The 1153433-nt window shown below is 46.1% G+C and overlaps 4 protein-coding genes across 7 annotated transcripts in view; 2 read left to right on the top strand and 2 right to left on the bottom strand.

The window, feature by feature from the left end:
* The window catches only part of VWA5B2 (von Willebrand factor A domain containing 5B2), a 967193-nt gene extending 929545 nt beyond the window's left edge, over nt 1-37648 (top strand). For all 4 annotated transcript variants that reach the window (XM_069618816.1, XM_069618815.1, XM_069618818.1 and 1 more), the window contains 4 exons: nt 25032-25847; nt 36636-36753; nt 36847-36957; nt 37438-37648. In XM_069618816.1, the coding sequence (XP_069474917.1) occupies nt 25032-25799 (768 nt within the window). In that variant the 3' untranslated portion in view covers nt 25800-25847; nt 36636-36753; nt 36847-36957; nt 37438-37648. The remainder of the gene's footprint in view (nt 1-25031; nt 25848-36635; nt 36754-36846; nt 36958-37437) is intronic.
* Nucleotides 37649-102187: 64539 nt separating this feature from the next.
* ALG3 (ALG3 alpha-1,3- mannosyltransferase) lies at nt 102188-251495 on the bottom strand. Its single transcript, XM_069618814.1, has 9 exons — nt 251174-251495; nt 246901-247000; nt 232995-233142; nt 225135-225295; nt 201209-201329; nt 200175-200380; nt 183409-183485; nt 106404-106548; nt 102188-102964 (listed from the first exon to the last, which is right to left on the bottom strand). Exons 1-9 carry the CDS (start codon nt 251367-251369, stop codon nt 102775-102777), a joined length of 1344 nt encoding a protein of 447 aa, XP_069474915.1. The 5' UTR covers nt 251370-251495; the 3' UTR covers nt 102188-102774.
* A 116941-nt stretch (nt 251496-368436) lies between these two features.
* EEF1AKMT4 (EEF1A lysine methyltransferase 4) lies at nt 368437-927606 on the top strand. The gene is made up of 3 exons (XM_069618812.1): nt 368437-368693; nt 592411-592694; nt 926531-927606. Exons 1-3 carry the CDS (start codon nt 368441-368443, stop codon nt 926816-926818), a joined length of 825 nt encoding a protein of 274 aa, XP_069474913.1. The 5' UTR covers nt 368437-368440; the 3' UTR covers nt 926819-927606.
* Nucleotides 641336-641871, bottom strand: LOC138491934 (large ribosomal subunit protein uL13-like). Its single transcript, XM_069618813.1, has one exon. It carries the CDS (start codon nt 641800-641802, stop codon nt 641374-641376), a length of 429 nt encoding a protein of 142 aa, XP_069474914.1. The 5' UTR covers nt 641803-641871; the 3' UTR covers nt 641336-641373.
* Nucleotides 927607-1153433: the final 225827 nt, after the last annotated feature.

The following is a 1153433-nucleotide window of genomic DNA, read 5'->3' as shown; positions in this document are numbered from 1 at the left end:
AACACTATAGGGGGCACAAGTTAATTGGGATTGGGTATCGTCGACTAACTATAGGTGTTGCTGCAGCATGGTTGGTCTTGGCAAGACGACGTCACTGGTCAGCCTCGTGGGTTGGGTTGGGCCTGGCAGGCCGGCTTGAGGTCATCCGTGCGGTGTTGGTGCGCTGGGGCAGCCTGTGACAATGATGAATACCTTTCCTGTCTTAGTTGCCCTAGGCCATGCACACTGCAGTTATTCAGAAAATGACATTTACGTTCACTAATAAATTGTTCCGTAGCTTATCTTATAAAATAAACGCAACACATGAGGAATGCACCTCGTGAGAGGTCTGGTGGTTGTTGGTTGGGGTGAGATTTACCTGAGTCTTATTGACCGGTATTTTAGGTCACGGGACGGGGCTCTGGGACCTGGGCCGAGTGATACATGTCTGTCTGCTGCGTTAGAAGTTATTATATAGATGGGTCTCTGTGTCTTGTCCCAATGATGGGGGTCGTCCTTACACGGGGTCAGGATTCTTGGGGGGGTTCGTGGGGATTTATGAGAGGGTGCTGGTAGATCAGTGGGTTCATCCGTGGGTTTATTACCGTGCTGTAAATAACACAGGTGGCGGGCTGTGGCCTTGGTTGCGGCGCCGGGGCCTCTGACTCTCTGAAGTAACGCCAGCTTGGTTGGGGGAGGTGAGGGAGCGCAGCACAAGTCTTAGCTTTTTTATCTGGCAGGCTTGGTGGGGTGGGAGAGGGAATGACCTTGCATATACTCACAAAGGTATTTTCCTCGTGCGTTGCTGATCAGTGAATGCAGAAGTTTTATACTGTTCTGCCTCATTTTAACGTTATTCAGACACACATATATATATATATATATTTCATTTTCGTTACACATTTCTTTAATACAGTCGGTTCCAGTACCTTTTCATTACCTAACATTATGTTCACTACATTGTGTGCGTATTGTATGTACATTAGACGTTATACGAGGGATATCTAGGTTATGGCCTACAGAGATTGATGCTCGCCGCTTTGGGTGATTCAAAACATATATGAGTTCAAGTTTCTACATACTATTGAAAAACACTTTTACAAATAGAGGTTACACGTTTGGTCAACATCTTTCTCCGTGGTTATAGCAGCATTAGTCCAGACCTGGAGGGATATCATATAACGTTACATTTTTATGGTTCGTTCATATTTTAAACAGAGGTAGTTCATTAACACCAATACTTGAACTATTTTCTACCTTCTTCAGATAGTGATGCTTCAGCTTTTTTCCCCGTTGCCCCGGCCTTGCGGTCTGGGTCATACGGGGTGCAATATCACATTGTTACTAATATAATGTTGCCGTGTTGGCATCTCGGGTTTAGCTCATCTCCGACTTTCTCATGGGAACGCGCTCGCAGCGGATCTGCCAGTGCTGCTGAGGCGACAGAGATGCATGAAAGGCCCTCCAAAGGTGGGGGCCTCGTTACAGTGTGCTAAACTCACGCCGTGTTTGCTAGACAAGATGGCATCTAGGCCTGACTCGATTTTTGGTAAATGCAAAGACGAGGTGCGTGTGGGCAATGTCGTCGGCGGGCGAATCCTCCTCCACCTGGGCCCGGGTGGCATGAGGGGGCGTCCACCGAGTCATGGTCCTCACCTGGGGAGAAAGCTGTAGGTGAGGAGGGCCTCGCGGCCAGTCCTCCCCTACATTTCCCCCCTTTCGTTACTTAAAGTAACGAATTTCTTTAGCTCTTCCAATCTCCTACATTCTTGTTCCTCTAACACTGCACCATCCCATGCAGGGGTTCCTTTTATAGGCATCCATGCTCTGCACACCCCCCTTAAACTCTCACCTCTCCTACCATACTCATCTGGTGTACATGTTAAATATATACAGTCGCCAGTTTCTTCCAGATCTACCCAGACCTCCTCATACCATTCCAGTTCTACGTCTCGTGGTTCTTTGATAGTGGTGTGCCATAGTTTATCTACTATGTACTTATCACGGCACATAGGCACTAACTGGTACTTGGGGGTGTTGTCTGCTCCTGTCTGCACATGTACTTCTTGTGTTGTTTTAATTGTACCACCAGAGTTGCCCATTGTCACCATCATCATTGCACCGTTAGGAACTGCATTAGCACAACATCGGAGGCCCACCTGGCACAGGCAAAATATCACAAGGATGATCACCACTATTGGTATCAGGAACTTTATTGTCACTCCAAGCCATGAGGGAACCCACGAGAAGATATTGTCGAACCACGAGCTATCTTCAGCTCCACCTTCCATTTTCATCTTCTCGCCCAAGTTATGTACTGCTTCAATAACGTGGGACAGGGACCCATTTTCTGCGTCTTCAGAAGGTACGAACGTGCAGCACGCACTTCCTATTTTTCGGCAAACACCTCCATCGATAGCTGTTAACAGGTCTAGAACATACCTGTTCTGCATGGTCATTAGTCGCAGAGCTCGTAGTTCCACCTTTATTATGTTGAACCCTTCTTCAGTGTCATTGGCCAACTGGATCAGTTCCCACCGTGTGATCTGGAGCCATTTTGCATTTGCTCTTGCTTGGACACTGGACACTAGTGAAGCAAAGAATGTTTCCACGGAGCTGAACAGGCGATACTTGTCTGGGATCTGTGCCAATAAATCAGATGATGCTTGTGATATGTAGTTCGAGGCTCGCTTGTTTCTTGAGAGCTCTTCTTCCTTCCCCCCGGAGGACAGGACATAAAGGTGCGCTTGTGTAGTTGGAGAAGCTGCATTCTGGTTCAAGCCTCCTTTCATCATGTTACTTCTGTCAATATGGCTTTCTGGAATCACCATTAGTGTCGAGTGCAAGGTGGCCATTGAGCAGCTACCACTCCATGATTGGGGAAGGTGCAGGTACGCCTGGTTTCCGCATACCCAGTAGGTGTCCATTAATGCTGCTGTCCCTTTTTTCATATCCGGGATGGTGAGAGTTTTGTTACAGTTCGTGTTCGTTCCCATTGCCATTTTTCCTTCTCCCTTGAAACATAGTTCGTTTTGTATTTCACTTTGTAGCTTGAAGGGTTTCTCCATCGCTGTTACCCATGTTAGTTTAGGGATGTGTTCTTTCCATATTGGCAAGCACGTTCTTTCCATCCACCGCAACTTGTCCGGTTGGACACCTTTCAGCGCTTCTGCCTTGCACAGCACTTCTTCGTCTTTCCATTTGTTTTCGGAAAACAGTGTCCCTTGTATTGCAAAGAAAGGTTCTTTAAGACAGATCACTCCAGACGCCTGCGAATAGCACGTTTTGTTGTTCTGTAGCATTCTGAAAGAGACATCGTGTGCTTGGAAAGTGTTCTTTATTCTACACAGCGTGAGATGAAGGAGACATTGGGCATCCACAATGGGCAATTCTCGTGGCAACAATACTTTAGGTGTGCCTGATGCATGGGGGATAAGTGAGCAGACATAACAGCTCTCATTGGTTGTTTGTTTGGCTGTTGTGCTCATATCTGCATACCATTTATTTGCTTGGTGAGGGTGTCGTGGGTCTTCCATTTTGTCTAACCCTAGCCCATAATACTCATCATACCCTTTTCCACCAGTCTCTCTTCTCCGCCTACTTTTCTCCCTTCTTCTGTACCTTCTCGTTATAGGAGGTGAAGAACCAGGCCCCCCTTCCTCCCTCCCACCCCCCTTTTCTAATTCTTCATATAGGGACGTGTGTTCTGTCATCATAATCACTTTTCCATCCTCATTAATAAACAAGAGATCGTTGTTTGAAATTGGGGCGGGAGGGATCGTGTGGTTGTTGTATGTTCCAGGTTGGGACATTGTGTCATTATCTACATTTTTGGTTCTCCATTGTGAGAGGACAGCAGTGGGTGGTGTAGTATAGTATCCCCACACAAAGTGTGATCCATCCCAGATCAAGAAATCACCTTCTTTGATACCTACAGTCGGAATTGTTTTCGTTCCAGGAGCAAGGGTGGTGTTGTTCCCCCCTCCCCCCTCGTTCATCTCGGTAGAGATGAACGCTATAATCCAGTGTAACACCAGACAAAACATTGAGATGAAGAACACGATAGCACACATTGATAAACCACATTCAAATGAATATGTTAATCTAGCCACTAACATTTCTCTAAATCTAACATATCTATTAGTTGCAGGCTGCCCATTCGATGCCATGATAAATCCTGTTTGAGACACAAAAGTTCATTAAATACAAACATGTAAGCATTTCCACATTGTAACGTTTCGGTGATAAAATATAGGGTTGGGTGAGGAAGGGGGTTTGTTGACAGACAAGGTAGCTTTCAGTCAATATTATTCGTAACTTACTATATATATATATAAATAATAAAAAAAACATGACATTTTTAAAAACAACAATAATAAAAAACATCTTAAATAGTACAGGAAGGAAAAAAAGAACCCCACGCAAAACTTTCAAAAATTGTAAAAAGAAAATTTACATATACATGTGTACATGTTTTAGTCCAGGACATTTGTTGCGCGCTAATTGTGTTCACTGTTCATCTCATGAAGCACACAAAATTCAAATCATTCATTCCGCACAACTTCATCGTCCGCTGTTGCCTGTGCCTCATCCTGCACCTCACTCTCCGCAGCGCTGTAAGCTTTACGTACATCTGTCAAATGCACCCAATATCGCAGGCCCTTAACCTTTACTGCTGTAGGCGTGCAAAACACTACCTCATAGGGGCCATGGAAGCGTGGTGCGTTCCACCTCCGCACAAAACTTCTAACATATATAAGGTCCCCAGGCATTAGCTGTAGTGGTTTTTCAGGCAAACCGTTTTGTTCAGTCGCGTTCCCCTCCTCTCTTGTCGAGGGGGGGGCTAGTTGCTTTGAAATTACGCGCGCTGCCCGTGTCAATTTTCGCAGGTATTCTGTGAACTCCTCCCCCAATATGGCTGCGCTTCTGTGTGCATCAGAACGCTCACGGAGAGGCGAATGCGCTGTGTGCATTCTTCTTCCCGTGACGATCTCGTGCGGGGACAAATGGTGATCCTTACTTGGCTGGTTTCGTAGCTCAAACAAGGCCAAAGGCAGGCAGTACATCCAAGTCTTTTTAAGGGAAAAACAAAGTTTTGATAATCTGCTTTTTAACAGGCCGTTTATCTTTTCTACGACGCCATTACTTTGAGGATGATAAATCGAACATAATTTGTGCTTTATTCCCAATAATGTAGTCACTTCTTTAAAGAGTTCATTAACAAAATGCGTCCCGTTATCTGAGCGAATAACGTCGCAAATTCCCCAGCGCGGAAACACTTCCCGCACTAGGAACTTCGCGGCGCCCTTCGCGTCAGGGCGGGCACAAGGGCCTGCCTCCACCCACCTCGAAAATGGACATACAACCACAATCATGTATCGAGCCCCGTTACACCTTTCTCCCATGTCTACATAATCAATGTGGAGCTCTCTGAATGGGCCACTTGGTTTTGGTATCGTACCCCTTAGTGTACGCAATGTCATACCTGAGTTGTAAATTTGACATGTCGTGCATTCTAGAGCTAACCTTGTGACGTGTTCCTGGAGGCAAGGTGTAAACCAATCTTCTTGTATCTCTGCCATTATGTGTTTCTTTGTGTTGTGTGCAGGAAAGTGTAGTTGTTGAAATGCTATTTCTAACAGAGTGATTGGCATTACCACTTTTCCTGAACTCTCTTGTCGCCACAATAAATCAGTCGGTGATTTGCTGCATCCTCTCTTAGTCCACAGCAATTTTTCCTCTGCACTAGCTCCCTCTTGCAGCTCTATTATCTCCTGTGTGGACATCATGTTGTATCCTGTGGGGACTTCTTGGCTTGCTGTGTGGTGCAACATGTACTCTCCTATTTCACCTTTTTGTAGATATGAAGCTGCTTTGGCAGCGGCGTCTGCTGCCGCGTTCCCCAAAGATACAAAATCTGTATTGGTGGTATGAGCTTGACATTTTACGATGGCCACTGCCGTGGGGTCTTGCAGGGCCTCAATCAGTTCTTTCAATAATTCTGCATGCTGGACTGGCGTTCCGTCTGCTCGTCGGAACCCTCTCCGCCCCCACCGGGCCAACCCGCCGTGAACTGTTGTTGTCATGTATGCTGAGTCTGTATATATTGTCACTGCGCACCCCTTGGCGGCATGCAATGCTTCTATTAGCGCTATTAGTTCTGCTGCTTGCGCTGAATAGTGTGATGGGAGGCGGTGTTGTACTAGTATCTCATATTCATCTTCCTCTAATCGTACCACTGCCATACCCACATGCTTTTCTCCTGTCTCCATGTCTATTGATGCTGACCCGTCCACAAAATACACCTCACCCTCGGTCAGGGCATTTTCAAAAATCACTTGATCCTTACTTTCGTCACCTGTGTACGTGGCGCAGTTGTGGTTTTGCATGTCCTCTATGGTGCATGCCTCTGCGATGAATGTGGCTGGGTTCACTGTTTTACATCTTACTATATGGATGTTAGCGCTGGACAGTATTATCTCATATGCTGTGGCGCGTTGTGTTGTCAATGTGCTCTTTGTTCGCTCTAATATTGCAAAAAGTGAGTGTTCCACGAACAGTGTCACCGGGCAGCCCATTACTATCGTGGCACTTTTTTCAATTGCGAACGCGGCTGCAGCTAGGGATTGCTCGCACGCGAAATGACCTTGCATTACTGCGTCTAGGGTGCCGCTGTAGTAAGCTAGTGGTTTGTGCCCTAAGGATGTTTTCTGTGTCAGTACTGCTGTCATCAATGTTCCTTTGCAGTGTGAAAATAAGAAGAACTCGCGCCCATAATCTGGGTTTGCTAGTACTGGAGCGCTTGATATCAGCTCTTTTAGTGAGTTAAATGCTGTGTTCGTCACCTCTGTCCATTCTATGTGTTTGTGTTCTTGTTGTGCTTCTTTCAGTGCCTGTAGCAGGGGCCTTGTGTACGCCGCATAGTCCAATATCCATGCTCGGCAATAGTTACACATACCCAGAAATTTCTGCATCTCTTTTACTGTTTTGGGCTCCCCAATTGTTCTAATCGCCTGTGCCCTGTCTGGTATAATTCGCTTGCCATCCTTTGATATCAACTGACCCAAGTATAGGACCTCCGTCAGACAGTATTGTAACTTCCCCTTGTCCACCTTGTACCCCTTATTTGCCAATAATGTCAACAGTGTTATCGAGTCCTGTCTGCATTCTTCCTCAGCCTGTGCACAAACCAATAAATCATCAACGTACTGAATCACTGTGCTTTCTACAGACAAATTCCCCAGATCTTCATGTAGTACCCTGTTAAATATGCTTGGGCTCTCGCAATATCCTTGTGGTAGTCTGCAGTGTTCGAACCTCCTTCCTCCCAATGTAAATGCTGTCAAGTACCTGCTCTCTTCTGCCAAGGGAATCGAAAAGAATGCATTTTTTAAGTCAATTACTGTGAAGTGTGATGCTATTTTTGGAATGTTGCACAGTATTGTCGCCGGGTTCGGGACTAAAGGGAACTCCTTCATTACCACATCGTTCAATGGGCGTAAATCTTGTATCATCCTCCATGAACCCCCCTTCGCTTTTTTGATTGGGTAAATGCATGTGTTGCATGGGGAGTTTGAGGGCACTATTATACCCTGTGCTAGCAGTGCTTCTATTGTCTCTCTGATCCCTTCTTCTGCTTCTCGCGACAGTGGATATTGTTTCACCCGGGGTAGTATTGCTCCTTGTTTTACTTTTATCACCACAGGCTGAACTTCATGTAGCAACCCTACATCGTGGGGGCCATTAGTCCATAAGTTAGCGGGTACTGAACTCATGTCTTCATCAAAAAATGTATGCGGTGCTCCTACTACCGCCATTAGTTCAACTTTAGTTTGTCTGGCTGTAACTACGATGTCGCAGGGCATTGCCAGTTCCATCACTACTTCACCATCTCCCTCAGTGTCAGAAAATAGCTCCTCGTCCGAGAGCTCTCTCAGGGGGATATTTGCATTTGTACACAATACTGTCCGCCACTCACACCCTTCCATGTCAATACCAATCACGCATATTCTGTTTGCTGATACATGTATTGCATGCAAATCCAATGATAGTACTTCCCCAAGAGCAGTGTCAGGGCTTGCTATGGGACGAAAAAGGAATTCTGCTGGTATTCTCCACTCCACCCTTTTTAGTTCTGGTACTATGAGAGCCAATGTTCTCATGCCTTCAACAAACATCTCCTCATTTCTTGGTACCCCTCTGATCTCTTTTATTGTTGTGTGGCCGTGTATTACTGCTAATATACGGAGGGGGCATATGCCTGGCGTTGAACATACGATGCCGCTCCCTGTGAATGATATGGTCATGTTTAGTTTGCTCAAGAGATCTCTCCCCAGTAAGTTGATGGGAGAGTTTTCATAGTACAGTAAGGGTGCTTTCACTGTTTTACCCCCCACTGTCACATCCAATACCTCTGTGTAAGGAACTTCAATTACAGCCCCAGAGAACCCCTGCGTCTCTAACGTTCTATTAGATAACGGGAACCGGCCCTCTCTAATGCATGATTTCTCCGCTCCCGAATCCACCATGAATATGAATTGCTTGTCTCCTATCTGCGCTCCTATCAATGGTTCCTCTGATGCATTGTGGGTCGTAGACAGTACTGGACACGCAAGTGCTCTCTGTGGGCTGTCCTATGCGGGGTGTCTCATTGCCCCCCCTTGATCGAAAATATTCCCCGAAACTACTGACACTCCACTGTAAGGTGCGGGGGCTGGTGCCCCATTAGCTCCTGTGGCGAAAGTATTACCAGGCGTGTAGTGCACATTGTCATTATTCTGTGGGCTGGTTTGTGTTCGGTATTGATGTCCGTGTAGTTGTGCGTTACTCCTTTGTACTACATTGTCTGGTTGCTGGTATTGTCCCATGGGGAGGCCGTAGGGGCTTCCTGGATGGGGGTGTCCGTACTGTTCTATCTCTTGGAAACCGTTGTTTTGTCTGCTCCTACATTCCCTTGAGTAATGCCCCCATCTCCCACAATTCCAACAGCTCCCCTGTGGACCTCTGGGACCCTGCCACCCATTTCCTCCCATTCCTCCATACCCTTGTCCTCCTCTTCGCCCCCTGTACCCACCTCTTCCTCCTCTTGGGGCCCACTCTTGCCACGTTGGACCTCCGTTCTGCTCCTGCTCTGTCCACTGTCGTTGCCCTTGTCCTGCCCAATTCGCTGCTATTCTTCCTTGTATTGCTATTTGCCCCTCCTCTCCTTCCTCTCCCTCCCGTATGAGTGGGAGTCCCGCTACCGCTGCTGCGACCTTCACCAATTTTGATTGCACCAACTTCGCCTCGTCCGCCAACCTTTTCTGTGCTACTTCCCTCTCTCTTTCTTTGATCCGTTTACAATGGTGTACTATTATGCTTTGGATCTCCGGCCAGCCTTTTGCCTCAACACCTGCTATTTTATCTAGTGCCTTTTGCACTTCCTTTGGGAGCCCTCTTTTAATGATGAAGTAAAATAGAGACGTGGATTGGTGCCAGGGCGTACCCGTTTCCGCTCTCCACATCTCCTGCACCCGGAGAATGTAATCCATAGCGTCCTCCCCATCATTCATGGTACATTGCATTACTGACTGCAGATCAGGGGTATCTGGGAAAGTTTCCCGCAGTGCGTCCCACACCCTTGCTCGCACGGTGTTAAAAGAAGCCCCATCATGGCGATCACACTCCAAAGTTACAGCTGGAAAACCCGCTTTAGCCCACACTCTGTCTGCCTGATCCCCTACTGAGGACACTAGTAGGCTTTTCACATCGCCTACTGCCAGCGGTATACCCGCGGTATGTTTTTCAAATGCATATATCCACTTGCTTGCCCCTCCTGACAGCTGTGGTAGTAATTTCATTAAGTTAGCCTTGTCCATCTGAGCCCACGGTATATAGTTCGGCCTCCCACCTCCCCTGTGGAGTAATGGTAGTTGTAATTTCCCTTTTGCCGTTGCAGCTTCCTTTTCCTTAGTCACTGCTGACTCTAATGACGCCATCTTCCCCACCCTATTTCTTAGTCGTCCTATCCATTCATCCTCTATAGTCCCCAGTGAACATGCCCCATCTAGCTCCTCGCCTTCTCCTCCTACTGCCATGCTCAATCTATCACTCTCATCCCCCCCTCCTCTGACATCACATAACAAATCCTCTCTGATCCCTCTCTCTCTCGAGACATCACCAATGCTTCCTTCTGCTGTCCCTACTTCTATTATCCTGGTCGGTTCTTCCTCAATTCTGAACAGTATTTCCCCCTTTTTCCATCCTTCCTCAATTTGTCTACTTTCGCTCGACGCTCTAGACGTGCGTCCAGATTGTGTGGGGGCGCACGCTGTGCGTTCACATATGTCTTTTATTCTTGAGAGCTCATCTCGTGCCACTGTAAGCCTCGACTCTAAGTCACTCGTTAACTTCTCTATGTCCACTCTCTGTGTGCCTCCCTGGGTGTGCTCTCTAGTGTTTTCGTATGGTGGGGGTGCAGTTGGTCTTTGTGGCGTGCTGGTTGAAGGGGGAGGCACATAAATCGGGTCGCTATATCCTGTTGCAGGGGCTGGTTTAGGTAATATTGGGTACAACATAACCACTTCCGCAGGCTGTTCTGTACTTAACTGTTCCTTTTCCTCTCGCGGGATCATTAGTGGATTGTCTGTGGTGGAGGGTAAATCAATATTTGGAGCTGGAGCTTTGGGTGGGGGTACTTCCTCAAACAATCTCCAAAGATCTAATATCTCCTTCCTGTTCTGCCATTTTTTTCCCTTATACTTAAGGCGAATACATGTACATACCATATCAAGAACGCTTTTGTCAAAAGACCCTCCTTCTGGCCAAATCTGGGGCAACCCCTCCCCTTTCAATTCTGTTAACCATTGATCATGATATTTATTTATGCGTTCAGCATATCCCGGCAAGCTCTTACAAATGTGTGACAAGGGAGTTTCAGCCCCCATCCTCTAAATCGTCAGCGCTACCGCGTTCGCCTTCGTAACTTTTAAATAGGTGTAAATATGCGTACGTATACCTTTATGGCACAGACAAGAGCGGACCTCTCAAAATTGTCACCCACTGTAATTCAGTGCACAAATCTCTTCTCACTCACCATATCTCATCTCTTTCTCATTCTCAGGCACACTTATGTGATCTCACTGGCAATCGATCTAGTACTGGTTATGTCCACACTCTTTGGCACCACCTCACGGCCACCTGTTCGTCTCTAACACTCGTACGGTGCGCGCACCCTTCACAATACTTCCCACTCACACTTTTGTCTTTTTCCTCCCTTTCCTCCCTAGCCAGCTGTCCCTGTTTCCCTACTAAGGTTACTGTGTTCACGTCTGTACGTGCCACTACTGAGTCCCCACTTTTTAAGATGTTCTAACTACTTCATACCCTTCTCATTTTCACCCCCTACCCCGTGGAAATGGAAAAAAAGAAATAGAGAGAGAGAGAGCACAATCACTAAAAAATATTCCCGGTGTCTCCTTTTGCTAGACACCAATAACTTATTTCTCACTTCTTCATATATTCCCAGTACTAATTTAGATAGTACTATGCGGCGCCGCCTTCCACCCCCTCTCGGAGCTAGGTTTCCGTCACTTCTACCACGTCACTTATTTCTTACTCCTAATGGCCATATGCAAAAGAAAGAATAAAGAAAATTTCAAGACCCGTCTGTAGTAGACCCCCGATATTCTTCTCCTCTACCTGTCCCCGTTCTGTTATTCCCAATTCCCTTTCTTTTCCCCTTGACGATCACTCGCACTCGGTACTCACGTGCCCGTCTTGAACCGATACTCTCCGAAACTGGGTCCGTCCAGGCGGCGTCACCGGTAACTCAACGGTCAGCCCCTGGCTCCGGCGAGCGGCACTCAAAGGGGATTTTTTTCCAATCGGGATCCCGTACCCTTTCTCATTGAGTGCGCACTTCTTATTGTGCCGGTCGCCGTTGGCGGGCGGCCTCCCGGAGACGGCTCACCGTGCGTATCCCTTCTCGACCGGAGATTCTCGTGCCACAAGGGGGTCGTTTAAGAAGGAGTTAGGAAAAATAGTTTGGAGATATCACGCTATCGGGGTCACCACTGAAGGGAAGCGCCCCCAATTCAGCACGATCCTCCCCGCAATGAGAGACAATAAGGGACTCTCCCGTAGTGGGAATAAGACCAAGACAGAGTGCGGGTGAGCGTAAGTGGGAGTTTATCCAAGGATAAGGCATGCAAAGAACTCTGCAACCTACGAGAGCGCTCTGCCTGACAATAGCAAAGACAGGCGTATTTCTAATACAGAAAACGTCATCAACACCTAAACACTATAGGGGGCACAAGTTAATTGGGATTGGGTATCGTCGACTAACTATAGGTGTTGCTGCAGCATGGTTGGTCTTGGCAAGACGACGTCACTGGTCAGCCTCGTGGGTTGGGTTGGGCCTGGCAGGCCGGCTTGAGGTCATCCGTGCGGTGTTGGTGCGCTGGGGCAGCCTGTGACAATGATGAATACCTTTCCTGTCTTAGTTGCCCTAGGCCATGCACACTGCAGTTATTCAGAAAATGACATTTACGTTCACTAATAAATTGTTCCGTAGCTTATCTTATAAAATAAACGCAACACATGAGGAATGCACCTCGTGAGAGGTCTGGTGGTTGTTGGTTGGGGTGAGATTTACCTGAGTCTTATTGACCGGTATTTTAGGTCACGGGACGGGGCTCTGGGACCTGGGCCGAGTGATACATGTCTGTCTGCTGCGTTAGAAGTTATTATATAGATGGGTCTCTGTGTCTTGTCCCAATGATGGGGGTCGTCCTTACACGGGGTCAGGATTCTTGGGGGGGTTCGTGGGGATTTATGAGAGGGTGCTGGTAGATCAGTGGGTTCATCCGTGGGTTTATTACCGTGCTGTAAATAACACAGGTGGCGGGCTGTGGCCTTGGTTGCGGCGCCGGGGCCTCTGACTCTCTGAAGTAACGCCAGCTTGGTTGGGGGAGGTGAGGGAGCGCAGCACAAGTCTTAGCTTTTTTATCTGGCAGGCTTGGTGGGGTGGGAGAGGGAATGACCTTGCATATACTCACAAAGGTATTTTCCTCGTGCGTTGCTGATCAGTGAATGCAGAAGTTTTATACTGTTCTGCCTCATTTTAACGTTATTCAGACACACATATATATATATATATATTTCATTTTCGTTACACATTTCTTTAATACAGTCGGTTCCAGTACCTTTTCATTACCTAACATTATGTTCACTACATTGTGTGCGTATTGTATGTACATTAGACGTTATACGAGGGATATCTAGGTTATGGCCTACAGAGATTGATGCTCGCCGCTTTGGGTGATTCAAAACATATATGAGTTCAAGTTTCTACATACTATTGAAAAACACTTTTACAAATAGAGGTTACACGTTTGGTCAACATCTTTCTCCGTGGTTATAGCAGCATTAGTCCAGACCTGGAGGGATATCATATAACGTTACATTTTTATGGTTCGTTCATATTTTAAACAGAGGTAGTTCATTAACACCAATACTTGAACTATTTTCTACCTTCTTCAGATAGTGATGCTTCAGCTTTTTTCCCCGTTGCCCCGGCCTTGCGGTCTGGGTCATACGGGGTGCAATATCACATTGTTACTAATATAATGTTGCCGTGTTGGCATCTCGGGTTTAGCTCATCTCCGACTTTCTCATGGGAACGCGCTCGCAGCGGATCTGCCAGTGCTGCTGAGGCGACAGAGATGCATGAAAGGCCCTCCAAAGGTGGGGGCCTCGTTACAGTGTGCTAAACTCACGCCGTGTTTGCTAGACAAGATGGCATCTAGGCCTGACTCGATTTTTGGTAAATGCAAAGACGAGGTGCGTGTGGGCAATGTCGTCGGCGGGCGAATCCTCCTCCACCTGGGCCCGGGTGGCATGAGGGGGCGTCCACCGAGTCATGGTCCTCACCTGGGGAGAAAGCTGTAGGTGAGGAGGGCCTCGCGGCCAGTCCTCCCCTACACCTCTCCACATCCCCACCCTTCCTCTCCACCCCAAAAACATATGAAACCCTTTCCCCACCCCCCTCCCTCTTCCCCCTCTTACCTGCTGGACCGTAGCATTGTGCTCCAGTACTGGCGCTCCTCCCACGGCCGCCACCATGGAAATGGAAAATGGACTAAGTCCCTTGTCCTATGGCGGTGGCCATCTTGTTTTATGGGAGATTAGGCTCGTGCAATACACGCGCAGCCCATCTCTCATCAAAAAAAGTAACTATTTGCACCCCAGTTGAACCCTGGGGTGCAAATGGCTATCACCCCCTTGTCGGGGGCGGACATAGCCAGTAACTCCTTGCAGCCCTTGCAGAGACCCTCGCTTCACTTGGGCCTGCCTATGCTAAGGCTGGCGGGCCCTTACCGGCCATGTCCACCCCCTGACTCAAGGCTGATTGCCCTAATAATGTTAATGAAGAAACCCTCAGATGACATTAAGGCTCAACAGTATAGCTTAACTGATAATGTTGAGAAGGAGAGTTATGTTAACTAAAAAGCCGGGACTGTCTGAAAGTGTCACACATTATATGAGACCACATGGCAGCTATTAATGGCGTGCATGTACAAAATCAGAAAGCTGTGCAGAACTCAGAATAAGATTTTTAGGGCCGAAAAAGAAACGGAGCAAGCAGGTCGGATCAGACAGGATACAAAGTTATAGGGTTTCCTACAATGCATGAAACACAAAAAAGACGCTTGCAGCATTTTAGGGAATGGTCACAAACCAACACAGGAACGGGCAACACTAGACAATGTTAGAGGTTCAGATTGAGGGACCCCCCTAGAAAGTGAAGCTGCTGAAGGCATGTGTGATATTGCAGATCTGACACAGATCCTTCCTAGGGAAGAACAGTCTGGGACCTTTCTGCTTGGTCACCTAACTTGTGCTCTTGAGTAGCACCAGACAATGCCCAATACTTGAGAATAAAGATGTCACCCGACAAAATAGCAGGCGACAAAACAAGTGCTGGCTGGAATCCCACCCTCGGAGAAGCATCAGCCGTAATGAAGGCGCAAAGAGCAGACGGACGCAGGCACCCCAGAAAAACTAAAAAGTAGGAATCAAGAAAAAAAGAGGGAGTCAAGAGAGATAAATACCAGGTGTGAGGGGTCACTAATCAGGGCTTACTTAGCAAGGGACGGTAGAAATCATCATGTTTCTCTCCCAACATTCTGCCTCAGTGCTCAGTAGTTCCCTTATGCAGCATTCCTCCAGGACAATTCTCATTGCAAGGTTCTGAGCACCTTCCCCCAACTGTCCCTTTGTTGCCAACTTATGTTTAACTTGTTTATGAGAGTTTGTCATTTTACAATGGCATTATAGTCCATTTGGAGCGGGCTTTAACAGGTGTTATCATACCTTACACTTGGTATGCGGTTGCGGTTTCGGCTTCTCCTCGGGCCCATAACTCAGGTATCAGCTGATAACATATATTACAGCAGCCCGTGCGTCTTTGGCATAGGGAAAAGGGAGGAGCATACCATCACAGATGTACAGATTCAGTCAAGGTAAGTTTGAAAAAATTCAAAATACAATTAATAAACACTAATAACAATGCAAATATACAAAGGACTGCCACAAACAATTGCCCACAAGTGTACGGTCACCTTTTTGTGTTTATCCATTCAAAGATTAGCCAGGGTGGGTATAATTTAAAAGCGAGGATCCCAAAAGTTGTGTTTCCCCTTCGAGCTCACATAATGGATATTGTTCGCACCTACCAAGCCCTGGATGAATATATGACAAATTTGGACAACAAATTCCTGCGTGCACTCTATCGAGGGCATTATTGACTAGTGACCATATCAACAGTTCAGTGGGCATTGTCCAAAGACTTTGATTAGGTAATAGTTTACATATGAAAACGTTTCCTCTGTGTGGTCAAGGTTCAGAAATAGTTTGGCCACCCAATACACATGCCACATTTGGTGAATTTTGAAGCATGTTGCTCTGTACAACAATGCGCAAGTATTTTGTGCTTCGTGATCCCCCAAAAAAAAATATTTGTAGGGCAGATACCTCAAAATTGTTTGGATTTTCAGCATACACCTACCATTTGCCTACAATTGGTGCCCCCCACAAAATATTTTAAAAGTGGATTAGCCAAACTCGAGTTATTTTGTACCTTTTCAGAGAGATGTCTATATTGTGCCCTTATTCAGCTAATTCCTAATGCCTGTAAAGGTGGTGGTGCAAAAGAGCTGTTGGAATCTGCATGGCAGTACGTGTGGTATTGAAGCCGAGTTCTTCAGTGATGAAATCATCTTCGGAGATCCCTGATCCTGTGAAAGCGGACCATGTATCAGATGCTGGGAAATTGCGGAATAAAAGTAAAATCAAATCTTATTTTAAGTAAGTGTCCGACAGCACGGATGATCTGATGCAAGCAAATAAGAACCTCGTCGCAGAATTTTCAGTGGTTGAGCCACATGAACATTCTACTGATTTGGGTGGCAAAACAGTGTCTCTGTGACTGTTGATAATGATAACTCCTTGCTCAACCTTTCTTATTCGCTGCAACAAGAGGCACAGCAAATTAATGCAAGGAATGTTGTATCGGCCGTAAAGATAGAAGATCAAACCATGATTGATAACAGACGCCTGATAACTCAGCCTGTTAGGCTATCTAGTTAATTGCACCTGAGAGGGTATAGTCAAAAGAGGATCATTCCATTGAGAACTGTTCGGTGGGAGGTACAGGGGAAGTGGTGGCGCAAGATGAAGCAGTTAGCTTTGCACTCAAAATCTTATTGAAGCTCTCCCACTATATCCACAGTAAGTACAAAAGCACTCAGATATGTTGGTAGCACTGGAGAATAAATTAGATGGTCATTCTAGCTCAGTGATCTCGCACGTGACAGAATGTGGCAGCCCAGAAGAAATACCGGTAGTACAGAGGAGAGACGGTGAATTGGACAGGTCATCTAGTACTGAAGTGGTCCTTGAGTGTGCTCAGGCTGAAGATCCAAGTGTGATAGCAAATGGTGGAACTAGTGAACCAAGTGGACCCAGTGTATGATGCTGTCACATCTAGACAGGTATGGCGGGTTTGGAACCGCTGGCGTTTTGGTCTGCCATAACGTTCCCATCACGTACTTCATTCTTACCTGCACCGCTCTAGTTGTTGCACGCGCACGTAACCGGAAGTATATATTTCACCACTTCCGGGTTGCAAGCGCGTTGTAACGTTTCCGAATTTTCCTGCTGTGTTGCTGTCGCTCTGGTTTGCTTCTGTGTTCTGCTCCCTCGTCTTCCTTGGCTCATCTCCTCCCATTCATGCCTTCCCATCCGCCATGTACCAGGAACCGGTCTGCTCAATGGATTGCCTTTGTCTAACCCCTTGCATCTACGCATCCGCTGTGTACCAGAACTCTGCCTGTTTGACGGACTGCCTCTGCCTTGCCCTTGGTGCTTACCTGTCCGCTAAACACCTTCATTGCTTGTGGAGCCATCTTTAGCGCCACCCATTCAGCGGCGCCCCCATTTCCTGGAACCTCCATCCACTACAAGCGCCAGCCACTCCAGTCGGAACCTCATTTCCTTGGATTGGGTTTCTTCAGGGTTTGTTGTTCCTCCGGCTTTTTCCCCGTTCTTGGTGTCTCCGGAAGGGTTCCCCCCATTGCACCCTTTATTGGTGGCACGGTGGCATCCTTCCGGGGACGTCCATTTCTTCACAGAAAAAAAAAGGAGAGACCTTCAGACTCCAAGAAAGGGAAATCCAAGAAGAAGGTGAGGAGTCGGGGGAGGGGGGTGAACCGGAATTGTCCAGTGAAGAAGAAGAGATTACAGACTACCGTGATAGATACTATACTTTCTAGGAAAGAATGATGAAGGAAGCAGAGACCAATGAATAAGAACTGTGGTAGAAGTGGGTTGGCGTCCCAGACAAGAAAGTCTACTACGGAGTCCCTTAAACTTGTTAGTCCTTCTAGGAAAACCAGGAGAAGAGGGCCAATAAGCGTGAGGGTAATTTAACAAGTTGGCTGCTAAAAGCTGGTAAGGGAAAAGAAAGAGTGAAAGAAAAAAACAAAAGCCAACGGTTGGTTTCCGAACCCTCTGAACAGCCAGGTACCCTGGAAGGAGAATAGGAATTGGACAGTGAGGTTACGATAGATGCACCTTTGTTGGACAACACGGAATAGGTTGATGATCCCTTATCTGAAAACATAGGAGAAAAACCTTGTCTGCAGATTTAGGTGCCAAACCTTCAAGATCATTTACTATCTCCAGTATATTTGATGAAGGAAAAGCAACTATTAACACAGAGAAAGGTACTCCCATTAATTGGATACTTACCTGCTTTTAGAGTAATTCGGACTATTAACTTTGAGTATGTTGAACAGTTAGAAGATTAATTTCCTCCTATGATAAAAGTTAATTGCTTCTCTTCAGAGTTAGTGGCACTTGTGAGAGCTAATGGTGATTTGTTGATGAAATGGGGGTTTGACCTCGATCTGAAGCCTAAGAAAGGAAGAGTGGAAGCTGGAGTATCTATGAAGACAGCACTGTCCTCAGCAGCGAATGTGCAAAATGTTAACTCAATCCAAATGAATGGTGAAATTGGAGCTGCCCCCATCGGAATGAACTTGGTCACTCGTGCGTATTTGGAATGGTTATAGTTCCTACCGAGTATCAGTCCTTATCTCTCAAAGTGATGTCTTGGAACACTCGTGGTCACTCACACCTGTTTTCCCTTGACACTAGCTCATGTGGGCTACTGAGTAGTGCAGATATCATATTGCAAGAAAAGCTGATTGAAGAGGTTTTGTTCAATGGTTATAAGTCGTATGAGAAAAAAGAAAAGAAGGGAAAAATGGGGAGACCATACAGTAGCCTATTAATCTTGTGCTCTAATCGACTTAGATCCTTCAAAGTGTGTGGTGGTCCTATTACAAACGACAGTGTCCTAGAGTGTGTGTTGATGTGGAAGGTGGGAAGAACATGCTGGTGTTCAAAGTATAAGAGCCTGCTGGGGCCTGGTCACAGAGTCTATACTGATTTATTATCATGATGTTTTGGTAACCATGCAGGCTAAAGTGACTGAATGGTGGCTATTAGTTGGATGGCACTAAAACTAGAAATGTTTGAATTGTGAAATGTCAGTGATGTGGCAGAGTTGACTTCTGAGGTGAAAGATAAGGACAATAAGACCAAGAGGCTGGTGGATTGAGTTCTTTCATGATATAGATTTGAGATGTGTGAATGGTCTGATCACTGGGGACATACCATATTCCCTCTATTATTTAATATATTTATTGAACCATTGGCAGCAAACATTAGAATGTAAGACAATATTCAAGGTAGTCAATGTGGAATTATGTATCTAAGTTACTACTGTATGCAGACAATATGCTTTTGTTTCTTTCAAACCCAGAAGACTCGTTTTGTAATGGAGTTATTTCATCGATTTGGGAAAATATCTAATTTTAAGGTGAACAGGACTAAGACAGAGATTTTTCCAATTACTCCAAAGTGTTACAAAAGTTGTATTCCAGATAATGAATTCCGCTGCGCTAAGGATGAGTCTGTACACTTGGTAATCGCTGTTTCTCGGGATACTGTGCATATGCCAGAATGTGCATATGCCAGAATGTAATATCCGCATTAGACACAAAAGCATGATTTCAAACTGTAAAAGATGGTCCAAGATCAGCCTCATGGTTCGGGGGAAAAATGGCACAATTATGATGGTCATGCTTCCTAAACTCCTGTAAACTCTTGTACCTGTTTAGTATGCTGCCTTTGCCTCTTTCGCAGACCCTGCTGAAGGAAAGTGGTTATAGGTTTCTTATGTGGGAGAGGAGTATGCCAGCAAATTCCTATGTTTATCCTTTTGAGGTCAACAGAGGAAGGAGAGTTTGGTTTCCCGGATATAAGAAAATATCACACTGAGTTTAGTTTAATATGCATACACCATTTGGTCAATGACACATCAGAGAATGCTCTTGGGTGAGTTAGTAGAGAGCAAGACTCTGTATCACCTATACCGTTGGATTGCCTCCTCACGATGAATTGCCAACTTCGGACAAATAAAGTGTCTCCTATAGTACCTTAGAAATTGAAAGTTTGACTCACCCCTATTTTTTGCCCTAGGCCCATCATTATTTTTTTTGTTTCTTTTTCCCTTTTTTGTTATTGTGGTGTCTGTCCTGTTTTCCTTGTGTGTCATGTACCATATGATTGTTTATTTTGATTATAGAGTAGAATACACGGGGAAAGGATACTGTAATTGTTTCTGAAAATGTTAGGGTATCTTGTAATATTTATTCATTTTTGCTTTTATTGATAATTACCCCAGACCACTTTATATACCCATATTAATGCTTATTGTATTACATACTGGTATTAATATTGCACAGTATGTATGTTTATCTGAAAAAATGAAAAGAATAAAAACATTTAAAAATGCGAAAATGTTGTTAAGGCATGATTTAAGGGTGATATGCACTAGCTTGTTAGATGAATATGAGAAGGTATTAACATCCGTAGGAGGAAAAACCATTATAGAAATTGTGTAAGGCTCTATAAGACCTCTTGTAGTAACAAAACTTGGCAACAGATGTATGGAATATTGAATCTCAGGAATTCCAGAAAATGATGGGCCCTGTTTCGTAATCATAAGCAGGAGGGGCTGATTCCTTATATAATACTATAAATAAGGAGACCTTGATCAGTTGTTTGTCAAGTAAATTTAGGGTGGACAGTGACGGCTCTCTAGGCAGAGATACAATAAGTGTAGAATACAACTATTATGAAAATACGAGATGAAAATCAATGTTAATAAATCAAAAGTCCTACAGCTGTCCTTGGCACGACTCTCGAATCTTAAGAACCAGAACTGGTGGATCAACAATGTGAAACTAAAGTAGTCAACTCAATGACCTACTTAGGAGTATTGATTCATAAGAACTGCGATGATAAGGCGCACCACCAATCTCTCCACCTAAAAACAAAGAAACTAGCAGCTCAAGGAGTGCACATCCACCAAAAATATGGAAGATTCTCTTTCATTCCCTTTGTATCATTCTATCGGCAAAAAGTCGCAGCCATACTAACCTATGGATCGGAAGGAATGCTATGCCTACCATGGGAAATCTGGGCATCTCTAGAGGGGCTCTTCTGGCATTAGTGCTTAAATCTACCCAACGCCCTCAGGATGAAAGTCATTCGGCAAGAGCTTAGACTGCAATCATTAGAGAGCATGGTACAATGGAAATCAATAGCTTTATACAGAAAAACTAAGATAGCGGAAGTTAATTCACTGCTTGAAATCTTCATGGACCAAGCTAAAGAACATGATGTGATACTTCATAATTGACGCTCTAAATTGTCCAATATAATGTATGAGCGCAAGCTATTTGAAGAACAACTACTGGCTAACCCTATGAAAATCAAAAGAAAGATAATTGAACAGGACTGGATGGAAACAGTGCAAGCGAGAAACCAAGATCAGCACAGATCTTCGAAAGAAAAAGAAAAAAGGTTTAAATAACCTGCCTATATATCCTTCGCCGATTTATCGAGACCTGTTACTATGAGTAAGACTAAATATTTTAAATACTAAAGAAATAGCTTTGGAGAGGAAATTGATAAAGAGGGAAGAAGGAGCCTGCCGATTTTGTGGGACAGAAGACACAATTGAAACGCTGTCTCATTGGGTAATAGCTTGTCCTAAATTGACCAACCTACGTACTTTATACTTGAAGAAAACCCAATTGATGTCTTACCCTGAACTTGATCAGAACTGCTGGGAATGGATAACTATGGGTGAAAGAACCAGCATATGCTTAAAAGTGCTGAAATGTATCGAAGCAATACTAATAGAGGCTAAAAAGTTAACCAACCCGGTATCGGAGTGAAGTAAAGCGTATGACTGTGTCTTCAAAAATCTGCCTTCCCATTCTCAAATGATTGGTAAACCTTCTCGAAGTTAGGAGGATGATCGATTTTAATGATTGATGCACCTTCTCGAAGTTAAGAGGATGATAGATTTTAATGTGTTTTTTTTAGGAACGGAACCGTTGATTAGGAAAATTAAAGTAAATGGTTAAATTTGTAATGCTAATGTATAGCTTGCTTATTTCTTTTCTTTTGAAAACCAATAAACATTTAAATAGAAATAAGTATAGAATACAACTATTATGATACAGTCAAAACTATTTATGACGTGAAACAATCCTGTGCCCCCGGTCCATACAGGGTTTCCAATGCTTTCCTAAAAGCGAATCCTTTTGTCTGTGCGACTATTATTTGCATATTATTTGATAAAGCGACAATGTGGTGGTACTAGATAATGCATATATAGGTATCTGTAGATGGGCCTGTACTGTATTGGAGTATGCTAGAGTGAGTGCATTGACAGCAAACATCGGCAAGACCAAATGTATGTATTTTGGTAAGGTACAGAAAGAACATTAATGTATTGGTATCATGGATGGAAATATTGGAAGAGTAGAAAGCTATATGCATCTTGGATACGAACTAGCAGAAAAATTGGGAGAGGGCCTTAATACTATGGTATTGATAAAGTATTTTGTACATAATACAACTGGATATAGTCTCAGTGGGTTAGTGCAGATCTATTGGCAGAAGTTAGTTGCTGGAATAGTGTCTGCACTGGAGGCATAATTCTCTGAGGTAGATCACTTGGTATACTGGAAGGGAATAGCTGGAGAAAAATCTTAGGGTTATCACGAACGACTCCACTTCAAACCATAAGAGCCGAGTTGGGCTCGACTTCTATTGCAACATTTATTAAAATTAATAGAGATGGTCTATTCATTAAAATCATAACTTCAGAAGAGAACCCTCTTTTAGAAATACTGAAAAAAGCTCTTATAAAAGAGTCAACTGGAGCACTGAATGAATTTATAAAACGTAATGAGTGCTTCTTTGGAGATATCGCTTGGACTCCAGTATGGGAGGAGGGGAAAGGTGGTGTGATAAGATCGTCAAAAAAAAGTGCTTAGAGGTGGGATTGGTCTACAAATCATGATCACATTGTAAAGATGAAATCTGAGCGGTTTCATTAAAATGCCATTTCTGTACAAAAAACCTCAGAGATATATAATCCAGTTCCCGACTCCGAAACATAGGCGAATATTCATGCTTATCAGTTTGAATAAGTTAAATGTGTTTGCGGTACAAGGGGCTTAGACGGAGTACCGAGGGAAAAGCGCACTTGCGTGTGTGGTATTCCTGGTGTGGTTGAGATGTCAAGGCATGTTTTGACCGCATGTCCTATGTTTCTCAATATTTGGCAGCGGTTCTACAGGGCACATGTGGAGGATATTCCAGAGATTTCAGGGAAATTATTTTGGTATCACTGTAATTCAGGTTATAGTCTATCTATGACATTGGCTGTTATAAGAGCATGGATTGAGGTAGATAACATATTAAATAAGGAAGTCAATGAAATGATGGGGGCACTGAGCACTCTACTATGACCAATTTTAGAAATTGTTCTTTTATTGATATTTGTGATTAGTATAGGATACTTGGAATTGACCTAGATGAACTCATTGCCTCCATAGAATGATTTTAAGTGTATGTTGTGACATTTTAATGTGGATGTAAATGTTTAATGCCGATTGTACAGTAATTTTATTTTTGCGAGATGATAGAAGGTTCGATGTGTATATGTATGATTGTTTAATTTAAGTGTGTGAAGTTTAACTATATCACACTAATACAATTAGAAAATACATATTTTGACCTGAACAGGTTTAGTGTTTAAAAAATACCTTTTGAGAACTATAAGAGTCAGCTAAAAATAGCCCTTTGCATCTCATGCTTCTCAGCTGATTACATAGACCATCACAACCATTTGTGGCAGAGCAGATTAAAGAGAAGGAGAGTAAACAGAATCCTAAACAGTAGATCCAGAACGAGTAACAATGTTTGAAGATATGAAAGTCATCTAAAAATCGACCATTCTGTGGTATTATTCTCAGCTCATTCCAGCTCATCTTTTTTTATTATTACGGCTCATTGTTTATTTCAAACCTTTGCCACTTCGTTTACAACTCTGGAACATCATAACAATATATTTTAAAACATAGAAAACAAAATATGCAATCAAGAGAAATGCAACTGAAATAAAACGAAATAAAATCAAACTCTGATATTATTCTGTGGACTAAAAATGTAGCTTAAATACTATCTTTTGGAATTACCAGTATGTAAAGGTAACAGGAAGCAAAACAAAACTATATAGCTCTTGAAGCCATCCGTCTATGGAGTGGTTTTGATGTACGTTTCGTGATAAAAAGGTCTTCTGCCACTCATTGGTAACCTGTGTTGATCTTGTCTCATCTGAAACCATTACTTTTGTATGCATCTTACTTGGATGTATATAGTTTTGCTCTCCATGTATCTGTTGTAAATATCTCTTGCAGCATTTTTGTTAGTGCAAAGATCATTTTGTCAGGTTGTCCCTCGCCGAGCTTATGCCACCCGGTGTCGACATCCATCAGGACATAGTCTCTCATGAAGGTTCCCAAGTACTTCGTTCTCAGTGACTCCCAGCTCATTGGTCTCAGCCCACTGCTAGCAGAGAGATCAAAGGCGAGGAGAGAAACACATTATGTTTGAGCATATGAAAGTCAGCAAAAAAATCGATAATTCTGCGACATGGCTCTCAGCCCACTGCTAGCGGTCACTAACACACAACTTCACAGAACGTCCTTTAAATATTAAGTAACCTCCACAAATGCTACACTTAAAGTGTGTCTTGTTTTGTGATGTAGGTGAGTTATGGTAACATGTATGGGGGTGTTGCCTTTGTAGTAGGGAAGTAGTTGATTTGGTCTGGATGTTTGTACCTTAACATTGGCACTGCCAAAATGCGTAGACTTTACCTTTTTAGAAGTAACTTCCTTAACTCTCTATTTGGAAATGGTGTTTCTGCTGTTTGCATGCATGACTGGGGATTAGGCTTGCTTTGAGGAAAACAAGGAACATTTTGAGTGTTTTGACTGATGTTTAGCCAGCATAGACTCCTTTTGTGGCTTCCCACTTCACCAATATGTACCTTTATTCTCTTTCTCCCACCCTAGGTCCGGCTCCAGTTGGCCCATGGAGCATTTCATCTGAATGACACCTTCTCACATGTGGTTCAGATTCCACTGGACCGCCTGTGCAGAGCGTCGCCATACGCATCCCACAGAGCCAGCCTGAGTCCTGTCTCCAGCGTCTCCCCAAGGGCACTGACCGCCAGAGCCAGCCAAGATGGCACCGCCTCAAGTAGCAGTGCTAGTAGCAGCCGCCGGGCCATTAGCCCACTGCCGGAGCATAAAGATGTCACCTCCAGGTCAGGAGAAGATGTGGGACGAGTGGACCGCCATCGGCCCCGGCTGAGCCACGACTGGGCCTCAGAGCAGCACCCAATCCTGAGCAGGGATATCCCGCCTGGCACTTTCTACCAGTCCTTTAACTCCTGTCCAGAGGTCCTGAGCTCCATGTGGCAGCAGGCAGACAGCGGGCGTGGCTCGGAGACGGATGCCTGTGAGCACTCTCCCGCCACCTCGGAGGCCAGTGTCAGCTTCCCCGAACCAGAAGGCTTTGCAGGTGAGGCTGAGCTGGAGAGTAGCAGCTGGGCCACAGCTGTGGCACTAGCCTGGCTGGAGCACCAGTGTGCTGAGTTCTTCACCGAGTGGGAGCTTGTGGCTGCCAAGGCGGACACGTGGCTACGAGATCAACAATTGCCCGAGGGCATAGACCTCAGCTGCCTTAAGGGGGCTGCGCGCCACCTCTTCCTTCTACTGCGTCACTGGGATGAGAACATCAAGCTGAACATTTTATGCTACAGCCCCAGCAACATGTGAGAGAAGAGACAAGCCATCTGTAGCGGTCTCAACAAGGCCTGCCTTAATGTAAGGATTGCCTTAGCGTTTGGTCAGGTTCTCTGTCTTGGGAGGTAGATGATCTCCACCTCAAGATAGGATAAGCTAAGTACATTCATGGGCCGGCGCTCAAGGACCTTAGCCAGTACAGTGCAATGGATCTGACTGATGCAATAAGTGAGTGGGAAGTGACGTACTATCATGTAAAGCTACCAAAGAAAGTTGAATTCTACACCAAGGGATATTGGCCAATCATAGGGCAGGATACAGCATGTACACTCAGCACTAACCTTTGATTGGCCAACCCCTGACCCATTCATGGATCTCTATGTTGATAATCACCTGTGCAGTATCTGAAGTCTCAAGGTAAGAACGCAGGTATACACCCCAAACAAACATGCATTAGCAAAGCTAAAGAACCACTAAGTACATGTGTATGCATGAGGCTCAATGATACAGAGCTGTTAGTGCATGTCACGTGTGGCAGGTTCTTGCACTACCTTTTCAGGCGAGTTGGCCCTGAATGATGTGAGCCCCTCTCCCCCTTGCTACCCCGCTCTGGGAGTGGTGATTCCACAGCGAGTGGAGCGGCCTGAATTCTCCCGCGCTGCTTGGCGAGCATGAGAGTGAGTGAGTGCGACTCACTTGCTCTGCCAGATCAGAAACCCTCCCAACCTGATGGCTTGCAATGAAACATGAGCGGCAACAAACACCTATCCACAGGTAAGGTAGAGGTCAGGCACCGGATGAAAGTGAAGGACACGTATTTAATCCGACATTCTGTGTTTGTAGAGGAGGCACCCCCCCACACCTCCCCCATGACAGTTCCTGCAAATGGCCACCATTGACTCACAGCAGAGAAAGCAAAGGCCCAGGCCACGATGGGGCACATCCATGATGGAGTCTCACTCACAGCTAAGCTGATTGAAGACTGTGATATGTCCTGAGGAAGCCAATGGCAGTGCGGGGCACGTCTGTTTGCCTTTTGATTCCTGGTGGCCAATAATGTTGCTGATAGATTGGGAGCACCCCTAAAAAGGCAGCACCAGGCGTGACAGAAGGACGCGGTTTGCCATATGAACCCAGACCTGCTAAACCATTTGGGATTTAGGATGGTGGCCTGGAGCAGTGTCCTAAAAACAGCCAGCCAGAAAGAAAAACCCATTAATATTGTGCTGCCAATCCTCGTCATGGCACAGAGTAAATTCTGCTTCATTTTCCAAGCAACATCCATTCCCGGTCTTGAAATTCACAAATAACCAGTTGTAAGTTACGTTAAGATGAACCACTACTGGTCCTACCAACCGCAAAAAATGTCTACAATGGGTCTTATTCTAAAACTGTTCTGTTTCCAAGAGTAGTCAGATATTTTTAGAGGGTGGTCCCATTGAAGACACCAGAGATAAACACTTGATTGAAGGATGACAAAGGCTTGCTGGGAGAATGACCTGGCTGAAGTCTTTGGTCCGGTGGGAGGGAAAAAAATGAGTTCACCGATTGGGACACTTTCTGGCTAGGAAGTATAGAGCAGGCGTCTCAGGAAGTTCAAAATAATCCAGAACTGAAGAGTTTTCACCGTTTTCACCCTCACCAGAACTGAACAGTTTTCACCCTCACTGCGCAGAAATATCTCTGAGAGGGATTGGGGCAGGATGGAAGCAGCTCAGATACACAGCACCCCCAGAGCGGGGGCCAGAGCCCTGTCTGTGTGCTACCCAGATCTCGCTCGCGAATTGTGCAGGGTGAGAAGCCGGGAACCCAGAGGATTTGCCTTTGGATTGGATTACACACACCCCCTTTGAGGGTCAGAAGCTACTGCGTGACATCTGTTTCCGGAGCTAATCCAACAGCATGTCACTGTGGAGGCTTGGCCCAGGGAATTTCCACAGTGGGCGGGACAGTGAATGGCAAATCACACACGACCACCCAAACAGCCTGTGCTTGTTGGCAGGAAAGACATGGCTGGCAGCCACCAGACAGGTATACAAGCAGGTGGCGCTGAAAGACAGAAGCAGAGAAAAAAAAAAACAGACCCATCTGGGTTACTACTAATTCCAGGTAGCAATGGAAACCTGTACAAGCCGACAACATGGCCCTCTTGTAAACCCTGCGTCCCCTCCCTTTTATTGCCACCAGGTAGAAGGCAGTCTTGCCAACATATGGATCACGGGGCCCTACATCCGATGGAAGCTGGCAGAGAGGGAGGCGCCACTCGGGACATGTTGAGCGACTCAATGCCATCCTGCATTTAAAAGTGGTTCACTGGCCCTGATGACTTGGCAAGCTCCGATTGGATGGGCGGCGGGTCCCGTGTCCAATAATTGTTTCCACCAGGATAGACAAGGTCCACTCCAGAGCCGCTGGGACCTCCATGGGAATGCAGCCCTCTCCAAAAGCCCCTTTGCACGAAGGTTTGCTGCTGTTCATTTGATGTTCTCATCCATGAAGGGTTTTTATGGCCCATATTGTGGATGGCATCTCACTAGGGTCTCGCTGTTCTTGCTAATACAGGAGTCTCCGAGGCGAGGCCCGGACCACCCTCTCAGTGCCTTTCATGACCCGAGGTGTTGCACTATATGTAAATGTTCTGTACATAGTTCTGCACTGCAACAGACTGCCATGACATGTATGAATGGGATTTATAAAGAGCCAGTCTAGCTGGGAAGCGACTGGGCGCTTACATGACTAATAAACGTACACACTCAATATATGGTGGTTTGAGTCCTGACTGCATAACATGTGCAATACAAGTGGTATTCTAGCTGTTCCTATCCTATTTGCCATCACCCACAAGTTATGGGTGGGGGCACCCTCTAATAAGAATTCAGTCACATTGCGGACCGGGGTAAGCTGGGGTCAAGGAGTATGGAAAAGGACCCAAGAACCCCTACGCATGTGCGACTCCCATTTGCTATTAAACAGGTGAAACACGCATTGGCAAAGCCAATAGGATTGGCTGTGTTGGTGGTGTCAAAGGTGTTGGCTAACATTTGGTGCGGCTTTTCGTGAAGAATTGGAAAGGGGACTGGCATAGTGTACATGAGTTTGCCTTCAGTGGGGCGCTGGCCGCACTACCTCCATTTCCAACAGCACCCACATTAATGTGGTGGTAATTCAATTGACCCAATTCAATTGAAGCTCAATTATATTTATTTTATAGTTAAGTAAGAGGTTCTTGGTGTGGTAGCCGAAGCATACATTTAAAAGAAAAGCGATCCAATATGTCAGCATTCTATATCGACCATATGTGGTGAAGGAGTTTTTGAACTGCCATTATTATTATGTGGCCCAGTCCTGCTAAATGTTGCTGTGAAGCGGTTCCTTCGTAGTTCTCGCCGGAGGGCAAATGTTGGCAAGGAGAAAGAAAAGGGCATTGCGTAGCTAATGCCCAAGGCTAGTGGTGCATTTATGAAACTGGTGTGAGCATTAGTAAAAGTAGGGGTGTATCGATGACCGCAGAGGTGAGGCAGAAAGTGGCAATACTGCCTTGAGAATATTGGCCAAAGAGGAACAAGTTGGTGACATTGCATACTTGTGAGGGAAGCTTGGCACTGGAAGCAGGGGGAAGTTGTACTGGCTGTGTTCTATGGTGGGGGAAATACCCCCTGCAAAGAGTGTTTTTTCTAGTTAAATGGAGTAGAAGCAATTCATGCAGAGAGCGAATTAGTGAAACACTGACTACAGATTAAGGAAGGGTCGTCATCAAGTGTAGAAGCATGTTGAAACGGGACTAAATGGGGCCATCATTGATCAGCTTGAAATGTCTAGGCTAGTGATTTGGCACAGCACAAAAGCACATTAACATAATATACATAAGAAAGTCATGGTATAGTGTTTAAGGTGTTATGGAATGAAAGAATAGAGTTGAAATCTCTAGAAAGACGGACAGTTTTTTCTCAAGAGTTTAGCACTCCCAAGAATTCAGTCCAGTCTAAGGGAAATGGGTCAAGAAGGAATTGGAAAAGGGCTAAATAGATATGAAAAACAGGTGAGATCCCTCTGCGAAGAAAAACAATGCCAAATAACCTGTTCTATGAGATTGTACCCACTAATGCGCGTTCGCAGTCACGTTTAACTCACTCCGCCGTAACCGAGGGAAAATATCCATCGGTATATCACTCTGGCACAAGCCACAAGGACAGTCCGGCACCAAAATGCAAAGTAATTCTATGGAAAAGAGCAGACACAGACAGCAACACAAGTCGCTTCCTTGCTGAGTATAATCATCGAGGTGTGGCAGCGATGAACATACTCTCTTACTCTCCTGGCACACAGAGCAAGGGGTCCTCCTCTGGATTACCCATGTAACTCAGGATACAACTCAAGTGGATGAACATTTGCTCCACTTTTGAGAATGAGCAAGGCCATATAACCTGAACTCCACCACCACGTCTCCTTTCCTCCATACCAGAAGGATTCCCAGTCACAGGGACTGGACCAGAGCCTTTTATTTCACAGCAAAATCACCAGTTGTTTTTGTACATGGTCTGACCGTGGTGCCTGTGCTCATGACTGCATTTCCTAGCATGTTGTGCCTGCTGGATTCGCCCGCCTCTTCCTTCCACACTGAGGGATTGAATGCCTTGCCCGTGAATACTGATTTTTTCAGTCTTTCACTGACTTTTTCTTGATAATTTTCTACCCAAGCTTGGTGTCTAGTTATGGAGGCTTCAGCCTACATTCATGATATGATATGATATGATATGGCATTTATAACGCGCCTTTACACAAGTGTTTCAAGGAGCGACGAGGCAAGGAAGGGGAAACAGGGAAGACAGAGACAACGATCCTACTAGGCCAGGTGACATTGAGATGTGCAAGTGCAGCAGGGGAGGAGAGGAGGGGAAAAGTGCAGGGAGAAAGGGGAGGGGGCAGTGCAGTACACAGGATAGCATAAAAATAAATAAAGACAATCAATAAAAGTGTGGCCAGCTGGTGGCAAGTGCAAGGGTAAGTGCAGACATCAGGTGTCAAGTGCTAGTAGGAGCTGTAGGGATACAGAAACAGTCCCCAAGTGCAAGGGTTGCCAGGGAGGCAGTGCACGTGTGCAACTGGCAGGGAAGGGACCTGGGCCTAAGGTCAGAGGGTAGCCAAGTAACCAGTGCAGTTTAAGATTCAGCAAGGAGATCAGCAGGGGAAAGGAGGAGAGGAAGCAGAAGCAAAGAGGAAGCTCTTGAGGTGCTTCCGGAACCGGAGATGGTTCCCCTCAAGTTTCAGAGAGGCAGGGAGGCTGTTCCAGAGGGAGGCCCCAGCAGAAGAAAGAGATCTACCACCAACTCTCTGCTTGGAGAAGCGACTGATCCTGAGGGAGTTGGAGGCAGATGAGCGAAGAGCTTGAAAAGGAATATATTTAGGGAGAAAGAGTTGAAGGTATTGAGGTCCCAAGCCCCAGAAGGCCTTGTGGACAATGCAGAGGGTTTTGAACTTAATCCTTGCCGCCACTGGGAGGCAGTGCAGAGATTTCAGTCCTGGAGAGATACGATCCCTGAGCTTGAGGCCAAGGACAAGTCTCGCAGTCTTGTTTTGGATGAGTTGCAGAGGGAGGAGAGTAGAGGCAGGCAGATTTAGAAAGAGGCTGTTGCAGTAGTCCAGCATAGAAAGAACCAGAGCTCTGGAGACAGTGAGCTTCTGGGGGAAGGAGAGGAAAGGAAGAATACCTCTAAGGAGGTGCAGCTGGTAGTGTGACTTCCAGGAGAGAAGAGAAATGTGTGGAGTCGAAGATGACGCTGAGGTTTTTAGCCTCACAGGTAGGGGCAGGAAGAGGGCCAAGAGTGGCCAGCCAGAGAGTGACAGGAAAGGAGGGAGCAGGTGTGCTGATGAGGAGAATCTCGGTTTTACTGGCATTAAAGCAGAGATCATTGGTGGCACACCACTTCTGGATGGCAGACATAAAGTCGGAGATGAGAGAAAAAGAAGAGGTAGTGGAAGGGAGCCTGAAAATGAGTTGGGTGTCATCCGCATAGCACTGAAGGTTGGGGCAGAGAGCAGCAATGCGGTGGGCAAGAAGTGCCAGGTATTGCTTAAACAGCCAGGGAGAGAGGTTAGACCCCTGGGGAACACCACATGTAGAGATAAAGCTGTAGGAGAGGAAGGACCCAAGTTGAACCTGGGAGGGTCGATCGGAGAGGAAGGAGGTCAGCCAAGCCAGGGCTTGATCAGTGATACCCAGGTCATCACGGAGACGGATGAGCAGGATGGCATGGTTGACCGTGTCAAAGGCAAGCGAGAGATCAAGTAAGATGAGGACACAGGGGGTGTTGGAATTGAGGTTGGAGATTAGGTCTTCACGGATGTTCAGGAGAGCAGTTTCCATGCTTCTGGCAGCTCTGAAGCCAGACTAATTGTCATGGAGACAGCCAACAGATTCAGTGTGAAGATTAAGCTGGGAGATGGCCAGCTTTTCCAGGAGTTAGCCCAGGAAAGGAGGGATGGAGATTGAACGATAGTTCGCGGGGCAGGAAGGGTCGGCAGAGGGTTTCTTAAGAAGAGGGTGCACAAGGGAGTGCTTCAGGGGGGAGGGGAAGACTCCAGTGGCAAAGGAGTGGTTGCAAAAATCAGCCAGAGCAGGAGCCAGGGTGTCAATGTGGTCCTTGATGGTTTTGTAAGAACAGGGGTGAACCTGTTTTGACGACACTTTCATAGATCAGACTTGTCTAGAAACCTCATCTGAGGAGAACAGGAGAAAGGCAGAGAAGGAGGGGGGAGAGGTGGCTGAAGAAGGGCCAGAGGTAGAGCAGGGGGTAGAGGGAGAAGGGGGACAGAGAGAGAGAGAGGATAGGATGTCCTGAGTTTTAGAGATGAAATGAGCAGTAGTAAGGGTCGTGCAGAGGGCCTGGGAGGCGACAGGAGAGGTAGAGACTGCAGCAGGATTGGCCAGCTCTTTGCAGATTTTAAAGAGTTAAGCAGAGTTGTTAGATGCCGCAGAGACGTGGGCTTGTATGTGGGCTCTCTTCTTGGTTCGGACAAAGAGCAGGAATTGCCTTTGGAGCAGGCGGCAGGCCAGTTTGTCAGAGGATGTAACGGAAGCACGCCATTTCCTCTCAGCCACCCTGTACTTGCATTTAAGGGTGACGCGGTCTGAGTCGTATCAAGAGTTGCACTTGGAATTGTGTTGCAAGCGGATCCTCATGATAGGGGCAACAACATCAAGAGTATCATATATAGCAGTGTGGAGCATGGAAAGGGCTGTGTCAGGATGTGAGTCAGTCAAGGGGGGATGAGGGGGTGAGAAAGTGGTGGCAAAAGCCTCAACTGACACACGCTTCATGGGTGAGATAACCGAGAAGGTAGGTGGCAGTATTGGAGTTGGCTTGGCCTGAGGGGAAGAGAGGGGAGGAAAGGAGAAAGTGATCACTCCAGGAGAGAGGAGTGGTGAGAGGGTCCGAAAGGGTACGGTCTGAAGAGATCAGAACATCTGAGTGTGCCCTACAGAGTGAGTCGCGCCAGAGGGGAGAATGGAGAGAGAGAGAGTTGCAGAGGTCACGAAAGAGTCCAGTGGAAGGACAGGAAGCATCCAGGTGGATGTTGAAGTCTCCAAGAAGGAGGAGTTGAGTGGTTGAGAGGAGGATGGAAGAGGAGAATTCCGTCCACTCAGAGAGGAAAGAGGAGATCTGACCAGGTGGCCGATAGATGTTAGCCACAGTAAGGGAATGCCCAGGAGATAGGGAGAGCCTGCAGACAAGTCATTTGAAAGAGGAGTAGGCCTGAGTAGGAATGACAGAGGCAGGAATCCACTCAAGGAAGATCAGGGCTACACCCCTTCCGGAACGGTTGGATCTGGGCGTGGAGAGGATCTTGTCGCCATCAGGGACAAGAGTGTCAAAGCTCGTGACAGAGCTGGCCGTGAACCATGTCTCTGTGAGACCAAAGACATCAAGGTCAAGTTCCTCAAGGAGGCGGCAGATGTCAGAGGAGTGTTTGACAGCTGAGCAAGGGTTTAGAGTGGCAATATGGAGAAGGTTGCCGTCCTTGAGAGACTTCCGGGGAGGGGTACAAATCAGAGGTACGCCATGTGGAGGTGTAGAAGCAGCCCGAGGGGAGGGGCAGAAGAGGAAGGAGGAGAGGGCAAGGTAGCCAAGGAGGAGACAGCAAGAGCAAGGGGAGGCGAGGAAGACATGGAGGGGAGAGAGGGGTCAGCAGGAGAAGAAAGGAAATTGATGAAGCGTCTATCAAAGAGGAGAAGGTTGGCTTGAGGGCCTTGGACCAAGACGGTACCATTCGGTACCATTCAAGTAAACATTGATGATGACCTTAGAGGAGTGGAAGGAGGCCAGGAGGGCCTCCCACCGGGTGCCACCATTAATGGGAGAGGAAGAGAAGGGAGAGAGCACAGAGACCATATGTAGAGTCCATAGGTATGGCGAGAGAACGACAAAGAGGATGTTGGTGAGTTTGCCTGGAGGAAGCACTGGTATATGTGCCAGCGGTAGGGAGGCCTAGGTTGGAGACCAGAATGTTCTTTTAAACCTCTTCCTACCAGATTTAGTGAGGAGGGCAGGATAGTTGATAGAGAAGCAGTTAGAAAATATAGGAGAGACAGCGAGCACCATAGAGTAGGTAGAGAGAGGAGAGAAGAGGAGGGGGGTGGGAAGGGGTAGGGGAGAACACCCGGGAAAGACACAGTGCAGGGTGCAAGCAGATGAGACAGAGAGAGATGAGACAAGTTGACAATTGGACAAGACAAAGGCACTTAGATAGTGGTAGAAAGGTTTGCTATATGGGTGCCTTGCTAGGAGGCAAAGCAATTTTAAAAACAGGAGAAAAACACACCTACATTTGAGAGTCCTGAATAGTGGGGTAAAGGCCTAGGTTTCACAATGCAATTTTAAATACTTCCACAGTGCAATTCTAAAACAGGTGAAAAACACATCTACATTTTAGAGTCTGCTATATCGACAGGTTTGCAGGGTAGAGTGAGGTTCAATACCTAACCCGGGTCACTCCTACCTTCCTTGGTCGCTGCTGATTGACGGCAGGCCACTGACTTCACCTGCTGACACCTGAAGACACTAGCTGGAGCCGCCTCTGTTGAAGCCGCTCTTTGCCTTTGGGATGCCAGGCAGAGGGCTGCCCTGGGAGGTCAGTTAAGAGCAATTAACCCACCAATCACGGGAGAAGGAAGGGCTGGGAGGCGGGAGGAGGGTGGGGGATGGAAGGAGAGAGTACGGAAGGGAAAAGCAGCAATGCTGCACACAGGGCCAGGGCGGCTCAGATATAAAATGTGGCACCAGAATCAAGAGGACCAGAAGGGTCAGTGAGACATCAAGCACTCACCTGGGCAGGCAGGAGAAAGAGCTACATACACAACGCAACCCGGCGACTAGGCCAGGAAACACACACTACGAACACCAATCACGGGAGGAGGGAGGTCTGGGAGGCGGAAGGAGGGAGGGGAATGGAAGGAGAGAGTATGGAAGGGAAAAGCAGCAATGTTGCACACAGAGCCTGGGGGGATCAGATAGAAAATCTTCCACCAGAATTAAGAGGACCAGGAGGGTTAGTGAGACATCAAGCACTCACCTGGGCAGGCGGGAGAAAAAAAAGAGACGCATATCACGCAAAGCTTTTTTCCTCGGGCAGGTCCTCCGAGATGCTGTTCATGGCTGCACATCCTCACAAGGTAGGTCTCAAGAGTTTAGGTCCAGAACGCACCTGAGACCCCTACTCTCCCTGTGATATGATCTCAACGAGGGCGCTCCGGTAGCATTTACTTCACCTAGGGAACATTTTCAAGGGTCCTTCCCTGTAATTTTCAAAGAACTTTGTGGCCAGAAAAATAAAAAATGTCTTCTCAGCACCCAGCGCCACTGCTGATTTGGAGTGTTCACCAGCCCTAGGAAGAACCATAGAGGTTCTCAGGTGACTAACCAGTTTACACCAGAGGCAACACATAGAGGCCCCTTATGACGACAAAAACAAGAGCCAGTGGGAAGGTCTTTTAGGGGCCTGGTCCCAGACAAACAACTATGTTGGCCCATTCCTGCATTAGTGTACACAGGTCATTCCTGAGGGCTCAGCTGTTGTTGTTGTTGTTGTTATTAGGGTATTTATTGAGTGCAGAACAAGCTTCTGAAAGCATCTGAGCACTTTACAATCATAGGGGGAAGAACACAGTGAGGAAGTAGAGAAAAAGGGTGCAGGGAGCTAACAGTGTGAGGGTGAGGATGGGCAATAGGCAGCAAGGGGTCTACAAGAAACCAGGGGATGAGGCAGTGGGGAGGAGATCACTGAGTCTCAGGTAGGGTAGGGAGTGGAAGGTGTGCCCAGGAAGGCACCAGATCCCCCACAAGGGGCCATGCACAAAACAGCGGCTCGTGGTAAGGCAACTGTTTCATTGCTGTGGCTCACACTGAATCACACACACAGGCCACTTGAAAGCAGAAATACTCCCCACATGTGGCAGGAGAATGTATCGCTTGGCCCTGCCCTGCCTCAGATTTCCTTCTCTCTCAGGCAGAACCTCATGACTCTACATGATTTGTTTTGGACTATTAAGAGTAAACTGCATGTACCATTTGTGTTATCTATCATGACTGTAACGATTATTGTACTATTCACAAATTTCTGTTCCATGACTGTAACGATTATTGTACTATTCACAAATTTCTGTTCCATTAGAACCAAAATTATAAAATGCGTTGCGATGGTGAACACCAGAATTCTTATGTTTCATTATGGAACATATTAACTCTACTTTTCTTATTTATCCTGATCTCTGGTCAGTCCCTATGAGTACGCTTGCACTATGCGCCATTGCATGATGGCCTCCATATTCCTCACTCACCGGCTTCTATGCCCTTTTCTATGTTTATTATTTAGTTTCCTTTCTACGTCTGACGGCGTGTCCCCAGCACAGCTCGTTACCTAGGTTACGACCGCGCGGAGCCACTGCCTGCCGGTTTCAGTTTCCACTAACAGTGTTCCCCGCACTGTACAGGTAAGCTACCGCTACTTGGGTCCCTTTGCCCGGTTGGGAGACCCCAGGTTTATTTTTCTCCAGTATAACAGAAATGTATATGTCCCCACTTAGGTGCCAGCAGTACGTGTCTCTTTGCAGATGCCCTGCATCGTATAATTGTTTCGAATACTTGTTGACCACACGGATGCCCCTGTTGCCTTGGCTACTCGTCCCGCAACTCGAGTGAGTGCATTCTTTAAAACCAATTCCGGTTTATTTTAAGTATTATTTATTTTATTCAGTAGCGCTCTTTTGGAGTTATTCTTTCTCCGTCCACAGGAGGGGTATGGTTTTTTCTTAAACACGCTCCCCATATTGACTCAGCTTTTTCACTATTCAAGGGTGGTCCTTGCTATTTAGAACCCACTACCGCTTTTGGCTTATCTCGATCTGTCTGACTCTTCATCACGCCATTTTCTAGATCCCACCATGTAGGTGGATCTCACACAATACATCTCCTTTGTTATGTGTTTAGCTATTAGTATAGAGTGTTTCTCTTTGATCTGTTAGTTCACTCTTTTCACCATACTAGATCTCCAGTATTCTGCTCTTCACCATCTCGCTAGCATCCCGAGTTATGTACAGCTTGTCAGTCAGTCCTTGACTGTTATGGAAATAAAATAAAAGATTTTACTTTTTGTCTCCTTGAAATGTTGTCAACAGTTCAATTGGGCCCTTATGAAGAAGAGGTTACCCTCGAAACGCGTCGGCCACTCCACAATTGGACAGCATCACCTCTCCATCATTTATTGCTTCTTCGCAATTTGTTTTAATATGTTAAACGTCACGAATTACTTTGTACAACAGAATGTGCCTTTTGGCAAATTTTGTTTTCCTCTTTGCCAAATAAATTGTTATATGCTCAACTAACAAACTGCTGTTATATATCTATATCCATATATTTGAAGGCCCTATGTGGCATCAGTAAACAGTGTGCAGGGGACGGGAGGGCCCCACTTTTTGGGTCCTCTTCTATTTTCTCTTTTCTGATTTAGGCTTTGTGCCAAGGCCTTTTTTCCTCCCCCGCACCTTTAAATTCTTAAACCAGCTCTTCTGTACATATAATGATGATTTGAATTTCTATATCAATTGTTACCAGGTGTGCACCACTGTCAGCATTTTTGTTAGAACCAAATTTGAGCCTCTCTCAATTCGCTGAAGTGGCATGGAACTCATGTTCCTCCACGGTAGAACTGGCCACTATGAGGGTGGCTTCTGCTGGTCCCCACACATCTCTCCCACCTTCATGGATACAGACCTGTAGCAGTGACCATCTCCTCATCAAGTGTTCTTGCACCATAGTAACAGGTCCTCCCCTGCAATGATAGGTTGTTTAATAGACCCAATAAGGAACGTGACGGCTTCCGCTGGTACTCTGCTTCAGTTGGCAGGGCGAGAGGCTCCTACTGCAGTTCACCTCAGAGTGATTAAGACCTTCTGGCACTTTCTCTACCAACCTTACCACCCCAACAGGTGGTCCCTGAACCACTTCCTCTACAAAGGCCTCCACGGCCTGCTCCTCTCTCCCGCAATCCCCCGATTGTCACTAAAACGTGGGTGACCTTCCTAAGGGTGACGACCAAGGTCAGGAAGAATCAGATGAATGGGACCGCACACCAGTGTGCAGTTGTCATGACCGAACGGAGGGAATTTTGGGGTAATTGTGCATTCTGCTTCCAGAAGGCCATTATGAAGGGTGTATTTTGGCTTTGCTCCTCTCATCGGAAAAACTCACGAGGATGGGGGTTCACATGCAGAAGGATGTGTTCAAAGAGGTACAGAAAAGTTGGTAAAAAGTTCTAATCTACAACTTTTATCAACATGAATATTGACATAAGGTAAGACCCATCACCTCTGAAAAGTGATGCTTAACCACACAATCACAGGGCCGGTGATCATTTGTTGAGGCAGATGTGTTGCAAAATAATGCTTTGATCTCCTCGGTCACATCTTTCTGAACAGCAACAATAAGGACAAACTGCTTTGTCACCTGAGCTGGAAGGTATACAAAAATTCAAACCTCCTTTTAGGCAAAGCTTTTATACTGCCACCATATTGGTCTCGGAGTACCTGGCTTGTCTGGGGGTTGGCATATTGTGCCCCCACTTACCCAGAGCTTAGTCTCTGGAAGAAAAGGAGTCGGGAGAAGATACGTGGATGGAGAAGCAGATGAAATGCCACAGACTTTAATATCCCCCTAATACCAGGATATCAGGAGGCGGGGATGGTAAGCCAGGGTTGCAGGTATCAAGCCGGAATTACCGATAGGATACCAGCAACTCTGTAATGAGGGCCATAGTGTTTGGCTCCATGATGGACTTGGGGTATTGTGGTAGGTCAGAAGAAGGAGAATACCAGTTTTTGGCATTCTTGCAAATGTTCTATTGAAATAATAAATAAATGGCCTCACTGTCCCTAATCTGTGTATTTCCCTGCCTAACAAAACTAATTAGGGTGTTTGTCGTCTGTTGTGAAGTCCAAAGCAAACAGTCTGTCCTCTGTCTAAAACTAAGCTGCACTGTCCCAACCACTAAGACAAAACAACTAAAGCCCAGGAGAATGAATCCCTTCTTCTTAGTATATGATTCTTAGATAGTGTTTGGCTATCTCTTGCATTACCTTGGTCAGTTCCTTTAGGGGACTTTTCCACGTCTCCTTTCTCTTGACTTTGCAAACTTCTCCTCCTCTGCGTTCTTGGCATTTGAATTTCTCTCTTTGAATTTATCTTATTATGTTTTTCTCAAGTGTCTCTGAAAGTCACTCTTTCTTTGTTATCTCTGGGGAAATGGAATCCCTCTTTAAGTTGTTCCTGTTCTCCGTATACCTATGGTTCTTTGGCTCCTCATCAGGAAGATATCCAATATCAGGATTCTTCTTTTCTGGTTTACGGATTTTCTCTTTGGGGCAAGTATAATAGACCCAATAGATATTCTTGTTCTCTTGGCAACTTCATCTATTAATAAGACGAATAAGATGAGTCCTGCAATGATTCTTAATCTACTGGGTCTCTTTCTTGTATCACTGGGACGAGTAGAATGAGTCCTGTGATGAGTCTCACTCTCTCCATTCTTTATTGTATCACAGGCTTCACTCTCTCGTTTTTTACTCGTATTACTGGGACGAGTAGGATAAGTCCTGTGATCGGCTTCACTCACTCGGTTCTTGCTCGTATTACTGTAAAGAGTAGGATTCTGGTACTCGTTATACCCGTGTTCCCTCCCAGGTCTCTGACCGCCCCCATTACCTTTTTTCAGACTGGTTGGTGTCATAGTGCCTGCATGCAGGATAGGGACTGTTTCTTTAGGACTGCTTTTTCTCTCCTTTGGGCTCTCCCTGGTTCTTGTCCACAGGGCGATCATTACAGTGGTCTCAGATTTGCCAGACCTCACACTCCACCTTTCACTGGTCACGCCACCACTCACGACTGGCTCTCTCACTTGGGATTTTCTTCCCCAGCTTTTCTCTGCCTTCAGCTTTCTTGGTGCTTCTCTCACACGCTAGCTGGTTGCTAGAGGATCTCCCAGTCTCGGTCAGCTTCCACAATACTGCTGATCCCAGGTTTCAGTTCTCTCCGACAGTGCTCCTTCTTCCCTTTGTATGATACATTGCTGGGCCCTCCCCAGCAGAGGATTATAGTCCTTTTTCTATTCCAGTTGAGCACTTTCCATTACTCACTAATTTCTTCTAGTCACAGTATTGCTGGTTTCTACCCACCGACTGATCATATTACTCGCTCACTCTTCTTCTTCACAGCAGTTTTAGCAGATAATTCTTCCGGTGGGATCTTGGATCTTATGGCATAATAACAAACAGTGGATTGGTCTGCTGGGTCTCTCTGAAGCCTTGATGTTACTGTTGGTCCAAGAGAGAGGGCTTTATGGAGTTCCTCTGTGGAATGGGAGTACTTGTCCCCAAGAAGGGAGTCTGTCGCTGTGAGGTCTCGCTTGCTGTGAGGTCCCACTTGCCGCCACCCCTAGGGGGAATATTGAGTAGTGGGCTCACCTTCCAAGCCTCACAAAGAAAGGCTCCCCTCTGGGAAAAGTGACTGACTCCTGCGATTCGTCACAGCATGCACCAGCTGCCCTATACACGGTGATGGATTTTTTATTAGGACTTAACTTTAGCATTTTCCATAGGGTAAACTCTGGAAATGGAAAACTAGAGGTGAAATGGATGTGGGCCAGTCTATAATAGACTCTGAAAAAGGTGAACCTAGATGGAGAACATAAGTGTAGGAAGGGCTGCTATGGATCTGTTGACATACACTTTTGAGGATTCCTGGGAAGTTGTGGAGACTGCCCATCTCTTATGTGGATGTTGGGTGCCTAATTACGTTAACAGGTGGTAGTAGTGTGAGATCCAGACCGCTGTGGGAAAACTGCTCAATTTGCTCGACAACCTGCTCTTTGTTCAGAAATAAACAGTTATGAAGGATGGTCCTGCGGTGCTGGCAGCATCTGCATGCTCAGCTCCCCTCGAGCAGTTGCCGGAATTATTTACAAAGCCATAGTAGAAAGGAGCAGGACCTGATCCAAGACAGAGGGTCTCATTACGATCTTGGCCGAAAAACTCCCTACCGGCACCCGCGAATGGGCCATTACAGGCCCATTACAAGTTGAATGGGCCGGTAATTGCCCATTCGCAGGTGCCGGTATGGCCGGGCTCCTGATCCCCATTCTGCTCGATAGGGCAGAATGGGGGTGGGGAGCATGCTTGCACCGGCACCGTTTATAACGGTGCTGGTGCAATCACGAGTTCTACTCGCGGGTGGCGGTAGGGTAACAACAGCGACAATAGCACTACCGGCACCGTTGTTGCCTTACCGCCACATTCATAATGAGGCCCAGAAACATGGAAAGGTTAATCTGTAACCTCACAAAGTCTCCACAATCCTAATGGCTGTCAGGTAAGGTATAATTCCACTAGTGTGGGCCAAAGTGTGGCAAGTAGAGTGAGGAAAGTCCCTGCAGAGGGATTAACCAACCCCAATTCCCACATCAAAACTATAAGCCATTACCAGGGGCGGGCACCCACCAGCCAATCTCCATAACCATTGCATAGGGAGACCCACCCGAGTTCCCTTATGCCAGAAAGGTGCTGGAAGGCGGGGTCAATGCCCTTTAAAGGCATGGGTCTGTGACAGAAGGCTGTCTCGAGAAGGTGCTCTTTTGGCAGTGGCTTGTAAAGAGTGCAGGAGGTGGAGCAGGATGCCAAAGGAGAGACACGGAAAGGGTAGGAGTAAGGTGGAGATGGGAGGCGAGAGACATGGAGCCCTGGGGAGAGAATGGCTGGGGGGCGGTGGGGGTGGCGAGTGAAAGACCCAGGAAGCTTGGGAGAGGAAGACCCAAGAGATTGTGGAGAGAGACCTAGGAAGAGGTTGGGGAGAGAGAATGACCCAGGAGACTGGGGAGATCGATACACCATGGAGGCTGGAGAAAAAGAGAAATCTGGGAGTCCTTAAGGAGGAGGTGATGAAAGCCATTAAGGATAGGCTGTAAAAGCCAGCCCCTGATATAGAGGTGGCTAAAGAAAGGGTGGTTAAGAGGGAAGAGACATTAAAGAGACATGTAATCAGTGTGGAGAGGTTAAGCAGAGAATCACCAGGTATAGGAGAGAGGGGCAGGAGGATAATAGAAGAGCAAGAGGTATAAAAAGGATACTGATAGAAGACACAAGTGGAAGCGTGGGATGGTTGGAGGAATGAGCCTGAGACAAAGCATCAACGAGGTACAGGGGAAGCATGGGGATAAATATTGGGCAAAGGAGGGAAAAAGAGAAGGTATCTGTAAGAAACAGAGGGTGTTTCACAACCTAGTCCCCGGGGAACCCGTACTTAGGTGGCCAGGGAAAGGCCATCCATTTTGGATGCCGACCCTGGAGATGGACAAGTGAGGGAGGATCACCTGTGCAGGGGGTCCTCAGGCGTTGGGGATAAACACCTGATGGCGAGACATGGTATCCCCCTATTTCCGCAACCCATCTAACCCCTATCCCTGCTAACTTTATGGGGAACTACAGCTCCCATAATTCCTCCCCATGTTACATTGACAACACTGCTAAGCTGAGGAAGATGAGGAATGAGGTCAGGCAAATTACCTCCACTGACCTACAGTGGGGCTGTCCCTGTAATGAGGCCAGGCAGAGTCAGGCACATAATCCTAACTGTATAACACCTGCCACTTGTTAACACTCCCGTTGAGATGAATAAAAGGTGGCACACACAGGCACACAGTGAGCGAGGCTGGGTACGAGATGGAACAGCTCTTTCGGAGATGAAGAGAACCAGGCGATCGAAGTCCAAAGGCCAAGGGGATTATCTGCAGTTACAAAGATCAAGAGAAAGCCAGGCGAGAATGCCTCACTTTTGGGAACCTGTAAATGTTCCAAGACTGAAACTGAGGGAGCAGAAGAAAGACACCTTCAAGGTACTTGAAAGCAGCCTGGAACCCTCCCGGGTGAACGACAGATTTGGGGTGGAGAAGAGGAGGCATTGAAGACGGCTTTGAACGCTGCATGAAGAGCGTTGAGGAAAGAAGACTGATTAACACAACCAGTGAGTTATCAAAGGCAACAAAAGTCATATTTGTGTTAAAAGCAAAAGTAACTAACTCCAGAGGTTGCGTGTACGCTTATAAAATGCGTAATGATAAAGGACAATTGCTGAATTGTAAAAGGGATGGATACAAAGTAATATAGTGGTCCTGCGAAGTGAAATCGCACATTTGAAAGTCTCTGTGAAATGTTCTGAGCTGATTGTGAATCAAAGGCAAGAAAGCAATCACAATCTCGAAAGAAAGTTGAATGAATGAAAAGCAAGCAAAGTATGTGAACTCTGTCTATGCCAAGAGGGCAAAATATAGGAACTATGAAAGAGGCCTAGAAGGCAAACCAAAGGCAATAAGAAACTACAACTACCAACAGGCATTGGTGTTGTATGAGGAGGAAGATTGTGGATTGTAGTATTATGAAAGAAAAGTCGAAGTGGTCATGTAGAGGTCTATGTAAAAGCCTTGTAGGTTCGAAAGTCTTCAAAAGTGAAAAGATACCCGAGTCATAACTTGGGGAAGAGAACCCCCACGAGGCAAAAGAGGCTCGAGCCCGGGAGAGGGAAGCCTGTACAGTAAAGGTCAAAAGTGGAACTGTATATTCATGACGAGGCGGACAAAGCCTTCAGAAGTGATTGAACTACCAGAAGCTTGAAGCCCAAGCCTGAACTGTTAAACTATTAAACTGCACCAGTAAGCCAAAGTGTGCAAGACTGAAAGAACTGTGCCATCCACCTTTACTTTTTTCAGAAACTCTCTAGACCCTGTGGTGCTGAATGTGGGGAAGGGAGTTGTAATTTAAAACCATGCTGACATTTCTTTTGAGACACTATTTTCTTTTGCATTTCCTTAACACATTTGTCATTTTTAGAAGGAGGGCAAAGTTAGGTTTTCTTAGTATAGGCTTTTTATGTTGACTAGGCTGATTGGGACTGTTGGTTATTTATTTAATGGTCGAGATTACTCCCATTTTAGAGTTAGGGCAATTTAGGAACTCTACCAACCCAACCAAATTGCCCAATAAAGATTTTTGAAATTTGTATACATTGTGTCTGTTTCTACTATTGATACCATGCCTTCCTTAGAGAATCCCAGGTATGAGCATGTAACAGGACAACAAGGAGGAGAGATTAGTTTGGAAGGCCATAGAACCAGGACCTCGAACGATTTAAGTGAGGAGAGGGCTAGAAAGAGCCCTGTAAAAACATTAAGATGGCCTTCTGTCTACCCATTGCGCCAGGCCTTAGTTTAAGGCCAGCTCCTGCATGACACCAACTATACCCTGGTAGGATGAACATTACCAAGGAGATAACCAGAGATTGAGACTTTGTTATGGTCTTAAACAACAAAATTGCGAGAGCAACTTTCCATGGAAATTCTATATGCTTATGCTGGGACACTGAGCACCAACCCCGCATTTGATTTTCTTTGTAAAAGGTGCGGTATCCTCCAGGACCAGGCATTAATGAGAACTGAAAGAACTTTTACTTCAGACTTTTTGAACCTTCCAGAGAGAGCCTTGTCCATACTTATTATTATTATTATTTATATGGTGCCACATGCCCGTGGGCATCAGAGCACACAACGAACAGTAAAATGACAGACAATACAAGAAAGGCATTAACCTGGTTTGAGGTTTAACAGGTAGGTTTTCACCGCTCTCTTGAATTCCGTCAGGTATTGAGAGGCTCTCAGCGCTACAGGAAGCGCATTCCATTCTTTAGGTGCCTGCAAATCGAAACTGGTTCCTCCATATTTGGCCAGCCTGAACTGCAATTGCTTGAATGTATGGCTGTCGTTAGAGCGCAAATGCCAGGTTGGGTGATTTACGGTCAGGCAGTCCTAGAGATATTTTGGGCCAGTGGAGGTCCAGTATTTGTAGGAGAGTGCTAAAAGCATGGCATAGATTCTGTGCCTGACAGAAAGCCAGTGTAAGGCCCTTCTTGAGTTTCTTATATGGTCACGTTTAGGTAAACCATAAACTGCTCATACAGCGCTGTTCTGAGTGGTTTGAAGGGAGTGGAGATTACCCTGGGACGTCCCAAATAGAAAGCTATTGCAGTAGTTGAGTCTGGAATTTACTACAGGCGTGGCTAAGAGTGATCTGTTGCTGATGGATGTACAGCCTGATTTGACTTAGAGCTTAAGAGCTTAATGACGTAGCCACAGAATGATCGTGTATGCGCCACCTGGGACACAGTTGCTGCCCATCTGCCCTCCAATGGGGCACTCCAGAGCCCCTTATGGGGCACAACATGGAGCCAGGTGGGTTTTGTCCTGGCGCGCCAGGCTCATGAAGAAGACCAGATCATTGGGAACGCTTCAGGCCCACTTCGCACGTGAATCTAGTATTAGGTGTGACAGGGCGTGCCAAGCCAGGCTGCTCCAGGAAGTGGCTAAACAGTCCAGGGCTATATAAGACCCGCCCTCAAACTGATCCATGCATCACGTTACTTTGCATCTTCATGCAACGTGACGCTCACCGCCGCTAGGACCAGCTTATTTACCTTCTGAAAGCCAGCGTTCACCATCTCACCGCATCTGCATACTCACCTTCTGGAAGCCAGCGATCACCATCTCATCGCATCTGCATTCTCACCTTCTGGAAGCCAGCGTCACCATCTCATTGCATCTGCATACCCACCTTCTGGAAGCCAGCGTTCACCATCTGATCGCATCAGCATACTCACCTCCTGCAAGCCAGTGTTCATCATCGCATTGTATTAACATACTCACCTTCAGGAAACCAGCGACCCTGATTCCGGCACTGTGCTCATCATCCAACGCTGTGTTAGGCAGAATCATATGCAGTACCCTTTGGGAACACCACACACAATTAAGACTACAAGTGCAAGTACAAATTCACCTTTGGTACAAGCTTGTACTACACAGTAAAGTGGTAGCGATGGCTGAGCAGCCAGACTTATCTCAAGAGTAAAGTGAGCAGTATCAGAAGTTACACAAAGGACAGCAATTGCTATGGTTCAAACAAACACTGACTCAAGGTTTCTGTTACGCTCACCTGATATCCACAGGGACACCACCCAGCTGCGGGGACTCTGGTGCCCTTCTCAGCCGCTCCCTGGTATAATCAGCGGGGAAGTTCTGCCTGGAAAACAGGTGGGCAATGTTCAAGACTGGGCAACTGGGGTAAGAGCCTCCCAACACCCTGTATGCCCGCAGCCCCTCCCCGGACCTTTCCTCATCTTGTTATGGATTTTGGCATGCTCTCCGTCCTGCCTTCTAGGCAGGGGCTCGTTGTCCTTTGTGGGCGAATGCAATCTAGTTACTTCACTGATGCTGCCCTTTAGAGTTTTTCAGGTCAGTCTTATTACTGTATACTGTAAGCCTTTCTTGGATTCAATAATGTCTTTTCTCTCTCCTCAGGTGTGTGGAAGTTTGCCGTGGAACCTTGGCTGAATTTGGACTCACCGAGGGTGATGGTGTTTCAAGAGCGCTTTGATGCGGTAAGTAGGCACTATGCGCAGCGCTATGACGCCTTGCCTTTGCAAACCTGTTGTCTTTTGTTCCCGTAGGTTGCGGTGCTCACCCGGAGCAAGAAGCCTCAAGGTGGTGCTGGTCGATGGGCGACTTGAGAGGTAAGCTGCCGGCACAATTGTAAATGTCTAATGTCTTGTTTCTCTCGTTTTGCAGATCCGACGGTCCGGGAGGCTCGCTGTTCCTTGGATGCTGTTTGCAGGAGCAGAGGGCAGCTAGCGGTGGAATCACAGGTAAGCTGCTGCTAATAACGAAGTTCCTTTTGTTTTTCAGGTGTTGTTCTTCCGAGGTTCGCAGATGCTGCTGAACACGATGAGCGTCACGTTGCAGGATTGCAAAATAACGCAAAGCGTGTTCTCCAAGTCGGGTGTGGTTTAAATAGAATCAAGAAAGTAGTCCAGGTGAAATAGTCCCTAGGCTACCACACCCAAAACACTATACCGCATAGCTTGGTTGCAAGGAGCCAAGCTATGTGGATGCCTCCATGTTGACTGGCATTGAAATAAAGTAGTTCCCAAGCACAAGTCTTCATGAAGTATGAGCCTGGCCCCAAGAGGGCCTAGGTAAAGGATGCCTAAGCTTGTTGGGGGCCCGAGCCGAGACCCCTCCTGGCCCATGGGCCTGCCGGGGGGGGGGTTCAGGAAGTGGGTCGTGACAGTTTATGAGTAAAAGAATATACATTTATGTACACCATCAATTATAAAACAATTCACTAATATGAAGCAGCAGAAAATCACAATCTTAATATACTACACAACACCCAATGAATTCTGGACAAGTTAAGCTCAAAATTAAGTGTGAGCAAAATGGCACTCCAGCAATTTAAAAAAGGGAGGGAAACACAAGGTTATTCAAAATCAAGCAGCACCAACAAGTAAGTAGGCAGGGAAATCTAGAAAAGGCTTATTGGCACTAGGATTCAAATCAATAGGCCTGGGCCAATGTTAATGTTTCAGAGTCCTTGCAGAGGATCACACAGTTCAGAGTAGTTCGCGGTTAAGTTTTTGCCAAGAGTTCGAAACGAAGTTGGTTGGCAGAAAAGTTATTTAAAAGAGTAGAGAAGGACAAGCCCTCAGATTAGCAAAAGATTTGAAACACTTTCATCGCGGTCGGACGGAACGAACAACCGGATTTGAACAGTACCTTAGTAGAAGAAGAATGCTGTAGCTGAGGCAGAAGTTCCTGGCAGGTGCTGCAGGCTCACGGTTCCTGGAGCGACTGTCGGACTGACAAGAAGGTGGAAGACTGGAGGGTCCTGCACTGCCCATCACAAAGCAGGGTGACTGTCCTGGCAGGACAGTCATCCAGCCAATCAAACAAAAGTGTGACTTGGGTCTCCAAGGAGACCCTGTGCAGGGGGCCAAAAACCCCTCCCTCACATCCTGTCCACCCAGACTCTCAGGCGCCTCAGGAGGGCTTCTGTGCAGAAGCCTGACAAAGGATGGCGAACAAAGGAACCAAACCTGGTTGGCGCGCAGAGTAAAACACGAGAAAGACCTTTACAAAAAGAAATGGCGAATAAACACGACCGGAACCAAATAAAATTAAAAGGGGTCCAGCGGGTTAAAGTTTGCGGCTACTAACGTAGCCTAAAACAGTACCAAGGCTATTTTCATAGTCCTCGGTAGGGAAAAAAATGGTAGATACCACTGCCACCAGCCAAATCTTAGTGAAAGGGGAACGAAATAATGTTCCATGAGAAACAGTCAAAAAGGGATAACTATTTACCCTTTCCAGTACTCTATGGAAGATAGTTTGTACTGGGTCTGTGAATTTAAAAAAGACTAATAAAGTCAATGGAACCTTTACATGTTCTGGGAGACAGTAGTCAGTCCCAGAAAATGGAGTTTAAAGTGGGAAGCCTGAAAGAGACAACCCTGTGTCACTGCACTAAAGGTGCTGTGTGACACACAGTAAAAAGATGATGCCTATGGAGTAGGTGAGACTCCACAGTCTATGAACACAAAAATGTAAAACACACAGCAAAACACATGTAAGAGAGGGGAAAAAAGGCTCACACTCTTACCAGGTGAAAAGAATAAATCCTAGAAATCCAGCAAAGCTGCTGAGGCACTCAGCAGATAAGGGAAATTAGCCATTCTGGAGAATTCTCCCTAACACGCCGCGCCCATTGTCCACGGAGTCAGGCCCTGTAAAGAAGCAGAAAGACAAGGTTAGACAATTGAAACTCAGCAGATGGGGGTTGCGCAGCATTGGGACTACACGCTCATCCTCAGAAGTCACTCACCTGTTGCTGGGCCATCATGAACTCGTTCCCTGTTCGCTCCAGCTGCCATCTTTATCTTCACAGCTGCCGGGTTGCAAAATCACCTACACGGGGAAAGAGCAAAAGAGAGACATTAAGGAAAGAATGAACAACATTGCCAGAACAGATGAAACAAACACTGTAAAGCAGGTTGAAACCAGAACTGACTATTCTAACAAAAACACTCACCTGGAGAGAAGTGGATTAGTCGCAGCTGGACTGGACAGCCACACAGAGGGACCAGTGAAGGAACTCGGTCCTAGTTCAGCAAGTGCCCCTGTCAGAAGTAGCAGGACGGAGAGCTCATCATTCAAGATAAACAGGTGAGCCTTCTATGGGCAGCGCAACCTACGGGAACTACACCCTGGGTGGAAGGGGTCTGGAAGGGAACTCGGGTCACAGGCTGGCATACTTACGCCTCCTTTACATTTACATAGGAGCAATCTTGAACAGCACTACTGCAGTAACTGTACAAGCGCAGAGGGAAAAGCCAGATGAGGGCAAACTAATCCCTGGGAGGGCTGCAACCGTGCACCAACACCCCCGCAGAGACCAGGTGAGCATAACAGAATGTGAAGCGTCTTCGAATCTCTGCCTGGGCGTAATGCAAACTTCAGAGACTGACCAGTTGGCCCAATTACTGGGTGAATTACGGGCTAAGGTTCATGCTTCAAGACAGGAAACCAATGCCCTAAGAAGGGATCTCATAGTGAATTGTGAACAAACTGATGAACTAGCAAGACACATGCTTCAAGCACAAGCTGGCCAAACCCCACTACTAGGATTAACACCTTCTGCTACACCTGCACAGTCAACGCCAGTACAGGTGGTTCTTCCAGGGGCGGTTCCCCTGGCCCTGCCCGAACGTTTCACAGGCGACCCAAATAATTATGCCCTTTTTATGAACCAATGCCGCCTACATTTTCTGTGCAGACCTGGGCATTCCCCAACGAGCAATCTAGAGTGGCATTTGTGCTTTCATATTTGGGAGGTAGTGCGGCGGATTGGTCAATACCTTTGGTCAACCGAGATGATCTTTACTTCAGTATTTTGGGGGTTTTCAGCACGAAATGGAGAAACTGTTTGCAAGACACACCCAAGGACAAGCTTTGGACAATTAACTGTTGTCACTCAGGCAAGGTAACCAAGACTTATTAACCTACATTTCCACCTTCAATTGCCTTATAGCCCAGAAAAATTGGCCAGAGGAAAAGAGGACTGTGCTCTTTTATCGAGGGTTACGAGAAGAACTAAAGGACGTTTTTGCCCAAGTAGTAAATCACCCGGATGGTTGTGCAGAGTACATTGACCTGACAGTGCAGCTCGCTCACAGATTACAGAACCGGAAAATGGGCCGAGCAAAATCAGAAGGGCGGTTGGTCTACGTACGATCCCATGAAAATCCAACCAGGCCACACGATCAGTCTGAACCTATGCAAATTGGGGGTTTGCGGAGTCCACTCACCAAGGCAGAAAGGGAGAAAAGGAGACAGCAACAACTTTGTTTATACTGTGGTAAAGCAGGCCGTTTTCTCAGAGAATGCCTGGTGAAATCATCCAGGAAAACAGTAGGAGCAACCAACAAAGGAGAAGAAGAAGAACAACGGGACTCTGGAAACTCCAATACCCGGCAAGCGTAGGGGTCCACTTGTCGAGCGATAAAAAGGAACCAACACAGACCTCACACCTAGTCATCCCTGTGCTCTTGGTAAACCACAAACAACCATCAAAAATACATGCCTTGGAGGCATATATTGACAGTGGAGCTGTGGGAAATTACACTGACCAAGATCTAGCTACCTGGATTGTACTTCCTGTCGGAAGAAGCAAATCTCGGATAACGTTACAGCAGTTGATGGATCTCAGCTATTATCCGGCCCAGTGACGCACTGCACTGAGTTGGTTATGCTTCTGTGTCAGGACGGTCACCAAGAAGCATCACCTTCGATCTCATCGGCGCTCCTCAGTTCCAGATGATATTGAGAATGCCTTGGCTGGAGACACACAACCCTAAGATTGACTGGCGTAAAAGAGTTCTGGCCTTTCCAAAAGACTGTGCCGACACTGTTACAACAAAGGATTCCCATTGAAAGATTTCACCGACCCAGGAGCAGGGTAAACAACTGTACTGGGCCTCACAAGTTCGTTACCACCCGAATATCTGGATTACCAAGATGTTTTTCAAAAGGAGCAAGCAAATGTCCTACCACTGCACAGGCCGCATGACTGTCAAATCGATCTCGTACCTGGGGCCCAAGTTCCATGTAGCCGGATATACGCCTTAACGGAACAGGAAAACCAGCATTTAAGAACATACTTAGACCACTATCTGGAAAACAGCTTCATCTGCCCCTCCAAGTCCCCTTCTTCATCGCCCCTCTTTTTTGTGTCCAAAAAGGAGGGAGACTTAAGAACTTGCATTGACTAGAGGGCGCTTAACCAGATCACGGTAAAAAAACGGTATCCATTGCATCCCGAGCTACTGGATCAAGTCAAACACATCCAGATTTACACAAAACTAGACTTGCAAGGGGCCTATCATCTGGTAAGAGTCAAAAAAGGGGACGAGTGGAGGACTGCCTTTCGTACAAAATATGGTCTTTCTGAATACCAGGTCATGCCCTTTGGGCTATTTAATGCGCTGGCTGGCGGTATTCCAATTCTTCATGAACGGCGTACTTTGCGAACTATTGGACGTCTGTGCACTTGTCTACATTGATGACATTCTCATCTACTCAACCAACAAGGAAGACCACGTCGGTCATGTTCAGGCAGTTTTAAAGAGGCTTCGACAACACCAGTTATATGCCAAACTGGAGAAGTGCTTCTTTCATGTGACAGAGGTAGAATTCCTAGGCTTTGTTCTCACACCACGGGGCGTACGCATGGACATGCACAAAGTAGATGCCATTCTCCATTGGCCTTCACCGACATCCACAAATGGAGTACAGAGTGTGCTCGGATTCGCCAACTTTTATCGTCGTTTTATTCCCAGATTCTCTCAGATTGTCCATCCAATTACCTCCTTGCTACGGAAGAATAAATATTTTCATTGGTCTGCAGAGGCAGAAGAAGCCTTCCTGAATCTAAAGCAAGCTTTTACCACCGCACCAGTTTTATGACATTCTCAACCAGAACTACCATACGTGGTTGAAACCGATGCATCCAACATAGCAATGGGAGCAGTCCTGTCACAACGAGACCCGAAACAGGACAGCTGCACCCTTTGGCATTCTGGTGTCGTAAGTTCTCCGTCCCCGAAGTAAACTATGCCATTACTGATAAAGAATTACTAGCTATCAAGGCAGCCTTCAAGGCATGGAGGCATTATCTTCTCGGAGCTAGGCATACAATTACCGTCATCACAGATCATCGCAACTTACAATACTTAAAAACCGCCAAAGGCCAATCCTCACACCAACTCCGCTGGGCCCTCTTCTTCGCAGAATACAATTTTGTAATTACCTACAGACCCGGAAGTTCGCAATGGCAAAGCAGACGCCCTGTCAGGTATGAACGAGAAAGAGGAGGCCTTCATTACACCAGACCCCGTGGCCATCATCCCGGAAGGACAGATCCTAAACACGATTGCAGCAACTACCTCTTTAGACGACTTAAAATCTAACCTACAACATTCTATGAATCACACAGCACAACAAGACTGGTTATCGAAGGGAGATCATCATACCATCGTGAACAATTTGCCATACTTTCAAGGACGGCTGTACGTTCCAGATAAAAATCTACAGAACCAAATCATAGCCAACTATCACGATTCTTTAGTAGAAGGACACCCAGGAATAACAAAAACCCTAGCTAAAATAAGAAATAATTACTGGTGGCCGACTTGGCGAAAGGACATTGCCCAATTCATCGCAACCTGTGGTGTCTGCGCACAATGCAAATCTCAAAAACAGAGTCCTGCAGGTCTACAGCGACCTTCATCAGTACCCCCAGCGCCATGGCATACGCTGTCAATTGATTCTTATTACAGATTTTCCCCCCTGTAACGGATACAACACCATTTTGGTCATCGTAGATCTGTTCTCTAAAATGGCCCATTTTATTCCCCTGAAAGGTCTACCTACTGCATCCACTCTGGCTACCGTATTTCTGGAACAGATTGTTCGGCTTCATGGATTTCCATCAGTGTTAATATCTGATCGAGTGACTCAGTTTGTCTCCACCCTTTGGAGAAAATGCTGCAAAATTGCCAAAATCGACCTTCGACTATCCACCAGTCATCATCCCCAAACCGATGGCCAGACCAAACGGACCCACCAGACTCTGGAGCAATACATAAGATGTATGCTACAACAATCCGAGGATGCCTGGAAAGACATACTTTGCATAGCAGAATATGCATACAACAACTCCATCCACACCAGTACAGGGCAAACTCCATTTTATATTGTGTACGTCCGACATGCACGAACATCCATCTTTGATCCACCTGAATCGTTGGAAATGCCAGCTATAACGACTTTACATAAAACCATCACCCAGGTTCTTAAGGAAGCAGCAGAACATCTGGCCAGAGCCAAAGAAAAACAAAAGTAGTCAGATCGTCACAGAAAGGAACTCCAAACTATCAAGTCGGAGACAAGGTCTGGTTGGCATCTAAAAACATTCCTTTGAAAGGGCCACAAGCCTTCCGGCCTCGATACTTGGGACCCTACACTATCAGAGCTGTGATTAATCCCGCTGCCATGAAGTTAGAGTTGCCACCTCACATGCGGATCCATCCTGTATTTCACATCTCCCTTATAAAACCCATGAAACCGGGTACATGGATTGATACTCCACCGGACCCTGAAATAATAGAGGGGGAACCAGAATTTGAAGTCAAAAACATCATGGACTCCAAGATAGTTCGGTCCAAATTGTACTATCTTACAGACTGGAAAGGCTATGGACCTCAAGGCTGAACTTGGGAACGTAGGGAGCATATCCACGCTCCACGACTGATCAGGCTGTTCCATCGGGACCATCCAACCAAACCGGGACCAGAGGAAGGGCCATCCTTGAGAGGGGCCTTGAGAGGGAGTGCTGTCATGACCACTCAGGCAGGGACACAGTTGTTGTCCATCCGCCCTCGTATGGGGCACTCCAGAGCCCCTTTTGGGGTACAACATGGAGCCATGTGGGTTTTGTCCTGGCGCCTCTGGGGCGCCAGGCTCATGAAGAAGACCAGATCATTGGGGACGTTCCAGGCCCACTTCGCATGTGCATCTAGTATTAGGTGTGGCAGAGCGTGCCCAACCAGGCTGCTTGAGGGCGTGGCTAAACAGCCCAGGGCTATATAAGCCCCGCCCTCACACTGATCCATGCTTCGCGTTACTTTACATCTTCATGCAACATGGCGCTCACCGCCGCTTGGACCGGCTTACTTACGTTCCGGAAGCCAGCGTTCACCATCTCATCGCATCAGCATACTCCCCTCCTGAAAGCCAGCGTTCATCATCGCATCGTATTAACATACTCACCTTCCGGAAACCAGCGACTCTGATTCCGGCACCGCGCTCATCATCCAACGCCGCGCCCATCGTCGGGCCCTGTAAAGAAGCAGAAAGACAAGGTTAGACAATTGAAACTCAGCGGCTGGGGGCCGCGCCGCATTGGGACCACGCGCGCATCCTCAGAAGTCACTCACCTGTTGCCGGGCCATCGTGAACTCGTTCCCTGTACGCTCCGGCTGCCATCTACATTTTTGCAGCTGCCGGGTTGCGACATCACATACACGGGGAAAGAGCAAAAGAGAGACATCAAGGAAAGAATGAACAACTTTGCCGGAACAGACGAAACAAACACTGTAAAGCAGGTTGAAAGCAAAACTGACTATACAAACAAAAAACCCTCACCTGGAGAGAAGTGGATTAGTCTCAGCTGGACTGGACAGCCACACAGAGGGACCAGTGAAGGAACTCGGTCCTAGTTAAGAAAGCGCCCCTGCCGGAAGTAGCAGGACGGAGAGCTCATCATTCAAGATAAACAGGTGAGCCTTCTATGGGTAGCGCAACCTACGGGAAATACACCCTGGGTGGAAGGGATCTAGAAGGGAACTCGGGTCACAGACTGGCATACTTACGCCTCCTTTACATTTACATAGGAGCAATCTTGAGCAGCACTACCGCAGTAACTGTACAAGTGCAGAGGGAGAAGCCAGATGAGGGCAAACTAATCCCTGGGAGGGCTTCAACCGTGTCCCAATGCCCCCGCAGAGACCAAGTGATCGTAACACTGGGCCTTCATAGTCAATTCTGCATCCAGGTGGACACCCGGGGTCTTGACACATCTAGTCACAATGATCTTGTTGCCTACAATGTTGAAGCTTTCATAATCGGAGTCCAGTTTCTTGAGCCGTGGCCCGATAGCCACAATGAGAAGCTCTGTTTTCTCATTATTGAGTGCAATGGCGTTTGAGGCCATCCATTACTGGATGGCAGCATACACTCCATTAAAGATCTCAGAGTCTGGAGTATAATCACTGGACAGCTCTAGGACCATCTGGTGTCATCAGCGTAGTTGGTATAACGGACACCAAAGCAGTCCAGGAGGTTGTGTAGAGACCGGATATAGATATTAAATAGGGATGGCGATATGCATGATCCCTGCAGCACTCTTGCATTAATGGTGGTAGGAGAAGAATGGGCATTCTCAAATGCCACACTCGAAATTCGAGGGCCCAGGAAAGAAGCAAACCAATCTGAGGCTTGTTCGGAACAGAGAGCCAGACCTTTCAATCTGTTGACAAGTATGGAATAGTCGACAAGATTGAATGCTGCTGAAAGTTCTAAAAACATTAGCAGAGTGGGTTGCCCTTTTTCCACTGTAACTATAAGGTTGGATTTGAGGTCCAGGAGGGCAGTTTCCGTCCCACATCTTGCTCTAAACCCCGATTGATGGGTGCCTAAGATGTTAATGTTCTCTATATATCTATAAAGTCCTGAAGTTGTAAATAAACCACCCTGTCCAGGATTTTGAGCAAGAATGGGACAGTTATGGCGTGATAGCTTTTGGCCATAGGGGGATCAAGGGTGCTCTGTTTCAATGGAGGTATAACCCAGGCCCCCTTAAGTGATAGTGGCACGATGCCTTCACTCAATGACAGATTGACCATTATAGTGATCCATGGGATCAACATATCTAGGGACCCTTTGAGGATGTTAGCAGAGCAGATGTCTCCCTTACAAGATGTAGGTTTCAAATCAGCAACTATGTTGGATATTTCTGAAGAGGGATGGGGAAGTTCAGCCCCTCCTATAAAATACATGATGCGGAAGAAAGCCAGGAGATACTGAGAATGCCCATACTATCTTGGACCAATTCCTAGTGCTCCACTGATTGATAAGTATGTCAAGAGATACCCCCTCAGTCAGCCCTACAGGCCAGGTGCGGTACAAGTCTACCCCAGAGTGGACGAGGAGCCCCAGGCTGCAACTAACGAGACTTCAATTGATTAAAGCACTGAGAAGCCATGTTGCTGACGTCGATGGAGACACCACGACTTAGCCACGTTAGACATGAGGCACACGTACCATCCGCACATCGGGAAGTGAACACACACTCGAATACATGAAGAACACATGCGTACAGTTCTATAGTTAGAGGACATATACATACTGTCATTGCTTTAATATTTTGTCATTAGCTAAACTCAGCAACGCAGAAACCACAAGAAGCAAGACAGTAAGCTTGCAGATGTTTATACACAAATAAACTTATGGAACTGCAGGAGCACCTAAGGGAGCTGACAGAGCCAAAGGTGACTAACACACAGGGAAACTAGGATAGCATGGACACTGTAGGAACCGCATAATGGTTTAGGAAAATTACAGCAGGCCACATGCCTCTCAGCAAGAGCAGAGCTGAGTTGAATTCAGGCTGGACAAGAGCAAACGTGTGGGACAGGAACCGCTGCCAAGGCCACCAGATACTGGTAACATTCCATTCCCTGAACAACAGTCACACCATCTGCAGTAAATACAAATAATTCTTCATAATTCAGAGCTGCACAGCTCCAAATCATGGTCTCCGAACACGTGACTCGGCCAATCCAGACTATGGACAGCAACCAGCGCTGGGAAAGGAAGCAGATCTCACGCCGCCAGACAGAAGCTTGCAACAAAGATGTTACAATGTGAGACAAGTGTTGCACGAGATGAACGAGCACTCTCATAGTTTAAGGTGGTACACACAAGTTACAATGCAGACACATAGTCATTCTTATTACCTTGAGAAGGTACACCAAGTGCTGAGAACCTTTGCGGATCCCAGGCCTTGGGAGGTCAGCACTAGCCAATCACAGTTCAGGCTCCTAGGGGTGGGTAGCAATGGGCAAGAACCAATGGTAAGACCCTCACACTGCAACTTTGTTATGGAGACTTGGGGATGGACCAGACCAGACGGTATTACCCAAATTGTTCGAACACAATTGTTCGAATTACCGAATTGACCGAAAGTCGAGGGTCCGAATTGACCTTTGCACAATTGACCGCACATATATATATATATATATATATATATATATATATATACATAAATATTAATATATATATATTGGTTTGGTAATATATATATATATGTATATATATATATTTATATATATAATGGGGGGTTGCGGGGGGTTTCCCCCCGCATATATGTAACAATTGACCTTCACAATTCGGTCAATTGTGCAAAGGTCAATTGTAATTCGAACAATTGTAGTTCGAACAATTTGTATACATCCAACCGGACACCTGACATGCGAGAGCCAGTAGATTAACATGTATAGTGTCCACTATACAAAAAAACCTATCGGACTACTGGGTTGGGATCCATGAGTCCGATAGGTTTTTTGGAGAGGGCCCAGGTTGTGACATCACTATGACGCAATTTTACGTCAAAACTGGCCTACATGCCAGGGGATATTGAGATGTCCATGGATTTCTTCTGTCCCTGTACTGATCTCTGTTGGTTTTTGCTGTAATAAACTGCAGTTTGATCTTGCTGTTTGACTGAGTCCTACGTTCCTTTTGGGGGAAGGTGTTGGGTGTTCAAAGAGTCTGCAACCTCCTAGTGGTTCTTTGGCATACCTGGGAGTTTATCCTAACAAGTTGGTAGCACAGAGGATGGTTGGCTGTGCCAGCCCGGCACCCGGTCGACTCCTTCGCCGCCAAACCTGAGAGGCTGCGGAACCCTCGCATATTTCGAGAAGACGGGAAAACATGGCCCATTTACAGGTCATCAGGAGCCCCTTGTGAATAATCCTGCCCGAGGTCAGAAAGTTGTCCAGGCAGACCAGGACGGGGAGGCGAGCGCCTTGATGGGGGAGCCGGCAGCCGAGCAGCGCTAACACAACACAGAACATAAGTATTGACCCAGTCTGACGGCAACTGTGGGTGTGAGGGAGGGTACTGAGTATTGTGGAGTATTGTCTATTATTGTTATAGTGAGTAGGAACAGGAGCGGAGGTAGAAGTTCTTTTTCCATGTTTAGGGCACATTCGGTCTTCGAGGTAAAAGGTTCTGGTGAATAACCTAGACTATTGACTCAAGGGCTTGGATGACAAAAGTTATGTAAATAAGATATTCCTGTGGGTTGGGTTTTATAGCTCGGGTCATAGATGATGGTATTCCTGTGAGGCTTAGCAAGAGAGCTAGCCTAGATTGGGGAAGGTGAGCTGGCTGGTTAAGTCTCCTGGAGTGAGGTGTTTCACACGTTAGGAGAAGCAACCGGTGCAGTTCGATCACAAGAGAATATTGGTATACTCTGCCTGGAGTGCAGGAAGACAGCTATTACAGTGTGCATGCAATATTTGATTTACCTACATTATTTTGGTAGCTTGGTGACATCACCCTTAGGGTTGCATATAGGACACCGCGAGCAGTGGCGTAACACAAAATGTGGGGGCCCCCCTGCGAGACCTCCCAATGGGGGCCCCCTAAACTCCGCCCCAACATAGGTATGCCCCGCCCACCAGTTTAGACCATGCCCACCACGATATGCTCCGCCCATACACATTTGCTCCACTCGTATATTTACGAGCCATTCGTCCCACTCATACCTTGACGAGCATCTGCACTCAAGTACAATGTTCTCACCCTTATTTCTCCCTGCACTTCTCCCTCTCCCCGTTTTTCTCCTTCTCACTCTCTCTCTTCTCTTTCCCTCCCTCGCTCTCTCTCCCCCACCCACTCTCTCTCGGTTTCCCTTTCTCTCTCGCTGTCTTTCTATCAGGCCAAGAGGTGCCTTTCCGGTGCACCTCGTCAGCCGGTTCTAAACTGCACACCCAGACTAGATGTTCTAGTAGTCAACCCCACCAGAGGAATCAGGCCGGTAAATAAATGAAGAAACACGTCACATGCGCAAAACTAGCAGTCCCATGATTACATGATTGTCTTTTGAACTTTAGCGCGTGCCTGCTCTTCTCTGCGCTTGGCTTTGTCGGTATACCTACCCTCTGCTACACGTAGCTCTGCTTCATCAACTTCTACCGTCCACACACCCCACCCTACCATATACGTCATATAAGGTAAAAAACAAAGAACATCTTGTTTTCTAGCAACGAACCCATTCACATGTGTATCAAGTCAAGTCCTAAAAATTAAAGTGGGGGACTCATCAACAAATGCAATAGGAGGTGATGTCACCAGAAATTAGCATATCAAGGTGAAATATGCACATTTCATTAAATTGGCTTTGCATAACCACCCAAATTAAACAGGACAAATGGCATTTGTCTTTCATAAAATCAACAAACACACAAAAGTTATGAGGGGATATTTTCTTCGAATAGTGTTTTTGAAAATTTTAAAAGGTGTGAATGTTTTAAACTTCAAGAACCAATAAAAATGTTTTCCCTGGGACTTGCAGTACCGAAATGAAACATTTCATCTTTATTTCTTTGCCATTTTTCATCAAGTTATATAGTGCAGTGGTGAAGTGTCTGGCCTACAAACCTGACAACTGTGGTGTGATCACTAAGGTCGGATTTAATTCATGAATTCAAAGAGGACATTCAATAGCTGGGGGGGACTGAGTACACCACCTGAATAAAGTGGGTGGACTCCGTCCCCCATAGTGGTTTTTAAAACTTTAAATGGTGTGCATGTTTTAAACTTCAAGAACCAATACAAATGTTTTCCCTAGGACTTGCAGAACCGAAATAAAACATTTCACCTTTAGTTGTTTGTCATTTTTCATCAAGTTATAAAGTGCAGTGGTGAAGTGTCTGGCCTACAAACATAATTAACAAAACTGATTAAGTGCGTGCAGCATGTCCTTTGCAATGATTTGCAAAACGTTTTTTTGGGGGGTGACGTTTCCCCCTGTAAAACGTTTTTGTGAATCAGGGCAGGGCAGCAGGCCCATAATATTTTACACTCTCAACCAATAAAAAGCACCATTTCCAACAGGCTTACGTTACACATGTATAGTAGACATGGTTGTCCCTTAACTCAATGTACAGTCATAATTTACTACCACACGTAGGAGTAGCTTTTGCATGGCACCTGTAACAGGCTAATTTCAAATGACGCTCTCAATAGCACGACGCAGACTGCCTTTGTGACCACGTTTGTCTTCACCGCCTGCTCAACCGCATATGAGGTATTTTCTGGGTGATGTGGAAAAATGCATGCGACTATGTGCTATTTGTAGCTCACTGTCCCTTTTTAACTGCCTCGGTCAGAAAATACTCCTCGGTCACTGCGTGCAATCAGTAACAACGGCCTTCATGTGGGAATATGGCGCCAATATTGCGCCCATCCTTACAGGGATTCCTGATGGATTATCAAAGGCAGTGAGAATTCCGTAGGCATTCAAGCCTCTCCACATTCACCAAAATAGATGGGATATACATGCTGTTGCTTGAGGAAACCCAAAGAGCGTATTTCCCACTCTTATCCCATCAGAGAAAGCTTAAACAAAATGGCTCTGATCATCGAAAATGCACCGAAAATGTGTACCCGCGTTTTTTTACTGATCCCTGCAATTTTAAAGCACTATTGAGAATGTTAATTTAAAATGAGGCTATACATCCTTACCTTTGCCAACCATAGCCATGAAGTCCGTGAATATTGTTGCGGGTCTCCTATTTGACAACCACACGTCATTCGCTATATAATCACGTAAACATAGGCGGATGCATGGTAATGGTGATTTTAAAAAAAGGATAATCTCGGATCGAATTTAGATAATGCGTGAGGAATAATGAACAGTGTTAATGCATCTCCTTCGAATAGGTGTTGCCAAGGTACTTTTCTCCGCAGGGCCTGCACTTTCTTTTTTATTTTTGATGGTTTTCTGGTTTCATATTCTAATGGCATTTAGTTACGGGAGGTAATATTTCTCAAGCAGCTATTGATAATTGCACACATTCAGAAGCGCACAGACCGAATAATGTACAGCATTAAAGGCGTAAGATCAGTTGAGTTTTCAAACGGATGAATTAACATGAGCTGCTCTGGCGTGCTCTGCTAACCGTGGAGCGTTATTTAAAATCACGCAAGATTAAAAGGACGACCCCGTGAAATTCCACATTAGGCCTATGGATTTGGAACAACATCGAAGGAAATGTAAAATAAACCCCATTTCAGACAGGTCATAGGCCTCAGCAAAACACTGCATGTCGGAATGTGCTGTTGTGACTTGTGCTGTGGCAGAGAAACGTGGACGTGCTTGCGAGCACCCCTCCCTATCCTAGCCCGGCCAATAGAGTCACGCATGCACCATCATAGTAAGGCTGCCCCTGCTGCTAAGTTAAAATAAAAAAATAACTTACCTTAGTTGACGACGAGTCGACGTTAGTGAAGTCCCAAGTTCCGACCTTTCAAACTGAAGCCTCAGTAGATCCTGCCTGCCGAATTACAATGGATTACCACCCGGGCCGGCAACACACACTATAATCCAGTGTCTCACTACAATCATGCGTAGTGTGTCAGAGTGCGGGCCGTGTGACTCGCTCTCGGCTCGTGCGGAGGCAGGGCTAGCTTGCCAGCTGCGCATGCGCTTTGCAGCATGATGCAGCCCACACGCAGGCTCAGCTCAGCAAATCTGCAAGGCAAGTTCGTGTGCCTGCCTGAGCCTGCCGAGCGACAGTAACTGTGAGTGTGACCACTGCATCCCAGGCGCCGGGTCCACTGCAGACAGTGCAGACAGTCAGTGCAGCACCCCAACGGCACCATAGACCCAGAGACAGAGGGCCAGACCGTAGTCTCTCTGGGTTATATGGTGCCACTGAGGGCTGCTCTGACTGAAAGAACACAGTGATATTGCTCTGCTGGGACTGGGAGAGGCGGCCCCTTTCAGTGACGATGGCGTGGGGGGCCCCTGTTACGCCACTGACCGCGAGTTTGAGACAGTGAGGAGCTAGCATTGGCAACTTTGGATTGGCAGACGAGGTGAACGGGTGGCGGTGCACGCAAGGCGCATGCGCAGGATTGTGGTGGAGGGGCGGTGCACGGAGAACACCTGCTAAATTGTAGATCCAGAGAGGCTTGTAGAAACTGGAAGGTATTATTATTGCATTGTGACTTTTATCACTAAACAGCGGACTATCGACACCCTCGAAATGAGCTCAGGTAAAAGGTATTGATATGTATCAAGGTAACAGGGGGGGGACTAATCCCCTTCAGCATTTGTGTAAGGCACTTCCACCTTATAAGGAAAAGATATGCAAATATAGCATAGAATGGTCCAAAAGTATAGAAGATATATGAACCAAACCATGGCCACCTTGTGGAAGTTTCTACAAAGACGTGCAGCAATTGCTATTGATACACATACAGGGTGTTTATGAGGGGAAGAAATTGACCAAACGCATGGCCATATTCGAGTTGTGGCGCATGTTTCAGGAGGGAGAGGGGGATGCCGCGAGGTGTCTGTGGATGCTAAGCCATCAGGAAGTGAAGGACCAAGGGACCCATCCCTCTGAAACTCCCCTCCGAGTGTAGTATCCGATGATAGAGAGGATGAACAGGGGATGTACCAATGAGGGAACTAAGGGCGGCAGATGGGTATTCAAATCCGACATACAAGCCACCACCATATACTAAGGAAGATAAGCCAAAAGGCGCAGGGCAGCCAGCTAGTGATGCAGGGGCGAGCAGTGAGGCGCAGCAGCGCGCAAAGGAGGAGTTCGAGGGCATAAGTGCAATCAAATGGATAGCAGCACAGGTACTTTTGAAACTTCAAGGGAAGACAAATAGAGAGGCAGAAGGGCGACCAAGGTGATAGAAGGCCTGAAAAGGGACAGCGACATGACAGATTGGGCAGAACTAATGGAAGAGGAGGACAGAAGGGAGAAGGGCAGGGAGATGAGATTAGAACGCGAGGACAGAGAGAGAAGAAGAGTGAAGAAATTGGAGCGGGAAGACTGGGAACAAAGAAGGGAGGAAGAGAGGGAACACTTGGAAAGGGAGCAGGAAGAAAGAATAGAGAGGGATCTCAAGGAAAGGAAGAGAGTGGAAAGGGAGATCAGGGAGAAAAGGGAGAGAGAATTGGAGAAGGTAGAGAGACGGAGAAAGATAGCAGAGCAAGAAAAACATAAGTTAGCAGAGAGGGAATGGAGGAAGTTACAGTTGGACAGACTGGCAAGGAACAAGCGCGCAGGGAGGAGTACGAGCAGTGAGCAATAAGGGCAGTGAGGATGCAGGCAGTGCTGGATAGGGAAAAGAATAGGTGCGAGGAGGACAAACGAGCTGATAGCGCAAACTCACAAGGCAGGAGCGCGACAGAGGGAGGAGGAGCAGGCCTAAGGGCCTGGGCAGGAGGTAGCAAATATGATTCAGTAGACATCGACCTTAGCATGAAACCTAACACAGGTTTGACATCGAGGAGACTACGTTTCCCCAATGATTTTTGTAGCATCATGGACATGTGATCCGAAAATGATGACAAATACAGCGGGGACAGGGGGGAACAGAGACCGCCACAGTCCATGGGTACAGACAAGTGGTAGTCATGGCTATTTAGGACCTACAGTCATGGAGAAGGAGGGGCCAATTCAGAAGAGCAGGCGCGACAGACGCACAACCTTTGCACCATGCATAACACATATGTTAATAGACTAAGGGATCTCCCAGGACGAAGGAGGGGGAGACAGCCATAGCTTGCTCGGGAGGACGATTGTCTAGAGCTTATGACGATAACAGGAGGGTACCTATATTAGAACCAGTAGATGCATGCACAGACAAGAGAGGGCCTCAACAAATCAGACTAACCAGAAGGACACCTGAGGAGGCGACGGCATATTCACAGATGCCTTTATTAGAGAGAGAAGGGGTGAGACCTTAGTATGTGCCATGGAAGTACACAGGCAAGGAGAATGTGAAGTGTAGGTTACCATCATTGAGTGTGGGAGCGGGGAAATGGATTTATGAGATGGAGAAGATGATAGCTGGCCACAAGCTAGCCATGGGTGACGTAAAAGGACTGTTAGTATTGATATTAGGAGACGCAGCCGATGACGTATGAAAAAGGGTGGGGTTCCCAGGGAGACGACACAGAACACAGCACATGACGGGGCACCATTTGCAAACTGCAGGGCAGCAATATGGCAAATAGTACAAACACAATACCCAGACACATCAGACATTGGGGCGGTTACATCACGTAAGTTGAGGGAAGATGAAGATCCTGTGCAATATATTCAGGAGATTCAAAAGCTTTGGCGCATCAAAACTTGAGAACCTTAGGACAAAACAGTAGCAATATTTTATCATATATTAGTGCAGGGACTACCAGAGCCAGCTCAGAAGAGTTTGAAGAAACTAATAGGAATGGAAGCGAAAGGATGGTCAGAGATACAGCTCACGATGGTGCATCGTTGTAGACTATGGCAAGAGAAGGTTAAGCAAAAAGCGGAACACAGGAAGGAAGTTGAAGCAAAACTAGTACAGAGGAAGCTATCCAAGTATGCAATGGAAGGGGCGGTTATAATCAGCCCCATCACACAGACACTGCCGCAGCACCAGTAGCCACAACAGTTCGCACCACCCATGGGGGGAGGATACTTGGGGTGGGGAAATCCACAACAGGGGTTTCGAGGAAGGGGAGGCCTATAAAGGGGGTGTGGCTTTGGGCCACAGATGCATCACAACCAAGGGGGGTTTTCAGGAGGGTTTTGGGGCTTTGGACAGCAGATGCAGCAGAATCTAGGAGATTTTTCAGGGGGATTTCAGGGACAGGGGAGGGAGCCACCACAGGGCTGGACTTATGGGCAGTTGGGGCACATCTCAACAGTGTGTCGATTTAGAGGGGTGCAACAGAATTGGAGAGAGCAGGGCCAGCAGCCGTATCAAGGGGGGGCAGGAAGATTATTATGCACAAGGCCAACAGCCACAAGGGCAGACACAGGGCACAAATCAACAGATGCCACAAGCACAAATATAGGCACCACCAGCACAGATGCAGGTACCACCGATGGCAGCACCATTACCACATTATTTACAAGCCCCACAGATTAGAGGGAGCACACAACAATTAGCACAGATGACACACGAGCACATGTAGACAAAGTAGCAACAGTTCCTGTTTGACAGCTGGGAGGAGTTACCATGGTGGGGAACAACCCCTTTACAGTAAACGGGTTATCCATGTACCCCCCAACAGGACAGCCCACAGACGAACTTGATGTGTCCCATCCTGTCGATCACACCCAACCCTGCGGAGGAACCTCGCATAGGGGTGTCAATATGTGAGAAAACTTTTTACTATCTTGTTGACACTGGGACGACTAGGACATGCATTAGGGAAGGAACATTTAAGTTGTCAGGCGATGCCATGAACACCCAAAGATTCTCTGGGGCTCAAGATGTTGTTCCTTTTACTGATAACATCTCCCTATCCATAGGATATCACGATTTAACATCTCCCTATTCATAGGATATCACGACTTAACATCTCCCTATTCATAGGATATCACAACTTATCCTTACCTTTGCTCTACTCTAGACAAGCACCTGTAAACATATTGGGATGCAACATCATGAGCAGACTAAACATGACCATCTCACTCACCAACAAGGGCATAGTATGTTCTACACCAGGCATACACTTGTTGAATCTAAGGCAGATTGTCCAAGCATATTGTGGGAGCACGTTACAGAGGGGGGGTGCCATCGGACCCAGAGATGTTCCAGCATGGGACAGACGTGGCAATTGCATGGATGCCAGGCATCGCAGGGAAGGTATGGAGGATGCCAAGCGAGTACCTATTCAGACCAGAGACACCACTGGATGAAAAAGAAGGAACAATAGTGCCTATAGACATCGATGCAGTTATGGCAAGGGAGGACTGGATTGCAATGCATGCAAAAGATGATCAAGTGAGAGCGTGTAGAGAAATAATTGCAGTGGCAGAGGGGTGCAGGCTAACAACAGTGACAGACGAGGAGCTCTTGGGGGAAGAAAGAGTGGAGACAGAGGTGATGTTGGCGATGAGTGTGAAGTTTTGTTTACAAATTACATACAGAGAGGTTGCGTAGAAAATGGCAATGGTGCTGGAAGCACCACCCACATTCTGGGATGAGGACTTGGCCAAGGTACCCGACAGTTTATGGACCACAAGCCATTATGATGTAGGGTGCATAAAAAGCATAGGGGGATTAAAGATGAAATTGAAACCTGGAGCAATTCTTCCACGAGTGAAACAATACCCCCTGACCAGAGAAGCAGATGAGGGCATTTATGAAACAATCAACGCCCTCATTGAGAGAGGCATTTTGGTACCATTAGAGTCTCCATGCAACAATGCAGTGTACCCTGTGCGCAAGGCAAACAGGGGGTCATGGCATTTTGTCCAGGATTGATGCCCGCTTAACCACATTGTAGAAGCAGAGTATCCAGTAGCAGCAAACCCAGCAACAATTCTGTGTGGCATTCCAGCGGAAGCCACCTGCTTCACAGTGATTGATCTGAAAAATGCCTTCTTCTCAGTACCACTACACCCAGACTCACAAGATTTGACCAGCTTTATGAACCACAACCAGAAATACACTAGGCTGCCACAAGGATACTGCAAGTCACTATCCATCTTTAACAGAGTGATCCAGATGGATTTAAGTAACATTGAGACAGAGATTACGGTCTTGCAGTACGTAGATGACATTCTGATTTGTAGCAAGACTGAAGAAGAGTACAGAAAGGACTCAGTACACATGTTGACAGTATGTGCAAGGTGGAAAAGGCTAAACTCCACTACTGTCAAAGGGAAGTGCTGTACATTGGACAACTGATATCGAAGGACGGCAGGTGTATCGCCCCAAAGAGAGCACAGACAATACACAATACACCACAACCTACAACAGTGAGATGCAGAAATTCCTGGGGTTGTGCAACTATTGCAGAGCATCGGTTTTTCATTACAGCACATAGACCAGGCCACTCTTAACTGCACTAAAAGAAGCCCAGAGAGGAACAAAAGCACTCACCTGGACAAAGGAGACGACTGAGCCATTTGAGGAGCTGAAGGAAGCAATATGTACGGCTCCAGTATTAGGGACCCCAGACTATAAACAAGAGTTTTTATTGTTCTCGCACACTGATGGTGTAATGATAAAGGCAGTCTGACACAGAAGACAAACATGGGACATAAGCTGATTGCTTATTACAGTGGACAGCTTCACCCAGTGATGAAGGGACACTGTCGGGGGGAAATTCTGCCGGGGTCGGCTGGGCCGTCCGCGGACCTCCGGGCAGGGAGGCCCCAACTCCTCCCGCGTATCACAAAAATGAGTATGAGGCACACGCAAGAAGCAAGGTGGTTCTGCTGTTTATTATACAAACGGCAGGGATGGGTCAAGGATCGTACGCGTCCGTCCTGACACACACACAATCGTGGGGCTCGCAGGCCCTTTTTACCTTGGTATGACGCGCTACTTGCGTCACCTCGAAAAGTTAGCAAAAAACCTATCTCCACTCTGGATTGGTTACTTGAGTGGTAGGGTTAGTATAGCATACATATAGAGAAGGGTATTAGTGGCTGAGGGTCAGTCAGGTGGTATACCTGGGTTGTCCCTGCAATTAGATACATGAGAATTGTTACATGAAGACCCCTGAGGATTGGTCAATGTTAATGGCGTCAGTGATAAGAGCCCCATGTTCTGATTGGTGTGCTCGCGAGCCTCCCAGCCTGGGACCATCGCCGTTCCCAGCTCGCGGTGTACCTGTCATTTGCAACAATGTTTCACTATGGGTACGTGTAGACAATGCGAGGATTTATTCATAGGCTGGAAGGCCGACTACTCCCACTGTCGCAGATGTCCATTGAGTCTTTTATTTGTATCTGCCTGTGTCTTGTAACGAGGGATCCAGGCGCCTCCGTTCTCCTAGCCTTGGCATCCTTTCAGGTTTGGCTTGGTCACGTGAGGCGGGACCGTGTTTGAGGCCGAATTCTGCACAATTAATATTGTTTTTCCCACTGTGTGCCTTGTTTAATTTGCAGGTGCGACCTTGACGTTGGTGTGCGACGTGCAAGATTGCAACATTGTGGCTTGGCTGTCTGCTTTTCGCCAAGCTCATTCTGCAGGATCAGCAACCGGACTCTTGTTCCTTTTAAGGTTCATGGAAGCTCTTGCTTGCGGCCTACTTGAATCAGGTGCATAAATGGAGCCGTTGAGTGCACAGGCGCTTTAGGTTATAGGGTTTATGTGAAGCGTAAGCAAGCCATTTAGATAAGTTCATCGTGCGTCTTGCGTTTCTGCATCTTAAAAGCCTATGTGAAAAATAATAAAGATGCACGTCCGTGGATGTGTTCGTCACCTACGTCATAGCGTTGAGTATATTCTTCGTGTAGGTTGGTGTAGGAGTGTCCAGTGTGCATGGTCGTACAGGTGTGGCCGTTGGCTAGGTCGTCATGGCATCTCTAACGATGTGTTGGTTTAGTCGAGTTGATCCATGTTGCAGGTGTCGGCCTGGGTAGGGCGAGCTGCTGGGCAGGTAGGGCAGGTAGGTGGGCACATCCGTAGGTTCCTGTACCAGGGTATTTGGTCGTCTGGTAGATGGGCAAACTCATCTCGTGGCGGGTGCCTAGGCCGTGATCCTCTAGGCCAAGCGCGAGAGGGGATTGGTGGGAGCCTGTTGTTCCATTCTCCCACTTCAGTCCCCCCTCTGGTCGACTTGTCGACCACAAACATATCCTTTTCTTTATCTCCTCTCACTCTCCATATTTTAGTTATTCCTCCCAAATGTCCATAATGGTTAACATGGTCCTCAAATGACCAATACATGTATTCACAGGTTCCTCCAGGAGTGCAGTATACCCATTTCCCTATGTAGCTCCTTGGGTTTCTTGGGTTTTCGAGCTTCACAGATGGTGGGTCCAGGTGGTTGGTGGTGATCTGATTGCGCAACTTCTCTCTCTCTTGTATTATCATGCCTGTGTGTTGGCCGTCATCTGCTGGCATCAAGGGGTGCATACCGGCCATTTCAATCATTTCGTCTGTGGTGCGTGCCTTCCGGGCTTTCCAAAATCTTATTATGATCAGTGTAGCTCCAGCCAAAATAGTACATCCAACTATAACCTTCAGTCCATCTGACAGCCATGATGGCATCCATGACCATAATATTGAAAACCAGCTTCCATCCTTTGTTACACCTTTACTTTCATCCATCATTTTAGAGTGCATCTGGGCCAATTGTGAGACTGCTTCTGTCAGTGTACCGTTGTCAGCATCATTGGCAGGGCTGAATGTACAGCATGATTGTCCTATCTTTGCGCAAACTCCTCCTTCCATTGCTGTGAGGAGGTCCAGTACATATCTGTTCTGAAGTGCCACCATCCTCACTGCGCGCAGTTCCTCTTTTATTGCGTTGAATCCATTCACTGTAGAATTGATGGTCATCATTAGTTCCCATCTAGTTATCTGGAGCCATTTTGCATTTGCGTAAGCCTGTAATCCCGGATGTATTATTGAGGAGAAGAACATTGCTGCTCTGCTAAATAGTCTGTGTCCTGGCGGAATTGAGGTGAGTGCTGTTTCTGATCTACCCCATAGGTAATTTCCTGTCAGAGGTTCTCCTTGTCTTTTCTTTCTATTCAGGACAGTATTATTGCTGTTGGTTTTGTTCTCTGGCCCCTTCTGAGGTTGTACATATCTCTTCTTCCTCTCGTTCCCTTCATCCATTTTGGGGAAGTTGGCCATATTCACGTGTTTCTGGGGTACCACTAGTGATGGTACATTAACGTGCACTATTGTGCATATACCATTCCACAAGGGGGGCAGCGTGTGGTATGCCTTTTCTCCGCAGGCCCAGTAATGGTCCATTATCACTGCTGTTCCTGCTCCCCCCTCAGGTAGCTCCATCACGCTTGCACAGTTGATGTTATATCCTACGTCCACCTCTCCTTTATGTTGGTAGCATACCTTAGGCGCAGTTAGCGGCAGTATTATTATTGGGTCTTCATCCTTCTCTATCCACGTGAGCATGGGTACGTACTTGATCCAAGTCGTCCAACATCCGTGGTTGTGTCCATCGATAGTTGAAACAGTTTCTTTTGTTATCATGTTGCTGCCAACCACTCCTATCTCCCATTTGTTGTCCAAGTACACCTTCCCTGTTATCGTCACCAGTGGCCTCTCCCAACATCCTGTTTTACCAGGAACTTCAGTGGCATACCAATCACATGGTACGTACTGTAGTGTTACCTTCTTTGTTTCTCCTTTTTCAGGACCACTTGTCATGTATCTGAAGGCTTCAGTATGTAAACTTTTCTTGTGGTAACTTAAATAAGTCTTGAGGAAGTTGTTTTCATATGGATATGTGTCTCGTGTTTTCCATACCAATTGCACCACTGTCCCTTGAAATCTTCCTTTCGTTTGGAACAGTGCTAGGTATATTATGCATCGTGCTGTCTTTTCATCTATTTCTGTAGCAACGAATGTTCGAGAAGCGCTCATGGCATATGGAATTAATGAGCAAACGTAGCAGCTGTCTTCTGTTGTCTGCTTACCTATGTGGGTCATGTGTTGATACCACATGTTGTTTGAGATGTGTGCTGAATCTTGTATGTAGTTGTCAATACCTTTATTATCTGAGTATGTGCTGCGTTTAACTCTATTTTCTTTGTGTGGGATTATACTAATACCACCTGACGTAACACCTGTTGCAGCTGGGGGTGGGGTATATTAGGTTTGGGTACAGCAACAATATTCATAGCATAGCTGTACTGCCATACAGAGGCAGCCAAGAACCCGGTGATCATCAAAATCCCTATCAATTTTATTACAAAGGCTAATTTCACCGGCATTTTGCTCTTACCTTGCTGCAGTCCGGCAGCTTATTCTTGCGATGTTAAAGTTGCCCGCCTGAAAATTCTCAATATGCTTGTTATTAAAGTTAGTGGTTGTTTTTTAAGCCCTCCCTATCAGAAAGCCATTCAGTGCCCAGGCGAAGAGCTGTTCCCACGCCACTCTAAGTGATCTATCTCTTAGGGCAGGCAAGTATGGGTGGAGGTGGGGCATTGAATATTCTATGGCCAAGAGGAATGCTGTGTAGTAGACACGTACCCTCCTTTTGTTCAGGTACGTTGGCCTTCTTACTTCATATACAAATTGGTGTGACAATTCTTCTGGGTAGTTATCATCTGAGGGTACCATCTACTCCTAGGCAGTGAATTTGTTAGTTAGCTACTTTCTTAACAGTACAATAATACGCAGTACCTGCATGTGCGAGAGAAAAGAAAAAGAGAACATTCAAGTGTTTACGTGTGTATATGTGCAAAACAATGTCCTTCAGTTCGGTCGTTACTGCAGTGGGTAGGGGGTCAATGGGCAGAGGGTTTGGGGCTTAGCTGGCGGAAGTCTCTTTACTCTTTGATCGTGTGACCATGGGGTGGGTGGGTCCAATAGTTGTCTCTGGGGGATCTGGGGGTGGGGGTTGACAGGGTATGGGGACACTTAAGCCGTCAGCAATGGCAGAAGTCTTCCTCCGTTGGTGACGCTGTTGTTGTTCTTCCGATGGCCCTGTCGGTGGCGCTGGGGCGGGTCTGGAGTTTGTAGACCTTTACGTCATGTAGGTGATTCCAGGCACGTTTGTCCTGTAGCTTTACTGCTCTCGTTGATATCTCCTCTACCAGATGGGGGCCAGTGAAACGTGGGCTGTTCCACTTCCTGTTGAAATTGCGGAGTAGCACGTGGTCACCTTTAACAATTTTACACAGTCTTTTCTTTTCCAATTCTTTATCCGCGTCTTCTTGTTGATCACTGTTAGACCCGCCCCGTGTGCGCTCGAGCTGTTGAGACACAAACACTACACTAGTAATCAAAGAAGACACATATTGGTACATTTCATCACCAAAAACAGTGGCAGTACTATCGTGGTCTGTGAATGCTCTTGATGTTGGTGTCAGAGGAAGGCGCATTTGACGTCCGGTAACCACCTCGTGAGGGGTGAGGTGGTGGTCGGAACCTGGTCTATTCCTTAGCTCAAATAGGGCTAGCGGAAGGCAATACAACCAACTCTTTTTTGTTGTTTGCTGTATTTTTGCAATTGCCTCTTTTAGTAGGCCGTTCAGGCGTTCGCATATACCGTTGGCCTGTGGGTGGTATGCACATGCAAATTTATGCTTGATGCTCAATAAGGACGTGATGTGCTGGAACATTTCGTTTGCGAAATGTGGGCCATTATCTGACCGCAGTACCTCGCACACCCCCCACTTGGGGAAGACCTCCCTCACTAGGAATTTAGCTGCTCTGAATGCATCTGGGTGTGAACATGGCCCTGCTTCAATCCACCTCGAAAATGGGCATACTACTACAATCATATACCTGTTTCCTTGACATACGTTGATCATATCAACATAGTCAATATGGAGATGTCGGAAGGGTTCCTCTGGCCGGGGTATAGTACCTTTTATCACCTTCAGAGTGTGACCGGCCGTAAACTGTTGACATGTGAGACAGTTACTTATAAAATTTGACACATGAGAATTTAACTCGGGGCAAAACCAGTCTTCCCTAATTCGTGCTGCAATTACTTCCTTGCCTGTATGGGCTGGGTGGTGTAGTTGGCTCAGGGCGGTATTCAATAGTGCCAGTGGTATTACAATTTTTCCAGTGTTACCCTGGCGCCATAGTGCGTCAGTTGGTGACATTGTGCATCCTCTTTTTACCCATATTTCTTTTTCTGCCATTGGTGCAGCCGCTTGTAGCTCCATTATCTGTGTGGCTGGGAGATGGGTGTACCCTTCTCTTATCAACATCTCCTTAGCCATTCCCCTCCCTCTCCCTCTGTCTGACTCTGGGGGGTTCCATATCTCACCAAAGTATGCAGCATACTTCGCATGTGCGTCTGCCGCTGCATTCCCTCTTGAGACATGATCTTCTCCATTGGTGTGTGCGGTACACTTGACCAAGGCTAATTCCTGGGGGTTGTTTATTACTTCAATTAGTTCCGCCAATAAAAGAGCATGTTGCACTGGAGTGCCGTCAGCTCTTCTAAACCCTCTTCTTCTCCATTTTGACAGCCCTGAGTGGACAGTGGACGTAACATATGCGCTGTCAGAATATATAGTCACTCGTTTATTAAAGCTTTCCTTCAACGCCAAGATCAGAGCAATTAGCTCTGCCGCTTGAGCAGAGTAATGCTGTGGTAATTGCACACATTTCATTGCCACACACACCGGTACCTCCATCATTTTCACCACCGCTGCCCCAGCCCTCCTTATCCCATCTTTTTGGTCAATTGTTGATGACCCATCAATGAACAGGAGCTCACCTCCCTCTAGTGCGTTTTCTTCAACTTTTCTAGCACATGAGTACATTTCAGTGGTTTGCGTACAATCGTGTGCATAATCTCCTTCCTCAATTACTTCTGCTAAAAACTTTGCAGGGTTGACCGTGCTACATCTAACAATTGATAGTTCAGCTCTAGATAAGATGATCTCATAACCTGATGCCCTCTGCGTGGTTAGGGTGGACTTGGGTTTATTCAATATTGCAAATAGTGCATGTTCCACAAATAGTGTGGTTGGGCACCCCATGGTGATTGCTGACGCTTTTTCTACCGCAAAAGCAGCTGCGGCGAGACCTTGTTCGCAAGGGAAATGACCCAACATTACAGGATCTAAGTGGCTGCTGTAAAATGCTACTGGTTTGTAGCCCATGCTTGTTTTTTGAGCCAACACTGCTTTCATTACTGCTAAATCGCAATGTGAAAATATGAAAAATTGTCGCTCATAATCTGGGGTGGCAAATACTAGAGCAGTTGATATCGCATTTTTCAGTTCATCAAAAGCCTCTTTCATTTCCATTGTCCACCCCAACTGTTTCTCCCCTTTGTTAGCTTCTTTTAACCCCTCAAGCAGGGGTCCTATGTATGAGCTGTAATCAAATACCCATGCTCTACAGTAGTTGCACAGACCTAGGAACTGCTGCAGTTCCCTCACTGTTTGTGGCAATGGCGTTTTTGAAATGGCCTGTGCTCTTTGTGGTGCAATCTTTCTTCCATGTTGGGATATGAGCTGACCAATGTAAAGTACCTGTTCCTGACAGTACTGTAACTTTTCCATGTCTACCTTGTAACCTTTTTCAGCCAATATTGTCAGCATCTTTAATGAGTCCTCTCTGCATCTTTTTTCGTTTGTGCTGCAAATTATTATGTCGTCTACATACTGCAACACTGTGCTTTCTACTTCAATGTTACCTAAATCCATCTGTATTACTCTGTTGAATATTGAGGGTGACTCGCAGTATCGGTGCCAGTGTTTTGCATATGTGCTGTAGTGGGGTAGTGAGGGTGTTCCCCCACCCTCCCGATCCTGCTCCGTGTGACATAGCAGCGCTCCACTTGCTATCCTTCCCCTATTTGGTAGCTGTTATTTTACTAACACCTACAATACACAACCTTTTACCTTTACCTGGCCCCGTGAGTTTGGGGACTTGCGATAGTCCGCTAAGGAAAATTATTAAAATATAGTATTTACATTTGTATATTCTTTTCTTTCTTGTCTTCCTTTACAGAACACCCTTACGGCCCCCTGCGGCCGAGGCGCACGTAGCCCCCTACGGCTGCGTACCCCTTGTGACGTTCTTATACAGTCGTCCTATTTTCATTTGCTCCTCCTCCCTCTTCTATACTTGCCCGTTTCGCCTTTTCCCGATCAACTCGTTACCGTTTATCTCCGTTTCCACTCCCTTACCACAACTCTCTTCCCCACCACCCTCCGAAAGAGAGATGCCTTGTGCTCGGGATATCCTATGAAAGCCCTACTGGTGACGTCACCGATCTCTTCAAACTATTAGTCAGCTCTTAATACACTTGCACTCTACCCCCGTTAACCCCACAGCTGTCTTCCTGTCACGCCTGGAACAAGGTAATCAACAATATATAATCGGACTGCGCACTCTGCGTCGCCTCGCGTGTGATACGCCCCTCGACAGGAGGGCTTAACCAGCCAATTATTTTCCGTATTGGGCAACCAACTAGCTACCGCCTACAGGGAAACGTCATCTACCTATCGAGTTTCTTGCTCGATCAATAGGGATCCTCATCTACTCATTGATCAATAATCACCAAATCGTACGAAACCGCACACACACACCCGTACACGTAGTCGCAACCTAGGCCAATCAGTGTCTACGAGTGGCCGCACGTGATGTTTTCGTGCTCCGCCCCCCTCTTTCGCGTAGCGTAGCCGACTGCTCTAGCACTCGTTCGGCTACCATTCATTTCATAGCCAACACTAAATTGTCAAACCTTCGCCGCGCACCTGTGCAACACCTCCCTCCTCCCTTATTTAATTCCTCCCCCCTCCCTCACAATTTCACATTGCTTGTTGGGTGTGGCATACTCACCAAGTTCTCTTGATGCGGGGCCGCTCGACTGCGTGCACCCTTCCAAGCGGCTCGCCACCTCCCCTCGTCTGGACCACGTCTGGACACTCGCCAACCGCGGGCGGGATACTTCTCAACCGGCTCCCGAAGGCCAATATCCGGATTGCGCTGTCCGGTCTTCTCGCAGTTCCGCAATGGTCCTGTAGTCCTCAGAAGGGGGCAGCGGCAGAGGGGGCCGCGCTGCCGGGCCTCCTCGCAGTGGGAGCACTCGGAAAAATAAAATAAAAGCAGACCTTAAACAGTTCTCAGCAGTGCCTCCAACTTGTCGGGGGGAAATTTTGCCGGGGTCGGCTGGGCCGTCCGCGGACCTCCGGGCAGGGAGGCCCCAACTCCTCCCGCGTATCACAAAAACGAGTATGAGGCACACGCAAGAAGCAAGGTGGTTCTGCTGTTTATTATACAAACGGCAGGGATGGGTCAAGGATCGTACGCGTCCGTCCTGACACACACACAATCGTGGGGCTCGCAGGCCCTTTTTACCTTGGTATGACGCGCTACTTGCGTCACCTCGAAAAGTTAGCAAAAAAACCTATCTCCACTCTGGATTGGTTACTTGAGTGGTAGGGTTAGTATAGCATACATATAGAGAAGGGTATTAGTGGCTGAGGGTCAGTCAGGTGGTATACCTGGGTTGTCCCTGCAATTAGATACATGAGAATTGTTACATGAAGACCCCTGAGGATTGGTCAATGTTAATTGCGTCAGTGATAAGAGCCCCATGTTCTGATTGGTGCGCTCGCGAGCCTCCCAGCCTGGGACCATCGCCGTTCCCAGCTCGCGGTGTACCTGTCATTTGCAACAATGTTTCACTATGGGTACGTGTAGACAATGCGAGGATTTATTCATAGGCTGGAAGGCCGACTACTCCCACTGTCGCAGATGTCCATTGAGTCTTTTATTTGTATCTGCCTGTGTCTTGTAACGAGGGATCCAGGCACCTCCGTTCTCCTAGCCTTGGCATCCTTTCAGGTTTGGCTTGGTCACGTGAGGCGGGACCGTGTTTGAGGCCGAATTCTGCACAATTAATATTGTTTTTCCCACTGTGTGCCTTCTTTAATTTGCAGGTGCGACCTTGACGTTGGTGTGCGACGTGCGAGATTGCAACATTGTGGCTTGGCTGTCTGCTTTTTGCCGAGCTCATTCTGCAGGATCAGCAACCGGACTCTTGTTCCTTTTAAGGTTCATGGAAGCTCTTGCTTGCGGCCTACTTGAATCAGGTGCATAAATGGAGCCGTTGAGTGCACAGGCGCTTTAGGTTATAGGGTTTATGTGAAGCGTAAGCAAGCCATTTAGATAAGTTCATCGTGCGTCTTGCGTTTCTGCATCTTAAAAGCCTATGTGAAAAATAATAAAGATGCACGTCCGTGGATGTGTTCGTCACCTACGTCATAGCGTTGAGTATATTCTTCGTGTAGGTTGGTGTAGGAGTGTCCAGTGTGCATGGTCGTACAGGTGTGGCCGTTGGCTAGGTCGTCATGGCATCTCTAATGATGTGTTGGTTTAGTCGAGTTGATCCATGTTGCAGGTGTCGGCCTGGGTAGGGCGAGCTGCTGGGCAGGTAGGGCAGGTAGGTGGGCACATGCGTAGGTTCCTGTACCAGGGTATTTGGTCGTCTGGTAGATGGGCAAACTCATCTCGTGGCGGGTGCCTAGGCCGTGATCCTCTAGACCAAGCGCGAGAGGGGATTGGTGGGAGCCTGTTGTTCCATTCTCCCACTTCAACACTATGCATGCGAACAATCATTGGCTGTTGCAGCTTTCACAGTGGAGCGAGCATCAACAGTGAAAATAGGGTGCACCACCACCCTTTACATGGAGCACACCCCGTTTTCTATACTGCACAAGCCAAAGAGCACATTGACCACACACAGAGCATCTGGATATTAGATCATATTGTCCAAGGCAGAATTAAAGATAGTGAGATGCAAGACGTTAAATCCAGCATTGTTCATGGCAGATGTTTATCAACCAGGACATTGGGCTCCTGACTGCACCAAGAACATAGAGCAATTCAGTGAGACATGCAAGGTGGAGAAGGATGCACTTGAGTGGGGAGAGGTGCTCTATATTGATGGCTCTTCAACAATTGATCAGACTGATGGATTGAGGAGGACATGGTCTGCTGAAGTGAGACTAAAGGAGGACTGGACAAGTGAGGTAGTTGTGAGTGCACGATTGCAACCTCACTACTCAGCGCAAGCAGCAGAACTAGTGGCTCTTATATCGGCCCTAGAAAATAGCGTAGACAAGAGAGTGACAATATATTCTGACAGTGCCTATGTAACATCAACTGTACATTCAGGTTTGGCACGATGGCTCAGGAGAGGGTACAGAAGGGCTGATGGTACCCCAGTACAGCATGCACTATTGTTGGGAGAACTGATTGAAATAATAACATACCCACAGGAATTAGCATTGGTAAAGTGCCAGGCACACAATAAAGGGGAGGATGCCATTTCAAGTGGGAAAAAAGCAGCTGATTATGAGGTGAAATGTGCAGCATATTTTGGAGAATTGTGGAAACTAAAAGAGAGATCCAAGTCCCCGAAGGGGCGAGAAACACAGTGTTAAGAGAACGGTATAATTACCTACCAGAAACTCAGATCATGGAGTTGCAGGGAGCTGCACCCACGGAGGAAAAGGAACTCTGTGTAAAGAGAGGGTGTTCCATGTCTCCCACAGATGCTCTATTGCGACAAAGCAACACAAGAAAGTGGTCATGCCACTCGCGCAGTTGCATCATCCAACACACACAGGAAAGGAGATCATTGCAGCACGCATTGGAGAATCATGGTTTTGTCCCAAATTAAATGAGCATGTGGCAAACTTCATTAGTACCTGCTTAACCTGCCAGCAGTTTACTGCAGGCCATACCGTGAGAGTTGTGAGAAGAGCCATACCCAGACCCGAAGGTCCTTTTTTGCACCTCCATGTTCACTATGTCGACATGATCCAGTTATGTCAAGGATACCGCTACATGATAGTGGTTGTCTGCCCATTCTCACGATGGATAGAAGCTGGACCTTGTTCACATGCTGACGCTCTCCGTGCACCAAAGTTTATGGCATGGGACGTTTTCCCAAGATGGGGCACATATGAGGTCCTGCGGTCTGACAATGGGCCTCACTTCGCCAATGAAATGTTCGAACACATCACTACGCTGCTAGGAATAAAACACAAATTCGCCTGTGCGTACCACCCACAAGCAAATGGTGTGTGCAAATGCCTTAATGGTCTCCTAAAGGAGAGCATTGCCAAAACTCAGCAGAGCACCAAGAAAAACTGGCTCCACTGTTTGCCATTGGCATTATTTGAACTGCGCAACAAACCGGCATCTGACCACCATTTAACGCCCCACGAGGTGGTAACGGGATGGTGCATGCACCTCCCACTGGCTCCTACCACTAGGGTGCTAAAAGACTGAAAGTACTGCTGAAATTCTGGGTCAAGACATTCTTGACTATGTCGCTTCACTAGTTTCTAGCACTTTTCCACCTATGTTAGCAGCACGCAGGCTAAACTTCGAGGTGCTGGTGAGCTGGTCATAACCATAGCTTCCCACCAATTAGCATATCATCTATCATCACCTCAGTGGTCTGCTGTCAATTAAGGCTTTGAACTTGTCCTTGGAAATGTTCTTTGCTCTGGAGAATTCAGGGAAGTGAAGGCACGCTCTGCCTTCATGCGTAGGTGTGGTTTGTCATGTTTGTCCAACTTCATCCTTCCACGTGACTGAAGACCACAATTCTGAGCTATGGTGCATTTAAAATACTATTTTTAATAGACCTCTGACATCTTCCTTGTTTTTGTCCATGCCTTCTGAACAAGAGTTTCGTTCTTTCACAAGATGTGTAGCTAATGTCTGTTCATCCCAGTCTGATAAAACCTTGGCTTCTTGGGGCTCATCCAGCCTTGCCTTTCTGAGCTCCGCTTCTGTAACTCAATTGCTTTTTCAACTGTGACACACTGGAAAGGCCTTCTTTCTCTGGTCTAGCTCTGCTATAACACGTAGTGGAATCATCCATTCTTTACTTGTTCCTATATATGTATACATTGGCGCATGCCGCAATCTATTCATTACATAGCTAGCCTCAAGAATACTTTGTCTGCTTGCGTTTCTTTTCATATGTACACATATAAAATGACTTGATATCTTCATAGTTTCTGTAGCATAAGCCTCTTCATCTTGAACCCAATATATCACTTATCTTTGATACTTAATTGATGTGTTATAGAATATCTTAATTCTCTTGTCTCTCCATCTCTTCTATGTACGTCAGTATTACTTCATGTGTGACATCACAATCTGCTGTTTCATTCATTGGTCCTGCTTCTTCTGGGATTTCTTTCAAATGGCCATCATAATGTCATATATTCATGTATGGCTTTCTCTATGGGAACCTTGCTTCCAGGATTCTCCTCGGTATTGGTATTTTCACTGGTACTGCACATGTCTCACACTCTGGTTCCCAACATATAGGCAGTGTGGGCGAGATGGTTGAGGTGGGGGTACTTGGGTCCTTCTCTATACTCCCCCCTCTGGGCGATTCATTGACCACTCTCCCATCATTCTTCATATCCAAACATTCTCCTCTGAAGAAATGCTTCTTTGGTATCCATATCTTTACGACTCCTTTCAGGCATCCAGCTGATTTCACATGTTCATCCTTATTCCAAGTCATGAGCATGCACTGTCCACTTGGACTGCAATAGATCAATTTTCCCACATACTTCATATGGTTCTTTGGATACAGGAACTTCGTTCCCTCAGGTGCACAAACACTGGCCTTCACAAAGTCTCTGATTTCTTCATCTGTCAGGTCTCTGGCCATCCATCCTGATTCAACATTGATCATGATCTTCATCCCTATGGCTTTATTTGCAATCTTCTTGCATTGTGAGATTATTATCCTAATCACACAGAATCCAAGCAACACCATCACAATCAGGGCTCCAAGGAACTTGAAAATATTGGTCATCCATTGTGGAACCCAGGAAAAGAGCGCTTGAAATCAGCTATCAAGAAATGACGGAAAAAGAAGGAACCTACCATTTAGAAAAATTGAGGCCCTTCTGTGCATTACCGAGGCCTGACAGTAATAAAACTAAAAAGTCACTAAGGTAAAACCACTGCCACCAGCCATTCAAGTAAAACTTGCAATTGTAACAAAAATGGTACAGGTAAGTGAGAAAGGGGATACATTGTATCCCTCCAGCACTCCACATAAGGTGGGATGTGCTGGCTCACTATATAAAATGTAAAGGGGGATGAAAGTCCTCTTTACTACTTGGGAACAGTAGTTCACGCAAGCACATGAAAGAGAAATTAACAGGGAAGCTCAAAGGGGCAACCCAGCCCAAGCTCAAAAGATATAGGAAACTATAACTCCAAACATACACTATAGAGTGACATATACAGGTCATCCATATAAACAGTAAAAGACTAGGTAAGGAGGGAAAAGATTCCCTGCCACCTAGGGACAAGCTACAATAGTAATGTTCTGGGGTTGACACAGGTCAGGAAGATTTATCACTAATATGAACATCTTACCCAACAATCTTTAACAAATGTTCTGTTGTACCCAGCTCCATTAATATCTCAGTACGCCTGTCAACCCACTGTTTCAATACCCAGTATTGGTTGTCTCCTTTCCTTTCTCCCAAAACTGCAAATTGGGGAGGGTTTACGTCCGTAATGAGGTTGCGATACAAGGCGAGGGATTTCCAGACCACCATTATATAAATTGAAAGAAGCCCCAGTTTATGACTGTAGTTGGTACAGAATTTGGTAGCATTAAGATCCTTCCCCAAAAAATACCCTACCAGGTAACCCAGATTGACCATGATAGGCACAATGAAGCTTCAGCACCATAGCACAATATTGGTACCACTTTCTCTTTATAGAATTTTAAGACTGGGATTAACAAGAATTTTCCACATTTTGTATGTATTGCTTTTAGATCGGCGATTCGAGGAGAATCATTTACAGTTGAATTTATACACATTCCCAAATACTTTGTTGTTTCCACTGGTCTAACAATTCTGCTCCTAGTAGCCACTGAAACAAGCTTTTCTTTCTCCCCTTTAGATGCTGCAGCAACCGAATATCAAATTTGGCCATGTTTATCTTCAACCCATTGAGCTCCACATAGTCCTGCAGAACTTTCTGTGTCCACTGCAGTCCAATGGGCGTTTGGTCAAGAATGACCAGATCGTCCGCGTACATCATCCAGCCCACCGGATTGCCATTTATTCTGGGAGGGAAAGCAGAATTCAAATCCATCACATCCCTTATGTCTGAAATGTACATATTGAACAAAGCAGGGGCCAAATGGTAACCCTGCCTTAGTCCTCTGTATGTAATGTTCTTTTGAGACAAAAGGCCTATATGGTTCAGCCTGACCTGAATTGATGTTTCCATGTGTAACACCCCAAAAGGAGATTTCTCTGGCAATTCTAAGTTAACAATTTCTTCCATAGCAGATCGGTATTTATGCTTTCAAAGGCTTTTGCCAGATCTATGAAGGCTAAGTACATTTTGGTTCCTTCCCTTATTGATCTTATTTTCAGAAGGTTGATCAGTAATAAGTTGAAATTACAACCAACCTCTTTCACAAACACGGTTTGCCGACAATTGTAGTTCTCAGAGGTCACCAGCCACTCCTTCAGTCGCACCAATAGCAGTGACGCAAAGATATTGCCCAGGACATCAAGGAGGGCAATAGGCCGATCATTTTCATGGTCAGCCATATTCCCCTTCTTGAAAGTTGGGACCTAATATGGCCAATTTCCATGATGGGGGAACTTCTTTTGCCTTCATGATTTGGGCAAACAGGAGCATACAAAATTCTGCCCATTCATCCGTGGCGGACTTCAACATATTATTAGTCAGTCCATCTGGGTCCGTGAACTACTAGCTTTCACAATCAATTCTAGTATGTCATCTTTATCAAACAGGATTTCCCATGCCATGGGGTTCGGAAAACACAAATCAAGTCTGTTTGTCTCTGACTCGCAAAGGGCTGAACCCACTTTTCTTCTGACACCACATTGCACTGCAAGGCCAACTGAGAGCTCCCCATGCTATTCAAAACCTGCCACAAATCCCTAGTATTCTTGGTAAAAATAATTCTAAGCATCATCTCTACATCATGTTGGAGCATGATGCTCTTATGTAAAATCAACCAATTCTTGTAATGTTGCTGCGCTTTTTACACCGTTCTGCTCTAATCAGCACTGGTAAAAAGCGCATCTTCCTAATGTCCTCCTGTAGCTTTCTTTTCTGGAGAAAAATCTCTATCATAGGTGTGTTTTTGTTTGAAATCTGTTTTCCTCCAATCGGTCTTTAATTCAGTGAATTCTGAAAATACAGGAATGTAATTAATTCCGATAGATTGTTTACTCATGTCGCTCGAATATCTTTTAGTCAATAGAGACACATCTGAAGAATTAAAACACAGCCTGTTACAAGTCGTGTCTACCGCTACCTCAGCCACCCACCAATCCCTATTCAACGTTGTGGGCAGACACCATATCATTTTCAGTACTTCATGATCACTGTTATACATGTGAATTACCTCTAAAGATATTACTATGTGAGTGGTATTTTGCAATACAACAAAATAGTCAAGGGTTTAACTCGGTCTTCCTCTTTGCCAGGTTGAAGCACCCAGTATGTCCCCTGATGTATGTCAGTTTAACTTTTGGAAATGTGTCTCATCCGAATCCCTCAACCAGACTGCTGCTCTAGATTATTTCCCCATACTAGCTCGTAAAGGCACGCCCCTGTATGCTCACACCAGAAAAAAATATAACCCGCTAGGGAAAAAGGCCCAAGATGCAATTGCAAAGATAACAAGTATTTATTTCCACAAAACAGAATGACTATCAGCAAAGGACTCTGCTGCATGAGAACATTCTGAGATCCAGGAGAATGTGCAGTACCTTATAAACACAGACAGTGTCGCTCATTACGTCATAATATATAGCACAATTCTACCTTCCCAATTGGGTGGGCACTCCACATGTAGGGCCTGCTCCATATGGGATGCAAGGCCATTGGTCCATCTTCATCTGTTCATCTCCATCCACATGGGTGCTGCTGGGCTCGTGATCCGCAGTGAGGTTGATCTAACAATTAATTGGCTACTCTGTGATGCAATGTTACCATATCATTGTTGCAAACACCTGGCAGATACATCGATGGGCTGTAGACGAACCGAGGTCACTCTAACTCCCATGCTTCACTCAGTAACAGACAGCTCAGCAACACCCAAAGTCCTCGACCTTAATTTTGGGCTATAATTTAGTTACTACCCTGCACCTCGCTGCACAAATCACATGACCCATTTCTGAAGGCGCGATAGCCTTGCCTTCTGATCTTAGTGATCGACCGAGGGGTATAAGCTTTTTATGGTCAGTGGTCTGGGTTTGGATGATACTGTGGCATGTGGGGTCTCAGGATAAAAGCATTGCAGAACTGTATTTCTTGTGCAGGGATCATTGGGAGTGGGGGGTCTTGCTATCTGTCTTGTGGGATGGTACTGCCAAGAGGCGCGCTGCTCCCTTCTCATGACCCTGCAGGGCGCATTCTTTCCTGTGTGTGAGGACCTGTAACTCTTTGGAACAATGGAGGATTTTATGGGCTGTGTGGGACCTGGCCTGGGTGGGGGTGTTGTTCACGCTCATGTGAGGGATCCAATAATAAAGCACCTAATACTGTTCGCCACGCTTGGGCCTATGCTCCAGGATGGCTGCCATTTGTCTAAGATGGCATTCACATTTGCATCTCTAAAACATGCATTAGAGTGATCGTTCACCCCCTATGTGTGCACCCTTCTGCCCCCTGCTCTCCGAATGTGTCTCCTAATGTTTGTGTCTTTTTTGGTATCACCTAGGGGGGTGGGAAGACCCCATCTCCTTCCCAACATGCCCCCCTTTCGTTACTTCTACAGTAACAAACTCCCCAATAGGTTCCACAAGAGGCCCATGAGTTATTCTATATTTTTCACCATTCCCCCTGGATTTCTCTTCCTCTAGCCTTTTAGCCTCCAAGTATGGGAGTGAGCCCTTAATTGGGACCCACGCCCTGCACACATATTGCAGACTGGGTGTATTATTCTGGTGTACATGTTGTGTAAATGCAACCCCCATCTCCAGCTAGGTCAACCCAGTGTTCGGTGTAGTTTTCAACGTTGGGTGGGTGTTTGGTGACAGTGCCAGGGGAATTTAAGGGGTGGTAAATCTCAACCATGCATGTTATGTTTGGGTCATCTGTCTTGGTACTGTTTTCTGTGGTGCCATGGGGTGTTTTGGGCGCTACCTCAATCTGGCACAACATCAGAGTCCCAGCTGACACGTTCAAAAAATGACCAAAATAAAAACGATGACAGGCACCAGCATCTCCATTATCGCCCCCAGACCAGATGGAGCCCAAGAAAAAGCCAGATCAAACCAGTCTTCATTTTGTATGCCCGCTTCTTTCTTCATGCGCACCCCCAAGTTGTGTACAGCCTCGATGATGTGTGGCAGTGAACCATTTTCAGCATCTTCGGGAGGCACAAATGTTCAGCAAGAATTGCCAATTTCTTGCACACACCTCCTTCCATGGCAGTAAGCATATCCAGGACATACCAGTTCTGCATCATCATTAGTCTTAGGGCACAGAGTTCCACTTTTATGACATTAAACCCTTGTTCTGTGTTATTTGCTAGTTGTATTAGTTCCCAGCGGACAATATGCAGCCATTTGGCAAAACCGCTGCTTGCATCCCGGGCAGTATCAATGAGGCAAGGAAGGTCTCTGCTTTGCTGAAGAGCCTTTATTCGTCTGGTATTTCACTAAGCAGGGTTGCTGAGTCCTGGGACAGGTAGTTCGATATTACCTTCCTTTTTAGATGTTCATGCTTTACTTTCTCTGGGAGGATGCGAAACTGTAGTGCTGGCAAGGTGTTTGTTTCTTCTTCAGGAGTTGGCAAGGTGGTAGGAGCAAACGTTTCTGTTGGCCCCCCTTGCAAGTGTACTTCTGGGATTACACATAGGGCTGAGTGAAGCTTGGCTAGCGAACAATAGCCCCTAGCTGCTGGTGGGAGGTGCAAGTACGCTTGTTCGCCACACACCCAGTAGTAATCCATCACTGCCACCATGCCTTTCTTGAGATCAGGAATGAGTAGGGTTTTATTGCAATATTCATTGGATCCTACATGTATCGTTCCAGCACTGTAAAACCATACGTTCATACGTTTCTTCTCTGTGCACTTTTAATGGTTTCTCCATTGCTTCAATCCATGTTAGTTTTCTGATATTTTCAGTCCATAATGGTGCACATGCAGCTTCGACCCTCGCCAGAACCCCTTCTTCGAAGCCTATGATGCCTTCTGCCATGCAGCTCACTGTTGTTTCTTGTCATTTGTTATTTGTGTATTTTAGTCCTTCTATTAACAAATAGGAATTGGTTGCTTTTTGGATTGCTGTTGCATTTCCGGTGATCTGCATCCACCACGTCAAGTTTTACAATGCGTGCCTGGAAAGTGCCTGTGAGCCTACACAACGCAAAATGCACTAGACATTTTGCCTCTAGAATTGGTACTTCCCGTGGCACTAGGACCTTGGGTGCCCAGGACACGTGCAGTATTAATGAACACACATAGCAGCTTCCATTCACTCCATTTCTTCCCACCACACTCATATCTGTATACCAACTATTAGACAGCTCAGGGTGGCATACATCTTCTAAATAGTCCAATGATATGCATGGTGTTTTTAACCTTCCAGCTTTTCTCTATGTACGCATGGGTACCCCTCTATATCCATTTATGATCATGGTTGCATTATTTACATCAGCAGGGTTGGTAAATTTGGAAAACAATAGGGATCTAGCAACATATTTGAATATTCCAGCTGGAGGGGGCGGGGTGTTATCATTTTGGGGCATGGAGTTGGACTTTGCAGAGAGATACATTTGCTTGTGGGTTGGGCTCTGGGAACAATACATACTTCTTTACATTCGTGGAATGTTTGGTTTTGTTTAATTAGGCATCTCAAACACTATTGACAGTAAAGTTATAATATCCTCCTGCCCTCCCCCTTTTATATTACCTTCTGATATAAAAAATACTCACTAAATAAATCCCCACAATAACCATGGAAATGGCAAATACAGTCGCTACAAAATGCATAGCACACAATACAAAAATCTAGACCTAACATTATACTAATAACGCTTTCTCACATGTGTTGAGTGATTTGAAGGAGCTGGTACCATCTGCTCATATATTGAGTTATTGCGAGGTGCCAGCTTCTTTCCTTTCTATGAATCTGAAAGGCAAAAGCTATGCACACAAAAAAGAAGGGGGGGGGATATACGCGCAAGAGAGCGCCTGGCTATGTAAACAAAGGGTTGTAGCAGCAGTGCGTGTGCACGTGTTTGGGGAGGACGTGGACCTTAACTTTGAGCTATGGCAGTAGGAAATGAGGTAGAAGCCCACTGCCATTTGTTTAAAGTGCTGGTGTAATGTCTAAAGGTGCCTTCCGAACGTCAGATAAGTGGATCCAATACCAGAGGCCCTTCACCTTGATGGCAAGCGGAGTGGAATAAACCACTTCAAATGGTCCGTTGAGCCTGGGGCTGTTCCACCAATGGACAAAGGAACAAACGTAGACGTCTCCTGGCAGCAACGGTCTAATGGGTGGGCATTCAGTTGCGCAGTCAGCAGTGGCACTTGGCGTATCTTCTGATCGGGCTGTGCAATCTGTCGGGAAATACATTTAATGATGCATATTAGGGTTGTTAAATAGTCTTTAAACTTGCCACCTAGAACCGCTGCTGCCCTGTGCGCATCTGCCGCTCTTCTGATCCGAGATATTGGTGTGAGCATGCAACAACCTGTTATCACCTCATGAGGTGATACATGGTGGTCCTTACTGGGCTGTGTGTGCAAACTGAACAGGGCCAAGGGTAGGCAATGGACCCAGATTTTCTTTAGCGTGGTGCAAAACTTAGATAGTTTACTTTTTAGCAGTCCGTTGGTGCATTCCACAGCGCAGTTGGCAGGAGGGTGGTAAATCGTACACATTCAGTGTTTAATGCCAAGTAGTGTAGTGATCTCTTTAAATAATTCATTGAAGAAGTGTATGCCATTGTCCGACCGGAATTCGTCACACACGTCCCATCAGGGAAACACTTTGCAGACCAGAAATGTAGCCGCACATTTGACATCCGGATGTGCCCAAGGACCCACCTCCACTGAACGTGAGAAGGGGCAGACAACAACAATCTAATATCTGGACCCACTGCATCGCTCTGCCATGTCCACGTAGTCTATGTGCAACTCGCAGAACGGCCCAGTGGGGCGGTGTAGGGTGCCTCTCAATGTTCTTAATGTCATGCATGCGCTGAAGCGTCGACATGTCGTGCATCTAATGACCATGTCCGTTAGGTGCTACTGGAGATTTCGAACAAACTAATCCTTCTGTATGTCAGCGGAAATGTGGTGCTTGGAGCTGTGAGAGGGGTGCTGGAGCTGATCAAATGCTGTTACGAGCAGGCTGTGTGGCATTGATATATTTCCTGTGCATTCCTGGCTCCACAATAGATCTGAAGGGGATTGGGTGCAACCTATCTTTACCCACAATTGTTTCTCTTTGTCTGGGGAACTTCCCTGTACTTCAATAATCTGCGCAATATTGTAGCCGTTGAGGGGTTGATCATTGGCAGGAGTCGTGAGGACATATTTGGTTACATTGGGAGCTGGGAGGTATGCCGCGAGTTAGGCAGCAGTGTCTGCAGCGGTGTTTTCGAGTGACACTTCGTTAGTGTTGTTAGTGTGGGCAACGCATTTGACGACCGCCACTATACAAGGTTGGGATAGCGTAAAGATCAGTTTCACTAACAGTGTGGTGTGCTGTACCGGGGAACCGTCTGCCCTCCGAAAGCCCCTCCTCTTCCACTGTAACAGACCAGCATACACAGTGGTAGTGAGTTAATAGTCATGTGGCACCCCTGTGATGCTTGTAGTGCTTTAATCAGTGAAATGAGTTCTGATGCCTGGGCATAGTAATGCATTGGTAGCCTTTTTTAAATCAATGTTTCATATTTACAGCGCACAATGTGAATATTTGGGCTGGAGAGAATGATCTCATAGGCTGATGCTTTTTGGGTGGTTAAAGTGGATTTGGATTGTTCTAGATTTGCAAAGACGGCATGTTCCACGTAGAGGGTGATGGAACAGCCCATCACAATTGTGGAACTCTGCTCTATGGAAAATGCTGCCACCGCAAGAGCCTGTTCACATGCGAACTGGCCCTGCATCACTGAGTCTTAATACGCCACTATAACAGGGCTGTGGCTTGTAGCCCATTGCACTCTTTTGGGTCAGTACGGCAGCCATGGGATGGCCATAGGAGTGGGAGAATAAGTAAAATTAATGTGTGTAATCTGGTGCTGCTAACACTGGGGCGGTCGATATTACTTCTTTGAAATCATTAAAGCCCTGTACCATCTCTTCAGTCCACATCACCTTATTATCAGTCTTTTGTGCTTCCTTGAGGCCCTGTAAGAGCGGCCTTGTGTATGCTGCATAATCAAGTATTCATGCCCTGCAGTAGTTGCACAACCCTAGGAATATTTGCATCTCCTTCACTGTGTGACTCGTGGGGTAGCACGCACAGATGCTGCTCTCTGTCTGGTATTATTCTTTTACCATTTGTGGATATGAACTGCCCTAAGTATAAGACCTCTTAGAGGCAGTACTGCAATTTTTCTCTGTCAATCTTGTATCCCTTGCAGGCTAGGAGCTGTAAGAGTGTGAGGGTGTCCAGCCTGCATTGTTGCTCACAGTCGCTGCACACAAGATGTTCGTACTGGGCACTTGGATGTTACCCAAGTCTGTGTGTAATATTCTGTTAAAGATACTGGGGCTCTCACAGTAACCCTGGGGCAGCCTTCTGTGTTCGAATCTCATTCCCCCATGGGTAAAGGTGGTGAGGTACTGGGAGTCTGGGTGTAATTGTATGGAGAAAAAGTGTTTTCAGTCGGTCACCGTGAAGTGTGTCGCTTCCTTGGGGATGCTACATAAGATCGTGGCAAGGTTCGGAACCACAGGAATTCTTGCTATATAATATCATTAAGAGGGCGCAAGTCCAGGATCATCCTCCAAGTTCACCCATTGCCTTTTTCACAGGTTATATAAACGTATTGCATGGGGAGAAGCATGACACAATTATCCCCAGGGCAAGCAGGGCAGTGATTGTATCTTTTATTCCCTCTTCTGCATCCCTTGAAAAGTGGGTATTGTTTCACTCGTGGCAGCATTGCTCCTGGTTTTAGTGTCATGTGCACTGGGATCACTCCCTGCAGGAGCCCTACGTCATGGGGGTTAGTCATCTACAGTCTATGGGGCACCTGCTCCAAGTCTGTGTCAAGAAACAGGAGTGGGGCTGTGAGGGCCATTATGGGACACCGGACCTTCCTGTTCTGCACCATTATCTCAAAAGGGATACATATTTCCAACACTATTTCTCCGTCCCCTGGTTTGTCTTCAAACAATTCTGCAACCTCCTTCAGAGGTATCGTGGGGTCAATGCAAAGTTATCACCACAATTCTTTTTGCCGAGACCACCAATCTGTGTAGCTCTAGGGACAGCATCATACCTGGCGCCAATTCAGGCAACATAACAGGGTGAAAAATGAAATTGGAGAGCACTCGCCAATGACCTTTGCCGATCTGAGGCACTGCCTCTACAAGCACAGTTATTCCATACACAAACATGTCTGGGTCAATGGGAAATCCCTGAACCACCACATCTTCCCCCATTGCGTGTATTATCAATATTGCTCGTATGGCACGAATCCCTGGTGTGGCACAAACTATTCCATTGTCAGTGAATTAAATTGTCATGTTAAGCTTGTTGAGGTCCCTGCCCAGCAAGTTAACTGGCAAACTTTCGGAATACAGTGGGGGGAGGGGGGGGCCCATACCAGCTTCCCCCCTCTTTTGATGTCAACCTCTTCAGTGTATGGAACTGTGGAGACCACCCCAGAGAAGTCCTGTGTGCCAAGAGTATTGCCCGAGAGCGGGAGATCCCCCTCACTGATGCATGAATCTGTGGCACCCAAGTCAAACATAAAAATAAAGTGTTTGTTTCCCATATCTGCGCCCACCAAGGGTTCCTCATCAGGGTGAACTCTCATAGATATGACCGGGAACGTAAGCGCTCTCTGTGGGCTTTCCTAATCTAGATAGGTATTGGACCCAGGGAACATGAACAGGTCTGTACCCATCACGCTCACCCCGCTGTATGATACCATGGTGCCATTCGGAACTTCGCTGGGTGTGTGCATATTGCTGCTTCCCTGCTCGGGCATAGGTTGTTGTGGATACTGCTGTTTGGGTTGTATCTGCGGTGATTTGCACCCATGGGAGCGGGGCAGGAGTTGCGTATATGCTTGGTGTATCTCATAGAGGATAGAGGTTATCCTCTGTGTTGAACTCTGCAGAGCGTTCTGGGGTGGTGGGTAGTAAGTATAGTACATGTGTAGAGGAGGTCTTAGATATGGCCTGCACTCCAGCCACCCATTTTGAGATACCAGGAACATACTCACCAAAATATGTGACGTATGAGGAGCAAATAAACCAACAGAGAGCAGCACTAGGGCTCTGCCCAGTGCCCATCAGAAGAGCAATAGCTGTTGAAGTGCCAATAACCAGACAACCATGGGCAGTATGGTACCCATTGAGATAACCATACCAGCAGCTGACACGAAATGAAGACTACTTGCAAACTGTCCCCGAAGAGACCCAAAGGGCCTTTTACTGAAGGCGAATGGTGACGACATGAGGGCCCGGACAGACGTACAGATGAACGAAACGACAACCAAGAGATGACACGCAAAGACGAAATGTAAGGAATAATGATGTAATGGACTTAGAAGAAGAAACGATGTTGAAATATAAGGAAACGTAACCATGAAGTAGGATGAAAATATGCAACTAGCTGATGCCTGTAAATAGGCTTGGAACGCAAGAGGCTAAGAAAACAGTGTGGCTTGCTATGCTCAGTAGAAGAATAGAGCGGCAAGCGCCAACTATATATCTACCTCAACGAAGCACATTATATAAGTGCAAATCCATTTTACAAAAGCAGAATTAAGCCCAGGATAGTAGGGCTCAAACAGGCCAAGATTCATACTCCAGCAAAAGCCAGAAGAAACAGCGGAATCAAAACTTAGCAAGAAGCAGCTCATGCCTGGGAATTTGAGGTCATCCCAAGGAGGGGAGGAGAGCGGCAACTTTGAAGAATCGAAACTTAAGAGCATAGCAGCCTGCCCCGTGAAGGTCGAGATAAGGAGGTCCAGGCAGGTGGCGAGGCCGAAGGAAAAATCGAATACACAAATAGCAGGAAAATTAGCAGATTCACGGTGTACTAACACGTGACCAGCCAGGTGCGAAGAGGTACCAACATCTGATGTCACCCAAACCAGAGGTTGCCATAACTTTTCCTGATAAGAAGCTACAGTTTTGAGGCCAACCTCAGCCAACTAGTTGACACATAGCCCTAAAGTACTGATTGAGGGAAGGGAGGCAGAGTGAATCTTGGGACATACCGCATCTGGGTGACCATTCTGCCTGCTGTTAATTAAAGTGGAGATTTATGCATAGGGGTGTAACCAACCCAATCACAATGGACCAAATAATCTAGGGACCTATAGCTAGTACAACCAATGAGACGTCGTACTTGTAGTGACGTCTAGCGCGAGTGATGTAGAAGGATGGGCGTAGATGCCCACCCGATAAGAGTTATACAATCCTCACACTCAGTTACCATATACAGATATAGCACCTATACTTAAGTTATCTTTTTAACCAATAGAATTGCATGACAAACTTTTGAGTGTTACACGGCAATGATGACGAGAATTTTCTGTAACTATTGCTGTCTGAATGAAGATTGGGGGAGTTGAAGCGAGACGGGCGATCGCATCACTATTGATTTCCATTGTTTCCCCGTTTTTGTACTTGTCATTAAACGGACTTCCCTTTGCCAAACCATTGAGTTGTCCTTATTGATTGGTGTTGGAGTAAGAGAGTCCCGCACCCCATCCACCTCAAGGAGCAGCTATCTCGTCTTAAAGTACTCGAGGGTGAGCTCTGATTCCATGGGCCCGTCATAGGTCGCTCCGCCCTCCTGTACACATGTTATATCCGTTCCATGGCATGCTTCTGCATTCCCTCGAAACGTCTCCCCACTTCCTGCAATTCCAACACTGGGAGGGACCCATGCCCTCTCCATTTGGCCCCATTCATCCGAAGCCCCATGGAACTCCCCAAAACCTGCCCCTGACCTTGTTGCCACTCCTGGGTGGGGTACTACTGTCGTCCTCCCCACTGTCCTTGTACACTTTCTGGCCACAACACTGCCATCCGAACGTCTGTGGATCACTGCATGCTGCCCGTCACCTCTGTTTGTGTCAGTGTGGATACCACCCTTTCTATAGCTACCTTAGCCTACTTCTTCTGCAATAATTTCACCTCATTTGCGTGCATCTGCTGGGCCACTTCCCTTTCGAGCTCCTTTATGCAGTGGTGAATTATTATCGTCTGTATTTCCTCCTACCCCTTCACCTCAATGCCTATAATTATGTCTAGGGCCTTCTGTACTTCCTTCGGTAAGCCCCATTTTATGACAAAATAGAAAAGAGGAATTGATGGGTCCCAAGTCTCTGTATCGCCTGAATCTTAATGTACTGCAAAGGGTCTTCGTCATCACCCATTATTTTGCATTATGGACTGCAAATCGGATGCGCCCCACACCTGTGCCCCAATATTGTTGAATGGTGCGCCATTATACGCATCATCTAACCTCACCGTTGGGTCGCCTGCTTTAATTAACACATCTCCCGTCTGCTCTCTCACTATCAACACTAACAGACTTTTTATGTCGCCAACTGCAAGGGGTACGCCCACTGTCTGTTTCTCAAATGCGTATATCCTTTTCCTCGCTCTGGCTGTCAATGGCAGGAGAGCTTTTATCAAATTGTTTTTGTCCATCTGTGCCCGCGGCACATACTGGGCTGTGCCCACGCCATTATGTATCAGAGGCATCTGTATATCTGCTCACTTCCTTTCCTTTCTTTTGACACTTCCCTTTTCCTTACTACTGCCATACGGCCATAGCTCCATACTTTTCATCCCACAAGCTTTCCACCCGAGGTGTTCATTTGGTGCTTGCTGTGCTTCCTCCTCACCGTCAGCCTCAAACTCATCCACGGTGCTCCACCCCTCCTCCCCTACCTAGCCCTCTCCCATACCTCACAGTTCTGTACCCAGTGTTGGCTGTCTGCCCATCCTCTCTTTTTTATAAGCACGTCCTTCAGTGCCATGCTGTCCACCGTGAACAAAAGGTTGCTTGCCCTTCATTCATCTTTTATCATTCTCATCATTCATTTCCTTGGTTTTACTCTGCACTGCTCACAGTCGTAACTCTGCTCATGTTGATTCTAGCGCTTCTTCTAGCTCCTTCTGTCCTTCACAATCCGGTGCAAGGCTGTTGCTGCAATGGGTGTGTATGAGGGTGGAGGGACCGTGGCATGGATGGATACATAGGTCGGATTACTATATCCTGTCGCTGGGAGAGCCGCTAATGGGTATAACCCCTTGTGTTCAATTCAGGTCCCTTCTGCTTCTGCGCACTGTGCCCCTCCCTCTATTGCTGCTTCTACGCCCTTGATCATCTACCTTAAATCTAGAATTTCTTTTCTCTTCTGCAGTTGTTTACCCTTATATTTTGCTGCTAGGAACGTGGTCATATGCCCCATAATTCCCTTATTATGGGTGCCCTGCTCTGGCCAGGAGTTAGGTCGCCCCCCTCGTGTTTCAGTCACCCATGATTTGTGATACTTCTCCATCTTTTCCCGGTACAAGGGCAGGGCCCTGTACATGTATTATAAAGGTGCTTTCCCTCCAATTGCAGCGCGATAGGTGCTATAAAGTGTGCATGCACCTATACTCACACGCTGCAAATGTCAGACGAAATATAAAATTGTTGTTCCCTCCATCCCGTCAACCTGCATTACTTTCCATCCATTTCCCTGCAAGCACACCCATTCTTACACTCCACTCACTCAAAACCCACCACTATTTACACACTGCCCCACCTCTGGCCTTCACAATAAAAAACATGACCACAAATTTCTAAAATAAGCTAAAATTACAACCACTACTATTCCTGAGGCCACTAAATATCTGGGGCTTCTAGGAGTTTCCTTTTTTCTCTATTACACAATATAAGTGTTACCACCTTCTCCCCTCACTCGAGGATGCTCCCTTACACTCATATTCTCCTTAAAAATTAAATTATAAAAAACACAAATCGTAATCACACCTCACCAATGACCTCATATTCCACGTGCTTACAACCTCCACACTTTTGCAAACCACTCAATACTACGCATTTGGGGACTGGTTGCTGTAGGTTGCCACGGCCCCTCCAGAGAAGCAGCCTGGAAGCCTCTGCAGACACGGGGGAGGAGGGGAGAGGATGGGTGCTCTGGGATCATATTGGGGTAACCAAACACCAGAAAACGAATACAACCTGCTAGGACAAAAGGCCCAAGATGCGCTTGCAAAAGGTAACAAGTATTTATTTCCACAAAACAGAAAGAATATCACCAAAGGACTATGCTACACGAGAACGTTCTGAGGTCCGGGAGAATGTGCAGTACCTTATAAACACAGACAGCATCACTCATGATGTCATAATTTATAGCACAATTCTACCGTTCCCAATTGGATGGGCACTACACATGTAGGGCCTGCTCCATATGGGATGCCAGGCCATTGGTCCATCTTCCGCTGTTAATCTCCGTCCACGTGGGTGCTGCTGGGCTCGTCATCTGAGGTGAGGTTGGTCTAACAATTAATTGGCTACTCTGTTATGCAATGTTACCTTATCATTTTTGCAAACACCTGGCAGATACATTGATGGGGTGTGGATGAGTCGAGGTCACACTAACTCACATGCTTCACTCCTTCCCAGACAGCTCAGCAACTCCCAAGATCCTCCACCTTAGTTTTAGGCTACCCTGCACCTCGCTGCACAAATCGCACGACCCATTTCTGAAGGCATTGCCTTCTGATCTTAGTGATCGTTCGAAGGGTGTAAATGTTTTCTGGTTGGTGGCCTGGGTTTGGATGATACTGTGGCATGCCAGGATAAAAGCACTGCAGAGCTGTATTTCTTGTGCAGGGATCATTGGAGCAGGGGGCCTTGCTATGTGTCTTGTGGGATGGTACTGCCAAGAGGCGTGCAGCTCCCTTCTCATAACCTTGCAGAGCGCACCATTTCCTGTGCGCAAGGGCCTGAAACTCTTTGCAACAATGGCGATTTCATGGGCTGTGTGGGAACTGGCAGGGGTGAGGGTGTTCGCGCTAATGCAAGGGACCTAATATTAAAGCACTTAATACTGTTCGCCACACTTGGGCCTACGTTCTAGGATGGCCACCATTTGTCTAAGATGGCGTTCGCATTTGCATCTCTTCTATAGCTTCTAATGCGTGCATTAGAGTGATCATTCACGGCCCTTTGTGTGTGCTCTCCTCTCCCATTTGCGTCTTATTTGGTATCGCCTAGGGGGGGGGTGGTAAGACCCAGTCTCCTCCCCAACACTCTGTTGGAGTCTCTGCATTGACTATGAGCGAACTGAAGATAAGGTCCATTAACAGCCTTGCAAACTATGCAGTGAAAATAATTTGCTCTACAAAGGGAAACTCTGTTGATAAACCCTGGAGGGATCAATTATAGTCTGCGCCCTCTATGTGCGTCAAACACCTGTAGGTGGAATTACATTAGTTAGGTATGCCTCCGGGCTGCAAGTGCGCAATTCAAATGCAAATAAATAAATAAATGTCGTTCTTTTTGCTGACAAATACAAGCTTTTTGGGCTCAGGGATTTGCTGCTAAAAGAGCGAAAAAAAGAAGAGCAGAAAATACTAAATTGGGTTGTGTAAATGATCAGTGTAAATTAGATTGTCTGAAATACTTGCGCGACTCTAGGCTCTCCCTTTTGCGGTTAGCCATACTTGGGTTTTGTGTCCTTCTCTATCCCCTTTCAATTGTGGTTACTGTTGCTCTGTGTACTGTGGCCCATTAGGCTCTCTCCCACTCTTTAGGTCCCCATTCATCTGCGATTACTGTTGTGCTGTGAGCGGTGTCCCATTGAGCTCTCTCCCACTCTCTACATCCCCATTTATCTGTGATTACTGATGGGAACTGTGTCCCATTAGGCTCTCACCCACTCTCTAGGCCTCCATTCATCTGTGATTACTGTTGTGCTGTGAACTGTGTCTCATTAGGCTCTCTTCCACTCTCTAGTGCCCACCTAGCAGGGGGTATCGTTTCTACTGTTTGTCACCTGTCTGCTCCCTGTGTGAAACCCCTCTACGTATCATGTACTGTGCGGCAGCTGCGATGTGCATCCCTCCATTCTCTCTCTCTCACTCCCTCCTCCAACTTTCCTCCTTGCACCCACTATGCTGCCATCCGTTTCTCCCATCTTCGAAACTACTACTCTATCTCCTATCCTATCCCTCACACTAAGCCTGGAAGGATGAGGTTCAAGAGGGACATCCTGGTCCCTAACCTGGGCCTCTCTATTGCTGATAACTACATCAGTGCTTCCTCCAGACACACACTCACCAACATCCTCTTTGACGTTCCCACACCAGACCTATGGACCCCTCATATGGTCTTGGCTCTCTCCCCTATCTCGTCCGCTCCCATCAATGGTGCACTCGGTAGAAGGCCCTCTTGGACTCCTTCACTCCTGCAACATAATCATTAATGTCTATTTGAATGGCACGGTCTTGGTCCAGGGCCCAAAGCCCAATCTCCTTCCCTTCCCTTCCCTTCCTTCTCCCCCTACTCCTCCTAGCGCCTCTCGGGCTCTTCTCCCTCCTCCTCCTTTCGCCACCTCTCTGGCCCCTACCTCCTCCTCTATGGCTACAATGCACCCTCCTGCTCCCACCTCTGCCCACTCTTGGGCCCGTCCACCGCTGATTGTACCTCAAGCCTGTACCCCACCCCGGAAGTCTTTCAAATGTGGAACTCTCCTCCAGGTCGACACACTTAACTCTCACTCTGCTGTCAAACACTCTGCTGTCAAACACTCTTCTGACATCTGCCACCTCCTCGAAGAACTTGACCTGGATGTCCTCCCTCTCACCGAGACATGGTTCACGGCAAACTCTGTCACGAGTTTTGACACTCCTCCCTGATGGCTACAAAAACCTCTCCGAACCCAGAAGCAACTGACCCGGAGGCGGAGAAGCCCTGATCTTTCCGGAGTGGGTCCCTGCTTCTATCATTCCTATGGAGGCCTACTCCTCCTTTGAATGCCTGGTCTGCAGGCTCTCCATCTCTCCTTGCATCTCTCCAACAGTGGCCACCATCTACAGGCCACCTGGCCAGGATGTCCTCTTCCTCTCAAGAGTAGGCTGACCTCTCCTCTTCTTGCCTCTACCTCTCAACTTCTCCTCCTTGGAGACCTTAAAATCCACCTGGATGCTTCTAATCCCTCCTTTGGGCTCTTCTGGTACCTCTGCAACACACTCTCTCTTTCCAGTCTACCCTCTGGTCCGACACACTCTGCCGGTCACACCCTGGATTTTCCCATCTCTTCAGACATCCCCCTCTCTAACCCTCTCACCACGCCACTCTCTTGGACTGACCACTTTCTGATCTCGTCTCACCTGAAACCCTGTCCCCCAGGCCAAGCCTACCCCAGCACTTCCACCTACCATCTCGGTCATTCAGCCCATAAAGCATGTGTCAGAGGATGGCTTTGCCGCTACTTTCTCTGCTCTTCCAACACCTACGGCTGACTCACACTCTGACACAGCCCTCTCTAACCGTCATCGTTCCATCTCCAACACTCTGGACATCCTTGCCCCATCATGAGAATCCGTCTGAAGCCTACTTCCAAGTGCAACTCTTGGTATTACTCTGACCTCCCTGCCCTGAAACGCAAGTGCAGGGTGGCTCAGCGGAAGTCATCTGGGGCATCCTCTGACAAACTGGCCTGCCGCCTGCTCCAAAGGCAATACACTCTCTCTATCCTGTACAAGAAGAGAGTCTGCATCCATACCCCTGTCTCTAGGGCCTCTAACAACATGGCTGAGCTCTTTCAAATCTGCAAGGAGCTGCCCAAACCTACTACAGTCTTCACCCTCCCCTGTTCCCTCCCAGACCCTCTTTACGGCTGTGGCTTCTCACTTCACCACTACAAACTCAGGACACCCTGTCCTCGCCCTCCTCTTCCTCTCCCTCTCTCGGCCGCACTCTAGCCACCTCTCCCTCTCCTCTTTCTCTCTGACCACACCCAACGATGTTTCAAGAAAAGTCCGATCTATGAAAGTGTCGTCCAAACAGGTGCTTCCCTGCTCCTCCAGAACCATCAAGGACCACATTGATACCCTCGCTTCAGCCTTGGCCGTTTTCTGCAATCATTCTTTCACCACTGGATCCTTCCCCTCTCTCCTCAAGCACTCCCTTGTGCACCCCCTCCTAAAAAAGCCTTGTGCCAATCCAACCTGCCTGGCAAACTATTGCCCGATCTCTATTACTCCTTTCCTGGGCCAACTCTTGGAAAGGCTGGCCATCTCCCAGCTTACTCTCCACACTGAATCTGTTGGTTATCTCCATGATCATCAGTCAGCTTCAGAGCAGCCAGAGACACAGACACTGCTCTCCTGAACACCTGTAAAGATCTGCTCATTAATCTCGACTCTAGCCTTCCTTCTGTCCTCATCCTCCTTGACCATTCCCCTGCCTTGGACACGGTCAATCATTCCTGACTGTAACTGCGATTCAGAAAAGGAGCGCCTCCAATGAGCTCTGCCTTAATGCCAGCAAGACTGAGCTCTTTCTCATTGAGACCCCTGCTCCAGTTTTCACTCTCTCACTCTGGCTGCCTTCCTTGGGCCCTCTTCCTTTGCCTTCATGTGAGGCTAAAAACCTTGGTGTCATCTTCGACTCCATTCTCTCCTTCTTTCCTCACATTACAGATCTTGCCAAGAAGGCCCACTACCAGCTGCACTTCCTCAAAGGTATTCTTCCTTTTCTCACTTTCGTCCAGAGGCTCACAGCCTCCAGAGCTCTGGTTCACTCTAGGCTGGACTACTGCAACAGCTTCTTTCTCAATCTGCCTTACTCTTGTCTCCGCCCTGTAAAACTAATCTAGAACAGTGCTGCAAGACTTATCCTTGGCCTCAAGCGCAGGGACCGTATCTCTCCAGCCCTGAAATCTCTCCACTGGCTCCCGGTGGCTGCAAGGATCAAGTTCACGACGCTCTGCATCGTATACAAGGCTTTCTGGGGCCAGTGCCCGCATTACATCCAACTTTCTCTTGCAAAATACCTTCTTTCTAGAGCCCTTCGCTCAGCTACCTCAAACATTAGGAGGGTCAGACACTTCTACAGGCAGAGAATGGGGGGTAGATCCCTCTCCTCAGCAGCTGCCTCCCTAAGGAATGGCCTCCCTGCACCCCTCAAATTTGAGCCAGATCACCTGAAGTTCCGGAAGCAGCCCAAGACCTTCCTTTTCTCCTCTGCTTTCTCTCTCTCTCCCTTGCTGACCTACCCATCTCCTGAGCCGACTGGTTGCTTGGGTACCCTGAGAGTCTACTGAGTACCAGGCTCCTCCATGATCAGTCTCCCTGACACTGCCTCTGGGCATACTGTGCACTTACACTTAGGGGATGTAACTGTTACCCACAGCCCCCTGCCTTCTTGCACTAACCCAGAGCTACGCTGCCCTGATTGCACTTCCCTCTCCCTGGCACTCCACGTCGTAGCACTTGCACGATCTGAATGTCACAAAGCCTATTAAGATAGTTTGTCTCATCATCCCTCTGACTTCCCTCCCTTGTCTTGTCGTACCTAGATAAACTTGTGTACAGACGAGTTATAAATGACATATCAAACAGGGATACCTATATTCAGTTAAGGCCTTAAATCAGCCTTATATTCAGACACTTTAAAGGCTGCAAGAAAGATGCTTATTCTCTTTAAGTAGATATGACAAGTTATTGTTAAACAGTAACAGAAAGAAATGGAAAATGAGTAGCCAATGTGGTTGCCACCTAAAAACTAGAACAATCACTTTTCCTATTAACTCGTCTACTGTGTAAGAAGCTAACGAATAGGATATGCATCGGGCTGAGTGTGGAAGGAATATGGACAGGAAACAAGGCCATGTTTTTCTCTCTCAGGTGACCTAGCTACTCAGGTAAGTGAAAGCGTGGGAGCCTTTCTTTCTGAAGCAAGGAAGATTAGGGAACAGATGGAATAAATGGCCAATTAGTTCAGAAATACATTACGTGTGCAGTAAACATCAAAGTGCTTTTGATCAAACAGAGGCTAAAAGAATACTGTATTTAGTAAAGAACCGTGGCCTCTCCTGTATTTATGGAGATGTTTTTGATTTTACTGTACATTTTATTTTGGACTTAATGATTTGCACGTGTTTTAGCTAACCATTTGAAAAATGGCTTCTATTCATATTTTTATCTAGTTTCATCTGCATGTTCTTATAGCAAGTTTTAATTTTGCGTATGTTGTGTGCATTATATATAATTTGTTTTGTATGCTATTGCAGAATTGCTGCATGTATTGTTTAGCATTGCAAACTCATGGAGCCAAAAAGTGTGAATGAAATTCAAATCAATTCAATTCAATGAGATGGTCCAAAAGGACAAGGTAGAACACATTCCCAAGGAGCAGTGGGCACAAGAAGTGAACTCTCAATACAGCCTGGTAAAGAGGCCATTTTAGGTCAATTAAGGCCTTCAGGCTCCACACAAAAATTTACAAAATGTTACAGATGTTTGCCATAAAAACAATCTGGCCGATTCAACCAAGTGATGTCTGTGCTCCCTGACCTAAAGGGTGCCTGCTTTATGTCCCAATTAATTTCCGTCACTGCCAGTATGAAAGGTTCCCAGTGGAAGATGAATGCTAGCAGTTCAAGGAACTGCCTCTCGGTCTGCACTCCAAATGCAGAGTGCTCACCAAAAGAACTGGCTCCAGAGGCAGCACACTTGTGTAGAGAAGGTTTTCACGTATACCCCCACATGGACAATTGGTTGTGCAGGGACAGCCACAAACAAGGACCACGTCAAGCTCTCCTGCAATGTCTTTGTCTTTTCAAATGGCTTCACCTGGCGATAAACAAAGACCAGTCTGCACTGGAGATTGAGAGAATACAAGAGAAAGCACGCAATGGCAACACAGCTTCCACCAAACGTTTAATCTCAGTTTATCAAGATGGCCAAAGCTAAGAGGAGCTCCTTCCAACCCAGCTTTTGACAACATAAGCATGGCCCATGATCACAGGCACAGAGAGGACAACACAGAGGAACAGGAAGGGAGCCTCACTTTTCTCTGATGACCCAGATGTTTCCGGAACACCAGAGATGCATTGGAACTCTCTTAATTCCAGGCCGAGCGTCATCCAAGAAAGTATAGTTCATACTTTAGACATTGCCCATTATTCCAAAGTGATAGTGAAAATGTAAAAAAATATGCATTGGCTATTTCTCGTTTTAGGAACCTTATTGAAAGATCAGTCACATGCGTTCCTCCGGATTGTGCTAGCATACTTTTCCTCTCCATGAATACCAGTGAATTCTTCTCAGACAGCCCTGAGCGGTCAGGGGGATGTCCCATGAGGCGGGATTTGCTATTCCAGAGCTGTGTGTGCCGTCCTCGTTCATTTCACTCACTCTCACTCTCTCTCTGCCTCTTGCTTGCCAACCTTGGCGGGACATTCTCTGGTCCTTGAGAAAAAGGAGGCTCATTTTCCATCTGTTGGGGACGGTCTCATTTGGTTTTCTTACTACCCTCTGATGAATTCCGGATCGGAGGAGATGCATCAGGCTCCAAAAGTGGCGGGGTGCCATACCAAAGCTGCAGAAGGATTATGGCATGGCAGATGTGCAGTGCAGCAGAGCTGGCACTAGTGGATGGGAAGGTGTTCCAGCACAACTCAATCAGGCCCAAAATCAGCACTCTGAGGGAGCAGGAGAGATATGGTTAGTGACATCAAGGCAAGGCAACAGGATAGATGCACAACAAGGGAAAATACACAAAGCACTCTGAGAAGATAAAAACAAAAGAATATGTGCCCAAAAGGATGAGATTCAGAAATGGGGGGGGGGGGGGAGAGGGTCGGAGGGGAGAAACTAGCTGAGAAGTGTAGGACTCATAGTCGGCACCATCAGTAAGAATAAGACATACGGTTGGCACCTCCAGGAAGGCTGAGACACAGGGTCTGCAACCTGAGAACGATAGATCAGAGGATCCGCATAGTAAGGAAACTAGGACACTGGAGTCTACACTCCCTGGAATGATAAAATACAGGATTAGCACCTCGGAAAGGCTAGCACGCAGGGTTAAAAAGACCTTTTACAAAGAAGGGAAGAAACATTGGTTATCCTTAATAACCTGAAACGGAAGAGTGGACAAGGCTGGCCTGCTCAGAAAGAAAAGGACATGGTATGCAGTCTGCAATGGATACTTATATAGGTCTTACTTTCTTCTCCTTGTTATCGCGGCTAGAACTACTTTTACTACTCCAATACGCCAGGTAGCAGCCACCCTTCCCTGTTCCAATCTGACATGTTGCGAGTGGCCCCTTCCACAGTCATAATGTCCCCTTCCACAGTCATACTGTCACTACATATTTAACCATACCAATCATAAATCCAAGTCACAAATATTGCCATCCACTTCTAAATCTAAAAACCCCCTAACAAACTCTCAGTTCCAGTCAATTATGTTATGTTAAGTTGTCTCATACTGCGCACCATTACTCTTGGCTCAGGGTGGTTTAGTGAGGGAGGAGGGATAGGATGAGGTTCTGCTCTTCTATTGATGCTCGACGAATCAGGAGTAACTGTCGCCTGTGCGTGTCAGCGTTCTAAGTGAGTTTTGATTTTGTGCACTGGCTTGTTGCATCTGGAAGGGTAAGGCCCAGTGTCTGGGATTGTTTGTTGTTGTTATGTTGGATGGGTGTTTGGTGCGTAGTTTGGCTGGCCCCTGGGCATGTGTGGTACTTGGGTGGTATGTTGGAGTGGAGTAGGAGCAAGCTTTGTTAGTAAATTGGCTATCCTCAAAATTCTTCTCAGTGCAATGCCTTGGCTTCCCACGACAAGATCCTCCAAGTGTAGTGTGTTGGCTATCTCCGCAATTCATCCAAGTGCCAGATTTTAGCTACACTCATAAAACGTTCAAGTCCAATGCAATAGCTACCTTCACAGTCCTGTCTGGGTGCAAAGGATTGGCTACCCTCATAAAACTTCTAAGTACAATGCATTGGCTATCTCCACAGTTCATCTAGGTGTGATACATTAGCTACCCTCAAAGATCTTTAACTGCAGTGCATTGGCTGCCTTCACAGTTTCTCAAAGTGCAGTGTAATTGCAACCCTTGACAGACTTCTGAGTGCAATACGTTGACTATCTTCACAATTCGTTTAAGTGCAATACATTGGCTACCCTCAGAAATCTTCTAAGTGCAGTACATTGGCCATCTTCACAATTCAGCCGAGTGCAGTGTATTTGCTACCCTCATAAAATCATCTAGATGCCACGAGTGAGATATCTTCACAGCCGTCTAGGTGCAACTTATTGGCTAACCTCAAAACATCTAAGTGCAATACATCGGCTTTCATCATAATTAGTCTCAGTGCAAAACATGGGCTACCCTCGAAACTCTTCTAAGTGCAGTACACCAGCTATCTTCACAATTCCTCTAAGTGCAATGTGTTAGCAACCCTCATAAAATCGACTAAGTTCAATACATTAGCTATCTACATAATTAGCCTCAGTGCAAAATACTGGTTACCCATAAAATCTTCTTAGTACAATACATTGGCCGTCTATATAATTATCCAGGACACATTTAAACCCTTCTCTGTGATGCTGTATGGACACCGTATGTTAATGTTGAAGGTATTTGTATAGCGCACTGTCACCAACAGAGTTGGTCTCCAGGCGCTCAGGCGGATCTGTAAACAAAAGGTGGACGGGGTGGGTTAGTGGGTGAAAAGGCTGTAGAAAAGTGAGAGGTGGTGTACTGTTGGCAGCTTCAGTTCAGTTTTCACTGTGCGCTGAGCTTGGGTGTGCAAGTAGGATCGAAGCGGGTCCTCGCGTGCTGTTGTTGCGATCTATGTGTTGGTTGTTTGTTATTGCAGTGTGGTGACATCTGTGCGGTTTGCTGTGAGAGAGGTGGTTGTGTGGGTTTTGTGTGCATTAAGTAAGCAGAAATGAGAGGTTTTGGTTAGTGGGTTGCATGTCTCATAATCAATCCCTGTAGTTTAGTTTATGCATCAGGCAGCCACACTGGGTTGGCATACTCTCCCCCCAGGTCCACTTGACTGTCCAGTCCCTATGGCGACACTGCGGCTGGATCAGCAGACCAACTGGCACAGCACCCCCGGCTCAGGGAGCACTGTCCCCAGATCGACAGTGGCGTTCCACCATCACCTACCAGCTTCTCTCCATCTATTCCCTGTCGGTAGTCCATTGGGTGGTATAACTTCTCTTCCCTTTCTGGACTGTCTAGTATAAGTGCCGGGGGATGAGGTTGGCCTCCAGCTGAGTTATTGAGCTTGGTACACCCAGGGGGGGGCGGGCATAATCCTGCTTAGGTAGTGGAGATGTATTATCTATCCCTGTTCTTTTCTATGTATTACTGTTTATGGTCCATTGCTGCCTGTGCCCTCAAGGGTTGCCAGGTAATACCTTGCTCTCCCTTCCGATTGATCTGTGGGTCTTCTTGTTATGATTGGTGGTTTATTTTTAATAGATAGTGGATATGTTACACGTGGGTATATCTTTATTTTAATAAGGGTTGATTATTAGGGGAGTCAGGATAGGCTATTCTCTTGGCCTAGTTCCTCTGTGTATGTCCTTATGGGCATTCTTTCTGGTTATGGGATGAAGAGCCAGGATTTGAGGAGTTTCTGCCCCGTTCTGCCATACCCCCGAAGGTGGCGCTATCCTGATTGAAGAGTGTCTATCCCAAAGGTCCCCTTAGTGCATACTGAGGAAATTCCCATGCCTACAGTCCTCCAAGGAACTCGCCTCTCAGTGCGAAGATGGACGCAGGATGGAACTGCGATAATGTCCCAACCTACTCAAGCAGCCTTTCCTGAAGCTCCCCATCCCCTTACCATGAGGTGAAGAAAAGAGTACCAGAGCCCACAGTTCTGTCCAGTCCAAAAGTGATTAGGTAACTTGAAGATAAACCATGCTCATCTGTGAGGTCTCATCCCATAGAATGATAAAATACCATCCAGTGAGATTTACTATGGACTTCTATGGGGCCTGCATCGTCTGTCTGGCTCTTGCCTGTGGACTGGAGTTGCCACGGGGAGCAAAAACAAATTAGAAACACTCTGCCCACGCTCCACTGCCCTCCAACCCTTTACTCCCATGCTCACGTACTTGAGGAGGTGCGCAAGTTTCTTCACTGGAGAGCACCAAAGCAGGTACGGAAGGGTGTGGAAGTACCAGACGTAGAATTGGTAGTGCAGGGAGCGGCTGAAACAAATGCCAATGAAGTTTGAGGTGAAAAGCACAAAGATGATTTCTGTACGTTGGTCAAGGAAAAGAATTTTCCACTAAAAAAAGAAACAATAGCAGGGATTCTGTATCCATTCCAATCATCTGAAACGCATGCAAGCAAAGCAACCAGTGTCTGTACGACTCTTGTGCGAGGAATTTCAGGTCGGCAAACCAAGAAATGTATAAGGGGAGCCAAGAAGGAGCAGAACTGGAAGTCTGGCTTGGCCCCAAGAGTTGAAAACATTTGTGTAAAAAAAGCCTAATATTTTTCAAATAACAGAAATGACAAAAGAAACATGTTGTATTTATCATCACAATATACTATAAAAAAAGATTACAGTTTCGTTATTTATAAGCACCACATCATTACTGTTAAAATGTTTTACTTTTTTCCGCCCTCCCCCAGCCCCCTCCTCATTGACATCAGTGAAACCCTAAACGTTTTGCTATAGGTTGAACCCTGTCCTGACATTTTGAGGCAAGAAAAGACTTAGTGCTTCCCTTTCCTTGCTCATCTCCTCACTGTTCGGGACTCTGGCCAGTACATATGGCTCCCAGTACAAGGTGGACGCTGTCCCTTTTAAAGATGTCTTTGTTGTATAACTGTGGCACACATCACCTGACCGTGAAGTGCTGCATGGGTACGTCTTTTTCTTTTGTAACATTTGTGATACCTTTAAGACGTGTGGCTGGTGGCAGCAGATTATTTTGCACCAGTTCTTGATTTACTTGCATGCATGGAAATGCTTTATCGCGTAATGCCATTTTAAAAACACACACAAAATGCCATGCCACACGTTTTTCACCCTGTCTTTTGTGTAACAAGTCATGAATGTGACCCAGTCAAGAGTGGGGTTGTGGGGTGAGAGAGACCCTCGCCCCCCATCTCCCTCAGAGTGCCTGAATATATGCAGGGCAATTGGTAGCACTGTTTCTATCTCAATACACCTCAGCCTGGAAAGGTGTATTTTGCTTTCTTTTTCAGAATGCACGAAGTCCTGCAAGCACCTGAGACCTAGAAGCCTGAAAGCAATCATGGGTCCAAGGAAGTAACACCAGGAGAAAGCAAACACAAATTACCACCAATGGAACGCACCTGGGTGCAACTGACAAAACCCAGCCTGGAACCGTCAGTACCCAAATGGAAATGGACTGGAGCTTCACCTCCCTAAACTAAATGAGACAGCAAACACCCATACCAAGTACCCAGAAGGACTAGCAGGGAGCTGTAGGGCAGTAATCAAATGACTGGAACTGGCAATAGATTACAGAAGGGGAACAGTGGAGACCCATAAACACTCCCCCGCTCCTATTTGCACAGACTCACCCTGAACAGATGATCTGTCTCAGCACTTGGCAGTCTAAAAGAAGGAGTCTGCAAGGCCACCAGACTTCATAAAGTCTTCCAAGGAAAGTCCCAACCCCCAATGCGAGTAACTCAAGTAGTGACTGGGCCATAAAAAGCAGTGAAAGGTGTTCAGGTGAAGTCAGGAGCAGAGGTGGTAGACCAAGAGACCAGAGATTATGGCGTGGCAAGTGGAGAAATAAATCGGAGACTATTGGGGCGCTTTCAGAGAGTGATGGTAAGGTGTTGGGTCTGAGAGGGTGGTACCAATTCTGGGAGTGTGGGGGGGTGAGTGAGAGAGTGATTTTAATCTGGAGAGTAGTGAAAAAGAGGGGTGTTAGAGAGTAGTTGTGAGAAAGCGGTGTGTGTGTTTGTGCGAGTCAGTAAAAGAGAGGGATGTGAGAGGCAGGAGGGTAGAGGGGGCTAGAGTCAAGGAAGCGTTCTGAATGGAAGAACTTGTGTTGAAAGAATTAGAGGGCGGGGAGTGGAAGGGGGAGTCATGCCTCTCTTCCCTTCTGTAGAGACGTTTAACCTCACATTCTGCACCCACGGTCTCATTCTGATGGCCGTGCATAAAGCAGATCCAACCAGTCTTGTGCACTGTATACGCAACCACCATAACACACATGAAGAGCAGCTTATTTAGGATATTGCAATAGAATGGTTGTAACCATTGTGGGCTTAAGAACACAGCTAATGTAAAACCATCTGGAATTTAGAAAACGAATTGGGTAAATCTCTGTCTGTATAAGGGCTAGGTAGGCTATTTAACAGAGTGGCGTGGGTGGACGAGCCTATGCTTTGCATTTTATTATTTATAGTGCGTTTACCGAGTACAGCAGCTGCACAAGCCTGCATCTTTTGCACGATGATTTACATCTACTCGCTGAGCAGCAAAGAATACAGTGGGGGATTTGGGGGTTGTGAGTTTCTACTTTGAGGAAAGAGCACGTGCAATAATAACTAGCGATGTTCCCAAAAGATACATCGCATTAAAAGATGAGGTACTCGGTAGCAGTGCACCCTTGAAGTGTCTGGCGAAAGCGCGGGGTCGTTCGTTAAGAAGAGGCTCGGTTCCAGAGTAATGCAGACGAGAACACTCGGCACGGGGCGGCTCTGCGGGGAGCTGCCCTGCACATTACCTCTGCCGCAAGGTCTAGAGACCAATAGGCACATAGAAGGCTCCTTATATCCGGAGGCAGTCGGGCAACCATTGTTCTAATGAAAGATCTTTTGGAATCCTGTAAACGCAACGGAGGAGAGCTGACAAGATTCTTTAAGGACTCGCTTCCATTGGACATTGGAGATTTTCTCGGCTATTGCAACAACTGACTTAAATTGACATTTAATTAATTAATAGAATGCAGTGGAGAAGTGTTTCACAATTAAAATAAATCCTTCTTCAGAGTTCAGCCATTAACACTTTAACCAGTAAATGGTACCATAGCAACAGCACGCCGAAAGCTATGGAGGGAGCTTGAAAGGGAAAGACAGGCAGAAAGAGAGAAAGGTGGGAAGCAACATTTTCAAATGTCAGCAGCAGAGAGTGGACACCCCATGCCTGAATGGTGGAATGATCCAAAGGGGTACACAAGGCTCGTACTTCAGAGACACTTTCAGCACGCGGCATGCTAGCATAATGAGCCAGTGGAATGGCATTTGTGGGAAGAATCAGAACACAGAGCGAGGAGTACGCACTGCAACAACGCTCACCAGGACTGCGCCGACGCAGTGCAGCATTTTGCCACCGAACAGAGAGCACATGTGCCGTCCTCTAAAAGAGCAAAGCTGAAACCACACATCTGCCACCACACAGACAGTACCACTGCCTTCCCACCCCCTGATCCCCTCTCACGAATCAGAGCGGGATCAACCTCTCACAGACACAGTAAGTAATAAGGCGTAAAAGCGAATATGTAGTCAAGGTGGTTAAAATGCTGCGCTTGAATTATAGAACAAAGGCCCCTCCCATTCCCAGAGTCAGTGTACATTTCCTCGTGGTAATTATCAGGGGCCCTAGCATGCAGGGAATCTATAAACTCTTGAGAGGTCCGAACCAAGATGGCATCTCCCTCGTTCATATGCACAATTTCTGGGTATTCTCCCAGGACATCTCATCAGGTACCACTAAACAATATGTAGTACAAACCAGACAAAGTTGCTCTGTGGTCTGGTTAAACGTCTACAGAGTCTCTGGGTTCAACAAAAAGCACCAGAGTTCCATTAACCGGCGTTCCCTCACAGTTCCTAGTGTCAAGACACACAGTCTGGGGGGTTAAGTGGCCTCAAACTTCTTTCGTGACTCTTGTGCCTCTGCTTCTCATCCTGAATTCCTGGGAGACCCCTTTGACATGGTCTCAGGCCAAGGTATGCCAGGGTAAGTCCCAGAGTTTTCAACAGGTGGCTGAGTACTTGTGCTGGGTTACATGCAGACTCTGGCCAAGTGCTTTGCCTCTCTTTCCCAGGGCACAGGTTCTCCACATCCCGTTGACATATGCCTCCTTGAGGACTCACAATGGTCAAGGCTTAAGGGGATCTCTCTCACTCTTCCTTTCCGCTGATCACTTCCATCCAACTCCATCTGCGCCACCAGCACTTCCTTGACCCTGCACCACATACTTCTACCTGCACACGTCATTAACTCCCTCCTGACAGGTAGTATGCCGATTGGTGTCCTCCTCCCATCTCCTCTGCTTTCTTCTCTATTAACAATCGCCTATCTTCCCTCTGGTTCTTCTCCCTCCAACCATCTGGTTCCTTTGGTTATTGTTATTCTTCCCCTTATCATTCTGCATCTCCCCCTGGCTTATTACGCCCTCTTCATTCCGTAAAACCGTGCTGATTTTAATGGGAGCCCAGTCCCACCTCTCGAGATAGTCCTTGCACAACTCTACTCTTGTGCGTCAGACCACCCCTCTTACCCCACCACCTCTCCTGCACTGTGGCAGAGGATTTAAAAAGGTTGGCCGCTATCTTGTTTTTTCCAAGCTTGCCCAGAATCGGTTCGCTCCACCATAGCTCCTTAATGCACAGCTCTGCTCAACTTCACTCACCCATGTAGAATGTTCCCTCATAGCTTTTCACAAGTGTGCTTGCCCAGCTTCTCAATGGGCGCCGCTCAGAAGAGTGTTAGCAGCGCATACAATTTCCTCCATCTCAAGAATTAACAAGGGACAAGCCCCAAAGCAGTTACCTGACATTTGCTCTCTTTTAAAATATGATGTTCTGGTCTAGCCTATTTACATTAACCTAATATGCACGCATGACCTTGAAAACCTCAAGGCCCTACAAACAGAATATAACCTCAAGATGTTAATAACGAATATGAAAATCTGGCTTCACGAACAGAAGGCCAAACTAAGCTATGCCTGCACACATTAACCAAATAACCTCCCCTTTCCACCCAGGACTCTTATGCTTGCCTCTACCACACTAATACCATATGACTAACTTCCACCACAGTGCCACATTTAGCTATTACCTGACCTCCATAAATCTACCTACCATGGCTCTGGGAAAGCTTACCAGACTTGTGCCTTTGTTCACTTGTTCTTTATTTGTTGCAATATGAATAACGTTCAAGCACCAGATGTTATGTTACTCATGGAGATTTAGCAAAAGCGTCACCCACACGGGAACCAAACTGTCAGCTCAAATATTGGATACTAAGTAAGCAGGCTACTTGGATGTGTAACCTCAGCATACATTTCCTATTCTTTGTACATATGTCACACAGGCACTTTGAAATGGTACCCTTTCAAGTTAATGCCTTAACTAACGCAAATAAATATCAATTTACCCTCTAATGATTTTGAGGAGGTAAATGTCATTCTGCCCATCTTACTTTAGCATTACTAACATTATAAGTGGAGCACAACATTGCAATAACATTTACTTGGCCTGCAAGGGATTAAGGGCATGGAATATGTTTGGTACTACTAATGAGAATGCATTACTTACCGTAAAAGCATTTCTGATGGTTGTATCTGCTTAGATTCACATGCTGTGCATAGGTCCGACATCCAGTGGTCACTGCGGAGTATTGCATTTTGTTTTTCGTAGTCGAAAAGGGGACGTCGACAAGGCGTGTCTGAAACACTATCCCTATAGTGACGTGCGTTGTACCCACAATCCCTCACGCGCCGAGGTCCCTCTGTTTGTATTTTTTCTGCCCTGAGGGAGCCTTCTAGACGTGAGTGAGTACAGAAAAGAGAGAGAGAGAGATATATAAAGGAAGTCTATGTTCCTTCCATCCGAGCGGGGAGGAAGGGTGGGCGCATGTGAATCTAAGCAGATACTTACCGTAAAAGCATTTCTGATGGTTGTAACGCATTCTCTTCTGATGTTTGTTAATCTGATTAGAATCACATGCTGTGCATAGACTAGCGAGCAGTACCCGGAGTTGGCGGTGGGTTATGAGAAGGAACAGTAGAGAAAAGGTGTCGTAATACTGCCTGTCCCACCTGGGAGCCAGATCTAGAGTGTGTATCTAGACAGTAGTGTTTTGTAAAGGTGTGCACAGAACTCCAGGTAGCCGCTTTGCAGATGGACTCAAGGGGAACATTTGCAATGAATGCTATGGATGCCCCCGTGCCTCGAGTAGAGTGTGCTCTTGGCTTAAAGGGCAGTTCTCTCTTAGCAAGAGTATAGCAGAGAGTGATGCATTGAACAATCCATCTAGAAATAGTGGATTTTGAAACCGCATCTCCTTCTCTTCCTGCTGCCACCGAGACGAAGAACTGATTAGTCTTCCTCAATGGTTTGGTTCTTTCCATGTAGATCATGACCGCCCTGCGTACATCAAGTGTGTGCAGAGTCCTTTCTCCCAAATTGGAAGGATTTTGAAAGAACGTTGGTAGTTCTATAGATTGGTTTACGTGGAATTTAGAAATAAATTTCGGAGCAAACCTAGGGTGAGTGCGTAGAACCACTTTATCTCTGTGAACTGTAACGAAGGGGTCTAGAATAGAAAGAGCCTGAAGTTCACTTACTCTCCTGATGGAGGTGATAGCTATTAAAAAAGCAGTCTTAAGAGTGAGGTGTTTAAGAGATGCTTTGTGCATGGGTTCGAATGGAGAGCCCATGAGTCTTGTAAGTACCACATTAAGGTCCCATCCGGGAGCTGGGTCAGCTATTGGGGGTGTATTCTTTTTACTCCCTCCATGAAGGCCTTTATAACCGGGAACTTCCACCACAACACTTTGAGTTGGGAAGTGGTGTATGCAGAAAGTGCCGCTAGGTGGACTTTAATGGAGTTAAATACTAGACCTGAATCCAAAAGGTGGGTCAGGTATAGTACCACATGTGTGGGAGAGCAGTCAATAGGGTTGATGCCTTTACTCCTGCACCAGATGACAAATCTTTTCCACTTGCTAGAATAGCAGTGGCGAGTGTTCGGTTTTCTGGCTTCCCTGAGGATGTCCATGCATCTTTGCGGGAGTTGTAGATGTCCGAACTCTATGATCTCAGGAGCCAAGCTGCTAAATTCATGTTCTGGGGGCATGGGTGCAGAGTCCTGCCCTTGTCCTGAGACAGCATGTTGTACGGGCAGGGGAGTTTTACTGGGGGAGATAGAGACATCTCCATCAAGTGAGCGAACCATGGTTGTCGTGCCCACATAGGGGCAACTAGTATCATGGTCACTTGTTCCTGGTGCATCTTGTGCACCACCTTGTTGAGAAGGGGAGTCGGGGGGGGGGAAAAGCGTAAACAAATTTCCCTGACCATTGCATCGACAGACCGTTCCCCTTGGATTGGTTCTGGGGGTACCTGGAGGCGTAACTTAGGCATTGAGAGTTCTCCAGGGTTGCGAACAGGTCTATCTCTGGGAAACCCCATTGTGTGAAGACGTCAAAGACGATGTCTTCGTGCAGACGCCATTCGTACTCTTCGGGCATGGGGAAATCTCTGCTGAGTCTGTCTGCCAGCAGATTGAGTTCCCCGGGTACATGTAGTGACAGTAGGAACATGTCCCGTTTGAGAGCCCACTTCCATATATTCTGGGCCAGTTTGGACAGGCCTGGAGAGTGGGTGCCCCCCTGCTTGTTGATGTAGTACATGGCTGTAGTGCTGTCCGTGAAGACCATTACAGTCTTGCCTTGAGGGTGTTCTTGGAAGGCTTTTATCGCCTTGAATACCGCTAGTAGCTCCAGTAGATTGATGTGTTTGGATGCTACGTTCGGAGTCCACACCCCGTGAGCAGTCTGATGGGATAGGTGAGCCCCCCATCCTGTAAGGGATGCGTCTGTGGTTAGAGTGGCTTCCGCCGCGGGTGTGGCAAAGGGTTTTCCTTTTTCCATGTTTCCCTTTGTCCACCACTGTAGCGACAGAACCAAGGCCTGCGAGACCACCACTAGATCCTCCCATAGTCCGCTGGCCTGACACCACTGGCTGTTGAGCCACTCTTGCATTGGGCGCATGCGCAGGCGCGCGTGAGGTACCAAATAAATACACGACGCCATCATTCCTAGCAAGCGCATTGCTTTGCGTACCGTCACCTCTTGGCCGGTTACATATTGGGGGATCTGAAACAGCATGTTTTGGACCCTCTCTTTGGAGGGGAAGACGAGGCCGTCCCTTGTTTGAATTAGAGCCCCTAGGAATTGTTTGATCTGACTGGGGTCTAAACTGGACTTCTTTTCGTTGATGGAGAAGCCCAGCTGGAACAAAAGGTCTACCGTCTTTTGGGTATTGGAGAAACATGTTTCGTAGGAATCCCCTGTTATGAGCCAGTCGTCGAGGTAAGGGTAAACTGGGATGGACAACCTGCGCAGGTGGGCTGCTGCCACTGCCAGCACCTTCGTGAATACCCTTGGTGCTGATGCTATACCGAAGGGTAGCACTTTGAACTGGTAGTGTTTGCCCTCTATCATGAACCTTAGGTATTTTCTGTGCGCCGGCAACATTGAAATATGAAAGTATGCATCTTTCATGTCCAATGTTGTCATGTAATCTCCCTGGGAAAGCAGTGGGATCACTTCCTGTAAGGTTACCATACAAAACTTTTGGGGTTTGATAAACTTGTTCGCTGGGCGCAGATCTAATACAGGGCGCATGGTTAGATCCTTTTTGGGTACAAGGAAGTACACTGAATAAATACCTTCCGTTACCTGAGATAGGGGCACGACCTCTATGGCTCCTTTTTCCAGCAGTTGTTGTACTTCTTGGAGAAGGATGGCAAGATGTTCTGGCGTCATGCGACGTCCCCTCGGGGGTCTGTAGGATGGGGAACTGTTGAATTCGATACAGTATCCGTGGGCTACGGTGGAAAGTACCCAACGGTCTGACGTTATCTCCTCCCATGCAGGAAGAAAGGATGTTATCCGGCCCCCGACCGGTGTTGCATGGGAGGGGACGCGAATCTTCGCGTCACTTGGAGTTGTTGGGGGCTTGGGAGCCTCTGGGGGTGGATCCCCGACCTCTCCCTTTGCCCCGGCGTTGGCCTCTTTGGCTGTACTGCCCACTATTGGTTTGGTAATTGGTGGCAGGGTATTGCTGATGTTGACTCTGTTGTTGGTGTTGGCGTTGGCCACGAAAAAAGCGTTTGTTGCCATAGCCACGTCTGGTAGTGGGCTTAGAGATTTGGTCAAGAGTCTTGATAGTGTCGAACTCTTTTTTAGCCATCTCTAGGGCTTCATCTACCGCTTTTCCGAAGAGGTTAGCGTCCTCGACAGGTTTATTTATTAAAGACGCCTGTGTCTCTGGTTTAAAGCCTGAGTTGCGCAGCCATACATGGCGCTTTAGGAGTATTCCTTGTACCAGGGAACGTCCTGCTGTTTCTGCCGCGTCCAGAGAGTTTTTAACAATGCTCTGGTTCACTTGGGTTCCTTCGCCAATAGTTGACAGTAGGCGTGTACGTAAAGGCTCCGGTGCTTCCTCGGCGTCCTTGCGCAGTTTGGCCCACTGCGCGTCTGCGTAGCTCGCAAGCAAGGAATTGTTGTTGGCAATTCTTGCTGAGAAGGCAGCCGAGGAAGTAACTCTTTTTGCAAGGGCATATAGCCTCTTGCCCTCCTTGTCAGGTGGTGCCTCACTGGTGGAAAGTGGTACCCCTGCCCTCTTTCTAGTATTAGATACTACTAGGGAATCCGGTATGGAATGTCCCCTAATGTAGAGCGGGTCTGAGGGTGAAGGAGTGAAAAGTTTTTCAATCCGTGGATTGACCCCTCTGATCAATGCGGGCGTGGACAGCGAAGGGATGATCCTTCTCTTCACTGAAGCGAGGAGGGGAGTGGTCTGGCTGACCGGGGGTTTTTCTTTAATCACTTTCTACAAAGTCCAATTCTGGAGAGAGTTCCCCAGTGTCCAGTTCGAAATGCGCTGCTGCTCTGCGCAACAGTGCATTGAAAGTGGGCTGATCGTCAATTGGAGACGTGTTCCTAACTGGAGAATTGTCCGGAGGAGTTAGGTTTAGGACATCAGTGTCGGAATACACTGATGGTGATTGCCAGGGGTGTGAAGGTCCTTCTTCTGGGTTAACCCCGAAGCCTTCTTCTATAATGTCTGTTCTGTCTTCCAGACATTCCTCCTGGTTCTGTCCTTCTTCATTGTCCATGAAATCATCTTCTTCCTCGAAGTATTGTTCCTCCCCAGTGAGGTCATATACATTCTGGAAGTCTGAGGCTGTGTCCTGCTGGGGATCGACTAGCCTCGGATTTTTGGCCCTGGGGTCCTCCTGAGGCCCTTCTCTAGTCCTCTTGTGAGATTGAGAGGCCTGGGTACTCATGAACCTTTCCATCCTCTCCATACAGAGGTGGAGTCTTTCCATTGTTTCATGGGGTACCCCAGAGCGGTCTGGCGGGGGAAACAGAGTTATCTAACTCGAAATGGCTCGACCTCTCCCAAAGCGTCGAGGAAAGTGTCCCGTTGCCCTCCGAAAAACCTTCAGGTGTGCCGGGTGACTCCCTGACTGAAGGGGGTAGTCCCTGCTTTTCTTCGGGCTTTTTCGGCGTATCCTTTAACTTATGCGTAATGCTCGACGTAATCTTCGGCGTACGCTTTTGGGCGTCGGCTACAGCGATCCTCGCTAAGCTATCGGCGACTCGCTTGTCGGCGACTCGTTTGTCGGCAGAAGCTTGAGTTTTCGACGCTATGGGTATCGAGCGCTCTACGGCGGTCTGCGCCTTTTGTTGATGCGCACCGGCCGATGGTTTGGTGGCGGCGCCCTTGTTTGCCGAAAGCCCAGTCGCAGGTCGCGGCTGCGGTTGCGAGAGGGGCTTCGAACCCGAACGGTCCGAGGAGGCCGCCGGTGGAACCTGCGTCTCCTTGGGCGCCGAAGCTCTTTTCGACTTAGACGAAGAAGAGCCGTGGGTTGTGTGCTTATGTGAATCTTTGTGTGCGTCAGTGTCGCCGGGGTGTTCATCCCCATAAGCAGGGCGTGAGCCGAGCCCGTCGGGGCCGGGGACAGACGATGAAGCGCGTAAGCGCTCCTTAGAGGGGGTTTCGACTTCCGTAGCGGAGGTCGTGTTATCGCGTTCCTCGTCACTGTCGGTGGTAGCAGCGGCGGGTGAACCTTCGGCCTTCGACATCGCGTAGGCCGCCCACCTTTTAACCCTACGGTCTTTTAGAGTTTTAGGTTTAAGAAGCCGACAAGCCGCGCACCCTTCCTCCTTGTGATCGAGGGGCAAGCAGCAGTTACACCGTGAGTGCTTGTCCTTCCAAGTGAATTTGCCTTTACAAAGTGGGCAAAACCTAAAGGGTGTCCTCTCCATAGCCGAGGCAATAAATTGCGATAAACACCCCAAGGGAAAGGAAGGGGAAAGGGAAAGGCATTCTCAGAAAGACCCAGAGATGTCCCACGACCCCACTCTCCCTACTGTATATGGCCAGCGAGACCAGGCCACATGTTCGGCAGCGCCGAAGATTTCCTCCGCTCGACCCTCCGTCGATGATTTTGCTCGGCGGAGAACAGCTACAACTGCGTCGAGGGAGTGTGTATTAATCTTATGAGAAGAAACGACCAAAGGGTCGAGGGTTGCAATGTCTCTCAAGGAGCTCCGCGTGAAGGCGACCAGAAGCTGGGCGGAAAAAAACAATCTGAGGGACCTCGACGCGTGAGGGATTGTGGGTACAACGCACGTCACTATAGGGATAGTGTTTCAGACACGCCTTGTCGACGTCCCCTTTTCGACTACGAAAAACAAAATGCAATACTCCGCAGTGACCACTGGATGTCGGACCTATGCACAGCATGTGATTCTAAGCAGATTAACAAACATCAGAAATATAGTATTAGGGAAGCAGATAGTCAGACAGCTACAATGTTTTCCACCCAATCTGCATCCTATCCAGGTTTTCATAGTCCCAATTGGGCATAAGCCTTACCAAATGCAATGGTAACTCTTTGCTATAGAACACGATTCAACTGAGCACTTGTATAATCCTACCTAACAATAACAGGGCAGGTGATGTTGCAGGCAATCTTGTTTTCACTATAAAATTATTGGGTATATGCAAATTCTTGACATTTTCTGAAACTGGTCATATCATCCTGAGGAGTCTTTAAATATTATTTGCTTGCAAAATATTGTGTGCTCAAATATCACAGTGAGCATTTTACTGCTACAATCCCTTACTTATTTGCATAGCCCTGTCAACTAGTATTGAAGGCTAGCACAGGAACCAAGGGGCAAGTACGGGGGTCAGGAGGTTGAGGGGAAAGGCACAGAAGATCACTCCTTGGAATTATGAGTAAATAAGCGACTTTCAAAAACCAAGTCAGACATTTTGTCAGTAGAGTACAGTAGAATGAAGGAAGGAACAAGTTACTTACCTGTAACTGTTGTTCTCCAGCATGGGTCTGGCATGGATTCACATATGCTCATGAATATTCCCCGTCGTCAGGCTGGGAATCCTCGGTAAAGAAAAAAATCAGTATCAGTTTCGTTTCTGATCTGTCTTTCTTAGTAGTAACCAATCACTGATCTCTGGGTCATACTGCCCCCAACCAATGACTGCCCTCTCCCTAAGCCCCGCCCCTGGCAGCCATCCTCAGATTTGGTAGCACGCCAAGTGAAGGGCCGCAGAGGGGTAGGTGGGAGGGTCCGCATGTGAATCCATGCCAGACCCATGCTGGAAAACAACAGTTACAGGTAAGTATCTTGTTCCTTCTCCAGCATGGGGTCTGGCATGGATTCACATGCTCATGAATAAAAGAATACATAGCAGTATACAACCACGGGAGGTGGCAACAGGCTCAACATTAAGCAATACAACAACTCAACATTAAGCATCTCTTACCTCCTCACCAGGCTCACCTTAAGCGAACAGGTTGCGCAGCACTGCTTGGCCGACCCTGGACTCCTCCCTGGAGTCCCGATCGACGCAGTAGAATCTTGTGAAGGTGTGCGTCGACCTCCACGTAGCAGCCCCGCAGATGTCCAGCAGGGGCACACCAGACAGGAACGCCGTGGTAGCAGCGATCGCTCTGGTCGAATGGGCTCTCGGACGGCCGGGCAGCGGTCGGTTTGCCAACCGGTGACAATGCATAATGCAGCAGTCTTCAAGAGAGCCTTCCCTTGATTCACAGACCCAAAGTTCACAAACAGTTGTGACGTCTTCCGAAAACTCTTCGTGCGGTCCACGTAGAACTTCAGCGCTCTAGCTACATCCAGCGAGTGCAAAGTCCTCTCGGCCGGCGTCGAAGGCGACGGAAAGAAAACTGGTAACACCAAGGGCTCGTTGAGGTGGAAGTCCGACGGCACCTTGGGCATGAAGGAGGGGTGCGTCCTCAGCACCACCCTCGTGTCATGAAAAGTCAAGTATGGAGGCTTGCAAGATAGGGCCTGAATCTCTCCCACTCGTCGTGCAGAGGTGATAGCCACGAGGAACGCTGTCTTCCATGACAGGAACTTCAAAGGCGCCAAATGCATAGGCTCGAATGGGGCCCCCCATGAGCATGGTCAGCACCACATTAAGTTCCCATGCCGGGGCAGGGGCCTTCACCAGCGGGAATGATCGGAATAGTCCCTTCATAAATTCCTTTACCAGGCGATGAGACCACAAGGACGCCCGTCCCGTAGTCCTGGTATATCGGGAGATGGCAGCCAGATGTATTTTTATGGAGGCCTGAGCCAGTCCAGCTTTGGCCAGCGACAGTAACTACGGCAGCACTTGAGGGGCCGTAATCCGCAGAGGGTTAATCTTCAGTGCACAGCACCAGACAGAGAACCTCTTCCATTTATGACCGTAACACTTCAGAGTCGAGGACGCCCTGGCCTTTGCAAGAACCTCTCTGCAATCAGCCGGGATATCGTACCCTCCAAAAACTTGTGCTGCAGGAGCCAGGCCTGCAGGTTCAGTGACTGTGGGTTGTGGTGTAGAATGGCGCCTCCTTCTCTGGAGAGAAGATCCGCGTCCGCCGGCAGCCTGACTGGCGGGGACGTTGACAAGTGCAGAAGGTCCGGGAACCAGATCTGCCTCGGCCACGCCGGTGCGACGAGGATCATCCTGCACCTGGACTTCTTGAGCTGGTTGATGAGGCGGAGCAGCAATGGCAATGGAGGGAACGGGTATAGAAACAGGCCGTCCCAAGGGAACGAGAAAGCATTGCCAATGCTCCTCGCCTGGGGGAACCTGCTGGCAAACCTCTGGCACTTGGAGTGCGTCGCCGTCGCGAACAAGTCGATCTGGGGTTTGCCCCATCGTCGGAAGAGTCGATCCACTTAATCCTGGCGCAGTTCCGACTCGTGGCACGAGCGTACCTCCCTGCTGAGTGAGTCGGCGATGTTTTTTTTTATTCCTGCAAGGTGGAAGGGAACCAGAAAAATCCCCTGGGCGACGGCCCAGTGCCACAGATCCTGGGCCTCCTTGGATAGGGCTGGGGAACTGGTGCCCCCCTGCTTCCGTATGTAGAACATCATGGTGGTGTTGTCGGTGAAGATCCTCACCACTTTGTCCTTGAGGGACGGGAGGAACGACTTGAGCGCCCAGAACACTGCACAGAGCTCCAAGATGTTGATGTGAAGAGACCTCTCCTCCCGGAGCTAAAGGCCTCTTGCATGGAGACCTCCGGTGTGGGCCACCCAACCCTCCAGAGAGGCGTCCGTAGTCAACGTCTCCTGAAACGCCGGGGTTTGAAAGTCCGTGCCCGTCGTGAGGTGAGCCCGGGTGCCCCACCATAGGATCGCCCGACGGAACTCCTCGTCGAGGGGGATCCTGTCCTCGAAGCAGCCCCCCGCTTGAAACCAGCGGGCATCGAGGAACTCCTGCAGCGGACGCATCCGAAGTCTGCAAAGGGGTACAAGGTAGATGCATGAGGACATCATCCCGAGAAGGGACTTGATGGACCTCACCCTGGCCACGTCTGTGGCTAACAGTCGCCGTACCTTGCCCAGGATGGTATTGGTCCTCTCCTCTGAAAGGGAGGCCAATTGCTCCGCTGTATCGAGCTTTGCCCCAAAAAAACAGTGCTACTTGCGACGGAACCAGGTGGGATTTGGGGTAGTTGATGGAGAACCCCAGCTCCGTGAGCAACCGGACGGTCCTCGCCGTATGATTGACGGCGAGTTCCCTTGACCTTGCCCGGATTAGCCAGTCGTCCAGGTAGGGGTAGATGTGGATCCCCTGCAGGCGCAGCCGCGCCGCCACTGGTGCCAGGCACTTGGTGAAAACCCTGGGTGCCGACTTTAATCCGAACGGTAGGGCTCTGAATTGGTAGTGGCGTCCTTGAACCACGAACCTGAGGAACCTCCTGTGCCTTCTTAGAATGGGGATGTGGAAGTAAGCATCCTCCAGGTCCAGCGACGATAAGAAGTCGCCTTCCTCCAGCTGTCCCAGCACGTGCTGGAGGGTGACCATCCTGAATTTCTGTGCCTTGATGTACTTGTTTAAGCGGCGCAGGTCCAGGATGGGGCGCCAACCGCCTGTCTTCTTCCCGACGAGGAAGTACCTTGAGTACACTCCAGAGCCCCGGAGCCTTCTGGGGACAAGCTCGATGGCACCTTTCTTGAGCATCGCCCTTACCTCCAACAGCAGTTGAGGGACGTGATTTTCCTTCCTGGCCATGGGAGGAATGCGAGGGCACTTCTTTTGGAATTCCAGCAAGTGCCCGTTGGCCAGGGTGTCCAACACCCAACGGTCGGTGGACATGGACTCCCACACGCCGACGAACTTCGTCAGCCGGCCTCCCACCGGGGTGCTTTGGTGGGGGCCAGACTACACGGCCGTGTCATTCTTGCTCGGAGGCGGCCTTGCCGCCTTGGCCTCCTTGGCGACGACGGCGGGAACCCCCTTGTTTGCGCAACCTCTGTAGGACTCCTGGGAAGAGGAGCGGGCCGCCTGACGGTAGGTGGAGGAGCCACCGCTGGATCCTTTGGAGGCACCCTGTCTGCCTGCAGAGCTCCGAAAGGGCCGTCGCTGCTGAAGCACCCCAAGGGCCCGGGCCGTCTCCGAGTCGGTCTTGATGGCCTGTAGAGACTCATCCCCTGCCTTACCAAAGAGGTTGTTGCCGTCGAACGGCATGTGCAACACTCTGGTCTGGACGTCCTGGCGAAAGTCTGTCGCCTTGAGCCATCCTCGTCGTCGGAGGCAAACTCTGTTGCCCAGTTGGCGAAATCCGGTATCGGCAATGTCCGTTGCCATCGTAATGGCGTGATCCGACGCCACCTCGCCCTCCTGCAGAATCTCTAGGGCCTCCGCCCTTTTGTCATCCGGCAGGAAAACTAGCAGGGGAGCCATTTTGAACCAGAGCTCCCTGTTGTAGCGGGTCACGATCGCTAAGGCATTGGCCGCCTTAATCGTCGTCGCCGCCGACGAGATGACTCGTCGTCCCATCGAGGTCAACTTCTTACCCTCGCTGTCTGGCGGGGAGGTGGAAGTTGAAGCCGCCGCACCCGCTGCCACCTTCTTAGCCGCTGCCGAGACGACCGAGTCCGGCGTGGGCTGGGCCCTGAGGCACAAGGGTGCGGCATTGGGGACTCAGTACTTCTCGTACCTGTCCCTTCTTACGGGTGTCGTGGCAGGGTTCTTGAGGACAGCAAGCCCCTCGTCCCAGATGTCGTCGAGTAAAGGCACTGCGAGGACCGTCTTCCTCTTAGCCCCTCGTCGCTGGTACAGAAACCCCTCCTTTTTCTGTTCTTCAGGGCAGAGCTGGTAGAGCTCGGATGCCCTAGTTATCATGGTGTAGAAAGAGCCAACCTCGTCGGCTGGGGATGCCCGCGGGGGAGGCGACGACGGGATGTCTGCTGTGTCATTGCCGCCGTCGTTGTCCGTATCCGTCGCCGTATCCTCTCCCGGCGAGGGGGATGAGGGGTCCGCCGGTCTCGCAGGCACGAAGGGTGGACTCTCCTCCGCTTGTTCGGAGGGCTTCCCGACGGGCCTGGTTCTGGCTCCTCCGTCGGGGTGCGTGGTAATCTCATCCTTATCTCGGTACATAATAATTGGATTGCTAACAGAATGGCCGCCAAGCTATCCTGGGGCTCCGGCAATGGCTGCGACGGACGGGATGGCCGTTCCCGTTGGCCCTGCGTCGTCCTCGTCGCTATCATCGATCACGTCAGTAGGGACCGTCCCCTGGGATCGAACCTTCTCGAACCTCTCGTTGAGGTTTATGAACCTCTCGTTGAGGCCTATGGACCTTTCGTTGAGGCCCCTCTCGGTCTCCACCAGTTCCTCCTCAGAGGCTGATTCCGAGTCTGTAACGGCCACCGCCCCCCCCCCCTCTTTTTCAGCCGAGGGCTTCACGGGGGTCTTAGCGATGGGCTGGAAAGAGGATTCCCTCCGCGGCGGCAGGGATACTCTGGGCCCAGAGGCCGTTTCCATTGGCGTAGTCTCAGCCGGCTCCGCCGGGGTCGCAGAGACCACTTCGGTAGAGGCCTTAGCCGGGTGGATCAAGGCCCTCACCACCTTAGGTGCGTCCTGGGCCTTAGCCTTGGGGGGAGGGTCAACGCCTCGCTCCCCCTTCGAGATCGACCGGGTCCGCTCCAGCAGCCTACCCGGGTTCTCGGACTTCCTCTTCCCCGACCCAGAGCGCTGGCTCGTGGTCGAACGTGCCGGGGAAAAGTAGCACCCTGCTTGGCAACCGAAGAGCCCGACCTTTCGGTGCTCCCGGAGCCCGCGGACTCGCGGTGCTTGGCCTTCTGTTGGGCCCCCGTCGCCGGGGCGCCCTCGACGGACTTAGAAGCCCGCTCAGACTTCTTCTTCGCCTTCTCACTTGCTGTGCCCTTCTCCAGCCAGGTGGTGAGGCGGGAACGACGATCTTGTTTGGTCCGTTCCGAAAGGTTCTTGCAGAACGCACAGTCCTTCTCCATGTGCGTCTTGTCCCCATGGAGGCAGTAGAGACATTGCGAATGCTTGTCCTCCTTGAAAACATTATATAATCCGCATCCAGAGCAGTTCCTGAACAGCTTGGATCGGGCGTCGAGCTCCCTTTGTCCTGGGCCATGTTAAGGTAGGCCGCAGATCTTCCGGAATCCTCCAAGAAGTGTAAACTCGACGAAAAATTCACCCTTGAGGGGCGTAGAAGAATTCCGAAATGGGTCCCCGTTATCGGAAGTAGAAACGGTGGAGCTTGAGGCTCGATTAAACCGAAAAAATGAGAAATTCTCCTGAAAAAATGTGAAAACCCAGTAAAAAACTCGAGAGCTAAACACGAGGACTCCCAACACTTGAGCGTGCGGTAAAAATCTGAGGATGGCTGCCAGGGGCGGGGCTTAGGGAGAGGGCAGTCATTGGCTGGGGCCAGTATGACCCAGAGATCAGTGATTTGTTACTACTAAGAAAGACAGATCAGAAACGAAACTGATACTGATTTTTTCTTTACCGAGGATTCCCAGCCTGACGGCGGGGAATATTTATGAGCATGTTGTTAGGATTAACCTTCCTTTAGGATTAGCCTTTCTTCCTCTGGTTTCTCCTGTGAATGTTTGTGGTGATGTCATTTGTGGAATGTGTGAGGTAAGCTTGGAGTGTTTGTGTATGATTAAGTTCTAATCCAGGCAGTTGAATATTGATAGCCTCGGTGGTGGGAGCCAGTGGGTTTTCCCTCATGATTTACTCCCATCTCCTTATGTGTTTGATGAGACCTGATGTGTACCTGTAACTGAAGAACCTGAATAAAGCAACCATTAAGCATACCTGCAACTGTATCCTGTTAATATCACTATGACCCAGACTGGGTCAAAACACATGTGAATCCATGCCAGACCCCATGCTGGAGAAATGCGCTTTTGCATTAAAGGATAGAAAACTATTAAGAGTCTAGGAAACTGCACCTTCTAGGTCTGTCTTTGCTCATATTTTGAGGGTTTTTCCAATTCAAATCATGTGTCCTGTGTTTAGTGCCTCCAACATTCCCAAGTACCTTGCTTAACTGATAAACAGTTAATTACAGAAGAGGGGCCCCTAGTTAAGTTACAGTAGAAGGCATGGCAACTGTTGTCTGAATATTTCTGCTATAAACTTAAAAAGGCAAATCGATGCGATTTTCTTCAATAGGGCTCCATAAGAAACCTCAGTGCGGCTCTTGTTCAATTGAGTCTACGTTGTGGTGAGGACAGGTGAGCAAAACTACAAGCTGCACTGTGTGACCAGTCACTTCCAATGTCAGGGCAGCAAGCAGGGCTCGGAAAGGATTTTACTCCCTACTTGGAATTAACTTTGCCAATAGGGATACTTTGTTTATTAAAAGAGGTCTTTCCCCATAAATTTACTCTTGAGATTAGGCTGTAATATTATTAGAGCTTGGTCCAATTCCACTGCTCTGCCGGTCACAGATTAAAAAATATCAGTGGAACTTGTGGGTAGAATCAGGGGGTAGGCTCCTATGTGTTCATTGCTTGCCACTTTTTGTTGAGCTTATTTTAACTAATTTTTTGGGTGGCCAAGGAAAGTTGAAATTAAAATAGGTGGTGCGTATGCCTAACAGGCAGGTTTTTGAGCATATTCTGTCATTGCTCTGTTTACAGGACAATAATGTAATGCTGAAGAAGCAGTGCCACCGGAATTCTGATCATCATTCTGATCACCATACTCTGTGGTGCAGTTTTTCTGATGCAATTATAATCCTGCCCATATTTATGAGATGCATTTTCTCCTGGCCCAATTACCTAATTAAAGAACTAGGTAAGAACTCCTATCTGCATGTTTTCTGGCACACTCCTTCGTCATTATTCTACCTGGCAAATTACCATGTCTGATATTTCTGAAAGCCACATCAGTTGTGAGAAGCAATATTTTTTTATAATGCATGCAGGTTTCGTTTTCCCCCAATGGCATTAAACATGTTCTGCATCGTCTCTGAGCAGTGTCAACAAATTGAGTAGCCACAACTAAATATGTTGTTTATTCTGAGCATACATTGTATTTTTCTGCATACACATCTTTATTTGCATTCGAGTACTTTTGCTAGGAGCTGCGGCAGATCTTGACATCTTGAACCAGTTGATGATACCCCTTTGTAATCACATTTAAACATTAGTTTTTGTAGCCTATATCTTTGAGAAAAGTGGTGTAAGAAGCACCTTACACTGATTTGTAAAGAATTGCAGTGTCAGTGAAAGGGAAATTCTCTTCCAAACTCTTCAGAGATGATCGCTCACTAAATACAAATGTTCACAAAGTGGCTTACTTCGTTAGTCAATTGTGCACATGGAAAATTATGTGCGCACAAAAGCAAACCATGGTGAAGCACGCAGAAGATTTTCAGGAACAAGATATTGTGCAAACTTTTCAGAATTGAGACTTGTGTTTTGAGCATCAGCCCGACATGAAGGCAATTGCAAAACCATGCTTTCTGTAATAAGCACTGCCGACCCCAATTCTCCCCTTAATACCTGCTACTGTTGGGGGGCTAAAGGGGGTTTGTGGGCAAGGAGGGGGGGGTGTTGTCCATTGCCTGGTATGGGTCATATTCTGTGCATTAGTGAGAAAAGGGAGAGTTGTTGATTTAAAGGTATCTTGCAGTTAAGTTTCCCTTAAAGGGACAGGGGCATGACGTACTGCACTCTTGACAACCCTGCCATCCTATTGGGGGATCTTTCCCATACCACCCCAGACCCACTGCTTAGCAGGCAGCGGCACCCAGAACCCTTGGTCACCCCACACTTTGCTCCAAGTGAAAAGGGAAAACCAAGCGTGACCCCTGTGACCCCCCACCCGAAGTGCAACCCGAAGACAGAGCAATTAGAGATGCAGATCACTCCTAGGCCCTTACTCTGCATCGCTGATGTGAGAAACGCTATTCGCTCAGACAGCCATTCAAACAGTACGCGACTGATAATATGGAGGAGATGCAGTTGTCCTCGATCGAACAAGTTGACTGACTCGAATCTCGAGGGAGCTGATGACATCATTACTGACACCAAGACCAGGGCTCGAAATTAAGATTGGATAAGCAAGAGCTGCAGACAGCCCCTGTGTATCTAGCATTAAACAGTGGCCAGGAGCTACCCCTGGGCACAAAGAGCTAGTACAAAGCATTCCACAAATATAACTTCCCCAGAAGATGGAAACATATCATTTTGTCCATTATTTATGACCTTTTATGCTTTAAATGTTGTCTAGATGTGTCCTAATGTTTATTTACAGATTATCCTAAATACACAGAGCTAATGGCACATAAGTGTGTTTGTTTGGCATCAGTTGGCGTGGGGACAAAAAAGTAGCTCCTGGTAGCCGTTGGTGTCAAGATAACCAGGCTCTTCTAGGCTACAAGCAGGAGCTAAATAGGTCCCAGCTCCCCTCAATTTCGAACCCTGCAAGACAGACGCATTAGACATGCAGCATATAGGCACCCATTCCTGAAGCTACACAAACAATAGTTTATTGCAGATCGACACAAAACAAATGCTTATGACTCACATAGATAGAGGACTGACACATACACACGTCTATTCTAAGCTAACCGGAACCAGCAAGACGCCAAGAATGCGTACAACTAACTTGCTCAGGCTAAATTGTGACTAATATGGACGGCCATAAGAACAAAGATGGAAGACATAGGTACATTGAAGTGAGTAGGGAAAGGCTGCCAGATACAGTTGAAGCAGAAAGATAGAGCTTCTAACGCAGACATGGTGCACATCCTCGACAAGGTCGTGCAGAGACAGAGAAAGTTTCCAGTTAGCCAAGGCGATAAGACACCTGCAAGGAATATAGCCTACAATCCTCAGAATTACAAGCAGAAGAGCTCAATTTCGTGGTCCCTACACACATGCCCTGAAAGAACGGGACAGAGCCTATTAATTCGAGGTGGATGAGGAAAGCGGTTCCCATCGAACCAGATGTGGAAAAATACAACTATAATACAGCGTCCAAGCCAAATGTTTTGTCTCAGGGTTTAGGCGATCAGAGATGGCAACTTGCTGGGAACACAAAGCACCTTTGGGAACGTTCCCAACCTTGTAGAGTTTCATTTGGCCTGGGAGTGGTCCAAGGTCCCAAGGCTGAGAAGACCAGTTCTGCCCAATCCCTGACTGCCTTCAACGTTAAGCACTCAATGTTGCATGATACAATTACCTTTAGGGGTAACCTATAACATTGGATTCCTGACACTTTGAGTTGGTCCTGGGAAGGGGTGTCACAGTATTAGTTTTATGACGGTACGATAACCTTCTTGCCAAATGACGGTATATCATGGTTATATTTTCTAAAAAGGTCATAAATTGTCATTATCACAAACAAAACCAGGCACCCAGGGCCAGAATTGGGCTTTTCAACATGCTTTCCACTGAAATGCCACCCCTTGCTTCCACCAAACACAAACACGTGTGGAGAATAGCTTTTCTTAAGTGGTCATTTAGGCTTTTAACCCCCCTACTGGGTACTGGTGAAGATGAACATGTTGCCCTCTTGATAGCCTGCATGCCACAGATCAATGGAGGCAGATTATAGTATACGCTTGTGAGCATACACATGCACACTCTATGTTACAGCCTTTCCAAATCAGATTGAAAAGCACACTTAACGGTATAAACGGTACACCAGTATTAACAATGTGACGGTTATTATTGTTCAATTAAGTGGTTCACGGTATATTTAACGGTATACCGTTACATCCCTAGTCCTGGGAGGAGCCACCAGATATGGCGATCCAATAACCAGACAAACGCCTATAGAATATACATATATAAAACACGCTACCAGGTATCATATTTGAATAGAGTTGTGTGAATGTTGACAGTTGCCGCACTTGAACTAAGTTGTGGACATTGGCATGGGGCGAGCCCGGATGGAGTTGTGAATGATGGCAGGAGCCGGGCCTGGACGTAATTGCGGGCGTTGGCATGTGCCATGCTTCGAAGGAGCTGTGAGCGGTAGCCTGCATGAGCAGCTGGAAAAGACGGTGAATGCCGACCACTGCCACATATGGATGGAGTAGAGTTGGCTGACCAAATCCACGTACGGACGGGATTGGGAATGCTATCTGGGCCAGATTTGGATGGACTCACAAACGCTTGCTTTGCCCGTATACGGACAGGTTTGACGGAGGTGGTCAGTGCCAAACTTGGACAAGGTTATCAATGTGAGTGGGTGTCATATATGGAGGGACTGTGGGTGTCGACTGGTCCCAGATCTGGATGGAGGTGCAGAGATGCCCGCGCGCCTCACCTGGAAGAGAACATCGAAGCTTTGAGCCTCGCTTCCAGACAGCAATGCCAATTAACCAATACACTAACAATTTCACCCCTCTGCATACACCTCTCAAACTCTAACCAAACATAACCACAAGCCTATTACACAACAATCTGCACAAACTTCACTAAGCTGCAACAACAAAACAAACCACACAGACACACAACAGCACACGACGACTACGACCGGAAAACACCCCAAGCCCAGCCAACAGAGTTAACTGGGTTGAGGCTGCCAACAGCACTTCCCTGCTCTCTTGCACATTAACAGCTTATTCCCACTAACTCATTCCCCTTCCCTTTTCAGAGCCGCCAGGGCACCACTCCGGTGGTGATAGTGCACGGTACAAATATCCTTTAACATTTAACATGCATTACTTGCTGGAATAGCATTTCCGATGATTGTATTTGCTTAGATTGACATGCTGTGCATATAGCCCAACATCTAGTGGTAATTGCGGAGTATTGCATCTTTCTTTCGAGGATCGCAAGGGGATGTCGACATGGGCGTGCCTGTAACACTATCCCTAAAGTGACGTGTAGTGTACCCAAAATCCCTCACGCCTCGAGGTCCCTCTGTTTTTTCTGCTGGGAGGGAGCCTTACGAGTGTCGTGAGTGAGTACAGAGAGAGAAAGGTGTAATATGTCTATGTACCTTCGGAAGGGTGGGCTGTTGGGTGTCCTGACCCACGTTTAAGCTATCCTGCCACAACATTTGGTGCTGTGGGCTTAGAAAATTCAAGATGGCGGAAAACCCACATGTGCGCCGAAATCCAGGAAAGCTGCGCAGTTTGTGCGCACACCAAAATGGTTGCCTCACTTGCCACCCACCAGTGCGAGAATGAAAGGTCGGGTTGCCATGAGGGAAATGGGTTGCCAAAGGAAAAACAGTAGCGCCGGTTAGCTTCAAAGCGCTTTAAAATCACCATTGGACTACCCGCACAGTAGTCTGAAACCATTGGGAATGGCAATGCTGATTGCCAAATGCAACCTAGAATTGTTGGGAATTCATTTTCTTAAAACCCAAAAATGGGTGCAGTACCAGTACTCACCACTATCCAAAAGCCGGCATTTTAAAACCACACCAGATTTTACTTTTTTGTGTAAAACTGAATGAACCCAAAGCAGGCTAAAGAAAGACTTACTGAGAGGTGGATACAATGTAAAGTGATATTCTGAAGTGACTTGAAGGTTTATAACAAGACTGGCTGAGCTGTGGATTGCAGCAGTTTAAGTTGCACTGGGTTAAAGACACTAAAATCGAAAATGTTTAGATTAAATGAGTGACCTACTTTTGAGTGTCACGTAGGTTGCAATTGTTTAAATGTCATAGTTTTAAACTTAGAATCAGCATTCTAGCTGCATATGTAAAAATGTTTAGTTTATTTGAATGCAGAAACTGGGGAACAGAAATGACATGTAGCTAAAAAAATGGCTGAAGGAACTGAATTCTGCCTGGCAACTACCCCCATCAGGAGTGAAACTTGAGTCACAGCTGTGTTCCCAGGCCTAGCTGCCCTTTTGCTGCTCACACTAAGGATATGCCATCTATCTGATAATTGAATTACCTGTGCTCTGCAGGAGAGTGAACAATGCAACTCCCTTCACCCAGGCAGAGGGTTTATTGAGAGGATCATAAATGGCTTCCTCTTGAACAATGAGCCTCTCCTGACTCAGGCAAAGGTTTATTACAGCAGTCGTAAAATGTAGCTTCCTCTTGGCAGAAGCTGGGAGGAGCACTGCCTGTGAGAGCAAGCTGGCTTGGCAGAACTGGATAAACCAGTATTTCTACCTTGTGCTGGGAGGAAACCACACCCCTTTGGAGCCAGAACATAACTTTAAAAAGATGGATCATTCATAGAGCGGACATGTGAACATTTTATAAATGACACCATAATTCTTGTGATTTTTCTGCCCACATTTTAAGAGGTTTTTCGACCCGGTGGCATGTTCAGGGGGGTGTCAGCGGAAAAGTGGATATTACTCTAAATGTATGCATGTTAAAAGTCTGAAACTTCATCAGTTAATGTCCATACTCCCTGCGCACATGTATGTAAAGTTGGGTCAATGTCAGAAATTGAAAAATCAGTTAAAAAGTCAATTATGTGCCATTTCTGAATGCAAGCTCTTAGAAACAGCAGATTTGGACAGAGACATGGCTAAATTCAGCCACACCATGTATATGTAATTTCAAGCAACTGTGTAAATGTGAAATATGTCTTTTATTATCAAATATAGAATGTGTGCAATCTGACAGAGGAGTGTCCTATCTGCAAGCCATAAAATGACATCCCTCTGACTCACAGTTCATTCCCCAATCAAATGATAAATGGAAGTTTGACCAATTAGAAGCTGAGAGAGAGGTAGGGTCAGTGATGCTAGAACACACCCACATTCTAAACACATAAAAGCAGACAGACAGGACAGATAGGGTCTCTTCTTCAATTCCATCTGCCGCCGGAAGCTCTGCCGGAAAAATCCATACTTACCTCCATCAACCTCCAGAAAGCAACATAGAGACTTCAAATCCATCAGGCCAGACCAGAAGCAGAGTAGAGCTGACCTGTTAGCAGAACCAGAGAGAGCTGACCCAGATCACTGTGAAGTGCAGAGGCCAGACCAGACCAGAGTCCAGTTTAAAACCCTGACCAGATCCGTGACGAGGCCCATTTAATTCAAGAATATAGTGTGAGTACCCAGCAGAACTGTGTAGAACCAATCTCTTAGTTTAAATTCATCTAATTCAATCTATTTAACCTAAGTAGAACTGCCTGATAGATCCAAAGCTGTCACTTGTCATTTTCTAGTTGCTAGCTGCACGTGTTTTTTTTTTAACTTTAAAATTTCAAATCTGAAAAACGACCTTTATTTAATCGCTCATATCTCCGCAACCGTTTGTGCTAGAGACTTGCAGTAACTTTCATTTGGAAGATGAGATCCTAGGCTTTCCTAGGACCCCAAAACGATAGAGATAGTCCTTGTGGTTCCTCTGTAATAGCGCTCGGCGCATCCGCGAATTTTGCCGCGATTTGCAAATTTCTTCATGTTTAAAAACTGCTGCTGCTTGCCTTCCATTTGCCAGAAATTCGTTTAACCTGCTAACTATCCCTGCATCATTGCTAGTGTGAGCCTGGACTAATATTAACTAGATATCACTCACCCTGAACCTCTGAAAGGGAATTAAAAGCATTTTTAGCATATTTTTTAATTCATTGCCAGCACATATCAAAGCAATTTGGGCCTGTGTTTTCAAAACTCCTATCCGTTTTCTGTAGTGTAAGCTTGCTGGGGTGAACTGATTTACATTGATTGCATTTCTGAGAACTGTGTGTTTTCCTTCCATTTCCTTGCCTTGCATCAAGGGGGGGAGGGGATTGCCAGAGAAAAGTGATTACATTGTTTGGGTGAAATCATATTGAGTATTTTCTGTACTGCATTCATTGAATATTGCATCCACCTGAGCTTACATAAAGCATTCTGTACTACCTTCTTCTTTTGTTCCTATTCACCTGTGTGCTATCTTATCCATTTCATCTCAACTCATTAGTGATTATAAGAAGTGTGCTAGTGCCAGATTCTCCGTTGTTGATCTTTATCATATCAGATTAAGTGTGCTATTCAATTATTAATTTATTATAAAGTGTGATATATATATTTTAAATTATCAAATAAACCTTTTAAACTTGCAAAACAGAACTACTTCTTGGCTCAGTGGGGTCAGGGGGATTCCAAGAGAGGGGTGTTATATAGGGGTAGTCATCCAGAACGCATGAACTGGACATAAAGATATATCAATAAGGGTTTTCATTCAGTATTATAGACTAGGCGTTGACTTAGCTGTAGTGTTGAATTGAATCCTCTTACAAATTGGGGGCTCGAGCCGGACGTTTGGGTTAGAATACCACTTGTGCAGCTTAATACAGTGTGCTAACTGACGGGATACATACATCCGGTCGAATCACCATGCTGCATTACGCTGTGAAGCATTCCTCAAAAGGGACACTCCAAGAAAAGTTCTGTTCTGCAAAAATAAAATACTAACTTCTGTAAGTCAGGACAGAGACCAATCTCTAGAATGACGACCTTAGTAGACATGAAAATAGCCAGAGAGCACCTCTTGCATAAGCTATTTGTGAGAGGTGAATGGACCGAACAGGGCCAGGATGCGTGGTTGCAGGCCATCACACAACAGGTCACTGAAACAGGGTCAGATATATATAGAGATCAGGGTCCCTTACATGTGGCCCTGAGTGAACTATATATGGCTCCTAAAGCCAAAGAGGAACACAATAAGATTGCCAGGATAGCAGCATACCTGTACCTATATATGGGAGACATGCAGGATAGATGTGCTGAAAGCCAAAATCTGGCAAATAGGCAACAGATGGTGTTAGAGAAGGTCCAATCTGACCTGGTCTCTTCTGAGCAGAGGCTGCAGAGGAGCCAGGAGTCAGAAAATGACAGCAGACTGTACATCACTAAAATGAAGGAGGATATGGATGTGCTGCAAAAGGAAAAGTCAGAACAGGATACCAGATTTCTGGCCTTGCAGAAGGAATACCAAGAAGGTTTGGACTCCCTACTGCAAAACCAGAAAAAGCTGGAGCAACAACTGGACTTCAACAGGGTATGTGCTGAGCAGGTAGTCACCCTGCAAGGCCACCTAGATAGAGTGAAGGCAGAGAGCAACAAACTAATTCTGAAAGACCTGGATACCCAGGCAGAGTTTGATCAGGAGCGCCAGAATGCTGGTGCCTTCCAAAGGCAAAGGGACGACCTGGCGGCACAGATGCAGGCTCTTAGTCAGGAAAGGGATACCCTAGGCCAGGAAGTCTGCCATTTAAAAAGAAAAATGGAAGAAAATCACCTGGCCCACCAGGGACTGGGTGACCTCCAAAAAGAACACCAGAACTTGCTAGAGCACACCAGGAGGGTGGAGGATGCTCTAGCAAGAAAGGAGCAGGCCAATAGGGACACAGCTCAGGAGGTAACCCTCCTGCAGCAAAGACTGGCCCAGTTCTCCAGGACCAACCAGGAAGTACAGAGGGAAAATGAGGCTCTCTGCCAGCACAATGAGAGGCTCCAGCAACAGGTAGCGATGCAGGAGAAACTGATAGAGTCGAGTAAGGCCTTAACAGAGGAACTGAAAGCACAAATGCAGGCTCTTGCATTGCAACAGGGAGCAGGGGCGGATAGAGATGAGGTCCGCTGGGAAAGAGAGACTCCTGACCATAACCGCAGGAGCCCTAACACCAGGGGCCTTCATCTCCCCCAGTCCCTGGACTCTACCACCCCCATGTCCCCTGGCGCACATGAGCACAGGGCCACAGGGATGGCAGATTACTATCCAGCTAAGAGTATGGGGCTCATAGGCCAGTACCACTCAGGAATGGAGGGGTGGGCATCCGGGTATGGGCACCCAAGTGCAGTACAGTTCGATGGGGAACCCCAGGAGAGTAGGCCCATTATGGGCATCCTGAAAACCTCTGCCCAGTTAGGTCAGTGGAGGGGGCACCCATCAAATCCTGGCAGCAAGGAGGAATCTGAAGACTCCTCTGAACTGCGCAGGACACAGGAGACCAGGTCCCCACATTCTGCCAGCCATTCCCAGGCTCGCAGAATCCGGGAAAACCTGGAAGAACAGACGGGAACCTCTGGGAGCAGTGCCTCTGAGTCCGAGGATGAATGGACAAGGGTTACCCGAACCAAAAAGGCCAATAAGGCAAAAAGGGCCTTGCTTAAGGACCCCTTAAAGCAGATTAAGGCGATCAGGAGCGTCATCACGCCTTACCATAAGAAAGCTAAGTATTCTGTTTGGGAGCACTTAGAGTTGTTTGAACAAACGATGGAGACTTTCCATTTGAAGGACAGCCAAAGCTGTATTCAATATGTTAAGTGGACATTCTCCCCGGAATACTCCAGTTTCTTTGCGGGGCTGGAGGATCAAAATCATTTAAGATGGTCCACATATAAGGCGGCCATCCTGAAACATTTTTCTGTTCACAGAAATCCTCAAGAGGCTCGCAAGGCAGCCTACAATTTGCAATGTGGGGAGGATCAGGCCCCACAAGAATTTGTGCAGGAGTTAAAGCGTGCTTTTGCACAGACCACAAGAAGGGTGCGCACAGATAGTAGAGAGTTCATAAATACGTTTTTCCATGCCTTGCCCAAATACATCATGACCCAGCTCGTGAGGGATTTTCACGAGAAAAGATCCTTAGATTGGGTCATTGAACAGGCTACCCGGATCTATGAGGTGCAGAAACCGATAGATAGCAAAAGTAATGCCCAGAAAAACCCCAAAGCCAACACCACCCCTGCTGCTGCCAAGGTGGCAGAGGTAAAGGTCACCCCCGTTTTAGATTTGGAGATGGGGGGGCCTAAAAACCTACCTGCACCTAATAATGCTAGGCCCAGAAGGTCCTCGGGCCAGTCACAGACAGGGAGCCAGGGAGGCAGCCCCACAAATGGGGTCCCTCGCTCTCCTGATTATGTAAGTCCCCGTTACAAGGGAAACAGACCCATCCTGGGTTATGTGTGGACTCCTCCAGCCCAAGGGGGGGGATCCAGCCAAGCACCTAACCCAGGGAACTTCCCTCCTAACTTCCCACCGGAGGGCAGAAACTCTCCAAATCCTGGGCAGAACTTTTTCCCCAGGTATCCACCCAACTTTCAGCCCCAAAACCATCCATCCTTCTTTCCCCAATTCCCTGAGCCCAGACCACTGAATCCGGGAGAGGGGAGGCCAAGGGTGGAGGGGTACCCAAATCTTCCCAACCCGGGGTATTACCAGAGGAGGGATAGCTACCCTTCCCGGGATCAGCCCAGGGGAGAAAACAGGGCCCCGTATCAGCCTGAGCGGGTTTCCCAGTTAGAGCGCCAGGTTCAAAACATGGCGCGGGATCTGGGTCACATACTGAGGGCTCAGCAGAACCCTCAGATGGGCGTGCCGGCGCAGAACGCACCCAACTCTGGACCTGGTGCTCCAGAACAATGACGGGGGCAGCACCCCGATAACTCACCGGTTCCCAGGGAGGAGGCACAAAGGGAAGGGGGGTGTAAAGCCTTGGAGGAAGCTTCCTTCCTCACTTGTAAACAGCCCCTGGAAACCCAGGAACCGGAAACAAAATCTCTTGCCCCTGAAAGTCTGCCTCCTAAGGAGCAGAGGGGGGGTAGGAGAAACAAAAGACCCAAACAGACTCAGTTTGAGGAGGACGTACAGATCTTCCAATTTGAGGGAGAGGGATCCTCAGAGGATCCTGAGAAAAGGATCTTCTCCTTCAGAGAGGGGGGAACTCCTCCCAAAGAAAAATGGGTCCCTAGGGATGCAAATCCAGACTGGGGAGATGTGGAGACTGAGCTACCGCCGCCCACCATCTCATCCCAGAACCAACAGCAAGAAAATCCCCTGGTTCAAACCCATCCTGGTGACTGCCTCCAAAAAGGGGGGAGCGGCCCAGAACCGGAACCAGGGGAACCCACAATGGCTCTGATCTCCAGTTGCCAAATTTTTCTTTCAGATTCCCAAGGCTCTCCACAGAATTCTCCCCAAAATTCTTCTCTCGCGATGTCCAAAACCAGAAAATTAGCCCACCAGTTGTCCAAAAATGTACATTATCTGTGCCCCCTTGAGGAGAAGGAGGGAAGATATTATGCCCCGGTACAAGTACAGGGGCAGGGTACAATTTCAGCACTGGTGGACACGGGATCTCAAGCCACCCTTCTGTCCAGAAGGGCCTTTGATGAACTGAATGCAGGAAGGGGAGAGAATTACCAAATTCCTCTCACCTCTCTTCCTGGACAACTCCAGAACTTTGACGGGAAGGAAATTCCTGTCGAGGGGACGGCAGACTTGGACATTAAGATTGGGCGACACAAGCTGAAACACCCGGTCATAGTTGTGACCCCAGAGGGCACCCCTTGTTTACTAGGGAATGACCTCCTGAGAAGGTTGTCACCCCTAATTGATTGCGTAAACAAGGTCCTCTGGACCCAGACTAGCCGACCAATAAAATTAAAACAGAGTGTCAACCATGTTAGTTTAAACGGCACATGCCACATGGTTGAACAAAAATCTGACCAAGTAGAATTTCACTTCCAGAATAGCCAAATTCCAGATGTGACAGTAATAGCAGTAGGACAACAGACTGGTGATGGGGGGGTCCTCTCTGTTTCTGAAAATCAACCTTCCTTCCAGTCTAAAGTGGTATTCCACGCTGGAAGGAAACACTCTGAAATTCTATACCAATCCACAACCTGAAACTCCCACTCCTATAGTCCAGAAAGATGTGAAATCAGCTCAGAGCCTGGCTGATATTCAGCAAATTGGAGAGCAGTTGTTCATCCCTGTCCAGTTAAATGATGGGAAGGACTCTGTTCTCGCTCGAGTGTGTGTGAACAACGGTAAGAGCTTCATCAGCGAAGCCATGTTCCGCCAACTCCCAAAAGATCCAGCCATTCCCACCTTCAAACTGATAGACAAATGGGAAGTGGACCTGGAAGCGCCCAATTCAAAACATCTCCTGCCAAGCAGGTGTATGCTCAAAATCTCCATTGGCAACAAGAGCATAGTCCATAATTGTTGGGTCGTGCGAGACGTCACTGCCGCCTTTTACTTAGGCAGTGACATTCTCAATCGCTTTGCCATTAGTTTGGACCTAATAAACTTCAAAGCTTGGTCCCGATTAGCGGATAATCCCATGGGCTTTGATGATCCAGAAAAAGCATTTAGGTCAGCTCAGTTGCTACCTTATGCAGTTGAAATTCAGGTTAAAGAGGAAGTCACCATCCCAGAAAGGACCCGACAATTCTCCCTGGAAGTGAAAGTTAAAAGGGGACAAGAGTTGAAAAACCCTGATGCTTACATACATCTAAATGCTTCTCTCCAACAGCAAGGGTTGGGGGTAAACCCAACTCCATTAGTCAACATAGAACATGACACCATTCCAATGGAGGTGGATAACAGCGACTTAAAGAGTATTACTCTAGCCGCAAGCACCATTATTGGAATGGCGGTTGATGACCGACATTTCTCCATTGATCTTGTAAATGAACTGTTAGGACCAATCCCCAAGGACTGTGTTGACAGTGACAGTGAGGACAATACAACACCAGACAGGATTTTCACCCGGCATGGGGGGAACTTCCTGGTGTACACTTCCTGCCCCTATGGTAAGGAAGATGTGACGTGTGACTTCAGGAGGGATGAGGTGATTTTCCAGGTACATGAGGGCTGCCTTTCCCACCTGAAGCCTCCGGTCCAAATCAGCACTCTGACCAGGGACTTCTCCACCCAGCTGGAGGAGGCCGCGGAAATAGCCAAACCAGAAGTCTTTCCAGGCTTCAGGCAGATGGTGGAAGAGAGAGTCAACCTAGCTGATGCCTGTGTGACTCTGGAACAAAAGCAAAAGTTGAAACAAGTTTTCTTGGATTTCCAAGATCTCTTTGCGGTAGACTCATATGACTGTGGTCGCACTGACATCCACACAACAACAATCCCCACGGACCCTGGCATGACTCCTGTGTTTGTGAAGCAATATCGCTTGCCTCTCGCATCAATGGAGTCCCTTACTGAAATAATTAAGAACCTTGAGTCCCGGGGAATAATCCGTCCAGTCCACAGCACCTTCAATAATCCGGTGCTGGGAATATTGAAGCCAAACGGCCAGTGGAGACTCTGCGCCGACCTTAGGGAGCTCAACAAACGGGTCCATACTTCCCGATGGCCTCTGCCCTACATTGACCAAGGGCTGGCCCAGATTCAGGGGTCACAGGTATTCACTGCAATAGACCTGACCAATGGATACTGGACCGTGCCTGTCAGCAGGGAGGACCAATACAAACTGGCTTTTACCTTTGGGGGCCAGCAGTACACATGGACCCGGACTCCCTTCGGATACCTCAACTCCGGCAATGAATTCAACATTTTCCTACATAAGGCCATGCCCGACCTGGGTGCAAGGGGTAACCTGGCTTATGTAGATGATGTCCTCATCAAAAGTTCATCTGTGGAGGAACACATAGCGGAGATCCGTTATGTTCTGACCCAGTTGAGAGCCGCCGGAGCAAAACTTTCCTTTCAGAAAGCACAGTGGTGTAGAACCCGTGTTAATTTCTTGGGGCATGAGATTACTCCTCAGGGTCTCTGTCCCCAGGAAAAGAAAGTGGAAGCATTTCAGAAACTGAAAGACCCCACAACTCTGCGGGAACTAAGGAGCCTCCTTGGACTGACTAATTACAGCAGAAAGTTCATTGAGGGCTACGCAGAGATCACCAGACCCCTGATTCATCTCCTGAAAGGGGGGGTCAAGTGGGAATGGGGTCCAGAACAAGCCGAGGCAGTAAAACAACTCAAAAGAAGCCTCTCACAAGCGCCTTGCCTAGCTTACCCTGTCAGAAACAAGGAGTTCTTCCTGGAGACGGGGTTCTCTAATACGTGCTTGACGGCAGTATTATACCAAAAGCATGACAAGGTCAATAAAGTAATCTCCTATGCGAGCAAAACTTTATCCTCTGTGGAGGAAAAATTCAACGATTGTGAGAAGGCACTCCTGGCAACGGTGTGGGCATTGAAGAATTACCGCCCGTTTATCCAGGGGGAACACATCATAGTGGAGACTCCACACCAGCCTCTGCAATATCTTCAAAGTGACAGAATCTGGGCCGGAAATGTGAGTAATTCCCGAATTACTTCCTGGATTCTGTCAATGCAAGGCTTTCCTGTGGAGGTCAGATATGGCCAAAACAAGAAGAGTCCCCTCGCGCAAGGTCTGGCTGACTTGCATGATTGTGCCAGAGAAAACTGTCTCGAGGACGAAAGTCTGAAAATCAAGGACAACATGGAGGCATACCTTAATTCCCCACACAAAGTCTTTGAAGAAGACAAGTGTGAAGGAATGCCCACTGTATATGTGGATGGATGCTCTTACCATGTTGACAACAACGGGGAGAAAGAACTGGTGGCCGGCGTAGGGAATGCATGGGTGAATGAGTCCCCAGAACCCTCCGCTGGATACAAAATTGGTCCCCGAAGTAGTCAGGTGGCAGAATTGATGGCTGTGCATCAGGCCATCCTCACTGCTGTCCAGCATCAACTCCACGAACTGGTCATAATCACAGATTCGGATTATGTACGGAACGGGTTTGTGGAGCACCTGGTTAATTGGAAAACCAGAGGCATGTTGTGTGCTAACAACAAACCCTTGAAACATGGGAAGTTGATCCAAAACATTGATGATCTGGTCACCTCGAATGAGATTACCATCTATTGGAAAAAGATCAAGGGTCATTCCAAAGTAGAGGGACCAGACAAAACTGGAAATGACTTAGCTGATCAGCTGGCCAAAACCGGGGCCATCCAAGGGGATCTAATTGAGATTGAGTCCCTGTTGGGGGAAATCCAGGTCACTGCTATCACTAGGTCCCAGACAAATGCTCACAACGACCTTTCAATTGCACAATGGAGTAAGGAGACCCCTGATGATGATTTGATTACTGCTCAGAAGGGGGATCCAATTATTGGTAAATTTTACCAGCACCTTGAGGACCCTGAGAACTTTCCCCTGACGGATACCGATTACATTGGGAAAGAGGACCTAAGAGTGTTGATGAAATGTCCAAAAATGTTCCGAATCCAAGACGGTTTGTTGGTAAGGAAATCCAAAGCTGGCCACGATCAGTGGGTGGTTCCTACCTCATTCCGAAGCCTGATGTTAAGTCACGCCCATGATGCGGCCACTGCCGGTCACAGGGGGTTTCACACAACATTGGAAATCTTAAGAGAGGTTGCATACTGGCCACACATGGGGCAGGACCTCGACCAATACTTGAAGGGGTGTCTTGTGTGTGCACAATTTCAGCCATCATCCCTCACGCACCGTGCGCCTCTCCAAAAGAGGGGAATGACACTCCCATGGTCAGATTTACAAATTGACTTTGTAGGCCCTGTGATTCGCTCGGCTAGGGGGAATAAGTACATGTTGACTGTGACATGCTTGTTTACCAAGTGGGTGGAATGTCTCCCAGCCCCAAATTGCAAGGCAGAAACTGCAGCTGCCTTGATGATTAACCACATCTTTTCCCGTTTTGGTCTACCTCAAAGGATTGAGTCAGACAGAGGTAGCCACTTCACCAGTGAAGTAATGACAAAGATGTGGGAGATACTGGGGGTCAAAAGGAAGTTGCATATTGCTTATAGACCAGCTTCTTCTGGGGCAGTAGAGAGATATAACCGGACAATTGTGAGCATATTAAAGAAGTTTGTTGCAGATTCTGGGCCAAGTTGGGATATCCGATTACCTCTGGTCCTAATGGCTATCAGATCTACCCCTTCATCGGCAACCAAAATGTCACCATTTGAGTTGATGACTGGGCGCAAGATGGTGCTTCCTCAGCAATTGCTCTACAGGACCCAAGAGCAGACACTGATAAATGCCTCCACTACTCATGAGTATGTGGAGAATTTAAGGAAACACCTTCAACATGCTTTTGCTTATGCTCAGCGGAATCTAGAAAGATCAGCTGATAGCATGAAGACCCACTATGACCTGAAAACTTCCAGGAAGGAATATCAGGTGGGAGACCGGGTCTATCTATACAACTTCCAAAGGAACCAGGCCAAGCAGCGCAAATTTTTGCCTACATGGAAGGGACCCTTTGAGATCATCGACAAGATCTCCCCTGTGGCCTACAAAATCCACATCCCCAAAGGTCCTTTGGCAGCGGGGGAAGACAAGTGGGTCCACATAAACCAGTTGAAATGTTGCCACCCCAGGCACACTCTGCAACAACTGGAGGAATCCTCTGGAATCCTAGCGGGTACTGTATCAGACTAATTCTGTTCCAATCATAAAACATACCACATCTAGTCTCTAAAATATTGTGATTTGCATGAAACTGTCTTAGTTATACTGTTTTTTTTTCTTCAAAATAAGAATGTAATGTTTCGTGATGATGAAATGCATATGCGGCCCCACTATCTCAACGGTGGTGGAAAAACGTCTATGAATAGGTATTGCCGCTCTTCCTTTGTCGTCCTAGGAGAAAGAAAACCTTGAGACGGGCCAAGGAGGACGATCCGGAGACCGGGAGCTGAGACGCAACGGGCTCGGGGTACCGCCCAATATTCCCATCAGGACCGGCGAGGAGAACCGATCGATCCGACCGGATGGAGGAAAAGATGCTGAACTATGCCATCTACAGAAGAGGAAGAAGATTATGCGGACAGACCGGTGCGTGGGTCAAAACCCTTGGGCACGCGACTCCCCATCGACTCAAATTCAAAGTGCAGTCGCGTGGGGGGGCTTGTTGGGTGTCCTGACCCACGTTTAAGCTGTCATGCCACAACATTTGGTGCTGTGGGCTTAGAAAATTCAAGATGGCGGAAAACCCACATGTGCGCCGAAATCCAGGAAAGCTGCGCAGTTTGTGCGCACACCAAAATGGTTGCCTCACTTGCCACCCACCAGTGCGAGAATGAAAGGCCGGGTTGCCATGAGGGAAATGGGTTGCCAAAGGAAAAACAGTAGCGCCGGTTAGCTTCAAAGCGCTTTAAAATCACCATTGGACTACCCGCACAGTAGTCTGAAACCATTGGGAATGGCAATGCTGATTGCCAAATGCAACCTAGAATTGTTGGGAATTCATTTTCTTAAATCCCAAAAATGGGTGCAGTACCAGTACTCACCACTATCCAAAAGCCGGCATTTTAAAACCACACCAGATTTTACTTTTTTGTGTAAAACTGAATGAACCCAAAGCAGGCTAAAGAAAGACTTACTGAGAGGTGGATACAATGTAAAGTGATATTCTGAAGTGACTTGAAGGTTTATAACAAGACTGGCTGAGCTGTGGATTGCAGCAGTTTAAGTTGCACTGGGTTAAAGACACTAAAATCGAAAATGTTTAGATTAAATGAGTGACCTACTTTTGAGTGTCACGTAGGTTGCAATTGTTTAAATGTCATAGTTTTAAACTTAGAATCAGCATTCTAGCTGCATATGTAAAAATGTTTAGTTTATTTGAATGCAGAAACTGGGGAACAGAAATGACATGTAGCTAAAAAAATGGCTGAAGGAACTGAATTCTGCCTGGCAACTACCCCCATCAGGAGTGAAACTTGAGTCACAGCTGTGTTCCCAGGCCTAGCTGCCCTTTTGCTGCTCACACTAAGGATATGCCATCTATCTGATAATTGAATTACCTGTGCTCTTCAGGAGAGTGAACAATGCAACTCCCTTCACCCAGGCAGAGGGTTTATTGAGAGGATCATAAATGGCTTCCTCTTGAACAATGAGCCTCTCCCGAGTCAGGCAAAGGTTTATTACAGCAGTCGTAAAATGTAGCTTCCTCTTGGCAGAAGCTGGGAGGAGCACTGCCTGTGAGAGCAAGCTGGCTTGGCAGAACTAGATAAACCAGTATTTCTACCTTGTGCTTAGAGGAAACTACACCCCTTTGGAGCCAGAACATAACTTTAAAAAGATGGATCATTCATAGAGCGGACATGTGAAAATTTTATAAATGACACCATAATTCTTGTGATTTTTCTGCCCACATTTTAAGAGGTTTTTCGACCCGGTGGCATGTTCAGGGGGGTGTCAGCGGAAAAGTGGATATTACTCTAAATGTATGCATGTTAAAAGTCTGAAACTTCATCAGTTAATGTCCATACTCCCTGCGCACATGTATGTAAAGTTGGGTCAATGTCAGAAATTGAAAAATCAGTTAAAAAGTCAATTATGTGCCATTTCTGAATGCAAGCTCTTAGAAACAGCAGATTTGGACAGAGACATGGCTAAATTCAGCCACACCATGTATATGTAATTTCAAGCAACTGTGTAAATGTGAAATATGTCTTTTATTATCAAATATAGAATGTGTGCAATCTGACAGAGGAGTGTCCTATCTGCAAGCCATAAAATGACATCCCTCTGACTCACAGTTCATTCCCCAATCAAATGATAAATGGAAGTTTGACCAATTAGAAGCCGAGAGAGAGGTAGGGTCAGTGATGCTAGAACACACCCACATTCTAAACACATAAAAGCAGACAGACAGGACAGATAGGGTCTCTTCTTCAATTCCATCTGCCGCCGGAAGCTCTGCCGGAAAAATCCATACTTACCTCCATCAACCTCCAGAAAGCAACATAGAGACTTCAAATCCATCAGGCCAGACCAGAAGCAGAGTAGAGCTGACCTGTTAGCAGAACCAGAGAGAGCTGACCCAGATCACTGTGAAGTGCAGAGGCCAGACCAGACCAGACCAGAGTCCAGTTTAAAACCCTGACCAGATCCGTGACGAGGCCCATTTAATTCAAGAATATAGTGTGAGTACCCAGCAGAACTGTGTAGAACCAATCTCTTAGTTTAAATTCATCTAATTCAATCTATTTAACCTAAGTAGAACTGCCTGATAGATCCAAAGCTGTCACTTGTCATTTTCTAGTTGCTAGCTGCACGTGTTTTTTTTTTAACTTTAAAATTTAAAATCTGAAAAACGACCTTTATTTAATCGCTCATATCTCCGCAACCGTTTGTGCTAGAGACTTGCAGTAACTTTCATTTGGAAGATGAGGCCCTAGGCTTTCCTAGGACCCCAAAACGATAGAGATAGTCCTTGTGGTTCCTCTGTAATAGCGCTCGGCGCATCCGCGAATTTTGCCGCGATTTGCAAATTTCTTCATGTTTAAAAACTGCTGCTGCTTGCCTTCCATTTGCCAGAAATTCGTTTAACCTGCTAACTATCCCTGCATCATTGCTAGTGTGAGCCTGGACTAATATTAACTAGATATCACTCACCCTGAACCTCTGAAAGGGAATTAAAAGCATTTTTAGCATATTTTTTAATTCATTGCCAGCACATATCAAAGCAATTTGGGCCTGTGTTTTCAAAACTCCTATCCGTTTTCTGTAGTGTAAGCTTGCTGGGGTGAACTGATTTACATTGATTGCATTTCTGAGAACTGTGTGTTTTCCTTCCATTTCCTTGCCTTGCATCAAGGGGGGGGAGGGGATTGCCAGAGAAAAGTGATTACATTGTTTGGGTGAAATCATATTGAGTATTTTCTGTACTGCATTCATTGAATATTGCATCCACCTGAGCTTACATAAAGCATTCTGTACTACCTTCTTCTTTTGTTCCTATTCACCTGTGTGCTATCTTATCCATTTCATCTCAACTCATTAGTGATTATAAGAAGTGTGCTAGTGCCAGATTATCCGTTGTTGATCTTTATCATATCAGATTAAGTGTGCTATTCAATTATTAATTTATTATAAAGTGTGATATATATATTTTAAATTATCAAATAAACCTTTTAAACTTGCAAAACAGAACTACTTCTTGGCTCAGTGGGGTCAGGGGGATTCCAAGAGAGGGGTGTTATATAGGGGTAGTCATCCAGAACGCATGAACTGGACATAAAGATATATCAATAAGGGTTTTCATTCAGTATTATAGACTAGGCGTTGACTTAGCTGTAGTGTTGAATTGAATCCTCTTACAGGGCGCATGTGAATCTAAGCAGATACAATCATCAGAAATGCTATTACGGTAAGTAATGCATGTCTTCTGATGCGTGTTAATCTGCTTCGAATCACATGCTGTGCATAAACTAGCGAGCAGTACCGAGATATGGTGGTGGAATGTGTGAAGGAACATTAGTAAAGAGATGTCTTAGCACTGCTTGTCCCACCTGAGAATCAGACCTAGAGTGAGTATCCAGGCAGTAGTGTTATGTAAAGGTGTGCAAAGAACTCCAGGTTGCTGCTTTACAAATGGACTCGAGGAACATTTGCAGTGAATGCTATGGAAGCCCCCATGCCCCGAGTAGAGTGTGCTCTAGACTTGAAGGGCAGATCTCTCTTGGCAAGAGTGTAGCAGAGTGTGATGCAGGTTACGATCCACTTTGAAATAGCTGATTTAGAGACATGGTCCCCTTCTCTGCCAGCTGCCACTGAAATGAAAAAAGGCTTTGTTTTCCTTAGTGTTGTTTGTCTTTTCCAGATAATACATTACTGCTCTCCTCACATCAAGTGTGTGGAGGCTATTTTCTGCCACGTTAGTGGGGTTCTGGAAAAAGGTGGGTAGTTCTATTGATTGGTTCACATGGAACTTACAAATAAATGTAGGCGCAAATCATGGGTGAGTGCGCAGGACCACCTTATCTTTGTGAATTGTGACAAATGGATCTTCAACTGAAACTGCCTGCAGTTTGCCAACTCTACTTATTGATGCGACTGCCACCAGGAAGGTGGTCTTGCAAGTGAGTGGTTTAAGGCTAGCCTTATGCATAGGTTCAAAGGGAGGCCCCATTAGTCTAGTCAGTACAACATTCAGGTCCCAATCCGGGAGCTGGGTTGGAGATAGGGGGATGAAGTCTTTTAACCCCCTCCATAAAAGTCTCGATTACTGGAATCTTTCACCACAAAACCACCTTAGACGTGGTGCAAGCTGAAAGTGCAGCTAAGTGGACTCTTAAGGAATTGAAAACCAAGCCTGAATCTAGTAAGTGAGTTAGGTATAGGACAATATGTGTTGGTGAGAATTCAATAGGATTCCAATAGATGAGAAAGCGTTTCCATTTGCTGGAGTAGCAATGTCTGGTGTTCGGTTTTCTTGCTTCTCTAAGTATGTCCATGCATCTTTGAGGGAGTTGGCGGTGTCCGAACTCTAGGACTTCAGGAGTGAGGCTGCTAAATTGAGAGTTTGCGGGCATGGATGATGGGTTTCCCCCATGTCTTGTGACAGCATGTTGTACGGGCATGGCACTTCCTCGCAGCAGAGACTGACATTGCCATCGGATGAGAGAACCAGGGTTGGTGGGCTGACATCGGGACCACCAGGATCATCGTTTACTGGTTCCTGGTGCATCTTGAGCACCATCTTGTTTAGTAGAGGCATCGGGGGGGTGGGAGAGGCGGGAAGCGTAGACTCATTTCCCTGACAAGGTTATCCAGAGTCTGTTCCCCTTGGAGCAGTTCTGCGGGTACCTGGAGTTGTAATCTGGGCATTGTATGTTCTCCAGAGCTGCGAACAAGTCGATCTCTTGGAAGTCCCAGTCTGTGAAGACGTTGAAGACAATGTCTTTGCTTAACCGCCATTTGTACTCTACGGGTAGTGGGAAGGCTCTGCTGAGCCCGATCGCCAGAAGATTGAGTTTCCCCTGGAACGTGTTGTGACAGGAGGAACATCTTGTGTTTGAGAGTCCATTTCCACATGTTCTGTGACAGTTTGGATAGCCCTGGAGAGTACGTGCCCCCTTGCTTGTTCAGTTAATACATAGCAGTGTTGCTGTCCGTGAAGACTAGGACCGTCTTTCCCTGTATGTGTGTTTGAAAAGCCTTCAGGGCCTTGAACACTGCTAGCAATTCCAACAGGTTTTTATGTGGTTGGATGCTACCGCTGGGGACCAAACGATGTGCACCGTCTGATGAAGGAGGTGAGCCATCCACCCAGTCAGAGATGCGTCTGTGGTGAGAGTGGCTTCTACTGCAGGGTGGTGGAGGTTTTCCCCTGCTTTTCCCTTGACCACCACTGCAGAGAGACTGAGGGCTGCGGAGACAACCACTAGATCGTCCCATTGTCCACTGGCCTGGCACTATTGGCTCGAGAGCCACTCTTGCATGGGGCGCATGCGCAAACGTACGTGTGGGACTAGATAAATGCAATAGGCCATCATCCCTAACAGTCGCATAGCTTTGCGTACGGTCACCTCACAATTGGCTACATAGTGAGAGAACTGGAACAGCATGTTTTGAACCTTCTCGTTGGAGAAGAAGACAGTCTTAGGTCCGAATTAGAGCCCCCAGAAACTGCTCGACTTGGCTGGGGTCTAGGCTGGACTTTTTCTCGTTGATCGAGAATGCCAGACTGAAGAGGAGAGCTACTGCCTTCTGGGTATGTGATAGGCATGTTCTGTACGAATCCCCTGTTATTAGCCAGTCGTCTAGGTAAGGATAGACTGGAATGGACTGTCTGAGCAGGCGAGCAGCTACTACCACCAGTACATTAGTAAACACCCTTGTGGCTGAGGCAATGCCGAAGGGGAGGACTTTGAACTGATAGTGCTTGTCCTCTATCATGAACCTTAGGTACTTTGTACGCTCGCAACATTGAAATATGAAAGTATGGATCTTTCATATCCAATGTTGCCATGTAATCCCTGTGTTAACAGTGGGATTACTTCCTGCAATGTTGTCATTCTGAAATTTTGTGGCTTGACAAACTTGTTCGCTGGGCCCAAGTCTAACACAGGGCGCATGATGAGATCCTTTTTGGGTACAAGGAAGTACACTGAATAAATACCCTAGTTTACCTGATGAATGGGGACAACTTCTATGGCGTCTTTTTCCTGAAGGATCTACACCTCTTCCAGCAGAATCTGCAGGTGTGATGGCGATAGGAGTCTGGATGTTGGTGGACGGTATCGAGGTGGCCGGTGGAACACGAGAAAATAACTGTGGGCGACTGTCTTTAGCACCCACTGGTCTGAAGTGACCCCCTCCCATGCAAGAAGAAAAGATGTTAAACGTCCCCCGACTGGGAAGGCATGGGAGGGGAGCCGTACTGATGAGTCATTTGAGTGGAGGCCAGGGAGCCTCTTTGGGTGGAGTTCCTACCCCTACCTCTTTGCTGACCCCTCTGCTGGCATTGGCTGGTGCCAGTTGCGCCCTGTCTGGAGGACCATGGTGTACCCCCTGTACCATACTGGTTGTGTGGAGAACATGAAAGATTGCCCCCCCAAAGGAACGACGAGAGTTACCCCCCCGATGTTGATAAGGTCCAGCAGTGATTTTATGAAGAGAAAGTCTTGTGCTCTTTTTTCACTGTCTCTAATGCATCATCCACAGCTTTTCCAAACAAATTTGTGTCCTCCACCAGTTTATCAGGGAGGCCTGGGTTTCTGGCTTAAACCCCAAGTTCTTGAGCCAGGCCTGCCTTTTGAGAAGAGTACCCTGGGCCAGGGTCTGCCACGCCGTCTCTGCTGCATCCAATTTTTTTTTTAGGATGTTGTGGGACACCTGTTTCTCTTCCGAGACAATCGCCAGTAGGTGTGATCGTACCGGTTCCGGGATGTCTTGGAGACCCTCCTGAAGTAAGTTCCACTGCACATCACTATAACTTGCAAGAAGTGTCGTATTATTAGCAATTATTGTGGAATGTGCTGCTGAAGTGGTGATGCGTTTGCCGAGGGCGTACAATTTTTTTGCAGTCTTTGTCTGGGGGTTGGGAGGGTGCTTCTGCAGTAGACAATGGCACCCCGGCCCGCTTCCTGGTAGTAGTGACGACCAGGGAGTCTGGAGTGGCATGCCCCCAGATGTACAACGGGTCAGAAGGGGAGGGGCAAAACAGGTAAGGGAACGGGACAACAGAGAAGGTGCGAGGCGCTTCTTGATGGAATTTAGCAGTGGAATTGCCTGACTTGTGGGGGGGCGTTCTCCTTCAGGATGTCTTCTACAAAGTCACTGTCTTGTACAGCTTCCTGCGTGGCAATTTGGAAATGGCCTGAAGCCCTTTTCAGGATTGCATTAAAGGACATCTGATCATCAATATGTGAAGCTTGCCTCTATGGAGGCGATGATGGAGGATCCAGACAAATAGAGTCTGGGTCAGGAGTTGGAGTGGGGGAAAAGCCAAGGTGCTTCCCCTACAGGCTGATCTTGACCCCAATCTGGGCACTGGTCCAGTGTGTCCTGGCCAAATGGGGTGTCTTTCTGACCATAGGAATCCTCGTAGACCTCTTCAGGTTCCAAGAACTCAAAAACCTCTTCCCAGGTAGCTTGACTTGAAAGCTCCTGTACCTTTGGAAAACTCAGGCAGGGATCCTCCACCCTAGGTCTTTTCGGGGTAATACATTTTAAGAAAATACTACAAACTGTGAAAGTGTGTCCATGTAGCTCTCAAACCTCACTCTGGTCCACAGGGATGAACCAGAGGGGTCAGGAGTGGGGGAGAGGGCATGAGGGCTCTCCAGGAGGAAAAGTGCCGTTAGAAGGAAGGGGCATATCAGACAAAGTCTTAGAGAGGGGCTGGGACCCTTCAGAATACTCCTCTCGACGAGAGGATGTGCTTTTCGGTTTATTCACTGCCGAAACAATGGCTGCGAGAATCTCACGTAGCTCCGGTGGATTAGGGAGAGATTTTGACGCGCATGTAGGACGGTACGTCAATGCTCTTGTGTTTTTTTTTTAGCAGAGACGCCCTAATGGTTGGAATGCCCGGATGCATGTCGAAACGACAGATTCAGGGAGGGCAGCCGATCGCGAGGATCGGTAGGCGCAGTCGAAACTTTCGGCAGGCCTGTTGGCGTCTGATGCTTCCTCGACGTATCCGTCGAGGGAGCTAGTGGGGTTGTATGCTTACCCTTATGCGGTGCAGGTGTGCCCCTGTCACTGGGGTGTGATCTCCCCATAGCAGTACCAGCAGCCTGCCTGTCGGGCGGGGGGCGGGCAGCTGGGAACCAGCGAGTTCCGCAGAAGGTCTATGGCCTCCACATCGGAGCCATGGCTGCCGCTAGAATCCTCGTCACTCGATGCGGCGCCGCTGATGGGGGGGAATTACTTCTGCCTGCATGGCGTAGGCTGCCCACCGTTTCGTCCGCCTATCTTTTAGTGTCTTTGGACGGAAAAGTTGGCAAGACTTGAAGGATCGCTCGTCGTGATCACGAGGGAGACCCTTGTTGCTCTTATGGTGTATGTCTTTCCAAGGGCATTTTCCGTTACAGGACGGACAACATTTAAACAGAGTCCTCTCCATAATAGAGGTAAGGGGCAGCAGCCAGACCAGAAGGGAAGGGAAAAGAGAGGTGGGGGGAATGCTTCCTCACAGAATCAAACCCAGGGCCCCACTCTCCCTACTGTATACCCGATGTAGCAGTCGCCAAAAGCAGTAGACTTCTTCGGCGTACGAGTCCACAAGTAGCCGTCGAACATGAAAGTCGAAGACCAACGACCATCGGTCATGGGACAAAGAAATTATGAATCTGCACTATATCTCTTACGAGTTCTGCATACTAGTTGGGCGGAAAAAAACAATCTGATGGACCTCGATGCACGAGGGATTTTGGGTACACTACACGTCATGTTAGGGATAGTGTTACAGGCATGCCCATATTGACTTCCCCCTTCGATCTTCGAAAGAAAGATGCAATACTCCGCGATTACCACTTGATGTCATACTATATGCACAGTATGCGATTCATAACAGATTAACAAGCATCTGAAATATATAATCTTTTCTTTGACTAACCAATGCCCTTCCTCAGTAGTTTTTATTATGATTGATATTAAAGACAGTAAAATTTGCTCTATGGTTGAGTCCTCCATTCCTGCGGCAGACATTTTGATGGGGCCCAAGTACCCTCTTGCTGGTAACCGGGGTAGCTGCTAAGAGTGCCCCTGCTGCTCCTTTACAAGTGGTAGCAGAGGAATGGTCATTAGGACCTTTCGACATTGCCACCGCCTCGTCCCGCCACATGCCTGAGGGCTGCCCAACGACTGCGAGGACCGACCCCCAAGACCACATGTGGGAATAATTAAGGTGGTCGGCGGGGGGCGACTTGGAGAAATTCCTGCCCGCTCCCTGTGAGATGCCAAGCAGACCGGATGGCAGAGTGGCAGATTCTGGTAGAGTGGGTGTTCGAGGGGCTTCAGCGGATCACAGAGTGGGGGAACATGATTTTTTTAGATAAGGTGAAGGGAAATGACGGGAGAAACTAATGTTTAGGAGGCTCAGCTTTGAGGACGAAAGAGCAGGTGACAGTGACGATAGCATTCGTACCATTGGATCAAGTGAAGGTCGACAGGAAAGTGAAGAAGGGGAGAGGCCTTGCTGCCACTCTAGGGAAGCCCTGATAGAGACAGTGTGCCGAGGAGGGGAAAACATAGGAAGAGACGAGGGAAAACCTGAGGGACGACTAGAGCGTCCTATGGACAGATCGCATAGTGCGGACAAAATTACTCCGTATGCGCAGAGGCTCAGAGCCCTGCCAGGACAGAAACGGGTGGAGATGACAAGGGTGTTCACAGCTACTAAAGACATGGGGAGACCTGACAGAGGGATGAGACTGATACAGTTTCCATTACAAGAGAAGGGTGGCGGACGACCCCAGTATATACTGTGGCAACAGATGGATAAGGATAACCTGAGGTGTAAGCTACCCCCGTTGACTGCAGAGGCTGGGAAATGGATTTATGAACTAGAACTATTGACGGCAGGGATGACACTGGCAGTGGGCAACATGAAGAGTCTACTCAGAGCCATTCTTGGGGAGGTAGCGGACAATATTTGGAAAATGGCAGGGTACCCCAGAGTGACAGCACAGAACATGGTGCACCGTTCAATAACTGCTGAGCTGCCGTATGGTAAGCTCTAAGAGTACAGTACCCAGACGCATCTGACATAGGCGCAATCAAAGCATTCAAAATATGCGAGGACGAAGACCCGCTTCAATACATTCAGGAGATACAAGAAAGCTGGCCTCTTGACACGAGAGAACCGAGGGACAAAACAGTGAGGCTATGATATCACATATGTTAAGGGTTGCCAGAACAGTTACAGAAGCAGCTGATGAAATTAGTGGGGATGGAGGCTAAACCATGGTCAAAGATCCAGCTAACTATAGTGCACTATTGTTGATGAATGCAGGAGAATGCAAGAAAGAAGCGAGAGGAGAGAAAGCAGGAAGAGGCAAAGTTAGTGCAGAAGTTATCAAAATACACAATGGAAGGGGCGATGCCGATGAGTGGAGAGGGAGAATGCGCAAAATCGACCACAGATGTAGGAGGAGACTTTGTAGTGAGGGGCGCCGCAAACCACTGGCCAAGGGGAAAGGGATGAGTGCCCCATGCAAGAGGGTTCAGATACTCGATGCAACATGGTGGAGATGGATTTACTGGGGGGGCAGCCGAGACCAATGGGGGGGTTCAATATATTGCTGGCTATGTGGAAGGATAGGTCACATATCATGAATGTGCAGGAGCAGGGGTGAATACAACAGAATGGGGGAAATGACACCAGCCAACATACCAGATAGAACAGACTATTATGCCCAAGACCACAGGCACGCGCAGGCATACGCGCCACAACCTGCACAAGCACAGAGCATGCAGATGCAGCCAAACCAACCCATGACACATGCACCGAAAGCACAGGAACATGCACAGCCACCTCTACTAGCACTGGTGCAGAGCAACATTGTAGCCACGACACACACAGACTCCATGATGCAGACCACTGTACGGAAACTGGGGGCAACCCTTTTACTGGGACAAGGATGTTGCCATTATCCCCACAATGGGACAGCCCACAGGCAAACCTGATGCGTTTGATTATATCTCTTACACACGACCTGAAAGAGGAACCACAAATAGGGGTGACAATACGTAACAAGACTTTCTCTTATCTCGTGGATACAAGGGCGATTCGATCCTGCATTATTGAGGTGAGATATCCGATGTCGGGCATTGCCATGAATGCACAGGGATTCTGCGTCAGTGAAAGGAACCAAATCTGTAGTATCGAACTTCCGTTTTCTATAGGAGAACACGATCTGACTATGCCATTGCTATATTCCTGACACACACCAGTAAATATAATGGGTAGAGACATGATGAGCCGACTTAACATGACCATTCATTCACTTATCAGGGGATAGTATGTTCAACTCCAGGATTCACAACATGAATGCAAGGGGAAGTGTTCAGGCATACTGTGGACAGACTGTACAGACGGGGATGCCAGCAAACCCAAAGCTTTTCCAGTAACGAGTCGAAGTGCTGATAGCATAGCTTCCAGGGATACAAGGCAAACTGCTACGTACACACAACACCTTTTTGTTCAGACCAGAGGTTCCCCTAGAGAAGGACAGACTGGTGTTACCAACAGAAATGGGGACAGTTATAATAAGGGACGAAAGAGTAGTGTTGCATGAGACTGATGACATTGGGCTAGCATGAAGGACAGTAATCGCGGTAGGAGAAGGGCACGGGCTAACTGACTTGACAGATGAGGAACTGTTTCGAGATGATCGTTCAGACCTCGAGACAGTGTTCTCCATGAGCATTATTTATTGGGTAAAGATAAACTACCGAGAAGTGCCACAGAGAATGGTCCTGCTGAAAAAGGCACCACCATCATTTCTCGAGGAACACCTAATGCGAATACCCAGTGTTTGTGGGCTAGCAGTCCATATGACGCTTGCCTGTTAAAGGGAGTAGGAGCTATCAAAATAAATAAAGCTCAAACCAGGGGCTATCTTACTGAGGGCAAGGCAATATCCCCTATCCAGGGAGGCATTCATGAGACAATAACCACCTTAGTGAAGCAAGGCATTTTAGTCCCTTCAGAGTCACAGTATAATACGGCTGTGTACCCGTTGAAGAAGCGACCGGAGGATTGTGGTGTTTTATTCAAGATTGATGTCCTTTGAACCAAATTGTTGAGACAGAATTTCCGTTAGTTCCCAATCCAGCGACAATTCTATGTAGCGTTCCACCGGAAGGGACCCATTTCACGGTAATATATTTGAAGAACACTTTCTTCTCTATACCACTCCACGAAGAGTCACAGGACTTGAACTCCTTCCCCATATAGAAGCAAGAAGTGGAAACACACAAGATTACCACAGGGGTACTGTGAATCACCTATCTTCAATAGGGTCCTCCAAATGGACTTGGGGAACATACAGTTGGAAAGTACCATCATTGAGTATGCAGATGACAGTTTGATCAGTAGGTCCGAAGAGTAGTGATTAAATGACTCAGTGCACTTTTTGACAGTATTAGCAGAGAAGGGTTACAAGATAGACAAGGCATAATTACAGTATTGCCAGAAGGAAGTGTTGTACACTGGACAGTTGACATCAGAGGGGGGTCGAAAAGTAACTCCAGAAAGAGCAGAGGCGATCTTTAGAATGCCACAGAGTGAAATAGATGCAGAAATTCTTGGGCCTCTGTAGTTATTGCAGGGCCTGGGTATTCGACTACAGCACCTACACGAGACCCCATTAAGCAGGCTACGTGAGGCACAGAGATGGGATGGTAACTTATCATAGCCACACAAAATGACTGAAGGATTTGAGGAGCTGAAGGAGGCAATATGCACAGCTCCAGTGCTAGGGATTCCCAATTATCGTAACAAATTCTATTTGTTCTCACACTCCAATGGAGTAGTGATGACCGCGGTACTCGCACAAAAGACAACCTTACAACAAACCACTGGCCTACTATAGCAACGTTTAGATGCAGTGATGAGAGGAACCTATCCTTGCGAACAAGCGTTGGCTGCTGCTACATTAGAAGTAGAAAAGTCAGCGAGTATCATAAAAGGGTGCAGCACCACACTTTACATGCAGCATGCCCTCTTTGAAATCCTCAAAAAGCCCAAAGGCACATAGACTACCAAGAAAGCATCCGAATATGAGGTGATCATCTCGAATCCTGCAATAAAGGTAGTGAGATGCAGATTTGTAAACCCAGTGACATTTATAGCTGAACCAGTGGAAGAAGGAGACTATGTGCAAGACTGTACTAAATGCATGGAACATTATGACGATATTCTTAAGGTGGAGAGAAGACCCTCAAAGGAAGGGAAACACTTAGACCAGGTGACGGGAGAAAGGCATACTGGGACAGCAGTGGTGAAAATGAAATTAGACAGGACAATCGCAGTAGAAGCAAGCAGAAGCATGCGTGAGATTGACGTCACATTTTTCAGCGCAGGCAGCAGAACTGGTGGCTCACATAATGGTATTAGAAGCGTGCAAAGACAAGGAGGTTGGAGTGTTCCAATTCAGCCTACGTGACGTCTACAGTACATGCTGGACTGTCACGATGGCAGAGCAGGTGCTTCCGACGTGCTGACGGCACACCAGTGCAGCACACGCCCCTAAGGCCGTACTACAAGGCTACTAAGCCTCTCTGCTGCTCGCCGCAATACCTGGAAACGACATGCCATACAAGTGACCAGATGTTGGATCCACCCCCAAAAGCCCAAGCTCACCTACGAGACAACCTGCTAGACGGTAAGGCACATCTGAACTCTACACCTGCTAACCTCACAGAGACCAAATAGCTATATAACGCTATCATGGCCCTGGAGCGTTTCATAAACATTTTCGAGGCGAGCAATGTCCTGCTACCTGACCCCAAACCCTTCCTCCCACCTTGCCAGAGACTACCTGCACCAGAGATAAGCGGCCCGCATGAAACACAATACCAACATCTAGAAACCCCATTCACTCCGTCCACCCCTACGGCGCAATCTGCAATTTATGCCAGCATGTCTCCTCGGCCCACCTAGCCCCGATACAGCGTATCACACAATAGTCATACAAACTACAGGTGCACAGTGAACAACTCAGCTCTCACTACTCGCACCCCATCTACACGTAATCGTAATAATCTATGCAGAAGAACGCACAATAAGGTTACCCCTCATACCTCTCGCGTCTCTGTGTCCCCTACACAAGCCCACACCAACAGCTGCGCACCTCGGAACACATTGACTCTGAGCTCCTTCACCTTGACAACCAGGAACTGCCCAACAGAAGCGCTCCGCCCGCATCGACAAACAGCTGCTCCCATAAAAAGCAAAATCTGGAAGCGATCGCTTCTCCCCATAACTTCACAGCCCTTTGCAGCCTCTTCATTGCTACCTGCATCCGAAACTACAGTCTTGACAACGACCACCATTGATACTTTCATCACCGACTCTGCTACATCCTCCAGCACTCGTTCTTGTCCCGCAATAACTGCAAATGCGGCCATATGCCATAGCCCTGTATCAAACATTGTTCCTTGCATCAGCCCTGTATCAAATGTTATTCCTTGCATCAGCCATGTATCAAATGCTGCTCCTGGCCATAGCCCTGTATCAAGCGTTGTTCCTGGCCATATCCCTGTATCAAATGGTGTTCCTTGCCATAGGCCTGTATCAAACGCAGAACCTTGCCATAGCCCTGTATCAAATGCTGCTCCTTGCATCAGCCCTGTATCAAATGCTGCTCCTTGCATCAGCCCTGTATCAAATGCTGCTCCTTGCATCAGCCCTGTATCAAATGCTGCTCCTTGCATCAGCCCTGTATCAAATGCTGCTCCTTGCATCAGCCCTGTATCAAATGCTGATCCTTGCCATAGCCATGTATCAAATGTTACTCCTCGCCATAGCTCTGTATCCAATGGTGATCCATTCCATTGCCTCGACACAGAAATGTACTTGTGCACAGCCCCCGCCGCGTCTCCTTCACCGAGGGCACTCCCACCAAACAAAACTAATGCCTCACATGACCTGCAACCCATTATAAAGCGCTACATACAAACAATCCACAGAGCAACAACCTTCCCAAATGCACTCTTAACCTGGCTCTGAACAATGCACGATCATTCCCTGCCCACGCCTTGGATATCCGTGACCTCTTAACGGTAACAATCTTAATGCCTTACCTATCACGGAAACATGGCTACACGCAGTCTCAGGCCCTGCCTTAGCATTGGCCATTCCCCCTGAATATACAATTTTTAGAAGTGATCAACCCATCGCTAGAGGTGGAGGGACTGCCTTCATAGCAAAGAAATCACTTGCACATTTAGGCAACTTAACACTCCGCTCAACGAACCTTGCAACCTTTCACTAAAACTGTCACCCCCTTCAACACCATTCCTATCCACATAATCTATTGCCCTCTGGGCGCCATCAACACCTTCGAAGAAGACCTCCTCCAGACATTACGCCACAACTTAAAACTCACCTCACAAGTAACACTCTTAGGTGACGTTAACCTCGGACTCAATGACCACACTGACCTACCAGCTTCCTCTCTCGTAACTCACTATCTGCCTTAGGATTTTGCCAACAAATCAATAATCCCACACACAAAGGATGAACGTTTGACTGGCTAGTTGACCTCAACTGCAATATCTCCATTGAGGCCAACACGTATTGTCTGTGGTTGGACCATCACATAATTACCTTCTCTATCCCCCTGGCAAACACACACTAAACCCTCCACCAAGTGACTACCACCCTCAATGGCTCGCAACTCGAGAAAAAACATACAAAAGAGAACATTCTACCCTTCCTTGACCCACTCAAATTGGAATCCACAAACTCCTCAGACCCTCAAATCCTAGCTGAGCTCTACACCAGCACTCCAACAGCACTCCAACTGCTGCTGTCAACACTATCGTCCCTCTAGTCCAGAAAAAGCTACGCCTACATCTCATGCTAACTCATGGTATTCCCAAGAGCTAGCCGACCTTAGGACAAAAAAAAACTGCAGAATCCTGCTGGAAAAACTCCCCTACTGAAACCCTCAAACATAAATTAACTAGCCCGGAAAACAATACAAACAAGCTATCGTCCCAGCCAAAGCCACCACTTTCAACACTAGAACAGCCAACACTGACACTGACACGTGAGAGTTATTCACTATCCTCAGAGTTAGAATCTCCTATCCTCCAAGTCTCCACCGAGAACAAAGACCTTGCATGGTGTACCAAAAAACGTTATGCTACAAAAAAATGACATGCTTCAAAAAGAACAAATAGCCATAAAACAATCCAACCCTAGACATTGCGCCAACCACGCCATCAAGTGTGACACCTCTGACACCATTCGGTTCAGATTCAACAAAATGTTTACTCTGGACACACTACATATCTTGAAAAGCCTTAAGCCATCGAGATGTAAAGGCGATGTCTGCCGAGCCCCACTCATCAAAGACTGTGCAGACACACTAGCCCCAATTATCACAGCTTTCGTCAATGTATAATTCGATACAGGAAAGTCCCATCCCTGCTTAAAGAAGCTTCGGTCCTACCATTACTAAAAAAAAAAAACAAAAAAAACTCACTTGGTCCTGCCATACCAAACAGCTACAGGCCGATCACTACATTACCATTCCTTCTGAAAATACTGGACAGAGCCGCCTACGTCCAGATCCAATGCCATCCAGAATCAAACCATATCCTAGGTGCCCGTCAGTCAGGGTTTCGCCCTGGCCATGGTACTGAGTCAGCACTACTCTATCTAAAAAAACCAGATGGATGAGATCAGGGACAAGGGCAAGCCTGTCCTGCTGCTCCTCCTAGACCTATACGCAGCTTTTGACTTAGTAGACCACAGTACATAGTAGCCTCCATCTCACATCTGCAGCTGCCTTCTCTTCAGAAGCAGCAGCCTGAATTGCCTCCTTCCTTCAAGGACGAGCCATGAATGTATTCTCTGACCAAGCATGCGCTGCGCACGCTTCCTTTCACTGTGGAGTACCCCAAGGATCATGCGTCTCTCCAACACGGTACAATATTTTTACCAAGCCTCTTTTCGACCTCCTAGACGCACAGGACATAGTCTACACCAACTACGCTGACGACACCCAAATCCTCCTCCCCCTATCAGGCAAATACACCCAGGACTCTGCCTTGCTGAACTCTACATATTCCACCATTCAAGCATGGATGCCGACCCATGGCCTCTGCCTTACTGACGAGAAGACAGAATTACTCTTAATTGGGCCACAGTAAACAGCCTTCAACATCGACGGTACTAAGATCACTGCCTCGGACCTACGTGATTTTTCCGTTGCGGAAAATTCAGCGACGGAAATGTTTGCATGAGAAATGTACGCACCACAAAAGCTTTGTACATTTCCAATGCGAACATACATTTAAAATCCCTACAAACCCACACCCCCACCAACACCACACCCACAACACACTTCCACCCACACCCCCAACATAACCCCACCACACCCTACTTACCTTTAAAGACGCGCTGTGTCCCTGCAGCGCCGGTTCCCTTTTACTTCTGTGATTGGGAACCGGCGCCGCAGGGTCCTTTTCTTTTTTGGGCAGCTGTAGGGGTTTCCCCCCGCAACCCCTGCTCACTATACTGTATAGTATGGTGAGAGGGGTGTTTCGGGGGGAAACCTACACAGCCCCCATTTTATTTATTTTTCTCGGGTGTGCTGCGGGGTTGTCCTCCGCAACCCCCGCTCACTATACTGTACAGTGAAGTGAGCAGGGTGTTGCGGGGGACACCCCCGCAGCCCTTTTTTTTTTCCTTGGATGTGCTGCAGGGGTGTGCCCCGCAACCCCCACTCACTATACTGCATAGTATAGTGAGAGGGGTGTTTCGGGGGACACTTTTTTTTTTACCTACCTAAAAAGCATGCCACCAAAGGTTCAAACTGTTTGCTCCATGTTTCAAACCACACGTACTGCAATTTAAAAAATGACGATGTATGTAACTTGTTGCAGTCAATATTAATACATTGTTTTTTGTTTTATATCCATCTATATTGTGCATGCTACCAAAGTTGTGTTAAGTTGTATTGTATGGTATGGTTTACATTTATAAAGCGCAATGAATCGGCAGGCATCTAGGCATATTAGGTTACATGTGACATGTTAGTTACAAAAGTCATGTTGTTGCAGTGTTAAATGTGTTTAAGTGTGGGGTGTCTGAATATGACAGGCTACACATGGCAGAACGAGGCTGGTTTGGTTCCAGCATGGTGCTCCTTAAATCCCTCTTGCACACAGAGCGTCCCTTGGCTCGTGGCTGGCTTTATTGCATGGCAGTGGTGGGCGATTCACCCTGGTTGATATTAATCAACATCCCCCAGCAGCAGCCATTTACTATCCACCCAACCTGCTCTCCAAGTGCGAGGTATCGATTTTACTGGGCACTGCACTCCCTTTCTTAGTCCATAAATCTATCCCCCGGCGAAGCTGCCTTCAGGAGCACCTAGGTGTTTATGAGGCTGCAGTGGGGGAAGAGAGCATCTCTGGTGCAGCCCAGGTGTGGAGAGCTCCTGGTGGCACTGTGGGGCAGGTACGGTAGCCGGGTGCATGTTAATAGTGCATGGTGCTAATGCCCAACCCATTTGCACTCGTTGCATCGTTAAAACTTAAAAAGGAGACACACTGGAGAGCAGCACACATCTCTTAAAGACTCATTCTGGCAGCGCTTGAGACTACACCCAACCAACTCCCTCTCAAAATGACAGTCCTCAAAAATCTCTTTAAATACCCAGAACATAGCAGTGATACCCAGAGCGGGGTAGTGGTACAAGCACACAAAGCATGGTTTGCAGGCCACCACCCCAACAATTAGCTTTGAACATACACAAATCCTAACTCTGTGGAAACTACTTGCAGTGCAAGCTGCTATGTAAAGTCCAAGCTTGAAAATGATACATTCCAAGTGTTCTACATGACAGGATGCACCATGATTTTGCTGTGGCTTTATGGTACACGTCTACCCCAAATCTGTGTTGTGCAGGGAACAGAAGATTCCATATGTCACATATCCCCAAGTTCTTACAACAGCTCCCAAATTAAGTGTTCTCCTCTCACATGAGGCCAGCACACACCCCACATATTGAGCACTATTAAGTGGGGTAGTAATAACACCTGTCAGTACATCACAAGCAGGAATAATTCAGCACAAAGTGCTGTGTAACAACTTGCATTGTTATTAAGGGTAAATGACAGATCTAACAACTATGCAATGGGTTTCAGTTGACAGCGCAACAGACACTTCATCTGGTGGTAGTCTTTGCGTGTGATCAATATCTGTGGATTTTTGTCTACAACATGTTTCATGTGACGCCATGTTTTTCCAGTAAAAAACAAAATGTGCTGATTAGTTTTGATATAAAAACATCTACGCAGCATTAGTCATGACGGTTATGAAAATGCAAGAAGATCGCACCAGTAACGTTTCTTTAGGTGGGCACTATGTTTTTTCAGTAAAAAGAAAAGTACCATCCAGTTTGTGGGTCGAGTGTATTTCTTTAAGGTCGAGTTTATAAATGAAGTTGCTTGACCTGCAGGTCTAGCAGGTTTTTAAAGATTTTTCGGGGGCCTGTGACAGATACACAAGTATATCCTATGCTAAGCGGAACAAGCAAGACGCCAAGAATGCATACAACTAGCTTGCTCAGGCTTAATTGCGACTAATGTAGACGGCAATAAGAACAAAGATGGAAGCCATAGGCGCATTGAAGTGAGTGGGGAAAGGCTAGCAGATTGACCCAGTTGAAGCAGAAAAGACAGAGCTTCCAGTGCAGACAGGACAAGCAGAGATGGAAGGTTTCCAGTTAGCCAGGACGATAAGACACCTGCAAGGAATACAGCCTGAAATGCTCATAATTCCAAGCAGAAGAGCTCCATTTCTTGGTCCCTACACACGTGACCTGAAACCATGGGACAGAGTCTATTCATTCGAGGTGGATGGGGAAAGCTGTTCCCATCAAACCAGAGGTGGAAGGATACAACTATTATACAGCTTCAAAGCTGAATGTTCCGTCTCAGGGCTTAGATGAAGGATGGGAACTTGCTGGGAACATGCAGTACCTTCAGGATCGTTCCCAACCTTGTAGAGAGCTTCACTTGGCCTGGGAGCTGTCCAAGGTCCCAAGGCTGAGAAGACCTGCTGTGCCCAATCCCTGACTGCCTTAAACACACTATGTTCTGCGAGCCAATTACCTTAAGGGTAACCTGTAAGAGGTGGTCCTAGTAGGAGCCACCAGATTTTGCAATCCAATAACCCCTATAGAATATATGATCTCTCTTTCCTAGACTAACCAATCCCCTTCCTCGATAGGTTTTTGGGATGCAATTTGGGTTGTGACATAACTAGCAGTTAAAACAAAGTGACGTTTGGATGAGAGTTTGTGAAAACTGTTTTTCAACTGCAACCCCTGTCATTTTGATTTGATATTAAAGACAGTACACATTGTCCTATGGTTGTGTCTTCCGTTTTACAGCAAAGATTTTGATAGGGCTCAAGTATCCTCTTGCTGGTAACCGGGGTAGCTGCTAAGAGTACCCTTGCCAGTCCTTTACACAAGGGCCAGGGAAGGTACTTCACAGCCACCACCAAGAGTAAAAAAGGTCAATGGTACATGCAACGCCTTGTGTACCCAGGACCGCCTCCAAGCTATCCCAGCCTTCAGTCACAGCAACTTATTTTCCATTGCCTCAGGCCCACAACTGAGCAAATCCGTTTAAAAAATGTTTCTAGTTTTACCAAGTTACAGTGAAGTGAACAGCTTGGCTACAAGATTAGACACAATGGAGAGAGAGGAGGAGATATTGGTGGAAAAAGCACACAGATTATGTGATCGAATTCGACAAGTATAAAAATAAAATGCAAACAATACCAGCAATAATACCCCAACAGAGCAGGAAAGCAAGCTACAAAGAGAAAAGACTGATGCCATAACCCTCCTCATCAAGAAATAGGAAAAGTAGATGAACTTAAAGGAAGAGTGCGCACAAAAATGTTATTGTCCCGATCGTTCGGCCAAGTTGTTATGAGCATACAGTGATCGATTGTATAAATGTTTCCGATGCATCTTACCTTAGTTTTCCTCACTTTTACACATGCGAAAACAACGTGTTGGGTGCGGCCATCTTGTGCTAATCTTACCCGTAGATCGATCGCCCTAAATTCAAGTGCACTGGCGGCAATAAATCAGAATACCCGCCCCTGAAGCGGACATCACTAGACACGTTCGGCCCATTCCAGAAAGCCAATGCACATCTCGTTTCATCAGGCTACACTAGTTTCTTAGTCAACAGTTTCACTGTATTTAGTTTAGATCCCCCATCACTCGTTAATTGTGTTTTGGTTAAATCTTTGTCATACAATGTCAAAAATACAGCCCACCAGTACGAGCCCGAGTATTCAGAGGAGGAACTAATGGAAAGAGAAGGCTGCCGAAACAATGGGGAATCAGACAATAGTTTTCAAGATCAATCACCCGAGCATGAGCCGCACTGCGTCGCATTGGGAGATGTTTCAACGTGGTGTACCTGCAATCATTGCAAGGTCATGCCAACCAAGGTGGAGAACTGCTGCTGCCGAGAAAACTCTGGATGCTCTGCCTACATAGCTGAAGAAGACACACCAGAGTTTTGCGTTACAGAGCTGCATGACTTCAGGGCAGCCTGCCTCACAAGTTCTGTGTTGAGGATTATGATGGTTCTTATGCACGAACTTTGCAGAACAGTTTGTCCGCACAATCCAAGTAACGAGTAAGGATACTCTAGATATGATGTAATTTTTACTACCTAGACCATTTGAATTTCATGTTTTTCTCCTACTTTCTCCGAATTGTGGTCCATCTCTCTGTAGAGATGCATCTCTACCTTCCCCAGTGCCTCGCACAGCAAGCCCACACAGACCATCACCTCCCAGTCAGCTCTGCATGAGCACTGTTCTTACGAAAGTCCTGCCATGCCGTTGTTACAATTCTGTAGTATTATTACCAAACGTATGTGCTCTGCAGAGAGGGTGAGACCATGACAAGCCATATCCCAAGTTTACATTCATCGCCATTAAACTGCCTGTGCCCTCTCAACCCCTACCCTTCCAGTCCAGGATCTCGCCAGCCCCGACCCCCCCCAGTTGCTTTCATGCTTATACTCATCTGACCCCCTTGCACTGACCATTCCAGAACTCCCACCTCAGCCCCAACGCTGAGCATCAGTATATTCTCCCAAAAGTAACACACCTCCACCTATATCACTAGGATCCAAGCAAGGCAGATGGTAGATCAAACCTCTGTGGTGTGTTATAATTACTTCTTTTAGCATATAGTGGGGACTTGTGCTCTAAGGGTTCCCGCCTTCATTTTTCTAAGGGCAACTATGCCATCGAATTTCGGATGCACTTTTTGAAGTTGGCTGCTACACTTATCAGGTTCATTCAATTAAAATATGTAGGTTTCCCTTTCTCAGATGGTACAGGCTGGTGGCCTATCGTTTGTTTACATGGTGGCTTTATGGGAGGCTAGGAAACCGCAATCGACGAGTAATACCCACCTGTGTCGTTCGAGCCATTCGTGACAAATTCCCCAGTGACAGCGGACAGTACAGGGGATTTTCTCATGCAATACTTCAACCTCAAGTATACAATTTAAAGTTTGTTGGTGCCAATAAGGATCATATGTGAGTTTTTCAGTGAGCCAAGAACACACGCAATCGTCTAAGAGTGACATGCTAGAATGGTTGTTGCCTGCGTGGACTATGAACGAATGGAGGCACTGGAAATAATTTGCAAAGTGGTGCCATATTACACATTTTTATCAAGTTCCACCCTTTTCACATGATTATAATGTGAAAATAAAATACAAATAGGCACAGAGTGCAAAGGCACACAGGGAAATCTCCACAGTACCCAGTAGCCCAGTCCAGCCCTGGTTGGTGCACTTTTGCGCTCACCTTTTCCCCATCCATCCGCCTTCCAGTATCAATGGCATTTCGCACCTATGACCGTGCGCTCCCATAGGAGTGGGGTGGATGTGACCGCTCGAGTTGTCGAACACCATGTACACTTCAAAGGCATCTTCCGCACGTTCACCATTGTCCACAGGGCCTCCGCAGTCCGTGTCTCCAGACACCCCTCTTCAAAGCCCAGCCCCTGCAATCAACAAACGTTTGTGTCCCTTCAGCATTGTTCCAGCCTTTTCGTGCTCGCCACACACCCATCCAGTATCAATGGCATTTTCCACCTATAACAGTGTACTACCAAGTGGGCTGGGTGGGTGTGACCGCTCAAGTTGTCAAACACTGATGACAACCAGGTTTGAGTTTGTGTTACAAGCCTGGCCATGTTGCCCTACATGCTGTACAAGTAGGCCTATGCCTGTGTGCTGGAAGGCAGCAAGGTGGGTTCATATGCCAGATGGGAACCATTGCCATGAGGCAGAGTGGGTATCTATGAACACATCATTCATTCAGTCACATACACACCCACTTGTGTAAGCCTTTATAAACACCTTGAGAACATCTGGGAGATCTACTAGGTATATCCTCATCAAGCTACCTGTTCACCTGATACTTGTTCCTCTGCTTGCTGAATCTGCTCATCTGTTCGCCAAAGTAAGGGTAAGTCAACTAATTACTTCCCTATATTCATCCAACGTTACTAAGAAGGTTTATGTCGATTACAACAACATTTACCCAGGATTTTAATGTTCATGTATCTCAAAGACTTATGCATTAGCGATTAGTTCAGGTATTTTCTTCTCGATAAGTACCACAATTCATCACTGCGTGTTGTAGTAGAATGTGCAGTATAACAATTGTATAATAAAAGTTGTCTCAGAGTTCACTGGGATAGGTCACACAGCTTTTCTGTCTTTATTCTAATTAAACTTTAAAGACAAACATCTGGTGCAAATTGCTTTATTCACATTCATCCAGTATTATTTGTGCGAATAGTTCATATTTCTTTATACAGATCTCATGCACTTTTCAAGAATACCATCATGTGTGGTTGTCGGTTGCACTTATGCAAGCCACTCCAAAGTTCAGGGCACTATACTGCATGTATTCCCAAAGGATATTTATTTAATAAGAATATGGCTTAGAAATTGCGGTTGTGAAGAGGACGAGATTGAAATTAGGGCCCAGGAAATCGAGGCCGACGTGAGGGCCAATCGATTCCGCATCTGCAGCCTGCACTTCACCCAGGATATGTACGACCAGTCAAGGTACACAAAAAAACGTCACCAGCGAGTTCTTCCCAAATTGCTTCCAAATGCCATCCCGACTCAATTTCTGCATGCGGATGGTGAGGCGAGTACTGAACGTTGAGTTTGTTATGTTTGTTGGTATGTGGGACGATGGTCTGCATTAATAAGTATGATCTTCCATCTGTTTATCCATATCACTGTTCTATTACTCCATATTCCATAGTCACTGGATTCAACACAAGTGTCAAATATTTCATCTTAGTATACTTCATCTTTCCCTGCTTTCTGGAGCCTCTGACCAGTAAATGTGATCCTGGATGAAAACTTCCAGAGTGCCCCTTGGAAATTGTGTTTGGGAAATGTGTTGGTTGACATATCCTTCTTCACTTAGAGCACATTGATGGAAGAACACCCTCGCAAGTGATGCAACCACTGACGCGCCTTATATCACATTGGTGAGCCCTACCGATCCGCACAAAGTGAAATGTTATAGCGTTGCATAAGTCCACTTTTCAAGAACTCATTTTCCTTTTCCATTGTACTATTTTCGTACATTGGCCTGAAAATGAAGGAGCACGATTCTGCATCAATTTCTTTTCCAGAGTCAAAATCAACCTCATCCACATACCAAGTAATTATATTACACTACTCTTTGTATGCGATTGAACTACTTGCATGTGGTATGCTTTCAATGTAAACAAATCAAAATGTATTATGTGCAGAACTGGCTATTTGTACTAAGTGACAGGTAAGGGTTTGTGTATGTGTGTACAATTGTATGCATTTCAGTTCTGTATGCACCTTCTGCATTGCATTTTTCCTGTTTCATTTCGCTTTTTAATCCGTATTAAAACAAGTGCTGTATTATAGGTGGATGGTGAAACTTCAACTATCTCGTCCCCCTTTGGAACAGGTCCACAGCTTGAGGTATTTCTATTCACATTTCACTTTCAAGAATCACAGTACAACCAAAATTAGATATACTTTGAGACATAAATGTATGTGACCGTGCTGCGTTTAAAACCGTTCTGATTTTGGTAGTAACGTTGCACTCCCTCCCCACCCCACCTAATGCGGTACAGTTACCAAGGACACATTACAAAGCAAAATACTTTGCAGGGCAACATTTGAATCACTATGTTTTACAGGGTGTCCTCAAATCAAGTCAATGTTTGAACTCGGATGGATATCAGGTGAAATATGAACTGAATGTTATGATCAAGTCACGTAAACCCAATTCGAGGTTTTATCCATACTAACGTTATATTTGTGTTGCGACAGCAAGCCTAACGGTATATTGTTCAAAGTCTATGTAAAATACTTAGCTTGGAGATGCTGTTGAATATAAACTTATTGTGCACTATGGTTGGCATTGTATTTTTTTGTATATTACTCTATTCAAGGAACCTACTCCAGATGTGGACAGAAGAGGCGCATGGAACCGAGGTATACATTTATGAAGTGAAAATGGGCAAATTGCATTCTGAATACATTTTCATTATGTCGCTATCTTTTCCAGTCTGTCTAGTTGTTTTTTCGATTTGTAGATATGTACTTGTTTTAAATTAAATTTGCTGTATTAAAACCATATCAAATGTTTTTTGCAGCTTCATGTCGCCGTCTGCAAAGAGAAGGCCACTGTTTTGAAGCAAATCAAGAAACCAAGGGTAAAGAATGTACCAGTTTGTTTTGCACAAGCTTTTCAGCAGATATTTCAGTCTTTCTAGGTTTTTAGTTTCAAGATCGTATGTTCTGTATGTGTGCAATACATGCAGCATCTTCCTCTATTTATTCTTTTAGAAGCCAAGAAGTAAGAGTATAAAGATGCAGACATCGCTTGTAACCAAAGATGTTTCTTGCTAAACCGATTTCACATTGGAGCAACTAATATCTCAGGCGCAGCATGGCACAGTCAACAAGGGGACTAGTGATGCATTTGTCCAGTGGCCGGAAAATGAATGAATGTCACATGCGACCCTTACAAAGTCAGCCTGCACCATTGCTACTTTGTGCCAGGTCGAACACATTAAAATGAAGAAAGTGATGATGCATTGCAACTGTTTGCCGACCACCTCCACACAATCTACGCCCGCTAAAAATGTTCTACCAAAAAAAAATGTAAAGTTAGCAGTTTCTCCAATTCATGTTGAATTATCACATCATGAACTGACAGAGGTTGAAGCTTCAACGAAATTGACCGATCTTGAACAAGATCTCAACTTCAGTTTGCAAAGTCTTGAGGATTTGTCCATCACCTCGGACTCACAAAATCAGTACTGTCGGACGATTGGCTACTACAGGAGCAAAAGTACATTGTGTTCAATAGCTGCCTGATAGAGAATGTATGCATGCTGAAATGTGAACATACAATCGGGGCCAAGATTTGCGGGGAGCCATTGTTGAATGGGTCTTGCGTATTAATAGGCACCAACCTGAAAATCCAAGCAACCTGTGTACACATCCATAATACATTTACATTGTATGCTCAACCGATGCTCGGCAAACTGCCAGCTGGGAATCTATTTTGTTCAGCAGCTTTACTGTTCAGCGGATCGACTTTCAGCAACATTTCCAGTTTTTGTCAGTTTGTGGGTCTGGAGTTCCTTGCTAAAACTCAATACTACAAATACCAAAGTGGATTCTTATTCCCTGCTATTAGCCATGCTTGGAATGTTCAAAAGAGGTCAATGGACAGTACATTCTCTGGCAAACGTTTCTGGCTAGCTGGCAACGGACAGTATGACAGTCCAGGATTTTCCGCACAGTACTGCAAATACCACTTTCAAGACATGGAAAGTAAAACAATTCCGAGTTCTGTGGTGGTGCAGGTGTCTGAATGTTCATTGTCTGTTGCCATGGAGAAACATGGTTTGATCAAATCCATTCAACTTCTGCAATCCAGGGGAATGGAAATAGACGCAATAGCCACCAACAGGGACGTTTCAATAGCGAAGGCCATGCAAGAGCAGTTTCCACACATTTGGCAACAATTTGATGTATGGCACGTTGCAAAATCAATCAATAAAAAAATTGCTGCTGCTGGGAAACAGAAGGGTTGGAAAACCTTATAGAATGGTGTCAGTCCATCAGCAACCATCTTTGGTGGAGCTCCAAAACTTGTGATGGATCTGCGGAAATTCTACTTGAGAAATGGCGTTCATTGATGCACCATTGTACCAACGTACACACATGGACATAAAAACAACATTTTCACGAATGTGCACATGGACCGTTGTCGACAGAGGAGGAACGGAAGAAGTGGTTGGTGCCATGTTCACCCCCAGACAAAACATTTGAAAAGATTGTGTACGAATAAACGCTTTCGAGAGACCTGAAGGGACTCACCGATTTCTGTCACACTGGAGATTAGGAGGTGTTCCATAATATGTGCCTAAAGTACAGGCCCAAAAGGTTGCACTTTGGCATAAACGGTATGGAGGCAAGAACGAGATTAGCGGTACTTGCCCATAACAATAACGTAGGTAGATCAAGCGAGAACCTCAGGAAAATTGGGAGTGCCACGTTACTACAAGGCCTTTACAAAACGAAGCAAACAATGGGTGGCCAAGCCAATATGCAAGGAAATGGATTTTGAATAAGTCAAAGACCTGAACATTGACTGTGTTGGCCTTGCATACTCAGACTGGAAGCCGATTTTGTTCCCAGGACCAATACAATGCCACAAAACATTGCAAACAAGCCTTGTCCTCCAAAATCCAAACTTGTCATAATGTGTAGTTCTAAATTCAAATGATTTGTAGCTTTCTGTAAAATGCGTTCACATTAACATCTGGAGGTGTTATCAATGACAAATCATAAATTCCAAAAAATAAAATTTGAAAGAAACTAATTGATTACACCCCTTGGTCAAACTCCCCTATATTAAATGTGATATCCTGCATCAGAGTTATTGGTTTATAATGTGCCTAGTATATGAGTTTCACTAGATCATACACATGTATTGTCCAGTTCATTCTAGTATGCGATTTCTTACAGAAAAAAGAAGAAAAAAGAAATCACAAAAGTTCTCTCGGTACAGAGTGAATGTTGGTGCCTATGGAAAGGCCTAGAGAGAACCACTGCTCGACACAGTAAGCATCTGGATGAAGGCGAGATCATTGGAGGCACAAGGCACCGGGATAGCAGACAGACAGTCGGAGACATTCAATGTTGGCTTTGTTCGCCTGTGCCACCCAGGTATGCTCAGACTTCTGAAAACTGCTCTGATGCCAAGGGCACACCCTACTCGAATAGTGGGAACTAATTCTTCAACGACCCTTCCTGACTTGACACAGACATCCAAAGAAGAACCGTTTTTTTCATTCAGCTGCATGATCATGCACTTTCACCAGCTACTGGCATTTTAAAAACATGTTGACACACTGCTCAGGGATGTGCTATGACACCTGTGTTGCATGATGATTACACAGAGGGCTGACCCAGATGCCTTTTGGAAGACCACAGCGCTAGTAATGAGATCACACACAGTGTCTGAACATGCACCGTTCATCAGTAAGACAGTGAGTATAACAGTATTACATAGGGGGCGGAAGGCTTCAATTGTTTTTTGCTCATCCGTCTATTGATTGCAGCGTGTGTAAGCTAGGATCATCTCTTCATGTAGTTAAAGCTAAGGTCTATCTAACTCTCACAAGTTACATTGCGAAAGACACGATAATATGCTAGAGCTGGCTACTCCATCAACATGTAATCCGTTTGATTGAATGAAACAGTTCTGGAGGAGGGTGAGGTTAGCTTTATTTGGAATTTCCTTTGAGGGCTGACACTTGTTATTTTATTTTTTATTTTATCTGTATATTTATAACGCGCCGCAGCTCGCAAGCATCAGGGCGCGACAAAAACACATGGACTGAAGAATCACAGGACTACATAGAACAGAGAAGAGATAGACTCAGTAGGAGTCCAGAGCTGAATGTGTGTCCAGTTACCGAAATAGTAATGTTTTCAGCTGCTTTCTAAAGGAAAGAAAATAGTTTTCCAGCCTAAGGTATCCGGGAAGCTCGTTCCAGAGAGTAATGGCTTTGGTGGGAAATGCCCACCCTAGGCCAGTGGCTTTTACTCTGATATGGCTGGATTTGAGTAGACCTTTTATCTTAGACTTCGGCTTGGTTCATACTAGTTGAATTCCTTTTTCAGGTATGTTGGGGCTGTGTCGTAGAGATTTGAATTTGATGCGTTCCTCTATGGCAAGCCAGTGGAGGCCAGTTCTGTCTTGGGTTATGTGGTCACGCTTGGGTTTCCCAGGGATGGTTCTGACTGCATTGTTTTGGATGATTTGGCATTTTTTGATGCAACTGTTGCTAGCTCCTAGCATCAGTGTGTTGCCATAATCAAGCCGTGAGAGGATGGTGGCTCTAGCGATGGTAGCACTATTTTTGGCATTAAGGAGTGGCCTAATACGACATAGTAATAATACTGGCAGTTTCTTTTTAGGTATGAGACTTGTGCCTCTGCTCCTAGTGAGGACTGCAGATATATGCCGAGTATTTTCACTTTGTTTGTTACTGTGATGATGGAGCCTTTTATATTGAATGTAGAGTAGGCTGGGCCTAGATTTGATAGGGCTTTCATGGATCCGAATGACACGAGTTCTGTTTTAGAACCATTTAAGCACATCCAGTGATCTTTCATCCAGTTCTCAATGATATTATAAATGGCAGATAGTCTGTTATTATCGGTGGTGTGGTCTCCAGAGAGTTCCAAGATCAATTGTGTGTCATCTGCAAAGTTCGTGAAGAAAATCCCCAGCTGTGAAAGGAGGGTGCAGAAACAACGAATATAAAGGTTAAAGAGAAGAGGGGAGAAACTAGCTCCCTGAGGGACGTCACAATCCACAGGATTGGTACTAGTGGAATGTCCGCCACAGGTGATTTTAGAATTTCTGTCCTCCACGAAGGAGGATATCCATTCAATAGCTTCCTTTCAACAGTTTCCTGTTTTGTTTAGGGCCTCTCGGAGCTTCCCATGATCTAATAAATCGAACACTGCCGAGAGGTCCAAAAGGATGAGCAGACCTGCCTTTCCCTTGTCGAGGATGCCCAGCATTTTGGTTTGTAGGTCAAGTAACGCTGATTCGGTGCTATGTGCACTTCTAAATCCTGATTGTTGGGAGTGTAGTAAGTCATATTTGTCAACGTACTCTTGGAGTTGGTGTGTAGCTATTTTGTTGAGAATCTTCAACAAGAAGTACAAGTTGCATCAACACACAATTCGTGAAGGTAGACACGTTAACGTGGCGTAACATATCTTTACATTGATGTTTCAAGTTGTGCTTCCTGTTCTGAAACACTGTACCGCCTCAATGCATTTTTTCCCCCCGCATTCTTTGCCGAAATCGAAAGCGAAACGTCTCTGCCTTTGAATAGGACAAGTGTCTTATTGAAATTTGGCCTTGAATGCTAGGCAGCAATTGCTCAAAAGACATACATTGTGGGGAATACAAAAACAAAAAGATAACCAACTATATTGAGAGCGGACATGTACCACCAAGGTAGTGTGAGATACATCATACAGAGCAGTTGCTCGTGTACTAACTTTGGAATTTCCAGAAATGATTAAGTTCAAGTTTACATAACATTTTATTGGGATTAAAAACTAGTAGGGTGTGCGGTGCTGTATGCATAATAATTAATTGACAGTGGGGTAAACATTGTGCATGTGCACTGTGATCGCTTTCCAAACAGTAATCTTGCAAGCTTCGTTACAATGACATTGCTCCGGAGTTCAAGCCGAATGGTTGCTATGTTTGTTTTTCCTTTTCTCCATGTGGTTCTCCATCCCATTGGGAGCTATACCTACTTCACAGCGCTCAAATTGTATGCCACTCGTGGTCTCAAGTAGTACACCTTGTTTTAATTTGAGTGTTAAATATTGGTTGGGTTGTCCTTATGATTAGGTTTCAAACAATTATGAGTTATACAGTAACTTGTTATATTAAAATAAAGAATGGCTGCGTTTTGTTCGCCGATACTTTGTACCATACTGCCTGTGCCATAGCTTCCAGATGCCAGCAGATGTTTTGCCATATGGCAAGACAAGGACACAAAAGGACAAAGAACATTGAGTGTTCATCGTAATCTGCGTAGCTCTAGAGTCATGCGATCGTCGCCAACTAACTTACCTGCAAAATCTTTAAAAAAATCGTTTCCTGGAGTTTAGAATTTCATGTAAACATTCTTTGAAAAATAAAAGCACTTGCAACATTGCAGACTATTGTTGATGTATCACTGAAATATTCTATACGGAAATGCTATTTAGGGCAACACAGACGGTACACTGTGTGTGTGGATATCTATGATTATCTTGTGTTTATCTTCCTGTTTCTGTGGGCGTGGGTGATGACGTGGCACATTGGGCTACGCTGGCCACGAACGTAACGAAAATAGGTGGAGCAGATCGTTGGGACAAGTGAGGTCAGCTTCGGGGTGGGTATTTTGATTTATTGCTGCAAGTGCACTTAAACACGGCCATGCACAACACGTTGCATGTGTAAAGGTAAGATGCATCAAACATTTTTACGATCATTCACCATATGATTATAACGACTAGCACGAACAATCGGGACAATCTGAGCGCACTATTCCTTTAAAATGGTTATCCAGATAAGTGAACATACCCATTGCCAAGTAAAATATTGGGCGGCTGAGCTAAACACATGAAAGAAACACGCAAGTTTCTGTCATGAACTAAACATTTCCCTGGACCAGAAGCACCTGCCCTCTGACAAAACATGCACTACACAATTCCAGACATGACATCAGACAGTACAATTCTGGTCTAGCATTTGCCTCAATGGGAGCAGAAATCAAGCCACGTCCTTGTCATGGACCTTACTGTTTTCGAATGCATGGACTAAGTTACCACACAGTGCCTCGATTGAATGCAAAACCAATAAACAAGCCAGCATAGGGATAGTTGTACATTTGTGAAGGAACTCCAAAATGTTTACAGAACAAATTAAACAGAGTTTGTGATTAAAGTGTAATACTGCAACTGGAAGAAAAGTTACCAACAACAAATTAAAATTTGATAAATCCTCCAAACAAATGCATGTAACTACTAACAATAAAATGGTATTCATGAACAATCTGCAAAATGAACGACGAAGATATGAGATGGTGAACCACCTATGCAACAGGACATTGGCAGTTATCTGAAAGGCGGCCTGCGCAGAACCACATCGTCTCCATACATGATCTGTAACACTTTGGCTTCAATGTGTTTCATTCCCAAGTACCAGCATATTTCTTGGTATAGAAATAATAACTGGTAAGCCAAAGAACAGCAAAATGAACAAGAGTTGTGCAAAAGCAATTTTATTATACACAATTAATCTGAATGAAGGCAGAATACTGAAATGGGGTAGAAGGCTTTTCCTGCAGTATCTTGCATAAATCAAATAGAGGGTGCATGACTGAACTATCCAAGATACAATCAGGGGTTACACGCAGCCCTACAGACAAGGAGTGTATCGGGCACTTTTACTACCCAGAAAATTGGCGAATACCCGCAAAAAATTCAAGTAGGGAGTCAACATACTCCCAACAAAAAAAATAGGAAAAAGACAGGTAGAATCTTGAGTCCATGCTGTCACCCTCACAGATCCATGGATATTTTTGGACCAGTAGTGCACTTACTACCACAAGAAGAAACTACTATTTTAACTGCCCGATAGGAATAAGTAAACATGCATATATTAGTGTGCATGAATAACTAACTAGGTGTAAAGAAATAATTATTACAAAAACATTTCTGTTTTTCAATTAAAACTTTTACTCGCTTATAAAATACTCTCATTGGGAAGTTGACTTACATTTGTACGCCCTAAAAAATCATTTTACTCCCAATTAAAAAAAATAGGGAGTAAAATACTCTCACTTCCAAATCTAATCTGGAGCACCGGTTACACGTGGAACAGAGGACTGTTTTGTGCAAGAACAAGATTTCAAAGTCAGACCTTCTGTGCAGAAACATTATTCTCCCATTTACATTTTAGGGTAGTCCAAGGTATATTCTACAAACTCTCAGGACACCATGGCAAGAGTGCACAGTGTTGAATAGCCAAACCTTTGTATAACACACACCACCCTACTTAGCCTTAAATTGTACACACAATCTCTAGAACTCCTACACCCCAACACTGACCTCATATATTCATTTTGTTTAAATCAAAGAGCAAGAGTTACTTGACGGTATTCTGAAAAGAAATACATTAGATTGTATTGCAACTTATGTCTATGTTCTAGAAACGTCAGAATCGTGACTCACCATAGACACAAATTCAGATCAGAACCAAAGATGATATCAAGAAATATGTCAGCAGTGAAACTCTTAACAAAGGCATACATCTTTGAAATTCTAACTAAATGTTTGTAGACTGGCCCCATGAAACCTTTAATCCATCATCGCCCTGGATGCAGAAAGGAACCTGTTGTAGTCACGGTTTAATGTAGTCTGCATAGTTAGTGTTCCATGGAACACTACGTGTACATAGATTGTTGTTATGTGAATGGAGAGGGAGGTTTCCAGTTCTAAGAGTCAGTTGCTGCTGGCTGTGCCATGGGGTCCACACAAACTTGAGGTTACCCCTATTACCAGTGTCACAGCTTCATTACAACATTGGAGACGAGTTGAACGGACTCCATGGCTGTCAAACCCATGTGTGGATAGCTGGGTGATCCAGTTTAGGCATCCACAGATCTGGAGCATGTACTTCCAGAGCAGTGGAGGATACAGCTCCTTTGTCGTGGTGTTTCCCAGCAGAGCAACCATATGCAGGATGGCCTGGAGCAGATTCCCTGACCTAAAGTATCGCAGAACGTGACCGGCACCAGGTCACAATCAAGTCCATGAGTAACAGCGTGGGGAGCTGGCCGTGTGAGAAATGCGTGGCTCACGCATAGAGGAAGGCGCTCCTAACATAGTGATGTTGCGTCATGAAAAGGAGTTGGAGGAAAGAACGTTCCGATGGTAGAACCAGAGGAAAGCATGAGGATGCTGGAAGGGGGATCGATGCAAGCGCAGGGGAGAAAAAGAAGTGACCATGGGACATATTGAGAGTGAATGGCGTTCAACTCAATATGTTGGTTGATTCAGGGTCCCCTTACACTATGATTTCACCAGAAGTGTATGAAGCAAGTTCTGGTAAAGAGGTGAATCATCTCCATGTGCCGGAAATAAATCCATGTGCTTATGGACAAGTACCCATAAACGTATTGGGTTATGAATGTACAAAAATAAAATTCAAGGGACGATGCACTACAGGAAAACTATATGTTGTGCACAAGGGAGCAAGTATTCTCTGGTGGGAAGAATAAGCTGCACTAGATATACAAATTTGCCTGGGAAGAAAGGCTCCAGTACTGTGCGAGTGAGCCGAATTAGTGTCCACAAAGTATCTTAAGAGATGTATTCCTTAGTACTTTCAGAAGGTTTGGGGAAGTTATGTGGATTTTCCCACCGAATCATATTGAAATGGGGAGCTGCGCCCAAAATACACATTAGAAATGTCCAGGTATTAGCTAGAGAAGCGCTCAAGTCAGAATTGACAGAAATTGAAGGATACTAACATAATTGAAGCATCAGAGTGGTTATCTCCTGTGGTGTTGTCAAGGAAGCAGGATAGTGGGCTGACAATATGTGCAGACTTAAGGGAGTTAAATGAGAGCATTTGGGTGGACCGACATCCCCATCCAAATATAAACGAGTTGGTAGTTACCATAGGACAAGCTGCATGGTTTTCAACTTTTGAGTTATCATTGGCATACCATCAAAGATTTGCACAAGACGCCTCATCCCCTTACTTCATTTGTAACACCATTTGGAGCATGCAGGTTTAGTCAGATCCCTTTGGGTTTGGCATTGGCATCTGCAGTTTATCAGTAGTTAATGCAGGCATTGTTTGGTGACATGGAAGAGGTCAGCTACTTCCAAGATGACATTTTAGTGTGGGAAAGAGAGGCGCATGAACACAATGAAAGAGTACATATGGTTTTACACATGTTGCAGGAAAAGGGGATGACCATTAAAATGTCAAAGTGCCAGGTTTGAGTTCAAAGTGTGACATACCTGGGGCACACTATAGATGCCGATGGCATAAGACCCAAGGAAAGGTTGGTCAAGGTAATGATAGAAGTGACCGCACATACAACCAAAGAGCAACTTAGATCATTTTTGGAGGGACAGAGTATTATGTAAAATGAATTCCATCGTATGCTGAAAAACCAGTGGACATGCAAGAATTATTTTAAGAAAATGCAACATTTATATGGTCTCAGTAATGTCAATATGAATTTGAAGCGCTGAAAAATGATGTTGACAAGGCGCCATCGTTGGTTTCTTTTGATGTCAGATGGAAAACACTACAGTTGAAGCAAGTAATGTAGATTTAGGAGCAGATTTTGGGCAGTGGCAACAGGGATATTATCGCCCCATCGCTTTCCCTTCCAGGTTGCCTAGAGATGCAGAGAAACTGTATGCAGTGATTGAGAGAGAAGCCTTAGCAGTATGTTGGGCGTCCAAACATTGTTTTTATTGGGCATTCCGTATGTAATCATAACTGATCATAAACCACTGACGTATGTCATGACGACGAAGGGGTTGGGGTCAGTGTCCCCTAGGATTACCAGGTGGATGGTGGACCTTCAAGGATATAATTTGAGTTTAGAGCACATTCCACGCCTCAAGAATATTGTGGCTGATTGTCAAGGCTGCCGTCCCGCATCACAAGATGCAAGGACGAAGATGCCAAAAGGACACATGTAGCGTGCATTATTCCTGCATTCTGAATGGTTGAAAGAAAGTGAGTGTGTGAGAAACCGGAGGATATTCTCACTCCTATTCCCCTGGATCCTCTACGCAGGTGGCCAATGAAAGGTCATCACTTTTGGATCCTGACCCTGGGGTTGGAGAAGCGAGGGAGGATCACCTGGGTGGAGGGTCCCTGAAGATTGGGAGTGGGATGCCCTTGGGCGAGACATGGTACGCCCCTTTTTCTAGTGAAAGTCGAACTTACGCTCCGCCATCGTTCATAGGCTGTTACAAGCCAGTTCCCCTCCTTATCCCGTACCCAACACCTGACTGTACTTAGACGAAGAAGAAGCAACTAAGAGTGATGAAAATTACCCCTCTTTACCACTTAGGTACTGGGACAAGGAAGCTACTACTACCCGAACACTCGAACGTTCAGGCATGTCTGCCCAACTATGGTCAGGCAGATCCAAATGAGCAGACACACCTGTAGCCCGCTAGAAGACTGCAGGTATATAAATGGAGAGGCGAAGGGCAGAGATTAGCGGCCGGGGAAAGATCCCACTGAGAGAGATCCTGAGGAGAGAGCTCCTGCAAAGGAACCCGCAATAGAACCCGCTTAGGAAGCAGGGAGGCCGCTGTGGCAAAGGCATGCAGGAGACCCACTCTTTGTGGGAGCAGCCATGGTGGGACTCCATGCCAAACCAGGCCGCAGGCAGGCCCCAGACCACAGAGACGCGGCCCACGTCCACGAGAAAGCCAAAGGGCGAGCAGGGTTTGCATTGGCGGTGTTCCCCGCCTCAAAAGCCGAGCTGAGATAGCAGCAGAAGCTGCCGAGAGAAGGAGCAAAAATGCTGGTGAATGTCAGAGGGACAAGCTACAAGCGGATAACAGCGAGCTCCGAAACGGACGGCAGGCAAGAGGAGTAGACCACTGGCGAGTGTCGGAGACACGCAGACGCTGGGGAGCTCCGAAACAGATGGCAGGCAAGTGCCAGTCCATATACTGAATACCGAACTATATGAACTTTTAAACATTGCAAGAAACCCAGGTACACTGAATACCACCTATATGAACTTTAAACATTGCAAAAAACCAAGTATACCGAATACCGAACTATATGAAAACTTAACACTGCAAGGAAACCCAGGTATATGGAGTACCAACCTATCTGAAACTTCTCACACTGAAATAAAACCAAGGCCTATTGAACACTGCATTAAAAGGGAAACTCCCCATGGAAGTAACTAAGCACATTGAATAGCGAACTTCAAAACACTAACTTTGAGACAACGCGGGTGTGCAGTAAAACCTGAATTTACTTAAGCAACATAGGAACGCTTTTGAACTCTGAACTGGAATTCAAATCATAGTGAACCAATGTTGCACAACAAGTTACATCTAACCTTACAGTTGACTACATTAAAGACTAAAGAAAACATGAACAATGATATGATCCACGTCATTTATAACACGCCTGTACACAAGTGTTTCTAGGCACGAAGTGCTTATTAATGAACGTTAATAAGTGAATGCAGTGTGGCAAGACAACAACTTGGCAAAGGGTGTGTGATACATGGTGGCAGAACCACGAGGCAACCAAGGAGAAGCCAAAGGAATATAAGATTGCATCCTAAAGCCAGGAGGCCTGTACAGAAGAGCCAAGTGAAAGTAACTTGCCGCACAGGAGCCAGTGCCATGGAACTTGTGTGTGGGGCTGAGGAGTCAAAGGACCTTGGTTGCGGGACCTGTGATGGGTGGATCATGTGTTCTGACAACTGCACCTAGACCAGAGGACCCTGAATGGTGAAAGCGAAGGACACCACGAAACAAGCTCAACCAAACCACTGCAACACTTTTACAAAGACTAAAGTGAGTGAAAGTTTGGGGAAGGGAATCCCGAGACTTGAGGAACTGTACTTGTTGTCTTGGGAACAGAGTCTTGAGACCCTTTTTGTTTGGGATTGTACAACCTAAAACTTGGGGAAGGGAACCCCAGGGATTGGTCATGAACTAGATTGCCTTGAACTGGAAGAGGTAACCTTTGAGACGTTACTTTCATGGATCTTTCTTGGGGAAGGGGAGCTGAAAGAAAGTTGTGAGCTGGAGGAAGCTCAGAATAAGTTAAACACTGTTTCTTTTGAGTTTGCTATCCCTACACATTGGTTTCTTATATAGTTGTGAGAGCAAGGATAGGTTTTGGACAAGGACAGACTTTGAAGTTGAACTCTTGACACAGCCTTTCCTTAGTTACTTTCAGGTAGGGAAAACACACCTTCGCATAGGGCAAGTTAGGCCTTCAATCATCCTGACATTTCAGTTAAATAAATACCCTTTGGTTAAACGTGATGTCTGTGTCGTACTTCATAATGCCTTCACGCTAGCTTGAATGGTTTACACCATGGTTGGGACAATGTTGAGTATACAGGTATGGGGAAACATTACATGGATGTAGTGGATGAATTGGCAGAAGGTCTGTGGGGTGTGACCAGAGGTGATAGATTAGTACCCAGTGTTATTGAGGACCAAGTTGGCAGAGTTAGCGCATGAAGGACACCTCGGAAGGCCATTAACAAAAAGGAGATTGCGAGAGTCTTACTGGTGGAAGGCTGAAGGAAGTTGAATCTTAGACCGGTAGCTTTAGCGGCAGAACTTAGACCAATGTGGACATGAGCACAGTGTTAGAGGACGCTCTATGCAGGCAGGACCAGATGAGACACAAATGCGGAGTCAAGTGTCACGCAAATGAGGGATGAGGTGAGGGTGCAGAATCCCAGATTTGTGCCCAAGGGCATGAGTGTGTACATGCCACCCCATATGGTGGTGAAAGTAGGGACTGGTTAGGTCTGTTTGGATGATGGTTCACGGTGGAGTAAGAAGATAATTGTCATTCCAGGGAGTAAGTAGGGGAGAATGGAAAAGGATGGTGGTGAAGGGGTGTCTTGGGTGAGATGGCAGTATCTGAAATGAAAAGCCCGACATCTGTGGATGACAGTAATCAAGACAAATGTCAGCCTGAAGCAGAAAATGTTAACCACGCCCTGGCAAGGTAGGCATCTGATGTGGAAAATGAAAGTGGCATGGCTGGCACTAGGACACTCGCGACCAGGTCAAGGGTAACTCCAGTCAAGTTCAAGGACTATGTGTGGGAGAGTCGTTAGTGTTTTTGGATGGTGGAAAGGTGCGAGGCGGGCGAGTGCGTCATTATGTTTTCAATTGTTATGTTATACTGTCTGTGTAGGGAGAGGGAAGTGTAGTTACTGGCTCCATTGAACACCATGTGTACATAGATTGTTCTTATGTGAAAGGAGAGGGAGGATTCCAGTTCTAAGAGTCACGTGCTGTTGGCTGTGCCATGGAGCCCACACAAACTTGATGTTGCCTCTCTTACCAGTGTTGCAGATTCATTACAACAGAACCTGTAGAAAATGGTACTCAAAGGGCCTCATTACGACCCAGGCGTTAACGCTCTTAGCAGCCGTTAAAATCCATGGCGCTAACCTGCCATGATGCTAATTACGCCACCGTAATTTACGGTGGCGTAATTAGCGCCTTCCCCACTCCCATTATGCCCTATGGGGAAAAAATGGGAATGGGGAAGGGAAAATGGGAAATGGGGATTTACCGCCCCACTCACCTTGGAATGGGGCGGTAAATCCGCCATCCACCATGGTGTAAACCTAGTTTACACCATGGTGGTAAAGTTGGCGCAATTAGCGCCTGGATCGTAATGACCCCCAAAGACTTGAATGAACAAACCAAAAGAGATCATCCCTGAAACTCCATGTAACACGGAAAGGAAGGGACAACAGCTCAAATTGGAAAGCATGCGATTGACAATCAATAGCTCCTCACAATCCATAGATGAAATTTGAGATGTGCATATCAATATGGAAGGACGGATGCTAGATTTACGCAAGTAACACGGGGTACAGCTAGTATACATACAATGCATTATTCTAGAAACTCAAACCAGAGTTCTTTTCGTTGAAATATCAGTGTATTGCATATAAATCTTGCCAAATAGGGTTTCCAGCTAGTGTCTTATTCGTCTGCCCGAATTAAGCAATACAAATATACATTTTATTTTCACAAGATTTGCTTATGAACCCTTAGAAAATGGATTTTAAATGGTAGTCCAGATTTTGTAACTAGTTCAAACTGCATGGGCTGCATCACAGATATTGTAGTCCAATCAAATAATATTTGACTTAGAGATCGGAGTAAAGTGTGAGGTTGCAATCATTCAGTGAGTTAAGATTGAAACAAGATGTGGAAGGATAGACATTTAGAGTTTAACTAAAACTAGAAGGCAGACTTTTCAATATGTTACTTCTACCTAGAGGATTGGGAATTCAAACCTCTTTCGCTGGAAAGGAATCAACACTCAATGTTTATCACGTGCCATTAGGAAGGGTGGATATTCTATCATTTTTTGCTGTGTGCGGGATAAACAGCGAATCATGGGTCTCTAATGGATTTATGGCAGGTAAATGCATGGATGGCCTTTACGGGTGCTCCACTGCAATTCTTTGTGCCATTTCAGCCACCAGGGTTGTTTCTGGGATTGTTTCTAAAAGAATCTAATTTGAGCCACATTCTTGGTCTGGTCTCCCATTCACCAACCCCCTACCTCCCACATAAATGTTTTGTGAAGGACCGTAAAAGCTCCTTCCCTGGGTCCCCTTGCAGGTTTTGCATATGGCAAAAGGATACGATTGGCTGTCAGAGAGTGAGGCGGCGACTTCCTCGATGTGGGATCCTTCAGGAGGGATAGGATGCTCTCATCAGATCTGCAATGACAAAAACATGGTAAGCGGAAGGATTCAGATCTTACAAGAAACCCCTAGGCCAGTTTCCTTGTGCATGTTTACAAATTCTCCTCCAATAACCCAAAGCACTTCTCTTATTCACAACAAACCCCCATTCAGACACAGAGGCCACAAGAGAATGGGTGATGGCAACATAGAAACCCATAGCCACAAGTCAAGGATGAGCAGGTCTACCTTGGCACTTCTTTACAGAAATCACTGGCAAACCCTACTTTGGAATATAATTGCTACTGTGCTCCACATAGAATACACAAATGGATACTGACATGTTCACTTTGTGATTCAAAGTTTCTACCTCATTTTCAAATGAGAAAAAAATGAAGTCTCAATAACCTTCCCCAATAATTACAGATGTGTGCACCACACCATTTAACTGAGGCATTTCCTGTATGCAGCATGGTCTGAAAGATCCACAGAATAAAAGCATTATAGAAATTAGATTCTTACTTGTATTGAAGCTCAAATCTGAAGAGGTTTTAAATACTGGGTTTTTTTTCCCCGACAACTTCCAGAGATTGACAAGTGTTCTGCTAGGTATACTATAGACTGTGCCAACAAAGCTTAATATTTATTGTAGCGGCTATTAAAAAGGATTCAGGCATGAAGGGACGACCTGCGAAGGATTAACAGGGTTGGAGTGATGCTTCACATTTCTGATGTGCCTCCAATAAGGGTTCTGCATGATGGATGCTTTCTAGGGAATCCATGGTGCTATCTTTGGCAGTTTCCTTTGCATGCTAACGTGGCACCAAGGTGCTGAAGAAGTGGCTGACCCCAAAGGCAGGACAGGAGGAAAGATCTAACTTCGGTACAGGCAGTGTGTCATATGGAAAATAGGTTCGAGCTAGCGCTACCCAGTATATTATATGCCAATAACTCTCTCTTGCTCTCTATTCCTCTCCCTCCGTTAGGTAAGATTTTCATATCAATGATATATCTACCTGACCTGTGTCAACCCCAGAACATTTTGCTTTGACTAGGTAACTATTTTGACCTTGTCCCTAGGTGAAGGGGAATGTTTTTCCCCCTCTCACCTAGTCTTTTACACTTTTTATGGGTGACCTTTATATGTCTCTCCATAGTGTATGGTTAAAGTTATAGTTTCCTACAATGTTTGGGCTTGGGCTGGGTTGCCCCTACAGGCTCCCCGGTTAATCTTTTATGTACTTGGGTGAACTACAGTTCCCAAGTAGTAAAGAGGGATTTGCATCCCCTTTACATATTAGTGAGCCAGCACACCCCACCTGATCTGGAGTGCTGGGGGAAGGGGCGGATACAATGTGTCCCCTTTTTTAGGTACCTGGTAACATTTTGTTACAATTGTGAGTTTTACATCAATGGCTGGTGGCAGTGGTTATGACTTTTAATCTTTATTACTTGCAGGCTGTTAATTCAACCTCAGAAGGCACAGAAGGGCCACAATTTTTCTAAAACGGTGGGCTCCTTTTTTCACCATTTCTTGTGTGCTTGCTGTCTTTGAGGTCTTCCCCTGCAATTCTAGGCGGCAACAAACTCAGTGGCTGTTTGGTCTTTGGGGGGAATCCTGTGGTTTCCCCGCCCAGGTTCAGAGTGTCTAGAAAGTCAGGAAGCGAGGGAGGAGTCCAAATCTCTGCAGCCCTTTGTCTTCCAGCTTGTCACAAAAAGTGAGAAACTCCCAGTGGGGGGCTGGCTGTCCTGATTGGACAGACCACCCCTTTCTGTTAAATGCGGGGAGAGAATGCAGAGGTTGTGCTCTAGTTCCTGATACAAACTCTGAACCTGGAAGCTGCTGAGTCAACCACTGGAGCTGAAACCGAAGAGGAAGCTGAAGAAACAAAGGCTGTAGCGATTTCCAGCAACAGGAGAGCCTGCTATGACCCTTCCTTCCAATCGACCTGGGTATCCCAAAACGGACGATCCCGACCAAGAGCCTGGTAAGATCCACTAGACTCAAGAGGACCTGCATTTTGAGCCATCCCACGGTGTGCTGCGACCTTACGGGGCTGCAATACCCCAATACCCTGGACCTCGAGCCATTGTGCGTTGCACGGTCCTCCGAATTCCGAAGCGAGCTGAAACTTGGTGGCATCCAGCTGGAACTCCAGAGACACGATTTGAGTCCTAAACGTCCCCTCATCAGAGTGCTGTAACTTGAAAACTATGAGACACTGACCAGCGATAATCAGTCTTCTTCTGGCTCCTGAAAAGGGCACCAGAACCACAGAGCTGCATCCAGACGCGAAGATACTCTTGCCTGGAGCCTTCTCTGCTGATCCCTCCTGCAAATTCCCTTCAAGTCCCGTCTTCCGTCTTCATGACAAAGGAATCCATCAACCAGGTTTTTGGCTGCAGAGCCGGAGGTCTTCCTGCTGCAACTCTTCTTCTGTGCTGAGGTACTGTGCTGGCTGGGGTATTTATTTACCTTAAGCCTGTGTGATTTCTGTAAAGCGTTTGGGATGTTTTCTGTGATTGGGAGTCCCCTCATCCAGTTCACTCAGGCCCACTGCTGGAATCCTCATATGGTGGTCTTCTCAGAGATCCCTAGGCCTTAACTAACTTTAGAGTGAACTACTTACTTGTTTGAACAATCTTCCACAGCAACTCTTTGCCTGCAACAGAACCCTATCTCACCCTGCCTACAGCTGGCACCTCGACCACTAGGGTCGCTCTTCTAGCCCCTCAATGAACTCAGGCAATAGACTAGGGAAGTACTGGATAAGTAAAGGATTTGCTCTTGAAAAGTATAACAAGTGTTTTAAAGTACTCACCTGTAAAAGAGTTAGTTGGTAACTGCAACTTAGAGTGAACAGTTACACGTGTTTTTACTTACCTTGAATGTGTGTTGTGCCATTCTGAAAAGTACATACAAGGTTAATTTACTCACCTGCTGTAAATTGGTGGTGCCTCTTTCACAAAAGTAATGTTGTTGGCTTCACTAACTATTTCTTTCAAAGAATAGGTGAATACGTTTCTGAACTGGGTCTTGCTTCCCTTTAGTTGCTGTATAGCCTGTTTACAATAGGTCTGCCTTAGGTTTTACCTACCTAGATTAACATTGAGTCATTCATAAAGTGTAACATTGGGTTTTGCTTTCCCCGTTTTATACAGATGCTAAAACAGTCTTAGGTCTATACATACCTTTAAGTTGCTGACTGCTCCTTAAAAAGGTATATAGGTTTTACTTACCTTGAGTTAGCTGTGCGCCATCCTAAAATAAGTTAGAGTTATTGCTCACCTCAGTCTGTGTTCCACTGATCTGAATAGCAACTGTAATAGGTTTACCTGCCTAGAATAGCCATGTGCCATTCTTGAAGTGTTCTGCGGGTGTAGTGGACCTTGGTCTGCCTGGTGCAGCCTAAATTAGTGTTCCACTGAGCTGAAAAGCAACTGTAATTGTATATTACACAAAACGGTCTTAGTCACCTAGTAGAACTGTGTATGATCATAAATGTAGTTATAGCTATATACTGATCCTTGAATTAGTTTTCTACTATTCAGAAAATTATTCTGGTAACAGGGTTGGTTGATTATGTGATTCCGTAACTGAGTGTCACTGCATAACTGACAGGGTCTACTACCTTTGAATTACTGTAAAGTAATCTGAAAGTAACAAATGGCTTTACTCCCCACGACTAAGTGTGCCCTATACTAAATGTGTTTGGTAAAGTCTGACTTATCTAGAAATACTGTTAGTTTTCTAAATAAGTTCTATGTTTTGGTCTGTGTACATTAAAGCACAGTGTTGTGTTTTTATAATGTGTTTATATTATCTGTGATCATACTCATTTCCCCCAAGATGTATCTGGACCTACTTGTATTTAAATAAACCATTTATTTTTACAATACATAGTGTTTCAGTGTTTCTTTGGACCATATGTGTACTACAATTTCTTTGTACTAATTACTCTCTCCATCCTAAAATAATCCTGGCTGCTCGGTCTATGCTACCATATACTTAGGTGGTATAAACGTATATGAAGTGGAGTCTTGCACGGTCCCAGTTGAATTGTTTTACTAAGCCCTCAGTTGGACTTCAGAAAATCTGCCCCATACTCTCACTTTCTGTGACGACATCCTAGGATGAGAGGGAAGGAGGGGCTGAGCAAGGATGTACCTGCCAGTTTTGAACCAGATTATTTTACTATGTTTATGATAAATGTACTGGGGGAAACTAACTAGTACATGTTTTTCACAGCTGAAAGGTATTTACTGTTTTTTGGGCTTTGTTTAAGTACTCTGTCAAACTGCATCACATTCTAAGATGGTGATCTCATTGTCTCAAAGCATGCTGTAGTACTTACAAAAATTGCCGCATACCTAGTGAATACCTTTTAAAACAAACACGTGATAAGGTTAGTGCCATCAAGCATAGCCATAGTACAAAGACTTCAGTTTGCCACATAGTACAGAAGTCATTTTATTGTGCCTTCTTAATGTAATTGTGTCCAAAAAGTGACATTCATGTGCTTCCTCATTCACCCTATGCGTGTCAAGGGCACACAGCAACTCCTACACTGGTCTCTCCATCCAGTACACCGCCTCCTCCCAAATTGGATCCCTCTGCCTGTAGGAGTTAATGAGAGCTGTGATTTTCGCATGGAGTCCAATGGCTGGGAGGTTTTACACATCCATGGGGAAAAAGGAGTGTGGTTCACCACATAACGCTCAGCAACTTCCCTGTTGGCATCTAACCCAGAATAGCCATCCAAGTGATTTCCTATTGAACTTCTCATAGGGGAACTTGAAATACCCCTATGAGAAAGCGGAAGGGGCCAAACAGCAACAATGAGCTTTCTGCTCTTTCTGCATAAATTGAAAGAGCGTGTTGCAGAAATAACAATGAGCACAGACATTTACATTTGCCTTCTTGAATCACTAAATACATTATCCACATGGAGATTGATGCTATTTTCATTTTTAACAACACTCACAAAAACTTTACTGTTAGCGTAACCATCAACCAAATGTAATTTTTTTCGGATAGCCGGCGGATTTGGAAGTTAGGATACAATCGCTGTCCTTCAATTAAGGTCTGAGGGAGATAATGTTTTCTCTCCCCAAAACCAATAGCATTTCGAAGGAGGGCAAGGACAGGAAAAAAAGTATTTTTGGGGGTTGTGCTGGGTACATGCCACAGCCCCAATGCATAGACAGCCATACGGAAATAGTTATATAGAATAGGATCAAAGAAGGCATGGAACAAGCCCAAGATATGCTTCGCCTCATTATGCCACTATGACAGTATTTTGATATAAACCATTTTTTTTGTAATCCAAAAAGCACCAAAAGGTGTGGTAATTTTACATCAAAGAATGTAGAAAGGAAGAAACTCAAATGTAAAAACTCAAAGGCCAATGATCTTGACGTTCTGTCCAATGCTATGCTCAAACAGAATCCCCGGTTATGGGCTCAATAGCTTCGTCCCGCTCTTTCAAAACATTCTAAGAGTAAATGAAATTCTCGAATCCTGGTACCGAAGCTGTATCGTCTTCATTTTTTAAAAGAGTGATCGAATTATACCTAGGAACTATCGGCCAATAGCCCTACTGGATTCTTCAAGTAAGATCTTTTCATCCCTGATGCTAGAGGAAGGGCTACTGAGACCAACATACTTTCAATCTTCCAAACAGGATTTAGGAAGGGAGTGGGGACACACTTGAACGGGTTCTTGTTAAAATGATTGAGAGATGAGATCTAGACAAGCAAAGGGGAAACCCTGCATGTAGACTTTATAGATCTACATGCCGCATTCGACTGCGTGGATCGCCACCAACTGTGGGAAAAGTTGAAGAGCATGAACATTCCAGGAGGGTTGTTGATGCTCTTGCATTCTAATACTTCTGTCTGCATTAGAACTAGTATGGGGGCATATTTCACTGATGAAATTAACACCACAGTAGGTTTGAGACAGGGGTGTGTATTAGCCCCCTGCCTATTCAACCTCTACATGTGTGATCTGGGTAGAGAGCTGGAAAGCGCGAGATCCATCCCACAAAAATTGCACACCTCCATTTGAGGTGCATGGCTTTTGCAGGCGCCCCGATTCTTGATCGAACTAGCACTGGCCTGCAGAGAAGCCTTACAAAAATGGTGGATTATGTTGCCACCAATAATCTAACGATACACATAAAAAAAAGTCCATAATGGCTTAGATTAAAGTTAGAGGGGGGCCATGTGGTATATGCATGGGGACCCATGGGGACCCAATTCAAACCTGTAATACCATTGTGTATTTGGGCTACACAATCAATAACACTCTTGATCCTTCCGGAGGATCCTTGCCCACCAGTCTGTAGCATTCTGAAATTGCCAGAATGATCTACCTGGATAAGGTCTGTTTTGTAACAGCCTGACCCACTTTGTGACCTGCATAGCCTATACAAAGCTGATCCTCAATACAAAGTTTTAATAGCCTAGATATGTAAAGCTCAAAGTTCTGCGTGGATTCAATCTATGTAATCTCTCCTCCTCTTTGCCAGAATGAGGTGGAGGATAGAAAGTGGGTAAAAATTGTTTTGCCCTACATGAAAATCAGAAATGATTTGGGGTAAAAATGAAGGCTTCACCCTCAGAACAACCAAATCCTTATGGAAGATAGTAACGGGGGCTTGGATGAAAGAGCCTGCAATTCACTCACTCTGCGGGCTGAAGTTAATGCTACCAAAAGAATGATTTAAATGTGAACAACCTTAACGGATAAATGTAAAGGTTCAAAGGGTGCACACATTTTAGTACCAAATTAAGGTCCCAAACTGGAACCTGGACAGGAGATAGGGGGGGGGGGGACACATTGGTGAGCCCCTTTAGAAATTGTGTCACTAGTGGAATTTTGAAATATGAACATTCTTCTGACGAGCGCATTAAAGATGGACAGCGCTGCCAAATAGCCCTTAGTAGATCCAACCTGGATCCCCAGATTGGCTAAGGATAGTAGAAAGGATAATACCTCCAGTGTTTTGCACAGAAAAGGGTCTACATTCTTGTCTTTGCACCAGCTGCGGAATTTGTTCCAACGGCATAAGGACTGTGTTGCTGGCCTTCTGGCCAAAAGCAAAATCTGCTCTGTGTCATCTGGGAGGTCCCAATCCTTGTCAGAAACCCCAATCCTTGTATCTCAGCCTCTCAGAACCCATGCGTGAAGGCCGAGTGCCTTAACCTCTGAATGGAGAACCCGACCCTCCTCTCACGAGAGAAGGTCCTTTCTTAATGGAAGACCTATTGGAGGGCAGATGGACATGTCCAGAAGGTCTGGGTACCACATCCGGTCCGGGAGGCCCAATGCGGGGCAATTAGGATCTTGTGTTTCCCAAACTTTGTCAACCTCCTCATCATCATGCGAGGAATGACGGGGATTGAAGCGTACAGGAGTGGAAACTCCCAGTCCACCAGGAACACGTCTCCTAGAGCTCCTCTCGGAAGAAAGTCCCTGGAGCAGTACAGTTTGCACTTCCGGTTGACACTAGTTGCGAACAGATACACTTGAGGGGTTACCCAAAGGGTGAAGATCTCTTGAAGGACTTCCTGAGCTAATTCCCACTCGTGGGACACTGTGCTCTGCCTGCTCAGAGTGTTCGCCGTCGTGTTCTCTTCTCCAGCTAGGTGAACTGCCGATAAGAGAAATTACTTCTTGAATTGCCCAGTACCAGAGCTGCATTGCCTCTATGCACAATGGTAGTGACCCTACACCTCCTCTTTTGTGGAGGTAGTACATGGCCACTGTGTTGCCTGTCATCAGGACATTCTTTCCCCGTACAGAGGATACAAAGGTCTTCAGCACTAGTCCGATTGCCCTCCACTCCAAAAGATGGATATGTAGTTTGGGCTCCAATGGAGACCTACAACCATTGACTGTCAGATCGTTGGTGTGGGCTCCCCACCCCGTGAGCGAGGCGTCAGTCACTACGGTTAGCTCTGGCCATGGTTGCCAAAAGGGTTCGCCCTTCAGAATGTTATTCTTGCAGGTCCACCACAGGAGACCCCGTGCGACCCTGCTTGGAACATGAAGTAGGTCTGACATGTTTCCGGAGAACTGGGACCATTGTGTTCTGAGGACCCATTGAACGGATCTCATTCTCAGGCAGGCCTCGGCACCAGAAAAATGCAGGATGCCATGAGGCCGAGCAACCTCAAAAAAAGCGTAGGCTGGGAGACGCTGGGCACTCAAACTTGGTGACCATCTGCAGAATGTCTAGAGCCCTCACCTCGGGTGGCGAGCTCTTTCCCAAGAACGTATCAAGTACAGCCAGAGGAACTGGAGCTTTAGAGAAGGTGCCATATCGGACCTCTTGTAATTGAGGTAGAAGCCCAGTCTGTGAAGCGAGTGGCAGGTCATGCTGAGATGATGCATGACTTGTTCGGGAGACCGTGCCCTGATCAGCCAATCGTCCACATAAGGGTAGGCGTGAATCCCCCCCTCTCCCGAGACTCGCTGCCACCACCACCATTAGTTTGGTGAAAACCCTTGGGCGGAAGTTAGCCCGAATGGCAGAACTCAAAACTGATGACGAGAACTTCCAATGGCAAACCTCAGGTATTTTCTGTGCTCGAGATGGATTGGCACATGAAAATAAGCATGCTGAATGACACCATCCAATCCTGGAGTTGGAGGGCCTGAAGGATCTGAGAAAGTGTGACCATCTTGAACTTGTCCTTCCTGAGGAACTTCTTCGGCATTAATAAATATGGAGAATAACATCCCTTGTTCCTCTCCGCTACAGGCACCAGTTCTACAGCGCCTTTCTCTAGCAGGGTAAACATTTCATGCACAGGGATAAGATCCGGAATCCTCAAAGAGTGCCTCCCGGTGGATAGTTCTGATGTCTCTGAATGAAAGGAAGGCAATAACTGTGTGCTATGGTTTCCAGTGCCCAAGCATCCGAAGTAATGTCTTGCCATTCTTCCAGATGCCGAGACAGTCTGCCTCCCACTGGTTATTTGTGACTCAAGACCTCAGAGAGGTTTCGAGTCTGTTGATGCAGTGGCTAATGGTAAGGATGCCTCTGCTTCAGCGGGCTTCGTACCTCTGCGTCGTCCACCACAAGAGAATCTTCATTGGCCTCTTTGACCAGCCATTCCTCTCGCTCTTCCAACAGAAGAGAAGTAGCGAAAAGATAAACGCTCCAAGGCTGTCCGCTGGGGCGAAAGCGCTGAGGCCGTCCAATAGCAGCACCTAAAGATTTGGCTGCCGCCTTTAAGGTCTGCAACTGCAAGACTTTCGTCAGCCTTGTTGCCAAAAAGGTGAGACCCGTCAAAAGGCACGTTGACGAGTCTAGATTGCACATCCAGCGCAAATCCAGACTTCAAGCATGCAAATTTGCATATTACCGTGCTATTAGCCATGGCTCTGCTGATGCGGTCAGCTGAATCCAGACCCGTCTTTGCCGTCTCTAACAACAGCCAAGACCCCATCTCTTTCCTCCCCTTCTGGAATGTGCTCTGCCGCCATGGAAATGCCAGGTTTTTATTCACTGCCGGATTAGTTTCTGGCATCTCCCAATTTGCCACCACCCTTTTTTGGAGAGCAATATGGAACTGTAATATAGGATCCATCTGCCTACCCTTATCAAGGATGTCCGTCAGATCATCCTGTTCAAAAGGGGAGGGGAGGCCTACTGTACCCCATATCGTCCACCACTTTTGACATTAACTGTCTGTATGAAGCATCTGTGTGCTCACCAGCCTCAAGTCTACCAAAGTCCAGCTCAGGGGAGGTGTCTACCCCACTGGCCGTCTGTAAATTATCATGAAGATCTTTCAACCTCGACTCTTCATAAATAAAACTAAGGCACATTTGCTGTACCAAATTGGAAACCAAAAAGCGCATCATTGTCTGAAGGTTCGTTTTCCTCATAAATTGATGAGATTTAAAATAATCTTTCCTTGGTAAAGGAATAGTTTTTTCTGGCATAGGCATTGAAGGCTTAATAAACTGTGGATTTGACGCTCAGGGGGGAGCCAAAATCTTTTTTGACTTCAATGGCGCCATAGGTTTAGGTGGCACGGTCGGCATAGACGTGCAGCTGGCGTCGAGGGCGCAGCCAGAGTCGATGGTGCAGCAGATATCGAGAGCTTAGATGGTGCTGAGGGTGCAGCTGGTGTCGATGACCTCGACTTATGTTTGGTCTTGCGGCACGAAGGATCCTTCTAAGACTTTGTCATCGCGTCAAGATCTCGACGGCACTGAATGAGGAACTGGCCTTCATCCCAGGCTCCAGCCCTTTCCTTACCGGCTTCTTTGGAAGGTGCGGTAGCAGCCCGGCTTGCCGGGGGTTTTTGTTTTTTGGAATATTTTCAGCATTTGACCTAAATTCTTCCCATTCGACAGGTGTGGAGTTTTTCGTGGAGCAAGATACCCTCTCAGGGGAGGTGTCCGATGACGAAGTTGAAGAAGGTGACCTGTGGTGCCTCTTTTTTAACTTCCTCAAAGACGATGAGAAGTGGTGGGAGCCACTCCTCGATCTTGATCTTTTAACATTCTTTCTCCGAGGAGAGTCGCCTCTCGGATTGTCGGGTGAAGGTTTTTTCGACGGGGAAGATGCAGTTTTTTGGGGGGTTTCTACCTACCACCAATTCCCTCTTTTGCTCCTTGAAAGTCTTTCCGGTCATTGACTGGCACTTGGAGCAGGCCGAGGTCTTAAGCTCCACCCCGAGACACCACAGACATACTTGGTGTGGGTCGGTTAATGACATTTTCAAATCACAACCTCAACACTTCTTGAACTTGGTCTTCGGAGAAGTCATATCGCGAAGAACAAAGGAAGCGTGATACAGTTTTCTCAAAGCGATTGCTTATGCAGAAAAACGGAATTGAAGCCAATGGGTGCTGCGCATGCTATATATGCCTTCGATGACATCATCCTCGAGACAGAGGGCCTCGAGAGACATCAGGACTACTGCATCCACGGACAGCGCCCTCTGCCGAAAAAGAAATTCCGAAGCAGCTGAAGCTGGATATCGAATAAAAAAAAGATGAGGAATACGTGGGAGGAGACAATCCATTCACAATGAATCCATTCAAGCCGTTGGCTTCCCGTCCCCACGTTTTCAGCACGGGACTAGGCGGCACACTTAAGCTTAACACAGTCTCTGGCTTCTCTAGCACGAGGGTGCAGTTCAAAACTTCAACATTATGGCCTTCTGTGCCAGTCTCTTTGCCATTCAAAGTCTCTTCTTTCAGAGGGCCTGATGCAACAAACAAGAAAGTTCCTTTCCTTTCAGTATTTCGCATGTACAGAAAGGATTTTCACTATTTACCTGGGATCCCACTCTGCTGGACTCAGATCCACTTTGACACAAAATATTCAATTAATCTCCCTCTGCCGTGCTCGGACCAACTTTACCTACTTTGCCATAAACCTTTACTGTATCAACATCGAAAACTTTGTATGTGCACAGAATTGTACTTGACCGGTCGCAGGACGACTTTGATTTACAATTCTTTGCCTTTCTTTTACTTTTACCACCTCTCAGCTGGATACCTTACAGAGACCTTCGAATGAGCACACATGTGGTGCCGGACCACTCCGTCAAAGGCATCTTATTGTGGTTTTAAACATTCAATCACTCATCAGCAGTTTAACTTTACTCAGGCTTCCTTCAGTCGGGCTTGAGTCGGTCTTGGTTTCAACAGTTCATTTTAGACACCTTCCATCACAACTCCCCTTTCTCTGTCACCGTTTTCTAGAACTACCGGTTCCACAATGCAACAGTCACTTGTTACGATAATTACTGCGATGCCACAAACCGGGCTCTCTCTCATTGTACACGAGAACTGGTTGTCTAGGCCTTCCTTTTTAATCAATATTTGCCTTTATGTATGGGCCTCAGGTGCCAGTCTTGCTCCTCCCCAACTCTGTTGTTCACCCGGGAGGGAACCGGGCAGCCTCCAGGCCCCCATGGCAGGAGAACACAAACAAACAGTTCAATGTAGGGGGAAGGGTTTAGAAGCCTTCACTCACTGCCTCCACCTATTCCGACTAACAGACCTTGCCGGGAGCTCCTGCTCTGCTCGACATCTTTACCAGTGCTGGGTCTGTTCAACTGTTTTCTCCCAGAGCTTGGGCTTCAGCCTCCCTTTCTGGTGTCTCAAGAGAAACTGACCCTTCTTGCTCAGCAGCCTTCCTTTATACACCTGGAAGATGTTAACAGGATACAGGTGTTGCATCAGGGTTGGGTCTGCCTGACCTTGCCTGACTCCATTAGTAGGAGAACATACTGTCAAAGTGCGATAGTCTGTGTACTGTTTCCCAAGGCTTTTTTTCCTTGGTAATCCTTATACTCCCTAGACCTTCTCTTCGTATTTGTCCTTGGGTATTTCAATAAGGGAATGGGATTATGGGAATGGTGGTGTTCTACAAAAAAGGGATAAATATGTCCATTTTTGTCAGGAAAAGGGGTTTGAATGTAGGGTTGTTGAAGTGTGTTTCGATGAAAGAGGGGTAAAACTCATGTTGGAATTTAGGGAGTGTCTTTGTTTCCCTGATGGTTTTGCCTTTTCCTTACAGAAAGGTACTGGGGTAGTGGGACTCTGTTGACAGTATACCATGACAGCGGAGGGGATATCAGGTAGGGGTGTATCAGAATGGGATGAATACCATGTCCCACGCAAGGGCAGGTCTCAAGGGCCCTCTGGCCAGGTTATCCTCCCTCGCTCGTCCGCCCCTAGGGTTGGGAATCAAGAGCGATGGCCCTCCGCCAGCCGCCTGAACAAAGGATCCCCGGGATTAGCCTGGGAGAAACGCCTCAGGTTTCTCACACAGCACTTTGGATTTCATACCCATGGTTTTTCAGATGTATGAATTTATTCATGAGGTCATCAGTTTTATGATTTTGCTTGTGGAACTGTGAATTATGAACTGTATACCTTTTGTGAACTGTATGTTTATAGATACGTATAAAGGTTTTGAGAAGCCAGTATACTAATACAATCTTTTAAAAAACGTGCTTCAATATTTTTGTCCGCATCATTTACTTGGGAATCCAAATCAGGCTGAGGCAGTGGCTCTCGCTGGTCTCTTGAAGTCCGAGCGTGGCAGGGGTTTCTACCTTGTTGATCCTACATGATCCATTGAAACTGCATCCTGCTGGCAAATCAACCAGTTCTGGAGTATAGCATGCTACCTGTAGCAGCCTGCCTTCTTATTGGTCTTTAGAAGCCAACCTATATGCAACAACACAGATGAGAAAGTGCTCAGGTCAGACGTTCAGGAAGGGAGGGAGGGGATGGAGTTCTACCCTGTCCTGTGGCTAAACCTGACTCTTGCTTACACAGAATATCTACTTTTGTGTGTCCTTTACCTACTACACCGGCCTATAGTGCCTTTTAACCACCTTATCCTTCCTCACTATCATCATCATCAGTATTTTATCACCACTAGGCCCTTGTACACGGCTACTCGCACTGGTTGGGAAAATGGCCAGGGCAGGAGTCTGAAAACCAACCAAGGAACAGGAACAAAGAGATGAGGAGGGGAAACCCAGTACCAATGGGAAGTAGGACAAGTATTAAAAGAAGCATGTAGCATTCAAAGGAGTCTGTCCCTCAAGAAGAAGAGGCTGGTGAAAGTCTTTGAAGAACAAGTGCAAGTGGCTGGAAAGGGCACTCGGGAGGATGGTAATATTCTCTTACCCGAGAAAGTCAAGAGGCTGGTGAACGTCACTGAAGAATGCTAGCCTGAGACAACTAAGGAGGTTGAGAGGTTGGTCAAACTCTCTGCATAACCGATGCCTGAAGAAACCAAGAAGATGGCGAGAGAATCTAAGTGACATGTGTGAGACAAAGGGTTGATGAGGGCAGAGTGGCGCAGAGTGGAACAGGACGCACTGGGATCTTATATTCAGGTTTTCACAGGAAATAAAAAAAAGAAATGGCCTTTCTGTAATGGGTGCGGTACAAATACAAAATATAGACACAACATTTTCCAGCAAAGAGAGGTCTGTCAGCAACTTGCAGGTCTGGATACCAGGCACGTAAGAAAACCACCACTGAGTTTTGTGCGGCCTGCATCCCTTGATCCTGATTCCTAGCAGTGTTGTAGCCTCATTAACTCCCCTTCCTAATCATTTTCAGTCCTCTGGGAAAGATTAGTTGACTTGTAAGGGACATAGGGGTTTTCTGTACATAAAAGGATGGGAGTTTTCTAAAATAAAACAAGTGCTCACATGAGTGAACCAATAGTGTGTACCATTCCCCAGAAGAACCAATCTCTTCCTGGCATTCTCTTGCCCAGAATGGCCCTGCCAATGTTTGCCCACCTCCTCCCATTGTGAGCAAACCCTCCTGCTTTTTAACTAAAAGTGAGGGGACATGTGTAATGGTTTCATTAGGGCCTTGTTCAGGCACACTATGTTAAGAGTCCGGAAGGAATGTCATGGCTGCTTCCTATCTCAGAGCACTAGCTGACAGGTTCATGGGGAACTGGTACTACTCTCTCTGCTTGCTCATAGGGAATTTGGAGCTGTGATGCGGGCTAGGTGCAAGTGGCTAATTTTTGAAACTGCTGTGGAACCGTCGGCAGGCTAAGGTGCATGCTTCGGTCTTTATCGGCAAACTGCATGTGTGTCTGTGACTTCTTTTACGCAGTTATGAATTCTCTGCTGGTTCTCTATAGGAGATGCACGAGCTCCCGATTTGTATAGCTAGCAATGGGAGGGTTTGGCAAGCTCTGGGTGATCCCCATTTCAGCTTCAAGGGTTCCCATCACCGAGTGAGTGGCTCTCGTCCCCCAGAGCCCGTGTCCCAGTGATTTAATCAATGCCTCTAAGGAACACTCGGATGGCAAAGCCTAAAGGATGGCGAGAGCCTATAAAGAGACACTTGAGCAACAGAACTCAGAGGCAAGAGAATCCACACAGGATGCTTATTTGTTAAAGCTAAACGGTTGGTGAGAATCTCCTAAGACAATTGAGCAACAGAGCCACATAGCCAGAATGAGACTGAGGATTGCCTGGGTGTGAAAAAGCCAAGAGGATGTTGAATACCTCTACTGGAGAAGTGTTCTGATCAAACCAAAAAGTTGACGAGACCCTCTGAGAAACAGTTGTGAAGCAAGGCCAAAAGGTGGAGAAACCCTTAAAAGGCACTCTTCCTTTTGAGAACTTAATGTTTGACCCGATACTACTATTAGAAAAGAAAAAACATATTATTCCCTGTTGAGAGCTTTCTTATTGATGGCAATTCCCCACACATATTGCTGGGTTTTAGGACATTCAGCGAGCACCTCTGCTGGGGGGAGGTTTTACCTGTCGGAGATCCATTCAGCCCTGGTGTTCCCTGAGCCTTCATTAACTTATTAATAGTTGTTGGAAAGGTAGGGGGGGCCTTTTTCCAAATGCAGTGGGCTACCTACCATCTGTTTGCCTCAGTCAGAAGCTAGAGGAAGGCTACTTTATCACCCAGATACGACTGCCAGGAGGTTTTCTTTTCTAACACTGCAATTATAAGAAAGAGCCATCTCTTATGGTCTAATTTCATGCAATCTTCCCAAGAAGCAGCAAGGACATGTTTATAACTCTGGTATCCTGAAACAACCGGACAAATTGACATCTAATTCTATTCAAAAAGATGGGAAAACTCATGCGAAACATTGATCCAGAACCCAAATAAAGTTAAAAAAAACTTGTGGGAGCAAGATTGGTGCGAAACCTGCGAAACCAGAAACACTCACTGCTGCATGAATTTGTCGGCCCCCAAAGCAAGAGCGTATAACACCGAATTACTTCGAAATTTTTACTTGTGCCATAAAGAGAAAAACTGAAACTGAAATTTCGCATGAATTTGTATAAAACAAAAAGGAAATTTTGAACTTGCGACAGGAAAAATCACTCTCAGATCCCCTGTGTAGATTTTGTGATATAGCAAACGAGAACTTGAAACACCTCGTATTATACTGCACTGAACTAACAGCTCTAAGATCTTCAACACTGGGGAAAGTTTCGTCAGAAAGATCTTGCCTGAGCGGAGAAGAATTGTGGAAGGTGATGTCTGACGGAACGGATCGCAAATTAGTATATGCTCCGGTGTTCTTTTTGGAGGCTCTTGAAAAGAGACTCACAGAACATGATCCTGTAAATGCCCCCGGATAGGCTACTGATGGATATTTTCTTTATGACATGAGTTTGATGATGACATTTTATGGCTTAGACGCTGAAAGAAGCGTATGAGGATTTATGAAAGACTTTTTTTTAAAGTTTGTAATGAACTAAATAAAATTTTTAAAAAATAAATAAAATTACTCTGGTATTGGTACATAAGGTAGACACATGTATTGTACATTTCTGACACACTTGTATTTCTTGCAAATGTAATAATTTTAATCAGGAATAATGGCCATGCAATGCATGTACAAAGCATTTTTGGATGTTAAAGAAATGTACAACTCTCATAAAAATAAAATGGATTTGCAATTTTCCACTCTAAAAAACACAAAAACAACCCTAAATAATTATTGCAGAATGGTTTGAGGAGTTTTTCCCCACATGCTTTTTTCACTCCCATACATGACAGTGATAAAACAAAATCACTACAAATGTACTTTTGTAGGGCATATTAAGAAATGTGAACTAAAAATAGAGAGGTTAAGCCCCTATATTTGTTTCTACATTACCCAATTCGTCCCATGCTTAATTAGCGTAAAACCTTCCTGCAGGTACCGAATACTAAACAGTACTCACCTGTTCCACTGATAGAAAGCAAAGAGTAACAGCACAACCAGGTGCATGCTGAGCAGCGCCAAATGGAAACTGCGGTTCAGGAATATCTCCTCAGGGAGGAACCGCCAATTCACGGTCCACTCAAAGAGGAACTGGCGGCCAAGGTCGAAAGACCTGGTCAGGTACCCAGAAGGGTTTTCCAGGAGGAAGGGCAGTCCGAGTACCACCTGTGAAGGCAAAACACACAATCAGGGCAGGACAAGGGAAGGTAAAAGTAGTCCAATAACTCTCCAGTGAGACAACTAATACCTAACCGCTCACGCCAGCGATGCCAATGTACCACACCATATGGTGCCTTTTTCTGCTCTGCTATTCAGGCTTATACACACTATGGTTTATCAATGCATACCTCCATCCTGCAATGCTCCATATCACCCTACTTCACTACTATTCTGAACTCCACAACCTGCGGGCTGCCCATTCAACTAGCCTGCCCAAGTCCACACTAGTCACAAGGAACATAAGAGGTTTTCATATCAGCACACAGGTAACTTCAGACATGCACTCATGAACACAACTATTTGGGCATCTGCCTTCCCATTATTCAAATAACACACCATGCCTGACTTTCTTACAAAACCATGCGTAGCTAATACCACTTTACATTACATTACATTACTTCACAGTAGAGATTTCCACACAGCTTTTCCAATGGAATTGAATCCTAACCAAAGGACCCCCTGTTATCCAAGTATGCGTGTCTAACACAGCTGTGGCAAATTGCTTCAATTCTTCCCTACACCACTTATAGAAATGCAGGACTGGAGCTGCCACACACCTTCGCCAACAGACTTGGGTCCTGACAAACAGCAAACTCTTTGTTATGTGACCCACAGCATGCCTTACCATTCTTGGCAATAAAATACACAAACTTACCAGTACATTTTGTTTTGAGCCTGGACTACCATCTGCTAATTTAGAGTGGAGACAACAGCCAGCTCTTCAAAAGCACTTCAGTCCTGACCAGCACTGATATGGTGCAGTGTCTTCCTTACCTGTAGGATGGCACAGATAGACAGTTTTGGGAGGGTCCGCAAAAGCCCAAACCGTGTCAGCAGCAGGAATAGAAGCCCTGGCGCAAAGAGCAGAATGTTCATTTTCACAGACACCGCCAGGCTGTGGGAAAGAAGAATAGGGAGGTTTACACACAGACTCCTGGAGAACCCAAACCCCCAGGAAATGTCAACAGGGCAGCATCATACACTGGGGGCCAAATGAACTGAGGTCCGCAGAGGGAGAAAGAGTGCTCGGAGGAGAGATCTCAGACATGGAGCTGCATGTTTCCAGGTGTGGGGTGGGCAAAGACAGGGGTGTGCAACCTGTGGCTTTCCAAATGTTTTGGACTACGATTCCCATGTTCCCACACCATTGACTATACTGGCTAGGGCTGATGGGATTTGAAGTCCAAAAGTTCTGGAGAATCAAACATCTGGAGAACTCTGGTCTAAGATGAGAAATGTGATCACATGTGAAAGGAAGTCATCTCCGTTATAGGGTGCTCATCGTGTGCATCTGTGGGCTGGTCGTGCATGAGAAATGGGGTACAGCGTAGGAAGAGTACAATTGTCGGCATTCGTGTTTCAGAGACCTTTGTTTCAGTGGGGAAGACTTTTTGGATGCACTGCTCTCAATCCTTTAATACATGAAGCCGGCGGAGAGTGCTGCGAAAGAGTGCAGTGTATAATCTATGGAGCAAAACCCCTACTCTCCCGATTGTGTCCTAAAATAACACTGAAATGTAGTACAGAAGAAAAAAAAAAAAATGAAAATAAAGAGTACCCGCGTATGCAATCCTGAGTACTACAAAAAAATAAAAGGGAAAATTCCCATGGGACGTAGAGAAAAAGAAAACTTGAAAATAATTTTTCATCCTCCTGCATTCACTATATTTTTTGTCTCACACAATGTTTTGATAGATGTAAGGATTTTAGAGTACAGGGAACAAAACTTAGCGATCATGATATTGAAAGTAAGCCCTGAACGCTCCCACCAGAGAAAATACAACCCACTACGGAAGAAAAGCCCAAGTCGATCTTGTAAGGATAACAAGTTTTAATCTCATACACAGATGAGAGCAACAGGAAAGAACTCTGCTACCAAGAACTTTCAGCCAAAAAGATGTTCAAGCGGCTGATTAGATGGACTCTATACAGGTGCTGCCCTTATCCATATGGGATGACATCTTATTGGTCCCAGCCCAGTCCTTCCATCACGTGGGTGCTGCGGGGCTCAGCTTCTTCTCACGTCAAAGGTCAGACAACAAATTATACTCCTACTAGACAGCTTGTTTATCACTCGTACCGTACAATCGGCAGGCTTCAAAACAGACACAATGGAGGTTCCCGGACACTCTAACCTTCACCTGCACATTTCAGTCACTCCCTCCGCGCCATCCAACTCCAAGGTTTCCACCCTCGTTTTGAACTATAATTTATCCCTACTAGCACCTCGCAATACAAATCACCCGACTGTCGCTGCAACAATACATTCTGTCCATCCTCTTTGAACATTTCGGGACTTGTTACTTTGGGGTTGATTGTTAAAGGGCACCTGGTGTCATGAAATTCAGGGATCTTAGGGTTTAGTCAGTTATATGGGCTATAACTTGTGGTCACTCGGGAATGGGCCAGGTCGTGCTTTGGCCAAAGTGAGATAACATGCCCACCAGGCGCTGGTCTCTGATCCTTGGGTGAAGGACACATCTTTGCAATACTTTCAAGAACAATGGACAAACAGTGTGGCAGGTGGGGGTGCAAAGTGTCTTCATGGGAGCTCTGGCATTACTGGAGATTTCTGTTGCTTTGTGGATTTGGGCCTAGTGCATGCAATGCCGCCACTGCCATGCTTACCGCGCAAGCCTTCGCTTCCATCTAGGAATATTAATATCTACGCAAAACATTGATGCAGCCCGCACCTTGGGCCGCACCATTTGAATATCCTATAATTGATGATGTTAGCATGGAGTGCTATTGGACGGGAAAGCACACCTTTCACTGATGCCCCTTCCCCCTGGTTCATTACAGAGCCTCAAATGCATCTCGCCTTACTTTAAAGTGCCTTAGGGGAGGTAGGTGGAATGGGGCTGTCCCCTTCCCAACAATATGCTAGAGGTCACTTTGGATATGGGAAGAAATCGGAAACTAATTGCAGAAATGTCAAATCTGTGGGTCCATTTTAAGAGAAACACTAACTTGGCAGGCTTTAATGATGAGAAGATTCAATATGCAAGTACTGAAACAATTTAATTTCACTACATAGCAGGGGGAAAAAACGATTATTTGAACTAGAATGAATCTTCATTGAAACTCAATCTATTGCTAACGAACCAAAATAAACCAAAAATAAGAAAACAGGTTTAACCCGATGGTGACGTGCAAGAAAAAGGAATTAAGAAAATGCATTAAAGTAGTAAACAAGCTAGGATTATCTGGAAAATGTACGCTTCAACAAATTCGCCAGTTAAAACAAGGTTATAGGAATTGGTTAAAAGAGCACTGTAGCCTTATGCTACAAAATGATAGTGAATCAATGCTTTGACCAGTATTTGGGAAGAACTTTTGGGCATTGGTCCGCAATCTTGACTCCCTGCAGATTGTTATACAAACCAGTCCTATATCAGCATATATATCTGGGAAGCCTATTTTAGCGATAAGTACATGGCTCCCCTGAAAAAAGCCATACTACCTTACCAAGAGGCAGACTGGGTGATAGATTTTGACATTGAAACTATTAGGCAAATAATATCCAAGCCATCCAGCTCTAGGGCTCCTGGCCCAAATGGTTTTTAGAAATATGTTTTTAAGCATGCAATTGACATCTGGGTTCCGATATTGTTTTTAATTAAAACTTTCAGCTTTCCGTTTTTTTACTGATTTTTACACATACATACAGACGTAAATCAATCTGCTTTCGCTTTGAATTTATTTATAAAAATGGGGGAAAAAAACAGGTCTGTCTGGTTCTCTATGATGTCACTCACTCATACATGGCAGGACAATCACATTGCAGATTGGCAGCATAGAGAGTGTAAAAGGTGTAAAAAAAGAAAATAGCATTAAAGTTCCTTAAATTGCTGACAGCATATATCTTAAGGCAGCAGCAGTCAGAGGAGCAACCGTTTGTTGTAATGGAAAAAATGGAGCTAGCATTTATTTCCTATATGGCTACATGTGCGCTTTGATAAATGCATTTTATTATTAGAATAAATGCAGAAAATACATTGTGAATTATCTTTTTATATGACAAGAAATAAATGTGGATAAATACAGAAAAAAGGCGCAAAAATAAATATGGATAAGTACAGACAGAAATGGCAGACAAATACCATAAAATCGGAAGTCTTATTTATAATGCACAAGGACATCCTTTCAAAAAAGGAAATGCCAGATAGTTTGAAACTATCCAATATATCCAGATATGCAAGATGGGTAACAAAGAAAGCCCTAACAATTACCGACCCATCACCTTATTAGACACAGATCGCAAATTATTCCCGTCTTTTCTACTGCGTGACTTGGAAGAATGGGCCACTTCTACAGGCCGCATATCAAAAAAAAAAGAAAAAGAAAAAAAAAAAAATCAGAAAGGTTTCAGAAAAGGCCTAAATGCTACACTAAATGGCTTTATAATAAAAAAGTTTGTGCAATCTACTTTGCAAACAATTGCACCCCCGATCTTTAAAGCCTGTATTTGCCTTCGATATGGTCAATTCAATTGTGAACGACGTTGGTGTAAATTGAGGAACTGGGGCATTTCGATGGTTTATTGAATATGTCGATATACATTCAGAGACAACGATAAGGGTAAGGGTTACTCAATAGGCAGCCACATCTAATGAAATTTCAACTTTCAATTGATTGCAACAGGGCTGTGTGTTGGCTCCCTGCTTATTCAAACTCAAGTATCAGATATGGGGGAAGTGTCGACTACATCAACTTTTACTACACTGCACATAGGTCCCCTTAAAATTTGCTGGTTGATAGATAGGTATATATTAAACGCTGCAATCCTTTCTTGGATATTCTTGTGAAAATGATTTCAGGCTAAAATCAGCAAAAACAAAAATCATTCCATTCACAAGAAATACAACTAAGAAACAACTTTCAATGGAAAAACCTGGAACTTCCCACTAACAAGGACCAAGGAATTGATATAGTTAGGTTTCCATCTGAGGGCCAGACCAACAAAAGAAGCTTGGTTGTTAAAAGCAATAGACTTGGCCTCTTAGATGAAGAAAATTAATAATCGCTATGGGAGATTATCGGTTCGCCCATTAATTGACATCTATAAGGGTAAAGTTGTTGCATCCCTTATGTATGGGGCCGAAATAAACCATCTTATGGGTACCTTAGACCTTAGAAGTGACGGTAAAGTGGATAAGGGTACTAAATCGACCCAACTGTGTTACTGTCCTGTCATTAAAGTGGTGGTATCAATGGAAATAGTTGCAGTTTTATAGGAATTTTTTTATCACCCAGTAAAAAATCATCCCATTAGTACATTTGTATTGAAATGTGACAATATTTTAAACTATCTAGGTCTTTCCACAGACGTTCTAATCTACAACCCCAACCTTGGTGAAAAAAAGTCTGTTTAGAAAAGATTGGTTGGATACACAGGAGGCACCATTGTGGTATAAACTATATGACCAGCTCTTTCAGGATATTAAGAGTCATGGTACAACCCCAAAATATTTGATGAATTTACCAAAATCCTATTGGCGAACACATACCTTTTGCTTCAGGTTGAATACTTACTCATTGGGGAAATTAATATCATCAGGAACAAAGACCTCATGACATAGCTTCTTGTAAACATTGCGAGGTCCAGAATACAAACGAGTCTCTGTTGCATCTAGTAATTGAATCTCTGTCCATGAATTTACTTAGGGGAATAAATGTTCAGTAAATTCATCCTTAATGAGGAATGGCTAACCAGCCAAAACCTTTGCGAACGGGTTGAGGTCCCAATACCATAAGCACTGTTAAGATGTTGACATTGTATCAATCTAATGAAATAAAAATGAGCTGTGAATGTTAATTAAGAAATCCAATTAATTGTTATATTCAGAATTGGTAAAGATATGCACTATGAATTTTTTGAGTTTGTGTAATTTAAATTAATTGTATTTTATGATTTGTGGAATTTGGATTAATTGTGTTATTGTTGTAATTTTGTATCTACATGTAAAAAAGGTTATTTAAAACTAAATTACACATTAATGCATTTTCACAAAATGGTGAATGGGCGGTTTAGGATTTCAGGAGGATTTTATCTGTGGGAAGATTCTCAGAAGGAGGAGTACACAAATAAAGGGGCGTGGTCTTGTTTCCACAGCATCACACACACGCGTGTGTCTGTTTAGGGAATTATGAGCGGGGGGGGGGCTTTTGGGTTATTATACCAGGAGAGTTTAATTTGAGGGTATCCAGAAGGTTTATGTAGTTTCAGAGGATGTGGTGATTGTGAACATGTGAGGTAGGTTGTATAGGTGTTCAAGGAATTTGGGTACGCAGGTGGAAGATCAGCACAAGGGGTGAGATCCTCAGGTACTTGGGCTTTTAAGTGAAAGAGCAGCTTGGGTTGCATTTGGTTTGCAAGCAGGGAAATAAACCAACTTATTTTACAGAAGGCACCATCTACAGAAATCCATTCACTTAAACCTTGAAGCAAACTACACTGTAGAGTGCCACAGGAAGGGGTTCCCACCAAGACATGCAGACATGCAGAGAAAAGGCTGATGCAATCACAGCGCACACTCCTTAGGTTTATCAACTGTGCATGCAGAGGGGCTGCTTCATCTGGAAAGAAAATCCCTCAATGTCGAACAACAAAGAAAGAAATATTTCCTGAAAACGTACAACTGGTTTGTGTTCATGTGACAATTTAAGAACTCTGTGCATCTCCTTTTTTAAACGTTTCACAGCAACATCTTTTTTGTGTGTAGTGCCAATGCCATTTGAAAGTGAATGCTGCACAAACCCCTCTACATCCTTGGCAGCAAAGAAGACTTGCTCAGGACACGGACAGCCACAGCCTAGGCATTTAAGTGATTAAAAGAGTGTGTTTATTAGAATCATTTCATTTGTTAATTGGCAACATATCGCATCAGTCCATATCACAGCATTTGATATAGTCAGATGGTGCTATCATTTCTCAATTCAAGTGTTCCAGAAAACACTGCTTTCTTTAAACAATTTCTCTATTTGATGTCAATGTAACAGTCTGCTGAAACGGCACTTGGTTCCGGTGCTTTCTCAAGATCCTTTTGTTGATAGTGGCTTCTATTACGAAAGATTTGTCTTTTTTACAACATTCCTTCCATTGACATAAATGGAGCCCCCAGCTATGAGCTATGCCTTTTTGCTTCCCCTGATATTTTCTTTTCTTTAAAGACCCGTGGTCAGGATTCTCAGGTCCATCCTCCTTACCCAGGTACTACTAGTGATGTATTTATTTTTGACATTTGTAAAGGGCTGGGCGCTGATGCCCTCAAGCTCACCAGGATTCAGGGAGCGAGCCCAGGCCCAACTTAAAGGATGTACAGAACACACTTATGCGAATACCAAATAAGAGAAGGCAAGAAGAAAAGGCAAACAGTAAAATAGAACACGAACATGTAATTAAACTTTGTAAAACAGAAGATGCAACAATTTATCAGGTAAGTAACAGTCCAAAATAACATTTCTCTCAGAATCCAAGAGTCCTTCATGAAAAAGAAACAGCATTAACAGGTAAGTAAATGCTTTACTATCTAGGCTGGCAGAGTGACCATGTGAGACGGGGCAGTCTTTGGCGGGAAGGAGTTGCCTCTGGCCAAAGTGACCCAAGGAGCAGTTTCTGGAGTTAATTGCAGGTAAGCCCTCAAGAGTCACTTGAAATTGAGCAAGGGGCTTAGAAATGAGACCCCAAGGAAGAGCAGATTTTGAAGAAATGTCGAGGAAGGTCACACTAAAGAGGTGCTAGACATGGCCGAAGGCTCGGGAAGGCTAGCAGGGTGGTCATATGATTTGAGTCAGCATGGCTTCTTGAGCATCCGAGGTGAGAGGGGATGGAACCAGAGCGCTTACCTGGGGCCTTGGGCTGAAGACTCAGGTCCGGTCCGCTCAAGACAGTATTCAGAGTCCTGGCAGTGTTGGTGCACCCAATTAGGAGTCCTGCGATGCAGGAAAGGTCAGGATCTTCAGGAAAGCGAGTCCTTCGTAGGTGTGATCCAGTTGTTCCCACAGGACCAGGAGAAAAAAGTGCCACTGCAAGTTCCTTCTCGTATCCTTTGGAGAGGCACAGCTTCACCATCAGATTGCTCCAAGCATCAAAGGGTGCTGGTACAGAGCTCTGGTCCTTCCTCAAGCAGGTCTCCCAGATTGTAGATTTGGTGATCCAGCAGTAAACAAGGTGTGTGGGCAAAGAGGCCTGCTTTATCCCCCTCGGGAATCAGTTACCACACCCAATCACAAACAAAACATAAAACAAACCAATGGGTGGTCAGCCAACGGCAAACCATCTCTCCAAGCCCACCCATGCATTCTGGAAAGGTCTCATGCACAAAACAATTAATCCACACTGTCATAGACAGTGTGGATTAATATGCCAGTCAGAACTAGGGTTAGGCTGACAACAACCCTCATTCACACATCTAGTGTGAAAAGATACCACTTCCACTGTCTCACACAAAGAGGGACAAGGGGTAGTCACGTGACCCCTCATGTATTCAAGTCAATAAGTACAACCTCCATCTTGGTGGGTGGAGGAGGGAGTCAGAAAAGATCCCTGTCCTTTGGCCACTTTGTGCTGTGGCCTTCTTCCTGAAAGCCAGGTCTGGAAACTGCCATCTATGGTATTCACTTTCACAGGATCCAGTTTGGATTACCGGGCAAAGTGCTTGTGTGTGATCTTGCGGAAAGGAGGATGGGACTGTCGACACAATCTACATCTGCCCTAGACCATGCCTGGTGCTGGGCAGATGTAGGGTTCAAGGTTGTCTTTGATTGGACAGCCCTTAACTGTTTATAATGGTTCATATCCTTGCTAATAGTGGGCTGGAACACACCCAACCTAAATTTGGGAAGGGAAGAGAAGCTCTGCAGATGTTCCTCAGATCGTCCACTGGAGCCATGACCCAAGAGAAGCCTCCCACCTAGACCAGAAGAATGCAGCTGTGGTCAACCAGAATCGCCAAAGCCATCTCCTTGTTACGCTCACCTGGTTCCCACAGGGGTGTCGGGCGGAACTGGACAGCCGCGGTCTCCACCAACGTGATGCATAGTGCAGAGATGACTGACTGGACTGGCCCACCTAGCTTTGTCTGCTTGACCCGTAGAAGTAGTCTCCTAAAGGCGGAGAAAGGGAATTAGCCACCCGTGGAGTTGAGCAATAGCCCCTCACTGCGTCCCCATTGATATTCCCTTTCACCAAGCTCACCTTATAGTTTTGAATGATGAGCTCTCCATCCTGCGAGGAACGCAGGGGCGCGTTGATGGCCAGTTACTTCACTGGCTTGAGGATATTGGAAGAGTTCTAGACAATCTTGGCTCCAAAACTCCTGGCGAAGGGCCGTAAGTGTATAGTTCTAAAGAGTTCAAAAATGTCTGAATAAATCACTCTTGTCCAATTCCTTTGTTTATCTTGCAGCTTAGACCCAAATGAAGATAGTTCTGTGGCAGCTGAAAGCGTTCTGGTAAGAGTCTGCTATTCCACACTGTCCGTTAAATGATGCCAAAGTTTAACTCGCTGCGGTCTCTTTTCTTACAGGTGCGGCGTAAGAAGATTTGGCGTGCTGGTGAATAATCCCTCCGGCGGTAAAATCAGGTAAGTATATGGTGGCAAGAGATTGTCCTTATTTGTTTCCCCTTGGCTCACCTTGTTGTTTTCTTGTCCCCCTTAGGTGCTGGAATGCGGCAACTTAATATGGAGACAGCGCCGGATCGTAGAGATGCTGCGAGGAACGGTGAGTATGGCGCGGCGCTGCTGCTGGCGATGCGCCGTGTTTAAAATAAAGTATTTTTCTCGTGCAAAGATGCAATGAATCCGGAATCAGGTAAGAAACCCAATAATGTTCTTGTTCTAACCTTTCTTCTTCTTTCTCTTCTTTCTAGGAGCTCTGGACTCGAGGCGGGCGTGGCACGAGGCTGGATGCTGACTGCAGGCACGGTGAGCGTTACGCTGCTGGAAGCAGAATAACGCGAAGCGTGTGCTGCCCATTCGGATGTGGTTTAAATAGCCTCCAAAGTAGTCCCAGGTAAGTATTCCTCCACAACCACACCCGAGTAACAAAATAGTCCCTAGGTAAAGGGCTTGGATCTCTTGCAGCATGGTCTGCATCAGGTAAATTTTAACATATGAGCCTGGCGCCTATGGCACCACAACTGTTCTCCCATATGAGCCTGGCGCCATAGATGCCAGGACTGTACCCATATAGCCCCCAACAAGCGTTGCTGGGTTTTCTCTGGGTAACATGATGCTTGCTTCCGGGGTTGCTGGACTTAGTCTGGATGCCCGGGGGTAGGCATGACACTCCTGGTGATGCCATGCTGCTTTTGCAACAATTCTAGAAGACCTACGCTGGTGGGCTCAACCAGTTCGGACTCCGCACAAGATGCCGATGGCCAGAAGTCAATGGGAATGTCCCAGAATCATCCTACCCCTGCTGTTGCTGCTTTCCCTCGCAAAGAGATGCATTTCTGTAGCCTAGTCTTCCTTCATCAACATAAACCATGCCTGTACCCCCCCAGACTGGGGGTTTCTCTGCAGATACTCTGCTGTGTCTTTGATGTTTCTTCACATTTATCTGTGGTGGCTACTGTCTTGAAGTGTGTGTCAGGGCCACCCAGTTTGAAGACTGTTAGAACCGTCCTATTGGAGCTCACTACAACCGGTTAAATCGGACCCAATCCCGATGCCAACTTCTGCCACTGCACCCGCAACCCCTATACTGTAATCAATGGGATCAACTCAGAAAATCGAAGTAAGCGGTGGAAGTGCGATTACCTGTTTTGAGGCCCACTTCCAGCCATAGGGATAAATCTCTTAACTGGCTGCGATCGGTGGAGTTGCAGCCAAGTAACCCTCCCCATGCTAACCCCTAGAGTGGTTGACTCGAGAGAGAGAGTACCCCTAAAGACATTTACTAACCTGTTATCTTCAAAGGTGCTTCAATTCTGCAACTTCTTCCAACCTATCAGCATTGCCAAAGGTTGTTCGAGGAGCACTTTAGAGACTTCCATCACCCCTCCAAAGTCCTTGCATACCTGGAACTTTGTCTCTGTTCAAATACTAGGCTTTCTTACCTGGTACGGAAGAATTGCTTGTTATATTTAGAAAGCTGGTTATACAGTTTTAAATGCATTGATCTTTCACTTTGCTATTTACAGTTGCTCTTGTTTCACTGATTTGAACTGTTTTGCTTTTTTTATTGTGAAGGGTCAGTAGTCTAATTTTGAGACTAATAACTGTGTACATATATGTATAGATAAGTGTGGTTTGGGGTTACATCCCTTTCTTGAATTGTACCTGCTTAGTGTGTTAAAGGTCTACAAAAGGAGAATACTTTTGCACCTGTGTGTGGACGCTAATATTTGAGCACTTTATGTGTGCTTAACTGTACTAATACTCTCCCATTCCTCCCCCCACAACATAAATCTCCCTTACTTCGCAGTCAAAATTAGCTTGACAGAGTTTTGTGATAATTGAAATTACATTGCACCAGGTATGGCCACGCCTCCACCTTCTCCCGAGCATCTACAAAGGTGCAAGCAGAGAAACAGTCAACACCAATGGTCAGGCAGACACCATGAAGAGTAGAAAAGGTTGTGTGACAAGTAGGGCGAGAAGTAGTTTGCATTCACAGAAGCAGCGGCAGGTTGCAGAAAACCCAGACAGGGTTGTTGAATGAAAATGGGTAGGTAGTGAGAGGTTGAAGTATTCATGGGCAGGGAATAATTAAATGACGGCATGCAAAAGACATGAAGAACACTGACACAAAGAACGCCAACATGGCAGAGAAAGAACCAAAGTACCACCATTACTCAGTCCAAACCCTGCAAGACACAATTCTGAAATACTGACATAAAAATTCTAGGTCCCATGAGGCTCAGACAGCAGCCCCAAGCACTGAGGTCAGTGCGTCCAGAGGAGTTCTGCTTAGAAGCTGAAACTGCACTCTAAGCATTTCCCATGGCACACAGCATGAAACTATTAAGAGTTAGTTTCAGTTGGTAGCAGTGAGAAATAAGATGTATTCTTAAATGCCAGGAGCAAGTAGCTACTGTGTCAATTGATCCTATAACGCATGAATATACAGCACCCCAAGTGGTCACCAAAGGAAAGCACAAGTTAGAATAACAGAAAATTCAATAAATAGATGAAATTGAGCTCTGAACATTGCCCATCTACCACGTGATAGAAAACAGTGACTTATTCCAGGCCCAATTATATAGTAAAGCTGACACTTCCTTAGCACATCCAGACAGAGATGTCATGCCAAGGCCACGGACAGACGGTAGAAAAGGCCTCAGGACTGGGAAAGAGAAGGGAGTAACTTCTGTAATGAATCTGACATTGTCATCACTCCTTTCCCTGGGATAGCCTCTTCTCAAGGGTCCTGGGGCCGGCAGCCGCTACCTGATCCTGACCGTGGGGGCGGCTCTATGTGGGAGGATCACATGGGGAGAGGCGATTCCCAGTGGAACAATATCGCATTGTTGGGGGAAATCATATACCCCCCCACTCCCTTCTAGGGATGCCCCTCCTTTCCACAGGCCCTGATGGCCTATTGTAATATCTTCCCTCAAACCCTTGCCAACTCTACTGCCAATATTCCCCCACATGACAGAGGGAATATAATGTATCCACAACTAGAACAAGGAAGAGAGGAAGTAGTGATCATTAGTCCCAATAGATTCCAACACCCACTTCCTTAGTATTGTGCTAAAACCAATCTGACAACTGGGATGAGGAAGAGGGCCAGAGCAATAAAGATGACTAGGACCGGCAAACCAACGGCGCAGTCTAGTCTTTAGAGATTGATCCGACAGACCGGGAACTTCTAGATTCGACACAGCAGATGAGGTGAGTGAGCTGCAGGAGCGGACGCACACTGTAACGCACATTGCCAGTCAGAACATCAAGCAGGAGCACACCACGGGAAGCTGCAGGCGAGACCCAAGACCACAGAAGGAAGTTACAGTGCAGAAAAGCCGCCATAACAGAGCGCGAAGCAGCAGTAGCTGCGCACAGGTGAAAGAGGCATGAAGAAAGCACATCGGCTAACAGGCCGTACGCCAAGCCAGCGCAGTGAAGGAAACCAGAACAAAGACACACAAAGAGCATTTCCGGCACCCAGTATGCCCAGGGAAAGCAAACAGGTTACCGGGGTGCTTACAAGTGTATGCCGGATTGAACAAGGCACACAAAGGTCTCAAAACAAAGTGTATGAAGAACCTGAAGTACTTGTGAATTGTACCAGCAACGGATGAATGAGCCCATGTTTACAAGAGGAAAGTGAATGTAACAATAAATATTAAAGAGAACTCTGTTGAACAAACTCTAAGAAGCCACTTTGGGCAAACATTATTTAATGAACAAAATGGAAAAAAAACGTACAGGTCCTGGCAGGGGAGTATTACAGGCAAAACCAAGTATGAGAAAGACTATAATTTAAATGATTTTCAAGAATGCATGAAAATCCAGGCAGGAGAGTATACAGGCAGAGCTAAGTATTTGAGAAGGACTGCAAGTTAAATGCTGAAAGTCTGTACAAAAGAAAAAGTGTGAACTTTATATCATTAAAAGGAGACAACCTCAAGGGTTGTGAGTTATTCGGAAAAGTGGAAAAGAACCTGGCAGGGGAGTATACCAGGTAACCCACGAGTGTGAAGCTTGCATCTAAGAACTCCAAGGAAGGCCCATGCCCTTGGGATTCTGAACTGTCTTGTGTGTGAAGAGGTGCTTTGGGAAAGAAACCTATGCCCCGAGAATTGTGAACCATCCAAGAGGAGAGGTATGAATTGCCCCCGCTTGGTTTACCAGGAACTTGGTCATTCTTTTGTTTTGAAATTTCATATTGTTGAAGTTGAATCTGGGGGAAGGGGGTCATCCCCTGGAACTTTGAATTTGTTTTAGTTTGGAACTCTTTGGTTAAACTTACATTTTGCATTGGATTTGAACTTTTGTGCAGCGTCAAGATCCAGACACAGCATCCTTTTGCACCTTAGATTTAGTTTTAGAGTGCGAGGGTCAGAATAAGATTACAGACACATGTCAAGGGTTTTGACCCATGTTGAATCAATAGATAGGGTAGATGTGGGGGATGAGCTGTTGCCGCCCATTTTTCTATACCAGAACAAACTAAATCAATAGACTGGGTGGATGTGGGGATGAGCTATCGCCGCCCACATTCACGCCAGAATCCAGGAGAACTGCGCAGTTGGCACAAGACCACTCTAAAGATTCAACCTTCTTGTGGGGGGGGTTCCACATAACCACTCTAATGTCAGGATGCCTATCAGAACAATAGCAAAAATCTCCTGTCAAATTCAAGACAACTCAAAAATGGATGCAGTACCGACAAATTCCCCAAGGCAGCGCTAGCGGTCTAAACTCTGACAGGAGAACTGGCTGACAAAGGGACCTGAGTCAACAGGGACTTCAAAGCATGTTGGTTAATTGAAAATCTTAGCCACCTGCTGTTCCCAGAGGCCAAGAGGCTGGGAAACCTTAACACCTCAGAGATTCCCACACCAGGAGGCAGGATATCACATGACCCTGTTGATTGATTGAGGAGAGACTTCCAGGCAGCCTGCTGGAGCCCACACAAAAGGCTCTTTCAGTTGAATGGGGTATGTTAATTTTGAGTGTTTCCTGTCAACAGCCCTCTGCCAGCAAGGAGACATGTGATCACTGACCCACCCAGACTTCTGGAGGCGGACCCAAACACTTTGGGGAGTTGAATTACAACAAATATATATTTTACAGAAACAGTGATAACTTATTGTAACCAAATGACAGGAATGTACAACTTTGAGAGCCTTAGTATGGAAAATGCCCTCACGATTTGAGTCCAAACTCCGATTTGTACCATGTTCTGGGGCAAAACCCCGCTAATTATGAATATTGTAGACACCGTATTTGAGCTAGAGACATGGAAAGTTACTGGGATATATGTGGAAGGGAAATGTACCTTTGTATAATTTTTGATGAAAAACCAATGTTGCAAAACCCACTAAAATCGAAAATAAGTTGCCATTTTTGAATGCAAGCTCCTAGAAACGCCAGAGTCGGGACAGGGACTATCTTTAGTAATATATGATGTGTGTATGTGATGTCAAACAACTGTGTACCTGGGAAATATGTATTTGGATCAGGAATAGATTTGTGTGCACATTGACCAGGGGAGTGTCATTTCTGCAGGTCATAAAAATGACATCACTCTGACACACTATCCCTTCCCAAATCAGGGACCAAAGAATCTATTGACCTATCAAATCAAGAGAGGGGTAGGCTTAGTGATGCTAGCCTCTCCACCCACTTTTTAAAAACGCATAAAAAGAGACTGCTGGGACAGGTAGAGACATTCAATTCCATTTGCTGCGGAGCATGCTGACCGACGACTTCACATCCCGAGATCCAACACTTAGACTTCCAAGCTAAAGATAGAGTAGAGAACTTTGAACCTAGAAGGCCCACTGCAAGCAAAAGTATTCTCAGCAGGCCTACAGAATCCAGCAAACGTAACTAAACTATTCAACAGCCGGGCGAGCAGTTTGAATTCTGTGCCAAGAACTTTTGCAGGAACCGCAGACCAGACCCAGACCGCTGTGAGCAGAACCAGAGATCTGCATCGCTGTGAGCAGAACCGGTGCCTGATTGACCCGCCGAGCAGAGAGAACCGCCACTGGACGTGTTGACCAGATCCGTGACGAGGCCCATTCATTTCAAAATTAGGAGTGAGTATCCGCCAGAACTGTGCAGAACCCAATCTCTTAGTTAAAATAATCTAATCCAAACTATTTTAACCTAATTAGAACAGCCTCCTAGAAATCGTGTCATCTGTCATTTTTAAAGCTGCACAACTGTCACCTGTCAATTCTGCAGCTGCAAGCTGTCACCTGTCATTTTGAGTTTACTTTAAATCCGAAAAACTACCTTTATTAAATCGTCCGTATCTCTTGAACCGTTTGGGCTAGGAACGAAATGTAACGTTCATTTTAAAGCTGTTATTCTAGGATTTCCAACGAACCTAGAACCGACTTCCTACTCCCTATACATCTTCTGCAATCGCGATTTACGCACTCGCGAAATTTACCGCGATTTGGCTCAATTTCTCCACTTATCAAAATAACAGCTCCATTCTTTCCTTTGTTAAAATCCGTTTGCAACCTGGTAATAACTCATAGAGCATTGCTAAAGTGAGCCTGAACTAATACCAACAAGCATCTCTCACTCACCCTGAATCTCTAGAGGGAATTAAAATCAGTTAGCACATTTTCCCATCCATTGCCATCACATTTAAAAGCATTTTGGGCCTGCGTTTCAAACCTCTACCTGTTTTCCTCTAAGCTTGCTGGGGGGGACTGCATTTCGTATTGCATTTTGTTGGGATTCTTGAAGACTGTGTGCTCTCCTTACATTTCTTACATTGCATAGTGGGGGGAGTGAATTGTCAAGGAAAAGTGATTACATTGTCTTTTGTTGAAGCCATATCAAGTTATTTTCTGTACTGCATTTCATTCATCATTGCGTTTCCTTGAACCATATAAAGCATTCTTTCCCACCTTATTCTTCTGTTCCTATTCATAAGTTACCGCTTGCTGATTACTGCTCATATTCATAAGTGTGATATCAATTATTAATTTATTATAAAAGTGTGATATATATATATATATATATATTTTAATTTTTCAAATAAACCTTTTAATTTGCAAAACAAACCTACTTCTTGAGGGGGGTGTTATACAAGGGTTGTCATCCAGAGTCCTGAACTGGACATAAAAATACATCAATAAGGGTTTTCCTCAGCATCCCAGACTAGGCATTGACTTAGCTGTAGTGTTGATTGAATATCGCTTACACACAGGACATATAATTTTGGAAATCTTGACAAAGGACCGACCCATTTGTTTTGGTGGAGGTAGGGAAAAGCCTCAGACTAGGGATAGTGAAGCATTTTCCCAACCCCTTTAAGTCTTTATCCCAAAACATGAGTCCTCTGTGTCTGCATCGCATTCCTGGCTCCTCACACTTCAAACTGGATCGTAGCAGTTTGCCCACCTCTCCTCCCCCAACACACACCTTGGCACAGCATAAAAGTGCTCAAGGTGGGATGAGCAAACGAACGACCAATCGAATCGACTAGTGTAGTAGAGTGCCAACCAATGGCATGGTAGATTGAAATGTATCATTTGTAGAAGGATGTATCTAGGAGGAGTTATAAGTTGTAGAAGAACCAATAGTAAAGGTTTTACCTATAGGTAACAAGATGTTCTCTATTCAACTAACCAATTGAGTGAGAGCACACTTTTTATGATGATTACTAACTATGACATCAGCTATGACCATTATCTAGTTTTAAAAAACCTTGCTGTTCCCAACGCCATTTTGAGATGGTCTTTTGCACGCTCTTCCAGTGGCCGTTTGTATCGGAATAAAGCATGGTTTTCTCGTACACTTGGAGTTTCTCCGTTATTGAGTAGTTTCTCGTTATTTGTGTATTTCAGCCTATCCTAACAGCTTGGCTAGAGCCAGCAATGGCCTGCCAGTCCAAGCCTTGGCAGACCCAAGTGAAGTGATGCCCTCCGCGATTGGCCCTGGTGCGTCCCCAGACACCCCACAGGGTGTCTGGGGTTTTTCTTTCATTTAGTATCATGAAATCGATCAAAATTAGTAAGGATCAATGCACACTCTATAATGGAAATGTAATTTGAATTCCTAACACGGGGTAAATTTCACAAAAATATACTTTCTCAAAGAATCTACTTTATTTTTACATATTTTCTCAAATTTTACAAACACACACGAATGGGTAAGTATATCCTTTCGAAATACGCTAGGAAGGAACATTAGACTGCAGTCTCCATTTCAGCAATACCACGGTCTGTGGGGGAGTGTGGCCGACATTGCATACTATATTCGAATACAAACGCAAGGTTAACCCAAAAGATGGCGCTCATGGCAAGGGAGCTGTGCGGGGCCATGAACACAGCAATAGGACTGCATTCGTCACTATAGCTACGACCAACAAACACTGCGGACCTTGTGATTTTGGAACCCGACGCGAAGAGACGTGTCTTTTGAGGTAAGCCCTTAGCGAGTTGATTTTCCCGACGGAATACTGCTAATTGGGATGAAATGCCCATTATGAGCTGTTCGTAATATTTGCAATGCCCGTAGCTAAGGGGAAACCTCAATGATAAGAATCCAAAACACGGTACGAGCCGGCATAAAATTTGCAAACAGCTCTACTTGGAAACTAATATGGAGCAAGTATTTTTGAATGGGCAGCACACAACCTGTAATTGGTACTGTACCAGCACTATATATGAAGGATCGTGTACCAATAGGCGTCTAATTAATTCAAGCTCATGTAGACAGAACCTTTTTGCTCATATAATATTAATAAAAATATGAAACTGGGGGCGAGATGACCGTGTCCACCGTATTCAGACTGCACTAAGGACCTAAATACAAATCCTTTCCTTTTACAGAAGGGATTTATCGTATATGACTAACAAGCCTACAGAACTGACCACGCAAGCTAATCTGCAATAGGTAAGGACAAAAAACATAATACCCAAAGGTCTCATGCCCTGCCACAGTTTTTAATGCTATAAAAATACTGGGAATGAGACATTAACTGTGAATTAACCAATGAGTGGATACTATAGAACACCGTACAACACACTACTGAATATTATGAATAAGAACTAAGAGATTAGAGTCAAACATTATGGTAATGAGATGTTTAATGCCAAATCAGTACTGGATTGCCCTAAGGGTTTGTGGTTTTGGAAAATTGCTTTACAAACGATATATGTAAATTGATCATTCTGCTTGTTTTTTCTCTCCTTATTTCCACAACCTTCCTTGCCCACTCCTTCTCCCTTCACCCCTCCTTATGTATCTGGCCTTTTTGTTGGATTACATAATTATTTGAATGAATTGCCATTTTTTAAACTGACTCACTATGATATGTGCTTTGTATTATATTGGGTTCTAGTACTATATCAGCCCTGATTTGAAAAGGACACATGCAGTGTCGAAACACGTGTCATCTTATAGGGCAAAAGTCAATTAAATAATGTCGAATTCTGAACCAATAAATTGACAACTTGATGTCGAGTATAATGTGTGGCGCAGGCACTTTTGTGTGAGGACTATACATATTCTTTGCACTAACTAGGTTGGCCTCTCAGAACCCTCCCACAGGGCAGTTTCTGAAAATGCATGTTAAGAACCTCCAATAAATTTTAGTAATTTGAATCCCACTGTAATTGAGAAAACCTGGTCATTATGACAGGGGTTATAACGATTCAAGTTAAGGTTGTTTTATGTTCAAATGTGAAGACACAAATGGAATTATCCCGTTCAACAAATAACGGTGCGATAACGGAGGTAACATCTACATGTTGCCATTACTAATTCCACCAAGACAGAATCCCAGATTGACTATCACAATAATTACAGACACATTGCAGCTGGAGCTCAGAGCTAAATGAAAAAACACATACAATATTGCTATGAATAGAGAGGTGCAGTAATTCCTATCCGACTTGCACATGTCACACCCAGATCTTTATCAGTCTTGAATTAGGGACACAGGGGAGTTGAAGGCAGCAAACAAATCTGACATCATTGCACTGGGAAACCATAAAATAATGTTTGCAGTGACCCTCTGTGAGCCACTGCCCATCTCCAGTAAAGTATGTCAGATATAGATGTACTGATTGATGCTAACCTTATAGTGAATGGCTAATACTGTTGACAGCATGCAGTAGACAACTGTGATGATGCCTTGCAAAACATAATTGACTGGAGACATAGGTGGACACTGCAGAATCCCAAGTAAAGGATCATATGAAGTGCTACGAAAGGTTTTCCCCTCTTTGCTTATTTTTAGCCTCATTGCTTGGGACAGCAGGCAGAGCTGCAGGCTCTTTTGGTTTTTCGGGAACCTCTTTAGCAAATGAGGTACTTTTTACAACCGACTTGTCACTGCAACTCACTTCTTGGATAAGTACTGGTCAGTCTCTAAAAAAGCTATTTATATCCTAATTAAAGGCTCGAAAAGTCTAGATAGCTTGAGATCAACAGCTTCCAGGTGCTAGCTTTGACTTAACAAGCCAACTGGTGCCATACAAACTTACCTACGTGACATTAACTCTGTGTGTGTTGGAATTTAAATAAATGTGTTAGAGGACATTTTTAGAAGGCAATAAAGCATACGCTTACAAACATCTTGATGGCCTCTTATAGCTTAACTCCAGCATACTTGACAAACTTCCCAAGTGACAAACATCGAGATCTGTTTATAAGATTTCGGCTAACATTCTCCATAATAACACTACACTCTACAGATATGGCCTGGCTGTGCATTCCAAATGCAGACTTTCTTTGTAACGCACACAAGCAGTCCCTAAAACACTTGATTTTGTTTTGCCAGGAGCTACGAAGTTTAAGAATGTACCTATATAGCAATTTATTGGCCCAATTTGGATTAGATGCTGAGGCATGGTGGGAGGCACTATATGCGGGTGGGAGGACCAGATGGACCCATGCCTGGACTACATTTTTAGAAATTGTTTTGGAGAAATTGCTAATTGCGTAAACATGATGATGGAAGGATTTTGGGATAATTGGTAAAAGTTTGTAATAAACTGTAAACCGTAAATAAAAAAAATAAAAAAAATAAAGCATAATGGCTAGCGTGTAACATACAAATAGTTATAGTTTCCATCTCCTGGAAAAATTATAATGGGCTGCATGGTATGCATTAGCTCCTTGTTCACAAGAGGTAGCTACTGCTCACTGTTTGAAGCCTGATGCAGAGAAGAAATGTTAGCTCCTGCTCTTCAACTGCTTTATTTCAATACCTATCAATGCCGCCAGTACAGGGGACCCTGTCACCAATGTCTTCCTTTTTTCTAACACTTATTTCATTTATTTTTTACATTTTTATAGCGCACAGGGCAGACCCTACGCATCGCAGAGCTGTTACTTGCAAGTTTACAGCTTAGTTACTTACTTAGTTACAGTAGTAGTACATTACAATTATGCAGTTTAGATGAAAAAGAAACATTGTACATGAGCATGATAAGGTGACAGGTGTGTGGCGAAATCAAGAGTAGAGTTTTGGGAGCTTTTCTGAAGGCTATGTGTGAGCTTTCAACTCGGAGTGTAGGAGGTAGGGCACTCCATTGGGTGGCTGCTAGGTACGGGAAGCTAGTGCCACCTGCGCGAGCTCTTTTAAATTTGGGCACTGTGGGCATGTTTGCATAGGGCGTTCTGGTGGGCCTGGTTGTGGAGATGGGGTGGATTCTTTCAGAGAGGTAGGTGGGAGCAGTTTGGTGAATACATTTGTGTGTCAGTGCAAGGGTTTTGAAGATGACCCTTTCTTTGATAGGAAGCCAATGGGCTTCTCTCATTGCAGCAGTAATATGCTGTCTTTTAGGGATTCCTAGGGCTGCGCGTAGGGCGTTATTTTGAATGACCTGTAGTTTAGCCAGATTTTTTGTGGAGGTTCTTAGGAAGAGGACGTTGCAGTAGTCCAATCTTGAGCCTGTGATGGCGCGTGCAATTATAATGGAGTTTTCTTTGGGTAGGAATGGTCTGGCTGCTGTCATAAACTTAGCATGGCAGGCTGCCGTGGAAGCGATGGCATTGATATGTCTAGTCATTGATAGTTTCGACTCAAGGTATACTCCGAGGGTTTTTACTGCGCTTGTTACTGGGACTCTGATATTATCAATGCTGAAGTGGATGAACTTGGAGTCGAGGTTCTTGAGTGTCTCATTAGTACCGACAAGGAGTAACTCTGTTTTGTCTGAGTTCAGGCATAGACCATTTACTGCCATCCAAGCTTGGATTGTGTTGTAAATGTCGTTTAAGGTCCTGGAGTCACTGTCATAGTCTCCTGTTAGGGTAAGGAGGATCTGGGTATCGTCGGCGTAATTAGTATACGAGATACCCAGTGCATCTGGAATGAGCAAAAGGGGGCGCGTGAAGATGTTGTAGAGGGTGTGCGAGATGCAGGACCCTTGGTGTTCACCACACAGAAAGATTGGTGGGTGAGGCCGACGCAGAGTCAGAGAAGACTTGCATAGTTCTTCCTTGCAGAAAGGATGATATCCACGTGGTGGCGTCTGGTGTGATCAACCAGGTTGAATGCTGCTGAGAGATCTAGGAGGAGGAGCGCCGGTTTGCCAGCATCTCTAGCCTCATCCATTTGATTTTTTAAGTCTAATGGTGCGGTTTCGGTCCCATGACCTGGTCGAAACCCAGATTGTCGTGTCCCAAAGAGTTTGTTGTCTTCAATGAATTTTTGTACCTGGAGGTATGCTACTTTGTCTAATATTTTGAGCAGGAAGGGTACTGTGGTGCCACTGCCACTGCAGATATTATTGCAGGGGGACTGCATCCCCATTTCTTTTTAAGGATTTATCACTGTATTCTTTGCATGCTGGTGGCAGTCTATATTTATATATATTTGGCTAGTGCCTTACTTTGCACATTTATCTATATTGCATGAGCACTTTTTGACTACCCGAATGCCCAAAACGACTACCCTTGTTCTAAGTCTGGTGTTTTTGCACCATTGCCTTTGTTCACTGTCTTTCTCCAGGATAGGAAATGGCCATATATGACGATTCCTCTTAGCAGTGCCTGCTCAGTAAGGGCAGCCGAGTGCTTAGAATTGGTGAAAATTGGTTTAGGGTCCATATGCATGTTTCCCGATAGATAGGCTGGAGTGACCGCCACCACAGCATTTTGTATATCTGGGTACATTTTGGAGCCATTCTTCAGCAGACCACTGTAAGTAGAATCCAAGACATCAAGAGCACTGAAAGGAGACCTGAACTGCTGATGCCAATGGCAAAACCAATCTCCTGTCCATGAGTCAGTGGGGACAACTGGTTATTTGTCCTGCTATTCATTTGGCATGCTTTGGTCTCTCCTAGGACCCGCAAATCTGCTACAGTTGGGAAGGCCTGCACATCCTGAGAGGGACCCAACTTTGTACAGGATACCGAGATACTGTATCTGCTGCTTCCGGGGCTGTGCAGCATCATCGAGGGACATATTCTTTTGATCTCTGCTGCTGCTAGTTGCCACCAGGCTAAGTTAACCCATCTGAGCTGAAGTTATTTGTTTCCTCCTTGTTGCAAACAGGCCCTTTCTGTGTGACCTGAAGACTGTTCACCGCCAGCTGCATCATCTGCCCTTCACCAACACGGTAGGACTCGAAGCAGAGGCCTCCTAATTTTAGGTATCCTGCTACAAGCACCATCAGTGACTGTGTCCTTGGACCTGTGCTCTTCACCCTCTGCCGTAGGCAGATACATCTTGTCCTTTGGCCATTATCTCTTTGCTGACAACATTCAAATCTTTCTACATTCCTTTCTTCACCCCAGCCATCTCAGCACATATTACCAACTGTCTCACCACAATCAGTCATTGAATAGCTCTCTACTACCTCATGTTCTGAACACTTTGAAAATAGAAAGTTATTTTCCTCCTGCCTTCTAACACCATCTCTACCCTCTCCCATCTCACAACTCCTTCCCGCCTGACCTACATTACCCCTCACCCAAGCCTTGCTACCTTGGAGGTCCTCTTTGATAGCGACCTCAGACTGCAACAATTCATCACTACCACCGCCTCTGCTGCTCGTATTAGCCTTCTCAATGTTGGAAAGATTCGCCCATTTCTTTATGACCAATCTACAAAAAACATGATTGCCACCCTTGTGCGCAGCAAACTCGACAAATGCTTGTGCCTACTGCTTGGCCTTCCTCTCTTTAGACAAAGTCCTTAACTTCACTACATGAACCATGCTGGTTTGCTCTATAAGAACAAACACTTTTGTGTTTTCGTAAGTCACCAAGTCCTTCCCGATCAAAAAGGACATCTTCAAATAAATACAAATGCAAAATAGAAAGAAACTTGTTTTCACAAACATAAATATCACGTCGCCATTACCTCCTGGGCTAGTTTCAGTCTTTAAAGTTAATGGTCTAGTCGCACCCAGGGAAGGGCGCTCAGACAATAAGGTAGGTGGAAAAGCCTGCAGCTCGCCGGTATGGAGTGATTTTAACGGAAAGAAAATAACGAATGCAATGATAGCAAAGAAATGAGCAGCCCCCCACCCCAATTAAAAAAATAAAATACACTTTGTCTTTGTTAAAATTTAATTTGTTCTTTTTTCATTCGTTTAAATCACATGTAACCACGGTGACACCTTACACATAGAAAAGGGACAAAGTGGCTTTTCCTATGGCAGCAGCAATCTTGTTTTTTGTTTTTTTAATAGAAGATTGGGCTCAGGCAATACGCGCAGAGACCATCTCCTGAAAACAAATACAACAAACTATTTGCACCCTGAACGAACCCCGAGGTACGATTAGCAATCCCCCTCGAGCAGGGGGACGTACAGGGCCAGTAACGGCCCTGAGCCTTTGCCAAGGCTGTTGCTTCGCTCAGGCCTACCTAGGCTTCGACTGGCGGGACGTTACCTGCCCTGTACGCCCCCTTGAGCAGTGGTGATACTACATTATATGGAGTGTAGTATTGATTCAAGTGTCCTTATGCCGCTTTGAATTACCTTTGAAGCAAAATCAATCACAAAGCTCATCAAGTATGGTGCGAGATGTGAACATAGACGAAGAAGGACCACTGTTTTGACAGCCTTTTCCCTTTCCACTCAAAGCTCACCTGAAGAAAAAGCAGCCCAAGGACCAGCGATCCTCCAGGAAGAGGTTAATGGCAAAGAAGAGAATGACCATGGCAACTGGGTCATTGAAGAGACGCAGGATGAAGATGGAGTGAATGCGGTAGGAAGCGCAGCACATGAAGAAGAAGACATATGGGGGTACCTGCGGGAGACAGAAAGACGATGAAAGCAGCAAGACAACATAAAATACTGAGGCGGGACATATGCTTAAGAGAGGTAGCAAGAGGAATAGAGTCAACAAAAGTGAAAGAGCAACAGAAGGTAATGAGAGGTAGCAAGATGGAACACAAGTCAAAACGAGAAAAGAAATGTTAAGGAACAATAACAAGATTCAGCAGGAGGAAACAAGTGAAACAGTGAAATGTATGTCAACTGAAGTCCAAAACAGCAAAGGAGGGAACAAGAATCAATGAAAAATAGCAAGAGGCATGGTGAACAGCAGATATCAAGTCAATTAAAATAAACATCAATGATGGGCAACATTAGCCAACAAGGGACAAACAATAGGCAGTAAAAAGCAATATGAAGGGAAATGCAGAGAACTGATAAGAACAAAAGTCATCGGGGGACAGGAAGGAGTAGCGAGATGCAACAAATGAGAAAAGAATAAGAGTCAAACCGCGGAAATGAGCAATGGGAATCACGAAGAGACAACTAAAGTCAAAGAAGTCCATCAGAATGTGTTGAAAGTTAGTACGATTCAACATGAAAGAAAGAAGAGCCGGGAGCAAAAAGTAAAAGAACTATAGGCAAAGACAGACTGAGTCATCAAGAAGGAATTAGAGGAAGTAATAAGAAGCCCTAGGTAGGCAATGATCATTGCATCAGCAACATGGAATAATGCATTAATGTAAAATAATGGCATAATAAGCAGAACAAAACTGAAACAAGAGGTGAAGTAAGACCAATAGGAAACTAGGTGTAACGAGAAACAAAAACATTAAGATGGGGGGTAAAAAATAAAAAAGAAGACATGGCGACTGAGGGCAACAGATCAGGGAGGTTCAGACAGGTGCTCAAATGTATTGTAAACAAAACGATTTATGTTATGTTAGTACCAAGATTAAACAACATTATTGGGACGGGATAACCTGTGCCTTTTCAAAAATGCCAAAAGGGATTGCCATGAATTACAGCACCTGTCCCTGTAACATCAAGTGGTACTGTTCAGAGAAACCATATTTTGAGAGACAACAGGGTAATGCTGCAAGTAATTACACAGTGGCACCAATCGGAGAAAAATGAAATCTGCTCACACGAGTGAGCAGCACGTGATCAACTCTGTAAACTTAATGGGGTAGATACAGAACAAAGAGTGCTTGGTTTCGGCACTCATGTGCAACCAGTATATTTGGACTTCGAATAGCATCACTGATGAAGACCCTTAGCTGGAACTGAGTTGAGGGCCAAACTCTTTCTGCAGCAAGGTATCAAGGCCCCAAGGAGAGCATTTATCAGTCCCTGCAAGGATCCTCGAGGTTCTTGCCTGTATAAGGTACAGCAGAGATCACTTATGCCAAGATAGGCACCAGAGCATGTTTCTAAGTAACCGAACCAGAAACTGTAAAATGGTCCACCGCCTGCACCCGTAAGAGTGCACCTAATTCTTCATGCTAAAGCCTGCAGACTACAGCACCAACAGGAGTATGGGGAGGTTTGTCACCTTAAGGAGAAATGTGTCAGTCTAAAGCAGTCGAAAATTCATAACAGTGTTGCTTTCTCTGGTCTAAAAGACCACTTGCTCACTGACTGTACAATAAAAGTATTCTATAATTAGAGACAAGCCTTTGAGTTCACAGCTTGGTGAAAGCACACAGTCAAGCAAAATCTGCGAATTGAGAGAAGGAACACTGTGCCAGGTTGAGGCAGGTTTCTTCGTGAAGTGAGTCACTTTTACCATTATGAAGACTGTCCATAGCAGCCCCAAATAATGTGTCAATACAACAGCACAAATCAAATAAATAAATAAAAGGGAACCAGCACCTGCTATTCAACAGTGTGCCTTTTTAGCCCAAAAGTGAAGGCCCATAACCAGCAGCAACACAGTCAAACCTAAAAGCGATTTAGCATTTCCCTGGTGTGGCCCTCACTTCAGCCTTTCAGATTGGATAGTTGAGTTGCTTGCTACTGTGGGAAGGGGAGATTAAAGTCTACATAAGAACAACATGTTATATAGCTTGCTAGCAACTTTACCTAGAACATCAGAAAAGACTACTTATTTTTTCAATATTTCTTAGATGAACACTCCGAGTGTCAATATGGTTCAATCCGTTGACTTATGTAGGAAACGTGTTCTTTATTGTTGTAAGATAAAATCATTGTTAATTTTTCCTTTGTTTCTGCCATATGCATTGTTAATTCTTTTTTTTTTTAAATGCTCCGAATTCGTCCGTCCCATTTTCATAGGAAATTAGCATGTTTGATGTGGGTGTTAAAGAGTTTGGATATACCGTCGTTTTGTGGGGAATTCTGGGACATTCATGAGAAGGACAACAGATGGGAAAGCAAGGGACTATGGCAGTGAATGAGAGAGATAATGATCCAGACAGGAGGCAAAAGGTATCCACAATAGGAAACACTTATCAATAGGGAGAAATAGAATTCAACAGGATGGAACGCAAGTCTGCGTTAACAAGAGAACAGAAGAGCCAATAAGTGGGATGCGACGCAAGGTTATAAAAAAAAAGGTAACACGAGGCAACAGATGGTAAAATAAATGTCAAATTCAACAAAAAACAAGGATAGGCTATAAGAAGCACTTGCACGGAATCACATCCAAAATAAACAAGTCAAAGGCAACAGGTGGAAGAAAGGTTAATAAAGGATCACAGTGTGATTCGGTAAAAAGGGAATAGGAAAAGATGTAACAAGAGGGAACAAAGGGAAAAAAGCAACAATGAGATGTAGCAGTGACAATTAATAAGCAATGAAAGAGAGGTAAAGGGTGACAAGTAATCAAATGTTTTGAGAAAGAAAAGATTTAAGAAAAGGAGTTTCAATGACAGAGCAAGCTATAACAAAATAACAAAAAGTAGCAAGACCAGACAAGAGATAAGACAGTGAGAGCTACCGAGAAAGAGTTAATAAACAATGAGAATGCAAAATAGAATACAAGACAATACACAAATGGGATAACAAATCACAGGCAACAACATGTAAGGATCGAATGAGTGATCAAGTATTAGAGTTGAGTAGTAGAGTAGGTAATCTGGAAGAATGCAAATTAATAGTTACAAGATGTAATAACAAAAAGCAACTGTATAGACCATGAGGTAGAAGAAATGTAATGAGGAGCAACACTAAAAAGCAGGAAATAACGAAAGGTAATAAGAAGTAATGTAAAGAGGCATTAGGGTCCTAGAGAACACAAGGCAACACAATAAGTTAATAAAAGGCATCAAGTGGCATATGAAGCAATTAGTTGTTAAAAGAAGTAAAGGTGGAAATGAGAGGCAAAGATGGGTACAAGAAGAACAGGACAGAGCAAGTGAATGAGGCAATAAGTGATATGAAAGGACAATGATAAAAAAAACAAGTAACAAGGGGGAAATTAACAAAAAGCAGAAGTATTGAGGGATGGCATGAGGCAATGAAAGGTAACAAGAGTTAAACAAGTAACAAGATTAAATGAAAGTGAACATGGGGCATGAACGTGCATTAGGTTTTACAGTTGACCAAATGAAGGGGATCCACCTCATGAAACCCTGTTTGAAGAAAGCATCTCTCTAAACCCTAGCATCATTATGTGGGAGCAATAGTAAAAGCACAAAAATACTATGAAAGGTTTATTTCAGAAGTCAGGATGGAGGAGTGAGGCAAACCATAATGCAACATAAAGGGCCCATTTGGCGATAACTTCCCACACTGCTATGTAGTCTGTCCCCACAAGAATATGTTGAATCCCAACAACCGTCCACTGTCTAAGATCTGGGAGGTTCTCCCCTATGTCAAAGGTCTCGCAATTTAGGCAAACCCCTATCCAATCTGGTAAGGAGGGGTAAAGGAATGGCCTCCAATGTATGGTGCAAATCAGTTGGACAGAGTTTTAGGACCAGCGAGCCAAAGTCCATCCCTGGCCCAAACCAAAACAAAGTTTCACAGGTGGCTTGTTGGAACTATGTCCAGCCGAAACAACCAGTCACAGTGAGTGGAGTGCCACTGCACACTTCTTTAAAGCTGCTTGGATTCAAGTTGTGGCTGGAGTCTTCATGAGGGCTGGTGTCCATCTTGGCTTGGATCATAGAGCTTAGGTTATCCAGGGAAGTGTCTTTGTTCTAAGGTGACAGCCTCAGTGACCTTTGTCCTACAAACATGGGGTAACAACTTCTTGCAGTTACATGGGCAAGCCCTTAGGTCAGGGATCACCCTCCTTGCCCTGGTGGGGGATTGCCCTCATTGGATCCTTCTGGGTAAAACAACTCAGCTCTCTACCTAGGTCTAGTCTGGTCTTGCAAGTTTTACTTTATTTGTTCTTGGGGCTGTGCAGCACCAGCCAGGTGCTTGCCAGTAGCTCCGAGATAGCTTTCACACTTTCTTCCACTTCCTAGTCTTAGGGTTTGCCAAGTTAAAGTCAAAGACCAAAAGGTTGCAGCTCTCCTGTGCTATGGATGAAATGGCGTAGCATGTTGCCTTTTTTGAAATATGGCTTTGTTCCAAGACTCCTTGACGTGGCCACAGAACTGGTCCATCCCTTAGCTGCAGCTGTGTTTCTGGTCTTTCTCATCTACTCTCTCCGGTCACAACTCTCCTCTACAACCGGTGTCCTATGTTTCACCATACAACCTTCCAAGTATGAAAGTCCCTGTCTACTTGTACACTGTGCTCGATTTGAAGACTTATTCAGAATGTGTTCTAACTTGTGGGTCTGTTTTCCAATCCATTTCACTCGTAGTGACTGGTCCTAGCAAAATTGGACCACCTCCTCCTCACAGGGTCTGCTCTTAAGCTCATATGCAGGGTGTTGTCTAATGATCCAGATCGGCCAGTCCTCCACTTCCAACTGATAGACACTGACTGCCATTTTTGGATCAGGATGCAGAGTAATGGCAGCCTACGCACATGGCTCTTGTGATTTTTCCAGGTTTTGGCAAACAAATGTGTTATTCCCTAGCAGTGCTGTGCATAGTGTGAGGGCTTACTACCTACAACCTATGTCTCAGAATCAAGAGTGTTGGCGAGTGCCATTCAGGAGTCCAGGTCTAATGCTGCAAACACAATGTACACTCAGACCATGGTCTTGCTTTATCTATGACTCCACAAATGGGGTTTGTGAGCCATGCATCACCATAACTGGTGAGCATGAAAAGCATTTGAGAGGTCTATTTTCTCGTGGCCTTCTCTTGGAGAAAGTAGTACTGATACCAACGGCCATACCATTGGTCTCCTTCTGTTGCCCCCATAAGGACTCTGCACACCACTGTGCACTGCTTGCAGCACAGGCCCCCTCCAGAAAGGGATAGGAGAGGCCTGGGGGATGATGTATGTGTCCACTACTGGTGTTGCATCACAGAGTGACCCCAGACTTCCATTAGAGCTACTAGAAACAAAAATGTAATTCATCACTATGAACACCTGGCTCCAATTTAGGTACAAACAAAGCGTCTTTTCTGTATCTAGGGAATGGAAAGTTCATTTGGAGGAGTTAAGGAACTTGTTGGAAAATACTTTGACATGAAAATCACAACTTTAAGCAAGAAATGCCAGATTGACTCCTTTATTGCTTTGAAAAGCAGTACCACGAACAAGACATTCAATACTCTAATTGTTCCAGCAGAAATAATACGGGCAATTCTACCCAAACAAGAACTTAAGCTGCACTTCTGAATAGGATTGAAATAAAGTCTTTAGGAACTTACAAGTACCATGTTCAGCTCCCACTGAAACTCAGTCCAATTTTTGTTTGGAATTATACTGGCTTACAGGAATTGCCGATAATAGGCAACAGTTTCATATTCCAACACTAGAGAAAATGTGAAACTTTGGAAAAGAAAAACTTGACTTGGTCTTTGGCAGTAGCCACCAATTGCATAATGATATTCCCTTAGGGAATGTATTAGAGCCCTGGGTGCGCGTAACTGGGTGCTGGAGGTATCCAATTTGTTGTTGGCTTGTAAGGCGCCAACTGCAATGCACAGATTGCATTACGATACTCAATAATGGTTGCAACCCTGCAAGTCAAAGGGACATGACCTAAGTGGTGGAATTTCTGCCCAAGAGCATTCGAAATTCCTCTAAGTGGTGGATTTTCTGCCCAAGAGCATTCGAAATTCCCTCAAGACCTCCACACAATCTGGAAAGGATAGGCGGTCCGGCACTATTATGGCCAGAGAGAATTATAGGTCCGATCCAAATACCAGCATCTGTCTGGTTCACGTCGAAGCCATCATGTTCGCCCAATGCAATTTGCCTTTCTTGAACCAGCGTAAAGAGTAGTGAAAGAGATGGAAAGACATACGTTTTCCGCCAGTTTCACCGACAAGATTTCACTAAACATTCCCCATGTAAGGATCTGTAAACTCAATGTGCATTCCTAAAAATCGAAAAAAAGATTTGATGTTCAACGCACAAAAACAAGTTTAAAAAATAATAATAATAGTCATTTTAAGAATCTGTGATTCTTTGTGGACAATGTTTGCTCAGAGAGCTTCACTCAATGGGAGGACTCCAGTCAAGATAATTCCCTTTCACAAGCTTTGGATTTATCCAGAGACATTGGCATTTGGGTATGATTTGGGCATTTCACTCCTCCCTCGTTAACTGCAGTTGTGGTGTTTGTCAGGACCAAAACAATCAGCAGAAAACTTGAAAAACTTGTCTGACTGACTTCTGGCTTAATACGATGATCAGACTCTGAAGGATAAACATCCCTGAAAGGAGAGTGCCCCAGTCTAAGCATTCAAAATCCAGAGGGGTGTAGCTGTCAACAATATTGCTACAGAAACTGGCTCCCTGAAAATAAACTTGGTTAAGAGCACCAGGACCAATACTCGAGAAAAGAGGTTGCCCGAGGAGAAACTGTGACATGGTCCTCCCATGGTCTGTGCATGGGAACGTCTCATCTGGTGGTGAAGAACGATGTAGGAAGGCATAAGCTAGAGCAGTACTTAAGAAGTTCCTAACAGAGAACCTGGCATGGTTTAAACACTTCACTAAGTTTCTACAGAGATGAAGTTATGGCTTCTGTCGGATAGATCGCTGCCATCTCTGTCTCAAAGATTTTCAGCAGACACTAAAATGTTCTGGGTTCGACTACATGACAGATTTTCAAGTGTAAAAAAGAAGCCCACCCTGTAAGAAGCAGAAAGATGCAGGGTTCTTAATAGCCAATCATCTACGTAGGAGTAAAGGTGAATGCCCCTGCTTGTAAAATATGCTGATTGTATACATAGCCATTTGGTAAACAGGCCTTGAAGAAATGTAATCCCAAAAGATTTAACTTAGATTTGTAAGGGTTCGTGCTCATCTGAAATGTCAAGAACGTACTGTTTATTTCCAATTCTAATTTGAAAGTGGCATCCCCGCATAGCAATAACTTATGGTGCCTTGACCTAGGAGTACAGTATCTTCTTACAGTAATCCTGACTGCAAATAGTTCTGAAGCCAATTCTTTCAAGAGGCTCATATTGGCTGGTGTACCCCTCAGTGGACATCATTGAATGGGAGAATAAAAGAAAATACTGCCGAAACTATGTAGTCCTGATCCACTACCTCTCAATCCTGAACACCTGGCCCCTTATCCTCCTATCAACTACTCCCCTCCAACGCCTTGACCTGAAACACACCTCTTCATACAATGCCATGCATCCAACTGCTCCGTTCAACGTGCCCTACATACAACTCACCTTCTTGGTCTCACAATAGATTCGGAAGACAAGCAGCAAAGTTACGAGGTAGAGCACAGCAAACATATACTGTGCCAGGGGAATATTGGCACCATGGTCCGTGAGGTAGTAGAAGGCAGTGAAGATGTAAACGAATCCGGCAGGATACCTGGAGGGAAGAGAGAAGGCAGAGATGGCCATGTAAACTCAAGGAGCAAAAGGGCAATGAGAAGTAAAGGGCACAGACAGGATGCGTGTTAAAGGGGAAAATCGATGGGCAGAGAGATAAAGGAGTAGGGAAATAACAGCTACTAATCCTATATATATATTATTCTCTTGAAATGGATGCACATTTGGGAATGGGTGTTGTAAAGACTGGAGGGGGGGGTCTGTACTTCTGCTCTCTATATGATAGAGGAGAGGCACAGAGGACCCCAGCCAAGATTCGCTATTGTTGGTAGCAATGGACGAGCAATTAAGTACAGTGTAGTGCCCAAGCACCCACAAAGGAACGTCTGCACACTGTATTAGTTAAAACTAATAATAATAATGTTCAAGGTTATATACAATATCACGATAACTCACTTTGTACTCGGTTATCTACAATGGCAAATCTATACAGTTCTACGTGGTACCACAATTACTATTCAATCTCTTGAAAGTGCATCAACTGTACGGTTAAATGTCACACAAATCGGTTCGTAAAGGAAACCAACAACAGATATGAGGAAAGCAGTTGGTTAGAACAATTGGCTGAATACTGGCCACTACCGTTAGACACAGTTCTGTGTGGAGATCCCTGTAGAATAAAGATATATCACAAGCACAGTCCATATATTGTTCACAAGAGTCTTTCTAATAGTTCAGCAACCCCAAAGTACCTGGTGTTGTAGAGTTCCTAGTCGGGAAATCGACAGCCCTTCTCGAGTGCACTCCCTTTAAGGCAGGAGCCACGGGTCGTTGAACGTCCAGCGATGAACAGGGTGCCTCCAGTCTTGCCAGACAACTGACAAGTGAGACTCCACTTCTACTCCCATCCTTGGCCAGTAGAAAAGGGCAGAGAGCCTCTGTTTAGTCTTCTTGGTACCAAGATGACCAGCTAAGGGCACCTCATGCGCCAACAGCAGCAGGAAGGGCCTGTAAACCTGGGGTACCACCAACCTCTTGAGGGCACCAGGTTCAGGCTTAGTGGGCTCACTAACAAGGAGCTCATCCTCCCAATAGATCCAGAATGTCCTAGGCACTTCTCCTTGTGCCTGGTACAGGGCCCGTTTTCTCAGACCATCGAGAGAGTGGCACTCTCTCTGACCCTTACAGGAGTCCGCCCGGGAGGATCCCCCTTCAGCTAACAAGCATTGAAGGTCGGGGTGGTCCTCCGGGTTGAGTACCTCTCCCACAGGAAAGTCTTCTGGCTCTTCTCCCACAGAAGTTGAGACTGGGTTCACCACTGGACTGAGCCCATCCGGAGCATGAGTCCCAGCGGAGGCTGCAGCAGCAGGAAGAGAAGGAGCCCCCTCCACAGAGGGGGCCTTCTTACCATTCAGTTTCCTTCGCACATTGGGTTTCCCCGTCAGCGAGAGTACCGGGCTCGCAGCCAGACCCTGTGTGACCTGCGATCGGGTGACTGCCACAGCAGCCATGGGTAGACCATCCGCGATCATCCCCAACTCTACCAAATCGTTGCCTAACAAAATGTTCACAGGCACGTTGTCCTGAACCAGGACCGGAAGCTTCGCTGTCTTGTCTCCAATCGTGATGTGGACTTTGGAATTTGGGAGGCCCACCCGCTAACCTGGTAGTTCTCAGAGGAGCACCTAAATAGTCCTCTGGCTTGAGCAGGGTCCTGTCCACCACTGTCATGCTTGCCCCAGTGTCTCTCAAACCAGTAGAAGGCTGGCCATTCAAGAGGACGCTTCTCAAAATCCTACGGGTGTTCTGTGGGATAGTTGCCAGTACTTCCGTGTACTGGTCCCAGGCCCCAAGGGACACTACGGAAATCTCTACGGGGGCACCAAATGTGATCCCGGCATCGGAGGGGAGGACAGTGGCCTCCACGTCAGGTACAGAGTAGGAGTAGGTTTGGCTGACAGCCTGGACTCCCAAGTGCCTTACCCTTACACTTGGGGTCACCCCTTCTGTGATCCAGAGCCCCGCAATCCCAACAAGTGCCGGGAGTGCGGGGTACAGTACTGGAACTATTCCGACCCTGCTTTGCAACAGGCGGACCACTACTCTTACTCCCACCCTCAACAGACTTATCCCCATTAGGATTTTGGGTCTTAGTAGAGGAAGGCTTTGGTTTACCCGACTGTAATTGCTTTTGGGATTCCTCAGCATTCCGAGAGGTCCCCTTTTCTTTGTCCTTGTCCTTCTTCTTCCCACTGGAGTCCTTAGGGGACACCCGGCGGAAGACCCACTTGTCAGCCAACCTAGCCAGTTTAAAGGGATCCAAAATGTCCTGGTCAGCAACATACTGACGCAGCTCTGGTGAACAAGCTTCAGAAAAATGCTGAAAAAACAAAAAGGTGGGACAATTCAAAAGGTTTTCACCTTGTATCCATTAATCCACCCCATCATGTTCATGTGCGCAGCACTCCCCCAGTCAACCCAAGACACATTATCTCTTTTCTTAAAATCCCTGAACCGTTTAAAAAGGTATTGGGTAGGTGTCTTGCCAAACAAAGCAGACTTCATGCACTCATACTGACCCCTTTCTTCCACACTCAGTTTCAGAATACAGTCATATCCAGTCTGAGGCACTCTGCTTAACAAACACTTAGCCCAATCTCTTTTATCTACATCATGAATTGCACAAGCCATCTCAAACACTTAAATCCATTGGAAGATATTGGAACCCTCCACAAGCACACCAACCAAATCTTTCATGAACTCCCCTTTCTTAAGCTCAGCATCTATTTCCAACTTGCGGTATTCAAAGGCTAATTTCATCCTTAATAACTCAAGTTCCAAGGCATTCCCTGAAGAAAAATTGCTGGAGGTCGGAACAGAGGCAGCAGGAATGGTGGCATTCCCAGAAACAGATTCAGCAACAATCCCAGGGGCAGAGTCCTCATTGGTTGAATCCCCCCCTTCAAGAGTTTCACCATCAGTCTGGTAGTCCACCAGGGCAGCTATCAGCTCAGCCCTAGACGTATCCACAAAGTCCAACTCCTTGGCTTCACAAGCACTCTGGAGAGCCTCGAAGCTCATCCTAGTCAATGTACCATTCACAATAGATTCCATTGCTTGTAATGCAGTTATCTTGTACACAACTAACCCTCAATTTAACAAAGTGCAGATATTTTGTAAGTGGCACGGTTATAGACTGATTCTTAAAACCATAAGCATCCCACCGCTGCCACCAGTGTAAAGACTGGAGGGGGGTCTGTACTTCTGCTCTCTATATGGTAGAGGAGAGGCACAGAGGATCCCAGCCAAGATTCTCTATTGTTAGTAGAAATGGACGAGCAATCAGGGCCTAGCTTCTCAGGAGGTGATGCAGGCTGGTTCTTAAGTACAGTGGAGTCCCCAGGCACCCACAAAGGAATGTCCACACACTATTAGTTAAAACACAGTCTTTATATAATTAATGTTCAAGGTTACATACAATATCACGATAACTCACTTTGTACTCGTTATCTACAATGGCAGATCTATACAGTTCTACGTGGTACCACAATTACTATTCGATCTCTTTAAAGTGCATCAACTGTACGGTTAAATGTCACACAAATCAGTTCGTAAAGAAAACCAACAATAGATATAAGAGGAAAGCAGTTGGTTAGAACAATTGGCAGAATACTGGCCACTACCGTTAGACACAGTTCTGTGTGGAGATCCCCCCACCTGGGCAACCTGTAGAATAAAGATATATCACAAGGCCAGTCCATATATTGTTCACAAGAGTCTTTCCAAAAGTTCAGCAACCCCAAAGTACCTGGTGTTGTAGAGTTCGTCATCGGGAAATCGACGGCCCTTCTTGAGTGCACTCCCTTAAGGCAGGAGCCATGGGTCGACGAACGTCCGGCGATGAACAGGGTGAACGAACAGGGTGAACTACGGCGGTGAAGTGGCAGCTTCGTTCCTAGCGGTGCTCGAGTGTAGAGTGCAGAGTGTAGACGTCCTGCAAGGAAGAGGCGTGCAGGGCACCTCAATGTCGATAGTTCAGGACCGCAAAGAGTTTGAAGAACTGTGGCCCAGCAAGGGCGTTGAGTCGTCGGTGTCTCTGTGGTCTTTAGGTGGTGGGAAACCCACCGATGGATGCTCCTCGGCGCATAGGCGGCCTCGACTTTCTCCGGTGAGACAAAGTGGACGACAGTGCAGACGAGAGCGTCCTTGGATCAAATGTTCTTAGGCAACGGGAGCACTGTGGCGGCGGTCGTCGACAGTGACGGACAACCGTCCGGGTGCTTCTACTTGGGATTCCGCGGCAGTCCCTGTCTCCGGTCGGCAGCCTTTCGTAGGTCTGTCTACCAGGGAGCTTTGGCAAAGATCAGCTGGTGCACGATGGTCCCTCGTAGCTCGGGGAGAGGTCTCCTTACCAGGTACTCTCTGGGATCAATTCTTGGAGACACAACCGCTTTCAGATCGGCGAAGTAGAGCAACAGCAATTCTTCTCTTCCAGCAGGGCTTCAAGGTCAAGCTTCAGTTTCAACTCCAGTTTCTCTTCAGCTTCTGAACGATTTCTAGCAGTGAGAGGGCCCCCAGATATACTAGTTGATCTCCCATTCATTCTGCTGGGTCACACTCAGGCAACCAATCACTCAGAAGGGCAGTCAGTCAGCCAATCAGGTGCACGGTGCATTCAGGCCATTCTTCCCCATCCAGACACTCATAACACAGAATGTGGATTCGGACAAGTACCACGCCATTCAACACTACACACTGCATTCATACCAGTTTGGGGTAGGGCTGTCTCAGTCATTGTGTCAAACACCAGATACCAGACTTCCACAACAAGAAGTGTATATTCGTCACACACTCCATTCACCCAGGTCCCACCCACAGGGGTACCCACAACATACGGTCGTTGGGAAGGCTCCAGCCAGTCTGGTCGGCACTTCCCCACACTACCATATATTGAACTTCCACCCAACAGAACTAGGAGTAATCCCCATGTCGGACCATGCACACATCATTGTAACCCTGCAGGGGTGGGGCTGGGGCATGCGCACGGGACTGGTCGAGTACCTTCCCCCAAGAACTACTTCAAGACGCAATAATGAAAGAGGAAATAGGCAAGAAATAAATGAATACTTCGAGAGGAATGCCACACAGGGGATAACAGAAGAGGGCCTCTGGGATGCCTTTAAGATGGTAAAACAGGGGGAACTCATAACACTAAGGGCCCAGAAGTCGAGAGACGTAAGAGGCAATGGAGAAGGAACTAGAGGCCCAACTGCGCGAGGTACTCCAATCAATAGCGAAGCAAACTACCCAGTGCTTCTTTCTCAAATTAAGAAGAACCTGGGGTGGTCGCCCCTGCGGATCTCATGGTTGGGTCATGGTTGGGGCACCCCCATCCGGGTCCTGCAATCCTTTTTCAAAGACCTCCAAAAGGTGGTCTTGCAATTCATTTGTTTCAACAACAAAAAAACCTAGGGTAGCCCTAAAGACGCTAATGGTGCCCAAACATAAAGGGGGAGTGGGCCTCCCGAACTTCTCTAAATACTACAAAGCGGCACAATCACAAATAATCAGAGAATGGCTAACGGGGACAAAACAAAACCCAGGGTGAGGATGGGCAAGGCTGTTGCACGGACCCCTTTGGTAGGATTATTGTGGTTACACAGGGAGGACAGACCTCAAAACACATGCATCAGCCAGGCCATAGCAGTCACGTTTGACCTCTGGGACCAATTGGTAGACGAGGGCGGCATCTCCACATGCCCGTCCCCCTTCACATCTATTTTGGAACCCTCAATTCTCTCTGGGGGATCATTTAACCAATGGCACAAGGTGGGCTGCACAAAAGTGGGCGATGTGATGAAGGGAGCGAAAATAAGACCTTTTGAAGACTGCAAAAGCGCGAGGGGGTTGACCGAGAAGGACAGACTGGGGTACTACCAGCTACGACACTGGCTGATGCACCCCGAGATGAAGAGAGCGGCCACCCAGGAGCGGACGGCATTTGAAAAATTCATTAGCACACACACAGGCGACAAACAGATGGTCTCAAAACTATATGCGATTCTAGCTGATGTGGAAGGCAATAAACCTGGGGATACATGAAGAGATGGGAAATAACTCTGGGAGAAACCATTCCGAGAGACTATTGGGAGAACTTATGGGGAAACATACCAAACTAACAAGATCAATCCAACTCGGGGAGGCACGGTATAAAGTAATGGCACAATGGCACTACACCCCGGAAAGACTACACAGGATTTATCCCAGCATCTCAAAGGAACGTTGGAGGGGATGTACAGGGAAGGGGGATTGGAGACACATATAAGTGGGGGCCCAAATACAATCAATGATCCCCTTTCCTTCGATCTTCACCCTGAGGTAATGGATGTGCAGTCTCTTCAACCTGGAATTCTCACTCCCTTCTAAGCCCCTGAAGAAAGCCTTCACAGTAATGCTTATAGCGGCATGGCTGGTATTGGCCAAACGGTGGAAACAAAAAGAGCCCCGCAACATCGGCAGAACGGTTACATAGAATATGTGGAATACTATCGATGGAGTGATTACCTATAGAGTGCAAGGTGATGCTGACAAGTTTAGACTAGGGGGCAGCCCTGGAATATCTCAAAAAGGAGACTATATGACAATGGTGCCCACAAAATGTACGCATTTTGGACATAATGTGAATAGTGTACAATCAATGGAAATTATGTGGACTTAGGGTCTTTAACGATGAGGAAGTGCAGTGATGGGAGGGGGGCGTTTGATAGTTACTGTTGACTTTAAGAAAATGCCAATAAAAATATGTTTTTTTTTTATTTAAACGCGCATGTCATCCCTCTTCTTAAGAAAGCATCCCTCGACCCTCTCCTACCAATCAACTACAGGCTCATTTCCAACACACGATTTTTGGCAAAGCTCGACCGCAATGCGTACTCACAGCTCAACTGTTTTGTGGAATCCAGCAACCTCCTAGACCTGTGCAATCAGGTTTCCGTCCACACCACAGAACAGAAACCACACTGAGGTCTATCTGGGATGACCTCAAAGGCACTGAAGACTCAGAAGAATGTGCAGTACTTTTTGTTCTTGACCTCTCGGTGGGTGTACACCGTTAACCACACGATACTGCTGCTGCAAGAGCGTGGAACCACCTTCCTATTCGTTTGAGTGACATCTCTGACCACCTTGCTTTCCAGCATTAAAAACCTTGCTCTTTTAGCTGCACTACGGCATTCTGCCTTATCTCCTAAGCGCCAAGATGCCCTCGGGTGTATGTGCACTTACATAAATGCACTTAACATAACAGATACTCCTCAACAGACTGCACTCTCTAGGAATCCAAGACTCAGCGCTGAACTAAATTGCTTCTTTTCTCAGTAACAGATAGCCTATCTCCCCCCTTTCTTCTTCACTGCACGCCCAGGGAACACTGGAGTACCTCAAGGCGCCTGCCTCTCACCCCTGCTGTTCATCCTTTACATGACCTCTACGCCCGGGATCATCCGCTCTCACAACCTCACCAGCTATAACTATGCTGATGACACACAAATCATCTTGAGAATTCCCACATAGACCTCCGACCCTCGCCCTGACTTAGCAGCATGTCTCACTGACATTGACCGCTGGATGACAAGTAACCATCTCCTTCTGAACCCAGGGAAAACAGAGATCATGGTATGCAGAAAAACAACTATTCTCCCAACCGTCTCCCTGGCCACCCTTCCTCGGCTCTTCCCCCCCTACCACCACCACCACCACCACCACCAATGTCAAAAACCTGGGCTGCACAATGGACACACACCTAACTGTCTCACCACATAAACAATGCATCCAGATTCTGTCATTTCCACCTTAGGCTTCTGAGGCGCATCTTGCCTTACCTCACCTATCCCAGTAATGTAAATTACCCTCCCATTCTTTCAACGAATCTCATATACCAATAAAGTGGCTGCAATTATGGCCATAGTCACGACCAGGCTTGGCTATGCGAACTCCCTCTACCTGGGTACACCAACCTACCAACTAAAACTCCAAAGAGTCCAAAACCTGGCTCTCAGATTGCTTCTTGTAATGGGAGGAAGGGATCACATCTCACCTGCCCTGCCCACCTTACATTGGCTCCCAATTGGACATAGGGCCACCTTCAAAGTCCTGTGCATTACTCACTGAGCGTTGAACACAGCCAGCCCCAAATACCTACAAGACAAGATCACACCTTACCTCCCAACCCACACCCTAAAGTCAAGCATGGCCCTCCTCCTAGTGGTCACCACCTCAAATTCGGCCAGGATTGGAGGGTCCACCGACTCTACCCTGGCGCCAACATTATGGAACTCACTGCCTCTTCTCCTTCAACACAGCCAAGACTACATGGCTTTCCAGAAACCTCTCACAACCTAGCTGTTCCTCTAAAATCATGTAAGGGGCCGTTCTGGCCACTCAATCCACCATCAGCAGCCAAGAAAAGGCTTGGTAACCAATACAAGCAGGCAAGAACAACCAGGACACAGGAACTAGCTCCAATGATGAACTAAATTGAGCGCTATGCACCGGCTGTCCCCCTATATGCTCGACAATAAATGCCTAGTTGCTTTAACACACCATCACAGTGACTGTGCTACACTAATTCTGTCTAGAAATGTAATACCCAGGACTCCACATCATGGGCATAGTAGCACTTATGCTCCTACGCCATGACTGGGTCTTGCTTTTTGTTCATCCAGATATACATTGCGATCTCAGGCTAGGAGATATTCATCTCATGCCCTAGACTCGAAACCCAAGTTCTAGTAGAACTTATGTACTTAGGCCAAGCCATGACTGAGCTTGATCATTGCCTTCCTCCAGGCATGCACTACACTATCGATTTATATCTGTTAAACTCACTTATCTGGAAATTAAGCAGAAGTACATAACCAGGGCATACAGGGCCCACTAACACCAATATTCAAACTATACGATTGGACCTGAGCTGGTCATCCACGTCCAACAGATATGTTATGTTCTCGGATCAGGTGATGCTTAACCTGATGGGGAATCGATCCCCTGAACTACTTTCACCCGGGGCACAGCATCACCATGGTTCTGATTCTTTGACTGGGCTTGCTTTTTGTCTCTTGCTGATAGGCACTATGCCCCAGATCAGATGAGCGCTTATGCACACTCAGCCCCCGCAAGGGACATTGATGGATGTAATATAATAATTTCACAATTCAAGCCAAAAACTAGGATGGGAATAACCAACCACCCACTGTAAACAAAAACCCGGGACCAGGAAAATTGATCCAATAGCACGTATGTCCCAGCACTAGAATGGACACACCGGACCAAAAGCACAAAAAAAGCATATGCTGGACGAAATACTGTCGGTCAGACACAGCACCTACACGGCCTGGCCTGATGCTGGACCTCCAGGTTCAATGAGTACCAGTCATCATATCTAGGATTTACTCGTAGCTCCGATAACAGAAATGTATGTATCTGCAAATCGAGAAGGTGTCTCCAATAAGCGATTACAGACTCAACATGACACAGGGATGACCATAGACGCCGATGCTATTCCTCAGGTTCACTGAGCACCAGTCATAATTTCTATATTGTAGTGGGAGGACTAATAGAACTGAACTGGCTGAAACTGCATTCTGGAGAAGGGGTCTTCCAATAAGCAAACGACACAGGGATGACCATAGACCTGCAATCGCAAACTAAAAGTCTGGAACCTTAAAGGGAGATACGGTCGCAGGGGCTCCCTACAATATGCACCGACACTCACATACCAATATGCTAATTCTCTCCTCTGCACCAACAAACAATAGAATGCAGCTATACCCCTCGATTAATTTGGTTTAGCTGCACACATACTTACACACCACCATGAACACATCAACAGTCTTTAGAACGCAGCTATACCCCACGAGACATTGGCTTAGCTGCCCACATAATCCCATTCACAAGCTCCACCACCACCAGAATGCAGCCACCCAAGTCCAATTGGCCTTGCTGCACACATACCACTGATCTCGCACAACCACAGCACCACACCTAGCACTAGAATACAGCTACACACCACTCAATTCTGCCTGGCTGCACACATACTAAGTGCACCCAAGCACCATTTACTACGCTACTGTCTCCACTGACCTGGATTACCGTCCCCGAGGGTGTTCTACCCACAGCGCTTTGAAATCATACCAATGGTAAAAAGCGCTATGCAAATGCCCAATAGCCTAACATAAAATGTCCCCTCCTCTAGAGTATACAGATTGATAGGAGGATCTATCAAATGCTCCACTGACAAGGGATTGTGTGATTTAGTCTAACAAATAAGATGCACCTATGAAACGCTGCAAACCTAAATTAATTTGTCACACGGTTGCTCTGTAGATTTTCATGAAACAATGACAGAGTATCCCCTCTACTCCAGTAGCAATTCATATTAACTACATTGGGCCTTGAGAAAGCCAATGTCTATTTTTAAGAGTGCTGGGCACTTTTAGCTGAATCTAGTCGTATGAATTCTGTTCACTTAAGGCGATACTTAAGATATATTCCTTCTTCTTTGAAGTAAGGGCTTTGCCTTTTTCCTAATCAACCAAGCCGAATTAATTCAAAGCCTATTTAAACTGGATTAATTACATGACTAGAGGATCCCCTAAAAAGGTCATACCTCTTTGACATATCCCTTGTTCTTTTACCCTGAATGAATTAAATTAATGTGACACGTTTGCTGTATGACACAGTTGTATATGACTAGACAATGATTGCAAAATTTAAAAGGCAATACAGATGTGTACATTATTCATTAGTCAGTGACAATTTAAATATTTTGTTTGCTTTTCAATACATATGTCGATTTTCATATCAATTAGGGCAACCGCATTTTTCAATAGCGTGAGGGATCGACAACAGGTGGCATTTTTGTTGCTACAGACTTTTATTTAAAGGAAAAAGAGGGTTGGGGGAAAGGACTTACTAGCCCCAACGCTAAGAGGGGTTTGCCTGCCTCAACACAAATCTTTAACGGGTCAATTAGGATTTCAAAATAAAACTAAGTCCACCATTGTGTCAAAACCCTAACTCTAGCCCTCACGTGAACAACTCAATAAAAATGTGTAAAGGGGTTGCCTTAGCAGATCCTTCACAGTTCTTTTCAAAGTTCCAAGCACAAAGTTTCAAATGGTGTAAAAACAAGTTCCATAAGGGTCAAGAGAATGTTTCCTGCTGTTCTTAAATTCCATGAGGAAATGCCTTCTCTCCCTTAGTTCCTCTTACACTTCCTTGTGGCGATAAGAGAACATCTCCCTGTTCTCAGTTTTGCAACAATGTTCACAATCCCACGGGTTGTCTCCCATCCCCAGGTTTCTATTCCTTTTCCACAGTCAACCAGGTTCACTCTTCTCCCTGCTACTGTGACTAAGAAGAGCAGGAACACCTGTTGTTCTTATATGTGCGAGTTCCAGCCTTGTCTGGTTTCAACGGTTCACCTTCTAGGTAGACTTGGTGTACTCTCCTGCTAAGTACTTCCTATTACACATCCAACCTGGTTCACCTTTCTCCCAGGTACTGTGACTATGAAGGTGAGCAACTGATGTAATTCTGCTATGGGTGAGAGTCCCAAACTCGCCTGTCTTCGGTATTTCCCTTTTTGGGTAGGTTTGGTGTACTCTCCTACCAACCACTACTATATACGTTCAAAGATGTAAAAGTTTCTTCAATATTACTTTCAGGGTCCCAGACCCTAGGTTCGGGGTATTCCTCACCTTCTTCACTTGCCACCACCTCTTCTCATTATCAGGGCCCCAGACCCTAGGATCGGGATATTTATCTCCCTTTTTTCTGCTTGACACCACTTTATCTGGCTTCCCTGCGTTTCCCTGCCCCTTTCTGTGCCCGTTTGCTTGGTTCGTGAGGGTGTCTGCCTTCTCCTAGCTTCCTCCATCAGCCACGTGACTCGTGGTGCTTAGGAAGGCTTTGTATGGTCTGCGGCAGCTCTGGGAGTGCAAAACGCCTGCCATCTTTTCTTGCGTCTCAGGACCGCTCCGGAGCCCCGAGCTTCTTTCTGGGCATTCTGGCTTTCTTCCTGTGTCCAGCTGACAGAGTGCCTTTCCTCACGGCTCCACTAGGGAGGACTGATTCTTGTCGGAAGTCCTCCTTTCCTTTTGATCCGATTGCCGCGTTGGGCTAGATTGAATAGGCTGGTCTGCTCACTGCGTTTCTGCAGGGTGCTCCTCTGCACTCTGTGCATCATCTTTGTCTCAGTAATAATCTTCAGGATGTCATGACTGTTCTTCGTTTCAGAATTATTAAAGGGAAGACAAACTTCTACTTTGCTGGCATACATAGAAGTATAGAGGATTCTAGGACTCTGGAGAGAGTAAGAGGCCTGAGGGAGCTGGGGCCGTGGTAGAAATATACTGCGTCTCTCCTAGGGTGACATCCTTCATCCCATGAGGGTGTTCCCTCCCCATGTGATCCTCCCGTGCGGTGTACCAGCCCAGGGGGGTTATTGGACTGTGGCTGCACCGCCTTGGTCACACGAGAAGGATTCTCCCCCATGGGAGAAGCGACGACATCCAAAGGACTAGTCACAATAGACTCTGAATATTATTATTTTTTCCTTTGGGAATGCTTCTCCTTTAATTTGCATTGCAAATTAGTTTGCTTACATAGCTAGAGAACTCTAGTGTCACATTTGAATCAGAGACAAACAATGCCCAGTACGAAAGCATTGGGCGCAAATGATAACAGTTTTGACTTCTGCTGACTCTGCCCACAGTGTAACACTTCATTTTACTTATAACCACAGTTTTTTCTTTTGTGATGATCACGTTGGTTAACATTAGAAATTTGGCAGGTTCTGAAAACCTGATATAAAGACACTGAAAACTTGGCATAAAAGTACTTTTGTGAAATGTAAGTGACTTCATATACGGAGAAATTCCCCCCCAAGGCTTACCTCTAATGTACTGCATGAATATTTTGCCAAAGCTTTGTAAAGAATATATTTTTTTCTTAACTTTAGTCGGTGGTCATTACCTTATGGTGTACTGTTATGTGCTACACTCTACATTCTGGGTGCATGTCTGGGGAACACTCGGGTCGGTTGCCACCATGTTCTACACTCTCCGCATAAAGGGAAATGCTAAATTTGATCAAATGCTACATTTGATCAAACATCAGTCATAATGACATCAAGCGACTGGGGGGGATAAGCCCCAGGGGATGGTGTGGAAGCAGGCTGTGCCATGGGACTTCCATGTGCAGCCCCATCTGTGAAACAGGCTTAAATAGCAGTTGTATTCTAATATGGGTTAACTATTGCATGGGAATGAATGGTTCCAGATGCAAATAAACAACATGTTTACAATAAAAAGATTAACCAATTTGGACACACGTCATGAAATCTATTTGAACGCAAATTGAACATTTAAAACAATCCACAGACCCCGTTGGTGTTGAAGCTCTATATTTTCTAACCCGAGAACTATATACATAACAGTCAGATTTGACCAGTTATCTATTTGCCATACTTTCCCTGCTGCCTTATTGGGGAGCAGCTGTGCTGAGGACATCTGAAGTACTCATCTCATAAAGTTTGTCATAACCTCTAGATACTCCATAAAATACTCAAAAAAGGGGATCAATGTTTCACAGTGCATTTACAAGGGCTTACAGGTTAAGTGAGACGTGTATGTCCTGCAATTTTTACAAGTACATGAGTCCCATAAGCCTCAAAGATTTTCCCCAATAACCAAACACGAAGATCCATTTCCTCTCCAATATGTTTTAAAGTACTTACACTAGTGGACCCGTGTCGCCTTTAAGCTGGGTATAATCAGTGGTGCCGTTAAGGACACCCTCCACTTCATCCATGTAGGCCTTCCAGTCGATCTCTGTGTCTGTTCGGTGAGGAGTGAACACATAAGCAATTTAGTTCTCTGTTCACAGTTTCAGAAAGTTTACACATGTGCAAACCATATCGCAGTTACCATGCTGTAAATGTGCCGAGTAAGGGAGGCTTGGGCAGTGCATGTCTGGGAAACACTCATGCTGGCTATGTGGGGCGTGTGAGGGATGTTCGCACTGTTGCTTATGTGAAAGACACGTGCACTATGGCTGTGTTCTACCCGTTGTGTGTGACGAGAATCTTGTGTTGCTGCTGCTACACTGCACCTTTGCTCCGTGAGAGGGAGCTTAGGCTGCCACAGCCTGTAATGTACATGGGGGACAGGGGGTTGTGTGTGGTACGCTTGCACTGCCGCAGTCCTGTTGTTTTTAAGTGTGAGACAGCGTATGCATTATGGTTTTAATTCCTTTTTTATGTTATTAGCAGATTTTGCCAATTACATTTTTCTTCATAAATTATCCACCTAACTCGATTAGAAAATGTATTATTATTGTCAGGTCACAGAGTGTTACTGGTATCCAAAGACATAAAATAAAAACATACAGCAAGTCTGTGCTCATCGAAAACCAACGTCAGAGACTGGAAGTTTCATGTGTCTATTGAGAACGTTTTCTGCATGAATGAGCACAATTGGGAAACCCTCACCAAGAAATAAAAGCATAACATAAAGCAGTGTATACACTTTTTCAGGGCACACTTCAGTGTTGTGAAATATATCGACGTGCTCTGGTACAGCTCATGCCTTTTTGCCAAATATAATGAAGGTAAAATAAAGACAGAGCTAGCAACTAAACAGGGTCTATTGTGTTTCAGCAAGATGTGATATTGCATGTTTAGAAGTGTGGAGGGAGGTGGCTTTCCCTCAGTAATTCTTGTTCCATTAATGTCTTGTGCTTCCATTTTATGCATGAGGAACTTATTCAGTCAGGTGTATTCCTATGTATTGTGGGGCATTTAGATTTGTATTACCACTGGAAAGGGCAGAACTACAAATACAAAAATGAAAAGGTTAAAGCCGGGAATTTAATAAACTGCTCACACATAATAAGGGACAACTGGGGAGCGTGTACTGTCTCGATTTATTTAGCCATGAATGAAACAATATTGTTGTAATGTAAGAGCAAAAGCAGAACTGGAGACTAAGTGTGGTTGATGGTCTTGCTATTTGTGGGTTTTTGAACTGATCAAGGTAAATGGCTGAAGCACGCCCGAGAGAGATAAAGTGTGCCAAAGAGGTTTAGATCCTTCAGTGGGTTGAGCAGATACTATAGAGATCTAAATGTGGCATACAGGGCAAGGTTTCCTCATCCTATAAAACGAGCTCCATATGTTAAATACGTGTTGCTAAATCTATATAATTTACAGGAGACAGAACCAAAGATGAGTAACATAGCCAAATGGTTAGAGCAGTCGCTTCAAATATGTAGCTAACCTACATGGCACAGATCTGTTTTCTATCACGAGAAATGAGGTATGAAATACCCTGGGCATACTCAGACGTTTACACAATGACTGCCCATTTGTACTCCCTTCCTCTGCACAACACAAATACATGATGAGAATTGGAGAAAATACATTTATATTGAATATATTGAAATATGTTCTGTTTCAGGCTGCGTTATAAGTGAGTGCTTTTCTTCTTCAAAGAAACCCTCAATCGTTCTTCACCTAAAAACACCATGGCAAATGATTACAGATATTGCAATTGAAAAAAAACACAGTACTTTTTCACTTTCTTTATTTTGTTAGTTTTATATGTCCGAATGGCTGGCTGTCTTTGAAAAATTGGAACATGAGGACTGGAGTGAAGGCGTGCATAATTGTGGGCGGATTATGCTTCACCACCCCTTTGGGACTAAAGAAAAGGAATGGGGAGAGTGACACTTAAATAGAGAAAAGGGTAATAAAAGCCTAATTTTCTTTGAAATTAAGACGATTAGCCAACACGACTAAGCAAGTCTGAAAGTAGTTAGCAAATCTGGGATATTACATCGCAAATTGAGACAAGATACTGCTTAAATAGTAATCTTGCACAGCTTGCTAAAATCTGACCTGTATATATTCCGTGTATTCCCCAGAAAAGCTTGCATAGCTGTCAATCTCGTATTTGGGCTATGCGCGAGGATATGTAAATTGTGAGAAAAGTTATGCCACAGATACCAATTACAGTGATCTGCCCAGGATTGATCGTTTTCCACTTTTGCAAGGCAATGAACACACTTTTGGTGGACAATCGCACAGAATTTTAAAAAACTCAAAAAGTAAGTAAGTGTTGTACTCGGTTTGCTTTAAAAGAGAATAGCTTTGTGGCCTCCATTGGATTTCTAGACAGATAAGTGCAGTGATATACGCACAATGCGAGCATGTACTGGTGCACTGTTGAAGTCAGTATTAGGGAGAGAGTGAAAGGCTAAAGTGGAAGTGTATATACACCCTCACAATTTAAACCTGAACAATCAGAGCTAAGCTCTCACTCACATGTCCCCCACCCCCATACACTTGCCAACCTACAACCTTAACAAGTTATGCAGCCTGCACCAAAACATTCCCTATAGTTCACATTCGTCACTCACATATTGTGCCTGACATGACATGCTAAACCCAAACGTGCACAGAACCCAGTCAGAACTTAGCTCATTCTCATCTAAAGCCTGCACACACACACAAACACCCTACCTACATTAATACTTGCGCTAATGAACTACCAACAATATTAATCACGTGACCAGAAGTCTGCACTTAAAAGCCACCATTCTTGTTAAATCATACCCTGCACTCATTTGCCACCGAGAGCGAGGATGGAAATAAAGATTTGAAGAGTGGGAGCTATAAGCAGCTCATAGGTAACCGGCACCACTCCAGTAAGCAGGAGCTGCCACTCAAACAAGCAACTAGTGTACAGTGTGCCACACATTTATTTCCCACATATGATGCATACTATTTCTCTGTATAAGCCCCATTGTGCTCTAAATGTCTTCTAGATGTGCCACAGTGCCCATTAACACACATCCCCAAAGAGTGTTAATGTAACACAGTTATGGCACCAGTTGGCGTGGGAAGTCAAAAGTAACTCCTGATAGCTGTTGGCGTCAAGCCAACCAGGATCTCCCAGGCAATGTCCAGGAGCTAAATAGATCTGAGCAATGTGCCAATGTCCAACCCTGTCACCGCATGCATTTGCAGGACATTCACGTCTTGCACTGACCCTTCTTTAACAGTCTAAACTGACACCAACAAAGCCTGCATTCACGACGTGCTACGATGCTAAAGTCACAACCACTAAAACCGCGAACTCGCATTTCACTCGTAGGCCGAGGGGTAGCCTGCACTCAAGCCACCCATTATCTGCATTCACGGACGAGCCATTCAAAGCCCGCATTTACGTGCCACACACAGCCTGCACTCAGACGCCAGCGAGACCCTACACCTATACTTTACTCACCGGCTAGACTTAGAGATGTCACACATAACCTTAACCTGCATGCCACCAACAACATACATTAGCATGTCACCCACAGGCTACACTCGCAGGTTACCTCTGCACCAATGCAAATGCAGGTCACTCAACTGGCGCTCATAAGCAAAACACGAAACGAATCCCTTCTCATTTCTCCCGCTACGTGCGCACAAGTCAGAAGAAGTCTGCACACAGATATCAACAACTGCATGGTTACGTGTTACCCGCAGACTGTATTCAACCGCAGCATCTAAACTCACAAATCAGCTAAACACAGAACGCACTAGTCAATCACGCACCCACCCACAGCCTGCACATTAACAGTAAGCACTCACGTTACTTCACAACCGTTTCTAAGTGCCACGATCACTCGGTTCCACACAAAGCTTGCTCTGAAATATCACCCACACGCAAATGCTACCAACAGTCTTCTCTAAGCCGTAATCTCAGCCGGCAATAGTCATCATAGCCTGCACTCACATGTTGCCTGCAAGCCATAGTCACCCACTGCCTGCACGCATGTCACACGTCACTCACTCGCCTGAAACACTTCCCCAACCTACACTCCCATCCCATGTCATGTCATGAATACAGACTGCACACGTACAGCCTGCGCTCGCTGTACCACTGTCACCACCTACGCCGGCCAACACAAGCCCGCCCCCCAACCCACAATCGTTTGTGCCCTCGAATATAGCCCTCACTCACAGGCCACTTTCTGGATGACCCAGTAGCTGACACCCGCCTCGGCGAGGCAGAGGAATGCTGCCACCAACGGGGTGTACTGCGGCTCGAAGAGCAGCTGGGCCTTGTCCTGCCAGACCCGACGCAGCGCATCCCGAAAGGGGGCACGGCGCACGACTGGGAGTCCCCCAACTCCTCTCCTCCTGCCTGCTGGTGCCATTTTGCCATGCTCAGCCTGAAGGCAGGTGCCAAGCCAGCCACCCCTCCTTTGCGGCGCGCTGTCAAAACCGGCCCTCCAGAAACAATGCTGCGTGTGGAAGGTTCCGCGTAGTCTTCATAGTTCCACTTCGGAAAGAGGGGGCTAGATCAGAGGGAGTCAGTCAGGCTTGGGTCGGGACCATCCGTGCCAAATTCCAAAGGGAGTCCATGCGGTTGCTTCCTTCGCCAAGCCTCTGGATGGGGTCCCATGCTCAATTTCAAATCTCATTAACTGTCCCTGTTTGGTACTTGAGAAATGACCTGGTGAAATAGACCTAATCAGCAGTTAAATGGTAGTTTTTCACTACCCAAAAGTTAAATGTGACACAGGTGTCAGTACAAGTTTTGTTCTGCCGATATAGTGGCAGTAATTCTGTTACCAAGAATCACGAGAAGGGAGGTAAAGGGCGTATAATTACGAGTAAGACGGCATCGGAAAAACTGTGGTAAAAGCACAGTAACAAAATTCCTCATTTTCCCGCACCGTCGTACTACGAGGTTTGGAGTTGAAGAATTTACCTCCAGCATTTAGCTGGAGATAAGTGTAGTGGCCTTGAATAATGTCAGGACCAGATAGATGCTTGGCAGGGTGTTTTTTGGCACACCCGAATTTAAATGCACAACAGGGGAAGGGCAAAAGTCCAGGGCATGAGGCAATAACAGTACTCATGGGGTGAGAGTGCCAGCTCATACAGTTTCTTCATTGCATGCTGCAGTGTGACAGTATTGCACACCAGTGCAACCAGAGCACCCAGGAGGCTGATCGCAGCCGTGGTATTACGCTCTGGCTGCCAGGCCCCCAATATGTTGGGGCCTCATGGAGGTTCAGGCTCTGGCAGCAGGAGGAGCGGTGAGGCGGTGTCTCTGGCCAGCTCTGCCGAGTTCTGCCGCCTTCTTCGGACTGCGCGCTCTCGAAGTCTCCGGAGATCACATCCCCACACACCTCCTTTGGTAGGAAAAGATGGGAGCTAGTCCATGACGAAGTCTGTGAACTTGTTGGGCCTCCTTCTCTCGTGCTGGGGTCTGCCTTGGTTGGAGACAAGGCCTGGGGCTTGAACAGTGAAGTGGGGTGTTTCGGGTGGGGCCAAGTCTCCTTGTGTTGCCTCCTTTTGTGGCTCTCTGAACTGTGGTGAGAGGCTCGTGTATGTCTGTTCTCCTTGCTCCCTTTCTCCCGAAACGTCTGTCTCTGAACGTTGGGAGTTGCTGGGTGTACACCACTGCTCATGGTCATTGACTGCTTCCGCGGATGGGTGATTGGTGGATGCTCTTCTGCGATACACGGCTACTCTTTCCAGGTTCCATCGTTTGCCATCGCTGGTGCAGATGTGGTTGGTTCCATTGTCGGTGACCTCCATGGCCCTGCTGTATTTGGAGCCAGTCGTGGTATCTTTGTGAGGTAGGCGTATTTTCACCAGGTCGCCTTTGCTGACTTTGGTGCGATGAGCCGCCCTGCGTTAGTCACCTTGGGATTTCATGGCCTCCTTGTTCTTCTGCATGCGGAAGACGATATCTCTCATATCTACGTCCTCATATACTCTGATTTGATGTAGCCACAGCGGTACTAATGTGGACGCCATCCTTCTCCCTCTCAACAGTTGAAACAGGGAAACTCCAGTGATGGCATTGGGTGTGATGCGGTGGGCTGCTACTGCCTCTTTCACTGTTTTGTTGGGGTCCAACACCCGATGCGCAGGCCAGTTGCAAAGTGCCCTTGATGAAGCGGTTCACCCTTTCCACCAGTTCATTGGCTTGTGGATGGTAAAAGCTCGCACTCAGCTGGTGGACATTGTGTTCTCTCAGGAACCTTTCCATTTCTCTGGACACCAACTGCACTCCGTTGTCGGTCACGATTTCCTCGGGGAGCACTTCTTGTTGAAAAACTGCAGTGAGTACCTCTATAACTGTGCTCGAGGTGATGTCTGCCACAAATTCGATCTCTACCTACTTGGAAAAGTAGTCCACCATGACATGCCATCTAGTGGGCTGATGAAATCCAGGCCTATTTTGTGCCATACTCCTTGCAGGATTACGGTGGGAATCCTGGGTGCTTGCCTCACTGACAGGCGTTTATCGCTGTTCATGCACTCGTGGCACCTTTCAATCATTGCCTGTATGTCTTGGTCCATGCCGGGCCACCAATAGGCATCGCATACTCTGCGCCTTTTCATGTTGCTCCCTAAGTGGCCTGAAAGTGCTCTGCAAAGGTATAGCTTGCGGATGCCTCTTGGGGGAACTACCCGGTCGCCTATCAGTATGAGGCCGTTCATCACAGTGATCTCGTCACCCACTTTGCAGTACGGACGCAGGCCTTCTGGAACTGCTCTCTCATTCGGCCATCCCTTGCAGACCCACTCTGCCATGCGTCGTAGGGCGTCGTCTTGTTTGTATTCTTCTTGCCAATGTCACATGCTTAACTCCATGAATTTGCTGTTCCTCAGGTCAATTATGGATGCCACCACGCATTCGTCTTTGAGGAACGTGGCCCCTGGGGCATTCTGGTCGAAAAGCCTGGACATGCAGTCTGCCTGGGCATTCTCCCAGCCAGAAATGTGGGCGATTTCGTAGTTATACTCCTGAAGTTTCGCAGCTATTCTGGCCAGTTTCGGAGTTGCAGTGTTGGTGCCGCCAGGGCTTAGCATGTGTATCAGGGGTTTGTGGTTGGTGACCAAATGAAATTTCGTACCCCACAAGTACGATCAGAAGTAATCCAAGGCCCAGGCACACGCCAGCATTTCCTTTTCCACCGTGGAGTAGTTTTTCTCTGATGCTGATAGGGCTTTTGACGCAAAGGCTACTATGTTCTCTTTGTCACCCCTTTTTTGGGTGAGGGCAGAGCCTAACCCATATGCGCTGGCGTCGGTTGTGATGCATGTTTCCCATTCGGGATTGAAAGGTTTGAGACAGGGTGCGTACAGGATCCTCTTTTTGACCTCGGTGAAAGCTTCATCTTGTTGGGGTCGCCATGTGTAAGCCGCACCCTTCTTCAGGATCTCCCTCAGGGGAGATGGGGTTTCTGAGAATCTGGGGACAAACTTCGCATAGTATTCTGCGAGGCCCAAGAAGGACCAGAGTTCCTCCTTGGACATCAGGGCTGGGGCGTCGGTTATTGCCTTGAGTAGGTTTTTCTTGGGACTCACCCCGTCCTTAGGGATGCAATACCCCAGGTACTCAACTTCTCCCACGCCGAATATGCATTTCTGGACACCAGCTTCCTGGAGCTTGCTCAGTACTGCGTTTAGTGCTGTGTCATGGGTATCTGTGTCCTTAGCGTACACCAGGATGTCGTCCTGGAAGTACGAGACATTCGCTATGCTGTGCAATAAGGAGTTTATCATCCTCTGGAAGGCCGAGGCCACTGAGGACAGGCCGAATGGCATGTGTGTGTACTGGCTGGTACGTGCCGAAAGGGGTGATGAACGCAGTGAGTAGGCGTGACGTCTTGTGTAGAGTTTTCTGGTGGTATGCATCACGCATGTCGAGCCTGGAGAATATGGTTGCTTCCTTCATCATGAGCACCATCTCGTTTATGCTGGGAAGCGGAAAAGTGTCCGTGGCCACTTCTAGGTTCAAGCTTCATAGGTCTATGCAGACTCTCAGTTCGTTCAAAGATTTTTTTTTTGATGAGTACCACTGGGCTCAGCCATTCAGAGGACTCCACTGTTTCAGTGGTGCCTTCTTTAACCATCTTCCAGAGATGAGCTTCGAGTGCTGACTGTCATGATCTCTGCTTCCAAAAGGTCAGGGTTTTCCCAACTCCCTTGGAAGCAGATCCATAACCCAGGTTCCGAGTGCCAACCAGTCCCAATTGGGACCTTTTGGACCCAGTCCTGGCGCCAGTGGCACCAGGCTCATAAATATGCCCAGTCCCAGCGCTGGAAGCGCCGGGCTCATAATGCTTGGGTGGACTTACCTGCAGCAGACCATGCTGCTTAATTGCCTGCCAGTTGAGCCTCTGATCCTCTTCTGTTTGGAACTACTTTTCCTGTTGGGTGGGGCAGGAGCCACTCCCTAGATTCAGAACACTGGAACTCTTCTGGAAAGCAGGAACTCTTTTCTTACCTAGGCGTGGCTGTGGAAGGAGACACCTAAGCACTACAGGAGGCTATTTAAACCACACCCGATGGATGAATCTTGCTTTGCGTTATTCTGCATCCTCTGCAGCAGAACGCTCATCGTGTCTTCTGCATCTGATCCTGGGCCTAAGGGAAAAGGCTTACCATCCTGAATCCAGTCTTCAGCAACACCTATAAAGACAAGAAAGAACAGGTTAGCATTACGGTCTTCAGTGACAGCTCTTCACTTACCTGGTCCATCGGCTGTCACCAACGCCTCGCGCTGCATTCCGGCATCTGAAAGACAAAGGCTTACCTACTCTTCGTGCGCTCCGGAGGTCTTCACACTGCATTCCGGCATCTGAAAGACAAAAGCTTACCAACTCTTCGCACGCTCCGGAGGGCTTCGGCGCTGCATCCCGCATCTGAAAGACAAAACAAGGTGCGTTTAAAGACATTGGGGAACTTTAATACTCACGTGCCATTACTCCTTTCCACATCTAACCCAGTGGGTATTCCAGCACCCTGCAGCCGCTCCGAACTTGTACCTGCAAAATAAAAAGACAGTTAGAGCGCATCGTGAAGCAGGCAACAAGCGCTTACTTACGTGCTTCCAGGCGCTTCTATTCATCACACGGGCTCCATTTTCAACTCACTTCAGCCCGTCATCGCCGGAACCCTGCAAAACAAGAGACATCATTACTAAAGACTTTAAAGACATTAGAATTACTCGAAACTTACCGTTCGTGCAGTAAACGACGGACAGCAGTCCTCTGAAGTCAAGAGGCCTGCTCCCCTTAACCAGTGAAGAAACTGGTTACAGCACCCTGCCCCGAGGCAGATGGAGAGCACGGCGTTCACTTACCTAAGGTGAGAGCGTTAACCTTTGGGGTTCTACAGGAGAAGAGAAAGGGAAGAAGAGAGTGACATTCAATAACCCAGTTCCTTAATCCCATATTTTCTATCTGCAGACATCTTACCCTTCGAGTCAGACATACAGTGCACAGAGGTCCAGCCCAAAGAGCCGGCCGTGTGTTACACATCACCTTTGAAGATACGGTATACGCCCAGTCAAGACCGGCGCCTCTACGGGAATCAGGTGAGCGTTACACTGACCTCGCTGTCGCTGGTACCGGTCTGACTTTGTGCTTTACTGGAACTGCAATGGGCTTGAAGTAGATTTTGTGTATGAAGTTTTTGATTTTTCCCATTGTTTCAGAGAATAGGCTGGGGAAGACCTCCTTTAGGTTTGGCGCTCCTCCTGGAGAGACCAGTAGTACCTGATCGGGAGTACTGGGGTCTACCCTTATGCTCAGCTTGTGTTGATCGTCCCATCCCAACACGGCCGGGCCTTGAGACGAGAAATACACTTTCGTGGTGGTGGACCTGTCTTTGAAATCAATTTTTGCCTTGATGTAGCCAAGTAAGTCCACGGTGGACCCTCCGAAAACCGTTGTCTTCTGTCTGGTGTTCCTGATTTCAACCTGGTCATGTCCCATCATTTCTTTGTACGTTTGGATGGGGAGGATGATGAAGTCTGATCCTGAGTCGGCTATGACCCGCATCTCCATGCCATCTACTCTGATGCAGTGGGGCTTTTCTCTCCTTGCTCAGTGTGCGTTGACCATGATCACCATGGGTTTGTCGTGCTGATTGTCATTGTCACTCGACTCCCAGTCGCCGTCGACACGGGTGACTGTTTTTTCCCACCACATTCAGGCTGCAGCCACGTGACCGAAATGTCGGCATTTGGAGCATTTTTTGTTCCTTGCGGGACAGCTGGGATTACTCGCCATGTGCTTGGTGCTGGCGCATCTGTAGCACTTGGGTGATTCCCTTTGGTTGCGTCCTTTTTCTCTGGCGGTGTCGCTGAGATGTCTTCCCCTGCGCCCTCTCCACTGGAGCGCGGTCATTTCAGGAACGGGTGATGGCCCTCCGGCCTGTTTGCGCCTGCTGGAGGTCTCCTCTTCGGCCCTTGTGATCTGTATGGCTTTGTCCAGGTCGATCTCCGTCTCCTGTATGAATATGTCCTGGACCTTTCAGCATGTCGCAGATGACCTGTTCGACGTTGTCACCAAACCCACACAGGGCTGCGACCTCCCTCATCCTGGTGATGTAGTCATCTACAGGCTTGTTGCTCTCTTGCTTCCTGGTGTAGAATTTGAGCCGGTGAAGCACCACATTTTCCTTATTGGTGAACCCCTTTACGATGCAGTGGATTGCTTCCTTGTAGGCATCGTCGCCTTCGTCTGCTACGGGTATGGCTTTGAGCCCTGCAAAAATATGTTGTCCTTCAACTCCCATGGCGTTGAGAATCATGGCCTTCTTCCTGGCTGGCGCGAATCCCATGACACCCAGTGCCTCCAGGTACGTGGAGTGCCTCCAGGTACGTGGACAACAGTGGTTCCCATTGCTGCCATGGAATGGCTGGGGTGCCTGGAGAAGGGAGAAAAGCGGGGAGTGGCGTGGCGCCCTGCATGTTGTGCCCAGGGGTCCCTAGTTCTCGTCGCCAATTATGTAGTGGCCTTGAATAATCAGGGGACCAGATGGATGCTTGGTAGGGTGTTTATTGGCACACCTGAATTTAAATACACAACTGGGGAAGGGCAAATGTCCAGGGCATGGGGCAATAACAGTACTCACGGGGTGAGAGATCCAGCTCATACAGTTTCTTCACTGTATGCTGCAGTGTGACAGGACTGCACACCAGTGCAACCAGAGCACCCAGAAGGCTGATCTCAGCCGTGGTATTAAGCTCTGGCTGCCAGGCCCCACTGTGTTGGGGCATCATGGAGGTTCAGGCTTCGGTAGCAGGAGGAGCAGCGAGGCAGTGTCTCTCTGGCCGGCTCCACCGAGTTCTGCCGCCTTCTTTGTGCCAGGCGCTTCGCTCTCCCGACGTCTCGTGAGATTGCATCCTCACGATCTGTCATGATTCCTGCCCTTATGTCTCGAGCCCTCCAAAATGTCAGGCTGGAATCAGGCCACGATCATCTACATGGCCCTTAAGGGCCTCTCCATCCCTCCAAAGACCCACTTGGAGTCAGACTTGGCGCCTGTGGCACCAGACACACACACTACCATAGGATGGCAGTGAGCATTGGACTTGTAGTGCATAGGTGGGACAAGATGGATGCCCCCACTTGTTCCGGATCCTAGAACTGCATATGCAGTCTAGCTTTTTGGGTGTGGTTCAGCCCAGAGAGACCTGGGATACCCAGAGACTATTTAAGCCACACCCAGGCTGAGAAGCATGCTTTGCGTTTCTCTGCACCTGCAGCGTGACACTCGCTGTGTTCGGATCGGTCTCCAGAAGGCTTGCATTTTTCATCTACGCTCAGCACCTGCAAGAACAAGAACACCAGTAGGAATTGCCTTACCTTGCGGAGAATCCGCCCATCTTCCATCGCTCCTTCAGTTCTGCGGGCTCCTTCGGCAGTGTCATTTTCTTCCCGGCACGCCGCTTCCTAAGAAAAAGGGAAAAGAACAGAAAGAAGACATTAGTAAGCATTCTGCAAACCATCGCTTACTTTAAAGACTGTACTAGATTCAAACGCTCACCTGAATCCAAGCCGTTCTAGGGAATCTTCATCTCCGGAGCTTCGCATCCATCTGCAAGTGGGAAAAGAAACACCAGGTTAGCATGGGAAAGCATTCAGAGGTGCCACATATTGCGCTACTCACTGGGTTTTTTTTCTTCTCAACTGGCGTCCACGCTGAAAACATTGCGGCACCTAAAGACACAAAAAACAAACTCTATTCAATACAAGTACAAAGAGGTTGCATCACGCATCGCGCCCTCACTAACCTTCAGTGTTACTCACCTCAAGCAGCACGCCGTCATCCCCGGACGCCGGCCATTATCTGGGGAAGGAAAGGAGCGGGAATTAGAGAACTGTTCGTAGAGACTTTTTATACTTACCCGTCGTACTCTCGCCAGTGAAGAAACTAGGCAGCAATGAGCCTGCATCAATCAACGCACCCCTGCGCTGAAAGCAGGACGGAGAGCACACTACACAAGAAAACAAGGTGAGGTGTGGACCAAGGGTAAGGGTTGGACCCCGGGGAAGAAGGAGTTCGAGCACGCAGAGACAATAGAGAGTTAAACCCTACCAATCCTGTGTTTCAGGCCAAGTCTCCGGTCGAGTAGACTCCAGGGAAGTGTTCGAGGTCGTAGAGGTCAGAACAGGCTGAGTGACGTCCCCGTGGATACCAGGTGAGCGTTACACGATCTCGCGAGGCGGCGTCCCCACAATAAGTCATCAGTTTATCTCCATAAATCTACTGATTTACTGAGTTGGTATTATCACCCACGTTAAAGCTGACTAAATCCCAATAGAGTTATGGACTCCAAAAATAGTGAGTAACACTGCTGAAGACGCACTCACAATTCGGTGGTAAAGCCGCATGACCGAGAGACGGTAACAGTAAATAAATTCGGAGCTAATTCCAACAGATTTACAGCCTAATTCGCAAAAGGCCCACAGTAACTACTATGTATTATTAGTGAAGTATTACCATTGTTACCTTAGTGAACATTCGCTTCCAACAGCTGTAACAATACCATCATTCATAGCTCTTTCTCTTACCCCCCTGTCCTCCAAATGGTGTTAATCTGCATATGTATGTTTTTACAAGCTGCTCTTTAAAGGATGTGTGTGCAGATTTTGACTTCAAGGACCACCTCACTCCTCAGGGTGCACAGCAATTGGGCAGCGCTGCGAAGGGGGCACCTCGCAGCTAGAAAGCACAGGCAATTAACCAGAGGGGCGGAGGGGCGAAACACATGCTGCCAACAGCAGCATGTTAGTAACACAGGTCTGCCAAGAGACACTCGCTTACTATTGGTAGTCCAGGTAGGCTCAGGGAGGGTTGTCTCCACACCACGGGGCCAAGGCACTAACAAGTGCTGCACCCACAAGCACAGGAAAGGCAGGAAGAAGGCCAACAAAAGGGGACAACTAGGTGCTAATGGCTGTCGGCGCCAGCCGGTCTGGGGGGCACACAAAGTCCCCGCAAACACATGTGTAGCCCAGGGCTAATCTATAAGAATAAAAGGAGCCTCTGGGGAAGGAGGAATCCGTTTGTTTGGTACTCCGGACAGAGCACCATAACGTTTCTGCGTACGCAGAAAACATTTCTTTTCCAGATAAGCCACCCACCCAAGAAAAGAAGAAGGGAGAAGAAAGGGAATACAGGGCAACCAACGTGGCCCACAACATTCTGGGAAGAAGAAGGCGGCACAGGCCAGTGGCACAACTCTGGTCCTCATGCCCAAAAGTGTACATTATGTATTGTGTGTAATTATGTTGATTACAACTACGTGGTGTGCAATCAAAAGCCACAGCCTTTTTATCGCCAAACACTTACACAATGGGCCTCATTACGAGGTGGGCGGAAGGGTTAACGGGCACCAGTAAGGAGACCGGTGCCGGTAAACCCTTACCGCCCTATTCCGAAGTCCCTTAGCGGGTCCCGCTATGGGCGCCTGGTTTTAGCAGGTGCCCTTAGCGGGAGCCGCTAAGGGACCAGGGAAATAATAACGGGCCTGCTATTAGCTGGCACGTTATTAGCTCCATCCCCATTCCCATTGAGCCCTATGGGGGCCCGAATGGGAATGGGGAATGGTTCTCGGAATGGGGATTTACTGGGTCCTCCAAGGTCGGAATGACCCGGTAAGTCCCTATTTCGACTACCCGGACCCGGAATGCGGTAAGGGGGTAGCCATGGTGCTAACAGCACCATGGCTACCGCCTACCCTGTAATGAGGCCCAATGTGTCAGTCATCATTGTGTAGCTGCAACAGGGGAAACAGGCTTTGCCACTTGGCTCAACTGGTTACTCTGTGGCATAGGGCCTCATTAGGACCCTGGCGGCCACGTAATGAATGGTGCCGGTAAGGGACCGGCACCGTTCATTATGGGCCGCCCTATTACGAGGACTGCTGCGGGTCCCGCTAAGGAACGCCTGGTCAGACCAGGCGTCCTTAGTGGGACCCGCTAGCAGTCCAGCGTGCTAACAACGGACCCGTCATTATGGGGGCTCAAATGGGAAATGGGGATGTACCGGGTCTGGGTCCGGCGAAAGGGATTACTGGGCCCTCCAAGGTCGGAATGGCCCGGTAAGTCCCCTTATGGCTACCGCCATACTCGTAATGAGGCCCATAGTCTTTGGGCTACTCTGAGAGAGGACACAGTCATAGGCTGGCTGTATCGTGAACTCCCTTCTGCCGATGTTGTGGGCTACATATTTTCTTTAGTGCTGTCAACCTGAGGCTGACCCCAATCCTCCAGGATCTCTGACAGAAGTTTAACCTCTTCAGAAGGGTGACTACCTGGCACTGATGGAAATTCACAATGATGGAAATTCTTTTCATTCATTACAAAAGTTCATATTTACAGACACAAATTCTCAACAAAGGCTCACATTTATAGACATATTCTGAACGACACACACAAGCTAAAATACATATAAGTACAAAGTGAAGCAAATATGCATCTGACACATTCGTTCATGTTATCTGAAAAACTCGTAAACATTTTAGATCTGTAATAAAGGACATTTTATGGTTGAAACAGCCAAGAACTCCAATGGTAGTTGGAGTTATAACCCCTGATAATTCTTATAAAACCAAAGGTTAAAATGTTTCATTTTACAGTCCACTTAAAAAAAATAGTAAAACGTCATACGCTTTACAGTTGGTTCAGAAGGGTAGCACATGACAACATTCAAAAGACAGATCATCCAGAGCACACAAGAGCATTTTCTAATGCATTTGCAGGATATCTGTGCCTACAATATATGTTAGCATTGCCACTGTAAATCACACTTCATGACGCCTGTGTCCACAAAATATGACAGTATTGCCAATCACATGTTCAAGATGCCTGCACCTCCAATTTATGCCACTATTATAGCGATCATTATTAGGGGGTCATAAGTAGGAATAGGGGGGCGGGTTAGGGCACAAACAAAGAAGGGTTAACAGGCCAAACTGGTTTAAGAAAACATATATTTTACCAAGTTGTTTGTATTTATTAAAAAGGTGACATTATGCAAGTTCAGAGTAGGTTTAAGACAATACAAGTTTTGCATCACGTTAATGGACACTCTAAAAAAGTACCATGTTCAGCAGTCGCAAAAAGGCCATCGAAAGCTTAACATAAAATATGAAAAAGTACATAAAAAAGAAATTAATAGTCTGCGATCACCTCCCTATTCTTCCCCCTCATCAGGTGCCTTGATGGTCCAAGCCACACCACCCTGAATTGCACCTCGGCAACACTTACACATTGAAACTTCCACATGACAGTTCTGGGGTCTTCCTTAAAGTGCCCACTCAGTGTTGTAAACAAATTACCCATAACATTGTTCCATCTAACCCTTATCCATTATTTAAAGTTTAACAATAATAACATCACATTTCTATCAAGTACTTCATGGCGCATACCTCTGTACTCTAAGAGCTGTAATAAGTGCTTAGCACCTGAAGATCGCTAATGACCTCCCCTCAGCCAATCAGAATGTTCAGCATGCAGTCAGTAACTACTGGTATTGACTGCATTCTGAACATACTGTTTTCAAAAGTAAACAGGGAAACAACAATACAATTTCCTGGCAAGATTTCTTTCAACAAGACTCTAGTGGGATCATTCTTTTCGCTTAACACACAAAAAACAAATAAAAAAATTGGAAAATGCTTTCACTTTCCTATGGAGAAAACATGTACTTTTACATGACTCCTAATGTATACTATTTTTAAACCTGTTCCAGTTCAACCAAGTTTGCAATTGAAATGTTTAACTTATGAAGACATGTTATCTAAATACTACAAAATAAAAACCACATTTAATTTACTAACTCAGTTTGTCCATTTACTTCACCCACAATTAAAGCTATTTTTTTTACTTCAACACCAAAACTTCAAGGAAGTCTGGTGGAAATCTTGGGCATCGATATGAGGGCTTCAATTTACACTCACCTAAAAAGTCAACGGGCCAGATCCAACGCCACGGTCTCCTATGCTGAAGAATGATCAGGGGAACATTACCCCTGAAGACACTAACCTTAACAAGGATAACAGCCCTTTGGCGGGGAAAGAACACTATTCAAACTGGCCCATCATTTTCTAATCTGTCTTTGAAGAGGAACAGGATTCCCCATTAAACAGATCAAAGATTTTTCAGTTGCTTTCCTCAATCCCGGAATTGACGTTTATATCCTCTGGGGATCTGAAATCTGTGGATTTATGTGACAAACACTGTAAAGGCAAGTGTACAGTACATTTCCGGTCCAAAATAGTGGAAAATCTGGTCTATTCCCATCAGGATGATTTTTTTGTTAAAGGGCTATGAGAGCTACTATATGAGGAATGCTGATCCAAGACGAGGTAGTGAAACAAAAAGAAACTTGACAGTTACCTGCCATTTCGAAAACGACCATCGCAGGCACCTCTACAGAAACTCAGCTTCTTCCGGTTGGGAATAGCTTGCAAATTCACTCCCAGAAATCCCATTCCAGAGGCCTGGATTCTAAGATCAGAATACTACGTTGGAACTCACGTGGTTTTTAACTCCTTTCTACAAAATCTTTATGTGATACTCAGTCAAGACTATGTTCTACTACAAGAAACATGGCTGTGTAAGGCTCAAATGTAAGATGGATTCATGATAATTGTGAAGCTTGCAAAGAAAGGAGAAAGAGGTCGTCCGATTCGGGGTCTCTTAACAGCCATTAGGACTAGTATAGGGCACTCCATTAAGAATTTGTATTGTAATTCAGAGGCAGTTTTGGTAACAGAGATAATTGACAAACTCAATAAAAACTGGTATATACCATGGTGATGAATATAGAGGGAGTGAGAGCGGGAGTGAGGTTGGATCGAGCCAACTCACTACAACAGTGGGAGGGCGTCAGGATAGACTGAGAAAAATGATCTGTGGAGTTGAAACAAATCAGGGCTCAGATGAAAAGAATTTGTGGGCATGGTTATCTGAGGCATTGGTGGTATGAAAAAAAAAGGTTGTGTTAACATAAAAAGGCACCCAGGGAGGGGGAGGCCACCTTAATCTCATGGAACACATGTGGTTTTAACCATATTTGTGGATTAGAAGTACCCCAGACGAGCTCTCCCACCGTGATGTGTTTGAGGGAAACCTAGTTGTGTGACCCTACGATAATGGAGGGGTATTCAGTCATACTCAACCCGGCCCTGAAGGGAGCAAAGGGGAGGCCATCTTTGGGTCTTTTGATAGCAGTGGAAATGGGCAGCAACATGGAGGTAGTGGGGATTGAACACCCGATCCCCATATACAGATGGTGTCGATCGAAACTGCCTATGAGTGTGGAAGGGAATGTTGCATAATATGTAATGTTTATTTGAACCCAGGGGATACGGGAAACAAGACCCTCCGAGAACCCTTTGCTGATACCCTCAATAAGTGTTTGGAAGCCTGCACAGGCTCTGAGTCATAGTTTGTGGGGACTTTAATGTCACTGATTTTGAATGTGGGCTGAATATGAGGGAGGAGTTTGGGGAGGGACGTGGAAGACAGGTCAAGCAGATGGCTGTGGGCACAAGAAGTGTGGGAGGGAAATCTGCACAAATTAAATGGCCAGGTGGAAGGGGACATTCCTGGTCAACCTACTTAGAAAGCGGGTGGAAAGTCAAGCACAATTGATTATGTGTTTGTAAGTGGAAAGTTGCTGGAGAATGTTAAAAGGTTTGAAATCATAGTGACACAGAGAAGTTACCATAATGTTCTATACATGTGCTGGTCTACCTACTTAGCTACTCCCCAAAAATGTTTACCCCCAATATGGAAGTTACACAGGGAAGCAATAAACTGCAAATGTCAATCAGGGAGATGAAACTCTTACACAAGAGATTGTGGGGTCAGGAAAGTGGCCTATCAGGGGTCAACTCTTTGGAAGTTATCAACTACCCGAGACTTCTGTTGGACTTTAACAGCATTGTTTAGTGTTGCAGTGAGATGGTATTCGCCCCAAAACATGTCCATAATGTGGACATCATGAGGGAGAAATGGTTTCTTAAAGCTGACTTAAGACAAATACAATTAGGGCAATGACCTTTGTTGGGGGTGGGGAGTTGAAAAAACGCTGACAGAAGTACCACAAAATTGGGTCAGAGCTTACAAATGTAGAATGGTCCAATGTGACGCGAAAAGCATGTTGCTACAGATGTGGAACAAGAACATAGCAGAGGTATGGAAACTGATTAACTCAGTGGGTCTGATTCCAGAGCAAGCAATCCAAGTAAATGCAGTATCTCAACAAGTATGGGGGAAGCATTATACTTCTCTCTTTGACAATACTGTTGAGGGAAGTGAGGGCGCGGGTCCTCTTATAGGGAGACCATGGGCTTTGAGGTGTGAGAGAGATGACATCTATGAACTGATAATCAGGGCGAGTAACTCTAGGGCACCCGCACTGGATGGATTAACCAATGTCATGCTGAAAGCAGAGGCTAGTGCATGGGCAGACTTGCTATTGGTCCTTTTCATGAAGATCAACATGTTGGGACGGATCCCAGGGTCCTGGAAAACATCAAGAACAGTCCCGATTTAAAAAAAGGGAATCTGGACAACCCTGGTAATTATCGGACTGTAGCCCTGCTGGACGTGATTGGCAAAATCTATGTGACCCTGTAACCAAAGAGACTGGAATTGGATCTCCGTTTCAATAGGCTTCGACTTACATCAGTCAGGCTTTGTGAAAAAGGTGGTGACTACGGACTACTCTGAATGTATTATTCCTTAATATTCTAAAGACGAGAATCCTAAGGAGCAAATAAAATATCTATCTGGCGTTTGTGGCTCTTGAAAAGGCCTTTGACTCGGTCGACAGAGAGTTACTGTGGGACAAACTGGAGGTTAGAGGTTGCCTGTTGGGACTATTACATGCAATACAGGCCCTACATTCTGAATTGAGTTTCAGAGTAAGGTTGGATGTGAGGGGGCGGCTCTCGGAGTCGACAAGAACTAAGCCTGTTGTCAAACAAGGGTTTTTTATTTCTGACCTAGGGGAAGCCTTGGATGAGCTAAGGTTGTTTCCGCCGAAGTTCAATGGGTGTCACGTGGGTTGACCAAACGCCCATTGGACTACAGAGACAATTAAACGAATTTCAGACATACATAAAGAAGAACAGGCTCATGATTAATGTCCCCAAAACCAAAATCCTAATACTGGAACATGCGGTAGGGAGAAGGGGCCTGAGACCCTCTTTGGTCCTAAATAATGAAATAATAATGGTGACGACTACCTTTGTGTATTTGGGCATGCTGATCAACGCTAGTTTGAACGATAGCCCCCGAATAGACCAACTAAAGTCAAAGGTAAAACATCTGGCTTCGCAAGCTACTACTAAAGAGATTTGGGTGGTTTTCAATGATCCCAGTGATCAAGGTCTATAAGGCCATGGTGGTGGCTATAGTAAATTATGGAGCTGTTGTATTTTTTGCAACAGATTGCGTATGGTGGGTTATATTAGAGGGTTTGTTCGGGAGAAGAGTCTTGGATATCGCTAGGAGTACAGTGAAGCCTGCAATTATGTTTGAGCTGGGTCTCACGTCACTACGCGCAGTGATGGAGTGAAAGAGTATGTCCTTGTACCAGACATGCATAAATGAGCCTTCTGTAAGAGGGTTCAGAGTTATGAAAGAGGCCTTAGATGCAAAGAGTGAACCTACTTTGAATGTCTGGAAGTCTGCAAGTGTTAAAATGTTGACGAATTTGGGTATGACAGACTCAGAATTCTGACTAATCTGGAGGCAATTAAAACAAAGCTGTGGAAAAAAGATTGAGTGGACACAATGGGCCTCATTACAACTCAGGCGGTAAGGGGTTTACGGCGCCGTAAACAGCGCCGACCCTTACCGCCTGAGTACGAGGTCCCTTAGCGCCATGGAGATTTTAACACCTGCTTTTAGCAGGTGTTAAAATCCATGGCGCTAAGGGACCATGGAGTTAATTACGCCACCGTAATTTACGGTGGCGTAATTAACGCCTTCCCCACTCCCATTATGCCCTATGGGGCAAAAATGGGAATGGGGAAGGGTAAATGGGGATTGGGGACTTACCGCCCCGCCAAACTCGGAATGGGGCGGTAAGTCCGCCAACCACCATGGCGTAAACGTAGTTTACGCCATGGTGGTAAAGGTACGACCCAGGCGGTAACTTACCGCCTGGGTCGTAATGAGGCCCAATAACTGCAAGGGAGGAGTATAAGACATACCGAGATTTCAAAGTGGAATGTTGGCACAGGAATACTATCCCGAGATATGTGAGATTGTTCCCGTGCAGCTTTATTCGAGCAAAGTTTTTGAGGTTTAGATTGAACCTATATACTACGAAGGAAATCCTGAGGGTTAGGAAACAATGGCAGGGACCAGACATGAAATGTAGATTCTGTAATGGACATGACTCTGAGGAGTGGTTGTACCATCTAACCCTGGTTTGTCAGGGTCTCACTCAGAAGAGAACCTTGCACCTGGGTGAACGTTTAAATAAACTGAGTACGTCCTCCTTAGACAAATGGTGGAGTAGGCTCATGGGGGGAGAGAGTGTGAGCTTTACCATTGCTCTGATCAATTTCTTGGAGCATATCTTCCAAGGATTAGATAATGAGGTCGAGAAGCCTTGTTAAAATCTCAGGTTGGGAAAGAACTAAGACCATACCAGGGGTAGAGAGGAATCAATTTTAACTGTATCATGGGATTTTAATGTGTTTTAGAAATGTGGTGTCTGTGTATTGTGGCATTGTGTATGTTAGGAGTGGAATTGCTTTTATTAAGTGTGGGAAATGTGATTTTTACGTGTGCTTTTTTAATTGTTAGGCGTGGCACTGTTTTTATTATTTGGGGAAATTTGATTTTACATATATGTTTTTGTAATTGGTGAAAGGTTTATATGTAAGCTAAAACACTAAATTAAAAAGAAAAACTCCAAAACATGTATTTCTAGTACCACTATATGCTACTAGACGTATAGACCTCGGAAGGGGGCATTGTTGCTTGGGATAATCAGACTTCCCCAAAGTATGGTCCGTGGCAAAATGGACCCTCCTTAGGTTTATAAAGCTATTTTATTTACTACCCAACTTAATGGTCTGTGAAAGGGTTAATTCGACAGAGGCATATCTCGAGGGAAAAATGGCAGCACAGAGAATCCCGGCAGGGAAGGGGTGCGAGGCTAACAGGGGCAGGAGGGACAAAGGGGAATGAATGAAGGTTGCTGCAACAAATCAGGGAAGGACAGCTGAAGAGTATTGTACTTTCCACTAATTTGGTGTTGTTTTCTTACAGGAAGCGCAGGGAGAAGATGAAGTAAGTATATAAATGGGCATACTGAGGGCCCGTGAGGAGAAAGATAGCTGTCACGAACGGAGAAAGCTGGAAAGAATTCAGCCAGTTGGGCTGGAGAGGGAGTTAAAAGCGGAATCCTGATTGAAACTGACGAGGCTCGTGTTCGGAGCCGAGTCACACATCAAAAGAGAAAGACGTGTCAATTTCACAGCCACGCCTCCAGAGAGGAAGAGGCCGATCATTATAGACTGTGTATGTATTTGCTGGCAGGGAACACTGACTGAAACTGACTTGTCTCGCGCGCGGAGCCGTGAGACGTCAAAGAGGGAGACGTGTCAGTATCAAGCTGCACTACAGACAGGGAGAAGAGGCCAATAAGTTTACCCTGGATGTCATGGTTACAAGCAGAAACCCTTACTTGAAATTGAGTCCTGTGCTCGCAATCAGAGCCATAAGGTATAGGAAGAGGGCCAATCCTGAAGCCAGGGAGTCACGCAGCAAGGTGGCTGAATCCTACCAACCCCTTTTCCCATAGAAGGACAAGACCTGTGGGGGAAAACAGAAAACATACACTTTTCTCCAGGACAGTTGGAACAATTTCCATGTAATAGAGTTCGGTGAGCCACAGAATAAATAACTGAATCGTCAGTTACCCCAGGAGGGGCTAAGAAGGTTTTTCTCTAAAGTTGTATTGCTTCTGCCACCAGTACGTTATAACAGGAGACTGCTGTAGTTTCTCTGAGCAGATGACAGTAATAAAAGTTCTCATGAGGAAAACCTACAGGTGTTGTCTTAATTCCCACACACAAAAGTTGACATGGTCTTAATGGTAATGTAATGTACTGTAATACAGCCTATTGGGCCTCATTACAAGCATGGTGGTCCGGGAACTACCTTTACAAAGGTCTACCGTTCCCCTTATTTTAACATTCCCTCTCTCTCACGGTTATGGGATAACCAACATTTTCATCATATAAAGGAGACAGAAAATACATTCCCCACTCAACACTGATCTTTACATATCGTGTGATGCTGAAAGACCCTCTTTATACCAATAGTCTTGAAAAAATAGACCTAGTTCTTATTTGTTTTTTTATAATATCAAAAATAGTTTATTTTAATAGGTTGAATCACAACCCACCTTGTTCTTTTATAAAACTAACTCTAAAACAGTATTTTCAGTAAAAAGGACCCCACAACACAACATACAGTGGATACATTTACAATACAAATTACTAGTTTCACTCACATCCATTCCTATAACATGACAACACAATACATCAACATATAAAATTTATATAATGATTTAAATATTTCCAATCACTGAGTGTTATTAACTCAGAATAAACAGTCCCGACATGTTTCAGTTCCTCGTGGCACTAAATGCATGAACCTTCTTCAGGGGAAGAACACTTTTAATTTTTTCTCCACCATGTAATCCAGGGCCCCAACAGTACTCTTCAAACCGTACTCCTCACAAGTAGGATTACTGCAGTGTAGGTGTGCCACAGTGCACCCGAATGCCCTCCGACCTCTTTCAATAAGTCTGATACTGTTCTCTAAATGGTTCTTTGGTAACCAGGAACCTGATTTCAGCTATTACGCCATGCCACTACTCCTGCGTGGATGAAGAGATTGTTTACATATTCTTCGTCGCTGTTAAATTGTCCAAAAAATTGTAACACTGCTTTCCGCCACACCTCCACTGCAGAAGAAGGTTCATGCATTTAGTGCCACGAGGAACTGAAACATGTCGGGACTGTTTATTCTGAGTTAATAACACTCAGTGATTGGAAATGTTTAAATCATTATATAAATTTTATATGTTGATGTATTGTATTGTCATGTTATAGGAATGGATGTGAGTGAAACTAGTAATTTGTATTGTAAATGTATCCACTGTATGTTGTGTTGTGTTGTGGGGTCCTTTTTACTGAAAATACTGTTTTAGAGTTAGTTTTATAAAAGAACAAGGTGGGTTGTGATTCAACCTATTAAAATAAACTATTTTTGATATTATAAAAAAACAAATAAGTACTAGGTCTATTTTTTCAAGACTATTGGTATAAAGAGGGTCTTTCAGCATCACACGATATGTAAAGATCAGTGTTGAGTGGGGAATGTATTTTCTGTCTCCTTTATATGATGAAAAGGTCCGGGAACTACGGCACCGCTAAGCATGCCAGTACCGTAGTTCCCGGACCGCCATACTACGTGCTCTGATTGCGGGTGCCATTTCAACCGGCAGGTTTTTCCTGGCAGATGTAACGGCACCCGTGAGCAGAGCATGTCGGATGTCCCGGCACAACTCTGTATGTGCTGGTGCATCCAACTTCCCCATCCCCATTCAGCCCTATGGGGCAGAATGGGGATTGGGAGGCCTTTAATTCTGGCACCCACAAATGGGCAATTACCGGGTCCGCCAAGCTCGGCATGACCCTATTCTTGCCCATTCGCGGGTGCCCGAAAAAATGGAACTCCGGCGGCAGCCATGTCCTTAATAAGGGCACGGCTACCACCAGAGTTGTAATGAGGACCTTTGTATTGTATAGAGCATCTCTGAAATTTGTGGTGACCTTCTGTCGTGTGGTTCTGCGAAAAAAGTGGGAAGTGTTTATAGGCAAGAAGTGTGGTATTAAACACATGGCATTCTTGAGAGCAGGGCAGAAGTAAGAGTCCTCCGTTTAGATATGGTTATTTGTGGTTTGTGGAATTGATACATGGGTATATGTTGTATCCAGAGGGAAACGTGCAAGCTCTATTATATGACAGGGCTGGAATACCGGTAGAACCCCTGGTAGGACACAGCATGTGAAAGAGCCAAAGAGGTAGCAAGCCGTGAGATGAACTTTGAGATGCCTGCTCCATCAAAATTCCTTTGGTTGGAGTGGTGTTAACAGGCGTAAATTATCCATGTGAGTCTGGTCTGTGTGAGTAGTGTATGGGTGCTAGAAGAGTGAACAGTGAGTCAATCATGCAGGAAAGGAAGGAGTGGGTTTTGGCACCTGCAGAGTTCTATCATTTGCATTTTATGGCTATCGTGAAGCAGTAGAGTTCAAGTCATGTTGCTATCCATTGAGATGTGCAATTGTTAGTGTTCTGGGTCCCATTTTATAATGACCATAGGGTGGTGTCAGTGTTTTATGTCTGATTGGGAGAAAAAGTTAGGGAGACTCACCGGACTTGGTTTCGATCTCCAAGGTGTTCTTCATGTGAATGTTGTGCATAGATGTATTGCACGTCAGAGTGACAGACCCAAATTGGACAGTCTCTGTTTCGCCCTGGTTTAAGAGGTTAGTGCTCTGATCATTATATATCCCTTCAGTGTTGCAGGACCATACTGGTTCATGTGCGTGTTTCTGGTGAGTACTGTCCCAGCTTGGGGTGGCTAGAGGTTGAGAGTTCTGAGTGATGTGGTCTTTTCAGGGTGGCATGCTAGTTTGTCTGTTTTGGTATATGGAGCAGTCATGTTTTGAGAGCGATTACAAAAGGCTAGGTGACCTGTGCAAAGAGCTCCATAGTGTGGTTGATAGGAAGAGGAGAAGGATCTTCAACGTAAGCAATTCACCCACTTCTAAAGGATAAAGGGCCAGATCGAATTCAAATGTGTGACTGCAAGATGCACACAGATGTCAAAGGCAAGCGCTTAGTCAGAAAACATGCTGCCAGGCATCCTTAGTTTTGAAAATATCTGCACACATTCTGCTGTCTCTATTCTGGCTTCTGATCGAAAGTGAAGGGCCAGCTTTTAAACTTTTGGTTTGACTCACTCACAGGGAATACTGGGCTCACTGTCCCAGACACCTATGGAAACTGTAAACTGTCAGAGTCTGACAGCCACCTTGCAAGGCATCATTCAAGCACAAAGGTGTAGGAGGCTTGGTTTTGGGTACAAGTGGGTTAGCTGCATGGATCTACAAAACTTTGCCAAACATTGAAATTATAGTAGATTTGGCTCAGATCAGTAGGTAGAGAGGGTAGAGAGAGGGAGAGAAGATACGATGTAGGTTTGGGTATAGCTTGCAATGTGTACCTATTCTGTACGAGAGAGGCTTTCACTTCTGCTGCCTGTGCACTCCTGCTGCCTGTGCTGCACTTAACTTATTTATTTTTCGTCGTGGTGGGTATTTGCAATAACCCTGCCTATGCAGCAATGAACCTTACCTTTTGTTAAACAGGCCCCTTTATCCCTAGCCTACCCTTAAAGGTGTTAGCAGGCTTTTTATGTGCACATTGACTGCTATGATATGTTTGTAGTTCTGTGTCAGCAGGGAGGGGTGGGGGTATTCACAATAGTGCCCAGATAACTACATGTCACTGAGGCACCTTTTGTAATGTCCCTTTTCAATCCTGGAAATATCTGAACTGATATCTGAGACTGATCAATTCTGGAGCTCTATGTTTGGCAGAAGAATCAGTTGTTACCACTGCCGCGGCCTGTCATGTGTGGTGTGTAGCCCTGTTTCAAATTGCACTATCCAGTGGTTGTTAATTGATCAACTGAATTTTGAATGTCTTTTTAGGTGTATCTTATCTTCAATTTTAATTGCTCGCGTTGTTAGCATTTAAGAAAAAAATCTGCATTTGTCTATTTTTACTAATTGTGTTTACCTCTGTGCATCGTGTTATGTGTACTTTTATTATGATGACCTTTTTTCTGCTGCAACTGCAATTTTAGATGTGTGACAGGTTTGTTTTATAACCAAATGCACGCAATAAACAGTCTGGAGGAATAGTTATAGGGGCAAAGAGCTTACACACTTGCTTATTTGCACTATGTTGTAATAATATGCAGTAACAAAGCCCTTGAGTTGGGGCGTAAGGCCTGAAATGTTGAAGCATTTGGCTTTCTTGTACAGTAATTGTAGTTTTAGTTTCAGACTATAAAGCCAAGTGTATAAGAACCAGAATGCAGTGTGATGAAAAGAACCGGGTTTGCATCTCAACCTGCCATGGGCTAATTCGAGATGTGTGTGATCCTCCCACTAGGTTATACATGTATGATAGTTACCTGCTCTTAGTCGTCGTGTGATGCAGGCTTACAGCTTGTTGTTATGGATCGTGCACATACACACAAGAGACATCATACCTTTAATGAGAAGATATCACACATAGTTCAACCACATACTAGAATGCACTCTGCAAGAGAAAGTGTGCTTTTAACTAAAACAGACACCACTCCCAGCGCAGCTTGAAATAAAATGTAGTCAAAGACAATCTGTTTAAAGTAGAGATATCGCCCACAGGCTCTGAGTACATGGGGAGTGCATCGGCAACTTCCCACCGAGCTCTTTGGCCACAGAGGCAGGAATATCACTCTTCCATCGTAGAGATGTTTGCAGGTTTCATTTTCTGACTGGACGCCCAAAATTAATCTGTGTGCAGCGTCAGAATGGCTTGAGATAAAACACAATTGGCTTAAGTGTCATGTACATAAAATGAACTGTTGGTAATCTAGTGATTTTGAGAACTATCAGGGATTCCCATTTGAGGTGGAATTCTTTCTTTGAAAGTAGAGTAACATGTCCTAAGGAAGAAAGCAATCAAGGTAGCCCAGCAAGTTGAGCGATTGGTGCCAACATGTTATCTTTTTAAAGCTCCCTGTTCGACCAGGTGAAGGATTGGCCTGTCCACTTGCTCATATTCACAGTGGACGTGAGGGAATGTCTACCCTAAAAAGGTGGAACCAAGAACTCAAAGCTCAATTGTCTAATAACTGCTTTCAGCAAAATAGCAGAATTTAATTAAAATTCAACAGTTTGACAAGCCAGTAACATGTTTAAAATTATACTCTCGGTTGGCATACTAAAAGTAATGGTTGCAGAGTTTGTGTGTGAATATTCCCAGAAAAAAAATAAACGCAGATTTAAGAAATCAACTGGTGGCTTTGGGTTTAAGAAATGGGCTTCAATTTAAAAAAATGTTTGTTTTGTTGTTTCATATAAAATTGAAAGCAGCACATTTACCAAGCCAGTGTGACAAGCATGGGGGAAGCCCGCTTTTTAAATAGATGGCCCCCACCTCAATGATATTCATGGTCCATCTATTTCCATGGTGTCTGCATCAGGCCAGAAGAGAGGAAAGCTATGCAAGCAAAGGGACTGTTGAAACGTGATTGCCGGCTGGTCAAAGGAGCGCCTTGCAGACTAAGGAAAGTATCCTTAGCTAGAGTTGGGGAGCAGAGTACCACTTAAGGGGGCAAATAACCAAATAGGGAGGGTGATGGCCCCACTCTGCCCCCCCCCCCCAGGCAGTAGAGTCAGCCCTCGAGTCAGTTGCTCCCAAGATGTCGAATTTGTGATCGATGGAGACAAGACACTCCACTCCACTTCAGTTGGTTGAGATGGTGTCTGGATAGCTCGAAGTTCAGCACTGCAGGTTCTGTGGTGGCTCAAAGTGTGTTGGGCAGGGTCGATCCAGCTCGAAGTTGTCTCAAAGTCACGAAGCTGGGACTGCCAATCGATGGGATCCAGGAAATGGTGAGTCCTTATGCTCTGTACTCCCACTCCAGGGAGGTTAGTTGGCATCTACAGGGGATCCTCCACTACCCAAGGTCCCTCCACCCAGGTAATCCTCCCTCACATATCCACCCCCAGGGTCGGGATACAAAAGTGATGTCCTTTTCCTGGCCACCTGAAAGGAAGATCCAAGGGGAGTAGATGGGAGGATGCCCTTAGGTTCCTCACAGTAGACTGTATCATCAGCAGAGGTGCAGCTAATTATTGTTGCTCTTCTGGGAGCCGAGAGATGAATAAAAAAGAGGGGGTGCCTCTTCCTTAGAAAGGCAAATTATCAAAGGAGATTGGCCCAAAGCAAGTCTACTGTAAGCAGTCCAATCTAGGCTGTTAAACAAGTGCCCTTTGCCTTCCAACATCTCACCCATAGGGACTTGCCTATAGGAAATGGGGTGACAGGAAGTGATAGAGCCCTACAAGAAGCCAAGATGATGTGACACCCTCCTGGCCTAACTCTCTGTTCTGGCTATTATAGTTCCTCCCCCTTCCCCATGCCTGCTGACTTCAAAGGTGGTCAGCACCCTGGTGTGACTGTGGATATATGCCAGTGCTACCTTTGAAGCACTGGTTCCCAGGATACCTCCTAGACGAGGTTCCTGGGACGTGGGAGAAAGGTGTTTTTCTTCTTCTCAGGGATCCAAGAGGTAGCATCATGGCCATTGTTTGACATGGCTATAATGGAGACAGTCAGACCAGACACCAAAACACATCAAACCTGTCATAGCTGGGCCCTGCTCACAGAGCTGACAATACTGTGATATCAAATCTATGTGATTTCTTTACTGTATGCTCTTAGAAGTCACCATGCACAGCTTATATTTACAGATGTGCATGCCATTAGCCTGACTAAGGCATACAAATAATATAATTTAGATCAGATGTGCAGATAGTTTAAATTCACCTCCGCCTGCAAGAACTTTGTGTTCCAGCAGCAGTCAGGAATGCGCATTTGACATGTGAACCTGCTCTATGCCACTGCAGGATTGATGTGGAGAGTGCCATGAGGCTGTCTCAGCAAAGACTTGTATGCACTATAATTTAGGCACAGAGCATATCTGAAAGATGGGGTCTGATTAGCAGACCGCTCTTCCAGAAACAGAATGACCCACATCCTTTTATATTAATACAAATCAAAAAAGCTTGGGTAATTCCACCCTCGCCAGATGGCATTCTGTCACAGGATGTTACATGCATGATAACATTTTGGCTCTAACCAAAAGAGAGCTTCATATGAAAAATATACTCAGTAAGCACTGTTTTTTGTATGAGAAGTGAAAGGAACTCATGGTGGCAACAGTATAGACAGACACAAGTGATCACAGTTCAAGGGTATTTATTAAACTGTAAATGCAGGGTGGAAAACACCTATCCTAAACCTAAATCTAAGATGGGAGCAAGCTTCGACCATCAAAGGAAAAATAAGGGAGTCCTTGTGGCGTCTTGTCAAAGTAAAAGACCTATACTAAAAAAAACTATTGCCAAATCCTTACAACTAATTATAAAAAGTGTGTGGTATAGGGTTTTCAATAAAGAAAGAAGTGTTCACAAATAATATATCAGGATGTGATTGTCAGGAATCTTCCTTCCCCATGTTTTGTGCATGGGACAAGGTGGATCTCCAGACCACAGCACACACTTGAGTTTTACCAGCACGAGTCTACATTTCTGTACCAGCTATCAGGTTCTTCGATGGTTAAGTCTCTTTTAAATAAAAGTCTCTTGCCTTCAAAGGCCTGATGTATTCAACAAAACAAACAAACAAGTTCCTTTCCAAAGGAATGTTGTTGTGATAACGTTCCACCCCCTGGATCTCCCTCTCTCGGGCTTGGACCCTTAGGCTTCCCTCAATTGGGCTCAGACCTTTCTTTCGGGATCTCCCTCTGCCGGACACGCATTCCAATGCCAAGGGGGACAATCCACCTGCCCTGGTCTTACAATACTTCTGGCATTCACGAATCTCAATATCTTTTAAAACAGTTATTCAGGCTATGCCCCCTTTTTGCCAGCCTCCCTCTGCCGGGTTCACTCTTGCCAACTTTTGCAAAACAGTTCCCTGTGGACATCCCTCGGTCGGGTTCACTCCTGTCAGCACAATGTTTAAAAATGTGTTCACAGGACTTCAGGCTTTGCCCCTTTTGCTAGCATCCCTTTGCCGGGTTCACTCTTGCCAACCTTTACCAAACAGTTCACTATAGACAACCCTCGGTTGGGTTAACACTTGTCAAAATACTGTATTTCGGGACTTTAGACTTCGCCCCCTTTTATCGGCATCCCTCCTTCGGGTTCACTCTTGCCAATCTTGTCTTTCTCATACATCTTTTGTCATGCGGGACTCATTTCCCGTAACTATCATCTGTCGGCTAAAGACTTTTGACTGTACAGAGGATTTTATAAGACCCCTGTATGACCACTTTGACCCCTCTTTGCCTTTTCCCAAGGCCTTCTGGTTATGGAAGTTTCTACCATCGGGTAATCGCCCAGAGTTTCCTGCCTGAGCACCCACGTGGTGCCGGACTCCTCTGTTGCTGGTTTTCCCCCTTTTCTCATCAATAGCTTTTTAAGCCTTCCACAGTTCAAATTAGCCAGTTGCTACTTTTCGTTCATCAGAGTTCGGTTTCTTATTGACTCTGCCCTCTACTCACCAGCTGTGATGAACTGCTTAGCTTTCTCAATACTTCTTTGGAGTCAAGATTGGTACGACAGACACAAGTGTCTCTCCCCGGCTTGGTAATCAACAGAGGAGTGTCTTATGTACCGTTGACATCTGCTGCAGCACACGCTGGCAATTGTTCACGGTCCTATGATTCCTTCTGCAGAGGTTTCACAGGCATTGGTCAGAAAGGGCAAGGTCGCTTCTTTCCTTGTCACCCTCTTGGTATGTGCCGTCTTTCTCCTCCTCTTGAACTGCTGTGCTGAGTTAGCTCACACATTGTGCGTTCTGCCTTACTCTTCCCGTGCTCTTGTGCTCCACCTTTTATAGCTGTGGGGACGGGAAAGGGCCGTCAAGTGTGTGTGTGACTCATGTCAATTGCCTGACTCTGCCTGACCCTTGTATTGAGACATGTCAGGAAAATGGCTCTGGTGTTGGTCTGTAATTTTTCATGTTGTGCGAAAGTGTTTGTTTCGGCAAGTGGGGGAAGTGTTTTGGAATATCCTACATGGAAGGATGGGGAAAAGGTGTTGAAATAAGGGAGATACTGCATCTCACCCATCAGTGTCCCACTCCCACTCCCCAAGGACCCCCCATCCAGGTGATCCTCCCTCACCGGTCCACCCCCAGGGACTGGATCCAATAGCGATGGCCGTGTCCTGATCACTGGATGACAGATCCCCGGGGACTAGCCAGGGAGAAACCTTCAGGTTTCTCACGGTAGATATTGTTTCTTGTTATATTATGTTATGTTATAGGCTTTTGTAGATAGTTCAGAAATTGAAGGCATTAGAGTGTGAAAAGTGGATCAGAGGCCTTAGAGAACAATGGAACGAGTTTGCCTTTCTACAAACTAATGAACAAGAATGGTTTTGAATTGCCTTTTGAAGAAAAGGATATCAGGTTCAAGTGATTTCAAGTCATTGACCCTAAAGGGAGAGATGTTTCCCCACAGCAGGTGACAAATTAAACCTGGGAGGGTGATATAAGAAGACATAGATGAACAAATACATATGGTTGTTTATAGAGTTCTAGCCTTGAGGCCATATGTGTAATCCCATAAATTCATTTTTGGGCAATAGATGAAACTTGTAATTCGATTCTTGCTTGAATGGGAAGACATTGTGATAGACGCTATATTGAATTGAATGGTGATCTTAAAGGTGCATTAATAATAGTCCTAGTGGCATTTATTTGTAGAGCCTTCTGCTTCTGAACAAGGGTGAGTCAAAGGTATATTTACCGTCCAATAAATGGTGAAAAATTATTGCATTCCTGTGCATAGTTTTAAAACTATGGGTTCCCCTTCAGCTAACATGCTTGGAGTTTATAGTGAATATGTCAAGGTCTTGGTACATTTATCTAATATGTCTAATTCGGTAGATTTGATAGATTTAACTGTCTGTAACGCTGTGGGGGAAACATTGGTGGGGGTGGGTGTTGATCTAGCTAATGTGATAAAGCTGAAAGACCCCAATGAGTTCCATGGACCTATTTTATTTGCATCGGATATCCCCTTTCAAAATAGATATCTGCCATTTTTGGCAGAGGACCTTCGGGTAGTGCCCCAACAGAGTGAGTCTTTGAATGTATTGATGCCTGTGGACAGTATAGGTGGGGTATCTTTTATTTTAGGGGATTCTTTGTAGGGGGTACACATTCTTAAAGAAAAGTCCAATAAGCACAGGAATGCAAACCATTGGGGAAAAGCTGAATTTGATACCTGAGTTAATGAAAGGGTTTCACAGCTGTGGCTGTAAATGTGACTTGAGTGTTGATTTGAAGGGATTGAAGTGTGAAGTTGGGAAGCTCAAGGAACTGGTGGTTAACTTGACCAATATAACTAAAACACAGGGGGATCAGTTATCCAGGTTGCATAATGAACGTGTTCATTCACCCCCTCAATCATCTGCCACTTCCTTTGGGTGCACTGTGCATCTAGAAGGGGCTAAAGGAACCCCTTCTGCCTGTCATCAAAATAAAACTATTAGCATTGTTGAGGAAAGAGCACGGATCAAAATAGGGTCCAACGAGGTGGGGAAGGTGGCTGATTGGGTGAAACTCATAACAGATATTATCCATAGGCCCGAGTCTATCCATCCCTGAGGAAGTATTGGTAATGGCATATGTAACCAACCTCCCCATTTAAATCGATTTGGTCTCATGACTGCAGGGTTCAATCCACGGGGGTGGAAAGGGGAGCAAGCCTCTGTCTAAATGTGCAATGTCCCTAAATTAAGATCTCGGGCCTACGAGAATAGGGAGATGTTAATCAACAAGAGTAATCACTGGGTATGCCATGGTAGAGGGTGTACCTCAGAGATAAGGGAGGACATTGTCATATGCAAAAGAGGGACTATGCCTAATGGTCTGAAAGATTGTATTCAGCTGACATTCAAAGAAAAGCAATTGGTAGAGGGCCTATTAGCCATTGAATCAAGATCTTATCCCTTCCCCCTGGAATTATGACCTCTCTGCTGTCTTCAAATAGTGGGAGTCGATATGGAAGTAGTCAACAACAGACAGTCTGTTATTATTTCCAATTTATCACATGCATTTTTTCAGTCGTAATTTCAAACTTTATATGCAAGTTTAATATACTCTTTCACTCTAGCATAGCTTTGTATAGTTGATTACAAGTTACATATACATTTACAGATGAGTTGTTGCCCTTAGAAGAGTTTCCTTGTTACTTGTTACTAACCCACCACTACCTGTGATTACAAACAGGGATTTTGAGAGATACAACACAATGGCCTCATTACAAATGTGGCAGTCCGGAAACACGGGTGTCGGTAAGCTGACCGGCACCCTTGTTTCCGGACCGCCACATTTCGTGTCTGCCTGCTGGAGCCGCTGTGCCTGACAGGTCTGACCCTGCCGGGTACAGCAGCCACGGTAGGCAGACCGGTCATGGAAGCACCAGCACTGTAAGCAATGGTGCCTGTTCTCCCGTGTCCCCACTCCCATAGAGTCCTGTTGGAATGGGGACTTACCTTTTAATGGCGCGTGACTTTCCAGGCCGCCAGGGTTATAATCTCCCGGTAGGTCAGGCACCAGTAAATATTTATCGGTCTGGAACCAACTCGCTGGTAGCACCGGCAGGGTTTATTGAGACTTCTTGGCCTTGACAAAGCCTTTAATATGGTGAAACATTAGCAAGTGCCACTACCAGGTTAATGTTGGCTTTATTAGGAACTCATCTTAACCTAAGTTCTATTTGTAACTGAATAATTAAAAAAAATCATTTTTTAATTTTATGAACGTCAGTTTCATTTGCCTTTCTGATACTTACCTTACCTTGACTAATAAGCGGAAATCAGTCTTAGTTGGGGTACGACAGTCGGCTCACCAATGTCATTTTACAAACAGTAATATACAACCATGTAGCAGTGCACAGACCGACTTTGTTCCCTCTCCTCACACTTAGTCAAAAATGGAGGTTTGAACCTGTGTGTAATTCCCTGCTTACAGGGGATGAGATCGACGAGGTCGATTGACAGGTTCCTTCCCTCAGCCCCGAGGTTTTGGTTAGATCTAAGGTAGCCAGGGTATTGTCATGGAACGTTGCTGGGATTGATAGGCATCCGGTGGACCCGGACTGGCTGGCTTTTATTTCTGCCAGAATGATTGTATATGTGCAGGAAACTTGGGCCCTATCTTTCGCTGAGGTTCCAGGATTTAAGGCATTTCATACCCTGGCAAAAAAGGGTGCTAGGAGAGAAGACCATGGGAGGTTATTAACCTTAATCGCGATTGACTCTGGTTGGGTAACGGAGGTGAGTGACCAGTGAAGTCTAGATATGCAATTGGTTGTTGGTAAAAACAAGGATGGGCATACCTTGCTTGAGTTCAATTTGTATAATAGGCCGTATGTCATTAATCCTTTGGGAACTTTGGCACTTTTGCAGGACTTGATCTCCAGCCAGGCCCAAACAACTAATGGTATGTTGCATGTTATCATCAGGGTTTTTTTAATCTGCAGTTTGAACCTCTTCAAGACCTGTATGGTTTTAGGGATGAGGTTGACCAGGCATGGGATATTCCTGTTTCATAGGCAAGTTAGCCATTAAGGGCACACACACATTCCTTGGATTCAGCACAAATTATGTCTGGGCTCAACCTCAGGGCTTGTAATGGGAGGTGCAGTGGTTATCGTCCTGTTAGGAATACCTTGTTTGGGTCTATCAGTACTTTGAGGATTGACTTTATCTTTGTAGCAGCTGGTGATTGGGAACTTGTTGAGGAATTTTGCATTATTTAATGCAGAGACAGTGACCATGAACCACTGCTTTTGGAAGTGTGATTAAGTGGTAGGCATTTTAATAGGTTGGTACCTAGTGTGCCATTAATAATTAATGGGAATGCTAGGCATACTATCAAATGGGAGGAAATCAAGGAGGCGGGAACTACGCCAGTTGTTTACCTCAGTGCTTTTCCTCTTATTGAGAGTATTTGCGGGGGCGGGGGGGTTAAGTAGTGGAGAGGTTTTGATCGAGTATGATCATTTGGTTGCTGGTATTAGTCCTTTTTTACAAAACCAGCAAATGAAAGAAAGCGGATGGGGTCATCGGGAATCCTTGGTTCGATGAGGATTGTCGAATGGCCAAGAGGGCACTATCAGATGTTCTCCAGGGGCTGGGTAATGTGAATAAAGAGGAGTTACGCTATTGCAGGTCCAAGTATAAGATTATAATCCATGAGGACAAGGAGAAAGGCCCGAAGCTCAAATTGGACAATCTCTTTGAGGTGGCCTCCAGGAATTACGTCTTATCCCCTGCGAGGATTGGTTTAACCATTTCCATAGATTATATGAAGATGTGGTGGTGGGAGAATGAGTGCATATGAACGGTCTTGTGCTGTTTGGATGTAACAGTTCCGCAATGATCATCACACTGTCAGAAGTTAGAAGCGCAATCCTTTTTTCTAAATGTCAGAAAGCCCCAGATCCAGACATGATCCCTGTCGATCTGTTGAAGGATGAGTTAGATGTGTGGTCATCTGTTTTAACCAAACTTTTTCAATCTGTGGTTCAATTTAATAAAGTCCCAGACTCTTGGAGAACTGCCAAAATAGTTCTGGTATACAAAAAAGGGGGTAGGGAGAAGCCTGGCAATTATAGACCAATCTCCCTACTTGACGCAACTAGAAATGTCTTTGCTAAAGTCGTCATAAAGCAGTTGCAGGAGTGTGACCTCAAGGAATCTCATCTGTCACCTCCAGGCTGTACCTAAAGATAAACTGCGGCGGGTCATATCTGAGCAGGGGGTTTCAGCAGAATTGGCAGGAATAATGGGAGAATTATCCTCAAACAACTATGCGGTGGTAAGATACGGTTCTGGAGGTGAAACCACAAGACAGTTCAGTGTGGACATGGGAGTGTGGTGGGGCTGCGTCCTTGCTCCGCCCCTGTTCAGCCTGTATGTTAATGAGACAATCATAGACTTGTTGAAGAGATGCCCAGCTAATAGGTTTGATCCCCCGAAGTTGGGCACCGATGTGTTTCCGGTTTATTTTTTGCCGACAGCGCTGTTCTGTTAGCTACATCTTCTATGGGGATTAGACATTGCCTGGAGTGTTTTGTTAATCAATGTATAGAACTGGGGCTCTAGTTTTCTTTTTAGGCCAAGGAGATCCAGGTATTGTGCAATCTATATGAAGGTTGACGTGTCATATCTTAAAAATGTCTGTTATTATGATTATCTCAGTGTCAGATTTACTGTTAACGGAACATGGTATGCCCTGTGAGAGAAAACACAGGTTATTTTGGGGAAAAATAGTGGAGGGCTAAGGATGTTTTTCTCAAACCATGGTGAAAGGGCAATGTTTCCTGCGATCAGCATTTATAAAATGTAGTCCGCCCCTGCCGCTCTTTATGGTGCCGAATTATGGGGGCATGCTAACTGTCAGAAATTGGAGACCATGGAGACCACGTTTTTAAAAATGCCTTTGAGGCTCCCGCAAAGTTTACCAAATGTCCTCCAGCTGATGGAATGCAGCCTTGAGCCAATAGTCTCTCGGTTAGGCTGAAGACCAGTGTTTTATTGGATTCGGCTATGGGCAATGGCAGAGCTTGTACAATTTTGAGAGACCTTTCTTAATTTATTAAATTATCCTGTAGGCCTCTCATTTCCTTGGGTAAAACACATAAGGGCGCAGTTGGAAGTGTTAAGGGTTCGGTAAGATGTGGCAGAGTCCAGAGAATGTATCATTCAGTACCAAGAAGAAGGTGAAATTGGCTGTTAAACAGTTTTGATATGAGTCACTTCTAAGCTCCTGTTTAAGTTTCAAGGAGTAGAACATCTGGACCTGATTTTGCCAGCATATGCACGCACTGTCTTTATGGAGTTTAGAACAGGTACCCTTAGGACGGCGAAATGTACCTGTGGTTGGAAAACTGCCAATTCTGAATCATGTCTGCTCTGTGGTGCACGATGGGAAAGGTGCGACTCAGATCTAGTTTTTTGGTGACGCATATGATGACCTGAGGAGAATGTATCTATTGCCACTTTGTATGTAAAGAAGCTGGTGTTACTCATGTTACGGATGCCCTAGTGTTATGTAAATCAACTGTATTAGTTAATGATTACACTTTGTGGCAACATTTATTCATCGAGCTTGGCCTCGCAGGAATTTTTTTAATTAAGTAACTCAATGGGCCTCATTACGACCCTGGCGGAAAGTTACCGCCAGGGCCGTGACTTTACCGCCATGGTGCTAACTACGTTAACACCATGGCGGTGAGGGGATTTACCGCCCCATTCCGACCTTGGCGGGGCGGTAAATCCCCAATCCCCATTTACCCTTCCCCATTCCCATTTTTGCCCCATAGGGCATAATGGGAGTGGGGAAGGCGTTAATTACGCCACCGTAAATTACGGTGGCGTAATTAACACCAAGTTCCCTTACCGCCATGGATTTTTACACCCGCTAAAAGCAGGTGTAAAATCCGCCATGGCGGAAAGGGAACTCGTGATTGGCGGTAAGGGGTCGGCGCAGCTAACGATGGCGCTAACCCCTTACCGCCAGGGTCGTAATGAGGCCCAATGTATGATCTATTTTTTTTTTTATTTTTAATTTTTCCAGCATTTTATATGTTAGTGTATTATTGTATATCTTGGATGCCTTGTATTGTATTTATTTATTTTTTTGCTGATGGTATAATGCCGAAAAAAGCAATGGGACTAATTGACCTATTTTAATGGCATTATAATAATCAAGTTTAACACTGACTAAAGCCATGGCTATAATGCCCAGAGGCAATTCACAGAGATGGCCAAATGTCTAGTACTCCTTATAACCATATTAACCTTTGGAACCATTTCCAGAATGGAGTCAAAAATAACATCCAATGATTTCACTTGTAGTTATCATTTCGGTATTGCTGCTTTTCAAATTAAGCCAGATTTGGTGCATCTCATCCTTAAAAAGGCAAAAGACATGAGTGGAATATTTACTGTCATGGGAAGAGTCCCTGGTAATCTTAAAAAGCACTCATACCTCACGTTCAGAATCAATAATAAGTCATAGAATGGCTTAGTTATATACATAAACCGAAACAGCGGACAGCGCCAACTGTGATGAATCAGAGGTGATTACCCCGAAGACCCTGGCCTGGGACCCTTCTCATGTGGCCAGGATAAGGCAGCTGCTACTTGATCCTGACCCTGGGGGTGGTGTTCTGCGGGAGGATCACATGGGAGGCGACTCACATCAGGAGAATTGGGAAACCCTCTAACCAACTTCCCTAATGATCCCATGGTCTTGATGGCCTATTGTAAAACTGAAGACTTTGAGGTTAAAATGAATCAGAACATTAGGAAGAACTTCAAGTCTTATAATGCTCGAGGTACTGAGATGAGAAAGAGGGGCTCAGAGGTGAAGAACTGTAGTGTGCAGTCTAGTGGTTCTAATGACCCACACCTGAGCAGGACTTTTAAATATGTAAAGCCCATTCAGGTGCAGGCCACATGACAGCAGCAGTGGATGCAACAGAAGCAAAAGGAAGAAGACGCTGGAGCCGCCAATGTGTTTCCAGTGGGACGCAGAGCCAAGAGAGTGATAGGAGTTGGGAATACAAAATGCAGAGATTGCACAGCGGAAGCGGTGCTGAGACTAGCTGTCCCCCAGGAGAGAGAAGCTCTCCTAATTCTGTGTCCTTCTCCGGTGGTTGGTGTTCACCGGGGTATGCAAGGAGCAAAGCAGGCTCCCTTTACAGAAGGTGCGAGCAACAGGAGTGTGACCAGAGTGGTTAGATGCCCAGGTCCCAATGAGAGAAGAAGTTAAAGCAGCAGCAGTTCAAACCTAAGCGCAGGTAAAGGACCAGTGAGATGGCCTTCGTTAGGTAACGCTGGGGCGCTCCGCAATAGACTGCTGCAACCATTTTGAATACCGAGCTAATGAATTAAAGCATGATTGGCATAACGCTTATATTGAGAAAGACAGAGTGGAGAAACATTGTAACCACCATTGCCAAAGTAAAGAGGGGATAATAATTGAACAAAATGAATGTAATCTATATAAAGGGAGATTACTTAAAAGGGAAGATGATAATCAGAATTGCCTAAGCCAAAGAAAGGCAAATGTAAATAAAGGGGGATACAACTTTCCTAAAGAGGGAAACTTGAAAAAGAAACATTACCAAGAGCTAAATGGTATTGTACAAGGAACCCAAAGGTGGCCCTCCTTGTAGAAATCATCAAGGGAGAGAGGAATATAACCTGCATTGTATGTGGCAAATAAATCAGTGAAACAAATAGTGTCAAGTGTCAATGAGCCTCATTCTAAGTTTGCCGGTCTGGAAACAACGATGCTGGTAAGCTTACCGGCACCGTTGTTTCCGAACCAGCAAACTACGGGTCTTTGAAAATCAAGAACCAATATTATTGATAAATATAGGTTGTGAAAATGTTCAAAAAAACAAAATATTTTTCTTTTTTTCTCGTTTCGTTTTTTCAGACATATGTTGATGTTATAAGTAAGTTCCCTCCTGGAGAACTGTCTGACATGTTTAAAAGACAGTGAAACACGTGTCGAGGGTCTCAAATAAGTTGTGAGCAAACTAAACAAAAATCCAGTTTTGAAGAAAAAATAGAAATAAAAAATATTGTTCAATTCAGCAAATCAGAGTTCCTCTCTTCATTTTGAAATATAACAAAAAGCAATAGCAAAGGGCGCAAATACAGGTTTCCATTGTTTTTCTATCAAAGAAAAACTACCAAACTACGGGTTTGCTGCTGGAGCCGCTGTGCCTGACAGTTCTGACCCTGAAGGGCAGGTCACGGCAGGCAAAGCCGTCACGGAAGCACTGGCACGGTTAACAGCGGTGCCGGTGCTTCCGTGTACCCACTCCCATAGAGTCCTATCAGGCTCTATGGGAATGGGCAGTAACTAAATTGCCGGCGCCTGACTTCCCAGCCGCTGGACTTGGAATAGCCGGGGGCACCGGGAATTCAGGCACCTGTCATTTATTACGGGTCCGGTGACAACCCGCTGGTAGCACCTGCATGGTTACCGCTGGATCCGTAATGAGGCCCAATGTGTATCGTACCCTTATGGAAGAAGTTGTGAACCCCAATGTTGTTCTTAAAAGCCAAAGGGCCTCATTACGAGTCAGGCGGTAGCCATGCCGGAAAAACCGGCAGGCTGCCGCTGGACCGGTAATACTATTCCGCCTCTGTGATTGCCGGAATCACCGGGGCAGTACAACCCCGGTAACCCGGTAATTCTGGAGGCTGAATCCTGTAAATCCCCATTCCCATGGGGATGGGGACCATGGAAACACTGGTTCCGTCTATGACAGAGCCAGTGTTTCCATGTCCGCCTGCAGGCAGGTGGTGTTACTTCCGCCAGGTCAGACCTGGCGGGAGTGACACCTCCCGCCTGAAGGACTCGAATCAGACGGCCCGGAAACAATGGTGGCGGCAGATTTCATGCCACCGTTGTTTCCAGACCGGCTGACTTATAATGAGGCTCAAAGACTTTTCTAATAAGCAGTTTTCTTTGGTTTACGTTCCACATTGAGGATCTAAGTGTGGAAAGTCTGAAACAAGCCTCACCACAGAGTACTTGTATTAGTGGTAAGGGTTTTATTCTGGCAGGTGAGTATACCAGGAAAATGACTATTAGTGGTTAGTCCTGGCAGGTTAGTGGGCCAGGGAGAATATAATTAAAGTACTGCAGTGTGGTTGAAGGTTGTGGTGGAAAGAAAGTGATGAGTCCCCTAATGTGTTATGATTAATTGTGCTAAAACCATCCTGACAAAACTTTATGGTTTATGTAGAAGAAATGAGAAAGTGGTTGTTCTTCAAAGAAGAGAAATTATATTGAATACTGACTGAAAGTGTGAAGACAAAGTTATTTTGGTTTATCAAGCAAGAACGTGTGGAAACTTTGACAATCATTTTGAAGAGTGATAAATCCTGTTTCGCAATAATACAATCCAACTGCCAAGTGGAAGGCTTATGGAAAGGAAATAACTGGTTTGGAAAATCCTGAATTAATCCTGGGGGAGGGGACTCAACCCTCGTTACAAGGATGCATGGTTACAAACTTTATGTTTGAATATAACTGTTATTTTATTGAGTTTAAATGGCCACATGATACCTGTATGATTCTGTTGAATGTACAAGTGTGAGGGACAGATATCTTTTGATATTAGAGTGTTTTCCTTTAGTTTTAGTTTGACAGGTAGGGAGATCCTCGTTCGGTTAGGGAAAGCAAGGCATTTATATCACCTTTGTTATTTAATAAAATGGCTACTTGTGAGAAAACTCTATCTACTTGACTGTCTTGCATTTCTGAACCCTCACACAACCCATGTGGGACTCTATACTGCATGAGGGTGGGCTTAGTCATAATACCATCTAAACCGACACAGTTAGTTGATCACAAAGGAAGGACTCAAACAATTGCAAGGCTTTGTCGTACATCCTCGCCTCAGAGCTCAATCAATGAACATTCGCCCAGTGGTCAAGGGTGTTGAATGCAGATGATAATTTCATTATAACTGTACACCGTCCTTGAGTACCTTAGTCTCCATAAGATGGAATGAGACATGATGTTCAGCCGAGGTGTCCCTTGTGGTGAGGCAGAGTAAGGACTCTTACTAGGAGGTGTCATGATTGGGCCTATGACATTTTAGACAGGTTTCCATGCCTCAACATAGGGGAAACTTGAGTGCACGTCAGGATGTCAGTCAAAAGCTAAATATGTACTGTCCTCTGTTTCAAATCCACTACTCTGCCCCTGCCACTAAGCAACATAAACGATGTTCAGTCAAGTGTGTCAAGCAACACCAGGTGAAGTGCTCCCTTATCCTGGTGACGTGATTCACTTTTGTGTGGTATCCACAGCTGTCTCTTGCTTTAGGGTCTGATCTACCAATGACTTAAGACCAGGAGAATCACACCCTTCCCCTGGTCAACTTGGAGGAGTTCTACAAACAGACTCCTGGCAATTCCTTCCATAAAGTTTCCAAAGTCTTTGTAGTTCTTCCCACACACCTCTGTCTGAATGTCAATGTCCCATTTCCACTCTTGATTGATATTCTGTTCTGCATCACCACTGTGATGAAGGAGACTACTCCTTATGCCCTTTTCTTTAACACTGCTTGAGAACTGCCCCGGACCCCTCCTGATCTTCCCGCCATTCCCGTTACCTTCTTCTTCTTGGGGATACGGCTCTGGTTCTTCCCGTGGTCATGGGCACTCAGTTCTGGGTTTCGGTGTGGCTCTGCTGCAGTTTTCAGCTGCGGTCTCTGCGTTGATTCTGGACCAAACAATCCACCTTTCTGCGGTCACTCAACAACCATAACTATTACGGTCTTGGTTTGAGTCGGCTTCCTGGCGGCTTCCTGTCGGCTCCCTAGATCCTTCGGCAACATCTCGCCTGCTGCGTATTCCCTTCTGAGGGACAGCTTCAGAGGGCCTCCAAGACTCTCTCCAGGATCTCTCACATTTATTCTATCTTTGCTTTCCTTTCTATATAGTTGATTCTGCCCTTGCACAACGTCAACTTCAGGTTGCAATATTTTAGTGGTACTCTTCATGTCTCCCAAAGGCCACCTCTTCACAGTATTTAGTGAAGTCTGCACATTATTAATCCATATGTTTCTTCCACTCTTCCTCGTCCCAGTATTCTCCACACTTGTGACAGTCATGGTGTTAGCATAACACATGGAATTTCTGTCAATTGGAGAGGAGGGAGAAGACAACCAGGGTAAAGGGTTTTAGGAGAGGGTGTCTGGGAAGCTATTCCACAGGTGAACGTCCTTGTGCCCAGGAGGACAGCCCCTCCCTATGAGGTCCTCCCGCATATTACCACCTGTGAAGGCATCATGAAGCAAGACACAGACTACAGATTCAAAGTTCAAAATAAAATGGTTTATTAACTCAAATGTCAGGATGGTTAAAGGCCTAACTTGGTCTATGCTAAGGTGGGATGTGCCTATCAGAACAAATCTAAGGAAAGCCTGAGCCAGAAAGTTCAACTTAAAAGTCTGTCTGTGTCCAAAATCTATCCTTGTCCTCACAACTAAAGCTAAACAATGTGTACGGATGTCAACAATAAAAATAAATACTGATCAATGCAAAGTTCCGAGCTTCTTCCAGCTCCTGGCTTCCCTTCCCCAAGTTCAAGACAGTTTCACAATAGTCTCATGATTACCTTTCCCAAGTTCAAACAGTTCCACAAATCCGTGGGGTTCCCTTCCCAAGTTCAAAGCAATACAGTTCAAAAGAAAAGGGTCTTGAGGGCTCCATCCTCAAGACAGTGGTGTAACACAACATTTGGGGGCCCTCCTGCGAGCCATGCTGAGGCCTCCCCCTCCTCCCAGTTCGGCAACAAATCATGAGTCGCGCCACACTCTGGGCCAGCCTAGATTACCACGCTTGCACAATATGCACGAGTGTGCTGCTTAGGGGTACGGCGCACACTGTACTAGGGGCAGCTATATACATTTGTGTGTGCTTCAATGCATTATACAGCACACTTTCTGAGAAAAATTGGCTAAAAAGCCAGAGTGTTTGCAATTGTTATGTAGGGTAACACCAGTCCAAAACTCCAATACATGCAAGTCACCAACAGTGCACAGGAACATTAATGTTTTAATTAATGTAACACGTTGCTATTAGAAATGCCATGCCATAATGAAAACATGTCCAGCTGTCTGCACATTATAGACCAGCCTAACACATAACATATTACAGTAAAGCATGCCAGGCCACATTTAGACATACCTAGACTGGTTGCACCAAAATGGCAGTTGAAGCAATAAAACCTATCATGGTTGTTTTATCACAGACACCTAGAAACATATACAATGCCACAGTAAAAAATGGCTAAACTGGCAGCAACCAAAGGTCAGTCTAGCCAGGTAATTACACTTAGCAGGACTGCTTTTTTCAGAGATGCCCAGTTAAAGAAAGTCAAGCCAAGCTAAGAAATGACTAGACTGGCTGCACCAAAATGCCTCTCTAGCCACTAATGCCACATATCATGCCTGCTTAGCCTGGAGATGGCTTACCATTACGATGTATCCCACAATCCCTGCCTCCCACCCAAACCCTCTTCCTCCAACCCCCAGAATCAGCACATAGGCCCAGAATTAGCTCCACGTCCAACTTCCTTGGCACTGGAGTGCCATAGGTAAGTACAAGGACGAGGAATAGTGGGGCTAGAAGTAATGAAGATTACGGGTAACTAAGCCAGGCATTACCTCCATGACCTGCTACCTCATCCCAGTACTTGTGTATGAGGCAAAGTGCCTCAGACACAAGTACTGAGATGAGGAAGAATGGGGATACAAGTAAGGAAGAATACCAATAAGTAATCATGGCATTAAACACAAGCAGTGGCACAAAACCATTGATCTGACTGGGCTTCAGTCCTCTCCCCCACCCCCTGAAAGTTTAGGTTATGTTGACTCGACCTGGCTGACTTACAAAGCTGCGGACAGAACAGGACACAGATGTTAAATGGCGCCTGTGTTTCGTCGTCAAGACCCAGCAAACGTAAAGCATTTCACTGTTACTTTTTAGACAGTTGAAATCGGGATGTGGGTTTAGTACTTGCATGCCAGGGGAGTGATAGGAAGGGTAGAGAGGGGCCAGGAGACCGCTCATCCTCACAGCAGCCATAAGTGGGTGCTTTCAGACTTAAAGGAGAGAGTTAACTGCTTGTAACATTGAAGTTGCACTTGAAAAGTCTAATTAGAATGCATAAAGAAGTTAGATGCCTCCACACAAATAAGTGTGCCCCTCCCCCACTGCTCATGAGGTTAGCACCTATCCCAACATTTGAAAGGTTAGCAGTCTCCCGAAATGTAGGTTTTGTGGAGCCCCTAAACACAAGCACACACACCATTCACCATACACATACATGCATACAAAAGCACACCCAGCGAACCATGCATTTAAGTGTGTACCCTTTCACCATACAGGCACACCCAGGTAGCCACCCGTACATTTAAGTGTGCACAATTTCACCATACAGTCACACCCAGGCAGCCACCTGTACATTTAAGTGTGCACCTTTTCACCATACACTCACACACCTATACCCAGACACCCATACATTTGAGGGGACCACTCCGGTGGGGATAGTGCGCGGTACAAATGTCCTTTAACATTAACATACATTCACACAAGCATATCCAGGCCGCATCATGCACTCACTCATTAATGCACATTACATTATATACATACATATACAAAAACCTACATGCACGCACACACATTTAAAGAAAATAAATGTTCTTACCTTTAATCTGTAGGTGCAGGGACTGAGACCTTCAGCTCCCTGCAGCAGCCAGGAATGCTTGTTCCCGTCATCTATAGAGGGTCTGGAAGCCTCTGTATCAAGGGGCGGAGGGGAGTCCCATTACTTCAAAAATAAATGATTTCTTTTTGAAGTCACTCTGAAATCATTTCCATTAAAGGACCAAACCGGAACAAAAATAATTTATTTATGAAGGCAGAGTGACTTCAAACAGAAACAATGGGCCTCATTATGAGTGTGGCGGTCTGGAAACAACGGTGCCAGTAAACTTACCGGCACCCTTGTTTCCGGACCGCCAGACTCTGAGTCTGCCTGTTGGAGCCGCTGGGTCTGCACGTCTGACCCTGGTGGGCGCAGCTGCCATGGTAGGCAGACACATCACGGAAGCACATCACAGACTTGTAATGTACCAGTGGCACCAGTAAGCTAGGTGCCGGAAATGGGGTTATGAGGTCAAACCGGCAGGTGACCGCTGACCTCGTAATGAGGCCTATTTCTTTTTGAAGTCATAGGGCTCACCGCCCAATGCCTTGGAGGCCTCCAGCCTTTAGGGTTCCACATTATGAGATTGGGGAGCCCTCATACTTCCTAAATAAATAGAATCTTTTTTTTAGTCACTCTGCGTTCATAAAGAAAATATTTCTGTAAAACAAATCGTTATGAAGGCAGAGTGACTTCAAAAAGAAACTTTCTTTTTTTCAGTTTTCTAACTTTTCTTGTAACATCATTTTTTGTCTGAGGGGCCCCCTCCCAGGACATGGGCGGGGCCCCCACACTGCAGGGGGAGTGGGGCCCGCATAGCACCAGTGCCTCAAGACAGCATTAACGTTCATCTAGTCTCGGGGTTCCCTTCCCTAAGACGTCAACTTGGTTTTAGTCTTTCAACTTTTATCACAACTTCACAAGTCCACTTAACACTCCTTCTGGCTTTATTTCCACAATGTCTTTGACTTTCACAATTGAGGGTTCCCTGGTCTAGGCACAGTTGTCAGACCACACAGTCCACCCATTACAGGTCGCGCAACCAGGAACCCTAGGCTCTTCAGCCCACACAGGTTCTTCTGTATGTGCCCCTGTGTACAAATTCACACTCACTTTGTTTCTTCCATGTCTGCCTCTTGGCTTTATATGAAAGTTCACTCTCTTTTGGCTTCTCCTGGTTAGCCTCTTGGCTTTGCCACAGTGTGTCATGTATCTTCTGCCAGTCACTGCGTTGTGGTTTTATTTCTACCCCACCTTTCTGTCATGACCAAACTTCCACACTTGCATTCTTATCTCGTATGTCACTTTCAAAAGGGCATTTTCATATTTATCTTTCATCAGCTTGTAGCTTTGCCCATAATATTTTCATTCAGTTCGGTATTCAATATTCATGATAACTTGTTTTGCTGCTTGATTCTCACTAAACCCGTGGCTTCGGGTTTATTTAATCTTGAATATGTCATTTGTTTCTCTCAAAATTCCATTTAGTTAATTCAGCATTTCTCAATGATACGCAGCCCCTAGGAGCACCCAGCTTTGAGTGACATTCCCCAGGCTTGCCGGTAACTGTGAGCCCCACTCTCACATTGGAAGCTTCTCCCTACTCACTGACAGCTCTGCTTCCCTTCTGTGGATGCGGGCAGCGAGTTTGCTTCAGTCTGCTTTGCTCGCGGCTCCAGATGCTCCTTTCCGAACACAAAGGCTCCCACAGCTGTGGAATTCTGCCATCCTAACTCGCCCTGGGCTCTACAGGTCTTCTGGGTTATGTGCCGGTGTCCTGGCTTCCTCTCAGGCCCCAACACAGGCCTCCCTGTTGGTCTCTGTGTTGCTAGTTTCCTCCTTACTTATACACCTGCAACCACTTGACAGGTTGCAGGTGTGAGCTTACAATCAGCACTGCCTGACTACAATTATAGGGACATGCCTGACCTTTGTAGGAATTTGCAGGCATCTTCCTCGTCTCAGTACTAGAGTGGTGAAATGACCCATTGGTGTTCACTACTCTTAGTCGCCTCATGATACCCTATTCTAATAGCACAAACATTCCATCTTTGACCAACACAAGAGTTCTTTAAACCAATTCTTGAGAATCCATCCCCTAAGCTACTTGAAAAGAATAAAGCAAAGGAGTGTTCCTCGAAAGGTTATTTCTCATTAGCTGGCCATCTACTTCTGCCTCTCTGCTTTCACCTCTGTTCTTCATGACCTCTCCCAGGAATCTACTTTCCCTACTTATAGTTCATAGATACTCCAGGGAGAGGTCCCTTCTATAATTAGATTTATCCCCCCAAATGGTGTTTTCAAGATTACCACAAGTCTTCCCTTGATCTCGGGTGCTTGGATTCCCCAGGGGTCTCTACTGGACCATGTCTTCTTTAGGGTTCACAAAGGATTCCTCCTCAACCCTGGCGTTTCAGAGGTTTTCACAACAGGGCCCTACTGGACCTTGCCTTTCTCACATTTCCACATAGGGTCCCTCCTGGACCTTGGCTTTCTCAGATTTCTAAAATAGAACCGTTCTGGGCCTCGGTTTTCTCAGGTTTTCCCAACAAGTCCCTTCTGTGCATTTGCTTTCTCAAAGGTTTACAAGAGGTCCCTCATGACCTGTATTTCTTTAGGTTTCACCCTGGCTTCTCTCCAGATGCACAACAGGTTTAATTGGTATGTATCCCCTTCACATTCAGTGTCCTTGTCAGGAAGTCAATATTGTGTCACCCTCCCTCCTGCCACTGGTCAGAGTTGTCCCACTTCTTGGGGTATCAGGTGGTAAGCCTGGGATTATAGCTTGCCATTTCTCCTAGGGTTGTGAGAGGTGCGGGATTATTGTTAAAGATAAAAATAATCATCTTCATTTTTCAGATATGGTTCAGCAAAAGGGTTTATTAGTTTGCCCTGCAAGACAGGCATCATCCTAGTCATTAACCCATTCCCAGCCTCCAGATCTGCCATTCGTATACCTTCTGTGGCACTTGACCCAAAAACTTTGAGAGCCACTTACTAGGCATCATGGCACGCTACTCCCACCTCCTGCATCGACAATAGCCATGATTGTTAAAAAATAACAGTCTTTCATTTGTGTTCAAGGCGAGAGATTCTATGAGGTGTTATAGTTCTGGCTAAACATGGATGCTCGTACTTTTAGTCTCGTCCTTCTTAGGCAAGGATGTAGGCCTCCACCACCTTGAAGATTTCCGCTGTCGATGAGAGGTCCATTATCTCTGCAGGTCTGAGCCGGTGTGATCCATTGGCTTCGAATGAACTGCCTTGTTCCAGTAACCCATGGAAGACTATAAAGTTTGTAGGCACACATGTACAGTCCAATTTATGATAGTCAGTCATTGCTTTGGGCTAATAGAGAAAAGGTACCCTAAACCAATGTCTGCTAGGCGCAAAAAGAAAAGTAATGGGTATTGTAATTAGGTGATGTCATGATAGAGTGGATACATTTTTGACCTGAAAAAGAAAACCCTTGTTCCAGCCCCCTCCCTTTGTGCTGCACCCCTATTGAGCTTTTTATATATTTACTTTATTAATTTGTGGGCTGCATTTTATTTTTTTACACAGTATACATTCCTCAATCCCTCTACTTATTTTCCTTATATATTTCTAATACTGCTCAGTCCTATTGTGTTCCTCCAGTGAGGATCTACCTCAGCACACAATGTGCATAAAGGTTGGCCACTTTTTTCATTCCATGCCACTAAACTTCTTTTGTCTTCTTTAATGTTTGCCTGTCTTTGTTTCTGTACAGACTTACTGTTTGGAATCCAAGCCTATCAGCTGGCCCCACTTCATTCTATTTGTAACTCTTCTATTCATCTACTTTTTTCCTTTCTCCCCGTGACTCTTTCTCTTCTGATCTGTCCTCTCTCTGCTGCCATTCCTATGATTCTTGTCTAATATTGCATTTTCTATGTATTGTGTTTAGATGTGCTGATGGTTTGGCACCACTACATCTCTCTGCTACACATCTACTCGTTCTCTTAAAGCTGTAAGGGTGCAGACATCTGACACAGTGGTGGCATGTTTGTTGGCAAAGACTTTTGTTTGTATACAAAAGTAAAGAAAAGGAAAAACTATCTGGCCCTATTTCTAACAGGGGTTGCCCTATCTCAACAAAAAGACTTAATGACTCTGGCAGGATGGCCAATAAAGTAAAATGTCCACCGTCCTGTGTCCAGGCCTGTTTCTGTCCCTTACTCTCTAGATTAACTAAGGAAAAACTGGGGTCTTCCTGATCCAGAAGGAGGCTTCTCTCATTCTGGATGCCAACTTAAATGCTCAGTTCTTGACAAGTAAACACCTCGAGTTGATCTTTATAAAGTTCCTGATGTAGGATGCTCTTCCAAATGTATCTAAAACCATAACAACATTAACAAGGAATTGTCTTCCCTCTTCTTTTATCTCGCAATCTGTCTGGTTTCCAAAACACTGTTCCCAAGTATCAGGAAGGGGGATTCTCTTTCCCTGTTCTTTCTCCTGTTGACTAGTGTGTTATCAAGTCTGGTTCACTATCCTGACAGACTTGATTGTAGCTCTTCTTATTTTACAAAAGTTGTATTTCACAGAAGCACCAAAAAGCACAGTTCACCACTATCACTTCAGGCCTTGGTTACTCTCCTGCCAGGCTTGCCTGTCGATCTTCTTCCTTGACCAAAAATTGTATTTCACAAAAACACCAAAAAGCGCAGTTCACCAGTATCACTTCAAGCCTTGTTTACTATCCTGCCAGGCTTGACTGTAGCTCTTATAGTTCCAGAAAGCATGGCTTCCTTTGTCAGTGGGACCTCTATCCTTTTCCTTCACCTCTCACACTTCTCTCTCTCTTTTGTATGGGTACCAGGCCACTCTGAGATATCTCTGGATCGCCCCAACTTGTTGTGTAGCTTCTCTCTATTTCGTATGGATCCCTGACCCCTTTATGCTGTCTCGGGGCCTCCCGACTTGCTGTGTGCCTCAGCCCCTTGGTTGCTTGCTTCTTTAACTTCTTTAAATTGATATGGGTCCTTGACCCCTTTGTGCTTTTATTCCCTTACTTCATGTGGGTCCCAGACCCTGATGCGCAGGACTTGCAGGGCTTCCCCAACTTCAAATGGTTCCCAGGCCTGTTCCTCAGTTTACTGCATGTCGTACCCAGGCCTGGTTCACTATCCTGCCAGGCACTGTTTATAATATGTCTGCTTCTTATATTTCCCCAAATACTGGTACGTGGGAGATGGGATCCTTCAGCTTTCCCCAACGGCCTCCTTCGTTCTCCAGCCTGGACAACGCAAGTGTTCAGCGGTCGCTGCAGTGTTTCTCCAGCCAGCTCTCAGTTCCTCCAGTGAGGATCTACCTCAGCACACAATCCTTCTTCCCTTTTCCTGTTTAGCTTGGACTCTGATTGACATGTATGTTGGTTCCGCTGTGGGCTTTTTCTTCCTTGCCTGATTTTCTTCATCGCAGTAGGAGAAGGCATTTGAAAAGCTTACACCAAAACAAAGAACGCACGAAAGACCAGAAGGGATAGGAGACAGAAAACCTGTAATAAAACCATAGGAGGAAGAACTCCCAGGTCCATCCCCATAACATGTTTCTAATGCGGGTAATCAGGGCATCTAGCCAGACAATAATGTCCCTCTAACAAAAAAGAGGAGCCGATTGGAGATTGGCTATATGATGGGAAGGGATTTGGACGAAGATAACTTGCCAGAAGAAGAAAATATTGAAATGGCCAGGAAATAGTTTTATGGGGTTACACCATTTAAAACTCATGACTCCGCTATGGTGAACGGGTGCCAGTGAAAGCATTAATCACCTCAAGCAGTAAGCAGACAGCCTTAAGAGCCTACTTGATATCGACCAAAGAACATGGTGTCCGAGTTTCATTCATGACTCTTCACATATGGTGTCAGAGAGGGATTCTGACCCGGCTGACACAAACTGATAAACCCATCAGAATTCCTTAATACAATCCATCATATCCTAAATGAGAATCATCATCCAACAACTAGAAGAGGAGGACTTTAGATTTGAAGTAGCTTCACATGAAACTGTCTTTAGTAATAAACAAAGGATATTAACTAAGTTTGCTTTTCCCATTAGAGACCGGCAGCTCCTTTTTCAGGGTCACCCTTTGTTAGACACTTTTAGATTATCAGACTATAATGTAAAACCAAATAGTAGGTTGAATATAATAATAAAGGCTGACATAACTCTTCCTCCAATACCTGCCTTAGGTATAACACCTAGCCATAGGAGACCCCATCAGGACACCATGGAGAAGGAAGGACTAGAGGAACCCATCTTTCAAGAGGATCCCTTTGACCCAATAGAAATAGACCAACCTCAAGAACCAGAGGAAGAGGTGTTCTCCTTTACAGCTAGGCAAACATTGAATTAAGTTCAAGTTCCTGAGTTGTATAGCTTTAAACAGGATATTGGGCTTCATTACGAGGTGGGCAGTAAGGGGTTAACAGTGCTGGTAAAGGTGCCGGAGCCGTTAACCCCTTACTGCCCTATTACGAGGGCCGGAACTCGCTCTGGACGTCTGTAAAACCAGATGTCCTTTGTGGGTCCCGCAAGTGGCCCAGCATGCTAACAACGGGCCTGTCTTTAACGGGCCTGTTGTTAGTATGCTCCCCATTCCCATTAAGCCCTATGGGGGCACAAATGGGAATGGGGATTGGCCGGGTCTGGGTTCCCTGAATGGGGAAATACCGGGCCCTCCAAAGTCGGAATGGGCTGGTATTTCCCCATTCAGGGGGCCCGGACCTAAGTTTGGAGGCAGCCATGCTCTTATTAAGGGCATGGCTACCTCCAAACTCGTAATAAGGCTCATTGGCTTTGTTGGGGAGGAAGATATCAGTCAAAAGTTCAAGATTTTTATTTGTATTTGTATTTATTTTATTTATATAGCGCACCAGGCCCAAGGGCATCCGGGCGCATCACTTAGTTTCAGGCATGGTACAGACAAAGCATTTGAACAGAATATACAGAATATACAAGTTATACAGGAAATATACAAATGTACAAGAACAGGTTATAACAATAAGCCGTTAACACTATAGTTATGACTCTAGGGGCAATGGGAGCAGAGTCACGGCAAGTATTGGGCAGACAGCCAAGCTTTGGCTTTGCGCTTGAAGGTAGGGAAGGAGGATTCAGCTCTAAGAGGATTAGGTAGCGGGTTCCAAAGCTTCGCTGCTAGGACTGGGAAGCTGCATCCACCAGATCTCTGGAGGTTGAAGCGTGGGATAGCGAGGCAGTTGGTTTGGGCACTTATGAGTGGTCTTGCAGTGGTATGTGGTGTAAATCTGCTGGCTAGGTAGCTAGGGGCTTGGTTGGCGAGACCTTTGTGTGTGAGCGCAAGTGCTTTAAGAGAGACTCTTTGGGAGACTGAGAGCCAATGAAGACTCCGTCTAGAGTCAGAAATGTGGAGGTTCCTAGGAATGTTTAGAGCCGCTCTAATTGCATTATTTTGGATGATTTGTAGTTTTTTAATATTGCATTGGTTGGTGCCCAGATAGAGGGCATTGCAGTAATCACTTTTGGAAAGACCAAGGTCCTGGCTAGTGTGGTGCAGTTGGCTGGTGAAAGGAAGGGCGACATGCTGTGATTAGCTTGCAGGTGTATGAAGCCGCCGATGATACTGCATTAGTTTGCCTGGATAGTGAGACAGTGGAATCGATGTAGATACCAAGCGTTTTTGTATCCTTAGCCACTTTGATGGTGTTACCATCAATGGTGAAGGATTTAAACGATGAGTCAAGTTTGCTAAATCTTTGGTGGGAGCCAAGGATGAGGAGCTCAGTCTTTTCGTCATTTAAGCATAATTCATGCTGCGCCATCCAGGTCTGGATGACTTGATAAATGGCGTTGATCGCTAGAGAGTCGGTTTTGTGGTCTCCTGTAATGGGGATAAGTATCTGGGTGTCATGGGCGTAGTTGGTATACGTGACACCCAGTAGATCCAAGATGTCAAAAAGGGGTTTTGTGAACACATTGTACAGTTTCGGGGACATACATGATCCTTGAGGAACTCCACAAGTGACAGATAAAGGTTCAGCGGTGGCAGTGGGGGAGAAGACCCTCATGGATCTGTTATCCAGGAAGGAGGTGATCCAAGCTGTAGCTTTGTCCGAGAAGTGGGTGGCAGTTTTAAGGTGGCGGCATAGGATTTTGTAATTTATTAAATCGAAGGCCGCAGAGCTATCTAAGAGGAGTAAGAGGGCAAAAAGAGCGGTTTCAGTACTGTATCGCGGATGGAAACCAGATTGCCTCAATCCCAAGAGATTATTGGTTTCCAAATAATCTTGGATCTGCAGGTATGCAGCATGATCAAGAATTATTAAAAGGAAAGGGACCGTGGTGATCGGTCTGTAGTTAGTGGGTATGTTAGCGTCCAAAGTGGGTTTTTTCAGGAGAGGAATAACCTAGGGATCCTTGAGATTGTCTGGGACAATCCCAGAGCTGAATGAAGAGTTTATGAGTGTGGCGATGAAGGGCGCTAAGTTATGCGAGGCCTCCTTAATAATGGCAGCAGGGCATGGGTCCCCCTGACAGTTGGAGGGTTTAAGGTTGTTGATAATGTGTTCAACTTCAATGATGGAGAGGGGAGAGAAGCTGAATGGTGTCAAGGTTTCAGTGTTGGAGTTGATATTAGCCTAAGGGGTATTATGTTGCAGGCTGGGCTGCAAGCTGTTTTTTTAAAGTTAATTTTAGTTTGGAGGGTGACGATTTTTCCAAGGAGAGCCTTTTGAATGTTAGCACACCAGGTGCTGTCTTTGGAGCAGGTGTCTGGGGGGGTGGTGGGGGATTCCAGTTCCTTTAAAATTTTGAATAACTCCTTGGTGTTAGACTGGGCTAGTTCAATGCATTTATTGTACGTCTCTTTTTTAGCAGAATGTATGGCTTCTTTGTAATTTAGGGTAGCTAAGGCAATACTTGCTTTATTGGCTTCCATTGGATTGCTTTTCCATCGTGCTTCAAGAATCCTTTTTTCCTTGCGTAGGGTTCTCAGCTGTAGCATGAACCAAGAGTTGAGGTGGGCCCGAGGTTTGGGTTTTCTTAGTTTGGAAGGTGCGATAAGATCAAGGACTTTCAGCTTGGTCTGATTGTACGTGTCTACCAAGACTGTAGGATCAGATCATGAGTATGAGAGATCATTGAGTGCGGGGAGAATGAGTGGGAGTAATTTGGCGCAGGTTATGTTACACTTAATTCTTGTGGTGGTGGAGGGTGCAATATTAGGAATTGAGTGGATAATTTTAGTAGGGATGCTGAAGGTGATTAGGTGATGGTCGGTCCATGAACATGGTTGATTGGATTCAACATTAGTGTCAAAATTTAATTCAGCTATCCAATCGAGGGTCCTGCCCTTGGAGTGAGTTGGCATAGTGACCTGTTGTGTGACGCCTAGGTTGAGTAGCAGGTTGTTGGCATCATGGGCAGAGGCATCGTTAGGGTCTTGGTAGCCTAGATTGAAATAACCTAATACAATGATTTGAGACTTGGTCTTGGCATTGTCAACGAGGATGTGGGAGAGGTCCTCAGCAAACGTGGATAATGGGCCAGGAGGTCTGTATATAATGTGGAGTGTAATAGTCCGGTTGGGGGGTTTTGTGAATAATGGCAAAACTGCCTCCTTTAGTTTGATCAGTGTTACGGTCACTTCTAATCATAGTGTAGCCTCCAGGGATAGCTAGGGATAGAAGAGGTCCTGAGGCAGCGTGGAGCCAGGTTTCAGTAATGGCTATGAAGTCCAGGTTGTGAGTTGTGATGAGGTCAGCCATGTCGAGTGCGTGGGCCGTGAGTGACCTAGTATTGATCAATGCAGCCTTAAGATAGGTTGTGGGGCTATGCGGTTGGGTACTCGAATCAGGAGTGAAGTCCAATATGGATGTGAGTGCGTGGTGGTGGGCAGAGGCTGTAGGCTCGATGTGAGGTGGTTTGGCCGGCAAGTTGGTGTTAATGGGACGGTGGGAGATGTGGGGGAGTCTAGAACCTAGTCTAAGATTTCTCACGGGCACAGTGCAAGGTTGGTTGGGAGTGGGCTTCATGGCGAAATGTTCGAGCCAAAGGCACGGCGAGTTATGGTAAGGGTTGGCAGGAGGGTCGACTGTAGTTGACAGTGCAAGGTGTTGCTGCTGTGTGCAACACAAGGTGTCACTAAGGCAGAGCACGTGTGAGGTGGGATGCATGTTAGGTACAAGTTGTGATGCACAGGAGGATGAGGAGAAGACGTGTGGGCAGGTCAGTGGTGAGGCTGCGGTAGGAGTGTTGTAACAGTGTAATAGTAGATGGGCACTATAGAAGATTTGTTACCTCAACTAACCTCCCTCCAAATTCACGCTGAACAGCAGTTTCAAGCTGGGCTGGACAGAATTATTGCCTCTTAACAGGGACCTATATTACCACATGTGATATTGCAGCCTTACAAAGAAGGGGAAGATCAGGGGGATTTTTTTCTCAACTTTGAAAGGTTAGCACATCAATTTAATTGAGAAAAGGACTTAGAGAGCTGTTAAGTGGCCCCTTCGTTGAGAGGTGAGTTACGAAATTCATATTGGTTATTAAATCCCCTAGGTACAGCCACTTTTGAAGAAATAAAACAGGGGTTGCTTATAAATAGTGGGCCAAACAGATAATTTTTATAAACAAAAACTAAGAAACATTATGTTGAATCGGGACAAAACCCCTGTTGAACTGGGGGCCCTAGTACAAAATACTTTAACTTAATGGCTGGGAAAGAAAAACACTACCAGATGTATTAGAAGCCCTTATGATTGAACAATTCATTAACACATTTCCCCCCATATACAAAGGGTCATCCTTCTACAAACGTAGTTTAACATTGCCCATAGAAACAGACCCAAACCATGCATAAGCTAATAGACATTTGAAAAGCTTACACCGAAACGAAGAACCCAAGAAAGATCAGAAGGGATTTCTCTGTCCTCCATTTCCTGAACAAAAAAGAAAAAACAAGATAATGCCAATAAACCATTATCAAAAGATCTAGGGAGGGGAGACATAAAATCGGTGAAAAAAACAAGAGGAGGGACGAACTCCCATGCCCATCTCCATGACATGTTTTTCTGCGGGTAATCAGGGTCTCTAGCCAGACAATGGGCCCCATTACGAGGTTGGCGGTAACCCGGTGGTGATTCCGGCAGGTTTCTGCCAACCCTGTAACACTGATTCCACCGCCTGATATGCCGGTGCCACTGGGATATCACAAGTGATGGAGGAACAGTAAATCCCCATTCCCATGGAGTTCGACAGGACTCCATGGGAATGGGGACACTGAAGCACCGGCACTGTTGCTAACAGTGACAGTGCTTCAGTAAAAACAATGCCGGTAGGGGCCTGGCCTGCCGGGGGATCCATGCCCCTACCAGCATTCCTGTAGTACAGCATTCTGGAAAGGTGCCGGTATGTTGCTACCGGCCCCTTTATTTCCTGATCGCTCTACTTGGAATGAGGTCCAATGTTCCTCTAAAAACAAAAGAGGAACCAATGAAGATTGGCTATATGATGGGAAGGGATTGGGATGAAGATAACTTGCCATAAGAAGAAAATATTGAAATGGCCAGAAATTTGTTTTGTGAGGTTACACCATTTAAAACTCATGACTCTGCTACAGTGAATAAGGTAATCAGCCCAGGCAGTAAGCAGACAGCCATAAGAGCCGACTTCATATCCGCCAAAGATTTTGGGAGGGGAACCCCATTAAAAATCACATGTGTTCATGGAGAGGAAGAGATATATCACAAAACTCCAGCTATCATCCGAATTCAGGGGGATTCAACACAAATAAACCCTGCTGTTATCCATGGGCTACTGGAGGAAAGAATAAATGGCTTTGACTTTCCTAGCTTTAAAACACTGCAGAAAAATGCTAATAAAACCTCACTTCCCTATTCCCCTTTTAATTCCTGTGAGGAAGATGGTTTTGTTTCAGAAAGTCCCATTTGGAGGTGGGAAACCCAGACTAGGGAAAACACGACTCGTGTAGAGGGGACCATGAACCAATATCAAAATAAGAACCCTTGTACTGGAAGCCCGGTTTTAAGGGGAATGGTATGTGATTAATACAATGGAGTCATCACTGATACCCCGGTGGTGACCTCCTCCCATGTCGCCAGGGGACAGCAGCCCTACCTGATCCTGTGCCTGGGGGCAGCTATGCGAGGGATGATCACATGGGAGGAGACAGCCTCTGGGAGATGTCATGGCTTCATTGGATGAGACATGGTATACTCCATTTACGCTTGAAGATAATCCCCTCACACCTAAAACCCTCATGGTCTATTGTCATACCTCTACAACTCCCCCTTTGAAGAATTGAAAAGGCTCTTCACCAAAGTATATTAACCAAACTCCTAACTTTGGTCTACCACATGGAAGCAACACTAATGACTTTAACAGTTCCATTTATTCATCATCCAGAACTGCAACACCATTCAGGCATGTTGAAAGTTATTATTCAATCTCTTTTTGTCAAACATCAAAATTGGACTCCTTTTCCCAGAATTCCCTGAATACTGGGAAGAAGAAGAGGAGAAGAGCAGTGCAGAGTGGTAGAAGCTTCAATACCAATGAGCGTTCTAGCTCTTGGGTGAAAACACCCATGCCCGGGAAATTTAAAGACCGGCAGTCCAGAGTCAAAGGCTACTGTTGTTGGCGAGAGAACGGTCTGCCTCTCCGCAAGGCCTGAGGTCCTAAACAGGTGTGGCAGAGCCGCGCGACTCAAAGCAGAGGAAGGGAAACGCTGCAAGAAGGGGACACACTGCAGAGACGCGGGAGACATGAAGAAACACCTGGGTGTTCGCTGACCACATAAAGCAGACTCTTACCTGTGAGAGCCCGGAGCCAAAAGGGCGTGCTGAAAGGAAAGGAAGCCACGGGAGATGAAAGAACACTTAGAAAGCTGTCATGAAGGGAAAACAGGAAGAGTACCTACACCAATTGACCGCAAATGAGCCTGAGAATGCCAACAAGAGCCAGTAATTCAACCCAAGGATAGTGGGGATCCCAGGGCGTACTGGCGGGGGCGCCAAATGCAAATAATATTAAAGCAAACTGAAGAGGAGACTAATTATAAGAAGGGTAAGTGAAGTAAAATCAAAGCCCTTACCTGTATGTAAATGAATGGAATGCAAATACACGGGAATACAGAAACAAATAATATATCAAGAGGATGTATTAGCCAACCAATTGTTGAAGTGGATAAATATAAGAAGTCTTGGCAGGAAAGGATACCAGGAAATTTCAAGTGCATGAAAATATGAAGTCCTGGCAGGAGAGTATACCGGGCACCCACAAGGGAAGAAATACACAAAGCCCCGGCACAAGAGTATACAAGGTAACTTACAAATGTGCAGAAACAAGAGGTCATAAGCAAGGATATTAGGACTGTGTTGGTCAGACAGGCAGGAGCAAAACCTGACCACAGAACTCTGAAGTGAAAAGAATCCTAAAACTTTTTGTGTGTGACAGTGCCACTGTGGGCCCAACAAGAAACAAGGAACTATTGTATAAAGACCTGTTTATGGTAAAGAGAAATCCAGGGGAAGGGAGTCACACTCTGGAACAAGGACTCTTTATCCTTGAAGAACGTTTTTGAGTTGGAATTACTTTATGAACACTTAATTTCAAAGGCCTCAGAACTGTTTATAGCAAAGATAAATGCAGTGGAAGGGAGTCGCTTTCTGGAACAAGGACTCTTTATCCTTGAAGAATGTTTAAGTTGCAGCTACGTATTCTTTCTTTACAAGCACTTTTGCAAAAGGCATCAAAGGTTCTTTACCTCTCCCTTTTCACCCTTTTGTTTAGTTTATAGTGTGAGGGTAAGAATAAAACTTTTGGACACAACGACAGTTATGATTTTGACATCCTGGCACAAATAGATCTTTAGTTTTGGTTTAGGTAGGTAAATTCCTCTTAGAGTAGGGTCAGAGAGGCCATTTCCCAACCCTTTTATTTTCAATCAAACTCTTTAACCAAAAATATGTCTAACATGTGTCTGGACTTCACACACCTCCTGTCTAACCCCATGCAGGCAGAAGAAGGAGTATGTGTGGTTAAGCGCCACTATGAAAATGACAGCCCAGGGCCTGTTCACACTCATGTGCTGATCCAAATCTGTGATATTCAATCTTGCAGCTCCTTCAAATCCCTGTAGGAGACGTGCCAATCATCACTGAAGCAAAATGTAACTCTTTAGGCATGAAAATCAGTGCAGTGATCTACATCACATCTACTGAGCAGGACAACATGCAGTATTGTGGCATTATGAGAGCTGCCATTAGGAATGACACCATTATTAAAGTGCTGTTTGTAGATGCACCTTTTTGCTCAAATACGGGAGGTCTCATGATCTGCTTTGTGCACAGCGAGGACCACATACCTTTTACAGTGGCAATGATGGATGTTGTTGAGACCAGCTTGATGATTTTCTTTAAGCCCCAAAAGATGGCTGGTTAGTTTTTGCTCCAACAATAACCACCTATTTGGAGTACCAGATCCCCCACCGAAGGCATAAAATAAGTGGTGTTTTCTGTAGGTTTGCTAATCAAAGGGACACTTGTGTAGCAAAGTTAGCTATTTAAGTTGCCCTCTTCAATGAAAGCACAGCTCACCCTGCATTCCTCTGTTACCCTTGGCGCTTGCTTCACCCTCTTTTCTCTGTTCACTTCAAGTGCCAATGGAGAGAAAGTACAGCAGTAATCATCTCCTGCACTCTTAAGTGCGCCAAAGGCATGTGTGGGAGTGCTAGGCAGGAATGTCTTTTTCTTTTTAAAAAAAATTGCAATCCAGAAGTACTCAGGATTATACTTTTATTAAGCTTTCTATATCCTCTCTGGCAAAAAGATGAATGTGCCAACTTTAAAGATAGACATGCACTTCCATTCCTAAAATGTAAGTTGTTACATGATGCATAATTACAGTATTAATACTGTAAAACACTGCATGTCTCCATGCTTTACAGTAATGTTTAGGTTCGTGTATCTAAATGTCATACTGTCAACTATATTTCATTTTGTTGGGTTGCATCATATTGACAAGGGAACACTTTTGAAAATGTACATGATCACAAGATCAAATGCTTTTGATGAAAAAACCTTGTTCTATAACCTGCAGGTTGCATATATCTTGCAACGGGTGCTCAACCCATGAGCGAACCCATACTCCTTGACATTCTATATTATCACCCTGTTGCTTTATAGCAGGTACCCTGAAAGTGAAATGACCCCATACTACAATATTCCACCTAGTTTGCCCAGTTCTCTGCCTGCTATGCAATCCACTCTGCTTAGTCTCTTTCTTTCCTCTTACATAATGAATACACAAATCGAACTAGATGCTAATGCAAAGTAGTGTTCAGTAGTTCCATCCAGTCTGGACATCTACAGATCAACTGCAATACCAAGTTAGCCTCCAGAGCTCGTTTTGCTTTATGCTTATGTTTGTATTATATATGACCACCTTTGGGAGACAAGTGGCCAAACTGTTTTCAGAGCCTTTTTTATCATATCAATTTATTTGTGTCCATTCATGCAGCTAACCTTTTACATTTTACAGACTCATCTATGGCTCGCAAAGTCTTTTCGGCCACTTGCATAGTCGAGTAGATTTAATGAAAGGCGAGCAGCATTTACAAGAGAAGTTTGAAACTTTTATTTAACATTTACTTTGTTTGCAGTAAATATCAAATAACATTTTCACTGTGCATGGCTGGCCTCTGGGGGGCAGCAGTGTGCCAAACATAAAGTGGGTTTGTAGTAACATGCACTATTTTACAGAAATCGCATTTTAAATGTGTTGCCCTCTGTTCCTATGAGTACATTTCTCTTAGGTTGAATAGGTAAACTAAGTTACCCGACTTGCAGGTCTAGCTGAAATTTAAAGGATTGGCAAGGCCTAACTCCTCTCACTTATGTCTTATTTCAGCGTTACACATAACTGCTGTATTGTTGCTCATTTCATGTCTTTGGTACAAATAATGTCTGGTGACATTAAAAATATTAGCAGCTATATAGAGCTTCTGTGTCCTCTTTTTAGGGGCTGTGTGGGCCTCTTCCTTCACCCCTTAATCTTCAATGGTCTCCCCCGAAAACATGAGTTTCGAGAACAAGATCATCAGAGAAATGAAGACACTGGTCAAGACAAAAAATGTATATAAAGACAATTTGTCTAAAGAAGAAAGGTTGGCAATTAAGGGACTATCAGACAACAGGTTGTTTGTCATAAAGCCAGCTGATAAGGGTGGAGAGGTGGTGTTATGGGGCATTGATCAGTATCGCTTAGAAGTCAAGAAACGACTTGACAGAGCAATGTTTTACAAGCCCTTACCGTGCGATCCAACAACTAGAATAAGAGAAGAGATAGAGAGTCTGAAGAACCATGCAGAGACTGAAGGGTGGATTGATGCTGATGAAAAGGCGTTTCTTATACAAAAGCATCCAGTCACACCGGCCTTTTATTGTTTACCGAAGATTCACAAAGACCCTAATGATCCACCAGGGCGACCTATCGTTGTAGCCATTGGTTCTATTTTAGAACCTTTGTCGGTTTATACTGACTTCTTCCTAAGACCATTTGTGAAAACAATGCGTTCTTTTATCCAAGACACTACCTAAATGATTAAGGTGTTAGACACAATAGAAGTCAGAGCCGAAGACATATTGGTAACATTAGATGTCGAGGCTCTCTATACGAGCATCCCTCAGATGAAGTGCGTCAGTATAATGGAGAAATATCTGGAAATGAGAGAAGGCAAAACTGTACCATCAGCATTCATTTTAGAATGTATTAGATTAGCCCTTACCAATAACTTTTTTATAGAGCAAGACACTTTCTATTTACAACAACATGGTACCAGCATGAGCTCCACTTTCGCCCCAGACTTGGCCAATCTTTTTATGGACTCGGTCTTCTCGGAAGGAAAGCCATTTAAACACCTAATGAAAACTTGGGTTCGATATATAGATGACATGCTGTGGCTGTGGGGAGGTGACCAACTGGAACTCAAACTCTTTTTGACTTGGCTCAACAACCAAGAACAGTGCATTAATTTTACAATGCACTTGCATGTTGACAAGATCGCATTTTTAGATCTTGAAATCTATAAAGATGACAATAATAAGTTTGGTACCACCCTCTTCAGAAAAATCACGGATAAAAACACTTTATTACTGTTCGGTAGTTTTCATCCATTATCTCTGTGTCAGAACTTACCTTTTGGCCAGTTCCTACGAATAAGAAGAAATTGCAGCCGCAGGGAAGATTTCGACACTAACAGCAAGGAATTATCGAATAGATTGAAAGCCAGAGGGTATCCCCCATACATTGTACGGCGCTCTATGAAAAGAGCCAAGAACACCAACAGACAGTCTTGCTTGGTACCACAACCACGAATACAAGAAGAGAAAATCACATGTGTTTCTACATTTTCTCCCATAAGCAACGATTTGCGCAGATGCATACTTAAACATTGGAACATGATCAACACTGAAGGTTTTACCCTTAATAAGCCACGTTTTGCATTCAGACGAATGCCTAACCTGAGGGATAAATTGGTCCACACATGTAGAACACCAGGGGCCAGGATTAATAATCAATCCACTCTCTGGGATCTACCACCAGTAGTGGGACACTTCAGATGTGGAAAAGATTTCTGTATGTAAATTAATAACAGATATGAAAAGTGTGGATCTGAAAGGGAGAATGTGGCATTTAAAGAGCTTTACCAACTGCAACTCGAAATGGGTGGTTTATGGCATTAAATGCCCATGCGGACTGTTGTATGTCGGTAAAACAAAGAGGCCGATACGGCAAAGAATCTGTGAACACAGATCTTGTGTTAAAAACTATGTAGCAGAGAAACCTCTGGTGGCACATTTCAAGTCGGTACACCATGGAGTAGATGATACCCATGGGTTTATCATTGAAATGATTGGGCCCCAACCCAGAGGGGGCAACAGAGATCTTAAACTAAGGCAGGCTGAGCAAAAGTGGATATATTCATTAAATACCATCAAAGACGGCTTGAATATCTCCATTGAATGGTCTCTCTTTGACCATTCCAAGAAATGAATAAAGAATTGAAAGGCATCTCTCAAACACCGCTTTTGAATGGACCATTTTTGTCCATCACAAGAGATAAATAACAAATTTAAAAATATCTCTTAAACATCGCATTTGGAATTAATTTTAGAGACATAATCTTTGGCCCCTAAAAATAGCCAGAAAAACTGCGACCCCGGGGTTCGATATTTGTAATGCGACACCAGGTCGGTACACCATATGGATTGTGTAACTATGGTTCTAATTTATATTAATCACCATATAGAACCTAGGCATACTATATACTTATGCTTCCCGATGACCATTTCAAGATGGCGCAATTTTAGGCCGCATTATTGGCGGCTCCGTTTTTTCCAATCAGTGGGGAGATATGTATGTACATCATAGGCTCGGGCTTCCCTTTGACCAGTCCAACATGGCGCACACCAATATGTGCTTACTCCATTGGACATACGTCACAATACACTGACCTTTCCAAGATGGCGCACGCTTAGACGTGAAAACTCGATTGGACTTATACATCATTATGCGTATCGTATCACCACGCAAGATGCTTTTTAAGAGTCATGTGAGAGACTCGGGAACATTCGGCCTTCCCTTGAGCGAGGATACGCGACACTTGGAAAGAAATACAGAGTCGTATGAGACACGACCCATCAGGTGAGAGTCGAGCGTTGGCTCCCATGTGAATAAACGCTGTTCTCTACCCCATTCTCATTCACTGACACTTTCCCTATGGTCACTTTTGATAGGCCTGCAGACAGGTTTATACGCGGCCGCGGTAATTCGCAGCGACAGGAAATATCAAGTACCCCGCGCATATTGATAAGAAAAAGAAGGGATCTATCTTCATGCAAGTGCGCTAGGTAAGCACGCACTCGGAGCATACAGAAAAAACACAGATAGAGACAGCATGTCTTTTTAGATGTAACATCAGGATATTCTTTCCTTTTTTATATTTAGAACTAAGCAGACAGCAAGGGGACGATTATCTATGAAGGTTCTTGTGAAGAAAATTACGGGCTATTTTCAGCATCTGTTAATCACAAGGCGCAATGAGAAAGGTAATTTGCAATACAAGTCTGATAGTAATAATCAGGGACATTAGAAATAAAGAAATAGAAAGCGTAGAGCAATGGTGGTTCTATTGTAAATGTCTAGAATAAATAAGTATTCTTTAGCAATTACATTTTGAAGGGTAATGACTACACCCCAAATAATTGTTTTCTTCTGTTTTAAAAGAGATAGAGGTGAAGATGAAAAGTGTGCCTAATAGACAGGTCATGTTAAGAGTTGTGATAACCATGTTTGTAATTAGAATTGTCTTTTAAAAGTAGAATTGTTTGTTTGTTTTTTAGAAAGATACGAGTACGGCTATTACTATGTGAAGGCATACGAAGAAATGGAAATATAGCAAAAAGATTAAGTGCCCTGAAGACAGCACCAACAGGAGATGCAATTGCAATTGATTTATGTGCATTTCTAGTATAATTATTGTTGCTCCTAGAAACACATTTTGAAAGTATAGGCACATGGGTTTGGCCCTCAACAATCAAGAGGGTCTAAGTAGAGAGTAGTGGTAGGAATATAGAATGCCTGCCAATTCGTGCACAAAAGGGTTTGAAGTGTATGTTTTTCTCTGCAAAAGGAGCTGTACATTCAGATGTAGATGTTATTGTTGAAATGAACTGTCAGTAGGTTGTTGTTTTTATATTGATGCATTGCAAGCAGTGAATGGTTTTGATTAAATATTAAAATATGTATATTTTTGGAAGACACACGGTTATTCGCCCTTTTTTAATGACCAAGGGATGAACACACATAGGTCTATAGGCATCTATTTACTTGCCAACACAGAAGAAAAAGGAAGCTGGTCTGTGGGATTTTGCATATTGTGTATTAAAAATATTAGTACAACATTGCTAATCAAATTGGTCTCTTTGCTAATCAAAAAACATTTAATTACCAAACTCTGCTAATCAATTTTTGAAAACGAATTCATGCCTTGCCCACCATTTCCCAAAAAGAAAATTATGAGTTTTTCTATAGTTCTCCCCACCCAGCTCCTGTCATGCTGGCTAATCTCCTGATTCAAAACACTCAGTCAAGCTGAGAAACATTATTCAGTCATAGAACACATTTCTTTAGCATGGACATGGACACAGACTCACTTCTGGCAATACCTAGGTGCAGGAAATTCAGGCATTGGATGGACCACAAACCTTTTGTGAACATACATTGCTCAGGAACCATGGGAATGCAAAACATTACCTGACAAGAATAAAATAAAAAATGCAGGAGTATTGCTACATCATAGAATACATCCCAGGGTGGCAGAATTGCCCAAGAGACTGCTTGTATCGCTTATCCCACAGTTACAAAATTGCCAAAAAGACTGCTTGTCTCGCATATCAGTGAATGCCAACAGCGATAGAATATGCCTCAAAGAAAAATGATGTGATGATATTACTACTTCTATGCAGGCTTACAGGGATGAATATTGTCTAAATCGCCAACTTAGCCCCATGCTGCTGCAAAACCTGCAGTGATTCCAATCCTAAAGGTGAAACAGACACAGTTTGACAGATATACCCCTTCACTTCTTTTGGTAAAACAGGCCGAGGGCAGGTTATACTCTTCAAACGGGATGTGAGCTGATATAGTTATAACACAAATAGCAATAGTATGGTGGTACCAAAATAAAAGAATTTTCAACCAAGGGTTTTATAAAAATAGGAACGTCAATAAAAACTAACAATACACTCTGACAAATCCCTTGATGTCATCACTTCCTCCCTGGAGAGGAACCCTTCCAATGGTGCGAGAGAGGTGAGGCTGCTAGCCGATAGTCCTCCTGAGGGTAGTGCTCAGCAGGAGGATCCCATGGGAGGGTATCCCCTCTGTGAAGGACGGGAAGACTATCAAGGGAGAATGCGGTATACCAATTACCACTCTCCCCCCCAAAATCACATCCTCTGTACCTCTTCTATCTGCTTATAGTTACTTCATGCAGAGTAGACCTATCTATGAGTATGAGGAAAACCATACTGTGATGAGAAAGAGTCAGAAAAAAGTGGAAAGCTATGGCTCTATAGATACAGACATAAAGAAGAAGAAAAGAGGAGTGAATAGCCCTTCGTGGAACCAAAGCGAACATACTAGCTCTCACACGAGACGGACAACGATAAAAAGAGAGGAAGGACTTCGCCCGTGGTCTGATCCCTGGAGGAACCACGAGCTGAAAGGAGCTGCTGTGTGGAGAAGTAGGGCCGAAGGAGACCAGGACGCGGGCCAGACGGCAAACGCGTCCCAGCAGAAAATGCCATTGACACACAGGGCCCACAGCGGGAGAAGCAGGTATCCAGTGGCGAGCTGGAGAGCAGAATGAGATACTGCTGTATCTGTAAGGGACCCAGGGCTGGGGAACCGCTGCTCGACTTCCAGGGGTGAGAGAAGTCCCAGAGAAGCGCGCAGCAGACACATCCCAGCAGAGCACGCCACTGAGACACTGGAACCACAGCGGGAGAAACAGGTATCCGTCAGCAAGCTCAAGAGCGAAAGGAGGAACCGGTATACCTGTGAGGGACCCAGGGCTGTGGAACAACTTCCAGGGGTAAGAGAAGGCCAGAGAAGTTGGGCACTGAACAGAGAAGCAACCGACAGAGCAGGGGTAAGGAGCAAGCCCCTGGGGTTGAAAAAATCTATAATGAGAACTGTAAGGATTAAGCTGTGGGAACGATCTAATGATTGTGCGCTATTTTCCACTTTCGAAGTGTAGTAAATATATTTAAATTCAAAAATGGTTTAGCCAAATAAACCTATTGAGAAAGCATAGGTGGAAGCAGGTTGACCTCAATCTCACAAACTTCCCACAAAGTTTGGAGTAATTCGACAAAGAAATGGGGGGCTGGGAGTTAACCTGCGCTCATCATCAAGTTATTCAAAGTCCTCTGAGGTAATCAAATATTGTCATGTGACACTTTAAATTCTCAAAATTAAAGTTGGTTTTATTGTCCTTTGGTCAGCCGACACTTGTTTCGACCCAAACTGGTCGCCCTCAAGGCTGTAAAACACTTGTAAACATCAAATGCTAATAACACATAACATGTAGTGAAATTGTATAGAAATATACCATTAACACAGCATTATGTAGTTCATATTCAGTATATAACCAACACATCCAATATAGAAATCATACACATGGAGATGTATTGGTGGTCCAGTATTAGAAAATAAACAAACATAGCATATGTTGATATAAATCAAGTCAGGATGGTAGGGATGGAGTCAGTTAGTGGAAAGGTCCATGCAGAACCAATGTAATTATGGAGAAAAAAACAACAAAAAAACAAGCAACCATGAAGTTTGGGGTTCACCCCATATTGCACACAGATTCCAAAAACAATATATGATTCACCAGAGGTTCACACAAGTAATTATGTTCATACTGTTATAGTAAATATTGAAGACAATTTTCATATCAATATGAGTAATAAGCCATGTGCCCATTCAAACCAGCACAAAGTGATCTTAAAGAGAGGTTAGATATAAGCAGTGAAAACTCAGCCTAAAGAAATGAACTGGAAAGGTATGGTGTATCCACTCCCTCATGCTTAGTGGTTGATTCTAAAAGGTAATGGGCCTCATTCTGGGTTTGGAGCTAACCATGGAGTAATTAGCTCCATGGTTGCCTCCGAAACCGTCCCAAATCCGGAATGGTGAATGGAGTAATTACCGGTCCATTCCAGGGTTGGGGGGACCAGTAATTCCCCATTCACCTTTTGCCCTTCCCCATTCCGATTTCTGCCCCATAGGGCTCAATGGGAATGGGGAAGGAGGTAATTACGGCACCGTAAATTACCGTACCGTAATTACCTCCGAAGTACCTTTGCGGGTCCTGTACTTAACTCCTGCGAAAAGCAGGAGGTAAGGAAGGACCCGCAAAGGGACCTCGGAATACGGAGGTAAGGGATTACCGGCATGGCCACCCTTACCGGTGCTGGTAATTCCTTACCTCCAGCCTCGGAATGACCCATAATGAGTTGCCGTAGCCTGCTTACTGCATTCAGGTAATTGAAGGGTCCAATCCCTTAATAAGATACCACGTGCTGTTCAGCATCAAAGGAAATATCGGTATGTTGTGGTCTATAAAAAGTGATCGTCACAGTCAAATAATTACTAAAGTTATGAACAATAATCGAAAGAAACATGAACAACTAACAGTGGCAATCTCAAATTGTAGAGAAATCTCACCTACGCAAAGTGCTTCAAGGTATCTTTGATGATTAGTATCTGGTCAATCCGAAATGTGACTTGTTGACGTCTACAAAGATGCTTGCTAGTCCTACCTGCTAAGCACTTGAAAAAGGGGCATATTGCCTGAGAATAAAGGTACAGTATTCAGAATATTAAATGGGGTGTGATGCCTGGGATTCGGTGGTAGGGAGGGGAGAGGTTGGTGGGTTGCCCAGATGTTGCACATATGTTGTGTGTTTTTGGACATCCATCCATGATAAAGCAAGCTTAAGCGTGCAGCCAGTCTAGCCATTTCTTTCTGTGGTATGACTATTTTTACTGGCCATGTATGATAAAGCAAGCATGATACATATTATTACTTGGCTAGGCTAGTATTTGGGTGCAGTTAGTCTAGCCATTTGTTACTGTGGCATAACATTTTGTAATGGACAGCCATCCATGATTAAGCAAGCATGATATGTTATTACATGATGTCTTATGACTTGGACGTGTTTTCTTATTGTGGCATGGCATTTTGAATGGCGAAGCCAACATGAGTATGTCATTCCGTAGGGATACTGGCATATATTGGATGAGCCAGCTTGGACATATTTTCTTATAGTATGGTTACTGGCATTGTGTGCAAAGCAAACATTCATATGTTCTCATATGGGAATATGCATAGTGTGGAGAATCCTGTGGATTCCTTACTAGAAACCCTGCCTAAAGTCTCCTCCCAGGTGGCCATGAGAGGGCAGATGCTTCCTGATCCCAATCCTGGGGTGGTGTACTGCGGGATGATCTCCTGGTTAGAGACAAGGCCCAGGGTGGTGGGGAGATCCCACATGATGAAACACAGTATTTCTCCTTGTAGAGGGATACTATTGCCACTGGGTTAAAGGAGGAATTGGCTTATTGTCGTTTTGATAGATCTCAGCCTCCAACTAAGGAATGAAGTGAAACTCCAAGAAAGTAATCCAACAAAGTATATCCAAAGAACAGGTCTTTTGTACTCTTAAAATCACATATCCTACCCCATGCCAAATGAATACCCAAAAGAATGATGGAAATATGACTTTTCCTGTCCCACCTGTCTCTCAAACGTTTAAACTCTACAATCTTTCTTCCAACAACATCAGAGGAAGTACCATTGCTGTTACAAATGGTACAAAAGTAGGCAAAATGAATTTCCTTAAAGTAGATTACATGTTCCAGAATCCATCAGGGACTGTGACAAAGAAGAGGGCTGAAGAGGCATGCAGAGGTAAAGGACAGGCAGGTAAGCCGAACAACCTTTGGCAGGGTCAGGCACTTAACTCTAAGGACTGCACCTGAAGCCAATTGCCCCTCTCAGAGGCATAAAAGGCTGCAGCATGAAGGAGCAGTAGAAAGAGGCTGGCTCAGGATCTGGAAGGTCGGCAGCAGTAGTAGAAGAAGCAGAGCCCAAGACTGGCAGTTCACTAGGAAGTGTGAACACAGAAGGGATGCCGGGACAAGAGAAGAGCATATTTTACCTGCAGGTTCTGAGTTGGTCCTGTGCTAACAAACCCTACTTGGCTGTGGCAGCATTGGAAGAGACCAGGTGTGCCTAACTGCTGCGAATGCAGAGCTGAAGCCATGCATCCACCCAAAGCACATGTGCAGAAGCAAGCCTAGGGATGCTGGAGAAAAGAAGACTCTTCATTGACGAGGCCGGATCTGAGACACCAGTGCTGCAGAGGGATGTGGGTCTCAAGAATGCCTGAAGAAGTAGTAGCAAATGAAAAAAGTCAGGCAGTGGAAGCAGCCCACAACCGCTGTGAAGCTACGTACTCCAAATCACACTAAACTCTTTGCCGGTAACTGTAATCAGCTGAATTAATGCTTGCATGTAAGTAGAAGCGAGTAAAGTTGTTTGCAGCCATGGGAAGTCAATTAATACAAAGAGAATTGTATCATGCATTTATTCAGCACAAGATAAAGTGCTACAAGATAAAGTGCTCGCGTAGAAAGAAAACCTTTCTTTTTCCCATTGTTGCATTTAAATAATTACTGGAGTGGTCGCGTGTCTCCTATTAACGTTACTGGTAAGCAATTAAAGAAGTAGCAGCTGAACATTAAAGTGAGGTTGTGTGCATGAAACTGTTTCCAGATCCACGTTAAAGTAGAACACTGCACAAACAAAAGGGAACAGAGGTCTTTAAGTGGAAGTTCATCATCAAAGAGAGGTCGTGTGTACCTACATTTGTTTCCATTGAGAACCCTGTCTCTTCTAAAATTCTGAACAATTATTTAGTAGTTGTAGAAGTTGCTGAAGTTACAATAAGGACCAGCATTACCCAAGCCAGTAGACAGATCCTTTCTAATGTGAAACACTTTGAAGCACTTCACTTGTGTATAAGCGCTTTACAAATAAACAATTACAATAACAATTACAAACCAGCCCACTTAAGACCTGAATATCAATACTTTGAGGTTGTTGAAGCTGTTATAAAACCAGAGTCCTCTGATACAAGGGTGACAAGGTTATCCAAGGCTGGAAGAGTGGCAATACAGCTTTGGGGTGACTACTGGAAACAGGAAGGTGTACATAATGCTGTGGGTAGGAGCTGGGTAATTGTTAAAATAACTAATAACAATCTATAAAGCTGAGACTGTTGAAGCTGAGAGAGGGAAGCAGTCTAGAAGCTGAGAAAGATTGTGGTAGTTGTAAGACAGACAGAAGAGGCAAAGAGGCGACCCTTTCTTATGATACAGGGAAAAAAGAGTGCCCTGCCTACCTGTAGAGGTCAAAGATTCTTGTGTAAATTAACTATTAAAATGTCAAAGTATCAAGTTGCAGCAGAAGCAGTAGAACTGTAGTTGTCTATAATTTTGTCAGAACATTTTTATATGAATGCAGTTGAAGCCGTAGTAGACTGTGAGGCAAAGGTACCCACTTTCACTGTGTAATTAGCACAAGGGGGTTGCCAAGGAGAAACCAACCCCATTAGATGCATCCTGACAAATTGTATTCAAGATGATGCAGAGGTTACAAAATAAGAACTGTTGTGAAAGCAGAAGTGGTACTTTTGTTTTGTATTTTATCCGTTATATCCTGCAAGTAAGTTATCCAGGATTGTCATTGGTGCTGTTTTCTTTGTGGAACTTGGGAAGGGGAATTTTTCAATGAACGAAGAACAAACTGTTACCAGTGGATCTTTGTTTGTGTGAATTTTTGTTCTTTGGAACTTTTCAAGGATTGATTTAAGACTATTTTTCCTTGGGAGAAATTGACCTTGGGCATACCCAGGACAAGTAGAAGTCATCCAAGAAACCGGTTATTTGGTCATCTTTTATGTTTACACTTTGTTTTGACTGTTTTGTTGTTTAGTGTGATGGCCAGTTTTATGTATGCTACGAGATTTTCCTGTTGATCCTAGACTAGGTAGGCAACTCCCTGGTAGAGTAGGCTTAGTTAGGTTTTCTTTCCATTTTCTGTTTAAAATAAAAGGTCAAATATTGAGAAAATGAAAACCAATTGTCTGCCTCGCATTACTGACCCCTCAGTGTAGGTGGTTGAAAAGTAGACATGTATGGCATGATCATGACATTCCCATCCACTTGCTTGATATCAATGTCACTTGGCCTAGTAGGATCTTTGTCTCTGTCCTCCCTCTGTCACCCTCCCTTGCCTCATCGCGCCTTGAAACACTTGTGTATAGGCGCGTCATAAATGCCATATCATATCACAGCCAGCGTGAACGTGTTTTATTTTGCCATATATTGTGGGCAAAGGCATCATGGAAATGCTCATGTGCACTGTTGGTGAATTGCATCGGTAAGGTTTTTGGATCAAAACCAATAGAAAATTGCCTGACTTTTTAACCAATTTTTCACAAATATTTCTCGGGAAGGGAGCAAACCTTACCCACACCGAACCACTTTTCGATGGTTCGGACTCCCTTGCTACGCTTGGTGTCCGGTTAAAGGATCAAATACAAAAGGATCGAATGCAAAAGGTGAGAGTAAATAGGATCGAAAACAAAAGGTTCAAAAACATTTTTTAATTATATATTTTTTGGGGGGTTTTCGTTTAGGTAAAAAAAGTGGGTTTTACCATAAAAAAAGGGGTTGGGGGCCCCCCACAAAAAAAAAATGTAAAAAAATAAAATAAAAAATTCAAACCTTTTGTTTTCGGTCCTTTTGATTCGACCCTTTTGTCATTCGATCCTTTTGATTCAATACTTTGACCTATAACTGCTACGCTTGCATGCTCTGGCATTTGGTGGGAAATGTTTACACCCCTCCAATTAACTTAATCACCAGCCGCTAATGGGTGAGTGGCTGGTGGGTGAACGGGTATTAATATGTGCATGCAAGACTGTGGCTGAGGCAAGGGGCATTGGATCATGGATGTTTTCTTACATGCTTTACTGGTATATCTGGGCAAAGCCAACTTGATGAATGTTATTACACGGAGGAGGGCTTGTCGTTTATAGCACAATGGGGCAGATAGACTAGACATTTTCTTTCTTTGGCATGGCATTTATTACTCGTGTAAGGGGCAAGGCCAACATGATTTGTGTTCTTACATGGGGATTGTGGGGCACTTGTGCAGTCAGCAAGTCATTGATGTATTACTGTGGCATTGCACGTTTTACTGGTGTTAATGGCAAAATCAACATGATGAGTGTGCTTACATATTGGGTGGAGACATATGTGCAGCCAAACAAGGAAATGGTTCCTTACTGTAGCATTGCATGTTTTACTGGCGTTGAGTGCAAAGTCAATATGAGTATTCTTAGATGGTGGTGCAGGGAATGGAAAAGTAATTTGTGCAGCAACAGCAACCAGCATGAACATGTTTTCTTATGGTATCATTACTTTGCATAATATTACTGGCCACACATAGAGTTGGCTGGTACATTTGGGTGTCAGGACTCAGAGCCAGGTGCAGCCCCCTTGTTTCTATTCTAGGTCAAATATTTAAGGTTTGGTTAGAACGCATAGTTCCATCTTTTGCCGAGTGCAGTGCACAGCAATTCCCTGCAGCAGCATCATCATCATGCACCTTGCATGTGTATGGTGGTCCAGGCATGCTTGCAGTGTGGTGCAGCCCATGTTTTTTGTGTCTTACGCCACTGATGGGTTAGGGCCTCTTCAACTACCTTTGGTTTCTTGTCTTTGCAGTTCAACAGCATTGGGCTGGGCTTCTAGACAGTTTAATATAGTTGAACCGCTGTCTAGATAGTCATGACAGGCTTCCCCAATAACAAATCAGCATTGAGTTAGTTTGAGGCATGGGCTTCCAGCGGATTGGGTCAGAGTTTGAGAAGACTTGAGCCAATGTCTTCCAGCGATTCAAGTTGGCAGTCGAGTCGGATGATTTTACAGAGTGGAGACGACGATCGAATGGAGTTGCATCGGTCCTCTTGAATGGGTCAAGTCGGCGTAATGGACGGCTCTAAAAGCAGGTAAGTGGTTAGAAGCACACAGTTTCTGTAATGGCTCAAAGTGAGTTGAGTGCTGTTGAGCCCTTCAAGGTGGTAAACAGGTTTTTGAGCTGATCCTGTACTTCTGAGTTGTTGGAATGCCCAGTCCAAGGTCTCAAAGAACCAGGTAAGTCCTGTGTGTCACACTTGCATTCCAGAAAGATTATCTGGCATGTGCAGGGGGTCCTTTAACTCTGGTGAGCAGAATCTTGGTGTCAGTGTACAGGCAGCACAGAGGACTTGGTCCATAGCATTTTCACCCCAAATGTGCCCATGAGATGGGTACGGAGCAAAGCTTTCCTCTTCCTTGGCATCCTCTGTATTCACCTCTATGGCAGAGAACTTTGGAATAGACTGTATTCCCAACAGAGTTCCAGGGGCCTCCTTCTTTCATTGTGGATACCCTAATTACCGTTTCCCATGTCTCGCTACTTCAAAAGGACTGTAGTGATCAAACCCTGATGCGAGAGTGACTTTGTTATTTCAGGACTGTCTTTGAAGAACTTGTTACCAGGCGACCTCCTGGATAGGATTCCTGTGCCCTGAAGGAAGGTTCTGCTTTCCTCAGGGGGAGATCAAAAGAGTAGCTTCCTATGGGACCTTTCCACATGGCTGTTGTGGAAACACCCAGACCAGATGGCTAAGACACACCAGCCCTGTCATGTCTGGGGCACTGCTTACCAAGCTGACAATAATTTGACATCCTACATTTGGCTACATGTATCATTGTGTGATACCTGTAGCCACCATGCCATAACAAGACATTGCTTAAATTTACAGTTTAACGTGCCACCAGGCTGACTAGGGTGCTAAATTATTATATGTTTAATTAGAAATGCAGATGATTAAAGAGCCACCTCTGCCTGTTGGAAGGTTGTGTTCCAACAGCTGTCAGGATTGCACATGACCTTTGAACCTGCCCTGCTGCCAATGCAGGGCAGTTGTTGGAGATGTCAGGAGATGGTCACACCAGAGGCACATGAGTTAAGTACGATTTTGGCATGGAGCATTATGAAAGGGGGATCTGATTAGCAGACCCCCTTTCAGAAACAGAATTACCCATGTTATTTTAGTTATATAAATCAAAAAGGTTCAGGCTATTCCACCCTCACCGGATGACATTCTGTCACAAATGCATAATGGCATCACTGACAGAGGACTGCAGAAGAGCAGCCCCTCTAAACAGGGGTAGAACATACATGCTCAAATGGTGGCCTGAAGAGAGGAATCTAGGAAATGATTGTTTACACTACAGGAAAGTATCTGACAAAATATTTCTATGAGGCCTGCTAATAGTGAGAAACTCAGTATGCATTCCACCAGCTGATCTAAGACAAATACTCATAAACCTTGGCCATGAAGGCTACATTGGGATGACACTGACGAAAATGTGAATAAGAGAAAGGTACTGGTGGCTACAAATGGATGCCGGTATTGAGAGGCAGACGGAAAGATAACATGTATGAAGACTGCGACAAAGCACTAACCACAAGAGAAACACTGCTAACCTCAGTAGAAAGGGATCAAAAAACTTGGAGCCAAGTGGATATTGATGCCATCGGTTCTTTGGAAAAAAATCCCACCAGGAGAAAAATATACCATAACAATAACGGACTACTCCTACCAATGAATCAAAATCAAGTTACTGCAGAACATCAACACCAGTATCAAAATCATTTTTTTTCAAAGAAGCATTCAAGAGGAAATGAATTCCGGCCAGCATTGTCACAGACAAAGAAGTACATTCATCTCCAAGGAGATGCAAACGGACTTGAAACAGGCCTGAATCAAACGCTACATATCGGCCCTATACCACCCAGGGGAACGGCAAGTCGAAAGGGTAATGAGAATATAAAAGGTGTACCTTAAGCAGCAGAAGAACAAGGACTAGACTATACAGAAAAAGTCCAGAAAGCAATTTCAGCACACAGAGGAATGCCCACAGTGTTACTGGCGTCTCTGTGCTGATGCAGAGAAGACCCATGAACACATCACTCTCAGACAGATGGATAACCAGTCAGAGAACTATCAACGAGATCCACCCAGAGCGAATACAGCAGCAAGAGACACAAGGGAGGTGGAAAGAATTACGCCATGCCAGAAGATCAACAGTTGCCCACAACCGGACAACAGGGACCTGGGTAAGTAAAATACTACCCCACAAGAACAGACACTTTCAATCCAAATACGTGAACCAGTGCAAGTCACTAAAAGCCGAGAGTCAGATGTCAAGCCGACAGACAGAATGACTTGGTACATGGAACAATTAGCACTGTACCAAAGACCACAAAAGAACACCCAAGAAAGAGAGCCTGAGGGAGAAAGACCACCAGACAAAGAAGAGAATAACCCACATGAAGTATCAATGGGAGGCAGCCATGACAAAGAACCTAGCACTGACATTACAGAAAAAGGAAGCCAAAACACGACCAAACAAGCAAACTATTGAGGTAAAGAAACCCCATCTCCCTAGTGCATTGGTCAAGAACATTGCTTGAGACCCCAGACAGTAACATGGCTGCCAAGTTGTCCTGGGATATGTGTGACACCCCTAGAACAGTGGTCAATAACATTGCTTGAAACCCCATGCAGTAACATGGCTGCCAAGTTGACCTGTAACATGCGTGACAGCCCTAGTGCAGTGGTTAAGAACATTGCTAGAGACCTCAGACAGGCATAGTTGCCCTTCTCCATGCGACACAGCCCTGGTGCAGTGGTCAAGAACATTACTTGACAACCCAGAGAGTAACATGGCTTCCAATTTGCCCTGTGACTTGCGTGACACCCATAGCACAGTGGTCAAAAACATTGTTCGAGACACCAGGCAGTAAAATGGCTGCCAAGTTGCCCTGTAAAATGCGTGACACCCCCATCTCAGTGGTCAAGAGCATTGCTCGAGACCCCAGGTAGTAACATGGCTGCCAAGTTGTTCTGTGACATGTGTGACACTCCTAGAGCAGTGGTCAAGAACATTGCTCAAAGCCCCAGGCAGTAGCATGGTGGCCAAGTTGACCTGTAACATGTGTGACACCCCTAGCGCAGTGGTCTAGAGAATCCCCTAGCGCAGTGGTTAAGAACATAGATCGAAACCCCAGGCAGTAACATGGCTGCCTCTAACATGCGTGACACAGCAAATTAGTCTTAGTTTTCCTCACAGGATCCTGCGATTTGTAGGCCCAAACTTAGAGATGGAACAACAAATGTACAAGTCCCACTAATTTTAAACATGAAATAATAATAATAATAATAATAATAATAATAATAATAATAATAATAATAATAAATGTCTCCGAATTCTGCGTATTCTAGGAGCAAACTTTGTATTTAAATTAGAAATGTGTCAGAGCTCTGTGTATTTTAGGAGGAAATCTCAAGGTATATATGTGAGTATTATGTTAGCCTGTGTGGCTTTTTTTAAGTAAGCCATTTTTTTAGTCTATGTAATTGCTATGTTTTATATTCATCTACATTTTGTAAAGGTTTAAGGGTTAAACAATGTACAAATAAATAAATAAAGCAAGTCTCTATGCAATGGGAAAATGTAAAACCAGAACTTGCTCGGGGTGTAAAGAGTGTGGCTCCGTTTTGGGGATATTTGTTGGTATTGCGCGTCTGTTGCTGTTGGTTAGGTTTTCAAGAACTGCCTCCTGTTTATTAGGCCAATCTGTAGACAGCGTATGGCATACGATCAACAACAGACGGCCCTTGTCACTCACGGTCCCCATCCAGAAGAAAATAAACATGTAAAGCGTTGACACGGGCTCTCCGTTTTAACTCATCCCACGGCTTGGGGGACAAGCCCTCTTTGAACGATCTTATCGAGTTCACCGCCTCATTGATGCGCATGTCAGAGCCGCTTCTAGGCGCCTACATGTGCACACTAAACGACTGTTCTTCATGTGAAACACAACTTTGAACCATCGAGCGAGACCATTGCTTGCCTGACCCCCTGGCAAATGGCGGATACTGTAGCAGGTGTGCTCTGCTGTCGAACCCGCTGCAGTCATGTCATTCCGGCATCCAAGTGTCCTCTGGCTGTGAGCTGTTGAACAGGTTGCGGAGAGTTTTCACGGTACCACCGTGGGCGGGTGGATCTCTCTGTAGGGAGTTGGAACAAGGGAGGCAGGGGATTGATCAGGCACGTGGTTGGACGGCCCTCCATCTGAAGAATGCGTGCCAGTGTCCCAAGAAAGGGTGACCGGGTCACCGTGGCCCCGACCATATGGTGGCACATGTCAAATAGGCTAGACTAGCCGTGAGACAGTCTTCGGGCACCAGAATACAGGGCCGGAAAAAAAGCAACTGAAGGGGCTGGCCCGTTCCCTTCCTGATGGCATGGCACCAAATGTTCACTTCAAAGGACCCACAGATAGTCATTTATCGTGGCGCTCAGAAGCAGCTGATATTTGCATGCAGCGCAGTATAAAACTCAAATAAATACATATTTGCCAGGCCTATGCCAAAAGCGCAACCGCCCTTGCAAATACTAAATCCCTGCAAGTCATCTAAAACCTAGAGCCAGACTCCTCTGCCCATTTCAGTTACGTTTTACTCACTGGCCAAACTGACAGCAGGCCTCAGTGGAGGCTAACATCCAAGGGGTGAGCGCGGACCGAGGTCAGCAAGTTAGGGAGGGTTGTCCAGGAACCCGGGGGGAACAGGTGCAGTGGAACGGAGTTAGCTGCAATCTATACAGAAGCCTCAGAGGAAGAGAAGTTGAATGTGCACAGATGGCCTGTTCTATCACCACTGAAAAGTGATGGAGGCAAAAGCTTTGGATTAATCAGAGCCAACGACACTTCCTCTGGGCAGCTTTCATTGCGATTTTTTTCAGCCAGCTATGCCATTAGAGAGGGGGGAAACCATATTAAACTATGGCTTGGATCAGCCCAAAAGTGGCAGTCCATCTCAGACTACTAGATGACATCCTTGATGCACAAGCAACCCCAGATATGTTTCCCAACCCTTTGGCATCGTCAGTGAGGTATAGCTTGGGATTCTGTGGCACAGCAGTGCGTGCCGGGAGACCGAGATGAAGAGTCCTGTATCCGTGTTCCTCATTTAAGGTACTGGGGCAAGGCCTTCACACAGGGATCCAGTGGCTTATCCAACAATCACATTGGCGATGAGGATGCAGCTGGGCAGGGGAAGGTGCTTCGATGCAACGTATTGCTTCGGTAGCTTGATCCGACGCCTGCCAGAGGCATTAAAACTTGCAGGGAAAAAAACCACCGCCATTTTAGGTCTCAACAGTAGCGGCTCCACACGTGGGGTGCTCCTGCACCGTGTGGGCAATTTTCGTGGAGCCCACAAGGGGTAAAACAAAGCATTAGGGCCACAGGGGCCGCGACACGGTTGGGGTATGGAGACTCCGCTGAATCATTTGTGTCAGGTTTTCCTGGTTATAAGGCAAAATTCTAAAATGCCATCCGGAATGGCTGCGGGAAAGTAAGGGTAAAATGCTAAATTCTTGGCCTATAGAGGGGACCTATGATAAGGGGATATTGGAAAACCTGCATACTTTTTTAACTACAAGACATATTTAAGGAACCAGAAGGTGTCTCACCCGCTAGTCCCTGGGGATCTGTCATCTAGGTGGCAAGGATATGGCCATCGCTTTTGCATCCAATTCCTGGGGGTGGACCAGTGCGGGAGGATCACCTGGGTGGGGCTCTTTGGGAAATGGGAGTGGGATACCGGATGGTGAGACGCGGTATCCCCTTCCGTGTAAAACCTTTACCCCATCCTACCAGGTAGGATACTTAGGAACTCAACCCCCCTTTCACAACACAAACACGTTCTCATGGACAGCCCGCTATGAAAGAAAACAGACTAACACCCGAGCCGTATACCTGACGTGTCCCAATACAATGGTCAAGCAGGGTCAGTTAATTACTGACCATCACGCACACCTGACTTCCATTACACTTCCCTGCATGTATAAAAGGCGGAGCATGAGAGCATACTCTGAGCGAGGGAAAGCACACAAGGAAATAGCGGTTCCAAGATGGCAATTTAACATGAGGAGGAAGATGGCGAAACCGAAGGGGATCACAAGGAGGGAAGTTCCCTTGACCTTTTCAAAGAAGAACCGTTACTTCCAGGAAACCTCAGGAATAGAAAGCGTAAGACCAGGAAACCAGGCTGAGGAATCCTGCATTCTGTGTCAGAGGTACCCAGGGCCCTCCTGCATCAATAATCAAGGTGCAGAGAATCGCAAGCTGCCGTTGTACTGTCCTTGGCTCCAACAAGAAAGCAGCATGAGTGAAAATAACAAAGCCGGTGAGTTGGGGAGAACGATACAAGACCGGTCTGTGTTGAAGCCAAGGTTGCAAGCGGCAACATTGTATGGCGAGCGCTGAATCTGAGAACATTGAGTGAAACGCGTGTGATAACCAACACAAGTAAAGTTGAACTGCAGATGTGGGATTGAACTTTGAAGCCAAAATATATGATACCTTTGACAGAGTGGTCCGGCACTGCGTGCCTGCTCAATCGAAATTCTCTGTAAGGTGTCCAGCTGAGAGCTGACAAAAGTGAAAGAGTGGCAGAGGATTGTGAATCAAAGTGGTCCTGAAACGGGTCAAGCTAAATCCTGTGCACAAACAAACGTCTTCGATATTGATAGAGTAAAGAAAGTTGATGGCAAAGTAGGTAAAGCTTGGCCAAGCCCGGCAGAGTGAGATCAATTGAAAGCTTTGTGTTAAAGCAAATTTGTGTTGCAATAGATACTGTTGGGGAGGAGCTACCGGCTTGGCTAGCGCCTTCCTACACCCCCAAGCGCTTTACAATTAGGGAAGACTTCTCTAAGCATTATAACACTGATAAAACTCTTTTCATGCAAAAATAATCACACACAGGCACGGCCAGCCACTAAATGAAAATAGTATTAAATATAAGGTGCAAATAACTATTAGTTGAATGAATTTGTATTGTAAAAATGCTTCATTGTATTTCGTTCTCTCAGAGCACGGTAAAGAGCAGAATCCTCTGTTCCAAAAGGAATGCAGCCTGTGCCAAAAATAGACTACAGGCATTGCGTGGGGCCCGGCTAGCCCTGGCAGAGCACACGAAGTGGCTGAGCAGCTGTTCCTGTCAATCAAAAACCCATGCAGAGTAAAAGATTCAATGCAAGACATACAAAGTACTATAGGAAAACAGGTTTTTCTTTTTAGAATTACTGGACTAGATGAAATATAAGAATATTGAGTGAAATGTTGAGAGTATGACGGGAAGGTGTGTTTATGTATAAATGTTTATAACATAGCAAATGATGCTAAGCAAGAGCTACAATGTATTCCTGCAGAGACAACAGTATGTTAAAGTAGGTTGGTCTAAATGTAAACCTGGCCGTGCAATAAGGAAGATTGCAGAATCCCTTGAAAGGCAAGAAGGACAATTTTGGATAAGCTATGCCGGTATCTAGTGACCAAGTTGAAGAGTATATAAAGGCACCTGCTTGCCAGTAATCTGCAGGAGCCTGCCACGGACGACAGAATTCTGGTCGGAAGGGCAGAGTCCTCTGCCATTCCCCCAATCCTCATTTTTGTACAGATTAAAGTTTGTTATCCTTGCAAGATAGACTCATGGCCTTAATTCCCTAGAGGGGGCATTTACACTGGTGTGAGCATGATCAGGGGTACCCCAATATATTTAAGGGGTGGTCCTGTAAATTGGGGTCTATTTCAGTGGTGACGTTCCCTACGTGATCTTAGTTTGCCCCCATACTTTGTGAAGCCCCAGGCCCGTCAGTCACGCCCATCTATAGTGACTGGTCCCCTAAATACATTTTTTTAAAGTTTTGTGGTAAAAAAGGAAGGAAGGTGAATGAGTCGCAGTGTGTGTATGTATGTGTGAAATCAAAGTGGAGAAACTGTAAAAGAGGGTGGGGAAAAATGTGGGTTGATCTGTATTTTTGAAGCGTGTGCAGCATAGCAGTACGGTTTAAGCGAAGCATTAGGGATGCACGCAACATTGTGGAAGAAGAAACTCCAATAAAACACATGCATAGGGTTCTGCCACTGTATTGTGACAAAATAAATAAACAATGGATAGTAGAAACAAAGGAAGTGGGGATGTCCTGCTCCTGGCCAGAGCAGGGCTCCCATAACAGAAACATGCTAGAAAAAATGTCCATCTTTGTAGCAGCAGAATATGAAGGGAACAAGTCCCAAAAAGAAGAGATTCTAGATCTTTGGCAATTAGTTGAGGATCTGATAGATCAGGAAGGTGAAAAAGAGATCCAATGTAAGGGAATATACTCTGTAACTCCTAAACCTGCAGTAGGGTACACAAACCCAGTCTATAAGCCTCGAATGGTAGAGAGAGTGTCAACAGGATTATCAGGATTAGCAACTAGGGGGAGGGACTCAAGAGCGTTTGCACCTCCATATAACCCATCCAAAAAGCGCTAATAGGCCAGTTGCATTGGTGTACCCAGAGTGTCCACAAGTAGACATAGACAACGAGTTAAGAGCATTGAAGGAAAGGTTACAAGAACTTGAAGAAGTATCACCAGAAATAAGAGTACCGGTACAGAAAATAGGGGATTGGAAGTCAGGAGATTATTTGTTTAGATTCAACCCTGGGGCAATAAGAAATGTTTGTGTTGAAAACATTGATGGGCAGAGGGTATGGACGGTCCTGGGACAAGAAGTAGAACAAGCAAGGGAAAATGGAGGGGAAGATCAAGGTGGTAGAAATAATGAAGAGGCAGGCAAGAAGGAGATAAAGGAGAGGAGGTGGCAAGAAACCCATACCTGCCACAAGAGGCAGTGAGGAGGGACAGGCCAAGAAATAGACCAGATTTAATCATGGTAGTTCAACATCAGAAGAATACTAAAGGGGTAGAAAACAAAATAGATATGCAGATGCCTCTCATACATAGAGGAGTAGGGATAACGCAGTATGTGCCATGGCCTCAAATGGACAAAAATTATTTGATTAAAGCTCTCCCCCAGATTTTAAGAGTCTACTGTCACCATAGTTCGGGACCAGGCTGGGGACATATGGGCAATGGCTGGGGTAAGTCTTGCAGATAATGAACATGATGGAGCAGCCTTTGATGAGGTAAGGGCAAGGGTATGGGATGCCCTATGAAGGATGTACCCAGATACCCTTGACTTACATTCTTTAAAGCAGAACACAATGGGTGACGATGAGGACCCAGTTAGATTTATTCGTAAATTACAGGAAATGTGGAGAGTTGAGACAGTGTCATTTTCTATTTTATTGTAAAGAGGGGACTACCAAAAGAGGTCCAGAAGGCACTAGATAAAATTATGGGAATTGAAGCCAAAGGGTGGGCAGAGATACAAAGTATAATAGTCCACAATTGTAAGAGAATCAAGGAGCCAGACAGGTAGACAGCCCAGAAGCGGCAAACGGACGAGGCAAAACTAGTGCAAAAGAAACTAAATAAGGTTGTCGTCCAAACACTGGTGATGGCACCAGCTCAGGGGGAAAAACAGGAGATACTCAACAAATTGGGAATGCCACAATTGCGGCACTATGGGGTGATGGAGGACAGGGACAATGGGGTGGTGGGAACAGTACCCCAACCCAAAGTGGCAGTATGAAGGAGCACCAAGGGGAAAGGAGTATTTCGAGGAACAAGAGCAAGAGGCTTTGGGAGGATAGGGCCTCGGGTGGAGGATTTGGAACATCATAGTGCTGGTATTGCAGGAAATGGGGGTATTTCACAAGGGAAGGCAGGAACAGGCCTGGGATGAGATTTAATTATGGGCCATCACCTCCAGGGCAGGGATTCCAAGGACCTCAAGGAAGGAGACAACGGCAATTTGGTGAGGGGATCAAAATCAGTTGTCTTATGGGACTGACAGGCAAGGGCAACGTGGGCAACAACTACAGCAGGGTGAGGGAACACAGTTTAACAGAATGGCAGGGGGAACAGGTGCCCCATTCCAATGAGATACAATGACGGGGGCGGCCCTTTTTCATTCCCCAGGACAAATACATATTCTGATTAGGACAGCCCACAGAAAGCACTCGCATGTCCAATCCTATTGATAACCGCACACCCTGAAGAGGAGCCCTTGGTGGAGGAGGAAATAGGAAACAGGCAATTTATATTTATGGTAAATTCAGGTGCAACCAAATCATGGAAGGGAACTTTCCATTATCAGGTAAAACCCGGAAGAGGGAGCAGATTGAAGATTTTTTGTTAGAACGGATATGCGCCCGGCAGAGGGGGATACGGGGTGAACCTTGAGTCACCCAAGAAATTAGATGCGTGGGTATCCTAAGAAAATTGTGTATATCTGAAAAACAAACTTTGGGCCTCATTACACGGTAGGCGGTGAGCCATGGCGCAATACCGGCACCGCCTTGGCAGAAAGGGGATTTACCGCCCCATTCCAAGGTTGGAGGGGCGGTAAATCCCCCTTCCGCCATTGCCCTTCCCCATTCCCATTTCTGCCCCATAGGGCTCTATGGGAATGGGGAAGGCACTAATTACGGCACCACAATTTTGCGGTGCCGTAATTAGCTCCGAGGTCCCTAAGCGGGTTGGATTTTAACGCCTGCAAAAAGCAGGCGTTAAATCCCCCAACCCGCAAAGGGACCTCGTAGAAAGGCGGTAGGGATTTACCGGTACCGGTATTTTACCGGTACCGGTAAATCCCTACCACCATCCATGTAATGAGGCCCTTTGTGTTAAAGTGGATCTGAGCCCGGCAGAGGGGGGTCCAAGGTGAACAGGAAATCACCTGAGAAAAGTGTGCGAAGGAGAATCCTGAATATAAGGTACTTTGGTATTTGTTTGTTGTTCAGGCCCTCTCAAAGAAGGAACAAAGACAATGGACCTAGGCACAAATGAGGATAGAGAAAATACTTTTAAAAATACCGTTATTATAAATTCATATAAAAAAATGTTTTATATTGGAAAACAATGTCAATGTTGTTTGTTCAAAACATACTTATGCATCATAAATATCTTAACATCAATCTATACTCTCACACAATTTCACACATACAACAAATATCTCATCTATTTCAACAAACTGTGAAACATGAATGGTCACACATGAATATAAACAATCCCATCAATTTCCAGTATTGTTCTTCTATATATAAATGTACATCTGGTGTTCACAGAATTGCTACAATTGCTTTCTATCAGATCTACATATGTTTCATTGTGCTAGGACCCAACTAGGTAAATTGTTTCTCCGACCTTCTTCAGGATCTGGGAGCCACAGCTTTGGGTTCCCACTATAACAGAATGAGTGATGTCTTCTGGGATATATCTATAAAATCAAACAAACAAAGCACACCTATTAATCTCGAACCTCTTCACTATATCGCGACACAGCTAACTTGTGTGTATCCATCTATTTGATGATACTCATCCACACTCACCTCTAACGAAGAATGTGTCAGGGGTAGTGTTGATGCCGGAAAATGTATCCGCCAGGTATCTGCCGTTAATTACAGGCGCCTGAAAGTCAATATTCACAAAAGAAAGGATCTTAGAGTATCCATAACCTGATCTCTGTATATAATTGCTGAGACCTATTGAGTATCGTATGCCCCAGAGTATATACACGACTTACATTAGTCCTTTACTCCTCATGGCCCATGGGTCGAAGGCTCTGTGGGACTTCACTTTGAATAGGTTCTTTCGGTCCACTCATACGTGGTATCCAGTCTCAAATCCATTAGAGAGAAACCAAAAACCACCAATCACTCATGGGTGACACTGTGCCTGCATCAGAAATTGACTATTCCCCACAGTTGCAGAACAAACTCTTCACAATTCATAGTTGGTTGTCCCTTTTTACTCACCCTATATGTGGCTTGAATCATGCGATAGTACGGGGGTTCCTCAGACCTAGTATTCCAATGGCTCAGTGCACTACAGGAGAAATGCAAGGAGGGGGATTAGGAACCAATTCCTAAAATTACTACTTCTCCGTCCTATTACATGCGTAGGTATGTACAATTCCATAATTGGACATTTAAGGCACACACACAGGCGTACCGACATCGCCAGCACTCAGCATCTATCCAGCTCGTCCAGTGTCGTCCCTACGACTACCAGTGTAAAAACATGGTATCTAGTACTCTCAGGCGTCGGTATCAACTTCCCACAGAGGTCTAGTCACACATCATTAGTGACCGCATATCAGCGTGAGTGTAAAAATATCTGGAATCCAGCCCTAATGTTGTTCCGGAATCCTGCTTCCTGTCCTTACACTGAGACTCCAGGTCGCAGGCCAATCACACGAGTCCCAACACAGAGACGCTCAATAATTGAACTCACCTCCTTATTCTCAAAAAATTCTCCTCCCGGCAGTGTCTAAATTCTGCAGAGGCATACGCCACACGCCCGCAGAGACAAAGTGAAAGTAAAGGGGCGTGGCTCAGCCCGCGTTATGTATAGTCATCATCATAGAAAGAGGACTGCCTACCCACTTTCCTACGGGCCGCATCCAATGTCTACCTCCTACAGTGTACACTCAAAGGTGTAACCAAAGCCACAATGTAGCACAATAAATGATGGGCTGCTGCATAAATGCCAGACATATGGCACCACACAAATCGCATGCGTGTGCAGAATATATATGATCCGATATATCCACTGCGTATGTCATTCCAAAAATCGGATGTATCCATGGGAAATCCCATAACACTGCCTATCTGCATCCCTACTTAGATCATAGGGTTCAAGTGTGTTTTAGCTTGTTCCATTCAATGGAACCATTCAGGCCTTGCTTCACACTGTTCAGAGTGTATATCCATCTCTGTTCGGCACGGTGGAGTATAGCTGACATGTCCCCACCTCTTGAGGGTGTCTTAAAGGTTTGTAAGACAAACCACCTGATCTCTCTGTCAGAATGCCATTTTGACTGAAAATGCTCCAAAAGGGGCTTGTCCATGATCTTATTATGTATACATGAGCGATGTTCTGATATACGTTGGCGTATCTGGCAGGTCGTCTTGCCCACATAGATTTTATTGCATGGGCACATAATTATGTACACCACATTTTTTGTCAAGCAGTTTGTGTGTACCATCATTTTCAACTTTACCTCACCCCATTCAAATGATTTTCTGGGTTCTGTGAATTGGCATGCCACACAGTTGCCACATTTGTAGTGGCCCACAATGCGTTCAAGGCCTCCTAGAATTCACAAAACAACCCTCACCATAAATAAATCAACATTTAAATAACATAAATACAACATAAATAAAATGTTACCAAACACCCAGCATCTTGGATGACTTCTCGTGGTCCTGGGAAGATATTGCTCCCCCAAAGAATTTCCAAAGTCAATTTTCTCCAAGAAACAAAAAGTCTCAACAAAAGTCTTGAAAACAAAAAGTTCACACAAATTAAATCCATTGGTCAAAATCTCTTCTTTGATGGGTGAAATACCTCCTTCTTTACAGTTGCACAAGGAATTAACAGCACCAATGGAGTTTCCTGGGTGACTTCCATCCAAGAAGGAACAGATGAATTTGGCAAGCGTTTTTTCTTCCACTTTGCCAACAACTACACTTCTGAAGTCTGCAATGTCATTTATACAATTGTCAGGATGTTCTTGCTTGAGACTCACTCTTCTCTCAACCAACTTTCTTCTACAATATAACCACGAGAACAGCTCCCACGGCCCCACAGCTAACTTCAACAATATCGACAACCACAGTCTTGTTATTGCTACTACAACTTATGCCTACTTTTAAAGTTGCCAATGTAGCAGAAAATTGAGAATCGGTATTCCTACAAGACATTTTCTGTCTTCAGAAAGGGCAGCCTATTTGCCTGTCTTACAGCTACCATAGATTCTGCATCACTTTGGAGAACAAGTACCCAGCTTCCTTCCCCAGCTTCATGTACACTTGGTCTTCAGTAGTTACCCCAAAGTGGTTGTGCCACTCTCCCAACATTGGATGTAGACTTTTGGGTATCAGCACTTTCAGCAACTTCAAAACCACCAGGGTACCGTTCTTATGTATATGGGATTTAGCTTTCATAGAGATACCTTTATGGGCTTATTATGTAGGGATTTGGTATTATCCTGCATCCTAATGAAACCTTTGGTCAGTGTATTGATTGACAATGGAGTGTTAAGGGTTAGAATGTTTATGTGTGACTGGGGTTCTATTTGGTCAGTTGGGAGATGTAAGCCTACCTGGGAGGATGCAGGTGTATGTTGCCCTGAACCCAGATGTACCTGACATTATATGACCATCATAATGTACTGGAACTAAATAAAGAAGTTACTGAACATCACCTGAGGTCATGGTCATCTGTGGGGAACAAGGAGTTCTACATTGGCGACGAGGATGCTGGCTGTGCTGGGGGGACAGCATTGAAGATGGCACATACACCTCCCCCCAACCCAAGAAGAAGACCTCCCAGGTAGGGCGAGCGCTTAAAACTGTAGGCGCAGAAGGGCCCAGCGCATGGAGCTCAGGGGCAGAAAGTAAGGGGCTGTGCCAGAGCCAGGGGCCAGCTGGCCTGTCACTAGAAGGACAGGTCAGGGAAAGAGGAAAGCAAGAGACTGAGGAGGGGCTGAGGGCCCAGAGACTGATTGCTTAAGGGGTCTGGGACCACTAGGTGCAGCATGGAGGGCTTGGTGCTCATGGCAGTAGCAATTTGAAGAGGCCTGGGGTCTAGTTACGCCTGGAAATTATGAGGAAGCCATGCTGGGCAGCTGAGGGATATAGCCAAGGCAGTAGCAACAGGAGAGGCTTGGAGCCTAAGCTGCGCCTGGAAATTAAGCAATGAGGAGGCATGCTGTGCAACTGAGGACTATAAGCCCAAGGCAGTAGCAACAGGAGAGGCTTGGAGCCTAAGCTGCGCCGGGAAAAGAAACAATGAGGAGTTATGTTGTACAGCTTGAGGCCTGGAGTTGGGGCAGCAGCAATAGAAGAGGTTGGGAACCTAAGCTGCGCCTATATGTTAAATAGAAGATTGGTGGCGAATGTGAAAAGCGCCTGGAGCAGAGGAGGGTCCTGGGGGGCCATTCCAGCGTTTGAGGGGGCTTGGAGCCCATACCTGCACCTAAGAGACTTGTAGCCCGTGGCTGCACCTTAGGGGCTTAGAGCCCATGTGCAGAGATGAAAGAATATTGCCCAAGACAACATGTGTAGTGCCTGGAGGGGCAAGGGCCCATTTGCAGCAGCGCTAAGGAGGTGCATGTAGGAGCTATCACTTATATGAGGTGATGAGGATCTTTGAGGGCATGTTGTCAGTAGTTCCTGAGGGGCTTGGAGCCTACTTAAGAACTGAGAGATGCGGTAGGAGGCAAAGGGAGTACAATTTTTATAGCAGGCGGCTGGCAGCAATGAAAAGCAGCATTATGAACATACCAGGAAAGGAACGCTTCGGGGGGTGATATTTACAAAAGGAAGTGTGGCAGATGGATTGGTAAATCCATTTCTGTTGCGGGCGGCTGCATTTCCACCCGTTGGAATTTTTTTTTCAAAAAGCTTAAGTTGTGAATGATCTTAATTGCCGGAATGAATAACAGAGGTACTTTTAAGTTAAGAGATGATGCTTTCACGAGCATAAGTAAAGGAAGCAATTTGGTCTTGCCTTCATTGAATTGGTTAAGTAGTTATAATTAGTTATTGATTCAGAATCTGTTGTCATGTGAGGCCTGAATGGCATTTGGACAGCGTGAGTGCATGAGAGCATGAACCTGTATGTTGTCAGGTGTAGTTTCTTGTGGGATAGGTTGTCCTGTAATAGGGGTACTTCATGGAAGTTGTTGAAGCTTAAGAGCAGAGAACAAAGTTTATAGTTTTTTTAGATTGGATTTAGGTCTCAAGGGTGTTTGTAATTAGTCAACCAAGGGATTAAGTGATCCAAATGTGAGGTTTTATTAAGTAGGTTAAAGTTGCATATTAGTAGGAAGAGATTGAGATATGCGTAGTAATAGTGTTTTCTGAAATGCTATTTGGTATTTATGTTGTAGGTACATTGGTATGAGAGGTATCTTGCAAGTGGTAGTTAGCATGTTTGATAGGTGTGCACGGATGGTGTGTAAAAGTCGTGGCCTCTGTTACCTCTGTCAACAAATACTTGGTAATGTTATGATGCAAAGGCAAAACTTGTGGTACGGTCATGTTTAACTAAAACGCTTTTCCTTCCACAGATGGACATTTAATGAAATATAGGTTGCATTGACAACATTGCTAGAGTTTGGTATGTGGAATCTGAAGTATAGTTATGTGCACTAATGTTTTATTTCCACAGGTGGGACTTTTGTAATGCAGATGTATTAAGACATTATTTAATGCTAAAGTTTAGAGTGCTAAGTGTCAAACAAAGTTTTTGTTTGGTTGTTTTGTTTAGAAACCATTCAGAGTTTCATGATGATACAGCAAAGACTATAGTAGAGTCATTGATGTTGGTATGATGCTGGTGTGAATGAAGTGTGGTTTACCCTAATAGGAGCTGTATTGTATTTAGGAATACTTTCAACGTGGGCAATTTAGGGGTAATGGTGTCACAAGAAGTGAAGTAGTTACCCGGGTATCTGGGATACTCAGTCTAGTTGGAGGTGGTGTGTATTTAGGTACATACCGGTTTGCATTGTTGGGTGTGAGGGAGATGTGTGTGTGTTCTTTTGTGGGACGATGAAGTCAAGCTTAGGAAGAGAGGTATGGGTGCCTCTATTTGTAAAAGTTTTAGTAAGGATGTTTGAGCAGTTGGGTGCCTTTTCCTCACTTGGTAGAAAGAGGAAGGGGCATTGATTGTAATTGTGTCCCACGGCTGGGTGGACTATTTTGGAATATGTAATGAGACTAGCAGAATGTTCTCAGTTAGGAGTGATGAGGCAAGTGCATTGAACGGGGGGTTGTTTGTGTGCGTGTTGTTATTAGCCATTATGGTTAAGTTATCTACTTGTGTTTTTATGTCCCTAAGGAAGGGAGATATGTAGGGATTTGGTATTATCCTGCATCCTAATGAAACCTTTGGTCAGTGTATTGATTGACAATGGAGTGTTAAGGGTTAGAATGTTTATGTGTGACTGGGGTTCTATTTGGTCAGTTGGGAGATGTAAGCCTACCTGGGAGGATGCAGGTGTATGTTGCCCTGAACCCAGATGTACCTGACATTATATGACCATCATAATGTACTGGAACTAAATAAAGAAGTTACTGAACTTCACCTGAGGTCATGGTCATCTGTGGGGAACAAGGAGTTCTACATAGACTTTTGGGTATCAGCACTTTCAGCAACTTCAAAACCACCAGGGTACCGTTCTTATGTATATGGGATTTAACTTTCATAGAGATACCTTTATGGGCTTGGCCATTGCATGTTCTATCTTACACTTCTACGTTTTTCTTCTGCTGCTTCAACCTTTGATGTGTTGCAAGTTAACTGTTCACAATGGAAACCAAAATTAGGCGTACGCATCGCGCTTTAACATTGAACTGCCACTTCAAATAAAGACTTGTTCCCACCTTTCACTCAGCACTTAGCCTCCAAGGCACAAGGAAACATTGGGCCTCATTCTGAGTTTGCCAGTCTGGAAATAAGGGTGCCGGTAGCAACTTACCGGCACCCTTTCTGGACCGGCAATCTACAGCTCTGCCTGCCAGGGCTGTTGCGCCCGGCAGGTCTGACCTGCCGTGCCCATTGGCCCCAGTAGGTAGAGTTGTCACAGAAGCACCAGCACCGTTAGCAACAGTGCCGGTGCTTCCATGTCCCCATTCCCATGGAGTCCTGTACAAAATCTGGCGCATGACTTCCCGCTTCACCGGGACTTCTAATGTCTCAGTGGCACCGTTAAGTCAGGCACTGGACTCAGTATTACGGGGTTTGTGGCAACCCGCCGATAGTTTCGCTTTTCTTTGACTACCGGCAGCGTTCTCCATGCTAATCAGAGACATGCGACCGCTCGGCAAGACATTTTTTCTGCTTCTCGAGAAAAAAAGGCTTTTCATGACACGTGAGCGTTTCAGGTAAACCTGTGCTACTTTCCCATTATTAAAAGACTTCCCACTTCTACGGTTGATTGTCACTCACGCATAACTCAAAGCTAGTACAATTGAAAGCTGGCCACAGTTACCTCTAAGGTACCTCTGCTTATTAGGAGTACAGAGCTTCTTCTTCCGACTCCCAGTTATAAAGGTTGTGGGTTGCAGCAGCTTCCTCACTTTGCTGCTTCTCCTGCTACTACTACGAGTCCTCCTGGGATCCACACCCCTCCACTGCACAGGCGTCTGTAATCCAGACTCATTAAGGGAGAGCTTCGAACTCTCCAGTTTCCCTCGGGTGGACTCTGCACAAGGGTCTTAGGAACTGCAACTTCAGCTCTGCACACACAGCAGGGAGGCACAGCTGGAAAGACTACCTGTTGCTTGCTTTTCTCTCCAGTGCTGCCACTGCTCTTCTGGGTCTGTCAGCACAGGACGAACTCAGAGTTTGCAATTTGAATTTGCCCATCTGCTCTGGTGTCCCTGTTGTGGTCACACTTCCTTTTGTTCTGCTGGCTATGTGCTCTGCTTCCTCTGCTTCTACGAGTTCCGACCTTCTAGTTCCTGCCCTGGCTTCTTTCTGCTGTTTCTCTCTCAGGCAGCTTTTTATGCCCCTTGGGTGGGCTAATTAGATTCAGGTGCAGGCACTTAGGCTTCATTGCCTGACCTTGTTTAGAGGCGTTAGGCTTGCCTGCCTGACCTATACTCCAGTCTACCTCTTGAGCACTCTTCTTCTTCACAGTCCCTGAGGAATTTTGGGAGTTGTAGTTTGACTTAGAAAAATTAGATTTCTCTACTTCGTCAAAGGAAATAAAAATGGTTTTTAGTCCTCAGATTTTATTAAGGGAATAATTATAGGGGTTAACCCTTTGAGAGACAGAACATACAGAAAAGGTTACATACTTTTGATCTTGTGGAGGATATGGGACCCTAGATGTATGCAAAGTTGTTTCTTGGGTTCAACACAAAGTGGGGTCACTCTTTCAGGTTTTACCTTTTTACCCTTAATAGGGGATTGAGATGTATCAAAATGGCAATAAGCCAATTCCTCCTCTAAGTCTGGGTTACCAGTATTCCTTTTCGAGGACAAATACTGTGTCTCACAATGCACAATCCCCCCACTTCCCTGGACCTGGTCTCCACCCTGGTGATCCTCCTGCAGTAGACCACCCCCAGCACTGGGATCAGGAAGTGTCTACCTGGCAGCATGGGAGGAGACTCTAGGTAGGGTTTCGGTGGGGGATCCACAGGATTCTCCACAGTGGACAAAGAAAAATTGCAGTACTGCCAGACAGAGGTAGTATATTTGGGGCAAGTAATATCACCTGCAGGAAGGAAGGTAATGCCGGAGAGAGCCACTGCAGTTCAGAATATGCCTCAGTCACTCATGGTGAAACAAATGCAGCAGTTTCTGTGCCTCTGTAACTATTCTAGATTGTGGAACATTGACTACTCTAGTTACCTGAGGCCCTTTTTGCAGGGACTTAAGGAAGCGCGGAAGGTGAAGGGTCGATAGAATGGTCTGAGTAAATGGTGACTTGCTTTCGGGAACTGAAAGCTGCGATCAGCAATGCTCCAGTCTTTTATTTGTTTTCTCACTCGAACGGACAGGTGATGACAGCAGTCCTGAACCAGCAGACATCGCTAGGCCACAAACCTTTGACATATTATAGCAGACTCCTAGAAAAAGTGATGCTGGGACAGTTTGCTTGTGAGCAAGCTTTAGTGGTAGCTGCTTTTGCAATTAAAAAGTCTTCAACCATTACCATGGGTTGCCTGGTGAAACTGTATGTAGAACATGCATTCGTCGTGGTTTTGAAAGAGTCCAAATCGACTTTGACGACCTAAAGAGTTTCAGGATACAAGGTTATTTTATCAAATGCATCGATACATCCCTCACAGTGTCAACTAGTCAATCCTGCAACATTTGTAGCCGAGCCAGTGAAACCTGATGACATTGTTCATGATTGTGCAACTTATGAGGGAGAAGAGGAAGAGAGGAGAATTTTAAAGAAGATGTCTTTGAGGGAGGTGCTGTATTTTTTGTTGATGGCTCTTCAATAATTAATCAGGACACTGGTGAGAGGCATACGGGTACAGCCGTTGTGGGCCTCGTGGATGGGGGATACCAGAACAGGCTGAAGAAATGGTTGCCTTTGCATTACTCTGTGCAAATGGCAGAACTAGTGGCACTTACAGAGGTGCTAGAAATGAGTAAGGGGAAGAAAGTAACTATTTATTCGGACTCTACCTATGTAACCTCCACTGTACATTGGAGGTTATCAAGGGGGAAGAGAAGAAGGTTTAGGAGATCTGACGGGACCCCTGCTCAGAATGGTGTTCTGCTGTCCAGACTAATCAAAGAATTAACCTTTTACATCGGGGTATGCCTAGTAAAGTGCGCTGTACATACTAATCATACTAACTTAATAGCACTCAGGAATGATGCCGCAGACAAGACAGCAAAGGAAGTGGCGTACTTACCATTTACAGATTCCCAGAAAATTGAAGCCGTGTCCCTGCAGTTACAGTTGCCAGCCCCATATACTGTAGTTCCGCTGGTTGAACTCATAGAAATGCAAGCAAATGCACTGAGAGAAGAAAAGGAGCCCTGAAAAAAGAGAGAATGTGTTCTCTCACCCGTGGATTTGCTGTGGAGATGGAAGTTGACAGGGAAGGTAGCAATGCCTGTAGACCTGCTCCTTATGGCTATATAGCAACTACACTACCCCTTGCACACTTCTCAATGACAAATTGCAGCAGAGCTTCAGGAGGAATGTTTTATACCGTACCTCCAGGAACAGGTAAGTAGATTGGTAGGAAACTGTGTAGTTTGCAAATAATTAAATCCCAGAAACACCATGAGGTCAGTAAAGGGAGTCTTGCCTAGGCCCTCTGGGCCATTTATGGAGCTCCACATCGACTTCATGGATATGTGCATAAATGTAACCAGTACCGTTACCTCATTTTGGTGGTTTGTCCATTCTCCCAGTGGCTTGAGGTTGGTCCCTGCGTACACCCTAATGCTAAGTCTGCAACAAACTTTCTGGCGAGAGAGGTATTTACACGGTGGGGAATTTGTGAGGTCTTGAAATCTGACAATGGAACCCACTTTTTGAATGCCTTATTTGCAGAAATTACTTCACTTTTGGGAATTAAGCACAGGTTGTGCTCTGTGTACCACCCTCCGGCCTACAGGACCGTGTGCGAAGATAAACAGGGTCCTTAAGACAAAGTTGGCCAGAATATGCAATGATTAAAGAAAGTCATTGTATTACTGCTTACCTTTAGCACTGTTTTATTTGACAAATCAGCCAGGAAAAGAGCACCACCTCAGCCCTCAAAAGATCGTGACAGGGCATAGCTTACACACAGCGCTCTCACCTGCACACACTGCATCAGATGCACACAAGACCGGAGAAGTCCTAGGTGAGGCGTTTATGGCTTTAACCAAAAGTGTCAAGATTAAATCTTCACAGGTTGTGTCCTCTCACCAACAGCTTACAGAAGGAAGCAGCAAGGAAACCGACAATCAGCGCAAGCAACCATTACTTCCAGGCGACTGGCTCTACATACGGATGTTCGTTCGCCGCTGGAATGAGCAACGTTTCCATGTGCTGCACTGAGTGATTTATGCGACTCTGACTGCGGTAAAGGTGGAGGGCAACAAGAGCTGGGTGAACCATCGCGATACACAAAGAGATACCAGTATCCCTCCACCGGGACAGGAGCATGCTCAAAGTTTAGTATGCCCTAAGGATTTGTGGTTCATTCAGTGGAGAAGGGGGGTGCAGATAGAGACCCAGGAGCTACATTTCTGTGTTTTCAACGAAAAAGGAAGAAACTACAAATTTGCATATGATGATTGTGTATATATCTTTTGTGGTTCTTTTGTCATGTTCAAAGATGGTGAGTAGGGATATAGATGGCTTAGATGTATCTAGTTTCATAGAATATAAGAATATATTGCTAAGGTCAAGAAGAAATGTTGATGTTGATTTCTTTAACAATGAGGACGATGACATAGACCCAACAGTAGATGCACATGGTGTTGCAACACATAATGTATGGTACAACCATATGTGGAAAGTTGCGCGAGATAGAGATCTGGAGGATTTTGCTACGTTTGCTCTCTCATCCCCTACGCTTCTGGTGTCCCTAGGGTGTTTATCCCAAATGAAGTAGAGGTAGCAGACACACTGTGTCTAGTGCACCTAGCATTGTGCAGGGTCCGAGGGCAGTTCAAAGGGCAATCAGTCACAGCATCCATTTTACCTGCTGGCCAAGAATGTTCAACTACAGACCGTAAAGAGCAGAAGAATGTTTGGTGTACAGAAAGGATCCAATTGAGTCTAAAAGGGGCTATTATCATCAATAACCATTGGGAGCAAGGGGTGAAGAGTTCCAAAGTTGGAGGAATGAGGGGATTCTTCGAAGAAGTGGTGACTTGGGTGAATCAAGATTGTGGGAATATGTGGCAAAGTTACCAAGGAGCCAAAATAACCTGTTAAGATACAGATACGTACCAATTCTTCTCTAAGGGTGATGGCACGGTGCCTGTTGGCACAAATGGGAACTGCCGCCGCATATTTTGCATTGGCAACCTGGTTGTTGGAACAGCCTGGCTTTTGGACATTTTCTGGACATGTGAATGGTACTCTTACAGGCAACTGCCTCCGGCCTGCCAAGGTGTGTTCAGCTACACCACATTGCCCATGCCCGTCCTCGTTATTATAGAGGATCATTTAGTTCTGGCCTGCCCGATGCACAACATCACATCTGTGCCCCCTTTGTCCCATGTGACCCTTGTGTCCCCTGTGTCGCCACACATGGACATATAAATGACTGTACTCGACCACGGGAAAATGTACTATTGCAATGAACCAAGTGGTCCAATTATATTTCAGTGGCATCATCAAAAGTTGTAATGGACATTCCTGAACAATACCGACTGTTTGGTCGCACTGAGACTTTCTTCACATCTCTCCTGGGACCTGCCGTCCAAGCCGTGGCAAATGCCAAGTGGCTCCAGGTGATCTGGGATGAACTTTTGTTGTTTTTTAATTTATCTGAGTCAGTATTCAGTGCCATCAGATAAGAGTTGCGGGCCCTAAGGCTAATTACCTTCGAAGATAGGTATATCTTTGACCTCCTAACAGCCATGGAGGGAGGGGCTTGTCAGAAACATTTGTGCCTGCCAATGATTCAGAAAATTCGACCCTGACTCAGACTATCACTGTCTTGCATAAGCTCAGAGTGATCATGGAAAACGAGGCAGGAATCACAAATGACCTGTGGCTAGATTTGCTTTTCTCTTTGGTGCCATCTTGGATGAGCCTTGCTGTAAAAATTCTTCTAACTATTTTTCTCATTTTTCTTATTATCTTTTGTTCCTGTTGAATGCTCTTACAATGCTGTCTGTCAAGGTACCGAAAGCAGCTGCCATGATGATTGTGACCCTGTCCAAGGCTAGAATCACTACCATTTAATCTCACATAGGTACTCAGACTGAAGCTGTTTTGTGTCCTCCACCAAGTACGGATCATTGTGCAGAGCAGCGGGTAGATTGCGGAAATGGTGTGGGGACAAGTTGGGTTTGTTCAGCGGAGGAGTATGCCCATACTGGGACCGGTATGAGAAATTATTGTAGGGATTTTCTCAGAGAAGAGGGTGTTGAAGAACAGGAACATGATTTATTAGTTAAAGTAGTAACTAAAGGGGGGAATGTTGGGGTGGTCAGGAAAGGTCCAAGCAATGAAGAGGGGTTCATAATGTGCACACCATATTTGTGACTGGGGTTGCAGTGAAACTGGTGTGATGTTGCAATTTCATATCTATCCAGTGTAGTTAAATGTGAATGGGATATGTTACTTTAGTGTTACTTTTTGTTTAAAGTGGATACATATTAGATTTGCACGCACATACAGAGATTAAAAGCTAAAACCGCAAAATGAAATATAACCATGATTCAGACATAATGCGATACAGTGTGCCCAGAAGCTGGCAATGAGGAGTTTCATGGTGCGCATCAAAGGAAGAGGACTGGTCATAGAGAACCCACTGTGAAGAAAATATAACAGTTATTAAACATGCATGCACACTGATATAGATACACAGGCAATTTATAAAACTACCTGTAGTGGGCTTTTTTACAGATGGATTAAAACACTGCAGTCAGGGTTTTTGTAAGGTGAATTTAAAGTGGCTTTGCAAAACTGGTTTTGCAGAGTTTCAGGGCCAGATGAAGGGCACATGAGTAACTATGACCTTAAACCGATGGTCAGCTCAGCTAATAAACCTGCAAGAGTTTATGGCCTAGTAGTTCTGCAGGAGGTAGATGTAATCTCTTTAAGTGCATTGAAGTTTTACAGAGAAACCTGGCCATTTGTGTCGACCAGTAATAAACATGAGGTGAAGTAGCGTTCGAGGCCAAAGAATCGATACCCAGGGTTTTCAATTGTTTCTCAGATGTTCTCTGCATGCTGAAATGGTAGTCATTTATTTATTTAATTTATTTATTGGGTATTTATAATGCTCCTATACACATTGTGTTTCGAGGTACAAAAAGACAAGAAGGCATTGTAACAGGGAGGACAAAACAAATAACGATCCTACTAGTCCTTGTCACATTCGGATCATGCAAGTGCAGTAATGTGAAGTGCAGGGGAGAGGGGATGGGGGACGTGCCAGTCAGGGCGGAAGGGCCAGTGAGAAAAACGAGTGCCAGGGAGGCCAGCTGGACAGGTAAGGGGATGGAAGGGCTGCAAGGGTGCAGGCTCAGCCAGGCGAGTGCAGTAGGAGGGGCCTGGAAGGGCAAGTGCAGGTTGACGGGGGGGTTAGATTAGAATGTTGTGGGACACCAGTAAAATTGTGGTGGATGAGATAGTTATCGTCAGTTCATAGAGAACTTGTTTATTCAGCTTTCCTCATGCTACTTGAAGAATCCAATGCGAACCATGTGTAATTATGTTTAAGGGTAAGAGGTTTCAGGCCAGTTGTAACCAGTAATGAATTATGTTTGCATATGAATGTGTAACCATGTGCTGATGTCATGACCTTACATGGACGAATCACAAGAATCATTGGCCACTTTTTATGTTAACTACCTGTGTGCTATGAATATGATCTGAAGATGGTAGTTAAGATAACAAGTGGCCAATGAAACTTGAAGAATTGGAGAAAGATGGGATTTCTTTGTATGGGTTTTGTCCAATCACATGTGGGGGTCGACTGTAATAAAATACATGGGAGTATTTTAACTGTTGCAAAAATGTATACAATGTGTCAACTTATGTGGTTCGGTGAGGCTTGCGTTAATTTGGCTTGACAGGGTCATCTAACTTCTCCCCAGACGAATGTACAATAAACTTGCTTTACGTGCAACTGTACACTCACTTCTTAAATGCTGTGCCTGCCTTGGGTAAAGGTGATTAGAGGTCCTCTCCTACAACTCTATCCTGCAAACTAAGCTGAGTCTTACTGTAGCTAGTGTGCAGTTGAACCCCGTAGACCAACACACTCCTAACCATTCCTGTATACAGAAGGCTCACGCTCTTTTGAAATCCCCCCCACTCCTGACACGACACCGCCATCAGCTGATTTAGAAGCCCTTAGCATTTTGCTGCAGTCCGGTCCATCTGTGTGTTCCAATGCAAATACTCATCCAGAAATATTCCCAGGTATCTAATTTCTGTCACTTGTGCCAACACAATCCCACACAGTCTAAGATCCAGGCTTACTCCAATTCTACATCTATGAAACAGCATACAAACTGATTTGGAGCTAGACATCGTAAAACCCCATTTCGTGCACCATACTTCCATGACATCTAATTTCATTTACAACTTCTCCCTGAATACTGTGTGATGAATCAGAGGTTATCATCCCAGAAACCCTGGCCGGGGACCCTTCTCATGTGGCCAGGGAAAGGCAGATGCTTACTGCCTGGCGGTTGTGTTCTGCGGGAGGATCACATGAGGGGGGACTCAGGTCAGGGGAATTGGGAGAACCCTATAAATAACTTCCCTAGTGATCCTGCGGTCTTAATGGCCTATTGCAAAATGTAAATATTTATTGAAAGTAAGCATAAGAACATTAGAGACTTCAAGTTCCATAATGCTCCAGGTACTGGGATGAGGAGGAGTAGCCCAGAGGTGCAGAACCATGAGATGCAGACTAGTGGTTCTAATAACCCACACCTGAGCGGGACTTTTGAATATTTAAGGCCCCTCCAGGTGCAGGCCATTAGAAGCAGAAGGAGATTCGTACAGCAGCAGTGGAAGAAGCAGAGGGAAGACGCCTGGACTGCTGCTGTGATTTCAGCAGAATGCAGTGCTGAGAGGGTCATAGAAGCTGGGAGTTTACCTTGCAGATGACGCGAGAAGCGGATGAGTGAGAAGCGGTGCAGTTGCAGGCTGTCCCATGGGAGAGAGGAGCTCTCCCTGCCAAGCGTCTTACTCTTGTGGCTGGATTGGTCTCTACAAACCCACAGCAACCATATATTGGTCCCCTATACAGCCAGGACACAATTCCTCTTGAACTGGTCCAGATCCCTAAAAACAACTCTCAGGTCACAGGATGACACATTCCCCTCACCTAACAACATCAGGCTGTAGCTCTGTGGGTTGTTGATTTATTTTTCACCATGAACTCTGCATGAAATTGGGTACAAAGAAGTTTCTTTTGATGATCATGCTTTTAGGACACAACTGTTGCTTTATATTTGTTATTTCTGTACTGTTGTGTCAGTACAGAACACAACAGTACAGAACAGTTCTGTACTGTTGTGTCAGTTACAAATGTATTTTACACTTTTGACTTATGCATTTAATTTGTCATGCTTTTCATGATTTTATGAACTCTGTTGTTTTTTTTTGTATGGAATTTGTCTTCCTTATAGAAGAAACACTTAATTTCTTTAATAAATAACGGCTACCAAGTCAAACAGTAGCCAGATATAAATGTATCCCATTGTTGATGCTTGTTACGTTAATATAGTTGCCCATGGGTAATTAATTTATACACCCAGGGCGCCTATAGGGTTCCACATTATTTTTCCTTTTAGGCTAATCTGAGGAATGCCTCTCCATTCTTTTCATGAAATGGCACCAGAACTAGAAGTGTATCTCTAAATATGTATGGGAAGACCAGACGCCTCTTGTTATTAGCTTTTGACGCCCTTTTTGGCCTTCCCGTTAGACAGGGTTACCCTTATGTTGACTATTACTCTGGTGGTTTGCATTCACCAGAGCACGTGAGAAAAGTGACAAGCTCCTGTTGCAGTAAGCACAGTAAGCGCAGACTGCAGGAGTGACCGGAGCCGTCAAACACCCCACTTTCTTTAATGTTTGAAGCAAACCACCCCCCAAACCACCCCACAGAGTAATTGTAGTAGTGGTAGGAGTTTTTCTTTAATCCTGGCAAGAGAGTATAACAGGAACAGGATTGTTAGTTATAGCCCTGGCAGGTTAGTGGACCAGGAAGAAGACATTGAAGTAATGCACTGTGGTGGAAGGTGGTTGTGAGAAAAAGTAGAAAGTCCACTGATGTGAAAACATTGTTGTTTATAAAGAAGAAAGGTGTTTTCTAAAGAGGAAAAGTTATATTGAAATATTCACTAGACGTGTGAAGACAAATACTTTTGGGTTTAAGAAAGAGGAGTTTGTGGAATGTTCATTTTGAAAATTGATGACCGTTGTCTGACAGTGGGACAATCCAAGTGCCAAGTGAAAAACTAATGGAATGAATAAACTTTGTATTGGAAACAGAAACTTGGCTATTGAGAGGAACTTTGTAGTCCCTTGAAAACAGAACTGGATTATTGCAAAGAACAGACCCATGGTGAACCGACCCAGGTTACAAGGATCTATGATTCGACAGTTTATGTGTGAATCTAATTATTATTCTGCTGAGTTTGAATGGCCATATGATACCTATATGATTCTGTTGTATGTATAAGTGTGAGTGTGAGGGACAGATACCTTTGATGTTAGAGTGTTTTCCTTTATTTTTAGACTGGGAAATCCTGGTTAGGTTAGGGAAAGCGAGGCGTTTATCAGACTCATATAATTTAATAAAATGGCTACTTGTTAAAAACCTTTATCAAGTATTCCGTCTCGCATTTCTGACCCCTCACAACTACCACCTTGTTTGTTTCTCACCTATTGCAGCCCTTCATCCGCAAAGAACCCAACCTTGCATCCACACTTCTGAATCTTTCCTATGACACCATCTGTCACTATATTAAAGAGGACAGGACTAACAACACTGCCCTGAGGAGTCCTATTCTCCATAAGATATTCCTCGGATAACGTATCCCTCATTTTCACATGAAGCACTCTATTTTCCCAACAATCCTTTACCCAAGAAAATAATTTCCATTGAACTCCTTTCTCCCATAATGTGAAGAGCAGCCCTCCTCTCCACACCATATCATAAGCTTACTTCATGGGTCTCATTAGGAGTTTGCTGGTCCAGAAACAAGGGTGACGGTGAGCTCACTGGCACCCTTGTTTCCGGATCGGCAAACTCCGAGTCTACCTACCGTGTCCGATGTGCCCGACAGGTCTGACCCTGCCGGGCGTAGCAGCCACGGTAGGCAGACCCGTCACGGAAGCACCGTTAGTTACGGTGCTGGTGCTTCTGTGTCCCCACTCTCCACTATGGGACTCTATGTGAATGGGGACTTACAGTTTACTGGCGCCTGACTTACCTGGCCACAGGACCAGTAATCAGCCGGTGGCACCGGGAAGTCAGATGCCAGTAAAATGTTACGGGTCCGGCGGCAATCCGCCAGTAGCACTGGCAGGGTTACCGCTGGACCCGTAATGAGGCCCCATGTCTTTGAAGATTGCGCACACCATTTACCCGCGGATCAAGGACTCTTCAATGTCCAACGTCAGAACAATCACAGTATTCATAACTGACCTATGTTTCTGAAATCCATGTTGGAACACACTCAGTTTACTCTCTGACTACAGAAAGTACACCAATCTTTCACACACCATTTTTGCAGATGAGGCATTCGAAAGAAGAATAGGCCTGCATAGGAATAACAGAGGCAGGAGTCCACTCAGGGAAGATCAAGGCTACACCCCCTCCGGAATGGTTGGACCTGGGTGCGGAGAGGATCTTGTAGCCGTCAGGGAGGAGAGTGTCAAAGCTTGTGACAGAGCTGGCTGTGAACCATGCCTCGGTGAGACCGAGGACATCGAGGTCAAGTTCTTCCAATAGGCAACAGATGCCAGAGGAGTGTTTGACAACTAAGTGAGAGTTTAGAGTGGCCATATGGAGAAGGTTGCCGTCCTTGAAAGACTTCCGGGGAGGGGGACAAATCAGAGGTACGCCCTGCGGAGGTGTAGAAGAAGCCTGAGGGGGGGCAGAGGAGCAAGGAGGAGAGGGCAAGGTAGCCAAGGAGGAGACAGCAGGGGGAGACAAGGAAGCCGTGGAGGGAAGAGAGGGGACAGCAGGAGAAAGAGGAAGTTGATGAGGCGCGTGAAGCGTCTATCAAAGAGGAGAAGATTGGCCTGAGGGCTTTGGACGAAGATGGTACCATTCAGGTAAACATTAATGGTGATCTAAGAGGAGTCGAAGGAGGCCAGGAGGGCGTCCCACCGGGTGCCACCAATAATGGGAGAAGAAGAGATAGGAGAAAGCACAGAGACCATATGAAGAGTCCATAAGTCTGGCGAGGGAACGGCAAAGAGGATGTAAGTGAGGGTTTGCCTAGAGGAAGCACTGGTATGGGTGTCAGCGATAGGTAGGCCTAGGTTGGAGACCAGGATGCCCTTTTTAAACTTCTTCCTACCAGATTTAGTGAGGAGAGCAGGATAGTCGATAGATAAGCAGTTCGAAAAGATAGGAGAGACAGAGAGCACCATAGAGTAGGTGGGGAGAGGAGAGAAAGGGAGCGCAGAGGGAAGCAGTGGTGTGGTAGGGGTGGGGAGAACACTAGGGAGGGACGAAGGGAGGGGTGCAAGCAGACGAGACAAGGAGAGACGAAACAATAGTAGACAATTGAAAAAAACGACAAGGGCTCAGACAGTAGTAAAACAGTTTGCTAGGTGAACACTTTGCTAAGAAGGCAAGAACCGAGGACAGCGCTACTTACACAATGTAGTTTAACAACGAAGACAGCACACCTAGGTCTGAGAGTCCTGTAAAGTGGGAAAAAGCCCTAGGTTTCACAGTGCAATTAAAAATACTTTAAAAAATGTCGCTGCGCTGGTCCAGTGCGGCACAGGCTAGCAAAACGCAGAATTAATCTAGTGTAAGTGAGGTTGCTATGTGACAGGGTTTCAGGGTCCACTCCTACCTTGCTAGTCTCTGCTGGTTGACATCTGGCTGCTGGCTTCCCCTGCTGACACCTGCAGACACTAGCTGGAGCCGCCTCTGAGGGATCCGCCCTTTGCCTTGGGGCCCTTAGCCACAGGGGCTGCTGGGCAGAGGGCTGCCCTCAGAAGGTCAGCTTTGTTTGGCAGAGGGCCAATCAGGGGTGGCTGGCGGGCAGGGAGGCGGGTTGGAGACAATGTAGAAGCAGGTTGGGGAGGGGAAGGGACACGAGACGTTAGAGCCAAACAACTAGATTGAGCCAACATGCAGAACAAATGTCCCCCAAGGCACTCAGGAGCAGAACGCTCAATCTAATCTCACTGTGTGCTTCAGAAAGCTGATGGGAAAGGCAGGCCTGAAGCTACAGACACAACAAGGCACCTCTGTGCTACGGGCCACTGCCCAATCGGAACCTGGGGAGGGAGGAGGAGGAGGGACAGGTGAGGGGAGGGGGAAGGAAGGAAATGAGGCAGCTGAGAGTAACACATAAACCATTTTAAAGTTCAACTGAAGAATCTGTCTGCATCCAAAACCTATACTTCCTCTCACAACTAATCTATACCATGTGTAGGGATGTCAGCAACCAAAGAAACAGTGTTCAACACAAAGTTCTGAGTGTCTTCCAGCCCACAGCTTCCTTTCAGCTCCCTTCCCCAAGTATAAAACAGTTTTGGCAAAAGTCTCAAAGTTACTGCTCTTGAATGTAGAATAATGTAGTGTTAACAAGTATTCAGGGTTCCCTTCCCCAAGTTCCAAATAACACAAATCAAAGTACCAATGAATCTTGAGTGTTTGTCCTCAAGTCAATCAATGATTCAGGTCTCAGAGTTCCCTTACCCAAGATTTAAGTTCAGCACAAGAAATAGAAATAGTACCAAATTCAGGGTTTCCTTCCCCAGGATTTAGGTTCAGAAACACCAAAATTAGAAATAGTTCCAGCTTCAGGGTTCCCTTGCCCAAGACTTGGTTCAGCAACACCAAAAAATTGTCTTTTGTATTTGTAAAAGCCTATGCCACTCGTGGGCCTTCTCTTTATAGTTGATGGGTCAAATATAAAGTGTGATTATACTCAAAACAACTTCAAAGTCTTAATTAGTTATGCTTCAAAAGGTTATTCTTTTTAATATGCAGTTTGTGCTTCATTTGGCATTTTAAATTAATTTGACGAAGATTTCACTCAGTTCGATATTCAATACATGTGGAATTGTACTTGTTAAGGTTTTGTTCATTTTAGCATTCACTGGACACAGGTTGCATTCAGCACACATCTTCCCTTTTTACCTGTGATGTAGGTTCTGTGTTCAATGGGCATGGTGGGCATGGGCTGTACTCAAAACCCTTTAGCTCTTGAGCCCGCTGTGTAATATTTTTGTATTCACATCAAAATTAAATATCAAAAGCTCTGAGACTTTCGAAAATGTGTTATTTCTTACACACGGCCACTGTGCTACAATGTATTCCTCTTAGAAAGTTAATACTTCTTTATTCACTTCAAAAGGAATTACCAAATGCTCAGAGACCTTCGAAAACTTGTATTCTCTGACACGCGACCACTCCAATACAACGTTTTCCTCTCGGAAAGTTCAACCACTTGCTTACCGGGTTTCTCCTTTGCTAGAAACTCACTGGTTGTGTTTAAGGACCTCCCAGCAGCGTGGATCGGTCGGCCCTTGGCTTTTCACATCAGGGTTCCAAATCCTGCCCCTCAGACACTCCTTTGTCACCTTCTGAACACAGGAGAACAAGCACTTCATATTCCACAAAAAGGGATAGCCTCTCCTCATGGCTCCCTTTCCGGCGCTGACTCTGCTCAACAGGACTTCAGCTCTCACGCCACACTTCCACAGGTCATCTCCCTGGGCAGACCTCAGCGTCTCAGCGTGCCTCTTCACCACGTTTCCCTGCTGCTTCTCTTGGCCTCTCTGCTGCTGCTGCTTCGACTCTGCCTCTGCTGCTGCTGCTTCGACTCTTCCTCTGCTTCCACCTTCTTCTTCACACCATGAATTGGGCTCCTTTTGTAGACCTGCAGCGCTTTGTCTGGCTGTAGGTGCAAATATTCAATTAGCTCTGCCTGACCACAATAAAAGGGACATGCCTGACCCTTACAATACTCAGAAGGCATCTTTCTCATCCCAGAACCAGAGTGGTAAAAGTGCATAGTCTCTATTGCTCTTAGTTGCTTCTTCTTCGTCCTAGTACTGTCAATGGTCATGTGTGATGGAATAAGAGGAACTGGATTATAACAGTCCAGGAAGACTGGGGAGGGATTGGGTTGATTATCAATAGGGAAAGGGGATATTATGTCTCGCTCAAGGGCTCCCCACTCCCAATCCCCAAAGACCCTCTACCCAGGTGATCCTCCCTCACTTCTCAGCCCCCAGGGCCGGGATTCAATAGCGATGGCCTTTCCCTGGTCACCTACACAGAGGATCCAAGGTGCTTAGGAGTGAGAGTGCCCTCAGGTTTCTCACATTCCTACATTCTGACATTAAACCCCTGTCCAGTCACCTTGCCACTCCTAAGTGTCCGCTGCACCCCATCTCCACTTATCCATCAGGGACCTTAGGACTTCTCGCTGCTCCCTTCTTCTCCCCTCTCACTTTCTGAACCGCCGCAGCATAGCTGATTTTTTGGGCTCACTTTTGTTTGCATTGCTTTCTTGGTCTCTACTTGCCTAAAGCAACCTCTATATGATGCAAAGGGTTCGCCGCCACAAAACATTGGTGTATCCTCAGTCACACATTCCTTAATATTATGGGGCCACCACATTTCTACACTGCTTATCCTTCCTACATGTTCGTGTCACATGGCCATATTCTTGGCATTTATAACACAAAAGAGGCTCCGGGACATACTGCTTGACTCTAAAGTGCTGATACCCCAAATACATACATTCTGGGACTTTGCTCACCTTAAACAACAGTGATACAAACGTAGAGCAAGTGCCCCCATCAGACTTTTTCCTACTCAATCGCCACACTTCCAACACCCCATGCCCTTCAGTGCTCTCACTATATCCTTATCACTTGTACTAAGAGGGACTTCATATATCACACCATTACATGTATCCCATACTGTTTCATCACAGTTATAGGGTGTTTTCCAAGGCTACCTATGTCCAAAGTTTTTTTTGCTGGATTCCTCACCCACACCTTTTACCCACAATCTCCCTACACTTATTACCTGTACAAACTGTCCCTCACCAATTTCATTCTATACCCATTGTGAGATAACAAAAGGGCTAATGCCTCTGAGCTCCTTATCAGGCATAGTCGACTTAATGACCACTCGCCACCCCAAATCGCCTTTCATGGGCTCATCCCCAATTCCACACCTGCTATCAGCTCTTTCACTTTGCTGTCCACTACCTGCCCTCACAGTTTCCTCAACTTTCCTATTTACTGGGGACCTACGGCGGGACGGCTTTCAGTACCAGCTCCTTGCACCCTCCCTTTTCCCCTTGATATGATATGATATGGCATTTATAACGTGCCTATACACAAGTGTTTCAAGGTGTGATGAGGCAAGGGAGCGGGGACAGCGGGAAGACAGAGACAATGATCTTACTAGGCCAGGTGACATTGTGATCGCGCAAGTGCAGGGGACTTGACACTGTTTCCCACAGAAACCCCTACTGAAGTGTTACCTCCACCGCCCTCTCCCACCAGCGGCCTCCCTTTGCCACATTCCCCTTTATTTCCTCTTTTCCTGCCCTTTCCACCAACTTCCTTTTGCGCCCCCTTGTCTGTCGCCCCTCCACTGTGTTCACCTGTACTGAGCTTTCCTTTTTTACTCATTGGCTCACCCTTCCCTGCAGCATGTAGAGCGCCATCTGCCATGTCTTCCCCTACAGCGCTGCCCACATCAGCCCTGTCAGTGAACAAGCCCCTCTCCCGCAGGGTGACAAATAGAATAGTGCCACCTTAGAAACTGGACTGCATCTCACAGGGGGAGCCGTGGCCTATGGCAGCCAAGCCAAAGCCACCCAGCCCCCACACCCTGGGACTGACCGACTCTCCCGCTACCGTGCCTGCATCGCTTCGCTCTCTCTGTATCTAATGGACCACACAGCCTGTCTCTTTCCCAAACTACTGCAGGCCACCTTGTGGCGCACTTCAGAATTCCACTCCCTCTCAGTCAGTCCTCCATTCTCTCGTCCCAGAGACTAATGCCTCCACTAATCCTCTAGTCAGTCTCCCTGGTTACCAGTGTTCATGCCCAGGGTTTAGGTTAGGTCATAATGGATAACCCAACTATATGCATTTTGTTGATGTCTGCATGCGCCATGGCCTGAGAGTGAGGCTGCATGGGGTTATCAGTAAAGTGGGGAACTGGGCTGTAGTTGGCCCCACCCAGTTCCTGTTTCATGAGCCTCTGTGCAAGCTTGTGTGGGAGAGGACATGGTCCCGCTCGGGTGTGGGTAATTAGGTAATGGACACTGTAAGGAACTCATGGTGGCAACAGTAAAGACAGACACAAGTGATAACAGTTCAAGGGTGTTTATGAAACTGTAAAGGAAGGTTGGAAAAATGCCTAATCTAAACCTTAATCTAAGATGGGAGCAAGCTTCAACCATCAAACAATAATAAGGCAGTCCTAGTGGTGTCTTGTCAAATAAAAAGGGCCTATACTAAGAAAACCCTATTCACAATCCTTACGCTAAATACAAAAGAAGTGTGGGATAATGTTCATAAGAAAGAAGGACGTTTTAAAAAATATTAAGCCAGGATGCGGTAGTCGGGGTCTCCCTTCCCCATGTTTTGAGCACGGGACAAGGTAGGACTCCGGAGCACAGCACACGCTCGAGCTTTCCCAGGACGAGCTAACAGTTCCGCTCTCATATATCAGGACCTTTGGTGCTTAAGTCTCTTTTCTACAAATAGTCTCTTGCCTCGAGTATCTGATGTGTTAAAAAATAATAAACAAATGTTCCTTTCTGCTTGCACGTTGGGTGATGCCTTTTCACCCCTGGATACCCCTCTTCTGGGCTCAGATCCCCAGAAAGTTCCTTTCGATATCGGGACCCTCGGTTTTCAATCTCTTGCTTCCATGGGCATAGTATGGAAAACAGCGAAAACAAAAGTTATTTTCTTTATCTTTAGAGTGATGGTTCTTCACCTTTGGGTCCCCCTCTTCTAGGCTCAGATCCCTCTCGATTTTCAGCCTCCTTCCGTTGGGTTCACTACGTCCTTAGACACAATCACATCAGTGCCAGTCACAAATCTTAATGTCTTTTTAAACAGTTCACTGTGGGCATTACTCTGCCGGGTTCACTCTTGTCAACACATTGTATATTGGGACTTCAAACCTTGCCCCATTTTCATCGGCATCCCTCCATTGGGTTCAATCTTGCCAACTTTTCTAATTCACTTCTTCTCAAGCAGTTCTCACGATGCGGGATTCACTTCCCTTAGTTTCACAATCATCTGTCGGTCAAAGACTTTCGACTGTACCGAGGATTTTACTGGACCCCTGTATGACCACTTTGACCGGTTTCTTGCCTTTCCCAAGGCCTTCTGGTTATGGTAGTTTCAACAATTGGGCAATTGCCCAGAGTTTCCTGGGTGAGCACCCACGTGGTGCCAAACTCCTCTCTTGCTGGTTTTCCCCCTTTTGGTATCAACAGTTCTTCGTACTTTCACAGTTCAATTAGCCATTTGCTACTCTTCGTTCAACACAGTTCGGTTTCTTATTGGCTCTCCCCTCAACTCACCGGCTGTGATGAACCACTTGGCGTTTCTTTTCTCTGGAGTCAAGGTTGGTACCATGGAGACAAGCATCTCTCCCTGGCTTGGTTATCAGTGAGGGTCCTGTGTACCGTTGAAATCTGCTGCAACACACTCTGGCTATTGTTCGCAGTCTTACAATTCCTTCTGCAGAGGTTTCATGGGCTTTGGTCGGAAAGGGCAAGGTTGCTTCTCTCCTTGTCACCCTCTCGGTTCACACCATCTTTCTCCTCCTCTTGAACTGCCATGCTGAGTTAGCTCTCTCATCGTGCAGTCTGCCTTGCTCATTTTGTGCTCTCGTGCTCCACCTTTTATCCTTGTGGGGAAGGGAAAGGGCCATCAGGTGTGTGTGATTCTGGTCAATTGCCTGATTTTGACTGACCCTGGCATTGGGACATGTCAGATAAATGGCTTTGGTGTTTGTCCATCATCTTTCATGATGGGTGAAAGTGTTCGTGTCGGAAAGGGGGTGAGGAGGTAGAGTGTTTTCATGTCCTATGGGGTAGGATGGGGAAAAGGTATAAGAAGGGAGATGCCGCCTCTCACCCGTCGGTGTCCCACTTCCACTCCCTGAGGACCCCCCATATAGGTGATCCTCCCTCACTAGTCCACCCTAGGAACTGGATACAATAGCAATGGCCGTGTCCTGGCCACCTGGATGACTGATCTCCGGGGACTAATCGTGAGACACCTTCAGGTTTCTCACAACACCTGCCGCCTTAATATCATACAGGTTTGACAGGGCTACACTTCTCCTGGTGAGGTCGCCATGGGCAGTTTTAATGATGATTGTGATGCTGGCTTCAGATTGTGAGAAGCCAGTACTACTTTAAGGGAACCTGGGAATTGTTGTGTGGCTGGACTACTAAGTGAATGGTTGGTGGTGTTTTGTAGTTAAGGTTTATTCTGTGTTTTAGCGCTTATTATCTTTCATCATGATGCATGCTGGAGAAAGCATTCGTACCAGCACAAACCTGTGCAGCTGGTGTCTGAGAAGGAGTCTGGTTCCTCTGTGCCCTGCCTTGTCCTGTGGCAGAAGAAAAGGAGGCATGGGAAAAGCTGCCCTGTCTCTGATAGGAGAATGCAGAAAGTAGTTCTTCGGACTGTGAAAGAAGCTCCGGGGCCTAGACAAAAATCCAAGTGGGTGTTTGTGTGTTTCCTTCGTCTACGTTAACCCCTTCTTCTGAGTCTTGTTCATCTTGTGAGTTTGAGTATTTGGAGGAGGAGAAGGCAAATACTTGGATAAGGAAGTACTGGGGAAAGTGTTGGAGCAATTTGCTGATGACATGGGTTCCCCTTTCAGGAGCTTCCTGGGTAGGATGGGGTTCCTGGAGTCCGGCAGTTCAAGAGTTCTGCCAAGTTGGGGTTGTCCCTTATACCCACTATAAAGGACAAGGTTTTGTCAGATGAAAGATCCCTGAGCAGATTGCTATGCCACGGTTTATGTTCAAACTGTATCCTTTGGGGGTTGGACCGGGGTGAGATGTCCTTGAGGTAGTGAAGATTGATCCCATTTTGGCCAACTTAGTGGATAGATCTAAAGCTGCGGAAGAAGCAGCAGTGTGTGGGCAGGTACATTGCAAGGGGGATGCAGCTTTTAAGAAGTCCTATGCTGGGGTGCATTTGACTCAGGGAACAAAAATCTGTGTTTCCTATGCTGTGCAGACTGTTCGGGGTGAGGGGGTTTTCAGAGGCTGGACATGGCTATCGTTGAGGGGGCTGGCTGTATACCTATTTTGAAGGACATGACTCCAAATGAAATTCTTGTCGGATCTTGCCTTTGATGGGGTGTGAGCTGCAGCAATGACTATGGGTGCAGTTGTGTCAGGTAGGCATCTAAATATCAAAGACTAGCACTCAGAAGTTTCCCAGAAGGTGACCACTTTCAAACTAAGTTTTGAGGGCACTAAATTGTTTGGGAACTTGCTGTAAGATAAAGTTCTCATGGTCTTTAAGACAAACAAGCACACTAACAAGCTCAGACATAAGGCAAAGGTACCATCTTGTTCTCAGCATCCTGGGTTTCGCAGGACTGGCAGGCCTGTGCCTTCATCCAACTCACAGCAGTGACAGAAAGGGAACTAGAGGGTGGATCTGTGGCATTCTAAATTCTGTCCTCAGCAAGAGTGACAGAATTCCTGATGGTCAGCAGAGGCCAGTAGAGGGATGACTGTGTTATTTCTGCAACAGGTAGGACCCTTGGTCATCAGATTCCTGGGCCAATTGAGTTGTGTAGCTGGGTTTCAAGATATACTTACTGGCCCCTCCACTGCACTTGGGATACGTCATGACACCTTGGTCCAGGCACTGCAGGAGGGGGTCCGAGAACTGTTGGGCAAGAAAGCCACATGGAGGGTGCTGAGGGCCTGTGTGGTTCAGGGTTTCTATTCAATCATTGTTCTGGTCCCAAATAGATTAGACATATTATGCTTGGTGGTTGGCTTCCTCGCAAGATGGAAACGCTTCAGAGGATTATTCCTCTGGTGTAGAGAGGGTACTTCTTGGCCTCCATGGACCTGCAGGATGTGTATTTGCCAATCCCGATCCAGCATCTCTTACGATTTGCAGTGGGGAGGCATCATTTTCAGTTTCAGGCTCTCCCATATGTTCTACAGTTGACCCTGAGGGTGTTCACCAAGTTCTTGGCCATGGTCGTTTTGCTCCTGTTGAATTGAGCTATTCATATTCAGGGGTTGTTGAAGGAGTTCAGCAGGATGGTGGTGACATTGGCCCGGGTGTTGCTCAGCGCACAGGGGCATATGGCATCTTGTGTGTCTTTGGTGCCGTTGTTGTGATTGCACCGGAATCCCCTGGTGGAACATCTTCACCGAAATTGGTGCCTGGCTTTCCAGGACTTTGAAGCTTTGCTACCAATTGCTCGGGACATGATGGATAGTTTTCACTAGTGGATTGATTTTGGCACTTTAAGGAAGGTCTTTTTTGCTGGTGCAATCAGTGTGGATCCCTCTTACCACAGATGCCAGTGGCACTGAGTGAGGAGCAAATCTGGGGGACCTCACTCATCAGGGGCTCTGAACCCAGAGCGAGAAGTCACATTACTCCAACTGGAAGGAGTTGGCAGCGATTACCAGGGTTCTGGTGATCTTTTCAGGAAGGGTGCAAAGGTGTTATGTCTTGGTCCAGACAACAATCCGGCAGCAGTGACTGATGTGAATCGGAAAGGGGCACTTGATCTCTGTATCTTGAGGCCTTGGCCAGACTTTTGGGGGTAAGGGCAGAGTCGAACTTGGAACTCATGAGTTCAGTGCGTGTCTTGGTTTGGGCTTTCCAGCCTGGACATCTTTGCCTCTCTGGAGAATGCTCAGCCTCCATTGTTCTGCTCCAGGTTTCTGAGTAGGGGAGCTTGGTTAGTGGGTGCGGGGTGGTGGGAGTTTGCAGTATGGAAATCCCCCTCAAACCCTTTAATCCTGGGGGTGTTGAGCAGGCTTCAATACTGAAAGTCAGAGGTGATCTTGGTGGTGCGATATGGTCAAGATCCTGGTTACCCTTCGGTTGATTTTGGCGGTGGCTCCAGTATGAGTTCTGTTGCAGTACCTTTCCCTGCTGGGGTCCTCAAGGGGTGGGCAGGGACTGCCTCTAGTGAGAGGGTTGGTGTGGACATTGAAAGGAGAGGCCAGACAAATCTACGCTTTACTCCACAAGTTGCTTGCACCCTTCAGAAATGCAGAAGGCTGAGAACTCTGAAGTGATACAATGGGCACTGGAACAATTTTGTGACCTGGTGTGTATGGAATGGGGTTCAAGCCATGTCCTGTGGCATGACAGCAATATTGCAATTTCTGTCTGATGGTTTTGAGAGCTGCCTTGCTGTGTCTACTTTGAGACCTCAATGGGCGACTGTGAAGGTGCTACAAGAATCCTACGGAGAACAAATCTGAAGGGGCCTGTCTTATACAGTGCATATTGAGGAAGTTTGCCTTTTCCAATCCAGTGGATTATTCAGGGGGTCCCAGATGTGATCAACCACGCATCTTGACATTTCTCCAGGGACCTTATTTTCAGTCAGTGGAAGAGATTGTCGTGAAACTGTTGACTCTAAAGACTGTCTTCTTGGTAGCTCTCATGTCTGACTGCAGGTTGGAGGAGATCAGCCCTCTCTATGTAAAGAGCATTTTTTTAAGAGCTCTTCCAGGGGTGTTGGTGCTTCGATGTTTTCCTGTTTTTCTACCGAAGATAGCGTTGAAATCCCACAGGTCTCAATAATGGCTTTCTATCCGAATCCCTCCTCTCCCGAGAAGGAAAGGTAGCATGCTTTGGAATGGTGTTGCTCACATACATTAAGGAAACTGAATGTTTTCGTAAGGTGGGCAATTGGTTCATAGATATGGGACCTCAGAGCTGGTAGAATGGCTTTGTTAATTTCCACTAGTCAATGGATTGGAACAATCATTTGCATGGCTTATGAGGCAGCAAGTGTACTAATGTCGCTAAGGAATCAAGGACGGTTTTGGGCGGATGCATATTGAATTTCCCGGCAAGAAATGTGCATGGCAGTTACCTTCACAGATCCAAATATTGTCATTCGACATTATCAGCTAAATGTGGTCAGTCAGTAAGCCTGTGCTTTTTTTCCCAGTGTTCTGGGTGCTGGCACGGACTGAAAGAAGTGGGTTCCAGAGGTTTGTCAATAAAGTTGAAGGGGTGTGTTACAGCATGCATGAGTGTTTAGTGGTGTTTCATCATGATATTTGCATTCCTCAAAAGTAATTACTGTAGTGGGCCTGGTGCAGAGCAGTAAATAAGGACGCAGGCACAGGCATGCTTCTCAACGGGTCCCACAGGGGCCCACTTTTATTAGGCAAATACCACGTGACTGTGTGTGTGTCACACAGTCCCTTAAAGGGGCACACTAAAATTACTGGGACAAAGGAGAGGGACTATTCCTCGTTACAATACTTGCAACCCACCTCTCCCACACTGTGTGGGATGGTAGGGCATATGATCCTTGGTGGGAAACAGTTGCCTGCGATTGAATGGTAGATGTGATGTTGCCCCTTTAAGGGTTGCACACACGCAGCGGAGTGACGTTGCACTCCGCCGCATGCAGTATAAATAAAGGGGGCGTTCCTGGCCACTTAGAGCGACCGGGGAGCCCGAACCACACGGACGTGTCCGAGTGAAGTCTGTGGAGGGAGGAGGCTCACGGACACCCACTACGAGGCAGAGGCCACCACAACAGTGGCGTCGGAGCGGGACTGCATCCCGGGCCAGGTGGTGATATCGACTGTGATTTTCTTTTTTATTTTCATAATATCTTCACCGTTCGATGATGCCGAAGGGGAGGGTGCAGACCACGCGCTCGGCGGCCATTTTGTGATCGGGCCTAGGAAGGTCGCGGCTTCAATCTTGAAGTATTTAGAGGCCATCCAGGGCCAATTATTTGGAACGCTTAGCAGTGGAAGGCTGCTTTTACCATATAATGTGGTTTTGATGAAGATTTTGCAGATTTTTGTTGTGTTTTCCCCAAGTGAATGGTGGATCCAGGGGAAGCCTGCTAAGTTTCTGGGATAGACTTTGGGCCCACCTGGCTCAATTTTTGGGACTCTCATCCACATGGGTGTGTAATCAACACTGTACACTTGGTGGTAATGTCCTACTGGCAACATAGAATGGACATCATGGTATCCAGCTGGTCGAGAGGTTGGTGACTGCCACCCAGCATGCAAGAGAAGGGGCATGAGTTGCGGCCTTTGTGTGCCAAGACAAAGGTGCCTGTGCGCTCTGTGCCATGGATGGTGATGGACAGGCGGCGCCCAACAGCAAGTAGATCAAGGTCAGCCTCAGGCGCAAGCCAACCAAGCACTGGTCCAACCCCCAGCGCAGCCTCCTCAATTGCCGGCTCAACCTCAACTACCACCTCCTGGAGTGGCTGTTCAGCCTCCAGCTCAGCCCCCTGCTCTACCTCAAGCACAGCCACCAGCCCAACCTCCAGCACAGCCCCCTGTAATGGCTGCTCCAGAACAACCAGGTGCAAGACCCCCAGGTGCGCTACCACCAATGCCTGAGTTTGATATCTCAGGTGCACCTTCAAGCCTGAGGCCACACTGGAAGATGTTGATGGATAGACTGGAAATGTATTTCAGGGCCACAATGGAGATTAATGATGACAGCAAGCTGCCCACCCTGCTGTACTGTGCCGGGCCGGCAGTGCACGAGGTATTTTTGTCTCTTCAACCACGTTGTGTGACCTATGCTGTGGCCAAAGACGCCCTCTATGACTATTTTCTCCCCCTTGCAAACACAGACTATGAGAGATTCCTCATGGGGCCAGCACGCCAGAAAGATGATGAGACATTAGACACTCTACGGGAGATTGAGAAGTCTGGCGGTGCTAGGTGCATGGGTTGACCCAGAGATCCAGGGGTGCACATCTGGCAAATTGAGACGACAAGTCCTGAAGGAACCCGGCATCACCCTTCCACGCATCCTGGAGCTGGGCCGGTGCCAGGAGGTTTCCGATCTGCGTGGGTCTCGCATGGAGGCTGGGGTGCACCCCAGCAAAACAGAAGATGTCTGTGCGGTGGGACATGCCAGAGGAGCCAGACATTGTGGGAGGAGTCAACGAGAGAAGGAGTCGGCCACAGTCAACTCCTGCTCCAAGTGTGGATACGACCTACCCCATCCTGCGGATTGCCCAGCGGTGGGAAAAACATGTGGTAGGTGTGGGGGTGCCGAACACTATGCGAGGATGTGCACGGCCACTACCCCCGTGGTGGTCCCTCGAGGCCCGGTGAGGGCTGGGTTTTTCAGGCAGCAGCGCTCATCTAATGTCGCTCAAGTTGATCAAGCCGAAGACAATCCAGCTCAGGAAGAAGAAGAGGAGGAGGAAAATGTTTTCTTTGTCTCCAGTGTGGGAGTGTCGAGGGCATAGACAAGGAGACAACCTCGATGCCAGGTGTTTGTGAACGACTCCTCTGTTCCTGTTCTGGTGGACACTGGTGCATTGGTGAATGTCATGGCCCGAGAGCACTACGACACCATGGTGTGTCTGCCCAGCCTGTCCACACCCAAGGCTCGTCTATTCACCTTTGGAGGCTCAGATCCTTTCCTGCATGACAGAGCGTTCATTGCAGACGTGAAACATGGAGGGTCAACAATCAGGGACCGGTTCAATGTGACTCCAGTCAGCAGAAACACCTTGCTGAGTTGTGCAGCGGCAGAGGCATTGGGCATTGTCACCTTCGCGTATTCTGTGTATGTTGATGACACTGAGGTACTCCTGGAGAAATATGCAGCTCTCTTTGAAGGGATTGGGCGAATGGCGGGTGAGCCGGTGAAGTTGCATATAGATGACTCGGTTCAACCTATTGCCCTTAAACACTGAAGTGTCCCATTTCACCTGAGAGAACTCGTGGATAAGGAGCTGGACAATTTGGTCAGGCTGGACATAATTGAAAAAGTGTAAGGCCCCACACCATGGGTGTCTCCGATTGTGGTAGCTCGAAAGCCGAAACAACCTGACTCTGTTTGCATCTGCGTGGACATGCGCCTGCCCAACAAGGCCATTAAGAGGGAAAGACACCCAACCCCCACAATTGATGACATCATTATAGAACTACAGGGTGCCCGGTTCTTCTCGAAGCTTGACCTCCGGGCAGGGTACCATCAGGTGGTGATACACCCGAGTCGAGGTACATAACAACTTTCACCACCCACAGCGGCCTCTACAGATACAAAAGGCTGAGCTTTGGGGTGTCATCCACAGCTGAAGTATTACAGAATATCATCCGTGGGGCGCTGGCAGACCTAGACGGCGTATTAAACATCAGTGATGACATTCAGGTGTTTGCTAAGTCGGAGTCGAAACACCTTGCTAAGCTGGGTAAGACCTTTGAATGCCTCCAGTCGTTGGGCTTGACCCTGCACCGAGATAAGTGCGAGTTCCTGAGGACTACCATCGAGTTCTTTGGGTTTGTCTTCAGGGCGGGTGGGGTATCCCCTGATCTGCGCAAGGTCAAGGACATAGTGGAGGCCCGGCCCCCTGAGAACATCTCAGAAGTGAGGAGTTTCCTCGGAATGGTCACATACTGTGGCCGTTTCATCAGGAACCTAGCATCAAGATCGGAGCCCCTCAGGGCCCTCACTAAAAAGGGCATGGCCCGGCAGTGGGGACCACTCGAGCAAGCGGCCTTTGATGACATTAAAGGAGCCCTCACAGCGGAGGACATAATGACATTTTTCGATCCCACCCTGGAGTACGAAATAGTGGTGGATGCTAGTCCGTTTAGCCTATGGGCAGTTCTAACGCAGATTGAAACTAATCAAGAAGTCTGCCCCATCGCATATGCCAGCAAAGCGCTGTTAGAGACTGAACAACAGTACTCTCAAATCGAGCGGGAGGCTCTGGCCGTGCTGTGTGGTTGCCGCCATTTTCGACTCTATGTCCTGGGACGACCCCTGACAGTGGTTACAGATCATAAACCACTGCTACCCATACTGGCGGGGTCATCGTCCAAACCTCCGGCCAGAATAGAACGCTGGATGTTGGCCCTGCTAGAATATGGGGTGTCGCTGGTGTACAGGCCAGGTAGCAACAATGCGGCGGGCTATCTCTCTAGGTTCCCACGAGAGGGCACTGGCTAGATGCCATCCACCTGTGCTGAGGAAGCTGACGAACACGTGCAGCTCGTGGTGGAGGCATCAACACCCACCACTGTGCCGGTGAAAGAGCTCGAACAGGCAGCGGGGGAAGATGACTGTTTCCGGATACGCAAGGAGGCCATTCAGCAGGACTCATGGTGGATGGTCATGGACTCCCTGGCGGCAAGAACCCAGGAGGCCAAGTCTACACTAGAACAAATGTGGAGAGTGAGGGGGGAGCTGACATTTTCTGAGAATGGCCTGTTGCTAAGAGGAGACCGCATAGTCATCCCACAGAGTCGGACCCCGCAGATGATCGTGCTGGCCCATCAAGGACACCAGGGTGCGGCAAAGACCAAGGCACGCCTACGCCAGAAGGTCTGGTTCCCGGACCTTGAGCAGAGGGTGGAAGAATTTGTGACTTCCTGTGTAGGGTGCCTGGCAGCGTCACCGGCCCAGAGGGATCTTGAAATTGAGACAATGCTGAGAGGGACCAAACCGTGGGAAGTGGTCCATGCAGACTTTGGGTCCACGTCAAGGGGCACCCACTTCCTGGTGGTGGTAGATGAGTGATCCCGTTATCCGGAGGTGGAGTTCATCGAATCGGTGGCTTTCGACAAGGTGGTGGTAGCAATTGAAAAGATTTTAGCCACTCATGGACTGCCCAGAGTGCTATGCTCTGATAATGGCCCACCCTTCCAGGGCGAGAGTTTCGCTGGGCTGATGGAGGAGTATGGCGTGCACCACCACAAAGTAACACCGCTGGGGCCAAGAGCCAATGGGGAGGCGGAGAGAGTGATGCGGACGCTCAACAAGGTATTTTGCATTGCCCAAGGGGAAGGCAAGTGCCTGGAAAGGGCGCTGTACAAGTTCTTGAGAGGATACCGCACCATCCCACACACTTCCACAGGGGTGGCCCTGGCTCAGGCTATGTTCCAAAGGTGCCCACGGGATCTGCTGCCAGAAATTGGTGAGCGGGAGCCTGCAGTGATTGACAATGAAGAAGTGGAGCGGGAGCGCTGCGAGAGAACAGCGCACGAAAACATACGGAGAGGACTGAGACCACAGAGACTGGCGCCTGGGGACAAAGTGCTGGTGAGAAACCGACACCCTCAGGGGAAGTTGTCTTTGACCTACGAACCGGAACCCTTGGACGTGGTGGCGGTGAAAGGGTCGATGGTGACTGCCTCTGATGGAAACACCTCCGTGACACGAAATGCTAACTTCTTCAAACAGCTGGGAGAATCGAGGACTGAGCCGGCGCCCAGTGGGCAAGTGGTGGAGGTAACAGACGAGGGCAGTGGCCACATGTGCCTGCCGGGCTCCCCAGCCTGCGAAGGGACTCCGAACAGAGACGCTGGCAGGAGGTACCCCCAGAGGACTGGGCGAGGGAAACCTGACCGTCTCACCGATTACGTGTTGGAATAAGACTGTGAGTGGGAGTCCTGAATGTCCCGGGTACCCGGGTGGCTGCTATTAAAGGGGCTCCTGGGCTTTGTGTGCAGTGATGTTGATTGTTTTTTATCGAATGATAGTTAACCTTTGTTCATTTGTTTTGTTTTGAAAAAGGAGTGTGATGTTGCCCCTGTAAGGGCTGCACGTACGCGGCAGTGACGTTGCACTTCGCTGCGTGCATTATAAATAAAGGGGGTGTTCCTGGCCGCTTAGAGCGACCGGGGAGCCCGAACCACACGGATGTGTCTGAGTGAAGTCTGTGGAGGGAGGGGGCTCACGGACAGCCGCTACGAGGCAGGGGCCACCACAACAGTAGAGGGAGTTATTATACCTCCTGGTGGGAGCGAGGCAGAACATTTTAATTGGAAGAAGGTTCCTGTCAATGGAGGCTGGACCTCAAAAGTACGGCGACGAGGAAGAGCAGGACTATGAGTAATGATGATTAACAGTAAGTGATCTAGGCAAGAGCTACGAGAGGAGAAAGAGATTGAGACGACAGAGAGAGGAGAGAAACTTTGTTTGAGAAGTTTGGGCATTTTACCTAACAATACTTTGAATTCTGGGGAATGAGGCAAGCCCCTATTCTTAAAATCCAAAAAGGGAAACTACGAGTTCCAGTACCCACAATCCGCGCACGCTATTTGGTAAAAAAAAGTCTGGGTAAAGATGACCCATGGTATGTCAGGCCTAGCAGCTCTAGTTCCCTTACGGATTGTTTTCAGTGATGCACCACCGAGGCCTCTTAGAGCTCCACGTGTGCGGACACATAAAAAAAGGAAACGCTGCCGCTCCCGATCGTGTGCGCTCGAGAGTGGGGATCTTGCTGCAGTTTATGAGTAGACACCGGGGGGGGGGGGCTTACACTGTCAGTTGTGGTTTTAGGAATTGTCTTGCGCCCCACAGAATGCTACCCCCACCCCTCAGCTCTGCCCCCTTTCCTCTACACACCCGGTTTGTACCGCCCTCCACTACCACTCGTACTCAGCCCACAGGGATGCAAGGGCTACCGGGCACCAATGCGCAGTACTCCTCGGTGAGGTTCTGGGATGACCGGTACGGGGCCGACGGGCCTCCCCGCGACTGGTTTGGTGGCCTGAGCAGCTTTAGTGGCCTCCTGGAGGAGCAGCTGCGGAAGGAGGACCGGCTCCTTGTGCTTGGTATGTGCCCCCTTCTCCTGACAGTGCGCCCCCAGAGCCAATAGCTCACACGGAGCACCCGAGGGCCAGTTTGTGATCTTTAGGTACCAATCCTCATCACATTATTGGATGCGTGAAGGTCGATTGCCGGTATATGCCCATTGGCATTCACACGTCAAGATAGCCCTGAAATATCCCCCTCATATTTCACGGGTCAGTGGGCCGGCTCTTGCCTGGTCCGAGATCCGACACGTCTCCTCCTCCTAATGCTTTTTAAACATTAACACATAAATGCTTCTGTTGTGCTGACAGCAGTTATTGGGACATTAAACCGGGTTCACGTGTGCCCACTTTTGATTTTCACTACACGGGCAGAAATACCCCAACGTTTGCCCTGAATATAAGCAAGTGACCACCCCAACCCATGCCATGGCCAAACATATTTTATAGCACTTGTTTCTTAATGAGAATTTGCAAAAAATCATACAACCAGTTTTTAATGAACAATGGTTTTTCAACCTTTTGAACTACCCTGGTAGAGCGTGCCTATGGATCCCTACTCAAAATCACTGCATTACCAACAGTATTTTGGGTGTGCCATGGACGTGATTTAAAGTGGAATTGTATGTACAGTGTGGAGTTAGAAGGAAGCAGCATAAAAGAAATTGCACCATTTTAAAACTATATTGAGCATTTCCTTTGAGTGGAGTTCAACTGCCAGCTCTGCCTGCTCTGAACTCTGCCCATCCACCCCGGCTCTTGTTGGATCCCCATTCTCCTTTCCAGAGCTCTGAAATACAATCCTTAGTGCCAGAATCATAAAATACCCACTTCATCACGAGAAACCAATTCACTCAGCATCAAAGTCTTTAATAGAACCTCTGCACAGACCAGTTCCTGCAATATCACCATCGCACTAAAATCTTGATCTCACCCTCACTACCAGAATCCTGAAATACCCCTCCACCTCCAAGTCCAGAAACACCCTCATCGCCAAGACCTAAGTACGCATGATATCTAGAACCAAGAAATATCTCCTGACCAGTACTCTGAAATGGCCCATTCATCCCAGAGCCCTAAACTCCCTCTGCACGAAATCCCAAAATACACCCTCCTCGCCAGAACCCTGGAATATCATGAACACTGAAATAAGTCGTGAATTACCCTATTCATCACCAGTGGCAAAAATGCTGCTCTCCTCTCCAATGGCCAAAATCACTTACCGAATCCCAGAAAACAGGGGTTGAAATTGTGATTCAATGAGCAGGAGCTAAAACCAACTCCTGGGTGTCGGGCATCACCCAGTAGGCAAGGGCTACCCAGAGATGCTCCTTTAACATTTTGTATGAACCATTGTTTTTAAATGTTTGTTAGATGTTAATTCTTTTTTTATTAACATGAAATACTAAACGTTAATGATTCCTTCACATGTTTGGAAGGCTCCAGTTGGCTCTAAGAGCAACCAGAAGAGCCAAAAGTAGGTTCTGGTAGCTGTTGGTTTCAAGCTAGCCAGGCTCTACTATGATAGAAGCAGGAGCTAAATAACTCCCATCTCCTCTCAATTTCGAACCCTGAAATGCTATCACCAGTGTCCATATATACGCCTTACCACGACAGCCCAAAAATACTTGGTGCCCAAAGCCCATACATTACCTCATCACCTTTTAAACATCATTTTAGCATGGAACCCTGACTACAACTCGCAGGTTCGGTGCCGCTATTCCTCCTGATCAGCAGACCTAAAAAATACCTCTATCACTTGCACAACAAACCCCCCCTCATCACCAGAGCCCTAAAATACTCTCGCCAACAGTGTCTAGAAGTACTATCCTCCTTCCTCAATTGCATCCTCATTAGAAACCTGCAATACTCCATTACTGCAGCCCAAAAATACACTCCTCTCCAAATACTAGCCACATCCCATCCTAAATTACCCCTTCATTAGAACCCTGAAATACCCCTTCATCACCAAACCCACAAATACCCACATCACCTGTTATGAGGAAACTCCCAGGCAGGTCGAGGGTTGCTAGGAGCTCAAGAAATCTGAACTCATGGAAGGCCTAACCCCTTCCCAAAAGGAACGCAGGCCCAGACAGAGCAATTCCAACTGTGGTTTATTACAGCTAAAACCAACAGGAATCAGTACAAGGAAGAATTAATCCAGGCATGTCTGGGTGAGCTTTGGCTCGCAGGCCAGTTTTGTAGTATTGCATCACACTGACATCACAACTTGGGCGCTTCTCCAGTAAACCGATCATACCTTGTGATAGGGCTTTGAGTGGTAGTCCATCTATAGCGGACCTTATAGTTGTTAGTTGATTGGCTCTCCCATGTCAGATGGCCGACTTGGCTTTCCCCCAATTACCTCTACAATGTTGCAGTGTGAGAGTCTTGTCATTGGTTCTTGCCCATTGCTACCGACCCCTAGGGTCCTGAACTGTGATTGGCTAGAGCTGTCGCCCCCATGCCTGGGACCCAAGTCAGTTCTCAGCATGGAGTGTAATTGTGTCTGCATTGTAACATGTGGGCACCACCAGACACTATGAGCGTGCCTGTTCTCATCATAGACCACTCAGCTTCTTCTGTAACAATTGTTGCAAGCCATTGTCTGGCTGTGTGAGATCGCTTCATTTTCCCAGCTGCTAGTTTCGGTTCATTGTCCGCTCTGCCGAATCACGTGTTGAGAGGCTGTGTTTCTAAGCTCTGCAGCTCGAAATTAGTCTGAGTTTATGGAGAATTATTTGTATTTTCTGTGCTGGTGTTACTGTAGTTCAGGGACTGCCATGTCACTAGTATCTTGGTGGCCTTGGCAGAAGTCCTTGTCCCACACGGTTGCTCTCCTGTTCGCTCTGAATTCAGCTCAGCTCGGCTTTTCCATATACTGTTATGGCCTACTGTAGTTTTCCTAAAACAGAGGCATGACCTCTACTTATTTGTGCTACTCTATAGGTCCCATAGGTTAATTGTTTATGGCGCTGTCGGGTCCCTCCGGTGCTCCTGCCTCTCCATAGGATTAGTTGCATGTAGGCATCTGCAAGCATTTACACAGGATTGCTTGCTTCTTGCGGTTTCTGCATTGCTGCGGTCGAGCGAATGACAACAATAATAAAGCAATGGTAGTATGTACATGTATCTGTCCTTTAACTCATGGAACTGACGCATGTTTGTGTATTTGGGTGTGTGCTCCATGTCCCGATGTGCAGATGGCATGTGTTCATGTCTAACGCTGGTATGTCATGGTGTCTCTAACGACATTTGAGCATATCGTCTTGGCGCTTTAGTCGAGGCTGCCAATTGAGGTGTCCTTAATAGCATCCAGAGGCTCTTCATTTACTCTGGGCAAGATTTGTACTGCTCCTGGGTTATAGGGTTGACGGAGTGGGTACCTTTCAACATACTTGTCACTCACAGGGGCACTGGTGCAATATGGTGAGTGCGATCGTGGTTCTTTCGGTGGTTCTTCCGGTTTGTATGTCCGGTGGAAGGGGAAGAAGTGGTAGATTTTGCCCCCTCCCCTCTTCACATCAAGCCCTAAACTCTCTTCTCCTCACCAGAACTCTGAAATAGCCCTTTCATGACCAGAGCCCAAAACAACCTCTTCATCGAAATCCGAAAATAGAACTTTGTCGCCAGAACCCTATCATTGTTCAGCCCCTAACTACCTTATTCTTCACCAGTGCCAACAAATACTGCTCTCATCACCAAAGGCCTAAATTACTTTCAACATCACCGAATCCCAGAAATGCCATCATCTTTACCATTGCTCATATATCCGCCTTATCACAACCCAAAAATACTTAATGACCAAAGCCCATAGATTACCTTATCCTTTGTGCATGTAGCCCTAACTACAACCCACAATATCATTGTATTTCTACCTACTGATAATAAAATACCCCTTGATCACCAGCACACCAAAACCCCCCCTCTCCAAAGCTCCGAAAATACCACTCTCGTCACCCAAAATACCCTGCTCATGACCATGGAATTACACTAACACAAGCTGCAGGTAGATAAAGCTATTAGAACCCCAGGCTCCTAAATTATGATATCAAATGGCAAAAAAATGTTTTAAATGTTTTTATTTTTTTTATAAAGCGTGAACTAGAAAGCAAGTGTATTTGAACGGTGCACAACGATTAGTTATATTATGTCTTTATTATTTTGGGTTATTTTTTCGTTCAATAGATTAAAAAAGAACGTGAAAAAAATTCCACTGCAAAAAATATAAACTATTTGGCTAATGTAAAACAAAGGAAAAAAGACTGTTCTGTAAAACCCTTTGTAATTTTCAGTTGGCCACTAAGGGGGGTGGGTGTGGTGATGAAGTACTGTACTGCACCTGAATGGAGAAAAAGCAACCAGTTGGAAACGTGTGGGTTACATGAACACTACAGGCTGTAACGCTTGTAACACGCGGATTAGCCAATTGGATTTGTTTGTTCTATCAAACCGGATTCGAGATCCTGACTCATAGGCAGAGCCAAGCTTGATTCCCTCTACCTTCCTTCCTCCTAATTTTGTGTTTTAGTTTAAATTGCTCCTTTCTTAAATTAGGTTAGTTAGATACTTTAAAACGTTGATTATAAATATAAGGCATTCGATTTCCATTAGGCGCCCTACCCATAGAACATTCAGGGTTCAAAATTGTTGGGAGCTGTTTAGCTCCTGCTTGTAACGTAGGTAAGCTTGGTAAGAGTGACAACAGCTGCCAGGGTCAACTAGTGCCATACTAATAAACGTGATATTAAATCTGTGTGTTTGAGAATGTGTCTAAAGGAGAATAACGAACACACGTCTTGGTCTTTTAAAGCATAATAGAACATATTTAATGAGCACATGTTTATTTTGCATCTCACTGCAGTATAGTACTATGTGCTAGCACCTTGTTCCTTTAGAGAAGCCCCTCCATGCTCGCACCTTAATCGCACTTCCAAAACAGCCTCGCAGACTGATGTACCTTCAACTCAGGCATCAAGGGACACACTAGGAATAAACGGGTGTCTGAATACTAATCCCTTAACTGTTCCGAGGTTTCTGAGCATAGCTACACACTGTTTGGGAGGGCTCTAGTAACTCTGGGTTCTGGGTGTTACCATTGATCTAATTAAAAAAAAAAACTTTGTTCACGGAATATGCCCAATTTCCACGAAAGAAGGAACAACTTACACTGCGTTTGATAGGTTTTCCATACAGCAATGCACGTGTACTGTATATGCGCTTTAGATTAAAACAATTATCCACACGAGAATGGATGAAACATTGGTACTCTTTCAAGGTCCTGTGTGGTTCTACGAACCGTCGTTTCTGTAACTCGGCTGATTGTTTGGAAACGTTGCAAAATTGGGTCACTGTTTGTCCCCATTTTCAGTTGGCCAGAACAAGGCTGTTCAAAGACGTTGATAGTTTACATTCTGAATTTGCAGTGAACCTGTTCTGGTCTAGGCTGATGTCGGGTGAAAATGTTTCATTCGTTCTCGCATTATGCCAATTTTTAAAATGTTGTTTTAACACAAGTGATATGATTATATGTTATATTTTTCTACTACGAAATGTTGTATTGTCGTTTGTGTTTTTTGTGTAAGGTTTGTTTAAAACCATATCTCACAAAGAAAAAGAGTAAAGTTGTGTTTCCCCAAAGTTCGTGTTCCCCTTTATTGTTAGTGCGGGTATGCTGTGGGTCCCAACCCCCTTTCTCTAGGTTTTTTCCAATGTTATCTTGCTTTCACTTCACTTCTGCCCACAGCCTAGGTTTACTCTACTGCCAAAGTCTGCGCGTATCCCCTTTGCCTCCCAGTCAGGATATGTCCTAATATGTTCCTTCTCCCTCCCACCTGAGCCACGACGACCTGGCCTGTTGTCTGCACATCCGCAGAGTGCTCCGTCTATAACCTGTGGCTGCATTGCGTTCCCCTCTTCTCTTGATGAGGACCGCTTGGGAATACGCTTTTTAATTTCAAAATCCACAAAAAGTGCTTTACTTTTTTATCAATTCGCTACCTGAGTGCGGCGACCCTCGTGGTTCATTTTTGGCTTACAGCTATCATGCTGGGGCAGTGTGCATGTGCCCAAGGGGTATAGCAATTGAAACTACCCTTCATCCCTGGTGGTCCTCGTGGCAACTACAACATGGCCGCCGATCACTGTGCAGCCTAGAGGAGGATTGGAGTCCTCCTCCCTCACATAAACTGCTCTGTAATTGGCCTAAAGTTCTACATCTTGGCCTATTGGGAACCGGCAGGCTTTAGCAGGCTCCTCACCATAGGCCCACTTCCTAAGGCCCTGTCTACTGCCGTTTCATTGCGTGGGGCCTTCCTGCACCCCTCACAAGTGCATCGATCGATAATGGCGCTCCCACACTCTTGAATGAAGGATAAACTCTTGTGACACTCTCACTTCATCGACCATGGTTGAGTGACTTCTACCTTGACATACTCCTACCCTCCTGACTTTCCACCCTCTTTTCCACTTCTGGACTCCCACTCTTCTTGCCTGTGGCTGTACTGTTTTCACCATCTGCTAATATTTTGCATCTAGCTGTGTTTTCACCTTCTGCTAATATTTTGCAACTAGCTGTGTTTTCACCATCTGCTAATATTTTGCATCTAGCTGTGTTTTCACCTTCTGCTAATATTTTGCAACTAGCTGTGTTTTCACCATCTGCTAATGTTTTGCATCTAGCTGTGCCCTCTGCCTCTACTTTATTTTGGCCTTGCCTTGGCCAGTGATTACATTGTGCTACCCTGTCCTGCTGTTCGTTTCTTCCCGCCCCTCTCTGCCCCCACGCCCACCCCTCCACTCATCTCTCCCCTCTTCCCCCTCCTCCCCCTCCTCCACTTCACTATGGCGCTATGTTTCTCCTATTTTCTCTAACTGCTTCTCCATTGACTATCCTACCCTTCTCACTAAGTCTGGTAGGAAGAAGTTCAAAAGGGATATCTTGGTCTCTAACCATGGCCTCCCTATCACTAACACCTACACAAGCGCTTCCTCCGGACAGACCCTCACCGACGTCCTCTTTGTCGTTCCTTCCCTGGGCCTTTATATGGTCTCCGTGCTCTCTCCCTTCTCTTCTTCACCCATTAATGGTGGCACCTGGTGGGAGGCCCTCCTGGACTTGCACTCTTCTAAGGTAATCATTAATGTCTACCAAAATGGCACCGTCCTGGGCCAAGGCCCTCAGGCCAACCTTCTCCTCTTTGATAGACGCTTCCTGTGCCTCATCAGCTTCCTTCTGGCACCTGCTGTGCCCTCTCGCTCCTCCCTGGCTTCCTTGACCCCCTCACCTCTGCCTCCTCCTCGGTTACCTTGCCCTCTCCTTCCTCTGCCATCCCCCACCACCCCCCCTCGGGCTCCTCCTAGACCTCCGCAGGTCGTACCTCTGATTTGTATCCCTCCCTGGAAGTCTTTCAAGGGTGGCAACCTTCTCCATATTGCCACTCTCAACTCCCGCTCGGCTGTCAAACGCTCCTTAAACATCTGCCGCCTCTTGGAAGAACTCAACCTCAATGTTCTCGCTCTGTCACTAGCTTTGACACTCTCCTACCTGATGGCTGCAAGATTCTCTCCATGGCCAGACCCAACCGTACGGGTGGTGGCGTAGCCTTGATCTTCCCTCAGTGGATTCCTACCTCTGTGATTCCTGTGCAGGCCCACTCCTCCTTAGAATGTCTATCCTGTAGGCTTTCCCTCTCTCCTGGTCACTCTCACCATTGCTACTCTCTATTGGCCACCCAGTCAGTCTACCTCTTTCCTCTCGAGTGGGCTGACTTCTCCTCCCCCCTTCTGGCCTTCACCGCTCACCTCCTCCTTGGTGACCTCAACATCCACCTCAATGCTTACTGTACCTCCTCTGGACTCTTTCACGACCTCTGCGACTCCCTCTATCTCTATTCTTCCCTCTGGCCTGACTTACTCTGCAGGGCATACTCTGGATGTTCTGACCTCCTCAGACCTCCCCCTCATCACTCCTCTCTCCTGGGGCCATCACTCTCTCCTTTCCTCCCATCTCTCCCTCTCTACCTCTCAGGCCAAGCCAACTCCAGCACTGCCACCTACCTTCTCGTGAAGCACGTGTCAGTTAAGCTTTCGTCACCACTTTCTCTCCCCCCTCCTCTGGCTGACTCACATCCTGACACAGCCCTTTCCATGCTCTACTCTTCTATCTCTGATACTCTTGATGTTCTTGCCCCTCTCATTAGGATCCGCTTGAAGCCCAACGCCAAGTGCAGCTCCTGGTACGACGCTGACCTCGTCACCCTTAAACGCAAGTGCAGGGTGGTTGAGAGGAAATGGCTAGCTTCTTGTGCATCCTCTGGCGAACTGGCCTGCTGCCTGCTCCAAAGGCAGTATCGGCTCTCTGTCCGCACCAAGAAAAGAGCGCACATCCAAGCCTGCGTCTCTGTGGCATCGAAGAACTCGGCCAAACTCTTTAAAATCTGCAAGGAGCTGGCCAATCCTGCTGCATTCTCTACCTCTCCTGTCCCCTCCCAGGCCCTCTGCACGACCCTGGCTTCTCATTTAATTTCTAAAACTGAGGACATCCTGTCCACCCTCTCATCCTCTCTTCCTCCCTCCTTTACTCTCCACTCTACATCTGGCCCCCCCTTTGCCACCTCTTCTCCTTCTTTCTCTTCCTTTCCTCTGTTCTCCCCAGATGAGGTTTCTAGACAAGTCTGATCTATGAAAGTCTAGTCAAAACAGGTCCTTCCCTGTACTTCCAAAACCATCAAGGACCACATCGACATCCTTGTTCCTGCCCTGGCTGACTTCTGCAACCACTCCTTCTCCACTGGAGCCTTCCCGCCCCCCCTGATGCACACTCTTGTGCACCCTCTTCTCAAGAAACCCTCTGCCGACCCTTCCTGCCCGGCAGACTATCGCTCAATCGCCATCACTCCTTTCCTGGGCAAACTCCTGGAAAAGCTGACCATCTCCCAGCTTAATCTTCACACTGAATCTGTTGCTTATCTCCATGACCATCAGTCTGGCTTCAGAGCAGCCAGAAACATGGAAACTGCTCTCCTGAACATCCGTGAAGGCCTGCTCTCTAACCTCGATTCTAATTTCCCCTCTGTCCTCATCTTACTCGATCTCTCTTCTGCCTTTGACACAGTCAAACATGCCATCCTACTTGATCATCTCAGTGATAACCTGGGTATCACCGATCAGGCCCTGGCCTGGCTGACCTCTTTCCTTTCTGACGGACACTCTCATGTCCAACTTGGGTCCTTCCTTTCCTCTATCTCACTCTCTACCTTTGGTGTTCCCCTGGGGTCTAACCTCTCTCCCTGGCTTTTCAATCAATACCTGGCGCCTCTTGTCCACTGCATTGCCGCTCTGCTCCAACTTTCAGTGCTATGCGGATGACACTCAGCTTGTTTTCAGGCTCCCCTCTGCCACCTCTTCTCCTTCTCTCATCTCTGCTGTCTGTCTGCTATCCAGGAGTGGTGTGCCACCAATGATCTCAGCCTTAATGCTAGCAAGACGGAGATTCTCCTCATTGGCACACATGGCACACATGCACCCTAATTTCCTGTCACTCTCTGGCTGGCCTCCCTTGGCCCTCTTCCTGCTCCCACCCGTCGGGCTAAGAACCTCGGTCATCTTTGACTCCACACTCTCTTTTCTCCTCACATCACGTCTCTAAGAAGTCAAACTACCCACTGCACCTCCTAAAAGGTATTCTTCCTTTACTCTCCATTCCCCAGAACCTCACTGTCTCCAGAGCTCTGGTTCTCTCTAGGCTGGACTACTGCAACAGCCTCTTTCTAAATCTGCCTGCTTTTACTCTCTGCCCTCTGCACCTCATCCAGAACAGGACTACGAGACTTGGTCCTTGGCCTCAATCCCAGGGATAATATCTCTCCAGCACTGAAATCTCTGCATTGGAGAACTATCTCCTGTTCCGGAAGCACCTCAAGACGTTCCTCTTTGCTTCTGCCTTCTCCCTTCCTCTACCCTGCTGATCTGTCTGTGCCTGCATTGGACATCTGGCTACCCTTTGATTTCGGGCCCAGATCCCTTGCAACATACCCGCACTGCCTCTGCCAATCCTTGCACTTGGGTCTGTATCTGCAACCATACAGTCCCCTCACCTACACTTATTTGACACCTGTTTCTGCGCTTAAGTCATGCACTTGCCACCCGATGGCCATACTACCTTTTGTTGTTTTGATCCTGTTTTGTGCACTTTCCACTCCTCGCCTGCCCTGCGCACGTCCCTTCCTTCTCTCCTGCACTTCCGTGTTCTCAATGTCACTGGGCCTAGTAAGATCGTTTTGTCCTCCCCTCCCTTGCCTCGTCACGCCTTGAAACACTTGTGTATGGGCGTGATATAAATAAAATATCACATGTATGATATGGGTCCGAGACCCACTTTTCCTCACCACCCCTCCTTTACTTTCTTTCCTGTCCCACATGCTCTCTGGGTATCCCCAACTGCCAGACTAGCCACCCTGACAATTAGAGGGCAGCCAAGGCCCTCTAATTGTCAGGGTGGCTAGTCTGTTTCCAATGGTTCGCGATTCTCCCAAGGACTTTGCTGGTCCTTCGGTAGCAGCGGGACCTCTTCCGGGTCCCTTACGGGCTTCATCTGCCGGTGCTTTGTGGACAGTGCGGCGGCTACGGTTCTCAGGGGTAGGTTTTCTCCTCACTGGTCGCTTCCCGTGCCTTCTGTGGGCCTGCTTCGCTCTGGGACGCCATCAGATTCCCTTCCCTGTTTGACTGCGCAGCTCCTGCCACACCTTTGGTAGAAGGTAGACGCCATTGTTCTGCTCCCTCACTGTCTTTAAATGCCAGCTGGCCAATCACGTTATTGCAAAGGCTAGAGCGTATGCCGGCGTTCAGGTTGGTGGTCCCCATTACTCGTTGGCTCTTGTCCCAGTAGTTTCTATCTGAGATATCTTGCCAAAGCACATGGGGGCATTCGGTATTGGGGAATGGAAGGGGCTTTGAGGGAAGGTGGGGGAGTTAAAGGGATGCTGCGTTCTCCCAGGTTCATCATTGCTCTCAATGGGATCCCTACACCCCAGATCCTCCCATAGAGCACTACCCCCAGGGGGGATCTTAAGTAGTGGCCTCCCCACCCTGGCTCCATGGGAAGGGGCTCCCTCCTCTGAAGCAGTGACTAGACCCCGGGATTCGTCACACCAGGAAATGCACACAAGGAAGGTACTCGCACAAGGAAGGTACTCTACAAACAACCCCACACATCTTGGTTTGATTGCCAATGCCAGGCTAATAAGAAAGCCTTATATGATGCACTTAAGGAAGGGATTCTCAAGCCGGGTAGATAGTTAAATTTAAAAAGGAACATACTGCGCTGCTGAAAAGAAATGAACAAGAGTCAGTAGAAAAACAGTTGGATATACACTAGCACAAGCAGTAATTTCTGATAATTATGAGTTATTCTGGAGGCTAATAGGTAAAGGCTGGGAAAAGAGGGGATACTTACAAGGTGGAAATATAGGTAGACAGATGGATGGTGCATTTTCAGTAGATTTTTTTATGAGGATCAAGGAAAGGAGAAACACCGGTTAGTCTTATTGATAAAACCATGATTACTAAGCCGTAGATTTCACTAGCTATCGACCAATTGGAGAAGGGCAAAGCCGCCGGTCTCGATATGCTAAATTCAGGCATTTTTGTGCGGTTCTCAAATTGGTGGGTACCAATTCTGGTAAACGTATTTGGGGCAATCAATAAAGCTTTGAAAGTCTAATCCTTTGGAGGCAAGGGATAATTGCCCATATATTTAAGAAAGGTGATCTGGACGATGCTCATTGCTAGAGGCCAATTTTGTTATTGGATATTCTATCCAAAATCTACTCTTAGTGTATCCTGGGTAGGTTGGAAGAATGGGCAACTGGAAATAACATTTTATGGCCATCACAGGCAGGCTGCTGGCAGGGCTTCTTCACTCAGCGTAGACTATTGTTTTTTTCTATCTACGATCATAGATAAATACTGTAGGCTGCGGGTAGGATCTGTGTACGCTACCTTTTTGGACCTGGAAAAAGCATTTGATGCAATTAATGGGGGCACACTGTGGCGGAAACTGGTTGCAATTGGGATTTCTCCAGGATTATTAAGACTGGTTTAATTATTTTATGTTCATGCCATGACAGCAGTGAGATATAGAGGAGTAGGAGTGACCACACCCTATTTTGAGATCAACAAAGAGGTAAAACAGGGTTATCCCCTTTGCTCCTCTGTATACTTTGAGCCAAGTAAGTCCAATAATTTATTATATGGCATTTATAACGCGCCTGTACGCAAGTGTTTCTAGGTGCGACAAGACAAGGAGGGGGGAAACAAAGGATGGACAAAATAACGATCTTACTAGGCCTTGTCATTCGGATCGTGCACGTGCAGGGAAGAGGGAAGGGAAGTGCTCGGGGGGGGGGGGGGGGACAGAAGTGGGGCAAGTGCAGTTAACTAAAGTGCAGGCATCGGGTGGTTCATAAGTGCAGAGAGAATGGACTGTGGGGTTGTAGATAGAGCCCCTTAAGTGCTGGGGAGGCAGTGAAAGGGCAACTGGTCATGCTGGATCCTGGGCCAGTGTTCAGAGGGTGACCAGGTGACCAGTGCGCGTAGCAGTCTGGTGCATCAGTAGGGGAGAGGAAGAGAGAAAGCGGAAGTGAAAAGGAAGGTCTTGAGTTGCTTCCGGAACCAAAGGTGGTTCTGCTCAAGTTTGAGAGAGGCAGGGAGGCTTTTCAGAGGGAGGCCCTAGCCGAGGAGATAGATCTGCCTCTAACTCTCTGCTTGGAGAAGCATATGCCCCTCAGAGTTGGAGATGGATGATCAGAGAGCTCGAGGGAAGATGTTTTGGAAGAGAAAGTTGGAGGTAGAGTGGTCCCAGGCCCAGAAAGCCTTGTGGACGATGGGGAGACCCCACTCTCAGAGCTAGAGAGATACGATCCCTGGGCTTGAGGCCAAGGACAAGTCTCGCAGTCCTGTTCTGGATAAGTTGTAAAGGTTGAATAGTAGAGGCAGGAAGATTTAGAAAGAGGCTGTTGCAATAGTCCAGCCTAGAGAGAACAAGAACGCTGGAGACAGTGCGCATCTGGGGGAAAGTGAGAAAAGGAACAATAACTCTGAGGAGGTGAAGCTGATGGTTTGACTTCTTAGAGATGTCAGAGATGTGAGGAGAGAAGGAGTGGGTGGAGATGAAGATGAAACCAAGGTTCTTAGCCTCACAGGAAGGAGCAGGAAGAGTGCCCAGAATGGGCGGGCCGAGGAAAGGAGGGACAGGTGTCCCAATGAGGAGGATCTCAGTCTTACTGGCATTAAGGCAGAGATCATTGGTGGCACACCATTCCTGAATTGCGGCCAGACAGTCTGGTACAAGAGAAGAAGCTGAGGTGGCTGAGGGGAACCTGAAAGAGAGCTGAGTGTCATCCGCATAGCATTGAAAATTGGAGCAGAAAGTAGCGATGCAGTGGGCAAGACGTGCCAGGTAGTGGTTGAAGAGCCAGGGAGAGAGGTTGGACCCCTGGGGAACACCACACTTAGAGAGAGAGATGGAAGAGAGGAAAGACTCCACTTGGACCTACGAGGATCGGTCGGTGAGAAAGGAATTCAACCAGGGCAGAGCCTGATAAGTAATACCAAGGTTGTCGCTGAGGCGATTGAGCAGGATGGCATGGTAGACCGTGTCAAAAGCAGAGGATAGATTGAGGAGAATGAGGACAGAAGGGTCAAGATTGGAGAGCAAGTCTTCACAGGTGTTTAGGAGAGCAGTTTCCATGCTTCTGGCAGCTCTGAAGCCAGACTGGTGGTAATGGAGGCAACCAACAGATTCAGTATGTAGATTAAGCTGGGAGATGGCCAGCTTTTCCAGGAAAGGAGTGATGGAGATCGGGCGATAGTTAGCCGGAGAGGAAGGATCGGCCGAGGGCTTCTTCAGAAGGGCGCGCACAAGAGAGCACTTAAGGGGAAGGTGAAAGTTCCAGTGGCAAAGGAGTGATTGCAGAAATCAGCCAAGGCTGGAGCACATGTGTTGATGTGGTCCTTGATGTTTGTGGATGAGCAGGGGAGAACCTGCTTTGACAAGACTTTCATAGATCAGACTTGTCTAGAGACATTGTCGGCGGTAAACGGGGGAAAGGAGGAGAAATGAGGAGGAGAGACTGCCTCAAACAGGCCAGGAGTGGTAGAGGAGGAGGAAGAGGAGGAGGTAGAGGATGAGAAGGTGGACAGGATGTCCTCAGATTTAGTAGTGAAATGAGAGGCCATGCAGAGGGCCTGGGAGGGAACAGGGGAGGTAGAGACTGCAGCAGGATTGTGACAAGTTCCTTGCAGATTTTGAAAAGTTCGGCCAAGTTGTTAGATGCTGTAGAGATGCGGGCTTGGATGTATGCTCCCTTCTTAGAGAGGACAGTATCTGTACTGCCTTTAGAGCATTTGGCGGGCCAGTTTGTCAGGGGGTGCGCCTGATGCCCTCCACTTCCTCTCCACCGCCCTACACTTGCGTTTAAAGGCAGCGAGATCAGAATCGTACCAAGAGGTGCACTTGGATTTGGGCTTCAAGCAAATCCTCATGACGGGGGCAAGGACATCCAGAGTGTTAGAGATATAGAGATGAAGGTTAGAGGGGCTGTGGCAGGGTGCGGGTCAGCCAAATGTGCAGGAGGAGGAGAGAAAGTTGCAGCAAAAGCCTCACTGACACACGCTTCATGGGTCTGATGACCGAGCATGTAGGTGGCAGTGCTGGAGTCAGCTTGACCTGCGGGGAAGAGAGAGGTGGGAAGAAAGGAGAAAGTGATCACTCTGCGAGAGGAGTGGCGAGCGGGTAGAAGGGGAGGTCTGAGGAGATCAGAACATCCAGGGGGTGCCCTGCAGAGTGAGTCGGGCCAGAGGGAATAATATAGAGAGGGAGAGCGAGAATTGCAGAGGTTGCGAAAGAGTCCTGAAGAAGAGCTGGTAACATCCAGGTGGATGTTCAAGTCTCAGAGGAGGAGAAGCTGAGAGGTGGAAGCAAGGAGCAAGGAGGAGAGGTCAGCCCACCCAGAGGAAGAGGGCGACTTGGCCAGGCGGCCTGTAGATGGCGGCCACAGTGAGATGGAGCCCAGGAGAGAGAGAGCCTGCAGATCAGGCATTCAAAGGAGGAGTAAGGCTGCATTGGAATGATATATAGCGTACTTACGCTGCTGATAGTCATCTTTGCGTTAACCCCTGCTGGCCTTAACCAAGGGCTCTGCTACGCCACTGATTTGCTTGAAACTCATAAATTAAAATTAACCAAAACTAAAATTTTGATCTTTGGGAAGAAGAGGCCTTTATATGGGAAATAAAAGGGGGCCCAATTAGTGGGTTCCTATTTCTATCTAGGTTTGAAGTTGGCAAGGAATGGCTGTTGGGTGGTACATATTAAATACCAGGCGGAAAGCGCCAAAACCAGACTTAAAGGACATTAAAATTTGATTGCCGATATGAAGCTCTTAGGCCGGACAAGCGCCTGGAAGTTTGCAAGTTAAATGTGCCATCACAGATACTGTATGTCAGTGAAATGTGGGAACATGGTAAATGCATGTCTTTGCAAATAGTCCAGTCAAAATACTTGCACCAAGTTCTGGGCCTACCACCTGGGTGCCTGAACAGTGCACTAAGAATTGAACTAGGGCTCCACAGTATATTTTCTCTAGCACAGTCCAGACACCTGTTGTCATTTCCTAAGCTAAAATTTGTGTTTACAGATGATCCAAACTCCTTGACTGGTTTCCTGTCGATCAAGGCCTCTGCCAGCAGGGACAAATATGCTTGGCACAGGGAATGAAGTAAACTTTGGGACAGGCTTGTAGCTGAAAATAGGGCAGATACTCGTGGGGCCAATTTGGCACAAGTTACATTTTGGTCCAGAGAGAAGGCGTTGGTTGTGGGCCCTGACAGAGTAAAATCTTTGCCTTCACTTGCAATGTATGTTGAGGCAAAAAGGAATCTTTTATCCCCGGGGCCTATTGGAGGTATCACATTGAGGAGGCTACTGATTATGGCTCGACTAAATCTGATTCCGCTCTAAAAGAGCAAGCTGGTCCAAGGTTGCACCAAAAAGCCTGTGTGACGTGGGGCTAGACGAGGATCTGGCACACTTCCTCTTGACTTGCCTATTTTTTTTTTTATAAACCAGGGAGGATTTTGTGGTTTAAACTGCACCTTTTGGAACATAAAATCAGATCTTGTAAGGAAGCCATGGCCTTAATTCTAGATTGTGCTGAGCATTAGTTTCTGTTTGATCTGATAAAGTTCATAGTTAAGGCTCTAGACAAAAGAATGCATAAAACAAAAATATAGACTATGGGCCAGTGTCTCTAATTTCTTTAAGGGTGGTTGTTTAATGATGAAATATATGTAGGAATACTTGTTCTTCATGGATGATAGCTTTCATCATTGTTTTAACTCCTTGATGTTAAGCTATTTGTACTAATGTTTTCGTTTAAATGAATTGACTTACAAATTGGAATGATTGTTTTATGTTTGTTTTCATGTTAATGGAATAATCTGAATGAAAATGTTTAAGAAGCTGTACTAGGTGGTCCTTATTGGAGGTTAAGCAGTCCGCCATGGGCTCTCCATACTAGAGACAAACCTGCTGAAATGAGAGGAGCCACCACTGGAGTCTGTCCCTGAGGTGAGGAGACCAAGGAGTAGGTTACTCGTACCTCCCTAGCGGGGAACCAGTGGGCCAGGATGTGATAAGCCAAAGTTTCAAGTTGTGCCCAGGCAACGATTTGCGTAGTGGTTTCCATGCCCCTCTGTACCCTTAATCACTGCCTGGCTGAAGGCAAGTCCAGGACTGTTAGACTTGATGATATTTCACTGTTCTTTCCTCTGGGAGAGAAACTTGGCCATAGGCTTTTTCGAAATGAGCCCTGCTGAAAGTTAGAGATGGGGAGGACTCCAGGTGATACTTGCTGCATTTGATGAGGAAGCTGTGATCTGAACTCTTTCCATCCTCTGATGGCTTATAGAAAGAAGGTGCTGCAATTAGCAAATCATCTAAGTCGGGAAGATGAGAATGCCCTTCTGAGTACCATGTAACTTTCTGTGGTGCCAGAATCTTCATGAAGAACTGCAGGGCCGATGCTAATCGAAATGAAAAGCACTGTAAATGTTTAATGGGCCCCTGGCATGCAAATCTCAATCTTCCTACTGGTATTCATGAACCGGCAAAAGGATTCTCGATCTATTTGTTCTACTCCCTAGAATTGGTATCGTGCATTGTCATCCATGCGTTTATCTCCGGTAACATGCTCACACTCTCGTGATCTTATACATACAAAAGGTAATAGGACTAATATTCATACTTACTGACAGACTGTATTATCAAAAGATGTACCCTGTGGCCTTAAACTTTCATCAACAAAAAGATTTTATATGTGCAGGATCTTAGATCACATTACCTATTTCTTGTCTGTGGGCTTTAACTTACATCAAAAGTTCATATGCATACGATATTATTTCATATGTATACGATATTCACTAGCATGGGGTCTGGCATGGATTCACATGCTCATGAATCCTTGGTAAAGAAAAAAATCAGTTTCAGTTACGTTTCTGAACTGTCTTTCTACTAGTAACCAATCACTGGTCTCTGGGTCATACTGCCCCCAGCCAATGACTGCCCTCTACCTAAGCCCCTCCCTGGCAGCCATATTCAGATTTTGACCACACGTTCAAGTTTTGGGAGTCCTCGTGTTGTAGCTCTCGAGCTTTTACTGCATTTTGCGTTTTTTCGAACAGTTTACTCTTATATTTTCGGTCTATCGAGCCTCAAACTCCACCGATTCTACTTCCGATCAACGGGGACCCGTTTTCGGAATTTTCAACGCCCCTGAAGGGCATCTTTTCGTTGAGTTTCGACTTCTCGGAGGATTCCAGAAGATCTTTGAGGCCTACCCTGCGTGGACATGGCCCAGTACAAAGGAAGCATGACACCTGTTGGATCCAAGCTGTTCAGGAGCTGCCCTGGATGCGGACTACAGATCGTCTTTGAGGAGGATGAGCACTCTCGGTGCCACTACTGCCTTCACAATGACAAATCGCACGTGGAGAAGGACTGTGCGTTTTGTTAGAACATGTCTGAACGGACAATGAAGGATCGTCGTACTCGGCTCACCAACTGGCTGGAGGGGAAGAGCCCAGCAGCAGGTGCGAAGAGGAAGAAGTCCGAGCGGTCTTCTAAGACCTTTGAGGGCGCTCCGGCGACAGGGCCCAACAAAAGGCAAAGCACGTGAGTCCACGGGCACCGGGATCGCCGATCGGTCAGGCTCCTCGGCTGCCAGGCAGTGCGCATTATCGCCGACGCCATCAACCACGAGCCAATGCTCTGGCTCGGTGAAGAGGAAGTCGGAGAACCCGGGTAAGCTTCGGGAGAAGCCCCGGTCGATCCCGACATAGACAGCCGAGGGGGAGTGATTCAGTGACCCTCCCCCCAAGGTGAAGGCCTCAGGCACGCCCAAGGTCGTGAAGGCCCTGATTCACCCGGCTAAGGCCTCGATTGAATGAGTCGTAGCGGCCCTGGCGAAACCTACAGAGCCTTCCCCAGTGGAGATTACTCCAGGGCTAGAGTTTCCCTGCCACCCCAGAGGGAATCTTCTTTTCTGCCTATCGAGAAGACCCCTGTGAAACCCCAGCAGGAGAAAGAGGGGGGCACGGTAGCTATAACGGACACGGATACCACCTCTGAGGATGAGTTGGCTAGCGTCCAAAGGATCCTGGACAAGAAGTCTGGCGAATCCAGGGCCCACGGGAAGGATCCTGACGAGGCCAACGAAGAGAGCAACAGGAGAGCAGACGAGGAAGATAGGGCCGCGGAGGGCCCCACGCCCCAGCCGTCTGTCCTGTTGCAGCCGGTGCCCGTACCAGGGGACAATTCAGGAGCTATCTTGATGGCTATACAGAACCTGTGTACGGAGATAGGACAAGGATGCCCTTACCCCCCACCGACGACCCAGTGGAGCCTGGACCGTCGGGGAGCCCACCTAACAAGCAGAGACAAGTCCATCCTCCTCTCCCCTTCCAGCCTTCACCCCCATCCCCTCCTCCGAGGGATGAGACGGGAACAGAGACGACTGGGACGGACGACGGTGGCGACGACGGGATGGACCTCCCATCACCACCTCCCTGGGCCTCCCCCCTGACGAAATTGGCTCCTTCCACGCCATGATCGCCAGGGCATCTGAGCTCTTCCAGCTCTGCCCCGAAGAACAGAAGAAGGAGGGCTTCCTCTACCAACGACGGGAGGCCAAGAGGAAGACTGTCCTCTCAGTCCCGTTACTGGACGACATCTGGGACGAGGGGCTGGCACTCCTGAAGAACCCTGCCACGGCTCCCGCTAAGAGAGACCGGTACAGGAAGTAGTACCGGGTCCCGGACTCTGGCCCTATGTGCCTCAGAGCACAGCCGTCCCGGATTCAGTGGTCTCCGCGGCAGCCACAAGAAATCGGCGGGAGCGACGCCTCAACTTCTACATCCCCCCGGTCAGCGAGGGGAAGAAGCTGGATGCCATGGGACGAAACAGTCATCTCGTCGGCGGCGCCGAAGATTAAAGTGGCCAATACCCTCGCGATCGTGGCACACTACGACAGGGAGCAGTGGTTCAAGATTGCTCCGCTCCTGGACTTCCTCCCGGACGACAAGAAATCCTACTGGAAGGCGAGGTGGATTCGGACCACGCCATAACGGTGGCCACAGACATCACAGTCATCAGGTTCCGCCAGATGGGCAACAGCGTTTGCCTTCGCCGGCGTGGTTGGCTCAAGGCCACCGATTTCCACCAGGACGTGCAGACCAGGGAACAACCTGTTCGGCAAGACAGTGGATGAGTCACTGCAGGCCATCAAGGTGGACACCGAGACGGCTCGGGCCTTGGCTGTTCTTCAACAACGTCGGCTGTTCGGAACTCCGGAGGCAAGCAAGGTGCCTCCAAAGGATTCGGTGCCGGTTCCTCGTCGTACCGCCAAGCAGCCCGCTCCTCGTCGCAGGAAGCCTACAGAGGACGCGGCAAGACAGGAGGATCCGTCGTTGTCACCAAGGAGACAAGACCGCGACGAAACATGATTGAACCGGCCGTGGCGTCAGGCCCCCACCCGAGCACCCCGGTGGGTGGCCGCCTGCGAAATTCGTCAGCGTGTGGGAGTCCATCTCCACTGTCCGTTGGGTGCTGGATGCCCTGGCACAGGGGCACACTCTGGAATTTCAAAAAAAGTGTCTCGTAGTTCACCCGTGGCCAGGAAGGAAAACCACGTCCCTCAACTGCTTCTGGAGATACGAGCGATGCTAAGAAAGGGAGCCATCGAACACGTCCCAAAGAGGCTACGGAGTGTACTCGCGCTACTTTCTCGTCTGGAAGAAGACTTGCAGTTGGCAAACAATCCTGGACTTTCGTCATCTAAACAAGTACATCAAGACCCAGAAATTCTGGATGGTCACCCTCCAGCACGTGCTGGGACAGCTGGAGGAAGGCGACTTCCTATCATCGCTGGACTTGGAGGATGCCTACTTCCACATCCCCATTCTAAAAGGACATTGAAAATTCCTACGACTTGTGGTCCAAGAGTGACACTATCAGTTCAAGGCCCTTCCCTTCGGATTGAAGTCGGCGCCCAGGGTGTTCACCAAGTGCCTAGCACCAGTGGCTGCGCGGCTGCGCCTGCAGGGGATCCACGTCTTCCCCTACCTGGATGATTGGCTCATCCAAGCAAAGTCAAGGGAACTCGCCATCGATCACACAGCGAAGACCATCCAACTGCTCATGGATCTGGGATTCTCGATCAACTTCACGAAATCCCACTTGGTACCATCGCAAGACGCCCTGTTCCTGGGGGCCAGACTCGACACAGTGGTGCGATTGGCCTCGCCATTGGAGGAAAGGAAAAAGGCCATCCTGGGCAAGGTACAACGGCTGTTGACCATGGACGTGGCCAGGGTTAGATCCATCAAGTCCCTACTTGGAATGATGTCCTTGTGCATCTACCTTGTGCGTCTATGCAGGCTACGGATGCGACCACTGCAGGAGTTCCTCGACGCCCGTTGGATGCAAGCGGCGGGCAGCTTCGAAGACAGGATCTCACTCAACAAGACTTTCCGCCAATGCGGTGGTGGGTCACCCGCACACATCTAGCGGCGGGCATGGACTTCCAGACCCCGGCACATCAGGAGATGGTGACGATGGATACCTCCCTGGAGGGATGGGGGGTGCACACCGGAGATCTCCACGCAAGAGGCCTTTGGCTCCCGGAGGAGAGGTCACTACACATCAATGTCCTGGAACTCCGAGCAGTGTTCTGGGCCCTCAGGTCGTTCCTCCCGTCCCTCAAGGGCAAAGTGGTAAGGGTCTTCACCACAACACCACCACAATGTTCTACATCTGGAAGCAGGGGGGCACCAGATCCCCAGCTATATCCAAGGAAGTCCAGGATCTGTGGCACTGCCCGTCGCCCAAGGGATGTTCCTGGTACCCTTCCATCTGGCAGGAATAAAGAACACCATCGCCGACTCACTCAGCAGGAAGCTGCGCCCGTGCCACGAGTGGGAACTGCGGCAGGATCAAGTGGATCTACTATTCCGACAATGGGGTAAGCCCCAGATCAACCTATTAGCGACGGCGATGAACGCCAAGTGCCGGAGGTTCGCCAGCAGGTTTCCCCAGCCACGGAGCATGGGCGATGCCTTCATTCCCCTGGGATGGCCTATTCCTGTATGCGTTCCCTCTGTTGCCATTGCGACTCATCAGTCAACTCAGACGGTCCCGGTGCAGGATGATTCTCGTCGCACCGGCATGGCCGAGGCAGATATGGTTTTGAGGGGATTGGGTCCTCTGACATATTCCATATCTATGACAGTAATCACCACAGCTGTGCTGCTTCAGAATATCTTTCGGCGTCTGCGTCCTGCATCGATGACGTCGATACGCTGTCCTCGAGGGCCTCCATCGAGCCGACGTCACCGGATGTTATAAGTAGGACGCACGATGCCCGTAGCCTCAGTTCTGTTTTTTCCATGAACATGTTCGCTTCGGAGATCTTGGCGCGCCTCGGTTCTTCCGAGTTCTGTTCTTTCGGTTCTTTGAACCTGTTCGTTGTGAAGTCAATGATGTCTTCGTCTTCTACCCCGCGGCCGGGTTTTAAGACGTGTCGGGACTGCGGGTCCAAGATGTCGTTGACGGATTCGCACGACGCCCGTCTCTGGTGCCTCAGGGAGGACCACGACACGGATGACTGTGTTGACTGCCAGTCGCTTACGTCGAAGGCCTTGCGGGAGCGTAAGAAGAAGCTTTCTGTAGGTAAGGTGGCCAGGCCCCGGGAGTCGAGATCCACTGGGCTTTCAACGGACGATTGGAGGGGCGACTCTCCGCATCGTTGGCGTAAGTCCGGGGGGGGGGTCTCGGTCCAGGAGTAGGTCCCGCCATTCCTCTGCCTCTTTGAGGCACTCACAGAAGCGCCGGCATCGTTCACCTTCCCTGTCCTCGTCCGAGGACTTCGCCCATTGGCGGGTAGCTTGTCCCAAAAAGCATTCCACTCCTGCGGAATGGGATTTATTTCGGCAGGAGATGTTGGAGATTTTTCAGTCGCAGGGCTCCGGTCCGTCCGCGCCGTCGAAAGACGCCGGCTGTGACCATGATAGAGACGCCACTCGCACGCCTTCAGGCTCGAGTGGTCATCGCGATCACCGGGCACCTTCGAGGTCCCGGTCGGACAAGGATGGACACTCTAGACATGCCCGTTCCAGGTCCCGGTCCTCGACGCCCTCGAGACCGTCGGAGCCTGTGAGGTCTTCGAAGAAGACATCGACGCCTTCGGCACCCAGGTCGTCGAGGGACTGTCTCGAGGCTCTGCCTCGGAGGAAGCCATCTGCGCCCAGGCTGTCGAAGGACACGCTCGGGGCTCCACCCTCGAGGACTGTGTCAAAGCCGTCGGTGCCACGCTCGACATCGACGCAGATTCCATCGACGCCTTTCGAGGCTGCTTTGTCGGAGGTACCCCGTGGCACGGTGGAACCCCCTAGAAAGGCTCTGGCCAAGGCTAAAAATGTCTGTCCCTTTTTATGTGCCCTCATTCCAGCCTCTGGATTATATTTCTGAGGTGGATGAGGGGTCTGAGGAAGGTATGGTTCCAGAGGAGGTACCTGACGAGATTTTGTCTGGTCATAGCCAGATTGAAGACCTGCTTCAGTCATTGCACGACGCCAGTGGTCTGGACACCTCTCCAGAGGTGGAGTTCTGTAGGCCTGAGCCTGACACCCATGCCGAGTCCCCGTACCGATGCCTTATGTCGAGGGTCACGGAATACTTGGGGTGGTTGGCGCCACCAGTGGGTTTTCTGCAGGATGACCTGACGGATATCCTCGACCAAGGTCTGGCAACTGACCTGGTACTGCCCATCCATATGGGCTTGCAGAGAAGGGTGGCAGCAGCTTGGACTGTTCCGGAGAGTCTCCCGGCAGTGAGCAAGTCTTTGCCGCAAAAATACCGCCCCGCCAGTAGCGACCCCTGCTACTTGACCATGCACCCCACTCCAGAGAGTTTGGTGGTGCAGGTGGCTACGGCCCCAGCAAAGCAGGCGTCGTACCCTACCATCCCTCCTGATAGGGACGACAAGCGTTTTGATGGCTGGGCGAAGAAAGTGTTTTCTTCAGGGGGTTTGGCTTTACAGGCAGCCAACTCAGTGTGTGCCTTGTCACGTTTCACGCACACTCTGTGGAACTATATTTCGTTGGCGGCTGAACATATTCCCGAAGGGGAGGAACAGGATGGTTTTCTTGCTATTGTGCAGGATGGCAAGGATGCCATGTGTGAGTCCGTTCAGTCGGGTCTGGACATGGCAGATTGTGTCAGCCAGTCCATGGCGGCGAGCACCGTAATACGCAGGTTTGCGTGGTTGCGGAAGTCAGGGTTTGCTCCGGATGTGCAAGCCCAGCTCCTCAACATGCCCTTTGAGGGTGAACATCTTTTTGGCAGCAAGGCTGACGAGAGCCTTGAGAGGTTGCAGACCTCCAAAGCTGCAGCGAAGTCGTTGAGCGCTGCAGTTCGCCAACCACTGCCTTTTCGTCCTAGGGGACAGCAATGGTGGGGAGGTTCCTTTCGATATTACTCATCTTTTGGTAAATCGAGAGGAGCTGAAAGTCAAAGGGGCCACCGTAGGAGTACCAGAGGTGGAAAACAGGGTACTCGAGGTGCCAAAGCCGCTCGGGCAGTTGCCTCTTTGTCCTCAGGCACTGCCGCAGCCGCTTCCGCTCCGTCATGAGGCCATGTCCCATGGTTCGCCGGTTGTGGGAAGGCTGGCGCAGCATCTTGTAGAATGGTGTCCCATTACTTCAGATGTGTGGGTTCTGGAGATCATAGCCCACGGCTACTGTCTTCCTTTCCGGCAGAGGCCTCACAACAATCCACCAGGGAATCTCTCTTTGAAGAGTCCGGATCCGCTCCTTGCGCAGGAAATACAATCCCTGCTGGAGAAAGGCGCCATAGAACTGGTGCCTGTAGCGCAGAGGAACAAGGGATGGTATTACCCTTATTTTTGATTTGGAAGAAAGACGGGGGTTTGAGACCCATCATGGACTTGCGCGGTTTGAACAAACTCCTAAGGAAGGACAAGTTCAAGATGGTTACTCCTTCTCAAGTCCTCCAGGCCCTTCAACTTCAGGACTGGTTGGTGTCTCTTGACCTCAAGGACGCTTACTTTCATGTGCCGATCCATCCCAAGCACAAGAAGTACCTGAGGTTCGCGGTTGCCGACTCGCACTTTCAGTTTCGGGTCCTGCCGTTTGGATTGACCTCCGCCCAGGGGGTCTTCACCAAGCTCATGGTGGTGGTGGCATCGTATCTCAGGAAAGGGGGGAGTCACGTCTACCCCTACCTGGACGATTGGTTGATCAGGGCGCGCTCTCCTTTCACAAGTCCTGGATTATCTGTCCGTCACCTGCCTCTCCCTTCACAAGCTGGGCTTCTCCCTCAACTTAAAGAAGTCCCACTTGATGCCAACTCAGCGGCTCCAGTACATCGTAGCAGTGCTCGACACTTCCCTGGGGCTGTGTTTTCCTCCCCAGGTGAGGGCTCATCACATTCAGCAGATGATGCACAAGTTTCAGCATGCCCAGAGTCTCCCGGCATTCGAGTTCTTGAGGTTGCTCGGCCTCTAGTGCCTCTGGCACTACATTCTTCTGGTGCCAGAGGCCTGGTTGCGGATGAGATCTCTGCAATGGGCTCTCAAGATGCAGTGATCACAGTCCTCCGGCAGGATGTCGGACCCCGTTCAGGTGCCGCCCTCGGTCGCCCAGGACCTTCTGTGGTGGGCCTTCGATGACAATCTGATGAGGGGGGCTCCATTTTAGCTACCCTAGCTGGAGGTGACGATCGTGATGGACGCATCCCTCATGGGATGGGGAGCTTATGCCAACGAGTTGAAAGTCAGCGCTCGTTGGTCTCCATCGGAGTCCAGACTCCATATCAATCTGTTGGAGCTGGGGGCCGTCAGGCTTGCCCTGAAGGCTTTTCTGCCGACTGTGCGAGAAAAGAATGTCCTGATTCTGACGGACAACACAGTGGCCATGCACTACCTCAACAAAAAGGGGGGGCAGGGTCACTTCCTCTGTGCAAGGAGGCGATGCAGCTCTGGTTCTGGGCCATCCAGCAGGAAATTGCGATCTTGACAGTTCATCTGGCCGGAGACAAAAACGAGGCGGCGGACGCTCTCAGCAGGCAGAGCGCGATCTCTCACGAGTGGGAGCTGGCACAGGAGATTCTCCTGGAGATCTTCGCCCTTTGGGGGACCCCTCAATTGGATCTCTTCGCCTCCAGTGTCAACCGGAAGTGCGAAAGGTTCTGCTTGCAGGAATTTCCTCCAAGAGGAGCCTTGGGAGACGCGTTCGTGGTGGAGTGGTCCTTCCCACTGCTGTATGCGTTTCCTCCAGTCCCGGTCATCCCGCAAGTGCTGCGGAGGTTACGGAGGTTCAGTTCCCGGATGATCCTCATTGCTCTGGCATGGGCCCGGAGAGCGTGGTACCCGGATCTTCTCGACTTGTACATCTGCCCTCCACGCCGTCTTCCCTACCGAGATGATCTGCTCCCACGGGAGGGGTGTCAGGTTCTCCATCCAGAGGTCAGATCCCTCAACCTTCATGCTTGGCTTCAGAAAGGTTGAGGTATAAGGATTGGGACCTCCCTGAAGACGTGATGGAGGTGTTGCTTTCGGCAAGACAGCCTGCAACCAAGTCCCTGTACCGTTGCCGTTGGAGAAAGTTCTGCGACTGGTGCAGGGTTAAGAATGTGGATCCTTTTTCATGTGACATTCCTGTGGTTCTGTCTTTTTTGCTTTAGTTAGCCCACAAGGGCCTGCAAGTGGGTACCATTAAAGGTTACCTGGCTGCACTGTCCATATTTAAGCGCTCGTCAGAGGAGTGTTCTTATTTCAAAATTCCTTTAATTTCTCAGTTTCTCAAAGGGCTCACTAATGGGTTTCCGCCATCACCTTTCCAGGTGCCTGGTTGGGATTTGAACCTTGTTCTAAAATTCCTAATGGGTGCTCCATTTGAGCCTTTACATTCTTGTCCTCTGAGACTGTTAACCCTTAAAACTGTATTTTTAGTTGCGGTCACTTCCGCTTGCAGAGTGAGTGCGTTGCAGGCACTTTCAGTTAAGCCACCCTTCACTGTGTTTCATAAGGACAGGGTTGTCCTTAGAGTTCGTCCTTCCTTTCTTCCGAAAGTTGTCTCGGAAGTTCATTTAAGCCAGAAGGTCATTCTTCCGGCATTTTATCCTCCTCCGCATCATGGTAAGGAAGAGGAGAGGCTCCATAGGTTGGATCCTAGGAGAGCTTTAAGTTTCTACATTTCACGCATGTCCCTGGTCAGAGTGGACGATCAGCTCTTTATAGGTTACGCTGGAAGGCGTTTGGGAGAAGCTGTTACTAAGCAGACTTTGTCTAGATGGATTATTTTAGCAATTTCTGAATGTTACTGCTTGGCGGTTAAGGACCCTCCAGTTGGCTTACGGGCCCATTCTACTAGGGGTATGCCTGCCTCTACTGCCCTGCAGAGGGGTGTTCCTATTCGTAACATCTGTGAAGCAGCCACATGGGCTTCGGTCCATACTTTTGTAAGACACTACTCCCTAGATTCTATCCATGGGCAGGATCTGGCCTTTGGCAAGGCGGTCCTTTACTCTGCAATTAAATTGGGCATTCTAAATTTCTATATTTTAAATTCTTTTCCCTCCTCCATACATTGGTACTGCTTTGGGAATCTGTCATAGATATGGAATACGTCGGAGGACCCAATCCCCTCAAAGAACAAGTTACTTTCTTACCTGGTAACGTTCTTTCGATGGGATGGTCTGACGACGTATTCCATATTGCTCCCTCCCTACCTGTCCCGCCGCAGAATTTCTTATGCGATTTGCAGCTTTCGTTTCCGCAAGGCTTTCTGTGGTCATACTAGCAGAAGATTGGTGCCACACGTTCTGGGAAAAAAAATATAACTTAGGCTACGGGCGTCCTACTTATAACATCCGGTGACGTCGGCTCGATGGAGGCCCTCGAGGACAGCTATCGACGTCATTGACGCAGGACGCAGACGCCGAAAGATTTTCCGAAGCAGCACAGCTGTGGTGATTACTGTCATAGATATGGAATACGTCGTCTGACCATCCCATCGAAAGAACGTTACCATGTAAGAAAGTAACTTGTTCTTCCAGACCTTCTGGACTTATCAGCATCCCTCCCGGTCAAACTAACGACGGACGCGGATCTTCTCACCAGGGAAGGAGGCGCCATCCTCCATCACGACCCAGGATTGCTGAACCTGCAGGCCTGGCTTCTGCAGCACTAGAGTTCCTAGGGTACGATATCCCGGCGGACTGCAAGGAGGTGCTTGCAAAGGCCAAGGCGTCCTCAACTCTCAAGTGCTATGGACACAAATAGAAGAGGTTCTCTGTCTGGTGCCGTGCACAGAAGATTAACCCTCTGCGTATTACGGCCCCTCAAGTGCTGCCATACTTGCTGTCGCTGGCCAAGGCGGGGCTGGCGCATGCCTCTATCAAGATCCATCTGGCGGCTATCTCCTGCTACACCAGAACTGAACTCCGGGGCGTTCATCTCTACGGTCTCATCGCCTGGTGAAGGAGTTCATGAAAGGACTATTCTGATCGTTCCCGCCGATGAATGCTTCGGCCCCGGCGTGGGAGCTCAACGTGGTGCTGACCAGGCTCATGGGGCTGCCATTCGAGCCGCTGCATTCGGCACCGTTGAAGTTCCTGTCGTGGAAGACAGCATTTCTTGTGGCCATCACGTCCGCACGAGTGGGAGAGATCCAGGCCCTCTTCTGTAAACCTCCATACTTGACATTCCACGAGACGAGGGTGGTGCTGAGGACGCACCCCTCCTTCATGCCCGAGGTGCCGTCAGACTTCCATCTCAACGAGCCCTTGGTGTTATCTGTTTTCTTCCCGCCGTTGGCTGAGAAGACTTTGCACTCGCTGGATGTGGCTAGAGCGCTAAAGTTCTACGTGGACTGCACGAAGAGTTTTCGGAAGACATCACAGCTGTTTGTGAAATTTGGACCTGTGAACCAACAAAAGGCCCTCTCGAAGGCTTCCATTTCCAGATGGCTCTCCGGCTGCATCATGCACTTCACCGGTTGGCAAACCGACCGTTGCCCGGCCTTCCGAGAGCCCATTCAACCAGAGCGATCACTGCTACCACAGCGTTCCTGTCTGGTGTGCCCCTGATGGACATCTGCAGGGCTGCTACGTGGAGGTCGACGCACACCTTCACAAGATTCTACTGCATCGACCGGGATTCCAGGGAGGAGTCCAGAGTCGGCCAGGCAGTGCTGCGCGACCTGTTTGCCTGAAGCTGAGCCTGGTGAGGAGGTAAGAGATGCTTAATGTTGAATTGTTGAAATGCTTAATGTTGAGCCTTGCCACCTCCCGTGGTTGTGCATGTGTGTACTGCTATGTATTCTTGTATTCATGAGCATGTGAATCCATGCCAGACCCCATGCTGGAGAAGGAACAAGTTACTTACCTGTAACTGTTCTACAGCATGGGTCTGGCATGGATTCACATGCAAACCCTCCGCCTACCCCTCTGCGGCTCTTCTCTTGGTCCTCCTGCCACTTTACGTGCTACCAAATCTGAAGATGGCTGCCAGAGGAGGGGCTTAGGTAGAGGGCAGTCATTGGCTTGGGGCAGTATGACCCAGAGACCAGTGATTGGTTACTAGTAGAAAGACAGTTCAGAAACGAAACTGAAATTGATTTTTTTTCTTTACCGAGGATTCCCAGCCTGATGACGAGGAATATTCATGAGCATGTGAATCCATGCCAGACCCATGCTGGAGGTCAACAGTTACAGGTAAGTAACTTGTTCCTTAGTTCATAACCCCCATTTATAATGCAACCCTCCGATAGACATTACACTCTACAGAATTCATAAAAAAGAACTCTAATTGTAGTCCTCCTTCATCCCATCGGGTGCTAAACTGCTTAATGTCTCCATCCAAAAGATCTCTCTTTGGTCCATGCGCTTCTTATGATTACCCCCTGTGGGGGCCTTCTTGACCATTTCCAATATTATCACTTTTAACTGTGATATGTTATGTCTGTTTTTGTTAATATGGCGAGCTACCGGTGATCTAATGTTGTTGGTTCTTATGCTGCTCTTCTGCTCGTTTCATCTTACATTTGCTTTTCTTAACGTTTGTCCTACATAGCAGATGCCATATGGGCATCCCAAAGCGTAGATCGCAGACTTAGTGTCACATGTTGCATAATCCTTTTTGTTGCCATTTTTCGGGTGCCTGATATAGCTGCCTTTCATTACATTATTGCAATTAAGGCACGGAAATGTGCCAATCTTCCTCTTGTTCAGAGTTTGTTGTCTCTCTCTTGGTGGTCTCTCAGGTTTTATCAATTGCTCCTTAAAGTTCCTACCTCTTATATGCGATGATAGGTGGTTTTGGGTACAGTTGGTGTAACTGTGGGTCCAATTCTATCAGTCTCCAATTTTTCTTGACCAATCTTGTTGACTCTGTCCTGAGTATCATAGGGCATATATGAATTGAGTTTCATTCGACTTTGGGTTTGGAGTTAAGAGATCCTTCCTCTCAATAGTGTCCATCTTCACCCTTGCTTTTTTGATTATCGCTTCCGGGTAACCTCTCTTTCTGTACTTTTGAGTCATTTTCTCGTTTTTGATTTGGAGCGTCTCCTCCGATGATATCCTTTTATGTCAGAGAAATTGGCTGTGGGGCAGGTTGTTTTTAAGGTGTTGTGGGTGGTGACTCTAATAATGCAAGGAATTATTGACATCTGTCTCTTTGTGGTAAATGTTTGTTGTTATATTGTTACCTTTATTTTCCAACTCTACGTCCAAGAAATGTAATTTAGGTGTTACCACCTCCATGATAAAGTTTATCCTCTCATGTGCTGAATTAAGGAATTCCAAAAAGTTATCCAGTTCCAATCTGCTGCCTCTCGAGATGACGAAAACGTCATCTATGTACCTCTTCCACATGATAATGTTATCATGCCATCTTTCGTCTTTAAATATGTAGGCTGATTCTAGATGAAACATAAATAAATTTGCATAAGCTGGGGCCATCGATGAGCCCATCGATGTTCCGAGGCTTGCAAATAGAATTGTCTTGTGTCTAAAAAAAATGTTCACCAATATTATTTTGCTTAGTTCTAGTATGAATACTTTGTGAAGCCAATAATCTCCATAGTAATGCCCATTCTAGAGCTTTTAAACCATCATGGTGAGGAATTGAGGTGAACAGGCTTTGTACATCAAATAACACTAAGTCTGTTTCTTGCAGAGTAGTTGTAATTTCTAATGAATTTAGGAAATCCGTCGTGTCTCTAAGGTATGTAGATGTTTTTTTTAACCAGAGGTTGCAGCGCCTTATCTACATATATTGCCAGTGGATTGAAAATGCATCCTGTTCCTGCCTAGATGAAACCTAAATAAATGTGCATAGGTTGGGGCCATCGATGAGCCCATCAATGTTCCAGAGGCTTGCAAATAGAATTGTGTCCGAAAAAATTGTTCTCCAATATTATTTTGCTTAGTCCTAGTATGAATACTTTATTGGCTTCACAATCTCCATTTAGTAATGCCCATTCTGCCCATTGGTATGCATAGGTTAGGAATAATTATTACACAAAAAACACAGGAACGGGGACATCAGGTATATCCAACTCCAGTCACACCTGGTTAGCACCAGTATATATAGGGATACAAAAGAGGCCGGAGTTAATATGCTTCTGTGCGTTGAAATAAAAGGTAACAAAGATATATCCATTAATAGCACATGGTCGAGTGTCTAATCGGGAACCAGATGCTGATTGGATCCAACATGAAAAAATTTGATTCACATTCTGTGAACGATTCGTACAATAAATGTATTATTTTCATTAAAATAATCCAATAATGGAATCTTAAAATGTCATACTTCAAATGTAATATGTCAAATACAAAACTAAGTATCCAACAGACATCAATAATGAGCAATAAATGTAATACAATAAATGTCACAAGTGTACAGAAAGAAAAAACACGGCAAGCACCCAAAAAAAGACTCTCACGCACTCATCATTCACGCGGCATATCCATACCAAACAAACGCCTCAATCAAATTAAATAACTAGCGATTGACAAATACAACAAACTCTATTGTTGACTGTAAATATAATTATTAGCAGAAGCTAAACAAAAAGCTCAAAGAGCATAGCACAGTTAAATACAATGATTCATATGACTAGACAGTTCACGGAATGTGAATTGAATTTTTTCATGTTCTATCCAATCAGCATCTGGTTCCCGATTAGACACCCATGGGCTATCAATAGATCTATCTTTGTTACCTTTTATTTCACCGCACAGAAGCATATTAACTCAGGCCTCTTTTGTATCCCTTTGAATAATTATCCATAATAATAGATTGGTATACATATGTTATGTATAATCATTATTTACAGTTACGATTGACATTCAAGGTACCTTTTTACATCATTACCTTTAGGAGTCCCGGCTCCATGACGTAATATTAACTAGTACGTGCATCGGTTGACTATGCATGACGTCATCACTTTAGTACGTGATGACGTAGGTCAACAAATGACAGCCATCTTGGATTTTGCAAACCTCGCAATCCAGTTTGGCGTGCAGAATACCTTGAAAGGACAAAAAGAGACAGTAAACAGTTAAGCTGGAAGCCAGTTACACTATATACTATCTAGTGTGGACTGGTCACCTTAACAACCTAAGATGTTTGACAGCATACTTTCCTTATAGATTTACCCTTGAAGAGTCGATTCAAGCAGTTCTTGCTCATCTGCCAACTAGACTAAACATGTGAATGCCATCTTTGGATAGTTATGATGAGGAGTAAAGAATGACACTTTGACCGCTGCTGAACTGAACCTAGATGGCCTTAACACACCCTAAGGGTAAGCCTCTTTGAAACCAACTTACCTGGTATTTAACATGGATGCATATATTATAGTATGGTACTCTAAAACACAAAAGACTTATGTGCACCCTCATTTTCATTTCTAGTGGGACTAAAGTCAACCAAAACATTATGAAGCTAGAGACGAGCGACTTTTTATTGACAATACAATTTCCTCACTGCCAACACCTAGTAGCTGACACTGTATTATAAACAGATAAAACTCTAAATGCACTTTCCAATAGGATATGTTTTGTATTGGATTTTATTATACTATATCCTCCAATATCCTTTTAAATAAAATGAATAAATTGGATATGATGAAACAAGATCAATTTTTAGCTTTATTAAAATTAACATGAGTAGCTGTAAGTAAGGAATGTACGGGTTGCTCTAATAACACTTCCCCTATTTTTAGGAAGTTGCGGGACCCAACAAAGTAGTTCGATGATGTAAAGTCGAAGGAGTCGGACAAAGATTAGATCATCCAGGTGATTATCTAAGGATTAAGCATGACAGGAAACAATGTTGATATATAAAAAAATTAAGTTTTCTCACCATTGTTTATAAGAAGATTGGGCTCTATTGAAAGATTGTTAATCTTTATATATTATAGACAGAAAGGGACTGAAATCACAGCAAACATAAAGCTCCTGACGAAGGGGAATAATTCCCTTCCCGGAACGCGTAGAAAAGATACTCAAGAGATTGCAACATCACCAATACTATGAGTTAGAGGACATGAGAAATGTTTTGGAATCAAATGGTCAATAACTATATTGGTGTACATGTAATAATTCCTGGAGATAGAAGCAATATGTGATGATACTGCTGGGATATACTTGGTTTTCTTCATAACTATGTGATAAAATGAACTATGCGAAGGCAATATGATCTGCTTTTATATATATATATATATATATATATATATATATATATATATATTCTTCTAAAAGTAAATCTTCCTTTTTTTCACAACTTGTGTATCTAAAAGTTTAATTTTTAGTGATTTAGTTAAAGGAATGGTTAGCTCAAATTTTTTTATTTCAAAAATAGATAGCCAATATTAAAAAAAAAACTATTGGCATTTTTTTTTTCGAAGTCCCTATGTAAAAGTTTGAGCAATTCAAGCTCAAAGATAGCACATGGGGGCATCCATTTTGGGAAATGGATGCCCGCCGCTGTGCTCGCTTTGGCTTTTGCGGCACTAATGAAGGAAAAGCCAGCCAGCTGTAGTAAACAAAAGCTACCACTGGGTGGCTTTTCCTTCATTGGTGCCGGGACTCGGAGGACACGGACCGGAGACTACAGACAGATGAAGAGGAAACAGGGGCTGCCCGACCTCTGCCTTAAATGAGCCTCCTGTTTTGTGCCCTTGGACTCCAAAATGTGGGCTCCTATGTGAAGCCCATCTACAAACTGGTCTTACTTGTACAGTGTCTGTCCTCGGATGACTTCATTATGAGGTTCTCCAGTTGTGGACCAAGCTTTTTGGAACCCTGGAATGGCGGGTGAAGGAGCAGACTGTTCTGAGTTGCCTCCATTTTCTGTGGTCTCATCCAGAGAGGACGATGTGCTGCAAGGACACAACTAGCTGACGCAGTAGAGGCGCAGAGACTATTGAACGCCACATCTGACACAACTATGCACTGTAATTCCATCTCTGATAAGAGATCAGAAAGTTCCTTCTGAGACTAGTAGCTTCAATGACCTGTAAAGTCCTGTACCCATATAGGCCTGTTGTGAGAAGGCTTGCTTGCAGGAGAACTCCACCTTTTTTGTATGTAGGGTCAGAAGTAGTTTCATCCTCTTGAAGGACAAAGGCTTGTGCCAAGGGGTTGCATGTCAGCCACTGGCTTAGTGGAGGCCCCGCAGCCCCTGTGGAGTGGAGGACCCTTCTGCGCCATGTCCTGTGGGTGGGGTGCTGATATTCTTCAGAAATAAATCCTTGTTTTCTCAAAGAAGGGATTTCCTTGTGAAGTCAAATAAAAGTCTGTGTGCAAGTGCTCCAACTTAACAAATAAATGATTTGATTTCTTTAATTTCGTGCTGAAGTGGAACACTCGCAAATAAATTAAATCATTCAAAAAGAAAAGTTGCAGTGGCGTCGCCCAGAGCTCCTTCCCCACTATGCATGTCAGAAATCTGGAATATCTCCCTGTTCCCTGGTTCCTGTCTCGGTGGTGGAAGCTGGAGCGTGGGAGCTGCTGCCGCAGTGGAGCAGAGACCCTCCTCTGGGAAGACAGATTCTGTCCTGGAACAGTTAAGAAAAATAAAATGGGGTTTGTGTGTATGTATGTGTGTATTAACCGTATGTGCATGAAACAGTGTGTTAGTATTATGGGTGGCTGGGTGCGTGTGTGTGAATGGGTGTGCACATATGTTTGTGCTGGGCCGCTGCTGAGGAGCTGATTTAGACAGGTGGGGTGATGTTGGATGTGTGTATTTAAACGTGCATGCATGTAAGGGTGGTATACATTATGTAATGTGTGAGTGTATGATGCGTGTGTGAATGAGCAAGTGAATGGTTTGTGATTGGGTGTGCACAAGTGTTTGTCCTGGGCCCGATCTGAGGAGTTCATTTTGGCAGGTGGCGTGCGCTACTACACTTTTTAATGGGCATACATCCATGATAAAGCAAGCATGTTATGTGGCGAGACTGCCATTTTGGTGGAGCCAGTGTAGCCATTTTGCACTGTGGCATGACATTTTAAAATCATTTCTAATAAAGCAAGCATAAGTGTTATTACATGGCTAGACCGGCATTTTGGTGCAGCCAGAATAACCATTTCGGTCTCTGGCAAGGCTTTTTTTTTACTGGGCATTTATGGTAAAGCAAGCATGGTTTGATATTACGTGGATAGACTGGCATTTGGGGGTCACCGAGAATAGCCATTTCTGTCTCTGGCCAGGCTTTTTCTACTAGACATTTATGGTAAAGCAAGCATGATGTGTTATTACATGAATAGACTGGTATTTTGATGCAGCCAGTCTAGCTAGGTCTTACTGTGGCATAGCCTTTTTTTCTGTGCATCTATGATAAAGTAAGCATGGTAAGTTGTATTATGTTGTTAGAATGGCATTTAAGTGCCCCAAGTTGGGACATGTTTTCTTATTGTGGCATGGCATTTTTAAGGGAAAAGCCAACAGGAGTTTGTCCTTATGTGGGAATACTGCCATATTTTGGTAGAGCCAGCCTGGAAAGGATAGTCTCATTATTGCCATGATAGGCAAACCAAACATAAGTATGTTCTTATATGAGAATACTGGCATGTATTGGTTCCCACATTATGGACATGTATGGGCACATTCAGCGTGAATATGTTTTTATACTGGCATATATTGTAGGTAAAGGCATCATGAAAATGCATTGGGAAATGCTCATGTGTACTGTTGGTGAGTTATGTTAACGCACCCCACTGCCATTTTCATGGTCTCCAGGCATTGTAGCGGATTTCAAAAGAAAGAAGGGCTCGGGAGGGATAAGTGTGATCGAGAGGTAAAGCGCAAGAGAGCTTTGATGTTCTGTTGGTAGCTTTGGATAAATAACGGTCACTGTGTGCCGGTTTGTTCTTAGTCTGTAGTAGTTGGGCAGTGTTTTGTGTACGAGTGTGTATGGGCTGGTTGTGTGTCTGTGGTCTGGTTTTCTGTTGTGCGTTTGGTATAGTGGGGTGTTGCAGATGTCTGCAGTTTGTGGTGATTTCAGGTTTCTGCTGCAGCAGGGGGATGTATTTTGTTTTGGTGTTTGTGGGTGAGTGTGGAGGATAATTGGAAAGTTTTTAGAAGGGTTAGTGGCGAGAGTGGTCTGTGCCCTTCTTATCGAGAGTTAAGGTAGTTTGGCTGGGTTCAGGCTCTTTTTTTATGGTGGTCTGTATTAAAATGCTTTATTTTTTAAAATCTTTAATTTTTTTATTGAAATTAGTTTATTACAAACTTCATTTCTCTTTTACATTCGCTTCATCAAGCTTGTATAATAATTTTTTTTAAAATCACAGCATTAATAAAATAAGTATTCTTCATTTCATTCTATTTAGTTATCAAATGTAAGAGAAAGTTCCAACCAAAACTGTAGGACTGCAAAAATCACTGTTTTTCTCTTGGCCCAATAATATGGCATTCCATTGTTGTTCTGGGGTAAGTACAGGGACATCAAAGGAAAGATGTTCTGTGTATTTAGATCTTATTTGAGTTAAAGCCTCACATTCCATTGTTATATGTTGGAGCGTTTCCACCCATTACAGAAACGGCAGATATTTGGTAAATTTCCCAACTGTTTTGTTTGGCTTAGCTGTTCACGTATGGGTAATTTTACCTGAATCTTAGAAAAAGATCAAGAAGATCTGCTGATGCTTTATTTCACTGAGGTTTTGGTTAATTAGGTTTCTGCTTGTTTTGGGTGCTTCTCCAGGATTGGATCTTTCATGGATTTACATGCTTAGAATATTCCCCGTCGTCAGGCTGGGAACCCTCGGTATATTTATTAAGACGTTTTCCATAGGAAAACATTTCGACACTTCTGTGTCCTGTCTGTTGTTTTTGGGCTGCTTACGCATGACCCAATAGGGCGTAGGGGTATAAATAGCCCTGCCCCCACGGCTCCCTTCAGATTTCAACCGTCTCTAAAGTAGCGGGAGCACCTCGTGTTTTTTCTACTCTTTACAAGGTTGAATTCTACTCTTTGAAAGTCTTTCTTTTACAATTTCTGGAAAGGCGTTGTTCCACCCGTGTGCCATGTGCGGACTGAAGAAAGTCTATGAAGGATGCCTGTACTGTCTACACCCGCATCACTCTGTGGGCAGTTGTGAGATTTGTAAGGGTTTCTCAAGAAGACGCTGAAAGATCGGAATCGGCGTCTGGTGACGTGGCTATATGAGGGGACCTACCCTTCATCGGAGGTAGGATCTGCACACAGTCTGGCATCAAGGCCTAAATCTTCGGTAGTCCATCGCTGATCGGTGTCTGCAGAGCCTCCGGCGAAGAAGCCACGTTCTACTGAGAAACGTCCCTCAGAGAAACACCCGGTGAAAGAATCCTCTTCAAAACATGGACAAGATTGCCATCAAGGGAAGTCTTCTCCATCTTCGTCGAAAAAAGGGAAAGATCCTTTAAAGACCTTCTCCTCATGAGACCATCACAGGTCTTCCTTGAGTAGAGACTCGACGAAACATAGGTCTAGCTCAAAAAAGGCGGGATCGCCTAAAGAGCCTGCGTCACAACCTCCACCATAGTCGACAGGGGTTCCGTCGTTGACGGGATCATTATCACCGGCGCAGGTAATACCTGCAGTGGCTTCATCGAGTCTGGCAGCGACGATTGAAAGGGCTTCCACATTGACATCGTCGACGGTGGATCCTCCAAGGGCTTGGCAACCGGAGGTGTACGATGCGGTTTTGCCAGATACCCTATTGCAGCAGGAAGCAGCTTTCTCAATATCATCAATGGAGGAAGACCGTGAACAGATTGTTGGTCCAGCGGATCTGGGATTGCAGGGCGTTGGCTCGTCAACGATTTTGGGAGGGCAAAGTGTCCCTGTTGCATCGTCTTTGTTAAATCCTCAGTCAGTATTATCCTTACAGGTGTTGACCACGCTGCAGTCTCTTTTGAGCCAATTGGATGCAAGGTTACCCCCTGTAGGTGAACCTGCAGGGATACTGGCGATGCCTGCCGACGACGAACCAGGTCCCGCTCCGCGGTAAACGACGGGGATGCCAGCCTCCCGTCCAGTTAGCGAGGAGCCTCCTCGCTCACACCCGGAAGAAGGGGAATTGCAAGATTCAGAGTCAGAACAAGGGCCTAGAGACTTTTTTGGATTTTTCATCGTCCCCTTCAAGAGATCCTACATGGGAATCTGAGGCAGAAGTGGATGCGCCTAGAAGCACGGATCAGCCGTCGCCGCCAGATGACATCGGCTCTTTTCACGCGATGATGGGCAAAGCCTGTATTGAATTTGGTCTGACCCCAGAGGAAAAAAAGAAGGAATGCTTCTTATTCGACCATATGGGGAAGAGGAGGAAGTCCGTCTTCTCTGTGCCCATTCTGGACCACGTCTGGCAGGAAGGCTTGCGAACCATGTGCCATCCATTTTCAGAACCGGCAATAAAGGGCAGGTTAGAAAAGAAATTCAAGGCCCCGGATTGTACACCTAAATGTTTGACTGCTCAGCCCTCCCCGGAGTCGGTAGTGTCGGCGGCAGCTGCTCGAAAAGCCAGTTCGCAGCATAAGTGTACAACACCTCTGGACAATGAGGCTAGAAGGCAGGATGCTTTTGGTAAGAAGGTCTTGTCGGTAGGAGCAACGACGGTTAAGGCAGCTAACTCGCTGGCTATCATGGCAAGATACGACCCTGAGATGTGGCATCGTTTGGCCCCTATCCTGGAACATCTCCCTGAGGAGCACAGAAAATCGGTCATGTTGATGGTCCGTGAGGGGGACGAGGCATCAAACCACTCGATCAACATCGCTGTGGACTTGGCGAAATCCGGGTTCAAGCAAATAAACAACGGAGTGGTTTTGAGAAGGCAAGCCTGGCTGAAATGTACTAACTTTAGACCGGAGGTCCAGTATAAGGTGCTCAATATGCCATGTGAGGGTAAGCAGTAAGCGGGGAGAAGGTGGACGAGGCCCTAAAAGGTATGAAAGAAGATACGGACACGGCAAGGTCGCTAGGAGCCCTACAAAGCGGGAGAGCATTTCGGTCCTTTCGCCCCTTCCGCGGAGCATCTGTGAATTCCCGATTTTCCGCATCCAGAGACCTGAGTTTCAGCAGGCCATCATACTCCTCCCAAGGTTATAGGCGTGCTGTCCAAGCAACGCGAAGAGGCCGAGACTACCAGGCATCGAGGAGAAAGGGAGGATATTAGTCGTCCACAAAAGGCAAGCAGTCAAAGTCCCAACAATGACGAGCTTCAGGACATCCTGGGAGGCAGAGTGTCCCGTCAACGAGTGGGAAAGAATAACATCAGACCGTTTGGTGTTAGACACAGTAAAACTAGGCCACTCTTTGCAGTTCAAGGGGACGCCGTCACAAATTCCAACTGTGTATTCGGCGCAACCCCATCTTCACATATTACAACAAGAAGTGGTGCTTATGCTGCAAAAAGGGGCTATAGAATTCGTTCCGGTGGCCGAGAGGGGTCGGGGAGTTTACTCCCGTTACTTCGTGGTCAAAAAACCCAACGGAAAGTGGCGATCCATTCTGGACCTTCGGGCTCTCAACAAGACTCTGCAAGGCCTGAAGTTCAAAATGCTTACGCTTCAGCTTTGGATAAATAATGGTCACTGTGTGCCGGTTTGTTCTTAGTCTGTAGTAGTTAGGCAGTGTTTTGTGTACGAGTGTGTATGGTGCTGGTTGTGTGTCTGTGGTTTGGTTTTCTGTTGTGCGTTTGGTATAGTGGGGTGTTGCAGATCTCTGCAGTTTGGTGATTTCAGGTTTCTGCTGCAGCAGGGGTATGTATTTTGTTTTGGTGTTTGTGGGTGAGTGTGGAGGATAATTGGAAGGTTTTTAGAAGGGTTAGTGGCGAGAGTGGTCTGTGCCCTTCTTATCGAGAGTTAAGGTAGTTTGGCTGGGTTCAGGCTCTTTTTTTTATGGTGGTCTATATTAAAATGCTTTATTTTTTTTCAATATCTTTAATTGTTTTATTGAAATTAGTTTATTACAAACTTCATTTCTCTTTTACATTCGCTTCATCACGCTTGTATAACAATAAAAATAAAATCACAGCATTAATAAGTATTCTTCATTTCATTCTGTTTAGTTATCAAATGTAACAGAAAGTTCCAACCAAAACTGTTGGACTGCAAAAATCCCTGTTTTTCTCTTGGCCCAATAATATGGCATTCCATCGTTCTTCTGGGGTAAGTACAGGGACATCAAAGGAAAGGTGTTCTGTGTATTTAGTTCTTATTTGAGTTAAAGCCTCACATTCTATTGTTATAAATGCAAATGTTTGTAAATGCAGATTTGTCTCCTGTATGAATATCGCTCCTTAGCCACAGATTGCTCTGTTGGTTGTGCAGAGTGTCTTGAAGAAAATGACTAGGGTACTTAGTGCTGATGTGATGTGTTCTCTGTTGTTGAGTCTGAGAAGCTGAGGAGTAGTCTTGCTGCTGTTTTCTGTGTTCTGAATTCTTTGTAGTTAGGTGCTGTTGGTGTATTCTTGACATGATGAGGGAAATGATAGCAAGCATTCTATGTTGAAAGGTGAGAAGGTAGTATCTGTTTGAATGTGTGTAAGTGAAAGAAGCATTTCTTTAATACTGCGTTGACTTGTGGTTCAGGTAGTAAGTCGTCCATTAGTATTTTGAGGTTTTTAACTGCTTTGGAAGTTTTGGGGTGATTTCCTATTTCCATAGGCCATGGAAAGTGTGATAAGTCTGATGGGTTGTTGGACGTGGACATGATTTCTCTTTTGTCTGGGTTGAGTTTAAAGCTGTTGGTGCTCATACATTCATTTATTTTTGTGTGGTATTCTCCACTCAAGCTGATTTTATAGATGATTGGTGTGCCATCTGCGTAGTTGTAGCAGGTGAGTCCAGGTTATGAGAGGGGCCATGTAGATGTTAAAGAGCAGTGGCGAGAATGAGCCACAGATTGTTGTATATGGGGCTGAGTTGATAGGGTTTGGTCACGTTGTTTCCATTCTTTCTTTCAGGAAGGATTTTAACCATAGTAAAGCCATTTTGCGGATTCATATTTCTTGAAGCCTTTTGATGAGGGGTTTGTAGTGGACTGTGCCGAAGGCTGATGATAGGTCTAGTAGTATTAGCGCTGAGGTGACTGAGTCGGTGTTGGTTTTCAGATCATACCATATTGACAGTAATGCCATTTCCGTTCCGCTCATTGGTCCAAATCCGACTTGTGCCTTGTCTAGTATCCGATTGTTTTCTGCATGTTCCAGGAGTTGTTCGTATACATAGCTTTCTGGGAGTTTTACGGGTATGCCTTGTTTGAGATCGGTCGGTAGTTGGTCAGGTCTTCTGTGTTTCCTGCGGTATCTTTAAGCAATGGTTTGATGTATGCTGATTTGAAGCTTCATGGTACGTTGTTGTCAGAGTGATTAAAGAGATTGCAGAAATATTCTGAAGGTGTTTTTTGGGTGAGGATAGTCTTGTACATGCCCGGTGGGCAAGGGGCTGTGGTGAGCCTGCTTTATTGCTTTTGTTCACTAGGCTAGTGACTTTTTCTGTCACAATAGTAGATCTAGAAAATTGCGTTTTAGATTGATGTTTTCTTCGGGGTTGTCTGATTGTGTTGATGATGCTCTAGTCTCACCAGCTTTTTCTGATGACTGGTGTTTGGAGGGTTTTTCAAAGTCTCTATTTGGGATATGTGAGGGGTTGGACATGGCACAAGGTGATTGGTTGTCCAAATGCCTCACTAGCCCCAACTCCGAGAGGCTTCCCTCCCTCCACAAAACGAACTAATGAGACAGTCGTCATCAAGGTGCCCCAAAAAATATTCACTGTCCTGTGTCCAAAACCTATTCTGACTCTCGCACTCGAAATGCTTGAAAATCTGCTGCAAAGCGGGAAATAAAAGTCTTTAGGCTGCTTTCCCACCGCCTTCTCCAATTCTGTTACACAAAGATCCACTGTGGAAAATAAAGTGCAAAATGTTCCCAAAAGAAAGTTCCACAAAGTTATAAGTAAGAGTTTATTGGAGTGTTGGGTGTGTCAAAGCGCTGACAGGCTTTGCTCCAAGAAGGTGGCGAGCCAGTCCTGTGGTTTGCCTTTCGACTCCCACACCTGCCACTCAGATTGGGTCACGCCTCAAGAGCTCAGTTTCTGAACTCCTACCTGGCACGCTAACTGTGACTCGAATTGTACTTCTTTAGTTTGGTTTCTCCTGTTTCTTCCACCTCTCTCGTAATGCATGTGTGTTGACCAGTCAACCTTTGGCTTGTTGGTGGTCAGCCCTCTGTGTTTCATTTCTTCTTCTCTGTTCCTCTCCACAACTCTGGCTTCATCTGCTATCATTTCTACCTCTGCTGCCACAACTGATACTACTATGACAGTTCTTTTTTTGTTTTCTGTGACTTTTTATTTCTTGGCCAGTTTCCCTTATCGTGAAACAACTAGACCTTTGCCAGCAGTTCTGGGCCTCCCACTGTGGCCTCTTTGTCTCTGTACTAGTTTTTCCTAGTGCTGGTATTTCTTTACTGGGATACTGCCAACGAAAAGGGGCGACACCTTTAGGTTCATCACAGATAGGATTTGGAAAAGCCATTCTTGCAACCCCAGTTGAGTAAAGCCGCTCAACTTAGTAGCAAGACTAAGGAGGCACTGCTGTGTAGTGCAGTTAACACTTAGCGGAACAGGTAAGTAAAAGATCCACACAGGTAAGTTATTAAAATAACACTTTTATTACACAACTACACGAAGGTACACGTTATGGTTGCAAGGTAAAACCAAAAAAACCAAAGTTTGGCAGTTATGGTAAGCTATGCAACCATAACTCACGCTACCGCCATTTACTGCTAAGACTTGGGGATGGGTGATATGGACCAAAAGTCATAGCTCAATATTTTTGGGCTGAATGGCGATATACAATATATATCTCGATATTGTTTACGTGGGTTAAATGCTCCGTTGTAAGCTGCCAACTATTACCTTTACTTATGAGACATTGATCCAAATAAAGTGCAAACATAGGCTTCCTCTTCCTGTGGCTGTGAGAATACACACAGCTGTGTAAATATCAAAATGTAAATAAAAAATGGTAGTATACGTAATGTATACATCTAGATACTGACGATATTGCCTCATTCTATATCGATTTTTGACAATATATCAATAGATTTCCAAAACTCAATATATCGCCCAGCCCTACTAAGACTAACACCCACGACATCAAAGAGTACATCACTGATGACATCACATATCCAGGACGGTTGTTTTTGTTCAGTGACAGTTTACATTTTAAGGCAAGGACTTGATCTGGTCATACTGTATTTAAAACATGATACGCATACTCTAAAGGTGCTGTATATGTAGACCTTAACCTTGTGCTATGTTCTTAAGGTACTTTCCTTAGGGTTTGGCCTGAACTCATGGTGCACATACATGGAACAATAAGCAGGCCCGAGACAAACTTCAATTTTTATACTTGATGCTGAACTCTAATCTTAGTGTCATTTTCTGTTCATGGTATTTGGTTCCTCCTTACTACATTGTCCCTGTATGTGCCTCAGATGTGTATGCATTGATGCTCTACACATGCCATCTATACTAAAACGTGTGTAGTAATTATTGTATTGTTAGGTGTTCATTGCAAGTTTAACAGTCAAGATTCTGATAAGGTTGGATTTATGATTCTACTGGCCACACATGCCAGATTAGAACACTCTACTTCTATGGTCAAACTGCAGACATTGCCTATGCGTATGCATTATTAGGTTCCTGTATTAGGAACAAAACTTCAGTAAATTGTTTCAATACGTGCATTTTGTGATGCATGGAGTCGTTCATGAGAGGCCTCCCGATCATCCTTCATATGTTGCTAGCAACACTCCAAACAGAATCCCTTGCATGGAATTCAATCCGGATTGTTACAAAGGAGTGGTGCCATATGTGATATCGGGGATGTCATTGATGCCATTTGAGATGTCATCTTTGTCCTTGGTGTTAGTCTAAGCAGTGCATGGCAGTGTCACGATTTATTGTTACCCAGCTTGCCATAACTTGTGATTTTCTTTTGTTTTTTCGATTTTACCTTGTAACCATAACCTCCCTTTAACAATGTTTTTTCAGTAAATTTCATAGATTATCATTAGTGCAATTTAACCGTTACGTCCCTTTTTAAAAGTTATTTTCACTGAATTTCAATGGTTTTTAGAAGTGACAGTTTCATATTACAGCACTGTATATAAGTTATTAATAATTCCTCTTCACATATATGAAATGACTTTAAACCTCCTTTAAAAAACATAATTTTTAAAGTGCATACTGATGCGATTCATTTTCAAAGTGCATGGTAGGGATGCAAGTCATGGGTAAACAAGTCACTGTTAAATAATGTCTAGGGAATGAGGCTCGACCATGAATCCACCTAACCAAACCACCCTGGTTATCCACTGTACCTAGCATACATCCTGTCCAGTGTCCCTTATACCCCCATAATATGACCAATGGCCAGTGTTCGTGTTGCAGCCATTGCCAGTGTCTACAATCCATGGGGCGGGTTCCGGACATGCCACAGGCGCCAATAAGCTAATCAGAGTACACATTTGTCCTTGCCTGGGGCCAGGCTCACTGCTTAGGCACCAAGGTTATATCACTTTTTTGTGTACCAGTATCTTGTCACTTCTCCCCAGAGGGGGAGCCCTTTCCAGTGAGGCTTGGGAGGTGAGCCTGCTACGTAACATTCCCCGTACAGGTGGTGGTCAGTGGGACCTGTTAGGGGAGTATTCCTAAAGGCCTACTTGGAGGTAAGACTTTAGTAAGATATGCCAGTGTTAGTAGAACCCCAACTCTTTGTATCAGTCTGTACTACTCAGAGACCTTGGTAGAGTGGCAGAGCAGTCTGGCTAATCTTAAGAGAAAGATGTGAGCAGTAGCTAGGTACACTGAACCCAGTCAGTAATGCAGATCAAAGAAACCCTTGAAAACATACATTTATATTTAAATATAGATTTATTATATTTACACAAGTCACTGTTAAATACTTAGCACAATAAACTGACACACATAGGTATACTTTTTAATTACTTTCAAAGGGTCACTTCTTAGTTTGTAGTTGCTGAACGCATACACTTGTTACAGACAGTTCTGTCCGCGCACCCACAAAGTAATATGGTAATTGTATTTGATCTGCATACACATATAAGATGTTTCTTGGGAAGGAAAATAGTTGGTTAGTGTTATCCTAGCAAAGCTACAGGTTCTAGAGGCAGTTTTGCGGCACAGCAAATCTTTCAAAGTCAAAAGCGCAACCCTAGCTAAAAGGCAGAGTTTGTAGCGGCTGAGTCTTGCAAAGCAGTAGAAATCAAAAGTTCCTGTGGATACTTTCTAGTCTCTAGGAAGGAAGATACAAGAAGGCTTCACCCTGTTGAAGGACTCGCTAAAGGGACCAAGCAACGGCTTGGGTCGGAGGTAAGAGGTGGGGTTGCCCTGAACACCTCTATGTGCACTCCCCACGCTCTGGAGTGACTTTCTGGAGTCAGGTAAGCAATACTTTTTTCCCCACAGTACCTTAAGTTAGAAGAAAACGTTTGTGGTGGATGCTCTGCGATGTTGCAGCTCTGGACCGGACCACCAGATTCCTTGGTCTGATGACTGAAGGCAGGACAATGGACGGGATCACTCGGCAGTAGTCTCGAGGGACGGTACGGTTTTCATCAACTTCTTTGGTCACTCTGCGGTTTTGGTGCCTTTCTACAGCCCCAATAAAGGACGCGATTTGAGCGGTCAATCTTCTTTGCTTCCTGCAGCCCCACACACTGATGAGGGGGTCTGGGCGATTTGGATCAGATCCCTGGAGCGTCTTTGATGTCTCAGCAAAGAATGGATTCAACCTTTTTCTCGACAATGCACTCGAAATGGGCAGCAGTTCTTCTGGTATTGGGGTTCCGCAGCTCTGGAAACTCACAGGGCCTCAGGAGTTGGCTCAAATCAAAGTTTGTTGTGGGAATGGTTATTCCCACCAGTCAAAGGGAAGGCATCCCCGAGTTCCTCTGTCGCACAGAAACTGGGTCAGGACAGCAGTGGTCGCTTCACGGTTCTTCTTTGGTTACTTCAGCTTCCAGTGGTTGACTTGCTTTTCTCTTCAGAAGCCTCACCTTTTCTACAGTTCCAGCACACACTGTTATGCAATCTCTCTCAGCAATTTACAGTAAGGGGCGTTTGGCTGTCTAATCGGGAGCTGATTCTATTCAGGTACTCTGGCAGACAAAGGACCGGGGGGGTGGAAAGCTTCTCCCCCATTTATGTCTGCCCAGACACTCTGGAGCCTAGGCAGGGACTCCCAAGGGTTCTGCCAAAGGCAAACACACACACACACATGCACACGCACGCGCACACACAGGCTTCCCACTCCCAGAATGGTAGGTGAAGGCCTAACAAAGAACAGCCGTGCTAGTAATGGCAAAAAAATAAGGGAGGCCCCAAGTTGGTACTTGGGTGCACCTATTGTACACTTTGAGGCTATGGTCATAGCCTGCTGTACAAAGATCACACAATAGTTGGTAGAACATGTCCACTGCCACCAACCATAACTAGGAGATTGTCTATGTGACTAATAATTCACAGGAGCAGAGAGGAGGATAATGGGTATCCCTTTGGCACTCCACATAAGGTTGTGTGTGCCACTATAAAGTTTTAGGAGAGATACTAAGCATCTCTCTATCCTTAAGAACTGTAGTTACTCTAGGATAAAGAAAAATAATCTCAAGTGAGGACCCGAAGGGTCCCCAGCAGCACTCCCTATAACGAGCTGTGTGCTTCAATGGTAAAATACAGATGTCTTTAAGAATTATGGAGAAAATTGACTCCATGAAACAGTTCCAAAAGACAAAGCCCATAAGAAGAATGAGTGGAAAAAGGCTCCACCATTCAGAATTTAAAGAAAAAGGTCCAGAAGTCTGGCAAAAAGTGCTGGGGTCTTGTAGGAGAGGAGATGAAGCATAAAAATGATAAATCTCGTTAACGGGACCTCACAGGGAAAGACTCCTCTCTTGGGTACAAGGACTCCTGTTCCATGAAGGAAGTCCCTGGCCCATTTTCCTGTGAACCCCTCAGACCGTCACTGCCTCAGAAGTCACACATTGTAATACAACTTACAGTATTAAAGTCCAACACAGTTTACTGAGGAGTGGCTGAGTAAGATGATCACTCCTCCATGGTAAATGGAGAATACTGTGAATAGTCAGAACTATGGCATAAAAAGGAATACTCCCTAGAAAGAGAAGGGCAAAGATGCTCCTCTGGGGAGGTCGAGGACCCAGCTCGGAGGCAAAAAAATAATGAAGGCCCTGGATTAAGACGGCGTATTCACCAAGAAGGTAAAGCCGTGGAAGTTAACACCTAGGAGAGAGAAGCTAGGTCGTTCCGGGAGGCCGTTGGTCAAGAGGACATGGAGAATGGAGAAATACTCCAGTGGTGCAGGAGCCGGCAGGAAGCCGACTCCTTTGTGTGGCAAGCAGTATCTGGTGGTGGTGTGACTGACCTCAAGGAGGTGGACTGCGCGGTCAGACTGATGCGGAGACCACCCACATGAATACTTTGCAGAGCCCGAAGCAGAGGAGCAGAAGGTCGCTGGGAGCTGTGATGAACCCGGTGGTGTCATCACTGATTAACCAGCGGAAAACACCTCCCATGTGGCCAGGGGACGGCAGCAGCTACGTGATCCTGACCCTGTGGGCGGCTATGTGAGGGAGGATCACATGGGAGGAGACAACCTCCAGGAGATGTCATGGCTTCATTGGGTGAGACATGGTATTCCCCATTTTCCCTTGGAAATGGCCCTCCCATACTGAATATCCTTGTGGCTTGTTGTCATACATCCACTCATTCTCCTCTAAAGACTGAGAAAAACCTTTTCTGCAAACTGGCCTTTTATCACACAACTACTCATTCTCCATTAGGGAATAGGGAAATCCCATTGCTGAAACCTATAGACCAATTCTCCACCCTTGGTCTACCTTGTGAAACCTTTGAATATACTTAATTCAAGTTGTCAGAATCAATTTGCAACAATGGACTCCTGTTGCAGAATTTTCAAAATACTGGTACAAAAAAGATCAAACAAAGTATGCAGATTAAAAGAGGCCGCAAGTCAAGCAAGTGCTCTAGTATTCACTCGCGTGCCCTGGAGCCCGGGAAGTTCAAACAGCAGAGGTAGAGAGTCTGCAATGTTTGTTGCTGGCGGGAGAGATCAGAGTGCCTCCCCGAGACGGAGAAAGGCTGAATCTGGCGTGGTGGAGCCAGGAGGCTCACAGACGAAACAAGAAGCTGCTGCTTGACTGGGACACGCTGCAGGAACCCCAATAGCTGGTGAGGGACACCTGGGCGTTTTCAGGTGATCAACGGGAGTGCTTCACTCACCGGAGCCAAGAAGGAAGCAGACCAGGCTCGTAGAAGCCGCGAGAGATGGACGAAAGAAGCAAAAGCTTTATCGGCTGACCACAGGAGAATCCAGGATTGCCATAGGGTGCCAGTGAGTCTGCCCAAAGACAGTGGGGACCCCGGGGCTTATCGACGAGCACGCCAAATGCAGAGATTTGTATGCAACATAACAGAGGGAGAAAGAGAGCAAAAGGACATATTATTCAAAGTGAAAGGTACCACAAATAAAACCCTTAATATATGAATGGGTGCAAAGCAAGCACATAGAAAACCTGAGTAAGAAAACATTTCAAGAAGATACATTATCCTACACACTTGATACACAATTCTGGAAAAGGGGGAAAAGCCCATCAATATAAATGTGCAAGAATAAAAAGTCCTGGCAGGAAAGTATAATTACAAGTGTGGAAGAATAAGAATTCCTGGCAGGCGAGTATACCAGGCAATTACTAGTATGCAAGAATAATATTGGAATGTCATCAATTGGCTCACCTTGATCTTGAAAGGATGTTTCGGATAAAGATGTCTTCTCTCAAGTTCCCCTCTTGCCTTTTTAGGACTTTTTTTTATTGGAGAGGAATGGTCTGTTTCTGCTAGAGGCCATAATACCTGCCTAAATATATTCACGGCAGGGCAGAATGGACCTCTTAAGGAGCAACCTTCTGGGGGAAAAGAGGAGTATTGGCAGAAACCCCCTCCCCCCAATAAAAATAGGATCCACCAGTTTATATGGTTCTTGTGAGTGTTGTCTTGTTTGTAGGTCCGATTGATGAGAAATAGATGAAAGAAGGAGGAAGACAAGTATAACCAGAATTGTTTAAGTCAGTTATCAGCAGAGGGGAAGAAACAGCAGGCAAAGGAGAAAGTGATCCGGCAGATATGAAATACTGCGAGTGTAGTAAAGATACCTGCACTGCGTTAAGAGAATGTCGTGATTAGATTGAATGAAACTATGCAGTTGAAGCGGAATGGGAAAGTCACATCAGAGAGTGGGTACTGTTAGGAGGCTTTATGAATGAGAATACAGAGTGCAGTAAAAAAACATTGCCGCGAGGTAAACAGTGAAGACTGCGAGTCAGCAAACAGGACAGAGAAATTATACAGAGGGCTACAGTAGATAACTGTTGAAGGAGGTATGAAAGGAAGGGCATAAACAGTAGAGGGATACACTAGCGACTTACCCAGAGAAAGGAGCAGGGTTGCAACGCAGAGATTATGCGTGCTCTGGAAACTAGTAGGATGCACATGGTGCCATTTTGGGAAATAAAAGATTAGACCGATGCATTTGGTAGTCTAGAAAGACATCTCTGCACATTCACCTGTGAATGTTTCCATCTGTTTCAGATGACCAATGTTGCTCTGTGACAAATAAGAAGCCCTGGCAGTAGAGTTTACCAGGCAATTGCAAGTGTGCAATAATGAAAAGCTCAGTCAGGAAAGTATACCCGACCATAACAAGAAGTGTACAAGATCCAGATGAGTCCTAGGGGTAATATCAGGACTATACAAAAGATGGTGCTAACAATGAGTTATAAAGTTAACCAAGTTCTTTTTGTAAAAGTGATTGTTGGCCAAGAAAGGCCCAGAGAACTGTTATTTGTGAAACACTCAAGAAGCAGGAAGAATCAAGGGGAAGGGAACCGCCCTCTGGAACAAGGAGCATTGTTCTTGGAGAACCTTTATTTTGGAGCCATTTATTCTTTCTTTATGAACACTTTTTACCAACCATCCCTGGTTAAAGAAAGTTCCCCTTTACCTTAGTGTTAGGTTTATGGTGTGAGGGTCAGAATAGAAGTTTGGACACAGAACAGTTTGAATTTGACATTCTGACGCAGACAGATCCTTAGTTTTGGTTTAGGTATGGAAATTCCTCTTAGAACGGGGTCAGAGAGGCATTTTCCAAACCCCTTTTATTCTCAATAAAAGTCTTTGACCAAAAACATGGCAAACCTGTGTCCGAATCTCATTTCTGACTCCTCACAAATGGTGTCCGCTGTTGGATTCTGACTCAGCTGATGCAAACTAGGGAAACCATCAGAATTCCAGAGTAGTTGTACTATGGATATCTCGAATGATATTTACTATCCAACAACTAGAAGAGGATTTCATTTTTGAAATTCGAGCAGATGCCATCATCCTTAATATTAAATAAACTCCACTTCCCCATTAGATGCCAACGGCTCCTTTTATCGAGGTCACCTTTTATTAGATGACCCTAAATTATTAGACTATGATGTAAAGCCAAACAGTAAACCTAATCTAATAATCAAAGCTGAGATGCTGTCCAGACATTTGGTCGAAAAAAATTGGTCGAAAGACAAATGGTCGACGTAATTTGGTCGAAAACCAAATGGTTTAATTTTTTTTTTATTTATATATGTATTTTTTTGGTTTTCGTTTAGGGAAAAAAAGGGTTTTTTAGAAAAAAAAGGGGGTTGGGGGGAGGACCCCCCCCCCAAAAAAAGGGGTGAAAATAAAAATAAAAATAATTCGACCATTTGTCCAGTCGACCAATTTTTTTCGACCAAATGTCTGGTAACCGCTGAGATAGATCTCCTCCCCCTTATCCCCCCATTACACTACTAGGAATAAAACCTAGTGTTAGGAGACCTCCCTGTATCACTGTTGGACAAAACAAAAACATTTAGGGGAGTCTCCCCGACAAAAAGATACACCTGCCCCAAAAGACATAGAAGCACCTCTGGAAGTAGGGGAAGATGTGTTTTCCTTTCCAACCAAATAAATGGAAAGGTGGGTTCCAGATCCTGATTTTCAGTAAATTCGAACAGGACATTAGTTTTGTTGTAGAGGTTACCAACGTAATCCCTGGGATAAAAGAAAATCCTGAGATGGCTACTATAGTAATGCATTTAACCACAATGAGGCGGACACAAAGAGGTATCATTCTCAACATTAGCCGTTTTATTAATAGAAAGGGGTTGGGATAAAGGCCTAACTTTCCCTATCCTAACAAGAGTTGTCCTTCCTATGAAAGGATGGCCTTGTGTCCAAATTCAATCTGACCCTCACACTATTACATACAAACAAAATGTTCAAAGTAAATGTTTCGTAGTTTAACTCAACAGAAAAGTGCAATAAATCAAACGCATAACTTCACAAAAATGTCTTGTATCCAAGGGTTGTCCCTCTTCCCCTGATTTTTTTCATGCAAACTATTCACAATGTTCTCTATCAAAACCAGTCTCTTAAAGGCATCAGCAATTTATTTTACCTAATACTCTCCAATATAACAAAACAAATGTTCCTTCCATGAGACTGATTTGGAAAAGAGAAAGTATTTTCTAATCTTTCAGAATGGCTAAACAAAGTATCTTTTCCACCGTGTTAGTTTGGATAAGGTAAAGGAAAGTCTTTACTACTTTTCAGGATGGTAAAACAAATGCCTTTTACCATACTTAAATCTCTGTTCTGGAAAAGCCAAGTCTTTTCAAAGTTTCTGGCTGACAAAATGTTCATAGGAAATAAGAACTTAATATGACCAAGTCTCTTTTCAACATACACATTCACAGTGAGTTTCCTGGTACACTCTCCTGTCGGTAAGCCAATCATCTGGAACCTTTTTACATTCTGGCCGTCTCTCCTGCCAGGGATTAGGCCCCTTTTGGCTCACTTGGATCCACTGGTGTACTCTACTGCCAGGTATCCTTGTCCACAAAAACCTTTCACCACCCGATATCCTTATCAGGCTTCTTTGCACATTCACTTTATCCTTGAGTATTACACAACAATGCTTCTTCTCAAACACCCTTTTGCTGAATCAGTTGTTACTTGTACCAATTTCCCCCAAACTGACATCCAATATCTGAGGGTTTGTGCAAGCTTTTCCTTTCAACAATATTTCTTGACTCTTGCAATGCTTGTTCCAGGTTTCTCCCAACTGACCTCTTAAGTCATGAGAATTGCACCATAATTGCCCCTGTTCTTTAGGCAATGTCTCTTGGCTTCGGCAATGCTGGCCCCAGGTTCCCCCAACTGACATTTTATGTCAGGAGAATTGCACCACAAGCGCCTTTTCCATTTAGTTCTATTAGGTCAGCATTCAAAAATACTTTAAATATGCTTTTCAGCATCTCTGCACATCCCAGGGCAACCTTCACTATAAGACTGACTCGCTAGCTCTTTGTGCAGTGGTTGAAAGATGGGGCCGGCTCTCCTTTAGTGGTAGAGTCCAGCTGGGTCTCCACATCGGCTCTTCCAGCCTTTGCTTCCAAGACAGCACAGCTTTCTAGGACTGCGTCTCTGTACACAGCTTCGCTGCACACCTTCTTTCGGTCATCTGAAGCTTCCTTCCTCTGGTCTCAACGCCGCCAGCTTACTTCTGGCGAGCTTCCCTTCCTACAGTCCTTCGCAGGATCTCCTCTGCCACTGATCACACTTTCTGCTCTGCAACCTGCCTTCTCTTGCCATCCACATTCCCTCAGATCCAGGTGATTTGGGCATTTAAAAGTCCTGCACGGCTGATTGTACTTGTGACAACTAGACTGCACAGTATTCTTCATATTTCCTCCACATGAACTCCCTACTCCTCTTCCTTGTCAGTCATTGAGGATTTCAGGGACATTGAGTCTAATGAGGTTTCAATGGATTTTACATTGCATGGTTGAACAGTTATGATATGATAGGTTATTTATAACTTGCTTAATAGCCAGAGGTTTCTAAGCGCGGACCCGGGGATCGAACCGAGTCGTCTTGCTTCCAGAGCGGGCATGTTGCTGCTGAGTTATCCTCCCGAGACAGTTGCACTAAAATTACAATTACCATAAACATCAGATCTTTCACATGTTTTAGTTTCAACATATCTAAATGAAGACTGAATCGGTGTTTGTTTTAACAGTGTATTTCCCATGGTTTTAGAATGAGATGGTTTTGAGTAATGGCAACAAGCCATCATAAACTCTGAAATTAATGATTCTTCTTCACAATACAGAGAAGTATATTGTTTCTCTCCTTGTGGAGTCACTGCTCTCCCCTTACAGCCATCTCCTCCCATGTGATTCACCATCGGAATAGCACCCCCAGGGTCAGGATCCGGTAGCGGCTGCCTTTTCTTGGCCACATGGGAGGAGACTTTAGGCTGGGGATCAGTGATGACATCACAAAACCCTGAGCAGTTTGTAAATTCATTGCTCTCCTATCTACAAAGGGAAGTCTTCAGTTATACAGTTGCAAGTTTTCTATATATTTATTAGCCTCTGCATAGTTTTGGGCTGTTTCTAGGGCTAGGGCTAAACTAGTTAGCTCTAGCCATAGAAATAGCACACAACTATGCTAAGAAACTTGCACCGAAATGAAGAACCTCAAAGAACAAAGGTGGTTTCCCCTTTCCCTGCCAAAGATAGGAGCCAAGATATCTCCCATAAACCAATATTAAACGATCTAGGGAGGGGAGACGGAAAACCAATAACATGCAGAGAAAGAGCTGAAATAGAACCAGAGGAGGGATGGACTCCTAGACCCACCACCATTATGTTTTTGTTGTGGTCAATCAGGGCACCTGGCCAGACAGTGCCTCCTCAAACACAAAGGAGGGACTGATGGAGATGGGTTACATGACAGGAGGGGATTGGGAAGAAGAAACGTTCCTGAAGAAGAATGTATTGAAACCGCCAGCAATTTCTTTTGTGAGGTTGCTCCTTTTAAGACCCACCTCTGCCACAGTAAATGGAGTAGCGGTTAAAGCTTTGATTGACTTGGGCAGCAAGCAGACCTCAATAAGGGCCAATCTAATTTCAACTAGAAATTTCAGAAAATGAAGCCAGATAAAGAATTACCTGTGTCCATGGAAACTAAGAGGTATACCCTAAAACACCAGTTACCATCCAACTCCAAGGGGAGTCCACCCACATAAATGCTGCTGTCATTCCTGGGCTACCAGAGGAAACTATAATTGGGGCAGATTTCCCCAGTTTTGAAACCCTGCAGAAAAATGCTAACAAAACCTCTCTTCCCTATTCCCCGTTTGATTCCATTACTGGGAAGAAGATGGTTTTATCTCAGAAAGTCCTATTTGGAAATGGGATACCAAAGGTAGGGAAGATAACCTATATGTAGAGGGGCCACTAATGAATACCAAAACAATAGCCCTTGTGGGAGAAGCCCGATCTTAAGGGGAAGGGTATGTGATGATCCCGGTGGAGTCGTCACTGATTCCCCTGCGGCCACCTCTGCCCATGTGGCCAGGGGACGGCAGTTGCTACCTGATCCAGTTATTGTAACAGTGGTAACGAATACAGAGAACCTCCTAATACACACATTAACAGTAAAAACAGTAAAGAGTCTAATGACTACCAAGAGACTCCTAAATACTCATCTCGGCAGTGGTAAAAGCAGAAAAGAGTTGAACTATTACCGAGAGATCATACTCGTCACAGTAACAGTAAAAGCAGCAAAGAGTATAACAAATACCAAGGGACTCATCATACTCGTCCCAGTAACTGTAAAACCTGCAACGCATATAACTAATACCAAGGCACTCATACTCGTCCCAGTAACGGTGCAAGACACAGAACATGCAACGAAAACCAAGGGGCTCATAAGACTCCTCCTGATCAGTATGAAAGCAGCAGAGTATATATCTAAGACAGGGTGGACTCCTCACGTTCATCCTAGTGATTACAAAAACAGTGAAGATACTGTAGATAGTCAAAACTGGTAATACTTTCTCAGTGGTTGGGAAGACCAAGACAATAGCGAAGAGGAACAGAATAACCTAAATGGTAGTTCCTACCAGTGCAAGTGCTTGTAAGATAATGCAGTGGTACAAGGGGTCGGGGACAATGGTCTCCATGGAATGAGAGACTGAAACAAGAGAGATAGTGGGGCAAAAGAAATCCAGAGGAATTGAGGCCAAGAGCCTCGAGTAGGGAAACCAGGAACTGTAAATGAGTCGAAGACAAGGGGATATCTGAGAAGGTGGAAAAGTCTGCTTGAGGAATTAAACCAACCGTTTACCTATGTCACAAAGAACTATCTCAAGATAAACTTTTGTCTGAGAAAGGCCTTTCCAGGAGAAGGGAGTTTGTTTTTTGTTGGTTGATGCAACCTTTAGTGGTAGGGTCAGCGTAGGGAAGGTTTTGGATGGCTAACATATTATGATTAGGATTACTTCATTGACAACGAGCACCCTAGTTGGATTTCAGTTGGGTAGGGAAAACCCCCTTTTGCCAGGGATAGACAGGCCTATTATTTAAATGAAATCAAAAGTAGAAATGCCACCCCTTTGTCAGTGTCCTTCTGACCTACCACAGTACATTTTGACACTTTGGAAAAAATACAACACAGGTCAGATTTGCAAAGCATGCTTTTAGGTCTTTGCCGATACTTTTCCTGCAAGTTTGCTGTAAACCTGTCAAGTGGTCGCAAGCAGATTTTCTTTTACCATGTAGGCCTATCCCGATATTGAAAGTTCTGTAACCCCTCTTACAATTTTGCTCCTTCTTGACAAAATCCCTTCAATATTTGCACAAACATTCATAGTAGGGTATAATCTTTTTTCAAATTTTTGTGTGGATTTGTCAAACGGAACCAAAGTATTAAGCCATTAAAAAATGTTGGCACCGCACCTTCTAATTTTTCCCTTTTTTGATGAAACGGCACCAAACTTTACAACATTATTCAAATTTGGGTATATGTTTACTGCACAATTTCGTGCATGTTCGTTGGATGGTGCCAAAGTTATAAGCAGTCTAATGACTGCTCTTCACCACTGTAATGCACTCGTGGAGGTCCTCAAACATTTGTCAAGTTCGCAAACATCATAGCAATGTTCCCGAACATCTGAGATGTTTTGTGGACTTTGGAGAAGAACAAAAACAATTTTTGGCTCTTTCTGGACATATCTCAACCTCGTTACCCCTCACCTCCCCAGAGATTGTTTCAAGTGTAATGTTGTATTTTTGGTTGCATTTTTACAGCTATGTTTGTGGACTATGTGCACAGTTTGCGAGTCCAACATGGTGTCGGTTTAAAATGTTTTGACAAACCTCACATTTTTAATTGAGCAATCGGTGGCCATGTATGATGTCCGCGAATGTTACGTGGCTCCCTGATTAGTCACCAAACCCAGGAAGTGAGTCTATAGTCCAGATTTATTTGGACCTACTGTTGGAGCATTCTTTTAAAAAAATATACCGGATGGGTTAGCACCAGATTTCGGGAGGATAGCTCAGTGGCAACGTGCTCGCCTTGGAAACAAGACAACACGGAGCAGCACAGGTTCGATCCCCGGGTCCGCGCTTAGAAACTTCTGGGTATTAAGCACGTTATAAAAAACATCATATCATTTGCAAAAGCATGCTTTCGGACCAGGCTGCTGATCCTTTCGCAAGTCTTTTGCAAATCGGTCCAGCAATTTGGGCTGTTGCCACGTGCAAAAAAATGTTTTTTTCATGTCTATCTGGATTTCAAAGGTTTTGGGACCCCTGTTATAACTTTGCAATCCCCTCAGTTCCCCTTGACGAAACCACCCACAACTTTGCAAATAATTCAGAGTTGGCTGTATACTTTTTTTGCAACAAGGATTCGTCAAACTGCGCCAAAGATATCACCCAAAAACTGCTCTTCCTATGGGATGAGCAATTTAGGCATAACTACAGGGTCGCTACCGCAGACCCTGTAATATAAAACTCAGTTAGGTCAGCCCGTAAGGGTTATGCTCTACTTTAAATTACTGTAGCACAAAATATACATTAAATGCAATCTTTTGAAAGTGATCTCACAATGTAGTCCAAAATCATATACTAAACTTGAGAAGTCCAGCCCTAGCATACCCCAAGCCTCTGCAAGTCTTTAGTGGTTCCAAAGGTTTCCGGAGGATGGAGGTGAGTAGTCAGGAGGATACACTCAGCTAGTGCAGGTAGAGTACACATTTTCAGTCATTGTAGGACACTTGAAGCAATGCAAGAGGCCTTACAGTTCCAGTGTGAAGAGGAGCAACTAACACCCATGGGAGTCTTAAGGAGACCCCCAGAAGTACTGACCTGGACTTCACCACCCTGGGTCAGACCACCGGATAGCTCTAAGGTAAGCAGGACTTTACACCCAATCCAATCCCAGTGCAAACCCTATCGGAAGGGGGGCAGATCAATAAATATTAGCAGTCTCAGACCCCCAAGCCCCATAACCCCATGAAAGTTAGGAATTAAACCCAGGCAATAGCAAATTGCTGGAAATAGCAAGGCTCACTGGTCCAGATGTTGGGTAGGGTAGCCTGTTCGCTGGTTCGAGGTCGGTAACCCCTGATCGTCTGTAGAAGCTACTGGTGGCCTCAGTCTGTAGCCAGGATACTACAGTTCGGTTCCAACATGAAGAAGGGACCCTTGAGGAGATGTTCACAGATGCTCTTGCATTGAGCCTGGATAGAGTCGGAAGGCCCTCTGCCACTCTGCGGTTGAACTTGGGTCGTCCTGCAGGCACGTCTCCTTGTGGAGGGCAGAAAAGAGGATTTCCAAAGTCCAAGTTGAGCCTCAAGGAAGCCCATGTTGAGTTCCAGCCATTTGGATGGCCGGAAGTCCTTGCACTTGAAGCTGTCTGGGTTCGGCTTTGCAGAGCAAATGCTGCGATGCGCGCTCCAGCAACAGAAAATGGGAGACTAACCTCGAAGGACAGGTCACTGGTTGGTCCCACTAGTCTTAGGGAGCACGGCACCTTGCAGATGTCTTCTCCTGTCGAGCAGAAGGTCAAAGTGCGAGACGAAGTGGTTCTTGCTGGTCCAGTACTGGTCACTGCTAGAGCCCTCTGGCTTCCCTCGGTTGCCTCTTCGGTTCTCCTCTGGTCCAGTGGCAAACTCTGTTCCTGGGTCCAGCTTGTCGCCTTATATCCAGAAAATGGGCTGTGGACAACGTCGGTCCTCCAAGAAGGGGACACTGCAACATTCAGATTTGGAGATGGCTGTCCAGTGGGGGACAGCTAGCCTCACAGAATCTCCCCAGCAAAAGATAAGCCTTGCATTGATTGTATTTTTGCATTGGAGTTAACCTACAAAATAATTATTTCACAGAAAGTGTGCTGTACATTGCACAATTTTAACCCATTATTGAAACGATGTCTCAAGGGGTAAGAGGGTAGCGGGTGAATGGAGAAGCCCCAACCCTCAAAAGACCCTTTGCTTGGGTCAGGCTTCCTTGCTACGTGCAGTCTCTATGGTATATTTGTGGGGAATTTTTACGCCCCTCTAATTAAATAAATTCACCAGATGCCACTGGGTGAATGACTGGTAGGTGAATGGGTATGAATGTGTGCATGCATGGCTGGGGACCAGGCAAGGGACATTGGAGCGTGGACTTTTTCTTACATGTTTTACTGCTATTTTGTAGGCAAAGCCAACATCATTATTTTTACATATATGGTTTGGGGTGGGGCTTTATAGAACAATGGCAGACTGGACATTTTCTTTCTGTTGCCTGGCGTTTTTTATTTACATAAGAGGCAAGAACAATGTGGGGATGGTGGGGAAAGTTGGCAAGTAAATATATAACTGTGGCATTGCATGTTTTACTGATGTTAAGGGCAAAGTCAACATGAGGAGTGTTCTTACATGGGGGCTGGAGGTATTTGTGCAACCAAACAAAATAGTTCCTTACTGCAGCATTGCATGTTTTACTGGCATTGAGGTCAAAGTAAACATGAAGCCTATTCTTACATGGTATTGCAGGGGTTAGGGAACCATTTGTGCAGCATCAATAACATATTTTCTTCCTGTGGCAGGAGATTTTTACTGGCATTAAGGGCAAAGCTATCAAGAGAATGTTTATACATAGGAATGCTGGCATATACTGTCAGAGCCAGCACGGGTGTGTTTTCTTATGGTATAATTACTGGGCATAATATTTATTGTGAGGACTGGTAAGAATTCCAGCTATGAGAGGACATCTCTTGGCGACAAATCTGGGTAACAATGGTTTGTCAATGTCACCCTATTCCTTGATAAGCAAGGCTTGCACACCATTATGAATGGAGGACCCTCCGGATCTGTGGTTACATAGATCCCAAATAGATCCTCCTCTGGGACAGGGGGTTCTGGTGCTCGCAGGTCTAGGGTCTCCCTTGTATGGGCAAGTCCAGCCATCAACCGCTCACCCCATAGGCACCTGGCCCTCTTTTGAGGAGGTTTTGCGGCTGCAGGGAGGTCCGGCATATTGGCAACGGAACATAGCCAGAACACTTGTGAGAGTTTGGATGAGTGTTTATTGATCTTTCAGCGATCCGTGAAGCGTGCTTCGGTGGTGCCCACATGGGAAAAGTTCCAGGTTCCCTACTCTTCCTGGCCTGCCTTGCAAAACGTGACAGACCATGGGTTGTTTGACATGCTCAGGAAGCCTGGGGGTGCTTGGGCCGCTATCACTTTCTTGCTCAGCATGCTTCGCAATATCTGTTGGTCTGCTCTACAGGTACTCATTTTGTATTTTAATAATTTTAGTATTTTGATGCGCTGGGAACGTATCAATACCCACGCTGCACAACACAACATCATACAGTAGATGTGGCAGTTAACTCAGCGGGTTGAACGCGTGCTGCAGGGAAGTGTGATCTGCAGGTCGCAGGTTTGAATCCTGTAAAGGTAGATTCAGCATTTCATCCTTCTGAGTTTGATAAAATGTACCAATTTCAATAGGGTAATAATTGTAAATGCAAAATGTTCTACGTAAAGCACTCTGATAAAAGCACTACAAGTTATGTATTATCTGTGAGGCTGGAAAGGGCTGAGTACTGCAAGTCTTGACGGTGGAGACAGGAGTGTTGTAGTAGGATGGAGGAGGTGGGTAGTATTTATATTTTATACACTGAAAAAACTTAGTGTAGTTAAGTTGAGCAGATTTAACGCAACAAAACACTTGAAATTCAGTGGCTGTGGGAAGTCATGACCAGCTTAATTTGCTCCATTGAAGAGCTCATGAACACATACATATTATAAGAGAAGGGAGTCCCAGTGACATACAAAATGGCATCATGTGGGAGATGGCATTATGGGGGACATCAACGGGAACACGCCAAGTTATGCTGGTCATGACTTCCCACATTCACTGAATTTCAAGGGTATTGTTGCGTTAAATCTGCTCAATTTAGCCACACTTAACTAGAATTTTTTTTCAGGGGTTTTGTTTTACCATTTGTTTTTTTTTCGTGCCACTAGTCGTGGCCTTTCTGCCGTGTCCACTGTGCATGTTGCCCCAATATCTTTATTTCGGACCTAATAGGTGGTGTGAAGAGTCAGGAATGAAACTCTGACACAACTTGGCCATGTTTTTGGTTTAAGACTTTTAATAAAATCAAGGTTGGTAAAAGGCCTCTCTGACCCTGCTCTAAGAGGAATGTCCCTAGCAAAACCAAAAACTAAGGATCTGTCTATGTCAAGATGTCAAAATCAAAACTGTCCTCGTGTCCAAAAGTCGCCTTCTGACCCTTACACTATACAAAAAGGTGAACAGGGAAATGTCTTCACCCTTTGAAAAAGTGTTTATAAAGAAAATGTAGCTCCAACTGAAATGTTCTCTAAGGATAGTCCTTTCCCCTGGATAGGTCTTTAATATAAACAGTTCTGACGCCTCTGAAAAGAATAAGCCACTCCAACTCAAAAGTCCTTCAAGTATAAAGAGCCCTTGTTCCAGCCATTAACTCCCTTCCCCTGGATACCTCTTTAGCGCAAACAGTTTTTTACACAACAGTTCTGTGTGTCTTGTTGGGCCCAGAGTGGCACTGTTACACATACAAAGTTGAATGTTTTATTCACTTCAAAATTCTGTAGCCAGGATCTTGCCTGCTATACTTTCCTGCCAGAACTTTGTATATTCAAACACTTCCACAACTGCACATTTACTTGGTTGGATAATATATCCTCTTGATATATTATTTGTTTCTGTGTTTCCATGTATTTACATTCCATGCATTCACATACGGGTAAGGGCTTTGGTTTCAATTCACGTTCCTTTCTTACAATTGGTCACTTTGCTTTCTCTTGTTCTTCAATCTGTTTTACTTTTATTTGCATTTGGCGTGCCCGCACATATGCCTCAGGGTCCCCCCTATCCTTGGGATGACTCCCTGGCTCTTGTTGGCGTTCTCAGGCTCGTTCGCGGTCAATCAGCAAAAGTACTCTTCCAGCTTTCCCTTTCTGACTGCTTTCTCTGCATCCTTTCGTCTCCCGCGGCTTCCCTTCAGCACTCTGGTTTTAGCCCTCGCAGCAAAGGGTCTGCTTTCTGCGATCAGTGAACGCCCAGGAGTATCTTCATGGCTCGCTGCATGTTTGCAGCGTGTCGCCTCCTCAGTGTTTCCCTTCTTCCTCTGGTCTGAGCTTTGCGGCTCCGCCACACTTGTTCGGGACCTTGAGCCTTGTGGAGAGGTGGACTGTTCTTTCACCAACAGCATCAGCCTTTGTGACTGGGCTGCCGGTCTTTACATTTCCTGGGCATAGGTATTTTTGGCCAACAGCTAGAGCACACGCTCTGTTGGAAGCTTCTTCCACTCAGCACTGCTCTTCTCTTCCTGCTCTTATCATTTTTTGGGAAATTGTGAGAAACTGAGTCCGTTGTTGTCTGATGAAAGGATTGGATAATCACTTTCAGCATGCCTGGATGGTAAAACAGTTCTGGATGATGAATGGTTGGAAATGATAAAGGCATTGTTGCTTCCAAGTGGGGAGTTTGATTTACATGCTCTGTTGAAGAGTCTTTTCTAGTCTTCCAAGGGGAAGGTGTAGAGGTATGACAATAGGCCATGAGGGTATTGGACATGAGCGGTTTATCTTCAGGGGCAAATGGGGGATACCATGTCTCATCCAATGAAGCTTTGACATCACCCCAGAGGTTGTATCCTCCCATGTGATCCTCCCTCATATAGTTGCCCCCAGGGTCAGGATCAGGTAGCGGGTGCTGTCCCTTGGCCACATGGGAGGATGTCACTACTGGGGTATCAGTAATGAGTCCATTGGACTCATCACATACTCTTCCCCTTGTGACCGGGCTTCCCGCACAAGGGTTCTTATTTTGATATTGGCTTGGGGTTCCCTCTACATGAGGAGTGGTTTCTCTAGTCTGGGTTTCCCACCTCTAAATGAGACTTTCGAGGGGATTGGGTCCTCCGGCGTATTCCATATCTATGACACGTAATCACCACAGGTGTGCCGCTTCGGAAACTTTTTTCGGCGTCTGCGTCCTGCGTCGATGACCTCCTCCGACATCTGACGTCATCCGATGTGATAAGTAGGACGCACGACGCCCGTAGCCTCAGTTTCGTTTTTTCCGCGAACGTGTTGCTTCGTGAATCTCGGTTAACGCCTCGACTCTTTGGAGTTCTGTTCTTTTCGGTTCTTTGAACCTGTTCGTTTTGTGAAAATCCTTCGTGTGAAGATGTCCTCTACTTCGTCTTCGACCCCTTGTCCGGGCTTCAAGAAGTGCGGGGAGTGTGGGTCCAAGATGTCGGTGACGGACTCACACAACGCCTGCCTCTGGTGCCTCGGGGAGGCCCACGACACGGATGACTGTATCGACTGCCAGTCGCTCATGTCCAAAGCCTTACGCGAACGTAAGAAGAAGTTGTCGGTAGGTCGGGTGTCCAAGCCCCGGAAGTCGAAGTCTACGGGGCTTTTGACGGATGATTCGAGAGGTGACTCTCCGGTTCATCGTCGGAAGTCTCGTGGGTCTCCTTCTAGGAGTCGGTCTCGCCACTCCTCAGCCTCTTCGAGGCATTCTCGGAAGCGCCGACACCGGTCGTCTTCCAGGTCCTCTTCGGAGAACTCTGCCCGGCACGTCGCTTACCCCTCCAGCCGTGCGACGCCAGAGGAATGGGCTTCCTTCGGGAAGAAAATGCTGGCGATTCTTGAGTCGCAGGATACTAAGCCGTCCGCGCCCCCGAGTGGGGTCGGTCGTGAGAGGTCAGAGACACCACTCGCAAGAGTGGTCGGCACGAGTCACGGGAGAGGTCCCATTCGGACAAGGAGACTCGTTCTCGACATACCCTTTCCAGGTCCCGGTCCTCGACGCGTTCGAGACCGTGTGCACCTGTGAGGTCTTCGAGGAAGACATCGTCTGAGGCGTCGAGGGCGTCGACAGGCTTTCTCGAGGCTCCGGCTCCGAGGAAGTCGTCGAAGCTGTCGACGTTCAGGTTGTCGAAGGACACGCTCGGGGCTCCGGCTTAGAGGGCTGTGTCGACGCCGCCGATTTATTCAACGCCGATCCTCTCGGCACCGATGCCTGTTCTCTCGACGCCGGCGCCAATTCGCTCGACGCCATCGACGCCTTTCGTGTCGGAGGTACCCCGTGGCACGGGGGAACCCCCTAGGAAGGCTCTGGTTAAGAGCAAGCACGCTCGGGTGCCTTCTTTTCGCCACCTGGAATATATTTCGGAGGCGGATGAGGATGCTGATGGCCTGGTTCCTAGTCAGGTTCCAGATGAAATTGTCTCGGGCCATAGTCAGTTTGACGATTTGAGGCAGTCACTGCATGATGCCAGTGGACTGTACACCTCTCCAGAGGTGAAGTTTTGTAGGCCTGAGCCTGGCTCTCATGCCGATTCCTCGTACCGACGACTTATGGCCAGGGTTTCTGAGTACTTGGGATGGTCTGCTCCCCCAGGGGAATTTGTGCAGGATGATCTCACGGACATCCTTGATGTTGGTCCCCCAACTGACCCGGTACTGCCGTTCCATTTGGCTTTACAGAGAAGGGTGGCGGCGGCTTGGACTGCTCCGGAGAGTCTCTCGGCAGTGGGCAGGTCCTTGTCGCGGAAATACCGTCCAGCCAGTAGCGACCCCTGCTACTTGACCAGGCACCCCACTCCGGAGAGTTTGGTGGTGCAGGCGGCCACGGCCCCGGCAAAGCAAGCGTCGTACCCTACCATCCCTCCTGATAGGGACGACAAACGTTTTGATGGCTGGGCGAAGAAAGTGTTTTCTTCTGGTGGTATGGCGCTTCAGGCGGCCAACTCCATTTGTGCCTTGTCTCGTTCCACACACACTCTGTGGAACTGTGTTGCGTTAGCGGCTGAACATATTCCCGAAGGGGACGAACGGGATGGTTTCCTTGCTATGGTCCAGGATGGTAAGGATGCCATGTGTGAGTCCGTTCAGTCGGGTTTGGACTTAGCTGAATGTGTCAGTGGGTCCATGACGGCGAGCACCGTGATACGCAGGTTTGCGTGGTTGCGGAAGTCAGGGTTTGCTCCTGATATGCAGTCCCGGCTCCTCAACATGCCCTTTGAGGGTGAACACCTTTTTGGCAGCAGGGCTGACAAGAGCCTTGAAAGGTTGCAGACCTCAAAAGCTGCAGCGAAGTCGTTGGGCGCTGCAGTTCGCCAACCTCTGACTTTTCGTCCTAGGGGACAGCAATGGAGCGGTGGTTCCTTTCGCTATTACTCGTCCTTCAGTAAAGCGAGAGGAGCTGGCAGTCAAAGAGGCCAACGCAGGGGTACCAGAGGTGGACGACAGGGTACCCGTGGTGCCAAGGCCGCTCGGGCAGTTGCCTCTTTGCCCTCAGGTAACGCTGCAGCCGCTACCACTCATTCATGAGGCCATGCCCCATGGTTCGCGGGTTGGGGGAAGGCTGGCGCAGCATCTTGTAGAGTGGCGTGCCATTACTTCAGATGTGTGGGTTCTGGAGATCATAACCCACGGCTACTGTCTTCCCTTTCGGCACAGGCCTCACGACAATTCACCGGGGAACCTCTCTTTGCAGAGTCCGGATCCGCTCCTTGCGCAGGAAATTCAAGCCCTGCTGGAGAAAGGCGCCATAGAACTGGTGCCTGTAGCGGAGAGGAACAAGGGATGGTATTCCCCTTATTTTTTGATTTCGAAGAAAGACGGGGATTGAGACCCATCATGGACTTGCGCGGTTTGAACGAACTCCTCAGGAAGGACAAGTTCAAGATGGTTACTCTCTCTCAAGTCCTCCAGGCCCTTCAGCTTCAGGACTGGTTGGTGTCACTCGACCTCAAGGATGCTTACTTCCATGTGCCGATCCATCCCAAGCACAAGAAGTACCTGAGGTTCGCGGTTGGCGACTCGCACTTTGTTTCGGGTCCTGCCGTTTGGATTGACCTCCGCCCCGAGGGTTTTCACCAAGCTCATGGTGGTGGTGGCAGCGCATCTCAGGCAAGGGGGGATTCACGTCTACCCCTACCTGGACGATTGGTTGATCAGGGGGAGCTCTCCTGAGCAAGTCCTGGATCATCTGTCCGTCACCTGCCACTCCCTTCACAGGCTGGGCTTCTCCCTCAATTTAAAGAAGTCCCATTTGACGCCAACACAGCGGCTCCAGTACATCGGAGCAGTGCTCGACACGTCCCTGGGGCAGTGTTTTCCTCCCCAGGTGAGGGCTCTTCACATTCAGCAGATGGTGCACAAGTTTCAGCATGCCCAGACGCTCCCAGCGTTCGAGTTCTTGAGGTTGCTCGGCCTCATGGCATCCTGCATTCTTCTGGTGCCAGAGGCTCGCCTGCGGATGAGATCTTTGCAGTGGGCTCTCAAGACGCAATGGTCGCAGTCCTCCGGCAGGATGTCGGACCCGGTTCAGGTGCCGCTCTCGGTCGCCCGGGACCTTCTGTGGTGGGCCGTCGAAGGCAACTTGATGAAGGGGGCTCCATTTTGGCTTCCCTGGCCGGAGGTGACGATCGTGACGGATGCATCCCTCACGGGATGGGGAGCTCATGCCAACGTGCTGACAGTCAGCGGTCCTTGGTCTCCGTCGGAGTATAGACTCCATATCAATCTGTTGGAGTTGAGGGCCGTCAGGCCAGCCCTGAAGGCTTTTCTGCCGACTGTGCGAGGAAAGAGTGTCCTGATCCTGACGGACAATACAGTGGCCATGCACTACCGCAACAAAAAGGGGGGGGGGCAGGGTTACTTCCTCTGTGCAGGGAGGCGATGAAGCTCGAGTTCTGGGCCATCCAGCAGGAAGTTTCGATCTCGGCAGTTCATCTGGCCGGAGACGAAAACGTGACGGCGGACGCTCTGATCAGGCAGAGCGCGATCTCTCACGAGTGGGAGTTGGCTCAGGAGATTCTCCTGGCGATCTTCGCCCTTTGGGGGACCCCTCAAGTGGATCTCTTCGCCTCCAGTGTCAACCGGAAGTGCGAAAGGTTTTGCTCGCGGGAATTTCCTCCAAAAGGAGCCTTAGGAGAGGCGTTTGTGGTGGAGTGGTCATTCCCGCTGCTGTACGCGTTTCCTCCAGTCCCCGTCATCCCGCAAGTGCTGCAGAGATTACGGAAGTTTGGTTCCCGGTTGATCCTTATTGCTCCGCCGTGGGCTCGGAGGACGTGGTACCCGGACCTTCTCGACTTGTCCATCTGCCCTCCACGTCGTCTTCCCTACCGAGACGATCTGCTCTCACGGGAGGGGGGTCAGGTTCTCCATCCAGAGGTCAGATCCCTCAACCTTCACGCTTGGCTTCTGAAAGGTTGAGGTATAAGGATTGGGACCTCCCTGAAGTCGTGATAGAGGTGTTGCTTTCGGCCCGAAGGCCAGCAACAAAGTCTCTGTACCGTTGCCGTTGGCGTAAGTTCTGCGACTGGTGCAGATTTCAGAATGTGGATCCTTTTGCATGTGACATCCCCAGGGTCCTGTCCTTTTTACTTTCTTTGGCCCACAGGGGCTTGCAAGTGGGTACCATTAAAGGTTACCTGGCGGCGCTGTCCATCTTTAAGCGCTCGTCTGAAGAGTGTTCTTACTTTAAAATCCCTTTAATTTCGCAGTTTCTGAAAGGGCTCACTAATGTGTTCCCTCCGTCACCTTTCCTGGTGCCCGGTTGGGATTTAAACCTTGTTCTTAAGTTTCTTATGGGTGCTCCGTTTGAGCCTTTACATTCTTGCTCTTTGAGGCTGTTAAGTCTGAAAACTGTGTTTTTAGTTGCGGTTACTTCTGCTCGCAGAGTGAGTGAGTTACAGGCACTTTCAGTTAAGCCACCCTTCACTGTATTTCACAAGGACAGGGTTGTCCTTTAGAGTTCGTCCTTCTTTTCTTCCGAAGGTAGTGACGGAATTTCATTTGGCCCAGAAGGTTGTTCTTCCGGCATTCTATCCTCCTCTGCATCCTGGTAAGGAAGAGGAGAGGCTCCATAGGCTTGATCCTAGGAGAGCTTTAAGCTTTTATGTTTTTTTTTTTAAAACATATTTTTATTAAGAGAGCAGTTCACAAGCACAACAATAATTTATACAGTACCATTAGTATACAGAGAGGGAGCATTCAAAAGTGAGACGTCACAGTATCCAAATTGTAAGTTCAAAAAACATCACTGGCACGATAAGCAGATAACACAAATCAGGGTGTATGTTCAGATGCTGCATCCGAGTCTGAATCCAGGTCACATAGATAGAAGCGAAGCAATGACCAGATGTCCTTGGGGCGAGAGGGCGATGGCACTGACAGTATAAATAATTCCTCATCATCATTTACCATACATAGTTCCCTCAGGAAGGAGGCCCTAGTTGGGGCATTGGGGGATTTCCAGCATTTAAGGATACAACGTTTTGCGATGACGCATGATATATTGAATAGCCTCCTCGTAGTTTCCTTCACCTTCCCTATGTCGCCCAAAAGATATTTCAGGGATGAGAGATCTGCCGGAATGGCTGTGATGTCCTCAAGGAGTACTGCCACTTCTCTCCAGAATTCAGCAACCCTGGGACACGTCCAGTACATGTGATAAGGCCCTGCATCAGGGGAGTCGCATTTAGGGCAGGCGCCCGTGCAAGTATTCATAAATTTAGCTACCCTGGAGGGGGAATAGTGGAGTTGGTTCAGCACTTTGAACTGGATTAGACGTAACCCAGAGTTCATAGACACCGATCGGGTTAATTGACAGTACCGGGCCCAACGGACCTCATCTATCTGGGTGCCTGTGTCTACCTCTCTCATCATGTTGCGTGACGGGGAGTGGGCTTGAACCAGGGTGTATAACATGGAGACCCCCTTGCCACAGCTATCCGTGGACACCATTGATCTAATACATTCATGGGAGTGGGGTTCTTGTGGGAATGTTGGCCATTTCGCCAGAAAGGCCGCCCTCATTCTGTAGTATTGGAGGTGTTTAAGTTGACCCCTGCCCACCACTGCAATGAAATCTGTGAGATCACAGAATTCCCCTTCAGGGAACATATCGCCCTGTGTAAAAAGCTTGTTAGGATCCCAGGATTGCTGAAGGGCCCGATCAAATGTGGGGGAGATGCCAGGGAAGTCCCATAAGGGAACCTCCGGGTCATAGGGGGACTCCACGCCGATTCTTCTGTATATCTTGGCCCAAGCTTGAGTCGTTGTATATACCGGGTCAAATGGGCATATGCCGCCATAGCGCGGGTTAAGGAGGACTGCACGTACGTCGTTAGGGCGGACCAAGTGTTTTTCAATGGGTATGTGTGGAGCTGTGTCCTCCGGATCAAACCAATGTTTTACGAATTGTGCTTGTGCACATAGATAATATAACTCAAAGTCCGGTGCAGCAATGCCACCCTTAACGAAAGGTTCCACCATTTTATCCCAACCCATCCTGGCCGTTTTCCCATTCCAAATGAACGAGGAAGCAAGAGATTTAATTTTAGCGAAAAAAGGCTTACCAGGCCAGAGAGGGATATTATTGAAATAATATAGGAGCTTGGGGAGAACCACCATCTTTAGTAGCACCACTCTCCCGTGTAGTGATAGCGGCAGGTTAGCCCACATCTGAAGCTTAGTCACCAGAGTTGACAACAATTCCCCGTGGTTGTGTGCGTATAGCAGGTCTTTGTCTCTAGCCACTAGTATCCCCAGGTACCTCACCTTGGAGGGGGCAAAACGAAAACCCTCTATACCAGCCAGGTCCCCTGTGGCATCCGTAAGGGAGAATATTTCGGACTTGGGCACATTGATTTTGTATCCAGAATGTTCCGAGAATTCCTGTATGTCTGCCATGATGTGTTTTATGTTCTCGATGGGGTCTCGGACGTATAACAGGGTATCGTCCGCATAGAGCGAGATAATCTGAGGCCCAGACATCCTAAGCCCTCTATGTGCGTGATGTTGGCGTATGAATTCCGCCATTGGTTCAACGGTTAAAGCAAAAAGTATGGGTGAAAAGGGGCATCCCTGTCTAGTCCCCCTATATAGGCGGAAAGCGGGGGAAAGAGTGGTGTTAGTCAAGACCTTAGCTGCTGGCTGTGTGTATAATAAACGCACACAGTTAATATAGTAGTGACCCAGGCCAAACCGCTCCAACACCAGAAAAAGATAGGTCCAGGACACTGAATCGAATGCCTTCTCGGCATCTAGTGCGATTGCAGCCGCCTTGGCATCCGGGTCGATCTGTGCCATGACATTAAAGAGGCGCCTCAAATTCAGGGCAGTAGATCGGGCTGGAATAAAGCCCGCCTGGTCGGGGTGGACAAGGATCGACATGTACGGGAGGAGTCTAGTGGCCAGCACTTTTGTAAAAATTTTTGCATCAGTGTTAATTAGGGATAAGGGTCTATAGGACGCCATGTCTTGTGCTGGTCTGCGGGGTTTCAAAAGAACAGTAATAATTGCCTCCCTCATTGACTCCGGGAGCACCTGCCGGTCCATCGCCTCCCCCCATACCTTCAACAACAGCGGGGCCAACTCATCACTGAACTCTTTATATAGCTCCGCAGGCAGGCCGTCAGAGCCAGGAGAGCGACCATTCGATAAAGCTTTTATGGACTCAACAATCTCCTCTACAGTGATAGGACTATCTAGTGCCTCCCGGGTCGCACTGGTTAGTGTGGGAAGATCAAGGTCGTCCAGGTATCTGAACGTGTCTTCTTTATTTTTTTGATCATGGTTGGAATAGAGAACGGAGTAAAACTCCATGAATGCAGAGTTAATTTCCCGTTCTCCATTCACCAGTGTGCCATTAGGGGCGTATATACTCGGGATCGGGTTGTGGTGCCTGTCAGTCCTAAGCATGTTGGCGAGGAATCTCCCAGCCTTATTACTCTCCCCATACCGTCGCGCTCTGGCCGGTGCGGCCATGTATAGGACCTCTCTATGAGCTAGTTTATGGAATTCACCCAGTGTTGTGTGCAGTTGAGCAAGGGTTTCCTTGTTCTGTGTAGTTGTAACGCTCACCTGATTCCCGCAGAGGCGCCGGTCTTGACTGGGTGAATGCCGTATCTTCAAAGGTGATGTGTAACACACGGTTGGCTCTTTGGGCTGGACCTCTGTGCACTGTATGTCTGACTCGAAGAGTAAGATGTCTTAGGTAAGTGAACGCCGAGCTCTCCATCTGACTCTGGGCAGTGTGCCGTAACCAGTTCCTTCACTGGATAAGGGTGCAGGCCTCTTGACCTCAGAGGACTGCTGTCCGTCGTTAACTGCACGAACGGTAAGTTCTGGGCGCTTCAAATGTCTTAAAAGTCTTTTGTAATGATATCTCTTGTTTTGCAGAGTTCCGGCGATGGCGGGCTGATGAGAGTTGAGGATCGAACCCGCGTGAGGAATAGAAGCGCCTGGAAGCACGTAGGTAAGCGCTTGTAGCCTGCTTCACGATGCGCACTAACTGTCCCTTTTATCTTGCAGGTACAAGTTCGGAGCTTTAGAGAAGCTGAAGGGTGCTGGAATACCCACTGGATTCGGCGTGGGAAGGAGTAATGGCACGTGAGTAATAAAGTTGCCCAATGTCTTTAAACGCACCTTCTTTTGTCTTTCAGATGCGGGATGCAGCGCCGAAGGCCTCCGAAGCGTGCAAAGAGCTGGTAAGCTTTTGTCTTTCAAATGCCGGAATGCAGTGCGAAGACCTCCGGAACATGCGAAGAGTAGGTAAGCCTTTGTCTTTCCGATGCCGGAATGCAGCGCGAGGCGTTGGTGACAGCCGATGGACCAGGTAAGAGATGCGCTGCCACTGAAGACCGTAGTGCTAACCTGTTCTTTCTTTGTCTTTACAGGTGCTGCTGAAGACTGGATTCCAGGATGGTAAGCCTTTGTTTCCTTAGGCCCAGGATCAGAAGCAGAAGACACGATGAGCGTTCTGCTGCAGAGAATGCAGAATAACGCAAAGCAAGATTCATCCATCGGGTGTGGTTTAAATAGCCGCCTGTAGTGCTTAGGTGTCTCCTTCCACAGCCACGCCTAGGTAAGAAAAGAGTTCCTGCTTTCCAGAAGAGTTCCAGTGTTCTGAACCTAGGGAGTGGCTCCTGCCCCACCCAACAGGAAAAGTAGTCCCAAACAGAAGAGGATCAGGGGTTCAACTGGCAGGTAAGTAAGCAGCATGGTCTGCTGCAGGTAAGTCCACCCAAGCATTATGAGCCCGGCGCTTCCAGCGCTGGGCCTGGGCATCTTTATGAGCCTGGTGCCACTGGCGCCAGGACAGGGTCCAAAAGGTCCCAATTGGGACTGGCTGGCACTCGGAACCGGGGTTATGGGTCTGCTTCCAAGGGAGTCGGGCAAGGCCTGATCTTTTGGAAGCAGAGATCATGACGAGATCATGACAGCACCCCCACCTCAAGGCCCCTCCCAAACCGGGCTTCTCCGGGGGTTTGGGCTTGTTAGGAAATGTTCGATGAAATCTTTTGATTAGACGAGGCGCGTGGACATATTCTGCAGGTTCCCAGGATCTTTCTTGGGGACCGTAGCCTTTCCAGTCAATCAGGTAAAATAGTTTAGATTTGGAGATCTTGGAATCCAGGATGCTTTTGACTTCAAACTCGAGTTCTCCATCAACTAGTATAGGTTTTGGAGATGTAGTTAGTCGGGTTTGAGGTTGCACAGGTTTTAATAGAGAGACGTGGAAGACCGGATGTATCTTCATGTGAGGGGGCAAGTCCAACTTGACCGCTACTGGATTTACTATGGTAGTGATGGAATAGGGACCAAGGTATCTTGGGTTGAATGTGCGTGGTCCTTTTAGAGGTAGATATTTGGTGGATAACCAGACTTGATCTCCTACTTGATATTGGGGGGCTTCCTTCCGATGTTGGTCTGCTCCTTTCTTGTATTGTTCTTTAGCCCTTTGAAGGTGAGAAACGGCTTCCTTAAAGGCTTGGGTGATTGTAGAATGCAGGTGGTCTACTGCTGGTGTTCCAAGATCTTGGAGTGGATCCAACTCCGAGGTTCGAGGGTGACTACCGTATAAAAGAAAAAACGGGGTCTTCCCAGTTCCCGAGTGGACAGAGTTATTGTAGGCATATTCGGCTATCCAAAGGATATCTTTCCAAGTTTTTTCAGTTTGTTGTAGCATGCAGCGCAAATACTGTTCCAGAGTTTGATTGGTCCTCTCGGTTTGTCCGTCGATTTGAGGGTGGTGGCTGGTCGAAAGTCTCACATCAATTTGAGCCGACCGACAGCAACTTCGCCAAAAATGAGAAATAAATTGACTACCTCGATCCGAAATTAGAACTGAAGGAAAACCGTGCAGTCGGACGATGTTTTCGAGAAATTCTCGGGCCAGAGTTGCTGCTCTTGGTAAGCCTTTGAGTGGAATGAAATGCGCCATCTTGGAGAATAGGTCCACTATTACTAGGATCGTATTGTATCCGGAGCATGGAGGTAGATCGGTGATGAAGTCCATTGAAAGCGTATGCCAAGGGCGAGGCGGGATGTCAATAGGGCGTAAGAGGCCGGCTGGTTTTTCCTTTTGACTCTTGTTTTGGGCGCATACTCCAAAGGACATTATAAAGTCTCTGATATCTTTTTTCCAAGACGGCCACCAGAAGTAGCGCTTGATCTTTTCCGAGGTCTTGGTCATACCGGGATGTCCTTCCATTAAAGAATCGTGATAACAAGAGATTACCTTTTTCTGTAAATCTGTGCTGGGCAGGTATAACCGTTCTTGGAAATATAATAGGTTGTCCTTCACCGTAAAGTCCTTTCCCTGCAGATGCCAATTCTGTATGTCTGCTGGAGTTACCAGTAGCCTGGCTTTATCCTTAACTTCCTCTATGGATTGTGTGGCGATTACACCTAGAATTCTTTGTTCGGGAATGATAGGTACAGGTTTAGGATTGATCAAATGTTCTTCCACTCCCATCCGAGAAAGGGCATCAGCTTTACCATTTTTTGTACCAGGTCGATAGGTAATTATGAAGTCAAACTCGGCAAAGAATAGTGCCCAACAGAGTTGCCTAGAGGATTGAGCTTTTGCGGTTTTCAAATATTGCAGGTTTCGGTGATCTGTAATCACAGTAACGGTCGCCAAGCCTTAAAGGCGGACTTGATAGCTAGAAGTTCCTTATCAGTAATAGTGTAATTGATTTCAGGAGGCGAGAATTTGCGGGACCAAAATGCCACGGGATGCAACTGATTGGTTACTGGGTCCTTTTGTGATAGAACTGCCCCCATGGCAAGGCTTGAAGCATCAGTTTCAACGATGTAGGGGAGTTCTGGGTGAGGATGTTTTAAGATCGGTGCAGAGATAAATCTAGTCTTCATATTCTGGAAAGCTTGTTCCGCCTCGGTAGACCATTCAAAACGTTTGTTTTTCTTTAACAAGGTGGTGATGGGCTGGACTATTCGAGAGAATTCGGGGATAAACCTGCGGTAAAAGTTAGCGAAGCCTAACATGCTTTGAACACCTTTTACGGAGGATGGCGATGGCCATTTGAGAATTGCATCGACCTTCTTTGAATCCATACGCACTCCGCTAGGTGATAATATGAATCCCAAGAATTCAACTTCAGTCACGTTGAAAACACATTTTTCCAACTTAGCGAAAAGTTTGTGTTGACCCAATCTCTCGAGGACCATTTTCACGTGTTTCCGATGTTCAGTTTCCGATGAAGAATAAATGAGGATGTCGTCAATGTAAACAACAACACACACATCTATGAGCTCTCTGAGGACATCGTTCATAAAATATTGAAAGGCGGCCGGGGCATTGCAAAGTCCGAAGGGCATGACCTGATATTCAAATAGCCCATACTTGGTGCGGAAGGCCGTCTTCCATTCATTGCCCTCTTTTACTCGTACCAAGTGGTAGGCTCCTCTAAGATCCAGCTTTGTATATATGCATGCTTTTCTGACTTGGTCCAGGAGTTCAGGGATCAAAGGTAACGGATATCTATTCTTAACGGTGATCTGGTTCAGGGCGCGATAATCTATACAAGTTCTAAGGTCCCCTTCTTTTTTTGGAACGAAGAACAAAGCTGAGGAAGCAGGGGACTTGGAAGGACGAATAAACCCATTCGCTAGGTATTGATCCAGGTATTGTCGGAGGTTAAGATTCTCAGGCTCGGTGAGGGCATAAATTCTACTACAAGGAGGAGTAGATCCAGGTATCAGGTCTATCTGGCAGTCATAAGACCTATGAGGAGGTAGAGAGTTAGCCTGATCCTTCCGGAAAACATCTTGGAATTCTAGGTATTCAGGAGGTAACTGGGGAGCCTCCGAGGAAATTGCTGCCAGTGCAACACCAGGTCGAGGGTGACAAGTAGAGACACATTCTGGAAACTGAACCGTTCTTGCTCGCCAATCGATCTGAGGATTGTGCTTCTCTAACCAAGGAATTCCTAGAATAATCTGGAACTGAGGGGCCTTGATCACATCAAACACGATCTTCTCATGGTGTCCATCTTGACTTACTAGCGTCACTTCTTGGGTGGTATGCGTTACTGGTCCGGAGGCTATCTCCGTACCATCCACCATAGTAATGACGTCCTTTACAGCCTTTGGACAAAGAGTCAGATTCATCCTCAAAACCATTTCATGATCCACATAATTGCCAATGGCACCGCTGTCGGCGTAAGCTTCAATCGCATGTAATCGATCCGGATGTTCAGGGCTAATGAGGACCATAGGTATCACGAAATGCGAGGTCACGGAACTGGTTTTAACGCTCGGCAAGAGGACCTCTATTCTTGTCGGGCGAGGTTGTTTCCCTGCTCAGAGTTTGTGACCCTGGTAACTGCAGCTCCTACTGCCTTCTTGGCTGGTTTCACCGGACGGTCTCGAAGAAAGTGCCCCAAGTTTCCGCAATAGAGGCATAATTGCAGCTGTTTTCTCCTTTCCCGCTCCTTTTGTGTTAGTGGTCCTTTCAGGCTCCCTATTTGCATGGGTTCCCCGGAGTCTACTCCTTTGGTAGGAGTTGGTGGTTTGGAAAATACTCAAGCATCAAACTTGGAACCATCGGCCTTCCTGTTCTGCAGTCTGTGGTCAATTTGAACGACTAAGTCAATATAGTCCGAACAGTCTTGCGGGGGATTCACTACTTGGGCTAACACATCTTTGAGCTCTCCATGTAGACCTCTATAAAACAGCGTAATCCTTTTGTCCTCAGGCCATCGAGTTTCCACTATCAGTCTGTTGAAAGACGCAATATAAGCCAAAAGGTCTTGATTACCCTGTCGCAATGAAAGGAGCTCATTGTCCAAGGCCTGCCCCTGTGAATGTCTTGCAAACAGTTTTTCCATTCTGAGCTGAAAAGCTTGAAAATCATGGAGAACCGGATCATCTTGATTAACTAGAGGGATAGACCAGTCTGCCGCATTGCCACTAAGGTACGAAAGCACGAAAGCTACCTTAGCTTGATCATTTGGAAAGGCTGCTGGCCGGCATAAGAAGTGCAACCGGCACTGATTAATGAATACTGCAAACCTCTTTGGGTCACCAGAAAATCGTTCGGGCGGAGCCAGAGGTACATTCCCAGGTAGGTTGATCTGCACTGGGTTCGTAGAGGATGTTGAAGGAAGATTTGCCCCTGATGCGGGTAACAGAGTTTGTCCGGCTTGTGACTGTAGCAATGGTCTAGCGAGATCGTCTGTTCGCTCCTTGGAAATAATCAGTTCCCTTCTTAGAGCATTCGTTTCCTGACGGGCTGCATGCACTTCTGCTCTTAGTTCCCCAAGTAACTGCGCTAGTTGGTCGGTATCCGAGGTTTCCATAGCGCCTGGGTGGGAGTTTTGCGGTAGGCTTTGCGTTCTATAACGCTCACTTGATTCCCGCAGAGGCGCCGGTCTTGACTGGGTGAATGCCGTATCTTCAAAGGTGATGTGTAACACACGGTTGGCTCTTTGGGCTGGACCTCTGTGCACTGTATGTCTGACTCGAAGGGTAAGATGTCTTAGGTAGGTGAACGCCGAGCTCTCCATCTGCCTCGGGGCAGGGTGCCGTAACCAGTTCCTTCACTGGATAAGGGTGCAGGCCTCTTGACCTCAGAGGACTACTGTCCGTCGTTAACTGCACGAACGGTAAGTTCTGGGCGCTTCAAATGTCTTAAAAGTCTTTTGTAATGATATCTCTTGTTTTGCAGAGTTCCGGCGATGGCGGATGGCGGGCTGATGAGAGTTGAGGATCGAACCCGCGTGAGGAATAGAAGCGCCTGGAAGCACGTAGGTAAGCGCTTGTAGCCTGCTTCACGATGCGCACTAACTGTCCCTTTTATCTTGCAGGTACAAGTTCGGAGCTTTAGAGAAGCTGAAGGGTGCTGGAATACCCACTGGATTCGGCGTGGGAAGGAGTAATGGCACGTGAGTAATAAAGTTGCCCAATGTCTTTAAATGCACCTTCTTTTGTCTTTCAGATGCGGGATGCAGCGCCGAAGGCCTCCGGAGCGTGCGAAGAGCTGGTAAGCTTTTGTCTTTCAGATGCCGGAATGCAGTGCGAAGACCTCAGGAACATGCGAAGAGTAGGTAAGCCTTTGTCTTTCCGATGCCGGAATGCAGCGCGAGGCGTTGGTGACAGCCGATGGACCAGGTAAGAGATGCGCTGCCACTGAAGACCGTAGTGCTAACCTGTTCTTTCTTTGTCTTTACAGGTGCTGCTGAAGACTGGATTCCAGGATGGTAAGCCTTTGTTTCCTTAGGCCCAGGATCAGAAGCAGAAGACACGATGAGTGTTCTGCTGCAGAGAATGCCGAATAACGCAAAGCAAGATTCATCCATCGGGTGTGGTTTAAATAGCCTCCTGTAGTGCTTAGGTGTCTCCTTCCACAGCCACGCCTAGGTAAGAAAAGAGTTCCTGCTTTCCAGAAGAGTTCCAGTGTTCTGAACCTAGGGAGTGGCTCCTGCCCCACCCAACAGGAAAAGTAGTCCCAAACAGAAGAGGATCAGGGGTTCAACTGGCAGGTAAGTAAGCAGCATGGTCTGCTGCAGGTAAGTCCACCCAAGCATTATGAGCCCGGCGCTTCCAGCGCTGGGACTGGGCATCTTTATGAGCCTGGTGCCACTGGCGCCAGGACAGGGTCCAAAAGGTCCCAATTGGGACTGGCTGGCACTCGGAACCGGGGTTATGGGTCTGCTTCCAAGGGAGTCGGGCAAGTCCTGATCTTTTGGAAGCAGAGATCATGACAGTAGTACTGTATTCGGTCTGTAGTAAATCAAGCTTCGCCTCAGTAGAGCCCAACTCCTCCCGCACCGACTTTCATTCCTGTTGACTTTCCAAGGATATTACCCCTGACCCAGACCTTAAATGCATCCCACAGAGTCCCATAAGTTGGAACGGAACCCTCGTTTATTTCCAAAAATTCTGCGATCTCCACATGCAGTGACTCGCATACATTGGGGTCTCTTAGGATTGTGGATGGCATTCTCCATCTTCTCGCCGGGGGGAGGGCGTCTCTCAAATTTATATCAAGTGTTATCGGTGAGTGGTCAGAGAGGGTACGGGGGTGTATATCACACCTAGAGATAGCCTCGGCCAGGGATTGACTAATGATCCAGTAATCAATGCGCGAGTGAGAATCGTGCACCGACGAGTAGAAAGTATATTTCCTCTCCTGCGGGTGTAATGCTCGCCATGCATCAAACATGCCCGTCTGTTCCATCAACTGTTTAACCACCAGTGCCGCCCTGGTGGGGGCCCTAGGGGCCGTCGATGTGCGGTCTAGGGATTGATCTAGTATCATGTTGAAATCTCCACCCCAGACGACCCGCACCTCCCCAAATGAGGTTAACATATCTGCCAGGGCACTATAGAACTGTGGATCGTCTAAATTAGGGCCATATGTGTTAATCAGGACCGTCGGGTGCCCCGCCAACTCCCCCAATACCAACACGTACCTTCCTTGTGGGTCTATTTTGCTGGACTGATATTTGAAACACAGTTTAGGGTGTATAAGAGTCAACACTCCCCTGCATTGTGACGAATAATCAGTGTAATACCTGTGGGGTCCCCATTTAGGCAAAAAATTTAACATTGACCTGTCCAAGCGCATGTGTTTCCTCCATAAACAGTATTTGGGGGTTGTGTCGCACCACATACGCTGAGATCTTTCTTGCCTTAACTGGGTTATTTAACCCCCGGATGTTCCAAGAAAGGAGCTTGATGTCTAGTCCTTTATTGTCCCGTGTCATGTTCATACCACAAATCAAGTGGGAGCCCACACTCTCGCCCCCCGTGCAAGGGAAACGGAGGCCCTGCTGTAGAACTGCTCTCAGGTTTAATCATAACAACTCTGAACATACATTCCCCAAACAGGGCCGGCATAACCGCCAGCATAACCGCCGGCCTAACCGTGCCATTTTTCCAACCCCACCCCCCACCCGCATCATCAACCCCAACTGGACGATGTACCCTTAGAACCATAACCTAGGAACACTCCTGGGGGGTATGAGCGACACTCGCACGGCCTCCAGCCTAAGAGATCTGCATGGCCTCGTTAAACCAAACATTAATATTCAGGGCCGCACAATGGCCAACAGGCCGCAGCGTTATAGTAGTGCAACATCAGGAGAACCACATCAACCCTCGGGGACACTGGGTTCCGCCCCACCCCGGGGCGGCGGAGCACGACCCCCAGCCCGGTCCCGAACCGGCAACGGGATGGAGGCCTCAACATACAACATGGCTTCTGTTGGATTCTCAAAGAAATGGGCCCGGCCACCATGCTGTATTCTCATTTTTGCCGGATAAACAAGTGAATACGGGACCTGGCGCAGCCTTAGCTGCCTCTTGACGGGTTCATCAGATCTTCTTAGTGTTTGGACACTCGTGGAAAAGTCCGGATATATGTGTATTCTGTTATTCTAATATAATAAGGTGCCCTTCTCCCTGGACACTCGCAGGATAGCATCTCTGTCCCTGTAGTTTAGGAGACGGGCGATTATTGTACGGGGCGGAGCGCCCGGTTTGGGCAGAGGTGCCGATGTGCGGTGTGCTCGCTCAACCAGAAAGTGGTCCGAGAATGTATCCAGGCCCAGCAATTCTTTCAGGAGGGTTTCTACTTGGCGCTCCATGGCCCCTTTACCGAAGGTTTCGGCCACCCCGACCAGCCTTATGTTATTTCTCCTTGAACGAGATTCCAAATCTTCACACTTATCGAGGGTTTTTCGGAGGTCCCCCTTCAGTTGGGCAATGTCGCGGTCATGTTGCGCTATCGCCTCTTCGTTGGTGGCAATTCTACCTTCGGCCTCAGTGGTGCGGGCACTCTCCTTGTCCACCCTCGCCTTGAGGGAGCTAATTGTTGCCCCAATGTCATCGAGTTTTGTATTCACCGCCAAAAAGCCACCTTGGACCATAGCCATCAGTCTATCCACCCTCTCCTCCATTGGCAGCTCGGGTGAGCCAACTGCCCGCTGTGACGGTGGATTTGCGGATCCACTGGGCTGAGCGCTTGCAAAGGAGTCCATTGGGCCGGTCTTCCTGGAGCGCGCTCCCTTCTGATCGTGGCGGCCCATATGCCAGAGGGAGCTAGCCGGGGTCACCACTACCTCCAGTGTCTCCCGCGTCCGCGTGTTGTAGAGGCGTTCTATAGGGTAGGCAGCGTGTTGATCTCAATAGCCGTGTGACAATTCAGGGGGGTGAGTCCAACGAGGCCGCAATGGGCACCAGGCAGGCAAGGCCGCAGTGGCCCTTATAGGGGGGAGTTGCGGGTAGGTGACTAGGCCTACGAGGTCAACAATACACTGCATGCCGATGTGTGTAACCGCCAAGTTCGGGCATACAAGTAATATTGTGGTGCGTAGTCCAGCGCCCCAGCCGCGACGAGCAGGCCCGGTCCCAAAGTGCCTCGCTATGTACGTGGCGGCCGCCGGGCCCCGCAATTTCCAACAGGATTAATGTCCGGGGGAACCTCCCCGAGTGCCAGCCCCCAGTTGAGGACGGTCTTCCCCCCTGTCAGCCACCACACCCGATCTACTTGCGGTGGGAGGGGGCCCCTCGTCCAGCCAGACTCAGCAGATGTTCAGGAAAAGCAGGGGAGACACCCGGGCTATCCCACGATCGCCCCCGTCCAGCGAGGCCGCCAGCAGCATCGGTCGCCGCCTCAGATCCCCGGTCCACAGGATCAAGACACCAGCAGGGAGCCTCCGCGTCCACCAGGCCCCGGCGGGCCACACGCGAACAGGATGTGCATCCGCACGCGGCCCCTCCCCCCGCGGCTCCGGATGGATTGTGTGTGGAGCCCGCAGGCGGCCAGCGACGCGGCCCCAAGCCGCCGGATTTTCTGGGCGGTGTATCTACCGCACGGTCCGGTGCCCAAGCCCCAGTTTTGGATGCGTGGGGGGCAGGACTGTCCGCCACGCAGCGGCGTGTTGATTATGCTGCTAGGGCGTCCCTGAGCAAGGATGGTCGGTCTTCAGGATTGATCGAAGCCGGAGCTCACGGGCTAGTCGGCCATCTTGTTGTGCGCTAGCCACACCCCCTAAGCTTTTATGTTTCACGCATGGCCCGGGTCAGAGTGGACCATCAACTCTTTATTGGTTACGCTGGAAAGCGTTTGGGGCAAGCTGTGACGAAACAGACTTTGTCTCGCTGGATTATTTTGCCCATCTCGGAGTGTTACCGCTTGGCGGGTAAGGACCCACCGGCTGGCTTGCGGGCCCATTCTACCAGGGGTATGGCTGCATCTACTGCCCTGCAGAGGGGTGTTCCTATTCGCAACATCTGTGATGCAGCCACCTGGGCTTCAGTACATACATTTGTACGTCACTATTCCCTCGATTCCATCCGAGGACAGGATCTGGCCTTTGGAAAGGCGGTCCTTTGCTCTGCTATTTGATTGGCTATTCTAAATTTTGATTCTAAATTCTTTCCCTCCTCCTTGCTCTGGTACTGCTTTGGGAGTCTGTCATAGATATGGAATACGTCGGAGGACCCAATCCCCTCGAAGAACAAGTTACTTTCTTACCTGGTAACGTTCTTTCGATGGGATGGTCAGACGACGTATTCCATATCGCTCCCGCCCTGCCTTCCCCGCTGCAGAATTTCTTTTGCGATTGCAGCTTACGTTCCGCAAGGCTTTGTGTCTGACTGGCAGTTGACTAATGTCACACGTTCTGGGGGAAAAAACTACAACTGAGGCTACGGGCGTCGTGCGTCCTACTTATCACATCGGAGGACGTCGGAGGAGGTCCTCGACGACGGCGCATGAACGCCATCGACGCAGGACGCAGACGCCGAAAAAAGTTTCCGAAGCAGCACAGCTGTGGTGATTACATGTCTTAGATATGGAATACGTCGTCGGACCATCCCATCGAAAGAACGTTACCAGGTAAGAAAGTAACTTGTTTTTCTGAAGCAAAACCTCTTCCTCACAGGAATTGAAAGGGGAATAGGGAAGGGAGGTTTTACTGGAATCTTTTTGTAGTGTTTCAAAGCTGGGAAATTCTGTGCCAATTATTGTTTCCTCTGGTAGTCCAGTGATAACGGCAGCTGGAGCTGGGAAATTCTGTGCCAATTATTGTTTCCTCTGGTAGTCCAGTGATAACGGCAGCATTTATTAGTGTCGACTCCCCTAAATCTCCGATGGTAATGGGGGTTTTATGATATACCCCCCTCATCTCCATGAACACAGGTGATTTTTATTTGTGTTCCCCAACCAAAATCTCTGGTCGATATCAAGTCGGCTCTTACAGCAGTCTGCTTGCTGCCCGAGTCAATTAAGGTTTTAACCAGTACCCCATTTACCAGAGCAGAGTCATGACTTTTAAATGGTGTGACTCCACAAAACAAATTGCTGGCGGTCTCGATATTTTCTTCTTCTGGCAAGTTATCTTCATCCCAATCCCCTCCTGTCATGTAGCTAATCTCCATATGCTCCTCTTTTTTTGTTAGAGTGACATTGTCTGGCCAGAGGCCCTGACTGCCCACAAGAGAAACATATATTATGGGGATTGGCCTGGGAGTTCGTCCTTCCTCTGGCTTTATTATTGGTTTTCTGTCCCCTCTCCCTAGGTCTTTTGGTAATGGTTTAAGGGGACTATCTTGTTTTTTTTTTTCTTTCAGGGAAAGGGGGACGGGGAAGTCCTTTCGGATCTTTGTTGGGTTCTTCATTTCGGTGTAACCTTTTGAAATGTCTTTTAGCTTCATCATAGTTTTGGGCTGTTTATATGGCCATTATTAAACTAGGTTTGTTTAGCTGAAGGATGGCCCTTTGTAGATGGGGCAAGGAGTTGACACATTTCACAATCGCAAGGGCCACTAATCCCTCGGTTAATGATTTTTTCCAAGCCATAAGGTAAAAGTATTTTGTACTCTGGCTCCTAATTCTATAGGGGTTTCTTCTGGGTTTAACTTGATGATCCTTAATTTCTGCTTATAGAAATTATCTGTTTGGCCCACCCTTTTCAACAATCCTTGTTTTATTTCATCAAAAGTAGCCGTCCCCAAGGGATGTAACAACTGATATGAATTTTGCAGCTCACCTTTAAACCGAGGAGCCAGATAACAGGTTTTTCAGTCATCTTCCCAGTGCAATTGTTGTGCCAACATTTCAAAGTTGAGGAAACAATTTTCCAGATCTTCCCCCTCCTTGTAAGTTTGCAGTATCCCATGTGGTGATGGTTTGCTGAGAGGCAAAAATTCTATCCAGGCCGGTTTGAAACCATTCTTCGGCCTGGATTTGGTGAGCGGGCTACTGAGTCAGGAGATCTTCTTCTTTGGTAGCCTTTTTAAGTTTGTTGTTGGTATCCCCCTCTCCGGCAAAGCCAATATCCTGTTCAAATGTATATATATCAGGATGTTGTACTAGCTTTTCATTCTGCTTGGCTGTAAAGGAAAACACTTCTTCCTCTGCTTCTTGAGGTTGGTCTACTTCAATCTGTTCAAGGGGTCTTCTTGGAGGATCGGTTTCTCTAGTTCTTTCCTCTCAATAGGGGCCCTATATCTGGCTTAACTATTAGATTTAACATACTATTTGTTTTTACATCATAGTCCAATAATCTGAAAGTGTCTAACAAAGGCTGAACCTGAAAAAGGAGCCGCTGGTGTCTAGTGAGAAAGGCAAACTTAGTTAATATTCTTTGTTTAATACTCAAGACAGTTTCATGTGAAGCTATTTCAAATGTAGAGTCTTTCTCTTCTAATTGTTGGATGGTGATTCTCATTTAGGATATGAGGGATATTAACAAGGAATTCTAATGGGTTCACCAGTTTGTCTCAGCTGGATCAGAATCCCACCACTGACACCATATGTGAAGAGTTTGGAATGAAACTCAGACAGAAGTTAGCCACGTGTTTGGTTAAAGACTTTTATTAAAATAAGGAGGTTGGGAAAAGTCCTCTCTGACTCTGCTCTAAGAAGAATTTCCCTACCTAAAACTAAGGATCTGACTGTGTCAGGATGTCTAAATCAAAATTGTCCTTGTGTCCAAAAGTTCTGGATGATGATGAATGGATGGAACTGATAAAAGGTATTCTTATTGTTTCCACATGGTAGACCAAAGTGGGGAGTTGTTTGTTTTACATGCTTTGTTGAAGAGTCTTTTCTGTTCTTCCGAGGGGGCGACTCCAGGGTCCGGAGCAGGTAGCGGCTGCCGTCTCCGTTACATGGGAGAAAGTCACCGCCAGGGTATCAGTGATGACTCCATTGGATTCATCAGTGGCCACGGCCAACTATACATGTCTTTCGGGCCCACTAGCCAGGGCCTATCTTTTAAAACACTACCTTTTTGTTTTCCGCTCACTAGCCATGGCCTTTGGTCATTCCCTCAGCCGTGCCTCCTTTACATATTGCCCCAATAACTTTCTTCCGGTCCCTCTAGCCATCGCCTTCGACCATGCCCAGTGCCCACAGCCTTCAGCCGTGGCCACTCTATAGCTCCAATAGGTTTCCTAAAAGGGCCCACTATCCATGGCCATTGCCCATGACTAGTGACCCAGGTGTTACACTGTGGCCACACAACTAGGTTTCTTTTGGGCACACTAGGCGTGGCCAGTGGCCACGGCCTTTCGCTGTTGCCCCTTGACATGTTGCCCACTAGGTGCAGTGTCCACGGTACATATTCCCCCAATATCTTTCTTTCAGGCCCAGTAGGTGGCCACAGCCAACTATACATGTCTTTCGGACCCACTAGCCAGGGCCTATCTTTTAAAACATTATCTTTCATTCTCACTCACTAGCCATGGCCTTCATCCATGACCATTGGCCCCAGCCTTTGGTCGTGTCCCATTTACATGTTGCCCCAATAACTAACTTCTGGTTCCACTATCCATGGCCTTTGGCCATGCTGTCACGCTCACCTGATTCCCACGGAGGCGCAGGTTTGGCTTCGAGTGCTGATGCTTCTTCAATGGTGAAGCGCAGGACTCTGAGGATGGACAGGTAGGGCCCCTCTACTCTGGCTTCTCTGGCTCGCAGGAATATTCCCCTGTGCGTGAAAAGGGAGTATTACCTACTGACGGAATAATGCTCAAGCCTCCCACTCCCTTCCAACCCTCCACGATACCCTTCCACGATTCCCCATGAAGTCTCACCTTAGGGTCTGGAAGGATGAGTTCTCCATCCTGCTTCTGATGCAGGGGCGCGTTGAAACCCAGTTACTTCACTGGATTGAGGTTTGATGGGAGTTCAAATAAGCTTGACTATTCAGGTAAGGCGCTGTAAGAGTTCTGTAGCAAGTTCAAAAGTTCAAGCTTAATAATAATGTTCATTGTCTTATTGCAGCAAGCGCTAACGCTTATGTCTTTTTCCCCTTAGGGGCCGGGGTTCGGAATGCCGGAGATATGGCGCCGACCCGAAGTGAAACGTGCAGTTCCAATAAATGACAGGTAAGTTCTGGATGAGCGTTTGGGTAATGTCTTTGCATTCGCTCATTCAATGTCTTTGTCTTTTTTCCCCATAGGGGCGGGGTCTAGCTTTATGAGTCTACATGAGCCTGGCGCCTAAGGCGCCAGGACTGTGTCCAAAGGGCCCCAGCTTGGGCCCGCTGGCACTTCCCTGGGGGGAATGATGCCTGCCTCTGGGGTTGCTGGGTCGGACCTGGCTCCTTGGAGGTAGGCATCATGACAGTACCCCCCCTCAAGGCCCCTCCCAAGGTTGTTCCCTCCGGGGGTTTTGGCTTGTTCGGAAATCTCCGGTGGAACCTTTGTATTAATCGAGGTGCGTGAACATGGGTACTAGGCTCCCACAATCTCTCCTGAGGTCCATATCCCTTCCAGTCAACAAGATAGAAGAGTTTTGACTTTAACACCTTGGAGTATAAAATGTCTTTAACTTCGAATTCTAATTCCCCTTCAATTTGAACTGGGTCTGGAGGCTTGGACAGTCGGGTCCCTGGTTGTACTGGCTTCAAAAGTGATGCATGAAAAACTGGATGAATACGCATGTTAGACGGTAAATCCAGTTTAAAGGCCACAGGATTGATTATAGCCTTGATGGGATAAGGTCCTATGAATCTGGGATTGAAGGTTTGCGGGCCCTTGAGGGGTAAATGTTTAATTGCTAGCCATACCTGGTCTCCTACTTGGTAAGGAGGAGTTTTACTTCGGTGCAAATCAGAGTTTTCTTTATACTTCTTCTTGGCTTGCTGTAAATGAGTTGCAGCTTCTTTGAAGGCTCGAGTTATTGTGGAATGCAGATGATTTACTGCGGGCATTTCCAGGGTCAGAGGTGGATCTAGGTCAGAGGTCCGAGGATGGTGACCATACAAAGTATAAAAAGGAGTTTGTCCGGTTCCAGAATGCACTGAATTGTTGTATGCATATTCTGCGATCCAAAGGATGTCTTTCCAATTTAACTCGGATTGGTGTAACATGCACCGAAGATATTGCTCGAGAGTCTGATTGGTTCTCTCGGTTTGTCCGTCGGTCTGGGGGTGGTGGCTGGTGGATAACCGCACATCTATTTGTGCTAGTTGGCAACACTTTTTCCAAAAATGGGAGATAAATTGACTTCCACGATCCGAGACTAATATGGAAGGGAAACCATGTATGTGAACTATATTCTCCAGAAATTCCTTCGCCAAGGTGGAAGCTGAAGGCAAACCTTTTAAAGGGATAAAGTGGCCATTTTGGAGAATAGATCCACAATTACAAGGATAGTGTTGTAACCACACAAGGAGGCAGGTCAGTTATAAAGTCCATTGACAAGGTGTGCCATGGTGCCGGTGGAATATCCAAGGGTTGAAGTAGGCCGGCTGGCCTTTTCTTTTGACCCTTGTTTTGGGCGCAAATTCCGCAAGACAATACAAAAGACTTTGTCTTTTCTCCAAGAAGGCCACCAGAAGTGGCGTTTGATTTTTTCCTCCGTTTTAGCGATACCAGGGTGTCCTTCCATTAATGATTCATGATGATGGGCAATAACAAGTTCTTGTAATTCTTTACTTGGCAGAAACAACCGCTCCTGGAAGTAGGGTAAATCATCCTCAACAGTGTAATGAGGACCCTTTTGACTCCATTCCAGTAAGGCTGAAGAGTCTAGAAGTTGTTTTACTTGCGTTTGGATGTCCTCAATAGTTTGCAATGAAGTTAGGCCTAAGATTCTTTGTTCAGGTATGATTGGCACAGGTTCTAAACTTGAATTGGGTTCTTCCATGCCAATCCGGGATAAGGCGTCCGCTTTACCATTCTTGCAGCCAGGGCGATAGGTAATTACAAAATCAAATTCCACAAAGAATAGAGCCCATCGGAGTTGTCGTGAAGATTGAGCTTTGGCCGTCTTTAAATACTGTACATTTCTGTGGTCCGTAATTACGGTGATGGTGTGCCTTGCCCCGAGAAGGTAGTGACGCCAAGCCTTGAAAGCAGATTTAATAGCCAGTAACTCTTTGTCGGTAATTGCGTAGTTGATTTCAGGAGGAGAAAATTTCCTGGACCAAAAGGCCACAGGGTGTAGTTGGTTAGTTTCTGGGTCTCTTTGCGACAGGACAGCTCCCATGGCCGAACTGGATGCGTCGGTTTCCACAATGTAAGGGAGATCTGGGTGCGGGTGCTTCAATACAGGTGCAGAGGTGAATTTGGTTTTCATGTCCTGAAAGGCTTGTTCGGCCTCAAGAGTCCATTCAAAGCGTTTGTTTTTCTTTAGGAGAGCTGTGATGGGTTGGACTGTTCGGGAAAATTCCGGGATGAATCTTCGATAAAAATTGGCGAAGCCGAGCATGCTCTGAACTCCCTTCACCGAGCTAGGAGATGGCCATTTGAGGATGGCGTCCACCTTTTGCGAGTCCATTCGGACTCCTTGAGGTGTCAGGATGAATCCGAGAAACTCAACTTCTGTGGTATGAAAAATGCATTTTTCGAGCTTTGCAAATAGTCTGTGCTGGCGCAATTTCTCAAGAACTGCCCTAACATGTTTTCTTTGATCGGATTCTGAAGAAGAGTACACCAGGATGTCGTCAATATAAACAATGACACAGACATCGATAAGTTCCCGAAGAACATCATTCATAAAGTACTGAAAGGCGGCAGGTGCATTGCACAAACCGAAGGGCATCACCTGATATTCGAAGAGCCCAAATTTGGTGCGGAATGCAGTCTTCCATTCGTCGCCTTCTTTTATACGCACCAGGTGATAAGCTCCTCGGAGATCTAACTTGGTGTACACACAAGCGTTTTTCACCTGGTCGATAAGCTCAGGGATCAGGGGCAGAGGATAACGATGCTTAATCGTTATTTGATTTAGGGCGCAATAGTCTATACATGTTCTAAGGTCGCCCTCTTTTTTTCGGCACGAAGAACAGAGCTGAGGAGACAGGAGACTTGGACGGGCGAATAAAACCATTGGCTAGGTACTGATCTAAATACTGACGCAAATGCAGGTTCTCAGGTTCCGTAAGAGCATAAATCCTACTACAAGGTAGTTCAGCATTGGGCACCAGATCGATTTGGCAATCATAAGACCGATGGGGAGGTAACGTGTTAGCCTGTTCCTTCTGAAAAACGTCTTGGAATTCTTGGTATTCTGACGGTAGCTGTACAGGGGTGGAAGTTGCTGAGGCTAGACCCATAACTGGATTTCTTGGATAACAAGTTGGTTCACAATCAGGAAAACCTATCTTCTTTGCTCGCCAGTCAATTCTGGGATTATGTGTTTCTAACCAAGGAATTCCAAGAATTACTTGAAATTGTGGGGCCTTGATCACATCAAACACGATTGCTTCCCGATGTCCATCCTGACCCACCAGTGTCATTTCAACAGTGGAATGCGTTACAGGCCCTGACGCTATTTCGGTTCCATCTACTGTAGTAATGACATCTTGGGTTACTTTCGGGCGGAGAGGGAGCTTAATCCTGGAAGCCAATTCACGGTCTATGTAATTTCCAATAGCTCCACTGTCGATGTATGCTTTTATAGCATGCAACTGCTGAGGCTGTTTTGGGTCCACGAGCACCATTGGCATGACAAAATGCGAGGTCAAAGAGTTTGTTTTCAAGCTCGGCAAGCGGACCCCTACGCTTGTCGGGCTAGGTCGTTTCCCGAATCAGGTGTCAATAAATCGTTATCAGTGGCTCCAACCACCTTCTTAAACCTGTGGTTTAACCGGACAATTTCAAAGAAAGTGACCAGAAGTCCCGCAATACAGACAAAGTTGCATTTGCCGCCTTCTCTCTCGTTCCTTCTGCGTTAATGGTCCTTTAACACCGCCGATTTGCATAGGTTCGGATACGTCGGTACTCTTGGAGTTAGCGTGGGTTTTAATCGGTACTCGGGTTTCGCACTTGAACCGATCTGCTTTTCTATTTTGAAGTCTGTGATCAAGTTGAACCACCAAGTCTATGTAGTCTGCGCAGACCTGGGGTGGATCTACTATCTGAGCTGGAACATCCGTAAGCTCTCCGCGCAGGCCTCGATGAAACAATGTGATCCTTTTGTTTTCTGGCCATCCAGTTTCCACAACCAGTCTATTAAAGGTGGCAACGTAGGACAGGAGATCCTGATTACCTTGTCCTAAGGATAGCAGTTCGTTATCAAGGGCCTGTCCTTGAGAGTGTCGAGCAAACAATCTTTCCATGCTGGCCTGGAAACCCTGAAAATTCTGGAGAATGGGATCATCCTGATTTACCAATGGAATAGACCAATCGGCAGCACTGCCACTGAGGTAAGATAGTATAAAGGCTACCTTGGTCTGGTCGTTAGGAAAGGCCCCGGGTCTGCATAGAAAGTGTAAACGACATTGGTTCATAAAGACGGCATATTTCTTGGGATCCCCCGCAAAACGTTCAAGCGGGGCCAAAGGCATGTGTCCAGGTAGATTGATTTGTACCGGGTTATTCAAACCCATTGATGTGGAAGTACCTCCGGAATTAGATAAAGGACTGTGCCCTGCCTGGGCCTGCAATAATCTTTTGGCCAGGTCATCTGTTCTTTCCTTGGATAGGATCAGTTCTCTTTTGAGAGCGTTAGTCTCCTGGCGGGCTGAGTGCACTTCTGCCCGTAATTCCCCCAAAAGCTGGGCCAGCTGATCTGTCTCGGAAGTCTCCATAGCGCCTGGGTGGGAAATTGTGGGTAGGCTTTGCGTTCTGTCACGCTCACCTGATTCCCACAGAGGCGCAGGTCTGGCTTCGAGTGCTGATGCTTCTTCAATGGTGAAGCGCAGGACTCTGAGGATGGACAGGTAGGGCCCCTCTACTCTGGCTTCTCTGGCTTGCAGGAATATTCCACTGTGCGTGAAAAGGGAGTATTACCTACTGACGGAATAATGCTCAAGCCTCCCACTCCCTTCCAACCCTCCACGATACCCTTCCACGATTCCCCGTGAAGTCTCACCTTAGGGTCTGGAACGATGAGTTCTCCATCCTGCTTCTGATGCAGGGGCGCGTTGAAACCCAGTTACTTCACTGGATTGAGGTTTGATGGGAGTTCAAATAAGCTTGACTATTCAGGTAAGGCGCTGTAAGAGTTCTGTAGCAAGTTCAAAAGTTCAAGCTTAATAATAATGTTCATTGTCTTATTGCAGCAAGCGCTAACGCTTATGTCTTTTTCCCCTTAGGGGCCGGGGTTCGGAATGCCGGAGATATGGCGCCGACCAGAAGTGAAACGTGCAGTTCCAGTAAATGACAGGTAAGTTCTGGATGAGCGTTCAGGTAATGTCTTTGCATTCGCTCATTCAATGTCTTTGGCCCTCATTAGGACCTTGGCGGAGGACCATGGTGCAATTTGCACCATGGTCCATGGCGCAAAGCTGCCAACTCCGCCAAGGTGCTTGGCGGACTTACCGCCCCATGCCGACCTTGGCGGGGCGGTAAGTCCCCAATCCCCATTTTACCCTTCCCCATTCTTGCCCCATAGGGTATAATGGGAGTGGGGAAGGCGTTAATTACGCCATCGTAAATTACGGTGGCGTAATTAACATCAAGATCCCGTAGCGCCATGGATTTCTCCGCCTGCAAAAAGCAGGTGTAAAAATCATCCATGGCGCTACGGGAACTCGTAGTCTGGCGGAGAGGTACGCCATGCACTACGCCGGCGTAAAACCCTCTCCGCCAGGGTCCTAATGAGGGCCTTTGTCTTTTTTCCCCATAGGGGCCGGGGTCCGGAATGCCAGGAAGCGGCAGGACCCGAAATGAAATGGGAATGACCCAACAGGTAAGTCTTAGAAGGAAACTGAGCTTTTCCTATTCCCTTCCTTCTCTCACCTTGTCTTCTTGTCTTTTTCTCTCTAGGCTCTGGGAAGTGGCTGCGGATCCGGATGATCGCTGCTGAAGATGGAGGTGCCCAGGAAAGGTGAGTGAAATGCAGCGCTGCAGCGATCGAAGCGAAATGCTTTTAAAAATGATGTCTTCCCTTTCAGGATCGTCGGTGTGATGTCTCCGTGATGCAGCTTTAGCAGGTAAGGTCTTCTTTCTCACCAATTCTCTCTTATCTCCCTTTGCAGGTGACCCAGGATGCTGACATGCGTGGCTGAAGTCCAGATGCAGGAGCTGACACGGTGAGCGTCCAGCTGCGAGGAGCAGAACAACGCGAAGCGTGAGTTGCTGATCGGGCGTGGTTTAAATAGCTTTGGAAGAAGTTCCAGGTATGTATCCTTCCACCGATTAGGTATGTATCCTTCCCCGACCACACCCAGGTGGAAAGTAGTCCCACAGGTAAAGTAGTTCCATTCAGGCCTCAAGAGGGCCTGGGTGTAGCAGCATGGTCTGCATCAGGTAAGTGCACATTAAAACACTTGAACACATGTCTAGCTTTATGAGACTGGCGCCTAAGGCGCCAGGACAGGGGTCCAACATGAGCCTGGTGCCTAAGGCGCCAGGACTGTGTCCAAAGGGCCCCAGCTTGGGCCCGCTGGCACTTCCCTGGGGGGGTGGGGGGGGAATGATGCCTGCCTCTGGGGTTGCTGGGTCGGACCTGGCTCCTTGGAGGTAGGCATCATGACACATGCCTAGTGCCCACAACCTTTTTGGCCTTGGCCACTCTACATATTGCTCCAATAGGTTTCCTAAACTGGCCCACTAGCCATGGCTTTCGGCCTTCATCTGTGGCCACACAACTAGGCTTCTTTTGGGCACACTAACTATGGCTTTTCGCCATGGCCCCTTGACACGTTGCCCACTAGGTTTTGTTGGGGCCAACTAGCCATGGCTTTCAGCCCTGGCCACTTTCCATATTGCCCTATTCAGTTCCTTAAAGTAACCCAGTAGCCATAGCCTTCGGCCACACCCATAAGCACCCACCTCACTGTAGCAGAAAAATTCCCCTTATTTTGTCTTGATCTCATTTTTGAACTCTTTTTTTGAAAACATTTTTTAAATCCTTTTCCCCATAACCACAGTTATCAATGTACTACAGATAACCGCAGTTATCCGTAAACATACAGAATAACCACGGTTATTCGTCAAAAGCTCACAAAATCAAAAACTCTTCCCTGCCCTCAAAGGCACTTAGCAAGTGTCCCCTCCTTGTGCCATGCTTCCCCCACTCCACTTAAGTTTATTTTCCCTCCCTAGCCCTCTCCCATTTTCCCCAACACTCGTCCTTTCGTCTAACGTACTTTCATTTTTGATCAGTTTCCTATCATATCCCACCGGATAACCCAGGTTATGTGAAAACATTTGAGGTCTGAATTTGAGCCCCAGCCCTCCCCAACTCCCCAGTTTCACATGCTATCCTCTTTGCCCCTCCCAACGTCTAGCCTGATGCCATTTCATCCTTTTCCTCCTCCAAATGGGATTTAGTCCACCTTTCGTTTTCGCCTAACCCTGCTTATACTTGTTATAATTGAGACTATCTCTCGCACTAATCACAAAAAGGCATTTTTTTCATTTCTGAAAGCCTTGCTGATGCATTGTGGGATACCTATATCTATATTTTTGGGAGAAGAGGGCACTCCCCTCTCCGTCAAATATTTTAATCACTACTGGGCGGTATAACTCCATACTCCTTTCGGAAATGTTATTCGCCTCTGTGTCGAATCCCAAGGTATTGTCACTGTTTTTTATGGGGAGGAGCCCCTCATGATACCAGGGTTGGTGAGGCCACTACCCAATAGACCCCCTGGTGGTAGTGCTCAGCGGGAAGATCTCATGGCGAGGGAGGACCCCATTCAGGACAGTGACACCAGAGGGAAAATGCAGTGTCCCCTTAACCCTCTCACCTTTACCCAAACCACTTCTCTGTACCCTTCATCCAATACCACGATGCACTGTTGTCATGCTGCTTCAGTATAATCTCCTGAAGAAAAGGACACTCCCATAGAAGCTAATGACAGTACTGTGCTGAGGAAGAGGACGGGAGCAATGAAGATTACTAGCAGGAACAGCAGCATATGTTCTAGTCCTTGCCTTTATGTAATTGGCCGCCAGTCATTAAAAGATCCAGAGCAAAGAGAAGGATGGCGTCTTGGATCCCAGCTCGGTACCGACCAAGCACTTTTCCGTACAGATGAAGCAGCCGATGGAGTGCAGAGGAAATGCAGACTTGCGGGAGGCCATCAACGTAAGAGGCAGAGTAGGGAGGAGGGTTGCAGGGCTGCTCCGAAGACACTGACCCAGAGGCAACCTGCTGCAACGGCCTGCAAAAGGCTGCAGAAGGCTCTGCTGAGCTGGAGAAGCTGTCCTTACGCCTGGGAGATCCGCAAACAACTGGAGCGATGCAAGACCCGATGAGTACAGCGGTGGCCAGTCGTAAGGTTGGGGAGACCCAGCGACCACAGGGAATGCAACTCGAGGGAAGAAAGAAATACTGTAAAGAAAGTTCAGACATTGTCAGGCTAGTAAACTAGGGCTGTGGAGTGAGGAGAGATACCATTGTAATCAGCCAAGTAAAGGGGGTCTCGGACCCGTGGAGAAAAGGCAATCCCCAAATGATAAAAAGGGGGACACGATACCTACGAAACCAGTGACGGACACAGACCCTAGCGGGGGAGTAAACCAGGGCTGTGGAATAGAGAGATTGTAGCGAAGAAATGCAGAGTGAAATCGTGAAAGATATTCCGAACCTAAACTGGGGAAGTGTTCCCCAAACGATACTGCAGGAGGATACAAACTTTGTAGGACAGTGGCACCCAGAGACCTTGGCAGGAGAGTGAACTAAGGCTGTGGGTAAAGGACATTTTGTGGTAAAATAGGGTCTGGGACACAAGAAGTATAGCTTGGGAGAAAGAGCAAGGCTGTTTTACATTGTCGCAACACTGGGAAGAAGGTCTGCTCATAAAGAAACACGTTGGTGGAAACCAGAGTGAGGCTGTGGGGAAAGGGAAATCAACCCAAAGCCTTGTGGAACTTATATGTACCTTTTTGCCATCATTGTCGAACTTTAATTTGGAACTTTTGTGTTGAACGTAAGATTGGGCTGCAGGTCGGTAGTCAAAGAGAAATGTACCCTTTTCAACTTTTCCTAAGTTTAGCATGTGAGGGATACGATGGGTTTTGGACACAAGACGGTGGGTTTTAAATTGGTCATCCTGACAATGACAGTATCTGAAGTAAGTTTTGTTGACACAGGGAAACGCCTCATAAATGTAGGGCTAGTTGGGGCTTTCTCGAACCCCTCTTATTGTGTCTTGAATAAACACTTTTATCAATCAATATGCCACCTTTGTGTCCGACTCTTACTCCAGACCCTCGCACCTCTCAGCCTGTCTGCTGCAAAGCAGGGGGGCACCCATCCTATGTGGAATATGTTTTAAACTACTGGATGGATTTACCCCAAACTAGTGAAGGAAAAAAAGTCGTTGCTTTGTGCCCAAATTGTTTATTTGGTCCAAATAATCAAAGCGGTTTTCACGCTATGGCTGTTCAAAAACTGCACTTTTTCTTTATGGGGAAGACAAATGGGAGTAGGTGGAAAACTGCATTTTAATCTTTTCTTAAGAACTTTATCATATTTTCATGGACTGTTCCCAAAATGTCCAGTTGGGAGGGCCCCTTAGAACATTTCCTCCAAATCCATCCAGCAATTCAAAGTTATTAGCCTTTCTCAGCCTCTATGCTGCAAAGCACTAATACAGATATAAAGGTTTGCAGCACGGGCAACCTGTTCTCTCTCGAATATTTTAAACTTCTGGATGGGTTTACCCCAAACCAGTAATGGAAATTAAGTCAATGCTTTGTGCCCAAACTGTTTCTTATTTGGTCGAAATCTGCCAAGCGGTTTTCACGCTACGGCTGTTAAAAAACTGCATATTTTCTCTATGGGAAAATTAATGCGCGTATGCTCAAAACAGCATCTTTGTTTCTTAAAGTTTTCATTTTCTAATGATCTGTCCCAAAATGTCCAGTTTAGTGGGACCCTTGATAATCTGTTTGGGAAATGTGATCCAAATCCATCCAGCCAGTTAAAAGTAATTACCTCGCTTAGCTTCTCTGCTGTAAAAAGCACCATGGCTGATATAAAGGTTTAAAGGAACAGCCCCCCATCCTCCCTTCTCTGACAAACATTTTAAGGACTACTGGATGGTTTTACCCGAAACTAGTTAAGAAATTGAAGTCCATGCTTTGTGCCCAAGTTATTTCTCATATTGTCTTCCCCCCCCTCCCGCCCACCTTTGCCCCGTACTCTCTAGGGTGCTCTGTTTCACCCATCTTCTCTAACTGCCATTCTATCGATTATCCTAGCCCTCTCACTAAGTCTGGCAGGAAGAAGCTCAAAAGGGACTTCCTGGTCTCGAACCCAGGCCTCCCTATCGCTGATACCTACACCAGTGCTTTCTCCAGACAGACCTTCACAGACATCCTCTGTCGTTCCCTCTCCAAGCCTCTGGACCTCCATATGGTCTCTGTTCTCTCCTTTTTCCTCTTCTGCCATTAATGGTGGCACCCGGTGGGAGGCCCTACTGGCCCTTTTCTATTACTCTAAGACTATCATTAATGTCTACCTAAATGGCATCATCTTGGTCCAGGGCCCTAAGACCATTCTTCTCCTTTTTGATAGACTCTTGCAGTGCCTTATCAACTTCGTTTCTTCTCCTGTTATCCCTAATTACCCCTCTCTGGCTCCTCTGCTGCCTCCTTCCTCCGGCACCCTCTGCTGCTTCTCTGGCCACCCTGTTGCCTCCTTCCTCAGGTACCCCTCAGGCACTCTTCTTCCTCTCAGACTACCCTGCCTTCCCTTCCTTCCTCGTTTGCCCATCCTTGAGCACCTCCAACACTTCTGCAGGACGCACCTCTGGTCGGTACCCCTCCACGGATGTCCTGTAAAGGTGGCAACCTGTTGCCACATCGGTACTCTCAACTCTTTCTGTACTGTCAAACACTACTTTGACATCTGCCGTCTCCTGGAAGAGCTTGATTTGGATGTACTCTGTCTCACAGAGACTTGGTTCATGGCAGTCAGTTTTGACACTATGCTTCCTAATAGATATAAGATCCTCTCCGAACCCAGAACTAACTGTCCAGGCGGGGGTGTAGCCTTGACTTTCCTGGAGTGGGTCCCTACTTCTGTCATTCCTATGCAAGACTATTGCTCCTTTGAATGCCTGGTCTGCAGGCATTCTACCTCATCATCTTCCTGGCTCTTCCTCTGGCCCTTCTGCAGCCACCCCTCCTCCCTCCTTCTCTGCCTTTCCCCTTTTCTCTGCTGACGAGGTTTCCAGACAAGTCCGATCTATGAAAGTCTCGTCTAAACAGGTTCACCCCTGTTCCTCCAAAACTATCAAGGACCACATCAATTCCCTGGCTCCTGCCCTGGCTGACTTTTGTAACCACTCCTTCGCCTCTGGAGTCTTCCCATCCCCCCTCAAGCATTCCCTTGTGCACCCTCTTCTTAAGAAAGCCTCTTCCGACCCTTCCTGCCCAGCTAACTATCGCCCAATCTCCATCACTCCCTTCCTGGGCAAGCTCCTGGAGAAACTGGCGATCTCCCAGCTTAACCTCCATGTTGAATCTGTTGGTAGTCTTCATGACCATCAATCTGGCTTCAGAGCTGCCAGAAGCATGGAAACTGCTCTCCTGAACATCTGTGAAGACCTGCTCTTGAACCTCGACTCCAACACTCCGTGTGTTCTCATTCTGCTCGATCTCTCTTCTGCCTTTGACACTGTCAACCATGCCATCCTGCTCAACCGTCTCCGTGATAACCTGGGTATCACTGGTCAGGCTCTGGCGTGGCTGACCTCTTTCCTTTCCAATCGACCCTCCCAGGTCCAACTTGGGTCCTTCCTCTCCGACATCTTTTTCTCCACCTGTGGTGTTCCCCAGGGATCTAATATCTCTCCCTGGCTGTTCAACCAGTATCTGGCACTCCTTGCCCACTGCATCGCTGCTCTCTGCCCCAACTTTCAGTGCTATGCGGACGATACCTAGCTCATTTTCAGGCTACCCTCGGCCGCCTCCTCTCCTTCCCTCATCTGTGACTGTCTGTCTGCTATCCAGGAATGGTGTGCCGCCAATGACCTCTGCCTTAATGCCAGTAAGACTGAGATTCTACTCATCGGCACACCCACTCCCTCCTTCCCTGCAGCTCTCTAGCCAGCCTCTCTTGGCCCTCTTCCTGCTCCTACCTGCAAGGCAAAAAACCTCGGGGTCATCTTCGACTCCACACTCTCCTTCTCTCCTCATATATCTGACGTCTCTAAGAAGTCACACTACCAGCTGCACCTCCTCAGAGGTATTCTTCCCTTCCTCTCCTTCCCCCAGAAGCTCACTGTCTCCCGAGCCCTGGTTCTCTCGAAGCTGGACTACTGTAACAGCCTCTATCTTAATCTGCCTGCCTCCACTCTCCGCCCTCTGCAACTCATCCAGAACAGAACTGCGAGACTTGTCCTTGGCCTCAAGCCCAGGGACTGTATCTCTCCAGGACTGAAATCTCTACACTGGCTCCCAGTGACTGCAAGGATTAAGTTCAAAACCCTCTGCATTGTCCACAAGGCCTTCTGGGGCCTGGGGCCTAAATACCTTCAACTCTCTCTTCCTAAATATCTTCCTTCCCGAGCCCTTCGCTCATCTGTCTCCAACTCCCTCAGGGTCAGCCGCTTCTCGAAGCAACGAGCTGGTGGTAGATCTCTCTCCGCGGCAGGGGCCTCCCACTGGAACAGCCTTCCTGCCTCCCTGAAACTTGAGGAGAACCATCTCCGGTTCCGGAAGCACCTCAAAACCTTCCTCTTTGCTTCTGCTTTCTCTCTCCCTCTCCCCTGCTAAATTCTTCACTGAAACTGCACTGAATCTGCAACTGGGCCACTCTCAGCGACCTCGGTCCTGGGCCCAGCCACTCTCCACTTGCACTGCCTCCCAGGCAACCCCTGCACTGCGGGACTGTCTCTGTATTCCTACAGCCCCCCTTCCCAGCACTTGTCTGCACTTACCTTGCACTTGCCACCATCTGGCCCTATTTATTTATTTTTATTCTACTTACTTTGTACTGCACTTCCCCCCCTCCCCTTCCCCTTGCACTTTTTCCCTTCCCCCTACCCCTGCACTTGCGCGGTCTGAATGACACCTGGCTTAGTAGGACCGTTGTCTGTCTTCCCTTTGTTCCCCCCTCGTCGCGCCTTGAAACACTTGTGTATAGACACGTTACAAATGCCATATCATATCATATCCTGGCCTCTCTCTCTCACTATGGCCACGATCTACAGGCCTTCTGGCTAGGTCGCCCTCTTCCTCTGAGTGGGCTACCTTTCCTTCTACCTCTCAACTTCTCCTCCTCCTCGGAGACCTGAACAGCCACCTGGATGCCACCAACACCTCTTCGGGGCTCTTTCGCAACCTCTGCGACTCTCTCTCTCTCTATACTTCCCTCTGGCCAGACTCACTCTGCAGGGCACCCCCTGGATGTTCTGATCTCCTCAGACTTCCACCTCTAACCCTATCACCTTGGAGTGACCACTTACTCCTCTCCTCCCATCCCTATCACCTTGGAGTGACCACTTACTCCTCTCCTCCCACCGCTCTCTCTCTACCCCTGAGGTCAAGCCGTCCCCAGCACTGCCACTTACCTTCTTGGTCATCTGATCCATGAAGCTTGTGTCAGTGGAGGCTTTCGCAGCTACTTTCTCTCCTCCTCCTCCTACACCTTTGGCTGACTCGCACTCTGACACAGCCCTTTCTAAACTTCATCTCTCTATCTCGAACACTCTTGACATCCTTGCCCCTGTCAAGAGGATTCAATTGAAGCCCACTTCCAAGTGTAACTCTTGGTACAATTCCAACCTCGCCACCCTTAAATGCAAGTGTAGGGCGGCTGAGAGGAAGGGGAGGGCATCAGGCGCACCCTCTGACAATCTGGCCTGCCGAATGCTCCAAGGGCAGTAAGTAGAGACTGTCCTCTCTAAGAAGCAAACCTACATCCAAGCTGCGTCTCTGTGGCATCTAACAACTCAGCCGAACTTGAAAACCTGCAAGAAGCTGGCCAGTCCTGCTGCAGGCTCTACCTCTCCTGTTCCCTCCCAGGCCCTCTGAACGGCCCTGGTTTCTCATTTCACCACTAAAACTCAGGACATCCTGTCCACTCTCTTTTCCTCTACCTCCTCTTCATCCACCTCTGCCACCCCTGGCCCGTCTTTGGCCACTTCCCCTCCTCCTTTCCCCTGTTCACCCAGGGTGATGTTTCTAGAGTCCGATCTGTGAAAGTCTTGTCAAATTTAGGTTCTCTCCTGCTCATTCAGAACCATCAAGGACCACATCAACACCCTGGCTCCAGCCTTGGTCAATTTCTGCAATCACTCCTTTGCCACTGGAAACTTTCCCTCCTCCTTAAGCACTCCCTTGTGCACCCCCTTCTTAAGATGATCTCTGCCGATGCTTCCCCCTCCGGCTAACTATCGTTCGATCTCCATCCCTCCTTTCCTGGTCAAACTCCTGGAAAAGCTGGCCATCTCCCAGTTTAATCTGCACACTGAATCTGTTGGTTGTCTCCACGACCACCAGTCTGGCGTCAGAGCTACCAGCAGCACCGAAACTGCTCTCCTGACCACCTCTTCTGTAATCTTGACTCTAATCTTCCTTCTGTCCTCATTCTCCTCGATCTGTCCTCTGCTTTTGACACGGTCAACCAGGCGATCCTGCTCAATCGCCTCTGTGACAACCTGGGTATCACTGGTCAGTCCCTGTCCTAGTTGACCTCCTTTCTCACTGACTGACCTTCCCTGGTCCAACTGGAGTCTTTCCTCTCTTCTATCTCTCTCTACTTGTGTTCCCCAGGGGTCTAACCTTTATTCCTGGCTATTCAACCACTACCTGGCACCTCTGGCCCACCCCATTGCTACATTCTGTTGTAATGTTTAGTGTTATGCAGATGATATCCGGCTCTCCTTCAGACTCCCTCAGTCACCTCTGCTCCTTCTCTCATACCAGACTGCCTGGCCGTAATTCAGGAATGGTGTGCTGCCATTGATCTGTCTTAATCCCTGTAAGGCCGAGATCCTCCTCGTTGGGGCACCTGCTCCCTGCTTTCCTCTCTCTGGCTGCCCACCCTTGGCCCTCTGCCTGCTCCTAGGAACGGTGGTGTCATCTTAGACTCCACCCTCTCTTTCTCTCCTCACATCTCTGACGTCTCTAAGAAGTCCCACTTTCAGCTGCACCTCCTCCGAGGTATTCTGCCTTTTCTCACTTTCCCCCAGAACCTTTCTGTCTCTAGAGCCCTGGTCCTCTAGAGGCTGGAATATTGCAACAGCCTTTTTCTAAATCTGCCTGCCTCTCTCTACTCTTCGACCTTTACAACTCATCCAGAACATGACTGTGAGGCTTCAAACCCAGGGATCATATATCTCTAGCTCTCTAGCTCTGAAATCTCTGCACTGGATCCCTGTGGCTTCAAGGATCAAATTAAAGACCAGTTGCATTGTCCACAAGGCTTTTTGGGGTCTGGGACCGCACTACCTCCAACTTTCTCTCCCTCAACTTCTTCCTTCTCGAGCTCTCCTCTCATCCACCTGCAATTCTCTGAGGGTCAGATGCTTTTCCAAGCAGAGAATGGTGGGAAGATCTCGTTCCTTGGCTGGGGCCTCCCTCTGGAACAGCCTCCCTGCTTCTCTCAAACTTGAGCAGAACCACATCTAGTTCCAGAAGCAACTCAAGACCATCCTTTTCGCTTCCGCTTTCTCTCTTCCTCTCCCCTGCTAACGTCCCTGATAGCTCTGCACACTGGTCACTTGGCCACCCCTGAACTCTTTGCACGTAAGAGACACCCTCTGGCAGCACTTATTGAGTCACCAGCACTTCGCCTCACCCCAAAGCCACCTTGGCACTAACGCCCCGCCTGCTTCCCTGCGCGATCTGAATGAAAACGAGGCATAGTAAGATCCTCCTTCTGTTTCCCCCTCGTCTTGTCGCACCTAGAAACACTTGTGTACAGGCGCTTTATAAATGACTTGTATATCATATCTGCCCAGCGGTTTTTGTGCTACGGCTGTTCAAAAACTAAACTTTTTTTATGGGAAAATTAATTGACTGAAAACTGAAACTGTGGTGTTTTTGTTTTGTAACATTTCATTTTTTACAGTATTATTCCCAAAATTGGCAGTTGAGGGGTGCTGATCCAGCAAGTTAAAAGTTATTAGCAATAGAATTTTGGGGGAGAAATGGCTGCTTTTTCATTTCTGAAAATCCTATCAGCCTCTCTGCTGCAAAGCACCATGGGAGATATAGCTATAATTTTGGTAGAATGGGGCACCCCTTCCCCATCAAATATTTTAACTACAGGACAGAATAACCACAGAATAACCCTCCCCTGCCCAAGAAAGCGAGTCGGTGTTTTGTGCCCAAGTTATTTATGTATTTCATTTGGCATTTGTAATGCGCGCTAAACCCGAAGGCATCAAGGCGCTGATCCAGTTACAGAAGAAAAAAAACTTGCAGTAGATGCAGAAAGCGTGTTACATTGAGATCTAAAGTGAAGCATATAGTGTTGTAGGTAATTGGGCAAAAGTTTGTTTCGGACCTGGTTCAATTTCGTCTAATGGTTTTTGGCTGTGCTCTTGAGAAAAAATGTAACAAATTGAACGGTCATTTGGCCGAAACAGCGCATTTATGTCACTTTCGTTTTTGGAAAAAAGAACAGTAACTCCCATCCTATTTCCACTAGGGGGCGCTGTTGCACTTTGGATTTCATACATGCTGTTTGCCTGTTAGAGACGACTTCGCTTTTCCTCGCCTCCCATCCCCCCATGCTATCTCTGTCCCCACAGGTTATGCGAGTTACACCCCTCTTCCGTCTGCTTGTTTTTGAGATAAAGAAACCGCATGTGCTGGGAAAATTCCCCGTATTCGACTCCGTTCTGCTGGGCTCTGGAAGAAGCAAAATTGGATGGCAGTCCTATGGAATATAGATTATAGCAGAATTTAGCTGAATAATGCCCGGGAGGTACTGTCATTGGAATCTTCTAAAAACGCAAAAATATATATATTTTTTTGTTGGCTTCTAGACGACCCGAGTAACATGGCATAGGAAAAATATCGCAACATAGACCTTCTAGAGACTGGCAATAGGAACGGACTGGCCAAATCGAAATTCCAATTCTAGGACCATAGTCCGCGGTCAACCGTTGAAATGCTATGCGCAATTCCCATTGGATCCAAATAGCATTTTGACACTGTTTTGACGGAAACACAGTAACATGCACTTTCTTCGTCTTACTGTGCTAGTTTGCGACCCCAGAGTCCATATGATTAACCTGGGTCAAGTTGAAAGAATGCCCCCCCACACCCTCACTTCAAAACCTTTTTCCGCGGTGGTAGGGCGTATAAGACACCATAAGTGGTGTTTGTTGAAATAGCTTTTAACACCAGAGGGCGCTATCCTTCCATTCCCTCACACGTTATGGCCGTGGTTTGACATCAAAGTTCCTCTCGGGCATACTGGGTTGTTTTCCCACCTTTGTAATTGCTTTGCTTGTCTACTACGCTTACCTTGGGGAGTCAGTAACCAATGTTAGGCTACGCACACGTTTCCCTGGTACGAGGGAAGGCTATGTGGGCGCTGCCATAATTCTCATCTCTGGCCTGCTAGTAACAGCAGCTGCTCGTGCCCCTCACCCAACGTGCCATCTTCACCTAGAGAATACCGACTACTCCTAGTGCGTTAGATTCAATTCCTGGAATAGAAGCGAGTCTTATGCATTACACTATTCATTTTGTAAGCAGAAAGAAACTACTTTCGCTTAGCTGCTCCCCTGGTCCAATCTGAGATTATATCGTTGAATATCTTTTGTCCTCTCCCCTCCTCCCTCCAAGGACGGCGTCAGAGCCTTTTACATTTTTTGAAATGAAGGGGCCCTTGAGCCTCAGGGTGGCCCCCCAGTAACTGCCCACATAGCAGTCTTGTGACACGGTGTAGTATTCAGCACACACATCATTGAATACACTGCTTGTCCCTATGGTCTCATGGGTGGAATGTTAGAGGTGCAAAGGAACCCAGGGATGTGCAGGGTTCCTTCCACCAGGGACAGTTGAAGGGATTTCTTTGTCATTGTAATGTATGCACCCCACAGTGCCTCAGACTTGTTTCGCTCTAAGCAGGAGGCCCCCAACCACCGTGTTGAGATGGGCCTCAGCGCACCTTCAGCCAGGCCTGATTTCCCCCCTATACACCTTTTCGTTTGTCTCTGCCAGTCCTCAACCAGATATCCTCTTCCATCCACGGGAAACAGCATCCCACGACTCCCAGGCAACTGCATCGTGCAGGTCACCAGTGGATCTGAAAAAGGACTGCTCGTGATCTTTGCGTTACCTGGATAGACAACAAAAACACACGATAGCTGGGGGCTGGGGGGGGATTGCTCACCTGTGCCATTAACAGTATCATGGCTGTCTCTATAACTTACTAGGACTAATTGGTATCCTAAGGCATGGCCCAGGAGCTCCCAATATGCAGACTTCGAATCTGGCAAAACCACTGATGAGGCAATAAAATGTACAAAGGGTGGCGGCCTGTGGTCAGTCGGTTGCCTCGGCCAAGACCCGTTTGACCCTGTTAGGGTTGGAAAAGAAACCGGGTCTCTGAGAAGCTATTAAAAAAAATGATGGCAGGATGTTCCCAAGCCTGGCACCACTGCCTGGGACTGCAATGACAAATAGCTTCCGCTTAGCCGTAAAGGCAGGCATTAAATTCCTTCTGAACTACATGTAGCATGCTTTCTTATAAGGAAAGGCACCCCTATAAAAACTTGACCTGTTAAATCCAAGAATTAAACACCCCAGATCGTTCAAAAAGGACACCATACACATCAAGGTAACCAACTAGAGAGAACAATTCATTTCTTGCACAAGTTTGAAAAAGGGCTAACGCCAAATTGTCATCTCACATTTGGGAACATCTGGGTACATCTGGGTAAAGAAGGAACTGAAACGGGAGCCCCTTTCAGTCATCGATGTACTTACTAGCTCATGGCCACCCACAGGAAAGCCATCACCAGTGCACCTCTGTGCCATTTATGCCAAGGAATGAATAACCTTCATTGCATCCTCTGGAGCACAACCTCGTTGCTTACACCAATCAAACAATCAAAGTCCCCCCCCGCCCCCTCCCCCAGGCCGAACTATGTGACCTCCGCGTACTGAGAGCCTAGGATTTCTGCTCAAGCGCAGCCAGGCACAAAATGCCCACTGATTTCCATCTTGCCCCAAAACTTGCATGCCAACAGACGCAGCACGCACTGCATCAACCATGTGTGGCATTCCTCCCTGCGCACCCTCAACAAACCCAGTGTGGCAAGAACAACTAAGGGCACATTCACTGAACATTCCATACAAATCGGGAAGCAGGCCTGACTGGACCAAAAGGGGTTACTGTAGCCACCTGAGAAGTCGGGCACTAGACTTGCAATAGGATCAGAGCAATATTTACAAATGGTGGGAAGGCATAATGGACTCCCGGGGCATAATGGACTCCCGGGTCCCACGTCTGCCGCCACTGCCATGGGGTTCCCACCTTCAGTTGAAAAACTGTGCCGATTGAGAATTCAGGAGGGAGGAAAAGGTACCCCCATGGTTTGCTGATATGGTAAGCAAGGGAGTCGAATATTTTTTTTATAAATCTAATTGTCCAAGGGGCAATATGTTTGATAATCTACATGTCCTGTAAAAAAAAAAAGTCTACTCGTCACTCTGCTGTAAATTTGATTAAATACGGCACACAGCCAACATGCTGCTTTTATGTTTGATCACGGTCAGTTCTACCAAACAGAAACACGCTCAGGAAAATGAATGCAATACAGCACGTCCAGTTGTCAGTAAAACTTGGTGTGTCAAGAGTGTGGCTTAGGCTTTTCCACAGCGCGCTGTAAACATTCCCTGTGTCCCAAGAGGATTCAGGGGTGTTTATTCCAATTTTTTAAATTATTTTGAGTTGAGGATGTTTTGCTCGAGGAGGGTGACTTTACCGTATGCCGGTGAGTTTTATTTCCAATCCTGTTTGGGGAGGGGTTTTGTGTTTCGCCTGATACCCTGCAGAGTCTCCTCACTCTCAGTTCGTTTTCTGTTGCCTCTTTTCTCGTCCGGTGTGTGTCCATTTTGGGTTTGTAGGTCAGGAGTTGCGTGTCTCTCATCTGTTTGGCAATAAATTCCATTTCTGTTCTGGATTCCATTCCCCTGGTTTCGGTCCGGGTGTTCATGGGTGCACATTGTGCCCTCCGAGCGTGATTTTCCTGAGAAAGACAGTAGAGAATCCTGGCCAGAACAAGTATAGGGATGCATGGGGTGGGAGGCATGGCCAGAACAAGTACAGGGATGCATGGGGTGGGAGGCATGGCCAGAACAAGTACAGGGATGCATGGGGTGGGAGGCATGGCCAGAACAAGTAAAGGGATGCATGGGGTGGGAGGCATGGCCAGAACAAGTACAGGGATGCATGGGGTGAAAGGCATGGCCAGATCAAGTACAGGGATGCATGGGGTGAAAGGCATGGCCAGAACAAGTACACAGATGCATGGGGTGGGAGGCATGGCCAGAACAATTACAGGGATGCATGGGGTGGGAGGCATGGCCAGAACAAGTACAGGGATGCATGGGGTGGGAGGCATGGCCAGAAAAAGTACAGGGATGCATGGGGTGAAAGGCATGGCCAGAACAAGTACAGGGATACATGGGGTGGGAGGCATGGCCATAACAAGTACAGGGATGCATGCGGGTGGAGGCATGGCCAGAACAAGTACAGGGATGCATGGGGTGAAAGGCATGGCCAGAACAAGTACAGAGATGCATGGGGTGGGAGGCATGGCCAGAGCAAGTACAGGGATGCATGGGGTGGGAGGCATGGCCAGAACAAGTACAGGGATGCATGGGGTGAAAGGCATGGCCAGAACAAGTACAGGGATGCATGGGGTGGGAGGCATGGCCAGAACAAGTACAGGGATGCATGGGGTGAAAGGCATGGCCAGAACAAGTACAGGGATACATGGGGTGGGAGGCATGTCCATAACAAGTACAGGGATGCATGGGGTGGAAGGCATGGCCAGAACAAGTACAGGGATGCATGGGGCGGGAGGCATGGCCAGAACAAGTACACGGATGCATGGGGTGGGAGGCATGGCCAGAACAAGTACAGGGATGCATGGGGCGGGAGGCATGGCCAGAACAAGTACACGGATGCATGGGGTGAAAGGCATGGCCAGAACAAGTACAGGGATGCATGGGGCGGGAGGCATGGCCAGAACAAGTACAGGGATGCATGGGGTGGGAGGCATGGCCAGAACAAGTACAGGGATGCATGGGGCGGGAGGCATGGCCAGAACAAGTACAGGGATTCATGGGGTGGGAGGCATGGCCAGAACAAGTACATGGATGCATGGGGCGGGAGGCATGGCCAGAACAAGTACAGGGATGCATGGGGTGGGAGGCATGGCCAGAACAAGTACACAGATGCATGGGGTAAAAGGCATGGCCAGAACAAGTACAGGGATGCATGGGGTGTGAGGCATGGCCATAACAAGTTCAGCGATGCATCGGGTGGGGGCATGGCCATAACACAGGGATGCATGGGGTGGGAGGCATGGCCAGAACAAGTACAGGGATGCATGGGGTGAAAGGCATGGCCAGAACAAGTACAGGGATGCATGGGGTGGGAGGCATGGCCATAACAAGTACACGGATGCATGGGGTGGGAGGCATGGCCAGAACAAGTACAGGGATGCATGGGGTGGGAGGCATGGCCATAACAAGTACAGGGATGCATGGGGTGGGAGGCATGGCTAGAACAAGTACAGGGATGCATGGAGTGGGAGGCATGGCCAGAACAAGTACAGGGATGCATGGGGTGAAAGGCATGGCCAGAACAAGTACAGGGATGCATGGGGTGGGAGGCATGGCCAGAACAAGTACAGGGATGCATGGCGTGGGAGCCATGGCCAGAACAAGTAAAGGGATGCATGGGGTGGGAGGCATGGCCAGAACAAGTACAGGGATGCATGGCGTGGGAGCCATGGCCAGAACAAGTACAGGGATGCATGGGGTGGGAGGCATGGCCAGAACAAGTACAGGGATGCATGGGGTGGGAGGCATGGCCAGAACAAGTACAGGGATGCATGGGGTGGGAGGCATGGCCAGAACAAGTACAGGGATGCATGGGGTGGGAGTTATGGCCAGAACAAGTACAGGGATGCATGGGGTGGGAGGCATAGGAAAAGTATACTGAGTACTGAAGATGCTCCAAGTCAAGTGAGATGTCATCCAATCCTGAATAATTATTAGTGTTGTTTTAATGTATAAAACAAATATACAAATCAATAAATGCAGAAATTAGAACAAAGACTGGGTGAGATACTCATATCTGGCATGTACAGCTTAAGAAGTCTTATGGGCGGGTGGGAGCAGGCTCTTTCCCCCACCACTCAAACACAAAGAAAGAGGAGTAAGAGTCCCAGCAATGCAGGCACCCATTCAGGCACACTGTGATAAGAAGCCGTGGTCGAGACAGCAAGCACATCTAACGGAAATAGAGAGATGCCAGCTCTGTGTGAAAAAGGCTAACAAATCGGGGAAACAAGTGATGGCCAATTTTCACCGCAACCTATTCCGGGTCAGAAAAAAGAACGCCGGTCTTCCATTTGAAATTTCTGAACCAGTGTTTGGTGCAAAGACCTGCTGTGTTACAAGACGTGTTGAGGGCAGTCAATTGGCTGGTTTGGCTCCATCTCAATGACGCTTATCTAACCATGCAGATTTCCCCATAGCATCTGTAAATTAGCACCCCATTTCTCGTATAAATAACGGTATAGTCAAAGATGGTGACCATGGGAATGTCAAATGGAACTTCCCGAGTCCCTTCTTGCTTTTCATGAGTGTCCTGAGTGCAGGCCATTGGTTAGGTTGAGTGGCGTGGGTGTGTAGCGCAGGAAGTGTACCAGGAAGGTTGGGTTTGGACGTACATGGTGCCGCTGGCAGTGAAGAGCCCTAGATTGAAAGGTAGGTGGAAGCGGGGAGCCGGGTGGCACACAGAGCTGATCTGAGTACTTGCAATGCAGGGCCATTACCAGTGGCGTTTTGAAACTTTCTTTCTCTAGGTGAGTTGTTCTGATTCGTTTTGTGTAGTGTAGTTTCTTGGCCTTTAACCTTGCTGTTGTGTACAGCTGAACCTGTTGCTGATATGCTGCCTTATCGTGTTAGTACAGAAATGTGTCTTGTTTGACGCCGTCTGAGTTAACGTTTGGAAATTGATCTTGAGGTAGGCCGTTTATGATGTTTTACAGCGCTGACTAGGCCTAGTGGGGCATTAAAGCCCTCTACAAGGAGCGGAAACTCTCACTGTGCTTAGAGAGGCATCAGCTTCACCTCACTGATGATCCCCAACAAGGGTGAAACACGTGTATGGGGTTGCTGGTGGTACTCTCGTTCAGGTTGGAATTGCCATTGCATTTCGGTGCTGGACTGCCCCTGGGCAGGACAAAGACTGATATGCAAATGGATATTTCCCATCTGTGAAAGGCACAGTGAGTAAAAGCAGTGGCTGCGAACTCTCAAGTGGTTAATAACCACTGAACAGGTTATCAAGTCTGTTCTTTCGAGAGAGGGGCGCCCGCTACCTTTGCAAAACTGTCTGAGTTAACGTTTGGAAATTGATCTTGAGGTAGACCGTTAATGATGTTTTACAGCGCTGACTAGGCCTAGTGGGGCATTAAAGCCCTCTACAAGGAGCCGAAACAATTTACAGAACAAGCAATCACAGCGAGATGCAAACATTCTCATATCTCAATACCTACCTTGAGATGCAAGTCCAGAACACCAGACTATCTCGAGAGCATGACTGGGAGACGAGAAAGGACCATCCATGAATAGAAAACTCGTACAACAAGGGATGAAGCATTAGTCATTTTATTCCGAGATGAGAATGGGGAAAGGTTAGTGGGAATACAGGGTTCAGCATAAATGGAATAAGTCTACTCAGCATATCAACAAACAATCTCCTTTATCCATAAGGGAGTCTAGCCTGAGGAATTCAGTGGCTAACGGGTGCATTTTATCCCCAGTCTTAGTAGGGTAGGCATCTCCTCTTGCTCAAGCCTGTTTTGGAATTTTCAAATATCCCAGACTGGAAGTTCTCCCAGACCTTGTAATTCCTCTTCACGAGTCTTGGGCTTAGGCTAGGGCGACATGAACTCCTACAGGATCCCGGGGACAATCTGAATAACACAACAGAGGATTCTATATGAAAATGTCAGACTAACCTAAATAATGTAAGGGCCTATTCTCATTGGACCTTATGTCCTGGCCCAAATCCTTCCTCTAAAATGAATCGCAGGTCCCTTGGCTGACCGTGCCCTGGAAAGAGTCCTTCAGATGACCCACAGTCTAAAGTTAGTTCTTTATAACACTTGTAACATGCAACCAAGGACCTGCACTAGCACACGTGGCCGTGACAGATGAGCCCAATGCTGCGTGGCCTCCTGGGTGTTGTGGTCTTGACACGTCCTCAGGGGCAAGCCCTGTATTGTACTGCTCTTGTCCTGGAGGGTTTCATGTTGCTTTATCAAGGCAAGACCTGTAGCTGCCCTTCTTGCCTTAGAAGTTCTCCAGAGTAGGAATTCCTTCCCCCTGACGTGAGTGCCGGTCAGGCAGCAGTAACTACGCCGCCCTAGCCCAAGGCTTCTTCAAGATGGAAACTTTGTTAGTTGGCGTTGGTGGCTTTGCAGCTACACACGTATCTGAGCTAGAGGCCCCAGAAGGCTTCTCTTCCCTGGGTCTGACTCAACCGGCCTTTAGGCCCAGTCCCCTAACAGGCTCTTTGCTTCTGCCTTACCTTGTAAGCCTGGCCTATTCTGCTGTGTGGCTCCCTTGGCCTGGTCACTTATTTATTTACCGTTTCAGCTTGACCAATGCAGGTTATGACTCTCCAGTTCTTCACACTACAACACAACTTACACACTGGTACACGTTCTAGCCTCTTTAAAGTCAGGAGACATCTGCTTCCTCTCAGAGTTAGGAGATATATATATATATATATATATATATATATATATATATATATATATATATATAATTATTCCAATGAGTGCTCTGGTTAGAGGATCTGTTTCCCCAGTAGTAGGTGCATTCCTGAAAGGTTCTTCCCTAATTGGTCCACCTCCTTCCATGGTCTCTACCTCTTCAACTTAATCTCACGTGTTGTATGTGCTTTAATGGTTGGGCAAGGCTCGTCCCTGGGCGCCTGCAGTCCGGGTTTTCAAACAACTTGTCTGCCATGTTGAGATCAGGCAGCGGTGTTGTGGCGGCTGTACCTTTTCGTTCTGGCTACTAAATTTATAAATACGTTTGATTGCCTCCTGTGAGCACTCTTGCTCTCTGCACCGATGCTTCATCTACATGTTTTTCCTTGTTGCAGGAGGATGTTTATTGAGACGCACCCAAGGTGCGCTGGTAACCAAGTCCTGCTTTGCTTATAGAGCCGCTACTGTGGCCTGACGTGTTTGTAAAATCACATTCCTGTGTTCTCTGATTGTTAAAGCTTCCTTGATGCAGACATTTTGGGGGATTCTTTCCCTGGGGAGTGGTTTCAACACAGGAACAGAATTCAGGGTATTCTCTCTCTCTCTATTCACAGGGCCTTTCTCCACCTGCATAGACTGAGGGCTACACGTTGACCCCTTTCTGAAGGTCCCAGGCGATGGCTGGAAAACCTCTTGGGGATCCACTGTGTAGCTCCTCCAGAGGGTCACATTACTTAGCTGGTGACTTACTCTGGCCCACAGAGTTCCCTAGCCCCCCCCCCCAACCATGTTACTGGGAGATGTGAAGGTGTCTTATACGGTGAAAGGGAGGTAAGATCCAGCAGGACTCTTTGCACTTCCTCACTTTACACCTACTTCCTTGTACCGTCATCAGGCTGGATTGCTGACGATGCAAAACGGGGCCATATTTAAATTTCTGCTCCTGGTTCACAAATCTATCCATGGAAAGGTGCTGCTGTATCTATCCTCCTCTGTCCAACTCTACAAGCCTTCTCGTAATCTACCCTCTGCCTCCTTGATTACCCTTGTGGCACCTCGCCCTCCCTGTGCTTCCTCTCGCTTCCGCTTTTTCTCTCGCTCCACTTTTATGGAATTCTCTCCCCCCGCACATCCGAGAAACAGTTCACACCGATTTGTTCAAGCAAAACCAAATAAAACGCATACCTCCTCGTCTCCGAAATTACCCTCTTATCCGACCTCTCATCTGCCTTCTAGCTAACATTTTTCCTTTGCCTCTAACCTGCCTCTTTGCTCACTTCCTACTGCCTCCGCTCTAGCATTTGACCCATCATGGTCAGATCCCAAGCACCGCTGGCTGTACCGCCTACCTGCACTTTAAAATGTTTAATGTTGTTGTCCTTAATCTATGACTGTCCCACTTACCTCCCTAACCTGATCAACCGGGTCAGAATGTCACTCGAACTCATCCCATTGTAAGAAGTTCACTGCTTCCCATCAAATCTGATTTCTTATCTGTTGTGTGTTCTTTTGTGATCAAAAGAGCATTGTTCCTCCCTGTACATATAAAATAAATAAGGAGCAGGCCACTAGTGCAGGAGAGGTAGGACAAAAGTAAAGCCTAAAACAAGTAATGGTCAGACATGAAAATAGTGCAAGCTGATGACAATTCATAGAGAATTAGAGTTGAAGAATGCACGCACAAGCTTAACCGCATTCATGGAGGACAAGACTGATAGGTAAGGTCGAGAATATAGAGGAGTTAAGTAGGAGAATGCAAACCACGTGGTTAATAGCATTCAAAAAGTAGGGAAATGAGACAAAGTGGAAGTGAAGCTAATGTTGGAGGCAAGAGTATAAAGAGCTAGTATCAAAGGGAAGAATCGGCCAAAACAATGGTCACAACAGAAAGTGGCAGAAGGAACGCAAACAAGTGCTGACCACGTTAAAGTAGGGGCACAGAAAGGTTAAAGAAGTGGAATCCAACCACCAGCCTTCATAAGGGAAAAGAGGCGACTAAGTGATAGAGTAAAGAGAGGTCATGGATGCCAAGAGTAGTGAAACCAAAGTGGATGAAAGAAAGGGAAGCAGCGGTTGGAGAGGAGCAGCGTGGAGGTCGCATGTCAGTGGAGCAAGGATGCATGAGACGTAGGATCAGGAAGGGTGCTAGTAGCAGTAATGGTAGTTGGGTTATGAAAATGATCCATATTGCACTTGGGGCAGGGGTGTGTCTTAAGGAGAGCCATCAGATTGACTGAGGGTGGTAATAATGAAAAGTCTGTAGAGGGGAATCAGGACAGCGTTGGAGAGAACAGCCAAGGTGTGAAGATTCCCAGGTGACCATGAAGGGCACAACTCCATTTCTGTTAAGTGCAATATTCCTTAAATAGTTTATTGTATTTCCTGAAGTTGATCAGGGACAGGTCAGGTAAAGCCCTGGGAATAAAGAGTTCCAGATCTTAGGGCACTGCCCAAAAAGACTTGATTGAGAGTCTGCTGTTTTGTGAAGTTTGGGATTTCCAGGCGGCCTGGCTCTTTACTGCAGAGGGATCTACCGGCTCCAGAGAGGCTGTGATTATCAGCTAAGTATTCTGGATTATTCAGATGGATGGCCTTGTACGTACTGCAAGCCATTTTGAATGAACAAACTTTGATCGGGACCAATGAAGAGGGATAAGAAGTTGGGTGATGTGATCGCATCAGCAAGTGTCTGCAATTAGATGGGTAGCTGTATGTTCAACAGCTTTCAAGGAAGCCAGGCAGCTCTTAGGCCTGCCAGAAGATCATTCCCATATTCCAGCCTGGGAATGGTGAAGGATTGTGCCATGGGTATCGGTCCGATTCAGGGATGAGATTGCTTAATGTTCCTCAACACTATAAATTGGGCACGTGTGGCCATCTTTTTGATGGGAAAGTCAAGATGGCTGTTAATGTCCAAGCTGAAGCCAAACGGTTGGGTGTCTGCGAGTGAGATGGGAGGGATTCTCAGAGCATAGAGAACTGACATCCATTTCCTAATTGGGGTGCATTGCATAAACTAGAGAGGAGAAGAACGTCGTTTTTTGGGGGGTTGAGCTTGAGATAGTGATGGGTCTTTCAGTGATGAATTACCCTCAGTCGGTCAGTCGCATGTGGACTGACTTGTTCTGCGGTTATCTTAACGTAAAGCTTTGCATTCTCAGCAAATGAATGGATGGGTAGTTTCTTGTTTCTGACCAGTTCTCCTGGTTGAACAGCATAGGAGAAAGGATTGATCCCTGGGCAGAAGGTATTGGTGGAGAGATTTAGTTTCTGATTTTCACATGTAGGCCGCAGTCTGCAAGGAAGGAGGCACGCTATTGAAGGACCGCTCCATTGATGCCAAAGCGAGATTTAATAGTGCAGAGAATAATCAGTTAGTGAACCCTATCAAAAGCCGCAGAATGGTGCAGGTGGCCCAGCAGGCAAGAATCTCCACTGTCCGGGTGTGAAATGTGTGAACTAAGAGTTGGAGAGTGGCGATTTCCGTGAAACATACTGGTCTGAAGTCAGATTGGTATTCTCCTGATAATAGATCTGCGAAATGAAAGCACTCAGTTGAGCTGCAACACAGATGTAAGGGGAAACAAGTAATTGAATGCAACTTTTTCGTGTCGGAGGGTCCGCTGATGGGTTTTTTTAAACGAGGGATGACCTTACATTTTTTTTAGACTTGCAGGAAAGACCTCTTATGATAGAGGAGCGTTGGTGAAGTTAAACCAGCATGATCTTAATCTCTGGTAGACTTGATGGTTTCAGTACAGAGATTTTTGAAGGCCTCTTAGAGCTATGATAGGAAAGTCCTGCCATTTGGTATTATTTTCATGGACATGTGTGTTAACGGTGAAGCATGAGTCCAAGTTTGAGATTTCAAGATGGATGTTGTGGATCTTGTTGGTAGAAGTTAGGTAAACGCGGGGCCTTTTTGAAGGCACAGGGAAGGAGCAGGAAGGGATTGGAGGCTTGCCTAACCATCGCAGTGTTTCATAGGTCTATATTTAAATCAGCAATGTTGGCCTTTAATATGTGCTGAGTTGGCTGTGGTGATGTGATTTTTGTAGTTTTCCCTGACCAATGTTAGCACCATCCTCTTTCAGTTGTGCACAAGCAGTTCCTTTCCATGTCAAGATCTTCTGAAAACCAAAAAGCTGATTGCTTGCGATATTCTTTTTATGGACAAGGGCTGCTATTTGATTCATGATTTAAAAAATTGGTACATGGATAAAATGATATTGATAGCTTTGGTTTCTTTAAGAGGGACTCATTGGGATGCAAAACAATGTTTCAGGTTAAGTGCAGATTCTTTGCTTCTCTGATCTATTACTTGGATAGCCAAAGCCTTTTTACCGTTCTGAGGATGCTACACAGGCCGCTGAAATAACTATAGGTTTGTCAATACCCCAAACATAAAGAAACAATGCTGCCTAGCAAATAGTATCTATGTTTTGGATCTATTAAAGTAACCAGATATGTCAGTTAACTCGGCTGCGCTCATTAGTGTGCATTATGGGATGACACCCTTCAGCTTTGAGGATTGTGGACTGCAGACAAGAGTCCGCTCTGCAGCTCTACCAGCCCTGATCCTAACACCGCACACACCCTGGCTCTCCTTGGTGGAGCAAAACAAAGAGGCGATGGCTGGAATGTTTAGAATTGATCTTCACCTCTGGCACAGCTCTGAGCATCTTTCCAGACCATTGTTCCTCACCTGCCAAGCCATTACAGAAAGGGGAAAGGCCATATGCAAATAAGGCTTGGTCCCACCCCTAAAGGGGCAGTCCAGCCCAAACTGCTATGCCACATATCTTTTGCACAAGACCACAAGCAACACCAGACATGTTTCGGCCTCATAGGGCGTCATCAGTGAGGAGTAGCTTGGGTCTCTAGTCCCAGCAGACACAGGACCCACGTTTGGGCATACCTGTACCACTCGGGGTGACAAAACTAAGAGGCGATGGCTGGGACGACGGGGTTGTTGCGGGGTGTGTGGCCATTGGGGATGCTAACGACTGGCTGTGTCCTCCTACCGTCCCCCCCGAGGAATCTTACATGGAAGGAGATGCACTGAACTACCCAACGAGACACAGATAATTACTGGGCTACCAGTGGCCGCTGGCGCAGCTGACTCTGGCATATTATGATGGGCCTGCAGCGCCCCAGAGCTCTTTAACTGGAATTATGCTTCTCCAGCATGGGGTCTGGCATGGATTCACATGCTCATGAATATTCCCCGTCGTCAGGCTGGGAATCCTCGGTAAAGAAAAAACCAGTATCAGTTTCGTTTCTGATCTGTCTTTCGTAGTAATAACCAATCACTGGTCTCTGCGTCATACTGACCACAGCCAATGACTGCCCTCTACCTAAGCACCGCCTCTGGCAGCCATCTTCAGATTTTTACCGCACGTTCATGTGTTGGGATCCTCGTGCTATTGCTCTCGAGCGTTAGTGCTATTTTTTCGCGCTTTTTCACAAAAACTTCGATTCTTTCGGTCAAAAGAGCCTCAAGCTCCACCGATCCTACATCCGATCAACGGGGACCTGTGTCGGATTCATCTGTGCCCCTCAAGGGTGAAGATTTCGTCGAGCTACACTTCGGAGGACTCCAGAAGCTTCTCAGGCCCGGTCTCGGAGATGGCCCAGGAGAAGGGAAGCTCGACGCCCGGAAAGCTGTTCAGGGCCTGCCCTGGATGCCAGCTGCAGAACGTCTTCAAGGAGGACGAACACTCTTTCTGCCTTTACTGCCTTCATGGGGACAAGACGCACGTGGAGAAGGACTGTGCGTTTTGCGGCAACATGTCGGAACGGACCATGAAGGACCGCCATCAACGTCTCGCCAGCTGGCTGGAGGGTAAGAGCCCGTCTGGCGAGAAGAAGAAGAAATCTGAGCGGTCTTCTAAGACCTTTGAGGGCGCCCCGGCGACGGGGGCCCAACATAAGGCCAAGCACCGCGAGTCCGCTGGCACCGGGAGCGCCGAACGGTCGGGCTCTACGGGCGCCAGGCAGGGCGCACCCTCCCCGGCACCATCAACCACGAGCCAACGCTCTGGGTCGGGTAAGAGGAAGGCCGAGCACCCGGCGAAGCTCCTGGAGAGACCCCGGTCGAGCTCTAAGGCAGAGGAGGAGCGTGGCAGTGCCCCCTCCCTCAAGGATAAGGCGGTGAGCGCACCTAAGGTGGTGAAGGCCTTGATCCATTCGACCAAGCCCTCTATCGAAACGGTCGCGGCGGCCCTGGCCCAGCCTGTGGAGGCTGCACCAGTGGTGGCGGCCTCGGGGCCCAGAATCTCCCTGCCTCCTCGGAGGGAGTCTTCTTTCGTGCCCATCGATAGGACCCCCGTGAAACCCTCCGTGGGGAAGAAGGGGGGGCAGGGCGTCGTCGTAGATTCGGCCTCAACCTCAGAAGAGGAACTGATCGAGGTCTTAAGCCACGGCCTAGGCGTGGAACAAGACCAGCCCGTCGGAATGGGCCCCGACGCAGGTGACGACGACGACATCGTCGAGGATACCGACGGGGCCCCTGCTCGCCCGTCGGATTCCCCTCTGCCAGCGCCGCAAGACAACTCAGCGGCCATTTTGTTGGCTATACAGTCCTTATGCTCCGAGATAAGGACGAGACTACCGTTACCGACGGAGGAACCTCTCCCGTCGGGGGATCCAGAACCGGGACCTTCTGGTGTTCCCCCTACCAAGAAAAGAAGGATCCATCCACCGCCTCCTTTTCAACCGTCGCGCCCCGTCCAGCCCTCCTCCCCGTCCACCCGAGGGGATGATACGGGGACTGACACGGCAGCGACGGGTACGGACGACGAGGCATACGACGAGGATTTTCCGTCGTCGCCTCCCACCAGGGCTTCTCCGCCCGACGAGATTGGATCGTTCCACTCAATGATCGCCAGGGCATCCGAGCTTTTCCAACTCTGCCCTGAGGAGAAGAAAAAGGAAGGCTTCCTTTACCAACGGCGCGAGACCAAGAGGAAGACGGTCCTCGCAGTGCCTCTGTTGGACGACATTTGGGATGAGGGCCTTTCCCTCCTCAAGAACCCTTCCACGACGCCAGCGAAAAGAGACCGGTACGAGAAAAAGTACCGGGTCCCGGACTCGGCCCCCCTATGCCTCCGGGCGCAGCCTACCCCGGACTCCGTCGTCTCCGCGGCAGCCAGGAAGAAAGCGGGGGGGGGGTGCGGCCTCCACGTCGACTTCCCCGCCGGACGGCGAGGGAAAGAAATTGGATGCCATGGGACGCAGAGTCATCTCGTCGGCGGCGACGACGATTAAAGCGGCCAACGCCTTGGCTATCGTGGCCCGCTACGACAGGGAACTCTGGTACAAGATAGCTCCCCTGCTGGATTTTCTGCCGGACGACAAGAGGGCGGAGGCCCTTGAGATCCTGCAGGAAGGTGAGGTGGCCTCGGACCACGCCATCACCGTGGCGACGGACATCGCCGACACTGGGTTCCGCCAGATGGGCAACGGCGTTTGCCTTCGACGTCGCGGATGGCTCAAGGCTACGGACTTTCGGCAGGACGTCCAGACCAGGGTCCTGGACATGCCCTTCGACGGGAACAACCTGTTTGGGAAGACAGTGGACGATTCCCTTCAGGCCATCAAGGCGGATACTGAGACGGCCCGGGCCCTTGGAGTACTGCAGCAACGGCGGACGCCCTTTCGGAGCGGCGGAGGCAAGGGCGCCTCCAAAGGTTCCGGCGGCGGTTTCGCTTCCTACCGTCAAGCGGCCCGCTCGTCGTCGCAAGAGGCCTACAGAGGACGAGGCAAGTCTGGCGGCCCCCGCCGTCGTCGCCAAGGAGGCCAAGGCGGCAAGGCCGCGTCCAAGCAGGATTGAACCGGCCGTGGGGTCGGGCCCCCACCGAAGCACCCCGGTGGGAGGCCGGCTGGCGGGCTTCGTCAGCGTGTGGGAGTCCATCTCCACCGACCGTTGGGTGCTGGACGCCCTGGCCCGGGGCCACGCGCTCGAGTTTCAAAGAAGGTGCCCGCGCGTCCCCCCCGTGGCCAGGAAAGAACTTCACGTCCCTCAACTTCTCCTGGAGGTAAAGGCGATGCTCAGAAAGGGCGCCATCGAACTCGTCCCAAAGAGGCTTCGGGGCTCCGGAGTCTACTCGCGTTACTTCCTCGTGAAGAAGAAGACGGGAGGATGGCGCCCCATCCTGGACCTGCGACGCCTGAACAAGTTCATCAAGGCGCAGAAGTTCCGGATGGTCACCCTCCAGCACGTCCTGGGTCAGCTGGAGGAAGGAGACTTCCTATCGTCGTTGGATTTGGAGGATGCCTACTTCCACATTCCCATCCTAAAGGGGCACCGAAAATTCCTCAGATTCGTGGTCCAAGGGCGTCATTACCAGTTCAAAGCCCTTCCCTTCGGACTGCGGTCGGCACCCAGGGTTTTCACCAAGTGCCTCGCACCGGTGGCGGCGCAGCTGCGCCGCGAGGGGATTCACGTCTACCCCTACCTGGACGACTGGCTCATCCGCGCCAAGACGAGGGAGCTCGCCGTGGTCCACACGGCAAGGACCGTCCAACTCCTCACGGACCTGGGATTCTCCGTGAACTACGCCAAATCCCACCTGGTGCCCGCGCAAGTCGCACTGTTTCTGGGAGCGAGGCTCGACACAGTGTCCCTTCTGGCCTCCCCGTCGGAGGAGAGGACCAGGACCATCTTGGGCAAGGTGCAACGGATGTTGGTGGCCGACGCGGCCAAGGTGAGGTCCATCAAGTCCCTCCTCGGGATGATGTCTTCCTGCATCTACCTCATTCCCATGTGCAGGCTCCGGATGCGCCCGTTGCAAGAGTTCCTGGATGCGCGCTGGATCCAGACGACGGGCAGCTTCGAGGAAAGGATCAAGCTCGACGAGAGTTTCCGACGAGCGATACGGTGGTGGGGCACCCGCGCGCATCTGACGGCGGGCATGGACTTCCAGACCCCAGCCCACCAGGTGACTGTGACCACGGATGCCTCCCTAGAAGGGTGGGGAGCGCACACCGAAAATCTGCACGCAAGGGGACTCTGGCTCCCGACGGAGAAGTCCCTGCATATCAACGTCCTGGAGCTCCGTGCAGTGTTTTGGGCCCTCAGGTCCTTCCTTCCGTCCCTCAAGGGCAAGGTGGTGAGGATCTTCACCGACAACACCACCACCATGTTTTACATCAGGAAACAGGGCGGAACCAGGTCCCCAGCGCTGTCCAAGGAGGCGCAGGACCTGTGGCATTGGGCCGTCGCCCAAGGGATTCTTCTGGTGCCGTTTCATCTGGCAGGGATAAAAAACACCATCGCCGACTCACTCAGCAGGGAGCTGCGCTCGTGCCACGAGTGGGAACTACGGCAGGATCTGGTGGATCGCCTCTTCCGACGGTGGGGCACACCCCAGATCGACCTGTTCGCGACGGCGACGAACACCAAGTGCCGGAGGTTCGCCAGCAGGTTTCCCCAGACGAGGAGCATGGGCGATGCTTTCTCGTTTCCCTGGGAGGGCCTGTTCCTCTACGCGTTCCCTCCCTTGCCTCTGCTAATCCGGCTCGTCAACCAGCTCAAGAGGTCACGGTGCAGGATGATCCTCGTCGCACCTGCGTGGCCGAGGCAGATATGGTTCCCGGACCTTCTGGACTTGTCGGCGTCCCCGCCAATCAAGCTGCCGGCGGACGCGGATCTACTCTCCAGGGAAGGAGGCGCCATCCTCCACCACGACCCGAAGTCGCTGAACTTGCAGGCCTGGCTCCTGCAGCGCTAGAGTTTGGAGGATACGACATACCGGCCGATTGCAGAGAGGTTCTTGCAAAGGCCAGGGCGTCCTCGACTCTTAAATGCTACGGACACAAATGGAAGAGGTTCTCTGTCTGGTGCCACGCACAGAAGATTAACCCTCTACGGATTACGGCTCCCCAAGTGCTGCCGTACCTGCTGACGCTGGCCAAAGCTGGTCTGGCACACGCGTCCATCAAGATTCATCTTGCTGCGATCTCCCGATACACCAGAACCACGGGCCGGACGTCCTTGTGGTCTCATCGTCTGGTGAAAGAGTTCATGAAGGGACTGTTCAGATCGTTCCCGCCGGTGAAGGCTCCGGCCCCGGCGTGGGAGCTCAACGTGGTACTGACCAAACTCATGGGACCTCCGTTCGAGCCTCTGCACTCGGCCCCGTTGAAGTTTCTATCGTGGAAAACAGCTTTTCTCGTGGCCATCACCTCCGCACGACGAGTGGGAGAGATCCAGGCCCTTTCCTGCAAGGCCCCGTACTTGACTTTCCACGACACGAGGGTAGTGCTCAGGACGCACCCCTCCTTCATGCCCAAGGTACCGTCGGACTTTCATCTCAACGAACCCTTGGTGTTACCTGTGTTCTTCCCGTCGCCTTCGTCGCCGGCTGAGAGGACTTTGCACTCGCTGGATGTAGCTAGAGCGCTGAAGTTCTACGTGGACCGCACGAAAGGTTTTCGGAAGACGTCACAACTCTTTGTGAACTTTGGACCTGTCAATCAGGGGAAGGCTCTCTCGAAGGCTTCCATCTCCAGATGGCTCTCCGGCTGTATCATGTACTGTCACCGGTTGGCAAACCGACCGCTGCCTGGCCGTCCGAGAGCCCATTCCACCAGAGCGATCGCAGCTACCACGGCGTTCCTATCTGGTGTGCCCCTGCTGGACATATGCAGGGCTGCTACGTGGAGGTCGACGCACACCTTCACGAAATTCTACTGCGTCGACCGGGATTCCAGGGAGGAGTCCAGGGTCGGCCAAGCAGTGCTGCGCAACCTGTTCGCCTGAGGTGAGCCTGGTGAGGAGGTAAGATGCTTAATGTTGAGTTGATGTGATGCTTAATGTTGAGCCTTTGCCACCTCCCGTGGTTGTGCATGTGTGTACTGCTATGTATTCTTTATTCATGAGCATGTGAATCCATGCCAGACCCCATGCTGGAGAAGGAACAAGTTACTTACCTGTAACTGTTGTTCTCCAGCATGGGTCTGGCATGGATTCACATGCGAACCCTCCCGCCTACCCCTCTGCGGCTCTTCACTTGGTCATACTGCCACTTCACGTGCTTCCAAATCTGAAGATGGCTGCCAGAGGCGGTGCTTAGGTAGAGGGCAGTCATTGGCTGTGGTCAGTATGACGCAGAGACCAGTGATTGGTTATTACTACGAAAGACAGATCAGAAACGAAACTGATACTGGTTTTTTCTTTACCGAGGATTCCCAGCCTGACGACGGGGAATATTCATGAGCATGTGAATCCATGCCAGACCCATGCTGGAGAACAACAGTTACAGGTAAGTAACTTGTTCCTTCTGTTGTGAGATCAACATTATGGTTACTTTGAAAAATTAAGCTCTATTCATCTTGAGCAACGTCCCGCTGCATCTACGAAACCAAGAAACTAGCCAGGACACACGGGTACATATCACACTCCATGCTTATGGAACATAGCCGAAGGCACGGCCAACCACCTTCACGCATCTGCTATCATACACTATCCTAAAACACATTGCAGAACACCTCTCCATAAGAATGCAGCTATCCCCCACGACAAAAATTCGATCTAGCTGGACACATGATGAGTCTCCTACTCTCGCATATTCTCCCCCATACCTCAAAGCCAACATCCAAATGCCAGTTTGACATGGTTAGCTAGCTGGTCACCCCTACCTACCTAAGTTTTCACTGGCTGAAATGCACACGTGCATTTCTAAACTCCTCTAACGAATTTCCCATACAGACTTCGGTCCCCCGAGGGCGTTCCCCCAACAGCACTTTGAGACCATACCAATGGGAAAAGGCACTATACATTTGACAATGACATGACATTGACTAATAATCATGGAAAAGACGCGATGGGAGGAGACGTGAACATCGATTGTGAGGATTCAGTAATCGGGGGTGTGGCTAGGATCTGCAGAAGCAACTTAAGAGAGAACAAAGGGAAAGTATGGATGGGTGTTTGAGAGAATATAAGAATGCCTAGGAATGGACAGAATCTGTAGTCCCTCTAACATAAAATATGGTGAGGAGACACTCCCAGACACGTGTGTGAATGCTGTTCAATTACCTATGTGTACACGTTTATTTGTTTGTACCTGCTCTGTCTTTGTGTCTTGAGAGGCCTTGGTTGGGGTCTGTCTTTTTAAAGACAGTTGACCAAAGTCGTTTATTTTCTCAGGGTTGTGAAAATTTTGGTGCATCAGGAATTTTTGTCCTTCCGGCTACAATTCCACTCACCAAGTACATGGTTCGGAGGGCTAGATTTAAAAAAGGATCCCAACGATGGTTGCTGGAGAGACCCAAGGACTTGATCTTGCAGGAAAGTGCCATGTTCTCACATGTGGGGTGGACCAAGCAGATACCCATTCCCGCTACTAGCATAGAGGCTGGAGTCTGGCATGAAGCGTAATATAAGAAACCAATCACATTTTTTATATGGGAACCTGGAACTCGCTGGATCCCTTGTAGTATTTGCACCTCAACATGAAATTAACATTGCTCGGAGAGGGCTGCTAAAAAGCAAGTTTACATGTGAGCAGACCCCTCCTTCACCAAAATGAGCCCCACTAAATTTAAAAAAGCTTGTTTTGATAGAGCAGAACTTGCCTTTAAACGGTACTTTACTGCAGAAGAGTTCGCGGTAGACCACTGCAGGCGTCAATTGATGCCACGAAGTGAAGGACTGGCTTGATATGATATATGATATGGAATTTATAACGCGCCTACACACAAGTGTTTCATGGCACGACGAGGCAAGGGAGGGGGAACAGGGAAGACGGAGATAACGATCTTACTAGGCCTGGTGACATTGAGATCATGCAAGTGCATTGGAGGGGGGGGAAGGGAAAAGTGCAGGGGAGGGGGTAGTGCAGTACATAGGATAACAGTAAAAAGAAAATAGGCAATAAATAAAAGTGTGGCCAGCTGGTGGCAAGTGCAAGGGTAAGTGCAGACATCAGGTGTCAAGTGCTGGTAGGGGGCTGTAGGGATACAGAAACAGTCCCAGACTGCAAGGGTAGCCAGAGGGGCGGAACAGGTGCGCAACTGGTGGGGAGGGGACCTGGGCCCGAGATGAAAGGGTAGCCAGGTAACCAGTGCAGTTTCAGCCAGGAGATCAGCAGGGGAGAAGAGAAAGCAGAAGCAAAGAGGAAGGTATTGAGGTGCTTCTGGAACCGGAGATGGTTCTCCTTGTGTTTCATAGAGGCAGGGAGGCTGTTCCAGAGGGAGGCCCCAGCAGAAGAAAGCGATCTATCACCAACTCGTTTCTTGGAGAAGTGACTGACCCTGGGGGAGTTGGAGGCGGATGAGCGAAGAGCTTGAGAGGGAAGATATTTAGGAAGGAATACTTGGGCTTGGCACACGTGAGTCAACTTGATTTTTGGCCTTTTTTTTATGGAGACCTTTTAACACAGTGGGTCATAATTTCTTTGTAGCTATATCACATGTGCATATCGGTACACGGCAGCGAAAGGCGGCAGGTGATCAGCAGTGGAAACATACGTAAGTAAGCTCATAGGATTAATAGCGCAGGCGAGGTGAACAAAACCAACGTGATTTTCAGCAACCATAAGTCTATATGCATTAATGAGGTGTTCTACGGTGGATGGTCGCAACAAATCAAGGCATACACATGCAGTAGGTATACAAAGACCGAGACGGGTAAGCGTTAATAAGATTGAGTGAGGCCTGGGGGAGCAGATAGAATGGCAGCCAGCCACATGGTGCCATGGTATGCAGCTAGCTACAAAGAAAATCCCTGCACGGATCTAACTGATCATTTGCAATCATTGGTGAGCATTTCCACCGAGCCTCACCTATTGCTCCTTATGCCAGGCACCTGTTCTATGGCTGCCATTTACTCTCACGCCTCCCTTTCTATGTTCCTATGTTAACTGTCATTATTGACCGAATGGCACTGTGCGCCTTTACACATCTACTAGTATCACGTGTTATCCTGACAGACAGGTGCCCATTACGGTGTCATTGTCTTAGCCAGACAGTATCTGATGTTCACTCGCACCCTAACAGCACATACTCGTACTAACCCTCGAACCCATATCAGTATCCAATAAATACATGACACATTTGATAGTGACTATCGTTACCCGCTAGGTCCTCACTTTCTCCTTAACATTGTTACTAATAATCATGCACCTACATCTTAGCGCCTATTTGAGGCTAATGCTCCGCTTACTGAGTTTATCACTCTTGCTGTGGGCATCTACCTCTGTGATCCTTCTACCACAGACAGCTTAGCTACAACAACCATTCTGCACCTTGGTACTATGACCCCTACCTGCAGGCCGTTGGCCACCTACCAACCTATGCAGATAGCAGATCTATACATTGACTCGAGACTCAGCACGGCACCTGCTCCTCATGATAGACGGCTTCACTTGAGTACCGAGCCACCCAACATTTACCTTAATTCCCCTGCCTTGTGGTTAGAGCACTTCACTAAAAAACCCACACCTAACCAACCATGTTCTACTCACTTAAGAAACAAGAGATTAGGAACCAGATTTTGGAGCATGCCCGGTCACACTAAGCACTCTAGCTCCTGGCTGAAACGCTTGATGCCCAGCCCTCCTCCATAGACTCCTCTCCCAACTATCCAGACCCCCAAGTCCCCTCAGCTGTCCCCAGCCCCACCAGGCAAAGCCACACTGATCAAGGCTGCTTTGATCAACGCAAGGTCTCCCGCAGCCCATGCGCTCGACATCGCCGACCTTATCAAAACACAGGAGCTTGACTTCATAGCCATCTCTGAGACCTGGCTGCATGCCGCCTCGGGCCCTGCACTCTCCCTGGCAATCCCCCCTGAGTACTCTATCTCTAGATGCGACCGCACCTTTAGAGGAGGTGGAGTTGCCTTCATCCATAAAAACCCACTAGGACTTGGAGCCCTACCTAGTACTAACATGGATACTGCCGAGCTACTCTCGGTCAAGCTTCCACTATCTGCCAATCAAAGGCCACTGTACACCTAATCTACAGACCACCTGCCCCCCACTTCATTTGTGGAAAGCATTACCTCCTTAGTACTTGATAAAGCTAAAACCAATTCACAAATTATCCTTCTTGGAGACCTCAATCTAGGCCACCAAGACCCCAACAACCCCGTGGCCATTGAGTTCGCTAACACCCTAGCTGATTTAGGATTCTCCCATCACATGCAAGAACCTACCCACATCAAAGGGAGGTCCTTAGACTGGCTAAGTGACACTAACTGCAACATCAGTCTACTCTCTAACTTACCTTGCGCTTGGTCGGATCACCATATCATTACCTTCAACATTGAAGCAGTTCACTTACCTGTGCCTTCGGTCGCACCTAAGTCCAAGTAGACCAGGTAAAACAACCTGACCACGTAGCCGCTCTCCGTATATTGTCCCAACTAAAGGGTAATGTAATTCACAAGGATGGTACTGTTATCAGTATTAAAAATTCCTTTGATAGAAGTATATTTTGGTAACGTAGAATGAATCACTGGTCTGAATCAAGGTTTCATTTATTTTTAAAGCAAAAAAGGATTGAAAGTGATGACTAATATAATCTTAGTCGGTATGCGGCTACCATCTCACATAGTTGTAATCAACCAATAGTGCCAATGCATTTCGGAGCATAACGCTCCTTCATCAGGGCAAGTCTCTGATTACATCATGTAACATAATAAAACTAGGTATTAATAAAATCACATAATTAACAAAACAGGGAAACATTGAATTTAGTGACATATATCACATTTGTGTATAAATAAATTCAAAATTAAGGACATAATCATCAAAATGTAATCATAAAAATATATAATGTGTCACATACCCGAACAGGTTTGTTTGCAGGTTGCAATAGTGAGATGGTGGAAAAAGAGATGGAAAAAAAGGCAAAATAAGTGAAATGAATGGTGGGTTAAACAAATGATAAATCTAAGAACTGTAAGGAGGAGACTTTGAAGTTACCTACAGAGATCGGGGTAGCCAGTGGTAAGAAAAGGGACAAATGACCGGTTCACGAAGGATCGGCAGTCACTGGACTCAATTTGATCAGACGAGAATCTGAAAATATAACAGTGTATCAGGAGGATAACCAAAGCGTTACATAGGAATGTCAGATGGACGGGTAGTGATGTGCTTACCTGCGCTTGCGAGGTTGCAAGTGCACAGAGGATAGAAACGCGAGTGGCAGTATGGCGCCGGTTCGCATCACCAGTTTACAGCATTACCTAGGGAACTGTAACTTAAATAGACACGTGACATCGCCAGTTTACAGCGTTACCTAGGGAACTGTAACTTAGACACGTGACAGTAGATTGTGACGTATCAGTCAAGTAAAAAGCGCGGTATAGATTGTGTGTTGTATTGTGAAGTTAAGGGGCCATTAAAAAACAAACAAACTAATTTTAAGTGTTAATGAGTGTGAATCAGCTATTGTGGAACATAGAGAAATGAACATTAGAAGTAATGAATAAACATAGAAAACATACTATATGCACAGAAAAAAAGTAATGTAGAAATAAATAGAACAAAGTAAATTGACACAATAATGTGTGCACAAGAAGCTTATAAATGTCAAAAGCAGTTATAGTGTTGCACAGATGTATAAAGGCTATAATATTTCTATGGACACTGGTCCCAGTAGGTAGCAACAACCGTGCTACCTTGGGTCCCAAACCGAAGTTCGGGAGAGGGGAAGAGTATCCAGGAAATAATCCATGATAATTAAATAGATAAGTATGTTTAGCAAATAATATGGAACGACATAAATACCCTCAAATATATTGAAGCAACCCATACCCAACATGGTCAAGGTTGCAATGCACAAAAAGTCAAAAATACTTAATATGAAGAGACAAATAGTGTTTCGCCACAAAATAATAGACCATATGACCATAACAACTTAGATGTAACAGTGATAATTAATCTCTTCATTGAGGCCATGTGGATAAAGGCTACCGAGTCTGTCTATCCAAAAGGTTTCCCTTTGATTGAGGTGCAGGCCCAAATCCTCATGTGGATTGGTTTTCTTTATTACTTCCAGGATCAGGAACCTGATTTGGTTCAAATTGTGGTTTTTATCCCGCCAATGGCGTGCCACGGATGAATTAAGGTTACTGTTGCGTATACAAGACCGATGTTCATTCCACCGTGTTTTGACAGTTCTCGTGGATTGACCCACATAATATTTCCCACAAGGGCATTTGATACCATATATAACGTTCACACTATCACAAGTTCCAAATGTTTTAAGGAGAATCTTATTGCCTGTTCTGGGATGATATATCGTGTTACCCTTAATTACTAGATTACAATTGGTACAGTGTAAACACGGATATGTTCCTGTGCGTGAAGTAATCGGTTCCTTCATGGAGGGCCGTGTGTGGACCAGTTCGTCTCGTAAGTTCTTACTTCTCTGGTAGGCTAATACTGGTAGCTGTTCAAAAAGATTCTGTACCCTGACGTCATTTTTAAAAATGCTCCAGTGTTTTTTGATGGAGTTCTTTATTTTGTTACTCTGGATGGAGAACTTCGAGACATATATTGGAGTTTTGAGTTCCTTCTTGGGTTTAGACGTACTCATCAGTAGGGTATCACGGTCTAGGGAATCTACTCTACGTGTCGCCAAGTCGAGTTCTTCCCTTTTGTATCCACGTGTAATGAACTTCTCTCTCATTCTGGATTGTTGTGCTAGGTAATCGTCAGGGTCACTCACAATTTTCTTGACTCTCAATAGTTGACTGTAAGGTAAATTCTTGAGTAGACTGGGCTGATGAAAGCTCAGGCGATGCAATAAATTATTGCGATCGGTGGGTTTGCGGAACAAAGAGGTGCTGTAATTACTCTCTCTTTTCTCTATTTGGACGTCAAGAAATGTAATCTTATCTTTGGAGATCTCTCTAGTGAACTGAATGCGATGGTCAATATTGTTAAGATATATAAAAAACTCATTGAATGTGTCTTCAGTGCCTATCCATAGTCCAAAGATATCATCAATGTACCGTAACCATAAATGTATGTTCTTGTTCCATTCAAGATTGTTAAGTACATGATCCATTTCAAATTTATGCATAAAACAGTTTGCATATGATGGTGCCATTTTTCCTCACGATCTTGCCCTTCGGTCGCACCTGCCATCCCTACCAGAAATAAAAAGGACATAACGTCTGAGAAACTACTCTCTCTCATCCTCCCTACCCTCAACAATGCCATTGATTCCTGCTTGGATCCCACCACCTTAGCTGACACTTACAACCCGATGGTGCTCTCAGCCATAAATGCCATCGCCACCCTCAAACTTAGGAAACCTAAACAGCATGCGCACCTCAATTCGTGGTTCACAACGTTGCGCGGAAACACTTTGGAAAAGTCACCCTTCTGACGCCCACAAGGACGGTCTCTTACTAGCTACTCTCTACAAAAAGCCATATTCCAGGCTAAAAAAAGAGTCCTACAATAATCACATCTTGTCAGCACAATCCAACACTAAAGAATTATTCAAAATTCTCAAGGAACTTGAGTCTCCGGTAGCACCTCCAGACTCCTGCTCTAAGGAAAGCAACTGGTGCACCAATATTCAGACAGCACTTCTGGACAAGATTGCATCTCTCCAAACCAAAATTAGAAGCAAACAAACCTCATTACAGTCGGACACTCCACTGGCCATTCCTACGACCGATACCTGCCTGGCCAACTTGGAACTGTAAACCGTTCGAATTATGAACAATCTGAAACCATCTAACTGTCAAGGTGACCCTTACCCAGCCCCCGTCATCAAGGAAGCCTCACACGATTTAGCCCCCTTCATCGCGGCCTTCATAAACACCTCTTTCAAAACGGGCATAGTCCCTGACAACCTCAAGGATGCCTGGGTAATCCCTCTGCTCAAAAAACCATCCGTTGACCCTAACATACTGACTAATTTTAGACCTATCACTACGGTCCCTTTCCTTCTCAAGATTCTAGATTGTGCAGCCTATCTGCAGATTCAAGAATATCTTGAATCTAACAATCTCCTTGGGCTAAGACAATCGGGCTTCCGCCCTAAACACGGAACTGAAACAGCCTTGATTGATCTGAAAACTCAAATGGAGACCCTAAAAGATAATGGGAAATTAGCGCTACTCTTTCGTCTCGATCTATCCGCGGCATACGACCTGGTCAATCACCAAATACTTTGCCACAATCTCAAATCTGCGACCCACTTTTCAGACTCCAGCAATGCGTGGATCCAAACCTTCCTAATTAACAGATCTATGCAGGGCTTCTCTCCCATAGCATCTGCGGACCCTTCCCCTATACACTGTGGCGTGCCAGAAGGTTCTTGTGTGTCGCCAACACTTTACAACGTGTTCACCAAACCTCTCTTTGATGTGCTTGACTATCTGGGTGTTTCTTACACTAACTATGCGGACGACACCCAGATACTCATCCACATTACTGGCGATCACATAGCCGATACCAAATCTGTAAATTAGGTCTACCTGGTTATTCAGGCCTGGATGGCACAACATGAACTCTGCCTCAATGATGACAAGACTGAGCTCCTATTACTAGGCTCAACTCAACGCCTATATAAACTAGACCAGGCTTTCAAGTCTTTCATCATTGATGGCAATGACATTAAGGTCTCCAAAGACAGTAAAACTCTAGGCGTCTATCTGGACTCGGCCCTTTCACTAAACTAATGCAGTAAGGTCGGCCTCAGCCTACACCTGCAAATTCATCACTGCCTGCAGACCCTTCCTGAACTCCCACAACTGTATTACCCTGGCAAGAACATTCTCATGTCTAAGATTGATTATTGCAGTGTCCTCTACCTGGGGACCAGCCAGTCCAACCTCAACAAACTGCAGACAACACAGAATAATGCCATCGGGGTGGCGCTCAACATGCCCAGGCAGGCCCATATCTCTGTCAGATCAGACCTATGCTGGCTCCCAGTAAAACAAAGAATCGCCTTAAAAACCTTAGCTCTGACACACAAATGCCTGGACAACAAGGCCCTCCATACCTCTCCACCCGTCTCACTCTCCATACCTCCATATGACCCACTAGGACTCCACATATTCACAGCCTCACTGCCCAGATTAAAACTCCAAAAAGCCAGAGGTGTGAGCTTCCCTGTCTTAGCCTCGAAGCTCTGGAACTCCCTCCCTGTCCCCATCAGAACTGAGCCCTCCTTTCAAAAACAAAACCAAATCTTGGCTCTTCATGCAGAATCTTTGATGCACCACACACAAGGTCTGGCCCATACTCCAGGGTCTTTCTGCTCTCCTGTATTTATTGTATATTCACCTGTCTACTTTATAGACTTTGTCTGTATATTTTGCATGATTCCACTACGTGACTTCGGCTCCCCCGCATCCTTCTGTAAACGGGGGGAGCCTGAGTCTCTTGCCCCTGATCATTACTGTAATGTACTGTAACCTTATGTAAGACTATGTGCCCGGTTGCCCATGGGCCTGGCAGCGCTTTACAAATAAACTAAGTACAAATAATGCGGACACTTCTTTGCAGAGAGACCTTTCCACAGCGTCATGGGTTAGATGTGGGAATGGGGCATGCTCATTTAACCCTTTGTGGTGGGTGGACGAAAGGCCAGTACGTGCAGAGGGCTTCAAATAAAAGACGGGTTACTTAAATTCCCTCCAGCACCAATGTATGATGTCTGGGATGCATGGTGCCTTGTCTTTTTTCAAATTAGGAAGTGGCCGGTGATGGCTTTCAGGAGAATGGATGGGGTATCCTGAGAATGCTGGAGTAGCTTTTCTCAGAATCCTTTCTGGGTCTGTGGTTCAACGTGGTTACTTGCGTCCCCCAACTCTTTGCCATATACAATTCCACTTGCCCATTGAGTTTGCAATCTCTTATGATGTTGGACTGAAGAGCCACTGTCTAGCCTCTTTGCAAATCATACAATGCCATGGGTGATTGGTTTCACTTATTTTTCACTTTTTTTGTTATGGAGCTGTAAATTATCACACTCCAGAGCAGAATTTGTGGACCTTTTGCCTGGAGTTCATGCATTTGTTACTGGTTCCAGGTCGGCCCTATTACGTAATCTTTAGGTGTTCATAGAATATTCCAATTATGTCCTGATTACGGTGATCTTAGACTCCACCTCAGAGCTTTTGGAGATCGATCCCGGTCCTACATGCAGAGGAGAAGGTGTACTGTTTGTTCTGTGACACTGGGCACATCCAGTGTTATGGCCATGGAGATCAATGATTGAGATTTGTCAAGAGCAGCAGCACCAACAGATGGGGCTGCTTGACTCGATTGTAAGGTTAGTTGCCAGTTGAAATTACATCTCACTTGAGTCCAGGACTTGAATGGAGCAGCATTCACCATCTTCTGATCTGAAATGCTAGGTGCTTTTGGTCACTCCTAACCTTTCAGGGAATCGTCGCATTGCTGAGGCCTTCCAATCCACACTGGGATTAAGCCGTGATCTACAATGGAGAGTATTCTATGACTCGGTTTTCGATTCCAGAGGGGCCCACTGTGTCTACGGTTGAAACAGTTGCCTAAGTGAGACGAAGGTTAGCCAGGATACCACATTTCCTATCACATATTTCATTTTATGAATTCCTTGCTGATGGCTGCCTATATGGCTATTTGTCCCAAGCTAGTATTTTGGTACATAGTTGAGTTTGATTCCTGGGCTGGCTGCGCTACCACTAGTCCTTCCAGCAGCTTGGGGAGGTAGGAATGGGTGGAATGAGAGGGCATCTCTGAGGCTTCTTCTCGCCATTCTGCCCCTGAAGAGAACCTGAACATTCTGTTTTGGCTCCACACTCCCATATGAACCACAATGCTAGGTGACTGGTCTGTGATTGGCTGAAATGTGGGGATTTAGCAAATCAACCAACCAATCAAATTCTGGAAATCTGATGGATCCAAAAATGTTGGCCATTTGGAACCCGTCCTAAACGCAGCATACCATGGTTACTGCTATTGCTTCATGCTCTGTCTCACACTGTGGACGAAGGACAGTGTAGAAAGCCCCTGAATGCCACAGACCAATGCAGCGACATTCCGAGCCTTAGTAGCAAGTACTCATTCAGGTTGTGAGAATGTGTGTGAACTCAGTCTGTTAATTTCATTTACCTGAAAGGTGCTGGACTGTGTCCACAGGGGATGAAAATACCCCAAAGTAAAGCAAGGTCCTTGCTCATTGGCCACTTGGAGGTGGATAGCTTGTACCCCTTGAAAGGGTACAGAGCATTGAAACCAAAATAGTAGTCGGTTGCTCTGACTTGGCCCTGTTTTTTCTGCGGTGGACACAGGTGTGCTTGTAAATTATATTTCTGCTTTGAAAAAGCTCCTGATAAGTGCACCATTTAATGGGAGGCAAAGTGGCAAAAGTAAGAGTAGCATTGACCATGTGTACTGTGCAATGTTCTTAAATCAGATATGCATGGTTAATTAGATTGCCAAGAAGCAGGCGAAATCTAAATCGGGTCAGTGCATAGGATGTTTCCTCTGAGGGCTGTAAGGGTGCGGGAGTAAGATTCATACACAGACGGGTCATGGTGATTCTTAGAAACTTTTATTCAAGTGCAAAAAGGAAAAGAAAACCCTAACTCTTAAGAGGGGGTTTCCCTGCCTCAACTGAAATAACTAGTGTCAGAATGTCCAAAGCAAAAGTCCCAAAGCAGAATCCTAACTCTGTCCCTCACACTCCAAATTTAAACTAAATGAAGAGGGTCTTTCTATTCTGGGGGAGGAGGGGTAGGGGATGCTGCCTTCCCCTGGGCAAAAGACATTCCAAATCCTGAAGTATTGGGAAATATATCCCTCCCCCAGCCTTGTTCAGGCTTTTTGCAAAGTTGTTGGGGAACCCTCTGTTCCCTTGTTGCCTTTTCTGAGGCTTCCTTTTGTCTCTGGGTCCATGGCCCTGATTGCTAGACATTGTTCATTTTCACCAGGCACAACAGGCGTCTTACAAAGTTCAAACAATTGTTGGGGAACACTCTGTTATCTTGTTGGGCTTTCTCAGGATTCCTTTTCTGTCTCTGCATCCCTGACACTGATTGGGAGACCTGGTCCCTCCCACCAGATACTGCAATGAAGAAGAATAGCTTGATTGCACTCCCCAAGCTGTTGTGCGTCCCTGACCCTGGTTGACAGACCTGGTTTCGTCCCACCAGGTACTGCGACGTAGAAGAATAGCTTGGATGCACTCCCCAAGAGCACATACAGACATTATTTACTCACCTGCCAAGTACTGTATTTAGTGTATGTCAATTTCACATTATGCTTTATTTGGGTGCATGCCCCAGACTTGCACAGCGGGTCTCCAGCAGCCCCCCCTAAACTTGGTTCACAGTTCCGCTAAGTAGTATTCCCTTTACAAGGGTGTGGGTCCCAGACTCGCACTGCGGGTTTTCACCAGTATCCTACTAAACTAGCTTCACTGTTCTGTAAAGTATTATTTAGTGGATAAGGTTGTCTGAATGCCTTTGGATTTTTGACAGGGTCCCAGACCCTTTCATGTGGCTCCCATTGTCTCTGCTACGTTACAGGCCCCCCCGGGTCCTCCCCGTTCATCAGCGTACCTTATTTCGTGGTCCGCAATGTTCTTGCAACGTCCTGTGCACCTGCCCATCCATGGTGGGGCTTTTCCTGCTTCCTTCTCTCGTTTCCTCGGCCGGCGGCTCCGCCATGCTTGCTTCCTCCTTGTTGCCTTGCCGACCTTCGGGGATGTCGGGAGTGTCTTGCTTGCTGCTCATAGCGCTGTTCCTCCACACCAGACCAGCCTGATGGTGACCCCCTTCTGGCTCGGCTCCCCAGTCTGCCTTCCTTCTTCCTGAAGCGTACTCTGTCTCATGGTTCCTCCAGGGCGGGCTTGATATCTGGTCAAGTCCTTCTGTTCTTTTAATGGGGCTTCTTTCAATCAGATGTTGAGGACTACTAGAATGGGCAAAGCGGTTCTGCTAGGTACTCTATATTGCTCCACACCTCATAGTCCCAGTACTGATTGATTTCTGATGCTGTAACTCCTCAGATCTTCCTAGTCTCAGTACTCTCTGCTTCTGTTTTACAGAAATACATGGCATAGGAGGGTAGGGGTGGAAAGGGAGAAGGTGGGGGGAGGTTATAGGGATACCATCTTCTCCCACTATAGTCGTTGCTGGTCCCAGATCACATTTCTCGGTAAAAACGGGGCAACAAACTCAGCAACACGAGACACGTAAGATTTGCCAACCCAATGGTGCAAAATACTTCAACGCACAGATTAAGAGGAAGAGGAGAGGGGAGTGAGACGTAGGATCTGGGAATGTATTTCAAGGGCCAAGAAACAGGTTAAAAGGCAAGGGACAGATACCAACACGACAGAACCGATAGATGAGAACCTGATCGCCAATCCATCAAAGAGGGTTCTGACCCAATTTGAGGTGCATGTACTCAAGAATGGCCTGTCTTTCACACCTACCAACAATATTGACTACATTCAGACACAAATAGACATTTTCAAATGTAAGAAAACTTAAACTAAAGACATTCTTCCACACCAGAACTGAGGAAGAGACAGAGGCTGAGAATACTAAAATCATATCTAGCACTTTCACAATGAAAGAGCTCATTGATGCCAGATTACTTCTTTCCAATAACAAGGACACAACCATATCAGGCGTGCAGATCAGCAGAGACTTAGGAACGGAGGCAGACACGATTGCAGGCTCCAAACTGGCTAGAAATTCCAAATTCATCCCAGGAACATCACAGGATGGAGCAATGGAAACCTTTCACAAGGCGATCGTGACAGACTGGCACTGGGAAATGGACAAACACTGCAGCAAAGGAACATATAAAATGGTGGAAATTTGACATCAGAGGAGAGGAAAGCCATGACTGATCTTACTCCTGACGATTCCATAATCATTACACAAGCTGATAAAGATGGAAACTCAGTCATTCTGAATTGCGCAGACAATATATAAATGGAACTTATGCACCTTAACACACCAGGCTGCTATCTGAAACTAAAGACTCCAGTAAGGGAATTAACAGACTTGTTCTATATTGGCACGGACAGGGAATACTTTCAGATGAGTTAACAAAGGTTCCAATCACACAGCGCCAACGGTTTAATTAAAAAATGCTTGAATAGCATCAATATTTATTCAACAGGAACAGACTGACGCATGTTTCGAGCTTAACCATGCTCTTCCTCTGAGGCTTAAATGTAGAACGATCTTAGCAAATTGTTAAAGGTATGAGGCAGGTATGCCAACCTGAGAACCAATGTCGGGGATGCACGATACTCTTAGGGCTTTACGATTGCGGAATATGGCCTGGTGGTCTACTAGAGCTGGAATGTAATCTCTCACAATTACATTTTTTGCTAAGATCGTTCTAGATTTAAGCTTCAGAGGAAGAGCATGGTTAAGCTCGAAACACGTGTCAGGCTGTTCCTGTTGAATACATTGTGATGCTATTGAAGCATGTTCAGTTACTTTGTGACTTCAGTCACATCTTTATTCTTTAAGTATTCTTCTAACATTTCAGTGTGCCCTTGTATCTTCTCTTCATGGCATCACCTTACCCTTGTAAGACTTCACTTATAGCTCTTCTTTGTTCAATGGTGTATGCACACATGCTTCTACCACATCAGTACAAAGGTACATTCAATATGGTTACCTGCGCACATAACGTCTTTGAAATCTTTGATGCAGTATTGGTACTATACCAGTTGTCATGCACAGTGCCATTTTGTTCTACCAATATGATGCAGGCGAGGTGTGGCCACTAGAGATGGTGTGCATCTGCCTCTCTACATTCCCCCCTCTGGTCGAGTCCTCAACCACCTCCTCAATTTTCTTCATCTTCTCTTCAAACTGTGATTTCTTCGGAATCCATATCTTCGTCACCGCCCTCAGGTCACCTGCATCCTTTATCTGCTCATGCATGCTCCAGGTCATATGGCAACACTCCCCATTCGGTTGACCGAATACCCAACATCCCACATAGTTCTTATGATCCTTGGTGTAATAAAACTTTGTTCCTGGGGGTGCCAGGGGACTTCTTCTCAGGTGCTCACTGGTGGTACTTTGCCTGTGTGTGCTCGTCAGTCATAGCATTTACATCGATCATTATCTTCATCCCAATAGCTTTCTTTGCTGTCTTCTTGCACTTTCCAATGATTATTCTTATAAGACAGAATCCTAAAAATGCTAACACTAGTATTGCTCCAAGCAGTTTGAAGTAATTTGCTAGCCAAGTTGGAACCCACGAGAACAGGGATGAGAAACAGCCATCGCCTTCAGCCTCATCTACTTCTACCTCAATTTCTTCATATGCAGAGTTGATAACGTAGTTATTGCCTCTGTCAGGGTTCCATTTTCTTCATGATGGGCAGGTATGTATGTACAGCAAGAAGGCCTGATCTTTAATCGCATTGAATCCTTTTATTGTTGTGTTTATTGTTTATAACCGCTCCCACCTGGTTGTTTGTAACCACTTGGCGTTCACTGCAGTCTGAATTCCTGGCATGAATATAGCTGTAAATATTACTGCTGTTCTACTGAACAATGTATGCTCAGCTGGAATGTCATGATAGGCTTCTATTTATTTTAGTTCCTTCACTTCAATCGAATGAGGTTAAGCAACCTCTTCTTTCTTTGCATCAATTTTCAGAAAATCGTTGATATGGAATTCACTTTGGGAATCACCAATGCAGGAACATGTATGATCACTATAGAGCACATTCCTCCTCAGTCTTTAGGCAGCTGCATATAAGCTCTGGGTCCATAGGCCCAATAGTGGTCTATTAACACAGCAGTTCCTCCACTCATTCCTGGTACATCAATTATTTGCTTGCATCCTGTGTTTTCTCCAACTTTGGTCAGGCCCTTGTTTCTGAAACACAGTGTGACATTCTTCATCGGCAGTATGGATGCAGGTCCTGCTTCATTTTCAACCTATGTTAACAATTTCAAATACTTGGCCCAATCTTTCAGGCATTTATCTTTCACTATTTGCACTACCAGTACTGGTGCTGTCATCAATAAGTGTGCACTTTCATCTTCACATCCCATGCTGGTTGCTAATCGTCCATTTACTAATAATTGAGGTCTTTCCCAGCAACCTGGCAATCTTGCCATTTCCCATGCATCTGCACCACCCAGTCCCTTTTGTTCAACAATCCTTATCTGGTCTCCAGTCCTACCAGTGAGTGAGTATATGAACATTCTGGTTTTCCAATTTGGGTCATTTTCCGTTTTCCATTTTCCGTGTTTTTATGTACACATCTTCATATGGGAATGTCTTTCTCAACCTCCATTGTAGGGTTGCCCATCTTCCTTCAAATTGTCCTCTTGCCGTGCATGCTGCTAGATGGCTGGGGCACTTGACATCATTTACAGGTATTTCTTTTGCAATTAATGTTCTGGCTGTTCTCATGGCATAGGGATGAGCGAACACACAGTGCAGCTCTCATCCGACGTTCTCCTCCCCGCCTACTCCATGTGCTGATAACACATGTTATTCTTTAAATGGGCTGAATTATCAAGGTATGTGTTTATACCCTCATTATCTTCCCCAGACTCCCTTTTAAGTTGGATCATTTGTTTGGAAATATCAGGAAAAATATCACTCACGTTTGTTAGGGATAAAAATAGATGTCTTATTGCTCTACACTTCATCTGCATAATTGATCATTATTTGACGAAATGCCATAATAAGGAAGAAAAGACAAATCATTGTACAGAATGAGGTCACCAGAGGTATTTTGAATAAACGTGTCTATTATCTTGCTGGAAATGTATCTCTTAAAACTTTGAGAATTCCCATTGTTTTTATCAATGTGTAAATCACACTTCGAATGGATTGTGTCCTCCAACGTATTCCTCATCTATGACATGTAATGTCCACAGCTGCGCTGCTTCGGAATTTGTTTTGGCAGAGGGCGTCCTTGCGTCAATGGAGTCAGGTCGATCTCCCCCAACAGCCTATAACGGATGTTATAAGTAGCACGCACGGCGGCCATAACCTCAGTTCCATTTTTTCCACAAACGTGTTTGCTTCGAGAACTCTGCGCGCCTCGTGTCTTCTACTTCTTATTTTGTGATTGTCTTTTTCTTCCACCCCTACAACCCCGCAGACTGGCTTTGAGAAGTGTCGGGACTGTGGGTCCAAGATATCCATCATGGACCCGCAACGTATCTGCTTGTGGTGCCTGGGAGAGGACCAGGCCACAGACGACTGCTCGAAGTGTCAGTTTTTGACTGCCAATGCCTTGTGGGAGCATAAGGGGAAACTGCTGGTATGTCGACCAACGCGTCGAGGGAGTGTCCTCGTCGGAAGACGTCTTGGTCCGGAGTGGTTCATGCCACGCTTCCTCTTTTTCGAGGCGGTCCCGGAAGTGGCATCACTGTTCACCTTCCCCGTCCTCGTCGGAAGACGACTACCGAAGAAAATGTCATGTCCCACCAAATCCTCTACCCCCGAGGAATGAGAGTCTTTTCGGGAGAAAATGTAGAAAATATTTGAATCTCACAGCACAGTTCCGGCTGTGCCTTCCGTTTAAGCCGGCAAGGAACAGTTTCGGTCCAATGCTCATACACCCTCGGGCGCGGGTAGTCGGCACGATAAACACTGGGAGCCTTTGAGGTCCTGTTCGCCCAAGGCATCAGGCGATCGTGCTAGGTCGCGGTCTTCGTCTCCACCGAAATCGTCAAAGCCTGTGAAGTTGTCGAAGGTGTCGACGCCATTGGCGCTGAGTCCGTCGAGTGAGTTTATCAGGTCCTTACCCCCATTCAGACCTTTGAAGCCTTTGACGCCTTTATCAACGCCATCGACGCCTATCGGGCAGAATTCTATTGTCTTTTTATCCTAACTGGAATTGTTCTTAAACTGCTGCACATTTTATTTTCCTTCAAACTTGAGAATAGCTAAAAGTTCAAATTGTCTTTATTTTGATGAGTCTTTGTTTTGGCTTTTTGTAGCCCATCTCATCATCATCCGTGGAACTTCTTCTCTTGCTTCACTGTCAGCGGGTAAAGGAGGGGTCAGGGTCCTTTGTAGAAGTTTGTCTGTCAAATGTAACCAAGCTCTTCTTCCTTCCATTTTCACTGCGGTGGGAGTGATCCCCTCTACTAGGTATGGCCTTTCAAAATGGGGTTTATTCCAAGTGCCTGCAATACAAGTTTTTGGTCCTCTGGATACAATCTGGTTGTTTTAGCAAGTCAATAGGATCATCTGTTTGGCTATCTTCATCAATCTTCTTCGACCATTCCCTCTGATTTTTGACCTGTTGAGAAATAAAAAAAACTCTAGCAGTCATATTTGTTATATAATCATGCATCTCATCACCTTATGTTTTTTCTACACTGTGGGCATCAGTTTCTATTTGAGTGGGAGGAGCAAGGGGCACTCTCATGTAGCGTCCAGTCACCAACTCATAAGGAGTCGGGTGGTGATCTGAGCCAGGATCATTTCTAAGAGCAAACATAGCAAGGGGAAGGCAATGTAGCCATCCCTTATTCAGAGTTATCTTGATATTCGCTATTCTTTCTTTAAGAAGTCAGTTTAATCTTTCATAAATACCATTCACCTGTGGGTGATAGGCAGATGAATGCTTGTGTTGATGCCTAATAGAAGAGTTACCTGTTTAAACAATTAATTTACAAAATGCGGCCCATTATCAGACTGCAGGACTTTTCACATACCCCATCTAGGAAACGCCTTGCGTGCGAGAAACCTGGCTGTAAATGTGGCATCCGGGTGCGTACATGGACCTGCCTCAATCCATCTTGAAAAAGGACAGGCTACCACAAACAAATCTATTACCATTGCATGTTTGTAAAATATCCTCATGATCTATATGCAGATGCTGAAAAGAACCATTGGGTCTAGGGATCGTTCCTCTCACTGTTTGCAAAGTGTGTCCTGCTATTAACTTCTGGCATATAATGCAGTTCACAATAAACTGCCACGTGTTTTAACAAATTTGGTGCAAACCAGGCTTCTGTGATCATTGTATCAAGACTCTCCAGTTGTGTGCGTGGGGCAGTGAAGCTGCTCCAGTGCCACCTTATAATGCTTGAGGCATAACTGGCTTTCTGGTGCTGTCCTGTCTGCATAGAGCTTCAGTGGGGGATAAAGAACTCCTTTGTCTCTACCATAAGTCCTGCTCTTCTTGTGATGCTTGGCCTTGTAATTCAGTTAACTCTTTAATGGATGAAATATTAAAACCTTTCTTCACCATCATACATCGTCCTGACGTTTAACACTGTCTACTTAAAATCAGAAATATTTTTGAAATATGCCACCCTTTTTGCTTCAGCAAAACAGAAAGGTGATGGCTGGAAGGTTTTGAATTAATCATAACCACGGGCAAAGCTCTGGGCAACCCTCCAGACCATCGTTTTTCAGCCTGCCAAGCCATAACAGAAGGGGAAAAAACCATATGCAAATCAGGCTTGGTCCTACCCCAAAAGGGGCAGTCCAGCCCGAACTGCTAGGTCACATCCCTTCTGCACGAGACCACAAGCATCCCCAGACATGTTTCAACCTTGTTGGGCTTCATCAGCGAGGAGTAGCTTGGGTCTCTAGGCCCGGCAGACTCGGGACCCACGTCTGGGCATACCCATCCAATTCGGGGTGACTTTAGCAAAACAGAAAGGTGATGCCTCAAAGGTTATGAATTAATCATAACCACGTCCCGAGTGGGATGGGTATGCCCATACGTGGGTCCCGTGCCTGCTGGGCCTAGAGACCCAAGCTTCTCCTCACTGATGAGGTCCAACATGGCCGAAACATGTTTGGGGATGCTTGTGGTCTTGTGCAGAAGGGATGTGACCTAGCAGTTCGGGCTGGACTGCCCCTTTTGGGGTGGGACCAAGCCTAATTTGCATATGGTCTTTCCCCTTCTGTAATGGCTTGGCAGGTGAAGAACGATGGTCTGGAGGGTAGCCTCGAGCAATGCCAGTGGTTAAGATTCAGTCTAAACCTTCTAGCCATCACCTCTTTGTTTTTGCTATGTCACCCTTTTTGCTTCAACATTTGCAGCTTTGTTGCCGTGAGAAGTCATGTCTTCCCTCTTAGCATGGGTTGCTCATTTCACCACGGCGATAGCCAATGGGAGCTTTAGTACCTAAAAATGTTTATCCAACAGACACTTGTTGCACTGGTGTGCTGTCTGTGTGGAGGAACCCCTCCTTTTCCAACGTGACAACCCTGTGTGAATAGTTGACGTCACATAGGCAGAGTCAGAATACACTGTCACTTCCTCATCCTCATAACTTTGGAGTGTGGCTATAAGCACCACTCATTCTGCAGCCTGTGCTGAACAGTGTGAAGGCAATCTCACACGTGTCACTACTTTGAATTTAACATCACGGTTTGGTTTAACTTCACTACTGCTGATCCAGTATGTCTTTCTCTTGTCGTTTGGTCAATGTTTGAAGAACCATCAATGAATAGAATTTCTCCCCCTCCTGGAGCATTTTCTCTAACATGGGGAATATCACCATAGAACTCTGTGCAGTCATGTACATAGCCCTCCATCCCTACTAGTTCTGCTATGAATGTCGCCAGATTCACTGCTCTACATCTGATAATTCTGATCGCTGGGTTTGAAATAATCACTTCAAACCCAGATGCTCTTTGTGTAATCAGTGTACATTTGGATTTCTCTAAAATGGCAAATAAGGAATGCTCAACAAATAACGTCATTGAGCACCGCAATGTAATACTTGAAGCTTTTTCAATCGCGAAAGCAGCACCAGCTAGCGCTTGTTCGCAAGGATGTAGTTTCATTACTGGGTCTAAAATTCCACTATAATAGGCTACTGGTTTATGTCCATGCCCTAATGTCGACTTCTGCGTGAAGGTTTGGTCTTCTGTTGGGATATTCAGTCCACCACTAAGCTGGTCCCGCTAGCAAGTTCCAGCCCTTAAGCCTGAATAAAATAACAGCTCAGCATCTACCTGTACTAGATACAGGCCTCAAGCATGTTCCTCACAAATCATATTAAGGAAATACTTGATCATTAGCACTATTTATTTTTTTAGTCGTACAGAAGTGCGAAACAAGAGTTGGTTTCTTACACACATGAAATGGTCAAATATAATGTAATATTTACCATGAGCAAAGAACTAACACACCTATGAATCAGATATTCACTGTTCTGTTTTGTACAACATTTATGTCTACTTTTAGTTTGAATATGCTTTTAGCTCTACAAGTATGAAGTCAAAATATTAAAGATGTTTGCCTACTAATCAGGCCTTAGCGTACCTGCTAAAACAATAAAGCAGTCTCATGAGCTAAAACTGTTGTCTAGTGATATGTACATGGGTTAAGTCCACATTAAAAACAACCAAATCAAGGGATACTAAGCTTACTTTTGAAGCATGATTATGTAATCTAGTTATTAAAATTCAGCAGACATACAAAAAGTAATGTATTGTCAACAAGTTGATATGTGGTTGGAGCCCCCCTTTTGTTTCCTAGTCTTCTGTGTGAGGACTGCTGTCATTACCTCTCCATTTGAGCGTGAGAATAAATAAAACTCTTAGTTATAACCTGGAATCCCTAAAACGGGGGCTGTATAAATCACCCAATCTGGAATCCCTAAAATGGGGGCTGTATACATCGCCCTTTTAAATTCTTTAAATCCTTCAGTCCTCTCGTCTGTCCATGCTATCTTACTTTTACCTATCTGTGCTCCCTTGAGTCCCTTTAAACGCGGTTGGATATATGTACTGTAACCAAAAACCCAGACCCTGCAATAATTACATAGGCCTAAATATTGTTGCAGTTCCCTCACTGTCTCTCAGGTGTGAGTTTTCATGATCGCTTCTGCCCTCTCAGGTGTCACTTTTCTCCCTTCTTGAGAGATTAGCTGTCCTATGTACAGGACCAGTTCCTGGCAATACTGTAATTTTTCTTTGTCTACTTTATATCGTTTCTCTGCTAGTATAGTCATTAGTTGAACAAAATGTTTTCTGCATTTTTCTTCTGTCTCGCTGCACACTAGTATACTATCTACATTTTGAATTATTGTGATCTCAAGTTGCACATTATCTAGGTCCAACTGAAGAACCCTATAAAAGATTGAGTAGGACTCACAATACCCTGAGGTAATCTTGAATGTTTTCAGCGCTGGTTTCTATACGAAAACAAGGAAAAATCTTGACTCATCACAAAGGGGAATTGAAAAGAAGGCATCAATGATTGTAAAATATTTGGCTTTGGCAGTGATGATGCATAATATCGGATCTGGATTCGGAACCAGAGGAAACTCTGCTTCAAATATATTGTTTAGGGGGCTTAGATCCTGAATAAATCTCCACGACCCCCTATTGATTTCTGGGGATTCTGATGGCACCAATATTCCCTGCTGTACTAAAGCGGAAATGGTTTCAAATATACCTTTTGTCTGCTTCTCTAGACAATGGATACTGCTTTGCTCGTGGCAAAATTGCTCCAGGCTTGAGCTTCATTTTAACAGCTCCTGCTCCACTCAATAGACCCACGTCATATGGACTTATTGGCCCATAAGATGCTTGGCACCTTTTTTAAATCTTCCTGGAAAAATGACGGTTTCTTTTTTACCAATTCCATTCCCTGTGGTAGTTCTCAACTTTAATCCAATAAGTGAGATTCATAAAAATACTAATTCATCATCTGACTAATCATCTCTGAACAGTTCTAAATCTGTCAAATCTGTTAGTCTATATCCTTCCCCAAGAGCTATTACTCCTCTCCATCCTCTTCCCTCATCTGTCCGATGACCAACCACCCTTTCCTCTCTTGCTACTGCTGCTTCTACTTCTAAGGAGATAACTTGTCCTTCATCATCCATAGGTATTTCTGGCCTAAACAAAAATGTGTCTGGTTTTCTCAACAATTTACCTATCAGTCTAGGAAGCCATATCAACAAAATGTTTACTCCATACAAAAATATTTCTGTATCCAAGGGGACACCTCTTAATGCCTTTTGGCCTGTAAATGCTAATATGAATTCTCTTACATTCATGTAATGTATCGCTGGAGTGCAACACACTATCCCTTTATCAGTAAAAGATATTGTCATGTTTAGTTTTAATTCACGTCCCAATATATTAACTGGTGTCTGCCAAGAATACAATAGTGGCACAGACACTTCATGCTCTCCTATAGAAATTGCTAAATCATCAGTAAAAGGAACTAAACTCATAGACCCAGAGAATCCCTGTGCATTCATGGCAATGCCAGACATTGGATACTTCCCCTCTCGAACACAGGAACAAGGCGCTCCAATGTCTACAAGAAACGAAAATGTCTTGCCTCCTATCGTTACCCTGACCTTCGGTTCCTCTTGGGGGTCTGGTATCACTGATAGTACTAAACACATTAGGTTGCTCTGTGGGCTGTCCTATTGTGGGTATAAATTCACCCCTGTACACGTGAAAGGATTTCCACAGTCGCACTCCCTATCGTGGGCGTGGGTGTTTGTGGGGCGCCTGTATTTGCATTCCATTGTGGCACCATTGCTTGTTGTGTCTTTGCTTGCAGGCTCTGTACTTCTTATTTAGATAGGCAATTGCTGTGGTTGCCCTTGTGGCTATTGTGATTGCAACAGAACGTGTTGCACTTGTTATATTTGTGGCACATATGTCTGATTCGGAGTGTGACCTTAGGCATAATATTTCTGTGGTTCTGTATTATACTGTGGAGAATAGCCCATCCCCCCTCTTGGAGCCTGCCAATTCTGCTGCATGCCCCCTCTACCTCTGCACGTTCAGGCCATATGTCCTATTCTTCCACATTCCATCATTGTTGCAGCTGTCCTCCATTAAATCCTGCGCCCCCTTGAGGGTTTTGAAATCCACATCTTCCTCTTGGTCCATTCCCTCTGCCTATTGGCCAGAAGTTGTACCCACCGTGATCTATAGGATACCCTACATTGCTTGGCTGTGCTGGCTGCAACTCTCGTGTTGCCACACTTTCACCACTTCTCAATAATGCTCCTTCTATGGCAAATTTTGTCAATTTTTTCTGAACCAACTTTGCTTCCTCCTGCTTTGCATCCCCCTTGTGACTTTTTTTTAAATATAATGGTTTTGTAGTTTCTCAGCTTTCTTCTTATTCTTCTCTTGTAATAATCGACAATGATCTACAATAGTCAACTGTATTTCTGCCCATGGATTTGCTTCCATCCCTATCTGTTTCTTCATCCGTTGTTGCACTGGCTCGGGCAGTCCCTGACATAAAATAGGATAAATTAATGCCACTGTTTATCCCATGGTTCCCTCGTCTGAAAACGCCAACATTCGTGAATCTCCTAAAAAAAAAAAGGCAACAGGATCTTCATCCTCACCCATTTTCCTTGCCATAATCGCACCCATGTCTGATATGTCAGGATATCAGGATATTGTAGTCTAAGCGCCCTCTATACGTCTGCTCTGCAATTGTTAAAAGGCGCTCCATCATGTGTGGTGTTTTGCGCTGTCACACTCGCATATCCTGCTAGTCTCCAAATGTCGTTGGCTCTCTCCCCTGGGATAATTGCTAACAGGCCTTTTAAGTCACCCACTGCTAACCGCATTCCTGCTGTCATGCTTTCTTACTCATAAATCAATTTTCCTGCACCTGAAGTCAAAATAGGCAATTTACATGTCAAATTATCTTTGTCCATTTGCTGCCGCGGTATATATTGTGGTCCTCCTTTCTCTAATAATGGGAACTGTGTAAATCCTGATCCTCAAGCGTACCCACCTAGCCTTCTAGTCTTCCAGGTGGGGCTAGTTTTCCCGTTCGTCTCCGTCCTAGCAATGACCTCTATCTACTTATGTAAGCCAGATATATATCTCGTGCGACGTTGCTTCCGTTTGTTCAGATTATGGTGTCAGTTCTGGTGTTTTTTCTTTTGGGTCCTCTAAATCTGACCACTTTACCCCTCTTTCTATGCTTGGACCTATTGAAAAACTGCATGTGCCTTCTCTTTGCGCTCTTTTGTTTTCTTCCCTTTCTTAGTCTGACATTATACCCCAGCTTGTACGGCTGTCATCCCTTTCCTCGTCATCAAGATCTAGTGTGCTTAAGGACAGCATTCCGTGCTCATCCATCATTATGTCATCTAATTATTCTCCTGTTTCCTTTTGTGGAGATCCTTTGATACTCCCTTTTGGTTTTGTAACCATCTTTCTCCCTCATTTGCCTATATATATCCCTAATCCTTTTCCCTATGCCATCTGCCTCATGTTCATCAGCCCATTTCTTTTTCCTCTGTATCCCTTGCAGCGCCCTGTGGGCTGTTGTTGTGACCCTCTCTTCTTCCCATCTTTCTCCAATTAGTACTCTACATCTATTAACAATGTGATCTATATCATCATTCCTTTGTCCCCCTACTCTTTCTCATTTCTTCTTCCCTTCTTCTCATCTCCCTTTTCTCTTCCTCTCGCCTTCTTTGCAAACTACATTATTTCAACCTGTGCTTCTATTTTGTCACGTCTCTTCTCCTCTTGTCTTTCTTTTGTTCTCCATACCTTCTTCGTTTGTCCTTTTGCTTCCACGTTTTTCTTCTCATCATTGTATGCCCTTTCTCATTCTTTTTCCTTTTCCTGTTCCTCTTTCTTCTCTGACATCGTCGATACCCTTTCTGTCTAATTTGAGTACTACCTGTCCTCCCATCCATTCGTTCTGCACTATTGTCACTTCCTTAGGTTTGTCCTTCCCTTATTTTCGTCTCTTGGCTTCTTCTCTCTGTCTATCCCTTCTTCCATCACTCTTTATAGTCATTGCATGCGGACATATATTTGCGTTCTTTAATCTTGCTCTCTTCCGTGTTGTCCTCACTATTATAAGCTGGGGGCACGTATGTCGGAATAATATACCCCACCTCTCCTTTTAGCTCCTTTAAAGGATAGAATCCCTGTTTTTCGGTGTCTGTACCCTTGTTTTCAGAAGAAGAAAGAGGAGCCGAGGGCGTTCTGTCCTCCCCTTTGTGCTGATTAAGCATCCACTCCTTTTTGGGCAGGTCTTCTTCCTTGCTCCGATACATTTTTCATAGTTCTAAAATGGCTAATCGTTTCTGTAACTTATTCCTTATATATGTAGCATATAAGTATGTTGTCATGTGTTGCAATACTGTTTTTGATAACAAACCTTCTTTAGGCCAAGGCATGAACATTTTGTCAGCCGTGCTTTTTACCCACTCGGCATGGTACTTCCTAATCTTCGGTGTCTATCTCGATAATGTCTTGCAGAAGTGTAGGAGGGGAGTGTACCCCTTAATGACAAATTCTTAACCGCCAATACTTGCCAGTTCTCTTATTTCTTTCTTACTTTAATCAATTATACCACAACAATCAATTTGGGTAAGCACCATCAATTGCCGCCCATTCATCAAAATACTATTCTTTAACCAATTTTAAAGCCTATACAATTATGTTCTTTTTATTCTTTTGTTTATAGTCCTATTGCTGTCCTATTTTATTATTGACACTTTAAGAATCTCATTAAACTTACTATTTTTCTCCATTTTTATCCTCCTCTGATTGACGTCAATCTTTTGATTTTAAAGTCTGATAACCAGCTAGATTATTACTATTGTTTTGTGACTCTTAGTTTAAACAAATCAAAGGTTTTACGACGAGGCCTAAATTAGTTTTCAAAAATTGATTTGCAGAGTTTTCTAATTAAAATGTTACGCCCATTTGATTAGCAATATTATACTAATATTCTCAATGTCACCAGAGGTTATTAGTACCCAAGACATAGAATGAGCATCAATACAGCATTTTTGTGTACTGCTAAAGTAAAACATTAGTGAATAGAGTCATGCCTTGCAAATTCTTTGAAATTCCGCTAGGTATGCAGTTAGCGTAACATGGTTTGCCTACTCGACATAAAAGAAATGCACTCAACACATGGCAATGGATAACAAAAAATATAAACATGCTTTCTGTCAAATGGTGCATCTCACCACAAACCTACTTTGTTTGGCACACTGCTGCCACCCAGAGGCCAACTATGCACAGTGAAACTTTTATTTGACATTTACTGCAAAGTAAATGTTAAATAAAAGTTTCAAACATCTCCTGCAAAAGGTACTTGCCCTTCATGAGAACTATTCGATTATGCAAGCCCTGGATTAGTGTCTGTAAAATGTCAGCCGCATGAAAGGACACAAAAAAATAAATATGATCAAATGGCTCTAAAAACAGTTTGGCCAGCTCTCTCCCGCAGGTCCTCATATATAATGAAATCGGAAATCTAGTGCACAGCAACCTCTGGAAGCTAAACACTGTATGCTAACCTGAACTTTACTGTAAAGTATGGAGACAATGCAGTGTTTTACAGTAGCAATAATGTAATCATGTAACAACTTAATTTTTAGAAATGTAATTGCATGACTGTCTTTTAAAAGAAATTAAGTTGACACATACTGGTCTTTGCCAGCCACGATATAACTAGCTTAATAAACGTATAATCCCGATTACCTCTGGTTCTCAATTATTTGAAGAAGAAAAAACAATTCTTGCCTAGAATTCCTGCACAGGCTTTTAAGAGTGGAGGAGATTATTACTGCTGCACTCTCTCTCTATTAGCCCCTTTGAACTTGCAGTGAACAGAGACAAGAAGGTGGGGCAGGCCAGTGAGAGCAAGAGAGGAATGCAGGGTGAGCTGTGCTTTAATTGAACATTGTAATAAATAGTTATTTTTGGTTTGTACTCTGACATATTTATAACCCCAAACAAATATGCACTTTAAGTTTCTACGATCATCTTCTCATACCTTCTCTAGTAAAGGTAACTCATCTTCAGTTTACCCCGTTTTGGAGTTTGGCATGCATTCTTCATCTCGGCCTGTCCTCGGGAATCTCTAAAAAAAAAAAAAAAAAAGACCCCTTCTTGGAGTTTAATCCATGCCCTTCAGTCCCCTTGGGAATAGAATTTGAGGTATCTTTCTTTCTCTGAAAACAAATCCTGTTACTATATATATTTAAACGTACAAAACAATCCCTCCCCTTTATTTGCCACTTTCGATGCTCTAATTACATCTGTTGCTCAGCTCGAATTCCTCAGTATCGACTATTCCCCAATGGACCTGTTCGCCTTCACTCCAAGGGGCGCCTGTCTGGACCGGACAAGAATTTCTTCAACGGGGCACCTGCCAGCCATCTCGTTTTCACACATGTGTTTTTTCACCACTCTCTAAAGGAAACTCCATGATTTTCTGGCTAATGGTGGAAGACGTTAATAAAGACGTTAAAAATAGAGTCTGGGCCCGGGAGACTGGATCAGAACCATCCGTACCTCTACCCAAATGTGCAGTAGCACCTGGAGAGTTCCAAGTGCCAGATGGAATTAGCAATAAACGATCTCAGACCCAAATAAACGGACCGACTCAAAGAATGGGGTAAAATACTACTTTATTATCAGCTAAAAGTAGGGAAACCTGGTGAACAAACAGATTGCAACCACAAGTTAAATTATCATCACTTTGGACCGTTAAGGTGCAGAATATTTTAAATATACCTAATTGATTAGAATAGCATGTTAGAATATTAGCACATATATATGACTTTACTGTACATTACTAATAGGTCATACAATGGGAGAACAATTCAGAAGGAAATTTAACCCTAAGACGGCTAACCACTTGAGACACTTAACCAGCGCTCTGAGGCCTGTAGGCGTGTTAGCGATTTATAAAAGCTGAATAGAATGCAATAGAATAGAAGTAGACGGTAACCTAATAAACATAGCTGGTCTAGATGCCAGCCCACTAAAACAAAAGTAATAATAATGTTAGTCTGAATAATCATGTACCACTTAGAACTGCACCTAGATAAAATGTAATCTCAGACTAGAAGTTACTTTTAACTTCAGTTGATGGTGCTGAGGCCTGTTGACGCTTTCCAACTTTCTTATCTCGATACGGTTTTCTTGTATGTTGTGTTTCAATTTGAGTTTGCTAAAATACATTTTGATTTTGTCTTTATTTTTCCCCGTTTTTATTTTTCTTATCCTATTTTTTTTCTCTCCTTCCATTTGATTATTTTAGATTAATTTGGCTATCATTCTTTTTCGTGAATTACTACTGAACTCCCAAACGCATTTGTCTCTCCTCTCTTGAAACCTTGGAGACTGCTATCCAAAATTGAGACCAGTTTTCAGGCTTATAATAAGCAAACAATGTAACCTATCCAATCTGCCTTGGAAAAAGCCCCGTGGGCAAAACTAGGATATTAAGTCATTCTGTTACTAACACACCAGAATTCTTATGTCACTAAGTAACATGTATATAATGTGATAATACAAAAAGCTTGGAAAGTAAACATTGTGAATTGCTTTTTTTCATGTTTGGGAGAGAGATGCAATTATAACAAGGCATTCTGCTTTTACGCTTTATAGTAAGGCCATTGGTTGAGGGGCCTTCCATTAGTTGAGCTGCTCTCTAAACTGGCCAAAAGGAACCATTCCATTACAAAATGTATACTGAATTGGTGGTGCTGCAGGGCACAATCTACCAACCACCTCATACTCTAATCTGGTCCTGAAGGAGGATTCCCCTCCCATGAGATCCACCCGCTGAGTACCACCCCTACGGGGACTATCGGGAAGCAGCCTCACCTCCCTGACGTCATGGGAAGGGGCTCCCCCTTTGGAAGCAGTGACGACATCCTGGGATTTGTTACATGCCCTTGACTTCTCCCGCTGGGACTCTTCGTATAGTTGGGGTAAGTGGGTCTATTAATCTGGGGTCCTTTTTATTGGGTTCTCCAATCCCAGATGGACAGGTCTATTTCTTCTTCCTCCCAACTGTCTATAGGGGAATAACCTGTTGCAGGTCTATTTATGTTAGCCATTATTTTACTAAGTTTTGGGAAGTCAGTCCCTATGATGACTTCTTCAGGGAGTCCAGGAATGATGGCAGAGTTCATAAGGACCTCTCTATATCTGATTGAAATTGAGACTGGAGTCTTGATGCATATTTCTAGGTCTCCATGCACGCATGTTCCTCTAACCTGCTCACCCTTTCCCATGTTTTCTGCTGCTATAAGATCAGCTCTAATGACCGTTTGTTTACTGCCTGTATCAATTAGTGCAGACACTGCACTACCATTTATTCTGTCTCATGCATTTGAAAAGAATCTGAGACACAGAAGCAACTATTGATAGTTTCTATTTCTTCATTATTAGCGAGAATGTCATACTCTTCCCCTACCATCCAGCCCACGTCCATGGGTTCTCAGTGGTTCTTGGGACAGTTCCTAGCCATGTGACCCTTTTCTCCACAGGAAAAAATACGATATGGGTGCTGTCAGTTCTTTTTTTCAGTAGGTATGGGTCTTACCCCCTGGTTAAGGAGAAAGTATCTTGGGATCTTGGTTCTTCTTTCCATCCACTTTCTCTAAGGTTCCCCTTTTCCACAGGTTAATACTTTCCCACAGGTTAATACTTTCCCCAGGTGCGTCTCTACCCAGGACTCTATGGTCTTTAGATGGTGGTTGGGGAGTGGTTCTTATCTCCTTCTTTCCCCCTCTCCTCGTGGAGGTTTCTTGGATGTTTAGCTGCTTCTGCATGGACTTGAGCGGCAGCAGGCTTACTTAGTTATAAAACTGCCCTCTGTATGGAGGGGGAGAGTCTATTAACTAACTGTTCTAGAGAGAGCCTCCTCACTTCGGGAAGGGTTTTCGTCCCTAGCCAAAGTGCCAGCACGTTTTTGATGTGTGCTCCCAACTCTACTGGAGAATCATTCGATTTAATTTCATCTCCCTGAACTTTTGACGGTAAATGTTTTCCATCTGCTAAACCCGATGTAATAAACCCTTTTTAATATCTTCAAACGGTGTCATCCCTAGGGGATTCAGGGTTTGATAAGAGGCCTGTAGTTCTCCCTTTAGCAGGGGTGCTAGATAACATATCTTAAGGTCTTCACTTCACTGAAACGGATGGGCCAACCTTTCAAAAATAAGGAAGAAACTTCCTAGGTCTTCTCCCTCCTGGGAGGGATGTAAGATGCATGTGCAAGGATTGGTCTTTATTGCTGGAGCGTTAGTCCATCCAATCCCTCATGGTGTCCTAGAGCTGTCTGAATTGTATGATTCACTAAGCATTCAATCATGATCTCTGAGATTTACACTTATTTTTAGGGATCTCTTCCATGGCTGCTGACCTTCGGGGATGCCAGTAGCACCTTTCTTGCTGCTCACTGCACTCTTCCTCCACACCTAACCAGCTTGATCCAGACCACCTCCTTGCTTGGCTCTTCAGTCTGCCTTCCTTGTTCCCAAAGTGTACTTCATCTCGCGGTTCCTCCAGGACAGGCTTGACATCTGGTCAAGTCCTTCTTTGCTTTTACCATGGCTTCTTCCAGTCAGCTGTTGAGAACCACTAGAATGGGCAAAGAGGTTCAGGTAGGTACTCTGTATTGCTCTGCGTCTCCTCCTCATGCTAGTACAGATTGAGTTCTGATGTTGGAACTGCTCAGAGATGTTCCTCGTCTCAGTACTCTACTTCTGTTTTACAGAAATACATGCATAGGAGGGTAGGTGAGGGAGGAGGTGATGGAGGGGTGTAGGGGTCATAGGGATATATTGTGTTCACCCACAATAGTTGTCACTGGTCCCAAAGGACGTTTCCCCTCCCATGAGATCCAACTGCTGAGTATCACCCACAGGGGGACTATTGGGTAGCAGCCTCACCTCCATGGCCTCATGGGAAGGGGCACCCCCTTCAGAAGTGGTGATGACATTTTGGCATTCGTCACAGGGTACACTCCCAGGGCCATTTACAGTGTTTTTTGAAACTGTGGTATGTAGTCGGTTACCTCCCCTTCGGAGGATCTTATCAATGTTCACATGGATTACAACTATTGTAACGCAGCTGCCACACTCACCCGATATTCATATGCATGTTGAGCGAAATGTAAACAGGCATTCGCCTCCGATATGACACCCAAGAACACAAACAAGTTTCAGGTGGCCCCGACTGTGCTGCAGTTATTAGTAGCCATTTTTAGACTTTTGTTCTCAGTAGAAGTTTTCTCATGTTGTTTGCCGAGGGCATCTGCAACTCACCAATGTGCTAAGCTAGTAAGAAATGTGGGACTAGCATTGTTGCTAGCTTTCTTGTTTGGAGGCGATTTGCCTGGCGTTTTGGGCTGGACTGATATTGTGGGTGGTATAAGCTTGATCTGCAAATGGGTATTCTCTGGTCATTGGCTGAGAACTAAAGCCTGAATGAAGTTTTCCTGAGTGGATTCCAGCCCAGAGAAAAGCCATTTGGCTTTTGTTCATTCTTAGTAGGGGATTTTCCACATTGTTGCCTAATCACATGAAACAAACGTATAGACGGCAGGCATTGTTAAGCAGTGTGATGAATCCGATGGTCTCATCACTGTTTCCCCAGGGGTAACCTCCTCCCATGTGGCCAGAGGACGGCAGCCGCTACCTGATCCTGACCCTGGAGGTGGCTCTAAGAGGGAGGTTCACATGGGAGGATATGTAAGGATGACATGGTATCAAGAATAGACCGCTACAAGTGATCACAGTTCAAGGGTGTGTTTTAAACTGTATATGTAGGTTGGAAAAACACCTGATCTAAACCTAAATCTAATATGGGAGCATGCTATGACCAACAAATAATAAGACAGTCCTTGTGGCGTTGTGTCCAAATAAAAAGGGCCTATATGAATAAAAACCTATTGCCAATCCTTATGCTAAAATACAAAAGTGTATGGGATAGGGGTCACAAGAAAGAAAGAAGTGTTCACAAATGATAAGTCAGGATGTGTTAGCCGGGGCTCTCCCTTCCCCACGTTTTGAGCATGGGACAAGGGGGGACTCCTAAGTACAGCACACTCTCGATCTTTCCCAGCACAAGACAACAGTTCTTCTTCACATATCAGGACCTTCGTTGGTTAAGTCTCTTCTCTACAAAAAGTCTCTTGCCCCCAAGGACCTGATGGCTTCAAGAAATAACAAAGAAGTTCTGTTCAAAATGTACGTTGGGTGATGGTTTGACCCTTGGGTCCCCCTCTTCCAGACCCAGCCCCCTCAAACAGTTTTTATCAATATCAGAATATTCGTAGGTTGTCTCTCCTGCTTCCGAGGATCTGATAAATTCAAATAACAAGTAAATTCTTTCAGACTGCACTTAAGGTGATGATTATTCACCCCTGGGTCCCCCTCTTCGGGGCATAGACCCCCCTCGAACATCAGCCTCCCTCCCGTTGGGTTCACTCTGGCTTATTCTTAAAGATTTCTTATTCTTGTCTTCATTTGTCAATGGGATGATGTTTTTCAACTCCCTGGATCCCCCTCTGTCGGCCCAGACCCTTCGATGAGGTGATGGTCTTCCACCCCCTGGGTCCCTCTCTGCCGGGCACAGACCCTTCTTGAATATTGGCCTTCCTCCGTCGGATTCACTCTGGGTCTCATTCGCAGGCTTTCTTCTTTTACTTTCACAGTTCTTTGGTTGATACATGTTCAACCTTGGGTCTCCCTCTTCTGGGCTCAGACCCTTTTTCAAACGTTTGCTTCCCTCCATCATGTTCATGCTGGCTTTTGCAAAGATATTTTCTCCTTGGGGTTTGCAAATCTTAATGTCTTTTTAAACAGTTCTCCATGGATATCCCTCTGCCGGGTTAATTTTTGTCAACACATTGTTTTTTGGGACGTAAGACTTCGCCCCTCTTTATTGGCATCCCTTCGTTGGGTTCACTCTTGCCACTTAACAATTGTCTTTACTTTTTTCTGCTGCAGGATTCACTTCCCTTGCGTTCTCAATTGTCTGTAAAAGACTTTCAACTGTATAGGGATTTGGCAAGAACCCTGTATGACCACTTTGACCTAACGTTGAGGCTCCCTTAGGGCCTTCTGCTATCAGTAGTTTCTTTCAAACACAGGATCAACCAGAGTGTCTCGAGTCAGCACCCACATGGTGCCGGACCCCTCTGCAGCTGGTCCTCCCCAAACAATTTACAGTTCTTTGAACTTTCCTCAATGTGCCACTTTGCGACTTTCATTCAACACAGTCTGGTTTCTTTATCGATTCCCCTTTGACTCACTGGCTGTGATTAACCGCTTAGCTTTTCACTCCTGTGTACCATTGACATCTGCTGCAACACACTCAGGCTATTGTCTGCGGTCTTGTTTCCTTCTGTGGAGGCTTAGCGGGTCTGGGTCGGAAAGGGCAAGGTTGCTTCTCTACATGTCGCTGCTTCGGTTCTCGCCGCCTTTCTCCTCCTCTTGAACTGCCGTGCTTGGATAGCGCTCTCGTTGTGTGGTCAGCCTTCCTCGTACTGTGCTTTTGTGCTCCACCTTTCATCCCTGTGGGAAAAGGAAAGGGTCGTCAGGTGTGTGGGATTGCCTGACCCTGCCATTACCCTTGTGTTGGGACATGTCAGGTAAACTGCTCTAGAGTTAGTCTGCTGTCTTTCATGGGGTAAGAAAGTGTTTGTGTCAAAAGGGAGGGGGTTTGACATGAGAAATTATATTCTTCTTCCTAGGGAGGTTGGTAAATTCAGAAGGGTGAGATTGGTAAAGTTTGTGAAGTAAACGGGAATGACCGGGATTACTATCTTGAAATAAACAAGTGGGATTGTGTGAACGGTAGTGTTTTGTTATAGTAGATTAGGTTTTCGGAAAAGAATAACCAGAGGAACGTGGAGACGAAGGATGGGGAGTATTTGGGTGGAAAAAAGGAAAATAAGGTTTCTGGGAGTTGTGGTTTTTGAAGATAACAGGGTTTGGGTTCCTAGATGGTTTATCAGAGTTGTAGGGGTGGTAGGATTTTATTAAGGCAGCTTCTTTGGGTGGAAGGGAGGTAGATGTGGAATAACTGTCGTCCTCTTCTTCTGCAGTATAGTACGATGTCTCACCTGGGGCCCTTCGCCGAGCATAATGCCTGGCTCCCCTATCTGAGTGATTTTCCCTTACTATTCCACCCCCAGGGTTGGGATCTGACAGTGCCAGCCCTCCCGAATAAGGGATTCCCGAGGCTTACTCGGGAGAATCCCCTCAGGTTTCTCACAGAAACAACCTCCGGGAGGAAGTGGTGGTGTCCATGGATGATATGGTATCCCCCTTTTCCCTTGTAGGATGAATCTTGCATATACAAGGCCCTAATGGCATATTGTGGTTCTTTCCCTGCTCCCTCAAAGGAGAATGCAGAATTTCTCTCGATCAAATATCCCAAACAAGGTATCCAGTCAAATTTTCAAAAACACATTTTCGAAATGCCATTTTGTCGGAAAAAAAATGGCGAAAAAAAAACATTCTGAATTTTTTTTTTATTTTATGTTGGTTTCGTTCTTAAAAAAAAGTGTCCAAAATAAAAAACCGGAGGGTTGAAGGGGAACCCCCCATTTTAAAAATACATTTTTTTTTAAAATGGTATTTTGAAAATGTGACGTTCGAAAAAGTCACTATAAACCCCCCAAACAATTCTCAAACATTGATTCATCCTAGGGACATGTTAACACCATTCCTCCAATGTTGTTGTACAAGCTAGTAAATGGAAACGCCTATTCCCAGAAACACCTTAACACTGCGACGAAGAAGAGGAATGCAGAGCAGTGAAAGTCCCGAGCACGGGCAGTGCTCTAGTTGTTGTGAGCATACACCTGTGCCTGGGAAGTTTAAAAGAAGATCATGAGAAGAAATGGCAGACTGCTGGTGAGAGTGGGCTGCAGCTCTTCGAGTGGCCGGATAACCGAAAGAAGTACGTTGGAGGGATCCGGCTCATACTGTGAGCAGTAGATGACAACGCAAAGATGATTTCATGCAGGAATGCCAGAAGGGAGGGCAGAGCTCCTGGGCATTTGCTGGTGGAAAAACACAAAGAGCAGCTTACCGGAGAGCTGTGAGAAGAGGAGCCCAGCCAGAGCCACAGGAGATGTGTAAACCGAAAGCCGAGCACCGTGAAGGAGAGATAATTGTGAGACGGGCATGGTATCAAGAGAGAGACAGACTGAAAAGTAACATTTTGAAAACCTTTATTGAAGAACTTTGTTGGGTTGGTGAAATGCCTAATTGGCCCTAACTCTAAAGGGTTTGTTCCCTCAACTGAGGTTTCTAAGGGCCATCAATGTCCAAAACCAAAATGCGTCTCTTGTCACAACCCATGCTTGCCCTCACTCTTAGATAAAATGCGATCAGGGTCCTCTTAAAGGAAAAATTGTGGCTCAAAAGAAAATGTAAACCAAGACTGGTTTCAGGTAGTTTTAGCATCGGGTGCAAATCTGCCAGTTTCAAAAATAGTTCGATTTAAAAGGGTTGCCTTCAGAACCTTCCACATAGGGCTCTTGCAGTAAGTCAATAAAGTTCCAAATGTTTCTGGGCCTTTCTGGGTTCCCTTCCCCAAGTTTATGCCTCTTCTGCAGAGTTCAAAATGTCTTTGTGGGCCTCTCACGGTTCACTTCCACAAGCTCGGGCCCCTCTGGTCTCAAATAAAAGTTCACCTTGTCAGGATGTACCTTTCAACACACATTTCCTTCATGGGGCAGCGTCAGAGACTTTCAAAAACGCAGGAATTTTTGCTCCTCCTCTGTGCGGCCACACTGACTTCTGGCTCCTCTCTTTACGCTTTGAATCTCTCTTCTGGCACCTTTCTCCTCCGATGCCTTTTCCACTCTGATCTTATTTCTCTTCCACCTTTCTTTACTTTTGCTTGTGCATCCTTGCACCTTTTTTCACTATTTCCGCTTTGCTATGCACACTTGTACCTTCTTTCACTCTTTCCACTTTTCTTGTGCACACTTACACCTTATTTTCCCTTCTTTACAGTTGCTTGTACCCACTTTCCTGTTTTGGGTTGCTCGTGCCCTTTTTCCTCGCTCACTGCTTCTGGCTGAACCACATCTTTTATAGTGTAGTGGAGAGTCAAGTGGAGTCCGGTGTGCACAGTTATAGTGAAGTGTCTGACTCTATTTGTGGTACAGCCTAATGGTGTTATCCGGATCCTTCCCTTCACTCTACTCTGACTGCTGCTGACTTTGCAACGTGTTTCCCCACCAAAGTTGCTTCTCTTTGTGCTGCCATTGCTCCTTCTACCTCCTCTCTTCCTCCATCTTCCCCCATCTCTCTAATCTCCTCCTCCTCTCCCATCGCCAACTTGGAAACCCATGCACTTCTTACTCATTCACATCCCATTGGCTCTCCTTTTGATCCCATTCCATCTTCCCTAATTCCAAAAGTCAATCCCTCTTTTCTCCTATCTTACCACTCTTCTCAATACCTCTAGCTTTAAGCATGCCTCTTCTTCCCAGTCTTAAAAAGCCTTCTCTCAACCCTTCTCTACCTCGGAATTTTCACCTTATCTCACTTCTTCCCTATCTTTCGAGACTTCATGAGAGACTTGTCTATACGCAGCTTTCCTCCTTTGTCAATGACAGCTCTATCCTTCCTTCACTCCAATCTGGCTTTTGTCCCTCTGACTCAACTGGGACTGCTCTTCTCTCTGTAATTCTCTCATTTCTGCACGTTACTCAAACTCATTCCTCTCTGCTCATACTTCTACACTTCTCAGTGGCTTTTGACACTGTTGACCACACCCTCCTCTTGGCCTCTCTTGCTTCATTTGGGTTTGTCGACTCTTTTCTTGCATGGTTTAGCTCCTATCTTTCTGACTGTACTTATTCTGTCTCCTTGGCTGGTTCTTCCTCCAACACACTTCCCCTCCTTCATGATGTCCCTCAAGACTGGTTTCTGTGCCCGTTCCTCTTTTCCCTCTGCACTTCTCCTCTTGCTGCTATTATCTCATTCTTTGGGCTTTCCCACCACTTCTATGCTGACGACACGCAATTTCTTCTCTCTTTCCCCATCTTTACTACTGCCATTCAAAACAACATATCTTCATGCCGGCTTGCTATTAAATCATGGATGTTTGATCACTTTCTGGTTCTAAACTCCTCTAAAACTGATGTTCTTTTTTGCTTCCCTGCCACCACCATTCCCCCTTTCCCCTTCCACTTCCGTCTCTCCCCCCTCTTCTTTAGCACTCTCTATTACTGCTTGCAATCTTGCCCTATACTTTGATACAGCCTTTTTCGTCTACCCTCACCTCTCCACTATCTGTCAGTCCTGCCATGTCCATGCCTTTAACATACGCAAAGCCAGCCCTTTTCTGATGTTTGGTGCTACTAAACTTCTCATCTCTAATTTTCTTTTGCCTTTTTTACTGTTCCTCAACCCTCTTTGGTCTTCCCCTTTCCCGTCTGCCCCTTCTTAAAACCATTTTTAAGCCCTCCATACATCTCCTTTATCAGTTATCTCCCACCCATTCCATTTCTCAATTTCTATCTTCGCTTGGTTGGCTGACTTTTTCCTCCAAGCTCAAATTCAACTTTCTATGTATGGTTTTTAAATCCCTCCACGGTCTTGCTCACATTTGTCTCTCTTCCTTAGTCTCCTTCTATGTGCCGCTCGCTCTTTTTGCTCACAATCCCAGTTCTTGCGATCAGTTCTTCGCCTCCCCTGTGCCTAACCCCGCTTCTTTTTTCTCTTCTTGCTCCCCATCATTGGAACGCTCTCCCCCTCCTTCTCCATTCCACTGTGTCCTACTCTGCCTTCCTTACTTCTCTCAAGTCCTATCTTCTCCAATCGTAACTTCCAGCTGCTCTTCGTACTAATTCTCTACTAACATGTGATTGTACTGTAACCATTTTTATGTCAAGCGCTTTGGCATAAAGTGCTTAATAAGTGCTTAATAAATAACAAATAAATACAAATACAAAACATTGTAGGCCTCTCTTTGAATCTCCATGTTGTTCCTATGGGTACTCCTCATTGCTCTCAGGTTGCCTCTTCCTCGTCCCAGTACATGTTGGAAATGGGGAGGGGGAGATGGAATGGCACTGGAAGTATCCCATAGAAGCTGAGGGAGAGGATTTTGAGGTGTATTGGGGGAATACCATGTCTCACCTTTGGGTATCCTCCTCCCAATCCCTTGTGACCCTCCACTCGGGTGATCCTCACTTGCTTGTCCACCCTCAGGGTCGGGATCCAAATGTGCGATGGCCCTTCCCTGGCCACCTGAATAGAGGATCCTGGGGGAGTAGGTGGGAGAATAGCATCAGGTTTCCCACAGAATCCAGCGGCTGTCATCGGTGAGCTGCCGAGAGAACAGGAGACTCCACGAATAGCCAGTGAGTCCCTGCTGGGACGAAGGGAGCACCGGGGCGTTGTGGTGAGCACGCCGTATATTAAACATTGAACAATTCAAGTGGCATAAAGCGAGGGAATTGTTTCTTAATATTGAAAGCAAAAAGTCAAAAGTGCATTTGTCTCACAAGGGAATCTTTATTGTACTATATACATTAACCCACAATGCTAAAATGGTGAATGATTGAAAGTGTGAGCAAAACACTGAGGCATTATGTTATGGACGGAAAGGAATTAGCAAGAAGGGCTAACATAACAAAGGTGGAGTTGCAGAGGCATGCAACTAAGAATCCCTGGCAGGAGAATATACCAGGCCATTACAAGTGTGTGAAAATAGGAAGCCATGTCTGGAGAGTATACCAGGTCATGTCGAGTGTGTAAAAGCATGAAAGCCTGGCAGAATAGTATACCAGTAATTGAAAGTGTTTAAAAACAAGAAGCCCTGGCAGGAGAATATACCAGGCAATTACAAGTATGTGAAGACGAGAAGTTTTGTCAAGAAAGCACATCAGGCAGTTACAACTATGTGAATATAAAGACAAGTGTGCAAATACAAGAAGCCCTGGTAAGAAACTATACCAAGTAATCACAATTGTGTGAATATAGGGAAACCGAGAAACCCTGGCACGAGAGTATAGCCGGTATCCTGACATTCTAAAGGCCATTGATAAATATAAATGTGACTTTGTTGTTGGAAAAGACAAGAACTATTATTGTCAAGAAACTGTGAAGAAGAATCCAGGGGAAGGGAGACACCTCCTGGATTAAGGAGCAATATCCTTGAGAAACTTTATGTTGGAGTTATTTCTTTTTAGAACACTTTTTAAACACTGAAGGTCAAAGACATCCTTTTCACCTTAAGAGTTATTTCATTAGAATGTGAGGGTCAGAATAGTACTTTGGACACAGGGGCGGTTTTGTTGTGGACATTCTGACACTGGCCAAGCTTGAGTTTAGGTAGGGAAACACCTTTAGCGCAAGGGAAACCCCTTTTATTTCCGCAATAAAATGAGTTCGCCAAAACCATATTTAATGTGTCCGAGTTTCATTCCTGGCTCCTCCTAGCAGTTAGAGCCCTCGTCCAAAGCCTTCTGATGGGCCATTTAGTGAAGTGTATCCGCAAGGAAAGAAATATTATCACCAAGCAATTCATATTAAAACCATAACCCCCTCTGCTTCCTGAAGCCGCAAAGCAAACTCGCCTCCTTTTACAAAGCAGTTGAACGTGGGTTTTCCATAAGGCGCTTATTACCTCCACAGCCTTTTGTTGACTCTCCTTCAGCAGAAAGCCCCTGAAAGGGTGCAGGAAAAATGATATTTTGCAAGGATATTATTATTTTCCTTTCCTTGGGAGCCGTGACTCACGTGGAAGGTATCATTTACTCAGTGTGAGATTGTTTAAAAGATCGGGTCTGATTGCACCGCTTTGTGTGTGCAGTGTGGAGAGCTGAGGGCCAGGGAGGGGTGCTTAGCTCAAGCAAGAGGTTTAAAATAACTAAATGAAACTAAGTTAAGCTGGGAAGGAGGGGTCAGGATCCCCCTGCAATGGCTGGGATCTCTGCACAGTTTCTTTCATTTATTTGAACTTTTTTTTAATTTTATTTTTATTCTTTTTTTTCCAAACTCCTCGTAATGTTTGTTTCTAGGCTCTAGGTCACACTCACTGAAATGACTGCAGGGGGCTGCACCTGTCACAACATTGGATACGGTCTGATCTCAGTAAATCTTGGGCTGACCTGAGTTCAAGGTATAGATGGGTACAGGTAACAGAGGCCAAGTAAAAGGTGCTATGCTGCTCCGTGCCTTCGCTTCAGTACCCACACGCTCCAATGCCGCGCCCGTGCAAGTTGTGCACTTGTTTCGGCGATGCCACCCAAACAAGAGTGGCCCTAACTTGCATGCAACACGCGTGCATTACTTCCAAAGTCTGCCCGTCAGCCTCTCACTCCCCCCGCAGAAACTGGGGGTCAGAGGCAGCTAGGAGCCCCAATGCTCCCTCTAAATATTTTCTCTGTAGGGCGTGTATGAAGGAATTTCCCCCTCCCCAACAACTGCAATTCTTTACAAATCAATATAATTGTACAATGTGCATATGACAGCGCTGCCGCTTTCCCCAATATGTTAGCCCCAAAACCAACCCAGCTCATGACCCAATAGAAGACTTCGCGATGTGAGGTGCATCAGTAGCTGGCAAAAGTACTCCTGTGCAGAGCAAAGTATGTTCTGTACCAGAAGAAAGCACTGCATGCTTAGTACAAACAATGGGGTTGGTTGCACACATGGAGTTGCTAAGAGTGCTCAGGGGCCATGAAGAACATGTTTTATGTCACTCGGAAAAAAAAACAACGCTCATCTGAAAATGTGTTATCATTATCATAACTCGTGCGGCTTCTAAAAAAAAAAAAAATCCCGGGACTAAGGAGTATGCCAAGACCATACATTATTTTTTGGATCTTCAAAAACATGATCAGGATGGTGCGACTAGATTTGATTGGATCCCTTTCCCCCAGAACCCCCCAGAAACCTCCCAGCCACACCCCTCCGATGCATAATATCATTTTCACTGTTCAGCAGGTTACAAGCTCTTCCTGGCCACTGCTGAAGTAATCCTCCCAGTTGATATAGTTCAAGGGGGGTTGTCACTCTTTCCTGGGGATGCAGGCTTTAAGGGTGCCATGAATCTTTCCGCATTTGATCTTTATGCAGAATTTCCTGGGTCTCATACCCCAGGACTCACCCAGGCCCAAAGGCTTGCAAGCATAGGCTGAGTAGTGTGGGTTCCCCCCCCTGCTCTTGACCCTGTTGTAATGTGCCCTGTCCCATAAATGATGACGCAATAGATCTGTTTGTGTGGAAAATTAAAAATGGCCGTAGGCCTTTATTATATACAAATAATGGCACTGTACACTGGTTATGACCGCTGTACAGTAATCAGCACTTTTTTGGGCACCTCGTGTCCAGGGGTTGGGATGCCCCCATTCCTTTGGCCTCCCTTTCGATGTCCTGTGGCATCCTTTCCTGGACACGTGCCGCCGCCTACGACTTTTTCTTCTTCTACCGTGTACCGTCAGAAGTACTCGGCGTTCCTGTTCCGGTTTTCTTCTTCCCTTTTTTTGTAGGGTGGGTTGGGTGGAAAACGAATCCTTTACCGCCTTTAACCAGGGGCTGGGAGCTTACCCGAGTGAGGTGAGCTCCTAACCTGGTTGTGTCTTGCTCCTTCTTCTCTGGGGTATTTATCCCCCTTCCGCCTTTTGTTGTGGTGATTTTGGGCCGCAGTGTCCCTTCCTGTCCCCCCACCCCCCTGATACTTTCACACCTTGCTTTTCCCTCCTTGTGTCTCCTTTTGGTCGCTCCGTGGGTGGGGGCGCCGCTCTGTCTGCCCCTCCCTTCTGCTTTCCCGCCTGTTGGGATCCCCCCCACCCTGCGCCTAACCCCCCAGGCCCTCTATCGTGCCGCACTTCGTGCAGCACGGGGCCTGGGGCATAGGCTGAGTAGTGTGGGTTCCCCCCCCTGCTCTTGACCCTGTTGTAATGTGCCCTGTCCCATAAATGATGACGCAATAGATCTGTTTGTGTGGAAAATTAAAAATGGCCGTAGGCCTTTATTATATACAAATAATGGCACTGTACACTGGTTATGACCGCTGTACAGTAATCAGCACTTTTTTGGGCACCTCGTGTCCAGGGGTTGGGATGCCCCCATTCCTTTGGCCTCCCTTTCGATGTCCTGTGGCATCCTTTCCTGGACACGTGCCGCCACACCTGAGGGGTTGCTTGGCTAAACCGCTCAGGTCCCCCCAAAACAGTGACCCTGCTGCCCTACCTATTTGTAACCCTGTGCCGCTAGCGCTGAAAAAATGTTGTCCGCAAATCTGTCCCAGCCTTGATCTGCCCAACCCTTTGTTGGATAAGTGCACCCCGTCCTGATGGAACCACTCGGGGTCATTTTGAGACCACCCCTGTTTTATGAAGTGTAACCCCGTGCTCCTACAATATTTCCCTACAGCTATGTTTAGCTTTTCCCGTGCCGTCTCAATGGCCTGCCGTCAGCGTGCCCCATACCAAGTTCTGCGGGTAATTATTTCGGACATGAAAATTTCGGTATTCCACCGACATTGGGCTATTGCCCTTAATGACTCGCCTATGCTGCGCGTCAGCCCGCCCCTATTGGAATCCGAACCTTGCTTTTCGCCTGGCTCTCCCCATCTATCGTGTTACGGGCCATTAGTTCCCCTGCCCTGAAAAAACCCCATGGTATGACTCGGCCCAGCTTTTCCTTCTCCCTTTGGCCAATGCCTCTTCCCAACATTCACCCCTTTTTGCCGAAATTACGCCCACCTCCTGTGCTCCTGTTTTCGCCACTGCATTTATTACCTGCTTCTCGTACTGCTTACCTGTTTTGTACATTAGGGCGTTCCTTGCTCGCTTGTTTATGACCCGTCCTGTATCCTCTTTCCCTTTTGAGTTAACCTTTGTAGTCAACCGTACTTTCCTTTCCAGGTTTTTAATGGACTTTTTCTCTTTCCTTTTGGCCAATGCCTCTTCCAAACCTTCACACACTTTCTCTGCACTTCTTTCCAGAGCTTTTCTTTGACATTTCCACTTTTCCTTTTCCTTTTGGCCAATGCCCTTACCAAGCCTTCACATTTTTTTTTTTTTTTTTTTTTGAGTTAACCTTTACAGTCAACCGTTCTTCCCTTTTCAGGGTTTTTGATGGGACCCATGCCTTCTTTGGCGTGGGCGTTTTCTCCTTTCTGGTGCCCGGCCTTGGCTCCCTGCACCTCTCGCCACTGAAACTGCGCCAAGGTGACAGCTACAGTCTTACTACAGCTGGGCATGGTGCACCCCCTTTACTCGACCCGTGCACCACTGCCATGTTATCCGACTGCACCGCTATTTCTTTTTTATTCAGCACCCCTCCCGCTGCGCGTAATGCTACCCAGCTAGTGAACCATTCCCGCCGTATTTAGCTTTTCAGCTAATGCTTGCCGTTCTGTCACGGTGGCCTTGTTCCTCCCTTTTTGCAGACTGCCCCTTGCCGGACTGAACCTCCCCTCTATCCATATGCCGTGGGCTGGCACGCCCCATATGTAGACATATCTCCCTGAAATATTCCTCCTCCTCTTGCATACCTAGCCATTTCTGTGCTTCCTTTTTCCTGATCAACTCTTCTTTTACTATGTTAAATATGTCAGGTTCAAAAAAGTCCTATCCCATATCCGGAAAGCAATCCATTTCTCCTCTAAACTCGTGCTCCTGCTTCATTCCATGCATCCCCCCCGCATGCCTTGTATACTTTTAACGCCCACTGCTGATATGCTACCAATGCTATCCCGCCCTCTGGGAGTTTCTGTAATATAATTGTCGGCTTTTGTCTGAAAGGCAGTCATCCAGCTGTCGAAGCTCTTTACGACTGTTGCCCTCCTCAGTACCCCTTCCTGCCACTGGTACTGCTGTTGCTCCTATGGGTCCTATTGGCTGTGGGTTGGTACCTTGCGGTACCCCTCCTGAGTTTGGCACTATTGGTGCCCCCTGAAGTGTTGGGGCCATGCATGTTGCAGTTTTCCTCATACCAACCTAAATCTGGGAAGCAAACCATTTCTTTCTTAAATTCGTGGTCCTATTTTTCCATGCTTCCCCCCCTAAATGCTTTGTACCTTCAATACTCTCTGCTGGTATTTCACCAACGGTACCCCGTCCTCTGGGTATTTTTGCAGTATAATAGTGGACATTATTTGAAAAACCGCCATCTATTTTTAAAAAACTCTTTGGTACCTTAATACGCCTTTCTCATCCTCCCCCTATTGATGCATTCTGTCCTCTCTTTTGGCATTCCAGCAGGGCAAGACTGATGTTCTACCGACTGAGCTATCCGGGCCCTTCAAAGAAATATCTATAAACACTTTTCTCCCTATTTTCTCCTTTACCTTCTCCCTAATGTGCCATGACTGTGCCTTCATGGACTGGCCTTGGGTGTCCTTCCCAACCGTGGGCCCACCATACTGGGTCACCCTCCTTTCCTGCTGTGCCAGTGAGTGGCCCTGCTGGGACTATGACTGTCCCTTGTGTTGGTACCTGGGTGAACCCTGCGGGTGCCACTGGTAAGCTGGGGTTCACCTCCTAGTGCTGGCTCCGACCTCGCTGTCCCGTTACTCCCTTTACCACCCCCTTGTGCCGTCGGGGATATGTTGCTCTGCCGCCCTCTCTACTCCGGGAATTCTGCTCCCTTGATCTGTCATATGGAGTCTCGTATCTCCTGTTGTACCTATACTCGTTACCGTAATCATTCTGAACATATTGTTTCCTATAATAGCTATACCATGCTTTGTGCCTTTAAGGACCGACCCTGTGCATCCTTGCCTATCGTTGGCCTACTTAGCCATAACTGAGGTAGGCTCTGTTATTTCACTACGGGCGGCTCTGTCGTAGTTATTGCTTCAATGGCAGGTGACCCCTGGGGACCCGTATTTTGTGGAGGCCCTTGTGTTATTGGATCCCCGCTGTCTGTTGGCCCTTGACCTCCTGCCCCCTGACCTACCCCTGCCTTATCCGCTTTCTGTTTTTCTTTACTTATTACCCCTTTTGTTTCCCCCCATGCCTGCAGGTGATCCCTCTCTTCATCTTCGCTACTATTTGCCTCGGATGGCCGCCCCTGCCCTATTTTTGTACTCCTTCCTTCTCCCCTTGTTGGCTCTGGGCGACTTATCCTGAGCCGTGATACCTGCATTTAACACTTTCATCATTTTTGTTAATATTGTTATTCAATTTTACGATACCTTTCGTGGTTCCTTTCTTCCGTTTTATCCTCGGGGTCTTGTGGCTCCCTTGCGATCTCTCTTAACCTCTTTTGGCCTTGTGGTACTGCAGCTTCTTCGTCGCTGCCAGCGGATTCCCCAAGCAGCAGAGGCGACATTGCCCTAGCCCTTTCTTCCGACTGTACCACATTCATTACCCACTGCGCTCCATATTCCTTCTCCGCCTTTTTGGCCCATGCACTGAATTCCTGTGCTCTTCTTGCTCTTTCTTCATGTCGCTCCCTTGAGATCTCTCTTCACCTCTTTTGACCTTGTGGTACTGCAGCTTCTTCGTCGCTGCCAGCGGATTCCTCAAGCAGCCGAGGCGACATTGCCTTAGCCCTTTCTTCCGACCTTACTGCTCCTTGCCATTTTACGTTTCCGCCTTTTGCTTTTCCTTCCAGATTATTGCCTTTGGGTCTCTTCGATATATGTTGAGTTTGATGCTGCCGGGATTCGAACCTGAGCTCGACCGGCTCTGCGCAGGACTCTGTGTTCTGCTCCATGTGCTATCGGCACCAACCGAGAATGACTTGCCCCACGGGTCTCTCAGCTGTGCTTAATACTGTTGCTTAATTTTAAGATACCCTTGTTTTTCTGCTTCTTCCTGGGCCTCTCCGGTTCTTGCAGCTCTTCCCCTGTTCCTTTTGCCCTCTTTTGGCCTTGGGGTACCGCTGCTTCCTCCTCGCTGTCTGTGGAATCCTCCAGCAGCAGGGGCGACATTGCCCTAGCCCTTTCCTCCTTCTGTATCACATCCAAGACCCATTTAGCTCCATAATTTTTCTCTGCCTTTTTGGCCCATGCGCTGAACTCCTGCGCTTTTCTTAGCTTTTCCTCCATTCCTCTCCTTTTCTTGCTTCTGGTGAAAATTTTTGTAATCTTTTTGGAGCTGTATGATTTACTTTCAGGGCCAATCCTGCCACTTACTGCCCGTGTCACAGCAACTGGCTTGGCTAAAACAAATCAATAATGCCGTTGGTTGATGGGTGTTTTTCCTGCTCCGGAAGGGTGGCGGGCTGAGATTGCCCCTGCCGGGCTTCGAACCTGTGTTCGCAGGCACTGCCGCTGATGTGCGACTCGCGCCTTCACTCCCTGTGCCACCTGCCCCTCGTTGCTCTTTCGAAATTCCAGGATCCACCCCTGATGGGACTCGAACCCACGATCTCTGGTTTAAGTAGGCCACTGCCTTATCCATCAGGCCACTGGGGCCGCTCTCGCTTGGTGGTGTGCTGCCCCTTTAAGGCCCCCTCCTGTATGCCTTTATGCCCGCCTCCGATGCGTGACGTCGTCCTCCGCACCTTCCGCGGTCGCTTGCTTCCTCCTCTTCGGTGCTCCTGTTCCGCGATGCGCTTTCCCGGCTTCTCCTGCTCCTCGGCTCTTCCGCGGGCACCTAATTCCTCTTTCCTGTCTCTCCTCGCCGGCGATGGCGGGACCGCTTCTCCCGGCTTCGCCTGCTCCCGACCGCCGCCTCCGCTGCAGTCTCTCCGAACCGTCGATGGCGGGACCGCTTCTCACGGCTTCTCCTGCTTCCGACCGCCGTCTCTGCTGCAGACTCTCCTAGCCGGCGATGGTGTGACTGCTTCTCCCGGACTGCTTCTCCCGGCTTCTCCTGCTTCCGACCGCCGCCTCCGATGCACTGGGTTTCCGGTCTTCTTGCTTCGTGGTCCCGTTCTCCGACCCGACGAGGTGAGTCTTCCTTCCTTCTGCTCCACCGGCGGTCTCTTTCTCAACAAAGCCCGTAGAGGCAAAACCAAGAGGAAGAACCGACACCACGCCGCTTAAGCCCGCAGAGGCGAAAGCGACCAAACGAATCCTTTACCGCCTTTAACCAGGGGCTGGGAGCTTACCCGAGTGAGGTGAGCTCCTAACCTGGTTGTCATACCAATGCTATAAAACGAATCCTTTACCGCCTTTAACCAGGGGCTGGGAGCTTACCCGAGTGAGGTGAGCTCCTAACCTGGTTGTGTCTTGCTCCTTCTTCTCTGGGGTATTTATCCCCCTTCCGCCTTTTGTTGTGGTGATTTTGGGCCGCAGTGTCCCTTCCTGTCCCCCCACCCCCCTGATACTTTCACACCTTGCTTTTCCCTCCTTGTGTCTCCTTTTGGTCGCTCCGTGGGTGGGGGCGCCGCTCTGTCTGCCCCTCCCTTCTGCTTTCCCGCCTGTTGGGATCCCCCCCACCCTGCGCCTAACCCCTCAGGCCCTCTATCGTGCCGCACTTCGTGCAGCACGGGGCCTGGGGCAGACTGGCCACTGTACGAAGCTGGCGGGGAGAAGGGGGTTCTCAGGTTTCATTTTGCCTGGGCTTCCTCCTGGTGCGCCTCCCCTCTCTGCTCTCGCAATGATCTCCCTGACCCTCTCTAGTGCCTTCTCCTACCATCTGGTGCTGATTAAAATGACAAATTACACCAATTCAGGCTGATTCAAACCCTCTAAATCAGCATATTCTACAATTTCTTTTGATTTCTCCCAACGCTTCTACGTCCCTACCTCCTGGGCATCTCCGGAGTGAGCCTCACCGATACCCGGACCCTCCATTCTGTATTACGGCTCCCAGGGCCTACCTGCTCGCATCCCAGGACCAGTGCACGTGGCCTCTGCTGGCTGCTCCTAGCTCCTCCGGTGAGCTTCTTGCTGTTACCTGCCATCCAGAGTCAGCCTCGCTCCTGCAGTGGCCGCTTAGCTTGGGAGCCGCGGCCTCCACCTTCCTACCAGCTCGCCCAGTGGCCTCTCCTGTACCTGCCCCTTCCATCTTGGGCTCGTCTGCATCGGTTTGTCTGCACCGAGTTCTTGGGTTTGTCTGCACCGAATTCTGAGTGGGCGAGCGCCTACCCCAGATTCCACTCCTTCTCGCCTGCTGTGGCGCTCTCACCTGTTCAACAGCTGATCCTTGGCCTCTGTTCCTATCCGCTGACAGTGGCCACCCTGGCTAGGAACCGTGACCTCCACCTCGCACAGTCTACCATTGCTACTCCCCTGCTGCGGCGCTTTCACCTGATCATCAGCCGATCCCTGGACTCCGCTCCTGTCTGCTGGCGGTGGCCGCTCTACCTGGGAGCCGTGGCCTCCGCCTCCCTGCCGGCTTGCCCTGGGGACTCTCCGTGCCAGCCCCTTTCACCTTGGCCTCATCGACACCAGAGTGGCCTCCCACCTGGATTCTGAGTGGGCCCTGGACTCTGCTCCTTTCTGCTGACAGTGGCCGTTCTGCCTGAGGGCCATGGCCTCCGCCTCCCTTCCGGCTTGCCTTGGGGGCCTTTCCTCTGGGCCTGCCCCTTCCACCTCGGGCTCATCGGTGTCGAAGTGGCCTCCCGTCTGGCTTCTGGGTGAGCGGGCGCCCCTCTCGGCCAGCCGCAGCTGCTTGTCTGTTGGTTGGATCCCTGGGCTCTGTCCCAGTCTGCTGGCCACCCCTCCCCCTTGGCTGGCTGGTCCCTGCATCTTGGAACGTTCGGCGACTTCCGCTGCCTCAGTGTCTTCTGCCTTTGAGCTTGGAGGACCACCACCTGTCTGGTGACGGCTCCTAATTGGGCCCTGATCCCGACTCGTCATCGAGGGACCCCTGCGCCTCCTCCATCTCACTGGGCCTTCAGTGGCTGTTACCAGCCCTGAACCTGTTGCCTGAGCCCGCAGAACTGCTACTTGTCTTCCTACAGCATCAATTCCTAACTGGACCCCGACACAGGCTCTCCTGTGGGGGACTCCCCTTCTACTGTGTTAGCCCCTGGCTGAGCCCTGCCCCTGTCTCTCCAGTGGGAGACTTCCGCATCTCCTCCTCTTCTTCTAGGCTACTGTGTCTGCTCCTGGCCCTAATTCCATCGCCGGTGCCTGTGAATCTTCAAGGCTACTGTGACTGCCTCAGGCCTAATTCCGTCGCTGGACCTTGGAGGCCCTAAACCTGCCTTTCCAGCGTGGGAACCCGCGCCTCCCCTTCCTCTTCAAGACTACTCTGACTGCTCCTGGCTCTAATCCCATCGCCAGTACTTGGAGGTCAGCAACCTGCCTATTGTGTCTGCGCCCGTCTGGGCCTTGTTCCCTGCTCTCCACCCAAAGACTCCTGCGTTCTCCGACCTTCACTGGGCACTGATCCTGGCCCTCCACCCAAAGTCGCCCGCCTTCTTCGACCCTCTCTGTCCCTGCTTGCTGTTCCGGGAGTGCTCCTGCTAATACTGGACCCTGACTCCTGCGCTTCTACTCCTTCTTCGCCTCTCTTCCTCATTGTTTGCCTGTTCCATTGTGTCCTCATCTCCATTGCCCTCGCTCCTGACTATTCACTGTAACTGCTTTGCTCTAATTCCTGGCATTAATCCTATTCAGAGTGAACTACCTTATGGTCGCCCTGCTGTCACCTCCACCCACGTTTCCCTAATCTAGCTGCGACTGTCTAATACCTGTCTTACCCTTTCAAGCTCTCCTCCTGACAGCCACCTCCCATCACCTTTAAGCTGAGGCCCCGTACCACCACAAGTCTCTTTAAGCTAAGGACTGCCTGCCTCCTCCCTCCCCCTTTCAAGACCTAGTGCTCCATCTGCCATCTACTACCTCCTGTGCTAACTTCCCACCTCCCTCCGAAGCGGGTACTCTCTACCCCTGCTCTTGGCTTCATCCGCCTGAGCCTCTAACCTGATTTTATCAGCATCAACTTCCCCTCCTCCCCCCTTTTCCCCATCCCACACTCCCATCACTTCATCTCCTCTCCTCCCTCTATATCTCTCTCCATCACTCCTTGCCTCTGCTCTCGTCCTCCTTCTCTAATCTCTCCCCTTCTCCTGTCTCTTCCCTTCCCTGACATGCACATTGCTAGATTGCTCCTCTCCCCCCCCTCCCGCTCCCATCTTCCCTCCTCCCTCTCCCCCTCGTCCTTTCCCTAATCCTCATGTCCATTCCCTTGCTCAAACCCCTCCGCCATCCACCCCCTTCCTTTTCTTCCCCTCCTTGTCGCCTCAACCTCATCTACCCTCCTATCCAACCTTCCTGCCTAATCAACATTGCTCTATGGAACGCCAGATCTCTTTGCAATAAAACTGCTGCTGTTTTAAATATGTTCTTTCGCCTCAACCTTCACTTTCTATGTCTAACTGAAACTTGGATCCCACCTCACAATTCTACTGTACCTGCCTCTCTCTCCACCTCTTCCTCCTCCTTTTCTCATGTCTCTTGTCCCACTGGTCGTGGCTGTGGTGTTGGTCTACTCTTCCATCCTAAATACCTCTCATCTTCCTCCTCTTTGTCCCTTCCCACCTTCCCTTCTTTTGAATACTTGTATAAATTCTTTCTTTCCCTCACCCCATTTCCTTCCTAATAATCTATAGACTGCCTGGTCCCCTCTCTTCCTTTTATGATGATCTTGACCACCTCCTTTCTCTCATCTTCCCCTCCCCCTCTCCCCTCACTGTTCTCAGTGATTTCAACCTTCACCTTCCTATACCTCCTCATCCTTCACATCTTCTCTCTATCCTTGACTCCTACCTTCTCTCTCCTCCCCCCTCCTTTCCTACTCATTCTTCTGGCTGAACACTTGATCTCATCTTTAATTCTACTTACTCTTCCTCCCCTGTTTCCTCTTTACCGACCTATCTGTCTGATCATACTCTGCTCTCCTTCTCCCTCACTCCTTGTTCCCCTCTCCTCTTCTTTCACCCGTTGTGACCTTCAGAAGTTTAACCCTTCTCTCTTCCTTGACACCTGGTCCTCGTCCCTTCAACCCCTTTCTTACTTTTCCTCTCTCCCTGCTGACCTCGCCCTTTCCTCTCTGTCCTCCTCTCTCACCTCTAGTCTCGATCAACTCTATCCCCTCTTCTTTCCACCCTAATCGTAAGCCTTCTCAACCCTGGCTTTCCCCTCACCTCCTAGCCATGCAGTGTCTCCTCGAGCCTTGCTGGCTCAAATCCCCTACTCTCCCTAACCAAACCTCCTACTTTTCATATCACTCACTATATGACTCCTCCCTTAATTCAGCTAAACGCTCCTACTTTTCTAACCTCCTTCACTCCCAAGCCTCTCATCCTTGTCGTATCTTTCAAACCCTTTCTCGTCTCCTCTCCCCACCCCCTCCTGACCTCTCTTCTACATCCCCTCCCTCTCATCCGACTTTGCTAACTTCTTCTCTGAAAAAATCTTTTCTCTTCGCCAAAAAATGATCTCCTCTCCTTCTTACTCCCACCCCTCTCCCTCCTCGCACTCCGCCTCGGCCTGCATGTCTGAATTTTCTCCCATCTCTCCCTCTGAGGTTTCTCTCCTCCTAACCAAATCCCACCCCATCCTCGCCCCTTCTGATCCCATCCCTACCCTTCTTATACGCAAGGTTTACCCCCTTCTTATTCCTTATTTAACCTCCTTCTTCAACACTTGTCTCTCCATGGCCACCTTTCCTACGGCCTTCAAGCATGCCACTATTATCCCTATCCTTAACAAACCTTCTGCTAATCCCCTTCTTACAGCTAACGTTCGCCCAATCTCACTTCTACCTTTTATCTCTAAATTGCTTGAATGCCTAGCCTATTCTCAACTTTCAACCTTTATCTCTAACCACTCTCTCCTTCCTCCCTCTCAATCTGGCTTCCACCCAAACACTCCACTGAATCTGCTCTTACTTGTGTCCTTAACTCCCTCCTTACCACTCGCTATGCTAAGCAATCCTCTATCCTCATCCTCCTCGACCTCTCTGCTGCTTTTGATACTGTCGATCACCCCTTACTTCTCAATACTGTTTCCTCCTTTGGCTTCCAAGGCTCAGTTCTTCCTCTTACCTTTCACACCACTCATTCGCTGTCTCTTGGGGCGGACATACCTCCTCCACCTTCCCTCTGGACTATGGCGTTCCCCAAGGCTCCGTCCTTGGACCCTTCTTATTCTCTCTCTATGCTTCACTTCTAGCTCCTCTCATCTCATCATTCGGTATTTCTCACCATTTCTAAGCTGATGATACTCAGCTTTTCCTCTCCTTTTCTTCCTTCTCTCCTGCCCTACATCTAAATCTCTCCTCCTGTCTCACCGCCATTAAAAAAGTGGATGTCCTCTTACTATCTCTCTCTTAATACTGACAAGACTGAGGTCTTTTTCTTCCCTTCTAACACAATTCCTCCTCGCTCTCCCCCTCCCTCTATTCATTTTCCCCCTTCTAATCTTCCGATTTCCTCCCTTGCCCGGGATCTAGGAATCTACTTTGACTCATCCCTGTCCTTTACTCACCATATTTCCCTTACGTCTCGCTCATGTCGCTACTACCTCGTTAATATCCGTTAAGTCCGTTCTTCTCTCGCCTTCCATGCTACCAAGCTCTTAATCTCCTCCCGTATGTTTTCTCGCCTTTTCTACTGTTCTTTCTTTTTCGGTCTCCCTGCCTCCCATCTTGCCCCCTTAAATCCCTCTATCACTCTGACATCCGTACCCTGTCTTCTCTCTCTCCCTATGATTCCATCGCCAACTCACTTTTCAACCTTGGCTGGCTTCCTTTCCATTCCCAACTTAAATTTCACTTCCTTTGCCTTGTCTTTAAATCTCTTCATGACCTTGCCCCTCCTTACCTCTCCTCTCTTCTCTCATTCTATACCGCCTCTCGCTCCCTTCTTCTGCAGATCTCTTCTTACTTCCCACCCCTCCACCACCTTGCGCCTCCTCTCATTTCCGCTCCTTTCAGCTCCTTTCCCCCTACATTGGAACGCCCTTCCTTTCACTATCCGCTCCACTTCCACCTATTCCTCCTGCAATTCCGTCTTGAAAGCACTCTTTCTCCACTCCCCCCCCCTGATTCCTTTTCTCTCTCCTTCCAATACCCTCTTTCTCGTCCCACTATCTACCCTGTGTCCCCATGATCTCCATCATCCCTCTTAACTCCCACCACTAAGTACGCTTTCTCCCTTTTTTCCATCCCCTCCCCTCCAGTCTTTTTCCTCCTCAAATGCAAATTGTTCCACATGCTGTTTTTCTGGTTTGTCTCATATATACTGTTATTGCTTCTATGTTATATGTTTAATGTTCCTGTCTTGTTAAACTGTAAAGCGCTTTGGATAAAAGCGCCATATAAACAATAAAATACAAATTTAAATTAGGGATGACCGGGCCCCAGTTAGGCTCATTTTAAAGTTCTCTCGGTCTGCTCCTCAGTCCCTCCGAGATTACCATGTGTTATTGCTGGGTCTTCTACTAATCCTCCTTCACCTTCAGATGTTTCCATGTCCTTTGCTTATTTTATCACTGCCTCATCTGTTCTGCTTTTTCCACATGCTGTTAAAACCTATAATTCTCCTGCTCCTTCTACTCCTTGGATTTCAATCCTATTTGGGGTTTTCCCTACTCCCCTTGCTGTTACAGTCCCAACTCCCTCCTTACCACTTTCACAACCACCTCCATCTTGTAAATTCCTTACTCCGTCTCCTTCGTATCACTCTCTCTCCTTGATGTTTTCTTGTCTGTCATTACCATCTTTCGATGTTAGCTCCTCCTTTCCCTTGGGTTTCACCACTTCCTCCTGTAAGGGAGGCATGGTGTCAACAGTAAGACAGAAACAAGTGACTACAGTTCAATGGTGTTTATTGAACTTTCACAAGGGTGAGATATGCCTATCTAAACTTAAAATCTAAAGATGGGAGCAAGCTACTATCAAATAATAAAGGATGCAGTCCCAGTGGAGTCTTGTCAACATAAAAGGAGCTATACTAAATAACCTATTGCTAATCCTTACCACTAATTTACATAATAAGGTGTGGTGATGAAAAAGAAAGAAGTGTTCACAAAATGATATGTCAGGATGTTCGGGCCGTTGGCCTTCCTGCCCCACGTTTTCAGCACGGGCCAAGGTGGTTCACCCGAGCAAAGCACACTCTGGCTTCTGTGGCACGAGGATACATTTCTATTTTCACAGTTCAAGAGCTCATGTGCCCAAGTCTCTTTGCTTCTTGCAAGTCTCTTGACTCTGGGGGTCCTGGTGTACACAAAACAAAACAAAAACGTTATTTTCCTCTTATCAATATTCAATTTGGGTATTCGCCCTGGATACCCCTCTTCCGGGCTGAGATCCCTTTCAAATTATGTTCAGATAACTTATTCTCAGTGAGTCACGGTTCACCCCAGATCCCCTTTTTCACTCAGTCTCCCTCAGCCGGGCTTAGACCAATTGTGATGTACTTTATACTATCAAATACTTTTGAATGTGCACAGGGTTTAGCAAGACCCGTTGCATGACCACTTCGATCTCAGTATTCCTTTTTCTCACACTCAACAGAGACCTTTGAATGAGCGCCATCAAGGACCACATTGACTCCCTGGCTCCTGCACCGGCTGATTTCTGTAACCATTCCTTCGCCACTGGAGTCTTCCCCTCCCCCTGAAGCACTCCCTTGTGCACCCTTTTCTTAAGAAACCTTCTGCCGGCCCTTCCTGCGCGGCTAACTATCGCCCAATCTCTAGCACTCCTTTCATGGGAAAACTCCTGGAAAAGCTGTCGATCTCCCAGCTTAATCTTCACACTGAATCCGTTGGGTGTTTCCATGACCATCAGTCTGGCTTCAGCGCTGCCAGAAGCACCTAAACTGCTCTCCTGAACATGCGTGAAGACCTGCTCTCCAACCTTGATTCCAATTCCCACTGTGTCCTCATCTTACTTGATCTCTCTTCTGCCTTCGACATGGTCAACCAAGCCATCCTGCTCAACCGTCTCCGTGATAACCTGGGGATCACCGGTCAGGCCCTGGCGTGGCTGACTTCTTTTCTCTCTTTCTCTCGGATCGACCCTCCCAGTTCAACTCTGGTCCTTTCTGTCCTCCATCTCCATCTCTAACTGTGGTGTTCCCCAGGGGTCTAACCTCTCTCCCTGGCTGTTAAACCAATACCTGGCACTTCTTGGCCATCGCTGCGCTCTACCCCAACTTCCAGTGCTATGCGGATGACACCCAGCTCAATTTCAGGCTACCCTCAGCCACCTCTTCTCCTTCCCTCATCTCTGACTGTCTGTCCGCCATCCAGGAGTGGTGTGCCCCCAATGATAAAAAGTAGGAGCTGGGAGGCACTAACACATAAGAAACTTTCTATTGTGAATATAAGGAGAAATATGAACGGTTAAATCAAATTCAAATAAATTTCAGGTGCAAAGGGGCAAATGCCACGAGGCCACTCGGGACTGTTTAGAAACTAGAAGAACGGAATCGTGTGTTGCCACACGATAGCCCCATATGCACTCTAAGTGGGACAGAGTCTCAGATTCCACTTTAAAAGTCCATCCTCCAGGTAAACCCAGTAGTGGGATATACAAAGGAGTCTAGACTATATCTCAGTTTTAAGAAAGGTCAAATGGATACACAACAATCGTTACTCTCAAGAGGAGAGTGGATATTTTTCAATAGAACAGAAGGAAACTGGCACCAGGCCAGTAGCTTAACTGCTTTTAGCTTCAAAGAAAAGTGCCAATATGTAACATAAGTGTTTTTAAGACAATAAAGTATAGCATAGAACATAGAACAAAGAGTTGAGTTGACCCTTTCCACTTATTGCAAAAATCACTATACACCATTTCAAAAAATTGCTCAAAGCGAAAACCATTCGGTATGAATTTTCAAAAAAGAGCAAAGCATAATCATAACAATACTCAATGACCAGTGTTTACAACATTCACACTAGAACATATCACATGGATTATCCAGGTCCATTTAAACAGTCCCAAACAGCACAATTGGGTCTATTCTGTAAGCCAACGCGTTTCGGATTACTAAACAAATCATCTTCAGGGCTATGGTTGCTATTGGTTCCAATTCATTGGGATTTGCCACAATTTCGGTTCCTAAGAAGTAACAGAAGATACAATCACTATGGGCTTGGAGTTTAAATACGACTGACTCACTTAAACATTGTAAAGACCACCAACCTTGTGGCCAACGACAATAGTTGTCAAGTTGTCAGGTCAAACTTGCTGGACTACAGTCAATCACTGAGTCCAGGTTCAGATTTAGGTCAGACAGAGGAAAGCCAGGGTCCCTATAGGGAGGAGAGGAATGAGTTTTAAAATTATTTTGAAGACATCCTTGCTGTTAATTGGCATATAGCTCATGTAATCTGCCGTACGGGTAAGTAACAATTGCAACCCCAGGCTTCAAGTCCATGTTAAACAATTTCAGGACGCTCATAAGCACCAGGATTTATCTAAAGGCCATTCGCATATCCACTCGAGAAAAATAAACCTACAGTGGGGTGTAACCACATAAAAGATGTTTGGCACGAGCAGTAATCATGCCACTATCTGTAGCTGTGTAAAACACGTGTCAAGCACGCAAAACATAATGTGTGACACTCATTTCAAGGACATGTTCAATAATCTCAGGTCTCTCCTAAAAGCAAGGATACATTCGCATCTCCATCCAAGGAGAATTAACTTGCAGGTACTGTAACTACATAAAAGATGTGTGGCACGAAAAATAATCATGCCAATATCTGTAGTAGTGTATACATGTGTCAAGCACGGAAAACACAATGTGCGACACTCATTTCAAATAACTTAGAGTCTCTTAGTATATGCCAGTATAGGGTATTTGTCAGGTACGATAAGCGTGACCTGTACAAAGGAGCTGCAGTCCTCCTTCAACGGCTATGTCGGGAGATGCTTTGCGGGCCAACGTGTCAAGAATTGTAAAGTTATGCCGCTCGATAAAACCCACTTACTTACAATAAATTGGAGTGCTAGACTCAGAGGGCACTTAAAAAGAAGTAGCTAGGCGAACACTTACTTCGTACTGAGTAGAGGGGAACAGCCGTCTGATGCCAAAGCGCGGAGCTGCTTCTTCTTCTTCTTCTTAATTAACGAACGCGAGGGCGGACCCACGCAGGCGCTTCCCCATCCTAAAGGATGATGTGCACCACCTACACCAATCAACACACAGGCCACACTTCCACACAAACCATCCGCAACCCCACCGCAAACAACCACACCCCACCAATCTACACCAACAGACACTACACCCCAAACTCACACCACCCAGTGAGCCCGGAGACCGGCGCGCAGACCCGCGAGACCCCAGCCCGTATGCCTACACATGCGCTTCAGGCGAGGCACCGCGCGCTGCCGCCAACCCACCGCGACCAACCCGAGCGACACCCACACACGAACCTCCAGCCACAAACAACTACTACCCCAAAACAACACCAGCCACCTGCAACCCCACCGCAAACAACCACACCCCACCAATCCAACACCAGCCACCCGCAATCCCACCGCAAACAACCACACCCCACCAATCCACACCAGCAGACACTACACCCCAAACTCACACCACCCAGGGAGCCCGGAGACCGGCGCGCAGACCCGCGAGACCCCAGCCCGTACGCCTACACATGCGCTGCAGGCGAGGCACCGCGCGCTGCCGCCAACCCACCGCGACTAACCCAAGCGACACCCACACACGAACCTCCAGCCACAAACAACTACAACCCCAAAACAACACCTGCCACCTGCAACCCCACCGCAAACTACCACACCCCACCAATCCAACACCAGCCACTCGCAATCCCACCGCAAACAACCACACCCCACCAATCCACACCAACAGACACTACACCCCAAACACACACCACCCAGCGAGCCCGGAGACCAGCGCGCAGACCCGCGAGACCCCAGCCCGTACACCTACACATGTGCTTCAGGCGAGGCACCGCGCGCTGCCGCCAACCCACCGCGACCAACCCGAGCGACACCCACACTACCACACCCACCACCAGCCACCCTACCATAAACCACACCCAGCCAAACCACACCAACAGCCACCCTACCACAAACAAACGCCCCCACCAACTCACTCCCCGACCCCAGCTCTGCTACTCCCGCCACTACTAATCGCATCCGCCACCCGCGCAACACCCCTCAACAGCCCGACCACCGACCCGAAACACGCCGACCGCACTCCAACGTTCAAACCCCAATCCCCCGGGGGCCCGCACTCCGTCTGCCGCCTCCGAAACCCAAGGCCTCGAAGCGCCACGAACTGCGTGCGCCCTAGTTCCCCCAGCGTCTCCAAGCGCGGAGCTGCTTTCCCTGTTTTTGTTAGTTACCTTGGCAACTTTGCGCATGCGCGTGAGTGCCGCCATCTTGGTGTGGGCAATGGCTGGAAGATCACAGTTTACAGAGTGTATTTCCTTAGTGGCATAAGTGTGCCAACATATCAGAAAAAACATATTTCAAGGGAGCACAGAGGCACGATTTTCAGGCAAGTCAACAACACGTGGTGTGGAAACAGATTAGTACTGCTGCCACATGAGTGTCCACTAGGCTCACAGTGAGGGCTTTGCGGAGGTGGGCAAAGGGGGGGTGCAGATCAAAGTCTGCTGGGGCCCCCATGGCCACCAGGTTAATGTATAAGGAACAATGGCTGAGTGACATTCGAACCCTTCGGTGAGAAAAAGGTCAATTAGTTGTGTTTACCTATTGGGGCAGCATGGTCATTAGACAGTATAGGGTTCTTTACCCTTTCTAAGAGTCCCCAGGTATAACAATACACAGTCTCACTTCGTCAGGTGGTATCAGGAGTCATAAATCTGGTACTGACATGAGGATGTAGAGCTAAAAAACAGAGGGACCAATCTTCGCCTCTTTGTTCTGCCGCAATTGAAATTCCCCAAAAGGAGAACTCCAAGGCTTTCACGTTCCGGAGGTGGTTAACAACTTGTCACTTAGCTCAGCAGATGTCCTTACAAATGTCAATTCTGCTTACAGTGTGAACCCTTGCAGAAGTCTATTCTGCTCACAGTCTGAGACCTGTTCAATCAAGAGCCTTTTAATGCAAATCACATATGATCATATCAATTAACCTTGTTATACGAAGCACATCAAATCAAACTCAAAGTTCATGCCCCTTGGACTGAGACAATCCAGTAGTTCAATCCATAAAATGTCTCTCTGTTGGAGCATCCTTACCATGTCCCCACCCCTCGAGCTCAATTTAACTTGTTCTAGTGTGACACACTTCAGTTGTTCTACTGTATGTCGGGCTTCTGCAAAGTGTACCGCTACTGCCGATTTCTGGCTATTGGTACGGATATTCGATTTGTGTTCCGTCCAGCATGTTTTGGCCTTTCTTGTGGTCATAACCACATAGTGAAGACCACAAGGGCGTTTCAGGCCATGAATGACATTCATTGCATCACAGGTGCACGAATGTTTGAGCCATATCGGTTTACCCGAGTGGGGATGTCTAATGCTGTTACCCTTTATTACATTTGCACACTGCTGGCAATTCAGACACGGGGTCGTACCCCTAAATGTCCCAGTGTCAGTTCTCGGGGTCTGTAGTTTGGGTTTAATGGGACTACTGCGTAGTGCCTTATTGTTTCTGTAGGCAAATGTTGGTGTTTGAGGAAAGAGCTGTTGCAGCTTTGGGTCCATTTGTAACATGGACCAGTGTTTCTGTATAATTCTCTTGATTCTTCTACTCTGAGTAGAGTGTTTTGTGACATAAACAAGTGTCTCACTAGCCTTCTGGGGTTTAGGTGTAAGTAGAGTGTCTCTTTGGACATTGCTGACTGTCTTTCAGGCCTTCAATAAGGGTATGATCATAACCCCGTTCCCTGAATTTAGTTTGTAACATCGCAGATTGACGTGTATATTCTGAAGGCTCTGAGATGTTTCGCCTATAATGTAGGAATTGGCTCAAAAGGACACCGTCCAACGTTCTCTGTGGATGGAAACTCGTGGCAAGGAGCAAACTATTCCTGTCTGTAGTTTTTGTGAATATATACGAGTGTCTCCAGTTTCTGTTCTTTCACGTAGACCTCAACATCCAAAAAATGGATATTCGATCGACTGGTTATGGTGGTAAATTGGATTCTCGGGTGCATTTGATTAATCATATTGAAGAAATCTCGCAGTTTATCTTCTGGTCCACTCCAAATCCCAAATATGTCGTCAGTATATCGGGTATAAAGTGTCAAATGTTTCAACCATCTTGGTGAAGAGATCACATGTTCATGTTCGAGGAAATACATGTATATGTTTGCATAGCAAGGGGCCATTGCTGCTCCCATGCTGGTTAATGAAATCTGCAAGAAGAATCTCTCGCCAAACTTGAAAAAGTTGTTCATTAGGATCAACTTGAGCAGGGTCAATACAAACACACGTTCACCTTGACAGTCCTCTGATCTCAGCAGTAGCCACTCAACTGCCTCAAGTCCCGATTCATGAACTATATTTGTATAGAGTGACGCCACGTGCATTGCGAACAATATGTCTCATCCTTCTACAAATTGCACTTCTTGGAGTTTTCTCAAAAAGGCCATTGTATCTCTCAGGTATGTAGACGTCTTCTGTATTAGTGGTTGTAAAATTCTGTCCAAGTATTGTGCCAGTGGTTCAAGAAGGCTCTCTGTTGCGGCAATTATTGGGCGTCCTGGAGGCTTTAATAGTCTTTTGTGGATTTTCGGAAGTATATATAGAACCGGTATAATGGGATGTTTGTTTTCCAGAAATCTATGTGTTTTCGCAGATATAACTTCCCTCCTTTCAGCTTCATCCAGCACTTATGTTACATATTGGCACTTTTCTTTGAATATATAAGCAGTTAAGCTACTGGCTTGGTGCCAGTTTCCTTCTGTTCTATTGAAAAATATCCACTCTCCTCTTGAGAGTAACGATTGTTGTGTATCAGTTTGACCTTTCTTAAAACTGAGATATAGTCTGCACTCCCTTGTATATCCCACTACTGGGTTTACCTGGAGGATAGACTTTTAAAGTGGAATCTGGGACTCTGTCCCACTTAGAGTGCATATGGGGCTATTGTGTGGCAACACACAATTCCATTCTTCTAGTGCCCCCAATGATCTCTGCCTTAATGCCAGTAAGGCTGAGATTCTCATTGACACACCCACACCCTCCTTTCCCTTCACTCTCCGGCCAGCCTCTCTTGGCCCTCTCCCTGCTCCCACCTGTGAGGCTAAAAACCTCGGGGTCATCTTCAACTCCACACTCTCCTTCTCTCCTCACATCTTGGACATCTCTAAGAAGTCACACTACCAACTGCACCTAATCAGAGGTATTCTTCCTTTCCTCTCCTTCCTCCAGAAGATCACTGTCTCCAGAGCTCTGGTTCTCTCTAGGCTTGACTATTGCAACAGCCTCTTTCTAAATCTACCTGCCGCAACTCTCTGCCCTCTGCAACTCATCCAGAACGGTACTGCGAGACTTGTCCTTGGCCTCAAGCCCAGGGATTGTATGTCTCCAGGAATGAAATCTCTGCACTGCCTCCCAGTGGCTGCACAGATTAAGTTCAAAACCCTCTGTATTGTCCACAAGGCCTTCTGGGGCCTCAATACCTTTAATTCTCTCTTCCTAAATATCTTTCTTCTCAAGCTCTTCGCTCATACGCCTCCAACTTCCTTGGGGTCAGTTGCTTCTCCAAGCAACGAGTTGGTGGTAGATCTTTCTTCGGCTGGGGCCTCCCTCTGGAACAGCCTCCCTGCCTGCCTGAAACTTGAGGAGAACCATCTCCAGTTCCGGAAGCACCTCAAAACTTTTCTCTTTGCTTCTGCTTTTTCTCCTCCTCTCCCCTGCTGATTTCCTGGCTGATACTGAAACTGCACTGGTTTACCTGGCCACCCTCTGACCTCAGGCCCAGGTCCCCTCCTCCGCCAGTCGCACTCCTGCACTGCCCTCCTGGCAACCCCCGCACTTGGGGATTGTTTTTCTGTATCCCTACAGTGCTATTAACTGCACTTGACACCTGATGCCTGCACTTACCCTTGCACTTGCCTTGTTGGCCGTACCTTACCATTTTACTATTGTTATTTATTCTATCTTCCCATGTACTGCACTGTCCCCTCCCCTTCCCCCATGCACTTTTCCCCTCTCCCCCTTCTCATGCACTTGCACGATCTGAATGACACCTGGCCTAGTAGGATCGTTGTCTGTCCCCCCTTGCCTTGTTGCACTTTGAAACACCTGTGTATAGGCACGTTATAAATGCCATATCATATCACGTGGCACCAGACCACTCTGTATGGTATCTTGGGTTGTATCCCAAAGTTCATTCACTTCTTTGGTTCCAATTATATGTGTTGCTCTTTGCAAATGCCTCCCACACTGTTCTCTTTATACAATGTTGCCACTTGCAACCTTGGTTCAAAACACAAGCTGGTTTGGTATCCGTCTCTCCGACTCACTGGCTGTGCTATCTTTTCTGACGCTGGCTTTGTTGCAGGAGTCAAGGACAGTACCACGGCGGCAATCGCTCCTCCCAGCCTTGGATATCGATGCAAAAGCGCCCGGGGTACCTCCGGCACACTGTGCAGGTTTGATCAGCCTTATTTCCTGGTCTTCGGTTTCTCACTTTCCAAGGCTCACAAAAGTAACGGTCTTTAGAGGTCACGGGTACTTCCCTCCTTGTGACACACTCTGGTCTCGCCATTTTTTCTCCTTGTATTAAACTGCCATCTTAGAACTTCAGTTTCCTTGTGTGGTTTTCCTCGCTCAGAGTGTGCTTTCGTGCTCTGCCTTTTATGTATGTGGGGAAGTGTGATGGAAGTTAGGTGTGTGTAATAATCCGTAATTGCCTGACCTTGCCTGTCCATGGTGTTGGGACATGTCAGGTATATGGCTCTGTTGTCGCTCATGGTGAACTGTCCGTGAGAAAGTGTTTGTATCAGAAAAGGGGGATAGGGGTTGAATTCCTAGGTATCCTACTTGGTAGGATGGAGAAAGGTGTTATAGGGAAGGGGATGCCGCGTCTCACCCTCTGGTTTCCCACTTCCACTCCCTTCATCCAGGTGATCCTCCTGCACTGGTCCACCCCCAGGAACTGGATCCAAAAGCGATGGCCATGTCCTGGCCACCTGGATGACCGATCCCAGAGACTAGCGGGTGAGACACCTTCAGGTTTCTCACACTCCTGCACCCAGATTCTCACCACCACTTCCTGACTTCCACTCCCTTCTCCTGATATTATTACCTCCTGTAACTGCTCTCCTTCTGATGATGCCACATCCTCCTTTAACCTCTTGGCTGTCAATACCTTCTCTTCCTCTTCAGTACTGTCACCTCTCCACCACCCTCTGTCTCACCATCCTCTCCTTCCTTGAGCACTCTCCAGATGCTACCAAATTTGAGACTACTGGTCGTCAAACCCACACTGGTTGGATGGTGCCTCTGGGTTCTGTACTCGCCTCCCTCCAGGTGGGGCTCTTAGTATGGGTGTGCACCTGTGATCTGCAATTAGGGCAAGGCTGTGATAGGTTCCTGTTCATGAGCGCACATGGGGCAGAGCAAGCCAATATCTGGAATTTCAGCCATATTGGAGGTTGTTATTTCCTATGACCTCTCAGGTGAGTCCTGGTCTCCTGCTTCCCAAGTATGTCATTGAAATGCCAGTGAAACCCTTGGTAAGTCACTTAGATCTGTCATTTGTTCATTGTTTGTGTGCACACAGTGAACTCCCAGCACTGTATCTCTGGCAAAATAGCTCTTGATCGGGAGACAATGCTTTGATGCCTTTATTTCCGATGCAATACATTCCACGGTCAGAAAAACATGAGCTTGTAACACTGTCTCTGCAGGATTCCTTGGTTCATCATGCATGTGTTTGAAAACTTGAAGTGACGTCCATGATATTTCAGAATTGTGGGGTTTAATCAAAGGCTCAAACAAATATAAAAGAAAGGCCCACTGGATAAATGACCTGCCAGCCTTCAAAATCCTTCACACTGAAAATGTGCCGATTAAGGCAGACTATATGGGTGTCTTTCTGCAGTTGAAATCCAAAGAAAGCTGAATTTTTCTTTTTTTTTTATCAGAGTGTAGATTGGAAAGGAACATCACATTGCTGGGGGCTGACAGATAAATGCAGCATTTTCACTGAAACTACCACACTTTGAAATTCTGTGTACACTGGAAAATAAGGGAAACTGGGCCTCACATATGAGAGCTAAAGCCAAGTAATATTTTCCTTTAAAGTGACATAATGACCACCTTCCAATACAGAAGCCCTTAATTAAAGTTTGCAACATCAATACAAATTGCTGTGTGAAAATCAATGGACTGAAACAGAAATGTTCTGAAGTGTGTGTATTTTTCAACTGTAAATGAATACATGGAGAAAAGGGTTCATCTGCCAAATTAACATATTAAAAGGAAGGTTTCATGCTTAAAGATATTGTGACAAGCAAAGGACAGCATTTTGGTCAGTGGGGGTGACGTCTATGTGGGTGTTCAAAACAAACCTCCCCCATTTTCAGATCTGTTGTCTCTGAAGGCTCATTTCTCTACAGGATAAATGGTCTAGCCAGTGTGTGATTGGAATGTATGGAGGGCTGTGTTAAAACAGGCTGTAATTAAGGGAAGCTGAACTCTGAAATATACAAGAAAATAGAAGATTTTAAAATCAAAATGGTAGTCAACTTCAGATAACAGGACCAAGTGCAAGATGTCAGTATGGCGTAATAGCATTACAGGGCCAAGCTGAACAGTTTGTTGCGTGATAAGTGTCTCATTAACCCATCAACTTTTAAGAACAGAGAGACTAATGGCTTTTACTCCGGCCTTGGGAAACAAAGTCAAGGAGGCTCTGGTCACATGCTTGCTAAGAAACAAGAACTGTGATGTGAAATTAAATATTATATATGTTAATGATCTAGCGATAGATGCACATTGGGGATGTGATTTTAATCGGCTATTCATGAATGGTTATAGTTACAGACTTGTGGAAGATGCCATTTTAAAGATAATTTCAAGGCGATTATGTTGAAATAAATCAACATGCGACTTATGGAATTGAAATAGCAAGCTAAAATGCGTTTCTGGATGCCCCGAAAATGTCTCGAATTCAAGAATTAGTGAGCTGATGGAGGTTAAATTAGGTATGTGGAGGTTAAATTGCATGTTCATAACTATTATACTTTTGGTGTAGACGGCGATAAATTGCCATATCCCAGGGCAAAAAGGTGCCAAAACGAAAGAAAGATTCACTGATTCGTCTTGAACAGAGGAATATATATTTTTATATATCCTGGCATGTATTAATAAATTACACACTTTTTCCATGTAGCTACTTTCTGGCTGAAATGGACATAGGAAACAAAAATGTAAATTTCAAATGGGAGTTGCAATATTTCTGTTCTGGGCTCCTGAACCAATTTTTAGACAGGGGCTTGGCTTGGAGGTTGAAGAGAGATTTGAAGAACCAATGAAAGGCGTGATAATTCTTGCAGGGCACTGTCCAATATTACAATCTTGATTGTGTCATCACTGGTATATAAAGTGGATGCACTATGAGAGAAGGAGGAGTTGCTAAAAAGATTACCAAGATGCTGCCGCCAAAATTACCAAAGGAGATTTAAGTTTCACCTGGGTGGAAATATTGCTGGGGAGACTAGAAAAGCAGAGGCTGTGATTCTTCAAAGGAGCCAGAGAGAGAGAGGTGCCGTGGGATCCAATTAACTGAAGTGCTGTCTAGAATCCTGTTTTCCCTACAAGCAAAGCTGCTCAGTTCCTGAGTGCCAAGCACAGAGATTAACACAAGTACATAAATTGTCCAACAAAAGGTCAGCAGGGGATCTATTTAATTAACCCATTCCCTATCATTGGTGGGTTCTTTTGCATTAGTGGGAGGGGCAAAATGTGTAGATCCTTAGTCTTTTTGACTGAATATTAATTTAATGAATTCCCCTTTAGCAAAACACCCCAGGGTGATTTTTGTTAACATTTGTAGACGAGCAGCCTAATGCCTCTTCAGGAAGTCCCGCCCCTTTTCTTCCTATATGTTGAAAAATGGAAATTGCAACATGTGCAATTCCAGTAAGAGTACCTACATCATGAGAAGCTTTTGAGACAAAGTATTCACTGAGATGATAGTCTTCTAGGAGAGATGCCTGAGGAAGTCTGAAAACATGAAAAGGAGAAGTTGGCGTCGTCATGAGAAATCAGTGTGACACACTAAGAAAGACCACCAGAGAAGATAATGCATACACAACATAGAATATGATGGTTAAGTAAAGAATTGAGAAGACCTTCACGTGCAGAATGAAGATTGCATGTGTGAAGAAGCACTGCAGAAAATGCAAATCATTTTATAAACTGTACAAACACCGTAACGCAAGTAGTCTAATCATAAGGCTGGCTATACGTAGTAAATAGACTGCAGCCAATGCCGCCAATATATATATATGTCAATGCCACCATTTTAGTAAGCTTAACCTGTGGAGAAAGGAGGATTGACAGCTGTGTGTGTGTCCCAACAAAGAATAAACAGAGGCTCGAAGATGGACCAAAGGAGAACTGCTTGGCTTCGGGTCAAAGGCTAAGAGAAGCCAAAATTGATTATCAGTCCTCGAAGAACAAGTAAGCGCGAGAAGCTGAGGCATTCCTTGCTAAGTTACAAAGAAAGAACATCCTGAGAGCCAAGTTCTTTATGTAAGACAATTAAATGCTACAAAATGGGCTGATTCATGGTCTCTGATCACGTGAGTTCAAGATGAGAATAGAGTGGGCCTACAAGCCCGAACCTGGATAAGAAAGCGCTCACAATCCCTTATATTCGCAGAGATGGGAAGCTACGGCAAGGCCAAGTTCAAACACAATCTGGATGACAGATGGCATGAGTGATGAGAGATGATGGGCTAATTGGGTGGGGAGGTACGGTCATGTTCACCCACCAGCACCTGGGGTACCAGCTTACGTGCTGCTAGAGAATCAAATGTTCCAGAAGGGCACAAACGTGCCAACCAGTTAGAAGTAGAAGGCCATGTAACAAAGGGCCTTATAGTTTGAGAGCCAATGTGGTGTTGTGTTTCTAATCACTGTCAAGGATGACTTGCACTATGACTTGCACTAAGGGAGGGTATCTGCTGACCCAATCACAATCCTATCCCATACAGAAAGTATACTTAGATGTTCCTTTTGAACCAGCCACAATCCCCCGTAGGTGTTTGTAGTTTACCACGTAGTATGACGTCACGTATGACACGTTTTTGCTATAGAAGTGTAATTTTTTAATGAAATGTGTTGAGATCGCACTGTGCAACGTCCGTTGATGTTTGTTGTACTCATTGTTTTAGATAATTGATATTAAAACAGAACATTTTGCCAACTTTCTGAGTCAGTCTTCTTGTTTGGTGTGATAGTTATTCTCTATCCCATCCATCGTACGATGTGTTACCTTAATTAAAAGGACCATAAGGGTTCACGTTGAAAATGAACAAAGCTCATTCCCCGGATTACTTTGTGGAGCTGGAGCAGAGGGTCTATAAGGAAAGTTGGTGTGGCCAAAAATTCAAAAGAATATTGGCCAAATGGGTAGAGTTGGGTTAGGCGGTGTGGGGAGGGTGTGGAGGGTCTGGGGGACTGGACGGAGGCCCAAGAGTTGGAGAAAGTTTGGGGCAATACGGAGAACTGGGCGGGACAAGTTGGGGACGGAGTTGCACCAGTGTAATGGGAGTGTAATGGGAGAGGTTATCAGGAGATGGGGGAGTGAAGGGGTTTCTGAAGGGGTCGACTTTTTACGTTTGTTGATTTGTCTTATGGTTATGTTGTACATGCGCAGAATTCAATAAAAATGGTTTAAAAAACACTAAAAAACAAAGCAAATTCCCAGTGTACGCTAAAAACTATAGCCTGTAATGTAATTGGGTAATCCAATGTTTCCTGTTAACCCTGACTTCCATAAGGAAGAGGTCCTAAACTAAAATCCCTAAACTGTTTACATCCCGCAGCATAAGTCAAGGGCGGTCTGAAAATCCAAAATTCCTAATCATCCCCGTTTTTGTGTAGGGAGGGAGGTCTGAAAAATAACTCTAAAGTGTTCTCATTCCCTATACCTGGCCTTTGAATAGAAGGATGCTGCATGTAATTGATGCTTTGGTTTTTGGGGCTGGGGGAGACGTGCTTGCAAAAGTGAGACCTCATGTATCCAACACTAAACCAAACTGCTAGCCTTTTTAAGCACGCATGAAAATTGAAATTGTACAGCACTGTGTATGTTCACTGATTTTGTTCATTTACCAGTGTTGATTATTCCTTGAATTGAAATCTGTATAAAGTAAAGTATTGTGATTTGTGCATTCCAGACCAACTTGAGTGATTTATTTATGTAAAAAGAAATTTAATTGTGAGCCACAGAGAAGGTGTTATGTGTAGTTTTAGTGTGATCTCCATTACCTATAATTCAAATGAATATATTTTCTGCAAACCGGCTGGTTCTTGGCTCATTGGTGGCAGAGGCGGAGTGATCCAAGGGGCGTGATATGAGTCTGAAATAGGGCTGAACAAAGAATCCATTAAACAGTTTGTTGTGGTACACCTTGATTGGGGAGGGAAGGAACTCCCCACGTTGACAGTGGCCTTTCAGTAAACCTTTACAAATTGGGGCTTGTGCCAGGATTTGGTTGGCTATTTTCGACACATGACAAGTGCATTATGACAGACTATTCATTCTGATGTAATTGCATTAAGGTGGAGGGGAAAGTCATCTTTGTTTTGTTGAAGTGCTGCAAGGTCTTGACCCTAAGTTCCTGGGAGGTGTATAGGTGAAACATTAAGATTGAGTAGTATTGACACTTGATTTGGCATTGATTGTAGAAAGCTTGTAGGAATAGAGTGTAAGGTGGTTTTGTTACTCTGAAGAAAGGTACAGGTTCGCAAAAAGGCCACTTTTGAAATGAGTGCCATTGAAGTAGGTGATGCCAGGAAACATCTCGCCAAGCTATTCATTCATGGAGAGTGGACAGAGGTGGATGAGGGGAGCTGGCAATATAAAATGATGCAGGAGATTACATCAGAAGGAATTGACATTTGACTTGAAGGTGGGAGGTTACACAAAGTGTTAGCTCCATTTTACATGACCCAAACTACATGTGAGGAACAGACTCAAATGGCTCAACCCGTCGCCCATTTATATTTATATTTTCAATTGGCTGAAGAGTGGTTGCAAATAAGAGACCAGTTTCTTTCTCAAACTGAGGCCCTAAACAAAGCTCAGCACTCATGTGAACAAATGAAGGCAAAATGGCAACAGAGCCACATTTTGGAGGTGAAACATGAAAGTCTCATAGACCAACTGCAAAGTGAGTTAAAACCTCATTTACAAGCTGGTGCAGAGCGAGAAACAGAGTTTGATACACTCCAAGACACCAATAGGAAGTGTGCAGAAGCTGTAACCCACATTCAAGGTACATTGAATGATCAAACTGTTCATAGTAGTGCATTGCTGGATGAAATGATGGTTTACAAGCAAACCATTAAGGAACTGAAATATGAAATTAACCAGTTAATTATAAAAGGGGTTGACACCCACAATGAATTTGACCAGTTGCACCAAGATTTAAAGGCTTTAAAACAACAGAAAATGCAACTGGTGAAAGAAAAAGAAAGCGTACCGCAGGACAACTGTGCCCTCTTACTAAAGGTAAAGCAATTAAAGAAGGATATTCTGGGTGAGCCTGGGTTCCAGAAACTCACCAAAGTGAGAAGAAAGGAATGGGCTAGTAGAGCGTGTGACACATATAGAAGCTGAACTATCAGAGGCAGCATTTTGTAGTGGTGTGCAAGAGGAGATTAGTCTCTTGAAGGAAAATCGCCTTGAATATGCACTCAGCATACAAGGCTGACGGAGGGAAAATGAATCACTTCAACATGAGGAGCAGCAAACAAAAGATTGGTTAGTAGCTCAGAGCAGGGTGCTTGAGAATTAGAAAGCCAGCTCCCTGAATGCCAACAGTAAATAAGGGCAGAGGGAAGCAAGTGTGAGCCTCACAAAGGAAATTGAGAATTACAAATTGGCTCTGAGGCACCCTGACTGATCAAGGTGAGGTGCCCCTTCCATCACGGGCCTCGGGCCAGTCATTTGCGACCTCCCATGTGCAAATGGGAACTGACCTCATGCATGCCACCAGTAAAGGACAGGGGGACATGAGGCAGTTGGACTTATCCAGTTTTAGCCCAGCTTTTCCAGAAGGACAGTCCTTGTCTGATTCTGATGAGTATTCACCCCTAACATACAGAAGGGAGGGGGGCCAGGCTAGCGTGTCCTGGGAGACTAAAAGGAAAACTGTAAGTACTTCAGACCATGAATACTCATATGATGAGAAAGTCAAAGAGTTAGATTGTGTGAAAATGAGACTTCAAAGAGACAACCTCTCCCACTTCAATGCTTCAATGAAGGAGAAAAGCCAGACCTTCAGTCTAGGAAGGGTATTCTAAAAACCTCTGTACATTAGGGGAAGGGGGGGAATTCCCCAGACTCCCTGGAAGGAGGGATGATGAACTGTACTCTCTCCTGTGCCAAAAGGTGACAACAGGGAAAATGACCCTAAGAATACACAGCGGCACAGGCAAGAAGAGCCCAGACCCTGTGGTTCTCGGTGGTATTCCCAGTCTCAGAGATAGGGAGTGCCTAGAAGACAGGGAATGGCGTACCAGTAGCATATCTGAGTCAGAAAGTCAATGGATTTGGGTGCAGAGGAATAGAAAGACAGGGAAACAAGAGCAAGGTTTTTGTGAAACCCAATAAGGCAAATCAAGGCTATAAATAACTTCCTGACCCCATACCACAAGAATGCCATGTATTTGGTATAGGAGCACCTGGAACTTTGAGCAGATGATGGCATCATTTCAGATCAGAAATGATGTCAATTGCATCACATTTGCGAAGTGGACATTCTCACACGAGTGAGTGAGACTCCAGTCTCTTTGCAGGACTGTGGGACCAGGATCATTATAAATGGTCCACTATAAGGCGGCCATTTTAAAACATTTCTCCTCAAACAGAAACACAGTTGAGGCCCGTAAGGCTGCAAATAACTAGCAATGTGGGGAGGATCAAGCACCTAGGGAGTTTGTGCAGGAGCTAAAGCACGCATTGGCTCAGACTTCTTGGCGAGTGAACACATAGTAGGAAGTTTGTGACCACGTATTTCCATTCGCACCCCAAATACATAATTACTCAGTTGGTGCTTGAGTTCCTGGAAAACAGAAACCATAGTCCGACAGGGGCCGACAACAATGATCCCTCAGACCCTGCCACCTATGTAAGCCCTAGGTACAAGGGTAGAAAGCAAATTCTGGGTTATGTATACACTCACCTGGTCCGGGGGAGGTGGGGTGGGCCCAATCAGGTAAGTACTGCCTGGGAAACATCCCTCCAACTCCCAACCTGAACTTTTTCCCCAGATATCCCCCGAACCAGAACTTCCAAAAAATCCCCTCTCTCCGTGATTCCAGGACAATAGAACCCCGAACCCCAGAGAGGGGATTTAGGATGGAAAATTATGGAGGAAACTTCCAGTACCCAAGCTACTCCGGGACAAGGGACAGTTACCCTTTTTGGGAGCAGCAGAGGTCTGACTCAAGACATCCCTACAACCCAGCAATGATCTTGCAGCTGGAGTGATAGGTCCCGTAACTGACCGATGACCTGGGACACATGCAGATGGCTCAGTCCAACCCTCAACCTAAGCCTGCTTCCCAGAATTCCCCAACACCCAAGGCTGATACCCCAGGGGGTAAATGATGGGAGGAAATGTCTGACAAACCCCAGGTTCCTGAGGAGGGAGCCCGGGTGGAGGGACGATGCCAAGCCCTAGAGGCAGCTTCCTTTATCATCCAGACAGGTCCCCTAGAAACCTTTTAGCCTGAAAGTGATTCTTCTAACCCTGGAAAGGTAGAACCCAAAGTGCAAAGTGGATGTAGGAGAGGCCAACGAAGAACCCGCTTTGTGGAGGAACTCAGGATTACCCCCTTTAAAAGAGAAGAGTGCCCAGAGCATGCAGGTAAGCAAACCTCCTCTTTCAGAATCTCTCCCAAAGATAAATGGGTCCAAAAAGACCCTGAGTAGAACAGGGTAATTATGGAGACCGGCCCAGAACAAGAAACTATTCAACCCCCAAAATGTAAGTCAGATAAGGTAGAAACTGAGGTGCCCTTCCCCCCAAGCAGATTCTGAGAACTGCCGCCAGGTAAAAAGAGACGGCAAAGAATCGGGGGGAGAACGAGGATTCCCCAGATCTGCCCATTGTCAGTTGTAAAGTTTTCCTTAAAGATTTCCGAACTCTGACTTGAAAAATGGTCCAAGATCACAGAGTGTCTGAGCTCATTATTAAGAAAACTACCACCGTGCTGGCAAATAACTCCCACTTTCTTTTCACCCTGGAGGAGAAAGAAGGCCGATTTTATGCTCTGGTCGGGTGCAGGGCCAGTGTGAATTATCGGCTCTAGCGGACACTGGATTCCAAGCCACCCACCTGTCCAAAAAAGCCTTTGACCAACTAAACTCAGGACGAGGGGAGAAGGCCACCAAATTCCTCTTGCACCACTTCCCAGGCCAACTTCAAAATTTCGACGGGAATGACATTTCCGTCAAACTAAATCATGTCTGGAAATAAATATTGGGCTACATATATTAAAACATCCAGTGATAGTCGTGACTCCTTGTTTACTGGGGAACAATCTCCTGAGGAGTTTATCGCCTCTGATTGACTGTGTAAACCATGTCCTCTGGACCCAGACTAACCGGCCTATACGAATAAAAATGAATACCAATTATGTAAGCCTGCCATTTAATTGATCGACTTTCTGAGAAAGTAGAATTCCATTTCAAGAATAACCAAGTCCCAGACATCACTGTCATCTCTGTAGGAGAACAAACTGGTGATGGGAACCCTTCTCCATTCTTGAAAATCAACCTTCCTCCCAGTTTTAAGTAGCAATCCACACTGGAAGTGAACACACTCAAATTTTACACCAGCCCACAATAGAAAGAAACCTTGAGTCCTGTGAAACCAGACAAGGAAGAACCCACTCAAAGTCTGACAGACATTCAAAAAAAGGGCAAACAGTTATTTTTCCCTATTTAGATAAGAGGGGGAGGAACCTGTGCTCGCCAGAGTATGCCTGAATAATGAAAGGCGATTCATCAGCAAAGGATTATTCAGGAAACTCCCAAAGTATCAGACCATTACCACATTTAAATTGATTGACAAATGAGAAATAGGTCTGGAAACCCCAAATTCCAAACCTCTCCTGCCTAGAAGGTGTATTCAAAAAATGTCCATTGGCAACAAAAGCATAGAGCATAATTGTTGGGTCGTGAGAGATGTTCCTTCATCTTGTATTTAGGCAGTGACATTCTCAATCGATTCGCAATCTATTTGGACCTTATTAATAATAAAGCCTGGTCATGACTGGGGGATAACCCCATGGCATTTGACAACACTGAAAAAGCATTCCGGTCAGCTCAATTGCTGCCTTATGCAGTTGAAGTTCAAATGCGAGAAGACGTCACCATTCCAGGGCAGGTGAGACAATTCACTATTCCCCTCAAAATTAAGCGAGGACAGAATGTCAGGATGCCTATATACATTTTAATTCCGATCTCCAACAACGTTGTATTTAAATCCAACACCTCTAGTAGACTTGGAACGCAACATCATTTGAATATTGGTGGACAACAGCGACCTCGAAGTATCGCTTTGGGCGCAGACACCTTTATTGGAATGGTGGCTGATGCCCAACATTATTCTATTGATTTAGGTAATTAAATAATGGGACCAATCCTAAACGACTGTTTCAACATCAGCAATGGGATTCCTCCAGAAAAGATGTTTACTAGGCATGAGGGGAATTTCATGGTGTACTATTCCTGCCCCTACAGGGTGCAAGAGGAGACCTGTGACATCAGGAGGGAGGAGGTAGTGTTCAGAGTCAAGGACCACTACCGCAAATCCCTGGAACCTCCTGCACAGGTTAACACCACCAAAAGAGCTCTCTCCACCCAACTGGAGGACACTGCTGAAATTGCCAAGAGACTGAGGAGTAAAACAAAAGCTGAAACAGATCTTCCTGGAATTCCAAGATATCTTTTCAGTGTACTCATATGACTGTGGACATACATCTGTTCATTCAACCACCATACCCAGGAGCCTTGAGATGGCTCCAGTATTTTTGAAACAATACTGGTTATCTCTCGCATCCATGAAGTTACTCACATAAATGATTAAAGAGTAATCCTGTGGGATAATTTGTCCGATCCACAGTACCTTCAATAACTCAGGTCTTGGGATACTCAAACCAAATGGCCAATGGAGACTATGTGCAGACCTGAGAGTGTTGAACAAACAAGTCCATATGTCAAGATAGCTACATCCCTACATCGATTCGGGGCTGGCACAGATCCAGGGGTCAAAGGTGTACACTGCCATTGACCTGGCCAATAGCTACTGGACAGTACCCGCGAGTAGGAACGACCAGTACAAGCTTGCCTTTGCCTTTGGGGAGCAGCAATATATGTGGACCTGAACCCTCTTTGTATACATGAACTCCAGCAATGAGTTCAACATCTTTCCACATAAGGCCATGCCCGGCTTGGGTGAAGGGGGAAACCTGGCCTATGTAGATAATGTTCTGATCAAGAGCTCAACTGTTGAGGAACATATAGCAGGAATCTGCTATGTTCTGACCCAGTTGCAGAAAGCCGAAGCAAAACTGTCCTTTCAGAAGGCACAGTAGTGTAAGACCCGAGTGAACTTCTTAGGGCACAACATCACCCCTGAGGGTCTTAATTCCCCAGGCGAAGGAGGTGGAAGCCTTGTTGAAATTAAAAGACCCTACATGGACTCACTAATTATAGTTGTATGTTCATTGAAGACTACGCAGAGGTTACTCGACACTTGGTCCATTTGTTAAAGGCTGGAGTCAAGTGGTAGTGGGGTTCGGAACAAGCCAAGGCAGTTGAGCAACTGAAAAGAAGCCTTTCCCATGCTCCTTGTTTGGCTTACCAAGAAGTTCTTCTTGGAGACAGGGTTCTCAGATACTTCCCTAACAACAGTGTTGTACCAAAAGCATGACAACATAACAAAGTAATCTCGTATGCGAGCAAGAATTTGTCCTCTGTGGAGGAAAATGTCAATGACTGCAAGAAGGCACTCCTGGCAACGGTGTGGGCGTTGAAATATTACTGCCCATTCTTCCAGGGGGAGCACATCATTGTCAATACTCCTCACCAACCCTTGCAATATTTGCACAGTGATAGAATTAATTTGGGGAACGTTAGTAATTCCAGAATTACATCCTGGATTCTGTCCATGCAAGGCTTTCCTGTGGAGGTCAGATCTAGCCAAAACAAGAAGAGTCCCCTAGCTCAAGGGTTGGTGGACTTGCATAATTGTGTCCAAGAAAACGGTCTCGAGGGCGAAAGTCTAATGACCAACAACAACATTGAGGCGCACTTAACTTCCCCGCACAAGGTCTGGGAAGAAGACACGTGTCAGGGGATACCCACAGTTTATGTGAATGTGTGCTCCTACCATATTGATAACTGGGGAAAAGAGAAAGTGGGTGGCATAGGGAATGCCTGGGTGAATGAGACCCCGGAACCCTCTGCTGATTACAAATTCGGACCCGAAGTAGTCAAGTTGATTGCAGTGTATCAACCCATCCTCACTGCAGTGCACCACCAAATCAAAGAACTGTCATAATTGGTGATTTTGATTATGTCTGGAATGGGTTCGTGGAGCACCTAATTAACTGCAAGAATCAAAGCATGCTTTCTGCCAACAAGTCATTAAAGCATGCCAAACTGATCCATTCAATTGATGATCTGGTGACCTCCAATTAGATGACCATCTATTGGAAGAAAATAGGGGTCATTCCAAAAGATGTTATGTTAATTAAATGTTTAAAGCGCAGCTTGCACCCCAAGGCAACATGGCGCTACAGAGATTAAATGAGGCATGACCGAAAATAAGCGTTCATCTTCACTAGAATAAGAGAGTTGTCCTTAAATGGAAACACACCTGTTTCCTTCCCCAAGGAATGCTCTCCTGTCTGCCTCTACCCCTCTGCCCTCTTTCTGAGCCAGCATCCAGTACTAGTTGACAAGGCACAGTCAAAAGTTGGGTTCCTCTGGGTATTGTAGCAGTAAAACACTCACTGGGTTATTTGCATATACACAATAATTTGCATGTGCCATTTTTTTAAAGCCTTACCAGGTTTCTTATCAGGTATCTTACCAGCCTTGAAGATAAGATAGCTCAGCGGGTTGAGCGCCTGCTGCTACAATCCATGTGTGATCTGCAGGTCACAGGTTCGAATCCTGGCAAGGCCAACTCAGCCTTTCATTGTTCCAAGGTTGATAAATGAGTACCAACTTCGGTTGGGTGATAATTGTATGTATATATTTATTTATTTTTGTTGCTTATATAGCGCGCCAAGCCCACGGGCATCTGGGCGCTTACTCGCATAGAGAAATCTTACATTTGTTGCATGTGTGTACAGGTATATTTACAGTTATACAATATTTGCAGTTTTTATACAGTTTCATATTCACTAATGTACAAATAAAAATACAGATAAATACTGGTATTCATAAGTATATGTTGTCTGTAAAGCGCTTAGGCGTAAGCACTATATTAATAATGCATCATTATTACCATAACATAATTGGACAGTTTAAGAGCCAAAAATGTCATGAATCTTCATGCGCTCAAATATGTCCCAATGCAAGCAAGATTGTTTACAACAATCTCTCCCTGTAATAGTGTTAGGTGGCATCATACAAGTGACTTACAGTACAGGTCTAGGGTTGCAAAACATTCATTAATGTCATGCCCAGTGAAAAACTTGTGCAGTAAGCAGGTTGCTTGAAAAGCATGGTAGACATCTGAACATCTATTGCCATAATGCTAGGTAGTATTAGTGCCTGGAATATCGCCATACCCATAACCCCTTGCAAGCAAAGCAAGCGATATTCCAGTGTTGCATGACCCTTACAGGGTAAAGTTAGCATTGCCAAAGTAGGAGAGGACGAGCATAAAATGTACCTACCCAAATTAGAGGGTGAATTAAATGGGTTTTTACTGTCGCCCTCAAATAGTGGAACTGTTCTAAACTCTAAATGGGGCTAGACCAAGATATCAAGACAAGGTAGTACAATTTAGTTTTATTAACAGAGAAAGCAAATGGCAAATGGCTGCTATGGCTTGTGCATTATGAGTGATTGGAAGGGCTGTAATTGTCTGTGTGTGCTGCTAATGCTATTCAGGGTGGCACCCAGACAGAATCAGGGCAAGCTTGCATACACACAATGTAGACGGAACACGCGCTACAAACCTTTGTTACCCAGGCTAAAGCGTGAGACAAGCAAACCACTTCTACCCCTGCCACACTCGGAGCCCTCAGTGTGAGGCAACAGCCGGAGTTCTCCTAGACATATAATCAACCCCAGTCTAGTCACTGTCCAGGCGAAAGTACGGGCTAATCAGTGTTCAGACACACTGCTACAGTTCACTATAGTTATTCTGCCAGAGGAAAGTCCAGACAGCTAGTTAAGTGCCCGCCACCCTCACGCAAACCCCATAACGTTTTGGGACAGATAATGGGGGCGGTCAAATGCCTAATACCCTTGGGTGTACGTCTCCTCACTTGCACCAAAAAAGGAGCAGCCAATTCTCAAAGGGCATTTGAATGAGCGCATCCTTAATACTCTCATTCAGGTGCCTTTTTTCACACGTTTGTGCAAATAAGGGGCCGTGCTGCGCATTTAAAAACGCAACCCGAATTCACAAACTGAATGCTCTTTAAAATAACTTGGAAACAAGAGTACCCCTGCACCTTTAAAAACAGGCTTGGGGGTGGGGGTGCGGCAAATCATGACAGGATCACTTCTGACACTCTCATGACTTGCTTTTGAAGTGCGACTGACACGGTTTAAACCACGGCTGCCACAGTAGCATTTCCATCCCCCCCAAATGGGGATGGAAAGGCTTCTCTATTTTCTCGGTAATTTCACCGAGACAGGCCCTTTAACGCCCCGTCTCTGTGAAATGCGCTCCCAGCAACCCCGTGGTTGCCATTTCAAAAAGGTTCCCTGTGCACTTACTTCCAATCAAACTACAAAAACAAATTAAACACTGAAACCCCTGAAGGGTGGAAATGAATTTGCCGGGTTCCAACACCCAGGGTAGAGATTTTTGGCCAGATCTCGGATCAGAGGAAATCCGGCCCATTGATCAACACGGTACATGCCTAGCTTGTATCATACCAAATCATGTGGCTGTATTGGGACGCCGACCCACTATCAAAGATGCTCAAATGTGGTGCCCGTTTCAAAATGGTTCATTGTTCACTCACTTCCAATCAAAATAGGGCAATCTAACACATTTCAATGATTTAGTGTCACGTAAAGCCTTCATTTAAATTCAATTACAATCTGCCAAAACTTTGGCTTTGAAAATATGAAAATGCATGCCATATACAATACTACTATATAATCTAGTGCAACGAATAGCTGTGGTTTCGGAATGTGCTTAATAAATGAGAAGTGCAGGCATTTTAACATGGTGCTGTATTTTACCGATCAGTTACTTTCCCCCACTGTTCTCCTGCTTGCTAAATGTAGTTCCGGGCAAGGCCGGCCCTCACCATCAGATGGTGGCCGGGCATCTTCCCATGTCACCCTACACCCTCAAACAATTCCGTTCTATGTAGTGTTAGCACTGCCTGGATGTTGCCTTTGTTTTGAAGGTGAAGGGCTGTGCCGGGCCCCTTCCCACTCGGGAGAGGATACACAGCGGCTTAGCACTGCGTTCAAAAGGAACTGCTGCCTGCTTTCTCCTCACAGGGGTCCATGGGGCCAGTGGGAGGGCGGGGGTGAGACGGAGTCCCTGGCAGAATGAATCTGCTGGGGGCCAGACCAGACATCAAGGAGATGCTACCTACCCCTAGAATACCCCCCCAAAATGTTCTTGTAAATATTTTTTGGGGAAAGCAGAGGGGTCCCAGGCTGCTCTCAGCTCGGTTCCGAGTGCCCATTGGCTTTAACCTCAGGTCACGTTCCAAGGAGCACCTTGACCTAAAATGGCTGCCCACAGCAGATTGCTCGGGAAAGCTGCTTCACTGACTATTAACAAGCGCCAAAACCCCAGGTATCACAATAGTCGGAATGGATGACCATGGCGTGTCTGCTATTTAGTTTTGGCAATTGAATCTCGAACTAGTGCCACCCACGAGCTGAAACTATCGCCTTGGATTACACATATGAGGGAGATGGGATATGAGAAGGAACACGTAGCTTCTTGGTGTTGTTTGACGTTTTACCCAGGAAGTGACTGTCCATAGACATGCTTCCCTTTTGCCATTCCCACCCACTACCTGCTCCGCCCCACCCAAAACACACACCCCTGGAATGTCTTTAAGATGGCTCTCTCACACAGTAACATCATGCTTTGTGCTGTGTAGGCTGGTCCGGTGTTATTTCTAAGCAGCCTTCTACAAGGTAATGGCTTAATTACAGCTGCAAACAGGCTCCTGGGATGATACAAAGGTCTTCACCAAGTGTGCCTTCGGCCACTCGATTTGTAAGCAATATGGGTGGCCTCACATCTGTTCCTTCAACTGATATCCTCTCAAAAACAAGTATTGACAAAGCCACAAGTTTTGGCTTGTGTATAATTATTAGATGGGCACCAACATGCTATGCCCAGGTTCCCACACCATTTTTCATATGGCAGTGTAACCCGGGCAACAGCCCGCTCCCCAGTATCCCATCGCTGGTGGGATGTCACAGTTAACAATTTCCACACAAAGGTTGTACAACTGTGTGACTGCTGTATGGGGCTCTGCCTTGCTTACTATGGACACACATAAACGGAGCTCTCTCAAATCTTTGTTTCAACAGTGAAATTAAATGATTTACCCAGGATCACACACCTTAGTTAAATGGTGAACCCAGGATATTAGCCCTCTATCCGATTTCGACACTTTTTCGCATGTCTTTTCAGCACCATGTCTAGTTGGCACAAATGTGTGTGTGTGATTGGGAAAATATTGTATTACACTTTTTTACGCTGCCATTTTCTTGTCTCGGCCCTTAGAGCCGGTCCAGACCCTATGACTCAGCCCACCTTGTGAATTCCCTGGCTCTCCCAGTTCTATTCAGCTCATATCCTAAGGAACTGAGGAGGATCGTTGGGTGTGGCTGGGATGGGTGGAGCACTCGGAGCCATATGAGTGCGACTCCCCCTGTGGTCTTCTCACAGCATCTTTGACCTCTGAGCTACTCAAACTTCAGCGGCTTTTCTGGGAGCCAGCTTGCTCAGTGGGTGACTTTACATAACTCCAGAGGGGCTACAATTAAGGGTTTGGCAGCGTTTACGGACACCACAAAGACATTTCAGAGCTATTTCATTCTGAAGGAGTGCTCTCACTGCAGTTCCAATACAGTCGAGCTCTCTCCCCCATACGATCTGATCTAAGCTCTGCCACAGCCTAGTGTGTGTTCCAACGCACCAGCCAATCAGACGTCGAGCCACCTCAGACTCCATGTCCAGTCATACAAGGTCCTTGATCGACGTGGCGCAGCACGGGCCGCTTCCAGCAGGTTCTATGTTATAGTTAAGGCTTCCGGTTTTATGGAATTTATTCTGCCATTTCTCTCTGTATTTATCCATATTAATTTTTGGGGCTTTTTTCCTGTATTTTTCAACATTTATTTTTTGTCACATAAAAGATCATTCGTAACCAGTATTTTTTTGCATTTATTCTAATTAAAAAAAATGCAGCCAAATAGGAGAGAAATGCTAGCTCAATTTTGTCCTAATCCTGTGACTGCTGCTGCCTTAAGATATAGGCTGTTAGCAATTTGAAGAAATTGAAGGCTATTTGTATACAACTTTGGCAGCATGGAGAGTGTAAATATGTAATGCGATTGGTTTGAGATATATGAGTGACATCATAGCGAACCAGACAGAAAGACCTATTTTTCTGTTTCTTCCATTTTTATAAATACAGATAGAAAGCGGAATGATTTCCATCTGTATTCATTTGTAAACATCAGTAAAAACTGAAAACTGGAAGCCTTAGTTATAGTGCATTTGAAGGGTGCACTGTCATCACCACGCTTTGGCCTCGGGCGCTAGATACATAAGCATATATAATAAGATTAGGGGCAGAGGCTCTACTGTCTTCTCTGTTCCGAAAGTGATGGACCCGGCATCGTATCCATGTACAGGGTTGTTCTGCCAATCGTGCGGTGCACACCTGCCACCAAACTTCAAACCACAACACCCACCAGCGAAGCTCACAGCAGATGCAAGTCCTGAAAGAGGATTTGGGGGAAGGGGTTGTTATTGATTTGTGTATCATTCAATGCTTGTGTTTTAAGGGTAATGCTTCACTGCTGAGGCAGCGCAGGAAATGGGCCGGAACAAGATGGAGTTTGTCTTGCCAGAGCGCTCTGTCCTGAGGCCAGGAGCTCGCCCAGGAAACTTCCATGTCTGTTCCCAAGTCGAGCTCTGCTGAGCAGCCCAGGCCTCAGCAGCAGGCACAGGAGACTGGAAGCTAAAGCAGCCAAAGCCTCACATATAGCTTAGTAACTGCCCAAATTGGTATACATGTCCTGCAATTTACTGACGTTTTCTCGGTTACGGTGAGTATTGTGAACAATAAAAAGAGCAGAGTTTAACTTTAATTACTCGCTCAAACGGGTTTCTTACTGAATCACTATCAGACATGTTTCACATTAATAATTGTTGGCATTCCTATGCTCTCAAAATGCTCTTTGTTTTTATGCAAATTCGCTAGGCTTGGGTTCCATGAAGAGATGTGACCTGACCCGGGGCCATGCCCCTCGGCCAAACCCACGCCTCCCTCAGCCCCAGCCCATAAAGTGGAGAGGGCTCCCAGAGTAAATGTTTTCCATTTCCAGCACTTTGCTGAGGTATTTGTGCCACACACTACAGTGGGTTTCATGTGAAACCTCATTAAAAAAACTGTAATTACACATGGATAAGACCACATTAAAAACAAAAAAACGTAGAGGTCCAGTCAGAGAGCACATTTTTGTGTGTAAATGTGTTTATCTGTCTCAAGAATCCTGCAGTGAGGGACGGCCTTAGGGCTGGGTGGGCCGGACGACTGCCCGGGGTGCCATGCCCACCCATGGCACCATTAGCCCCCCACCACGCCATCTCGGGGGAGTCTTTCAAGGGCTCCCAATGATTAACTGCCAGGAGCCGGAGTGGGGAGAGATAGTGTTGAAACATTTTTTTTAAAAGGGTTGCGTGAGTGATTCCCCCTCCCCCTGTTGACCCAGGGCACTGCTGCCACTAAGGCCGGCCCTGCCTGTAGCGTATCCCCCACCTCAAAAAAACAAGCAGGTGGTATGTTGGGCAGGGTTGCAAAATCTTGGTGATAGAGAGGTAGGTCGGGCAGCAATGGTGGACTGGCCTATGGGGAACTCTGGCGGTTTCCCGGTGGGCCGCTGCCCCCTGGCCCCTCATTTATTTATTTTGCATTTTTAAAGTACTCACACAGCCCGTGGGCATAGAGGCGCTGTTACAAGAATAGTTTTAATTTTTTTAGTTGTGTAATTTTTATTTTTGTCTTAGTTGCGTATTTAAAATGCGCTTACATACCCAGAGGTTTCTAAGCATGGACCTGGGGATCGAACCTGTGTTGCTGCTTCGTGTCGTCTTGCATCCAAGGCGAGCACGTTACTGCTGAGCTATCCTCCCTGGACGATACCCTTGATATACCCTGTATGGATACCCAGGTTTTCGGCTCCTCTTGCTCTCTCACATGCACCCTCACTGTTTGCTTCCATCTCTCCTCATCTCTCACATCACTTTCCAATAAAGAATTCCTTATGAAGCTTCCAGTATTTTATTCCTCACTCTTAACTAATACAGCATGCCAGTTTTTTGTTATATTTACAGGGTTCGAAATTGGGGTGAGCTGGAAGCCTTTTAGCTCCTGCCATGCGCTTAGAAGAGCCTAGTAAACTTGACACCGGTGGCTACCAGGAGCTACTTTTGACTCCCCAGGCCAACTGATGCGGAACAAACACACCTATGTGAATTTAAATGTGTGCCTTTGGAACAATCTAAAAATAACATTAAGATGCATCTATACAATAGTTAAAGCATAACTGTTCATAAGTAATGGACACACTGACATGTTTGCATAATATGTGCAAGTATGTACTAGCTCCTGGTTCCCTGGTGGTAGTCCCTGGTCAATGCCAGACACCCAGGAGCTGCTTTTAGCTCCTGCTTATCCAATCTTAATTTCAGTTCCTATATTTAATATCTTTGCAATCCCTACGTTGGGACAAATGCACCTTTAAAATTGAATATTTGGACCTACTTTCCAAATGTTCTTCTGAGAACACCCGTTCCCCCACTCCAAGACCTATTTAGGGGGGGCGGGCTTGATGGAACAGTGGAGTAGCGGAGTACGGGGCTCAATTGAACAACATTTCCAGGAGCACTTTTGGTACCCAAGCCACTCCTGCCAGGCAGCCAGGCAGCTGTGAGGTCGCAGAAGGCATAGTTGTGGTGTCTCGCTCCTGGCCTCCGTTCTACACGGGCAGACTTTTCTCCACCTCTGTCGTGACAGTGCCAGGGGGGAGATCGCCCTCCCTCCGTTAATTTAATCAGGAGGGGGTGTGTATTGTACTAAGCGCTTAATCGAATTGATAACAATTACAGGAACGTGTGTTGCAGTCTGCAGCGCGTTGAGTCATCTGGGAGCGAAAGAAACAAGTGTTGGGCTGTGCGATGGGGACTGGCGCGTGGGCAGTATGGGCGAGATGACACTGCCGGTAATGAGGATGTGGCTCCTGGGCAATAGGGGCGAGATGGCACTCACGGTAATGAGGGTGTGGCTCAGGGCAAGATGGCACTCCCGGAAATGAGGGTGTGGCTCCTGGGCAGCAGGGGCGAGAGGGCACTCCCGATAATGAGGAGGTGGCTCCTGGTCAGCAGGGGCGAGATGGCACTCCCGGAAATGAGGGTGTGGCTCCTAGGCAGCAGGGGCGAGATGGCACTCCCGGTAATGAGGATGTGGCTCCTGGGCAGCAGGGGCGAGATGGCACTCCCGGGAATGAGGGTGTGGCTCCTGGGCAATAGGGGTGAGATGGCACTCCCGGTAATGAGGGTGTGGCTCCTGGGCAATAGGGGCGAGATGGCACTCCCGGTAATGAGGGTGTGGCTCCTGGGCAATAGGGGCGAGATGCACTCCCGGTAATGAGGGTGTGGCTCCTGGGCAGCAGGGGCGAGATGGCACTCACGGTAATGTGGGTGTGGCTCCTGGGCAGCAGGGGCGAGATGGCACTCCTGGTAATGAGGGTGTGGCTCCTGGGCCGCATCGGAGAGATGGCACTCCCGATAATGAGGGTGTGGCTCCTGGGCAGGAGGGGCGAGAGGGCACTCCCGGTAATGAGGGTGTGGCTCCTGGGCAGGAGGGGCGAGATGGAACTCCCGGTAATGAGGGTGTGGCGAGATGGCACTCACGGTAATGAGGAGGTGGCTCCCGGGCAGTAGAGGCGAGATGGCACTCACTGTAATGAGGAGGTGGCTCCCGGGCAGTAGGGGCGAGATGGCACTCACTGTAATGAGGAGGTGGCTCCTGGGCAGTAGGGGCGAGATGGCACTCACTGTAATGAGGAGGTGGCTCCCTGGCAGTAGGGGCGGGATGGCACTCCCGGTAATGAGGAGGTGGCTTCCGGGCAGTAGGGGCGAGATGGCACTCACTGTAATGAGGAGGTGGCTCCCTGGCAGTAGGGGCGGGATGGCACTCACTGTAATTAGGAGGTGGCTCCTGGGCAGTAGGGGCGAGATGGCACTCACGGTAATGAGGAGGTGGCTCCTGGGCAGCAGGGGCGGGATGGCACTCACTGTAATGAGGAGGTGACTCCCTGGCAGTAGGGGCGGGATGGCACTCACTGTAATGAGGAGGTGGCTCCCGGGCAGTAGGGGCGAGATGGCACTCCCGGTAATGAGGAGGTGGCTCCCGGGCAGTAGGGGCGGGATGGCACTCACGGTAATGAGGAGGTGGCTCCCGGGCAGCAGGGGCGAGATGGCACTCACTGTAATGAGGAGGTGGCTCCCTGGCAGTAGGGGCGGGATGGCACTCACTGTAATGAGGAGGAGGCTCCCGGGCAGTAGGGGCGAGATGGCACTCCCGGTAATGAGGAGGTGGCTCCTGGGCAGCAGGGGCGAGATGGCACTCACGGTAATGAGGGTGTGGCTCCTGGGCAGCAGGGGCGAGATGGCACTCCCAGAAATGAGGGTGTGGCTCCTAGGCAGCAGGGGTGAGATGGCACTCCCGGTAATGAGGGTGTGGCTCCTGGGCAGCAGGGGCGAGATGGCACTCCCGGAAATGAGGGTGTGGCTCCTGGGCAGCAGGGGCGAGATGGCACTCCCGGTAATGAGGATGTGGCTCCTAGGCAGCAGGGGCGAGAGGGCACTCCCGATAATGAGGAGGTGGCTCCTGGTCAGCAGGGGCGAGATGGCACTCCCGATAATGAGGAGGTGGCTCCTGGTCAGCAGGGGCGAGATGGCACTCCCGGGAATGAGGGTGTGGCTCCTGGGCAATAGGGGTGAGATGGCACTCCCGGAAATGAGGGTGTGGCTCCTGGGCAGCAGGGGCGAGAGGGCACTCCCGATAATGAGGAGGTGGCGCCTGGTCAGCAGGGGCGAGATGGCACTCCCGGGAATGAGGGTGTGGCTCCTGGGCAATAGGGGTGAGATGGCACTCCCGGAAATGAGGGTGTGGCTCCTAGGCAGCAGGGGCGAGATGGCACTCCCGGGAATGAGGGTGTGGCTCCTGGGCAATAGGGGTGAGATGGCACTCCCAGAAATGAGGGTGTGGCTCCTGGGCAGCAGGGACGAGATGGCACTTATGGTAATGACGAGGTGGCTCCTGGGCAGCAGGGGCAAGATGGCACTCCCGGGAATGAGGGTGTGGCTCCTGGGCAATAGGGGTGAGATGGCACTCACGGTAATGAGGATGTGGCTCCTGGGCAGCAGGGACGAGATGGCACTCCCGGTAATGAGGGTGTGGCTCCTAGGCAGCAGGGGCGAGATGGCACTCCCGGTAATGAGGGTGTGGCTCCTGGGCAATAGGGGCGAGATGGCACTCCCGGTAATGAGGGTGTGGCTCCTGGGCAATAGGGGCGAGATGCACTCCCGGTAATGAGGGTGTGGCTCCTGGGCAGCAGGGGCGAGATGGCACTCACAGTAATGTGGGTGTGGCTCCTGGGCAGCAGGGGCGAGATGGCACTCCCGGTAATGAGGGTGTGGCTCCTGGGCCGCATCGGAGAGATGGCACTCCCGATAATGAGGGTGTGGCTCCTGGGAGGGAGGGGCGAGAGGGCACTCCCGGTAATGAGGGTGTGGCTCCTGGGCAGGAGGGGCGAGATGGAACTCCCGGTAATGAGGGTGTGGCGAGATGGCACTCACGGTAATGAGGAGGTGGCTCCCGGGCAGTAGGGGCGAGATGGCACTCACTGTAATGAGGAGGTGGCTCCCGGGCAGTAGGGGGGAGATGGCACTCACTGTAATGAGGAGGTGGCAGGGGCGGGATGGCACTCCCGGTAATGAGGAGGTGGCTCCCTGGCAGTAGGGGCGAGATGGCACTCCCTGTAATGAGGAGGTGGCTCCCTGGCAGTAGGGGCGGGATGGCACTCACTGTAATTAGGAGGTGGCTCCTGGGCAGTAGGGGCGAGATGGCACTCACGGTAATGAGGAGGTGGCTCCTGGGCAGCAGGGGCGAGATGGCACTCACTGTAATGAGGAGGTGGCTCCCGGGCAGCAGGGGCGGGATGGCACTCACTGTAATGAGGAGGTGGCTCCCGGGCAGCAGGGGCGGGATGGCACTCCCGGTAATGAGGAGGTGGCTCCCGGGCAGTAGGGGCGGGATGGCACTCCCAGTAATGAGGGGGTGGCTCCCAGGCAGTAGGGGCGAGATGGCACTCACGGTAATGAGGAGGTGGCTCCCGGGCAGTAGGGGCGGGATGGCACTCCCGGTAATGAGGAGGTGGCTCCCGGGCAGTAGGGGCGAGATGGCACTCCCGGTGATGCACTCCCGGTAATGAGGAGGTGGCTCCTGGGCAGTAGGGGCAAGATGGCCTGCAATTTGTGTGTATGGAAAAAAGAAAAACATTGGAAGCCTAGATGCCTCTATGCCCTCGCCTCTGTCCAGGCCCTGAAACCCCCCTGCTCTCCCTCTTCACCCCTGAAACACTCACTATGGCACCCAGCTGACAATGCTCCAGATATGGTTTTGAAGTCGGCTTTTCTTACTCCCTCATTTTTAAACTTGGGAGTACAAGTATTTTTTAGTGAGAAAGAGTAATACGCTAATAAAAATGCTTTAACTATGAAACTGATTTTTTTAAAAATAAATATGTCTTTGAATGTCGTTATTCATGCACATTAAAATATACATTTTTAACTTGTCAGATCAGGCACGTTTCTTTCTGTGGCCTGTGTGTACTACTGCTCCAAAGAATTGAGTGGAAGAGAACGGGGGTGTCTGTTTCCTGTTTTTGTTGGGAGACTTCTTTTAACTCCCTATTTTTTTTGGGGGGGGGGGTATTTGCCTAATTTTAAGGTGTAAAAGTGGCTGGTACACCCCTTATCTGTAGGGCTGCCAGTTACGTTTATTCTCCCGGAGAGTGGGGTGGGTTGTATTGCAAATATTATGTAGGTTGTAGTTTCTTGATGTGGCATTGCCGTGGCGTCCATGCAGCTCTTCTTCCCATTCGATTGTTCCTTCGTTCCTGAGTGCAGTTCTTTGCTGCACGGGGAGTCGTTCAAGGAATGGCGCCTCGGCCGCCCCAGCGTTGCACACGTCCCAGAAAGCCACCCACACAGACAGCTGCCATCCTCACTGACAATGTCTTTACTACCCATTGAGGTAAGAAGCCACTGAAACTGGGGGCATAGCACCCTTGGTATTCCCGTGAGGTTTCAGGAGGCCTTCTTAGAAAGTAGAAGTAAAGTCCATGGAGTGTTGCGCAGGCGTCCAGACCCAACAATCTGTCCATCCTCCAGCGCAGGGAAGGACTCCTAGAGTCCGAAGGCAAGCCGTGCAGGTGGGTGCTCCACTGTGACCGACCCTGGGCTGCTTCGCTGCTCTACCGCTGGTTGGTTTCCCGGGGTGCACGCGGGGTCTAAGACCTGGTCAGCCACGAGCCGTCCTCTACCCAATCACAGGAGAGGGGGTCCCTGGTGATGCCGCCGCCGCCTGGTTACACAGCTTCCTAGGATGAAGGATTGTCAAGCCATTCATTTTGCAAGTGACGTGGAAGCTGCTGAACTGACTTCCAGAGGAATTGGGCCGGAGGGGGGTGGTGGTGCGGGGGGGGGGGGGGGGCAAAGCTGTATTCATCAGATACGTTTTAAACGGCCAATAGCCGTTTAAAACATATCTGATGAATACAGCCCCACCCCACCCCTACTTTGGCGACCCCGTCTGTAAACACGCAGCTTATGGCACTCGATGGCTGCACATGTTTCCTGGCGCCTCACACCCCATTGGTGTGTCCTGTGGGTACGACGTTGTTACATCGAGTCTTTTTTTCCATTTTTTTTCTCGAAAAAGCGAATCGAAAAAATAGGGGGGTGGGTAAGGGCATATATGGGCTGGGGGTGATCGGGGATAGGGAAAAAAAACAGGGGAGGGGTTGTGTGCGGGGAACGCCCCCCGAAATAAAATAAACATTTAGATGAAAAGAAATTTTGAAAAAACAAAATAAAAAAAGACTGGTGATGTAACACCATAGAACCGTTCTATGTTTCCGATCCCAGCTACGTCCTCATTCACCCCCCCCCCTTTTTGCAACTGCACACCTTCGATGTCCTGCACGTGTGGCGGTGTTAATCACGATAATGGGTGCTGTAGCTGCCCAGTAATAGCCTACCAGCCTCTGCAATTGCCGTTAGTTTGGGGGTGGCGGGCCATTAACATCCAGTATAGCTGGCAGGCGCAGCCATTATGCCTTAACAAATATGGGTCACGTGCAGCATCTCTAAATCCCAAAGCAGCTCGCTGGTTTGTGTTTAAGGATGTTGTTGCCATTCAGCTGGCACAACAGATTGAACTTTTCTGAGTTCCTTGGCGAGGGCTTGCTCCTATGACCCTCGGAATGTGGGGTGCTTTCTTAGTTTCACCCCGCCACCTCATGCAATGGACTTGTAGAGCCCAAGCCCAGTGTTCGCCCGAGTCTCTCTTAGGATGCCTGCAAACCATATAGATGGTCAGAACGGCGACCAGTTACAAAAGAGGATAAGTGCTGAACCCATATGCATGCATAATTATTTGCCGATCCCATACCCTCACCCGGAATAATTTGGCTCACACATTGTTGTCAAGTGTAGGCAATAAAAGGCCGTAGGTTTTTATTGTACAGATGTGGTTATGGAGATAACAATAATCACATATCATCTTAGTAACATACTTTTGGGCAACGGGTCTTGGGATTACCCCCTCTGGCCCGTGCCCGCCTTCTCATGTCCCACGACTTCTTGTGGGCACCGTACAGTGCATTGTACTTCTTTTCCTTTGTTCTTCTCCCTTATTTGTAGGGTGGGAGGGTTTTGTGGTAAAGAAGCAAAGGTTTGGAAGGCACTGAGTAAACAGTTCACCTCCTGTGTGTTTGGGTCCCCGTTCAGGGTCCACAATCTGTGTTTTCTCAGAGCATGCCGCTCTGCATTTATAAGACTCAGGGGAGTCCTGGATCTTTGATATGTATAGTAGTGGGGCTGTTGTGTTCCAGCCCCCCTGGCCGGACAGCCGACTGTCTGGCCCCCTGGGGGGGCAGGTCTTTGAACCTGATCCCTGCCTGACTGTTGGTTTCCTTAGGTGCTTAGCACCTTGCTGTATGGAGGAAGGGTGAGGTGATTGTTCACACCTCACCTTTCCTCAGCTTTGTGTTGCACAGACTGCGTGTCTCTCTGGCTTGGGGGAAGGAGAGGAGCAGAGAGCAGAGAGGGGGAGAGGTTGGGCTGCTCCTCTCCAGGCCTGCTGATGGTAATAGCAGTTACTCTGCCTCGCTTTGGGTGGCCCTGCAGCATTGCCCATAACTGCTGAACCCATATGCATGCATAATTATTTGCCGATCCCATACCCTCACCCAGAATAATTTGGCTCACACATTGTTGTCAAGTGTTGCCAATAAAAGGCCATAGGTTTTTATTGTACAGATATGGTTGTGGAGATAACAATAATCACATATCAGCTTAGTAACATACTTTTGGGCACCGGGTCTTGGGGTTACCCCCTCTGGCCCGTGCCGCCACACGTGGGCAGGTTGGCGGCTGACCACGTTCCCCCGAAAGTATCTTCTAGTGGCAACCCCTGGAGGCTAGAGTTGCTGTAATTTCTCCAAAGAAATGTTCCATGCCCTGGTTTGATAAATGGGTGCAGTCTTTGTGAAAAAGGTCCGGGTTACCCAGTGTAATGGCCGGGTGCTTTATGAAGCCCAGTCCTCTTGCTGTACAGAATTTCTGTAGCCCCATGTTGAGTTTTCTTCTAGAAATGTCTAACGATTTGTAGCAGTTGGCCACTTGCCATTTCTTTCTGGGTAGGATGGCCGAGAAATATATTTCTGTTCCCCTCCAACTCTGTGAAATGCCTGCTAGGGAGGAGCACATGTCCTTGAATACATTTCTCCTTCCAATGGATACCAGGTCATTGCCCCCTAGGTGTATGACCAAAAATTCTGGCAGGTCTCTGTATACGACCAGTTCTGCTAGGGTTTTGTGGATCTCGGCCCATCGTAGTCCTCTGAATCCCCACCATGAAGAAATGGTGTTTCTGAAAGGTGGCCTTTCTTTGGTCTCCTCTGCCCATCGGCCCGTCCTGAAGATAATTGAGTGGCTGGCTATCCATGCTGATTGGAGAGCGGTCCTCCCTTCGCCTGTTGTTTCTGTAGGAAGGGGGAGAAAGAAAAATGAGGAGGATGGCTATATTAGCTGTGGTCTGATGTATCTTTTGTAGCAATCTGACTTCCATCCCCCTATGTTTTTTAGTTGTTGGGGAGCTAGGCCTCCTTGCCATGCTGAGGTGGTTGCACCTATTCTGAATGAATGGGTGCCAAAACCCTTAGGGTCCCACCCGGCTTTGCTGATTGCTTTCATCAGCACCCTTTTGAATTGGTAGCGGCTTAGTGCCGAGGCGTCCTTGTGGATTAGAAACCTCCCCCCTACCTTGGGCCTTTGCGTGTGATAAAGGTTTGTGATACATACCGGGTAGTTTGCTGCCTCATCAATGCAACAAATGTTGATGGTTCTTTTGGCCCCAGTTTTTGATTGTTGGATTTCTATGCTGACGCTCTCTTGTCTAACCCTGACCTCCATGACACCCAGGCCGTTGGTAGCCTTGGTGCTGGAGGCAATGAGCTCTCCAACACGGAAAGCCCCGAAGTATGCCAGGAAAAAAGCTGTTTTGAATAATAAGATCTCGTATGGAAGCCAGCATATGGTATCCAGCTGGTTTGCAATTTGTACCAGTTTGTTGAAATCCAGGGGGCGGCGGGTGTCCACCTGGCAGCCCTCTATTCTACCCCATCCTTTCATTGCGTAGGAAATAAGAGCGCTCTGCGTGGGGTCTGAATCACCCCGTATTCTTGAAAAATACGAGATTGCAACTAGGTGTCTTTTTGCCCAATCTCTCTTAAAGCCTTGTTCATGCGCCCATTTAAAAAATATTTCTATGTCTTTAATTGTTATTAACTCTACATGGTGTATGCCTGTGGCTTTAAATACTGTTTGTAAGCACTTACTGTACTGCGCCGTGGTGGTGCTTGGCAGTGCTTTCTCTGCCATCTTTGTTAGGAAGCCTAAGGAGTTGTTGGCACCCGTTGTTGAGGTGCCTGGTTCTTGTTGGGCATCCCGGCCATGGCTCTCTGGCACTGGCGTTGATGCCGTTATTTTTGATTTTCCATTATTGCACAGCATTCCGCTGGTATTGACGTCATCTGTTCCTGGGCGTGAGGCACTAGCTCCCGGAATCTTGGCCACTGAAAGCGAGAGAAAGCATCTGCAATGTTATTATCCACCCCAGCGATGTGCTTCGCTTTGACCACAATGTTTTCTTGTAGTGTGACTGCTGTGATGGATCGCAAGACTTTTAGCACTATAGGGTATTTGGTAGACCTCTTTATGGAGCCTACTACGGCCATGTTGTCGCACCAGACCAAGAGTTCTGTGTTAGCTAGCTGCCTGCCCCAGATGTGTAATGTTAGCCAAATGGGAAATAATTCTAGGAGGGTGATGTTCTTAGTCCACCCCGCCTGTTGCCATGAGTTGGGCCATTGTCCTGCCAACCACTCTGAGTCTAGTATGGCTCAAAACCCCTTACTCCCTGCTGCATCGGTGAAAAGGACCCTTTTTGTCCATGTGTTCAAAGGCGTACGCCAAAGTGAGGTCCCGTTGAAATCTTTGAGGAAATTCCCCCAAATTTCCAGGTCTTGTTTCACCTCTGTGCCTAGCCGGATTTGTAGGTGGGGTTTGGTGTATGATTTGATTTTTAGTTCCAGACTTCTGGAAAATACCCTCCCTTGGGGGATTATTCTAGTAGCGGAGTTGAGACTCCCTGCTAATGATTGCATTTCTCTAACTGTGCCCTTGTCTTTTGTTGTCAGGCCTTGTATTTTCTCCAGGAGTTCTGCAATTTTTGTCTTTGGGATCTTGCACAGGCCCTGTACAGAGTCATTTTCAATGCCCAGGAAATTTATATTGATGGCAGGTTTGATCGTTTTATCTTTTGCTAAAGGTATGCCCCACTGTGCAGCCATTCCTTCTAATTTCACCAGGGCCTTGTTACATTCATCAGAATTTGCTGGGCCCATTACCATCAAATCATCGAGGTAGTGTACTACTTTGGTCGCTGGTCTCTGTTTTTGGAAAGCCCATTGAAAAAAGGAGCTGAATTACTCGAATAGGGTGCAGCATACGGCGCACCCCATGGGGAAGGCATCTGTCTACATAGAATTTGTTGTTAAAAGTAAAACATAACCATTGCTGGGAATCTGGGTGGACTGGCAATAGTCTGAAAGTGGATTCGATGTCTAGTTTGGCCATCAGGGCGTTCCTGCCACATTCCTGTGTGAGTCTTACTGCCTCCTGGAAGTTTGTGTATGATACCGCGGATTCTGTGTGTGGAATGCCATCGTTTAGTGAATGGCCTTTGGGATAGGATAAGTGGTGAATTAGCCTCATTTTCCCAGGTTCTTTTTTGGGGACCAGCCCTAGTGGTGATATTATGTAATCTTTGAGGGGTATGTGGTCCCAGAGTCCTGCAATCCTGCCTAACAGCAATTCCTTCTTGATTTTGCTCTCCACTATTTGGGGGTTGTCCCTGGCTGACTTCAGGTTCATTGGGATGTTCTGTGACCCTGTGCCCTTAAAAGGGATGGTAAAACCCTTCGTGAAACCCTGCCAGATTGCCTTGCTGGTTTCCCTGTCTGGGTAATTCATGAGTGCTTCTCTAAAATTGTTTAGGTTGATGGGGGTTCTGCCTGGTGCCAAACCTGGGGTTGAAAGGGAGTGGATGGTGCTAATCTTTTGCATTTTTGGCTGGCAGTCGGGTGAAGTTGCTTGCTGCGTGGTCACCGTTGCAGTTTGTGCAAGCGTGTTTGTACCAGCAGTCCTTACCCCAGGTGCACTGTTTTTTTCCAAAATTCCTGCATGGAATATTGGCTTTTGGAGAGTGGTTTTTGTTCTGCCTGTGGGTATTAGACTTAGCCGCCCATGGCTGGTTCTTCCGAAAGGGCTGTTCTCCCTTTTTATGTTTCTCGTTATCGTTATTTCTGGGACCCTGTGCATTTTTGCTATTTTTGGAGATGTTCTGTGAGGCCTCTTCCTCTGATGGGGGCTCAGCGTTTAACGTGTATAAGTCATTTTGGACCTCATCCCATTCTATGGCTGGCCTCTCTGACATGCTGCTCCTAAATCTGATATCATATGCTAGCCAGATCTTCCCTTTTTGAGTGATTTTTATTTCTCTTATTTTATCCATGTAAGCCCATAGTTTTCTGCCATCATTGGGGAATTTCTCTTCGTATATTGTTGCCAAGATGGCGAAGGCTTGTAGCCAGTTGTCCCAATTCTGTTCTACCTGGGCATTTCTGGCTATGGCTTTCTCTTCTATCTTTTTGGTATCCCTAAAAGCATCTTTCCCTTTGCGTTGGGCTTCTATTAGGGAAGACATTTCTATGAATTCTTTGGCCCATATGGCCTCTTTGATTGTGGTGTCAATATTCCATGCTAGGCATCTTTTATATCTATTCAGTATTTCAGTCTGGAAGGATTTCAATTTTAATTCTAATTGGGCATTGCAGATCATTGATATATCTGTTGGGTTGCTGTTGCTTTGCCCTGTCTGTCCCAGTGATTCTGTACTGGGAGTTGCCCATGCTTTTAAAGCACCTGTTGGGTCTGCTGTGGCTGCAGTTGGTGCAATTGTGCTGGCAGCTTTTGGCATTGCTGGCATCTGTGGCAGTGGTGTGGCTGGGGCTGCTGTTGTTGGGATCGTTGCTGGTGGGGGGTCACCATTATGGTAGGTTCTAGGGGTATGTTGGGGTTTGTGGGTCCCTGCTCCCCTGTTTGAGGTAATTGTTTCTCCCTCATTTCACGCAAAAAGTGTTGCATTTCCGACATGTTCTCACACAATTTTGCCAGTATTTTGTTACCTTTTTACGGGCCATCTGTCGCTTTCTGTCTCTTTGGTGGTGTTGTGACGTCATCTTAATTGGGTGGTATGGGTGTCCCTTCCCTTGGTAGGCCGTACATATTCTCCCTGACCCATGCCCAACCGTAGTGTTCCGCTGCCTCGATGGCTGCCAAAAGGTGTGGTGATTTGGGTTTCTGGGCCGGTGTTGTGGGTTCCTGTGATTTTCTTTTGAGACCCATGTTTCCTTTCAGCCTGGTTGATTAAAAGAAAGATATTTGAAAAAGGCTGTGTGTGGCCCTGCAGGGATCTGAACCTGTGCCAGCAGTCTCTGCACAGATGTCAAAATGAGCTCTCTACTCGTTGTGCAATAGCACCGTCTATCATGCACATTATAATGCTTGTTGTATTATTTGTGGATTCTTGTGGGCTTTCAAAAAATGCTGTTTCCCGTGCTGGATAATTGTAGAGTGTTGCCCCAAAAAATATTTTGGTTTATGTTCAGACAAACTGCAGCACTGGTCTTTGGTGAGCTGTAATTATTTCTTGTGCCCAGGTTTGTGTTATGCGTATAAACTATGCCTTTGTTGTTCATTGCAATTAATTGCATGTGCCCTGTTGGCCTGGGCCTTAAAAAAACGCTCCAAATGCTGTATGAACCAAAAGTTGTCTGCCTACTGCCTCAATTACAATGTTTGTTGTACTTTTGCGATAAGGTTTCCCGGAACAGGGTTTCCCCCACAGCCTCAGAGTTTAAACTTGCAATATTTCCATTGAATTTTGAGGTGCAGCGTGCGTTCCGGGTCCGCCGGCGAGCAGCTGCCCGCGTATGTTTATCTTTGTTGCACGCAGTTAGAAAAAAAACAGTGTTCTATTTCATGCTCGCAGCCCGGCGTGGCGGCTTACCTGAAATTGACGCTTGACTGAAGCCACCGCCTACGCCGGGCTGCTCTGCAGGTTCCTCCCTCCTTTGTTCGCGCTGGTAAGTGGAGTCCTGCTTCCCTTCGGTACGTCCTGGGAGACTTTCTTTGTTTGTTCAGTGTTCGCCGCTCGCTGCCTTGCAGAGGTTCATGAACAGTGCAATGTTCAAAGGGAAACAAAGATGCTGCAGTAAACAGTGCACCACCTGTGTGTTTGGGTCCCCGTTCAGGGTCCACAAACTGTTTGTTTTCTCAGAGCATGCTGCTCTTTATTTATAAGACTCAGGGGAGCCCTGGGTCTTTGATATGTATAGTATTGGGGGCTGTTGTGTTCCAGCCCCGGCCGGATAGCCGGCTGTCTGGCCCCCTAGGGGGGCACAGGTCTTTGAACCTGATCCCTGCCTGACTGTTGGTTTCCCTAGGTGCTTAGCACCTTGCTGTATGGAGGAAGGGTGAGGTGATTGTTCACACTTCACCCTTCCTCAGCTTTGTGTTGCACAGACTGCGTGTCTCTGGCTTCGGGGAAGGAGAGGAGCAGAGAGGGGGAGAGGTTGGGCTGCCCCTCTCCAGGCCTGCTGATGGTAACAGCAGTTACCCTGCATCGCTTTGGGCACCCCTGCAGCATTGCCCAGAACGTGTCTCAGGATTGGATGCTGAGCTCTGGAAAGGCAGACGAATGTGGCCTCAGGCATCCCAGAACACGCTCCTTCTTGTAACTACGTAGATGTTCTTTTGTTGCAGTTGGCGACTACAGGAACTTTGAAGTGTTCATGTTTTTCTTTCCAAACATAGGCCTGGAGTTACAGCCTTTCATCCTTTTCAAATGAAATGGCCCCCAACACATCGGGGGTGACTTGTGATTCTGACAAAGACTTAATAGCCTTTCACAGGTGGACCTTTAGGCTTTCAGCATTTCCCGCTGGTGGACTTTGTTTGTTCAGCCGCGCAGATGCCAAACACCTTTCCATTGATTCTCTGCAGCTACATTGATTTTGCCACAAAAATAAGCTGCAAGATGGGGCCGATAATATGCACATGTTCAGCAAGGAAGCATCGGTCCCCACGAATTAAATGAGTCCCTTTAAATGTGAATTTGCTGGCCAAAGATAGGCATCTCCAAAAAGCGTCCCATTATCACAGACTTCAATGTGCTTTGAGGTTAATGAAGATCAAGGTGGAGTTCCTGTTAGTGCAGAAGTCCTTTATCTTTGTTGCACTTAAGTCCTTCTTCCCATTCCTTAGAATACATTGATTGTGTGACCAGATAGGTGCTCCAGAGATGCAGAACTGTATCAGCTGAAACTGCTTGTGCTGCAAAAAAGCACAGTTTCCATTTGCCCACTGTCCTTTTGCATTTGAACATCTTAACCTACACCAGATCAATGCATTTGTGTTAACATAAGCAAGCGATCCCTGCTGTAGGCAAGGTTGCCCCCAGAAATCATTTCGAAAAGAGTCCCTGTGCACCTTCTACTGGCCAAGTATAGCCCATCCAGTTTGGCAGCTCAATCCTATGTTGCCAGTTGTGCTCCTCATCCATTGGGGCATGGCCTCCAGTGATGTGGAGGTGATGGCCCTGAAGACACCATTTTTGGCTGCTGCTGAGTCCCCTCGTCACCAACCCTTGTCTGCTGGCAAACCCATCCCAGTTACCATAGGAGTAAGACTTGGTGGTTCTATGGCCCTTGCCAACATGATTTTTTTCGAAGTAATTTTCACCGTCAACTCATCGAAATCTTTTTTTAAATTTGGGGTGGGGGTGGGGAGTACTCCGCAAGGCCCTCCTTTCCCTATGCTATTACCCCTCCCTACTGCTTTTAACCACTAGCCCACGTCCCAGTATATATTTTGCAGAGTTTTTTTCGAAGTAAGTTTGTCGGCAAAAATTACTTCGAAAAAAAATTATGTCGGAAAACCAACGTGATACCGACCTGGCATGGATAAGTAAGGCATCTGTGACGAGTCGGAAGGACCCCACATATGTCCAGCTCTGGTGGAGTGGAGTGGACCAAGGAGTGGCTGAGAGCCAATCAGTTCACCTTTCGGCAGGTGTGCGCCTGGTGCCAGATTTTCTAAACTGTGGGGGAAATTAATATAGCTGCAATGTTGCTGCTTGTATGATGGGGAAAACGGTTTTGTCCGAATCCATGTCCTCGTTAAGCATTTTAACTAATTCAAAAAACGAAGCTGGCTATTTATTGTACTACCTTTGCAGTGTAACACACAAATTAGTGTTTTCTATATTTCCTTTTAAGTTACATAGTAAAACAGTCTACAAACGTTTTGAGGTCATACTGAATGGGGTGAAACATGTTTGCTCCATTCTGTATTACTGACGCGCAAAATTGGTGCTAAAATAATTTGCTCAATTTTTTTGCTCAATGGCAAAGTTTTGATAATACAGCTTCGGGTTGTTTGTGCCCCATATATAATTATTCAGCGTCACATCATAGGATCCTTTTCATGCAGTCTACCTTCCATACATCAAGGCGTTCAGTAGAGTTTGTGGATCGGCACAAGTAACCTTTCTGCCTTGGCGTTTGGCCACAGCTGCTCCACAGGTCCAACTTTCTGCCACTTGTACATGGCTGCACATAACTTGCCACCAGCCCCTGAATTTCAGATCATTAAGGTGTAGCCTAATTGCCACCCCCCACATACGCCCCTCCCCCGAGTTAGACCTGCATTTCCTTGACACTTGACATGGTTGACAAATTCTGAGATTGTTTCAGGTGAAGACTAGTTCAAAAGCAAGTATTGGATTTCTGTACTAGACCCTTCATTCCCAATTCAAGCTCAATTAATGAAGCTAATATACAACTGTGTCTGCAGTTTGATGACCCTTCCTGCTCGTTTTCCCTCTGCTTATTTCAGCCAAAGCCACGAGGGGCAATTTTAAAAACATTTTTTTATTTGATATAGCTGAAAGAACAGCCTTTCAAATACATCACAACATATTACAAAATTATAAAAGAATTTCCAAAAAACACTATCAAATTCAACCTACATCGTAAAACAAAAGATTTCTCTACCATAACAAAACCGTTTAGAGATTATTGAAACAATACCTCAGTTGTAAAAGATCGCAATTCTCGCACCACAAACTACCCAATTTGGAAATATCGACCGGCTGATTTCAGGGACACACTGCCCCCTTACCCACAACCCCCAAAACCAAATTTAAAGACTGCATAAACAGAACCATCCCCACATTAACCCTCGAGATATGGCTATCATATAAAAGATGCCACAAGACATCAGTATCCATAATTTGGTAACCTTCAAGTATACTATAGAAGAATCTCTTTCTTTGTCCCAAAAGTGTGGGGCATTCTGCAATCCAATGTTTTATAGATTCTGGCTGAGAGCCATTAAGGCTAAATCGACAGCCCTTAGCTTGCGCAATATTACGTTGAACTAAGATTTCGTTAGTATGCCATAAATGTAATCTCAGTCTCGTATATTGAGAACGATACTTAGGATCTGGGAATTTCAGCAGATATCGTTCTGTTACATGCAGTTCTTTTATGCCAAATGATTGCTCCCTGAAGGCTTTCAAGGTGGTACAAGCTTCCCTTGTTACACTCCAGTCATTCCAAAAAAGCTTCTTTTTGATCCTCATAGGGTTTTCAAGCAACAGTCATAGACCCACCTACCCGAGCTAACACATTTTTGGCCATAACACCCCAAGAATTAGTTTGGATATCGTAATGGCACAAGCCACTCCCTGAATAATGCCTAAAAGATTTACTACCATCTGGTATTTCCGGTAGAGGGAAAGGAGAGGTAATTACATTGTGGGATCCAAGAAGGCTCCCTGTGAATAGGGGAATAGAGGTACCCAATACTGCCCTGCCCTCACCTTGCATGTGCTCAGTCTCAGTAAGCCACAACTATGTTCCATTAGACTGTTACATTTCATCATGCGGTTTTGATGAAATGCTGGTATTGCTTACCTTCTATTTCTGGTTTTGCTTGATGTGAAGATTTGCACATAGTATTTTTTACTTTGTAGTTAAGATCTACACACCTGTCCTCAGGGTGTAAGTCACTAATTTGTCTAACCACCCCAGTGGTCTGATGGTGACATTCTTAATAACACAAGATGTTGTGTTAGATGCTTTAGCAAAGAGAGGCCGTTACATGTGGATGCAGGGACCTCATATTAAAGAAAGCTCTATTGAAATAACGTTTTGAACTTTTTATTACAATGACCACTTGAGAAAGCACCCACACGAAAGCCCCTTTTGTACTAATGGAAGGTCTTTCACAGTGGAAAACCTACAGAGGGCAAATGATGGCACATGGTATATAAACGTTCCATATGAGAAGATAGGTTATTTATAACTAACGTGCTTAGTAACTAGAGGTTTCCAAGTGCGGACCCAGGGATCGAACCTGTGTTGCTCGTGTCGTCTTGCTTCCAAGGCAAGAACGTTGCCCCTGAGCTATCCTCCCATATCACTTAGCTAATACTGTCCTTCCTTATTTAGGAGGTCATTGTTCTGCTAGTGTTTGAACACATAGGCTGGGAATATCCCCAAGGTGGGCCAGAGAATTCACACCTGTCAGTGCAACAGCCCCTGAATGATGCTATGTTTCCGTAGGAGTTCTTGAGAGGTCATTGAATTCTGCTCGCATAATGACTCCAAGACACACTATAAATATGGCTCACTATTGACTTGACATTGTCAATTCGGGAGTGAATGGAGCTGCTCGCGTCTGCTTCACTACAGGCGGAGAGATGCCTTTCCTCCAGTGTTGGTGTGTTCCATTGGAGATCTGGAACTGGCACCTGTTGTTTGATGCTGAGGACACACTCTTACTTTCATACTCACTAGACCACAGGTCAGATCCTCCTATCGACTGGTGCTGTCTTGCTTTGAGAAGCCTTTTTGTGGCTGAGATGTCTGGAAATTCAATGTTACCTCCCGGCATCTCTTTAAACTGCATCTTGTGGGTATCGCAAACATCGAGCCTGAAGACCTCCCTTACCCTGGAGAGTGCCCAAAAATGTATTGCTTGGGTCCAGTTGTCCTTGAGACGAGGTTCTCTAGTCTGAAATGTTGCCTTAAGTTTGCCCTTGCAATCCCAGCCACATTGAACAGTGTCCTGGCGGTCCAGAAAGCCCCATTGACTGGATGCTGTCAGTGGGCGAAGATTAGGGTTGACATAATGCCTGCTGCTGTCCTAGAACCTCCCTTTGTGCACCGCAGCCTTTCTAGTAATTGGGAGCTACAATATTCCAGAACTGATTTAAACCGTTGGGTTCTATACCTGGACAACCATGCATGTCCTGCCTCCTTTTCTAGTTTTGTTTTCCAGTCCTTGAGGTTATGGAGTATCCTTATGAAGTTCTACGAAGGCATCAAGGCAGCACAATTGGATGCCTGGCTTTCCCAGCGACTTCCTCGCTGCGCAGTTTCTTTAGGTGTGACCAAAACCAGGCAGTGCGCTCTGGAAACACCCACCACTGAAGCTGGACCGCCTCAGGGTTTCTTACTTTCCATCTGGGCTTGAGACTTACCATTCCCTGCGGTGTTATCCCAAATAAGTCATCAATTCCTGTTGCTTGAGAAGAGTGCAGATGTCGGAGTCTTTCTTTGTACCCACAACCTATTTTTGTTATTGTTTGAACAATTGTTGCAGGTCGTCTAAACCAATGTCTTTTGTTATGCACCGTTTTGCTACGGCACTATTATATGACACTGTTCAGAGAGTACATTATGTTTTTATAGTAATGTGCCTATTTACTGACATTGCTCCAAGTTGTCTGGGCCTGCCCCATCGCTGTCTACAGACTACAAACTTCTCTGAGATTGTGCATTTTTATGCTCGACTTTCTAGCTCTGGCAGAACCGCATACAATATGGTTCACACATAGCAGTGAAAGACATGACAAAACCAGTGACACGTTTTAACATACTTATGCATTTGCATTTGCTGACTTATATTGGGGTTGCTCATTTTTCAGGGAACAAGCAAAACAGATGTAAAAGATGGCATGGGGTACTGGAAACATACGGCTAGGGACGTAGGGTCTTTTAAAAAAAATGTGAGTGCACAGATGCAAATGCAGCAGATGAAAGACACGAAAGAAACACAACAAGATACCACAATAAAGTATCAGTATGAACTTGGGAGACACATTGATTGGTCAGTGAGAATAGCAATCATTCTACTGAGACTCATCCTGAAGTGGTCACACTAATGCAATTCTCTCTCTTGCAGGATGTGGGGACAGCTCACTGAGTCATGACTTGTATCAAAGAGGCTACACCTCCATCACCAACATTGATTACTCGCCAGTCTGCATCGAAGCCATGAGGAAACGCCACGCCGAATGCCACGGCATGGTCTGGACCGTCATGGATGCCCGTGCGCTAACCTTCTCCGATGAAAGCTTTGATGTGGTGCTGGAGAAGGGCACCTTGGACGCCATGATGGTTGAAGAGCGAGATCCTTGGGATGTATCTGCAGGAACGTCTGAACTCCTGGACCAAGTTCTGAAGGAGGTAAGGGCAGGTGGGGCTGTGGCAGCATGATGTATGTGTATAGGGTCCGGTTGATGTCCAGATGAAACCGCCTTTCTGGGCTGTAGTTCAGACAGAGTGAGACAGGCGGTTGTTTTGGCCCTCATTGATGCTGAAGGTAAGAGACATGCTTTGGGCCCCGACAGTTGCAAGGACCGTCCAGTTGCTGAATGGTATCGATTAGTCAGCCGGCCTGCTCCTTTTGGAGAGGTCACTGTCACTGGAACCTTCTGGGAGGTTTTCTCAACTTAGGGAACGATTCTCATTGGTTAGTTAGTCAGAACAAACCTTTTCTGATCCATCCTGCAAGGTTAGCTGTCTTCACAGGATCTAGGTGATAGTCAAACATTATGGACCGGAATAGCCAGTGCAGCAATAACAGATTTCTTTATAAGGATGTGTTTTCTACAGTGTGCTTGGCTATAGGAGGCACATACGAGAGAACTAACTTTACTAAAATGCATCAGTGTATTCATTGAGTCAAAGCTGACCTGCATGAGAGCGAAAGAAATGAAGTGTAGAGGTGCACTCTTGTTGTTTGTGAAATAAGGTTTGTCACTGATTCAATGAAATTACCCTTTGTCCTATTGAAATTTAGGTGCTCCTGAGTAGGTCTCGGCTAAAAGACCATAACAAGGTAGAACAAGAGAAAAGGTCCACCACTACCTCGGTGGACAAACACAGGGCACACTTATGTCTGACAGACGTCAGTAAATGTTACATCGATTTTAAAGCAAAAATAATATTTTATTTTATTTTAGTTGCTTTCCTTCAAGACAACTATCTCTACTAAATTTGACATTTGTAACCTAAAATGGTTAACATTTGACGTACACTTTGTATGAAGTAAATACATTGTGCATAACAAAAGCAAAGAAATTCAGCAATTTATAATCATTATGAGCAAACATAAAGATTTATGACATTAACATTATCTAAGTAAAAAACATGAGATTCAAATTCTCACAAAACAAATGTACGACGCGTTTTGGGACTAGCCCTTCTTCAGGTACAATTTTCAAGCTTTACTTTTCCTGTAGTTTAGAATAAAGATAAGAAAATATAGGGCTTGTGTTCAGTTGAGGAGTATATGTTGGATTTCGACAACAACCATTAAAGAATTAAAAAAATACACAACTGACCTGTGTTCATAGGGTGCCAATGATAACTGGACCAAATTAAGCGGGATCTAATGGCTGATAAGGTCTTCTAGATGTTAGTTTATGTATCGGACTGATACCTAGTAGAGAAATACATATTTACAAATGCTAATCATGAGTCTTATATGTGCAAAAACCGCGAGTGGGACCAAGTCGCTCTACAAAAGCGCTGGGTCCCACTCCACGGTTATTTCATCTGATTTTTCAAAAACATAGCATTCAGCTCACTGTGTTCCTATGTGATAGTTGATTCAGTATGGAGATTTCAGTGCAAAAAGCATCATTTACAGATTTCGCTACATCTCAATGATGGTATTGTCCACGTTTGCCTTCCGATATTATCCACAACACCGCTCTGTAAATGGTGACAGTGAATATTGATTACAATATTATCTCAACCGACCTTAGCTTGTATTAAGGCTACTTCGCCGTGCAGTTGTAACCGTTTGATATACGGCCAACTTACTTGTGTTTCTTGATATTCCACAGACGACTAGGAGTTAAAATCGTCTTCGTGGCGCGTTCGCGATGTAACAGTAGACGTTCCACTGTCTACTTAAGCCCAGAGGGACCCCGTTCTTTCTTCCTTGTTACCGCACTCTTTCTCGGAATTCTTTCGTATCCGGAGAAGACGCATGAGTGTTTTCACTGTCAATTGGAGTAACGTTGTTGGCTAGGCAACCGTGAGGGTTGTTGGGTAATTAGAACCTAACTGCAAACCCTGTCGATGCAGGGCGCCATTTTGGAGTGTCATGTCGCATAACGAAACTCAATGTGTTGTAGATGTTCGATTGCATTAATCTTAAGAAGCGCACTGAATTCGAGATTGTAAATTGCTGTAACCTAATACTCCAAACTGGTAAGATTACACTCACAATAGTTGTTCTACAGTTTCAAATGTATGGCATTCATTGATTTACAGATGACAGCTCATGTCCCAATCAACGTTCATTCCTTTTGGGTACATTGATTCTAATTTGTCAATCCAGTATAGGTCACGCTGTAACCAAGTTTTTGCCAGATTGCCACCTCTCCTTGGTAGAGTTACTTGCTCCAAAATGATGAATTTAATTTGGGCAATAGTGTGAGATTCTTTTAAAAAATGTTGTGCTACTGATGAGCGTTCATTTTTGAGTTTGATATTGGACTTATGCTAAGACCAACGAGTTTTTGCTTTTCTCCTTATCATCCCTACGTAACAAATTCCGCAGGTACATTTAATGCCATAGATGATGTTCTTTGAGTCGCATGTGGTTGTATAACGTAACTGGATCTTGTTTCCCCTATGGGGATGATTCAAATATTCCCCTTTTATCAGGTTGTTGCAATTATTGCAGGGCAGGGTCCCCTTGAAATTCTGCTTAATTGTTCTTTTGGCTGCAAAATCTGCTTTAGTCAGATTGTCTTTTATTGACCTGCTTTTACTGTATGCAAACAGAGGCGGGGATGGAAAAAGTTCTGCCAATGTTGGATCTAATGATAAGATTTTCCAATGCTTTTTCACAATGTTCTTAATTTTCGCACTCTGATTCGAGTAAGTGGTCACAAATACCAGGCTTTCTGGTTTCTTCTTTTGATGTGATTTAAGAGCTTCCTGTCTTGGCATCTGTGTAGCTTTGGTTGCGCTTTCATATATTTTTGTTCGATCATATCCTCTCTGTTCAAATTTTTTGGCCAAATCTTGAGACTTATTCCTATAATCAGTTTCATCTGAGATAATTCTGCGATATCTTAAGAATTGGCTCAACGGAATGCTTGAAATTGTGTTCCTTGGATGAAAACATCTTGCGTGTAGCAAACTATTTCTGTCTGTTTCTTTTGTAAAAATCGTTGTCGATAGGTTCCCATTTTTAATGTAGACTCTTACGTCTAAAAAGTCAATCAATGTCCTACTCATTTTTGAAGTGAATTTAATCCTTGGGGCCATTGTATCCATGAATCCAAAGAAATCTTTTAGTTCTTCAGTTGAACCTTCCCAGATCCCAAAAAGTTCATCAATATATCTCACAAAAATGTTCAAATGTTGGTTCCATTTACTGTTGTTGATCACATTTTTTTCTTCTAAGTATGCCATATAGGTATTGGCATAAATCAGCGCCATAGAGGCCTCCATTGAGGTTCCGGAGATCTGGACAAAATATCTTTTCTCAAACATGAAAAAGTTGTTATTCATAACGATCTTCAATAGTTTCAAGACAAAAAGACAATCTGCAGGACATGTTTCTGACGTATTAAGAAGTAGCCATTCCATAGCTTCAAGTCCTCCATGATGTGTGATATTTGTGTAGAGGCTAGCTACGTCCATAGTGAACAGAATGTTGGTTGCTTCATTAAATTGAATGTTCTGTAGTTTGATTAAAAATTCTACCAAGGAGAGGTGGCAATCTGGCAAAAACTCTATTACAGCGTGAACTATACTGGATTGACAAATTAGAATCAATGTACCCAAAAGGAATGAACGTTGATTGTGACATGAGCTGTCATCTGTAAATCAATGAATGCCATACATTTGAAACTGTAGAACAACTATTGTGAGTGTAATCTTACCAGATTGGAGTATTAGGTTACAGCAATTTACAATCTCGAATTCAGTGCGCTTCTTATTAAGATGAATGCAATCGAACATCTACAACACATTGAGTTTCGTTATGCGACATGACACTCCAAAATGGCGCCCTGCATCGACAGGGTTTGCAGTTAGGTTCTAATTACCCAACAACCCTCACGGTTGCCCAGCCAACAACGTTACTCCAATTGACAGCGAAAACACTCATGCGTCTTCTCCGGATACGAAAGAATTCCGAGAAAGAGTGCGGTAACAAGGAAGAACGAACGGGGTCCCTCTGGGCTTGAGTAGACAGTGGAACGTCTACTGTTACATCGCGAACGCGCCACGAAGACGATTTTAACTCCTAGTCGTCTGTGGAATATCAAGAAACACAAGTAAGTTGGCCGTATATCAAACGGTTACAACTGCACGGCAAAGTAGCCTTAATACAAGCTGAGGTCGGTTGAGATAATTTTGTAAGCAATATTCACTGTCACCATTTACAGAGCGGTGTTGTGGATAATATCGGAAGGCAAACGTGGACAATACCATCATTGAGATGTAGCCGAAATCTGTAAATGATGCTTTTTGCACTGAAATCTCCATACTGAATCAACTATCACATAGGAACACCGTGAGCTGAATGCTATGTTTTTGAAAAATCAGATGAAATAACTGTGGAGTGGGACCCAGCGCTTTTGTAGAGCGACTTGGTCCCACTCGCGGTTTTTGCACATATAAGACTCATGATTAGCTTTTGTAAATATGTATTTCTCTACTAGGTATCAGTCCGATACATAAACTAACACCTAGAAGACCTTATCAGCCATTAGATCCCGTTTAATTTGGTCCAGTTATCATTGGCACCCTATGAACATAGGTCAGTTGTGTATTTTTTGAATTCTTTAATGGTTGTTGTCGAAATCCAACATATACTCCTCAACTGAACACAAGCCCTATATTTTCTTAACTTTATTCTAAACTACAGGAAAAGTAAAGCTTGAAAATTGTACCTGAAGAAGGGCTAGTCCCGAAACGCGTCGAACATTTGTTTTGTGAGAATTTGAATCTCATGTGTTTTACTTAGATAATGTTAATGTCATAAATCTTTATGTTTGCTCATAATGATTATAAATTGCTGAATTTCTTTGCTTTTGTTATGCACAATGTATTTACTTCATACAAAGTGTACGTCAAATGTTAACCATTTTAGGTTACAAATGTCAAATTTAGTAGAGATAGTTGTCTTGAAGGAAAGCAACTAAAATAAAATAAAATATTATTTTTGCTTTAAAATCGATGTAACATTTACTGACGTCTGTCAGACATAAGTGTGCCCTGTGTTTGTCCACCGAGTTAGTGGTGGACCTTTTCTCTTGTTCTACTGTATGAGAGAGAAACCTACATCACTCCACAGTCACCTGATGCACCAATCAATTTGGCAATCCATGGCGAATTTGTGAGGCATGCCTTTTTGTACCTTTTATTTATTTTATTTATTTATACCGCGTCAGTAACCTGCAGGCATCAGGGAGCCAACACAAACACGAAGGGACATGTGAGAGGAAGGGACATACATGAAAGGTTCAGACCCTTTGACTGCTAACTTCATGGTTCAAAGTTGCAAGTTAATTTGAAGAGCAAGGTTTTCAATTGGGTACGGAAAATGTAACATTTTGTTTCCAGTCGGAGCATGCTCGGGAGTGAATTCCACACTTGTGCTGCCCTTCTGATGAAAGCTCTACCAAGTGCACCAGCCTTTTTAAATCTGAGGGACCTAATTGTTCCAGTGTTAATCGACCTAAGAGTGCATTTAGGGTTATAGAGGAAAGTGCAGGACTTCAGTTATCCCGGGGCCCTTCGGTACAAGCACTTATGCACCACGGTGGCTGTTTTGAAGTGAATTCGGGCAGATATGGGAAGCCAGTGTAGGGATTCTCTCCCAGACGAAATATGTTTGCATCTAGGCAAGCTCTTGATGATCTGAACTGCATCGTTTTGGAGCGTCTGCAGGTAGTGTATGCATTTCTTCCTGGCCCGATAAAGAGGGAGTTAAAGTGGTCCAGTCGTGATAGTATGATGTCTCGACCAACAGAGGTACAATCCACTTCAGAGATGTAGGGTTTGATGTTCCTAAGAAGTTTCAGATAATAGGTATAATTATTTTAGATGTAACTGGTCTGTGTCTCGGTGCTGATGGAGGCGTTAAAGGACACCCCCAGGGTCTTAACTTTTACAGCTACTACTATGAGACAGTCTTTGATGTGGAATTGTTGGTATTCATTCCCCAGCTTTGCTCTTGCCCCAGGGCTACTGGACAGTAACAATTCGGTTTTTGCGCCATTGAAGCAGAGCAAGTAATAATAATAAATAATAATAATAATAATTTGGCAATTATATAGTGCTACGAACCCTCAGGTATCTGAGCGCTGCTTATTATTACCCACGGTGTGTGGTGCTCATTTATCGACCTCAGAAGGATGAAATCTTGAGTTTGGCCCTACCTGGATTCAAACCTGCGTTAGTTTTCTGTCATCCATTGTTCAATCACGCCGTAGATTGTGGGCAAGATCCCCGTATCTGTCTCGTAATCCTCACTGATTTCCAGGATCAGTTGGGTGTCATCGGTAAACGTGACCCCGTAAGATTCTAAGAGACTGCACACAGGTCTTCTATATAGGTTGAAAAGTGTGGCAAGATGCAGACTCCCTGAGGGACTCCATAGAAGATGGGGGCTAAGTAGGAGAAGGCGTTTTCCCAGGAGACCGACGATTGTCTGCCCGACACAAAGGATTAGATCCAACTCGTGCATTGTGGTGCACAGTTCCCTGTGCCTGATAGTGTGTCAATTAAACAGATGTGATCCAACAGGTCAAAAGCTGTGGACAAGTTGAGAAGGACCAGAAGCCCATTCTTTCCTTGGTCCGCCAGTTCCAGCATGTTGGTCTGTAGATCAAGGAGGGCTGTCTCTGTGCTATGGTCAGATCGAAACCCAAATTGTTTGTTGTGAAATATAGATGCTGGCTCAAAGTGGTATTGTAGCCACCTTATCTAGAATCTTCAGCAAAACGTTTGTATTGGTGATAGGCTGTAGGTTTTTTGCATCTTTGGGGTTCAGACCTGCTTTCTTCACTAGGAGGGTAATGGGACAACCTCCTTACCATTCTCCAGAATAATTTTCACTGGAATCATGTTCTTGGATCACGAAGTAGGGTGCATTGAGGACAGTATTGACTCCATCTCGAGGTTGGTTACCTGTGTAAAGGCAAAGGTCGGTTGTTCAGTCTGTTGTTTACCAATATTGGTCGACCGCACCTGTTTATTTAGGCCATTTCCTAAGCCATTTAAAAATAAATTTCCCGGGCTATTTTAGTTTTGTTCGCAAAGGCCAGTTGGGCATCATCACAGTCTTTATCTGTTGGCTGGAAGGGTTGTGTTAATGCCTTAGGCTTCTCTAGAAGCTTCAGGATCTCAAATAGCTTTTTGATGTTCTTGGCGCCAATGATTTCTTGTTAAAGAAATCCTTTTTTGCTGTGGTGATTTTGACTTTATAATCTGCCTACAGAGACTTCCATTTTCCCTTGTTAAGGGCTGAAGGATGTTTTAACCATGACTGTTCTGCACTTCTCTTCAGTTTTTTCAAGCTTAATAGTTCGTAAGTGAACCATTTGTTGTGGTTTCTATTTTCTCTTACAAATTTCTTTGCTACAGGGGCCACTTTGTCCAGCATTTAATTGGGATGTTAATATAGAGTTCTACCAGTTTCTCTGGACTGTCAGAGCTGTTTGTGGATGACATAATTTCCTGCCACCTACCTTTTGCTGTGGCCTGTCCATTCTTCATCTTGATGATTCTGCTAACCTTGGAAGTTCTCTCAATTTCTACGTCTTGATTATTCCGCTATTCATGGTGTTCTCTTCATTTCTGCATCTTAATGATTATAATAAGCTTGGAAGGTCTCTCCATTTCTGTGTCTTGATGATTCTGCTAACCTTAGAAGGTCTCACCATGTATGTGTCTTGATGATTCCACTAACCGTACAGTCTCTCAATTTCTACACCTTGACAAGTCTGCTAACTTTGTGATGCCTGTACCTTTATGTGTGCAGAGATTTCCCCAACCCTCATGCAAGACTACTTATCCCATACAACTTTTCAACAATGTCTGAAACCTCCTGTAAGGGCATGGCTTTTCTACCTGCCAGTGCTCTGTAACCTTTCCACGAGACTGGCCCTTCATGCCTGTAACTTTGTGTTCCTCAAAGATCTTCGTGATCCTTCTTCCGAGGCTGTCTCTTTCTATGATTCAGAGACATCTCAACCCCTCTTCTTTATCATTATGCTTTTCTGATATGGTCCTCAGACCCGCTGAGTTAGTGTTTGTGCCCTCCCCATCTTATACGTGCAAGAAAATAAAACAGACACACCCCGGGCGGGGAATAAGGCAAGGAGAGCAGGCTGCGAGAATCCAAGGAAAAGTTTATCTAGAGAGCGCTCTGCAAAATTAATGTTACAGTATATTATATAGGTACACGACGTGTCTAACATATGATGCTACGTTGGACCCGGATTGGTCAGCCAGGGTGATGTCTTAGGTGCGGGCATCATCTCTTCCTCCTGGTTGGTTGCTTGGTTGGCGGGAGGATGGACGTCAGATATCTGTGCTCCGAATGGGTGAAGGTCAGGTCGCCGTGAAGCAGGGTGTTCACTATCTAAGCTAATGAATACATTCTAAATAATGCATGCACTAAATAATGGTTGATCAAAAGACTCTCAGTAGTTTATCATGTCACTATACAAATCACACAGGTGTCTATATCATCTATAACATTTGGGTTATCCAGGTCACAGGTTTAAGGGTCTTGACCACTATAATACTCTCATTGAACTGTAGGATTAGTCTCACAAGAATCTCAGGTGTGTGGCATTTGTTATTATCAGGCACGATATAATGCAGCAGGGGTCTAATGTTGTTTGGGGGTCTGCTGGGTGGGCATCATGGCATGGTCGGTGCTCTGGCACATGAAAGGAATATCTTGCAGGGACACAGGGTCAGAATGGCAGTAAGTTTCCATTGGTGAGCGTGCGGGGGCAAGGACACTTTTGTGGAGATGAACGAGATGATCAGGACAGTGATCTCAGAGGAAGACTGATGTGATACATTTATTAGTTGTTGCAAATACCTCTGGCTTCAGCGTGAGAATTGAGCCGCAGAGTTTTCCAGTCTGAGTGGGAACGAAGGTGGGGGCCATGTGCTCTGTGTGCCTTACCGCAGTGAGGAGAGGGAGAGAAGCATTTTGTACTATCGCAGTGAGGCCTGGTCACCAAGATGGAGGCGAAAGGGGGCACAAAAGATGGATGCCCTGTGTCCTGCTCAGTGGTCCCATCTACACGAAAGTCAACGAAAGGGCAAGGGACGAACCCACTACTGGAGGCACTTGGTCCAAGCTTTGTACTGAGAAGTGAAGGCAGAGCGGGGCCTGCTGGCCCCTCGCTTCCACACATTCCCCCCTTTCGTTACATCTAAAGTAACAAATATTTTATTTTTTATCCTTTTCATTCTCCCTTCGGTAGTACTCCGCTTCCGCAACTGCTTTTTCCCATGCTGGAGTGCCCTTTATTGGCATCCACGCCCTGCATACACTTCTTAAGCTGTTCCCTCTCCTTGCATATTCGTCTGGTGTGCACATCAAGTAGATCCCATCATCTCCATCTAAGTCCACCCATACCTCTCTGTACCATTGTAACTCCCTTGGTTCCTTTATTGTTGTGTGGTGCAAATGATCAACCCTTTCCCCATATTGTCTGTAAATGGCCGTCATCCTGTATTGTGGTGTGGTATATTTCCCTGTTTGTATTTGTGCATCTATCATAGTAGCTACCGTTGTCAGTCGGCTCATTGTTACCATCATCATAGTTGAGGTAGGCATGCTCTTTTCACAACACCTGAGTCCCAGTTGGCACACACAGAAAAATAGGAGCACAAAGACGATGATGGGATGAGTATTTTCATTGCCACGTTTACCCATGATGGTATCCAGCTGAACAGATTGTCGAACCATGTGCTTTCCTCTGCGCCTCCTTCTGTTCTCATCCTCTCTCCTAAATTATGTACTGCTGTTATCACATGTGAGAGTGTCCTGTTATCAGCATCTTCAGTTGGCACGAACATGCAACACGCCCCCCCCAATTTTCGGCAAACACCACCGTCCATTGCCGTGAGGAGATCTAGGACATATCTGTTTTGCATTGTCATTAGGCGCAGTGCACGGAGCTCTATTTTTATAACGTTGAACCCTTCTTCAGTGTCGTTAGCCAGTTGGATGAGCTCCCAGCACACTATCTGCAACCATTTGGCATTTGTTCGTGCTTGGAGTCCCGGGACAAGGAGTGACGCGAAAAATGTTTCTGCTGATGAAAAGAGCTCGTACTTCTGCGGGATCTCAGCAAGGAGTTTCAATGATTCTGATGAGATGTAATTGGAGGACCTTTTACTTCATGATAGTTTTTTCTTCAGTTCATATTCTGACAATAGTTTGTAAGTTGAAGCTTCTGTTATCATTAGTTGGGGCGCTGTCGATGGTTCAGCCAATTGCCCTGGTGCCGATATGCCAGCCGATTCTCCTGCTTTTCCTTGTATATGGCTCTCTGGTTTTACCATCAGGGCTGTGTGGAGGGTGGCCAAGGCACAAGTACCTTTCCATGCTGTTGGAAGGTGTAGATAGGCTTGTTTGCCGCAAATCCAGTACATGTCCATTAGTGTAGCGGTACCTTTCTTCATGTCAGGTATGATTACCGTCTTGTTGCATTTCTTTGTTTCCCCCATGTTCACTCTTCCTTGCCCATGGAAACACAGTTCATGTGGTACTTCTTTCTGTATTTTTATAGGTTTTTCCAATGCTGTGACCCATGTTAGCTTCGTGACATGTTGCGACCAGATAGGTGCATATACTTCCTTTATCCATAGGAAGGTGTCGTTGGATAGCCCTCGGAGTGCTTCTGCTTTGCATTCGATGGTTTCCTCGTGCCATTTATTTTCTGCATACCACTCCCTTTGATGACAAGAAATGGTTCCTTAAGGCAAATTACTCCTTGCCATCTGCTTGTGCATGTTCTCTCATTTTCCAGTTTTTCCATTGTGACGGTGTGTGCTTGGAAGGTACTTTCTATCCTGCACAAAACCAAATGAATCAAACATTGGGCCTTCGACAAGGGCACTTCCTGTGGCACTAACATTTTCGGTGTCCCTGATGCATGTGGTATGAGCGAACAAACGTAACAGCTCTCATTTGTCGCCTGCTTTGCTGTGGCACTCATGTCCGAATACCACTTGTTTGATTGATCTGGGTGACGGGGGTCTTCTATCTCATCTAACCCCAGGTCATGATAAATGTCATATCTTTTCCCTTCTGCCCCCTCTTCCTTCTCCTTCTCCCTACCTCCTTGTAGCTCTTTACTCTTTGTGGTGTATTGGGAACATGCCCGCCCAAGCTGTGTCATTACCATTAAATATGTTATCATGTGTGTACTCATTAGTGGCAGCAGCGTAATATGAGGTAGGCTCTACTGTTATTTGTGCATGCGAGCTTGTGTTAGCTACGTTGCTCGGCCAATAGTAGTCGCCATCGTATACATTAAATTCATAATCATTACTTATATTTATACTCGGATGTAACAAGGACACATTTGTTGGATCGGCGGCAGAGTGTTCTGAAGGTTGCATTGCATTTGTACCATTAGCATCAATGTCATTCTTTCTACATTGTCTTTACTCCAGTCCATATTAAGTGCGACTCTTCTTGTATAAGGTTAGCTCCGCTCCCCCCCTTGTGCATGTCATTAACGAAAGATAAAAGTCTATGGTACCAGGCCATGAAAAACAACATCACTGAAAACAAAACTGCAGCACATTTTAAAACACATTCAACATTGCTGAACCTATTAGCCCACGGGCGTCCCTATCCAACATAATGGTGTTTTCGGTGATTGCGCTGCGTTGGTCCATTTGCCACCTGGATGGGCGATACAAAGTTGTTAAGTCAACAGAATAAATACAGTTGTATATCTACATATTTACTTTTCATTATTTGCTCATTTTTGCACTCTTATTTTAATTACGTCCTTTGCTTTAAGCATTTCATATCAAGATTGAGAGAGAGAGAGAGATATAGTGATGAAAAGAAAGTGGAAGAAAAATGACATAGACATAGTTCACTTTAAACCAGAAGGCGTGTCGTCACTCTCGCCCTTTACATATTCTCTTTACTTAAATTACATTATCATTGTGTCTGAACCTCATCTGCGGTGCCGCTTGCACATTCCTGTTCAGTCTGAGGGAGTGTACTATCGCGTGCCCTCCTCACATCTGAGAGGTGCACCCAATATTTCAGTCCCTTAACTTCAACTATGGTGGGCGTACTATAAATTACCTCGTAGGGGCCCTGAAACCTCAGTGAATTCCATCTCCTCACAAAACTCCTAACGTAGACCTGTGCTCCTGGCATCAGTGGCCCACTTGGGCTGTCTGCAGCTGGCGTGGTAGTATCAGTTGCTACATTCTCAGTAAATGGTGGTGCAATCTGTTGCGCTATGCTGCGGACTACGTGGGCAGCTGGGTCAGGTATTCCTTAAATTCCTCCCCCAGCACTGTGGCAGCTCTGTGTGCGTCTGATGATCTCCTAATCAGGGAGAGTGGTGTGTGTATTCGCCTCCCAGTCACAATCTCATGGGGGCTCAGATGGTGGTCCTTGCATGGTTGTGTGAAACAGTGTTAGGGAGAAGCAATGCAGCGAGTTCTTTTTCAGTGTATTGCACAATTTTGATAGTTTACTTTTGAGTAATCGGTTGATCTTTTCCACCATCCCATTTGCCATCGGATGATAAATGGAACACAATTTGTGTTTCACCCCCAAGAGTGACGTCACTTCCTTGAAAAAGTCATTCACAAAGTGTGTGCCGTTGTCTGATCTTATCACATCACATATTCCCCAACAAGAAGAGACCTCTCGCACCAGGAACTTCGCTGCACACTTCGCGTCTGGGTGGGGGCATGGACCCGCTTCCACCCACCTTGAAAAAGGACTTACCACTACTATTAAATACCTTGCTCCGTTACATCGCTCCCCCATGTCAGCGTAATCTATGTGTAGTTCTCTAAATGGTCCTACTGGCCGTGGAAGCGTGCCACGCAGTGTTTTCAATGTCATTCCTGAATTGTATGTTTGGCATGTTGTGCATTCTACTACAAATTTTGATAAATGTTCCTGTAGATTTGGGACAAACCAATGTTCCTGGATGTCTGCGGCAATATGTTGTTTTGCTACGTGGGCTGGGAAGTGCAGCTGTTGGAATGCTACCTCTAGTAATTCTACTGGCATCACTACTTTTCCCGTTGTCTCCTGTCTCCAAATTAGGTCTGTGGCTGATTGCTTGCACCCCAGTTTGCTCCACAACTCTTGCTCCTCCTGTGGTGCTCTCCTTTGTAGTTCTATTATCTGCACTATTGGTGTGTTACTGTACGCCTCTTCTAATGGTTCTGTAATGGCTGATTTAACAACGCATTCTAGTATTGGTGTCGTATTGAAATACAAAGCCTCCTTCGCTGTTCCGTCGGCTGCCGCGTTTCCCAATGAGACTGCATCTGTGTTGTTGGTATGGGCTTGGCATTTCACCACTGCCACTACTGATGGTTCTGCTAATGCATCTATCAATTCAGTCACTAGTGCGGCATGCTGTACTGGTGAGCCATCCGCCCTTCTGAACCTCCTCCTACGCCAGCGGGATAGCCCTGAATGGACTGTGGTTGTTGCGTATGCTGAGTCTGAATATATTGTTACTGTGCATCCTTTGGCTGTATGCGGTGCCTCAATCAATGCAGTTAGTTCTGCAGCTTGTGCGGAGTAATGTGACGCAAGGCGCTTCTGGACAATTGTTTCATAGCCATCTTCCTCCATGCGTACTACTGCCATCCCTACATGCTTCTCCCCTGTTTCAGGGTTTAATGATGCTAACCCATCTATGAAATGTATCTCTCCTTCCTTCAGGGCATTTTCGCGTGCTTTGGGAATGTCATCGCCCTCCCCTTCATAGTTGGCGCAGTCGTGTTCCTGCATGTCCTCTGTGGTGCATGGTTCTGTAATAAATGTTGCTGGGTTTACTGTTTTGCACCTAACAACGTGTACGTTGGGGCTTGAAATTATTATCTCATATGCTGTTGCTCTCTGTGTTGTTAACGTTGATTTTGACCTCTCAAGAATTGCAAATAAGGAGTGTTCTGCATATAGTGTTACCGAACATCCAATCACGATTGTGGCACTTTTTTCAATAGCGAAAGCTGCTGCAGCGAGGGACTGTTCGCACGCAGAATGTCCTTGCATCACTGCATCTAATGTTCCACTGTAATAGGCCAATGGTTTGTGTCCTAATGATGTTTTCTGCATGAGCACTGCTGTCATCAGTGTTCCATTGCAGTGTGAAAATAAGAAAAATTCCCTCTCATAATTTGGGTTCGCGAGTACTGGAGCATCTGCAATGAAGTCTTTTAATCTAAAATACTGTGCCATCATGTCATGTGTCCATTTTATCGGGGCCCTATTCTTCTGTGCTTCTTTCAATGCTTGTAGCAGTGGGCGTGTGTATGCTGCGTAATCAAGGATCCATGCTCGGCAATAGTTACATATGCCAAGGAATTTTTGCATGTCTTTTACTGTTTTAGGTATGATTATGTTGCGTATAGCAGCTGCCCTGTCTGGGAGTATCCGTTTTCCATCTTTTGAGATTAGCTGTCCGAGGTATACAACGTCGGCAAGGCAGTATTGCAATTTTCCTTTGTCCACTTTATACCCCTTGGCAGCCAACACGTTTAATAGTGTTATGGAGTCTTCTCTGCACTTTTCTTCTGTAGGGCTGCAGACGAGTAAATCGTCTATGTATTGTATAATGGTGCTCTCTACATCTATGTTTCCAATATCTTCACGCAATGCTGGGGCTTTCGCAATCTCCCTGTGGGAGTCTACGATGTTCATACCTGTTGTTTCCTAGTGTGAATGCTGTCGGGTACTGCGAGTCTGGGTCGAGTGGTATGGAGAAGAAAGCATTCTTCAAATCAACCACAGTGAAACATGTAGATTCTTTGGGTATGCTGCACAGTATTGATGCCGGGTTAGGCACTAATGGGAACTCTTTTTGAATGACGTCATTGAGTGGGCGGAGATCTTGGATCATCCTCCATGCCCCTCCTCTTGCTTGTTTGATTAGGAAAATAGCCGTGTTGCACGGGGAGTTTGATGGTACTATAATACCTTGTTTTAGGAGTGCATTTATTCTTTCCCTAATCCCTTCCTCTCCTTCTCTGGATATGGGATATTGTTTCACTCGTGGCGGTATGGCACCTGGTTTTAGTTTTATCTTTATTGGTGTCACCTCATGGAGTAATCCTACATTGTGGGGGCCTGCAGTTCAAATTTCAGGCACCACCTTTGCCATGTCTTCCTCAAATATTGTCGGTGGGGCATCAATGCTAGCCATAAGTGGGTTGTGTACCTCTCTGCACTGGATCATGATGTCACATGGTATGCTTATTTCCATTATTATCTCTCCGTCATCTTCGTTATCAGTGAATGATTCCTCATCAGTTATGTCTCTTAGCATTATGTTGGGGTCTATGCATAACACAGTTCTCCACTCACACCCTTGGGCGTCCAATCCTATGACCACAATGCGTTTGCTTGATACCTGAACAGCCTAAATGTCTATGGACATGATCGTGCGTGGCACAACATCTGTGTGTGAAATTGGTCGGAATATAAAATCTGATGGTGTTCTCCATTCCTTTCTCGTTATCTCTGGTACCACTCGGGCTAATACTTTGATGCCATAGATAAACTTGTCTATATCAATGGGTATTCCTTGCACTACAGATTCATTCATCACTGTGCTAATCATCAACATTGCTCGTACTGGGCATACTCCTGTGGTGGAACACACTATTCCCCGCTCAGTAAACAAAATGGTCATATTCAATTTACTTAGCAAATCTCTGCCCAGCAAATTGATTGGCGCGTCTTCGTGGTACAGTAAGGGTGCGCGCACTGTTTTTCCCCCTACCGTTATATCAAGATCTTTAGTGTAAGGAACTTTTAAAATAGCCGCAGAGAATCCCTGCATTTCCAAATTCCTGCCTGAGAGTGGAAACCGCCCTTCCATAAGACATGATTTCTCTGCTCCTGAGTCTACCATGAAGATAAACTGCTAGTTTCCCATCTCTTTCCCCCCACTAGTGGTTCCTCTTCTGCACGTAGGGTGGTGGATAGGACTGGACACGCAAGTGTTCCCTGTGGGCTGTCCTAGTCTGCATACCTTTCTTGTCCTGGTACTGAAAAGACATTGTCTCCAACCACTGTCGTGCCGTGGAATGGCGCAGGTGCGCCATTTGCAGCCGTTGCGAAACAGTTATTGTTTGTATTTCCTACAGTGTTTTGTCTCGCCATGGGTTGCTGTGCACTGTGATGCGGTTGTGGGGGTGGCTGTCTTTGCTGCATTTGGGGTTCGTTATAGCACTTGTCTTGTTGTCTTCCCCCTCCCATTGGTAATCCATAGGGGCTACCTGGGTGTGGGCATCCCCTTCCTTGTTCGTTTTCCATGGGCTGCTGCCCTTGGAAATACCCTGAAGGCCGCATTCTGCAATCTCTTGAATAATGTCCCCATCTCCCACAGTTCCAACAAGACCCTTGCGGTCCTCATCTCATCCCTTGCCCACCAAATCCTCTATTCCCCATACCTCCAAATCCCCCTCTCTGGCCACGGTACCCACCTCTTCCTCTTGCTTGTCTTTCTTGCCACTGTGGTCCTCTGTATAAATCCTCTCCGTTCCACGGTTCATGTTCCCCTGCTGTCCGCAATGCTGCTATTGTCCCTGGCCTACTTCCCGCACCTTCATCCCCCTCGTTTTCTCTATCTGCGGCTACGCTGGCGTTTACGGCGGCGACCTTCACCAATTTGCTCTGCACCAGTTTCGCTTCGTCTGCCAGCCTTTTCTGTGCTATCTCCTTTTCCCTCTCTTTGATCCTCCTGCAGTGGTGTACAATTATACTCTGAATCTTAGGCCAGGCCTTGGCTTCTATCCCAGCTATTTTATCCAAGGCCTTCTGTACCTCCTTCGGGAGCCCTTTTTTGATGATAAAATAGAACAAGGCGGTGGACTGGTTCCACGCCGTGGCAGTTTCGCTTCTCCACAAATCCTGCACTGGTAATATGAATTGCGTGGGATCCTTGTTTGCCTCCATTGTGCACTGCATCACTAAATGTAAATCTGGAATGTCTGAAAACGTGCCCCGCAATGCGTCCCATACTTGCGCTCGAACGTTGTTGAACGGTGATCCGTCGTGGCGATCACAACTCATTGTTACTCCTGGAAATCCTGCCTTTTCCCATACTGCATCTGCCTGATCGCCAACCGCCGACACTAACAAACTTTTTACATCACCTATGGCTAGTGGCACCCCTGCTGTGTTTTTTTCGAATGCGTGTATCCATTTCCCAGCCCCTCCCGATAGTGGAGGGAGAACTTTCAACAAGTTATTTTTGTCCATTTGGGCCCATGGGATATAGTGCGGCCTACCTGCTCCCTTATGTATCAATGACATCTGTAACTTATGTTTCTTTCCTGCTTTACTTATCGTCCCTTTCTTGATTTTATTCACCAACATGTTCCCTGTTCGCTGTCTTAATCTACCCTGCCATCGTGGGGGTCATGGTTCGGCCCAATCGTCAAGCTGTGGTGGTAGTGGGGATCCCTCAGCGGCTGCTGCTTCTTCATATTCATCTAAGTCACTCCATACCTCTTCTTTTTCCATATTTTCATCACCATTCTCCTCCTGTCTTTCCCCTTGCTGGCTTTCTGGAGTAGCTGGACATATGATCCTCACTGGTTTGTCATTCAGATGGAACAGGAACTCTCCCGATCTCCACTCCTTTTCTCGCCCTTGTGGTATGTGTCCCCCTTGGGACGTTATGGATCGTGCTGGCTCTGATGTTGTTGGTGCTAGTTCCCCTGTTGTGCTTGGTGGGGGTGAGAGATCTGTTACGGATAATGGAGGCACCTCCCCTCCCCCTGGCAGAATTTGGCCCCTATCGCAGAGTGCTCTTAGCCGTGTTATTTCCATTTGTGCATGTGCTAACTGGCGGTCTAGTTCTCCAGTGAGATGCGGTAAATTCAAAGGGGGTGCGCTTGTTGGGCCATATAGATCTCCATTATCATATGGCGGTGGTGCTGTAGCGACTGCTCCGTTTGAGGGTGTGGGGGTGGGACATGCTGGTATGTACAGGGGTTCGCTGTATCCTACTGCTGGTCTTGTCATTAACGGATATATTTTGGTTGTATCGCCCTCAGCTGTGGTTGTGGTGCACTCGCCCTTTGACGTTCCGCTTACCTCTTCCGGTGGCTTTTGTTTTTCAGTTGGTCTTTCTTTACCTACCTCTGCTGTGGGGGTCACTTCCTCTAACATTCGCCATAGATCCAGCACTTCCCTTCTATTTTGTAACTGCTTTCCCTTATATCTTGCTAGCAAGTGCGTGGACACTAAATCTAACACCATCATATCAAATGACCCTCCTTCTGGCCAAATCGGCGCTACACTGTCTCCTTTTATCTCTGTTAACCATTGATCATGGTACTTTTGTATCTTTTCACTGTATAATGGAAGGTGCTGACAAATATGAGCTAGTGGTGTTATCCCCCCCATGACGATGTTTCTCCCCTTTACCTGTTTGTGTGCTTGGATCTCAATCTCCCTCTAATCACCTTTCCATCCACTCTTCCTTTCTTTTAGACCAACAATATCCCACGAGCTTCTCAATTACTGGTAGTATATATATATATGTGTCAATATATATCTCATTCAATGTTACTCTATGTGATTATTGCTTTTTAAAATTCAACAGTTCACTTTTCCATGTATACCACTTTTATCAACACATCAATTACAATGCTTTGATATTTTTAACAATCTCTCAACAAAAAAAGAAAATAGACATAACAAGAAAAGACATGTAACACATAACATGCACATGCACTACCTGCCCACTTTTATTATCCCCTTTGTTTCCGTTACTTACCCTTCCCCGTTTCACCTACTCTACTCATTCACTCCCCACCTCTTACACCCTCTTACTCTTTCCCAAGACTTCTTACTTACATGCAAAAAGAATATTCTAAATAACTACTCCGAGTCTACTCAATATACGAGACTCCTACTATTTTCTCTTTGTTTTCACTTATTCATCTGCACTGGACGAGACAATGCTACGCGGCGCCGCCTTCTACCCCGTTTGGGCTAGGATACCTCTTTTCTTCTTCTTCTCACTTCTCACGAAACCTAATGGCCATATAAAGGACAGGTCAGAAAAGCCTCATCATCACCCACACAGATCCTACTCTTCACTATAACCCATTACCACTTACTCCCCTGTTCCCTTCTATTCCCCCTTACCTTTCCTTGGTAACCATCGCAACCGGCACTCACGTGTTCAGTCAGGTGATCCGAGGGTCACCGTTCGCGGTCCGACCCCAGTCAGGTCCGCACCCCAACCAAGCCGTGGCCTGCCTCGGCAAGCAGCTTTTCAGTCAGGTATTCCTCAACCGGGAACCCTTGACCCTTTCTTGTAGTGCGCACAGGCTGGTCGGCCGCAGAGGCAATGGTTTTGCTGGGGGGCGTCCGGATCTCGCCGCACAGTGCAGGCCTCGGGCACCTCTCCAAATCACGTCGCAGGAGGTCACCAAATGTTTGTGCCCTCCCCGTTTTATACTTGCAAGAAAATAAAACAGAAACACCCCGGGCGGGGAATAAAGCAAGGAGAGCAGGCTGCGAGAGTCCAAGGAAAAGTTTATCTAGGTCTCTGAGAGCACTCTGCAAAATGTATGTTACAGTACATTATATAGGTACACAACGTGTCTAACATATGATGCTACGTTGGACCCGGATTGGTCAGCCAGGGTGGTGTTTTAGGTGTGGGCATCATCTCTTCCTCCTGGTTGGTTGCTTGGTTGGCGGGAGGATGGACGTCAGATATCTGTGCTCCGAATGGGTGAAGGTCAGGTTGCCGTGAAGCAGGGTGGTCACTATCTAAGCTAATGAATACATTCTAAATAATGCATGCACTAAATAATGGTTGATCAAAAGACTCTCAGTAGTTTTTCATGTCACTATACAAATCACACAGGTGTCTATATCATCTATAACATTTGGGTTATACAGGTCACAGGTTTAAGGGTCTTGACCACTATAATACTCTCATTGAACTGTAGGGTTAGTCTCACAAGAATCTCAGGTATGTGGCATTTGTTAGTATTAGGCACGATATACTGCAGCAGGGGTCTAATGTTATTTGGGGGTCTGCTGGGTGGGCATCATTGCATGGTCGGTGCTCTGGCACATGAAAGGAATATCTTGCAGGGACACTGGGTCAGAATGGCAGTAAGTATCCATCGTTGAGGGTGTGAGGGCAAGGACACGTTTGTGGAGATGAACGAGCTATGTGCTTAGTTCATGCTGGTTCACATGCAGGACAGTGATCTCGGAGGAAGACTGATGTGATACATTTATTAGTTGTTGAAAATACCTCTGGCTTCAGTTTGAGAATGGAGCCACAGAGTTTTCCAGTCTGAGTGGGAACGAAGGTGTGGGCCATGTGCTCTGTGTGCCTTACCGCAGTGAGGAGAGGGAGAGAAGCGTTTTGTACTATCGCAGTGAGGCCTGGTCAACAAGATGGAGTCGAAAGGGGGCACAAAAGATGGATGCCCTGTGTCCTGCTCAGTGGTCCCAGCTACACGAAAGTCAACGAAACTTAACTCTGCATAAGGGCAAGGGGCGAACCCACTACTGGAGGCACTTGGTCCAAGCTTTGTACTGAGAAGTGAAGGCACAGAGGGGCCTGCTGGTCCCTCGCTCCCACACATTAGCCTTACATGTAATAATGTACCTCAGATATCTCCAAGAGTCCTATGATGACTCCCCCCTCCCTGTCCCTATGGGATATATCCTATCTTCTGGTAAGGCTAACCATGCCTGTATGTTGGCCGATACTCAAACTGTCATGAGGCTGCCTCTTTTGGTATCTCAAAGATCCATTTCAATCATCCTATGAGGTTGTCCATATGCTTCCCATTAACCCAGTACCATATCTCCTGACGCTACCCCTTGAGAAAATCCCTCCTATTCCTAACCTTCCCATTAACAATGTACCTTCACTTCCGAGCTCCCCCTGTGACTATGCCTTCTATACATAACCTTCTCATTATTCCAGTACCTTATCTCCTTTAGCTCCCCCTGAGACTATTCCTCTTATTCCTAACTTTCCGATTATCCCTGTACACTCCTACCATAGCTCCCACTGAAACTATCCCTCCTGTCGCTAAGCTTCCCATTATCCCTGTACCCCCGCCCTGGATCTCCCTCTGAGACTGCCACTTTTTGTATTTTGGTGATCTGCCTGCACTTCAAATGAAGCTTCTGATAAACCACAAACTGTTTGTACCAAACCATGTGACAAGTTCCTTTCTGTACATTGGAGAATGGGTGTTCTGGCCTTATCATGATTCTTCTCCCGCCTAAGACATGTCTGCAACCTTCCAATGAGTCTCCCCTGCACATCCTATACAGATCTCTTGAACAAGACTGTGAGGCCTGCCCCTCTCGAAACCTTAAATCCTGTGAAGGGGTCAGAAATAAGCGGCAGACACACAGTGACAGTGTTTTCAACATCAGCCATCTTTATTAAAATAAAAGGGTTGGATAAAGGCCCATCTTTCCCTAATCTAAAGTGAGTTTCCCTGCCTCGGAATCGAAAACTAAAGATCAGTCTGTGTCACGTCATCAAAATTATGTACCTGTCCTTGTGTCCAAAACATTAATCTGACCCTCATACTAAAATCGATCGACTAATAGTGTAAGGAAAGTGTCTCTGGTGTAGGTTTGGTAAAGAGTATTAAAAAACAAATAGATGAATCCAACTAAATAATCCTTGGGTCCAGAGGGTGGTTCCCTTCCCCTGGATACCTCAGGTAGAATGGCAAGAATGTCTCTTTCATGCAATGCCTCCTTAAAGATAGCAAACGTCTCTTTTAAGCAACAATTTCCTAAGGATGGCAAAAGTGTCTTTTCCATACAAGAGTTCATTAAGGGTGGTGAACGTGTGTCTTATAAAACAAGAAATGCTCCCCTGCCAGGAAGCCTTTAGTAGGTTTATCGGATCCCCTGGTATACTTTCCTGCCAGGTATCTTCCCAAATGTCAACTTATTTACCTTCAACTTGCCTGGTGCTTGGTCTGCCAGGCCTTCTTTCTATCTGATTCTTATAGATCCCCTGTATACTCTTCTGCCAGGTATCTGGCTGCACTGTCTGTGTCCTATGCGTATTTCAAATGGATTACCTGGTATACTCCCCTGCCAGGATTCCCTTTCTGGGGTCTGTAGATCCCCTGGCATGCTTCTCTACCAGGTATCTTCTGCCCAAATGCTTACTGCCTGGTGTGCTTTGATCTCACCATCTTTCAGTATAGCACAGTTGTATTCCTTCACTGTCTACTTTCTTGGTTTGAGGTACTACTTTTTCCAACTTTCCCCACATTGACATCTCATATAAGGAGATTTGTTTGAGTTAAACCTTTTAACTTCTTCAGTAATATTCACCTGCTTTTGGTAACACTTTCTCCAACTTTCCCCATATTGATATCTCATATATGGGGAATTGTCCAAGTTGTGTCTTTTATCTCCCCCACTAGCATTTATTGGCTTGTGGCAATACTTGCTCCAACCTTCCCCATATTGACATCTCATATCTGAGGATTTGGCAAAATCTGTCTTTGTTTTCTACTTGGCTGGTATTCAAAATAAGTTCTTAATGGCTCACATGCCTGTCAGTACGTCCCGGGGCCCCCAACATCTTTGGGGAGACTCACTGGTGTCTGGTAGCATTTCCGACCTGTGGCACTTTGCTGCGGAGGAGCTTTCACTTTGAGATGACGTTCTCCGTTCTGCAGACCTTCTTTCAGCTTTCCTGCCAGCGACGCATTCTTCTGTTGGTAAGCCTGCTGCTTCTGGATGCGACCACGTTCCGATAGATTTGCTGTTGCTGCCGACTCCCCAGTGGTCCTCTTACGCTCCCTGTGGTGCCTTCTGTGGTCCCTTGCCTATCCGGTAAGTACTGCTTGCAAACTACCGTGCTTCTGCCTTCTCCCGTGGTTCTGCTTCCTCCTCCTTCCGTCCGACTTCTCTCTGTACCTTCAATGCAGGCACCATTTTTAAATGTCCCGCACAGTTGGGCCCCATTGCAACAAGTTTCGTGCATGTGCAGCTTAGTATTTCCTTTGATCCATATTAACTCCTTCTACCTTTTCCTCGTCTCATTACGTGTGGCTTTATGGGAGTTGGAATCCATAGGATTTATAGGACTTCTAAGGTGATTTTGTTTGGGCTTTTTGTTTAGCACAAAAACATTAGATATGGGGTCTGTTATGTGTGTGTCTTTTATATATACAATATATACATATATATATACATATATATGTATATATATGTATGTAATATACTGTCAAGCAGTCGAAAAACCAGCCACACTCGAACGGTCCTTCCCAAAGAAAAAATTCTAACCGATTCCCATTCAAAATTTTTATTCGTGTTTAACTCTACACAGGCTTTGTCATGTTTAGTGCAACACTGCCTACGAGCAACATTTACATTGTGTTTGTAGTCTCTCTTTGGTTTCATGTACTCAAATGCACTAGAATGCTCAATGCCATGCAATCTGCCCCGTAATTGGCTGACATGTTGGAATAGTCAAGGCACTTGAAACAGTATTTCAATACACTCAGTGCTTTTGGTTTCCCACAACACTGTTAGAATATACATTTAAATATGTGTTATCACTATAAGGCAAGTACTATCACTGAGGTAGAAATACATATATTTTTAAACCAAAAGTGAAATGGACCCACATGTGTTCTTATAATGCACAATAATGTGTCACTAATGGACTCTCATGTACACACATGTTCTATTATCTACACAGCGTAAGATTGCAATGGTTCCTACTGTTCATTTAATTAATATGAGTGCCAGAGATGAAGCTATAGAATTGTTTTAAATACCATATTGGCATAACCTCGTGATTGCTACAGGTTTTACAATTACTTGTTTTGTTCGTCTGTTTTGAACCATAAATTCAATATTATGCGTGTTGATTCATAATAAAGTGCCTCGTGCTTAGAATCCATGACATGTTAATAGTCAGTTATAAAAGACTATATTTTACTTATTGGGTAGTAATGAAGTGCTTTGTGCTGGAAACAAGTAATTTGCTTATTACCATTGAAACCTAATAACGTGCATAGTGCTGTTAAATTGATGGTCTTGTCATAGCCAATCAGGGCTCTATGTTGTCCATGTTGGACCATGATAAAGTGCATTGTGCCTTGTGGTGATGGCATTCTCTTGTTCAATCTAGAAACACTGTATTGTACATACCAACTGATATCAAAGGGCATATTTTGTAAACAAATGATCTACTAGTTGCCTTTGGACCATAGTAATATGCCCAATACCATTGAAAAGGATATGCTTATAGCTAATCAGAAAACAATATCACATATACTGAGTAGTAATAAAGTGCTTAGTGCTGTAAACAGATGGTATGCTGTTTGCCATTATTAATAAAGTGCACAATGATTAGGAATAAAAGATATGCTTTTGGGCGGTTGAGAAATACTGTGTGGTACACATTGAATAGTAAAGTGCATAATGCTGTAAACAGATGGTCCATTGGTCATCAATTGCAATAGAATACCAATATAAAGTGCTAGTGCGTGCAGCTTTTTGCATGGCCCCAGAACATCGTGGAGGGCACAATACACTCTAGTAACCGTGGTTCTTCTGGCAGAATGTTTAAAAGGCTAGTGCATGTCATACAAAAGCTTGAAAGAAATGTCAAAGTAAAAAATTACATCTTAACCAATCATCATTCCTATCTGTTATTGCAAGAATTTGAATTAAAATAAACCTTAATCATCACCAGTAAAATAAAAATTAAATTTTACAATAATTCAGTAAATATAACTTTATACATAAAGGATCACTGTGTGGAAGATTTCAATTGCTTATCTCCTTGTATCACTGTGTGGCAAATTTCAAATACTTATCTCCTTGTATACGTATTGGTCTCTTTCTTAAAGAAGCTGCATTTATGATGTCTTAGAAGCATTAGTAGCCCACAAAGTTGTATACTTCCTCATCTTTATTATTACCGTTTGGCGATATATATGACGTGTGAATGATATTCTGCCTAGATTGTTTCATAGAAAGGGGTTTTAGGGTTTTGCAATGGGAGGGATTTGTATAGTGGCAACAGGCCATCAATAATCTAGAAATTATAGGGTCTTCCTCATTGGAAAGGGGAGAATACTGCGCCTCTCCTGATGGGGTTACCGCATCTCCCCAGCAGCCATCTCCTCCCATGTGATCCTCCCTCATAATATCACCCCCAGGGTCAGGATTAGGTAGTTGCTTGCCGTCCCCTGGCCATGTGGGAGGAAATCTCTGGCTGGGGATCAGCTATGACTCCACAGAATTCATCACAATCCCTCTAAGCATGCCATGAGGCTAGCCTTCTCTGCCACTCAAAGATCTGTCTTATCATGTTCTGAGACTTTCCCTGATGCCCTTCAGAGATATTTCTTTGGGGAATGACAATGTTCCTCTCTGCACCGCAGACATTTCTTTAACCATGCTGCAAAGCTATCACTCTCTGTACCCTAGAGCTAGCACTACCCAGGCCACAAGATTGTCCCTCTGTGTACCCCAGAGATGTTAATAAAATGCTTTGTAGCCTGCCTTCCTTTGGCCCATAGAGATTGCCTTGACTGTGCCATGACACTCTCCCCCAGACCCTCAGTCATCTCTCTAAATGTGCTGCGATGCTGTCGCTTTTTGTGCTCCAGAGATACAGCCAACCATGCTGTGAGGCTGTCCCACTCTGTACCTGAGACATATCTCTAAGCATGCCCTCTGTATCTCAGCAATATCACTAACAATACTGCAAGCCAGTCCCTCTTTATACAACAGTGATATCTTTAACTATATCTGATGCTCTCCATGTTCCTACCTTAGAGATCTATCTAAATGTTCTATGAGGCTATTCCTCTCTGTACATCAGATATCTCTAAACATGCCCTCTACCGCAGAGATATCTCTAGCCATGCCTATGAGGCTGTTCCTCTCTGTACATGAGATCTCTAACCATCCCCTCTCTACCGCAGCAATATCTCTAACCATGCCCTCTCTACCACAGAGATATCTCTAACCATCTCCTCTCTACCGCAGAGATAGCTCTAACCATCCCCTCTCTACCGCAGCAATATCTCTAACCATGCCCTCTCTACTGCTGAGATATCTCTAACCATCACCTCTCCACCACAGAGATATCTCTAACCATCTCCTCTCTACCGCAGAGATATCTCTAACCATCTCCTCTCTACCGCAGAGATAGCTCTAACCATCTCCTCTCTACCACAGAGATATCTCTAACCATGCCCTTTCTACTGCAGAGGTATCTCTAACCATGACCTCTGCACCACAGAGATATATATAAACATGTCTATAAGGCTGTTCCTCTCTGTACATGAGATCTCTCTAACCATGCCCTCACTCTCCACTGCAGAGATATCTCTAACCATCCCCTCTCTACTGCAGATATATTTCTAATGATACCCTCTCTACCGCAGAGATATCTTTTACCATGCCCTCTCCACCGCAGAGATATCTCTAAGCATGTCTATGAGGTTGTTCCTCTCTATACATGAGATATCTCTAACCATGCCCTATCTCTAACCATGCCCTCTACTGCACAGATGTCTCTAAACATGTCTATGAGGCTGTTCCTCTCTCTACATGAGATATCTCTTACCATCCCCCTCTACCACAGAGATATCTCTAACCACACACTCTCTACCACAGATATCTCTAACATCCCCTCTCTACTGCAGATATCTCTAACCAAGCCCTCTCTACCGCATATATCTCTAACCAACCCCACTCAACCGCAGCGATATCTCTAACCACGCCCTCTCCACCACAGAGATATCTCTAACCATGCCATCTCTACCCGCAGAGATATCTATAAACATGTTATGAGGCTGCCCCTCACTGTACCTCAGAGATATCGCTAACCATGCTCTACCGCCGAGATATCAGTCAGTCTGTGCCTCACGTTACCTCAGAGATATCTCCAACCATGCTGTGAGACTGTCTCTTTCTGTACCTCAGAGATAAATCTATCCATGCTGTGAAACTGTCCCTCGCTGCACTTTCTTTATATCTCTAACCATGTTCCTCACTGTACCGCAGAGATATCTCTTACCATGACGTGAGGCTGTACATCACTGTACCTAAAAGATCTCTCTAATCATACCTGAAGGCTATTCCTCTCTGTCCCGCACATGTCTCGGTGGGGATTCTGACGTGTTATTCTGCAGAGCTACTTACCGCAGGCGCGCAGGATTCATTTCCGACAATGGCAAGAGGCCTCTTGGCTGATCATTTATAGTCAGGCATGCAGCGAAGCGCTTAACGCAGGCACTTCACCACTCTGTAGTACAGGCTCTTGAGTTTCAAGATCGTGAAACAATCCCGAGTTTTGCTGTAAACTCAAAACACTCACTTTTTTCCGAATGTAAGTAGCTTTTGTTACCAAATATGAATTCATGAAAGTCTGCTTGTTCCACTCATTGTAATGATATGTATACATTGCGCTATTTATCACCTGAATGAATGGATCAGCGAGGCAGCCTGGATTTGGAGATCTCCCAACATGCTGGTACATTTGAAATGTCTGTATGGTTGGGGACGAGTCCCTAACATGTCAACCTTTCAGAGTTTATATTCCTAGAAGAGCAAGAGCAGAAATAACCTCATGTCTTGCAAGCCTGAATGACTGTCTCTTAATTTCACAACTAAGATCTAACAGAACATTTCTGAAATCGCCGACAGTTCTGTACAGTGGCTCAGTGGGCGAAAACCTTGATGTTTTTTTGCTTTTAAAATAAACCATGTTTTATAGTAGTGCAGTGTTTAATTAAAACTATAGAATGTTCCCCAGGCTCGCTGCTTTCTCTACCCTTGGGAAGGGGTAACATTCAAGTTACTGTCAGCCCTGATTTATATCGGGCAGTCCATAACCCCTTAAGTGCGTAGGGCCAGTATGTTCGTCCTGAATTTCCCTAGGAAATCATTGCAGGCTCTGCCCACTCCAGTGTGTAAACTAGATGGTAGAATAAGCTATTTCAGCCAAGTCACACATGCAGAGCGCCAACCAGTAACCATCACTGGCACTTCACCTCCAGTTGCAATGGGTTGCAAGTGTTTTAAAATATAGAGTGGCTGTGACCACTGGCCATGGCCTAAGGCCATGGCTAGCGGTCTGGTAGAGTTTCAAAATGAACAGTGGGCACGGCCGAAGGCCATGGCTAGTGGTCTGGTAGTGTTTTAAAATGAACAGTCGGCCGCGCCCACTGGCCTGGTCTGGTAGTGTTCTAAAATATACTGTGGGCATGGTCATGTGCGGAAAAAATCTGTAAAATAACAAAACCCTTGAAATTCATGGAAAAAACTTTTGTTGCAGGGACGTTGAAGAGAGAACTTAATGCACCAAAACCCCTGAAATGCAGCTAAAACACCTTAACTTCACGCCCTTTGTTGCCTAGCCTATGAACACAATGATGACATCACAGATGCCATCACTGGTGACATCACTAATGACATCATCTGACATACACAAAAGTCAGTATATTAAAACATTGGATACTATTTAAAGATTACTTTTGCTTTGTACAGTATGTGTTTTATTTCAATTTTAACATGTTAATCACTGTCAAAAGACACAGAAAATCATCGGCATCTATGTATAGGTTTTCAAGCAAATGTTGAATTTGAAAACTTAATTTCTTATCTATCTATCTATCTATCTATCTATCTATCTATCTATCTATCTATCTATCTATCTATCTATCTATCTATATATATATATAAGTCAAACATTATTTGGTTGTGGGGTTGTGGCTTGGTGGAGCATTGGCATATGAGAGGCATAAGGTGAAGGCGTATGGGAAGCGAAGGCGAGACGTATGGGAGACGAATAGACCTGAGAGGTGAAGGTGAAGGCAGGTAGCGTTCCAGAAGTTTCCAAATTGTTGTTATATAAAGAGGTGCGACAGGCATTTCTGTTACTCTCTTACGAACAGTGCTAAAGTGTTATTTGACGAGGGGCTGTTTCAATGAGCCATCCTTGCTGCTAAAAATTATTTTGTCAATGAAATCAGATTCAGGATATGCTTCCGGGTACAATTACTGAATACAACTCAATTGATACGGTGGTAGATGCCGCAAAGCCATCAACTATCCAACAGAATTCCTCACTCGACCCCCCCCCCCCCCGGGAATGCCACCACATCACCTTCGGATGGAAGTTGGGTCACCCATCATGCAGCTTCACAATCTCGACCCAACTAGGCTGTGCAATGGCACAGAGCTGGGCAACAAAAAATTGCTGCCCAACTTCATTTAAGCAACATTGTTGACCAGGAAGGGAAAAGGAGAAGATGTATTAATTCCTTGCATTCCACTAATTCTGACAGACACGCCATTTAATTTCAAGCGCCTACAGTTCCCGGTCAGGCTAGCATTCGGTATCACGATCAACAAGGCACATGGCCAGTCAATCAAGTGAACTGGTACCAACTTGGACTCTCCATGTTTCTCCCACAGGCAGTTGTATGTTGCGTGTTATAGAGTGGGTTCCCTGAATCAGTTGTATATCTTTGCTCCAACTGGCAAAACAAATTTTTTTCTTTATAAACAAGCCTTACAATGAACATGTACTTTGGTAATATCAAACTTTAGGTCCATAGTTGTTGGCACAGTCGGCATCATGTCACCCATCATGCTACTCAGGACCCTCCATGCTGTTCTCACATACAATTATACGTTTCAGAATTAGCTTTTAAAAAGAACAAAACTTTGTGTGGTGTAGTCTTTATAAGATAACATTTTTAAAATGTTAAATAATAGGAAAAGGTTTAGTGAATTTTTCTTTTCACCTTTCTTAAGGAGCCCTTCTGAAAAGCGTAAAGCAACCTTAAGGGATTTCTAACAAATAGTACCTATGAGGATATGAAATCCCAGACAACACCGGGTGTATCAGCTAGTACATTTGTCATATTGTGTTTATAGGCTGCGCAACAGGGGGTGCAAATTTTAAGTGGCTTTAGCTGAATTTCAGGTGTTTTGTTGCGTTAAGTTCTCACCTTAATGTCCCTGCAACTAAAGTTGTTTTCTTGAATGTAGATAACACGACCTGCGGGAGCAGCCGTATAGTTATGGCTAAGATGCTCAACCCATAGGAAGAACACTTTTTCGGTGGCTTATAACTTGGGTGCAGTGTGACGAATCCTCTCCAAACGTTGCAATATGGCCACCTCTGAATGACTATGTAAAGTTTGGTATGGATTTCTCAAGGGGGGGGGGGGCAAAGTTATAGGGGGTTCCCAAAACCTTTGAAATCATCATAGATATAATGGGAACAATTATTTGCTCATGCCTACAGCCCAAACTTCTGGACGGATTTGTACCAAACATGCGCGAGGAGTGGCAGCTCGTTCCCTAAAGTGTGCTTTTGCCTATTTGGTCTAAATCCGTCCAGTAGTTGTTTTTTAATGGCCAAAAAGTATGAAAAATGTATGATATCTGGGTCTGTTCCATGGACTTACTTCCTGATTCGGTGTCCGCTGACATTTCTGGACCAATCAGAGAGCAACGTGATGTTCGCGTACATTGTACGCGCTTGCTAATTGGGCAATTAAAAACGTGAGGTGCGTCAAAACCTTTGAAACGGTCACCATGTTAGATTTGTGGGCTGCGCCCATAGTCCACGAATGTAACGGTAAAAACATGTTAAAAAACACAATATTACACTTGTCAAAATTATTACACAGTGTCTGGGGAGGTGAGGGGTGATGAGGATGGGATGTAATATGGCCATAAAATACAAAAATCGGGTGGATTTTCTTCTCCGAAGTTTGCAAACATCTCAGATGTTCGGGGACATTCATGCATAGTTCTGCATTGTAGGGTTGGTGAATTATTTTTTGGATGGCTTATAACTTTGGCACCACTCAATGAAACTGCATGGAATTGAACAGTATCATTTTAGACCTGGCCCTGAATTGTTCTGCAAAGTTTGGTGCTATTTCGCCAAGAAGGGGAAAAATTAGAGGGGGGTCCCAAAATATTTGAAAGGCTCATAAATATGGTACGTTTGACGAATCTGCACAACGGTTTAATGTTTTTGCAAAATTTGGTGGGATTTTGTCAAGAGGGGGGCAAAATTAGAGGGGGTGTCTCCATGTTTTTCGGTAGGTTATCACGTTGGTGCCTTTTGAGGAATCTGCACAAAGGTTTGTCGAAAGATTATAGACCCAACCTTGAATGTTAGTGCAATGTTTGAATGGATTTTGTCAAGTGTGGGTTAAGTTATATGACTATTTTTTGTACGTACATTTTGACATTTTTCAAAAAATGAAACATGGACGGATTTGCCGCAAACTTCTGCAAGGAGCATTGACAAGGACCCGAAAGCATGGTATCACATGTGTTTCTGTGTTTTTATTTTTTTTAAAGTGTCATAATGTAGGTACAAATAAATAGTGATATAACTTTGGTGACTCGGGTTTAGCTTGTGGCCATGACCACTGGACATGACCACGAGGGACCGGCAATGGGGTAAAAGTGGGCATGGCCACCAGGGACCAGCTATGTTGTAACTTTTTTAAAATTGGGATAGGTTTGAATAGGAATCTGCTCGTGGCTACATTGCAAAGTGCTGGACAGGATTGCAGCAAACATGCACGAGGAGCATCAGCAAGGACCTCAAAGCATAGTTTTGCAAATCTATCCTGTTTTTTATTTTTTTCCAAAAAGTAGTGATATCACTTTGGTTCCCGGACAGTGGGCCTGGCCCTCAGCAAGGATGAATGCCTACTCCGATTTACTTTTTACTTGTTGGAGCATGCAGCATGTCCGTAGCCCTAGGTTTAAATGGGGAAATAAATTCTGCTTGCGGCTGCAGCTCGAAGTGCTAGACGGGATTACAGCAAACTTGCACAAGGAGCTTCAGGAAGGACCTGAAAGCATACTTTTGCAAATAGTTCCCATGTTTTACATTTTGGAAAGTATCAAAATGTAAGTACAAAAGATAGTTATATTCATTTGCTGCCTGGGCAGTGGGCCTGGCCCTCGGCAAGGACAAATGTCTTCTCTGATTTGCTTATTGGGTAATGCGGCATGGCCAAAGCCATGCCCCATGGATTGTGGAGACTGGCCATAGCTGCAAGCCATGAGCACTGGCCATTGGTTACATTATGAGGGTATAGTGACACTGAATTAGGATGCAGGGTGGGTGCAGTGGATAGCGAGGGTGGTTTGGTGGGGTTGGGGTCATGGGCAAGACTCATGGCCTAGGCAATTCAACCACGACTTGCATCCCCAGCATGCGCTGCTGATAACGACACACATCAGTATGCGTTGCAAAAATTATGTTTGTTTAAATGAGGTTTATAGTTCTTTCATATATGTTAAGAGGAATTATTAAATATCTTATATACATTGATGTAACATCATGAAACATTTTCACTCATAAAAACTGAAATTCACTGAAAAAACGTTAATGGGATGTTATGGTTAAGATGCACTAATAAAAATCTATGAAATTCTGTGAATAAAATGTTAAAGGGACGTTATGATAACAAGTCAAATCAGAAGAACCAAGAAATTTGGCAGTTATGGTCAGCTATACTTACACCCAGGACATCAAAGATGAAGTCACCGATGACATCATCGATGACATCACTGAGGACATCACATATGATATTACTACTGCACAACAGTGAAATAGAACATTGGTATGGGGGTTCCCCTTACAGTCTCATTTATAGCATATCAAAGCCGATTAGTAGCCTTGTAATAAACTGCTCCATGTCACATAAAAGGTGGTTATTTAAAAAGAAACTTTGTAGTGAAGTTTCTTTGTGCATACAGCAATTAAATAATACATAAAGAAAAACAATGCAGTATGGATTATAGAACTAAAGTATTCTTAAGATGGTATGTGTAGGTTGTACAATGATAAGTCGAAGCATATCACATTCTTGAGAAATGTATTATCTGCATGGGACCTGCTTCTTGTTCTATGTATGTGCATTATGACCTCAGGGTAAACCCTAGGGAAAATAACTTCAGATTATAGCACAAGGCCAAGCTCAATATGCACGGTACCTTTCAGAGTATGTGTATCATGATTTAAATATAGTATAACCACATGCAGTCCTCAGCTTAAAATGAATACTGTCACTGAACAAAAACCGCCCCAGATATGTGATGTAATCCGTGATATCATTGATGTAATTTGCAACTTCATCTTTGATGTCCTGGGTGTAAGTGTTAGCAGTGCATGGCGGTGGCATGGGTTATGGTTGCATAGCTTACCATAACTGCCGAATTTCCTGTTTTTTTAATTTTACTTGTAACCATAACGCCCCTTTAACAACGTTTTTGCAGTGAATATATATATATGTGTGTGTTTGTGTGTGTGCGGATGTTAAAAGTAGACCAGCACCATAGTATCGCGTCCGAGGTACGGTGTGACTAAGGACAAAAAAATCAAAAAGCTCAGAATTCAAAGACCCACTAAAAATTGGAGGAAGCGGAACAGAGCAGGGAGAGGAATGTGGTGAAGGAGGGAAAGAATCAGAGCAGGGAGAGGAATGTGGTGAATGAGGGAAAGAATCAGAGCAGGGAGAGGAATGTGGTGATGGAGGGAAAGAATCAGAGCAGGGAGAGGAAGGCATTTGTGGAGGCACAGTAGGAGGCAGTAAGTAATCAAGGGAGGAGGGATGCAAAACAGAGAAAGGACTCGGTGGTAGTCCCTGCAATCCAGAGTAACACACCAACAATTGCTGAGCCAAGTGCGCCAGTGCTGGTAGTGTTTTAAGAGATGAGAGGCTAGACCAGTGGGGCCAGAACCGGGGTGCCGCTAAAGATCCAAGATAATAAAGTCTAGCTGGGATCCCTTAGGATTCAAGTCATGGTAATCATCAGGAACACCAAGGAAGCTAAAGCGTTGACTGGAATTGCAGCGGGCGATCTTTGAGCAACCTAGACTGCAGCCAATCCTGGACCGATAGGAACTGAAATCCACTGTTATTTGAATGCCAAGTCACCATCCACTGCAGGGACTTCGTTCTCAGCATTGGCTCAAAGGTTTCCAGGACCTCGGAACCCTTGGGAACCGCGAGGGACTTTGCAGCAGCTTCCTTCCTCTCCTGATCCTGATCATGAGCTGTTGCAGAATGGATTGAGGGCCAGGTGTAAAAGGCAGGACGAATCCTTGGGGATTGAAGCCTCTTTGCCCGCATCAAAACTAGACCCAGACGGAGGTGCCGCCAGCAGCCACCTATGGAGCCAGGAGACACGTGGCACACTCCCTGACCCAGCCCCAGCCCCTCCTGGAATTCCTGATGAAAATGGCATGGATTAGAAAAATAAAATCTATCTCTATGTGTTCTCTTTGCTTTATTCAATTGACTGCCTCAAGGAAAGTTAGGCTACTGGTGATCACGCAAACGGGATGCAATAAACACACACATTTCTTTCATTTAGGGGTTCGCTTAGATTAAAACGAATGAATGCTCTTTAAGAACAAATTTTGTCTGTTTTTTACGTTAATAATTAATGAAACATGTATATTACTACAAATGTATTTGCTCTTACTCTAGTATTTCATGTCCAGTATTCAATGTTTCATGGGCAGGTACTAAGATAAGATTTGAACATACCTGCACACTCTTCTGTATTACAAATATGCTTGAACAATAACAGAAAATATATATTTATAACAATCGGTTGTCCAACTACAGGTCTCGAGGGCTGAATCCATGCTGGGTTTTCAGGATACCCATTATTAATATTCATGAGATAAATTTACATACAATGATTCTAAATGCATGCAAATATTTCCTCATGAATATTAAAGAGGGATAACCTGAAAACCCATCAGGATCCCGGCCCTCGAGGCCTGGAGTTGGACAACCGTTAGATAGAAGTTGAATAAACAATTTTTTTCCTGATAATTATGTGGGAACTTATTAATGATGTTCATTTGGATAAACTGCTTTTAGAATTTCACGCAGTTGGAAATTATTAGCTAAGCATCAATTGATGGGTAATTTTCATGAAGAATGGGTATGCCATTCAAGAACATGTATGTTATGTGTAAATAAGTAGATCATTTCAATAGCTGTAATTACTAATGTGACGGCCTAGAACTCCCACCATGCAAAGTAATGTTAGTTAAAAGACTGGATGAGGCCAGTTGACAATACCCTGCTGGTGATCTCCTGACCTTCACAAGGCGACCATCCGCAGATAACTCCAAGTCAGTTCCAGTCCATATTTAACTGACATTCATAAACTGTTAGCATAGCTAGTGCTTGTTTTAGTAGGTCTTCAGCACAAAGAACAGATGAGGTCACACATATTGCTTATAAATCAAATGGCTGAATGTACACTTAGATAAGATATGTTTAGTACACCATGAATCCATTTGCAGCAGAAATAAATCCGTTAACTGGCACAAGACTGCTTAGAAATAACACCGGTAGGCCCCATGCAGCACACACTTTGATGTTAATGCATAACAGAGAGTGATCCAGGGGGAATGTATTCTGGGCGGAGGGGGCAGTTGGTGGGTGGGAATGGCAATGGGGAATAGCATGGCCTTGGTCGGTCAGGGGTTGGAGGGTAAATAACCAAACAACGCCAACACGCTGTATGTCCCTCCTCACATATCAATCATCTTCCTTCTCAGTACTCCAATGTTAAAGCACCACCTTAGAGCCAAAACTAAAAATTGACCCATTCGTGATTCTGCACATCGGGATTGTGCAGGTAGAGAACTGGGCAAGTCTCCACATGCAGCAGGCGAATCACAGCACGGGCGCAAGCTGCTGCCCTTTACCTGCCAATCACTGCATATTACTCAGATGTTCTCTGAAAGGAAAGAAAAAGCTTGTTTAAGTCACAGTATATTGTAATCAATTTCACAATGTTTTCCTCGTAGGCAGCATGGCTTCTAATTTCTTTCTCAATTATTTCTGCGTTTGGTAGATGTGATAGCATGTGTTTAAACACCGAGTGTGATAAGTCACGACAGCAACTTCCAGTGACACAATACATGGCTTGGTTCCCAGCCAACACAACAGGCATGGTTTCGGTTTTCTCACCTTTTTTTATTTAACAGAGATGTAATGCATAATGATTTCTCTAAATGAAAGAAATCAGTTTTAAAAGTGAAGATGAAAAGGTGGATTAGTGATGTTGGGGTGAGCGTAGTACACCAGGCAGGTGGAAGAGTGTGGGGTGTGGGGCTGGTAATAGCCAGATGTGCTTGTTTCATATATCGTATTATCACTATCCAGTGGTGTCTCTTGAAGCAGCATGGAAGGGTAGACGTGCATCTATACCATATCTACGGTAAACCCGGCAATTTGGGGCATGTTTCAACCTCCCTGCCTGCCGGTATAATGAATAGCATAACATCCTAAAGAAAGGGAGTGATACTAGTCACTTGTAACCCTGGTTGCTATAATCTGAGGCTGTCCTGAAATAATGGACCTCAGCGCTGTTCTTATTACAAAAATAAAACACTTTATTGTACAATCTAATCAAACTTAATCAAAAGCACAACATACATTCCTAAGTGCACACACAATCACATATTACATAGAAAATGCATATACACATTGGCCCAAGATCAACAATTATATCCACAAAAAGATTCTTGGAGCGTGGGCGTGCATAAGTACTAATATCCCTTGTATCACTCTCCACCTTGCCCTAGATGTGCATGTTTCTGTCCCAACGCTTTAGTAAGCTGGACATTCTGCAGGGGAAATGTCTGCTGTGAAACATTTTCAAACTTCTTGCAGGGTTATCAGGATTAATTTCACATGGACACCTCTGGCTTTAGATGTCGAGCTTCACCACCAATCCTAGTTAATGTGATGTAGATGAATAAACCATCCCAGAATCAATCTCTAATAGCACTGAGCCGGTATCTAGCGTGCGGCAAGGGCTCAAGAAGTAGTCAGCCACGCGTGGGGCTACGATCGCAACCTCTCAACTCTCAAAGCATTGCAAATAACTGCCTCAAGTGTCCATGCTGCAATTCCCCTTGGTGTCCTGTGTATCGGGTACAAATGCAACGAGCCACAGTTTATGCTTTTCATGTAGCGCACATTGGCTTTACCTCCCATGAAAGGCGACCTCATGAAAAGGCCCTGGAGTACTTCACATTGTTTGTCCATATTCCCCAAGCCTGGCCAGGTGCTGAAATGGAACCCTCACAAGAAAAGACTCATAAAAGCCACCTTCTCTACCCCTTCCTTTGCCCACCCCAAAACACCAGCCGATAGCCGTGTCCTATGAGTGCTTCAGTAGGCAGGGTTGCAGACACTGTCCAGTTATCTGGAATCTCAGTCTTCATGCCTGAGTGCCCTGATCCCAGCTGCCTGGTGGTCCTGGAGTCCTGCTTAAGACTTATGTTATCTCCTGTGATGATGCAGAGAGTGTGGCCCTCATAGGCTTTGGGCTCCTTTTGGAAGTTATTTGCATAGCTCAGGCACTGTAGCTGAATCTTAGAACTATTTGCCCCTTCTCACGGGGCTTCGACAAAAGGGGGCACATGTTATGCTATGTGAAATTTGACTAGAACCTACCTGCCATTTTTAAGGCATCAATCTGCTTGGGGTTTGTGTCATAGGGCACCGTAGATACTCACTAGTGTAATTTTACTTGCGTTAGAAGTGGCCTCCCACCAGTAGGTCGCATTATGGACTTATATGTGTGATGTCCATTCCAATATTGCCACTGCGCTGTTCCCTTACTATCTGTGGGGCAGCTAGACTGTTTATGAACTACTCCTGAGCAAATGACCACAGAATCCTTTGAGAAGCTAGGAGACCATTGCAACCCAGTGAAGGAGTGGATGGGTATTTGGTCCTATTGGACTGATCAGCGAACAAACTATTTACTGAATGATGAAGGTTGCCAACATCAAGAGGCCTTAACATTCATCGACGTTCCCATCATATTGGGAAAGAAAAAATAACATCTATCTAAATTGGGTGGGAAGCAACCTCTTTCTTGTCTCAGAGTACTGCGTTCAACATTGACTCTGAAGTCTCTGAGAGCAACCCTCTGTGTGGTTTCATCTTCTGTGGCTCCAGTCAGTATTCTTAATAAGACACCTCAGAAGTACCAAGACCTTTTTGTATATATTCTCAAACAATAATTAATGGTGCTACCATCTCATCACCCAGAACATAGTGCAATGTTTTACCAGATTTCACAGTCCCCTTTGGTAGGATGTATGTCCGATCCTTGCCGGAGAAGGCTGCCCTCAAAGGGTACCTACAAGGGAACCTGAGGCAGGACGTCATCACAGAACTCAAGTCCCTGGACGGGGCATCGCTCTTCTTTGTCCCCAAGGAAGACACCACTGAGTAACGGCCATGTCTGGATTATTGGGGATTGAATAAGGTAACAATCAAGGACAAATATCCTTTATCCCTGATAGCAAATATTGTGGAAGCGGTGAGAGGTGCTTGTGTGTTCTCAAAATGTTTTCTGCCTGGGCTTACCATCTTATCCAAATAGGATCAGGTGATGAATGAAAAACAGAATTTTGGATTCCTTTTGTGCAAGTGCCACTTATTGCCAAGCCATGTTGGGTGAATCACTTTTCCAAAGTGTACGGGAAAGTATTGAACTCAGAATATGGTAGTTTGAAGTTTACAACCAGCGAATGGTGTTTGGAGTTTACAGTTGAGGATGCTGAGTTATATTAATTAATGTAAATCCTCCAAGGGGTCTGTGACTTTTAGGTCTTTTTCAGCTCTTTGGGCCAATATATTGGCTGTTTTATTGCAGAATATTATATGGGAACAACATATTCTGAGCTCGTGGAAATGTGCAAACATTATACTGGCTTTTATATGGGGAGATGGTTAAGTCATTGTAATTATAATAATAATTTCGCATTTATATAGCGCTACAAACCCTCAGGTAACTGAGCACTGCTTATTATTACCCACAGTGTGTGGTGCTCATTTATCGACCTTGGAAGGATGAAAGGCTGAGTTTGGCCCTGCCAGGATTCGAACCTGCATCAGCAGGCTCTGCACGGGTGTCAAAGCGAGCGCTCTACTCAATGTGCCACTTGACCAGCTATAGACCTGTCTCCCTTTTGGATGCTTCTAGTAAAATCTTTTTGGTGATCCTCCTAAACAGTCATGGGCTGTTTTGGCAGCGTTCAGGGATAAAAAACCATGCAGGACTTAGGTAAGCTGTGGGAACATCTGTGAACTGCTTCATACTACAAATCTTATAATTGCAAGTAGTATTAACGAAGTGCCTGATATATGTGGCATTCCTAGCTAGACCTAACCCAAGCATTTGTTTGCGTTAATCGCCACAAACGATGGGGCATATTACAACAGAAAAACTGCCCGGATAATCAGTTGAACATTTTAGTGTCATTGCACTCGAATATTCGGGTAAGGGTACGGTTGGACCAGAAGGTAAGTATTCTCGTGTGATCAGGATCAACCGTGGGCTCTGGCAATGATGTGTCTTGGCAGAGTTTTTATTTAACTTCTATATAAATTACGTTAATAGTTTCTTGAGCACAGCAAATGCTTGCCCACCTCGGCTGGGTGCATTGCAGGTGCAGTATGTGGCATACGCTGATGACCTGGTATTGTTCGACCAAACCCCCATTGGGTTGCAGAGGTCCTTGAACGCTTTGGCAAAATATTTAAATGACTTGGATTTGAAGGTTAATGTCTCGAAAACAAATATTTTGATTATGAAACCAAGTAAACAAAAAATAAATAAAAGAAAGGATGTGATTGGTGTTTAGAGTGCCAAAGGATTGACGTGGTGGAGTTATATAATTACTTGGGCTTAAACTTTTTCTCTGAGCCGTGTGTCAAATAAGTGTACAAACTGTTGCAACCAGTGATAAAAACCTTTGCGGCCCAAATGAGAGTAGCTGACGAGCAGCTTGGGCGTTTTTCTATAATGCCATTGCTGAGATTGCATAGATTGAAAATGTTGCCAATGTTAATTTATGGGATGGAGACCCTGTATTCAGAGTAAGAATGGGACAAGTTAGAGGCATTACTTTGCCAAATATGTCTAGCTCTTCCGACTGGGGTGCCTATTAGCATTAATAGACAATAATTAGGTCTTACATCTATACAAGCCATGATAGATTGGAAAAGGTTAAAGATATATAATAAGATTATATGCCTTCCTCCAAATAGTCTTTTATGGGATCTTACTGATCAAGTGATAACAAATTCTTGCCAGGATTTGAATGAGTGGGTGATGGCTTGTATGAATAAATTATATTATATTGACCAAGATGCTGTCGAACTAATGCGAAATCCAAATAAAACAAAATGGAAAATCAGTGAGCATGATTGGATTGTCAATGGAGAATTCTTTCTGAGATATTGGTTGTTTTACCACTCTTGGGCTGAAGTGAAAGCTTTCAATGAAGCCTCTTGTTATTTACTTCAATACCCGTTGCATGTTTTTAGAGATGAGTTTATTAGGGTAAAGTTGAACTTGGTTTAACATAGGAAATTTTAGGGCCAAGAAATTAGACCCCAAGGATAGAAAGAGTATGTTGCATCTTTAAATCAGTTATTGAGACTCTGAAACATTTACTTATTGAGTGTGAGAGGCTACCTGCAAAGCGGCAGCGATGGCTGAGGCAATTTGTCCATCATGAGATTATCCTACAGACAGATCCATTTCGGTACTGAATTTTGAGGACACAACAGATTTCGTTGCCACTTGCAGTTTTAGCATTTTTAAAATCAGTTTTGATATAATTTATTGGTAATAATAATAGCACGTGGGATTGATTGGGTATCGTACGGATCATGTATTTAAAAAGGGATATACTTTAAAATTGTTATATTATTTCACTAATATGAAATATATTTATAAAGCTTTGTATCTTGTACATTTTAAGATTTCTGGTTAGGAACGCAATGTATTGTATGTGTGTGTAATGTACCTATAGTTGTGGTGTAATTCGTGAAAGTAAAGCAGGGTATGTTGGGTTCCACTGCGCTTGGCCATTTCTCTTGTCTGGAGTGTGCTGCTGCTCTAGTTGCTATCTATAGGTATCCCCATACCCTGTAATTGACACATATAACAAAGTGGCACCTCTGTTGGCGCTTGTCCCAAAAACTCTTCATGATAGGTTATCACGTTTTGAATGCCAACAATTATTCTTTCCACAATTAGTCACTCATTATTTGAATACCATTATGGTATTTATTCTTTATCAATCATCACATGCCCAAGTGACAACACGTGTTTCGACCGTACCCCGGTCTGTCTCAAGGCTGCAAATACAACACTGATAATTAGTTAACCAATGGTGGTAGCTAAACATGAGTCACATGGGTGAATTTATATTCTTAAGAAATAGCAACACTCACACCACACAGGCTTTAGTTAGGCTACTGAGATAGGCATGATCAAAATTCTTTTTCTTTTCTTCTCTCCGAAGGAGATTTTTTTGCATTGACGTAGTCACAGTGTGGCCTAATTTGAGGATACTCCGAATAAGGTATTGGTTTTCGCTCACAGGTGACTCTCCGGAAACTGCAAGTCACTTCACATTGTGCAAACTCTGAATTGCGATAAGGCAATATTGTACACCCATATGTGACATTTCGTTTGTAAACAATTTATCTTTCTATTTTGTTTTCCCCCCTTTTTTCCCCTCCCTTCTCCCACCCTCTGTTTTCTGTTTTGTACTTTTCTTATTGGTTATTTGTTTGTTTGTTTTCCGTTGTTACTCATTGATTTTTATTGCTTTACGTGATATTCTCAATATCATGCATGGATATACAGTGCTTGGCACATGTTATTATTATGTTGATTACTTTTTAAAAAAGAATTGTGGGTAAATAGCCCAGCCTTGTGAAGGAGCAGGGTAAAGTCAAAACACGTGTTGGCACTTGGGCATGTGTTTATTGATATTTAAAGAATACATAATATAATGGTATTCAAATAAGGAGTGACTCTAATTGCCATAAGAATAGTTTTTGGCATTGAAACCACGATAACTTATGAAGAGATTTTTGGACTAGCGTGAACAGAGGTGCCACATTGTTATGATTTGTGAAAGGTTTGAGTGTAAATCAAATCACAATAGATTCATTTTTTTCTTCTACAATGTGTGCGTTCGAAAATAGAGATGCCCTTCCATCTTGCCAATGCCCCTGCTGTCTTCTGACATTTCAATTCATAATATATGTACTGTAAACGATATAAAAGTGGATTTCCCATACCTAATGTGATCCCAATGCATATCTGTATCGAGTGGCAATATATTATACATATAGGTTGGATAATCCTTATATAAAGTGCTTTTAATTCCTTGCATTGGGATGAGATGTCGTGCAGTTTCAAGGGCCATGTTACAAAGTCAGCATTTTTGTTAAGTGTGTGCAGCTGATTAAAGCATAATAACGTCATAAAACCAACTAATCTAATGTCACTATCGTTGGTCAAATACGAAGCAGGAGTGTGTTGATGACATTTCTTTCTATTGTATTCTGTAAGGGTTTTGTAGTACTTATGTGATCAGTATTGTTACTCCAATCCCATAATTTAGCTCTTTTATTTAGTTCCTCTTTTATTTGAGAATATCTCAAAGATAGGTCTACTTGCCAGTTCATCTCACTGAAAGAAGTACAAGATGTATACGATGTTTACATTATTTTCCTTTGGTGTGACCCTCCAAAATGAGTTTACCAAAATGTCCAAATAGCGAGTTGTCATGGGATGTAATTATCGTGAAGTAAAGTACACTGCGTTTTTATTTTTTTAGAAGTGTTGATAGACAAGTAAGCCCAATGTCTAATCTAATGGCTTCAACTTGGAAGCCTTGTTTTAGGTTTAGTATCTGTTGTCAAAGTTTACCCTCCACTCTTTGTATACGATCTGGATCCTTTTTGGGGTAAGTTTGCGGCCATACAAAAACCCAGAATAATACTAGATTTGTATATCTTAAGTACGCCATCAATCGAGGAACCATCTGTAGATCGTGATCATGTAAATTATTTTACAAGCATACATTTTTTTAATACCTTAGTGGTTATGTAATGCTGGGATCCATGTCGTTTAACCGACAGGAATTCCCTTGACGTAATTTACTTCGAAGGAATTCTGCAGAAAAAACTCATCACTTTTTTTTAATTGGGGGGATTCCCCCACAAAGCCCACCTTTTCCTTTACAAGTCCCCCACCTCAAACCCCTTCTGACCCCTTTTAATCCCCACCCCCTTTATATTTTGTTGTTTTTCTGTCGAATTCCCCCGAAGTAAATTACGTCAAAGGCATTCCTGTCTGCAAAACAATGGATACGGTAATCCTGAACTCATAGCCTTACATTCTTACCACTTAATAGTGCACCAAGATATACAAACGTTTCAACATGCTCAATCGGTAGATCATCGATTGTCCATCTTAAATTAGATGTTGGTCGGCGCTTACTTCAAACCAGGAGTTTTGTTTTATTGTGATTGTTTTTAAATAATCTTGGAATAAGAAGGTAGAGCGTGCAAGGATCGGTGCAATCCTATAGGGGTCTGATCAATTATTATAATATATCATCACTATATCGCAACCATAATATTGGGCATGCATTTATTCTAGCGGGAAAGCAATGTGTATCTTCTATTGCTTCATGCATATCAGAGATATACACATTGAATAGCTGAGGTGCACGTATGCACCCCTGCTTCAATTCAACATTTGTAGGTGCATATTTGGATAATGTTCTTGCTTTATCCATTTTTATCTGTTCTGAAGTATTTGTGTTGTATTACATAATAAATGGCGAGGTATACCCCATTTCTGTAGTTTATGGAACAGCAGCTGACGATTAACACTGCCAAAAGTTGCAGAATAATCCACTAATGACATATATAACGATGATGCAGTAAGGCTTAATGTTTGTCTAACAGTGCATATGTTTTGTGTGTCTCCCATTCCCAGGCTGAATCCAGTTTGATTTTCATGCAATCATTTGCATCTTTCTGCTCATTTACTAAGTTCCCTTTGCAGTATGCCTGCCAAAATCATGCTCGGTGCGTCTAGCATTGCTAAGAGTCTGTAATTGGTACGTTCGGTTCAGGAACCTCAGGAACCTTTCTTATAGGCCGGAATCAATATAGAATTTTTCCACGAATTAGGTATTGTAATTTTGTGACTGATGAATTTGAATAACACAACATTTAATATCTGTGACCATAGTGCCGGATTACTTTCGACTATAATGTTTGGTAACCCGTCCGGTCCATTAGCATGGGAGGCTTTAAGTTTTATAATCAAATCATAAATGTCCTCCTTGGTGTAGGTATAATTATATGATGATACTAAGTAAGTACTGAGTAAGAACCGGATGTTTTGATGACAATCAGAAAAGAGAAGACCAACACCTGTCACTAATATATGAAAATACAGTAAACATGTCAAAATCAATAAAAATGTCAAAATGGACTGAAAGCATTGGGATCTGAAAAATTCCCAGAACAGACAATAAAATACAATTCAATTTACTTCATGTGAAAGCAGAGAACATTTCGGGGAGCTTTGATAATGTTTGAATACATAAAAAGCCAAACACCTCTCACCACAACGCAACCGACAGCAAAGTGAAGAATTTGCAAGCAATGTGGAAACCCAGAAGAACACCCTCTACCATATTGACTAACCCTCACTTTTGTTCATCTTACCACACGCAAGAACAAACTAGCCTTTTGCACACATCATTTAAAAAAGATCCTCTCCAAATACAAATGCACCTCTAACTCCACTTGACATACTCCGCCCCTGGCCAAAGCACGCGCACACTTGTAAGCCGGAGGTCCTTGATGCCTCGTGCACATCAGACCTGGAAAGCTGTCATGCACACAGGGCTCAGGGTACTTCCGATCTGCAGCCTCAACACAGATCACTTCAATCTGGTCTTCCCCGCTCCTCCTAACTAGCCAAATCTCCTGACTCTGTCCTATCCACCAGAGCTCCTGTATACAATGCAAATGGCACAGATGCTCGGTACAAATGCTAATAACATAACATAGCACAACTTGGCAAAATTATTATGCAGCACAGTAGGGGTTGCTCTTAATCAAAAAAATGTGGTTTTCTGCACATTGTGACATGTCTACAAAACATTTATTTGATGCTAGAACATATTTGATCTTATTTTGTCAAGGGTTGGCACCACTTTGCCAGTGATTTAGTTGGCAAACTGGTGTATTTAGAGCCATTACTACCCTAATACTTACCCAGCAGAGTATAACTGTAAAACCTAATTCTAGGCAATGTATGGAACCTAGCGTACAATGTCATGTTATTTTCTAGATGCTAAGGTACCTGATAGATACAGAATGGGAGACAAGGTGACCCCGAGGAGGATTAAGGGGACAGGAGCTGAGACACTCTAGGTTTTGAGAAATGGGTCTAAAGAGGGAAGACTCATGCGCACTGCTTTACATGAAAAAAGAAGAGCAAGTACTCGCCAACCTAGACTTTAAGTGGGCCAGGGCTTAACTCCAGTAAGGTCCAAAGATTGCTCTCTTGCCGGGGCTCTGCCGGGTTCACTGTGCCATTTCTATTAATCTAACCCAGTCTCTCTTTCAATTTGCATAGTTATCCATTTGTCTCACTTTGCACGTAAGCCTTACTCTTCGTGTCTCACTCTCTTCCACTTTCTATATCTCTTTTTGCACTCACCCTTTCCCCACGTCATTTGTTTTCACGCCCTTTTTCTGTGCAGGTTCCTTTTTTTCCGAGCTTTGGCCTTGAAACTGAATAACTTCTAGACACTGCCAATTTTGGCAGAGAAGGCACAGTGAGATTAAATTATTTTTCCAGGCTCACACACTTTGCGTAAGTGGTAAAACCAAAGTATGGGCCCATCTGTGATTAAAGCAATTGATCACATATATTTCTTGCTATAATTAATATAAGTATTTTGTCAAGGTTTGGGTTTCAAGAGACTGAATAATAGTTTGAGGAAATGCTTTGAAAAGTAAGCAAATTACATAAGAAACTAACCTGACATTATATATATATATATATAATATATATATATATATATATACACATATATATATTGTTATAGACACATGTCGAGGAAAAAGAATCTGATTATAGCTTTATTTTGACCCACACTGACTGGAAGATCACGTGACAAGCGAAAATCTGTGTGAGCTTAAACAAATCACATTGGGATTTTAAAACTGTTGTTCCAGTGAAAGAAAATGCACCCCAATATAAGGTTATCTGCTTGCGTCATTATTTCACTGAGAATGCAGTGTGTGAGCTTAAATAATTTGTCACTCACCATTCATAAATCTTCCCAGGCACGGCAATGTCGGGATCATCAGTCCTTAATCTCTCTTATTGTAATGCCTTGTGCAGGCCAACCCTCCCGATTTACGCGGGAGACTCCTGATTTTTCTTTTAAAAACTTAGATATTTTTTACTTTCTCCCGCCTAAAATAATTCTAACCCCAATGCAACCCAATGGGAAAGTTCAATCCTCCCGCTTTTTGTGCCAAAATCTTCCTCCCAGATGCTACAACATTTTAGCTGGTATGTTTGTTGACAATAAGCGAAATCTCAGCTGGAGCACCTGTGCTTCCTTGGGTTGTGAACATCAAGAAGGCTTTGGACAACTGATGTGTGGTGGACGAGGAAATATGGGATAGTTGGCCACAAACCCTGGCGGCCTGCACACGTTATTGATTACCGCAGTTCTCTCTTAAATTTGGAAAATTCCTGGTCCTCCATATTGCCAAAAATTTGAAGTGCAGGTACTGAGGTACCTGGTTGGCACACATTCAAAATATTATTGGCCATACTGGAATTGGTTCAGACAACTATCTCTAGCTTAGAAATAGCCCTGTACCAATGCACAAAGGTGAGCTAGAAGGCACTGGAAATTACCATAATAATAAACATAGATACTCAAGTACATGGGTATACACAAGCAGATCTACTGCCCAAGATGTACCCCTTAGAACGTCTTATTGGACCTCCTGGGACATTCGCCGAATGCCCCGTTTACCCCCACAATTACACTGAACACTGGGTGGATTGTGAAGCTGATGGGGATTGCTGTTTCATGACTTGTGGTCCTGAAGAATGCTTAGCACAAGAAAGCAGCTTGAGGGGGCGAGTAAAATATGGATACCCAAAGATGATTATAGTGGAAAGGACTGCAACATAGGCGTGGTTGAAAATTTGACCAGAGGGGGTAACGTGATGCAGATGAATGTCACTAATGGTTTAACTCCTGGTTAAATGACTCACTCAGTGAGGGGCTACCCCATCACTGTTGCTCCTCCAAAGGGGGCAGTTGTCCTGCTTGGTACCTATTGACTGGGGCCACACTGCACTGCTGTTGCTGCAGTGGGTGCCTTGCCTGTATATCGGATACTTGAGGCTGCTTGTTGTATGTCAGGGTTTGCACCTGTAGATACCCTTGACTCTGATACCCTTAACCCTGTTGCGGATACCCTAGTGCTTGGGGCACTTGGCTCTGCTGCTGTGACCCGTAATTATACCCCATTGCAGACCTGCTCCTGCATTCCCTTGAAAAATGCCCCCCCTCAAACAATGAAAACATTGTGATGGTCCAAATCTACCCCCTTTGGGTCCAAAACCCCCGCTTGCTCCGCGGAAGCCCCCTCATCCTCGCTGCAGTCCTCCTTGCTACCACTGTGGGCTGGGATACTGTTACCCCCGCCCCACTGTCCTTGTCCTCCTACAGCCCAGAGTGCAGCAATAGTGGCGCTCACGACCTGCTGGGTGCTTCCTACCCCTTCCTCCTGTGCTGGTGCCGACAAAGGTGCCTGGACAACAACCTTTGCCAAATTCTTGTCTACCAATTTTGCTTCTTCCATTTGACGCCTTTGGGCTGTTTCCCTTTCCCGGTCCTTAATTCTTTTGCAAGCCCTCTACTTAGGGGGTGGGGGGCTCTCAACCGCCTGTTCACCACCACTCCTTCACCCTGTCCCTCATCAAACGTGTCATCCTCCCTCTCATCGTTTCCCAACACTGTATCCTCCTGTCCAAGGACTGTCCACTCACCCTGGCTTCCCTCCTTCTTAACACATACACTTCTTATTTCTTCAGTACCCATCCTGAGCAGCACCTCCCCTGATCTCCATTCTCCCAATCCTTTTTCGACACCCTACATCCCTCACTTCTCTTGAGGATGCCTGTATCCTGTTAGCAACTCTGCCGACCTATCTTCGAACTCCCTTGACCCGACACCCGCATATGCTGATACTTCAGGTGCATGCGTTTATGGGGTGGGGTAGCAGTAGACTGCGGGTTTACTGGTGCTGAAGGGGTCCCTACCACATTGGGTACATAGGTTGGATTTGTGTACCCGTCTGTGGTACACGCTGCCAAGGGATATAATCCCACATGCTCTGCTGGCACCCCTCCGCCTCCTTCTCCCCTCCGGCACTTTCCATCTTTCTGTATCTGTGCCCCCGCTCCGTCCGCTTTGTCCTTTGTGTCCTCAAACATTCGCCAGAGGTCTAAAATTTCTTTTCTCTTCTGTAGCTGTTTCCCCTTATACTTAGCTACTAAAAATGTGGACAAGTGTTCCAAGACGCTCTTCTTTTTTTTATGGCTATGAAATAAAGGTTTTTTTAATGTTTATTTTGCAGTCTGATTTTGCAATTACACAAGGATCCCATAATTCTTCAAAACATCTGTGTACTTTGATATCTTGCTTTCAACGTTCTTCTCTGCCTGTTTCCTCAGTTTCATCACAGTCTTCTTTTTCACGTAATGAAGCTTGGCCTTTTCTTTCCGCTTCTGTTCCAAGGTAGCAGTGATTGCTTGGTACTTCCAGCCTACCACGTGAGCAAGACGACCCAAGTATGCATACTTGCGGGTGGGTTTCAACCGCACAATCTTGAGCGTTGCTGGTACCACCATGCGCTTCCGCTTATCGTATGGTGGAGGAATGCCATCAAAGACCTTTAGCCTTTCCAGGGCAGCCTGGCCACGTTTTGTCTTATGGGGCAGCATTCCTCGGACTGTCCTCCAGAAGATGCGGCTTAGGGCTCTGAAGTGGTAATGGCCATGGGAAGGGTTTGTGTTCATTCTCTTGCGCAAGAAAGCAAGATACTTCAATTTGTTTCGATAAAGGTACCAGAGATATTGTTTTCGTGTCTCACATCTCATCTCAAGACCACCACTTTACGACCTAGCAAAACCTGCTTGCCTACAATGGCTGAAAGGCGTCCAAGGAGATGTCTTCGGCCATCAATGGTTAGAACCTTTAGGTCCACCATGGCTGCCTGCGTGCTGGGAAAGAAGGTGAGAAAAACCCAAGACGCTCTTCTTTTGGGAGCCCTGCTCTGGCCATGGACAGGGCATCCCCCCTCTTCCTGTCTCCACGATCCACTGCTTATGGTATTTCTCCAACCTGTCACGATGTAGGGCCAGGGCCTTATACATATACTCAATTGGTGTTCCTCCCCCATGCTAGTGCTGTCCATGTCTTACTAACAGCAAAGCCCTGCTGATGTGCCATGCGCGCTGCCCCTGCTTGTGACAAACAACACCAAAAAAAATCAACAAAACCCTTTTCTGTCCCCTTTCCCCCATGCACACACACACTACTTCACAAAACCATCCAATGCTACACCGCGACACACTCAATTACCGCCCCTCCTACCGCCTGTTCTTCATCCAATAAATCACGAAAACAATAAACTGCAATAACAAGCTAAAATAACAACCACTACTTGTGTTCTAGGCCTACTACTTATATGAGCCCACTACTTTTATTTCTGTATTCCTCCTTTAAATAATATATTTTATCATGGTGCCACCTTCCCTTCCCTTCCCCAGGAGGGGCTCATAGTCCCTGCCTTACCTTTGCTTTACGTTATAATCCCTTAGGGTAATAATCTCTTCACAGTACAAACACCAATAAGAAATAACACAAACCACACCCATGTCACATCTATGGCCTGGCTCTCCACGTGCTCATGCACCTGTCCCCTTCTTGTTATTGCTAACAATAGTCTACTCACATGTGCATGCTCACCCGAACTCCTCCATGACGGGGTTCCAACACTGCCCTGCACTCTCCTCTGAGCTGCACCCCGCTTCAAAAGGGCTCCTGCTAAACCACTCAGAACACATGTCTTTCGGGAACCGGTCGCTGTAGGTGGGTGCGGATCCTTTGGGAGAAGTGGCCTGGAAGACTCCACAAAATACGGGGAGTGCTGGGATTACGTCGGGGTCACCAATTGAAAGCAAGTCCCTGAATGCTCACACCAGAGAGAATACAACCCAGTAGGGAAGAAAGGCTCAAGGCGATGACATTTTAATCTCACACACAGATGAGGGCAACAGCAAAGAGCTCTGCTGCTAAGAAACTTCAGTCAAAAAGGAGTACAAGCAGTGGCTTAAGAACAGACACATCGTCTAGTGACGCAATGCATACAGTAAAAACCAGCTCGGCTGGTTGGTGTGTGCCTGTATAGGATCCGCCTGCCCCATAAGCAATTCCAGGTCATTGGTTCCAACCCAGTCCGTCCATCTTCCATCACATGGGTGCCTCAGAGATCATCATCTTCTCACTGACGAAGGCCAACAAACAAATTAACTATACTCCTAACACAATGCTACTTTATGATTATCCTGTGCACCTGGCAGGCTTTAGGACTGGCACAAAGGAGGTTCTGGGGCACTCTGACCTCCACACACACATTTCACTCACTCCCTTCCACGCCATCCAGCTACAAGGTCTCTTCCCTTGTTTTGAACTATAATGTATCCCTCCCAGCACTTTGCAATACGAATCATACGATTGTAGCTCAAAGATGTGCAATCTCTGTCATCTTTGAATATTTCAGAACTTGTTACTTTGGGGTTGGTGGTCAAAGGGCACATGGTGCCATGGAATTCAGGGATCTTGAGGTTTAGTCAGTTATATGGGCTATAACTCCTGGTCACCCGGGGATGGGGTGGGCCATGCTTTGGCCAGTGTGAGATAACATGCACACCAGGCACCGGCCTATGATCACGGCCTTGTAGGGCACATTCCTTGCAGATAGAAAAACATCTTTGCAACACTGTTAGACCAATGAATGTTCTTTATGGCGGTTGGGGGGTATCAGATAATATTATCCCCATATATATGGTCGCTGTAAATAATATTGCCGGGAAAAAGTCATGGCGATATTATTTGGGTGACCATATATATGGGGACAGGGGCAGCAGTGGTTGCGGGGGTGTCCCCCGCTCCCCATGAAGAAAAAAAAAAGGTTTGGGGGTTGCGGGGGTGTCCCCCGCATGTTCCATGTAATAATGTCCCCACAAAAAACAGCCATTTTTTGGCGATTTTTTTGCATGGCGATATTTTTGCAGGGACATTATTACATGGAACCAGTTGGGGATGTGGGTTGTCCTCACAGGAGCTCTGGCATGGCTGGAGATTTCCCTCATCTCACAATTAGGGCCTAGTGCATGAAATGCTGCTTTTGTGGCGCAGGCCTTGTCTCCAAACTCTGGTTACTAACATCTACACAGAATGCACTAACCTCTATACAAAATAGCAATCTTGCTCGCGCCTTGGGCTATACTATGTGAATTGATTAAAATGGGGTGGGGTCCTATCACTGTCCCCCCTGGCTTATCATAGTGCTACGAATGCCTCTCGCCTTAGACTAAAGCACTTGGGGTGTTGGGATGGGGTTGCCCCCTTACCCAGTACCACCCTCACTCAGTTCCCTCACCCCCGACCACCACCACTGTCAAAAACCTCAGCTCCACAATGGACTCGGACCCAACTCTGTCTTACCCCATCAACATTGTATCCAAATCCTGTCACTTCCACCGTAAGCTTCTGAATTGCATCTTCCCCCTATCTCACCTACCCCAATAGACTGGCTGCAATTATGTCCATCGTCATGTCCAGACTGATTATGCAAACTCCCTCTACCTGAGTGCACCGGCCTACCAACTAAACAAACTCCAATGACCCCAAAACTCGGCTGCCAGACTGCTACTCACATTGGGATGAAGGGATCACATATCACCCGCTCTACGTACCGTACACTGGCACCCAATTGGACATAGAGCCATCTGCAAAATCCTGTGCATTACTCACTGAGCGGTACACAAAGCCGGCCCCAAATACCTACAAGAAACAATTACCCTTTACCACCCAGCTCGCACCCTTAGGTCAAGCACAGCCTTCCTCCTAGTGGTCCCCGACTCCAACTTGGCCAGGATTGGAGGGTCTGCCTACTCAACCCTTGCACCAATTTTGTGGAATTCACTGCCTCCACGCATTAGACATAGTCAAGATTACATGGCTTTCCGGAAGGCACTCAAAACCTGGCTCTTTCCCAAAACCTCACGCTTTCCCTAAGACTCAAGGGACAGCCTGACCTCCCAACTTACCACCACGTCCAAGTATTGGCTTGTAACCCTTCAGTACGGGCCTGCAATAGGCTCTCGGGGCAGGAGACGTCTACCTCCACCTATCTGGTGCCAATGCTCTAGAAGTGAACGCCGAATCACAGTAGTACTAATGTACCCATGCTATGACAGAGTAAAATCATTGCCTCCCTCCACCAGGCATACACTACACTCTAAGGCCAAGAGAAATATATCTCTAAGTATCGCAACCATCTGTGATAGACTCAGAACCCAAGCACTAATAGCACTTATGCACCTGCACCATTACTGACCTTGACCGTAAGCCCCTCCTGATATGCAGGATGATGCCGTTCTCGATAATCCTACCCATTTGGAAATAATAGCAGCACTTGCGTTACTTCACCTTCCTCCACCAGGTATACTCTATGCTATGTGGCCAAGAGATATTGGTCTGCAGCTATTGGGACCGACTGTGCTAGACTCGTAACCCAAGCACTAATAGCACTTACGTACCAATACAATGGCGGAGCTTGATCATTACTCCATCCAGATATGCACTATGCATCAGTCCAGGAGATACATATACCGCAGATCCTGCACAACTGGAAATCTCTGAGCAAAATCTCTTACTGAGGGCCTATTATCACTTATATTTTCGTTACTCCTTCCTATTTGGGAATATATCCAAAAGGACTCCAGGCAGAGGGCCTCTCCAGCTCCTTTTTTAAAATGATAGGATTCGGGCGAGATCCGGCTGTCCTCTTCCAACTGACAATCCTAATAAGCAACTGTAAACCCAGAAAGACACACAGAGGAGCTAGCTTAATGGCCACACCCAAAGGTAGATACAATCCCCTCGACAGGCACTGGAGACACGTCAGGAGCAAGGTCTCCCTCAAATCCACATTAACACTATAAAACATCCATATGCTAACTCTTCCCTCTGCACCAACAAACGATAGAATGCAGCTATACCACTCAATTAATACTGCCTAGCTGCACACATACTTATACAAACCCATGATCACCTCAACAGTATTTAGAGCACAGCTCTACTCCACGAAAATTGGCGTAGCTGCACACATAATCCCTTTCACAATCTCTGCTGCATCCAGAATTCAGCTACCCAAGTCTATCTGGGCTTGCTGCACACTTTCTACTGATCGCACACAACCACTGCACCACGCCTATCACTCAAATGCAGCTACACACCACCCAACCCACCCTTGCTGCACTCATATCGAGTGCACCCAAGGACTTTACTACACTACTCTCTCCACTGACCTGGACTACGGTCCTTGAGGGCGTTCAACCCACAGTGCTTTGGAATCGTACCAATGGTAAAATGTGCAATACAAATGCCCAATAACAGAACTCCTAGGGGGAATACTGCACAGTGGGCTCACCTGCCTAGCCTCACAAGGAAGTGCTCACCTCTGGGAAGAAGTGACTGAATACTGTGATCAATCACATACCCTTTCCGTTATGAGTTTGCCTTCCCCTTCATAAGAGTTTATTTCTCTTCTTTGTGGATTGTTTTCCAGCGTCCACAAAGATGGTTCTTTCTTTCTTACCAAGGGTGGTCCTCTTTGTGGATTTGTGGTTGCAACAACCAAAGGATTTTATTTGATGGTCTATTTGGGTGATCTGAGACAACCACTGATGGAACGGTGGAACATTGCTACCTATAATTAACTGGGTAGGTAGCCTGGGAATCATCCTAGCTGGTATCCACATCTCTTTCCCCAGGGTGACTACAGGGATTTAAATCTGGGGGTAAGTCTCAGTGTGCCCATGGATGCATCGTACTTCTTCCTTTTGTGTTCCTTTCCATTCCATGTATATTAATTCTAGACCTATAGCACATCCGTTGCTCCCACTATCTAGTTGGGCCCAGACTTTCTGTTGTTGAATGGTTGTGGGTACTCTATAGATGTTTTGGTTCCTTGTCTAGAAATAGTTAGGCGCTTCTTACCTGATTTTGTAAACTTAGGGAAAGGATAATTTAGTTCCCTTTTCCCAAATGTTGAGGTTTGCGTTGATGTTTGAGCATATTGGGCAGTGGCAAAAGACCGAGCGGGAGTTTCTAATTGTACTGCCTTGATCTCTTTGGGACTTTGTATGGACATTGAGGTGGGAGGAGAGCTCAAATTTCGAGAGACCAAATTCTCTACGCGAATAGCACTAGTAACCCTTGGTGGGAGATAGAGGTGGCAATGGTATTATATGATCGTCTTTGATTTCTCTACCAGGAATATCAGAAAGGGTTCATTATCTCGGGGAACCTCCAGCTGATTTATTTTCTCCAGCTGTTTGGAAGTTTCAAACCCCTCCAAGTGGTGTATTGTGTTCTCTGAGCTAAGTTGTTCTTTGCATTATTCATGTTCCACAAAATAACTATCACGGTGGGTCGATAGAGAGGATGTGGACTTAAGAGCCTCTGGGTTTTCTTACTCCGTTTTCCCTGAATACTTGGGAGTTAGAATACCCTACCTTTCTCAAAGAGATGGTACCCACTGTCTGAATGTTAACAAGGTTAGGGTTTAGCTCACTCGCCAATTTAGCTTGAGCAGAAAACATTTACTGGGGTTTTTCCTTAAGAGGTTGTTTCTCCTGGTAGTTTACACCTCTCTCTCTGTTGTCTCATTTTGGTTGAATTTCCAGGAGAACCATTAAATACTCCACCAAGTCTCACCCCTGAATCTTAAAGGAGTTGGATGAGTAATTCAATAGGATAAACTTTAACTCTCCCACACTAGACAAAATGGACAATTCACTTAGACAATTTTTCCTCCCTGATTTTGCAGGCAGGATCACGTATGTTATGGAAGTGGTAGGGACTGCCACCAGAAATTATAGCTTTATCTCAACCAGAGATTCAGTAGTCACATAGGAAAAATGTAGATGGGAATACTTATCAACTCTTCAGTCTAACAGGGAAGATCGCCTTGGAATTTAAGGGAGGAATATGAGCCCCAAACTACTTCTGTAATGATAATATGGTCATAGGATTCAGGCCAACCATGATGTTGAGGACCTACATTCACTGGGAAGTGGAATGGGCCTGCCCTTACTTTTAATGGGAATGTTGGGCTGGTGGAGACTATTTGGGCCAAACTCTGCATTGGGTTGTCTAGATACCACCCTGACACCATATGTGGTAGGTCAGAAGAAGGAGACAGACCCGTTTTTGTCATTTTTGGCAAAGGTTTCATTGGAATAATAAGTAAAAGGGTCTTACTATCCCTAATCTATGTCCCTGCCTAACATAACTAACTATGGCGCTCATCGTCTGATGTAAAGTCCAAAATAAGTAATCTGTCCTCTGTCCAAAACTAAGCTGTACTGACCCTACCACTAAGAAAAACAACAAAAGTCCAGAAGAATGGCTTTCTTCTCCTGGGTAGACTTCCACAGCTCGAGTATATCAGGTTTTGGCAATCTCTTGGATTAGCTTTTTTAGTTCCTCTCTGGGACTTTTATAATTCTTTGGTTCGGTTTTCTCTTCCCTTTTTAAACTTCTTCTCTTCGGTGTTCTTGCTTTTGAACATCTATTAATACATTCTTCTGAAGTGTCTCTGAAAGTGTCTCACTCTCTGATATTTTTAGGGACGGGAGATGCCTCTTTACTCTGTTCCTGTTTTCCGTATAAGTGCTTCCGTAATTATCCTCAGTATCTATGATGAGTAGACTTGGTCCCTTAATGCGTCTCTTTCCTTGCCACTTGGCCATTCACTGGGACGAGTGGCTTAGTCACAAAGTGATTCTAACTCTTCTTAATACTTGACGATTTACTGGGGCGAGCAGGCTGGCCATATAATGATTTATAGTCTTTTGACTGCCCACCCCTTTGCTGGGGGAAGGATGCTCTGCCCAACAACAATATACAGTCCCCTGCTCACTCTTTTTGTCACTGGGATGCTTTGGATTCTCCCCATAACAATTCACATTTGGTTCCGACTCTCTCTCACTGTGACAAGTAATATTACTCAGATCTTTATATCCGCTTTTCCAACTGATAATGAATGATAAGGGAACCGTTATCACAGCCTTTCTCTCTGGCCCTCCCGCTCTCCCTGTTACCTCTCTTTGGGTGGGGTTGCGTCACTGGGTCAGTGTTTTCTTTCTTCGGTTCTCTTCTCCTTGAAAGGATGTCTTTCGTTGTTTGTTTATTTCTCTTGCATTGCACTCTTTCCCATGCTTCAAGATGAATAGTTTCAGCTTTGGTGAGGGATTCCTCCTTCATGTTCCGCCACCACTCTCCTTGCTCAGGCCACTACTGGGACAATGTTCATCTTCCCAGGCTCTAGTCAGCCTGTCTGCTTGCTGCTCTTGTTGTGTGTCCCTCCTGGGGCTAAGGGATAATAGTGCCCTCTACCTCACCAGGCAATACTGCCATATACCCTCCCAAAAATAACGATGGGGGCATTTGGAGAATGATCAAGGATCTCTGCCCACTTATTGAATAGTACAGAAAGAATGTCCTCAAGTTCCAAACCCTGCCACCATTTTGTGTATATCCCTAAGGAAGCAACCCACTTCACAGTGGTTGATTTAAAGAACGCTTTCTTTTCCATACACCTGCGCCTTGACTCACAGTACCTCATAGCATTTGCACATGATGGAAAGCGCTATGAGCACACTCGTTTGCCCCAAGGGTATTGTGAAAGCCCAACCATATTCAACAGAATATTACAAAAAGACCTGGGCAACATTCATGTGCCCAGTACAATCATCCAGTATGTGGACGACTTACTGGTTTGCAGTGACAGTGAGCAAAATTGTCGTAAAGACTACTTTACCCTGCTAGAACTCTTGGCACGCAAGGGGTACAAGGTTGACAAGGCCAAACTTCAATGATGCCAACTTGAGGTGCTCTACTTAGGACAGCTATTTTCAGAAAAAGGCAAAAGACTAATACCAGACAGGGCAGCATCTGTGCCCACAATGCCCAATCCTGTTACAGTGAAAGACATGCAAACATTCCAAGGGTTGTGTAATCACTGCAGGGCATGTATTCTGGACTATGCAGCATACACAAGACCACTCTTACAGGGCCTCAAGGAAGCACAAAAAAGCAACCACAAACTAGAATGGACAGCAGACATGGTACTCCATTTTAATGATTTGAAGGAAGTGATTTCCACAGCCCAAGTTCTCGCCACCCCAGATTACACACAAGAATTCTATATATTCTCGCATTCAAACGGCACACTCATGAACGTTGTGCTGCTAAAACAGAAGAGCACAATGTGTCACAAGCCATTGGCCTACTACATCAGTACACTAGATTAATTTATGCAAGGGCAGTTTGCATGTGAACAAGCTCTCGCTGCAGCTGCCTTCACCATTGAGAAAAGCGCCACAATTCTAATGGGATGCGCAGTGACATTGTACATGGAGCATTCATTATATGCGATGTTGGAAAGGTCAAAGTCTACCATGATAACCCAGAGAGCATCAGCATATGAGATTCTTATCTCAAGCACAAATATTCATGTAGTGGGATGCAAAACCGTAAATTCAGCCACGTTCCTAACAGAAGTGAGCACAAATGAGGACTTGCAACAACACGACTGTGCCATATACAAAGGTGAAGAGGATGACATCCCCAAAGCAAAGGACAGTCCACTAGAAGAGGGGGTGGTACTCCTTGTTGACGGTTCATCGACAATTGACCAGGACACGGGACAAAGACATACGGGCGCGGCAGTTGTGCACCTGGAAGGGGGAGAATATTAAACATTAGTGATGAATAGATTACCCATGCACTACTCAGCACAGGCAGCGGAGCTACACACATCACAAGGATGCCACGTGACCATTTATTCAGGCTCTGCATATGTCACTACGGAAAAGCAGAGGGTTCCGCAGAGCAGACGGTTCCCCAGTACAACACAACGCACTATTAGACACACTAATTTCCACACTGTTGCAACCTTCTGTGGTAGCGGTCGTTAAGTGTGCTGCCCACACTGGTAACACTGACAAAATATCATTAGGAAATGCTGCAGCAGATGCTGCGGCTAAAATGTCAGCCTACCTTCCTGTCCCAGTAATTTCAGAATACATCATAAGTACACCATCACATGATCTACAACCAACATCATGCACATCGCTGCCCATCATACAACTGATTGAACTACAGGGCAAAGCACTCAATGAGGAAAAAGAACTATGGTCCAAGAGAGGGTGTAAACAGTCCCCCACAGACTTACCCTGCAGACAAGAATGCACTGGCAAGGCAGTAATGCCAGTAGAGTGCTTGGCAATAGCATTTGACCTCTTACACCACCCATCCCACAGCTCCAAACAGCACATTGCTGCAGACATACAGAAAAATTGGTGCATACCAAACCTTCTGGAGCATCTCACAAACATGATTATACACTGCACCACCTGTCAAACCTTCTGCAGTGGCATGATGCTCCGGACAATACGAGGCACCATGCCTCACTCCATTGGGCCATTCCGTGAGTTAGACATAGGTTACATAGACATGGGAGAAAGATGCAATGGTTCATGATACCTAATGTTTGTAATGTGCCCTTTTTCATGATGGGTTGAAGCTGAACCTTGTGCACATCCGGATGCAAAATGATCTGCTAAATCTTTAGTGTGCAAGGTTTTCCCTCGATGGGGCATGTGCGATGTACTAAAGTCTGACAATGGCAGCCACTTCTTCCATTAACCCTTCAAATAAATGACAGCGCTACTTGGCATTAAACACCGGATGTGCTCAATTTACCACCCCCAAGCAAAGGGTGTTGTGGAGAAAATCATCTGCCTTCTTAAAAGCAAACTCTGCACCACCTTAAAGAAAAACTGGTTGCTTTGCCTACCCCTAGCCCTATTCAGCCTACACACTCAACCAAGTAAAGACCATCACCTTTCACCACACAAAATAGTATAGTAACTGGCAGGCGCATGCACACACCCATCCATCTCGCCAGTAAGGAGCGCATCAGATGCCCATAGAGCTGCAGTGTTTCTAGGTGAAGAATTCAAACAGTACTTAACAAACCTGACACGTGCTATCAAATATGTCCCCCAACAGATCGTACCTGTTTGCTTAGAGGATACACAGGGCACTGCAGAGCACCCTACCACAGACACCACACCCGCCCAACCACTGCTGCAAGGTGACCTGATATGTGTCAAGAGCTTTGTGCGCTAATCGGACAACCCTAGGTTCCATGGCCCCTACAAAGTGGTGTTTTCCACCCCTCTTGCAGTAAAAGTGAAAGGGCTTTGATATTTGATTCACCTCTCTGATGTTCTTAGGGCATCCCAAATAGCTCACCACCCTAAAGAAACTACCAATATACCTCACAGTAACTACCTCAGAAGTAATAACATGCATTGCTGCTAAAAGCATAAGCACTTTCAAGTAAAAGAACAACTCTCTCTCCCTCTCTCTCTCACTCTCTCTACCACCCACATTTTGGTTTTCTCTACAGGAGTGCACAAAATGGAACACTCAACCTCAAATGATTGATTGGGCCTCATTATAAGTTTGCCGGTCCGGAAACAAGGGTAAGCTCACCGGCTCCCTTGTTTCCAGACTGGCAAACTACAAGTCTCCCTGCCGCAGCCGCTGTGCCTAACAGGTCTGACCCTGCCGGGCCCAGCGGCCATGGTAGGCAGACTTGTCAATGGAACAACAGCACCGTTGTTTACGGTGCTGGTGCTCCCCTGTCCCCACTCCCATAGAGTCCAATAGGATTCTATGGGAATGGGGATTAACAAAATTACTGGCGCCTGACTTGTGTTAGCCCAGTGGCCCCTTGAAGCCAGGCGGCGGTAATTTGTTAAGGGTCCAGCGGCAACCTGCTGGTAGCACCGGCAGGGTTACCTCCGGACCCGTAATAGGCCCATTGTATATTAAAAAAGTAGATAGATATACTGTTAATTCAAGATGGTTATATTCCTACACTTGTGGGCTACACATTACTGCTTTTCTATTTACACTAATGATGTTTATGTTAGAAATGTATTGGGGTGCTTCTTTTATCTGGGAAAACCATCTAAAAGAGGGGGAAGGGGGTTCATGAGGGGATGTGCACTGCTAAACACATCAGTAACACTACCGTACATATGTATAATATTTGTCAGACTAGTAATAACAGGGTCAGTAACAACAGTGTTCACACGCAAGCAAATACACCTGGCCGAATGAGTGTGTCCATGAGAAAAATGTTAGAAATCTTATTTCCCACAATTTTAAAAACTTTTTTGTAGCACAATTATTAGTAACAATGTTAGCAGTAGCACACTAACAAAGAGGTGTATATCATGGCATGTTAAAATGAGAAGGCAGGCGCGTAAGCCCAAATATGATGCATATTATGGCCTAGGCTTGGATGCCATTGAAGATATCAGACATCCCGAACACTTCAATAGAGTGTAGTAGGAAGACAAATGACCAATCGGAGCGGCTATGTACGGTCATTGATACTGCATGCATCAGGGGCACCCAAGGTTTTAGTATCGCAGGAAGTTCCCATTATAGTGGCACAATGCCTGTTTCATCTTGTGCAATGTAGAATAAAAGGCACCTTCCAGGCACACAGCGTGTGACTAGAGCGTGTGGATCCAGACACCCTGCAATGCAACAAAAACCTAAAGAACCTCAATTGCTTACAACAACCGTATTTAGTGAGTGATGGGCTGAAGTACGTAAACAGCAAGTGGCAGGAAACAATGCTCAGCTGCCTAGCTGAAAGCCTCCTTTTATACAAAGAAGAAGTGGTGGCGTTCATGTGAAATACATGTGCACAAATATGGACAGATCATGTCACAAAATTGACATGGATTGCGATGATGGAAAAGCCAGTGAAAGTACACAGAGAAGAAAGCTTTGAATTATGCTTCCACTGTGAAGGAACTATCTTTATGGGCTCCAATGAGCGATGCAACATGACATTGTTGATTGCAGACTTCAAAAGGAGCACAGCTGCAGTGATGGACTACTACTGGGTTTGTGGCCAAGAAGTGTACTTGCACCTCCCACCATCATGGAGGGGATATTGTTCATTGGCCATGCTGCACTCATCGCTACTAATAGTTCCAGAAGAACACTTAAAAGTGGCGCTAGTACCTGACACAACACCAAAGGTTTCCGCAGCATTCGAAAAATAGAACCCAATGCCACTGCCAGAATTTCGCATTCTACCTGGTAAGAGCCAATATGATAAACATTGAAGAAAGAAGAGAGCATCAAACTATCTATCAAAAGACTCAACTGCACGGTTTGGGGAGATACCTGAAGAATACCGTTTGTCCAGCTCTGCTGAAACTTTTTTCGCCTCGCTCTTGCTACCTGGCATACAGGCAGCATCTAATGCAAAATGGCTGCAGATAGTACGCTGTGAACTGGTTCAGTTAGCAAACGACACTGAGCATGGGTTCAACATCATACAGGTTGAGCTGCATGCCATAAGGTTGATGAAGATGCAGAACCGCTACATCCTAGATATGCTGACGGCAATGGAAGGAGGTGTGTGTGCCAAAAAATCAGTGATTCATGTTGTGCTGTTTTCAATTTGTGATCGGTTCGTGCAGCGACAAGAGAAACTTGGTGTGGGTCTTTTATTGATCCATGCTAAGTTTGTGACACTATAAACTTTGTGAAATACTTGTTTTCGATCTGTGCTAGTTTCATGCAGTGGCACGAGAAACTCTGGGTGTATCTTTTCCATGATCCATGCTAGTTTTGTGCAGCGACACGAGAAAATGTGTGGAACTTTTTTGTTCGATTTGTGATAAGTTCGCACAGCGGCACAAGAAACTTTGCCCAGGTTTTCTGAACCATGCTAGGTTTGTGCAGCGGCACAAGAAACTTCATTCTACGTTTTGTGCAAGAAACTTTGCGCTGCTCTATTCGATACTAAGGGGTCATTGAACGGCAGATTTTTGCGAAACTGATCTACACCTTAAGTGAGGTCACTTCCGTGCTGGGCATAACAGAAATTCACAATTTCGCCCAACCGCAAGTCTTTACAATTTCTGTAAAAAAAGAAAAGAAAATCAGACATGCTGTTTAGATTTAGGGCTGTGTTCTGGGATGTTACATTGCTTCGATCAAGTGTCTCTAGGTACACTTGGTTAACTTTTTAACTCTGTTCTCCCCAGGCGAGATTTCTGGACGTGTCCGATCCATGAAAGTCTCGTCAAAACAGGTTCTTCCCTGTTCTTCCAAAACCATTAAGGACCATATTGACACCCTTGCTCCTGCCCTGCCGCCTTCTGCAATCACTCCTTCGATGCTGGAGCCTTCCCCTCTCCCTGAAACACTCTCGTATGCACCCTCTTCTCAAGAAACCCATAGCCGACCCCTATCGCCCGATCTCTATCACCCTTTTCCTTGGCAAACGCCTGGAAAAGCTGGCCATCTCCCAGCTTAAACTCCGCACGGATTCTGTTGGTTGTCTCCATGAACATCAGTCTGGCTTCAGAGCAGCAAGAAGCATGAAAATTGCTCTCCTGAACAGGCGTGAAGACCTGCTCTCCACCCTTGATTCTAATCTTCCCTCTGTCCTCATCTTACTCGATCTCTCTTCTGCCTTCAACACTGTCAACCATGCCATCCTGTTCAACTGCTTTGTGATAGCCTGGGTATCACCGATCAGGCTCTGGCCTGGCTGACCCCTTTCCTCTCCAACTGACCCTCCCAGGTCCAACTTTGGTCCTTCCTTTCCTCTATCTCACTCTCTAACTGTGGTGTTCCCCAGGGGTCTAACCTCTCCCCCTGGCTTTTCAACCAATACCTGGCACCCCTCGCCCACCGCATTGCTGTGCTCTGCTTCAACTTTCAGTGCTATGCAGATGACACTCAGCTCATTTTCAGGCTCCCCTCTGCCACCTCTTCTGCCTCTCTCATCTCTGACTGTCGGCAATCCACCTGCACCCTCCTTTCCGACACTCTCTGGCCGGCCTCCCTTGGCCCTCCTCCTGTCCCCACCTGTGAGGCTAAGAACCTCAGGGTCATCTTCGACTCCACACTTTCCTTTTCTCCTCACATCTCTGACATCTCTCTAAGAAGTCAAACTATCAACTACACCTCCTCAGAGGTATTCTTCCTTTCCTCTCCTTTCCCCAGAAGCTCGCTGTCTCTAGAGTTCTGGTTCTCTCTAGGCTGGACTACTGCAACAGCCTCTTTCTAAATCTGCCTGCCTCTACTCTCCTCCCTCTGCAACTCAACCGGAACAGGACTGCGGGATGTGTCCTTGGCCTGAAGCCCAGGGATCGTATTTCTCCAGCCCTGAAATCTCTTCATTGGCTCCCAGTGGCTGCAAGGATGAGGTTCAAGACCCTCTGCATTGTCCACAAGGCCTTCTGGGCTTGGGTCCGCAATACCTTCAACTCTCCCTTCAGAAATACCTTACTACTCGAGCTCTACACTCCTCCACCTCCAACTCCCTCAGGGTCAGTCGCTTCTCCAAGCAACGAGTTGGTGGTAGATCTCTTTCTTCGGCTGAGGCCTCCCTCTGGAATTGCCTCCCTGCCTCTGAAACTTGAGGAGAACCATCTTCTGTTCCGGAAGCACCTCAAGACCTTCCTCTTTGCTTCTGCCTTCTCTCTTCCTCTTCCCTGCTGATCTCTGTCTGTTATTGTATGGGGCACCTGGCTACCCTCTGAAATGGGGCCCTGTCCCTGGCCACCAAGCTGCATACACACACTGCCCCCTGGCAACCATTGCACTTGGGTCTGTATCTGCAACCCTACAGTCCCCTTACCTGCATTTACTGACATCTGTTGTCTGCGCTTAACTCTTGCACTTGACACCGGCATGCCACTCTACCTGTTGTTTTGATTCCTTCTTCAGTACTTTCCACTCCTCCCCTTCCCCTTTGACTTCCCCCCTTCCCTCTCCCCTGCACTTGCGCAATCTCAGTGCCACTGTTGTTTTGTCCTCCCTTGTACCCCTCCATTGCCTCGTCGTGACTTGAAACACTTGTGTATAGGTGCGCTGTTGCAGTGGAATAACTGCAATTTGCCCCTTTCCTTTCAGACAGATCTCTTTTCGGGCATGAATTACTATTTTTAACAATTTTTTTATTTTTTATTTTTTTAATTCAGATTTATGGTTTGTACATTGAAAAAAAAAGAAAACCTTTCTCTTTTCACAGGTACATCATCTTCGTTGAGTCGATTCTCAGTCATCGATAGAAAAGTAAAAACCAGCCATAGGTCATTTTGTGCATGAGCTTGTTCAGAAGTTGGTACATTTCTTCCTAGCTTTGAGCCTCATTTCTGGAGTTATTTTTTAAAATATAGAAAACATCTCCTTCAGAAAGTTTGTCACAACACATGTTAGTTCTCCACCAGTCTTCTGATGAGTACGAGTTTGTTGGTTTTATAATCCTGCCCAGGTGGTTAGTCCTTTGGTCTGTAAGCCCACTGCAGGTAAGGGCTACATGTTTCAGGGTTTCTTGTGGAGCCTTTTCTTTGCATAATCTGCATGTAAGATCTAGTGAGGGATGTCAAATATTTTCAGGGACTCCTGGGTTGGTAGAATATTGAATCGAAGTTTCTGGAAGATGTTTCGAAAGTAGTTTGGAGGGGTCGTTGAATGCTCTTCGTTCAATTCATTGATCTTGGTGGAGCTTGTGTTCGCATCTTGTGTGAGATGTCTGGATCCAGTCCTTCTGCCAAAGCTTCCGCTTTGCTTGATCCAGATTAGTGATCAATGTTTCTTCCGTGATCCCTATTGTAGCCATAATGTCCTTGCACCTTTTTTCCATTCTTTCAATGTAAATTCTCCAGTTGAGTTGTAATTTTAAGTATTGAATATGGATCTGGGATTTTCGGGATGGTGCATTTTCTATATAGGGCAAGGTTTTTCGATGCCACTATTCCATGGATGGAGATTAGAGCCAATTCATGCCTTATAGATGCAGGAGAGACCCATCTCTGCATTTTCAAGACCTGTCTCCAAAATATGCTTTCTAATACTTTTCACATTCTCCAGGGTAATGCTAGCTGGGTCTCTGCCCCATAGGTCAGAAGGGGCATGACCTTGTAAAATTCCAACACTTGTTTGAGTGCAAATTTGGCATTTTTTGTATCAATTTCCGCTCCTGGGCTGCAAGAGTTTTTGCACTAATCCTCTATTCCCTTTGCTAGGGCTTGTCTTCCATACTCAAGCTTACTACGACTCCCAAATACACTGTCTCCTTTACCACAGGGAGCCCCATCTTATTTAGGGTTCACTTGAAAGACATCTTAGGTCTTCCCTTCATTTCCCTTAAGATCATTATGTTTGATTTTCTCTCATTGATTTGCAGTCCATTCTTAAGTACATACTCCTTTAGGCTTGCATGTTTTCTCTGTAGGCCGATGTGTGTCTGGTCCATCATCACCAGGTCGTCGGCATAAAGGGCTAACGGTACAGGGAGCCCATTAATTTTGGGTGGGTATACTCTTGACCATGTTTAGGTTTTCATGTAAGTCTGAGAGAAAGAGGTTGAACAATCTTGGTGCTAGCGGGCAGCCTTGTTTTAGCCCCCTCCATGTCGTGATTTCTCTTGTTAGGAGACCATCCAAGTTCAGACTTATCTGGACTTTGGTGTTTGTATAAAGGGCTTTTATTGGTCCCAGTAGACTTGGCGGGCACTTCCAACTTCCAACTTTCCATGTTGTCTTTCCACACTGTCAAATGCCTTTTCAATCTTTGTCTTGCATTTTATTGCTTTTAGTTTTAGGAGGTTAATTAGGATGAGGTCTGTTTCTTTGCCGCTGGGGAATCCCGCTTGTCGCTGGTCCCATCGGTTTCCCTTTTTTGCCAATGCCTGATCAATATGATGGCTGCAAAAAGATTGCCTAGTACACCCAGCAACGCAATTGGTCGGTAGTTTTTTGGATCTGCTCCCTGTCCTTTCTTGTAAATTGGTTCCACAATCGCTTTTTTCCAGGAGTCTGGGATTACTCCCTTTTGTAGCAGCATCAGATTTAATAGACCTATAGATTGAACCATCTAGACGCGGGGCAGTTACTCCATTTGCTTTTTTAATTCGATCTTCCAAGTCAGAGTCGTCCAATGGAATCACCCAATGTCCCCCTATTTCAGGTGGGGGGGTCTTGTTTCGTTGTTTTGAGTGGGCCGAACAAGTTTTGGTTAAAAAGGATCCAATTTTCTTCCGTCACTGTATTTGTTAGAAGCGTATCCTGAGTTGCTGATGTTTTATTTATAAATTGCCACATCCCCCTAATGTTCCTTGACACCATTGCTCTCAGCATTGATTCTGCGTTTTGATGTAATTGTGCTTTATGAGCAATTAGCCAATTTATGAATTTTGGTTTTCTTTTTCTCCGTGCATCAGTGTCCGGATTCGATTAAGAGGTTGTTATTTCCCAAAGATCTGATCTTAATGCAGATCTGTTTTCCACTATGTCCTTGTCCTGGACATGTTTGTGAATTGGCTTCATTTTGGCTGCTGTTTAAGCTGGGACCTTGAAGTCGAAGAGTAGGGGGAGATAGTCTATGACTCCATCCTGTTCCATCTGGGCTATATATCCAGAAAGGATTTTATTAACATCTTTCAGAAGGATATAAATCCTGTTCCTCCTCTCAGATATGGCTATATCCCTGTGATTAGCTTTGTTTATCATGTAACTCAATGTTATGTCTACCGTCAACTTCAGCAACGCGTGGTTTCTTTTTGTTGTCTTGATTACTTCCAGTTGCTTTACCTTGTTTCTCATCTCCTGACAGGCGTAAATGTAGTCCAAGGTCTTTGATCTGGTTTCATTTGACCATGTGGGTCTCCCTGGAAGGTCCCCCTTTGTTTGGCCATTTAGCATTTGGATGTTACTAAGCTCCATGACTCTTGTCCACGATGTGGCTCTTTCTGCTGCTTTGTTAGTCATAGTGTCAAAGTAAGTTGTAACCTTGCCCCTCTCATCCAGACAGGCGATATTAAGATCTCCACAGATTAAAATATGTGGGGGGGTATAGTTGGATGATATATTCATAAAATATTTGTAACGCTTTCCAAGAAATTCCTTCCTTCATTTGCCTCCGGGTTCCAGTATAGATAGTATTGGGATTCTTTGCTGGTGGATATTGGGATCTTTAGTCATTGACAGGCAGGTTCCTTGCACAAAGGTTGAAATCCCTAGATTCAATAATCCCCATACCGATTCCCATTTCATTCAGGGTTAGTAGACCTGATGATGGTCTCCCCTTTTCCCCCTTGTATGCTGGGTTTAAATGCACACTGTACCCATCTACAATCGCGGGAGTTGTAATCCAGCTCTCTTGTAAGCATAGTATTTGGTTTGATTTCAGTTTAGTGTTGCTGGGATTGTATAAGTGTTTAAATCCTCTTGTGTTCCAGGACCTTGTTGCGAGATACTCCCTCTGTTCCGAGCTAGTCTGCTATTTGTTATATTTTTCAGTTTGTTTTACTGAACACCGAAATCCTATTTTTCTAGTTTCTCCCGCATTGTTTCTTTTCTAGTTCTTCTTCTGGGCTAGTTTCATTGGTGTTACTTGTGAAGGTCATTCTTAACGGTTGATATATTCTCCCATCTGTTTTCCACTCCTCTTATTTCTAGGTTTCCCTGTGTTTGTTCTTCTGTTTGGTTCCTGGTATCCATGGTTTACTTTTGTTCGTTTTATTTCGTTCTGGTGCATTTTCATGCCATTTAATTTGGTATGTTTAGACTTTGGAGCCATTAGGTTCTTGTATTTGTCCTCTATTAGCTCAAATCCCAGAGGGAGGAAGTGGTCTGCTGTTTCCCGGAGCAAGGTTTTAACTCCCTTTGAGTGCAGATGGAGAATTACCTTATCTGTGCACTCCTTATTTGGAAATTCTACCGTTCTCATGTCTTCTGTTTTCAAGAAACAATATGCCTGTATGTGATGAAGCAGTCTGAGGCCATTATGTTGATTTAATATCAACCCATCTGCTGTGAGAAGACGGTTTAGTTGGAGACAATATCACCCACCTTCAGTCCTCTTTGTATTGTTGATAGAGTTCCTCTTGTCATATCTCAGAGAGGGGAGAGTGTTTCTCTGGTCTTCGCTATTTGTTGTGTTGAGGAGTATGGGTAGTTTTCTTCCTTTAGTTGGCGACTCCCTTCTTCTTTTCCTTTGCAGTTTCCTGATCCATTTGGTTTTAGGGTGCTTTTCGTTTCCACTTTACTTCTTCCAACAGGTTCCTGCTCCATTTCTTTTCTCTGATCCATTTCTGTGCCCGATTACTGTCTTTTTTCCTTCTTCTGGTTGTATATATTCTCAGATATGTATGCTTTTCTGACATTGTGAAGAAAGGTGTTGGTGAATCAGCAAGGGTTATGTCCTCTTCGTATGAAGGTTCTCTGAAGACTGGTGAGTTTCCATCATCCGTGCTGTCTGCATAGACTTGAACGGTCTCTGTTCGATCTTCTGTGTCTTCTATCGAATAGGTTGAGAGGTTTGTTAAGTCAATTTCCTCCATGTCTATTTCTACCATGTTATTTTGTTCTTTAAGCACTCTAGATTTAAGGAGATTTGTTGTGAAAAGAGTCTTTGGGCCTCATTCCGAGTGCGGCGGTAAGGGGTTAACGGCGCCGGTAAGGATGCCGGTGCCGTTAACCCCTTACCACCGTATTACGAGGACCCTTAGAGGGTCCCACTAAGGCCGGCTGGTAAAACCAGCCGTCCTTAGCGGGAGCCGCTAAAAGACCAGGGAGCTAATAACGGGCCCGTTAATAACAGGCCCGTTATTAGCTCCCTTCCCATTCCATTGAACCCTATGGGGGCTCGAATGGGAATGGGGATGGATGTTTTGAATGGGGATTTACCGGGTCCTCCAAGGTTGGAATGACCCGGTAAGGCCCCATTAAAGGAATCCGGACCTGGACACGAGTTTGGCGGCAGCCATGGCGCTAATAGCACCATGGCTACCCCAAACTCGTAATGACCCCCTTTGGGGTCATTCTTTTGTGGCTAATTTGTTGGGTATTTCCTTGCTTCTGGGTTGTGATCCTTGGTTTGTCTTTTGAAGGTTACAAGATATTCCGGAAGAAGGCTCATGCCCCATTTGATCTGGGTTTTTTATTGGGTAAGAGACTACAATTTTTCGTCACCTTTTTGGTTTCCTTCGTCAATTCCCTCTTTTTCCTCTTTTCACTGTTTTGAAATACTGGATAGGGATTTCGCTGCTTGATTTCCTCTGGATGTTCTGCAATGGTTAATCTTGTCTGGATGTCGTTTGTAAAGTGGGGTTCGTTTTGTTTATCATTTACGTTTAAGCGGTTGTTGTGGTCTTCCCACTTTTCTATGTCCTTGTCAGTTGTAGCTATCTCCATGGGTCGATCCAGAAAATTTGCTTCTATTTGTATTTTTCCACCAACTGAGGTTTTCCCAGTTGGAGTCCTCATTTTTATGGGTGTGTGGTCTTTTTTTTTCTTTCTTTCTTTCTTTCTTGGGGGTTGTTATTCTCCCTTTCCTGTAATATTTCTAGCATTATGTCCAGCAACATTTTCTTTTCAACTCTCTCCACCTTCAGAGATTCTTGCAAGTTCTTTTCTAGTTCAGCTGCGCTTGCCGCTTCCTGGTCAACTCTTGATTGCAATGAGTTTATAAAAGCCTCCAAGAATATTAGTTTCAAATGCATCATAGCTATTAGTTTGCCTGGTCTTTGTAGTTTTTAGTGATCACCTCATACAATTTTAGAAATGGGGCCAGAGATATATTTATGTGCCTGGAACAGGATTACATTTAATGGATTTCGGCTATGAGTTGAGTCTCGTGGGGAAAAGACTGTGTCATCCAGGAACGAAGGCGATGAGATGGGGGCCAGGATCTCACTAATCTCTTCCTTTTTTGCCAGCACAAGGGGTTCTTTTGTGCTTCCCGGTCCCTTCGGCTCTTCTGCACTGTTACTGTGTTTATTGTCTTTATTTTTAGTATCTTTAGATCCGTTGGGTCTTATTTTCTTTCTCTTTTGGCAAGTTCATTTGCTCTATTAGAGAGTTTGCGCTTGATGTGATTGACATTTGCTTGCCTATTTTCTTACTTTGAACTGACTCAGGATTGGGGTTGCTGTTGTCGGGGGCTGAGCTTGGTTTTACAAGCATGTCAGCTGATTTTTCTATCGTTTTAGATGCCAACGGTCTGCTCTTATTCACTTCTTGTTGTCCTGTGGTTTCCTTCTGTAATCTTTTTTGATTGAGTCTGAGCCAGTCCTTTGTCTTCTTTATTAGGTTTGTGCTTTGTGAGGCATTTCCGCCTCGGGGAGGCAAATGAGTCATCGCCCCCAGTGGTGCTTGTCTTCTGTTAGTGAGATACGAGGTCACACAGCCGCTCTCACAGGAACCCAATCGGGTTTATGAGTAGACAAAAATCATTTCAAGTTCAATTAGTTAACATTTCCTTCATCACGGCAGGTCTATAAATAATATATACCAAACCATCAAATAAAGTTAACCATCATCATGTGACAAAACACATGAACACCTATCAGTGTCATATATATATATGAGAATGTAAAGAACATACCATTTGGTTGAAGTAACAGAAGTGGATGGTAAAGATAAGGGAGCAAATTTGGGAAAAAGAAAATAGAAAATGATGAGGCTCTATACGGTATGAGTTAAGGACAGTGAGGTAAATAAAGAAAGTATTTTACCTGAAATAGCAAAATGCGTGCGCTGTGTGTGGTGTTGTAAGCAAAATCAGCGCAGAAGAACATCCTTCAGCAGTGTGGCTGTAATCAGAAAGCATATGTGTTGGTAAGCGGGTGAAATCCGTGTATGGGAAACAGAATGTAAGCGTTAAGACAAGCTTACCGTGCGGGACACGGGGAACAGTAGTGCTCCCGTTGCCTGCTCGTGAAACACTGCGGCTGTAGCATCGAGGCGTCGCTAGGGCAACGCTTCCTTTAAGAGACACGTGACCGCAAGGCAGCCAAAATTGGCACGCGGTCGAAAATGGGAGGCTGCATTCAGACCTTAGGGTTTATTTAGGACAAAGAATGGACACAATCTGACTCAAATAAGATTTGTGATTTTGGAAGTAATCGCGAGAAACAATCCACACGAGGACTTGAACCAGCGGTTGAACCGCAGAGAGACTTTCTGGATCGACAAACTTGGTAGTCTGGCCCCGAATGGAATCAACGAAGAAATCAATTACCACTGCTTCTTATGATCCGTAATTTTAACTGTTTTGATTGGTATGTTCTTCGTACCCAATGAATGTGGACCTATAAGTTACCCTGCTGCATATCCTGGACAAATTGTCTGGTACCCAAGGTGCCGCCTTTTGACGACACCAATCGTAGCAGGGGTCTAGACATGTAAATTGAAAGCGTTACAGTATATAACCATGTAGTTAAGTTTTCTTCTAGGTATGTCAAATGCCACTGCATCATGTCTGGTACCCTATGGACCTAAAGGAGTCCCCCTTGGACATCCCCACCCATAACACAGTATATATATGCTAATGTGTGAACCTAATTGTTGCCCTTTCTATGTCACTAATGTTTTTACTGCACACCACTTACCTGGGGTCATCAGCCCTTGGCACGGCCAGGCTGACATTTATACCAACTGTATTTATGGCTCTTTTGATTTCGACTTTAGCATAGTATTTCTTTTATTTCTATCATTTTTTCAATTTTGGTTTTCCATTTTTTAATACTCCACAATTCCTCATTACTAGCCATGAGGCCAGACAAATATTTGTCTGAATGCAGTCTCCCATTTTCGACCACACGCCAATTCGGGCTGCCTTGCGGTCACGTGTCTCTTAAAGGAAGCGTTGCCCTAGTGACGCCTCGATGCTACAGCCGCAGTGTTTCACGAGCAGGCAACGGGAGCACTACTGTTCCCCGTGTCCCGCACGGTAAGCTTGTGTTAACGCTTAAATTCCGTTTCCCATACACGGATTTCACCCGCTTATCAACACATATGCTTTCTGATTACAGCCACACTGCTGAAGGATGTTCTTCTGCGCTGATTTTGCATCAGGCAGTTTTGAATTCTAAATAGCTTACAACGCCACACACAGCGCACGCATTTTGCTATTTCAGGTAAAATACTTTCTTTATTTACCTCATTGTCCTTAACTCATACCGTATAGAGCCTCATCATTTTCTATTTTCTTTTTCTCAAATTTGCTCCCTCATCTTTACCATCCACTTCTGTTACTGAAACCAAATGGTATGTTCTTTACATTCTCATGTATATATATATATGACACTGATATGTGTTAATGTGTTTTGTCACATGATGATGGTTAACTTTATTTGATGGTTTGGTATACATTATTTATAGACCTGCCCTGATGAAGGAAATGTTACTCCGAAATGCATTGGCAATTTTTTGGTCGGATTGAAAAACTTTATGTGGCAATTTCTTCCTCACTAAGAGTGTATTAGTGACTTCTCACATAAGAGATTCCTTTCTTTGATAAAATAATGTTGAAATACAACTGAACCACAACGTTGTCATTCTTCAATCAACAACATAAATTTTTTACTAACTAATTGAACTTGAAATGATTTTTGTCTACTCATAAACCCAGATTGGGTTCCTGCGAGAGCGGCTGTGTGACCTCGTATCTCACTTGGTCTTCTTCTGCTGCACATGTATTTTGGATTTGGGTGTCTCCGAATTCATCACAGCCAGCTCCTTTTTGAAAATTTGGATAAGAAATATTTGAACAAATCGACCATTTTGTTTACAATTTTTGAAAGTTGATACTCGCCGATCTATTATCAAGTGGTGCCCACTCATTTCTCTTCTTGTTAATAAGATCTACCTTACCAGAGTTTGGAAGGTCGTCTTGATCGATGGTATGTTCTGGGACTTAGAGGTCAAGGTCCAGGATCTCCGATCAGTCAGATCGTTTGTGCCGTAGTTTTCTATCTCTTTTGGGGTTTTACTGTCTCTTCTGCTGGATTATCCAGTATCCTGACATGAATTCGGAATTTGCAGGTTATAGGGATTTGATCATGAGTTTGTCGAGTCATCTTTTTTGGCTTTTAAAATGTTACATACATTTTCGTATTCTGTGCCATTTTCCGACTCCCCCTGCAAGCATGCTGCATCTTTTATTAATTGGTCTTTATTCTCTGCAGTTTTAATTTCCGTGAGGGATGATTTAGAGGCATTAAGAACATGCGTTATGTCTGCTATCAATGGGACTTGGTGTCTCGTTCTGGGATTTTGCAGCTGTGACTCCATGAGACGGATTCTATGGTTGCTAACTATAATTGAATTGGTAGCGCTGTGATGTTTTCCAAGCCTCTGAATTGAGTGTTAGTGTTTTGTATGTTAAACGTAGGTGCCGTGCAAAAGTTCACATATAGTGCAGTTCAATGCAATTTTGGGTTCCTCCATTTGTGCTTACTGCGCTTTCGTTTTCTCTTTCAGACGGTTCGCTACTATACTCCACTGATCACGAGTCCGGAGTCAGTCAATCCATGTAAATCCAGGGAACACTCTCGCCACACTCTCCGTGATGCTCTGCATCCAGAAGGGTGTTTTAGTGAAATTGACGCTGCTTCCAAGTTAAGTGTGGAGAGACTTCTGCAAAGCTTTCCCGCACACCAGACACCAGGGAACACTCTCGCCAGACTCTGCACAATGCTACACGTCTGGAAGGGCATTTTAATGCCACAGCTGCCACCACCAAGTTGAAAGTGTAGAGAGACTTCTGCAAAGCTTTCCCGCACACCAGAGACTGGAAACTCTCTTGCCACCCTCTGCGACGCTACGCGTCTGGAAGGGCGTTTTAATGACACTGCCGCCTCCAAGTTGAAAGTGTAGAGAGATTTCTGCAAAGCTTTCCAGCACAATGGACACCAGGGAACACTCTCGCCACACTCTCCACGATGCCCTGCGTCCAGAAGGGCATTTTAATGACACGCCTCCAAGTTGAAAGTCCAAGAGAGACTTCCCGCACAGCAGACACCAGGGATCGCTCTCGCCACACTCTAAACTATGTAAATGTGACAAGACTCTAAATAAGGAGCAGCTAAATGGCTGAAATTAGCCCAACACCCGTTGGACTGCCATAGGCAGTAACTACTGAGTACAATCACACACATGTGAAAAGAAAATAGATAACAAGGAGAACGTGCTACTGGCTGCAGTACTGGAATATAAGCAACCTTCCATAAATGCCAGAAAATAGTGCCTTGCCCACATACACTTCTATACCAACCGTTTTTCTCAGCATAGCATAGCAGTATGGTGGCTAAGATCACCTCTATTAGCGCAAACGAAAAAGCACCCTGTTACAATCTTTAATAAACAAGCATAGTTTTTTTGTGTTATTGGTTAACTTAGAGGGTTGGATAAATATTCTCGCACATCTCATCATCTGTATTCGCACCCGTCTGGTTTCAAAGCACTTTGTTCAGTGGTCATTACTGAGGTTCATTGGAAGATTTCTGTGTGGTTCAGTACGCGACTGGCGGGGGTGATGGCAGCACGGGGTATGTTGACAAAATCGTGTGTGGATTTTACTGGGGTTTCCCCCCCACCCTTTGCACATGGGGTAGGGGGTGGTAGGCTGCTTGTCATGTGGAGCTCTGGTCTATATGGAACGGCACTCCCGCAAGACAATCTTTGCAGGAGCGCAGCTCCGTCTTGTTCCGTCCAAATTCTGCACTGTGGCAACCGCAGAATTGGATAAGCGGGACTGTTCGCGGTATCTAGGTGCAAAAAAGGAGAGAATGATTAGGCAAAGTTATATGTAGATCTCAGTAGTGGATGGACAGAGGTGCTGAGATACATTGCGAGAGCCGTCAGTGGGTCTGGAAAAACAGAGGGCACTGTGAGACTGAGGTGCTTTAACAGATATGTGTGTGGATCTGTCAGTACAGGAATAGCAATTGCAGGCTGTCATGCCGCATAGTAGGTGTCGAGTTGTGTCTGGGCAGAGCGTTGCAGTACAGCAAGTAGTAAGCTCTATTGGCAAAGAGGTGTGCCCTCTGATAACAGGGATTGCCAGAGCTGTGTGTCTCACTAGTCACTGCAAGTAAGGTTTACGGTGCTTAGGAAAACAAATCTCTCCCACCACTGGAAGGACGGGTGTTGGTTCAGATCGGGATTGGGGTACATTGGCAGAGCTATGTGCGGTGTATGTTATTGGACCCTGACAACATGGAGCAGGCTCGGGCTGGCCTTTAGGACATTCCAGGAGGGCACTGCCTGAACCAAAAATGCAAAATGCTGTTGTGGGCCAGTTTTTTTGGTCAAAGTGGGCCACTTTTTTGACCATTGTGCGCCAGTGTAACATATCCAACACAGCCTAATCCTTCCCATGAGTCCTGTGTTCCCCTTTCATGTGACACAGACACTGCCTTCCTAAGACATCACAGCCCCCGCCCCTTATTAACAAATTGTTAATATTTCAGTTAATTTCTTTTCTGAGTCTCTGGGGTCGATTTCTAGCCCTCTGAGTTCTTTCCACCAAGTACAAAGATGGATGGTCATGTCTCTCTCCCAAAGGCGAGGTGGTCTGCTCGGTACTAGAGTCCTCACCATCTCCTTCATAGAGGGAATCCCACCCTTGTGGTTCAACGTCTTCAGCTGACAAACTTGGTGTGAGGATTCCAGGCATTTTATTTAAATCTGAACAATTTCGCGTTATCTCTCTCTTCTCTCCTTCACCTGTGATCCTTTCACTGTCATTGGCTCTTTGTCAAACCCGGTCGTGTGTTTCCTTCTCTATGCTGGTGCTCTATCACGATGTCTCCTACTTCCAGATCATTTTCACTGGCTCTTTTGTTTTCATCCACTCTGCTCTTCATGGTTTCCTTGGCTCTAGTGTCCCGTTCTCTCATCTCGGCATCTCCCTAGTATGTCTCATCGGTGTTTGTGACATGAGGGATTCTTGTGAGTATATATTTTGTCCAAACATCACTTCAGACAGGCTTTCCCGGTGGTGCTGTGGGGTGTATTGCTATAGCAGTAGTTGGTACAAGGCCTTTTCTATGGGTTCTCCCGCCAAGAATGCGACTTTCACATTTCTCTTAATGTTGCTCATAAAGCGGTCTACAGTACCATTTGCCTGTGGCCAGAGAGGTGTGATTCGTCTGTGGGTGAAACCCATGTATTCCGCGAAGATCTTGCAGTCTTGACCTGTAAAAGGAGGGCCATTGTCTGATTTCACTATTTGTGGTATTCCATATATGGCGAACATCCTGTCTAGCGCAGGTATGGTGTGAAAGGCTGAAGTAGAAGGTACCAGTTGTAGGTCAGGGAAGCGGGAATACTCATCTATTGCCACAAATATGAATTCCCCTCCTTCCAGGGGTCCAAAAAAGTCTACTGAAATCTCATCCCAGGCTTTCTCTGGAAGATATGTCATGTGTAGTGGCTTAGGGCAGGTGATGGGATTGATGACTGCACACTTGGGGCATTGCTTGAGCAATTCTTCTACTTGTGAGTCTAAATGTGGAAACCATACCTTCTGCCGTGGCATCCTTTTTCTGGACATGATGCCCCGATGTCTTTCATGCGCTAGTTCTAGAATTTTCCTTTGCAAGGTCCGAGGGATCACCATCTTGGTCCCTTGCAGCAGGAGTCCTTCTTCAGTTCGGGCTAGCTCTTTCTTTACAGTCACCAGATTGTTGATGTCTTGTTGGGTTTCAGGATTTGTGTTCTCTCCTGCCTGCTTCGCCTGTTTTCATCGTCCTGACTCTAAGCATCTGAAGATAACTTGTATGGCTTGGTCGTTTTCGGTTTCGTGTGCAATGTGGCTTGTCAGCTATCCTTTGTCGAATTGTTTCGAACGCCTGCTGGCACCCTCCTGACCACTCGAACATTGTTTGTTGCTTCGTTAGTGCTCGCACTGGTTCACTCATTGAAGCAGTTTCCTTAATGTACCGGGTGCAATAGCTGGCGGCACCTAGGAATGATGGTAGGTCCGGTATGTTCGTAGGTGGGTCTGCCTCGGAGAGGGCAGTTACTTTCTCAGGATCTGGGGTCATGCTTTGCACCAAGAATAAGTGTTCCAAGAATCAAAGGGGGTCTCTTCTGAATTCACACTTCTCTTTGTTTAGTGTGAGGTGGGCTTCTTCCAGTGCCATGCATACTCAAGTGAAGGTGTTGTCATGCTGTTCTTGAACCTGTCCGAAAATCAGGATGTCGTCACTATAATTTAAAGAATTTGGAATATGCTTTATGAAGTTGTGTATTTCCACCTGGAAAATTTTAGGGGCAGTGGACACACCAAAACTGAGACGTGTGTACCTGTAGAGTACTGGGTGAGTGACAAACGTGGTTATATATGGTGACTCTTTGCTCAGTTCAGGTTGATGGTATCCTTTGTTAAGTTCCAATTTTGAGAATAATGTAGTGCCATTTAGCAGGTGTACCATGTCGGTAATGCGTGGGGCGTGATAACGTTCCCTCAGTATGGCTTTGTTTGGTCGTCGCATGTCTACACATATTCTGATGTTTGAGGGGTCTTTTTGGCACTGGGACAATAGGCGATACCCACGGGTTGGGCCTTCCCCGGCTCTATGGTGTCTGCATCTTGTAGCTTATATAGTTCCTCCTCCGCCTGTCTTTGTATGTTTACCGAAATTCCACGTTAGTGTTGAGCTACCGGTGGTACAAGTGGGTCAATGTGTAAGTCGATCTGCCGCTTCTCGAGTTTGCCCAGAACCGTGAACAGTGATAACAAGAGTTGTTCTATTTTTGTGGATGGGTCCAGATATTTGTGGACCATGAGTCTGTAGAGCACATGTATGAGACCTATGTCTGTTGCGGATTTGAAGCTTACAGTGCAGCCACTCTCTGTTACAGCTTCTAGGACATGCATGGGTATTTTCTTTGTATGTGCTTTGTATCTGCACTGCACCATGAAGTAACCTTTGCATGGCAGTGGGGTCTTTGATCTATATGGGTTGATGTGTACATCTGCTGGTCAGAGGCGCATGGCATGGGGCAAGTTGTTGTAGACCTCTTCACTTATAACATTTACTGTGGCTCCTGTTTCTACTAGGAATTCAGCCGCCATGTTGTTTATCTGTAGGAGTAGAACTGGGCTCTGTTCTTTTGATGTTGGATTTCCCAACGCATAGAGGTAACTTCTCTTCCATGGCCCCTCTCGGGGGATTTCCTTTCTCCTTGTGTCTTCTTCTGAAGATGCACTGGATCTGCTATCGGTTTGTGATTGCTCGACTAGGTATCGAACATACCTCTTGGATCGTCTCCTAGGTTTAGATGTTGTTGACTTGCTTGATCTCCACTCTCCTGATGTCCTTTCCTGTGGTTTCCTTTCTTCTCGGTTGTCTCTGTGTCGTCGATGAGGTGGCTCCTAGAGCTGGCTTGGAATCCTTGGGGGACTTTGTGTTTGTCTCCCTCTGCCCTGTGCTGGTCTTCCTCTGTTACATTCGCCTCCTGCTTGGATGTGGTATATGCAGCATACCGCTTTGAAATGGCTGTCTCCACCACACGCCGAGCATTGTTTTCCAATGGCCGGGCATTTGCCCTCATGGGGGAATTAATATCCACACCTGTAGCACAATGGCTCACGATTTCTTTTGTTTGATTGCGTCTATCTAGTTTGTGGATGTTCTCAGTCTTTCCATGGGAGATTTTGATGTCATTTAGTCCCTCCACTTGAGATGTCAGAGCCGCATCTGATCGTGCTAATCGTAGTATTTCTTCTAGGGATCGAAGTTTCTGTAACACCCTCTTCCTGAAGTCAGCACACTCACACCCAGCTTTTCCATCTAGGGCCCAAGCTGCTGGTTTCCAACAAATCGAAATGTGTGGGTAATTGTGTGAGGAGACTGTCTTGCAGTCTTGAAGGTAGAGCTGCCACTGGAGTGATGGGCACTGTTAGGTTTTCCTCCTCAGACATTTCTGTCGACAGCTGTAAACGTGTCCTGGGTAAAATGAGGTGGGCCACGTGTTGCTTTCCCTGGCAGTGGTTTGGTGGTGCAGTCTATAGTGTTGCTGGCTGACTTTTGCCTGTTGTGTATTGGGACCTTTGATAGTAGAGGCTGCGAGATTCTTGCCGGGGTTTCGTGTGTTCACTGACCTTGTGATAGCTGTGCGCCTTCAGCCTCGTGCTGGGTCCTGGAATGGCTCCTCCTCGACACTAAGTGGGTGTCACATCGGCCGTGTTCGTGCGCAGTGGTAAATGCAGTTTCTTTTATTTGTTGGAGTGGCATAGGCTTCCTGGACCTGGCACGTGGGCTCTTGTGCTTGAGTTTCGGTGCGCGCACACAGGCACGTTCAATGTCCTAGGCTCCGTGCCCAGACAGCCTCCTGGGCCTGCACGCCCTTCACTGACACCTGGAAATTGAGGCAGGGCTAGCGGGATCACCGCCTCCTCAAGATACTCCCTCACCAGCTCTTCTGCTGTAGTTGCCGGGTTGTTTGTGCCTTGCAGGGAATCGAAGGCAGGGCTATCTGGATCGCCGCACCCACAAGATTCTCTTCCCTGCAGCTCTTCTGTTTCAGTTGATAGGCTTCACGTCTCGCAGGGACCCAACACTCGTCGATCAACCCGCTTCGTCGCCAGTGTAACATATCCCACACGGCCTATCCTTCTATCCTTCATGCAGCATGCATTTTAAGAAAAGGCTGACACAGGAGGATTACAGCATGTGTCTTTATTGATCCTCTACTCCAACATTACTGTCCCTCCCCTTCTCCCATGAGACCTGTGTTCCCCTTCCACGTGACACGGACACTGCCTTCCTACGTCGTCACAGCCAGTTGCGTTAGTTACTTCACTAGGTGGCTAATAGTTTTGACCAGTGTTGCTGAATAAATATTCTTTAAAATGCACAATTTGCATCACATTATTTCAAAAATCTATTCAGTCTGTGACAAAATGAATGAATTGCCATTTGCCACTGTGCGTCACTTTTTCATTGGTGCCCGAGACGATGTTCTGCCCCAGTCCGACTTTGAGAGGGAGTGACGTACAATGGCAGAGATGTGTCCTAGCATCTCAACAGTAGAAGTTTCTGCAGGTGCGGGTCCAGCCCTGCCCTGGGATAGTAGACTGCACTGATTCACGTGACGGAATGAGGGCATTGATTTGGTAGAGTGTTGTGCAGGGTTTAGTCCTTCACTGCAGGGAGTGCTGCTCACCGTAGATGGCGTCGGTTCGAGGTCCGTTGTGCTTGAGATGCGCCGGGCGACAGGGTTGAGGTGCACTGGCAGAGCGATGCGTTTCTTCTTTAATGTGTGCCAGCCTGGACCACCTAACACCGCGTTCTGCGGCTGTTATGGATGTTCTGAGCGCCCCGCCTTCCAGCATGTTCCAGAGCGTTGGTGCCTTCAGGCGTCTTTCCCGGAATCTTCCTCCGTGTGCGCCCCCGCCTGCCGCACGGGATGCCGACACGCAAGGGTTAACTTTGCAGCTCCCACACGTTAAAGTGCAGAATCGGTCTCTGGACTTCACTCACTTTGCAGAGATGAGTCAGTCGGTGCCATGGCGACTGCGCTGCTGCAGAATCCGCTTAGTATCACGGCCGCTGGTGGGGTGTCCAGCGTCTCCGGCCAAAGTTCACTTGCGGACGAGTGGTGAATGTCTCGCCGTCCCCTGGGTCACCACTTTATATTGGCATATGTGTTGGCGCGCGCCATTCCACAGTCTTGGGATTTGATTTCCCGTCAAGTGCATCCTGGGAGTCCAGTTAGTTCATTTGAATAAAATAGATTACATATAAAAATAAAGTTAAAGCAAAACCAAGCATTGTATTAGCGTGGCACAGGTGGGATGCATTTGCACACCAAGAATATGTAAGTGTTCTTTGCTCATATATAGAAAGTTAATAGGACCCTCACTTTGCTCCTTCGAGTTGTTCAGAGTTTTTCGTTTCACTTCCCAAAGGAGAGACTGCAGAGTGTTCATGCTACTGGAGGCGATACACCTTTACATACTTGCAGAGATTATCCCTTCCATTTCGGAAACCTTAGTCCAGTACTGGTTTTAACTTTGCATTGTGGGACTTGTAGTACTCGATTTATAATGGAGAACTCCAGGACTACAAGTCCCACATTGCACAGCTCTGTTACAAACTGATGTTTGCCTAAAAGTAAGGAGACAGTCTGATTTGTTTGTAACACATACAGATTTTAATAGAGTTGGAAAACACTTTGCTACTCTGTATACAAAGAATACATTCCATAATCCCTTTGCCCATGCTACTGGAAGCGTGCCCGTGGGAGGAGTCTGCCAGGGGCAGCGGCAGCTGGCGAATTGAAGAGGTGTACATATTTCCCATGAATGTGCAGGAGTGACTTGGCATAGTCAGGGATCCTTAACCAAGCAATATGAACTTGAGGGGTGTAAGGTGGTGCATCATTCAATGCAATACTTGGTAAAAAGCCATACAGTTTTTAATCGTTTTTGTAGAGTGGGTAAGGCATTAAAAAATCCATTAGATGCGGATTCACCAGTGTACTGTAGCCATTTTGCAACACATTTTCATGATGCCTTTGGCCACTATGTTAGTTTTCTGCCAGTGTAAAAACCTTTTTATGCTGACTCTGCCCATACATGTCCATGCTGACTGCACCTATATAGGCCAGTATTGCATCATAAGAACATAATCATGTTTGCTTTTCCGATATTAATGATATTATGAGAAAACCTGTCCATGCTGGCAAGCAAATATATGCCAGTATCTCAATGCAAGAACATACTCATGTGGGCTTTGCCCTTAATGCCAGTAAAAATGCCATGCTAGAGTAAGAAAGCATATCCTTGCTTTCTGCACAAATGTACCGCCGCCATGTAACACTCATGTTGGGTTTTCCCTTAAAACCAGTAAAAAATGCTGTACCCAATAAGAAAACATCTCCTTGCCCGATTCACAAATGCCCTGTGCCCTCATCTAAGAACACTCATTGTGTTGGCTTTGCCCTTAACACCATTACCAAAATGCCATGCCGCAGTAAGAAAACATGTCCTGGTTAGCTGCACAGATCTACCCCTATGCAATGCCATGAAAATGCATGCTGCGGTAAGAAAACATCTCCTTGCTGCACAAATGCCCCATGCGAGAACACTCATTATATTGATTCTGCCATTAACACCAGTTCAAAATGCCATGCTAGAGTAAGAAAACATATCCTTGCTGGCTGCACAAATGCCCCGAGCATATTAGAATACTCATCATTTTGGCGCTTCCCTTAATGCCAGTAGCGAATATGCCACAGTAAGACTACGTCAAGGCTGCCCTCCCCAATGTAGTATCCTCTACTTCACTCCTACCCCATTCTGCACTTAAATGGCTTTGCCCAAAATGCCAGTAAAACATGCCATGCCACTATAAAAAAGCATACATGCTTCCTGCACCAATGCCCCCAGCCTCACACACATGTTCATACACATACAGCTTCTCTCTTAATCATTCACATGTGCATTCCGAACATTCTCACTGCATTCTCATCTACACACAAACACCCATACACACAATTCACACTGCACTCTCATTCAAATACACACTTAAATATCCCTTTGCATGCATGTACACATACAAATGGACACATCCTTCAATGTATGCATCCACACATACTACAATGTTTTTCCCTCTTGCTTGTTTCTCTCCAGCTCCGGATGCGATATTCTCAGCTGCTCTCCAAGCCTCCTGCTCCTATGAGCTTCCTGTTTGCTGACCTCCCCAGTGGAGCTGGAGGGCCTACATATCTCCACCAAAGGAGACCTAAATGTGCAGTGAAGTGCAGGAGAACCACCTATGCACAATTTTGCCTGCCCTTCACCAGCCTGAATCCCAAATTGTCCATGCAAGGCTGGGAAAGCAACATTCCTTAGCCTTACACGGCTCATTGGGAATGCATCCTGGAGAACTGAAAAAGTAAAAGGTACCCTTGTTTCCCTGCTTTTGGTGGCTCCTCCATAATGGGTGAAGGGTCGGTTCCTGGTCTCCCATTATGTATAAACTGCCCCTCCTGCTAGAGAAAGGTGATACTTGGGTTTTATTGTCTGGTCTCTCTGGCTCCCTAAAAGGCTACTTGGCACATGTCGCCCCTTTCTGCCATAAAAACAGAATGCTTGGTTCTGCATAGATTTCCACTTTGTCAAAACCTAATCTGGGAATATTGCATAGGTCCGGGAAACTCTGCATTGGGCTCTTCCCTCTTCAGGTCTGAAAGAGCATGGCGTTGGGCCTCCATCTTTGTTAATAGTTAGTGACAATCATTTGATTCGTTACTGATAATTGTATAACAAAATATAATTGATAATCGATAATTAGTATGTGTTTATCAATAGTTGTTGGGCAGTATCTTATTCGTTAATCATTATTGACCAGTATCAAATTAATCAGAAGTAATTAGGAGTCAATATCTCTTAGATTACCAGGAATCGGTGGTTTATTATAATTAGTGACCACTATATCAGTGATCATCAAACATTATTAAATAGAAACTATAATTAGTGACCCAATAGACGGAATTACCATTATTAAATTATCAGTATCGAATTGATTACCAATAATTATTGACCAGTATCTCATTGAATTTCATTAATTTGCGACAAGTATTAGCGTGATCATCACTAATTAGTAATGCATTTCTCATTCAGAAATTATTGATCATTTATATTTTTGATTAGCAATGTTTAGTATCGTATTGATTACCAATAATTAGTGACCAGTGTCTTGTGGTTAATAATAATTACTGACTTCTCATTGCTAATCAATAATGAGTGGACCGGATCTCAGTGATTTTCATCGATGAATGAACTGCAGTCACACTGGTCTGCATAGATCAGTAACAGTTATCCCATAAACCAGTATATCTGTGTGCCTCCTTACTTGGTCATCAGTATCTCAGTGATCAATCATTGCACTGATTATCTGTGATCAGTCAGCGACCAGTCTTTCCATGATCATTATAAATCAAAATAAAAGTGGCGCACATCGCCGCAGGGCTGAAACCCCGGCATCCCTTATTATCCGTGCACTTTCATTGGCATCCAATAATGGAGAGAATTGAATTCAAGATGCTCAGAAAATTTCATCGAGTGGTGTATGGCAATATTATGCTCCTCCATTTGCGAAGGAGAATTAGAGCCGACAAGCCAACAAGAATCCTTGTATCGGCTGATAAAAAGATCCTTATCATTCGTGGGTTTCGTAAGCCTGTACTCAGTGGCCGACTTATATGGTAATTTGGATGCCCTACAGTTTTGAATGATCCCTGAGGCGTTGCTAGTGGTGGGCTGGAGGGGCTATGGCCCGGGTCGTTTGGTCCCGACAGTCCTGACAATAGCGTAGCCCCAAATCTTTTCCAGACCTAACGACACCACAGTGCCTGCTTTCAGTCTTTAGAAATAGTCTTAACATGTGTATTGTGACACAAGGGCCCGATACTGTATGTCTGAGATTAGGCGCTTTACAATTCTCATAATTTAAGTGACTAGTCTTTCAGTGGCCATCAATAATTAGTCAAAGCTATCATTCCTCATTGGTGTTCAATAACTGCTTTAAACAGTGATCAGTATTCACCTTTGAACATTAAGCATTACCGTCTATTAACTAGTTGTCTTGGAGACTATAATCACTAAAAAGTGAAGGATGGAAAGCTTCAAATAAATCCTAACCACAGGGTAGTCCTCTGGACAGTTCCACATTCTATGTTTCAATCCGTCCGTGCCATTATAGAAGTGGAGGTACCATCTACAAATCCGTCTGGATGTCAGCCCAAAATATACAACCCAGCTGAAACTGCTAGGTCCCAACCCTTTTACCTGGCACCACAAGCAACCTCATCCATCACGTTATCTCTGTTTGGATGATTCACCCTAACTGGCGGGGTTATGTCCAGAGGTGGGTCCCAAGCTACACCTTACTGACAATGAGTAATGAGGTCAAAACGAGTGTGTGTTGGCTTCTGATCAATAACAGTTGGGTCTCTACTATCCTTCAGTTTGAATTGCATATGGTTTTCCACATACCGACCAAACAATGAATTTTAGGCTGTCTAGAGGAATTAAACGTGGTTTTAAATAATTCAAAGCTGTCTATCCATCATTGTATGTCTTTTTCATTGAGCCACTCTTTTCCCAGATGTAATGGCATGCCCAGATGTTCGTCCTGGGCTCTTAGTGCCTAGGCTTTCAAGCGACACGTTAATGATGATGCGCAACAAGCATGAAACATTTTTGAGTTGGCTTGTGGCACCGTTCAGAAGTATGTGCCCTGGGAATTGGGTCAGGAGTGCCCCTTTTTGTTGTGGGAGAAAACTGCATATTGTGATGATTGTTTAGTTGGCGTCACTTCTCCCCCGGAGGGAGCCCCTTTCCATGAGGCCGGGGAGGTGCGGCCGCTAACCACAGTCCCCCTGGGAGTGTTAACATGTGGGTGGAACTCATGGGGAGGAAGTCCCCTCCTTGGCACAAGGATGCAAGTCTGAGATATGGCCCCTATAACTCCCAAGCCCTCAAGCTGACAATCACATCACATCCACTTGGGGATAAGAACCTGGCTCTGAGGCACGGCCTCGCTAACCCTCAACCCCACACTCCAATAATAACACCAGGTTGTTCTAAAGGTAACAATTATCATCCATGACTGAGCCTTACCATTCTTTCACCATGGAGACCCCAAAGTCTATAAAGAGCTACTTTAGCAATGATTATATGTACCACTGCAATATCGGTTCTTCTAACTCTGTTGGTCATGATGTTAAAAAAGGTACGCTAGACAGATTAGCTAATTCTAACCTTTTCTAGGCTGAGACGAAGATGACTAATGGCAATACAAATAGTAAAGCTGACTCTAGTATTAGCATGAAGATCATCAGAAACATAAAGATCACCAGCCGTGCAAGTACTGAGAAGAAGTGTCTCTCTGGTGCCATAAAGAGGGGGCAGGGAAGAAGGAGGAACATTATAGACATCCACAGAGGAGTGGTCACAGAAGTCTAATAAAAATAGACAATGGACTAAACCCTTGGTCTCAGGTAGCCGCAGAAGACTGCAGGTTTGCTGCACACTGAATGCGGGAGATATAAACCTGTGTCGCTGATCCGGAGGGGGAGGGCTTCAAGGATGCTGGCAGTCCACTGCTTCTGATAATAGGAAGGTCTGCAGGAGCCGCCCCGGTGCCCAGCACTGTCGAGAGGAGGCCGGAAACGCTTTTGGCAGCAAGGAACGCTGTCACACAGATGCAGGAAAAGCAAGATGCTGGGAAGCTGAAACAAACGCCCACTATCCCAGGAAGCCCCAGCAACGTGACAAAACCCTTAACAAGGTAAAGTGTGGCACCGGAGACCCAGAGATGACGCAGGCCGCTTTCCCAGAGGACACATGCAGTTGTCCCTAGGCCCCTTTGCAACGATAACGCTTGGGTGGCATGGCAGGGGCAGAAAGCCTACAAATCTTCTCCTCATTGCGGTGGTGGAACGTTGCCAGTTGGCCACCAGGGATGGGTCAAGGACTCCAAGCACCATAAAGAGAACTTGAGAAAAAGTGATAAGTCCTCTTCCTCATGGCAGTACTTGGTAGGGGGACTGAACCAAGTGGGCTAATTTAAAGAAGAGGAGAAACCAGGGTCTGAGACCCAAAGCAAGAAAGTTATACGAGTCATCTCCCTTGTGGCAGTACTTGGCAGGGAAGTGAACCAAGGGGGCCAGATTAAAGAAGAGAAGCCAGGGTTGTGGACCCTCTGAACACTTAGATTTGGCTCTTTTAGGTGTGAAGCCTAAGGAAAAGACCAGGGCCAGGTCAGTCATTCCCCTGGGTTAAGGAACTGATAAGAAGATACCACGAGAAGGGACTCATTCTCCTGGAAACCCGGACTGACAGTAAGGTCCAAAGAGGCCTGGGGAAGGGAATCATTCCCCTGGGCTATTTGAGACTGAATGCCGGGAGAAGGGAGAAATTCTCCTGGCCCACCAACAAAGTATTGTTTGGAACTTTACCGTCAGGGGAACGGAACCATTCCTCCTGACAACGTGCGAGACACAAGACTGTTCTGAGATTTGGGAACTGTTTCAACAAACCACAAACCATAATCGAGAAGAAGGGAGTCATTCTCCTGGGGCTGGCACAGTACTGCCTTATTCTTTAGTTTCTAGTGTAAGGGTCAGAAGTGGGGGTTTCTTTACACAGGATGGTGGACACTTTTGAGTTGACAGACATCCTGACGGACACCTTATCTTTAGGTGAGGCAGGGAAACCCCTCCTAGTAGTAGGGATAGATAGGTTTTCTCTTGCTTTCTTGGTTAATAAAAGTCTTTAACCCCAACCAGGCTACCCGTGTCAGCCTCCTTCTGCACCCTTACAATATGTTTTCCTCTTTATGTAATGGGACAGACAAGATAGAACAATGAAATGAATGAGGCATATTGGAAATCCTAGTTAAAAGAAAAAAAGGTTTTACAGCTTTTCACTGCTATTTCTTTGGTGTCGTAATCTATGATAAATGGCAATGATGATAGTGATAAGTGACTTTTGACATTCACTGCCAATTTCTATTCCGTGCCACCAAACCCATTAAGCCTCAGTAGATGGTGACACTTGCCAGTTAATGCTGTGTGGATATCGAACAAGTTAAGTGCTGGTCTCGGACATGGGTCCATCGTGCACTGTCCAGGTTAGAATACTTTGGCAGGACTGACTCAGATCCTGATCCTTCTGAGTTCCATAAATTAAGTTCCATAAATTAAGTACCATTACATTGGGTAACAAGAACACTTGTTATTGAAGCTGGAGGCATCTGGCATGAAGCACTTTATAAGAATCTGCATTATTATTACCCCAGTGTCCTTCTGAGCCATTGTCTCTTTTTTCCCCTTCGCGATCTGTGACCAACAGCCTTGGCACTATGTACTTGCAGTACTATGTGCCTATCAGGAGTTGGCCAAGTGGGTCCTCAATCATGAGCATGAAAGGCAGTATTCGTTGATAAAGTCTCACCTGATAGTGAACCACCCCGTGGGCCTTCAAATTCATCATTTTACAATCTGGAGGAGGGGTATTTGGGTGAGTGCTGGGCACTGCAGTGCTCCAGTGGAGTCCTCACTGAATCCCCAGGTGGTGACCTCCTCCCACGTGGCCAGGGGACGGCAGCTGCTACCTGATCCTGACTCTTGGGCTGTTTCATGAGCGAGGATCACATGGGGGAGACCGCTACCGGGGAGATGACAAGACTTCACTGGACAAGACATGGTATCTCCCCTTTTCCCATGAGGAAGATCCCCTTATGCCCAAGACCCTTTTCCATGAGGAATACCCTCTGATACCCCAGACCCTCATGGAATGCTGTCAGATACGTGTTCCCACTGTTGGAAGAAGCAAACCCTCTTCATATTGTTATGGCCAAACACACAACCATGATACCAACTCACACTGCTCAAAAATAACACTTTTTTCTTCTAATGTTCCTTATTGTAAAACCAGTAAACAGACCTATTCCAATACCATATGTTTAACAAAATCTTGGAACTCCTAAATCCCAGGATTCTCCAAGTAGTGAGACGAGGAGGATTCAGGAAGTTGAACCATGTGCCAAGAACTTTAACCATAATGAGCAGTCTAGTTGGTTTTTCGAAAGCATCTGTGCGTGGGAGATTTAAACCAAGCAAGTGCACTATTCGGGGAGGCAGTGAAGGAGAAGACGGCTCTTGTTGAAGAGGTCATGAACGTTATGTACCGGTGTGGCAGAGCATAAGGGGCTGCCACGAGAGAGATGCAGAGTTACAGACTGGACCATGGAGTCACTGGGAGCTGCAAGGAATGTCTGAGTGCTCCGTGAGTCAAGAAGTTGGTGTTCTCCATTTCGGAGGAAGCAGACATATAATCATGGAGCTGCAAGGGAGGCCAGAAGAACATCTACAGCCTCCAGATTGGAAAGCGGGTGACAGCAGCATGCTGCAGAAGCGTGAACTCGACCAGAGACACTGGAGAAAGACAGCAAGTCTACCCGGAGCCAGGGGGGACCCCAGGGCATTCCAGCGACCGTGCCAACAGCAATTTGAACATTGCAACTTTTTGAATACTGCAAAAGGCTTATTTGAATAACGAAAAGCAGAAAGGCAAACCCCAATGAACTGTGAATATCAAAAATGTAAATGTGGGGCCAAACTTACCACAAGTATATACGTTAACAGAATGGCGATACCGGAAATATTTATGATACAGCGAATCATATGAGAAAGTCCTGGTAAAGCAAGACGTCAGGTGAAGGAAGCCCATGAGAAGCCCTGGTAAGTCAAAGAAACCAGGCAAGTAAAGCCTATGAGAAGTCTGGATAAAACAAGGACACCAGGCAACTGAAATATATATGAGAAATCCTGACAAGTAAGACTGCAAGCAATTGAGATAGATATAAAAGTCCTGGCAGGAGAGCATACCAGGCAAGTGAAACTCATATGTGAAGACCTGGCAGGCGAGTCAACCAGGCAGTTGGCATTGCATAAAGGAACCTGACAGGAGAGTAAACCAGGCAATTTTAAAACCCCAAGAAATAATAAAGGATAGATTGGTGTGTATTTATTGAACCCTGGAAAGGTTGATGTTAAAGAAAGACATTGCTATCCAGACCGTGGAGAAAGTAGCAGTAACGAAAGACTGTTAAAGACTTGGTTGCCTAAAGAGAAATCTAGTGAGTCCAAACCATTCACAAAAGTGACTATTCTTACAATTGATAATCCAGGAGAAGGGACCCACCATCTGGACCCGAAGACTCCTGCCTTTAGCGAACATTTATGTTGGAATTATACTTATTTTAGTTGGGAACACTTTTTGGCCAGTTGAAGATATTTTTTAACCTTACACATTTTATTTGTTTATAGTGTGAGGGTCAGGATAGGACATTTTGGACACAAGGACAATATTTCAGTTATTGACATCTTGACACAAACCGACATTTCGTTTTTGGTTTATGGGCAGGGAACCTCCTCTTTAGCATAGGATCAGAGAGGCATTTTCCCAACCCTTTTTCTATTAATAAATATATTTTGTGAAAACATGACAACTTTGTGTCTGGCTCTCATTTCTGACCCCTCACAGTACCCCTCAAGCTTGAACCTCTTCTTGAACCAGCTTTACAAACTGCCTTAAAGACATACTGGTCATTAGGACCAGCAAGCATTCCAGCGGTGGCAAAAAGGGAAGAACCATAGTAGGGCCAAAAGAGTATTGCTGTTCCTAATCATACTGCAGGATTAGGATGGCTCTCTTCTCTACCTGGGTGCAGCTTCTTGTAATACTGCGGGTTTGATGCCTACCAAACAGAGGTTGGAGATGTGACTTGGGGTTTCATGCAGTCATTTAGTTACAACATCAGTGATGTATAAAATTGTATTGTTTTTACATTACTTTTCTGTTTTATAAGGGGGGTCTATTTCCCTCCTTAATTTGTCCCGTGGAAAGATGGACAACCACCCCCGTCTGTGCCCTTTACCCCCATTCTCCTCACCTTCCTTTATCTTTTATGAAAAGACCAACTTGCCATTCTTTATTATGGACCCTGTGTATTTTTGCCACTTCTTTTGTTCTTATTCTAACAGCCCCTTTCAGTGGAAGAAGAGCTAATTTGCTTATGTTGCCAATAACGGTAATATTGTGGGACAATGTTTCTTTGACTAATAGTTATCAGGCCCAGAAGAGTCACTGGCCAAAACATCCTGATTTAGGAGACACCAAGGCTGAAAGTGCGCCAAACCTTCAGTGGCAATGCAAAATGTCATCAATGTAGATGATCCCATTGGACGTTTGAGTACACAGCTAGGCCCAAAAACTGCATTAAACCTTTATTGGCAATGTAAAATATTGTCGATGTAGATGATCCAATTTTTCTCTTGGGTATACAGAAATGCTGAACGTGCGGCAAACCTGTATTGAGCAAGTAAATATAGTCAATATAGATGATCCCGTTGGCCTCTTGGGTATACAGAGATGCCGGAAGTGTGGCAAACCTTTATTGATGTAGACGATCCCATCTGCTTCTTGAGTACACTTAGGATTCACACTGTTTGGAGGCAGGCAGATTTATCTTCGTGGTATAGGGCACTCAAAAGGGTTATCCGTACCTACTCTATCACTGTGATGCATTATTTTCCTAAGTGCTTACATGATCCATGCACTCTGTGTTCCTTGCTTATGCTTTAGTCTGCATTATGCCTGAATTAGCCATTGGTGTATTATTGAATCTGTAGTGTCTTAATTACTGTGTGCCCTTTTCTCTATTACTGGATAGCTGAATTATCTCTTTTTAGTTAGTGTGTTGCTTTTTTATGTATCAGTTCTTTTTTTCTATTATTAAAAGGTTCTATGCTCCATTACTGAATGGTCCTGTATTTTATTATTGATTAGTACCTGTCGAGGGGTGGGGGTCGTCCTCCTAGCCACTGAGGAGGCTCAGAACGGTGGCCTTACCACAGAGGGAAAGACCCTGCTCTGAGCCTCCTCAGAGCACAAGGCTGCCATCTTCCCTCGCCAGGAACGAATTTAAGTGCGCGCCCCACATCACCTGCTCTTAACTCACCACCCCCACACCCCTTTTCCACATATCCGCTCCCCTCCCTACCCCAACCCCACCCCACTTACCTGTGCTGCAATATACCTTGTTGGCGCAGGTTCCCAGCGCATCTCTTCATCGGGATTAGCCACAATGGAAAGGGAGAAGGGACTAGGTGTAGCCCCTTCTCCCGATCCATGGCGGCACTTTGTTTTGCTTTTTTTTTCTTGATTTGAGAAATGGCTTTCACGCTGTTTCGCAACTCCAGAAAAATTACTGTTAGTACCCCGGTACAACGTGCCGGAGTAGTAATAACAATAGAACCCTCAGAGGGGGGTATTACAGGTCTCCGAATGCCCCAGAGCTTACATTAAAGCCCTCGCTTTGCTCAAGCTTGTAACTGATGTCCCCCACCTCATCGGGATCTATTGCTTTAATAATTCTTTGGTCCATTACTGAATAATACCCAGCGAGGGACAATTGTAAAAATGAGTCTGATTGGCTCTCGCCGGGTTGTTACCTGCCTGCGAAAGATTTACCTGCTACGCTTTCGGGCCGGTGCGGCCCTCGGAGTTCCTTCCCTTTCTCCATCTGGCTGGCAATCCACAGTGGCCATTTGCTTTTTTTTTACTATCATTTTAATGACTCCCATGAAAAGTGAGAAGAGACTATGTGTAGTCCCTTTGCTGCGATCCATGGCGGCCATTTTCTTTTTTTTTGCTCGATTTGAGAAACGGTTTACAAGCCGTTTCTCCACTCGAGTAAAAATACTAGTAGTAGCCTGGTACAATGTGGCGGGCTACTAATAGCTATAGAACCCTGGGGGCCGGGGGTATTACTGGTTGGGTAATATCCCCTGGACTACACTAAAGCCATCACTTTGATCAGGCTTGTAACTCTCGCCCCGGGGTATTACCCGACTGGTAATGCCCCCCCTCCTCAGGTTCTGTTGCATTCATTGTTCTTTGTTGTAATGCTGAATGTTTCTGTGTCCTATTACTGAATGATTTTGGTATTTTACTGAATGGTTCTGTGTTCTATTGCTGAGTGTTTCTTTATTATCTGAGCACCTAGTGGAGGCTGGTCAGCCAATCAAGTTGCTCGGATCACTGGAATTATCTACCTGTCCATTTCCCTTTTCCATGCATCTTCATTGACTTGCAACTCAGCCTGTTGCCACTACCCCCGTCTCTTCCATTAATCTCCCAGCTTCCCCTTCTAGCCTCCCCTGCCCCACTAAGGCCACACTTATCTCCCACTGCAACCGCTCCCGAGTTGCCTTCTGTTTCTTATCCGTTATTCTTAGCTGCCTCAGAAATGGTAGATGGGCAGCTCTGGAGTAACCATCCACCATTTCTATGATGGCCATCTTTGTTGTAGTTTTTGTGTGAAAACCACAGGTGGCACTGTAACAGAATGCCATCTGGTGAAGTTTAAGTAGTCCAAGCATTTTTATTTTTAGGAATAAAATTACGCAGGTTATTCTGTTTCTGAAAGGAAGGTCTATTGAACAGACCACTCTTTCATAATACTTTATACCAACTGCATAGTGCTTTCATGAGCCTTTGCTTTGGCCGTCTCCTGACAGCGCCAGCAACTGCTCTGCAGTGGCAGTAGGGCGCGGTCAAAGAGTACATGTGCATTCATGTCAGCTGCTGGAACACAAAGTTCCAACAGGTAGGCATGGCTTTTTAATTATCTGCCTCTCTGATGCAAAATATAACAAATATGTACCCTAGTTAGCCTGGTAGCACATTAAAGTGTAAATAGAAGCCATACCTGGTAATGACATGGTGGCTACTGGGGTCACACAATTATATAGCCACATTATTTCTTTGTCATATTAGTGAGTACCCCACCACAGCCATTGGTCCTGCTGAGGGAGGAAACACCTTCCTCGCAGTGCACAAGAACCCAGCCCAGCAGGTTCCCTGTGAACCGGTGCTTCAAAAGCCATCCTGACATGACATGAAGCTACTCTCACACCAGGGTGATGATTGAGTACTTTTGAAGAAGGCATACATAGGAAGGGGGTGGAGTTAGAGTAGTCAAAGGATGGGTTTAGGCCAAGAGAAAGGTTCCACCGTTGTCTACCCCTCCCCACTTTCAGTGGTCAAATTACTCTGAATGTGACATCAGAAGGCAAAGGACACTTTTGATAGCCATCTGGATTGGACCTCTGACAATAGGCTTGTTTTGGACCAATATGATGTTGCAGTTTGCTTTTAAAAAGGTGGGACACCTTGCCTTTAGTTATTTCCTCTTTTTATGTCAAGACAAGAAGGATTCAGCTGGAACTCTGTTCAGGATACTGTGTTTTCCAAAGTCCTCTGCCTCAGTGGTGAATACAGAAGCATCCAAATAAGAGGAAAGCTCTTCTCTCGACCCAGCACAGGCACCCATTTGGAGTGATACTGCTGTGGACCACGGCCTCTCTGCTGCCTGTGCACTGGAACAAGGATCTTGTTCGCTGGAGGTGATGGACCCCCTGAGGGTGCCAATCTTCCTGGAGTGGAACTGTAGAACAAATGACTCATCGTCTCCCTAGATACTCTGGAGTAGGCCTCCCAACAACACAGTAGTCCATAATCAACTCAAAACCCTATTTACTGCTCAAGGCAGCTCAAACATGCTTGACTCACTTTGAGCCACTACAGGACCAGACCTCCGGTGCTGCTTTTGGCACTCTACATACTCTTCCAACCACTTACCTGCTCTTCGAGCCACACAGATGCCGGCTCGATGCCCAGTGAAGTGTACCGCCTCGACTCGACCGGACTCGACCCAATCTCCAGCTTGACTCTCTGGAATCAACCCACTCAGACAATGACTCAACCAGCTCAATGCAATTGACTCACCTGTCTCAAACAGCAACTTGACCCAGCAGAAGTATCGTCCTGCTGCTGACTTGACTGCTGACTCCATCCGCTGAAAGTCCTCGACACTACCTGTCTTGAATGCTGACTCGATCCACCAGGAGCCCGAGTCCCAAACCAACCCAACGCTAACACGCCATTTTGAAAGCATGTTTCAACACATCACCACCAGCTCAATCACATTGAAGCACATACACGCCTGGCTCGATGCTGTTGAGTCTCAAAGACAAGAAACCAAATGTAGTTGAAGAGGCCCTGTCCCCATAGTCTACCTTAAAACAGCTTTGTGTCTTAAAGCCCTCATTCAGTGCCTTTTCAAGATATATCCTTAAACATTCACTTTGCTGCTAAAGTTTTTTGCATGAGCACCCCTTTCTACTAACCCAGAGTGTCCTTTATTCCCAAAGTCTGCATCATTCTCTGTGTTTTCTTTAAATGAGTGGGTCTGTAGTGTTTTTAGTGAGTTGTGTGCATTGTTAGTTCTTGTTAAAGATCCTATTATTCTAGATCCTTGGTTGGCCATTTTTTTTAATTTTGGTACCACTATCATTGTTTGTGTTGCAACTGTACCAGCTCACACCCCTCCTGAAGAGTGTACGCTTCTCTCAGCATGCGCTACCAAAATAGGCAAAGGTGAAATCCCTGTCAGGCTGTGTCTGTTTTACTTTTATGACTGGGATCATTTCTGGTTTAGAAGTAGTGTGGGGCTGAGTAGGTGGTTTAGCTCCTCCGTGTACCTGTGCACAGCATTATTATTTTAGTCACAGGCGCACTCCGAGTGGCCCATTTCTTGTCACAGAAAAAAGGAATTGACCACCGCAGACGTGCCTAGGGGTTAATAGCCTTAATGATAAGATGAACAGTCAATGCTGGGTGGTAAAGTCCTGTTTCCGTAGTTAAAGACCCTTGCTATGCTCATGTCTATAAACTTGTGCAGTGGACAGTTACCGCCTGGTACAGCATGATGGGCCCTATAAGAACGTGCATATGTAATGGATGGGATCACACCAGAATAATTCGGAGTCCAAATAACAGATCTAACTCAGGAAGATGGCAAAGTACTGTTTTATTAGCAATTATCTAAAACAGGGAGGTTACAACGAACATCAACGGACGTACACTCAATCTCTCAATGATCTCTACACAAAATGTTTTTTATATGATAAATACATCAGAGTGACATCATAATATGTGGCAATATTGAAAAAAACGTATCAAGGGTCGCGATTGTTTAAGGGAGACATCTAAGTATACTATTCTATAGGAGCTAGGATTGTTATTGGTTGTCCATTATCAGGTGGACAACGTATACCTACCTCTAAACATTTCATTTCAGAAACATTAGATACAGTTTCTCATTGGTCTTCAAACTATAAGATCCTTCATTATATGGACTAATACATTTGGTTGGCATGCTTGTGCCACGTCTGGAACATTCGGTTCATTTAGCAGCACATAAGCCAAGACCCAGGTGCAGGGAGATGGGACATGAAGCTACCTCACCACCCAATTAGCCCAACATCTCTCGTCGCCCATGCCTTCTACCATGAAATTGTCTTTGTACTTGGCCTTGCAGAATATCCTTGTATTTGAGAATGCACTGGAGTGAGGGCACTCGCTATCATGTCTGGGACTTCAAGTTCAAGCTCTATTTCCATCCTTGGCTCACGTGACGGGAGACCACAATTTGGTCCATTTTGCAGCTTTTAAATGCTCTAAATGAATTAAAGTTTGGCATCCTTTGTATTCTATCTTGCACCTTAATGCAAGAATGTTCATCCTCTGCATACTTGTTCTTCTTCAGAATAGATAGCTGACCTTGCTTCTTGAATCTTGACTCCAAGCCAGGCAGCCTCGCCTTGCAACTTCATGAGCCTATTATTCTTGCTGCTTCACAGTTTTCCACTCCAGCTTCATGGGTTCTGGCCTACTAAATGTATAGTACCAATGTCCAGTTTCTATACAATGGCGCCTTTGCCTGCATTCTATTAATTAGTCATAGCCAGCTTCTATGATGACTTAATCTACCTTGCGTTTTAGCAACTGTACACATATTGAACGGTTGTTTTTCTGCAACACTTCGTGCATGTGCAATCTTCCTTTTCTATATTGGGAAACTCACTCAATTCTTTACTTCGCCATTAGTTTCTTCAAGATCTATACATCATCTTTAGCCAGTATCTTGAGACGTCGTGCACACTTCTTTATGACGCCATCAATTCATTGGTTAGCTTCTTTTCACACTCCTTCAGGTTTTTCCTCCTGCAGGTTATCATCACATCGACGATACGGTAAGGTTATCGCAATGGGTATTTTCTTTCAAACAATAGCTGTGGTATTGATATTATGGCCGGTGTTGGGCATGGCACAATTTCACGACAGCTGCTCCTCTACCATCACACTATCGTCCTTACTGAATGATCCTTTGTTCTTCTATTGAACAGCACTTTGTTCTATTACTGAATGTTTCTGTGTCCTGTCTAACATCGACAAACCTCGCACAAGGCATTTGTTCCGGGTACATAACCATTTGATGGCAAATCTTGTAGTCCTAGGTTTTTGAGGGGCTGGCATTGAGGGCTGGCACAGCTCGGACATTGCCACACTAGGATAGGCCCACTGCCTTTCTACATCACAGTGGTCTTGGTCTGGCCTCTGGAAGCGGTCTACTGGCTCTGCTCAAAGATTCCCAGTGCCTCCAATGTGGTTGAAGAGGCGGTGGTGTGGTCAGTCACAAATTTCAGCAATTGTTCACGGCTCCCATCTGCCTGGAAGCCTGTTGGTGTGTGTGGAACCCAGATATCAGCTGTGAAGCACAGATCACCCCCTGTGGGATTTGTGGTGGCAAGGAACTCGCACTGAGCATATCTTGAAGTAAGTTTACTAGAGGAATGTGGGGACAATTAGTATTCTAATAGTAGCAAAGATCATGCAAACATGCCCCATTTTATTCTGGAAAGGCTTATCCAGCAACACATGATACTCCTGATTTGGCCATTATACATTCGACCTATCAAATAAGAGGGGAGTTGAGTTTCAGAATACACTTCCACAGCTCAAAAATAAATCAGCAAAAGAATTGGATATTCTAATGCAGAACTACATTTCTTATCACATCATATTTATTATTCGGTGGGCAACATAACCAGAATTGCTTCATTTGTACAGAACAAGGAAATAGACAAGATGTGCTGGTAAAGAGTGAGCGCTGTGCCTAAGCAAAGACCGTTTCCATGATTTTCTTAACATGCCACGTCTTCAACTACTGTACAATTCTTCTTATTTCGTGATCCCGCACCAAATCAATTGTGGATACATCCCATCAAAATTAGTTGTATTAATTCCATCACTGGTAATGTGTAATCTTGTTTACGTGGGTCTCTTCTTTGACTAATTCTTGATAAAACAAAACCTCCTTAGCTGGACATTAATCTCCCGAAATCCACGTTCGGCTACGGACTTTCTAAATGTTCAGCTTAAAAATGTAGTAAGTCAGTAGCAGAACACGGAAGAAATAAATACAACTAACTTTGAAGTTGATTGAAATTGTTAAATTAGAATGGGTTGTGGACAGACAACCAACAACAGACGACTATACCCTGAAAATCATTATTAACATTCTTTTGGGTACTAGGAAAAGAGAGGCAAGGGTCCTGATGAAGTCCCTGAGATTATTTCCTCTTCTCACTTATACCTCTTTTCTAGCCCCTATCATCTCTTAGTTTGGTATCTCTTACCATTTCTACGCTGACGACACCGAGCTTTTCCTCTCCTTCTCTACCTTCACTCCCGACATCCACATCAAACTCTCTTCCTGTCTCACCGCTATCAAAAACTGGATGTCCTCCCACTTTCTCACTCTAAACACGGACAAAACTGAAGTTTTATTCTTTCCGCCCAACACCTTTCCTCTCCCTTCTCCTCCTCCCTATGTCATCTTTCCTCCTGCTCAGCTCCCCTTCTCTGCCTCTGCCCGCAACTTAGGCCTCCACTTTGATTCCAAACTCTCCTTTACTCACCATATCTCTTACCTCACGTGCTTGTCGCTTCCAGATCTACAATGTTCGCAAAATCCATTCCTCCTTCACCTTCCATGCCACAAAACTTTTCATTTCTTCCCTTATCTTTTCTCGTCTCTTTTACTGCCCAGCTCTACTCTTTGGCCTTCCCGCCTCTCAGCTAGCCCCCCTCAAATCCCTCTACCATTCTGCAATCTGCACTCTTTTCTCCCTTTGTCCTCATGACTCCATCTCCTCCTCACTTTCCTTTCTTGGTTGGCTCTCCTTTCACTCCCAACTCAAATATAACTTCCTCTGTCTTGTCTTTAAATCTCTTGATGATCTTGCCCCTCCCTACCTCTCCTCCCTCCTTTCTTTCTACTCTCCCTCTCGCCCCCTCCGTTCTGCGGCCCACTTCCTACTCATTGTGCCTCCCCCTCCTTGTGCCCCTTTCCGTTTCCGATCTTTCCAGCTCCTTGCCCCTCTTATTGGAACCCTTTACCTCTCTCTATCTGCTCTATCTCTTCATTCTCTTGCTCTTCCTTAAAATCCCACCTACTTCATCCTCCCTCCTGACAGTTCTTTACTACTTCCTCCCTTGCTACCCCTACCCAGCTTCTTAATATTATGATCTCGGTAAAATGTTCTACTTACTGTCCTTGATGATTTGACTCATGACTTATACTTACTGCTTCTATTGTATTCATGTTGTTTTATGTGAAGCGCTTTGGATTAAAGTGCTATATAAAATGTAATAAATACAAATGCAAATATTTGAAAGGGGGAAACTAGCATGTAGACGTAGGATGTAAAAGGGCATGATTTAAAATATAATTGTTTTGAGGCTTAGTTAATAGAATGTATATATTTGTCAAGCTTTTAATAATTATTTTGTGTCGATAAGTGAAGTGATTTTTCTAAGCACTTAGTTGGTCCTTGTTTAGGCACCCACACATCTTTTCTAGCTCCTTGTCCTGTACAAATGAACACATTCTGGTTATGTTGCCCACCGAATAATAAATATGATGTAATAAAGAAATGTAGTTCTGATATATAAATTCAAGACCACAAGTGCTACGAAAACCTTTGGCAACCATTTCCTGAAGGATAATTTTGGCATACTGAAAAGGCAAATGTATGACTCCTCCTGCTGGTGCCACATTTTGGAAAGGTTACAAAATTGCGCAAGTAATAAAAACTCCCCACGGGGATGTCATTTCACCAAAATGCCAGGGGTAGCAGAAGTGACATCACACGACCCTTGGCCCCCTGATGACATCACAGGAAGTGATGCCATTTGACCCCGCCCCAAAGTGTTACCGCGGGAAGCGATGGAACACGACCTTTCACCCGTTGACAAAACAGGAAGTGGCATCACATAGCATTGTACACTACGAAAAATACGGTTACGATATCACTATAATGGGATGTACATTTCATACAAGAATGGATCGCCATATGTATCGTTAAGATCAGTGTACGTAGGCCCATATTACTAAATTACTGTGAATGCAAGCAGACGTCCATGACCAAATGATAATGATGTGTTATTATATAGCACTTACGCTTAAGCGCTTTATATAGAAAAAATATACACCCAATATCACCCAACCTGTGTTGGTACTCATTTATCGACCTCAGAAGGATGAAAGAATGGGTTGAGGCATTTAAGAACAGACTAAATCAGTGACTCGCCCCCCGAAGTGTGCCTGAAATAAACCTTTGATAGGTCTAGCAATTATTGTATAGAATTCCAGAAAGACACATTATTTGGTATTCCTATTCTTTCTTATTTAGGGTCAGTGCTGAAAGTGTGAGACTTGTGGCACTCCTGTTCTTATTTTTCTTCTTTTTTTAAAGGGGCCTGAACAAGAAAGCCAGCCACTCCAGAAGCAAAGAGCCACATGGTGCTGGGCATAGCCCAGGAGCTTGCATTACCATAATTTTTTTTTAAGACAGAGGTCCCAAGGGAGACCTCAGAGGTCTCAGTTGTGACCTTTGGCGACCCCTAAATGACGTCCCTGATTCCCCACACGTGTTTAATCAAACGTGCCATTCAGGATCTGGCTGGCGGAAGCTGGCCACTTTCAATTAGGGTGGCCAACTTTTTGATAGTCTTTTGCAGGACACTTGCCCACAAGGCGGTGATGATGTCACAGTGTCATTCACGATTGGCCCGCCCCATTTGTAATTTAAATTTGTTAATGGCTCTTAACACCTGACTTAATTGCAATGCAAATGGTTTGTCCTTGGGAGGTGATGGTCACGTTTTTTAACTGCAAACATGACCGTCAGGACCCCAGGAACAAAGCATTAGCATTGGAATGAAGACAGGTGTCAGAGCGTTACAGCGCCACCTGCAGGCTCTAAAGGAGCCGGGGCCTCAGAGCCACCCAGAGAACGAAAGCAGCAGGCGGCAGCGCCGTGCTGTGAAGATGGCCACTTCAGTTTGCAGAGTGGCTGTGCTGGATGCAGGTTGCGTCCCGCACAGCCACTCTGCAAACTGCGGTACAGAGTTCCCAATTACGGGACAATCCCTCAAGAAACGGAACAGCTGCCCACCCTACTTTCAATGATCTTCGCTGGGAATCCATATGTATCAACAGACGCAACACATTTTGATGTGGGCGTGCCTTTTTCCCTATGCAGATGCCGGGGGAATCCATGCAGGTCTTATATAGTGCCGGTCACCAGGGCTTTACAAGATGAGTGCCATTGTGGATCAGGGCACCAAATATATAGGACTGCCCATATTCTTAACCGATTCCACTCTGACTCTCAAGATGCAACATATCCCAACTCGCTCAACAGAGGCGGGGACTAGACAGGCTTCTTCCCGCGGATCATGCGCTGCAAGGGAAATCGAGGGGCTATTGGCCAAACAAGAGACAGTGCTTCGCGTGGCTTCATCAGTCGCATCTCTGTGCTAGTTTGGGAGCAAAATAATGGGGAGGGGTGTCCACGGAAAAACTGTTTTGGGCTAGAAGAAAGCGTAATATTTGGAAATCCCACTCCGAGGCACAGCGTGCTTTGGGAGGGCGGGCTAGGTGGGGTGGGGTGGGGGGGGGGAGAGGCTGATGTCGGACTACTGCAGTGGCCTGTGCATGGGGAAGGAGTTGCTGATGGGTGAGCAGGTTAGCTTCTCAGGCACTCTCCTTACATAGTGTATTCAGCAGACACGCTCATCAACTACCACCCACTACATAACTGCTTAAGCTCAGAGTAATGTCCAGATCTAACGAACATGAGATTGTATGTATATTGCGCTTTTGACAAAGTGCTTTGCATAGAACATTTACATACATTTATCACACAACGAAGTTGGCGCTCATTTATCAACCCAGGAAGGATAAAAGGCAGAGGTGGCTTTGGACTTGCAGATCACACACACAGATCGTAGCAGCAAGTGTAGAACCTGCTGAGCTATCTCACTAGCTGTAATGTCTGAGTACATGTGTAAGTTACTTTTTTCGGTTTCTGAGGTGCAACAAACTCCCGCACGTCTCAGCATAATATAATGAGGAGCTGGGCTCGGCGATACCGCACAGCCTCAACGATATGGGCAGCAAACTAAATATCCGCCATAATGAGCCGTAGAAAGCAGAGAGCAGTAGAAAGCATCCCGTGAACGCCTGCACACAATCCGCAGCCCCCTGATCTGTGCATCTAGGGGTTTCACACCCGGCTGGAGGCACGAGTGGAAGCTGTGAGCATACACATGTACTAATTGGCAAGCGCAGCAGGTCATGTCATGTGCATGGTGGGGGTATGGGACGAGATGTGAACGCGTGCATTCTTAGTGTGCAAATGCTGGGCATTGTCTTCTCCTGCCACACCAGCGCTCCCTAAGGACTTCTCCTGCCACACCCGAGCTCCTTAAGGACTGCTCCTGCCACACCCGAGCTCCCTAAGGACTTCTCCTGCCACACCCGACACCCTAAGGACTTCTCCTGCCTGCCACACCCGAGCACCCTACGGACTTCTCCTGCCACACGCGAGCTCCCTAAGGACTTCTCCTGCCACACCTGAGCTTCCTAAGGATTTCTCCTGCAACACCAGAGCTCCCTAAGGACTTCCCCAGCCACGCCCGATCTCCCTAAGGCCTTCTCCTGCCACACCCGAGCTCCCTAAGGACTTCTGGAGCTGGGTGTAAATGCTGATTGGAGGTTGGGCTTTCTGAGGGCTGTTCCCAGGAAGTTGTGCAATCGATAATAGCCCCTATATTTATGGTATTGGATCTCTGTTCCCCAACCCCCAATGCTGTGGTCATAGTAATACAAACATCCATTAATCTCTCTATGCGCATGTAATGCCATTGCGCAAGTGCCTGGCATATGGTTGAGTGCGATTGTCTGTGGAGTTTCACAAATTAACTTTTCTTAATAACGTTTGGACCCTTCCATGAAACATTCAGAAAAATTCACACAGTAAAATTACAAGCTAAAATTTCAAGGCAGCCAACATTATATGGAACATCTATCTATCATCTATGCTCAGCCCTATCTATCATCTATGCTCAGCCCTATCTATCGATCTATCTATGCTCAGCCCTATCTATCCATCCATGTACAGCCATATCCATCTATGCTCAGCCATATCTATCTGTCTATCTATTTATCCGTCTATCCACGCATCTATCTATGCTCAGCTATGTATATATATATATATATGTGTATATATATATATATATCCATTTGTGCTCAGCCATATCTATCCATCATCTTTCTATCCACCCATCTATCTATGCACAGCCATATCTATCTATCCACCTATACTCAGCTATATCCATCTATCTATGCATCCATCTATACTCAGCTATATATATCTATCCCCAGCCATTTCTATCTGTGCTCAGCCATATCCATCTGTCCATCTATGCTCAACCATATCTATCTACCTCTCTCTATCCATATATGCTCAGCCATATCTATCTGTCTATCTATCCCCAGCCATTTCAATCTATGCTCAGCCATATCTATCTATCCATCTATGCTCAACCATATTGATCTCTCTCTATTCATCTATACTCAGCCATACCCATCTATTCATCTATCTATACTCAGCCATACCCATCCATCTATCTATCCCCAGCCATATCTATCTATGCTCATCCATACCCCATCTATGCTCAGCCATATCTATCCAACTATGCTCAACCATATCTATCTCTCTCCATCTATCTCTCTATGCTCGGTCATATCGATCGATCTGTCTCGCTATCCATCCATCCATCCACCCATCTGTCTGCTATCCTCAGCCATATCTATCTACCCATCTATGCTCAGCCATAGGTATTTAGTCTATCTACCCATCTGTCCATGTATCTATCGCTCTCTTACCTATATCCATCAGAATAGGTAGTTATATATCTGATCTATCTATTGCTCTATTTTACCCATAACCATCTCTCTCTGTCTCTCTCTAATATATATATATATATATATATATATATATATATATATCAATCTATTGCACTATCTTACATAGATCCATCCATATCCATCTGCATAGTTATGGATCTACTTACCTGTCTGTCGGTCAGTCTGTCTGTCCGTCCTTCTAGTACCTCAGAGGTGGCTCGCACTCTAGCCTCAAACAATATTTCATTTTTGAAAATAAATATGTGAATTGTATTGCTGACAATAAAAAAGGGTGGGGGCTTTTTTGTCAGCTCTCCACACTCCCAGAGAAAGAATCGCACTTTGATCAGCCAGGGAAGATCAGAAGTTCCATTCTCCCAATTTGGCACAAAGCCCCTTCATTTTTCCGCTCCTCCTAACTGGGTAATGTGACTTTTCCCCCAGAGATGTACATACCGTCCATACTGTATGTGCCTTCCTGATGGATGCTAAGGTTCTTATGGTCAAAATACACAGTGTACTCTGTATCCTCTTTGCGAGTCTCTGTGCAGGACCGGCTGTGTGGGCTCCCTTGTTTGGTGGCAGCCTTTTTGTAATTTTAGTGGGGGTACAGTCTGCTGTACCATAGGGCTATGCCACCTGGAAGCTCCATATAAAACCCAGCTCAGAGTACTGCAACTAAACATTGTTCTTAGGGATGAGTGAATGGGATATGCATGGGTCCATATGTGGTCACTGCTTCTGCCTGCCTAGGAGAATGAGGGTTACAGTTGTCGGAATCAGCTATGACTCGTTTGTGAATGGCATTCAGGAGTCAACCCTGAATCCACTCCTGGGAGAAATCCCAGAAAGAATCCTGAGGAAATTGAATGTGGCAACCCCCACTGATTGTGTTGGCGTCCAAAGTGATCAATGGATGCTCCCATTTGATTGATGCCTGGGTTTCTTTGTCAGACCCAATTCCCCTTTCCTTTCCCTTCAAATGTGGTGGTCCTGCTGTCTTAATTGGCAGAAAGTTGGGAGAAGTCCCGAGGCACTGAAGATGGTAGCCCGAAGGCATTGATGCAAGGAAGCTCTGCGTGAGGAGGAGAACAGCAACTTGAAATGCAGCAGGTATTCAATACTGGGAACTAGAGGGCGCGCCTCACCCTCCCTCTGTTTCTCTACATAACGGCATTGATGCAAGGAAGCTCTGCGTGAACCTGAAACCTTCCAGCATCCACCCAATGGAGAAGTTGCAAAACTGTGCCCTGATTCGGCTGTAAAAGCCTTCCTGCTACCTGCCCAGCTCCCACATTGAAGACAGGCGGATTGGCATCCTCCGTGGCGGCAGTACCACCGCCCCACAGTCCAGACTCAGTGCCCATGGTTAAAGATTAAAAACGCTACCCACAGAATCTTGAGACTTTCTAAACCCCAATTACATACCTTTTACTGTGTATGCTGTGTTACCTACCTTTTAGAAGATATAAAGTATATGTAATATATACATTTAGCAGATCAGGAGTATAGAGTATGATATAAAAGAAATACTGTCCAGGGTAAGGCAGCATTTCTCTGAATAAAGGAATTCCTTCATTCTTTAAGAAGCACTGTCTTAAACTTTGTATTCTTGTCTGCCCGCTCCCCTCTTGATCACTCCACGGCTGTTACCACTTTGTGATCCAAGGAAGCCACACAATAGTCTGCTCGCGCGGGCTCCTAGCGCTGCCACCGGGGGAGGTCGCCTCAGAATCCTCACTGAGAGACTTTCTTGCAACGTTCATTATCACATGACGGGTATCCCAATAGCTCAGACGTCAAACGGTTGATCTCTGTCTCAAGGGATTAACCCCAGTAATGACTTAGACTGCCATATAATGTATCCAATAACTCATCCCAAATCAGCCAGCGGTGGGGGAGGCGGTCTTCCCGTTAGTCATTCCATTATGCACGCGTCATTACGCAATCCAGTGACTGTGCCTGATGTATGCAAGCCGGCATGCACAGTAAGTCACAGTTATTTCATTAAAGCTGTACTCGTGTTGCGCACGCTCTGACGGCTGTCCATTGACTCTCCTTGTGACAGCCAAGCAAGCATCATTAACAAGGATAGCCGAAGCTAAGGCACGGCTGGACATCCCTAGATCCTGAAGTGTGAGGTGGGATATCAAAGAACATTAAAGAATTATGAGCTCTAAAACAGGTGGAAAATGACACCCCAATTGAACCTTATTTGACAATGACCTGGTAGGAGATGATGTTTACTTTCTCAAGTGCGAACTCAGGAGACCAGAGCAACTTTCACAGTTCACAAATTCTCTGATCACAGAAATTGTGAATCCCTTCAAACATGCCAGTGTGGAAAGAGTGCTATAAATAGCTAGGCAAGTTAGCTTAGTTTAGAGTTGAACAAACCCTTCTAATGAGAACCAACATGGTTAAACACAACAGTCTGCTCGCGCGGGCTCCTAGCGCTGCCACCGGGGGAGGTCGCCTCAGAATCCTCACTGAGAGACTTTCTTGCAACGTTCATTATCACATGACAGGTATCCCAATAGCTCAGACGTCAAACGGTCGATCTCTGTCTCAAGGGATTAACCCCAGTAATGACTTAGACTGCCATATAATGTATCCAATAACTCATCCCAAATCAGCCAGCGGTGGGGGAGGCGGTCTTCCCGTTAGTCATTCCATTATGCACGCGTCATTACGCAATCCAGTGACTGTGCCTGATGTACGCAAGCCGGCATGCACAGTAAGTCACAGTTATTTCATTAAAGCTGTACTCGTGTTGCGCACGCTCTGACGGCTGTCCATTAACTCTCCTTGTGACAGCCAAGCAAGCATCATTAACAAGGATAGCAGAAGCTAAGGCACGGCTGGACATCCCTAGATCCTGAAGTGTGAGGTGGGATATCAAAGAACATTAAAGAATTATGAGCTCTAAAACAGGTGGAAAATGACACCCCAATTGAACCTTATTTGACAATGACCTGGTAGGAGATGATGTTTACTTTCTCAAGTGCGAACTCAGGAGACCAGAGCAACTTTCCCAGTTCACAAATTCTCTGATCACAGAAATTGTGAATCCCTTCAAACATGCCAGTGTGGAAAGAGTGTTATAAATAGCTAGGCAAGTTAGCTTAGTTTAGAGTTGAACAAACCCTTCTAATGAGAACCAACATGGTTAAACAAATGAGCTAAAACCTGGTTGTAGCCCCTCATGAGTGCAGACCACACATAGAAAAGGTTATTGGCAGTGTTTGTTTTCAGAAGAGGGGCTCCCAAACCTTTTGCATATATGTTTAGGGACTTGGGGTTTCACCCTAGGTTACCCGGGCTAATGCAGATGTGGAGCCCTTGCTCACTATGCTTAGAGAGGCACAGCTTCAATTCACTGATGAGGCACAACAAGGCCGAAACAAGTGTCTGGGCTTGCTGTTGGTACTCTTGTTCAGATGTTCAGAGGAGAATTGCCTAGCATTTCGGTGCTGAACTGCTCATGTGAGTGGGGCAAGACTGGTATGCAAATGGATATTTCTCCTCAGTGAGCTAAAACGTGGTTGTAGACCCTACTGAGTGGGAACCCACCCATAGAGCAGGTTATTTGGCTGTGTTCGTTCTCGGTAGAGGGGATCCCAGACCTGTTCCATATTAGTTTAGAGTTGACAGCAAAGCAAGTCTCAGGCGCTACACTGCCAATCCTTATCACAGTTAATGTTTGATATAAATGTCCTTGGGGGATAATTCATACGAAGCCATCTGCACTGTGTTAAGATCAGGATTATGGACCCTCTATTTTGACATGCTGGGCTTCATTGCTTTGCGATTGAAAAAGGGCATATACGAGTTGTAACTGCAATCAAAAGCTTAAAGGGGGAGTGTCTCCTGCCTTTTTGTTAAAAAAAAAGAATGTGCCTCATTACGAGTTTGGTGATTACCGCCATTTGGTCCTGCGGATGTACTGTGGGATTACAAGTGGTTAAAGGGCAGTGTTAATCCCCATTTTCAGACTCCATAGGACTCCATGGAGATTTTGGCAGACTTACTATTGGTAGTAATTCTTCCAGCAGTAATTCAATTGATTTTTACCAATTTTTGGTGGTATGGTGGAGAATTTACCTACAACTTTTTGCTGGAGGTAAATCCCCCACTTTACCACCAAACCTGTAGTATGGCTGTATAGTAATGTAGTGTTAACGTAATTCCTGCTGCATTACCGCCATTTATACACGCACCGCCATACTTGTAATGTGGCCTGTGTTTGTTTAGCTCAGTTAACTCCCCTGATACCATTTACTTCGTTTTTTCTTCATTGTGTGTTCATTTTTCGCTTTGAACTCTTCTTCTTGTTTTGAAAGGATGGTAGGGATGAAAGGGAGAGTGAGGTGACTGATGTCCGCCGCTCAAATCCTTCTACCCATACTTTTATAAGGAGAAAAGGAGTGAACAGTTAAAAATGACTATGATTTTCAAACGTGGGAGTGAATTGAGCGAGAGAACAGGACTTTTAATTTCCAAGCTGGTCGCATGGGAACCAAGCATGCTTCTTTTTAAAATAAGCATTGGCCAAGCCAATAGGTTGTGGCAACATGTGCCAATTGTAGTCTCAAATGCACCAATATACTCTTCATGACTAAAGGACAGTGCTAACATTAACACCTTTGAACGTAGTAATATTTAGGTGCTTGGATTGTACATCCTGTGGACAGTTGGTGCGATCACTAACCATTTACCTTTCCTTTCAGGCATGGGGGGGGGTTATTGAATTGTTCTGCACCAACTACAATGGCTGTATATATGTTGTATAGTATCTTGGTACTGAGTATATTACATGCTAATAGTAATTTGTCATGTGTTGTCTGGGCCTAAAATAAATGTTTTACTTTTATAAGTAACTGTCTCAGTGCAATCCTTGGTGTTTTACTATATGGACTCATTGTGGACCTCTGACCCCACTCACCTCTCCTGAGATTTAGCCTTGGCCCCTCTCCCTGCTCCCTTGATTGGTGTGGCCAAACTCCCAGAACGCACTCCCTGTTAACAATAATAAGGGTGGCCTTCTAACCATCTGTCGACCAGGCCAGAGTTTAGAAATCCATTCAAACACATTCCTCCCACTTTGTGACGTATATTGCGACCCTTTTTGCAGTGCCATTCACCATGGGAGTGGTCTAAACTCACCTCACAGACCCTTCTCTGAAAAGCCAAAGAGATTGCAGGAATAAGTGATCGCTTAGGATCGACCTCTTGCCCCTGTGTTTCCCCCGCCATTGTAGAGCCGGCCATGCTCAATGCAACGTGGTATGGATTCATACACAGGGGCCAAAACAAGGCTCTTTTAACTTATTGTTAGATCACGGTTTGGACATCCCATTGGGTCTGATTCAAGGTGCCTAATGGGATCGGATATTCAGTCCGCTTTTAAACTCGGCTCCTCCCTTTAGTGTTTATCAGTGGGTCACATACCCTAGTCTCTCAGAATTTGGATTTCCCCTGTGGATAACACATTTCCAAGAGTCTCTGCCAAATGCATAGAAGCATACCTGCACACGGACCCCAGGGTACTTCCTGCACCCATCAACACCACAGGTTTCGCATCTGCCTCTCCTTCTATCCCACTAAGAACCTCCCACCCCTTTTTCTATGTAGCCGGACACAGCGAGGCCAACAGCAAACGGCAGATGGGCGCTATCCAAGACTACTTTACTTTCTTGGTTATTTATTATTGCCTGTTCACTCTGAAGACTCCCGGTTGCTGGATACTCCCTTTCAGCGCTCATTTTATACTATGGTGTTAGTAACCCGTTCCAACGGGCTACACCGGGCTGTAACGGCCCGCTAGCCCGAGTTAAAGGCCAGAGCGAAGCGGTCCCAGCCCGCGATCCGCTGAACCTGATTGGCTGCCCCCTCTGCCCCGGGTGCTAATGAAAAATGTAGACTTTTCGGGTATTCGGGTTCATGTGCACAATTCTAGAAGAAGAGTATATTTTTGCAATGGGTTTTTAGGTAGAGGTCAGAATCTGACCTGGTGTTACAAGGCTTTTTTATTCTCATTTATTCAGCCGCTTATTCTCAGCGCAAACAACAATATTGGGTGTTGCCCAGATATTAAAATTATCATCTGAGGTAAGGCATTGCATTCAGCCAGAGGAAAAAATGATCACTTATTCAGCCGCTTGTTCTCAGCGCAAATGACAATATTCTAGAAATGTATGTATTTTGACAGCAATGTTTTTACAGGAACATATTGGTCCAAATATATAAATTACATTTCATGAGCATTCATGAAAAGAGCTCTGCACCAATGTGACGTTAACTTGTGCTACTTTGTGGATGCCTCGTAGTTTCTTTGGCTGGATCTATGGGGAGAAAGCGCAGAGTTTGTTTGCATATTTTTTAGGATTATTGAGGCTCATTGAACTTTATCAAATGGATAACTTAACTTACACAATTTGCTTTCACGAACAGTCAGGCGATATCTATATGGAACAGCATTTTCCCCTAATTGTTGCTTCCCACATCATACACAGAGATACTGCCAGTGTTAAAGAATTGACTCTAACCTGCCAATTCTACCACTTTTTAATGGTGGCTTTTATGTGGCGCTGTAAGTACTGCCTATGAACTGAAACTATTGGTATGCAGAGGGAAGATAGGCGAGCAGTGGGATGTGAGGAGAACCATACAGCCGGTGGGTGTTGTTTGGATTGTTAACCACCTACTACTGTTGATGGCCATGATAATCTCTGTGGGCATCCACACCCTACCTGTCCCCTCCCAGCCAAACATACCTCCCTTCCACTGGGACTCATTGAGCTATTACTGTTCTCCTGTTAAGGGGATGCCAATGTTATTTCTAAACTGTTATTTCTAAACTTAATTGCAGCCGTAAGTGAACACCTGGTATAATAAAAATGTCTTCATCTAGTGTGCCTTCAACTTCTTGATTTATAAGCAAGAAGTGTGACCTTACATTTGTTCCTTGCACTGAATTCCCGTTAAGAAATGCACTGGAAAAATCTGAACAGTTTTGGCTCTCGTACAGGCATTATAATGGAATTTTCCAGACACTGCCAAAATATAGCCTATTACACTATTTACCAACTGTTGCCATCTTATGCCCTCATTGTATCATTAGGGCAGTGCATGGCGAATGCATATGCGATGCCTATACAAAAGCGCAAACTATTGGTTTTGCCAATTATTGTTTTTACATGCACTTGACAAGTTTCAGTAAGCTCTTACAAGGCACTGGGTTAGGGCTAAGCCAGGTGTCATTACGTTTAAACTACATTCTGCATTTGAGTTCTAGGGTGTTGTTGTCTTTGTTGTCTCAATCCTGGGGTGAGAAGGAAAACCCTCTAGGTCTGCTGCGGCCCTTTCCAGTGCTATCTCACCACACTATGTTACACTGGCGGCAAATCTGTCAGGGGCGTCAGCATTCATGGGCAATTGAGCAGCTCGCCCCTCTGTTTCATAAAGTGCTCTATAAATGAATATCAGGATAGGGCATAGTGACTCCTGTCCGGCCCTACCCAAACAATAAGGCTGTTGCTACTTCAGTCAGTATTTGGACTCTAGAGAAGCTCTTCTGCCTCCAATCCTGCATACTAAACTATCCACACCCACAAAGTCGGACCTTTCACCACCCACCAATTTGCACAGTCTGAAAACTTCATGAAATACTGCGGCAAAGTGGCTGGAAAGAGCTGGAAAAAACATTGCGTGAAACATGCCCAGGTGTTGCCTCTACTGGCCATTACAATTGGGTGTCTCGAGGCTTGCCCCTGTTCTAAGATGCTGTAGACGTCACTTTCATTAGTTCCCGGCTCTCGACCATTCAGACTTTAGGTATTAAGATGTTAGAAACCCAGCCCTTGAAGCCCACCAACGTATAGAAAAGCAAAATGGCTGACACACAACACATGCTTCCGCACTAACTGGCAACTAACTCTGTTTCGAAAGGCAGCTACATCCTCGAATCAGAGAGGCGTGGCCTCTTGCACTTTCCTGGAAGAAAAGTAAGACATTGTTGAATATACACTTCTACCACTCCTTGGTCTTGGTCACAAGTAAAGCTTTAGTTGGGCATACAAGAATGGAAGCCAAGCTTCCACACTTTCAGTGCTAAAATCCACAAATGATCAGCCACACAGGGCCAGGTTTTGAGGACTATCATCTTTAATGAGATGCAGCATTATTAAACACCTGCAGTACATGCTTACCTTTAGATAGGAATTTGGCCTTCAAACACAGAATGACCAATATTTTCTGCAGTATCAGGATTTGGACCAACCTGCATGTCGCCATCCAAGCCATTTCTGGCATTGACCACTCACATGCTGTCTGGTCAAAAGATCGGAGACTTGCCGCTCGTAAATCCTTTCTACATTTGAAAAGATGACAAAAAGGTAAATATTTTGATGAAAGTAAATTTCCTAACAAAGCGTTGTCCACATCATGAGGCCCATCAGCTTTGGGCATACCAAGCCAATTTGCCAATTTACCAAAGGTGTAGGAGTGCAGATGATGCTCGAACTGAAGAGTCCGACCCCTCCTCACTTCTGTTTTTATTTCTAAAACTAAGAGGACTTGACAAAGATGTTACTTATGCAATATAACCCCAGCCCGGGTGGATAAGTCACAAGCCCAAGCGAAGCAAGGGCTTTAACGTTCGCCCCGGGGCATTACCTGACTGGTAATGCACACCTGCAAGGTTTACATTGCTATTAGTACTCTGGCATGTTGTACCAAGGTACTAATAGTGTTTTAATCTCAAATTCAGAAGGCGTGTTTGCCATTTCTAAGCTTGAGATAAATATACAAATCAAGATGGCTGCCATGGATTGGGGAGTAGAGAACTACATGTAGTCCCTTCTCCCTTTCCATGGCGGTCATTGCTTTGACTGGGACTAACCGCGAACGCTAGTGTTCTCGGCTCCAGCGAGGGCCAAGGCAGAGCAAGGTAAGTGGGGTGGGGATGGAGGGGATTGGATATGTGGAAGAGGGGTTTGAGTGGGTGGGAAGCAGATGCGGTGGAGCGCACTTACCTGATTCCAGGCGAGGAAAGATAGCAGGCTCCCTCTCTGAGGAGGCTCAGAGTGGTGTCTATACTGTGTGGTAAAGACCCCGTTGTGAGCCTCCTCATTGGCTGGGAGACGGCCACACCCCCTCACCGGGTGCTTATTCAGAATATGTGGTGGTTCGGTGATCCGGAACACCATTCTTTGTTGGGTGCCATAGTTCTTTCTTTCTCCTTGTAGACATATCAGGACTGGGGACTGTCACAAAGCTGAGTGGCGATCAATGAGATGCAAAGGTCCACATGGGATTTAAGTTCCAAAAGAAAGGGCGTTCAGCTCATGTAAATAGAAGTGTGGTGTCTCTTGGATTGTAAACAAGTAAACAGCAAGTCACTTTCTGGAATCAACAATCTTAAAATTTGGGTCACCCCGTGCTGCGATCCAGCCTTTCACAGTTTGAGGTATTTTAAGTGCCCTGAACACGCTGTGTCACATGGCTACGGCTCATGATTGCATGCCATGCTCAGTATCGGGTGAGGCACTTCACCACAACTCCTTAGTTGAAAAGTTAGGGCGATGCTCTTTCTTCAGTGCCAACATGGCTCTCACAATTAAACTGGGAAAGGGGTGAATCATGGGAGTGATACATAGAGAAAAATTCATCTGACACACTTACACTTTCATTTAGTTGAGAGTGATCTTCTTGGCTCATAAACATGTCCTGATATATTCCTTGATTGCTGACATTTTCGATTGCAGTCTCCAAACCTCTGGGACAAAGCGCGACCCACAAGAGTGTTGTGTATAGGCCGACGCACAGTACGCTGGGCTTTAGTCCACCGGCCGGAGACTTCTGGTTGGAGCTTAGCCAGAAAGGTAAGTAGCTGGAGCATGAAGGGGTGGCGGAGGGGAAGGGGCCACACAGCCGGAGATACACCCCTCAAATCTGAGTAAGGGGAGGGAGAGGACGAAAGAGCGACCCTGCGTGGAATAGCCTTTACAGTTCAGCCATCTGCAATGTCGCTCTGTTACCAGCAACATTTAGGCCTGGTTCTGAAATGTTAGCTCTCAGTGATGATGTTTTCCTCTGGCTGAATGCAATGCCTTACCTCAGATGATAACTTAAATATCTGGCCCACAACCAATATTGTTGTTTGCGCTGAGAATAAGCGGCTGAATAAATGAGAATAAAAAAGCCTTGTAACACCAGGTCAGATTCTGACCTCTACCTAAAAACCCATTGCAAAAATATACTCTTCTTCTAGAATTGTGCACATGAACCCGAATACCCGAAAAGTCTACATTTTTCATTAGCACCCGGGGCAGAGGGGGCAGGCAATCAGGTTCAGCGGATCGCGGGCTGGGACCACTTCGCTCGGGCCTCTAACTCGGGCTAGCAGGCCGTTACAGCCCGGTGTAGCCCGTTGGAACGGGTTACTAACACCATAGTATAAAATGAGCGCTGAAAGGGAGTATCCAGCAACCGGGAGTCTTAAGAGTGAACAGGCAATAATAATTAACCAAGAAAGTAAAGTAGTCTTGGATAGCGCCCATCTGCCGTTTGCTGTTGGCCTCGGTGTGTCCGGCTACATAGAAAAAGGGGTGGGAGGTTCTTAGTGGGATAGAAGGAGAGGCAGATGCGAAACCTGTGGTGTTGATGGGTGCAGGAAGTACCCTGGGGTCCGTGTGCAGGTATGCTTCTATGCATTTGGCAGAGACTCTTGGAAATTTGTTATCCACAGGGGAAATCCAAATTGAGTGACTAGGGTATGTTACCCACTGATGAAGACTAGGAGGAGCTGAGTCCAAAAGCCGATACCCGATCCCATTAGGCACCTTGAATCAGACCCCATGGGATGTCCAAACCGTGATGAAACAATAAGTTAAGCGAGCCTTGCTTTTGACCCTTGTGTATGAATCCATACCACGTTGCATTGAGCATGGCCGGCTCTACAGTGGCGGGGGAAACACAGGGGCAAGAGGCCGATCCTAAACTATCAGTTATTCCTGCCATCTCTTGGGCTTTTCAGACAAGCCTCTGTGAGGTGAATTTAGACCACTCCCGTGGTGAATGGCGCCGTAAAAAGGGTCACACTATATATACGTCACAAAGAGGGAGCAATGTGTTTGAATGGATTTCTAAACTCTGGCCTGGTGGACAGATGATTAGGAGGCCACTCTTATAATTGTGAACAGGGAGTACGTTCTCGGAGTTTAGCCAAACTAATCAAGGCAGCATGGAGAGGGGCCAAGGCTAAATCTCAGGAGAGGTGAGTGGGGTCAGAGGTCCACAATGAGTCCATACAGTGAAACCCCAAGGATTACACTGAGAGAGTTAGTTTTAAAAGTAACACATTTATTATAGGCCCAGACAACACATGAAAAATGACTGCTAGCATGTCATATTACCACTTATAACCTCCGCCAATACACGAAAGGAAAGGTAAATGGTTAGTGATACCACCAACTGTCCACAGGATATACAATCCTAACATTATAAATCCAACCCTAAGTTGTATGGGGCCTTGTGCCCAAAGCTCACAAAGTTCTGCACTGTTTTATAACATGGAGATGAGTCCAAAAGTCAGCTAAAATAGCATTCTAATAAATAAAACTGCCCCCAGCTTTCAGAGTCCTTGCACAAACAATTATGACAAAACCAATCTAATATAGGAGTTTCGAAAGTTAGGAAAACATTTAAAAGGGGGAGATAGAGTTTTTCTGTAAGTTCAACTGTAACTCACCCCCATACTCCGGTTTCTCTTGGGTCTTCAGATGGTCGTCCAAATCCACCCTCCCTGCCGTTCCCTCTGGACCTCGGTGCCGGGGAGTTACAAGTTCAAGTGAGTACCAGGTCGGCTACAGATGCTGGTGTGGAACGTATTCCAGTTGAAGAATGCAGCTCGCTCGGGTGCAGGCTTCCTCTTAACACACGACTGGTTTCGGGAAAACAGTTTTTGGTGACAGTCACCATTGCAGGGTGACAGCAGAGGACACAGTCGTCGCGGTCGAAGTCAGCCTCGCATGTCAGGTCCCTTGGATGGTGGAACACCGAAATTTGACAGAGACGATCCCTGTAGGACAAGCTGGCAGTCCACAATGTTCCAAGCCAAAACGTGGAACCAGAACACAACTTGTAGTTGGTCAGTCCACTGGATGGCCCAGGGACACTTCTGAACACTTCAATCAGCTTGGACACCAGGAGGCCTCAGGACCAGTTGTTCTCATTAGTCCAGAGGGTTGAAACACTGACAAAGGTCTTCTGGGATCAGAAACTCGACAGGGCTTCACCAGGACTTCAGCAAGAGTTGGTCGCCAGCCTCATCAGGGATCGTCCGTGAGTCTTACTTCCATCTTCACAGCTGCACAGGATACTTGACTCCTCTTCTGATCTGCTGGAGGGGCTGCAGGACGTCTCTTCTTATCATAAAGGCACGTGAGTGATCAGACTCAGCCCTCAAAAGGAAAGCTCAGCCCCACCCATGCCCACCAGCAGTGATCCAATCAGGGACCACAGTGGGTTTCATGCAAGCAGGCACACCAGACATTTAGGCACCATGGGATTGGGACAGACAGTCCCCACCCATTTCCTGGGACCCCAAACCCAAGCCCTGCACTAGCCCACGAAAAGCCATTCTTTTCCCGGGCAGTGTATGGCGGTAAAAAGATTTTCCTGACCTGGCAGGTCAGGAAGATGGCTGAAAGGCAAGATGGCCAAGGAACGAAAAACCTTGTGGCACGGCCATGTTTGCAATGTTAGTAGCCAAACGAAGTAAACGCAGTAAGGCTAACCAAAAATACTGTAAAAAATAGGAACAAACAACTGCTGCCACCAGTTTGTCCTTTAGCACATCTTGGGTAACCAAAAAATTCCTTGAGTGTAGTCTAGGGTCATACAACCCCATTGTAAGATGCATTGTGCAATGACAAAAAGTTACCAAAAAAGTAACAAAGTCCCAGTACTGACAGCCTGAATGACTAGTCAGTGTCATCATAACATGTGAGCAAAAGCCCAGTGGGGTGTAGCTGGAGGCTTCACTTCACTGTAAAAAGTCAGGTCAGGATGAAAAACAAAAGCAGGAAGTTTGTGGGTCCATAAAATATAGAGGGAAAGTTGCTAAAAGAGAAATTTTTCCTAACAGAATGGAACAACCGGAAACCAGAATTTGGAATTCACAAAAAGACTCCTACCACCCTCTGTCTCCCAGCTAGGGATCCCTCTGCCGACAGCCTGCAGCACTAGAGACGCAGACATTAGGGAGCACAAGGATGGGTCTGGAGAGCTCCTAAGAGAATACACAGCTTTTCTATACTTGAAACAAAATGTTGGGATAGGTCAAAGAATACAGTGCATCCCTTGTTCTAGAAAATGCATGGCCTGTTCTAAAAATCAAGGTTCCTGAGTCAACTCAGGAATGGAAGGGTGCCCCTGTGCACTGCTTTTAGCCTTGGCGGGCGCCAAGACCAGGGTTTTGGTTCAGTGATGGTGCCTTGGCTGCAACACCCCCTGGGTGCTTACATTGCATTAAAAGGCCTCCTGTGGTCCCTGAGCCTCTTGCACCATCGAGCGTGGAATGGGCAGGTGTGTATTTCCCACTCCTGTTTTTGGGAGCGCCAAGACTTGGCTTTCTCACCTGGTACAACTCGCGTTGGTATTCCCATCGTGGTTAAATCTAGATAGGACTCCCTGCCCCTAACCTGGGAGCTCACTGTAGGCTCTTGGGGTACTAATGGCCTGCTCACTGCCACCCTAGTCTGAACGCCACTTTATCTTTCTGGCATTGCTGGTCCTGCGTATATAGTGCTCGACTCACTCTTCCAACCTTTGTGGATATAGCACCAATACTTCTCTAGACAGACCTTAAGCAATATGGCGTCCCTGATTTGCTGATGCAGCACCTCTGGCTCACTTCAGCAACCTCCCTCTTTAGCACTGTCTGCCTGGTCCCTGCCAACTGCTGTTGCCAGGTCCCCAAAATGCCTCCTCTCTTAACCTGGATTCCTCGCCTGGGTCCTGGCTCGTTATGATTCCCTGGTGTTGACCCCCCCCCTCCTGGTCTGTGACTCTGCCCATAGGTGCTCCCCCTGATCTGGACCCTCAAGCTCTTGCCACCCTCTTCTTGCTCTCACTTCTGCTCCTCAACCTCCCTCTATTCTTAATCCTGCTCCTCAACCTGTTCTTATTCCTCCTCCTCTTCCTGTGCCCCTTGCACTCTCTTCACACTGGACTGCAGATCTCTCCCCACAAAAGTAGTTGGGCACTTCTGCCTTTTATCTTGTCTGTAATAAGATGACTTGGGGCAAGAATGACTCCGATTGGCTGCCCCACATATCCCTGGCTGCCTGCCTATCTGATTGGGAGTGTGTTGCTACTAGAGCTCAGGGCCTTGGTGGATAGACCCCTCCACCCGCTTGATCTCCAGGTGAGGGTAGATGTCAACTGTTGAAGTTTGGCCCAAACGGGGGTACATCATGTTAAATCAGGCAGCGGGATTGGGTGCGTCCCGTGCTGACATTCTGCCTGCATGGTTCATTGGGAATTGACTCTTCCCCTCTCTGATCGTGCGCCTTTGACCGAATATTGCAATTTTCGATTGCACAGCCAGTGCGATCACCTGATTCTTGTCTTTACTGTATGTTCCGCAATCCAGGTCTGTTTATTTGGTCCAGTACTGGGCCTCCCGCTCTACAACACACCTGGACCTGTTGTCCTTGTGCAAGCTAGGTGGCGTGTGGGTCTCCCTCTCATGTTAAATTATGTTAAAGGTACTTATATAGTGCACCGTCACCAACAGAATTGGTCCCCAGGTGCTCTGGTGGATCTGTAAACAGGAAGAAGGGCGGGTAGGGTTAGTCGGGAGGAGGGGAGTAGGAGAGTGGGAGAGGTGGTGTGCTGTTAGCAGCTTCAGCTCGGTATACACTGGGTGCCGGGTTTTGGTGCAAGTATCAGATCAGGAGGGACCTCATGTGCTGTAGGTGCTGTTTATGTGTTGTTGATGCGGTGTGGTAAAGTGCGTGCAGATTGCTGGGAGAGAAATGGTTGTGTGAGTTTTGTGTGGGTTGAGTATGCAGAAAATTGAGGGTTGGGTTAGGGAGGTCTGTATCCTGATTCAGGTACTTCTGGTTCCGTTTTAGCTGTATCCCTGTCGGTGGGGTTGTTGCTGGTTCCTTATAGGCCATCTCGCTGTGGAGGTGCTGTGCGGATCCAGCAGTATCATAGTGGGTATTATATGGAGTGATGGGTGTGTCTGAACCTTTCCTTCGGGTGTGGAACTGGGTTGGTACTATCTGTTCTTTGTTATCTAATGTGACATAAGTCAGTTGAAGCTTTGAATGGTTCAGCGGCCTGTATGTGTCTGAGAGTTCTGGCCCAGCAACGTAGTCCCTGCTGCATTTCTGTAGGCGACCTAGGTGCTCTTGGTCTTTTTTCGAAAGAACTGGGGAAAGCTGGTGTGCTCTTGGGGACCCTTCATTTATGGCCTCAAGGGGTTGCTTCAGATGCGGATGGCTCTCCCTGTCTCCGAGTTCCCCAGCCTCCCTTTGATGTCAGGCCACAGTAACTTTGGGCCTCATTGCAAGTATGGCAGCGGGGGAAATAATTGACAGCAACGGAATTACTGCCACTTTTCCCACTGTGCAATAATACCAGGAGTATGACTCTGGAGTTGGTATCCTCCTGCTATCCACAGAAAAATCAGAAAAATCGCTGGAATTACCACAGCAGTAATCCTGCCGAAAAAGCCCCATAGAGCCCAATGGACTCAGAAAAAATTGTGATTTACTCCCCCACTTGTAATCCAGAGGTAATTCTGCTGGACCAAGTGGCAGTAACAGTAATTCAGTTGGGCGGTATTCCGGCAGATTTACCACCAAAATACCGCCCAACTCGTAATGAGGCCCTTTGTCAAGCATTAAATTAATGTTAACAGCTGTTAAAGCATTACTACAATTCTAAATGCTTCAAATACAGCATTGGATAACACGCGCTCGCCGTCCAGTCACAGAGAATTAGACCAACATGAATTGTGACAAAAGTTAGGCTGGACAATAACAATTTCTCAGTCAGACTTGATCACACTACATACAGGGTAAAAAAAAAAAAAGAATAAAAGAAGGAATCAAACAAAAAACATGAACTTGCCCAAATCCCTAGGCGCTTTGCTCCCACAGCCATGGCCCAATCGCGCTATTGATTAGAAAAGAAAAATATTTAGCCAGTCACTTCAAGGGCCCAATCCAACTTTATCAATCAGATCCAGCATACAGCTTGAGGTATTTCCTCCAGAAAAATGGAGGACTTGCCACTGGTGTTAATTCCTCCCACCCTCAATGTTGTCCTATAATATGGAGTTAATCCCCCATTGCAAGAGCTGGAACAGGGGTAACGGCACAACAGCCTAAGTAATCGGCCTGAGCGAAGCCCAAGGGATTAACACCATTAGCATCCCGGGTTAACAAGGTACTAATCCTGGATGCTAAAAAAGAAAGTATTTTCCTTCACTCGACGGGAATCCACGTGCGTCCCGTTGAATGAAGGAGCGTTCTTTACCAAGGTGGTCACCATGGTTATTGAAGGCCTGCTCTGCGCAGAGCCCCTCTTCTATGACCATGGCGCGGTGGTGCAGCTGCCGACGCAACAGTCATGTAAGTGGGGAAGGGGGTTGGGGATTTAAAAATAAATAAATACTTAGCAGGGGGAGTGCAGGGAAAGATGGTGGCCCGCAGTGGGGGATGCAGCCTGCGGGTTCCGTGGAACATGGGCTGAGATTACAGGTTTCAGATGGCGATCTGCAGAACCTGATTGGCTGCGCCCCCCGCCCCGGTGCTAATGGGGAATAATTTACACTCATAATCTGGAAGATTTTCAGCCAAAACGGCATATGGTCACGTTAAACGAGTTTCGCAGTATTGATGATTTCCAGAATTCTAAACAATCTGCAGGAAAGCTGCCACATATGGTTAAAACCCACTAAGGCAGCGTAATAGGCGAAGCCAGTCTGTCACAGTCATCTGATAGGTGGCCCACCGCTCCCTTAAGGGCCATGAAGTCAGATGAGCGGCTCATGGCGACCAGTCATTGAGAGGCTGAGGCCACTCTGTCCCCAAATTATATGATTAGAGACCCTCTCTTTTCCTGTAGCCCCAGAGCTAGCTCAGACCAATGACCCTCTCAATGCGTGTAACCCAAGTTCACCACGGACCTTACATTTTCTCCGGGGTGGAAGTGAATTTGCCCCGGGCTGGGAAGGTCTCTGGGTGTGCTGCTCTAAGTGCATCACTGTCCATAATAGGAAGAAGACTTTCAGGGGCGGGCGTTAGGGGCCCTATTACCTATCAGTAATCTTCATTACTTCAAGTCCAGTTCTTCTTCTTCACAGTCCTTGACTTTCCTCCTGACACCCATTATGATTGTAAACCGATTGTAAACCGCTTGGTAATCAAACAGGAAGTCCTGGTGAGTCAGAGATACTTCTATATTTTGTACCCAGCTCAGGAAAAAAAATAAAAAATGGGAAGAGCAAAACCATTTTTTTTGGGAGGGGGCTTGTGAAACTCCTGTCTCCCGGTAAGGGCTCACCTCGTAGAGTAAGGACTGTGACGTGGGAGATGGATGAGGAGATAGCGCATGTGTTTCAGGAAGCAAGCACATGCTTCCTTCTTCCTGGCATCTAGACCCTCTTTTGTCAGTAGAAGTGTGCAATGCCTACTCCCCCTCATGTGCAATACATGAGGCCCTGATGCCCCCGCGCATGCCAGTGTGATTGCCAGTGACTCATGGACATGCTTCTATGTCCTCCTGGCATGCGTGTCGTCTCTGGTGCACTTTTCACCTCCCTTACAGTGTGTTATTGGCGTGGCAGTCCCAGGATTAGTATTTTGCTGTTTGCTTAATCGAAGAAACGACATTAATTACCCGACAACAGAAATGGCGCACGTGTCAAGGTATTTTACTAGAGTGCATCTCAAGTCCATCATGCAGTTATACTCTGCAATCCATAATATCTAGGCAGGTTCTTATATCTGCCCTTAAGTAATTGCACCCGGATCTACGGACACCTTTGAATTTACCATGTTACGTTTCTGTACCCCTAATTCCCGTTGCATGTTTAACTGGAGAAACATGCAAACGAGCTACGAGAAACATCTCCCATCCCCCTTTTTGACTGACTGGTCTATGGGCCTCTTTACAAGTTCCACGATGAGGTAAAAGAAATCATAATAAAATGGTGGTAACAGAATTAGCCCCACTTTACCGCCACATAACTGCACCATTGAATTCCGAGATTGGAGGAGAAGGGTTGTACTTCCAGCAGGGCCGGCCATAGGGCAGGGTGAGCCGGGCGACTGCCCGGGGGGGGACCCTTAGCCCCCTGCCATGCCTGCTTGGGGGAGTCTTTCAAGGGCTCCCCCGAGCTGGCGTCCTGGGAGAAGGCACAGCAGGCGCTCTTTTGTTAGTAAATGTGCACGCGGAAGCGGGCGCATTTAATAACAATAGGGGGCTAATGCTTTTGATCAGCACCCTATTCAGATGATTTCCTCCCTGCTCCAATGCAGGAGCGAGGCGGTTTTCATTGGAACAGGGCGCTCATGAATTAGCATGAGCATCCTATTCCAGTGATTAACTCCCTGCCAGGCGCCGGAGTGGGGAGTAAGAAAAAAATGTGGCGCTCCTGTCCCCTCGTCGAGCAGGGGCGCGCAGCGGTGGGGGCACCAATTTGCCCAGGGCGCTGCAGCCGCTAAGGGCAATCGTCTACTGTGCACCAAAATCATCAGATTGACCACATCAGAATTACGAAATCTCGTGGTAAACCTGCAAGACTGAATGGCGGTGATAGCAAACAGGTTTGGCAGTAATTCCAACAAGTGACCTCCAGGTTTGTGATGAGGCCCATGTGCCTGGGATCCCTCTTTGACTCTGTTTACCCTTTGCATTCTACCTCTGCATCCCATCTACTGTCTCCCTACCCCGTTAGCCACCGCCTATAGAGCCAGGCGGGGGCACCGGGTGCCCTCTCCCAGGCAAGCCGCGGCCCTCCCAGGCTATAGCAGAGGGGAGTTGGCACAGTATAAAAACATCCTAACATGAAGTCCCATAGCTGCAGTATTTCATAGAAGGGTGGGTTTATGAACTGGAAGGCTTGTGCCTTGGTGTCAAGATGGCTCATTGGCTCCCTGGTGGGGCAGACTTGGCATGTCCTCTTTCAGGGGTCACACCTGCTATTTAACAGAGATTATTGAGCTCTGTCTGGAATGGGCACGAGTTATACTTATGCCATGAGCTTTATGACCGGTCTATTATAATGCTCAGCATTGGACTCGCTGTCCCATATTACTTGCAAAGCTGTGCAGAAGCACCACACATATTGTTGTGAATCATTTCTGTGAACCCATGGCGAAAGCCAAGACACAATGGCCCTCCTTAATCACGTGTGCCTAGTGACCCATGTATCTGTGCCGCCGACCTTTGACTCTACAGATGTTTTGGCTTGCGACTTCATCATCCTCAGGAGGATAGCTCAGCGGCAGTGTGCTCGCTTTGGAAGCAAGACGATACAGAGCAACATGTGTTCGATCCCCAGGTCCGCGCTTAGAAACCTCTGGGTATTAAGCGCGTTATAAATAACATATCATATCATATCCTCCATTGACAATGGCGTTTTAGGGTTCATTGGCGTTTTAGCCGGGACAGCGGGAGAGCCACAAGTTGCCTCCCCCTGGCATAGCTCTGTTGTGGCTAGGCCAATGCTTGGTGACCCTGCGGCCAGGGCAGGCCCACATCCATGCCTCTTGCACGAGCGCACTCTGGCTTCTGGAGCAGCCCTCTCCAGCAGCGCTGACTGGCTGCAGCCTGGAGGGGAGTCCCGGGCAGCAGTATTGACTGATGCCGACCATCTGCACTTCTCTCTTAGCATCCCGTTTAATTAAGGCCGTGACGTTCCCTTTCCAGCACAGCAGAGCGCCTGCCGCCTCCCATCTCCTTGGATGAAGACACAAGTTGTTGAGGGAGACCTGGCCCAGATCACACTCCTCATCTGTTGCCATGGATACCATCTTCCGTATTGACTAGGCAGTGATGTTGCTATGGAAGCGAAAGATACCTACAGGGCTGTTATTAATTAGATAGAGAGATGGTGCTCCTTCTGTCTCCCTCTTCAACCCCCTGCTCATCTGTACCTTTCACTCTGTTAAAGCCCCCCCCTTTACCATCTCCCCATCTGTCTGCACTTTCACCCTACGACATCACAATCTGTTCTCCAATTCCACTATTTCTTTGGGCCACCTAAATAGGCCCACATATTTCACCCCTCGCCTCTTCCCTCATTCCATCTTTTCCCCCAACTCTCTCTTTTTTTTGCTCTCTGCCACTTCTTTCCACGAGCGCCTCTCTTCCTTGTCACACTTTCTCTGTCTTTGAATTGACCTGTTCCCACCTCTCTTTTCCAACAGGCTCCACACCTCTTCGCCGCCTACTTATTCTTATTCTATTTAGTCATGTCTAAAGACGTGTATGCATGAAATATAATCGCAATAATGATACATAAAGGTGTCCGTATTACTGGCCTGAGTGGCGGAGCCAGGGGAGGGTTGGGGGCGACCCCCGCACCCTCCTGTGGTGCCCAGTGCGCCCTCAGCCTCCCGCTGACACCGTATTATCCGCCCCCTGGCACCAAAAGCTGCCTCCGCTACTGGCTGGCCTAAATGCCATGAACAGAAGCACCCAGAGAACCCACAGCCCCATCTTTAATTCAACATGCTAATAATGTGTGTTCTTATCTAGGGCTGCATGTCGGATTCCTCCAGCTTCTAAGCACTTCAATAACAGGTGCTATTATTACCCCATATTAATAGTACTCGATGTATCAACCTCCAAGGAATGAAAGGAAAAACTGGCATCGCAATGCCATTCAGTCTTGCGAATTGCAGCCTACCCTCATGCCAGTGGCCAACGCGTAACCCATGGTGAGCTGTCCAGGCGCTATACAGATACCGAAGCATGGACCGAGCGAGGTGCGTGGGCACCATATTATGAAAGCAATTTGAGGGTAAGATTTTTGTGGGGGAAAACCCCTTAATGGAAAGAACACCTCTTTTACCTGCCGCCAATGGTGGCCAACTCAAGAATTCCTTGGAGGGAATGTTACTGGGAGCAGTTATGAAATACTGGGTGCGAAAAAGTCCCAGACTGAGCACGTGCGTCTGCCCAATGTGATACTCTGGTTCCAGTCTACCCTAACACTATATTCACAGACCGAGCTATGGTCTGTAGAAGCTAGAGCCACCATGCGTCTCAATGTTTACTGCCGAGCCTGTATCTGGATATGGCTTTCAGGAGGATAGCTCAGGGGCAAGGTGCTCGCCTTGGAAGCAAGACGACACCAAGCACCACAGGTTCGATCCCCGGGTCCGTGCTTAGAAACCTCTGGGTATTAAGCACGTTATAAATAACCTATCCTATCATATCATAACCCATGGCCGAGTCCACACTACACCATGAAGGGGCCTGAGGCCTGTGTCCTCAGGGCAGAGCTGTGGTGCCGCACACCCACCACTGTGGGCCTGCGCAACCGCTGGCAGAGGTAGTATTAGTACATTTCTTGAGCATGCATATATGAAACGCTGGATGAATGGATTTGCCAGTGGGGAAGAAGGCATTGATGCAAAAGCGATGGGATTTATGACCTTAGTGAGGCAAGAGGGTTTAACATAGTGGAATAGTAACCTTTGGTCTCCTGGCAACTGTCAATAATGAGTAGTAAACTGTTAGGAAAGATTTCATGATTGTATGTAATTTTCCCTCCATGTGTCAACCCCCAAACTTTTTGCTGCTGTTTTACACCCTCTAAACTTTGCCAGAGAAGCGCAGCCTTCCGCCGCACTCCTCTAGGCTTTCGCTCAATTCTTATGGGGAAGCTGATATGCCCTTAAGACAGTCAGTACTGGGAGACTTCGTTTTCCTTAGTCCTTTCCTCATGTTGCAGCTTTTGTGCAACATGAAACCAGAGTGCACTGTAACTTACTTTACCACACTCTTGGGTCTCTAGTAATTCCAAAGGCTCTAGAAACTCTCGCTGGACTTATTATGAACTATGCAAGTGTGTCACGGACAGGACTGGTGGCAGCTATCGTTTCTATTGTGTTTTGAACCCTTTTTCGCCATGTTATCCACGCTTACCGCATTTGGCACAAATAGGTGGCATGGCTCCAAAATGGCCACGCCACAAGGTCCTTTGTCCTGTCCTCTGACCGTCTTGCCCCTTCACCTTCCCCAGGTCGAGCCGACCCGGGTGAGTCCTTATTTGGTAATGCACTTTCCCACGAAACCCAAAGCTTTCGGGGGCTTCTTCGTGACGTGTGTATGCCTCCAGGATGTGGGCTGGGATATCTGTTCCCAATACACATCCTGGGTGCCAGAGAGTCTGGAGTGTCCTGAATGCCTGGGACCACCGTGGTCCATGATAGGTCCACATATGGTGTGAGTGTTTGTGAGTAGATCTCCCATTGGGTCCTCCCCGTTTTGGCACGAAGGGAACTTTGGATAAGAGGAGGCTGAAAACACCACTACCATGTCGATCTCCTGACTTCACACCGAACAAGGTAAAGGAGCCAAGTATCCTGCAACAAGAAGCTGAGTTGAGGAACCGCTGGTGATCCGCTGAAGGTTTGGCACCCTGAGCAGCCGTCGTCCTGCGGGACCCCTCTGCATCTGATCATCCTAGAAGGTCTGCAAAGGCGCTTCGACCCATTGGAATAGTGGGATCAACTATTCCCGGCACCGTCATCAAACTGTGCAAGTAAGCCTCTTCGGAAGTGTCCCTGGGCCAACCAGTGGGCTGACCAGCTTACGCAGGACGTTTTGCTCTGTCACCGCCGCCGTTTCGGGGTAGCCCTCGAAACTTGGTCTACTGCTTGCTGTGAGTCCACGGCACACTCACACTGAATTTCATACACTTGGTATTCCCAGGTCTGAAGTGAGACGAGTGCGCCCATACCAGAGTAAACGCGGTTGCCGTGTTGCCCTGCTGTGGTAACAACCTGTGCACGTTCGCTGCATTTGGGACACCCTCGACCCTGCATCCTGCTACATGGTGTCGAGACATCCTGATTATCGCATCTGAACCTGCCAGCAATGTGAACTGAACTGGAGAAGTCTGGGTCTGCTTGCGTCGGAGACCGGTGAGTAATCCATTCCCCAACCGGTTGCCCCTTGTGCAGGAGCCTGTGTCTTTTCTACCGCTGTTGCGAAATGGCGACTCTATCCCGCACTCTCAACCTGCCTCTGCCCACAAGTGGAGGCCTTGCTTGAGAAGTGGGGACTTGTTCTTCATCGCTCCAGTCACCTTCCTGAACTGCCTGAGACGCTTGAGGAGACCCTATTTTGTCCATTGGCACAAGCGTGTGCAGGTACTTTTGAGCATAAGGCTCCTCTCTCCGTAGGGCTCGGACTTCCTCCTAGTTAGGTGTATTTCCGATGTCGAACTGGGACTAATGATTACTTGCACTGCCGGTTTTCCCCTCCATCTAGGTGGTCTACATATTACGTGCTCCTAATTCCTTAGACCCCTCAGTCTTGTTTAGTATATATATTGTATTGATTGTGATGTGTTGGTTTACTTTAGTATTATTGAGATTCTTTGCTATGGTCGATGTTACAAAGGGCTTGTAATAAATGTGTCTTTATTTTTAATATATCACCTGTCTGGAGTAATTTGTAAGTGTCCTTGCTTTGTGTGCTCATTGAGGTCTTTCAGTCAACCTCACCCCTCTTGAGACTTAGTCTTGACCGCCGCCATCGCTACCCTGATTGGTCTGGCTTGTCCAGAGGTTACCCTGTTCCAAGAAACTAGGCTAGCCTTCTGAACCTCTGCCCCTCCAGGTCCGAGTTCAGAAATCCATTTTAGCAAATTGTTAGCAGCGGTGGGATAGGACTGAAGGTATCCAGTGTTGAATACGAGTGAAGGCATTTCGAGTTATTCCTACCAGGACACATAGTGAATTGTCGTAGTATAACTTTTTTAAGGCCATAGTCCTATCTAACAGTATGGAAACCAGCTCCACTGGTACCACTCCCAGTTGTGGGAGTACCATTCGAGACGGTAGGGATCGACATAGTTGGTCCCCTTGAATCCCAAACATCCTCAGGCAATAGGTTTATCCTGGTGCTGGTCAACCATGCCACCAGATATCCTGAGGCCATCTCATTGAAAACTGTGACTGCCAAGTCAGTCGCAAAAGCTTTACTCGGCATCATTACTAAGGTTGGCTTCCCTAAAGAAGTTGTGTCTGACAGAGGCAGAAACTTTATGTCGAAGTATATGCAGGCTATGTGGAAAGAATGTGGGGTCACCTATAAATTTTCTTCTGCATACCACCCCCAGACCAATGGTCTGGTGGAACAGTTTAACAGGACCTTAAAAAGTATGATTGGGGCTCTAGAAGAGCCTCTGAGAAGAAAATGGGATCTTCTTTTACCATGCTTACTGTTTGCCTACAGAGAGGTACCACAAGAGGGTGTTGGCTTCAGCCCCTTCGAACTTCTGTTTGGTCACCCTGTGCGGGGACCCTTAGCCATAGTCAAGGAGGAATGGAAGATGCCCACTCCCCCTATTACTACCAACGTAGTAGACTATGTGTTAGGGCTCAGAAAAAGGATGGTGCTCCTGATGGATCTGGCTAGTGATAAGTTGAAGGCAGGACAAGCCCTGGTGAAACATTGGTACGACCAGAAAGCTTCCCTCATCAACTTCACACCTGGTCAGCAAGTCCTGATCACGAATCCCATAAGGCCTAGAGCTTTACAGGATAAGTGGTCATGCCCTTACACAGTGGTGGAGCCCGTGGGTGAGGTCAACTATTTAGTGGACCTTGGAAGGCCTGGACAGGCTCCAAAAGTGTTCCATGTAAATAGGCTAAAGGCTTTCATCCCAAGAGTTGAAATCGCAGCACTGCTATTGGCTTCAGATGTTGAGGAAGAGGAGTCTGAACCTCTCCCTGACCTGTTTAAAAGCAGTCCTTCAGATAGCTCCTTTGAGGGTGTCCGAGTGGCCCCTCACCTGACTTCTGATCAGCAGGCTGAGGTGAAAAGTTTGCTTAGGCAATTTTCCCCCCTGTTTTCACAGTCCCCTGGTTTGACACCTTGGTGCAAACATAACATAGACACAGGAGACAGTGTACCTACCAAAAGTAGGGGATACAGGATGTCAGACAAAGTACGGTCTTACATTAAGACGGAGGTCAACAAAATATTAGATCTTGGGGTGATTGAACCCTCCAGTAGTCCTTGGTCCAGTCCTGTGGTTTTGGTTCCAAAAGCAGGTACTTCTGAATTGAGGTTCTGTGTGGATTACAGGGCTCTGATTGCTGACACCAAGACAGATGCACACCCCTTGCCTCGAATAGATGAGCTGGGGGATACTTTGGGTGCCTCCAAGTACCTCAGCACGTTTGACCTCACTGCAGGCTATTGGCAAATAGCCCTTGCAGAACATGCCAAGGAGAAGACAGAATTCTTAATTCCAGAAGGTCTTTACCAGTTAAGGGTAATGCCTTTTGAGTTGAAGAACGCACCTGCCACTTTCCAGAGGCTTGTGAATCATGTGTTGAATGGGTTGGATGAATTCTGTCTTGCATATCTGGACAATATAGCAGTTTTCAGTGCCACCTGGGAAGACCATGTGAAACACCTTGGGATTGTGTTATAGGCTCTTCAGAAAGCCCACTTGACCATAAAGGCCAGTAAATACCAGATTGGACAAGGCTCAGTGTGTAACGCTCACCTGGCTCCCACAGAGGCGCTGACCTGGTCTGGATTGCTGTGACCTCTTCAAGCGTGATGCGCAGGATTCGAAACACCGACTGAACTGGACCCCCAAATCTGGCTTGTCTGGCCCGTAGAAAAATCTTTCTGTAGGTGGAGAAAGGGGATTAACTGTCTGCAGAGTATTGTGATTGCTTCGCACCTCCCCTTTGCTCTTCTCTGACCACCTCCGAAATCCCCAATCAAGGCTCACCTTAATGTTTGAATGGATGAGCTCTCCATCCTGCTTCTGGTGCAGGGGCGCGTATTTGACCAGTTACTTCACTGGTTTCGGAAGGCAAAATGCCGTAAGTATGCAGTTTAAAAGGTTCCAGAGTAGAGTCTTCTCTTTCTTTGCTTTTCTTAACCTGTGATCTGTCCTTATTTTCAGGTGCAGAGTGGAAGTGATGCTTCGAGGGATATTGCCGGAGATAAACTCATGTGAGTTCGTGATAAAATGATCCCTTTAAATGTCTTTGAACCCCTCTAGTAATGTCTTTCTTTTTTTCCCTTAGGGGCCGGGGTGCAGTACCAGGCCAAGAAGTGGCGCCGACCCGAAATGAGGAGTGGTTCCGTCAAATATGGCCAGGTAAGTCTTGTGACAGAAAATCAGGCTTTCCTCATTTGTTCCTCCTGCTCACCTTTTGTCTCTTCTTCTCCCCTGCAGGTGCAGAGATGTGGCGGAATGCCCAGAAGGTCACGGTGGATAGTGAAGAGCCCACGAGGCAGGTGAGTGATGCGCAGCACTGCAACAAGTAGCGCAATGCTTTTAAAGAATGTCTATCTTCAGGATCGCTGGCGTGAAGGTTCCGGACACAGGTAGGAAGTTAGATTAAGTTCTTGGTTTTCACCTTTTCTCTTCCCTTCCTTCCTTTCAGGTATCCCAAGATCGAGGCGGGCGTGGCTGGTGGCAAGATGCAGGAGCAGGCACGGTGAGCTTTCAGCTGCTAGATGCAGAGCAACGCGAAGCACGTGTGGCAGTCCGGGCGTGGTTTAAATAGCCTTGGAAGAAGTTCCAGGTAAGTATTCTTCCACGGTCCCCACCCAAGTAAAATAGTTCCTTTGATAAAATAGTCCCTCCTAAGCCTCATTTGGCTTGAGGCTTCATGCAGCATGGTCTGCGTCAGGTAAGTGCACCAAACACCCTCTTTTATGAGCCTGGCGCCTATGGCGCCAGGACTGATGTCCAACATGAGCCTGGCGCCAAAGGCGCCAGGACAAAGTCCAAAGAGCCCCTATTAGGGGCAGCTGGGCTTTTACCCGAGGGCATGATGCCTGCTCCCAGGGGTGCTGGGCCTGTCCTGGTGCTCCGGGGGTAGGCATCATGACAGCACTCCCCCCCCCAAGGCCCCTCCCAAGGTCGTTCCCTCTGGAGGTTTCGGTTTGTTTGGGAAATCCCGATGGAACTTTTTTACCAGCCGAGGTGCATGTACGTGGTCGCTGGGTTCCCAAGACCTTTCCTGAGGCCCGTACCCTTTCCAATCAATTAGATAGAAAAGTTTTGATTTTGAAATTTTAGAATCCAAAATGTTCTTCACCTCGAATTTAGGCTCCCCATCTATCTGAATTGGTTCTGGTCGCTTTATTAATCTGGTTCCTGGTTGCACTGGTTTCAAAAGTGACACATGAAAAATGGGATGAATCCGCATGTTAGCTGGCAGATCGAGCTTGACTGCCACTGGATTAATGATAGCTTTGATCGAATAAGGGCCCAAATACCTTGGATTAAAAGTTCGAGGTCCCTTGAGCAATAAATGTTTGGTAGCCAACCATACTTGGTCTCCTATTTGGTATGAAGGCGCCTCCTTCCGATGCAGATCTGCATTTTTCTTGTATTTCTCTTTCACTTGTTGCAAATGGGCAGTTGCATTCTTGAATGCTTGAGTTATGGTGGAATGCAAATGGTCTACTGCGGGCATTTCAAGGCTCAGAGGTGAGTCCAGGTCTGAATTACGAGGGTGATGGCCATATAGGGTGTAAAAGGGGCTTTGTCCAGTTCCAGAGTGCACCGAGTTATTGTATGCATATTCGGCCACCCATAACAAATCCTTCCAATTACCCTCCGATTGGTGCAACATACACCGTAGGTATTGTTCAAAGGTCTGGTTCGTTCTCCCCGTCTGACCATCGGTCTGTGGGTGATGGCTGGTTGAGAGTCTTACGTCGATTTGTGCCAGTTGACAACACCTTTTCCAAAAATGTGAAATAAACTGGCTTCCCCGATCGGAGACTAATATGGACGGGAATCCATGCAAGCGGATGATATTTTCGAGGAATTCCTTAGCAAGGACAGAAGCCGAAGGTAATCCTTTCAACGGAATAAAATGAGCCATTTTAGAAAATAGATCCACCACAACCAGAATAGAATTGTATCCATTACAAGGGGGCAGGTCCGTGATAAAATCTAGTGACAAGGTGTGCCAAGGCGCTGGTGGAATGTCTAAAGGCTGAAGAAGACCGGTGGGTTTTGTCTTTTGGCCTTTGTTTTGGGCGCAAACTCCACAGGACATCACGAAAGATTTAATATCCTTTCGCCAGGAAGGCCACCAGAATTGTCGTTTAATTTTTTCCTCAGTTTTGGCAATGCCAGGATGTCCTTCCATCAGGGTATCATGATGACGGGAAATAACCAGTTCTTGTAATTCCTTTTCTGGCAGAAATAAGCGTCCTCGGAAGTAAGGTAGGCCATCGTTGACCGAAAAGTAAGACCCCCTTTGGATCCAATCCTGCAAGGCGGTAGAGTCCAGGAGTTGTTTTACTCGTGCTTGAATGTCTTCAAAGGTTTGTAAGGAGGTTAACCCCAAAATTCTTTGTTCGGGAATGATCGGCACAGGTTCTGAATTAGTGTCTATTTCTCCCATTCCTATTCTAGATAGAGCGTCTGCTTTGCCATTCTTACAGCCGGGACGGTAAGTGATTACTAAATCAAACTCAGCAAAGAACAAAGCCCATCGGAGCTGACGTGATGATTGAGCCTTGGCAGTCTTTAAATATTGTAAATTTCGGTGATCAGTGATCACGGGGATGGTGTGCCTGGCGCCAAAAAGATAATGCCACCAAGCCTTAAAGGCGGACTTAATGGCTAATAATTCCTTATCGGTAATTGCATAATTTACCTCAGGCGGTGAGAACTTTCTGGACCAAAATGCTACAGGATGCAGTTGGTTGGTTTCAGGGTCTCTCTGAGACAGGACAGCTCCCATGGCTAAACTGGACGCGTCAGTTTCGACTATGTATGGGAGATCGGGACGCGGGTGCTTCAAAATAGGTGCAGATGTGAATTTAGCTTTCAATTCCTGAAAGGCCTGTTTGGCTTCCTTGGTCCATTCGAAACGTTTATTTTTCCGCAAAAGTGCAGTGATGGGTTGTACTACACGTGAAAATTCCGGAATAAATCTGCGATAAAAATTGGCAAAACCAAGCATGCTTTGGACCCCTTTTACCGAGCTAGGAGATGGCCATTTGAGGATGGCCTCCACTTTCCGTGAGTCCATTCGGACCCCATTAGGTGTCAGGATGAATCCAAGAAACTCCACCTCGGTGGTATGGAAAACACACTTTTCCAGCTTAGCAAACAGTTTGGGCTGGCGCAATTTCTCAAGGACGGCCCGGACATGCTTTCTGTGATCAGATTCCGAAGAGGAGTACACAAGAATGTCATCGATATATACGACAACACAAACATCGATAAGTTCCCAAAGGACATCGTTCATGAAGAATTGGAAGGCAGCAGGTGCGTTGCACAACCCAAAAGGCATCACCTGGTATTTGAATAAACCATATTTTGTACGGAAGGCCGTTTTCCATTCGTCGCCTTCTTTTACTCGCACCAGATGATAAGCCACCCGGAGATCTAACTTGGTGTATACGCAAGCGTCCTTCACCTGGTCAAGGAGTTCAGGGATCAAAGGCAGAGGGTAACGTTTTTTAACCGTTATCTGGTTCAATGCGCGGTAGTCGATACAAGTTCTAAGGTCGCCTTCTTTTTTGGGCACGAAGAACAAAGCCGAGGATGCCGGGGACTTTGACGGGCAAATGAAACCATTGGCTAGGTATTGATCTAAATATTGTCTCAAATGCCGGTTCTCAGGTTCAGTAAGGGCATAAATCCTGCTACAAGGGGGTTGTGCACCGGGCACCAGATCGATTTGGCAATCGTACGATCTGTGGGGGGGTAACGTGTTGGCCTGTTCCTTTTGGAAGACGTCCTGAAAGTCTTGGTATTCCTGAGGTAGTTGCATGGAGACAAAGGTTACAGATGCAAGACTAATCTTCAGATTTTCTGGGTAGCAGGTTCGTGCACAATCCGGGAAGGTTATTCTCTTTGCTCGCCAATCAATTCGAGGATTATGTGTCTCTAACCAAGGAATTCCAAGAATAACCTGAAAAACTGTGGGGCCTTGATTACGTCAAACACAACTGCCTCCCGATGGCCGTCCGGACCAATAAAAGTCACCTCAGTAGTGGAATGTGTTACCGGTCCTGAGGCAATTTCAGTTCCATCGACTGTGGTGATGACATCTTTGCTGGTTTTTGGACGCAGAGGGAGGTTAATCCTAGAGACCAATTCACGATCCACATAGTTTCCTATAGCCCCACTATCGATGTATGCCTTTATTGCATGCAACCGCTTAGGCTGTTCCGGATCTACGAGAACCATTGGCACAATGAAATGCGAGGTCTGAGAGTTAGTTTTCAAGCTCGGCAAGCGGACCCCTACGCTTGTCGGGCGGAGTCGTTTCCAGAAACAGAGTCTTCATGGCTTTTATCAGCGGCTCCTACCACCTTCTTGGGCGGTTTTGCCGGGCAATCTCGTAGAAAGTGTCCAGAGTTCCCACAATAAAGACATAATTTTAACTGCTGCCTCCTTCCACGTTCCTTTTGGGTTAAAGGTCCTCTAACCCCTCCAATTTGCATAGGCTCGGAGACATCGGCACCCTTGGGAGTGACGTGGGTCTTGACCAACACCCGGGTTTCAAACTTGGACCGATCCGCTTTTCGGTTTTGGAGCCTGTGATCCAATTGGACCACTAAGTCTATATATTCTGTGCATTCTTGGGGCGGATTTACAACTTGGGCCAAGACATCTTTAAGTTCTCCGCGTAGACCCCGATAGAATAATGTGATTCTTTTATCCTCTGGCCACCCAGTTTCCACGATTAGTCTGTTAAAGGTTGCTATGTAGGAGAGGAGGTTTTGGTTGCCCTGTCGCAGGGATAGAAGTTCATCATCCAGAGCTTGTCCCTGAGAATGTCGAGCAAATAAACTCTCCGTGCTTGCTTGAAATCTTTGGAAATCCCGGAGGATTGGGTCATCTTGAGTAACCAGTGTTATTGACCAATCGGCAGCACAGCCGCTAAGGTATGACAACACAAAAGCTACCTTGGTCTGGTCATTAGGGAAGGCCCTAGGTCTGCATAGGAAGTGCAAACGACATTGATTCATGAATACGGCGAACCGTTTGGGGTCCCCAGCAAAGCGTTCAGGTGGGGCCAGCGGCATATTTCCAGGTAGATTGATTTGCACAGGGTTACTTGAAGCCACAGGAACAGAATTCCCCCCGGAACCAGTTAGAGGGGTTTGCCCAGCTTGACCTTGCAATACCTGCCTAGCCAGGTCATCAGTTCGTTCCTTAGATACGATTATTTCCCTCCTGAGGGCATTAGTCTCTTGACGAGCGGCATGTACTCCGGCCCGTAATCCCCCCAGTAATTGGGCCAACATATCAGTCTCAGAAGTTTCCATAGCGCCTGGGTGGGAATTTGTAAGAAGGCTTCGTGTTCTGTAACGCTCACCTGGTTCCCACGGAGGAGCTGATCTGGTCTGGATTGCTGTGACCTCTTCAAGCGTGATGCGCACGATTCGAAACACAGACTGAACTGGACCCCCAAATCTGGCTTGTCTGGCCCGTAGAAAAATCTTTCTGTAGGTGGAGAAAGGGGATTAACTGTCTGCAGAGTATTGTGATTGCTTCCCACCTCCCCTTTGCTCTTCTCTGACCACCTCCGAAATCCCCAATCAAGGCTCACTTTAATGTTTGAATGGATGAGCTCTCCATCCTGCTTCTGGTGCAGGGGCGCGTATTTGACCAGTTACTTCACTGGTTTCGGAAGGCGAAATGCCGTAAGTATATAGTTTAAAAGGTTCCAGAGTAGAGTCTTCTCTTTGTTTGCTTTTCTTAACCTGCGATCTGTCCTTATTTTCAGGTGCAGAATGGAAGTGATGCTTCGAGGGATATTGCCGGAGATAAACTCAGGTGAGTTCGTGATAAAATGATCCCTTTAAATGTCTTTGAATCCCTCTAGTAATGTCTTTCTTTTTTCCCCTAAGGGGTCGGGATGCAGTACCAGGCCAAGAAGTGGCGCCGACCCGAAATGAGGAGTGGTTCCGTCAAATATGGCCAGGTAAGTCTTGTGACAGAAAATCAGGCTTTCTTTATTTGTTCCTCCTGCTCACCTTTTGTCTCTTCTTCTCCCCTGCAGGTGCAGCGATGTGGTGGAATGCCCAGAAGGTCGCGGTGGATAGTGAAGAGCCCACGAGGCAGGTGAGTGATGTGCGGCGCTGCAACAAGTAGCGCGATGCTTTTAAAGAATGTCTATCTTCAGGATCGCTGGCGTGATGGTTCCTGACACAGGTAGGAAGTTAGATTAAGTTCTTGGTTTTCACCTTTTCTCTTCCCTTCCTTCCTTTCAGGTATCCCAAGATCGAGGCGGGCGTGGCTGGTGGCGAGATGCAGGAGCAGGCACGGTGAGCGTTCAGCTGCTAGATGCAGAGCAACGCGAAGCACGTGTGGCAGTCCGGGCGTGGTTTAATTAGCCTTGGAAGATGTTCCAGGTAAGTATTCTTCCACGGTACCCACCCAAGTAAAATAGTTCCTTTGATAAAATAGTCCCTCCTAAGCCTCATTTGGCTTGAGGCTTCATGGAGCATGGTCTGCGTCAGGTAAGTGCACCAAATACCCTCTTTTATGAGCCTGGCGCCCATGGCACCAGGACTGATGTCCAACATGAGCCTGGCGCCAAAGGCGCCAGGACAAAGTCCAAAGAGCCCCTATTAGGGGCCGCTGGGCTTTTACCCGAGGGCATGATGCCTGCTCCCGGGGGTGCTGGGCCTGTCCTGGTGCTCCGGGGGTAGGCATCATGACACAGTGGTTTACCTTGGACATGAAGTAGGTGGAGGGAGGATACAGCCTCTACCCAGTAAAGTACAAGCAGTACAAGACTGGCCTACCGCCACTACACAGACCCAAGTGAGAGCCTTCTTGGGACTCACGGGGTATTACAGAAATTTCATGGCAGACTATGGCACCAGAGCTGCCCCTCTGACTGCTCTCACCACTCCGAAGAAACCCAAAAAGGTAACTTGGAATGAAGAGTGTGAGAAGGCCTTCAATGGCTTAAAAGACTCCTTGTGCCAGGCCCCTGTCCTCAGGGCCCCTGATTACCAAAGACCTTTTATTGTGCAGACAGATGCCTCTGACACTGGGATAGGAGCTGTACTATCACAAGTAGATGAGAAGGGTAAGGAACACCCTATTGGTTTCATTAGTCGCCAGCTTACGGACAGAGAGCTCAGATGGTCCACAGTAGAGAAAGAATGTTTCTCTGTTGTGTGGGCCCTAAGGAAGCTGAGGCCCTACCTCTATGGGACCCACTTCACTGTGCAAACTGACCATAAGCCCTTAAAGCAGCTGATGAACATGATGGGAAAGAATCCAAAGTTGCTTAGGTGGTCCATAAGTCTACAAGGCTTTGACTTCACTATTGAGCATAGGCCAGGTGTCCAACATAGCAATGCTGATGGGTTGTCCAGAATGTTTAACCGACCTGAACAAGAAACTCATCCAGGGGTGGATTAGTTCCCCCCTGTCCTTAGTATGGGAGGGGCGAGTGTTAGGAAAGATTTAATGATTGTATGTAATTTTCCCTCCATGTGTCAACCCCCAAACTTTTTGCTGCTGTTTTACACCCTGATCTAAACTTTGCCAGAGAAGCGCAGCCTTCCGCCGCACTCCTCTGGGCTTTTGCTCAATTCTTATGGGGAAACTGACATGCCCTTAAAACAGTCAGTACTGGGAGACTTTGTTTCCCTTAGTCCTTTCCTCATGTTGCAGCTTTTGTGCAACATGAAACAAGAGTGCACTGTAACTTACTTTAACGCGCTTTTGGGTCTCTCGTCATTCCAAAGGCCCTAGAAACTCTGGCTGGACTTATTATGAACTATGCAAGTGTGTCACAGACAGGACTGGTGGCAGTTATCGTTTCTCTTGTGTTTTGAACCATTTTTCGCCATGTTATCCGCGCTTACCATGTTTGGCACAAATAGGTGGCATGGCTCCAAAATGGCCACGCCACAAGGTTCTTTGTCCTGTCCTCTGACCGTCTTGCCCCTTCACCTTCCCCAAGTCGAGCCGACCCGGGTCAGTCCTTTTTTGGTCATGCACTTTCCTGCGAAACCCAAAGCTTTCGCTGGCTTCTGCATGACTTGTGTGCATGCCTCCAGGATGTGGGCTGGGATATCTGTTCCCAATACACATCCTGGTTGCCAGAGAGTCTGGAGTGTCCTGAATGCCTGGGACCACCGTGGTCCGTGATAGGTCCATGTATGGTGTGAGTGTTTGTGAGTAGATCTCCCATTGGGTCCTCCCTGTTTTGGCACGAAGGGAACTTTGGATAAGAGGAGGCTGAAAACACCACTACTATGTCGATCTCCTGACTTCACACCGAACAAGGTAAAGGAGCCAAGTATCCTGCAACAAGAAGCTGAGTTGAGGAACCGCTGGTGATCCGCTGAAGGTTTGTCACACTGAGCAGCCGTCGTCCTGCGGGACCCCTCTGCATCTGATCATCCTAGAAGGTCTGCAGAGGCGCTTCGACCCATTGGAATAGTGGGATCAACTATTCCCGGCACCGTCATCAAACCGTGCAAGTAAGCCTCTTCGGAAGTGTCCCTGGGCCTGAATGCCTGGGACCACCATGGTCCGTTATAGGTCCACATATGGTGTGAGTGTTTGTGAGCAGATCTCCCATTGGGTCCTCTCCATTTTGGCGCGAAGGGAACTTTGGATAAGAGGAGGCTGACTACACCACTACCATGTCGATCTCCTGAGTTCACACCGAACAAGGGATAAGGAGCCAAGCATCCTGCAACAGGAATCTGAGTCGAGGAACCACTGGTGACCCGCTGAAGGTTTGGCTACCTGAGCCGCTGTCGTCCTGCAAGACCCCTCTGCATCTGATCGTCCTAGAAGGTCTGCAAAGGTGCTTCGACCCATTGGAATAGTGGGATCAACTATTCCCGGCAACTACATCAAACCCTGCCAGTAAGCCTCTTCGGAAGTGTCCCTGGGCCAACCAGTGGGCTGACCAGCTTACGCAGGATGTTTTGCTCTGTCACCGCCGCCGTTTCGGGAAGCCTTCGGAACTTGGTCTACTGCTTGCTCTGAGTCCACGGCACCCTCACACCGAATTTCATACACTTGGCGTTCCCGGGTCTGAAGTGAGACAAGTGCGCCGGACCAGAGTAAACGCGGTTGCCGTGTTGCCCTGCTGTGGTAACAACCTGGGCACGTTCGCTGCATTTGGGACACCCTCGACCCTGCATCCTGCTACATGGTGTCGCGACGTCCTGATTATCGCATCGGAACCTGCCAGCAACGTGAACTGAACTGGAGAAGTCTGGGTCTGTCTGCGTCGGGGACCTGTGAGTAGTCCATACTACTATACATGTGTTGGTTTACTTTAGTATTATTGTGATTCTTTGCTATGGTCGATGTTACAAAGGCCTTGTAATAAATGTGTCTATATTTTTAATATAACACCTGTCTGGAGTAATTTGTAAGTGTCCTTGCTTTGTGTGCTCATTGAGGTCTTTCAGTCACCCTCACCCCTCTTGCGACTTAGTCTTGACTGCCGCCATCGCTAGCCTGATTGGTCGGGCTTGTCCAGAGGTTACCCTGTTCCAAGAAACTAGGCTGGCCTTCTGAACCTCTGCCCTTCCAGGTCCGAGTTCAGAAATCCATCTTAACATAAACCAAAGCACTCACACCCTCAGCTAATGTGGGGCCAAGAGGACTGGTGCGTGTCTCCTTGTTGTTTATAGGCTGAGTCTCGGAAAGGTATTCCTGTACTTGTCTATGTACTCGACCGATAGTGACTGCTGAGTCTCCTGCTGTGGGTACCGCAGAAGTGGAAAGGATCTTTACATGTAAAATAGATTATAGTGCAGAATAGGAAGCAAAAAGGGTGAGGTACCGGTCGAAGCATGATGGGCATATTTACAGGTGCACTGTGTGGTTGAGATAAATGTAAATCAATGGTGTTGGTGTTGTAAACAATAGCATCTGAAAGATTGTTCTTGTATTTTAATCCTTCTGTCTGGCTGCCAGTCTGCAGATGATAAGTGAAAGGCAGTTGCACATCAATGTATAACAAAGAGGTGAATGTGCATCAGAACCAGGAAATACACTGTACTCCCCCATCTGACACAATCCATGATTTCAACCCGTGAAGGCGGAAGACATGACAAGTATCAAAGGGGCTGCCTGAGCCCCTGGTGGGATGCCAACACAGGATATGAAGTATGCATTTTGGTAAATGAATCAACCTCCACCAGCATGGGAGCACAAGCATGATCAGTTGGAAAATCCATTATGAAATCAATGATGATAATGTGCCAGGTACCTGGGGTCATGGCCACCAGCTGAAGCAGTCCCATGGGTTTTTCTGCAGCGATCTTTGTCTGGGAACATGTGGAACATATTGGGACATAGGTGCTGACATTGGTTGTTCGTCCAGGGTTTGGTTAAGCCAATCCACCAGCACCATTACTGTAAGAGAGCATTGTTTCTTTGGACTCTGAGAGGAATAGTTTACTCCCATGCCACCGGGAGATAGCTTGCAAAAGCAGGTTATGATCAGGCAGGAAATTGCCACCTTGATAATAAGAAAGGTCATCCTGGAAGGACCCATGTTGCCAGTCAGAGTTATTCTATGTCTAGACAATCTTGGATGTCAAACTCCGGGCCTCGAGGGCCAGATCCATGCTGGGTCTTCAGAATACCAGTCATTAATATTCAGTCATTCTAAATGTATGCACATTTTTCCTCATGAATATCAATGAGGGATATCCTGAAAACCTGTCTGGATTCCGGCCCTCGAGGCCTGGAGTTGGATAACCCTGGCCAGACCATATAAGCAGAGTCGACATGACCCCACCATAGTTGCAACACATGCACACTGTTCAACCAGGCAGAAGGATGGAACCCCCCCCCCCACGCTCCCAGTTACTTTTTCAGGATCGGGCATACAGGCTAGGGCGCCTGCCGTGGTATGGTCACGACCTGGCCTAAACCTCAGAACAAAGTTGTAAGCAGCAAACGGGGGCCGCCTGGCATGGATTGGCGCAGCGTGCTGCACACATGGCCAGAAGGCTTTTCTGGTCTTTTGGTGCTGGCGCTGTTCCATGAGAGGCTCCTTTGCAGCTGGCATCTCTCTCCCAGTGATAGTGTGGTTCTGCTCTGTCCAAGTCGGCCTTCGGGTATACACACACTGCTGGATGTAGCAGCCTGGTGCTAGGGCAGCATTCAGCAATAACTGCCCCTACTGGGAAAGTGCAGGTGTCTGCTTCCACCACACACAATACTTCCCAGTCAGCATGTGCGGGCACTGGTGCTAAAGTGAGTGCGGCCTTTAGGTTGCCAGAGGCTGCAGGAGCCTCGTCTGAGTCTATGTGCGGTGTTGCGGCCTCCGTCACCTCGGTCAATGGTTAGTCATTGTAAAAAAAGTGTCAAACAAAACAACAATCAGAATTGGAAAACCATAAAAATCCTTGCAATGCTTTTCAGGTTTTGGGTTTTGGCCTCTCGAGCACAGCCCAAACTTTGTTTGGGTCCCATGTAGAATTAATATAAAACCCCCAAACTCCCCAGGACTATGATGGAAAGAACTCTTTTCTGAATTGGCATACAATCTGTGCAGGGACAGGGTTTGAAGGACCCAGATGCCTTGTCTCTTGTGCTCTGGTAAGGAGGTGCAATACATCAAGGAGAGGTCTAGCGCTCCCCTAAAAGCATCCTTGACAGAATGTTGAAAGGTCGCTGGAGCATTACTAGATATTCAAACAGGCCTATCCTCGTTCAGAGTGCATTCTTCCACTCATCCCCAGAGTGTATGTATGGTGCAGAATTCTGTGCTCCTCTGAGGCCCACTTTGGTATAAAGCTGAGTGACTCATACTTGCCCCCATAGAATAGAAATCACGGGTAACGGGTACTGGTACTTCACAGTAACCCTATTTAATGCACAGTAATCGATGCATGAGTTCTTCAGGCCCCTTGTTTTTATATATAAAAAAAGAGGAGATCAGAGAACATGATAAAGACTTTTTTGGCACTCATACAGATAGCAATGCAGGTAGGCAAACGCCTTTTCTGTTAGGGCATATACGCATCCAGACAAAGGGCCTCATCACGAGTTGGGCAGTAACCGGCGGTATTACCGCCAGGAAACCGACGTGGCGAATATCATTACTGCCAACCCCCCCCCCCGGCGCTATTAGCGCCGCATCACGGGTTTGACGGAACAGTAATTCCCCATTCGCCATTGGGCCCATTCGGGAATTCCCCATTCCCCATTGGGCCCAATGGGGAATTTTTAGGCAGAACTACCATCAGCGGTATTGCCGCACATTAATTGCACCAAAAAAAGCACCAAATTCCTGGCAGATTTACCCCCAGCTCGGAGCTGGGGGTAAATGCTGCCAAACCTGTGATTTGGCGGACCCTTAAATGCAGCGGTAATAGCGTTACCGCCGCATTAATGGTTACCACCAAACTCGTGATGAGGCTTAAAATCTTAGGCCCGATAACTACGCCGTGGAACCTATGGCAGGTGTCTGCTAACTACAGTTCTCCAGATGTTTTGGACTACGACTCCCATGATCCCTCACCATTGACTATGCTAGCAAGTGAAGATTGTAGCTGCAGTCTGAATCATCCGCAGAGATAAAGGTTGAAGACCCTATGGGGTGCTAATGAGGGGGCTTGAGATTTACTAAACAGATCGCAAAAAGAAGCACAGAAAGTGGAATAGAAGATGTTGTCGCAGTGTGCAATGAACTATACAGACTGTTCATTTGAACAGAGCCGCCTTCCTAGAATGTGAACTTCTGCATGGGGGTGATCCCACTACCCCGTTCAAAAGAAATTGTGAGCTGGGTGCAGTCAATAAGTGAATCATGGAATTTGAGCCAGGGCATACATAGAACCTCATCAAAACGCAAGGAGTCTCTGAGGTTGAAAGCCAGGGTGTCTCTTTGACCTTCGGCACAGGTCATCTGTAAATCAATGGTGCTTTCTATCACAGGACAGGAAAAGAGATTGATGGCAGCCACAGGCTAGGGGTCTGCAACCGTTGGTTCTCCAGCCGTTTGGACTACAGAGTCCCTTAATCCCTCACAATTGACAATGCTGGATATGGCTGATGGAATTTGTAGTTCAAGTCATCAAAAGAGCCAAACGTTGCAGATTCCTGGATAGGCTGTGATTCAGGCTTACGAGTTATAGGGACCAGAATGGAGCATGCATATACAATATCAGTGTAGTTCCCTGTCCCTCAAGAGTCTACTAAGGCAGCTGTTTTAATCAGAGAGGTCCCTGGCCAGGAGAGAGTGGCCCAGAGGTTCACGTGTGGAACATCGGCCCACCTCCTCTGTTCCCTTAAGGGATGAGCAGCGGCATCTTCCAACTGCTTTGGGGGCTCTTTTTGGACACTCCTGGAGAGTGTGACCTGCTCTACCACAGCAGAGCCGGATCCTGGTGGAACGCGGTCTCTCATTGTCTTCAGTAGGGAGAGGTCTGCATGCGCCATCTTTCTGCACAGGTGCATTGGGTTAGGAGAGCCCATGCCGGGACCAGGCCTTTGGTCAGCATGAATCAGTGGAAGTCCAGTCGTCATTGTCCCCACCTCCAGTGATGCAGTTTCTCCTGGTTCTATCTTGCAGAGTTTGATCCATGCTGGGTGTGCTTTGGTTGCTGGTGCAGTTTGTCTTTGTTCTGTTTTGCAGAGTTTGTGTTCGCGTACCAGGCGTTTCTCTGGCCTAGTGGTGCAATGTCTACTAGTTGGTGGTGCAGACTCTTGGATCAATGTTGCAGAGTGTGGCACGGTTTGTTTAGTTATTCTGGTTGGCCTTTCAGGATCTCTCAGGTCTGTGTAGCAAACGTTGGGTTATTATGCTTTGTGTCTCTCCTGATTTACCATGCAGTCGCTCTTGGCACTTTCTGCAGGTGTTGGGTCACATTGCTTGAAGCATCCCTGGATTGATGTTTGAACGGCTCCTGTTTCTCATTCACTCATTGTGCATAGGTTTGCTTGGTGTGTGTCTTGATTGGCCATGCAGCCCATCTTACCTCTGTCTGTTTTACAGACCGTGGGCCAGCTTGCTTAGCATCTTCCCCGGTTAGCTGTGCAGTTTCTCCTGGTTCTGGTCTGCAAACCTTGCGTCACTGGACTTGATGTCAATCCTGATTGGCTGTGTACTCCGGCCCAGTTCTATTTTTCAGACTTACTCTCACTTTGCTTGTTGTCACTCCTGAATTCTCCTTGCACTCTCTTTTGTTTATGTTCACTTTCTTGGTGTCTCATCTGGTTCTGTTTTCGCACCTTGTCTCCGTCTGCATGGTGCCAGTCTTGATTGGCCAGGCTGTTTCCCTTAGCCCTGTTTTGATGATGATGGGCCAGTTTGCCTTAAGTCTTCCAGATCCGTTTTGCAGGCTTGTGTTGGTATACTTGGGTCCACTCTTGATTGGCCAGGCTGTTTCTCTTTGCTCTATTTTACAGATGCTGGACTAGTTTGCCCAAGACCTCTCTTGTTAGGCGTTGCAATGTGTACTGGTTAGGTTTTGCAGGCGTTTGGTCGGTTTTCTTTGCGTCTCTCCAGATTGGCTAGACAGTATCTCCTGTTTGTTATCTCTGATTGCAGAATTTGGTCAAAGCCTCTTGCAATGAGTGATGCAACATGCATAATGCGTCTGCTCTTGAATGGTCGGGCGATCCCCTTTAGTGGGCTGGAGTTAGAGTTGCTGTAGGACACGAGACTAGGCCGGGACACAATACAAAAATACCCCCTAATTGCCAATCACAATGAAATCCCTTGTTATGATAAACTCTTTCACGACTACTTTGGATCATTTGTGGTAACGTGTGGATAATAGTGCATTATACAGTAGCACCCACATTGTCGGAGCAACTAAAAGGTTTTTCAGAACGCAGCCTGGATTCATCCGTCATGCCCTGCTTTCCGAGCAAGCAGTCAGCTGCTCCAGCTGGCTCCATGCCTTCCCCGCTGCCCACCCATCTCCAGTTCCCATGGGCTCCCTCTCAGACCAACACTTACCTCTGAGTCCTCGCTACTACGTTCTGTGCCATCTGCACCGCCTCAATGCTCTTCTGTCTGCCTGGGGAATAGGGAAAGGACTCTGCCACTTCCTGTTTCTGGTTTTATGTTGATCATATCTTTTTGTGGGAAACTTCACTTTGCCTGGTCTTTTCTAACATAAAATAACCCATTTACACCTTGGACGTGTGGCTTCGATGCTAATCTCGATAACTACAGCTTTTGAGCCACGTACCTACCGGTAAGGACCCTTAGACCTTGTAGAGGCTTGGGGTTTTCAACGTGGGCTTTCAGGCTTTAACTAGCTTGTATGGCCCTCATAAGCCACGAGTATCGCCTCAACAACATTGACCAATACTACCGGCTTCACTGTGCACTAACTCATCCAACTGGCCGGCAAATATGTCCCACACTGGCCTGTTGTGTGGCATTGCCACATGGACCATTCTGAACCCGGGTAGGGTCATGGCTGGCTCCATTTCGTGCAATCACTGCATCGTGTATTAACTGAGCTATGACCTGGATATGGAAAGCTGATTCCAGGCTGAATCCCTGTGTGAGGGGACTTTCCAGGCTGCGCCTCTAATCCCTTTACAGATCCGCTCTGAGCTCTCGCTTTAACGAGATTAATGGATAAACAGCGGGATGGAGCAGTGCCCGGCATCACCAGCAATATGTGCACGGGCTATGGCCGTGGAGCCCCCAAAAACTGTGGCAATTGCAGAAACACCCTGAGTTATGGATAGCCACCTCTCGGTGGCATTGGAGGGCAAGGGCCGTTTATATTCGTTTCCACGAAGCCATTTGATCCTGGGTTCCTGCTGCCTACAAATATTTCAGAAGTTTGTTTGAAGGTATTGCATGCTTTGTAGGAAGGGCTGGCCTTAGAGAAAGGGGTGCCACATTTTCCAATAGGCGCTGATGTAAAAGCATCAGCGCCCTATTGTTATTAAATGCACCCTGCTGCCGAGAGCGGGCCGCATTTAATTTCAGTAGGGTGCCAGCCACACCTTCTCCCATCACGCCAGCTTGAGAGAGACCTTGAAAGACTCCCCCGAGCTGGCATGGCAGGGAGCTAATGGCATCCCGGGCAGTCGCCGTGGGTGGCCCTACCCTAAGGCCGGCCCTGCTTGTAGATCAGTAAGCAGTGCTAGTGTTTTGAGGAGTATCCTGTCGGTTCATGAGAGCGAGAGAGCGTGCATGTTAAGGGACAGGTAGGGGCAATGAGAGGCAACATGTCACAGACCTCTTTCACTTGTGAAGAGAGAGACCCTCATGAGTGATGATAGAGAGCATGTCGAGGGCTAGCCTATGGGTAAGAAGTGGGACCATGGTCAGGGTGAACCCTGTGGGGAATAAGGCAGCAGGTTGAGCGCCAGCCTGTCAAGTAATCGGAGAGGGCACATCCTAGAGGCTAATGAAAGAGGGTGTGTTACAGACCAGCGTCCAGATCCACAGATGGAACCAGGTCAGGGTGACCTCCACATAAGGATTTTCAAAGAAGTGATGCTAGCATATACCAGACCAAGGTCACTCCTGGCAGAATATGTTTCAAACGTGTGTTCTATAACTATAGTCATGTATTTTAACTGAAAATCTAAAGGCACCTGCTTGACACAAAACACGCTGCTCAATTTTATTGCGTGGGTACGACGGATGAACAAATAAGTAGAAAACAAAAAGAAACATTTGATCTGTGGCTAATAATGCTTGACATCAAAGTGTGCACCTACCTCCCCACAACATGCTCCACCCCCGCAATACCGCGGTCCAGCGCAACCAAGGGTAAGACACTTTGTAGACAACCTAGGCTCGCTAGTCAGAGTGACGACGGGCAAGTTCCAAACAAGAAAGTGAATGTATAGAAGATCCAACGATGAAGAAATGGCAACTGTCTACGGGAGGGAGGACTGAGGTAGAAGGTGAGTATTCATGGGATGGTAGCTAGATTGGCAACCAAGGCTAGAAACGGACTGCGCGATAGCATCAAAACAGCTGGGCAAAATGGAACCCCGTAGAATGTAAAGGAGGTGACTAGTCCAATGCATCATGAATCCCCAGACCACATTCCAGTGTATTTCAATGTCTCTGTCAGTGGAATGGCTGTGGAAGATCATAAGCTTTTTCACGAGATAAACTAAAACATCCCTACGGGATTATCCTCCAAAGAAAGTGGAGAGTAGCGAAAAAGGTTTGAGAAGCTCATGGAGTGCTCTGGGAGTTTCCAGCTAAGCTGTGATGCCGCAGAGGATGAAGTCTGGTATGCAAGATGATGGAGCCTCAGGAAAAGTACAAGGTGGTAAGTTGGAGGCATATAAATAAAACAGGAGAAGGTTCTTGCGGTCATAGTCTCTGCTATCCGAAAATTTCTCAAATTGCTCATCAATGTGGCACAGCTGTGGAAATAGGGAGGATAGGACCAGTAGAAAAGAGGATGTTGTGGTATGAAATGATATGGCATTTATAACGGACCTATACACAAGTTTATCAAGGCGCGATGAGGCAAGGGAGGGGGAACAAAAGGAGGACGGACAACATTCCTACTAGGCAAGGTGTCATTCAGATCCCGTAAGTGCATGGGATGGGGGAAGGGGGAAAGTGCGAGGGGGAAAGGACAGTGCAGTACTTGGGAATAGAATAATAACAATTAATAAAAGTAACAGCCAGAAGTTGGCAAGTGCAAAGGTTGAGTGCACACATCAGGTGTCAAGTGCTGGTAGTGCGACTGTAGGGATACAGAAAGGGTCACCAAGTGCGGGGGTTGCCAGGCAGGCAGTGCAGGTGTGTGTGACTGGCGGGGGAGGGACCTGGGCCCGGGATCAGAGGGCGGCCAGGTAACCAGCGCAGATTCAGTTTCAGCCAAAAGGTCAGCAGGGGAGAGGAGGAGAAAAGGCAGAAGCAAAGAGAAAGGTTTTGTGGTGCTTCCGGAACCAGAGATGGTTCTCCTCAAGTTCAAGGGAGTGTTACGCTCACCTGGTATCCACAGGGATGCCACCCAGCTGGGTTACTCGCTGGTATGCTTCTCAGTTTTGCCCAGATGTGGTCTGCGGGGAAGGTTCTGCCTTGTGGTAGAGTTAGGCGTGCTCTCCGTCCTGTCTTCTTCCAGGGGTGCGTTGTCTTTTGTGGGCGTGTGCGGTCCAGTTACTTCACTGACGCCGGCCCGTTTGATATCATTCAGGTAGGTCTTATTGCTGTTCTTTAGTATTGTTGCTATCCTGCATGCCTCTCTTGTTTAATAATATCTCTTTTTCTCCCTTAGGTATACGTAGCTTCAGCGCGGCGAACTGGCTTGGTTGACCCTGCTGGTAAATGATGGCGCTTTAAGAGCGCTATGATGCGGTAAGTAAGCGCTATGTGCAGCGCTGCGATGGCTTGCCTTTGCTAACCTGTTTTGTCTTCTTTCCTTGCAGATCGTGGTGTTCTTCAGAGCGTGTGGAATTTTCCGGAGTGGTGCCAGCCGAGAGGCGTCCAGCCAGGTAAGCCTTTTGAGCAGTTCGTAATTTGCAATGTCTCTTCTGCTTTCTTAATGTTGCCTCTATCTTCCTCTTTCAGGTCGTGCAGTCTGGGAGGCGTGCAGATCCAAGGAAAGCTGTTCTCAGGAGCTATGAGTAACTAAAGATGAAGACTGCAGGTAAGATGCTGCTGCTAATGATGTTCCTTTTGTCTCCATGCAGGTTCTGCTTCTCCAAGGTTCGGGAGTATAGCTGGACACGGTGAGTGTCACGTTGCAAGCTGCAGAGTAATGCGAAGCGTGTTGTCTTGCTCGGGTGTGGTTTAAATAGCACCAACAAAATAGTCCAGGTAAAGTAGTCCCTAGGCTGCCACACCCAAAACACTAGACCGCATAGATTGGTTCTGAGGAACCAAGCTATGTGGATCCCTCCATGTTGGCTGACAACACAATAAAGCAGTTCCCAAGCACATTGTTTTTCATGGTGTATGAGCCTGGCGCCATAGGCGCCAGGACTGGCCCCAAGACTCATCATCACCGAAAACACTCCCAGCCCATGGTCTGACCACCACATCATCACCTTTAGCATCCTCACCACTAGCTCCCCCGCTACCCCCCACCTCAACCCCTCCCACCATGCCTCTCCATAAGCTCCCGCCAGCTCACAAAGGAAAGGCTACTGCTCTTCCTCCTAGGCCCAGCCTTCAGACCACCTTTCTCCTCAGACCCAGAAGCACTCGCAACAGCATATGATGCTGCCATCAAAGCAGCTATCAACTCCATTGCCCCTCTCAAACCCCACAAATCCAAACCCACTACCCACTCCAACTCATGGTTCACCCCGGACCTCCTTACTCTCCGCAATGAGAAAAAGGCCGCACTCACACAGTGGCAAACGTCCCACACTGACAAAGATAAAAATGATCTTTAAAGCTCAATCCATCAAATACAAAAAGGCAATCACCCAAGCAAAGGCCAAATCTTTTGAATCCAGAATTTCGGAAGCCCAATCTAGCACAAAAGAAATCTTCGCCATTTTTAGGGAGCTCGAGACACCCACTGCCGCCCCCCAGAATTTCACTAAAGACAAAACCTGGTGTGATGACATACAAAATGCCATGCAAACCAAATTGAGCCTCCTGAAAAACAAAATACGAGCCACCAAACAAGCCCTACCGAATAAACACATCCCTGTCCCACCACCTGCCCCGGACCCCCCCCCAACCTTTCTCCTTCAAACCCATTCAGGAAAAAGACATCATCAACATAATGAGGAACATCAAACCCTCAAAATGTAAAAGGGATGCATGTCCAGCCCCCATTATCAAAGACTGCACTGAAGCGCTAGCTCCCTTCCTGACAGCCTTCGTTAATGCCTCCTTCACCACAGGAAAAGTTCCCACCTACCTCAAGGAAGCTTGGGTCCGCCCTCTCTTAAAAAAAACAACTCTCGACCCCACCTCCCCCAACAACTACAGACCTATCGCCACTGTCCCATTCCTCCTCAAAATATTGGACAAAGCAGCCTACCTGCAGGTTTAGCACTTCATTGAAGAAAATAAACTCCTTGGACTCCGCCAATCTGGTTTCCGCCCCAGACACGGAACTGAAACCGCCCTTCTTGACCTGAAAAACCAGATGGATGACGCTAGAGACATGGGTAAACCAGCACTTCTCCTACTCCTTGACTTATCCGCAGATTTCGACCTCGTAGATCATGACGTCCTATCCCACCACATTTCCTCCACTGCCAAATGTTCCCCAGAGGCCACACCATGGATTACTTCCTTCTTACAAGACAGAACCATGCAAGTAGCCTCCGCCTCACCAACCATCATACTCTGTGGTGTGCCCCAAGGCTCCTGCCTCTCCCCCACCCTCTACAACATCTTCACACGACCCCTCTTCCTCATACTCGACGCTATGGGCATCTCCTACACCAACTACGCCGACGATACACAGATCCTCCTCACCCTCACTGGTAACTATGACACCGACTCCCTGACCCTCAACAACCTATACAACACCATCCAAGCCTGGGTGGCAGACAATGGACTATGCCTCAACTCCGACAAGACTGAACCCCTCCTCTTAGGTTCCCCCGACATGCTAAAAAACCTAGACTCACAATTCAGCCACTTCACAATCGACACCATTAAAATTCCTGTCTCAGATTCTGTCAAAACTCTTGGAGTCTACCTGGATTCCAGCCTATCCATGGACAGACAAGTCAATGCAAAAGCCTCCGCAGCTGCATATCATGCTAAACTTATCAACGCAGTCAGACCCTTTCTCTCCAAAGAGAACTGCACCAACATAGCCAAAGCCATCACCGGCTCTAGGCTAGACTACTGCAATGTACTCTTTCTAGGAACCTCCAATAAAAACCTAGAGAGACTACAAGTCCTACAAAACAATGCTCTCCGGGCAGCCCAAGGCACTGCCAAAAGAGAACACATTTCTGAGGCCAGGAAACTAGCCGAATGGCTCCCATTAAAGGAAAGGATCGTCTTTAATGCTCTAACACTGACCTACAAGTGCATTCACCTCACTGCTCCTGCCTACCTCTCAAAAAGAATCCACCCCGTCTCCACTACCAGGCCAACTAGTTCACCGTATACCAACATGCTCTCTGTGCCACTAGTAAAAAAAGCCAGAGCGGGTGGATTCAGTTTCCCCTATCTCGCACCCATTCACTGGAATGCCCTACCTCCTACAATCTGAGGTGAGGCCTCCCTCACCACCTTCCGCAAAGCTATGAAAACCATCCTCTTCTCATAATACCCCGCACATTAGCATGAATACTTACCACATGACCCAATGCATAAGCTGTAACACAATGACCAAGTGCAATGTCTGTAACAACAGCATTATGTTCTGTAATATCCATAATGTATCAACGATCGCTACTATGCCTGTACTTGTGTAACTAAGTTCTTGCAAGTAACAGCGCCTCAATGCCCTTGGGCTGCTTGTGCGCTATACAAATATAAATAAATAAATAAATAAGAGGGTTTTGGAAGAGGATGCCAGGCTCTAGAGGCCCGAGTCCTGACTCCACCTGGCCAATGGGTTTGCCAGAGGAGGGGGTTTTGGGCGAGGGTCGTGACAGGGAGGCATGGAGGCTGTTCCAGAGGGAGGCCCCAGCCGAAGAAATAGATCTACCACCAACTTGTTGCTTTGAGAAGCGACTGACCCTGAGGGAGTTGGTGCCATTGTAAACCTGAGGGAGTTGGAGCCATTGCAAACTCCCCCAGGCATTGTTTACTGATGTGTTACCCTCTTTAAAAGCCTTGAGTAAAGTTTTAACGCCTTCCATTCACGCCATGTTACATATTCAATCATTTGTATGGCGAAGAGGAGTGGAACGCAACTTGGTTTTCTGCTGCCTTCCTTCCTTTCCACCATACAAATGTTCCAGCATTTACACCGGCATAGATTTTCATGCTGGTGAAAATGCTGGAGGTCCCTATGGAGTCCGCTCTCTTTATGCACCCGCATGAATTTGGCAGACCCCATAGCGATCCATTATACACGCTGCCTGTGCGTTTACAATTAAACGATGTCCCAACATCAGTGTTTGTAATTGTACCTGCTGCCTGCCATGCATGGTAGGCGTGTGTATGCTGCCTTTTACCCTGCACCTTTGCATTCAACAGTGCAAATGACGAAAATGTGTCAGTGGGAAGCTGCCTACTTATATGTCAACATGAACGGGTCTGCACAGCCAAATTACACTTCTGAGCAACATGAGCTCCCTAGGGCAGGGATCTGTAACCTGTGGCTCTCCAGATGTTGTGTACTAAGATTCCCATGAGCCCTCGCCATGGACTAGGCTGGCAAAGGTTGATGGGAGTTGTAGTCCAAAACATCTGGAGAGCCAAAGGTTGCAGACCCCTGCCCTAGGGCTTTCTTTCCCTGTTATTGCAATGGTTATGGAAAATGTAGCTGCAGCGTCTACAGAATAAGGCTCCAAGACTTGGCAATACTTCCTGTGCTCTGAAGTCTCACCGCAGCTGCAAGTGCTTCATAACAAGAAGCATTACACCGTATCATCATACAACATATATCACAGTCGCCCAGTGCACCAGATCACACCGGAACACATCACATCACATACTCTCTCCCCCTTACAAGATGCTCAGGGTCGCTGGCTTGCTTCTCTCTTGAACAGTAGTGGGACTGATTGAGCGAAGAAAAAATGAAGAACGATACAGAAGGAGCCTCTGCTTTTGCTTATCCAGGGCACCTGGCCCAGCCCCCACCCATTATCAAATGTCCTCTTCCAGGCTCCCTCTGCATCCCATTGTGGCCTGTTATCCCTTCCCCCTTTATCCCTGCCCTGCTTACAGTTCCACCATCTTGCTTTTGCTATACCTCTCCTTTGCGATAAGTGCAAGTCAGTAAGAAAAGCGATTAATAGTAGATTATGGCGGACCGTCCTGATACTATTATTGACACGGAGACCTGTTAAGTTACGTTACAGGGTCTTGTAGCGCGCACTGTTGCCACATGCTTGGTCTCTTGGCGAGTGTTATGCACTATATCTTTTCTTTATTTTAACAGCTGGAAGATGAAACAATGAAAAAGAAAACTACAATTCCCGCAATACTGATGCCAATGCCCCTCCCTATTCTCAGTGTCCACCAATCGCGTCCCTGGAAATCCTAGTCCAGTTCACCACTTTTGCCCTTTCAATGCTGCTCTATAAACTTTTCAGTTAAGTACGCCTTACAATAACTTCATAGTTGTTTCTGTAAAGTGAACCTCCTATCGGACTCTGCATGGAGTTCAGAGCCAACCACCACAAAAGCCGCCTCACCGTCACGACAAACACAAGCCCATCATCCACAGAAATGCCAGACAAGTCAGCATCTCTGCCTAACAGGATGCACACAAAAACAGGCATATATCCACCGGGCCCGGGCATGGAGCACCCTACCCCTTCCCATCCACGCTGAGCCCTGCATCACCACTTTCGAAAAGAGTCTCAAAACATACCCGCTTCCCCACACATAACCCTACCTGCCTCCCCTGCTACCACTTGCCTATCCTAATCTTCCTATCCAGAAAATGTTTTGCAACTTCAACTTCACCTCCCATCCTTTTCAACATTTGACCCATATAAGGGGCTCCAAGACCCTCTGATTAGGGCCAGAGTTGAACAAAAACTCATATAAAAAAAATATTCTATAACAATGCCGATAGTCCAGTCCATTTTGCATTGATTCTAGGTTGTCTGAAAAAAGGAACCCTGAAAAAAGAAGAACAGAGAACATGAAGAGTTCAAAAGAACTTTTACTGAATATAACCAAGGTAAAAACGAGAAAAGACGAAAGGACCGCAAAAAGGAAAAAAGTCCTGGCTGGAGTCGGCATGGTTGACAGCAGTTGAGGACAGGGGGTGTTAAAATGGTGGTTGGAAGTTTGGGGGGTTCACCCCATTTGCAAAGTATACTTTGAAAGTGCAGATAAGGTGGTGTGGGTTTAGCTAGAGGTGATACGAGGGATTCCCTTGGTACTGCTAAATCAAGAAGAAATCAAAAAAGTCATTTTTAAAACTAGTATACACATTTTGCACAGAATTTGCTTTTCAAGAGAAACATGTAAAATAAAACATTTAGGGGGTTATTCTGAGTTTGGTGGATTTACAGGTGGTAAATCCGCTAAACGGAATTACCGTTAGTGCCATCGTCCCACCTCAGAACTGGAGGTAAATCCTCCATATTCCGAAGTGGTCTTATTCCCCATTTTGGAGTCCGATAGGACTCCATTGATATTTGGCAGAATAACCACCATGGTAATTCCTCCAGTGCTAACTCTGTCATTTTTCGGAGGTCAACTGGCCAAAATACCTCCAGCCAAGTGCTGAAGGGTTTTTTCCCCACTTTCACCAAAGTCGTAATTTGGGATGTGGGCCTCATTACAAGTATGGCAGAGTGGTAAAAAATTGCCGGTAACGGAATGAATGCCAATATACCCGCTCAACCATACTACGAGTATGGCCCTGTAAATCCCCCAACTCTCAGGTGAAAAATCTGCAAAATCAGCAGACAAAACCCCCGTAGATTCCTATGATCTCATAAAAAATAGTAATTTACACTGCCACTTGTAATCCAGCGGTAATTCCACCCGGCCAGGTGGCGGTATCGGTAATTCAGTTGCGTGGTATTCTGGGGGATTTACCCCTGCAAAACCGTCCAACTCGTAATGAGGCATCTGCACTTCAATCTTTGTAGCAGGATTTTGGTTCTGCTTTTGGTGGAACCATGACCAGTAGGGGACCGAATTCAAAGAAAACCTCTTTTTCTGCAACATTTTTCCTGCTACTACAGGATCTGATTTGGAAGGAGAAACAGAACACGTCACTTTCTCAGTGGTGCAAGTTGGATACGTTCAGCAGCAACCGGTTCCCTAAGAAAATAGCATAGGAGGTGAGGTTTTTTCCGATCAAGTGGAAAATCGAAGTCTTATCTCTGCTCTAACCTGGTTGCAAATGATGCAGTTCTCACTGGGAGGCCCAGTGTCAATTTCCACAGACAGGATCCCATTGGGTAATGAAGCCTTGGACCCTAAATACAACGATTTTATCACACCTATATGAGCATTTCTGATATACCCTTATCAAAGGTAAACTGCAAAGCCCTCTGTGCGTGGCACTAAAATATATATACAGCAGAAATCATATTGTCTGGTCTTTGCCTTTGTAAATTGGTTTTGCCATTTGTGTCTGTTTCTAGCCCCTAAACCTGCACCCTTTCTTTTGATCCAATACTGTTCCTTCAACATGCCATTGCAGAATACGGAATTTGGAGAAACATCTGCGCCCCATATGATTTGCGCTTGTAGTGCAAAATTGAGTCTTACCCCCTTAGGCCTCTCGGATGGGGTGGAATTTAGCTCAAATTGTGAGGACAAAAATTCCATCAGCGCAGGGAATACGAACATTTTAGCCAATTAGTAGCTCAAAATTTCTGTGAGTTCCAATTGGATGTGAGTGCACAAAACGAGTGGCCCCTTAAGTCTCGCACACATGAAGTTGGCGAATGAAAGGACAGACCCTTTGAAATTCACGTCGACCATGCCAATTCTGGTCCGCTGGTGAAATAGTCACTTGCCTCCAATTGTAAGTGTAAGTTGTTAAAAACTGTGAAATTCATGAAACATGATAAAACACAGTTACGATGAACGTCAAATGTGAAGTTCCAGGTTGGTATTTTGGATTGGTTCCCTATAGAGGTCCCCATCAGCAGAGGTGCAGGAGCCAGAGATTTCATGGGTAGAGCCGGGGTAGGGCCGAGTCTGGGAAATGGATGCATGAAATGAGGGCGAGGGCGGTGTCAGGGTAACAAAAAGGTGACAAACCATCAATACTACCATGGAGACCCCACGGCATAGTGGTGCATCATATAAATGCCAGTGATCATGCCATCAATAAATAGGGTTTTAGAAAAGCCCCCTTTTAAGGTCCTTTCCCTCCCCACTACATGCCTTTTCACGTCAGCGTCAGACAGATATTTTTTCTCATTACCACGAATCAGGGTTTTTTGTGTCGGGCAGCGCTGGAAGCCGAGGCCTGAGTCTGTAGCGTACAAGTGAACCTGCTCTTAGTAAATTGAGGAAAGTGCTGGTCGATGGTGAGGAGGAAGCAATTGTTATGAAACATCACCTCTTCTTGTCCTGCCACCTGATTTCCTGTCCGGCCCCAGCCAATCAGGTACAGAGGAGGGACCGGCAGTCAGGCGCCAGGCAAGAGCAGTGGTCGAAGTGGGTGGGAGCGGTGCTCCTCTACTTTTTTTTGGTACGTTTTACTGCTCCTATGATTTTATTTTAAAAAGAAACTGTTCTAGAATGGTTTTGTTTTAAGATAAAAGGATAGGAAAAGTATAGGAAGAAGTTGAAACTTGCACTTTCAGTGCACTGCACGGAACATTCCTATAAACTGCATGTGCATGTGTATGGGGGTTTGTATTGTGCGTGGGAGAGAGTGTCGCAATGGGGTTTGTGGGGAGCAGGGGCAGGCCAGCAGGGAACATAGTTCCATTACTTCTTTTCGTACACTTCGACCACTGGGCAAGAGCGTCTTTTTTTTTTAATCAAAGGATTGGGCTAGCCGCCGGTGAGGCTCGTGGCTGGCCCCTGCTTTGGGCAGGCACTGGCCCGAGAGGGGGGTCAGGCTGGCCCGAGCCCCGCCAACTCTCCTCATCAGCCACGTCACCTCTGTTCTGTCGGTTGGGAGATGTTCTGAGCGGCTCTGGAGTCTGGCTGCCTAAACATGCGCCAAGAGATCAGCGTGGGCCGACTCTGCTTTCTTCAAAACATATTCTGAGGCAGCTGGGAGAAGGAGCACCGCATGTTTCACTCGGAACTAATCGCAAAAAAATAGCTTGAAATGTTTTCATTTTCCCCCGTGTCTGACTGCCTACAATATTGGTGGCGCTGCGTCAGACGCTGCTCGCTTTTGCCGCATGGAAACATAGCTCGTTTATTTTGAGCATTTGTGAGGCGCAACCCACGGCACTCTGCGGGCCCCGTGGGGTCAATGCGGTGGCCAGAATTGGGGGACGTAACGTAGGACAGGGAGAGAGGCACAACTCGTGAGTCTTCTGGAAGGAATGTGGCCGCATTTATTTTCAAAATGCAACCGTTATCAAATGCAAATCTGAGAACGTGCATCATTAAATTCCTGACATTCATTAATTGCACTTCCTGGACCTTGGGGCGATCGTTCTCCAACTGCACCCAGAAGTGTCCCTGCACGGCCCGGGAATGATCCTAGGGGGTAATAAGGTGACCCCTCATGAACCATCTAAATCCCTCAGCCCCGTTCCCCTGCCCCTCTTGCAGAGTGACGAGACCAAGGCCTTTCAGAAGGCCAGGTGGTGGTATCTGAACGGATAAGTCACGCTCGCCTGCTGGAGCCTTGTGGTGATTCGGTATCTGCAGCGAGTTTGATGGGGAAGCAGTGGAAGGATCAGGCAGAGGCGTTGCTAGGTGGGGGCTAAGGGGGCTATAGCCCTGGGACTTTTGGTTGTAGCCCCGGATAGAAGCTCAGGGGCTACAACCAAAAGGATATAGCTAGCCCCGAATCCCGCCAGTCCCGACATTAGCTTAGCCCCTGATCTTTTCCAGACCTAGCCACAGCCCTGCATGTAGGCCGTGTTCACATTTCCAGGTAAGGCCTTGGTTGGAGGCAGACCTGGTGCTCACATTGCTAAGGGGCTTGCGCTGGACGGAGGTCTCCCATAGTGTTGCTCCCGAGAGCCCCAAGCAGACCTGGGGCCAGATTACATGACATTTGCACCAGGGATACAAAGGTATCAGTGGTTTAGATAATACGGAATGGAGCAAACAGGTTTTGTCACAATGTATGTCATTTAAAAATGTTTGCAGTAGGGCAAAAAAAATATTGGACTGGTTTTTGTCTACATTTCCTACAATAGGTGAAAAGGAATGCATTTACTAGGTTTTTTATTTCATGCTACGCGGCAAACATAGTAAAGAAAACTCCTTAATGTTTCCCGGTCTTTCTCGGTTTGGGATAAACCGGTTTGCTCCATTGCCTACTATCAAAGCTGCAAAATGAGTGCTAAATTAATTTGTTCTATTTTTCTGCACAAGGGCAAACTTTTGACAATTCTACTCCTGGTCTTCAGGTTAACCATTGAGCATATGAATAAAATCCACTATGGATTCTCTGTATTCAAACATATTTCGATTTCTACTTGTATTTGGGTTCAGTTAAGAAGCAACAAAGCGTTGTACAAATAATTTGGGGTTCACAGAGGTCAGTGGAGGGCATGTTTACAGTAGCCTGGGTATCCCACACTACAGGGGTGGTGTATACTTAGGAATGGCCGCTCCCAAGTGACCACTAGGTAACTGTGCTTTCCTCAGTGTGCAACTACATTCTCTTCTACTCTGGCAACACTCTTTCCATATCTCATTAGTGCTTCTCTCAGTGTCTTTATGTCTGCTCCTATCCTTTCCTCCACTCTGCTCCCCTCCTGCTCTGCTCACCCCAGTGTACCCCCACTCTTCCACCTTCTCCTCAAGTTCCTTGCGTGCTCTTTGGATTCCTCTCGCATCTCTTCATCTTCTTTTCTCACTCTTCCCCTGCTGACATACCTCTTCCACTGTTCGACCTACTCCTCCCTTATCACCCCTTCTGCTTATCTCGCTTCTATTTCCTAAATTACTATTCCCACTCCGCCCCTCGCTGCTTCTGCATGCAGTACCCGGCTCCCATCTCTTCCACTCGCATCACTTCTCATGTGCTTTCTCCTCTGCACTCCTCTGCTGTATCCCCTCTTGAATTCTTAAACCTCTGACCCCTCTCCTCTGCTCACTCTGCTCTTATTTCCTTGCCCTAAGGTCCAGTCTCTAATACTCTTTTAGAAATCATATTTTCTTATCAGCTCTCCTCACTCTTTCCAATATACTGTTTTTTTTTCATCTCACTCTACTACATTCTGCTCTATCTACTCATCTCCTCTGCTTTTCAGTCATTTCTTATTCTCTTCTCTATCTACTTTTTGACTTTCTTACCATCACACCATCTCATCCTTTGAACTCATTATTTTGATCGCAACACGTTACACTTTCATGATGCTTGCTCAATCTTTTCTGTTGCTCGCCTCACTTCTCTACTTGCCTCATGTATCCTCTACTCTTCTCACTCTGCCCTATAACCTTCTCTGCTCTCCCCTATCACTTCCTCTGCTCTCAACACTTTGGTCTTGTTCCTCCCCTTCTCCTCGTCTTCCTTCTCCTCTTTCTTTTCTCACCCCTCCCTTGCTCGCATACCTCTTCCACTGTTCGACCTACTCCTCCCTCATCACCCCTTCTACTTTCCTCACTTCTTAGCTATTTCCTAAATTACTATCTCTACTCCTACCCTCTCCGAGCAGCACTCTGCTCCCATCTCTTCCACTCTCATCACTTTTCATGTGCTTTCTCCTCTGCTGTATCCCCTCTTGAATTCGCAAGCCTCAAACCGCTCTCCTCTCCTCACTCTGCTCTTATTTCCTCCTTTGCTTGACCTCAGGTCTAATCTCTTCTACTATTTAATCACTGCTATTTTCTTATTAACTCTGCTCACTCTTTCCAACGCACTAGTTTTTCATCTCACTCTTCTACTGTATGGGTGCAGAAAAAAGGCAACTGACCAGGCTGTGTCATGGTGGTTGGCAAAGACTTTTATTGAATTCAAAAGCCTAGCTATATACTCTAAGAGGGGTTTCCCTGTCTCAAACTAAAAACTAAAGGGTCTTTCAGCATGTCTGTAACTTAAAAGCACCGCTCTAAGTCAAACCCTTACCACTGTCCCTTACACTTCAACTAAAGAGTCTTAATCAAAAGTAACATTTTCTCAATCCTGGTGTCTCAAAAGAAAGTCTCCGCAAGACTCCAATCGATACCAGGGTGAATGACTCCCTTCCCTGGTCTTGGTTGATACACAGTTTCAGCTGTGGCCAAGAGGCATGGCTCCCTCCCCCTGGCTTCTTCTGGGAATGTTCAAGCTAGGTCCAGGGGTCAGGGCTCCCTTCCCCTGGATAATGATTGCAACAAAGTTCCACTTGTGGCTATGGGAATTACTCTCTTCCCCTGTATGTTAGTAACAACAATGTTTCAAGTGTGTCCAGGGCTAATGACTCCCTTCCCCTGGATGTTTATTTCAACAAAAGGTTCTAGTTACGCTCAGGGGGAATGGCTCTCTTCCCCTGTCTTTTTAGGTAACTTTCCCAACAGTTCCAGTCTCTCCTTAGCCCGACAGTGGCCTTTTCTTTACTGCTATTTGGTGGGTTCCTCTCTTTGATATTTATCTTGTCCTTATGTGGGTCCAAGACCCTGTTTGCTCCAGGATTACTTATATGCTTACATCGGTTACTTTGGTTTGGGTCCCAGATCCTGGTTTCTATTCTTCTTTCATTAGGCCCGCTTGGTTCACTCACCTGCCAAGTACTGCCACGAGGAAGATGACTTGTATTAATGTAGGCTTCACCTCGGTTTGGGGCTCAGACCCTTGGTTTTCTTCCATTCTCACTAGGCCCACTTGGTTGACTCTCATCCCAAGAATTGTCACGAGGAAGAGGATTCTGATCATTATCTCACTCTCGCACCTCCAAGCCCCTACCGGTCTCTGTGACTTGCCCGTTACCTTGGTTGCATCTGGGATTCTGGGACAGTTCTTCCTTGGTGCTTGCATCTTCTTGTCGGTCTACACAAGCGTCTCTGGCTTCTGCTGCTCTCGCTCCACGTTCCTTCTTCCTGGTCTCTTCACGGACGGTGTAGGCGCCATTACTGGACCACTCGGTCCACCTCCCAGAGGTCGCGCCACCATCTTCCAGGCTCCAGTCACGTCATTGACCTGCTCCAAAACACTGGGAAAAGGACTCCCATCGTACACCTCTTGCCTTTGGGAGCTGACTGGTCTCATCTTTTCTACCACATCCTCTGCGTCTCCTTTGATCTTTCTGGCCTGGACTGTCATTGGTGTTGGTCTACGCCTCTTTTACTCCAAGTCCTTTGTCAGATTTTATATAGTTCTCAAGACGACTCCCCTGCGGAAGTCTATACTGTTCCTGTATCTTCTCTGTACCATTCTTCATTGCTCCTGGTGGCCACCTCATCTCAGTACTGGCCTTGCTGGTAAACTTCTTTCTTTGGGTGATCATTTTCGTGCCAGTACTGGACTTAGTCATACTATCTGTATTGTTAGCAATCTTCTTTGTCTCAATAGAAATAACTGCAACTTTAGATGGAACTGGGACCCTGCCTATAAAATGTCCTACCGTTATGCAAGCTACCTTGATCCTGACCAGCCTAGCCACTGGCAGCCAGCGAAGTCTGACCAACACCAGAGTTATGCATCTTCTTCATGAGGTCTTTGATGGCATGTGTGTGGCCGAGTTCTGGAAGTTTTCTCATGTATTCGCGCAGACACTGGAACCCCTGCAAGGAGGCTATTAGCATAATTAACCCCTGATCAAGGGCCAGGCAATACATATCTGGGCTCAATGTGCAGGAATAAAGTATCTCTCAAGTTCTGTCTCCTGCCTGGTCACCGTGTGGCCTCGATAGGTTTCTGCTTTGATCTGTCTTGACAAGTTTCTATGATCAGTCTTTCGTTACTTAGTCTGTAGCGTAACTGTGGATTACTTTTCAGACGACAGTCACGTTATTCTGCTGCTTTAGAGACTCCTGCAAGTGTTAGGAAGCAAGGTGCTTGCTGTGTTGCTAGAACTTTGTCTGCAAACAAACATTGTGATTTCGGTCTTGGGTCTGTTTAGGTTCCTGAGAGGTACATCCTCTTGGCTCTGCTTTCCCACAGAGCGGTTTTGCTAGGTGGTGGCGTAGGGCAATAGTGGTGACATATTTAGCTCCCCACCAGCAATTTGCTAAAATGCTTCTTAACCTTGTAGGGTCTTCCGGTGCAGGGCGGTGAGACCACTCTCCATAATGTGACTTTTGATTTAGATCATATACTTCTGGTCTTTGAGTATTCTCCCCAGTTCTACTTGGCATCCGTGATTTTGGCTATTTTTTGCACTGTAGTACCTGCTTGCAGAAAGAAAGTTGGAGAATTTTGGTGGGTAATGTACCCCATTCTGCTGTCATGTCATTATTGCTGGACCCCAGAGATATTGGCGAGACAATGCTGTTGAAGAGTTTCCCCCGATCATTTTAATTTCTGCAGTTATTGCTAGTTTAAAACGTACAGATGCCATTATTCTGGGCCAAATTGTTACATCTGCCCGTGTATACACTATCGACACCAGATCGTTCTTCAGCCAAACCGCCGCCCATGACCTTCCCAAGATGGCTGTGGTGGCACCACGCGATAGGTCACATAATGACTTCAGGATGCCCATCACGTGTAGATGTCCCGACACCAGGAAGTGGTTTTCCTTTCTGCTGCAGATATCACAGCTCGTCTCAACACTCCCTGTTCCTGGAAGAATTGACGCTGCCCCGTTCTTGCTCTCCACTTCTGTGTGGAGGGTTTCCTCATTCCTCTCCACATTCATTGGCTTTTCATTCCCTGTAGCCCGTTTTCCTGGTCCTTGTGGTTTTCCCTGCTACCATGTTCCGCAGCGCTTCCTCCTGGCTCTAAGCCTTTGAGCCTTTCCTTCCATGTGGATTCCCATCTACTATGGATCTTCCTGGACCTTCTTCTGCACTGTGTGGTCCTGTCTTCTGGAACCCGATCCTTCTTTGGATTCCAGCATCAAAGACTTACTGGTGGTTTTTCTATGGCTACTTTTCGGCCAGTCTGACATTTCTTACTGGTGTCCATACGTGGTTTTCTGGGCTTGTTATATTTCCCAGTTCCACATTGTGAAGACCAGGAAGGACCGGCCTTACCTCAGCAAGTCTCCCTGACGACCAATTGAGCAGGTAAGGCCGGTTGGTGATACATTGATAAACATGATGTGTTCGAATTCTTTACCATCAAGGCGCTATTTGAAAGATGTTTGCATGCCTGTCTACTTCTTAAACTCTATTCATGTCTCTCCTTTTGGCCTCATCCTCCTGTATATCCTCCACCTTCATGGTATCTGTCCTCCCTTTTTTGTCTATATCCTCTTTCCCTTTCTCCTATGCTCGCCTTACTCCTCCTTTCTTCCCTTGATCTCCTTCATCTGCTCTCCCTTCTCCCATATCTCTATGCTCACCTTGCCCTTCCCTTGTTCTCTTGCAGCCCTTTTTTATGCTCTCCCTTCTCCTGCTGCGGGAGGATAGCTCAGGGGCAACGTGCTTGCCTTGGAATCAAGACGACACGGAGCACCACAGGTTTGATCAGCGGGTTTGTGCTTAGAAACCTCTGGGTATTAAGCGCTTTATAAATAACCTATCGTATCATATATCGCAATGTTCAATTTACTCCTCGCTTCTTCCCTTGATCTCCTGCGTATGTTCTCCTAGATCTCTGTCTAGACTCCCCTTACTCCTCCCCTTGATCTTCGTTACCTGTTCTCCCTCCCCTAGATCTGTCTAGACTCCCTTTACTCCTCCCCTTGATCTTCGTTGCCTGCTCTCCCTCCCCTAGATCTCTGTCTAGACTCCCCTTACTCCTCCCCTTGATCTTCGTTGCCTGCTCTCCCTCCCCTAGATCAGTCTAGACTCCCTTTACTCCTCCCCTTGATCTTCGGTGCATGCTCTCCCTCCCCTAGATCTGTCTAGACTCCCTTTACTCCTCCCCTTGATCTTCGTTGCCTGCTCTCCCTCTCCTAGATCTGTCTAGACTCCCTTTACTCCTCCCCTTGATCTTCGTTGCCTGCTCTCCCTCCTCCCAGATCACTGTCTATGTGCACCTTACTCCTCCGATCCCCCGGGCCTCCTCTAGTTCTTCTGTCATTTCCTCTTCTTCCCTTTCCCGCTGATGCTTTCCTGACTCCTCCCTTCCCACCTTTCTCCTCCTCTCCTCCCATATTCCTGCCTACGCCCGCCTTCCTCCTCCTGTCTCCCCTAGATTCCCCCGCCTCACCTGATCCTCCGGCAATAACTTAGCTTCTCTGCTCTCTGTCCTCTGATAGATGTCATCCTACTCTCACCGCCCTAGTCTTCCCATTCCTGCCTCCTTCTGCCTCTTTGATATCTCCTGTGAGTCATGCTTCGACTTTTCATCTCTCTCCCAAGTCCAGTCTTTTCCCCAGCACCTTTTTCTCACCCTGTTCTCTCTTCTCATTTCTGCCTGCCTCCACCAGCACCCTCTTTCTCCAGCTCCAACATTCTTCCCCACTCCCCTTTAGTCACCCTCCTTCCTTTCACTCTCCTATTTGCTTGAAATGCTCCATTCTCCTCTCTTTTTAAATGAGCTCATTCGACGAGCGTTCCTATTGTTTTTAGGCTCTAGGAAGTGCAGATTTTGTCTACTACAGCAAGGGGAGGTAAGGCAGCCGCGATGCGCGTGTCACAGGTGCCTTCTTCCCATATCCCCTCCTGCTTTGTTGACAGCCTCTGTCTCTTCTCTTCCGTCCTCCACTCTGCGTTTCCCTTTTCTTCTTCCCCACCTCTCCCTCCCTCTTCTGCCTTTCCCGTCCTCCCGTTCGCGCTTCATCTTTCGCGCTTCTCCCCCCCCGCCCCCTTTCCTCGTCGCCGTAAAACGCTGTAATGTATAATTCAGTAACCAGGATAATTGCGTCCCAGGGGAGCCTGGTGTTTGAAGCCTGCGTTCCCTTTCTCCCCTAATCTCCTGCCTTTGCTGCATAGCAAGACAGGGAGGCGATGTGGCCAAACCAGGGTAGAAAAGGGGAGAGCGGAAAATGAGGAGAACTGATCCAGGGGTGATGGTGGCCGGTGGCTTGGAGTCAGAGGTAAACAAAGAGAGAGAGAGAGAGTACTTGAGGCTGGGAGAGAGTTCAAGAGGGCATTAGGTAGGATGACCTAGTAAGGTAGAACGAATGTGGGAGAGAAAGAGTGCAGGAAAGAGAAATAAACAATGGAGGAGGCAGTGCTCCCATAGGAAAGGGGAAGCAATGCAAGGGAAAGAAGGAGAGTATAAGGTAGGATGACCTACTAAGGTAGAAAGAACGAGGGAGAGAGGGAGGAATGGGGCGACAGAGTGCAGGAAAGAGAAAGAAACAATGTTGGAGGCAGTACTCCCATAGGAAAGGGGAAGGAAGCAATGCAAGGAAGAGTGAGAGGGAGCAACACACAAAGGCTAGAGCGTGAGCGAGTGCAGGACAGGCGCGGTGACTACAAGGAAGCAAAATCGTTCATGGCGAGGGTGAGCAAGAGTGAGGGTGTTGTTAACGCTCCATGTTTGGGCTGATGCACACAGGTTGGGGGTTGTCTACAGCTTTATTTACTGGGTTTTATGACGCGCCACATATGGACAGCCGCAGAGCGCAGCGGGAAACAGAGGGTTGGGGCAAAGAAGGGGGAAATATTTTCAGTAAAACCTCTATCGTGAACTCTGCACCAATATCATTAATGGTCGAAGAGCATTCAATGTTCAAAGACTGGTCTGGTCACCCCGAACACCCCAGTCAATGGTTTGCCCAAAGATAGTATGACTGGGCCTACAAAAAGGTATTGGGGTTCTTTCTGATCTGAGGCAACCCTTTTAGGAGCAGGCCTGTGTTGGGCTCAGATAGAATAGCTGCTGCTCCACTGGGATGGGAGAAATCATAACCTAGAATTGCTTGGTTGGGTGGATCATATGGTGTCAGGAGAGAGTGTGGAAAGGCAGGAGGGAATCCAGTGCAGGAGGGCCGGGGGGGGGCATTAACATGTGGAAGCTGGTGGGTCTCCCAGAACCCCTGCCTCTGACTATATTGCCATCAGTAGCTTGCAGTGTCTTCCTTCATGGTGCTATATGGAACTTCCTCTCAAAGAGATTCCATAGAGCAGGGCTACTCATGATGGGGCCTTCAAGATGTTTTGGACTTCAACTCCCATTATCCATAGTCAGTATAGTCAGAGGTGATGGATCGTGGGAAATGTAGTCAAGAACATGTAGAGGACCAAATAATGAAGACCCTGGCACTGGAGGCCAACAATTACCAATTACACTCAACACCAAGGGCCTCATTACACGGAATGCGGAAGGGTTTACCGTTACCGGTAAGGGTACCGGTAAACCCTTACCGCCTTACTACGAGGTCCCTTTGCGGGACCCAACCTCAAAGGCTCGTTTTACCAGCCGTTAAGGAACGGGCCCGCAAAGGGACCTTCGAGGCAATTATGGTACCACAATTTGTGGTACCGTAATTGGCACCTTCCCCATTCCGATTGAACTCTATGGGAGCTCAAATGGGAATGGGGAAGTGCCATGGTGAATGGGGAATTACCGCCCCCACACACCTTGGAATGTGGCTGTAATTCCGCCATTCACCATGGCGGACTCGGTACGGTACCGGTGGCAACCATGGCGCTAATAGCACCATGGGTACCGCCTACCATGTAATGAGGCCCTAAGTCATAGTACAAAAATCACAACAAAAAAATCAGAGCCAAGCACATCTAGAGTTTGCTGTTGTTGTTATTGTTGTGCTATTTAGGATTTAATGAAGTTTAAAACAGCTATTTTCCATGCCTCTTGATATTGACAGCTGTTGGGAGGTTAAATGTAGATTCCATCTACTGGTTGATGTTTCCTTATGGGGTAGGTTTTGTGGGGTGAGGGGTGGTGGATCTTGAGACCTCCTCCCACAACTATAGCAGATATTTGTTTGCATGTTTCAGCATTTCAAGGTACAAGGGCGACAATATGCTTGGCAGCTTCTGCCAACAACAGCCTCTGTTCAGCAACTCAGTCTCCACAGGGCTAGAGCAGAAATCCCAATGGGCTCCTTGACCACAAATCTGCGACACTGCGCGCCAAGGTGAAGATACGAGTCCTGATCGTGCCTTCATAGCCACCTACCCAGGTGTTAAACCTTCTGACTCTGAACACGGTTAGAACTCAGCCATTAGCTGACCATGCTAGCCAAACACTCTCTTTTTTAAAAAAACGTTATTTTTGGATTTACTACATAAAAACAAACAAAATTGCACCAATGGGGTGCAACAACAACAATTGCGCCGCTCAGCTCACCACCTTATGCCCCCCCCACCCATGTCTGTGTTTTGAATAAACATTGCTGGTGTCTCGCCCTCTTCTCACAGTTCGTATTTAGCTGTGCTTCATGTTGGTTCATGTCCACTTTCATTATTTATGGAGTTTGCATTTGTGAGTTCGTATCAGCTGACGTTGAGAGTAAATATGCTACCTAGGGGCCCCATATGTCAGGGGAGCGTGCCTGTAGGGGTAGCGTCCATAGAAATTCAGTGTCCATATCTTGACAGTACAAAATGTCCTTTTGCCAGCCTGCCAGAGTGGGCACTGGTCCACGACCCCACGTCATAGCGATTCTTCTGCGTGCTAGTACTAGGAGGAGGGCTGCTAGATTCCTTGTCGAGGAAGGTAGTTATTTGGTTAGACTAAGGAGAGCCATTGTAGGGAGTGGTGACAGATCCTCTCCTATTATTGCAGCTGTTGTTTGCAGGACTTGAGTCCAGAATTGGGACACCTCGGGACAGTCCCAGGCGAGGTGGAAGAAGTCAGAGGCCACAGTACCACAGCTTGCAGAAAGTTGAAATGGATTTGCTTGAAGCGTGTGTTTATCGCTACTTTTTGGGTTTGGCACAGGATATAGGCCCAGTCTTCTTCAGGTATTGTGGCTCGGATAGCTGTTTCCCACCCTATTTTCGTTTGAGTGTCGATGGTTACTGTATATGTTAGTAGGGATTTGTATAGCAGTGAGACTAACCTCCCCTCTCCCTTCGCTTGGATTTTGTTATGTAGTCGATCTCATGTGGCTGGTTGTATAGGGAATGATGGGAACAATGACTGCAGGGTGTAACGTAATCTGAAGTAGATGAATGTGTCGAGTGATGAATTACTTTCTTTTTCTCTGGCCATCTGGGGTGTTATGAATAGGCCCTAATAGGCCCTCGGGGAACAGGTCACGAGGGATTGGAAGTTGACATTGTTGAGCCATTGATGGAAAATTTTCTCAGCTGTTAGGGGGACTCCTGGGATAAATTTAATTGGCAGCAGGGGGGAGAATCTGACTTGTACATCGTATTTCTGTGCCATTTATTTTCCAAATTGCATAGGTGGACAAGACGGTGTTCATCGTGTTGTGTGGTACTGGGATGTGGCCGATAATGACGCCTCTTAGTAGGTTAGGGGATGCGAGGGCCCGTTCTACTTGGACGTGTGGTCGGATAAAGTGTGTGGTGTACCAGTGGATTAGGATTTGTGCCTGGGCTGCCGAGAAGTATCTCTCTATGTCAGGGAGTTTGAGGCCGCCGCGTGACGTTGGTAGTACTAATGTTGCATAAGATACTCTTGCTGGTTTTCCCGCCCATAGTAATCTAGAATGAGGCTTTTAATTTTTTTTAAAAAGGACCGGGGGAGGAGTAGTGTTATATTTTTGAATAAATAGAGGAGTTTGGGGAGAATCACCATTTTGATCAGTGAGCCTCTACCCCAAAGTGTTAGCGGGAGTGTTCTCCATCTGTGTATGCACTATTGGAGTGATCCTAGTGTTATCTCGTAGTTGTCTTCACGTATATCGCCGTGATTGAGGGACATAAACATACCTAGGTAGCGAACCTGGGAGCTTTCCCACCTAAACCCGTGATCGTCTAACAAGTTAGTGGTGTTCCGTGTCAGGGGGAATATCACTGATTTGGAATGGTTAGTCTTGAGACCGGAGATGTTGCGCAACTTAATCACTTCATGCATTTTCGGGTTGAGGTTAGTTTGGGGATCATGGACAAATAGGATCACGCCGTCAGCATAGAGGGAGATCACTAGTTTATGGGGCCCGAGAGTGAGGCCTCTGTGGAGTTGTTGGGAGTGCAGCCCTGAGGCTAGGGGTTCCATTATCAAGGCGAAAATTAGGGCCGGTAAAGGACAGCCTTGTCTGGTTCCACATTCTAGTCTTTAACTGGTAGATTTCGTGTTGCCTAATGTGATGGAGGATCCAGGATCATTGTAAACTAGTGAGACCAGTTTGATGAAGAAGTTCCCTAGCCCCATTTCTTTGAGTACCGCAAAGAGGTAAGGCCATTTGACAAAGTCGAAGGCCTTCTCCGCAACGAGTAGGAGCCAAACACACTCTCATTGACAGAAAGACCAAGCCCTGGCTTTTCTGGCCTAACACTGAGAGAGATTTTGAAATGTGAAACCAAATTAAAAAGGTGTCCGGGAAAATTAAATGTGGCAAGTGCAAACAGGGATCATCTTCACGCCTATGTAGTCTTCGCCTCACGCAATCATGAATTTTAAGACTTAATTGTTGATATTGATGCAAGGAAAATGAAGACTGTAGGCATTTTAGGCTTATGAATTTCTCTTTGTGGAAAATATGTCCAAGGTGGTGGACAGCCATTTTGATCATTCTGTATGTGGAACCACGGCGTAGCCCACAGTACAGTGAGGTTGAGTGGCAAAGTGCAAGTCCAATCACGAGACCACTAATCAGAAGCCCCTCTCCCAGTTGGCACCCAGCTTCCATGGATTCCACACTCTTGGGCCTAAGCGTAGAAGGGTCAATTTTGTGACTCCCTCTGTTCGAGAGTCCTGGCACCAAGGGAGTTGGAAAATGGATTAATTTGGCAAATTCCAAGTAGGACTGATCTCGCTCCTGTCCTAAGGTCCCTTTGCGCATATGTAACTAGTCTGTCACCACACTAGCACACATTAGTCATGGCAAGACAGCGGAGGCACCACAGATCGCGTGAGCCGAGAATGTGAACCTATTCTCCAGAGCAGGTTCATGTCCAGTGTCAAGAAGTGCGAGTTGGGTGCTCACTGGTGAGCAGGACTTCAGGCTTAAATGTTCTCAGCAACACACTTTTCATTATTCTAACCCGTGTCACCTAGCCGGTTCTGAAATGGTGGACTCAGCATGTCTTGTCACTGGTGGCTCATTGACAGGGCTGCACTACGAGCTGCCAGTGTTATTATTACAGGATTTGCATAAGGCAGCAGCACATGTCCCATGAGGGTGTATACTGTAGGACGGCATGTCCTGTGCTGGGAGTGGCTTTCTTTGAGGGCTGAATGCTCTCTGTGTTGAAGGGTATAATAGAATTTCAGGCCGCCTGCTTTGAGTGTCATATTAGGACTTCAGGCCTTCTTCAGTGAATCGCATTACTGTTAGAATGTATGTCTGTGGGGCTTCATTATAGGCCTGCAGGCCCTGTGTCACCAGGGGTATTACCTCCATGTCCCTCTTCTTCGTCACAGCATTCAACTATGAGGCCCTGCCTCCCCTACAGGATTTTTTTTCTCTCAAAGGTATAAATCTCCTCCTTACGCACAATACAACAGTTCTTTTTATCCTGTCTCTGACAGGGACTGTATTCTCCTGGTGCTGGGCATGCGGGAGTCATCGTTGCTGTTTCCTCCGTGGTGACATCTCCTGCGGGGCAGCAGCAGCCTCACGGTAAGGTTTGAGCTCCCTGTGGGGCTTGGGGCTCGGTTTAGCAGTTCCTGCTGGCTGGGACCTAATGCGGGTCTTGGGGTCCTTTTGCGTGGCATATTTTCATGTGTAATTTAACTGCTGGCCTCAGTGGTTTTCATACGGCTGTGCCGAGCGCCATGCATTGTGGGCCCCAGGCCCCTCCACACTTCCTTCTGGAGCCTGGTTACAGGCGGGGTTTGGACCAAGTTTTTGCTGGCCTGGGAGGTCTCTATTCTCCCGGAAAGCCACACTGGGACGGGGATGGTCTGCTTAACTGTGCTGGTTGCCGCTTCTCACGACTTTCTTTTTTCCTTCTTGTTGCCTGATGACAGCTTCAACAGTGTCGGGCTGCAGGCAGTGGGGGATTGGTAATTGCTAGTCTGTGATGGGCAAGCATTCTGAGAAGCAAAGGTATGTGGACTCTCCTGCTGGGTCTCGGAGTCTGACCGACATCACGCCAAAAAGAAACACAAAAAGCCCATGGCATTAAAGTTTTCCTTGTCACAGAAGGAGATCAAAGTCCCTAGGAAGCAAGCCATTGAAGAGCATTAGAGTTCTAGGGCCAGGCCCAGGCATAGGACCAGCTCCTCCTCTTCTTCGTCCCCCTCACCTTCCTCTGCTTCTTTCCATTCTTCAATGGGGTCCGATTCAGATGATGAGGCCGAAGGACAATATCTCTCCTGGGATGAAGTAGAGACGGTGATTTCCTGGGTTTGGGACTTCATGCAGTTTTCTGTCCCTGTGGAAGGGGAGTGCTCCTGTGACCCTAAGATACGGCAATATAAGCAAACTCCAAAGCTGGGGCTTCTCCTGATTTCAGATATAAAGAAGGTGCTCTGTGAATGGAGGGACCCCGAACACGTCTCCATGCTGTGCTTCATGGCACGTCTCTATCCTTTGAAAGGAGCTGAGGAATTTCTCCCGGACACTTTGGCTGCTGATGATATTCTATCCCGTTTGGTAGGCCGTTCCTCCACGGCTGCGGAGGATGCTGCCCTTAGGGACCCGGTAGACAGTAAGGCGAATGCCGCACTGAAGAAGGCTCATGTGGGTTCACATCTAGCACGGAGGGCCAATGTCTATGGTTCATATATGGAAGAGGCGGTTCTGGGAGGCATGCAGCTTCTCCATAAGGCAATACAAGATGCTCAGACTGCGCTCATGTGCTTGATATGCAGCGCCAAGTCCAGCTCCTTTCAGATCTTTCTTATGATGGTGTCAGGGGCACCGCCATGGCCATGGGTACTCGAGTATCTGCTTGTCGTCAGCTTCATTTGAGGGACTAGAAATCCGACAACTCCCAGAAGGCTGCCTTTGTTAGGCTTCCCTTTATGGGTGGTAAGCTTTTCTGGGACACTCTGGAAGACAAGGTTTACCGGGTGTCCCGGGCTGACAAGCACGCTGACAGATTACAGCGTAAGCCAGCTCCTCAGGTCCAGCATTCTTCGGGAGCTGCACCTCGGATCTGGGGGCAGGCATGGCCCCTTTTGTCGCTCTGGGGGCTTCCGTTCCAGGCCCGGGGGTCTGAAGCCAGCGGAAGGCCATCTGAAGCCCAGACAATTACTGTGGGCCTGTGGGGGGTTGTCTCCCACATTATTTTCCCATGTGGAAGCAGTGGTCCTATGATGCCTGGGTCCTGTAGATTGTCTGGGAAGGTTACCGGATAGAATTTCTATCTCATCCTCTTCAGCCATCCTGGATCATGACTACGCTCCCCAGGAATCCTGCCAAGAAAGCGGCCATGTCCACAGCTGTATCCGAGCTTCTGTCCAAGGGGGACATTGTGCCTGTGCCCTGGGTCTAGTGGGGCCTGGGGTTCTAGTCTTCAGTGTTCTTGGTCCCGAAGGCTCGGGGGAGGTTCTGTCTGATCTTGGACTTGAAACAACTCAATGCCTTTATCAGGGGAGGTAGTTTTCAAATGGAGTCTTTTCTTTGCAGAAGATTATTCCTCTGGTCAAGCAGGGGGACTGGATGGTCTCCTTGGATTTGCAGGATGCCTATTATCATGTGCCCCTTCACCCGTTGCGTTTGCAGTTCCGCAGGTTCTCTGTGGTGGGGCCCATTATCCGTTCCGGGTTTTTTCCTTTGGGTTGAAATCCGATCCAAAAGTCTTTATGAAGGTGGTGGATCTGTTTGTGGCTCATTTGCATCTGAAGGAGATCCAGCTGTTCATATACCTGGACGACTGCCTGGGCAAGGCGGACCTCTGCTGCACTGTTCAATCTCACCTTCTCCTTGTCTGTCAAAGGCTCCAGGTTCGGGGCTTCCTGATCAACTGGGAAAAGTCTCAGTTGGCCCCTTCCCAGGACCTGGTGTTTATCAGGGCTCGGTTCTGCACCAAGAGTGGGAAAGTTCTTCTGCTCAAGTCCAGTGCTCGCCTGTTCCAGTCACTCCTTTCCAAGGTCCTTTGATGTCCCTGGGCCTCTGCACGGGAGCTCCTGGTGGTTCAGCGGCACATAGCTTCTTGTGTTTTTCTGGTCTCCTGAGCAAGCCGCCATCTTTGTCCCCTGGTGGTACATCTTCTAGTTCGCTGGTCCCCCTCCTCACAGTCCTTTGCGATACGGGTCCCGATTTCAAGCGACCTGCAGTTAGTGGTTGAGAAATGTCTCCCTACTGAGCGGGGTGGAGTTGGATCATCCCCTCGTGTGGTTCTGACTACCGATGCCAGCGGCTTAGGGTGGGGGAATACTTGGGTTGTCTTTATGCTCAGGAGCAGTGGGACGTGGAGAGGCTCTGTCGTTTCTCAAATTGGAGGGAGTTGGTGGCCATTCATCGGGCTCTCCTTTGGTTTGCTCCCGTCTTGCAGGGCCGGGCTGTGTAGTTTCGGACCAACAATTCCTCTGCCATGGCCTATGTCAACAATCAAGGGGGTTTAGGGGTCCAGGGACCTGAATTCTCTGGCAGAGTGCATTGGGATTTTGGCCCTGGGGGTGGTACACATTTGGGGGGTGGAGAATGTAGTTGCAGATTGTCTCAGTCAGGTGTTCCCGGTCTGCCTGGAGTTGGTATTGTCTGATCAGGTATTTGCATACAGGTGTTTGTCGGTTGTTTGGGATTCCAGTATTGGATCTGTTTGCTTCACCTTCCTCGGCCAAGGCTTTGCACCAGGTTTCTGTCAGTAGGGGCGTGGGCACCTTGAATATTGAGTGGCCTCAGGGTCTCCTGTATGCCTTCCCTCCTCTTGCTCTCATTTCCCAGGTGGTTCTGAAAATCCGCCAAATTTCTTCTCTGGTGATCTTGGTGGTTCCCTTTTGGCCTTGCAGGGGTTCCCATTGTGATGCTGGAAATGCATTGGAGGGACAGGGCCTCCGTATCCTTGTCCTTTACTGCCTTTTTATCGTGTGTTCTGTCATATTTTCCGTGCAGGAGGTTCATGTGGGACTCCTGGCGGTGCAGCTCTCTCTCTTTTGGTTTGGTGAACAGACCTGTGGGATACCCTTACGGCACCCATGGGTGGGGGTACAACCCTGTGCCCCTAGTGTATGTTTTTGGGCACCTGTGGGTGGCCCGCAGAGCAGGGTATGGGCTGGTGGCAGCTCCATGCTGAATTTGACAGGTGCTCTGGGTGTCCTCCATTTTGGGATACCCAGGCCATGCCATTGGAATCAGTTGATTCCTGATAGGAAACAAGATGGCCCCTGTGGCCTCTTGCTTTCTATTGCCTGTTACCTTGTTTTCCCAAAGTCCTGGGAAGCCCTGACTCTGTCCCTTCCCCCTGACTGGCTGTTGGGTGGAAGTGCCATATATGGTGTTGTTGTGAAGGCCCGGCCAGACTAGCTGGAGCCTTCCCAGTGACTGTATGTTGTGGGTACCTCCTGTGGGTGGGACCTGGGTGAATGGAGTGTGTGACCAATATGCACTTCTTGTTGTGGTTGTCTGGTTTCTGGCATGAGAGACAAAGACTGAGACAGCCCTGCCCGAAACTGGCCTGAATGCAGTGTGTAGTGTTGAATGGCTGGGTACTTGTCCCAATCCACCTTCCTTGTTGTGAGTGTCTGAGAGGGAGGAGGATGGCCTGAATGCACTGTGTGCCTGATTGGCTGACTGACTGCATGAATGCCCTTCTGTATGATTGGCTGCTGAGAGTGACCCAGCAGTGTGGATGAGAGACAGAATAGTATATCTGGGGACCTCTCCCCACTGGAAATTGTTCAGAAGCATTCAGAAGCTGTGTCTACACTTTAAGAGTAACTGGAACTGCTGATCCTCGACGCCCAGCTGGAAAAAGAAGACTTGCAGTTGCATTTGCTTCGACCGATCTGAAATCTGCCGAATCCATCGAAGACTGATCCGAGAGAGGACCTGGTAAGGCACCCTCTTCCCGTGCTCTGAGGGACCATCGAGCACCGCTAACCTTCGCTGAAGCTCCCTGGAAGTCAGACCCTCGAAAGGCTGCCGACCCGAGACGGGACCGCTGAGGAGAACGAAGTGAAGCACCCGGACTTTGCCGCCGTCGAAGTCCATTGCCGTCGACCAGGGTTCGCAGGTTTGTGTAACCGCTGGAGGCCCGTCGAAGTTGTGTTGCCCAGACACGGGGACCGCTTGATGCCGTGCCGCCGACAACCGGAGCCGCCCACTCCTTTGCCTAAGAACATTCGAATCGAAGGACTCCCTTGTCCGCGCCGTCGACCACTTTATCCCGCCGGAGAAAGTCGAGGACAACCAATGCGCCGAGGAGAATCCCCCGGTGGGTTTTCTGCCATCTCACGACCACAAAGACTTTGACGACCTTGCTGGGCCACAGTTCTTTACACTCTTTGCGGTCCAGAACTGTCGTCACTGAGGTGCCAAGCACACCTCTTCCTTGCAGGACGCCAACGCTCCGTCATCGACGAGCACCGCTCGGACCGAAGCTGCCGCCTCATCGACGCCATTCTACCCTGTTCACCGTCAGATGTTCGATGACCCGTGACTCCTGCTTTAAAGGGAGGGCATTCAAGAACGGTCGTCGATTCCCTGATGCCGAACGCCAAGTTCGCCTTCCTCGATGCCTCTCGATGATCCGTGACTCCTGCTTTAAAGGGGGTCACTCAAGAAGGATCTGTCGATGCCTCTTCGAAGAACTCTACTCCACCAGGTACATTGGGGGGGTAAAAACATTATAGGCGGGCATAACACTATTGAACAATATATGGACTGGGCTTGTGCTATATATCTTTATTTTACAGGTTGCCCACGTGGGGGGATCTCCACACAGAACTGTGCCTAGTGGTAGGGGCCAGTATTCTGCCTATTGTTTCAACCATCTTTCGTTCTTTCCTATCTCTATTGCTGGTGTCCTTGTTATTGATCTGTGTGACATTTTAACCGTACAGTTGATGCACTTTAATGAGATTTGATAACATTGGTGGTACCACTTTAGATTTGTATATATTTATCATTGTTGATTTCCGAGTACAAAGTGCGTTATTGTGATCGTGTACATACCTTTGAATATTAATTATATAAAGACTGTGTTTTCAGTAATACAGTGTGTGGACATTCCTTTGTGGGGGTTCGGGGACTACACTGTACTTAAGAACCAGCCTGCATCACCTCCTGAGAAGCTAGGCCTTGATTGCTCGTCCATTGGTACCGAATAGAGAATTTTGGCTGGGGTCCTATGTGCCTCTCCTCTACCATATAGAGAGCAGAAGTACAGACACCCCCCTCCAGTCTTTACACCCATTGCTCCTTGATCTCCAGTTTCGGGAGGTCTGAAGGATTCCCAGATGGCCATTCCCTTTTCGAGAGGTTCAGGCGGTGGGGTTGCCTGTGATCCGCTGGTCAGCTTGGCTCCTGAGAGGGCAAGGCTGTAGACTTTGGGTTTCTCGGCTCCGGTGGTGGAAACCATCCTACATTCCAGGCGACCTGGTAGCTTGAAAGTCTGATAGGCACTGAGCCCATTTTCTCATCTGGTGTGATGGGGCCGATATTTCCTCCCCATGGTCGGGCTGTCCCACGGGTGTTGCAGTTTTTGCAGAGTGGTTTCGATAAGGGGTCGGCAGTGGCCACTTCGCAGGCTTAGTGGGCTGCATTGAAGACCCTGTTGGAGGGCCACGGTGTTCCTCTGTTGGATTTGGGTCTGGTGAGCCAGTTCCTTGCGAGCCTGGTTTTGTCTTAGCCACCTGTGCGTTCAGATTCCCCCCACCCCGGGATCTGCCCCTGGTTTTGCGTTCTCTTCAGCCGGCTTCCTTTGAATCGATTGGCCTTGTTGATATTAAACACATTACGCGTAACACAGCTTTTCTGGTTGCCGTCACCTCTGCACAGCATCCGGGGAAGACTGGGGCTCTCCTTTGCCATCCTCCTTTTTTGCGTATCTTACCTGACTGCTTGGTGTTGTGGTGTGATCCCTGGTTCTTGCCTAAAGTAGCCTTTAAGATTCATCTATCACAGGAAGTGGTCCTCCCTGCCTTTTTTCCTGACCCTATGTCTCCAGAGGAGGTCTTGTGGCACTCCCTTGATGTGCGTCGGGTGGTCCTGGAGTGCCTGTCCAGGACGTAACCTGTTCGGCGTTCCGACAGTCTTCTGGTGACTTCTGGTGTGGCTGGTGCGGGAAGTAAGGCTTTGGTTGTTTCCATTAGTCACTGGATGAAGTCGGTGATTTCGATGGTGTATTTGGCCTCTGGTCTGTCTGTTCCTTTGGGTGTGCGGGTCGTTCCACCAGGGGTAAGGCTGCTTCCTCGGCAGATGCTCGGGATTTACATGAGATTTGCAGGGCCGCCATCTGGGAGGACCCCAATACCTTTATTACGCATTACAGGCTTAATGTGGGCAATTCTATGGATGGTTCCTTTGGTGTGGGAGTGCTGTCCATGACCTATCTGTGATGTTCTGTTGATCAATTGCTCAATAAACTTGATATGTTTGCATTGATTCCTGGGTATCCTCTTGCTTTCCTGCTTCCTTTGGCCCCTTCCACTAGGTTTGGGTTGGTTATGCCTCATAGGTGTGTACTGGGATGAGGAAGAGGGACATTGAGGTAATTCTCAGATTACTTACAGGTAATCTTCATTACTTCTAGTCCTACTCTTCCTCGTCACAGTATTGCTGACCCTCCAAACCCTCCTGTGGTGTGAAAGGGCTCAGTGTCTGTACAGGCTTGCTATGTACTGTTGCATTATGGGTAAGTAGTGGGGTTATACCTTCGAGGGGGAAAAAGATTCATGTAGAGGAGGCAGGGCCTAATAGGTGAGTACTGTGATGAGGAAGAGTATGACTTGGAGTAATGAAGATTACTGGAGAGTAATCTGAGCATTATTATAGGACTCTCTGCTGGGAGGGACTTATTGTAGGGCTGCAAACCTTGTGCCATGAGGGTCATTAATGCCCTCCCTGTGCAAAGAAGGGCATTATAGGACGCCAGGTTGTGTGTTGCCTGAGGGCGTCATTATATCACCAAGGGCGCTGTGCTACGAGGGGCAGTGTTAAAGGCACAGCCCTGTTAAGTCCCCCGTTCCTGAGGGACATTAATATAGGATTGCTAGCAGGCCGTGTGCCGTGAGAGGCAGGCACTGAGGGTTACAGGCCCAGTGTTGTGAGGGGCTTTGCGCCAGGATGCTTCTGTGAGGCATGACCTCCCTCCCCCCTCTTCTGCTTAGACGCCCCGGTTTCCCCCTCTTTATCGCGCAGTGTGTCGCCCTTTCCTGCATGTTCTAGATTTTCCCGTGAAACCCTGTTTTTTCTGTCACTGGTGCATCCCCTCCCCACGCTGCGTGCTCGCCCGGTCTCTTCCCGCTTCTCTCTCTCTCTCTCTCTCTCTCTCTCTCTCTCTCTGTTCCCTCTCCCACGCATTCACAGCCTGTGCCGTTGCTCAGCCGCCTGCCAGATGAAGTAAATCTTTAGGCGAGTTACCGGGTAATTAAAAATCCAATTTCTTTAGTCAGCCAAGTGTTGAATTGGTCCGAGAGCAGCCCCCGCCCACCCTTGATTTATGAACTTTGCGCCCATGCTGCGGCCTCGCGCTTACCGCTGGCTCTCGTTGCCCAGGCCAGGTGCGGTGCCCTCTAGTCTTGGGCACACTGGCTGCCAGAGCCGACTGCATCACTCCCATTCTGTTGCGCAGAAGGTTGGGTGATTCCAGCTAGAGCACGCTAGGGAGGCCCTGCCACCGGGAACCTCCTGCCTTTCTCCCACCAGTCTCTTCTTTGAGGTGCACCGTGCACAGAGGCCACCCTCTAAAAATCTCGGCCACAGATGCCGTCTCCTTATCCCCTACGAGCCTCTCCTCAGAGTTGCTCCACATAGGCCTTCATTTTATCTACCACTAGCCTCATCACAGGTGCACCACAGATGCTGTCCTCTCCATGGAGCCTGCCACACAGGTGCACCAAGGAGGACTTCCTCTTATCTCCCATGAGCCTCTACTCCCAGGTGCACCACAGATGCTGTCCTCTCCATGGCGCCTCCCCTCACAGGTGCACCACAGAGAATGTCCTCTTATCCCCAACAAGTCTCCCCTCACAGGTGCACCACACATGCTGTCCTCTTGTCACCATGGAACCTCCTCTCAGTAGAGTTCCACAAATATCTTCCTCTTCCTGTCCTCAGAGGTGCTCCATAGTGGCATTCCTCTTGCCTCCCATGACCCTCCCCTTAGAGGTGCACCACAGATGCCCTCCTGACCCCCACAAACCTGCGCTCCAAGGTACCCCATAGAGGCGTTCCTCTTGCCTCCACACGACCCTCACCTCAGAGGTGCACCACAGATTCCCCCCTCTTGTTTCAGTGGAGTCTCACCGCAGAGGTGCACCACACATGCCTTCCTCCTGTGTCCATGATGTCTTGTGGTCTTGTGCAGAAGGGATGTGACCTAGCAGTTCGGGCTGGACTGCCCCTTTTGGGGTGGGGCCAAGCCTGATTTGCATATGTTCTTTCCCCTTCTGTAATGGCTTGGCAGGCGAAGATCGATGGTCTGGAGGGTTGCCCGAGCAATGCCAGTGGTTAAGATTCAGTCTAAACCTTCCAGCCATCACCTCTTTGTTTTTGCTTCCCCTCATAGGTGCACCACAGATGCTGTCCTGTTGTCACCATGGAGCCTCCCCTCAGAAGTGCTCCACAAATGCCTTCCTCTCATCTCCCAGCAGCCTCTCCTTCGAGGTGCACAACAGTGACCTCTTGAATCCAGGGAGCCTGTCCTCAGAGATGCACATCAAAGGCCTTACACTTATTGCAGAGGAGCCACTCCTAAATCCTTCTGCCTCAGTGGTGCACAATAGAGGCCTTCTCTTTGTATCACTAGGGACAAGAGACTGATGAGAGACAAAGAGACCTTGCCCCTGTCCCCAGGGATCCTTTTCCCAGAGGTGCACCACAGAGGCCTTCCCATTGCCTCACATAATCTTGTCCTCAGAGGTGCCCCACGGAGGCCTTGCACTTGTCTTTCACACGCCTCTCCTCAGAGGTGCTCCATAGAGGCCTTCCCATTGTCTCCCAGGAGAGCCTCTCCTCAGTGGTCCCCCACAAGCCTCTCCTTATAGGTGCTGCACAGAGACATTCCTCTTGTCTCTCACGAGCCTCTCCTCAGATGTGCTCCACAGAGGTCGTCCTCTTGTCTCCCAACAGTTTCTCATCCCTTGTGATACACAGAGGCCTTTCTCCTGTCCCTAGGGATCCTGTCCTCAGAGGTGCACCACAGAGGCCTTCCACTTGTCTTTCACAAGCCTCTCCTCAGAGGTGCTCCATAGAGGTTTTCCCATTGTCTCCCAGGGGAGCCTCTCCTCAGAGGTGCACCACAGAAGCCTTCCTCTTCTCTTCCACAAGCGTCTCCTCACAGGTGCTGCACAGAGACATTCCTCTTGTCTCTCACTAGCTTTTCCTCAGATGTGCTCCATTGGGGCCTTGCTCTTGTCTCCCCAGAGCTGCACCATGGAGGCCGTCCTCTTGTCTTCCACAAGCCTCTCCTCAGATGTGCACCACAGAGACCTTCCTCTTCTCTACCACAAGCCTCTCCTCACAGGTGCTGCACAGAGACATTCCTCTTGTCTCTCACAAGCCTCTCCTCAGAGGTACACCACAGAGACCTTTCTGTCATCACACGTGAGCCTGTCCTCAGAGGTGCACCATGGAGGCCTTACACTTGCTTCCCAGGACCCTCTCCTCAGAGGTACTCCATTGAGGCCTTGCTCTCGTCTCCCGGAAGCTGCACCATGGAGGCTGTCCTCTTTTCTCTTGTCTCACCAGGGTTTCACCACACAGGTCTTCCTAGTGTCACTGTGGAGCCGCTCCTTAAAGCCACACCATAGAGGCCTTCCAGGTGTCACCCTGGAGCTTCTCCTTATAGGCACACCACAGAGGTCTTCCAGTTGTCACCCTGGAGACTCTCATTAAAGGCACACCACAGAGGTCTTCCAGTTGTCACCCTGGAGTCTCTCCTGAAAGCCACACCACAGAGATATTCCAGTTGTCACCCTGGAGCTTCTCCTTAAAGGCACACCACAGAGGTCATCCAGTTGTCACCCTGGAGCTTCTCCTTAAAGGCACACCACAGAGGTCTTCCAGTTGTCACCCTGGAGACTCTCATTAAAGGCACACCACAGAGGTCTTCCAGTTGTCACCCTGAAGCCTCTCCTGAAAGGCACACCACAGAGGTCTTCCAGTTGTCACCCTGGAACTTCTCCTTAAAGGCACACCACAGAGGTATTTCAGTTGCCCCCCTGGAGCTTTTCCTTAAAGGAACACCACAGAGGTCTTCCAGTTGTCACCCTGGAGCTTCTCCTTAAAGGCACACCACAGAGGTCTTCCAGTTGTCACCCTGAAGCCTCTCCTGAAAGGCACACCACAGAGGTTTTCCAGTTGTCACCCTGGAGCTTCTCCTTAAAGGCACACCACAGAGGTATTTCAGTTGTCACCCTGGAGCTTCTCCTTAAAGGCACACCACAGAGGTCTTCCAGTTGTCACCCTGGAGACTCTCATTAAAGGCACACCACAGAGGTCTTCCAGTTGTCACCCTGAAGCCTCTACTGAAAGGCACACCACAGAGGTTTTCCAGTTGTCACCCTGGAGCTTCTCCTTAAAGGCACACCACAGAGGTATTTCAGTTGTCACCCTGGAGCTTCTCCTTAAAGGCACACCACCGAGGTCTTCCAGTTGTCACCCTGGAGCTTTTCCTTAAAGGCACACCACAGAGGTCTTCCAGTTGTCACCCTGAAGCCTCTCCTGAAAGGCACACCACAGAGGTTTTCCAGTTGTCACCCTGGAGCTTCTCCTTAAAGGCACACCACAGAGGTATTTCAGTTGTCACCCTGGAGCTTCTCCTGAAAGGCACACCACAGAGGTCTTCCAGTTGTCACCCTGGAGCTTCTCCTTAAAGGCACACCACAGAGGTCACCCAGTTGTCACCCTGGAGCTTCTCCTTAAAGGCACACCACAGAGGTCTTCCAGTTGTCACCCTGGAGACTCTCATTAAAGGCACACCACAGAGGTCTTCCAGTTGTCACCCTGGAGACTCTCATTAAAGTCACACCACAGAGGTTTTCCAGTTGTCACCCTGGAGCTTCTCCTTAAAGGCACACCACAGAGGTTTTCCAGTTGTCACCCTGGAGCTTCTCCTTAAAGGCACACCACAGAGGTATTTCAGTTGTCACCCTGGAGCTTCTCCTTGAAGGCACACCACAGAGGTCTTCCAGTTGTCACCCTGGGGCTTCTCCTTAAAGGCACACCACATGGATCTTCCAGTTGACACCCTGGAGCCTCTCCTGAAAGGCACACCACAGAGGTCATCCAGTTGTCAGTCTGGAGCTTCTCCTTAAAGGCACACCACAGAGGTCTTCCAGTTGTCACCCTGGAGCTTCTCCTTAAAGGCACACCACAGAGGTATTTCAGTTGTCACCCTGGAGCTTCTCCTTGAAGGCACACCACAGAGGTCTTCCAGTTGTCACCCTGGAGCTTCTCCTTGAAGGCACACAACAGAGGTCTTCCAGTTGTCACCCTGGAGTTTCTCCTTAAAGGCACACCACAGAGGTCATCCAGTTGTCAGTCTGGAGCTTCTCCTTAAAGGCACACCACAGAGGTCTTCCAGTTGTCACCCTGGAGCTTCTCCTTAAGGCACACCACAGAGGTCTTCCAGTTGTCACCCTGTAGACTCTCCTTAAATGCACACAATAGAAGCCTTTCTATTGTCAGCCTGAAGACACTCCTTAAAGGCACACCAGAGATGTCTTCCAATTGTCACCTTGGAGCCTATCAGAACTCTTTCTGTTATCACCCCGAGCCTCTCCTTGGAGGTGCACCACGGAGGTTATTCATTTGTCTCTCATCTCATTAGATGTGCACCACAATGGAGTCCTTCCTAGTTTTTTGGCAAGAATGAGCTTCTGGTACGATGTCCATTCATCACCGTTTATTTTTTCCACAGCTTTTTTTGCCACAGATTTTTTACCGCAAAATAACCCATTGGAAAATATGGGGGGTGGGTAGAGGGATATAAGGTTTCTGTCTGTTTCAGGACTAGATTCCAAAAGGTGATGAAGGGGTAACCCCCCCCAAAAAAAGAATAAAAAATATTCGATGAGTTTTCGTGGCAAAAAATATGTGAAATAAAAACGGGCGATGGAATGACATGGAACCGTGATTCTAAGTCCTTTTTAAAGGGCCAGTTACAATGGATAGGCGCCCTCTAGGATGTGGCCATGTTGCTACAGGCACGTCTGCTTGGGAGGCCCAGTTTCCTTATGGCTAATCTGCTTGCCAGCTGGAACCCATCAGGAGTGTAGGTGGGTGGTGAAGATACATTAGCAAACGTGGACTGCGCCTCCACCAGTCAGCTTGCAGGCAATCCAGGCCTGCATTTGCCAACCTATGTCTACATTTCCCCACATTCTGTCTTCCCCTGTCTGTCCTACTGTGTCTCCTGGCCTGCTGCTTCCACTCTTCCTCCTAGTTCCCTTCCCTCCACCTCTGGCGGCATTGCCTTCTCCTCTCCATCCTCGCATGCCCACCTTCGAACCCCTGAGCACCTTGGCCCGCAGTGTGACTTGCATGCCCGCAGCTTGCTACCCTTTTGAGTAGTCTTCAGTGTGTGCATGTTGCTCCCCGCACACCAGGGTAGATTTCTTCTGTTTTGCCATTTTTAGTTTGGGCTGTTAGGGTGCGTTTGAGCGCGACCTATAAGCCAAAACTATTGCATTGGAGTACAGCTAGCTGAAGGTGGCATGCCAGGAGGGAGACACAGCCTGAAGGTGTTGTTTGGTTATTTACAGAGCCATTGACTACCCATGGCCATGCTAATCCCCACCAACTACCTGACCCTGTGCGCCCAAAGCACATCCTCCTGGGGTCTCTTTGAGCCAAATCGATGACTCCAAAACATCACATTTTGGCCTGTCAGAGGTATTTCTAAGCAGTCTGCTGAAGTGGAATTCCTGCTGTGAGGACCACCTATCCTTTAGGCGTTCTCTGAAAACCCATTTGTTATGCTTCTGAGCTGCCTTTGGGTAGTGCCTTCTAGCGTTGCTTAGCGCCGAGATGCCCTTGCGCCGAACATCACCCTTTACAAGTTCTAAAATCAATCAATCCGAGTTAATGGCTTAATTGCAGCAGTAAATGGCTAATGGTGTGATAAACATGCCTTAACTAAGTGGGCCGTCAGCCACTTGACTATTATCTATTCCTCGCAGTGGAGTCCTGTTAAAAACACGCATTGCCAAAGCCAGAAGCCAGCTGTTGCCATCTTACTACCATAATATCAGTTCCTAGCAAGTGCCTGTCACATAGCTAAACAAAAGTGCAAACTGTTGTCTTTGCCAATGCTTGTTTTCATGCAATTGGGGATTGCTAATTGCGATAATGCCCTTGCAAGCGGGCTGTGCCATCATGGTGATGACCCACCACCCCGGATAAGGCCCTGGCTTCGCTCGGGCTTTATTTCGCCATATCAGGCCATTACCAGACTGTACAGCCCGCCTGCAATGGCATTGTTGCCATAGTATAATTCAGGCGGCAGACACCTTGAAACAGGGAGCGCATTATCCAGGCTGAAAATATCAAATAAAATAAGGACTTCATTCGTTAAAGTCTAACTACTGGCTTTAAAAGCGCAGTCAGAGTTCATAGAAAATATGCAACAGATTACGGAGAGGTAAAAACTGTGGAAGGCGGATGCACTTTTTTTCACGTTTAAGAGGAAAATACGTCACAGTAATCCATGTGGTGAATGCAAGTAGTGTCTAGAACAGTACAACCACACTGCGCACATTGTCTTGATAGTAAATGCTAATTGGCATATGTTTTTAAAACAAAAATTCATGAATGTATTCAATGGACATCAGCCTAACACGTGTTTCGAGCCGTGCTCTTCTTTAGAGGCTTAGATGCTCATCTATATCAATTGCTCTCATTGGCGGTTCACCTCAAATAATTGTGATATGAAAATTCAGGCGTTAACTATGTAATCTTCGCTGTTGCGGCTCAGTAAATTATGGCTGCCTTTCGGCTAGTTTCCGCATTGTCATAGTGGATGGAAGTAGGTCTGACGCATGACCAAAAGTGGGGAGGCCTTTGCTCCCCACTGAATGCTCTCGGTTGCAATGTTTTCCCATGGGTGCAAGGCCTACTTTGGGGCGTCTGTCTAAGTGGAAGGAAGAGACTTTTCTTTACCCTGAGCCTTTGCAGGACCCATGCTTACAGTGCCTCAATGATGGGGGCCCAACTTCTGTGTGCTTTACCTCTGTTCCCTTTTTATACCTATATTGGCTTGACCCGTCATTATAAAAAAAAGGCGTTTCTGAAGCAAGCAAGATCCCTTTCGGTTCTCTTGAACATACGTGTCCATGCCTAAGTGCTTCGATGTCGAGGCCCTGTCTTCTGGGAACTCTCCCCTGTTGCACCAGGACACAGAAGAATGGCCAAGCATGTTTCACTGCAGGCTGTGGATCCGTTTATATCCTCCTGAACCTAGTACATTCCCAGTTCAAGTGCCTCGGTGCAGAGGACCTGATGTCTGGGCGCTGGACCGTGCAGACTATCATTACCCAGACCCAGTCATGGCTAGGAAGAAAACAGGCTATATATCATCAGAACGGCAGGGTCAGACAATAGGCTCGAGCACCTGTGGAAAAGTGGCCCACAGTCACAAATGGCAATTTATTCTTTCTGTGACAGTCTGCTTGTGCAGTATCCAGCGGGAATTTTTGGGGGTAAAATGTGTTGCAAATTGTACATTTAAAGAATAGTTGTTCAGTAACACTGTTCAAAACTACTAGCTGCAAAATGAAGTAACTCCTCAAACAGGCCCACTTTGACCAAAAACACAGACCTGCATCAGTACATGAGCCTGAAATTCAGGGCTTGCCCTATGGACTCATCTGAGCTTGCAGAAATGTAAACAGCTTTCATAATCCCCGAGTCAGGACTGAACAAGGCTTAAAGAAAAGGCTCAGAGTACCTGCTTGTACCTCCAACGTCGAGAGGAGGCAGCTGGTGGCCTGAGATCCAGGAGAAAAGCAAAGCAACTTCCCTCTCCTTGCCTGAAGTGGAACCCAGGGGCAGAGGGTTGTGTTCAAGTGCTGTGCCCCTTTGCAATGGTGAATGTCCAAGTGTGAACTCTGGATCAGGACTGCCTGGTGAGATGGCAAAGTCCTGACTGGGACTGAAACATTGTAGAAAAGGTAAGTTCCTTATATATGCTGGAGATCCCTATGGGGTCCGTTGGCTTTATGCACCAGCATAAAGCAGGCCGACCCCATAGGGATACATTGTAAACGCTGCTTGCCATGCTCACATGACAGGCAACATTTACAATTAAACCCTGCCCGACATGTTCACATGTCGGGTAGGGTTTCATTGTAATTGGGAACACTGCTTACGGTGCACATGGTAAGCAGTGTTCACAGTTGAAATTAAATGCTGCCCGACATGCGAGCTTGTCACACAGCGTTTAGTTGTAATTGAGAGCATTGCCATGCAAGCATGCCAGGCAGCATTTACTCACTTTGCACTTTGCATTTCCTCAGGTGAAAAGCTCAGGGGCAACGTGGTTGCCTTGGAAGCAAGACGACACGGAGCACCACAGGTTTAATCCTCTGGTCCACGCTTAGAAACCTCTGGGTTTAAAGCACGTTATAAATAACCTATCATATCATATCACTGCATCGTCGGGTATCTAACATTATACCGTCAGGCCTAATAGTTCGAAATTAACCTTGGTTATTCCCAGGGGATAAAGAATATACCACAAATTTCAGTTCGATAGCTAGCAAGTGTAGTCACGACTTAATGGTCCTGACAACACAGCTAAAAGAGTGAGCACAGGAAATTTCAAATTCCTGTCTAACACGTTATTAACCAATGGATGCAATCAACTGCGAGATGTCAACAAACTCTTTGATGATTTTAAATCTGCCACGATAACCAAAAACACTATCTAAGGATATCCATGATTTTAAATTAGAGCTAGTATATCCATATACCCCGGATTACTATTTAGAAAATATTAACAAACAAGGACCCACGTCGACACAACAGAGACCCTTCACTTTCTCAGATTCGAGTAGTGGCTCAGCTTCAGAGGACAATACAAGATATAACCAACAACCCACATTCAGGAACTACTTACCTCCTCTACCCCCTTATTTAGGCAGAGGAGGATTCGGATGAGACAACTGGGGGTCTCCACCTTGGGCACAACAATACGGCACAGGGAGGAGATGAATGAGACATCGGAGATGCTCCGGATAGGGTCCTTCCAACAATAAACAATCCCCAGACCATGCCTATATTCAATTTGGCTAAAATAGAACTTTCACCCGACCAGACCTCCATATTATCTAAAGGCCTTTCATTTGTACCATCTCATCAGACGGATTGGTCTGACACAGAGATGCAAGTTTGTAGATTTCTTGAGAACCGTGCAAATGCAAATGTTCTTCAAGGAACAATCGGATCAAATGAGGGAAGTAGACTCCGGTCTCCAAATACCATCTACATTTAACCCACTTAATAACCAAATTCCTCGAGACATTCTCACATTTCAAAAATGTATTCCGAGAGATCTGAACATGCTCCAACATAAAAAGACGACCCTCCAACATAATATATCTAAAGAAGAAAGGGAAGTTCTTCATATTCTGTAGGGTAATTCGATCATAGTCATCAAACTGGAAGATAAAGGGGGCGGTATAGTGATGACTGCTGCCCAATACCAAAAACTGGTTTACGCCCTTCTGAATGACACAGATAGCTACACACCACTCAGAAAAGATCCCAACAAGAATCTATGTCAAAACATCTCCAAAACTGTGGCCTATGGATTCAAAAGGGGCTGGATTTCCTTTAAGGAATTAGATTTTCTCAATAGCAATCAGGGATGTATTCCTACTTTTTATGCCTTACCCAAAATACATATAGGTCTCGAATATCCCCCTGGAAGACCAATAGTGTCTGGATGTGGTTCCATTCTGGAACCGCTATGTAAATTAGTTGATACTTTTTTGAAGCATGTGAGTGTCCGGACTGAAACATTCTTAAAAGATACAAAGCATACCATACAAACATTCGAGCAAGAACATTTCGATCCCAGAACCCAACTACTCGTCATGATGGACATAAGATCTCTGTATACGAGTATCCCACAAGATGAAGCCATTGAATGTATACAGGATCACCTTAATGCATACAATTAACAGACACAGGTCCCTCAGAACTTCATTGTAGAACTCATGACTTTAGCCTTATGTAAGAACTTCTAAATGTTCATCAAACAGTTCTACTTACAGACCAAAGGCACAGCGATGGGGGCAGCATTTGCTCCCAGTCTGACGATTCTATTCATGGCCAGAAATGAGTCTTATCACGTTTCATCTGACCAGAATCCATTTAGCGAACAGCCTAAATGTTGGAAAAGATATATAGATGATGCAATCTTCATTTAGGACGATTCTGAGGAAATACTAAAATCATTTCTAATCTGGCTTAATAACTGTGATAACAACATCCAATTCACCATGTAATACAGCCATTCAGAAATTCACTTCTTGGACCTGTTGATCAGACATCATCATGGTAAACTGGAATGCAGTCTCTATGACAAACCTAGCAATAGGATCACTCACCTGCACTTTGAAAGCAATCACCCTGCACATATCAAAGAAGATCTCGAGTACGGTCCATTTTTAAGGATTAGGAGGAATTGCACATCCCCAGAGGAATTTCATATACATGCGTAACAACTAGATGAAAGGCTCAGAGCACGCAGCTATCCAAGAAAACTACTAACCAGATTGAAAAAACAGGGGAGATTTACCACTAGAGAAGCCCTCCTGACGCCAAGGAGCTGCACAGAAAATGATTCCAACAAACAGATGACATGCGTCATCACACATGGCACACAAACATTTCAGGATAAAAAGCTGATATATATTGGCTGTTGGCATAGCTCAATCTACCAGGAGAACCATTGCCACGTTTTTCCTTCAAACCAGCCAAGAATCTCAGAGAACATCTGGCCCACTATTTCCATGTGGCAACTGTGTAGCTTGTAAATTTACAAGGAATTTGCAAACATTTCAAATAGTCGAAAGGGTCTGGACACTTCGCAACTTATCCAACTGCAAAAACAGTCAAGTAGTTGATTGCATAGAATGCCTCTGTGGTCACCGCTATGTGGGACACACTATGAGGTCAATTCACAACAGGACCTCAGAGCACATACACAGTGCAGAAACACCACAGAACCCATGGTCAACCATTACATAGAGTTCCAACACTCACCCAATGACCAACTACCGTGGGTACTTGAGGTAGTGAAAGGGGTACCAAACATACAGTGAAGTCCATTGAACAAAGAACTCCATTGGATCCATAGATTGTACTCTAATAGCCATGAACTCAATGAGGAATTTGTACCCCCAGCATAGAGCAAGACCATACAACTTGAACGTCCTCGATGCATCACATGATGCCTGTTGCCACCTTCTCAGGAAAATGGATAGCATCCCCCTTTCCATGCTAGGATTGAAATTGTACATATTCATACTACATTTGGATACCACACATGTCAACTGTGGACCAGGACCCCATATTTGTGCCCATCGGGGGCCCTTTAGGTCGAGCTCCGACTATGCAACTGTCCCCCGGAATACCTCCTCTCAATCTGTGGATCATAGAACTCTTTAGTGTTCTACAATCACAGGCACAATACTACAGCCCACCGTATCCACCATCACAGCCACCATCATGGCTAAGGGGCTTCATTCATATCGTGACCCATAGCAGACTGTGCAAACCCTATGGACACGGCCAATCCCCTTAGCCAACAGACCCCCACATTCTCCTTTGATGCAGTCTAGTTCCTTTTTAGACAGAGCATCTCGTCCGTAGAATTGAGGTTACTATCTGCAATTTGTTGCCCTCCATACCTTTCATCAAACAGTGGATCGTATGATACCTCAGCAGTCCACTCTGAAGGGCACACACTTGTAGCCCAGTGAATCTATCATCACATACACCATTAAGATCAAGGGTCTCCTCTATACTGCCGCCTACATTTACATTGTGCGACACACCAGGACACGGTTAAACCTTAGCTCACGTTCATTTTTGTCCAGCCCAGTCCATTCTAGACACACCGCGACGTCCTGTAACCGTGGTCACATGCAATTTCTGTACACAGAATGGGTTTCCATAACAATGCATACCGTATCAGTCTCGGTTTTGCAGCCGGAGGAGAGCCCACATTCGAGCCCTCACCTCAATCACGGCAGGCCCTCTACAGCCAGCAAGAAGGTAAGTCCATCGATATTTACAAACTCCTTCAGACACAATACCGCTGTAATTCCGTACATTTGCAGTGTCGTCTCTTATTTAGGTATTTTTGATGTTAAAACTGCAGATTGCAACTAGCCATAACAGAAGACTTTGTTTACAAGCAATCTGTATACAGAGACTTTGCTCAGATTCTGAAAATGATACGCCCTGACCAATCCACCTAGAGGTACGCACACAATATGAGGGGACATGTCCCTTTCTACTAAGCAGCTATAAGCGCATGGTACCCCTCTGCCCCCACATTGGGGATAGTCACTTATATTGTCTGGGATTCCCTTCCCTATTTATGGGGGACACACAGACTCACACTGTTGGCTCGCTGAATGGTTTCCCCTGTGGCATGCATGGCATCATTAACTGGGATATCACTGGGTTGGCTAGACCTGCATGTTTCCACCTTTTTTCTTATTCTTTTCGACTTCCTTTGCCATACACACAGGTGGCAGGACCTCCCTTCATTTTAAACACAAGAGGCCTGCTTGATATGACATTTATCTGCATGGGGGTTACTTCTATCCGTCCCCGCTTTCTGCATGCATTTGTTTCTCTACCTTCTTTTCAGATCTTAGGACCTTACTCCTCTCAGAAAGGGGGTCCTACAGACCTCCTACAGCAGCAGGATCATCTCCTGCCGCAGCATTTGAAGTGCCGTACCAGTTCCTCTGCCACCTTTGGCCACCGACAGGGGAATAGCTGCCTGTATCATCCCCTCCCCATTGTTAGGGTAAGCCCTTTTGGATGACAACATGGCTTCTTTAAATAGGTTACTTTCTGACATGACACTTAAATGCACAGAGCCGAAACGTGTAACACCAGGGACTCGCCTAGCTGTCAGGATTCCCCCCTATACCCTTGTGATGCCTCACACACGTTGGCAGACCCTATATAGGAACACATTCTAGAAATGAAAAATGTAGTATTTAAGGCATACTAGGTCATGCCAGAAAAGGAGATATGAATTGAACTGACAATAAAATGATTGAATATCTTGGTTGAATATCGATCATTGATGCAAATAATAATGGTTACATATAATGGCAACAAAGGAAAACCAAATGACTGGATTATTTGGTCCTACTCCCTTTGATAAAATTTGTATTGTTGTGTGAACTAAGAGAATAAGTACCTTGGTATTTTACCAATTTTTGGATTTATATTTTTTTTATTTTCTTTAAGTCCTTCTATCTTTCATCTTTTCTGAAGTGTTTTGGTATTGAGGGATTCTTGCTGAGCTAAGGTTTATCACACCTTATCTTCTACCTTCTTTGATCTATCTGTCCCAGGTTCTGTCCCTTGGTCCAATGCCATTTTTGTCTAATGTTTGATTCATGTTGTAGCATGTTTGTCCTAAATAGATTGTTTGAATAAATAGTGCATTTATTTATCTTGTCAACGCCCATTCGAATTTTTGTTGTTTTTTCCTTCTTGTGTGTCAAACCTAATTGGCGGGATATCAGGTTCATGATAGCTGCAGGCACTGAATTAGATTATTAATAAGACTATTAAGAATTGACAGTGGTGGATTCTTATGTTTTGTGTAGATGTATTACCCCAGCCACCACTGATAGATAGTAGGGGCTCCCCGTCTATGTTTACTAAGACCCACGCACTGAAAACGGAAAACTACTACACCACCAAAGACTAAAGGGGGAGAAATATCTACTGTCCCCCAGTTAAATCATCTTGGGGAAACTGAAAACCAAACCCTGTAATACAAACGTGAACACTTACCTGATTGTGCTGCCAAGGGCGTTCTGCATCACCCCAGTGCTATAAAAGTGGGCGGGGCGTAGGCCACTGCTTATGCCTTTGCAATGCACATCCACTCCCTGGATGGGGAAGGCAGGGCTAGATTGGCCAGGCAGAGATGCCTAATTCCCAGGAAGGAGGGAGGTATAAGGGAGAAGCAGTAAGTGTTGGTTATTCAGGTAAGGTCAGAGGTGGAGGTGGAGGATGACCCACAGACAAGCAGGAGGGAAGAAGGAGAAGTCGACTGTGCAGGTACATTTTGGAGCAGGTGAGGCATTGGCTACTGAGTGAAAGTGGTACTGCACTATGAGTGTATGTGTGTGACAGGTGTGTAGAGGGGTTAGCATAAGTAGTGCTTGTAAAGTGAATTGTACTGAGTCAAAGAAGGATGTTTGAGCACTAGTTTGAATGGATGCAGGGTGCTTTACAGGGAGGAGTAGTGGTTTGGAGGGAGGAGTATTGGTGTGGTGGGAGAAGTAGTGGTTGTATGTAAAAATCATAGGAGTTTTGAGAAGGGAGTAGTGGTGTAAGGCAGGGAGCAACAGCGAGCATGAGGGAGGAGTAACATCAAAAGGTGGAGGCAGGACCTAGGAGAAGTGTGAACATCAAAGGGAAAGAATATTGGAGGGAGGACTGTGTTGGAGTAGATAAGACTAAAGAGTAAAAAGGCAAGGGTTGAACATGAGCAAGTCTGATGGAGGCTGAATCAAAGTAGGTATTTGTAGGGCATAATCCCAACTCCCTGTAGAACACAAAGCTTTGGCTAGAGTAGGAACAGTTAGGAAGTCCCTAAGTGATCCTTAGAAAGAAAAGGCAGCTCTCCCCTTAGGACTCCATCATCAGGATTAGATGGAGTTTAGACAGTAGGGGGCAACCTTTAGTATCTACTAATCCAGTGATTAAGAACACCTGGGTTAGGGTGGAGTGTCAATATAAGATAAGAGAGAGAGAGAGAGAGAGAGAGAGAGAGAGAGAGAGAGAGAGAGAGAGAGAGAGAGAGAGAGAGAGGTGGGTGGCCCAAGGGCAGACAGTGATGTCATTAGCAACCCTTGAACCATCTTTGAGACTTACAGTGATTATTGTGCTATCTGTGACACTCTCCAGAGTAGTCCCGACAAGCTTATTCAGGTCAACTCTGAATCACCTGACATCCATAGATTGGGTTAGGGCACACTTTTATGAACTTCCTTCAGGGTCCAGGTAGGTGGTTTTCTGGTGACAGAGGAAGATACACCAAGGATTCCGGCAGAATACCCATCCATCTGTGAGGTTGTCAAAACCTCCTTGCTATCCTCCATCCTCTCCTGGGACTCTGGGTTTTCCAAACGAAGTCCTTTGAAATGCTCATAAGTCCCACATAGAAACCTTCCCCTTTTGATGGTCTGGATAACTTTCCTTTCCCTATGCCAATGGAATCTAACTAAACAATTGAACAAAAATGTCTCTCCACAGTAAGCCTAACCCATCGCAGTGTTCTTGTTTGCAAGAGTTTCAATCTTCTGGGGGTCTCTCCCAGGTTACTCATGTTCTCACGGTCCAAGTCTCCTTCTCTTCACCTCTGTAAATTGTGCTGTCCTGGTGGGATACAACCACTTGCTAGGTTGCTGAAGGTAATTCAGGTGGCGCTGGGTTTTCACCAACCAGTACAAGGACAATTGGAGATGTCTCTGTGACTTTAAGATAGAGGCAACTGCGTTGACTTTTACCTCAGATTATACAGGGGTGATTCAGAAGGCCTTACCACCTCCTACCGTTACGGTCTGGATTTCTACCCCATCCACAGCAACTCCGCCTCTGGTCCAATTACTACTTGATGCCATGTCACAGGCTCATTCCTCCCCCCACCATGTGGTCAACCCCTTCCCATCTGGGTCTCACCCCTACCCCCTTCCATTGGCCAAGCATTTCTGTTCTGGACAGGTACGACCTTGCTAGCTTCCAGCACTTTCTCTCGACTCTTCACACTCCCACCCTCCTCTCCTGATATTCTGGTTCAACATCCACCTGATTGTCTACTCCAACCTTCTTCCGGTATTCTGTTCTTATGCCCTCCTGATGTTCTACACCAACCTTCTTCCGTATCCTTTTCTAACCGCCTCTTGATGTTCTGCACCAACCTTCTTTCCAGTATCCTTTTCTTACACACTCCTGATGCTCTACACCAACCTTCTCCTGCTGTATTCCAACTTCCCCTTTTTTTCTGCTCCATTCTCCTCCTGATGACGTTCAACCTCCTTCTGATGAATTCCAAACTCATTCTGATATTCTGCACCAAACTCCTGCCAATGATTTCCAACCTCCTCATGATATTCTCCACCAACCTCCTCATGATGTCTGCCAGTCTCCTCATGTTGTTCCTCACCACTCTCCTCCAGATAATTCCTAACGCCCCTCCCCCCCAATGTTATTCACCAGAGTTCAGCCTACGCTACTTATGACCGAGGCATTGTTACTGCAAGGAGACATTTGTCCTATCTCTCTTTGTGAGGGCCTGAAAAGGGTGTTGTGAGAATCAGCCATATCGCCTCCTCATCACCTTAATCTCATGTCTCAGAGGATGTGGAGTCTTGCTCTCCATGAAAGTCTTATATAGACAACCAATTAGGTGAGTCTGCAGAGGCACGTCCTCCCACCTTGGGCTTTTCCACTTCTGCCAGAATGTTTCCACCCCAGGCACCTGTTGAATGTGTCTGCTTCTCTGTAGCCCATCTCGAACAATGTCTATGAAACACTCTCTTGGAATGATCGGAGTGGCATGATTTTTCTCAAACCCTCAGGTAGCGCTGACCACCAGTAGATCCTTTAGGAAACCCATCCCTGCGATCTTGGTGCCGTTTAAAAGACCCAGAAGAACACTTAACAGATTTTTCATCTTTTTCCAATCGGCCATATAGACATGTAAGACTGTGATTGTATAGCCTTACTTTTTAAATTGGCTGCATATGTTATGAAAATATTTTCTCCTTTTATCCTGCCTCTTATTTGGGTGGTTCGTTATTGAATTCTAGATATTTTAAGGCACTGGCCTGCATTATAAGGGTAGGTCACTGGTAGTGCCGGTGGACTACTGCCAACCTTGGCTTACCGTTTCTGCTGCAGAAATGCTGGGATATTCCAGGCGGCAGAACGGTAAATTCCCATTCCTGTAGAATCCCATAGGACTCCATGGAAATGGGAACACTGAAGCACCGGCACCGTTTCTGACAGTGCTGGTGCTTCAGTGATTTATCTGCTGGTAGGTGCCTGAACTACTGGCAGATCCAGCCTACCGATAGTTCACAGCCCCTGTCAGCAGACTCAGAGGGAGCCAGTCTGGAAAGTTACCGGCATCTTATTTCCGCACCGGCTCACTCCTAATAAGGTACCATACTATTTGCCATAGAGCCTCTTGCACAGATAGGTCTTGAGTTCAGCCTACGCTACTTATGGGCAAGGCTTTGTTAGCACAAGTAGAAGTTTGTCCTGTCTTTATTTGTGAGGGGCTGAGTAGGGTGTTGTGGGGAGCAGCCACACGGTATAAGGCCTCTCGACCATGTCGCACTTCTACTTGCCTAGTTCTTTCTCGCAATTCTTTTAGAGATGGAGAGTTCCTTTTCACAGAGCCATAGAAAACTTAATGCAGTGGCTGAAACACCGAGAAGGAGGCCTCGGATGTGCATTAATTGTGGCCTGGTGGTTGTTCAGCAAGTGGTACACACTGTAATCCTCTTGAGTGGGAAATGTCGTTTTTTTCCGGCTCCTTTCTGTCTTCACGCCTCATACATTCCCCTCTCAAATTCTAGCATCGCTTTCAGTTTAGAGTTTGGCACGGGAGCCACATTCGCTGGAGGGGTAAAGCACTAATCATGATGATATTGCGGAGATGTGATGAGCCGTTTCCGAGCGGAAATGCAGTGTGTGTCTGCAAGAGGACAGGACGCCTAATGCGCTCAGTATCTCGCTCGCCCTCTCTCTCTCACACAAAAACACACACTTTCTCTCTCGCTCGCTTTACAACTTCCTCTGCCTTTCCAACTCTACTCCCCATCTCTCTCTACACCTTCTGCCGCCCTCACTCTCCCCTCCCTCTCTCTCCCGTTCCTCTACCTTTCCCAGTCTCCTCCCCATTCTCTCTCTCTACACATTCTTCTACCCCCCATTCTCCTCTCCCTCTCTCTCCCCTTCTTCTCCCATTCCCACTCACCTCCCCACTTCTCTCTCTCTCTCTCTACATCTGCCTCCCGCACTTTTCTTTCCCTCTCTCCCTTTCCCACTCTCCTCCCCATCTTTATCACTCTCCCTCTCCCTGCACCTTCTTCTGCCTCCCCCACACTCCTCGCCCTCTCTCTCGCCCTTCTTTTCCCTTCCCCATTCTCCTCCCCTTCATTCTTTCTCTCTCTCTCTCTCTCTCTCTCTCTCTCTCTCTCTCGCTCTCTCTCCACATTTGTCTGCCCCCCCCACTCTCCTTACGGTCTCTCTCCCTCACACTTTCTCTCTCGCTCTCTCTACACCCTCCTCTGCCTTCCCCACTCTCCTCCCTCCCCACTCTCCTCCCCTTCTCTCTCCACTCACTCCACCTTCTTCTTCCCCCTACTCTCCTTACCCTCTCTCCTCCCTCCTCTCCCTCTCTCTCTCCCTTCCTCTCCCACTCTCCTCCTCATCTCTCTCTCTCTCTCCAGCTTCCTCAAACTTCCCCACTCTCCTTGCCACCTCTGTCGTGTTCACTCTGAAACCCTCTGTCCATATCCATCCCTTTCCCTCTCCATCTCCCATTTCTCCATCTCTCATTTCTCCATCTGTCTGTCACTCCCTTTCCTCCCATTTCCTCTCCCCCCTGCAGTCCTGCCTTACTCCACAGCTCCCCCTCTCTCTCTACTTTAGCTCTCTCTCTGTTTTTCATTCCCTTTGACTGAGTGTGTGTTTAAAGAGACTTAAATAGCACAGTCCCACTTGCTTTTAGGCTCCTCCTTACTGAATACGGGATGGCATGTATGTGAGGAATTCGACTATCTGCACGGGGAGAGTGCGCTCGCCTGGGCTTTTTGATATTTTGATAAATGAAAATGAATGATGGGAGATCAACCTCCAAGGACTGTGTGAGGGCATTCCGCACACAGTGCATCTGTTTCCCGCAGAAAATGCACAATCACAAGTACTTCAGGAAGACACAGCCTTCATGCGCCGTCTTACCCTGTCATATTCAGCTGGAATGTGACAGCCCGGTACATCAAAGCATCTCCAGAAGGGGGAAGGCACACTGTCCTCCAGCCATGAGCAGCCTAATTCAAATTTCAAATGCTTTATGGATCTGTATTTCCTTTGTCCTCAGTGCATACTAATTGAAGCAAGCCTGAAGAGGCTTGGATGCCGGAGGAGACAACAGGAAGGCGGGACAACCACCCCTTTGGCATGCAATGTGTCAACTTGAAGCTAGTTCCACCTCTCTGTATGAAAGGCAGTGAATGGTCTGTCTGGGTCCAGCAGTTACCGCAGGTGTCCCTGCAGAGCAGACCCCTTTCAGAGAGACGAACAATGTGATTTGTGGTTAGGAAGTCTGCTCCAAGCTTATACTTCAAGGGAAGCCTGCGCTTTAATCAAGAGTCACAGAGGGCTCAGTTAACCAGGGAGACACTTTGATCTACAGGAAGATTGGTGGGACTTCGGTATATGTTGTCACCCTTTACCTTCTCCTATTGCAGAGCACCCTGGCCCTGACCTCATGCATAACAGAAGATTGTTGGTGGGGACCCAGGATTGGTTCATTAAGGTAGGCTTAGCCTGCACCAATCACTGGGGCCCATTTGGCTTTCAAAGAGGGCTGAACCCCTCACTTAGCAGATCATCAGAAGACTTTGAAAGGAGTAAGAAGAAGGACTCATTTGGTCCCAAGCTGAAGGTACGGTCTACCTTACATCTTCCACCAGTGAAGGAAGGCCGGGTGTTCCAAGAGGGAAGCAAGATCCCTCCCCTAAACATCTCCCAGGGAACAGAGGGAGATACCGGATTCGGCAACCCGTCCAGCAGCTCCAGAACTGGTACACAACCAGCACACAGCGTGCCCTGCTAGGTGCTGCCAGCAAGCTTCCTAGTTGGGAAGTGCTGGAGAGTCTCTGGACAAAGGACAAGGCTGCTGCCTACAGTCACTCTCCTGAGTTTTGGGCCGTCCACCTCGAAAGGACACAGGCCCTGCAAAGAAGCTAAGAGGAGTGCCACACAAGCATCATCCAGCGTCCATCTTTAAGGGCATTTACGAGACAGTCGAGTCCTCAAACTGCATCCGGCTGCACCGATGACTGTTGTCACGCTGCAGTCACAAGAGCCATCTGAGCCGCCTCAACCAGCAATCCAGATCGGCCGACCAGCACAGAGATGATTCATGGCCCTGAGCCGCTGCGTCAGAGAACTGCCTGCCTCCTGGTACCCGCAGCTGTCTCCCACCACTATGTCACAATGGATGCAAAGCGCCCTGGGATCACCTCAACACTGTCGAGCACCAAGAACCTCTTCAGCACCAGGTACATTGTTGTTCTGCTCTCCTGATACTTCTCCGAAGGCCCCTAGAGACAGTTACAACCCTTTGCCCCCTTGGTGCTGGAACCAAATAACCTTGAACTGTAAGACTGATTATCTTACCAACTATCCTCCTGTCAATATCCAGAGTGCATCCCTTCCCTTTCTGAAACTGTCTGTACTCTGTGTTCCTTTACATTGTGAGTCGTAATTGTAGTGTGCTAGAACTGTCTGTTGTAGTAATAATAAAGTAGATATTTGTATGCAACCTTGACTGGACAGTCTGTTTTATCATTGGGTGATAATTGTATTTTTGCTGTGTTGCAACTAACCAACAATCCACGACCTTGCAGAGATAAACCTGCCGTTCTGTCCACGTTACCATAATCGGACAAGGAGGTCTTATGTACTTGTATTCCAATCTGTTCGGATCCCTTCTGGTGTAGTAGAGGTGTGGGGTCTCTGTTCGGATTCCTTCTGGTGTAGTAGAGGCGTGGGGTATTGATGCATTAGAAACCGATAATCATCCCTGGACCACTGGTGCCCCGGAAGTTGATTTGTCACAATGTAGGTTCCCAGCGACTCAGTTGTCCATGGTATAATGGATAAACAGAGTTGTCTCTGTATATGCATATTATCCTCCGAGCTCTTTGGTGGGTCGTGGATATGCGTGATAAGGACACCCAGTCCTGTTTTTGCTTGGAATTCTGCAACTTCAAGTTTTCCTAAATTTCAAATGAGAAACAAAAACTACCCACCACAGAAGCCAGAGGGGAAACCATTAGGACTGCATGGCCTTCTCACGCGAAGCCACAGTAAACCTGAGAGCTCTGTATCCTGGTGTTGTCTCTGATGTTTGTCCATGTATTTGTATCCATGGTCTGTCTATGGATCACAGTAATTGGGACCCTTGTCGCTGTCCATGTAAAAGGTGTATCACATGAATACGCAATATTTGGCTGTGCTTAGTTTCATAGATACATAAAGTTGTCCCTTACGCACATGGACATCTGTTCTGCCTGTCCCAGTAACATGATCTGTCCAAGGATTAGAATTACATACATGTACACTGTCCATGTACCAGGGATATAAGGACAGGCAACAGTAGCTGTCTGTTTTCCTACTTGATATGTTCATTGTATTTGTACCCCTTTTTGTTCCATGCCCCATGAACATGCAACTTTCTTTTTGTTCATCTCTTTATTTCATGGATAATTAAGTCTTAAGGGGAGTTAATGTTTAGATGGAAGATTTGTTTTATCAATAAAATACCAGTTACTGTGTTTCAGAAACACATCAATGGAACACTAACTTTGAAACCCCACATACATAACTACATGTTCTGTTGCCCAGTGCTCATCTTATTTGCATACCCATAATGCTGTGCACAATTACAACTAGCTACGTTTTCATTCTAGCATGAATAAATACATGAAATAATTCAACATGAACATATAAATGTTTATTTTTTTGTAACACTGTTAAAATCTTTTCACTATACAATGCATAAAGTCATCCTGATATTGTTGGGGTCTTTCGAAGGTTGGCACCTGTACTGTGCAGCTTTTTCTTGTCCAAGAGCAAAACCTCAACTGTAAGAAAAGGTTTGTTTTCCATATTGTTGCAAGGTGTCTGCTTTCCCGGTGGTAGTGTGGCTGGATGGAATACTCTGGTATTATGGACGAGCACATGTCATAGGACGATGGCTGTTTCTACAAGCAATATTAACTGGAACTGTGTTCTTCTGAATGTCTAATATTAACCGTTGCCATCAATGCTTAGATATGGTTCTCATTTTAAACCACAACGTGTTGATAACCCACAGGTAAATGAACAAGGAGTAAACATAAATGCAAAGGCATACAAATGATCATGTGCATGGTAATTCATGGATACCCAAACTCTTCAGCATCAGAGACAACCATGTATCCCGTGGTATAATGGACATCATGAGACCATAGTTATCCATGACCTGCCGTTGTTTACAGCATCTGTAGAATCATGAACAACCAGGTATGTCCAGCAGACAATGGTTGACGTAAGACTTGGGTTGTCCATGGTTATCCAATATCTGCAAGACCATGAATATCCACGTATGTTCATTGTTCCATGTACATCCTCAGCCGTGCTTATCCATGGCCTTTCAATGGGTGTTCATGGTTATCCAATATCTGTAGGGTCATGGACAACCAGGTCTGTCCATGCTACCTTTGTTCACATAAGAGCGTGGTTCACCATGGCCTGTCCCTGCTTGACCATGGCTATCCAATAGCTGCAGGATCATGGACAACCATGTATGTCAACTATACCATATACAACAACAGACCAGGATTGTCCATGGCCTGTTACAGAACCATTTACCATCCGTGGATCCCAGTGGTGAAACATGGCCAAAATCATGGACAACTATGGTTTCCCCATAAACGTATAAATAGTGTTAGAAGGTGTATATTTTTCGCCTCCTTGCTCTTTTATCTCGGTTGTTTTTAATCTCTCTCTGCAACTGCCCTCCTCCCTGTCTTTTTTTAATCATCTCTTTTTTCCTATCTTTCCCAATATTTGTTCCTCTCATTTATGCATTATTCCTTTATTTCTTATTTATTCATTTGTACATTTATAAAGAAGCGTGCAAAGCCCATGGGCATCTAGGCGCTGGTTACAAAGGCGTAGAAGCACTTGAAGTAAAGGAGGACAAGGGGGCAGGGAGGAGGGAAGAGTCGGTGGCAGTGGTCTGTCTTGAGATTCTTTCTAAAGGAGTTGTTGGAGGGTGTGTCTCGCAAGTGAGGTCGGGGTACGTTCCAGACGGAGGACGTGCGAATTGGAAGCTGCCCACCCCCTGATCTTTTCCGGTTGAATCTCAATGATGAGGTGATCTTTGTAGGCTGGTCTAACTGGCCCGGATGAATAGTGTTTCTAGATTTTTTGGGCAAGGTAAGGGGGGGGACATCGTTAGACAGTAATCAATAGGTGAGGGACAGAATCTTGAACTTGGTTCTGTCCTTGACCGGGAGCCAGTGGGCAGATTTTCTAGCTTCCAAGATTTGGTTGTGCTTGCTCGGGCGCCCTTCGATATGTAAACGTAATGTGAACAAGAGACACTTTGATCTATTTGCAAATTGTATCACAACCTGTGATAATGACGTCGACGCTGAACTGATACATTGTTGCAGCTCACCTTAGCTCCGCTCAACTCTTTTTCACTTGCCCAAGCTACTGAGCAGGAGACATCAGCAGCAGGAGTTAGCAGTGCTGTCATGGAGGACGGCCACGAACTCTGGGGCAACCAAACCCAGAGAGGAGCAATGAGGGAGCAGGCTCGAGATCATACTAAAACAGTGAGCGTGGGCAAGGCACCCTCTGATATGATGGCAGGAGGTATGGAGGAGGTATGGAGGAGGCAGTGAGTCAAATCAATAAAGTCCTACCACCTACATCTGATTGGTCTGCTCAGCAAGGCACTTTAGGTGACTCAGCTGGAGTGATGAAGTGGAAAGCACAAACACTAAACAAAAGCACAGGTTTATAGCACAGATGCACTAAACATTATAAATATTAAAAGCTTGAATGCATGCTCGTTTGACAGACAACTGCTTCCCTTTACAAAGGGCAGCGCAGCGAATGGCGCGCTTCAGGGTGGCGTGGAATTGAGCCTAGAAAAGCAGTTTCTGTTCAAGATGTGGCTGCACATTTACTTGAGAGGGAATGAGGGGACTCTGAAAATACTCTGGCCCTAGCTGTTCTACGTACCACGCCTGCAGCCTGGCCGATCCTTTCATTCCCTCCATCAAGGAATGCAAGCCTCACGCACAGCACGTGCGCACATGGGCACCCCTGTATCCAGAGTAAGAGAAGAAATCAAAACAAAATAACAACATACTTGGTGGGGGGAAAAACACAAACAAGTATTAAATGCCCAAAAGAAAAATTGGACATGTGACCAGGGTGAAATGACCGAAGCAGAAATCTTAGAGGGGTGGCAGAGGTGTGGGTAGAGGGCACCCAAACGGATCAGATAATGCTGCTACCTCCCCAGCACAGACATGCAGTTGAAAGGGGGAAGAAGGGCAGGTTTGATATCTGAGCAGGAACAAGAGAGCGCTGGCTTTGCCCGCACGGGTGCTTAGACACTATCGGTACCATACACCAGAACTCCAGGGTCAGCAGAACAAATCCAGAAAAATACATTGAATAAAGGACTTGAAAACAGATTGAATACAGATAGGCAGAGGATAATTAAGATGATCGAGAGGGTGGATTCGGGCCTCCCAACCCCTTCTGTGAAAACAACCAATGGTATGGCAGAAGGGATGGGAATTATAAACTCATTGGAGATTTTTGAAATAACTCTGGATGACCTGGGCACAGAAGTAATTCCATTTAAGGCCGTTGTCAAGCCCCAGGGTCATCCACAGAAGTCATCATCTTCATCCTGTACATATTCAACGTTATTCGATTTTAGACTTCAGGAGAAAGAGACCATCTCAGGAAGTGAGGAGTTTGAATCCACCCAAAGGAGAAAATGGTAATGTAATGTCAACTTTAACAATCGCACTGGGCCATTTATTATATGAGTTGATCAATAACAGCATCAAAGATCAGGCCACACTTTTGGCCATGCTGCATTCGAAAATGATAATTCTAGGGGGATTTATGACCGCTTTAAGGCACGAACCATCAGCTAGACGAGACCACATGAATATCCCCCTTGGGGTACCAACACAAGTTCTAGACTCGCAAGATTGACAAAAGAATATCCTGCTGGATGGAAGTCATAAAGGGGGACAAAAGAACTTTGGCTCAGAAGGAAACTGACAATATAAAGTGCAAAAAAGACCAGAGGACGTCAGTATTATTAAGATCATCAGCCTGAGTGTTGGCTGCAAATTGGAGGAAGAGCCAAAGTTGAAACCTACTAGCGATACCATATCAGTGGACACAATGGGGCCCCCGGGTGACTATGCAAGTGGACAAGGCAGCACAGATAGGTCCTATATCAGAGCAACGGGGCCAAGCAGTGGAGGTGCAATAAGAATTGCAAAAGGATTTGGGGGGGAGGCTGCAATCATTGGAGAAGAAGTCTGGGTACTACTGACGTGGGCCTACCCGCTGTTTGGACAGAGAAGCAATCAAAGACATCCTAGTAAAAAGATTCCTAAGAAAACGAAAAAACCAATGAACCAGGATTTACTGACCCAGCCCTTTAAGACCAGGTAGCAATACTTTGAGATGGATGGGGATGCAGAAGATACTCAAACATCAATAATCAGACTAACTCAGGAAGTTGGCAAAACAAAACTGTTTTATTTGCTATCGTCTAAAACAAGGAGTACAACGGACATCGCACAGCATGATCTCTCTGCGTTTCATAAAAAACATTACTTTTATAGCAAAAATGTGTCATTGCTGACGTCAATCTACGTGGCAAACTAGAAAACCCTATTGGAGAAAGTAATTGGGTCTATGGGAGCATCTAGGAATAGGTTCCATACTTGTCTAAAAGAGTGATAGGGTCTTTAATGTCAGGTGGGGCAACTAAGCCCACTCCCAAACAGGTCACTATGAACGTCATCAAATACACAACGTCCCATTGGTTATACAAACTATAGAGCTCTCTACTACGTGGTCCTCTATAATTGGTTGGCATCCTTAAATCCGTCAGTACTTTTCTACCTACGCCAGCAGCATCCGGACTGGTCTTTAGGTGCTGGTGGGTTGGTTTTGACCATAGCTTCCCACCAATTAGCATATCATCTATCATCACCTATGTGGTCTGCACGACAATTAAGGCTTTGAACTCACCCTTGGAAATGTTCCAAGCTCTGGAGAATATGAGGGAGTATAGCATGCTCTGTCTCCTTGCGTAGGTGTGGTTTGTCATGATTGGCCATTTTCAGCCATCCACGTGACTGAAGACCATGATTTTGAGTTCTGGTGTATTTAAAATCCTACTATTTAATGAATCTCTGAAATCTTCATTGTTTTTGTGCACGTCCTCTGAACAGGAGTTTTGTTCTTTCACACGTTTGTAGCTACCGTCCGATCATTCCAGCCTAAACACGCTGGAAAAGCCTTCCTTTTTCTGCTCCAGTTCTGCTAAAATGCATAGTGGAATCATCCATAGTTAACTAACTTTATATATATATATATATATATATTGGTGCATTGTGCAATCTATTCACTACATAGCTAGCCTTAAGAATACTTTGTTTGCTTGCGTTTTTTTTGCATCTGTACACGTGTAAAATAACTTGATATCTTCATCTTTTCTTTAGTATAAACATCTTAATCTCGATCCCAAAATGCTATTTATCTTTGCTACTTTCTTGATGCCTATAGAATATCTATGTTCTCTTGTGTCTGTATCTCTTCTGGGTGTGTCAGCCTTGCTTCGTATGATGTCACCAGTCTGCTCTTTTGCTCACTTTTCACACTTCTTCTGGTATCTCATTCAAATGACCATCATACTGCCGTGTATGCAGGTATGGTTTTCGCAATGGGGACCTTGCTTCCAGGATTCTCCTTGGTATTGGTATCTTCACTGGCGCTGCACATATTTCACATTCCGGTCCCCAGCATATAGGCAACATGGGAGCGATGCTTGATGTGGGAGTACTTGGCTCCTTCTCTACACCAACATGTACATAAGAAGATAAGATCTAACGATTCACAAACATTTCTATGTAATTTGACTGTGCCTCCTCCATCCCCTCAACTGGAAAAAAGGATAGACAAGACCAGAAATGGGGGGAAAAGGCCCCAAAAATTGTGGAATCAGACCTTGAACTAGCGATGTGCAGAGAAAAAAATCCTAGAGAAATAAGAATGTATATCTATGAATCCTTTGTTAGACCTTTCGGTATACACAGTGGGAGAAGACTCTTCAAACATTGTATGACAGATAATGACTAAAGCCTTCTTTGACCCAAAGAGGCGAGCCTTCAGTGTGCACAGGAAAGAAATGCCTCAGGACCAAAGTTTTTGACTTTGGAAGAAAAGCGGCAAAGGGCTGATGTAGAGTTTAGTCAAGATAAGAAAAGAAGCTCAAGCAACCCTAACCCTATGGTGAGACAAGTAAAGATTGAGAATGCCCCATGTCTATTACCATATGGGTTTGAGTTAACAGCAGCTATTAAAGAACAACCAGTAAAGCAAAACAAGCACATCGAAAGTCAAGGAAAAGTGGAAGCAATCAAGGTCAAATAGGAAATCAAAGACTCTAGTCCATCCATAAAGGTCTATCCTGGAAAATAAATCTCCTGGGAATCAGGGCGAAGAACCCAGGCTTGGAGGGGATCGCCATCAGAAGATGCCAATCGAAGTGGACAGCGGTCAGGACAGAAAAGTACTAATGTCAGGTGTGCAGGAAAAGAACACAATCTGATGGTTAATGGTCTTGGATGGCAAAAGCCCTTGTTGTAAATTGCAATCAGTAGCAGTCCCTGCGGGAGGTTTCTGGGCTCCTTGCTTTGGCCTCCTGAAAAGAGAAGATCTAAAATTTGAGAAAAGCGGTATAATCTGTTTACAGGAGGCATGGCTGTGGCACAGGCCATGCCTGGATGTTTTTTTCTATTATTCTGAATCCAGCCCAGCCACAGGGGTGTATTAAGGAGACCCTCATCAGGACTTTTAATGGCTGTAAAGAATGTTAGGGGTGTGAAGATAGGCAAATTGCACAATCCAAACCCATATATGCAAATGTTAGAAGTGATTTGGCAAAGTCTGTTTATTTAGATGCTAAAAGTATTCTATTTATTAATTTGTATTGGAACCCAGCTGTAATATCTGAGGTAGATTTTATTGATGGTGTGACTGAATTGATAGATTAGGTTTATACAAGAGGGGAAAACTCATCGACTATATTGTGTGGATATCTAAATAACCCCACAGGAAAAAAAGTGGTGATCTGTTTGTAGACAAAACCACAGCTATGAAATCTTCAGCAAAAAGAGCCTTAACTTGGGTTAAGCTCATGAAGTCTTGGGATCTCCACATATTAAACGGACAAACCCAGGATGATCGCCCTGGGCATCCAACATGGAAATGTGGAACACAAATTGCAGTTCTAGATGATATCTTTGTTTCAAGAAATGTGCTAAGCAGCATAAAGGACCTACTGGTTGCTGAAACGAAAAATAGTGACCATAACCTACTACAAATTCGTTGGGTGGCTTAAAATGGTATGCTGAGCAGTGGGTACACACCGAAAGTGGAAGTGACGCATGGGAGAAACAGACTCAGAATGAAGAGTGAAACAAATCGAAATCCTCATCTCACAATACACTCAGTTATATTTCTGTTTGGAATGGGTAACATATTAGTGAAGTTCTGGACTATACTCCGATATTGCAGAGCTTTGTATAGACAAAGAACGGAAGTGGTGGAAACACCTTCAAACACCGCCACGTCTTGGATGAGGAGGTGGTGAAAAAGCAGAGGGAACTTAGAAAGGATCTGAGACAAATAAAAGTTGTCCTATCCTCTAGTGCATGCCCTGCAATCAATTAGAGAAAACAAATATAAAAAATTGGCTTCTCTCGCATAGGGCTATAATGACTACCAAAATGCAGAAGCCATGTTAAGAGCCGTATGCAAAAAACGAACTAGCGAGATATGGGTGCTAATAAACCGTATTGACACTCCCCAGATCGCCCTACAATTAAGTGTGGTATCTGAAAATACCTGGATGCTCCACTTTTGTGCACTCTTTGAAGATCAGGAGTCAGAAACCAGCAGAGTTGAGCCTGGGGGCTCAGAAAATTGGTCCTTCCTACACAATAAGGGGGACATTAGAGAACTAATCATGAAAGCTAGTGGCTCGAAAGCTTCCGGTCCTGGTGGACTAACACAATGTTGAAGGAGGACCCGGAGCTCTCGACTGACTTTGTGGATACTTTTTGGTCAGGTAGCGACATACAGAGAAATACCCCCGTCCATAGTAATCCCTATAATAAAAAATGGCAATACGGAGGACCCTATTGCCCTTTTGGGTGTAGCAGGGAAAATGTTTGCCACTTTACTGCTTAGATCATTATTGAAGTGGATGGTGGATACAAAGAGGAGCAACGTATTCCTGTCTGGTTCCGCTAAGGGACTGGGGACAAATGTTAGCATCTTCTACCTGATCTTCTACCTGATTCTTCCATCTTCTTCGCAAGGGGGACACCTTAGAAAAGAAGTAAATTAGATTCTTTTTTTAAAACACTTTATTTAAAGTTAAAGGCAAACATCACTGGACAGTTCAGTAAGCGCACACGCCAGAGGCACTGTAGTGACTAGCTACAGACAGTAAAATGGGCATCTTCAAGTATAAAAGTGCAGTTGAATAAACCATAATACATTTGTATGAAAATAAGTAGAGGAGAAAGAAGAACCAAAGTCGTTTTACCAGTAGAGAGTCTATTGAGAAGCCCTCCACCTTGTCCAATTACCATGCTCCTGACCCAGGTCCACCCACAGATGCCAAAAAGATCTGCATGGGTGTCCAAATGTCCTTGGGCCTACACACTGGAGAGACCAAGGCTACCTATATGTCTTCCCTTTCAGAGATATATATATAGGATCAGGCAACCACACTCCACTTTTTTTTACTTCCAGTATCGAAGAACACATTTTTTTGCTACAACACATTTCTTTGTGTTACTTCGTGTTAAGAACACATGTTACATTAAAAAGTCGTCTGACCACCACTGACAGTTTGCCTATGTCCCCCAAGAGGTTCTTGATTGGTGCTAATGAAGGGGGACTCTCTAACATCACGTGCAGAGTTGCGGCCACACTTTCCCACAAGCCATGTATAACAGGACAATTCCAACACATGTGCACTGTGTCTGCCGGGGCATGGCTGCATTTCAGGCATGCATCTGATGTGCCCGTAGTGAAATTAGCAATTCTTGCCTGCGTGTAATGTAGCTGGTTCAGCAGTTTACACTGGATCAACCTATATCAGGCACACAACACCTCTTCAGTGAGCGTACAGCATTTCAGCCTTGGGACATCTGAGAATTGGACCCCCAGGTCGCGTTCCCACCTTGCTTGTACTGTAATTCCCGTTGGCTGAACATCTAATGCTAATTTATACAGTCTAGACACAACTCGTCTAGGTTCGCCTCCCATAATAATGGCTTCTATGAGAGGATGGGTTTCAGGCTCCTGAGAGACCATTGGCCACAACCCTTTTGCAGCAGCATTCATCCTATAGTATTGCTGGGTAACCATTGGACCGCTACCAAGTTTCGCCCTATATTCTTCAAGGGACTCAAAGCGCCCACCTGGAAATACATCACCCAACGTCGAGTCGATGCTAGCTCCCCAGGATTTTTGCAAGTCAGGATCAAAGGTGGGGGACAAGCCCGGGAAATTCCACAGTGGGATTTTTGAATGACAAGGCACTGTGAGACCCAGTCTTTGAAATAACCTAGCCCAGGCGTTTACCGTGGTACATACCGGATCAAATGTACAGGAGTCTATGTGTCTACCACCAAGTATGACTGCCTTCAGGTTTGAGGGGGAAGCGCTAAGCCTCTCAAGTGTCAGATGTACCACCTCAGGCCCTGAAGAGTACCAGTACCCCACATACAGTGCCTCTGACACCAAATAGTATAGTTCCATATCAGGGGCCGCCAGACCCCCCCAAATTGTATAGTTCCATACATTTTTCCCGACTCATACGTACTACACCCAACCCCCATAGAAACCCAACCATCATCTAACAAACCGAAGAAAAGAAATCACTACCTGGCCAAAGAGGGAGGTTACTAAAAGAATATAGGAACGTGGGGAGAACAATTATCTTCAACAATGATAGTCTACCGAAGGGAGATTGGATGTCTTGCCTAGACCTTAGGTTTGGCCTCCAAGAGTTGCATGTATTCAGCATAATTATCCACATACAGAGTATGCTGCTCCCTGGAGACCCTGATAGTCAAGTATTTGAAGCTGGAATCAACCAAACGAAATCCCTCCAGTTCGGGCATTGGAAGCGTGGCGTCCGTAAGAGGGAACAACTCTGACTTGGTTTTATTGACAGTATAGCCCAGTACTTCCATCACGGGCAAAGGTTCGCCTCCAGATCACGAACATTTAATAAGGTATCATCCGCATACAAGGATATAACCTATGGTAAGCCGGACATATGTATCTCCCTATGCCCATACTTAGCCCTTATCACAGCTGCAAGAGGCTCTATGGTCAATGCAAACAGCAATGGGGATAGTGGGCATTCCTGACATATCCCCCTGTGTAACCCGATGCTTGTTGACAACGTGGAGTTGGTCCGCACTCTGGCCGTGGGGTGGGAGTAGAGTATTTGCATGCAACTGTATGCCCCTGAATTTATAGCGCTATAGGACACCCAATAAGTACCTCCATGTCACAGAGTCGAAGGCTTTCTCGGTATCCAAGGATGCTGCGACCGCCCTGGCCCTTGGGTTGATCTGGGCAATAATACCAAATAGTCTGCAGAGATTAAGCGCTGTGGATCTAGTCGGAATGAATCCCGACTGGTCCGGATGAACCAAATCAGCCATATAAGGGAGTAGTCTGGAAGCTAGGATTTTGGCAAATATCTTCACGTCAGCGTTTATCAATGACAGTGGCCGATACGAAGCGACCTCACTGGGATGCTTACCAGGTTATGGAAGGACTGTTATTACTGCCTCACGGATGGATGGTGGGAGGGAGACCTCAACCAAGGACTCCTCCCATACCTGCAGTAGTTGTGGAGCCAGTACGTGCCTATATTCTTTGGACAGCTCGACCCCAAACCCATCAGACCCCGGGGCTTTACCTGACGCCAGAGCAGCAATAGCAGTGGATATTTCTTTCGATGTGATAGGCCCCTTGAGTGCCAAGTGTGCCTCTATCGGCAGAGCTGGAAGATCAATGGATTCCAAGTACTCTTTAAGGTCTATCTCCGAACAGACATCCCTGTTAGAATACAGTGATGCATAGTACGCTCGGAATTCTGGGTTAATGTCCTCGGACGTCAGGGTAACCCCTCATGCCGCTGTGATGCCAGTTATTGCCCGAGGGCTGAGTCAAGTCTCACTGCCATAGGAAGGACCCTACCCGGTCTATCAGACTCACCGTACCTCGGTGCAAGCACCAGTCTGGTGACATATAGTACCTCCCGGTCAGCTAGTTCCTGAAATTTCAGCAAGTGGTCCTTGATGAGGCCCAGAAAAGCCTTATCATTGGTCATGCCGTATTCATTTTCGAGCAGTCTAATCTGCTGCTCTAGTTAAGAAAGTTCGGACCGAAGTGAATTAAGCGTGCCTGAGGCACTGGATAACAGTTCACCCCTCATGTACACTTTAAAGCTTTCCCAAACCGTTAAATGACTTGCCACTGAGCCCATGTTGTTTCATAAAGAATTCCTCAATTTTAACACGGTGCTTCTGTGAGTGTGAGATTGGGATCCTGTAACACTGCAGGAGACACAGGCCAGAGGGGGCAGGGTTTACGTGAATGTGTAAAGACCAGGGAGAGCAAAATGGGTGAATGATCAGAGAAGGTGCATGGAAGAAGAAAGCACCCTCAAACCCTCCCCATCCATTCAGTGGATAGAAGCCAGTAGTCGATACGAGACATAGAATCGTGGACCGAAGAGTAATACGTATATTCTCTCAAACCGGGATGTAGTCCCTGCCAGACATCAGACAAGTGTAATTGAGACATTAACTTTAACAGAGTTTATGCTGCCATTGTTAGCGGCCGGGAAACATAGAGGAGCGATCCATGGTGGTATCAAGGAACATGTTCATATGCCCACCCCAGACCACAGGTATATCAATATGATCAACAATTATATCAGCAAGAGCACAGTAGAAGTCAGGATCATCGACATTGGGGCCGTAGGAGTAAACCAACAGTGTATCATCGCCATCAAGTGTGCCTTCCAACACGACTTATCGTCCCTGAGGATCAATATAGCTTCTATCCACAATGAATGTGACCAGAGGATGTATCCGCTTCATTACTCCACGTGCCTGCAAGGAATATGTGGTATAGAATCTTTGGCCGCCACATTTAGGGGCAAACGATTCATGCTCAGATCTTAGCGCATGGTTCTCCTGCAGCATCACGACCCTCAGGCAGGGTGCTCAAGATACGCCATCAACTTTCTAGCCTAACAGGGTTGTTCAGGCCCTGCACATTCGAGGAAATAAACATCAGTCGGCCCGATGGTCCTGGTTCTATTGTACTAGCCATAATCACATACCAAACTACCTAGAGACCAGCGCATTCTGCAACACCTCATACATGCAGTGCAATAGTTTATTTGCCCCAACAGTTTTAAACTTGTAAACCCCAATGATGGGAGTGTCACAAGTCCCTTTCCCCCCACCCTCCACCCTGAACCCACCTCACCATCACCCCCAACTTGATGATGCATACCCAACCCAATAACCACAGAACTCTCCTCGGTGGCATTGCGAACAGCAACCTTTTCTCACAGCCAGTTGCCCCAGCAATCATGCAACTATAGGTCACTGTGCCTTCTAGTCATTACACCCCGGGTGGTGGGCACATCTGGCAGCCCCAGAGTTCACTCTCCCGCGTCAACAGCATTAGGATCTCTACCACTGCGGGAGGTTTGATTACTCATGCCGTCGCTCGAGGGAAGGGTGATCGCATCCGAAGGGTTCTCGAGGAAATGCGCCCTGCCCCCATGCAGTATGCATAGTTTAACGGGGAATAGACGGGCCTATTGGATATGCCGAGCATTGAGGATATGCTTAACCGGATCATAGGATCGACGTAGTACCTGGACCCCAGCCACAAAATCAGGACATATATGGACTCTACTTGATTTGGACTGTAGGCACCCATGCTCTCTTGATATCTTCAAAACTAGGTCTCTGTAGTTCAATAGCTTGGGTATAATCATCGTAGGGGGTGCCCCAGGTTTAGGGAACCGGTCCAAAACTCGATGAGCGTGCTCGACCAGGAATTGAGCAGAGAATTGCAATTCCCCTAGTAACTGCTTCAAGAGACCTTCAATAAAATTCTCCATGGTTCTCTTCATTGCATTTTCAGGCAGACATTGTTGTGCCGGGAGCACAACTCCAAATCATTGCATTTCATCTGGATCGACCCTAGGTCTTTCTTCAATCCGGCTATATCATGGTCATGCTGTGCCACCTTGTCCTCATTTCCGCTAATTCTAGTCTATGCTTCTATAATGCTCCCACTCTCTTTGTCCAGCTTGGAATGCAGGGTGCTCATGTTGGTGACTATATCATCCAGTTTCCTATTGAGGGTGGCGAAGCCACTCTGCATAGCGGCAATAAGGGGATCCATAGGTGCAGCGCCCCTGTCTCCCTGCCTCTGCCTCCAGAGTCTCTGGACTTGCAATATTTGCTGATGTACTGATGAATGTATCCATCGGTCCCTTCTTCCTGCTCGTGGGAGAGGGTGAAGCCCACCTCAGGCCCACAGTGTGCACAGCCTCAGCAGGGTAATGAGCAAGGAGCGCGCCGATGTGGGTCACAGCAGCAATGCAAAGAGGCTGCCAGGATATAGTTTACAGCAGAAAAAATTACCCTTATCAGGGGCTCCATTATCCTCCCCTGCAGTGTAGCCCTCTAGGCTGGTGCCGGCAGCGTACAGAGTGGTAAGGTCTCCTCAATGAGGTTACGCTACTCATGCTCTGAAGCCAGCAGGATCTAATCCGTGGCTGATCAAGCACTCGTGTCAGCACCACTCAACGGGTAGAGTAGAGCAAGTTCAGCCAGCCAGCCGCCGGCAGCATGTGGAGCAGGGGACCTCCAGAAGGCGTCCAAGCTGGCAGTATGTGGGAGGCAATAGGGATCTTCAAAAGTGGTGCTTCCTCCAAATTCGCACACCATGCATGCTCCGATGGGGAAGCAAGGCTCCTCCCCCACCCAGGCCATAAAAGCCATGGGCCAGGCTGCATAAACCTCGAGGTATGTCGAGCACCACATCGCCAGCACACACACCATCCGGAGCTGTCAAAACTCTGATCATTTCCCCCACAGTGCAGCCTCCTCCTCCAGACTCAGACAGATGCCGGTGCAAGTATTCTGCCACACTTTTCTCCCTTTCACCAATACAGCAGCAGCACAGTAAAGGATATATTTACTGTCAGTATATTGCCGGGGCCGGAGCACAGACTCCAACGTCCATATTCTTTGCTGCTCAGCAGCGCCCCTGTCTAAATTACAGTTGGCTTTTGAGGACTTGGCTCAAGACTTTGATAGTGTTAGCCGGCATTTGTTATGGATGAAGATGGCCAGGTGCAAACTGCCTGAAGAATACATTAGAGGCAATAAAGTCCTTAAACTCGACTACATCCATGAAACTGAGACTGAACACTGCACATTCTTTGTCGGGCAAGATTTTGACATCCATGGACTTAAAACAAGGATGCCCAGTAGCACCTGCTCTGTTCAATCTCTTTATCTCCAATGTGAGAGATACTTTAAGACAACCAAGATGTTTCCCCCTGCGAATAGAAGGGAGACCAATAAGCTGTATGCTGATGACTTGGTCCTTTTGGACCAAACTTCCATCAGGCTGCGGCACCAACTTAACAGGTTGGAGGAATATGTCGATCAAAACGGCTTGGCGATCACTGTAGCTAAAACCTAACGTCCTTGTCCCCCAGTCAAACCATGTGAGTCAGAATGGGAACTCGCCCACATTCATAGTGAGAAATCTCTTTGAAAAAAAGTAAAGAATCTGGCCAGTCAGGCAGTGAAACTTGATAAGACGTTCTGTCGATGTTCAGTAATATCCCTGCTGCAATTCTATGAGTCAAAGGTAGTAGCTGTTCTGACCCATGGGTCTGAATTGCTCCTGTTTCTGCCATATGCCTTGTGGCCAATTGTAAAGGGCATTTTCTGGAAATATGTAGTAGCAGTGCTGAGATCGACACCAATCCAAGTTATTTGCCTCAAACCTGGTCTATTGTCTTTAAGATCTATGGTAACTTGGAAATCTCTGGCACTGTGTAGGAAATGTTAATTGAGCAATTCGACACCAATATTTGAGATCTTGAAGAGGGTGCTAGATCATGGAAACGTTACAATCTTTGAGGAGTGGAGGGATTTGTGAAGAATCCTACTGCTCCCTCACTGAAACCCTGCCAAAAGTGTCTTCCCAGGTGGCCAGGGAAAGGCAGATGCCTCCCCATCCTAAGCTTCGGGGTGTTTTACCGCGGGAGGATCACCTGGGAGGAGACAAGGTCCGGGGTGGTGAGGAGATCCCGTGGGATGAGATACAGTATTTGTCCTTCGAATTAAAGTGCCTTTCTGGATTGTCAAAACAGGTAATGGCATATTGCATTATAATGTCCCTGAGCCACATATAAGATCTGCGACCTGGGGCTACAAGTTCTGTTAAATCTGAGCAAGCCTTATGAACAAACATTTTTTTCAAGGTATCTCAGGATAAACACCCTCCTTGCTCCCAAAGGTATAATGTAAAAGGATCTAGAGAAAGTGGCTTAAATCCAATGTCTTCCTCTGTAACAACCAATTCTAACAGTCCATCTTTTAATATGTTTAAGGGAAATAAATCTACCCTGAAGGGTAACTCAATTGTTAAAAGAGCTAACTTTGTTGAAGGGGACTACAGGTCGCATAATCCCATGAGTACTGGGACGAGGAAGAGAGCTGAAGAGGCTTACAGTTGCAGTAGTCAGGCATGAAGCCTAAAAGCCCACACCTGAAGGAACCTAGGAGGCATAAAAGGCCCCCTCAGGTGGAGGCAATTAGAAGTAGCTGGAACTGTGACTGGAATGCAAGCTGTAGCAGTACTAGCGGAAAGAAGAAGGCACACAACTGGCAAACCAAGCAGAAGTGGGAGAACAAGAGGCAAACCAGAACGTGGCGACAGCAGATATCATCTGGTTGTTCTGAGAGGGTCTTGTCCCTCAAACTTGGAATTGCAGAGGCTGCGCAGATCAAGGCGTACAGGAGAGCTGTCTTCCCCATGTGATCCTGATTGCTGTGGTTATTGCGCAGCAAACGTGCTGGAGAACAAAGCGAGGAGCAGTTGTCAGGCCGTGGGTCTCAGGAGCGAAAGAGGCTCCATAAACGTGTGGCCAGACAGGAGACACCTTCACAGAGAAAGGGTTTGTGTCCCTGGGAAGCCAGAAGCAGAAGTACTTGTGGCAGAAGTCGTGGAAGCAGTGAGACCCGCAGAGCAAGTGTTAAAGAAGCCGGCGAGTGAAGCACAGCGTTCTAATACCTTGCATGAGCATTGCCGGCAACAGTGTCCAGTTCCCTATTCACTCGCGTATGGGTTTAAGCAAGTAGAAATTGTTTGTTGAGGCTGAAATACCTGAATATTGGAAATGTAGCACTTGCATATAATATGAAAGTTCTTTTACTCGCATAGAAAACAAACATTGCTTAAATCCATTGTTTAACCTTTAAAAGACTGTTACTGTCTGAAGGAGTGGTTGCGAAGAGTGAACATTACGAAGACCATTACCGAATACCTAACCTTAATAACACAGTTGTTGAAACCTTTAACTTGTGAAAACTACATCAAGGAGTGGTCATGTGTGCCTAATTGTGATTCCCAAAGGAGGACTGAACTCTATCCTTCACTTTATACAGGAATACAATATAATACCAATCTTTAAACTCTGAAAACTACATTAAGAAGTGGCCGTGTGTGCCTAATTGTGATTCCCAAAGAAAGATGAACACTGTTATTTACTCTAACAAGGCTTACCTTTCATATACAAGAGGTTAAAGTGTATATATTTTTTATTATTATTGCATCAATCAGTTTCCAAAAAAACTTTAAATGCAAAACGAATCAACAGAATGGATTGAGGTAAAAAAAACAAAATATAACAAATATATATATATATACATATATATGGGGAGGTAAAGGGGTGGTGAAGAAATCTACACATCCAATATCAAGAAAATCTCTTTAACAAAGCTCAGTAGAGCCAAGGTTAAGGATACCTTTCCTCCCCATCTTAAAATACGCCACCTCTCGTGTGGAGATGTGAGCTCAAAGTTCTCAAAGTGTTTCCCCAGCCATTTTTCTCTGTAGGCTGAAAAAGCAACACAGCCAAGTGCTCCAAAGTTTCAACCTCCTGACCACAAGAGCGACAGACAACAGTCCAGTCTTCACTCTTTTTAGTCCTTCTTCCAAGTACCTCCCTCGTCGGCAGAAGGTTTAGGCGGAATCTCAGAAAAAGCTGTCTTTAATGGTAGGAAGTACATTTCTCTAGGTATGGAAGCACTGTGCCTCGACTATAATGTTCTTCCTTGCCCACAGTGATAGACGGAAAGGCACAAAGCCTATCCGTCGTAGCAACCCAGTCCCAATCTAGAAGTTTTTTCTTTACTCTGGTTGGGTTTTGCATTAGGTTGTCTATACTTTGAGCAATCGTATCTAAAATACCTTTGCAGGTTGTCTGCCATGCATTTAGGGCTGGAATTGATCCTCCAGACAGTGCTTCATTTATAGCTAGAAATCCACTTCTTTCCGGCGGGTCCAGACATTTGCTGTACAATGATAAGGATTTCCAAACCATTGTGCTGTAAAGTGAGGTGAGCCCCAGTTCTTTTCTGACACTTTCAATCGGGATAGAAGATGGTAGTCTCAAAACTCTTTTCCAAAAGAGACTTTCCAAGAGGCGCCACACCTCTGGCGCAAGAAAGAAGTTGGCCTCGGCCGCATAAGTCAAGGTGGGAGATACTTTTAATTTATAGAAATCCATGAGTGGGCGAAATGAAAAGGAGCAATAGCGTCGCTTGATTAAGAGGGCTTGAGAAGCCAGATTCTTAGCTTTGCTTTTTAACCTTGCGACTCCTGGCTCATCTCGAATACTATCATTTAAGATGATTCCTAGGTAGACCATTGAAGAGACCACAGGAACGATTTCTCCTGTTAAATGCCATCTAAATTGTTTAGCTCTGTGTGATGTTCCTAGGCCCAGAATTTTCGATTTTTTGGGGTTTATTTTGAGGCCGTTTTCCTGGACATACTGGTCTAGTGCTTTCAACTGTCTTTGTAAACTTATGGCAGTCTGGTCCAGTAGAAGAAGATCGTCGGCGAACAGCAGCCTGCCCACTGGAGTCCCCGCAATCTTAGGTGGAAAACTTCTTACTGGTCCAAAAGCCTCCTCCATGTCCGATATAAATAGACAAAACACAGCAGGAGCCAAACGGCAGCCCTGTTTCAACCCGTTGTTGGAGGTGACATTATTCGAGAGTGCTCCTTTTCTGTCCAATCTGATTCTAAGCATTGTTCCTTTGTGAAGAGCCTCCAATGGTTCTCTCAAATTGTTCGGACAATCCCACTTCCTCAGTTTGGACCACAAAAGGTTGCGGTCAACAGAGTCAAATGCCTGTTCAAGGTCTATAGATGCGATGTAGATGGTTTTGTATTTCTTTTCCTTAACCATACATTTAAGGATGTTTATAAGTAGAATGTTCAAGGAAGTCCCAATACCTTTCCGAAAACCCGACTGCCAAGGGTCTTGATGAAAAGTTTGCCGACTCCAATCGTTCAGGTGTCTTAGGACCACTGCGGCAAATATTTTCCCCACGACGTCCAAGAGGGCGATCGGTCTGTAGTTCGAAGGATCAGCCCGATCGCCCTTCTTGAATATCGGGACAATTATGGACTTGGTCCAAGACTGAGGTATCTTTTTAAGAGACTTTATGTTGTTGAACATAGATGACATAAAAAGTGCCAATTTTTCCAGGTCACTCTTAAGGATGTCATTTGTTAGACCATCTGGCCCAGCGGCCCTTGAGGAGTTTGAGCTGTTGATAAGGTCTATAATATTCTGTATTTCAAATTTGAGGTCCCATGGTTTGTCAGCGGATAGATGTTTTTGTGGTTCGGAGAATTCCGAGATTTTCCCCGTGGAGTAAAGCTTCAGGAAGTGTTCCTCCCAGACCGTAGCTGGTATTGGGTTGCCGGTTTTTGACTCGACGGGCGTGGATAAGTCATTTATCAGTTTCCAAATGCCAGAGATATTTTTACTGATGACTAGATGTATCATCTTATGGCTATCTTGTTGTGCCAACTGGTATTTGTGTTGACAAAGCCAGTTTCTGTAGGTGTTTTTGATTTTTTTATACAGACATAGGTCATACAATGATTGCGAAGTTTTGAATCGCCTCCTAGCCCTATGGACGCTTCTTTTTTTAGCCGCAACTTGATGGTCGTAGATGTGTCTGGTGGTTGAAGTACCACCCTTTGTCGATTCCTTCATGTAGAATACCTTTAGTACATCGTTGTAGTCAATGAGGTTTATCGAATGATCTTGATTGTCCGATTTTAACTTCAATAGAATGTCCAGTAATACACTTAGGTCTTTTTTTTTTTTTATTCTGAGTCGGTTGCCAGCCGGAACCAATTCCAGGTGGTGATCAGGTAAGTGCGTGTCCGGTAGGACATGGTGTTCAGCCCAGTCCTCGCATACGAGCTCCAAGATGTTGTGGTCACCCTGCTCGGATTGGACCACGGTCAACGATGTGATCTTTCCCATCAGCTGCTCTGTTGCAAAGATATAATCCAATGTACTCAGTTGATTTGCACGTTTCCAAGTTGGTGCTGCTGGTTGATCTCCCCGCACACTACCATTGATCATCTGAATGTTTCTGCTTAGGAGTTCTTTTTCGATATCCACCCCTCTTGGCATGTTCTTTGTGTGTGTCAATACAAGGGACTCGATTTTGTTCCCCTTTTTGTCAAAACATTCCATATTGAAATCACCGCAAAGTAGGACCTCTAATTTAGGACACTTGATCCTGGCATTGTCTATAGCCTTTAGTAACACATCCTTGAAGTTATCCTCCAGTATTTCCAAGGGTCTCCAATATACGTTACGTATGAGCACCTTTTGTTCCGTTAAATCATCCAAACCCTTGGCGAATGTTTGAACCATGGTCAGTTGTATCCACGGATTTTGATTTGTGGATGAGAGCACCTTTAATCCACTTGTGCGTTTTATGCCCAGTAAAAGGCCCGAACTCGGTCTCCCTTTGGGACCTTTCACGGCTGGATTTAAAAAGAGTTTGAACCCATCAAGAAGTGGAAGGTTACATAACCATGTTTCTTGTAGACAAAACAGATCGTATTTGGTTAGATCCACTGCATGGTTTCCTAACAAATGTGTGAACCCCCTAGTATTCCAACTCATTATGGTTTTTTGTTCCTTTGAAGAAGTTCTTTGAAGGACTCTAGGGGGATCTGGATGGCATTATGATTTATATGCAAGACACCCCGCCAGCCAACTCCAGTCCTCCTGGCTGCTCCCACAGATTTCCTCACCCTTTTCCGAGAAGGTACGTATTGAGGCCCCTCTGGTGTCTGCTAATGTTTCCCCCTGTACCCTTAGCGCAACATGCGCAACTTGAACCTGCTCTTGTTTTGAAGTAGTATTTCTAGAACTTCCTGCAGCCTGGTCCTTGTCTTTAATGCTTTCATAGTTAGAACGCTGTACCTCCACCAACTCCTTAAGCAAAAACCCACAGAGGTTTAATTTAGGGCCAAGGTTTAGGAGTGCACATCTAGTCTTCCATTCCCCCATATGCAGAATCACGCTGTCATGTCGCCGATCATTGTGGAATTCAATCCATTCAATGTCTTTAGATTTTAATAGGTCGGATGAGCATAGGGAGTATAAAAGTCTCATGACGTTTGCCCGATTCATGGTCAAATTATTGTCATAGCCCAATGTTCTCTCCAGTAACAATTCAAAGGGTCCCCTAATGGTATTTGTCTCGGATCCTTTATCGATGTTTTCATTTTTGGGCTCCGATGTTTTCTCTGTATTCGGGTTTTCTGCCCAGGTGACTGTTCTTCTTGTACTGTTGAGCAGCAAACTTTGCGGACTTCTACTTTTTCCGATGTCCTTGTTCTTCAGTGCCAGAGAGTTTCTCTTGCTTTCCAGTGTTTCGAAGGCCAAATTTCTAGAAAGGCCCCCGTCCACCCTGCCCTGGACCCTGAAATGGTCCGAGATTGCTGTTTGGTTGTGAACTCTAGATTTCCACAAACTTTTCTTATTTATCCCAGCTCCTGGTGTCATCAAATTGGCTCTTGGAGGAATAGTGTGGGTGGTCGGAGCATCCCTGCTGTCTTTGGACTTTTCTTTGGGTCTTTCCCATTTGTGATCGAATTCGTTGGGCTTGGTATTTTCTGTCAAATCTTCTTCCTCAGCAGAGCTTGTGGTATCAGACGAAGCGGTCCCCACTTCCTCAGGACAGGAATCAATAGTGTCTGTATAGACAGATAAGTCCAAAAGTGAGTTCTCACCATTTTCACTCCACCTCTCATTGTCTGAGTTGACCTTAGTTCCATCTGGTTACTCCTTTGTTATTGTCACACCCCCAGGGTTCTTAAAGTATCTTTGATGAATTGATGGTTTTTCTGGTAGAACCAAATTTCTGGGTAGTGTGAGTTTGAGCGCAGCTCTGGTGCGTGTGCAAGCTTTCCTTGAGTTGAAGGTCTCAGGGACCAAAGTTGTACTTTGTTTCTGCACAGGGATGGATTTACTATAGTTTTTTCCTCCTTTTTTGTTGACTTCTAGTTTTTCACCCTCCTGTGAGGCCTGACCCTTCTTAGGTTTTTTAAACAGATCGTAAAATTTAACATTTGGATAGCCACACACGTTCCTGACGACACAGTGCTAGCGATGGGCAAGGTTGACCTTGTATCATTGACAGATCTACCGCCAGCTGTCACCGTAGAGACTGCCGACCCTGGATTTTTGTCAGTGTTGGTTGATTTGTCCATATGGCTTGACGGAGTATGAGTTGGATCTAGTCCCTTACCGGTAAGAACTGGTCTTGGCACTGTGGGATTGGCTGAGCTTTCCAAAACAATGGGAGCTTTCCCTACTCCCGCTGTTGTGGGGTTTAGCATCTCGGACCTTCTTGTTTCTTTTTCCTTTATGATTGGCTCAATGATACTCTTTAAAATTTGGACAGTTTGATCAGCATTGTTATCCAGTTTAGATTGTATAGCAGAAATGAACCCTTCTACGAAGATCATTTTAGAATATAACATAGCTATAGTAGGGGTGTGATCCCAGAGCTGTTCATTTTGTGATTCTACCAATTTCATAAAGGGAGCCATAACAAGGGTAAAAGCTGTGATCAATTCGGGGTCAATTTGAGGGTCCTTTCTAGGTGGTTCCTCCACCTGTGTTGTTGCCAACACCGTCAAAAGGTCTTCATCCGTAGGAGAGGGTTGCCGTCTGAATCTTTTACTAGGAAAGGGAGCCGCTGGGAAAAGACCCCTTTGTGAGGTCTCGGAGAGAGGCCCCTATTGCTTGGATTGTGTGGTAAAGTGGATTTTACCCCCTTTTGATATGTTAAATCACCATCAGTTCCTGAAACCGGCCACCTGTGTTCCCTTTGATTAAAGGATGGCCGCATCGTTACTGTTTCAAAAACATCCGGCTGAAAGTAGTCCTTATGCGAGTGTAGCTCTTTATTTGCATCCGAATTTGTGTGGCTGGTTTCAGTAGTGATGCCAAATGGTTTCCAACCATTGTTTAACCCACGTGGATTGGCCAAGCGCTCAATACGTCGGTTGTCTGTGCCGAAGACGAAGGGTTCGGAGGAAGAAGAGATAGGAGATGTAGATTTGGAGTTCGAACTTTCGCTAGCTGAGATCAGCAATTTGTTATGTGGGCTCGAAGAACTCTGTGGTGCCAAACTCTGGAGCCCCTCTTCGGGTTTCTCCGTCGAGGGTTCCATTAACAGCGGTTCGTTTGGGGGCCCAAAGACGACTTTACCCTCCCCTCCAATATGCATCTCACTAGTGCCATGTGCTGGTTGAGACAATAGTAACAGGACCTGGTTTTCCTGACTCGGGCCGTCCCCCCTCCCTTCAGTCATTCCGACTATGGGTTGCAAAATGTTTTCATGAGAGGCAGTTTTGCAGATGATGGCTACTTCAGGATAAAAGTCACGATCTGGCCTATTTGATTTTTTTTGTCGGACAGGGCATTCATCCATTGCAAGTGGTCCACTTTGTGGATTTGAGGGCTCTTGAACCATGGTGGAGAACCTCACAGACTAGGGCCTATCACAGATGGGTTAGTATTTAGAATCACCCACTGAGCAGCAACCAAAATAAAGTTCCAAGTGTACTTACAGTACGGTGAGGGTTGTCAAGCGTTGTTTGTTGCAAGGGTTTGCCTTTCCTCCTCCGTGCCTTATTGCCTTGCACTGCATTTCCAACAGGGTGAGCTCAGCCGATTTGGGAAGGCAGTATTTCACAGGACTAGCTGCCTGCTCCTCCCAGCGCCTAACAGCCGCACAACAGCCAGTGGCCTTAACTCCGGAGGGCTTCACGCCGCGAGGGTGATGGAGTCGGGTTGAAGTAGGTGGATTAAGTCACGTGATGAGTCACGTGCTGCACGCCGGACACGCCTCCTCCAGGAAGCGTAATCAGCAAGAGCCCACCTGGCTCGCAGTGCTGAAACAAAGTTGCACAGATCTGTTATTTCAGAAGTTTCTCCAGCCGAGCGCTCCTTCAAAGCTTTACTCAATACCTCAATAGTGTATATATTATTGAAGAAGAGAACAAGCATTACCTAAGTAAAGAGTCTCTCCATATTAACAACGAAACCAGCCTTTCTCAGAGTTGAAAAGAAAATCTAACTGTACTCTGAAGTTTATAACAGATATACGTGTGCAAGCATTACCTGAAGCTGAGAGCAGCACCAAGTCTTTTGAGTTATTACTTGGGCTGATAGCTGGCAGAAATGTGCAGGTGAAGTTGTGGAAGGGAAACTGGCTGCCTGTAAAGACTATTTTGAAATGGACACAACCTGTAGTGTCAGAGAGTGTGGAAGACAGAGAGAAGTGAGTCTTAAAGGCAAACTCAGGTTGTTATTGTAGCATACAGACAAGAGAGGCTGCCCATTTTGAAGAGAGTTATTCAGAGGAAGTGTGCCTTGCCTATCTGGAGGTGTTGAATTACTTTAAAATATATCTTGTCGAAGCCTGTCTAGAAGTACAAATCACTGAAGTTGTGGGAGTTGTCCAAAGTACTGAAGCTGTGGTGGTATATCTGGTTGTCAGTAGATGCAACACTGCAGTAGTCTAAACAAGGTAGTGTACGGTGAGACACAGGTGACTTTTCTCATGGTGAATCAAGTAGAAGTGAGGTTGTTGAAGTGGAAGCAGCAGCACTGAGAAGCCATCCTGAAAAATATCATTGTGAATTCTAAAACTGTAACTAAGGAAATACTGTTAACCAAGAGCTATGTATCACTGATAGTTGTGGATATTGCATTTATCTTTGAACTGTGACAAATCTTGAAGAGGTGACAAAGCATTGTGACTGGGATTACCATTGGTGCTATTTGCTGGAAGTGGAAAGTGGATATTTCACGAAGGAGAAGAGATTTGCTGTCATTGAAACTTTGGTTAACAAACTTTTACTTTGAAACATCAAAAACTGATTTGAAACATTTCTCTCTTGGGTTGAACATTAGTAGAATTGACTTTAAATCCTGGGGAAGGGAAATTACCCAGGACATTAAGTTATTCAAAAACTGTGAATGTTGTTCATGTTATGTTATATTGCCATATACTTTCTTTGTGTATTTGTTGCTTAGCGTGAGGACTAGTTATCCATTATTAGAGTTTTTCCCTTTAGCTTTGATTGGGCAGAGAAATCCTCAGCAGAGTAGGCCTAGTGAGGCATTTTTGATAATATTTCTTTTGAGAATAAAATGGCATGTTTTGATACATTTTCAAACAGTTGTCCGCCTCGCATTACTGCCCCCTCACAGATTGTTGTAAAGGTTTACTGGATACGTTGTGTGTCGATCTGACTACAATCCCAAATATGGTTAAGATGAAACTATGGAGGCAAGATTGGATTGACACAAAAGAAGAAGCAAAGAAGTTTCAACTTTTCTAACACCTAAAATACAAAGCCAGATTATATGGGAAAGTACCAAGATATCTGTGCAAATGCCCAAATAGTTATTACAGAACTCTTCAGATTATGGATGAACCTGTTCCTAACCAAGGAGGTTCTAGCTAGCAGATCTTGCACTGAGCCTAGAGAGCTTAAGTTTAGATACTGCTATGATGAGAAAGAAGATGAACCGCTATACTACATTCTTTTGTTTTACACAGGTCTAACATCCCTGAGAACTAAGCACTTTGGCACATTTCTAGGAAAATATACCACTTTGACCTCTGAACAATGGTGAACAATTTTAATAAGTGGTGAATCTTCCTCACTAATCTTAGGGACTGTGAAATTCTAAGATCGTATATTTTTAAATTAAATAAATACCTGTGTAATTCTGTAACGTATTCTATCATCTCCACAGGACTTTATAGCCGGTCAAGTGGCACAGCCAGTAGCTCGCTTTGACATCCGTGCTAACGCAGGTTCGAATCCCGGCGGGGCCAAACTCAGCCATTTCCGAGGTCGATAAATGAGCACCACACACCGTGGGTAATAATAAGCAGCGTTCAGATACCCGAGGGTTTGTAGCGCTATATAAATGCCAAATTATTATTATTAGGACTAGCGTCTCTGAGAACTAAGCACTTTGGCACTTTTCTGGAAAACGCAGCACTTTAGCCCTTGAAACATGGTGGACATTTTAAAAGTGGCAAACCTACATCATTAATTCTGACAATTGGGAAGTTTTAAGATTGTAATTTAAAAGTAACGATAATTATGTCGTTTCTTACTGTGTTGACTTAAATGTAATGATCATTTATAATATAATTGAAATTTGAGATAATTTGTAAGGTGTAATAGCTAAAAGGTGTGTATAAACCAAATGCTCATAAAAAAAAATGAAAATCAATGTGTATGTCAAAATACTGATCTACCACCATTTTGCCCCTCACCCACCTCAGGAATACAGCACAGGGAGGGGTAGTCCTCCCATAGAACTCTTTAACCAACCATTTACCCTACTATCACCGACCAGATGTATAATGATTTTTGATAATGCTTTAAATGTATTTTCGACTCTATAGTAGATAATCACTTTTAAGAAATATGCATTTTTTACTATACATTTTTTCCTTAACATTTTTCATTTTCTTATTTTTTTAAAGTTTATTTAATGCATAACATAATAGAATGAACATTAGTTTTGCAAGGTCCAATAGAAAACACAACATAAAGTAGCAAAACACCCATAATACAAAAAGGTCCTATGTGCGATATGGAAGTTTCTCATTTACTGTAAAGTGCATCTCTAAAGTGCAATAGTGACAAAGTGCTGAGGCAACTCATTTCATATAATACAAAAAAATACCTCCAGCACTGAATTATTAGTCAATCTGCAACCATGCACTACATTTGCATTGCCCTCAACACATCTTGAACAACAATGTTTCTTGCTGATGCTCTTTTTGTTGAGTCTTTTTGGGGTAAAATGCCACCAGAACAAGGTTTTGATGGTAGCTGATGCAAAGCACTATCGTTTGGGCTGTGTGCAACCTTTCTGTAGGCACATCTGCCTCGCTTATTTATGGTACTATTTGGTGATAGCATGTCCTCCTGCAGGTGTCTGTCAATGTAGGCCTGGTTAGACACCGAAATTGTTTTTGACAGGAAGAGGTTCATGACCTTGTCTAGAGCTGGCAGTGGGAGTATTTTAGCAAGGAAATATCTAAAATGTAGGAACTTAAAAATAAAATGCCTTCCAGCAAATTGAATGAACCAACAGTTGTATGACAACTAGTATCAACTTGCAGCAGTAGAAGGCATCACCCAACCCTCCGAAGGTTGGCATGTAGCAAGGATTTGGCTAACTGGTCGATGATGCCACCCCTGCGGAGGCTTAAAGAGAGTGTGTGGTTCGGTAAATCTGGCAAACCTAACAGATGGTTCACCTCGGAGCTTAATCTTCTTCATGCCAAGATTCGCTCCCCGAATTGGCCCAGACACTCTAATTACTGCCCATAAGCGGAAGTAACCTACTTGATATGATTTCAGCACTATAAACGCGAAACTCATAATTAAAAAAATAAGCGGTATTTGTCAGCAAATAGGCTGCAAATTCATCCTAGGAAGTGTTTAGGAATATACAGGACTTGGTTTCCTCGAATTCTCTGACTAATCCTAGCACTCCGTCTCTACAAAAAAATGTGCACATTTATTTTCAAATAAAATCACAACCATCTGACTGCATATGATTAATTATGAGGCCTCCTTGTCGTCTAAGCTAGGTATCCCTCCCCCGTACACCTCATTTATCCTAGCTGTTGTCACTAATTTCCTCCCACTTTCCCCAGAAGCTACTGGAGGTCTGATCAGGAAGTGCAGACCAGGCCGTTCGGCTCCCCTTTCAATTCTTGCACTGAAACATATTTATCGCTGGTCCACTCTTTGGTGATTAATGCTTCTTTAGCTTTGGTTATAACTCCTTGTGAGCTTAAGGAGGCTATGGTCACTCCACTGCTAAGGAAGTCTTTCTCAGACCGTATGTAACTGAGTAACTGTTGGCCTATTTCGTTGTTACCACCCTCAGTTAAGATCTTGGAGGGATCAATAGTGAATCGGCTTCAAGACACGTCTGAAACCTTTGTTTTTCTGCACTATAACTAGGCAGGTTTCCGGAGTGAAATCAGCATGGAATTGATCCTGGTGAATGTTCAAGATGATCTAAGGCTGGTGGCAGAGTTGCAGCACTGATCCTGTTGGGTTTCTCAGTTGCTTTTGACATCGTCAGCCATACTCTGCAATTGTCTTGCTTGTCTTCCTTTAGAATGAGTTGGTGAGTCTTATGCTGGCTCTGCTCTTTCCTGACTGGCCACGTTCAGGCAATGATGCTTTCTCTGTTTTCCTCTGAGTGGTTTCCCTTGATTGTGGTGTCCCACAGGGGTCTATGTTGTCCTCTCTTCTATTCAATGTACAGGTATGTACCCTCACACATTTGGCATGGCCCTTTGGCCTACACTTTTGTATGTATGTTGATGACACCAAAATCCTTCTAAGATTGGACGCTGATCTATCCTTGACCATCAACAACTTTAAATCGTATTTAATTTCAGTGGATACATGGATATGCCAACGGAAGCTGATTGGATGCAAGACTGAGGTTTGGGCTTCTTTCCATTATGCCAACCACTGGTCTGCAGCTCAGTAGCCACCATCATTGGAAATGGGACCCTTCCCTTCTCCAGCTGTGTAGAACCTAGCAGTTAAATTTGATATCACACTAACTCTAGATCCTCGGACAGTGTTGATGGCTCAGACCTGCTTTTCATCTTCATTCTCTCTTTTGCCCATTTCTGGCTTACATACACATAGTTAATAGAGCATTACAATATTCAAGGAAACAAGACTTTGGACTGTTTCCTGGTCTTCCTAAAGTTTCTGTTTATCATCTCCAGCACATTCAGAATGCTGATGCTTGCATATTTGTAAACTTTCGTTTTTGGTCATGTCATTCCTACTATTCAGGGCCTTCATTGGCTCCTGGTGGCAAGCCAAATTAAATTCAAGGCTTTATGCCACTTTTTCAAATCCATTCACTTACACCACCCACGTGTTTTAGCTAGATTGCTGCATTACCAGCCTGCCTGCACTTAGGTCTTCTTCGACCAACCTTTTGACAATTCCAAGATGTCGCAAAACACGCCTCTGATGTACATCTTTCTATGTCCTAGCTGCTTGCCTGTGGAATTCTCGGCCTGAATCTATCCACAAGACCTCCACTATTTTCAGAAGTTCAATTGCATACCTGTTCTTGTGAGCTAGAGCGTGGTTGCGGACCCTCCAGGGTGGGCACCCTGCCATAGAAAAGGTTATTTGGCTGCGTTTGTTTTTGGTAGCGAGGCTCCCGGACCTTTTTGTGAATAATGGTAAAAGCTGGCCTATATAAAATGGAATACATTGAAAAATAGAAAAAGGGAACCGGTAAGAGGTTCAAGGAGTGGTTACGGGTGGATATGGGGAAAGTACAGGGTAACTTTGCCCGACTCCTGTGTGCGTTTTGAGGTGGTATTTTTGCACAGGTTTGGGCAATGAATGCTTTCGTACTACTGAGTAAAATCACTCATTCGTGCTTCAAGGCGTGGGTCTGCACTTACTCATAGCAGATCATTTGCTCATATATTGACCTTTTGCACCCACTAAATATTCACTCTGTGTTTTTTGTTCATTCACATTCAGAGAAAGCAGTTGACGGAGTTCTAGTCCAGTCTTAAAATGAAACAAAATAGAAGTTGTGATACCTTTTATTGGACTAACTAAAAATTATGCTGATTTGTAGATGCATAATCTTTCGAAGTCCAAGAAACTTCTTCATCAAATGGTGGTCACACAAGAAGTCTCTAGGATTTCGAAAGTCTGTCTACCATCCCAGCATAATATTTTCAATTAGTCCAATGAAAGGTATCAGAAATCGGTTAGTAGTTATTTGGAGTGATAGAACGCACTGCAGTACAGTTGCCAAGAAAATTTGAAACCTTTCCCTGCGCACATAAATCATGAGTTTAAATTGATTAGCTTGTGTCGATGCTGCTGAGTGTGGGATCCTTCACTTCACTCTTCTGTAAGGCGAGTTTGTTTCTGAAAAGTCAAACACTTCGTTAAATGACTGATTGTGTAGCTTCTGAAACATAATGCTTCTGACAGTGGTTCTGCCAATTACAAATAAACACACATCAAATATAGCTTCATTATAAAATAATATATAGTTGGTTTGGTCCCCTCAAAATCTGCTGGTTTTAGATTTTTCTAATTGGTTCCCAGATTTGTCCTCAAAATCATCAGGTTTTGTGAATTGTCTAAATCAAGCTACTTATCATGCTCTGTTTGGGCAGGCGAGGGTAACCCACCTCAGTCGTCCCCATCGGTTAGGTGTGGCGCGAGGAATCATGCAATGCAGTTGAGGAGCTTCGGGAGAGATGACCCTCCTCTCCATGTGTTAGTTCTGTGATTGGGGTTGGCAGAGTGACCACATCTCATGCTCCCCATTAGCAAGATGGCTTCCCACTAAGGCGTACTGGAAATTGTATTTCTCAGCGTGTCTACAGGACATGCAGGCCAGCAATGGCTTTGTTTTGCGTATCCATGTCAGTATTGGTTCTGGAGGTTGCCTTTGCCTGCAATGGGGGTAAAATCCAAAGGCACCCTAGATGTTCCTCCCTCCTCCTCGGCTCCCATTGGGGCAAACATTGTAGATGCTGCTGTGACCCATGTTCGATTATCAGTCTGAGGTCCACCCAGCTTACACTGTTTTTTTTTATGCCATTCGGGCTTCAGTCTGTCACAAATGTCAATACATAACCATCTTTAACTTATTCCTCCGATCTTTCCATTTTTAGACCTTCCCACCGACCCATGAGGCTATCTGCAAATATTGGAGGTAAAATGTGGCTCTTCCTCAGGTGGATGGATCACAGATGGGTTTTGCCAATTATGGAAAATATAATGCCCCCAGATTTGAAGCCGGGTGTGCATAAGCACCCAAAGGAATGTACAGAAGGTATCTTTAGATGATTCATCGGTGCTGCCCAGTCATAAGTCATGGAAAGGAAAGACTTGCGTCTCTCACTCTCGACATAGCCTCTTCCTGTGTTGGGGGTTCTTCCCCGTTCACACGAGGACGGACATGCTGGACCTGTGTAACAGGGCCCACTATAAGCAGAGACATTTGGGCAGAACAATCATTCTCATGAGGTTTATCCTGTGAACGACTGAAATAGGGTTGGCCATAGTTTAGTCTTAGCTGCCATACACTCTCTTTCAAAATGTGTGTTTCTTATAATCACTGGGTCCTAATGCTGGGTCTCTCCAAAATATATAGCTCGAGCTTTTTGCATTTCAATATATTCAGGAGCCAGAGAGCTCCTGGGTACGGTGCAGTATACAAATGAAATCAATCAGTCAATCATGGGGATGTCATACCCATTACCGAGTCTTGGCAGCATTCATTATATGTCCAGATAGAATACCAAATTCTAATGCACACCGAGGAATTCTTGAGATCGCATTGGGGATCCGAGGGGGCTAGAGCTATATCATCAACATACAATGCCAATTTAATGACATCCCCCTTGCTGTATGGAATAGTATAAATCCTGCCCTGAAGTCTCTTCCTATATGACTCAAGTTATACAGCAAATAGTAAACATGACATAGGACAAACCTACCTAGTGGCTCTACTGACTGTTAAAAACCCTGTACCTTGCCCCCACGTCTCACCAAAGAGCATAGCTCGGAGTACTAGGCCTGGATCCCTTCACTGTATGTCACAGGAAGACCTAACCTGCCACAGCCGAACCATAGGAACCCCCAACCCTCCCCGTCAAATGATTTTGCTACATCTATACATGTAAAGGAGTAGCCGCGATTATCCTGTTTGCAATTGCAACCAATAAATGGGCCATGACTCTATAACCAGCTGTACTATGTTTTGATATTCCACTATACATTTGATGTGTCACCATATTGGAATGATGTTAGAAGTGCATGGTATAAATTATGTTATTCTTTAGATAGACAGAGTATTTTAGGTGTCTGTAAATAAGACGTTCCTTCCCTTTCTTTCTCTTCCTTCATCTTCATGCTTTCCCCTCAAACCTACTTTTCTCTTCACCGTTTGTCTTTCTGCCTCTTTCTTTTCCACTCTTTTTCTCATTGTCTCCTATCCCAATGCATGGCCACGCTCTCTCCCTTCCGCTTTCCTTCCCAGTCTCTCTTTCTCTCTTCTTCTCTCTTCTGGCTCCCCTCGTTATTTCTCCCCCTTCTCCTTTTTCCACATGTTTTCCATAAGACTGAGATTCTACTCATCGGCACACCCACTACCTCCTTCCCTGCAGCTCTCTGGCCGGCCTCTCTTGGCCCTCGTCCTGCTCCTACCTGCAAGGCAAAAAACCTCGGGGTCATCTTCGACTCCACACTCTCCTTCTCTCCTCACATATCTGACATCTCTAAGAAGTCACACTACCAGCTGCACCTCCTCAGAGGTATTCTTCCCTTCCTCTCCTTCCCCCAGAAGCTCACTGTCTCCCGAGCCCTGGTTCTCTCGAAGCTGGACTACTGTAACAGCCTCTATCTCAATCTGCCTGCCTCCACTCTCCGCAACTCATCCAGAACAGAACTGCAAGACTTGTCCTTGGCCTCAAGCCCAGGGACCGTATCTCTCCAGGACTGAAATCTCTACACTGGCTCCCAGTGGCTGCGAGGATTAAGTTCAAAACCCTCTGCATTGTCCACAAGGCCTTCTGGGGCCTGGGGCCTAAATACCTTCAACTCTCTCTTCCTAAATATCTTCCTTCCCGAGCACTTCGCTCATCCGTCTCCAACTCCCTCAGGGTCAGCCGCTTCTCGAAGCAATAAGCTGGGGTAGATCTCTCTCCGCGGCAGGGGCCTCCCTCTGGAACAGCCTTCCCGCCTCCCTGAAACTTGAGGAGAACCATCTCCGGTTCCGGAAGCACCTCAAAACCTTCCTCTTTGCTTCCGCTTTCTCTGTCTCTCTTCCCTGCTAAATTCTTCACTGAAACTGCACTGAATCTGCAACTGGGCCACTCTCACCGACCTCGGTCCTGGGCCCAGCCACTCTCCACTTGCACTGCCTCCCTGGCAACCCCATCACTGCGGGACTGTCTCTGTATCCCTACAGCCCCCCCTTCCCAGCACTTGTCTGCACTTACCTTGCACTTGCCACCAGCTGGCCCTATTTATTTATATTTTATTCTACTTACTTTGTACTGCACTTCCCCCCTCCCCTTCCCCTTGCACTTTTCCCTTCCCCCTACCCCTGCACTTGCGCGGTCTGAATGTTACCTGGCCTAGTAGGATCGTTGTCTGTCTTCCCCTTGTTCCCCCCTCCCTGCCTCGTCGCGCCTCGAAACACTGTTTAGGCGCGTTAAAAATGCCATATCATATCATATCATATCATATCATGTTGTCTCATGTAGCTTTAGCAAATATGAGCAAAGTTTGTATCTATAGATGTGGTACGTGGAAAATGTGTATGAATACACATCCACCTTACTGATGTAACATTATTCCCTCATTTTGTATGTTTCTGGCATTCTGATTTATTGAAAATCTGTTGTGTGTGCCATAATTGCAACTGGGCACCTCTTCCATCAATGTAACAACAAGGGTGCCAGATGTCTGAGGATTGACAGAACATTGGTTTGCTCTACATTTTATGTTCGATGTATGTGCCTTTTTTATGTTAAGCACTTTAATGATTTGTTATGACTTTTAATGGTGTGAACTGTGGGCCTCATTATGAGCACAGTAGTAACAGAAAAAACATGGTATTGTAAATAAAACCTGTTTTTAAATGGCCCCCTTATTATCAGTTTGGATTGCCGGAGTTGTTTACGTCATGAAGAACATAGAAAGCACAATCAACAAACAAACAAATCCCATTGGGTAGTAGGTTTTCATGTATACAAACGTATGGGGCACAATCTTTATATATAAAGCTGAATGTATGTATATGTATGTATATGTGTGTGTATGTTTGTCCGGCTATACAAATCCACACCGTTGAACCCACGCCTACCAAATTTTGCATGGATTCCTCATTTGTCTGTGGCAAGATTGTAGTCTATGTTTGGATGCAAAAAATGTACTCCGTAGACACCCTCATTTACTGATGCTCACCCCGATTCACTACAGTAGGTACTAGAAGGAAGCAACATTTTTAAGGGGAATTATTTTAAAAAAATGTAAAATGTTTTTTATCACGCCACTCCAAATATGGGAAATGGCAAGGTTACAGTTTACTTAAGTTCATTCACAAGAAGAGAGCACAATCAATCAATCTTTCTTGGACATTTGCTCAAATGTGCTGAAGCCATTAAGTGACTGAAACATGCTGCACAAAAAACGAACATCATTTGGAAAAGCTCCATCTGATGCAAAGCGAAAATCAATATCAAGAGCTTCTGAAACACAACAACAAACAGCAGCACGACTTGCCAACAAGAGGAGAAGAGCAACATCCTCCAGGACACATGAGACAACAGAGCAAACTGAAGCAAGACTTGCCGACAAGAGGAAAAGAGCAACATCCTCCAGGACACATATTACACCACTTGATCAAGTTACGGGCAACACCAGGTACCCATGCTAGTTAAACATAAATAAGAAAGTATCAAAATTATTTTATTAAAAAATGAATCAACTTTTTAAATATAAAACCACATGTACTTGTATATTTCATTAAAGCATCGCCACAACTATTACACCGAAAACATTCAATAACTATAATCATAATTATAAAATCGCCACCACACCCTGTAACAACATGCTTCTGTTCTTTGTAATTGGGAACATTCTCAAGGGGGTAGATTAATGAAATATTCAATTCATTAATTAATTCAGGTGTTTGGTTCCAAAGCAAGATTGGCAAATTACTTGTAGAGACCTGTGAACAATATGTTGTTCATTATTACCTAAATGTCATGTTTCACAGAAAACCTACACAGATTATAATTGCAATTCAGAAAATCTCAGTATACAATGTAACCTCATCAAAAAACGGCCATCTTGAGCATTTCGAAACCAGATTTGGAAGTGTACAAAGAAGCCGTCTTCCTATGCAAGAACAAAAATGAATTTGACCTCTGTTTTGTGCACTAGGTGCGGAAGAGAGTGTGCTCTAGCTCCTTGAAGCATCTCATGTGCTAAATGGAATTACCAATAATGATCTCATACCCAAATAACCTGACAGACTCCGAGAATATGACAAAGTACTACTTTATTGTCAGCTCAAATAAAGTAGGGCAATCTGGCGAACAACAAACTGTAGTCCAGGCACTCGCACTTGAATTTTGATTACACAAAGGTTTTATACCTTAATGTACCTCATCTATGATGTCATCAAACTGTAAAACCTTTTGAAGGTAGAGCTTTGTTAAGGGAACATATGTACCAATATATCATCAAGTATTAGTAATATCACTGGATACCTCTTATCTAATAGGCATGCCTTGAGCCATCTCTAAATACGTATAATACAGGTTATAGCAGAATAACAGCAGCAGGTTGGCCTGTGCAACACTGTATAGCATGTTGCTACATAAACCCACTGATTGGTTGACATTCTCTCCCAACCTTGTACTTTCGGCTCGTTAGCAGCACGTAAGCAAAACGATACTCAAGTACAGAGAGCAATGTCAGACTACTACCCACTTGCCTAATTAGTCCATCCTTTGTTGAGATTCCAAATTCGACCCTTTTGCAAATAACTGATAACCTGGAGTTCCCGGTTATTGGTAGCCCGATGACAGAACGAGGAAACGGTTCCCCACGCAGAGAACCCTTAAATCTGGACCCACGGGTATTACAACCTGAGATAACAGATCAAACTTCTATACTGTTAAATACTATTACTGCACAAATTCACAAAGTAAGAACCAGCTTATACCTCACCCTCAAATTGAGCGATCTACATCAGGCTCTCAGGAAGCCACATTAAATAACCCAATAGTGGTCAGTATTGAACCATCATCTTAGCTGCCAACTTCACCGGTATCTAGTCAACCACTCTATGGCCAGGAAAACGATACTCCTGAGGAATCTGTGAAAGATCTAACCAACTCCCACGATCATTCAGACCAAAGTGCAAAATTATCAGCATCTCCAACATTCCATCAAAACTCTCTGGACCTGTCAGATCTATCATGATCGATCTCGCTTGTTCAGCCGACTCCAAGACGATCATTTGGGCTGATGAACCCAATCGCTACACCTATTGATTCAACCCTTATTGCAATGAATACATCACTTACCATGCTGCTGAAACTATATGATCTTTATAATCTAAAAATGACAGCTCAACCAGATCAACTCAAAGTATTGATGCAAAAGCAACACTAATTAAATAAAAATTCTTAAAATCAACCTCAAAGATCTGTCTAGATATAAGTGATGATCATCAAGCAAACTGTAATCTAAAACTACCAAGGAATGATCAGGAAGGCCTAGGTCAGACACAACAACCGGGAGAAGTGATTTTAATTCCATTACCCCTTTCAAGGCCATCGATACATACTTCTCAACTTATTTCTGGAGGCTCTAATGATGCGGATGCAAATCCTAGCCTGAACGAAGGGTTGTTAGCTGTCAATGAACAGCCTCCCTATCTATTTTAAATATTTCCAAAGAAGAACCAGAAGCAGGACCCACAGAAAATTATAAAGAAATAGAAAAATTTGAGAGGGAAATGTAAAAGCTCTCACGTGTCGCCACAAATTGTTATTCAAAATGGGGGTAACCCTCGTATGACTCAGAATAAAACTATGGTGAAGCAAAAACGTTTTGGAAGAAAGAAGAAGAAAATTATAAGATCTATGCCCTCTGTGCCAATAGAAGAGAATTGCTCGGTTGTCTCTGACTCAATCACCACAAAATTCGATTACAAATTCATCATTTGATCTAACAGAACTATTAGTCTACTCAGGTGGAATAGAATCCCCCATAATTTCATCTTTACCATTGAAAGATCTGCAGTCACGGGTGCTTCCCCTGATCTGCCCGGATAACTCCTCAACATTGGAGAATAGACGACTTCGACTACTAGCCCAGCAACTAGAAATTAGAGCACCTATTATTGACCTTTCTCTAACCAAAAGAGTGGAAAATACTAGATTCTACGACTATCTGTATTTTCTACCGGCGCTAGGTTTAAATGAGAATAACTATGAAATATCAAATAGGGAAAAGGAGCATAACACCAGAGAAAGACCGAAAAGGAAGGAAAACGTGAAAAAATAAAACAGACACGATAAAGGGAATTAATTATTTACTACTTGAACAATCAGATATGAAATATGACTGGCCTGCTGAATTGAAAGTGTTTGAGAAACGAGTTCTTAATCAGATTCACATTTTGGAAAACAATAAAAAAATTCCTTTTCAAAATATGAGCACAAAAGAAAGATTAGCTTTAGAATCCTTAAACAAGAACAATTAAATCACTATAAAATCCACTGATGAAAGGGGAGTGATTGTGGTACTTAATACGGGGGACTACATCTCTGAATGTCTACAACACGCCAGTAACACCCTGATTTATGCACCTTTAACTAATGATCCCTCGATGGATCAAGAAGCACATTTCTGGTACCTTGTAAAACTAGAAGGGGATCTTTTCTATTCAAGAAGCACATTTTTGGTACCTTGTAAAACTAGAATCCCCATTTTTTTACATGCTTCACCTGGCCGCCCCATTGTTTCTGGGAATGGTTCAATCCATGAACCATTATCCCAATACACAGACTATTTTTTTAAACAAAACATTCCAGAAATTGTTTCTTGTATCAAGGACACTACTCATGCTCTCAATGATTGAAGGACTATGTTTTGATTCTTTCAAGGAGGCACTCATTTGTTTGGATATTGAGGCAGTACATAAAGTTTGTATGCTGGTGTACCGTAATGATTGAAAACAAAATGGCTTTTTTGGTTCCAGATGACCTTTTACCATCAAATCCAGGGAATAGAAATGGGCTATACGGTAGCCCCATATCTAGCCAATTTGTATATTAATTTTGAAGAGACTAACATCTATGCCATAGATAATCAATTTCACTGCCACATACATTTGTGGAAGAGAAATATAGATGATGTTCTGATGATCTGGAGTGGGCCAATGGAGAAATTCGCTCTGTTCATAAATTGGTTTAAACAATCTGGATCTCAAAATACATTTTACACACAGTCTTAGTGTCCGTGAAATTGTATTTTTGGATATTTCCATCTTCTGTGAGGAAAATATTCTGAAAGTTAAAGCTTTCAGAAAGCCCACTGATTCCATACCCTTATGAATTTTCATATTTTACATCCAAAATCCTTACGTGAAAATGTACCTTTCAGCCAATTCAATCGCCTGAGATGTAATAGTGTCAACTAGACACATTTTGAGGAGGTGACAGGGGAATTGAGCAAAATGTTAAATGCAAAGAACTATCCCAAGAGTTGTATCCGCCAGGCCAGGAAACTCACCATGAACCAAAAGAAAACAATGTCACTGAGGATAAGTTGGTGTGTGTCTCAACTTATTCGCATTTATCTTTTAAAATAAAGAAATACATCACTAAACATTGCCATTTGTTAAAAAAGGGGCTATTGACTCTTGCACCCCCGTTGTTGGATTCAAGAATAGCAAAAACTTGAAGAAAATTGTAGTGAGATCAGATTTTTCCAAAAACTATTCCAGTAGATCATTAACTTTACCTGAGTCCCGGGGATTGCAGTGTTTATGTTGTTTAATGTGTTTATTTATGTTCTGTTGTATTGTTGTTTGGTTTGAATAAAATAAAAATATATTTAAAAAAAAAAAAAAAACTTTACCTGAGTCCTGGGGTTTACCGAAAGCTATATGACGTACTCCATGTGGGCATTGCATTGTCTGCAATTTTACATCACGTTCAAAATGTAGACATTGGACTTGAACATCCATGGGAACAACGCTCATTGACCAACTGCAATTCCAAAATGGTCTTTTATTGTATTAATTGGCCATGTGAGAAGATTTACATAGGCAAGACCACACGTAAGATTAAGGCAAGAATTATAGAACATAGGAGTTCCATACGCACTGGAAATATTAATTCCCCCTGGTCTCGCATTTTTCTAGTCATCAGCACACAGAAAATGATCTTCAATGGACTATTCTAATACAAACTTTTGGACCCCATGCCAATAATATATCAGTTCAGTGGGAACAGAAGCTTATTTTCATGACTGGCAGTCATGTATCAGAGCTGTAGGAAGAGATCCATTGGCTGGTGTGACTCAGGTTCATTGTGTCCTTCTAGTTTTGATCTGTGCTCGGCATATTTTCAAAATTCACTTTGTGCATCCACACCACATGCCTTGAAACATCTTCACATTGGGTGATTGGCTTCTTCCACTTCAACACGGCCACGAGGATGGCTGAGGGCGCCTGCATGTTCTGTCTCTAGCGCTAGACGTGCAGGGTCTATCACATGATGCACGTGGTTTTCTAAGAAAAAGTCTCCAGCAACGGTAGCAACACCTTTCTATCATTCGGGTCCATACTCCTTGGATTAAAGACAACAAAGATATGAACATTGTACTGTTCCTTAAATCTCAAGACTGTAAATGCCACCTAGACCTCCCGGTCCTAGATCCCGCATCAGTATTTAACCCCTGTTGGTTCACTGATGCAATGGGTCCAAACAGTTTAAGTGCGGCTCAGGGATTTCCCGTATAAACCCATCCCTTTTCTTAAAAAAAATTCTGAAAAACTACTCTTAAACGCTTTTTAAAAACAGCAGTGTTTTTTTTTTATATGTATCTGTTCATTGTACAGACTTTATTGCTACTCTGTGGGTGTTGACATATATTCTTTCCCTCCTCACCTCATTGTAGAAGGGTGTGAAAGGACACATATATACATTGCCTTCCATAATAACTGTAAATTACATTCCATGGTTGAATGTATTCGTGGCATATCTTCTTGATTTAGAAATATACAGAATTGAAGCTCACAATTGAGAAGGTTAGTGTTCAAGACCTTTACTCTCTTCTGCACCTAATACACAAAACACTGGTTACATTAATGTGTGTTCTTCCACAGGAAGACGGCTTGTTTGTGCAGTTCTAAATCTGGTTTCGAAATGCTCAAGTTGGGCGTTTTTTGATGAGGTAACATTGTATACTGAGATGTTGTTGTAAATTACAATTATAATCTGTGTAGTTTTTCTGTGAAACATGACACTTGGGTAATAATGAACAATATATTGTTCACAGGTCATTCCAAGTAATTTGCCACTCTTGCTTTGTAACCAAACACCTGAATTAAATTATCAATCGAATTTTGAATACATTTTCCCCCTGAAGAATGTTCCCAATTACAGAGGACAGAAACATGTTATCATAGGGTGTGGTGGCAGTTTTATAATTGTCATTATAGTTATTGAATGTTTTATGTTTAATAAAATATACGAATACATGTGGTTTTATATTAAAAAAGTGATTAAATATTTAATAAAATAATTTTGGTACTTTCTTATATATGTTGACTTGTGTCCACATATGTTTATGTTTGTATAAACGAAAACCTCCCGAGGGGATTTCTTTGTTTGTAGATTGGTCTATTCACCCAGTAGAATCGGCTATTTAATATATATTTACCCTATGCAGTACTTTTTGTCTGCCCCATGCCATAAATATGCCACTCAATCCCAACTCATAATAAAGTGGTATTTTAAAAACAAGTGGTATTCAAAGTACCAATTGTGTTGAGCACTGCCACCATCCCTCTTTCCTTTAGTCACAACATGATGTTTATTGTGAACTTTGAAACAGCACTTGACATACGAACGACAATAATTGTTTACTTTGCCAATGCTTGTCCTTTCTTTCTCTGCCTGTGTCTTCCAGGTGTGGTCAGCTGAAGGCACCTGCAGTCCCCAATATAGGCACACATAAGTCAATCAATTCAATTACACATATGGACGGAGCATACGTGTGGGAATGGCCCTGTAGAGGCCTTTGATCACCTATAGGTTTTGGAGGTTTACAGTTCGAGACAGAGGGGGCAGCGTCTCCATAATACGGCCTGTGTAACCAGCCACTTGAATGACTGAAATCTGGCCCTGCAATGTCCACTTCTTCCTGTCTGTCCTGGGTGCCTGCAAGGTAACCATGAATGCACTGTTCACTCTTACCTGCTTCTGGACACTCTGTGCCACTTGACATGAATTCAGGAAATACAAATGTAAGAAAGGGTCAATCATTTAGAAAACCGTTTCTTTCTTTCATAATTATAGAGAGTAAAATAAACAAGCAGTTTTTGAACACGTCTGAATACATATGCACAAGTGTCAGCTATAATAGCCACAATGTAAATCGAGTTAAAAAAACATCACTACAAAATTCTGCAAAAGAAATGGTGAGAATGTGGTTATCATCTTTTAAACAAGCTGTCCCATTAATAACTGTGCGCACACCATTCAAGCCTGTACAGCTGTAACCTCGCCATGCGCTCGCTACGATTTCAACACTACCTCGAAGCTAGTTCTCACCTTGGGTGATGTCGCCTCACTCCAGCGCCTTGTGTAGCGTGTTGGCAGTTCTTGCGAAGCCCACCACCTCTGCTCAAAATCACCTCTGCCTAGCCCACGTGGAAGGGGGGTGCATTTTTTTTGTTGCATGGCATTTCAAAAATGTAATCTTTTTGTGACATGGACATTGGGTTTTCAAATGTTTGTCTAAGGCTTTTGACCTTTGACCAATATTGAGATTTCCCTGTTGTGCTTTTTAGAATGCACTTGGGCTGATCTTGGGCGTGTATTTCTTTTGTGCGAGGAAATTGTCTGCGTCTGAACCAGCGTGACCTGCTTTTCAGTTTCAGAGGGCCTGGCAGGATTTGCATAAGTGCACACATGGAGACTCTTCGATCTCTCAGAAGCAGCGAAGAAAAAGAAGTAAGTTGCTGCGGTCACAGTAAAACCTACAGCACTTCTCTCGTATTGCCTGCATACTCCTTATGCCTTTAATGTTCTGATAAAATAACCTGTCTTATATTATTGTTGTGCATTCAGCCAACATATAATCATGAGTGCAATAATCATAGCTAAGAGAATGTAACCTAGTGCTTCGAAGCCCCATATTGGCACTATATTTTCTAACTTTCAATATGCAACGTGCAAGCTGATACAATTGTGCTATTTTAGAACTCATTCAAGTGTTTTAACAAGTGTACTTCTTCCACATCATGTAACATATTCAAAATATAAAATGCTATTTAGACATGTGACCATAGCCAAAGGCTGTTTTCAAACTACTGGGTCTTTAAACACGTGTCTCTAAGGACTAAGGCTGTGTGTGCTGAGCATCTGTTCTCTTTGTAAAGGTGCATACACCCGTCCTGTGCATACAGGTGCAAGGCAGTGCAGCATGTCAGGTGTGGGGTGTAATGAGAGCACAGCAGAACAGGGCATCACAGAAGTAGTATAAATAAGGCAGTGTCCCGCCAGGTGATAATTAAAATAGAAAATAACTTGTAATCATGATTAGTAAAAGGAATACATGAACACTGTAAGGTTCAGAGAAAGCAGGATTTTCCTGAGGTCAATAGTTCGTGCATGAAACATGCAATGCATCATATGCAGTGACACGAAGAATTGCCCATTGCGTAAGAAAATGTGTGTTCTTTTGCCAGGCAGACGTTAGTGTATCTCTGTGTGCGCTCACAGCATGAGCACAGGGACGTTTATTTACCAAAGTTCCAGGCATAGCGGAAGTGACATCATATTCCCGATGAAATTACAAGAAGTAGTTCACCTGACCTTTGACCCAAATGACATAACAGGATGTGATGCCTCCTGACCTTTGGCTCTTATTACATCCCAGGAAGTGACATCACATATATAAAAAAAAACAAGTGTACGGTTAACAAAATAAGAAGCAATATTAAAGCACTCAAATGTCTGTTTTAATTGCTTGCCATATATTAAATATATTAAATATGCCATGGATGTAGTCATGATATGCTAAAACCACAGTTAATAAAGCCACTATACAACTGCATGTTCTGTGGCAGCTGTAATGTTAGATTTCGGATGGTGAACCGCAGGGACGTCATTTCACCAAAATGCCAGGGGTAGCGAAAGTGACATCACATGACCCTTCACCTCTGATGACATCACAGTAAGTGATGACATTTGACCCCACCCAGAAGTGACATCACGGGAAGCGATGGAACACAACCTTTTACAACTTGACAAAACAGGAAGTGGCATCATATAGCATTGTTCCTAAGTACACGATGAAAAACATGGTTACAATATCCCTGTAACGTGATATACATTTTATACAAGAATGGATCACCATATGTATCAGCAGAAAAAACATGCTATAACTGCAGCTTGCGAAAAGCAAAATACATAGTCCGAAATTGATGTTTATTCTACTCTAAATGATTTTTGGAGGATTTTGTCTTCATTGTGAATTTGAGAGGTTTAAGAACAGACAAAATCAATGACTCACCCCCTGAAGTGTGTATGAAATAAACCTTTAATGAGTATAGAATTCCAGAAAGACAAATTATTTGTTATTCCTATTCTTTCTTATTAAGGGTCACTGCTCAAAGTGTTACATTTGTGGATCCCCCTGTTTTTTTTAAGAAGCCTGAACAAGAAAGCCAGCCACTCTAGAACCAAAGAGCCACATGGGGTAGCAAGGGAGACCTCAGGGGTCGCAAATGCGACCACCGGTGACCCCTAAATGATGTCCCTGGTGAACCAACACTTACGAGCCGCCATATTGAACTGTGCGGACAAATTGGCACTTAGAGGTGTGCAAATATACCGGGAGGAGCAACACATCACGTGCCCATTACAGGATACGTGGCTTGTGCCGCTTTGGGACATCCCAGAGACTCTGCAATTATATGCACAAACGAGGTCAGGTGGGTATTTGTTACCAGAAAATGTTATGGAATTAAGTCAAGTAGCTTTGGAAGGTGTTCTGGCAAAACTACTGCAGTGTCAGTTAACAACTAGAGCTTAGGATAACGTGTATGAGTGCATGGCGCATGTGCCTCCTTCTGAAAAATGTGCCACACACGCTGTGTATTGTGTTATGGAATGTGGCTGGCCTTAGAAAAAGGCTTAAGGATCCCGATGTTGTGATTTCTCTAAAACAAATGGACAGTCTGCTACTCCAGGAGACATGGGCTCTGGAGATAATACATTTGGTGGGCTTTGAGGTTTATACATCCAAGTCAGCAATGACTGCTCGTGGAAGGATTCGTGGAGGTCTCGCAATATATTTGGCACATTCACCCAAACTGAAGGAGCCTCGTTTAGTGTACACCTCCCTGACTCTGCTGACAGTAGATGTAGCACTGGTGGACGGCAATGTGTGGCGTATAGCCAATTTCTACAATGTAATTCTCGATAGCAGTAGCCGGGGCCGCTGCAAGCTTTGCTAGAGGTACTGGAGGATGATAGGAGCAATGTAGAATGCCCCCCCAAATATTAGATTTTTGGTAAGTGGTGATTTTAACTTAAAAATAGTAAATTATACAGTGATTGCTGATAGTAACACCGGCTCGGACTGGCCTATAGGGCAATAGGCCCATGCCCAACCAAAAACGCAAAATGCTGGTATGTGCCAGTTTTTTTGGGTCAAAGTGGGCCACTTCTCTGGCCAATGTGGGCCAGTTTGATGAGTTACTTCACTATGGGGCTAATAGTTTCGTCCAGTGTTGCTGAATAAATATTCTTTAAAATGCACAATGTGCATCACATTTTATCAAAAAACTCCCCCTTGGGTACTATTCAACCATTGTCACGAAAGTAATGAATAGCCATTTGCAACTGGTGGGCCACTTTTTCATTGTAGCCTGAGACAATTGTATTGGCCAGTCCGACCCTGAATATCACGGACAAGGATGTGGCATTTGGTGTTTATCCACCGGTACAGACATTCCGTGCAGAACATTTATGGACGTGCTGATTAGGCTGGGGTTTAGAACAGCGAATGGGAGATTTACGTCTGATACTCCGGGTAAGCACACTTTCGTGAATACAAAATATTGTTTGATAATTGATTATATCATCCTAAGTTAGGGGACTGGCATTGGCTAAAGGATTTTCGGGTGTTCCCCAGTGTTGAAAGTGACCACGACCCTCTCGTTCTAGTATTATGGTCTGGGAATGAGGGGTCTTTAACAGGGGTGAAACTGCTTGACACCCCTATGTATAAAACATTGTGGTGAGGTATGGTGGATCCTGATTATTTAGTGTCTAGGGTGATGTATAAAGCCATAGATAACTTGGGGAGATACTTGAACCCAGAGGCGCCCACAGAGATTAAATGGGAATCTTGGACAGACATAATGACTTGTATATCTCAGGAGTTCAGGAAGACTGCCGTGCCCCGCCAACAGGGTCCAAAATGGTTGGCGTGGTTTAACGCAGAATGTAGGTTGGCAAAAAGCCACTCCTACAGGCACATAGGTCCATAAATACATCCCAGGTACATATTGCAGGTAGGACATTGTACAACTACGCGTTAAAGTCCAGCAAGTTAGAATCGGCAGAATTTGCCTGGTATAAACTGCAGAGGGCTGCCCTGTCGGGCAATTCAAGGGGTTATTGGAGAGTAATTGCAGACAGATTGCGTGCTGAGAATACGTTAACAAAGGGGCATGTTGAGCAGGTAAGTGAGGCAAGATGGATCAGCATTTTTCAGTACTATGCGGAAACCGTGACCTTGAGAAGGTGGACGGCATAAGAGGTAGAGTGGTCCCTTATGATATCAATAGTGTGGATCTGGGACTGGTGGCGTCAATGGATGAGGTAACAATGGCTCTTGCAGGATTTACAGCTCCAGATTCTATTCCACGTTAAGTTGATCTGGGTGCCAGTTATCACCTCAATATTTAATATAATACTGCATTCGAAGATCTTTCCAGATTCATGGAAGGAGGCGGTCATTGTTCCCATTTTTAAAACGGGAGATAGAGCCGACCAAGCCCTTTTCCGCCCAATTTCACTTATTGATACGCCAGGAAAGTGATTGGAGGATGGCTATTGTATCAAAAGATTATGGCTTGGACCACCAAGAACCAGATCCGCTAGGAGTACCAATATGACTTCCGAGAGGGCATTGGAACAGTTGATCAGATAATAAATTTGGGTTTGGTTCTGGATAAGTATGTTCGTGCCCGTAAGGGCACAATCTACTTAGCTTTTATGGACCTCTGGACTGCCTTCGATTTTGTTGATCATGGTAAGCTCTGGGGCATATTGCACACTATGGGAATGCCATGTGAGCTGTTACAGACCTTGATTCATATGTACACTAACTTGACGGCAAAAGTAAGGTTGGGAAACTAAGGCCAAGAAACACAGGCATTTAAGATCATTCGTGGAGTGTGACTGGGATGTGTTTTGGCCCCATTGGTCTTTAAACTCTATATAAACTAATTGCTGAATGTCCTGGCTGACCTGGTGAGTGATGTCCTGAAGATAGCTAACCAAAAGGCGTGTGCATATTTGTATGCGGATGACGCCGTCCTGCGAGCTAGGACAAACCTGCCCTCCAAAGATTGGTAAATGGATTTTATGATTATATGAAAGAGAAAGGCCTGCCAATAAATGCAGGAAAATCAAAGGTCCGGTGTGTCGGTAATAGCAAACCGAGTGGGAATGCCATATCAGTAGCAGAGAAAAATCTTGAATGCGTTAAATCGTTTTGTTATCTTGGGGTGACACTTTCTAGTAATCTGGGTTGGTCTTCACATGTAAAGCAGCAAATTGTAAAGGTATCTCAAACTAACGGCTCAGTCCTGAGCTTTCGGGGTTAAATTGGGTGGTTTGCCCATAGATCATACCCTTCTAATGTATGCTGCAAAATCAGTACCTTTGCTGACTTATGGCGTGACTGCATGGGGTCATTATCAAACAAATAAAAAATTAGCCGAAAATAACTTTCTCAGGAAAATGATGGGTTTGCTGCAGGCCTTTCCAGGGTATTTGTTACATAAAGAACGCAAATTGACTTATGTGGAGGATCTCATAGCAATACCACCTTTAATTTATTGGTTACGCCTATGGGAGAGGCCCCAATTGTCAGTAACTAGGCCCTTGGTGAGGGACTTGATGACCTCGAAATCTTGGAATACTTCCCGTTGGTTAAAATATGTAAAATGATCTCTTCAAGAGCTTGGCCTCTGGCGTTTGTGCGTTGATGAGCAGTTGGCGGGTAACGACGCCAGAGGGGAATCAAAAGATGTATTTTCTTCTCACAGAGCAAAAATAAGGAGGGAGAGTGAATTGCAGAAGCAAAGTGTGAGATTCTACCATTGTAACCTTTCTCCCAAAATCGACAGGCCAGGTTATGTTCAATGGTTTGTCACCCCAAGGAAAAGGGCAGTTATTTTGGCTTTTAGAGCGAATCTTCTGTTTGCTGGCGAGAGGGCATTTTCTTCATTAGAAAATTGTACTGAGAGGAGGAGCTGCCCTTGTTGTGGAAGTGATACGAATGATTTGCTGCAATTTGCTATTCTTTTGCCCTACTTTATAGTAAAATTACGGAATGATTTCCTAATTCCGATACTAAAAGCATGTAGGTTTTGACATGCCCAACAAGTATTAAGGTTTTTACTGCCAGTTCCGGACCCACTGATTGCTAATAATGGATATTTATATATTGAACGGGATCTTATCCTGCATAAGCAGTTTTAATGTTCTGGTTAAATGCCCGTATTTCACATTTTATTTTTATGGATTGCAGGATTTGTACTGTATTTCTTCTGCATTTTAATGATTTGTATTTTTGTACTCTAAGTGTGTTCTTTGATGGGAACTTATATTTCTGAATAAAGATTTTCTCTCTCTCTCACCATCCAACTTTCATATGCCCGCCCAGCCTTTGGCCAGCCACTGCCATAGTTTGCCAGTGTGTACCTGAAATGCTATGTATATTCATCATATGCTAAATGCAGCCTTGCATAACCAGGTGGTGCCATACTCTAAGTATGTCCTTGCATACCCTGTTACTGGCATCTTTTGCCATCTTAAGACTCAGGTGCCAGGTGTAGTAATTATTTGCATGGTACTCACGCACATGCCCAAAGATGCCATTATATGCCAAGTACAACCTTATTCACCAAGGTATGGCCTTCTTATGCAAGTCAGAGCCAGATATGCCAGCTATAGTCCTAATTGGTAAGTTACACAGTAAGGACTCCAGGTGCTGCAAACATATTCAAATCATATTTATATTTTTCCAGCCCCACCAGCATTGGCAGATTTGAAAAAAACAGCCCCACAGGCAAGAATTTCAAAAGGGCAAGATGTGGAAGAGATGCTGAGCTTGGGCAGCTGATGGGGTGGGTTTTCAAGTAGGTGGATTTTGGGCAGTGTTGGGTATGACAATACTGTCTTTTTGTGGTAAATAATTCAACTGTGTTTTCAAATGTAAACAAGTTGGGGTGAAAGAAGTTAGTTTTTTACTCTTTAGTGAATGGGCCAGTGGTCACCTGAGCTGCAACTTTGACTGGGTGCTGCAGAGAAGGTCTTAGGGCTACAAAGGAGTTTACAAGGGGTACCATCTGCTACAATTGTCATTCCCTACATGACATCTTAGAATCAGATCATTGTTCCTGCTTAAGTTTCAGTCTCTCTTCTGTACCAGCAGAGGTCCAAATTAGACACTGGGTTCTGTGGAGATGAAGGATCATTGCAGTGCATTAAATGTTGCCTCTGCAGTACTTCCACTCTTGGTGGAGGGGTTGTATATAGGTGTGGCCTGGCCACACAGACACACCACATGCAACTTTGTACAGAAGGGTGGACAGCAACTCATGACTTGTGTAGGAGGAGGGAGGTGGATAGGATTTTGTGACAAGCTAGAGGATGTCCTTTTGCTTACCTTTTGTTGGGCGTCCATTTTCCTTTACCCCTCGTAAGCTGGTAGCTCAGTACACAATTTGACACAGAGGACCCCTCTCTGAATTTTGTGATAACTTTAAAAAGCGCTGTTACATGTGTAGAAACAATTTAAGAGACAGCGATATTGCCTCAATTTAAAGTGAAAAAGCCCCAAAATAACACATCACTTCATTCATATTGTTCTTCACTAACTACCACAAAAAGGGTGCACAAGGGGGATGCAGTTATATACTTCCATGAGAGGAGACTGCATCCAACAAATGGCTCAGAGTTTGCCACACATAATATAATAATAATAATTTTGCATTTATATAGCGCTACGAACCCTCAGGTATCTGAGCCCTGCTTTTATTACCCACGGTGTGTGGTGCTCATTTATCGACCTCGGAAGGATGAAAGTATGAGTTTGGCCCTGCCGGGATTCGGCAGGCTCTGCACAGATGTCAAAGCGAGCGCTCTACTCGCTGTACCACTTGACCGGCTGTAGGAATAAGGAACATAAGGAACTTCACCAAATCGCAAGGCAAGTATGTACCCTAAGCACACAAACCTGCGTCTGTAGAATGTTAAATATCACAATAAAGCATGCTGGAAGATTCTTACATAAAAAAACATTCAACATTAATCAGCAGGATACCCATATGTTTTCAATGGTCCACCTCCCTGCAGCCTATGTAGAGAAACATTGAAGGCCCCAGTAAAGAAAATGGAACCCTTTACAGTCATGAAAAGAAGCACCCCTGTTGCACTGCACCACTGTATTACCATAATCTACAAACAGAGATGTAGGTGAAGAGCAGAGAAGCATTGTATTTCATCAATAATCATTATACTGCTTGCAGGTCAGGGAATTGCATCTCTGAGAATGTGAAAGAGCCCAGTGGGTTAGAAATGTTCCAATGTAAACAGTGTATTTTTTAAATACATTTTTATTGTGATTTAGTTTATTACAAACCTTTTACACATCAGTCAATGGACATCTTTCAGTTTCATCACTCATCAGTAAAAAGCATGCTTATTTGTCCCAATAGATTTGGCCACCACTAGGCATGCAAGGTGACTTGGTTACTAGTAATGTTAAAAAAATGTTGGTCTAAAATTGCATCCAAGAAGTTCACTCCTGCACATGTGCTGGTTTCTCTCGTAGTAGAAACATGTTCCACCACTCGTCTATTGACAATGACAAAGTATTTGTGACATATTCAAACATTTGCAGTGATTTTTCGCCAGTCAAAGCAGGGCACACTGTCATGAGATGTTTTGTTGTTTCTATACTATCTGGATGTAGGCATAAACTACAAATTGTGTCATGACCATTCAATTTATTCTGGGTGTGTAGGCGTTCCTTTGTTGCATATAGATTTAGTCTCAGCCGTAGGAACTGGTTACAATGGTATCTGCTAGGGAACTTAGACAAGTAATTCAAGGTTGTATTTAACTTTTTAGACTTGTGGGACAGATTTAGCAGAAATTTATATGAGGCTCTCTGATTTTGTGTTGCAATCCAATCTTGGTTTCTTAGTTTTGGTTTGATCGCAGAAGGGTTTGTCAACAGTGTCTCCAATGATGTCTCCAAGTGAAATAGATGTTGCAAACATTTATCATAGCACTTTTGTAGAAGCCGTGGGTACGGACCAATTTGCAAGGGTCTTATCAGTTTATATAGAATTGCTGCATCAGCTAGGGTGAATTTCCATAGGAGAGAGAGTGATTTCCAGACGATGATTGATTGCAGGGATTGTAGCCCAGTCCCACTCTGATGGCAGCAATTGGAAGACTTCTTGGTAATTTCAGAATTGTTTTCTAAAATGTACCCTTGAGGACATTCCAAATCTTCCACAATAGATTTAAGGCTGCTTCACCCCCTTAGGTTAATATAGGCACCACATTTTGCTTATAGAAAATAAGTAGAGGTGTTGTGGTGGATTTTCCAAATCTGGTGTGTAATATGGGTCCCCGGGTTGCTAGCATTTTAGCTTTGAGTTGAAGTTCGACCAGCCATGTCTTTTCTCCCATTGATGTATTAAATCTAATACCCAGATAACAAATAGACTCTACCTGTTGTAGGTGAATACCACCAATTTTTCATTTAAAGTCTCTTCATCTTTTGCCGATGTTGTATCCTGTCAAACTGGAATATTAAATTATGCCTCCTATTGTAAAGATTGTACGTATATTGGCCTACGCCAAGTTGCTTAAAATAGTACGCGAATAACTCTCTACGGCAAGGTCTTGACCTTAGAAATTGATGTAAGCCGCCATCTTGAATCAAGCCTCCGTTTTAGGTTAATAACCGCCATTTTGGGGTTTTGTACAAAGTCACCCTGTAATCTAAAATGGCCGTCTCGTGTGCTATTGTTCTTGCCTTAACCTCTTCAACCTCTGTAGGAGAGTTAATGTCCAACCTGCCTTCAGGCTACATGTTACGGTCATGTAGACCTTGTCCTTTGTTGACCTCGGGAGCAGGGGATTACTTGAATCAGCAATGTTAAACTACAAGTATACAAGAACAGTAAAGCTATCCAAATACGATATGTGAAACATTTGTTTTGATCTGTATTAAAACGATACGTAAAGAGCGTAACGTTAAATTAAAGAATAATGGAGTGTGTTAGTAAATGTATTGAAAAGTAAACCGCATGCACGAGATATGTAAATTAGGAAAGTGAACATGGCGCGACCCTATCCCAATGTATTATTAACTTGTAAGAGGCTGGACATCATTTTTCCAAATTGTATAAATACGTCGATGTCCAGCTGGGATATTCTGTTCACTGCTCACATTGAACCCTTCTGGTGGTCTCTGTGATGTATTGACGGCCAAATAGCTATTTGTGTACTCTGTTGAATACTGTTCAGTTTTGTAATAAAGATTCTGGGAATCTTTACAAGTTGTGTCAATGTATTTTCCTTTGCTTGGTGTAACAGCCGTAATATTGTTTTTTTTCTGATTCCACAGATGGCGCCCAAATAGGGACCCTCAAGATTGACTTCGTCTCGTTGAAGGTTGGCTCGGCTATCGGACCGGGATCGGACGGTGCCAACAGACACAGCCACTCTAGATGAGAAGCGAATTCCTTGACGAAACTGCACGATCCGATCCCTGAACGGTGAGCTGTAGCCCGAGACGACGTCTTGACGAGGGTCCATATATTTGAGGTGGGTAAATTTGCCGAAAATCACCAGACACGTGGGTCCTTAGCATTGTCCTTAGTAACCCGATCGGGCCTCCCAGTTCTTTGGTCAGGTGAATCGTGTCCCAATTCTTAATCTAACCCTGACAATTTGAATTTGGAGCATTGTACTCGCAAGCACAATTATTTAACCAGGTAACACCAGAACTTTGATATGCCTGGGAAATTGTCTGCCTGCTTTAGGGCATTATTCTGCAGCGACAATCTTTGGAAGATAGCCGTCCCACACCACAGGAGGGGTCGCCGGCATGTACTATGTACTGTAAGAAAGGCTGTGGTAGTATAGCATTTAATGACATTTGGCACAGACAGACCAGACATAATTCTAATCTTCGGTGAGCAACCAATGGTAGTTTTGAAATCCCTCGTATAGAATATCTACAGTCTGTATTAGTAAAGAAAAAGGCAAGACCTGCAGCATTTGACGCATTGCATAGTTGGAAAACAGAAGCTTTGCAGCAACAAAAGAGTAGAGAGAAACATATGCGTAGACATATGACAAGTGTCGAAAAGGCATGGTTATATGATCAAAATATACAATTGGAGTCAGTTAGAAACACAGAGAGGGCGTTTCAATTAGGCATTCAGAAAATCTACCCTTCAAAACATTTTCATACGTCAGATGAATTGAATAATACACTTTTGCATGAACGAAGGCCCAATGCCTCCGCGCCACCTCCGTACGTCCCTCCTCCTGGCGATTTGCCCCTTCCCGTTGTTGTTCCCTCTCCTATAGTTCCTCCGGTCCTCCCTGCTGTTCCTCCTGTTGTTCTTCAAGCCGTCGTTCCTTTGCCTACCCCCTTGCCTTCACCTGTTGATATTCAGCATGTGCCTACTCTTCTTCTTCCAAGTGATTCTGCATCGCTTATAGTAGCCCATGGAGCGAGACCAAGGGTTGTGACTCGTAATACAGTGTCCCCAGACAAAAAGAGTGAATTGATTGCTTGGGCTAAACATTGTATGGAGAATGGTGAACAAGCCGATGTTTTTTCCACACTCGAAAATTTAAAAAGTATTCCTGAGAAAAATGTTTTCATTGAAGGATTAGGGACTCATTTGAGTATAATGTGGAATAGACTAAATGATGTAGATTTCCCACAAGGGTTACGGGATTTGAACACTTTAGCGTTGTCCATAGATACTGCGGAGAAGGTATATGAGCATGTTGAGAGGATTTTTGAGTATAGGAAGGAGTTGGAAGAGTTACAGAATGAGGAAGCAGATGGTGGTAGTTTAGGTATTATGTACTTACAGAAACGGTTTTCTCCTCGCCGAGTATTAAAAGGAGAGGAAGCGCGAATTTGTATAAAGGATGTGATAAGATGGATTTCAGATATGTCGATAACTCCAGATGAAGTATATGACACATATAGTCAGTATACGTTAGAAATGCAAAAGAAAGTGATACAGGTGATGGTAGAGCACCTGCAGAATGAGTGTGCAAGAAGAAAGATTTGTTGTCCCGCAGAATTGAGTGTTTATAAGAGAGCCTTTTCGATTGATACTTCTTCGACTGCCTTAGCGCTTGATTTGGCTTAGTAAGCGTTCAGAGCTGCCTACTTCTCAGTTGCCTATGAGAGAGGTCCCTCCGACATTTGTCCCAAAGGTTGAGGTTGCGGCCGATGCTGCACAGGGTATACTCGCTGTGAACATTCCCACACATTATGTATCACAGTTTGTTCACGTCCCATTTTCAAGACAGGAAGTGAACACCATAAAACAATCTATTCCCGATATAAGAAAGAATCCGACCGGATTCTATAAAGAAATAGAGTCGGTCTTACAGTCGTCAGTATTCACCTAAAGTGATATTGACCTATTATTTCCCACACTCCTGCCAGTTGATTTGTGGAAACAGATTAGGACTATAGATGACATACCTGGGTTGGGAGATACATGGGATAACATGGTTAGGCTAGATAGAGAAAGACCAGCTGGCGAACGACCACCTCAAGTGATATTAACTTTGCCTGATAGAATTATTGTAAAATTGAAAACTATGGTTCCAGAAAAAAGAATCATTTGGGACAAGTTTACGGCCTGTGTCCAAGGAAAGTCTGAGGGTGCTACTGATTTCTTCAATCGGTTCGAGCAGGTATTCTCAGATTTCAGTGGACAAGACTTAGGCACAGAGTCAGGGAAAAGGCTGTTTGTCGACAAATTTGTACGTGGATTGCTGCCTGATATCCAGTTACAGATTATGTCTTCTGAAAGCGCTTGGCAGGCGAAGTCTCAATCAGAAGTACTGCATATGGCTCAGTACTATGAAAATCGTGTAAAAACTGAAAAGGAAAAACTTGAGAAAAAGAAGGGTGACTTGAAAACTAAAGTTTTATTACAGCAGATTGTTAGAAGCCCTAGAGGGGGTAATCAATTTAGAGGTCAGTACATTCCACAGGGAAGTGCGCCCTTGGCTCCGGTAACCATTAACCAGTGTGCCTATTGTCGGCACGCACAATGTCCGACCTTGCAGCAAAGGTCATTTGGGAAAATGGGTAGACGATCCAGAGGTCGCCCAGGTGCAGGGGGCCCTGGCAGAGGTCAGTTTGCACCAGAATCACAGCAACCTCCTTCACAAGATAAGCAAGTTTCGAATGTGGATAATAGAAACATCTTTGATCACCCTTCTGCCGCGTACCTCTCTGAAGAGCTTCCTTTTGATAATATTCTGTTTCGCTAGGATTGCCCGAAGCAGGCTTTGGAACCTACGCCTATTCCCGTTCATCAGAAAGGCCCCTACGTTGAGATGGCGGTGGGAAATAGGAAGCATCTATTTTTAGTAGATACGGGAGCACAGAAATGTTCCATTGATCATTCACGGGTTCCAAATATTCCCCTGTCAGGGCAGTCCAAAGTTTCCGTAGGGTTTTCAGGCACACCTGTAGTTTGTCCGGTCTCTTTGCCGGTACCGATAACACTGGGTCCCTTCACAAACAGTGTCCATTTCTACTTACCACAAACTGTGGGGAGAACTTGCTGGGGCTAAATTTGTTGAAGGCATTGCATGCTGTAATACATTGTTCTCCGGACGGAGTTCGGTTAACAATTTCACCTCAGCAATCACTCGCCTCTCAGTTTTTGACTCGACCTTTGCCGCCAGAATTTAGTAATGTTCCAGAATGCTTATGGGCAATTGATGATAATGATGTGGGCATTCTTCAAATTGAACCTGTTAGAATTATTTTGAAACATGGAGTAAAATTTCCTCGCATCCCGCAATATAAGATCTCAGTTGAAGGCGAACAGGCTTTGAAATGTATAGTTTCTGATTTTGTACATCGTGGAGTAATTGAGGAGATTACGGGTAGCATATTTAACAGCCCCATTTTGCCAGTATACAAAAAAGGTGATAATGCGATTCCCTTTAATTTATAATTGATTTACGCGCTATTAACAAAATTGTGGCTCCTCAATTTCCTATTGTACCTGATGTTACAACGATACTAACCATGATTCCGGCTTCTGCCACTTATTTTAGCGTTGTTGATCTTAAAAACGTGTTTTTCAGTATTCCCATACAGAAGGATAGCAGGTATTTGTTTGCGTTTACTTTAGGTGGACACTCGTTTACATTCACTCGTGCACCACAAGGGTACACTTAGAGTCCAAGTATTTATAGTAGGGCATTGAAAGAGCAGCTCGATACTATTGAGTTGCCTACTACTTGCACATTACTGCAGTATGTAGATGACCTCCTCTTGGCTGCTGATTCTGAGAGCGCCTGTAAAGAAGGCACCGTGTTGTTGCTTTGTCATCTAGCAAAACATGGCCACAAAGCTTCACTTAAAAAATTCCAATATTGTTGTCAGGAGGTCGCCTATTTAGGCTATCTCCTGTCAAAGGAGGGAAGACGATTGACACCTGAACGAATAAAGACTATTTCTGTCATGTCTGTCCCAAATACGAAGAAGGAAGTTAGAGCCTTGACAGGTATGGCTTCTTATTGTAGATTATGGATCCCTAACTTTTCGTTAACGATTAAACCAATGCTGGCTTTGACAAAGAAGGGCATTTCTTTGCCATTGCCATGGACTTTGGAACACCAGACAGCATTTGATTTGCTCAAATCCGCACTGTGTTCAGCGCCGGTTTTAGGAACTCCGAATTATGACAAGGCCTTTTTATTGTTTGTGCATGAACGTGATGGATGTGCTTTGGCTGTATTAACGCAGGAGCATGGAGGGAAGAATAGGCCGTGCAGTTACTATTCCTCCGCCCTTGATCCTGTAGCATGCGCTTTGCCAAGATGTGTGCGCGCTGTTGCTGCTGCGTATGTAAAACAGAGTGAGGGAATGGTCCTAGGTCATGCGTTAACCCTAATGGTATCTCACTCTGTAGATATTTTATTGAATAGAACTCAAACGCAACACCTCACTTCTGCACGATTGACAAGATATGAACTAATCTTGTTTCCACCACACATTCAAATTCAGAGGTGTTGTGTATTAAATCCGGCTGAACTTTTACCTGTCTCGCAAGATACTGTTGATGGTGACGATACGTCACACGATTGACTTTATATGACAGAACAGGAGACTAAAGGCAGAATTGATCTGAAAGACACGCCTTTCAATAGCCCACAAGGAGAGCTATTTTGTGATGGCTCTTGTTTTAAACTTCCAGACGGTGCATCCACGGCTGCTTATGCTGTCACCACTCTAAGCACAATTGTGGAAACTAAAAGAATTATGCATAACTCTGCGCAGGCCGCAGAAATTATAGCTTTAACTCGAGCTTGTGAACTTTCTGAAGGGCTTACAGTGAATATATATACCGATAGTCAGTATGCTTTTGGGGTGGCCCACAATTTCGGTAGACTTTGGAAAGAACAAGGTTTCTTGACCTCGCACGGAACGAAAATCCAGCACGTCACTTTAATAGTGCGATTACTTTCAGCACTCGCACTCCCTGTTCAGTTAGCTATCATAAAATGTTCAGCACATCGAAAGGTTACAGATTATGTAGGAAAAGGGAATGCTTTCGCCGATCAGATAGCTAAACAAACTGCCACTGATTTCAGTTCAGAAATGTATGCTGTAAAAGAAATTGTAAACGTTTGCACTTTGGGTGAAAGTATCGATGCTGTAAAAGATATTCAAGCAGATGCTACCATAGAGGAAACTAAGAGATGGATCGAGGGTGCAGGGAGATTGGATGACGATGGGTGTTGGGTAGACAATATTTAAGGGAAATGGTTACTCCCTGACGCCTACATTACAATGATGGTTATTATGGCTCATGGTCCGACGCATGTTTGTGCGCGAAAGTTGACTAAAATGCTACACAGTGTATGGGCCAATGATAAGATTTTCAAAACTGCAGAGCGTTTTTCCAAAGCTGCATGGTCTGCTTGCAGCACAATGTAGGAAAAGGTACCTCTACTCCTAGAGGAAGTTTCGCTTCACCTCCTGTTCCGTTTGAGGTTATTCATTTTGATTTTATTGAAATGGAACGTTGTAACAATCTGAAATATGTGTTGGTTGTTATTTGTGCCTTTAGTAAATGGGTCGAGGCCTTCCCGGTTAGAGATGCAACGGCCATAACCACGGCAAAAACTCTATTGAAAGAGTTTTTTCCTAGGTTCGGGCTGCCGAGAGTCATCTGGTCAGATAATGGGCCACACTTTATTGCCACTGTAATCCTACAAATTTGCAAAGAATTACAGATTGACAAGCAGTTCCATTCAGCCAGACATGCCCAAAGTGCCGGATTAGTGGAAAGGCACAACGGCATTATAAAGAACAAACTCGCTAAGACGTGTGCTGGCACCAAGCTTAAATGGCCAGACGCCTTACCGATCGTGTTACTGTCGATGAGAACAACCCCTCAAACTAAGACTGGGCTCTCTCCCTTTGAGGTGGTAATGGGGAGACCTGCTAATATTTGGGGTATGCCAAAAAGTCGCTCATTACGAGACATAGAAAATGTGCTTCTTTACTGTAACCAGTTGACTAAAAATCTGTTTTCAATTTATCACCAGGTGCGAGAGGCATTACCTGTGCGCTACGAGGGTCCTGGTCACAGTCTACGACCGGGGGACTGTATCCTCACGAAGGTTTTTGAGAGGTCGTCTTGCCTTGCACCTCGGTGCAGGGGTCCCTACCAAGTCCTGCTAGTCACTCAGACTGCTGTGCGGGTAGCGGGTCGTAAAAACTGGATTCATGCGATGCACACCAAACTGATCCCACAGCCCGTGTCATACGATACAGAAGACACAGAATCCCTTCCCACTGTTGTAATTAGTGTACCTGAAACAGCAACAACCAACAAGGGAGAATCGGAGACCGCTTCAGAATCCGCAGGGCCGGACAAAACGCCCATCTTGTCTCCGTACTCCCCAACAGTGGAACTTCCAGATCAATCCTTTTCTGATCCCATTTTGCCACTTCCAGGAGGAAGTGATGACACTTTGTTCTCACCAGAAACTGCAAAATATAATTTGCGCCCGAGGAAGTAAACGTACAGCATGGTCTGACTGTGCGATTGAGAAAAATCATTTGAGGGCTTACCTTTTGGCCCGACTGTACGGGAAGATTCTGTTGGCTAAGGGTTGTGGGAAAGACATTAAGAAGACGCGCGACTGGAGTCGCCAGCAAACGAACAATTGGTGTTTTTTCAGTTGAAGACGACAATGCCTTCACCCGCTACCGCTCGTACCGAACTTTTAGATAAACATTTGACTAGCAGGGACAATGACCAAGCATGTAAGGGGACCCCCAAAGTGTATTGTTGCCTTTTGTGATAATTACTGGATTTTTAGTAACTGTTGGGTTTGGGTTATGGTATCTGGAGGAAGCATATCCGTTAGAGGACTTTTTACCTATTGAAAATGTATCTGTTATTCCCACTCCTTCCATGCAATTGCATACTTTATCGCCTAGAGATTCTTTGCATAGACGGAACTATCAGAATAACACTCTTTTGTTAATAATGAATGCCACTCATGCAATTTTTAATAAGACCAATTGCTGGATCTGCTCACATCTACCGCAACATGGGGATAAGGGGCTAGGTTGGTATATTTATCCCTTACCTTTGACAACTGCTTGTTATGCTTCTCTTAGAGCACTATTCTTTGGCCGTTGGAATGATAGCATCTCAGGGAACTTTGATGGTACAAATTTAAATAGTTTTGAAAAGAATGTTTTGATGCCCCTGGGATGCTCGCTTTTTGCAAATAGAAGTAAGCCAAACGTTGCTTCTGTTAGGCCCTCTGATAGATTGTCTCGTCCCTTTCAGTCTTTAATCTCTTTCAAAATGGCTCCTATAGGCAATAAGGATGCCACACCTCCATCTTATTCTGTTAATCATAGCCCTGATTCAGTATCCTTCTGCATACAGAGGAATGGAACACGGTCAATGGGTAATTTTAGAAAGTGCGCCAACGTTGCAAATTTGACTAGTGAAAACAGACCTCTGTACGTAGGCGAACCTGTCTATTTTGTTTGCGGTAATGTGGCATTTCTATGGCTGCCCAGGGATTGGCAAGGAACCTGTTATTTAGGGATTCTATTACCTGGGGTATTTATTGCCAGTACTGTAGAAATTTCAAAGACTCGTCCACGACGAGGTGTGAAATGGGATACTCCAGCACAAACTCTAGGAGATATTATGAAATCCTTTGTGCCATTTTGTGGGCAAATTACGAATTCAGAAGATATCAGGGGACTAGCGAGAGTATTGGAGAGAACCATCAACCGGACCACTGACATACTCTATAATATGACGTTAGAGCAGAGAGCGATAAGATTAGTGGCTCTTCAGAACCGGATGGCATTAGATGTCATTCTGGCTGAGCGTGGAGAAGTATGTAAATTAGTGGGGTCCGCTTGCTGCATTTACGTACCAGACTCCTCTCCGACGATCTTTAGGGCTATCCAAAATCTACATGTTCTTAGTTCAGAAGTACATGTTCCTGAGGGAAACTGGGAACTTAGTACATGGTTTTGGGACCTCCTACGGTCATGGGGATGGAAGTTGTTCTCGGCCCTTCTGATTATCTTGGGAAGTTTTCTGTTTCTTTGCTGTTGTATACAGTGTCTCCCTGGTATATGCTCAGTATTAGTGGGATGTTGCGCGCAAGCAACAAGTGTACTAGGGCATAAAATATACACCCCAGAAAAGGTTTCCAAAGAGTATGTGTTAAAAGAAACTCTGGCGTCAGACCTAATGGCAATAGATATGTCAGACAATGATTCAGGGTGTATGGATGATGACATATGGAGTTACTTGCAAGGAGATCAGAAGTAGTGTTAGCATTTGGCATAGGCCAAAAGGAGGGTTTGTCAAACTGGAATATTAAATTATGCCTCCTATTGTAACGATTGTACGTATATTGGCCTACGCCAAGTTGCTTAAAATTGTACGCGAATAACTCTCTACGGCAAGGTCTTGACCTTAGAAATTGATGTAAGCCGCCATCTTGAATCAAGCCTCCATTTTAGGTTAAGAACCGCCATTTTGGGGTTTTGTACAAAGTCACCCTGTAATCTAAAATGGCCGTCTCGTGTGCTCTTGTTCTTGCCTTAACCTCTTCAACCACTGTAGGAGAGTTAATGTCCAACCTGCCTTCAGGCTACATGTTAGGGTCATGTAGACCTTGTCCTTTGTTGACCTCGGGAGCAGGGGATTACTGGAATCAGCAATGTTAAACTACAAGTATACAAGAACAGTAAAGCTATCCAAATACGATATGTGAAACATTTGTTTTGATCTGTATTAAAACGATACGTAAAGAGTGTAACGTTAAATTAAAGAATAATGGAGTGTGTTAGTAAATGTATTCAAAAGTAAACCGCATGCACGAGATATGTAAATTAGGAAAGTGAACCTGGCGCGACCCTAGCCCAATGTTTTATTAACTTGTAAGAGGCTGGACATCATTTTTACAAATTGTATAAATACGTCGATGTCCAGCTAGGAAATTCTGTTCACTGCTTACATTGAACCCTGCTGGTGGTCTCTGTGATGTATTGACGGCCAAATAGCTATGTGTGTACTCTGTTGAATACTGTTTTCCTTTGCTTGGTATAACAGCCGTAATATTGTTTTTTTTCTGATTCCACAATCCGAAAGAGGTGATTTTCGATTTTGCAGTGTTGATTACTGAGTCATTACTGTTCATGTAGTGTTGTAAAGAATTCAGCGGACGTTGAAGCCCAATTTGCGTCTAGTCAAGCAGAACCAGATCATCTGCATAGATCATAGGAGATAGCAACTCGTTGTTGATCTTTGGTGGAAAGGTTTTTTTCTACTTCAAGCGCTGGAGGAAGATCTGCTAAGTAGAGATTGAAAAGTGTTGCTACCAATGGACAACCTTGCTTTACTCCTCTCTCTGCCTTGATTTCTTTTGATAGTTCTCCTTCAGTATTGAGTCTGATGCGCATTGTGGTATTTGTATGAAACGCCTCAGTGTATTTCATTTTTGAACAAGCAAGTTACACCTTGGTTTATTCATTCAGGAATATTTATCTGAAAAATAACCATGGCAATTTTTTGAATGCATGTGGGGACCTATGGTATTTATATAAGGAATTACACTCACCTGGCTTAGAAAAATACATGTTTTGCTGTATTCTTTATGATCTGTTTTTAATTTAAACTCTTGTTCAACCAAGCCTTGCTGTGGGGACTGAGTTACAGATGAGCCATATGGAAGGGACATGGTGTGCTTGTCTTTAATCAATGTCAACCCATTAGATGCCAATAACAAAATGCCCTGTGAAACAGGCTCTCTGAGTTAATGAGCAGCCCATACCTTTGTGAAATCATCTAAGGAGAAGATGATTCTAACAAATACAGCTTACAATTCCAGCAGTGACTAAAATGTGAACAATAGAAATCTGAAGTGACTAGATGGTCAGATCTCTGGTCTCCTAAAGCCTTGCTTCAAATAATAGATTACTGCATTCATGTGTCACCTTTGACATCAGTTAAGGCAATACACATGACCAGATGGTTGGCCTAATGGAACCTTAAACAATGGAGGCCCTGTGCCAGCATATCTAGGCTAATCATTAGCTGAGGTTGAGTCTTGAGAAGTATGCCTTTCCTTATTTAAAAGTAATTCATATTTTGCAGCTTGACATTTTAAACAAAGAAAACAAGTTACCTATGACCATCAGGATCAGATTCGAGGATAAAAGAAAAATGGGAATAGGACATGAAGTGTGAGATTTCTGAGGAACAATGGACGCGTATCTGGGAAAAGGTTAAGAAGGTGTCTAGAAATGCTGGATTTCGTTTGATTCGGTATAATTTTGTACACAGAGTATACATTACTCCATCTAGACTTTACATGATAAACCCACAACATTCACATAGTTTTCCTCGCTGTGGGGAGGCATCGGAAGGATTCTAGCATATGACTTGGGATTGCCCAATGATTACCCAATGATTCAAATGTTCTGGGAGGAGGTGGTGGCAAAATCGAACTCCTGGACACATAGTGTTTATGGGTACACCCCAGAAATATGTTTGTGGGGATTGTTACCTGGAGGAAACTGAGCCAAAACAAGAAAGGCAATAATGAAATTCCTGTTAATATTAGCCAAATGAAGGATTGCGATATCTTGGACAAATACAGGGGCCCCTCAATACAATCTTGGGCAAAAGCTGCATATCACTGGGTGATGGCTGAGATAGAGGTTTTGAGATGGCGTGGTGAAGCGGACCGGGAAGAGGGAAGAGGTTTAGATTGGGGACAAATGCTCAATAAACTGATGACAACACAGACTAGCCACCGCCCTGAATAAAGGCAACTTGGAACAATGTGAACTGTCAGGTATATTTAGAGAAGGGAAGGAAGGGAAAATGAGAGAGGATAGAGAGACGGGTACCTTGCCTGGAGAGTGCTTAAGCTGATAAGATTTGGATATTAATTGTAATGTTTGTCAAGACTGCCTGCATCAACCAACTTGTTGATTGCTTTGTATCAAATGTATTGTGAAAAAACAGAATATACATTTATTTTAAAAAACGATAGCCATCAGAATATCTCCTATCATACAAAACCATATTAGATTTGCCCATGATTATTATTTCTTAAAATTATGAATATTAACAACTTTATGAAAAATGATCACACATTCATGCTGCTTAGCCCTGTCTAGGATGTGGATCTCAGAAGTCCATATTCTTTTGTATGAGAGCAAATCACCCCATCCCCCACGTGGCTGGCAGGTAGAGGGTGTATAAATGATCAACCTATGAAGAATTGGGGGTTGTATTCTCTGGAAGTGTCTGAGTATTGAGCATGCCGATGGAAATATTTGAATAATCAAAAAGTGTGACATAATTAATGAGGTTGTGTGGGAATAATTCCAATCATAAAAGCAAGAACAAACAGTTAATAGAGAGACCAAACTCTGAAACCAAAAGCTCCACAGGATACCACCTGTTCCAAATTGATCACTGCTGAACCTGGACATTACCTGGAGAATTCGGCCCTGTCCATGAGGTGAATATTAACTGGGGCAGACTGGATTTCCAAGAGGTAGGAGAGGTTTACTGGGAGTTCTTTGCAAACTCATGAGGGCCCATTCTCAGCACCCTAAAGAATATTTTAAAGTGAGTATAAAGTTTCCCAAATGCAATAAAAAACGTCACTTAAAGTCATTGCCATGCTAGGTCCCCATTGGGGAGGTTATTTCCACTAGGAGGCCTTCATCCCAAATAGAATATCTTGAGATTTTGTGTGCAATGCAACAGTGTATTCTTACTATATTTGAAGCCAAGGAAAATTTGACTTCTTGTAGAAAAACATAGCATATTCTGCACATAGAGCGCAAGGCTGATTCATTATTATTAACAGAATGGGAAAAGGATATTGTAGTTCACATTTAAAAAAGGTAGTGCTTTCGCTGTGCTGTGCGCACTGTGTAAATCAGGTAACAGTTCCCAGCCCCAACAGTGCAGCCTTTTGTGAGTGATCATTGAATTGAATCCTGCGATATACACAAGTAGTCAAAAATTGTGGACTGTGAATCAGTGCCCATACTTCATAGTCCAATTACAGAATTGCTTGATAGCTTCCAAATTGTGAAAGCCATAGATATAAAATGATATCAATATAAATACATCCTCCTCTCTCTTGGCATGGTACAGGAGGGAAGGGCCCTACACCTGTGTGGCCTGGTTTGCAAAGTGAAGTGGTAGAAGCATTCATATTTGTATTAGAAGGCCAAAAAATAATGTCCCTATATTGAGTGGATGAAACCATATCCACTGGCTTCAACATTGATAGCGCTACTGTCCTCCCCCAAACCTCTATCTGACTGGCTGGCTGGTTCCTTGTGATTCTTACAGGGAACCAGGCCCTCCTCGAACAGTCCACCTCTGCACTTGGTCTCCTCTTCCCCCACCCCACCCCCAACGCTCCTGCCCTGCACTTGCCCTTCCAGGCTCCCTCACCCTGAACTAGCCTGGCTGGGCCCGCACCCCATTCAGCCCTGTCCCTCACATTTAGCAGGTGGACCTTCTTCACTTGCACTCTCTGCATTCCCCTGGCACTTATCCACCTGGCCTCCCCTTAGCACTAGCCTAACCTATGTGCCTTTTCCACCCTGACCGGCACTTCGACCTCCCCTCTCCCCCACATTTCTTGTTACTGCACTTACACGATCCGAATGACACAAGTCATAATCTGACTGTTTTGGTTTTTCTTCATCCCTGTCCCCTGCCTCTTTTGTCTTGTTGCACCTTGAAACACCCTTTGCTGTATAAGCACATTTTAAATACCCAATACAAAAAATAAACCTGCAGAATTAGATGAAACTCATTTTAGCCTGCATTTAAATTGCATCCACTTAGGCTAGAAACTCACAACCACACATTGACGCGGTGGGGGTGGGGGGATACGGGGAGGGCTTGACCTGATGTAAATATGTGTAGATAAATGCCATTTTTCTATGAAACCTTTCACTGATACCAATACTTGTTTTGATATTGGAGAAAATAACATGTTCTGCTTGTTTACTGGGTTTTCCTCATGGCTATTTTAGCTGTTGTCTTTTTTGCCGTGGTGTTTTCACTGCAGCAATTTTGGGCACCTTTTTTAAAAAAGAATGTGTTTTTGCATTTGGGATAGGGGATTAGGGGGGGTGGCAGGGTGAGGTGATGGGGTGGATTAAGAGGGTCTGGGGGAACACCTATTTAAAAAGCAGAAATGCAGGTGCAAACACCACAGTGAAAATGCCAACAGCTAAAACAGCGACGATGAAAACACAGGAAACCGTTCTGGATTTGCAGTTGATTGGCTGAAGTCGATTTTGTGTAAATGTTAACTGAAGAGAGCTTTAATATACTGGCTGATAACCACATTATGGTCACAGGATGAAGTACTGCTTAGAGGCGGCTTGGTATTAGTTGAGATTAGAAATGTTAGAAAGAAATATATTAACTAGACATTATGGTGATTGAATGTGTGTGCGCCACCTCCTAGCGAGACTGTGACAGGAAGGACAACCTTAATTGGCTAGATAAGCCCATGCTATTGTATATCTGATGTCCTCTGGGGCTTTCCCTAAAGTTAGGGAGCCCACCTTTGATTGTCTTTTATTAAAATAAATGTGAGTTTTCTCCATAAAACACAGATTGTTTTTGTCCCAGAATTGTGGGGTGGAATTGTATGTTAGGGGGTGTTAGGTGAGAGATTGCTGCTTAGTGAAACAAGGAACATATCAGCACGTTTCAGAGCAACACTGACCTAACTTCCATATTCTGTTGTGTAAGAAATGTGCCGGTTGCAGATGGCATCTGCCACTTTTAGGCATGGCCATGGCTGGCTGTCCATACCTTATGGCTTATAAATAATAATAATAATAATTATTATTATTATTATTATTATTGCCCTAGTGAGTGACATGAGCTCTGTGGGCTAAGTGTGATATTCTCTTCATGCGCCAATTCTTGAAGGCATGAATAAACAGTTGTACAAATCCAGCACCATGTGAAATGTTGGAGACAAGTGAAAACTGTCGGGCTGAATGTCTGCAATCCTATTGGCGGGCATGGGGTTGTGATTTCAATAATAGAGGTGCATCAAGGGCAGGCTCAGCAGCAGAAGAGCCTCTGCTTGTGGCAGACAATAGGAAAAGTGGCACTGGAAGCCTGCAGTGCCCTCTTTCCCTGTAGCGATGAATTTCCACCGCTTTTGCACATCCTTTCATCATGCGAAGCAAGACTGCGCCTCACCGCTTTCTACACTCACCTTAGAATGGGGGTGGTAAGTATTGGAGTGAAGGATGCCGCCTGGCACTCAGTGTTCTTCTGCCAGTCTGTACCACACAGATTCACTTGGTAGCTGCGGCTGAGCAGTCAGACTTCCCTCAAGAAGAGTTAGGCAGTATACAGAGTATTCACAATAGGTCAAAAGAGCACAGTGGAACAAGTAAACACTGACCAGGGCTTGGTGTAAAAGAGATATCATTATTTATTTAAAACCACATCTAGAAAAACACACAGGCACTAATATAATAGTAAGCAATTCAAAAACACGGTCACTAAAATATATACACTCCCTTAGAAGAATATTAGACAAGTCTTAAGTAAAGCCACACTTATTTTCAGACAGCGGTGAGCGCTTAACGTAGATGGCACTCTAATAATTCGTTTTTTAAAAGGGAGAGAAAAGCAGGGAATAAATGTAAACAGATCCCAACACTTTTTCACCAACACAACAAGAGAGGAAGGCAAAGTATCATTGTGAGTTTAGAGTCAGTAGGCCGGATCCACTTTAAGAGGATCAAAACGAAATGTGTCCTAGGTCACACGGTTGCAGTGCACAAAAGTCTTGTAATGGTTCAAAAAGGAGTTGGACCAAAGAAAGGGACCAGTTAGAAGGTCAAGGTGGCCAGCCCAGTCCAGAAGGTTAAGGGATTATTATTACCTTGTAGCAATCTTTAGAAAGGGAGGCCTGGCGGGCACGGTACCTTAAAGTGGTGAGAATACTCCAGCGGGAGCAGTTGATCCTGGCAGCGGATGCAAGTCAGTGCTTCGTCCTGGGGAAGAGAGGATCTCGTCGGGGAGGAAGACAGGAGTCTGTTTCACTGCCAGGGAAGAAACCAGCCGCAGAGTTCTCAGTTAAAAGGAACGGTCCTTTAGTTCGCGGTCCAGTGGTAAGTGGCTATCCGGTTGCCGGGGTGCTTGGCACGGGCAATTCGACCACAAGCCAGTCTGGGGTGCGAAGAGAAGAAGCTAAACTGGTTGTGCCCACCAGTCAGGGGAAGAAGCCTCTCCAGCCGGGAGACCTTCTCTGTCGTCGGGAAGTGGTGAGTCGGTTCCGCAGGGCTCCACCGGTGGTGTCGTCGTGGTAGGTCGCCTCAGCTTCTCCCTCGTCGGATTCCCAGGTCCTGTGGCGACTTCTGAAGTTCCAGTCCCCAAAGCCCTGCTTTTATCCAGCACACCCCATTCACTCAGCCTAGCTGTCAATCAAACATGCTAAGTGGTGAGCCGGCCGGCTCACCACTTGGGCCAATCACACAAGAGTGTGACTTGAGTTACCAAGGTAACTCAGTCCAGGGTGCCTAAACCCCCTCCCACTCCCTCTGTGGTACCCAGACAGAGTGGCACCACTTTTGGAAGCTTCTGTGGAGAAGCCCGCCAAAAAGTGGAACAAAGGGCTCGACTTGGGTTGGAGTCATAGAAGAGAACACAAACACCATTTTAGAATCGAGTCCTGGCAAAAAATACCAACCGGTGAATTAATATTAAATAAATACACCGGCGGTATGTTCGAGGCTATGGGAATCAAATAATTAAAGTTGATAGCCTCGAAGAATGGGAAAATCCCATAGGAATATATTCGCGGTCGAATATAAAAAGTAGTATCCACTGCCACCAGCCAAAACTCGATCTGGGGGGATGGAGACGTGCCCCCTCGACTAAAAGACCCCAGGGCAATCGAATTGCCCCGACCAGTACGTCCACAATATGATGGTTTGTGCCGGTTTCTGTTAATAATTTGGGACTAGTAAAGCCAATGGTGACTTTACATGCCATGGGAGACAGTAGTCAGTCCCAGGGTATGGAGTCTATGGTGGGGTGTCACTATGATACCCCTGTGTTACTGCAAGGAGGGTGCTGTGTAACACACATAGAAAAAAACACATGAGACCCTATGGAGTAAAGGACCCTATAGCCCATAGAACACATTAGCAGTCAAAGGAACACCATAAATCATGTCCAAGAGTGGTAGAAAAAGAGTCTCACTCTTGGCAGGAGAAAAAACAAACTCCAGAAATCCAGCAAAGCTTCTGGGGAACTCACTGGGTTAGGAAATTCAGCCTAAAGAGAGAATTCTCCCTAACACTTTTGCACATCCTTTCATCATGCGAAGCAAGACTGCGCCTCACCGCTTTCTAGACTCACCTTCGAATGGGGGTGGTAAGTATTGGAGTGAAGGATGCCGCCTGGCACTCAGTGTTCTTCTGCCATCTAAATCGGGCCCTGAAGGAGCTGACTCAGGTAGGACTCTTCCAGTAAGTAGGAAGGCGCAGCACGCAGTAGGAAGGCCCCATGATCTATTCAGAAGCCTGTGGAGCGGGTCGACAGGAATGTGGTGTTGCCCTTTTAAGAATATGGGTCATGGCTTCATGATGACTCACTGTCAATAAAAGGAGCCTCAGATGGCATGTGTACCAGAACGCGGCAGAGTCCATGAATGGCACTCTGCCTTGTGTCTCATCAATTGGGCCTGCAGGCTGATGCCATGTGACCGCGTGATCACGGCCCTGCTACCCTGGCCTGATGCCATGTGATGCGGCCCTGATGCCGCGTGACTACGGTACTACGTCTACCCCTCATCTGGGTGCCCCCAGATCAGCCTGTGTAACCTGGGAGCCCACAGGCTACTGTCATGCTGTGTGACCACAGCCCAGTTGCTAGCCCGGGAGCCTGCAGCAACTGATCTCCCGCCGTGGGTGATCAATGGCATTGTCCAAGCCCGTGTACCCAGGGCAATATGGTTCCCTGCTGGGTGACCTAGCAACTGTCTGTCTGGCCCGTGTGCCAATGAGCTAGCCACAACAAGTGTTTCCTCTGCACATATTGCTTTGCTGCGAACGTTTCTTCCTCCACAGGGACGTGCAGTGAATTTCGATGAGAGTGGCTCAGAGCCTACACATTTCTGTGGTCAAAGGGCCATTGAATCGCCCTCTTCCTCTTATTGTATCTGTATGAAAAGCAACATTCAAACAGCAACTGCCCATGGCACCAATGTTGCACATGCCGGGTCAGGATGCATGCAGGTACAGAGTCAAACCACAGCAGCCGTCCTAGATTCGTGCCACAAACAGGGTTAACAACAGGCCCTTTGGCTTTATAAGGAAGCCTTGTCAAAACTCGCACTGTGATTGGCTCAATATCTCGCTGGTAAGATTAAGCCCTCTCATTGGTCCACCTTTCAAGGATATGTCGGTGTGCGGGTTTGTAGACTGGGGGGTACTCTTGCTCAGAGACTCCTGACTTTAGCAATGCTCCTGTTATGGTATTTATTTAATTTCTGTGCGATTTATAATGTGCCACAAAGAAGAGGGGCACTTATTGGTGTCAATAATGAATTGGGAGACGGGGAAGTTTAGAAAAGGGAGCACAAACAGATGGAGCAAAGAATGTGGTGGGTATATTAATAGGATCACACATGTTTTACATGGTGTGATCAAACGGGGAAAGGTCCATTTATCCCCATTTACCAGGTTAACCATAGGCTGCATTCCAGGGGATTGGGGCAATACAATGGCCGTATCATCTGAGGGTGGGGTCATTATCATGAGATAATGACCCACGCCCACGTTTGCCTTGGGCCATATGTTGAAAAAGGATCACTATCCCAAGTGATAATGGTCCTTCTCGAGGTCCGTAAGGATATTCGCACACAATGCTGGAAGCAATAAAGGTTATGGAGGCAAAGAAAAGCAGGTAACTTTAACAAAAAGTAAAGTGCACAAAATGTGTTAGTATACTGAATGTGGTTTCATTTGTAATATTTCAATAACTAGGTTGGCTATATAAGGTAAGCATTTTAAGTGTAATCTTGGTTGAACTGGGACAGGTTTAGGATGAGCTTGCTTCAGGCGCAACGTTAAAGTGAATGTTTTTTCTTTACAAAAGTGAAGACATTGTTCCATGTTTTATCTTTCACTTTGTTGTGCTCAGCTATGTTGGTGTATCTTGTGGAAAGAAATCTTCCTGCGAAATTGAATTGCTCTTTCTAGAATACAGAGCGGGGCCTTCTGTCGTCTCCCTGGTTGCTTCTGAAGTCAGCATGTCTGGAATGCAGTCTATGCCAGCAGTTATTGACTGCATTTCAAACATTGTAGCAAGCAGCTTCAGAACCACCATCCAATCCCTCCTCTTCTTCCACCTGGACAGTGGCAACGCTCTTCTGGAAGGACTCTTGAAGACCACCCTCACTCCCCTGAGCAGTACTCTGCACGTGACAGCACGTCTCATCAAAGCAAATTTGACTTCACACAAGCCCTCATCAAATTGCCCTGGCTTCCGCTGCACACATGCATAACATTCTAATCCTGCTGCATCATCTAAAAGGCGGCCATCCTCTCAAGTCTCCCAGCGACCTCACTAAAAAAGCCCTCCACCAGAAGCCGAGAAATGAGCAGACTAGACTTTTCTGTGGAAAGGAACGGACCAGAAGACAGTCCTTCTCTGTCTATGCCTCCAAACTCTGGAAAGCTCCTCCTCATCAACATTCGGCTCACCCCCACGCTTCTGTAAGTCATGAAGGAGCTCAATACCTTCACCTCAAGCTTTAGGGCTTGATCCCTGCTCTCCACCGGAACGGACCCTGTCTGTGCCCCCTACCCTTGTCTTGGCACCTCTCCCTTGCTTCATGATGTGGCCACTGCAACCGTTCATTCCCTCCTGTATACCCACCTGCTTTGTTCCTCCGCTCCTTCCACCCACTGTTATAGTCCCATCTTCTATGTTACCGCTTAGTTGTTCCTACTTTTGCCTGCCATTGACTGTTGCCTACATCTCTGGATTCTCATCCCTCCCCCCTTCATCGCTTAGTCCCCAATTTTATGCTAGACCCCTCGTTGCTAACTCCCCCTTCTGTAGTTCCAACTACTACTCTCTAAAGTGCTCCATTCTTGATTTTGTATTGGTCCAGCGTCTGACTTACAGAAGGTGACCCTTTTGAAACCTGACCTCATTTTTAAAAAAAAAAATCCTCATGTGTGGGATTCCCCCAATTATCCCACTTCTCTCTTTTTCACTATGACTTTTCACTACTTGTATCACTTATTTTATTTTCCAGTGTGAGCTATTTTCCTTTCTATTTCCCTAACAATGATATAGCCTTATAGATTGTGAGAGGGATCATTATCTTGGGATAATTACCCACCACCAAGTTATTAGCTAGGGCGAAACTGAGGGCTACAAGTTGGTGAAGGTTCTTTATCTGAAGTGTTAATGACCCCTCCCGAGTCTTACAAGACGATTACCACATGTTGGTAGTAGCAATACATGTTTTCAAGTTTTGGTTGTGAAGAATAGTACTTTAAGAGTAAAATAAACAGACAAACTAAGTTAGAAAATTAAATGTGGTTTTATTTTGTAGTACTTAAATAACATGATTGTCTTCATACGTTAAGCATTTTAATTGCAACTTGGTTGAACAGGAACATGTTTAACATGAGCTTGTAGTAGGGGTTATGTAAAAGTGAACGGTTGTTCTATAAGAAATTGAAAGCCTTTTCCAATGTTTTCTCTTTTGTGTGTTAAATAGCATGTTACAGTAAAAACAAAGGGCCTCCGAGAGAGGAAGTGTCTTGTTGAAACAAAATATTGGCTGGAAATTGCATTGTTGTTTCCCTGTCTGCAATGGTGGACTGGCCTATAGGGAACTCTAGAGATGTCCCATTAGGCCTCTGCATCATGGGCCTCTTTTGTGTGCTATTTCCAAATGTTCCCATAGGAAAAGGGTTGGGCTTGCTGAAACTTTGTAAAATGGGGTCACTTTGAAAAGTATTTCCAGGTGCCTCTTTTGATTCCCAGTCCACCCCTACCTGTCGGCTTGTGCAGACAGAGTGCAGCCAATACCAGTAGTTATTGACTGGTCTCTAAACATTCTGATTGGCTGCGGGATGGTCAATAATGATTTCTCCGCTTGGCTCTCTAAGAAAGATGGGGGATGGGGTTCATTAGTGGGACAGTGAGAAAGGCAGATGCGAGACCTGTGGAGTTGATGGGTGCAGGTCAGACATACACAGATCCTGAGTTCCAATCTGCTTTCTATGGGTTTGCGAGAGAATCTTGGGAGTGTGTTATCTATAGGAAAAAGACAAAATCTGATAGACTACACCACTTTGGGTCCGGTTTGCCGCTTATGTCAGAGAGACTGACAGGGCTAAAGAGGAGAGATTAATCGTGGCTCGGTTAGTGTTGATGTGTTAACGGCTAAGCCTGTGGCAGGCATCTTTGGGCGGGTTTGTGTGTGTAGTGTAAGGCGATAGGAGATCTTAGAGGGGAGTCAGTTAGTTGGGAGGAGGCAGGAGTAGGCCTTACAGGGCATTGTGTTGACTTTTAGACCTTCAGAATGTTTGGCAGGTTGAGCTGTGGACTCCAGCAATCTCACTTCATATTGCCTGTCTTGCAGATTTTGAACTTTCAACCTGTTACCTATAAAAACCATGATGTATTACAGAGTAATATATTAGGGTATTGGTATACCTTTTGACACCCTGGTCACTTAATTGGAGAAAACATGTTTAAATGGTGAAGTTGTTAAGTATTTCCTGATTTTGAGGTGACATTTTTGCAGTCTGAGGGATGTGTACAGGTTTTTCCAGTGGTGTGGCCCTCATGTTGACAGGACTTTTTCTACCAACTATTTGCTTTTTGGAGTTTCCTTGATTCTGCTGACTGCTCGATTTAAGTTGATTTATGGTAGTTGGACAGCAGGGTCGGACTGGGGCATACATTCTGTCCAAGCACAATGAAAAAGTGGCCCACAATCACACATTACCGTTCATTACTGCCGGGAACAGTCTGAGTACTATCCAAGTGGAGGTGTTGGGCGAAATATGTTGCAAATAATGCATTTGAAAATATGTTTGCTTAGCGGAATTCATTAAAACATTGCTAGTGTAGTATTTTATGGCCGACAATGGCCAAGAAAGTGTTCCATTCTGTCAAAAACAAACTGGTGTTTCCTAGAATTATGGCCTGGCACTTCAGCCTTGCTCTATTGCCCTATCAGCCAGTTAGAGCCTGTTGGACATGTTGTTCAAATATGTGGGGACCTGTCGCACAGTAGGCATAGTGGACAATGCACTGTGGAGGTAATTATTTCTTAAAAGGGCGTACATTCCCTGTCCCGTTACATTTGCACGTGCAATGTGTTCTCTTGGCAATTTTTGCCATTTGCACTACAAAGTACAAAAAGGAATAAATCCTTCACACCTTCTTTTCACACTTGGTAGTGCCACCTGCGATGTATGCATGGCAGGCAGCATTTACAATGGATTCCTATTGATTTTGCTGTCTTATATTGGGTGCTAAATGCCAGTGGATTCTATAGGTACCCTTTACGCCAGCATTAAGATACCATGCTGCCTTAAAAGCCAGTGGATTCTATAGGTACCCTGTACGCCAGCATTAAGATACCATGCTGCCTTAAAAGCCAGTGGTTTTTGGAGGTGGAGGGGAAGAGGAGGGAGAAGCGGTACTCCAGGTACATGCATCCCCTTTGACTCCAACAACCTAAAAAGTACAGCAGAGGGTAAAAAGGTACAGAAATAAAGGTGTTACGCTTGTCTGGGGCGTCTTGTTGTAGGCAGAAGTCTCTGGTGACGCTCTCAATCTAGAAGTCATATGCTCCCAAAATTCGCCATTTGAGCCTGGCGAACCCTGTGCGTTTTCCACTCCCGGGCACAAAATGGTCTACCTCGCAAGTAACGAATTACAGATTTTCCTGCCAAAGAACGGCATTCTCTCGGAATCAGAGGCTTTATGTACGCCACGGAGCACCAGGATATATGTATGACTCCGCACACGTGATGATTATAGGGTTGCATCCCCTCGGCAATTAAGCATGATCTTGCACTTAAAAGGGCGTAATTGTATGGTGTGTGTTTGTGTATTGCTTCCTGTTGTAATTACAAGAATAGATGTTTTCCATTTGACTTTCAAGAGCATAAGGTGCCACGCACTGGCCGATATCTTTCTGAAATGTAGTGATGGGTGAAAGCGCGAGGCCTAACTTGATGCAGGATATTTTCCTAGAGGTACAGTGCAGTGCTCTGGGTGTGGCCCTTTAAATGGCTACACTTCAATGTGCCTACAAAGTCATACTAGTGAATGGCCCTCATTACGACCCTGGCGGATTTTTTCCACCATCGACGGACTTTCCGGCCATGGCGCAAAGTCCCTTTACGCCATGGCGGATGGCGGACTTACCGCCCCATTCCGAGGTCGGCGGGGCGGTAAGTCCCCATTGACCCATTTACCCTTCCCCATTCCCATTTCGGCCCCATAGGGCTCAATGGGAGTGGGGAAGGAGTTAATTACGCCACCGTAAAATACGGTGGCGTAATTAACACCAAGGTCCCAGAGCGCCATGGATTTTTCCGCCCGCAAAAAGCGGGCGGAAAAATGACCATGGCGCTCCAGGAACTCGTAGTTGGCGGTAAGGGGTCCGCGCAGCTAACGCTGGCGCAGACCCCTTAGCGCCAGGGTCGTAATGAGGCCCAATGTCTCCAAACACCCCCAGCAGGAAGGACTGCTCTCCAACAGTGTGCACGCTTCACGCGCTATTATTATGTTTCAAACTGCAAGTATCACCTACGAAGCAGTCTCGAACGGAACGCCAACATACTTGGTGGCCAAACACTGCACCTCTGGAGACTCTCGCACCCCACACAGCAAATCTATCGAAAGATTGCAGCGCATGACGAGAAGTCTGGCAGGCAGTCCTTCTCCTGCAATCCCCGAGCCACCTGAAACTCAATCCCGGCATAGGCTCAAATGCCCCAGCATCCTCCACTCCACACTAAAAACCTGTCTCTATCAACAATACCTGTCGGATGAGCACAAATAAAATACTGCATCTATGTGTAAAGGCTAGTTACAAAATCAGCAAGCTTGGTCTATGCAAACGGGCCTCTCGGGCGTCCCCACCCTTTACTTTACTTTATTTTTTTTAAAGCGCCACACGCCCGGGAGGCCTCAGAGCGCACAAACAGCTATAGGACAAATGAACACACAGAAAGAAATCAAGACAGGAGCTGAAGGAGAGATCATGGCCGTCACAGTGAAATGCACATAGTAAGAGGGACTAGTGTACTCCTTTGTCAAAGAGATGCGTCTTAAATGCTTTTTTGAAATATGTCGGAGAAGGAATAGATATTGGAACCAAGGGAAGCTCATTCCCTGAACCCACTGCCGCTGTGCGGCCCCCTCTGCATTTTCCACCCACTCCCCCACTCCCCCACTTTCCTGCTGCGGGCTCCGGGCCTCCTTCCATACACATTTGCAGTCTAGATACTGCGTCCACGGAAGCCCGATGCAGAGCACGCTGCGCTTTTGTGTGTGACCTTTTGTGCCCCAGGCTTCCGTCCTATCCGTATCCGGGCCGCACACGGAAATACCACGCCAAACGCTGGCACCCTCCTGTTGTAAAGCACTCTAGAGCTAAGTTTGCAGTGTAAGCAATACAAAAAATACAACATAAATAGTTAGGGAAAATCACCCTCCCTCCGTCCAGGGTATGCATGTTTGGGGGGCTACTTTAATTAAAACCGTAATTATTTTTCACAACCCTTTCAGAATTTTGAAGTTGGAGGTTTGGCTCGAACCCCCAACCTCTCAGGTACAAGTTAGAACACTTACTGACTGTGACATAGAGACTGGCTTGGAAAGTATTGTCCAGCAAGCCATGTAATATCAATTAACGCTAACGCTTGTTTTGAAGTAACATGCCACGATTCACAGAAAAAACTGCACAAATGAGATTATATACAGTTTATATAAAGGAGAAGTGCTGGAAATATGGTTGGGGGGTGGTTGTGGGGGCGTGTTGGGGGAGGGGCGGTAATTGGTGGGCTGCTATGGGGTAGTCCCTCTTTTATGTGGTTGGCCATCCAGGTTTTTTGTTTAGAAAATCTGGTCTCCCTAACCATAAAGGGCATGCTTGCTCTCACAGATGTAATTGCAATTTGTGCTTGGTGTGCCAACTGCACCCTTTTCATGAAAGTGGACACCTCAAGGGTGAAACACTGCATTGGCGTTCATTTTCTCCATTTAGAAAAATCTTTGCATGCAAAAGGCTTTTCGGAGTTTAGAGGACACTTTAACACGTTGTACTGTTTGCAGCACACCTATGGCATTTGCTGGAACTCTGCCACTTGTCTCTATAATAAAATAAAACACGCACTGGCAAAGTCAACAGTTTTGGCTTTTGTGTAGTGTTGGGATCCACATGTTCCAGGCACTACCCTAGTGGCACTACCTAGCCATACCATGGCAAAACCTGGCAAATGGTGCTTGTAGCTGGGACTCTGCCACTTGTCTCTATGATCAACTAAGACAAGCACTGGCAAAGCCAATGGTTTTGGCTTTTGTGTAGTTTTGGGATCCACATGTTCCAGGCACTACCCTAGTGGTACTACTTAGCCATACCATGGCAACAGCTAGCAAATGGTTCCAGTAGCTGGGACTCTGCCACTTGTCTCTATGATAAATAAGACAAGCACTGGCAAAGCCAATGGTTTTGGCTTTTGTGCAGTTTTCGGATCCACATGTTCTAGGCACTACCCTAGTGGCACTACCTAGCCATATTATGGCAATGCCTGGCAAATGCCTATCTAAAGCCTATACAAGAGCCAACACTGTTAGTAAGGAGTGCAAACTATGAAGAAAAACATAGCAATGCATAACACCATGGAGCAAGGTACGATAAAGGATTTTAGTAATTTGTAGAGTAGTGGCAAGGAAAGGAGTACTATTATCTTCAAAAATAGAATGGTTTTCTGTCAACATTTCATTTTCATGCTCACTGTAAATCAATGGATTCCTATGGAATCCGCCTATTTTTAGCACCTGTTAAAATGCCTGCCAGAAGTGTAAATTGAAGCAAGCATGTACACTTTTTACACTATGAACACTGGCACAGGTCTGATTTTGTAACTAGCCTTTACACATAGATGCAGTACAGGTCTCAATGCGGGCCGGTGCAGAAACATATGTAAACCCACAATGATGGTGAAAGAGCCACTATGTTAGACACCTGGAATGAATGATCACCAAAGCAACAGCATGTGAGCCTGAAAATAGATAAAACAAAAAAGTGTTTCTGTGTGTGCATGTTGCATGTTTTAATATATTGCAATGTGCGTGTGCGCGCGTACAGGCATGCATGTGTGTGAATGCTTGGCGAAGGGGGGCTGCATCATATTTAGAGTGACAATGCTGACTTATTTTTTACGCACAGTATCATAATAGTGTGCTCTTGGTCATTTTTGTGGCTGCAGCTTCATGAAAGTTATTTACTGTGACAGTACGGTCATAGATTGTGTATGTAGCTACAAGAAAGTATCAACAGTAACCATACTAGCATAGATTGTGGCTGCAGCTTCATAGGTGATTTACAGTGACCATAGGGTATAGATTGTGGGCGCACCATCGAAGTAAATTACACTGGAAATGCTAGTATTTAGCATAGGCGCAGCTTCATGAAATGATTTACAGTGGCAATTCAAGGACATATTGAGGTAATGGCAGCTGCATGAAATTGACTTACAATAGCAATGCTGGCATATGTTGTAGAATGCTCCTTTGTACTGTTGGTGACAAGGTATATACTGGATGTTTTCATGCGATAACCTAGTGAACCAATTGTACTTTTTTGACCTTATACTCATTACAATGAACCATTTCTGCACATTATTTTAAAAACGTACTTGGGGGGAACCCCCATGAACTCCCTAAGCTCCCTTACTACAGTTCGTCACTTGAACCCTTTTATGGGTGATGTTAATATACTCGGGGGTGTTGCTAGGTCTGGAAAAGATCCGGGGCTATGCTAATTTTGGGACTGTCGGGATTTGGGGGTAGCTAGCCACACTGGCAGCTGGCACATGTGGGTGCATGGCCCGTCCTTGCTGTGTTTATGCTGGGTGAAAAGTGATTTTAAAAAATGCTCAAATCTTTCAGCTAGTGCGGCACGCCCCAGCATTATCATTGTGCTCTGTGCGCATGCGTGGAGGTCCAGGACTGCCTGGAAATCAGTGGCGCGTCCTGCACTTCTTTGAGGAGCTCGGGGCTGACGGGGAACCCCATATTTTGTGTTACGCCACTGACTACGAAGTGTGTTCAGACAATGCTGCCTGCTTTGCCACTTTTCATTGCTCTTGGAAAATGTCGAAAATTGGATGGAGGGGCCAAACTGTAATGCGATGCAAACGTAGGCGCTCCCCTATATGCTCTTGTTTTTAAAATACCCCCTATGCATTTTGTGATATCCCTACGAGGTCTTTATTTATTTATTTGTCTGCAAAGTCTGCACTTAACCCCTTAAGTGCCATGGACGAGGTATCTCGTCCTTGGGATTACCTCCCCAGTGCCAAAGACGAGATAGCTCGTCCTTGGCACTTAAGGGGTTAATGATGAAGAAAATGTTAGAAGGCTTTGCATGGTGAAATACCGAAATCACCGAAAAAGGCCTTGGCACTGGGGGGGAACACCCATGGCATATATTTTCTGAAATCTTTTGGCAGGAGTGACATGTTCTTTTTTCAGAGCAGATTTTTTTTATTTCTGGAGTGAAATATGCCAAAAATAATGCCGTTTCCTGTTTTGCTGGCGTTTTAATTGGCCAGACTAAACTGCAATTGTGCACGCCTGCAAAGCCTAAACAGAAGGTGGAGAGGTGAATAATGCACGCGCGGCTTTCGAGACGCCTAGCTGTCAGCAAGGACGCCATTAGCATTTCACGCAGCGCGCAGCGCGGTTTGTCATTCTGCAAAGAAAGGCGGCGTGTTCAAGAAGTAGTGGGCGAGCGTGCAGAAGGGATGGGTGCTCCATGCACCTGCACAGCGACCTAACCGCGCGTCAGTGCCTTTATCGGGTCAATATTTTGCTGGGGAAAGGAATGGTTTCCAAAAGTCAAAATCTCATAAGACTTGATTCCATTTACTGGCTTCCATAGATTTCCCCGTGTCTATGTTTGATCTCTTGCTTTATTTCGTTGTATTGATTGAGCATCTGTTAGGCGCCCATACAACAGAATGGTGTTTCAAGGCGCCACAAGACATGTGCGCGTTTCTTTTATAGCACAGTCGTTGACCACCAAGTGACTTTTTGGTGATGATGGGAAGCACTTTGGGCCTGATTCAGAACGCCATTTTGAATGGGCTCGCTCCATTATAGAACGTGTTTGGGAATCAGGGAACACAGTGGGGCACTTACGTCGAAAAGAGAATGACACGAGTTTTAAGTTTATTCTATAAAAGTGTACTCGTCAGTGATGCTTCTAAGGGTTTCTGGGAGAGTGTGCCATCATTTTGGAGCCATCATCCAAATTGCACGGTCACCGCATCTGGAGAGCTTGAACACAGGAATATGCAATAGTGTATTTTTGTATGTACTATTTTACTGATGCTAATTTTAGTTTGGGCTTTTAGGTGGCGCTTTAGCGCTACATATAAGCCAAAATGATTGCCTTAGAGTACAGATAGGGAGAAATGTAATATGGAGAGGGGCACAAAGCTTGTAGGTGGTGTTTGGTTATGTCACCACCCGTTGACTGCCTATGGCCATACTAATCCCTATGGCAATTCTCGCCCAGTTTCTGCCCCTACCCACCCAAAACACATCCTCAAGCGAACTTGCAAACTTGCTTTAATCAATCCTTACCATCACACATTGTGCTGGAAGAGCCTGACAGTGTTTTTTCAAAGCAGTCTAAGAGTTAATGACTTAATTGGAGCAATATATGTGCATCTGATGTAATAAAAATGTCTTAACCAGGTCTCCCTTTTGCCACTCAATTTATAAGCACCATGCGTGCCCTTCACTGAAGTCCGGTTTAAAAAAAGCATTGGCAAAGCCAACAGTTTTGGCTTGTGTATAAGTATTAGGTATTTGCCCAGCACTGCTAGTAGATGCCCAGGTACTCTCACCATTTTGCCCCTGCTACCATCACCGGCCAGTTAGTGCCACTACAGAAGTTCCTGTCAAGTGCCATTCCCATGCCTGCACACAATTCCAAACTGTTGGCATTGTCAAGGCTTGTTTCACAGGTCTTTCCATTTGACCCTGTAGTTTAACTTTAAAATATAAGGTCTCAGAAAGGTATAGCTGGAAAAATTAGGGCGGGTAAAATAAGTAGCATACAAATATATTTGTAGGGCAGAAATCACTGCCAGAAAATCATTCTATATTGCCTGCAAATGTTGAAGTTAACCAGCCTAATATGCCCGGCACCCTAAAGCAAACTAAGTAAATGTGATATTCGGAAGCAATTCAAGCGCTCGCCTGGGATACCCGTCTGTAACCTGCAGCTGCAGGTTTGAATCCCAGCTGCCAGGGGTGTTGCTAGGTCTGGAAAAGATCCGGGGCGACGCTAATGTCAGGACTGTTAGGACTTGGGGCTAGCTAGCCTTTTGCTTGTAGCCCCTGAGCTTCTATCCGGGGCTACAACCAAAAGACCCCTTAGCCCCCCCCTCCCCACCCCCCCAGCAACGCCTCTGCCAGCTGCGTTGACTCAGCCCTTGTTCTTATCGAAGTCGTTACATTGAGTTAAGGCGAGTAAAGTGCTCCCCTCGGATATTTGCATGTGACCTACAGCCACAGGTTCGAATCCTGGCTGCATCCACTTAGCTCTTCATCCTTCCCAAGTTGATAAACTGAGTACCATTAAATTCAGTAATAATCATAGCAATTATTACAGCATTAAGAAGCCAAGTGCAGGAGAAATCCAGAATGGAGAGCTATATAAAAAAAAAAGATTTTTATAATAGAACTAAATGCTGCTTGGCAATTTCTGAAATGAAGAAGGATAGACAGAGAAAGGGGTACAAGAAATGTGTTCTAAAAGATTGTAGGTGGCTGGAATTGTAATCTTTGTTTGATGGTTAGCCACATTCCTCCTTAAGAATTGTCAAAACTTGAGGGTGTTGGCTCGGTCTCAATTCTGGTGTTCTCAGATAAAGATAGGAATTTTGTTAGCAAGTTCCAGGAAACAGGGATTCTACTTTGAACCTCTTCATCAAGTACTTAGGTACTTACGGCCGCCCTGATTGCCAGCATGCAGCGTTTTGCCTTTTGATTAATTACTTTCCATAACGCTCCAGGAACTTTGCCACTAAGTTCCAGCATGCAGTGTTTCTCTGGTCAATCACTTTCCATATCGCCGTAGGAACTCTGCCACCAAGTTCCAGCGTGCAGTGTTTCTCTGGTCAATCACTTTCCATATCGGTCTAGGAACTTTGCCACCAAGTTCCAGCCTGCAGTGTTTCTCTGGTCAATCACTTCCCATATCGGTCTAGGAACTTTGCCACTAAGTTCTAGCCTGCAGTGTTTCTCTGGTCGTATTGGGATAAGGCGCGGCAGGTGCCCTTTGGTTATTAAATGCGCCCGCGGCGGCGGGGTGCATTTAATAACAACATGATTACCTCCTCGCTCCAACCCAGGAGTGAGGCGGTTTTCATTGGAATAGGGCGCTCATGCATGAGCACCCTATTCCAGTGATTAACTCCCTGCCAGGCGCCGGAGCGGGGAGGTATTAAATAAATATGGCGCATCATACTGCCCTGCCCACTGTTGACAAGGGGCGCGCGGGGAGGCAGAAGGGGGGCCAATTCGCCCAGGGCACTGCAGCCACTAAGGCCGGCCCTGATCATGGTGTGGCCTTAGCCATTCTGATCTGTATTATTTTTAGCCTCCACTTTTGATATCCCTTTTCTGTGTTTAACTTTGCAAAATTGTCCCGGTTTTTGGTTTGGAAAATCTGGTGGCCTCAATGTTCTCCTAGCTTTCTTTGGTCTTGCTGATAGCGTCTGCTCTTCCTCACCTGCTCCAGCCCATTACCCGCACCTCTACCCCCTCGTTTATTTAATCCTTGGCGCTATGAAGTGACTCATTATGCTTGTAGCATGTTACGAAACTCCAAATAAATGTAATGTTACCATATTTTTAAAGAGCTGTAAATGGCACAAAGGCATCCAGGCGCTAAGAAATGAAGGCATAGTATCCGTTTGACCCCTGCTGCTTTGTAGTTTTTAAATATAAGTAGAGGGGTGCACACCTGGATGATCAGCATTTGAGAAGGCGTTATTTGAAGATGAGAATCTTCAGTTCCTTCCTCACATGCAGTAAGGAGACTGATCTGATGTGTACAGGTAGGTTCCTCCAGATCCCTGGTGGGTAGAAGAAGGCCTCTTTTCTCGTTTCCTGTTTTCCATTTTTTTAAATTTTTTAATTTTTTTTATTTATTAGCATTTTTAAAGCGCTCACACAGCTCGCGGGCATCGAGGCGCTGTTACAGGAATTGTTTGTTATTTAGTTGCGTAATTGTTTTTTTTTTGGCTTAGTTGCGTATTTATATTGCGCTTAAATACCCAGAGGTTATTAAGCGCAGACCCAGGGATCGAACCTGTGTTGCTTCGTGTCGTTTTGCTTCCAAGTCGAGCACGTTGCCGCTGAACTATACTCCTGGGACATTTTCATGGTGTGCGTCCTCATTCGCTGAAGTCTAAATCATTCTCCCACTCCATACTCGCGTGATGCTTTCTGCCCTTTTCACCTTGCCGCCTCCTCTGCCTGCGGCTAGCCACTCCGCTAAGACCCCCATTAAAGCTGTAGTCTTTGGTGAGATGGACTGCAGTAGCAACCTCCTCCTCCTTCAAGACTTGCCCCAGGGTTCCTTCTGGTTTAGGTCGAAATGACCTAAATAAAATTTACCAAATGTTCTAAAAATGCTACCACCAAAGGTCGAACACCAAAAGTTCGAAACTTTGGTGGTAGCATTGAAAAAAACACAGGGGCTGCTGGGGTGTCCCCCGCATTGCCTCGCTCACTATACCTCATGGTATAGTGGGCGGGAGTTGCGGGGAACACCCCTGCAGCCTTCCGTTTAAAAAAAAAAACAGGGGCTGCGGGGGTGTCCCCCGCATCACCCCACTCACTATACTTTGATATAGTGAGCGGGGGCTAGCCTTCCATTACAACAAAAAAAGAAAAGAAAAGGACCCTGCAGTGTCGGTTCCTGATCACGGAAGTGAAAGGGAACTGGCGCTGCAGGGAACCAGCGTGAAGATGAAGTTAAGTGGGGTTTGTTTATGTTGGGGGTGTGGGTGGGGGTGTGCTGAGGGTGTGGGTGGGAGGTGTGTTATGGGTGTGTTGTGGGTGTGTTGTGTGAGAATGTATGTGTGTTCGCATGAGAATGGTGCATACTTTTGGTAGTTCGCACCTTTATTATGCGAACGATTTGCCCGTGGTACTTTCAGCTGCGGGCAAATCACTCGGATTCGTTCCTTCTTACTCCTTGAAAAGTACACGACTTCTCTTTAGGGTATAACTAGATCTGCTGTTGAGTGCATGGTAATGTTTCTTGTTCTTTTTCGTCGGATTGTGTCACTGGTCCTTAGGTGTGTGGGTGTGTGTGTGTGCGTGTTAGTCACTGGATGTTTAACAACGCCCAAGATTTTACAAGGTCATCATAGTTGCCTGTAAACGTTTATTTATGTACACGTGTTTGGTAGTTTCCAAAACCATCCAGCTGTCCCATTTCATTAGGAACCGTCCTGTTTTTGAGGTTTCTATGTGGAGGGGGTTGGGGGGTGGGAGGAATCCAGTAGTATTTAGAAGTGGAAGTATTTTATGCCCTACTTTTTGAAGCTGCGAGTAAAATGTTTTTTTCAGTAGCAAGAAACATAATTTCCATTCCCAATAGGGCTATTTTTAAGCAAGTAAAATATATATTTAACTCCAAAACACATCTTGTTTTTTGTATCCATATTTCTTTGTACCTAGTAATGTATGCAAATGAAAGCATGCATTTTTCCCTTTAGTTCCAGGCAGTAATAATATGAACGCTTCTTCCTTGGCACCGCTCTGCTGGTACGACTGATTCAAGCATATCTGTGGCGCTGTGTGTGGGGAGTAGGGCGCTGGCTCCTATGCGGCCATTGTTTATTATTACTTTCATTGTGAGGGTATCCTATTACTACTCTTAGCTTCCAGGACACACAGCGCAGTTCTGCTCTTTGGGGTTCAGTAGAGACCTTGCGCGTGCACATCTGTGCCGGAAACCCCCCATTTGAAGGCCAGGCGGCCCCAACCCCCGGTCCCCCGTGCCTGAATTCGTGATGTACAGTGGACAGTCTGCCCTGGGTTCTAAACTGGTGGAGTGCATGGCTCGTCTGAACTTATTCATGCTGACTGTTGGCCCAATGACCTAGCAACGCTGCTGTACTGGGCTGCACTAGGCTGATGAATGGGTGCACGAGAACGCCAAGAGCCTTCAGGTGCACGGCATAAGCTAAACGGCGCTTTCTGCGCACTTCAGCGTTCCAAGAGAAGGGGCCTCATCACGACTTCGGCGGTAACCCTTAAATCCGGCGGTAGCGCTATTACCGCCGGATTTAAGGGTCCGCCGAATCAGGTCTGAGCTGGGGGGAAATCCGCCGAAACTTTGCGCTATTACCGCCAGCAGGAAATCCGCCGGCGGTATTAGCGCAAAGATTCCCCATTGAGCCCAATGGGGAATGGGGCATTCCCAAATGGGCTCAGTGGGGAATGGGGACTTACATTACCGCCAAACTCGTGATCCGGCGCTATTAGCGCCGGGGAGTTCGGCGGTAGGGCTAATACCACCTGCGCTAGTAGCGTTACCGTTACCACCCAAGTCGTGATGAGGCCCAAGGACGACTCCTGAGGCAAGCGCAGCAGCTGCCACGGTGGCAGAGCAGAACTCTCGGTATCCCAGGAAAGAAGCTCAGCCCCTTGTGCTTGGCACAGGATGAGATGCCTCAATCCCATATGAGGATCTAGGGAAAGTGCAACAGAATGAGATGTGCGGTGTGGGTGCAGGATGACGAACTGTGAACAGGAGCAGGAGGAACAAGACATGAGTGCCACACTCCCGGGCCCGGACCTGGTCCGCCCTAGCCAGGGTTCAAGAGCTCTTTCTATGAGTTCCTCTCACCCTCTGGGCGTGGGCTTCAGGGGGACAGTTTGGATGACCTCTGACGGGTGTCACGGGACTGCAACTAGAACACACGATGGGTGTCATTATTCCTAATGGTGTTAGGATGGGGTTATAAGAAAAGAGGAGTGACGGTCTTGTCTAAAAAGCCCTATTGTCCTAGTCCAAGTCCAACTCCCTACTCTACAAAACACAGTGCCAGGGATATGGTTCTGCCAAATACCTTCAGCTCATTGGCATTGCCAGGATGTTTACTGTGCCCCAGTATGCATTCTTGGGTTGCTTTCTTGGGTTAGATGTTATGTGCATGTAGTTGCAAGTCTGGTTCCTTGCCTCCTGAGATGCAAACACAGCACATGTCTACCAGCAAGTTCTTATGACGCCTCCTTACTATGGGCACGCCCAAAATCATTAGAGCAGAAATGTATCTTCCGCCTGTGCACGTGCTTTTTAGGCTGAAGTTATCCTGACCCAAGCCAAGGGGCCCACTACAGGCTCCAGATGTGCGTCTCCTCCCAAGGTTTTCTGACCCATCAGTCAAGGGGCCCACTACAGGCTCCAGATGTGCATCTCCTCCCAAGGTTTTCCTACCCACCAGCCAAGGGACACACTACAGGCTCCAGATTTGCTTCTTCTCCCAAGGTTTTCTGACCCTCTAGCCAAGGGGCCCACGACAGGCTCCAGATGTGCTTCTCATCCCAAGGTTTTCCTGCTCTCTCCAGCCTCTGGGATACCGCCCCGAGCACATTTACAGTCAGCTCCTCCCCTTCAGCTTTCTCTGGCCATTGCCAGGATCTGGGCTAGAGCCCCCCGACAGGCTTTTGGCAATCTGCTTTCCGCCCTGACCAAGCCTTATCAGAGTCTGAGGGGCACTGTTTAGTAAAGGACCTCTTCTGCTGCCTCACACTCTTTCTCCTCCTGCTCCACTTCTTCCCCAGAGCTCATTCCTACCCCTCACACTCGCTGCCTCGTTCCCTCTGGGGTTGCTTGGGTTTCCATGTTGAGGGGATCTGGCCTAATAGTTTGGGCTGGGCTGCTACCATTGGGGGCAGTACCTGACTGATTTTATGTCTTGAGCCCTTTTGCAATGGCGCAGACGGCTAAAAAAACGGTAGTGTGCAAGGTTGCCCAGAGCAGTGCCAGTGGTTCTTATTTATTCTAAACCTCCCTCCCATCATTTCTTGGTTATATTTTGAACCTGCAGGCCCTTTAAGCATGGTAGCGCTGTCTGGGATGGATGGCAGTGCAGATTTTACTATTGACACCATCAATCAGACCGACTCAGGAAGTTGGCAAATCTTTAGCTGTTTTATTAACAAGTATCTAAAACAGGGAGTACAGCGGGCATCAACGGACGCCGCACAAGCATGCTCAATGTTTCACATGAAAAAACACATCTTTATAACAAAAAATTATCATACGTGATGTCATACTACTTCTACGTGGCAAAATAAGAAAACCTACTTGGGGTTGTGATAGGCTTAAGGGGAACATCTAAATATAGTTACGATGGGGGGTATCATTGTGGTTGGATCAGGTCAGGTGGACAGCTATGCCCACCCCTAGTGCAAGTCATCTTCAGTGTCATAAAATACACATTTCATTGGCTTTCAAACCATAGGGCTCTTCGCTATGTGGCCGGCTATGATTGGTTGGCGCACTTGTACCCTTCTGGAATATGCCATTCGCTAGCAGCACGCAAGCTGGTACCCTAGTTGCTAGAGGGTTGGCTTGATCATGCCTTATCACCCAATTAGCCCAACATCCATTGTCACTCCTGCTGTATGCTATTCAATTAGTCTTTGAACTCAGCCTTGCAATTATCACTGCACCTGAGAATAGAAGGGAGTGTGAGCATGGTCTTATCTTCTAGTCTCAGTGTATCTCACCCAAAGTCTATTTTCATCTTGACCATGTGCAGGAGACCGTGTTTTGAGCTCCTTCTTCGCATTTAACACTATTAAATGAATAAAACCTTGCACTTCTAGTGTTTTTCCATTACACCTCAACAGGAGCTTGTCTCGCTTCTCATGTTCATTGTATCTTCTCGAATAGATCTGTACAATTGTAAAACGGCTTTGCATTTTCCACAGTGCTCTACGCACGTGGAATCTTCAATTTGCTCAGGAAATGTTGCTCAGTCCTGTACTTCGCAATCAGATTCTCTAAGGTCTATATACTCCTCATTGGGATCTCTTCTGGGTGCGTCATTTCTGCTTCAGATGACGTCACTAGTCTTCTCTTTCATTCATCTTCACACTTCTTCCGGAACCTCCTTTAAAAGACTGCCCTTTCTCCACGGGTACATCATATAGGGTTTTCTCATGGATACCTTGTTTTGAGGATACTTTGCGGTGTAGGGACCATTATTGGTATTGTGCATGTCGCAATTTCCGGTTTCCAACATATAGGCAAAATTGGGGGTGGGATTTTTGGTAGAATGATTGTAAAGGGGACATTGGGGTGAGGGATTCCAATCTGCTGCCACTGTTTTGGGGTCAGGCTGCTCTGAAAGGGCAGCCCTCCTTGAACTGCGGTTCGACAAAGTCAACTCTGTAGAGACCATGGAGGGGGACAGGAGAACTCTTGGGGCCATTGCAAGCCACCTGCTAAGTGATGCTGGCCCTGGATAACCGGGGGTCAGGTTCCTCACAACCCCTCTGTGAAGATCGTCTGCAGTCGATGATGATAGGTTATTTATAACACGCTTAATATCCAGAGGGTTCCAAGCGCGGACCCGGGGATCTAACCTGTGCTGCTCCGTGTTGTCTTGCTTCCATGGCGAGCATGTTGCTGCTGAGCTATCCTCCCGAGTAAAAGTCGAGCTGAATTCGGGTCAGATCACAGCCAACGATGTGGATGGGGCCTCTTGGTCGGGTCTCTTTAGATTAGTTCTAAAGAACTGGCACCTGCTTGGGTCCCTACCAGCAGTGGTAGAAGTGTAACAAAAAAAGTACTGGAATTGGGACCTGGGTGGGGCGAACCATGCAACATAAGACATTTTTCAAGGGTTGCAGCCATGCTGCTTGACAGCCAGTTGAGTTGAAACAGATTTCGGTTTAGCTGTTACTGCTATTGGGTGTTAAAGAGAAATGTGCCATAATTTCACAAAGAACAGGTTCTGGAATGGTGAAAATGGTATCAAAAAGTAGTGGAACTGGTAACAGTAAAAAAATGAAAGTAATGGAACGCTGCTCCCGACCGTAACCGGTCACTTCGACCACTGCCTACCGGCCTTCAGCTTTTTCCGACTGAGGCTTTCAAACTCTCGGAATTGGTTAGGACTCAGCACCCGCAGCTTGTTTACAGGGTCCTCTAGTTTCTGGGACAGCAGCTGCTGGGTCTCTACAGGAGCTGGCCATGGTGGCAGACCATTCTGAACTGGCGTGGCACAGCTAGCTGCCAGTCCTTTAAGTTCTCAGGGAATATCCTCAGTGGACTCCAAGAATGGGGATCAACACTGCCTTTCTGACACTGGTAATCGGGTGCATTTACAGTGATTGAGAGTGGCAGGAACGGTAAACGAGTTTGAAGCTATGTCCATAGGGAATACCTCCAAACTTGTAAGGAGTCTGCATGTCCCTGCTGCCCTCCCCCCACAGCGCAATATCAGGAAAAAAAGAACCCCTTGCATACGATGTCAGAGCAGGAAGTTATAGCATTTGGGAAAGGAAATAGTTGATAATAGTACACAACATAGTAATTCTTTCTCAACTGAGTTGGTGTTTCTGAATACTAGTGCTGCGAAGGGTGGCACGTCTTGGCGCAATACTGACCAGGGGTGTTGCTAAGTCTGGAAAAGATCCGGGGCTACGCTAATGTGGGACTCGGGCAGAGCTAGACTTGTGGTTGACGCCCCTTAGCTTCTATCCGGGGCTACAACTAGAAGACCGGCGCTGTAGCACCCCCTAGAACTCCCCTGATACTGACACTCTCATCGTCAGATCAATCCTATGGCAGATGGCTGGTTCTCTTGCCGGGAATACCTACAGCGTTGTGACTGCATCTGCGCGAGTAGGAAATGGCGGCGAGGGAAGGAGCTGTGGGGGAAGGGAGAATTGCCTTGCAGGTGCCATGATCTGTGAGGGCAGGAGCCCGGATGCAGTAGCAGGCAGGGGCTCGTGCACCTGTTGTATGAGGATGCCCCTCTTCCAGGGTGGGTGGGCATCCTGCTCTCGGACATGTGTCCCCTCCCGTTCGAAGAGGGCGATCCCTCTGGACGGCGGCCCTGCTCCGCCTCCCCGGGTCCCATCATCATCCTGTGCACGCATTAGCGCGGGGCCTGATGAGAGCGAGCGGCCCTGCGTCAGCCGAGCTCCCGGGAGGGGGACGGGCAGGGAGATCCCGGCGCTGATGGCACATAAGCAGGCCGTTAGCACTCCGAGCACGTCAGCCGCAGCCTGAAGTGTGTCCCTTTGACATTGGAGAAAGCCAGGCAGCCAAATTGATGTTCCTCTCCGCCCTGTTAGCGGGAAGTGAAGCTCCGGCGAGGGGGGGCAGGAGGGGAATGGTGATTGGGCGCTCAGTGCCTCGGCTGGTGTTTTATTGCCCACTGCAGGGAGATAAGTGAGCGACTGGAGCGGCCCATGCGGTAGAAATTCTGCATTGGGGCCATGCGGACCTCGGTGCTGGGCGATGATGGCTAAGGCGCACCGTGCACTAGTGCAATGCTAAACAAGCTTTGGCAATGCCAACTGTTTGGGCTTTGGTGTAGGCAGATCTGCCTAGTCTCCGGGTTTATCCTGGAGACTCCGGGTTTTCGCGCTCATCTCCGGGATTTGGAGCCCTCTAGGTAACTCCGCCCACTCCTCGATGTGATTGTCTACAAACAGGCCGCTAGTGGCCAATCACATGGAGCCGTGGACGAAGACAAAGTATTGAGTAAAAATCCCCTCAGATTTAGGTCATTTGATGTTGGGTTTGGTTTTTTTTTTTAAATATGGGCGGGTCGGATTGGCGCAGGCTCAGAGAAAAGAGGGTCATTCCCTGGGTTTCTCCTTTGCCATGCTTACAACCAGACGTGCCTACATTTGCAAAGACACTTGTCAGGAACTGTTGTAGTGGTATTAAAGATGTTGTGAGTACCTGGGCATCTAGTAGCAGTGCCTGGCAAATGCCTAATACTTATATGCAAGGCAAAACTGTTGGCTTTGCCAAAGCTTGTTTTTAGCAGGACTTCAGTGAAGGACACGCATATTGAGCATTTGGACTGCCCCTGGGTGGTAGCGGTGTAGGAATCGTACCAAAATATCGCCCTCATTTGTGTGCCCTCGCAGTCACTGCGACTTTGGGGATGCACAAAATACCGACTCCCATTACTGCACCCAAGAAAAGCACCTTGCAGCATCAGCTCTGACCCATATTAGTGGGAGGAACTGACGCTGCAGGGATAGCAGGATGTAGGCGGCACACACACAAGTGTCCCGCCGTAAACGTAAGTGGGGCACGATAGTGGGTGGGTTGGGAAGTAAAATATGGGCCAGGGGATGCGGGCAAACTGATCTATCAGATCACTATCGCCGCGCCATAATTTGCATCAACATTTTTGTTGGCGCAATTATGGGCGGCACAGTGATCACATAGATTTGCGGTGCGCGATATAATTCAACATAACATAACCTAATGCTTATGAATCAAGTGGATGAAGGCAGAACTGGTTAAGACATTTTTATTACACCAGTAGCGGGTTTACAGCTCCAATTAAGCTATTCAATCCCAGAAGATTGCTTTGAAAAAACACTGGCAGGCACTTCAAGTGCACATTTTGATGCTACAGTTTGATTAAATCAAGCTCAAAGAGTTCCGAGTAGGATGTGTTTTGGGCAGGCAGGGGGAGAAACTGGGTGAAAATGGTCATAGGGATTAGCATGGCCATGGGCAGTCAGTGGTTGGGCAAATAACTGAACAACACCTGCAAACTGTGCCCCCCCCCCCCCACATGCAATTTCTCCCTATCTGTACTGTAATGCAATAGGTTCGGCTCATAGGTGGCACTTAGTCCAAACTGAAAACACTGTTGCACCCTCCATGCTGTAGTCCCCTGGGGAATTAATCCCTGCTGCCCTCAGAGACTGAAGATGTCGCCCCTAACAGCGCTGGTTCTCATTGCACGAATGCCTTTGACACCAGCCGAAGCTTGAGGCGATGCTGGGCCAGTGAGTGCTGTTTCAGCCATTAATGCCCTGGCTTGCTACCCCTGCTATCTACAGAGATGGGGGGCCTAAACAGTACACTTATCAGCAATCTCAACATGGTCTGGACTGGTATAATTATATAAACCAACGCCAGTCCTAGAATATGTTCAGAAAGTGCTGGTCAGTGGGAGAAAAAGGGGATTGTTTTCGCAGCGATGTCCTTTCTTTGTGCTATAATGACGGGATGCAGTTTGAAAGGTGGACCCTTGTGCGCCACGCGCTTATGCCGCACGTCCTCACCCCTGCGAAAGGAGTGAACCTGTATTTTTCTAGTCATCGAATAGCAAAAAGACTGCTTTAGAAAGACTGCTCCGTGACCGCAGACAGCAGTCTTTATAAATCAAGCTGTCATGCCCCTGCTGCCCACGAGTGTGCGCAGGGGCTGCCAGGCCCGTCAGGTCCCGGAAGAGCTGTCACGGGAGAACAGGTAAGTGTTAATGTGGGTGTGCGTGTGTTGCGTGTTTATGGGGTCTGGGAATTCTTGGGTGGGGAGGAAGGCAACGACTGAAGAAGGTAGGTTCGAGGCCTGGGGCTGAAACCTCCCGATTTCGAAGACATCCCGCCAGTGAGGATTGGAGGGCATAGGAATGTGATGTTTTTGCTTTTTGCAGGCTGGCGAAAAAAAAACGGTCTTTTTGGTAGGCGACCTACAAAAAGAGTAAAGATCACTTAGAACCAACCCTTGCTGCCCATAGAGGGCAGATGTGTGACCTGTTAGAGGTGCCCTGCACAGTAACCCCATGCGCTACAGTCCGTGCTTTGCCCAGAGGTTTGCGCCTTGGATCGTCTCACCAGAAGCGCGACCTATGAGCTTTGCTGCTGCCGACATCCCCTATAGGTGTGCATGCCAACAGTAGTGTGCTGGACTACGCTTGATCTGAGAGGTTGAGGGTCTGGATTCTCACACTAGTGCCCTGGGCTGTGAGCCTGACTACTCTCCGAGGTTTGCGTGGTAATACTTGCACTATTTTCCTGGCCCGCCATACCTGCTTTTGCTCTTTAGCAGACACATGGATAATGACACTAATGTGCTGGGGGGTCTGACACTTGCGCCACTCCGAGATTCAGTGAACGGCTCCACGTATATAGCACAGTTAACTGAATGAAGCACTTCTAAGCTCTGATCCCGCACACTGAGACTGCTTGGAGATGAAACAGGAGAGTTGTTCACTGCTGGCTAAGTAGCAGGAGAGGCTGAGTTGCAGGGGAAGTTTATTCCAGATGTGTAGCGCCTCTGTGGTATGGAGAATCATCCTGACCCCATTGTGGCTAGCGGATATGACAATATCGCTAGCAATGTGAAAGTCATTTATTTATTTATTTCATTTGTTATACGTGCTCAGGACCCGGAGGTATCACTGTGCTAGATTACATACATAGTATGGCATAGCTAGTTTCAGTACAGGGTTTTGGTTCACAGTGGCGCAACAGGGGTCGAAGAGTGCCTAGAAGCTCAACATGCTGGCGCATGGACTCCCATGACACACAACCCAGACATTCTCAAGTAGAACCAAGCCAAAAGCCTCCCCTATGCAGAGCAGGTCAGACTCTAGGGTAAATCCTGTGCAAGGGGCTGTGGATGCAGAAAGCAGGTATCACAATGAAGTGGAGTAAAATGTAAAGAAGGGCCAAATACAGGTTAATATGAAATATTGACTGATTATCACTAAAAGGCTGGCAGTGAACATTTGAGCTAAAAAAATAAAAATAAGAATGGGATTTCATCTTAAAATAGTATGGGGTGTTTGGAATGTTTTCCAGAGGAAGCCTGTGATAATGTATGGGAGCGGCTCTTCCTACAGCACATGTCCTACTGCCAGCATGCTAAATCCAGCACCTGCTATGATCTGGGAGGCCACCCCAGGTTTTCAGGATCTCCTGTGGATTTCAGTTAAAGAACCCCTGCCTCAGTAGCCAACGCCTTGGTCTCCAAGTCTGAGGGGCTTACAACACAACTACCGGATTCTGGTTCTGCAGGAATTCCACTCACCTGGTCTCTCGGCAAGACGTTCCCAGGTTTCCAACAATGATCCTGGGCATGACACTGGAGGACTGACCCGATGCACTCCGGGAAGCCATCTTCAACCCAGCAGAGACTTGAGCAATCGCGACAGCCCTTCACATTCCTGCCAGAGATGTTCTGAGGGCCAAAGATCACAACTTGGAATTTTATAGGAAAATCCGAACTCTTACTTGGTAAGGAATTTAAGCCCCTAAGCTCGACAGCAAGATATTTTCTTGAACTCCGGATCTACACACTTTTAAAGATATATGTAAAAGGTCTGGGAGTCCCTCTACCGAGAGCCAACACGGCCAAATAAACTATTCTACGGGAAGGTACCCACACAGGAGGGTCTACAACCACGTTTTAGGTCACTGTATCTTTCAGAGAGGATAAATATTCATTTGCCTATCAGTCTGGTCCCACCCATTTGGGCAGTCCAGCACCGAAATGCTATGGCAATTCTCCTCTGAGCAAGGGTACCAACAGCAAGCCCAGACACGTGTTTCGACCATGTTGGGCCTCATCAGTGAGGTGAAGCTGAGCAAGGAGTCCATGTCAGGATTAAAGATGTGTAAAATGCGGAGCTCACACAGGAAATCCATTTCTGCAGTTTTAAATCTCTTCCAACATATTTTGGGTTTTCCAAAATGCCTGCCTTTGCCCTCATCAGATAATTACTTGCTGTCCTCTTTGTTCTCTGAGTCATCTTGTCATAAAGGCTTCATACATTAGGGTTCAGGAGCAGTAGGTGCAGCCCTCACGCTCTGCTGTAAAGGAGAACAGCTGACTCTCATACTGCCTAATTAACAGGTAACACACCTCCACCTGTGTACCTAGAGGCTGATTACCGGGGAATCTCATGGACATTCAGATCTGCTTTAGCTGAGTTAAAACGACACTGTCTGGAAATGGATTCTTTTCGTAGTCTGTGCCGAACTCACTATTGGTAGCATTTTCCAAAACAATTTCCAATGCTATTTGTAATAGTTGTCTGTATGCCCCAAAATGAACGTTATCCAAGCTACCTCCTCGAATTTAAACATGAGAATCATGAAAAATTGTGGATTGGCAAAATAGCTGTGGGTGGGTTTACAGCACAGAGACACAGTGTGAATTTCGAGTTTTGTTACTCTTTGCTCCAAAGTGCTTTTCGAATGACACTGTGGCTGGGCAGAATTTCTGCAAACTCTGACCATATCCCTCCGACTGCAACTCTGACCATGCCACCAATGAAGCTATCTTTTCCATGTGCATTTAAATGTAGAACCACATGCACAGATCAGGGTCGGTCTTACTACAGGACACTATTCGAGTTAGCATTGGGCGAAATATATAGAGGCACCCCTCGGGAGGATAGCTCAGATGACACAGAGCACCACAGGTTGGAAACCTCTGGGTATTAAGCACGTTATAAATAGCCAATCATATCATATCACCCTAAGTGCAGGAAATGCCAAAACATATGGTGCAGATAGCCACATGTCTGGGGTTAAAGCTACGACACTAATATCTCCCACGCCAGGAGATATTCGCCAGTGCACTGCAACGTTTGCAAACTGTTACCTCCTTTGTGAATAATACTCAACAAATTGAATTAGCGTAGGCCACAGACCTGCGAACTTTGGCTCTCTGACGATGTTTTGGACAAAAACTCTCCTAACTAGCATAGTCAATGGTGGGGGATCTTTGGAGTTGTAGTTCAAAACATCTGGAGAACTGTAGGGTAACTCCTCAACAACTAGGCATAGAGAAAAGAACCTGCTGGGGAAAAAGGCTAGTGCACCCTTTTTTTTTTAAAAGAACAAGAGCTTTATTTGGTATACAAAAAGGAAAATGGCGACAGTGATGTTATAGTTCCACTACCACAGAGCTCCCTGTCTCGTCAAAATGGAGTCTTCTTCATAAGCTGTGCTTAGGGCCCTTTAGTAACGGATGGGTTCGCAGAATAACTCTGAGTCCAAATACCCAAACTAACTCAGGAAGATGGCAGAGTGCTGTTTTATTATCAATTATCTAAAACAGGGACTTACAACGGACATCAATGGACGTTCGCTCAATTTCTCTCAGCGATCTTTTCACAAAACGTAGACTTTATACTAAAAATACGTCAGGGGTGACGTCATGCTATGTGGCAAATAATTAAAAACCTACTAGGGATTGTGATAGGCTTAAGAGGAACATCTAAGTATACATTACATAGGAACTGGGATTGTGATTGGCTGCCCACTATCAGGTGGACAATATATGCCTACCTCTAAAACATGTCATCTTTAACATCATTAAGTACACAGATTTCAATTGGTCTTCAAACTCTGAGGTCCTTCGTTATACAGTCTTCTACAATTGGTTGGCACGCTTGTGCCATGTCTGGAACGTTAGGTTCACTTAGCAGCACATAAGCACATACCAAGGTGCAAGGAGGTGGGCCTGACTCTATCTCCTCACCCAATTAGCATAACATCTCTCATCTCCCATGCCTTCTGCCATGAAGATTTTCTTTGAACTTGGCCTTGAAAAGTGTCCTTGTCTCTGGGACTAAATGGTAGTGCAGGCACTCATTATCATTGTTCTAGAACTCCAAGTTCGACTCTATTTTCACCCTTGGCTCATGTGACCGGAGACCACAATTTGGTCCATTTAGCAGATTGTGAATGTCTTAAATGAATAAAACTTGGCACTCTTGGTATTCTTTCTCTGTACCTTAACACAAGGTGATTCATCCTTTGCACATTCACTCCTTTCAAGAATAGATAGCCGACCTTGGCTGCTTCAGTTTTGATACCAGGCCAGACAACCTCGCCATGCAGCTCCACAATTTCAGCATATTGTTGCCACAACACAATTCTTCCTTTCTGGTTTTTCTAAAATGTATGATACCGATGTCCAGCTTCTATACAGTGGCGGCTACACCTGCATTCGATTCACTACATATAGCCAGCTTCTATGATGACTTAGTCTACCTTGCGTTTCAGCGTCTGTACAATTATTGAATGGTTGATTCTCTGCAGTACTTTGTGCATGTGTAATCTTTTTTGTCTTTAAATGTTCACTCGATTCTTTACTTTGTCATTAGTTTCTATAGGATTGATGCATCCTCTTCATCCAACATCATGGGACGTCGCATATGTCTCTTGTGAAGTCATTAGCTTCTCTCTTTGCTCTTTTTTATATTCCTTCAGGGAGTTCCCCCCTCAGATTGTCGTCTCTTTGGGGATACATTCGATAGGGTTGTCTCAATAGGTATCTTCTTTCGAATATACACTGTGGTATTGACACAACTGCTGGTGTCAAACATGGCACAATCTCAGACTTCGAACATATAGGAGGTAGGGGGTGGGATTTCCTGCAGAGGCATGCAACTGATCCTCTACATTCCCCCTCTGGTCAAGTCCTCGACCACCTCCTCAATCGTTTCCACATCCTGATATTTTCTCTTGAAGAAGTGTTTCTTTGGCGTCCATATCTTCATCACCCCCCTCAGGGTGCTGGCTGATTTAACATTTTCATCTCCACTTCAGGTCATGTAGTTACATTGCCCATTCGGACTGCAATAGACTCATCATCCCACGTACTGGTTATGATTTTTCGGATACAGGAACTTTGTTCCTTCAGGTGCTACAATGCTGGCCTCTATATCTTTTCTGACAGCTTCATCAGTCAGCTCCTTGGGTCTTGGTCCAAATTTGACATCGATCATGATCTTCATTCACACTACCTTCTTTGCCATGTTCTTGCATTGGGCAATCCCTATCCTGATTATGCAGAGTCTGAACATCACTAGCACTAATATTACTCCAAGAATCTTGAATATATTTGCCAACCACTGTGGAATCTATCAGAACAGGGAAGCAAACCAACTGTCATCTTCAATGTCGTCTGTCTCATCATCCATCTTGTTATGCAGGTCTGTTAACAACTTTATGGCCTCTGTCAAGGTCCCATTTCCTTCATCATGAGAAGGTATTAACGTGCAACATTATGGCTCGATTTTGGCGCAAACTACTCCTTCCGTTGCTGTGATCATATCAAGGACATAGCTGTTCTGCAGTGTAATCAGTCGTATGGCCCTCAGATCTTCCTTAATAGCGTTAAATCCCTTTATGGTAGCATTGATTGTCTGCAGAAGCTTACATCTGGTGATCTGAAGCCACTTGGTGTTTGCTATTCTTTGGATCCCAGGCATGAATATAGTCGTAAATATTATGGCAGTGTTGACAACCTGTGTTCATTGGGAATGGATGCATATGCGGTTATTGATTTTGCTTAGAAATAATTCTCTCTTCTTGTCCGACGGAGAAGTTTAAGTGATTTTCTTTTTCTCAAATAGGCATCCACTTTTGGAAATTCGCCAATGTTCAGGTCGCTTTGTGGAATCCTTAATGCTGGAACTTGAATGAGCATCAAAGAACATTCTCCGCCCCAATCCTTGGGCAACCTTATGTTTGCTCTAGATCCACAAGCCCAATATCGGTCCATTAGGATGGCTGTCTCTTCTCCTATCCTAGGAACGTCGACTGTAGTTTTGCATTCTTTGTTATATCCCACATGATTCTTTCTGTGTATTCGGAAGCACAGTGTCGCATTAGCCAACGGTATTACAACTACTGGGCCTGATTCATCTTCTACCCATGTGAGTACTTTGGCGTGTTTAGCCCATGACTTTAAACACCCATCATTCACCCTTTGCACTTCTTGTACGTATTCTGTCTTTAGCTAATGAACTGCACAGGACATCATTCCTTCCTCCCATCCCTTCTTGGACTTCACTCGTCCATAGATCAAAAATTGAGTTTGTTCCCAACATCCAGATGATCCAGCCATTTCTGTCACATTAGGGCATTCATTCTCTTCATCTCTTCAATGATCACCTCATCCTGTCCTGCAGCAAGGTACACAATCATCTTGCTTTCCATCCAGGTTCCTTTTTCATTTGTAAGGTCTTGATGTAGTCATCCTCGTATGGAAACAACCATTTCGATCTCCATCGCAAAGTTGGCCAGCTTTCTTGGAATTGTCCTTGAGTTATACATGTTGTAAGATGATTGTGGCACCTTGCATCGTGCTCTGGAACCTCCCTGGCAATGAAAGTTCGTACTGTATTCATGGCATAGAGAATGATAGAGCAGACGTAGCAACGCTTCTTAGATGCTTCCTCCCCCATTTTTCTCATGTGTTTACACCAGATGTTGTCCCCCAAATGTGCTTTGTTATCTAGATAGGTATTTATCCCTTCACTATCTTCCTCTGCATCTCTCTTGTATGTCCAAAAAGTTGTGTAATAATCATGGAGTAAATCAAAAGCAGTTTTCATAGTAGGGAGAACCATAGGAACTTCTCCTTCAGCAGAAGTACTAACATGATAGAGGCTGTGAAAGATGAGGAACAGAAAGACAAAGAGAACAATCATGCAAGCGTATATTATGCATAAGAAGATAGGCATCCATCTCTCATGGACTCCTACTACTTGGTGCACTTGTTTGTCTTCTAGAACCGTGCCACTCTCTTCTTTGATCATTTTTAATACAAACATCACATTTCTTTGTTTGCAACTGTAAAATCTGTTCAATTATAGCAATAAGTAGTCTTCTTATTACTGGGCCATTTTTAGGATCCTGCAAGAAAGTATGAACATTAAAGGTATGTTCTAACAAGAGCAGGGTAAGATTGAAGTGCGAACCCAAAGTCAGCTAGCACAAGCCGATGAACGTCACTATTGGCAGCCGCCTGCTCCAAAGGCAATACCGGCTCTCCGTTCTCACCAAGAAGAGAGCCCTTATCCAAGCCCGCATCTCTGAGGCATCTAACAACTCGGCCGAACTCTTTAAAATCTGCAAGGAGCTGGCCAACCCTGCTGCAGTCTCTACCTCTCCGGTCCCCTCCCAGGCCCTCTGCACTGCACTGGCCTCGCACTTCATCTCAAAAACTCAGGACATCCTATCCTCGCTCTCCTCCTCTCTCCTCCCTCCCTCTCTTCCCGGCTCTTCCTCTTGCTCTCTTGCAGCCGCCCCTCCGCCCCCCTTCTCTGCTTTTCCACCTTTTTCTGCTGATGAGGTTTCCAGACAAGTCCGATCTATGAAAGCCTCGTCAAAACAGGTTCACCCCTGTTCCTCCAAAACCATCAAGGACCACATCGACTCCCTGGCTCCTGCCCTTGCAGACTTTTGCAACCTCTCATTCGCCTCTGGAGTCTTCCCATCCCCCCTCAAGCACTCCCTTGTGCACCCCCTCCTCAAGAAACCCTCTTCCGACCCCTCCTGCCCCGCTAACTATCGCCCAATCTCCATTACTCCCTTCCTGGGCAAGCTCCTGGAGAAACTGGCCATCTCCCAGCTTAACCTCCATGCTGAATCTGTTGGTAATCTTCATGACCATCAATCCGGCTTCAGAGCGGCCAGAAGCACGGAAACTGCTCTCCTGAACATCCGTGAGGACCTGCTCCTGAACCTCGATTCCAACACTCCCTGTGTTCTCATTCTGCTCGATCTCTCCTCTGCCTTTGACACTGTCAACCATGCCATCCTGCTAAACCGCCTCCGTGATAACCTGGGTATCACTGGACAGGCTCTGGCATGGCTGACCTCCTTCCTTTCCGGTCGACCCTCCCAGGTCCAAATGGGCTCCTTCCTCTCTGACATCTTTTTCTCCACCTGTGGTGTCCCCCAGGGATCCAACCTCTCTCCCTGGCTTTTCAACCAGTATCTGGCACTCCTTGCCCACCGCATCGCCGCTCTCTGCCCCTACTTCCAGTGCTATGCGGACGATACCCAGCTCATTTTCAGGCTACCCTCGGCCTCCTCCTCTCCTTCCCTCATCTCCGACTGTCTGTCTACTATCAAGGAATGGTGTGCCGCCAATGACCTCTGCCTTAACGCCAGTAAGACTGAGATTCTACTCATCGGCACACCCACTCCCTCCTTCCCTTCAGCTCTCTGGCCGGCCTCCCTTGGCCCCCCTCCTGCCCCTACCTGCAAGGCTAAAAACCTCGGGGTCATCTTCGACTCCACACTCTCCTTCTCTCCTCATATATCTGACGTCTCTAAGAAGTCTCACTACCAACTGCACCTCCTCAGAGGTATTCTTCCCTTCCTCTCCTTCCCCCAGAAGCTCACTGTCTCCCGAGCCCTGGTTCTCTCAAGGCTGGACTACTGTAACAGCCTCTATCTAAATCTGCCTGCCTCCACTCTCCGCCCTCTGCAACTTATCCAGAACAGAACTGCGAGACTTGTCCTTGGCCTCAAGCCCAGGGACCGTATCTCTCCTGGACTGAAATCTCTTCACTGGCTCCCAGTGGCTGCGAGGATTAAGTTCAAAACCCTCTGCATTGTCCACAAGGCCTTCTGGGGCCTGGGGCCTAAATACCTTCAACTCTCTCTTCCTAAATATCTTCCTTCACGAGCCCTTCGCTCATCCGTCTCCAACTCCCTCATGGTCAGCCGCTTCTCGAAGCAACGAGCTGGGGGTAGATCTCTCTCCGCAGCAGGGGCCTCCCTCTGGAACAGCCTTCCTGCCTCCCTGAAACTTGAGGAGAACCATCTCCGGTTCCGGAAGCACCTCAAAACCTTCCTCTTCGCTTCTGCCTTCTCTCTCCCTCTCCCCTGCTAAACCTGCTTAACTCCCCACTGAATTCTGCACTTAACCTGCATCTGGGCCACTCTCAGCGACCTCGGTCCAGGGCCCAGCCACTCTCCTCTTGCACTGCCTCCCCTGGCCCCCCCTGCACCGTGGGACTGTCACTGTATCACTACAGCCCCCTTCCCAGCACTTGCTCTGCACTTACCTCGCACTTGCCACCAGCTGGCCCTTTTTATTCATTATTTATTTTACGCTACTTACCTTGTACTGCACTTTCCCCCCCACCTCCTCCCCTTGCACTTTCTCCTTTTTCCCCTTACCTCTGCACTTGCGCGATCTGAATGACACCTGGCCTAGTAGGATCGTTTGTCTGTCTTTCCCTTGTTTCCCCCCCCCCGCCTCGTCGCGCCTTGAAACACTTGTGTATAGGCGCGTTACAAATACCATATCATATCATATCATATCATATCATACCATATGTTTAATCACTTAAAACAAATACTCTCCACAAAATGAGTCCGGATACTGATCTCGTTTTCAATTTCTGATCAAGAACTGACGTTTAGACATAACTCTGCTTCAATTTGTATTTCTAAAAGTTCATTTAAAAATTCCTTGAATTCTCCGCAAGACGTTTCACTCTCTGCTAAAATAATGAGTGTCCATTGAATTCCAGTCCAATATAAAATCTGTATTAATCACTCGTTTTTGTCATCGATCATACACTGAAATTCTTCTTCTTGTCTTACTTCTGGATCATCAACAGTGGGAGGGCAAGTCTTTCCTTTATAGATCTTCACATCTCTCATGTGTAGCCAAGCTCTTCTTCCCTGTACTCTAATAGCAGAAGGGGACACTTGTCAGTGATGAAAGGGCCATAAAAACGTGGCTCGTGCCACTTTCTGGTAACATTTTTAATTACGACTAGGTCCCCAAAATAAAACTCAGGTGATTGGTTGTCAAATTGTCTTCTTCTGTGTTCTGTGTTGAGGCAGAGTTCGGGACAACTGAACATTCTGCCTGTACTATGTCATTCAGAGGGAGGATGCAAAGCCTGAATCATCCTCCAACTAGACCCTTTTGATTTTTTAATAAGGTATATAGCGGTGTTGCGGGGTGAATTGGAAGGTACAATAATCCCTTGGTGTAAAAGTGTATTGATGGTGTCATTTACCCCTTCTTCCGCCGCCTTTGACAGTGGATATTGCTTAACCAAGTGTAACACTGCACCTGGTTTAAGGGTGATATGTATCGGGGAAACACTTCGCAGAATGCCTACATCATGGGGATTAGTTGTCCACAAAACATCAGGGAACCGGGCCAGATCTTCTTAAACAAATGAGGGAACACTTCCTCCCACCAAGATGGGTCACGGGACCTGCGGATATTGGACCATCATTTTACAGAGAACACAAACTGCCATAAATATCTGCCCTTCAATGTCCCTGTCTTCAAACAGCTCAGTGTCAGTACATTCCTTCAATGGTTTGGTCGGGTCAATGTCCAACACTGTACGCCACTGTGTTCCATCTGGGTTTACTGCTAGCAAAATAATTTTAGTCTTTGACACCAAGACTCCTTCAGTGTCTAGCATGATCATTGTCCCTCCAACATGCTCTTGGGGTACTGCAGGTCTAAAGATAAAGTCAGAGGGTATCCTCCGCCACCCATTCCCTATACTTGGGAATGCGTGCAACAACACTGTCACAACATAGACAAACAAGTCTGTGTTTATCGGTATCCCTCGGGCTGCCAGCTCACTTTCTAGGGCATGAATAATTAGTATGGCTCTTATGCAGCACCTCCCTGGGGTGGAACACACTATTCCTCTTTCGGTAAACAAGATGGTCATATTGAGTTTACTGAGCACATCTCATCCCAGTAGGTTGACTAGGGAGATTTCCGGAAACAACAGGGGAGCTTGCACTGTCTTGCCCCCCACTTTGATGGCCAATTCTTCCGTAAAAGGAACTGCTTTCACTGCCCCAGAGAAGCCCAGTATGTGCGTGATTTTGCCTGATAAAGAAAAGTGTCCCTCCTTGATGCATGGTTTGGTGGCACCAGTGTCCACCATAAAAACAAATGGGTTGTTGCCTATCTCCACGCCCACCAAGTGTTCCTCTTCTGGGTCGTCAGTGACAGACAGGACTGAGCATGCAAGAACTCTGTGGGCTGTCCTAATCTGGATAGGTGTTCATCCCTGGAAAAACAAAAGGGTTTCCCCATAGCATGCTCGCTTCCTAGTAATGTGTGACTGTACCATTGAGGACGGCGTTACTGTTGGGTATCTGAGGTACCTGAGGAGGGGCGGGGTGTGCCATGTAGGCCGCCTAACTGTTGGTGCTGGGAGCCTGCAACTGTGGGAAAGACAGGCTGTGGCTGCTTGGGCAGGAGGATGCTGTGCTCCATACTGAGCCACTTCAGGACCGGGGGCATATGACATTTGATAGGGGGCTGGTACTCATGGGGAGTATGGGGGCATTTGGTTATATCCTCCATCAATCTCACTTCTGCACCCTCGCAAAAAATGTCCAATTTTCCCACATGTGCAACATTGCCCCATATTTACCCCATTTAACCCCATGGCCGCAAATCCTCCCCATCCTCCTTGAGGGCCCACAAATCCCCCCTTCCATGTGGGTACCCTCCGTGGGGCCATCCTTGGTATTGAGGTTGAAATCCACTGTTCCAGTTGTACCCTTCTGTCCATTCAGGTGCTTTACTCACGTCTGCATGTACCGCCCTTGTCTCTGTCTGTGGATTGTGTAATGCAGCAATCATGGTCCCTTCCACTGATATCTTTGCTAATTTCTTTTGCCCTAGTTTTGCTTCTTCTGACTAAAGTCGCTGGGCCGTTTCCTTCTCCTTTTCTCTCAACCGTTTACAATGAAGTATAATAGATTGTCTCTCCGCCCACCCCTTTGCATCTATGCCCACTATTTTGCCCAGTACCTTTTGAACCTCCTTATGAGAAGTCACCTCTTAAACACAAAATAAAAGAATAGAATTGACTGATCCCTTGATTCCCCTGTTTCAGCCCACCACATATCTTGGGTCTGTAAAATGTATTGGGCGGGGACTTCAACGTCTCCCATTGTACGCAGTATAATCGATTGGAGATCGGGCGTGTCAGGATATGAGCAGTGCAAGGCCCCCCACACCTGGGCTCTGATGTCGTTGAAGTGGGCGCCGTCATGAATAACATCCCTAATCGTACACCCGAATACCCTGCCTTTAGCCAAATGCCATCTGTCTGGTCTCCCAGTATAGCAACAAATAGGCTTGCTGGATCCCCCACAGCCAAGGTAACCCCAACCGTTTGTTTCTGAAATGCGTAAATCCATTTCCCCGCCCCAGCAGCAGGGAGGGCAAACATTTTATTACATTATATTTGTCCATCTGTGGCCACAGAATATACTGGGCCCTTCCCAGCCCTATGTGCAGTAAGGGGGACTGTGTCCTGTAAGGAAGGCATGGCATCAATAGTAAGACAGACACAAATGACCACAGTTCCAGGGTGTTTTTTGAACTTTAAAAAGGGTGTGATGAACGCCTATCTAATTCTAAATCTACAGATGGGAGCAAGCTACGACCATCAAATAATAATAATGCAGTCCTAGTGGAGTCTCCTCAAAATAAAAGGGCCTATACTAAAAAAAAGACTATTGCCAATCCTTACTGCTAAATACAAATAGTGTAGGGTAGTGTTCATGAAAAAGAAAGAAGTGTTCACAAAATGATATGTCGGGGCGTTCAGGCCATTGGCCTGCCTTACCCACGTTTTCAGAATAGGACAAGGCTGTTTACTCGAGCATAGCACACGATCGGGCTTCTTCGTCACGTGGACACAGTTCTATTACCAGCATCAGGGCTTTCTGGGCTATGTCTCTGAAGTTCTTAAAGCCTCTTGATGCAGAGGGCCTGATGTACAAAAGCAAATGAAAAGTTCCTTTCCTTTTACAAGCACTCAAATTAGGTGATTCCCTCTTCACCCTGGATCCCCCTCAGCCAGGTGCAGATCGCTTTTATACCACAATCGTTACTCTGAATCCCCCTCTTCTGGGCTCAAACCCCCTTCTCCAAAGTTTAGAGAATATCCTTTCTCAGGTGACCCGCGGTTCACTCCGGATCTCCCTCAGCCAGGCTCATATCCTTCCTTTTACATAACCAGTCCCCCTCAGCCGGGCTCGGGCAAATTGCAGTCATATTAGCTATCGAAGACTTTTGAATGTGCACAGGGTTTAGCTTGATCCATTGCAGGACCACTTTGATTTCTCAATTCACATTTTACATTTGCCACCTCTTAGTTGGATACCTAACAGAGACCTTTGAATGGGCACCCACGTGGTGCTGGACCACTCTGTATGTGGTATCTATCTTGGCTTCAAAACTTCAGTCACTCCTTGGATGTTCAATTATATTCGCGTCGCTCATCACATACGCTTCACACACTGTTTCTTTAGAGTGCTTCATACAAAGTTGCTGCTTGCAACCTTGGTTCTAACACATACTGGTCTGTTATCAGTCTCACCGACTCACCGGCTGTGCTGACTTTACTGGCACTGCTTTGTTGTAGGAGCCAAGGACTGGTTATCGATGCAGGAGAGCCCCGGGCACCTTAGACACACAATGTACCTTTTTCAGCTTTAATTCCAAGTCTTATGTTTCTTATTCTTGAGGGCTTGTGAAAGTAGCGGTCTTCCTCCGAAAAGGTCAAGAGCACTTCCCTCCTTGCACCCATCTCTGGCCTTGCCGTCTTTCTCCTCGTATTAAGCTGCCATCTCGGAACTGCTGCGTCCTCTTTTGTTTTGCCTTGCTCAGAGTGTGCTTTCATGCTCCACCTTTTATCCATGTGGGAAAGTGTGATGGAAGTCAGGTGTGTGTAATTATCAGTAATTGCCTGGCTCTGCCTGACCCTTGTATTGGGACATTTCAGTTATACGGCTCAGGTGTTAGTCCGTTGTCTCTCACAATGAGCTATCCGTGAGAAAGTATTTTTGTTGGAAAAGGGGCAGGGGGCGCCTAAGTATCCTAACTGGTATGATGGGGAAAAGGTGTTACCGGGAAGGGGATACCGCTTCTCACCATCCGGTGTCCCACTCCCACTCCTTGAACACCCCCATCCAGGTGATCCTCCTGCACTGGTCCACCCCCAGGATCTGGATCCTAAAGCGATGTCCGTGTCCTGGCCACCTGGATGACAGATCCCTGGGGACCAGTGGGTGAGACACCTTCTGGTTTCTCACAGTCCGCATCACCTTCCTCGTCTTCTTCTCCACAACCTTCCCTTTAGCCACCGCTATACGCCCATATCTGTTCCATAACCATGACCCCATAAGCTTTCCACTTTCAGTGATATCGCGGGTGGGGCCTCTCCCTCCCCCACCTCATCCACTGTGTCCCACTCTTCCTCTCCTTGGACTCCGCCCATCTCGTCTTCTGGCCTCACTGTCCCGTAATCCAAACTTTGCTTTCACTGTCTTCATTCCCCTTATCCTCCCTTTCAAAATGTACATCCTTAATGGCTGTGCTGTCGATCCTAAACAAAATGCCTCCCACTCTCGACTCATCCAGTCCACATAATGCTTTTTGCCCCTCTCTCGTCTCTATTCTCAATCAGGCCCATTCTTCCTGTGCTGCTTTTAAAGTGTCTTCTAAATGCTTCTGGGGTTTCATGACAATGCCCCCCCCACTTTGTTTGGTTTCGCTGTGCCTGAAGGCATAGTATTAAGAAAATTTTGATATGGGATTTGTGGTGAGGTCAGGTCAGTGGCAGATGGGGGGACAGATGTGGGTTTGGTGTATCCTAAAGCAGCATGTGTGGGGTAGCACCCTAGCAGGGACTGTGTTGTGGTGATGGCCTTCTCATTTCCTACACCTGGTCTGGATGGGGTGGGACATGCAGGTCCTGGTGGGGCTGTGGGGACAGTTTTACTTTCTCTTGTGGGCATTCCCGCAAGAGACTTCACCTGACTGGGGCAGCCTTCTCTAAGTCTTCTACCATCTTCCACAATTTTAACACTTCTTTCCTCTTCTGGAGCTTTTTACCCTTATATTTAGATGCTAAAAACGTATACAAGTGTCCTAATATTTCTTTGTTATCCGCGCCCTGCTTGATCCATGATTGAAACAACCCTCCCTGTGTCTTGGTCACCCACTGCTTATGACATTTCAGGATCTTATCCTTATATAGGGGTAAAGCTTCACACATATATTCTAATGGGGTACTCTGCGTCATCTTCAATGCCGCCCCTTTTATCCTTTACATGCTCACAAATGTGCTCTTCTTTCGGATAGCTGCCCTAGCAACTCCCTCATACCCCTCTGTCACCACCCTCCCTTTCATGCACCCTCTATACTACCAATTGTTCCCCCGTATCCCACCCTTCTTTTCCCCCACTCCCCTCTTCACATAAATACTTTCCACACCATCCACCACACTCACCACTCACACCTCCATCCTACACACCTTACACCACAGCATCAAACCATGGACCGCCCCTTGCTCAAAACCAACAATAAAATTGAAAAAACATAACCAAACAGCAAAATCAATAAAGCCCAAAACACAGCTACATGTCATTCCAACACCCCCTTTATATCGGGTGTGGAGATCTCAGGCCCTCTAAATAGGCAGAGCCTCTACCCTTTTTCCTTTACTTTATCTCCTTAAAATACAGCGCCGCCTTCCTCCCATAATTGGAAAGGCTCCTGTACTCCTTTATCCTTGTATTCCATAATAATAATAATAATAATAATAATAATAATAATAATAATAATAATAATACAAAAGAAATGTCACATGTTTTTTTCACCCACTCACATGCACCACTCACGTCATTCTTCCGCCCTCTTCAACAGCCACAGCCACACATATCCCCAATCCCCTCTTCCGCTGTCCCCTCTTCCCAAGGTGCAATCACGCCTGTTCATTCTCCCGAGTTCCTCTATCACAGGGTCCCAACAGCGGCCTGCAACATCTGGAAGCTGCGCCCCACTCCAAAGAACAGACAGGGATTCTGGCAACACGGCTCCTTTAAACCACACCAGGCAGTGCACAAGGGACTGGTCGCTGTAGGTGGGCCCCTCCAGATGTGCATCTAGGAAGCCTCCGCCTCTGTGGAAAATCTGGGATCACGTCGGGTTCTCCAAATTTGTGCGGCAGACCTCCTGACAACCAGACACAGAATAAATGCAAACCTCTAGGGAAAAACCTTGGCACACCTTTTGCAAGGATAACAAAGTTTTACTTCCAAAAAGAAAAAATGCATGTCAGCAGGGGCAGTCAAACCCTAGTGCCACGGAGTGCATTGGTTAGTGCAAAGCAGACAAATTGTTTTAAGGCACTACAATGTCACTTGTGACGAAAACAGTACACTGTTAAATGACCTCAATTCAGCACTCCAACTAAGTCAGTGCCTAGTCTGGGATGCCCAATGAAAGCCCTTATTTATATATTTTTATGACAAGTTCATAGATCTGGATGATAAACCCTTGTATAACACCCCTCTCTTTGAATCCACCTGAGCTCACTGAGCCAAGAATTAGGTTTGTTTTGCAAATTAAAATATTTATTGAAAAATCTTTTATAAATAAATTAATATTTGATAGCACACTTATGAATATGACAGTGATCAACAATGGATAATATTACACTAGCGCACTTTTTTAATTACTTAGGAGTTGGTATAGAAAGGATAAGGTAGCTGAGAATACTTTATGGTTTCAAGGAAATGCAATGATGAAAAAGAATGCAGCGCAGAAATAAACTGAGATGGTTTCCACAAGAGATAATATGATCACTTTTTCTTTTGACAATTCACCCCCCCCCATGCAATATAAGGAGATGGAAGAAGAGCACACAATTTTCAGGAATACAATTGAATGCAATACCAATTCAGTTCCCCCCTAGCAAGCTTAGAGCAAGCGGTATGCTTTTAAAACATGCAGAAATACTTTTAATGTGATTTACAATGAAGTGAAAAATGCTAAAAATGATTTTAATTCCCTATTGGAGATTCAGGGTAGGTGATAGCTACTTAAGATTGGTTCAGGTCAACACTATCAGTGATTCATGAGGGATTATCAGGTTGAAAACGGATTTCAGCAGTTGCCAGCAAAAGACAGCGATTTTTGACAGGTGAAGAAGTTTGAGTCAAGTTGCAATTCGCTGCACTTTTTCCGAGTGCGTAAAGCGTGGTTACAGAAAAACTATAAGGAGTAGAAAGTCGGTTTAGGGCTTGTTGGAAAGCTAAGTTAAATCTCTTACCTAGCACGTATGGTTCAAAAGATACGGACAATTTTGTGGAGGTAGATTTTCAGAAAGAAAGTAAGATTCAAATGGCAAATGACACTTTCACAGGTTTGAAATCACAGAATGGACACACGATTTCTATGCAGTTCTAAATAGGTGGAAATGGTTTGAATTAGATTATTTGAAACTAAGAGATTGGTTTTGCACAGCTCTGGCTGGATACTCACTCCTAATTTTGGAAGGAATGGGCCTCGTCACAGATCTGGTCAACAGGTTTAGCTGCGGTTCTCGCTGCTCTGCTGGTCTGGATCTCTGGTTCTGGCAAAAGTTCTGGCACTGCACAGCGGTCTGGTCTGGGTCTGGTCTTCTATTGGCACTGCACGACGGTCTGGACACAGCTCTGCTTTCTGGGTTTTGGCACAGGGTTCTAGCCAGAATCAAACAGCTCGCCCGGCTGTTGAATAGTTTGGTTAGGTGGCTGGATTCTGAGGCCTACTGAGAAGGATTCAGCTTTTGGTTCAGGCCTCTCTGCTTCAAGTTCTGGAGTCTATCTTGAGTCTATGGTCCTTCTGGATATTGTCTGGTCCGGCAAAGTGCTTTGCAAGAAAGTGGAAAGTGACTGTCTCCTTGGGTCTCACTGGCTCTTTTTATGTCTTTTGAAAGTGGGTGGGAAGGCTGACTTTCCATGCCCAACCCTCTGAGGATCCTGATAGGCTATAGGATTCTCTGTCGCCTGACTGGGGAACTGAATTGTGAGTCATCCGGCATCCTTTTTATGGCATACAGAAAGAACACTCCCCTTGTCACTTTGCACACAAATCTATTTTTGACTTAAATGCATATTTATCTATGTACAATTTTTCTGATATTATATGTCCAGTCAACATATTTTCTGTAGCACCAAACCATCCGATCCCTGTCTTTGTAAGATGTTGTGTTCACTTCTGACAGAATTCTGCCCTTTTCATCCAGAACACAACCTCTAAACTTTTCCAGAATTTACACAAATGTGCGCAAGAATTATGGGCATCAGATGATCAAGTGTCAGATTTTTAACATACATACATTTGGAGTAATACCCTATTTTCCACTACTACCCCCCAGAACATACAACAGAGTCCTAACACCTCTTAAAATGTGCACAGAAAATCACCGGAATCATGGTATTATTGATATAATTTTGACAATTATGTACTATGAATTAGCCATCTTTCTAAAATTATGCTCTGGCCCAGATGGGTGTGGTTTAGGTCCCAAAGCACATGGGGAATTCCTTGTCCGTCCCCGCCTCCAAGCTCAGCTGGCTCACAGAGGCAGTGCCCCTCCCATTTCCTTCCAAGAGGAAGCCATTTACGACCCCCTGATTTAACATTTGCCTGAACCAAGGAAAGTTCATTGTTCTGTTTCCTGCAGTCCCAGGTACTCCTCCCCTGATTCAATCAGAGAGGTGTGATCTCCTTTTGGTGGGGGCAGCGGAATGCAGCCAGGCCTGTGAATGCAGTTGCTGGGCAAGTTTCAACTCCTGTCGGGGGTAGTTGCCGGGCAAATTTCAATCTCTTTAAGCCAGGCTTCAGCCAAATGTCACTTTTGTTCCAGTTTTTTTTCATTCAAATCAAACTTACAATTTTGACACATGCAGCTAGAACGCTGATTCTAAGTTCACAATCATGACATTTAAACAGTTGCAACCTATGTGACACTCAAAAGTAGGTCACTCATTTATTTTAAATATTTCAATTTTAGTGGCTTTAAGTCCAATTTCACTTAAGCTGCTGACATCCACAGCTCAGCCAGTTTTGTTATGAACATTATTTTAGGCTCTTCATCTTTTCAGATTTGGTATGCACACAAGACTTCATTCTACCAGACATCTGCTGGTGTTCAGTAAGATTTTTGAATATCTTGCAATGTTTGAAATAGGCATTTTGAGCTTGCATTCAGAGAAACAAATGTGATTTTAAAGCACTTTTTGAGCTAATAAGCACTGCTGTTTTTCCTTTGGAACCACGTTTCACTCATGGTGCTTCTGGCCCATCACGCTCACACTGATGGGTGACAGGTCCGGCGACCATTTTGGTGTGCGCAAAAACTGCACGGTTTTCCTGGATTCTGGCGCCAATGTCGGCTTTTCGTCCATCTTGGATTTTCTAAGCCCACAGCACCAAATGTTGCAGCATAATAACTTGAACATGGGTCGATACACGTAACAAGCCCCCCCGCCCGACTGCACTTTGATTTCAAGTCGAGGGGGAGTCTGGTGCAAAGGATGTTTTGATCCACGCACTGGGATGTCCGCATCATCTTCTTCCGATTCCGCAGATGGCACAGTTCAGCATCTTTTCCTCCATCAGGGTGAATCGATCGTTTCTCCTCGCCGGTCCTGATAGGAGTATTGGGCGGTACCCCGGGCCCCTCGGATCTTTGCTCCCGGTCCCCGGGTCGTCCTCCTTGGTCAGTCTCCATGGTTTCATCTCTCCTAGGATGACAAAGCAAAAGCGGCAGAAACATATCCGTAGACATTTCCCCACCACTATTAATGGTGGGGCGAACATATACATTTTATACATCAGGAGACATTTGCATTCAAGAATCGTAGGCTTTTATAGGCTATATGTGGAATATTTTAGGGTTGGACTTGTATTACTCTGGAGCGGCCCCCTCTGGGATTGCAGAGGACTCCTCCAGTTGCTGCAGAGTGTGCCTGGGATGGCAACACTTTAGCTGATTTATATGGACCCACTTGTCTTCCCCTTCCGCCAAACTACCCTTGGGGATGCAGATCTTGTAGGCGACTGAGGAGATCTTGTCTACAATTTCAAAAGGTCCCTTCCATGTAGGCAGAAATTTCCGCTGTTTGGCCTGGTTCCTTTCGAAATTGTATAAATAAACCCGGTCCCCTACATTGTATTCTTTCCTAGTAGTCTTCAAATCATAGTGAGTCTTCATGCTATTGGCTGATCTTTCTAGGTTTCGCTGAGCATAGGCAACAGCATGTTGGAGGTGTTTCATTAAATTTTCAACATACTCATGCGTTGTGGAGGCATTGATCAAGGTTTGCTCTTGGGTCCTGTAGAGCAAATGCTGGGGAAGCACCATCCTGCGTCCAGTCATCAGCTCAAACGGTGACATTTTATTTGCAGATGAAGGGGTAGATCTGATGGCCATTAGGACTAGAGGTAATCGGATATCCCAACTTGGCCCAGAATCTGCCACAAACTTTTTTAATATCCTCACAATGGTTCGGTTGTAACGTTCTGCTGCCCCAGAAGAAGCTGGTCGGTAAGCAATGTGTAACTTCCTTTTAACCCCCAGTATCTCCCACATCTTAGTCGTTACTTCGCTGCTAAAATGGCTACCTCTGTCTGACTCAATCCTTTGGGGTAGACCAAAACGGGAAAAGATGTGGTTGATCATCAGGGCAGCTGATGTTTCTGCCTTGCAGTTTGGGGCCGGGAGATATTCCACCCATTTAGTAAATAAGCATGTCACCGTCAACATGTACTTATTCCCCCTAGAGGAGCGAATCACGGGGCCTATGAAGTAACTTGCAAATCTGACCATGGCAGTGTCATCCCCCTCTTTTGGAGAGGCGCACGGTGTGTGAGGGATGTTGGCTGAAATTGTGCACACACAAGACACCCCTTCAAGTATTGGTTGAGGTCCTGCTCCATGTGTGGCCAGTAAGCAACCTCTCTTAAGATCTCAAGTGTTGTATGAAACCCCCTATGACCGGTGGTGGCTGCATCATGGGCGTGACTTAACATCAGGCTTCGGAATGAGGTAGGGACCACCCACTGATCATGGCCAGCTTGGGATTTCCTTACCAATAAACCGTCTTGGATTCAGAACATTTTTGGACATTTCATCAACACTCTAAGGTCGTCTTCACAATGTAATCGGTATCCATCAGGGGAAAGTTCTCAGGGTCCTCAATGTGTTGGTAAACTTACCAATTATTGGATCCCCCTTCTGAGCTGTAATCAAATCAGCATCTGGGGTCTCCTTACTCCATTGTGCAGTTGAAAGATCATTGTGAGCATTTGTCTGGGACCTAGTGATAGCAGTGACCTGGATTTCCCCCAACAGGGACTCAATCTCCATTAGATCCCCTTGGATGGCCCCGGTTTTGGCCAGCTGATCAGCTAAGTCATTTCCAGTTTTGTCTGGTCCCTCTACTTTGGAATGACCCTTGATTTTCTTCCAGTAAATGGTCATCCCATTCACGGTGACCAGATCATCAATGGTTTGAATTAACTCCCATGTTTCAAGGGTTTGTTATGAGCACATAACATGGCTCTGGTTTTCCAATTAACCAGGTGCTCCACAAAGCCGTTCCGTACATAATATGAATCTGTGATTATGACCAGTTGGCGGAGTTGATGTTGGACAGCACTGAGGATGGCCCGATGCACAGCCATCAACTCTGCCACCTGACTACTTCGGGGACCAATCTTGTATCCAGCAGAGGGTTCTGGGGCCTCATTCACCCATGCATTCCCTACGCCAGCCACTAGTTCTTTTTCCCCGTTGTTGTCAACATGGTAAGAACATCCATCCACATAGACAGTGGGCATTCTCTCACACTTGTCTTCTTCAAAGACTTTGTGTGGGGAATGAAGGTATGCCTCCATGTTGTCCTTGATTTTTAGACTTTCGTCCATGAGACAGTTTTCTCTGGCACAATCATGCAAATCAGCCAGACCTTGCGCGAGGGGACTCTTCTTGTTTTGGCCATATCTGACCTCCACAGGAAAGCCTTGCATTGACAGAATCCAGGAAGTAATTCGGGAATTACTCACATTTCCGGCCTGGATTCTGTCACTTTGGAGATATTGCAGAAGCTGGTGTGGAGTCTCCACTATGATGTGTTCCCCCTGGATAAACGGGCGGTAATTCTTCAATGCCCACACCGTTGCCAGGAGTGCCTTCTCACAATCGTTGAATTTTTCCTGCACAGAGGATAAAGTTTTGCTGGCATAGGAGGTTACTTTATTGACCTTGTCATGCTTTTGATATAATACTGCAGTCAAGCATGTATTAGAGAACCCTATCTCCAAGAAAAACTCCTTGTTTCTGACAGGGTAAGCTAGGCAAGGCGCTTGTGAGAGGCTTCTTTTGAGCTGTCTTACTGACCCCCCCTTCAAGAGATGAATCAGGGGTCTGATGATCTCTGCGTAGCCCTCAATGAACTTTCCGCTGTAATTAGTCAGTCCAAGGAGGCTCCTTAGTTCCCGCGGAGTTATGGGGTCTTTTAGTTTCTGAAGTGCTTCCACTTTCTTTTCCTGGGGACAGAGACCCTGAGGAGTAATCTCATGCCCCAAGAAATTAACATGGGTCCTACACCACTGTGCTTTCTGAAAGGAAAGTTTCGCTCCGGCGGCCCTCAACTGTGTCAGAACATAACGGATCTCTGCTATGTGTTCCTCCACAGATGAACTTTTGATGAGGACATCATCTACATAAGCCGGGTTACCCCTCGCACCCAGGTCGGGCATGGCCTTGTGTAGGAAAATGTTGAATTCATTGCCGGAGTTGAGATATCCGAAGGGAGTCCGGGTCCAGGTGTACTGCTGGCCCCCAAAGGTAAAAGCCAGTTTGTATTGGTCCTCCCTACTGACAGGCACGGTCCAGTATCCAATGGTCAGGTCTATTGCAGTGAAAACCTGTGACCCCTGGATCTGGGCCAGCCCTTGGTCAATGTAGGGAAGAGGCCATTGGGAAGTATGGACCCGTTTGTTGAGCTCCCTAAGGTCGGCGCAGAGTCTCCACTGGCCGTTTGGCTTCAATATTCCCAGCACCGGATTATTGAAGGTGCTGTGGACTGGACGGATTATTCCCCGGGACTCAAGGTTCTTAATTATTTCAGTAAGGGACTCCATGGATGCGAGAGGCAAGCGATATTGCTTCACAAACACTGGAGTCATGCCAGGGTCCGTGGGAATTGTTGTTGTGTGGATGTCGGTGCGACCACAGTCATATGAGTCTACCGCAAAGAGATCTTGAAAATCCAAGAAAACTTGTTTCAACTTTTGCTTCTGTTCCAGAGTCACACAGGCATCAGCTAGGTTGACTCTCTCTTCCACCATCTGCCTGAAGCCTGGAAAGACTTCTGGTTTTGCTATCTCAGCGGCTTCCTCCAGCTGGGTGGAGAAGTCCCTGGTCAGAGTGCTGATTTGGACTGGAGGCTTCAGGTGGAAAAGGCAGCCTCGTGGACCTGGAAAATCACCTCATCCCTTCTGAAGTCACAAGTCACATCTTCCTTACCATAAGGGAAGGAAGTGTACACCAGGATGTTCCCCCCCCATGCCGGGTAAAGATCCTGTCTGGTGTTGTATTGTTATCACTGTCACTGTCAAAACAGTCCTTGGGGATTGGTCCTAAGGGGATTGGTCCTAACAGTTAATTTCCTAAATCAATGGAAAAATGTCGGTCATCAACCGCCATTCCAATAATGGTGCCTGCTGCTAGAGTAATACTCTTTAAGTCACTGTTATCCACCTCTATTGGAATGGTGTCATGTTCTATGTTGACTAATGGTGTTGGGTGTACCCCCAACCACGGCTGTTAGAGAGAAGCATTTAGATGAATATAAGCATCAGGGTTTTTCAATTTTTGTCCTCTTTTAACTTTCACTTCCAGGGAGAATTGTCGGGTCCTTTCTGGGATGGTGACTTCCTCTTTAATCTGAATTTCGACTGCATAAGGTAGCAATTGAGCTGATCTAAATGCTTTTTCTGGATCATCAAAGCCCATGGGATTATCCGCTAATTGGGACCAAGCTTTGAAGTTTATTAGGTCCAAACTAATGGCAAAGCGATTGAGAATATCACTGCCTAAGTAAAAGGCGGCAGTGACGTCTCGCACGACCCAACAATTATGGACTATGCTCTTGTTGCCAATGGAGATTTTGAGCATACACCTGCTTTGCAGGAGATGTTTGGAATTGGGTGCTTCCAGGTCCATTTCCCATTTGTCTATCAGTTTGAATGTGGGAATGGCTGGATCTTTTGGGAGTTGGCGGAACATAGCTTCGCTGATGAAGCTCTTACCGTTGTTCACACACACTCGGGCGAGAACAGCGTCCTTCCCATCATTTAACTGAACAGGGATGAACAACTGCTCTCCAATTTGCTGAATATCAGCCAGGCTCTGAGCTGATTTCACATCTTTCTGGACTATTGGAGTTGGAATGTCTGATTGTGGATTAGTAATGAATTTCAGCGTGTTTCCTTCCAGTTTGGAATACCACCTTAAACTGGAAGGAAGGTTGATTTTCAGAAATAGAGAGGACCCCCCATCACCAGTCTGTTGTCCTACTGCTATTACTGTCACGTCTGGAATTTGGTTATTCTGGAAGTGAAATTCTACTTGGTCAGATTTTTGTTCAACCATGTGGCACGTGCCGTTTAAACTAACATGGTTGATACTCTGTTTTAATTTTATTGGCTGGCTAGTCTGGGTCCAGAGGACCTTGTTTACGCAATCTATTAGGGGTGACAACCTTCTCAGGAGGTCATTCCCTAGTAAACAAGGGGTGCCCTCGGGAGTCACTACTATGGCCGGGTGTTTCACCTTGTGTCGCCCAATTTTAATGTCCAAATCTGCAGTCCCCTCGATGGGAATTTCCTTCCCGTCAAAGTTCTGAAGTTGTCCAGGAAGAGAGGTGAGAGGAATACAGTAATTCTCCCCCCTTCCTGCATTTAGTTCATCAAAGGCCCTTTTGGACAAAAGGATAGCTTGGGATCCAGTGTCCACCAGTGCCAAAATTGTACCCTGCCCCTGCACTTGTACCGGGGCATAGTATCTTCCCTCCTTCTCCTGAAGGGGGCACAGATAATGCACATTTTTGGACAACCGGTGGGCTAATTTTTTAGTTTTGGACATTGCGGATTTCAGCAGTGTGTTGTATATGTCTTGCCTGGGTGAGCAGGAATGTTGTGATGTCATGTGGAGTCTTGATGTCTGAATGTTGGAATGTGTGAGTGAAGGTTCCAGCCCTGGTCAGTTGGTGAACCCCCTGCCTGGGTGATGGGCTGCCAGTGTTAATGTTCTTCAATGTCCTTTATGTAACTTAAATGACTGCCTGTTAAGATACTTGTGAAGCTGTTAATAAACCTGGAAAGTCAACCATAAGAAGGTATGCGAGTCACATCGTAACACAGTTGCCAGCAAAAGACAGTGATTTTTGACAGGTGAAGAAGTTTGAGTCAAATTGCAATTTGCAGCACTTTTTCTGAGTGCGTAAAGCGCGATTACGAAAAAACTATAAGGAGTAGAAAGTCGGTTTAGGGCTTGTTGGAAAGCTAAGTTAAATCTCGTTCCTAGCACGTATGGTTCAAAAGATAGACAATTTTGTGGAGGTAGATTTTCAGAAAGAAAGTAAGATTCAAATGGCAAATGACACTTTCACAGGTTTGAAATCACAGAATGGACACACAATTTCTATGCAGTTCTAAATAGGTGGAAATGGTTTGAACTAGATTATTTTAAACTAAGAGATTGGTTCTGCACAGCTCTGGCTCTGGCTCTGGCTGGATACTCACTCCTAATTTTGGAAGGAATGGGCCTCGTCACAGATCTGGTCAACAGGTTTAGCTGCGGTTCTCTCTGCTCTGCTGGTCTGGATCTCTGGTTCTGGCAAAAGTTCTGGCATTGCACAGCGGTCTGGTCTGGGTCTGGTCTTCTATCGGCACTGCACGGTGGTCTGGATACAGCTCTGCTTTCTGGGTTCTGGCACAGGGTTCTAGCCAGAATCAAACAGCTCGCCCGGCTGTTGAATAGTTTGGTTAGGTGGCTGGATTCTGAGGCCTGCTGAGAAGGATTCAGCTTTTGGTTCAGGCCTTTCTGCTTCAAGTTCTGGAGTCTATCTGGAGTCTATGGTCCTTCTGGATATTGTCTGGTCCGGCAAAGTGCTTCGCAAGAAAGTGGAAAGTGAATGTCTCCTTGGGTCTCAGTGGCTCTTTTTATTTCTTTTGAAAGTGGGTGGAAAGGCTGACTTTCTATGCCCAACCCTCTGAGGATCCTGAGGCTATAGGATTCTCTGTCACCTGACTGGGGAACTGAATTGTGAGTCATCCGGCATCCTTTTTATGGCATACAGAAAGAACACGCCCCTTGTCACTTTGCACACAAATCTATTTTTGACTTAAATGCATATTTATCTATGTACAATTTTTCTGGTATTATATGTCCAGTTAACATATTTTCTCTAGCACCAAACCATCCGATCCCTGTCTTTGGAAGATGTTGTGTACACTCTGACAGAATTCTGCCCTTTTCATCCAGAACACAACCTCTAAACGTTTCCAGAATTTACACAAATGTGCGCATGGAATATGTCAGATTTTTAACATACATACATTTGGAGTAATACCCTATTTTCCGCTACTACCCCCCAGGACATACAACAGAGTCCTAACACCTCTTAAAATGTGCACAGAAAAATCACCGGAATCATGATATTATTGATATAATTTTGACAATTATGTACTATGAATTATCCATCTTTCTAAAATTATGCTCTGGCCAGGATGGGTGTGGTTTAGATCCCAAAGCACATGGGGAATTCCTTGTTCGTCCCTGCCTCCAAGCCCAGCTGGCTCACAGAGGCAGTGCCCCTCCCATTTCCTTCCAGGAGGAAGCCATTGACGACCCCTTGATTTAACATTTGCCTGAGCAAAGGAAAGTTAATTGTTCTGTTTCCTGCAGTCCCAGGTACTCCTCCCCTGATTCAATCAGAGAGGTGTGATCTCCTTTTGGTGGGGGCAGCAGAATGCAGCCAGGTCCTGTGTATGCAGTTGCTGGGCAAGTTTCAACTTCTGTCGGGGGTAGTTGTCGGGCAAAATTCAATCTGTTTAAGCCAGGCTTCAGCCAAATGTCCCTTTTGTTCCAGTTTTTCTTCATTCAAATCAAACTTACAATTTTGACACATGCAGCTAGAACGCTGATCTAAGTTCAAAACTATGACATTTAAACAGTTGCAACCTATGTGACACTCAAAAGTAGGCCACTCATTTATTTTAAACATTTCGATTTTAGTGTCTTTAAGTCCAATTTCACTTAAGCTGCTGACATCCACAGCTCAGCCAGTTTTGTTATGAACATTTTTTTAGGCTCTTCATCTTTCCAGATTTGGTATGCACACAAGACTTCATTCTACCAGACGTCTGCTGGTGTCCAGTAAGATTTTTGAATATCTTGCAATGTTTGAAATAGGCATTTTGAGCTTGCATTCAGAGAAACAAAGGTGATTTTAAAGTGCTTTTTGAGCTAACAGGCACTGCTGTTTTTCCTTTGGCACCACGTTTCACTCATGGCGCTTCTGGCCCATCACGCTCGCACTGGTGGGCGGCAGGTCAGGCGACCATTTTGGTGTGCGCAAAAATTGCGCGGTTTTCCTGGATTCTGGCACCAATGTGGGCTTTACGGCCATCTTTTCACCATTTACGGCACCAAATGTTGCAGCATAATAACTTGAATGTGGGTCGATACACCTAACAATACAGTATCATCTCATCATTATCATTGGTGGGGCCCCTACGTACATGCAGTCTGCCCCTTAGTAACTACCAGATGATTGGCTGCCGTCACCTGTGTCGATCTTCTTCCATTTGACCTTGGCCCTGATAAGTTCAAGCCTTAGCAACACAATTGTTTCATTAGATGAATAGATGTTTCTTTTCACATTTCAACCACATGATATGCACCTGGTAATGTAAGCATGAGCTCAGTGGATACTCTCGAAGTCAAGAGAGCCCGCAGAAATGCGGGAAACTTCATTCGATCCCACATGCTCTTGCGCCCCACCATGCCTCCCCATCGTTGGCCTTAATTTGTTATCCATGTTCTGCGCACCTCGCAGTACAAATCACAGGGCATTATATTTGGGCTCCCCCTTGGAATCTGCCCTCTCCCTGGGTTGCCTGTAGCGGACACACTAATCAATCAACAGTTGAGGTATTTAGGAGTTTTCATAGTAGACCTCTCTCTGGTAGTTGAAACAGAAAGGCTGAGGATTTGGGGACAGGGGTCCTCTAAATCTGGGATCCATGTTTTGGCAGGTTCGGACCTCTACCCTGCTTCTCATGAGAACGTCCTTCAAAACCAGGCACATCCCTACCTGCACTTCGTTGGGCACATTCCTTTCGGATTACATGGGCCTACAATGTGAGACAATAAAGGGCTCTGTTCTTAATTGATAGAATAACCTTCGAGTGGATTGTGTCCTCCAATGTATTCCTCATCTTAGATGTATTCCATCCAGCTTTGCTGCTCTTCGGAATTTTTTTTCGGCAGAGGGCGCCGTGCATCGATGTCGAGTCGATGGTCCCTCGAAGGCCTCCATCAAGGGTGACGTCATTGGGTGTATAAGTAGCACGCGCGGCGCCCGTTGGCCTCAGTTCCGTTTTTCCGCAGTTACGTTGCTTCGGACATTCGGCGCGCCTCGAGTTCTGTCAAGAAATATAATATAACGAGAAGTAATTATGTCCTCGTCATCGACGCCGACCACGACCCTGAGATAGGGTTTTAAGAAATGCAAGTCATGCGGCCCAAAAATGTCGATCACGGACCCGCACCGCGAGTGTTTGTGGTGTCTCGGGGAAGGCCACGACATGGAGGCCTGTTCGAAGTGTCAGGCGATGACGGGGAAGGCCTTGCGAGAAAGGAGAGGAAAGCTACAGGTAGGTCGGAAGGATCGAAAAGCCTCTAGCGTTGAGTCGAGACCCCATGGGGAAAAATCTCCTCAACGCGAAAGGCATCGATCTAGATCCCAAAGCGATTCTCATCGCTCGTCGTCTTCGTCGAAAAAAGTCGAAGAAACAACGCCATAGGTCTCCCTCCATCTCGTCGTCAGACGAGTCTCCGAAAATGAAATGCCCCACAAAACATTTGTCTACCGAAGAGTGGGAAGCATTCAAGGTCAAAATGATGGAGGTGTTTGAGAAGGCAAAGCTTCGGTCAGCGCCTTCTTCGGAAGCCGGCCGGGAGCGTCATCGCTCCAACACTCACGCGCCCTTGAGCCTGGGTGATCGTAAAAGGAAGGATAGGGAACCTTCCAGGACGCCGAGCGATAAACGCTCGAGTCGAGTCGGCTTCTCAAGGTCACCGACGCCGTCCGAGACCTATCACACCTCGAAGGGGAAACCGTCGAAGGATGCCTCGACGTCCTCGAAGCAGACCCTGTCGACGACCACTATATCATCGACACCTTTATCGACGTCAACGCCAAAACCCTCGGCGCCAAAGGCTCCAACCAAGCCAGGGCAGCCAGAAAAGAGAAGGAGAAAGTTACAAAACATGTAATTTCTTCAGAGCCTGGTACTACACCTCTTCCTCCTCGTCTCCCAGAGAAGGTTTTCAAGCCTCTCCCTAGGAAGGAGTTTTTCAAATCCTTGACCTCAATTTTTGAGGAACAGGAGAGACCCGACGAGGAAAATGTACCTTTTGGATTGCAATATGGCACCCCAAATGTCCCAGAATGTTTGATCTCCGAGGAAAGCAGAATGAGGGATTTGGTGGAGTCTTTACACAATGCAAGTGGGATTGACACCTCTCCTGAGAATGACTTTGGTAGACCAGATCCAGGAGACCATGCCAGTCCATCTTACCGTCAGTTAATGACCAAGGTGGTAGATTACTTGGGATGGGCAAGACCACCAGCCCAATTCGTCCAGGACGATTTAACAGACATATTGGACCATGGTCCCACTGAAGACCCAGTACTACCTTTCATGTAGACTTACAAAACAGGGTGGCCATGAATTGGGAAACTCTGGATTCTATTCCTCCGGTAAATAAATCCCTTGCATCAAAATACCGCCCAGCCAGTAGCGACCCCGGCTATCTGTCAAAACATCCAACTCCCGAGAGTTTGGTCATACAGGCAGCCACAGCTTCCAACAAACTTGCGTACCCGTATATCCCTCCAGACAGGGACGATAAGCGTGTGGATTGTTGGGCACGGAAGGTATTTTCAGTCGGGAGCATGGCATTAAAATCTGCCAACTTCACATGTGCCTTGGCAAAATTGTCGTACACTCTGTGGGAGTGCATTGCAATGGCGGCGGAGCACATACCAGAAGGGGAAGAAAGGGAAGGTTTGCTAGCCATCGTTAGAGATGGAAAGGAGGCCATGCAGGAATCCCTTCAATCTGGATTGGACACTGTGGATAGTGTAAGCAGGTCCATGGGTACTAGCACGGTAATGCGCAGGTTTGCGTGGTTACGGAAGTCGGGTTTTGCACCGGACGTACAGAACCGCCTCCTGAACATGCAAGCGGCGGCAAAATCTTTAGGAGCTGCTATTAGGCAACCTCAGCCTTTTCGTGCGCAAGGGCAATCATGGTGGGAATGATCCTATCGTTATTACACCTCATACGGGAAGACAAGAGGAATGGCCAGTCAAAGGGGCCAAAGAAAGGCCACTCGTGGTGGACGAGGAAAACGTGCTAAGCCAGCTCCAGCTGCAGCCTCTTTGCCATCAGCAGCTGCAACATCCACCACAAAACCACTTTGAAGACTTGCACCACAAAACACCTGTAGGAGGCAGGCTGTCGCAGCATCTACAAGAATGGGGAGCCATTACTTCAGATGTTTGGTCTCTAGAAATAATAGCCCCAGGCTATTGCCTTCCGATTTCTATAGCAAGCTCAAAGCAATCCACCAGGGAGACACCCATTGAAACTTTCAAACCCACTCCTACAGCAGGAAGTTCTAACCCTGCAGGATAAAGGTGCTATAGAACCAGTACCTGCAGCGAAGAGGAACAAGGGTTGATACTCCCCGTATTTTTTGATCCCCAAAAAGGACGGAGGACTGAGACCCATCTTGGACTAAAGAAACTTGAACAAGTTCCTCAGGAAGGACAAATTCAAGATGGTTACCCTTTCTCAGATCCTTCAGGCCCTTCAACTCCAGGACTGGTTGGTGTCATTGGACCTCCAGGATGCTTATTTTCATGTGCCGATTCATCTCAAACACAGAAAATACCTGAGGTTCGTAGTTGGTGACTCACACTATCAGTTTCGAGTCCTGCCATTCGGGTTCACCTCCGCCCGAGAGTCTTCACCAAGTTAATGGTAGTGGTGGCAGCGCACCTCAGGAGAGGGGGATTCATGTCTACCCCAACCTGGACGATTGGTTGATCAGAGCGCGCTCTCCCGAGCAAGCACTGGATCATCTGAAAGTCACCTGCCACTTCCTCCACAAACTGGGCTTCTCCCTCAATTTAAAGAAGTCTCAAATGACCCCTTCCCAACAGCTTCAGTACATTTTAGCTGTATTAGACACATCCTTGGGAAAGAGCTCGCCTCCCAAGACGAGGGCTCAAGACATTCTTCAGATGGTTTCCAAATTCCAAAATGCCCAAAATCTCCAGGCTTACGACTTTTTAAGGTTGCTCGGCCTCATGGCATCCTGCATCTTTCTGGTGCCAGAGGTATGCTTGAGGATGAGATCCCTTCAACGGGCCCTAAAGACTCAGTGGTCCCAGTTCTCGGGTCAAATGACGGATCTTCTTCAGATTCCGGACAAGACCTTCTTTGGTGGACCTCTGCAAAGAACATCCTAAAGGGAGAACCTTTTTGGCAACCATGGCCGGAGATCACAGTAGTGACGGACGCCTCACTCCTGGGGTGGGGAGGACATGCCAACGATTTGACAATAAACAGTTGTTGGTCTCTATCGGAGTCCAAACTACATATCAACCTTTTGGAGCTGAGGGCAATCAGACTAGCGCTGAAGGCATTCCTGCCATCTGTCAGGGGAAAGAATGTCCTGATAATGACGGACAACACAGTGGCCATGCACTACCTAAACAAAAGAGGAGGTGTGGGATCACTACCCCTGTGCAGAGAGGCAATGCAGCTCTGGTATTGGACGATTCAGGAAGGAATCTCTTTAACAGCAATTCATCTGGCCGGGGAAGAGAATATGACGGCAGATGCTCTGAGCAGGCAGAGCATGGTATCCCACGAATGGGAATTGGCTCAGGAAGTCATTCAAGAGATCTTCGCCCTTTGGGGAACCCCTCAGATAGACCTATTCGCAACCAGTACCAACCGAAAATGCGAAAGGTATTGCTCAAGGGAATTTCCCCCGAGAGGAGCCCTGGGAGACACGTTCGTGGTGGATTGGAATTTCCAACTATTGTACGCGTTCCCTCCGATTCCCGTCATTCCTCAGGTCATCAGGAGGCTGAGACGCTTCGGGAACCACATGATCCTAATTGTTCTGGATTGGGCCAGGAGAACGTGGTATCCGGACCTTCTAGTTATGTCCATCTGTCCTCCAGTACGTCTTCCTCAGAGAGAGAACCTTCTCTCTCAAATGGAAGGTCAGGTTCTCCACCCAGAGGTCAGAACACTCAACCTTCATGCTTGGTATCTGAAAGGCTGAGATACAAGGATTGGAACCTTCCAGATGATGTTATGGATGTGTTGCTTTCGGCAAGAAGGCCAGCAACAAAGTCTCTGTACCGTTGCCGTTGGAAACAGTTTTGCAACTGGTGCAGGGAAAAGAATGTCGATCCTTTTCTATGTTCTAGTCCGGAAGTACTATCTTTCCTTCTGACCCTAGCACATAGAGGTCTGAATATCGGAACAATAAAAGGTTACCTTGCAACGCTTTCCATTTTCAAGCGCTCATCGGAAGAATGCTCCTACTTCAAAATGCCTTTGATAACACAATTCTTAAAAGGTCTCACTAATGTGTTTCCTCCTCACCCATTTCAAGTACCGATTTGGGATCTAAATTTAGTCTTAAAATTGTTAATGTGTGCCCCTTTTGAGCCTATGCACATGTGTCCATTAAGATTATTAACATGGAAAACAGCCTTTTTAGTTGCTCTAACATCAGCAAGAAGAGTGAGTGAATTGCAGGCACTGTCTTCTGGCCCACCCTATACTGTGTTCCATAGGGACAGAGTTGTATTGAGGGTTAAACCATCATTTTTACCAAAGGTAATATCTGATTTCCATTTAAGTCAGAAAATTGTTTTACCCTCATTCTATCCTCCACCTCATCCTTCTAAGGAGGAAGAAAGATTACACAGACTGGACCCAAAAAGAGCTTTAAGCTTTTACATCTCTGGACTTTCTAGGCTTAGAGTGGACAACCAGTTGTTTATAGGCTACACAGGAAGAAAACTGTGTCAATCAGTAACAAAACAGACAATATCATGCTGGATCGTGCTTTGCATTTCAGAAGGCTACAGACTAGCACAAAAAGACCCACCAGAAGGGTTAAAGGCTCATTCCACCAGAGGCATCGCTTCTTCCACAGCCCTTCAAAGAGGTGTCCCAATAAGGTCCATTTGCGAAGCAGCAACTTGGTCTTCACTTTACACCTTCTCAAAATTCTATAGCCTGGATGCTTCCCAGTCTAGGGAGCTGACTTTTGGAAAAGCAGTGCTTTATTCCGCCATCCAAAGGCATTCGTGGGAAAAAATCCAATGTATTCCTCATCGCCCTCCCAACCTACCCCTCTGTAGATTTTTTCCGTGTTATTGCCATCTCAAATCTCGCAAGGCTGATACCTGTATGCCAGCACAATCTACACCTGACAAGATCACAGATACAAAAGAGGGGAAAAACAGAACTGAGGCCAACGGGCGCCGTGCGTGCTACTTATACACCCGATGACGTCACCCTCGACGGAGGCCTTTGAGGGACCATCGACTCAACGACATCGACGCACAGCGCCCTCTGCCGAAAAAACTTCCGAAGAGCAGCAAAGCTGGATGGAATACATCTAAAATGAGGAATACGTTGGAAGAACATCCAATCGAAAGAAGGCTACCAGTTGGTAAGTAACTTGTTCTTCTACGCTATTGCCTGAGGGAGGAGCAGGGGTGGGGGTGGGCTTATTCTTGCTGAGGCCTACAGTTATTTATCCCTAGTACTGGGTCAGGTCATGCAGGGCCTAACTTCCTAGTTGGCAGTGCTTCAGTGGGCCTCCATCACTCAGAAAACCTAACATCTACAGACTCAATATTTCCTGCAAGCTCTCTTATCCCTTCTATACACCTCTCCCCACCCCCTGCCACTGTGAGCCATTAGGTGCGCACACTCTTAGCGTATTGCTCTCAGTCTAACACGCTTGGGGGGACATGGGACCTGGGCATGCATCGCAACACAATAGCGACCTTAAGCTCTAGCATTTCATCACTTCCATTACCATGACTGATCGTATTAACTTCCCAAATAAACAGGAAAGCCATCTATCCCTCATCTATCACTTCACTAAAACCTTAATTTCTGCTCTTATTCTTTAGTCATCTCAAATACTGTTCTAGCCTCCCTCTTTACACCTCTCCACAAGGTACTGAACTTTGTTACTTGCGTGCTCTACAAACTCCCCCATTGCTGAACCCCTTCTGGGCCACCCCCTCCATGCAGGACGGCTTTCCATTTACAATTGCTCCCTTTTCGAATGTCTCCTTGTTGTCTATAGATCTAAACAGAGATTACCCCCACCCATCCATTTGGCTATTTTCATCTCTTGCTGCTTTCTTTCTTGCACTCTGCACTCCCAATCTCAGATCACCCTTTGCTTCCACCCTCCCCTACGTCCCCATTTATCTTTTTCAAGCTCTAGGTCTACTTGTTGAAAAATAATCATCTTTATAATTATCTTTACAAAACAAAAATGCTTGCCAGGTTAAACCATTTCTTAATGTACTGATTTCATTTCTATAATCTGCAGTTATGATAATAGATAAGGTTGCACCCATGCAGGCCCCTCGACACCAGGATAAGCTTCGATACTCCATATTGGTTCCATCGACCCTCTGTTTCTGTAGAGCAGTAAAGACCCAGCCGCCTGATTCTGTGGTCAATTCTCCATCTCTTTCTCTCTTTCGCTCCCTATCTCTCACTTTCTTGCTTTTCTGCTCTTTCTCTCTTGTCTCTCTTTCTCTCCGTTTTTTTCTTTTTTGTTGTCTCTCTGTGTGCAGTTGGCAACCCTTGGCAAAGAGACATGCACCTATGACGTTGATGGCAATCCTTGGCAGTGAGGTAAGTGCCTGGACAGCTGAGAGCAATCCTTGACAATAGGAAAGTCACCTGGGCACTTAATGGCAACCTCTGGTGATGAGACAAACCTCTGTACATTTTATGACAATTCGTGTTACTTGGGCAAGTACCTAGGCACTGGATGGCAATCATTAGCATTGGCATACAAGGATAGCACCAAGGGATCTGACGGCGATCCTTGGGAACGGGGCAAGCAAAAAATGCAGAAGCTGACAATACATGGCAATTCTGCAATGGGGCAAAGACCTATGTATTTTAAGGCAACCGTTTGCAGTAGCATAAGTGGGCATGGGCAATTAATGGCATTGCTTAGCAATGGGGCAGGCACCTGAGTGTTTGATGGCAACCTTTAGCAATGGAACACGTATTGGGTACTTGATGGCACTCCTTTCTAATTGGGAAAGTGCCAGGACCTTTGATTGCAGTCCTTCATGATGGAATAAGTGCTGCACAAATGAGTGCACTCGTTTATAATCGACAAATAAGTTGCATTTTATGGCTAAGCACCAATTACCAATCACCTCGCGCCTAGAAACCCTTGTGTACAGGGGCCTTATAAATGACAGATCATATTGCATGGCAATCCTTGGCATTTGGGTGAGTACCTGTTCAGTTGATGGCCATTCCTGTCAATGGAAAATGTTTCTGGGCATTTGTTGTCAACCCTAGGTAATGGGGCAACTACCAGGCTAGTTTATGACAAACCTGGGCAATGCAGCAAGTTTGGGCATTTGATGTAAATCCTTGTCAGTGGGGCAAACCCTCGACAGTTGTTGGCAATGATTAGCAATAAGGCAAACACTTGGGCTATTGGTGACAATTATTGGCAATGTGGGTGATTGAGTGTGGCCGGTTGAGTGCACTCCTCTTCAACAGCCATCTTCATTTGGGTATAATGGCCAAATCTTCTTTTGCCAGGGAGAATAAATAGAGGCAGTGACTCAAAGAATATGTGAATAGAGACACCAGGGATGGGTTCTGGCAATCGGACCTTTGTGTGGTGGCTGGGGAGGGCATAAGTAGAAGCAAGGATAGAAAATAGGGTGCTCAGAGACAACAGCATGGGGTGCGGGGATGCAGGAGACATGCAGGCGAATGATGGAGAAGGAGGCAGAGGGACTTGTTGGGGTAGCTCTAGCAAGAATCAGAGTTGGTGGGGTGATTAAGTCTGGCTTCGGGTTCAGAACAGATGGGAGCAACGAAAGCACCCCAGTGTGTAATTGAGTGGAGAGCAAACAGGTGTGTGTAAGGCAAAGAGAAAGAGCAGAGTTGTTAAGAAGTAAGACCAGAGATGACATTCATCTTGAAGGTTGCAGTGGTTGTTGGGCAAAGGTGGTGGGGTCAGTGAGAGGATGGACAACAGCGGTGCAAATAGATACATCATAATCATGGAAAGCAAAAACATCATGGTGTGCATGTTAAATGAAATGTTGATACGTTTGATAATTTGCACATTGACAGGACAGTTTGGTTCTAGGCAGTGTAAGGGTGCAGGAGGAGGTGACTGACACAATAGGTGGCATGGTGGTTGCTATAGATTTGTTTTAGTCGAGAAAATAAACAGAAAGCCTAACTGTCCCTAACTCTAACGGGTTTCGCTGCCTCAACTAAAATACTAAGGGTTCTGTGTAAATCAGGGGTGCACAACTGATTTTGACAGAGGGCCGAAAGTATCTTACATGAGGGCTATAGTGGGCCGAAAAGTAAATGTGGGCGGGGCGGTAGGCGGGCGTGGCAGGAGGCTTTTTAAACCCCCAATTTGTACTAAACACATGGAAAAAGAATGTTTTTGAGGGGTAACGATTTTTATTTGCATTTCAAACTTACATTTTGTACTACACATTTTCCATTGTTATAATTTATTTCTATTTAGTTATTGTATCTCGCCTGTTTAATTAACTTATATATATTTTATTGACCCTAGATACACTATGCCCCATGGCCCCCTCACCCCAACCAAACACTATGCCCCATGTCCCTCACCCCCAACCAAACACTATGCCCCATGGCCCCCACACCCCCAACCAAACACTATGCCCCATGGCCCCGTCACCCCCAACCAAACACTATGCCCCATATCCCTCACCCCCAACCAAACACTATGCCCCATGTCCCTCACCCCCAACCAAACACTATGCCCCATGGCCCCCTCACCCCCAACCAAACACTATGCCCCATGTCCCCCTCACCCCCAACCAAACACTATGCCCCATGTCCCTCACCCCCAACCAAACACTATGCCCCATGGCCCCCTCACCCCCAACCAAACACTATGCCCAATGTCCCTCACCCCCAACCAAACACTATGTCCCATGGCCCCCTCCCCCCCTACCAAACACTGCCCCATGGCCCCCTCACCCCCAACCAAACACTATGCCCCATGGCCCCCTCACCCCAACCAAACACTATGCCCCATGTCCCTCACCCCCAACCAAACACTATGCCCCATGTCCCCCTCGCCCCCAACCAAACACTATGCCCCATGTCCCTCACCCCCAACCAAACACTATGCCCCATGGCCCCCTCACCCCCAACCAAACACTATGCCCCATGGCCCCCTCACCCCCAACCAAACACTATGCCCCATGTCCCTCACCCCCAACCAAACACTATGCCCCATGTCTCTCACCCCCAACCAAACACTATGCCCCATGGCCCCCTCACCCCCAACCAAACCCCCCAACTCAGCACACACACAAACATGCACCAATACAGACCCGAACCCCCACCCCCCAACTCAGCACACACACAAACATGCACCCATACAGACCCGAACAACCCACCCCAGCACACAAACATGCACCCATACAGACCCGAACACCCCACCCCCCAACTCAGCACACACAGAAACATGCACCCATACAGACCCGAAACCCCCCACCCCCCAACTCAGGACACACACACAAACATGCACCCATAGAGACCCGAACCCCCCCCCCCCCCAAATCAGCAAACTCTCAGACAAGCACCCATACAGACCCGAACCCACACCCCCCAACTCAGCACACAAAAAACATTCAAATCAAAACATTCATACACATCCGACACACATCCGACACCCCCCCACCCCCGCATCTCAACATACACACAAAATACATTCAAATACAAACATTCACACCCCCCCACATCTCAACATACACAAAGTACATTCAAATACATTCATACACATCCGACACACCCCCCCACCCCCGCATCTCAACATACACACAAAATACATTCAAACACAAACATTCATACACATCCGACACACCCCCGCATCTCAACATACACACAAAATACATTCAAGCACAAACATTCATACACATCCGACACACCCCCCCACCCCCACATCTCAACATACACACAAAATACATTCAAACACAAACATTCATACACATCCGACACCCCCCCACCCCCGCATCTCAACTTACACACAAAATACATTCAAATACAAACATTCATACACATCCTACACCCCCCCCACCCCCGCATCTCAACATACACACAAAATACATTCAAACACAAACATTCATACACATCCGACACACCCCCCCCACCCCCGCATCTCAACTTACACACAAAATACATTCAAATACAAACATTCATACACATCCGACACACCCCCCCACCCCCGCATCTCAACATACACACAAAATACATTCAAACACAAACATTCATACACATCCGACACACACCCCCCCGCAACATACACACACAAACAAAGCAAAACAAACCCGACACACAAACACAAACAGACCACTTATCGGAGCCATGCTGGAAGGCAGGCAGGTAAGCGGCAGGTAAGCTGGAACGCTGGAATCGCACTACGACTGGCATGGTCCAAGGCTGAAATGCCTTCCGGCATCAAGCCTTATGGACCACGCCAGCCGTAGTGCTGGCCCTCCATTGGTGCAGCACACACGCATTACGTGGCTCGTAGGAGCGACGTGATGCGTGTGTGTGCTGAGCCAATGAGGGCCAGTGTTTTCACCGGCCCAGAAGACAACAAAGACTTTCCTAATGGAGGGCGGCCGCGGGCCGCCTTCCATTAGGAAAGTCTTTGTGCCTCGCGGGCCGGTCAAAAGGGCATGGCGGGCCGCAACTGGCCCGCGGACCGTATGTTGTGCACCCATGGTGTAAATCAATAGTCCAACGTCCTGTGTCAAAAAACCCTCATTCTGTCCCTTACACTTCAAACTAAACTAGAAATAAAGTAGACCTTGGTCCAGAAGAATGACTCCCTTCTTTTGGTATAGGAATTAAAGTGTGTTTCCAAGTGTTGGCTTTTTCTTAGGGGAATGGCTCCATTCTCCGGTCAAAATGTCCTCCAACACAAAAAGGCAAAGTTCAAGTTCCAGTACTTTTCCTTGGCAGAGTCACTGCCTATATTTTAACACTCTGTATTCTAAAGTGTTTATCACTTTGGTTACCTGGAGAATGGTACCTTACTTTCACAGTTCTTCACAACCAGGGAGAATCACTCTCTTCCCCTGTTCTTCCTTACCAGGAGGATGACTCCCTTCTCCTGGTATCCTGGTTTCAGAGTTCGATAACACAGCCAGGTGGAATGACTCCCTTTCCCGCGTCTCTCCTTCACTTTGGTATCCCAGTTCAACAATAACAGGGGGAATGACTCCCTTTGCCTGGCCTCTCTTTTACTTTGGTATTGCAGTTTAGCGCTTTCATTCTTTCAGTTTGAAGGTCCCAGACACAGGCTTTCCCATCTCCAGACTTGAGCAGAATTGGTTCACTCTCCTGCCAAGCACTGCTACCCGAAAGATGGTTTGTAGCTCTCTGCTCATGTGGGTGTGGGTCCCAGACCCATATTTCTCTACTGCTTTGATTTGGCAGACCTGGTTCATTTCTCTGCCAGGTACTGCCACAAAGAAGAGGATTTGTATGGATCTTTTTCTGTCGGTTAGGGTCCCAGGCCTGATATTTGCTATTTCTTTTGCCACTTTTACATTTTTTTCTCCCCCATGGAACCCTACTCTCTGGGTTAAGTCTGCGACGACTCTGTTGTGCCCCCACCAACCGCCCCGGCAACCTCTATACTTCTAGGGTCGTTGCCAGCGTACTACGGTCGGTTTCAGGCTCCTCTGCTTTCTGCTTTGGGTTTCTTGTGGCCTCCCGTGTTCGTTCCTGTGCTGCGGTGGCTCCGCAGCATTTGCTCCCTCGCAGAATGTGCGTTGCCACTCGACTGCACGGTCCCATGGCACTGCTTATCTTGGCTTCTGCTTCCCCTTCTTTCCAGCTGGTACAACCACAGCGGACCGGGTAGGAACGTTTTTGCCTGCCTGCTAGCATCTCGGTCAAAAGCCTCTTCTGATTTCCACGCCAAATGACTCCTTCATTTGCAATTCCTCCAGGGAAGGCTTGACAGCGAGCTTGACAAAATGTTAAGTACTTCTTTCGTCTTTATTGCCAATGGACATAGACAACTAGAATGTTCATTCAAGTTCTCACCATTTCTCTTTCTTGCGCCACACCTCCCCCTTGTCCCTGTACTTGTCAAGTAGGTCTCCCTTGGGTAGTCCCTGTTCTACCTTGTCTCATTACTTAAGTTGTCAGACTTACAAACATACATGGGCGTATGGGATAGGGAGTTGTTCTTTATGGGACAGGAAGATGTGTAGGGTGTGGCCGAAGGGTTGGCATGCCTCGTTCTCCCCTGATGTTCTCCCTTGTCCTGAGAGGGGAAGTCTCTTCCCCTGAGATCCTCCCGCTGTGTACCACCCCCAGGGGGACTATCGGGTAGTGGCCTCACCTCCCCGGCCTCATGGGAAGGGGAGAAGTGACGACATCTCAGGATTCGTCACATTAGATGAAGAGCTGTTGGTGAAATGGTTAAAGGGACAATATCATTTTCAGGATAGAAGGATACTTATTTTCTCCAACTCCCATTCCACTTTGGTCCATTTTTTCTGGGTTTGGGAGATTGATGTTTGGGAGAACACAGACACAAAAGCGGATATTTGAAGTCAAGCAAAAACATCCCTGTAGCAGAGACTGGATTTAAAGAAAGAGTACAGTAGGGATTGAGGAACAGATACACATCTGGATATTTGGAAAGACTTACATTAAGATTGGAGAGGGTGTAGAGTAACAGTGGCATTGAGGAGGTGCTTGGGGGTGACCACAATGGTGAATGGGACTAGAGAGGCATTAGGGGTTGTAATAAAGGTTTAATGACCCCGGTGGAGTAGTTGGGAAGCGAGATGTCCAAATTGTTGAAAGTCAGAAACAAGCAGGAAATTAGAAGAAAGAGCTACACAACAGACGAGATGGGGCGGATAAACAATATCTAGTTTAAGGATGTAGTACCCAAATAGAGTTTTTATAATGAATGATAAACATGCCAACTGATGTGGGTGGGTTGATAGTGTATGTCTTTGTGTATTTGCATCAGATTAGAAAATTCCCTTTCTCTAATCTACGAACCCCTTACCTCTGACACAATGGAAAGGACACTTTGACATATGGGGGGTCATTACAAGGATGGAGGTAGCCATGCCACTATTTGCGGCATGGCTACCCCCTTACTGGGTACCGGGTCCGGGTTCCTTAAATGAGAAATTACCGGGCCATTCCAACCTTGGAGGACCCGGTAATTCCTCATTTAAGGAACCCGGACTCGGTTCCTCCCCATTCCCATTCGAACCCCCATAGGGCTCAATGGGAATGGGGAGGGTGCTAACAACGGGCCTGTTATTAACGGGCCCGTTAGCAGCCTGGTCTGATCGTGGGACCCGCTGGTCTGATCGCGGGACCCGCTAAGGGCACCTGGTAAAACCAGGTGCCCTTACCGGGTCCCGCGAGCTAACCTCGTAATGCGGTGGTAATGATTTAACGTGGCAGGCAGCTCTACCGGCCCCGTTAAACCCCTACTGCCAACCTTGTAATGCCCCTCATGGTCTCATGTTATGTAGACAATGCAAACGAGCATGGGGGTCTTTTAATAATTTCAATGAATGGCGCTCAGCATATACGCCGACCCTTGCTGTGTTCGCGGTCAATCTTTGAAGGCTGGATGTTTTGTCCCCCATGCTGTATGTTTATGTTGGTTTTGGTTGGTACACTAGATTGGCTTTTTCAACATGCACACCATTGATTAACCTGTCAAAAGCTTGGTGTGATGGATCTAACTGATGATGGAGGCCTGTTGTCCACATGATGTAAATGGTGCTGTACCAACTGAAGTTGGTTAATTATCTTGAAATAGTTAACCCTGGCAACATTGGAGACCTCAACCTCATTTCAGAACCTCCAACTTGGTCATAGGTACATTCTCACTTTAGTGCCCCGTAGAAGGTTAATGATTGTGACATTGATGTGGTTTGTTATAAGTAGAATGTTTTCCATTTCCTGGATATCAGTTTTTGATGTTTGATATTGGCCTCACCATGTAATTTATGCTGCTTCCATTATGTCTACAGGTGAGCCGAGTTCTGCGCCCTGGGGGCCGTTTCATCTCCATCACCTTTGCTCAGCCACACTTCCGTAAGCGCCACTATGCCCAGCCTGGGTACTCCTGGTCCATCAGCTGCTCCACCTACGGCAGTGACTTCCACTTCTTCTTCTACGTCATGCGTAAGGGGGAAGACCTGTCTGCGGAGGACCAAGAGCTGGGGCGGAAACTCTGGCAGCCGAGCATTGCGTCTCCACAAAACATAATGCTTGAGGCCGACGATAACGCAGACTTCCTGAGTGTCATAGAATTCTAGGGTCAATACGCAACAAACAGGAAAATATGTCATGAAATAACGAAGAATGGACTTTATGGTAACATGACATTTGGAAGTGTTAGCAGACATTGAGAAGGAGTTCACATGATCAGGAATTCCTTTGCATTTTTGTGTTAAATGTTGAAAAGGTTAGGGGGCAATGCATTTGACCCAATTTCATATGTGAACACTGATTCAAACAGAATGATTACAAAAGATTGACGGTGTCGGGATCCATCATTAGATTTTCCAGGGCAATTGAATATAGAAGCAGTCTTGGGAGATTATGAAATTTGAATGCAGTAGTGTGGTCATATGTCATTGATCACATGCTTGCAGATCCCCAGCGGTCATGTGCTTTGCAATTCTGATGTGTGCGACAAGTCTGCAAGACTGGTGCCAATTCTATTTTCTGCACAATCCAATCTTTTGATTTAAATGTAAGGATAAGGGGCATCAATCCCAAGGACCTAACACTGGAAAAAATCACCCAACAACAAAAAAGCTGCAGAGTTGTAAAGGATCCCACTGGTCCCTGGTCTACTAAAGTGTTGGCCCTAGACCCCACAACAATACACAGCCATACGCCAATGTTATTTTTGGGCCTAAATGCAATAATAATTAAATAAACTATTTTATTGTCTACTATAACATGCCAATGGTGCTAAGCGTTGCCATGAAATATCTTAGTCTGACTGGGGCAAGGACCATCAATTGTCTTGTAAAGTCTGTAAGGACTCTGTTTGATATATTTGTATCGAAATAAAGTCAGCTCGTTTCAAAGAATACTATATTGAAGACTTTAGCATTGAAGACCGTGCTTGGTTATAAAGGTTATGATGAATTATACCTGGCGCATAGCTTAGGCACTCTAATAATATTGGACTTTGGGTGCTTGTTTCTCCTCTTCTTCCCTTTCTGCGCACCTCATGTTTTCCCAACGCATTTACCCATACATGTCCAACTCCTGGTGCTGCCACATCTGTCAGCTGGCTTGGCAAAACCAGTTCTCGCCCCAGACTCGGGCAACTATTCTGGTGAAATCACCCGCACTACACAGGCCTGCCTGAGCATATCTCAAGTCCATCATGCAACCACACACCAACTGCATGCAGTACCATGCGCTGTCCGGCCTAGTGATTGCCTTCGAAGAAAACCCTTTGTTTTAAACCTAGCTTTACATTCCGGAAATGTTAACTTGTGCTTACCGATAAATAATCGCAGTTAAGAAAAATTTAAATCTACTACCACAACCGAATACCCCCATCTCACATGTCTTTGACCTTTTGTATTTGTGCATCTGCTGGCTAACCCCCACCCCCCTCCCCGCTTACTTATCTCCATCCCACGCCCAACCCACCTCTTTAATTTGCACAGACTAAGGACGGATGACGCCCTGACAAGTTCATAACACGCTACCCCTCAAACATTGCCCATCACCAGTGTTCATTGGGAGTGTGGTGTGTTAAATTGAAAAAGATGCATCTGCTTAAATATGTACACACGGATGGCTACCACCTGCATATGAATCAAGCATGCTTTTGATCATGGAGTAGGTCAGGCGAACAGTAATAACTCAAACTTAAGACTTCATTTAGCAATGTGTTGTTAGGTTCAATGTGGTCAATATGATTCCTGTTACATCATTTCTTTTTCAGTCTGTCCCTACTCCATTGTATATTCTATCAAAGCCCGCTTGTCCTTCATTCGCAAGCTAGTCAACAAACTGCTGTTTTCATGTTAGTGGATATATTTACAAAATGGTCTCTGGTTATCCCCAGATTCAAGAACTGTTACGTTAATAGTAGTTTGTAAAGCACTCTATCTCTGGCAGGCTATTGATGCTTTGACATTTGTTTCAATTTATAAGGATATCGGTTAGATCACAAGAGCTCAAGAGTTGCAGGTTGAAGAGGTAGGTTTTTACATTTTTGCTAAAAGTGAAATGATCCTCCATTTTGTGTAGCCATGATGGCAACTTGTTCCACAATTTAGACGCTTGGCAAGAGACATAGTGAACACCTCATGTGTTGTGCTACATGTGGTACTTGAATCTAAAGTGTCTAAGTATAAGGCATGTACTATATTAGTTAATGAAGATACAATCCTTGTTATACTCTGGCTATAACCCACAGCCAATTGGTCAGACAGAACGTGTGAATCAGATATTAGGCAGCTACCTCAGGTGCTTCATTAGTTTGTAGCATTAAGGCTGGAATTCTTCATTTATGTAGCTGAACGTGTAGACAATAAAACTAAACACGCATGTGAGTCCTTTATACAGTTTCTACATATCATCTCAAAAAGTATAATGATTTTTCCAGCGCCATTGTGAGTGCTTTCTGCATTTGAATTAGTTTAGATTATTCCATAATCTCAACAAAAATCTGTTTACTGTTTTAAAGAAAGATTTGAGAAGATTATCGAATGCATTTCGAACTTAGATTGGTCATGGATGTTCTTCCATTTGGTGAATTGGCCCAAGTGACCTTGGCCCACCTTGTTGGAATAAACCCCCTCTGCCTGCAAGACGAAACATCCTTGTGGTCTTTCATGCTTCACTTGCTGAATACACTTGTGAGGCATTCATTCTCACTGCCGGTTGCTTGATTGTTCATCTAAAGTGTTTATTTTATGGAGTATAGGAAGTAAAAGAGTACTATCTCACCCGAACCTTAAGGACAGAAAGAAGTTTTAGACTCACATACACTTGTACCGCTGAAAAATGCTCTCTAAATTAAAGTACTTAATGCCTTGGCAGGCTGAATCACGTTCTGGCGCCTGCTAAGCTAATGCTCGCACTCGTGGAGGATCAGCGGGCTTGTGCAGTTATTCAGACTATGTGCAGGACTTGGCAGCACCCTGCTGGCATTGTCTAAAGTGTTACTAGTGTTCTCTTGTTATTGTTTGAACACAAATAATTATAATCGTTTTTTTATAACACAAAGAGGTTTCCAAACCCTGGGATTTGAACCAGTGTTGCTCTGCTTTGTCCTGCTTCCAAGACTAGCACGTTGCAGCTGAGCTACACATTCGTCAATAGACTTCTGCATCTATGCCTGGGGTAAGCGTGCCATTTCAGTTTGGATGCATGTATTACGTGTCATGTCATTAGCTGGTCTCCACAAAAGACACAAAGACACTGTGAAGTTCAAAACCAGTGGTTAATTGGGGTACTTCACAGAAAAGTGGTAACAAATGATAACTTATAAAAAAATGGGTTAGAATGGTAATATCTTTGGTGATGCAAATATGCTAAGGCATGACAATAGTCCCGGAGATGCTCTTCGTGAACAGGGGGGAGATATTCTGAAAGACTCTTCTTCAGAATAGAGCCCGTGTCTGAGACAGGGCATATCGTCTTTCAGGCTTCGAGACAATTCACATGATACACCCGTGTTGTCTTCTGTGGTTCATCTGGTGGTATTCAGTAATTCATATATCTGAGAACGTATGGTCCATGACACTTAGCCACTGTTAGGGAGATGCTTGCACAGCCCTGAGGCCGGGGTAACCATCTAACCTAATGGTATGACAGTGTGTCACCTGTAAGGAACTCATTATGACAACAGTAAAGACAGACACAAGTGATCACAGATTAAGGGTGTTTATTAAACTGTATAGGTAAATTGGAAAAAAATCCTAATCTAAGCCTAAATCTAAAATGGGAGCAAGCTAGGACCATCAAATAACAATAAGGCAGTCCTAGTTGCGTCTTGTCAAATAAAAAGGCCTATACGAAAAAAAAACCTATTGCCATTCCTTACAACTAAATACAAAAAAGAGTGTGGGATAGGGTTCACAAGAAACAAAGAAGTGTTCACAAATGATAAATCAGGATGTGGTAGCCAGGGTCTCCCTTCCCCACATTTTGAGCATTGGACAAGCCAGGACGCCTGAGCACAGCACACTTGAGCGTTCTCAGCAAGAGATGACAGTTCCTTTCTCAGAAATCAGGGCCTTCGTTGGTTAAGTCTCTTTTCTACAAAAAGTCTCTTGCCTCCGATGACCTGATGTATTCAAAATAACAAACAAAAAGTTCCTTTCCAACGTACAATGGGTGATGACTTTTCACCCCTGCATCCCCGTCTTCTGGGCTCAGATCCACAAAAAGTTCCTAGCGATATCAGGACCTTCGGTGGTTAGATATCTTTCTTCCGAGGGCCTGGTATGTTCAAAAACTATAAACAAAAGTTCCTTTCTGATTGTACTTGGGTGATGATTCTTCAGCCCTGGATCCCCTTCTTCCGGTCTCAGACCCCTCTCGACTATCAGCCTCCCTCTGTCGGGTTCACTACAGCTCTCATTTATACTCTTTCTCCTTTTGCATTCACAAATCTTTGGGTGACTGCTTTTCACCCTTGGTTCCCCCTCTTCCGGGTTCAGACCCTTCTTGAATGTTAGCCTCCCAGTGTTGGGTTCACTATGGCTTGGTGTCTGAAACAATTTCATCTTTTGAATTCACAAGTCTAAAGGTCCTTTTGAACAGTTCACTGTGGACATGCCTCTGTCGGGTTCACTCTTGTCAACATACTATTCATTGGGATGTCAGGCCCGTTCTATCAGCATCCCTCCATCGGGTTCACTCTTGCCAACTATTGCCAGTTTCACCGTTTTTTCCCTTTTCTCACTATGCAGGATTCATCTCCCTTAGCTTGCCAATTACATGCAGGTCAAAGACCTTCAACTGTACAGGGGGTTTTGCTAGAACCCCTGCATTACCACTTTGACCTTTTCCTTCCGGCTCTCCTAGGGCCTTCTGGTATCGATAGTTCAGCTGGTTTTTCCTTAATGTTAATAGTTCTTTGAACTTTCATTAATTTGCCATTTGCGACTTTCGTTAAACACAATTCGGTTTCTTATCAGCTCTCCCCTCGACTCACCGGCTGTGATGAACCGCTTTGCTTTTCTTGTCCCTGCAGTCAAGGTGGTACCAAGGTAGCAAGCATCTCTCCCTCTTCTGATGATCAGTGTAGCAGTGCTCCGTGTACCGTTGACATCTGCTGCAACAAACGCTGGCCATTATTCGCGGTCGTATGATTCCTTCCACGGAGGCTTTGCGGGTCTGGGTGTGAAAGGGCAAGGCCGTTTCTCTCCTTGTCAGCCCTTTGGTTCTCCCCACCTTTCTCCTCCTCTTGAACTGCTGTGCTTGAACAGCTGTCTCATCGTATGGTCTGCCTTGCTCGTCATGTGCTCTCATGCTCCACCTTTTATCCTTGTGGGGAAAGGAACGGGCCGTCAGGTGTGTGTGGTTCTGCACAATTGCATGACTTTGCCTGAACCTTGTGTTGGGACATGCCAGGTAAATGGCTGTGTTGTTAGTCCGTTGTTTTCCACGGTATGGGAAAGTGTTTCTGTTAGAAAAGGGTGAGGGGGGTAGAGTTGCTAAGTATACTTCGGGGTAGGATGGGGAAGAGGTGTTATATGGAATTATAACTCTCATACTAGGAGGTTTGGTAAACTCAGAAGGACGAGATTGGTAGGGTTTGTTAAACAAACAGGAATGACCTGGATTATTATCGGGAAATGAACAGGGGGGGTTGTGGGAACAGTAGTGTTTTGTCAAAGTAGAATGAGTGTTCGGGAATTAATTATCAGAGTCATGTGGAGAAGAATGATTGTGAGATTCGGGTAGGAAACAAGGTAACGGGATTCTGGGAGATATGGTTTTTGAGTGCAACAGGATTTTGAATTTACCAAATGTGTAGGGGATGTCGGATTCTGGTAAAGGAGGTTCAATGGGTGGAAGGGAGGTCAAGTTGGTACAGCCGATAAAATCCTCAAGGACCTTGTCTTCCTCATCTCTTTCTCTGGTATAATACCATGCCTCTCCTGGGGTATTCCCCTGAGCATAACCCCGGGTTCCCCTACCCAGGTGATCCTCCCTCGCTCGTCCACACCCAGAGTTGGGATCCCTGGCCACCAGAATAAGGGATTCTTGAGGTCTGCTTGGGTGAATACCCTCAGGTTTCTCACACACCCAAAAGGGAAGACAAGACGCTCCAATGGAAAGTGTAGCACGCTTTCAGGCTTAACTTTCAGATGTCAGATAAGGGAAGACCTCCAGACAATAATACACGCAGGCATTATTAGCATACTAGCGGTACCACCCGGCATTGCAGGGGTCTGTAGCTGACATATAAGTGGGGTTCTGCTATAGCATTGTATATGTTTTATTGTGTCATCATTTCCTATTGCTGGAAAAGTCGCAAAATTGACAATCTCCCAACATCGCCTATGCTGATAGCGCAGAGCCGGAACCCACCTTGTGCATGCCAAATGGGTGCGGCTGATCAGATTTCACCATCACCAGTACACCTCAGACTGGTATGCTGACCCTGGGCCTAAATTTCAGCCCACCAATTGTTGTGAGGCTGGAGCTAACAATATCCTGCTATACCTGTGCTTCCCGGAGGAAAACTTGCAATATATCTTGGAGGTGATGGAACATTATGCCACCCTCTCGGGTATAGCGGTGAACCCCGGGAAATCGAGCATGTTCCCCTTGGGGAGATACAGAAAGGTCCTACCGAAACAGCTACGGGTCCTGCCGATGCCCTGGCAGACTAGGACCTTTCAATACCTGGGTATCGATATTTACCACTCGGCCGAGGATGAACACAAATACAACACGGATCGGGCAGTGGCAGGCATTAAGAACAGCATGGAGTTCTGGTCTAGGCTGCCCCTAGCCATGATGGGTAGGGCGGCGCTGATCAAGATGGTGGTCCTGCCGAGACTACTGCTTTTCATTATGAACATTCCATATATGCTCCCCAAACGGTTTTTCGAGAAACTCCACAGTTTATGCAGGGGCTTTATCTGGCACAACTCCAGAAATAGGGTGGCCTTGTGGAAGCTACAAAACCCGAGTGACAAAGGGGGCATACACCTACCGAATTTTGAGCTATTCTATCTGGCAGGGCAGCTTCAGTATCTGGCTAGATGGTTGTCTGAGGAGGAGACCGCTAAAACCAGGCTTTTGTACAAGGACTCCGCCCCTTACTACTTGAGGGAGGTGGTGCGGTTGCCAAAATCTAAGGTGCAGGGGAGAGCAAGACTCTTGACACTGGGCCGGGAAATCTGGAACAGAACGTGGCAGGTGGTGGGAATCCCAACCCCATGCTCCCCGCAGGTGCCGTTGATAGCGATATACAGGGAGGACCCGCAATTGACAATAGCGATCCGTAAATATTGGAAACCCATGGGGCTGGTGACGCTTGGGGATGTATGGCAAGAGGGTGAGGCACTAGACTTCAGAAAGTTGATGGAAGATACCGGGGTGCACATAGGCAAACACATTACTCATATAAGAGTCATCAAACGGGTGCAGGACAGATGGCCTGTGGAAGTGCTCACCGAGCAACCAGACACGACTATTGAGACAATGTATGATATTTCGGAGGGTGGGCATGAAATATCTTGCATATACTAGATACTGATGACTAGGGTGGGTAAGGCGGTGCTGCAACTAAGGCATGATTGGGAGGAGGAGGTGGGTGAACCCCTGCTGGATGGGCAATGGGTCAGAGTCCAAAGGTACCACAAGAAGGTGTCCCGCAATGCAAGGCTCCAGCAGATACAGCTATACGTCACCCATAGGGCATATATGACCCCCAGTAGGATTGCCAGGTTTGGGAACACAGCTTTACAAAAGTGCCCACGGTGTGGGGAGGTGAAAGCTGGGATGATACATATGTTCTGGGCTTGCCCGGAGGTGGGTAGATTTTGGACGGAGATTAAGCTACGCTTAGCAGAGAAAGGGATTGTATTGGAGGGGGAGTCGGTATGGGCATGTATGCTGGGGGTGTTCGCTAGGCCGCGCAACCTGAAGCACATTAGTAAAATGAATGACCTGGCCTACATCCTGGCCAAGCAGAGAATCGCAATGTCCTGGAAGGCTGCCCGGAGCCCCGGAATAGAGGCATGGTGGGCGGACCTCCTGAAATGGGCAAACGCAGAAACAACAGTCTGGTATGAAGCAATCAGCAGAGGAGGGAAGGAAGAAGTGGGACCCCTGATAGAATGGAGGCAATTGGTGACCACAATGGCAGGTACTCCCCAGGCGGGCCTCAGTGAGGATGATACGAAGGAGACAAGCGAGTGACATGAGATACGTTGGCGGTCGGCACGGAAACAGGGGCTCTAGGTAATGGGGTGGGCGGGAGGATCACAATGTTTGATGTACAAACATAATGTAGCAGACTTGTATGCAAATGTCCTCAAAGTTGTAATGTTTGGTGTGTTGGTAATAAAATAAATAAAAAACAATTAAAAATAAAATAAAATGTATTAAGTATGTAACACAAAGATACTTCACGATTATGTAACCGGCCTCTTAAGGGCCCTTCTACCTCTGGGTTTGAAGCGCTATACAAATAAATAAAACAAACAAACAAATAAGATGTGATTAAATTCTAAGGAAAGTAGTGTAAGAACATTCAGCATGCGGATCTCACAAGCCAAATCTAACACCAGAGAGCTTTTCACAATACTTAAAGAGATCGAATCCCCGATTCAAATACCTGACTTGTGTATTAAAGATAAAAATTGGTGCACAGGCATTCAAAATGCCCTAGCGAACAAAATCTCATCCCTTAAGACTAAAATAAGCACTAAAAAAGAATCTCTACTCTCCTCCACCAAACAGAGTACCGCCTCCCACAAAAAGGTTTACTCGACTCAATCCCCCCCCTAGTGATTAACCCTTCCTTCTACTTCCACAAAGTATCCACCAAAGAGGTAGAGAATACTATTCTCACCCTCAAACCCTCAAACTGCCATGGAGACTTATGCCCCGCTCAACTGATTAAGGATGCTGCCCGTGATCTCGCACCATTTATCACCAAGCTAATAAATGCGTCCTTCACGTCAGGCACCGTACCTAATAATTTAAAACAGTCTTGGGTCCTCCCCCTGCTTAAAAAACCGAATCTGGACCCATCCACCCCCACCAATTACCGCCCCATTACCACAGTACCTTTCCTCCTCAAAATCATCGATAAAATAGCATACCAACAGATCCAACACTACCTTGAGCACTTCCAACTCCTAGGCGTCCGTCAATCAGGCTTCAGGCCACAACACGGAACAGAGACCGCACTCATAGACCTCAAGGCACAGATAGATGAGCTGAGAGACCAGGGGAAGACAGCACTATTGCTTCTCCTTGATCTCTCTGCGGCCTTCGACCTGGTCGACCATGAGATCTTGTGCAACCACCTACAAATAGCTGCCCACTTCTCTCAAGATGCAACTAACTGGATCCAATCTTTCCTCAATAACCGCACAATGAGAGTCTTCTCATTAACAGCATCAGCCGACCCTATCCCGATCACATGCGGTGTACCGCAAGGATCGTGCGTCTCCCCTACACTTTATAACATTTTTACGAAGCCCCTTTTCGGTGATCTAGACGATCTGGGTATCACCTACACTAACTACGCTGATGATACCCAGATCCTCATCCCGTTGTCGGGGCATTATGATAAGGATTTGGCCTTCGTTAATAAAGTGTACCTCATCATCCAGGCATGGATGGCCGCACACGGACTATGCCTGAATGATGACAAGACGGAACTTCTCATTCTAGGTTCCACACACCTCCTTAACAAACTGGGCCACAAATACTCCTCATTCATAATTGACAACAACAAAATCATGGTAGCTAAGGAGGTTAAAACCCTCGGATTCTATCTAGATTCCACCCTTACCCTGAACAAACAAGTGAACGCAATGGCCTCCTCCACCTCTTACACTTGCAAACTTATCAGGGCAGCCAAACCCTTTCTCTCCCCCACCAACTGCACCACCTTGGCCAGGGCACTGATCCTGTCCAAGTTGGACTATTGCAATGCCTTATATTTAGGCTGTAACAAATATATCTCCAACAAAATCCAAATACTCCAGAACAATGCCCTCAGAGCGGCCCTTAGCATCCCGAAGAAAGCCCACATCTCAGATTCCAGAAGAACTGCTAATTGGCTATCCATTATGGACAAGATATTTCTTAAATCAGTGTCTTTGATTCACAAATGCCTCCACCAAGCAGCCCCCCAATACCTCATCGCTAGATTTACCAGACCCACCCTTTCCCGCCCCATGAGAACGGCCAATTCCAACCTTCTTCTGGTGCCCAGGTTTAAACGTACTACATATGGGGGAAACAGCTTTCCAGTAAAAGCAGCACAATACTGGAACTCCCTCCCTCCGTCGTGCAGGGAGGACCTACCCTACCACCAGTTCAGAGCTAGGACCATCAACTGGCTCAAATCCCTCGACTCACAATGACTCCTAGAGACCCAGATGTGCCTCTACTATGTGGCGCATCACTGAATGTAAATTTGTTTATAGTATTGCCCTAATGCACATGTTATGTTCGTCACCTACTCATTAATTGTAAATATGTTTATAGTACTGCCTTTAATGTACATGTTCTACCCTCCGACTTGGCGTGATATTTCCGGCAATGTAACCCTAGCTGGACCTCGCCACACGTATGTAACGAAGCTTTGCAACCCTCTTGCTGCCTCTGCGCCTGGCTACCTTCGGGTTAGGTGCGCATTACAAATAAATAAATACAAATACAAATACAAATGTGAGAATAGCAATATCTATAAATGTAATACCTTTTGAAAGTTAAGTTTCTGACTGTCAGTAAATAAACCCACCTGGCCTAGATATGGCAGTGAACAAAAAAGAAGGGGCTAGACATGTGATGTCATCAATGATATTTGTGATGTCATCGTTGATGTCCTGGGTCTTAGTCTTAGCAGTGCATGGTGGTGGCACGAGTTATGGTTGCTTAGCTTACCATAACTGGCGAATTTCAGGGGTTTTTCGATTTTACTTGTAACCATAACGTCCCTTTAACAAAGTTTTTCATTGAATTTCATAGGTTTTTATTAGTGCAACTTAACCATAACGTCCCCTTAAAGTTTTTTCATTGAATTTGATAGGTTTTTATTAGTCCAACTTAACCATAATGTCCCTTTAACAAAACATTTTCAGTGAATTTCATGGGTTTTTATTAGTGCAACTTAACCATAACGTCCCCTTAACAATGTTTTTTCAGCGAATATATATATATACGGAAAAGATTTCCCGATAACGTGGTGCTCGAGCCTGCTATTAGCGGGAGCTCTCAACCTGCTGCAAGATTAGCCAAACTTAATATCGAACAAGCGTGTTCACCTACGGATTCTGTTGATGGGTAGTTTAAACAGAAGCCAAACGAGTAAACACAAAATTATGAGAGCACTCGGTGTAAGGTGTAGAAATAACTTTAATGATACTTTATCATTAAAACCGCATATAAAATACATGATTTAAAAAGAACCAACATGGTCTTACTGAACAGCTTGTCTAGAGTTCTGCAAACACGTTGCATCCCTCTTTCTGGGACTTCTTCAGACTAAATTCCAATTCTGTGTAACAGGCTATTTTTTATTTCATGATGTTCGGGCTGTTGGCGTCCCTTTCCCCACGTTTTTAGCACGGGGCAGGCAGTTCACTCGTGCAAAGCACACACTCTGGCCTCTGCGGCACAAGGATACTGTTCCGTTACCAGCATGAGGACCTCGTGTGTACAAGTCTCTTTACATCTTACGAGTCTCTTGACTCAGAGGGCTCAATGTACAAACAAATAAGATGTAAAAAGATATTTTCCTTTTACCAGTATTCAATTTGGGTGTTCACCCTGGATCCCCCTCAGCTGGGCTCAGATCCCTTTCAAAAACAAATGTTCAGCGCTGGATCCCCCTCTTCCAGGCTCAGATCCCCTTATTACAATGTTTAGAGAATATTCTTTATCAGGTGACTCACGGTTCACCGCGGATGCCCCTCAGCCGGGCTCAGATCCCTTTCTTTTACCCAATTAGTCTCCCTCAACCGGGCTCAGACCAATTGCAGTATATTTTAAACCATCAAAGACTTTTGAATGTGCACATGGTTTAGCTTGACCCGCTGCAGGCCCACTTTGATCTTAAGATTCCCTTTTTTGACACTTGGCATCAGTTGGATACCTAACACAGATTTTCAAATGAGCACCCACGTGGTGCCGGACCACTCTGTCTACAGTATCTTTGCTTGACCTCCCAAAGTTAAGGTTTGATCAGCTTTCATTCCTGGTCTTAGGTTTCTTACTTTCCATGGTTCACAAAAGTAATGGTCTTTACAGGTCAAGGGCACTTCCCTCTGTGCAACCCCCTCTGGTCTTGCCGTCTTTCACATCATAATAAACTGCCATCTTGGAACTGCTGTTTCCTCGTGTGTTTTGCCTCTCTCAGAGTGTGCTTTTGTGCTCCGCCTTTTATCCATGTGGGGAAGTATGATGGAAGTCAGGTGTGTGTAATGATCAGTAATTGCCTGACCATTGTATTGGGACAAATCAGGTATACATCTCTGGTGTTAGTCCATTGTCGCTCATGGTGAGCTGTCTGTGAGAAAGTGTTCATGTCGGTAAAGAGGGCGTGGGTGTTGAGTTCCTAGGTATCTTACCTGGTAGGATGGGGAAAACATGTTACAGGGAAGTGTAAGGAACTCATGCTGACAACAGTAAAGACAGACACAAGTGATCACAGTTCAAGGGTGTTTATTAAACTGTATAAATGGGTTGGAAACATGCCTAATCTAAACCTAAAATGGGAGCAAGCTACGACCATCAAATAATAATAAGGCAGTTCTAGTGGCCTCTTGTCAAATAAAAGGGCCTATACTAAACAGCCCATTGCCAATCCTCACAGCTAATTTCAGGGTGGGATAATGTTCACAAGAAAAAGAAAGAAGTGTTCACAAACGATGAATCAGGATGTCATAGACGGCTGTCTCCCTTCCCCATGTTTTTTGCACAGGACAAGGCAGGCCCTTTGAGCACAGCACACTCCTGGGTCTTGCCAACGTGAGGTTATAGTACCTTTCAAGAATGCCAGGACCTTCTGGGGCCAAGTCTCTTTCCGGGAAAGTCTCTTGCCTTAGAAAGCTTGCTAAACAATAAATAATAAACAAAACAAAAAGTTTCTTTTCAGTAATCTTCACATCGGGTGACTTTTCTTCACCCTTGGATCCCCCCCAGCTGGGCTCCGATCTATCTTGCAACTATGACCTCCCTCAGTCAGGTTCACTCTGGCCTTTCACTCACAATCTCAGCAGTTTGCAATATTCAAGAATCTCAATGTCTGTTTAAACAATCATTCATTGTGAACATCCCTCAGCCGAGTTCACATTTGTCATCACAATGTTCACAGGTGTATCATGGTTCACCCTGATCTGCAGGCATCACTCATCCGGGTTCACATAGCCTTTCTAACACAGTTCTTGATTCTAGCAACTCAACAGAAAAGCGGGGTTCTCTTCCCATAGCTTTTTCTCGGCATCCCTCTGTCGGGTTCACACTTGCCAATTTTCACAACTTACTTGGTGTTGACCATGTGTCAAAGACTTTCGACTGTATGAGTGATTTTACCTGACCCTTGTATGACCACTTTGACACTACACATGGCCTCCCTTAAGGCCCCTTGTGTCATGAACCGTCGCCTGCGTCCATTCTGGACTTCGTGGTCCCTTACCCATAGAGGATTGAATGCAGTAATCCTCCCAACATGGCCGCCTGATACGGAACGCAGCTTGCCAGTCTTTGCGCTCCACGCTCTGCGTACTACTAAACAGACACGCCCCCGCGGCTCTGCGCGTCTCAACGCTACCGCTCGCTGTAGTTGGACGTGTGTTGCCGGAGTTCGCTCAGGATTTTTTTCTGAGTCCTGTTTCCTGGTTCCTTGAATCCTCCTCCTTTCCTTCCTTTCCTCAAACTTTCTCCAAACTTTCCTGGATTTTTGCCTGCACTCGAGTCACAGCGTTCCGTGCCTCCAAGCGCGGACATTGTTCCTTCCTGGTTCCTCCTGGACATCTGCACATATCCTGGAGTTGAAACATCATCCTCACGCTGTAATCCGAAGACCAGCACACGGGTTTATATAAATCCCGAACCGTGCAAAAGAAATCCCCAAAGAAGGTCGCAAGCAAACAGGAAAAACAGTTGAGAAGGGGAGAGACTTGTGACAGATTGAGACACCGAAAGAACGATACGGATACAGAGATGGAAGCCGAGGTTCAAGACCTCATGCGAGGCATGCAGGAACTTACCACAGAAGTTCAAAACCTTAATGCAGAGAATGCTGTTTTAAAGCAGCTAGTCTTGTCTCGTGATTTTGCTACTAAGGAAAGTGTGTTATTGGGAGGAGTAGTGGACAAATATGATGGTTCTCCAAAGACCCTTCGTGCCTTCCTTGATTCATGTTTGGTACATTTCACCTTCAAGCCCTACTACTTTCCCACCCCTAGAGCAAAGGTGGGGTTTATGATATCACACCTCACTGGTAATGCTTTGACCTGGGCAACCCCCCTAGTCAATTCAGGCGACGCCCTCCTGGATGATTATGAAGGGTTCGTGGAAGCCCTAAAAGCCATGTTTGATCGTCCTGAGCAGGTTTACAGTGCTCAAGAACGTCTATTTGAATTTCAACAAGGATCCCAGGATATGCTTACCATTGTGACCCGTTTCAAACAACATGTGAAGGAAGCTGATTGGTCCCAAGAGGCCAGCTTCACCCTCTTTCGAAGAGGCCTGAATGAGGAAATAAAGGACGAGTTAGCCAGGGTAGCTCGTCCAAATTCCTTCCAGGCACTCTTGGACCTTTCCCTGCAAATTGATTTTCGAATCCAGGAAAGGAAGGCGGAGAAAAAGAAGTCTAAGTCATCATTCCAAAAGGCTGCCATACACCATCCTTCCAGACCAGAGGCTGCAGCTTCTCCGACCTCGGATCCAGAAACCATGCAACTGGGGGCCTTCCGTGGACCCATTACCCCACAAGAAAGGATGCACCGTATTCATACTGGTCTGTGCATGTATTGCACCTCCGATAAACATCTTGTTAGAGAGTGCCCTATCGCTCCTCCGCAACATTCAGAAAATGCCAGCTCCCGATCCTAGATGGGGCACAGTTTCGGGAGAGTGGTGTCTGCTCCACATCATTTCCTTCCTTGAACACTCCTGGACAAAATAATCTTGTATTTCTACAGGCCTGCCTATCGCCTTCCAAGAAAGAATCTTACCCCATCCTGGCATTAGTGGATTGCAGAGCCATGGGAATATGCATAGAACATGATTGGGTCATTACTCACCACATTCCATGCAAAACACGAGAGACTATGCAACCTGTTGAAGCTATTGATGGGAGACCCCTATCTTCAGGACCCATAACCCTTCAAACCAAGGAGCTTCTTCTTTCTATAAACCACCACCAAGAGAGGATTAAATTTGATATTATCAGATCTGCACATTATCCAATGGTTCTAGGCATGCCCTGGTTACAGAAGCACAACCCCTACATCAATTGGGCATCAGGCTCTTTGTTTCTTGGTTCGGTACATTGTATGTCCCACTGTTTGTCCCTAAACACCTTACCAAAGTCCTCTGAAGACTTCCAAGAAACTCAGCAAATACCAGTCACCATCTCTAACGCCATCCAGATTCCCAGGGCCTACCAGGCTTACACAGATGTATTCTCGACAGCCATTGTTCAAGCTCTACCACCCCACAGACCTGAGGATTTTGCCATCGATACAGAACCTTCAGCAGTAATTCCTTTCGGAAAAAGGATTATTTTGTCAGAACCTGAAAAAAGGGCCCTCTGGGAATATCTGGATACCAATTTGGAAAATGGAACTATTCGACCATCGAAGTCCCCGGCAGGCGCTTCTCTATTTTTTGTTCCCAAGAAGGATTCCAAGGAGCTTAGGCCATGTCTAGATTACTGTGGCCTTAACCAATGCAATCTCAAGGACCGTTACCCATTGCCTCTCATCACGGACATCCTGGAAGCAGTCAGAGGTGCAGTCATCTTCACAAAACTAGATCTCAGGGGCGCCTACCATCTTATTCGTATAAAAGAAGGCGACAAATGGAAAACAGCCTTTAGAACACTCTTCGGCCATTTTGAATACCTGGTTATGCCCTTTGGACTTGCTGATGCCCCAGCAGTCTTCCAACGTTTTATGGATCGGGTATTTTCTGATATGCTGTTCCTCTTCGTCATCGTATATCTAGACGACATACTGATCTACTCCAAGGACCATATGAAACATGAAGAGCACGTAAGGGCAGTCTTACAACGTTTACGTGAACATAGGTTTCTGGCCAAACCCGAGAAGTGCCTTTTCCATGTATCTACTGTTCACTATCTCGGATTCGTTCTTAGCCCAAAGGGGATTGGAATGGACTATTCGAAGGTTGATTTCATTCTATCTTGGCCTGTTCCAACTACTGTAAAGCAAATTCAATCCTTCCTGGGGCTTGCTAACTTCTACAGGAAATTCATACCAGCATTTTCTGAGATTGCTCATCCTATTGTTACATTATTAAAGAAAGACACCCCTTTTCAGTGGACCTCAGCCCAAGATTTGGCGTTTCAACGGTTGAAGTCGGAGTTCACACAAGCTTCCATCCTAGCTCAACCCGACACAGACCGACCCTTCATTGTTGAAACTGATGCCTCCAACTACGCCATTGGGCAGTCCTGAAACAGGAACTTGGTGACAAGTTAGAACACCCCATCGCCTATCTCTCCCGCACCTTGACTCCCAGTGAGACTCATTATTCCGTCCTGGAGAAGGAATTGTTAGCCATCCGTCAGGCCTTCACTGATTGACGTCATCTCCTTCTGGGAGCCAAACACCCGATACAAGTCCGCATGGACCATCAGAATCTTCAAGTCCTACAATCCGTAGAATGTAGAAACAGTTGCCAAGCCTGTTGGGCCTTCTTTTTTGCCCAAAACCAATTCCAAATCCATAATTTCCCTGGAACACATAACATTATAGCCAATACCTTATCCAGACGTCCTGATTATGAACCCCTTGAGGATCGGACCTTTCCTAAGATGTTTCCCAGTACAATATTTGTTGCTCAAGCAATTACTCTCCTGGAAGACATTTGAATCCAAACTCAGTCCTCGGAACCTTGGAAGGAGTTTAAGAGAAACAACCGATGGAAACTCAAAACAAAAGACGGATATATATTCAAGGATAATCGGTTGGTTATCCCTACTCCTGGACCGAGACAAAAGATCACAAGCCTATGTCATGATACCTTCCATTCAGGACACCATGGCATCACCAACACCCTCCATCTAATACAAAGACAGTTTTGGTGGCCAAGGATGAAGGATGATATCAAGATCCATGTCCAGACTTGTGCAGTCTGCGATCAGAACAAACATGACAATAAAAGACCAGCAGGTATCCTGCTCCAACCAGCAATACCAACAAGACCCTGGGAAATCATTGCCACAGATTTTATCATGAAACTACCGTCTTTCAGAGGCTACACAACCATAATGGTTACCATTGATCTGTTCACACATATGGCTCATTTAACGCCTTTAAACAAGCTACCATCCTCATCCGAACTTGCTGGGATTTTCCTAGAACACATATTCCGGCTTCATGGGCTACCTTCCAAAATCATTTCTGACCGAGGACCCTAGTACATATCCCAGTTCTGGAAGCAGCTATGTCGTATACTGGGAATCCAACGTGCCTTGTCTTCGGGTTATCACCCACAGACCAATGGAGCTACTGAACAAGTAAACCAAACCCTGGAACAATATATTCGTTGCTTCGCCACCAAGGTCCAGGATGATTGGTCACTCTTAATACCTGTGGTCGAATTCGCATACAAGAATTCGGATCATTCAGCTATCAAAACCAGTCCTTTCTTCTGTAGTCAAGGATTTCATCCTCCAGTCCTGCCGTCCATTCTTCCACACCCTACCCCCATTTCCTGCGGTTGATTCCTGGATTGAAATACTAATCAATGTGCACAAAGAAGCTAAGGAACACCTAGAAAAGGCCCGAAGAGACGTTAACCATTATGCTGACTCCAAAAGAAGACCTGGGCCTTCCTATTCAATAGGCGATAAAGTCTGGTTATCCTCGAAACTCCTCCCACATAACCTACGACCAAATAAATTGGCTCCTAGGTATTACGGACCCTTTTCTATAAAAGAAATCGTCAATCCAGTGGCCTTTCGACTCCGATTACCAGAATCATGGAAAAGGATCCATCCAGTCTTCCACACTTCTCTGTTAAAACCATATGTTCAGCCCTTTCGAACAGCTCCAAGATCTACCCCAGTGATTGTCAATGACCAACTCGAATACGAGGTCTCCAGAATTTGTGACGCTAGGTACCGACGTGGTCAACTACAATATTTGGTCGAATGGAAAGGGTATCCTCCCAGTGAGGACACCTGGGAACCTATGTCAAACATGAATGCCCCCAGGCTGATTCGAAGGTACCATCTTATCCATCCCGGCAAACCCAGAGGACCTGGGCTTCAGAGGAGGCATACTGTCATGAACCGTCGCCTGCGTCCATTCTGGACTTTGAGGTTCCTGACCCATAGAGGACTGAATGCAGTAATACTCCCAACATGGCCGCCTGATACGGAACACTCAACGCTCTGCATACTACTAAACAGACACGCCCCCGCAGCTCTGCACGTCTCAACGCTACCGCTCGCTGTAGTTGAACGTGTGTTGCCGGAGTTCGTTCAGGGCTTTTTTCTGAATCCTGTTTCCCGGTTCCTTGAATCCTCCTCCTTTCCTTCCTTTCCTCAAACTTCCTCCAAACTTTCCTGGATTTTCACCTGTGCGCAAGTCACGGCATTCCTTGCCTCCGAGCGCGGACATTGTTCCTTCCGGGTTCCGTCCTGGACATCAGAACGTATCCTGGAGTTGAAACATCATCCTCACGCTGGAATCCGAAGACCAGCACACGGGTTTATATAAATCCCGGACCGTGCGAAAGAAATCACCAAAGACGGTCGCAAACAAACAGGAAAAACAGGTGAGAAGGGGAGAGACTTGTGACACCTTGGTCTTTGTAGTTTTGCTAACAAAAAAAAATGATCTCAGTTCAATGATTTTCCTTTCTTTCAGCAGAGGAATAGCATATAGAGTCCTTCGAATGAGCACCCACGTGGCGCGGGACTACTCTATGTCTGGTTACAACTTCACTCACAAAAGACCTCTGTCTAATATCTTCTTTCTTTACATACAAGCTTGCTACGGCAACCTTGGGCTCAACACAGTCCGGTTCGCTATCACTTGCTTCCGACTCACCAGCTGGGTTGAAATCGTTGGCGTTTCCTTTTGTCACTGGAGTCAAGGAAGGTGACACAATGGTCCACCCCAAGGTACTGGATCCAATAGCGATGGCTGTGTCCTGGTCACCTGGATGACAGAACCCCGGGGACTAGCAAGTGAGATATCTTCAGGTTTCTCACAGAAGGGGGATACCGCATCTCACCATCTGGTGTTCCACTTCCACTCCCTGAAGACCCCTCATCCAGGTGATCCTCCCATCCTGGACCACTCCCAGGAACTGGAACCAAAAGCTACGGCTGTTTCTTGTCCTTCTGGATGACAGATCCCCAGGGATTAGCGTGTGAAACACCTTCAGGTCTCTCACAAACCCTTGCCCTATGAGAGCTGGAGATGACTGGTCTTTGTCCAGGTTCTTCGCTGCTAGGACCTGGGAAAGAACAGGGACGAGATATATTCAGGGACTATCTCATATTCCACACATTTTCTGTTGATGGTATAGGTAGAGGCACGGTCATTTTATCGCTCTTTCAAAAATAACAAACAAACTGGTCTCTAGGGGTTGACTCTGGTGTAATGGGTTCTCTATATCTTGTTCATTGAATTCAGTCTCTTCCTAGTCCATCATTGGAGAGTTTTGGGAATAGTAATTCGAGTGCCAGCAGTCCTGGGGTGAAAATTCTCTATAGTGAGGTGGGGTTTCCGGCAAGAGAGTGGAAAATGTAGGGAAATCCCGACCCAGAATGACTTCCTTGAGGAGTCGAGGAATAATGGCTGAAGATATTAAACAGGACTTGCCCCTGATGTTAATGTATATGGGTATTTTAGGGTATACTTCATTGTCCCCATGTACACAGATAACTAACTAGGGTAGCATTCTTGAGGTCCATTGTTGTGACCAACTCAGCTCTTATAGCGGTATGCTTGCTACCTGAGTCAATTAACGCTTTTACTTGCCTCCCACTCACTGAAGTTTTACATATGTGAAGTCTGCAGAGGACCGATATAAACATATGCTAAAGATCTCTAGATCTTCTTTGGGTTCTTCCCACTCTTCTCCCATTAAACAGCCTATTTCCATAGGGTTGTCTTTCACATTTTTCGAACAGTGCCTGGCCAAATGCCCCGTTTATCTGCATGAAAAGCAGATAAGAGGAGTCTGCGGCCTTTAGGTTCCTCCCTTTTATTTTTGTCTCTACTTTTGCGGTCAGATCGTATCCTGGAGTTGAAACATCATCCTCACGGTGGAATCCGAAGACCAGCACACGGGTTTATATAAATCCCGGACCGTGTGAAAGAAATCACCAAAGACGGTCGTGAACAAACAGGAAAAACAGGTGAGAAGGGGAGAGACTTGTGACACATTGGTCTTTGTAGTTTTGCTAACAAAAAAAAATGATCTCAATTCAATGATTTTCCTTTCTTTCAGCAGAGGAATAGCATATAGAGTCCTTCGAATGAGCACCCACGTGGCGCGGGACTACTCTATGTCTGGTTACAACTTCACTCACAAAAGACCTCTGTCTAATATCTTCTTTCTTTACATACAAGCTTGCTACGGCAACCTTGGGCTCAACACAGTCCGGTTCGCTATCACTTGCTTCCGACTCATCAGCTGGGTTGAAATCGTTGGCGTTTCCTTTTGTCACTGGAGTCAAGGAAGGTGACACAATGGTCCACCCCAAGGTACTGGATCCAATAGCGATGGCTGTGTCCTGGTCGCCTGGATGACAGAACCCCGGGGACTAGCAAGTGAGACACCTTCAGGTTTCTCACAGAAGGGGGATACCACGTCTCACCATCTGGTGTTCCACTTCCACTCCCTGAAGACCCCTCATCCAGGTGATCCTCCCACACTGGACCACTCCCAGGAACTGGAACCAAAAGCTATGACTGTTTCTTGTCCTTCTGGATGACAGATCCCCAGGGATTAGCGTGTGAGACACCTTCAGGTCTCTCACAAACCCTTGCCCTATGAGAGCTGGAGATGACTGGTCTTTGTCCAGGTTCTTCGCTGCTAAGACCTGGGAAAGAACAGGGACGAGATATATCCAGGGACTATCTCATATTCCACACATTTTCTGTTGATGCTATAGGTAGAGGCAAGGTCATTTTATTGGTCTCTCAAAAATAACAAACAAACTGGTCTCTAGGGGTTGACTCTGGTGTAATGGGTTCTCTATATCTTGTTCATTGAATTCAGTCTCTTCCTAGTCCATCATTGGAGAGTTTTGGGAATAGTAATTCGAGTGCCAGCAGTCCTGGGGTGAAAATTCTCTATAGTGAGGTGGGGTTTCCGGCAAGAGAGTGGAAAATGTAGGGAAATCCCGACCCAGAATGACTTCCTTGAGGAGTCGAGGAATGATGGCTGAAGATATTAAACAGGACTTGCCCCTGATGTTAATGTATATGGGTATCTTAGGGTATACTTCATTGTCCCCGTGTACACACATAACTAACTAGGGTAGCATTCTTGAGGTCCATTGTTGTGACCAACTCAGCTCTTATAGCGGTATGCTTGCTACCTGAGTCAATTAACGCTTTTACTTGCCTCCCACTCACTGAAGTTTTACATATGTGAAGTCTGCAGAGGACCGATTTAAACATATGCTAAAGATCTCTAGATCTTCTTTCGGTTCTTCCCACTCTTCTCCCATTAAACAGCCTATTTCCATAGGGTTGTCTTTCACATTTTTCGAACATTGCCTGGCCAAATGCCCCGTTTATCTGCATGAAAAGCAGATAAGAGGAGTCTGCGGCCTTTAGGTTCCTCCCTTTTATTTTTGTCTCTACTTTTGCGGTCAGATCTTTTGACCACTAGTCTTTTTTTTTATATCCATTCCTTGATTTTTTATGACCCTCCTGGTTTGTCTTCTCCCTGAGGTTGGGGATGGTGGGTAGGTTTGTAATCTTTCCGCTCCTCACCTCAATGTACTGAGTGGAAGTGTTTGGCTACATCTGAGTGGTTTTGTGCAGTTTCAATGGCTATGGCAGGTCGACTTCATTGTAATATGGCCTTTTGCAAAAAAAAGGGGTAAGGAATTGGTGAACTGTTCTGAGGTAATAATTTCTAATAATTCTTCTAACGATTTCATATTGATCCAAAGGCCTACAGTGTTTTTGAAACGTTCACCCATTATCAGTGGGGTTTCTCCAGGATTTAATCTGATGGCCCTGAATTTTTTGGCAATAGAATTTACAAGTTTGGCCTACTCTTTTCAATATCCGATCTTTAATGTATGCAAAGGTGGTCCATGGGCAAGATTCACGAGTTGGTAGATGGTCTGTACCTTTCAACAGGGGCACCAAATAGCATCCTTTTAGGTTTTCTTCCCATCCTTACTGTTCGGCTAATCATTTGAAATTTAGAAAGAAGTTCCCTAGACCTTCACCTACTAGGTATGGTTAAGTATCCCCTGTGGTAGTAGGGGTCTGACTTGCAATTCAACCAATTCCGTTATGTTTTCTTGAAGCCTAGCTTTGGCCTACATTTGACGGGCTGCCAACTGGGCTATGACAGCTGCTAGGCTGGCCATTTCTTCCAGTGGGGTAAGGGAAAAAAATCAGTTTTGACTCCTTCAGATAAAGTTTAGAAGTCGTCTGATGCTTCGGAGTCTGATTCCGCTGAAGGGAATGATTTTGGTAGGTTGGTTTCTAACCCTGATGGCCACGCAACCAATGGTAATGTGGTACCGAAAAAATAAGGTCCAGGAGTGGGAGGGGTTTAGGGCACTAGGTCTAATGAAGGTAAAGAGTGGTCAGATTTTCAGTATTATTCGATCCCACTGTCGGACATTATAACGAGAGAGCGGGAGGGTATCTAACAGTACTTGAGTTTTAAAAAACAGCTCTTGTTGACCAGTCGGGATACAGAGTTGAGAGAACAAAACCTCTTTTAGAGTGGATACACTGTCAGAGTCAAGGAGTTCAATGATTCTATTTTCCCCTTCTGGTGGTACGACAATTATCAGCATGGATTTTCAATTTGTATCAATTGAATTACGTCCCACTGCGGACACCACATGTAAGGAAGGCATGGTATCAACAGTAAGACAGACATAAGTGACCCCAGTTCAAGGGTGTTTATTGAACTCTCACAAGGGTACGATAAAAGCCTATCTAAACCTAAATCTACTGATGGGAGAAAGCTACGACCATCAAATCATAATAATGCAGTCCTAGTGGAGTCTTGTCAAAATAAAAGGGCCTATACTAAAAATAATCTATTGCCAATCCTTACCCGCTAATTTACAATTAGTGTGGCGTAGTATTCATGAAAAAGAAAGAAGTGTTCACAAAATGATATGTCAGGATGTTCGGACCGTTGGCCTCCCTTACCCACATTTTCAGCACAGGGCATGGCGGTTCCCTCGAGCTAAGCACACCCTCTGGCTTCTATGGAACAATGATACAGTTCCATTACCACCATCAGGACCTTCTATGTCCAAGTCTCTTTAATTCTTAAAAGTTTCTTGACTCAGAGGGCCTGATGTACAAACAAATAAGATGCAAAAAGTTATTTTCCTTTTACCGGTATTCAATTTGGGTGTTCAACCTGATCCCCCTCAGCCGGGCTCAGATCCCTTTCAAAAGCAAATGTTCAACGTTGGATGTCCCTCTTCCAGGCTCAAATCCCCTTATTACAACGTTCAGATTATATTCTTTCTCGGATGACTCACAGTTCACCCTGGAATCCCCTCCGCTGGGCTCAGATACCTTTCTTTTATCCAATTTGTCTCCCTCATCCGGGCTCGGACCAATTGCAGTATATTGTAAACCATCAAAGATTTCCAATGTGCACAGGGTTTAGCTTGACCAGCTGCAGGACCACTTCAATCTCAAGATTCCCTTTTCACACACTTAGCATCAGTTGGATACCTAACAGCAACTTTTGAATGAGCAACCATGTGGTGCCAGACCACTCTGTCTACAGTATCTTTGCTTGGCATCCTAAAGTTCAGTGATGGCTTTGGTTTCCAATTATATTTGCGTCGCTCGTCACATATGTATTACACAATGTTCTCTTTCTTTATCCTCATAAAATGTTGCCAATTGCCTCCTTGGTTCAAAACACAGGCTCGTTTGGTATCAGTCTCACTGACTCACAGGCTGTGCTTTCTTAACTGACACTGCTTTGTTGTAGCAGCCAAGGTCAGTACCACAGTGGCGATTGCTCCTCCCTGCCTTCGTTATCGACGCGGGAGAGCCACGGGACCTCTGACAGACTGTGCAGGTTGGATCAGCTTTCGTTCCTGGTCTTAGGTTTATTACTTTCCACGGTTCAAGGACACTTCCCTCTGTACATCCCTCTCTGGTCTCGTGGTCATTCTCCTCATATTAAACTGCCATCTTGGAACTGTTTCCTTGTGTGGTTTGCCTCCCTCAATGTGTTTTCGTGCTCCACCTTTTATCCATGTGGGAAAGTGTGATGGAAGTCAGGTGTGTGTAATGATCATTAATTGCCTGACCTTGCCTGACCATTGCATTGGGACATGTCAGGCATATGGCTCTGGTGTTAGCACATTGCCGTTCACAGTGTGCTGTCCATGAGAAAGTGTTTGTGTCAAGAAGGGAGTGGGGGATTGAGTTCCTAGGTATCCTACCTGGTAGGATGGGGAAAACGTGTTACAAGGAAGGGGATACGGCATCTCACTATCCGGTGTCCCACTTCCACTCCCCGAAGACCCCTCATCCAGGTGATCCTCTCGCACTGGTCCAACCACAGGAACTGGATCTAAAAGCGATGGCTGTGTCCTGGCCCCCTGGATTACAGATCCCCGGGGACTAGCGGGTGAGACACCTTCAGGTTTCTCACACTTTGCATGTGTGGTGTTCCACAAAGACATTCTGAAAAACGAACTCTCTGCCTTTCTGTCCCAGCTCATAACAAAATATTAGTACCTTCTGCATATTGACACGCTCCACACCTCCACACACAGACCCCAAGCAGATGGCCTAAAGGGGTGGTTCAATCAGACCATGTAACAATTTTCTGCAGCAGTTATATGATGAAGATGGGATGATTTACTACCCTGGTTTTCTTTGTAGTGAAGAAGACACCACAGGCCTCGACTGGGTTCTTGTTAGAGTTTCGTTACCATCATCCCACTCCAACTTATACCCGATGTTAACTCAAAAAGAAATTTTTTAAAAATTGTCTTCATGCCCCTTTATTGGGACAAAGGATGAAAGAGTTCAAGTGTCCCAATTTTGAAAACCAAAGTTTGTTTACCGCCTGCTCTGGAAGTCTCTGTCTGTGGAGTATTGTGAAGACGTGGGGGCTCTATCTCTTCTGGTGTTTAGACTATCCCAGAGTAATGGGAGAGGTTCCCCCACGTATCTTCTCCACATGGCCTAATGAAGGTCCTTAACTTCCGTTGGGGTTGGGGGTGGTTTAAATTCTGTGACCACCACTGGGACTCGGAGAGGTTTGATTAGGGGGTATCAGCACCAGGGCACCCATTCTCTCTAAAGACCATGCAGCTACTGATATTGGTGGGACCAATGCAGTAACATTCTCTTGGGAAAGAGACAACTGAAAGCGGCATAACTAGGTTTATGGGGGACAATTAAGCTCATTGCAGTTCTTTTCTGATTCATCTTGCCATCAAAGGACCACACCCAATACGAGCCAGATGTTTACGAAAGGAATCAAAAACTAAACGACCCAACTCTAAAGAAATAGGAGGGGCCAACTTGTATCATGAATACCTCTGGAATACCGGATCCTCGCTTGAAACCGATGTCGGGATTACACGCCTTATAAATAACCATCACTTCCATGATCTGAATGTACATGGTCTAGTAGGATAATTCCTCCCTCACCCCCTTGCCTTATTGCACCGTGAGACACATAATAAATAACCAATAAAATTAAATTAAAAAAATAACCTGAAGGTTGACATTTTGTTTTGTTTGTCCCCCTGCATCTGGTGGATTGCTGCATAGCTGCAAGGTACTTGATCTTTGAGGGAATTACTGTGTCATGCCCCTAGTTCATGGTCTCACTGTTTCCCTGTCATTTTGTTTTAAGGATGGAAGAGAGTGTAAATGCGGTCTTTGGGTGTGCATGATAAATTGCTTCTTGGGATGTCTCGCATTCCAAATAGTGAATGTAACAGTTCCCTCGATTGGAATTGCTCTAATGGCAGGAACTTCCAGACTTATTCAACATGTCGAGAGAAGACTGAAAGTCAGGAAGAAATCGGCCAAAAGAGAGCACAGTTTGTCCAAGATCCAGGAGAAAGAATCTGACTGGTCAGATGGAATATTTATCAACATATGCAAAACAGCCAAGGAAAGCAGAAACATCTGTATGCCCGGCAAATCCTCTGGACTTTTATGGTAGGTGTTCAGGCAGAATTCTATTTTTGTGAGTTCTGCAGTCTTATTTTATGGAGGCCTTACTGTTTCTGCTTTTTCCCGCCTTTGGTTTTTGATTTTTCAGATTTATTTTGGAGGTCAGAGGAACTTCTGCAAAAGGTGAGTAGGCTAATTTACCTGCTGGAGGATTTTTCAGTTTGGACTACTGCTGCACATTTAGAAGCAAATGTAGCTATACAGACTTGGCCCTCCTTCCTAAGATAAGCTCTTGCACGCATTTTCGGTTGCTGCACGTTCTCCCTGGGCCTTCCTTGTCCTCTGTGAAGGCATCATGAAGCAAGACACAGACAACAGATTCAACGTTAAAACAAAAGTGTTTTATTTTACTTACATGTCAGGATGGATGAAGGCCTAACTTGCTCTAAACTAAGGTGGGATTTCCCTACCTAAAGAAACTAAGGAAAGTCTGAGTCAGAGTTCAACGTAAAAGTCTATCTGTGTCCAAAACCTATACTAGCCCTCACAACTAAATCTAAACAATGTGCAGGAATGTCAGTGTCACAACTTAGCGGGAGGGATAAACACTCTTGAGGCCGATTGGTTAACAGATTTCTTTTATTCAGTTCAACTCTCAACTGGCACTAAAGAAAAATGGGAAAAAGGAAGTCTCTTTAGAATTTCGGGGTCGGTGGCGAGTTTTTCTAGCAAAGGGGTTTTCGCAGCCATATACAGTCTCAGTTCTCAGAGGGGCTCTCTGTTCGTTCCCAGCTTATACGTTGGGTCCGTGGGTTCGTACCCCGTTACCCCAAAATTCCCGATATGGACTCTCCTCATACGCCGAGCGCCTCACCGTCTTTCTGCTGTATTTTCGTTTGTATCAACTCCTCGGCCACTCGGTTAATTCTCTTCCTGATTTCTCTTGTCCCCTCGATCAGCTGTTGCAGCGGCGTGTGCTGCCCCTCCGGCTCCTCGGTCGGGTACTCCCTCGCTCAGCCGCGCACCAGCTGTTCGCTTACACGTAGCGTTGCATCTTCTCGGGTATTCCCCGGCCAGCCGCTCGTCATCGGGATTTCTTCCCCAAACTCCTCCCACACGAGGGAGGGCCCTGCGGCGAGGTGCCCTCTCGCCCCCTCTTTTCACAACCAGGTGCGACGCAACTTATGGATTTCGGCAACGTGCCTCCTCCTCATCAAACTGGGCACAACCGGTGCCGGAACAACTTTTCTCAACAGGATTTTCTTAGGGCTTTCAGTACGCCCATTCATAAGACGGTTCCTCCTCCTCTGGATTCGGTCCCTGTTCAAAAAAAAAACCACAACAACGCCAGGATTAGAGAAAAGCCCTTTACTTCTTTCCCCTCCACCGATTGGCTCTCAATCACCGTCAATCAATTCACTCCCTCCCTGGTGACATCACCCTATTGTCCTCTGCTTGCTGTGATGCCGGGCCACTCCAGAGTCTCCAATGGTCCAATCCTTCACTGCATCACAGACCCCCTCTTCCGGGCTCTCACGTTCGGGAAGAGCATGCATCCTAGACAGGAAATCTGCTTGTGCCATTCCACGGCCAGGTCGATGTATCGTCTTGAAGGAATATGGCTGAAGGGATAGAAACCACCTCAATACTCGAGGATTCGTATCTTTGTTTCTAGAGAGCCACACTAGAGGAGCGTGATCTGTCACCAACGTGAATGATCTTCCTAACAAATAGTACTTTAGGGCTTCTATTGCCCACTTTACCGCCAGACACTCTTTCTCGATGGTGGCATATCCCATCTCGTTGGGTAACAGTTTACGACTTATAAACAGGATTGGTCTCTCCTTGTCTCCATCGTTCTGAAACAGGACGGCCCCCAGACCATAACCTGAGGCATCCGTATGTACGAAGAATGGCATTTGGAAATCGGGACATTTTAACACCGCTTCATTCGAGAGGGCATTCTTTAGACCCTCAAAAGCTTTCTCGGTTTTCTCATTTCTCCACTCCCTTTGACGGGGGGCCGTGGACTTTAACAGATCAGTCAAGGGAGCCGCAATTGTTGAAAAATGTGGGATAAAACGTCGGTAATAACCTACAAATCCTAGAAATGCTCTCACTTGTCGAGCATTTACTGGAAATTGCAAACGCTGGATGGCCTCTAGTTTTTCCTTCTGGGGCTTAATGTCCTTGACCCACCTGGTACCCCAGGTATTTAGTGTGGAAATTGGCCAGGTGAGATTTCTTTGGATTAATGTGTAGTCCGGCATCTCGTAGTGTGCGCAGGATGGCCCGTAAATGACTTAGATGTTCTGTCCAACTCTCGCTGTAGACAATGATGTCATCTAAGTATGCTCCCACATAACCTTCATGACCCTTTATTAGGAAGTTCATCAGTCTTTGGAACGTAGCCGGAGCCCCATGAAGGCCAAATGGCAGCACAGTAAATTGATATAAGCCGGTGGGAGAAGCAAAAGCCGTCTTTTCTTTATCCGCTGGATTCAAAGGGATCTGCCAGTAACCCTTGGTTAGATCTATCGTTGTCAGGTATTCGGCTTTCCCCAGTCTCTCCAGAAGTTCTTCAATACGTGGCATGGGATATGCGTCAAATTTTGATATTTCGTTCAGCTGCCGAAAATCTAGGCAGAACCTCGATGTCCCATCTGCTTTGGGTACGAGGACTAGGGGAGAGCACCATTCACTATAAGACGGCTCGATTACCCCCAATTTGAGCATTTCTTGTATTTCTTGGTTCACCGCCTGGACCTTCGCTTCGGGAATCCTGTATGGGCGAAGTCGAACCTTGACTCCCGGGTCGGTTTGGATCTGATGACAAGTTAGCGTGGTTCTCCCGGGAAGTGACGAGAATATTTCTGCATACTCTCCCACCAAGTTCGACAACTCATTCTTCTGGCTAGTAGTCAACTCCGGATTAATGTTCAATGCCTCCTTGCCTATTTCTTCCCCACTGTTAGGCATACTTTCCTCCGTCATCTCCTCCACGTTGATCATGGTTATGGTTGGCACCGGATCGACCCACTTTTTTAACATATTGATGTGGTAGGTCTGTAGCTGTATCTTCCTCTCAGGTTGACGAACCCGGTACGTTACGGGACCCAAGACTTCTTCGATGGTATAAGGTCCCCTCCAGGAGGCTAACATTTTGTTCTCTGAGGTGGGTAGGAGAACTAAAACTCTGTCTCCCACTTGGAAACTTCTCATGCGAGTCTTTTGGTTATAGTAATGCTCCTGGTTGAGTTGAGCTTGTAGAAGATGACTTTGTGCAACTGCCTGAAGTTTCTCCACCCTCTCCTTCAATTGTAAGGCATATTCGGTCAGCGTAATCTCTGAGCTGGGTTGTTCCTCCCAGTTTTCTCGTAAGATATCTAATAAAGTTCTCACCGGCCTGCCAAACAAGAGTTCGAATGGCGCAAAACCTGTCGAAGACTGTGGTGTATTCCTTAAGGCCATCAGAATCCAAGGGATTAGTCTGTCCCAATTCCGTTCTCCGGGCAACATGGTTTTCCTTAGCATTAGTTTTATAGTTTGGTTGTACCTCTCCACTAGACCATCTGTTTGTGGGTGGTATACTGCTGTCTTAATCTGTTCTATGTGGAGGGTGTCACACACCTGTTTTAACACGGCCGACATAAAATTGGTGCCTCTATCCGTTACGATTTCTTTGGGGATGCCGACTCTTGTAATAAAGGGGACCAAGACGTCACAGACTTGTTGCGCATTAATGGATCGTAAAGGAAAAGCCTCTGGGTATCGAGTTGCATAATCTACGATTACCAATAGGTATTTGTGACCTCTGCTTGTAGGATCTAGTGGACCCACTATGTCCATCCCGATCCGATGAAACGGTTCCAGTATTAAGGGCATCGTTTGTAACGGTACTTTTCGGACATTAGCTTTGTTCTTTTTTTGACACTCAGGACACTGTTGGCAGAAACGTGTCACTTGCCCATGTACCCCTGGCCAAAAAAACCTAGCGAGTATCTTCTTGGTAGTTTTTTCCACTCCGAGATGACCTTCCCCTAACTGGACATGTGCCACTTCCAGCACGGACCTGGTATATTTGTTGGGTACCAGCAGTTGTCGAACTTCTCCTTCGGTGGGGTCGGTGACCACCCTATAGTACAATCCTTTGTCTTTGATGAAGTAGGGCCCTTTCCCACTTGTCGTTTCTCCTACCGACGTTCTAGCGTTTTTTAATAGGGGATCAAGTTCCTGTGCAGAACGGAAACTGTCCCCCTGATCCTCCATAGTCCAATCTACTGCTACAGGATACATGTTTCGCGCAACCCATTCTCGTTTCTCTCTTCGCTTCTCTACTCGACTCTTCCTCTGTTTGTTTGATTCTGATGTGATCTCTTGGTGGTGGAAGGGCGCCTCTTTCAACCACCCTCTCTCAATTTTCTGGATAATGCGTGATAGGTCTGGTACATCGGATCCGACTAACAGGGGCTCCGGAAGCACCGGCATCACAGCTGCTCGTATCCCTATCTCTTCCCCGACTAACTTGAAATGAATTTTTTTAGTTGGGTATCTTTTGACATCCCCATGCACGCAGCGTATCTGTACAGTCTCATTCGTCTCTGGCATACCACCTACCAGTTCCGGGTTGACAGCAGTCTGTAGGCTTCCCGAATCTATCATGGCTCTGGTAGGTCGGCCCTCCACTTCTGCCTCGCACACATAGGGATAAGAAGGCTTCGTTCCGAAACCCGCCTCAGCTTGGTTACTTTCCTTGGCGACCTCCAGTGTCCCCACCTCCATAGGTTCGGTTTTTCCTCTCTTGGGACATAGTCGGGCTAGATGTCCCCATTCTGCGCACTCGAAACACTGGGGTCCCCGGGCACCGAGGCTAGGGGGTCTGGGACTTACTGAGGTCGGAAAGCCTTCACTGGGAGGTCGAGTCTTTAGTACCTCCCAATCGGGTCTTTGGAGCATTGAGTTTGGCCACCTTGAACTGCCAGAGAGTTTCGGGCCAGTACCGGGGTTCCCCCCCATCCCCTTCTGGACGGCTGGATAGGTTAATAGCTTCCCCTGGCCCGCCTTCTGATATGCGGAAGCTATATTCACCGCTTCGACCAGAGATGGTTTATGATGTTGTCGTACCCATCTCTGGATCGGTAGGGGTAGGGCCTCGAGGAATTGTTCCAGCACTATCTTCTCCGACATCTCATGGGCGGTGGAGGTGGTTGTCTGCAACCACTTGTCCCCTATTTCTTTCACCCGGTAATACAGCTGGCGAGGAGTCTCCTCGGGAAGTAGTCGAGTCTCTCGAAATTTAATTCGGTAGGCCTCTTCATCATGACCTAACCTCTCCAGGACCGCCCGCTTCATCTCTCCATATGGGGTGTCTCCTGCGGGGTTGGCTGCTTGGTATGCGCTTTGCATCTCCCCCGTCATTAGAGGAGCCACATAATGACACCACCGGTCTGTAGGCCACTGGGCATTCCGAGCCACTCTCTCAAAGTTCACAAAGAAGTGAGCCGGATCTTCCCCTGAAGTAAATTTCTGTAGCACAGAGGTAGGCACCTGCGTATGGCTCCTCGAACCGGTTGTTTCCATCAGTTGAGCTTGCTGAAGCTGCAAGGCTTGCTGGAACGCCTGCCGATCGGCCTGTGCTTGCTGTCCCTGCATTTGGAGCGCTTGTTGTAACAACTGTTGTCCTTCGGCCAATGATTTGATCAGCTCCTCCATGGTCCTTGTTTATCCCACCGCTGCCACCAAATGTCACAACTTAGCGGGAGGGATAAACACTCTTGAGGCCGATTGGTTAACAGATTTCTTTTATTCAGTTCAACTCTCAACTGGCACTAAAGAAAAATGGGAAAAAGGAAGTCTCTTTAGAATTTCGGGGTCGGTGGCGAGTTTATCTAGCAAAGGGGTTTTCGCAGCCATATACAGTCTCAGTTCTCAGAGGGGCTCTCTGTTCGTTCCCAGCTTATACGTTGGGTCCGTGGGTTCGTACCCCGTTACCCCAAAATTCCCGATATGGACTCTCCTCATACGCCGAGCGCCTCACCGTCTTTCTGCTGTATTTTCGTTCGTATCAACTCCTCGGCCACTCGGTTAATTCTCTTCCTGATTTCTCTTGTCCCCTCGATCAGCTGTTGCAGCGGCGTGTGCTGCCCCTCCGGCTCCTCGGTCGGGTACTCCCTCGCTCAGCCGCGCACCAGCTGTTCGCTTACACGTAGCGTTGCATCTTCTCGGGTATTCCCCGGCCAGCCGCTCGTCATCGGGATTTCTTCCCCAAACTCCTCCCACACGAGGGGGGGCCCTGGGGCGAGGTGCCCTCTCGCCCCCTCTTTTCACAACCAGGTGCGACGCAACTTATGGATTTCGGCAACGTGCCTCCTCCTCATCAAACTGGGCACAACCGGTGCCGGAACAACTTTTCTCAACAGGATTTTCTTAGGGCTTTCAGTACGCCCATTCATAAGACGGTTCCTCCTCCTCTGGATTCGGTCCCTGTTCAAAAAAAAAACCACAACAACGCCAGGATTAGAGAAAAGCCCTTTACTTCTTTCCCCTCCACCGATTGGCTCTCAATCACCGTCAATCAATTCACTCCCTCCCTGGTGACATCACCCTATTGTCCTCTGCTTGCTGTGATGCCGGGCCACTCCAGAGTCTCCAATGGTCCAATCCTTCACTGCATCACAGTCAACCATAAAAGAAACAGTGTTCCAAACAAAGTGCTGGGCTTCTTCCAGTTCCTGGCTTACTTTTTAGCTCACCTTCTTCGAGTTATAGAAAGTTCCACAAATCCTTGCGGTTCCCTTCACCAAGTTCAAGATATTTCTACCAAACCTTGGGGTTCCCCGCCCCAACTTAAAAAAACAGTATGCTGGTATTTATTGACAACAGTTGCAGATCAACGTTATCCTTCTTTGGGTTTCTTAATGACTTTCTCGTACTTTGCTTCAGCAACTTCTTTAGCTTTCACAATCAGGCTTCCCTGGTCTAGGTGCAGTTGTCAGAACACACGGTCTACCCACTACAGGTTGCGCAACCAGGAACCCTAGGCTTTCCAGCCCACACAGGTTCTTCCATATCTGTACCTGTGTGAAGGTTCACATTTACTTGGCATCTCCATATCTTCCTTTTGTCTTTGCCACAATGTGTCACCTCTCGTTTGCCACACTGTATTTATGCATGCAGAGTTCTGTATTTCATATGGCTCTTGCTTTGTATTCACAATAGGCAATATCTAAAGTTCGCATATTCTTGTCATCAGATCATGGCTCTGCTAAAAGCTTTCATTTGACTCAGTGTTCAATGTATGTTATCTTTTACTTTGCAGCTTGCACATTATATTGTCCTTTATTTCCTCCAACCTGTGGCTTCGGGTTGGTTTCATCGTACACATGCTTTTCCGTTCACTCAGCATTCACTTCGGTCCCCTGCAGTTCCCAAGGAGCGCCCCGGCTCGAGTAATTCTCCCTTCTCACTCACCGGACTTTGGCGTCTCCTCCAGGCAGCTGTGCTTCTTGTTTCGACTCCACCTGCATGTTTTTCTGCTACCGCGAGCCCTGCTCGTATTTTGGTCTCTATCGGTATCCTGCCGCAGCTCTGCTTTCTCTGTGGATGCTGTCAGGCATTGTACTTCTCTCTGCCGCTCCTGCTGTGCAGCTCCAGCCACCGGCAGCTCCACTTTCTCTCTGCGGATGCTGGCGGTTGTTTTGGCTTTCATCTTCGGTTTTTGCAGCTCCTACTGCGCAACTCTGACCATCGAGTCTCTCCTTATAGTACAACTTTTCGAAGGCACGCCTGGCCAAGGACTCTAGAGTTCCCTAGGGTCGTCTATTGGTGTCCTGGCTCTCCTGCAGGACCAACCACGCCTGCATCCTCGCATTCAGGATTCCCTCCGGATGCTTGTCTCTTTGCTGTTGATCTCCTCCCTTCTTATACACCTGCCACCACTTGACAGTTTGCAGGTGTGAGTCCCAAACTGGAATTGCCTGCTGGTAATAAGCAAAGCAGTTGGGACACACCTGACCTTTACAATACTCTGCAGGCCTCTTCATCATCTCAGTATTAATGTGGTGAAATTATTTACTAGTGTTTACTACTCCTAGTTGCCTCTTCCTCGTCCCAGTACCATAGTGGGTTGAATGATGGAAAATGTGGGGAGATGTGTTGCAATGGCACATAAAGGCTGGGGGAGAATTGGGTTGGTCTTCATAAGGGAAAGGGGGATACCATGTCTCACCTGTGGATATCCTCTCCCCAATCTCCAAGGACCCAGCGGATCCTCCCTCGCTTCTCCACACCCAGGGTCATGATCTAAAAGCGATGGCCTTTCCCCGGCCATCTGAGAAGAGGATCCAAGGGGAGTAGGTGTGAGAATACCCTCAGGTTTCTCCCACCTCCTACTGGTCCTCCTTGACTGCTTGAGCCAGGCCTTTTATTCTAGGATGGTTGTCTCAGACATTTTACAGCTTCTCCCAAGCACCTCACCACACCACATCTACTGGGTCGTCTTGGGTTGCCACCACCATGGCCCTGCTTAATGGTTGTTTTTGCTGGTGTGCCATCCACGTTTGCCTGCTAGGCCTCCGGCATCGGTCTTGCATAAGTTTATCTGTCATCTTGGAGCCCTCTCCATTGTGATTCTGGATGGTGGGTCACATTCTTGGCAAGGTTCAATATTCTTTGATAGGATCCTTCATCTCGTCCTGGAAAAGAGATTTGTACTTACTTGGTTGTTTCACCATCTAGCAACTGACTTTCTCAAAGTACAATACCATGAGTGCTTACTCTGAGCATTGAGTTGGTGGGTTAGTAAAGACTCTCACCCTCAGGGGCCCCCATATTGCATGGTCATAAGGTTCTGCATGTCGACCAACCACATTTCCCTATTGTCTTGTATTGGGGGCTGAATCCTGCCCTGCTTCTTTTTTGCTGGGGATACTGGGACTCAAATCGAATGCAGCATCTCTTCTTTGGGGTCTCCACTGGTATCCCCTGCGGTTGACTGCTTTCTCCTTTGTACCCATGCAGATGAAATGGGACTTTCCTGACTTTTCACATTTACTGAAGGTCAGCCTATAGACTTTGTCCTGCTGTTTCAATGGGACACTTACATCAACCAATGAACTTGTCCAAGTGACACTGCAAGGTACTTGCATAAACTGTGTAATTTTTCTCAGTCCCTCGTATGGACCCTGGAGTTCATCCATCCTGTTATAGTAGGAGTTCATCCTGTTATATATGTTATCCTGTGATTCAATATTTGCATAAAGCCCTTGCGCTGCCTTATAGCCAACTTGGGACAACTTTTATTTATTGGACATTTTTATGGCACCTATACACACGTGTTTCCAGAACTACACAGATTACACTCAGTTGGGCTTCTGCTTGGCCCAAGACCTGGCATCCAACTTTTTACATATGAAGTCTATTTTTAACTCTATTGAATATTGAATTGTCCAAAATTGTCTGGGGCTGAACCAAGACAAAACGGAAATTTGCTGCTTGCCTCAGCCAGTGCACTCTCTAAATCTCTGACAACATCTCCTGATTTTGTATTCGGGAATATACCATTAAAGCACAAACCAAGGTTAAATCACTGGGAATGATTTTTGATTCAACTCTTTCTATGTTACTTCAAATTAACCACACCTTAATTACTATCTTATGTTGCTGCAACAAATCTGGCCTCTCCTCTCTGAACACCACTGCTCCATCGTGGCTAGAGCTCTTGTTGGTTCCAGATTAGACTATTGTAATTTCTTATTTGCTGGCTCCTCCCTTTCCTCCATTCACAAACTTCAGGTTTCTGCAGAACATTATGGCCAGAATTGTCACCAATATGGCCAGGTCTGCTCATATTACTCCTGTTCTTCTGAGATACACTGGCTGCCAGTCAGACGTAGAATTTCGTTCAAATTGCTTTTCTTGGCTCAATAATCTCTTTATGGATGGTCCCCTCTCCACATCAAGCAACAATTTATGTGGCTCTCCTCTTCCAGACCTCACTGTTCCTCATATTGTAATCTAATGTTCGTTTGCCCCTCCAAACGGGTCAGAGCTGTTGGTGGTTCCAGTGCTGTGCTGACTGCCAAGCTGTGGAATCGCCTCCCAATAGCTCATTGCAAGATTGATAATCTTACAGCTTTTAGAAAAGAATGGAAGACCTTCCTTTTTAAACTGTCGTTGTCAGTCTTTATTATGATTATGGTGTGAAATCAGCACTGAGAAACCTTGGGATAGTAGTGCCTCACAAACATATAAATAAAAAAATAAAAATAAATAAAAATAAAACTAGACCACCATGGAGGCCCATAGTTACACTCTGTGGAGCACTCTTTGAAAATGTGTCTAAAGAAGTGGACGAAATGCTAGTTAAGTTTGTTACCAGTTTACCGTCTTATCTAAGAGATACCAAGGATTTCCTTAACAAAATAGACGGAATACCTTGGGAAAAAACCTATTTACTAGCAACACTAGATGTGGTCTCCCTTTAGACATCAATTAAACATATGGATGGTCTGAAATCGTGCGAGTACTTTCTACAAACCAGATCACTGAACTATTTGGAACATGGAAAGATGATTTTAGAGATGACCAATCTCTGCCTAACAAACAACAGTTTTTTATTCAACAAGAATTTTTATAACCAGTTGCAAGGAACAGCCATGGGGACAACCTTTGCTCCCTCGTACGCAAATCTAACTATGGGCTGGTGGGAGAAGTTTACAGTTTGGGTTCCTACCAACAGTCACTATACGGACAAAGTGGTCCTTTGGCTACGCTATATAGATGACTTATTTGTAATCCGGGACGGACCTACTGTTGAATGGTTGGAGTTTTCAAGTCACTTAATGTGAATGAATTTAATTTGCAGTTCACTGAGTGCCACAGCAAGACTGCTATTCTTTACTTAGATATTCTTGTAACTGTGGCACAAGGTGCACTAGTGACTGAACTCTATCGGAAACCCACAAGTTCCAACATACCCCTTCGTGCAAAAAGCAACCACCCCACAGCCCTTAAGTGGAGCATCCCCTATGGCGAATTTATTCGCATAAGACGGAACTGTTCCCAACTGGAAACCTATGATAAGGAATGCAGAAGTAGAGCCCTGAAGTTTCAACAAAGAGGTTATCCTAAGAGAGTGTTGGGAAGAGCGTATAGCAAAGCACAAGAAAAGGATTGCTCTATTTTATTGATGCCCAAAGTACAAACCGAGACAGAAACGGAAGAAACAGATACCAGACTCATCTTGACGTTCAGTAAAGCTTCAAAGAACATACGCCATATCATGCACAAACATTGGCATATACTCAAGCAAGATGAGCATCTGGGCAGCACTTTGGGGAGTAACATCAACATCAATTTTAGGCGCTCCACCTCGCTTAAGGCCAGTTTGGTATCCAGTTACATGAGCCCCACAACTACATAAGTAGGTCAAGGTTGGCTAAGTGTCAATTCAGAAGGTGTTCAGAAATGTATGAAATGCAAGGCGTGTAAGTTTGCCAAAAACACTAAAAAATACCTTCATCCTGTACTACAAAGTAATGTGATTATCAAATCTAGGATCATCTGTGAAACAGAGTATGTTGTATATGTACTCACTTGCCAGTGTGACAAATGGTACGTGGGGAGGTACGTGGGGAGTACCATCGGCAAATTGAAACTTAGGATACTCCAACATATAAGAGCCATCAAAAATATTGACCCCACATACCCCATGGCTCTATATTTTCTGGAAAAACATGGAGGTACATTAGAAGGCTTCGCTTACTTTGGCATACATACTATTCTGAAAACACTGAGGGGAAGCAATCAGGAACTCCTTCTCAGACAATCGGAAACCAAATATATCCTAGACTTGGAAACTAAGATACCTAAAGGCCATAATCTGGACGAAGAACTATATACCTTCTTAGGCACTTAAGCTTAACGAAATGTAATTTGAGCAGATTTGGTATGCACTTTAAACAGACCCCAGACTCTTAACATTTCCTCACTTGAGGGATCCTCACTACCCTCTAGTAAAATGTTTAAGGATGGTAATCTCATTATTATTACTATACAGGTGGCTTTGACTGAATCAATGTGTAAAAGATCTGTTGCAAAAGGATGTTTATATGCGGTTGTAACAGGAAAATGTTTTTCAGTAGCATGAAGGTGTTTGGGTCCATCAATTCGATATTTTACTCCTAAAAATGGAATTGAATGAATTTTAGACTCCCCTATCTTTATGCTACCTTATTTTATACTTCTTTCTTTTTAATAGGGTGAGCAATATTTTTGCTTAATTATTCATGAACACAGGATAACTGGCAGTTTTATGTAGATTATCCACACTGTCTCTTTTTTAAATAATGCACTCATGGTTAGCAATACGTTTAAGGTGTTTTAAATATATTAAGGTTTTACTATGGAGATTTGATGTTTTTTTATCTATGCATAGCAACCAAATTTTATACACTAGGCAGTGACGAACATGGTGAGCCAATGTATAGAAATTACATGCACCAAGCACCTTATGTGTGCCTATATAGGGAATACTATTTTCTAGCTGCTAATTGCACATTGCACTTTATCAACATTATGTTGTACATTGCAAGTTTGCACAGTTAGTAAAATTAAGCATTTGCACTTGAAGGAGGTAATTTCTAACATAGGAACCTGACTATATTCCTGCCATGAGCACTATGCACTTCACTCATAACACCGTATTACCTTGCAAGCATTACATCTTACGATTAATATATATCTCATGCCTTAACCACATAAACTAGCCATCACAGAACGTTGCAGCATGCTTTTCTGGCGGATAAACAAACAAATACGCACATTGGTTTTAAACGGCAACTTTATACAAAGGAGCAACTCGTATAGTGCACCCATCTGAGTTATGTATTCAACTTACAGAATGGAGTATAGCTATGCAAAGCTCACAAAGCCATTTATTTCTTGCCATTTTAAAAGAAAGGGTAGCCAGCCAGCATATAATGAGACATGCTCTGTAGTACATTAAACCAGCAAGCTGTAACTGTGAGGGAACACAATTTGTGGGTTTAAATATTCATCACGGATTCAAGTTTGAGTGCAATTCATAAATGTTGTTGGGTTTAAAAGGAAAAAGGAATATTGTTCATTCACTTTTATGCTCTAACGAAAATGTTTGTGTATTTACTATGACTAATCACGTCGAGCATACCGTTCAAAATATGGCGGATCTCAACAACAGACAGCCTGGATATGCATGCCACTCTCTACACGAGAATCATAGAGATGGCGCCGGTTCATAAGTCCTTCCTCAGTGTTTACACCCTAAACATGAACAAGTGGTGTGTTTGCTGCGAAACGCTTCGTTTTTCGTGTTTTCTTTCCTGTCCTGGACATTTAATAAATTAAAGAATTACATTTTCCCTGCCAATTCCTGGTTTCCTGCCTCTATGTTTGGTGAAGATTACCTGCTCTAAACTGCTTCCTGGAGTGCACTCCATCTCACTTGCACAGTGGTACAAGGGTCTCAAGATATATCAAAATATATATATATATAAATTGTGTGTTTGTTTTCTTTATGTGTCTACCTATTGATTAATAAAGGACTTTTACCACGGAGAAGATGGCCAAAATGTGATTCTTTGGTTTTACAATGAAGGAGTGCCACTGTGAACCCGGACCCACAAAATGTGAGTGTATGACCTCTGGGATTCACAAGGTTCTGACCAGAATTCATAAGGGATGTTGGGAGGGCTCTGTCTTTTTAGGAGGAGGAGAATGATGAGGCCACTGTCACTGGCCACTGTCAAGCGCTCTGCACCATGGGAGAATGACCTAGGATTCCAGCCATTTCATCCCCGTCCCAACATCCTCTGACCGGGAGATGGCCCCCTTCCCACTTAGTGACTCCACCAGCAGTGATAAGAGCCTGGTATGGGACTTTGTCACATACCACTTAGTCTAAACCATAAAGTGGGCTTTGGAATCTATTTTTTATTGAACTCTTTTTAAATATGTATTTGCAACACTTAAGGTGCATACTGGTGTGCTTTTCCAGCTCATCAGATTGTACATGGATTCATTATAACAACTTGATTATGTTTTCCATCAGACCAATTAAGAGACCATGTATTTATTTTATTTATAGGGTATTTATGATGCACCTATAAACAATGTTTTTCGACGCGCAACAAGACAAGTGGGTGGGAGGAAGGGAGGACAAAACAAAAACTGTCCTACTAGGCTTTGTGACATTTGGATTGTACAAGTATAGTAACAGGAAGTGATGGGAGAGGGGGTGGGGGTGCCAGCAATGGCCTGTGAGAAAGTGAGTGCCAGGAAAGGCAAGGTGGACAGAGCCAGGGGAATGCAGAGAGTGCAGGGGAAGGAAGGTCCACAAGCTAGTGCAAGGTTAGGGACTGGAAGGGCTCATGGGTGCAAGCCCAGCCAGGCTAGTGTGGGGGCAGAGGCACCAGAAGGGCAAGTGCAGGTCGAAGGTGTAGGGGAGTCAGGGGAGGCCAAGTGCAGGGGTAGACTGGATGAGGGAGGCCTGATGTCCTGTAATAATCTGAAGGAACCAGACAGTCAGTCAAGAGGCAGATGGGGACATTATCAAGGGAGGGAGAGAGGGAAGAGAAAAGGTAGGTCTTGAGAGGCTTCTGGAGCTTAAGGAGATCCGGCTCAAGTCGGAAGAGAGTGATCTACCCCCGAATCTCTGCTTGGAAAAGCGTCTAATCTGCAGAGAGTTAGAGCTAGAAAACTGAAGAGCTCTAGCAGGAAAGTATTCAGTGAGAGAGAGTTGGATGTAGTGGGGTCCCAGGCCCCAAAATGCCTGGTGGGTGATGAAGAGGGTCTTGAACTTGATCTTTACAGAAACCGGGAGCCAGTGGAGAGATTTTAGGGCTTGATAGATGCGGTCCCTGGGTTTGAAGCCAGGGATAAGTCTTGCATTCCTATTCAGGATTAGTTGATGGGGGCGAAGGGAGGAGTCAGATGGATTGAGGCAGAGGCTGTTGCAGTAGTCCAGCCTGGAAAGGCCCAGAGCTCTGGAGACACTGAGTTTCTAGGGGAAGGTGAGGAAAGGTAGAATGCCTCTGAGAAGGTGCAGCGGAAAGTGGGCCTTCTTTGCAAGGTCCGTGATGTGAGGAGAGAAGGAGAAAGAGGGGTCGAAGATGACACAAGGGTTTTTGCCTCACAGGAGGGTGAGGGGGGAGGGCCCATGAATGGTGGCCAGTGTATGGGAGGGAAAGAGGGAGCAGGTGTCCCAATGAGAAGGATCTCTGTTTTACTGGCATTAAGGCAGAGATTGTTAGCAGTGCACCATGCCTGAATAGCAGACAGGCAGTCAGGAATGAGAGAGGAAGGTGAGGAGGCAGAGAGGGAAGCTTAAAGGAGAGCTGTGTGCCATCCACATAACACTGGATATTAGGAAAGAAGGTGGAGATCAAATGAGCCTGAGGGGCCACATAGATGTTGACAAGCCAAGGTGAGAGGATAGAGCCCTGAGGGACACCACAGATGGAGAGTGTAAGGGAGGCATGGTATCACAAGTATGACACTGACACAAAAGGTGCAATTCGTAAAACCTTTATTAAAGTTTCATTGGGGTTGCAGAAACTCCTACTTTGCCCTATAGCTAAGATGGGAGTATTCTCTACCATCAAATAATAAATAAAACAGTCCTAGCAGAATCTGTCAAATTAAAATGGCCTATACTAACAAAACCTAATTGCCCTATATCTTGTAACAAAAATGTGAAAAGGAAGATATGTATGCAAAGGAAAGTAAGTGTTCAAAATATAAAGAATAAATGTGGCTGAGTCAGCTCTCCTCCAGCACGGAATAAGGCTGTCCCTGTAGGCACGATGACACACTCTGGCTCAGTCTCTTATTAACAGAAAAGGCAGTTCAAGATGTGGATCGAGGCCCGCCTGGCCTTCCATGTACAAAAAGTCTTACTTTCCACTTTCTGAAACAAGTTTACCAACAGTTTTTGTTGGTCACCCTCTGTCGGGCTCAGACCTCTCAAAGCAAAGGTTCACGTCGGTCTCCCTCAATCGGGCTAAGACCTCTCAAAAGAAAAAGTTCATGTAGGTCTCCCTCAGTCGGGCTCGGACCTCTCGATGCAAAACAAAACACTTGCAGGGTTTCTCTTTCCCAAGCTTATTTCACTTCCTTTAGGGGTTCCCTTCCCTTCACTTATTACATATTCGTTCTCCCTCATTTGGGCTCAGACCGTTTCCTAATGTCAAAGACCTTTGAATGTGCGTAGCTTTTTTCTACAGACCTCCACAGGACGACTTCGACTTTACAGCTTTCAATTTACACTCCTCTGTTATTTGCGCCAGTGCTTTCTGGTCTGGGTAGTTCACTGTATTATGCACAGTTTAATGTTCACCTTTTTACTCTCCCCTTGTATCAGGGTCAATTTCAATCACCGCGCTTTTACAGTTCATTCACTTTATTGCTATAAGCTTTTCACCTTTCACAGAGTCATTTGAGTGGGCTTCTTCCTTTCGACTGATCACTCCGTTACTCAGTATCGCTGTCTTTACAGCTATCGTTACTTTAAGGTTCATTTTTAGGTCTGCCTTTCTTCGCGTCTCATCGACACACATGCAGACTTCATTTGTGCGATATTTTGTTGCCACTTCAATCGTTCTTTAGCACACACCGATCTATCAAGTTGCTTGCCAACTCACCGGCTTTCTCGTCTGTACTGTCATTCAGTTTTCGAGTCAAGGTTAGTACCACAGGCTAGACCTTGCCTCCCCAACTCTGCCGTTCACCCAGGAGCATCGCTGGCGTCCTTGAACACAGTGCAGCCTTCTTTTTTGGCATACGGCCTTCATGTGTCCTTCACTGTGTTTTGGGGGCAACAACCTCCTGCAGGGAACGCCTGGGGTCCTCCATCTGTTGCTCTGCTCCAGTAGGTTCGCCTTCACCCCCGAAGTTCTGCTCGTACTCGTGCACCACCTTGCTCACAGTGTGTCTCTATATCCTGACTTTTATCGGCGTGAGGAGAGTTAATTGCTATCAGATGTATGCAGAGTCAAGCGCCTGACTTTGCCTGGCCCAATTAGCGGGACATGTCCAATACAATGTGTAAAAGTTAGCATTATTACTCTTAGTCACCCTCTTCCTCGGCCCAGTGTTTGTGTGGAAAAGGGGAGTTGGGACATGAGAGAATCCTATGTTATAGGAGAGATCATGGGTTCAGGAAAGGGAGGAATACTTAGTCTCGCCATCGGCTGCCTCGCCCCACTCCCCAAACACCCCTCACCCAGGTGATCTTCTCACGCTGGTCCACCCCCAGGAACTAGATCCAAAAGCGATGGCCATGTCCTGGCCACCTGGATGACAAGTCCCTGAGGACTAGCGGGTGAGACACCCTTTGGTTCTCACAAGAGTGAGATGGAGCAGAGAAAAGGGCAGAGTTGAACCTGGGAAGGTCGGTCAGAGATGAAGGAGGTCAACCAGTCCTGAGCCAGGTCCATAATACCAAGGGTATCACAGAGGCGATTTTTCAGGGCGGCATGATTGACCGTATCAATGGCAGAGGAAAGGTCAAGAAGGATGAGAACGGAAGGAGCGTTGGAATCGTCATTAGAGAGCAATTATTCACGTGTGTTCAGGGGAGCAGTTTCTGTGACTCTGGCAGCTCTTAAGCCATACTGGTGTTCGTGGAGACAACCAACAGATTCAGTATGGTAGATACGCTGGGAGATGGCCAGCCTCTCCAAGAGTTTGCCCAGGAAGGGTTGGCAGAAGGCTTTTTGAGGAGAGGGTGCACAAGGGAATGCTTGAGGAGTGAGGGGAAGGATCCAGTGGCAAAGTGGTGATTGCAGAAATCGGCCAAGAATGGAGCAAGGGAGACAATGTTGTCCAGCCCATCATCTAATTAAATAGATGATGGACTGGGCATATATTATAGGGAAGAAAATACCTCATGATGCACATTCAAAGAATATTGCAGGTCACCTCGGAGGTCTCTGACCTTATTAAAGAACTCAGCTTTGCAATGTAAAATAGAGCATACGTTATCCTATATATATATGTTACATACAGGACTTTATGCAGATATTGCATGCTTCCATGTATTATAAGACCATTGCATCACTACTCGGCTGCAATGTCATCTTGCAGTCGCTGAGATCACAATGCCTTCCACCGAATCCAGCATAGCGTGTGAAACACTCGATTATAGAGAAACAAGCTCTTCAAATTCCTTTCTTCCGGACAAGCTTTCTCGGACAGTTCACAGTCATGTGTTGATAAGGACTTGATGACGGCACTCTGTTTATTAAGTGCATTGCTGGGGCCAGATTATCAAAGCGTTGCCTTGTGCAAACCACATGGAGCAAATGAATGTAGGGAATTGCGGAAACCGATGTATTGCCATTTAGTACTAACTAAAACAATTCTGACAAAGGAAATCATTAAGATGACTTTTATTTACTCTGTTTGCAGAATAACATGAAAAGACATTTGCTCAACACATTTCTTTTCATGCTGTGCAAAAAACATATTAGACAAAATACTCTTGATTCATTGGTGCCCTAGTGCTAACGGTTTTAGATCATATGGATTGCGGCAACAACTGTTTGCTCCATTCCATAGTATCTAACATTTGCTCAATGTTTAGCCGCAATGCAAATGTTAGATAATCTGACCGCTGGAGTTTTGTACAAGAGAGCCGTGATCTATCTGCACGGCACCACTGGTTTATAACACAAATCCAACTTTGAAATACAACCATGCATTGTAATCGATAAAATACACGGTCCAGTGCATAGAAAATGGAAGTTGCAAGTCACTTCAGAGTTCTGTGACCTTAAAAGGCGTTCTGCCTTCTGCCTCGTTCCTGTGTATTGGTACAGAGCTCTTTGTAATGAGTATTTCATCATCTATAATTCTGTATTCCTTGCTTCACTAATGGTGTATCCGGATCAAGAGAGGGGAACATTTAGTATTTGTGCGCCTGCTTCTAAGTAGTTCAATACCTGACTGTCATTTGGAAAGTAAACCGGTTATTATGTTTAGTTGAATTAATGCCATTTGCCTGTTTTTTTATTTATGGTTGCTATACCCACTTTATTGATGGCAACAATTTTTTGTAGCTCTTTATGTATAAGTTAAGACAATTCCTCTCCGATAGGAGCTGGACCAGCCCAAGAGCTTCTGCCCTTGCAAAGCCCACCGGGAGGTCACCCGTCACACCGCCCCCTTTCCGAACGATCCTGTTATTGACTAGCTTCCATTTTCTCGCAGTTCCTGGAAAGAGACGGTACATTGGAGATGGGCCGGTAATTTGCCAAGTCAGCCGGATCAAAGAATGGTTTATGAAGTAATGACCGCCCTTTGAAAATCCTCCAGGAACCAGACCTTGATCGAAGAAGACCTTTATGAAAGGCTGACCCGCATGTGCCCTCTCCTAATGGGAGCTGGACATGGGTCCAGCCGCGATGAAGACCCTTTTATCACGCTGATGACATGCTGTGCTTTCTCATACAGGATCTGAAGGGAATCATGAGCGAATAAGAACTTTTGCACATAGCCAATTGGCGGATGCAGTCTTACCTCGAATTGAATAGCTCTGAAGCTCTTTATAGATGTTATTAATGCAGACGTGCCCACAAATCTTGGCTTCGGCTTTAGAGAAGGGGTACAGTCCACAGGGCCGTATGCAGGTCAGGTTTTCAGGATATCCACCATGAATATTCATGAGATAAATTTGCATTCGATTGCTCCAAATTGGAACTAACTTACCTCATCAGTAGTTATTCCGAAAACCTGATAATTTTGTAACCTTAAGAGACCAAGTTGTGCACCACGGCTGAATGAGTGGGAGAAGGTGGGGTTTGGGAAGAGCATACATACATGATGCTAAGCAGAAATGTAATTTTTTCAATAAATCAGCATTAAATGATATGCAGTAAGTACCAAAGGATTTTGGCCTTTGTGAGGAGCCTGAGGGCATCCTCACTTCTACTACCCCTGGGCCCTCTTCTCTGGTGGCCATTTCTCTTGAATCCCGACCCCAGGGGTAGTAATGTGAGGGAGGATCACCCAGGGTGGCGGGACCTTGGGGAGTGGAGAGAGGATATCTTTGTCTGAGACATGGTATCCCCCTTTCTCTTGTAACAATAAACCCTCCCCCACGCTGCCTTCATAGATTATTGCCAGTAATTTCCTCTTTCTTACACACAACAATTTCCCTTTAAGACTGGGATGAGGACACACTCCCATTCATTCACACTACTCTGGTACTGAGACGAGGAAGCGGACTGCAGAGGAATACTATTGCAAGAGTCAGGCATGTACAGTGAATAAGATTAATTATGGTCAAGCAATTGAAGCCAAGGGGGTCATTACAAGGTTGGAGGTAACCATGGCGCTATTAGCGCCATGGCTGCCTCCAAAACCTCACCGACTCCGCCCGGTGAATGGAGCTATTACCGCCCCATTCCAAGGTTGGCGGGGGCGGTAAATCCCCATTCACCAGGGCCCTTCCCCATTCCCATATGAGCCCCCATAGGGCTCATATGGGAATGGGGAAGGCGCTAATAACGGTACCGCAGGTTGCGGTACCGTTATTAGCAACAAAAGTCCCTTTGCGGGTCCCGTCCTTAACGCCTGGTAAAACCAGGCGCTAAGGGAGGACCCGCAAAGGGAACTCGTAATAGGGCGGTAAGGGATTACCGGTACCGGTGCCCTTACCGGTACCGGTAATCTCTTACCGCCCGGGTCGTAATGACCTCCAAGGACTTGCACCTGCATCCTGTGAACTGGTCACAGGTGCATAAAAGGTGGGACCGCCAGCAGAGGAAGATAAACCTGCCTGAAGGACAGGACGAGGCTGACGGTGGAGCACGCTGGGTGCTGCAGAACGGAGGAAGTGACGCTGGGACCAGAGCAGGCCGTGAGAGGATTGAGACACCTGCAGCCTCCTTAGCCTTCTTAGCCTTGTGCCCACAGCAGGAGCTATGGGGAACTGAAGGCTCCCAAGCATTCCAGGCCGCCGTTAATGTCAGTGAGAAAAAAGCGGCGCTACCTACAAAAAGCAAGGTTCGAAGAAGGCAAACGCTGCTCGCCAGACTCCCGAGAAGTGTATGCAGAGCGAAAGGAAGACGGAACGCAGAGAGAGAGGAAGCCTGGAGGATCGGGTGCATAACGATGAGTGAAATAAAGGTAACACTTATACCGGGGCACTCCTGGGGCTGCAAACGGGCATATGGATCTGAGATTAGTGACAATTGGTTGTGAAACCCATATGGAGGGGTTCTGAATGCCAGGCAAGCTGCTAGTTGTTATCAATGCATTTAAAGGTGAAACAAGTGATATTGAATGCCAAACTAAGGGAAAGTTATGATGAACATACGAAAAAAGTGAAAACCAAGTAATGAGCATTTGTGAAATATGTGAAAAAGCAAGTGATGAGCACTTAAAGGGCAAATGATGGAATATTTCTGAACAAAGTGAAAAGCAAGTGATGAACACTTATGAATACTGTGAAAGCAAGGTGCTGAAAAAGGGTGAACACCATGTAATTTCTGTGGAAAGCAAGTTGTGGCAAAGCCAAGAGACTGCCAAGGAGAATCAGAAGTGAATGAAAACCCATGACACAGGTACAGAGAGAGGAAACCTGTGTTAGTAACAAAACACAAGGAATACAGGAGGATACCAGAGTACCAAGGGTTATCGTTTGCATGACCTGTGATGGGTGGACCGTGTGGTTTGACAACTGTGCCTAGACCAGAGGTCTTCAAACTGTGGGGCGCGTCCCAGCCGCATCCTGGGGGTGGGGTTGGGGGGTAAGGAGGGGGGGGGGGCAGAGCCCAGCATGAAATGTAAAAAAAAAAAAAACTTTTATTTTTGGATTGGAGGAAATGGGAAGGGGCAGCTCACATGGTCAGACTGGACCATAAAACGTTCTTGGGCACCAATGAAAAAATGGCCAGCAGTTGCAAATGGATATTCAGTCCTTTAGTCACAGACTGTTTGAATAGTACCCAAGGGGGTTGTTTTTTGTTCAAATGTAAACAAATGGTGATATTTAAAGAATATTTATTCAGCAACAATGATCAAAACTACTAGCTGCATAGTGAAGTAACTCCTCAAAGTGGCCCGTTTTGAAGGCCTACACTAGCATTTTGCATTTTTGGTACGGTCATCACCCTATTGCCCTGTAGGCCAGTCCAAGCCTGCCGGCTCATCCATAATGGGTGAGGGGCGTCCACCCACTGGCCACCTCATCCATTATGGAGGAGCCAAGGAGCCAGCCCAGTGAAACACTGAGCACTCCCTCAGCTGCTTTTTCCAGCTGAGGGAGTGCCCCTGGGCTGGCTGAACTGTCAAAGGGAAACACTGTTTGCCTTTGACAGTTCATTTCCCCAGCCGCACATGATCACTGAGCCATGCAACACTGGGGGTGTTTTGCTTCGCTAGCCTTGCATAGCTCATGGGAAATGCTGGCTGGGGCACTGCATGTATGCATGTGCGAGGGGGTGCTCCTGCGCCTCCTCGCACATACGGGCAGAGCAACCAGGAGTGGGGCATTTTAGAAACCACGCGCAGGCCCCTGCCGAAGGTACGTTTATGCCGATTAATTTTTCATTTAAATGTGTATGGATGTGTGTATGCTTGTGTTATGGGACTGTGGTGGGAGCAGGATGGGCGGCAGCACTGGGATAGTGGTGGGAGTAGGGTGGGGAGAGTCCAGGGTCTGTACTGGGAGTAGGGTGTGGTGACGGCATGCAAAAGTTCATTGTGATTTCTACATGCTGTCCATCTGGCACTTTTGGGGGGGCCCGGCCTGCCCAAACTTTGCCCAGGGGGGGCCAGGCCAAAAAGTTCGAAGACCACTGGCCTAGACTGAGTGAACCCTGCTTGGAAAGAGACAAGGAAAGTACAGATAAAGAAGCTGCCTCTTATAACATGATTGCTGAAGTGAAGGAGAAAGAGAGCAATCTGTGTGAACTATTGAATAGCCTGGAGGACTACAAAGTTGAACTGGAACTTCTTGGGCAAGGGAACCCTGAGACTTTGTGAACTGTGTTGACCTCTTGGGGAAGGAGGACCCGAGACCTTTTGGAACTATTTTCAACTTGGGGAACGGGAAGCTGGAAAGTAAGCCAGGAGCTGGAAGTAGCTCAGAACGGTGTTTGGAACACTGTTTCTTTTGGTGCTGACATCCCTACACATTGTTTTGTCTTAGTTGTGAGGGCAAGTGTAAGTTTTGGACACAGACAGACTTCTAAATTGAATTTACTGACACAGACTATTCTTAGTTTCTTTAGGTAGGGAAATCCCAACTTAGTATAGGGCAAGTTAAGTGTTTCTCCATCCTGACAAATAAGGAAATAAATCCTTTTATTTAGAACATTGAATCTGTTGTCTGTTTTTTGCTCCATGCTGCCTTCACAGCCTCATTACAAGTTTGGTGGTGCAATAAACAAGTGGTAATTCCGTACTACCATTATTTCTGGCGGTAACGGAATTACCGCCAAATGTACACCCCCACCACACTACAAATGTTGCCTTGAAGTGGAGGATTTACCTAAAGTTTCATGCTGGAGGTAAATCCTTCACTAGAAGGCCAAACATCTGTTGAATTCCTTCAGCAGAACTACCGCTTATGGTAATTCTGCCAAAATCCTCAGGGAATCCTACGGACTCCAAAAATGGGGATTAACACCACTCTTCCACCACTTGCAATGCCGTGGTAAACCCACATCACCAAGCGGCGGTAACAGTAAACAATTTTGGTGGTAATTCAAAGGATTTACCGCCAATACCCACTTTGTTTCTTAAGAGCAATTTTCTACCAAACTCCACCGAGCCTCCATCATCATGAATCAAACACCGCGCATTCCCTGCAGGGGACCTTAGTTCCACTATTTCCTTCCAAAATATGGTCCAGGTTATGCAAGCACATGTCCAGCCTTTGCAGGACCCGAGAAGGAGAACAGCAGGGAGGGAGGCCTGCCGTTGACCTTTATACTTTGTCACTGGGTGACTGGAAAGTGGACAGGATCCCAGGGAGAAAGTCCTGCTGGAGCCAGATGCCTTATTCTTCACAGAAACCCTGGTGGGAATTTCATTTGCCCACTTGCTTTCTACTGGAGCCAGTGGTGGCGTGTGCGTTTTCGGCCATCTACTGCAGAGATTGGTAAATCCTTCCTTTTGCATCTGGCAACTGGTTACTTGTGGTAACTAATGGTTTCATATGTTTATTTTATTTAACCTGTAAATGTGTCCTTGTTTGTATGCTGCCTATGTATATTCTGAAGTCTAAGGGCCTCATTACACGGTAGGCGGTAAGGGTTTACCGGTACCGGTAAACCCTTACCACCTTACTACGAGGTCCCTTTGCGGGTTGTGGAATTTAACGCCTGCTTTTTGCAGGCGTTAAACACCAACCCGCAAAGGGACCCAGGGAGCTATTTACGGTACCGCAATTTGCGGTACCGTAATTAGCGCCTTCCCCATTCCCATTATGCCCTATGGGGCAAAAATGGGAATGGGGAAGGGCAATGGTGGAAGGGGGAATTACCGCCCTGCCAACCTTGGAATGGGGCGGTAATTCCCCTTTCCGCCAAGGCGGTGCCGGTATTTTACCGGCATGAACCATGGCGCTAATAGCGCCATGGTTCTCCGCCATCCGTGTAATGAGGCCCTAAGAGTCATAGTTCCAAACTGGATCCAGTGGAAGCCATGCCGTGAAAGGCCAAGAGACACGAGGTACGAGCGTGTAGGCCTTGTGGTTTTATGATGTCACTGAACTCCTAGGATACTTATAACACCCCTTTATGTACAGCAGGGTTTACTTGTCTCCTTATAACATATAATCCCAACCCCAAATTCGGGCACACACAGCACTGCATTGCGCGTGAAGGTGTTACTGAGGCAATGCCACCGTTCTCCTCTGTGAATTCAGAATGTGGAGGAACTAAAACACATAGTTAAGGGATGGGTGCATTATCCCTACCACGGGTGCAAACAGTATGTCTGCCTCGTAACGAAGCCGTGTCTCTTCATCTGTTTTCCCTCCCCCTTTTCTCTCTGCAATATTCTTTTTGGGGATGTTTTCTAGCTCGGGTCTTCTTCCAGCATGTCCCCTTTTGTTTGAAATGTTTCCCCCTTCCTTACAGTTTTTTTTTATTTGCCACCGACTCACTTAATCCTTCTTATGTAGGCTTATGAAAACGTATGGAGCACCAAAGACCATACGCCCCGCCCCCTTCAGAGTGGTATTACATTTGAGTAGTGACGTCATGTTCCCACGGCAAGTGAATACAGAAGGCATCCCCTGTGCCCGGCCACCCTTGCCCTGCAACACTGATCGAGAAACATTTGACTACTCCAGCATTTTCACTCACCTTCCTGTGCTGCAGAGTGTTCTTTCCCCACTAAAGAACGCAGTGATCATACTTGAAGAAACCAAACATTGACCCCTTTAACCTGACCATCTTCTGCCCTGTTTCAGACCTTGCTTCTGAGGTAGTCATGGAATTACTCCAAGCCTACACTGAATTCAACAATCCGGCTTCCTTCCCACCTTCTGGGGCAGGGGACCTGTGGCTTTCTAGATGTTTTGGACTGCAACTTCCATCAGCCCTAGCTCTAGCCAGTGGAGTCAGTGGCAAGGACCCATGGAACTAAAGTTGAAAACAACTGGAGAGGCACTGGTTGCAGATGCCTGCTGTGGTAGGGGGATAGAGTCTGCTCATCAACATCAGAGAGGAAATCCTTAAGCAATTGGACAGCGACAATCACATGGCGCTGAGCCCCGCGCCACTCGTATCCATCGTCTTAAAGAGTTGATGGATATCGCCATCACGGCTCTACCGTGGCGCTGCTCTTTCCAATTAGAAAGATGCTTCTAGTTAACGATGGGATCACACTTCTCCAAATCCCTCCCTCTTCCTAATGGAGTAGCCCAAGAATATGCACTGTCTCCCTGGCCCAAGGATCTGCACTGTCTCCCTGGCCCAAGGATCTGCACTGTCTCCCTGGCCCAAGGATCTGCACTGTCTCCCTGGCCCAAGGATCTGCATTGTCTCCCTGGCCCAAGGATCTGCACTGTCTCCATAACACAAGGTTCTGCATTGTCTCCCTGGCCCAAGGATCTGCACTGTCTCCCTGGCCCAAGGATCTGCACTGTCTCCATAACACAAGGTTCTGCATTGTCTCCCTGGCCCATGGACGTGCACTGTCTCAAATGGAAGCATCGTTGTAATGCGAGGTGGGCAAGTGCTTGCCCTAGGTGCCCACCTATATGCAGTCACAGCTGCAATAGATAAATGAACAGGGAAATAATTAAAATGCAGCCACTTGTATGAGGTTGTATTGAAATGGGCCAAAAAGATGCACATGGTTGACGAAAATTCCCCTTGGGGCAAGTTCTCTGTGTTAACCTTAGATCAAGTTAGCAGCTAAACAAGCCCAGATGAAACCCAAGGTCTAGGAAAAGGGTTGGGTTTGTCTGTAGGTTGGCGAACCATCCCACATTTTGCGAGATTGTCACAATTTCATGTGCTGTGTCTCCACACAGCCAGCCTGTGACAGGAATAAGCACTGACTTTTCTCCTCTGAAGCAAGATCAGCTGTCCAAAGTCTTCCCACCTGACACTTTTCGTGTGACTGTTAAAGTGCAGGGAAGCACATTGCCTTTCCCACTGCTCTCCAGCATCCGAGATTCAGGCTTGTGTCAACCTCATTTCAATAAACCAATCAGAGGTTGATGACCCTGGCACATGGGCGCCTGGGTAAGGACTGTTGTCACTTAAAAGATGCGATTGGTGGGTGATAATAAATGGAAGGGGAATATAAGGCTGTATGCTGTGTAAAATAATGGCTCAAGCAGATTACCATATTAAATTCTCTTTCAATGTGAACACCTTTTTTTAAAACCAAATGAGATTTTTTTTAGGTCCACATTCCTTTGCAGGCTTCTACTGCAATTGTGTATTCAGGGTGGTGAAAATAAAACTATACATGTCTTTTTGCTTGACCTATTTCTATAACAACGCATATAATATCAGGTTGGTTTCTTATGTAATTTGTGTACTTTTCAAGCCACTGAGAGAAAAACAAATCATTTTGATTTTGGAAAACCAAACCTTAAAATATATTTGTGACCTATCACTGGGAAGATATGTAGTCAAGTGCATAAATCACAGCCTGGGTCCAAATACTGATTTCACCACTTTAACGAAATGTGTGATTCTGGACAAATCCTTTAATCTCACTGTGCCTGATCTGCTGACATTGGATGTCACTAGAAGTGATTCAGTTTGCAGTTATTTTCTATGAAGAAACACCCTCGTGGTTTACTAAAGTATTCAGATGTTGCATATTAATAATAGTGTCTATATATATATATATATTGCACATCGTATTATTCTCTTGGTTTACATGTGACAATGCCTTTTAATATCTTTACCAATGGTGTCCTGAAGTACTGAAGACTGATGTTACTGCTTGTAATGTTATTTACTGTGATGTCTCTTCTGATCATCTCAATTCATATTGTGCAAATTAGGGATCTGCATATATTTTTGCTGGGCAGGTCCCGAAGACAGATTAGAACATAATTGCCTTGTATGCCTAACATTTCTACATTGTAGTGATTCTGTTTTTATGTGTATGTGTGAAAGAGCCTTGGGGGAGAGGGTAACAGGGGAAGAGACCTAAACAGCTGCCCCTATTGTGGCAGTTTTACTACGCAGCAACATATTTTTTTCTGTCATGGCATTATATGTGCACTTTGCCTTGCGTACATGTTAAAGGCCGCCCTTTGCTGGCACCCTAACTGAATTCTTTAAATGTGCGCTTTGTAGCAGGTTACAGACTGCCTTTGAAAGCACACAGCATCCAGCAGTGTTATAACCTCTGTGCCTTTTAACCTGGTTTCATCTGTGTTAACACCTTGCTGACAGAGCAATAACTAACTTTTCATTGGCAGTTTAGTGTTTCAACTCCCCTCTGGCTAGCGCCCCTAATAATGTCTTCTGTTATTTCAGTGCTCTGAGACATATGGGTTTGCAGCTGCCACAACGCTGCAATTGTCGTTATGGAAACATTAGCATCTGCGGGGCTAATGTTCTGTCACGCGAAACCAGGACATTTTTCACCATTCTAGTGCTTTCCAATATGCCGCACGCTTCTTCCGCTTGCCATAATGCCCAGTCAGACCACTGATGCCTCCAGTTGCTACCCTTCATTCTTTTTTGGGTCATACGCTGTTTTCCTTTCTTTCCTTCTCCCGCTCTTTCATGTGTTTCTGCCTCAAGCGTTCCCACCTGCATTACTTACTGTTGCTTGCTTCCACTCTCTGTCCTTTTTCGTTCCTGTGGGATTTTCCGTTGCCTTTCATCCATTGTTTTGCCATCAATCCTGATACTGCCTTTCAGAAAGTGCTCCTCGGATCCTCCATTCAGCAGCAATTCTCAAGATCATTCAAGGGTTTTTTCTGCCTTCGGGCTGTTTTCCGCATTGGGGGCCTTCCCTCCTGTTGTTGTTGTCTTTGTCCCCTGCAGGCAACACTGTGGCGACAGGTGAGGAAAGACCCTACCTCATCAGTGATCGGCTGAGAGTGAAGATCAAGGATGCAAGAAACAAAAGGAACAACCATCTGGCCTACACAGTGAGAGTTTGCAACGCCAGCCAAAAACCATAGCTATGGACCAGCTAAAACAACTTGTGCATACTAGCCCGGGAGCCCCAGTCTACGAACATAGTGTGAGAAACCTGAAGGTGTCTCCCTGGCTAGTCCCCGGGGATTTCCCATCCAGGTGGCCATGACACGTCCCTCGCAATTGGATCCAGTTCCTGGGTGTGGACCAGTGAGGGAGGATCACCTGAATGGGGGGGACCTCTGGGAGTGGGAGTGGGACACCGACAGGTGAGACACAGTATCCCCATTCTTTCAACACCTTTTCCCCATTCTACCACATAGGACATTCAAAACCACTGCCACCCCTTTTCCGACACGAACACTTTCGCATGACACACCAGAGAACGGACTAACACCAGAGCTGTTTAAAGAGCCATTTGCCTGACATGTCCCAATACAAGGGTCAGACAAAGTCAGGCAATTGAACCGAATCACACACACCTGATGGCCCTTTCCCTTTCCCACAGGGATAAAAGGTGGGCCAAGAGAACACACTATGAGCAAGGCAGACCGCACGACAAGACAGCTATCCAGACCCGGCAGTTCAAAAGAAGGAGAAAGGTGGTGAATATCGAGAGCCTAACAAAGAGAGACATGACTTTGCCCTTTTTTGACGCAAACCGGCGAAACCTCCACAGAAGGAAAGGTAATACCGAGGACAATAGACAGAGTGTGTTGCAGCAGATGCCGGTGGTACCCACAGTGTGTCGATGCTGATAAGCAGAAGCAAGGGAAGCTCCCACAACCGTGGGACCGGTCTTGACTCCAGCCACGAGGACAGCCAAGTGGTTCATCACAGCCGGTGAGTCAAGTGGAGAACCGATAAGAGCCAGGCTCTGGTGAATGATAGACACAAAGTGGCAAGATGAAACAAGTTCAAAGAACTGTAGAAGTTTTGAGGGGAGACCAACTGCAGAGGGAACTAGCACCACGTGGGTGCTACCACAAGAGACTCTGGATGATCCCCATTTAAATGAAACTATGAATACCAGAAGGCCACAGGAGAGTCGCCAAGATAGTTCAAAATGGTCACACAGGAGGTCGAGCGAAATCCCTGTATAGTCAAAAGACTTTGACCTAAGAACTGTAAAGAAAGTAAGGGAAGTGAATCCTGCAAATTATTGAAAGCAAAGTGAATGTGAAGTTGGCAAGAGTGAACTCAGAAGAGGGATGCTGAGGAGAAGGGGGCAAGTCTAAAGTCCCAAGAAACAGTGTGTCGACAAACGTGAACCCAATCGAGGGATGTCCACAGGAACTGTTTAAAAAGACATTGAAATTTGAGAAGGGTTCAAACCCGAACAAGGGAGATCCAGGGGTGAAGACATCACCCAAAGTCCATTGAGAGAAAGAACTGTTATTTTGAGATATGATTTGTGAAGGGTCAGCGCCCAGAAGAGGAGGATCCAGGGATGCAACCATCCCCTACAGATAATACGTGAAAAAGGAACTTTGTTTGGTTATTTGAAAACGTCAGGCCCTCGAAGGCAAGAGACTTTCAAGAGAAACAAGACTTGGTCATTGATGGTCCTGAGAGCTGCAAGTGAAACTGTCGTCTCATGCTGGAGAAGCTCGAGAGTGTGCTGTGCTCTAAGATTCCACCTTACCCTGTGCTCAAAACGTGGGGAAGGGAGTTGCAGGCTACCGCTTCCTGACATATTATTTGTGAACACTTCTTTCTTTCTTGAAAACTATCCCACACCCTTTTTGTATTAGGTGTAAGGTTCCCCTTACCCATCCACAACCTCTTCCTAAACCTCTACCCGGTTAACCTCTGTTCCCATACCTATCCAATCAACATTCCGTAACCCTCCTTCCCTGCTGGGGTTGTGGAGGCCTCTGTAAACCCAGAATTGCAGGCGTCAAAACCGCAGTGGGGGTGGGGGGTTCATGCCACTTCTGCACCTCACAGCTGTGGACAGTATCAAAGCCTTTGCCCAGTGAAATGATCCAGCGCTCGCTGAAGCTTTTTTAGAAACAATCCCAGAAGAGGAAGGCATAGAGAAGGGAAGTCCCTTTTTCTTCTTAAAACCTGGGTTACTTTACCGAAAAGAAACCACCCCAGAAGGTTTTTTTTTAAAAAAACAACTAGTATTACCTAAAAGCCACCGAAAGGTTGTGCTAGAGATTGCACATTCCCATCTCATAGGAGGGCATTTGGGCCCCGTTAAAACCCAGGCACATATTAGTGGAAAGTGTTACTGGCCTGGTATCCATGCTGATATAAAATGTTTCATACAAACCTGCAAAATATGTCATAAAAACAGCCTGCACATCCCAGTACCTGCCCCTCTGAATCCGCTGCTGATCATAGAAGTCCCCTTTTCTAGAATTGGTATGGACATAATAGGACCTCTAGAAACATCTAAATTGGGCAAAAAGTATGTCCTGGTGATCGTAGATTATTCAACCCGATATCCAGAGGATTTCCCCATGCAAAATAATACCACTCTGACGATCCTAAAACATCTTCTAACGTATTTCTCTACGGTCAGTTTTCCCAAAGAAATACTAACAGATCAAGGGTCAATTTTATGAGTAAGCTTATGGACCGAAGTCAAAGAGCTACTACACATCACTACCCTGTGAACTTCGGTGTAGCATCCTCAAACCGATGGTCTAGTACAAAGATTCAATAAGACCCTGAAACTAATTCTGCGGAAGTTGGTAGACAAGGACGGGAAAGACTGGGATTGCATGATCCCATGGGCACTATTTGCCATGAGGAAAAACCCCCAAGCTTTCAGAGGTTTTTCTCCCTTTGAGCTACTCTATGGAAGAGAACCGAGAGATGTCCTAGACATGCTCTGGGAAACCTGGGAAGAACGAGAGGAGGCTCCCATTCCAATATCAAAAACCGCCACTAGAATGCGAGAACACATGAAGTTGGTTCGGGACTTAGTTTGTACTCATATGAGAAAGGCCCAGAGCCAACAGAAGGCTAATTATGATATAAAAGTAAATGTAAGATCTTTTTCTGTTAGACAGAAAGTACTAGTCCTCCTACCCACCTCAGAGAACAAACTTGTTTCGAAGTGGCACAGACCTTACGAAGTAATAGATCGAACGGGAACATGCACGTATAAAATAGCCCAACCAGACCGAAAACAGAAAGTCCACTTATATTTCATCAATCTCTTAAAAGAGTGGAAGGAGAACCAGTCAGCCATCCATGCCAAAGTACTAGCCTGCCTGATACTGGAAGATATAGATAACTTTGACTTCCTTCCTTCTGAGTTGTCTATCAAACAACGAAAAGATCTAAAAGATGTACTGGTGTCCTTCCTGATCTATTCTGAGAAAAACCAGGAAGAGTAAAAGGTATATACCATGATATTCGAACTGCTAATGGCAAAGTAGTTAATCTAAAACCCTATTGTCTACCAGAGGCACGTAAACAGATAGTGATCGAGGAAGTTAACAAAATGTTGAAAGCCAATATCATTGTGCCTTCCTCAAGTCCATGGTCCTCTCCTATCATGTTGGTCACTAAACCTGACCATTCCTGGAGATTCTGTATAGACTTCCGTCAAGTGAATGCTATCCCAGACTTCAATGTCTATCCCATGCCACGCACCGATGACCTAATTGATAAACTCGGAACAGCCACCTTCCTGTCTACCTTAGAGTTAACCAAGGGGTACTGTCAAGTCCCTGTATATGGGCCAGATAAGGAAACACCCTTAGGATTATTTCTGTTTAAAGTCCTCCATTTCGGCCTACACAGTGCACCAGCTACGTTCCAACACCTCATGGATAACACCCTTCAGCCCTATTTTGATTTCTGAAGAGCTTATATTGATGATATCATCATCTATAGTAAAACCTGGGAGGACCATCTCTTCCATCTTTATACCATCATGAAAGTCCTCAGGAATGCTGGCCTAACTGCTAATCCAGCTAAATGTAGATTGGCCCAATCAGCCGGGACTGTATGACCCCAACATGAAAAGGTAAAAGCCGTCTTGGATACTCCAACTCCCAAGACCAGAAGAGATATTAGGGCTTTCCTTGGTATAATGGGATATTACCGCAGTTTTATCCCTAACTTTTCAGACAAAACGGCCTGGCTGACAGATAAACTTAAAAATGCCGAACCCCAGAAACGGCAGTGGAACGATGATGACGAGATATGCTATAACATCTTAAAGCAGACGTTATACCGAAACCCAAACCCAAAGATAGTCGACTTCTCAAAGGAGTTTGTGTTACAGACAGATGCATCTCTTAAAGGGTTAGGAGCTGTTCTGTCCCAAATTTGCAACGGACTAGAACACCCCATACTATACACAAGCTGCAAGTTGTTCCCACATGAAGAATATTACTCTCTGGTATAATTAGAAGCCCTAGCCATCAAGTGGGCCATTTTCCATCTTGGGTATTACCTATTGGTTACAGACCACTCACCTTTAGTTTGTATTAGCCAACGCAGAGTCCAACCCTCGGGTTGTGTGATGGTTTCTAAACATACAACCCTATTATTTCACAGTGGAACACCCGAAGGGAAAAGACCAGGGACACGTGGATTTTTTTCCCCCTGTTCTCCTGTGAAGCAAATGTGGTTTCATCGCATGGAGGAAGGGCATGTGAGAAACCTGAAGGTGTCTCCCTGGCTAGTCACTGGGGATCTGTCATCCAGGTGGCCAGGACATGGCCATCGCTATTGGATCGAGTTCCTCGGGGTGGACCAGTGAGGGAGGATCACCTGAATGGGGGGTCCTTGGGGAGTGGGACACAGGCGGGTGAGATGCTTTATCCCCTTCTTTCAACACCTTTTCCCCATCCTACCACATAGGACATTCAAAACCACTGCCCCCCCCTTTCAGACATAAACACTTTCGCACGAGACACCAGAGAATGGATTAAACCGGAATGTTTATTTCTACATTTTTATTGTCCATTCTTGTTTTCCTCTTGCCTCGCATCCTGCTCTCCCTGGCTATTGTCCACCGAGAACATTGCCCGAGTTGAGAGAAATATTTCTGGGCCTTTCTACCTCCCTCGTGGCAAGTGAAAGATGGCCGCCACCTTTGCCTAATCTCAAGGGCTTCCTGGAGCTCTGCATCTGCCTCCTGCCATTGGCTACTTTAACTGGGCTATGGTGGACCGGCAGGCTTTAGCCAGTCCACCCCTCAAAGGCCCACTTTCTAAGGCCCTGTTTGTTCCCCTCTCCATTCCCCTATCCATTGCCTGGCTGGGTATGTGGGTCCTCTCCCTCAACCCCTGCCCCCCCCCCCACAGGGAGGCTGAGGTGAACTCTACACTCCCCGGACACTGCAACAATAGGGCTTTTAACATTTCTCTGAAGGTCAGATCCCTCAACTAACCTCATTGATCCTCCTCCTCCTCACCTGGGACTGGCCCACCTCTCATTGCATCTCATCTGGACTCCCACTAATTGTAACTTGTGCCTAGTTGCTGCATGTGTTTCACCTTGTCCCTGCAGAAAACGAATTCAGCTGTGCCCAGTGCTGCATGTGTTTCACCTTGTTCCTGCCAAAAACTAATTTAGTTGTGCCCAGTGCTGCATGTCTTTCGCCTTGTCCCGGCCAAAGATCGAATTTAGCTGTGCCCAGTGCTGCATGTGTTTCACCTTATCCCTGCCAAAAATCAATTTAGCTGTGCCCAGTGCTGCAGGTGTTTCATCTTGTCCCTGCTGAAAACAAATTTACTTATGCCTAGTTGTTGCATGTGTTTCACCTTGTCCCTGCCAAAAACCAATGTAGCTGTGCCCAGTGCTGCGTGTGTTTCACCTTGTCCCTGCCAAAGAAAGAATTCAGCTGTGCCTAGTTGCTACAGGTGTTTCACCTTGTCCCTGCCAAAGATCGAATTTTGCTGTGCCTAGTTGCTGCATGTGTTTCACCTTGTCCCTGCCAAAAACGAGTTTAGCTGTGCCCAGTGCTGCATGTGTTTCACATTGTCCTTGCCAAAGTTCAAATTTAGCTGTGCCTAGTTGCTGCATGTTTTTCACCTTGTCCATGCCAAAGATCGAATTTGGCTGTGCCTAGTTGCTGCATGTGTTTCACCTTGTCCCTGCCAAAGATCGAATTTAGCTGTGCCTACTTGCTGCATGTGTTTCACCTTGTCCCTGCCAAAGATCGAATTTAGCTGTGCCTATTTGCTGCATGTGTTCACCTTGCCCCTGCCAAAAAATAAATGTAGCTGTGCCTAGCTGCTGCATGTGTTTCACCTTGCCCCTGCCAAAAACTAACTTAGCTGTGCCCAGTGCTGAATGTGTTTCACCTTGTCCTGATGTAATCAAATCTAGCTTCACCTTGCACCTGCTTGACGTGTTCATTAGCTGTACGGTACCCTCTGTTCCCCCCCTCCCTTGTGCCCCCCACTGCACCGCCTTCTGCGAGTGCATCAGTGTATCAGACTGGTAAGTGTCTCCCCCTCCACTGCAGCCAACCATGTCGCTATCTATCTCTCCTATCCTCTCCACCTGCTTCACTATCTCCTATCCTTCTCCTGTCACTAAATCTGGCCGGAAGAAACTTAAGAAGGACATACTGGGTTCCAACCCAGGCCTTCCTATTGCAGACACCTAGATCACGGTTTCCGCCAGAGAGACTCTCACTGACATCCTCTTCTTCGTTAACGCACTGACCTATGAACTCGCTACATGGTCGGCTTTCTCTCTCCTATCGCCTCTTCTCCCATTAATGGTGGCACTTGCTGGGAAGTTCTCCTTGACCTCTTTGCCATTTCCAGAGCAATCATTAATGTTTATCTTAATGGAACCATCATGGTTCAGGGTCCTCAACCCAACCTTATTCTCTTTCACAGGCTCCTCCCTCGCCTCTACCTCACCTCTCCATCCAGCCAGGCTCCCTTGGCTTCTGTGCCTTCCTCCTCCTCTGCACAGGCGCCCTTGCCTTGCCAAATTGTCCCGGCTCCAATGTCTTCCTTGGCTCCTTCACCATCCTCCACTATCCTCATGCCATTCTTGCCACCCTCAAGGGAGACCAATGTCCCCTGTGCCCCTCCCCCCCGAGAAAGACCCTCAAAGATGGCAAGCTGCTCCACATTGCCACTCTCAACGCTCACTCTGCCGTCAAACACTCGTCTGACATCTGCATCCTCCTCGAACTCATGGATCTTGATGTGCTCACCATCACTGAGACATGGTTCAAGGATAGCTCTGTCATGAGTTTTGACACACTCCTCCACGAAGGCTACACAATCCTCTCTGCACCCAGGGCTACGAATACAGGTGGGGGAGTGGCGCTTATCTTCCCAGAATGGATACCTATGTCCATCATCCCTACTCAGGCCCACTCCTCCTTCGAGTGCCTAGTTTGAAGACTATCACTCTCCCCAAATTCTTCTCTCATTATGGCCACCTTCAATTGGCCACCAGGCCAGTCCACCCTCTTCCTCTCGGAATGAGCTGACATGGCTGCCTCTCTACTCGCCGCCTCCTCCTCTCAACTCCTCCTGTTGGGGGATCTGAACATCCATCTGGACTCTACTGACTCCTTAGGTCCTTTCCACACCCTTTGTGCCTCTCTCGCCCTCCCTATCCTACCATCTGGCTCCAGGCACACCGCGGGCCACACCTTGGATGCTCTCATCTCTGCTGACATCCCTCTCTCTATCCCTCCCACTACCCCCATCTCATGGGCTGACCACTCTCTTCTCTCAACACACCTGAAGCTCTCCTCTCCTATTGTAATATATCTGACAAGTAACCAGACCCCTAAAAAAAGTGACAGTGGATGCCTTTTCCTCCTCCAATTCCCTGCCACCCATACCTTTGACTGACTCCTACCCTGACTCTATTTCCAACACTCTTGACACTCTTGCCCCTGTCATGAGGGTCCGACAGACGCCTTCCAAAAAGTGCAACTCTTGTACGACTCCGACCTGGCCGCCCATAAACGCGAGTGTAGGGCAGCTGAGCGGAAGTCTGTTGCATCAGGCGAACCATCTGACAAAGTGGCCTGCCGCCTCCTTCAAAGGCATTATCGACTCTGCATCCGCAACAAGAAAAGAGTCTTTATTCAAGCCTGCATTTATTCAAGCCTGCATCTCCGCGGCATCAAACAACATGGCCAAACATTTTAAAGTCTTCAAGGAACTGGCCAATCCTGCAGAAGCCTCTTCTTTTGTCACACCCACCTAGGAGCTCTGCTCGGCCCTAACTGCACACTTCACCACAAAAGCCCAAGACATCCTTTCCACCCTCTCTTCCACATAACAGCATACACAAACACTGGAGCCTTCCTTGGCCCCCCTCCACTTACCCTCTCTTTTCTCTCACCGGTCACACCGGATGAAGTCATCAGACAAGTCTGATCTATGAAGGCTTCATCCAAACAGGTGGACCACTGCCCCTCCAAAACCATTAAAGACAATATCGACTCCCTGGCCCAGCCTTGGCTGATCCCTGCAATCTCTCCTTTTCCACTGGACTTTTCCTAACTGCCCTCAAGCACTCCCTTATGCACCATCTGCTCAAAAAACCCTCTGCCGACCCCTCCATTCCGGCAAACTATTGCCCTATCTCCATCACTCCTTTCCTTGGCAAACTCCTGGAGAAAATGGCTATCTCTCAGCTGACCCTCCACACTTAATCTATTGGTTGCTTCCATGACCATCAATCTGACTTTAGAGCATCCACAGGCACGGAAACTGCTCTACTGAACACCCGTAAAGAACTGCTCTCAAATCCTGACACTAACACTCCCTCTTTCCTCATTTTCCTTGACCTCTCCACTGCCTTCAACACGGTTAACCACAACATCCTGATCACACATCTTTGTGACACCCTGGGAATCACAGGCCAGGCTCTGGTGTGGTTAACCTCCTTCCTCTCCGACCGCCCATCCCAGGTGGAACTCAGAGCATTTCACTCGACTATCACTCTCTCAACCTGTGGCATTCCCCAGGGATATAACCTTTCCCCCTAGTTCTTAAATGTCTACATGTATGTCCTGACACGTGTGATTGCCACTTTCACCTCTAACTTCCAGTGCTACGCGGATGACATGCAGATATCTTTCAGGCTACCCTCAGCCGCCTCCTCCTCCTCGCTCATATCTGACTGTCTGTCCGCTATTCAGTCATGGTGCGCTGCAAACGACCTCTGTCTCAACCCCAGTAAGACTGGGATTGTTTGCATTGGGACCCCTGATTCCCGCTTTCCGACTTTCACTCTGGCCGGCCTCCCTTGACCCTGCACCCACAGCCTCCTGCGAGGAAAGAAACCTAGGGGTCATCTTTGACTCTACTTTCCCCTTCTCCTCTCACATTTCTGACATCTCTAAAAAGTCTATCAGCCACACCTCCTCAGAGGTACTCTACCTTTTCTCACTTTCCCCCAGTGGCTCACTGTCTGCCCTGTTTCTCTCTAGCCTGGACTATTGCAACAACCTCTTCCTCAACCTCCCTTCTTCTGCCCTGTGCCCTCTGCAACTCATCCAGTACAGAACCACAAGACTTATCCATGGCCTCAAGCCCAGGGACTGCATCTGTCCAGCACTGAAATCCCTCCACTGGCTCCCTGTGGCTTTGAGTATGAAGTTCAAGACCCTCTGTATTGTTCACAAGGCTTTCTGGGGCCTGGGACCTACCTACCTGCAACACTGCCTACCTAAATACGGTCACTCACGAGCCCTCAGCTCATCTCCCTCCAACCTTCTGCGAGTGAGCCGGTTCTCCAAGCAAAGATTTGGAGGGAGACTCTTATCCTCAGTAGGTGCCTCCCTCTGGAATAACCTCCCTGCCGCCCTCTGTCTTGAGACCGGATCTCCTTAAATTCTGGAAACTCCTCAAGACCATCCACTTTTCTGCTTCCTTCTCTCTCCCTCTACCCTGCTAACCTAGCTCTCTGCTCTTTCCCTCTCTCCCTCCTCTTCCTTACAACTTGCTGACTGTCTGCCTGGTGTACCTCAGAGTCTCACAGGTCCCTGGCACCCCTGCCAGTCCTCTTTCGCACTTGCCTCAGGGCCCTACACCCTAGCCACGCTTACTGCACTTGAGAAATAACTCTCAAGCACTTACCCCAGTCTCAACCAGCATAATCAAAAACAAAAGGGACCAACCTGCTGGTTAAATAATTCAGAAAGTAATTTAAATATACGGTGTATCATATAATGATATCACTAAAAAACAAATTTGATGGCTGTATCAAACTTTAGAAGCAATCAAGACAATGTTGAGAAAAGGAGAAAAGAAAGAGAGATTTTATTTTATTCTGATATTTGTATTTGCGAAAGTCCAAATTGGACCAAAAAACCAATAAGAAAGTACATATAAAAAATCAGTGAACATTGTAACACTTATTAAACAATCTTGGATTAAACAATGATGTGACAGAATATTTGAACCAAAAAACATTAAACATTAACAAGAAAAACATAATAGATCAATTTGTAACTTAGACCTGTTCTAAGTTACAAATCGAGAAATTCACCATAACTTGTTCTAAGTTATAATCTTTTTTTAACCAACCATGATCTATGATGTTTTTGATATAGCCATCAAATTTGTTTTTTTAGTGATATCATTATATGATACACTGTATATTTAAATTACTTTCTGAATTATTTAACCAGCAGGTTGGTCCCTTTTGTTTTTGATATATTGTTATCCCGCCCCACTGCTGTGTTTGGGACACCCCCCCAATTTTGTGTTTTCAACCAGCATAATCGTCTGTTTGTTCTCCCTTTTCTTCACCCCTTAATTGCACTGGTAAAAACTGCAGAATCGCAGTCAGGCCAATTTGCTGTATCTCAAACTGTTAAATGTATTTTACGCACTTATCTGCCTCTGCAGACTATTATCGTCTCAGAATTTCTAGGGCTCTGACCGACTGTTGTGTTTTTCCGCATGTTACCACCCGCCTTAAGCGCTTTGAAACACTTGCCTGTGTATAGGCGCTATATAAATAAACAGTACCATACCATACTAACACCAGAGCCGTTTGCCTGACATGTCCCAATACAAGGGAGGTAATTGATTAGAATCACACACACCTTACAGTTCTTTCCCTTCCTTAGAGGGTTAAAAGGTGGTGCAAAAGAGCACAGTATGAGCAAGGCAGACCGCACGACGAGACAGCTATCCAGACCCGGCAGTTCAAAAGAAAGGCAAAGGCAGCGAATATCGAGAAGCTAACAGGGAGAGACACAACCTTGCCCTTTTTGATGCAAACCCGCGAAACCTCCACAGAACGAAACGTAAGACTGAGGACAATAGATGGAGTGTGTTGCAGCAGATGCCGGCGGTACCCACAGCGTGTCGATGCTGTGGGTACCGCCGGCAGGCTCGCTCCTGATAAGCAGGAGCGAGGGAAGCTCCCTTGACCGTGGTACCAGCCTTGACTCCAGTTACAAGGAAAGCCAATCGGTTCATCACAGCTGGTGAGTCAAGGGAAGAACCGAAAAGAGCCGGGCTGTGGTGAATGATAGACACAAGTTGAAACAAGTTCAAAGAACTGTAAAAGTGTTGAGGGGAGACCAGATGCAGAGGGAACCTGCACCACGTGGGTGCTAACTCGAGGGACTCTGGTCGATCCCCAATTGAATGAAAGTCTGAATACAAGAAGGCTGTAGGAGAGCCACCAAGATAGGTCAAAGTGTCATACAGGAGGTTGAGCAAAATCCCTGCACAGTTGAAATCCTTTGACCCAAAACTGTAAAAAACAAAAAAGTAAGGTAAGTGAATCCTGCAAATTATTGAAAGCAAAGTGAATGTGAAGTTGGCAAGAGTGAACCCGGGAATAGGGATGCTGACGAGAAGGGGGCAAGTCTAAAGTCGCAAGAAACAGTGAGTCGACAAACGTGAACCCGATCGAGGGATGCCCACAGGAACTGTTTAAAAAGATATTGGGCCTCACTACAGGGTAGGCGCTAAGGGTTTACCGGTACCGGTATTTTACCAGTACCGGTAAACCCTTACCGCCATACTACGAGGTCCCTTTGCGGGTTGGTACATAAACGCCTGCTTTTAGCAGGCGTTAAAAAACGAACCCGCAAAGGGACCGGGCTGCTAATTACGGTACCGCAATTTGCGGTGCCGTAATTAGCGCCTTCCCCATTCCCATTATGCCCTATGGGGCAAAAATGGGAATGGGGAAGGGCAATGGAGGAAGGAGGAATTACCGCCTTCCCAACCTTGGAATAGGGCGGTAATTCCCCTTTCCTCCAAGGCGGTACCAGTAAATTACCGGCATGAACCATGGTGCTAATAGCGCCATGGTTTACAGCATACCGTGTAATGAGGCCCATTGAAATTTGAGAAGTGTCCGAGCCCAAAAGAGGGGGATCCAGGGGTGGACACATCACCCAAAGTCCATTGAGAGAAGGAACTGTTATTTTGAGATACGATTTGTGAAGAGTCAGCGCCTGGAAGAGGGGGACCCAGTGATGCAGCCATCCCCTACAGAGAATACGTGAAAATTGAACTTTATTTTGTTATTTGAAAACATCAGGCCCTCGAAGGCAAGAGACTTTCAAGAGAAACGAGACTTGGCCATTGACGGTCCTGAGACCTGCAAGTGGAACTGTCTGTCGTCTTGTTCTGGAGAATCTTGAGAGTGTGCTGTGCTCTAAAATCCCACCTTACCCTTGCTAAAAAAATGGCAAAGGGAGTCCTGGGCTACCGTATCCTGACATATTATTTGTTAACAATTCTTTCTTTTCTTGAAAACTATCCCACACCCGTAGTGGATTGTTTGTAAGGTTTGTCAATAGGTTTCTTAGTATAGGCCTTTTTATTTGACACAGCGCCACTAGGACTGCCTTATTTTCATTTGATGGACGGCGCTTGCTCCCATCTTAAATTTAGGTTTAGATTAGGCATTTTTCCAACCTGCATACAGTCTAATAAACACCCCTGAACTGTGATCACTTATGTCTATCTTTATTGTTGCCACCATGAGTTCCTTACAATACCCAAAGGGGTTTTAGCTTTTGGAATGTCTGACGGTTCTCACTAGACCCTTCATGAATTCCTGGATCATGTACTGTTCATTTTTTGCATGGGTAACCCCTTTTGGTTCACATGCCTTGGCCTCCTTCCCCCTCAGACCTGATATCCATGACTCTACAGATAGAGTACAGACAGACTGCAAGCAAGGACAAAAAAAGAAGACACAGCGGAGGAATTCCTCTGCCGTTTTCTCAGCAAATTGTTATGGAACCTCAGCCTAGTGAGGAACCGATGCAGAGACGCAGAGACTGGGGTTATGTCTATATTGTGTATCTAAGTATTTTCTCCTAAGGGATTGTCCTGAAGTACCACCACAAAGCCAGGGACATTTCAAACCCTGGTCATAGAAGGGACAATGATTGGGGGATCCTCATCAGGACCCTGTGAAACCAGTAATCCTCAAAAAATTCATCCTGAAAACAGGTTAATCGTGCTTCGTGTTCTGCTCACCTTCGGAAAGAACACACATATAAAGTTCTTGCTCTGCTTGATTGTGGAGCTGCTGGACTTTTTATGGACACCCTTTGGGCAGACAGGAATCGTATACCTTACATAAACAAAGAAACTAGTTCACCTGAAGAAGGAGTTGAGGGACGCCTATTGAGTTCCGGACCCATTTTTAGACACACTATTCAGATGACAATGTCAATAAACAATCACCTAGAAGATGTTTCATTCGATCTCATCATAGCAGCGCATGTCCCTATTATATTGGGTATCCCTTGGCTTAGAAGCATAACCCCAATATTAATTGGAGTTCAAATGTGGCACATTTAGATTCTGAGTTCTGTGTTAAATCTGGTTTTGGTTCCAGACCAGTGGATCATTTCAATATGGCTACAATCCACAATCCTATTCTACCCACCATAACAGTACAAGAAATCAATAGGATACCATTGGCTTATGAGGATTTCTCTGATGTCTTTAAGGATACTCAGCCCCGAAAACTTCCACCTCATCGACCGAGGATTGCACCATTGATCTTGTTTGAGGGGCTACTGTTCCTTTTGGACATATCTATACCCTTTTGGTACCTGAAAAGAAGGCATTAAAGGAGTATCTGCACAGCAACCTGCAAAATAGACTCCTCCATGAGACCAGTTCTCTGGCTGTGGCCTCCTTGTTCTGTATTTCTAAGAAAGACACTGAAGAACTTTGTCCATGTATCTATTACTGTGGATTAAACCAAGTAACCATCAATGATGGGTACCCAATGCCCTTGATGAATGATATATTGGAGTCTGTACAGGGTGCCTTGATCTTTACCAAACTTGATTTGTGGGGCGCTTCCCACCTCTTGAGAATCAGACAAGGAGATGTATGGATGACAGCTTCCCGTACACCTTATGGCCACTATGAGTACCAGGTCATGCCTTTTGGTCTCGTTAATGCCTGTGTCATATTTCAACAATTTATGCATCAGATTTTCTGATACCTTCTGTTTCATTCAGTCATTTATTTGGATGACATACTTGTGTATTCTTAATCTCTTCAGCTGCATTGATTACATTTTACAGAAGTCCTTGTAAGGCTGAAACAAAATCATCTCATGGCAAAATTGGTGAAATGCCTTTTTGAGGTATCCTCTGTTCCATATCTCGGTTTTATACTCTCTTGTACAGGAGTTGAAATGTATCTTCAGAAGACTACAGCTATAAATACCTGGCCACCACCCTCTTCGGTAAAAGAGGTTCAGTATTTACTTGGACTTGCAAACATTTATCTGCAGTTCATTCGCAGTTTTTTGAACATCATCCAGCCCATCATTAAATATTTTTTTTAAGTGTCCGTTTTCTTTGGAACGCTAAGGCTGAAGCAGCCTTTCAAACTTTAAAAGAAGCTTTCTCACTGCCCCCATTCTTTTCCAACCTGACCAACAACATCCCTTTATAGTATAAACAGATGCCTTCTAGGGAGCTCTAGATGCAGATCTCAAACAAAGAGCCTCAGACCGGCAAGAACGTCCCATCGCCTTCTACTCTCGAACTCTAAGCCCCAGTGAACAGAATTATTATGTTATCGAAAAAAGAACTTTTGGCCATAGGACAAGCCTGTATCGAATGGCATCATCTTCTTCTAGGAACTGTGTATCCATTCAAAGTTAGAACAGATCACAAGGACATCAAGGTTTTACAACAAGTTGAATGCCATAACAGCAGACAAGCCCGCTGGGCACATTTCTTTCCCCGGTATTACTTCTTTTTGACCTACATCCCGGTAGCCACAATGTGGTTGCTGATGCATTGCCTCGGGTCTGTGAAAAACAAGGGTACAAGATGACTACTATGGAAAAGATCATTATGAACAAACATTTTGTGCTCAATATCGATACATTCCTATGCAGAGTTAAAGAAGTTACTGTATGCTACAGACCACCACTTGAAAAAAAGGTTTTCTGGATGACGTACCAAGGAAGATCTTTTGTTTTTTGATGACTTGCTTGTCGTTCCTTCATCTCCTTGTCAACAAAGAGTGATGTTTTGCTCTCAAGACAGTAAAACTGATGGTCACAGGGGAGAAACAGCCACCTTAGAATTAGTACTACACACCGTCTGGTAGCTAACCATGAAGACTAATGTCAAGGAGCATGTATCCTCCTGCCCAGAAAACTCGCCATGCAAGTATTCCACTGCAAGACCTGTGGAAAGATTGCACCATGCAGCAAGTGTACCAAAGTCCACCTAGTCACACAAATGGATGGATTTCGTACTGTATTTACCTATGTCTGATGGATGTACAGCTAGAATGGTCACCATTGATTCATTTACCAAAATGGCTAATTTCACCCCTCTTCCTAGCATTCCATCTGCACCTGTTATGGCGTCCATCTTTCTAAAAGAAATCTTCTGACTACACAGATTACAACAGTCCATCAGCACAGACAGAGGTTCACAATACGCCGCAAAATTCTGGTTCGTATTTGTGTACTTTATTGAGCATATAGAGAGCCCTTTCCTCAGGTTATCACCCACAAACTAATGGCCAAACTGAGCATTTGAACCATGCCATGGGCCAATATCTTAGGTGTTATTCTTCCAACGACCAAGACAACGGGGTTCATTACTACCAAAAGCTGAGTTTGCATATAATAACTTCCTTCACTTAGCTATATGAGTAATTTCTATTGTTCTTCTAGCATACATCCCAAAGCTTTGGTAGATTTGCCTCTCACTGATATACCAACCTAGGATACCTTGTTGCGTACTATAGCGGATAATTACAAAAAAGCCTATAGTTGTTTAGAAGAGTCCAAAAAGAAGAATAAGAAGTACGCTGATAGATAACGGAGAGAGGATCTGTATTGGGGTGTTAGTAACAAGGTATGGTTGTCTACCAAACACTTATCTTATTGGATACAACCATGCAAACTATCTCCTCTCTATCTGGGACCATTTCCTATCCTATCCAAACTCAATCCTGTGGCGTTTAGACTCTGTCTGCCTAAGACCTGGAAACGCATACACCCTGTATTCCATTCTTCCCTCCTCAAGACATATTGGGGGTAATTTCGAGCTGGGTGGTAAGGGCTTAACCGTGCCGGTAATGGTGCCGGCACCATTAACCCCTTACCGCCCTATTACGAGTCTGCTTACGGGTCCCGCTAGCAGACAAGGGAGCTAACAACGGTCACCGATATTAACGGGCCATTGTTAGCTCCCTCCCCAGTCCCATTGAACCCTATGGGGGCTCGAATGGGAATGGGGGAAGTACCCGGTCCGAGTTACCTGAATGGGGAAATACTGGGCCCTCCAAGGTTGGAATGGCCCAGTAATACCCCATTCAGAGAACCCGGACTCGGTATGCGGTAAGGGGGTAACTGTGATGCTGGAAATGCATCAGAGGGACAGGGCCTCTGTATCCTTGTCCTTTACTGTTTTTATCGTGTTCTGTCATGTTTTCCATGCAGGAGTTTGTGTGGCCCCCCATGGCCTCTTGCCTTCCATCGCCTGTTACCTTGATCTTCCCAAAGTCCCGGGAAGCCCTGACTCTGTCCCTTCCCCCTGACTGGCTGTTGGGTGGAAGTTCCATATATGGTAGTGTGGGGAAGTGCTGACCAGACTGGCTGGAGCCTTCCCAACGACTGTATGTTGTGGGTATGCCTGTGGGTGAGACCTGGGTAAATGGATTGTGTGACGAATACGCATTCTGTGTTGTGGGTGTCTAGTATCTGGTGGTTGACACAATGACTGAGACAGCCCTGCCCAAAACCGGTATGAATGCAGTATGAAGTGTTGAATGGCTTGGTACTTGTCCCAATACACATAACTTGTTGTGAGTTTCTGGAGAGAAGTGAATGGCCTGAATGCACTGTGTGCCTGATTGGTTGCCTGCCTGCATGAATGCCTTTCGCAGTGATTGGATGCTTAAGTGTCACCCAGCGGAATGAATGGGAGATCAACAGTATATCTGGGGACCTCTTACTGCTAGGAATCGTGTTCAGAAGTGTTCAGAGCTGAAGTCCAAACTACGAAGAGTAACTAGAGAGAAACTGACGCTTGACCTTGAAGCCCTGCTGGAAGAGAAGAATTGCTGTTGCTCTCCTTTGCAATCTGAAAGCTGCTGTGTTTCCAAGGACGGACCCAGAGGGGACCTGGTAAGGCGCCCTCTTCCCGAGCTACGAGGGACCATCGTGCACCAGCTGACCTTTGCCAAAGCTCCCTGGTAGACAGACCTTCGACAGGCTGCCGACCCGATACGGTGACTGCTGCGGAACTCCAAAGAGAAGCATCTGGACTGTTGTCCACCACTGTCGACGACTTCCATCGCCGACCGGAGCCGCCGTGGTCCCTTTTGCCTAAAAACTTCATTTGATCCAAGGATGCTCTCGTCCTCATTGTCGCCGCTGTATCCTGCTGAAGAAGGCCTGACCGCCGACGCGCCGAGGAGCATCCGCCGGTGGGTTTCCCCCCACCCAAAAGACCACCTAGACGCCGACGACTCCACACCCTTGCTGGGCCAATGTTCTTCAAACTCTTTGCGGTCCAGAACTATCGACACTGACGTGCCCCGCACGCCTCTTCCTTGCAGGACGTTTACGCTTCCCCGTCAACGAGCACCGCTAGGAACGACGCGGCCACTTCAACGTCGTAGCTCGACCTGCTCTCCCTCGGATGTTCGATGACCCGTGACTCCTGCCTTAAAGGGAGGGCACTCAAGAAGGGTCGTCGATTCCCCGACGAGGAACGCTACAACACCAAGGTACTTTGGGGTTGCAGAACTATTGGAAAGTCTAGTGTGAACAATATATGGACTGGGCTTGTGATACATCTTTGCTTTACAGGTTGCCCAGGTGAGGGGGATCTCCACACAGAACTGTGTCTAGGTAGCGGGACCAGTACTCTGTCAACTGTTCAACCATCTTGCTTTCCTTCCTCTCTCTACTAGTGGTTTCCTCATTATTCTGATCTGTGTGTCATTCTAACCCTATGCACTTTAATGAGATCTAATAACGTTAGTGGTACCACTTTAGAACTGTAGATATGAACCATTGCTGATTTTCTGAGTACAAAGTGAGTTATCATGATATTGTACATCCTTTGAATATTAATTATATAAAGACTGTGTTGTAACCGATACAGTGTGTGGACATTCCTTTGTGGGTGCTTGGGGACTACAATGTACTTAAGAACCAGCCCGTATCACCTCCTGAGAAGCTAGGCCTTGATTGCTCGACCACGTTTACCAATAATAGAGAATCTTAGCTGGGGTCCTCTGTGCCTCTCCTCTACCATATAGAGAGCGGAGGTGCAGACACCCCCCACCGGTGTCTATACAGTTACCATGCCACTAATAGCGGCATGGTTACCTCCTAGGTTGTAATGACCCCCATTGTCCAGATAAATACCACAGACGAGGAAAAGATACTCCAATTGCTAAACCTCCCATTGAAGAACAACAGGAGTTTGAAGTCTCCAGAATCTATGACTCCAGTTACCATCGTGGGAACCTTCAATATCTCCTCCATTGGAAGGGATATTCTTCTCAGGAAAGAACTTGGGAGCCTATGTCCCACATACATGCACCTTGTTTACTCAGGCAATTTTATGCTTTCCACTCATAAAAGCCTTGTTCGGGCCAACCAAAGAGGGGGCATATGGTCATAATGCTGCAATGGTCATTATGGAAATGTTAGCATATGCGGGGCTAATGTTTTGTCATGCTAGACCAGGAAGTTTTTCACCGGTCTAGTTCTTTCCAATATTGCGCCAGCTTCTTCACTCACCATAAAGCCTATTAAGAACGTTGATGCCTTGCGTTGCTACCCTTGGTTCTCCTTTAGGTAATACGTTGTTTTCCTTTCTTTCCTTCTCCTGCTCTTTCATCTGCCTCAAGATTTCCCCGCTCCGTTCTTCACTGTTGCTTGCTTACGCTCTCCGTCCTTGTTCGTTCCTGTGGGATTTTCCTTTGTCTTTCATCTATTGTTTTGCCATCAATACTGATACTGCCTCTCGTCAGGTGTTCCTTTCGTCTTCCATCCAGCAGCAATTCCCAAGATCCTTGAAGGGAGTTTGCTGCCTTTGGGCTTTTTTCCCCATTGGGGGCCTTGCCTTCTGTTCACTCGCCCATGTTGTTGTCCTTTTCCCTTTCAGGTGATGCTGTGGCGACAGGTGAGGAAAGACCCTACCTCTTCAGTGATCGGCTAAGAGGGAAGATCAAGGAGGCAAGAAAGAAACAAAAGGAACTATAATCTGGCACACAAGATGAGAGTAGCGCTACATAAGAAATACATTATTATTATAAAGAGCAGTCCTTTGTATCCATTCTTAATTAAGCAACCCAAGGGTGCCACAGACTATGTCCACCCCCCTAGCTGCAGGCAATGGGGGACCCAATAAAATTGAAATGGGCCCCCAGAAGCACTGACAAATATTTAGCCGCGCCCTGTGTGTGAGTGCTAAGATTGTTCTTTGTTATTCCAATGTGCCTGACTGCAAGCAAGGAGGGACAAGGGTGTGTTTGTTGTGGCAGATGTGAGGAGATTGGGAAGATGGCGGACCAGGACAGGACAGGGCACGCTCCCCCTTTGTCCATCATCCGAGTGCTAAATCCTCCTCTGTCTGTCATATCAGCCCATCCCACCTCAGTAAGTAACCGAAGTGCTACGCACCTGGAAGAGCTCAAAGGTCCTGTGTCGTGGCCTCAGACCTCTAGAGCCTCTGGTGTTAACAACGCTTAACGGGAGTAGGAGCACCCGGTTCACTGTGCTGATTAACCCCCGTAACCAGGGACGTCATTTAGGGGTCACAGAGGTCGCAACTGCGACCTCTGAGGTCTCCCTTGCGACCTCTGTGGTCTCCCTTCCGACCTCTAAAAAAAAGTTTTTTTTTTTTTTTTGTAATGCAAGCTCCTCGGCTGTGAGCTGTGGCCAGCACCATGACCAGGAGTGCCACAAGTCTAGCATTTTCAGCACTGACCCTAAATTCCAAATAATGTGTCTTTCTGGAATTCTATACAATAATTGCTAGACTCATTAAAGGTTTATTTCAGGCACACTTCAGGGGGTGAGTCACTGATTTTGTCTGTTCTTAAATGCCTCAACTCAGACTTTCATCCTTCTGAGGTCAATAAATGAGTACCAACACAGGTTGGGTGATATTGGGTGTATGTTGTTTCTATATAAAGCGCTTAAGCGTAAGTGCTATATAATAACACATCATTATCATTTGGTCATGGACCTCTGCTTGCATTCATAGTAATTTGGTAATATGGGCCTATACACACTGATCTTAACGATACATATGGCGATCCATTCTTGTATGAAAGTAAATCACATTATAGTGATATCATAGCCATATTTTTCGTAGTGTACAATGCTATGTGATGTCGCTTTGTCTTGTCAACGGGTGAAAGGTCGTGTTCCATCACTTCCTGCGATATCACTTCGGGGTACGGTCAAATTACATCACTTCCTGTGATGTCATCATGGGCCAAGGGTCGTGTGATGTCACTTCTGCAACCCCTGGCATTTTGGTGGAAAGACGTCCCTGCCCGTAACTCCACCATCAGACTCCAACCGGCCCATCGCTGTTTCAGGAAGCACCGGAAGACAATCCTCACCACAAAGTCATTCCAATAAAACACCCACTAACCCCCACATGAGACTCTATCCGTGACCTGTGGTGACACACATGACTCCATGGAGGGTGGGACCAGCCCCTGCATTTGGACAAACTAACTGGTAGGATCAAGCCGTGCTGCCCTCTCAGCACTTTAGGAACCATGACAATAAACAATCGCCACCCCTCTCCTCCAGCTCGGAAGTGCTTCCTTCCTCACGCAGCACTGCACACACTTAACACCAGGTCAAACGTACATTGTTATTATAAAGCGTGGTGCATGCTTCTAAACGCTTCTTGCAGTCTCCATGCATCACGTAAGCCGCGTGCACAGCGCACCGCTGCAGGCTCGTCGTCCGTACTCATCACTATGCATTGAGGAGCCATTTCCTTGCTGGTATTTTCACATGCGCAACCTCTGCATTGGGTAAGCGCGCATAGCCAGCATTTGCGCGGGGCCTCGTTTAGTCTCGGCCTGGGTGTCTCGCTAGTACCTCAAGCTAAACGTGTCCACCCCCTCTACGCGACGAACGCTTGCCCAGGAGTTATGAGCTTTTCCAGTTGGATGCGAGAGGTAATCTCTTCCCGTCTCTTTTCTCGCAACAGACCCGAGTCTCCGATGCTTTTGATGCATCAGTCTGTCAGCAAAATCGATAGACTGCCTCTCGTCCCCTGGCGGCAGCGGCGGAAGCAGGGCTGATCCTAAGGGGTGAGTGGGAGTGGGTGGATGAGGAGCCGAAGATCGGTTTAACCACCTCGACAAGCCTGTTCGGGTTCCGCAGGCAACGACGTGCATTCATTTAGCGTGCAAAAAATGGGCTGCGCTGCGGCGCATCAGAGACAGAATGTATCAATAGAACAGGCAAACACGGTAGCAGGAGCAGCTCGAGCTTGGCTCACATACACAGCGACTGAAATTTTTTTTTAAAAAAAGATGCAGGTATCCAACAATCTCGTCTTTAAGTGGGCGGAACTCAGCCCTGATGGGGCCAGTTGATCGCGCGAGATGGAAGCCTGCCGGGCTCCATGAGCCATTTCTATTCATCTCACTCATTGGGCCTCATTACGAGTGTGCCGGTCTGGAAAAAATGACGGTAATTCCGGCTCCGGCGTTTTTCCCAGACCGGCACACTTCAAGTTGGCAGATGGGGGCCACAGATCTCCCGTTGATTCTGGAATTCTCATCCCAAGGAGTCTTAACTTGGGAATGTGAATTTACCGGCACTCCGGCACCTGTAATATCCCGGTAATACCGGCATATCGAGCGGCAGAGATGGTAAGGCAGGTTGCCGGTATCACGCCGGAATTACCAGTGGAATACTGGCAATCCTATAATAAGGGCCATCTCATTTGCATTTACGAAATTTTCTATTGCTCTCGCTTTCTATGTTACTCACGCTTTGGCCCTCATTCTGAGTTTAGCAGTAATTCAGGGTATGTCTGCAGAGTTATCAACAAAATCAGTTACCATTACCAGCACTCATTCCCAAGGGTTACCCCAGGATTGAGAGTGGTGGTATGGCAGTGTTAGTCCCCATTTTTACAGTCCATACCACTCCTTGGAGGTTTTAGCAGATTTATCATGTGCAGTAATTAAATTGTGGTAAATCCGTCAATTTTTCACATCTAAAAGTGGTAAATTTACCTCCAGCATTAACTGCAGGAGGTAAATTCTCCATTTCAAAGCCAAACACATAGTGGTGTGGTAAACACAGCAGTAATTCTGTTACTGCCAGCAAAATGACTACTTTTTTACCACACCACTGTGATAAATTTGATTCTGCCCTGCAGAAGTACAAGGATGAGTATGGGCTAAAATGCCCACTCAGCCCTCAGACTGCTTAAAACAAGAGCTAACACAATCCATAAAGGTAAAACATGTACAGTTAAGAGATCTACCTACTTTGCCTTTTGTGGTAATGTGGGCCGAGGAAAAGCTATGCTGTTAGGAGGAGTGTGAATGTGATTCAGTAGCAACACAAACAGCAAAGCATAACAGTCCAAAATAAAGGGAATGTCCAACCAATGTTCTATATAAATAGATGTACTTAATTAACACACCATCTGCAAAATACCTAATTAGAAAAACACTGCAAAATGCAGCCCTGAAGAATGAACAGCAAATTTGCAAAGAGTGTCATGATTCATCTTCTTCGCCCCTTTTGGACAGCTTGGAAGGTCCGGCGTCGGCTTGCAGTGTCCATCTTTACTCCCAACATGGCTGCCGCTACTGAGAGGCTTGAAGGTTGCGGTCTAGCCTGTGGGGCTTGTTTTCACGGCATCATCAGATAAGCGCCCCTCAACCATGTGTCAGCGCGTCTCAACGCTTGGCTGTCTGCCTCAGCCGTCGTCAGCGCAACAGTTGTTCTCTCCTCTCCATTCCTTCTTGGTGTACCACCCCTGGGCCGTGCAGCCATCTCTCCTTTTGTCTCCTGGCTTCGCTACTCCTGGTTGTGCTACCGCTTACCTTACCTGTGCTTCTGGCTCCGCTGCATCCTGGCTGCTTGCCGCTTATCTTACCTGTGCTTCCTGGCTCTGCTGTTTCCCTAGCAGCATGCCACTTATTGGACTGTGCTTCTCAGTTCCGTTGTCCTCCTGGCCGTGTGGCTGTTGCCTTCTTCATCACAGCAGATTCTTCGGTCTGCACATACCATTTGCTCCTTCCTGGCTGCTGTCTGGTGAAATCGTTTCTTGATTACTTCCTCCCTGCATCTGAAAACTACAAAAGAAGACCTTGGACCTATCACCTGTGGACTGCCTTGGTTCTGGGCAGTTTCCCCTGGTGCTAGCCTGTCTGGTATTCTGAGCCAGCAGGGTGGCGCCAGGGGAGACTCGCCCCTTTCTCCACGAAACTCGGACTACAAAGAAAAAGGAGAAATCACCCGCCAAGAAGAAAACGCCAAAGACCAAACAGGTGAGCCAAGAATCTCAATCCTCTGATTTTGACAGTTTGAGACGCCAAAGGATTACCACAGCAGCAAGAATGGAACCCTCACTCCAGGATCTTTTGCGTGGTATGCTGGAATTATTCACAGAGGTCCAAAACCTCAAGACGGAGAACACAGCCTTGAGGCAGCTTGTGCTATCCAGAGACTCAGCATTCCAGGAGAGCGCTTCTGTGGGAGGCAAAGTGGAAAAATACGATGGAGCACCCTTGGTACCTGCCGGAGACCCTCTGTTAGATAACTACAATGGGTTCATTATGGCATATAAGACTATGTTTGACCGTCCTGATCAAGTGTTTTCAGCCCAGGAGAAGTTACTCGAATTCCAACAGGGTAGCCAAGAAATGCTAACGGATGTTACTCGTTTTAAGCTGCTAGCCAAGGAGGCTGATTGGTCGCCCGAAGCATGCTTCACCTTGTTTCGCAAAGGGCTCAACCAGGAAGTTAAGGACGAACTGGTCAGAGTGGCTCGCCCTGGTTCCTTCCTGGCCCTTTTGGATTTGTCTCTACAAGTATCCTGAGCTGCAGAGCAGGTAAGAGCACTCCAGAGCAGGTGAGAGCACTCCACCTGTCCCCCCAGCCTAGGTGCGCCTCCATCTTGGGCCAGCAGCCTCCCTGCACCCCTCGCTGCCCCGGACTCCCTTCCCTGCATCCACTTCCCTGCTCCACCCTCCTCCCGCCTCCCAACCCGACCCAGCAGCCTGATTGGGCCCGAGCCTCCTGGTGCCTCCAGCCCACGGCCCGCAACACTCGCCGCCTGCACTCAGTATCTTGAGCTGCAGAGCAGGTGAGAGCACTCCCCCTGAACCCCCCAGCCTAGGTGGGCCTCCATCTTACACCAGTAGCCCCCCTGCGCCCCTCGCTGCCCCGGACTACCTTCCCTGCATCCACTTCCCTGCTCCACCCTCCTCCCGCCTCCCAACCCACCCATCCCCGCTCTGATTGGGCCTCGAGCCTCATCACTGGTCCTCTCAGGGCAGACCCCTACCCGGCAGCCCCCTGCGGCTGAGGGCCCCAAGACCAAGGACGGCTCCAACAGAGGGGGCTCCAGGGAGTGTCAGCAGGTGCCCGCAGGGGAAGCCAGTGGCCAGCCGTCAACCAGCAACTACAAGGACCAATGAGGTAGGGTGGCTTGGGTTGGGGAGACGTACACCTCTACCCCAGAATCCTGACCACAAGTTAAAACCAATGTTTAACAACGTGATCACCCCGTTGCCCCAAATTGCATTGTGTGATCTACAAACTGCATTCATATGTTTATGTTTATGTTTAGGTTTATGTTTATTTATTTATAATGCGCACAAAACCCAGGGGTAGCCGGGCGCAGCAGTCATAAGATTACTTGAGCTTAGGTTACATAAAGGAATACATACAGGGAATGAAGTACATGAAGAAATTACAGAGCAGGTATACAGAGTGCGTTAGGTACAGGATAAGTGAAATACAGTTTCCTAGTATAATAAAGTCTAATGTCAGGTAATAGAGGTAGCAGGGCAGTTGGATATTCTAATCAGTCTTGGCCTAGCGCGCTTGTAGGTCGTCATTGGTCCAAAGCCAACTTTTCACTTTGCATCTAAATCTGGTGTAGGGTAGGTTGGCTCTCAGTGCGATGGGCAGTGCATTCCAAGCGTGAGCAGCTCTAACCGGGAAGCTTGCCCCACCCGCTTTTGATAGTCTGAATCTGGGTATGTCAAGCAGAAAGTGGTTGGAAGCTATAGTACGTTGAGTAGAGGATTTTCTTGTCAGTCTGGCCGAGATATATGGGGGCGCAGTGTTATTCAGGCCTTTGTGGGTGAGGGATAGTGTCTTAAGGAGAACTCTATCACTGATTTTTAACCAATGCAGGTCTTTTCTGATGTTAGAGATGTGGGCTCTGCGGGGTATGTCCAGTGCTGCTCTGAGAGCATTGTTCTGCAGTATTTGCATTTTGTTTATGACAGTTTTGCTAGCACCTGCATAGAGGGCGTTCCAATAGTCCAGATTTGACATTACTAAGGCATTGGCTAGGGTGATGCAATTAGATTTGGAGAGGTAAGGTCTACAGGCCCTAATTAATTTGCAGGTGTCGGCTGTGGAGGATGCTAAGGAATTAACTTGTTTTTTGAGAGTTAGCGTGGAGTCGAGGTAGAAACCTAGTGTTTTTACCTCTGTTGCCACTTTGATTATGTTGCCATCAATGTTGAAGGCACGGTAGTTTGGGCTAAGTTTTCTGAGGTTGGAGTCGGAACCCAGGATCAGTATCTCAGTTTTGTCATCATTCAGGCAGAGGCCGTGGGAGGCCATCCATGCCTGAATGATGAGGTAGATCTTGTTTACTAAGGCTGTGTCTTCGACAAAGTTGCCAGATAGTGGTATGAGGATCTGCGTATCGTCCGCATAGTTGGTATAAGTTACCCCTAATCTGTCCAGTTTGTCGAAGAGTGGCTTAGTGAAGATATTGTACATGGTGGGTGAGATACATGAGCCTTGTGGGACGCCACAGGTGATATGTATTGGGTCCGCTGAGGCTAAAGGGGAGAACACTCTCATCGTACGGTTGGCTAGGAAGGATTGTACCCAGGCTATAGCTTCACTTGAGAAATAGGCGGCAGACGCTAGGTGGTTGCATAACACTGCATGGTCCACCAGGTCAAAGGCCGCTGATAAATCAAGGAGGAGGAGCATAGCAGTTTTACCTTTATCCTTCAGCTTGTCGATTTGTGTTTTAAGATCGGTAAGGGCTGTTTCAGTGCCATGTAATAGTCTGAAACCGGATTGGCGAGATCCTAGTAGTTGGTTCGTCTCCAGGTAGTTTTGGATCTGGAGGTAGGCTACTCTATCGATGATTTTGAGGAGGAATGGGACTGTGGTGATTGGCCTATAGTTGGTGGGGATGGCTGGGTCGAGGGTCTGTTTTTTAAGGAGGGGTAGTACCCAGGATTCTTTAAGGTTGGATGGTACAGTGCTAGATTTAAATGAAGCATTAATTAGTTTAGAGATGAAGGGTGCTAAATCTCGTGCTGCGTCCTTAATGACTTGTGCAGGGCAGTTGTCACCTTGGCAGTTAGAAGGCTTCAATGATAGGATCACCTTTTCATTTTCCAGGATGGATATGTTAGTGAAACTGAAGGGTTGGCAATTGTGTTGGGTGACTGTTCTATATGAGTTAGTCGAATGGATGGTGTGGGCTCTAGTAGGGCTCAAGGATGCTTTCTTCTTTGCAATTTTAGTTTGCACGGTTGCAATTTTGTTAACTAGGGCATTTTGGATGCTGGTGCACCATTGTTTGTCTTTGGGGACGTTGTCTACGGGAGCAATAGGGTTTTCCATTTCCCGAAGGATGGAGTTAGCCTTACTAATTCTCTCATTGAATGTGTCTTTTTTGGTGTGGATTATTTCCTTCCTATATTTATTGGCAAAGTTGTTAAGGATGGTTTTGTTCTCCGCCGAGGGTGTATGCCTCCAGATAGCTTGGAGTTTACGCTTTTGGATTCGTAGTTCTTTGAGGTGAGGGGTAAACCATGAGTTGAGATGTGATTCTCGTTTGCTTTTGCGAAGTTTGATGGGGGCTATTATGTCCAAGCCATTGGACATAGCGTTGTTGAATGTCTCAACTAGTATGTTGGGGTCCTGGTTGGTATCGCTGACAGCGAGGGCTGGTAGGAGGAGCGGGAGCAGTTTTTCCGAAGTAATGTCTTTTTTACTTTTGGTTGGCATGGATGGTACTATTGCCTGGTTAATTGGTTTAGGCAGTTCTATAGTTAATGAGAAACTGATGAGGCGGTGATCCGTCCATGTTTGTGGCAAGATTTTAGAGATAGTGGTGTTACAGTTTCGGTTGGCTATCCAATCTAATGTCCGTCCTTTTATGTGCGTGGGGGCAAGAATGTTCTGAGTCAGGCCATGATCAACTAGAATGGATTGGATGGAGTGGGCTTGTTTGTCCTCATTATCATTAAAACCCAAGTTGAAGTCACCTAATAATAGGAGCTGGGTAGTATCTTTGATATTGTTGGTGAGGAGGCTAGATAAGTCTTCCTCAAAGTTGCCTAGTGGGCCTGGTGGTCTATACACCAGGAGGACAGTTAGTGTGCTGTTGTTAGTGATAGGTATTTTGGCTGAGAGGAGTTCGCATGATGTTATTTCGGTGTGGGGGGTAAGTTTTACATCTAGCTTAGTTTTGGTGATGATGGCTAGGCCACCTCCCCGTGAGTTGGGGCGATCGACTCTCAGTATGTTGTAATTATGCGTGCAGGACCTGCGGCGTCATGGAGCCAGGTCTCAGTGATTGCGAGTAAATCTAAGTTATCCAGGGCAAGTATGTCCGCAATTTCAGTACTATGTGCTATGAGGGACCTCGCATTGATGAGGGCGCCTGACAGGCTGGGAGTTGTGATTTTATCTTGGATCAGTCTGAGCTTGGGAGTGTTAGGCCTCCTCTGACTATAGCAGTCAATTTGAGTTTTATGGCTTCTTTCTACCACTAAGGCCGGACGGTTAGGGTCAAGTGTAGTAGGGGTGGAGGTCGAGCCTGGTGGTCTAGTTCTTTTGTTTTTGAGGTCATAGAGGCGTGGCAGCCTCGCTCTAAGTCGCGTGTTTCTCTCTTGCAGATTGCAAGGTGTGGAGTTGGTGGGGTCCATTGTGATGGTGATGGTTAGAAGGGTCCAGAGTAGGGTGCAAAGAGTGTGTGTTAGGAGTGATTTGGTGATGTGCATATTGGGGGGCAGGTAGCCGAGGGGCGTCTAAGTTAGACAACTCAATGGTGACTGGAATGCGAGCAACGGGGTAGGTCTAACTTAACAGTCCTAACGGCAACTAAATTGCATATATCAGAGGTATCTGGATTTGACAGTCCTATCAGTGACTAATTGCATACATCAGAGGCATCTAGATTTGACAGTCCTATCAGTGACTAAATTGCATATATCATGGGGCATCTAGATATGACAGTCCTATCAGTGACCAAATTGTATACATCAGAGGCATCTAGATTTGACAGTCCTATCAGTGACTAAATTGTATACATCAGAGGCATCTAGATTTGACAGTCCTATCAGTGACTAAATTGTATACATCAGAGGCATCTAAATTTGACAGTCCTATCATTGACAAAATTACATATATCAGAGGCGTCTAGATTTGACAGTCCTATCAGTGACTAAATTGTATACATCAGAGGCATCTAGATTTGACAGTCCTATCAGTGACTAAATTGTATACATCAGAGGCATCTAGATTTGACAGTCCTATCATTGACAACACTACATATATCAGAGGCATCTAGATTTGACAGTCCTACCAGTGACTAAGTTGCATATATCGGGGGGTATCTTGATTTGCCAAACCCAACAGCAATAGAGCTGCAGGCCGCAGAGTATACCTCGCTAAGATAGACCTAAATGCGACTAGAATGCATATGATTGGTAGCATTGGGTTAAGGACTAGCAGTTAGGCTATAGTTTGCATATAGTATGGATAGTACTGGCACGAGCAGTGGTGTGCAAGAGGTAGTAGTACTTAGTAGCGATACAGCTCTATGCTAGGTAGGCGCAGGTAGGGATCAGGTTAATGACTTGACCCTGATTGGTTAGTAGTCCTGTACATGTGAAGCAAGGCCCTGTGTAATAGTATTAATGCTAAACAGGTGGTGGAGCAGATATGGCACATGCACAGGAGTATTTTCAATACAATAACGTAGAAGTGGTCATCTGCATGTCACCTGTAATACGTCCTCGTGGGCTGTCTATATAGGCCTCGGGTCATTAGCAATCGCTAGTATGTAGTAGGTATAGTTAATGGCGGTTCACCATGACTGTACTCGCGCGTGTGAGACAGATTAGGCTTTCTCAGCAGTTCTTAGCAGTAAGCTTTGCAGCTTATCCAGGGACAAGGGGGTTCCGCTTTTCAGAGAGCAGTATCCAAGAGGATGATGGGGACGTTATGTCACTCACGGATGTTGGTGAATGTTTGATGGGGCGGGGAGAATGTACTTACATGGCTTCTTGCGCGAAGGTAGGCCAGGGGGTCGGCCCCGCACCGCGTCCGTCCGCGGACAGACGCAAACAGGCCCTTAATGTTGCGGCCCTTGCTGGAGCGGCCGGCTTCCGCCTCCGGTTCGGGTCTGCGGGGAAAGTATTGGCACGCGGCCAATCAGCTGTGCTGGACAGGGGGAGGAGGGATCAGCTGTTCTCCAACGAGAACATGGCGGCCATCTTATAGTATGGCTGCGGTGGACCTCGATCCTGGTGCTGGAGGCCATGATGCACGGGATCGGGTCTTGGGAAAAGCTCCTGGATGAGGTGGAGGCTTTCTTCTTGATTTGCCAAACCCAACGTGCTGGTGCTAAAGGTGCACCGCGGCGATGCTTCGTGCGTGGAGATAAGCGCACGTTGCTGAGATAAACGCATGTAGGCCTCTCTCCCACTATACAGGTGTCTCAAATTTAGCAGGGCCTCTGAGCCCAAACTGCACTTCATGTTATTCAGATCACATTGATAGGCCTCTCTACCACTATACAGATGTCTCAAACTTAGCAGCGCTTCTGGGCCCAAAACTGCATTTTGTGTTATTTAAATCACATTGATAGGCCTCTCTCCCACTATACATGTGTCTCAAACTTAGCAGGGCCTCTATGCCCAAATTGCATTGTGTGATCTCCAAACTGCATTGATATGCCTCTCTCCCACTGCACAGGTGTCTCAAAGCTAGCAGGGCCTCTGGGCCCAAAACTGCATTTTGTGTTACTTAGATCACATTGATAGGCCTCTCCCCCACTATACAGGTGTCTCAAACTTAGCAGGGCCTCTGGGACCAAAACTACATTTTGTGTTATCTAGATCACATTGGTAGGCCTCTCTCCCACTATACAGGTGTCTCAAACTTAGCAGAGCCTCTGTGCCCAAATTGCATTGTGTGATCTCAAAACTGCATTGATAGGCCTCTCTCCCACTGTACAGGTGTCTCAAAGTTAGCAGGGCCTCTGGGCCCAAAACTGTTTTTCGTGTTATTTTGATCACATTGATATGCCTCTCCCCCACTATACAGGTCTCCCAAACTTAGCAGGGCCTCTGGGCCCAAAACTGCATTTCGTGTTATTTGGGTCGCATTGATGGGCCTCTCTCCCACTGTACAGGTGTCTCAAGCTTGGCGGTGCCTCTAGGCCCAGACTGCATTTTGTGTTGTTTAGATCGCATTGATAGGCCTCTCTCCCACTATACAAGTGTCTCAAACTTAGCGGGGCCTCTGTGCCCAAATTGCATTGTGTGATCCACAAACTGCACTGATGGGCCTCTCTCCCACTGTACAGGTGTCTCAAAGTTAGCAGGGCCTCTGGGCCCAAACTGCCTTTTGTGTTATTTAGATCACTTTAATAGTTCTCTCTCCCACTGTACTGGTGTAACAACTTACCAGATCGGCTGGGCCGAAACTGCATTTTTGAGATCCCCGAAGTGCACTGATAGGCCTCTCTTCCACTGTACAGGTGTCTGAAATCTAGCCTACTCTCAAATCTAGCACACTCGCAAATTTAGCTCACTCTCAAGTGAGACAGAACCAATCCACTGAATTACGGTAGAGTGTCACTTTGTGTTCTGACTTGAGTGTCGTGTAGACCGATGAGACCTCCGTCCCCAAGTGACGCACAGGGGAACAAATAGAAACCCGCTGTGCGACCCTTGAGGCCACAGGTGAGAGATGTCTTCCCAGATCCACGGAGCCTCTGGAACACCGATGCTGCTGTCAAGAAGGAATGAGGTTAAGCACCAGGCAATCACAATACAGGCAGGTAAACAAAAGAATCTAAAGTGTCTTACCTATCTGGTGTAAGGGAGATCCAGGTGACCTAGTAGGGAGGTTCGAGGCTCAAAAAGATACAGCGGTCCCTGGAGTGGTAGAACCGCAGGTAAGCGTGGATACGGGTAGGCCACCTGTAAGATAGGGCTTGACTTGGGCGTAGAAGTACAGCAAGATACTCAGGGATGATCCAAAGACAAGTCGATGTGTAGTCCAGAAATCCGGCAACAGGTAAACAGTTCCAAGTAAAGGTACAAAGGGGTGTCCAAGAGAGTCCAAGATAGAGTTCCGTGGTCGAGGTAGCAAGGAGCAAGTAGTAACGCCAAACAGGGTCCGAAGCCAGCTGAGAAGCAATGATCGTCCTGCCTCTCAGTTCTTTATACTGTGTGTCCCTGGGTCATGTGACGTCTCTGGGCCATGTGACGTCCACCAAGAGCACGTGAGGAACGCCACACTGTATCACGTGACTGACGTGATGACGTAACGCCGCCCCTTCAGCGATATATCCTCCAAGGCAGTTGCCAATGCAGGAAAGGTTGTAATCGAGCCCGTACACCAAAGAAGGTACGGTGTTTTTGGTTCTGTGGGTTCACCGAATCCCTTGAGCCTCGAAGCTGGGGTGGAGATGTTGGGGGAATGTGAGCAGTGTCCTGACGTGGGGAGGCCTGATGTGCTGAGGATCGCCTAACATAGCCCCTGCCCACCGGCCCACGACCCCGTGGGCAGGATGGATGGTCTAAATGGAAACGGGCTACCAAGCGAGGGGCGTTCAGGTCAGAGGCGGAAACCCATGAACGTTCCTCCGGGCCGTAACCCTTCCAATCCACCAGATACTGGATCCTACCCCTAAACCATCTGGAGCCCAAAATGGCCGACACCTCGAAAACATCAGGAGAGGTCAAGGACACCGGCGCAACAGGGGTACGAAGACGGACAGAGTCGGGACAAGGTTTGAGGAGGGAGACATGAAACACAGGATGGATGCGCCAAGAGCTGGGAAGCACTAGACGGAAAGCCACCGGATTCACAACCTTTGATATCACATAAGGACCGACAAAGCGAGGTAGCAACTTCCGACAACCCACTAGGCGAAGATGACGTGAAGACAACCAGACCCTGGAACCCACCACCAGAGGGGGAGCAGCCCGACGTTTGCCATCCACACGGTCCTTCATAGCAGCCTTTGCTTCAGTGAGATGAACCACTGTACTAGCGTGTAAGGCAGAAAGATCCCTAAGACATGTCGTGGCCGCAGGGTTCGCAGAACCAGAAGCATCAGGGACCGGCAAGACCTTGGGATGTTGGCCATAGAGGGCGTAAAAAGGAGAATAACCAGTGGCTGAATGAGCCGCATTATTATATGCGAACTCCGCAAGCCGTAAAGCAGCCAACCAAGAGGTCTGATGTTGCAATATAAGGCAACGAAGGTATTGTTCCATAGATTGATTCGTCCTTTCGGTCTGTCCATCGGTCTCAGAATGATAGGCCGAAGAATACCTGGTATCAATGCCCAATAGCTTCGTCAGGGATCTCCAAAACCGAGAGGTGAACTGTGACCCTCGATCAGATATAATGACCGAAGGAAGGCCGAATAGCATGAACACATGTTCAAAAAACAAATCCGCTAATACAGGAGCCGAAGGGATACCCTTGCAAGGAACAAAACGGGCCATTTTAGTGAACGTGTCCACCACCACCCAGATGGAGTCAAAGCCCTTCGACTTGGGGAGATCAGTAACGAAATCCATCGTCAACGTATGCCAGGGCCTGGGAGGTACCGGAAGCGAAAGCAACAACCCAATCGGTCGACCCCTTTGATGTTTAGCCTGAGCACATACTGAGCATGATCTAACATAACATTCTACATCGCGCTTCATAGAAGGCCACCAACACCAACGCTTGAGAAGATCTAAAGTGCGCTCTTGCCCGGGGTGAGCGTTAAAGGGAGCATCATGAGACCACTCAAGGGCCAGATTACGTGTGTCAGGTGTGGGAAGGAACAGGCGTTCATGTACGAACGGTAATCCATCAGAATACACTGGGTCCCATTCTCGCAACTGGTCAGAATGGTTGCTAGTCCAGGATCGAACCGAGTCTATCAGTGACAATGAGGGAGTACAGAGACAAATCACATGACTCTTTCCGAGCACAGTGTCGGGGAATGTAGGCAATTGGACCCCCCCCGGGGAACGTGACAAGGCATCCGCCTTCCCATGTGCCGTTCCAGGACGGTGCATAATACGGAAGTCAAAAGAGGAAAAGAAAAGATGCCATCGAACCTGTCTGCTATTAATGCATTTCAGAGAGGCCAAATCCTGTAGATTCCGATGATCGGAGTATACTGTGATGGGATGTTTAGCCCCCAGAAGATGATGACGCCAAACACGGAAAGCGTCCATGACAGCCAAGAGTTCTTTCTCCGTAACGGTATAATGAGACTCAGTACTGGAAAACTTACGGGAGTGGTATGCCACTGGATGTAATTTGCCTGTATTAGGACATGTTTGTGACAGTACCGCCCCGAGGGCAAAGGAGGAGGCATCTGCCTCGACTATGAACGGAAGATCAGGATTGGGATGTTGGAGTACCGGTGCGGTAGTAAAGGCGGTTTTCAAAGTCTCAAAAGCCTCCTGCTGTTCTCTCTGCCACTGATATGGTACCCGAGGACTAGTCAGGGCCGTGAGTGGGGCTACAATCGTGGAAAAGGAAGAAATGAAACGCCTATAAAAGTTGGCGAATCCTAAAAAGGCCTGCAAGGACTTGAGTGTTTGAGGTACTGGCCAATCTAGGACTGCTTTGACCTTAGACTCGTTCATGGACAACGCCCCAGGGGTGATGTGGAAACCCAAAAACTCAACAGAGGTCTTATGGAACTGACATTTCTCAGGTTTGGCAAATAAGGAATGTTTTCTTAAACGGGTTAATACTTCTCGGACGTGTTTTACATGGTCATCAAGATCACGAGAGAAGATCAGGATGTCGTCCAAATACACAACCATGTACACATCCAGAATATCCCTGAAAATGTCATTCATGAATCGTTGGAACGTGGCCGGGGCGTTACATAAGCCAAAGGGCATGACAAGATATTCGTACAAGCCGTAACGAGTACAGAAAGCGGTTTTCCACTCGTCTCCCTCGCGAACGCGTACTAAATTGTATGCGCCGCGTAGATCAAGTTTGGTAAAAATGGAAGCATGTGTTAAATGATCTAAGAGTGGAGTAATTAACGGGATGGGATATCTATCCTTCTTGGTGATCTCGTTAAGACGCCGATAATCCACACAAGGACGTAAATCCCCCTCCTTCTTGGGTACAAAGAAGATAGGACTTGCCGCTGGTGAAGTGGAGGGGCGGATGTGTCCTAAACGCAGGGCGTTCTGTACATATTCTTTTAACACCAGTTCCTCCGAAGGAGACAAAGAATAGATCCTGCCCGAAGGAACAGTGGAATCAGGAAGCAATTCGATTGGGCAGTCATAAGTTCTATGTGGAGGAAGTACCTCAGACGAACCTCGATCGAAAACTGATTCGAAAGCCCGATATTCTGGCGGAATCCCAGACATCAACCCCCCAACAGTATGGGACTGTATGACTTCTGGATCGTCAACGGTCAGTGTGAGTTGTGCTAAGGCTCCCAAGACCCGAGAGGGTGTGTCAGGGGCTTGATGGACCGGGAGACAATAATTCTGACAAATATCGGACTCAAAGAGCACAGTGCCTGCTTGCCAATTGATCAGTGGATTATGTTCACGTAACCAGGGAATCCCAAGTATGATACCGAATTGAGGTGCGGTGATCAAATCAAAACTTAAGGTTTCTGTGTGTATGTCTTGTATGTTCAACAAGAGGGGTGCAGTTTGATGTCTAACAGGACCAGAAACCAATGCGGAGCCGTCTACGGCTTGGACATGTTCCGGTCGTGTCTTTACCACTAAGGGTAGATTGAGGGAATGGGCCAAATCAATATCTATGTAATTACCAGTGGCACCGGAATCAATAATGATATTGACTGCATGAAGAAGGCCAGTAGAGGGACATAGAGTAGCCTTTACGGAGATGGGTTGAACACGAGCAAAGGCAAGAGGGGTACCCGGAGAAGATGATGGGACACTCGACCTGTTCTCCGGTTCTAAGGTCGAGCCATCCGAAAAACCTGACTCTTCTTGGGACGTCGAGGACACTCTTTCACGAAATGTCCAGTGGTGCCACAATAAAAGCATGCATTATCTACCCTTCTACGTTCCCTCTCAGATGTTGTAATAGGACTGCGTAACCCTCCCACTTGCATAGGTTCTTCAGTACTGGAAGCGGGAGTACTAACAAGAGTAGGAGAGGAAGAGGCCCCCAATTCAGCTCTACGCTCCGATCGTCGTGCATCTACCTGCAGGACGAGATCAACCAATTCCTGATACTGAGTAGGCATAGAAGGGATCACTGCTAAAGCGTCTTTCATGGTGTTACTCAACCCCCTATAAAAGACCACCGCCCGCTTGTTTTCTGGCCATGATGTTTCCGCGACTAGCTGATTGAACCGGGTGATGTAATCTATCAGAGTCCTTTTGCCCTGAGTCAATTCCAACAACTCCAAATCCCTAGACTGTGCCTTGTGTCGGGTATCGAATACTCGGGACATTTCTAGGACCAACAAATCAAAGTCATAAAGAACTGGGCTATTGTTCTCTAACAGGGGATTAGCCCAAGCGGCAGCTGTTCCAGCTAAATGGGAAAGGGCGAAGGCGGCCTTAGCAGTGGACGTGGGAAAAGCCAAAGGCCTGCATAAGAAATGTAACTTGCACTGGTTAACGAAGGTTCTGAATTTCTTGGGATCGCCTTGGTAGCGTTCAGGAGCAGCCAGGGGGGAAGGAGTTGGGAGGATTATTGGAGTCAGGACTGTAGAAGTAGCCAAGGGAGGGGGTGTAGTGGAGGAGCTGCCATCTCCAAACTCAGGGTCTGCAGGAAGGGAATGCTGAACGCTCTGTATGGCATCCAACCTTTGATGGATCACTGTGTTCGCGGCGGCCATATCTGCCCTTAATATTGTAATTGCCTGAACTAAAGCAGTTATGGGTTCGTCCGTGGATCCCTGCATCGTCTAACACGACTATACGGCTTCTCAGTCTGTTCTGACTTGAGTGTCGTGTAGACCGATGAGACCTCCGTCCCCAAGTGACGCACAGGGGAACAAATAGAAACCCGCTGTGCGACCCTTGAGGCCACAGGTGAGAGATGTCTTCCCAGATCCACGGAGCCTCTGGAACACCGATGCTGCTGTCAAGAAGGAATGAGGTTAAGCACCAGGCAATCACAATACAGGCAGGTAAACAAAAGAATCTAAAGTGTCTTACCTATCTGGTGTAAGGGAGACCCAGGTGACCTAGTAGGGAGGTTCGAGGCTCAAAAAGATACAGCGGTCCCTGGAGTGGTAGAACCGCAGGTAAGCGTGGATACGGGTAGGCCACCTGTAAGATAGGGCTTGACTTGGGCGTAGAAGTACAGCAAGATACTCAGGGATGATCCAAAGACAAGTCGATGTGTAGTCCAGAAATCCGGCAACAGGTAAACAGTTCCAAGCAAAGGTACAAAGGGGTGTCCAAGAGAGTCCAAGATAGAGTTCCGTGGTCGAGGTAGCAAGGAGCAAGTAGTAACGCCAAACAGGGTCCGAAGCCAGCTGAGAAGCAATGATCGTCCTGCCTCTCAGTTCTTTATACTGTGTGTCCCTGGGTCATGTGACGTCTCTGGGCCATGTGACGTCCACCAAGAGCACGTGAGGAACCCCACACTGTATCACGTGACCGACGTGATGACGTAACGCCGCCCCTTCTGCGATATATCCTCCAAGGCAGTTGCCAATGCAGGAAAGGTTGTAATCGAGCCCGTACACCAAAGAAGGTACGGTGTTTTCGGTTCTGTGGGTTCACCGAATCCCTTGAGCCTCGAAGCTGGGGTGGAGATGTTGGGGGAATGTGAGCAGTGTTCTGACGTGGGGAGGCCTGATGTGCTGAGGATCGCCTAACACTTTGACTACAGCCTCTCGCATCACAAGGCAAAAGTCCAAGCTGCGCCTGTCCAAGCCACTCTTCAACCAGCTGATACCCTTCCAAACCCACATAGCCTGCTCACTAGAGTGAACCACGCTCAGGGAGACGGACAGTAACGAGAGCCACCGATAACACCCAACTAAATAACCCTTACCACCCCCCTTCCATTCCTAGGACAGCGACTAAACGACTCGCCAACCTCAGTGAGAATACCACCTACAGACGGAGCCCAAACTAGTAGCGGACACCTCCCTTAACCCCACACTACACCACAAGACAACAAGACCAAAGCAGGACCAACTAGACGTCACCAAACAAAGACTAAACAACTCTCAAATCTTATATTGCCGCGCAAACGACCCATTGCAAGGAAAAGACAAAGAGAAGAAAGAACAGACACTCCAGAACAGCAACTAAGAATGACAACTATAGAACGGACCCCCACAGACCGGAACACATATCGAAACAAATCCCTCTACCTAACTCCATACCTTGCTGACAACTGGCCACCACAACAATCCAACCCAACGTTAGAAGCAGCAACATCAAACAACCTAACACAAACAAGTAGAAGAAGGATGAACAAGACAAACAACAAACAGACGACCGACGCGATAACACCCTACATCACCAAAGCAAGAGGAACTTCCAATCAACAACCACAACTCCCGGAAGACGAACCCGATGAAAACAAAAATAACCCAAGACAGAACCTAGATGAACTCTTCGAAGATGCTGACACCCCGAATTCCACAGCCCAACCAGAGATAGACCAGGAAGGAAACCTCAACACAGAGCAGAAGACGAGCTCAACAAGAAAGCCCAAACCAAACAACACCTCCAAACTTCACTGCAATATAATAAACGCAAGATCCATGTCGAAACACTCAACAGAGATCTTCGACCTACTCGACGACAATGGCATTGACATCCTGTTCATCACAGAAACGTGGCTGGATGACAACTACAAAATCACACTCCAAAGCTGCCTTCCAACCAACTTCAAATGCCTGCAAATAAACAGAAAAAAGAAAAAAGGAGGAGGCATCGCTATAGCATTCAAAGAACACTTGAAAATAAAAACTGACGAACCGCTCAACATCCTCAACTGTGAAACCATGGTAATACACCTAACAGCAAACCCAAAAACCAACATCGCATTCATCCTGGTATACAGGCCGCCGACATATGATGCAACATTTGTCGACAACTTCATAGAAGCCATCACCAACCTAGCCATCAACCACGAACACCTAATCATCGTGGAAGACTTCAACATTTGGTTTGAAGACAGCCACGCCAACTCCCAAAACTCACTGATTGAACAACTCAGCACCATGAAACTACGACAACTAGTCAAAGGAGCAACACACTTGGCAGGACACACCCTAGACGCAATTTTCACCAAAGAAAAACTCATCACCACGGCACCACCAATACAAATACTGTGGAGCGACCATCTCATCATCCCATTTGTGATCACTCTGCTTACTCAGGCCTACATCCAACATCCGAAACTCACAACCACCACAAAAAGAAACTGGAAACACGTCAAAGAAAGCAACCTACTCGAACAACTGGAATTAAGCAAACCCTGAACTACAGAACTAGAGCTAGCTGACCTAGAGAGGAAAGCAGAGATACTACAGCAATGGATTGCAGATACAATAGACAAGATCGCCCCAGAAAAAACGTTCACCCCATCAAAAAAAAGAGCAATGGCAAAATGGTTCACCCCACTATTAAACGTCATGAAAAAGGAAAATAAAAAGATGGAATTGGAATGGAGGAAAGAATACAACCCAGGGAAAAAAACACTGTACCAGAAACAAATCCTCGCATACAAGAAGGAAATTCAAAGGGCAAAGAGAAGACATTACGATGACAGAATCAACAACGCCACCAACACACAAAAAGGAATGTTTAGCATCATTGAAGAAATGAGAAACCCACCAGGCTGCGATAACACCCCAACCCCCTCAGAAAAACTATGCAACGACCTGGCAGACCACTTAAAAAAAAATCAATGACATCCGACAAACCATAAAAAAGGGACCAACCAACCACAACATACAACCCAACGAACCTAACAAGGAACCACAGCACAAACTCCAAAGCTTTCCTGAAATATCACCAGAGGCATTCGCAATGCTGGTAAGACGAAGCAAGAAAGCAGGATCACCCATGGACCCCTGTCCCCCAGACATCTAAAGATCAATCCTAGCGCAAGGATCGCCAGCAGAACACTACAGAAACCTTCTAAATCTATCACTGGCAACAGGGACTGTACCGAGGATCTTCAAATCAGCATACATCAAGCCACTCTTGACAAACACAAGTGGTGACGTAGACGACCTTTCCAACTACAGGCCGATCTCTAACATCCCCTACCCAGCAAAACCTCTAGAAACCTACGTATACAAACTAACCCAAGAACACGTAGAAAAACACCACTTGCTGGACCAAGCTTAAGTCAGTTTCAGACCAGCAAGAGGAACGGAAACAGCAGTACTATTCATCTGGGACGACCTTAAAACTAACGCAGACTCAAACACTACCTCATCCCTTATTCTGCTCGACCTCTCCGCAGCCTTTGACACAGTTAGCCTCGACACCCTGACCAAAAGACTAGAAGACATAGGCACAACAGACGCAGCACTACGCTGGACCAAATCATTCCTAGCAGACAGAACAGAAAACGTATGGATCAAACCTTTCAAATCCACCCCACGAGTTAACGACTGTGGAGTGCCACAAGGATCCTCACTATCTCCACTATATTTCAACATCTATCAGACTCCAGTCATCAGAATCTTCAAAAAATACAACAATACATGTTACAACTACGGAAATGACACTCAAATCATCTACAAAATCAAAGACACCGATGCCAACCATTCGACCCTAATCGACTGTCTAAAAGAAGTCTTTAACTGGATGGATGCCAACAACCTGAAAATCAACCCAGGAAAGACAGAAATCATGATCATATCCAAGACCAAGAGAATGAAACCACCATCCCGTGGCCTACGGAAATGGGAAACGCACCAACTCCATTGAAGGTAGTAAAAAATCTGGGAGTCCTAATGGACAACACCCTAACCCTAGAACCACAAATAAATGCAACAGTGAAGAAATGCTTTTTTCTCCTCCATACGGCAAGAAGAATTCTACCTTTCCTCTCCTTCGCGCACAAAACGCTCAATATTGTTGCCCTAATCATGTCAAAAATAGATTATGCAAACAGCCTCTACCTCGGAATACCAGAATACCTCCTGAAGAAACTGCAACAGATCCAAAATGCAGCAGCAAGACTACTCCTCAAACTATCCAGGAGAGACCACATCACTCCAGCCCTAAAAACACCCCACTGGCTCCAAGTAAAACATCACATCACCTTCAAAACAATGTGCATAACGCACAGGGCAATCGGCGGACAAGGAGCAGAATTCCTACAAAGGAAAATAACTGTCTACAAACCAACGAGACCCCTCCGATCAAGCAACGAAATCCGCCTGGAACTCAAACTATACCTCAAGAAAAAACTAGGAGGCACCTCCTTCTACCACTTAGCCGCAAAAACCTTGAACAACATCCCAAAAGAAATAAGAAACACTGAAGATCACCTAAAATTCAGGAAATCGCTAAAAACCTGGCTCTTCAACACCACAGATTAAAAACTAAAAACCGAAACAGGAAAAAGGATGACTAAACCAGAAAGGACACGGAGAACCCCGAACCGACAGGGAAGCTCCCACGGCACCTGGACGGGTGACACCAGATAGACTGGAACACAGGCGACGTGCATGGAGACTGAGTCAACGAACCCAGCCAACCACACCAACACTTACGGCCCTCCCGTTAGTTACCGCCAGGCGTCCCAGTGTTGTGGAATTGTCGAGATATTGGCAATCACCACACTACCTGAGATGTTGACATCAGCGGGTGCACTGGCCACAGGACTATGACGGGAGGACAGTGGGGGCTGTGAGGGAAAGTGATAGAGGTGGGGGTGAGAGGAGTAAGGAACCTTGTTTGCCAGCCGGACCCAGATCAGGACAGAGGTGCATCAATGGAGACTACGCAAGCCGAGCACCTCAATTCAGGACAGAGATGCAAAATAACCAACCCCACTAACAATTTCCCTTTCTGCATATACCTCTCAAACTCCAAACCAAAACACAACCAAAACCTACAGCACAGCAAACCGCACAAACTTCACTACATTGCAACAACAAAACAAAAACACACACAGACTCGCACAACAGTACACGATGACTACTGGCCGCAAACACCCCAGGTCCAGCCAACGGACCCACCGGGCTGAGGCCGCCAACAGCACATCACTGCTCTTTTGCACTTTTCCTGCCTCGACCCACTAACTCAACCCCCCCTCCTCTTTCAGAGCCACCAGAGCGCTAGGGGACCACCCCAGTGGTGATAGTGCGTGGTACAAATGTCCTTTAACATTAACATTAACATACAAAATGATTTCCGACTTCTGGAAAGGAAGGCAGAAAAGATAAGGGTTTGCAGCAGGGTTTCCACCACAGGAGTACTTCATCCATACTGGCCTTTGTAGACTGCGGTGCTATGGGCATCTTCTTGGATGATGAATGGGCTCAAAAACATCATATACCCAGAGAGTCCAAGGACATGGTACAGGCAGTGGAAGGAATCGACGGCCGCTCACAATCTTCTGGACCCATCACTCAGCAAATGACAGAACTTCTGCTATCTATCAATAACCAACAGGAACTATTGTGCTTTGACATCATAAAGGCTGCCCACTAGCCAGTGGTTTTGGGTATGCCATGGTGGCGTCATAATACGTACATCAATTGGGCAGCAGGTTCCTTGACTTTTGGTTCCGAGTTTTGACTTTCGCATTGTCTCTCCAGGAAAACTCAGCTTGTGGTGCCTACCAATAATGAGCATCATGAAAAACAACAAGTCACCATCTCCAACGTCAACCAGGTGCCAGAAGCATATCATCATTTCTCTGATGTCTTTGCTACGGACATTCTACTGACCCTGCCCCCTCATATGCCTGAGGATTGTGCTATCGAAACAGAGGAGGACACTGTTATACCATTCGGTCGGATGTTTGTTTTTTCAGAGCCTGAGAAAAGATACCTCTGGGAATTTTTGGACTCCAATTTGGTAAACGGTACCATCCGTCCCTCTAAGTCTCCCGCCGGGGCCGCCTTGTTTTTTGTACCTAAAAAAGAGACCAATGAACTGTGTCCATGCCTGGACTACAGAGGCCTGAACCAATGCACCCGGAAGGACCGGTACCCACTGCCTCTCATCGCTGATATCCTGGAAGCCCTGCAGGGAGCTGTGCTGTTCAACAAATTGGATCTGAGAGGGGCTTACCATCTTATTAGCATAAGGAATGACGATGAGTGGAAGACCGCTTTCCGTACACCCTTTGGCCATTTTGAGTATTTAGTCATGCCCTTCAGTCTCTCCAATGCCCCCGCTGTGTTCCAGCACTTCATGGACAGGGTCTTTTCAGACATGTTGTCCCTGTCATTATCATCTACTTAGATGATATACTGGTTTACTCGAGAGATCTGGCCTTGAATCAAGGACATCTCACCCAAGTCTTGCAATGCCTGCGGGAACACTATTTGCTAGCCAATCCCAAGAAATTAACCTTTCATGTCACCAAAGTGCATACCCGGGATTCATCCTAAGCCCTCAAGGTGTGGCCATGGATCCTTCCAAAGTCACTGCCATCACCTCATGGCCTACTCCCTCCTCGGTTAAACAGATCCAGTCCTTCCTGGGCGTAGCTAACTTCTGTAGGAAAATGATACCGAACTTTTCATGGCTTGTTCAGCCAATTGTTTCTCTTTTGAAGAAAGGTTCCCCCTTCGACTGGTCAACAGCACAGGAGTCCGCCTTCAAGACAATTAAGGAAAAGTTCACTGAAGAACCTAACTTCTGGACCCATCACTCAGCAAATGACAGAACTTCTGCTATCTATCAACAACCACCAGGAACTATTGTGCTTTGACATCATAAAGGCTGCCCACTCGCCAGTGGTTTAGGGTATGCCATGGTGGCGTCATAATACGTACATCAATTGGGCAGCAGGTTCCTTGACTTTTGGTTCCGAGTTTTGACTTTCGCATTGTCTCTCCAGGAAAACTCAGCTTGTGGTGCCTACCAATAATGAGCATCATGAAAAACAACAAGTCACCATCTCCAACGTCAACCAGGTGCCAGAAGCATATCATCATTTCTCTGATGTCTTTGCTACGGACATTCTACTGATCCTGCCCCCTCATATGCCTGAGGATTGTGCTATCGAAACAGAGGAGGACACTGTTATACCATTCGGTCGGATGTTTGTTTTTTCAGAGCCTGAGAAAAGATACCTCTGGGAATATTTGGACACCAATTTGGTAAACGGTACCATCCGTCCCTCTAAGTCTCCCGCCAGGGCCGCCTTGTTTTACGTACCTAAAAAAGAGACCAAGGAACTGTGTCCATGCCTGGACTACAGAGGCCTGAACCAATCCACCCGGAAGGACCGGTACCCAATGCCTCTCATCGCTGATATCCTGGAAGCCCTGCAGGGAGCTGTGCTGTTCAACAAATTGGATCTGAGAGGGGCTTACGATCTTATTAGCATAAGGAATGGCGATGAGTGGAAGACCACTTTCTGAACACCCTTTGGCCATTTTGAGTATTTAGTCATGCCCTTCAGTCTCTCCAATGCCCCCGCTGTGTTACAGCACTTCATGGACAGGGTCTTTTCAGACATGTTGTCCCTGGTCATTATCATCTACTTAGATGATATACTGGTTTACTCGAGAGTTCTGGCCTTGAATCAAGGACATCTCACCCAAGTCTTGCAATGCCTACGGGAACACCATTTGCTAGCTAATCCCAAGAAATTAACCTTTCATGTCACCAAAGTGCATACCTGGGATTCATCCTAAGCCCTCAAGGTGTGGCCATGGATCCTTCCAAAGTCACTGCCATCACCTCATGGCCTACTCCCTCCTCGGTTAAACAGATCCAGTCCTTCCTGGGTGTAGCTAACTTCTGTAGGAAAATGATACCGAACTTTTCATGGCTTGTTCAGCCGATTGTTTCTCTTTTGAAGAAAGGTTCCCCCTTCGACTGGTCAACAGCACAGGAGTCCGCCTTCAAGACAATTAAGGAAAAGTTCACTGAAGAACCCATCTTAAGCCAACCGGATGTTTCCAAACCTTTCCTGGTAGAGACTGATGCTTCAGAATATACCATAGGAGTGGTCCTGAAACAAAAACAAGAAGATGACCTCGTACATCCCATCACATACCTCTCCAGGACATTAAGCACCAGTGAACTACATTATTCAGTCCTCGAAAAGGGCTGCTAACTATTCACCAAACCTTCACCAATTAGCGTCACCTCCTTCTAGGTTCCAGGTTTCCAGTACAGGTAATGACCGACCATAGGAACCTACAGGTGCTCCAGTCTTTGGAATGTAGAAACAGCTGACAGGCATGCTGGGTATATTTATTTGCCAAGTTCCAGTTCCAGATATCATACATTCCAGGTCCGTCAAATGTTCTTGCCGATGCTCTATCCAGGCGCCAGGACTATATGCCTGACAAACCACTGCCTCTTCCCATGATGTTTCCAGACAAGGTGTTTATCGCCCAGGCCGAGGTGCTTGTGGACAAGATCCGGTCGGAAACTCAAACCTCGGCCCTATGGAGAGACTTTTCTAGCTCCAATCCGTGGGCTCTGGAAACCAAGGACGGCTATCTCTTTAAGGATACAGCCTTTGTGGTTACCACTCAGAACCTAAGAGAAAAGGTGCTACGCCTCTGTCATGACTCCATCTTCTTCGGGCATTGGGAAATCAGAGCCATCCTACAGACCCTCAAGAGACAATTCTGCTGGCCGAAGATGTACCCAGGCGTCCAGGCTTACATTCAGGCATGTGCTGTTTGTAATCAAAGCAAATATGACAACAGATGACCAGCAGAACTCCTGCTTCAACTGGAGCTTCCTTCACATCCTTGAGAAACTATAGCCACAGATTTCATTGTTGACCTCCCTCCATCCAAGGGACAAACAACCATTATGGTTACCATCAATCTCTTTTCACACATGGCACATTTCACTCCACTAACAAAGCTACCTTCTGCCAGCGAGATGGCAAGAATCCTCATAACGGAAATCCTCAGATTACACGGTCGACCTTCCAAGATCATATCCGATCGAGGTCCCCAGTACACCTCCTGGTTTTGGAAACACTTGTGCCGCCTGCTGGGTATTGAACAAGCCCTGTCATCCGGCTATAACCCTCAAACCAATGGGATATCCGAGAGGGTGAACCAAACCCTTGAACAATACCTTCAGTGTTTTTCCTCCCAGGTACAGGATGATTGGTCAGTTCTACTTCCGTTGGCAGAGTTTGCCTATAACAATTCAGAACATTCTGCCATGAAAACCAGTCCTTTCTTTTGCGACCAAGAATTTCACTCATCCGTTCTTCCCACGCTCCTACCTTACCCCAGTCCGGTTCCTTCAGTCAATGCCTGGATAACCGATCTGGTGACCTTACACAAGAACGTCAAAGAACACCTACAAAAGGCCAGGACAGATATAAAAAGACTTGCAGACACCAAAGGTCAGTCTTTTCCAGTGTACATCATTGGGGACAAGGTCTGGCTGTCCATCCAGCACCTTCCTAAGCATTTAAGACCCAACAAGTTGTCACCACGTTTCTATTGACCATTTTCTTTAACCAAGATCATTAATCCAGTGGCCTTTCGTCTACGTCTTCCAGTGTCATGGAAGGGAATCGACTCCGTCTTCCACACTTCACTGCTGAAGCCATACCACCAGAACAGAGGTCCGCCCTCCTCCTCTCGTCACCAACGACCAGATCAAGTACAAAGTCTCAAGAATATGTGATTCCTGGCACAGACGAGGAGAACTGCAATGTCTCGTGGAATGGAAGGGCTATCCCCCCAGTGATCGGTCATGGGAACCAGAACCCAACATCCATGCCCCATGCTTGGTCCATCGGTTTCACCAGATCCATCTGGGCAAGCCCGTTGGGACAGGGTTTCGGAGGGGGCATGCTGTCATGATTCATCATCTTCGCCCCTTTTGGACAGCTTGGAAGGTCCGGTGTCGCCTTGCGGCGTCCATCCTTACTCCCAACATGGCCACCACTACTAAGAGGCTTGATGGTTGCGGTCTTGCCTCTGGGTCTTGTTTTCACAGCATTATCAGATAAGCGCCGCTCAACCATGTGTCAGCGCGTCTCAACGCTCGGTTGTCTGCCTCAGTCGTGCTCAGCGCTACCTATACTCTCCTCTCCGTTCCTTCCTGGTTGTACCGCCCCCGGGTTGTGCAGCTGTCTCTCCTTGTGTCTCCTGGCTTTGCTACTCCTGGTTGTGTTGACACTTACATGTGCTTCCGGCTCTGCTGCTTCCTGGCTGCTTGCCACTTATCTTACCTGTGCTTCCTGGCTCTGCTGTTTCCCTAGCAGTGTGCTGCTTACTGGACTGTGCTTCTCAATTCCGCCACCCTCCTGGCCGCGTGGCTGTTGCCTTCTTCATCACAGCGGATTCTTCGGTCTGCACATACCATTTGTTCCTTCCTGGCTGCCGTCTGGTGGAATCATTCCTGGATTACTTCCTCCCTGGATCTGACAACTACAAAAGAAGACCTTGGCTCTATCGCTTGCAGACTGCCTTGGTTCTGGGCCGCTGCCCCCGTTGCTAGCCTGTCTGGTCTTCTGAGCCAGCAGGGTGGCATCAGGGGAGACTCGCCCCTTTCTCCATGAAACTCGGACTACAAAGGTAAAGGAGAAATCACCCACCAAGAAGAAAACGCCAAAGACCAAACCGGTGAGCCAAGAATCTCAATCCTGACAAAGATAGCAGTAATTAATCAGGGGAAAGGCAAGTGAAAACCACAATGTACTTAAAAAAAGATATGCTTCTTGGATACAAAAAGGGATTAATGACCTGTGTTGTGTGTGTGGGTATGTATGTGTTTTTGCATGAGAAAGGTGTGAACTTTTGGTAGTTTGCACCTTTCTCATGCAAACGTTTCGGCCGCAGTAGTTTCTGCCATGGCCAGATCACTTAGATTCATCCCACTGGTCGCATTCTGCATTCTCTAGTAAAATGTCTCCACCTCCCGCAATTCCAAAACAACCCTTGGGACCCTCCCCTCATTCCTTGTTCCCCAAATCCTTTATTTCCCATTCCCCCGAATCCTCCTCTCTGTCCCCGGTACCCACCTCGTCCTCTTGCGGGTCTGCCCTGCCATTGCGGGCCTTCGTACTGCTTCTCTCCTTCCCATTGCTCCTGTCCGTTTGCAGACCAAACTGCTGCCATCCTTGCTGGTGTATTTCCTGACCCCTCCTCTCCTTCCCCCGCCTGTCAGTGGATAGGGCTGAATTCATTGACATAACCTTGACTAATTTATTCTGGACCAATTTTACTTTGCCAGCCAACCTTCTCTGTGCTATCTCTTTTTTCTTTCTTTGATCCTCCTACAATGGTATACTATTATGCTCTGAATCTCCGGCCAGCCTTTGGCTTCTATCCCAGCTATTTTATGCCAGGCCTTCTGTACCTCCTTCGGGAGCCCTTTTTTAATTATGAAGTACAATAGGGCAGTGGATTGGTCCCATGCCGTGTCGGTTTCTGATCTCCACAGGTCTTGCATCCAAAGGATGAATTGGGTAGCCTCTTCCTCTTCTCCCATAGTACACTGCATTACTAAATGTAAGTCTGGGGTCTCTGAGAACGTTCTCCTTAATGCATCCTATGCTCTGGCCTCACATTGTTGAATGACGACCCATCATGGCGGTCACAATCATTGTTACTCCCGGGAAACCGGCCTTCACCCACACCCCGTCTGCTTGATCACCGACGGCGGACACTAATAAACTTTTTACATCCCCTATGGGCAATGGTACCCCTGCTGTGTTCTTTTCGAATGCATGTATCCACTTCACCACCCCACCTGAAAGTGGAGGGAGGAGTTTCAACAGGTTATTTTTTTCCATCCGTGCCCATGGTATGCAGTGCGGTATCCCTGCTGACTTATGTATTAGAGGCATCTGTAATTTAGCCTTACCTCCTTTTCTACTTACAGTTCCCTTCTTTGCTTTACTTATGAACATGTTTCCTACTCTTTGCCTCAACCTCCCTTGCCACCTTGGGAGCCCTCCCCCATCCTCTGGGTCCATCCGTAATGAGAGCGAAAATCCTGCTGCTGCCGCCCTACTCTTCGTACTCATCCAGATCACTCCATACCACATCCATTTCCTCTTCTGACTCTCTTTCTCGCTGTCCCTCTCTTCCTTTGTCATCTGCGGCTTCTGCTCACACTATTCTTATTGGCTTGTCATTTAAATGGAAGAAAAACTCTCCTGATTACCACTCATGTTCTGGTCCCTTTGGCATACTCCCCTGTGCTGACGGAGATGGTGTAGACCCCCTGCTACACTGGGCAGAGGTGTTAAGTCACTCGCTACACTGGATGGTACCTCTCCTCCCACCGGAATCATCCATTCCCTATCACACAGTGCTATTAGCCGGGTTATTTCCATTTGAGTATTACCAAGTTGTCTTTCTAAATCTCCAGTAAGGCGTGCTAGATCAACTGGAGGGGCGCTAGTGGGCCTGCATAGCCCTCTTGGATCATAAGGCGGCGGTGCCGTGGCAACTGGGGTTGTCAGGGCACTCGGCGCAGAGACATACCTGGGCTCACTGCACCCTACTGCGGGCCTCGTTAATAATGGGTAAAGCTTAGTGAGATCATATTCCCCTGTTTTTACTGAACACTCCTCCACAATTATTCCCTCTCCCTCCATCGGCGCTGCCAGCCCTTCTGAGGACATTTCCTTATTTGTATTACTGCTTGGGGCTGCTTCCTCAAACATTCTCCACAGATCTAGTACTTTGCGTCTGTTTTGTAATTGCTTACCTCAATAGTTTACTAACAGATAAGTTCCTACAAGATCTAACACTCTTTTTTCAAAGGACCCTCCTTTTGGCCATATTTGGGACGAGTCCTCTCCTTTTATTTCTGTGAGCCATTGTTCAAGGTACTTCAGTATTTTTCCACTGTATAAAGGGAGGTGTTGACAAATATGTGCTAGTGGCGTACTCCCTCCCATCATGTCTTCTCCCAATGTTCTTTCTTTTTCACCACTCTACTGTGTATGTTATACAATGTAACTAAGACAACTCTTTCCTTTCTTTTATCAATACATTCTGAATCGTACCACGTTAAAGGTCAATACCCTTTTTTACTTACACCTTTTTCAGGAACCACAAAACCACAAAACACTTTTTAGCAATACTTATTGCATAGACACCCTAGACACATATATGCTTTGTCGACAGACCAACACAAATTACTTCAACAACATTGAACATGTAACATATAACGTACTATCTTCTGCTTTAGATCACCCCTTTATTTGTTCTAGTTTCTTACCCCTTATTCTTATTTTCTCATTCACTCCCCACCCCTGAGCCCCCTTAGGCTACCTCCTTGAAGCATTCTGCTCACACGGGAAAAATAATATTCAAAATGACTACCCTGAGCCTACTAAATATATGAGGCTCCTACTTTTTTTTACTTCCACTTTTATCTTGCACTGGTCGAGACAATGCTACGAGGCCCCGCCTTCTACCCCCCTTCGGAGCTAGGATCCCATATTCCTTTTATCTCTTTTCCACAACAACCTAAGGGCCATATAAAGGATAGATCAGAAAAGCCTAACAGTTCCACTCACACAGGCCCTAAACCCAAACTTCTAATTTCCACTAGTTCATCACCTTCATCTTTTACACTATTATCTCTCAATTTTGCCCCTCATTTGACAATCTCGCAACCAGTACTCACGTGTCCAGGGTGGTCCGAGAGCCTCCGTTCACCGTCTATCCACAATCGGGGCCGCACTCCAACCAAGCCGTGACCTGCCTCGGCGTGCAGTTGGGTATTTTCAAAGATGACGCGGACCCTTGGAACCTTTCTTTTTTGTGCGCACACTGGTCAACGGCAGAGGTAATGGTTTTGCTGGGGGCGTCCTGGATCTCGCCGCACGGCACAAGGGCCTCTCTCACCTTCCTTGATCACGTTGCGGGGGTCACCAACTGTAAAGGCTCACTCCCCATCTTACCAATGCATAATAATAAAATGTAACACACCCCAGTGGGGAATGAGACTAGGAGAACAGGTTGCAAGATTAGTTAAGTTTATATAAAGTTGGCATCCAGAGAACTCTGCTGCCTCGAGAGCGCTCTGGCAAACAATACAGTTACAAGGAATTATAAAGTAAAACAACGTTATAAATGACACAACTAACATAGGGTAATACAACATTGCAGGATTGGCTGAGGAGTGATGACACATATGTCGTTGTAGGCGCTGCTTCTTCCGGATAGGTTGCCCAGATGGCGGGAGGGTGAGCATCACGAGGTCCAACTGCCTGTGTCCAGGAGGGGTGAGGGTTAGGTCACGGCGAGGTAGAGTTGACACTAACTAAGCTGGCATGAGAAACTACCAACAGACATATAATAAACAACAATCATTATTATACCTTTGAGTAAATCTTGAAAACCTATACATTGTATAACCATGATTACATTATCCTTCATTGGGACTTTTATGAGGTACAGAGCTTAGGGGTCTTGTTCTGCAGGATAACCTGGGTGACGGGGTGGGTCTTCACACATCAATGCAAGTAGGGGGTACACTGACATTTGTTAGTTTTAGGGCACAATATACTGTGACAGAGGTTTGGATTTAGTTGGGGCACTTTGGGGTGGGCAGCACAGCAGGGTCACACTTCTGGTGCATCAAGAGAATACCTTAGGAGGGCACAGGGTTACATTGTCAGTAATTTTCCAACAGCGGGGATAAGAGAGCAGGAGCAGGTTTTGTGGAGATGGATGAGCTACAAGGCATGGTTCAAGCCGGTTCATACACAGGACAGTGATCACAGAGGAAGGGTGATATGATACATTCTATTATTTGTTTTAATTATCCCCGGCACATCCATGAGAAAGGGATTTGTGAGGCTTTCAGACAGTGGAGAAAAAGGTGGGGGCCATGAGCGTGCTGTGCGTGGCGCTGCAGAGGGGAGAGAAGCCTTTTCGTATTATCAAAGTGAGGCCTAGTCCAAAGATGGAGGCGAGGGCACACAAAATGGAAGCCAAGTGTATCCCTCAATGGCCCCACTTATGCTAATGTTAGCATACGGGCAATGGAGGCATCCCCCGCTAATGCGTGAGCAAGTGAGTTATTTTGTGCTGAATGTGTGAGGGGGGCCCAGATGACCCCTCACTCCCACACAGCTTCCACACCCTTGCCAAATGGTAATCCTTCCCAACCACCAAACTTGTAATGAGGCCCTTTGTGTCTTACTCTCTTTGCGGCCATTTCTATTTGACTATCTCCCATTCACCGCCCTCCACTAGAATCGTGTTCTCATCCCTGTTTCACTCTTTGTGTAAGTTCCTCTTCCAGACCATTCTACCCCCATTGCTCCCTCTTTGTCTGGGGCTTAGGAGCATGGCACATTGAAACATATCAGTCAGTGATTCCAACCGAAAGCTCAGTATGATCAGACCCCCCCAGCTTATAGCGATTTTCGCTATAGCTAAAAATACTACAAAAACAGTCATTTAAAAAAACCCACAAAATGCAATGTTTTTGCAAAAAGACCCACAAAAACTGCATTTTTAAAATATATAGTCACAAATATGAGGGGGAAGAAGTATAGACAGAGCGAGCGATAGGCCAGAGTGGGAGTGATACGTAAGAAAGCAGAGAGGGAGCAGTGGAGCAGAGGGTGATCAGTGTGCAGAGAGGGAGCAGTGGGCCAGGAAACAGAGGAGTAGCAGTTGGCCATAGGGGGGAGCAGTGGGCCATAGAGGAAGGAGTGGGCTAGAGAGCAAGTGGTGGGTCAAAGGGGGAGCGGTGGCTGAGAAAACAGAGGGAGAAATGTTTGGCCGGTAGCTATTGCAGGCTTTTAGTTCCAAATGGCCCATCGTCGTTCAAATCACCTAAACATTCACACATTATAAATGGCACTATTGATAACAATACTTGTGTTAATAATTATTTTCCAGGTTCATTGCAAGGTTCTAGCAGTACAGGGGTATCCTGGAACACTGGCAATCTGTCATTTTCCTAACTGTCTCGGGTCAGTTTGAAGCTGTAGCATTTGGTGGGGCCCGGCCAACATTAAGTTTACCCTTGCCACAAACTTGAGTACCAGTTCTCTCCTGCAACTTGGAGAAGTCCCAGTACTTAATATTGGCAAACACGTGAAGTGCCGGTTCTGAGGGTCGGTTAGGACCAGCCCATTGAAAGCACTGGTCGCACACACCCACCACAGCACCTGACACACACACACAACCCCCCACATAGACTAAGGACTCACGTGGGCAGTAGTATTCCCTCACATATACTGATCAGGTATACTATTGCACATCCAGCAGTAGTTCATACTTCACTGACACACCCAACACACTAAAGAGCATGTACAGCCAGGGCAATCATCTACTCTCCACTTTTCACTTTACAAATGAAAAATACAAAATATCCAGAATGGGTACTACTATTGCACATCCAGTGGTAGGGCATGCTTAGACCACATAGAGGCAGTGCGAGCTTCCTTCACACTCATGCTACACAAATATGATATCACATGGCCATCATCAGAGCTTCCTCCTCATTTAGTGCTGTAAGGAATGGCCATCTGGCAAGGGTGGCATGACCAGGCTTTTTTGATTTTTAATATCTAAAACGGTGCAGGGGATTCCTTATCCAAAGGGGTACTCTGCTAACCAGGTTCCATTTGATCGCAACTCTATGACAAAAACATAGTGCCCTTGTCTCCTGCTTGATCATTAGCCTGATCTGCAGGACCTGGTCTGCTCATGGCGCAGAGCAGGGTCAAAGGTCACACAATGCCCACTTGACTGCGGCAGTGACTGCCGCACAGGGGCAACATTTAAGATAGGCTCCCGGTACCCAAATCACGATGATCATGAGTACCCGATGCTGGTGGCAGGGTAATCGTGAAGAATAAGCAATACCTAGGTTTTGGCATAGTGCATAGCGATACTCATGATCATGGCCCCCACATACCAATTGATATTGCACATGTGCAGCCTGTGGCATGCTGGAGGAAGGAGTCAGACAAAGGAGTGGCATGGTAAAAACACTTCTTTATTAAATAATAAGAAAGGAAGGCATATCTCTCCCTATTTTAAAACATATTCCCTACCTAACTAAGGTAAACCTGGGTGCTTGTTGCCAGGGTGGTTGTCCAAATGAAAAGAAAGTCCTGTCCTCTGTCCAAAACTACCTAATTCTAGCCCTACCATTGCTGACCCCCAGTCCCTGGGTCCCCCAGGAGAGAAAGGACACATTGCATATGGACATGCCTGCAGACCCTGATAAGATGGCCGCCATCGGCATACAGCTTGCCGCATCGCCCGCATTGGAACCCGAAGGGCCTGCAGATTGGCTGAGACATGAGGTAAAAGGATTGGCCCCTCCGAGCTGGATGGCAGAGCTGGCCGGCCGTCCTCGAAGGCTGTACGTTAAGACCAATAAAACTCTCAGCAGCTGCGCTGCCACTACAGTCGACACCCAGTGCCTGGGTCCCTACCTAACTAAGGAAAACCTGGGTGCTTGTTGACAAGGTGGTTGTCCAAATGAAAAGAAAGTCCTGTCCTCTGTCCAAAACTGCCTAATTCTAGCCCTACCACTGCCGACCCCCAGACCCTGGGTCCCTCAGGAGAGAAAGGACGCATTGCATATGGACAAGCTGGCATCCTCTGATAAGATGGCCGCCCCCAGCATACAGCTCTCGGCACTGCCCGCATTGGAACTTGAAGAGCCTACTGATTCCCTTTTCAATCATTCCCATATGAAAGCTGTTAAGCCTCCCAGTTAGTATAAAAGGTGGTGCACACAGACACACTTTGAGCGCGCTGTGGATGCTGGATGGTGCACATAGGCAGAGAGGAGAGAATTCGAGCTGGAGAGACCCTGGAAGGCCTGGGAGAATAAGGATTGCCTAATTAATGGGCCTGTGAGTACAGGGGAGGCTGCAGTGTGGCGAGGGAGTTCTAACTCCAGGGAGTCAAGCCAGGGGCAGCTGGGGGTTCGGAAGTGTCCACACCAGAGCTCCTGTAAAGGGCAAAACAGGAAAGCCCAGGCCTTTGAGGGGCAGGTGGCAAGACCCTGACCTCAACAAGTTATCCCCTTTTTCTCCTGCAGCTCCTAAAACCCTGGAATGCTGTATAGGGGAGCTGACGATGTGGGAGGAAAATAAGAAAACTGCATTCTGGGACATGAAGACCAAAGACTTTAAAACTTTAAAACATTGCAAATCAAGAGGGGTCTGAGCCCAACTGAGGGAGACCCATGTGAGAAACCCTGGGGAGGGGTCCGAGCCCGGCTGAGGGAGACCCCTGAGAGGACAGATCAAAACAGAACAGTGCCTCCAACATTGCATTCGAAAGATACCAGCAGCCATTCCCGAATGAGCGGCCGAGTTGGGGTGTTAGTATCGTCCTTGGCACCCAAATCAAGGATACGAACAAGGAAACCAACACAGTTAGTGAGTTGAAGCGAGCAAGTGATGAATAATAGTGATAGAGTATTACAGAGTGGTCCAGCATAGCGACAGTGCCCAGTCGAAAGTCTCTGTTGAGCGAGTACTGATGTGAGCCTAAGGGATATGAACTGTGTTTTGTTTCAAGGCAAGAGAAGCCTAAGGGAAGTGAATCACGTTGAGTTGCAAAGTGAGAGGTCCGAGCCCGACTCAGGAGGACCTGTGATGTACTGTGAGGGATTGAGAGGTCCGAGCCCTGCAGAGGGAGACCTGTAGCAAACTTTGAGAAAGTCGAAGTGGTCCTCCACAGGTCTATAGTAAAAGCTTTGCATATTCAACAGTCTTCAACATCAGTAAAAGGTCAGAGACCGACTGTGGGAGACCGGAAGTGTGATAAGATAAGGGAAGGGAACCCCTAACGAATGTAAACTAAGCTTAGGGAAGGGAACCCCTGCAAGTGCTGTGATTGCGAGGTCCGAGCCTGGCTGAGAGAGATCTGCATTGAATCAGGTACTTGTTGATTGACAGGTCCGAGCCCGGCTGAGGGAGACTTATGTAAACTGTTAAAGTTTTGAGAGGTGCAGCCTCTCAAAACATTCCCTCCATATTTACTCCGCACAAAGTCACTAATTAATGCACAGTCCTTAAACTGAAGGGTCCTAGTACTTCTAGCATCCCTTACACAGTGGAACATCTGTTATTGCCACGGTAAACACACATTCCGAGGTAATTTACACCCACAGTCCTTACCTCATGTACACACACATTAATATCCATTAGTCACTCACCCATGCAGCTTCTCTCTTTCATCCACATGAGCACCCAGAACATTCACACTGCATTTTAATTCATTCACACACTTAAACAGACACCTTCTTGCATACATGCACATACACATGCATAGATATATACATACACATCCTCCAATTTCTCATGCATGCATACACATTTTTGTTTATTACCTGTTTCCAAACCAGCTCTGAAGTCAACATTCCTCTCCAGGCTTCAGGCTCCTGTGCTCTAGAGAGGGCATTCAAAGATTTTGGTGGGCCTCGCCCACTCAGGCCCTACCCTGTCTACACCCCTGAGAGAGGGGCAAAAAGAATGATGTATGGGAGAAAAAGGAAGCCGGAGGAAAAGGAGTAAAAGGGGAGCCTATTTGTAATGTGAGGTGGGCAAGTGCTTGCCCTTGGTGCCCACCTATATGCAGTAACAGCTGCAATAGATAAATGAACAGGGAAATAATAAAAATGCAGCCACTTAGATGAGGTTGTATTGTAATGGGCCAAAAAGATCCACATGGTTGATGAAAATCCCATTTGTGAAAGTTCTCTGTTCACCTTAGATCAAGTTGGCAGCTAAACAATCCCAGATGAAACCCAAGGTCAAGGAACAGGGCTGGGTGTGTCGGTAAGGTTATTGTCCCAATTTCATGTGCTGTGTCTTCACACAGCCAGCCTACGAGATGAATAAGCCCTGACTTTTCTCCTCTGAAGCGAGATATCAGCTGTCCAAAGTCTTCCCACCTGACACTTTTCATGTGACCATTAAAAGGGCAGGAAAGCACAACAGCCTTTCCACTGCTCCTCAGCACCTCCAGATTCATGTTTGTGTCCACCTCATTTCAATAAACCAATCAAAGGTTGATGACCCTGGCACATGGGCGCCTGGGCAATGACTGTTGTCGCTTAAAAGATGTGATTGGTGGGTGATTTTAAATGGGAGAGGAGCAAGGGTGTTGCTAGGTGTGTACAAGATTTGGGGCTAGGCCAATGTCAGGACTGCTGGGACTCGGGGCTAGCTAGCCTTTTGGATGTAGCTCCTGAGCTGTTCTCCGGGGCTGCAAACAAAAACCCTGGGGCTATCGCCCCCCTCAGCTCCCCCTCCCTAGCAATGCCTCTTGAGAGGAGTATAACGATGCATGCTTTGTAAAATAATGGCTCAAGCAGATTACCCTATATTGTATTATCTTTCAATGTGAATAACCTTTTTGAAACCGAATGATATTGTTTTTAGGTCCACATTCATTTGCAGGGTGCTACTGCAGTTGTGTATTCAAGGTGGTGAAAATAAAACTATAAATGTCTTTTTGCTTGACCTATTTCTATTACAATTTATATACTGTCAGATTGCTTTCTTATGGGATTTGTGTACAAACCACTGATTGAAAAATGAATTCTTTCTTTCGTTTTTGGAAATCCAAACCATAACATATATTTGTGACATATCACTGGGAAGATAGGTAGTCAAGTGCTTAAATCACAGCCTGGGTCAAAATACTGATTTCACCACTTTAATTAAATGTGTGATCCTGGGCAAATCATTTAATCTCACTGTGCATGATCTGCTGACATTGGGTGTCACTAGAAGTGATTTAGTTTACAATTTCTTTCTATGAAGAAAAACCCTCATGGATTACTAAACTATTGAGGTGTTGCATATTAATAATAGTGACATTGCACATTATTTTCTTGGCTTACACATGAACATTTCTTTTAATATATTTAACAATGGTGTCCTGGAGTGCTGAAGACTGTGTTTACTGCTTGTAATGTTATTTACTGTGATGTCCCATCTGATCATGTCAATCCATATTGTGCAAATTAGGGATCTGCATATCTTTTTCTGGGCAGGTCCAGATGGCACATTAGAGCATATCAGTACCTTCTAGGCCTAACAGTCCTCCAGCAGTGGTATCACCTATTTGCCTTTTACTCTGGTTTCATCTGTGTTAGCCTTGCTGAAAGAACAATTACTAACGTTTTAGTGGCAGTTTAGTATTTCAGCTCCCCTCTGGCTGCCTGCCCCTAATATTATGTTATCTCAGTGCTCTAAGACATATGGGTTTGTAGCTGTCATAAGGCTGCAATTGTCATTATGGAAACATTGGCATCTGTTCTGTCATGCTAGACTAGGACTTTTTCACCAGTCTAGTTCTTTCCAATATGGCACATGCTTCTTCAACTTGCCATAAAGCCCATTCAAACCGCCGATGCTTTGCGTTGCTACCCTCAGTTCTCCTTTGGGTAATAATACACTGTTTTCCTTTCTTTCCTTCTCCCATTCTTTCAGGTGTTTCTGCCTCAAGCGTTACCTGCTCCATACCTTACTGTTGCTTGCTTCCACTCTGCCTCCTTGTTTGTTCCTATGGGATTTCCTGTTGCCTTTCACCCATTGTTTTGCCATCAATCCGGAAAATGCCTCTCGGAAAGTGTTCCTCGGGTCCTCCATTCAGCAGCATTTATCAAGATCGTTCAAGGGTTTGCTCTGCCTTCTGGCAGTGTTCCCCATTGGGGGCCTCCAATCCGTGGCGACAGGTGAGGAAAGACCCTACCTCTTCACTGATCGGCTGAGAATGGAAGATCAAGGATGCAAGAAAGAAACAAAAGGAACAATCATCTAGCATACACAGTGAGAGTTTGTGTTAGGGCTGTTTTTCTATACTCTGGCCTGGTTGGACAGATGTATAGAAGGCCAACCTATATTGTGACAGGAACAACTCTGTGAAGCTGTAGCCAAACCAGTTTTGGTAGCAGCGACAGACGATCTAGGCTAAGATCATCAGAGGTGTTGAGTTTTTAAATGGTCCACAATGAGATCACACAATGGGAATCACAGATTACACTTAGACAGGGTGTATGAAAATACTGTTATTTATTTATGGCCAAAACACTCTATGGAAAATTACTACTAGCAAGTAGAGTTATCACACAGCACTATCAAACTAAATACATATATACATTCACTTTGTTATTGGGCATAATACACATCAGAAACTCCTGCAAAGGAAAGGTTAGAATAGTATTATGCACTTATGGTCCACAGAGATGACCCCTAGCTAAAATTGTCCAGTCCTAAGTTGTCTGGGGAACTTATGAAACAGGAGAAAATGCACGTAGGTTTTCTGGGGTCCAGTGAAGGTTTCTTAGGGTTAGGGTTCAAGTTAGACTAATGCCCAAAAGTAGCCCTAAGAGTCAAATGTCTTGTGCAAGCAAGCAATGGCAAAGCCAATAATGTTAGAATGCAGCTTTATTATAAACCCATTGACCTATGGGAGTATAGGGGTAGGTTAAAAGCTCTTAATTTACCCCGTACTCTGATTCTTCCCTCAGACTTGGGAGGACAAAGGAAGAGGGTCAGACATTGCTTTTCCCGCCGAAAGTCATAGTCCTCCATTCTCAGGAGTTGCAGGTTCAAGCTGATCTCCCGTTGGTGTCTTTCACTGTTGCAAGGACTCTCGATAGACCCTCCACTCCAGGGGTCACAGCTCCTTCTCAGGACTGCTAAAGATTACGAGCAAGACAGGGCTCCTCCAGGACAGCAGCATAAGTTGGTTGCCAGGCCTCCTTCAGTCAGGTCTCAGGTTTCTTCGCGGGTCTCACAGCTGGACAGGATACTTGGCTCCTTCAGGTTTCTCCAGGATCTCTGAAGAATGGGTGCAGGGGTCCTCTTCTTATCCTAAAACCAGGTAAAAGCTGCTGCCCTCACTAGCCAATAGCAGGACTAGCCCACACACACACACACCAGCAGTGGTCCTGTCGGGACCACGGGTGGGAATATTCATGCATACCAATCAGACACACCAGAACTAGTTTTTGGATTAGGATCAGACAGACCCAGCCCACATCCTGCCAGCAAACAAACACAGCCCTCCAGTAGCCCGCCAATAGCTTCTGCTTTCCCAGGCACTCAAAGTCCTTATAAGGATTTTCCTGCCCTCTCAGGCCAGAAAGTAGGCTAAAGAACAAGATAGCAAAAGGACAAGCGAAATATCTCGTGGCACGGCCATGTTTGACCAGTAGCCACAGTTAGTAGCCAAATGCAGTAAACGCGGTAAGGCTAAAACGAAAATTCCCTAAAAGTGGGGCAAAGTCACTGCCGCCACCAGCTTATCCTTTTAACACACCTAGAGTAACCAAAAATCCTCTCAGTGTTAGTCTAGGACAAAACAAAAATGCACCCCATTGTACTGTAGTGTAAGCTGCTGTGCACAATGATAAAACTTTACCACAAGTGATCCAAAAGTAGAAACACAGTAACACGACTAAGGGAAACAAGGTTCCCAGTACTGACAGCCTGAAGGACATATCATTAACCCCATAACATATGAGGAAAGACCAGTGTAGTGAAACTTAAGGCTTCACTGCACTGTGAAAAGTACAGGTCAGATTAAAAAATAAAAGCTAATAGTTTGTGGGTTCCATAAAGATGGAAGGAGAGGCGCAGTAAAGAGAAATCTTTCCTAACAGTTTGCAACACCAGCAAAAAAACATAGCTATGGTCCAGCTACAAGAACCTGTGCATACTGTGCAAGGATTGACTATAGAAGTTCAGACTTTAAAAGCTGAGAACACTACCCTAAAACATATATTGACAGCCCGGGAGCCCCAGTATATGGTCATACCCACAGGGGTTTTAGCTTTTGGAAAGCTTGACGGTTCTCCAAAGACCCTTCATAAATTCCTGAAGTCATGTTCTGTTCCTTTTTCAATTCTGTACGACTGCATTTGCTACTGATCAGAAAAATATTGGTTTTATGATCGCCAACATAACTGGGAATGCATTAGCATGGATTACACCTTTAGTCATTACCTCTAGCCCTTTGTGGACTGATTAGACTTAATTTCTGCAGGCTCTTGAAGGCATGTTTGAACGTGTCGTAGTAACCTTTACTGCATATGAGTCTCTATTAGACATACAACAAGGGAATATGGATGTGCTGGCCTAAGTGACCACTTATAAAAAGACACCGACTGAAGCTGGGTGGCAGGAAATAGCCCAATATGCCATATTTCGGAGAGGCTTAGCAGAAGATATCAAAAATGAATTGGTTCACTTGCCTCAGCCTCCTTCCCTCTCAGACCTGATTTTCATGGCTATACAGATAAAGTACAGACAGTCTGCATGCAAGGATGAAAGAAGAAGACCCAGCAGAGGAATTCCTCTGCCTTTTTCTCAGCAATCTGTTAAGGAACTTCTGCCTGGTGAAGAACCAATGCAAGTTGATGCTACCCAAGGTCCTTTAACACCTGCAGAGATGCAGAGACTAGGGGTTATGTATGACTACATTGTGTATCTAAGAATCAACTGTTACAGGATTGCCCTGATGTACCACCACAAAGGCAGGGAATCTTCAAACCCTGGTCGTAGAAGGGACCACTATTGGAGAATCCTCATCAGGTCCCTGTGAAACCAGTAATCCTCAAGAAATCCATCCAGAAAACAGGTTAATGGTGCTTCATGTTCTGCTCACCTTCGGAAAGCAATCTACATATGAAGTTCTTGCTCTGCTTGATTGTGGAGCTGCTGGACTTTTCATGGACACCCTTTGGGCAGACAAGAATTGTATAGCTTACATAAACAAAGAAACTAGTTTGCCTAAAGGAATTGAGGGTAACCTATTGAGTTCCAGGCCCATTTCTAGACAGACTATTCAGATGACAACGTCAATAAACAATCACCAAGTAAATGTTACGTTTGATCTCATCATAGCAGCCCATTTCCCTATTATATTGGGGATCCCTTGGCTTAAGAAGCATAATCCAATATTGATTGGACTTCAAATGTGGTACATTTAGATTCTGAATTCTGTGTTAAATCTTGTTTTGGTTCCGAGCAGTGGAGAATTTCAATGTGGCTACAATACACAATCCTATTCTACCCGCCATAACAGTACAACAAATCAATAAGATACCATCTGCTTATGAGTATTTCTCTGATGTCTTTGAGGATACTCTGCCCCGTAAAATTCCACCTCACCAACCCGAGGATTGCACCATTGATCTTTTTCCCGGGGACAATGTTCCTTTTGGGCATATGTATACCATTTTGGTGCCTGAAAAGAAGCCATTAAAGGAGTATCCGGACAGCAACCTGCAAAATAGTCTCATCCGTGAGTCCAGGTCTCTGTCTGGGGCCCCCTTGTTCTGTATAACTAAGGAAGACACTGAAGAACTTCGTCCATGTATCGATTACTGTGGATTAAACCAAGTAACCATCAAAGATAGATACCCAATGGCCTTGATCAATGATATATTGGATTCTGTACAAGGAGCCTTGATCTTTACCAAACATGATTTGCGGGCATTTCCAACCTCTTGAGAATCAGACAAGGAGATGAAGGGATGACAGCTTTCCATACATCTTATGGCCACAATGAGTACCAGGTCATGACTTTTGGTCTTGTTAATGCCCCGCCATATTTCAACAATTTATGGATCAGATTTTCTCAGACCTTCTGTTTCATTCAGTCATCATTTATTTGGATGGCATACTTGCATATTCTTCATCCCTTGAGCTCCACCGATTACATTTTACAGAAGTCTTTTTAAGGCTGAAACAAAATCATTTTATGGCAAAACCGCTGAAATACCTTTTTGAGGTATCCTCTGTTCCATATCTCAGTTGAGTTGAAATGGATCCCCAGAAAACTACAGCTATAAATACCTGCCCACTACCATCTTCAGCAAAAGAGGTGCAGCATTTCCTTGAACTTGCAAACGTTTAGCTGCGGTTTATTTTCAATTTCTCAGACATCATCCTGCCCATCATTAAATTGCTAAAAAAAGATGTCAGTTTTCTTTGGAGCACTAAGGCCGAAGCAGCCTTTCAAACTTTAAAGGAAGCTTTCTGAACTGCTCCCATTCTTGCCCAACCTGATCAACAACATCCCTTTATAGTAGAAACAGATCCCTCCTATGGAGCTCTAGGTGTGGATCTCAAACAAAGAGCCTCAGATCAGCACAAACATCCCGTCGCCTTCTACTCTCGAACTCTAAGTCCCACTGTACAGAATTATTCTGTTATCGAAAAATAACTTTTGGCCATACAACAAGCCTGTATTCTGTGGCATCATCTTCTTCTAGTAGCTGCGTATCCATTCAATGTTAGAACAGATCACAAGAACATCAAGGTTTTACAACAAGCTGAATGCCATAACAGCAGACAAGCCTGCTGGGCATATTTCCTTTCCCAGTATAACTTCTAATTGACCTACAATGTGCTTGCCGATGCATTGCCTCGGAATGTGTGAACAACAAGGGTACAAGATGAACACCATGGAAAAGATCCTTATGAACAAACATTTTGTGCTCATTATCAATACATTCCCAAGCAGAGTTAAAGAAGTTACTGTAGGCTACAAACCACCACTTCAAAAAAGGTTTACTGGGCCATTACATAGCAAGGAAGATCTTTTGTTTTTTGATGTACTGCTTGTCATTCCTGCAGCTCCTCTTCAACAAAGAGTGATGTATTTGTGTCATGACAGTAAAACTGCTGGTCACAGGGGACAAACAGCCACCTTAGAATTAGTATTATGTACCTTCTGGTGGAAAACCATGAAGACTGATGTCAAGGAGCATGTATCCACCTACCCGATATGCTCGCAATGCAAGTATTCCACTGCAAGACCTGTGGAAAGATTACACCAAGCAAGTGTACTAAAGCCCCGCTGGTCACACATAAGGACAAATTCTGTGGTGTATTTACCTCTGTCTGATGGATGTACAGCTAGAATGGTCACTGTGGATTCATTTACCAAGATGGCTCATTTCACCCCTCTTCCTAGCATACCATCTGCACCTGTTATGGCCTCCATATTTCTTAAAGACATCTTCTGACTACATGGATTACCACAGTCCATCACCACAGATAGAGGCTCACAATACGCCTCCAAATTCTGGTCAGCTTTGTGTACTTTGTTGAGCATAGCGAGAGCACTTTCCTCAGGTTGCCACCCACAAACCAACAGCCAAACTGAGCGTTTGAACCATACCATGGGTCAATATCTTAGGTGTTATTCTTCCAACAACCAAGACAACTGGGTTTCATTATTACCCAAAGCTGAGTTTGCATATAATAACTCCCTTCACACAGCTATATGAATCCTTTCTTTTGTTCTTCTGGGATACATCCCAAACAGCTGCCTCTGGTAGTTTTGCTTCTTACTAATATACTAACCTTGGATACCTTGTTGCGTACTCTAGCGGATAATTGCAAAAAGCCTATAGTTGTTTAGAGGAATCCAAAAGGAGGAATAAGAAGTACATTGATAGACAACGTAGAGAGGATCTGGATTGGGGTGTTGGTAACAAGTCCTGTTTGTCTACCAAATACTCATCTTATTGGATACAACCATTCAAACTATCTCCTCTCTATCTGGGACAATTTCCTATCCTAGCCAAACTCAACCCTGTGGTGTTTAGACTCCGTCTGCCGAAGACCTGGAAATGCATACACCATGTATTCCATTCTTCCCTCCTCATACATATTGTCCAGATGAATACCACAGATGAGGAAAAGATACTCCAATTGCTAAATCTCCCATTGAAGAACAACAGGAGCTTGAAGACTTAGAATCTGTGACTCCAGTTACCATCGTGGGAACCTTCAATATCTCCTCCATTGCAAGGGATGTTCTTCTCTACAAAGAACTTGGGAACCTAATCCCACATACATGCACCTCGTTAACTTAGGCAATTTCATGCTTTCACTCATAAAAGCCTGGTTTTGGCCCACCGAAGAGGGGGCATATTGTCATAACGCTGCAGTGGTCATTATGGAAATGTAAGCATCTGCGGGGCTAATGTTCCGTCAGGCTAGACCAGGACGTTTATCATGGGTCTAGTTCTTTCCAATATGGCGCCTGTTTCTTCCCCTTACCATAAAGCCTGTTCAGACTGCTGATGCCTTGCGTTGCTACCCTTCCTTCTCCTTTGGCTAATGCGCTGTTTTCCTTTCTTTCCTTCTCCTACTTTTTCATCTTCTTCTGCCCCAGGATTTCCCTGCTCTGTTCCTTACTGTTGCTTGCTTCCGCTCTCCATCTTTGTTCATCCCAGTGGGATTTTCCTTTGCCTTTCCTCTATTGTTTTGCCATTAACCCTGATACTGCGTCTCCGCAGGTGCTCCTCTGATCTTCCATCCAGCAGCAATTCTGAAAATCCATTGAGGATTTTTTCTGCCTTTGTGCTTTTTTCCCCATTGGGGGCCTTGCCTTCTGTTCCTCCCTGTTGTTGTCCTTGACCCTTTCAGGTGACACTGTGGCGACAGGTGAGGAAAGACCCTACCTCTTCAGTGATCCTCTAAGAGGGAAGATCAGGTAGGTAACAAAGAAACAACGATCATCTGGCATACAAGATGAGAGTAGCGCTACATAAGAAATACATTATTATTAATATAAAGAGTAGCCCTTTCTATCCATTCTTAGTTAAGCAACCCAAGGGTGCCACAGACTATGTCCACCCCCTAGCTGTAGGCAATGGGGGCCCTGTCAAATTGAAATGGACCCAGAGGAGCCCTGACAAATGTTTTGCCAGGCCCTGTGAGAGAGCGCTAAGAATATTCTTTGTTATTCCAATGTGCCTGATTGCAAGCAAGGAGGGACAAGGGTGTGTTTGTTTGACTGATGTGAGAAGATTGGGAATATGGTGGATCAGGGCAGGACAGGGCCTGTGCGCCCTTTGTTCATCATCCGTGTGCTAAATCTGCCTATGCAAAGCACTATGCTCACACTGAATAGCAGATATTTGCGAGTTATTCAACTGAATGACACAGCCCATTTTACACCTACCACACATAATCAGCCACAGTCATTATTATTTTACAAACTGAAACACTATCCAACAAATAGAGCAAAGAGTCCTGACCACCACACACCACTGGCTAGCACCAAGGCGGCCCCCACAAACAGCAGGATTCACAGAAGGCAGAAACCCACCCCACCCACAACTACGCCAGATGCAATCATTTCTTCCTCTAGTACCCCTAACCCCGTACTCCTCCATGGAGCCCTCCTTAACGTCAGAATTCTCCCTGCACGTGCATTAGAGATAAATGACCCAACCCTCTACAATCAACTTGACCTATTGGCAATCCCTGAAACTTGGCTCCACCAAGCCCAACCCAGCACTGTCCCTAGCCTTACTGGAGGATTTCACCATACTTAGGTGTGACAGAATTGATTCCAGGCGGTGGTGTTGTCCTAATGTTTAGAAAATCATTACAAATTAGACCAATGGAAGGACCTATGGAATCCATTTGTGAGGTCCTGTCAGCTAAACACACGTCGTCCCATATAGACTTGGTTACACTTCACATCTTGTACAGGCATCCATGCCCCTCCACGACCTTTGAGGAAGAAGTCACACACTTAATAACAGACAACATCAAACCTTCCTCTAGAGTTATACTTTTGAGAGACCTTAATCTTAGACTACATGGCCCGCTGGACACAACTGCAGCGGCAGTAGCAAATGCCCTCACCGATCTTGGCTTTACACACCGAGTTACAGGTCCAACTCACATTAAAGGAATATCCTTGGATTGGGTAGCAGACTTGAACAGTCAAATCATGATCAACTCCAACAGCCCCTGCCCCTTGCAGACCATCACATTCTTGGCTTCACAGTCCCCTCACATAAATCATACCCTAAGTCTCTTTCTCCCCACTTCTCTCACCCCTGGACCTTGAACACCCTAGTTCAGTTGACCCAACGATCCTCGCAGACCTCTACTCCAATACTCTAACCAAAGCAGTGAACTTGGAAGCTCCACTCTGCCCTAGAAAGACCAATCTTAAAGCTCACATTAACTCATGCTTCTCCCCTGACCTGTCGGCCCTCTGCTCCAAATAAAGATAGGCAGAAAATATGTGGACGAAAGACCCTACTCACCTCACCGAAACCACATTCATCACTCTCGCAAAGGAATACAAACAGGCCATCATCGGTGCAAAATCAGCAGTTTACAACTCTAGGATAGCTAAGTCCAACTCCAAATCGCATTAGTTATTCAAAATCCTCAAAGAATTAGAGACGCCATCCCAGGCACCAAACACCATCTCCAAGGACGAGGATTGGTGTATCAGCATTTGAAATGCTATGCGGGTGAAAATCATCTCCGTGTAGCACAACATTGAAAAGAAAAAAACAGCTATTGAATCCACCAGCCTGCCAGTGAACTCATTAATAACCCACTGCACAGCAGCATTTAAGTAAAAAAAAAAAATTCTGAAGAAGTATCCAATATTCTTAAAAATGTAAAACCTTCCAGATGCTAAGGTGACATTTGCCCAGCATCTGTTATCAAGGAATTCACTGAAACAGTCAGATTGCTACCAGTCTAAAATAATCATGGGTACTCCCATTACTAAAATAAACCCTCCTTATACCCCATGGCACCCAACAACTACAGAGCCATCACCACAGTTACATTACTCCTAAAGATTCTTGACAAGGCTGCATACCTACAAATTCAAGCCTATCCAGAAACCTATCATATCCTAGGTATGCGTCAATCTGGATTTTGCCTGGGTCACGGCACAGAATCAGCTCTTTAAGACCTCAAAATCCAACTCGACTCTTTTAAAGATGAGGGCTAGCATGCCCTTCTCTTCCTCCTTGGCCTTTCAGCTGCCTTTGGCCTGTTAAACCATAACACACTGTGCCACCGCCTCACAGCCTCAGACAACTTCTCCCACTAAGCCACCTCATGGATAGCCTGCTTCCTAGAAAATTCATCCATGAGCGTCTTCTCTGATACTGCCAACACCCCGCTCGTCCCTATACTGTGCAGGGTGCCCCAAGGCTCCTGTGTCTCTCCTTCACTCTACAATATATTCACTAAACCCCTTTTCGACCTCCTTGACACTCTCGGCATCTCCTACACCAATTACGCTGATGACACCTAAATCCTCCTCCCTCTCACAGGATCCTTCCACGAAGACTCCATCACCATCAACAATACAGACGTAGATGGGTTTGAACCACATCTGCCTGAATGACGATAAAACAGAGATCCTACTAGTTGGCTCACTAACCATGCTCATCCTCCTTCACATAGATGGAATCCAGATTACCATCTCCTCATCTGTAAAAATGCGAGGTGTACACCTGGATGCCACTCTCTCTCTGACCAAACAAGTGAAAGCAATTGCTTCCTCTTCCGCTTACACAACAAAGCTTATCAATGCAGCTAGACAATTCCTCTGTCCAACCAACATCACCTGAGCTATCATTGGAGCAAGACTGGACTATTGCAACACCCTATTTGCAGGTACCTCCAAACAGAACCTGGCCAAATCTCAAGTAATTCAAAACAATGCCCTATGAGTGGCCCTGAACATCTCTAAAAGAGATCATATCTCAGCCCTCACAAGGAAAGTCTATTGGCTCACCGTTCAAGAAAGGCTCATCTTCAAAACTCTTTCCATCACGCACAAGTGTCTCATAAACACAGCCCCCAATACCTATCCCGGAAAATTGAGAGATCCATATCCACAAGACTAGTAAGAGCTGCCCAGGCACATGTCTGGCCTTATCAAAGGTGAAAAGAGTGAGAGCAGGAGAGGTTAGCTTCCCCACTGTAGCCGCAACCCAGTGGAATGCCCTTCCTCCTGATCTGAGAGCTGAAACCTCCTACCGGCCCTTTCGTAAGGCCCTACAAACTTGGCTTTTTGTGTAGGGGGACTTCAGGTGCCCACACCATGTCACACCTATAATCAACCTGCTTTGCCTTAACCCCTTTCTCTGACTTGCTCATTGATATGTCTGAAGGCTTCCTAGCCACCCTGTTCCAGATGTCCCCCCCATGTTTATGTTCTGTTATTCTCAAGATTAATGTAACCGGTTGGAAACAAAGCCCGGATGCCCTCGGGCTTGGGTGTTTTACAAATGCAAATGAATAAGTGAACAAAATATATACAAACAACATAAAGAACACAAGAATGACTTCCTTCTCCTGGTTCACTGAGATCCACCTTAGTGATTGCGTGTAAAAAGTCTTAACTAAGAGTTTGTGTTCCAACAAGATGTAGAATACCAGGAGGATGGCTCCATCCTCTCAGTCCAATGGTTAAGCATCTTAACAATATCTTTGGCAAACCTTGACCATAAGATCTGAATCAGCAAAACTGTACTGGGAGGCCAGAAGAATGACTCCCTTCTCATGGATCATTTGTCTTGTGATGGCAGTGTTTCTTAACAATTCTTTATTATACTTTGTACTCCTCTCCAAGCTTCTTCCAGAGTAACTGTTCCCCCATCCTCTACTTTTCGGGGTTCAACCACATATAGAAATTCTACCATGTAAGAAATTCTACAGTGCAGAAAATTGTTCCCAGGGCTCACTTCACTTTGCTTACTATTACAGTAAATATTGTGGTGAGGGAGATTACTCCAGAGTCTTTGGTTATCTTTGCCTGAATCATTGAGATGAGGGAGATCACTCATGAGGCTTTGATAGTCTTTACATAAATTACTGTTTATTCCACTTGCTTCTTCTTATAATAAGCACTGCAAGGAGGAGGACCAGTCCCAAGTTTTAGTTAATCTTGGTCACTCTTATAACCACTACTGAGATGAGGTTGACCACTCCCAAAGCTTTGCTCACTTTGTTTGGTTTTACCACAATGATTATTAAGACAAGGGAGATCACTCCTGATGTATTGATTAGATTTGCTGATATTTCTGAGACAAGGGAGATTACTCCTGATGCTTTGTTCAGTTTTACAATTATTGAGACGAGGGAGATCACTCCTGATGCTTTTATCAGCTTCACAATAATTACTGAGATAAGGAAGACCACTCCCCATTGCTTTGATCAGCTTCACAGTAATTACTGAGATGAGTAAGATCATGCCAGATGCATTTGTTATCTTCCCCCGAACTCCTATCCGGTCTACACCGGTTCCCATTACCTCATTCCTCCTGGGACAACACCAGCAGGTCTTCCTGGGATGCTGGTGCCTCTCTTCTGTGTTTGTCGTTTGTCGACATTATTTCCTCACTTCTCTCTACTCGACTTTGATTCAGCAGGGCCTCCGGCTCACCGGTACACGTGTTGTAAAGGGACCTACTGGTCCACCTTGCTGAGGTCACTCCACTGTTAACCAGATTATCACTTCTGCATTGGTCGGGCCTCCTTCTAGCTCTCCATCCTTCTTCCGACCTTCCAGCTATGTTCTCTAGACCAAGGACTTGCTTCTCCATACAGCATCTTGGTTGCCGGGTTTGAACGTCACAGTCAAGAGCCTCTTCACGCTGGTTTCTCTCTGGTTTCCCTGGTGCCTCTTCAGCAGTCCTTTGTTTGTTTTTATGGTCGGTCCTCACCAGCACAATGTTATAGTCCCTTGTCTGTATCGATGATGCACTCGTCAGGGCTCCTCGGGGCCACTTATTCTCAGTATTTTGCATATCACATGAAAGAGTAGTTTGTTTAACTCCTGTAATCTTTTTCTTCACAGTATTTCCACGAGACAATGAATTAGGTTTTATAGTATAAAAGGAGGAGTGTCACCATAACATACTGTGTTACTGTCCGAGGCTTTTCTGACAGATAGATCTTGGGGATTTCACAGACTCAAAAGTAAGAGGGTTAGGGAGTTCCACAATGGAGTGGGAGTTACCATCCCCTTGAGAGATTATTTGGTGGAGAGTTGGAGGGTTCACTGCCAGCACCATGATCGAGGTAAATCCTCCACTCCAGGGCCCTACTCGTAGTATGGCGTTAACTCTGTTACCACAAATTATTTCTCGCTCTGCCATACCTGTAATGAGGCCCACTCTCTCATTCCTATTATGATGAGGTGCAACTCAGCCTGTGCCATTATTTTGGCACATGGAAGCCAGCCTATGACTAACACCCATTGGGAAACAGTGGTGCAGACAATACCAAGCACTGTGTGGTTTGCCGATTTGTTTTCCTGTTCCTGCCACAGGCCCACCTGTGCCATCAGACTTCTTTGCCAGCTGCCTTTTGAGTTTTTCTTCTCTGAATGACAGCATCACTGCGACAGTGAGTGGAAGGGACATGCAGTTTGTACGTCAATCGCAGATTGTTAGGGTTAACTGGACCATCTCAGGTAGTTCCGCTATCCCCATATGCTTGCTGGGTTCTCTGCATCCTACTCTTTCATGTCTCTGTAGCGCTCAGCCTTGACCAGCCGTAGGCACATATCTCCTCAATGGATATTCTTGCAGGCTTGCCCTGAAAAATATTTAAAAATCTTGTAGCCAGGCCTAGAGATAGATGGTGATCCATCTACTTCTACCCACGAAACACAAATACTCCTAACCCCAAAAAAGGGAATATACTTCCAAAAGAAAATAGGAAAGAGACACTTAGAAGCCCCCTCTTTGCTTACACTCACAGCTCCATAAATATATTCAAACCAGTGGTATTTACACAGCAGTGTAATTGGAATGAACTCCAATATTAGTATTGACTAATCTGAAGAGGAACATTAAGGTAAAAATGCATCTTTTAATATCCATGAATTACTGGTTGCAGCGAAGGTAGGATTACAAAAAAAGATCTGTTTGATATGATAGGTTATTTATTTATAATATGCTTAATACCCAGAAGTTTCTAAGCGCGGACCGGGGATCTAACATGTGTTGCTCTTGTCGTCTTGCTTCCAAGGTGAACAAGTTGCCCCTGAGCTATCCTCCCAAGACGTTTTACAATTAAAATGTATATTTTACGAATTTAGTAAATACCAAGATTGGGAATGGCAATTACTTGTTTACTCCCTAAAGAATCATTTTACTCCAAGTTTAAAAAATGGGTAGTAAAATATGCTCACTTCCAAAGCTTATCTGCATGCTTGCCTGCAGCTTTCTGCTCAAGAACTGGAAACGGTTGGGGTGGCAACCATACGCTGGTTTTAGGGTGGGCGAACCCGACTCTTTAAGTGCTTGTCTTGAACAGAGCAAAACAATGTATGTTCAGGCCAGCTTCAATAATACAGTTCCCACACCAACGTCCACGGCTCCCTCGGACCAATACAACTAGACAGGAGAGCCATGGCAGCGCTAGGGAAAGCACTTCGGCGGTGGGAGGATCCAGGGGTGTACTGGCCTATAGGGAACTCTGGAGATTTCCCGGTAGACCTCTCCAACCTGGGCCTTTTTTGTGTGGCATTTCCAAATGTTCCCATAGGAAAAGAGCTTGGCTTGCTGAACATGTGTAATATGGGGCCCCTTTGAAAATTATTTCCAGGGCCTCTTTTGGTTCCCAGTCCACCCCTAGGAGGATCTTTGGGTGAGGGTCGGGGCAGGTGGAGGACTGGTGGAAGAAAGTGGTGGTGTTGGTGTTGGCTCGAGATTGCACCTCTGGTCACAGGCATGTACTTGAGACATGAGGCGCTGTTGATCAGAAAGTCCTCCATCTCTGTATTGCGTCAAGGTGTTGATGACTCAGGGCTGAAATCTGTGTCCCATCTCTGTTAAAACAGCAGTTTTAGGAATAAGTCTCAGTAAACTTGCTTGGCCTTTATCCGGAAAGGCACAAATATTGGGTGTTTCGGCGAATCAAGCGATTCTAAACATTATCAGTGCTTCGGACAAAGTGTTTGAGGTAGTTGGGGCTATCATAGTATAAATGGAGCATGCATATTTTGATTTCTGGATCTGTTTTGTTAGGCAGAAACGAGGAAGCTAAAGCAGCTGAGTGTGAGGTAGAAAACTAATAGTATTTAGTTGAGGGAGGAGTAGACATTTAAATTGGCTTTAGTTGGAGGACTGGTAGGCAATTAAAATAGGATTCAGCTAAAAGAGAGGTAAAAAAAATGAAATAGCGTAGGACATATTTTTGTCACTGCTAGAGATTCTACTGCAAACTAGTGGCTACCTTGCATGACATAAACTCACAAGGTATTTCTTATCACAGTGAGGTGAAGAACATCAGACAATTGTTTGGTGGCAGGCACAAGATTACATTCAATGACTGTAAATCAGGGTGCCATCTGTTATTGATCAGAGAAAATGCCTGCTACTTGTGCAGAACACATCTAATAATTATTATTATATGGAGATAGGAGACAGAATTTAGTGGCTGTAACTAAGGTGTGTATTTTTATTCCCAGAGAAAATACTAACTGCAGAAAAAAAGCCTTACAATTCTAAATAGGCAGGAGGAGATTATATTCAGTGGCTATGAGTGTGCCATTTTGGTACCAACGAGGGGAGAATTCCAATGACCTCTGTGAGAAACCAGAGGGTGTCTTACCGTTTACTCCCCGGAGATCTCTTGCTCAGCTGGCCAGGGCACGGCCATCGCCTTTGGATCCAGACCCTGGGGGTGGATTAATGCGGGAGGATCACCTGGGTGACGGGTCATCGGGAAGTGGGGGATGAGATACCCAATGTTGAGACGCGGTATCCCTCCCTTTTCAACACTTTTACACCATCCTATTTTTTAGGATATTCAGATTTTCCAACTCCCCCCACCCCCTTTGTTATGTTATGTTAAATTAATTTATTAAGCACACATACGCCCAAAGACATCTTGGCGCTGATTGCGTGAAGGAGGCAGGCCATTCCAGGCTTTAGCGGCAGCCACCGAGAAAGCACAGCCACCTCTCCGTGAAAGTCTGATCCGGGGAACCGTTACCAGAAAAGTGGAACAAGAACGCACAGCACGCGTAGTAGCATATTGCACACATTTCTCCTGCAGATCTTCTGCCCCTTTCCTGCACAAACACTGAGCCGAGTAAGAGGAAGTCTATGCGAAGAAAGACTAACACTCAAACATTACACCAGACATGTCCCGTTTGTATGGTCAAGCAGAGTCAGGCAATTGACCACAAATGCATACACCTGATACCTATTGACTTTACCCACACAGATAAAGGGTGGAGCACTGGGACACACTCTGAGCAAGGCAAAGCACAAGAAGGAGCAGTTCTCCCGGGCAACAGCGAAGCAGGTGGAGCAGGACAGCAGGCCGATGAGCATAATCAATGAGCGGAGGGACCTAGGGCGTCCCGACGAACGACGTTACCTCTAAAGAATCTTGAAGGCTGCACAAGTGACCTAGACGAAAGAGAACCGTGAATCCGGCATTGTGTGCGAAAGATACCAGCAGCCCTCCCGGGTGAGCGACCGAGTTGGGGAGGCGAAGCAGCAGCTGTGCTTTCACCCTTGGCTCCTAGAGCGAAGACGCAAGCACAGAAACCAAAACTGCCGGTGAGTTAAAGAAAGCTGTGAAAGGCTAGTCTGTGTGGTAATTAAAATGTACAAGTGGCAACAGTGTATCACGAGAATGAAGGTTGCGCGTATACTGAGAAGACTCGAGTGAAAGTAAAATGTGATTGAGCCACCAAAGTATTGATGAACTGTGAATCAAACAAGTGAGACATGGAGAGATTACAGATTGGTCCGGAATAGCGAAAGTGCCCAATCAAAGGTTTCTGTTTAAGTGTGCATAGTGGTGCAAGCAGAAAAGAAAAAAACAGAGAAACCCATAAATGACAAATTTATCTGACATCAGTGGAAAAATGAATACGAAAAGTGAAATGTAATCGAAGTGGTCATGCTGAGGTATTCAGAAAACCCCTCACACATTAAAAAGTCTTCAATGAGAAAAGTGAACTGTAAGCAATTGTGATTTGGATGGTGCAAGCCCGTCCGAGGGAGACCTGTAGTGAACTGTGAGAAAGTGTGATTGGAAGGTTTGAGCCTGACAGAGGGAGACCTGTAACGAACTGTGAGAACGTGTGATCGGAAGGTCCGGGCCCAACCAAGGGAGACCTGTGGCAAACTGTGAGCAATTGTGATTTGGAGGGTCCGAGCCCAACCGAGAGAGACCTGTGGCGAACTATGAGAAATTGTGATTTGGAAGATCCAAGCCCGACAGAGGGAGACCTGTAATGAACTGTGAGAAAGTGTTATTGGAAGGTCTGAGCCTGATAGAGGGAGACCTATGTGAACTATAAGGCCTGAAGTTTGTGAACTATCAATCCTGGAGGAAAGGAACTTTTGTTTTGTTGAATGAAACCAAGGCATCCTGCGAATAAGAGACTTTGTGCGAACAAAAGACTTTGTGCGACCAAGAGACCTTTTTCTATGGAAGGTCCTGGTCTGCTTCCGTAGCTGCATCCTTGTGTCTAAAGTCAGAGTGTGTCCTAAGATCCAAGTGCGCCACCTTATCCCGTCCTAAAAACGTGGGGAAGGGAGTTTTGCTCAGTTACTTTGACATATTGTTTTGAACACTGCTTTTTCCTTTACATATACATCTTTCCCTATACACATTTATTGTAGTAGAGTAAAGGAAGGCAATCGTTCTTTCAGTATATGGCATTTTGTTTTGACTGACAAATGATTACGACTGTGTTTTTTTACTTTGATGGTTGAAACTAGTCCCATCTTCAGCTATAGGGCAAGTTAGGGGTTTTTCAAAATCCCCCTTTCAAATTACAATAAAGGTGATTGAACTTGCCAGTCTTGTGTCTGCCTCTATTTGTGATACCATACCTCCCCTACACCTCCTTACATAAACCCATGTGACATTTCTTCCCACAGTGAGGAGAACATCACAGAATTGTTTGGAGGCAGGCATGAGGTTACATTCAATGGCTGTAAATCATGTCATTTTTTAGTGGTCAGAAAAAATATATGTTCATTAAGTAGAGAACGTTTATACCATTGTGGGTGTATGAAAGTGTATTCAGTGCCTGTAACTGTCTGGCCTTTTTCTATGAAACAACAAAAAGTACAGCAACCATATGTCTTATAATCCCAGTCACCACCTGACATGATATAAACACACATGAAATTTCCTTTCATAATGAGGAGAAGAACATCACTGAGTTGTTTGGAAGCAGGTTGCTGTAGCAGAGAGTTGTCTTTTTGTGGCCCGAAAAAGTACTAGCTGCAGGGGAAATGACTTGTACTTCTTATAAAGCAGGGTGAGCACATAAACAGCAGCTGTGAGTACCCCAAATTTTACATAAAATTACATGAACACATATACATTTCTTGTCACAGTGAAGAGACAAAGATCAGAGAATTGTTCAGAGGAAGGCAGGAGACAACATTCCTTTATTGCGAATCAGTGCACCATCTTATAGTGGCCATAGAAATATGTGCTGCTTGTGGAGAAAATGTCAAATACATCTTTGGAGGTTGATGAGTGCCTTACGTAAATGTAAATTAGTGTGTAATCTCTTTATGGCCAGAGAAAGCACCTGTTGCTTGTGCAGAAAAAGCCTGATACTTCCTTTGAGTTAAAAGAGTACTTTCCGTGGCTGCACCTGAGTTTGTTGTCTTTTTGTCATCCAAGAAAAACCTAGTTTCAGAGAAAAGGCCTCATAATTCGCAGTAGGCAAGAGAAGATTCTATTCTATAGCTGTTGGTGGATGTGAATTTTAGTATTAGGTAAGATGGAATCACAGTGTCTACCTTGCATGACATAATTTCACATAGCATTTTTTGCCACACTGAGGGTCCCTGGAATGCACATTCCCACCCCCAGATACATGGCAGCCCAAAGAGTTAAGAACGCACAAAGCAGCTCACTATTCGGACAGGCACCCGGTGGGCCAGTGACATCTACATTTGCTGACAGATACTCTCTTAGGCAACCATTCAAACCTTATCCAGTGAATGTGTTTTTGGACACAGATGCCTCGATGGATGACATTGACTAATGCCGAGAAACCATTATGCTGACATCATTAGTGACACCAAGGTTTTTTGGGGAAGGATCCATGTTGTGACGTCGAGATGAAACAAAATGGCCCAACACGGAGTCAGGAGCAGTGATTCTGGGAATTTTTGAATGTCCTGTATGATCCCTGTCTGTTTGTTTAATAAACAACAGTTCTAACTTGGCCTTGGCTGAGTCCTCTGTTTGTGTACTGGGGGCAGGGGATTGTTGGGCCCTGGGAGCTGTACCGTTGATCTCCGTAGTAACCCTCAGTCCCTCTGGCATACCTAAGCCAACAAGTTGGTAGCACAGGTATGGTTGGCTATGCCTGCTCGGCATAAGCAACCTCTTCTGCTGCAGCACCTGGAGGGCTGTGGGGCACCTCGCACAAAGCGAGCCCTACAGGAGGTAAACCCCCATGCAAAGGCCAGAAGGAGCCAGCTTGGAAATATCCTGCCTGTGGTCCGTGAGGAGCCCAGCAGGCCAGAAGGGTGATGTGGCAGCTTTGGGGGAGCCATTAGTCGAACAGCATCAGTAGATCACGGAGTCTGAGTATTGACTCAGCCACACAGCAACTGAGGGGTTAAAGTAATGTCAGATGTGGGGTGGTAACGAGTATTGTTGAGTATCTTTGGAATTTTTGTCAAGTATTGTTTAATCATATCGAATATAGTAAAGTATAGAAGGTAAAGGAGAAGAGGTGGATATCATTTTTGTGGTTAGAGAACATTCAATCTTGGGGTAAAAGGTTCTGGTGAATAACCTAGACTATTGACTTAAGGGTACGGATGACAAAAGTTATGTGAATATTGGATTCCCTGTGGATTGGGCATTTTAGCTCGGGTCATAGATGATGGTATCCCTGTGTAAGGGCTTAGCAAAGGAAGCTAGCTCAGATTGCCGAAGGTGTTCTTCTGGGTAAGTCTCGCAGAGGCATTTTATCTATAAGGGGATGCTGTAGGTATAGATTGAGCACAAGAAATATTGGTATTCCCTGTTAGGAGGCCGGGAGACAGCTGTGGGGTCATGTTGAGGTTGTACAAATGTTTGTGTAATGGGACATTAGCATGTGAGCATTGTAAGTGATCGCTAGCACTCCCTTATTTAATGAAGGGATGACGTCACCCATAGGGCCTGTGCATAGGACTAGGACAGCACAAGGAGGTATAGAATTTGGTGGTCACAATTTGGAATCGACAGAGTCAGCTGTTTGGTGGCGGTGTGCACATAAGGCGCATGCGCAAGATTGGTGGGTGTGCCTAAGGTGGCAGAGAGTTGTAGAAGGACGGTGCGTGGACCACGCCTGGAAGGATGGTTGGGAGCCAGAGAGGCTCAGGAAGAATTGACGAGAACTGGTATTTGTGAAATTAAGAAAACTGAATTGAAAGTATTTTTCTGTGCGTGTACAATAACAGAAGTATTGAAAGCCTTGACTTGAGCTCAAGTAAGTATAAAGCAATGTATTAGGGGATGTGCGGGTGGGATACACCCCTACAACACCTATGTAAGGCCCTTCCTCGATATAAGGACAGGATTTGTAAATATAGCGTTGAATGGAAGAAAAGCACAGAAGGTTAATTGACTAAGCCATGGCCACGGTGCAGAGGTTTCTTCAAAAATGTGCATCAGCCATTAAACACACATGCAAGACACCTATAAGGGGAAGAAGTTGACCATTTGCATGGCGATATTTGAACTCTGGAAGATGGGTCCAGGAGGACGAGGGGCAAGTACTGAGGTGTCAATGGATGCTGAGCCAGCAGGAGACACGGGGCACATCTCCCTCGGCCCCCACTCCCACAACGACAAAGAAGGGGCTGGAGCAGGAGCGCAGAGGTTACATCCTATACGGGAGCTAAAGGCAGCAGAGGGAATCACAAATCCAATATTTCAACCTCCACCATATACCAAGGAGGAGGGTCAGAAAAGGGGCAGACGGACAGATGGTAGGAAAGGAGCACACAGTGAGACCCAGACGAGCAACAAGAAGGGGCTAGAGGGCATAGCATCAAACAAATGGGTAGGAGGGCAGATACTTCTGAAGTTCGATGGGAAGACAATGGGTGGCCCATCAGGGACGAGTGGAGAAGTAGTGGGTCATAAGGGGAGCAGCAAAGCATGAGAATGGGCAGAGATGATGGAGGAAATAGAAAGGAAGGAGAAGGAAGAAAAGGAAGAACGCGAGAGAGTGCAAAGAGACAAGCAAAGGGAAGTAGAGAAAGAAGAGGAACAGCGAGAGATGAGGAGAAGGAGGGAGCTCGAAGAGTTAGGGAGGCAAAGAGAGGAAGACGAGAAGGAGAGGCAAGTTTTAGTAAGAAGGGAAAGTGGGAAATAGAGTGACTCAAAGAGAGCGCAAACACAAGGCGGAAGAGGAATGCAAAATAAGAGACATAAGAGTAAAGTGGGGAATGGGCACGGTAGATGACAAGGTGGAGGAGATAGGCGAATGGAGCAAGACCGTGGGACCATACATGACAGGACTGCTACACCATCGGACAGGACAGACGTGGGGTCCTCCGGGGGGGGACAGAAGGAACTTGATTGACTTTGAGGGGAAGCTAAGTGAAGATACGACCTCAAGGAGACTAAGCTTTGTGGACGATATTGACAGTAACGTGGGGGGCACCAAATTGAATGAGGATGTAGGGAGAAATGAGGATGAGGGGAAGGGGCGACCCAGGCATCAATCGATGGGGAGAAGCACAGCTGAAGCATGACATGGGAAATAGAAACAGACACAGGAAGATCTAGGGTGACCAAGATGAAAGATCACGACAGTCCAGGGACGCATCATGCAGTATGGACAACCTAACCCCATATGTGTAGAGGCTTAGAGACCTTCCTGGACGGAGGAAGGGAGAACTGGCAAGGGCATTTACCAACACTAAAGATGATGAGAGATTGGATATGCAGATCAGGATGAGGAGATCGGGTTTACAAAGTTGTCCTTACTGGAAAAGGGAGGGGGTGACCTCAATACGTACCATGGAAGCATATAGATAAGGAAAACTTGAGGTGCAGGCTACCCTCATTAACTGCAATTGCAGGGAAATGGATTTACAAAATGGAAAGCATGAAAGCGGTACAGAAATTAGCAGTGGGAGATGAGCAGGGCTATTGGTGGCAATCCTCGGAGAAGCCACTGATGATGTATGGAAAAGAGCGGGGTACCCAGGAGTAACTACCCAGGACATGGCGCATGATGGTGCACCATTTGCTAATTGCTGAGATGCTGTATGGCAAGCTCTATGGACACAGTACCCGGACACATCAGACATTAGTGTGATTTTGGCAAGCAGAATGGGGGAAGATGACAACCCCTTAGACTATATTCAGACTATTCAAGAACTCTGGCCCCTTGAAACGCGAGAACCATGGGATAAAACAGTGGCATTATTCTATCATATACTATGCCTGGGTTGGTCAGAACAGGTGCAAAGGCAGTTGAAGAAGCTGGTGGGGATGGAAGCAAAGCCTTGGCCAGAAATAAAACTGATAATAGTACATTACTGTAGGTTAGTGCAAGAGAACGGAAGGAAAAAGTGTGAGGAACAAAATCAGGAGCAGGGGAAGTTAGTACTGAAGAAGTTATCTAAATACACCATGGAAGGGGCAGCATTAACAATAAATATTCCAAGACAACAGATTAGACCACAAGATGATGTTAGAAATGTGCCTCACACATTGGTTGAGGATACATTACAGAGAGGTACCACAGAGAATTGCGCTGAAAGAACTGGAAAGCTTTCTCAAAGAGGATTTGGGAAATGTCCCCAGCATCTTATGGACCACACGTCCCTATGATGTGGGGCTTCTGAAAGGGATAGGAGCAGTGAAGATAAAGCTGAAGCCAGGAGCCATTTTACCACGAGTTAGGCAGTACCCACTTTTGAAAGAGGCAGGTGAAGGCATCTATGAGACCATTGTAGCATTAGTGAAGCAGGGCGTCCTAGTGCCATCAGAATCATCATGTAACACAGCTGTGTACCCTGTCAAAAAAGTGAGAGGGGGGGTTATGGCATTTTATAAAGGACTTACACCCTCTTAACCACATTGTAGAAGCAGATTTCTTTTAGTTCTGAATCCGGAGACACTTTTGTGTAGCATCCCCACGGAAGCTGCCTACTTCACGGTCATAAATTTGAAGAATACATTGTTCTTTATACCACTACACCCAGACTCACAGGACTTGACTTCATTTCTATATAGAAATAAGAAGTGAAAATATACAAGACTTCCTCAAGGGTATGGTGAATCACCTTGAGGAAATGGACCGAGGCTATGTACAGATGGAGAGTACAGCTATATAGTACATAGACAATTTATAGATTTGCAGCAAGACAGAAGAACAGTGTATAAATTACTCAGTACACATGTTGACAGTGCTAGCAGAAAAAGGGTACAAGGTAGACAAAGCCAAGCTACAATATTGTCAGACAGAGGTGTTGTACATTGGATAGATGATATCCCAAAATGACAGAAGAGTAACACCAGAAAGGGCATAAGCAATACGCAGGACACCAAAACCCACAACTGTAAGAAAAATGCAGCAGTTCCTAGGACTCTGCAATTACTGCAGGGCATGGGTATTTGACTACAGCACTTACACTAGCACCTTATTGAGCACACTGAAAGAAGCACAAAGAGGGGAGAAGACATTACAATGGACAACAGAAATGACTGAGGCATTTGATGAGCTGAAGGAAGCAATATGTACAGCTCCAGTGTTAGGGATCTAATATTATCAAAAGGAATTTGTCCTATTCTCACACTCCGATGGAATGGTTATGATCACAGTACTGACACAGAAGATGAGCATGGGACACAAGCCCCAAGCCTTCTACAGTGGAAAATAAGACCCAGTCATGAGAGGACACTATCCATGTGAACAAGCATTGGCTGCAGCCGCATTCGCATTGGACAAGTCAGCAAGTATTACCATGAGATGCAACACCACTCTCTATGTGGAACATGTTCTCTTTGCAATACTGGAAAGACCAAAGAGCACATTGACAACACAGAGCACTTCGGGGTACGAGGTGTTACTGTCCAAACCAGCTCTCAAGATAGTGAGGTGCAGACTTGTCAACCTGGCGACCTTTATCGCAGATCTGGGTTGTGTAAGGAACTCATGGTGACAACAGTAAATACAGACACAAGTGATCAAAGTTCAAGGGTGTTTATTGAACTATAAATGCAGGGTGGAAAACACCTAAACTAAACCTAAATCTAAGATGGGAGCAAGCGTCGACAATCAAATGAAAAATAAAGCAGTCCTAGTGGCGTTGTGTCAAAAGAAAAGGGCCTTTTCTAAGAAAAACCTATTGCCAAATCCTATCAACTAATTACAGAAAGAGTGTGGGATAGGGTATTAAAAATAAGAAAGAAAGTGTTTACAAATAATAAGTCAGGATGTGATTGCCTCAAGGTCTCCCTTCCACACATTTTTAGCATGGGACAAGGTGGCACTTTGGAGCACAGTGCGCACTCGAGCCTTCACAGCATGAGCTAACAGTTCTGTATCAGCTATCAGGTTCTTTGATTGTTAAGTCTCTTTATGATAACAAGTCTCTTGCCTTTGAGGTCTCATAATCTCAACAAACAAACAGAAAGTTCGTTTCTATGAACACTTTGGGTGATGGCTTCACCCTTCAGTCCTCCTCTTCTGGGCTTTGACCCCTCAGACGTATTCAACAAATTATCAAGACAGCTCCTTTCTCAGTGGAATTTGGGTGATAACTTTCCACCCCTGGATCTCCCTCACCTGGCCTCGGATCCCAGAAAACAAGGGGGATACTTCCCTTCCACTTGTTTTACAATGGTTCTTGCTTCTCACAAATCTTAATGTCTTTTAAAACAGATTTTCAGCTTACCTTTGCTGGGTTCCCTCTTGCTGACTTTTGGCTGTTGGCTTCCCTCTGCCGGGTTCGCTCTTGCCGACATTTGTAACACACTATTCATTTACGTATCTTCACCATTTGGGATTCACTTCCCTTGGCTTTCACAATTCTCTGTTGGTCAAAGACTTTCAACAGTACAGATGATTTTACGAGACCCCTGTAGGACCATTTTGACTGTTCTTTGCCTCCTCCCAAGGCCTTCTGGTTACGGTAGTCTTTAACGTTGGGTAATCACCCAGAGTTTCCTACGTGATTACCCACATGGTGCTGGACTCCTCTGTATCTGGTTTTCCCCCTCTTTCTCAATAGTATATTTTGCTTTCAAAGTTCAATTTTATCCTTTGGCTATTTTTCCTTCAACACAGTTTGGTTTCTTATCAACACTCCCCTCGACTCACTGGCTGTAATGCACTGCTTGGCTTTCTGATGTCTTGGAGTCAAGGTTTGTACCACTAAGACCAGCATCTCTCCCTGGCTTGGTAATCAGTGGAGGAGGGTCTTGCGTACCAGGCACATCTGTTGCAATACACGTTGGCTATTGTTCGTGGACTTATCGTTTCCTTTGTGGAGGTTCCACAGGCCTTGGCCGGAAAGAGAATGGTCAACTCTCTCTTTGTTTCCCTCTCGATCTGCGCCTTCTTTCTCCTCTTCTTTAACTTCTGTTTTGAGTTAGCTCTTAAATCGTGCGGTCTGCATTGCTGATCCTGTGCTCTCATGCTCCACCTTGTCTCCCTCTGGGGAAGGGCCATCTGGTGTGTGTGATTCTGGTCAGTTGCCTGACTTTGCCTGACCCTTGTATTGGGACATGTCAGGTAAACGGCTCTGATGTTAGTTCGTTGTCTTTCATGTTGTGCAAAAGTGTACGTGTGGAAAAAGGGGGGCAGTGTTTTAGAATATCGTATGTGGTAGGATGGGGAAAAGGTGTTGAACGAAGGAGGAAATTGCGTCTCGCCTGTCAGTGTCCCACTCCCCAAGGACCACCCATCCAGGTGATCCTCCCTCACTGGTCCACCCACAAGAACTGGATCCAATACCGATGGCCGTGTCCTGGCCACCTGGATGACAGATCCCCGGGGACTAGCAAGTGAGACACTGGGCCTCATTCCGAGTATGGCGGTAGGGGGTTAACAGCACCGGTAAGGATGCCAGTGCTGTTAACCCCCCTACCGCCACATTCTGAAGTCCCTTAGCGGGTCCCACCAGGAACAGCTGGTCTGACCAGTCGTTCTTAACGGGACCCGTTAAGGGACCTTGGAGCTAATAACAGGCCCGCAATTTGCAGGGCCCTTATTAGCTCCTTCCCCATTCCCATTGAGCCCTATGTGGGCTCAATGGGAATGGGGAATGGTTTGCTGAATGGGGACTTTCCAGGTCCTCCAAGGTTGGAATGAGCCGGTAAGTCCCCATTCAGAGACACCGGACCCGGATCCGGGTGCTATTAGCACCATGGCTGCCTCCAAACCCGGAATGACCCCCACTGTCAGGTTTCTTATAGTTATCTGCCCATGAACGTTTGTTCATAGGTGGACTGCCACCAATGTTAAGGATGCAGGGGACACCCCCGCAAACCCTGAGGCCGAAGAAACCAAACATGGGGAGCAGTGGACACCCCTGGAACCCCTGCTCTTCATGTTCGAAATTTTCAGCTTCAAATTGATTGCAAAAAATCATACTAATGGTAGTTAGCGAAATCAGTCAAATCTACCATTCGTTCACATTTTTTCAATCAATTTGGTTAATGCCTTTATCGCCAATGTCTTACAGAAGGGTCGCTATGCACATGACTGCACAGAAAACATGGAAGAATTCAGTGACACTTGCAAGGTACAAGAGGACGCACTTGAGGGGGGAGACGTACTTTACGTTGGTGGATCATCAACCATTGACCAAACAACCAGGGACAGGCATACTGAGACAGCAGTTGTGAGGTTGAGAGAGAACGGGACAACCGAGGCAGTGACAAGCGCACATCTACCGTGACATTATTCAGCACAAGCAGCAGAATGATTGGCCTTAATATTGGCATTGGAGCACAGCAGGGAGAAGGAAATGATGATTCATTCAGATTCAGCCTACGTGACATCCACAGTGCATTCTGGGTTGTCACATTCGATGAGGAGGGGCTTCAGGCGTGCCGATGGGTCACTGGTACAGCACACACTCCTATTGGGCAGATTGATAGTGGTCATAGACCTCCCAGGGCGAATAGCAATGGCGAAGTGCCAAACACACATGAAGGGGGAGGACCCCATATCCAGCGGTAATGAAGCAGCAGATGCGGAAGCAAAACGTGCCGCCTATTTTGGGGACATTTTAGAAATGGAGGCATCGCCCCATGCACGTGATTATGCAAGAACTATGATACTAAAGGAAGGGTAAAACACATTACCAGTGACACAGATTATGAAGATGCAGGGAGCTGCACCCAGGGAAGAAATAGAGCTGTGGATAAGGAGGGGATGTAGTGTCCGATAGACACCCTATGATGGCAAAACAATACAGGGAAGGTGGTAAGGCCATTCTTATTATTGCACACTGCACTAACACAATTACATTATCCGACCCAGTAAGGGAACCAGGTGTGTGCTGCTCATATTGAAGAAACATGGTTCTGTCCTAACTTGGTGGAAGATGTGGCTGAATTCATGACTAATTGTCTAGTGTGTAAACAATATACTGCAGGTTATACATTGAGGGTAGTGAGAGGACCCATACCTCGCCCAGTAGGTCCATTCCAACACCTGCACATCGACTATGTTGACATGATCCAAGCTTGCCAAGGTTACCGCTACATGATGGTGGTTGTATGGCCATTGTCCCGTCGGATCGAGGCCGGTCTTTGTTCCCATCCTGATGCCCTTAGAGCGGCAACATTCCTGGTCCGGAATATATTCCCACGATGGGGTGTGTGTGATGACCTGCAGTCTGACAACTGCCCTCACCTTGCCAATGAGGTGTTCCAGCACATCACAACCTTGCCAGGAATCCAGCACCAATTCGCTTGTGCCTATCACGGCAAGCAAACAGAATGTGTGAGCACCTCAATGGCTTGCTCACGGAGGCTATAGCCAAAACTAAAAAGACGCTGAACCAAACTTGGCTCCATTACCTTCCCTTAGGTTGTTCGCACTGCGCAAAAATCCCGGGTCTGACCACCATTTAACCCCACATGAGGTGGTGACAGGACGGTGCATGTGACTTCCCCTGGCTCCTCCCACTAGGGCAATAAAATATGCTGAGACTGTGTCTGATGTATTGGGTCAGGAAATGTACGTGTATACAACTTCCTTGACTGCTAGTGCCTCTTTTATTTCTCGCCAGCTGCAAAGAAATCAGCAGAGGCCTGAAGCCAGAGAAGAGAGCAACAGCACTGAGACCAACAAGGACTTAGTTAAACAACCACCTTTGTATCCAGGGGATCAGGTACTTTTACAATATTTCTCCAGAAAATGGGATGCGCTGCGGTTCACATGACTGCACGTTGTTGAACTGATAACTGAGCAAGCTGTCAAACTTGTCGAAAAGAACACTTGAAACCAACTTGTGACATCAAACCCTACAAAACAGTGGCCTCTCCTAGCACCAATATCGACAGGGCCAGTGATCCTCCTCCAGAAGAGCAAAACAATAACCTGGAATCAGCACATCCCGGCAGAATACACCCAATGTTTACTCGCTCATGGGCAGGAGAGATAGGGCAAGGACTTCCTACAGATCCAGAGTGAGGGTACACAGTCTGTTTGTTATTTTTCTCTCTGCACACATTCATCGTGAAAGCGCGACTGTTTTCATTGCATTTGTTCCATTATCACAAAACTTTCCAAGGCCAATTTGTCCAATTTGTTAGGAGATCCAAGACTACACAGGGACGTCATCCTAATGTGTATTTGTGTGTCTTCATAGCATATCTGGGCCAACTCTCTCCACAGCTTGAAAGGGGAAATCCCTCAGTCCTTGTAGTACTTGGAGACCCTAGAATTAAGGCTGTGTGGGAACAGCTATTCCTTATTGCCATGGATGATTAATTTGTTCGTGGCCCTTGAACTAATATAATATTAACCCAATAATGCTTATCTTGCGCATTTCAGGCGGGCAACTGATCTCTTCAAGCTGCACCAGAATCCAAGCAGCGTAAGTCATGGAAACAGTTATTTAAAAGGTGCTCATTTTGTCTTGTCTCTTATTTCCAAGTGGTGTTTTTGATTAATTTTCTTGCGATTATCCCTTGTATCTAGTGCTACCACTGTATCCTCTACTAACATTACCCCAATTTCAGCAGGTGGATTCACCATTTCAGGTGAACAGGGAAGCACTGCAAGCACAGTAAGGAGAGGTAAGCGCAGTGATGATACAGACATGGGGGCGTGTGAACCTATATCTCACTGATACTGCTCGAGTATCTAACATGTGGTACAAGCACATGAACAAAGTAGGTAAAGAAACCACTGGGGAGTGCTGCTATTTCTGCTCACTAATCCCCTATACCGTGAATGCCTCCAGAGTGTTTATAGCAACTGAAATACCATCAGCAAGAGCCCAATGCATTATGTACCTATCCATGGTTACAAACGAAGGAAGATTCCATGGGATGACAGCAACATAGAGATGTATGTCCAAAGCAGCATTTCCCTATGAAGACGGTTATATAAAGACTCTTGACATGATGAACAATTACTGGCAACTAGACCAGACCATGCAATACATAACTGATGGCCCACAGGAAAGGAGAGACAAAAACGATAACACTGAAGGAATTACCATGCCTGAAAAGGGGGCAAGGAAATAGGAGGAGAACCGGGATGTTGGGAAAGACGACAGATGCCCATGTATGGCCAAGTATAAACAGCTGAAGGATGGAAGGAGGGAGTAGTAGGTAGCAAGGCACACACCCTAATACAAGCACCGGTAAACACAGTACAAGGAAAAAACGACAGGTGCCTGAAGGAATGGGATGCAAGGACCAAGGTACTGACCTGGGTGGACAATGAAGCTTGACCAATGCCCATAATACTACTGAAGAAACCAGCATTGTGTTTCCAGAACGATGGAGCAGTAAAGGTTAGAGAAAACACAGAGTGTAGGTACACAGAAAAGCATCCAGCAATTAAGATTGGGACAGCAGTGTTAATGGATCATTATTGGGCGAGTGGATCCAAGGCATACGAGAAGCTGCCACCCAACTGGGGACGAGTTTTCTCATTGGCAAAAATCAATATGCCAGCACTGGTGGTGCCACAAAAGGACATCAAGATGGATGACTTCCCTAAAATGGATAATAACAAAAGAAAGAAGAGATCAGTGGAAGTAGAAGAAAAGGGAAGAAAGAAAAGGTCAGTAGAAGTGTTATGCTCACCTGGTTCCACGGGGGCGCCACCCAGCAGTTGGGGTTCAGATGTCCCTCCTTGTGATGCCCAGATGCGACCAGAGGAAGAGTTCTGCCTGGAATACAGGTAAGCTATGTCCAGGACTGGGCAACCGGGATAAACAGCCTCCCACCTCCCTGTAGGTCTGCAACCGTTCTGGACTTCTCCTCAACTTGTTTTAGATGTTGGCAGGTTCTACGTCCTGCTGTCTTGGCAGGGGCACATTGTGCTTGGTGGGCAATGGCGATCCAGTTGCTTCACTGATGCCGGCCCGTCTTGAGTCTTTCAGGTAGGTCTTATTGCTGTGAATATTGCTGTTCTTGCATGCCTTTTAAACAATGTATTTTTCTTCCTAGGTACGTGGAAGTCCAATATGTGGCAAGGCGGAATCTGTGTTTCGCCGGTAAGTATGGGCATTTTTGGAGTGCCTTGATGCGGTGAGTAGGCGCTATGTGCTGCGCTTAAGATGCCTTGCCTTTGCTAACCTGTTATCTTTTCCTCTCCACAGGTCGCGGTACTCGGCCGGAGTATGGAATTTCCATAGTGATGCTGATTGAGGAGCTGCTGGCGAGGTAAGCCTTTTGGCACAGTTCGTTAATTGTACAATGTCTAATGCCTTGTTTCTTCTCTTTTACAGGTCCGTCGATCGGAAGGAGCGCTGGTTCCAGGATGATGGTCGGGAGAGCTGCGGACCGCTGGCGATGAAGTTCAAGTAAGCTGCTGCCTTTTCTCACAATGTCTTCTCCTTTCCTTTGCAGGTGCTGTTCTTCTGAGGTTCGTGGCAGAAGCTGAACAAGGTGAGCGTTACGTTGCAGAAATGCAAACTAACGCGAAGCGTGTCAGTCTATTCGGGTGTGGTTTAAATAGCTTCAAGAAAGAAGTCCAGGTAAAATAGTCCCTATGGTACCACAGCCAAAAACACTACACTGCAAGCCTGGTTTCAAGGAGCCAGGTTATGAGGATGCCTCCACATGACTGGCATTAATGAAAAGTAGTTCCCAAGCACAAGTCCATATTCAAACATGAGCCTGGCCCCAAGAAGGCCTAGGCTACAATTTCTTGGCTTTAGTGGGGACTGGAATTAAGACTCTCCCTGGCCCATAGAGTGAAAAGAGACAACTATTTTTCATCAGCATCAGAAGCATCCCTGGACGATGTGCTACCTGAACACCGTCTGTTACCTAAGACAGAAATGGTTTTTGCGTCAGTAGTTCCAGCTGGGCAAGCATACACAAACGCGAAATGGTTGCAGATAATGAGATGGGAGCTGATGCAGACAATATTCTCAACAGTAAATAGCTTCAAAGTGATAAAAGAAGAGGTGCAAGCAGTAAGGTTGATGGCTCTGCAGAACAGATATGTTCTAGACCTTCACACAGCAATGGATGAGGGGTTTGTGCCAAGATCGGGAGTTCTTGTTGCATGTTTGTGCCCACAAATTACAGAGAGAATGACATACTGACAGAAGCAGTGACAAGATTATCGAAAATGAACGCCAAAATGGAGGAGGAAGCCAAAGGAACAGGAAAAGACCAGAGCTGGTTGTCATACATATGGTCATGGATGCTAACATGGCTGGCAGACGGACTTAAAGTATTACTTGGGGCACTGATACTAGTACTAGTAGGACCGTGTGTGATTAAGATCTGCATTATACAATGTCACAAAATGACTGAGAAAATGATAGGGATGAAAGTGTTAATGGATATAAACGTTGACGAAGAAAAGGACAAGATAGTGAAAGAAAGAAATAACCTGGGAGCAAAGATAAAGGAGTACCCACTATTCCCGACTGAGATGATAACATTCAACAATCCCTTTGACAACAACAGATACTGGGCGAAATGTGTATGGTGCAACCTGGAATGGGACTGCAGTTATATAACATGGAGAGTCGAATGCACGCAACTTATGCGTAAGATCCGCTTGAAGCAATATTTTGCAGACAAGATCTATGACCAACAGGACGTCACAGACCTTTGTCCTCCCTCCCAATTTGTTCCTCCTTCTTGCTCGAACACGGCAGAATCAATCACATTTGAGCAGACTTTGCTCAAGAAGATAGCTGAGCGCAAGCAAAATATTCATACCAATTGTACCAAACCGCAACTGGCAGCCCTCACAGATCTGGCAAACAACACTGAAATCACTATTAAACCTGCTGATAAAGGTGGGGCCATTGTCATTTAGGACACCACTGAATACATCAAAATGGTAGAAGCTCTTCTGTGTGATAATACCAGCTATCGTGCCCAGTGACTCCACAGCTAACCTACAGACACTCAACTCTCCGATTATTGAGGAAGTGGAGGCAGAAGGCTATATCAGCCCCAGAGAAGCTGCCTTCCTTAGACCCCCACACCCACGCATACCGGCCATGTATCCCCTGCCCAAAATCCACAAGGGTTTGTTCCCTCCCCCTGGTTGACCTATTGTTTCAGGACTAAACTCCATCCTGGAACCACTGTCTCAGTATGTGGACTATTAAATCAAAAATGAAATTCCTAAGATGCTACCTTTATCAAGGATTCTAACTATATGCTTGTATTACTCTATTCCCTGGAATTCCATCTGGATGCAGAGTGGTTGGTCACCATAGTCATAGAGCCTTTGTACACCAAAATTCTGCAACAAGATATGATGTCCATGTTGCGTCGGCTGCTAGAGTCTGGAATTGACCTCCATGGAGTACCATCCAGCTTTATAGCCGATTTAGCAGAGATTGCACTAACGAGGAATTTGTTCCTGTTCGAAGATACCTACTACCAGCAAGTCTCCGGCATGGCAATGGGAGCAACATTTGCCCCAAGCCTGGCCAATTTGTACGTTGATCACCTCGAATGTAGTCACATCTATCCTCACACCAACCCCTTCCGTGAAAATCTGCTAACTTGGCATCCATATATCGATGGTATTTTTGTGATCTTGTCAGGCACCAAAGAGGAAGTAATGTCCTTTCACGTGTGGCTGAACAACCAAAATCCTAATCTAAAATTCACGTTAGAAAAGGACAAAAAAGAGACGCATTTTTTAGACCTAGCCATCTCAACATCTAATGGCGGTTTAACATCTAAGTTCTACAAAAAAACAACGGACAGAACTCCCTTCTGTGCTATTCTAGCTACCATCCACAAGCCCTCAAAGACAATCTCTCTTTCGGCCAGTTTCTTCTATATCACAGATTATGCACCAAGACCACTGATTATATGGCCCATGGCAAAGCACTCAAAGAACAGCTCTCCCAATGTGGGCACCCGGCTAGGATTGTTAACCAAACATACAAAAGAGCTAGGAACATTTCTCGTGCAACTACCCTTGAACAACACAAGAAACCAAAGGCCGGCACGGGTTTGATGGCAGTATTCAGCTATTCACCCCTGCTTAACAAAATCAAGAATGAAATAAAGAAGGTATGGCCCATTCTAAACATTGGCAAATGCCCCTTACCCACACCCCATTTTGCTTTGAAAAGGAAGCAGAATGTCTGAGATGAACTGGTCAAAACACCATCCTTAGCTAACCAGCGTCTTCACTTGACTTAGGCTACCTTATGGAATACCAATCCACCCATATATGGCCCATGGCAAAGCACTCAAAGAACAGCTCTCCCAATGTGGGCACCCGGCTAGGATTGTTAACCAAACATACAAAAGAGCTAGGAACATTTCTCGTGCAACTACCCTTGAACAACACAAGAAACCAAAGGCCGGCACGGGTTTGATGGCAGTATTCAGCTATTCACCCCTGCTTAACAAAATCAAGAATGAAATAAAGAAGGTATGGCCCATTCTAAACATTGGCAAATGCCCCTTACCCACACCCCATTTTGCTTTGAAAAGGAAGCAGAATGTCTGAGATGAACTGGTCAAAACACCATCCTTAGCTAACCAGCGTCTTCACTTGACTTAGGCTACCTTATGGAATACCAATCCACCCACTGGCCATTCTCCTTGTGGCCAATGCTCCATGTGTGCCCAGACAAAATGAACCACAACCATTGACATTGGTTGGCATACTCCATGGGTGCAAAAGCACTTCACGAATTGCAACACCAGAGGAGTAATATGTATGATCACCTGTCCCTGTAATCTGAAATATATAGGAATCACTGTACGAGAGGTCAGGAACCGCATGATAGAACATCACTCATGCATCAGAACAGGAAAATTGTCTGCTCCCCTTGTCCCTCACTTTTTGGCCGAGGGGCACAATGCGGAAGACTTCCAATGGACCATTTAAGAGAAAATCCAGCCACCAACACGAGGTGGCAATTTTCACAACATTGTTTTCAGGCATGAGCAAAAGTGGATATTTCACTTGGACGCATGCCATACAGGACTCAATGAATCTATTCAATGGCAAGAACCGGTGGTATTGGCACGATAAAAGACAATCTTTTCACTTACTAGTGTGTAATTCTGCAATCAAAATTTTATGTGCACAACACGATTTTGTGGATAGACACTTTGACATCCACCCCCCTTTACCTCACCCCTTCCATCCATTCTGATTCATGAATCTCCTCTGTCCCAGTCCAGCTTCCCTCCCCAATCTATTGGCAACCTCGCCCCCCACTCTTTAGCCCGTTGGAGCAATACCATTTGCTATTGGAGAGATATCCCCTTCTCACACTCTCTCCATGTCACAGCCTTATTTATAGTCCCCTGTATTCCACCAGGGATGTATTTGTAGCCAAGCGCCTTCTTTTGCCTCTGATACTTGTGACTCCCGGTCCTGCAGTGCCCTTTGCTGCACTAACACAACAGGCTCCACAGATATGATGCTGATACCCACAGACTACTAGATCAGTGTTTTCTTCTCTATGAATATACTGTAATCCACCAGACTCATTGGCCGTTTTGATACAGCACGCACGGTGCCGCACATGGGCCCCAATATGGCTACAGCACTGACACCTAGCCTAGCTAGCAATGGACGCCTGTTTATCCGACATTTCCTCCACCTCTGATGCCTTCAGCCATGCCCACAGTCCCGCCCACTCATGACGTACATGGATACATTCTTCAGGCTGTTCACCGCGTCCGCAGGGCAGCCTTTTCTCTCAAATCCAGCGGATTGATGAGACGGCGATGCTCCGATGATTCAAGCCAGACAGCGCCGTTGAGGTAAGCTCGGCGAGGTGGACTGCCGGCACCCACCCAACTCATTATTGTGACTCTTTCGCAGTATGGAACTACATTTTGCCTTCGGGCATTGATATGGCTTGCTCTCTCTGTTCTTGTTCTCGCCAGAACTATTGCCCTGCAGACTGAGCAGGTGCACACCTGGAGAACATAGAGATCTCCGGCCGCGCACAAAGCGCCATGCCTAGTTAGGTGGGCATTTTTGTCATACACACAATATGCATGCTGCACTAGCATGAGATGCATGGTAGTGATCTTTTGATTGAATATCACCTACTGTGACATCCCGAGGTACACACAGTTTGCCCCTTGAGCTGTTCTAAAAGTTTTACCATTCACACCCCCCCTTTCGCCTCCCCCTCCTCACAAAACCACCAACCCCCAGCTCCCACCCCACCCTGGGACTAGCATTGGCGCATGGCCACAAAATTCAGTGGCAATGCATATCCTGCATGCTATATGTGAACAGATTGAATTCTGCATGTTTGCAACAATGTGATTCCAAGTAGTTGGGATGTAGCCGGTCCAGACTGAACCATGGTTTTACTGAGACCCAAGCTTCTTTTATTTGCTTTTGTCTCCCTACAGGGGACGGAGAAGCCTGTGCTATTCCTTCCCATTACCTCCACACATGTACTGCGTGGCTGATCACCATTGGAACCCTTCTCATATCATTGTTTGGCTAAACATTTGTTTTTCTATCTTCCCTTTGTTCTCCATTTGATATCCTTTCTTTATAAAATGGTGTGTGTCATTTTACATATCCTTTTGAATCAAATTGTTGTACTGTATTGTTCAAATTGCAAACAATATATGATGCTCATTTCACTTTGGTTGATACTCACCACCACAACTGCCCTGTGCTTCTTGGGTTTTTGCGTTCGTGTTATTGTGGTTGTTTTTGTCATGTAAAATATTTGTTTTTGTTTTGATATTTATCATTCATACTTACCAATATGCAGCCTCAGTGGAAGAGCAGGAAGCTCGAAACACGTGTCAGGCTGCAACAGTGCTGATTCAAACCAACAACAAAAGCAACTGTGCTTGATATTTTTGTTTGTGTGGGCAGTGTGAGAGCAACCCCTTCTCCTCTTAATTTACTACTTTTGTGGGTTATCAGGCAGGTTCCCACTACCGCTCTCACCCGCAGCCCATTCAAACATACATAATTGGTGTCATTGCGCTGTAACTCGCAGGGCCTTTTCTGCCATTTTCTCTCTAGTTTCTTTGGGCCTTTGAGGCGCAGCAGCAGACTCCCATCTCTTAACTCTTTTTGCCTCTTTGCTAGCCAACATGGCTCTAACAGCAGAATATATTCTAACAAGAGAAGATGATATTAAGGCTCTTTTTGCCACAAGGGGCTCGACTCTGAACCCATTCAAAAGACTGACCTCAGAATCAGATAATCTTAGATCCAAATTCATCAAACTTGAACGATTTAGCATCAGAGAGATTAACACATTTTGGGAAAAGACTACCCTCACCCACTATTTACAAGAAAATAAAATACCCAGGGGTCTCTGTATATTAATTCTGCCGGACTTTGATCATCTGGCTGATAATGACCTTGCGAGTGAATGGGAAACTAATCTTACAACCAGTTCAAATAACATGTTAAAATGACTCATTGAACATGCAAGGAGAGAACATGATCGGATTGTCATTCAATTTGGTACCTTAAAAGAAGAGATTGCCCTTCATGATGCACCTAGTGCCACTATTGATAAGAACTACAAAACACTATACACGCGCCTACGTAGGCATCAAGATGAAGTCAAACTACGTAAGTCGCAAAAATTTTCGTGTGATGACAGGGACTATCGCGATAATAGGGTGTACACTTACCAACCGAAGTACAACCAAGTGTCTCGTTCACGCACTAGTAGTATAGCATCATCACCAGCTAGTTCGGAAGTTGAAAGTGATGGGGACAGACCGAACACTGAAGTAGACCTCGATGAAACTACAGCTAGCTCTGAGATTAACCCCTCTGATGACACAGAGCTCACAAGAGGTGAGCAGACAGCAATTACACAACCAACGCCTTTTTTAGAACAAATACGTCGGTAGAAGAAAGGCAACCGTCAAGTGGCATTAGCAGCCTTAAAAAAGGTTTGATTCCAAACACCTCTAGTCACAAATACTCTAATCCCAGACCCAAGCCTCGGGGCACAAGGGGTGGCCAATCAACCAGACGTAAACGCCCCACCCGTCCAACGCAGAGTCCCACGGGCAACATATCAACAAACTCTCAGGAATCAGACATGATTAATCTAATTCATAACTTGAGTAGTTATTCATTCTCCTCTGATGAACGCGCTGTCCTCAACAGAGGACTTTCCTTTGCACCTACTGGATTTAATGAATACGTTCAAATTCAGATTGATCTATTCAAATTCATACGGAAATTACAATCAAAAAGATTTTTTTCAACTCACGTCAAGTACTATAAAAGTAAGCCCCATGAATCCCTACCATCCGATATTGCAATGCAGACTATGTTAAGTACTCATGTATTAATGTCCATTGATGAATGTGAATTTGATCCTAATCCAAATGTGATGGATCTCTTGCATGATTTAAATATCCAACAACAGAGTTTGAAAATAAAAGAACTATCCAACAAATCTAAATGTACTTCTTTTTTTCCAAAGGATAATCTGATCAATACATTTCACCAAGCAGTGATTAATGATATTCACAAACTACAAGACTCCTCCAAGCATAAAAGTACAAGATACAACCTAACTAGTAAAGAACAAAAAGCTTTGCACAATCTGACCACCGTTGACACCATTATCATAAAAGAAGCGGATAAGGGGGGAACGTAGTTATCATGGACAAAGCAGATTACATTGCAATAGGACTTGCACATTTGAATTCCCGAGCTGTTATGAAACTCTACCAGGCAACCCCACGCCAACACTTTGTGAAACAATTAAATATGTGGTGTCAAAATGGTACACATGTGGTTTGCTAATTGATGTGGAAAGACAATTCCTAACGGTTGATGGACCCACAATGCCTACTGCCTATTTTCTGCCAAAGATACATAAACCTTTTGATAAAATACCAGAGGGGAGACCAATCCTTAGTGATGGCGGTGGCATTCTAAAGCCTATCTTTTTGTACATCAACGAATGTCTTGCACCATTGGTAAACACTATACCAACTTTCATTTGAGATACAATGCATATTCTCCAAATACTTGACCAACATCCTGTATTACCAAACCTGGTCCTAGTTACACTTGATTTGAAAGCCCTTTATACGTCTATCAATCACCAGCAGGCAATAACCAGCATCGACTACATTTTCCGTGAACATTCAGCCTCTTTCTTTGAACACATAGAAATGATCAAAGACTTATTAACAGTTGCACTTTCGAATAATGTGTTTCTTTTCAATAATACTTAATACATACAGCTCATTGGAATTGCGATTGGGGCAAGCTATGCCCCTGCTCTCGCAAACATCTTTATGCACAACTACGAGCAACAGTTTGTCTTTTCCAACCAGCTATTCCTACCACACATCTATATGTGGAAAAGATATATTGATGATGTGATTTTGGTTTGGCAGGGATCCATTGAATGTTTGAATGAATTTGTATCTTATCTAAATCTGAACAATTGGGGCATTCAATTCACACACAATTTCAGTCTCACGAGTATCAACTTCTTAGACCTCACAATCAGCATCTCTGAAAACCAGTTTGTGACTAAAACAGTTAGAAAGTCAACATCTGTTAATGGAGTCTTGCATGCGACAAGTTGTCATAGGAAAACTGTGACCTCAAACATACCGAAAGGTGAATTTATCCGTGCAAGATGCAACTGTTTGTTATAAAAATGATTTCAATGCGGAATGTTCAGTGATTTCGCCAAAGATTTCTGGCAAGAGGTTATTATCCCAAACTAGTAGCTAAGGCTGAACAGGACGTGAGAGTCATGAAGAGATGTGATCTACTCACACCAAAGGTTCATAACGATACTGTTCACTCTCAGAAATTGAAACTCATCACTAGATTTAATGCAGATAGCTCTGTTTTCTACAACGTAATTAAAAGGCATTGTCACATTTTACAACTTGACCATGATATTACCTCATGGATTGATACTACCCCTAGTTTTATCTATACTAAGGCCAGCAACCTCCAGAATATACTATCACCCTCCTTCATGTCAATCCCGCTACACCAACATACTTGGCTGTATCAGCCTCAACATCAAGGTTTTCATAAATATGGGGCTGCTCAATGGGTGCCTATGCATATGAAACATCTGTTCTAGATTTTGGTCATTTGGGTACACACAAGATTAATTCCTTCATTAATTGCAACTCCAAATTCTGTATTTACTGTATCAAATGTATTTGTGGCCTCTATTACATTGGGAGTACTATTCGCCCGTTAAAAATTCAGATCAGGGAACACCTATCATCCATCGCACAACCTGATTCCAAATACCCCTTAGCCACACACTGGCAACTGGCCCACCAAATGGATAATAAATCAATGATTAAATGTGCAGGGATGATGAAGGTTTCACTACCACAGCGTGGAAGGAAATTGGTCCTTAAACTTAGGCAATTAGAAGCATGCCTTATTTGCCAATACCGCACTGTAGACAATGGTCTCAACACAGACCATGAACTATCTGTCTTCCTGTGATGTATGTATTATTATGATTACATTTTATTATACATAGTTCAGGGTTTATTTCTTATTGTCGAACAGAAAATTATATCGTGCCTCCTATACTGTATGAATATATGTATATTGGCCTACACCAAGCTTCTTATAAGCCATTTGCGAGGAAATCTGCGTTGCAAGGTCTTGACCTTAGATCAGTGTAAGCCACCATTTTAGGTCTATCCACCATTTTAGGTTCTCCCTTTAAAAGTCACCCTGTGTTCTAAGATGGAGGACAATGTCATCCTGAATGTAACATGGCCGTCTTGACCTCAGTGTATAAACTAATGTATAACTTGCCTGCAGGCTACATGTTGGGGTCATGAACTGAGACCTTGTCCTTCGCTGACCTGTGTGTAGAGGATTACTTGCGCCAACTAAGCTAATCCACGAGCATATGTTAGACACAATGTATTCAAATACCGAAATGTGAACACTTGTTTGACTACATTGTATAAAACTGTTTGAGAAGGTTTAACATGAAATCCTAAGATATACTGTTGTCATTGAGGCTTGTTAGTGAATACGTTAAAGGTAAACCCTAAATGTACAGATGGACGAACTCTGCACGAACCCTAGATCCATAATGTATTAACTTATATTAACTTGGAAATGGGTTGAACATCATGATATCGAGGGTATAAAGAGTGTGACTATTCTAATGTACAGTCCCACTCACTGAGCACACCGAACCGAGCTGGAGTTCGCTGTGTTGTATTGAGGGCCGATAGCTATCTGTTGCTTTGTCCTTTGAAACTGTTCAGTATAAAATAAATATCTTTTGTATGTTCCTTTGTAACCTGCGTTAGGTGTATTTCCTTTTGGGGTACTCAGCCTCGATATCTTATTTTTGTTTTCACAGTTGGCGCCCGAATAGGGACCCTCAAGATTGATGCCGGATCATCGAAGGTTAACACGAGCTATCGGACTGGGATCGGACGGTGTATTTGTTTTCACAGTATCACTACCCTGCTGCAAGTGTATTTATGTATTCATTTATCAATTCTACCCAGTGGTGACCACCCAACCAGTCCATGTGTTTGCACATTAGCAGTGGGCACACATGTGGTTATAATTATCACATGACTTACTTAACTTGCATCAAGCAAGTGGATCCAAAGGTTTTAACTGGTAGCAAGCTCAAGCTCGACTGTCCATAATTAATTTTCCCAGTCCATTGGTTACGTTACTCTGTGCCTTGTTACAATTTGACTATCGTTGGACTCAACTCAAGTAACTTTGATTCTGCCCCCCTTATCTCCGGGCAGTAACTCACCTCTAATTACGCTTGCAATGTAGATACTAATTTACATATTTTATACGCTTGTGTAAGCAGCGCCGGCCAAGTAATTTTGGTTGCACCCCTTCTCTACATGGTGATACATTTACTTGGGTCATTTGTGGCCTTAGCGATACGATTATAGCAGCTCTACTAATTCTGCAAAAGGGTTTTAAATGTGTTTCCAACACATCCTGCTGCAGGCTAATCGTACGCTTAATACGGCGGCCGGGTTCATACATTCTACGAGCCTAGCCTTACACGGCCGTTCACGCTCCTCCCTCCCCTCTTTTGTGTTAGTTATACCCGGCACAGAGTTCCGCATGGTTGGCTCCTTTTCCTCACTTAGCGGCGAACACACTGCTGAGTCACACAAACTTTGTTGTAGAGCCCTGACATAATTAAGGGGTCTTCTTAGCTCCAGCTGCGAGTCTAGACGACCACAGGACCGATTTTGCTAATTGGTTTCCTTTGTTTCCTCTTTCCCTCTGCTTCATTTTCGATTTTGACACTTACCGCCGATTCACCTTCCATGCACAAATAATAATTTACTTTTGAAAATGCTCCTGCAACTGCAAGTTATAGGTATGTTTCCCAACTTATTTCAATTCAACACAATTGTTGGTAGCAGTTTGTTAAAGGACAATTAATTACTAGTTTCAACAAACGGCCAACTTTCCGTTTCTTTTCACAGTGGAGCCCACGTTTAATCTCTATCCTCTTTTATCTAGAAACTATAACTCACGGTAAGTGAGCATTTCTCTTTTACAAATGTGTTGCTGACTTGGCTTTTACACCCAATTTGATTGCGTTCAATCGATCTCAAATAGCTTTCAAGTTCACTTTTTCTCCTGCAATGACTGCTTCAACTTAGATTGTGCATTTAAAATGTTTCTAGTACCCAGTTTACCAAGAAGCCAAGACCAAGGTACTATTCCTTCCCATTACCTTCACACATGTACTGCATGGCTGATCACCATTGGAACCCTTCTCATATAATTGTTTGGCTAAACATTTGTTTTTCTATCTTCCCTTTTTCTCCATTTGATATCCTTTCTTTATAAAATGGTGGGTGTCATTTTACATATACTTTTGAATCAAATTGTTGTACTGCATTGTTCAAATTGCAAACAATATATGATGCTCATTTCACTTTGGTTGATACTCACCACCACAACTGCCCTGTGCTTCTTGGGTTTTTGCGTTTGTGTTATTGTGGTTGTTTTTGTCATGTAAAATATATGTTTTTGTTTTGATATTTATCAATCATACTTACCAATACGCAGCCTCAGTGTAAGAGCGGGAAGCTCAAAACACGTGTCAGGCTGCAACAGTGCTGATTAAAACCAAAAAAAAAGCAACTGTGCTTGATATTTTTGTTTGTGTGTGCAGTGTGAGAGCAACCCATTCTCCTCTTAAGCCTTTTAAGGTGTTCCATTAAGATGGGTACATTTTTTGAAATTATTTAGTTTTTCCGAGTTTAACACAACCTTTTGCATGTGGCAAACCTGATGCTGCAGGGTGAATAAAGAATATCCAGAAATTCCATGGCAAAACAATATTCATGCCAGCTAAGTTCCTGTTCTCGCAGGATCTAATAACCAGTCCTGTGGTTTACAGTAGCCAATAGGATGCGTTCCTGCTGGCTGCTCTTTTGCGATTGAAAAATCTTTACCAAATTAGTTACACGCAGACAATTGGTTAGATGAGGGACAGTTTCCTCTCTATCTATCCCTGTTAGATAGGCGTTGCACCACCCGCCACCTAGGGCTAGGCACCCCCCCTTTAGGGTCAGGGTATTCTTCCTTTAGTGATCGATAGCACATTGTTTTTCCCAATTGTTGTTGTTTTAATGATTTGTCTACCCACTTTTCGTTTACATTCTTTCTCCTAAAGAACCATTTATGTTGTGATATAATGGAGTTTAGATGACCATGCAAATTACTATGGACATCTTGGAGAAGTAACAAAGATATGGCTACTAAAAGCAACGGTGACAAATTATGGTGGTTTGGTCAACAAGTTGACCAGAGGGGGGAACTGAAGAGAGGGTCCCTAGAATTCCCCTCCTTGCCCCCAGGAACATGACAGCCCGAAGAGTTAAGAACACACAAAGAAACTCACTATTCAGACAGCCCCCAGGAGGGCCAGTGATAGTTACATATGCAGACAGATACCCTCTTAAACAACCATTCAAACCTTTTCTAGTGAATGTGTTTTTGAACACAGATGCTTCAACACTGGTCATGACCCAAATGCCTCGATGGATGATGTTGACTAATGCCGACAAACCATTGTGCTGATGTCATTAGTGACACCACGAAATAGCCACATTAGTCACGAAGTAAACTTGTAGCCATGCACGAACTTACACGAACATACACTTGCACACACGTAGAAAATTCTTACACAGTTCTGTAGATAGAGGACAGATCCATAAAAAAGGTCAAAAGCTTTTATTATTTTTCTCATTGCCCAATTGCAGAAACGCTGAATGCAAGGCAAACAAAGAGATGCATAGCAAGCTTGCAGACCCTTATTGCAAATAACCCTATGGAATTACAGGATCATATAAGGAGCCTGGAAGGACCAAAAGATGACTAATCTATGGGAAACATAGCGCGGTATAGATATGTAGAAATCATAGTATAATTATAATGAGGTTACATGAGACTGCAGACCACAGAATGACAAATGAAGAAAAGCAGAACTAGGCTGCACCGAACTGCAGACCAGGGCTCGCAGCCAAGGTCAGAAACAAGCAACACATTCCGAAGCTAAAACGACAAGGAGCCATATGCAGATAAAAAGTATTAATTCTCATAAATTGCAGACCAGAGAGCTCTATTTCGCGGTCCTCAACCATGTGGTGCAGCCGAACCAGACAATAGTAATTCACCCATGTTGGGAAGACAGGCGGTTTTCAGTAACACAGACATGAAGTGAAACATGGAATCTTTAACAGCGTTGCAATGCTGAGGGCACTCTCACAGGCAGAAGTGGTAGTACTAACAGTTACATTGGGAACACATAATCTTTCTCATTACCTTGAGATGGTGCACAGAGCACTGAGAACAGCGTTGGGTCCCAGGCCTGGGGAGACCGGCTCCAGCCAATCAGGGAACAGAAATCCAGGGGTGGAAGGCAGAGGGCAAGGGCCAACGATAATCCTGTGACCCTGCAACAATGTAATAGATAGTTTCTTGGGGAAGGGGCAGGCTAGTCACCTGACATGTGAGGACCAATAAAACAATATCTATAGGTGTCGTCCATAAGTGATACCACCCCAATCACCCAACCAAGCGGACTTAGTTTTTTTTTTTTGGAAGGGCCCATATTGTGACGTTGAGATGAAACAAAACAAAATGGCCCGACACAAGCTCAGGAGCGGTGATTCTGTCTGGGAATTTTCAAATGTCCTGTATGATCCCTGTCTGATTGTGTAATAAACAACAGTTCTAACTTGCCCTTGGCTGAGTCCTCCGTGTACTGGGGACGGTTATTGGGCCCTGTGAGCTGAACTGGTGAGCTCGTAGTAGCCGCCAGTCCCTTTGGCATACCTAAGCCAACAAGTTCACAACATTGTAATGGGATCAGGCAGAAGATTACATTCAGTGGCTACAGATCAGTGTGCCAATCTTCTAGTGAACAGAGAAAATACTTGTTGGTTGCATAGAAACATTCTGATAATTATTTGGATAGGAGTGCATTCACTGGTTGTAACTGTTTATGCCATGTTTTGTTTTGGCTAGAGTGAAGGCTTGTCTGCACCGAACATCTTGTATAAGTCTTTAGTAGTAGGAGAATGCATTCAGTGGCTGCAATTGGGTGTGTCATCTTTTTGTGGCTTGACAAAATACTAGTTTCAAAGAATATAATTCTTGGAAGGTAGGAGAAGAGTATATTCCATTTCTGTAAATGATTGCTGCATTTTAGTACTAAAGACGGGAGAATCCTAATGACTACTTTCCCTGACATAAACGCACAGGACATTTCTTGTTATTGTTAGGAGGACATCAAATAATTGTTAAGAGGCAGAGGATTATATTCAGTGGCTGATAATCAGTTGTGCATCTCTCAATGTGTGGAGAAAATACTTGTTGCTTGCATAGAAAAAAGAAAAAGTCTGATCATTCTTTGGAGATAGGAGAGTGCATTCTGTGGCTGTAACTGAGCGTGTCATCTTATTTAGTCCAGAGAAAGTAATAGTTGCAGAAAGAAAGTGGTATACTTCTTTGTAGGCAGGAAGAGATAATATTCAGTGGCTGTAAGCAGGTGCATTGTTTTAGTACTAGGGAGGAGAGAATGCCAGTAACTACATTGCATGTCATAAACACATCCGACATCTATTGTGACACTGTGGATAAGAACATCATAACATTGTTGCTGGGGCAGGTAGGAGATTACATTTAATTTCTGTAAATCAATGCACCAGCTTTAAATATCCAGACAAAAAATGGTTATTGCTTGCTTAGAAAAAGTCTTACAATCCTTTGGAAGTAGAGCGGTTCATTCAATGGCTGTAGCTCAGTCTGCCATTTTTTGGCTAGAGAAAATCTATATTTCTTGTTCAGAAGAAAGGTGTATGATTCTTTCAACTTAGGAGAGAGTATTTAGTAGCTGTTACTGAGTGTGTAGTCTTTTGTGCCCAAAGATAATATTGCGTGCTGTGGAGGGTCAGAAAAAGGACACAGACACTTGGTTGACATTTTAACTTGTTATTTATTAAATAATAAGAAAAATGCCTAACATTCCCTATTGCTACGTGGGTGTTCCCTGCCTATATAAATAACTAAGCTGTTCGTCCGTCATCAGGAAGTTGTCAAATTAATCAGTCTGCTGTCCAAACACTAATTCTAACTGACCCTACCACTATTCCAACAAAATAAGGTCAGGAAAACGTCTCCCTTCTCCTGATTGTCTTTCTTGCAAGTTTCTTCTTTTCCTCAGACTTCTTATTAATAGGCTAACTTTAAATATTCTCTTGTCATCATCTGTACAAGTTCTTGTAACCTTTTCCCTAGCTCATTCGGTTTTCCCTCCTCTTTAGGGATTTTCTTCCAGGATTCCCTTTTATCTCTCTGTGTTATTTTTTGTTACACACTTATGTCTTTTGAACTTCTGTAACATATGTTTTGTTAGATGGGATATGCTTTCCTGCTGGTTACCCCCCACCACCTCTTTCTCCTGGGTTGTTGGTTTTGTATCATGTTTCTCTTGTGGGTTTATCCTGCCCCTACTTCATAGAATTGTCTTTCTTGTTTGTTACCGTCTCTGCCTCTTAACATATACTTTCCCCTCTTCCTGGGGTATTTGTGCTCAAATCTTAATGATTTCATTGTCATATTTAGATGAGGTTCTCTTTCTCTCATTACCGTATTCTCTCTCTCTGATTGGACCCACTCTTCTGGTCTTAACACGTGTGTTACTTTCTCCTCTTTCCAGGGTATTTGCACCCACTCTTGAGGGTCTTTTACAGCTTTTATCATGATTCTCGTTCTTACATTGTTACAGTACCATTTCATCAACTTCACTATGTGAGAAACCAGAAGGTGTCCCACCTGCTAGTCCCCTGGGATCTCTATCTCAGGTGGCTAAGGCACGGCAATCACCTTTGGATCCAGACCCTGGGGGTGGACCAGTGCGGGAGGATCACCTCGGTGAGGGGTCTTCAGAGAGTGGAAGTGGGACACCAGATGGCGAGATGCAGTATCCCTCCCCTGTAACACCTTTCTTTACCCCATCCTACCAGGTTGGATATGTGGGAACTTTACCATCCCCCTTTCTCTTCACAAACACTTCCACACGGACAGCCTGCTCTGGGAGAAAACAGACTCACACCTGAGCAGTGTCCCGCTAATATGGTCAGGCAAAGTCAGGCAATTACTGACAATCACTCACACCTGACTTCCATTAAATGTACCCACAAGGATAAAAGGCAGAGCACGAGAGCACACTCTTGAGTGAGGCAAAACACCCAAAGGAACAGCAGTTTCGAGTCGGCAGCTGAACGAGGGGAGAAAGACGGGAAACCAAGAGGGGTTTGAAAGGAGGGAAATATCCTTGATCTTTTGGGCAAGAAACTGTTACTTTCTAGAAACATTCAAAGCAGAAAGGATAAGGCCGGGAAACTTGACTGAAGACTCCTGCATTGTGTGTCGGAGATACTGAAGGCCCTCCTGTGTAACGAAGCAAGGTGGGGAGGAGCGGCAGCCGCCCTGGTATCGTCCTTGGCTCCAAGAACAAAGAAGCATTAGAGAGATCAACACAACCAGTGAGTTGGGGAGACCGATGCAAGACTGGTCTGTGTTGAAGTCAAGCGGCAACATTGTATAACGAGCACTGGAACGAACATTGTTAAAAGCGTGTGATGAAAGACGCGAGTAAAGCTAAACTGCTGATGAATCTTTGAACTTGAGAAGGAAAGATACAATATCGTTAACAGAGTGGCCCAGCACCGTGAGCGTGCTCAATCAAAGGTCTCTGTAAGGTATCCCACAAAACTAAAAGAAAGACAAAAGTTTGATGAGAATATTGCATGAAGTGAATCGAAGTGGTTCTTTGATGGTTTAAGCATAAACCCATCGCACATTCAAAAGTCTTTGATTTTGATATCAAGAGAATCTGAGTCCAAACGAGGGAGACCAAGAGTAAACATTGTGGTACAAAGCAGTCCTAGCCTGAAGGAGGATACTGGAAAAGAGAACTTGTGCATGTGAAGATCCTAATAGAAATGGAACTTTGATATTTGTTTGTTACGACAGGCCCTCTGCAGTAAGAGCCTGTTATTGGAAAAGAGACTTTGGCAGAACGCCCTGATGTCTATGCTTTGTATTATATCTGTGTGGCAGAGAAGACAGAGTGTGTGCGAAGCTCGAACGTGCTGCCTTGCCCCGTGCTGAAAACGTGGGGAAGGGAAGCCAACTGCTCAACCATCCTGACATATTATTTCTTGAACACTTTTCTCTGTTGCATTTATTATTGTCCCACACACTTTTGTATTTAGAAGTAAGGATTGGCAATAGGTTTATTAGTATAGGCCCTTTCATTTTGACAGAGACTCGACTAGGACTAGGTTATTGTTATTTGATGGTCGGAGCTTGCTCCCATCTTTAGATTTAGGTTAGACAGACATTCAACCAAACCATTGAAGTTCAATAAACACCCTTGATCTGAGATCACTTGTGTATGTCTTCACTGTTTGATACCATGCCTTCCTTACACTGTGTTGCCAATTTCACTGGGACGAGTTTCTCTTGTTGCATAACAATTCCCCAGTGGCCTCTGGGGTCTCCCGCTCTCCCCTTTGCCTTGGAATCTGCAGAGAAACATCTCTGGGGCCTTGGCTTGCTCGGGTTCTCTTTGGTTGTTCCAGTTCTTGAACTTCTCTGGCGTTCCGCTCTCGGTCTTCTCTCTCTGTGCAAAACAGTAACACTGCGGTTAACCAGATGGGTCCCTAATTTCTCTGCATAATGGTTTCAGTGTCATTGGACAGGTACCCTGCCCACCACCAAGTCGTCATGGTGCCGCCAACTACATTAATCCAAGTTCCCTTCTCCTGGGTTTCTCTCTCCATACCAGCGCTGGGCTTGCAGCGTTTCGCTCTAACTCTCAGAGCAGTTCTGAAAGTCGCCGGCTCTGTGGCTCTCCGTGGCTCCACCTCTCTCAGATGTACCATCATGTAGTTTCCCCTGCTTGCATATGTGCCTCTCTGCTTCGCCTCGTCTCAGCGTGTGCTCTCTTTTGAGCCTCCTCGTCTCAGTTAAATAGAGGTCTCCTTTTAAAGAGATGGCTCCTCTTTTTTGTTTGTAACAGTATGGGCCTCATTATGAATTTGCCGGTCGGTAACTACGGTACCGGTAAGCTTGGCGGTACTGTAGTTACCGGACGGGACAACTACGGGTTCTGCTCGCGGGTGCCTTTGCGCCCACCAGGTCTGACCTGGCGGGCGTGCCGGCACCCGTGAGCAGAGCATGTCGGATGCACCAGCACCATTCAAGAATGGTGCCGGTGCATCGGGCTTCCCCATTTCCTTTGAGCCCTATGGGGCTCAGATGGGAATGGGGAAGAATATTTTCTGGCACCCGGGAATGGGCGATTACCGGCACCGGCAAGGCCATAATGACTCGGTAATTGCCCATTCCTTGGCGCCAGAAAATATTGCAAGTTTGGCGGCAGTCTGCCGGTTTTACCGTAAAGGCTACCACCAAACTTGTAATGAGGCCCTATGTCTTAGTGTTGTCTTCAGCCAAGTCTCTGGGTTTTATCCTGTTCTTCACCTCTGACAGTCCCATGTATGCCACCATGGGGAATGGTTTATGTAGTTCCTCACAGGAATGGAGTCCTTGTTCCCAAATGCAGAGTCTCTCCTGGTGAGGTCCCACTTGCCCTGAGCCCTAGACAGGGTATTGCTCAGAGGGCTCACTGCTATAGCTTCACATGGAGGGGCTCCTCCTTTGGGAGAAGGAACAAATACCTACGATTGGTCACAGTGCAGATAAAAAAACATATTACTTGCTAGGAAAAGATTCTATTCAGTGGCTGGAAGTGTGCCATTTTAGTACACGTGAGGAGAAACTCCCAGTGGCCACCCTCAGTGTCATAAATGCAAGTGGGACTTTTAGTCAACCTGAGGGTAAGAACATCACAGATTTGTTACACGATACGTCAGTAGATTTCATTTATTGGTTGTAATTCAGTGTGCTACCTTTTTAGTGGCCAAAGATAATACTTGTTTTCGTCTAGAAAAAGTGTAATAAATATTTGTATTACAAGAAAATATTACATTAGACTCGGTGACTGTAGGCGAGTGTGCCATTTTTTTCCATGGAGTAGAGAACACCAGTGAGCCTCTTGCATGACATAAACATGCATGACATTTCTTTTGACAGTGAGAAGAACATTACAGAATTGTGTGGAGAAAGGCATGGCATTATAAACAGTGGTTATAAATCAGTGTGCAACTTTTAGTGGCCAGAGAAAATACTTGTTATTTGGTAGAAAAAGTCTTATAATTCCTTGGAGGTAGGAGAGTGCATTCCGTGGCTGTACCTACGTTCTTCTTCTCCTTTTGGCCACACAAAATAATAGTTGCCAAAAAAAGGTCTTATTATTCTTGTTAGTCAGGCAGTGAGTATGTTTAGTGGCTGTGAGTAAGCCTTTTAGTATTAGAGAAATAATAAAATCACCTGCATGGTTCTAGGGACTGACAAGGGCATGGCTCTCGACACTGGGTTCCACCCCAAAGCAGTGGTTCTTGGGCAGCATGAGGAGAATCCCCTGGTCACCCTTCATTGGTTCCCTCACATGACAGGGAACAATCACAGTGGGCCATCACAGGCCAGTCTTGGGGGCCCTGCGTTCCCTACCTCACCAGCTTACTAGCACAGGCCGACACCTTTGGGAGACCCTGCAGGTCAATATTTGTTACAACCTCTGCCCTATTGAGAGATGCGAAAGCTCCCTGGAAGCAGAACACGAACAGTAAAATGGACAGTTTTCCCTTTGAGGGAAAAAGTTCAGTTTCACTTGATAATGTCAACAGGTTTTTTGTTACAGTCTGGACTTCACCCAGCAGTTCAAAGGAGTCATTTCACATGGACTGCGAGACACGCGATGAACTGTGCAGTTCCACAGTACAATGTTGCCATTTGAAGAAGTCAGCAACAACATTAGGGGCTAATTGAGAATGCAAGAAGTTGGTGAAGGTTGAGTGTGTTGCAGAGCAGGTGATAACATCAGGGCCCAGAGGTGGAAATCACAAAACAGTGGTAGGAATTCGGATGCAGGAGGGGGTGAGACCCAAGGAGAAGAAGGTGAGTCGTCACATGCTGGAGGTGATATAGAGAAGGTAACATCAGAGGAGAGAGTGATACAGTGAGGGAGGAAGTGCTATCATGAGGTGGAGGTAGAAGGAAAGGTGGGATGGAGGAGACTGGAAGGGTAACATCAGGGTGAGAAGCGGGCACCCCTTAGGTGAAAATGCCCACATAAGGAGGTGACTTAGAGGTAACAACAGCAAGCAAGAGGCCGAAGTAGGCCAGGTGCTGCCATTCCAGGTAGTAGCCATTATAACATAAGGAGGTAAAGACAGAGACCCACATTTTAGATGGCAAGAGTGGGAAGGTTCTGTTGGGTTTGGTTGGCCTTAGGCAACACCGGGCAGTAGAGAGGGTGTGGTATGGATCAGCAAGGTTACCATACTAGGGTAAATGGGTCAGTGAGTAGCCATTACATTGCTGAAGAGGCAACATTAATGATCTCTGTCTCCCCTAACCTCCCTCACTAATGCCTGCAGCAACTGACTCTCCTGTTTGATAGACTCCAGTACAAGTTGGTTTTTGGGGATTGTGGACCCTCAAACCCACAATGAGACCAACCACTGAGGAAGGGTCCAGGTTCCCTCATACCCCCCAACAGGAATGGCCACTGAGGGAGGGTTGGAGAACCAGGAGGCCCGCACAGCCATGAGTGACTACAAAATCTGTCATGTCCTGAACAAACCGGGACACTTACTCCAAAGTTTGGGAAGGCCTTGGACTCTAGATTACATGTAAGAGACTTTGGAGAAAGTCATCCTGACGTTTTGTATGGGAAGAGCTCTCTTTTATTTAGGCTGGCTATACTTTTAGCCAATGCTCTAATAGAGAGTACAAACTACAGCATATGGTATTGGCATACCTAATGGTCTTAGATTAAACTTTTGACAGGGAGAAGAGACTCCCAGTGACCACACTGCAAGTCACGTCATGGCATAATTACCTGTGACATTTCTGGTTACAGCTAGAAGATGAACATTGCAAAATTGTGTGACGGGGTGCAGTAGATTGAATCTAGTTGCTATAATCAATGCACCATCTTTAAGTGGCCAGAGAAAATAACTGTTACTTGTGGTAGAAAAAGTCTCATCATTGTTTCGAGGTAGACGGGTGCACTCAGTAGCTGAAACTGAGTTGTCTTTTTGTGTCACCAAAAGAAACAGGAACAGCATGGGCCAAGTATTCGAAATTGTTAACACGAGGCAAAAATGAAGCAGGACCTGTATCCATACTGCTGATGAAGAATGTCACATTGTGTTTTAGAAACAAGGGCCTTACCAAAGTTGCAGAAAATAAGGAATGCAAGCAGATAATTGACGTACCAGGAATGAATGGAGGAACTGCCATGCTATTAGACCACTATTGGACCTGTGGATCCAAAGCTTATATGCAGCTGCCTACAAACTGGGGAGGAATATGCTCTGTAGTGATCATACATGTTCCTGCATGGGTGATTACAAAAAGTGATCTCCATATCAAAGATTTCCTGAAAATGGATGCACACCAAAGAAAAAAGAGGTTGCTTAACCTCATCCGACTTAAGAGAGCAAACTATTTCTCAGCAAAATCAATAGACGCCTATCATGACATTCCCGCTGAACATAAACTGTTCAGTAGAACAGCAGTAATCTTTACAGCCATATTCATGTCAGAAATTCAGACTGCAGTGAACGCCAAGTGGTTCCAAATAACCAGGTGGGAGCTGCTACAAACAATAAACACAATAAAAGGATTGAATGCGATTAGAGAAGAATTGAGTGCCATTAGATGCATGACCTTCCAGAAAAGGTATGTCTTAGACTTGATTACAGCAATGGAGACGTTATGCCTTTGAACCATATCGAATGTACTCTCACACTGACGTGGTTGAAGGATGTCTGCATACACCATTGGACATAGAAAACTTATAAGTGGAATCAGGCAAGAATAAAGTGACATCATAAAGAGACGACAAGAGAAGACACAAAGACGAACCGAAACATTTATGCAAATATGAAGAAATCATATACACTAAAAAGATAAGTGAGAAGAGAATCAGTAGAGGTATATATGCAGAAATGCAAAGTAGAGGAGACATATAGAAGCTTGCTGCAGTACAAAATATAATGCAAGTAAAGCAGTCATGATGAAAAGATGGATGTCGGTTTTGTATAATAGTAAGCTAAGACGCCTGAAGGAGAGAGGTTGACACGAATGGTGCTGGTGCATGCAGCTACCCCATTCCCATTGAGTCTTATGGGGCTCAAATGGGGAAGATTTTTTCCAGCGCCCTGTAATGGCCAATTACCGGGTCCGCTGGGGTTGTAATACCTCGGTAATTGCCCATTCCAGGGCGCCAGAAAGAAATGACTCCGGCGGCAGCGGTGCCATTATTACAGGCACGGCTGTCCCCCAGGGTTGTAATAAGGCCCCTTGTCTTGTTGTGGTGAGTTACTCGGGTGTTTCCAACTCACCAAGAGTACTTGCGCGAATAGGTTTGAAAACAGTGTTTTCATGAGGTTCACACCACTGCCAGATCTTACTGCCATTAATAGGCCAAATGTTGGTGTCCTTTGGTTCCTTTAGATGCTGGGGAGATTGTTAATTCATATCCACCGAGATGAGGTTTTTCCATCAGCCATGTTTCCTGGAGACACAGAATGTCGTAGTGTCCCATGTTTACATCACTTTGGGCTGTTAAATGTTTAAAGCCCCTTGTGATCCACAAGGCTGTTTTTAAAGAATTTGGTACATAGCTGTTGGCCTTGTGGTTATCCTGTTTCAACAGACAATGCCGGGGGTCCTTGAGTGGCTATGTGCGGGCTTGTTTGTCCAATGCTTCCGGAATCCAAGACCAGTTTTGTTGTTCATGCTGTTTTTTTTGACTGGCAGATTCCGTGTTCGATTCCTTTGCTTGTTCAAGGCCCTGGTCTGGTATGAACGTCACGTTCACATTGGGTCTTGAACTGACTGGGACGTGGCCAATACCTAGCGTGTCCTTCAAAACCTGAATATCTCTTGTTTTTTCCACAGCTGTTGGTTCACGAGGAAGGTTTGGTTTATAGGTTGCTGACAGGTTTCTTGGCCTCCCTGTCTCTTCCTCTGTTTGACGTGGATATGGTTAGGAGTCGTCAGAGGACTTGACTGATGTTAAATCAAAGCAATGCATTAGTAGAATTTCCGCGGCTTCGCCTCCTTTACTACCGGGGATTGGACGTGACGATAAATGCTGTCCATGCGGTGCTCCTCTCCAAATTCAATTATTTTCACGTCGTTTGACAAAATTTGGCAAAGGTTTGGGATGCATGGAGTAATGCCATGACAGTCTTTCTGTTTAAGATCAAGTCATCACCCTTAGCCAAGACTCTCTCCAATTTGAGTGTGAGTTTACTATTTCGTTTTGAACTTAGTAAGTGGTGTCTCGTGGGTTGGTGGTACTTTCGTTTGTTTTTAGAAGGACTCTGGTCGAGTGTCCTGAACGTCACATTTGTTGGTTTAATTCCTGTTTGCGTCTTTGATCTCGAAATCGGGGTGTCTCTGTGCTATTGCCTTGATTGGTCAGATAATGGAGCTTGAGTCTGTGAAATCGTGGTTCTACTCATTGGGCCTCATTACACGGTAGGCGGTAGGGATTTAACGTTACCGGAATCTGTTTAAGATCAAGTCATCACCCTTATCCAAGACTCTCTCCAATTTGAGTGTGAGTTTACTATTTCGTTTTGAACTTTGTAAGTGGTGCCTCGTGGGTTGGTGGTCCTTTCGTTCGTTTTTAGAAGGACTCTGGTCGAGTGTCCTGTATGTCACGTTTGTTGGTTTAATTCCTGTTTGCGTCTTTGATCTCAAAATCGGGGTGTCTCTGTGCTATTGCCTTGATTGGTCAGATGATGGAGCTCAAGCCTGTGAAATCGTGGTTCTACTCATTGGGCCTCATTACGCGGTAGGGATTTAATATTACCGGTAATGGAATACCGGTAACGTTAAATCCCCATGCAAATTACGACCCAGCTCACCGCTATTAGCGGCACCGCTAAGTACGGTGCCAATAATAGCGGGCAGTCCGCGTGCGAGCAACCCTCCATCCCGTAAATAATGCTATGCCGCTAATAGCACAGCATCACAAGGCAAGTGGACATGCCAATAGCGGCATGGTAAAGCCCCCAAAACCCTTTACCGCCATAGCGCTAATACCGGCATCGCGAACCACCCGTTAAGAGAACTGAGCAGTGTTGCCACCTGCCACAGGTGGACACAATCAGCACAGGTGGAGGCAATGGAGACTGTGGCAGCTCAAAAGGAGCACACCACACCCCTTCCCACACCCCTTCCCACACCAAGATGGTTCCAATACTAGCAGCATTACATGGGATGGAGGACATGATTGCAGCGCAGCAGCAACAACAACAGGCAGCACAGAGGAGACGCAGGAGGAGGAGGGCAAGACAGGCACAGCAAGCACCACCACGGCACCTAATCGTACCACAGAGGCACCCACCAATCCCCAGGATCAGAGCCAGTCCATTTAACCTAACCCCTGAGCAGATACACACCCTGTACCGTCTGGACCGGGATACCATCACCAGCATCGTGGACATGATACACAACGACATTGTGAGCCTCATAGACATCCGAACTGCTATCCCCCTCTACTCAAGGTGGTGACTGTGCTCCACTTCCTGGCCACAGGCACCTACCAGCATACAGTGGGGCAGATGCATGGCATCTCACAACCAGTATTCTCACGCACGCTGAACCAAGTACTCGATGCCCTCCTGAAGCATGCACCTGAACACATATTCATGCCACGGACTGCCCAGGAGATTGCAAACACCAAAGTTGGGTTCTATTCACTGGCAGGCATCCCAAGTTGCATCGGGGCCATCGACTGTACCCATGTGGAAATGGTGGTCTCACATCACAATGAAGTAGTCTACCGGAACAGGAAGCAATTCCACTCCATCAATGTCCAAATGGTATGTGACGCCTACAAGGCAATCACACATTGCTGTGCCCGATTTCCCGGATCAACCCATGATTCCATGGTCCTGCGGAACTCAACTATCCCACGCTACATGGAGCGACAAGCCGGAAAACGTTTGTGGCTACTTGGTGAGTAGCAGGGCAAGCACATGGCAGTGTGATTGGGGGGGGGAGATACATACTCCAACTGGGTGTGATTGGGGGGAGAGATACATACTCCAACTGGGTGTGATTGGGGGGGGGGAGATACATACTCCAACAGGGTGTGATTGGGGGGGGAGAGATACATACTCCAACTGGGTGTGATTGGGGGGGAGAGATACATACTCCAACTGGGTGTGATTGGGGGGGGAGAGATACATGCTCCAAATGGGTGTGATCGGGGGGGGGATATGCATACTCGAAATGGGTGTAGCTTGTTGTCTGTTGGACAAATGCACATACAGATGTACGCCAATGTCTATCTGGGAAGGCCGCAACGTACTTGAGATGAACGGACATGCAAGTATAAGCTACACAACATAGATGACAATCCAGGTCTAGAAACATTAAACATCCATCCACATCCACATTGCACAACATTCCACGCCACAAAATACACAAATGTCATACATGCTGTCAAGATAGTTATACAGAATTAGTACAGCACAACATCAATAATGCAATGTGCCCTTGAATGCATGCAAAGGGATCACCCCTTGCCATAGCATTGCACCACGCACCTATAGCACCACTGAAGTGATGCCTCTCAGCATGGCAACATCAATGTTGGAATGGCAGTACACCAGCAGTGTGGTACCAAATCTGCCTGGGCCCAGGGACACCTAAGACCTGGCCTCACCAAAGACATGTCAATTACTGTTGGAGGCATTAATGGGGCATGTAAACATGCAGGCTCGAGCTCACCTTTGCACATTGCAGTCACGCAGACCATCATCTGCATGTATGCTGTTAATTGTGTACTTCAATCACAATGAAAAGTCAATTTGTGTGATATGAACAGGCCGCTCTTGAGGTGAACAGTAACAGGACCCCATTCGTCCCCCCATACAGGTGATGCCGGCTATCCCCTGAATAGGTGGCTCCTCACCCATGTACGGAACCCACAGAACAGGCACGAAGAGGAATACAATCGTGCACATACCCGTACCCGCATCGTGATCGAGCAGACTTTTGGCCTTTTGAAGACACGGTTTAGGTGCATTAGCAGGTCCGGTGGCGCTCTCCTGTATGGCCATGAGAAGGTGGCCAAGATCACCATGGCATGTGTCATGGTGCACAATATGTGTATCAGACGGAATGTGCCACTGCCCCCTGACGTTGAAATAGAAGCACCTGATGAGGATGATGATGGTGATGAGGACGGAGGTGAAGGGGATGCAGGTCATGCAAGAGGGGATGGCCAGGAGGGACGTGCTGTGAGACAGCATCTGATCAACCAAATATTCTGAGTGACATGGTTTCGTACTGTCACATGGATATTGGTAGTAATGCACTGGTGTCTGTTTGGAAGCGCACAATGGACCCTGGTGTCAATAAAGTACACATACACAATGAAGGAGTCCAGACCTGTGTTTTGGTCAAACACCAGTGTATTAAGGAACGTAAAGAAGAAAATGTGCATGTCCCCAAACATCCCACCACCCTTCCCCCCATCCCCACAACAATCCCATAACACCCTTCCCCCCACCCCCCACAACAGTCCCATAACACCCTTCCCCCACCCCCCACAACAGTCCCATAACACCCTTACCCTGACCCCCCACAACAGTCCCATAACACCCTTCCCCCCAACCCCCACAACAGTCCCATACCACCCTTCCCCCACCCCCCACAACAGTTCCTCATGTGTCTGCCATAATGTTTCCATCCAGCCATGCACGCGGAAGCTTGACCATGCACTCCCTATTGGCCATTGCCATCACCAGCATTGGGAGGCTGCTTAGACGTGCGCCTGGTGGTGCTTGAGGAGTGGCGGAGGGGGCTTGTCTGCCTCGAACTGGCGGATTAGGAAGTGGCAGACTGTCCTGGTGGTGGTGATGGGAAGTGGCGGTCCATTGCGTCTGCTATCCGTGTGAGGACCTCCCTAACTCGGATAATCTCCCCACACAGCCTGTCTGTACATGCCTCCATCCCCTCCCTGGAGTGCCTTGCTGTCTCCGTAATCTCTGCCCTGAGACGGGCAGCCTACTCCACATGCTGCCCAACCAGCACAGTTATTTCCTGTTGCCGCTGGCTGATGCTGGCCAGGTCGAGGGCAGTGTTGGGTTCTGGTGGTGTGGCTGCTGTGCCCTGTGATCCAACCAGGTCAACAGATGAAGCCACCGGGGGGCTACTAAAAGCTCCCATGTTCTCATCGCCAGTGACATTAGACCCAGGTGTCTGCTGTGGTGATGGCTCGGAGGTTCCGGGGCGGGTGGGGTGTGCATCTCCATGTGGAAATCGGTTGTGTCCTCCACATCTGATAGTGGTGCAGTGGCTGCCGCCTCTCTTGCGGAACTAGCTGCAGCTGAGGGTGGGCCCTCCGTGGCTGGGATCGGTGGTGGTGGGTTAACCTCCAGAGGTGGGGCAGTTGTTGGTGGTGTGGCAACTTGTGTCTTGGCAGTGGCGCTCCACCGATGTTTCACACTCTGCATCTGGACCCTTCTACCTTTGCCCCTTGATGTTGTGGGGGCGTCCTCTGTGTCCTGTGCCCTTGTTTTCTTATGCGCAGGGGGTGCCAGAGATGCATTGCCAGCATCCTCACTGTCTGTATGTGAGCATGTCGGGGACAAGAAGGGGGATGGCATTGGTTACGGTTCTATGTACTTAATGCAGTATACATCAATAATGCAGTTGTGGGCATTTGGACTTCATTATAAACAATGCAGGTGATGTGTCAGTTCAGTGGCTCATCCATGCATGGTTGTGTGTGGCACTTGTCTCTGGTGATGTATGCATGTGTGTGTGTTTGGGTCTGACACTGACATGGAAAGGGTTGGATGCATGTGTGGATGTTTGGCCATCCATGAGGTGATTCTGGGCTCACATTTGGGGGGACCAGTAGATCCACATTGCATGCTTTCATGTGTACACTCACCTCCATCTGAAGTGGTTGCCACGCCATGCTCCATCGTCCCGACTCCCTCTATGGATTCTACTCCAATGAGGTTGGCGCAGGTCTCCTCCCATTCTTTCAGTTTTATGGGCGAACCAGATCCACCTGCTGTGGCAATGTTGTGGTTTTCTGCAAAGATGCTTCTCACCCGGAGTCTGAGGTCATCCCACCTCTTTCTGCACTCACGCACATTGCCGGTGGTGGTGCCCACAGCACTGACTTTCAAGGCGACCTCAGCCCAGATTGCCTTCTTTTTGATGAGTGTCTCCCGCCGCATGTCGCTGGCAAAGACCACGGCGGCATTGTCAGCTAGGGTCTAGGTGAGCATTAATAGCTCCACGTTAAGTAAATTTTTCCTTCCGCTGCTGGTCGGTGTTTTTTTTTACTGCCTTGGGCATGTCGAGGGTGTCCCTGTGGATTTCCTACTGCAAACTACTCAGAACAGGTCCAGGGGGCAGAGGATGGCAATGGATTGTGTTTTTAAAGATGGCCGCAGTGCTCTTTCCCGTTCCTGTGCAGTGAGGGCAGAGGTGCTATCTGCACTTTCGTCGAAGCCGGTAAGAGACTTTTTAGGGACTTTAGCGGCATGGCGGTAGGGTAATTACCAGCATGGCGCTATGCTCGTGTCCGCGTACTCGTAATGGTATGCTATTAGCGCCCTATTGCGAGGGCGGACACGTTAAGAGTGCCATGCCGATAATTTGAGATTTTTAGCGCACAACGTGTAATGAGGCCCATTGTGTTGTTTGGCTTGTGCCGAATGGAGGATTCTTTGATCTGTATTTCAGAGACAGAGGGAGGCTTGTAGGTCACAGTTTCTTCAATGAGTCGTCCCTTAGATGCTCTTTGCCAGTTTTTCGAGCGTTATGAAAGGCAGAGATTGTGGGCCGTTTGTCATGATGACAGTTCTCTCTGCTTCTTTGACAGATTTTTTTACACTGATCTTGTAGTCTGTGAGGTTCTGAAGATAGCATGGGCAACTTAGATCAGATTCTGATTGCTCGGCTTAGTATTGAGATAGATCCATCAGATCTTGTGTTATTTGGAGGTCGGTGTTGATGGTTATTAGTGCAGTCCTTGTATTACTTTTGTTCTTGTCCGGCTTTATTGTTTCGACTGCGTGCACAGGAGTTTCTCTGAAAACTTTTCTTGGGGAGAGTTTTGGCGCTGATTGGTTAGTTTTGGTCTCTGCACCAATTACTGTCGGTGGATATTTATACAACGTTTCTGCAACTGATATTATAATCTTTGTATCCTCTCTCTGTTTCTTCTTTGTTTGTAAAAAGATCAGAAAGTCTTTGTTCGTAGTCTCGGTTGGCTTTCCAGCTTTTTCCGTTAATTTGTCTGGATCTAAATTTCTGGGGTCCAACCCAAGTTCATTGGTTTCGAGTAAGACACAGCCATTCTCCGCCTGCTTCTTTCCCCCAGAATCAGGGGCAATTAATTCTTCGATCTTGCTCGTATTTGTTTTTTCTGGTCTTTGGGGATCAACGATTGTTGGAGCCGGTGCTTTATTTCCTCTGACTGTTCTTTGGTTCTCAGTTGCTTCACTTGTAAGATCTATTTGTTTGTTTGCATTCATTTGATTCTACTCTGATGGTATGCAGGAGTTCCTTTGGGGCAAGAAGCCTGTGGTCCTGATCATCTCAGACGGTGGCCAGTCTGGCCCCGGATCCTGTTTCCTTGTTTCTATAGCTGTGATGTATCCCTCCAGGTATACTAGCTTGGAATGCATCATTGCTATCATGGTTGTGTGGTCTTTCAAGGTGTCGTTTATTGATTCGCAGAGTTTAGTAAGTGGAGCCTGAGTGGTGCTCACTGTTGACATTATAGCAAGCAGATCTGTTTTTTTGCTTGTGTTCTATTTTCCTATTTTCAAGTTGATGTCCTGGCTGTCTGCCTTGGCAAGGTGAAGCAGAGGGATTGGGAGTAAGTCTGATGTTTGCGAGTTATTGTAGGCGTCAGTTGGAGACTACAAGTCCTCTGTTGTGTTGCCTTGGTCTAGTCTCGTTGAGGGCTGCTGGTGTGTCGGGTCTAATGACCGTGGTTTTCTCCTTGTTTCTCTGATGATCAAGGTGAGAATCCCAGTCTGTCTGGATCAGCTAGCTGTTTGGGTGATGGATTTTTGATTTTCTGCTGGTTTCCTGAGCAGGAGAGCGTGTCGTCTCTAGGTCGTTGTTTTAGTTGGAGCTTGTGACAACCTTTGTAAGCCCACAAGTTAGTTGGACCGGGACCAGATTGGTCCTTGGGACCTCAGGAACTCCAGTTGCACCTGCTGCGTGTGTCAGTGTGGGCTGATAGACTGCAGTGGTTTGCAGACTTTGACATATGGGAAGATTCTGGCAGAAGAATGCGTTGGCTTCACAAGTTGGAACCACAAAATGCCATCTTTTTGTTGTTGGTTTTATTGGTGGTGCAAGAGGAAATGAATCTAGATCACGTTTCTCTTCTAGCGAAGGCACTGTTAGTCCTTTTACACCTTCCGGGGTTCTCTACATCAGAGAGTTCACCTGCGGGGTCTGGGTGGAGAAACATTCTGTTTGTGAAAGAAGGTTGAAAAATGTACAGTAGGAAGTGGTCTCTTTGAGGTTATTTTCCTGTAGGTTCTAGATGCTCTAATCGATTTGACCCTGTGATGTTACGGTGGTTTGGTGCCAGACTTGGCATTTCCTTTAGGATGTGGTAAGTCTTTAGGCCTGATTTTGAGTTTCACCAGTGGTCATGGTGCTTTTAGTGCGTTTGAGGTTCTCCCAGAGGACCGTGTCTGTTGGTTTGTCATGGCCAGTGTCATTTTCTGGACCAAGTCGACTCCGTCAGAGGTGTCAGGAGTGTTGGAAGCGTCAGGCTCACTTCCAATTTGTGTTGTTTTGTTGGACACTGCCCCTTCTTGCTCGTCGCTTTGTTGTCGATGTTTATTTCATGTCCACTGTTGTCTTCAGTAGATGGGGTTTGGATTCCCCTGCTTGGGGCAAGGTGAGGTCGCACGCAAAGTCTTCCATGACCTGTCTATCTCCACTTGCACCAGTTTTTGTGCCTCCCGCCTCTCCTCACTAAGTTGGATTTGGTAACCTGCAGGTTTCTAACCTTCCGAATTTGATGGAGCTTAACATGTTTCCGTAATAGCTGTAGGACTGGATTCAGTGGCAGGAAGTACATTCCCTGCAAATTCACGACTTCTTTTGTGTTCTTCCTGAGTTTGGTGCTGCCAGGGGGGCGGTGTCACCACTTGCAGGGTGGTCATGTGGGTGTTTTGGGGGGAGTTTAAGTTTAGAGGTTTTGAAGTGTGTGACGGGATCCTGGGCCCTAGCTGCAAGCCTTGTGTGTTTTTAAGGTTTTCATCTACGACTGGCGAATCAGTAGTTCCTATGATCCCTAGCCTCTTAGCCAGTTTCTCAGAGATGGTAGTGTAGTTCTGTCTCTAGCAGGTCAGCAGGGGCACGGGATGTTTTCACAGTTTTGCTGGGTTGAGTGCTGGATGTAATATGGGTAGGGAGGCGTCTACCGAGACTTGATTTTTTGTGTTGTTACTTGTCGGTAACTCCTCGCTTGGGTTGTCAGACATTACTTGCAGTGTTTGAGGTTGCAGGAGCTCTGTATCCGTATCTTCCTCATGCCGGGGTCTCGAACGGCGAAGGTAGCGACCTTCTTCCATTTCCCGCTCGACCCAAGTGACAGACTGCACAGATTGGAACTCTGCAGCCGAATTCCGTGGCCACTCCACGAATGAACAGGAGTTTTGGCAAAGTTCCTCCCACAATAGAATAGGCACAGAGGAAAGACCAATGGGTCACGTAGGAAATGCAGCACAGACTGGAGCTCTGCAGCTGAACTCTGCGGCTGCCACATTTTTCTCTGATCCACGCCTCCTACCAAACTACTGTACCCTGTACGTCCTGAAGGTCACCACGGAAACAATTATGCACCAAAGGGACCCTTACAAAAACACTTCACCACCCTCCTCTAAGCAGCATAAGTGGATCCGGACCGAAGATGCACACACTAACCCTGGCAAACACTGCAGAAACAGCTCCACAATACAGAGACTTCTGAAACAATCTACCCCACCATGCGCTATTGAAAGAAGTGTAAGTTACCCATGACTGAAGGTGCACAACCCAAGCCATGCCTTCCTACTTATTACACCTGTTCTCCCATGTTTCTATCTAAATGAAATTTGAAAATGTTCTACCAAGAAAGTAGCAAACCTCACATTTAAACAACAATGTATTTCATTCATTTCAATAGACATTTCCTCATAAAAAAGAAGGGTTTCAGACAGAAAGTAATGACTGCATATGGTATATTAATAGTGACCTTCAGGAGGTCATTATTCCCTCCAACATCAACATATTCCCCAGCCTTTGTTGTTGGGCATGATGACCTCCTTGATTATAATATCCCACTTATAAGACAAGTGCAGTCAGCACTTTTCATGTATTTCACATTTCCAAGTATGATTCAATCTAAAAGAAATAAAGCCAGCAATTGCAACTTATTATCAGTATATTTAATTTATTTCAATCTGAGTAAGCATACATTGTAGGTTTTGTTAATAATTCAAAACAACTACACACGTTCCTCCTGTTTAATTATTAGCTCGTCCTCTGTTTAGTACAAACACACAGAACTTAAGTAGTTTGCATTAGAGCTAAATAAAAAGATAAAATGCTTTGTCCAGGATCACACACTTAAGTAAAATGCTGAAGCTGGGGTATGAGACCAGTCTGAAACGAAGATACTTGACTGCATATATGTCAAGTCTAGTTGGTAGAAATGTTTGCTGTTTGACTTTCAAGAATACTCTGTTTTACAGAGATGACTTAAAAAGTACAAAATAATAAACCAACTTTACATAAAAAATTATTTAAGAAATATGCACAAAGGGCGCTGTGTGATGAGGTCACTTTCATGTAATCATTGTTTGACATGGCATGCTGCTTATTATATGTAATGTGAAGAAAATGAAGTTCTACAAAAAACTTATTTGCTTGTCAAATAGGCACACATGATGAAAGCGAGAAAGTTTAACACTTGTTTGTGTGTGAATCAATTTAATGTTTTCCGGAAGCAAATTTAAGTAACCTACCATTTCTAATCACCAAAGCATTAACACGTATTACGGTTTTGCCTGATACAAAAATGCTTCCGATTCAAATGCTCTGCTCAAAACTAAGAGCGTGTTACGTATTTTTGGGGCCCTGCGGAATTTGCCTGCGGAGTTTTGCATGTCTGAGTTTCTCGGTGGCAAGTGAAGACTACACGATTCTTTACAGCTTAACAGGCCCTTATTTTCACTGCTAAAAGTAGCGGTTGCCGAAATCGAGGCCAGTGGAACGGAATTGTTGAAATTTACAACAATTAGCTCTGCCGGCTGGGCAGTTTCCCCCCTTTACCGTCGCACTTCTGGCATTTTTGTTTTTGCAGCAGAAATTTCGCCTTTCCCGAAAACTTTTACCTTTGGGGAATATATATTGGACAAAACACCACCTTTCCACGAAACATTTCGTTTAAAAAAAATGTCAGATGGGAAAAGACCCCGAACTGCCAATTTAGCTCTGCAGGCGAAATTGTCAGACTGAAATCTCCCCATTTTCTTGCGGAACTGAGTTGAACATGTTCGCCGACACCGGGGCTGTAGCGTGACGTGAGGAGAGCAGCGTGCGCAGATATACGCTCCTCAGCTCGGAAACTCCCATGATTATGATAAAGACATTTATCGAAACTAATAAATCTTAGACCAGAGATGATGTCATTGAAAAAAAGGAACTGTACTGTATGCAACTTGAAGGCTCATTCATTCGCATTTGAAAGTGCCAACCGGGTTCAGCAAAAGGGCATTTAGAAAAAAGCAGCTGTGAAACAGATAAACAGAAAGTGCAAGTGGAAGGAACAGAAGCCCAAAATTAAGGGGAGAGCAGTACTGTAGAAAAGGCGAAAGGGTATAGGGAGTGGCACAGATACTTGGAAAAGAGGGCCCGTCCAGGACTGCAGAGAGAAGTAGTAGAGAACGAGACATTGACTAGACGGGAAAAATGGAAAATAACAATGACGAAGGGCGGAGAAGAGCAGCTACTGAGGGAGGAGACAGAAAGGCAACGTGATGAGAGAGAGCGAGCGAGAGAGAGCACACATGCCTACTGCACTAGAGGACGTGATCGCGATGACCTCACTTCCGGTGCCCTGCACCAACCTCTCGCTGGGTTGGCACGTTGCCAGTGTTGCTGCTTGCGCTGCCTCGTAATGGATTTACCAGAGAATCCCTGAATCACAGTCCTCCCTCCCCATCCATCAACCAAGGATCCACGGGGAGGCAGGCAGTAACCTTGCGCTCAGACTCATCCTTCGCCTCTTCCTTCCTCCGTCCCCTGCACACTCTCCTCGCCTTTCTCCAGTCCCCCTGTTCGTCGCAATGTTTCCTTCTCTTACCCTCACAGACCTCCCTACCGCCGCCCTCCTTTTTTTACCCCACTGCTAATTTGTCACTATTCCACAGAGCACCTCTTTCCCCGTTCCTTATAGATATTGTTCCTTGCTTCTCCTCGTTACTCACCCTCTCTTTCCAGTTACATCCCTTTCTTTTCGCGACCACTCACACCCTCTTTCTACTTTGTTCTATCTCTGTACCTGCCCCTGTCTTCAAAGTCCTTTCTGTGCTTGATATGTTTTTCAGTTCAGCACTTCCTCCCTCCTCTCCTCATTTTTCATATTTTATTCTTTATTTTAATTGAATTTTTGTTAAGCTCTGACCCTACACAGAAGGTCTCAGAGCGCCTCACATGGTTCAAGTTACAAAAGGAAAGAGTTCAAAAAAGAAGTTAAATAATGTTTACAGGAAAGGATAGGAAGATTAGGATAGACAGGGGACAGCAGTGGAGGACGACAGGGTTATGTGTGGGGAAGCAGGTATGTTTTGAGGCTCTTTCTAAAAGGGGTGATGAAGGATGCAGTGCCTATGTGGAGAGGTAGGGTTTTGAGGCTCTTTCTAAAAGGGGTGATGAAGGATGCAGTGCCTATGTGGAGAGGCGTTCGTGGTTGCCGGTGGACAGGGGTGCACTGGAAAGCAAAGGAGACCCAGGAAATAATGTTCAAAGTTACCCCATATTACACATTTTCAGAAAGCCAAAACCCTTTTTCTATGAGAAAATGTGGAAATAACACAAAAGATGCCTGTTGATATTAATATTTTATTTGTATCGCGCTCGTACACAACTGTTTCAGAGCACAACAAGGCAAGGGAGGGGAAGAAGGGGGAACAAAAAACAACAATCTTACTAGGCCTAGTGACATTAAGAACACGCAAGTGCATGGGAGAGGGGAAGGGGGGAGAAATGGAAAGTGCTGAGCAAAGGAAAACAGATAAATAATGAAATAAATAAATAATATGCAACAAACAGTGGTAGTGCAGCGAGCAAGTGGCAAGTGCTAGGTTTAAGGCAACAGACAGGGTGTGTCTGGTAAGTGCAGGAAAAGAAGGGGGGACTGTATGGCTACAGATTGAGACCCCAGTGCAGTGGATTGCCAGGAGGCAGTTCGGGTGGGTGGCAATGTGAGCAGGCACCTGGGCCCGGAATATGGAAGGTAGGCCAAGTGCACAGTGCAGAGAGAGAGCAGATAAGCAGGGGAGAGGAGGGTCAAAGGCAGAAGCAAAGAGGAAGGTCTTGAGGTGCTTCCTGTACCGGAGATGGTTCTCCTCAAGTTTCAGAGTGGCAGGGAGGCTGTTCCAGAGGGAGGCTGCGGCCGAAGATAGAGATCTACCCCCAGCTAATTTCTGTGAAAAACAACTGACTCTGACAGAGTTAGAGGTAGAGGAGCGAAGAGCTCAACAGGGGAGGTATTTACAGAGGGACAGCTTGGACCCAGGCCCCAGAAAGCCCTGTATACAATGCAAAGGGTTTTGAATTCAATTCTTGGGAGCCAGGGGCGAGATTTCAGGGCTGGTGAGATATGATCCCAGGGCTTGAGGCCCAGGACAAGTCTCACAGTTCTGTTCTGGATGAGTTGCAAAGTGTGGGGTGGAGAGTAGAGGCAGGTCTATTTAGAAAGAGGCTGTTACAATAGTCCAACCTAGAAAGAACCAGGGCTCGGGAGACAGTGAGCTCTGGGAGAAGGAGAGGAAAGGCAGAGTACCTCTGAGGAGGTGCCGTAGGAAGTTTGACTTTTTAGAGACATCAGAGATGTGGGCAGAGAAGGAAAGCGTGGAATCGAATATGAACCCAAGGTTCTTAGCCCGGCAGATCGGGGTAGATGGAGGGCCGAGGGAGGCGGGCCAGAGAGTGAGGGGAAAGAAGGGTGAAGGTGTGCCGATGAGGAAGATCTCTGTCTTGCTTGCATTCAGGCAAAGATCGTTGGCAGCACAACAGTACTGAATGGCAGTTATGCAATCAGAGATGAGAGAGGGAGAGGAGGTGGCCGAGGGAAGCCTGGAAATGAGTTGAGTGTCATCTGCATAGCACTGGAAATTGGAGCGGAAAATTGCAATGCGGTGGGCGAGAGTTGCCAGGTATTGGTTGAATAGCCAGGGTGAGAGTTTAGACCCCTGGGGAACACTGCAGGTAGAAAGGGAGATAGATTAAAGGAAGGGCCCAAGTTGGACCTGGGTTGGTTGATCAAGGAGAAAAGAGGTCAGCCAGGCCAGGGCCTCATCAGTGATACCCAGTTGTCACTGAGACCGTTGAACAGGATGGTATGGTTGACTGTGTCAAAGGCAGAAGAGAGGTCGAGTAGGAGGAGGACAGAGGCAATGTTAGAGTCAGGGCTGGAGAGCAGATCTTCACAGATGTTCAGGAGAGCAGTTTCCCTGCTTCTGGCAGCTCTAAATCCAGACTAATGGTTGTGGAGACAGCCAACAGAATCAGAGTGAAGGTTAAGCTGCGAGATGGCCAGCTTTTCCAGGAATTTGCCCAGAAAAGGAGTAATGGAAATTGGTCGATAATTAGCTGGGCAAGAAGGATCAGCTGTGGGTTTCTTGAGAGGAGAATGCACAAGAGAGTGCTTCAGAGGGGTGGGGAAGGCTCCTGAGGCAAACGAGAGGTTGCAGAAAGGAGCTAGGGCTGGAGCGAGGGTGTCAATGTGGTCCTTATGGTTTTAGAAGAACAGGGATTAACCTGTTTTGATGAGACTTTCATAGATCGGACTTGTCTAGCAACCTCGTCAGGGGAGAAAAGAGGAAAGGACGAGAAAGAGGGTGGGTGTGCCTGAATGAGGGTCAGAGTTCACAGAAGGAGAGGGGAGAGGAGGGGAAGAGGAGGAGAAGGTGGACAGGATGTCCTGGGTTTTTGAGATGAAGTGAGAGGCAAGGGACATGCAAAGGGCCTGGAAGCTGACAAGAGGGCTGGAGACTGCATCAGGGTTGGCCAGCTCCTTGCAGATTTTAAAGAGTTTGGTTGAGTTGTTAGATGCCGCAGGGACACGGGCTGAATGTGGGCTCACTTCTTGGTGTGGACAGATAGTCGGTATTGCCTTTGGAGCAGGCGACAGGCCAGATTGTCAGAGGATGAGTAAGAATCCCTCCATTTCCTCTCAGCCGCCCTTCACTTACATTTAAGTGTAGCTAGGTCAGAGTCATACCAAGAATTGCACTTAGCTTTGGGCTTCAAATGGATCCTCACGACAGGGGCAAGAGCATAAAGAGTATTGGAAATAGAAGAGTAGAGCATAGATAGTGCTGTGTCAGGATGTGAGTCAGCCGGAGGGGGAGAGAAGGTTGCGTCAAAATCCTGCAATGACACACGCTTCATGGGCCGGATGTCTGATAATGTAAGTGGCAGTGTTGGGGTAGGCTTGGCCTGGGGAGAAGAGAGGGAGAGATGAGAGGAGAGGAGGGAGTGATCACTCCAGGAGAGAGGGATTGAGAGGGTGGTCAGGGGAGATCAAGACATCAAGTGTGTGCCCGGAAGACTGAGTTGGGCCAGAGGGGAGGATAGAAAGAGAGAAGGAGTCACAGAGGTCACGGAAAAATACAGAGGCAGAACAAGGAATGTCTAGATGGATATTGAGGTCACCAAGAAGGAGGAATAGAGTGGTTGAGGCCAGAAGGGAAGAAGAGAGATCCGCCCACTCAAAGAGAAAAGAAGTGATCTGACCAAGAGGCCGGTAGATAGTGCCACGGTGAGAGTGGCTAGGAGAGAGAGAAAGCCTGCAGACAAGGCATTCAAAAGGGGAGTATGGCTGCATGGGAATGATAGAGGCAGGAATCCACTCAGGAAAGATCAGGCCTACACCCTCTCCGGACCGGGTGGATCTGAGTGCGGAGAGGATCTTGTAGCCATCAGGGAGGAGAGTATCAAAGCTTGTGACAGAGCTGGCCGTGAACCATGTCTCGGTAAGACCGAGAACATCGAGGTCAAGTTCTTCCTGGAGGTGTCAGCTGTCAGAGGAGTGTTTGACAGCAGAGCGAGAGTTGAGAGTGGCAAGATGAAGAAGGTTGCCAGCCTTATAGACCTTCCAGGGAGGGGTACAAATCAGAGGTACACCCTGCGGAGGAGAAGGAGCCCGAGGTGGGGCAGAGGACGAGGGAGGAGAGGGCAAGGTAGCCAAGAGGGGAGAGGATGGGGCAGCAGGAGATGAAAGGAAATTGATGAGGCTATGGGAAGCCCCTATCAAGGAGGAGGATATTGGCCTGAGGGCCTTGAACCATGACAGTGCCATCAAGGTAGACATTAAGGATGACTTTAGAGGAGTCGAAGAGAACTTCCCAGCGGGTGCCTCCATTAATGGGAGAGGAGACAGGACAGAGCACAGAGATCAAATGAAGATTCCATAGATCTGGGGAAGGTACGACAAAGAGGATGTCAGTGAGGGTCTGTCTGGAGAAAGCGCAGGAATAGGTTTCAGTGAGAGGGAGACCAGGGTTGGAGGCCAAGATATCCTTTTTGAACTTCTTCCTACCCGACTTAGTGAGAAGGGAAGGATAGTCAATGGAGAAGCAGTTGGAAAAGATAGGAGAAACAGAAAGCGCCATGGGAGTGGTAGCGAGAAAAGGGGGAAGAAGCAGGGGTGGGTGGTGGTGGAAGGCAGGTAGGAGTGGAACAAAGTGAGTGGTGAAGTCACTGGGTCGGCAAGTTACAGAGAAGCAACCATTACAAGCAAAGTGCAGAGCAAGTTTGCTAAGTACAGCAAGATTTGACTTTTAAACCAAAAAGCAAAAACAGCAAGAAATGACTTCTAACCAAAAAAGCAAAAACAGCAAGATTTGACTTTTAAACCAAAAAGCAAAAACAGCTAGAATTGGCTTCTAAACGAAAAAGCAGAAACAGCAAGATTTGCCTTTTGAACCAAAAAGCTAAAACAGTAAGATGTGAATTTACAGTTGGGTTCAGATGCTAGCAAAGGGTAAACAAAACACAATGCAAATTAGAATGTACACAAGGGAGAAACATGCAGAGAGGGACAGTGAAAGTCAAAAGGGGGTAGGAGTGAATCCAGAAGGAGTGAACTAACCCATACTTAAGGAGATGAGAATGTCATGGCAGTCCGGATTTCTTAGAACAGGGAGGTGGCAATAGCATTGAAGTTAAGGTGCTAGGGTGCAGAAAGGACCCCAAGTAGCGTTCTGGTAGCGGACTGGGAGCAGACAGGGGACTTTGTTGTGGGCTTTGGTTGTCTGGCCAGCTCCTGCCTCCCGGTTGCTGTGATTAGTGTAACAAGACCTATGCAACCAAAGGGAGGGGGAGTAGAGGCCAAAATCAAGGCAGCTACTCCAAAGAAACTGGTGCGGCCATCTTGGAAGGCCAAAGCACAAAGAGGCACCAATTGCAGCAAATGAGTAAGAAAATGAAAACCCAGGTAATGGGAGGAATCAGAGAAAGAGATTGCACTTCATTGCAATCCTCCAGCTGTCAGCTAAATGAAACACATTTTTCTTTTTTTTCAAAATGCTGAAATCGCTACAAAAAGCGCCATGCGTGCTGAAAATACAGGACTTACCCCAGCAAATGTTGCAGTGTCCAGGTATTGCTTGCAGGCAAGGGAGAAGGCTACAGGAGCAAGTATAGCAGGGCTCCGTGTGTTGAAAGGGGTGCCGGGCCTAGGGTGCAGCGGCCTATCGGGAAGTCTTCAGATTTCCCTATAGGCCAATCCATCCCAGCCATTGGGTAATTGCTTGTTTTTGTGTGCCTGTGAGTTTGCAGAGCGGAATGTGTTGAAGGTGTTGGCTGTCTTGTCTGAAATTTGTGTGGGTGATGAGTTTGAGTTTGTCATGAAGGTAAAAGGAGTGGATGGGTTTCAATACAGGAGTCCTTTGAAATCAATTCTTTGAGATAAGGGGAGCCAGTGGAACTAGGTGTGAGCGTGGGTAATGTGTGAATGTTTGGGTAGGTGTAGGATGAGTCTGACTGCTGCATTTGGTATGGCTTGCAGGCGGCAAGGGTGATTTAGGGGAGTCCAGTGAGGAGAGCATTGCTATAGTCCAGCTTGGAGAGTAACGGTGCTTGGACTGAAGTGCAGAAGTCATCAGGAAAAAGGACGTGTCTGATTTTTCATAGGAGGTTTAGTTGAAGATTGCATGCTTTGGTGATAGCGGCTATGTGGTGTGTGAAGGAAAGGTGGATGTTGATGATGAATCCAACGGATTTGACAGGTGTGGAGAGAGATATGTGTGGTTTGTTCATGGAGAGTTCTATGATCCAGGATGTGAGGTTGGGTTTGTTCCGGGGAGGCAGATGAGGTATTCCATTTTGGAAGTGTTGAGTTTGAAGAAGTGAGGGGCCATCCAGTTGGTGATGGTGGAGAGACAGGGTTTGAGGGTGTGGAGTTGTGAATGGGATGAAATGTGGAAGTATATTTGTGTGTCGTCTGTGTATTGGTGGAAATGGACATTGTGTTTGCTAAGCGTCTGCCCAAGGGATTCAACATATAGGCTGAAGAGGAGTAGAAACAGGGAGGAGCCTTGCAGGATTCCATATTTGACAGTGTTTGGGTCTGATTGATAAGGGAGAGGAAGACAAAGTATATCCAGTCCGTGAGAAATCAGGGGAACCAGTAGAATATTGTGGCAGAGAGTTTCATCCCGTGGGCTAGGATGTTTAGTAGAATGGTGTGGTCAATGGTGTCGAAGGCTGCAGAGAGATTAATGAGTGCGAGTAATGCTGTGAGTCCTGTGTGATGCTGTCGAGGTCATTGAGGATGTGAAGATTAGCAGTCTTAGTGCTGTGTTGACATCAAAAACCTGATTGGAAGTGGTTCAGTAGGTTGTTTGTGGTGATGCGCTGTTGAAGATGGGTAGTGCCAAAGCATTCCATTAGTGTGGTGAGTTATGGTAGGGTAGTGATGGGGTGTCTTTTTTGGAGTGGGTGTGGGGATGAGAGTTTTTTGGAGGGGTTAGATTTCACCAGCTTTAAGGGGGGAGGGGATAGCACCATATGAGAGACAGCAGTTGTTGAGCTAGTGGGGAGCTAGGTTGGAAATGCAATTGGAAGCAGCTTGAGGTGGGTATGTATTATCCAGGAAGTGTGCAGGTTTTGTTTTGGCAGTGAGGGTGTCTGTGTCAATGGGGTGGAAGGTGACCCATGCATTGGAATGTTTGGGGGTGGGTTGTGCAAGTGGGAGACTAGAGCAGAGGGCTGTCCTGATGTGTATTTTGGAGTTGTAGTCCTTGATGGATTTTCATTCTGCAGTTGATGGACATGCAGAATGTGTGGATGGTGGTTTTGAGAGGGACTTGCCAACGGTGAATATGGCTGTTTTGTACTAGTTGTGGCAGTGTCTGAGGGGTGTCCTAGTTGTGGGGCGTGGGTTCCTTGTCCAGCCTCTTTCTAGGCATCTGGCATACTGCTTGATAGAGTGGAGGGAACTGTTGAACCATGGTTTACATTGTTTTTTGTGGGGTTTTTGTTTTTGTAATTTGTGTGGTACAATTTTGTTGAGTGCCTGTGTGATGATGGTATTGTATTGGTTAAGTAGAATGGAATGGCGTGCATGTGGGCAGGGGAGAGTGGTACTAAGGCTATGTTTGTAATGGGTTTGCCGTGTCTGGCTGGATGTCTGTCAGATGGGGGGATCTTTTGTGGTAGCGTGAGCATGAAGAGGATAGCCAACTTTTCAGACCATGTTACCCAGATTTGATTTTCCATGGAGACATGATTTGTGCATGAGATCAAAGGTACAGGGTTTTACCAGCTGTGTTTGTGGGGTGGGTGATACATTATATGAGGTCGTAGAGGGTGATAAGAGTGAGTATACTCTTTAGGATGGTATTTGTGTACCAGGGTTGAATTCACCAAAGTAGATGCTGTTGCAGGGGGAGCTGTGGTTGTTAGTTGTGAAGTCAGTCCAGTCAGTGTGGAAGTTGGGATTGTGTGTTGGGACGTTAAATGAGGTGGATGAAGGTGGGGTTTGGTTGTGAAGGAGGGGAGCAAGTGAGAGAGAGTGCTTCAAAAGATATGTATCGGGATGCCACCTTTTTGTGTGGGGGGTCTCTGTGGTGGAAGAGAATGTGAGGGAAGCATTTCAGGGGTAATAGGTGTGTAATGGGATTTGAGATATGTTTCTGTAAGGAAGAGTATAGTTGGGGAGTGTGTGCTAATGAGTTCATTAACGTCATGTGTGTGAGCAGGTGCAGAGTGGGAGTTAAGTAGAATGCAGGTATATGCAATTAGTTGTAGTGGATTGCTGTGCTGGAGTTTAATTTGAATGTTGGTTGTATGCTTTGCATGAGGCATGTTTCGTGGTAATCAGTGGCTAACATAGAACAAAGAATGACATAGAGAAAGATATTGCAGTAACCTATAGCTCTTTCAACCCTTTGCTCTGGATGCCCATGTGAAGGTACGCCCAAAGTACAGTGCTTTTATATCCAAAGTAACCCAGAAGTACTTCAACAGGAAACCGATATAAGCAGGAAACAATAAATCAGTCCTCTTTTGCTGGTGAAAGTTGCTGAAAGAGGAAAGTTGCTGAAGGATGCAGGTTAGGAGAAAGAGGAACATTTGCCAAGGGGGCTTCAGGCTTCAAAATGGCTCCCCCAAGGGGGGTGGAGGGGGTAAACCTAACCCTACCTTCCACCTTAACTGAATCCTCTAAATGAGTTGCTCGATAAAAACTGTAAGGGGTCACATGATCAGCCCGTGGATCAAACCTTCACCTTTCAATGTGCACATGTTTCTCTAACGTTTTCTGACCCCCTCTACTATCTCTCACTTTCTCCCTCGCTTTCTATTCTCTTCACTCATTTTCTATCTTGTCAACTTTACCAGTCACTCTTCACCCTCTTTTTCTCTTCCTCTCCCCTCCCTATTCTCCGTTTCTCCTTTCTTTCCTGCGCCCCGTTCATCCCCTCTCTCATTCCCCTACCAATGTCTTCTCTCCCTGTCATTCTTTTGATGTTCTCCTTTTGCATGACTGCTCCTTCTTTCACCATCCTTTTACCTAATTCCTCCTGTCTGCCTGCCTCAATTGATGATGGAACTACAGCATTCTGAAGATGTTCTTGACTTTTAAGTCGGTCTTCTCCAGCAAATCAGTGCATGTCTGTCTCCCTTTGGTGCTGCAGGGACATACAAAGGAATTATGAACAGGTATAAGCTCAAGTCCTGCAATCCAGTGCATGTGATTCTGGACAGTCTGGGTCCTTCTGCTACTTCTTCTGCCCTGGATTCTGGGCAGTCATTCAGCTGTGTGTACATTAAGCAGGATAGTCATTGTGCCCCGTTTACAGGATACCTGTCAGACCCCCAAGCCTATGCAGAAGATCCTGAGCAGTCACCCGTCAATGTGACCATTATCCTATGTAGACCCATGCAAAAGATCATGCCCATTGCTCAAGGTCCTGGGCTATTTGGTAGCCTTGTGCAAGTGAATATGGCGAGCCCGAGTTCTTTAACACCTCACTGGACAAGATCCTTAAAGTTCTCCATCCTTGTTCATAGCAACCTGGGCCTTCCTCCCTCCCTGTGTGCGTGAATCTGGCAAGTCCTTGCTCTTATCCCCTTTCTCTGGATGAGCCAATAGGTAGTCCTCATGTCTTTGCATGAGATTTGTGAAAGACTGCCTTCCCTCTACATGAGATATTGGATAGCCCTCATAACCTTTGCAGAGATCGTGGGCAATCATTGAGGTCTGTGCATGGTACTCCATGCAGTCCTTCACCTTCAACACCAGATTCTGAGCAGATTTCCAGCACTGTGCTCATGAGGATACTGTAGAGGGGGTTATTACACCCTGTTTCAATGGACAGCAATGGACACCAAATACAACTTACTTGGTTTGACTAGTAAGGGCATAACGTGGTCATCAACTGACAGACAGGAAAGCAGTTGGTACATCACTCCTTGTGTCCTTAACTGACATCAATCAATGTCTGTGCATAGGGTTGAAATGTTTCAGGAATATAAGCTGGAAACAGCATCTTCCATGAGGCATTGTGCAAACCAATGTGCAGTTCCCCATTAACTGATCACCACGTCCTCCCTGAAGCCTTTCCTCTCTTTAAAAAGTAATCCCATACACCCTCTACTCTAAGTATGGGACTACTTGAGGCTCTTCCTGAAATGTAGAAGCAAGGGTGCAAGTCTGGGGTTGACAGGGAGGAGGTTCCTTCCTGCAGTTCAAGTCTGCACATGTGTTGGCCTCTGATGGAAGGTAGGTCAAAGGAGATGCTGAGCTTCTCTGCAAGGCAGCTTGGGACCTTGAGGGCAACAGACCAAAGATGATGCAGCAGGATTTGAAGGTGATTTTATTTTTAAATGTGTTTATTGCCATTTCTTAATGTTACAAACACATCCTTTTGTCTGAATATCTTACCAATAATACATTTGAACAAAACATATAACTAAACGGAACAGTTAAACATCGGTGTTCTCCAGTGTGTGGTTTTTAGTTTCTCGGGGTGGGTGTAGTGGGCGCATGGGGGGGCCAGATGGGGTACCAAGGAGTACGGGAGGGTAAGAGGGGGCAGGCGGAAAAGCGTGAATGGTCTTCATGCCACCCCATCTGAGTGGAGTGTTCTGGGGACGGGGCTTTGGCGGTCAGCAGGACCATTTACTCAAGGCGGCTTATCATCTGATGGGTGGAACAAGTTGTGTGTTAGGATTTTCCAAGCTTCCAGTGCCGTGCTTGCCTCGTCTGGGGACATGAGGACTCCCTCTTCCCAGGCCCGGGTTTCTGCTTCCACCCACCGTTTCATTTTCCTGAGCCATGTTGAGTATTGTTGGCCATTCGCCCGCTTCCAGGCCTTGCAATAGTTCTTTTAGTTAGCACGCAGGCCATGTCCATGAGTTTTGTCACATGTTTAATCTTGGCCAGCCGGGGATATGTGCCCAGCAGACACTCCTTGGGAGACCAGTCGTATCTGACCATGCCGGCTGTTCTGCATGTTTGCTCCACTGTAGCCCAGAGGTGGCTTACCCTGGGGCATCTCCAGAACATGTGCCATAGGTCTGCATTGTCCGATTTGCTCCAGTTGCAATTGTGGGTGGCCTGTTTGCTGAACCGGGCCATTCTATGCGGAGTCATATATGTGCAGTCTAGCACGATAAGTTGTATCAGCCTAAACCTGGTATTTCTGGATACTTCGCTGGGGAACACCAAGGCCCTTTCCCATTCTGTGTCTGTGATCTCCTGTCCCATATCTTGTTACCATCTGGCATTCAGAGCGGTGCTGCGGGGGTTGGGTCTATCTGTGAGTAGGCGATATATCTGGGATATCAGTCCCCGGCTGTCCCCCAGGTTGTACAATAGTGACAGTAGAGGGTGCGCCTCAGGCTCTTCGGGCCATTCACCCCACTTCTTGCGAGCTATCCACCTGACTCGTTGGTACCATAAGAACTGCCTGCTGGGCATGCCATCTGTCATCTGGAGCGATGTGAAGTCCCTGAAGTGGCCTTCGTTGTACAGGTCACCTCATGTGTAGACCCCGTTCCTTTCCCAGATTCTAATCTGTGCCAAGTCTGTGCTGGACTTACATAGGTCCGAGATGAACGGAACGTCAGGGGAGTACGAGTATTTTAGGTGTATTAGTGCCCTGGTTCTGAACCATACTTGCTGATCCAGTGTCACCAACATAGGTACATTACGGAAGTGTGTTTGTGGAGCCCAGATAAGTTCTTTCAGGTTTAGGGGACTAATGAGATGTTGTAGCAGTCCAGTTTCTGCTGTAGTGTTGTCTGAAAACCACTGGGTCACAAAGCTTAGTTGAGCGGCCAGGTAATACCATTCCAAGTCCGGGAGTTGTATGCCACCTGCACTGCAAGGTAATGTGAGTGTGGATAACGCTAATCTATGCCTACTGGACCCCCACAGAAAGCCCCTGAAAATAGTTTCAAGTAATCGAAAGAATGAGGTTTCTATGTAGTAGTAGACGTTATGGAAGTGGTAAAGAAATCTGGGGAGGACAATCATCTTGATGACTGACGCCCTGCCCATCACTGACAAGGGAAGCTTAGACCAGAAGCCTATTGATTTTCGCAAGGTCCTCAGTGCAGCTCCAGTATTGTGTTGGTTGCATCAATTCTGGGGAATGCATCACAGTGACACCTAGCAGGATTTGAAGGTGATACATGCCTGCAGCAGGAGTCAGTGCAGTTCAATGGGGGGTGGCAGAGTATTTTGATGATTCATGTTGCCATCATCCAGGCGAGGGAGGACCAAGACCTGGACAGCAGATCTGATGTTTTTGCTGGGATGAAGGGATTGGTTTTCCGTAGGAGAGAATGGTGTTACCGAGCTGTTTGTGTCTTCCTTCCTATGTGCCCCATAGAGGAGAGGTGTCTATTGACGTAGGACCCAAGGGATGTGGCATAGGTGGTCAACTGGGGTGGGAAGTCCTCAAGGATCATAACATAGAGCCATGCCTAGATGGCAGGGTGTTCCGTGTTGTTGGTAGGCAGTAGGAATACGGTCTTGGAGGCATTGAGCTTCAGGTGAAGGACTGATTAAAAGTGGGGCAGATTTTGAGCCTGTGAATGTCTTCAATGGAGAACATCTTGAGGTAGAGCGACCCGTCATCTCGGTATTGGTGGATGTGGATGTTTTGTGGAGCCAGGAGGGTTCAGAGTGGTTCCATTTGAAGGTTGAAGATAAAAGGGGATAGAATGGATCTTTGAGGGTCTCCACAGCTGATGGGTAGCGTTGGTGTCCTTGAGGAATCCATTTGGACAAATTGGCGTTGGTTAGTGAGGTAGGATTTGAATCAGCTGAGGACGGTCGCCCTGATCCCCTGCGGTGATGTAGAATGTCAGTGAGCGTTTGGTGGTCTACTGTGCCAAATGCTGCTGAGTGGTGGAGGAGATCCTGGAGTCAAGAAACGCCATTGTCCATTAAGTTAAGGCCTGTTTGGTAACCATTGACTTGCCCACGATTTTAAGAGGATGCGTTGTTCTCTACCTTTGGATAGAACAAAAGGTACATTTGGGGGATGTACACACACAATATTATAAAACTTGTGTTTAAAGACCCGGGCTTGCTTTTGAAGAGCAGGGCACTGTGCTCTGCTTTAGGGTTCCGGACAGATTGGTGCTGGTGTGGGTCATTCTCATGCTTGGTCTATGGGCACGTGGAGAGAGTAACTCCTACACAGTCTGGGAATTTGTAATGGCCCCATACCAAAAATACATGTCAATAAAATACTTTAAACATTAACGACTTTTTCATTAATGACAATTTTGTAATAAATGCTTTGCTTTTTCTTTTAATTTTTTAAAAAAATTCCTTTACTTTATTTCTTCCCTTTCAATTTCGAACCTGTTTGTTTTTTCCAAATAAAACCTCCTATCACTTTCATTTGTTACATTTTCTTATCCATTTTTTCTAACTTTCCTTTTCCCCTTGTCCTCCATAGCGTTAAGAGTACATGGTTTAAAACTGTGTCAGACTACCTCCCTTCCTTTCCACAACCCACCTTTTTTCCCAATAGCATTTGTGATCTTGGTATTTGATTAGTAAGTATTTTAACAGAAGGCATTTTCACATGTTATCATGAGCAGAAGCAGAAGCAATCTTTTATTCTTTTTTTGTTTTTTTAAATCTCAAAGCGCGGCTTGGAAGACTATCGAATCCCAAGGGGGCCATCGATACCTGCACTGGAATGCCGAACGAGTATCTTATTCTGCTACTAGCCCATTTGTAATACCCTACACACGATGCATCCTTTGCCGCCATACAAGACCTTTTTCCTCAGCGACGTTTGTTTATTCCCCATCACTGATAGCCTTAAAGACAAACTAACCTCACCTCTATATTCTCTTCGTAGGGTGGTATTGCACATGTGTAAGGGTTTGGCCATACCTAACATGGTGCATTATCCACTGTACTGCAGAGCAGACTCTGAATATCATCTCCAAGATGGCGCCTAATGCATCGTGACCTATGACGTTGTACGTAAGCTCATGTTCGCTTGTGCAGGCTTCATGATCGTGGTCTGGTACATGAAAGGATTTGCACCAGCCTACACACTGGATAGTAGGACTCGGCGGCAGTGCATCCAGGGATCAAGGTGCCCACATTCGAAACCCTTCGACGGCCAGTACCATTCTTTCCTCTCTACAAAAAGCAGTGCACCTATTTGCTAAAATTACAACACACTTTTTGATTGAAGTGTCTGAATACAAAATAAAACAGAATACTAATAATTAACATTTTATTGTACTGAATGTTTTATTTATTTCTGGAATCAATTACCCTCAGGGCTTAGTATCTGGGGGGATCTGTATGATTGGGAGCTTCAGGTGGTTCATCCCCGGATCTAATACATCTTCCCATACAGCAATTCATAAAACACTGTGGCCAGTACTGTTTTCCCCCTCTACAAACGGTAGCATACATTTTAATTTGTACATCACACTGCTTTATTGAAATGTGTGCTACTGTTTGCGCTAAATGTTTAACATTTCCATCATTTGATTTGTGTACGACTACACTTTCCATAATTCCTTTGGCATAGTTGAAAATAATGATTGTTTTTGTAAAAATGACAGCAGGGTCTTGTGCTGTGCTTCATGATCATGGCATTTATTGTGCTGAGCTTTGAATACTCAGCTTGGAAAAGGTAGCAGACTTCGGGCCTGAGTTTTTTGTGCTTTCTTTTCTTTTGCCCACAGTTCTATTGTAAGACTGACTGGGGACCCCCACTGATATGGAGTCATATTTGAACCTCTTCCAGACTACCGGGTAAAAACCCCGAGCTCTTGCAAAGTGCCCACACTTTTTCAGATGGACTGTTTCTGCCCAACTGGGATGCAATATCCAATAGACCCTGTTTAAGGCATCACTCATTTATGTCTGTTGTAAGCACGCCATACTTGTGTGCACCTACCAACCCCATCTCCTCCTCAATCTACCCCTTTAATGGGCCCAGTTTTGTAGACAACCATACCTTTATTCCTTGTGCTTTGCAGCCTGTGAGCTGCTTCTACTACTGTACTCTCCAATGTTATGGTAATAAACAGTGCCTAAAGTCATCAGCACGGAGATGTGCGCTGAGTTGAAGGAGCTTTTTTGCTGCTGGGTGTTCCATTACAGAAATTAAGCAATAGCCCATCATTCTTGGACATTTCCCTACGCAGGCCACCTTCCTCGGAAGAGGACAGTTAAGCATCAGGGGTAAGTGTTGCACTGTATACTGTAGGAGGTGGGGGCGTTGTACTGTACCACGCACTGTACAGTACCTTCGTATGGGAAGCTGGATGTACTCTTGGTTTTGGCAGGTTGCGAACACTTTTGTAGAATTCCTCTGCTTTTGGTGTACCTTTAAGTGTCTGTGTAAGATCATTGACTCCCTGACTCCTTATGATGATGAAAGAACTGTATCAAAGCACAAAGCTCTGCTTTACTCTCTCCACGAGATGCAGGTTACTTAAGTAGTTATTTACTGTGCTGGGCGAGTTCGGAGTTGAAAATGGCAGACTACACCATGAGGGAGATTTTACACTTGTTTTGGTGAACGTGGTGGGACATGTGCCAACGTAACTTTGGCAGCGGGCCTATTTTTGTCAAGTGTTTATGTTACAGCGTGGGCAAGTTTTGGGGAATCTGTAGGATCCAGGGCTGCTGAGGGGTTGGGAAAAATTGCAGAAAACAGGACAGTGAGAATTGTAAGAGGCATCCCATAAAGAGCCCACATTTCACCAGTCCCCAAAAACGTGCACTGGCTGCCCGTCACTGCACGCACCATTTAAGGCACTTGTCTTTGTGGTTAAGGCCCTTCGTGGAATTGGCCCTAAGTATCTTCAGCATAAATGTCGATATTGGGGTCCACTCTGCAAGCTTCGATCTGCTCTTTCTCAGACCTTAATCAGTGTTCTCTAGAAACGGACAGGGAGAGAGAGAGAGAGAAAGAGAGAGAATATATGCATTTTGCTATACATATATACAAACAGTAATAAAAAGCAATGCATTTTAATCTGGGGGTGCACTGAGATGTAGGCTAAAGTGTGCAGGTGAATACAGTGCAAGGAGCGCTGGCACTGATCTTTGATGCTGGTATGGTTTAAGTCTATGAATGCTGGGGTAGAAGTCATTTTGTAGATGCCATGAGCAGGGATAGAGTAGAGGTGGGTGGGCACAGAGATGATGGCCATGGGCATGAAGCTAAGGACACTGGGGAGCAGTAGCATTGAAATGAGTGGATGCTGGGGTGAAGGGATGGGAAGCAGTGAATGCTAGGGAATAGGTAACATATTCTCGCTTCCCTGTTTCTCCCTTGAACAGCTGCTTGAGCTTTGCAGCTATCTATCCATGCTGGTTTCTGGCAATGTCTCCTAAAAGGTGCACAGTGATTCCTAGGAGGGACAAGTGGCGTTTCTGGGTAAACAGTTCATTGAAGACCAGCCACAAGCATAGGGGCAGTGGGCAGCCATGCATGTGCTGGGTTCTTTTGTGGACACGGAACAGTCCTTGCAGCCGAAGTCTAGTCTCTAAAGAAAATGTACGTACAACATACTTGTGGCATGAACCCTGGCGTGCACAAAATAAGTACACAACTCAACAAATATTAGTGCAACCCCATATCAAAGTCTTCCAATAGGGTAAGAGCAAGGAAAGACGCACACCATAAAGCCCAGTACCTTACCCTTCATGATGGTCCTGGCCTTTGGGGGTCTTTCTGCTTCTTAGGCTGTTTGGTCACAGAGATTGGTGGTGCTAACAGATTGCATCTTGGCAAATCGCTGTTCAGACTTCAGCCAGCAGTAAAGGGCATTTTTCCTTCTCTACAGAATCACACAGAGCATTGCCACATCAACAGAAGGTCTATCATGCAAATCTCTTGCTTTTTTCTGTTTGAAGTGCCACCATGCTATGGGAGGGGTTCAAGTAAAGCAGCATAAAGGTCCTTTGATGGGTGCCCCAACAATACCCAGTGGCACCATATCCAGAAAGAACAGTATTTTTGAGGAGATGGGCCTATGGCACGCCACACTCCACAGGCAGGAGGAGTACGTGAAGAGGCCCATGCTATATATCCTGCTTTCCTTTCCTCTATGCTTGTAAGTGTGAGTGGGGCCATGACATAATAGAATGTCCTGAAGGGGCTGATAATGTTATTGTTTGCCTGCGAAGGTTCCGCCCAGCGCAGTTGGAGACATGTAGCCTGGCTGGTGGGAGCCAGTGGGCTCTCCTGGAGATACTTAAGATCCTGCTGCCAATCTCCAATGCCTGACATCATGAATCTAACCTGACAACTATGCATCCTTATAAAGAGCCGGAGCACTTACCGTGCTGCCTCTCGAAGTCCGTCATCACAGCCCACTCAAGCAGATTGAAGTCTGTCAGTGAGAAGGAAACAAGACCACTCCAAGACCTGCCCCCAAATGCCTGTGAGTGCAGATGCAATGGCAAGATGTGCCCTGTGGTCCTCCGTCTCAAAAGCGGGGTTGAGATCCAGCATCACAAGTAAGCACGCATCCACATCACTCTTAATTCAAGTGACACCATCCTTTTAAACAGTACTTGAGCTGTTGCTCTCCCAGACCTGGACATTACCTGTCTCATCAAGTGACAAAGACAAAATGCAGATTGATAGGTTCATTATCACCAGGATGAATGTATGATTGTTTTGCCACTGATTTCTCAAGCAATTTCCCCAGAAATGGAACACTGGCAACAGCAGAAACATTACTGAGCATGTCTGCATCCAGACCTGGGTTTTTCTAGCAGGGGGGGGGGTGATCAGATCATTCTTTCAAGATCGTGGAAAAGATCTACAAAAATAGACACAGACTTTGCACTGCAAAAATACACTTTGCACGGTTCCTTGACTCAGGATGTGTGTTGGCAGGACAAAGTCACTTCTTAGCACTGTAAAGTCACTTTGAACCGTGCAAAAAACTTCATGAATCGGGCCCTAATTAATTAATTTGATTTTGGTAGCGTATGCTAGATCGTTGTAATTTTTGGGCCTCCTGTAATTTGTTTTGGTATCCTCAGAACTTGTTCCTCATCAAGATTTTTCAAATGTTCACATGCAACATTTGTCAAGATTTTGATCCTGTGAATACGAAGTGTTATAGGGTTTTGTTAAACACGCTTGTGAACAACAAGCACAATTGTATCTAAACTCAAAAGCGAGGTTGAAATTAGATAGTAGACTATCAGCATCTCACAGAAGAGGGAGTATCATGCCATTCCTGCTCAGTGTACATTGTGCCAAGTTGCACATGTTTTGCCCAAGATAGTTTGGATTGATCAGAATTAAATATGGTTTGAACAAAGATATGGAAGGGAATGAGAAAATGGTCTCTCTATGCTAGTGTAAATGAACACTCTCAGGAGGAGAGTGTGTGATCTGTAGGCCTAATATATTACCTTTTTTGTGGGTAGGTGGATCTAAAATGTCTGGAGAGTACTTGTTAAAAGAGATGCTAGAGCTGTGTACACAAGGATCTAGAACTTCCCAAACTGTAATTTGAAACACTGTGAAAAGTGTTATTTCAATTAGAGACAAAAGCTGTGGAAACAAGATGTTCCAGAAACACAGAGCAATATCCTTCAGGGTGATAATTTAGAAGAAACGTGGGATAATTTTGAAGCATTAAGAAGGAATAGTCTTGCTGAAGACTTAGCAAGCCACTGTCTCAGCCTGAAAGGCAATGCACAGGAAATAGCAACTAACTAACTGTTTGGTAGTAATTCATTGAAGTGGAATGAGGAATCGAAGGAAAAGCAAGTTTTACATAAAAAGAAAAGGTGAAAATCATAGTGGTTGATAAAGACGGCAAGATCAGTAGAATACAACAAAGAAGAGCCACAATTTTAAAAAAAACACGCTAGCCAATGGAGGAATGATTAGAGAAAAGTACCCCAAATCTCAGCAGCCAATAGTGACTGCGAGAAGGAGAACTTAAATTGTGACATCACACAACTGGAATTGGGACGTCGGTGTTAAGATTGTGCAAACTGTAGAAGTTACAGAGTGCATGACTGATATTTGAGCATATGATAGAGTGGGAGTTCAATATATTTAATAGTGAACCAAGAGTCCTGGGGTAGGAGAGGAGTGCTGATCATCTATGAAGGGCAAACAGTTTCCTGTGTTGAAGTCGATAGATAACAAAGGGGATTTGGATAAAGCAGGGTTTCAAGAATAGTTTAGGAAGGAAGAGTTAGTTGATCATCACAAAAGCAAATCAAGAGCCTCTGGGCTCAGGAAGATGATAATGTAGAACATCCTTATAGATCATAGAAGAATGTTCTGGATAAAGAAATTGTGGATAAATAAACAGGAGTAATGCAAGGAATAGGCAGCTAATCAGGGAGAAGCTTGTCATCATAAGAAGAATAAATGTGGTGTGGGGGTATTGGAGTTGGTGCTCCAAAAGCAAGGATACGATGCTGATCCAGGGGTGTTGGTGGCATAGCAATATATCTGCCAAGGAGCAGCTACGGGCTCTAGTTAAGTACATGAATATAGGTGAAAGTATGAAGCAGCAGACTTAATGTTAACACGCCCATGTTTAGACAGGGGTTGGAAAAATCAAGACGGGTGGCCTTACGCCAGCAAGAGCTCAGACGGGATGACTAAAAGGGAGAACAGGCCAAGTCACACTGAGTGCTTTGCCTAGGGAATCCTGGGAAAAGCAGTCCATGTGATAAAATAAAGTGTGGGTAACAAGAGCATTAACATAAAAGAATATAGAATATCAGTTCAATAAAACATTACCTGGTGGCCTTGAGTATACTTCCAAAGTAGCCTTAGAGACAATTTAACATTTCTGAATCCTCTTTGTGTAAGAGAATGGCTCCTGCAAGCTAGCAGAGTAATAACATAACAATACAAATAGGGGTATGGTGATTAATTGCATGTTTTGTGGGAATGTAGTATATGTAGTATATGAGGAATTGTAATCAAATTAAGATTCAGGGTTTGACCAAAATAAATATACGAAATGGGACTGGGATTGTGAAATATACGAATTGGGACTGGGATTGTGAAATTTGTCTTGGGAGGATAGCTCAGGGGCAACATGCTCACCTTGGAAACAAGACAACATGGAGCACCACAGGTTCATCCCCGGTCCGTGCTTAGAAACCTCTGGGTATTAAGCACGTTATAAATAACCTGTCATATCATATCAGACCTCGAATATACTGCGACAGGAATGATGATATTTCCTGGCACCGGAAAACCGGTCAGTTTCATGCTGTATCTCAGTTTAGTCTATATAAGCGAACTCAGGACTCCGCCAGTCCCCCTCGACTACCCATGCTTCCCTTGACTCAGCGATTCAGGATTTTGAGTACCTATTCTATATGCATTCACGTGAACAGAGCCCCATTTTTATTTCGGTTTGAAAAAGCATGTAGAATAAAAAAAAACTGTTCATCATGACTTCATGCAGGACGGGGGAAAATACTGTGAGCACTATTATGGAGGTTGTGGGGTGGAGGCGGGGCGAGGGAGTGTGGACGATGGAACAGACAGTACCTGCATCCGGCTGGTTGAAGGTTTCCCAGGTACACACCCTATCCAAAAGCCCACCAGCGTGATTAGTATGATCCATGCCTGAAACACGTATGCGCCTGAGAGCAGTCTTCCTGTGCGTGGTGTGGCCATGGCATGCAAGTACTGGTGTGTTGTTACTGTAGATGACAAAACTCAACTGCTTCCACTGTTCAGGTTTTAAATGTACTGTATACTGAACAAATTACTTTAATTGAGCCCTGTTCGGCTGCAGCAGATGAGTGCACCATGGATTCATTCTGTGTGAAGAACATTTAGATATAACATACATGTGACTGATTGCAATGAAATACTGTTTGGCATGACATTATGTGGGACCCAAAAAAAAAAGTTATATTAGTGACAACGTCATTGCTGATGGTGGAGTTGAAATGACTCGCCTGGCTCCAGTTAAGGTAGGATCTCCCAAGAACGAGCCTACACGTGCGACAGGAAGGGCACGCCTCAATGCCTGTGGGCGTGAAACTGGTGCGCTCGATTGTGTGTCGTGGCCAAGGTTACGGTTGCAGGCGCATTGACCCCTGTTGAATGACAAGAAGACACTTATTGCAACATGATAGACAGCATCTGGCAAGACTGTATCAGCTGTGCTTTGGCGATGAATTGGAGTGAAATTAGCCGCACAAGTCGAAGTGGTGGCACAATGGCCGTTTTAGCTGAGAAAATAGAGCGATATGTACAAATGTTGTTCTCCAGTACCGTACCTCTAACTCTTGGCCGCCTATGGTGAAACAGCCCGTCACCTGGAGATACACGCCCACAGAGTCTCGTGTCACACTGAATGGGCGCCCCTGTATCATGGAAATTGGATTAGGGTGGCCACCACTCAATGGTTCCAATGTTGTGTTATCGAAAGGATTCTATGATAATAGTTAGATTTATGGAGCAACTTGGTACAAAAACCCTTGGCACAAGGGTATCAACACTACATACACAAAAGGTTCAGAGTTCCCTGTGAGCCTACCAAGTGCTCTCTTCATCCCCTCACTAAAGGTTTCAAATAGAGCTTCTTTGGCTTCTCACAAAGGCATTACTGTTTCATGACTCAATCATTTTATTGCTCCAAGAAAGGCAGTACACAAATTGACTTAGTGTCGCTTAGCCAAAGCATTTCGGAAACAGATCCGTCTTCAGGGATAAACACTATCCTATTTAACAAACGCAAAGTTAATTGCATCAAAAGAATCAAAAGGCACACACAACAACATATAGGGAGAACAAATGAAAAGAAACATATGTCGCAAGTTAGCGTGTGAAAAGCTCCATTAAACATATCCATATGTCTGTTAATGGTCATTTATTTCACCTTAATGGGTCAAGCTGTATTCATATAACTGAAACAAAAGGGAACATTTGCACCTGTAAATTCGCTGCATTATGTTGTAATAATACACACAGCCAGTATGTTTACATAAATTAATAATCGGTACCTGAGTCTTCAAAAAACCTATACAAGGTTAATGTCTGCGTTCCACTTCGGGGTGAGACTATCAGCACAGAGAAACAAAGATATAATAACTGCAGTTAGGAGCTCCGTCTCTGTTCCCTGTATCATCTCCACTTGAATAGGCCAAACTGTTATGTAGTAGCAATTATAGGGGTAAGGTAGGATAGCTCAGGGATAATGCGCTCGCCTTGAAAGCAAGACTACGAAGAGCAACACAGGTTCGATGCCTAGGATCGCGGTTACAGACCTCTGGGTATTAAGCGTGTTATAAATAACCAATTTAACTGATATGTGGTTTGCCGCTCTCTTCTGCCCAGTGGCAAATGTGGCGTTGTTTGTTAAACAAAGCATGTCTGTACCTCACCGCCAGGAACACGACCAGGCATAAGAGTTAGCCTGTGTATAAGCAAAGTGTTGAATAATTAAGCAAGCATGGTAGGCTACTTGAGTCAGGTTACTGAAATCGATTCATCTGGCCAAAGGGGTATTTATAGCACTTGGAATAGGAGACTGAGGGATTGTCCTGGCAACTCCTGGCTGCGGAGTCCCCCGGATCTAAGTAGCTCTTCCAATCTTAAGAGCTTTCCGCTGACAGAGCCTGATCAAGTGGCCAAGCCTTCTTTTATTCATTGGAACAGCTGTGCAGCGACTCTGGAGAATAGCGTCTTACAATTACGCGTGAAAATGCTGCCAAAGGCCTGCTGACACCATCATCCAGTTAACTAACAATATTAAACCAGGGACGGGGCGTTATAACTGCCATGCACCTCTCATCTGCTTTCCGCAACCCTTGGGAATGGGCGGGGTCCGCACTTATCTTTAACACTGAGGTCCACTTCTCTTCCATTCCCCACCCAACTTAAGACTGGGTGAGCTGCGCCCCGCCCACTGTTTCCTCCCCTGGTTGCTTGTAGATCCCTTGCTGCCAAATTGCCTGCCCCCCCACCCCACAGTTGTTAGCCCCTCATTCACTTGTATTGATCCCTTGCAATCTGCTTCCCTCGCTGTGTACTCCCCCTCTGACCTGTAAAGTGCTCCATCACTTCCCTCAGGCTATGTCCACTCTCAATAAATATAATAAATAATAATAATAATAATAATAATAATAATAATAATAATAATAATAATAATAGTAATAAATACTGCTCTGCATTCGAAATGGATGATCCTGCCACCAGGCGACCACCCTTTTGTTGTGATGCGTGGTTGTCTTTAGAAGGAAATCTTTTTCAAAGAACACAAGATTACTATTACATTGCACAACGCAAAGCACAAGGTACAAATAGAAAAAAAAGGTTAAAAGGAAAAATGTAAGGGAAGAAGGAAAGGAATGATGAAAGAGGGTTAAGGAAAAAAACAAAGAATAACTAATAAAATAAAAGGAGTACAAGCAGAAAGTCAATATAAAGTGTGTTTGTAAGTTGATACTGCCAGCTAGTAAAAACAGACATTATTCGGATCAAAATAAGTTTATTCTTTCCATAAGTCTTTCACTGATGGCATTCTGCTCCACATTGCACGCTTAACACTCGCTCAGCTGTCAAACACTACTCCGACATCTGCAACGTCCTTGAACTCCTGGATCTTGATATTCATGCCCTCACTGAAACCTGGTTGAAGGATAGATCTGTCACAAGTTTTGACACACTTCTCCCAGAAGGCTACAAGATACTCGCTCTGCCTAGACCAAACAGACCAGGTGGGGGAGTAGTATTGGTCTTCCCTGAGTGGATCCTTGTGTCTGTCATTCCCACTCAGGCCTACTCATCCTTTGAGTGCCTGGTCTGCAGGCTCTCCCTCTCTCCTAGCTCTTCACTCCTTTTGGCCACCTTCTATCGGCCACCTGGTCAGACCTCCCTCTTCCTCTTGGAATGGGCTGACCTGGCCTCCTCCCTCCTCTCCTCCTCTTCTCAACTCCTCCTACTGGGTGATCTCAACATCCCTCTCGACTCACCTGATTCCTCAGGACCTTTCAGCAACCTGTGTGACTCTCTCTCTCTTTCCATCTTACCCTCTGGCCCAACGCACAGCGCTGGCCACACCTTGGATGCTCTCATCTCAACTGGCATTCCTCTTTCTATCCCTCTCACTACTTCTCTCTCCTGGACTGATCACTCTCTCCTCTCTTCTCACTTGAAGCTCTCTTCTCTTGCATCAGTAATCCTGGCACTATCTCCCATCTGCAAGGTCATCCGACCCATGAAAAGAGTGTCAGTAGCTGCCTTTGCCTCCACCTACTATTCAAGCCTGCATCTCTTTGGCATCAAACAACACGGATGAACTTTTCAAAGACTGCAAGGAACTAGCCAAACCTACTGCAGCTCCCACCCAGGACTTTTGCTTGACCCTGGTTGCACATGTCACCTCAAAAACACAGGATATCCTATCCTCCCTCTCTTCTTCACCACCTCATGCACCAATATCTCTTTTACAACCCTTGGCCACCTCCACCCCACCCCTTATTCTCTCTTCTCTCTCCCCGGTCAAACCTGAAGAGGTCACTAGACAAGTCAGGTCTATGAAAGCCTCCTCCAAACAGGTGGACCCCTGTCCCCCCAAAACCATCAAGGACAACATTGACTGTCTCGCACCAGCCTTGGACGACCTATGCAACCACTCCTTCGCCACTGGAGTTTTCCCCACTGCTCTTAAGTACTCCCTTGTGCACCCTCTCCTCAAAAAACCTTCTGCTGACCCTTTCATTCCTGCAAACTATCCCCTTTCTCGATCACTCCTTTCCTGTACAAACTCCTGGAGAAGTTGGCCATTTCTCTCCTTACCCTCCACACTGAATCTGTTGGCTGCTTCCATGACCAGGAGTCTTGCTTTCAAGCACCCAGAGACATGGAAACTGCTCTTCTGAACACCCATGAAGATTTGCTTTCATACGGTGAACCACAACACCCTGATCGAACGTCTCCATGATACCCTGGGCATCACTGATCAGGCCCTGGTGTAGCTAACCTCCTTTCTCTCCAATCACCCATCCCAGGTGGAACTGTGGTTGTTCCTCTCCCATATCACTCTCTCTACTTACGGTGTCCCCTAGGGATCTAACCTATCCACCTGGTTTTTCAATGGCTACATGCCCCCGCTGGCCCGGATGATAGCCACTTTTACCTCCAATTTTCTGTTACATGGATGACACGCAGCTCTCCTTCAGGCTACCCTCAGCCTCTTACTCACTCATACCTGACTGTCTGTCCACAATTCAGTCGTGGTTTCCTGCAAACGACCTCTGCCTCACTGCCAGTAAGACAGAGATTGTCCTCATCGGGACCCCTGCTCCCGCCTTCCCTTTTTCTCTCTGGCCGGCCTCCCTTGGCCCTGTACCTCCACCTTCCAACGAGGCAAAAAGCCTGGGGGTCATCTTCAACTCCACTCTCTCCTTCTCATCTCACATCACGGACATCTCTAAAAAGTCCCACTACCAACTGCACCGTCTCAGAGGTATTTTATCTTTTCCCGCCGTACCTGCTGAACCCAAGATCCCTGGAGTAGATGATGATCATGACATAGCCTCCATAACTTGGTGGGAACAGCTCCATACACGAACAGCTTACACGTCGGAGGCGGCCGTTCTAGGCAGTGCGGCCTGACGTGGCACAGACCTAGTGTAGGGTCCTTTCCTCTAGCCTCACGGCGGTGTGGCAGGGAGAACGGCCGCGAGACTTGCAGCGTGTTTTCTTCCTTCGAGCCTTTTTGCTCTGAGTGTTCCCTGGCGGTGATGGCTCGTGAGGGGAAGGGCACTAACACTAGCACAGACCCAGATGATACGGGGGAGCTTTACCTGTTGCCTTTGCCTGCGGGAGCCTCGGGAATGCCGTACTAAGCATTTTGGCAATTATTTGCACAAAGCTCCTTTGGGCTCTGTGTAATACGCCCGGGTAAGCACCTTGCAATCTCTCTTCAAATCATTGTACTTCTGTCCTGTTTCATCCGGCCCTTTTAACTATTATTTTCAGCAAAATGTCAGTTAGAAGGCTATACACTATGAATAACAGGGATAGGGGTACAGATCTGCTCAATGATATTGCTTTTAGCCCTGGGGCGCTGCCTTCTATTACTCTTTCTGATGCCCTAGACAAGGTGGAATGCTCCCTACAATCATCACCCCTGCCCTTCACAGGAGTGGTAGCCGCTTGTCGGAGGTCCTGGGCATTACTGATCAGGCCCTGGCGTGGTTAACCTCCTTTCTCTCCGACCACCCATCCCAGGTTGAACTGGGGTCGTTCCTGTCCCATATCACTATCTATACTTGTGCTGTCCCCCAGGGATTTAACCTATCCCCCAGGTTTTTCAATGGTTACATGTCTCCCTGGCCTGGATGATAGCCACCTTCACCTCCAACTTTCAGTGTTACGCAGATGACATGCAGCTCTGCTTCAGGCTATCCTCTGCCTCTTCCTCTTCCTCACTCATACCTGCCTGTCTGCAATTCAGTCGTGGTTTGCTGCAAATGACCTCTGCCTCAATGCCAGTAAGACAGAGATTGTCCTCATTGGGACCCCTGCTCCCGCCTTCCCTCTTTCTCTGTGGCCGGCCTCCCTTGGCCCTGCGCCTCCACCTACCAATGTGGAAAAAAACCTGGGGGTCATCTTCGACTCCACTCTCTCCTTCTCGTCTCACATCACGGACATCTCTAAAAAGACCCAATACCGACTTCACCTTCTCAGAGGTATTTTTTCTTTTTGTGCCGTACCTGCTGAAGCCAAGATGCCTGGTGTAGATGATGATCACGACATAGGCTGCTTAACTTGGTGGGAACAGCTCCATACATGAACAGCTTACACGTCAGAGGCAACCGTTGTAGGCGGTGCGGCCTGACGTGGTACAGACCTAGTGTAGGGTCCTTTCCTCTAATCTCACAGCCGTTTGGCAGGGAGACTGGCCACAAGGCTTGCAGCGTTTTCTTCCTTCCAGCCTTTTTGCTGGCGGCAATGGTTCGTGAGGGGAAGGGCACTAACACTAGCACAGACCCGGATGATACTGGGGCCCTTTCCCTTGCCTGCGGGAGCCTCAGCAATGTCGTACTAAGCATTTTTGCAATTACTTGCTCAAAGTTCAGTTGGACTCTGTGTAATATGCCCGGGAAAGCACCTTGTCATCTCCCTTCAAATCAAAGTACTACTGTTCTGTTTCATCCGGGCCCTTTTAACTATTCTTTTCAGCAAAATGCCAGTTAAGAGGCTATATACTTGCATAACAGGGATAAGGGTAAAGACATACTCAATGATATTTCTTTTATCCCTGGGGCGCTGCCTTCTATTAATCTTTCTGATGCCCTTGACAAGGTGGAATCCTCCCTCCAATCATCACCCCTGGCCTACACAGGAGTGGTAGCCACTTGTCGGAGGTCCTAGCTAAAAAGGAGACAAAGGCTCCAGAAAGATCATCTCCTGTCTAGTAATAAAGTTAACATGAGTGATGCAAGTGAAGATCGACCCCTACCTCCCACACACATGAAATCACTGAACAAGGTATGTGTTCTTCATGATGTTCATGGAGGGTAAATTGGGCACTATCAGAAGGCAAGGAACCTGACAAATCAGACAGCTATGTGCCTATGGGCGCTCAGATATCTCCATCTCAGTTGGGAAAAACAGGGGAGTGGGCAAAAGAAGCCTCCATAGAAAGTGCTGGTAAGGGGTTGAGTGACTCCAATATTTCAGAAAATTGGCTGCTTTATTAAGGAATATATGTTGCGGGATCTTGCCGCATGCTCAAACGTCGAGGATTTCTAAGCCTGGGTGGTTTCTGTAGGCCCTAAAAGGCTTGCGCTATACCCGTCAAACCTCGGGAAGTCTAGCCAATCTGAGCTTAAAGGAGTTGAAAAGTCCTCCCAAACCCCCTTTTCCAGAACGGGGTCGATCAGGGCTGTCAAACCTTCCCCAAAGAGTCTCCACACGAAGGAATGCTTTTGCAGGTTAAGACAACCAAGCCTGCTCTTTGCTCAGTTGGTGAAGCCCCATCGGGTAGTATTCCTCTTCCCACTAAGCCTGTTACTTCATCTGTTCCCATGGTTCTTAAGGATATTCGGCTCAGAAAATCAACCATGGCAAGAATTACGGATCCCAGTTTAAGGAGTTTTGTTATGAACCAAAGAAACATTAACCTCACAAAGGTGGAGAAGCCGAGGGAATTTGAATCAAAGGAGGCACTTAAGAACAAAATCTTGCCCTGGCTCGATCAAAAAGCGGTCATCATTGTGTCAGAAACCAAGACTAGAGAGTGCTTGTAGGATACAGATGAATAACTGGCGTTCTACCGATAATACTGACTGTATTATTATTGGTTGCAGTTTAAGTTCTTTACCTTTGTTTTTTAACAAAATTACAAATCTGCAGAATACGCTCTCTTTTACCAAGTTAAGAATGATTTTGAACAGTTTTGCTTCATTTTATTATGCATGTTTTTTGCCAATTGTTTTCCCCATCTTTTATTTTTTTCTTTGATGTTTTTCAACTTGCCTGTGTTTTTTAGATTTTGTGCTATGTACCAATATTGATTGTTTGTGTGTCAGTGCCCTTAAGCCTCAGCGTCAGTGGTGAGCGGTACAAATAAAGTCAAGTGGCACAGTGAGTAGAGCGCTCGCTTTGACATCCATGCAGAGCCTGTTAATGCAGGTTCGAATCCCGGCAAGGCCAAACTCAGCCTTTCATCCTTCTGAGGTCGATAAATGAGCACCACACATTGTGGGTAATAATAAGCAGCGCTGAGATACCTGAGGGTTTGTAGCGCTATATAAATGCCAAATTATTCTTTTTTAAATAAAATAAAACCAAATCTCACCTTCCCCCAGAGGCTCACCGTCTCCAGAGCCTTCGTCCTCTCTAAGCTGGACTACTGCAACAGCCTCTTTCTCAACCTGCCCTCTTCTACCCTCCATTCTCTTCAACTCATCCAGAAAAGAACCGCAAGACTTATCCTTGGCCTCAAGCCAGGGACTTCATCTCTCCAGCGCTGAAATCCCTTCACTGGCTCCCTGTGGCTGCAAGGATCACGTTCAAGACCCTTTGCATTGTCCACAAGGCTTTCTGGGGCCTGGGCCCACTCTATCTGCAACGCTCCCTGCCTAAATACTTGCCTTCCCAAGCCCTCCGCTCATCTTCCACCAACTCTCTGTGGGTGAGCTGCGTCTCTAAGCAGAGACTTGGGGGAAGGGGGGTACCTTTATCCTCTGCAGGTGCCTCCCTCTGGAACAGCTTTCCTGCCTCTCTTCGTCTTGAGCCGGATCTCCTTAAATTCTGGAATCTCCTCAAGACTTTCCTCTTTGCCTCCTCTTTCTCTCTCCCCCTCCCTTGCTAACCTCCTCTTCTGCTCTCTTGCTCTCTCCCCTCTACTTCTGCTCAGCTTCTCTGACTGGCTGCCTGGTGTATCTCAGAACCTCACAAGTCCCAAGTTTTCCTCTCCAGTCTCCTGCACTTGCCCCCAGGCCTTGCACTTACCGCAGCACTACTGCACTTCGGTTACGACCCATGAGAGTGGTATCTCTCTGGGTTTATAGTCATAATATCGAAAAAATAATGTCGAATTACAATAATGTCGAATTCAAAAATGTCGAATTCAAAAATGTCGAAAACACATACATATAATAGAAAAAGTCATTATTTCGAAAATAAAATGTCGAAAAAAAAATCGAAAAACCAATGTTAAAATAACTATGTATAATGTCACACATACTAACGTTTTTTATTGGGGGGGGTCCCCCCAAACCCCGCATCCCAAAACCCTACCCCAACCCTCCACTCCTCCCCATCCCCCCCAACACCCCCCATGGATATACCTTTAATTTTTTAAAAAAAGTATTTAATAAAACATTAATTAAATAATTAATTATTAAAAAACCCCATCCCAAACCCCTACCCCAACCCCCCCCCCTCCTCCCCATCCCCCCACCCACCATGGATATACCTTTAACCATTTAAAAAAATTATGTTTTATAAACTATAATTAATTAATTATTTATTTAAACATTAATTCGAAAAAAAATCGAAAAAAATTCGACATTTTTGTAATTCGACATTTTTATTTTCGACTAAATGTTTTCGACATTTTGACTTTCGACATTATTGTATTCGACATTATGACTGGATACCATCTCTCTGCACTTAACCCATGTTCTGATGGGACTGGGTGCACATGTCCCTATTGCCCTCCCTCCACGCACTCCCTTTTCTGTTGACCTGCATAATCTGAATGAACCATGCCTAGTAAGATCGTTTGTCTTGTCTTCCCTATGCCCCCCCACCCCATGCAGGGTTGCACTTTGAAACACTTGTGTTTAAGTGCACAATAAATAAACAATCAATCATACATAAAAAAGGATAAAGCTGAATGGGGTAAAAAAACTGCATTGGCAAACTTGCTAGCAACTTTGCGGCAAATGACATCCACCCACCATTTATTTGAGCCCCTAAAGTTCAACATGCTTCAACCTCACACAATAGGTCTTCAGTGGTGTCTGAGAGAACGGGGCCAGGTTTTACTAGCAAAGTGCTTTGAGGACGTGCTTTTCATTGGCCTAGCTGTGTTTCACCTTATGGTCCCCTATCCAAGAGGTTCAAGCAGGAAATATTAAGGTGCCAAAGAAGAGCAAGTTGCCCAACAGTGTGCCCAAAAGAGGTTAGCCTGGTTCAGGGATAGAAACAAAGATTTGCTGTCCATGAGATGAAGGCAGGCCCTGGGTGTCGGACATCACCCAGGAGGAAGGAGCTATCTCTTGGAAACGAGGAACTAATACCTAGAGGTCTGCCTGTATAACTTCCATATGCGAAGCATTCCGTTAGTCATTTACATTTGCCTCATTTTGTTTTAAATATCTCCCATGAGGCTCCTGATGCTTATTTCCATACAGTAACAAAGCTAGGTTTGTATGGCAATGTTTGGCCTGGGGAGTCGAATGTAGCTCCCGGTAGCTGTTGGGTTTAAGCTAACCAGGCACTTTTTGAGCAGAAGATAACTCAACATATAAATACGTCACTGGATGGTTTTAAAACCAGGCTCACGGCTTTGTTGGCAGATTCCCACAAACATACACATAAGAAGGAAGCCCAGTCGCAAATAACTGTGTTGCTTGCCTTGGTGTATTCTGGGAGCTGGCTGCTCATGAAGCTGTTGCACGTTCAAAGGTCACGGTGCGAACTAGACACACTACGAAGTGAGAGTGCTGAAGGTCAACCAATCCAGAGGTCGCCCTGACAGGTTTCAATTGGAAACGAATAAGAAGATCTTAGATAGGTACAAAATGGAAAGGAAGAGACTTTATTTATGTTCTGTAATTATGATTCCTATTGAGTTAAAACACTTCAGAACAGAAGTCAGTACAATCAATGGCTGTGTACATCCTTGACATCAATTCATAGAGCACTGGTGTGTCACCCTGTGTTACCAATAACAAGTATGAAAGTAGACAAATACAGTCCTAAAATTGCAGCAACACTTAAATACAATGGAACAGTAGCAATACAAAGGGGAGCCTGCTAACAGGACACTCGGCCTCAATGTGTTCACGTCCTCCAGTCTTTCTCTGTTTCATGAGGGCTGGTGCCTTCTGAGTGCATACACAACTGCTTGCCTTGTGTATTCCTTTATGTCTGCTTTTATTGCCTCCCACGGGTAACATTGAAATACTCGCCCCATGTATGTAGAACGTCTCTTCTCTATCTTGCATCCTATACATCCTGTTTGGAGGGAGATCCTTATCCTCAGCAGGTGCCTCCCTTTGGAATATCCTTCCTGCCACCCTCAGTCTTGACACAGATCTTCTTAAGTTTTGGAAACTCCTCAAGACCTTCCTTTTCTCCTCTTCCTTCTCTCTCCCTCTGACCTGCTAACCTAGCTATCTACTCTTTCCCTCTCTCCCTCCTCCCCCTAACAGCTCTGCTGAGTGGCCGACTGGTGTACCTCAGAGTCACACCGGTCCTGGGCACCCCCAACAGTCCCCTCTCGCACTTGCCTCAGGGCCCTACACCCCACTCACCTTCACTGCACTTGAGAATTAACCCAAGAGAGTGTGACTCTCTGCACTTACCCCAGTCTCCACCGACTGGGTGCATTTGGACCTCCCCCTCCCTGTCACCGCCTGTGCACTTGCACGATCTGAATGCACTGTGCCTGAAGATTGTCCATCTGTTCTTCCTTATCTTCACCCCTAATTGCACTGGTAAAACTGCAGAATCGCCGTCAGGCCTATTTGCTGTGCCTCAACTTGTTAAATGTATCATACGCACTTACTCTGCCTGTACAGACTATTATCGTCTTAGAATTTCAAGGGCTCTGAGCGACTGTTGTTCCCACCCTCCTTGAGCGCTTTAAAACACTTGCCTGTGTATAGGTGCTATATCAATAAACAATACGATACCATACACGTCAGTCTCTCATACGCTGCCATTTTTTTCAACTCTTGGTCCCAGCTTTTGATTGGTCGCTTACTTGCTGTGCCGCATATTCTCAGTATAACCTGTTTGGCCACTAAAAGCGCTGTATTTGGCCACGGTCGCAATATTTCCTGCCATATCCTGTAGTATGCACCATCTGGGTCCTATCGGTACTGTCCTGCCCAGCAAACATTGTGTCTCCTCATGTCTTTTTGCCCAGTATGTTTCCAGTTTCTCACATGACCACAGTAGATGCAGGATATCGCTATCCAAATTCTGGCTACTCCAGGACGCAGCTTGCTGCTGCAGTCCAGATGCTTGTAACCTGCTAGGGATCCAGTACCATCCCTGTAGGATTTTAAAGTGCGTTATCGACTCTCAAGCCCGTCTCATAATTTGCCATGACCCCCTCCTCCAACTCTTCGCCCATGATATTTTGCCACCTCTCTACGACCCCCTTTCTGGGAGCTCACATTTATGATATAAAAGTACACAGAGAGTAGATTGGGGAATGGAGAGGTGAAGGGGAGTGGAAAGGAGTATGGGTGAACCGCTTTAAAAAAAAGCCTGTTAATCAAAAGACATTTAAAATGGTTGACTTATGAAAGTGTCCATCTCTTAGATGCGGACCCCATGAAACTAGCATCACTGAATCAAACTCTCACCAAGACAAGGGGACACCACAATGGGAAGGATGAACGATATGTATGTTGACAGCTGTAAGGGAACAAGTCACACGTTTCCTCGAAAAAATGTGTTTGAGGCCAATTTCCTGGAACGTGTTTTTTGATCTTCTCATTTGGCTGCAAAAAAATGGAGGTCTCCCCACCGCTCCCTGCAACCTCTCCCCACATCGCCCCACCTTAATATATGCCTTAACCTAACCCCCTTTTATATTTACGGCTAAATGTGTAAAAAAACAAAAGGAGAACAAATGGGCTTTCGAAAAAATGGCCAGGAACGGCCACACCAAGTCTTGGGAAAGACGGACCACCGTTGACTGTTGAAGAACAGAACAGCTCTTCCCTATATGCTAAGTATATGCCTAATTCCTGTAATAACGTGGATGAACGGAGGAGGTGAATACAGAAGTATACTTTAATGTTATTGTTGGAAAGCTAGATTAAATATGTAAAAATAAGGATAAGTCGTATAGAGCCCCGCTGATGCGGCTCCCTTCTCTTGCTCTCCGCCACCTGTTTCCGCCGCGTGTCCTGTTCCGACACATTTGTAATACGCGTTCCAGGCACGGGTAATCTACTCGTGCTCAGGAACGCGTTATCCAGGCCAGATGCTACAGTTCCCCGCTAGCAAGGGGTTATATCGGAGAGGGCGATGCCTGTCTACTGCCCTGTTAGTAGCCCGAGAGTAATGTTTGTTATGCACGCATCCCAAGATTCCCCAAGACTCTTCGGCACTCGTTGTAAATTCCCATAGGAGGGAGAACCTCTAGGCCTGTTTTCTGGCTAATCCTCTTTGGTGGAAGCCTTTTGGTACCTGCTAGAGTTTTCGATGAAATCATAGGCGCGTTTTGGCATAGACCTCCACCTCTACCCAGGAGCACCCCAACACAAGACATCCAAGGACAACTTAGAAGAAGAACCCTTTCCTACACGTTCGGATGCCCATGAATATCATTCTTGATGAGACTCCAGGGACATTATTTGCAAGTTGCCTATTTGTTTTCAGGGGGCACTCGAAGAATGATATTGGACAAGGTGCATGTCAATCATGGCAGCCTGCAAGAGACATCGGCAAAGATTGCGAGGGATGACAGTCGGACAAGTCCGTTTACTCCAAATCAATGTCCGGGGACACAGGTGTCCTGCCTCGGAGCACGTGTCCCAGTGGACCTTTTGCGGGTTGTGTAGCACACTATGAAATTCCAAATCAATGGAGGGTCCGATGTGAGTTTAATGGTCGCTCTTCAACTCTCAAGTGGCATTAAGACCATCCACTACGTGCACAAACCCTTACAGCTCAGATTTGTGCCAACTGGTCCGAAGCACAGATTCAGAGCAGGATGTGCAGAAGAGAAGCATGTCTTCAGATTGCCCCCTCTCCCTATCTTACAGTGCAAGCCATAGATCTTATTCTGTTGCCACCTACAATGGGCATTGGAAGTGGCCAGGTGGATGTCGAAATGTAGTTTAAGACCAAGATATTTAGCAATTTTTTGAAAAAATGTTGTAGATAAACTTTTACACACATTTATAAAAGAGTAATACACACATGCAAACAGAACAATTTGATCATCAAAACGATGCATGATTTCAATATAAAATGCCAACCCATGTTCTGCTATTCCAGGGGTTGTGGAAAACAACAAGGTGTCCTGTGTCACTCTGGAGAAGCTCTTGGAGTCCTGGCTTTAAAGCTTGCATCCCCTCACGCTCTAGCACCTGAGGATATACTTGATCATTGCAAGCGCAGAGATGGTCCAAGGGCTCAAGCCTACCATGAATCTAGGGACCCCTTAGGAGGCCACCCAGAAATGCATTGCCATCGCACCTTGCACTTTCATCCGCAGCGGCAGGATAAGGGGGAGCCCAATATCACCCTACACCTGGACAGCATCGACGCTTTGGCAGGATCCACTCCACGGATATCCCCGGTGGTTTGAGTTTGCAAGAAGCCCTCAGGAGGAGGAAAGGCATCTTATGAGGCCATCAGAGCATGACCTTGCCATCATATGTTTGCATTTACACCTGGGAAAGGGAGGGAAATGTAAAAGAAAATGAATTGCCATTGACAGGCCCGTCACCGCCAAAACACACCCTGCACCAACATATGAGGAGGGCTGCTCCCAAGACTTAAACCACTTTGGTGCATGGGGTCAAGACATATGGTGTATTCTTCCAAAGTGTACACAACGCACAGAGAGGCTGGCTGGGAGTCCCTTGCACCTGCAGCCAGCCCCGCCCCCTCCAGAATCAGCTGATGTGTTTTTATTGCAGTTCTGGATGTAGGATGCGGTGAGCAGGTTGCTCATCACATCTCACATCAGGATCCGTTTGTGGATCTACGCATATGACCGCGTTCCCCTCTGCCTGGGCCAGAGGATGCACTTATGTCAGATGCCCTGTTCTAAGTTACCAAATCCTCAAAGATGACCTGGGCAGTTGCTGCGTGCAGTGCGCCTCTTCAAGTAATGAGTAGATTGGCCCGCCTAAAGACATTGGTGTACCGAGTGTCTGTCTGGCACCAATGCATCCACAGGCTGGCAGCAACTACGGTGGCCCTTAAAGGGCCTGCCATGCATAGTTGTGAAACAAATGAATTTCTAACCAGGCGAAGATGCAGAAATGCAGGCGGGTCGGCAGTGGTCCCCACCAAAATTATCCTGAGAGACAAAAACATGCACAGAAGGGAGTGGAATGGTGCTCCAGTGCATTGCAGAACAGACACCAAGAGGGGAAGAGGCGTTGCCCTGCATGTGTGCAAACGAAACTTGTTAAGGTGCAGAATTCTGTGTAAGTATTCAAAAGGCTGATGTGAACTGGCCGCAAAGTGGTTTTGGGGGAAGGAGATGCGAAAGCACCAAGCATGGTTTATGAATTGTTCCCTGGGGCAGAGTCAAAAGACAAGCGGGTGTGCTTCATTCATTTGCTTTCAGTTCAGATATGTGCAGGTCATCTTATTCTCAAAGGTCACTTGCGTATTTAATTTCAGGGGGGGCTGGAGAGCAGCACAAAATATGCACTGGCCAGTCCCTTCGCGTACATTAGTGTTGGGTGCTTGTCACAAGCACTAATGTATTAGAGGCTCCCAGCATGCACTTGTATCCTTGTTTGAAGGAAACACATGTACGTGGAATAGCAGAGATGCGCACCCCTGCTCTGCCTCTTCAAAGGAAATGCATGGAAGGTTCCGAAATGACCCTCTCGTGCAATGCACACTCCCCTGTGCCTGACACAAACAGGCTCAGGAGAATGTCATCGACGGTCGTGCATTCCAAGGCACACACCACTTGTGAATTCAGGACCTGCATTGAAATGCACAGAAATGCCCCCTTATTTGCGCAAAGGGAGTAAAAAAGGGCATATAAATGGGCACATCGAACATGCACGCATCCCATTGCCCTTTGTGAAATGGCATGCACCTTTTTTGGGCACAAATGAGGAGATGCACTAATGGATCTCACCACTTGCTCCAAAAAAGTTTGGATACTCTGACCCTTTGTGTGCATTTTGTTAGCATATACTAACTGTGCACACACACTTATAGGAGGAATGTGCGTGTGAGAATTGTGGGGGTGTATGTGTACGCTGTGTGCATGGCTGTACCAATTTATCAATATTCTGTGCACATGTGGGAAGCAAATGTCCCCGATAGAAGAGGAGTGCGTGCGTGCGTGCCGCGGAACATCAGTCATCAGCCCTCTCCAATACTTTCCAATCTTTAGAGCTGCAGATCCTTTGTAGGGTAAACCTCCCTCGCCCACTGGGGGGCAGGGGAGAGGCGGGCCGGGAGGCGAGGGAAAGAATATGTCGATGAGCCAGCATAAGTGTAAGGGGGAGTTCCTGGGTTCAGCGAGGGAGTCTGCATGCATCATGCATGTGCGTGTGTTCGGTCTGCGTGCGTCACCGCCCCTGGAGGGTCGATTATCTTATGCGAGCTCTGCATTATGTGTCCCCTGCCCTGTGACAGGCACATTACTAATGGGCAGCAGGCACTCAGCTGCTGAGCAACACTATACAGACACAGGAAGTCCCCGAAGGGACACACATTCCATGCAAAGGGGGCCTACTGCCCACGTCACAGCTATGAGGAAATACATATTCTTAACATGTACCCCACTGCATAGTAAAACTACTTATTTAGGAATATTGATATTAAGGAAAATATATTTGTTTGCAATAAAACATGAGGTGTACAGCATTTAAACGTTTTCACATAGCGTGAAGAGAGTGCAGATTCAAAACACGTGTTCCATTTTTTTTTGTACAAACGAATAAAGCAAATGAATAACCAGGGAGGTCAGCTAGGCGACCAGTTCACGCGGAACACAGGCTTTATCTGCAGATGAAAGCCCGCGTTCCAAGCGCCGACTTGCTACGTCCCCGGGCGTTCCTGTGTTCGGCCTTACCTCAGTGCCCCCACTCTCCTCATCTCTCCGCCCCGCCCGCCTACCTTTTGGGAGTTGACGTTCTCCAGGGTCTCGTCATGCCTGGCTGCTGCTCTACAGTCCATGGCAACAACCAGCCATGGAAATGGAAGAGAGGCTCTCGTGCCATCTCCATGGCAGCCATTATTTTTCTCCCACAGACTCGATGGGCTGCAAGGTTGACGCAGCCCGTGTTTTTCACTTTTTACTTGTTCTTAGCACTGTGAGGTTTGGACCTGGGGGGCTAATAGCTATAATATCCAGTTTTAAAGGATGTACCTGGCGGTAATGAGCCGGAACCCGTTAAAGACCCCCACAAACATGTTCCATCTAATTAGGGTGAACAAATGTCCTGGTTTTTGCCCAGACGTTCCCGGAATTTGGAGCTCTGTCCCCCTTTGTCAAATTATGTATCCATATTGGAAACTGCAGTAGTCCTGGTTTTTGGTAGTAGGTCTTCAATGCTAGCAGATACAGTTCGCACAGACGAAAAGCTCAATTTTACAACTTAAGATAGTGTTATTTTGTGATAAATAAGTGATACATTAATTATATGTGTTTATTTGAACAGTAATACTTCAACTACTTCTCCAATCGCTACTGAAGTGTAATGGCTTGACAGCCACTTTCAATGGTTAGTCCTACTTTTATGTTAGTTTCCCTGTCCCAGTTTTTTACTTTTTAAATCTGGTCACACTACATCGAATGAATAAAAAAAGTTGTTAGGCGTATGCTTATTTCACTCTGTCATTCAGTTCTCGATTCTGTCCAGGACCGGCCACACATGCAATTTCACTGATTTAGAAGCTCTGTCATTTTGTAATGTATTTGTGTGCAATAGCTCTGCATTTTTGTAGCCTGGTGTGGGGCACATTATATGGCCAAACAGGTACTCAGATTATGAGCAAACAGGTGTATGCAGTGAGACAGATATGCTGGGCAGCAGGTACTCAAATGATGAGCAACATAATGTATGCAGTCAAGGAAACAGATGTGCTGGGGAGCAGGTACTCAGATGCTGAGCAACTCAGTGTTTGTAATGAAGGAGGCAGATGTGCTGGACAGCAGATACTCAGATGCTAAGCAACAAGGTGTATGCAGTGAAGGAGACAGATATGCGGGCAGTAGGTACTCAGATGCTGAGTGACAGGGTGTATGCAGTGAAATAGACAGATGTGTTGGGCATCAGGTACTTAGATGCTGAGCAATCCAGTGTATGCAGTGAAGGAGACCACTGTGCTGGGCAGCAGGTACTTAAATGCTTAGCAACACAGTTTATGCAGTGAAGGAGGCAGATGTGCTGAGCAGCAGGTACACAGATGATGAGCAACAAGGTGTATGTAGTGAAGAAGACAGATGTGCTGGGCAGTTGGTAGTCTGATGCTGAACAAACGGGTGTGTGCAGTGAAGGAGACAGATGTGCTGGGCAGCAGGTATTTAGATGCTTAGCAACACTGTATGCAGTGAAGGATGCAGATATGCTGGGCAGCAGGTACTCTGATGCTGAGCAAAAGGGTGTATACAGTGAAGACAACAGATGTGCTATGCAGCAGGTACTCAGATGCTGGGCAACTCAGTGTATGCAGTGAAGGAGACAGATGTGCTGGGCAGCAGGTACTTAGATGCCGAGCCACAAGGTGTATGCTGTAAATGAGACAGATGTTCTGGGCAGCATGTACTCAGCTGTTGAGCAACCATGTGTATGTACTGAAGGAGACAGATGTGCTCGGTAGCAGGCACTCTGATGCTGAGCAACTCAGTGTATACTGTGAAGGAGACGGATTTGCTGGGAATTATGTACTCAGTTGCTCAGCAACAGGGTGTATGCAGTGTGGGAGACAGGTATGCTGGGCAGCAGGTACTCGGATGCTGAGAAAAAAGCTGTATGCAGTGAAGGAAACAGATGTGCTTGGCAGTAGACACTCAGATGCTGAGCAACTAGGTGTATTTAGCAAAGGAGACAGATGTGCTGGGCAACAGCTACTCTGATGCTGAGCAAAAGGGTGCATGCAATGAAGAGACAGAAGTGCTGGGTAGCAGGTACTCAGATGCTGAGCAACAAGGTGCATGCAGAGAAGGAGACAAATGTGCTGGCCAGCATGTTCTCAGATACTGAGCAACAATGTGAATGCAGTGAAGGAGACAGATGTGTTAGGCAGCTAGTACTCAGATGCTGAGCATTAAGGTGTCTGCAGTGAAGGAGGCAGATTTGCTGGCCAGCATGTACTGAGATACTGATTAACAAGATGTAGGCAGTGTGGGAGACAGATGTGCTGGGTAGCAGGTACTCAGATGCTGAGCAACAAGGTGTATGTAGTGAAGGAAGTAGATGTGCTGGGCAACAGGTACTCAGATGCTGAGCAACAATGTGTATGCAGTGAAGGAGACAGATGTGCTGGGCAGCAGGTATTCAGATGCTGAGCAACAAGGTGTATGTAGTGAAGACGGCAGATGTGCTCGGCAGCAGGTACTCAGATTCTGAGCAACAATGTATATGCAGTGAAGGAGACAGATGTGCTTGGCAGCAGGTACTCAGATGCTGAGCAACAAGCTGTATGCAGTGAAGGAAACAGATATGCTGGGCAGCAGGTACTCATATGCTGAGCAACTAGGTGTATGTAGCAAAGGAGACAGATGTGCTGGGCAACAGCTACTCCTATGCTGAGCAAAAGGGTACATGCAACGAAAAAACAGATGTGCTTGGTAGCAGGTACTCAGATGCTGAGCAACAATATGTATGCAGTGAAGGAGAAAGATGTGTTGGGCCACAGGTACTCAGATGCTGAGCAACAAGGTGTATGTAGTGAAGGAGACAGATGTGCTGGGCAGTATGTACTCAGATGCTGATCAACAAGATGTATGAAGTGCAGGAGACAGATGTGCTGGGTAGCAGGTACTCAGATGCTGAGCAACAAGGTGTATGCAGTGAAGCAGATAGATGTGCTGGGCAGCAGGGACTCAGATGCTGAGCAACAATGTGTATTTAGTGAAGGAGGTAGATGTGCTGGGCAGCAGGTACTCATATGCTAAGTAAAAGGGTGTATGCAGTGAAGGAGACAAATGTGCTATGCAGCAGGTGCTTAGATGCTGAACAACTCAGTTTATGCAGTGAATGAGACAGATGTGCGGGGTAGCAGGTACTCAGATGCAGAGCAACAAGGTATATGCAGCGAAGAAGACAGATGTGCTGGTCACTAGATACACATATGCTGAGTGACAGGGTGTATGCAGTGAAATAGACAGATGTGCTGGGCATCAGGTACTCAGATGATGAACAACACTGTGTATGCAGTGAAGGAGAGAGATGTGCTGGGCAGCAGGTATTTAGATGCTTAGCAACACTATATGCAGTGAAGTATGCAGATGTGCTGGGCAGCAGGTACTTAGATGCTGAGCAAAAAGGTGTATATAATGAAGGAGAAAGATATGCTGGTCAGCAGGTACTCTGACGCTGAGCAAAAGGGTGTATGCAGTGAAGACAACAGATGTGCTATGCAGCAGGCACTCAGATGCTGAGCAACAAGGTGTATGTGGTGAAGGATGTAGATGTGCTGGGCAGCAGGTACTCAGATGCTGAGTAAAAGGTGTATGCAGTGAAGGGTGCATATGTGCTGGGCAGCAGTTACACATATGCTGAGCAACTCAGTGTATGCAGTGTAAGATATAGATCTCCTGGGAAGCAGGTACTCAGCTGCTGAGAAGCTCGGTGTGTGCAGTGAAGGAGACAGATATGCTGGACAACAAGTACTCAGATGCTGAGCGACAAGGTGGATGTTGTGAAGGAGGTAGATGTGCTGGGCAGCAGGCACTCTTATGAGAAGCGAAAGAGTGTATACAGTGAAGGAGACAGATGTGCTTTGCAGCAGGTACTCAGATGCTGAGCAACACAGTGTATGTAGTGAGGAAGGCAGATGTGTGTGGCAGCAGGTACTCAGATGCTAAGTAACAAGGTTTATGCAGTGAAGGAGATGGATGTGCCCGGCAGCAGGTAGGGTGTGTGCAGTAAATAAACAGATGTGCTGGGCATCAAGTACTCAGATGTTGAGCAGCAAGGTGTATTTATTGAAGGAGGCAGATGTGCTGGGCAGAAGGTATTCTGATGCTGAGCAAAAGGGTGTATGCAGTGAAGGAGACACTCAGATGCCGAGCAACAAGGTGTATGTAGTGAAGGAGACATGTGTGCTGGGCAGCAGGTACCCAAATGCTGAGCAACACAGTATATGCAGTAAAGGAGACAGATGTGCCGGGCACCAGGCACTCAAATGCTGCGCTACATAATGTATGCAGTGAAGGAGACAGGTGTGCTGGGCAGTAGGTACACAAATGTTGATTGACAGGGTTTATGCAGTCAAGTAGACAGATGTGCTGGTCATAAGGTACTGAGATGCTGAGCAACACATTGTATACAGTGAAGGAGCCAGATGTGCTAGGCTGCAGGTACTTAGATGCTGAGCAACACAGTGTATGCAGTGAAAGAGAGGGATTTGCCTGGGAAGCAGGTACTCATATGCTGAGCCACATGGTGTAGGCAATGAAGGGGACAGATGTGCTGGACAGCAGGTACTCAGATGCTGAGCATTAATTATACAAAAGGAAGGTATCAGTAAGTGTCACCACTCTTAGAGACGGAAAAGACCAGTACATCACTGGACTAGTACCAACATTTAATTATTAAAAAGTTACACTTTTATTACGCCTAAACACAACATAAAGAATATAGTTTTAAAACATTAAAATAATGTATAAAACCACAAGTACATACAAATATGTAAACAGTTGATACAAAGTACAGCACACAATCTGTGTCTGTATCTACACTAGATTGTTATCACTAAAGTGTGTTGTTCGTGCTATTTTTCTTTTGCATAACAAGTCAAACCTGTACAAGTTTCTTTCCTAAGCAGGCAAATAAATGCTGGACATTCATCAGGGCCATCAGTTTCCACTTGTGTGTGCTGTATATGGGACCCAGCGATGCATTTCAATTACTTAACCTCCTGGTCTCTCTGTCAATCCCTTCTGGGCCACTTGAATATTATTTCCAGTGTCTCTGAAAAGCCATGACTTGTTGCTTATACAAGCTTCCTTATTATAGGACTGCCACTCCTCTCACTACCCTATGAAGGCTATGGCACCAGTTTATCTGGATGTAATTCTCCTGTGTGTGGGATAGCGGTCTCTATTTTTTTATTTTTCAGCTCTCATGAGCCCTCAATCTAAATGAATTGAAAGTCTATCAGTGTCTTTTCATGGGGATCATCACGTTACAAAGTAAACGGGTGGGACCTCATCTGGTCTTGACAGCGTGTAATCACGCAATTCTAGTCTAGTGCTGATATCTGCAGGCATCAAATCGCCAGCTGCTCTCCTCGTGGGTCTGAGCAACATGGTGTATGCAGTGAAGGAGCCAGATGTGCTAGGCAGCAGGTACTCAGATGCTGAGCAACATGGTGTATGCAGTGAAGGAGCCAGATGTGCTAGGCAGCAGGTACTTAGATGCTGTACAACATAGTGTATGCATTGAAGGAGCCAGATGTGCTATGCAGCAGGTACTTAGATGCTGTACAACATAGTGTATGCAGTGAATGAGGCAGATGTGCTTGGCAGTAGGTGCTCAGATGCTGAGAAGCATGGTGTATGCAATGAAGGAGAACAGATGTGTTGGGCAGCAGGTGCTCACATGCTGAGCAACAAGGTGTATGCCATGAGAGAGACAGATGTGCCTTCTCCTCTCAAGAATACACCATTGCGTCATCCCTGAGATAGGGCTCTCTCCTGTAAGATTAGTTAGGCGAAGCTACACTCTGCCATCCCAAAATATGGACACACTGCTTGCTCATCTCAAAGACACACCTTTTGCAAATTCATCTCAAAGTTCAACCACTCTCCCATTTGACATAAAGACAATGCTCGTCACAGAGGTCGACCAGTATCCATTCTCTCATCTCAGAGAAACACAATTACCCTGTCATCTCTGCAATAGGCCACTCTCCCCCTCTAATCTCAGCCTCAAGCCACTTTGCCCTCATTTCTCAGGGTTAGACCACTCTCCTTCCTCCCTTCTCAGAAACAGGCACATCTCCTCTCTCAGGTTTAACTACTCCCCTATGACAGACCAAGCTCTTCTCTGATTTCAGAGTTAGACAACATTTCTTTCTCCCGTCACAGAAGTAAACGGATCTGCCATCACCTTTCATAAGACGTCCCCTCTCAAGAGGCACTAGTTCTTCTTCTTCATATCTCACACCCCTCAGAGTTAGAAAACACTTCACTCTTGAATCGGACAACTCTCCCTTCACATTCCCGAAACAGAAGACTCCCCAATCACATTGGATCTCAGAGTTAGACCACTCGCCCTGCATGTCTCAGGGTTAGTCCACTCTTCTTGCTGATCTCAGAGTTAGACAATTCTCCCGCTCATCTCAGGGTTACTCCCTTCTCCTTGCTCGTCTCAGAGTTAGAGAATTCTCCCTGCTCGTCTCAGGGTATCTCTGCTCTTCTTGCTCATCTCATAGTTGGACCGTTTTCCCTACTCATCTCAGGGTTAGTCCACTCTCCTTGCTCATCTTAGATTTAGACCATTCACCCTGCTTGTCCCTGGGTTAATCCACACTCCTTGTTTATCTCAGAATTAGAGAATTCTCCCTGCTTGTCTAAGGGTTATGATATGATATGATATGATATGGTATTTGTAACGCGCCTATACACAAGTGTTTCAATTGATTGGTTAGTCCAATCCCTCTGTTCATCTCAGAATTACACCATTATCCCTGCTTTTCTTAGGGTTAGTCCACTTTCCTTGCCTATCTCAGAATACGACCATTCTAACCGTTCATCTCAGGGTTAGCCCACTCTCCTTGCTGATGTCCGGGTTGGATCTTTTTCTCAGCTTCTCTCAGGGTTGAGCCACACCCCTTGCTGATCTCATAGTTGGACGATTCTCCCTGCATGCCCAGGGATCTCCACTCTCCTTGCTCATCTTAGAGCTAGGCCATTCACCCTGCTTTTCTCAGGGTTAGTCGACTCTCCTTGCCCATTCCAGAATAAGACCCTTCTAGCGGCTTGTCTCAGGGTTAGTCCGCTCCCCTTGCTGATCTCAGAGTAAAACCATTCCCCTACTTGTCTCAGGCATAGTCCACTCTCCTTGCTCATTCCAGATTAAGACAATTCGCCCTGCTTGTCTCAGGGTTAGTCCACTACTTGCTCATCTCAGAGTTAGATATTCTCCCTGCTCACTTCTTTGTTACACCACTTTTATTGCTGATCGCACAGTTGGCCCATTCTATTTGGTTGTCGCAGGGGTTGCCAACTCCCTGTGGTCCATCTTCGAGTTAGACCATTCTCCCTACTTGTCTCAGGGTTAATCCAATCTCTGTGCTCATTTCAGAATTCGACCATTCTCCCTGCATGTCGCAGGGCTGAGCCACAATCCTTGTTCATCTCACAGACCATTCTCCCTACTTTTCTGAGGGTTACTCCACTCTCGTTGCTCACCTCTGAGTTAGACATTCTCCCTGCTCAGCTTGTGGTTACTCGCTTTCATTGCTGATCTCATAGTCGGACCATTCTCCCTGGGTGTATCAGGGTTCGTCGACTCTCTGTGATCATCTTCGAGTTAGACCAGTCTGCCGACTTGTCTCAGGGTTAGTCTACTCTCCTTACTCATCTCAGAATTAAACCATTCTCCCTGCTTGTCTCAGGAATAATGCCATATTCCTACACATTTAAGAATAAGAGCATTCTCCCTACTTGTCTCAGGGTTAGTCTGCTCTCCTTCTTGATCTGAGTAAGACCATTCTCCCTGCTTGTCTCAGGAATAGTCCACTCTCCTTGCTCATTTTAGAATTACACAATTCTCCCAGTTTGTCTCAGAGTTAGTCTGCTACTTGCTCATCTCAGAGTTAGATATTCTCCCTGCTCACCTCATTGTTACTCCACTTTTATTGCTGATCGCACAGTTGGCCCATTCTATTTGGTTGTCGCAGGGGTTGCCAAGTCTCTGTGGTCATCTTTGAGTTAGACTATACTAGTCTCAGGGTTAATCAAATCTCTATGTTCATTTCAGACTTCGACCATTCTCCCTGCATGTCTCAGGGCTGAGCCACACTCCTTGTTCATCTCACAGACCATTCTCCCTACATTTCTGAGGGTTATTCCACTATTCTTGCCCATCTCTGAGCTTTCATTGCTGATCTCATAGTTGGACCATTCTCCTTGCATGTATCAAGGTTTGTCGACTCTCTGTGATCATCTTCGAGTTAGACCATTCTGCCGACTTGTCTTAGGGTTAGTATACTCTGCTTGCCCATCTCCGAATTAAACCATTCTCCCTGCTTGTCTCAGGGATAATGCACTCTCCCTACACATTTAAGAATAAGAGCATCCTCCCTGCCTGTCTCAAGGTTAGTCTACTCTCTTTCTTGATCTCAGAGTAAGAACATTGTCCCTGCTTGTCTCGGTAATAGGCCACTCTCCTTGCTCATTTCAGAATTACACAATTCTCCCAGCTTGTCTCAGAGTTCGTCCTCTCTTTTTGCTGATCTCAGAGTTAGAACCTTCTCCCTTCTTGTCTCAGGCTTATTGGACTCTCCTTGCTGATCTCGTAAGTAGACCGTTCTCCTTGCTTGTCTCAGCGTTAGTCCACCCTCCTTACTCATCTCAGAATTCGACCACTGTCCCTGCTTCTCTCAGGGATACTCCATGCCCCTTGGTGATCTCTTAGTTGGACCATTCTCCCTGCATGTCTCAGAGTTAGTCCACTCTCTTCATTCATCTTGGATGCAGGCCATTCTCTCTATGTGTCTGAGTGTTACTCCACTCACCTTTCTCATTTCATCACATTCTCCCTTCTTGTCTCAGTGTTACTTCCCTCTCTTTGAAGATCTCAGGGTTAAAGCATTCTCCCATCTTTTCTCAGAGTTAGTCTTCTCTTCATGCATTAACAAGTGCATGCCCTCTTTGGGTAGGAAATCTTCGTTTTAATTAAAGAAAACTCCCAGCCCCACCCCACCCCCATATTATCATAATTTTGAATTCCTATTCAGAAAGCTGATGTAAATGTCCATATCAGACATGTACATATTCCTATCACCTTTGGGTATCACCCCACAGGGTGTTTCTGGCCAAGGTGATTTGTGATGAATAAGCACCACAGAGAGTTCTATGAATCATGCACAATGCGTTTCTTATTTGTCAATATCATCTGTGCACACTTGTAAATGCACGCATGAATTGTGCGTGTGAGAGAGAGTGCATCTGTAGCATGTGGGTATGGTTTAACTATGCACATTTGAGGAAGCAAAGTGTTTGCAAGAAAGAGGGAGAGATTTGTTTTCAGGTGGTTCCGGTGGAGGGAGACAAATGAATCTGTCCCTGTGTGTGTGTGTGTGTGTGTGTGTGTGTTTGTGTTCATGCACGTGGGTGTGTTTGTGTGTTCGCACGCACGCATGTGTCTTGTCTCTGTGTGTGCACTCTCTAATACCAACACGTTCTTATCCTTTGTAGACTTAACTCACACACTGGGGTGTGGTGGGGTGAGGCAGAATGAGAGGGAAATGATATAGCGAGTTTGGATACGAGCAAAGGAGGAGAGATTGTAGTCACATCTGGGGTTAGTGTTGGACCGCGTATACATCACGAGTGTGTGCGTTGGACATTTTCTGTGTGGGTGCATTTTTAAATAATCACTTTTTGGGGCTTGAGTACCCTAAATGTAAGCAGCAGATCAGCTTTATTTGCACCCCTCCCACCCTGTGAGAGGCGCATTAGTAATAGGCAGCAGGTACTTATCTGCTTAGTCACAGAGTACAGTGAGGGATGGCCGAGCAAGAATACACGTGAACTCTGGTGCGATTAAACAGAGCAACCTTTGCTGACAGGACACGGGTTCGGAAAGTGACTTTAGAGGCTAGGGGTCGAATAAGGGATTCCGTATGTAAAACAGTGCATGAGTCAAATGAGAGTAAAGCGATATCTCCTTCCTGGTGTCTAACACCTTCAAAGTGTCCATGTGTGACACCAAGTTCTTTAACCTATTGTAATAAGTCCTGTCTCCTTTTAAGGCACGCCCCTCCAAAAAGCAGGTCTGAAAAGGTTGTGCAACGCAAAGTTGCAATACCTAATCTTGACACAAGTCCATAGTCTCCAGGCAACTGCAAATGAATACTTCAAATGTTGACAAGTGTGACCCAAAGCAAAGTAAAAACCTGTTCCTTATAAATCCATCCCTATTCTAACATAAAACATAAAAAAGTGATCTTCTGGGAATGCTCTGTTTGTGGTTATTCACAGTCTGGCCTTAGTCCCAGGCCTCGCTACTTCGATTTTAAAATCCAAGTCTGCTTCTAATAGCCTGATGGGTTTTCACATTTTCATAACAGGTATTAGGATCAAACCTTGCCTTCAACATTATTCTTGCTGGGCCCCCCTGCGTCTCGACCTTCACAGGCTTCAGAACAAGTCCCTTGTGGCGTTCAGCCATGCCAGGTTTCTGAACTGCTCCCTCCTGGACCTCATCCTTTCCACCTCCGCTGCGGGTCCCTCTGGCACCTTGTCTCTCTCTCTCAGGATTCCCAACAGCTGTCTCCTGGACCTTGGCCTTCCTAGTATTCACTACTGATCCTTC

This window comes from Ambystoma mexicanum, chromosome 10 (assembly GCF_040938575.1).
Source record: "Ambystoma mexicanum isolate Mex_15411 chromosome 10, UKY_AmexF1_1, whole genome shotgun sequence".
Classification (NCBI taxonomy): Eukaryota; Metazoa; Chordata; class Amphibia; order Caudata; family Ambystomatidae; genus Ambystoma; species Ambystoma mexicanum.
This window is presented reverse-complemented; position numbering and strand designations above follow the sequence as displayed.

Excerpts from the sequence above, each read along its gene's own strand:
- EEF1AKMT4 (XM_069618812.1), top strand. The coding sequence starts at position 368,441 with ATGCTACCCCCACCCCTCAGCTCTGCCCCCTTTCCTCTACACACCCGG. Across the intron at positions 368,694-592,410 it reads GGACCGGCTCCTTGTGCTTG|GATGTGGGGACAGCTCACTG; the intron begins GTATGTGCCCCC and ends TCTCTCTTGCAG. Across the intron at positions 592,695-926,530 it reads TGGACCAAGTTCTGAAGGAG|GTGAGCCGAGTTCTGCGCCC; the intron begins GTAAGGGCAGGT and ends TTATGTCTACAG.
- LOC138491934 (XM_069618813.1), bottom strand. The coding sequence starts at position 641,802 with ATGAACACAAACCCTTCCCATGGCCATTACCACTTCAGAGCCCTAAGC.
- ALG3 (XM_069618814.1), bottom strand. The coding sequence starts at position 251,369 with ATGGCACCAGCAGGCAGGAGGAGAGGAGTTGGGGGACTCCCAGTCGTG. Across the intron at positions 225,296-232,994 it reads TCTATTGTGAGACCAAGAAG|GTACCCCCATATGTCTTCTT; the intron begins GTGAGTTGTATG and ends TGTCTCCCGCAG. Across the intron at positions 201,330-225,134 it reads TTGGGCTGCTTTTTCTTCAG|CCTGGCGGTGTCTGTGAAAA; the intron begins GTGAGCTTTGAG and ends TCTTTCCCACAG.